Consider the following 1,153,433-nt stretch of genomic DNA (forward strand, 5'->3'; position numbering starts at 1 on the left):
TTTTTCAGGTTTAATATACTTTCCTGCTTTACCAGGAGATACTCTGGTGATGGAATAATAGAAACAGAGGTAGAGAACGGAGTTTGCCTCCATCTCATGGTTTCCAAACTAGTTAGGGCTCATAATAGCAAGTGGGGAGCAGGGAAAAAACCAAGAGGGAGACATTTACAGAAGCAAGAAATCTAACCCAAGCTCAGAAGAAGATGCAGCAGGACCACCAGTGAAACGAAAGGGCAGCTTCCTGGGACTCAAGCAGATTGGACCAGACATGAGCCACGAGTCCCCAAGCACAAGACCCCAAGTGCAAACACACGTGGCTTCCCTGGCTGTGTCCTGGGTCTCTGGTCTCCTCTCCAGGCAGCCTTCTGAGTGCTCTACCTAAGTCAGAAACATGACCACGCCCCCCACGCCCCCGACACGTTAAACAACACCCTTTGGTGCCTCTGCACAGCCTGATAAAAACACCCCAGCTCTTCACCTGGCCTTCAAGGCCCCCCACCATCAGATCTGCCTCTCTGGGACTCCCCACTCCAGACCCAGCGCTTCAGCGACACTGTCCCAGGGCACTGGCCAGGCTGCATCTTACTTCTCTCTGTTCATACTGCTCCCCTGCCAGGGAAGCCCTTCTTTGACCTTCACACAGCTGTCTCTTCATCATCAGGACCTGGTTTGCACATCTTCCCTGAACCCTTCTCCGGATAGCCAGGGACAGCCTGAACCTCCAATGTTACAATGACCAGTTTGTGTGACTTGCTTCCCTTCTGACACTGTGAGTTACTGAGGGCAGCGGCTACGTCTTATTCATTTTTAGGATCCCCAGCACCAGGCACGGTCGTCTAGTGAGAGTCTGTGGAGGGGGAAATAAAATTCCTTAAGGCGGCAGGAAGGAGGGTTCCAGGCACTGTTTTGTGGTGATTTAGCGCATGAGTGGGGGGTTTAAAGGCTGGTTCTGCCATTTACTAGCTGGGTAACTTCAAACAAGATTTTTTCAATATACTAAGGAAAACAAGCCTGGTAATAATACTCATCCGACAGGGCCGTTGGGAAGGATGAATGAAACTGGACATCTAAAGCATCCCGTGCCGCTCCACCAAGGTTGGTTCTTTTTCCATCCCTACCACGTGTGCCCCTACCCAAGTATCACTCCCAACACGGCTCGTGACAATAAGCGAATCCTGTTTACCCAAGACACGTTTAATGGTAAGAACAGAGACGAAGGTCAACTCTTGATAAAAATCAGGCTCAGGTCTCGTCTGGGCAGGGCCGTGTTGCCCCCTCCCTTCACTTCTTCGGGCGGCAGTGTTTCTGGATCTCTCCCGCCAGCCACAGGCAGTGCAGGATGCGTTTCTTCTCGGCAGCCAGCTCCTCTTCAGAGAACTGGCCCAGGAGTTTCTGGACAAATATATTTTGATCCTTCAGGAAAATATTCTTATTGACGCCTACGTTGGGCATATTCTCCAGGGACCCAGACTTGAAATGGAAGCTTAAATGTCTGTTTCGCTTTAGGCCAGGCGCCTTCTCTTCAATCCACGTCAACGGGCTGTGGAAGCAAGAGGCACAAGATTAGTTTCACAGGGGCGCGCGGATGCGGGCTGGCACCTGAGTGCCCAGTGCCAGGTCCTCGTTTTGTGCCCGTTTTCCCTGCAGCTGCTGCATCCCAACCTCCACCATCCTCCCAGACGCCATGGGTGACTGTTGGCAACTTTACTGCCCAAAGGTCCTTTGTTCAATTTTGCCACCAGGCAGGGGAGTTCAAAGATTTTGGTGTATCAGTTTGTTATTTAGGAGTCTTTACCCTGAATCTCACCGGATCCTTCTGGAAGATCCAGACCTGAGATCCTGTGCAAACTGTTGTTTCCAAGTGTATGTGCATTTTTATGGGAAAGAATTCTTAGCGTTCTTTCATCACATTTTCCAAGAGGTCTATGACTCCAGGCACATGCCAAGACCAGATGCTGCCTGCCCACTCACAGGCACCTGTTTCCACTTCACATTTGCCCCTCAGGCCAAGGTCAGTACTCACAAAAATCTACAATTCAAATAGGACAGACCCCGCTCTTCTAAAGCGTCTTCTTTTTCTGGATTTATCTTTTCTGTCTTTAGATAAAAGCTGTGTTATCTGCTTAATGAAAAAGAGAAACCTAAGCAGATTTGATCTAAAGTTAGAAGCTTCACTGAATAATGTGACAGGAAAAATATAAAATCTGCTCTTCAAAAATATATTCTAAAAACAATACAGCATTGATTTAAGGACTTTCAATGGAAAAAAAATCCATAATTCTTTTGCCTAAATAATCTTCAGTTTGAGACAATCCTTTCAAATATTTGCCTATATGTATATGGAATATAAATCCTAAAGTATAACTAATTTTTAATTATGTTTATTTAAAAATGTTATGATCCTACAGATACTATATTATTTTTATCTGCATATTATTGGGACAACTGATTATATAATTCATTCAATATTTCATTATTGCCAAATATTCAAGCTCTTTCCAACTTTAATATGGATAACCTCCATTCAACCTCTTTACACCTATACACATATAGAGTTTTCCTTCCTTCCTTCTGGGAACGAAGTCCCAGGAATGAGAGGACTTGCTCTGGCTACTTCTCTTTGCTTTCCCCTCCTTCTTCTTATACTACAGGGAGAGTCAGGGTCAAGGACAGGCAATCTGGTTGGGCTGCCATGCTAAGTAATGGCGTTTTCAGGGCGAATAAGGAAAGGGTTCAATGCCGGGCAGGCATCAGGGTCCCTGGCCTTCTCGTCTCCATTCCTCGGATTCCCTCTTCCTCTCCCCGTGGGCTGCAGTGGGGCAGGCCCGGTGTGGGCAGGCTAGATCAGTGTGGCTAAGGAACGAAGGGGAACTACCTTTGGTTTGTTTGTTCTCCGCCTCTAGAGGCACGGGCCATAATACGGCTAACGGTGTGAGTGCGGAGTTGCAAGAAAGGGACCCAAGCAGGTCACTAAAGATTGTTTTGGGTGCTGTAGGAAGCTCAGGGGTACCTCCAACCTGGGTAAAGGAGGCCTCCCCTTCAGCCAATCAGCTCACCCAGACCTACATTAGAGTGTGGGGTGAGTGGTTAGGAGGAAAAGATCTGAAGTACATAAAAGGGGAGCCGTCAGGAGAGATGTGGACAGAATAACTTCCTCATCTTGTGGCCCTAAAAACTTAAAGCATTTGCCCTGGAGGACGAGGGCATGGGGGGTAGGGCACGCCTGGCTCTGGTACCACTCCTACCAACTGGCTTCAACAGGAGGCTTGAAACGTGTACCTCTTCTATATAGATTTGGGTTGAAAAGGTGTTCTAATGCTTTTTTTTTTTTTTTTAACAAAGTTTGAAAACTGCTGGTAAAATGGGAAGAACACGGGCTTGGGAGTAAACTGCACCGGGTTTTCCTGGATAATCTGGGACCTGAGGCTAATGATACCCAACCTCGTGGACAGGTGAGGACTACAGGACAAATTAAAGACAAGGCCTGGCATGTTTTCAGTACGATTCCCTTCTCGTGCCCTTCCTGTGCATTTCTGTGGCGGTGTGACCATCTGGGGACCAAAGACAGGCTGCCTGAGCGCGATTCTCACACAATCACTTGTTAGCTGTGTGCCCTTAGCAAGTTTCTTAACCTCTCTGAGCCTCATAGTTTCCTAGGTGATCATAATCATAATAATGCCCACTCCGGAGAGTTGGTATAAAGATTATATGAGAAAATCCTTATAAAAGGACTAGGCCCTGGCACATGGTAGGAACTCAGGAAATGTTAGCAAATACTAGTACAACTGGGATTCAAGCAGTGATCCTGGTCTTGCTGATCCTTTTATTGTGACCTTTCAAGGTCATGTCTGCCCTCCTCCCCATCCTCTGCTGAGGTTCTGCTCTGTTCCACTAGGTTGTTGGAAGGCAGCTGTAACTTAAGAAACTGTGTGGGCAAATGACACACAGAGGGTCCTTATGTTTAAAAAGACTTGGCTTAGACAACCTGCTCAAATCTGTAAGCTTCTCTTAACCTTACGGGGCTGCTGGGAGGATGGCATGAGGCAGCGTAAGTGAAATCCCAGCACCCGTTCCACTGGCATAAGCAGACGGCCCTTCTGGAGTCGAAGGTGCGGGTCTAGGCCCCTGGGTCCCCCATATCTCCCTTGTGAACACACGAGGATGTCCTTATGTTGCCTTCTCCTCGCAGCTTCTCGTGACCTACCTTTTGTTCTCCGTCTCTAAGCACACGGTCATCTTCATATACTGATCTTCTTTTCTCTCTTCCAAAGTGGCGGACACGAGAGAAAGCTCCCCAAAGAGGGAGACCAGCCAGGTCAGGCGAGAGATGCCACTGAATGCGGGGAAGCCAAACCGTTCTTCTTCCAGCGGGCTAGCTGTGGGGAATCACAGACATGGCGGGGACTGGAGGGGCGGGGCTGACAGCTGGGGGGCATGGGGGATGTGACAGGGAGCGCACAGATGTGGCTGGGTGATCAGGACACACAACCTGCCTTGTGACGGGGCTGCGCAAGATGACTAATTCTGATGGAGACTTTCATAAAAACGTCTCCCTTTTTTCCTGTTTCTTAAATTCACTTTGTTGGTAAAATAAAATATTTCACTGGAAATTGCAGTCCATCTGGCCCACAGGGTAATAAAAATGTTTTAGGTTTCTAACGTGTGTGTGTGTGTGTGTGTGTGTGTATGCACACACACACACACATATGTAAACATATATCCCCTTCAGTTAGTGACTTAAAGAAGTAAAAGAATTAACGTATTTTAGTCCCTCAAGCCTATATTCCTATAAATACCATATAACTGTCTGTGTAAGTGATACGGGAGTGAAGGAATTGTGATAGCTGTGGAGAAAGCAGTAATTCCTATAAAGTCAATATCAAGAAAATTGATACAGCGTTAAGTGTTTTCTCAATCTTCATAATCTCGTGTACAACAGCATATTGCAATGAGTATCTGTACGAGAAATCTGGTCAAGATACTGCTCCCCTCTCATCCCAGCCTAAATTTTAAACATAACCTAGATTTATAAGACTTCATATCTGTTACGCTGCTCTTTAAACCAAAGATTTCTTAAAACTTTGATACTGACTTAAAACAACTAATAATTATGAGTGTGTTCTAAAGAAAACAAGCAAAGTAAATAAAAAGAGAAAGAAAACAAAGATTGTAAGTTTCATAGACAACATGGTTTCAAATCACTAGGACCTAAGTATGAAACTTACAAAGGAAAGGCAGCTCCCTCTGGGCTGGCTCCTGTCTGCTCCTGTTCTTTGCAGAGGACGGAACAGCTGCTACAAGTCTGAGCTCCAATCTGTCTGCCTCCGCCACACAACTGTTGGGTCAACTTTGTGAAGCTACTCACTTCTCTGAGCTTCATTTAAAAAAATCTGTATAATGGGGGTAATAAATACCCACTTTCTAGGATTATATGAATTAACATGAAATAATGTCACATACTTAGCCCAGTTCCTTGTGCAGATTAACGGTTATTATTGTCTCCACAACTCTCATTATATCATCATTTTAAAGGATGAAGATGGATTTTGTGACATTCTATTTTTTTTTTTTTTTTGGCTGCACTGCACGGCATGCAGGATCTTAGTTCCCCAACCAGGGGTTGAGTCCATGTCCCCACCACAGTGGAACCTCGGAGTCCTAACCATTGTACCGCCAGGGAAGTCCCTGAAAATGGATTTTGAAATGAGATTCCACTACCGTATATTTTCTGGAAACTCACGAACAGATGAATGGTTTTACCACATGACAATGTCGGTTTTGTTTCTGTAAAGAAAGCCCTCAGGAAAGGTGGCCCAGATGCCTTAGGGTGGAGACAAATCCAAGGAGTCCACCCAAAGGAGACTGCAGACCTCGAGGCTCCAGGCTGTTCATTTCCTTCTGCTAATGGAGGTGCTCAAAGAATGACCAACATGAAGTAAATAGCTGAATATATAGTAGATCAAATATCTTGGCCACAGCCAATGTCCTGATAACATGTTGGAGGAAGAAAGGGTCTATGCATATTCTATTTGCTCCACAGAGAAGTATAAACATGTTCTCTTCTCCAAGAACCTTCTCGGTCCTCTAGCAAAGAGAGCTTTCATTTTTAACCTCCTGTGGAAAAATGATCTCCAACTCATCAAGATTTCATGAGAGAAAATTCTACCTCATCGATTGGGCCCAAAGCATAAATGTGCTTGAAATTTCTAACACGTCTTCCCCAAGGCCCACTGAGCAATCAGATCTCATTTGAGGAAAGAAGAAAAATAGATTATTTTTATTGTCTGTGGGTGCGTGGGAAAATTAAATGGGCCCTCAGTCAGAACGTCTTTAGCAGAAATGAATCCAAGCTCACATCCTAGAGAGCTCAGAACCCAGTAACCCTCCACCAGCCTCACCAGTTACATATGACCTGTGATCCCACCAAGGGCTGACCTGTGAAGAGGAGAGACCCTTTCAGCAGGTCCTTCCCCACCACTTCTTTTTTCAGGAATGCAAACTCCTCCATCAAGAGTTCAACGTGCTCCTCATGCAGGACTTTCCCTGTCACGACAAGGATGGGGTTTAAAAAAAAAAAAAAAGGCAGTCATCCTAAATCCTGTTAATTTCCTCGTATTTTTTTCATTTTTAAAAATTGAGAATGTATGTATAACTGAATCACTTGGCTGTACAACTGAAACTAACACAACATTGTAAATCAACTATACTTTGATAAAAAAATATATATATTAAAAAAAATTTTTTTTAATTTGCTCAAAAATGCTATGTCCATGCTTTGGATTCAAGATGGCTGATTGAACACACACATTTATTTCCACTTTTACCAAAATCCTAATGAATTTTATGAAAAAGTTATTTAAAAATAAAATTGAGGGGTAATGGACAGATATAACTATATATTTAAAGTGTACAGTGTGCTGTTTTGACGTACATATGCATCATGGAATGCTTATCAAGGTCAAGACACTTAACACATCCATCACCTGACAGTTCACTCTGTGTGTGTGTTAAGAATGCTTAAGACCTACTCTCAGCAACTTTCAAGTATACAATTCCATATTATTAACTATAACAACCATGTTGTACATCAGATCCTTGGAACTTCTTATAATTGAAAATTTGTACCGTTTGATCTATATTGCCCTATTTCCCCTTCCCCCAGCCCAAGGCAATGGCCATTCAAATCTCTGTTTCTATGAAACAGGCTTTTTTTTTTTTCTTTAGATTCCGCTCTAAGTGAAACCATACAGTATTTGTATTTCTCTGACTTATTTCACTTAGCGTAATGCCCTCCAGGTTCATTCATGTTGTAGCAAATGGCAGGGTTTCCTTCTCTCCCGGCTGAATAATATTCCACTGTATATATTAGCCACACTTTTCGTTATCCTTTTCATCTCTGGAAGAACATTTAGGTTGTTTCCATCTCTTGGTTATTGTGCATATTGCTGTGATGAGAATGGGTATACATGTATCTCTTCGATATACTGATTTCGATTCCTCTGGATATATACCCAGGAGTGGGACTGCTGAATCATGTGATAGTCCTATTTTTACTTTTTTGAAGACCCACCACAGTCTTTTCCATAGTGTCTGCACCAACTGATATTCTCACCAACAGTGCACCAGAGTTCTCTTTTCTCTGTATCCTCGCCTACACTTGTCTCTCGTCTTTTTGATGACAGCCAATTCTAACAGGTGTGAGGTGATATCTCGTGGTTTTGATTTGCATTTCCCTGATGATTAATGATGTTGAGCAACTTTTCATATATCTGTTGGCCATCTGAATGTCTTCTTTGGAAATATGTGTATTCAGTTCCTCTGCCCATTTTCTAATTGGAGTATTTGCTTTTTGGCTATTAGTTTTCTGAGTTCTTTATACTTCGGATATTAACCCCTAATCAGATACACAGCTTGCAAATACTTTCCCTCTTCTGTAAAGTATCAATTTATTGATTGTTTCCTTTGCTGTGTGGAGGCTCTTTAGTTTGATGCAGACCTATTTGTTTATTTCAGCTTTCATTTCCTGTATGCTTGGTGTCTTACCCAAGAAATCACTGCCAAGACAAATGTCAAGAATTTTTCCCTGTGTTTTCTTCTAAGCGTTTTACAGTTTCAGGTAAGTCCCTTTTTTCTGAACAGCTCTATTTGTCCTTGATACATGTCAAGAGTTTTTCCCTGTGTTTTCTTCTAAGAGTTTCACAGTTTCAGGTAAGTCCCTTTTTTCTGAACAGCTCTATTTGTCCTTGATACATCTCAAGATAATTTTTGTGAATGGTGTAAGACAGGGGTCCAGTTTCATTCTTTTGCATGTGGCCATCCAGTTTTCCCAGAACCACTGATTGAAGACTATCCTTTTCCCACTGTGTGTTCTTGGTGTCAAAAATCAGCAGACTATATATGCATAGGTATATGCCCTGCTCTTTATTCTGTTCCAATGATCTATGTGCCTGTTTTTATGTCAGTACCACACTGTTTGGATTACTATAGCTTTGTAATATAGGTTGAAATCAGGTGGTGTGATGCCTCTAGCTTTGTTTTTCATCTCAGGAATGCTTTTTTTAATTTAAAGTCTTTTGTGGTTCCATACAAATTTTGGGGTAGTTTTTTCTATTTCTGTGTAAAATGCCATTGGAATTTTGATATGGACTACACTGAATCTGTAGATTGCTTTGGGTAGTATGGACATTTTAACAATACCAGTCCTTCCAATTCAAGAACACAGGGTATCTATCCATTATTCATGTCTTCCTGAATCTCTTTCATCAGTGTCTTATAGTTTTCAGTGTACATGTCTTTCACCTCCTTTGTTAAATTTATTCCTAAGTATTTTATTGCTTTTGATGGTACTGTAAATGAGATTTCTTTCTTAATTTTTCTTTCAGATACTTTGTTGTTGGTATATAAAAATGCAACTGATTTCTGTATGGTAATTTTGTATTCTGTAACTTAACTGAATTTATTAGTTCTAACAATTTTCAGTGGAGTCTTCAGGGTTTTCTACATATAAGATCATGTCACCTGCAAAAAGACAATTTTAATTTTCTTTCTAATTTGGATGCCTTTTATTTATTATTCTTGCCTAATTACTCTGGCTTCAGCTTACAGTTTACTATGTTAAATAGCACACAGTGGTAATTATGGGCATCCTTGTCTTGTTCCTGATCTCACAGAAGAGGCTTTTAACTTTTCACTATTGATTATGATGTTAGCTGTGGGGTTCTCTGTATCATCTTTGTTGTGTTGAGAAACATTCCTTCTACACCTAATCTGTTGAGAGATTTTATCACAAATGGATGTTGAACTCTGTCAAGTGCTTTTTCTGCATCTATTGAGATGATCATATATTTATTTTTCATTTTGTTAATGTAGTATATCACATTTATTGATTTACATATGTTGAGCCATCTTTGCAACCCAGGGACCAATCCCACTAGATCATAGTGTATGATCCTTTTAATGTGCTCTTGAATTTAATGCAGATTTTTGCATCTATGTTCATCATGGATAGCAGCCTGTAATTTTCTTTTCTTGTAGTGTCTTTGTTTGGTTTGGTATCAGGGTAATGTTGGCCTCATAAAATATGAGTTAGAAAGTGTTCCTTCCTCTTCAAGTTTTTGAAAGAGTTTGAGAAGGATTGTTATTAATTCTTCTTTAAATGTTTGGTAGAATTCACCTGTGAAGCCATCTGGATTTTATATGTTTGGAGGTTTTTGATGACTTATTCGATCTCCTAATCCCCTTGATTGTTATTGGTCTGCTCAGTTTTTCTTTTACTTCATGATTCAGTCATGGTAAGTTGTATGTTTCTAGGAATCTATCCATTTCTCCTAAATTATCTAATCTGGTGGCATAAATTGTTCATAGTCTCTTATGATTCTTTGTATTTCTGTGGTGTCAGTTACAATGTCTCTTCCCTCATTTATAATTTTATTAATTTGAGTCATTTCCCTTTTTTCTTGGTAAGTCTAGCTGAAGATTTGTCAATTTTATCTTTTCAAAAAGCCAACTTAGTTTCATTGATCTTTTCTACTGTCTTTCTAGTCTCTATTTCTGCTCTAATCTTTATTATTTCTCCCCATCAACTAAGTTTGTTCTTCCTTTTCTATTTCCTTGAGACATAAAGTTAGGTTGTTTGAGTTCTTTCTTTTTTCTTAATGTAGGTGTTTATCACTGTAAACTACTCTCTTAGAAATGCTTTTGCTGAATCCCATCAATTTCTGTATTTGTGTTTCTATTTTCATTCACCTCAAAAATTTTAAAACATTTACCCTTGATCCATTGTTTTTTCAGAATGTGTTGTTTAATCCATATATAGGTGAATTTTCCAGCTTTCCTCCCATTATTGACTTCTAATTTTATACCATGTAGTCAAAAAAGATACTTAATAAGATTTTAATCTTATTAAATTTGTTTTCTGACCTAACATATGATGTGTCCTGGAGAATGTTCCATGTGCATTTGAGAAGAATGTGTGTCCTGTTGCTATTGGTTGGAATGTTCTGTATACGTCTGTAACGCAACTTGGTCTAAAGTGTAGTTCAAATTCATTAGTTCATAATGTACTTCTGTTTGAATATTTTATCCACTGTTGAGAGCAGGGCATTGAAGTCCCCTATTATTATTGCATTGCTGCCTATTTTTATCTTCAGATCTGTTTAGGTACTCCAATATTGGGAGCACACATATTTATAATTTTTATATCCTCTGAAAGAATTGATCCCTTTATTATATAATGACCTTCTTTTTCTCTAGTTACAGCTTTTGACTTTAAGTCTGTTTTGTGTGATATGCTACACCTGCTCTCCTTTGGTTTCCATTTGCAGAGTATTTTTCCATCCACATGGAATATTTTTTCATCCCTCCACTTTTGGCCTATGAGTGTCCTTAAAGTGTGAGTCTTTTGTAGGCAGCATATAGTTGAGTCTTATTTATGAATTGAGCTATTCTTTGTCTTTTAATTGGAGAATTTAACTACTTACATTTAGAGTGATTATTGATAGGTAAGAACGTATTGCCATTTTGTTACCTGCTTTCTGATTGTTTTATAGTTCCTTTCTTCCTCTCACTGTCTTTCTTTTAATTTTTTTAAAATTATTTATTTATTTTTGGCTGCATTGGGTTTTTGTTGCTGCATGCGGGCTTCCTCTAGTGACGAGCAGGGGCTACTCTTTGTTGCAGTGCGCAGGCTTCTCATTGCGGTGGCTTCTCTTGTTGTAGACCACAGGCTCTAGATGCACAGGCTTCAGTAGTTGTGGCACGTGGGCTCAGTAGTTGTGGCTCACAGGCTCCAGAGCACAAGCTCAGTAGTTGTGGCACACGGGCTTAGATGCTCCGAGGCATGTGGGATCTTCCTGGACCAGGGCTTGAACCCGTGTTCCCTGCATTGGCAGGTGGATTCTCAACCACTGCGCCACCAGGGAAGTCCCTCACTGTCTTTATTTATGAGTTGGTGGTTTTTGGTCATGGAATCCTTTGATTCTTTTCTCTTTATCATTTTTTTCCTTGGTGGTACTAACAGTACCATGAGGCTTTCATAATACATCTTATAGTTATAACAGTCCATTTTAAGCTGACAGTAACGTAACTTCAATTGCATTTAAAAATTCTACATATTTACTTGCCTCCCCCCAACAATTTATGTTATTGGTGTCCCAATTTATGTATTTTAATCTTGTGTATCCATTAACAAAATATTGTAGCTATAGTTACTTTTAATACTTTTGTCTTTTAACCTATATACTAGAGTTCAAAGTGATCTGCACAGCACCATTGCGGTAATAGAGTATTTTGAATTTGACTATATATTGGGTTGGCCAAAAAAGTTTGGGTTTTTCCATAAGATGTTACAGAAAACACGAACGAACGTTTTGGCCAACCCAGTATTTACATTTAGCACTGAATTTCACGCTTTCATATATTTTCTTGTTACTAGTTAACATCCTTTCAGGCAGGTCCAGTGGCGATAAATTCTTTCTCCTTTTATTTGTCTGGGAAAGTCTTTATTTCTCCTTCATTTCTGAAGAACAATTTTCCTGGATAAATTATTCTCATTTGATATTTTTCTTTGAGCACACTGAATGTATCAGCCTACTCTCTCCTGGCCTGCAAGATTTCTGCTGAAGAATCTGCTCACAGCCTTATCAGGATTCCCTTGTGTGTGATGAGTCTTTTTCCTCTCACTGCTTTCAAAGTTCTCTCTTTGTCTTTGATTTTTGTGAGCTTGGTTAAAATGTGTCGTGGTAACAGTTCCTGATTTTGATGGTTGTATGTGGTTATCTGTTTTTATTTGCAGGATATACGCATGAAATTATTGGGGGATGAGGTTGGCAATTTACTCTCAAATGATTCTCAAGAAAAAAGAGTTCTCTGTACTGTATTCACAACTCTTCTATAAGTTTGAGGTTATTTCAAAAAAAAAAAAAAAACCAAACCAAATAAATAGTTATAGCACCAAAAATATGACAGCAAGCCAGAATCAGTCATGGATTATGAAATAAGATATAACTTCTAAGGAGAAAATGAAAAGGCAACTTGCAATTAATAGACTTGAATTCTCGACTCATTTATTTCCTCAAACATGATTTCAGCAGCTTTCTGACATAAGCAGTATATTATGAAATTCTCAAAGAACCATTTCTGGCCTCATCTTCTGAAATAGGGTGTTTTGTGTATCTCAGAAATAATAAATAAGTGTTTTTAAATTTGGGGGGAAAATTAGAAGAAATAAAAATACCCATGATCCTATTTACCAGAAAGAACCACTACTAAGATATATTGGTATATTTCCTTCTTTCTTGTCATTCTGCTGTGAATTATTTTTCATGGTTGTGATCATATGGTAGAAACAAAATTATATTTATTTTTAGTTTTAAAGTGTAAACATGAATTCATGTCATTGATGAAAATTGAGAAAATGTGGAAGAGTATAAAGAAAAAAATATAACCGCCCAGAATTCTACCAGCTAATCTCTGTTACCATTTTGTTTCATTTGCTTTTTTTTTTTTCCTTGCATATATGTGACATGATGTTTATACTGATGATTGAGCAATACAGGAACGGTCTCAGATCCTAGCTGAGAGATAATCTGCAGGGAAGTCTGGTAGTAGGTAATCGATGTCACTGAGGGGACAAGTCACCGACAGGAAAGGGGCACTAGGGAATTTTCTGGAGTAATAAAAATGTTCTGTATCTTGGCTGGAGTAATAATTACATGGGTATATACTCTGTCAAAATTCATTCAACTCTGCACTTAAAATCTCTGAATTTATCATAAGGAAATTATATCTCAATTTACAAAAGGATAAGGACTTAAGGTAATTAATTTAGTGAGATCAGTACCAGAATTATTATTCAGTTTCTTCAATGGCTTTGGTGTTGGCCTATTCAGAGCTGCTTTTGTAAAAGAAATAAGACGTTTCTCAGAACTTCTTGTGTCATAGAGGTAGGTCTTCCTTTGTAACTAGTTTAACCATTAATACAAATGCTAGAAAAAATTGTCTCACTTGTTATTAAATGTGTCAGACTTGGCAAGCTATCCCATCTGATTGGCGGGGTGACAGATGGGGCTGGAGAAACACTGATTCTGGGAAGAAACAGAGGAACAGCAGGCCATGCACTGCCCTGAGCCAACAATGATTCATTTTACATGTGCCCATGAAAACAAAAATATGATTTTCCATTCCATTTCTGATATTTGAAAATGCAAAAAGTACGCTTAACCAAGCACTAGTCAGCTATATGATAACCAGTGCTGGGACTGTTTTCTATGGCATCCTGGGTAAATATGTCGGAATAGTTATGGTTCTTAGAAAACTCTTTCTTATATGAAGATGAGCTCTCCATCTCTATAATTCTGCCCCCTACAAACAGAAGCAATACAACATAAATTTATTTTCTCTTTCTGTGGAGAGCTTTTAATATATCTTAAAATGTTTCTCCTTTACATTAAATATTTAAACTCTAGTGATATGTGCAAATTATGTGTAACTTTTTAAAATTTGTTTTTGTTTGGGGGGATTATACTTTCTAATTTAGGTGCCTAGTATTCGTTTTCTTGCCCACCTGCTCTGGCTGCAACTTCCAGTACTATGTTGAATAGAAGTGGTGAAAGTGGTCATCCTTATCTTGTTTCCTGATCTTGGAGGAAAAGCTTTCAGTGTTTTACCATTTAGTATGATATCAGCTGTGGACTTTTTATATATGGCCTTTATTATGATGAAGTAGTTTCTTTCTATTCCAAGTTGTCATTATAACAGTGTGTCTTGGTGTGGGTCTCTGGATTTATTCTAGCTGGAGTTCATTGTCTTGAATTTCCTCCCCCCAATTTAGGAAGTTTTCGGCCATAGTTTCCTCACATAAGCTCTCTGTCCCTTTCTCTCTCTCGTCTCCTTCTCTGACTTGCATAATGCATATAATGATCTGCTTGATGGTGTCCTTTAAGTCCCTTAAGTTTTATTCATTTTTTTCTTTTTTTGGCCACGCCACGTGGCATGCGGGATTTTAGTTCCCCCACCAGGGATTGAACCTGCGCCCCCTGCAGTGGAAGTGTGGAGTCTTAACCACTGGACTGCCAGAGAGGTCCCTTTTTCACTTTTCTTCATTCTTTTTTTTTTTTTTGCTCCTTTGACTCAAATTTCAAATGACCCATCTTCAAGTTTGCCAGTTCTTTCTTTTCTGCTTGATCAAATTTGCTGTTGAACCCTTCTTGTGAATTTTTCAACTCAGTTATTTTATTCTTCAGCTCAAGAATTTGTTTGGTTCTTTTGTATAGTTTACATTTCTTTGTTGATATATTTTCATTTTGTTCATGCACTGTTATCCTGATTTCATTTACTTGTCTCTGTTTTGTTTTAGCTGACTGAGCATCTTTTAGACAGTTATTTTGGTAATTCCTGGATCTACATTTCTTTAAGGTTGGTTTCTGCAGATTTATTTCATTCCTTTGAGTGGGCTATATTTCCCTGTTTCTTTGTATTCCTTGTGATCATTTACAGGCAAACCTCGTTCTATTACACTTCGCTTTATTGCACTGTGCAGATATTGCATTTTTTACTAATTGAAGGTTTGTGACAACCCTGCCTTGTCAGAGGATGGTTAGCATTTTTTAATACTAAAGTATTTTAAAATTAAGGTATGTACATTGTTTTTTAACATAATGATATTGCACACTTAATAGACGATAGTACAGTGTAAACATAACTTTTATATGCACTGGAAAACCAAAAAATTCATTTGACTCACTTTACTCTACTATTCAATTTATTGCTGTGGTCTGGAACTGAACTCACCTCAATATCTCCAAGATATGCCTGTACTGAGATTTGAATATTAGAGAAAACAGCCACCTCTCCCAGTCTTTATAGACTTGCTTTGTACAGGGGAAGACCTTCACCAGTCAGCCAGGCCAGAAATTCTGGAGGCCACTCAAACCTTTTCTGGAGATGTATCTTCTTTGGGCTTGCACATGTAATTTCCAAGTTAAAGAGGTTTGCCCCTGTTCTCAAGAACCTGGAATCTCTTGCTCCCTGTGGCGTCTGTTCAGAGTACTGCAGTCTCCCTGGTGCTATAACAAACTACAGTGCTTGCTTCGTTCTTAGCTGCCCTGACCCTGGCATCCAATGTCTACTCCTGTTTCCTTCAGCATTCCCAGTCAGGAGAAACAGAAATCAGTCCTTCAAGCAGCCCTTGAAAAGCCAGAACATTGGACACATGTTACACTCTTTCCTTTCCCCCCGCTTAGATTCTTCTAATCTAAGAATTAGAAGGGGAAGGGCTATGGTGAGCAAATGCAATGAATTTTCTTACCCACTTCAATGCAGCTCTTCTTGGCTCTGTGCTTGCCTGGGGGAACTGCAACCACTTAACTGATTTCTGGAGTACTTGCTAAGGTATTTTGGTCTATATATCGTTGTTAAGTTGGTGTCTGTGGGGAATGAGGTTCTGAGGCTTCTTATTCCACCACCTTGCTGACATCACTCCCAAATTATCCATAACTCTTGCCGTCCAAAATGATATAACATTAGGTATGCTGAATTGAATAAGATCATTCCTTCCTGTGCTACAATGTAATTGCTATAATTACTGTTTCAGTTCACTTTCAGCAGATTAAGTTAATACCGCTAGTTGTGACCATTTGACACTGTGGGCTCCTCAAGGGCAAGGGTCATCTTCTTGTTATCCCCTATTATCAAGGACACTATCTCATACATAGTGATAAGTGTCATGTAAACGCTGCTTAATGGATGTTCTAGTATGAGTTATGAATACTTGTCTAGAGAACAAAGGTCACTCTTGGTGTTCAGGGCTTTTCTCTTTTTCAAAGCCATTCACGATCTGTAAGCAAGCCATCCAGATTCTGCTTGCTTAAGGAGCGAATACCAGGATCCAATATAACAATATTTTCTCATTTTTAAAAAAGTAAGTCCATATTTGATTCAGTTTTCTATAGTTTTAACCTAATGTGCTCTTTGTGTTTCATTTATGTTTCGTCATCATGTCTTCTGAGGCCCTTCTTAGGTTAGAAAGTTTCTCAAAATTTCCTTGTTTTTTAATGACCTTGATAGTTCTGAAGAGTATTGTTTAGGTATTTTGTAGAATGCCCCTCAGCTGGGATTTTTCTGATGTTTTTCTCATGGTTAGACTGGGGTTATGGGTTTTGGACAGGAAAACTACAGAAGTAATGGGCCATTCTCATCACATTATATTAAGCATACATAAGACATTAATAAACAGAAACTTCCATTAAATAGTGTTGGGAGACCAGAACAGGGAGCTCCCATGCCCTGCGATGATAGTAGAGCCCAACAGGAAGACGACGACTCCTCTTCTGTCCTGGCAAGGACTCAGCCAATGAAAAGCCATGGACTCTTTGCTTACGATTCCCCCCACAAACTTCCTTTTCCCTATAAAAGTGTTCCCCTGCCCTTGCTGTGCAGGGATTTGCACGTGGCTCGCCACGGCTGCAGACCTTGAATTATAATTCTCTGCTGATTCTGAATAAACTCATCTTTGCTGGAGAAACAACTGGCAGTCTACTTGTTTTCAGTCAACAAGTACATCCTATTAACACGACTTATCACTGTTCACACTGACCTCAATCATCTCGCTGAGGCGTAGTGTTTGGTTTCTCTAGTGTAGAGTTAACTCTTTTTCCCCTTCTTTCCATCTTGTGCTCTTTGGAAGGAAGTCACTATGCACAGGACATTATCTTCCTGAAGCCACTTAGTTTGTTATCTTGTAAAGTGTTCCACATTCTAGTTCACTTACTCTTTTTTGGAGTCATTTAATTTGTTCCTTCATCCCTGTATTTCTTGTGAGAAGTTTGGTTAAAATCTCAGTTACAGGATTTATGCTACGCACATCCCACCAGACGGCTTGTGATGTCATACTTACCCATATGAGCAATCACTTGGTTAGGATGGTAACAGTAGAACTCTTCATTGTAAAAGGACATTTTTTCCCGTGCAATTAGCAAGACATCTCTGGCATCCTGCACTCTGTCCAGGGACGTTTGTGCCATGAGAAACACTATACAAAGGTGATGGCCCCAGAGCTCCCCAACCTTTTGCTCACTTCAGTAGTCATTCATCCATCTTTTCATTCGACGAACACCTACTGAAGGCCTATCTGGGTGGTGTTTAGCTTTAGCTGCTGGGGCTACAGAGAGGAAAGATGGGCTCTGTCCTCCAGCAGCACGGCCTAGTACTAGAGAAAGGCAATCAAGAGTTTCAGTAGTGTGACCCGTCTACGCTGGTGTTAAGGACAAGGTGCTTTCTTTGGTGATTTCCATTATAATTGTTCACCATACTTTGTTCATATTTGAAAGATTTAAAATAGCAAGTGTTGAAGCAGAGAGAGTTTTTGACTTAAACTTCATTTAACTAGCTCCATGAATCCCTAAAACATTCTAGTTAGGTCTAATTGCCTCCGTAGAGGGACTTGTCCAGTTACCATAAAAACAGAAAAATCTCTGGAGGGCGGCATGGCTCGGAGGAATGAATGTGGACTTCAGAGCCCAGAGAGATTGAAACCAAAGCGCCATCTCCCGTTCAGTGGTCATATTACTAGCTTTGTGACCTGGCACAAAAATTTATTTTGCAAGTATAGTAGATGTACAATATTACGTAAGTCACAGGTATACAATATAGAGATTTGTAATTTTTAAAGGCTGTGCCCCATTTCTGGCACAATTGCTTAACTTCTCTGAGCCATGGATTCCTATACATAAGCTAGAGAAAATACCTACCTCCAAGGATTTCTAAGAGAATTAAGCAAAATAACATATGAAGTGTTTAGCAGAGTTTTCAAGTTCCTGGCATATAATAAATATGTAATAAACAGTGTTCCTCCTGAGAAACAATGAAAACAAACTATGCACATAAGACAATCAATTACCCTGATCTGGGCATTTTTCCATTAGCAATACAACTATCACATGAATAAAACCAAAATGAAATATAATTATATATCTTATAAAATAATATATAAATATTAATAATATATAATCTATAACACCAGCATAGGTGGAAGCTAATTCATACTTTTCATTAGAGTAAAAGAAGCTAAGTCTTGAACAAACGTTTGCAGATTCCCACCCGTCCCTCTGCCCTGTGGGCCCGCCACACGTGCCCCCTTTATGTGCCTGCAGTATGGGGCGTGGGGCGATGGTGTGGGAGCCCATGGGACCAGTAACATATCTGACATGGGGTTACGTTTTAAAGGCATAAAGATGGTACCACAGAAATCTTAGAGGCAGGAATCCTTAGGAAGAGGGTCTGTGCTCTATGCACAGAACATACGTCACCTTTCTGCTCAGCCAGTGCCCACAGTTCCTTAGCTGCTGCCCAAGACAGTGTCATGGGATATTCCACAAGGACGTGCTTGCCAGCGTTTAGGAACTGTCTTTGGGAAAAAGGGGTAAATACAGAGAAAATGCACTTCAGTTAAACTTCACTTAAGTGCCCTGCATGACAGAACAGAATGTTATAAATGCACAAACGTCTCCATGTAAATGTGTCACGACACGGGTGAGAGTCAGGGCCAGAGGGGGAGGCGGATGAACTGCATCTCACGTGATTTTCTACTAAGCGGTAAGAGAAAGGCTTTCTAGTCGTGTGTTCATCTGAACACTCACCCATTCGTCTACTCACGTATTCAACCAGCTACTATGTACCAGTTACTCTGGAGGAGAAATACAGCCATGTTAGCAGGGAAATTGCCTATTACCACGTGACAGCTACAAATAAAAACCCACGGCAGCCAGCTGTGCCTGAGGCAATCGGAAAAGATCTCACTAAGGCTCTGAACTGGGTCTTGAAGTATCAACAGGCATTTTCCAGGTGCCAGGGGATGAGGATGTTTCACTCTGAGCAGCATATGCAGGGGATTGGGTGTTTATGGGGCGTTGTCCACTGGGACGTGGTGTGAATTTCAGCATTTCAGCATGGCAGGGGAGTGGGCTACAGGGAGTGGAGGGAAAACTAGGTCCTACGAGTGGCTGGGAGCCTGATGTAAAGGATGCAGAGTGCTGTGCTCAGAAGTCTGGATTTTATTCTCTAGATATTCTCGGAAACAAACATTGATAAGCATGGGAATTACATGATCACTTTGTTAAGGACATACCCTCTGGTGCCACAGAAGTTTAAGGGGAACCACAGAAAGGTGTTTCTGTCCACACTCAGAGTGGGCCTGATAAACAGGGGGCAGCTGACTCTGGGGAACGGCATGGTGGAAGCAGCTGTAGTTTGATGTAAGGACCCAGAAGGGAAGCTGAGATTCTGGGGGCGGCTGGCCCTGCCTTGTCAACTGCCAGGTCCTGAGTGCGGCTTCTCCTTCCAGGCTCAGTCCTACCAAATGCTTGGGGGGCTCTAGGCTCTGCATTCAAAGGTGGGGCGGGGGAACACTTCACATCTCCTGCTCTACGAATAATGCGATCTCCCCACTCTGATGCCACCACTATCTCCTTACTCATCTCGTGGCCAAAACTCTTCCTATTAAAGCAACTCCTAGAGACCTTCTCAGAGATTTCATGTTGTTGAAAGGGCAAAGGACAAAATGTTGGAAACTGAAAGGACTATGGCAATTCTCCAAGGCACAGAAAAGATGGTGGCTAAGTTAAACCACCAGAAAAAGGCAGGCGCTGTTCAAACCACACTCAGTAAGTTTTTTACGAAGAAATAAGATACTTTAATTGTTAATGTTTCTAATGTTTTAAGTTATGGTGTACTAAATAAATATTAGTTCTACAATATTTTTCATGTCCTTATACATTTATAACCCAGAGTGAGAGTTCAAATTCTGACAATTTTTAAAGGTCATGGATCCAATGTAGTTCCTCCCATCACTAATTAAGACCCCTTTGCTAGAAGTCAGCCTGCCCAGGCATCTTGAACGTCCCGCACTACTGTGCAACGCAAGGACTTGAACACCCACCTGATGTAGTCCTCGTGGCTGGAGCTCTCACTGCAGATATAAGCAACCTCAACCTCTTGACTGGAAAGAGCATCTTCCAAAGAAATCTGCGGCACCCCATCAGTGCTCCCCAGCTCTCGTCTATTTGAGAGGAACAGACAAGTGGAGCTCAGAGTAGGCAGAACATCGGCTGAGAACACATGAGCGCCATCCTTCTCCCCATCCCCCAACAACGTCCTGGTGATCGACTTTTGGAAATGAAGCAATGAACTTCCTGCCTCCCACTTCCACGGCATTTTTCAGCGCGCAGCGAGAAACACGGCCTCTGGGGTGAAGTCGGGGACGTGGCATCGAGTGCCGACACCACCGCTAACAGCCCACATGACACGGGAGTCTTTGCATTACTTCATCTCTAGGATAAAAAGAACTGATCTCGGGCTTCCCTGGTGGCGCAGTGGTTGAGAGTCCGCCTGCCGATGCAGGGGACGCGGGTTCGTGCCCCGGTCGGGGAGGATCCCACATGCCGCGGAGCGGCTGGGCCCGTGAGCCACAGCCGCTGAGCCTGCGCGTCCGGAGCCTGTGCTCCGCAACGGGAGAGGCCACAGCAGTGAGAGGCCCGCGTACCGCAAAGAAAAAAAAAAAAAAGAACTGATCTCCCGTAATCTCATTAGACACGATCTCCACGGTCACTGCCAACTTCAAGCACTTGGCCAAACACCAGGACTGCCTAACCTAATCCAAATCCAAGACACTTAACACCTTTAAGGGGCAAACGGCCGTGTGATTTCAAGCTCCTTCATGGCCTGTGATGGTCAAGTGGAAAGTGGGCGTCACTGCCTCATTTACAGCCGATCTGACAAAGCCCCGAGAGGCAGGGGCTCCACGGCTAACCAGCAGCAGAGGCAGGACGGGAGCTGAGCGTCCCGGCTCCTACACATGCAGAAGGACCCCCGCCTCAGGAGAGCTGGGAGCCCTGGCTGTCTGCACGCTGCCCCAGAGCAGAGGCTGGAGAGCAGCAGTCCTCCAACGGCGGCTGCCACAGAGGAGATGGGGCAGCCGGCGGGAGGCTCGGGCCAGCTCACAGCTCCACCCGAGCAGGAGCCAGAGCGCCTCTGGGGAAGCGTGGCTGCGGAAGGACATGGCGGCGGGCTTCTTCCTGTGGGGACCACCGACCTACACGGCTCAGTGTGACCAATGCTCCCCGCTTGTCTCCTGTGTGCCTTCCCCGTAGGGAGTATGTGGGGACTTACTCCCCCGTAAGTCCCCCGGACTTGCAGTGAGCTCAGTCAGCTAGAGGGAGGAAGACACGTACACACCTATAACACCACCACGAGAGTAACAGGAGGAATGCCGAGCCGGGGGCACAGGTGAAAGCGTCAAGGAAGGCAAGGAACCCCAAGTTTCAGGGCTTCAGGAGAGGCTTCCCGGGGAGGTGACAGGACTTAGGCAGGTCGTGAGGAACAGGGCTCGTGAGAAGGGGACAGTGTACTAACAGCAGGGCTGTGGTAAAGCAGGGACGGAGGGGAGCTGGCCGTCCTCCCGAGGGACCTGGGTAGGTTGGGCATTCCCACTGCAGAGTCTCGGCGTCAGCTGCCGAGGGCGGGGCTGCAGGGGGAGCAGGTGGCGGGGCTGCAAGAGGAGCAGAGACCCCATTTCAGCCCGGAGCCCGTGTCGTGCACGATCCCAGCCGCAGGCACGGGAGCAGCAGGAGAACGGTGCCGGCTGATCGTAATGTCAAGCCTCCCATTTGTGCTGCTCCCTTAGAATCTTCTCTTAAAAATCAATTAATTTATTTATTTTTGGATGCGTTGGGTCTTTGTTGCTGCCCGTGGGCTTCCTCTAGTTGTGGCAAGCAGGGGCTACTCTTCGTTGTGGTGTGTGAGCTTCCCACTGCGGTGGCTTCTTTTGCTGCAGAGCACAGGCTCTAGGTACACGGGCTCAGTAGTTGTGGCTCGCGGGCTCTAGAGCGCAGGCTCAGTAGTTGTGGCGCGTGGGCTTAGTTGCTCCGTGGCATGTGGGATCTTCCCAGACCAGGCCTCGAACCCGTGTCCCCTGTACTGGCAGGCAGATTCTTAATCACTGTGCCACCAGGGAAGCCCTCCCTTAGAACCTTACTGGCAGGGGAAGACTGACCAAGGGCAGATTCCCAGCACTTCTGGGTCACCTTAGTGTGGCCACTTTAAATCCTTAAGGAAAGGCCAGGTTTTGAGAGAGGCAAATTGGAAGAAAGCAGGTCCCATAAATTAAAATTTGAAAGAACTTCTACGTGGACCGTCAGGATAGTTACTTACGCTCTGTTTAAATATTGACATTTAGTTGATTTCTCTAAAGCACTAGGAAGCAGACACGTGCCTGACTTGCCCTCTACCGCATCACCTGCCGACACAGGGCCTACCTCTAGTTCCCAATGACTATTGATAAATGATGTTACAGGGTGTTAGTCTGGTGAATGGTGTGTTTGTGAGGAAGTGGTCAGGTGGAGGAAGGAGCTGAGGGTGGGGCAGGGAAGAAGAAACGCGCTGAAAAGTTTGGTTTTGAGTTACAGGAGAAAAGTGATACTCCTTAAAAGCGGGGCTCAGAATTATCAAAGGGGAAAAGAACACATGGTGTTTAAAAGATGGGCTTTGGAATCAGATAGACCTGCGCTGACATCTAGTTCTTAGATTTTTCCAGCTGTGTGACCTCAGGCAAATTACTTAACCTCTCTGTGGCTCAGCTTCTTTTTTTTTTTTTTTTTTTTTTGCGGTACGCGGGCCTCTCACTGTTGTGGCCCCTTCTGTCGTGGAGCACAGGCTCCAGACGCGCAGGCTCAGCGGCCACGGCTCACGGGCCCAGCCGCTCCGCAGCACGTGGGATCCTCCCGGACCGGGGCACGAACCCGTGTCCCCTGCATCGGCAGGCGGACTCTCAACCACTGCGCCACCAGGGAAGCCCGGCTCAGCTTCTTTATCTGTCAAGTGGGTTGACATCTACGTCAAATAGTTGGTCAGGCTTGGAAAGCCCAGGGCCCTGCATGGATGGCTGTCATGGTAACTGATGTGACAGTTACATGGTAACTGATGTATCAACCTAAAGCCTTCATTCAGGACAACCCCCATGTGTTCACTGTGCCCCTTCAGTAACCGTCAGGCCCTGTGTTCATCTCCCCTGTGTCTGACGGCGGTCCCCTCTACGGAGGAGCTGAGGGTGGTCACGCTCACTATTCGGGTACGCTGGGCTGACTCACTGTACATCCCAGCTGCAGGTCTAGTTACTCTTCAGCTCCCAGACCTGTCCAAACTTGTGATCTTGTGGGGCTGATCCTGCACGGTTCCCTGGAATGACCCTGGAGCTGGCTCGCTCTCTCCTGCGTCTGGAGGAGCCGCGTGGCCCAAGGCCTAACCCATCTCACCGGGCTTGCCGTGAATTACAAGGCACAAAGCAAAGAAAGCCACCTGGACACGAAGCCCATCAGGTTCAGGTACGCCGAGGAAGCGTGTGGATTCCGCAAGTCCCGGATCCGCACGGAGCCAGCTCTGCCGATGCCTACCACCACCACGCCAAACTTCCTCTCGGGCTGAAACACAAGGGGTCAAGGTGGGGTTTAAAAACGGTCCAGGCGTCTAGCAAAGCGCAGCGAAACAAAGACATGCGGGCAGGACCAGTCAGGGTCCAGACAAGCAAGGAGCCAACCCAGAGCACACAGGAAGCTGCAGCAGGTAAGGGGGGGGGGGGATGAGACGCTCCCTGAAATGCAGGCTCGGAGAGGAGTCAGCTCCCCCCAGAACATTTCTGTGCGTGCTCTGACCTGTGTCGTCCACGGAAAAGGCTCTCCACTTCTACTGCCACCTCCCCCAGGATGAGAGATCTTCCTCTTTAAGCCATACCCAGTCCTAGTTTGGCACCTCTGTCCTCCCCGAATCCCTCCTCCAGTGGATGTGCGAATCTGATACAGTGGGGAGTCACTCAGAGGCCACAGCTGCTCAGTGAGATGTGGGCAGACAGGGCCCATGGGTACCAGCTACAGTCACCTTACTCAGACTCCTCACTATGGCTTTCTGGGTTCCAACCAGTGTCACTCCCACCCTACTGTGGCAGCTTACTCATTATTCAGGTACACTGCTGGAGACTGGCTGCATACAGTATTATAATGAAAAATCAAGTCGACTTTTTCAAGTTATACAGCAACTCACTATAATCCAAACTGATAAAAATTATCTCTACACATCCTTCAAACCTAGTTCTTCTTGGATGTCTCCAAGCATAGAAACTCCATTGTCTCCCCAGCCGCTAGCATCTAGCCCCTTTCTTTCACCTTTGTCATCTGGGTGTCACCATTTCCCACCCCTCTTCGTGCGTCCACTGCTCTAGTCTTGGCCCAGGACTTGTTTGCCTCCTGCCTGACGACGTGACAAATCACCACCTGGTCTCACCCTTCCCATGTGTGGTCCCCAGGCCTGCCAGAGGAGATGCTTCAGACGAAAACTAAGTCCCCCCCACCCCGATTAAAGCCCTTCATTTTCCCAGCTGTTACAGACTGAATGATTATGTCCCCCCCAGAAGTGGGAACTCTGTCCCCCAATATAATGGTAGTAGGAGATAGGGCTTTGGGGAGGTAATTAGGATGAGATGAAGTCATGAGGGTGGAGCCTGCATGAATGGGGTTGGTGCCCTTCTAAGAGTCACGAGAGAGCATGCCTCCTCTCCCTGCTCTCCGCTCATGTGAGGACGGGCTGAGGAGTCCGTAGTCTGCAGCCCAGAAGGGTACCCCTCCCGCCAGATCTCAACCTGATCTCAGGCTTCCAGACCCCGAACTGCGAGAGAGAAATTTCTGTGGTACCTTATTACAGCAGCCCAAACTGTAGGACAGTTTGTAGGACACCAACTAAAGGGAAAAAAAAAAATCCAAGTCCACATTCTTTACCAAACACATAAGGCCTTTCACAACTCAGCTCCAGCCTGCTTCTCCAGCAACGCCTTCTGGTCAACTCCCCCACTGTGTAACTTTAGGCTTCTGACCTTCCAAACAACTTCAAAGTACGCAGAACACACATGACTGTTTGCTCCCTCTAAGTCTTTGCAAATCCTGTTCCCCTTGCCTGGAACGAGCTTCTCCCCACTGTCCACACCTTCAAAGCTTTTAAGACTTGGGCATCTTACACTCTATGAAGCTTTTCCTGATACTATCAGATTTTTTTTTTTTTGGCATATAATAAAACCCACCCATTTTAGTGTACAGTTCTATGAGTTTTGACCAACATAAACTCATATACCTACCACAGTCAAGATATAGAACAAATGAACTTATTTACAAAACAGAAGTAGGGTCACAGATGTAGGAAGAAGATTTATGGTTACTAGGGGATAAGGGTGGGGAGGGATAAATTGGGAGACTGGGATTGACATATACACACTACTATATATAAAATAGATAACTAATAAGGACCTGCTGTGTAGCACAGGGAACTCTACTCAACACTCTATAATGGCCTATATGGGAGAAGAATCTAAATAAAAAAAAGAGTGGATACATGCATATGTATAACTGATTCACTCTGCCGTACACGTGAAACTAAAACAATGTAAATCAACTATACTCCAATTAAAAAAAATAACAAAGGATACAGAACAGTTCTATCACCCCCTCCAAAATTACCTGCGCCCCTTTGTAGTCAACCCCTACCCAACCCCAGGCAACCACTGATCTGTTTACCATCCCAAGAGTTTTGCCTTTTCTAGAATGTCATATAAATGAAATCATACGATATGTAGTCTGAGTCTATCTTCTGCCTAGCACAATGCATTTTTCACCTATGTTGTTGCATGTATCCATCATTTCTTTTTATTACTAAGTACTAGTCATAATGGCTTGTTTATCCATTTCGCAGTTGAAGGACATTTCTGATGCTTCCAGTTCAAATGAATTCGTAATTCAATTATGAATAAAGCCGCTATAGATAGTCACGTCCTACTTTTTGTGTCAGCATAGTTCTCAAACTTGGGTAAATACCTGGGTATGAGTTTGCTGTGTCATATGGCAAGTGTAGGCTTAACTTTATGAGAAACTGGCAAACTGAGTTTTTCCAAAGTGTACCTTTACACCTATACTGTTTTGCATTCTCGCCACTGATGTCTGAGAGGTCCAGAGGTTCTGCATTCTCACCAGCACCTGGTATTACCAGGTTTTCTCCTTTTTGTTTTAGCCATTATGACAGGCGTGTTGTGGTCTCTCACTGAGGTTTCTATTTGCATTTCCCTAACGACTAGTGATGTTGAGCACTGTTTCGTGTGCTTATTTGCCGTCTATAAATCTTTGCTGGGAAAGTGTCTGTTCAAATCTTTTGCCACTTTTTATTGGGTTATTTTCTTATTGAGTTTTTAGAGTTCTTTATATATTTTTAATACAATTCATTTGTCAGATACGTAATTTGCAAACAACTTTTCCTAGTCTGTAGTTTGTCTTTTCATTTTCTTAAGAGTGACTTTTTAGGAGCTCAAGTTCTTAATTTTGATGAAGTCAACTTATCAAAAAAATTTTTTAATGGATCATTCTTCTGGCTACTCCAGTGTCACAAACATTTTCTTCTATGTTTTCTTTTAGACATTTTATAGTTTAAGATTCACAGTTTTAGCTTACTTTAGTTTTAGTTACTTTTTTCTTTCTTTTTTGGCCGCGTTGGGTTTTTGTTGCTGCACACGGGCTTTCTCTAGTTGTGGCGAGCGGGGGCTACTCTTCGTTGTGGTGCACGGGCTTCTCACTGTGGTGGCTTCTCTTGTTGCAGAGCATGGGCTCTAGGCACGCGGGCTTCAGTAGTTGTAGCACGTGGGCTCAGCAGTCGTGGCATGCAGGCCTTAGAGTGTGCGGGCTTCAGTAGTTGTGGCGCAAGGGCTCAGTAGTTGCGGTATGTGGGCTCTAGGGCACGCAGGCTTTGGTAGCTGTGGCTTGTGGGCTCTAGAGTGCAGGCTCAGTAGTTGTGGCACATGGGTTTTGTTGCTCCGCAGCATGTGGGATCTTCCCAGACCAGAGGTCGAACCCATGTCCCCTGCATTGGCAGGAGGATTCTTAACCACTGCACCACCAAGGAAGTCCTTAGTTACTTTTTTTTTTTTTTTTTTAAATAAATCAGGCCATAGAAAGTTTTAATCACCCTGCCACCCACTAGGAGGTTCACATATAATAAAATAATGAAAACTTTATTGTCTTCTACCTGCTTGACATTAGCTGTTACTCTCTAAAGGCTCAGTGGGCACGTGTTCAGAAGCTAGGCAAGAGCACACCACAGATTCTTTTTTTTTTTTCTCGGTACGCGGGCCTCTCATTGTTGTGGCCTCTCCCGCTGCGGAGCACAGGCTCCGGACGCGCAGGCCCAGCAGCCATGGCTCACAGGCCCAGCCGCTCCGCGGCATGTGGGATCCTCCCGGACCGGGGCACGAACCCGTGTCCCCTGAATCGGCAGGCGGACTCTCAACCACTGCGCCACCAGGGAAGCCCCTTAGTTACTTTTATAGTTTATGTTCTGAATTAATTCTTCCACATGGAGTAAGGTATGAATCAGTTTCTTAAAAACATCTTTTTAGAGCAGAGAGGCAGCTGCTAGTGTATGTATTCATTCCACAGGCTGTATCAACTATCTACAACTAGGCAGGGCTATGCCAGCCCTGTATTTAAATGTACCAGGACTTTAAACCCAGCTCATGTGCCTTCTTCTCTGGAAGCCATCAAGTTTCTTTTTTTTTTTTTTCTCGCATATGATATCCAACTGTTCCAATATGATTTATTGAGAAAGACCATCCTTTTTCTATTGAAATGCCTTTGTGCCTTTGTACAAAAGGAAACTGTCTGATCACTATAGTTTTATGGTAAGTATGGAGTCCATTACTGTGAATCCACCAACTTTTTCTTTTCCAAAATTATAGTTCTCCTGCCTTTACATATAAATTTTAGACTCAGTTTGTCAATTATTAAATAAATAAAATAAAATGAAATAAAATAAAAATTCCTGCCAGGATTCTGAATGGTATTATGTTGAATATATGGATCAGTTTGAGAAAAAGCCCAACATTTTCACAATAATGAATCTTCTAATCCATGAATGTGGTACATCTCCCCATTTATTTAGGTCTTTGATTTCTTTCATTTTGTCGTTTTCAGTATATGGATTTAGCACATATTTTGTGAGATTTATACTTGTTTTTTTTTAATGATTTTTAGTGCTATTATAAATAGTATTTTTTTAACCTTCCATCTCCAGTTGTTCATTGTGAGTATACAGACATACAGTTGATTTCTGTGTACTGACTTGGCATCTTGTAACCTTGCTGAACTCACTTATTACTTCTAGCGGCTTTTTTGTAGATTCCATTAGATTTCTGCATAGACCACAGAGTCAGATGTGAACAGAGACGGTTTTACTTCTTCCTTTCCAATCTGTATGTGTTTTATTCATTTTTCTTGCCTGATTGCACTGGGTGGGACTCCAGTATGATTTTGAATAGGAGTAGCAAGAGCAGACATTCTTTTTTTTTTTTTTAAATAAATTTACTTATCTACCTGTTTTTATTTTTGGCTGTGTTGGGTCTCCGTTGCTGTGTGCACACCTCTTATTGTCGTGGCTTCTCTTGTTGCAGAGCACGGGCTCCAGGTGCACGGGCCCCAGCAGCCGTGGCTGGCGGGCTCAGCAGTTGTGGCCCGCAGGCTCCAGAGCGCAGGCTCAGTTGCTCTGTGGCATGTGGGATCCTCCCAGGCCAGGGATCGAACCCGTGTCCCCTGCATTGGCAGGCAGACTCTCAACCACTGCGCCACCAGGGAAGCCCCAAGAGCAGACATTCTTGCTCACGTTTTAATCTTAGAGGACAGCATTTGGTCTTTTCACCAAGAAGAATTATCTTAGCTATAGAATTTTTTGTAGATACGCTTTATCAGGATGTGGATATTTCCTTTTATTCATATTTTGCTTATATTTTTAAAGGCATAAATGGTCTAATTTTGTCAAGTGCTTTTTCTATGTCTATTGAGATGATTGTGTGATTTTTTTCTTAAAGTCTGTTGATATAGTGACACCTTTCATTCCCAGGATAAACCTCACGTGGTCATAATGTATTATCCTTTATATATGCTGTTGATTCTATTTGCTAAAATCTTATTAAAAATGGTTGCATCTGTGTTCATGAGAGTTACTGGTCTGTAATTCTCTTTTCTTGTAATGCCAAATTATTTCTAGTATTTCTGATTCTATAAAAGTATTCCCTTTTTACTGCCTGTATAGAACATTTTATATGACTGTTAATTCTACTAAAGAACTGCTTTTTCTTTATGGTATGAATTCCAACTGATGGAATAATACATGCCCTTAAAATAGGTTTCCTTTATCCAATAAAGTTAAGATTACTGATAAGTTTCTTGGCTTTAAGGCTGGGCCAGTTGCTACTAGCACATTTTAGGTAAATAACATTCTTTACTAAACACTGTGAGATCATTCATTTGAAACTTTCAGAATAATTCATAGAAAATAGATAATATATTAAATTACATACTGAATGGTCAATCTACAACTATAGAAATTTATATATGAAGCAGCTCTTTAAAGAAGTAAGACCCACAAATATGTCTGTCTTGGGATAATAGACATAGTTGAAATGAATAAAATCTGGAAGACCAATATTGTAACACTATGTTCTGTTAGTCTTTTTTTTTAAATCATACAATTAGTAATCCATTTGTGCTTACAATATTCATACGTATGAGCTTAAAGGAAAAAAATCTCATGATAATAAAAAGGTTTTATACTCATATATACTTTTTTTTTTCCTTTGGTATGCGGGCCTCTCACCATTGTGGCCTCTGCCGTTGCGGAGCACAGGCTCCGGACACGCAGGCTCAGCGGCCATGGCTCACGGGCCCAGCCGCTCCGCGGCACGTGGGATCCTCCCGGACCGGGGCACGAACCCGTGTCCCCTGCATTGGCAGGCAGACTCTCAACCACTGCGCCACCAGGGAAGCCCTCATATATACTTTTAAATTACACTACTGTTTAAACATTTTCCTAAAGTCAAACCCTCCTTTCCAGCTGGCATGGTTTTTCAAGCCTAACTCTTGACAGCGGGTGGCCCTCTGGCATTAGTGAAGTAAAGAAGGCGGTGATAAGATCAAGCCGAAACCATTAATCCAGGTCTTTGAATTGCACTGGCTTCTTCACCTGCACCTTCCCCACTCCCGCCCTCATCGCCAAGCCCATCATTCATAAAATGACCCACTTCTTGAAGCTTTAGATTGTTTACTTGTTTCCCATCATCCTTAACTTGGCACTATTGCAGGGAGCCTGCGGCTGACCTCCTCATGCCTAACAGGAAATCATCCAGCTTTCTGTGGCTCCCATTACCGTATAAATTGACTAAAGGAAGAAAAGAAATACACAATGCTAAAGAGAACTGCAGCTCGTGAGGACCTGTACATCCAATCCAGCCGGCCTCAAACTGACATCTTTGTTTAGCATTCTCATTCAGGGGTTAGCTTTCTTGGACCGCTGAGTTTGGAGCCGGTGGTGATTATTCTCCAGGAACAGGTGCCAATGTAGAGGCTATGAAGCAGTAGTTTGGGCTGGGTTGGCATTCAATGTGGCCTGAGCTGAAACGGCAGCTTGACATTGTACGAAATATCACATATTACTAACGAGCATACACATGTTTGCCACCACAGTACCTGCAATGGACTAAAAGCAAGATACACTGGCAGTCTAGCTGGAACAGTTTGCCCGAGAAACCGGTTGTCTACGTTTCTTTGTATTACGTGTGGAAACAGGTAACTGTATGGGAATCCATCTGTGCTTGTGGAAGCGTGTGTTGTCTCAGTCTTTCTGAGGAAGAACTGGCAGCTCTAGACACGATTTCTTGACTGGATGAAGGAGGGGCTGATCTTGAATCATTTGGACTGGAGTTGCTGCTGGAGGCTGGCGTCTCATGGCTTTCTCTGTTGGCACTGGGTTTGGAGTACTGGGATGAGTTCACGAAACATACACAAACGATAAACCATATGCCACTCATTTTGTTTTCTGATCATCTTTCGGTGGCAAATGATCAGGAAGGAGTCTGCCCAAGTTGAGCGCTCTGATCCTTTGTCAAATTTACTATCTCACAGTTGCTGAGGGTCTGGAATCTGAATGTGGCTTAACGGAGTCCTCTGCCCAGGGTCTTCCTAGGCTGCAGTCAGGAGCTGGCAGGTTACGTCCCCATCCAGAGCCCAGGGTTCTCTTCCACGCTCATGTGGTTGTCCGCAGAATTCAGTTCCTTATGCTTGTGGGATGGAGAGCTCTTAGACGCCACCTGAAGTTCCTGACAAATGCCTCTCTCTATAAGCAGTTCACATCAGAGCAGCCTGCTTCTTCAATCCAGAATTCCTCTCTGTGGAAAGGTTTCAACTACAGAGACTATTTATTTAATAGGTATAGTTGGAATATATATACATTCAGGTTGCCACTTCTTTTTCAAAGTGCTTAGGAAGTCTGAGTCTTTCAAGGAATATGCCCATTTCATCTAAATTACTCTTTCCTAGCCATAAAGGTATCCACAGTATTCTCTTATTATTCTTTAAGTCTCTGTAGAATCTGCAGTAATGTCCTCTGTCTCATTTCTGATATTGGTAATTTGTGTCTTCTCTCTCTTTTTCCCTGAGCAGCCTGGCTAGAGTTTTATCGATTCTAATGATCTCAGAAAAACCCCAAAAGACTCTCTTTAGGTTTCACCGATTTTCTTGATTGTTTTTTGTTTCCTTATTGCGTTGATTTCTGCTCTTATCCTTATTACTTCAGATTTTCTGCTTGTTTTGGGTTTAATATGCTCTTTTTAAAAAAAACTCTGAGGTTGGGAATTTAAGTTATTCATTCAAAAACTTCCTTCTTTTCGAAACCAGTTATTAGTGCTATAAATTTCCCTGTATGTGATGGCAGTGCTTTAGCTGTACCCCCCAAACTGGGAAGTGTCATCATTTCATTTTCATTCAGTTAACGATACCGTCTAATTTCCCTTGTGATGAACTCTTTGGTCAATGGATTATTCAGAAGTACGTTATTTAGTTCCAGATGTTTAGGGATTTTCCAGATATTTTTCTACTACGGGTTTCTCATTTAATTCCAGAGAAATATCAGTCAGAGAACATCCTTTAAATGATTTGAACCCTTCAATTTTTTGTTTGTTTGTTGTTTGTTTTTGCGGTACGCGGGCCTCTCACTGTTGTGGCCTCTCCTGTTGCGGAGCACAGGCTCCGGACGCGCAGGCTCAGCGGCCATGGCTCACGGGCCCAGCCGCTCCGTGGCATGTGGGATCTTCCCGGACCGGGGCACGAACCCGTGTCCCCTGCATAGGCAGGAGGACTCTCAACTACTGCGCCACCAGGGAAGCCCTGAACCCTTAAATTTTTAAAAACATGTTTTATGATCCAGAATATGGTCTGTCTTGGTAAATGTTTTGAGCACACTTAAAAAGAATGTGTATTCTACTGTTGTTGGCTGGACTGTCCCATAGGTCTGTTAGATCAAGTTGGTAGATGATGTTATTCAAGTCTTCTATATACTTACTGATTTTCTGTCTACTTGTTCTATCAATCATTGATCGGTACTAGAATCCCTGAATATAATTGTAGATTTGTGTATTTCTCTTTACAGTTCTATCACTTTCTGACTGATGTATTTCAAAGCTCTATTGTCAGGAATATAAATTGTTAGGGTGGTTATGGTGTCTTGATGAATTAACCACTTTATCATTCTGAAATGACCACTTTTATTCCTGGTAGTATTTTTTGCCCTGAAATTTATTTTGTCTGATATCATCAATCTACTCCCAGTTTCCGCTGATTTGTGTTAGCATAGTACATTTTTTTCCCCAACCCCTCACTTTTAACCAATGTGTGCTTTCATATCTGAAGTGAGTTTCCTGTAGGCAGCATATTGTCAGGTCTCGCTTTTTATTCAGTCTAACAATCTCTGCCTTTCAGTGAAGTGTTTAAACAATTTACCCTATGATTACGGATATGGTTGGGCTCCAATCTACTGTCTTGTTGTCTTCTATCTGTCCAATCTGTGCTTCTTTCCCTCTTCTTCTGACTTCTTTTCAGATGAATAAAGTATTGCCAATGATTCCATTTAATCTCACCCGGTGGCTAGTAGCTGTAACAATTTTAGTGGTTTATTAAGGCCTTTATATGATACATATTTTACTTAGCACAGCCCGCCTTAAGATAACATCGTACCATTTCACACATGAGAACCTTCCAACAGGTTACTTCCACCTCCTCTCTCCCAGACTTTGTACTACTGTTGTTCCACAACTTACTCATAACCCCCTCAAGGTACCAGTCAGGTTACTCATAAACCCCTCAAGGTACCAGTCAGGATTCAGTCTGGAAAAGAGAAAGCATTCAATGTGTTCTAAGCACAGAGTTTTAACACGGGGAATTAGAGGCTTATATCAGCGGTCCCCAACCTTTTTGGCACCAGGGACTGGTTTCATGGAAGACAGTTTTTCCATGGACAGTGGGTGGGAGTGGTTCAGGCAGTAATGCAAGTGATGGGGAATGATGGGGAGCGATGAAGAGTGATGGGGGAGCAATGGGGAGCGATGGGGGAGCAATGGGGAGTGATGGGGGAGTGATGGGGGAGCGATGGGGAGTGATGGGGGAGTGATGGGGGAGCGATGGGGAGTGATGGGGAAGTGATGGGGGAGCGATGGGGGAGTGATGGGGAGCGATGGGGAAGTGATGGGGAAGTGATGGGGAGTGATGGGGAGTGATGGGGGAGCGATGGGGGAGTGATGGGGAGCGATGGGGGAGCGATGGGGGAGTGGTAGGGAAGTGATGGGGAGTGATGGGGAGTGATGGGGAGTGATGGGGAGTGATGGGGAAGTGATGGGGAAGTGATGGGGAGTGATGGGGAGTGATGGGGGAGCGATGGGGGAGTGATGGGGAGTGATGGGGAGTGATGGGGGAGCGATGGGGGAGTGATGGGGAGTGATGGGGGAGTGATGGGGGAGCGATGCGGAAGCGATGGGGAAGTGATGGGGAAGCGATGGGGAGTGATGGGGAGCGATGGGGGAGTGATGGGGGAGCGATGGGGGAGCGATGGGAAGTGATAGGGAGCGATGGGGAGTGACAGGAGAGCGATGGGGAGTGATGGGGAGTGATGGGAAGTGATGGGGAGCAATGGGGGAGTGATGGGGAATGATGGGGAGTGATGGGGAGCAGCAGATGAAGCTTCACTCACTCGTCTGCCCGCCACTCACCTCCTGTTGTGTGGCCCGGTTCCTAACAGGCCATGGACCAGTACTGGTCTGCGGCCCCGGGGTTGGGGACCTCTGGGTTACATGACCATTGCCACCACTGGGGAGCTAAAGCCAGAGAAGCCATCACTGACCATCTCCCTGCCGTACTGAAGCAAGTCATTCTCAAGAGATTGCCTGGACGCCAAGACCTCGGGGAAAGCATCTGCGGCCTTTTTCAGCCTGCAGCTGGGAAGAAGCAACTGTGCTCTCTCAATAACAGTCTCTCTTTCTTCGGCCTTCCAAATCTCCCAAGTCTGCTTCTAACTGGCCAACGTCACACGTGAAATGGACCAGTGGGCAGTGCAGTTCCAGGCTTGTCTTCCTTGAGTCAGGGAGAGTGTGGGAAGGAGAGGCCACAATGCCCAACTGACAACAGGCCATTTAGCCCTGTTAGTACCTTCTGGGTTACAAGTTTACCCTTTTACTTTTAATTGTTGACAGTCTCATATACGAAAAGCAGAAAGACAGTCTTTAGAGAAATCTGTACTGTAACAGCCCAAACACACACGCCTGATCAAATATTTGTTTCTTCTTTCACCCAAAAAAGGAAACAAGCAATCTCCTTATGAGGCTGAATCTATACAGTATTCCTAAGATTAACTACTAAATTACTACATTCCAGAAAATAACCAGGAACATAAGTTTCTATTAGCTTTAGAAGAGCCATGAGGTTAAGAAACAGCTTCATTATCGTAAGAAGCCAAGTTACTTTTTCTATTTTAGTAATTAACAATACACACAAACTTGTGTACAAAACCTGGCTGGCATGGTGTCAGACTGAAAGTGCTTCTGAGTTTGGTTTACACGACATTCCTTTGCAAAACTGACACAAAGGGACAAGATATGGGTGAAAATGCTGACATAGTAACAGCTGAGTTCGTCTGTGCGAAAGAACTTTGTTTTTGAGAAAAATGACTTTGCTAGATAGACCATTTTACCTGCACCTGCTCATCTGACATGAGGCTTCTTCAAGGCATGTTCTGAAAGGAAACTGCAAATCAAAGAGGTGAGGGCTTCTGGTTTCCCACTGCACATGGAAAGAGCTTGGAAGTTGCCACTTCATCCTGATAATGGGTAAGCAGCTAAACAGACTGAAAAACTAACTAAAACTAAGTCTTCCAGGATCCGTAAGAGAGGTGAGGACACAAGGCAAACCACTGCCCCCAAGATTGGAGAGACAGAGGGACTAATGAAGAGAATAACTTAGCAGAGCAGAGGTTCAAGAGTAGAAACGACCACGGGAACCAGACGCCAGAACGAGTAGGAAAGCCTGAACTGTAATGGATGAGCTGCTGGGGGCTCAGTGTGGACAACTTGGAGACCTAAAAACTCCAGGGGGACCCAGTCACGGGGAGACCCTCTCATTTTTGTAAGATTTACCTCCAAGAGCTTGACCAGGTTCCCACAGTAAATACTGGAGATGTTTCCCCCTGTGCTTCCAGCAGGAGTGGGGAAAAAGCACCACTCTGAAATATACCAGAGCATGCCCGTTCTTCCTAATGAGGCCTGCCCTCACAGGAAACTAGCTAACCAGACCCTAACGTGCTGGGGAATTATCAGACCCTAACTGACTGCAGGGAAGGGAAAAACAGTTGACCCTTGAACAACATGCATTTGAACAGTGCAGGTCCACTTACACATGGATTTTTTTAAAAAGTAAATATTACAGTACTACACAGTTGCGGCTGGTTGAATCCGTGGGTGCAGACCTGTGTATATGGAGGGCCGACGGTAAGTTACAGGCAGATTTTCAACTGCACAGAGGGTCAGCATCTCTAACCCCGGTGTTGTGTAAGGGTCCACTGTACAAAACTCCAGACTACTCTAGAATTCCATTTGGGAGAAGGGAAACACCCAACTCTAGCCCACTCTAGCCATACTCTCCCACCTAAGAGGGGAAGAAGAAAAGAAACAACTGAGAAATACTTGTGTGGTTCTCAGTCCAGAGGCACAGGCTCACTATAAGACTGAGACCTGATCACGGGTCCGGAGAATGCTTCCCCTTCCCCTATATCTCACCACCACATGACTAAAGGCCCATTTACAGCAGCTCCTTTTACATGATACATCATGTCTGGCGATCAAGAAAAAAATGACAAACCATAGCAAAAGACAAAAAACACAATTTGAAGAGACAGAGCAGCATCGGAACCAGACATAACAGGAGTGTTGGATTTACCAGACTGGGAATCTAAAACAACTATGATTACTATGCTAAGGGTCTAATGGATAAAGCAGACAACATACAAGAACAGATGGGCAATGTAAGCAGAGAGACGCAAATTCTAAGACAGAATGAAGAAGAAATGCTAGAGATCAAACACAATGTAACAGAAACAAAGAACGCCTTTTATGGGCTTATTAGCAGAGTAGACATGGCTGAGGAAAGAATCTCTGAAATTGAGGATATCTCAATAGTAACCCCCTAAACTGAAGAGCAAAGAGAACAGAGACTGAATAAATGAAGCGAATATCCAAGGACTGTGGGACAACTACACATGGTGTAACATACATGTAATGGGAACACCAGAAAGAGAAGAGAGAAAAGAACACAAGAAATACTCGAAACAGTAATGACTAAGAATTTCCCCAAATTAATGTCAGACACCAAACCACAGGTCCAGGAAGTTCAGAGAACACCATACAGGATAAATACCCCCCCCACCCCCCGCAAAATGATGTTAGGCATATCATTTTCAAATTACAGAAAAGCAAAGATAAAGAAAAAAATCCTGAAAGAAGCCAGAGAGACGGGACTTCCCTGGTGGTCCAGTGTTGAAGACTCCATGCTCCCACTGCACGGGGCGCAAATTTGATTAGGGAACTAGAATCCTATATGCCGTGTGATGCAGCCAAAAAAAGGAGAAAAAAACAAAAGCCAGAGGGAATCAACCTTACGTACAGAAGAACAAAGATAAGAATTACATCCAACTTCTCCTCAAAAACCATGCAAGCAAGAGGAGAGTGGAGTGAAATATTTAAAGTGTTGAGAGAAAAAAAACTACCAACCTAGAATTCTGTACCCTGTGAAATTATCCTTCCAGAGTGAAGAATAAATAAAGACTTTCTCAGACAAACAAAAATTTGAGGGAGTTTGTTGCCTGTAGACCTATCTTGCAGGAAATGTTAAAAGGATTTCTTTAGAGAGGAAGAAAAATAATACAGGTCAGAAACTCACGTCTACCTAAAGAAAGGAAGAAGGATTAAGTGAAGGTCAAATAAAAACTTTATTTTTCTTATTCTTAATTGATCTAAATAACAATAAAATAATAACAGCAACAAAGTATTCAATTATTTACGCTTATGTATATACTTTAGGTATGTATTTATATGCTTATGTATGCTTATACATAAGTGAAATGTGTAACAGCAGTGATACATACATAGGACAAGAAGGAGGAATGGAATTATTATGTTATTTTACAGTACTTACACTATCTGTAAAATGGTATAGTTATTACTTGAAAGTGGACTTGGATTAGTTGTATATTGCAAGCCCTAGAGCAACCAATAAAAAAAGGAAGTATAACCAATATGCTAAGAAAAAAGAGAAAATGGAATCATATAACATGCTCAATTTAAATCACAAAAGGCAGAAAAAGAGTGGAAGAGAAAAACAGGACCAAAGAACAAAGGCAATGAATAGAAAACAGTAACAAATATTAATTCACCTACATCAATAATCACTTTGAATGTTAATGGTCTAAATGCATCAGTTAAAAGATAAAGATTGTCAGAGTGGATTAAAAAACAAGACTTAACTATATGTTGTCTACAAGAAGTCCACTTTAGATATAAAGACACATATAGATTAAAAGTAAATGGATGGGGGCTTCCCTGGTGGCGCAGTGGTTGAGAGTCCGCCTGCCGATGCAGGGGACACGGGTTCATGCCCCCGTCCGGGAGGATCCCACATGCCGCGGAGCGGCTAGGCCCGTGAGCCATGGCCGCTGAGCCTGTGCGTCCGGAGCCTGTGCTCCGCAACGGGAGAGGCCACAACAGTGAGAGGCCCGCGTACCGCAAAAACAAAAACAAAAAAACACATGCACTGCCAACTCAGGAAAAAAAAATTATTCTGAGGTGAGGAGAGTAGAAGAAAATGTAAAATCACTATAGAACTTCAAGGTGGGAGGTTTGAGGGCAGGTGCTGGGTTTCCACTCCAGGAGGGGGTATGAAGATTTCAAATAGTCAGGAAGGACAACCTGTTTTTCACTTGTTTACAAGAATCAGTGAGTTTGATAACACACTGGCTGGCCTGGGAAGACAGGCATATTCGTATGTTGCCAGAGGGAGAGAAAAACAGACAACCTTTGTGGAGAGCAACTTGGAAATGTTTATCACACAAATATTCTTTGCTCAGAGAAATCCATTTCTAAAGCATATATGCAAGTAAAATGACCCAGGTTTATTGCAGCCTTGCTTGTAACAGCAAAAGACTGAAAATAATGTATATGTTGTTAATAGCAGACTGGTTATATAATTATGGTATGCTACACAGCTATAAAAAAGAACAAGGAAGTTCTTTATGTATTGGAAGAGACTGATCTCCAAGATATATTGTTGGCTGAGAAAAGCAAAATACAGACCAGTGTAAGATGTGTGCTCTAGTTTGTGTAAAAAAAAAACAAGGGGGCGAGGCAGCTGAAGGGAAAAAATACTTGTATATGTTTAGAATCTCTCTGAAAGGATAGCCAAGAAACCAGTAGCACTGGCCACCTGGGAGCGTAACAGAGTAGCTGGGAGAGAAGAGGTCTTCCCAGAGTAAATCTTTTTTTTTTTCTAAATTCTTTAAAATTTTCAATCATGTGAATGCATGTTATCCAAGATACAAACACTTAAAATGGATATAAAAATCCGAGGGATGCTCTGAGCAGATGAGCACTCTACAGTTTGTACAGCCTTGGGCTTACTCGCTGCTCCTGTCCTAGGGCTCCGGCTACAGAGCTGGGCAGCCTCTGCCACCTGGTCTTCAGTGCGCTCTGTCCCTGCCTGTGGCGTGTCCACTGCCCCCAGATCAGCCGGCTGCTCATATCCCCAGGGCCGCATCTGCTTCCTCCACTCACCCTTCTAGCCCAACTGTAAGCTGGTTTTCACTACCACACCTCTCTGCCCTATCACAGGGCATCTCAGATCTTCTCACTGCCAAGTTCAAGGGCCTTCCCTCAGCGGCATTCTCCTGGACCTCAACTCGTATTTGACACTTAAGGGGACCTTCTTTAAATTCGCTCCTTCCCTGTCTTCCCTCGTCTCACGGCGAGGTTTCCTTCTCACACTTCATCCTGCGCCCTAGCGTTGCACATTCCCCAGTGCTCAAGCCTGTCCCTCTGTTCTTCTCTTTTCCCCGTGTTCCCAGAGTGGGGGAGGGGTGTCTCGCACTCTTAAGGTTTCCAGGACCACCGTTATGCTGAAGTCTCCCACATCACGCGCTACGAGCCATCCTCTCCTCCAAGCTCCAGTCCCAGGAAGAAATGCAAACTGGGCATTTCCACCTGGCCGTCCCTCCCTGACCTGGATCATCACGTTCTGTGCTTGATTCCAACCACCCACCCCACCTGACTGGCTGTGCTCTGAACTTCCGGGCAAAGGCCAGTGGCTCTGCAAATTCTGTCAGGCACCCAGCTTGACGTGCTGGAAATCCTGGGAGTCATTCCTGCACTGGACAAATCCTCTGAGACCAAAGGGCTGATTACGGCTGAGACCCCGCTCCTCCCTCCCTCTCCAGCCAGCCTCAAGTCTCTGCAAGTCTTCCTTCCTCTACGTTTCTACTGATCCACCCAAGCTCTGGAATGCATCACAAGATGACTCAACTGTCTCTGACTCATCCCATCATTTAGTCAACTGCCAGAGTGAGGACACGCGGTGTTGGAGGCATCCTGCCAGCTGCTATGGGGGTGCGAAGATGAACAGGGCACACAGACGGTTCTGCTCCAAGTCAAAGGATGGAAGGTAACAAAAGAAGGGTGATGGAAATTCACAGGAGGGAGGGATCACTTCCAGAGAGAGAGCTCTGAGAAGTTTTACTGGAGCAGTGAGGACCACGTCAGGCTGCCCTGGGATGAGACAGGAGAGGGTAGTGAGAAGGGTGACCACCACCACTAGAAGGTGGTCACAGGGTGTTTAAGGCAGAATAGTTAGAGGGGGACCCAAGGTCTGGGAATATTTTTAAAAGGTTGAGAGAGAAAAGGCGCCAAAGGGGCTTCCCTGGTGGCGCAGTGGTTGAGAGTCCGCCTGCCGATGCAGGGGACGCGGGTTCGTGCTCCGGTCCAGGAAGATCCCACATGCCGCGGAGGGGCTGGGCCCGTGAGCCATGGCCGCTGAGCCTGCGCGTCCGGAGCCTGTGCCCCGCAACGAGAGGCCACAACAGTGAGAGGCCCGGGTACCGAAAAAAGAAAAAAAAAAAAAAGCACCAAAGGAAAGGTCAAAATTACAGAACAGAAGGGGTGGCTGATGATTGATAGAATTCTTACCAGGCCAGGTTCTATGAGCTTAATGTTAATGCTAAGTTTTTACTCTTTTTTTTCACAACTTCCAAGGACATGAGAATTAGAGTGAGTTACAGGGCCTTCAGATAAGGCGGCAGAGGCCCCAGAAAATGGTTAACAGAGGCCAGCCCTGGGGTGGAGGAGGCTGGGGGGATGGGGGACCTGGGAGACTCGCTTTTGACTATTTAACGTCTTGTGTATACCTTTTGAGTTTTGCACTAGGTCTGTGTATTGACATTATTACAAAACTAAACTTTTTAAAAGCTATCTTTTTTGTTTTACACATATCTACATTCTTTTTTTATGGTCTTTTCCATTACGGTTTACCACAGGATATTGACGAGTTCCCTGTGCTTGTTGTTTATGTTTATCCATTCCAGATATAATAGTTTGCGTCTGCTCATCCCACACTCCCAGTCCAGCCCTCCCTCACCACCCCTCCCCCTTGGCAACCACAAGTCTCTTCTCTATGTCTGTGAGTCTGTTTCTGTTCTGTAGATAGGTTCCTCTGTGCCATATTTTGGATTCCACATGTAAGTGATATCATATGCTATTGGTCTTTCTCTTTCTGACTTACTTCACTTAGTATGATAATCTCTAGTTGTATCCACGTTGCTGCAAATGGCCTTATTTCGTTCTTTTTTATGGCCGCGTAGTATTCCATTGTATATATGCACCACATCTTCTTTATCCATTCCTCTGTCAATGGACATTTAGGTTGTTTACTGTGAATAGTGCTATGAACATAGGGGTGCACGTACCTTTTTGAATTATATCAAAAAACAATTAAAGATGAGTTTCTGAAGGGAATGAGAAAAATAGGATTACAATAGCTCGACAAGACCTCATGTGTTGCTTTGTTCTGAAGAAAGTAAAAACTAAAGCAGTTGGAAATATTGATGGGAAAGATCGAGTAGAAATGAGCCCAACAGTGCCGCTGGTCCAGGAGGTAATCAGGGAGGTGGTACAGGGTCTGAACAGGCGGCAGAGTCTGCAATTCAGAGTGTGGACATTTCAGTAAAGAAAGGCTGTTGAGGCCACCAAGCCCTCAGCCACTGCAGGTGCCCCCGAGGTGCATCCTGAGGGGACTCAGGATGGGAGAGAGCAGGCTCCTGCTCTTCGGCACCCTAGATAGCTAAGGTGCCTATCAAAGGAATGATTTCAATAAGCCTAGACTCTCGCATCTTCCCATACATAGAAAAGTGATAACTTCATTAACTTGAGATGTCTGTTTTCCTTTAACAGTAATTTTTTGATGTTCCAATTGCCTGGGGGTTTTTTGGGGGGCAAAAAACCCTATATATCCTGGCTTGTCCCTTACCTCTTTGGAGCAGTCCCTCAGAGTTTCCCGAGAGGCTATATCCCGGGCTTAAGTCCTCCGTAAGTCAGCAGAATAAAACATAATTCTCAACTTTTAGGTGTGCGTGTTTTTCAATCAATATGCTTTCACCAAAAATGTCTGGGACGGGATGCAATGGGTCCTTTCCCAGTGTCCACTCGCCTTCCTTCTTCCCAGATCCAGCCCTGGGGTAGAGGGGTCAGCTGCACCAGGTGGGACTGATTAGTCTAATCCAGTTGGCAAAATCCTGGCTCCTCTGACACAGTAATTAGTCCAGGAATGGGCATGTGACCTGGTTCTGGCCAGCAAGACCTAAGCAGGAGTTTGGTGGAGGCTTCAGGAAAGAAGGTTCCCACTTTTCTGGGAGAACTGCAGAAAGCCACGTCGTTCTCCCGCTCAGAGCGAATGAGGAAGCATGTAGTCCCAGCCCCTGCTGGCAGCCATCCTAGAACCCTGAGGGGCACTACTTCGAGGATGAAGCCAACACTTGGATGAGAGTAGAGAGATGCAAAGATCCTGGACATCCTTGATAAGATGTGGCTGAGCCACTGGATCAACCCGCCCTGAAGCCTGCCCTGCATCTGAACTTCCAGGCTAAAAACCACATTAAACTGTGTTTTCCTGTCCTCGCAGCCTGGAGCTCTGTCACTGACAAGCATCCCTTCCACTCTGAAAAAAGGAACAAGCCAAACAGGAAGTCCGAAATTGAGAGAGATGATGGCTGATGGTTCCAGTTTTTCTCCGTAAAGTAAAAGGTTACCCACGTGCTAAGAGTGAGGAGGGAGCTGGGAAGAGTGAGGAAGACCACACCTGGTTGTTTCGGGCAAAGGGAAAGAGAGCTGCCTGGGGCTACGGAGAGGGCCCGGTGGGTGTGCTGAGCACCCAGATGAGGTTTTAAGACCTCTGCCAGCCGCAAACAGCATGAAGCTGTGCCTCTCACCCAAGACCACCATCCTGTGGGGACAGCCTCTGGGCTGGCCATGGGGCATCAAGGGGACAAGCAGAAAAGGAGTTGGAGATGTGAGCACAATAGCAGTTGAAGAGATGGACCCCACGATCTACGCTGGACCTGGAAGGGAGTGAGAGCAGGAGGGGCTGACTGGTCAGGAAAAATCAGAGGGACAAAGAGACCAGGCATCTCGTTGGATCAAAGAACAGGTTCAGTGGAAGTGAGGCGACAGGGAGACGATGCAGAGAAAGGTCCTTGTAAGCAGAGTTAAGTGTCCCCAGAATAACACCAGGGCCCAGCAGCCCCCAGGGCCCAGCAGCCCCCAGGGCCCAGCCCACTCTACCCCTAACCCATGAGTGTTGTTTCAGGATTAACTGAAGCAGATAAATCTTAATCTAACTGAAGCTGGACTGACACAGATAAGAACTCAGAGGGGCCTAATTCTTCCCATATCACCGGGAGCCATGTGTGGTGGCAGGAAGGAGGGGACATGTTTTCAAGTTTGTGCTGATGTTTCCGAAAACTCTGGAGGAAAGGAGACACTCTGTGAAGGAGAAATGAGGGACACTGCAGAAAAAAGCATCCTTAAACGGGTCCTTTTGGAGGACTCACCTCTGCGTTCATCTTGGTCCCTTTCTGCAGGAGCTGCGAAGACAAAAGCAGAGGTTCAGGACCTTGGTGGGACCTCCCCAAACTCCCTGCCGACACTCTCCCTGGCCACCCCCCTTCTCCCCTCACTTCCTGTCCCATTGGCCCCATCTTCCCCAAATGCCTTCACCACCTTGTGCCCTCCAGTGAGGACACCCAGGCCAGTGTCTGATCTGACACCGGCAGGTGGTCGCTGGCCCCCCTGGGGACATCACACCAGTAATGTTTCTCTAAAGAACACTGCCAACCCCCAAGGGCTGGCATCTCTCATACTAGAAGGGATGCTTCTGTATACTTAAAAGAATGATGCAGGGCTTCCCTGGTGGCTCAGTGGTTAAGAATCCACCTGCCAACGCAGGACACACGGGTTCGAGCCCTGGTCCGGGAAGATCCCACATGCCGCGGAGCAACTAAGCCCGTGTGCCACAACTACTGAGCCTGTGCTCTAGATCCCGCGAGCCACAACTACTGAAGCCCGAGCGCCTAGAGCCCGTGCTCCACAACAAGAGAAGCCACCGCAATGAGAAGCCCACGCACTGCAACGAAGAGGAGCCCCCGCTCGCCACGACTAGAGAAAACCCGGGTGCAGCAACGAAGACCCAACACAGCCAAAAATAAATAAATAAACACATTTATTTAAAAAGAGAAAAAAAGAAAGAGGCACGGGAAGAGCCAGAGACAGCGTGTAACAAATGGGTCTGGCCATGTCCTAATGAAACAAAACAAAACAAAAAGAATGTAGTGTTATGTGTCCCTTACATGTGGGGTGGGGAAGTCAGATAACGAAATATGAGGAAGATGGTAACAACTGTGAGACAACTTGTGTCAGCTGCTTTATCTACATGAACCCTAATCCTTGAAACCTTGGCAAAAAGGCTAATATTAACTCCATTTTACAGATGAGGGGTCTGAAGTTCAGGGTGGGTTAAAGCACTTGGCCTTACAGTCACGGTGTTGTGGCCCTGTGCTGTAACTTCCAGCTTCCTGGCTATGGAGCCAAACCCAGACTGCCCCAGAGACCTTTCCAGGGCTGTCTTACACACACCCGGAGAGCTTTTATGGTAAATAAAAGACCTAGGGTTTGGTCTGGCTTCAGTCACGGACCAACCAGGTGACCACAGCCAAAGAGGTTCTCCATGTGTAGGCTGAATGGCTGGACCTCATCTCTAAGGTCTCTTCCAGCTCTAAAATGCTCTCTGATTCCCAAAAAAGGAAAATCTGGTGACTCTTAAAACAGTGCTCAACCTCAGTTGTGAAATGACTTTACCTAGATGCCCTGTCACACAAAAAAACATTTGCCACATGTTGGTCAAATATCTCTGATTTTTTTTTTTTTGGCCTTGCCGCACAGCTTAGTCCCCCAACCAGGGAATGAACCCAGGCCCCGGCAGTGAAAGCTCAGAGTCCTAACCACTGGACCACCAGGGAACTCCTACCTATTACTGGGGAACTATAGGTAGGTATCATCTCTACAGACGGCAGTTTAGCAACATCTATTAAGATTCCAAATGTAAGCAAGCAATTCCACTGCTTCCCATTTTTCTTTAATTAAAAATGTGTTTTTCAAGATTTAACCTTTTAATTGCAGTACAGTTAATTTACAATGCTGTGTTAGTTTCAGGTGTAAAGCAAAGTGATTTAGTTATACACATATACATACATATTATATATATATTATACATAGATGTGATATATATACATATAAATAACAGCCAAGCCACAGAAGCAACCTAAACATTCATCGACAGATGAATGGATAAAGAAGATGTGGTACATATATATACAATGGAATATTACTCAGCCATAAAAAAGAAAGAAATAATGCCATTTGCAGCAACATGGATGGACCTAGAGATGATCATACTAAGTGAAGTAAGTCAGAGAGAGAGAGAGAGACAAATATCATAAGATATCACACTTATATGTGGAATCTAAAGTATATAAATGAACTAATTTACAAAACAGAAATAGACTCACGGACACAGAAAACAAACTTATGGTTACCAAAGGGGAAATGGGTGGGGAGGGATAAATGAGGAGTTTGGGATCAACAGATACACACTCCTATATGTAAAATAGATTAACCAAGGACCTCCTATAGAACACAGGGAACTCTTTTTTTTTTTTAATTTTATTTTTTTTTTATTTTTTAACATCTTTATTGGGGTATAATTGCTTTACAATGGTGTGTTAGTTTCTGCTGTATAACAAAGTGAATCAGTTATACATATACATATGTTCCCATATCTCTTCCCTCTGTGTCTCCCTCCCTCCCACCCTCCCTATCCCACCCCTCCAGGCGGTCACAAAGCACCGAGCTGATATCCCTGTGCTATGCGGCTGCTTCCCACTAGCTATCTACCTTACGTTTGGTAGTGTATATATGTCCATGCCTCTCTCTCGCTTTGTCACAGCTCACCCTTCCCCCGCCCCATATCCTCAAGTCCGTTCTCCAGTAGGTCTGTGTCTTTATTCCTGTCTTACCCCTAGGTTCTTCATGACATTTTTTTCCCTTAAATTCCATATATATGTGTTAGCATATGGTATTTGTCTTTCTCTTTCTGACTTACTTCACTCTGTATGACAGACTCTAGGTCTATCCACCTCATTACAAATAGCTCAATTTCGTTTCTTTTTATGGCTGAGTAATATTCCATTGTATATATGTGCCACATCTTCTTCTTGATATATTCAGTATCTTGTAATAACCACTGCTTTCCAATTCTGTCTCCAGTCCCCACAGGAGAAATCACTAAATTGCCCTGAGTCCTTTGTTCTTGTAGAAACATTACTGTTGCTTGCCTTCCCTTTCTAATAACAACTTCCAGAAAAGGTTTCCTATAAAAAGTCAATAAAACATTATTTATGAACTTTACTACCTTTCCCACAGAATCTGGGGAATGCAAAACAAAACAAACCAATTTGCAGAGATGCACATGGATGAGAAAGGACCCCACCTAGAAACCTTACCACCTTAGGCACCAGCGGTCAATTACCAAGGGTGAATTGCATTATTACTTATAAAGCACGTTCAACAGGGGTATCCTGGCCAGGATTCTTTCCATACTCTTTCTCCAGCTTTCAACTTCCCTTGTAATAAGATGGCACTGTTGGGGTAGGCAGCGACCCCAGGCCACCTTTCAGCACCCTCCCTGCCCATCACACATCTCTCCCTTCCTCCCCACTGTCCTGCCAAGACCCATTAAAGTCTGAACAGAACCCAGGGAGAACTTTATTCTACATTTAATACATTCTAAAAGATCTAAGACTAGGGCTTCCCTGGTGGTTGAGAGTCCGCCTGCCGACGCAGGGGACACGGGTTCGTGCCCCGGTCCGGGAAGATCCCACATGCCGCGGAGCAGCTGGGCCCGTAAGCCATGGCCGCTGAGCCTGCGCGTCCGGAGCCTGTGCTCCGCAACGGTAGAGGCCACAACAGTGAGAGGGCGGCATACCGCAAAAAAAAAAAAACGAAAAAGAAAAGAAAAGATCTAAGACCTAACCCTATAACAAGAAGATTTACTTTTTTCCCCTGTACTCTAGTGTATTTTATTTTTATTTATTTATTTTTATTGGCGTAGAGTTGATTTACAATGTTGTATTTGTTTCAGGTGTACAGCAAAGTGGTTCAGTTATACACATACAAATATTCATTCTCTTTTCGATTCTTTACCTATATAGGTTATTACAGAATACTGAGTGGAGTTCCCTGTGCTGTACAGTAGGCTCCTGTCGGTTACCTATTTTATATACAGTAGTGTGTGTATGTTAATCCCAAACTCCTAACTTATCCCTCCCCTCACGTTTCCCCTTTGGTAACCGTTAAGTTTGTTTTAGAAATTTGTGAGTCTGTTTCTGTTTTATAAATTATTTCATTTGTATCATTTTTAAATTAGCTTCCACATATGAGTGATACCATATAATATTTGTCTTTCTCTGACTAACTTCACTTTGTATGATAATCTCTAGGTCCATCCATGTTGCTGCAAATGGCATTATTTTGTTCTTTTTAATGGCTGAGTAATATTACATGGTATACACGTACCACATCTTCTTTATCCATTCCTCCGTTGGTAGACATTTAGGCTGCTTCTGTGTCTTGGCTATTGTAAATAGTGCTGCAATAAACATTGGGGTGCAAGAAGATTTACTTTTTTTTTTTTTTATTTCAAGGGTTTAATATTTTTAACAATATTGAAAATATTTTTAATAATATTTAAAAGCCTAAAAGGCTTTAAGTTTCTGACCTTTAGTGTTATGTTTAGAAAGACATATACATTTTAATTTTCACTTAGATTTTTTTTACTTTTTTTCCCTTTATTTACATGTTTAGTTTTAATCTAAATTACATTTTGGTATATGGCATGATATAAGACTCTCCTGTAATCTTCCCAAATAGTTGAGTTGTTCTCACATCATTTACTGACTCTTTCATTCTTTCCCCCAATGGCTCATACTTAAATTCTTATGCATATGGTTATTCTTTCTTTCACCTTCTGGGCTGTGCCACTGACCTGGCTTCCCGTGCCTGTAATATGTTGTTTACTGTAGCTTTACAATATGTTTTGCTATCTGGTAGTTCAAGTTCTCTCACTAACTTGTTCAGTATTCTTATCTAGTCTTGCTTGCTCAGACTTCTAGATGAAGTTTAGAACAGCTCTGTCAAGTTAAAGAAAAAAAAAAAAATTTCCATAGGAACTGTGCCTATGATTGCATCAAATTTGTAAATTAAATTAGGATTCAGCCTTCCCACCCAGAAATATATGGTGTGCCTCTCTAGGGGAAGCCACTTAAAGAAAAAAGAAGAATCTCGAGTTAGTTCCTGAATTACTGCATAATTACAAACAACAGCTCAGGCTGCAGGGGTTCACTAGAAAGTTAAAGGAAAAAAGTCAACACTTTTGCATAAATAACCTGTTTAAAGCGTTTTCAAATAGGTTTCTCCTTCCCCCGTATCTCCTGCAGCAGACAAGCTACCCTCTGGGAAATGGACCTAGAGATTATCATACTAAGTGAAGTAAGTTCAAAAGAGAAAGACAAATACCATATGATATCACTTATATGTGGAATCTAAAGTGTGACACAAATGAACTTATCTACGAAATAGAAACAGACTCACAGACATAGAGAACAGACTTGTGGTTGCCAAGGGGAAGAGGGTGTAGGGAAGGGATGGATTGGGAGTTTGGGGTTAGCAGATACAAACTAGTATATATGGAATGGATAAACAACACAGTGCTACTGTACAGGGAACTATATTCGATAACCTGTGATAAACCATAATGGAAAAGAATATGAAAAAGAATGTGCATACATGTATAACTAAACCACTTTGCTGTACAGTTGAAATTAACACAACATTGTAAATCAACTATATTTCAAATTAAAACAAATTTTTTAAAAAAGAGACTAGTTCTAAACCTGGCCTGGGTACCCACTAGCTCTGTGACAGAGGCCAGGGCACATGGTCTCTGAGCAACTTGGTTCCTGCACCTTGAAAAAGCTGGGGGTCGGGGGGGATGAGCTCAGACAAAGTTAAATGACCCCTACACACTCTTCCAGTGCTGATTCGCCATAAATTTTAACTCACTTCTATTATTTTCTTCTCCTTTGCTTTAGCTGTCTTCCATGTTTGGCTTGGTTAACTGGAGGTTATTAGCTTCTCTTCTGGTTCTCTCAGGGGCAGACAGACACACGTGAACTAGGACAAAGCTCAGGTTATCAGAGCTAGTAAAGCTGCTGCCCTGAGACGCCAGGCACAACAGTGCTGAACAGGTGAAGCTTTCCGCGGCACTGTCTCCAAACAGAAGCCACTGTCCTTCCCACCCCAACTTTCAAGCCCCTCCCACCTGCCCCATGTACCTTCTGTTCCTCCTCGTGGCCATTTCAAAACCTTTTGCCTTTTACTGAGAGTGTGCTTGATATAACAGAAGAGAAATGTTATACCAGGAGTCAAAGCACTCTTACTAAGGAATGAACATCTGGTATCCTGTATTTAGGCTTACCAGGGTGTGTCCCTTCTTTAAAAGAGCAGCTTATTAACTCAAATAATTGCAAACAATGCAACTGCAGTGCAACTAAATTTTAAAAGTGGGGTGAGACCAGGACATTCCAGGGGGTCCCATACATGTCGTTAGGCACTGATCCCCCAGAAAGTCCAGGTCAAAACCTTGGTCTCCTATTGCTGAAAGACTAGTTCTTTCTGGCCAAGTGCTTTTGGAAACGACAAACTGCTGGAACATCCGAGCACAGCACAAATGACAAGTGTGTGTGGTGGGGGCCAAAGGAATATAAATCTTCCACCCAGAAGGAATCCCTGTAAATGTAACTTTTGTCTTTAACAATTTAAAAGCTCGCTAGAAAGAATGTATTTTCTTTCCTTAGCAGATCAGTCAAGATTTTTTTTTTATAAGCAAGATTTCACAATGTGTTATTTGTGACCTTGATGTTAACTGCATAAATCATGTTATGCTCTACACTGAGCATATGATGCTTTTCTGCTGTTTTGTGCCTATTTTGTTTTCCTATGCCGCTTTCTTCCAGCTTTATAGAGATGTAATTGACAGATAACATCCTATAAGTTTAAGCTGTACCTATGATAATTTGATACATGTATATATTTTTCAAGCATGTTTTTTTTTTTTTAAGATTCTGCAAATTCTCAGATATCAGGTGAGAAACTGGCCTTTTCAAAGTCTGAGGTATTATGATGTGGTTTCTGTGATGATTAAAAAAAAGTAAACAGTTAAGCTACAAGAAAAATCATTCTGTACAAGATATATAGAAAACATCCAACTATTTATTCAGGCACCAGCAAAGATATGTTTTATAATAGTGCACCAAACAGCACAACTGAGTTGGAATATGCAGGATTAAGAAGTTTAAAGAAATCCTGCAGTAAATTTGACCAAAATGGCAACATAGAGAGGGCTCCTGAGCTCCCCTTCTGCCACAGACACACTGAATGTACAGCTACCCTGGGAGCAATCCCTTCTGAAAGAGATCCAGAAACTAGCTTAGCGACTCCTACATACCTGGTGAATGAGAAAATATCTACATCAAAACAGGTAAGAAAGGCTGGGCCAAACAACAAGGATAGCACAGGGAACTATATTCAGTATCCTGTGATAAACCATAATGGAAAAGAATACAGAAAAAAGGAATGTATATGTATGTATAGCTGAATCACTTTGCTGTACAGCAGAAATCAACAAAACATTGTAAATCAACTATACTTCGATTAAAAAAAAAAGATCTTTACAATGAAAACTGTAAGACATGAATGAAAGAAATCGAAAAAGACCCAAATAAATGAGAAGATATTCTGTGCTCATGGATTGGAAGAATGAATATTATTAAAATGTCCACACTACCCTAAGTGATCTACAGATTCAAAGCAAGCCTTATCAAAATTCCAGAAATTCCAGAAACAGAAAAAGCAATCCTAAAGTTTGTACGGCGCCACCTAAGATCTGAGACTGTAAATCTACAAGAATACGTAAAGGGTGAGCTCCTTCACATTGGTCTTGGCAATGATTTTTTTGGACTTGACACCAAAAGCAAAGACAACAAAAATAAAAATAAACAAGTCGGACTACATGAAAGTAAAAAGCTTCTGCACAGCAAAGGAAGCCACGGAATGGGAGAAAGTATTTGCAAACCACATATCTGATAAGGGGTTAATATCCAAAACATACAAGGTACTCATACAACTCAATGGCAAAAACCACAAACGCAATTTTAAAATGCACAGAGGGACTTCCCTGGCGGCCCGTGCTTAAGACTCTGCCCTTCCACTGCAGGGGGCGTGGGTTCGATCCCTGGTCGGGGAACTAGATCCCACATGCCACGCACTGCGGCCAAAAAAATTTTTTTTAAAAATGGGCAGAGAAACTTAATAAGCATTCTTCCAAAGACATACAAAGGGTCAACAGGTACACGAAAAGGTTTTCAGCATTCAACATCATTAATCATGAGGGAAACTGAAATCAGAACCATAAAGGGAAATCACCTCACACGTTAGGATGGCCATTATCAAAAAGAAAAGAGTTAACAAATGCTGGTGAGGGTGTAGAAAAAAGGGAACCTCTGTGCACTGTGGATGGGAATGCAAACTGGTATAGCCACTACGGAAAACAGCATGGAGATTCCTCAAAAAATTAAAAACGGAACTACTGTATGATCCAGCAATCCCACCTCTGGGTATATATCCAAAGGGAAGAAAATAATTATCTTGAAGAGATATATATGTCCTCCCACGTTCACTGCAGCATTATGACAACAGCCAAGACCTGGAAACAAGCTAAGTGTTGACGGATGAAAGGAAAAAGAAAATGTGACCCATATACAGTCAGCCCTCCGTATCTGAGGATGTGAAATCCACAGATAGGGAGAACCAACTATATTCACGGTACTATACCATTTTATATAAGGGACTTGAGCATACAGGATTTTGGTATCCACGGGGGCTCCTGGAACCAATCCCCTGCAGATACCAAGGGATGACAACATATGGAATATTATTCAGCCTTAAAAAAGAAGGAAATCTTGTCATTTTTGACAACATAGGTGAACCCGGATGGCATTATGCTAAGTGAAATACGCCAGGCAGAGAAAGACAAATACTGCATGGTGTCACTTATATGTGGAATCTAAAAGAAAAAAAAAAAACCCACCAAACTCACAGAAACAGAGATTAGAAAAGTGGTTCCCAGGGGCTGGGGTATTGGGGAAATAGGAAGAGGCTGATAAAAGGGCACAAATTTTTAGTTACAAAATGAATAAGGTCTGAGGACCTAATGGTAACTATACTTGATAACACTGTCTTGAATAACTGGAATCTGCTGAGAGTAGAACCTAAATGTTCTCACCAAAACCAAAACCAGTAAACGTGTGTTAATTTACTCGGAGAGAATACTTTCGTAATGTATCCGTATATCAAATCATCACACTGTATAGTTTCTCTCAGAATTTTTTGGTCAATTAGACCTCAGTAAAGCTGGAAAAAAAAAATCCTGCAGTAGCTAAAACAGCATGACTTGACCTTAGTGCTTGAAACAGAGTCAGAGGTCAGAAGCAGCAGTGCCCTGCGTGTGTGATATGTTTTAATTTTCAAAAACATTTTTTGCCTATCTCCTTTTCCTCCCCCTTAAGAGTTAGAGCCCTCAAACTTTCATTCTACAGAGGCAGAAGACTTTAGATCACATGCTACTGGTGGTTCTGGTGGCTCTCCATCGGCCCTGCCCCCACCCCCTCGGGAGCTGGCTGACCTCCCCAGGCTGCATCACCTGGGTTGCTTCACCCACCAGCTTCCACTAGGGACTGGCCAGAGGAGGAGCTCCGTGGGTACAGGAGGGGAAAGGTGTAACAGAGAAGAACAAACCTGACTCCATACTGGATCTATTCCTTTAGCTCTCACCTTTGCACTCTGCTGCCTGTGCTTCCTTATTGCTGGCTCTACTTCTTTGTAAAAGAATGTTGCCTACAGCCTGAAATATACATGAGAGCACATTCTCAAGGTTCTGCCTCCCAGGCTTGACCTTTAAAGGTATAACAATTTTCATTCATACAGAGATAAAAAGTTGCACAACAGAGAATCACATTCCTCTTGTTGGAGGTTTACAGCAGACCTACCTGGACCGCTGCAAGAACATCCCCTTCCCGGTCTGGCCCACCAAGAAGTCCGCAACAATCTGCTACACCCCCTCCCCTCTGAAGCCTGAATTCTGACTTGGGGGTAAGATGGTTCTTTGGGACACAAGTCCACCATCTTCTCTGTCTGCTGGCTTTCCAAAAAAGCTGCTACTCCTTGCCCTAACACTGTCTCTCTCAATTTAGTGGCCTGTCATGCGGCTGAGCAGTACGAACTTGGACTCGTAACAAAGGGAGAGGCTGGTGAACTTATTCCCCATCTGCTGGGCTGCTGCTCTGACAGTGTCTGCATCTGCCAGGGCCACAGCAGCCCTGGAGGGCGGCTCCTCCTCCAGTTCTCCCACCCACCCACCCGGCCCCCACTTCCAAGCTCTGGTATCCCAGTCCCTTCCCTGCCCCTTCCGGCCAGCGTGGGGATGGCATCCCGCCGGCCGTCCTCCCCGGGTGTCGCACTGTCATTTGCTGGTTCCCCAAATCCTACCCCCTCTTCTATGGAATCCCCTCAAAAGTGTCTTGCATTTTTGTGGTTTTTTCCTGTTTCCATCCTAACTGACATACCTGCCCACCAAAATCTCACCGTAAGTGAATCGTACAGCCAGGACTAAACAGCTTCCTTAGCTTAAGCTATGCCTCTCTTTCGATCTCAGTCCTTCTCCTACGTGCAAACTGGAGTATGAACCTCTTTAGTGCACGTCATGAATAATTTAGCAATTTCCGTTAACCCAAGTGGTCTCAACCAACACTGCTGATTGTCATGATGAGAAGTGGGGGGGGGGGCATGTGAGCCCTCATGCTGCTAAACATCTTCTAATACACGGGACGGCCCTCCCCCAACAAAGTTATCCAGCCCCAAATATCAACAGGGCCAAGGATGAGAAACCCTGGATTACTCCTCATGCGGAATGAACCACAGCTGTGACTTTCCTCTTCTCCGAAATGCTCTCTCAGATGCCTATAACCACTGCCCCAAAGCCAGGCCACTGGCAGAAGTACGAGAGAAGGATTAGGGAGACGGTGACCTTGTTGGATGGGGCCAGGTGCTGGCCTGAGAGGTCCAAAGGTTAAGGTAAAAGCGACCCTTGCCCCCAGCCTGGATTTTCCTTTCTTGGAGGGAGCTGATACTTTGGGGCCTACCAAGGAAACTAAAATGGCTACATGGGGCAAAGGTCTGGAAATATACACATCAAAATCTTAACTGCAATTATGTCTCTGAGTGGTGAAATTTTTAGTGATTGTTTCTTTTTGCGTATCTATATATTTTAAATTTTCCTATAAAGGTAAGTTAACATTTTTATTCAAAACTCTAAAAAAAAAGTTATAAATTATGCCATATTCACTGACTCCATCCCTCCCAGCCCCAGTTCCTCAACTGAGTAAACTTTCACATGATAATATATCAGGGTGCTCTAATAATGAAGTACAGAAAACTGTCTTTCTAGCTAATTATAAGGAATGGCTCTACTTCCTCCAAGGCCATTCATATTTGAGGAATGAAGGAAGGACATATGTTTCAAATGACAGGAACAATGCAAATGACCAAGTTCACTTTCCTAGAGACAAATTTGAGACTCAAGCAGAGAAACAATATAGACCTGCGATGTCCTATAAGGCAGCCACTAGACACACACTTTTTTAAAATTGAAGGAGTAGAGTGGATTTACGGTGTTGTGCCAGTCTCTGTTATACAGCCAAGTGACTCAGTTATACACATAAATACATTCCTTTTCTAAATATTCTTTTCCATTATGGTTTATCCCAGGAGACTGGATATAGTTCCCTGTGCTGTACAGTAGGACTTTGTTGTTTATCCATTCTAAATGTAATAGTTTGCATCTACCAGCCCCAAAATCCCAGTCCATCCCTCCCCCTCCCCGTCCCCCTTGGCAACTATAAGTCTGATCTCTATGTCTGTGAATTTATTTCCGTTTTGTAGGTAGGTTCATTCGTGTCATATTTTAGATTCCACATATAAGTGATATCATATGGTATCTGTCGTTCTCCTTCTGACTTAACTTCACTTTGTCTAATAGTCTCTGGTTGCACCCATGTTGCTGCAAATGGCATTATCTCACTCTTTTTTATGGCTGAGTAGTATTCCATTGTGTATATGCACCGCATCTTTATCCATTCACCTGTCGATAGGCATTTAGGTTGTTCCCACATTTTGGCTATTGTAAATAATGCTGCTATGAACATGGGGTGCACGTATCTTTCTGAATTATAGTTTTGTCCCGGTATGTGCCCAGGAGTGGGACTGCTGGATCATATGATAATTCTATTTTTAGTTCTCTGAGGAACCTCCATATTGTTTTCCATATAGACACACTATTTAAGTGTAAATTAATTAAATGCAGAACATTTCCATTTTCACAGCAAGTTCACACTTTATTTTTTTCCCCTGGACTTATTTTCTGTCTTACATTACCTCTGCTCCCAATATCTGGTTATATTTATTCTATGCTGACTTGTTACTATTCTACGTGATTTTGTTGCAAACTACCTTAGTTCCTTTGTGGAACAATTCAGGGTTATCAGTACTTTGAAATAGTTGTGTCTAGGTAACCCTGTTGTTGCTGCGAGCTCAGCCTTAGTTTTTTTTTTAAGAGTGCACTTACTTCATGTAACCCTCAGAACAACATCTGAAATAATAAGATTTTCCAGTTTCCAAAGAGGAGAGCGCGGCCAGGAGAGCTTAAGGGACCTGCGCAGGGTTCCTACCAAGGAGCACAACCCCAGCGCGGCGGGTTCCCGGATTCCCTTCCGGCCAAGCCAGCAGCAGGAGCCGAATACCTCTGCATAAAAACCCAAACCATCACCATTTTACAAATGAAACATAGATATAATGTTTTTAGTAGTTGGTCTTTGTTTACTTGAGACAGGCCCTCCCTGGGGAGCACGTCGGGACCCCGGGCCAGCGGAGCCTCCAGAACGCCAGCTCCGCGCCGGGCCCGGGCAGGGCGAGGTGGGCGGCGCCGAGGGCTCGTGGGCCCGGCAGCGGGGCGCGCGCCTGGTCTCGCACTAGCATCAGTTTTCAGGCTCCTGCTTGACGGTTTTAGAAAAGCCCGACTCGACCCAGATCCCGCCGCGCACCTTACCTGCCGCTGGGCACAAAGCTCGAGCTCTCCAAGCCGCCTGCGGGCTCCGTGCCACCACCCTGAGCAGCCGGGCAGGAGCGCGGCTGGGATTGGCTGCCCGGCTGCGGAACTCGGGGGCGCGGTGGGAGGGAGCCGGGGAAGGAGGAGGAGAAACGGGGCGGCGGAGTGGGGTGAGGGGAGGGGTCCCGCCTTCCGCCTGCTCCGGGGACTGCATGGCCCCAGCACTCCGCTGGCCTACGGAACCCGCAGGACTGGCTGTGAACTTGTCCGGGCAGTGTCTGCAACCCAGCTCCTGCCCTGTCCCTGCGCGCGTGGGCCGAGGGCGCGCGTCCACAGGGGAGGGGGAGCCCTAGGCTTGTGCTCCCGGGCCTGTAGAGGCGTCTGGGGCTATGCTCGGGTGTGCCCTGTGCACCAGTGGTGCGCATCGCAGCCCAGTCCTACTCACACCACGTGGAACCCGCCATATCCTTTTTGGGTTAGTAGCCCCGGCGTGGTGGAACAGGCAGAGAAGCCTCTCTCTCTCTCTCTCTCTCTCTCTCTCTCTCTCTCTCTCTCTCTTTCTCTTTCTCTTTCTCTCTCTCTCTCTCTCTCTCCCCCTCCCTCCCTCCCTCCCTCCCTCCCTCTCTCTCTCTCTCTCTCTCTCTCTCTCTCTCTCTCTCTCTCTCTCTCTCTCGTAAAATACACATAACATAAAATTTCCATCTTAACCATTTTTTAAGTGTACAGTTCAGTGGTATGAAATACGTTAACATCCTCGTGCAAAAATCACCTCTGTCCATCCCCGTAACTGTTTTCATCTTGTGAAATTGAAGCTCTATCCCCATTAAACAATAACTCCCCGTATTCCTTGCCCCCAGCCCCTGGTAACCACCAGTCTACTTTCTGTCTTTATGATTTTGACTATTCTAAGTACCTCATATAAGTGGGATCATACAGTATGTATCTTTTTCTGACTGGGTAATTTCATTTAGCATAATGTCCCCAAGGTTCATCCATGTTGAAAACATACTGCAGAATCTCTTTCCTTTTTAAGACTGAACAATATTCCACTGTATGTATATCCACATTTTGCTTATCCGTTCATCCACTGATGGACACTTGAGTTGCTTCCATGGCTTAGTTATTATGAATAATACTGCTATGAACATGGGTGTATAAATATCTCTTTGAGACCCTACTTTCAGGGTATATGCACAGAAGTGGAATTGCTGGATCATATAGTAACTCTGTCTTTAATGACTTGAGGAAACACCATACTGTTTTCCATAGTGACTGTACCAATTTCCACCAGTAGTACACCAGGGTTGCAATTTCTCCATGTCCTTGCAAACACTCATATTCTATTTTTTTGATAGTAGCCATCCTAATGGGTGTAAGGTGGTATCTCATTGCAGTTTTGATTTGCATTTCCCTAATGATTGGTGATGTTGAGCATCTTTTCATGTGCTTATTAGCCATTTGTTTCTTTTCTCTGGAGCGGTATCTATTCAAGTCTTTTGCTCATTTTGAATCAGGTTGTTAAGTTTTGTTGTTAAGTTTTAGGAGTTCTCTATATATTCTGGATATTAATCTTTTGTCAGATATATGATTTGCAAATATTTTCTCCCATTGTATGGGTTGCCTTTTTACTCTGTTGATGCGCAAAATTTTAAAATTTTCATGAAGTGCAGTTTGTCTATTTTTCCTTTTGTTACCTGTGCCTTTGGTGTCATGTCCAAGAAATCATTACTAAATCCAACATCATGAAATGTTTTCTTCTATTGTTTTAGGTCTTACATTTGGGTCCTTGATCCGTTTTGAGCTAATTTTTGTATATGATTCTTTTTTATTTTTGGCCGCGCCACACAGCATGCAGGATTAGTTCCCCGACCAGGGATTGAACCTGTGTCCCTTGCAGTGGAAGCATGGAGTCCTAACCACTGGACCACCCGGGAGTTCCCTATGATTCTTTTTCATTGTGGATAACCAGTTTTTCCAGCAACAGTTGTTGAATAGACTGTCCTTTCCCCATTGAATGGCCTTGGCTCTGTTGCCAAAAATCATTTGACAACATTCAGGGGTTTATTTTTCGGTTCCCTATTCTATTCCATTGGTCAATATCTCTGTCTTTATGCCAGTACCACACCGTTTTGATTACTGTAGTTTTGTAATAAGTTTTGAAATCAGGAAATCAGGGGTAAAGTTCTCCGCTTTAGCTCCTTTTCAAGATTGTTTTGGCAATTTGGGGTCCCTTGAAATTCCACATTAATTTTAAGGTGGGTTTTTCTATTTCTGCAAAAAACATTGTTGGAATTTTCACATGGATTGCTTGGAATCTGTAGATTACTTTGGGTATTATTGACATTTTAACAATATTAAGTCTTTCACTCCATGAACATGGGATGCTTTTCCATTTATTTGTCTTCTTTAATTTCTTTCAGTCTATGGCCATACCACCCTGAATGCACCTGATCTCATCTAATTTCTTTCAGCAATGTTTTGTAGTTTTCATTGTACAAATCTTTCACCTCCTTGGTTAAGTTAATTCCTTAGTATTTTATTCAGTTTGATGGTGTTATATATATTGTTTTTGTAATTTCTTTTCAGATAGCTCATTGTCACTGTATAAAAATGCAACTGATTTTTTGTCTGTTGGCTTTATAACTTGCTACCTTGCTGAAAATTTATTAGTTCTAACAGTATTTTTTTGTGGATTTGGGTTTTCTATATATTAGATCATATAATCCTCCATGAACAGAAATAACTTTACTTCTTCCTTTCCAATTTGGATGACTTTTCTTTCTTTTTTTTGCTTAATTGCACTGTCTAGAATTCCAGTATTGTGTTGAATTGAAGTGGTGAAAGTGGACACTCTTGCCTTTTTCCTGGTCTTAGAGGAAAAGGTTTCAGTCTTTCACCATTGAGTCTGATGTTCACTGTGAGTTCTTCACAAATGGCTTTTATTATGATGAGGTAATTTTCTTTTATTCTAGTTTGTTGAGTATTTTTATCATGAAAGGATGTTGAATTTTTTCAAATGCTTTTCCTGCATCAATTGGAGTGATCATGTGGTTTTCCCCCTTCATTACATTGATTTATTTTCATATGTTGAACCATCCCACTTGGTTATGGTGTATAATCCTTTCAATATGCTGCTGAATTCTGTTTTCCTAATATTTTGGTGAGCATTTCTGCAACAATGTTTATAAGGGATATTGATCTGTAGTTTTCTTTTTTTAGGGTGCCTTTGTCTATCTTTGTTATCAGGGTAATAGTTGACTCATAGTTAGGGAGTATTCCCTCCTTTTCTTTCTTTCTTTCATTCTTTCTTTTTGCAAATTTGAGAAGAATTAGTATTCTTCTTTAAACGTTGGTAGGATTCACCAGTGAAGCCGTCAGGTCCAGGACATTTCTTTGTGGGGAGAGTTTTTATTACTGATTCAATCTCCTTACTAGTTATAGGTCTGTTCAGACTTTCTATCTCTTCATGATTTAGTCTTGGGAGGTTTTGTGTTTCTAGGAATTTGTCCATTTCATTTAGGTTCTCCAATTTGTTGTTGTACAAGTGTTCATAGTACTCTCTTACAATCCTTTTTATTTCTGTAGAATCAGTAGTAATGTCACTACTTTCATTTCTGATTTTAGCAGTTTGAGTCTTTTCTCTCTTTTTCTTAGTCCATGTAGCTAAAGGTTTGCCAATTTTGCTGATCTTTTCAAAGAACTAACTTTTGGTGTCATTGATTTTCTCTATGGTTTTTATATTCTCTATTTCATCTATCTCTGCTCTAATCCTTATTGTTTCCTCTCTTCTGCTAGCTTTGAGTTTGTTCTTCTTTTTCCAGTTCCTTCTGTTGTAAAGTTAGGTTGCTGATTGGAAATCTTTCTTGTTTTTAATGTAAGCATTTATAGCTATAATTGTCCCCCTTAGCACTGCTTTTGCTGAGTCCCATAAGTTATGGTATGTAATGTTTTCATTTTTATTCATCTCTAAGTATTTGCTAATTTCCCTTATATTTTCTTTTTTGTTCCATTGGGTGTTTAAATGTATATTGTTTACTTTCCACAGTTTTGTGAATTTTCCAGTTTTCTTTTTTTATTGATTTCTAACTACGTCCATTGTGGTCAGAGAAGATATTTTGTATATCTACCTTTTCAAACCTACTGAGACTTAATTTGCAGCCTAACATATGGTCTATCCTGAAAAATGTCCAATGTGCACTTGAGAAGGCGTAGTCTGTTGTTGAGTAGAGTGTTCTGTGTATAACTATTAGATCAGTTGGTTTATTGTGTTAAGTCCTCTATTTCCTTAGTTATATTCTGCCTTTTTTTTTTTAAGCCATTATTGTGAGCGGGGTATTGAAATCTTCAACTATTGATATTGTTGTAGAACTGTCTATTTCTCCCTTCAATTTTATCAGTTTTTGCTTCATATATTTTGATGTTCTGTAACGAGGTGTGTATATGTTTATAATTGTTAAATCTTCTTGCTTTACTGAATCTTGTATTAACATATAATGTCCTTTTTGTTACTTATAATCTTTTTTGATTTAAAGTCTATTTTGTCGATATTATTACAGCCATATCTGCTCTCTTTTGGTTACTATTTTCATGGACTATCTTTTCCCATTCTTTCACTTTCAATGTGTTTGTGTTTTTGGACCTCAAGTGCATCTCCTGTTAACAGCATATGGTGCATCATTTTTTTTTTAATCCATTCTGCCAATCTGGGTCTTTTGATTGGAGAGTTTAACCTATTTACATTGAAAGTAATTACTGATAATGAGGCTCTTTTGGGTTTGGGAGGGGTTGTTTGTTTTTTTAATATTGATTTTTATTTCTTTATTTGGCTGCATTGGGTCTTAGTTGCGGCACGTGGGATCTTCGTTGTGGCAAGCGGGATCTTTCGTTGCGGCGTGAGGGCTTCTCTCTAGTTGTGGCACACGGGCTCCAGAGCACACGGGCCCAGTAGTTGCGGCATGCGGGCTCTCTAGTTGTGGTGCGCAGGCTCCAGAGCGTGTGGGCTCAGTAGTTGTGGCACATGGGCTTAGTTGCCCTGTGGCATGTGGGATATTAGTTCCCTGACCAGGGATTGACCGTGTTTCCCCTGCATTGGAAAGTGGATTCTTAACCACTGGACCACCAGGGAAGTCCCGAGGCTCTTTTCTTATTATGCTAGTTGTTTTCTATATGCCTTATAGCTTTCCTGTCTCTCATTTCCTGCATTACTATCTGCTTTTGTGTTTAGTTGATAGTGAAATGTTTAAATGCCTTTATCATTTCCTTTTATGTATAGTCTATAGCTATTTTTTTTTGTGGCTACCATGGGGATTACATTTAACATCCTAAAGTTATAACATGCTAATTTATACCAGCTTAACTTCAATAACATACAAAAACTCTGCTCCTTTACAGCTCTATCTCCACCTCTTTCAGTTGTTGATGTCGCAAAATTATATCTTTATACATTATGTGCCCCAAAACATAAACTAATAATTATTTTAAATCATGTAGAAAACAAAAAGTGCAGTTACAAACCATTGTTACAGTGATATAGCTTTTATGATTGCCTTTGTATTTATCTTTACTGAGATCTTTATTTCTCCATACAGCTTTAAGTTACTGTCTGGTGTCCTCGTTTCACCTTACAGGACTCCCTTGAGCATTTCTTGCAGGGCAGATCTAATGGTTACAGACTCCCTCAGTTTTTGTTTATCTGAGATTGTCTTGATTTCTTCCTCACTTTTGAAGATAGTGTTTGCCAGATTTAGGATTCTTATTGATATCTTTTTTTTCTTTTAGCACTTTGAATATATCAGCCCACTTCTGGCTTCCAAGTTTTCTGATGAGAAATTTGCTGATAATCTTTTTGACAATCCCTAGTACGTGATGATTTTCTTCTCTCTTGGCTGCTTTTAAGATGATCTCTTTGGCTTTTCTAAGTTTGATTGTACGTATCTTGGTATGGATCTCTTTGAGTTCATTTTACTTGGAGTTTGTTGAATTTCTTGGATGTTTATATTCACGCCTTTCAACAAATTTGGGAAGTTTTCAACCATTATTTCTTCAAATATTCTCTCTACCCCTTTCCCACTCTATTATTCTTCTTGGACTCCCACATACATATATTCTTCTGCTTGATATTATCCTGTATGTCCCTTAGGCTATGTTTGCTTTTCAGTTTTTTCTTTCTGTTCCTCATACTTGATAATTTTAATTGTCCTGTCAAGTTCACTGTTTTTTTCTGCTTGTTAAAATCTGCCTTTGAATCCCTCTCATGAACTTTTTATTTCAGTCATTGTACTTTTCAGCTCGAGAATTTCTATTTTATTGCATTTTAGGCTTTCTGTGAATTGGTATTTCCATTTTGCTCACACATTGTTTTCTTGACTTTTTCCACATCTTCCTTGAGTTCTTTGAGCATCATTAAGACAGTCGTTTTAAAGGTTTGTCTAGTATATCTGTCTTTAGGTCTTTTTCAGGGACAATTTCAGTTGATTTCTTTCCTTTGAATGGGCTATACTTTTCTGTTTCTCTGTATGCCTTGTGATTTTTTTTGTAGAACTTTGATTATTTGAATCTAATAATGTAGTAATGCTGGAAATCAGATCTTCCCCCTTCCCCAGGGTTTACTGATTTCTCTTATTGTTGTTGTTTTTGTTTATTTTTTAATTGTTGTAGGTTGTCTGTGTTGTGAGGATCAGCCTAAGGTGTAAATTTAAGGTCTTCCCAGATCTTTCGTGAGCCTTTCCCTGGGCATGTGTGCTCACATTACAATTTTTCCCCTTATATGCAGTTGTTTTTTATGTCCTAGTCTTTAATGTCTGGCTCCCAAAGTGGGAAAAAGCAAAAACGGCGGCGGTGGGGGGAGGGGCGGGAAGGGCATCGGCCCTTTTCAACCCCTGGACATCGCTTCAGTTGGGGAGGAGGGGCTTGCCACGATGAAGGGCAGTGAAACGACCATGGCTGCCCACCTCTTTGACTACATCTCTGTGATCATAAGCGGCAGTGATCAGAGCACAGATATTTGGAGGACAGGCTCCTGACTCCTGCAACCTGTGTGTGAGCTGCTCCAGCAACATGTACACAGCTGACTGCCGTGCAGCTGGGGATGGGGGATGGGTAGCTGCTACTGCGCTAAGAGCTGAAATTGACTGAAATTAACCGCTATTTACCATCCAAATCTTCCCCTGGAAGTTGAAAGCCTTCAGCAGACCTCGGAGTTCCTAAATAGTTACCTCAGACAGATTCTGACAATATAATTGCTTTCTAGGTGGGGAGACAGATTCTTGGGGCTTCCTGCTCCACTATCTTCCCAGAATCAGGACTCTGACCTGTTAGGTTGACTGGTATTTCCCTCAACAAAGAGTTTTCATCCTTTATCCTATGACCTGGCAAGTCTGCTTAACTAAGTGAGAAGAGAGAAGGCAAGTCTTTTTATCTTGACTTTAATTTTTTATCCCCAGCCCATGCCTGTGTCCTGAACTCCATACTCCTCCATCAGTGGTCTACTTAATAGCTCCTCTTGGATATCTGAAATACATTTCAATATGTCAAAATCTGTGCCCCTGATCTTTTCCCTAATTACTCTTCCCATATTATTACCAACTCCATCCTTCCAGTTTTTCAGCTCCCAAACCTGGTGTTATCTTTGACTCATCTTTCTCTCACATCCCACATCCATGGGCCAAGAAATTCTGTTGGATAGAGTCTCCCAGCATATACAGTCTGACTACTTCTTACCATACATCTTTCATCTCCCACCTGAGTCATTGAAGTCTTCTCCTTCCTGGCCTTCCTGTAGTTTATCCCCACACACAGTAGCCAGGGTGACCTTGAAAAAATGAAAGTTCATGTCCCTCTTCTGCTCAAAGCTTCCAGTGGTTTCCCCTTTAATTCAGAGTAAAAGCCAGAACTCTCACGACGCCCCTCAAGGCCCTAGACGATGTGCTCCTCCATCACTCCTGCAACCTGAATACTACCGTCCACTCCTTGGCTGACCCAGTTACTCTGGCCTTCTTGCTATTCCTTGAACAGGCAGGCAGGCTTCTGCTGTAGGGCCTTTGCACTAGCTGGGCCTTCTCTGGAATGCATGGCTAATTCCCATTTCCTGATCTTTGCTCAAATTCCATCTCAGAACTATCCTTGCCACCTTATTCAAAATTATCACCTGCCCTACTCCTGACTTCCTTAATTTGCTTAATTCTTCTCATAACGCTTGTCATCTCCTAATATACTCTATTATTTATTTATTTACTATGATTATTGTTTATTATCTGTCTCTTCCATCCACCTACCCCTGCCTCTTGGGCCATGATATGCCCTTTCTTATAAATAAATTTAAAAAAAGCTGCCACCAGAGAGATGCTACATTTTCACTGGCAAGGCCTAGGTCATAAGCCAAACTCTGGGGTCCGAATGTGAGATCATTTTAAATAAACCACATGGAGAAGAGGTGGTTCCCCACAAGGAAATGCTGGGTTCTGTTTCTAGGAGAAGAGATGCTGGTTAGGCAAAACCCATAGGTGTTCACTTTCTGAGACTAGCACACCCAGAAGAACTTTGGGAGAGTCTGTGAGAGGGGCCCCATGTGTCCTTGAGTGTAGGGTGTAAGGACGAGACCGCCAATGCCCTAACTTTCTTGTAATGATGTGTCATGAATGTGTTAGTTGATTTATCTTAATCCCTGTGTAGTCTGATTTTTTTGTTCATTTTCTACTCCTTTCTTGAGTAAGAACTTCCCATGATACACAGTAGTAACCTTCTCCAACCTGAAGGACTTTGTGATAGGTTGCAGGGGACAGTAGCAGGCTGCCTCAGGCCACAAGTAGTAGGAAGCCCCCACTCAAATAGCATTAAACAATAAGGAGCTGCGTTAGGGCTCCAGCTCCATTTCTCTGTCATTCGCTTTGCTCTTTTATTTTCCCCCTATGAATGACAGATTTTGTATAGATTTGTACAGATTTTGAGTAGGACATCAGGATACCGTAGATGTGAAATTCTAGGACCAGATCTCGGAGGATATAGGAAGGACTAAAAGGGGAGGAATGATTTGGTGAGAAAAATTCTGATGAGTTCTTGCTGTGCTGTGAATTCCCCTTCTCCCTGTTTGAGGGAAGCTGCAGCCAACCTATTTCCCTCATGTCATGCCTCCAGGCTTCCAGAAGACCACTTGGGGAACTTGATAAGTGTGTCAGTAACTTGAAGAACTCTCTGGACTGTCATCTCCTCTCACCTGGGAAAGACAGGCTGTGGACAGCTGGGGTGGCAGAGCTAGTGACGCTCTACTGGAGCTGGTCAGCACACACAGAGGGTTGGTTCATAGGATGCGTTCATGTTTTCCACGGTCAGGTGTGGGACATTCAGAAGAGACAGTCCTCCTGCTTCCAGTCCAATAAAGCTGCCTAGAGGGGCAGAGGGATCCTCTCAGGAAGAAGCTGGAGGTAAATGTCAGATTTGTAGGGACTGAGGAAGGAATTACAATACATCTGCCTAGAGCAGGAGAGTTTCTGGAGAGAGGTCCTTGGTGAAGGTCACCTCCAAAGAGTTTGTAAAAATCCCAGTCCGAAATTAAGATCATGTATGTAATGTCTCAAAATCTTCTAATAGGAACTGTTCAATTAGGTTCCATTTTTTATTCCTTGCCAGTCAGAACCGTTTCAGGATCTCTCTCTTTCACAGAATCAGCAAGTTGCTTGTAAATTCATTTTACTCTATTGGAGAAAGTTTGCAAGTGAGAGGTATTTTTTTCCCCTGCATTTGGTTCCATCCAAATGTCAAGACCTATTTGATTTTAAGACTCAAGAGATAGTGACTTCTGCTTCTGGTCCCTTACCAGAAGTGCAGAATCACTGAGATTACCAGAGTGGTTAAAGTTTTCAGAAGAAACCTCTATTTAAACTACTCAGTTTTATATTTTCCTAAGCCTCTCCCAATACAAAGGTTCCTGTGGCCTTAGCCCAACCTGTGATAACTTCATTTTAGGGCAGATCAAAACACATTGGCTCCAAGCTCCAGTTCCCTCTCCCCAAGGACACCTGAGTGCAATTTTAAGGCCTTATATAACCCATTGGTTAGAATTAGTCTCACGGCTCCATCTAACTCCATGACTGGCTAGGAAATATGGGGGACCAAATGGAATGTTTGGTGGGTCTTACTCTCTCTGCCATCTAAGGGCATAATGGACTCCATCATTCTACAAATATTTATTGAGCACATGCTGTATGGCATTGATACAAAGTACTGGGAAAACACGTGAGAGAAACAGTTCTAGATGGCATTGCTCTGAGGACGTTGTAGTTTTGGAAGAATCTCAGAGGCAGGAGATTGCAGTGTCCTGCATGCATTGACCTGTTATAAACCCCTCTGAGATACCACCTGAAGAGGGGGACACTGCATAGGGTCCTGCATGTGTAGGTAGGAATGGTCAGCTAGAAAAAAACGGAGAGTAAGTGCAAATGTGACCATATTTATACACAGGCAGGAGACGTTTGAGGACATCAGAAATAGATCTACATCTTCTAAAATTTTGGATGTAGGGAACACACAGCTGGGAAGGGATTACCATATTTTCCATTATATCAGAAAAAATCCTTGTGTCCATCTGGATCTCCTTTAAGATTTGGAGGGACTCCTCCCTTCCCAGAGGATACTGCTTAGGAAAACCTAGAAGCAGTGATTTCAAATGCTGTTTAAATTGCCTACCCAGAAAAATGGTTCAACTACTGCCCCATCAATTTACCTCTCCACCCGCTTCGTCTTCCTTTGTAACCTACCTTGGGATTTCTTTATTGACTCCTTTTGCTGACCCACATTTTCTTTTCTCCCTGCAAAATGTAATTAGCAATGCTAAATACTTGCAGCTCTGGTATGGCATACCCACTTTTGTTCCCACCAGCTGGGCAAGCATCAGGGTAGTGGGTGGACTGTTATGGGTTGAATTGTGTCCCCTAAAAAAATCTGTTGAGGGCTTCCCTGGTGGCACAGTGGTTGAGAGTCTGCCTGCCGATGCAGGGGACACAGGTTCGTGCCCCGGTCTGGGAAGATCCCATATGCCGCGGAGCGGCTGGGCCGGTGAGCCATGGCCGCTGAGCCTGCGCGTCCGGAGCCTGTGCTCCGCAACGGGAGAGGCCACAACAGTGAGAGGCCCGTGTACCGCAAAAAAAAAAAAAACAAAAAAAACAAAAAAACAACTGTTGATGTCCTAACTCCCAGTACCTCATAGAGTCTCAACAACAGAGGTATTCAAGTGAAAATAAGGTCCTCAGAGTAGGCTCTGAGCCAATATCATCAATGTTCTTATGAAAAGGAGAAATTTGGACAGATGTACACAGAAAGAAGATGGCCATGTAAAGACAGAATTGTAGCATCGTGTCTACAAGCCAAGAACACCAAAGATTTCCAGCAAACAATACGAAGCTAGTAATAAGCAAGGAAAAATACCTCCTCTAAGGCCTTGCTGATCCCTTGGTTTCAGACTTCTAGCTTCCAGAATTGTGAGACAACAAATCCGTGTTGTTCTCAACCACTCAGTTTGCGATATTTAGTTATGGCAGCCCATACAAAGCTACTACAGTCTGCGTATACCAATGCCAGTTATAAGTTCTTGTAATTACGTAATTTAATTAAATGTGTCAACCAAAGAATTCATGCAAGAAGGTGTAAGCTGAATGCTTTGAAAGACTTGATAGAAGTGAGTCTTTGAAAAACCTGCTATTGAATTAGATGTGGGGAAACAACTGTAATTTACTGGAAGAAAAAAATGTAGGGTTCTGCCCTCAAATTGCTAAAAACAAATCTTTCATGATGCCTGGTGTGGTTCATGCAAGAAAGATGATATAAAGCTCTAGTCATCAGTCATATACTCAAATGAATGCCTTGAGTCTATAGAAAAGACTGGCCAACAAATATACATTTATGTATATCACTTAAAAGTAATTCTCTGCCTTGATTCTTTTGATTAATTGGTCATTTACACGCAGACTACATGAGTAAGAGGACCTCAACTGTATTGTTGTAGAGGGTTTGGAACTAGATATGAGTTCAAAACGTGGTTCAATGAGCTGTGCGTCTTGTGCCAGTTTCCAAATTTTTTCTAAGTTTTAGTGACCTCGTTTGTATAAAATGGGAATAATAATACCAATGAATCACATTGTGAAATTAAATGATATGATGTATTTAAATTGTCTAGCAGCATTAGATATTTTTCTGTCGAAAGTGGGAGAAAACTCAATCTACCATGGCTTAAACAGAAAGAGCGTGTACTGGCTTGTGACAATAACAGATTTCCAAAGGTAGCATTGGCTTCAGGCGGTGCCAGGCTCAGTGCTGTGAGTCATGTTCCAGAACCTGGTTTCTCTGTCTACATCAATCAACGACTCCTTGTTGGCTCAATGTTTAGACAAAATCTCCCTGACGGCTATAGAAGGCATTTTTTTCATATCCTCCCAAGTTCAAGACCCGTGACTAAGAGCCCCTGCTTTACTTTTCGAGCCCCATAAATTCCTTGATTCTCAGTAGATTACATACCCACCTCTGTGTCAATCTCTATTCCAGAGGAATGCAATGCAATGATTTGATTTGGGAGGACGAGGTCTTATGCGCCACATAAGGAATGTGGACTGAGTAGGGGAGGGGGCTTTCTCAAGAAACAGGAACAGTATCGAGAGCAAGGGAAAAGAGTTTGGGGCAGGTAGAAACACTAAGTGTTCATACACTAGTTTTGAGGACGATGCCTCCTATTAGCTACCTCTGTTGTGTCTTGCACCTCCGTCCCCTGACTCAGAGTTCCCTTTTGGCTCTAGTGAGAGTGCTGACGTCATGAGGGCAGACGCTCTGCTCTTCCATCTGCTTTCAAATTCTTGGTTGTGTATCCAACCAGCCTTCCAGACCAGACTGTGGCAAATCTCCTCTGGAGCTGTTCTTCTAACTGCCTTACCCGTCACCCCCACCCACCGTTCCACTCTAGATCTCCTTTAAGGTTCAAGGTTACCCCTCAGTTCTAGGATATCAGGATGCGGTAAAGTATTAACGTCTTCATGATTTTTATGACTTTGTTCATTTAACTCTTAGCTTTATTCTTTGTCTTTCCAAACTCAAATCTTAATCTTGATTGAAGCCACATTCGGAAACGCATCTATCTCCTATCACTTGCATTGGGAAAATGGATTTTTCTGCCTCTTTTTCTTTAATTGTTTGGAGTAGATATCCACCCAGTGATCATAATTGGCCTTAAATCGAATACTGTGGTAGAAACTACTAATCAACCCAATATCTGCTCTCCTGCTTTTGGTGCCCCAAATTTTAGCTGGGCACGTGCTGCCCAGAACAGACCACATTACCACATCTCCTTTACAGCAAGATGTGGCCATGAGATTAAGTTCTAGTTGGAAGGATGTGATTCATACAATTTCCACATCATTTCCTTGAAGGACAAGGGTGGTCCCTCAACTTCTCATTTTCCCTTCCCCTTTGGCTTTAGTACCACTAATCTATTCTTGCATGTTTCTCTTCATACAACCCTGACCAATTCAGCTCAGTTGTCCTCACTAGTTATCTTTCCTCTACCCATTCCTTCATATAGGTAATACCATCAGTTATAGTCTTGGTTCTCTTTTAGTCCACCCTGGAGTCCCACAGACTCCCAAGGCTTTTGTCATACACCGTATCCTAATGACTTTCAAATGTGAACTGCCAGGGTTCATTTCTCTCTTGAGCTCCAACCCTCTATGCCCAGCTGCCTATCTTATTCCAGGTGATTTCCTAAACCTATCATTCTTCTTGTGTTCATTAGTTGAAATTCTTCTATTCAGAAGAATTTCCCCTCTTCAGCTGAAATATAATATGTAGAGAAAAGGCAGGTAAATGCTTATTTATTTATTTCTATTCTGTTTACAGAATACTTTGTGGGTGCCCTAACAACCCCAACAGGGGTCGGTGAATTTGTTTTAAGTATCACTATGCACAGCAAAAGAAACAATCCACCAATGAAAATGCAACCTTCAGAATGGGAGAAAAATATTTTAAAACCATATATCTGATAAGAAGTTAATATCCAAAATATACAAGGAATTCATACAACTCAATAGCAAAAAATACATAAATAATCCAATCCAAAAATGAGCAAAGGACTTGAAGACACTTTTCCAAAGAAGACACACAAATGGCCAACAAGTACCTGAAAAGGTGTTCAACATCACTAATCATCAGGAAATAGAAATCAAAACCACAATGAGATATCAGTCACTCCTGCTAAATTGCTGTTATCAAGAAGATAAGAGATAACAAGTGTTGGTGAGGATGTAGAGAAAAGGGAACCCTTGTGCACTGTGGACGGAAATGTAAGTTGATACAGCGTTATGGAAAATAGTATGGAAGTTCCTCAAGAAATTAAAAATAGAACTACCATATAATTCACTGTAGCATTATTCACAGTAGCCACGACATGGAAGCAACTTGTGTCCACTGATGGATGAAAGGATAAAGAAAAACAATTACATATGTATAATCATTATATATATGAATATTGTTCAGCCATAAAAAAGAAGGAAATCTTGCCATTTGTGACTGTAGATGGATCCTAAAGGCATCATGATAAGAGAAATAAGTCAGTCACAGAAAGACAAATACTGCATGGCATCACTTACATGTGGAATCTAAAGAAAAGCCAAACTCATAGAAACAGAGTAAAATGGTGGTTGCCAGTGGCTGAGGAGGTGATGTAGTCAAATGAGGTGATTGGTCAAAGGGTTCAAACTTCCAGTTATAAGATGAGTAAGTTCTGGGGATCTAATGTTCAGCTTGGTGACTACAGTTAACAATACTGTATTATGAACTTGAAAGTTGCTAGAACAGATCTTAACTCTTCTCACCACACACAAAAGACCTTATTATGGGGAGTGATGGAAGTGTTAACGAACCTTATCATGATAATCATTTTACAAGATTTATATATATCAAATCATCACTTTATACATGCTAAATGTATGCAATTTTATATGTCAATTATAACTCAATAAAGCTGGAAAGAAATTTTTTAAAGTATCACTATGAATTCATGGATTTTAATATACTTAATGCATTTTGGGTTTTTTTTGTTTTTTTTCCGGATGCGCAGGCTCAGCGGCCATGGCTCACGGGCTCAGCCGCTCCGTGGCATGTGAGATCTTCCCGGACCAGGGCACGAACCCGTGTCCCCTGCATTGGCAGGCGGACCCTCAACCACTGCGCCACCAGGGAAGCCCTACTTAATGCATTTTGATTCAATATAGTCATTATTTTTCAAATTTGTCTCATCTTTGGCCGGGTCAGATTGATGTCTGTGTCCTTTTAACATGACTCCAGTAGTCTTTGATAGCTCCCTTGCTTTCAAACATCATGAAATATCCCAAGTACATTTCTCGTATTCCCTGTCCCATATCTGGTTTCTTTTCAGAAGGAATAGTAATATGTGACCACAATCTAAGCACTAGAGGTATTCATTGCTAGTGGATTGTCATTATTTCTAGGGTTTTCTAGTGGACAGGGCTAGCAAATATGTATTTACTTAGGAAAAGAAAAATAAATAAATCCTGTACTTATAACAATATTTTTTATTGGAATAAAGATATCAAGTTTTTAATTCTTTGATTTTGCATCTCATTTTCTTATTGTGAAAAAAATTGCTTCCCAACAACACTAATGTAATTACTTGATTTTATCCCAGTACACACACAGACATTAAATATTATATAAACTATTGTAATAGCTTCAAAATAACAATATTAGTACAAATACGAACCAACTGAATTCAAGTTATGATATCTTTGCGGGTGTTTTTTCCTTTAGATGTACAGTCAAAGTACAGGGCTTTGAAGTCATAATAATTTTTCTGAAAGGGGTTATACCACTAACTTTATGCAGTTATGTTCATTTGTTCAAATTTTGCTTTAAACAGGTTTTTAAAAAGATATTTTAAAATTAAATTTTGACTTTTAATTATGTGAAATAATACTTGTTTCCAAAATAAAAACAATAAAATCTGGTGGAGGTCTGGCTTCCATCCCTGTTTCCTTTCCTTTGTTCCTCCCTCACTTCCTCTAAATGATTAGATTTTATATTTTTCTAAAATATTAGCAAATACATATTCATCTCTCTCCCCCCTCCCATTCCTATACAAAATATAGCATATTATCCATCCCTTCTGACTCTTTTTTTTTTTAATTAATTAATTTTATTTTTGGTTGCATTGGGTCTTCATTGCTGCGCGTGGGCTTTCTCTAGTTGCGGCGAGCAGGGGCTACTCTTCATTGTGGTGCGCGGGCTTCTCATTACGGTGGCTTCTCTTGTTGCGGAGCACGGGCTCTAGGTGCACGGGCTTCAGTAGTTGTGGCATGCGGGCTCAGTAGTTGTGGCTCACGAGCTCTAGAGCCCAGGCTCAGTAGTTGTGGCGCAAGGGCTTTATTGGTCCGCGGCACGTGGGATCTCCCCGGACCAGGGCTCGAACCGTGTGCCCTGCATTGGCAGGTGGATTCTCAAGCACTGCACCATCAGGGAAGCCCTCCCTTCTGACTCTTGGTTTTGTTTTGTTTTTTTTTTTAACACTATATCATGGAGATCGACTGGCCCTGTGAAGAGATATTCATTATTTCTTTTTATAGCTGCACAGAGCTTCATAAAACAGATGCATCGTAACTTATTTGACTAGTCTCTAGTTAATATTTCAGTAAAACCCAGTCTTTACTAATACAAATAATGCCTATTTCATTTCATATCTGTAATTTTTTTTTTTTTTTTCGGTATGCGGGCCTCTCACCGCTGTGGCCTCTCCCGTTGCGGAGCACAGGCTCCGGACACGCAGGCTCAGCGGCCATGGCTCACGGGCCCAGCCGCTCCGCAGCATATGGGATCTTCCCGGACCGGGGCACGAACCCGTGTCCCCCGCGTCGGCAGGCGGACTCTCAACCACTGTGCCACCAGGGAAGCCCCTGTCATTGACTTTTGGCAGTTTGAATATAATGTGTCTTGGAGAAAGTCTTTTTGCACTGAGGTGTTCTATTAGCTTCCGTGGACTTGTGTACCCAGTTCCTCCCCCAGGTTCGAGATGTTCTCAGTTATTATTGCTTTAAATAAACTCTGCTTCCTTCTCCCTCTCTTCTCCTTCTGGGATACCCATTACCCTAATGTTTTCCTTTCTAATGGAGTTCGATAGTTCTCATAGAATTTCTTTTCTTTTTAATTGTCTCTTCTCTTCTACCTGTATCATTTCTAGGTTTCTGTCTTTGAACTTGCTAATTCTCTTTTCCATATGGTCTGCTCTATTTCCAATGCTTTCTGTTGTGTTCTTCACCTTATTTATTGAGTTATTCAGCTCCAGAATTTCTGTTTGGTGTTTTAGAGTTTCAACCTCTTTGGTAAAGTATTCCTTCTGTTCATTAATTTCATTCCTGAGTTCACTGAACTGCCTTTCTGAGTTTTCTTGTAGCTTGACTTTCTTCATGACAACTATTTTGAATTCTCTATGAGTTAGCTCACGGTATTCCATGTTACCGTGGTTTTTCATGATGCTTGATGAGTTTTTCCTCAGCCAGTTTTGTTTTACGTGACCCTAATGATTCAGCAGGTTAGTAATTAGGGGCCTTTCTTTTGTTTCCCAGTAGGTGGTGCTATAGCACAAGTTTTTGGTTTCTCTTACTTGAGCTGCCTGCTTGAGAATCAGCACTTTCCACCCTCTACCAGCACTCTCAGAGCTGTTGCTTGGTGCTCTCATTGTGGTTGCTTGTGCCTCTGGGCTCATTGGTGCCTTTGCTGCTAGTGTCACTGGCAAAGCTGCTTGGGGCACCAAGATGGCGGTACCTCTGCTGTATCTGGGGTCTCCTGCTGCTGTGAGGGGAGGTGGAGGGTGGGGGAGGAACCAGGGTTACAAGTGCCTCTACCATGATCTGGGTGGTTGGGTTTGCGGGCACAGCCACTGCAGGTGGGGGCCTGAGTTCCAGGCACCTCCATGGCTGGAGGGACAGGGTTGCAGGCCCTGCTATTGCTGCTCTCTGGTTCCCTGTGGCTGAAGTCACCGCTGCAGCTGGGAGGCCAGTGTTGGTGAGCACTACCCCCAACGCAACTGGATTCTCTGGGGCTGCAGGTTCGACCTTTGCAGCCGGGGGTCTGGGGTCACAGACATCACTCTTTGTGTTTCCCTGGTTCCACTACTTCCATTTGTTCCATCCACCCACCTTTAGGCACCTTTGTTGAGTTATGGATGTTTTACTGGTTGTAGATTGACGGGGAGAGGCAAAGGGAGCATCTCATAATGCCATGATGCTGACCAGTTTTTCTAGCTTCTTAAGGTTGAAACTCAGATTGTGATTTACACCATCTCTTTTAAAGCAAGTATTATTTAAAGCTCTAATTGCCCCCTAAATATCTCCAACTATTTCGGGGTTTTCCAGATATTTTTCTGTTATTTATTTCTAATTTAATTCCATTATTGTTAGAAAATATAATGCCTGATTTCAGTCTTTTAAAATTTATTGGGACTGGTTTCATAGACCAGCATATGGTTTATCTTGGTGAGCAAATCATGTACATTTAAAAAGAATGTATATTCTATAGAGTGCAGTGTTCTATGAGATACTGATGAGGTCAAGGTGGTTGATAATGCTATTCAGATATCCTGTGTCTTTACTAAATTTTAATCTAGAACTTAAATTGCTAAGAGAAGAAGGTTGAAAGCTCCAACTGTTATTGTGAATATTTGTCTACTTCTCTTTTCAGTTCTGTCATTCTTACCAGACTTCAGTTGATGTCTGTAGTCAGTTTTTGAGGCTTAGATAGCTCAAAAATTTGCTCTACACATGTGTTTCAGGTGCCAGCTGGAAATATGGGCAGTTTATACACAGAATTTGGTCTTCTACCTGACTCCGCTCCTTCTTGGGATTTCCTTTTTGGACGTCCTCCTACTTTCCAGCTGTTGTAGTTGTCCTATACTCTGTCTTCTGGTTTTTCAAGCCAGTAAGACTGAGGGTGACAACTGGGGCCTGTCCTCAAGTGAAAATCCATAAAAGTGGAAAACTCACTGAGTCCCATTTCTTTCTCATAAGCATTGACTCCTCTCCAGTATATGCCTTTTTTGGTGTTCTCCTGTATCTTCAGGGGCTTATTTTTTTCTATTTGGTTCATAGTTTGCAGTTTTTGCCTTGGTTCAATGGGAAATACTCAGCTATTATTGGAAGCAGAACCTGTTATTTTCCTACTAATCTCTATAGGATCTGTACTGATTTCTCTCATTCCTGGTATTGGTAATTTGCGACTCTCCCACCTTCTTTTTGGCTGCTCAGTTAAACTAGAGGTTCACCAATTTTACTAAACTTTTAAAAGAACCAGCTTTTATATTCAGTCGATTTCCAAAATTGTCTTTATTTCCTTTTCTACTATTTTTGTTTTCCCCTGATTTCTTAAAGTGGAAGCTTAAATAATTTAATTTAGACTTTCCTTCTTTCCTAATATAAACATGCAAAGTTATAATTTTTCCCTCTAAGCACTGCTTTAACTGCATTCCACAGCTTTTGATATGTTTTAAAATTTTTATTCAGTTCAAAATATTTTTCAGTTTCCCTTGTGATTTCTTCTTTGACCCATGGGTTATTCAGAAATATGTTGTTTAATTTCAAAATACTTGGAGTTTTCCCAAATAGCTTTCTGATACTGATTTCTAATTTAATTATATTATGGTTAGATAACATACTGTGCGTGATTTCAATCTATTTAAATTTATTGAAACTTGTTTTATGAACCAGCATAATAATGAGTATTCTGTGCACTTATAAAAGTATATTTTGGTTTTTGTGAAGGGTTTTATAAACATCAATAGGTCAAGTTGTCACCCACTGTAATTGTTGATTTTTCTAATTCTTCTTTCAGTTTTTGTTTCATATATATCAAACCTCTGCTATAAGTTACATACAAGTTTAGGATTATTATATCTTCTTGATGATCTAACCTCTTTATCATTATAAAACATCCCTATTTTCAACAACCAGCGTATTTGAACTGATACAGCTTTATAACAAAACTATAGTAGATCCATGCAATTTCCCATAAAAAACATATAGAGCAAGCATAGACTTTGGATTAAAGGTGACATTTTGTTAGAGATTGCAAAGAACTTTTCCAGGTTTAAAACTGAGGGAATTACCATGGAATTTCTTATAAACAAACTAGTCAGGACTCAATTTCATGATGATAGTATGTAAGATAAGTAAGAAAGGACATTCATTCCAACCTAGCTAATGCTAATTTTATTAGTGTCTTTGTGGTAAATATTGTCTAGTTTGCACTTACTTTTATGACAAGATGTAATGGCCTGCTCAAGTATTTTCTCAAAGTATCTGTGTCAAAATTTTCCCTGTTTTCTTTCAATAGCTGGATACTTCCTTAACATGCTAAGTGATAGGTACCTCAGTCCCCACAACTAGCTACATACGTAGTGGGAAAATTCTAGCAATATCCCATTAAAGGTAGGAATAAGACAAGGAAGCTCACTGTCTTCACTATTATTAAATATTTTTACTGGAAATACTAGCTAATGCAATTAGATATGAGAAATTAGAGGTAGAAAATTTGGAAAGGATTAGGTAAAACTATAACCATTTCAATGATATGATTGCAATCCTAGAAAATCTAAAAGAATCAACTCCAAACAGTAAGGCATCGTAGTAATAACTAACATTTTTGAGCACTAACATTACCATCTCTATTTTAACTCATTTAATCATCATACTATCTATCAGAAAACGATAAGAAAATGTATTAGATATCCCTAGAAGAAGTTCAGAAGGAGGGTGAGTTCCAGGTTTGGAATGATAGTCCATCACTTCATGCAGTGGTCCTCAGCATCAGCTTTATTCCCTTGGGGCTGCCAAATGGCTGCCAGTGTCAGTGTTGGGCTAGAAGTTTCCATGTCAAGAGGAGAATGTGTTGGAAACTTTCTCATAAGCATGAATCAATACCATATCAATACCATAGATAGTACATGTATATAATCTAGTTTTCTAATGCAGATGTGTGAGCAAGAATTTGAAGACCACTGCCTTGGACTAAACTTGGTTAGTCTGGTTATGGAACACATCAAATTTAGGTGACTCACCAATTGTGAGACTCATTGATTTGTGGAGGAAAGGTACTTGTGAGATAGGCTGGAAACTGGGACCCTTTACTGGAGTGCTTGGTCTCATTTTCTGGAGCAATAGAATACAAAGAAACTATAAGGGACGAAAAATAACTGCACACATGTGCAGTTGGGGCAATTATGAACAATAAGATACAAAAAGTCCACAAACCAACTGCCACTTCTGAGGTGCTGTGAGCAGAAGAAGGGTACTGCACATGATCCCTGCACACAGCACCACCAAAGGGGTGGGCAGACCATCTAAACTATGCCTCCTGCCCAGCCCATGGACCTGGCCTCCTTGTTACCCCATTTAAAGACCCAAACAGCTCATTCTGCTGCACCTGTTTCTTGTTTTCACTCCTTCCTGCTGCAGCAGGAGCCCCACAAAGCCTTGCCTAGAATTCTCCTCTGGCCTCTACCAATTTCTACTGATTAAAGAGTCTAAGGGTCTGGGTCGTAGGTTAACACTCCAAGCTTGACATTGAAAAAGTGAAGGATGACGTTATTACTAGTGACGATAGCAATGGAATGATCAAGATGAAAACAATAATAACTAGCATTTATTGAGCACTTACAAAGTGCCAGACTATTCTGAGCGCTTTACATCCTCAGGACAAATCTATTAGGTAAATACTACTAATTAATCCATTTTACTAGTAAACTCCATGCGAACAGAGAACATTAGTTTTTTTTTCTCAGCAATGCATTACCTGGAGCACAGTAATAATTTAATAAATGTTTAATGAATAAAAAAATGAGTATTGCCAAATTTCTCAGCCGAATAGGGCAAGATGAACTTTAATGCCAGAGCCGGGGTCATATGGCCCGGGGTTTTGCATACTTGGAGGTGAACCAAAGCACCAGATCCCTGCGAGGGACAACACGAAACAGCGATTTAAATTTCCTCGGCAACCGCTGCTGGACTGAATTTATGTTGCAGGCTAACGGGGCGCAGAAAACAAAAAACGGAGATTTGAGGAGACAAACCTCCTCCCGGCTGGCGTACGAGCTTCCGAGAAGCCTGGCCGCTAAGTTAATTTCAGCGCGGGAACCGGCACTGGGGGGATCCGCACTCCTCCAGCTACACTCGCGTCCCGACTCTCTAGCCGCGCAAGGAGGCTACGCCGGAAGTCTCGACTGCTCCTCGAGGAGTGTGGCCACCCACCGGCTTTTACCCCACCCACTCCCCGCGCCCCACGTCCGGAAGGAGTCGTCACGCTTGCCGCGGCGTGGTACTTCTACGGAGGACAGGTTAGCGTCCCCGCGGGAGATAGAGTCGGGTCCCTCTCACCCCAGAAGCTTTTGTTCCCGTAGTCCTGAAGGCCGCGTTTGCACGCCGGGTGGGCTGCTGCAGGGGGAGCCCCTCAGGGGCCACCTTGCTGTCGTCGCCGGGTCGCCACCTCCCGCAACAGCGTGGTTGGCGCCTGGGGGGCCCGTGTTGGGCTTAGCGCCTCGGGATGCTACAAGGTTCCCCTCCCCCGCCCCCTTTTGTAGCTAACGGTGGCCTAGCCCTGTGGTCCTTGCTGAGCGTTCCCAGGAGCACATTTGTGAAGAGGTGGGGTCCTGTCGAAGAGGTGTAACTGGGCATTTTGTCGGTGGTCCCAAGTTACAACAGTCTGAGGAGGACCTTGCCCAGATGATTGTAGAAAGGAATTTTCTGGCTCGGTGGTCTTAATAGTTTTTGTCTCGTCACATTTGCGCTCCATGCAGGGGCTGACCATAGAAGTGATTTTCAGTGTAAGTGATTTTCAGGTGTTTGTGTAAGTGTGTGAGAGAGAGAGAGAGGGAGGGGGGAGAGAGCACGAGCGCTTGGTAGCTGTGTGTAATTTTAAAAATCGATAAATATATTTTGCTTCTCCTGGTCTCTTCCCCTAATTCCTCCTTACTCTCACCTGAGGGGTGTTTCTCTACTTCACCTTTGGATAGCAGTAGCAATTCTCTACCTAGGCTTTACACATTTAAAACATAGATCTGAGCGTGTTAATCCTCTGCTTAAAATCTTACCGGTCTTCCCATTGTTTCAGGACAATACAAATTCCCTAGGCTGGCTTCGAGACCCTTCAAGGTCTTGATTCTGCTGAGTTTTTCAGCCTCATCTCCTTTCATGGAAGCACACACACTGTTTGTCCCCTGTCATGCCAACCTGCAGTAGTTTCATCTCTTTGGCTATGACAAAGTTTTATAATGGTTTACCCACATTTGGTAATTTATTTTTTCCATTCAGTCAAGATTTATTGAATTCCTGATATTGCGGGCACTGTTTTAGGAGCTGGGGATATAATGTGGAAAAAAACCCCAACCCAATCTGTAGTCCTTTTGAAAAATAACAGCTTGACTAAGATATAGTTCACATACCATAGAATTATAAAATACACATAAATTTTTAGTGCATTCACAGAGTTGTGCAACCAACACCCCAATCAATTTAAAAACATTTTCATCACTTCCAAAAGAAGCCCTGTACCCATTAGCAGGCTCTCCTGATTTCCTCCTTACCCCACCCCACTCGTAGACCTAAGGAACTATTAATCTACTGAATATATATTCAGCTATTCTGGACAACTCATATAAATGAAATCATGAAGTATGTGACCTTTTTTGATTGTCTTTCACCTAACATTCATGTTCATCCATGTTGTAGCATGTATCAGCACTTCATTCCTTTTTATTGCTAGATAATATTTCATTGTATGGCTATACCACGATTTATTTATCCATTGGTCAGTTGATGGACATTTGGGTTGTTTTGGCTCTTACAAATAATGTTCCTGTGAACATTCATGTACAAGTTTTTGTGTGAATGTCATGATTTCATTTCTCTTGGGTATATACCTTAGAATTGCTGGGTTGTATGGTAATTCTATGTTTAACATTTTGTGGAAATGCCAGACTTTTTTTAAAGCAGCTGCACCATCTTATATTCCTGTAAGCGGTGTATGAAGGTTCTAATTTCTTCCTATCCTTGCCAACAATTGTCATTATCTGCTTTCTTTTTTTTTTTTTTTCTTAAATTCTAGCCATCCTAGTGGGTGTGAAGTGGTATCTCACTGTGGTTTTGATTTGTAGTTCCCTGATGCCTAATGACAGTTAAGCATCTTTTCATGTGCTATTGGCCATTTGTATATCTTCTTTGGAGAAATGTCTATGCATATTCTTTGCCCATTTAAAAATTTGGCTATTTGCTTTTTATCATTGAGTTGTAAGAGTTCTTTATATATTCTAGGTCCAAGTCCTTTATCAGATATATGACAGTTATGTGGATTATGCTGTAGTTCCTGTAAATGGAAAACACATGAGGTTAATTTTTACTCTTCCTAGAGACCATGTTATAGATCTGCGGAGTAATTTAGAGTGAATTACTATGTGTGAAATACTGGGCCCAGGAAAACTGATGGGAAGAAACTGTGAGCAGCATTTTAAGATTTGAAAAATGCAGCAAGTGGAAACAGTTTATATAATTTTCCCATTCCCTACTGAGTTTTGTCTTTTCTGTATTGATTTGTACGAGTTCTTTGTGTAGAGATATTAACCTATTGACTGTTAGATATGGGGCAGATATTTTCAGTCTATTTGCTTGTAAACTTTGTTTTTGTATCTTTTACTATGTTAAAGCTTTACGTTTTTGTATAGTCAAAGACTGTCAGTCTTTTCCTTTAAAAGGCTTCTGGGGTACTGATGTAGTTTGGGATATACTATACTTAAATGATGGGAGTTACAGAAACCGACACAGTAGTTCCCTGGTTAGTGTGACGTCTGAGTCCATGGTACTATATTTACCTTTACAGGCAGGCCTTATTTTATTGTGCTTCATTCTGTTGTGCTTCGCAGTTACTGTGCTTTTTACAAATGGAAGGTCCCTGGCAAACGTGCATCGAGCAAGTCTTGGTGCCATTTTTCCAACAGCGTTAGCTCACTTGGTGTTTCTGTGTCACATTGTGGTCATTCTCACAACATTTCAAACTTTTTCATTATTATTTGTTATGGTGATCTGTCATCAGTGATCCTTGATGTTACCATTGTAATTGTTTTGGGGTGCTGTGAACCATGCCCATATAAGACAATGAACTTAAATGAGAAATGTTATGTGTGTTGTGACTGCTCCACCAATTGACCGTTACCCCGTTTCTCCCTCTCCTTGGGCTTCCCTATTCCCTGAGACACAACAATATTGAAATTAGGCTAATAACCCTGCATTGGCCTTTAAGTGTTCAAGTGAAAACAAGTGTTGCACTTCTCTCACTTTAAGTCAAAAGCTAGAAATGACAAGCTGGTGAGGAAGGCGTGTCAAAAGCCTAGACAGGCTGAAAGCTAGGCTTCTTGCACAAAACAGTTAGCCAAGTTGTGAATGCAAAGGAGAAGTTCTTGAAGGAGATGAAAAGTGCTACTCCAGTGAACACACAAATGATAAGAAAGCGAAACAGCCTTATTGCTGATATGGAGAAAGTTTTAGTGGTCTGGATAGAAGATCTAGCCAACCACAGCACTCTCTTAAACCAAAGCCTAAATTCAGAGCAAGGCCCTAACTCTCCTCAATTCTGTGAAGGCTGAGAGAGGTGAGGAAGCTGCAGAAAAGTTTGAAGCCAGCAGAGGTTGGTTCATGAGGTTTAAGGAAAGAAGCCGTCTCCATAACAAAAGTGCAAGGTGAAGCAACAAGTGCTGATGTAGAAGCGGTAGCAAGTTATCCAGAAAATCTAGCTAAGGTAATTAATGAAGGTAGCTACACTGAACAGTGGATTTTCGACGTAGATGAAACAGCCTTATCTTGGAAGAAGATGCCATCCAGGACTTTTATAGTTAGAAATCAATGCTTGGCCTCAAAGGACAGGCTGACTCTGTTAGGGGCTAATGCAGCTGGTGACTTTCGGTTAAAGCCAGTGCTCATTTACCATTCCGAAAATCCTAGGGCCCTTAAGAATTATGCTAAATCTACTCTGCCTGTGCTCTTTAAATGGAACAACAAAGCCTGGATGACATCACATCTGTTTACAATATGCTTTACTGGCTGTTTTAAGCCCACTGTTGAGACCTACTGCTCAGAATAAAAGAGTCCTTTCAAAGTACTGCGGCTCATTGACAATGCACCTGGCCACCCAAGAGCTCTGATGGAGATGTACAATGAGGTTAATGTGGTTTTCATGCCTGTTAACTATCCTGCAGCATATGGATCAAGGGGTAATTTCGACTCTCTCAAGTCTTACTATTTAAGAAATACATTTTGTAAGGGTAGAGCTGCCAGAGATAGTGATTCCTCTGATGGACCTGGGTGAAGTCAATTGAAAACCTTCTGGAAAGGATTCACCATTTTACTTGCCATTAAGAACATTGATGATTTATAGGAGGAGGTAAAAATATTAACAGGAATTTGGAAGAAGTTGATTCCAAACCTCATGGATAACTTTGAGGGGTTCAAGACTTCAGTGGAGGATATAACTACAGATGTGGTGGAAAGAGCAAGAGAGCTAGAATTAGAAGTGGAGCCTAAAGATGTGAGTGAACTGCTGTGATCTCAGAATAAAACTTTAGTGGATGAGGAGTTGCTTCTTATGGATGAGCAAAGAAAGTGGTTTCTTGAGATGGAATCCACTCCTGGTGAAGATGCTGTGAAGATTGTTGAAATGATAACAAAAGATTTAGAATATTACATAGACTTAGTTGATAAATCAGTGGCAGGGTTTGAGAGGATTGACTCCAATTTCGAAAGAAGTTCTCCTGTGGGTAAAATGCTGTCGAACAGCATTGCCTGCTGTAGAGATCATTTGGGAACGGAAGAGTGAATCGATGCGGCGGACTTCATTGTTGTCTTGTTTTAAGAAATGGCCACGGCCACCCCAGCCTTCAGCACCCACCACCCTGATCAGTCAGCAGCCACCAACACCAAGGCAAGACCCTCCACCAGCACGAAGATTACAACCGTCTGAAAGCTCACATGGTGGTTAGCATTTTCTAGCAATAAAGTATTTTAAAGTTATGTACATTGGCTTTTTTAAAGGTACGATGCTATTGCACACTTAATAGACTGCAGTATAGTATAAACATAACTTTTTTTTTTTTTTTTTTGCGGTACACGGGCCTCTCACTGTTGTGGCCTCTCCCTTCGCGGAGCACAGGCTCCGGACGCGCAGGCTCAGCGGCCATGGCTCACGGGCCTAGCTGCTCCGCGGCATGTGGGATCTTCCCGGACTGGGGCACGAACCCGTGTCCCCTGCATCGGCAGGCGGACTCTCAACCACTGCGCCACCAGGGAAGCCGTAAGCATAACTTTTATAGGCACTGGGAAACCAAACAATTTGTGTGACTCATACTTTATTGCAGTATTCGCTTTGTTGTTGTGTTCTGGAGCTGAACCCACAATATCTCCAAGGTGTGCCTATAGAGCATTCATTGTTTCGGACACTTGTGCCTCCCTCTCTCTCTGCCTTGAAAAATATGCTAAAATCTGCTTCAGCTTTATTGGTTCATTTAATTTTCTATTTCAAATGGACTCCTGGAAGTTATTTCCTTATTCTCCTCGTCATGTTTAGTCTACTGCATTAGATTTGTGAGAGCTGTATTGTACAGTTGGTCATCAAATAGTAGGTACTTACTACATGCCAGCAGAAGTTTATTTGAAGATTTTATGTGTGCAGAGCTTGAATGTAACTGCTGGTTCTGTATTGATTGGGGCATGCTGGGAACAGTAGTTTTATAAAATCCTGTTAACATTATTTTAGTGTTTGTTTTTCTCATTTCATTGGTTTAAAGGTAGTAGTAATTCAGGTATTTTTAGGGTCTCTGAACATTTTGAGTAACTGAGGAGAGCTATATGCTGTAGCTCCTTAGAAAATTTGCATTTCTATTTTACATGCAATATCTAGGGCTTCATTGTTTCCCTATGGCCTGATTTGTTAGGAGGACTCTGTGTTTCTTGCTCTAGTGTTTGTTTTTTTTTAAATTGTGGTAAAATGTACAGAACATGAAACTTAGCATTCTAACCATTTTAAGTGTACAATTCATTGACGTTAAGTACATTCACGTTGTTGTGCAACTATCACCACCATCCTCTCCAGAACTTTCATTTTCCTAAACCGAAACCCTGTATACCTGTTAAATAATAACTCCCCATTCCCCCCTCTCTCCAGCCCCTTGTAACCACCATTCTACCTTTTGCCTCTGGAATCATAAAATATTTGTCCTTTTGTGTCTGATTTATTTCATTTTGTATAATGTCTTTAAGGTTCATCCATATTGTAGCATATTGCAGAATTTTCTTCCTTTTTAAGGGTAAATAATATTCCATTGTATGCATATATCATATTTTGTTTATCCATTCATTAGTTCATAGACATTTGGGTTGTTTACATCTTTTGGCGATTATGACTAGTGCTTCTATGGACATTGGTACAGTTATCTCTTTGAGCTCTTTTGAGTGTGTACTGTAAGTGGAATTGCTGGGTCATAGGGTAATTCTCTGTTTAATATTTTGAGGAACATTCATATGCTTCAGTGTTTTTTGTCATTCACATAAAATATGAGATTTAAATAAAATGTGTAATTTAGGCAAGTATTAATTACCACATTTACCTTTCTAAAACTATAAATTCAAAGAGCCATCTCCCAGTTGAAGGGATGTAGGGGTTTTTGTCTTAGGACTTGGAGATCTTGGAGTTTTAAAATTATGTACTAGAATTCAGATTAAATAACAGGTTTATCTGGATAGGTTCCCAAATCCTGAACTTCTTTATGATCTAAGCTCCTGTTTTTTTTTTGTTTTGTTAACTCTGTGTATTCAGTCTTTTTGGGCAAATTACTCATCATGGCAGATGGTAAGATGGAGGTGAGTTCACATACTTGTTGCAAAGTTCTGGATTGTTCTGTTACCCTTCTGCTGCTTTAGTTGGATACTCTGGCAGTTACTCAGGTATGATGTGAATACTGCTGTTTCTGACAAGCAAGTTCACCTCCGCCGGTGCAAAGGTATCCATGTCATTAACTAGTGAAGGATGGGAAATGGCCACTATTATTCTGTTATCACTGTACAAGCATTTTTTCAACGATTCCCCTGATGTTGGAAGTGTAAGTTGTTTTGGGTACGGGGATCCCTCTCAGTAACTGGCCTCCCTGAGATAAATGGGGAAGTGTAGATAGACAGCAGTATAACTCAACCAGATCTTAGAAAACTAAGATCTCATGCCTGCCAGACCCTCCCTCTTCCCATTCCCCTCATTTGCAACATCTTTCATAAACTCCTGTTTAGTATTTCCTCATCACTGTTACAGCCCACACCCCATGGTAAACAGCAAGCGTATTATCAGGAGAGATGGAAGGAACAAATATGTTAATGTGACTTTTGCTGTCAGTTTGGGTCCATTTGTCATCTGGGCTCTCACCTGATCATCCATCTTGTGGGCTCTTGGCACCTCATGGCATTTGGCATCTACAGATGCACTAGAAAGGTCCCCAAATGCATTTGGATGCTCCAGACTCTTGGAACTTGAATATAACTTAGATTTGTATGTGGTTTCCCTAGCATCCAGCAAATACCAAGCTACATAGATGCTGAGTACCCACCTTGGCCTGTTTATGCCTCAGCTCTTTGAGTAAGACAAAGCACAATCCCATAAAAATGCCTTTTTAAGACTTTTTTTTGGGTTACCAGACAAAGGTGAATATTAATTCCTAGTTTTTGGTAACAGATTGTTACCTTTCATTAGACTTTTCGATACTAGGGACAAAGTGATTTACTTCTAGTGTACGTCAGTAGCCTTTAGAAACACTTCCAGGTCCATATTTAAATATTTCAACATGCTTATGTTAGATTAGGATCTTTCAAATTTTATTTGGGCCACAGGCCTTTGGGCTATAAATGGCAAAACTGTTGAATTTTATGTGAATACTTTTGCATTTTAACTTTATGATTTTTTCTCCTTTCTATAAACATACGGCACTATTTTTATTCTCTTAGTCTGCATCTGTCTTTTAAAAATTATCATATAGTAAAATTGACTGTTTTACCTTTTGGTTTAGTTCTGTGAATTTTTATTTTTTTAATAAATTTATTTTACTTTAGTTTTGCCTGTGTTGGGTCTTCGCGGCTGCACGCAGGCTTTTAGTTGCGGCGAGCGGGGGCTACTCTTCGTTGTGGTGCACAGGCTTCTCATTGCGGTGACTTCTCTTGTTGCAGAGCACGGGCTCTAGGCGTGTGGGCTTCAGTAGTTGTGGCACGTGGGCTCAGTAGTTGTGGCACGTGGGCTCAGTAGTTGTGGCTCGTGGGCTGTAGAGCACAGGCTTAGTAGTTGTGGCTCACGGGCTTAGTTGCTTGGCTGCATGTGGGATCTTCCTGGATCAGGGCTTGAACCTGTGTCCCCTGCATTGGCAGGTGGATTCTTAACCACTGTGCCACCAGGAAGCCCCTTAGTTCTGTAAATTTTAATACATGTATAGATTTGTGTAACGGCAACTATAACCAAGGTATACCTCACCTCAAAAACTACCGTGTGCTATCTCTTCACCATCACCTTTCCCTCACCCAGGTAAGCAAAACCAAAAAAGTAAATGTCATTTTGTGCTTTTTATTTAGGGAAACAGTAAGGTTGTGTCCCTTTTTTTTTCTCTTTACCAGTGATTTTTATCCAAATGTGATGGGACTAAAAAGGATAAAATAAACGTAATTCCTTTTCATTTTCTTTCAGAGACTTGCAGACTTTCTCACAAACTTGATTAGGAATAAAAACATTTTCCTCGTGATTCCTTCCAGAAGGTGGCAGTGTTGTGCTATAATAGGACGTAAAGATCGTCTGCAAGAAAATATCAATAATTAAGTTTTTACTTCAGGAAAATAGGACAGTTAATTAAGAATTAACATTTAACTCTAGAATCTGTTTTCTTTGGATCAGTTCCAAAGTCTGTCTTATTTCTAGCAAAGCAGTCTGTGGATAAAATCATCCTTTAATTCTTTCATATTTGTTTTCAAATAGTTTTAAATGTTTGCAGAGGTAGGAGTTAACTTTAAGGTTAACCTTTGTGGCAAGAATAACTCCCGTGTTATGGATGAATCTGTGAGTCACAGAATCAGTCGTATCAGTGAGACCTCAGGTGTTTTATATTTCAACCTTCTTTGTCACAGGTAGGAACCCCATCTGTAACATCCCTCACAGCTGGTGGCATTAATTAATCAGCAGATGGAGCAGATGCAGAAGAAACAGATTTTGATTGCCAGCATCCTGAGTTTGAAGCTTTAATGGAGATACTCAGTGAGAAATGATGAAGTGGAGCTTGTGAGACATTCACACTTAGGTGACTCACAGGTTTTCAAACCTAATCCACTCGAAAAGGGATTCCCTTTCTCCTTACACTTCCATCAGTTTACATCTGACAGTATATACTTCCCTGGGCACTGGGTCCACCATTTATCCAGATGCTCATGCAGGGTACTTGGGATCATCTTTAAGACCTCTCAGCATTCTCTTATTTCTACCTCTCAGGTAGAATTTCTCAAACCTGGTTACTTCATCTCTACCTCTGTCATCCTAGTCCACACAACCTTTCTCTCTCACCTGGATATTGCTTTCTAATTGGTATGCCCAAATGTGTTAATACTTTATTTTTCACCCAAAAGATATTCTAAAAAATATAAAATCTGATCACGTCAAACTCCTGCTTGAAACTCTTCTATGGTTTGCCTTTATACTTAGAATAAACCGAAATATTTAACTTGATCCACAACAATGCTCCCTTCCAGCCCCACCCTCTGATCTGGCCTCTCTGCTTACTGCTACAGCCTCACATCATGCCAGTTCCCTTGTTCACTGTGCTCCGTCCTCTCTTTATTCCTTGATTGGAGGAGGGGAGGAGAATAGAACAGGGAGACCTGTTTTTAAGCCAACATGCATTTTAGGTAAAGAAATGATGGCTTAGTAATTAAAGTTTGTGGCTCATGGGGACATTTTCATAGCAATCAAGAACTCATCGCTTTGTCACTTTTCAACACCTCAACATAAATCTAGGGATAAATGCACATCTCAGTTCAGATTCTGTGTGGAAAAAAAAATTTATATTCTGACTAAGAAAAGGAAATTTAGGACCAGGCAGCCATTACCTGTTATATTCCAAGTGTGGCTAATCCTTTGTATTTGAGAGCTTTCACTCAGTGTGTCTAAAATGACTCTATTTTTGTAATTTCATCCTTCTAGCGTTTAATTATGCATTCTTTGTTTTTCACGTGTGTGAGTCTTGCCTCAGCAACCAGTTGGACCACACCACCATCTGGGGCTTAGATGCTATTGGTGGCATCCCGAATAAGTGATAGTTGTGCAGCCTGTTCTTGAGTTTCTTGCTTCCCAGGGCAGTTCATTCCTTTTTGGGATAGTTTTGTCTGTTAAGAAGTCCTTCTCTATCTTGTACCAGATCTCTGGTTTGCAGTTTTCCCACACTGGTTCTAGCTTTCCTTGGAGGCATAGAGAACAAGCCTAACTTCTCTTCCGCCATTAGCTCTTTAGCTGTTGAAGTAGCTGTTGTAGCTCCCAGCATATTCCCCTTGATAAACCTTCTCAGCTTCTTCAAGTATTTCTCAGTGTTTTCACTCTTCTGGGCACTTTCTACTGACTGTCTTCTAGTTTAGTGTTTGAAAGTGTGTTTTGAGACTACCTGCAACACAGTCACTTAAGATACTTGTTAAAAATGAAGATTCCTGTTGGATTCAGATGGTAGATTGACTTCTGATCTTGCTCCCTATTGAAACCCCACTAAAACTAGTGAAGATCCAAAGGACAGAACGTTAGGAAAGGAGATAAGAACAATACAATTTGAAAAACTGAAAAGCCCAAGCAAGAGTGAATGGAAATTTATTTTGACCCCCAAGAATCATGACCCGTAAATTGGCAGAAGGAAAAACTGAAACTAATTATATTTACCCTGTAAATCCTCAAGAAGCTCAAGAACTGGGCAGTGCCAGGTATTCCTGGAAATTGGGATACGAGGGAGATAAAATTAGGAGGACTGGGTGAATATTGCTGATTAGTAACTCCCAGTGGATGCTGTTCACCTTGGGACAGATGCTGAGGCTCAAAGCGATGATCTCTGGATAGAGTAGCATTTCCTTACGGGAAGGCATTCCTAGAATTCCTCAGGAAATTTTATGTTTATTCGAATCTCAAATCCTGAGGAAAGTCATTTAAAAAGTCAGGAAAATAAAAAAGGATTTAAAAATTTCCCAAGAATTAAAGCTTAACATATTATTGGATACCATTGGTTCTGAGAGTTCCACTGGCATCAAGTGGAAAGCAAGAAAGGGGCATGCTGACACTGAGTAAGAAAGTAAAGGTCTAGGAACTGAGACAGAAACATCTGGGAGAAAAGCATCGTGGTTTAATCAGTTGGTCTTACTCATAGTTGTTGCCATCTTATAAATATGTTTTCATGCTCTACCTGCTGCTAACAGGTATTCTTACAAGTAAGATAAGTTTACATGCATTATAAATCCTATGAGTGGTGTCCCAAGAAATAACAAATTTGGGAGCGAAATAAATCTGTAAACTGGCAGTTACAATATAATGTTCTGCGTAGTACTGTTAACCTTGCTATGAGATCTCAATGTTGTATATATAAATATTACCCAATAATGTTTGTTGGTGTTTTCAAGTTCAGCATATTCACTGATAGACTGTGGGTTTTTTTTTTTTTTTTTTTTGGAAATAACAGAGGAATTGAAAAGAAGGTTTGAAAGTTTTTGTGGAATACTCCAATATGAAATGAGAACTTAATCTAAAAGCTGAAATAGTAAAAGCAGTATTTCAAAGCAAAACCAAAACCAGAGTAAGCAGACAAAATAGTTTGTTGTAAAAAAAAAAAAAAAGTTTATATGAAGCAACGTGTACCCTAACACTCAACTTGAGGGATGCTTTTTGATGCACTCTGAATTTGACCAATGTCAACACAAATGAATGAAATTTTTCTGCATCTGGAAAATTTGTTATGAAAGACTATTGAACAGCACATGATTAAAAAATTTCATTTTTAGAATGATAACTTCTAAATATTTATAGTACTTCAACTTTTACAAGGATTTTTATTTGGGATTTATTTTGTATTAATGTTTCTTTTATAAGGTCTTTTTTTCCCCTCAGATTTCTTGAGGTATAATCGATGTATAACATGCAAGTTTAATATGTACAACGTGATGCCATTTGTAGCAACATGGATGGACCTGGAGATTATCATATTAAGTGAAGTAAGTCAGAGAAAGCCAAATACCATATGATATCACTTATATGTGGAATCTAAAAAAAAAAAGTGATACAAATGAACTTATCTATAAAACGGACTCTCAGAGTTAGAGAATGGTTACTGGGGAGAAGGGTGGCGGGGGAGGTATAGAATAGATTGGGAGTTTGGGATTGACAGGTACACACTGCTTTATTTAAAATAGATAACCAATAAGGACTTACTGTATAGCACAGGGAACTCTGCTTAATATTCTGTAATAACCTAAATGGGAAAAGAATTTGAAAAAGGATAGTTACATGTATATGTATAACTGAATCACTTTGCTGTACTCCTGAAACTAGCACAACATTGTTAACTATACTCCAAAATAAAAAAAAGATGTACAACGTGATGATTTGGAACACGTGTATTTTGAAATGATTGCTACAGTAGGGTTAGTTAATACCTCTGTCACCTCACATAATTACCATTTGTGTGGGTGTGTGGTGAGAACATTTAAGATCTACTCTTTTAGCAACTTTAAAGTATGTAACACAGTATTGACTGTAGTCACTATGCTGTACGTTAGATCCCCAGAATTTATTCATCTTATAATTGGAAATTTGTACCTCTTGGCCAGTATCTTCTCATTTCCCCAATCCCCAGCCCCTGGCAAACACCATTCTCTGTTTCTATGAGTTTGGCTTTATAGGTTCCACATATACGTGATATCATACAGTAAATGTTTTTCTCTAACTCATTTCAACAAATAGTGCTCTCAAGGTCCGTTGATGTCCCAAATAGAATTTCCTTCATTTTTTTTTAATGACTGAATAATATTCTAGTGTATGTGTATATATCCGGGTTTTTTTTGGCGGTACGCGGGCCTCTCACTGTTGTGACCTCTCCGTTGCGGAGCCCTGGCTCTGGACGCGCAGGCTCAGCGGCCATGGCTCACGGGCCCAGCCGCTCCGTGGCATGTGGGATCTTCCCAGACCGGGGCACGAACCCGTGTCCCCTGCATCGGCAGGCGGACTCTAAACCACTGCGCCACCAGGGAAGCCCTATATATCTGTTTTTTATCCATTCATCTATTTCGGTTATTTCCATGTCCCCAGTATTGTGAATAATGCTGTAATGAACATGGGGAGTATGGGTATCTCTTGACACAGTGATTTCATTTCCTTTGGAAGTATACCCAGAAGTGGGATTGCTGAATCATATGGCAGTTTTATTTTTAATATTTTGAGGAATCTCAACACTGTTTTCCATAGTGCTCTGCCGATTTACATTACTACCCAAAATACACAAGGGTTCCCTTTTCCACATTCTTATCAACACTTACCTCTTGATTTTGAATTTTGTTTATTTTATCAAAAACCAGCTCTTAGTTTTGTTGATTTTTCTGTTATTTTTCTGGTCTCAATTTTACTTATTACTGCTCTCATCATTGTTATTGCTTCCCTTCTGCTAACTTTGGGCTTAGTTTGATCTTCTCTTTCTAGTTTCCTGAGGTGTAAGTTTAGGTGATTTATTTGAGATTTTTCTTTTTCTTAATATAGGCATTTAGAGCTATAAACTTCCCTCTTAAAACTGCATTTGTTGCATCCCATGCATTTTGGTATGTTGTGTTTTCTTTTTCATTTGTTTCAAGATTTTTAAAATTTTCTTTTTGATTCCTCCTTTAATCCATTGGTTGTTCAGGGATGTGTTGTTTAATTTTCACACATTTTTGAATTTTCCAGTTTTCCTCCTATTAATGATTTCTAGTTCCATACCATCTAGGTCAGAAAAAGGTACTTGGTGTGATTTCAGGTTTTTAAATTTGCTGAATAAGATTTGTTTTGTTGACTGCATGTATGATCTGAGTTGGAGTATGTTTTGTGTATGCTTGGGAATGTGTATTCTGCTGCTTTGGGGGTGGGATGTTCTATATACTGGTTTTCTGTCTTGGTGATCTATCCATTTAAGTGGGGCACCAAAGTCCCCTACTATTATTGCACTGTTGTCTTTCTCCCTTTGTATGTGCTTAAGATATGTAGTTGCTCCATTGTTAGATGTGCATACACACACAAACACACATATCGTTGCTCTGTCCTCTTGGTAAATTGACCCCTTTGTCATTATATAGTAATAATCTTTGTCTCTTTTTTCAACTTTTGGGATAAAGTCTGTCTTCTCTGAAATAAATACAGCTACTTGTGCTCTCTTTTGGTTTCCATTTGTGTGGAATATCCCTTCTGTCCCTTCATTTTGAGACTATGTGTGTACCTAAAGCTGAAGTTTGTCTCTTATATGCGTCACACAGTTGGGTCTTGTTTTTTATTTGTGCAGCCACTCTGCACCTTTTGATTGGAAAATTTAATCCATTTACATTAAGTAATTATTGATAGGTAGGGACTTATTAATGCTGTCTTACTGTTTTCTGGCTGTTTTCTAGTTTCCTTGTTCCTATCTTCTCCTGCTGTCTTCCTTTGTAAATTGATGATTTTCCATAGCTTGATTCCCTTCTCTTTATCTTTTCTTTACCTACTGCAGGGTTTTCTTCCTTTGTTAATATTAGGCTTATATACAACATCTGTAGATATAACAGTTTATTTTACACTGTTAACAGTTTAACTTTGAATACATACAAAAATGACCAGTTTATCTCTCCATCATTTATGTTTTTGATGTCAGAATTTATAACTAGTTTACAAGTAACTGATGGTAGCTATAGTTATTTTTCATACTTTTGCCCTTTATATATGGAGTTAAGTGGTTAAAACACCAACATATTACAGTATTAAAATATTCTGGGGCTTCCCTGGTGGCGCAGTGGTTGAGAGTCCGCCTGCCGATGCAGGGGACACGGGTTCGTGCCCCGGTCCGGGAAGATCCCACATGCCGCGGAGCGGCTGGGCCCGTGAGCCATGGCCGCTGAGCCTGCGCGTCCGGAGCCTGTGCGTCCGGAGCCTGTGCGTCCGGAGCCTGTGCTCTGCAACGGGAGAGGCCACAACAGTGAGAGGCCCGCGTATAGAGAAAAAAAAAAAAAAATTCTGAATTTGGTTATATACTTACTTTACCAGTCTGTTGTATATTTTCATGTTACTAATTAGCATCCTTTAATTTCAGCTTGTAGAACTCCTTTCAGCAGTTTTTGTAAGGCAGGTATGGTGGTGATGAACTACAGCTTTTGTTTGCCTGGGAGCATCTTAATCTTTCTTTCATTTCTGAAGGACAACTTTGCCAGGTAATTTTGTTTGTTTTTAATTTTTGGCTGTGTTGGGTCTTCGTTGCTTTGTGCAGGCTTTCTCTAGTTGCGGCGAGCGGGGGCTACTCTTCGTTGCGGTGCATGGGCTTCTCATTGCAGTGGCTTCCCTTGTTGTGGAGCATAGGCTCTAGGTGCACGGGCTTCAGTAGTTGTGGCTCGCGGGCTCTAGAGCACAGGCTCAGTAGTTGTGGCACACTGGCTTAGTTGCTCCGCGGCATGTGAGATCTTCCTGGACCAGGGATCGAACCCGTGTCCCCTGCATTGGCAGGTGGATTCTTAACCGCTGCGCCACCAGGGAAGTCCCTGCCAGGTAATATTCTTGATGGGAATTTTTTTTTTCTTCCAGTACTTGTACTTGGGGTATATCTTACTCCCTATCCTGGCCTGTAGGTTTCTGTTGAGAAATCCACTGATTTTTTTATGGGAATTCCCTCATAAGTGAGGATTTTTTTTCCTCTTACTGCTTTTAAAATTCTTTGTCTTTGAATTTTAGACAGTTTTGAAATGTGTTTTGGAGAAAGACATTTAGGATTGAATCTTTTTGGGGAACTGTGAGTTTCATGAACTTGGACGTCCAAATCTCTCCTCAGATTTGTGAAATTCTCAGGCATTATTTCTTTAAATAAGCTTTCTGCCCTTTCTCCCTCTTTTCCCCTTCTGGGACTGCAGTAGTACATAGATTATTTCTCCTAATGGTGTCCCATAGTTCATATAGGCTTTCCTTATTCTTTTACATTCTTTTTCTGTGTTCTTCTCTGAATGGATAATTTAAACAGTCCTGCCTTCTACTTCACAGATTCATTCTGCTTGATTCATTTTTTTGATGTTCTCTGTTGTATTTTTCATTTCATTCATTGTATTCTTCAGCTCCAGAATTTGTTTGGTTCTTTTTAATTTCTGTCATTCTATTAAACTTGTCTTCTTTTAAAAAAAGGTTTGTTTCCTGATTTTATTGAATTGTGTTTCTGTGTTTTCTTGTAGCTCCCTGAACTTCCTTAAAACAACTACTTTGAATTCTTATTGTGTAAATTGCTGTTCTCCATTTCTTTGGGTTTGGCTACTAGAAAATATTGTTTTTTTTGTATTGTTACGTTTTCTTGAGTTTTCATATTCCTTGAAATCTTGCATTGTGTCTTCACATTTGAAGAAGCAGTCACCTCCTCCAGTCTTTACTGAGTGGCTTTTAGAAAGAAATACCTTCTGTCACCCATTAGGGATTCTGAGGCTTTCTCATACCTCTTCTATGCGTACACTTGCTCCACATTCCTTGTACTCTCTTGTGGCAGAATTCTTAAGCTTGTATGCCTTCTCTTTGTCCTACAAAGCTCAGTGGGTGCTGACAGCCTCCCTTTTGCTTTCCCTAGGCCAGAGCTCAATGTTCAAGTTCGTGGTTTCTCCTAAATTGGCTTTCTAGGCATGCTCACTAGCCATCTGCAAAGGCTTGCTCTTGCTGCCATGGGGAGCATTCAGGGAGCTGTCTGTGGGTGGGAGGGTTTATGGGTGAGGCATGTGGGGTGCTGGGGGTGCCCAGGAGCCAGTTGTGGGGATGCACTGGAGAGGCATTCCCAGTAGCTCATGGGCAGACCTATAATAGAGTCCACAAAGTGGTTAGTATGATCTCTGTCACTTTGAGGTGTTCACTACTGACCCCTGGCAGTTCTTCTCTTAGCCGCTCACTGCCCTGAGCTCACAACTCAGTATTCTGGAAGGGGCCAGAGAAATGGGCCTCATTGGCAGCGTCCCACACAGCTGGTGAAGCCAAGCACTCACATGTTCTCATGTTCCCCTGCAGGAGAAATCACTGGGCAAGAAGGGCTCTCTTGGCACTGAGCCCTGCCTCCTTGTGGGAGAGATGGTATGTTAAGTCAAACATTTCCTCTTACCCTCCTCACAGGGTAGTTTGGTCTTTTTTGTTTCAACGGTGTGCTGGAACATCTCTCCTGGACTCCTGGATTTCTACAAATCCAGGTATATCTTTGTGTGTGGGTGGTTATCATAATTGGTGTTCTTTGGGGAGATGACAGTAGAAAACTCCTGTTCTGCCGTTGTGACGATATCACTCTCTCCTAAAGTCTTTTATCATCCCGTGACTAATTCAGATAGAGATCATTTTTACATGTTTTTCTGATACATAATCTTACCACAGTATATTGGTTCATAATAAGTGTGCATGGATTTATTACTGGATTTTTTTAGAAACAGAAAACCTTTGAAACTTTTATTACAACCTTATTGCAGAAAAATGATTCATTATGTATTTTTATGGTCACTCATTATTATTTAAAAAACGTTATTTATTATAACCTTATTGCAGAAAAATGATTCATTATGTATTTTTATGGTCACTCATTATTATTTAAAAATAAGTGAAGTCTTATGAAAAATAGAGAATAACTTGTGATTTGGGAAAGTTCAGTTTCTTGTTTCCAAATCCCAAAGAATTTGGAAATAATATTGGGAAATAAAAGTCATAACTGTGATGGAAATAGAAGAATGAATGATTTATGCATACTGAATCTGGGGGCATTGCCTCAGCCCCACTCCCACCCTCATCTCCATTTCTCTTCTAGGTTCATAGAATGCTGATAGCCAATAGGCGATTGAAATGTTCTCAGGGGTTTCTAAGTAGCCCTGGAGAAAACACCTGACATGAATTTCTTTGAAGATCTAAATTACCAAGCCCCACCCACAAGTTCAATTACAAGCTTTTTAGTCCCCTGCTCTTAATCATAAGCAAACACCCAAGTATTACCAGTTATTTGAGGAAAGCCTCTTATATTGAAGATGGAAGATGGGAACTGAAACAAATAAACAGGGAAAAGCACTTGGAAGAAACTTTGCAAGGAGGAAAGAAAACTCTCCCCATTATTAATATATTACGAGAGATAAGAGATGAGGTGGAAGTAAAAAAAGGATTCTGTAAAAGGCGTAATCAGACAACAAAGAAAAGAATTTATTATAGTAGAAATGAAATTTTAGGAGCACTGTAAGATAATGTTCAGGAAATCTCCCAAAAAGTAGAGTGAAAAGACACGTGGAAAATAAAAGAGAGAACACTTAGCAAACTATTCCTGAATTTCAGTACCCATACCAAGAAGATCCAGATAAAAGAGGAGAAATGAAAAGGAGAAAATAATAAGTAATTCAAGAAAGTTATCCAAAATTGAAGGTTAGAGTTTTCAGATTGAGTGTACTTACTGAGTGTCCGACCGAATAAGTGAAAATATACCCATGCTAAGATACATCATTAGGAAACTTTGAAACACTGGAAGGCAAAGAGATGATTCGAGAATGCAAAAAACACGTTATGTATAAAGGATTAGTATGCAAAAAACAGGTTATGTATAAAGGATAAGGAATCAGAATGGCTTTGGATTTTTATGCAGCAATCTAGAAATGAGAAAACAGTGGAGCAATGCCTTCAGAATTATGAAGGAAAATGATTTTGAACTTAGAAGTATGTACTCAGCCAAATTATGGCCAACTGGAATAAAGATATTTTCAGACATGCAAGGTCTGGAAATATTTACTTCTCTTGTCCCCTTTATTAAAAACTACTGGAGGGAATTCCCTGGCGGTCCAGTGATTAGGACTCTGCTTTCACTGCCGAGGGTGTGGGTTCGGTCCCTGCTTGGAGAACTAAGGTCCTGCAAGGCGTGTGGTACGGCCAAAAAAAAAAAAACTATTGGAGGATGAGAAATGAGAAACACCAATTGAGAGTAAATTAAGAAAAAGGAAGACAGTGGGGTATAGGAAACAGGAGATCCAAGAAGGAGGGAGATGAGGGGAATCCCCAGAGCTACTTTTAGGAGATTCCAAGGTGCTGGCTGTGTACTGTATATAGAGGGCGACCACTCCAGTTGGAGGGCTGTGAATCAGGACCTAGAAATGCAGAATTACCAAGGTGCTTGCTGTCACGGTTGTCTTTTTAACCTGAGGACAGAATACTCTGGTGAGCTTGATCCAGAATTTATCTGTTCTTAGCTTGTCTTGACTATGTACTATGGAAGTTCCAGCTTTCCCCTCATGCCCTGCTGTGTGACTCAGCTGAGGATACTTGTTTCACCTCTCAGATATATTCTGCTTTGACCTACTGCTAAGTTCTGGTGGGTGGCCATAGTGAGCTTAGAAACAAAAGATGAACAGAGCCTGCTCTCTCATCTGTATTTCTGTTGTAGGTTCAATGATAGTAGCCTGCGTTACCCAGCTAGAAGGCTTGACTGTGGTTGACCTGTGTTTTCCAGGATTCATGTCTTTGCCTCATAACTTGGCCTCATAACTCATAACTTTTCCAGAGACGAATTCTCTTAGCTTTCTGGAAAGCTGAAACTGGACAGTGACACAGAGACTGTTCAGTTTATCTTTCCCTATCCTTCCTTACTGTCCTTCATCTATAAGGGTACCATGCCCTTGTGTATCTAGGTTTGTGATTTCTCTTAAGTTTTTAAAAACCAAAAATATATTGTTCAGGGATATATATATTTATATATGTATGTATGTATATGTGTATTAAAGGCAAAACTAATCTGAAAAGCAAGGAAATGATTAACACAGAAGTCAGAAGTCAGGATAACAGTTACCTTAGGGGAGGGAAGAGGATGAGAACAGGGGGCTTCTAAGGTCCTGGTAAAGAACAGTGTTTAAAACAGGGGCAGTGGATATATGGGAGTTTATTGTATTAATTTCTTTTTATATGCATATATATATAGGATATGTGTTTGATACATATGAAATAGAAACTTTTTTTTTTTTAAATGAAATGTAATGGTACAGATGAACCGGTTTGCAGGGCAGAAATTGAGACACAGAGGTAGAGAACAAATGTATGGACACCAAGGGAGGAAGGTGGCCGGGGGTGGGGTGGGGGTGGTACTGTGATGAACTGGGAGATTGAGATTGACATGTATACACTAATATGTATAAAATGGATAACTAATAAGAGCCTGCTGTATAAAAAAAAAGGTTAAATTAAAAAAAGGAATTTAGGAAAGATAGAATGAGATAGAAAGTATAGGAGGTAGACTGCTTTGGGCAAAAATGGTGAGTTCTATATTGGGTCATTGTGTTTGTGTTATCCTTGGAATGTTCAAATGGAGAATGATAGCCCTATCCTCTACATTTTTACAATGCATACCTTGTTGCTCCTTTAAACATTTATTTAATTCTGCCTTGTTTTATAGCCATTTGATATATTTGTTTCCCCAATGACATTATAATCTCCTGAGGGAGGAAACTAAGTTTTACTCCTATTTATTTGTGTACACAATTAACACATAGTTTTTCAAAAAAAGCTATTTTTTAAATCTATCACTATTACATGATGGTACGCAATTCACTGACTTCTGGGCTTGATTCAGTTGATCTGTTTGCAAAGGCCCATTTCTTCCAACCTGCATCTCCTCTTACAATTCCATTTATAATACTCCTGAGACTTTCACTTGATCTAATAAAGTGATCCTTACCAGGTGAAAGAAAAAAAAATTGAAATGTAGTTGACATATAGCAATTTATTGGTATTAGGTATACAACATGATTCAATATTTATATATATTGCAAAATGATCTACTCTCTTAGTGACTTTCAAATATGCAATACAGTATTATTAACTGTAGTCACCTTGCTGTATATTACAGCCCCATGAGTTATTTATTTTATAACTGGAAGTTTGTACCTATTGACCCTTTATCTATTTTGCCCACCCTCCACCCCCCACCCCCTGCCTCTGGCAATCACCAATCTGTTCTTTGTATCTGTGAACTTCTTTTTTTGTTTTTTTGTTTTGGATTTCATATGTAAATGAGATCATATGGTATTTGTCTTTCTCTGTCTGACTTACTTCACTTAGTGTAATGCCATTAGAGTCCAACCATGTTTTTGCAAATGGCAAGATTTCCTTCTTTTATTTGGCTACATAATATTCGTGTGTGTGTGTGTGTGTGTGTGTGTGTGAGTGTGACGTTTTCTTTATCCATTCATCCATTGAGGAACACTTAGGTTGTTTCCATATGTTGACTGCTGTCATGTTGTTGACTGCTGTCATGTCATGTTGACTGTTGTTTCCAAATGATGCTGCAATAACATGGGGATGCATATACCTTTTCGAGTTAGTGTTTTCATTTTCTTTGGATAAATACGTAGAATTGGAATTGCTGGGTCATATGGTGGTTCTATTTTTAATTTTTTTGAGGAATCTGCATACCAGTTTCCATTGTGGCTGTACCAATTTACATTCCTACTGACTGCACTAGGGTTCCCTTTTCTCTTCATCCTCTCCAACACTTCTCTCTTGTCTGTTTGTTAATAGCCATTCTAACTGTTGTGAGATGATATCTCATTGTGGTTTTAATTTGCATTTCCTTGATGATTAAGTGATGTTGAATATATTTTCATGTGCCTGTTGGACATCTGTATGTCTTCTTTGGGAAAATGTCTATTGAGATTCTCTGCCCATTTTTTAAAATCAGATCGTGTGTTTTTGCTATTGTGTTATGAGTTCTTTATATAGTTTGGATATTAACTCCATATCAGATATATGATTTGGAATATTTTTTCCTTTTTGGCAGCTTGCCTTTTCATTTTGTTGATGGTTTCTTTTGCTGTGCAGAAGCTTTTTAGTTTGATGTAGTCCCACTGTTTATTTTTGCCTTTGTTGCCTTTGCATTTGGTGTCAAATCCAAACAGTCATCTCCAAGACAGATGTCAAGGAGTTTACCACCTATGTTTTCTTCTAGGAGTTTTATGGTTTCAGTTCTTACATTCAATTCTTTAGTCATTTTTAGTTGACTTTTGTGTTATGTAAGATAGTGTTCCAGTTTCATTGTTTTTACATGTGGTTGTCCAGTTTTCCCAACATCATTTATTGAAGAGACTGTTCTTTTCCCACTGCATATACTTGGCACCTTTGTTGTAAAATAACTGACCATATATTCATGAGTTTATTTCTGCATTCTGTATTCTGTTCCATTGATCTATGTGTCTGTTTTTTTTTTTTTAATGTGTCTGTTTTTATGCCAGTACCATACTGTTCTGATTACAGTAGTTTTGTAATATGATTTGAAATTAGGGAGCATGATGCCTCTAGCTTTGTTCTTAAGATTTTTGTCTATTTGTTCCATAGGAATCTTAGGATTATTTTTTCTATGTCTGTGAAAAATTCCATTGGAATTTTGATAGGGATTGCATTGAATGTGTAGATTGCTTTGGTTAGTATGGACATTTTAACAATATTAATTTTTCCAGTCAGTGAACATGGGATATTATTTCTTTCCATTCTATTATTTCATCTTCTACAGTTTCTTTCATCAATGTCTTAGATTGTTTTCAGTCCACAGGTCTTTCACCTTCTTGGTTAAATTGACTCCTAGGTATTTATTCTTTTTAATGCAATTGTAAATGGAATTGTTTTCTGAATTTCTTTCTCATATTTTGTTATTAGTGTATAGAAACCAATAGATTTTTTTCTATTATTGGTTTTGTATTCTGGAACTTTACTGAATTTGTTTCTTAGTTTTAACAGTGTTTTGGTGGAGTCTTTAGGGTTTTCTCTATATAATATCACGTCAGCTGCAAAAAGTAACAGTTTTACTTTCTGATTTACCTTTTTGATTTGGATGCCTTTTCTTTTTCTTGCGCTGTGTAGGAGTTCTAATACTCTGTTGAATAAAAGCGGCTAGAGTGGCCATCCTTGCCTTGTTCCTGATCTTTGGCGAAAAGCTTTCAGTATTTCACCATGAGTATAATGTTAGCTGTTGACTTTTCATATATGGCCTTTATTATGTTGAGGTACATTCCTTCTTTACCCATTTCATTGAGAGTTTTCTTTTTTTATCATAAATGGGTGTGGAATTTTGTCAGATGATTTTTCTGCATCTATTAAGATGATCATAAGATTTTTATCTTTCATTTTGTTAATGTGGTGTATCCCATTGATTGATTTGTGGATGTTGAAACATCCTTGCAGCCCTGGAATAAATCCCACTTGATCATGGTGTATGATCCTTTTAATGGATTGTTGAGTTGGTTTGCTAATATTTTGTCAAGGAGTTTTGAATCTGTGTTCATCAGGGATTTTCACCTGTAATTATCATTTTTTATAATGTCCTTGTCTGGTTTTGGTGTCAGGGTAATGCTGGTCCGTAAAATGAGTTTGGAAGTGTGCTCTTCTCTTTGACTTTTTTTGGGAATAGTTTGAGAAGGATTGGTATTTTTTAAATGTTTTGTAAAATTCACCAGTGAAGCCATCTGGTTCTGAACTTTTGTTTGTTGGGAGGTTTTTGGTTATTATTTCAGTCTTCTAATTAGCAGTCAGTCTGTTCAGTTTTCTATTGATATTCCTTCATGACTCAGTCTCGTAAGGTTTATGTTTCTAGGAATTTGTCCATTCCTTGTAGGTTGTTCAATTTGTTGGTATATAATTGTTCATAGTAGTCTTATTATCCTTTGTGTTTCTGTGGTGTCAGTTTTAATATCTTCTCTTTAATTTCTGATTATATTTATTTGAGTTCTCTCTCCTTTGTTCTTGGTGAGTCTAGCTAAGGTTTGTCAGTTTTGTTTATCTTTTAACAAAAGCAGCTTTTGGATGCATTGATCTTTTCTGTTCTCATTTTAGTCTCTATTTCATTTATTTCTGTGCTGATCTTTGTTATTTCCTTCCTTCTGCTAACTTTATGCTTCATTTGTTCTTCTTTTTCTAGTTCCTTCAGGTGTCTTGTTAGATTCTTGGAGATTTTTCTTGTCTCTTGATGTAGGCATTTATTGCTATGGACTTCCTTCTTAGAACTACTTTTGCTGCATCCTGTAAGTTTTGATAAATTGTATTTCCGTTTTCATTGTCTCAAGGTCATTTGAGTTCTCTTTTGATTTCTTCTTTTTTTTTTTTTAATTTATTTTTATTTTATTTATTTATTTTTGGCTGTGTTGGGTCTTCGTTGCTGTGCGCAGGCCTTCTCTAGTTGTGGAGAGCGGGGGCAACTCTTCGTTGTGGTGCACGGACTTCTCATTGCGGTGGCTTCTCTCATTGCAGAGCACGGGCTCTAGGCGCACGCGCTTCAGTATTTGTGGCTCGCAGGCTTAGTTGCTCTGCAGCATGTGGGATCTTCCCAGACCAGGGATCAAACCTGTGTCCCCCGCATTGGCAGGCAGATTCTTATCCACTGCGCCACCAGGGAAGCCCCTGATTTCTTCTTTGACCATTGGTTACTTAGTAGCATGTTGTTTAATCTCCACAAATATGTGAATTTTCCAGTTTTCTTCATGTAATTGATTTGTGGTTTCATAGCTTTGTGGTCAGAAAAGATGCTTGATGTGATTTCAGTCTTTTTAATTTTTAAAAACTTGGTTGAGGCCTAACATATGATCTATCCTGGAGAATGTTCCAATGCCACTTGAGAAGAATGTGTATTGTGTTGCTTTTGGATGGATATCCTGTATATGTCTGTAAGTCCATCTGGTCAGCGTGTCATTTAAGGCCAATGTTTCCTATTGATAATCTGTCTAGATGATCTATCTGTTGGTGAAAGTGTGGTATTAACAGTCCCTACTATTAAAGTACTGCTGTCTATTTCTCCCTTAGGTCTGTTAATGTTTGCTTTATATATTTATGTGCTCTTGTGGTGGGAGCACATAAGTATTTACACATGTATCCTCTTGTTATATTGACCCCTTTATCGTTATGTAATGGCCTTCTTTATTTCTTACTACAATCTTTGTCTTAATGCCTATTTTGTCTAAGTATGGCTACCCCAGGTTTCTTTTAGTTTCCATTTGCATGGATTATCTTTTTTTTCATCCCTTCACTTTTAGTCTGTGTTTGTTCTCATATCTGAAGTGAGTCTCTTGTAGGCAGCATTTAGATAGTTTTTTTTTTTTAATCAGTTCAGCCACTGTCTTGATTGGAGAATTTAGTCCATTTACATTTAAAGTAATTGTTGATAGGTATGTGCTTATTGCCATTTTGTTAATTGTTTTCTGGCTGTTTTCTCGAAACATTTAAAAAATCAGATTTCTAGGCCCCATCTTCAGACCCAATGAAATAGAAACTTTGTAAATAATTTCCAGGACTCTACATTATAAATCTTACTCTTAGATAAAAGTTGTTACTCTGATTGAGTAAGTGTATTGCTCAGTATTACTAATGTGGTCTAAAGAGTACAGAATGAAGCAGATCCATTTCTTCCCTACTTGTAGTTACAATCCTCTTATGTATGTAAGAAAATTATTTTCTTCTGCCCAGTTATACGAAGGTGTATCATAATGATCCCTTATCTTTTCATGAGTCTGTAATACCTAGTTGTTTAAAAATTTTATTGAAGTATAGTTGATTTACACTGTCGTGTTTAATTTCTGCTTTACAGCAAAGTGACTCAGTTATACACGTATATATTCTTTTCCATTATGGTTTATCACAGGATATTGAATATAATTCCCCGAGCTATACAGTAGGATCTTGTTGTTTATACATGTAATACCTAGTTTTTTGTTTTGTTTTTTTTTTTTTTGGTGGTACGCGGGCCTCTCACTGTTGTGGCCTCTCCCGTTGCGGAGCACAGGCTCTGGACGCGCAGGCTCTGCGGCCATGGCCCACGGGCCCAGCCGCTCTGTGGCATGTGGGATCCTCCTGGACCGGGGTACAAACCCGCGTCCCCTGCATCGGCAGGTGGACTCTCAACCACTGAGCCACCAGGGATGCCCAATACCTAGTTATAATTTGTGTCAGAATATGTTAAAAACCAAATCCCAAGATTTCTGCTGTCACTGTAGTGGGATTGTAAAAAGTGTGGGGTTAGCTATTACATGGTTTCTAACAGATTAAAGATCTAAACATCTTTTTTTCTTTTTTTTTAAGCTTACAGTGCCAGCATTTAAGGGGGAAAAAAGGCAGAAAACCCCAAGCAAACAAATGTAGTATTGTTTTCAAAGGTGACTTTCCTAGGGGCAGTAATGTCAAAAGGCTCCCATGTGACTTACTACATTCAGTTACAGTGAAATTCTGACAGCTGCCTGGCTCTTGTTTTCCAGTCACTTGTATATTCGCCAGTGGAAAAGCTAGTTTTTCAGCTCAGCTGTGAAATAGATATCACATGGTTATTAGCAGTTTGTTATGGTGGAAAGGACTTAGCAACTGAAGGTTTCAGTTAAGATCTGATATCCTGTACTTTCTTTCCTGTTCCTATTTTTTTTTAATTTGTAATTTGGGGCAGCAGTAATACCTGCTAGAGTTGGCAGGATGAGATGAGATAATTTATGTCAAGCACTTACCACAGTGCCTAATTGCTAAAGAAATATTAATTCATAGAGTATTAATTCTGTGAGTACCCTTTGCTCAAGCCAGACATTTGGGAATTGTCCATGAATCTTTTCTCTCCTTTACCTACCAAAGATCTATCCATTTCATCTCCTTAATAGCGCTAGAACGGGAGTGAGACATGACCCACATTTTATAACAATCGGGCTTTAAGCAGGCAGTAACTAAATCAATCCTTCAGGACATCAAGTTCTCTTGTACCTTTATTAGTAGTAATCACTATTAGTTTCTTAGAACTCTAAAAGAATTGTAGTAATTTTCACTTCTATTGGCAGAATTGGTACTGTTGTACCAATTTCACAATAAATTTGCCAGCATTGGTAGAATTAGTTATCTTAACGTTACTTATAATAAGTTGAATAAGTAGTAAAATAATACTTTATTGTTATTTTTACTTGTGTATATTTTTAGGTTTAACATTTTCACGTTAAGTTTATAGGCATGCAGGATATTATAAAGTGTGCCCTTGGCACAAACACACTCCTGGGTTCAAATCTAGGCTGTGCAGTTTTATGATCTCGGTCAAGTTATATAAGTTCTTTAGGGTTGCTTTGCCATGTTTTTTAAAGTGGGTTGATAAGATTTAGTTACATACAGGGTTGTGACAATCATTAAAAGAGATACATTTATATGAAAATGCAAAAGGCTGAGAAAAGCCCATACACTTTTTTTTTTTTTTTTTTTTTTGCGGTACGCGGGCCTCTCACTGTTGTGGCCTCTCCTGTTGCGGAGCACAGGCTCGGGACACGCAGGCTCAGTGGCCATGGCTCGCGGGCCTAGCTGCTCCGCGGCATTTGGGATCTTCCCAGAGCGGGGCACGAACCCGTGTCCCCTGCATCGGCAGGCGGACTCTCAACCACTGTGCCATCAGGGAAGCCCAAGGCCATACACTTTTCAAGAACAAAGTGGAACAACTTGTTTGATAGGTCTCAATATTTTTAATAAAAATTAAGCTAGGTTAATAAAGACAGTGTTCTATTGGTACAAGGATACACAATATCCTTGGTTCAGTAGATCAGTGGAACAGAATAAGGAATCCAGGAACAAGTGTATGTGTACACAGACAATTGATTTATGGGAAAGGTGGCACACAGAACAGTGGAAATGTATTTCAGTAATGGTGCTAGAGCATCATGTATATTCATTTGGAACAAAGTGAAGCAAGACCCCTATCTCACATCACACTCAAAATAAATTCCCAGTGGATTGTAGATCTATTTGTGAAAGGCAAAACAATAAATATTTTAGGAGGCAGTATAGGAAAATATGTGGCCTTAGAGTATGTGAAGTTTTCTTAAAGAGCACACAAAAAGTATTAACTACAAAAGGAAAATTATAAACTGGATTTTATTAAAATCAAGAATTTCTGTTCATCACAAATCACCTTTAAAGTGTTGGAGAGGAAGAAGGGGTTAATGATCGGGCGGATCAGCAGGGGACTCGTGGTACTGGCAGTGCTCTATTTCTACACCTCCATGGTGGCTACATGATGCTTGCTTGTCCTGATTTACTGAGCGGAAGCTTTATGTTCTGCGTGCTTTTCTTCTTGTGTTCAACTGCAATAGAAAAATAAGAAAAGAACTACGCAGCTTTATAATGCCCAGTAAATATTCAATACGAGATTGTCCTTCTTACCTCTCCATCTCATTTGTTAGCATTTGCATATGTCCTTTGAATAATGATTAATTTGGGGCTTGATGATATAAATTTGAACTCTTTAAAGATTAGATAGGGGCCGTTTTAGCCAGCACACATACAGAAAGTGACTTTGCCCTTGAAAATTCAGATGCTCCAAGTTTTTGTGTGACCTACAAACAGTATAATTTTTTTTAAAGATGACAAGTACAATGAAACTCTTATGACACATTTGTCGTTTTAGTTTTCATTGTAGAAGAGTCTTAATTGTAAACAGTGGAAGCTGTCACTTTTGGGGGTATTTTTTTCTATTGTTTCAAACCTTATTTTTTGTTGTTGTTGTGGTACGCGGGTCTCTCACTGTTGTGGCGTCTCCCGTTGCGGAGCACAGGCTCTGGACGCGCAGCCTCAGTGGCCATGGCTCACGGGCCCAGCCACTCCACGGCATGTGGGATCTTCCCGGACTGGGGCACGAACCGGCGTCCCCAGCATCGGCAGGCGGACTCTCAACCACTGCGCCACCAGGGAAGCCCAGAAACCTTATTTTTAACCCAGGAGGTTTGTGTTTTTATAAAAGTTATATACATTCTGTTAAATTTAAGAAGTTTTAATATATTTATTTTTCAAATTGCAAATGGAATATTGTTTTCAAATTTCTTCTAATTGCTGAGTATTTACAGAAACGTTGGCTTTTATGATTATCATTTATATCACACTTGATTAACCTCATTGATTCTTTGGTAATGGTTTTGAGTAATTTCTTTGTTTTATCTTCCTATACAGTCATATCAGCTATATCAATTAGTATTAATAATGGTGATATTAAAAAATCTTTTCCTCTTTTTAAAAAATATCTTATTGCACACCAGTATTCCTAATACAGTTAAATGGTCATTCTTACCTAGTCCTATCCCCTCTCCCCTCATACTTTTTTAAATAAGTAAAATTTCTCTATTTTCTCCACTAAATTTAAGTGGCATTCTTTTCTAGGTTATGCGTTAACCCTTGAATTCTTAGGAAGGCTCATAGAATAAATAAGGGGCTCAAAGCAGAATTTAAACAGGTTCAAGGTATAGAGAATAAAGGGTCACTGAAGATTCTAATATTACTGCATGCATTTTTAGCTTTCGAATCAAAATACTCTAAGCATTTGTATAAAAGAGGTTTTCAGTAATATAAAAGATGAAATTTTTTCTCTACTTTTATTTGTTAGTTACTAAAAGAGTTTTCACACTTTATTCCTTAAAAATAATTTAGGGGTAAAGAAGTATTTTAACCTTTTATGAAAAGGATTCTTCATAGTCATATATTGTTCTGAGTCTACATAAGCTTTTTGGTTTTGTTTGTAGCTTTCTTTTGTAGAAATGAAAATAGGTAAGGTAGGCAGGATGTATTGGCCTAATACACTCATTACTGCTGTTGATAAAATGATACATTAGTCCATATTATAATTTCTTCGAGGCGGGGGACGCCTCTGAGTCTAGGATAACCTGAGAAGTACTTCTTTACAGAGCACCTAGTAGAGAGGTATTTGTTCTGGGTGCAGAAGCCAATGTTGCTATGGCTTCATTTTCTTAACTTACTACATTTGTAAGCTGTAAAGAACATTAGCTGTCCCATTTTTTAAAATGGAACTACTGTAATAAAATACAGCAAGATCAGTATGAGCTTGAGTATTAAACTATAAATTTAAGTTTTTTTCTTCCCCTCATTTACGTTCAGGGATCATCCTACATTTTTGGAACACTTATCACGGCTTCTCTCCTAGTTATTTTCTCTGATGTTACCAGAAATTATATTTGCAGTCTGAGGACAGAATTAGTTAGAATGTGGGTCTAAAGAATTTTTCCATGAGACAAATCAGGCTACTTTCAGAGGCTTGCATTTTTTGTTCTTTTATTATGGAAAATTTCATACATAGACAAAATTAGGGTAACATACAGCCATGTATCTATGGCTCAAATTGAACAACTCCAAAAGCATTAATTTACACTGATGTTGGAATATTATTACTGATTTGAGGTTTTACATTACGTATTATGGTCCATACTTCCTTCTCCAATTTAAAGAATAAATGGGCCACCAGATGAGGCTAAATATGCTAAATATTTAGAGCCTAATTTGGACAAGATCCAGCAGAATCAGAGAGCATCCGGGATTTGCTGGCATAGTCTTGATTTTTGTTTAGTGAGGGACACTAAAGAGGCAGAAGTTAAGTTTTCCCTTGCCCTTTAAGTGCTTACAAAGTGATGTTAAATATTGATATATAAATATATTTATAATCCTTAATGTAGATCTACCAGATGAAGAATCAAAAGGGCAGACCAAAAATGTACCTAAAATAGTCCCATGCCCGGCATTTGTGTATTTGGAAAGTCAGGCTGACTCTAACCATGCCCCAGGAATTCCCCACCTCCTGCCCAATTTCTCTTTCAACTTATTTCTCAAATGCCTGTGGCCAGGACTTCTAAGATAGTTCTCATTCTGAAGTGATAGCATGTATGTTATGCTAATTAGGAATTGGGATGTTAGCAGCATTCTAAATAGCTGTGGTATTACTTGTAAGATACCAAATAAGCTTCTCTCCAGGACATAATGAATCAGTTAAAACATTTCTAACAGAATTGTTTAAAATTTCCTTTTTGTGACAGTGTGACAGTGGTGCTGTCTGTGGTATCTTTCAAGATTGGAAACTGTATTAGGAGTGAATATAAAACACACCCATGCTAATTAGTACTTAGAGAAAAAAAATTTCACTTTTTTTTAAAAGCAAATAACAAGTTGACTCTGCAAAGCCCACGGTTCCCTTTACACAGACATAATTAACTCTGTAATTAATAAAGTGAATTAAGAACTTTAAATTATAATAAGTACCTCGGTTACATCCAGAAAGGTGCATTGACTGTCTCCTCTCATGACAGGATGAACTATGCACTCCCCATTGTTCTTCCTGTAAAATTTACCAAGCGAAGGGGTATGTGTGACTTCTGCGTTTGATCCTAGTGTATCAGAGTGTTTGATCCTAGTGTTTGATCCTAGTGTATCAGAGTGCAGGATTCACCTTTAAGGGTTCGTTCTTCTGAGTGTCTCAGTGTCTTCACCTCCCACTCCTATAATTTGATGAAGGCAGTCAAGATATAATTGTAGCTTTTCTAACCCGTGCTGCTGTTGAGTTTTCCCAAGCTCTAGATGCCTCTTTAGTGTAAATAAACCCTGGCGGAATTTGAAACTTTCTGGTGGACAATTGCAAAAACATTTAAGCTAATATAAAGCGGTCGTGGTGGTGAGGGCTTCTGACTTTCAAACGTGCAGACGCTTTTCAGAATGGATCTATCAGCCCTCATACAGACGGAACATTTGTGTGGTAGAAGTGTGTGCTTGGTGTACCCTCCAAGCAATATCTCCTTGTGAAGATTAGTTATTTAATCGGTAATGGCTGATAACGGGCTTTTAAAAGCACATCCTAGTTTAGATTAGTGTCCTTGGAAACCAAGTACCCAACGAAGTATGAACCACAAGTATGGCAAGCTATTGATTCACATCACGTAGCCACTAACACAATTTATACAAATAATTAGAAAATAGAGTTGTTCTTGTGCTAGTTGCCTCATCATTTTCAGCTCACGGCTGCCTAGTGAATCAACTCTAAACCTTCACTCTGGTTATAAAGCAGGTTTTGCATTGCCTTTTGTCCTGTGATTCTCAAAGGTTCTGTGTAAATGTTAGTGGGTGGCAAGTATTCAGTACAGGGTATTACAGCAAGGAAACCATAGCACGGAGAGGTTTGTCATTTATACCAGTCAGCTGGGTTTATGCCTTTGCTTCTGCAAATTGTGTATTAGTTTTCACGTTTGAGATTTTTAAAAACAGTCTTGCTTATAAGAGCAAGTTGGTTGTGTTGCTGTCAGTGAAATTAACCTGTCTGATTTATCTAAGGGCTAAACATTAGTTTTTCATGTTATATGTGATTCCACAACTTTTGTTTTGACCTTGCAATCATGAGTTTTTCTAAAGATTATGCTTTAATGTTTCTGGATTTTTATCCTGTATTATTCTAATTAATAAGTGATCTTGAGAATTTTTCTTCTGAGTTCAAGTTACATAGGTACTTTCTAATTTTGGTAGAAGGTCTGAGAAAACAGAAGAGATCTCACCGGTCCTACTGTAATTCAGGAGCCTAAGGCTCTAAGTGAAAGAGTAGTTATCTACCTTTACATCAGTCATCTGTACCAGCTGGTGATTTTAGAAACTCACATGGGTCTTGGTGCCGATTGCTGTGTCTGCTTCAAATTGCATTTCCACTTCACAACCCTCCCTAGGGGTGTATTTATGTGGTAGTGTTTACAGATGATTAATATTTAAATAGAAATATGCCACTCGAAGGTCTTTTCAAGGAAAGGAAGCTGAGGTGGAAGAGTGAGTGTGCTGGCAGCCAACCCTCTTCTTGTGGAATTCCAGAATTTTCAGAGAAGCCTTGGCAGCCTTACCATTCATTTCAATTAGAAGAAGCTGGCCATTGTTATTCACGAAGTTTGGAAATAGGAAATTTTAATCATATAAGTTTTCTTAGAATGTAATATACTTGGTTAAAATTATGAATATTTTAAGATTACAGAAGAGTTTAGAGAATAACTTAACAAATACCCATAGAGCTGTCATCTACTTCTGTCAAATTCCAATATTTTCCCAAACTTCACAGGCTTTTCTTTTTTAAGAAATAAAACAAAATAGGTACAGTTGAAGCACCCTGTATAATCCTGCCTGATTCTGTTTTTCTCTCTTTTTCCCTTCCTCCTCACAGGTAACCACTGTCCTGATATATATTATTATATAGAAGTATAGTTACATACAAGATTGGTTCATTTTCTGTGTTTTCAATTACATATATTCAATTTTATGTGTGTGTGTATATGTATGTGTGTGTGTGTGTATATATATACACACACACACATACATATACACACACACATAGCATCATACTATAATATTTACCATTCTGCAAGTTGCTTTTCATTCGTTCAGCATATTAACAAGCATGTTGATATTTGTAGGTTGGTCATTAATCATTTAGCTGTTATATAGTACTCTGTTATATGTATCTATTATAATTTATACATTTCCTGTTGGTAGGTGTTTAGATTTCTGGTTGTTTTGCATTTACAAACGACATGGAAGTGAGTATTCTTGCAGAGATCTTCTTGTGTACTTGTAAGAGAGTTGTTGTGGGCCCTAGGGTCTAGGATATATACATAGAAGTGTAATTGCTGGGTTGAAGGGTGTATGCATCTTCAGCTTTACTAGATACTGCCAAATTGTTCTTTAAAGTACTTGCATTATACTCCCACCACTGGTGTATAAAAGTTTCTGTTCCATGCTCCAATCATTCTTGGTTTTATCAGACTTAAATTCTTGGCATATGATCGGTGGGTAATGACTTTTCATATTGCTCTAATTTGCACTTTACTAATTATTAATGAGCATAAGTACCATTCATTCACACAACGGATGAACTGAGTACTGCTAAGTCCCGTGTGCTTACATTCTAGTAAATGGAGGCAGAAAATGAACAGACAGGAAAATACACGGTATCTTAGATGGTAATAAGTGCTGTGGAGAGAGAGAAGAGAGCAAGTACCTTGTGGATCACTGGAGGAAGAACATTCCAGGCAGAGAGGATAACAAATGAGAAGATCCTTGTGTGTGACATGTTCACAGAATCACAAGGAAGCCAGGGCAGCTGAAATAGAGTAAGCAAGGGGGCAGTAGGAGGTGAGGTGAGAGAATGAATAGTGAGCCTCATAGGCCATTATGGAGACTTTGTCTTTTACCTTGAATGTGATTGCCATCTGAAATGTGAGGATTTTGAACAGAGGAGAGACATCATCTCATTTAGGCTTTAAAAGGATCATAGAGTGTTGTGGTGCTGAGAGGAGACTGTAAGAGAGGCTAATGGGAGAAACAAGGAGACTAATTAGGGAGTCGTTATAATTCAAGCAAGATGATGGTGACTTAGTCCAGGGTAGAGATGAAGGTGATGAAAAGTGTTCACAGTCTGGATATATTTGTAAGCAGAGTCAACAAGGTATGCCGATATTTTATATGTGGGATGTGAGAGAAAATGTACGAAAGTTTTTGGCCAGGACAGTGGGAAGGTTAGAGTTGCCATTCATTGAAAGAGATTCCTGGGAGAATCAGGTTTGGGGAGAAGAGAGAATTCAGGAGTTTGATTTTGGGCAAGCAAGTTCTAGATGCCTCCTTAGCATTTAGGTTAAGATGTTGATGAGGAAGGTAGATACATGAGTCTGGAATATGAAGACGTCTGAGCTAGAGGCAAGGATGTCAGCATAGAGGAGGGGTTTAAGCTGTGAGATTGGATGAAGGGATGAATGTGGAGATAGAAAAGAAGTCCGAGAAGATCCCTGGGTCAGCCCAATGTTCAGAGGTCAGAAAGATGACGCTTACCAACAAGAGAGACTGAAAATGAGTGCTCGGTTGGGAGGAGGAGAACCAGAGCAAGTAGTGCCCTAGAAGCCTAGTTTGGAATCTGTTTCAAAGAAGGATTGGTTGGTGATGTCAGATATGCTCTGATAGATCAAGTAAGGTGAGTGCTGAGACTTGACCTTTGGTTTTAACAATATGGAGGTCATTAAAGACTTTCACAGGAGCTTTTTCTGTGGAGTAGTGAGGAGATAAAGACTAGGTTGGTGGGGCTTCCCTGGTGGCGCAGTGGTTAAGAATCTGCCTGCCAATGCAGGGCACACAGGTTCAAACCCTGGTCTGGGGAGATCCCACATGCCACGGAGCAGCTAAGCCCATGCGCCACAACTACTGAGCCTGTGCTCTAGAGCCCGTGAGCCACAACTACTGAGCCCGCATGCCACAACTACTGAAGCCCGTGCGCCTAGAGCCTGTGCTCGGGAACGAGAGAAGCCACTGCAATGAGAAGCCTGTGTGCTGCAACGAAAGAGTAACCCCTGCCCGCTGCAACTAGAGAAAGCCTGTGCACAGCAATGAAGACCCAATGCAGCCAAAAAAAAAAAAAAAAAAAAGACTAGGTTGGTATACCTTCAGAGAATGGGAAGACAGGATTTGGAGATAGCAAAAATAGACACCTCTTTTGAAGAATTTCTCTCCACGGCAGAGTAGAGAAATGGGACTGTTGCTAGAAGAAGACACGGGATTAAGAAAGTTTTTTCAAAGATAGGGGCTATTATAGCGTGTTTGATGCTGATATGAGTGATACGGTGAAGAGGGAGAAATTGATGATGTATGAGAGAGGGGAGAATTGCTGGAATGAGGTTGAGCAGATGAAAGGAGATGGGATCTAGCATACAGTGGAGGGACTGGTTTTAATAGGAGCACATCCATGGTGGCAAAGGGAAGGCAAGAGTACTTTGGCACAAATGTAGGTAAACTGATAGATTCTGACTGCTTTTATTTTCTCAGTGAATTAAGAAGGGGGAAGGAGGTGTAGAAGTGAGATGAGAGGAAAAGGTGTGATCTAATCATTCAGGACAATAGAGAAATTGTCTATGATTACAAGGCCACAGCATGGCCCACTTGGAGTCAGTGGTCATTGGTATATAGTGAGGTCAGTCAGCAGAATTAAACAATTCACCTGTGCAGATAAGGTGGAGGTAGGATTTATCTAGGATTGGGGTTTGCCTGGTGGTAATGATAGAGGAAGAGGGGTCAAGATAGTTGAGGGTGTGTTCAAAAGAGTGGGATTGTAATGATGGACCACGAACTCTAGGTTGCGTGAAGGGGACAGTAAAAGGTGGTAGGATCAATGGATGGTAGAACTGGGATTTAAAATACTGGAGTAAAGGAATTTCCCTGGTGGCACAGTGGTTAAGAATCTGCCTGCCAATGCAGGGGACACGGGTTTGATCCCCGGTCCAGGAAGATCCCACATGCTGTGGAGCAACTAAGCCCGTGCGCCACAACTACTGAGCCTGTGTGCCACAACTACTGAAGCCCGTGTGCCTAGAGCCCATGCTCCACAACAAGAGAAGCCACTGCAACGAGAAGCCCACTGCACCGCAACGAAGAGTAGCCCCCGCTCGCCGCAGCTAGAGAAAGCCCGTGCACAGCAACAAAGACCCAATGCAGCCAAAAATAAATAAATAAATGAATAAATTTGTATTAAAAAAAGTACGGGAGTAAAGATATTTGAGGAGGTGAGCTGAAAAAATGAGGGGGTGGCTGGAGAGTAGGATGCTGGAAATTGAGATTGTGGAGGGGGTCAAGTTATTGGCTACGACAAGTTCTAGGGTATGACTGTGTGAATGAATAGCTGTAGTCAAGTGAAGGACCAGATTCTGAGAGGAGAGGAGGATGTCAGGGATCATCTGTGCGGATAATTAAATCATCATTTTGTTTCTAGGAATTTATCCATTTCTTCTAGGTTGTCAAATTTGTTGGCATATAATTGTTCATGGTAGTCTCTTATGATCCTTTGTATTTCTGTGGTATTGATTGTAATGTTTCCCCTTTCATTTTGGACTTTGAGTCCTTTCTTTTTGTTTTTTTTCTTGATGAGTCTAGCTAAAGGTTTGTCCATTTTATCTTTTCAAAGAACCACCTCTTAGTTCATTGATCTTTTCCATTGTCTTTTTAGTCTTTATTTCATTTATTTCTGCTCTAATCTTTATTTCCTTCTATAAACTTTGGGCTTCGTTTGTTCTTTCCTTTCTAGTTCCTTGAGGTGTAATGTAAGGTTCATTTGAGATTTTTCTTGTTTCTTCATGTAGGCATTTAAGTTTTGTTTGTTTTTTGTTTGTTTTTAACATCTTTATTGGAGTATAATTGCTTTACAATGGTGTGCTAGTTTCTGCTGTATAACAAAGTGAATCAGCTATACATATACATATATCCCCATATCCCTTACCTCTTGCGGTCTCCCTTCCACCCTCCCTATCCCACCCCTGTAGGTGGTCACAGAGCATCAAGCTGATCTCCCTGTGCTATGCGGCTGCTTCCCACTAGCTATCTATTTTACATTTGGTAGTGTATATATGTCCATGCCACTCTCTCACTTCATCCCAGCTTACCCTTTCCCCTCCCCGTGTCCTCAGGTCCATTCTCTACGTCTGTGTCTTTATTCCTGACCTGCTCCTAGGTTCATCAGAACCAGTTCTTTTTTAGATTCCATATATATGTGTTAGCATACAGTATTTGTTTTTCTCTTTCTGACTTACTTCACTCTGTATGACAGACTCTAGGTCCGTCCACCTCACTACAAATAACTCAGTGTCATTTCTTTTTACACCCCATAAGTTTTGCTATGTTGTTTTTCCATTTTCTTTTGTCTCAAGGTATTTTTTGGTTTCTTAAGTTATGCATTTTGATAAGAACAGTGTTGGAGAGAGTATCACAGCCACGAGGTAAAACCATTAGGGAGTGAGGTTGGGGGTGTCATGTTGATGACCGCAACAGGAGAATTAGGGATGGTGTGGTCTGATAATGTGAGATTGAAAGCTGGAATCTTAGGGAGCAGGTGTGATGGTGGTTTGGAAGTGGCAATGAGAAATAAGAGCATCTCTCTTGCCTCCAGCCTAATGGGGGGAGGAGTGTGAGAATAAAGACAGCTGGACTGAAGAGGGCTGCAGGGAGAGCCAGGTTTCAGTTGGCAGTGGCTTTCAACCCTGGTTGCATATTTAAATCACCAGGGAGAGCTTGTAAACATACCATTTCCTGGGTCCCAGCCCCTGGAGATTCTGACTCAGATAGTCTGAGGTGGAGCTCAGGCTTAGGTAATTTTTTAAAACTCCCAGGTGGTTGTATGTGCAGCCAGGGTTGTGTCCCAAGCAGGAATGTCTGAGAAAAGGTTGAGTAATTGGGGATGATAGAGGTGTTTTTGAGGGCATTAGGGAAAGGATTCTGGAGTTAGAGAGGGGTGGGACTTCTTTTCAGAGTTTATTGGCCTTTTGAGTTTCTGTGAATTGCCTATTCTTACCTATTACTCTCTGTTTCTATTGCTGAATGGTTGATTTTTGTTTTGGTTTGAGCTTGTTATTGAAGTATTTCATGAATACTGATAAAAGTACGCACCTGCACACATTGTCTAATGAGCACCCAAATCAGGAAACGGAACGTTACTAGCCATCCAGAAGCCACTTGTTCCCCCACCCATTCTAGTCACTGTCCCCTCTGCTAGGGAAGATTTGATTTTTAAAAATCAGATCTTGGGCTTCCCTGGTGGCACAGTGGTTAAGAATCTGCCTGCCAATGGAGGGAACATGGGTTCGATCCCTGGTCTGGGAAGATCCCACATGCCACGGAGCAGCTAAGCCCGTGCGCCACAACTACTGAGCCTGTGCTCTAGAGCCCGCGAGCCACTACTGAAGACTGCGTGCCTAGAGCCCATGCTCTGCAACAAGAGAAACCACGACAATGGGAAGCCCGCGCGCTGCAATGAAGAGTAGCCCCCGCTCGCCGCAACTAGAGAAAGCCCGCGCGCAGCAACGAAGACCCAACGCAGCCAAAAATAAATAAATTAAAAAAAAAATCAGATCTTACGCTGCCTGCCTTGAACAAGATTTCATATCAAAGTGTACTCACCTTAGGTTATATGGTGAACCAAAATGATACATGATACATAGAAGATGGCTTGAAAATCCAAGATAACACTTCATATGAAAACTGGCCTCCTGGCAGTGTATTGTAGTTGGAGACCCATAAGAGACCATGGTCTTTTCTGCTTTCTCTCTCATCAGCTCTATCCCCCCTGTCTGACTGGAAATGAGCTCTTTTGGCAAGTGGAAACGTGCTCTAGGTGACGAGGGCCTCACCCAGTTATCCAGGGCAGTTCGGGTCTTCCGTACCTGCCTGACTGTGGTTCTGAGTCTGGGGTTAGGGCTTGCAAAACAGCCCTTAGTCAAGCCCTAAGTCAGGCTTGAGTCAGGCAAGAGCTCTGAGGAATGGCCCCCGTGGTTTTGCTTAACTGTGGCGTATGTCTCATGGATGTAAATTGCCAGGTTCTGCTTTCTGGCAGCTGTTGATTTCCAGTACTTTGACCACTGCTGTTAAAAAAAAAATTATAAAAGCTGGAGTTTTGATCTGTAGAATGAGCCACACAGTGAACTTAATTTTTCATTTCTTGACGGAAAGCCGGGAAGCAGAAGCTGTAGGGCATTATGATGAAGCCTTTTTATTACTATCAGGAGCAAGAAATACCAGTTTCTTTTATTTTAGCTATACCTTTAGCATCTGTTGAAAAATAAAGATTGAAAATAACATCATAAATATTAAAGACCACTGGGAAAAAATGGTAAGGACAAAAATACTGCTTGCTTGCTTTCAACTCTAGTCACCTTGTACCACATGCTCTAAAATTCTTTGAAGTTTAGAGGAGTACAATATCAGAATATTGTTATAATTAATGTACCAATAACTTACTAATATTAAATTTCTTGCGTGAAATATTTTCATTCTCCTGGGAGTTTCCTTATACTGTACTGTTACAATAGTGACAAAGCTCAGGTGCTCTGTGACATTGTATGACAGTGAGTAAAGACAGCTTAGGATGTTGAATGGCCATATAGAAAGTCTTCCCACCTTTGTCCTAGGAAAGCCTTTGACCTTAAAACAAGGTAATTTGAGTAGAAAGATCAGTGGTTGCCAGGGGTTGGCAGGGAGGGAGGGATGAATGGGCAAAATCAAGAGGACTTTGAGGGCAGTGACACTGTTTTCTATGATACTGTAATGGTGGATACATGTTGTTAATACGTTTGTCAAAACCTATAGAATGTTAACGCCAAGAGTGAACCCTGATGCAAACTATGGACTTTGGATGATGACGATGTGTCACTGTAGGTTTATTGATTGTAATCAGTGTCCCACTCTGGTTCAGGATGTTGATAGTGGGGAAGGCTGTGTGTATGGGGGCAGGGGATACATGGGAGCTCTCTGTACTTCCTGCCCAACTTTCCTGTGAACCTAAAACTGCTCTAGAAGTAAAGTTTACTATTAAACAAAAAATTATTTTACAGGCTCTTTTGATGGCATGTTGCAATATTTAACAAAACTTTCTAATGTAAAATTATTCCCTTATCCATCATAGGGCGTTCATTTGACAGTGTACGCCTGCTTCTTAATATTTGCCCTCAGTAGATGTGAAAAATAGCTGTTATCCTCTCAAATACTAGAACCTTGTTATTTTACAGGTGAGCAAACCTAGGCCTTTAGAAAATATGGGGACTGGGGCTTAGGTTTCCAAATGTTTAATTCATTGTCACCAGAACCACAACTTTCCTCCCATGATCACTCTGTAAATACTGTAGCCCTGATTCCAGCTATGATGTCCTTAGACTGCTGGCTCCACATAGCTTTCTTTTACACATTCACCATTTAGAACAGGCAGTTATGTACAAACCCTGTAGCTCTCTCCTCACTGTATAAATTACCCAGATAGATTTATTTCTGAATTTCCAAAGCCTACCTTACTATTATCTATGTAAGTGTTAATTGAGGCCAAAAAGTGGATATCTGGATTATTATTTTAGAGGAGATATCCCTTTACTTTTAGGTTACCTGTAATTCTTTATACTTTTCTGTATTCCTCTGGTACATTTGTGTAGGATTTTAATGATTATAATCAGTTCTTTCTGGCAAAAAGCCTAGGTATTGTTTCTGGACATTAAGTTATATTGAATACCTGAGAATTGCTACAATCAGTAAGTATTCACATATCATGGGGCAATATTCTTGTGTAATAAGGATAAACTACATAGGATATTTCAATACTTTATCTTTTTAAAATTAGTATTCTGAAATCATGTAGACTGGGCATTTGATTATTTTTTTTGTTTTTAAGGTTGTGTTCTAGGTGTTTATTAATATGTTAGTTACCAGTTTCATAACTTATAATTTGTCCTGAATGACACTTCCTGCTTCCTAGGAACTGGTTCCTCCACTGTTCCCAATCCTTCCTTCCCAGCACCAAAGATTGGTTAACCTAAGATTTTCTTTCTTTTCCTAATGGTATAATATTATCATTTTATATATTTTAATTATTAGAATCATCAAAATATGTCGTCTGTTGGCTTTTTAAATTTACATGGATTAGTCAAAAATTTAAGAACTGATGCTATAGAGAGTCAGATTTTCCCACATACTTAGTGTTTACAAGGTATCATTTATTTGACTTCAAAATAAAAAAGTCTGCTATTCTCCATTCCCATGGGAAGATGAAATGCTAAGCCCTGGTTTTAAATTTAAGGAGAGTAAACTTCTGGTCTCTTTATTTCCTTTCTCCCCTATTACATTACATCATAGCACTTTGACTTGGAAGAGACTTTAGAAGATAATTTAAATCAACTTTTTCATTTTGCAGAAGAGAAAAGTAGGACACAGCAGTTAAGTGACTTGCCTAAGTAAGATCTTGCAGTTAGTACCACATCTTGGACTCAAACCCTGACCCTCTCCTAACCCCCCCCCTTTTTTGTGTCTTTGTGCTTCTCAGTGGCACTAAGTTTCCCAGCCGCTCTATGCTGAGCCAGTCCAATCTGCAGTACTGTTGATGCTTTCTTGGCAGCCTTGTCCACACCTCTTCCTGAAGATCTACAGAATCACAGACTTGGAATCACAATGGCTACCTGTATTTCCCCGAATCTGTGCTGTTTCCCCTCTTTAAACAGCATTGCTTTATTCATGGAAATCATTAGAGACGTCCCTATGGAAAGCTGCTGGCAGCGCTGTGGTAGGCAGAGTAATGTGGTCGTCATCCCCTCACCCCTGCCAGTATGTTCACATTCAGACCTTGGAACCTCTGAATGTGGTAGGTTACATGGTAAAGGGGAGTTAAGATTGCTATTCACCTGACCTTAAAATATGGAGATTATCCTGGATTAATTTGGGCATCCCACTGTAATCATGGGTCCCTAAAAGTGGAAGAGGGAATTGGAAGAGAGAACCAGAGATGGCAGTGTGAGAAGGTCTAGGCCTGCTGTTGCTAGCTTTGAAGTTGGAGGGAGGGGCCACAGTCAAGGAAGGAGGACGACCTCTACAAGATGGAAAAAGCAAAGAAACAAATTCTTCCATATAGCCCCCCAAAAAGATGTATCCTACTGACAACTTGATCTTAGCCCAGTGAGATCTGCGTTAGACTTCTGATTAACAGAACTGTAAGATAATAAATTTGTGTTATTTTAGGCCACTAAGTTTGTGGTAATTTGTTACAATAGCCATAGAAAATGAATGCAAGCATTTATACCGCTCCTCAGAAAAAGTCACCCACTTGGCTTTCCCGCTTCCCTCATCACCTGATTATTTCATTGGCTGCCTTGATTTCCCTTATGAATCCTGGCTCCATGTTTGTCACCTAGATCCTTGGGTAAAACAACCCACTGTAAGACTGTCTACTCTCACTCAGCTCTGACTATCCTTAAGACACACCTCCTCAGTATTTGCTCATTGGCTTTAAAAACCACAATCCATGTTAAGAGGCTATGTAAAATTTTGAAACTATTCCGTTGTTGTCTGCTACTTTCCAGGAATTCAAGCTCAGGCTGATCCAGTAGTGCTAACCGCCCTGCCCTAACTCTTAAGAAATTTTTTTTGTCACTTTGTAATGCTTATCAGGGAAATTACCTGTATGGCAAAAAATGCAGTTGCTCATAGCTTCCTATTTATGAAAGAGACCGAGTGAAATGTATATCTTGCTTCTACTTCACAGAGGAGGAAAATGCTGGGCCATTGCCTGGTTACCTATTTTATTGGGCTGACTTGCTCAGCAGGCTGACGTGCATGTTTGATAGCCCTACTTGCCAGGATGTAGCCAACATGTCTGTTAGCTCCTGCAAATGATGTAATCCTTGACTGGGTACAGCACCAAGTTTTTCCGCATTGCACAATGACTGTTGTAGAGTTAATTGGTATTGGGGGCTTGATTTTGCAGAAGCCTCAGGGGGTCAGTGTGATATGAATTAGGACAACTGACTCCCCCAGCCTTTTCAAATTAATGTTATTCTCCATGTGGCTGGGAGGCTTGAATTCACCCAAAGTGTCTGTCTTCTCAGCACATTCTATGTTAGGGCTGCCAGAAAGGCAGAATCCGTAATTCTGACTTTCTGCATTTGTTCACTCCCTGGCAGCGAAATTTTTTATTGACGCAAAATTTCTTGACCCACTGTGAAGTGAGGACCTTTCTGGGCCCTCCTTCCTGCACTATCCAGTAATTTCCCAGGTATAGGGAAGAGGCTATTTTATATTTTTGTAGACCTTAGGAACATTAGTGTCATTGACCAACTAATTCTTGCAGATGGTATATCATTGAGTCTTGCTTTTTTTCTTTTATCCATTATGATAATCTCTGCCTTTTAAGCATAGTGTTTAGACAGTTTACATTTATTTTCAATATGATCAAGTTTAAATCTGCCGTCTTGCTCTCTGTTTTCTACGTGTCTCATCCTTGTTCCTCTTTCTTCATGTTTTTCTACTTTCTTTTGGATTAATAGAGTATTTTTTTGTGATTCCATTTTATCTCCATTATTGGCTGATAGCTATACCTTTTGTTTTATTATTTTTAGTAGTTACTCTAGGGTTTATATGTCTAACTTTATTAATTTACCTTTAGGTAATATATATACCATTTCACACAAGAATCTTACAACAATATACTTCCATTCTGCACTCTCATCTTGTGCTATTTTTATCATATATTTTATTTCTGCATGTTATAAACCCACATACTTTATTATTATCAAGTTTGCTTTAAACAGCCAATTTTTTCCAGCCTTATAATTGACAAAACTGTCATATTTAAAGTGTACAACATGATGATTTGATATTTGTATAGATTGTGAAAGTATTTCCACAATCAAGTTGACACAACCATTACCTCACTTTTTGTGTGTGTGTGTGACAACCCTTAAGATCGACTCTTTTAGCAAATTTCAGTTATATAATACCAGAATATAGTCACCATACTGTACATTGTGCTGTGTTTGCTGCAGTCATGCTGTACATAGATCCTCAGGATTTATTAATCTAACAGCTAAACATTTGTACCCTTTGACCAACCTCTCCCCATTTCCCCATCCCACCCCAGCCCCTGGCAACCACCCTTCTACTCGGTTTCTGTGCGTTCAACTTCCTTTTAAGATTCTCCATATTGGTGGGATCAGGCAGTATATTTGTTTCTCTGTCTGGCTTATCTCACTTGGCATAATGTCCTCCAGATTTGTCCATGTTGTTGCAAATGCTAGGATTTCCTTGTTTTTTTATGGCTCCATAACATTCCATTGTATTTACATCTCTTTAAACACAGTTTTATTTGCATACTGAGCTTTGAACACATCCCTTCACTGGAAGTGTGGGGCAGGGGGGGTACGCATGGGGAGCCTGCCACTGGGTGGGAGTATGTGTGAGTGAGGTGCACAGATGGGGAAGTGCAGGGGAGGTATCCCCAGCAGCTCAGGGGTGGGCTTCCTGATGCTGTCCTCGAAATGGTTAATAGGATCCATGTCCCTTTGACCCATTCCCGGCTCTGGCAGCTGTTCTCTCAGCCCCTCTCTGACCGCCGTTGTTCAGCTCACCTCAGTGCCCTGGATGGGGCAGGAAAGAAGTGGGCCCCTTTGGCAGCACCTTGTACAGCTGGGGGAGCTGGGCACGCACTCACATGCTCTCACTTTCCCTGGTGGGAGAAATTGTTGGCGAGAGGCACTGAGCCGCACCACCTTGGGGAGGGGTTAATATGTTCCTTTTACCTTCCTCACTGCATCTAATCTCTGCTGTTTTTGCTCCCGTAGCGTGCTGGAACTTCTCTGCTGGACTTTGCAGTTGCACAAAAGCACTCTTCTCGGTAGGTGATCGTCTTAATCATTGGTCTTTGGGGAAAAGACAGTAGAAAGCTCCTATTCTGCCATCTTGCTGATGTCACTTCAATTAACCTTTAAAAAGATTAAAAATGAGACAAAAATGTCCTTAACAATTAGCCATGTATTTTACATTGTAGGCCTCTATTTTTGTAGTTCCAAATTTCCATTTGATATTTTCCTTCTGCCGGAAGAACTTTAATATCTCTAGTGAGATAAGTCAGAGAAAGACAAATACTGTATGATATCACTTATACGAAGAATCTAGAAAAGCCAAACTCATAAAAACAGTGAAATGGTGGTTACCAGAGGATGGAAGGTAGGGGTGATAGGACAGATGTTGTTTAAGGGGACAAACTTGCACCAAGTAGTAAATAAGTCCTATAGAATTAATGTGCAGTACAGAGAATATAGATAATATTGTATTATAATCATCAAACTTGCTAAGAGACAACTTAATTATTCCAACCACTAAAAAGAAATGATAATTATGTAATGTGATGGAGGTACTGATTATTGCTACAAAGGCAGTCGTATTCCAAATATGAATATTAAATCAACATGTTGTACACCTTAAATTTACACAATGTTGTATGTCAAATATATTTCAATTAAAAACATTTCTCATAGTGCAAGTCTGCTTTCAGTGAATTCTGTCAGCTTTTATTTGTCTGCAAAAGTATTTATTTTGCCTTCATTTGTGGAAAATATTTGTGTTGAGTATAGAATTCTGTTGATAATTTTCTGATTCTGCCCACGGAGAAGTGTTTTTTGAGGTACAGATGATTTCCTGCTCTGTGAAGACCCTCATCTCTAACCACTGAACCCCAGCAAGATTCTCCACAATCACACAGACACCAGATTGCAGTCAGTCTCTCTGTCTTTCCCTAGGGACCTTAATACGTTTGCATGGAAGAGCAGAGTTCCTCCTTTGCCAGGGTGGCTTCTATGAGCCTGAAGGAGAAGTGATGGTGCCTCCCACTCACATGTCTCTTCCCACGCTTTTCTTTAGTTTCTGTGACCAAATGGAATAGCTGATTTCCACCTGGCTCAGGGAGATCAGTTAGGATGTTATAGTTCCAGCAGAGATGATGATAAGGTGAATTACAACCATGCTGATAGGGTTGACTTAGCTAAATAATGGTGGTGAGCTGAGAGGACTGGATGTGGGGAGTAAGAGAGAAGAATCCTGGAGACTGTGACCGTGCTCATTCTGGCAAACATTTCCTTCTTTCTTTGTATAACAGAACCCTAATTTTCAGTTGGATATATTATTGCCCAATGAAAAGATGGCATTTTCAAGTCTTTTTGTAGCTAGATGTGACTATCACTAAATTCAGCCTAGTGAGATGAAAATGGAAGTGCTGTGTGGAACTTCTAGAAAGTGTTATTGAAAGGATTGAGCCCTCCTTCCCCTCTCTCCTACTGGCTGTTACGGGCATGCGATAGCAGGCACTCAAGCAGCCATCTTGCACCTTGAAGGGGAGGGCACATGCTGGGAATGGCACGTCATCAAGAGGGAAAGGGCCCGGCGCTGTGAACTAGAATACACTGGCCTGACTACATCTGGGCGTCTTTTTTTGTCAGAATACAATTACTTTTTGTCTTGTGTAAGCTGATGGCTTTGTCTGATTGTTTGTTTTTGCTCACGTTGTATGTGGTTGAACTTAATCCTGACTAATGAAAGCAGGGTGACAGAAGAGGCCCAGGTTTCCATCCTGGATGACTGAACAAGGAGTGATGCATTTGGTAAAGAACAAACAGGTTAGGGGCTTCTGAAGGTAGACAGTCCTATAAAACAATTAGGCACTAACATGAATAAATTTCTGTGATTAAATTATTTTTTAAAACATGAAAACAGTCAAGCTGTGTTTGAATCTTTTTTTTCTTTTGCTTTTTTAGACATGAACATTGATCTCATAAGTTAATCATGTTAGGAATTTGATGACTTAGTCTTACATCATATTGGAGTTCTGAAGTATTAAGGCTCCTTCTGCCTCATTTTCCTGTTAATGGAGGTGCAGGTCTTAATCACATTCTTGAATTAGAAAGAGACTTTTAGGTGTCCTCAAAAGATTAATTGAAATAAAACATGGAAGAATGCACGATCTGTTGGAACTATTTATGAAGTGCTATTTTTCTCTTTGGATTAGGTCTTTACCCTCAGTCACTAACTGTTAAAGAACCTTTATCACATGTTTGACATTCATGTCAAAATTGTTGTTGAGTACACCTAGGGAAAATTAAATTCAATTTACATTTTTGGCTTTTATCACAAAACTTTAAAATGACAGTAATTTGGGAGTGTAGATTTCACTTTGCTTTTTTATCCTTCAAGCTGTTCACAGAATTTTTAGGATGCAAGTATAGTTTTAATCTATTTTCTCCCTCTGACTTTCTCCCTCAGGACAAAGATGATGGATTTGTGGTAGTAGTTTTAAGCTTGAAGCCATCAGGGAAGCATTTAAAATGTCTTTAGGCAAGCTTATCTTCCCTGTCTTCTTGTCTGGTAGGTAGTGTTGAAAGCTGAGTGTCTCTTTGCCTTTCTAAAAGTATGTCTCCTCTATGTGCTGGCAAACAAGTTGGAATTTAAATGACCTGTGGAATCCTTCAAGGCAATGACTGTATGTGGGAAAAGGAAACTTTCAGGCAGATTCTGAGCTAGAACTGATGTAATGCATCCCAGAGAAGCAGTGGTTGGAACTCAGGTAGCTTTGAGCAGGTAACATAATAGCATAGGATACTTACCAGAAACAAGCATGTATAAAAGAAGAAAAGAAATGGAAACAGTAAGACCATTGATAACAAAATACAGTAGGGAGTAGGATTTAGGGCCTCTCTGGAAATCTTGAGAGGCCAAAGGCTCTAAAAGCCGAGACTGCTTCATTTTCTTTTGATCTAACAGTCATTACAAAATAATAACAATGTTCAGGTCAGTATCAACATTGAAACTCACCTATATTATATCAGATTTTTTTTATACCTGTTTTATAGCATAGGGCAGTGTCATACAAAAGGCCGCCTTCTCCCAAAGTGTGCATTTCACTGAAAACAAAGGCAGGCATACTTGGAACTGAATTGACAGCTTTGTGGCTGTAAAGATAAATATAGCATTTTTCAGGTAGTGAATTCATGAATAATCAATGAACCAGCAAAGGACAAAAGTGACATATGGCGGCCTGGTGTGGATTAAGTGTGATTGTCACATTCCCCTCCCCACCTTTTGCCCTTCTCTAATTTATTGAAAGAAACAAAGCCAGCCTCATGTAGCCAGAACACAGTACCTCTGGAAAAATCCATGTAGACAAAGTGTTAACAGGGGAGTTTATTCATTAAATGTCTCCTCTGCTGTTTGGTTGTTTTAATAGTCCAGCTCAAGTTGTCCGTGTCAATTGAAATTTTATTCAAAATGAAAATTTGACTTGACTTCTTTAAAGTTAAACTGGTAAAGCAGTTTTGTTTTTTTTTTAAATTACTGCTACACCAGGATTTCCAAATAAGTAACACTTAACCAGTTATGCTAATTTTGCCAGAATGTTTCTCTGTAAATAAACCACGAGTGCATTGTAGCTGACTGTGTTTTCATGCCTTCACCTAGGGTGTGAACCAAAAGAGAGGGAAGGCATTCTTGGTTTTTCCCTTGTATCAACCAACACTTTATTGAAGACAATGATTTTATTATTTTTAACAAAAAACCCCCCACCAGATTTAATGAAATTCCTTGGTAACACCAAGGTTTTTCAGACTAGTATTCTGAGGGACTGTTAATGGGGAGGTATTTGTTCACAGCCCAGATAATAACTGTACCACTTTAAAACATCATTCTTCCTCTGCGGCTAATGAAGGGTGGGTTTTTAGTCCAGTGAGTCAGTTTGTACCTTTTGTTTGCCTGGCTTTGTGCCAGGGATCTGATCCTGAAAGATTTAACGTTGGAGAGTCTCTAAATAGCCTGATTCTGCAGTCTCTCGATTGTGCTTTAGTTTATCCAAAACCCTTGAAATTGGCAGTGGAATCAGTGGTAAGCTTTGATTATATCACATGTATATGAAATAAAGTGATATAAAAAATTACTTGTTTTGAATGGCTCCTCCAACTCCTCTGCTCCCTAAAAAAGGTTCTGGAAACTTGCTCTTAGACTTATAGATTCCCATCTGAATTTGAACTATTTGTTGATTTATTTGTAAATAATGTGGATCTTGTGGCAGTATTAAATGCGACGTCAGAAATCAAGGTCTGATTTGGGTTAAGTCTGTAATATTTGACATCAGATGACCAGATGATGGTGCACAGACCATCATGAGAGGAGGATATCCATGGGACATCGCTTGCCATCTTTCAGAAACACTTAAATTGATTTTTATGATGGAATTGGCCACCCCTGGGAACTATCATGGTGGAGAGATTATAAGAGACTCTTCTGTTTTCTTGGTGGTGTAGAGAATCCTCTGTTTTCACTGATGGCTTCCAGAGGGGGGGATGAGTGTGACGGGAATATAGCCTAAAGAAGCCTCTTCAGAACTCACCCTCCACTTGGTCCCTTTGCCCATTCCAGATTCCAAAACTTTTGGACTAGGTCAAGAGCTTGGTTGTTAAGCACTATATAGAGTGCCACTTCTGGAGCTCGCAGTTGCGTATGGTAGTTAAGAACATGCACTGTGGGGGCTTCCCTGGTGGCGCAGTGGTTGAGAGTCCGCCTGCCGGTGAAGGGGATGCGGGTTCGTGCCGCGGTCCGGGAGGATCCCGTGTGCCGCGGAGCAGCTGGGCCCGTGGGCCATGGCCGCTGAGCCTGTGCGTCCGGAGCCTGTGCCCCGCGGCGGGAGAGGCCACAACACTGAGAGGCCCGTGTACCGCAAAAAAAAAGAACATGCTCTGTGAATCTCTGCAATACAATGGTGGTATGTTGTATTTCCCAAAGATGGCTGAACTTCCAGCCCCCTGCTCTTTGTAGGCCATGACCTTGACACTCCTCTGTTGAGAGGAGGGGTCTCTATCCTCTCCTCTTGAATCTGCGCAGGCTTGTGATTTGCCTGTGACTAATGGAATGTGGCATAAGTGCTGAACGACGTCTGAGGCTAGGTTGGAAAAGGCAATTTAGCCGCCACCTTGCTTTCAGGGGCACTCGCACTTGGATCTCTGTGCTGCCATGCAAGATGTCCTGCTATGCTGAAGCTTCCATGCTGTGAAGAAAGCCCAGGACACAAGAGAGGCCATATGTAGGTGCTCTAGTTGACAGCTCCAGCTGAGATTCTAGATGACAGTAGCATCAACAGTCATACACGCAAGTGAAAATTTCCCCAGATGACTCCCACCCCCAGCCATTGAGACATCCCTAGTTGTTGAGTCTTCTTAGTTGTAGCCTCTACCTTTGTGCCCTGTCCGAATTCTTGACCTCCAGATTTCATGTATGATAAAATCGTTTTTCAAGCCACTACGTTTGGTGTAATTTGTGATGTAGCAGTAGTAACTGGAATGAAAAACTGGGCAAATTATTTGACTTTTGTGTCCCTTTTGTTTCCTATCTTTAAACTGCTGATGGTAATAATAGCATTCCTTCAGAGAAATGAGTTAATTATGTAAAGCATTTAGTAAAGTACCTGGCACACAGTAAGGGTTCATTAAATGTTAGCTATTAATTAAGGGAAATCCATTAGACGCTAAGTGTTTGGGGGGGGCATTGTCAAATAAGAAATAGTGAGCTCAGCTTGACTTTATTAATGAAATGTTCACTGTGATATGTAAAAAGGAAAAAGAATGAAGCTTTTCCCGAATTTGAATTTTTTTTCCACATTTGAGGGGATGAGGTTCTGGTAATTGTTCTCAAGACTATCAGCAGGGATGGTCAGGACGTGTCCTCAAAATAAGCCTAGCTTTCCTTACTTACCTATTTAGAGCTGTCATCTGTGAATTAGATTAAGTGCTGTTTATATCATTGCCTTTGAGCACCTTCTGGAATAACAAATTCTGTGTGTTTACTGGGTAGAGTGATTAGAGTAGAACTTTAAAAAATCATCCTAAAATGACTATTTTCAGACTTTTAAGTGATATGGAGAAGAAATCAGTGTCTACATCACCACGTATAAAATCACTGTCATAGGTCTTTAAAAATGTATACGGTCATGATAAGTCTTGATCTTCATCTTCCTGTTGTGAAAGAATTCTAGTTATTTCACTCTTTCTGTATTAGTTAATACCTGTCACCATATTTTGGTCGACTGTATGTTCAAATACAGAGATTAACATATCAGTCTTTTTGTTTTAGAAAATGTACTTCTTTAAAAATGTTGACTTTAGGCTAGCTATGTGTGATGTGCTTTCTTCCAGCTCCCGTTAAGCTACGCACATAGTCCCATAACAGCACCAAAGAGTTAAGTAGCAATCAACTGTTTCTTAGTTTTAGAGGCATTTCCACTAACTACTTACTACATTGAGGTTGGAGTAGACTGAGAAAGCCTTAGTGGTGTATTTATGCTTTGACTTCTAACACAGGAGAATAAAATGAGATGAGGAGGAGAAGTTAGAAAGAGGCTTTGATCTATTCCCATTGTTCACTCATACTTCCAAGATGAAGGTTACCATGAATGACTGTTGGAAGCCTGTTTCCTTCATGTTCTGTATTTCATGACATATTACAAGCCAGTTAACTTGACTAGAGATTCCTCTATCTCCCCCCACTCTCAACTCCTCCAGACTACCTTCAGCACCATTCTTTGTGTATCCATTCATAGACTAACATTTCCAATATGTAGTGTGGAAGAGAATGAAAGGAAACTTAGGATATTGCTTTCCAGGGATGCGATGCAGCTGTAGAAGTGGTGTTAAGAGGAAACCTGCGAGTTGTGCTCTTAGGGTTTCAGATTAGCATTTATTTTTTCTGTTAAAAGACAAACTGCAGCATGTTCCTGATGTTATAGTAACAAAATTCTCCTCATAATATGAGAGAATCATAGAAGATCCTAGATCAGTCCAGCATAGTTGTACTGTCTGCCGAGTATTATAAATGGAGCCATGGCCTGTGTGCATCAGCCTGTACACACAAAACCTGACCAAATTCAAGATGTGAGCAAAATTTCACCATCCAATGGATAGTGACGGGAATCAAGGGTGATCTGTATACTCTGCCATTTAAAAATTGTTCCTTTTCTTTTTTCAAAGATAATAATCTTTATGGAAATTATGAAAGAAATCTGTCGCATAAAAGAAGGGAACCATTACCCAAAGATGATGAGGGAAGGCTTAAGAATCATTCTGTATGATTTATTATGGTATACAGAAGATATTTGTGGAAATGTAAGATTTTATTCTTAGCAAGAGAGCAAAAAATGACCTCTATGAAATCAAAACAAAAAGTCATAAGAAAAAATCAGAATGAGATTTTAAGAGGAGCTGAAATGATTTTAAGAGGAGCTAAAAATAAACAAAAAACCTGAAAATGCAATAGCGGGATAAAAATCTGCAATGGCAATTGTAAAGAGCAGAGCTAATCCTGTGGAAAGTGGAATCCTATATTGAGTATTTGAGATTGTCCAGAATAAGGAGAAAATGATGACAGGGAAGTGAAGTGACGAGGGTAAAGACGACAGATATTGAGGACAGAGAGAGGAGAATAAGGTATTTCTAAGGGAGAGATCAGAATAAATGTAACAAAAGAGAAAAATAAAAGTAGAAGAAAACTTTCTTGAGGTAACAAGGTTCTGAATCTGCAGGTCCAAAGTGTAGGCTTCATTGTGTTCTGGGTAAAAGTAATGAAAATAAATCCCCACCTGTCTGAATTCTGGTAACACTTACAATTTTTAAAGAAAAGAATTCATAGATTAAAAAATAAATATGTTACTCTAATGGTACAGTGGTCAGTCTTACTTCACTGCAGATTTCTTTTTATTTATCCTGTAATGGATTCATTGGGCTTCTTAAAGCTATGATTTGGTGATTTCATTAGTTCTGGAAAAATCTTAGCCATTTTCTCACCTGCCATTCTCTTGTTCTTCAATTTCTTCAGTTTCTTTTGAAACTCCAATTAAATATAGATTGGACTTTCTCATGTATTCTTCACATTTCTTACCCTCTGTCATGCATTCATCATCTTTTTGTCTCTCTCTGTCCTGAATTCTGTATGGTTGCTTCCAGTGATGTGCTGTTAAACTGGTTCTCCAGGGGGAAAAAAAGCCCTGATTTGTAGCAGTTGTTGATTTCCATAGTGTAAATATTCACAAGGGCAGTTTCAGGCAACCAGCATGACTTCACTGAGGCAGAGTTAGAAGGAGCTGCACATAACTGGCTTTCACAGGCTGGTTCAGGCCAGCTCTAGCATACCTCTAGGCTTTTCTCCTGTCTTCCCATTTACTAAATATCTTTTAAGTTGCATCTAATCTGCTTTTAAACCTCTCTATTCAGTTCTTAATTGGGGTTATTTTATTTTTAATTCTTGACTTTCTATTTTTTTTTCTATTTTCAAACTGTGTCACTGTGTATAGTTTTCACTTCTCTGCTAAAAACTCCAACTTGTCTTTTGTTTATCCTATCACAGAAAACACAATTATTTTTTTGTCTGCATCTGATATTTCCAATTTCTCAAGTTATCTCCTGACCACTTTTTCCTGTCTGTTGTTTCTGCTTATTCTTATTCCTGTTTAGTTTCCTGTGTATTCCATTATCCTCAACTGGGCCCTCGATACTACATTTGAAAAATTATTTAAGACTATTTTTAGGCCCACAGCGTAGGTACTTAGAAAATTTGCATTTGCTTCTGACAGACACTTTGGGAGTATTCTAATCTGGGATGGGTTATAAACCAAGTTTAAAGTTTGAGAAAAGCAGTTTGATCCTAGGTTATAATCTGCTTCAGATTTCAGATTCTTATTTAAGGATGTAGCCCTTTGGGATTCCAGCTTATTGTGGGGAGGGTCTTAGGTGAGATGGCCCTCAGTTTTATTTCTGTATCTGTCCCCCTGAGAATCAATCAAAACAAAGGTTCTAATTTTCCAAGATCAGCAAGGACCCTTTAGAGGAAATGTGGCTTCAGAATTTGTTTTCCATGCTGACTTTTCATTCCCATTTCACTTTTTAAAAAATTGTGGTAAAATATACGTAACATAAAATTTACCATTTTAACTATTTTTAAGTGTGTAGTTCAGTGGCATTAAGTATATTCACATTGTTGTGCAAACAGCACCACTATCCATCTCCAGAACTTTTTCATCATCCCAAACTGAAACCGTACCCATTAAACAATGTCCTCCTTACCCCATTCACCCCAGCCCTTGGTAACTGCTGTTCTACATTGTGTGAATTTGACTATTCTAGGTACCTCATATTAGTAGAATCATGTAATAATTGTCTTTTTGTGTCTGGCTTATTTCACTTAGCATAATGTCTCCAAGGTTCATGTTATAACATGTATCCGAATTTCACTCCTTTTTAAGGCTGAATAATATTCCTGTGTGTGTGTGTGTGTGTGTGTGTGTGTACACACACCACATTTTGATTAGCAGTTCATCCGTTGATTGGAAACTTTAGTTGTTTCCACTTTTGGCTGTTGTTTATTATGCTGCTCTGAACATGGGTGTACAAATATCTGAGTCCTTGCTTTCATTTCTTTTGGGTATATACCCAGGAGTGGAATTGCTGGATCATATAGTAGTTCTATTTTTAATTTTTTGAGGAATCAATAATACTATTTTCCACAGCAGCTGCCCCATTTTACATTTCCACCAGCAATCACAAGGGTTCCAGTTTCTCCACATCTTTTTTTTTTTTTTAATAACCATTTTAATGGGTGTGAAGTGGTATCTCATTGTGATTTTGATTTGCATTTCCCCAGTGATTAGTGATGTTGAGCATCCTTTCATGTGCTTATTGACTGGTTGTATATCTTCTCTGGAGAAATGTCTATTCAAGTCCTTAGCCCATTTTTGAATTTGCCCAGTTTTTGTTTAGTATTAGGAGTTATTTGTTTTCAGATATGAATTCCTTATCAGATATATGATTTGTAAATATTTTCTCCAATGCCTGTTTTTTTTTTTTTTTTTTTTGCGGTACACGGGCCTCTCACTGTTGTGGCCTCCCCCGCTGCGGAGCACAGGCTCCGGACGCGCAGGCTCAGCGGCCACGGCTCACAGGCCCAGCTGCTACGCGACACGTGGGATCCTCCCGGACCGGGGCACGAACCCGTGTCCCCTGCATTGGCAGGCGGACTCTCAGCCACTGCGCCACTAGGGAAGCCCCCGTAGGTTACCTTTTTATTCTGTTGATAGTGTCCTTTTATGCACAAAAGTTTAAAATTTTGATGTAGTCCAATTTATCTTTTTTTTTTCTTTTGTTGCCTGTGTTTTTAGTGGCATATCCAAGAAATCATTGCCAAATTCAGTGTCATGGAGCTTTCTCCCTATGCTTTTGAAGAGTTTTATAGTGTTAGTTCTTGCATGTAGGTCTTTGATCCATTGTGAGTTAGTTCTTGTATATGGTGTAAGGTAAATGTCCACCTTCATTTTTTTTTCTTTGCATGTAAATATTTAGTTTTCCCAGCACCATTTGTTGAAATCCCCTCTTAGTTTTGACTTGATAAATTCTTACTGTCTTCTTATTTTTCAGTGCTTTCGAAAGATGTTTTTCAGTGCCTTTGAAAGATGTTTTTTACGTACTTTTACAGATTATTGTTTCCAACAGGATGTATAAAACATATTTCACCATTGTATTGGAAATAGGAAAATTCATTAATGTTTTAAATCAATTTGAATGAGAATACAAGTGATACCCTAAACCCTATAAAACATGTGGAGGGATATAGCCCCCTATCCTTAGCTTTTAAATACTGTTTGGTTGCAATTTTGCACTTTTCATGGGAAAAAGGTACAGCTTATCAGCATATGTATTTTTTAATAACCAAATAATTCATTAGTCTAAATCTCATCTTCTTAGGTTATAAAACTTACTTAGAATTGAATTACTAGTGAGAGAAACAAAGATGTAATTTTCTGCCAAGAATATGGGAATCATGAAAGCATTCCCATCTCCTTTTAGTGGTTATACGTGTTCCCCCCAATCACGAGTAAGGATTAGAGCCTATATTTTAATATGTCACCTATTTAATCATGTTTAATTGGGTGGATGGAGGGGCAGCCTCCCTATTTAAAAATTTTTAGTAACATAGTAAATGTTAATCATACCTCTTCAGATGATACACTGCTAATATTTCATTTTATTTCTTTTAGAAATTTCTTCTTTGTTCATGAATAGGCAAGTACAGGATTTCCAAAAGGGAAAGCTAGAAGCAGTCAGTATTCATAGGTAGTAATTTTCAGAGATCTGTTGAGGGGCTCTTAATATTAAAGGAATCAGCAAAGCAGTGCATTAATGATTTTAGTTGGATGTTTATTAACATTTGGCTTTGTTTAAATTCATTATAGGATTCTTTGATAAGATTTGTCATGTAAATCTTCTTGAACTATGTACCAATAGCACTTTTTTCTCAAAGTATAACCTGACTTTCTCTGTAATTATTTTACTTTTACAATTGAATTAGGATGGATTTACACTTCATCTTACAGTAGTTTTCTACTTGCCTCCTTGAGCAGGGGAGGAAGAGATGGTGTTACAATATAGTGAATGTACTTACTTATTCTGTAGCCTGGCAGGGTATTTGTGCTTGTGGATGTCATGTATTATGTGTGTTGGGGAAGAAATAAAACATGAAGGGCTCTTCTCGTATAGAGGGTATCTATGAAAAATGCAGAGTGTAGTATTGGTTGAAAAATAAACTTGGCTAATGACCTTTAACTTTTAAAATTACCTTCAACCAAGACATTTTATCAGTTTATCAACAGTTTTGACATACCTAACACTTGTGCCATGGTTCAGCTATGCAGAGAGCACAGTCTGGGCTGGAATGAGAGTGGTCATGGGAAGTCTGCCCTTACAAGTCCTGAAGATAAGCCCTGATACTGAGTTGGGCATATTTATTCCCTCAGTGACTAGCTCAATAAAACCTATTCATTAAGGAATCTTGTCGTTGACTCAGGTCCACTTGTCACAAATCATACTCTCCAATTTTAGGATTACATCAGGCTGAAATCATGGACAAAGCATGTTGCTAGGTTCATTCTTTCATAACACAAGGAGTGGCTTATTATCAAATTGCCCACAGCAATTTGATCGTCAGCAGTTTTACATGTTGAGGGTGATTACTCCAACACATCCTTAAAGCTATTGAGATTTATAAAGGCCTTTAACTTTTGGAACAAGAAAGAAATAGTCTTTGATGTATATTAAATGCTTCCCACTTGCCACACATTGTATTATATTGAATCCAACACAAGTAACATACCATTTCTCCTTGCAGGTAAACAGAGTCTTCTTAGGAAGGTACAATACATAAAAGAGAAGAAAAGTTCACTCTGAGCTGATTTTTTTTTTTTTTTTTTTTTTTTTTTTTTTTTGCGGTACTCGGGCCTCTCACTGCTGTGGCCTCTCCCATTGCGGAGCACAGGCTCTGGACGCGCAGGCTCAGCGGCCATGGCTCACGGGCCCAGCCGCTCCGCGGCTTGTGGGATCCTCCCGGACTGGGGCACAAACCCGTGTCCCCTGCATCGGCAAGCGGACTCAACCACTGCGCCACCAGGGAAGTCCCTGAGCTGAATTTTAAGAATAGTTTTGATTTTTATCAGAGACCATCTTAGTCATTGAAAATTTCTAATCTATAAAACAGAAGTGTTTGGGTGGGGGAAGATGAAGACATTTAGAAATTCTATTTAAGAAGCCATTATTGATCCTCTTTTTTATTTCAGAAACTCTGACGGTCAGTCAGTCACGAAGATCTGATTATACCCCCAAGATACTCAAAGTATAGGAGGATAAGGGCAACTCAAAGCTATTAACACATTGCTTTTATGGTATAATCTTCATTATTCTTCATAACAGTACTGTTTGGGCTTTACAGCTGGGGTAACAAAGGCCCAGAGAGATTAAACGAAGAATGGAGTGTGTATTTAGCCCCACTCCTGTGTTTCTGCAGTGTCTTCGTGAGATGCCAACTGAGTGAGAATTGGATAAGCTGTGTAGAGTAGCACAAGAGCCTGTGTGGGACCTTTAAAATATGTCCTGTATTGATCTTAGAGTCACATTGCTAGGATAAAATGGCGAAGCAAAACCATTTAGTAATTTGATAAGACTGAAGACATTAGATATTTACTTTTCTTTATTATCCAACAGATTATTTGTTAAGTGCATAATACGTGTCACACATTGTATTCATTGACTGTTCTGTTTGGTTCTGCTGTCACTCTTAGTACTTTAAACATGCTTAATGCAGGTTTATAAGTACAGTTAAGCACGAAGATCCAGAAAAAAGTAATTTACTCTGCCTCTCATCTTTCAGAAGGAGTCATTGGGAACATTTTGGTTTATTTCCTTGTTATTTTTTATCCATAAAAAATAAGTCCTGTTTTATTGAGACCATGCAGCATATACATGATGGAATTCTATTATACTTTTATGTAAGTATTTTCCCCTCACAATAAAAATAGTTAATATTTCTCATTTACTGTATTTTTGGCACAGAGCTAATATATAATTATTTTATATTTTAAAAATGTTTTCTATATTTAAAAAATATGTACTATTCAATACATGCAAAAGAATCTATGTGTCACATATGTAAGTTACGGGTTTTTGTGAACTGATCACCCAGTGTAAGAACACATGAGAACCAACACTATTGAAGAATGGCAAAATATGCCACTTTGGCATAAGGATTATTGTGGGCTAAAGGCAATTGAAAAAAGGTGCAAGAAGGGTGCTCTGACTACCCCGCCCCTGCCCTGCCCCTGCCCCATTCTTCCTGAAAGCAGCAGATAAAACTGGCAAGTGTAAGGTGCTCTGCCTACCATACCAGGAGGAAGCACTCTTATCACTAGAGCCGGGAGTTGAGACTAAGTATTCTGTGCAAACAAACCTTGTAAAAATAACTCCTGTCTGTCTCTGGTCTTTTCCACAGTTGCCTCTCCTTGTTCACCTAATATATAAGCACTTAGGTTTTGCCAGTTCTTTGGGTCTTCATTTTCTTGTGGACGCTTACATGTACATGAAAAAATAAAATGTGTATGCTTTTCTCCTTTTAATCTGTCTGAAGTCAATTTAATTCTCAGGCCCAGCTGGAGACCCTAATAGGGTAGAGGTCAAGTTTTACAAAACTCCACTACCATTCTACCCTCTAACCTCCCCATCAGAAATACTACTATCTTCAATTTTGTTTATCATTTCTTTGCCTTTTTAAAACGTTTTAAAAATCACAAATTTATGTATCCCTAAGCAATATATAGTATAGTTTTGCTTATTTTTGAGGTTTTACAAAAAAGTTATCATGTGTTCTTGTTTTTTTTTTTGTTTCTACATGTTGTCGCCTTTAATGGTAGGTCATTCATTTTTATTATTGTCTAATATTCCTTTCTGCTAATACATCATCATATGTTTGTTTATTTGCCTTTCTGTGAGCATCCGAATTGTTTCCAGATTTTTGCTATTTTGAGCAGTGCTGCTATTATTGGGTTTTAGGATACGTGAATGCTGAATTTTACATGATATCCAAAATTGTGATTCAAAGTGGTTGTACCAGTTTACATTCCATCAGCAGTATATGAGTGTTGCCAATTATCTCCATCCTTGCTAACACTTTCCATTTTCCTGCTTCTTAATTTTTGCCATTCTGATGGATATACAGTGCTAGTCTATGGTCTTAGTTTACATTTCCCTGGAAACTAATGAGACTAAGTACTTTTTCATGTTTACTGCCATAAGTCTTCTGTAAAATGTCTGTTTATATTTCTTGCTCATTTTTTCTTTTGGGTTGTTTGTTCTTTTTTTTATTGGTTTGTAGGATTTACTTATATGTTCTGGATACTTTTCTTGGGTGGTTAGGGTTTAAGAGTTATTTTCTCCGCGTTTAAACTTGTGTAAGTTTTGTTTGAATGTCTGTTTTCAGTTCCTTTGGGTACACATCTAGGAGTGTAGTTGCTGGGTCATATGGTAACTCTATGTTTAACATTTGGAGAAACTACCAAACTATTTTCCACAGCAGCTTCACCTTTTTATATTTCCACTAGCAGTTTATAAGAGTTTCAGTTTCTCTACACCCTTACCAACATTTGTCATTATCTGTCTTGTTTTTTTTGAAGTGTATTTGACATACAGCATTCTGTAAACTTAAGGTGTACAACATACTGATTTGATACATTTATATATTAATAATATGAGTGCCATTGTAGCAATGTTTAACACCTTTGTCATATCACATAATTATCATTTCTTTAAGTTGTTGGATAATTAAGAGCTACTCTCTTAGCAAGTTTGATCAATATTGTCTATATTTACTATACTGTGCATTAGATATCTAGGGCTTATTTGCTACTGTTGCAAGTTTGTGCCCTTAGGCAAGGTAGTCTGTCCTATTCTGTAACCCCCAATCCCCTGGTAACCACCAGTTTACTCTCTGTTGCTTAGAGTTTGGCTTTTTTAGATTCCACATATAAGTGATGTCATACAGTATTTGTCTAATTTGTCTTTTTCTGTCTGGTTTATCTCACTTAGCATAGTGTCCTCAAGGTCGGTCTGTATTGTCACAAATGGCAGGGTGTCCTTTCTCGTGGCTGAATAATATTCCATTGTATGTTTATGGTATATATACATACGTACATACATACCGTATCTTCTTTATCCATTCATCTGTTGACAGCATTTAGGTTGTTTTCCTATCTTGGCTATATTGAATAATACTTCAATAAACATGGGAGTGCATATATCTCGTCAGTAACCTGTTTTCATTTCTTTGGGTATATGCCCAGAAGTGGAGTTGCTGGATCTTATGGTAATTCTATTTTTAATTTTTTGAGGAAATTCCATATTGTTTTCTGCAGCAGCTAAACCAATTTACATTCTCACCAACAGTGTACAAGGGTTCCCTTTTCTTCACATCCTCACCAACACTTGTTATCTCTTGTCTTCTTGATGATAGCAGTTTAACAGGTGTGAGATGATATCTCATTGTGGTTTTGATTTGCATTTCTCCGATTATTAGTAATGTTGAGCATCTTTTTATGTACCTGTTGGCCATTTGCATGTCTTCTTTGGAAAAATGTTTGGTTCCCCTGCCCATTTTTTTTTTTTTTTTTTTTTTTTTGCGGTACGCGGGCCTCTCACTGCTGTGGCCTCTCCCGTTGCAGAGCACAGGCTGCAGACACGCAGGCTCAGCAGCCATGGCTCACGGGCCCAGCTGCTCCGCGGCACGTGGGATCCTCCCAGACCGGGGCATGAACCCGTGTCCCCTGCATCGGCAGGTGGACTCTCAACCACTGCACCAACAGGGAAGCCCTGAAGATCTTCTTTTAACATTTTTGGTAAGGCAGGTCTAGTGATAATGAATTCCCTCCTTTTTTTTTTTTTGTCTGGGAATCTTTTTCTCTCTCCTTCATTGCTTAAGGAGCACTTTGCTAGATAATGGATTCTTGGTTGGCATTGTTTTCTTTCAGCACTTTGAATATATCATCCTACTCTCTCCCAGCCTGCTAGAAGCCCACTGATAGTGTGAGGAGGGTTCCCTTGTAAGTTACAAGCTTCTTTTCTCTTGCTGCTCTTGAGGTTCTCTGTCTCTTAAGTTTGAAAGTTATAATGTATCCTGGAGAAGTTATCTTTGGATTGAATTGTTCACAGAGATCTATGAGCTTCAAGAACTTAGATATCTGTCCAAATCTCTCCCCATTTTGGGCAGTTCTCCACCACTATTTCTTTAAACAAGCTTTCTGCCCTTTCTCTGTTTCTTCTTCTGGGACTCCCATAATGCATTGTTTATTTCTTCTAATGGTGTCCCATAAGTTCTGTAGGCTTTCTTCATTCCTTTTCATTCTTTTTTCTTTTTGTTTCTCTGATTGGATAATTTCAAATGACCTGTCTTTGAGTTCATTGATTGTTTTTTCTGTTTGATCTAGTCTGCTGTTGAAGCTCTCTATTGAATTCTTCAGTTCAGTGATTGTATTCTTCAGCTCCAAAATTTGTTTGGTACTTTCTTATGTTTTCTATCTTTTTGTTATACTTCTCATTTTGTTCTTGTATTGTTTTCCTGATTTCATTAAATTGTTTATCTGTGTTCTCTTGTAGCTCTCTGACCACCTTTATAACAGATTTTTGAATTCTTTGTCAGGCAGTTCCTCTGTCTCCGTTTTGGAGGGAGGTCAGTTACTGGAAATTTACTGATTTTTTTGTGGTGTCAGTTTTCCTTGTTTCTTTCTGGTTGCTGTAGGCATCTGTGTATTTGAGGAAGCAGTCACTTCTAGACTTTATGGACTGACTTCACTAAGGAAAGACCTTCACCTGCAGGTGGCGGCCCACTGGACTGCGCTGTAAACCTGGGTCTAGTGGTGCAGGGTGCCAAGTGTACGGGTGTGTGGCACCTATAGGCCCTATGGGTGCATGGTATCTTGTCAGTTCAAGCAGCAGGAATCCACTACACCGACAACTGTGTGATCCTTGGTGAGAGCCAGAGGCGGTCCATAGTGTCTGCAAGGGCTCTTGAGGTCCTCAGCAGTGTCTGTAGGTCCAGCGGCTATGTACCAGGACAGGCAGTGGTGGTGGCCAGAGTTGGTGCCACATGCCTGGCTGCGAGGGCTGCTGCAGGTGCCTGTGTGGGCAGGATTGGCTGCAGATACATGTGCAGTGGCAAGGTCAGAGGTTCAGTAGCAGGGTCAGGGGCCGACTCTAGGAGACCTGGCTGTTAGAGCTGACTTGTGAGTCTGTAGGAGCTAGCCATGGGGCATGCATGGTTTTGGAGCCAGTATCTGGAATCAAGGCTGGTGAGCATAGAGGTGTGGCTGCTGGGACTGTCTTGGGCACACGTGAGGTGCAGGCCAGTGACAGGAGTTGGGGCTTGCTCTGGGTGCCTGAGCAGCTCTGGGGACCTGGGCTGTCACCATACACTCGTGTGGCTTCAGGGGCTTGCTGCAGGCATGTGCATGGCGTTGGAGGCCTGTGATGGGAGTTGGCGCCAGTGGCCTGCAGGGGCTGGCTGCCAGCATGTGCAGCTGTGCAGACCAGTGACAAGAGTCAGAGTCTTATGTGGGCCTTAGTTGTTGGTGTGCACATGTGTGGCTGCAAGGGCCATAGGGGCAGGCACATCCGTGGGGGTCAGCTGCAGGGGTCTAGGCTGGTGTCTTGTTTGCACGCAGCTGCAGCAGCCTGAGTTGGCTGCCGGTGAGGATCCCGGGCTCAAGTGGGAAGTCGTGGGGAAGGAATGGGGAGGGACTCCAGCCCTGTTGTCAAAGTGAAAACCTGTGGGTGAAAATATCAGAGGTGAAATCTGCAGGGGGTCTACAGCAGGCTGTGCTGCCTTTTGGTTTCTTCAGCTGTGAAACCTACTGGGGTCCTCTATGGAGCAGTCTGCTGGGGTGTGCAGTGAGGTCCTCAGTGATGAAGGCTGCTAGCTCTGCAGTGTCCACCAGGCCTGTTGCTGGTGAAAGCTGCTGGGATCCTCTGCAGAGCAGGCCACTGGGAACTGTGTTACTCCTGCCACATGGCTGATATTGGTAGCCCCGGCCCTCCTTCCTGTTCCGAGCTCTCTCTCCATACGTGTCAGCTTTGCTTGTCTCTGGTGGGGGTGAAACTGTAGCAGGTCCTGTGTGCCATGCCCCGGAAGGCTGGGGAAGCTAGTCACTCACCTGCTTTCCTTTTCCTGGCAAGGAGAACTGTCTCGCATGGGGGAGTTCCCTCTTGGCACTGAGCAGTGCTGGCCTGGGGGATGGGCTGGTAAAGGCAAAGTCAAACTTTCTTCTTACCTTTTCTGTGCAGTTATCCTCAGGCTTTTTCACCCACTATGTTGCGGATGCTCCTTAAGTGGATTCCTGAGCTCTCCAGGAGCGATTTTCATTCACGGGTAGATGTCTGATCGTTATTTGTTGGGAGATGGAGGCTGGGGTCTCTTTACTCTGCCTTATTGGTGATGACATCCTGTGTTGTGTGTTTTTTACCTGCCCCCCCCCCACCTTTGGGGAGGAAAAATATTTTATGCACAGAGAATTATTCAGTGTGCAATGTTTGGGATCCAGACTTCTCTTGCCCAATATGGTGTTTCTAAGGTTTATTCTCACTTGTTCATTTTCATTGATGTACTGTGTGTCATTGTGTGAACATAACAACAGTTGTTTTGTTCTCCATTCCGTCATTGAGGATATTCTTATTTGGGGCCTATTATAAATAACATGGCTAGGAACATCTTCTGTGTGCTCTTTGTTGTATGTACGTATGTATGTTTTTCTATATATCTTGGAGTGGGATCTCTGGGTTATTGGGTATGTACGTGTACCCTTTAATAGATATTGTCAAACAGTAGTTCATGGTGCTTTTACTAACATACTCCAGCAGCAGTATATGAGAGTTCTCGTTTCTTTGTGGAGATGCATGTAAAGCTCTCACATGTTTAGTAATTATGTGGTCGCTATTTTTGTTTTTATGATGATGACTCCCAGGTACCTTACTTAGGCACCTGGATTGGTTCTATCCACCGCAGTAGGGAATGCAGGAAGGGGAGAGCTGGCACGGCAGAGGGGAAGGTAGGGGAAGGAGCTCACTTGGGGATATGTGTAAGTGTTTATTAGAGGTTTAGTTTAAGCACAGAAGGGATGCCTGGCCTAGATACAGAGATTTGGGGATCATCTTAGTAGACCCAAATTCAAGTCATTGAATAAGATCTTAGGTGAAGATTGGGATGGGGACGGAAGTTGGGGGTGGAAGTGGGGACATAATGTGTATTAGGTTGCTATGGCTGTCATGACAAAATACAACAGACCGGGTGGCTTAAACAACAGAAATTTATTTCCTCACAATTCTAGAGGTGTCATCAATTTTGGTTTCTTCTGAGACCTCTCTCCTTTGCTTCAAGATGGCCATCTTCTCCCTTTGTCTTCACGTGGTCCTTTCTCTGTTTGCCCACATGTCTCTGTGCAAATTTCCTCTTATAAGGACACCAGTCATAATTGGATTAGGGCCTACCCTAAAGACCTCACTGTAACTTAATTACCTCTTTAAAGACCTTATTTTCAAATACAGTTACATTCTGAGATGCTGGGTATTAGGGCTTCAACATACGAATTTTGTGGTGGGTGGAGGGGGAGGCAGGTCAGCCCGTAACATAGAATAAGGGAGAGTATAGGACAGGTAGAGGACTACAGATTGCAGTAAGGAACTTAAGAGGACTGGCCAGAGAGGTAAAAGGAAAATAGGTAGAGGGTTGAGTCAAATAAAGGGAGGGTTTCAGGGATGGTAGAGTCAACCACAAGCCTCCCAGATTCTAAATCTAGTCACTGATACCGAATTGTTTTACTTTTCTAAATTCTTTTTCTAAAATGGAGACTTTCAGTAGAAATGCTGAAGTAAATGTTTAATAGGGTTTGCCTTACTCATACTCACTTGAAAAATAGTTATGAATCAGAGCCTATTATATGAAGTTTTGGATGCCAGAACATACTGAATATCTTGTTGCTGTGTTTTCACATCTTTAAGAGAATGGCCTTGAAGCGTATTTTGTTCAAACAGATGAGACATCGTGAGATTTAGAAATCCTAGTTTACTATTTAAAGCTTATTCTACAAGACTCTTGTATCATTTCTGAATTCTAACTGCATTGTAGTTTAGAATGCTCAAAATATTTGTGAGGAGGTTTAAGGATAATGATAAATTCTGTGAAATCACTCTGCTACGTGCCGTGTCCTTCAGCCTTGTTATTGTGCTTCATATTGGACATCTGTTCACTTCTTTGCATCTCCACTGCTACCAGCTAGTCCAGCTGCCATCACCTTTGGTGTGGACTACCACAGAAGACTTTTAACTGGACTTCCTGCTTCCTTCTTGCCCTGTCTAGAGAAACCAAAAAAAAAAAAAAACCCAAAACAAAAAACCAAGCCAGAGCGTGTCATCCCCTGATTGAAATCTTCAGCAGTTTCTCATTATACCTGGAATTAAATTCAAACTCAGCACCATACCCTGTAAAGATCTGTGTGGTGAAGACCCTGCCTGCCCTCATTTACCACACTAGCCTGCTTTCTGCTGCTTGAACAGACCAAGCCGCTGGCTGCTTTCGGGCCTTAGCCTGGTTTACTTGCCCTTCCCTGGGTTTTCAGGTTACGCCTTCAGTCTCAACTCAGATCTTGGCAGAGAGGCCTTCCCTCACTCCGCAGCTAAAACTGCTCTTTCCCCCTTTCACTTTCTAGCTGCCACATGTATGTATGTATGTATGTAAGTAGGTGAGTAGGTTAGTTTTGCAAGCAACTGCAAAATCGTCCTCCAGAGTGGATGTACACTCCCACCGGCAGTGGTTGCTCCACATCCAGCATTTAGTGTTGTCAGTGTTTTGGATTTTAGCAGTTCTGATAGGTGCCTAATGGTATCTCATTGTTATTTTAATTTGTAATTTCCAAATAACATTTGACATTGAGTATCTTGTCATATGCTTATGTCATCTTTATGTCTTTGTTGAACTGTTCACACTTTTTGCCCATTTTTAATTAGGTGATTCATTTTCTTATTGTGTTCTTATTGAGTTTTATGAGTTCTTTGTATATTTCGGATAAAAGTCCTTTATCAGATACGTCTTTTGCAAATATTTTCTCCTAGTCTGTGGCTTGTCTTCTCAGTCTCTGAACACTATTTTTTCCAAAGTATTTATCACTAACTAAAACAGTCATATTGTCTGTCTCCTCCCACTACAGTGTAAAATCCATGAACAACTAACTGTCTTGTTCTCTTCTGTATTTCCAGTGCACAACACGGTGCCTGGTATTTTGGATGCAGTTGACAAATATTTGTTGACTGAATGGATAACAACTGTTAACGTTTCTAGTTTGTTTTAGTCATACTGAAAATGGCATTAAGCTGATTTAAGTTCTCCCATCTTATTTAAAACTCTGTCAAAATGTTACCATTTTAGGGCTTCCCTGGTGGTGCAGTGGTTGAGGGTCCGCCTGCCGATTCAGGGGACACGGGTTCGTGCACCAGTCCGGGAAGATCCCACATGCCACGGAGCGGCTGGGCCCATGAGCCATGGCTGCTGAGCCTGCGCGTCCGGAGCCTGTGCTCTGCGACGGGAGAGGCCACAGCAGTCAGAGGCCCGTGTACCGCAAAAAAAAAAAAAAAAAAAAAAATTTTAATCTTCAAAATTAAGGATAATAGCCACTTGTAGTAGTATGAGATGAATTTCCACAGTGGTTCAGATTAATTGGTTTAAGATACATAATTACTGATCTACACTTGCTTTACCCTCTCAAGAGTTGTACAGATTTATTCTCCAGGAAGTAGTCACAGGATTGGGTGGTGAGAACAGGAGAAACAAAGCCTTACAAAGCCTTATGGGATGAATGCTGCCTGTTAGACACTGGAAAATCTCACTGTGTTCAAATATGTATACATGCATACACACACACACACACACACACACACGCACGTTGAATCTTGCAAGGTTAAAAAAATTATGCAGATTCCCTGTTGTTGATTGCTTTTTGTTGACTGGATTTGTAAAAGATGGAAAATGATATGTTGGTCTCCTACTGTGGTTTCCAATTTTTAAAATATGTTTTCTTTAATTGTTTTTAGCTGTATATTTTAGTGTTATGTTGTTTGCCATTAATTTTTATAACTAGTATATTTTTGTCCCAATTAATGCTTTTTGCCTTGAATTCTACTCTTTGAATGTTTCCACTCTGCTTTGTTCTTGTATGAATATGCCAAGTCTTCCATTATTAAGACACTCATTGCTTTTTAAACTTTTGCTCTTAAAAGTGACATATATTTGAAGGAGTTGTTTTTTTAAAAAATCCTTTTAGAAAAGCTTTTTATTTATGTATTTATTTTTGGCTGCGTTGGGTATTTGTTGCTGCATGCGGGCCACCTCTAGTTGCAGTGAGCGGGGGCTACCCTTCGTTGCGGTGCGCAGGCTTCTCCTTGCAGTGGCTTCTCTTGTTGCGGAGCACAGGCTCTAGGTGCGTGGGCTTCAGTAGTTGTGGCGTGCAGGCTTTAGAGCGCAGGCTCAGTAGTTTTGGCACACGGGCTTAGTTGCTCCGCACCATGTGGGGTCTTCCTAGACCAGGGCTTGAAACCCTGTTCCCTGCATTGGCAGGCGGATTCTTAACCACTGGGCCACCAGGTGAGTCCCTAGAAAAGCTTTTAAAAGATGTTTTGGTTTTCTGTTGCTGCGTAACACACCATCTCAAAACTTAGTGGCTTTAAACTTAGAACCATTTTGTTAAGTCTCATGATGTATGGTTGCAACAGCTGGATGGTTCTTCTGTTCCATGGTCATTCTGCTGGTACTGTAGTCATGTGGTGGCTCACTTAGACTGGAATGTCCATGAAGGATGGCTGGGCTCAACTGGGATCTTGGAACCGTGGGGCATGTGTGTCTGTCTATCTACTATCTATGCTATCATTTAGTCTCAGTCCTCTCCCTTACCAAGTGGCCTCTTCACTTACTCTTTTTATGTGATCTCTATAGCAGGGCAGGGTAACCACACTTCTTAGATGACAGCTTGGAACTCCCAAGAGTGCTAGTGGAAGGCCAGGCCTCCTTCAAGCTGAGGCATGGAACTGCCACAGCATCAGTTTGACCTCATTCTGTTGGCTGAAATGAGTCCTAGTGCCAGCCCAGGTTCATGTGAGAGGGTGTAAACACCAGGAGGTGTGGTTCACTGAGGGACAAATTGGGAACCTACCTACCACAATATGAGAGTTTAAATCCTTCAGGTTTTTTTTTTTTTTTTTTTGGCGGTACGCGGGCCTCTGATGTGGCCTCTCCCCTTGCGGAGCACAGGCTCCGCACGCCCAGGCTCAGCGGCCATGGCTCACGGGCCCAGCCGCTCTGCGGCATGTGGGATCTTCCCGGACTGGGGCACGAACCCGTGTCCCCTGCATCGGCAGGCGGACTCTCAACTACTGCGCCACCAGGGAAGCCCTGGATTTATCTTTTGATGAAATGTAGTATATCTTAACTAATGTTTCAGGAAGGCTCTGTAGATTATAATACCTGAGTTCTTTCCAAATTCATAATGCCTTCCTCTGTCTTCACACAGTTTGATTGGTTATAGAGTTGTTTGGGGGTTTTTTTGGGGGGGGGGGTTGGGGAGGGGGCTTGAGGGATCTTAGTTCCCCGACCAGGGATCGAACCCTGGTCCTCGGCAGTGAAAGCACCAACTCCTAACCACTGGACCACCAGGGAATTCCCGGTTACAGTGTTTCTGGATCACATTCTGTGCTTCTCAGGAGTTTATTGTTACTATTCCATTGTCTTTGGGAATTCATTGTCCTTTATGGGTATACCTTTTTAGGGCACTGGATTCTTCTTTTTTTTTTAATTTTTTTTCATGTAAAGTTTTTGCCAGTGAGGGATGGCAAATGGATCTGGAACACGGTGTGTATGCAGTTTTGTCTTTTTTCAACTCTGTCAAGTTTTCTTCTAGTATAGTTTTGTTTTGTCTCTTCTTCCATTTAACAGCTATTACAGTGATCAGGTTTGGTAGATCTTAATTCTATAAAATTGGCATTTGTCATTTTCTCTATTTTTGCTCTTTCATTCCACATTATGGGAAAACGTCTTGAATGTAACTTCCTCATTATGAATTCAGCTTTTCTGCCATGTTAATTCTGCTCTTTTTCTCCAATGCTAATGGCAGGTCTGCTGTTGCATTTTCAGGTTTCCTTGAAATCTCCTTATCTGAGTTTTTCCCATTTCCTTCTTAGCATGATGTCTCTTTATTCCTGTTTTACTTGGTTCTTACAGGCAGTGTCTTTCAGTAACTAATTATGTGTCTAGATCAATGCTCTTTTCCATATTATTTTATTTCTTGGAGTGAATTGTTGCCACTGCCAGTCCTGTGTCTACTTACTGTGGGGTTGTACTGATAAGGATTGTAGTCTTGGAATGGATATAGAAAAAGAACTTCTGGATGGGGTAGGGAGAATGGCTGTCAGGACTCACCCACTCTGGGGCTGGCTGCCTGTTTCCTGATTGCTACAAACCCAGAAACTTTGGGCTAGGGGTGGAGAGAGGCGAAGGGCTGCTGCACCCTCTTCCCATGCACTTCCTGGCAACTGTGCTCTTTCCCTTCAGAGGCGGGGCTGCAGTTGACCACTGGAGTGTGTCTCTGTCTTCATTCACACTGTAATTAGTGGAAATTTCTCCCAGATTTGAGTAAATTGTTATTGTTCAAAGTAGGCTCTACTTTCTGTCTTTTATTGTGTGTGTCTTTGTAGGTGTTTTTTTTTGTTTGTTTTTTACAATTAACTGCCTTTATTTAAACTATATTTTTTAAATTTTATTTTATTTATTTTTTATACAGCAGGTTCTTATTAGTTATCTATTTTATACATATTTGTGTATATATGTCAATCCCAATCTCCCAATTCATCCCACCACCATCCCCTGCCCTCAACATTCTTAACTCAGCTTAACCAAGGGGGAAAGCTGACTCCTGCCAGGGTGCTTGCCTGGGATTATCCTGAATTCAGAATACAGATTATTCCTCTAGAAGCCTTTGGTTATTCTAAGACTCCAGAGCCCAAACTGGTAAGCGGGCACTAATGTTTCTATGCTTAAGTTTTTAAATGCTTACCTTCTTAGTCTTTTAATTTGGGGGAAGGGGCTTCAACAACAGAACTTTATTTTCTCACAGTTCTGGAGACTGGGAGTTGGAGACCAGGGTGTTGGCAGGTTGGTTTCTTCTGAGGCCTCTCTCCTTGGCTTGCAGGTGGTCTCGTTCTTCCCATGGTTTTCTCTGTGCACCTGCATCCCTGGCGTCTCTTCCTCTTCATATGAGGACACTAGTCATAATGGATTAGAGCTCTACCCTACTGGCCTCATTTTAACATAATCACCTTTTTTTTTTTTCATTGTTACTGAGGTATAATTGACAAATAAAATTGTAAGATATTTAAAGTATACAACTGTGGTGATTTGATATACATAACATAAACACTGTGAAAGGATTCCCTTTAATGAGTTAGTTAACAAATCCATCCCTTAACATTTATTTATTTATTTTTGGTGAGAACATTTATGTTCTTTTAGTTTTTAAAAAATCTTTTATCACATTTACTCGCATGCTGTTATACTTTTGGGTTTTGTTATTAGCCTTTTTTGTCTCCCTTATTTCAAATATAATACATTTCATTCTTTTAAAGTTTAGCCCTGTTTTATTTCTTTTGTGCTATTCCTACTTCTTAAATTCTGTTTTTTCCTCTATTGGTCTTTTTGGCTTTATTCCTTCCTTATTCTTTCACTCTAATTTTAATTCTTACTGCCTTAATTTTTTCATGTCTGTTTTCTTAAGCCTGATTCTCTCGCCTCCTCTGCCCTCCCTCCCCGTCATGGTTTCATTTTATAAAGGCTGGAAGGATGTGTAGTCCTTAAGGGCAGTGTCATTCAACAAATAGGGAAGACCTCTCTCTCCTTCTCCTTCTGAGTGGATTTTATGTCTCTTTGTTCTGTCTTGACCCCTGAAATTATGACTTGGGGATACAGTGGCACCTGTGAACTTTTGGAGTGGCTTTTGGACAGCACGTATCACTTGTATGAGAGGCTGATTGTTCTGAAATCTGTGGTCTGTAATGTGTATTTCGTCACTCAGGGGAAAGACCAGGGCCTCTGGTGTCAGACAGATGCATGTCATAGCTCTGGTGTGGAACAGCTTTGTGACCCTGAGCTGCTCCTAGGTGATTCTGATGTGCACAGAGGTTGAGACTGCACCACGGTACTGCTTCTACCCTTCCCAGGTCAGATCCTGCCTGTGGCTGGAACCCTCAGGGGAGCTTCTGTTCATCGCCCTAGTGATATTCTGTAGACCTCCTTCATCTGGTCGGGGACTTGAGGGGAGGCAGCCAGGAGGGCCCTCCTGCCCTGTGCCAGCTCCCACAACTGTCTAACAGATTGTCCTTTGGCTCTAGAAAGGGATTCAGTACTTTGAAAAAAGTTTGTAGACCATCGGCCTTTGGAGGCTGAAGTCACCCTTCGTATATCAGAGCAGAGCTACTTAGGACTGCTTTCTGGAGAGACCTTGCCTGTACTTTGTTCCATCTTCCTGTGGCTAACCAGTCCCTTAATTTTCAAAATGGGTCGCGACCCTATCCGCTTGGTTAACGGTAAAGCAAAAAAATTCTTTCCTTAATTGGCTATGTAATAGACTAATTGAATTTAAGTTTCTAGCAGATTTTCACATCAAGTTTAAATATTTCCAATTCTTATCAAAAGCTTAGTTTTAAGATGTCACATTCTTAGAGGTAGCCTAAAGTCTATCTCTAGTTTTACAGCACCTGTTAGAATTTTTTCTGTGAGATTAGGGCCTGCTGAACACTCTATTCAAAAGCTAGCTGACGGAGCAGGTAAGCTGAAGCTGGTTAAACAGGAGTAGAGACTGAGCCCCCTTTCTCGCCTCCCACCCCAGTCCCTTCACCCCGCTTTGGCAAATGGAGAGCAGGTCGATCACGACTACCTTACCTCTCCACGGAGTCAAGGTAGCCCAGCAGAGCTTCCTACTGAGTCCTCACTGCTTGGGACAGTTGTAAAATTCTGTTTATGTTTTTTTCGTGGACTGTGATTGTGGTTTTCATTATGAAATGTTATAAAAAAAATAGTCATTTGAAAGTTATGAACTTAAAGAGAAAAATCTGGGGATGCTGTTTGTAACGCCAGCCACTTGAGAGATTCCCATTCTGAACATGTGTGGGAGAGGTCTTTCTCAGGCTTGGTGTGTTATTAGCGGGGATGCTGTTTGTAACGCCAGCCACTTGAGAGATTCCCGTTCTGAACATGTGTGGGAGAGGTCTTTCTCAGGCTTGGTGTGTTATTAGCGGGGATGCTGTTTGTAACGCCAGCCACTTGAGAGGTTCCCGTTCTGAACATGCGTGGGAGAGAGCTTTCTCAGGCTTGGTGTGTTATTGGCAGGTGTGGTACTCCTCCGTGGATGCTCTGGGCCTTGTAGATGCTGAGGCTGCCTTTCTGCTGAGCAGATAGGAAGCTCAGTGTCAAATCCGTGGCCACCTTGAGGAAATGTCTAGTGCGTGACAGTGTGTAATTTGGGACACTAACTTTACCCCAGCTGTGTTTCTCTTCTTAAAATTATTTTCCATTTGTCTTCATTTCCTCATCCATTTATTTACTTCTCTTCTGACATGCATGTCCTTGTTAGCCCCATCATCCTTTTTGGACGAAGTTGGTGTACAAATTAGCAAATACATAAGAACGGTCCTAAATATTTTAAGAAACCACCCTCTTGATCCAGCCTTACTGCGCTGGTCTGAGTTGTCGCAGAAGTCACCTGGCTGCTCGCGCCGCACCCCTCTTCTCCCACTTGCAGCTCCTCACCTGCAGAGCAGACCCAGCAGCGCAGGGTAGGGGGCCTTTCAGTAACTGCCTCTATTTCTAGACCCAGCAGCGCAGGGTAGAGGGCCTTTCTGAGCAGTAACCGCCTCTATTTCTAGACCCATTTCCTGTGGCTCCCCTTCTGCTCCCCGTACTTCTGCAGCTCTCGTTTCTGCCCCTCTGTTCTCCCTCTGCTCGTCATTTCTGCAAATCTGAAGCCCTCTTCCTACCCCTTCACCTCCTTCTGCTGAGTCGGTTTCCTCTGTGAAACCTTTGCTGATCCCCTCCAGGCAGGGCCGACCACTTCCTGGGTGCTGCTTCCTCTCTTGGTGTACACGTGGGGGCACACTAACTGGGCTGCTCGCCCGTGGGCGCCTTTGTGCAAATTAGAACAAGGCACTTTATACAGCTTCCAAATGCTGGAAACCCATCTTAATGAGTGTGTGAGTCTAGGCCGCTTACCCTGTGAGTGGTGGGGTGTGTGTGTGTGTGTGTGTGTGTGTGTGTGTGTGTGTGTGTGTGTGTGTGTGTGTGTGTGTGTGTGTGTGTGTGTAGGGGTGTGTGTGTGTGTGTGTGTGTGTGTGTGTAGGGGTGGGTGTGCCTGACTGCGCGGTTGTGCTCCGTGGCCTTGTCTGTGTTGGAATTTGTGTGAATTGTCTGTATCCCCAGCACCATCTGTCTGACCCAGGGCAGGTCCTCAACAACCATTAGCTGATAAGCCAAAGGAAGAGCAAAGGTGTGAATACCTGCCACGCTTTTGTCTGGAAAAATAGCAGGGAAGGCACACCTGACAAGGCCTTTTGCACTGAACGTTATAGATATATTGTAATGCCAAGACATTTTTTTTTTTTTCTTCACATCTCAGTGTCTCTGAAATCACAGATATCTTAGTGTGTAATGGTGGGTGAGGGCACAGCCCTGGAGCTGGACTGCCTGCGTCTGAATCCCGGGTCTGCCACTTACACACTTATTTGTGTGAATCTGGGCGTGTTACTTAACCTTTCTGTGTCTCAGTTTACTGGTCTGTAAAATGGGGATGATAACTGTAGTTCGTACTTCATGGGGTTGTGAGAATTCAGTGAACCCTTATATGTGCAGCGCTTAGAATACCACCAGGCACATAGTAGCAAGAGATATGAGCGTTAGCTATTATTAGTATCATAAATGGCTACATATGCACTTAATATACTGTTGTTTCTTTTTAACCCTGAGATGCTGTTTTAGTCCACTGGAGTACAGCTTACATGGATAGCATCTCGTGTCGGTGTCTGTGGACTGGTCCCATTATATGTGCTGTGGTCCCACACCATCTCCCGCCCACACCAGTTTTCTGGTTGCTGCACCAAAACGTGCACGGTACACAGAGAGGAAACCAGCAAGCGTTGTTTTTTCTTCTTCATGTGGCAGAGGAGTCAGAGGGAACAGCCAGGGCCCTGTATAGATAAGGCTCCTTTCAGAACTTCAACGTAACTTCTTGCATGCTCTGAAGCTTAGACCGGTAAGAAATCTTGGCTGTGTAAAACTAGAAACCAGAAAGAATTGGGTTTGAAAAAGTGATTTTATTTATTTATTTTTTGGCTGCACTGCGCGGCTTGTGGGATCTTAGTTCCCCGACCAGGGATTGAACCCAGGCCCCTCAGCAGTGAGAGTGCGGAGTCCTAACCACTGGGCCGCCAGGCAAGTCCCTGAAAAAGTGATTTTAATGTAAAGTTTTTGTCTGATTGCAGGGCAACTTTACTTTGATGATTTTCAAGGAAGCTGGGCTACGAAGTGGCAAAAGGTAATGGCTGTTCTGGGGCCAAGTTCCCCATCGGAAGCCTCTGGGGTGTGCTCAGGTTAGACAGTAGATGAACGTCGCTCCCCAGATAGTTGTGGGTTCGCCTGGTCTTGAGTGCTGACCTGTGGCTGCAAGGCCACGTGAGGGGATGGGGTGGCTCGTCGCTGAACCGTGTAGGATGACTTTTCCCTCGTGTCTCATGCTCGCTTTGCAGCTCCTGCCGTGCGGAACTCCTGCTCGCTGCCCCACCCTGTTGAGCTCTCCTTCAGGTTAAGCAAGATCTGACTAATGCATTCTTTGGAGATGCTCTGCTCGTTTTTCTTATGAGACTGAATGGCTCTTCCCAGATCACATCACTGCAATTGACTTGACCCTCAACTTTGAGAAATACTCTTACCTAGTCTGCAGCACAGCCGAAACTTCCACAGCAGCTGGAGAACATTGATTTGGGGGTTCGGCACCTTTTTCTTAGTTGAACAAAACAGTATATAAGTAAATAATACAGGGATGATCTGAAACTTCACCCTCTTTAATTCGATGTATCTAAACCCTGGATTTGATGATATTTCTGTGTAGAACTGGTCAACTTTAGCCCTGTCAGAGGGTGTGTTTAATGATCAGTTCCCAGAAAGAGTATCCACATGAGGAACTTTCTCCAACAGGCCTTCTTCCCTTCAGGATTCACTCACCTTCAGGTGTCAGAAATGACAGGCGTGTTCTTGCTCTCTGTATTCTGGAAAGTGGAGAAGCAGATGGTGAGAATGTGTTTACCTGGACTCCGATCAGCTGGTGGAGGCATTAGCAGTATCCCTAGTTCTGCACTGCGCACCCCTTTAGGTCACATCCAAGGCTTTGTTTTCTAGAGAAGCACAGACAATCTAAGGTTAAATATGCAAACGGGGACATACATACTTATGGTTTATCTTTTCCTTTATGTAAACCTGGAGTTTCCATCTCTGCCCCAAATCTTTTTTTTTTATTTTTTTGAGAAATGTCAGCACAGAGGGCAGAGGAATTACCTTATAGGGCGAGGATGCCCCGATGCAGCCTGTGTGGTCAGAGCCAACTGGAAACCCACAGAGAACCTGACTCACAGGCGTATTCTGTTAGGTCTTTTCTTTTTTTAATTGGCTGTCAACATTTAGAATTCAGGCAGTTTTCCATAAAAGGCCTCTTGAAAAATCGGAAGATCCCTCCAGGCTTGGCCCGCGTAGTGCAGTTAGCTGGAGCCGGGTTGAAGCTGCCTGTCGGCACTTCTCAGGGGCTGCTCGTTTATGTGATTTGTCTTGGCCGTGCGCGCCTTTGAACTGTGTCCTCCTCTGCTTTATGGCCAGGTATCAGACACTTTCCAGAAAGGCCTGGGTGTGAGCGGTGGTTAAAAGGCCACCAGGAAGGAGAATAATTGGTGCCCTCGAGACCCACGTGCTGCTTCTAGTCCCACTTGGCCTTCAGGGGATGGGAGTTCAGGCCGGCTGGGCTAGGTGCCCTGAATTTGCTGAGCTGTCTCCTTCCTGTCCATCTCTTCATTAAGCCTGAAAGTCAGGACCAGCGTGTCCTCATCCGGGGCGGGGGGGGGGGGGGGACGTTTTTCAGAATATGAAAGAAAGCAGCCAGAGACCACCCTGGCCCATTCGGAGGCTTACAAGCCCAGCTATTGCAACAAAAGGGTAAGCTTCCTGTTTACCAGACGGCGTGAGACAAAGTGGTTGTACTTCCTGGCTGTGCGGGACTTGGCACACAGGCTGTGTTCTGTCCCTCAGGACAGCAGGGCTGAATGCCGGCTCTGTGCTCAGCCCTTGCCCCCGTGGCCTGGGTCCTGGATGCGGGCCACCCTTGGGAGGGCACTTTGGCCTGGGCTCCAGAACCGGCCCTGGCCTTCTGAAAGGGAAGGCGGCCTCGCCTCCTTGCTGGCTTCCTCCTTAGCTTTCCTTTCCCTGTGGGGTCCAATCCAGGCAGCGGCGCTTGGCATGAACCTGAATCTAACCATAAATTCACATCTTTTGTTTTTCAGTCTGTAGGAAGCAGGATGTCAGTGCCTCTGGGGAAACAGCTCTTTTTTACCGGCGTGGCGGCTAGCGGGGGCTGCGCCCTTTTGTACTACCTGATACAGAGTAAGTATCCGATGAAGCGCCCGAGGCAGGGCCGCCTCCTAGTTGTCTCTCCCCGTTCCTCCATCAAAGGAAATACTTCAGATGCTTTCAGCAGGTTAGAGAAAGGAGGAAAGGACTATTTTTAGAAGCCAGTAAGCCATTCCATTGGCTATAGCTTCCTTCTTATCCTGTAATCCCAGTTTTCCCAGGAGCCACAAGAACAAATCAAAGGAATAGGACCCATTTGCATAAGAAGCCTCAGAAAAGCAAGATGGGCTTTCACTCCAGTGCACACGCAGTAGATCCATCAAGATTTCTGAGATCAGAGAAAGAACAGAGGGAGGGGGACACCAGATGGTTCACAGGTGTGGAGAACTGGCTCTTTCTCAAGTGTCCTCGGCCTGTTTGCCTTGCCATTGTCTGCTGTTGATTTACTGGAGGACGGGACCTTGCGCAGCGGACTCTGGCAAGAGCAGAAAATAAAAGCAGTGTCCAGGCTGGCAAAATCCTGGCAGATGCAGCTTCCAGCCCTCTGCACCCACATTTGAATTTGTAAAGACAGGCCGCGATTATTGTGAGCGGCCTTCTTGTGAGCAGCCGACACATTTAAGGGCATTTCCACGCTACTGGTTGCGAAGCAGCAGCAGTAGTTTTCTCCAGACTGACTTTCTTTGAAGATCTTTTATGCCCGCCCAGCTTGGCTTCTCACCCTGACTCCGCAGCCTGTTACTTCCTGCCAGGATGTGAGGATCACCCGCGACCCCGGCCCCTCCGCCCGCTCTTCCCCACCTTCCTTCAGGGCGGGCCCAGAGGCCTGCGAGTCTGGTGGTGGCCGGAGAGGAGCATTCCCAGGGATAATTCAGACCAGAACAACTCAGCAGCCCCTCCCCTCTGCCAGAGGGACGGAGGCAGGGCCTGACGGGAATGAGTACACTTTCGGGTCAGGGGCCTGGCAGCCCTTCCCCTTTAGGAGGCTGGGGTCGGCTGACAGCGATAGTCCAGTGGGCTCTGCAGCCAACTCCGGCTCTAGACTAGCTGTGTGGCCTTATGCGGGGGGAGGGGGGGGGGTCTGGCTTCTTCCTGGGCCTCAGTTATCCATGTGACGAGGGGTAATATTAGTGCCTGTATGCGAGGCTGTTGTAAACATTAATCTCACAACTTGTGGGATGCTGAGAAATCGCTCAGTGAAGATGAACTGTCTGGACCCAGCCTCTGCTTCTCCTCAGGGCTGGTACCCCGTTCATGCCTGCAGCATCCCCTCTCCTGGGAAGCGGCACTGGAGGGGCATTCTCCTTGGCCTCTGCAGGCTCAAGCCGCCTTTCCAGTCCATTACTGTGGCTGGGCCTAAGAGGGAAGTCTGTCTTGTTGCCAAACACAAAACCTTACTTGGGAAGCTCACTGTCCTTCGCTCTCTCCTTGGGGCGGCTTGTCCCACCTTGCATTTTCAGGGAGGTGCTTCCTGGAGTTCCTAGTAGCCTTTGGGCCAAGGATACCTGAGGCTGAGAGCAGTTTGTAAGCTTTATCTGCATGAAATGTTGGCATACATCTATAACCTTGACAAGTTAGCGTTTAGTCGTAGGTTCTGGCCCCAGCTCTGCCTCGGATTAGCTGTACCACTTTGAGCAAGTCATGGAACCAGAGGACTTAGAACTGAAAGAAAAGTTGGAGACGATCTGATCAGACCCCTTAGATGAAGAGAGGCAACGAATGAGGTGAGGAAATAAGAGGTGAAGAAATTGAGGCACAGAAGGGTCCAGTACCTTGCTCAAGGTCATCTGCCACATCGCTGCAGATGCCGACTTCCTATGTTTTGGTGTCTCTAAAATGGACAGTTCAGGGTAGATGGTCCCTAATGATAATTCCACCCATAAATTTCACGTTTCTGTTTCCATGTTGTACATGAATTACATCATCTCACTTTCTAGGGGGAGTATACCTGACCAAGTTCAATTAAAAAAAAAAAAAAGTAACCTTTTTCTTTCCCACTTAGAAACTTTTTCCAGGGCTTCCTATTACCAGTTGGCGTTGGAGCATCTGCACAGCCACCCTGAGGCACTGGAAGCTCTGGGCACTCCTCTCAACGTTCACTATCTCCGACTCACCGACAAGTACAACTTTGTGGACATTGCTGATGCAAAGGTAACGTGCTCCCCCTGCGAACTGCAGGCCGGGTGCCTACTGAGCTGAGGAGGGGCTGCCGTCCTCCGGAAGGAGTCTCGGAGGAAGCTGGAGAAAGATGTGGGATGGGGAAATCTGCTACGTACAACTGCCGCTAGGTGGTACCCAGCACCGTTTAAAAAAGCCTTATGGATTAATTTATTTTCATATAGATTTTTTCCTTTCTGGGGAATTGATGTGGCACGGAAAGCCCTGTTTGTGCTCAGGTCGCCATCTTGAACGGGAGGTTGTAGAGAAATGATCGTTGGCGGTTTGCCAGTATTTCAGCTTTGAACTTGAAATACACCTAAACTCTAGTTTTAAAGCTTATTTACATTGCTTCCATGGAATGCCAGTCCATTTTTTCAGCTGTATCTTATCTTCTTTTATAGTTCAACTGATAAAACTCAACTGAATATAAGAAGGGTTTTTTTCTTCTGTTTAATATGTTTTGAGTTGGAGGAATGATTCTCAGTTGTGTGGGGAATACAGAGATGCAGAAGGCTTTCAGGGAGTTTATAGTTTAAAATTCCAGCATAAGACAGGGTGAAGCAAATGCCTTAGTAGAGGCCTAGGAGGGAGAGAGGTTAGTGGCCTGGGAGGTTGTTGTGATGACAGGGAAGGCCACGCCGAGCAGCTTGTACACGAAGGCACATTGCTGTGCTCCCTGCCAGTGTGTCCTCAGCAGAGGTGCAGCTGCCCAGGGAGGGTGTGGGCAGGGAGAACGGGCTGAGGCAACCAGAGGGCTGTGACATCGTCTTGTGAGGTGTGTGCACTTAATTGTGACAAGCAGAAGCCCTGAAATATTTGGAGGACAAGAGTGAGCTGATCTGACCTAGTTTATTTTTTGTTGTTGTTTTTATTATTATTTTTTTTTGCGGTACGCGGGCCTCTCACTGTTGCGGCCTCTCCCGTGGCGGAGCACAGGCTCCGGACGCGCAGGCTCAGCAGCCATGGCTCATGGGCCCAGCCGCTCCACGGCATGTGGGATCTTCCCAGACCAGGGCACGAACCCGTGTCCCCTGCATCGGCAGGCGGACTCTCAACCACTGCGCCACCAGGGAAGCCCAGTTTTTATTATTTTTAATGGAAATAGTTTTATTAGAGATATTTTCCCCCTAACTACAAAAGCAGTTCGTGCTCAAGTATTCTGATAAGGATAATTGATGATTTTAAAAAAAAATTTAATTGATATATAGTGATTCAGTTGTTTGTTCTTGCAGATTATATTACATTATAGGTTATTACAAGATATTGAATATAGTTCCTTGTGCTATACAGTAAATCCTTGTTGCTTATCTATTTTATATATAGTAGTATGTATCTGTTAATCCCATCCTCCTAATTTACCCCTTCCCCTTTGGTAACCATAAATTTGTTTTCTATGTCTGTGAGTAAATAAATTCATTTTTATTATTTTTTAGATTCCTCATATAAGTGATATTGTATAGTGTTTGTCTTTCTCTGTATGACTTATTTCACTAAGCATAATATTCTCTAGGTCCATCCATGTTGCTGCAAATGGAAATATTTCATTCTTTTTCATAGCTGAGTAATAGTCCATTGTGTGTTTTGTGTGTGTGTGTATACATACATACATCTTCTTAAGCCAGTTGTCCACTGATGGGCCCTTGAGTTGTTTCCATGTCTTGGCTATTATAAATAGTGCTGCTATAAATATTGGGCTGCATGTATCTGTTTGAATTACAGTTTTTGTTTTTTCCATATATATTACCCAGGAGTGGTATTGCTGGATCATATGGTAGCTCTATTTTTAGTTTTTTAAGGAACCTCCACACTGTTCTCCATAGTGGCTGCACCAATTTACATTCCCACCAACAGTGTAGAAGAGTTCGTTTTTCTCCATACCCTTTCTAGCATTTATTTGTAGATTTTTTGATGATAGCATTCTGACTGGTGTGATACCTCATTGTGGTTTTGATTTGTATTTCTCTAATAATTAGCAATTTTGAGCATCTTTTCATATGCTTGTTGGCCATCTGTAGGTCTTTGGAAAAATGTCTATATAGGTCTTCTGCTCATTTTTTGATTGGGTTGTTCATTTTTTTGCTATTGAGTTGTATGAGCTGTTTGTATATTTTGGGTATTAACCCCTCGTCGGTTGCATCGTTTGCAAATATTTTCTCCCATTCCGTAGGTTATCCTTTTGTTTTGTTGATGGTTTCCTTTGCTGTGTACAGGCTTTTAAGTTTGATTAGCTCCCATTTGTTTATTTTTGCTTTTATTTCTTTTGCCTTGGGAGACTGATCTAAGAAAATATTGCTACAATTTATGTCAAGGAATGTTTTGCCTATGTTCTCTTCTAGGTACTTTATGGTATCATGTCTTATATTTAGGTCTTTAAATCATTTTGATTTTATTTTTGTATATAGTGTGAGGGAATGCTCTAATATCATTTATTTATATGTAGCTGTCCAGCTTTCCCAGCACCACTTGTTGAAGAGACTGTCTTTTCTCTGTAGTATATTCTTGCCTCCTTTGTTGTAGATTAATTGACCATAGGTGTGTGAGTTTATTTCTGGGTTCTCTATTCTGTTACACTGATTTACCTTTTTCTTTTGGTGCCAATACCATGGTGTTTTGAGGCTTTGTAGTATGGCCTGAAGTCTGGAAGTGTTACACCTCCAGCTTTGTTCATTTTTCTCAGGGTTGCTTTGGCAATTCTGGGTCTTTTGTGGTTCCATATAAATGTTAGGATGATTCCAGTTTTGTGAAAAATGTCATGGGTAATTTGATAGGGGTTGCACGAAACCTGTAGATTGCTTTGGGTAGTGTGGTCATTTTAACAATATTTTTCCAATCCAAGAGTGCGGGATATTTTTCCATTTCTTTGACTCCTCTTCAGTTTCCTTTATCAGTATTTTATAGTTGTCAGCATATAGATGTTTCACCCCCTTGGTTAAGTTTATTCCTAGAGTATTTTATGTTTTTTGAAGCGATTTTAAATGGGACTGTTTTACTTTCTCTTTCTGATATTTCATTAATAGTGTAAAGAAATACAACAGATGTCTACAAATTAACCTTGTATCCTGCTACCTTGCTGAATTCATTTATTACTCCTAATAGTTTTTGTGTGGTGGTTTTAGGTTCTCTATGTAGAGTATCAGGTCATCTGCAAATAGTGACAGTTTTACCTCTTTCCATCCAGTCTACATACTTTTTCTTTTGTGTGTGTGTGTGTCTGATTGCTGTGGCGAAGACTTGCGGTAACACTATGTTGAATAGAAGTGGTGAGTGAGCAGCCTTGTCTTGTTCCTGAATTCAGCAGGAAGGCTTTCAGCTTTTTACTGTTGAGTATTATGCTGGCTGTGGGTTTGTCATAAGTGGTCTTCATTATGTTGAGATGTGTTCCCTCTATACCTACTTTGGTGAAAGGTTTTATCATGAATGGTTGTTGAATTTTTATCAGCTGCTTTTTCTGCATCTATTGTGGTGATCATGTGTTTTTTGTTAATGTGGTGTATCACATTTGATTGATTTGTGTGTGTTCAACCAGCCTTGTGACCCTGGAATGAATCCAGCTTGATCATGGTGTATGATCCTTTTTATGTATCGTTGGATTTAGTTTGCTAATATTTTGTTGAGGTTTTTTTTGCATCTATATTCATCAGAGATATTGGCTTGTAATTATCTTTTTTTGGTAGTGTCTTTATTTGGTTTTAGGTGCTGGTGACCTCATAGAATGAATTTGGAGGTGTTCCCTCCTCTTCAGTTTTTTTTAGAATACTTTGTATGTTTGGTAGAATTCCCCAGTGAAGCCATCTGGTCCTGGACTTCGTTTGCAGGGGATTTTTGCAATGATCAGTCTGTTCAAATTATGTTTCTTCTTGATTCGGTCTTGGCAGGCTGTATGCTTCTAGAAACTCGTCCGTTTCTTCTGTGTTGTCCAATTTGTTGGCATATAACTGTTCATAGTATTCTCTTAGGATTCTGTATCTCTGTGATAACTGTTGTTATCCCTCCTCTTTCATTTCTTATTTTATCTGGGTCCTCTCTATTTCTTGGTGAGCCTGGCTAGAGGTTTGTTGATTTTGTTTGTTTTTTTGACCTATTTATTTCCTCTCTGATCTTTATTATTTCCTTCCTTCTGCTGACTTTGTTCTTTTTCTGACTCCTTTAGACAGTAGGTTAGATTGAGATTTTTATTTCTTGAGGAGGGTGTGTTTTGCTATCAGCTCTCCTCTTAGAACTGCTTTATGGTCCAGGTCAGAGTATGGACCAATCTGCTAGAAATAGTTCCCCCTTTTATTAAACAGTGGACTTTTTTTGTTTTTCTATTTTATTATGAAAGTTTCAAACATGCAGAAAATATCAAAGAATTTATGCTGTGGCACCCATATATCTGCCACCTGGATTCTGTAACTAATATTTTGCTCAGTGTGCTTTCATCCCATACCTGTTGTCTAGCTCTACCTTATTCTTGAAACCTATCTATCTTATTATTTTCAAATATCCATGCATTTCACCTTTAAATACATAAGCCATATATATCATTAACTAGAGCTTAATATATATTTTTTGAGGTAAAATTTACATTCTGTGAAAGGTGCACATCTAACTAACTGTCCTGATGAATTTTAACAAATGCATCCACCTGTGCAACTCAAGCCGCTACCTACATGTAGACTGCTCCCTCACCTGAGAGCTGCCTCATGCTTTTCCCAGTGGTCCTCTCACATCCCCACAGCTCCAGCAGAGGCACTTTCTGACATTTTTTTCCCAACCTAGTTTGGTCTAAGACATGGAATCACGCATTATATACTCTTGGGTAAGGCTCTTTCACTCTACGTGTTTTTGACCTTTATCCATGTTGTTGCATATATCGGTAGTTCTTTTTTAACCGTGGATTTAAAAAATAATCATTGCAAGTACTTAGAACATTGAGTTTGGCACATAAGGTCTCCTTGCCAGATAGGAGCACTGCCATTGACCTCACCAGGTCATCCAGAGAGGGGCAGGGCATTTGAAGGGAGCCAGATGGAAAATAAGGTGAATTCTCCAGCTAGGCTCAAGTTTGAAAACAACCAGGTTCTGTGGATAATCACTGGATTTCATAGGTTATCTCTTGAGAGGACAGCACTATATATACACTTACCTCTCTCATTTTATACCCCCAGTTGAAGATTCCTGTCTCTGGACCCAAGTCAGAGGGCTATGTCTATGTCACCTCATCCAGAGATGCCCCCTTTAAGAGGTATGATGGGAAAGTGGGTGGGAATCAGGCAGCAGGAGGAGAACCTTCTGATGGAAACGATTTCCGTTTTCAATTTTAGTTACATGATTGTGGCAGTAAGAATTAGTTTTTCAAAGCTTGAGAAGTTTCACAGCTCGGACAGCATGCCGCTACTTGGGCTCTTAAGCTCAGTCCAGACATTTTATCCAGTGCACGCTACTGAATTTGAAGAACTTTACAGTTGTAGTGGTCTAGGTCTGCCATAACTTGCTGCTATGTCGCAGCTTCCAACACTGCTGCCTCCGTCATTACAAATGAATAAAGGCATGGGGTCCTGTTCCAGAATTATTCGTCACATTCTTTAAATAAGCTCTCTACCCCATTAATTGGCTTTTCTTGTCTGGTTGCCAGTAGCTACACTCACTCACTTCCCCCACGGGAAGCCTCTCTCAGAGATGTTTGCTGTTTAGCCAGGATGTGTTTTAATTCTCAAGGACAAAAGGAGCAGGCAGCCCCTGCCTGGCTCCCCTGGACTCGCTGCCCCCTGAGCCTGGGATTAGTGGAGGAGCTGGCCGGCTTCCAGCCCGGAGCTGGAGGTCGAGGGGAAACGGGGAGGAGCGGGCTGCTTGCTTGGTAAAGCTTGCCTTGACGGTGTTGCTGGTTAAATAATGTGAGCCTGGAACAGAAGGTTAAAACGTTAACATACTGCTAACATAAAATAGTGTTTAAAAAACTTAAGACATTCCTAACAACTGCTTTTTTCCTTTTAAACCATGTCTGTCTTTTGCCTCAGTGTTTCGTTGATTAGAGACTATACTTTTGGTTTCTCTCAGGTGGAACCTTCAGGAGGTCTTCTTAGAGCTCAAGGATGGCCAGCAGATTCCCCTGTTCAAGCCCAGTGGGGAGAACAGCAATGAGCTGAAAAAGGAGTGAAGGTGATCAGCCCGTCCTAGCCCGGCCTCCCTCCTCACCATGTGTGCCCCTGTGGCTGCAGGCCAGCCCCCAGGTCGGGCTGGCTGCACGTGTGGGCATACAGTGATCTCAGGATCATTCTAATTTGACCAGTGACCCCTGCTGAAGTTTTTAATTTCATCAGAAAGCTACTATAATTTATAAGAATTAATTTGAAAGTTCTCTATATAGAAGCAAAGCACAGAATAAAAGGAATCAGTATTAATAATGTTGATTTCTCATCTCTTTTTCTCTTCTCTCCCCTACCCCACTTTTCAGCCCTATCAATGAGAAGGTTTTAGGTTTTATTAGTCTTGCAAGGGGACAAAGACCTTCCTTCCCGCTGAGCGCCAGAGCCTACAAAATCCAGAAACCTGCCAGCTTTGCTTTGCAAAGGCCAGTCTAACCCCCTCAGTATTACTAGGCTTAATGCAGGTGTCGTAAAGGACATTCATGAGCTCCTTTACTGTATTCTTAATAGTCATTGGAGGGGAGCCTCTCAGAAAAGATTAAGCTTAAATATGCCAGTACAGAGTACAGGACTTTCATCGTTAGAAGTTATTTCTGTTCTGTAATTTCTTTCTTTAAAAAATATGCTCTTTGAATAGATCATGAAGTGAAAAAGTTCTTTCCCTGAGAGCTTTTGTCGATAAATATTACGATCTGTACAGTCTTTTTTGTGCTGCTTTATTCTTTAACCATTACGTACCGTTCTGTTGTGTACCTGTCACTTTATATAGTGCCTCATACCTGACTGTTCTATAACAGCTTTTACTTACTTTCAGTGTTTGCTGGATTTTTTCTTGCTGTGGCCAAGCCACAGAAAACCAGGGCCTGAGTGGACCATCTGTTCCGAAGTAAAAGCAAGTAAGTAAGTTTCTGTGTACGATTTGTATGAAGAGGCTTTCCTAACCCAGCTGACAGGAAACAGTATGTAGTGAAAAGATCCTTGATTTCTGTTTTAAAGTCACCATCTTGGGTATTATTTCCAGTTAAGCATATTTCCATGGACTTCTTAATGCCTTTATGGTTGATTGTGAACAGGCCAGAACCTGGTCCTTGCAATAGACATTGTCCTTTCTTTCCTTGAAGCCCACTACTTCCTGTGTGTCCAGTGATCACTGTGATCCAGCCATGGACTCCCAGTAATGACCTGGAAGACATCTTGGAGGATGCACGTCATCATCAGAGGCAAAGGAGACTTTTCACTGTTTGAGCAAGTGTTCCCAGCACACCCCATGAGTCAGCCCAGTGGTGACTGGAGAAAGGGCTCACTAGAATTGTAAGAATTATAGATTTATGAAGACTGCAGAAGAGCGATCACAGCCAACAAGTGGTGGTAGGACTCCCACGTGCCTTTACTAAGATGCTGTATGGTCTCTGCTCACAAGCGGCTTATGTAATACTGGACTAGAAGAGTTCCAAGCAGCGGTGCTAAAACGAGGTAGGAGAGAGACCGATTAGGAGGAATCCAGGAGGCCAATCAGGTCACTCCTCCCTCTTGGTGGACTGGTGACCTCATGGGCTTATTTCAGACGTGATGGAGACTGCCTTGCAAATAGAAAAACCATGAAAACAGGCCTCAGCAGGGGAGGTGTGAGCTATGCTCCAGAAAGAAGATCTGCCATTTGGCCAGTGTATAGGTTAGCTGAAGATACAGTAAAAGCAAGCCCTGGACAGGTGAGGTGACCAGAGCATGAATGCCAGCATTAGCATCTTGCATTGAGCTTGTAGCCCTCAGGTTCTGGAGTAAGTATATGATTCTACTGTTAATGACGGTTTAAGAGACTGTGCAGAATTATACTACTACTCCCAGTTTTGGTGAAGTTGCATTCAGCAAAGATGAAGCTAAACTGAATGACACCCACGTGAAGCAGCCAGCACTGCACCGATGGTGGCCTCTGGCACAGCGGGAAGGCCAGGGCAATGCTCTGTCGACAGCAGCTCCACAGGGCTTTCTGAAGGCTGCTTGACTCTGTTTTCAGTTTGTCCGTATGAAAACTATGAATAAATACTTACCAATCGCTGGTCTTACAGGCGAGGCAGCGTTTATACTGCTTGTTGGGAGGCTTGGCCAAAAGATGCTGTATCCACAGGAGGCCCCATGAAGGGGTTGGGGGGCGTTCAAGGAGGAGGTGAGAGGGTGATGATGGGAAAAGCCTCCAGCCTCCACCCACGGGAAGAGCCTCTCCTCCTCGGTAACCTGTCCACCATCCAGGCTTGTCTTTCCGCCGACTCCAGCAGTTGCTCAGTTCAAAGTGCTGTCAGGAACGTGTACAGAAAAGTTGACATTTTACGATCCAGGGTTCAAAAGTGGGAGTTGACAATATTAGAAACATGCCTCTGTATCATAGATCACATTTCATATAATAATGAAAGGCATTTAATATACCATTAGAAGAAGTAATGGAGAGCAGACAATACTTAAAATAGCAAAAAGCAAACCAAAACAAAAACTACTTAGGAAAAAGTGAGCAAGAAATCTGCAAAACTTATATGAGAGGTCTAAAACACACTACTGAAAGGTACAAATGTAGAACTGGACAAAGGGAAAGACACACCATGTTCTTGGATGGCAAGATTCTTCATCATAAAGATGTCAGTTCTCCCTGAGTTAAATTTAATGTGATTTTTAAAAGACAAGCTAATTAATTGTAAATTCCTTTGGAAGAAGAAATAAGCAACGATAGCTAGAAAATCACTGCAAAGGAAGAGTAAGGAAGGGGGGGGCTAGTCTTACAGACATTAAAACATATTTGTAAATAAAATAATGAAGTGCTGGCACATGAAGAGACAATGCAATGAAAATATAGACGTGCATATGGAAATCTGGTTATGGTAAAGCAGCATCTAAATCAGGGAGGGAGAGGAAGACATTTGAAAAGTGATGTTGGAACAACCTGATAGCCATATGCAAAAAGATGAAATGGGATCAACTGCTCACCATACATTCCAATTGGATCAAAAGATCTAAATGTAAAAATGAAACCATCTAAGCACTAGCAGAAAAATATGGGTGAATTCTTTTATAACCCAGAAGTGGAGAAACTCACCTAACCATGATTCATTATAGAATAAAGAAAATTGACTGTATAAAAACAAATTTCTGCATGTCTAAAAATACCAAAAGCAAAGTAAAAAGCAAATGGTAAATGGGAAAATATTTAGAATATAAATCACAAAAGTTAATATCCTTAATTTCTAAAGAGTGAAAGTTGAGAAAACAGTAACCCAATAGAAAAATGGGCAAAAGATATTATGTATTCACAGAAAAGAAATGCAAGTGACTCAAACACACTAAAAAAAAAAAAAAGGTCAACCTCACTCTTAAAAAGAATATAAATTCAAACTACAGGAAGATACCATTTTTCTTCTAGCAAATTGGCAATAATCCCTAAATTTGAGAACCTATTTTCTCAAAAGGCTGTGGGGAAATAAGCATTTTTAAATTGCTGGTGTAAAGACAAAATGAAGCAACACCTGTGGGAGGGAATTTGACAATACCTAGAAAAATGTCACGTACACTTACCATTCTATTCAGCAATCCCACATCTAAGATTTTATCCCAAAGTACACTGGCAAAAAATACAAAATGCCATTTATGTAAGGTTATTTAATGTAACACTATTGGTAACAGCAAAAAACTGTAAACAACCCAGGTACAACCCAAGTCTCCACTGATAGAGAATGGGTTAAATAAACTTTGACTTCCATACAGTTGAGGAGTCTGTACTTGTGAAAAGGAATTTTATATATGCATGTGTATATGTATGCATATGTTAGCTTCTACTTTCAAAAAGAAACAACGGAAGAATAACTAAAATCAATACAAGTAGTTACCTTTGGGGAAGTAAACAAATGGCCAGGGGATGTAAGTAGGAAACAGGGATGGAAGCTGTACTTTCCTGAATGTACCTTGTTTTACACTTTTGACTTTGAAATCATGCTCTTTTGTTTTTACATAATTTAAAAATAAAATCACAAAGAAAAAAATCTTTAAAATACTTCTTAAAATATTGAAACAAATGAACCACACAGAGAAGAAATATTTCAAGTGACTTTCAAACAGTTCTGACTCAACATCCTTGGTGGGATATATCCTCATGGCAAAAAGGAACCTCAAGAAATTTTAAACTACTTTCAGTGGTCTAGTGTTAGTGCCCACGTGCGTACACACACACACACACACACACACACACTCTCACTCACTGGAGACTTCCTCCTTCCCATACTTGTCTCTCCTTCTACAACAGAGAGAAACCTGGCTCTCATAATCCGAGGTGTATTTACTAATTTGCTTAAATCTAAAATACACAGAAGGAGTTCTCCTACTGTCAACTTTAAAAAGCAAAAACCCCCAGGAGGGACAAGATGGAGTAGACACACGTTTCCCTATTCTTCCCACTAAGCACAGCTAAAACCCTAGACATTTATCAAACACACTGAAAAATGAAAAGAAGGCAGATTGGCCGAGGATCTTGGGACCCAAGTGATAACAGCAGTGAGTTCCCTGGGCTTTCTTTTGCCTCATGTGTCCCAGACTAGGTGCTGGTGAAACCAGCAGCCTAGAAACACCAATGGCTGCAACAACAAAAGCCAAGAAAAGCCTGCTTTCTCAAGCTAAAGAACTTTCACACAGTAATCGCCCTATTCTAGCCAGACACCATGGAAAAAAAAATGGCCCCAACCCTACCCTAGCCTGTCAACAAAGGCCAGGTGGAGAGCCGAGACTTGCTCCCCTTACTCAGCTAGAACAAGGCCTTCCCCGCCCGCCCCTTTGGCCCCCGTCCTCTGCAGGGTGTGGTGGCGGAGAAGGCCCAGGGGAGCTACACCCGCCTTTCCTGCCCGCTGGTACTCCCACCCCCCGCGGCATCAGTGGAGCCCCTATTCTTCAGTGGGAAGCCGTAAGGAGGTACCCCTCCCCCTGCCTGGGTGTCAGAAGAGGCCAAGTGGTGAGCCTGGACCTTCACCCCCAACTGGCAGCAGTGAGGAGGCAGTGTACATATCCCCGCTTCACCCACCGGTATGGCGGTGTCAGGAAAAGCCTGCTTTTAAAACAGAAGATTTAGACAAGATCCAGAGTCCCGTGACATAAAACCAGACGTCCAATACACAATAGAAAACCACGCTTTTATACCAAGAACCAGGAAAATCTGAACTTGAAAAGAAGGAAAGAAATCAGGAACTTGAAGATAAAATAGAAATTACCCAATCTGAGCAGAGAAAACAGGCCGACAATAATACCTGTGGTTCTATAACAAAAAAATCTAGCATTCATGTCATTGGAGTCCCAGGAGAAGAGAAAGGTGGGGCTGAAAAAAGCATTTGAAAGGATTAACGTCTGAAAAGTTTCCAAATTTGGCAAAAGACATAAACCTATATATTTAAGAAGCCGAGTGGAACCTAAACAGCGTAAACCTAAAGAAATCTATGATAACACAAACTTCTGAAAACTAAAGGCAAAGAAAAAAAGCTTGAAAGCAGCAAGGCAGAAATAGCACCTTACCTATAGGGGAAAGATAATTCAGATGATAGCTGTCTCCTCATAAACCGTGGAGGCCAGAAAAATGGCACAAAAGTTTTCAAGTTCTAAAAGAACTGTCAACTCTGAATTCTGCATCTGATAAAATTATTCTTCAGGAACGAAGGAAAAATAAAGACTTTCCAGATGATGGAAAACAAAAAGAATTTGCTTGAATAGACTTCCCTTAAAAGAATGACAAAAGGAAGTTCTTGAAACAGAAAATGTTGAGGAAAAAAAGTCTTGGAACATCAGGAAAGAAGAACAATGGAAAGAGCAGAAACATGGGTGAATATGATCGACTTGACTTCTCCTCTTGAGTTATCGCAGGAATTGTTTGGTTGTGGAAACAAAATGTATAACATTGTCTGATGTACTATTTACCTGAACTGGTAAAATGTTGACACAACCCATCTTTGTTGCTATGAAATAGTTCTGTATCTAAATTGTGGTTACAGGAAACTACATGTGATAGAGTGGCATAGAACTGTACACACGCACTGCTTGGATGTCAGCCTCCTGGTTTTAGCACTGTACTACAACTACACAAGATGTGTCTGTACTACTATCTTTCCAACTCCTTTTAAGTCTAAAAACTTTGTATTTTGAAATAATTGTTAAGGTGTAGGACAAGGACACTGAATATGCTGCTTTGAAAGGGGCAAAGATGAGGTGATAATCCTTCCCTCCTGAATAATCTCCAGCTCTCTGAGGATTAAACATCTCTCTTCCTAAATATCTTTTTTTTTTTTCTTCTAGGTACATTTCTCTCACAAGTTATTAGAAAACTGGTCACTTTACAGTAATGGAGATAACCGAGAGATAATAATTTTCATGAAAACCGATCAGTGTATTGCAACTAAGAGAACATTTTTATGTAAAAATGTTGTTATACTATTGCTGATGACATATTTAGTAAAAATAGTTTAGTTTTAGTAGATAAAACTCACTTGTTTTAATAAAAACTGTAAGAATGAATGCAAAGTCCTAAGATTATTCTGCCATGTAAAATGAACTGCTCCCCAAAGGACTGTGTCAGTATTGGTTTGAAATAGGAAATATCTCCTATTTAGAATATGTTTAGATTACAAGAGCCTGGCAGGGGGGTTGGCAAACTTACTCTGTAAAGGGCCAGAGAGTAACTATTTTAGGCTGATTAGGCCATAAGATCTCTGTTGCAACTACTCAACCCTGCGGGTTTTCCCGTGAAAGCGGCTGTAGACAAATGTAAATGAACAGGCTGTGTTCCAAGAAAGCTTCCTTTGCCAAACACGCCACAAGGGCATAGTGTGCTGACCTCTGTACCAGCCTAATCTCAGGTTACCTATCCTCCAGTCATTAACAAAAATTCATCCACAATCAAGCTACACAAAAATAATTTAAAAAAATGATTGTTTATGGACATTAATATGTAGCCCAAGGTAGACTCCACTGAGGTTAAAGCCCTGGAAAGCTCAACGATTCTATCCTCTGTCTTGCCGGCAGCTGCTAAGATCCTGGGCAAACCACGTATTCCCTCTGAGATTCTATTACCTCCTCTCTACTTTGAGAGAATTAGGAGGGATGTTATTCCTTCCCAATTTTGTTACCATGAATTTCAATTCAGCAGACTTACTTCCACTCTTACCAACAAAACTTTAGACCGAGACTTTAAATGAAGAGCTTCAAAAGAAAATGACACTCATTTTTATTTGAATAATTTATAACATAGGTCTGATGAAGCACAGTGAGCTAAAACTGACCACTGGAGGATTAGGAATGTCAAAAACCAAAACTGAAAAACAGAGAGTATCCAAAACAATAGCATCAAATAACAAAATACACAGGGATAAAGTTCGCAAAGGATGTACGAGGACTCTACACTGGAAAATATAACATGATGCCGAGAAAAATTGAAATAAACGAACGGGAATACACACTATGTTCACAGCCTGGGAGAACTGTTAAAAAGTCAAATTGATTGACAGATGAATCGCAAACAAAATCCCACGAGGCTTTTTTAGGGGGTGATTTTGGTAGAAGTTGACAAACCAACGCTAAAATTTCTTCAGAAATGCCAAGGACCTAGAATAAACAACAGTCTGAAAAATGAAGGAATTGGAAGTCCTACTGTACTTGACATCAGGACTTACAAAGTTCTGACAAAAAGATAAGCAAATAAATTAATGAAACAGAAGAGTGTGCAGAAGTAGATCCACAGACATACGGTCAGATGATTTGAGACAAGGACAGCAAAACAGTTCAATGCGGAAAGGAAAATTGGTCTGACAAATGGTGCTGGAACAACTACATATTCATACGGAAAACAAGGACACTTGACCCTACCTAACACCAAAGGGGACAAAAGTGTAAAGTGGATTGCAGGCCTGAACATAAAAGTTAAAACTATAAAGCTTAAAAAAAACCTTCGTGACTTTGGGGTAGGTAAGGACTTCTTAAAGAGGATACAGAAAGTATTAACCATATAAAACAAAAATTGATGAATTGGACTTCATCGAAATTACAGCTACCTTCTCATCAAAAGACACTGTTGAGAAAACAGACAACCCACAGTCGGAAAAAAATATCTGTAACATGTAAATCCTATAAAGGACTTGTATCCAGAATATATAAAAGATTATCACAACTCACTATCCAATTAATAAAAAGGGAGAAAAAGGACGACACAAAAAAGGTTCAACAAACACATGAAATAGTGTTTGTTCCTCACTAATCATCAGAGAATAGCAAATTAAACCACCTTGTGATACCACCACATACCCATGAGAGTGGCTAAAATAAAAAAGATGGCCAACAGTAAATGTGAAGCAATGAGAACTTGCATATATTGCTGGCAGGAGTGGCAAACAGTACAATCGCTTTAGAAATGGTTGGGCATTTTCTTAAAAAGTTACATATCCATCTCTCCCGTGGCCTAGAAATTCTACTCCTGTTTAATCTAAGAGAAATGAAAACGTGTCCACAGAAAATCCCTGGACAAGAATATCTGAACTTCCCTGGTGGCGCAGTGGTTAAGAATCCACCTGCCAATGCAGGGGACACAGGTTCAAGCCCTGGTCCGGGAAGATCCCACATGCCGCCGAGCAGCTAAGCCCGTGCGCCACAACTACTGAGCCCGTGAGCCACAACTACTGAGCCTGCGCACCACAACTACTGAAGCCTGCGTGCTCTAGGGCCCACATGCCGCAACTACTGAGCCCGTGCTCCGCAACAAAAGAAGCCACTGCAATGAGAAGCCCGCGCACCACAACTAGAGAAAAGCCCGCATGCAGCAGCAGCAATGAACACTCAATGCAGCCAAAAAAAAAAAAACACCAAACAAAAACAACAGAAAAAAGAATATCTATAGCAGCTTTATTCATAAGACACAAAACCTGCAACAGCCCTGGGGTCCATGAACAGAGATATGGTTTTACATAAGCTGGTGTGTTCAAACAGCACCACATGGCAACAACGAGGAACACACTGCTGATACAAGCACCAATATGTATGAGTCCCAAAATCACGCTGAGTGAAAGCCACGGCAGGGTGGACGTGCCATTAATTCCCTCTCTCTGAATACGTGCATTTGTCAAGCTCGAGAGAGGCTGGTACGGATTTAGAGCTTTACACTTCGTAACTTGTAAATCATATCCCCTCCGACAATAAAAGCATAGTTGGCAATTAAGGCTCTTGAGGTTAACGTTTTTAATCCAGCTCTTTTAATTCTGTAACAAATTGAAGGTCCTAAGTGCTAAATGACCTTGAGCCATACTATCGTATTTTTAATTTTATCAGTCTAATTCAGATTTCTGCAAGTGTGAGCTTAAAATGTATTTAGGATTTGTTTCTTGGTACCTTGAGATGATCCATGTCGGTGGCAGGGAGCGATGTTGCTCAGGCCTCCGTGGACGGAGCCGCACAGCATTCACCTCGTGTCCAGCAGCCTCTAAGCGACCTCTTCTCTCCTACACTTTCTTCCAAACTGAGGTCTGTTGGAAAAGTTTAAGATACACCACAATTAGCATCTGATGTGCCTCTGTAACTATGAGAGAAAGCCATATTCTCCTACTTTTCATGTGAAAACAACAAAATGAAACATTAAAACACAATTTCCCAGTTGACTAAAACCACTTACATTTTGCGTATTTCATAACTTCTCATCAAGCTAAAATATGATAATGTTGAATTTTATTATAATTAAAACTGGAGTTCTAAATTGCATGGATATGAATAGTTTAGTCCATTGTAAACAAGTGAAAAGAAAAATTAACAGAGCTAGTTGGTTAGTAATTAACAGAAAGTTTTGGTCCAATACTGTGAAGACTCTTTATGCTCTATTTATATGACAGACACCAAAAAATGTCAATATATCCCTTTACCAGTGCAAGTGCTTCCAAAAAAGCAGTGTACAATTCTAAATTCAAGGCACCAAGAGCAGCTAAGGACAGCTGCACACTGCAAATGGCAAAGTGGCCAGCTAAAAGAAAACACGTCTATTTTTCTTTTCTTTTACAGATACAGCAATTACATTAAATGTATTACGAATACAGTATAAAAATGGCTTGGAAAAAGTCTAACTGTTGTCCACACGATTATGATTTTAAAACTGAATAAATTCATCAAGTATAAAAATGTGTCATTCAAATAGTGGATTTTTTTTCTCACCTCCCTCCTATTTTTGTTGGAGGTATTTATAAAAATTTGCCTAAAATTGTATTTTACCTCTTTTCAAGACTTACCTGAGGCTTTAGCATTGTGGCCGTGGGTTTTCATTGAAAATTGCCACTGTAGCAGAATTTCCTCTTCCTCTTTATAGAGCTTGTTTAGAAATGCTCGTTTCCAAGAAACTGTATAAATCAATAGGCCAATTTAGTGAGAAAACAGTGCAAACAGAGGGTTCGAACTGCCTAATCAATTTCACCTGATGGTGTCGGAACAACACAGGGCCTGCGACACTTGCAAGGCAGGGCTGGGAGCTCGTGCAGACCACACATGGGAAAGTCCAGCCCAGTACCCTACGCACACTTGAAAACAGATGGTTAGGGGTTCCCATGGTCCTGAGGCTGACATCTGAGCAACCAGGCTGGGAAGAAAGCACCACGTGACACCCTAGCGGACTGCGAAGGGATGGGTCCGAGTAGCTCACGGTACAGAGCACACGCTGCGTGCACACAAGTCACAGACAAGTCGTGTTCACCCGATACAACCTAATACAAGGTAAATAAGGACTCGCAGACTGTTCTGTGTAAGAAGATTTAGTTGCTTTAAGTTATACAGCATACGCTTTTACATGTCCACTTTTTTAAATAGGAATTTGTTCACTGTGGGCCCAGATACAGCTGAAGTGTTCACTCCTAAGTAAATTAAATGCTACTGAGTATATTCTTATAAATCTTACAAGTCTTAGGGTACCTCCCTAATGACAAAGTTTCCAATGTCAAATCGTTTACGAACAAAGTAAAGGTTTATAAGTATTCTGGCATCTTACCACTTTTCCTAGTATTGCTTGGGGGCTAATAGGAAATTCAACACAAGCAGAGAGGCTCGATGGCCAGCATGAATGTGCTTTATATTTCTTCCCCGATTCCTGGGGATTTTATTAACAAAAACAACTTAATAGCATCCTCTCACTGACCGAAGCACCACTGTGTTGATCAGATCACACTGCCTCTCGCAAGAGACCAAAGTCAGGTGACAAGCGTGTGAGGAGGCGGCAGGGGTGCAGCCTGTGAAAGAGGGTAGACAAGGAAGGTGTGATGAGGGACACGCGGAGCGAACACTGGGTTAACATTACAGGGTGACTTAACCTTTGACCTTGAAAACCAGAACAATTTCAGAGGTGAAAAATCACCACCACTCTTACTAGTGATGTTGAAGAAAAAACCTAAAATTAGCCACAGGCTTTTCCACTGATAAGGCTGCAAAGCATTAGGAAGAAAACAGACAACAGAAGCCAAGTCAAGTCAACATAGAGCAGTAACAAAATATAAAAATAAGACATTATTAACTAGCGGATGTTATTCTAGGTCTCAGAAATTTGCAAAATACTTATTTAAATTAAAATCTTAGTTCCCTCAAAAAATCCAAAGTGAAAAAGTATCAATTTTAGTAACAATATCAACATACATATATGCAGATATAGATATGAATAATGCAAAACAGATTTACAAAGATGTTAATTTTGGCACTTTTACTTGGAGTTTTAAGGAAAGTGACTACAGATATCTTTGCATACACATTCTCATTCTGGAGAAACAGGATGCAGAAATAAAAGGTTCAAGCATCTCCCTTCTTAAAAAGAACTCTGAAAAAGGTAACTTTACCCGTTAAACCTCCTGGTTGGCAACTTTATAAATCTGGCTTGATTTCTCTAACTCCACAAGTTTGACAAAGTTATTTTAGTTTCTACCAGTGACACCTGGTCATCCACTTTCAGCACATGTACCATTTGGCCAGAAGTCCATAAATAATGTTTCCAATATAGAAATCTTAAAGTTCTAAAGGGAAATACTGCTCAGTAGATAAAATCTCCCGGAATGTCTTGCAGCAGAGGTTCCTCAAATTTAAAGCGTTTGGAAATGGCCTTCTGCTCCATTTTCTCTTTTTCAGACTGTCTGCACTGTCCTAAAGTATATGAAGTAACTACAATCAACTCCTCTGTGACGACGGATTCCTCGGTTTCCGGCTTCTGAGTATCTGAATGACTTTCAGGCACAGGATCGCCTTCCTGGAGGGCCTGTGCCTCTTCTAATGCTCCTTTCACCTTGAGAGAAGGTTCCTGAACACTGCTCTGCGTTAGCCATGGATGTTTCAGACACTCCTCAGCAGTGGCGCGATCTCTGGATAAAGATACACATTTTACAATTAGGACAAAGTAGTTTAAAGCCTCAACTGTAACTTAGAGCATAAGGTATTATATTTTGGGACATATGAACCACAAAGATCTTACTGTGGTTCCTGAATAAAACAAAGTTTTAGCATTTGCATGCAAATGCCGTCCCCACAACATAGAAAAATAGTATTTTAAGTTACCTCTGAAAAGCCCCTTTGAAAGACCAAGAACAGATGGCAAATATCTGTTATACTGAGGTGCAGTTCACATTTTCTAAAAAACATTTTCATTTTTGCCACTTTTTCTTTCAACAGATGTAAGAAGCCAAAGGTTTCATCTAATTTTATGTCTACACTTTCATGTCTTCACTTTGGGGTTTCAGTTGTTAATCTGCTTTTGTTCAGAGCAGATTGCTCAAAAATTGATAGAGATCGATATTAACGAATACTTACTCAGGTTTCTTAACTAAAAGTGTCTTGATGAAGTCAACAGCTGACTCAGACACAACATCAAATTCTTCCTCAGAATAACTCAAATTCATCTGTGAGATGTTGAGGAACGTTCCTTGTTTATTATCGCCTAAAAAAGGCGATACTCCCGTCAGCATGACATATGCCAACACTCCAATGCTCCTAAACCAGAATGAAAATGTAAGAAAAATTAGTATCATATTCATTTCTTAAAACTAATTTGATCAATTCATCATAAATAATTCTCACCACATATCCGTTGCCATGCTGATAGGATCATAACTAAGAATTTCAGGAGCTAGTATCAGAAACAAAAGAAAACATTTAGTTTTGTGGAAAAAAATTGCCAAATTTGCTCTTAGAAAAATTTAAATATCAAACTAAGACACTGTCAAGGTTTGGGCTAAGATGAAATAAGTTCACGTTATAAGTCAATATGCATTACTGTAAAGTCTAACTAGATGTTTATAATTAACTTGCTTGCTTTTTGCACCTCTATCCTCCAATGCTGGGTCCTAGTATTTTTTTTTTTTTAAATATCTGAATACATAACTACTGCCATATAAACTGGCAACTTTTACACTTTCCTCTTCCCACACCCTCTATCTAATCAAGCATCAGGTTCCCGCTTTTAAATCGTGCCCCCCCCCAGTCTACAGCACGTGCCCCCTGACCCCCACTTGGTCCCGCCCTCTGATCTACTCTCTATGCTGTGGCTGCAGTGAGCTTTTAAAATGCCCACCCGTTAACACAAAGTCAGTCAGCAAGGTTAGAAACAACCTGGGCATCCTTGGAGGACATGCATCACACACACAGACAACAAAGACAACCTACAAGGTTGAGAAAAAGTTTGCTTTGATAATATCTAACTAGACTGCTGCCAGCCAGAGAAGTAACAGAAAGATAGTCCCAAGTGTGCAAGGACACAGGGGAAATTCAGGAAAATCCTCCCTGAAGACTACTCACTGGTACGATCCAGTCAACCAAAAGACGAATGTTTTCAAAAGTATAGAAATAGGAAGACTAGGCTATGAAAAGACAGGCAATAAATACTGAAACCATTTAAAAATCAAAGCCTAAAAAACAGGGGTAATTACAATAAAAAAGGGAATGAAAATGTTCTAGGGAAAACCAAAACACTGAAAGTTGCACATGCATTAGGAGTGGGAGATAAGCCTGCCCCAGAACAGGAGAGCGGGAGGTGTAGGGGATACTGGTGTCCCCACTTCTATCTGAAGCTGTCGAGCTGAGAAGCAGAGGCTATGACTGTTATTTAAAAGTTATAAAAGAGGGAGTGCCCCGGCGGTCCAGTGGTTAGGACTCCAGGCTTGCACCGCAGGGGGCACGGGTTCCATCCCTGGTCGGGGATCTAAGATCCCACAAGTGATGCGGCATGGCCAAAAAAAGAAACAGAAAAAAAAAGTTTTAAAAGACACTACCAGGAAACTTAAAATCAAATGCAGAGTATCCAAATTACTGGTGGGAAAAAAGTACAACAGAGCCGAGAGAGCAGGAGATGGTGGGAGGAGTGGGGAAGGAAATAACATTAGCTTCCTTTTCTGAGTGTTTGTTACGTGCTGAGCGCTGACGTGAGAGTGTGATGGAGCAGATCCAGTGAGGTAGGACTTCCACAGCCTCGTTTCGTGGACAGAGGACCGTGAGGTATAGAGAGATCTGGGGACCAAGGTCCCGCAGCTGGCCGGTGCGGAGGGGCACACACCCAGGCAGCCCTTTCTGCGTATGAAAGGCTGGGGCGGGACTGGGGGGCACGGGGCCCCGTTTAAAAGGCAGGCCAGGCGCAGAGACAGGAGCGCCGCCTGTTTTTCTGTATTATATCCTTCTATTTGTAGTTTTGGGGGGTTGGGCTTGTACTGCTTATATCATAAAGAATACAGCTTTGTTCTTTGGAGGGAAAAAAGCTCTTGGTAGAAAATTTAGAATTTACCGAAGAGCAGAAAGCATCGGAGGGAAACAAAACAAACAGCCCCCCAGGAACTCCTTCAGGGCAGTAATTCCCATCGGCGTCTCGGCCCACAGCCCTTCCGCCCCGCAGCCTCCCGTCCTTCCTCCAGTTTACAAGGCCTCCCGTTCCTCACGGGCGCTTCCCCCGAAGCAGCGGCATGTTAAGCCACATTCCTAACGCTAACTCAGCGGTCGTGAAACGTACCAGTTGGTGTACTGGAAATTGTGTTCCAGTCCACAAAAAACACAATATTTGAAGGGTGTTTTTCTGCCTGCGATATCTTTTATTACCTAATTAATAAAGGCTCTGCTGTTTCAAACTGCAGGCCTTTAGAAAGTATTTTAAAACTTCAAAGTATTTTTTGTACTGTCATTGCCCTATAGCTTTGTTTTCCTCAACACGACCTATCCCCTGGGACTTTCTGTGTCCCCCCCCCCACTGGAATCCTTTTTTCCTTCCTACATAAATTCCCACCATCCTGGGCTCCTTCAAGGACTACTCTTCTCCTTTCACCTTCTTCTTGCCACGTCCCCAGGCCTTCCAGAAGGAGACGGCCTGTCCGCCCACTTCACACCTCTGCCCTCAGACAGATCTCCTCCTTCCCTCCAGGCCCGGGCCACAGCCTTCTCTACTCCTGGTCACAATGATGCTCTCACCCACGGACACAAAAGCCATCCTCCTCCCCGGGCTGCCATCACCCTGGGCAGCTTCCACACTGATGTGCAGGACCCTACTGGCCTGGCACCCGCGCTTCTCGACCTCCTAGTCTAAAGAAGCTGACCTTGCAGAGCTACATCCAAGGCCTTGTAATCACAAAGAGCCCTTTCTACTCGGACATTTTAAATGATAAAACTGTGATCCCCGGTCACACCTTTAAATTATTTTACTGCTTTGCTCTTCTACAGAAATCTCTCTTTTTCTTTAACCTATCCAACCACTAATTCTTTTATGCTCCATTTTCCTTCCAGTCTATCCAAAAATCATAGTTTACCACTTTTTCTACCAAACCGAGAAGCCATGGTTCATCACTTCGGCTGCTCTCTTTTTCTTTCTGCCAGAAGCTCTCAGCCCTGCATCAACCCAGCAGAATGCCCTCTGTTTCCCACATCTATGCAATCACAGGGCTTGCAATGACTTTCACAGTGTTTATTCTACCAACTTGCAGTTCTAGAAAGCTCCTTGCTTGTTAAATATCCTTCCACCCTCAGATAACCTGACATCCTCTCCTGTTCCTTGTAGAAGCAAATCCCTTCGGCTTCTCTTAGCCCTCCAGGAAAGGGACTGCCAATTTGGTACCTTACTCTTTAAAGTTTTCCATTTTTTAACTTAATACAAAGGAAGGGACCTCTGATGGTAGAATTTCACCACAGTGGACGGCAGGCCCCACCACTCATCACGCCACATGTGGGTTCCCCAGTGAAGGTGATGCCTGACCCCAAACACAAAACACGCAGCTCTCAGGAATACTCACCCACGTACTCGGGAGTGCCCATAATCTCCCGGAGCTCTTCGCCGTTCTTCAGTACTCGTGAAAGACCAAAATCAACGATCTTAATGTCACCCAGTGGAGAGTCACTTGTCAGCAGAATATTCTGGGGCTACAAAATGACACCCCCCAAATTAATAAACCGCGATTGCGTATGAAGAGCATAAAGAGCAGGCAGCCCATAAAACATACAAATTTCACCTGTGGAACTGAGAGCGAGAAATTTAACAGTAGACAGTCATTCGTCAGACAGCTGTTTTTACAGCGTACTTCCTGTGTGTAAGGCAGCAGGCCTCGTAGCATCTCTTCCCTTACACCGGCTCTTTGTCAGCACGTAACTGTGCATCTATTCCCATCTTAAAAACCAAACCAAACCACTTAATAAAAAAAATCCTCCCCCCATGACCCTGCATCTCTTTCTAGCCAACACACTCACTCCCTCAAAGCTCAACTTCTTGAAAGCGAGGTCATCTCAATCCAGCTGCATCGGGATTTGCCCCCTGTACTCGACCTGCTCTAACTAAGGTCACCATGTCTTTAATAATCGAAGGCCCACCAAGTCCAGTGGGGCTCCTGCAGGCACTGACGGCGGGACGATTTGGAAGTACTGGTCGTCCTTATATTCCCTCTTGGATCTATTCCTCCCTCGCCATTTTTCTCACGACTGTTTTCTTTGCTCTGCTTTTAAATAGTGGTGTTGCCCAAGATCTCTTGCTGGCTGGCCCTCTTCTCCTGACACTCTGCGTTCTATTTCTCAGCAATTTCATCTACCATCAGAGCTTTAGCCGCCACTTCCATGCTGATCACTTCTACCCTAAGCCCTCTCCGGACCCACAGCGCCAATTAAAATCGGATCCTTTCGCCTGGCAAGGCCTTCAATGCAATCCACACCTCGGGCACCAATCCCACTGCTCTCTTCTGTATTCCCAGCCTCAGTGCTCAAGTCAGACACTGGGGAATCGTCCTGAAGTTCTCTGTACCCTTCATTTTCCACCACTTTCACATCTAGTGAAGCCACCGGTCATGCGAATCCTATTTCCTAGATCTCAGTACTCCCACTGCATGAAATCTGGGATTTCATTACCCCCCTGTCTGTAGTTTCCCCACCTTCAACCCACCCTCCACGTACGACAACCTTCCCATGTTGTAAGTCTGATCGTGACACTCTCCCTGTGGTCGTCTGGCTGTTCTTCGCCAAGAGACACACTCCAGTGGGGACGGGGCGGGTGTGATGTACACGGCGGTGGTAAGCGCCACCCAGAGGACCAATGAGCTTCGCACTCCTGGAGGTCATTTTTGCTCAGCTGAAAATAACTAGGACATCTTTGCATAAAAAGTCAAGCTGATACATTATGGACTAGAATGTAAAATTCATCCCAGTTTTTAAAATAAAACATGAGATCTGAAAGAGGCTTATGCGCGCTTCAGAATGGGTCGGCGCTTACTGTCTTTGGCCGTTAAGAGTACTTCCAAAGGTGAACTGAGGACACTGGCACCAATAAAGTATAAGTACCTCACTAGAGCGTCCAGAATGTTCCGTGCTCTGGCCCCTCCCTTTCTAGTGACTCTCCTGTCACCATTCTGCGGGGAGTCTGCGCTCCAAGTCAGTCGGGCTGTAGTCCCTCAACAAGACCCACGGCCCACACCTCAGGTCTCTGCTCGGGAAGGCCCCTCCCCGGTGGCCTGGCAAATTTATCCTCACGGCTCCCTCCGGCACAGGGTGGCGTCTCCTCTGCGAAGCCCTCTCTGCCCTCCCCTCCCCCGGCCCCTCTCGCCTCCCCGCCGTTGTTCTGTTAACAGGCGTTTCGGTCTCCTCCGCCGCGCGGTTCTCTAGAGGGTGGCAGTGATGTTCACGGTCCTCTCCTGCCACTTCCACGCAACCGCTCCATCCGGCTTCCGTCTTCTCGTCGCCGCCCAGGTCGGTCAAAGCCAAGGGCGCCCTCGGGCTCTCCTCTGAGCACCGGCGTCTCAGTGGCGCTTCACATTGCTGCTCCCTCCCTGTTCACCAGCTCCTTTTCTCTTGGCTTCCAGAACAGAACACCGTCCTGGTTCCCTGCTAACTCCCCGGCTGCTGCTGTTGGCCCATCTCCTGCGACCCGCCCACTAACTGCTGGGCCCCCAGAGCCCGATCTGGAGGCTCCCCCTCTCCTCGCCCCACTCCCACCCCGCACCTCCACCTGCACCCAAGGCCGACGACCACCTGCCCCTCTGGACTCACAGCCTCTCTCTCTGGCTCAGGTCCCTTCAACCAACTCTTCACCTAACCTCTCCCCTTTGATGTCTGTCATCGTACCCCCGCCACCTGGGACGCTCTTCTCTGTTCTGCTCTGCCGTCAACTTGGCGAGAAGACCTAACACGGCAGGGAAGCAGCAACGTGAAGGGCTGCCCTACGACAGAGGATGCTGAGGTACAGGGGGGCCCTCTCTTTGAAACGGGTCTTACTATCGAGCCAGCCATCCGGCCTACTCTTTTCTATTATGAAGATGCTTGTAGGTTTATCTCAGTCTGGATTCAGAAACAGAGGGGAAGAGGCTACAGCTCCGTGGGAACAGGAGCCACAGTCCTGGCCATGGTGACGTCACCGGGCTCAGGGCCCGGCACCCGGCAGGCCCGCGCTGCTACTCGCCCAGTAAGTGAAAAGAGGAAAGGTGACTAACTACAAAGAAACCCTTAAAGGGTCTCTATTTTGTGTCAGGACAGGTGGTACCATAACTATGAGTACTGCCAAGCCCCTACTGTCCTGAGTTCATACTCAGAAGACAGATGGGCCTGTCGGGCTCAACTAGCTCAGGTGCTGCAGTTGACAAAGCACTCAGGCAAGAGATGAACAAGACGCAATGATTCTGCCTTGGAGGGTTCCTGAGGAGGTAGGGCAGCAGCCCTGACAGGGAAGAAGGATTTCACCACTTATTCCGCAAAGTTTTACTGACTGCCTAGTGAGCTGTGACCTGAGGAAATGGCAGAAAACAAGTCCTCCGTTCCTTTGGAGACTTATATTCCAATAGGGTCAAATAAGTACAAATAAATAATACAACCTCAGGTTGTTTTAAGCTCTACAGAGAACTCAGAGTGGAGGAAGGAGCGAGAGAGTGCCGGTCAGGTATGTGTGTGTGCGGATGCTATTTCCAGGGCAGTCAGGGAAGGCTTCCCGGAGGCGGCGTACTTGAGGGCAAACCAATGTTAGGAAGGAGCCAGTCATGGCGGAGCCTCTCGGGGTTGGGGGTGGCAGAGGGAAGAACTGCGAGCTGAAGACGCGCACAGAGGTGAGGGGCACGTGTGAGGCTGGAAGGAAATGGGGTTGGGGGACAGGACTCGCAGGGCTTTGTGGGCCATTCAGGAGTGCCTGGCAGAAGGCAGAGCAAGTGGAGGGACGGAGGACATTCCAGGGAAAGACAAGAGCGCAGGCCAAAGTACACAGGGGAGCCAGCACACAGCACGATGTGCAAGGGACTGTCAAATACAACCATGTGGCTGGAAACAGCCTTCTGAAAAACGTGTCTTTAACCTGTTTTTAAAAGTCTCTAGGGGGAGAGAGACAGAGTGAGGAAGATATGATGAAGCATGGAATGAAAGGAAAATTTTACACGTAACAGAGGCAAAATCCACAGGCCATCGTGACTGATGCCATGTAGGGGCAGGAAGAGGGCACGGTGTCATTCGCTGACTGACACATGGGGTCCGCAGAGAGGACCATGGCTTCAGCTTTCCCAGGACCAGCCAGGACAGCTGGAAATTCAGCCTGGAGAGACAGCAAGGCTGAGGACACGGCTTTGGGGGTCTGCGGCACACGGGAAAGACTAAAAAGCATGGAAGCAAATGAGAGGAAGAGTGTACAGCAAGGAGAGAAGTGGGCCGAGAGGAAGGATGGCTGATAACTACGTTTCGGGGTAAACACCAGGAGTCAGGAAAGAGAAGAGACACTGGTCTGCGAGCGAGAACCCAGGTGTAACATTAGAGCAGGAAACAGGGAGAAGAGCGCCATCAGATGGGACAAGGGGAAGAACGACGACCATGAGCGAACTCAGAGAAGGTAACTTTTAGTAAAATGGTGGGAGAAAAAACTAGCTTACAATAGGCTGAAAAACAAATGGAACGGCTAAGAGATCTAGTACAGGTGGTTTTGACTTAAGTATCTTCTGATACCCTTGAAGCCAGTGCTGGCCTACGGAAAGGTAATTTAAAATTTCCTAGTAGCCATATTATAAGAAGTAAAATGGAACAGGTGAAATTAAATGTATTTATTTAACTCAATATATCTAAACGTTTACACCTTCAACAGGTAATTAATAGGGAAAATTATTGAGACAGTTTACTTTTTTTCATACTAAGTCTTTGGAGCTCTGGTGTGGATTTCACACTCTGAGCACAACCTAGTTCAGACGAGCCACGTTCCAAGTGCTCTGAAGCACCACGTGGCCAGTGGCACTGGGTTGATGGTGCAGCGTTAAACTCCTTAAGAGAAAAAATAGATGCAATGACACCCCAAGAAACGGTCAGGGAATTCTTAGTGTCTCTTACCCACTGTCCTAATTTACTACCACTATGCAATTATGGAATGATAGTTTGTTTTGAAAACAAATTCATCAAAATAACTAAGACTTTTCTGCCTATAGTGAAACAACCACACTGTGGCTCAGTATCATCTCTAATTTTGTATAAAAACCTGTTTTGTCTTTTTCTGGTAAATCACAGACAGTTCTGGCTACAGTAAAACCTTAAAACTGAATGAAAAACCAAAACAACAAATTGCTGTCACTGTAGAAGTTTCCACTGCAGACGCGTGCTCAATGGTTATAAACACCCAAACCAGATAAAGCACCCCGCACCCAAGATTGAGAAGCAACTGATCAGTGTTAGCATCAATGTCTCTTTTCAATGACAAAGTAACTATAGAGGTTCTGGTAACATAAACTTCCTTATAAAGCCAACGTTCTCTTTTTTACTTAGCTTCTAGCTATTTCTTCAGGAAAAAATCCTATGTAACATCATGATCATGAGGCCCCAGACTTCTCAAGGCAATTTTAGTTGTATTACATGAATGATATACTACAGTACGATCAAACATCATTATTCAGGCAAATTAGATGAGAGGAGTCTGGCTCTGAACAGACATTCATCACTGCACATGTTTTGCCTTTCCCAGTACATCAAAAACGCCAAGAGAAATACTGCTCATCACCAGATCTTCTTAAGGTTCATTTGTGATTAACAAGACGTGCTCATTCTGGGAATGTTTTTAAATAGCATTTGTTCCCTTAAAGTAGATTAAACATCTTTCCCTTACATTTTGTTTACTCTTTACATTCCACAGGAAATGCTTTCTTTAGTTATTACGCAAAAGCTAGTTGGTTTGGTGGTAATGTAGTAAATTCTGTAGTAGTGTGACCAAATTATTAAAATGTTACCTTAGTATTTGAAATCAAGGCTTAGTCACAGCATCCATAATCTGCCAAAGTGAGAGACGTTAAACCCTTGAAAGAGAGATTGCTAGAAAAAACACACATCTCATAAAAACGCAGCTTTCGGAACTTCACAGTTAACGTTTATTATGTCCTCTCGTCCAGCTGTGCCCTGGTTTGACCACAGGTACGTTTTTAAAGTAGACCTTACTCCTCTAAATAAAATATAAGACTATAATCTCCATCATTTCTGAAAATATCCATCAGCTTCTGAAAACATGTGCTAAAAACAAAGATAAGTACCTTTACATTTACAGCTTAGTCAGACCTCCTCTCTATGGAATCCAGTTCATGACAGAGGCTGTGGCTCACAATACTTGATTCTATTTAAGATGCATGCATCCCAAGTGGTAAAAAGAGAAAAATACAAGGTCCACAGAGAGGTAATGAGAGTGGAATAAATGGGAAACATACAAACTGTTCCCAAATAGACAACTGGGAGTAGAGGAGTGCTCCTAAAATCTTATTTCTCAGCTTCGTGGGGGAATCCTTTTATTTATCTGGGTATCTTCACTTCTGTACATAATCTACCATTTACTGAGCAATCACCATTGGATGAGATCATTGTAGACTTGAGGCTAATCTGCTCAATAAGGCTAAGGTACCATGGACAGCATTTTAAGGAACATTTTATCAGCCCACGAAAGTTCAAGTAAATTGACCTTTTATGCACTAAAACCCAGGTCAGAGTATAGAAATAGGTTAATAACCCTGTCTAAATAAATTTGGGAAACTGTTTAGAAATGTTACATGTTACCCCTCTTTCACGTAAAACATTGATGCTTAAACTATCAGTGATCAACTTAATCTCAGATGGCAAAGTTCCAGCTTCTAATTCCTAGTCTGCTCCTCTACTTCCCATTACACATATCACAGGGTGGACGGGTTTAATGACTGAATACCTAGTACAGAACTGCTGGAAGATCTGACCAGTACAAGACCATCTGAACACAAACAGCCTTGGATTTTAAGACTGGATTTTTTTGTGCCCCTTTTGGTCAGTCCTCCCCTTGACTGATACAAAAGCAGGCCATTACGCCCATGACTAGCTCAGCAAATTACTGAGATGGTTTTGAGCCTCGAGCTTGTCCTGACTCTGGCAGAGTTGCTGTTACTGAGACTTGTCAGTCCTGCCATGATTTACGTGCAAAGGAATGGGCTCTCCCTTAATCACACAAACTTCAGGGTCTTCAATTTTCGTAGATGCATAAACACCTCAACATCTGCATCTGCTACTCCTCAAAGAACTTCCCATGTTCAGCTGAAGATACAGGCCTGCCTCGTTTTACTGCACTTTGTTTTACTGCATTTCACAGCTATTTCGTTTTTTACCAATTGAAGGTCTGAGGCAACCCTGCGTCGAGCAAGCCTTGGCGCCGTTTTTCAAACAGCATTTGCTCACTTGTGTCTCTGTGTCACATTTTGGTAATCCTCACAGTATTTCAGGCTTTTTCATTTTATTTGTTGTGCTGACCTGTGATCAGTGACCTTGGCACTGGGAAAGATGGTGTGACTCGCTTTATTGCGATATTCACTCTACTGTGGTGTCTGGAAGCAAACCCGCCACATCTCCGAGGCCTGCCTGCATCTGGCTGAGAGTCTTCAGCGAATCAGTCTTTTGGCAAACTGACCGTTCGGGGTCTGACCGGACTGAGTAGTGTATTGCCCGTTCTGTCAACTACCACTTTTCAAAGAGGCAACTATAATAGTCATTCTAACTAACTTCTGTCTCTGGGATGAGAATTGCCCATTTTCACCATGGAATAAATGGTCTACTGACTCAAAGCTCCCATATATACCGGGGTTATCACTTTTCACAGAATTAAAACATAAGAAAACACATTTAGCTCTATAGCTTCGTCTTTCAAGCTCTGATAGAGACTGAGAGTCAGCATTATAAACAAACCGTCACTGGGCAGACGGTTGTTAAAAGATGCAGGACAGTAGACTCTCTTTGTCCAGACTCACGGGGGACAGTGGAAGTCAACTTGGAAATGACCTTTTGATAGAAATCATTCCCGTCTGCACTGCTGCCTTTCCAACCCCATCTCCAACCTTTCCCCTCCAGAGTTCACTGAGAAACAGGTCTGACTGCACATGTGCAGAGTGTGAGGGCAGAAGACAGGCTGAGAACCTTCCAGGCCACCTTGTCCTCTAGCTCTTCTGGGTCTAGGAAACATGGAAAGTCCTGTTTCCAACATCAAAGGCCCATCATCAAAGCCTCTATTAAAGCTGGAAAGCATTCTACACTAAGCGCACTGGGGAGAAAGGATACGATTTATACTGAGTGTATTAGGGAGACAGGGATATAATTTCACTGTGTAAATACACAGTCGAACCTGGTATTCAAGAACTTAATATTCACCCTTGACTGCTTTCAAGTAACATCAAAGATGCGTGACACACAGTGTTGGCAACCTGTCTGACTCACTACCTAATTAGCTCCTTTTCTGAATAATGTCGTAGGTGGAGCTGTCATAAATTGAAAGCTCATTTCCTATAGATGCAATATTATTTAAATTGGTGTTCTGTTCCTGGAGGTCGTTTTTACATCATAAAACTAGCAAAACGTCATAGAAATAAATGTATGATTTTACAAAGTTAAGTGTGTAAAACCAAACATGAGAGAAGGCTTAGCACAGACATTACTTTGGGGACATTTTCCTCACGGCTGGTACTGAGGCTTCTTTTTTTTTTTAATCTGTACGCAGGCCTCTCACTGTTGTGGCCTCTCCCGTTGCGGAGCACAGGCTCCGGACGCGCAGGCTCAGTGGCCATGGCTCACGGGCCCAGCCACTCCGCAGCATGTGGGATCTTCCCGGACCGGGGCACGAACCTGTGTCCCCTGCAACAGCAGGCGGACTCTCAACCACTGCGCCACCAGGGGAGCCCTAACTGAGGCTTCTTAAAGTCTGAGTCCACTGAAGTCTGGACTGCAGAGACCATCTCTTCCTGGCAAGTGTTCCTGAGCGAAGCACGGTGGCTGTGTCCCGCACCCAGAATCTTTGAATTTCTAATGCATACGATGCACTAAAGGGACAAAACAAAGCCCCAGCGACCTTGCGCATGCTCTGAGGGTTTCACCTAGGTGATGTCTAAGGCCACTGCACTACTCGTGGGTGCACACATGTCCACACCTGCCTTCGAAAAATGGCGCCGTGCTGTAACCGCCCACTTTAGACACTACACTAAGAAATCAGTGTCCCGGAGGAAAAAGAACTGTTAACAAAATGAAATACTGGCATCTTGCACAAAAGAACAAGAAGGTTTCCAAATAATTTCCCTTCCCCTGTATTTTTCTGTAGGAAACTAGCATTTGAAGGATGACCTATTACCTTTCCACCTAATTTCAAATGGAATTTGATCAAGTTTACTTATGGAGTCACTTCCTGGTTATATACACTGCACACTCCTCCTTGAGAGCGTTCCTTCGTGCAAAAGAGATTAAACACTGCCATGTATACAGCACGGTATGTGTACAGTACGGTACGTGTACAGTATGTACGTGTACAGTACGGTGTGTATAAGGTACGGTGTGTATAAGGTGTCACAGAGTGTACCATCCAGCAGCAGCTGAGTGGCACCTGCATCCGCAGGACTGGCATCACCTGGCCCTGCCCTGAATGTGAAACTTGCTGGGGCCCAGCAATTTGTTTTAACAAGCCTTTCAGGTGACCCTGACCTGGGTCAAAGCTGGAGAGCCACTGCCGAAAGCATCTCCTTTCTGCTGGAAGCATACGACAGCAGGGGTCAGGGTGGATGGGCAGGCGAGTGAGATGAGGTGCGGAAGTTCAGGAGAGGAAAGTGGTTTTGGGTCCGGGGGTTCGGCCCTGTCAGGTTACCCTCCTTCCTCACCCCCTCTCCTCTGGCTGATAAGGTGCCGGAGTCCCAGGGGTGTTCTGTGCTAGGGGACTGTCTCACTTCCACAAAGCCCCACCTGGACTTGACAGGGAAGCAACCATGGGAAAACCACCAGGGGTCTTAGACGCTTTTCTCCTCAGCTGCCTGAAGGAATATGCTCTGAATACCTGCGGTGGACACTTACTGTTTGTCCCCTGAGCGCCCATTCTCTAGTCTTTGAGAAACGGAACTGGTCTGAGAACCCATCCCTTCCCCACTCTCAGTCCACATCAACGCTGGGCTGGGAGCAGGGCTTGACCCCTCTAGGTGGGTGCATATGACACCGATGGCACTGGCCTGGCCGTCAAAGCCCTGCACCCTGGACCAGTGCACCAATTCTTTCTGGGTTGATCTAAGCTGGTTTGAGTGGGTCTCAGGACTTCTGAATGAGCCAGTGACCTGAGAGCAGCTCTTTCCTGCTGAGTCTCGGGGCAGTTGTGAGGGTAAAAAACGGTTGCATCTAACTCACCACCATTTTATTGCCATTTGGAGGAGGTAGAGCTGAGAATTGAAGAAAAACCAAGTGCTGGCAATATCTGGATGAATGAATAGTGGTGTAACTGCAGCCAGAGCTACCCTGGACGTTTTAGCCAATGAAAGTTCCTCTTTCGATTACCCTGCTTTCAGCTGGCGTCCGCGTCACTTGAAAGGACGGTGACTGATACCACCCTTTGTATTTTCTCTCCTCCTTCCTCCCCTTCCTTCTTTGACAATTTCAAATTAAAAATCTACCGGCCTCTGATTGCTTTCATTCCCTAATTTATTTTATTTATTGCTGCCTGCCTAATTTTCCACAACACTGCTTTTCAAATATTTCTGCTCAAAAATCACCTATCACTCCGTGACATGTGAACCCCAGGAATCTGGCCTTTTCTCAACTTTCAGTATCTCCTACGTCATCTTTCAATTCCAGAGGAACTTTTCCATTTATTTTTGTCCAAACACATCACAAGTATTCCTAACTCTTTTGCGTTAACTTTCTCCTATTCTTCTCTACCTACCTAAATCCTAACTTTTTGGAAAGGTCTAGCTCAAGCCCTGTCTCCACCAGGAAGCCTTCACCTACTCCAGCAATATACCCTCGAAGCTCCATTTCCGGGGCAATGTATTATTATTTATCTTTCTATGTATGCACATGTGCATTCTCTCCCTGATAAAACTGGCTAGAGGATACAAGTTATGACTCAATTCTTATATCCTTGTTACCTAATAAAACACACAAACCTGACAAATATTGGAGGAAACCACTGTGAGACATCTCGCATCTAGAGTGTCATTCTCCAGCAACCTCAAAACTGTAAAGTAATTCAGTTCTTACCTTCAAATCAAGATGAACCACGTCATGAGCGTGTAAAAAGCGAACACCTTCTAAAATCTGCCGCATGAGTCTCTGAACATCTTTTTCCTTAAAGGCTTCTTCTCTGTCTGCAACACACTGGTCAAAGATTTCACCCCCAGCAGCACTAGAGAAGATGAGAAGCACATTTTCAATAGAAAGGAAGAGGACTCATTAAAAATAGCCTTTGTGTTCTTAATATTTAGACACAGTAGGTATCTTTATTTACATAGACTATAATGTGAATGTGTGTAAACTTTCTTCCATCTATATGCTGAAATCCAATATTTTTAAGTAAAAATTTAAGCTCAGATAAGCATTTCCAAAGCTAAATAAAAACATCAGCTTCAGAACTTCAAGAACTAAACCTTAGTAGTAAAATATATTAACACACTTTCAAGTAAAAGAATTCTCAAGAATTTTTAGTTACAGAATACATAAAAATATTGTTTTTGTAAAAAATGCAAATAAAGCAAATGCCCTCCATTGAAGACCCTTCCCCCAGTCCAGAGCTACATTTAGAAGTAAGCTCTATTATCACTCAGGTGTACTCCAACCTTCCAGATTTTTAAAATATATTTAAATGCATACAAAAATATTAGTTTTCTGGATTTTTAAAGACACATAAATGGCAACATTCTAACTGATACTGTTCTATTACTTTTTTTAATTACTTAAACATGCCTTAAGAGTCTTTTCCATGATGGTTTTATATCTATCTCATAATTTTTATCTTTTATTTTTTAAATTTTTTGGCTGACTTGGATTTTCATTGCTGCAGGCGGGCTTTCTCTAGTTGAGGCGAGCAGGGGCTATTCTTCGTTGTGGTGGCTTCTCTTGTCACGGAGCACGGGCTCTAGGCACATGGGCTTCAGTAGTTGCAGCACATGGGCTCAGTAGTTGCAGCACGTGGGGCCCTAGATGGCGCGGGCTTTAGTAGTTGCAGCGCATGGGTTCAGTAGTTGTGGCTAGTGGGCTTAGTTGCTCTGGGGCATGTGGGATCTTCCCAGACCAGGGATCCAACCCATGTCCCCTGCATTGGCAGGTGGATTCTTAACCACTGCGCCACCAGAGAAGTCCTACCTCAGAATTTTTAATTCCTGCAACCTTGTGAATAGAAAAACCATAGTTTATTTAGCCATTTCCCTTTGAAGGACATTTAGGTTTTTTTTTTTTCATTATTCATGATTATAAACAATGCTGTGATGCGAAGGTGTGTGAAGGTTCCTGTCAGTGCCTGTGTCAGTAAGTAGTCTTCAACGTAGATACTGGGATGAAACTGCTGGTGTGAAAGGAATGTGCTTTTGAAATTTCAGTAGATATGACCTAGGCTCACCAAAAGAGCGGTACGGACTTAAACTTTCTTCCACCCTCTGGCCTAGGCAGTTTCAGTAGATATGACCTAGGCTCACCAAAAGAGTGGTACGGACTTAAACTTTCTTCCACCCTCTGGCCAAAGCACCTCAGTTTTTTTTTTCCTCTGAATAATTTTGCCAATAAAAGAAACAAATCATTTACAATTTTTCTTTCCCTTCAGCAGAAATTCCATATTTTAACAATTTGTTCTTACCATAAATGACAGCTCACGTCCTATCTCAAATTTTCCTTTATGTGTTTTTTTTTTAAAAAGAGACTGGATTGCTTCCATGAAGTTGTTATAAAAATTAATGTGAAATACGCATCTCCAAACAGCCATGCTACTGTCAAACAAAAGCTACTCGTTCGTTTCCTTTTCATAAGATAATTTAGTTCTTTCCTTCCAGCCTTCTTTCCTTCCTTTTTTTTTGTTAGGGCAATCTACTTTCCAAATTCTGTCTATAAAAGGAAACAAAAATTTTCACCAAAGTCAGCTAAGAACCTATTTAAGTTTAGCTGAAAAGCTGTAGGTGGTGAGAGTGAAAGAAAATAACTCGCTGGCTGATTCAAATTTTCATCTGGTTAAACCTATACAACTGACAATTATATTTTAATTACAGTATGAGAAAATCATACATGAAAGCATCAAAACAATTTTTATGTAATTTACTGTAAAATGGCCATCACATATTCCGGCAAAGCTGAAGTGATGCGTAACTCATGAGGAAGGAAAGGGTGAGCACTGACAACAGAACCGAGCGGTAAGTTAGTGACAGCCCGGCAGTGCTGTACGCTGAGCAGGCAGTTAGCACGAGCTGAGTGCACTCGGCCGCAGCAGCAGCTAGAGATGCACCAGGATGCGATGTGCAGTCCACGGCGTCCCCTGCACATGAAGCCTACACTCACAACTGCCTCTTTTCCTCAGCTGAGACAGACAAATGCATTTTGGTTGCAAAAGTTCGCCAGTCTCAATTTACCGTCCTCTGGGCCTCTCAGCTCAACACTACCACCCACAATAAAATTCAACAGCGGTCAATTTACATAAATACAAGGACTTCTTCACCTAAAATTTAAGAACAATTTATTGTTAGTCCTTTCCACTATGATGTTTACCCATTCTCGCTTTAACAAAAGGGTTTTCCTCTCTGTTTTCCCAAGAATGTAAGCAGTTCACATAAGCACAAAATGTGAAGCGCAGAACTAGTTTTCTAAAAATTTTCAAGGATGTACTTCAAATGCAGCCTATTGTAATTAAAAAAACTGTAAAAGCCAGCCTTGAGCGATCAGTAAGACTTAACATACCCTCTCGGTACAACGTACGACCACCATATCACCTCATCCTACTTACATTTAAGCCTGACCCATTTAACTGTCATATTAACTAATGGAACCAAGTAAAATTTTACTAAGGAACAACTTGAGATGTTAAAAGCATCTGTCAAGTATGGTAACAGAAAACACAAGAATATTACCAACTACTTCGCACAAAGCACCTTCCTTCACACAGAAGTTGGTGTGGGTGTGCACACCTGTGTGTGCGCTCGAGCAGCACAGTTTTGCTGCGTCTCCCTTTCACTACAGCAAGACTTCCACAGCTTTATTACAGTGCACTTTACTCCAGCAGCGCTTATTTTCCACAACTTTAAAATTACAAAGAAATGAATTCATTTAACTTTTTACCCAAATATCTTTTACAAAACAATTAACTCAAGGGCTTTTCCAAAAATTTTCCACCAAAACGATTTTTACACAAAACATTAAGAACGGTGAATTTCAATTTTCTAGTCAGTGGTCCTCAGAAAGTTGTAAGTATCTCTTTGTCAACATTATTCAGAGCCTATAAATGATGCTCAGAAGCTAAGGGTAACGGACTTTCCCTGGCTGCTTGCGCCTTAGCTGGATCACAGCTTCCAAACTTAGGCACCAAACACTCCTTTTTCTACCTAAACCAGCATTTCTGTTTCTGTCCCATGTAGAGGCCCAGTTTGGATCTCTACTCCCTCACTATTCAAATTCAACAAATATCAATCAAATACGTTAGAGGCCCTGTGCTATGTGCTAGGCCAAGGAAGATAAATTATAAGTTTTAGTTGGGAAGAGAAAGACGAAAGATAATTTTAGGAATGTGTATGCATAAATACACATGAGTGTGAAGTTATATATCAAGTGATTTGATAACTTAGCAAATGAGCAATTAATTGGAAGGAAAGAGAAAAAAAATCTTAGAAAGATGACACTTATTCTGAGCCTTCAGGAATGAACAGGAATCCACTAGATGGAATGGCAGGAGTGCATCCCAGGCAGAGTGGACATATGCATACGGGCCTGTTGGTGTGACAAATAACTGGTACACTCACAGAAGGATGAGCGGCTACTTCCCCTTTCACCCAAATGGTACGGAACTTGCCATCTACCCATAAACAACGAGAAAATGAGCCAAGTATATGAACCAACTGTTTTCAGACATAAGAACGACAGGCCGTTAGGACCATTATCCCTGAGGTGGAGGCACAAGCAAGCCGAGCCCTATGCTCTGTCTTTCTACTTGGAGGTAATTTACGGCACGTGGTACAGGGCTGGGGAGGATCCCAAGCAGAACAGCAGCCTTGCTAAATGGAGGAGGTAGGAGGGGAGTTTGACAAGGCTAAGGCAGCTGGACTTCGTACAGGCAGAGGACCAGGGACGAGGGTTCTACACAGAGAGAGACCTGCTGACTTCTGCTTAGTTGTATCCCAGAGTCTTAGACAAGGTGCTTATAGGCACATTCACTGGATAAAACTGAGGTCAGGCAAAGAACTACCAGGAAATCATAAGCTGAACAAGCCCTAGCGTTCACCAAGGACACAATAAGCTATCTGAATTTTACTCAGTTTGAGGAGAAAAACCATGCCAAGCACCTGGGGCATTCAGCAGACCCCCCAGAATGCCATATTTTAGCCTTATTAAAGGCTAAAGTAGCCCTAGACCTGCCCAGTAAGTCTGATCCACAAGTAATTTCACTGCCTGCCAAAACAAACATCACCATTCTTTTAGTGGAAGATCATAAAATCCACCCAGCACTGTGCCATTCTAAATATATGGCATCCTTCCAAAAAATACTAGACATCTGACAACGCCACCACTTACAACTCCCAGCTAACAGGAAAATAAAAACAGACCCAGACATGATGGAACTGGCAGGTAAGGACTTTAAAACAGGTATTATAAATACACTGAAGGATTTAAAGTAAAGTATGAACACAACAAGGAGAGAGATGGGAGGCATGAAAAGAACCACATGGAATTGCTAGAGAAGGAAAAATACAACGTTTAGAGTGAAGATTTCACTGGCCAGGCTTTACAGCAGATCAGACACTATAGAAGAATCAGCAAATCTGAAGACGGAAATGGAAGCCATCTATCTAAAGTACGGGGGTGTGGGGCGGAGAATAAACAGGACCCTAGGGACCTGAGCGACAGCATCAACCAGTTTAACACACTGTATTGAGGAAGCGAGAAGAGAGAGGTGGGGGCAGAAAAATATCTTTTTAAATAATTGCCGAAAAATCGCCAAATCTGATAAAAACTAGAAGATCCACGTAGCTCAATAAACCCCAAGCAGGATAAACAAAGAAAATCAAGGCACTTTATATTCAAGTTGCTAAAAACCAGTGTGAAAGAGAAAAATCTTTAAAAAGGCACACATACAGGGAGGGGTATCAAGAATCAACACAGACTTCTTGTCATAAACAATGCAAGGCAGATGACAATGCAATGATATCTTTAAGCACTGAGAGAGAAAAAAAAGTGTGCCTAGAATGCAGGGGGAGGTTGGAGAAGTACTAGCAGGAGATGAGGTAGAACAGAAGTCAGACAGAAAAGCATGGGACGCAGTCCAAACAACCTGAAAAATCCCAAGTAAGGCAATGATGGCTGGTGTATAACGCTGAACATCTCCTTCAGAAGCACTCCCTTGCCTCTCGGGTGGAGTAAAGGTGCACAGTGCACGGCTAAAAGCTTTGGAATCACACACTCCTGGGCTAAATCTTGGCTCTGCTACTTGGATCTGCGTGATCTTAGGTTGATTATTATTCTGAAATTTTTTTCTCACATATAAAATCTTGTTCTAAAATTTGTAAATAAAACAATTTCAGAGCTTCCTTGGTGGTGCAGTGGTTGAGAGTCTGCCTGCCGATGCAGGGGACGCGGGTTCGTGCCCTGGTCCGGGAAGATCCCACATGCCGCGGAGCGGCTGGGCCCATGAACCATGGCCGCTGAGCCTGCGTGTCCGGAGCCTGTGCTCCGCAACGGGAGAGGCCACAACAGTGAGAGGCCCGTGTACCGCAAAAAAAAAAAAAACCCAAAAAAACCCCCCAAAAAACAATTTCAGTTGCAGGATACAAAATCAATATACCAAAATCAGTGTGTTTCTTCTATACACTAACAATGAACTATCAGAAACAGAAATTAACAAAACAATCCCATTTTCAAAAACATCAAAAAGAATAGAATTCTTAGGAATATTTTTAACCAAGAAATGATATATCTATTATACATGGAAAACTAAGACATTGGTGAAAAAAACTGAAGATTTATTTATGCTCATGGCCTGGAAGAATTAATATTATTAAATATCCATACTACCCAAAGTGATCTACAGATTCAATGCAATTCCTATCAAAATTCCAATGGCATTTTTCACAGAGAAAAAACAATCCTAAAATTTGTATGGAACCACAAAAGACCCCAAATACCCAAAGCAATCTTGAGGAAGAACAAATCTGGAGGCATCAGCCCAGTTTCAAAATATATTACAAAGCTATAGTATCAAAACAGTATGGTATTGGCATAGAAACAGACATATAGATCAGTGGAACAGAACAGAAAGCCCAGAAATAAAATCATGCATATATCATTATTTAACTTATAACAAAGTATAAAGAGAAGTATGAAGAGTATACAACGGGGGAAGAACAGTCTCTTCAATAAATGGTATTTGGAAAACTCGATATTCACATGCAAATGAAGAAAACTGGACCCCTACCTACACATACATGAAAGTCAACTCAAAATGGATCAAAGACTTGAATGTAAGACCTGAAACCATAAAACTCCTAGAAGAAAACATAGAGGGTAAGTTCCTTGACATCAGTCCTGGCAATGATTTTTTGGATTTGATAACAAAAGCAAAAATAAACAACTGGGACTACATCAAATTAAAAAGCTTTTGCACAGCTGAGGAAATCATCACAAAATAAAAAGGCAACTACGGAATGGGAGAAAATATTTGCAACTCATATATCTGATAAGGGGTTAGTATCCAAAGTATATAAAGAACTCATACAACTGAAGAGCAAAAGACCAAATACTCCAATTAAAAAAATGGGCAGAGGAACTACATAGACATGTTCACAAAGAAGACATACAGATGGCCAACAGACACATGAAAAGGTCCTCAACATCACTAATCATTGGGGAAATGCAAATCAAAACCACAATGAGCTATCATCACCTCACACCTGTTAGGATGGCTATCATCAAAAAGGCAAGAGACAGAAAGTGTTGGCAAGGATGTGGAAGAAAGGGAACCCTTGTGCACTGTTGATGGGAATGTAAATTGATGCAGCCACTCTGGAAAACAGTAGGGAGGTTCCTCAAAAAATTAAAAATAGAACTACCATATGATCCAGCAATCCCACTTCTGGGTATGTATCCAAAAGAAATGAAAGCAGGATCTCGAAGAGATGTCTACACTCCCATGTTCACTGCAGGCTTCTTCACAATAGCTAACATATGGAAACAATCTGAGTGTCTGTCAAAACATGAATGGGTAAAGAAGATGTGGTGTGTGTGTATATATATATATATGTATAATGTAATATTGTTCAGCCACAAGAAAGAATGACATCCTTCCATTTGCAAAAATGTGGATAGGACTTGAGGGCATCATGCTAAGTGAAATAAGTCACACAGAAAAGGACAAATACTGTGTGATATCACTTATAGGTGGAATCTACAAAAGGCAAACTCAAATGGAAATAGAGATTAGAATGTGGTTACCAGGGACTAGGGGTGGGGAAAAAGGAGCTGTTGGTCAGAGTATAAACTTCTAGTTAAAAGGTTAAGTTCTGGGGATCTAATGTAACTATGATTATTACAGTTAATAATACTGTGTTATATACTTTGAAGTTGTTAAGAGAGTAGATCTTAAATGTTCTCACCACAAAAAAGAAATGGTAATTATGTGATGTGATGCAGGTGTTAGCTAATGCCCTGGTGGTAATCATTTTGCAAGATATAAGTGTACCAAGACGTTGCAGACCTCAAACTTATAGCATGTTCTATGTCAATCACGTCTTGTAAAGCTGGAGAAAATTTAAAACTAAAATGCACAAATAACGTATATAAAGCATATAAATGATGTATACAGAGCTGCCAGAGAAGACGCAGCACAGTGCCCGGCACATAGCAAATTCTTAACTACGACTACTAACACCTCATCTATGTTCCCACAGCAACTAACAAGAATTCTAGTAAAACACCAAGGTTGTTGCCATCATTTCTATCTCTTTCACTAAACTATAGCACTTGGAACAAACGGGTTATGCTATTTTCACTTTCGTATTACCAGCACCTTAGTATCCAGAGCACATGGCAGGTGGAATGAGTAATACAGTAATCATGAACCTGTCTGTTTCCATAACAACAATCTGTCGACATGGCTGAGAATTCTGATATCTCAATGTCCAAAGTCTAATTCTAAGACTTCCTCTTCAAACAAAAAGTAGAACACAAAAAGTTTGGGCCAAATCATACTGTTTTGTAGTTCTAGAAACATGATCATGGAAGCAACAGAAGGTACCAAAGATTTCTAAGCAAGGGAATAATATTGCCACATCTATGTGTAGGTCACCTATCCAACAGGAGCCTGAGGGATGCCCTAGAATTGAAGCCAGAGTGATCAGCTAAGCAGCTACTGTGAGACTCCATGCGAGAGAGAGGACCCAACACAGAGGAGAAACAGCAAACACAATAAAAAAGGGACCACCAGGGGAGAGGTTCAAGTGGAAGACTTGGTAATTCATGACACACGAGCATTAAATGAGACAAAGCAATCAAGGATAGACCCAAGGTTTCTACGTGAGTGATGAAATAAACAGGGATACCACTGGAAGTGGGGAGCAAAGAAACATGGGCATTAGAAGGGCAGCAACGCAGGGGTGAAAACACTGATCGTGCATCGGTCATGATGTGCAGGTGGATTCAGGGATATGCAGTAGAGCAGCTGGAGCTGAGGGAAAGGTCTGACGCTGGAGATAAAGATTTGGAAATAACCAGCAATAACCAGCACGTAAAAAATAGCTGAAGCCACAAAAATGCATTGTTATCATCCAGGGTAAACGTGCAGAATATAAACGTATGACCAGAGTAACACTAATGAGCTGTGGGGAGCACTTATATTTATATAGTAGATGAAGGGGAAAAGGCTCTACGATTTAAAAAATAAAAGAGGGCCATGAAAGCCAAGGAAGAACATAATTTCAAGAGAAGAAGGTATAATATCAAGTGTTTAAAGAGAGTAAGAAGTAGAATGAACACTAAAATGAGGAGATCGATTTTGGCACACAGGGCTGATGACCTCATGAAAGTTTTAGGAGAGCAGATGGCATTAGACTGAAAAGTGATGGAGTATCGGCACACCAGCAGATGGATGGATCTATGAAGTAGAACAGAACTGACTGGCAGGTGAGGAAAGCTGTAAATTCAGACGACTCCTTTAAAGACCACAGCAGTAAAGGAAAGAGAAGGGCAGGACATTAGTTCAGAAAGCGTCAAAGCTGAGGACCAGGAATTTTAGGAGAGAAGTGACTGAAATCCTGGAAGATGGAGGGAAAAGAATCACTACAGGAGAGGGACTCTGAGAGAGAGGTTAGATAAGTGACTAAAACGTAAAACTCAAGTCGTAGAAAAGGAAGAGGATTAAAGAACATATGTCAAAGTTTTAGCCTTCGAGTTAAGGAGTGGGATCTCTTCCTCGGAACAGAAGGCAAGCAGGTGAGAGCAGTTAGAGAGGGATGCTGAGGCGTGTGTCTGATGGCCTTTATTTCCTCCATAAAGGAAGAGAAGCCTCGGTGTCTAACGGGTGGAAAGTGGGTGACACAGTAAGTGTGGTCAAGGTTTTGATTAGCTCCTGCCCGCCTGCCGGGGATGGTAAAAGAAGGGGCTGAGAGATTAGGTAAAGAATTACCCAGCTACACCAAGAGCCCAGCTGAGGATGCAACTCTCACCCTCGTAATAAGCAGACTGAAGACTACGCAAGTACTCCCAACAACGGGCAGGAGGAGGGACACACAGCCTGCGTCCCATGTTTCAAACGGGCAGAAGGAGTTGCAGAGGGAGAGCAACAGAAAGAAGGAAGTAACGTGAGGCGCTGGTGAGGGACTAGCTGCAGTAAGGACCACAGAAGGGAAGGGAATGTAACGGAAGAAAAGGCAGGAGCAGACGGAAGGCTGAAGACCTGCGCAGAGGCTGAAGAGCAGGTTTGTGAGGACGGGAGAGGAATGAGGAGATGATGGCTGGAGGGTCTCTTCCAGATCAATTTCCAATCCTAACTTAAGCCTCCAGGACAAACCGAAAACCAAAATCCTCTCAACCAACCTTTCTTTTTACAACTGGAAAACGACTGCACGGAGATATAATCCACAGCGACTACATTTCTTAAGCATTTGATCATTTGTGGATATTTCTATTATAATTAAAAATACACAATGGAAAACACTTTCATGCTTTCCATTGTTCACATTTTATTTTTCCTTTGAAGGGATTCCTACAAGTGAAATTACGAATTAAAATATATAAACACAATGCTCTTGAATTATATTAGCAAGAGGAACACACTATTTTAGCCGTTCAGACTTCTCCCTCTATAAACTTTTAAATAAAAACATGGTAATAATAGACACGTTATTTCGTAACGTTTCTTTCTTTTTAACTTAATATTTTAAAACATCTTTCTATGTAGTACATTTTTATCTACCATATCTTTTAAAATGACTGCAGAGCAATCCATCTCATGACATGATCACTTATTTCACCAACCTCTTACCATTAAACATTTAGATTATTTCTTTTTTTGTTATGTAGATACTGCTGCACTAAACATTTTTATAATACATCTTTGCACAATGGCCTGATTATCTCCTTGTGAAAAAATTTATGTATGTGAAATTGCTGGGTTAAAGAGTATATATATTTTTAGGGCTTTTGATACATACTCCACACTGTTCTCCAGAAGAGTTACACCAGGTAATACTCCCACCTGTAGTATGAGATGATCCAAGTCATGAGTACCACTTTTCTTCATGATATCTGACGATCTTACATAGAGAGAAACCGGCAACTTATTTTTAAATTTACATTATAAAAACTGTAAAAATCAATATTTTTCACCTATGTATAAGCCATTTACACAGGTTTCTGTGTGGAATTTCTCCTTATATCCTTTCTTTGTCCTTTTTTTTTTACACTGGGAGGTTCATGTTTCTGTGTATATTGGTAAGATCCAGTTATATATTAAAGAAATATTAACCAGTTTGGGTGAACAGATATTAGAACTATTTTTTCCCTGAGTCTTTTCATTTTGTCTTCATATTATGTACTAATAATGCTTTTTAATGTACTCAAATCTATCAATCTTTTCCTTTGGCAGGAGAAGCAGAGAAGAAAACAGGATTTCTTAAGAAGAAAAAACTGTCCTTCATTTTCCAAAGCTGTTTTCTCTGCTGTCCTTACTTATTTACCCAAATTGGAAACATGGAATGAATCAAAACAATCATTTCTGAAAGAAGGATTAATAACTTTGACTATATGGACATGTAAGGGATTATAAAATGCTTTTTATTTTAATATTATCTTGGTGCCACTTACCTTCTTAAGAAAGCCTCTAATAAGAACATAAGAGAACTTATTTTCAAAGGAATTTCATTGAAGAGTGAAAACGAAAAACATAACATACATGCATCCTTGCAAATTTGGGATATGTCAAATGAATAAGAAGAACACACAAGAAAGTTCTGGAAAATCTTCAGATTTCTAAAGAACCAGGGCCTGCCACGTTATCACAGATGAGTGGCACCGATAAAGGAGTGTGGACTATGGAACGAACTCAGTAAGGGAGACGACACTTACTACTCCAGAACTAGGATCATTTCCGATGGCGTCTCGTAGACTGCGTGTAAGTTAATGACCCAAGGATCGTCCTGTGCTAGTTCAAGAACAGCAATTTCATGAATTATTTCTGTCCGACAATCTTGGCCTTTTCTTCTTTTCCTCATGAACTTTGCTGCAAATTCTTTTCCAGAATCTTTCTTTATACATTTCCTCACCACTGCAAACTTCCCCCTAGAATTCAACAAAACACATTCACCGTTAAAATTGACTTTTCAGAGATGATAAATTTTAATAAAATTTCCCAACAGTCATCAGTGGATATTCAAATTTAGGTCATATGCAATCATAAAAGTAGCAATATAACTTGGGAAACACCTCTCTAATCAAATAAAATGTAATGTGTAAATCTGCAAGATTCATTCTTCTAAATACAGAACCAAGTATTAAAGCCAATATTTTTTGCAGTGTTATATAACTTAATTTTTCACACATTCATACATAAAAATGATTTAAATCTTAAAAAAGCCATTTGACTTTTTTAAGAGAAACCGGTTATAAGAATTGTAAAATAATGAATTTCACTGTCACTAAGTGACTCTAAGAGGACACTATCACCTTCCAAAGTTATGAAAGTTAGGGATCTCATGTATATGACATCATTTCAACTACTGCATCAGCTGGAAATGTCTAGTTTTCCTATAAAGACAGATACAACAAACATTACTTTGATACGCTCCACTACCATGCTATTACACTAATAAACAAGTCACATGGGGGATACGTATAGCGTATTGATTAAGGGATAAGGTCTGGAATTAGACAGATGTGGGCTTGAATCCCCAAAACGGCTCTGCCCACTCACTCAACGCATAACCTTGGGCAATTTATTTAACCTCTTATTTAAGAAAGATCTCATTTTCCTAATCTATAAAAGAGGACACAAACGGAATCTACTTTACCGCGCTGTTGTGAGAATTAAAGAATATAATACATGTCAATTGCTTAGCATGGTACTTGCCACATAGTAAGTACTCAAAAAACTATTAGTAATCAAACAAATCATTAAGTTGTAATAATCGTCACCCATAAATATCCAATACTCAAGTTGGAAGGCAACTCAGAAATCATATAGTTTTTTTTTTTTTTTAACCTAATGCCAAATGCCAAAGCCGTGCCTTCTTTCAAACTGTGAGGTAGTCTTTTCCACTCCTGGGTGCATACTATGCTTAACAAGGCTTTCATTACAAGCCTAAACCTGGCTTCAAGTGAAGGGCTGTAGTCCTGGTCTTTTGCTGAGCAGTACTGAAGAGTCCCCATGACAGTCTATCCGGTACTGGACACAGCTAATCATTCCTCATCCCCTTAGGGTTCTGGGATCACCTCACTGTCATGACTCATAGAACTGCTGGAAAAATGTGCCAACTGAATCTGAAGCAACTGTGCCAAGTATAATCTCATCGAAGTGTTACATGATTATTATTTTGCTGATGTTGGCACAATACAACTTAATATGCCTTTAAAAACACTTGACAGGTTTTCCATATTTCATAAATAAAATAAACGACCTAGATCTTTTTCCTCTTGGATTTTTTTCAAGCCAGTGTCCTCATACTATGGTTTAAAAATATATTTAAAAAATTTCAATGCAAGCCTTTAATTTGCTCTGTTAAATTCTACTTTCTAGGTTTGGGCCCGGCATTCTAGACTACTGACGTAATTTTGAGGACTAATTCTTCCTTCTTAGCTACTGTTAACCATGATTTTCATGCCTTCTGTATTTCTGTTATACCATCAGCAATAAAAATGTTACATGAAAAAATCCTTAGGCACAGCCCTACAGATGTTCAATTAGTGGCAATCTACCTAATAGCACCCTAATTCAGAACAAAGTTCTCTATGTTCAACAGAAATGCGAAAGACTTTTCCATATTACTAGAGAGATTAAACAATAAACTATGCATCACAGATTAACACCTCTTTTTATTTTACGCCACAAAATCATTAGGCTAATAACATCTCCACTGAGTTTTAAAAGGTTCCTAATTATCTTTGGATTCCCTTAAGGAAGAGAAAAAAATCATCACTAGTTTGATTTTTTTATACCTATGTTTCTGAAGTTTCAAAAGAAGAGAAAAAGAGAAAGCCTATTTTGTAAAAAACTGACCAACATAATTGACAACAAGCGTCTTGCTATTAAATTAGAAATGGCTGGGTTGAACTACCCTCAAAGTACTCCCACATGAAACACACAGATATCTACTGCTACCATACCTAACATTCAAGGCAACAGTACCGTGTAGTAGTAAAATACTACTTCTTACCTATCTGGCCTGAAGGTATATTTCCAAAGACCAGACGCTCAACAGAGAAAAGGATCCCACACATCACTGACCTGTAAACTCTGGGAACCCTTGCTACAGAAGAACCATTGCTTAATTCAGGGGCCAGAGGCAAACACAGGGGAGAGACCTAAACTTATCTGATGTCTGTGGCCAGGCACCCATTTCTTGGGTCACCACAGTAGGTCCCACGGCTCTCCTCCCACTCCAATCACTACTCTTGACACCACCTTTGTTTTTGAGGAAGCATTCCTCATGGCTGCAAGTCTACCCTTTTCTTTTCCCCATATCATACACTATACTGGGAGTGGGCAAACTTTTCTGTAAAGGGCCAGATAGCAAATATTTTTGGTTTTGCTGGCCAGACGGTCTGATCACTACTGTTCAAGTCTGCTGTTGTGGAGTAAAAGCAGCTGGAGACAACAGGTAAATGAATGGGGGTGGCTGGGTTAAAAAAAAAAAACAAAACACTTTACCAACACAAACAACAAAATGTGAGTTTCACATAGTTTCCATGTCATTAAATATGACTTTTCTTTTGACTTTTTTCAATCATTTAAAAATGTAAAAATCATTCTATATAGCTGGCGAGCTTTACAAAAACAGGCAGCCAGCAGTAGGTTGCCAAGCCGTGCACTACTGCACGCTGAAGAAAACTCTTCTGCCATTCTGATACTGCACACCACTGAAACTGACAGCAAGGCAGCAGATCACAAGGGTCTGAGGAAACGTGCACTGACTGGCTTCATCTCTGAATGACTGGGAGGGGAACCCTTATAACTACTCAGAGAGTCAGAAGATGAAACGAGGTTTCCGGGAACTGTTCTTCCTGCAGAGCCACGCAGGACACAGAGCTCTGAGACTCAGCCGTCAAGGTGCGGGGTCCTAGTGAACACACTACGAATGAACACTGTCATAGTGGCCCTAAATTCCACACGCACAGGGGCTCTAGTATGCATGCTTTACCACAACTTCATGGTAAAAACTGTGATTGTACCTCAACTCTAAGTTACTGAGGGCTCTCCAAAGCATGAAATAATGTTTCTCTGACACCAGGGGTCACAGTTACATGCAGAGACTTGAGACTGATGAGGTTCAAAGGGCACCATCTACTTTCTTTTGTTGGCTTACCCGAAATTCTTCCTGGATTACATCGTTGTTACAGTTTTCGGAGCTCTTCACTCATTTCACAAACATCTATAGTTCACTATTATACACTAAACTGAGAACTCAGATTTTCATTACTCATTTTTGGGGGGGGGGAATATCAGAAGTGAATACATTTCAGAACTCAATGATAACCCATTCCAGGGTGGAAAGAAAGGAAGGATAAACAATGATAACAACAGGAAGTAACATTTTGAGTCAGATCCACCAGTCTAAGCTTCCTCAGAACAAGGACTGGGCTTCACCAGTGCCCAACTGGTAGAGCTTGGGAAGGCACAGTGAGGATCTGTAGGTAGGTATGACACGCTAAGGAGTTTGTGCTTTATTTCTCAGGGTAAAAATGGGCGCCTATGAGAATTTTTTAAGTAAGGTAAATGTGTTAAAAGGTAGGTCTGAGAGTGTATAGTGAAGTGTTAACTAGAAACTAGGGAAGCCAAGAAAATAATTCAAGGTAAGGGATCTGAACGAAAGTACCAGCAGTGGAGGCTGGGAAGAGAGAATGAATTTACAAGACATTCAAGGTCAAGATCCGTGAGCACTTCCTGACATGCTGAGTTGCAGGCAGAGATGAGGGCAGAAGGGAAAGGTGGAAGTGGAAGATGACTTGGAGATTTTTAACCTGGGTACGGGGTGATGTGGTACCATCCACTGAGAGAAAGATTAGAAGAATGATAACGGATTTGCGGGGGCGGGGGGGCGGGCCAGAGGGAGGGGGAGTGTGTTAGGTTTGGATGGGAGAAGTTTGAGGTGCTTTTCTCTGTAAAGAGAACTTTATTTACTAGATGGATTCCAAATATAAGTTCCAGTGTTGGGTTGCTACACAAAGGTGAACAGATAATAAAATATATAAGGTTCAGGCAAAGATTAAAAACTGTAGATGCTAATTTGAGTGGTATATAGAAGAAGCAAAAGAAAAGTGACCTCCGAGGTTCCAGGTTTGATTCTATAATAGATTACAGTAAAGTGCTTTGTTTCTCCCTGTATTCTATTAAAGTTGGTCTGACATATTAGAATTTTTTGCCCTAAGACTGTCTCCTTGGCTGGAGGATGAGTTCCAGGAACCTGGCCTCTTATTCATCTTTGCACCTCCATGCGTAGAGCCCCGCACATGGCAGGTGCTCAAATATGACATCAGATAACACCCTGAGTACATACACTGTTCATGCTATTTTGTTAAAGAAAAGTTCTATGGCAACTTAACCTCATAAGGTTTAATATTTTAGCCACAATGGACTACCTGCCTTTCTCTTTTTCATTGACTTTTTCTGCACTGTGCTTATTTGTTTTCTTGCCAATGTCTGGAGTACCTTTCATCACTACTAGTAGTAAAATTCCACCCGTTCGTTCAGGCCCAGCTCAAATGTTATTTTCCCATGTGGCATGTCAGCTCGCCTATAAAGGGAGTAGTGACTGATTTGTTAGATTTGGGAATAATTTCCAGAGCCTATCAAAGGGCCTTATGTGCTCAGTATGCAAGTACAGTATTTGCTTAATAGCACTGGGGTTATGCCTTAAGTGCAAAGAAGTTCCGTTCAAGAAAGACCTAGAAAAGACATATCTTCCTTACCTCTGAAAGGAAAACAACAAAAAACTATCTGCTGACCCTAAGTGTAAAAATCAGTGAGTCCATCAGATCAGACATCGACATAAGTGACAAGAACAGGTAAGGCTTTAAAAGCCGGGCTCAGTTTTAAATTCCGGCTGCTAACTGTAATCTTGGACACTTGGCTCAGGCTTTCTGAGTCTTAGATTGCTCACCTGTAAAATGAGGTTGATGGCACTAACCTTGCAGGGTAATGAACACTAAACAAAATGACATCTCCAAAGTGTGTAGCATCTGGCAAATGATCAGTAATCAGTACACAGCAGCTATTTTTATTGTTTGGGACATTAATTTCAGATCTATGATAATTTGTAAAAAAAAATAATCATACAGAACAGAGGAGTTTTGGAGGTGATCTAATTTGAACTCTCTACTTGATGCATAAATTCCCTCTATAAGTCGGGTTCCTTCTTCCCTTCCTGAACAGGTGAATCAATGACTGTAGCTACTTAACTTTCTAATGCACTTGGTTCAATAATCAGATTTTATAAAATTTTGTTATTGTAGTTATGTAAAGAGGCTGAAATTCATCAAATCCTTAAGTTTATGTAATTTCTAAATTTAATTTTTATTTTATATTGGACTATAGTGGAAGGTTTATGTATTTTAAATTAAGATTTTACTTTCAACACTGTAAGCCCCAACTTCTCAAAATTAAAACAGTTGACTTAATGAAGCATCTGCCTTAGAGCAGGAGCCATATTTCCTAAGTAACGTCTGCTGCTGAATCACAAACACAGCCAACTGTTTTTACCCATCCAAAAATATTGGATTATCCAAAACTGGAAATATTTTTCAAACTAATTTTAAACTGCCAAGAAATCTTAAATAACAGTTTTCCTAAACAAGGTGCAATTTCTACATGGATAGTATTGTTTAACAAGGGTCTTTATTTCTAAAGAAACTACAGCTTACAATTTATGACATATGCTTAAGTAGCTGTAAGGTACTAAACCTGAAGCCATCACCTACAGACAGAAATCTAGGTAAAGGACACCCACCTCCTGAAACACATCCACCTGTGCATCCCCTTCAGCTCGAACATCCTCTAATTCTCTGATAAAAATCCTTCCTTGTTCCTGTTACTCCCAACCACTCTGAGGATAATGAGATAGGACGTCCCTGTCCACCATAAGGCCCAGCTGAGACAGGCTGGGACCTGGGACCCTTCACCTGAGTGCTTGCACCTAGACAAACATCTCCTCGAGCCATAGACAAAGAAACTCTAAGGGACTAAGAACTGCACGCATGCGCAGGTGCGGTCAATTATGAACAATAAGATACAAAAAGGCCTCAGGCCAACTGCCACTTCTGAGAAGCTGCGAGCAAAAGCGGGGGGCTGCACGCGATCCCTGCACACAGCACCAGCAAGGGGGTGCGCAGATCACCGAAGCCTCCCCTCCAGCCCGACCCAGCCACCGGCCCCCACCCTCACCCCACTGAAGGGACCAGCTCCGCCCATCCACTTTGGGGAACGAGTAAGGGCACCTGCTTCTTGTTTTCCTTCCCTCGTGCTGCAGCACGGAGTCCCAGTAAAGCCTTGCCTGGAATGCTCCTCTGGCCTCTTATCCATTGCTATTGATTCAAGAGCCCAAGGACCCAGGTGGAACCGGGGAGGGAAGCATATGACACCGAAGCTGGGCAGGGTTTGTTCCAATTTGGAACTCATTAACCTGTCCTCTCATAAAAACGATGGGAAAGTGCTTTAGCCACAAGACAGGCTAGGATTGTTCTTTGAGAAACATCTGTGGTATAAATGGAAGTGATTTCAGAGTCCCAGCTCAGGTGATTCTCACAAGACTCAATCTACCTGTGTCTTGATTTTCTCATCTGAAAGATGGGACTTCCCAAACCTGCTTGTGATGAGAAGTAAATGAGATCATGCAAGTGAAAGCACCTGTAAAACTGTATGGCCCCTATACATTTATGAAGGACCCGTTCCAGCAGAGAACTCATATTTATACCTTTTTTCCCCCCACAGGAAATATCAACTATGAGTATGTAATAATATAAAAAACAAAAGATGTTCTTTTGGCTTTAAAGATCTCTTTTTTCTTAAGATAAAATGTATGAGTATGTCAAAAAATGCTCAAGTTGAGGACTAGGCAAATCATTTGATGTGGAATTAGTATAATTTAAAATTCCTAGAAACATTTTTCTGTTCCTACACTATCGGTTAGAACTCGAGAAGTCAACACTTTGAAAAAAATTCTCAGAACTCAAGGTCATGGCTCCTGCGCCTTGCGTCATTACTGTGGTTTCCACTGGCACCTGTCCTGCCTCAGAGAAAGGTAACAAGTCTCAGGAATAATAAGTCAAGCTTCCAGCAATAAAAGCAAATTTTACATCATATATTTACCCATATTTAGGTTGCCATGGACTCTACTGGAGATATGAAAGAAATGTGACATTTCTTAAAATAATCAACATTACATACTTTCATTACTATGGAATCAGTATCGACCATTTAAAATGTTTTCTCCAAACAACCATTTCACTGAAAGCTTTATATTTCTGTAAGATAAATTGGGAACTCCCAAAAGAACTCAGTTTCTGTGTTTGAACAGTTAGCTCTTCACACCTCTTCAACATTCTCAACTAAATGAAAGGCCATAGAACAAAATGAATAGATCTTTGTTTTTCATACCACATCGTTAAAATACAGCATGAGTAATTTTTAAGTTCTGTATCAGCATGAGATCGACTCGTTCTATCAGAAATGCAACCAGAGTTAACAGTTGGAAAAAGATGCAACTTTTCTATCTTACTACAGAAAGGAATACACATAAACACACTTCATTATGTCAAAACTACAACACACAGGCAAAACTTATAAACCTTAAACAAAGAGAGCTTCTAACACAAAACAGAGCTTTTACTTCCTGAGACTTCTGAACAGTTCTCTTGTCTTTTGGAATGAGGTTTTATTACTTTTGCAACAGACGAAAAGTATTTTGAGGTCGTGCACATTTTCCTGTTTTTGCCTTTTGGTTACATTCACTGAGCTACACAATGAATTGCATTTTTTGAGTGCACCCCGGAAGCTAAGTACAGCCTTTATGCTACAGATGTTTTTAATTTATTTAGTTCTCTCAACAACTCTATGAGGCTATCAATGGTTAGGTAACTTACTCAAGTACATGTAACTAGTAAGTAAAGGGCCAAGACTCCACTGTCTGACTCCAAAGTCCGTGTTCTTGAACACTGCATTACACTTCTCCGTGATGAAAAGAGAACCAAAAAGAAACAAATACATTCGTTTTCTTTGTCAGTTTTAGGCTCTTATATCAAGTATCTATCTAACTGCATTGTTCTGCTGCTTCAGGAATTATTACTTATGTAAAGAAATTTATATAAGAGATATGTACAAGACATCACAACCTTCAAACAAACACTTTACAGGCAAGCTAATTTTATAATAGAGAGGGTAAAATGAACGTTGAAACATTCCCGGAGGAATTGTCACACAGTTGGTAGGGCGCAAATCAATTTTTTTTCAGATTAAATCATTTATTGCAAAGTCTACAAGACAGTGCTTGCCACCTGAAGACATTTCAGTTTTGTAATATGTTCTCATTTTGTGGAATGAAGCCAGACAACCAAACAACGGAGAGTCCTAGTTTTCCTTCTTCAAGAAATCAGGGTAACTTCAGAATGTCTGGAATTTTGACCAATTAGAATACCTACATGAGTCAGTAGCTGCCTACCTCTTCCTTTGTCATAAAGTGTGCACAGATGCAGTTAATTAGTGCCTAGCATAGTGAAGTAAATCTTGTCCCAGAAAGATGTTTCTCCTTGTAACATTTGGAATAAATGAGACACTTTTAAGGTAGGTTTCCTTGCCAAAAAAACTATTTCTAAAAGTTACCTTAATATTTGTAAGGCAGCTTGTTTTTAACATTGTAATCACTGTTACGAGGACTTCTTTTTCCAAGAGCCCCAGGTGAAGGCTGTTACCCATTACAACATGCTGCGCTTTTGCAACCATGTGCTATGTACCAGGCCCAGTGAATTGTGCTTTACAGCCACCGCATCTTCACGACACCCCTGACGGAGACACTGTCACTACGCTGATTTTACGGGTGCGAAACGAGAGGCTGGGGAGTCTATGTCACCGTCCAAAGGCACACAGAGCAAGCAGAGTGGGGATCTGAGCTCGGGTCTGGCCCCAAAGCCTGTGCTTTTGACAACTTCTCCAAACTATTCTTAAGGAAAAAGGGAGTCGGTCCCCAAACCCCTATCACACTCTTGGACCCCTCTTCAACGTACAAGATGTAAAGGATCCAAACAGCCTTCACCTTGTGCAATTTGAAAAAGAGACCGAGTTCTAAGCCCTCCCGACCGCTACAAAGCAAGAGTGGGGAGGGGAAGAGAAGGCAAGGGCCGGTTTTCAGCAGAGAAAGTCAGACGAGGGCCCGGAGCCTACAAGTGAAACCGATATGAACTTAAAAGGCGCAGGGACCTCATTTCAGAACGAAAGCAGCACAAACCCAAGAAACCGCAACCGAAGCCAGCAGGAGGCGGCGGACAGAAGTTCGCCCAGCGCTGGTGCAAAGGAAGCTGTCACGCTCGGCGTTCTGCTCTCTGCTCTGTCACAGCCGCAGAGGGAGAAGCAGGAACCCACAAGCTCCAGGGGCAAAACCAGAGCTGCCTTCACACCTCTGCTCTGGCTTCAGACTCGCCGCCGCGGGTAAAGGTTCGCAGCGTGGTTCCCACGCCGTCTCGTTAAGTTACCGAGCCAAGGACCACAGAGGCCGAAAAGGCCCGGAGCAGAGGAAGGGGTCAAGGTTCTCGGGGACCCGCGCGGGAGACTTTCTCACGGCCGCTACCCAGGGTACAGCACACGCCGGCGGAGCGCGCCGGCTCGGGGGACGCGGCGCGCGCAAGGGTGGCCTGGGGGCCCTGCCGCCCTAATCGCCGCCCGCACCCAGGTCTGTGCCCGGTTCCGGCGCGCTATCTGCCCCCGCCGGCCTCCCGCACTTATCTGCTCCCCGCCCGCCCGGCCCTCGTCCGCCTCACCTGCCCAGCGCCCGGCCCGGGCTCAGGCTGTAGGCATCCTGGAAGGGCTCGGTGCACACCGCGGTGCGGATCTCCGTCAGCAGCCCGCGGGGCGGGGGCGGCAGCCGGCGCGGCGTGGTCAGACCCCGGCCGACTCGACCCGAGCCGGGGGCGGGGGCCGGGGAAGAGCCGCCGCTGCTCGGCCTCTCCAGAGGAATCATGGCGCTCGGGCGCTCTTTAGCTCCGGCCGCCCGGCTAGCTCCGAGCTGCCAGCGGGTCACGGTCCCGCCTCCAGCTGCCTCGAGAACGTCTGAGGAGGTCAACCGCTCTCCCCTGCGCCGCGCACAGAGTGCCGCCGGCTGCCTCCCGGCCCCCGCCTCCCAGCCGTCCGGTCCCGCCCCACGCTCGGCCCCGCCCCTCCCCTCGGCCCTCGCTGAGCTTCCGCGGGGCCGGAGCGCCGCGTGCCTCACGCGCGCCCTCTGCAGCCGAGGGGGAGAAGGTGCAGCCTGGCGGGCGGCCTCGGGGTGGGCCTGAGCAGTCTGCAGGCGACCAACAGCACCACCCTTCTGGCTGGAGGACCCACTGCATCAGCCAGTTACGCACCTGTTGAGCATCTGAGAGTTGGAAACCTGAGCCCTCCGTTAATGAAAGGCGTAGGAGCTGCCAGCCAGAGCTTCACGATCCCTTCCCTTGGGCGGGTCAGGAGGGGCGATGAGACTCAGATCAGGGCTGCTGTACAGCACGCGGAAGCTGCCCGGGGGCAGCTGGTTCCTTCCCACGTTGAGAGGAGGACGTGGAGGCAAGAGGTGGATAAATATTTTTAAGCTCTCACACCAGCCCTATGAAACAGGCACTATTATACTGTGTGCAGTCTTCTCTATATTTAACTTTCGAGGTGCTCTCATCCGGTCTTGTGTCTTTAATAATATTCGTATGCTCATGACTACAGCTTCCAACCATTCTCTGAACTTCGGACTCATATATTCAAGTATACACTTGGCATCACCATTTAGATGCCAAATTAGCATCTCAAACGTAACGAGCAAAAGTCAGGTCCTGATCATCCTTCACAAATGCACTCCTGCCCAGTTTCCCCACCTCGGTAAATGGAACTCCATCCTTCTAGTGGTTCAGGGCAAAAACCTTGGCGTCAGTACTGACTCCTCTTTCTCTCATACCTTCATCCAATTTACAAGTAAATCCTCTTGGCTTTACCTTCAAAATATATCCAGAATCTGATCACTTCTCTTCCACATTACCACAATTAGCATTATCTCTTGTCTGGATTATTGTGATAGCTCGCTAACTGGATTACCTGCTTCCATCCTGCTTCCTCCCCAATTCCACACAGTTTATTTTCAAGGGAACCAGAGTGATCTTTTTAAAATCTAAATCAGATCATGTCACTGCTCTGCTTAGAGTTTTGCGATGATGAGCTAGTCTACTTGTGATCAATACTCTCACTGAGAAATATTAGAAAAAAATTTAAAACAGTCCTCTACTTGAAACATCAGAGAGTTTCAAAAGCAGCAAGAACTCGGGTGACTAAGATCCTGGAAAGAAGGGCAGCCCAGAATGACACCACTTTCCCATGAGGCATTTGATAATTCCAAAGCAATGACTGAAAGGGTGAGAAAATAAGTAGGACTTTAGGCATCTCACCAGGCTGGGGAGATGAAAAATTGGAGTTTAGGATCTACTAAGGAGAAAGAGCTGGTAAACACACTAGACTTGCAGTTGGCACCCCAGAGTGCTACATCCTAGGAGCATTGGTAAAAAGGAAATAGACCAGCCCTCCCAAGGACTGAAGAACAGCTTCAAAACTCGATAGTAAATCCCCTCTGGAGAAAAACACAACCATCCAGAGCCACACATTATCTGTACAGCATTTCATACCCAATGTCTGGCACTTTTAAAATTTTTAAAAGGGGCACACGAAAAGAATTATCTTAAACACTGAGAGGAAAAGGCAGAAAACAGAAATAAGCAAGCAGGAGATCCAGATACTGAATCTTAAAGACAGCTTTTTGAATAATTCTGTTTAATATCTTCAAGAAATTAAATGACAAGATAGAGAATTTCAGCATAGAACTGAGAACTCCAAAGAAGAATAAAATGGACTTTGTAGAATTGGGGGGGGAACCCCACAAACTAAAACTATGACTGAATAGGGACGGGTTTAATAACAGATTTGATACAACTTAAGAAAAAATTAGTGAACCTGATTAGTGAACTTAATAGGTCAAAAATTATGCAAAATGAAACACGAGATAAGAGGACATAATGTTCAGAAAACAGAATATAGTAAGTCTCCTACATATGAACGAATTCAGTTCCGAGAGCGGGTTCATAAGTCCAATTTGTTCCTAAGTCCAACAAAGTTAGCCTAGGTACCCAACTAACACAATCGGCTACATCGTAGTATACTGTAATAGGCTTATAATGCTTTTCACACAAATAATACATAAAAAACAAAACATAAAGAAAACATTTTAATCTTACAGTACAGTACCTTGAAAAGTACAGTAGTACAGTACAACAGCTGGCATCCAGGGACTGACATCAAGTGAACAGGCAAGAAGAGTTACTGACTGGAGGAGCGAGAGGAGGTGGGAGATGGTAGAGCTGCAGGATCGCCAGCAATAGGAGACGGAGGGCAAGCTGCAATTTCACTCATGCCTGATGTTGATGGCATAGGTTCAGGTTCCTTGCTGGATTCAATTGTATCTATCCTCTTGAAAAAACAATCCAGTGATGTCTGGGTAGTAGCTCTTTTTTTCTCATCACAGATGACATGGTAGCACTGGATTGCATTCTGAATGGCTGCTGCAACCTTCGTGTACCGTTCTACGTTTGGGTCCTGTGCCTCAAAAACTAACAGCGCCTCCTCAAATAAAGAAAATCCCCTTGCCGTTTCCTGAGTCGTGAATCTCAGCAGTACCAGCTACAGCACTGTTGCTTTTACACTTGCTCCTGGACATCCTGAGCTTGAAATAAAGATACTGTACTATTGTAGTTTATACAGTACTGTACAGTAAAGTACACAAAAGCACAACCACTTGTAGAGGATGCACACACATGACAACGTATGCCAGACAGGTGAACTAACTTACGTGACTGGACATGTGAACGCACGTTTGCATCTTTGAAAGTTCGCAACTTGAAGGTTCGTGTGTAGGGGACTTACTGTAAAGCATGTAAGGTATGTGTTAAAATGTTCTAACACACATGTAATTGAAGCATCAGAAGGAGAGGGGAGAGAGAAAAAGAAGCACTAGTGTAAAGGATAGTGGCCAGGGATTTTTCAAAACTAATGAAAGACAACAACTCACAGAATCAAGAAACATTGTGGATATCAGCAGATTTCAAGCAAAGAAAACCATACCTAGGCAGATCACAGTAGACTACTGAGAATTAAAGACAAAGAGAAAAATCTTCAAAAAAAATAGGCACAGGAAGCAGATATATTACCTGCAATAGAGCAACAGTAAGATCAAGAGCTTATTCTCAAAGACAAATTGGAAGCCTAAAGACCTTCAGATAGCTTCAAAATACTAGAAGAAATTAGCTGCCGATCTAGATTATATACTACCCAGTAAAAAATACTCTTCAAAATTGAAAGTAAAATACAGGCATTTTTATGACAAACATTAAGATCATCAGCTGACCTACATTAAAGGAAATTCTAAAAGGAGTTTTTTAGGTAGATAGAAAATAATCCCAGATAACATTGTGCAGATGTCTGAAGGGATGCAGAAGAATGAAGGGACTAAGCCGTGGCTAGATATAAATAAAATAGGAACTGTATAGAATAAGAAAATAGAAAGCAATTTTTAAAGGGACAAATATAATAAACTCATATCAAATGTTTAAATTTGCTAGAAGTCAACGAAATTATAAATTAACCAATGGGGCCATAAAAAGAAATGAAGTTGAACTATTTGTAGTGAGGTGGTTGGACCTAGAGTCTGTCATACAGAGTGAAGTAAGTCAGAAAGAGAAAAACAAATACCGTACACTAACACATATATATGGAACCTAAGGGAAAAAAAAAAAAAAGGTCATGAAGAACCTAGGGGTAAGACGGGAATAAAGACACAGACCTACTAGGGAATGGACTAGAGGATATGGGGAGGGGGAAGGGTAAGCTGGGACGAAGTGAGAGAGTGGCATGGACTTATATATACTACCGAATGTAAAATAGATAGCTAGTGGGAAGCAGCTGCATAACACAGGGAGATCAGCTCGGTGCTTTGTGACCACCTAGAGGGGTGGGATAGGGAGGGTGGGAGGGAGACGCAAGAGGGAGGGGATATGGGGATATATGTATATGTATAACTGATTCACTTTGTTATACAGCAGAAACTAACACACCATTGTAAAGCAATTATACTCCAATAAAGATGTTTAAAAAATTAAAAAATAATTAACCAATGGGGTTCCATTTTTGCAAGTCAAATTAGCAAAACATTTTAAGGTAATTCAATGCCCATCACTAGTGATGATGGATGGAAAGACAGGAAGAATAAAAACATAAGTGCTTTTTTTTCCTTCTTTTGTTCTAATCTGTGTTTTTCTGCACTTTTCCAAGAACTCAGATATCACTTTCTATAGGGTATCTAACCTCATTCTACCAGGTAAGAGTCTGGCCTCCCTGCTTCCATATCAACCTGAACTTATCTTTATCAAACTGCGTTCTAAGTGTATAATTCTCTATTTTCCTAGTTAGAGAGGACAGAGGCCATTTATTTCTGTATCTCAGTGTATATAAGTGAAACTCCATAAATATTGATGAATAAATGTGGTTGAATTGAATATGCAACACTCTAAGTGTCTCTCTGTAGGAAATAATTAAATGAATTATGATATATTTACTTGATAGGTCATTATGCAATAGTTTCAACGGATTAATCACACTGCCTTATACTTGTTTTGCAATGATAGCTATAAAAAAACAACGATTCGAAATTGTTTCTATTGTATAGTATACTTTTAAAGTGCGTTGAAAAGAGTTGACATGGCATTAGCACTCTAATAGTGATTCTTTTTGAGGTATGTGACTATTGTTGAGTAATTTTCTTTTATATTTTGTATTTCCAATGTCTTTAGATGATTATATATTACTTCTATAACTAAACTAAGTGAAAAGAATTTTAAGCTTTGTTTTTAAAATAAACATTCCATAGTCCTGCCATCCAGGCATGGACTATGGTTATTATTATTACTTTTAACATCTTTGTTGGAGTACAATTGCTTTACATGGTTGTGTTAGTCGCTGCTGTATAACAAAGTGAATCAGCTATATGTATACACACACCCCCATATCCCCTCTCTCTTGCGTCTCCCTCCCACCCTCCCTATCCCACCCCCCTGTGCTATGCGGCTGCTTCCCACTAGCTATCTATTTTACATTTGGTAGTGTATATATGTCCATGCCACTATTTTAAACACAACTCACACCTACCCAGCTGATCCTAACTTTCCATCTACTGATGGGGAATTAAATCACATTCTCTTTCTCCTACTTCAAATTGAAGCTTGTTGTACGTCCAAACTTCGATTATGAAATACCAGAGCACTGTCTGGGAAATTATGTGTAAGTTACAGATCTAAGCTCTCTGAGGATGAATATGCGTTTGAGATCAGCATTTCAGATAAACAACATAATTTCCTTTGACTTCTGCTGTTAAAGAAGATGGATTTGTACTTCTCATTTGGGTGCCAAAATTAGCATTTAGGTCAAATGTAAGACTGGACTCTAACCTTTCAATGACCATTTTTCATAATTTAGCTTAGGAAGGGGCAACTCACTAGGGTCATCTCTTCTCTCTTTTCCTTTGTCATCTAGCCTTTCTAAATCAGGTTGACATGTGAGAGAATGACAATTGTTCTACCAGAGTTATAAAAGATAACTTTGGGGAGATTTATTGTGAAACTAAATACAAATTTACACACATGTGAGGGTTCAGATTTGAAAGCACATGGATCTGAGAGAACACAAGTGAAGCAGCTACAGCATGTCATTCAATAGCTGTTCAGTGAATGTTGTGGAATCTAATGAAATGATCAGCTAACACACTTTGAAATATTGATAAATGGGCAACTCAATTCCCAGGTTAAAATTTTCTATATGACTTCTGAGGTGTTTATCAATTAAGAAAACTAAATATCTTTTTCTTTTTCTTTTTTTTTTTCCGGTACGCGGGCCTCTCACTGCTGTGGGCTCTCCCGTTGCAGAGCACAGGCTCCGGACGCGCAGGCTCAGCGGCCACGGCTCACGGGCCCAGCCGCTTCGCGGCATGTGGGATCTTCCTGGACCGGGGCACGAACCTGTGTCCCCTGCATCGGCAGGTGGACCCTCAACCACTGCGCCACCAGGGAAGCCCAAGAAAACTAAATATCTTAATAAATGTAGACGAGCTAATGAAAAGCATAACAAATATTTTCATGAATTGAATGAAATTCTCTGCAATTCTGTGTTTTACAGTGCAAACTCTAAAAGGAGCATATCAGCTCAAGAGAGAAAATGTGGATCCACTTCAGATTGGTTGAAAATGTAATATAATTGGTATTTCATCGACTGTAATGTTTGGAGTTTTGAATTATTATTATGCGAAATACATAACAGATTGATGGAAATCTTTGAGCACGAGAAAACAGCATCATCAAAAGAGCCTACACATCTAAGGAAGCATCAGCAGCACAGGAGCCTAGAATCCCGTCTCCTAACTTCTCATTTAAACACTCATGAAGAAGATGCCTAGAGGAAATAACCACATGAGCTCTAGAAAATAAAAGGGGAAAAAAATCAATCTTATAGTGGACTCTAGGTTTAGTTTCTATGATTTACAGTTCTGAGGTCTGAAGATACAGAGTAGAAAACAAGATTAATGGGCACACTCACAAAATCATTTCTGGTGATCTCCTCTTGGGAAATGAGAGTAAAGGTCAGTCTTTTATATTCTGCGAAGACTCTGGAAACACAGAAGTAATTATTTTGTACTGGACTGGCCTTTACTGGCCTGACATAGGAATGCTTTAATTCCTAAATTCTGTTTCCTATGCAAGATAAGGTGGTTCAGCCAGAAATAACATTTATAAATTCCCTAATGTATTCTAGGTACTGTTTTTAAAAATTTACCTGTACTTTCTTGAGGCCCCAAAATACCACCATCTTGATCTGTAGATTAAACACAATCCCAATCGAAATCCCAATGAAGTATCTCGTGGATACTGACAAGCTGATTCTAAAGTTCATATGGAGATGCAAAAGACTCAGAATAGCTAACGCAATATTGAAGGAAAAGAACAAAGTCAGAGGGCTGACACTACCAAACTTCAAGACAAACTATAAAGCTATAGCAATCAAGACAGTGTGGTAATGGCAGTATGGTGGAGTGTGAGGTTCCCAGCCCACATTTCCTGGGATCCAGGAAGGAGGTTGTGAAACCCCAGTGGAGCCAAGGACTGAGGAGGGTCACCTTGAGAAGACAGGCTTGTGCACCACTGGCAGGCCTGCTGACCATGGTCCCAGCTGTGGAACAGAAGTGGCCCTGTTCCTCTGTGGACTTGACTTTAACCTTCACTTATTTGTCCTTCAATGCTTGTCCTTTCTTTATACAGTTCTGAGTTCCTGACCTATATTATTTTCCTTTCCTCTAAAGCCTTTTTTTTTTTTTAGATTTATTTATTTATTTTTGGCTGTGTTTGTTCTTCGTTGCTGCACACGGGCTTTCTCTGGTTGTGGCGAGTGGGGGCTACTCTTCTTTGTGGTGCATGGGCTTCTCATTGCGGTGGCTTCTCTTGTTGCAGAGCACGGGCTCTAGGCGCGTGGCTTCAATAGTTGTGGCACATGGGCTCAGTAGTTGTGGCGCACGGGCTTAGTTGCTCCGCGGCATGTGGGATCTTCCCGGACCAGGGCTCGAATCCATGTCCCCTGAATTGGCAGGTGGATTCTTAACCACTGCGCCATCAGGGAAGCCCTAAAGCCTTTCTTTTAACATTTCGTTCAAGACAGTCTACTGGCAACAAATTCCCTCAGTTTTTGTTTGTCTGAGAATTTTTTTTCCTCCTTCACTTTTTTAAAAAAATTTATTTTATTTACTTATTTTTGGCTGTGTTGGGTCTTCGCTGCTGCGCGCGCGGGCGTTCTCTAGTTGTGGTGAGTGGGGGCTACTCTTTGTTGCGGTGCATGGCCTTTTCATTGCGGTGGCTTCTCCTGTTGCGGAGCATGGGCTCTAGGGCACACGGGCTTCAGTAGTTGCAGCATGCGGGCTCAGTAGTTGTGGCTCGCAGACTCTAGAACACAGGCTCAGTAGTTGTGGCACACGAGCTTAGTTGCTCCGTGGCATGTGGGATCTTCCCGGACCAGGGCTCGGAACCGTGTGCCCTACATTGGCAGGCGGATTCTTAACCACTGTGCCACCGCGGAAGCCCTTCTCCTTCACTTTTGAAGGATAATTTGCAGGGTACAGAATTCTAGGTTGGTGGAGTTTTTTCTGTCACCACTTCAAACATTTCACTCTACTCTTAATTTCTGAGGAGAAATTGGATGTAATTCTTATTATTGTTCCTCTATAGTTAAGGTGTTTTTTCCTTCTGGCTACTTCCAGGATCTTTTATCTTTGGTTTTCTGTAATTTCAAAATGATATGCCTAAGTGTAATTTATTTATTTATTTGCATTTATCCTGCTTTGGTTCTCTGAACTCCTTGGATCTGTGGTTTGGTCTGATATGAAATTGCGGGAAACTTTATAGTCATCACTGTTTCAAATATGTCTTCTATTCCTTTTTCCCTTCTCCTTCTGGTGTTGCCATTACACACGTGACATCTTTTTTAGTTGTCCCACAGACCCTGGATATTGTTTAGCTTTTTCTGGTCTTTGTTCTCTTTGCTTTTCAGTTTAGGGGGTTACTATGGAGATATCCTCAATTTCAGAGATTCTTTCCTCAGCACATCTAGTCTATTAATCAGCCCATAAAAGCCATTCTTCATTTCTGTTACATTGTGTTTGATCTCTAGCATTTCTTTTTCGTTCTGTCTTAGGATTTTCGTCTGCTTACATTGCTCATCTGTTCTTGTCTGTTGTCTACTTTATCCATTAGACCCTTAGCATAGTAACCATAGTTGTTTTAACTTCCCAGTCTGGTAATTCCAACGCCCTTGCCATGTCTGGTTCTAATGCTTGCTTTGTCTCTTCAAATAGGGTTTTTGGGTTTTTTTTTCTTCTAGTATGTCTAGTAATTTTTTTCTTGATAACTAGACATGAGGTGGTGTAAAAAGAAGTGCTGTAAATGGGCCTTTAGTCACGTGGTGGTGAGGTGTGGGGCAAGGGGAAGCAGTCTACAGTCCCATGATCAGGTCTCAGTGTTTTAGTGAGCCTGTGCCTCTGGACTGTGAACTTCACAAGTGTTGCTCAGTTTTCTTCTCCCTCCTTAGGTGGGAGAGTATGACTAGAGTAAGCTGGAGTTTGGTATTTCCCTTTTCTGAAGTCAGTTAGGCTCTGGAAAGACCCCAGCGGGTTAGGGTCTGTTTAACTAGTTTCCCCTGTAGGCTGGCCTTGTTAAGAAGAACCAAGTGCTCTGGCATGTTTGGGAATGGTTCCTTTTCCCCACTCCCTGCCAGAAGCTTGAGGGTATTTTTCTCTGATATTTGCTGTGGGAAGCTGGTTGAACTGGAAATAAGTCTCACAAGATTGTGGAGACCTCCCTATGATTGTGGGGTCCTCCTGGAGTTTTTAACTCTCAGATTTGTTCCCATTGAGTTTCCAGCAATTGCTCGATGACAGTTCAGCGTTTCCTCCTCCAGCACTGGCTCCTGTGGCAATTTCTGAGGGTCTCTGCTCCGATAAGCCAAGACTCCCTGTATGTGTCCGTCTGTCTCTCCAGTCTTGCGGGCCCCGGTTGGCCCTGTGTCTTCCCCTGTCTTATGGAGCCAAGAAGAGTTGAGCTTTCAGTCTGTTTCTGCTTTTTATGAGTTGTTAGGACGAAGTGATGACTTACAAGCTCCTTACATGAGGAACCGGAAACTCTTATTAATTTTTTATACCCTGTATGAAATTCATTCATTTATTCAAGAAATATCCAGTGATTAATTAAATTTGATTAATTAACTAAATTAATTCATGACATTGGTATTTAGCCAGAGCTGTTTTAGGCCTTGGTGTTATAAGGGTAAACAAAACAACATCCCTGCTTCTCTGGAATTTACATTCTTACGGAGGAGGCACAATAAACAAATAGAGATACGTCAGGTAGAGATAAGTAGTAATAAAAAAACATGAAACAAGAAAATGAGATTGGGAGGGTCTGAAGACTCTACTTCAGATTTGTTGAACAGAAAAAGCCTCTCTGGGAAGGTGAAAGATGGAGAGCGACCTAAATGGAGAGAGGGAGAGAACCTCGCAGACACACAGGGAAAGAGAATTCCAAGCAGAGCAAATCATGACTGCAAAGGCTCTAGGGTGTTTGGGTGTGTGGCTGGGAGAGAGAGGTCAGAGATAAGCAAAGCAGCCAGAGGCATGTCAGGTAGGGATCTATACACGGATGGGAAACCATTGGAGGGCTTGATCTGGGGAGTGTTGTGATTTAACACGTTTTATACAGATTATTCTCGCTACAGTGTGGAGGATAGACTGGAGGGTGGTGAATTGGATCCAGGAAGGCCAGCTAGGAGACTGTGACACTAATACAGATGAGAAATCACTGTGGGTTGGACTAAGGGAGGTGGCAATGGAATTGGTGAAAAGCAATGGAAATTCTCTCCAGGTAGGTCCAGCAAGCATTGCTGGTGGATGAGATGAAGAGCTTGAGAGAAGGATCTCTTTTTGCAGTTTCTCTGAATCCTGGGTCAGGTATGTGTGTAGCTCCATCATGAAAGTAGCCGTCACTTTCAACAGGTCACCAACATGCTTGAGGCAGCTTCTAGTTTGTTCTCATGGGTTTCAGTTCATCCTTGTGAGCCTCCTTTGTCCTGGTTCTCCCCTGCTGCAGATCCGGCTTCTCTTCCTGATTCAGACCAACCATTGTCTGCAAAAGCTTCAATAGGTTTATTCACCAGCCCCACAGCTGTGCAAGGTCCGGCCCTATTATAAAGTCCTTATTCTGTATCATTCAGAGTGACTCTACTTCCCTGAGCAAAACCTTAACTGATACAAGTTTGATCTGTTTTTCAGCCCAGTGAATAGAGATGTTCATGGGCCAGTTGGATATAAAGTCTAAGAGATGTTTTAGCGATATTCATGAGTCGTGAGTATCTAGTGTTTTCTTATAATCCTGTGGTAAATAATTTTTAAAACTCTTCGCTTCTAATTACGTTGCATTGTGGTCAGAGAATGTGGGACTATGGCTTCTTCGGCATTTATTGAGACATTGTCTATAGTCTTATTTATTTATTTAGGAAATGCTTTTGTGCTTGGAAAGGATGCATATTTTCTGCTTGTTGGGTAAAGGTTTTTATGGGTATCTACACAATAGGTAGGATGTGGATACCCATAAAATCCTTAATAACTCTTAAAAATGAAGACAAAAGAATTTTAGGTTAATATTGTTGGGGGGTAAGACAGTCACTACATATTTGTAAAATAAACAAGTCACCAAGGAGACCCAACCATCATTAACTTATATACACATAATACATAGCCTCAAAATAAACGAAGCTTACTGAATTACAAATTCAAAGAATTTTGATTTATAAATTATTTATAAAATTGACCAAAACAAATTAATAACAATAATTAACAAACCGAATCATATTTATGTGTGTTTCTATACCAAGGAAACAAACTATACTTCTTATAACAAAAACAAATTTGAATGACATTGATTAAGCACCTACACATCAACGTTTTGGAAGCTGGGGCTCAGCGTTCTCAGGGTAGAAGTCCCGCGTTCTTATCTCAACCTAATAGTTTAATCTACAGAATAAATATCAACTGAGCAATATTTGTTTGTACCATATAATTATGACAAAACTACATTTTATAAACCAATATATGAAAAATATAGATTCACTTATTTTAGAAGCTATATCTTTCAAGTACCATGAGCTGCTACACTTTTTCATATGTTAAATACTTAAAGAGTTCAAGTGGCTTGTTCCAGCAAAAGACACACAAACAAACAAAAAAGCAAAGACACAGTATTGTTCTCTTCATACCTGCTTTTTCAAAGTTTATAATCTGCCATCCCTGATTTACATATTTTATTTCTTCTCTGTCTGAACATTTCGAAGTACTTACTTTATGCCTCTTTTAGATTGCAGTAGTATTTCAGTTTCCCCTTGTTCATTCTATCTGGCAGTTCCTCACGTATTTTATAATTTTTTGTCGATGAGCTCATATAAATACGCCAATTTCTCTTCTCGCGTCAGCATCATTATTAATTTAAATTAAACAGTGGCCACCATGCATAGTAAGGTTAAGCCAAACTTTCAATGCTTGGTTTCAAAAGTTATCCCAGAAAGGAAAGGATGCCTAATGGTCTTCGAATCAGTTATCTATTGCCACCATAACAATGTACAACAATCATAAACTATCACTGGCATGTAACCATGTCTCAGCTGGAGTTTGGCTGGGTGGCTTTCATGATCGTGGCTGAGTTTGCCCTAATACCTGGGGGTCAACTGGCTGTTGGTTGATCTAGCCTGGTCTCAGCTGGGCTCCCCCTGTTTCTCATCCTCCTCTTACACTGGGCATGCACTCCTCACGACAGGAGAGCAGCAAGAGAGAGAAGTCAAGCTCAATTGTGCAAATACTTTAGAAGCGTCTGCTTGCAGTATGTTGGCCAAAGCAGGTAGGTCAGAATGCTGAGATCCCAGTAGGAGGTGACAGCAGAGTTAGGAGTGTGGAAAAGGGTGTGGCTATAGGCAGGGGTGATGAATTCCATTTTATGATCTACTATAATCTTAGAAAAGAGATAGTCCCCACTGTTATTTAATTTTTTCCACCAAAGGAATAAGCTTGAAAGAAGAGAATCTCTTTTTATGGGCAAATATAAAAGTTTGGATAAAAGTCGTGACCCAATTTTTATTACATTTAAAAAATAACAGGTAACACAACATTGTAAATCAAGTATACTTCAATTAAAAAAAAGTAATAGGAATTATGTAACTATAAAGGCAAAAAGAAAACTCTATAACATACACTCCTTGGAATAAAATGAAAATTAAATGGAAAAGAAATACAAGTTCTTGGGCATATAGAAGATGGCTAATGAAACACGTTTTAACACTAACTCACTCAGAGTTCCCAGACATTAAAAAAATCTCTATGTTCTCCCAGCTCTTCAAGATGCGAAGGTTTTAAGGCTGATTTACTCACTTCTAGGCCCTTCTCTGTTTACCGTTTCAGGAAGAACATGTTTCCCTCTCGGTGATAAACCTAAATTATTTTCCCCAATTTTATACATGCTCAAATCCTGCCGCCATTATAAACACATTTCTGTCTGACTTTCCTCTCCAGCGGAGCCAATGGCTTCTGTTCCCTTTCCCCATAGCATTTTGCTTATTTATTATTATTATTTTACAAGGACATCACATCTTACTCTGGGGCTGGGGTGGGGAATGGGAGAGGGACTATGCATATTAAAAACAGGGGCCAAATCTCAAATGAAGGGGAAGAATGCAGTGTTATTTGCTGGACGATGGACTCCCTGAGGGCAAAGACTCCTAAGCACAGGACCCAGCATGTAATAAGTATTCAAAAAATGCTTAAAGGAATGAAGGTGGTGGGTAGTGGTGGTTGAGTGCTTGGACCCTGGAGCCAAGCTCCTTGTTCAAATCTTGGCCATACATTTACTTTGGGTAAATTAACTTCTCTATGTTTCAGGGTTTTTTTTTTTTTTTTTTTTTTTTTTTCAGCTTTAGATGGGGATATAAATGTAGCTAAGGCAATACTGGGTTGGCCAAAAAGTGCCTTCAGTTTTTAAGTAAAAATAAAAGACACATTTTTCATTTTCACCAAGAACTTTATCGAACAACGTATTCACCCTTTTGTTCCACTACCTTCTGCCATTTTTTCAGGCAACTTCATAGTTCCGTCTTCCCAAAACTTTTAATCTTTTTGAGCAAAGAACTGTTCCAGGTGCCTTTTACAGTCTTCCAGAGAATTGAAATTTTTTCCATTAAGAGAATTTTGTGAAGACCGAAATAAATGGAAATCCGAAGTTCTAATGTCTGGTCAATACGGTGGATGAATCAGAACTCCCCAGCCAAGCTGTAACAGTTTTTGCCTGGTCATCAGAGAAACATGCAGTCTTGCGTTATCCTGACGGAAGGTTAGGCATTTTCTGTTGGCTAATTCTGGACGTTTTTCGTCAAGTGCTGCTTTCAGTTGGTCTAACTGGGAGCGGTGCTTGTTGGAATTAATAGTTTGGTTTTCCGGAAGGAGCTCATAATAGAGGACTCCCTTCCAATCCCACCACATACACAACATCACCTTCTTTGGATGAAGACTGGCCTTTGCTGTGGTTGGTGGTGGTTCATTTCACTGGCACCACGATCTCTTCCATTCCACACTGTTGTACAGTATCCACTTTTCATCGCCCGTCACAATTTGTTTTAAAAATGGAACGTTTTCATTACGTTTAAGTAGAGAATCGCGTGTGGAAATACGGTCAAGAAGGTTTTTCTCACTTAACTTAGGTGGAACCCAAACATTAAAACGATGAACATAACCAAGCTGGTGTAAATGATTTTCAATGCTTGATCTGGATATTTTGACTACGTTAGCTATCTCCCGCGTGGTATAACGTTGATTGTTCTCAATTAACGTCTCAGTTTGATCGCTATCAACTTCAACTGGTCTACCCGACCGTGGAGCATCATCTCCAGCAAGAAATCTCCAGCATGAAACTTCGCAAACCACTTTTGACACGTTCGATCAGTCACAGCACCTTCTCCATACGTTGCAGAAATCTTTTTGTGTGTTTCAGTTGTGTTTTTACCTTTCTTGAAATAATAAAGCATAATATGCCAAAAATGTTGCTTCCATCTTCAAGATTAAAATGGCTACACAAAAATTCACCGATTTTGATGTCTTTTTTGAAATGCACGCTGATATGATGGCTGTCACATACAATCTAACAACATGGTTTCGAATGAAGTTAAAGACAGCTAAGTGCTACTAGAGCCATCTTACGGAAAAAACGGAATGAACATTTTGGCCAACCCAATACATGAAAAGCTCCAGTTCTTTTTTTTAAGTGGTGAAAAATTTACTGTGGTCCCAGTCATCTTCATTAATCCATTGATTAAACAGATACTATAATTTTAGTTTTTTTAAAAAAGTGGATCTTTTATTTTTTTAATTTATTTATTTTTTGTCCATGTTGTGAGGCTTGAAGGATCTTAGTTCCCCGACCAGGGATTGAACCCAGGTCATCAGCAGTGAAAGTACAAAGTCCTAACCACTGGACCACCAGGGAATTTCCTGTAATATTAATTATTGATTTACTATATTAATCTATTTTATTTTTTATTATAGATAAGGTATTTCTATTTTATTTAAATACTGCAAAATGATAAAAATGTTTTAATGTTTACTTTTGAGAAAAGCAAAAACAATAAGAATTTAGCTGGGAAGGGACTAATATAATAGAACTTAGTCATTTATTTTTATTTAAAAATTTTCTTTATTGAAATATAGTTGATTATATTAAACTATTTTAAATAGCAGTAACTTATAGGTAACAATTTTATTCCTTCCATGATGATTATTATTGCAATTAAAAAGCCTTCGGTAAATTTGTGGTGAATCGTGTGGTTCTAAATATGATAGCTTTTATTATTATTACTATTACTGTTGGGGCTGATGACACTGATTACTGTGGCAGGAAGGAGGATGGCATGGATTGAATTGTATCCTCCAAAGAAGCTGGTTGGAGCCCTAACTTCCGGTACCTCAGAATGTGACCTTGTTTGGAGTTAGGGTCTTTATAAAGGTAATCAAGTTACAAAATGAGATCACAGGGTGGGTTCTAAGGCAATATGACTGGTGTCCTTATATAAAGGGGACATTTGAACACAGACACACAGACACACACAAACACACAGAAGGCAAGAACATTACCCGAGGATGAAAGCAGAGATCTCCAAGCCAAGGGACGCCAAAGACTGCCAGCAAACCACTGGAATCTGGAAGAGAGGGAGGGAACAAATTCTCTCTCTCAGCCTCAGAAGGAACCAACCCCACCATCACCTCGATCTCGGACTCCTAGCTGTGTTGAAGCCACTCCCTTTGTAGTCCTTTGTTATACTATACTTTGTCATACAGCAAACTCATACAGAGGGTGAATACACACTGGCTGTGGATTCCTGGCCTCCCCTATGGTACCCCAGGTGGATCTTGGTTCCATTTCTTCTACCCTCCTGGCAAATTTCCCAATAGTTATGCCAGGTCCAGAGGCCCAGGACCCCAAGGGATATTCTGTGACAGGGCATACCTTCTGTCCCCAAGATAAAGCTTAGTGGCTTGAGCAAATGACCTCTCCTGGTCTCAGATTCCTTGTTTCCAAGATAAACTAGTCAGACAAAAGTACCTAAGGGCCTGTTCCCAGCTACAAACGTGATGATTCCTGCGGCACTGATAAAGGTTCGCCTGGCTTTCCATAACTCCCTTCATTTATTCTGCTAGAGAATAATCCTCTATAAACATATTTAAGTCACATCTTGAATATAAGCTATACATGTCAATTTTTTTTTTTTTACAGTATATAATTCATGAGTGGTCAGCACGGTGTATTGGAAAAGTATGGCCATAGAAATCAGGAGATCTGAAATTTAATTTTGAGTTCAGAATGATCAGATTAAAACACAAGATAATATCATCTATTCCTCTTTGTCAATTATGGTCTAAGATCATTTTTTTTTCTTATATCTAAGAGAAAAATTATTTTCAGTTTGAAATGAGTCTCACATAAACCCAACACGGGTATAAAAATGCAATAGTGAGACTTCTCAGGTTTTTCCTTCTCTCAATTCTACACATACTTCTTTTCTAATAATAACATATTTTTCCTCAAAGAATAAATCAGCTTCTGACCACCCAGTGAGAGCCACATGGTTTTCTTTTTGAGACTTGGAAGGAGGTAAGGAGAGAATATCACTGTGTTATTGGCAATCACGGTATGTGCCATTGGACTCAACACTTTTGCCTAGAGTGTGTCAGGCTGTGGCCTGAAGCCTTTGTAGAAGCATCTCAAACAGGGAGGAATTCAACAAGCCAGTGTATGCTTGATTTGATATAAAGCACACTCACAAAATCCCATAGTTTGTGTGCCGTTCTCATAGGCATACACCAGGAACTTGTTACAAAAGCTGTCCCTTTATTTGTGGACTTGTGAGCACAGTACTTACGCTTTTTTGATAAATAATCTTCCCGGGGAGTACTTACCGTAGCAGCTGGTAGTCTTCTGTGTTGTTTCATTGCGTACACCCAGCATGAGCGTGATGCAAACTGTTATGCATGACCCTAGCCTTCTCTTTGCAATAAGGAGCACACACAATGCCATACCAAAGTGTTTATTGACATTCCTTGAAGGTGGCAGGATGGAAGAGAAAGCTCGGCCTGAGTATTACGTGACATTTCTCTTGTCAATATAAGCAAAATCAACCCAAGAACAAGGACTTCTCCTGCTATTGACTAAAACAAAGACTTTGAACAAAATCGTTATAGACATTTCCTTAGGTAACTTGGAAGCTTCAGGAAGTAGGTTAATGGAACAATATTTACTCTAAATATTACCTCTAGGCACCTTTTTTTCCACTAGAACAAAGGGACTACATGTCACTAACAAGGAAATAACACTTTCTCTTTTGGACTTTACGATAGCTGGAACATCCATCCCAGATTTTGATGATATAGTATTGCAGTAGTTTTAAGAATGAACACTGAAGTACATAATAATAATAATAAAGCACCACATTTGTTATGTAAAGTTCTAACTACTTTCATGTGAAAGTGTTTCATCTTGACTGGGAAAACATTTGTGGGAACTGAGAAATTTTCTGAACCCAAATTTGGGACACATGGTTTGACACACAGACTGATGGTGCCACAGATGTAACATGAGAACTGTTCTGGAAGGTCCAGCTCGTGGGCTGGCCACACAAATGCACTTACTGTTAAAGCACACATGGTCATGTATTAGAAGAGAAAAAGATTGAGATTCTGCATAAAGCCTGCCAACAAATCATATATCACTTTTTCTTAATTTTCTCATTGCATGACAATCGTGATAGCAGTAAAAAATTTTCACAACCACGGTCAACTTATAGACATAGGGATGACAAAGAAATTAGTAGCTTTATAGTACTTCTCCTGATCCTGCAGAATCCATTTCTGTTTTTAGGATTATCACCTTCATATGATAGAATAAAATGGGATATCCATGAAATTATCATAAATATTTCATAGTATTTTTGAAGCATTTTTCTAATGGAAGCATAAGTATTCTCTTATTTATTGTTCTTATTTGTCTCCCAATCAAAGGTAATACACTCTTACTAAAAATAGCTCTAGGGCTTCCCTTGTGGCGCAGTGGTTGAGTCTGCCTGCCAATGCAGGGGACACGGGTTCGAGTCCTGGTCCAGGAAGATCCCACATGCCGTGGAGCAGCTGGGCTCGTGTGCCACAACTACTGAGCCTGTGCACCACAACTACTGAAGCCTGCGCGCCTAGAGCCTGTGCTCCGCAACAAGAGAAGCCACCACGATGAGAAGCCTGCGCACTTCAGTGAAGAGTAGCCCCCGCTCGCCACAACTAGAGAAAGCCCGCGCGCAGCAACAAAGACCCAATGCAGTTAAAAATAAAATAAATAAAATAAATTTTAAAGAAATAGCTCTAAAAGATCTTGTTTTAGGGAAATAGTGGTTTATAAATGATTAATTTTATACTATGCCTCCATGGAGAAAACTAATACTTTAAGTTAAAAGGAAATTTACACAAGGTAACAAATGGGTGAGATCTATCTTGTCCATTATGAATTATATGATTTGGGGTGGTCTGCACATCCACCTGGTGAAATTAATAGCACAATCGAGTCCTATAGCTGTTTTGTTATATGTGTAAATATATATATATATATATATAATGTTATACATAATTTAAAAATCAGCCTCATATATGAGGGAATATTAACTGAAGAAACATCATCTGGGACAAAGAGAAATAAAGAGTTTTCCATAGCAACTCTCTGTCCTCCTCTTCTCTTTGTTTTCCTTCCTTAGGGATTCTGTGCAAGGCTGTAATGGAAATTGGGACCCTATTAAGCACACTTCACACTTTTTCAGGGACTCTGACACCAGTATGTCTTTCTGGAATTTTATACTTTTATGAAATAGTGCTCCTGGATGCTTTGTGGGATATATCTGAGCCATGGCATTGGGTGGGGCAGTGGGAATAAGGAAAAGTTAGTTGAAAATCATTCATGCCCAAGTTTTCCATCTATATATAACTTCTATGCTACCTTGTTCCTTCTGTATGTGGGAAGAATAGTCATCAATTAATCTAATTAACAGATTAATTAGATATTTGTGTAAATTGTGAAGCTCCCCGGGAGCAGGTTCCATCTTCGGATCAGCCTTCTCCCTTGTCAATGTTCTAATAGAAGAACTGAAAAGAAGAACTGAATGCTTGAATTGAGTATTTACATATATCTAACACCAAATTCTAAAAATGAAAGATGCCCCCTGTACTAGAGATGCTATTCTATATAGGATGGTGAAACGATCTGCATCACCCTTATGTCCTGATTTCATAAACAACAGCTCCACATGCTGAAATGTGTCCTGAAGTTTACAGATCCCTCATTCTGTATTATGTAACTTACACATTCCATCATCCTATCTTGGTAAATATTCTTTTTAGACAACAACAGAAGGGCAGATTTCTGTAACACACATATTCCCTGATTGACAACAGGTACACAGCAGCAAGGGGTGCGCACGAGCATTCTAATCCCTGCTAAAGGAAGGTCTCCTTGTACAGTGCAGGAAGCACAATTAACACATTGTCTGGACGCAAACCAATATGAACTCTAGACCTGGCTCTGGATGAAATTAACTTTCCCACATTTCTCACATTTCTCCCTTGCTTAATATACTGAAGGACAACAATGTGACATTTCAACAGCTCTTTTCCCAGTGAAGAAAAACACTTTCATTAGTGACATATTTCAGACGACACGATAACAAGGTTAGACAAATAGCAAATGACCATCATGTTTGGGTTTATGGCAAATGTAATTGAGAGGTTAGGCTGTCCCTGGAGCCTGCAACTGTTGTTCTGAAAACACTACGTTTTCTGAGACGTCTCTTTACTGAATGCTAAAAGAAACTGGATCCCTATTTTGACACAAATCAGCGTGCCTTTGGGGAGTTAGGTCTTTGCTCCAGGAGGACCACTATGGAGGAAGGAGATGTATTATATTGCCCTTTGGGGGGTTAGGTCTTGCGCCAGGGATGACTGCTACGGAGGAAGGAGATGTATTATATTGCCCTTGATTCCTAACAAGCACCATCGCTCTCTGCGGCTTCCGATTTAGTGCGGTCCCTGTGGACAATCAGATGTGAAGGAATTTGAACACCCTGATGAAGGAAAAAAAAAAAAACCACGAAAAAATGAAAACACTATCAAAGTTGAAATAAAAGTTTGTTTGCCAAACAGGTAATTACTTGGCTTGAACAAAAGTCATGAGATTATCAGGACATTTTTCTTCCTCTGGGAAGGAGACCTGTGGCTAGATGGAACAAAGCAAAAGAAAACAGTACAGGACTCAAGTATTCAGACCAACTGAATATGTCCTTCTAATATGCCCTAATGCCCTTCTCCCCTTTCTCCTGTTTGCTTCAACGCGTTCTATACAACACAATGGGGGTAGACGCCTCGTTGTTTATGCTACATAATGAGATCTCCTTCTTGGACTTGTGCACAAGTTTGTGCTTCTTGGGTGGTGGGTGTTCACGGGGGGTGCACCTCCCTCCCCCCCCAGGACTTCTCTGAACTCAAGTCGAGCCACAATCCCCACAACCATTGGGATGCCCTGTGTTGCATCAGCAGGAGGTGTTTTTCTTAGTGTTATTATTGGTTGGAAAGTGTAACATTTGCACCATATGTCTAGGCTAGTTCCAGGTGACGGGACCAATGCCACATATGAATCATGAGTTGAATGTATCAAAATTGTGGTGTTGTCACTGCTGTTTTTGGATGGATTGGATGCCCAGGGAAAAAGTAGAGTGGGAGGAAAAGAAAGAGTTGATCAGCTCCTATTCTGGCGTTTGTTGTTAGAAATTATTAAAAATGGTGGCTCTGCTCAGAAGAGATGGGTATAGAAAAGCTCGGAATGCTTAATGCTCAAATTTCCCCTTAAATCATAGAAATGGAAGTAAACATTTATTACCATTTGGTCAAGTGTAGCATAACTTGCATTCATATTTCATTGTCAGTAATGGAGGTATGTGGAGATATACACAGACCTTGAGACAGCTGTTTGTTTGTTTGTTTGTTTTTAAATATTGCATACAGGCTAGCAGTTCATTGAAAGTAGAGGAGATAAGCCTGAAGGTAAGATCTGAGAAGAAGGCAATGCTTCATGCACAGCTCGTCAATCCTGATTTGGTTTGAAAACGAAAATCATGGAATACCAAAATCAAAGGAGAGTTGATTCAGGGAAAGGGAAAGGATGATGTCACTGGCCAGGAAAAGTTTTGAGTTCCTCATTCAAGTCCAAAGGTGCTGGTTTCTTCCACCGCCGTTAACAGCTTTTCATACAACATGGAGTACGAGGGATAAGGTGGAAGATCCAATCGATTGAAGCACGTGTGTGCCCTGAATGGGGGAGAAAAGGCTGGTCAAGGTGTTTGTTTCAATGGTACAACTGGCTTGGCTAGTTCTGTGATCAGTCTGAATCTGTGAATCAAAAGTGAATCTAAAGAGGGTAGAACCATGTTTTAGGACCACCATAACACACCTGCAAACTAAGAAGCACAGCCTTGGGTTTCCCTGGTGGCGCAGTGGTTAAGAATCCGCCTGCTAATGCAGGGCACACGGGTTTGAGCCCTGGTCCGGGAAGTTCCCACATGCCGCAGAGCAACTAAGCCCGTGCGCCACAACTACTGAGCCTGTACTCTAGAGCCCTCGAGCCACAACTACTGAAGCCCGCACGTCTAGAACCCGTGCTCCGCAACAAGAGAAGCCACCGCAATGAGAAGCCCGTGCACCGCAATGAAGAGTAGCCCCCGCTGGCTGCAACTAGAGAAAGCCCGCGCGCAGCAACGAAGACCCAATGCAGCCAAAAATAAATAAATAAATAATTTTTTAAAAATTAAAAAAAGACAGAACCACAGCCTTCCAGACAGGAATAGACCAGTTGAAGGACTGGAATATCTAGAAACTGGAGGGGTGGGTTTGCATTTGGAAGCACACCACGTCATACTAGCACTGCACTAGCAAACCAGCGACACTTTACAACTGAGAGATGAAGTTGGATGTGGCCAGCAAAGGAACATAATTAGTATTAGAGGATTATGTTCCCAAGTCTCCTTGCCCAGCTCTGATTTCTGGGCCTCTGTAAACCCTGTGCATTGACCTAGAGGTGCCAACGGATACCCTGGAACTCTCGAGATCCAATGCCCCATCGAGGCAGGTGTGATGGAGCAATGACAGTCCGACTCCTTTACCATTCATAGTGGGGCCTGCTTAACCTGAAGCAGAGATGCCGCATTTCCAAGAACAGCTGAGCTTGGGGGATAATCCTCCCTGCGGCATCCCGGTGCCACTTGCCCTGGGTTCAGCTTATTTGGTCATGTACTTCATCCTGCGGGCCCATCTGTGTGGGCCAGTGTTGGGCCTAGACAAAGAACGGCTTTCCCTGCTATGTGCCAATGCATGGACCAGGACCAGACCCTGCTAACCAAGTGAAGAGGGGCAGAAAAATGCCAAGTGTGCTTCTGGAACTGGCTGAGTTAGCCAGGGGCGGGATACGGGCAGACAGCATCTTCTTGGTTTTTTTTTTATCTAATCATTTTCACTGTCACTCCGAAGTGGAAATAATACAGAAAAAACAAATCCTATTTAGAAGATAGCTGGGATCAGATTAATTCTGTAAAAGATAATTTCTGGGAACTGAAAACAGTAGCAAATGGCCCCTCTTCAAGACCTAGTCTGAACACCCAGAGTTTCTTCAAGAGTTGTTCTTAGTGCATTAATCTATAGGCCTGGTTAACTCTTAAATAAATCCTAGTTTGTAATCTAGAATGAATGAACACAATCAAATCACGATTTGATTCCTCATTCCTAAGTCCTCTCCGCTCTCCACGTGTGGTCCTGACAGCACGGAGGACCTGCTTACTTCATTACCTGGGCACTGGACCCACGGCTCCCAGGTGGGCTGGGGTCGTGGACAGAATCTGGAACCAGGGTTCGGAAGACCTCTATTCTGGTCACGGTCCAGCCACTGACTAGCTTTATAACCTTGGGAAAGTCAATGAATCTTCCTGAGCCTCAGTTTTCTCACTTATAAAATGGGATAATAATACACATTCCATGCACCTCAGAGGGCTGGTGTGAGGACAGCACATAGATGCCTTCGTAAACCGTGAATCATCATTTGAGCATCAGGGTCGCTTACTAATCATGCGACCACCATTGCAGTCATGACTTTAGGAACTGTGTCACCCACGTGGGGACTTCAGACCCATGGCCTCTTCCACGTGACTGCAAGCAAATGAATCAGCCTCATCTCGTATTTGTGAGGTTGATATTTTGGGACTCCACTGGATCTGTTCAGTTGTGTCGTGTCAGATTCCACGCTGTCGGTGTTATTCTAGGGTTCCAGCATTTTGAGATCATTTTGGACGGTACTACGTGTGATACTTCTAACCTGTGTCATCTACACAGTCGATCTCTCCGTCTCCTCGAGGTTTTCCAAGTTACCGACTAAAATGTGCACCAAGACAGTACCGAAGCCGGTCCTGCTCCTCTGCAGTAGAGACCACTCTAAGCTTGGTTATGAGCAAACGATGGAAAGAGGCAGCACCGCTACCGCGTGCGGCTGTGAGGCCAGTTCTTTAAGTGTGACTCCTTTTCAAGTCATCTTCTCCCACCGCCCAACTACGGCCTCAATCTCTGGACAGCTTCTCACTCTATCACTGCTGAATCTACTCTTTTCCAAGTTTGTCAATGACCTCTCGATTCCCCAATCCAGAGGCACATTTTCTATGCCCACCTCCTCAGGCTGTTTGAAAGCATCTGACAGCTCTTCCTCTGAACATCTCTCTTCCCTTGGCTTTCTTTTTTTTTTGCGGTACACAGGCCTCTCACTGCTGTGGCCTCTCCCGCTGCGGAGCGCAGGCTCAGCAGCCATGGCTCACGGGCCCAGCCGCTCCGCGGCACGTGGGATCCTCCCGGAACGGGACACGAACCCACGTCCCCTGCATCGGCAGGCGGACTCTCAACCACTGCGCCACCAGGGAAGCCCTTCCCTTGGCTTCTTGATGGCTTCTCAGTGGCTGTCAGTTTCTCTTAGGGACTCCCAATGGCTCCCTCATGCCTCCTTTGTAGCCCGACAGCCTACAGAGCAGGGCTTCCCACCCGGCACCACTGACACTTTGAGCTCGATGACTCTCCAACGGGAGGGACTGTCCTGTGTCTTGTAGGTGTTTCGCAGCATCCTCGGTCTCTACCTGAGAGAAGCCAGGAGGACTCCTCCCCGACAACCAAAAATGTCTGCAGACATTGCCAAGTGTCCCCTGCGGGGACACAATCACCTCTTTCCTGCCCTCCCCCACTTGAGAACCATCCCTATAGAGTAAGCCAACTACCAACTTAACCAGGCCTCCACCTTCATCCTGGGCTTGGGCTCAGTTTACATCTGCACTGAAGCATGTTTGTGTTAGAATTTTAGTCCTGTTAATCCGCCCATGACTCATACTTCTGTTGCCCCTGGTCCTTACTCTAAATGTAAACCCCTAAGGTTTTCTCCTCTCCTTCATCTTATCTCCACGCTGCCTGTGCTGGGTCTACCCTGACCAGCTCCCGAGTTTTCTTTCCTCCCAAGCCTTTCCTTGTCAAGTTCCTCAGTAAGGAAACTCTCCCACCTCCTGGTCTGGATGTGGCCTCCAAGCTCTGGATGTGGTTCTCAGCACTCAGGAGTGGAGATGGTCACCGTTCACCCTGCTGCATGCTGGGCTGTGGATGGATGAGCGACTTTTCCACTCACCACTGCCCATTCTACATCATTACTTTTCAATCTTTGATCAAACATTTCTGTTCCTCTGAATCTCATGCCATTTAGATATTTTTTCCCCCAAACTACAGGTTTTGTCCGGCATTTTATTCCAATGAAATAGGATAGGGTAGGAAATAGTGTATTACCTGCAGGTAATAAGGATGAAGTATTGTTTTGACGAACATACACACACAGGAGTACCTGTGCATGTATTGTGTTGGGATGTGAAGGGCCCTTCTCTCTGTGGGCTGCAGTTAAGACACGTTTGACCATCAGTGATCTAGACGTACCCTCCATACCTTCTGACCTTCTGGGTAACACATTTATCAAAATCTCTGGTACTTGGCTTCAATGCTCTCCATTTTCAGGTCTTCCCACCAGACTGTGTAGCATCTGAGTCCACTTGGTTGGCTGTTCAGTGCCCTGGCCTGCCAGCTCCTTGACCCCAACCTCCGTGACCATCTCACCCCTCTTACGCTCCAGCGATGGTGGTTTATGAAGTTTCTTCACCAGGCACTGTAAACTTAGAGCCTAGAAACCTCTACCCTCAGAGTCCTTTGTCCTAATCCCCACACACTCTGGAAAGCACGGACTGATGTATGGTTTTGCTGTGACGCTCCCTCGTCTGGGAGGCCAGCTGCCTTTCTAGAGGGAAGGTCTGAGGAGAATGCAGCTCGTCAGAGCGTGGGTTGCACACGGGGCTCACGGTCTCTGGGGAGCCCCGGGTCACCCCGAGGGTGCTCGGTGCTCCTGCTTGCCTCAGGCTTCTATCACCTGCCATATGGCCAGGCCAGGTCTTTCCGAACTACCATGATTGGAATCCAGAGGTTCTTTCTTTCTCTCCACACATAGGTGACACTTTCTAGGTTCTTGGATCATCAGAAAATGCACAAGGGAGACTAGTCGGGGGTTACTACTCAGAGGGTCGTCTTCACTGGCCCCTTAGAGGCATCTCAGCACTTGATTCTTGGGGCCCTTCTGGCCTACGGCAAAGTCCCCGCTTCCCCCGAGAACCCTCTCTGGGATTCGTGGGGCAGCAGCCTTTTTAGGAGCGCCTTGGCCCAGATGTGCTGAGCCTGTTCATACGCCTGACGTCCACCCTATAAGTTCTCTGTGTGGGTTGATAGGATTAATGTACATTTCAAAGCTGCCCAGAGCATATATGTAATTAGACTCAATCTCTGACCCCAAATGACAAAAGCAGTGACTTCCCTTTCCTAAAGAGTAAAACAGACTCCTCAGCGGGTCTTCTCTCCGTGGCCCACCAAACTCTCTCTATCAACTGCGTCCCCTGCAAGTGTCGCACTGGACATCTTGTCCTCCAGGCCAGCTTTGTGATCTTTCCTGAACACAGCCGACCCTTCCCACCCCCAGGCTTTGCTCCTGCTGTGGCTTCAGCCCAGAATCCCCTCCATCCTTCCTTGCCCCTCAGGGCTCACCTAAATGCCAGCTTCTCTGTGTCATCGTCTCCTGTCAACTCAATCAGGTTTAGGTCTCTGTTCTACAAACTCACAGCATCCTGCTTTTATCTTCCCTTCTTACTGCCCCTCTGATTGCACCTGGAGTCGTAATGACTTACTCTTCCGCTCCGTTCCTCCCTAGACTGTACGCCCCTCTGGGCAGGTTCATTGCTGTAGCTCAGGCCCTCCTTCAGGTGCACACTGAGGTGCCCACTATGAGAGAATCATCAAATGTGACTCAAATTCACTCCTCTAAAGTAAGAGCAAAATGTTTCCCAAAAACCTCATCCTCCAAATCTATCATTCAACTCGACAAATGGAAATCTTGCCTTTTTAGCCTTATTTTCTTGCCAGACTTCGTTCAGCAGGTTCAGTGCTCAGCAGAGCCGTGCAAATGAGCACTGAGGGTCTGCTGATCGAAGTGGGTGAAGCCAGGGCTGAAAAGTGCCCCAACGCTTTAGGCTGTTATTAACCAGCTGGGCATGCACTCTGCCTCCTGGGCCTGCTAATACGCACCGTCATCAGGTGAATTATCTCCGGGATGCTAGAAAGTCTAGGAAAGCTAGATGAAAATTATAGTTCAGTCAATCCTTCCACAATAGGGATTTAGCAAAGTGTCTGGGAGGCCATGTAGAAATACAGCTGAATTAAATACGAATCTTCTGTTATAATTAGAAAATATCACAGTAGAAGAAAATAGTGTGGATCAATCTTATGTTTGCTGAGCGGGTTTTAATACTATAGTACCTACACAGAAGTATCTCTTTAGTGCTCCTTATTTCACCGATGAGGAATATGCTACCCAAAGTGGCACAGAAAGGACGGAGGAAGTGTTGGGATGAAAACTCATGGTGCAGGGAATTCATTCCGTTAAACTGCCTGGAGCCCTAGTGCCTCCTTTTTTTTGCATTATCTTACAATAATTTCATCAATAGCTTACTGCATAGAAGCCACTATAGAGACCGGAGATATACACGTGGTCTTGTCTGCACACAGTTTGAAACATGGTAGGAAAAATGTAACATGCACATGCTAACTATTCCAGGGAATATCAAGTGTATCCAGTGCTGCGTCATAGTGAGACAGGCTGGGACCTGGGATCCTTTACTGCAGTGCTTGCACCTGGACAAACATCTCCTTGAGCAACAGAATACAAAGAAACTCGAAGGGACTAAAAATAACTGCAGGCACGGGCAGTTAGGGGCAATTATGAACAATAAGATACAAAAAGGCCACAAACCAACTGCCACTTCTGAGATGCCGGGAGCAAAAACGGGGGACTGTGCGTGATCCCTGCACACAGCACCACCAAGGGGGTGTGCAGAGCACCGAAGCCCCGCCTCTGGCCCCACCCAGCCATTGGCCCCCACCCTCACCCCATTTAAGGGAACAGCTCACCACCCTGCCTTGGGGGCAAGTCCCAGTAAACCCTTTCCTGAATTTGTCTGGCCTCTTATCAATTTCTGTTGATTAAAGTATCCAAGAACCCGGGTGGGTAACAGTAGAAGTCCAGACACAGTGCTGGCAGGGCCACTTTGGACGCTCCCCCAGATGAGGCATTCCTCTTTCAATTAAATTGGGCTACGTAGGACTGACACATGGACCGTGATACCACTAGCCCAAATACCATCAGGCAACAAAAAATCACTAAGAATATGGTCTAAATGCACCTCCCCGAGACTTCTCACCCACACCTTTCACTAATGACTCACGGAACAATACTTTGGGTGGCAGGAAAGAATTCCATCCCAACGGTTAAGTGCCCAAGCTCAAATGACAAAGGGTACTTGGCCTTCTTCGGCAGGTTTCCCAAAGGTGGGCAGGAGCTCCATACCTGGGGAGAGATGTAATTTTCCCCCATTTCTCTATGCAAAAACGCCGAAGCCCGTTGCTCCCTCGAAGGGCTGCGAAGCCTTCGTAGGGCACGCTTGACGTTCCCGTGACGAACTGCAGTAATCTGAGTCTCTGCTCGTTGTTGAAACGTTCCACCGCAGCCCAGAACCAGCGGATCACAAGATGCCCATCGTGATAACCTGAGTGGAGCAGGAGGGAGACCGAGAGGATGTGTAGAGGGGAGGAGGGAGTGGTGGGGGGGAGATGAAATACACATCAGGTGTGCCAAGAACTGAACAGCAGCTCTTGATCTGCTGATTTCTCTCGTGATGGCCTTTCGGTAGGTCTAAAACAATTTGTATAACTGACTCCAATTTAAAAACAAAAGTATTTAGAAAATAGGCACTTTGTAAAAAGGCTGTATGCTGTGAGGGATGTCCTCAGAGATGTCTGCTTTCTATTTAAACAACTGGGACCCCGGGAGTCCTTTTCCTGCCTGATATAAATGTGGACAAGGAGTGACGAGGCCTGGTAGAGATCTTTGGGGTTCCGAAGAGACAAAGCTCTCTACGAATATGGTATTTCCTGGTATTGTCTTTGTTCTGATGTCTTAGCTCTCGGGACCCACATACTGTGGCGCGTCTAGGACTTAAGAAAGGCTGGAGGTGAATGTGAAACTTGGTCCACGGAAGATGCCGGGCTCTCCAAGTGCCCTTGGAGCCGCTGCCCCCAGATCAGCCCTGGGCCGCAAAGAGTTGGGCCCATGGAAGTAGTATGGGGCCTCTCACAGGACAGTAAGGAAACCAAGCTTGGAGCAATCCCTTATGATAAGGTAGATGGTTCCCCACTGACTGCAAATGCACGAAACACTCAAAGATGCAGAAATCTATGTGGACTGGGGCAGAAAGAAGGAAAGCTTCACAAGGGAAGGGAGGTGTGAGTTCGGCATGTGAAGGGCTTGTGGGAGTGCAGGAGGGGAAATAGAGAATGATAAGAATGCGGAATCAATATGCAGGGAACAGCAAGCCGACTAGACCAGCATAGACCAGCATAGACCAGCATAGGGGTTCTGCTGAGGACTGAAGGGACCTTGCTGGGGCCTCAGACACCTTAATAGCTAGGCAGAGACACTGTGACTTGACACCTGAGGTCGGTGGCTTTCCTACCAAGCCAGGAAGGGCCTCGTGGTCCCACAGAGGTTTCCTGCTACATGGCTGAGTGTACCGGGGAGACAAGGTAGGCTTAGATGATGGGCCCCTTGTTCACCCTCTATTATATTGATAGGGGTTTCTCTGTAATATTTTACATGAAGAAAGGATTTTCAGCTTAAAGAACGTTCAAAGGTTTCTAAGTAATAAGGAGCTTGATTGTTTTGTGGGGTGGGAAATGCCCTGATCAAAATAAATGTTTCAGGAAGGCTGGTACGGCAGCGTGAAGGTGAATAGCTAGGAGGGGTCAGACATTAGATTTGGAGAGATGACAGTGAGAACCGTGTTGCAGCAAACCAGGACTGATGTGAAGAGGGCTTCACTTCTACAGGGAGCAGGACACCCTTTCCTGCCAGCAAACGACCCAGCTCTGGAGATGGCCCGTGGACGGTGGCGTTCTCTGGAACGCATCTCCACCGAGTTATGCCAGAGACGACCAGCAGGGATTACTGTCACCCAAAGGAAAGTCTAGGTTGGAAGCTGGCGGAAGGCATGGACCAGAGCCTACTTTGCACACGTACTGAAGTAAGGCCAAGTTTTTTGTAACCTTCAAAAAGTGATATTATTTTATATTTATATTATCACTACATATGGAATATATATATGAACAGTATTCAGCCATAAAAGGGAATGCAGTAGTGAATCATACTACAACGTGAACAAACCTTACTGAGTGAAAGAAGCCAGACCCCAAAGGCCACATACAGTATCATTCTATTTACATGAGGTATCCAGCACTGGTACATGCACAGAGACAGAAGGCACACTGAGGTTTGCTGGGGTGGGAGGATGGGGGAGAAAGGGGGAGTAACTGCTTCCTGGGTCCAGGGTTTCCTTTGAGAATGAGGAAAACGTTTTAGAATTAGCTAGAGGGGATGGTTGTACCACATTGTGAGTGCGCTAAACGCCACCACGTTGTTCCCTTTAAAATGATTAATTTCATGTTACGTCAGTTTCACCTCAATAACATTTGTTAAGAAGTGAAGGACTGTGTCTGTGAGAGCCGATCCGTCAACAAGCCCCGCTCACTCACCTCCCCGGTACTCAGCATTGTTCCGCCAGTCGACCAGGTCGATCTCCGCCGTGCCCGCGATCACCAGCTCCAGCTCCCTGGCATCGAACACGGAGACCAGCCTCGAGTCCACCACCTGAAATCCACATTAGGCCTCAGCCTCCAGGCTCAACCTCCTGGAGAGGTTACATTCATTATTATTTCTGTGGGTTAAGCTGGGAGGCTGACCATTGTTTACAACTTTTTCCCCCAAAGTGCTATCGTGTTTAAGTTCAGAATCAGGAGCATTTTGAGACACTACCCCTTCATGAGCTGGGAACTCAAAAAAGGTCTGCTGCTTTTCACTGCTGTGATATTCCCTCTCGGAATGATGTTATGAATAAGCCTGACTTGACATTCCAGAGTCACATTTAAGTTTCCAAATAACGTCACCTTTTGAAGGCAAAAAGTCCAAGTCCCTGGACTCCTCTCCTCTACATAAAGGGATCCTCTCCTCTACATAAAACTAGGACTTATTTCCTAGGAATGGACGTTATATATTAAAATGACTGTCTTTTCCTTCCTTTCTCCCCTTACTTCCTGAATTCCTCCTTCAAAGATCCGGGAAGATCTGCTTGGTTAGTGTTCTAAGCTCCGGCTTTACATCTTGTTGCCAAATATATCAGGTACAACTGAACACCTGCAGTGGGTACCTCCTTTAATCAAACCAGTGGACCAGCCAGTCACCCACGCTGTTCTCCATCACAGCAGCAAAGCAAACCTTCCAACACCCAAACCCTTGTTTCTAAATTGCAAAAGTTTAACCATGTCAATTTTTGGTGCACACAAAGGCTAGCAGTTGTCACTGTCCTTTTTTTTTTTTTTTGATTACTATTGATCTCTGATGCTTTTTTTAAAAAACTTTTTTTAATTGAATGAAAGATTCTTTAAATTCTATAGTGCTTTAGAACTTTCAAAAGTTTCACACACGTGATTTCATACAATCCCATAATACGTCACTGTCCTCCTGATTTACCATCTCAGCATGGATCATGTGGTACAAAGTGACACTAGGAGCATATCTCCTTTTATTGTGTTTTGCTTTATTGCATTCTACAGATACTGCTTTTTTTTACAAATTGAAGGTTTGGGGCAACGCTGCATCATCAGATGATGGTTAGTTTTTTCAGTAATAAAGTATTTTTTCAATAAGTTATGTACATTGTTTTTTCTAGACATAATGCTATTGCACACTTAGTACACTACAGTACAGTGTAAACATAACTCTTATAAGCACTAGGAAACCGAACAATTCACGTGACGCTTTATTGTGACATCGGCTTTACTGCCATGGTCTGGAACTAAACCTGCAGTATCTCCGAGGTCTGCCTGTGTAAGAAAATAAAAATCAAGCGAGAGCGGACAATGCCCTCCACTTCATTTCACTCATTTTTATTTCACTGAGTGAAAGGAGATGCAACACGCACATGTCTTGGCAGGACGTGTCATGTGTTTTCACAGGTGGCACAGCAGGGCCACACCAATGCCAGTTTTGTGAGACCACGAGAGCTGGGTTTCCCAGAGAACGCTGACCCCTCACCCTCTACCCCCAGGAGGCCCTCTTTGCACGCTGGTGAGTAGAGCTGAGCCCTCTTCCTGCCTTGCTTGTCCTCTCCCTTCTCCTAACAAGCTGTGTCGGGGGTGAAGGCCTGGCGTGCCTGCCGAGCCTGGGTCTCACCTCGTAGAAGCCCCGGACCAGGGCCTCGGTCTGCTGCACCGCTCCGCGCTCCACCCGCCACCTCACCATCCTCTCGATGTACTCTTTCTTGTTCTTTTCTGTCACTTGGGTGTTCGCTCCTCCAGACTTTAACTCCCTCTCCGTTACCTTGAGGGGAAACAAAGATCATGATGCTTGTGGACTCAGCCTATCTTGCAGTGAGACAGATCGATTTTAGGAGGATGAACTCTTTGCAAAAAGTCGTCTTCACAAGCATTTGGCATCATTGCTTTCTTGCTTCTTTTTCCTCTCCTGGAAGTTACTAGAAAGGTTCTGGTTGTTCTAAGCAGATACTTCAGTACCTTAGAAGCATTTTTGTTTTATAAAGAGAAAATGTGTTTCTTTAACTCAAGAGGCTTAATGGAAATAAAAGAAAAATGCCCCTGGTTGTCCCTAAATGGACTGGAATGTCCTTATCCTATAGTCACATACTTGATTGCCCCAAATCCCAATTAGATCAAATTCTTAACAGCCAAATTCTTCCCCAACCACAGCAGATCATTGGCAGGAAAACAGTGGAGGGTGGGAGGATACTTTTGCAGCCAGGTATAAGAGTGGCTGAAGAGTGACAGCCTGACCTTGAGAAAGGAAACAGAGATTGAAGTTGCCACGTAGTATGAAGATGCATGTTTGTTAGGACAAGCTAACAAGAAAAGTGATGATCTGCGCTTTACTGTTTTGAAAGGCAAGAAGGCACATAACATATTAGACATTTTTATCAAAAAGAGTTGGTGTCTTAAATTAGGAAGATGGCGGAAGAGTAAGACGTGGACATCACCTTCCTCCCCACAGATACACCAGAAATACATCTACACGTGGAACAACTCCTACAGAACACCTACTGAACGCTGGCAGAAGACCTCAGACCTCCGAAAAGGCAAGAAACCCCGCACGTACCTGGGTCGGCAAAAGAAAAAAGAATAAACAGAGACAAAAGGATAGGGACGGGACCTGCACCAGTGGGAGGGAGCTGTGAAGGAGGAAACGTTTCCACACACTAGGAGCCCCTTCGCGGGCGGAGACTGCGGGTGGCAGAGGGGGGAAGCTTCGGAGCCGCGGAGGAGAACGCAGCCACAGGGGTGTGGAGGGCAAAGCTGGGAGATTCCCGCACAGAGGATCGGTGCCGACCAGCACTCACCAGCCCGAGAGGCTTGTCTGCTCACCCGCCGAGGCGGGCGGGGGTGGGAGCTGAGGCTCGGGCTTCGGTCGGAGCGCAGGGAGAGGGCTGGGGTTGGTGGCGTGAACACAGCCTGCAGGGGGTTGGTGCACCACGGCTAGCCGGGAGGGAGTCCGGGGAAAAGTCTGGACCTGCCGAAGAGGCAAGTGACTTTTTCTTCCCTTTTTGTTTCCTGGTGCTCAAGGAGAGGGGATTAAGAGCGCTGCTTAAAGAAGCTCCAGAGACGGGCGCGAGCCGCGGCTAAAAGCGCGGACCCCAGAGACGGGAATGAGACGCTAAGGCTGCTGCTGCCGCCACCAAGAAGCCCGTGTAGGAGCACAGGTCACTCTCCACACCCCCCTTCCGGGGAGCCTGTGCAGCCCGCCACTGCCAGGGTCCCGGGATCCAGGGTCAACTTCCCCGGGAGAACGCACGGTGCGCCTCAGGCTGGTGCAGCGTGACGCTGCCCTCTGCCGCCGCAGGCCCGCCTCGCATCCGTCCCCCTCCCTCCCCGCGGCCTGAGTGAGCCAGAGCCCCCGAATCAGCGGCTCCTTTAACCCCGTCCTGTTAAAGGAGAACAGACGCCCTCCGGCGACCTACACGCAGAGGCGGGGCCAAATCCAAAGCTGAGCCCCGGGAGCTGTGAGAACAAAGAAGAGAAAGGGAAATCTCTCCCAGCCTCAGGAGCAGCGGATTAAAGCTCCACAATCAACTTGATGTACCTGCATGTGTGGAATACATGAATAGACAACCAATCATCCCAAATTGAGGAGGTGGACTTTGAGAGCAAGATTTATTATTTTTTCCCCTTTTCCTCTTTTTGTGAGTGTGTATGTGTATGCTTCTGTGTGAGATTTTGTCTGTATAGCTTTGCCTTCACCATTTGTCCTAGGGTTCTATCCGTCCGTTTTTTTTTTCTTAAAAAATTTTTTTCTTAATAATTATTTTTTTATTTTAATAACTTTATTTTACTTTATCTTACTTTATTTTATTTTCTTTTATTTTCTTTCTTCCTTCCTTCCTTCCATCCTTCCTTCCTTCCTTCCTTTTCTTTCTACTTTTTCTCCCTTTTATTCTGAGCCGTGTGGGTGAAAGGCTCTTGGTGCTGCAGCCAGGAGTCAGTGCTGTGCCTCTGAGGTGGGAGAGCCAACTTCAGGACACTGGTCCACAGGAGACCTCCCAGCTCCACGTAATATCAAACAGCGAAAATCTCCCAGAGATCTCCATCTCAACACCAGCACCCAGCTTCACTCAACGACCAGCAAGCTACAGTGCTGGACACCCTATGCCAAACAACTAGCAAGACAGGAACACAACCCCACCCATTAGCAGAGAGGCTGCCTAAAATCATAATAAGTCCACAGACACCCCAAAACACACCACCAGACGTGGACATGCCCACCAGAAAGACAAGATCCAGCCTCATCCACCAGAACACAGGCACTAGTCCCCTCCATCAGGAAGCCTACACAACCCACTGAACCAACTTTAGCCACTGGGGACAGACACCAAAAACAACGGGAACTACGAACTTGCAGCGTGCAAAAAGGAGACCCCAAACACAGTAAGATAAGCAAAATGAGGAGACAGAAAAACACACAGCAGATAAAGGAGCAAGATAAAAACCCACCAGACCTAAAAAATGAAGAGGAAACAGGCAGTCTACCTGAAAAAGAATTCAGAATAATGATAGTAAAGATGATCCAAAATCTTGGAAACAGAATAGAGAAAATGCAAGAAACATTTAACAAGGACCTAGAAGAACTAAAGATGAAACAAGCAATGATGAACAACACAATAAATGAAATTAAAAATACTCTAGATGGGATCAATAGCAGAATAACCGAGGCAGAAAAACGGATAAGTGACCTGGAAGATAAAATAGTGGAAATAACTACTGCAGAGCAGAATAAAGAAAAAAGAATGAAAAGAACTGAGGACAGACTCAGAGACCTCTGGGACAACATTAAACGCACCAACATTCGAATTATAGGGGTTCCAGAAGAAGAAGAGAAAAAGAAAGGGACTGAGAAAATATTTGAAGAGATTATAGTTGAAAACTTCCCTAATATAGGAAAGGAAATAGTTAATCAAGTCCAGGAAGCACAGAGAGCCCCATACAGGATAAATCCAAGGAGAAACATGCCAAGACACATATTAATCAAACTGTCAAAACTTAAATAGAAAGAAAACATATTAAAAGCAGCAAGGGAAAAACAACAAATAACACACAAGGGAATCCCCATAAGGTTAACAGCTGATTTTTCAGCAGAAACTCTGAAAGCCAGAAGGGACTGGCAGGACATATTTAAAGTGATGAAGGAGAAAAACCTACAACCAGGATTACTCTACCCAGCAAGGATCTCATTCAGATTTGATGGAGAAATTAAAACCTTTAGAGACAAGCAAAAGCTGAGAGAGTTCAGCACCACCAAACCAGCTTTACAACAAATGCTAAAGGAACTTCTCTAGACAAGAAACACAAGAGAAGGGAAAGACCTACAATAACAAACCCAAAACAATTAAGAAAATGGGAATAGGAACATACATATCGATAATTACCTTGAATGTAAATGGATTAAATGCTCCCACCGAAAGACACAGACTGGTTGAATGGATACAAAAACAAGATTCATATATATGCTGTCTACAAGAGACCCACTTCAGACCTAGAGACACATACAGACTGAAAGTAAGGGGATGGAAAAAGATATTCCATGCAAATGGAAACCAAAAGAAAGCTGGAGTAGCAATTCTCATATCAGACAAAATAGACTTTAAAATAAAGACTATTACAACAGACAAAGAAGGACACTACATCATGATCAAGGGATCGATCCAAGAAGAAGATATAACAATTGTAAATATTTATGCACCCAACATAGGAGCACCTCAATACATAAGACATGTGCTTTCTGCCATAAAAGGGGAAATCGACAGTAACACATTCATAGTAGGGGAATTTAACATCCCACTTTCACCAATGGACAGGTCATCCAAAATGAAAATAAATAAGGAAACACAAGCTTTAAATGATACATTAAACAAGATGGACTTAATTGATATTTATAGGACATTCCATCCAAAAACAACAGAATACACATTTTTCTCAAGTGCTCATGGAACATTCTCCAGGATAGATCATATCTTGGGTCACAAATCAAGCCTTGGTAAATTTAAGAAAATTGAAATTGTATCAAGTATCTTTTCCGACCACAATGCTATGAGACTAGATATCAATTACAGGAAAATATTTGTAAAAAATACAAACACATGGAGGCTAAACAATACACTACGTAATAACGAAGTGATCACTGAAGAAATCAAAGAGGAAATCAAAAAATACCTAGAAACAAATGACAATGGAGACACGATGACCCAAAACCTATGGGAAGCAGCAAAAGCGGTTCTAAGAGGGAAGTTTATAGCAATACAATCCTACCTTAAGAAACAGGAAACATCTCGAATAAACAACCTAACCTTGCACCTAAAGCAATTAGAGAAAGAAGAACAAAAAACCCCAAAGTTAGCAGAAGGAAAGAAGTCATAAAGATCAGATCAGAAATAAATGAAAAAGAAATGAAGGAAACGATAGCAAAGATCAATAAAACTAAAAGCTGGTTCTTTGAGAAGATAAACAAAATTGATAAACCATTAGCCAGACTCATCAAGAAAAAAAGGGAGAAGACTCAAATCAATAGAATTAGAAATGAAAAAGGAGAAGTAACAACTGACACTGCAGAAATACAAAAGATCATGAGAGATTACTACAAGCAACCCATGCCAATAAAATGGACAACCTGGAAGAAATGGACAAATTCTTAGAAATGTACAACCAGCCAAGACTGAATCAGGAAGAAATAGAAAATATGAACAGACCAATAACAAGCACAGAAATTGAAACTGTGATTAAAAACCTTTCAACAAACAAAAGCCCAGGACCAGATGGCTTCACAGGCGAATTATATCAAACATTTAGAGAAGAGCTAACACCTATCCTTCTCAACCTCTTCCAAAATATAGCAGAGGGAGGAACACTCCCAAACTCATTCTATGAGGCCACCATCACCCTGATACACAAACCAGACAAGGATGTCACAAAGAAAGAAAACTACAGGCCAATATCACTGATGAAAATAGGTGTAAAAATCCTCAACAAAATACTAGCAAACAGAATCCAACAGCACATTAAAAGGATCATACACCATGATCAAGTGGGGTTTATTCCAGGAATGCAAGTATTCTTCAATATATGCAAATCAATCAACGTGATACACCATATTAACAAATTGAAGGAGAAAAACCATATGATCATTTCAATAGATGCAGATAAAGCTTTTGACAAAATTCAACACCCATTTATAATAAAAACCCTGCAGAAAGTAGGCATAGAGGGAACTTTCCTCAACATAATAAAGGCCATATATGACAAACTCACAGCCAACATCGTCCTCAATGGTGAAAAACTGAAAGCATTTCCACTAAGATCAGGAACAAGACAAGGTTGCCCACTCTCACCACTCTTATTCAACATAGTTTTGGAAGTTTTAGCCACAGCAATCAGAGAAGAAAAGGAAATAAAAGGAATCCAAATCGGAAAAGAAGAAGTAAAGCTGTCACTGTTTGCAGATGACATGATACTACACATAGAGAATCCTAAAAATGCCACCGGAAAACTACTAGAGCTAATCAATGAATTTGGTAAAGTAGCAGGATACAAAATTAATGCACAGAAATCTCTGGCATTCCTATACACTAATGATGAAAAATCTGAAAGGGAAATCAAGAAAACATTCCCATTTACCATTGCAACAAAAAGAATAAAATATCTAGGAATAAACCTACCTAAGGAGACAAAAGACCTGTATGCAGAAAATAATAAGACACTGATGAAAGAAATTAAAGATGATACAAATAGATGGAGTGATATACCATGTTCTTGGATTGGAAGAATCAACATTGTGAAAATGACTCTACCACCCAAAGCAATCTACAGATTCAATGCAATCCCTATCAAACTACCAATGGCATTTTTCACAGAAGTAGAACAAAAAATTTCACAATTTGTATGGAAACACAAAAGACCCTGAATAGCCAAAGCAATCTTGAGAATGAAAAATGGAGCAGGAGGAATCAGGCTCCCTGACTTCAGACTATACTACAAAGCTACAGTAATCAAGACAGTATGGTACTGGCACAAAAACAGAAATATAGATTAATGGAACAGGATAGAAAGCCCAGAGATAACCCCATGCACATCTGGTCACCTTATCTTTGATAAAGGAGGCAAGAAAGTACAGTGGAGAAGGACAGCCTCTTCAATAAGTGATGCTGGGAAAACTGGACAGGTATATGTAAAAGTATGAGATTAGATCACTCCCTAACACCATACACAAAAATAAGCTCAAAATGGATTAAAGACCTAAATGTAAGGCCAGAAACTATCAAACTCTTAGAAGAAAACATAGGCAGAACACTCTATGACATAAATCTCAACAAGGTCTTTTTTGACCCACCTCCTAGAGAAATGGAAATAAAAACAAAAATAAACAAATGGAACCTAATGAAACTTAAAAGCTTTTGCACAGCAAAGGAAACCATAAACAAGACCAAAAGACAACCTTCAGAATGGGAGAAAATATTTGCAAATGAAGCAACTGACAAAGGATTAATCTCCAAAATTTACAAGCAGCTCATGCAGCTCAATAACAAAAAAAAAAAACACAACCCAATCCAAAAATGGGCAGAAGACCTAAATAGACATTTCTCCAAAGAAGATATACAGATTGCCAACACACACATGGAAGAATGCTCAATATCATTAATCATTAAAGAAATGCAAGTCAAAACTACAATGAGGTATCACCTCACACCAGTCAGAATGGCCATCATCAAAAAATCTAGGAACAATAAATGCTAGAGAGGGTGTGGAGAAAAGGGAACCCTCTTGCACTGCTGCTGGGAATGTGAATTGGTTTAGCCACTATGGAGAACAGTATGGAGGTTCCTTAAAAAACTACAAATAGAACTACCATACGACCCAGCAATCCCACTACTAGGCATATACCCTGAGAAAACCATAATTCAAAAAGAGTCATGTACCAAAATGTTCATTGCAGCTATATTTACACTCGCCAGGAGATGGAAACAACCTAAGTGTCCATCATCAGATGAATGGATGAAGAAAATGTGGCAGATATATACAATGGAATATTACTCAGCCATAAAAAGAAACGAAATTGAGTTATTTGTAGTGAGGTGGATGGACCTAGAGTCTGTCAAACAGAGTGAAGTAAGTCAGAAAGAGAAAAACAAATACCATATGCTAACACATATATATGGAATTTAAGAAAAAAAAATGTCATGAAGAACCCAGGGCTAAGACAGGAATAAAGACACAGACCTACCAGGGAATGGACTTGGGGATATGGGGAGGGGGAAGGGTAAGCTGTGACAAAGTGAGAGAGTGGCATGGACATATATACACTACCAAACGTAAAATAGATAGCTAGTCGGAAGCAGCCGCATAGCATAAGGAGATCAGCTCGGTGCTTTGTGACCACTTAGAGGGGTGGGATATGGAGGGTGGGAGGGAAGGAGACGCAAGAGGGAAGAGATATGGGAACATATGTATATGTATAACTGATTCACTTTGTTGTAAAGCAGAAACAAACACACCATTGTAAAGCAATTATACTCCAATAAAGATGTTAAAAAAAAAAGTGTTGGTGTTTGAAAGGGGTTAGCATCAGTTATCTTAAATTTGCTTAAGGGGTTCACCTTGCTGCTCAATGCTGTAAGAAAAATGAGGCATAACTGTACTCAGTTACTGATTGAAAAATATATGTATATATTTGGCACTCATGGACAAGGTACTTAAACAAAACAGTTCACAGAAGTCTGCTGATTACATTTTCTTCTATCACTTGGGTGACTAAGGTAAATATGAAATACTTGTCAATTATAACATTAATTTCCACCCAAGATCCATATTCTTCGGAGCCTCTGGATTTTAGCTGCCCAGTTAAAGACTATTTCCTGACACTAAGTGTGTGATGTAATTAAATTCTGGCAATTAGGTATAAGCGGGGGTGTTGTACAGCACTTTCAGGGGGCCTCCTTAAAGGGAGGGGCTATGCCCCTTTGTCCTGCTACTTCAGACACGACGTGATGGTTGGGGCACTGTATGCATCTGGGTCATGAGTGCAGGTGGCCACTGTAGGGACTGCAGCCTTGGGTTGCCTGCCTCCACACTTTTATGTAAGAGAAAAATATACTGTTCGTTTCCGCAGGGTCATTGGGTTTCTTCATTAGCAGCTGAACCTAATCTTAACTAACACACCCAGGAAAAGCCTATGGTGTCTTTCAGCTGCATCTGTCTGTCTGCTCTTCATAACTTGCCAAAAGAAGGGCTGAGACTCGATCTTCTAAAACCAAAATCATCATTCTTGGTGACCTCATTTGAAAAGAAACAGGATCGTTTAAGCTTTAAACAGATAGATATTATTCTAGATCTATAACACATCCTGATTTTTATCACTGGGAACATTTTGAACTTTCTCTGAGGTGTTCAACTCCTACGCTATATACACCTGAAAAATTGCTCTTTTTATTTTCAATGTTATTTTTTTCCCTCTAATTTATGTATTTAGTCATTTGTAGTTTACTTGATTTCTTCCTGTGTCCATGGAATAAAATTTAAGTGCTGTAAATGGCCATACAGCGAAAAGCAAGTTTCTCTCCCACCTCATCGCCTAGCCATACAATCTCTCTACTTGGAGAAAATCACCCTTCCTTCCCTTCCAGGGAAGGGGGATGTATACACTAGGGATGTATACATGTATCAGTGTATACACTAGGGAATACGTATAGATCATCTCTTTTCCCATAAACGGTAGCATATTATACACACTGTTCATCATCATACTTTTTCAATTAAAAATACACCTTGACCATTGTTTCATACCAATTTAGACCTGCCTTATTCTTTCTTTCTTGTTGTTATACTTTTACTCGGTTTATTGTTTATGATTTATATGTAAATGGATGGGCTGGGGTGTCAGACCACACATCCCACTAGTCCACTATTCCGCTGTGTGAGTGAATCGTCATTTATTTCACCAATGCTCTACTGCTGAACATTTAGATTGGTTCGGATCTTTTGCAATGATCAACAATGCTGCAATGAAGATCCGAATCCATTAGTCATTTCAGTTGGATGTGAATATGTCTGTAGGGCAAATTTCTAGACGTAGATGCTGAGTCAAAGGCAGGTGCATTTAGAATGAGGATAGATATCACAAAGGTGCCTTTCATAGAGGATGAAGCAAACTTCTGCTTACTCCCACCTACACTCCTGTATAGAGTGCCTGTTTCTCTACACCATCTCCAAAATAGAATACTGCTAAGCTTTCTGATTCTTGACATTCTCATGAGGGAAAATGGTATTTCAAAAGGCTTTAATTTACATTTTACAAAATAGTGAATGAGGGTGAGTATTTCCTCCCCTGGGAACTATCTACTTATATTCTTTGCTAATTTTCTATTGTGCGGCCGATCATTTCTTACTGATCTGCAGAATCTCTTCCTATATTGAAAGAAATGGCCTTTTGTCTGTTTTATGCATTACAATGTAGTAAATATTATGCCATTTTACTTTATGTTGTATTTTTGCCATGTGGTATTAAAAAAGTAATTTTACTTGACTATCTCAATCTTTTCCTTTATGACTGACAGTTTGTGTCACATCTATAGCAGCATTCCTTACTGCAAGATTAAAAAGGAAAATCCTGTCATTTTCATCTTTTTGTTGTTTTTTTAAACATTCAACTTTTTCACCCACGTGGAATTTATTTTAGCATAACGCGTTAGGTTTGGGATCTAAAGTTTTTTTAAGATGGGTTCCCATTTGTCTTAATATATTTTGCTAAATAATTGTGTTTATTTTACAAATTTACCCTCTACTATAGGGCAAATGTGAAGGATGGGCTAAAAAGTAGTTATGCAGAGGAATAGTGTATTTTACACGTTCCTCTGGTATACAGGAAGACAGTTAAGTGAATCATATATTCTTGAACATAGTTACAACATATAGTTGTAAGAAATAATTTTTTGTCAAATATAGAAGAGAATATCCTTCAGAGGTATGTTTACACACAGGCAATGCACCAGAACAGTGACATTTTCCAGGACCTGTCCAAGATGCTTGATTGAAGCTGTGGGTGATGGGAGGTCTGCAAGGTTCAGTGGGTAACTCTCACCCATGGACTCAGCGTGCTGTCCACAGTCACGCAACGTACTTATAAAGTAAACCAGCTTAATTCTCACAACATCCCATTACAAATTACACACGTCATGGAACCTCTCGTAAATGATATTCTCAAAACCTTAATTGCTAAATCTGCTCAGGCTGTGGTTGGTCTGATAAAACTGTAACCCAGAAAATTCAATGTTATATAAACACGGGTAGAAAAAGAAATGGAGAGCTTATCTTATTAAAGAGTACTGAAGTATATGCATTTTGGAGAAGTAAATATCTGGACGCTAGTGATAAAAGAAGTATTATTGTAGTTGCACAGATAAGAGAAATACCTTACAGATGTATTGCACACTTTACAAAAATGCTTTCTGATCCATTATCACATGTGATTTTCAAAAAACTCTATAAACTAGATCCATGTCAAAACAAGAAAAAGAAGACATGGGTACCTTTAATAAAGGGAATAGTCCTCAAAGAACTATATCTTAAATGAATGACAGTCCTTGTTTTTAAATACAAAATCCCATTACTACGTGATCCTGCAATCCCTCTTCTGGGTATATATATCCAAAAGAACTGAAAGCAGGGACTTGAACAGGTATCTGTACACCTGTGTTGATACCAGCATTATCCAGGATACCCAAAAGGTGGAAGCCACCCAAGCGTCCATCAACATATCAATGGCTAAACAAAATATGGTATTTACATACTATGGAATGTTATTCAGCCCTAATAAAGGAGGCAATCCTGTCACGTGCTATAACGTGGATGAACCTTGAAGATATTACGCCAAGTGAAATAAACTGGTCGCGAAAAGACAAACACTGTATGATTCCACTTATATGAGGTACTCAGAGTAGCTAAGTTCAGAGAAAGAAAAAGTAGAATGGTTGCCAGGGACTGGGGAGAGGGAGAAATGGGGAGCTATTGTCTAATGGGCACAGCTTCAGTTTTCCAAGATGAAGAAGTTCTGGAGATGGCCGCACAACACTGTCAATCTGCTCCACCACACTGAATGGACTGTACCCTTCAACGTGGTCAAGATGGTAAATTTCATGGTATGTGAATTTTCCACAGTAAAACCCAAAATGTCTTTTCCAAGACCCACATCTCACAAACCTGGCCAAAAACTTCTTCATTAACCGTGAATGTGAGGTCGAGGATGTCTGTGATGTTGTTGTCTTTCATCCATTGCAAGCTCTGGTGGAATTCCTCATCCAGATATTCCAGGTCACTCAAATCACAGGGCCTGGGTGTATTCAAAGGGAGAAAGGTAAACGGATTGTTTCAATAGACAGCTGCCCAGACCTCATGCCAAAATGTGGTTATGTCACTCCTGGCTAAAGTGACACAGACGTATTCTAACAATTGGATACTTTGGAATATACTGATGAATCTTTTTAGTTCATTCAGTAGTTTTTTATTGGAAAAGGAAATTTTAAAATGTTTACAATAATAAACACAAAATGATTACTGACTCAGGGGCTCTCCATGGCCGTTGGAGAAGAGTATCATTTGAAAACAACTAAATTATAGACAGATCAATTCTTTTTTTTTTCTTTTTCTTCTTCCAGTTTTATTGACATATAATTGACATACGGCACTGTATAAGTTTCAGGTGCACAGCATAATGACTTACATACAAGGACAGATCAATTCTACTTAGTAGTTTCATGCAATGCTTGTAATGTTACTATATTTATATAAACTGATTTATATCTGTTATATGATGTTCTCTTATGCTTACATTAAAGCTCCAAATGCATTTTTATTGGACTAAAAGGTTTATGTGATATCTAAGCACTCAGAAAAGTAAATCACCATAAACCTAACAGGAATGATTAGGGGAAAAACAGGGACAAAAGGGTCAGAGGTGCCAGAGAGGCCAGTGCCTCTGGTCCCACAGGCAGGGCCGGGTGGACACTTACAGTCTCAGGAGTGCCTTATAGAAGGGCCTTGTGAAGAAAGCGTCCAGAAGATACTGATGGATCAGAGCCAGGCCTAGGATTCGACCACTAAACCTGAACCTGGAACACAGACAAGGCAGGGCAACTGAAGGGCAGCTGGGAAATTACACTGTTAAATATTTTCATTTGTACTGTTATCTGATATGTTTCTTCATAGTACTCATCTTTTAAGCTGCTTGAAAAGTTTGCCAATTGATGACACAATGGAGGCATCCATTCTTCTTATTCTTTACCATAAACAATGCCTATGAACTAGGTATGTACTAAGGAACCCCCCTCTCCCCCAAGTACCCAAATAGAATCATTTTGCTGGAATCCTTTTCTCAGACCTGAGAGCATAAGGACCTAAGTGATGAAAAGAGCTGGTGGAGGGGAATTCTGGGACCCTAGACAAACAGTCAGCATTTTAAAAAAATTATTTATTTATTTTCTTTGAACACATTTTTTTTAACATCTTTATTGGAGTATAATTGCTTTACATTGTTGTGTTAGTTGCTGCTGTATAACAAAGTGAATCAGCTATACATATACATATATCCCCATAACCCCTCCCTCTTGCGTCTCCCTCCCACCCTCCCTATCCCACCCCTCTAGGTGGTCACAAAGCACTGAGCTGATCTCCCTGTGCTATGCAGCTGCTTCCCACTAGCTATCTATTTTACGTTTGGTAGTGTATATATGTCCATGCCACTCTCTCACTTTGTCTCAGCTTACCCTTCCCCCTCCCTGTGTCCTCAAGTCCATTCTCTACATCTGCGTCTTTATTCCTGTCCTGCCCCTGGGCTCTTCAGAACTTTTTTCTTTAGATTCCATATATATGTGTTAGCATACGGTATTTGTTTTCCTTTTTCTGACTTCACTCTGTATGGCAGACTCTAGGTCCATCCACCTCGCTATAAATAACTCAATTTCGTTTCTCTTTATGGCTGAGTAATATTCCATTGTATCTATGTGCCACATCTTCTTTATCCATTCATCTGTCGATGGACACTTAGGTTGCTTCCATGTCCTGGCTATTGTAAATAGTGCAAACGGTCAGCAAGGAACCTGAGGATCTGAATCTAAGGATATGGAAAGTTTCCTGGACCATGCATCCTCACCTATTCGGGCATTCCAAAGATACCACCTGAAGGTCTAATGTGTGCCTGACCCTATGCTGGGAGGTGGGGGACTTGAGTATGAATCACATATGGCGGTCGTGCTCACGGTCAGTGGGGAGAAGTACGTGGAATCCCACTGTGGTAATCGGTAAGTGGAGCCTACGTCGTCACACATGAAGAACAAGGTCTCTGCTGGGAGGAACTGATCACATAGACCTGGTCACCTCCAGATGTAAGCGCCTTCACTGATTTAAAACCTTGTTGGGGTAAACTGCTTCCAGGCAGTTTTGCTGGTGATCTGCCTAGCTGCATGCCACGGCTCCCGAGGGCTTGGCCCCATTGTTGTCCTGCTCCTAAACCAGTTTCCCATCTGCCTGGTCTAGCACGCTGTTTCCCTCACCCTGTGTTCTGCCCATCCCTGGTGCCTACCTCCATGATTGGGGTCTCTCCTGTCTCTTCCTATCTAACTAGATTTTCACCTAAGCATAGACTTAGCTCTGACTTTTCTCAGATCCTCCCAGTTGGAATTTCCAACTAAGCCATGACCTTTCATGAGGCTCTTTTTAGACTCAAAAGACTTTGTACTCTGTAACTGCTATAAGAATGGTTTCAATGAATAGATTATCAGATCCTGTAATAAGTGTAATCAAATTGCCACTTTGGAAGGAGTCGATTCTTTTTGCGTGAAATAACATGTAAATATTATTGACTCCGGGGAGACCAGAGGCGAGTAGAACGTTAGTAAAGGTGCTAAAGGGGCACCGTGGACGGGGAGGCTCATGGAACAGCTGAACATCTTACAGTCCTTGAGGCCGGGGTACACCATCGGTGCTGCATTCCCCCAGGGCTCTTTCCTGATACCCCAATAACCAACGGGTCCCCAACATGGCGGCCACAATCCTGCGTACTCCATGCAGGCTTACCCACGCTAATGGACTCTGAGGCATCACAACTGATGCTCCTAACATGATGTGGGGCTGTGGCCATGTGGTGGAGACGGCGAGACCACCCACAGTGGGAAGAGAGCAAACGTCAACACAGAGGTGCCTGCCAAGAACCTCCCTCACTTAGAGGTGGCCCTGAAAGGCCTAGTAAAGAGAAATGGTAATCTCAGCAGGCAGTAGTGTCTGCAGAAATGGAATAGATAAAAATATTACATGAGAATACTATTTTCAGCTCAATGTTAAAAAAGGGACTATCTCAATAAATTGTAAATTCTCCAGCAAAATACACATTCTTCAAATCTATTCAAGAAGAAGAACTTAAATAAACAAATGACCATAGTATAAACTAGAAAACTTTGAGGAAAAAGAACTATGTTCAAAATTGATGCTGGGACAGTCCATACATGGACAGAAAACACCCCTACTATTTAAATAGCTCCAGAAACCAGAAAAGGGTAGAAAACTTCTTACTTCATCATTATGAGCTACCATAACCACAAAATGGAATCTGGAAAAAAGGAAAGGAAACTAAAGACATCTCACTCATACATTAAAAACATCATAAATAAAACACAAGAGAAAGTACCAGTCCATTCCCTGAATAATGCCAGATGATTCAGGATGTTTGATTTTAGGAAACTAAGGACAATTTACTATTAGGCATTCTCTTATTAAAATTAATAACGATGTCAAGAGACAAAAATCATATGGCTTTTCTTTTTTTTGGTTAGAAGCTGAAAAGTTACTTGAAAATATTCACCATCTATGATATCACTTATATGTGAAATCTAAAAAAATGACACAAATGAACTTATTTACAAAACATAAATAGACTCACAGACTTAGAAAACAAACTTATGGTTACCAAAGGGGAAAGGTGGTGGGGGAGGGATAAATTACGAGGTTGGGATTAACATATACACACTAGTACATATAAAATAGATAATCAACAAGGTCCTACAGTATAGCCCAGAGAACTCTACTCAGTACCCTGTAATAACCTATACAGGAAAAGAATTTGAAAAAGAGTTTATATATATATGTGTGTGTGTTTATATATATATATATATATCTGAATCACTTTGCTGTATATCTGACAGTAACACAACATTGTAAGTCAACTGTACTCCAATATAAAATAAAAATTTTTTAAAATGGGGTAAAAGGGGACCAAGAAAAAAAAATATCCACTGTCCATTTCTGAAGAAAAAAAATCTTTGTAGTAAACAAGGAATAGAAGAATACTTCCTTACATAATGAAGAACATTCATCTCAGCATCGTATCTGACAATAAAAATACAGGGTGCTGGTTACCACCACCCTTCACACTGTTCCATCAGTTCTAGTCACTGTAGTTCATTACAAGTGAAAAATGGGAAACAGATTAGAAATAACGTTTATGGGATGCCGATTGGGCCAACACATATGATGTTACCTTGTTGATCCTTGCTGCACTATTTTATGACTATGGCTATCTTCATTTCACAAGGAGTCTAGGGTCAATAATTAGCCCCGGGCAAGTGGTACACTGGGGAAACTGACCCATGTCTGCCAGAAGCCCGACCAAGCCTTTTCCTTTGTGTCCATTTTGAGAAGCTGGACAGTAGTGAGGTTAATCCTCTGGTCCAGGGGCCAGGTTGCCTGGTGTGTGACCTCGTGCTGGGACTTAACCACCTATGCTTCATTTCTTCTTCTGGAAAACGGCACCCTTCAGGTGATAACTATTATTATTTTATGTTGGCTTCCAATACCTCCTTGTGCTAATTAGGAATATTTTGATTCAAGTAACCTTCCACTAGTTTAAGCCAAAGGGGGAATTCATTATAAGGTCCTGGCAGTGTCTCAAGAAAGGCAGGGTCAGGAATGCAGTTGAGCGTCAGGTACTGGGGTGACTTCACCCTCCCTCACCCAGTGTCTCCCCTTAGCTCTTCTCTGTGCACATCTGCTCCTTTCTTCTCTCTCACTGCCAACACGGCTCATGTCTCTCAGCCTGGAGTTCAAGCCCCTAGAGAGACCAACTTGACTTTCACTGACCTAGGTCCAAATTTCCAGCATGATTCCGTGATTGTCCCAACTCAGCTTGGATGTCCACCCTGCACCAATCCTGAGCGGTCAGGAAAGCAGGGTCTGGGGAAGAGATCTCAGAGTCTGGTGTCCTGCTCAGCACTTTGAAGCTAGGATCAGCGTGGCTTGCCTCTGTCTCCACCAGGGGCTGGGATCAGATGGAGGGTGGCAGATGGGGTTGTTTTCAGCACATGGGACTGCAATGCAGACCACCCACTGAGAACTGTTTATTTGCTTTGAATGGGGTCAGGCATAAGATGGAATTTCGAAAGACAAAATCATATTGGTTTCACAGGCTGACGTGGGCAACTCGTAGGCCCTTGATATTTTCTCATAGCTGTGCGAGCAAGCCATGATAATGTGGTTTGGCTTTATATAAACACAGACAGGATGGCTCATAGCCAGTCCAGTACATACAGTAAAATATATTCCAGAGAGATGAACTATGGTCTGGGATGTGTTAGTACAGAGCACATAATACAGGGACTGCACAATTCAAATCCAAACAACAGCTTAAAAGGCAGCGACGGGAATGGAAAGCCTTTCCCAGTTGATGAATTGCCCTGACAATCTCACGAGAAAACATCTTCCAGTGCTTGTACATCTCCTTATCCGTCTCACCCAGCTTGAACGACTGCTTGCTGGGAAACTGATTGTGCTTGTTGCCAGCATTGGTTGGAAACGTGTAGGAATTAGGAGACGGAAAGAAAGTCCTTTTCTTTAGCCTACGGATGGATCACTGGAGAAACCATCCAGATAATTTAAGCAAAACAAAAGAAAAACAGTTTACTTTTTTATTTTATTTTATTTTGCAGTACGCGGGCCTCTCACTGTTGTGGCCTCTCCCGTTGCGGAGCACAGGCTCCGGACGCGCAGGCTCAGCGGCCATGGCTCACAGGCCCAGCCGCTCCGTGGCATGTGGGATCTTCCCGGACCGGGGCCCGAACCCGCGTCCCCTGCATCGGCAGGCGGACTCTCAGCCACTGCGCCCCCAGGGAAGCCCTCATCATCTAATTTTAATAGACTCCAAAGTATTTCATTTTCTGAATGTTCTATGCTTGGTTTGGCCCTCCCCACGCTGATGGAAACCTAAGTGGTTTTCATCTTTACGCATCTGCTCACAGGTATTGGAGGGGGACAGCATACAGCCAGTCAACTCTGGGACCATGGGAGAACCTCTGAAATGGGCAGATGTCCCTCTTCAAGCATCCTCATCAACTCCTCAGCAGACATCCGGGAGATTAACTTGAGTTGCCTCGGATAAAAGCAACTGCAGCCACTCTGAGCTTTCCTAACGATGCTGAGGGACATCACGGCAGGAAAGCTGAAAGCAACCCATGTTACTGGCAAAGGTTTATCTCACTTCCATCTCGGTTTTGCACATTGCAGTGAGCGTTCAAAGGCAACGGAGTTTCACATATTTCCAGCACATCTTCCCACCTGGTTTAAAAGGCCCAGCAAAGACTTGACTCTCCCCTTGAGAGGGTTACTGTTTGTTGATTCATTACTCTTTGGGTTGTTTGCCAATAATCCAAGAAAAGCAGTATAGTGGAGAGGACCACGTTGCAAGATCTGATGTCAGGCTGCTTCGGTTTAACTCTTCTGACCTGTGTGACTTTGGGCAAGCTGCTTACCATCCCTGGGCTTCAGTTTACTCATCTGCACAATGGGATCATAATGGTACCTACTCTATAGGGCAATTGCTAAGATGCTGAAAGGCTTTGCCCAGGGACTAGTGGAGGTCAGTCTACCTGGATGTTTATCCAGAGACTGGCATGCCTGATCCCTTTTCCAGGCTGAGGATCCTAGGGCTACACATCCAGGCCTGATCAAAGGACGAGAATGTGGGGCTTCCCTGGCGGCGCAGTGGTTGAGAGTCCGCCTGCCGATGCAGGGGACGCGGGTTCGTGCCCCGGTCCGGGAAGATCCCACATGCCGCGGAGCGGCTGGGCCCGTGAGCCATGGCCGCTGAGCCTGCGCTCCGCAACGGGAGAGGCCATAACAGTGAAACCCGCGTACCACAAAAAAAAAAAAAATAAAAGGATGAGAATGTGGACTTGACCAGTGGACTAGCCTGCACTTTCCTGCTGTTACAGAACTGCAGACTTCTGCTTTGCTTACAGACAGCACTCCTGTGTCGCAGTGCCTGCCTACGGGCGAGGGCACAGTCCAGATTTGCTGAACTGAATTAAATCGAAAGTTATCATTTGGTTTGATTCCAGTGGATAAACTGTACAAACCTACTGAAAATTCCTGAAACATCATTTGAAGCTTGTTCGATGAGATTAATTGTTCACATTTCCAATATCTTGAGTAGGTCTCTGATCCGAAAGATGGACAGAAAGACCAAACTGCAGAGAAGACTTGAGGTCATGGAGTCAATGTATGGGCGAATATGATGAATGTTTCACACCCAGAAGCTGAACTAACAGGTCTCTCTCTCCCTTTCTCTCTCCCTCTTCCATCTCTCTAATGAAACTTTGTGTAGGAACATGTTTTAGCAGCAGGTAGGATGTAATGACTTCACGGTGTACTTTTCAACTGATTCTTTAAACAAAAGCAGTTTGCGTAATGGCAAAAAATTTAGCCAGGAAGTTTGCGAGAGGGATTTCTTGTCCACACGTCAGATTTATGGAAGGGGAAGCAGAATGGTTTGCCAAGTGAAGAAAATAAAAGACCTAATTACACAGCATTGTAAATCAACTATACTTCAATAACATTAAAAAAAAAAAAAAGACCTCATTACCCAGGAAAGACATTTTAGAGAGTGCAACAAAACCCTTTAAAAAGGCTTCTAGTTAATTCCTTTATATGAAAGGGATATAAAAATGGGATAACACCCTCATTGCAGTGCCCAGGCAACATCTCAAGTCTGAAAGGTTCTGTCGTGGTCTTTCTGGTAGTTTGATGCCCTGGCATAAAACTTGTGCCCCTGATAATTGTCTCACGGTGTCTTTTCGTTCCGGCGACCGTCTCAGGCTCTTCTTGACCTGTAAGCCATCCATCTCTCCCTGTATGATTCTTGGCTTCTGCATCTTTTCATGCATCACCGCTAAGCATCAGAGATACTCCCTGTACCAGCTTCAGCCTTGAGGAACCCAAAGCTGGTCCCATCTCTGGGCCTTCCTGCCTGGAAAGGGCATCAGACAGTGTATTAGGGAGCTGTAAAGAGCTGGACACTTGGTGACAATGTGCTTGGCTCTGCTGCCTTTGGTGAGGGGACGGGGGACTGAGGCAGACACAAGAACAGCTGGCGGGACACTGAGGTCTGCTCAAAACCCGGCACAGAGTCAACAGACCTTGATGGCTTCTTCCAAACACCATGGTATCTTCCGGAGCACAAACACCTTCAGAACCAGCACTGCAATGGCAAATACCAGAGGCTCAAAAACATTTTCTTGGTCACTGAGTGAAGCCAGAGGGCTGCTAAAACTGCCCCCGGGCCTGAATGCCCCCAGACCACCGTCACAACGGCCTGTCTCCCAAGCTATGACTCTGGGACTGCACCTACCTGTTCACGGCCTACCTCCTGCACACTGACAGCTGAGTTCTAGAAGGTTTTCTCTGCAGCAGTCATGTTTTCCATCCCTGCTCATTTCCGGCTCTTCCCCCATCGCTACTTCCCTGGCAATGGGCCAGGACTTGCAGGGGTTAAGGTCCTTTAAGATGTCTTTGCGGTCCTCCGAAGAACAGAGCCGGTTCCTCAACTGTAGCACAGTTGGCATTTGCTGTCCTGTGCCCTGCAGCATGTTTCACACACCCACCCTGGCCTCTGCCCACCAGACGTCAGTACCACCCATCCCCCCAAAGTTGCGATCACCAAACTGTCTTCAGACATTGCCAAATGTCCCCTGCTGGGGCTGGGGCAAAACCACCCTCTTCAGGAGCAGGATATCCTAATAGGTGGTCATGGTCTCCTTTCTGACACATGGGCACTGTCTGCCTCTCCTGGGCTCTCGAACGCAGTGAAGGTCACAACCTCCAGGCTTTGTGCTCCACTCTGCACATATCTGAGCAGTTTTCATCACTCCCTTTCTTTTTTTTTTTTTTTTTTTGCGGTACGCGGGCCTCTCACTGTTGCGGCCTCTCCCGTTGTGGAGCACAGGCTCCGGATGCACAGGCTCAGCAGCCATGGCTCACGGGCCCAGCCGCTCTGTGGCACGTGGGATCCTCCCGGACTAGGGCCCGAACCCGTGTCCCCTGCATCGGCAGGCGGACTCTCAACCACTGTGCCACCAGGGAAGCCCACTCCCTTAGTTTCTAAGTGTGCTTTCCGACTCCACCAAACCTCATTTCAGACTCCCGCCTAGAACTTGGGCTCTAGGTCTCTCTTGGGAAAAGGATGGGAGGGGAGAATAATGCCTCCCAAATGTACCAGATTATGTTATCCTTTCTGAGGGGATGATGTCTGATCTGAATTAAGAAAAGGAGTGAGCTTCCAGGAGAAGGAGCGTTGCAAGCTGGGGGAACAGCAATGCCAGAGGTGGGATCATATATGGTTTGCTTGAATAACAATAAAGAGGGCAAAAGGGCTGGACACCGGAGAGAGAACGAGAAGATGGGAGAACATGAGTTTGGAGACATTCCCCAGGAGACAGGTCATGCAGGGCTTGGCAGGCATGGGAAGGAGTGTGGATTGTATTCTGAGTGTGATGGGAATCCACTGGAGGTCCCCTGGAGGGCTGATGGGATGAACTGATTGATGTTGGGAATGATCACTCTGGATGCCGCAGGGAGAGAGGGGAGGCTGGCAAGCGTGGGAGCAGACACTCCCAGGAGACACTGCAGGAGTTCAGAGGCTCCTGCAGTAACCCAGGTGGGAGGTGATAGCAGATGACACTGGGGTAGTGGGGGTGGAGGTGATGAGCTCAGATTCGGGATGTATCTTCATGACAGAGCCAAGAGGATTTGCTGATGGATTGGATGGGAGACGTGAGAAAAAGAGGCATCAAAGACAGTCCGTGGTCTTGGGCCAGAGCAATTGTGTAGATGGTGGTACCATTTAAGGAGATGGGAAACACGAGAAGAGAAGGTTTGGAAGAGAAACTTGAGAGTTCTCTTTTAGGCCTATTAAGTTTGTGATGCTTACTAAATATCCAGGTGGAGCTGTTGAGTGGGCAGTTTGACCAATCAGTCAGGAACAGGGCCAGGCTGCAGATGTTAATGTGGGGTCATGAGGACGGAGCTACATGAATCCATGACGCTGGATGAGATCACCAAGGAAGTGCGAGCAGTTGGAGCGGTGGACCAAGGGCTGAGCCCTAAACAGTGCAACATCCAGGGGTCTGGAAGTTGACAACAAAGGCAACTGAGCAGGAACAGGGGATGAGTTAGGATGGGAACCAAGGGATGTGGAGAGTGTTCAGGAAAGAGGCAGAGACCGACTGTGTCAAGTGCCTCTGAGATCAAACAATAGGAGGTCCAAGAGTTGCCCCCTGGGTTTGGCAACCCTGATGAGAGCTGTTTCTGTGGAGGGAAAGGGGAGGAAAGGCTGGAGAGAATGGTAGAAGAGAAAGCAGAGAAAGTAAGCACAGATAGCTCTTTGTGGGAATGTTTCCTTAAAGGGGAGCTGTGAATCAAAGTGGTAGGTGGAGGAGCGTGTGACATCTAAGGAAGCCTGGATTTGTTTTTAAATGTGAGAGAAATGACAGCGTGTTCATGCATTTTTAATCTCAACAAATTTACCGAGTGCCTCCTCTGTGCCAGGTGTGTACAAAGATATGAAGGTAAACGTTCGTTCTGAAGAATGTACAGTTCGATAAGGGGGAGAGATCTAGCAATGCAGCATTTCATTACCATGTAGCACGTGCTGTAGAAGAGGGCACAGGAGGTGTGAAAACCCAGAGGAGGGAGACTTAGCTGACTTGGGAGGGATTAAATCTAGGTAGGCTTCCTGGAGGAAGTGATGACTGAGGTGAGCTTTGAAGAATGAGTAGAAAATTAGTCTGCTTCAGAAGGCAGGCAAGGGCTTTCCAAGAAAATAAAATCATATGAGGAAAGAGTCAGGAAACAGAATGGAATATGTTTAGAACAGCAAGAAATTCACAATGACTAGAGCAGAAAGAGGGAAAAGGGGCAAGATGAGGCTGAAGAAAGAGGAAGCGGGAGGTCCTGGAAGGTCTTGTTCTCCATGCCAGCGAGTTCAGCCTTTAAATTGTAGAGAATGGGGACCCACTGAAGGGCTTAAGCCAAGGGGGTGACATGCTTGCTTTGGGATTTTAGAAAAATCAGCCTGCAGCCATGTGAGGGATAGTTCTGAGGATGGACGGTGGGGGGGGTATTACAGTATGTCCAGGGAATTGTGAGGAACATTTTGGAGATAAAATTTGCAGGACAGGGAGCTTTATGTGAGCAGAAGGAGAAGAGAAGGATGACAGGAAGTGGCTCCTGGGAGAAATTAGATCTTAACTTCGAGGGGAATCAAGTTGACGATGTTTAGCAGGGATAAAAGCTGAAAGAGTTTGAAGCTCAGCAGAGAGGTCAGGATAAAAGCATAGATTTAGAATTCATAGTTTGACATGGAGAGAACTTTATGGAAGTTTATTTTGATTCCATTGCTATAGTTTCTGTAAAATTATATCTTTCCATCTATCTGTCTGTCCATCCATCCAGCCACCCATCCATCCATCCATCCATCCACCCACCCATCCATCCATCCAATAAAATAGCATGGAAGGACTTAAGGCAAAATATTAATAGCATTTATTTCTGTGTGGGCTTATTTCCTTATGTATATTAAATATTTTTACAATGAATGTGGGTTACTGATGTGATAAAATTATATACGTTTATCTGCATATAATAGAGATACAAGGAAAACTAGAAGACACTGGTGTCTCAGAATCTAAGGGAGTAGACTTTGAGGTAGGAGTCCATATCTACCGCAGTGATGTTTCCATTAAGGTAGAGAGGGATAACAGTCCCCTAAGTTTGCGATTAGGTGGTCTCCACTGTTCAAGGAAAGAGCAATTTTGGTGAATACTGAGGTCAGATTTCAGTAGGTAAAGGAGGGAATGAGGGAAAGGAGCCGTAAGCAGGGGGGAGAGAGTAAAGTATAAAGACAGATGAGAAAGAGAACATTTCTGGAGTAAGGGCATGGAGGAGATGGGAACAGAGGGAGCCAGAACCTCAGTGGGAGATCTGCCTGGACCTGGAGAAGGGCGATGCAGGGAAGTGTCAGGGTCGAGTGGGTATTTGTAGTCATGGTGGGAAATGGAAGTGGTCCCCTCAGAGTTTCCACTTCAGTAAGATCTGAAGGCATCTCCTCAACGTGAAGGAGTCTGGTTGGTAGGGGCTTTCAGGCCAGTGGAATGAAGGATGCATCAAAGGACAGGTGAGCTTTGCTGCAGAGCCTGCTGAGGTCAGAGAGTATGAATTACGATTGTACCGTCTCTCAGGATCATTTCATTTTCTCTGGTGCTAGAGGTGCCGGGAACAGCTCCGGTGTTGAACATGGGAGACTGAGTTCTGATATTGAACCAAGGTGGCGTTTTGCCCATCAGATGGGGTGTAAGCGTGGAGGGGAGGGGGAATTGTGTACAGGGGAAAGAGGCGTTCAGGAGGCCTGGGGTGAAGGCAACCATGCCAGATGGGCAGGGGATGGTGAGTCTGAGGTGCAAATGAACTTGGTAAGCAGCTGCGGTAGTGGGAGGAGGTGGGAATACTGGCTGTAGAATGAGGGATGGAGGGATTTTAGAGTCGTCAGTTTCAGATATGGCACAGTTCTGGGTGATAATGAGGCTGGGAGGGCCATTGTGGGAGCAGGTGGCTAGAGTGGAATGTAGGTCAAGGTCACTGGGGCTAGGAAAGTTAGTTTTTTTTTAATCTAAACTAGTATATATATATACTATTTAATTTTTTTATGCAAGTAGAGCTGATTTACAATATTGTGTTAGTTTCAGGTGTAAAGCACAGCGATTCAGTTATACATGTATCTATTCTTTTTCAGATTCTTTTCCCTTATAGGTTACTACATAATATTGAGTAGAGTTTTCTGTGCTCTACAGTAGGAAGTTAAGTCTATTCTCTTCAGCACCTTTACTCAGATAATGTTTCAAGGCATGGGTTGAAAGGCATCGCCTCCCTCATCCCCCCTCAAATTGTTTAAATATCGTAGATGCGAGGCCTGATTTATATTTGGCTTTCATAGCTTCCCTGTGTGTGGAAACAGCGCCGCAAATTGGCTGAGAAAACTTAAAGTCTTCTTCATCTGTCCTGAAAGAGACCCTGCCAACACAAGATAATGACAGGATATGGTCTTCTGACTGCTAATTAGCAACTGAAATGAATGTGTCTAGCCCAAGTGCCCTTCACTACAATTAGCCCTGCAGGGGGCAAAGGACTAAGACCAGGGCTGCTTATTCCTCAACATGGCAACATGGTGGCCAAATGGGCACCTCCCGTTCAGAGAAAGCTCTTCTAGAAGTAGATTATGCAGATTATCTGTATCTGTAGCGGGTTGAATGTGCCCCCCAAAGACGCATCGTCTTCCTCAACCCTGGATCCTGTGACCTTAAGAAAAAGGGTCCTAAAAACAACAAAAAAAACAAAAAACAAAAAAAAAAAAGAAAAAGGGTCCTTGCAGATATCATTAAGGATCCCAAAATGAGATCATCTTGGATTATCCACGTGGGCCCTAAATCCACTGCCAAAAGTGCTTATAAGAGACAGAAGAGGAGAAGACACAGAAACAGAGGAAAATGCCATGTGAAGACAGAATCAGAGACTCAAGTTATGCAGCCACAAGCCAAGGAATGCCTGGAGCCACCAGAAGCTGAACGAGGCTGGGAAGGATTCTCCCCCTGAGCCTGGGCAGAGAACATGTCCTTGCTGACACCTCAATTTTGGATTTCTGGCTTCTAGAACGGAGAATACCCAGTCTGTGGTAACTTGCTAAGGTACCTCTTGGAGAATAATATAGTACCCAATGCAAAGGACACCCCTCTTCCTTCATCTTCTTGGACATTGATCACTAAATCTATAATTGCAGAGTTTATACGTTGACCCACTAAAGTCATATTTTTAATTTCATGCAAGAGGAGAATTTATCTAATTTTCAGTAAGACCTAGACTCTGGTTCCATGCCCAGAATTATATAGGAAAGTTGAGCAAAACATGCTGCTTGCCTGGATAACTGAAATGTTCTGAGATCTGCTGGGTAAAACAGGAAGGTGAAGGTTGAAAAGGTCTTAATTATCTGAGCTGCAAAGACCAGAGAATAAAGGAATAACAGTGTCACTGTGCTCTAGGCAAAACCCATAGCGCCCTACTGACCCTTTAAATGTTGTGTCCTTCTCTGCCTGTGACTCATTAAGCAATGCACAGTATTACACAAAAACTGAGTCAGGGGAAAAAAATAATCAATTTGATATAACCTAAACAACTTTTAGGTTTTTCATTCATTCAATCTTTCAACAAATCATATTGAGGTACCTACCATTTTTGAGGCACTGTCTAGTTGCTGGGGTACTTAGAGCACAACAGACAAGGCTCCCAAGCTTCCATGGGGCATACAGACTAGTGACATTATGGTTCAGGAAATTATTAGAGTTACTGAACTACTACCTAAGTCTCAACTGAAATGACATTCTGTAATTTTCACCTGACTGGCAAAATAATAATGGCTCTGACAACATCATGTTCTCATGCTACACAAAAGCATACGTACTGGTATAACCACATACCAGGAATACCTGAAGCTATCTAAGTAATTGGTTCTGAATTAATTGTATTGGTAGAGGGGAAGTAGGAGAAGCATAAACAATATATAAATGAATCAACATGATGTCAGGGCTTGCGACTATGTTCTATTTAGCTTGATTGTTTTGAAGATTTATCGACTGATTATATTTTTCTTTACAGCATAGAATTAGTTGATATTCTTTGAGATGAGAATAGAAGAAGAAAGTCCCTAGAAGTCTGGATAGTAAGGAAAGCCAATCTTGGAGTCTACGTTTGCTATTCATCATCTGAAACCTGAAAGTCCTTCATGCCCCTTTGTGCCCCAGAGGTCCCAAGGCATCTGTCTGGTCCGTTCCCAGCCTGTGCCTGAGGGTCTGTCTCCTGGATTATGTCACACACTTTCTTAGATGTCTGGAGTGATTCCCACGTGTCTGTCGTAATGATGTTCCTAATCATTAGATTTATACGTCTCCACCAATTATTCCCCTTCCCAGATCCCGAGACCCTTTAGGTACCTTGATCCTGTTCTCAACTTGACGAGGGTTGAACTTTTGTCCCAGGTCCACCTGTGCAAATGTCCTTTTCAATACATTTTTTTCCCCAGACAGCTTTACTATTCTTAACTTAGGAAATCCATTCCAGGTGGTTGACCCTGACCCTGGCCCTGGCCCTCCATTCCTTCCAAATTCTGTTGCTGTAAAACTCTTCACCCTTCCCACTGCTCTGAATATATATTTCCTCTAATGAAGTTGAGGCTAGACAGAAGATAAACCTTTGTATTTTCACATAACTTATGTTTATAGAAGAGCTCTTCCAATAGACAAAAGGTCTTTTGAAGACGAGATGTTGACTCTCTTAATTCTGTTTGGTATTTAAACAAATCCGAAAATGAACACCTCTCTCGGACAGTACATCTTTCGATGACTTAACCAATAGTTGCAATTTTTAACATTTTTATACTTAGAAAGGGTCAAGCGTAAGGATTTCTCAGCCATGATATTAACTACATATTGTAACTTATTCTCGGGCTTGTACTGTTACTAGAGTATTTTCAGTTCCTTTGTCCTCAAAGCAAATTTTTAAGGTGGGCAGGATCCATTTCCATTTACTTAATCAAGCCACAATGTATCCACAAAAAAGTCTGAGGCACATAATCGAAGCCTAATTTTTAATCCCCAGGTTACATGTTAGGACACTGAAGTAAGGTAATGTAAACAGCCTGGTCAAATTAATTAACTTTGATTCTTTTGAAACCTTTGCTCAGTTTAAATCCTAACACACCAGGGAAATTAGGAGAATAGGAAATGGCATCTCCCGCCTCTGTGCAGCACAGAAGCTTATTCACACCTCCACCAGTGGTCACTTATACAAAACGTGTTGTGACATCTTGTCCAATCATATACGCATGCAGGAGAGCTAAAGATGGGAAACCCAGATCTCTATGGCGGGAACTTATTATTATTTTTTTAAGTCCTTTCAATGTTAGGTTGAAACAGCCTCTCCACTTCTCTCTCCCCATCTACAAATAAGGGATAATAATGTTCAATTTTGCTTACCTACCTCGAGGGAGAATTTTAGAAAAGAGTACTTTAATGTTCATAGGTTCTTTGAAGATGAAACAGCACTTCATAATTGCTAAATTCTATGATATTTTAAAAACCCATCTCAAAGATACTCCTTTTTCCTTATGCTTGTAACTTTGATTAATTAAAAACAATGATCCTTTCTCAACTTCACTATTTAAGTGCATTATATGTGTTTCCATGCTCTACCCAATATTATTGCCTTCCTCTTTGGACCTTCATGTTTTCTAACTTCTCATGTATTGGTAAACGGAGTGAAAATCTATTGTTTCTGGCTGGGGTGATTTCATTTCTTTGTGTGAAAACTGCACCCGCATCTAGCTTTCTTCTTCTCACACTCTCTGGAGGGCTCCTGAAGCCGCCGCCAGCATCTGTGGCAGTGTTTCTCCAAGGGTGGCGATCCTTCCTTTGGCATCAGGTTCCCTGGGGTGCTTGTTCGAATATAAGTGCCCGGAGATTAGACTCTCTGTGGGGTGCACTCTGGGAATCTGCATTTAAAACAAGCTCTGCAGTTGCTGACTGAAGTGTGAGGACCACAGACTCCAAGTCCCTCATCCTTTTTTTTTTACGATGGAAAAATATGGCGTGAAAGTCGGAAGTGAAGTTTTGACTTAGGCAACAGTCACTGTGCTCTATGCGTGGGCACCAGAGAAGGATGGAGTTCAAAGACCTGTCTCTTCCAAAAGCAGAGGATGTGAAGGGTCCTGCTTGGCCTCTTCTCAGCCCAGTGGCCTGCATCCATGGCTCCTCGGGTCCCACTAAATAGGGGAGGGGTTCTTCCTTTTGTCCCAAGCTAATCCCCTTCTTGTGTCACCAGCCTGTACGCGGTGACACTTGCCATGCGTTTCCCTCCAGTCCAGAGGACGAAGGGCTGCCCTGGTTTCAGTTTCTCTTTCCACCTGTGCCGTACAAGTCTTTCCCTTTCTTCTTTCATCGTCTCCTCAAAAACCTTGCACCCTTCCAGCTGCCCCACCCAACTGAGCTTCCAGAAAAAGCAGTGATCAGGTCTACAGACGGCTAATACAAATTAAAACAAACAGAGCTCCCTTTGGAATGTGAACGCAGTGCAAACAGCGGGGGCAAGTACCAGCAAAACGCGCGTCCCTGCTATGCCGTCAGTATTTGGGAAGGGCAGTGTTGATTCTTTGCAGCTCCCTGTACGTACAGAACGACGTTTCCCGCTCCCACGCCACGCCCGGCGCGGTCTGCATTCTCTCTGCTGGGCGCACATTCCTGCCAGCTGAGTTCAGGGTTTGGCCCTAAGCTAGTGTCCCATCTCTACAGCTAATCGTGGGTTGGGCTTGGTCCTGACATCCCGGGTTTGCTCTGTAATTGTTCCCTCCTGGTCTGTGGGAAGACTGAGGCGTGGCATCTGGCCCTCCTGCACACGCAGGCCCGCGGGGAGGGACAGGGTGGCCTGCCGCTGGGCAGGTGACAAAACCACCTGCCTGAACACTCCCTGCCCTCTACCCTCCCAACCACCCAGGAATGCTGTGGGAATCCTGATTCCCAAGGGGCGTGGTGTCTGTCCCTGAATGAGTCGGGGAGGCAACCGTCCTGGGAAGCCTAGAGCGGTGGGATAGGGAGGGAAGGAGGGAGACGCAAGAGGGAGGAGATATGGGGATACACGTATACGTATAGCTGATTCACTTCGTTATACAGCAGAAACTAACACCATCGTAAAGCAATTCTCCTCCAATAAAGATGTTAAAAATAAAAAGCAAGTGGAAGAATTACTACTGAAGAGGACTAACTAAATAATTTCATTTCTATGAAGTTCTAGAGCATACCAAGAAAACAGGTGCTGAAAATATCTATTCAGTGGTTTCAGGGAGTTGAGAGGGGTCACAGATAGACTGGGAAGGCCCACGAGAAGATTTCTGAGGTGACAGAAAAATTTCATATCTTTTTAAGGGTGTAGGATATAAATGTATATACGTTTGTCAAAAATATACAGATAAAGTTTGTGCATGTAACGTGCAAATTTTACTTTAAAATATCAAATCCAGGTCTGGAGAAGTGTACAGGTTCTTGAAACTGGGTGATAAGAGCATTAGGCATGTCTGTTGTTTGTATATGTTTGAGACGACTCATAAAGGGTGTTAAAAACAAGGGGAAGCAAGTGGGAGGTTCTCTTCTGGATGGACTTGAAGGGAATCAGAGCATGGACTCAGCTCAGGGGCCTGACTACACGGTGGCTCTTGCCCCGTCCCCGCTCAAGGGCTGGGTTACGCTGGTCCAGGAACCAGAGATGTTGAATATGAACATGTTTTTTTATAGAACTATAGGCCAGGGAAGTATTCTTAATCCTGCAAAAATATTGCTGCCCTTGGTCAGCCATGTGACACATTTATTTTCCCAAGCTTTTTCCATATGGGAACATTAAAGCCATAGTTCTCAATAGGGACATATTTGGCAATATCTGGAGACACTTTTGGTTGTCACAACCCCGGGATGGTGGTAGTGGTGGGACTGTACCTAGTGGGCAGAGGCCAGGGACGCTGTTCAACATCCTCCAACGCACAGGACAGTCCCCACCATAAAGAATCATCTGGGCCCAAATGTCATAGTGCCAAGACTCAGAAACCTGGGATCAAGAGAACCAACCTAGCTTTCTCTAACGCTTTCTGATGTCCCTATAAGATACACACATACACTCAAGGACAGAACGATGGCATCCGCATCTGTTAAATGCCTACTGGGTACCAGTCACTTTTCCGGTACCCTTACGACCATCACACAGAATAGGCACTGTTATCACCTTTTCATGGGAAAGGAGGTTAAGATTCAGACCCTGCCCAGGGTCACACAGCAGCTGAGAGTTGCAGCAGGAATTTACTCCTCTGGCTGTGTGGCACCCTGCCTCAGGAACGGAAGGGTGCTGCCTGTATGCCAGAAACCATGCTGGTTGCCAGGGGTGATAACGTGCTTGCTGCTTGATCCAGTTTCGAAGCTAGCACGAATCCTTACCATACAGAGTAGCCAGGGAGAAATGGAATGAGAAATGCAGACAGCCCAGAGTGGTGTTTTATTCAAACTGTTTTGCACAGAAGTATAAAGATGCGGGGGGGGGGGGGGGGAGGAAGAAGAGTCTGAGTGGACAAATGACCAGCCCCCAGACTCCCTGAAGGAGACTAGCTCCACCTTCTTCTGTCCTAGATACTGGGACTGAATATAAATTTCATTGGAAAGCAAGGTTTCAGCTAAAAGTGTCTGAAAACCTTTGTTTCTAAAAGAACTCAAGGGCATTTTCCTGGTGGTCCAGGGGTTAAGACTCCGCGCTCCCAATGCAGGGGGTCCGGGTTCAATTTCTGGTCAGGGAACTAGACCCTGCGTGCATGCCGCAACTAAAGATCCTGCATGCCGCAACTAAGACCCGGTGCAGCCAAATAAATAAATATTAAAAAAAAAATAAAGAACTCAAGAGAAGATGAACTTACTCTTCAGAAGAAAGTTCAGGAAAGAAGTCACAAGCGAACTATAAAGTATTTTAAATGGGCTTTAAGGGTGGGTGGCACGTGGACCCACCCTTAAATGAGAGAACAGAGGGAATGATGGGGCCCTTAAGGGAGAGGAGCGCGCCTGACGGAGCTCAAGGACTGGGTGGAAGAGCTGGCGGGAGAGGTAGATGGTGCCCCAAGACAGGTGATCTTGCACCTTGGGGAGTCCCTGAGGATCTGGGGCATCTGGACTTCATTTTGTAGACACTGGGAATTATTAAAGATTTGGGGGCTGAGGGAAGGGAGGGCAAATGGGATGGGGAATGGAAGACACCAGAGGTAGAGTGAGCGAGGTGGGAGTGCGTCTGTGTGGCATTTCTAATACACCAGAGGCTCGCTCACTGCCCAGCAGTTCGTGCGACCAGCATCGGGTCCTCAGAAATCGGAGGGCGCATTGAGGAATTCACGTCTAAGACACTTGTTTCTTTCTAATAACTTAGCTAAGCCATTTGTACCGAATGGCATTTCAGTCGTTAGGGATTTAGTTTTAAAAATGTATACACACTTGTAATTTTTATATTAATTCATTAATATGCTCATAGACACTTTTTTATTATCATTAGTTTCGTCTCCTTCTGGCCTGGTTGGCTGCTCTCTCATCTCATCTCCTGGGACCCATGCTGACTAAGATGTATCCTTCCATATTTTTCCTCTAAATCAGGTAATCACAGACTAAGTTATTTACATATATATATATATATATATATTTTTTTTTTTTTTTTTTTTTTGCGGTACGCGGGCCTCTCACTGTTGTGGCCTCTCCCGCTGCGGAGCACAGCCTCCGGACGCGCAGGCTCAGTGGCCATGGCTCACGGGCCCAGCCGCTCCGCGGCACGTGGGATCTTCCTGGGCCAAGGCACGAACCCGTGTCCCCTGCATCGGCAGGCGGACTCTCAACCACTGCGCCACCAGGGAAGCCCAAGTTATTTATATTTACGTATCTATTTCCATGCAGGTACAGGTTTTGCATCGTTATTTTTTGGTTTTTAAATTGTGTTGTTCATAGTTTTCTGCTTTTCTTCCCTTAACAATATCTTGAAGAAATCCTCTTCCGTCATCTGGTAAGATTCTAATTCAGCTCTTTTATGCCTCATATCATGGTGCAGTGTGGAGCTGCTGTGATGAAGTTAACTGGTCTCTGCTGATGGACACTTGGGTTGCTTCTACATTTGTGTCTTTACAAACGATACTGAAATAAACATCCTGGTATGTTTTGTTAGGGAGGATAGGATAGCTTTTAAAAGTCTGCACTGGAGAGCCACGCTGCCTGGGTTGGATTCCCGGCTCTGCCATTTATTAGCTATGCTACCTTGGGCAAGTACTAAACCTCTACGGGTACCAGTTTCCTCATTTGTAAAACAGGGAGATCATAACAGGATGTGCAACTCACGTAGAGCTTTTACAAAGATACCTGGCCCATAATAAGGGCTCAATAATATTAGCTGTTATTATAAGAGTCCTTATAGCAGTGCTTTTATTTCTATGAGAGAGATTCATGGGCCAGAGGGTATATGGGTTCAAAAGTTTTAGTATATACTGTTGATTGTGTTTTTAAAAAAGGCTATCAAAATTCATGTTTCTATTGGTGATGGAAGAGAATAAACGTTCACCCATGTCCTCCTGAAAAGAGGTAATATAATTCTTTTTAATATTTGCCAATTTGATTGTAATAAAGTGATATATCATTGTTTCTTTATTTTGCTTAAATATCCCTGCCACTGATAAAACTGAAATTCTTTTTATGGGTTTGGTGATTATTTGGATTTTTTCTTCTCTGAACAGCTTTTTTCATTTTCTTTGCTGATTTTTCTAGAGTTGTTTCTCCTCTTCTTTTCGAGGTGGAAGAGCTCTTTGAAATCTATATCGCAGATTTTCAGCCTCTGATTTTCCTGAGTTGCAAAGATTATTTTTCAAAATCAAAGCTTGCCTTTTGCCTTTATTTATAGTATTTTTGCCATAAAAATATTTTCATTTTTATCTATTCAAATATATTTTCCTTTTCTTTGCTAGACTCCAGGGTTCCAACCTTGAGTGAAAAAGCCTCTACCACTCAAAGTTTCCTGAGTTTGTTTTCTGTTCTCAATAATGTTTATTTTCTAGAATATATAGTAAGTCACCCAGAGTTCTTTGAAGAAATCTTACTGTTACATTTTCTACATGTGCTTTCAAGTTGGAGAGGAATTTAACCTAATTTTTTTTTGGTTGTATATTGGCCTCATTGACTACATAGTCCATTCTCTTCCAACTGACTTGAACTGCCACCTCTGTCATATAAATCTCGTACATCTTTAGGCCTATTTCTGCATAAGGCAAGTGTTGAAAAAGAGTGTTCTCGTTAATTGTTTTGAAAGCTTTACTAGAAGTTTCTCGCAAGTTCTGAAGAAAGCTAGGTTAAGCAGTGGACATAGTCACAACCAGACGTGCACATTTTATGGTGACTTCTCAGCTAATGTGTGCCCTGAGCCTCTCTAGGGCGTTGCTAGGAAGGCTACTCAGATGCAGCCAGAGACGGAACCAGGGAAGCTCTTGTAGGTGCCTAGGAAGGAACCTGGGGGCTGCTATTGGGATGACGTGGCATGGGGGAGCTTATCTGACCCTTGACTCAAATGAAAACGACACACTGAGCTCTTCTCTCAGGAGGGGCCCTTGGGGGTTGAAGGGCCAGGAGACATCCGATGGAATCTCGCGATATTGTGGTTCCTACCTACTAATTCAGACTCTGCAGATATAGTAAGGGATATTTAAAGTGTGTTATCCGTGACTTCTTAAGTTCCATAAAACTCTGCAATGATACTTAATACCCACTTGGCCAAACTCTAAACACGCTCCAAGAAGCCTCCCTCCCCCCCCCCCTCCTCTTGCTAAACACCTGAAAACAGAAGATTTTTGCCACCTGGGTAGTGTCTGCTTGGAAAGGGAGAGGTCAGAGCGGGGGGGGGTAGAAGGACAGCGGGGAGTCTGGGTCACAGTTAGCAAAGGTTCTTGGAGATTTTGGCTTGAGAGGTCCCAGGATTTCTGGTTATGATATAGGAGGGTTAGATCTGTCACCATCACTGACATGAAATGAGCAAACGGATCTTCTGGTGGTTGCACAGAAACTGATTAAACAGCATCAGATTTGAACCCTGGCTTCTGAAAATTCTTCCTACACTGATGATTATGTAAAGAGTGACTCACATCACCATGACTTCTTAAAATGAGACGTGCTAATACTTAACGAACAGCGCACGTCGACACTCTGGCACTCTTCCTCAAAATAGAGAAGTTCACCTCTTTCAGCTGTTTAGTGCATCTTAGATTTGCTCTGGGAAAAGTGGCGTTCAGAATCATTGAAACAGAAAAAGAATTTCCAGTGGTGATTTCAGAGAACATCTAGTAGAACTTAAATGATGCTTGACAATGACCCGTTTTTCTGAATTACAAATATTCTGAACTAAAAATTGAAATGAGATTGAAACTCATCCATCCATCCATCCACCCATCCTCCCTTCTTCCCTCTGTGCCTCCTGTCCTTCTTTCTTTCCTTCCTTCCACACTCATTTATTGAGTGCCAAGTTTGTGACTAGGAAAGCAAGACCTCAGTCTTTCAGGGGGAGAGACACACAGTAATGAGTTACAAGTACACAATATAAATCTATAAATACAGTTTATTTCAGAGAGCGATAAGTTCTGTCAATATAATGAATTAAGATGTTAAGTTGGAGAGTTATAAATGGCTGCGCTCTTTTAAAATGAGTGCTGAGGGAAGGCCCTTAGAGGAGATTTTTCAGCTGGAATGTGAATCTTTTCTATTCAAGCATAATGATTAGAAAATATATACATTTTGCTCTATTCATAACTTATTAGATATAAAAATAAGTTTGGAGCTTTTCACATTTATAGTTTTGTTGTTTATGCCTCCATTAAAAATAGATAAGAGGACTTCCCTGGTGGTGCAGTGGTTAAGAATCCGCCTGCCAATGCAGAGAACACGGGTTCGAGCCCTGGTCCGGGAGGATCCCACATGCCGCGGAGCACCTAAGCCCGTGTGCCACAACTACTGAGCCCACATGCCACAACTACTGAAGCCTGTGCACCTAGAGCCCGTGCTCTGCAACAAGAGAAGCCACCCCCATGAGAAGACTGTGCACCACGACAAAGAGCAGCCCCCGCTCGCCGCAACTTAGAGAAAGCCCGCGCGCAGCAACGAAGACCCAACACAGCCAAAAATAAATAAAATAAAATTAAAAAAAGATGAGAACTTTTGACCTGGTATTTTCATATACATCATTTTGTGCAAGTGGGAAATTTCATATACCACCACTGTCTATAATCCATCACCAAGTTTTGCTCATTTGCTCATCCTGCTTATGAAACAGCTTTCTGTCCTAGTTTGATTCTTTATCCTCTTTTCAAAGAACTATTTCAAAGAACTGCCACTTAAATGACAACCCCATTTCCACTCCAATTCACCTACTTATAACCAGGGTTGACTTTCTAAAATACAGACCTGATCAAGACATTCCTCTACCCCCCAAAAAATACATCGTCATCTTTGTGATAAAATCTAAACTCCCTGGACGCCATTAAATGCACTTCCCTATTTGACACAAGGTGCCTTTACAGCCTTTCTCTCTTTTTTTTTTTTTGGCGGTACGCGGGCCTTTCACTGTTCTGGCCTCTCCCGTTGCAGAGCACAGGCTCCGGACGCGCAGGCTCAGCGGCCATGGCTCACGGGCCCAGCCCCTCCGCGGCATGTGGGATCTTCCCGGACCGGGGCACGAACCCGTGTCCCCTGCATCGGCAGGTGGACTCCCAACCACTGCGCCACCAGGGAAGCCCCTCTTTCTCTATTTTGCAGCCAAATCCAACTGACATCTGCTTGCTCACCTGCCATCCTGCTATGAATTTCGGGCCCTCTCCCTGGAAGTTTCCTCTCCCCATCTCTACCAGCCAACTAACTATTCTCACTCATTTTTAAAGCTCCTTGTACCTAATACTTATTACCATGCAATGTGATAAGTTCTATAATAGAGGTACGTATAGCATTTATCACATTGTATTGTAATTTGCCCAATTAAATATCTTGACTTTGCCTTAATGGGGGGCTAGAGCCTGACACCGGAGCCAGGTTTTCTGGGTTCCAATCCCAGCTTGGTCTGTGACTATCTCTGTGATTTTGGTTATATCTGCACCTTATTTTCTTCATCTGTAAAAGCAGTATACTAAGTAGTATCTGGGCTATAGTGCTGTTAGATGAAAGTGTCTAGAACAGTGCTTGGCATGTTTAATAAGTTTTCAATGGGTGTTTCATTGTTTAGTTTTATATTAACTTCTGTATCTCCAGGGACATAAAATCAACATGCAATGGTGATTAAAAGAATAACAAGATCATCATACGAGCACCTCACTAATATGCAAATGACAATCATAATCAAAGAATGAAGATATGGAATTTGGAATATTACTTTAAGATTTCTCGGTCGGGCTTCCCTGGTGGCTCAGTGGTTGAGAGTCCGCCTGCTGATGCAGGGGATGCGGGTTCGTGCCCCGGTCCGGGAAGATCCCACATGCAGCGGAGCGGCTGGGCCCGTGAGCCATGGCCGCTGGGCCTGTGCGTCCGGAGCCTGTGCTCCGCAACGGGAGAGGCCAAAACAGTGAGAGGCCCGCGTACCGCAAAAAAAAAGAAAAGAAAAGAAAAAAACAAGAGGGGGCTTTCCTGGTGGCGCAGTGGTTGAGAGTCCACCTGCTGATGCAGGGGACGCGGGTTCGTGCCCCGGTCTGGGAAGATCCCACATGCAGCGGAGCGGCTGGGCCCGTGAGCCATGGCCGCTGGGCCTGTGTGTCTGGAGCCTGTGCTCCGCGGCGGGAGAGGCCACAGCAGTGAGAGGCCCACGTACCGCAAAAAAAAAAAAAAAAAAAAGATTTCTCGGTCAAAGACACATACAATTTAGCAAATGGTAATATTTCTAGTGGATGGATTGAAAGTCCTGAATGGTAGAGGCTCCTCTGGTTACTTTCAGTCCCTGCCTTACACCCCTCATGGGTTTCCCACAGTTTTCTGTCCTGCTCTGTGACCTTGGGGACAGGCTGCTATGGGCTGCAGTAGCTGGAGATCCTGTGCCCTCTGTGCATGGTTGGCTTGGCCAATGGGACTGGAGGATGGAAGAGGGTGTTGTGCTCTTTCCTGGCCCCTCCAGGTGGGGGGCAGGGCTGCATCCATCTGTGACCACAGCTCCCTTGGGAGGCTCAACGGGGTTCCAGCTCCACCTCCTCTCTCTTACTTGGCATGAGTGTTACCCTTGCTGATTTTGACAGGGTCCTTATCAACTGGGAAAGTCAGTGGTACAAATGCTGCCATAGATGCTCCAGGTCTTTGCTCAAAACCTGCCAACCCCCGCCTTTAGCAGGAATTAACATAAATCTTTAAGTTAAAGGGTCCAGAGATAAGAAAGGAAGCTATAGGGGCTTCCCTGGTGGTACAGTGGTTGAGAGTCCGCCTGCTGATGCAGGGGACATGGGTTCGTGCCCCGGTCCGGGAAGATCCCACATGCCGCGGAGCGGCTGGGCCCGTGAGCCATGGCCGCTGAGCCTGCGCGTCCGGAGCCTGTGCTCCGCAACGGGAGACGCCACAACAGTGAGAGGCCTGCGTACCGCAAAAAAAAAAAAAAAAGAAAGGAAGCTACAAACAAATAAAAAAAACCCAGATGGAACCAGCTGGGACCAAGATGGCAACGAATCTGACCTCCAACAGACCCTGAGTCTCATTAGACACTGATTTTACTACATTAGCTACTAAATGACACAACTACCCTGGCCATGACCGGACATTAAGGACCAAAAAAGGACAAGGGCGTGGCATCCTACTCCCTTGAAAAAGCCCTGCCCCTTCCCCAGTAGACTAATGCATAAGCATCTCCATCATTAGCCTCATTCCTGCTCCCCTTGTCTTTACTCCTAAAAATTAAGTCTCTTTCCTGGTGGGTGAGAAGTTGATCTGTGAACTTAGTTCCTGCTTCTCCGTTCTTTGGTTACTGAATAAAGCTTGTGCTGTGTCGTTCTCAGCTTTGGTTTCATTATTTGGTTGCTCCAACCAAAGGGAAAAAGAACCCTCCCCTGTTGCTGCAGAGAGCCTGGTGGGGCTAGGGTCCCAGCAGGGTCCATACAACTTAATTGGGTAATACACATAAGTCATGAAACAGCAATTACACGAATTCCTTTTAGGCTGAAGTTCAAAGAAACAGATTTTTTTTTCCGGTTTACTTAATGCGTGTATATAGAAATATCACCACATTTATTCATATTAGTATCTCTCGACGCTTGACTAGGCATAAAGGGAAGGAGGTTGAATCGCTGTGCCCCGTATGCAGGCTTTTGATTTCCGGTCTGTATCCCAGGGTATGCAAAACCCACACACAGGGAGCAGGAAGCAGAGAATTTCAAGCAGCTACAGTCAAGGAGGAGCTAGCAGGAGAAGGATCTGGTGCCAGAGGCCTCTCTGCCCATCTCTGGGGTAGTGCCTGACCTGGAGGTGGCAGTGTGAGAGGGGGCGGGCACTGTGTCAGTAACAAGCTGAGTGTGGAGCTCGTGCAGAGCTCAGTGCAAAGCTCCCAGGGGACATGCGTGTTTATTGCCGACACCGTAAGGGCTTTCAAACCAGAGATGACAAATAAAAGTGCGACCTTTGAGCAATGAATTGCACATGGAAGATACGAGCCCTCTGTCTTAACGGCCCTGGTACAAGGAAGTGGCTGGTGTGGCTTGTGGAACCATTCTCACTTATGCACCCAGTCGTCAATGAAATGTTATTTTGAACACCTCAAAGTGCCAGGCCTGTGCCAAAGTAAAATAAGACAGACCCATCTCTGCTTTCACGGAGCTTACGCTTTAAAGGGGACACAACAGACAAAACAGAGTGTGGGACACAAAAGAAGGGCCAGTGGACAGATAAAGAACCAGAATAATAATTTACAAAATGACCTCTCCCAGCCATACGCGAGCAATGTTTCCATCCTGGGTGATGTTTAATCCTGTAAAGCGGATCAGTTTTCTCCCTGTTTATTTCTGGTCTGCAGGGCCTCTCTGCAGAGGGGAGAGGAGGGCAGGGGGCAGAAGCCACTCCCCTTCCAGGCGGACTCCTGCTCTGGCCTGTCCTGCATCAGGGACAACTTGTAGCTTTACAATGTCAAGGCTGTGACTGTGATGAGCCCTGTAATCTTCTGGTCCCTGTTTTCTTATGAGTGATGTGTTGGTCCTAGGAAGTGTCATCTTCCTCACAGCCCACGTGGATCACGGGATAAAGGGTCCCAGCGGGGAGTGAAGAAGGAAGGCGGGCCAGGCGCCTACATCTGAGATCAGCCCCAGCCTTGCCCACCCTGCCGGTGGGGAGTGGCACCCGGTTGGGCAACAGAACTGAGAACTCGGGAGTCAGGTTTCCTCAGTGGCATCGACCCCTGACTGCAGGAACCACAGTGACAAAGCCTCAGGCAGGGGGCCTCACCACCCACTTGCTGCCCACACTTTGCGTAAGGCCCAGAGCGACTTCATTCAGGTGTTGAGCCCTCCTGCGTGCCCTTTGCCAAAATGGCCCAGCGCTCAGGGGTGCTCGGTTTTCTTATTAAATCCATTTGCCCCAAGGTGCAGGATGGCTTGTAGGAAAATACACAGAAGGAATAACTGCAGCGTTACCGTCGGGTTGAGATACCCACAGCCAAGCAGGGCCTCCCATTCAAAGCCACAGCAGGCTCGTACCCAGTGGCTCAAGTTCTCTCTGTGCGGCAGTGACGCCCAAAGGAAACCCTCTTCCTTCCCCCAGGACCTCTGAAGCACTGATGAGACAAGAGTCTGACCCCACGTGAGGGTGGTGGTACCATCTGGGACCAGTGCTGGCTCTGCATCCTGGCTCTTCTGCCAGCCCAGGGCTCAGGGGACTGAGGTTCAGAGTCAGAGCCTCGGATCGGAGGGGAGGCCCCGGCTCACTTCATGACAATTCATCATCCAACGTTGAGCTAAAAGGGAGCTCTCACCTGCATGAGCTCCGTTTACACTGCTAGTTGCTCAGTAAGGTACCTGCCATTTTGCTTCCGGGCTACACAGCAAATATTCTCAACAGGAGTGGGAACCTCAGCGGGTGAAATTCCTCACGTCCTTTCCTTTGCAAAGACAGAGGGTAACTAGCACTTCTGGGCCAGGCACTACGGGCCTCTGACCTTTATAAAGGATCCATCCAGAGAACTTTGCTAATTCTTAAAACATCCCTGTGGTGTCCTTCCTCCAAGCGCTGAACTGTAGCAGACATATTGACACGGGCTGCTCCAGCCAGAGATGGTCAGAGACAGCAGAGTCAGGACGAAAGAAAGCAGGGGCTGGGCAGTTGGCGAGGTGCTTTCCCTGGTGGAAAGTGACTGAGCAGGCCAGGAGTCCAGTGTTTCTCCTGTGCTTTTCATCAGACCTTTGCCTGTGGCCTTCCCCTGCGTCTGTGCTGAGACATGCTGGATCCCAAGGTTTCCTCCAGAACACTGGGTTCCCTTCACGCCGCCAGGGCGCTCACCCCCATGAACCTCTGCCACCATCCAAATGCAGCTCCCTTGGTCATCTGAAAGCTCTCCCTACCCTGGTGTCCTAAGCTCCGTCCTCCCAATCCTGGGCTCTGAACCCCTGGGGACCCCTTTCTATTGCCTGCACACCTCCTCTGGCCGCCACCTTCTCAGACTGTCTTCTTCCGCATTAGCAGGTCCTCGTCGGAGCACCTCCTTCTCTGTCCCATTCCTCCCAGGCTAAGCGCTCTGACCACTCCTCCTTCCTTTTTTAAAAAAATATTTATTTATTTATTTGGTTGTGTCGTGTCTTAGTTGTGGCTCACGGGCTCCTTAGTTGTGGCTCACCGGTTCCTCAGTTGTGGCATGTGAACTCTTAGTTGCGGCATGCATGTGGGATCTAGTTTCCTGACCAGGGATCGAACCCGGGTCCCCTGCATTAGGAGCGTGGAGTCTTAACCACTGTGCCACCAGGGGAGTCCCTGGCCACTCCTTCTTACCTCCCCCCAGGGACCTTTGGCTCCGCCCGTCCCTGACACATCAGCATGGGCCACCTCTCTGCGAGCTCCCATCTCCTCCCATGGCTGAGCCACTCCTGCTGTGTTGGTATCTCTCAAACTCAGTTTCCAGCCCAGCTCCCCTCCTGCTGCCCAGGGCCATATTCCAGTTACATACTAATACATCCGTGTGTATTTATAAGGGAAACTGCAAATTCTACGTGTCAAAGGGTGAATTCCTCATCCTTCCTCTAAGTATCATCTATTTCACATAACTCCCATCACCCTGAATGATTCCAGTCCAACGCACGGTGCAACCAGAAACTTTGAACTTATTCTATATTTCTCTCTCCCCCTCACCTCAACATTAAACCAGTGAACCAATTAGTTAAGTCTCTTCTCCCTCCGAGAAGTTCCCAAAGTCAGTCCCCTCCTCTCTCAGACCCTGCTTCTGCCTCAGTTCTGACCGCCTGTTTCTCCCCAGGATGCATCAACAGCTTCGGAGCTAGTCTCAGCTCTTTCCAGCCTTCCCTCCTCAACATTTTCCCCACATTACAGCAAGATTTACTTTTTGAAAACACAAATCCAATGATAGCATTCTCCCAATGGGATGAGACCATCTGCCTCTCTGTCTCCAGCCTCATTCCCACCACAACCCCAAAGGCCATTCTTGGCTCTGATCCATCTACACTGCTTGCCGAAGGCTCTGTTCCCTCCCACGCCTTTCGAGTGTTGCTTCCAATTCGGGATCCTCAGAACGTCTTTTCTCCCCTTCTCTGCCTAGTCTCCTACTCAACCGCCCCTTAAGGCTTGGCTCGTACACCCACTCTCTCTAGAAAAAAAAAAAAGATGGCACAATTATCCCCTCTTTTTATGAGATCCCCTGGTTTCACTCCCCACTCCCCCATCCCTTGCCTTGGGCTGAGTGAGACATTTTCCCTTGTGACTTAATACAATTCCCAGGCTTATATATGCATCTCGGGGCGCTCTCTCTCTCTCAAACACACACACACGTGTATTATGTATGCATAACCTGGTATTTAAGATATCACAGTGGAATTACTGATTTACTCACATGCTCCCCCCTTGAGGGAGGAGATCTCATTCACTTCGTCTTTGTATCCTCCTAGCACATAGCACATGCTTGATTTATAATTGCTTAATTAATGAAGGTATCCCACAACACCCGGCATAGTCCTTCCTATATGCTACGATATTTGATGAAAATATTTCCTGACTCTAATTCATGACCTTCAAGGCACCATCTTAAATTTCATGCTCACAGACTAAGAGAATTAAGGGATTATATGAAGTATAATCTGTACATATATATTCGTGTGGCATGGGGTACGGCACTCTCCACTGCTGGAGTGAACCCTGCCTGAACGTGACTAAGTTAGATGTGGCCTTCAATTCTCATTCCTATGTCCTCTCAGTGGCCACTTCCTGCTCTGCCTGCCCCATCTACGTGTTTCTGCCTCCCAGGTTTCATCATCCCCTTATTTGATAAGTTATAGGAAAAGGAACAACAAAGGGCCACATTTGCTTCTTCACCTGCGGAGAGTCAAGAGACCTACTGTAACACTTGATGCAGACATGCCTGCTTCAGCTCAAGAACTTCAGAGCTGACACATGCAGATCAGTGAAGTTAGAACACACCCTCGCACCATACACAAAAATAAACTCAAAATGGCTTAAAGACTTAAATACGAGACATGACACCATAAGTTCTTAGAAGAGACCATAGGCAAACATTCTCTGACATAAATCGTACCAATGGTTTCTTAGGCTAGTCTCCCAAGGCAATAGAAATAAAAGCAAAACTAAACAAATGGGACCTAATCAAACTTACAAGCTTTTGCACAGCAAAGGAAACCATAAACAAAATGAAAAGACAATCTACGGACCGGGAGAAAATATTTGCAAATGATGTGACCAATAAAGGCTTAATTTCCAAAATATACAAACAGCTCATACAACTCAATAACAAAAAAGCAAACAACCCAATTAAAAAAATGGGCAGAAGACCTAAAGAGACATTTCTCCAAAGAAGACATGCAGATGGCCAGTAGGCATATGAAAAGATGCTCAATATCACTAATTATTAGAGAAATGCAAGTCAAAACTACAATGAAGTACCACCTCACGATGGTCAGAATGGCCATCATTAAAAAATCTACAAATAACAAATGCTGGATGGGGTGTGGAAAACAGGGAACCCTCCTACACTGTTGGTGGGAATGTAAGTTGGTGCAGCCACTATGGAGAACAGTATGGAGGTTGCTCAGAAGACTAAAAATAGAACTACCGTATGATCCAGCAATCCCACTGCTGGGCATATACCTGGACAAAACTATAATTCAAAAAGATACATGCACCCTTATGTTCATAGCACACTATTTACAATAACCAAGACATGGAAACAACCTAAATGTCCATCAACAGATGAATGGAAAAAGAATATGTGGTACACACACACACACACACACATATATACATACAATGGAATACTACTCAGCCATAAAAAAGAATGAAATAATGCCATTTGCAGCAATATGGATGGACCTAGAGATTATCATACTAAATGAAGTAAGTCAGAAAGAGACAAATACCATATGATATCACTTATATGTGGAATCTAAAATATGACACAAATGAACATATCTACGAAACAGAAACAGACTCACAGACATACAGAACAGATTTGTTGCCAAGGGGGAGAGTTGGAGGGGGTGGGATGGATTGGGAATTTGAGATTAGCAGATGCAAACTATTATATATAGAACAGATAAAAGGTAAACAGCAAGGTCTTACTGTATTGCACAGGGAACTATATTCAATATCCTATGATAAACCATAATGGAAAAGAATATGAAAAAGAAAAAAATATAGATCTGAATCACTTTGCTGTAAAGCAGAAATTAACACAATGTTGTAAATCAACTATACTTCAATAAAATAAATTCTAAAAAATGAAAAAAAAAACGAAAAAAGAACTTCAAAGCTGAGAGTGTTTGGAGAGAGAGGTCATGGGCTGTAGCTGGCAGCCGTAGCAGAGGTGGGTGGTTCTGTTGCCATAAAACCAAAATATGGGGATTTGGGCCATACGCCCAGCAGGCCCAGGTGTCACCCGAGAAGCACCCTTCACCAGCAGCCCCATGACACACCATCAATAAGCAATGTCAGACAAAAACCCACATCAGCAGTTTCCGAGACTTGTTTCCCTCCTCATGGCAGAAGGTCCTGCAGTGAAGTCAGGGGTACTTTTCGAGTCAGGTGTGGTGGTGACACAGTAGGAAGGTGCAGGCATCCCAGATGTCCCATGCAGCATTCTGGAGACTTCTAACACCCATATCTGAGGTATCTCACCCACAGAACTACACAGAATTGACTGATACTGATCTTCTTACTCATTTCAGTAAGTGGCAACTGATGTCTCAAGAAGAGGACCAAAGAGATATTGGATTTTCAAGTCAGAAGGATGCTGAGAGATCATCTGACCCAACAGACTTATTTTACAGCAAGATGCAGAAGCTGATGGCCACCGTGTGAAAGCCATTGGTCCAAATCAGAGAATTTCCTACAAATACCTTCAAGAAGCCTCTGCAGGGGACTCTTAGGATTTTAGTAGAATTATCAACATTCGGAACCTATGTCTACTTACCTTCGCATCTCCTCAGAAGGCAATGACAGTATCTTATATCAATTTGCAGTTGATAGGAAATTTGTATGTCTTTAGTAATTTATTTTGTATTCTGAGTGAAGACTGGCAGAGAACCTTCGCTCTAGTGCCTTGTTATTCACTCCCATCAGCCCTCATGATATCGGGCCGCTGCTCCAAACACAGTGGCCCTCAAGAAACACCACTGTCTTCTGACTAAGGAAGACCAGAACTTTCCAACACGAGAAAGTAAAAATTCCAGCTCTTACCACTCAAGATGGTTTTCTACAAACGCAGACATGGGGCTGATCTGCACGGTGTAGGTGTCATTGGCGGAGTACTCGAAGAGTCCATAGTAAGGGTTGAAGAGCTCCTGAGACAAAAGGAAGAAGAACTCTCGCGAAGGACCACTGTAATCCAGGCTGCAAAGGAAGCAGAGGCCCGGGAAGCTCATTACGTGCGAGAGGCGGGGGACCTGTCCCTAGGCAGGGGCTGGCTTGCCCTTTCAGAGTCAGTGCTAGGAAAGCAAAGAGCAGCCTCTGCTCTTTACAGTGGATCCCAAGGGAAGGATAATTTGCTGTAGAAAATGAGAATGCAGTGATTGGTTTGGGGATGATGTCCTTACTAGACGGCCATGCGCCAATGCTATGGCAGTGTTCCTTAACCTCTGTCCTCAATCATATCATACCTTTTGGATAAAACACACAACTGGCCCATTCAAAACCGGGACTTCATTGTGGGAGGTACAAAAGAATTTCCTGTGATGGTGCATGTGTGCATGTGTATAAATTGAAAACACTTTCAAATCCATTCTGCTGTGCCCTCCTGGGTGGCCTTGCCCTCCACGGTGGAGATGGCTTGCCAAGAAATCACTGAAATTATATGAAAAATTCGGTATGTAGTTATATACGTGCGCTCTTGGGGGAAGAGTTCTTTGATCAGAAACTCAGAAGGGTACCCACATGAGAAAGTAAAGATGCAGTAGTTTAGGTCTGTCTTTTTGGCTTATACTTTGACCATGTGACCTCAGACTCTAGAACATGCCAATCATCTTAGGCTTTTAGAGAACATGAAACCTAAAGATTGGCAACACCTGGAGAGAAAGGCCTCCTGGGAGGACATGATCAGAATCACCTTGGGGCAAAGGCTTAGAGACATCCTGCTCCTTCTTGAGAAGAATCACCCAGGATCTGGGGTCTCTGGTCTACCCACACTAAGGTGTCTCCATAAAAGTGCTGGTGCCTCACCCCTCCTCTCCAACAAAGGTGATGTAGAGCTTGTTTCGCTGGAGCTCCTTCCGGGAATAGGCCATAACCTGATTGAAGGTTCCCTCCAACAGGTGGTCTCGCCGAATGATGAGCCTGGAAAGGAGAAGAAGTCATGTGGGTGGTGAGCGGGTGCTCGGGCTCCGATGTTAGGGAGTGTTCTAGGCGAGCTGTGGGGACCCAGGCTGATGGTCTCATGGCCCAGCCTCTCCAACAAGGTATAGATTCCGTCAGTTCAGCTATGGCCTTATGTTGACACTCTTTTCAAAACCATGAAAACACAAGGACAACATGCACTTTCATAATGGGACATATTCCATCATGTTGGACTACCTTTAGGATTCTTGTTTTTTATTTATTTTTATTTTTTTGTGGTACACAGGCCTCTCACTGTTGTGGCCTCTCCAGTCGCGGAGCACAGGCTCCGGACGCGCTGGCTCAGCGACCGTGGCTCACAGGCCTAGCCACTCTGCGGCATGTGGGATCTTCCCGGACCGGGGCACGAACCCGTGTCTCCTGCATTGGCAGGCGGACTCTCAACCACTGCGCCACCAGGGAAGCCCTAGGATTCTTTTTGATCAATTCCAAAAAGAATCTCTTAAGTTGGATTCCTGAGTTTGGGTTTGGCTTTTCAAGATGAAAATAATAAACCCAAAGTGGAAAAGACCACAACTCTTTACTTAGATCCGAAGATCAAAGCTATTTGACTAACGAGTAGGTAAATTTGTCCCAAGAATGTGTAAAGGGAAACATACGATTTTTTAATTTAGTTCAAGATACAGATGTTTTCTGTAAAGGTCTACCATTGATTTTATACATGGTTTTGTTGAAATCTACTTTTCTTTCTCCCTCTCCTTCCCTTCTCTTCTCTTCCTGCCTCCCTTCCAATTTCTTAACTTCCTTTCTTCTTTCTTTCCAACTTCCTAACTTTTTCTTTCCTCCCTTCTATGAAGATGACTGATACTACACCATGGCATCCAATCTCCAAACACATAATACCAAGTTATAGGGGAGAAAAGGATAGAAACATCTACCATCTGAGTTCAGTGCCAAGCACTGGAGCACTCACTTAATTTTCCCTGGACCCTGACCAAATCCTTTGGCTTCCAGTTTTCGGTAGAAATTGCGGAGCTTGGCCTCAAAGTCTCTCCTGTAGGGTGAAGGGGCTCTTGCACTGGCTCTCTGTAAACCTGCAGAGAGAAGCACACAGGCTGAAGGTCATCATCTTTTATTGAAGAACAAATATGCAGGGCAACGGAGGAGAAAGGGCCAACCAGAGGCACAGTCCTGCATCTTCGTGTTTTACTTCTCCAAGACATTTCCCTTCATTTCTGTCACTCCCTCAGTTACTTTTATAATAAACAGGTATAATATAATAAAGAGAAAACTGAATTCTGAGGACAGTAGATATTTATGCCTTCCACTCCATTTCAAGTTGCTTTTCTCTTCAGAACACCTCGATGAGCATATTTCTTGGTCTAAGTTATGCTGGAATATTCTAAAACAACATAAATCAAACTAGACTCTTGTACGTTACTATATTATAAGAAGTGGTTGTCACTATAATGAAGCAACTAGGATTGTAATATATGTGGACTTTGTACTCCTCTAACTATATTGACGCTAAAATAAATATACATGTCCCTTAGGCCCCAGCGCACGCAGGAGTTTATATCAGATTACCTTGCACTGTAAAAGCAAAATTAATAACAATTGTTAATAATAATCCCTTACTCTTTACAGAAGAGAGTTTTTGTATCACTGAGAGTGCTTTGTAGATGCTTTATCATCTTTATGTACCTTTTAATGAAAAAAGGAATGGAAAAAATAACACTCTTCTCTAAGTTTCGCAGATGGCTATGATCGTGGTTTGCCCCTTCAATAACTATTCATTAGTTTATATTCCAGGTACTGAATTTATAATCTAGATAAAACTGATACAACCAAACTCACAGAAATGAGATTATTATTATTAGTTGAGATGATTCCTACCCATGAAGGAAAGGAACTTAGTTCTTTGAGGTCACAGAATACTCTGGCCAAGTTCAGGAAGGCTTCCCTGGGGAACAGCTGAAGGATAAGTAGGCATGAATTAGATTGAGTGAGTTAGGAAGGGCTTCCACTTAACTTAAGAGAAGAGATGAGCTGGGGGAAGAGCAATCTAGGTAGAGGACCAGCACAGGCAAAGGTACCGTGGCAGGATGGAAAATGGTGCTCCAGTCTATCTGGAGCATAGGGTGTGAGGACCAGAGTGATGCAAAACAAGGCTTGAGAGGTGGGCGGGAGACAGATCAAACAGGATAAGGTACACTGTATTAAGCAATTTTGTTTAATGTTAAGCGCAACAGGAAAGCCGTTGTGTGGGGATCAACGTGATGTGTCTTGAGTTATGAAAACCTTTGTCTTTCTGCAGTAGAGAGAAAACACCGGAGAGGCCCAGAGTGGATTTAGACAGTCTGCACTGCACTAGGGTGGTGTCAGTGGAGATGAGAAATGGGACTACATCGAAAAAAAAAAAAGAAGAAGAAGAAGAAGATAGATTGGAGATGTGTTTAGGAGGCAATGAACTGGATATTGGTAGTGAGGCCCAGGTGGGTTTCAGACATCATAATGGAATGGCCTGTGGTGACATTCACTGAGATGGGGACAAATGGAAGAAGCACAGATGGGTGAGATCACGAGCTTGGTCTTTGACGGCAGTACGTTTGAATGCTTGATTGGAAAAAGACACATCTTGAGAGAGAGGAGAAAAAAACCTGGCACAGAGTCTTGAGGATGGTTGGAAGGGAAGGATGAGTCCGCAAAGGTGGCCGAAGACGTAGATGAAATGCCCACAGCTTGTGTCCCAGAAGCCAACTGAAGAGGTGACTTAAGGGGAGGAGCCATCAGTAGTGTTAAATGTGGCTGAAAAGTCAGGAGGAGGGCTGAGAATTACCCATAGGACTGGGTACCCAGAGCTTGCCGCGACCTTAGTGAAGGCGCCCCCTCCAATGCACAGATGTGAAGGGGGAGAGGGAGGTGGCAGCATTGGTAGGCTTGTAAGATAGGCAGCAGGCATTTGAGACAGTTTCTGTCTAAGGGCTTCAATTTTCTCAGTGAAGGAAGAAGGCACATCATTTGCCAGGAGAGCCCCAGGGGTTGGAAGTTTGAGAGGAGCGGCAACGTTTGAAATAGCAGTAGAGAAGAGCATACGTTTACCAGTGAAATGTGGTTGAATTTTCTTTTGGGTGTTTATGGTCCATGTGAGGTGGAGAGATGACTAATTTATAATTGATAATCTGCCTTGTCAGGTGAATTTGCCCAAGAATGCCTGACTACAGAGGTAGGGGAAGCAGATATTAAGGTGACCTACGAGTGGAACTCTGTAAATGAAATGGAGAGGATCGGGGAGCTCAGGGCATTGTCAAGAAATGATGAACCAGGGATCCTATGCTGGATGAGGGAGAGGCAGTTAGAAAGGAGAGGCGTCCGTGAACTGGAGGTCCTGATGAGGGCACAGGGTGGTATCGGGGAGAGCAGCTGAATAAGCATGTTGGATGGGAGTAGGATGCTTGAGTCAGTGACGTCAGAGATGACAACAAGACAGGAAGGGGATTGTGGGACAAGTGGTTGAGGAGGAGGAGGGCAGGGCAGACAAGGAAGCCCAGAAAGTGGGAGGCCAAGGAACTGCATGGGTGCCCTGTGGATGCTGATGTCATCCAGGATGGCGGAAGGACTTGGGGAGGAGAGGGAGACTGTGAGACGGGTGCCACAGTCTTTAAGAATGAGAAGAAGGTCGGTGGATGACAGCAACTAGGGGCAGAGATATGGCTGATCTGTGTTAGCAAGGAGGCACACGGGGCACCAGCGGCACCAGTCTCACCAGCAAGTCCTGCAGCATCTGAGGTGTGGGGGGAACCAACAGCCACTTGAAAAGGAAAGAGTCTCTGCTGAAATACCACGTTTCAGGACATAGGTAGAACTAGAACACAAGTCTGTAGGTGCAAGTATAGTTTTCTGCCATCAGATTACGGTATATTTTATAATACAACTTTCATTACTGCTGGTACTACCACTATGGCCCATGGTCCCTACGATGCAGTTTTCTAATAATTTAAGCTTTACAAAGTGCTTTGGCATGTATGAGTCACTATGTTGCCCCAGGTAAATGTCATAAAGGTCTGGAAAAATGGGAATTGTAAAGTTTAACCTCAAAATGCCTGGCTTACATAGTCTAGGACCCCAAGGTCAAAGCTAGGAGAGTAAAGAATTAAGCACTTTGACAACATGAACTGGATGATTCTTTGCGTTCACGGTGTCAGTAACGCCTGCATCAGGAAGGTTGATTCCTTTTATAAAACTTATCCAAATAATCCGCAGTTAGCAAGTAACTCTTTATACTCCCTTATTTTTTCTATTTGCAGTATGATATCTCCCCCGTGTAATGATACTCTACCAAAGGTACGTAGACACTCTACTGCCAAAGGTTTGGACCAAGATGTAGACACATTATCAGGCTGGGACCATCTCTACAACAAGATGGCAGATCATCATGCAGACCGACAGGTCCCCCAGATGGAGGGCTCTGCCCCCCAGAAGGAAGTCATCCTGTGCACACTGGAGACAACTGATTGTCCTGATGCTGGCTCTGACAAAGCTCCGGGTCCTCCTTTTCCCAAGCCGTGTCATCTCAGCTATGCTGTACGTCAGACGCAGCACACGTGGGACATTTCCTCAGCAATGCTACTGATACACTTGTTTGGAGGAAGCCCTAACAAGGAGATACTGACTTAAAAACAGATTTTAGGAATTAGCGAAACTACCTCTAAGAGATAGTCCTGAACAACATGACGGGGGTCATTCTGAACAAATGAAAAGATATTCTAGTTTTAGAGACCTAGGGCAGTATTGAGTGACACTAGCTGAATGAGACATCCCTTCTGGGGGACACAGCGTATTGCTAAATTCTGTTTTTCTTCTCCATTTCCCCCCGGCTTCAAAAGCCAAGTTTGAACTCTAACTCTGGAGGTCATAAGATAAGAAGTTACTAGATTGTTCAACTACACCAACACCCATGACAATGTGATCTTGTAAACCAAGACAATGGGGAAAAACTCTTCAGTATCTGGATCCCATGTGGGAGTACGGATTTGACTAAAGCTAATTATCTTGACGAACCCAGGAAATACTGGCTTCTTTTTCCGCTAAACGGTTCAATAGATATTTCCTCATTTGGAATGGAAAATACCCACAAAAAATATCATGAGTTCTAATTCTAAGTTCATTCTAATACACAAAGGAAACTCTAGGGAAACAATTTCACATCATGTTACAAACTTCTTTGGCACCTTCACGGGGGCACAATGGTGGTCCCTAGTAAGCATGTAACCTAGTGACTCCTTTATGACTTAATAGAAAGTTACTCAAATTGGTATCTAATAACATTCCGATTCATGAGGCAGAATGTTCCAGAAAGGGCTCTTCCCTTTTAAACGCTCAGAGAGTGTGTTTTAGAACAAAACAGCGATTTAGAGCAGGGGTCTGCAGACTTTTTCTGTAAAGGGCCAGATAGTAAATATTTTAGGTTTTGGGGGCCATACGGTCTCTGTCGCTCTGCTGTTGTAGCATGAACGTTGACACAAAATATATAGATAAATGGGTGCGGCTGGGTTCCAATAACATTTTATTGATAGACACCAAAACATGAATTTCATATAATTTTCATGTCATGAAATATTGGTTTAGTGAAAAATGTTTTCAAATCATTAAAAAATGCAAAACACATAATAGCTTGGGGTCATTACCGAAACAGGTGGCACTGTGTCAACACCCAACTTAGTGTGCAGATGATCAGAAAATTGAGAGGGGACTAAGGGAGAGAGGGCACCTTCATCAGGTGGAAACACAGGTGGCCACTTGCAGGAGACAGAATGCCAGACCCTCACGTTACCTGGGGAGTTCTGAGGTGACGAGCAGGGTGAACAGCGGGGAGAGAAGCTGTACCCAGGGTGGAAGGCAGCCTGCAGGGGGACATAGGACATAATCTCTTCTTCAAAGAGACTGCAAAGTAAAAAAAAAAATTTAAAGTTGGTTCTCTGTCCATGAGAGCATGTTCACAAATTGGTGTAAGAGTGGTTACAATTCTCACGAGACAACAAAAGCACTTAGATTCACTTAGATGGGCACATCCCGGCATGCAAACTCTCCCTGTCATTTTAAATCCTAATTAATCCTACAACAAGGTCTCCATCAAGTACCATATGTAGCTCTTGATACCCCAGTCTTACATGTAGAGAAGGAGGTGAATAGCAGGTATAAGGGTGGGAGCCCTACTTCAGTTGCAGCCACTAGAATATTCTAGAACAAGCAACGTGTGTTTCAGTCTGGGCTGTCCTGGAGAACTGCCCAGAGCAGCTTTTCCAGTTGCTTTTCCAGAACTGTTTCAGGCTCAGCCCCTTACCTCAGCAAAATGACCAGATCTGCATCACAGGACAACTTTTCAAGCCCATGATTACCCTCGGTCCGAATGTAATGGATTTTCTCCCTAGAATAATGTGGGAAGGAAAATAAGAATTACACACCGATGCATAAGTTAAGGAACGAAACCCATTCTGATCCCCCTTTCTCTTCCAATAGGGCTGAACAGTGATGGTCTAATGTCCAGAGTATTTCGAGGTATTTAAGTTCATATTGAAGGTTCCCATGATGCTCTCCAAGGGATCACCTTTCCTCAGACTCACACGGGGACAGAAGCCAAGGAGCACAACACAGGTAGGTCCTCAGAGAGCCACACAGTTGGGAGTGGAGCTGGGGTGGAATGTTGTGGGTTCACGGCATCTTGGAAGCCATGGGAAGAAAGAGTGACGAGGTGTCTCCTGAGAAACCTTATGCCTGATGGAAAATGAATTAACTCCACACTCAGTCCAGAGAGGGTCTGGCCCCAGAATACAAGAGAGTCTTCCAGGTCAATCTGAGTATAGGCATCAATTTCTCTCTGTTTAATTACAACTCATGCATTCTTTTTCACAACCTCCAACTCCAACCTGGCAAAATGATTCCAGTAAGTCTATGGATAAATAGCGTTTCTTTTGATCAAATGAACTTTGTAATGTGCTTCTCTGACATTCAGATATTCAAAGATTACAAACACTATGGCCAAGAATCATTCCCTTATAGGTATGCTTCAAAGAAGTTAAAAGTTTTTCCCTTTTCTTGAAGAGATGCAGCAGAAATCTGAGAAGACTTAAGGATTGATTTTTTAAAAATATTTCACTTTTTTCCTTTTTTTGTTTAAATTTTTGAGATGATTTTAGAGTCACATGTACTTGTAAGAAATTAATAAAGAGTGGTCTAGTATACCGTTTAATCAGTTTCCTCTAATGAAAGATTAAAAATAAATCTATTAATAAAAATACTATAGATACAACTTTTTTCTCTCTCTGATTATAGTAATGTGAATCCAAATCTTCATCATAACTTGCATATTTTCAGGTAAAAATATAATGAACTTGACATTTTGGTGTGGGTATTTTTAAGAAGACAAGAGAAACTTTTTGGCTTCTACAAAGATACACAAAATGGGAGTAAACAGAGATGCACTGTGGTCCAACCTGAAGTTATGGGTAGAGTACTGCTGCAGTAAATGCCATCTCCAAAACCTGTGGGTGATCATAGTGGCTCCTCTGACCAGGGACTTGGAAACTGGAGCAGACCTGTCCACACATCATTTTTCAGGGAGGAGGTGGAAGCCTGGCCAAGGGTACAAGCATCAAGCCTCCTCCACCAGCTGCTTCTCCCTCCACATCCCTGTGCCCTTGACTCCGTGTGCCTGAGCACTGTCCTGCAATCCTGACAGCATCTCACAGCCCTCTTGTTTGGAGGATTCTCGTGGACCCTGTTCCTCTGGTTTACCAACTGCAGCCCCACGAGGGACTCTCAAATTGATGTGTTCCCCCAGTGGCAATGTCCCTGGGGCAGGTCACCCTGCTGCCCCAAGGGACCCACATCTGGGCAAGCCCCTGGTCTCCCTGCCTGGGGAAAAAGGGGGAGAACATTCTAGGGGGTCACTCTTTATTCCCTGGGTTCCTGGGGAAACAAAGTCCAAAGAGAGTCAAGTCCATGAGGGCAGGAGAGCACCCTTCCCAGCCACGGGAAGTGGCACCCTCTATAGTGGTTCTATCATCACCCTACCTACTCAGACCACACACACGTATCAGAAAGCCAAGCAGAGTTTTCTGAGAGCTTTGGTTGTTCTTCACGGGACATTACACCCTCTGTCATGTATGTGAAAATCTCATGCAGACCTAGTGTTCTGAGGGGCCTCCAAATGTCCCTGGGTCCAGACCAAAGGCACTGAGACCTGGGGGAGATCTCTGAGGGTGAGAATGCCAACCGCCTCTCCTACACGCATCCCATCAGGAAAACTCCAGTGTAGAGCTCAGGTCAGTAGAGCCACCTGCCTCCTTGACATCCTGGCATCTTTATCTGTGGCCTCAAAGACCTTAAAACTCAATATCCACAAGGAAATCCTTGCCATCCTTCCATCACTATCACTCAATTCTGATCATGTCCTTCATGGCCCATAATACAATCTATAGCTCTATATTTGGCTTTAAAAAAAAGTCACACTTGTCTATCATCCGTCTTCCCCAATAGACAGTAAGTCCCATGAGAGAAGGACCGATGTCTGTTTGGCTTAGATACTGGGTACACAGCCCTCGCACAATCCTGATTCAGAATAGCCGCTCAATAAAAGCACTAGTTGAAGGAAAGACAGAATGAATGAGGACGGCTACCATGACCCTGAAACTTAACAGATGTCATTAACCCCTGGGTTTTATGCCTCCGTCTTCCCTCTCCCCATGCGGTTTCCTTATGCTTCGTTACTTCTGCTGAACACAGTTTTCTGAGAACTCATCCTCCACCCTCTAACCCAACGACTGGCTTTGCAAACCCAAGACAGTGGATCCATGGCTCCTGGAGAATAGCAGTGACCATGGGGTCATGGTCCCCATGTGGGAACCACAGAGGAAGCAGTAAGTTAGTTCTTCCTCTGGGCAGAGTCATGGGGAGAGGAGGTTTTCCTTTCAACTACTGGATCTTTAAAGTCAAGCTGACTCACCCTCACACCACATCTAGGCGCAGGCAGAGGCCTAGTCATAGGCACACTGCCCTGTTTTTTGGATTCTTAAACCTGACACCCTGAAGAGCAAACTCTTGCTCTTGTTCTGCCTTTTGGATTCCATGACCTCTTACGTCAGTTTCTGATGTCACTGTGGGCTTTCTGGTTTTGATGAGCTCTTTGGGTTTTCAACCTGGGGTCTACAGGTCCTTTAGGATCCATTAACTCTTTGAAATTATATGCAAAGATTTATGTTCGTATATGGAGGAGAGTCTATAAGAGCTTTCATCAGACTCTCAAAGGAGTCCTTAACCTTAAAAAGGTTATTAGTTTCTACATTAATTTCCAATATTTTTCCAGTTCCAATATTCCCTAATTCCAAGTCACCCACATCTGGAAAATCATAATTGTACAATTCCACACTGCAACCCCCCCCCCCCCCGCCCGCCAGAGGTTTCTTAGATTCTGTTATAACTTGATACTACACAACAGTGCTGAAATTGTTTACTTCCCTTCAGAAACACATTCCACTCTTCTACACAGGGGATTAATTTGATTACTTTAAAAATGATTTAAACAGGACTCTAGGGCCTTTGGGGAGCTCACATTTCTCCCAAAAGTAAGCAGTGAACTCCTTATTTAGTGGTAGAATCTGTAACGTAGAAATGTTCAAGAGCAGTGATGTGTCAGAAAGTTTTCAGATAGTACAACACCTCTGAAAATCCCTTGGAAATTCCCTTAAATTATTATGTACCGTGAGCCAGAGAGCAGCCCACGAATGGACCGAGGATGGCCCTGCCTTCCGTGACACAGTAATAAAACTTGGGCAGAGGTGAACACAAGTGGAAGTGATGATCAGTCAAGCTGAAGTCCTTTTGTTCACTCAAAAAGTAATCAGTGTTTCCTATCTTCGAAGTAGAGGAACCAGGCTCTGAGGCAAGAGTGGTTCAAAGACTAAGAAGATATAGACCCTGCCCTAAGACACTTCCAGTGTCGTAGGAAGACATTAGTACATGGTAGAATACGAGGGATAATGGAAAAATATCTTAGAGGTACAAAACCAAATGCTATTAAATCAAAGCAAAAGAACTACTGAAGTCTGCCTAGATCACCGAGACTTTGCGTTTGACTTGAGCCTTTAAAATGGGTTGAAATGCCTTTAAGAGAGAAGCCACTCCAGGAAGGGTGTGGGTAGGAGAGGGCACAGGCTGTTTGACGGAGGTGGAAGACACCAGAAGGACGTAAATACAAGCACAGGATGGTGGAGAGTTAGATTAGAGCCAGTCTTAGGAGACTATGGCAATTGTGCTTAGAAATCTTGACTTTATCACATACCTAACAGGAACCATGGGAAGTTTTTGTGTGGGGGCATTATTTTGCTGGTATTGAGTAATGAAATTGAAAGTATTTGTCAATGAATTTTGAAATCCTGGAGAGAAAAGCTGTAGAAGTGACTCAATATAGTTCATCTAGTTCTTCAATGGCAAAGAATTCCAGTCTTACGAGAGGGTTTCCATCTTTCCTTAGCACGAGCTCTGATGTAAGAAAGGTTCCATCGAAACCAGTTCCTTTTTGGAGAGGGAGCTCGTAGTTTCATAAGGAACTGAACAAAGAATTCCTCCCCCGCCCCAAAAACCCCATGTAAATAAGCCAGTTTTATTAGTTGCTGCATTTTTCACAAGTTCTCAAAGTATGCTCAGATTCCACCTCCCTCCCCCTCCATGAAACTAAGGTCTTATACTAATGGGTAGGCAGGAAAACCTGCAGTAGATCTACATAAATAGCCTCTTTCATGTGGCCTCAAAACCTCAGGAGGTGGGCAAGAGTCCCTGAGTCACAAATCTGGCCTAAACTGCTCAGTGGACTGGCTAGGGTGGGCAGAGCAGGGATTAGAAGAAAGGCAGGGCTGACCAGAGGCCCTGCGGGGGTGAGGGCCAGCGGCCGGGTCTGGGACAGGATGCCAGCCGGCCCCCTCACTCACAATGAGGTTAGTATCACATGCCCATCTCTGCCTTCCTCCTGCTATTGTGTGGTGTACTTCCTCAAGGACTAAATTCCAGAGAGGGTCCTTAGCTGCTCTGAGGTCCCCCGAAAGACAGTCTGAGAGCCACTGCGGCGGCCAGCCCTGAGGATACTCCACGGGAAGCTTTTTTCAAGGGTGTGGGTGACACGGGTTATAAGGAGGTAATGCTGTTTGTAGTAGAGCGATAGGGAGTATCTTCTTAAGAGATCCCTGCCAAGTCCGGGAGAGAGATGATGAGAATCCAAACCTAGGCCATGGCAGGGAGAAGAGAAAAGAAGGGCTGGAAGCAAGTGAGGAGATAAATGTTTAGATGTGAAGCTGAAGAAAGAGGGCGGAATTGAGATGATGGGCATTTGGGAGGATGCAGGTTCTAGTTTGCGCAGAGTAAGACCACAGGGAAAAGAAGTGTCAGTGGGGGTGGTGATGGAGGGGAAAAGAACAGTGAGTGATCCATCCTGGCATGACTAGCAAAGAGGTTATTTTTAGGTGTTGGTGACTCATCGAGGAGGTCAAAGTAGAGGATTACAGTTGTCAGCCACATTCAAAAGACCACCGGATGGGAGGTGAGGAGTTAGGGGCAGTCACTGGCTGCATCCCTGCCCACCTTGCCTGGTCCTTTATACACAAACCCAGTGAAGCATCTTAATGGTGCCCACATTGTGACCCTGTCTCAATGATTGAGGAGGCTGAGGGTAGAGGATTAAATGACATGCCCCCATCCCTGGTCCCTAAGGGCTGGAGCGAGTATTCAAACTCTGAGTGCACACACTGAACCATTGTTCATCTCCAGCTTTTGAAATGCTGGGTAGTAAACTGAAGGAGAGATATGCTTGAATATCTTGGTGAGAAAGTGGGATTTAAGTTCAGAGGATATTTTCTCTTTTCATCACTTTGGGTGGCTTTCCCTTCCAAATAAAGTGATTCAGAGTTTCAGAGACACTCATTCAGAAATGACCGTAATGGACATTAGGATTTAAGGTGTTAGAACACATGTGATACTTTTTGTTCGCTGGTTTATTTTTGAATATCGTCATCTAATATCTGGTGCACCATCAGACAATTATATTCTTAAAACAAAAATAATTTATATGGTGCTTTACATAAATAATTTTTTGATGAAAACTATTTTGCTCCCTTTCCATGCTTCTCTCCAAATCAATGGAAATCATTTTAGCATCGTAAGAATAATAGGTAACCTGGCATGATAACTATCTCTGACTGCAACACTTTAGAGAACATTAGAAACCCCTGGATCCTTCATTTTAAATATTCAGGTTATAATTTAAATGCATGAATAAAACACATCTTAAGTGTCTGCCCTCTCTCCACAGAGGCTGCCCCACCTGGAAAACCAGCAGGAGAGACCTGTAGGTAGAGGGTGGTAGACAGGCCCCTACCTGAGTGTGTGGTTTCTCGCCAAACTTGGCTGACGCTCTTGCAGCATTTCAAAAATGTTTGGCTGGCGAAGAAATGCCACAATCTTGTCATTATATGCTGAAACAGACAAAAGCACAAGTTGTGGTTGAGTCTTCAGCCCAGAGATAATTTTGCTCATGATTGGAAAATGGCAACTAGATACCAGGATTTAATGGAGGAATTGAAAAGGCAGGGAGCAAACTCATCAAAAAATGTAAGCTCTTGAGGGTTTTTTCTGTGACATAATGGTATGAGTATTTTTAAAAGATCAAACCCAAAGTGAAGCAGATCTAAGTTAATCATCTTTAATATTCTAGGAACTTAACTGGGTGTTAACTCATCCCCTTGTGAACAGATGGAGAAGAAAATAGATCTTCCAGGAGGGGAGTACTACTCTGTTCTTTCTGACTTCTCTTGCCATTTTGCCACGGCAAAAGATTCTTTATGAGTTCAAAGAAATCCTTTTCTGAGCACTTGCACTTATGACTTTGGCCATCCGTTGATTTCCCAATGGTGATAATGAAAACATCCGAATCCATTTAGACTCTCTCACCTCATTTCCCTTGATACAGGTGGCATGTGTTTTGGAAAGAGGTAGCTGAGGTTAGGAATGGAGACTGTGCCAGTTTATCCCCATACATGCATGGGAAGAGAGGTCTAAAGTAAAAAGTGCACCTAAAAGCAACAAAATCCGTCACCTCATTTAAACTATGCTCTCCTGGGACCCAGCTAACAAATCACTGAATGGAATAAACAAGGCGGGGGGAGGGGAATGACGGTCTGGAAGAGACGGGAGGGAAGAGAGGGAAGGGAAGAGAGAAGGACAAAATGAGGAGGAAGGGAGAGGGAAAAGCGGCAAGTGGGGGGATGGGAACAAAGGATAGGGGTGTGGACTATACCATACGAGAGGAAAAACAAAACACAGAACCCTGAATATTAAAGGAGTCACGATAAGAAACACAAAGCTATCCAGGGGTTCACAAAGCGTGATACATACCCAGTGGCAGTGACTCATGTTGATGTTGGCTTCGAATAGCAGCTACTAGGCTGTGTCCTGGCCTAGCCAGTAGAGAGGCTCCTCTGTTTCTAGAGACTTCTGAGGCCTAATTGCAAAATAAAATTGTTAGCGTTAGAAATCTCAGCCATTTCGGATGAGCTCTGGAAACTAATTTTTCAAAACGAGGGGTAAAAAGGCCCTGACATCACCTCAGTTAAAGAAGCAATGAAGTTATAATCCTCAAAGTGATGGAAAATAAGCAAGTTTTAAAAAAATGACTCAGTAGAATGGTCATTAATACACTGAATAGACTAAGAAATATTTCTCATCAGAAATACGTTAAAGAGATGTAAATAAATTCTACATGAATATTACTGGTAAGGTAGGTTTATGACCTTCATCTCTAACAGGCAGCACTGAACTCCGTAACTGAATGTGGAATGGGCTCGTTTTCTTAAATAGTGTTTATTACACTCAAATGGCATTTCTTTGTTTAGTGCCTATTCTTTCGTTCACTGTGCTGGCTACTTCACATAGTATCTCATATCCTCACAGAATTCAGCAAGATAAGCATTATTCACTCCCCTTTACAAATGGGGAATCTGAGGATCAGAGAAAATTAAGTCTTTCCAAAACTTTCAAGTGTAAGAGAGAGAACCAGGATACTTACTGATGACTGACGGCAAAGAATTTTGTTTACTTCCCCATACTACTAGCCTGCATCCAATGTCTTGGTTTGGGTTGGACCTTTTGACATAACTTCATGGAATATGGAATTTGCTTAGCTTAAAACTGATACTTGTGATGATTAACTTTAATTTAGCTTGACTTAAAATGTATATAAATTCCCTAGGTTCTAGAGCATGACAATGAGTTTCTACCACGCTTCCATACATATTTTCCTCCTTGTAGGACCCTTGCAGGGTAAGCCATTTAAACCAAGGCACCACAATGGAGATTTTCCACACTGGAGTACATTCACCAGATATACTGGGTTTGGTGTAAATTATGACTCATTCTATGATATTCGGCAGAGTAGCCAAAACAGACTTTAAAATATTTAAGAATTTTGAAGATGACATTGTGAGATACTCATAAAGGGCTCAGACATCCAGACAGAAAAAGGAAAGAAAATTCTGAGACCAGAATTCACTCACACAGAATTCACGAGAGGTGATGAGCTCCTATGCTCCAAACCCCAGAAAGGTCCAGGTCAGTCTCAAAGTGGTCACTTAAGACTAGGCCACATGTGATATTGCAGATGACACACTAGGGCAGATGACTTAGGGTTTCCTAATTACAGAAATGGTAATTGCTGGTTTTCCTTTAGGTCCTACTTTCATGTCTCACACAGACAAGAATCATATCCTTCGTATGAGATGTGCTACCAGTTTGCTATCTGTATGTGGCAGTCTTTGCACTGCTCTTCTGGAATTAGTAGGGATACAGATCCATCCTTTTCCTCTCCAGATCCTTCTCCTTGCCCATGGCTCACTTGAGGGACAAGGGAATAGATTTTGTGCCACTCTGGGTGACTTCTCACTTTGATGCCATCAGCACCCAGCTCTGTTCAGTGGGTGTAGCCAGCCACCGACATTTAGACGCCAGCGCTTCTGTAACAGCACTTTCTGGTTATATGGTTATAATGCAAAGTGATGAAAGAAAGGTTTGCTGATGGCTTACATGCAATAGTGAGTCTCATATTTCTTTCTTCTCCATGAATTAATAAATACATAAAGGCTTTCCGGGACTGAAATATCTCTTTTCCTTCAAGGGAAATGTGTCAGTCCACCTTAATGTGTGTTTAAAATATTTTTTGATGCTGTAAAGACAGGAATCTCAAAAAACCCTCAGTTGAAGATTATCCAAGTGATGAATTACAGAGAGAAATTGGGGAAGCAGATAGATTTGAGAGCGGAACTCAAGAAGACTTGGCTGTGCACTGAACCTGGGCGATGCCTGCAGTCACACCCCGAGCAAAAGTGGCTAATTGTCAGTAGTTGTCTGGAAATGAATAAGGCTTTGAAACAGGAAGAGGCTCACTTCTCTTCCTGGGGGGGGGGGGGGGTCATAGGGAATTCAGGTGTTGCAGATATGCCTTAGGGAAAACTGGTGCCTACTTCTGAGGTCACCTACTTACTGGCAAAACTAAGCCAGATTGAAAGACTTCAGAAGCACAGGAAGGTCAGCTACTTTGAAGGCTGAGGGATATGCCACGAGTGAGATGGAGGAAACAACACAGGGTAGCGGTGGGGTTTCTGGGGTCCGCGGGCCACGGAAACGACGGCCAAGAATAGAGGAGGTGATTGTGAAGTGGTACTGGATGGCTTACAGGGGAGAGAAGCTGAGAACGGGAGGGCTGAATAGAAACGTGCTTCTCCAGCCAGGGGCCAGGAATTTACAGGGATGGAGACAATTCAGGTAGGGCTAAGGAAGGCTCTAATATTCTAAGATTGCGTAGAACTTGGTATGTACTAGGATCTTTGTGGCCCAGAAGTGGTACTCAATGCTCCATCCTGAGGGATGTCTGACATCAACTGAGTGACCGATTTGGATCTCACTGCGAACATGATGCTAACACTTGCTTTCCTAACTACTGAAAATACCTAGAAGAATGGCGTTCCTATTTAAAACCAAGATGATATGACTCACTGAATTCCCCAGAATTTGACATTTTGTCTCACTGAGGTTTTCAGGCAGGGCTGTGTGTGTGGGTGAGAGGGTGAGAGAGAGACAGAGAGAAGAGAACCCCATGTGACTACTTTTAAGATTTCTTTCCCTTTTGATGTTGAGATAGCTTTAATCATAATTGCAAATGTGCAAACTTCAAACATTTAGCTCTCCAGACAACACGAAATAGATATGCTCAGAAAATATTTTCAGTGACTGGTAAACAAGCTTCTCTTCTGTGTTGCAACTTGGAAATGTAAATTGGTGGTTTTAAAAAAATCTGTGATTGCAAATTGTAGGTTTTAGACTGAATTTGGGTTAATAATCAGCTAATGCTCTCTTGAAAACACTGGAGACCTGATGATAAAAAAGAGCGAGTTCAGGGGAAAAGCCCAAGGGATGAATTTACGTTCATCTCTCGATTCCTTCTGTACTCTAAAAATGGAGAATTAACAAAGTTTGGAAAGCAAAGAGAGATCTATGTTTGAGTTTTTCAACATATTTATAATAGCGAAAAGTGGGTGATAAACAGAATGTCCAGAGAAAGGCTTGAGTCAAATTATGGCAAATCCATATGATAAAGTATAGCAGAATTTTAATGGCATAGAAACTATCTACAATGTACTATAATGGTAAAGGAAGATACAGAACCATAGACAGTATGATTCAATTGTTTTCTTCTATGTTCACCAGGAATTGTCTCCAGATGGGGGACTGTACCTGCCTTTTAACTTCTTTTCCATCTGTGCTTGTATTTTCTCCACTCATTATACACTGTTTATAATTCAAAAGTGTATTGTCACAGGTGTCTGAATTTTACAAACTTCCAAACAAACTGTAACCAAGTACAGGTTACATGGAATCAAGAGGGAAACTACCGATTTTAAAACACAGTGCAAAAGCTACCCTCCCCAAAGGGCAGCTTCCTGCATGATGGCCTCTGTCATCAGAGCTGATGCAATCACTTTTGTCGTAAGAACAGCTCACTGCAAAGAATGACTCACGGTGACTTCTGCTTTGAGAGTGAAAAGTCAATTTTCTTTCCTGCCAGACTCCTGCCCTTTCCTTGAGGCAATTATTGTTAAGCATTTTTATGTGTACCCTCCCAGAAATTTTCTATCACTAATGACTTTCTAACCTGACCAAGATAAGGTGGTGAAAGAAATTAACATTATGTGTTCTGCTATCCTTCCTTATTAATGTTAATTTATACTGCAAACTGCAGTATAAACAAGACAAAATTTGACCTTCCGTGATTTCCTTACTGATAGAGAGATGGGATCCAATATTTATGGCCCCATGTGCCCCTTCCATTTATCTATGTCTAATTCCATTTGGACACTATGGAAGAAACCAAGCCTGTTTTGTTGGTACTTAAATATATTGCACACAGATGTGCCACTGTATTAAAATGCATGTTAGGGCTTCCCTGGTGGCGCAGTGGTTGAGAGTTCGCCTGCCGATGCAGGCGACACGTGTTTGTGCCCCGGTCCGGGAGGATCCCACATGCCGCGGAGCGGCTGGGCCCATGAGCCATGGCCGCTGAGCCTGCGTGTCCGGAACCTGTGCTCTGCAACGGGAGAGGCCAAGCAGTGAGAGGCCCGCGTACCGCAAAAAAAAAAAAAAAAAAAAAAAAAAAATGCATGTTAAAGTGTCAAATAATGATCTTTTTATGCATAAAATCAAATATTCCTGACAACTGCTTTCAGGAAATGGCCTGAACAATTTTCAGGTGAGGTAAAGGCTAATTCAAAAGATGTTGAGCAGGGTCTCTATTAATAACCTATTGTTGTGGTTTTGAGGGGAATTTTTACCATTTAGGATCTTGAATATAGAAATTGATTTTGTTTTTTGCCTCGCCGCACGGCATGTCGGGGTCCTAGTTCCCCGACCAGGGATCGAGCCCACGCCCCCTGCAGTGGAAGCGCGGAGTCCCAACCACTGGACCTCCAGGGAAGTCCCTAGACACTGATTTTAATTCCATCCTTAAATGCAATGGATAAAAAAGATCAACCCCTGGGTAACACTCAAAAAATGGCTCACAAAGGTGAACAGAAGAAAAAACTGGTTCCTAAAGTTGAGGTCTAAGAAACATCTATAGTGAGTTCCCCATTGCCCATGAGAGGTGACACAGAAAAATCGCAGATTATGGAAACAGTTCACTGATATTCCTGAGTCTCATATTTCCGTCTGCTTAGCTGTCATTTCTAATCGGCTCTCCTACTGTTTCCATACTCATCAACTTACCTAAAGGCACACCTACCAGCCTCCCCACCTGGCTTTCCTGCTCATCTTACCTGTGAGCTGTTTTGGGGACTGTGGGTCAAGCCTCACAGACTCTAAGAACCACAGAGCTGGAAGGGGCTTTAGTGGCCATCCAGTCCCCTTGTCTCCAGATGCAGACGGGGAAACTGAGGCCCCGGAAAGGGAAGGAAGGCGCAATGGCACACAGCACCTCTGCGGAGAAGCCACAGCTGGGACTCCCATCTGCTAACGCAAGTCCCAGGTACCCCTCCTCCACAGCCCTCGACTCCCCTGAGGTTTTGCTGTCTCTTCGTCACCCCAGCTTAGGGCCTCATCACCTCCTACCCGGTCTGGGGCAGTGGCCTCTCATGGCCTTTCTCTCTCAAATCTCTCTGTGCCACAATTCTGCCTCTTCTTGGCTGTCACTGTCTTCTTTAAAAATATGAGTTTATACTGGACTGGGAGTTGGGAAATCTGGACTTTGGTCCTGAACTCCCTGGGTGACTTGAGCTCTTGATATTTCAGTGTACTTGACTGTGAAATACGATTCTTAACTGGAGTGGAATTACCATCTAGGAGTGTTTGGAGATGCTCAGGGCTATTTTGTTTTGTTTTTGTTTTTGTTGTCATAGTAACTGGTGAGGCGGGGACATTCCTGAAATTTAATGGATGGGACCAGGAGAAAAGATCCTGCAATGGCAAGGGATGCTTTCACGCATCCGAGAACTGTCATCCCAAATTGTCAATAGTCTTCTCCTTTGGAGAAGCAATGGGCGAACTGATCTCTAAAAGCCCATTTTTACATATCAATCATCATATTCTTCTTCTCAAATTCATTCAATGGACTCATAAAAAAGTCCCAGCTCTTCTACGTGGCATTCAAAGCTTTCCAAAATTCAAGACAAAAACCAAGTGGAAACTTACTATTCTGGTCACAGTGAACTATTTATTCCTCGTCTATCTGCAGACCTTTCTCAATCCCACCTCGGCACTGACGCTTGTGCCGTGCTCTCTGTGGGGCTGTCCTTCCTCTGTCTTTGTACTTAGCTAGGTTTTACCGATTTTTCTAGGTCTAGGTCAAGTACCTTCTTTTAAAAGATACTTTTCCTTGGCCTCTTTTGAACTGTGGCATCTGTCCTAACGTCTCTCTTGGCACTCAGTCGTATTCTAATTTCTCCTGTTACCTAACTCTGTGTGTGTTTTTGGCCTGGCTTCAAAAATAGAATACAAATTTCTCCAGGACAGGGATCGTATCTCATACATCTTTGCACTTCACAGTGCTCATGGCAGGCCATGCACTTAATCAATGTTTGGGGCACAGCAAACACAATTAGCATTTCTGCCACACCCCTCTCTCCATTTTTACACCCAGGTCCTCCTGACTCCTCAGTCCCTAGGCTGTGCGTTCTCACCGCAGGTATTTGTTTTCACAGAGGCTGGGTCTCTGTTTTCTCCGGTGCGCTGCCTCTGGGTCAGATATCCTCTGCCTCCCAGCTTCTCTCTCGGTTGCTTTCTTGGTTTTCCCTTGTGTCAGTGAAAAGCCGCCAGCAGAGAGAGGTTGGGCAGAGACATGAGAGGGGTTTAAAAACCTGACGGACAGTCAGTTGGAGACTGAATGAATTAGGAGGCAACCAGATGGCTGACGCACACTGACACCCTTTTGTCATCATGTGTTAGACTTTCTTGGCTTGATTCAGACGGCATTTTGTTATTAATATTGATATTCAACGTGACTGTGTTTGGGCTAGTCAATCACATCAAATAAACGTTTTGGAACAGGGAATGCAAGTAATGCTCACGATCTTAATCTTGTTCTTTCAACAGGAAGGCTCTAATATTTACATTTTCGGGTTAATTTCGTATATGTGTAACAGATCTATACGTTTAGGGTTTTCACTGAGTGATTGACTTTAAAAAAAAATGAACCGTGGTGGATCTGTCTGCGGTACCGAGCTTCTTTTATCTTATGCAGTTACTCTATGTTAACACTGAAATTACCTTAATAATATTAAATATTAAAATTAAATAAATTAAAATTAAATAATATTAAAAATAAATATTAAATATTTAAATACATTAAAATGGCATATTTCAAGTTGATGCAGAATTTTGAATTTATCCGTTATCATATGAAGACAATACATCTTGAAATTTCTGACGTGTTATAAAAGGGAGGGGGACTATACGTGTTGAGCTGAGAAGTGGAGGCCTGGCTTTCTGTAGCCTGTGAACGTGTCTGCCGCTGAGTGCCTGGTATCTGAAGCGTCCTGAAACCCACAAAACCCTTGGGGAGGTATAATACTCCCTCTCTGCATGGTCACATACATATTTTATGTATATGCAGAAAGAGTTAACATGCTTTCAGAGGCATCCTAAAACAATGATATTTAAGATGACTCCATGAAAGAAAAATTCAATTTATCACACTGGCCTTAAACCATGAGTACCCTTGGTTGGAAATAGTTACGTTTCTCAGTGTATACAGATGAGTCCCCCGAAAAACCAGTAAAGATTTTCTTTTTGTACACTAAGCTTTCATTAAAACAACAAGCTCTTCCCTTGAGACCCATGTTTATTCTCTGGAGGCTGTCAGGTAGATGGTTATTTTCTGTTTCTCCAGAGACGTCCACTGTGGCTCTACCTGGAATGACTCTCTGTGGGACCGTATAGATATATTTCTTTGCTTCCTATACCACTTTCTTCATTTTTTAACCTCACGGTAATCTAACTCTACAAGCTGCTTCATGGGAAATGGTTTTCAGAGCCCACACCTCCTGAGATCCTGGTGGTTTGTATGAAAAGAAGGTGTAGCTATTCGGGAAATGTCAGTGAGGACATAAAGGGATTTGCTCATTTTAATATCAAGAGCTGATTAGCGATAGAAGAGAGCTATGTTTTGAGTTTTGGTTTGAGAAAGGAGAACAGGAAAGGGTATGGGATATAGAAACAGGAATTCAGAAAGGCAAGGAACCTGATGTTTAAGAAAGGGGGCAGCCTTTTAGGTTGTTACGTAATATTGAGCAGTATTCCCTGTGCTATAGGAAAAGAATTTGAAAAAGAATAGATACATGTATATGTATAACTGAATCACTTTGCTATATACCTGAAACTAACACAACATTGTTAATCAACTATACTCCATATAAAATAAAAAGTTAAAAAAAAAAAAAAAAGAAAGGGGGCAGTCTTTCACGGCCCAGCAGAAGATAATCATGTCGAGTGAAAGAAAATATAAATCAGGGAAGAGCAGATGGTAGGGTGGGAACAGAGTATTCATGTGGCCCAGTTGATTCCTCCAGTTTTCGGTCCACGAATGCATTACTGAAGTCTTTTCCAGGATCCAGGGAGAGGTAGAAGTTTAAATGCAGTCATATGCTGCCTAGCACTTCCACGGTCTTTTAAGAATTTACATGTGACCAGTGGGCCTGAGGAAGCACCTCTCCAGTCATAAGTGTAGGGATGCATTTTCAGTCTCCTTTAAACTAGATCAATTTTTCAGTAGCGTGATTGTGTAGGACAAAAGGGGAGGCAGAAGGAAGGCAATCTGAAGATGGGTCTAGGGCACAAAGTGGGTGCCCCGAGTCCTCATGCACTCTGCTAAAGAGCATATGGATATCGCTCAGCTCCTGGAGGAACAGACAACCCTAGATCCTGGCTCCACCAGCAGAGGTAGAGTCCATGGTCCTGTGAACGGTGGGGCAGGGGGAGAGGGGTTTACCTCTCCAGCGCTGTAACTTCGGAGTCTCTGGAGGTGCTGTCGATGTGTCAGATGGTTGGGAAGACGCCCATTCTGAAGAGGGATTCGGGGGTCAATGAAAGTGGTAGCTCGACTGTTGTGGTCCACGAAGAAAGACTATGGACAGACCAGGAAAGAGCACATGCATGAGAACCAGCCAAATGAAGCCAGTGATACCTGGGAGCCCTCCAGGGCTCAGTCATCATGTTTACGTGTGTCCCTCCTTTTCATCTACTCAAAACTAGATGGAAGATGTGCCTCTGCTGCTGCTTGCTCAGCAGTTCAAAGAAGCAACGCCAGTCGCTGATAATCACTTTACACGGTGGAGTCACGGAACAGTGAGCATAACACCTTACCTATCATGGAAAATAAGAGAAATAGAGCCTTTCATGGATAAAAGTCATTCTAGTAATTAATCATTTGTAGAGCATTTTGTTTATTTTTTAAATAAATGCTCTTTTTTTTGATTATAGGATTAGCATAGTCTCACGGAGAAAAAAACTTGAAAAGGATAAAAACGTGGGAAGAAGGTAGCTAAAACCATCCCAAATATTACAATCTAAAGGTAATTGCCGAAATATTTTGGTGAATGTTTTCCATTTTTTTCTCTTCCTATGCAAATATACAAATATATACATACCTTCCCACATCAGCACCTACAATTTTGTTGTAAGATTTTTTCACCTATTATTTTATGAGCCTTTTCCTATGTTATTAAGTATTCTTTTAACACAGAATTGTATTGATTATATGGTGTTCAGTTTGATGAATGCATAATAATTAATTTCAGTACCCTCTATCATTGGACACTTGACTTTTTACTGTTTTATAATAATGCTTCAATAAACACTCTTGTGTATAAATCTTTGTGGCATGTCTGATTAGTGTATAAGTTCCAATATATGACAAAAGTCATTCTTTAAAACTAAAATTAGTTACCTTTCACAAAAGAGAAAATTAATACTTATTTTTTTTTCTTTTACAAAACCTTCTGTACTAGAAAATAATCTTTCAAATACTCTCTTCTGAGCAAAGTGTAATATTTGGTAACGATATCTTTGCCTTAAATGACCTCAACCAGTGCTTGTTTTAGACATGTTCAGGTGTCACCTGACAGAAGTAGGCCAAGAAATATTATACAGATTTAGAAATTATTCTTGGGGAATATGAGCTTATGATTTAAAGTACTGTAAACAAGACTCATTGTAAACCAATCTTTTAAAAAGCTTTATAAAATGTCATACAGGAAGTGGGTTTCATTAGGGAGATCAAAAATACTCACAGATACTAATCATGTGAATTAGTATCTGTGCCTGGTAATAAAATTTCCCAGAACAGCTTCCCACATAGAGCCAAAAAAGAGCTGTATGTCCAACAACAGAGGGGACTGAAATGATGTCCCCTGAAACACCGTGTTAGATGCTCAAAAAATGATGCCAGTGATATAAAAAAAATACAAGAATGTGAATAAGAATGAAATGTGAGTGGGAAAAAACCCAACGTTTATCAACATGTTTACATGAGATTTTAAACACGCAAGTATAAGCTAAATTAGTGTATAGTAAAAGGAGACATTATTCAACTATATGTCAAAGTTTATAAATTAAAGTTAAATGGGTTCCTTATATATATGTATATGTGGTAATTTTTTAGTATAAATTCCTAAAAGGTGAGTTAATTACTGGGTTAAAAGTTAGGATAACATTTATGTTTATTGATCCATATTAACAAACTACCTTCACAAGAGCCGTACATATTTGTCATCTTACCAAAAGTCCATGAACCATTTTCACGGACTTTGCCAGTGCTGAGTATTGGAAAGAACTCTTAGAAATGTTGAATGGTAAATAATGATGAATTATAAGGGAAGCCAAACATTTTCTCCTAAGTTTATTTGTCAATTTCTTCATTGGAGTGTTGTCTACTTTGCCTTTTCCCTTTTTTGTTGTTAGGATGTTAAGATTTTCTTTAATTTAAACGTGCTTACTCATGTGCCTTCACACTGCTTTTGATTTTCGTTGGCTTTGTTTTTTAATACACAGAATTTTTTAGGTTCTTATGTATACAGATCTCTCAATTATTTCTCTCTAGCTAGAGGTCAGTTAAATGCTTAATTATATTTTTCTAGCTTTATTTTTGGTGGGTTAATTGTTTCTGGAAACTTGTTTTGGTATGATGTGAAGTTGTAATTGGATTTTTTTCTCCAAGGGCTTATTTTTCTAAATCACCCATTCCCTATCGTTTCATTAAATATAAATTCTTATAAATACCATGGTGTGTTTCAGGAATATTTTATCTGTTCCAATGGTCTGTGGGAGTTTCACTGTTCCAATTATTAATGTCTGTAGGGCAAGTTTCCTCTTATTATTTATCTTTTCCAAAATTTTCTTAGGTATTCTTGCCTGTTTATTTCACTTTTCCAGATGAACTGATATTAATTTTATTAATTTCCAAAATAGTTTTAACTGGCAAATAATGATAATTTTGTCTCCTTTTTTACAAGGGCTCTTTTACCTTTTACCTCCTTTTTTTGTAATAGATGCAAGAACTTCCAAAACAATGTTAGATAAGATACGGCCGCTGCAATCTTCTTGTTCTGTATTTTGATAGGAAAACTTACTAGGGTCCAATTGTAAAACAGGACATGGTTCATTATGTTAAGGGAGCCTTTATTTTGTCATGAAAACACACTTACTTTCCTACTTTTCTAAGACTATGTTTTATTTTTAAAACATAAATGTGTATTTCATTTTTATCAAGTACTTTTCTAGTATTTCTTAAAATGATCAACTGATATTCCTCCTATAAACTATTGGTTAAAATATTAGAGATAATAGATTAACTAGTAGTAAATGACCCTTATATCTTTGGGAGAAAACCTATTTAATTGTGGTGGGTCATTCTTGTAATATACTGTCAAATTCAACTTCATTTTAATTTTTTAAATTTGTTTTTAATTTTTGTTTCAAAAGCATTTATTTATTTTTTGTTATGCTAATTACAGTCTTCACCAAATAGAGTATAAACTTGTATCTGCTAGGACAGTGTTTTACTTATCTCTAAACCGCTCATGCTGTGGCACTGTATTAGGCATAATACATAACTCAACAATTTGTGAGCACAATTCATGAATGCATGACATGAGAACTTTGATTTCAAACACTTCATTTTTAAATATGAGCTTTTTGGAACTCAAGTGAATTTTGTGTATAGTTTTTTTTAAAAATTCAGATTTCCCTAGTTTTACTTGTACTCATCTGTGTACGTTTAGTTTTATACAATTTAATCATGTTCACGTATCCACCACCACAGTCAAGATACTGAACAGTTCAATCACCATAAGGACCCTTCATGGGGCCCTTTCCAATTACACTTACCTCCCTTCCTTATTCCTCTACCCCATTCCATCCTTGACCCTTAGCCAATAACTGTTCTCCATTTCTGAATTTTTGTCACCTCAAGAATGCTATAAAAATGGAATCATACAGTATGTAACCTTTTGAGATTGACTTTTTTCACTTAATATAATTTCTGTGAGATTCTTCCAAGTTGTTACATGTATCAGCAGTTCATTCTTTTTTTTTCATTGCTCATTACTTTTCTATGGTATGGATGTACTAAATTTGTGGCAACAGTTTTTGCTTTCCGCCTAGTTTCATAAGCAAAGTTATAATGGCTTCATGAAATAAACTATGCAGTTTCCATTTTTTCCCATATTCTGGAGTAGAGCATGAAGATATCTGGGAGTGGGAAATGCATTCACTGATACATTCTCCAAATTATTCTATAAGTCTATTCAATTTTTTATATTTACCAAGTCAAATGTATATGAATATATATATAATATGTAAATTATTCATTTCTTCTAGATTTTCTGTGATATCAAACATTTATTGAACTATTTGTTAAATAAAGAAAGACATGTATTTTCTTTTTTCCTTTTAAAAATTTCCCTGCACCTGCTACATCTCATTTTGTTGATTTTATTTACTATTTATCTCTCTTCTACAACAACTCTTACATTTACTTCTTACATTGTTTTCTAATTCATACACTTCTGCCTTTTATTTTTTTCAAATAAACATTAAAATACATTTCTGCTTCAATTACGGTTGCTTTTTTATCTTCTCTAAATCATTGATTTGGAAGCTTATATTTTATATTTATTTTTCTTCTTTGATAATAAAAACCAGTGCTGCTAGCCCTTTGGGTACATGCTTTCTTATCTCATGCTTTATTAAGTACTACTTTCTTGCATTTTCAATAACTTCTTAAAGATTTCTAAGTCTTAATTTTATTTAAAACCCAATAGTCACATAGAATATTGTTTTGAATTTCCAACTAGCCCAGTTTTTGTTTCTGATGGTGGTTTTTAAATTTGTTATTTAAAATTGGGCTTTATTGCTTGCGGCCATGGAATGCAACTTGAGTATTTTCTGCTTTTTTGTTTTCTTTGTGTTATAGAATGTTATCACTTAGAAAAATGGTCCATAGATCTTGAAAAGATGTTGTAAGCTCTTTTTTTTATTGTATTTATTCCTTGGTATTTTATTCTTTTTGGTATGATTTTAAATGGGATTATTTTCTTCTTTCTCTTTCTGATAGTTCACTATTAGTGTAGAGAAAAGCAACATATTTCTATATATTAATCTTGTATTCTTCAAATTTACTGAACTCTATTAGTTCTAATAGTTTTTTGGTAGACTTCAGGGTTTTCTATACATACTATTATGCCATCTGTAAATAGTGACTCTTTTACTTTTTTTCCTTCCAATTTTTGATATTTTTTATTTCTTTTCCTCGTCTAATTGCTGTGGCTAGAACTTACAACACTATGTTAAATAAAGGTGGCAAGAGTGGGCATCCTTGTGTTGTTCCTGGTTTTAGAGGAAAAGCTTTCAGTTTTTTACCACTGAGTATGATGTTGGCTGTGGGTGACAGTATGATGTGGATGTTTGTCATAAATGGCCTTTATTATGTTGGGATATGTTCCCTCTATACCAACTTTGTTGAGAGTTCTTTATCATAAATGGATGCTGAATTTTGACAAATGCATTTTCTGCATCTATTGAGATGATCATGTGATTTTTATCCTTCCTTTTGTTAATGTAGTATATCCCATTGATTTGTGGATGTTCAACCATCCTTGCATTCCTGGAATAAATCCCACTTGATCATGGTATATGATCCTTTTAAGGTATTATTGAATTTGATTGGTTAGTATTTTGTTGAGCGTTTTTAATCTACATTCATCAGAGATATTGCCCTGTAATTTTCTTTTTTTCATAGTGTCTTTGTCTGGTTTTGGTATCAGGGTAACAGTGGCCTCTGAGAATGATTTTGTGAGTGTTCCTGCCTCTTCAATTTTTTGGAATAAAATACCTAGGAATAAACTTAACCAAGGAAGTGAAAGACCTATACTCTGAAAACTATAAAACACTGATGAAGGAAACTGAAGATGATACAAAGGAATGGAAAGATATCTTGTGTTCATAGATAGGAAGAATTGTTAAAATTTCCATACTACTCAAAGCAATCTACAGATTTAATGCAACCTCTTTCAAAATACCTATGACATTTTCCACAGAACTAGAATAAATAATCCTAAAATTTATATGGAACCACAAAAGACCCAAAATTGCAAAAGCAATCTTGAGGAAAAAAGAACAAAGTTTTCATGCTCCCTGACTTTAGACAATACTACAAAGCTACAGTAATCAAAACAGCATGATACTGGCATGAAAACAGACACACAGATCAATGGAACAGAATAGAGAATGCAGAAATAAGCCCATACCCTTATGATCAATTAATTTATGACAAAGAAGGCAAGAATATACAACGGAGGAAAAACAGTCTCTTCAATAAGAGGTGCTGGGAAAACTGGACAACTACATGTAAAAAAATGAAATTAGAACATTCACTAAACCATATACAGAAATCAACTCAAAACGTATTAAAGACCTAAATGTAAGACCTAAAACCCAAAACTCCTAGAAGAGAACACAGGCAGAACACTCTTTGACATAAATTGGACAAATATTTTTTGGGGTCTCCCAAGGCAAAAGAAAGAAAAGCAAAAATAAACAAATGGGACCTAATTAAACTTAAAAGCTTTTGGACAGCAAAGGGAACCACTGACAAAAAGACAACCTACTGAATGGGAGAAAAATACATGCAAATGATATGACTGATAAAGGTTAATAACCAAAATATATAAACAGTTCATATAACTCAATATTAAAAAAAAAAGAACCTGATTAAAAATGGGCAGTAGGGGCTTCCCTGGTGGTGCAGTGGTTGAGTCCACCTGCCGATGCAGAAGACATGGGTTCGTGCCCCAGTCCGGGAAGATCCCACATGCCACAGAGCGGCTGGGCCTGTGAGCCATGGCCGCTGAGCCTGTGCGTCTGGAGCCTGTACTCCACAACGGGAGAGGCCACAGCAGTGAGAGGCCTGCGTACCGTGAAAAAAAAAAAATGGGCAGAAGACCTGAGTAGACATTTTTCCAAAGAAGATATACAGTTGGTCAACAGGCACATGAAAAGATGCTCAACACTGCTAATCACCAGAAAATGCAAATCAAAACCAGAATGAGCTATGTCACCTCACCCTGTCAGAAGCGCTATTTTCAAAAAGTCTACAAACAACAAATGATGGTGAGGATGTGGAGAAAAGAAAACCCTAGGACATTCTTTTTTTTTTTTTTAACATCTTTATTGGAGTATAATTGCTTTACAATGGTGTGCTAGTTTCTGCTTCATAACAAAGCAAATCAGTAATACATGTACATATGTTCCCATATCTCTTCCCTCTTGCATCTTCCTCCCTCCCACCCTCCCTATCCCACTCCTCTAGGTGGTCAAAAAGCACCAAGCTGATCTCCCTGTGCTATGCGGCTGCTTCCCACTAGCTATCTATTTTACGTTTGGTAGTGTATATATGTCCACGTCACTCTCTCACTTTGTCACAGCTTACCCTTCCCCCTCCCCATATCTTCAAGTCCATTCTCTAGTAGGTCTGTGCCTTTATTCCCGCCTTACCCCTAGGTTCTTCATGACTTTTTTTTTTCTTAGATTCCATATATGTGTGTTAGCATATGGTATTTGTTTTTCTCTTTCTGACTTACTTCACTCGGTATGACAGACTTTAGGTCCATCCACCTCACTACAAATAACCCCATTTCGTTTCTTTTTATGGCTGAGTAATATTCCATTGTATATATGTGCCACATCTTCTTTATCTATTCATCTGTTGATGGACACTTAGGTTGCTTCCATCTCCTGGCTATTGTAAATAGAGCTGCAGTGAACATTGTGGTACATGACTCTTTTTGAATTATGGTTTTCTCAGGGTATATGCCCAGTAGTGGGATTGCTGGGTCGTATGGTAGTTCTATTTGTAGTTTTTTAAGGAACCTCCATACTGTTCTCCATAGTGGCTGTACCAACTCACATTCCCACCAGCAGTGCAAGAGTGTTCCCTTTTCTCCACACCCTCTCCAGCATTTATTGTTTCTGGATTTTTTGATTATGGCCATTCTGACTGGTGTGAGATGATATCTCATTGTAGTTTTGATTTGCATTTCTCTAATGATTAATGATGTGAGCATTCTTTCATGTGTTTGTTGGCAATCTGTATATCTTTGGAGAAATGTCTATTTAGGTCTTCTGCCCATTTTTGGATTGGGTTGTTTTTTTGTTATTGAGCTGCATGAGCTGCTTGTAAATTTTGGAGATTAATCCTTTGTCAGTTGCTTCATTTGCAAATATTTTCTCCCATTCTGAGGGTTGTCTTTTGGTCTTGTTTATGGTTTCCTTTGTTGTGCACAAGCTTTTAAGTTTCATTAGGTTCCATTTGTTTATTTTTGCTTTTATTTCCATTTCTCTAGGAGGTGGGTCAAAAAGGATCTTGCTGTGATTTATGTCATAGAGTGTTCTGCCTATGTTTTCCTATAAGAGTTTGATAGTTTCTGGCCTTACATTTAGGTCTTTAATCCATTTTGAGCTTATTTTTGTGTATGGTGTTAGGAAGTGTTCTAATCTCATACTTTTACATGTACCTGTCCAGTTTTCCCAGCACAGAGAATCCCAAAGATGCTACCAGAAAACTAGTAGAGCTAATCAATGAATTTGGTAAAGTAGCAGGATACAAAATTAATGCACAGAAATCTCTGGCATTCCTATACACTAATGATGAAAAATCTGAAAGTGAAATTAAGAAAACATTCCCATTTACCATTGCAACAAAAAGAATAAAATATCTAGGAATAAACCTACCTAAGGAGACAAAAGACCTGTATGCAGAAAATAATAAGACACTGATGAAAGAAATTAAAGATGATACAAATAGATGGAGAGACATACCATATTCTTGGATTGGAAGAATCAACATTGTGAAAATGACTCTACTACCCAAAGCAATCTACAGATTCAATGCAATCCCTATCAAACTACCACTGGCATTTTTCACAGAACTAGAACAAAAAATTTCACAATTTGTATGGAAACACAAAAGACCCCAAATAACCAAAGCAATCTTGAGAACGAAATACGGAGTTGGAGGAATCAGGCTCCCTGACTTCAGACTATACTACAAAGCTACAGTAATCAAGACGGTATGGTACTGGCACAAAACCAGAAATATAGATCAATGGAACAGGATAGAAAGCTCAGAGATAAACCCACACACATATGGTCACCTTATCTTTGATAAAGGAGGCAAGAATATACAGTGGAGAAAAGACAGCCTCTTCAATAAGTGGTCCTAGTACATTCTTGATGGGAATGTAAATTGGTGCAGCCACTGTGAAAACAGAATGGAGGTTCCTCAAAAAAATTAAAAATAGAACTATCATGTGAGCCACCAATTCCACTCCTGGGTATATATCTAAAGAAAACGAAAACATTAATTCAAAAGATACATGCACCGCAGTGTTCATAGAAGCATTATTTACAATAGCCAAGATATGGAAGCAATCTAAGTGTCCATCGACAGATGAATGGATAAAGTCGATGAGCTGTATGTATGTATGTATGCGTGTGTGTGTGTGTGTATACACACACAAACACACACACGCACAGACTGAAATACTAATAAGCCATAAAAAAGAATGAAATTCTGACATTTGCAACAACATGGATGGACATATAGGTTATTATGCTTAGTGAAGTAAGTCAGACGGAGAGACAAATACTGTATGTTACCATTTATATGCAGAATCTAAAAAATAAAACTAATTAATGAATATAACAAAGGAGAAACAGACTCTCAGATACAGAAAACGAACTAGTGGTTACCAGTGGGGAGAAGGAAGGGGGGGAGGGGCAAGATAGGGTAGGGATTTAAGAGATACAATCTACTATGTATAAAATGACTAATCAACAAGGATATATTGTACAACACAGGGAAATATAGCCATTATTTTATAATTAACTGTAGATGGAGTACAAGCTATAAAAATATTGAATCACAACTGAAACTAATATTATATTGCAAGTCAATTATACTTCAATTAAAAAAATAAAAGATTAGTATTAAAAACTGTGGTAAAATATAAAATTTGTCATTTTAATTATTTTTAAGTGAACAATTTAATGGCATTAAGTATATTCTCTTTGTTGTGCAGCCATCATCACTATTCATCTTCTAAATTTTTTCACTTTTCAAAACTGAAACTATGGCTCCATTAAAAAATAACTCCTCATTCCCTCCTCCCCTCACTTCCTGGTAACCTCTATTCTACTTTCTGTTTCTATGAATACTATTTTAGATATCTCATATGGGATATAATATTTGTCCTTTTGTGTCTGACTTATTTAACTTAGCATAATGTTTTCGAGGTTAATTCATGTTGTAGCATATCAGATTTTCATTCCTTTTTAAGGATGAAAAATATTCCATTGTATGTATATAACACATTTTGTTTACCCATTCATGTAAGCTCTATTTTTCCACCTTTATTGAGATACACTTGACAGATAAAAATTGTATGTAATTAAGGTCATAGGTTTTTGAAAGAGATTGCATTAAATTTAAATAAAAGAAAAGAAAAATAAATTTTTCTTTATATAATATGTATGTTGTTCTTTGGTTCACAAGGTGTATATGATTATTGTATCTTTATTTTAATTGCACCATTGATTAGTATAAAATTTTTCTCTGACTCCATTTTAATGATCTGAATTTCAACTCTCCTTTGTATGATATTAATACACCATTACTGATTTTTCTGTTATTGTTTTCACACTGTATTAAATATTTATTCTTTTACTATTAAACTTTCTGAATCATTTCTTAGGTATGTTTCTTTTTAAGCTGGGTTTGTTTGCTATCAAATCTGATAGTATCTCCTTTTGGTAAGGAGATACTATTTATTACTAGGAATACTAAGGTCATCCTATTTCCACCTGCTGCCACGACTGTTATGCCTGGCTTTACTGTTGTTATTTTATTTTATTAATTTAATTTTCTTTCCTTCCTAGTGGATTTTTTTGTGCGTTTTGTTATATCAACTGTATTTTGTTTGATTTTATCTTTTGTAGGAATTCAAAAGAGAATACTCTTGCTTTAAATGGTAAAATGGTTGCTTTTTAAGTGTTTCAAATAACTATATTTAGCCATTGTTTTTCAAATTATCCGCTTTGACCCCCCTTACACCCAGCTAGGAACTTAGCACAACTTTCCTTGCCCTGTTCACTAACCCACTTCCTGTTTCCTTATTTTTTAATTCTGGTCTGTGGATATTGGTCCAGATTGTTCTTATACACGTATTCCATTTTTATTATACATATTTTCCCATATTTTATTGAGTCTTTTCCAATATATTTTAAAGCATTAAAATCTTAAAGCAATTATTTACACTTATATTTGTGGATTTGATTGATTTTAAATACCCACCACCATAGTTTTTAATGCTATGATTTTCCCATTATTGATTTCCTCTGCTTTATTTGTGAGTCATCTGGAGAATGGTTTTCTTAGGGCAGGCAAAAGAGTAGGGTGAGCTCTGAAATCCTGTACATGAGGTTTTTTCCCTACTGTCGTTACACTTCAATGATAACAATTTTTCTGGAAATAGGATTATTGGGCTACTACCTTTCTCATCAATAACCTGTAGTCATTGCTCTCTGGGTTTCTACAGTTTAGTTTTATGGATGGGAAGTTTGAAGCTTGTCTTATTTTAATTCTTTTGTAAATAACGTTCACATTATCATGGCTGTATATTGATAAGATTTTTTAAATCTCTAAAGACATTCCAGAGTATGTGTAGATACAGAATTTATTTTAATTAATTTTACTATAACTCAGTGAGTCCAATTAACCAGTATGTTGTAGATCAAAGTTGTATTTTCAATATTTAACAATTTAATATATTTAATATTTACTTATTGCTACTGCATTCTGATTTCTTCTTGAAGAACATCTATAAGTCATTCATCCAACAGAGATTTACTGAGGGCCAACTATGTGCCAGGCACTATTCTAGGTCCTTAGAGGTTTCATCAATGAGTAACACAAAGATCCCTGCTCTCAAGGAGCTTAAAATTCTGCCAGGAGAAACAGACAAAACAGTAAATCAAGTAAGTATGTAACTTATATAGCAGAGCACACGGGTAAGGGATCTTGTAATATTAAATTGGTCAATATTAAACTGGTTCTTGCTGAGAAGATGAGATATATATTTTTTCTTTTTTTTTGGTTTTTACATTTTTTTTTTCACTTTATGCTTCACTGTTTGCAATCTGGTGCCTTCCCTGTGCTTTGGGGGCTGTTTCCACGTTCATATTCTATATTAATGATTTGATTTTACATAGTGTCAGTTCTGCTCTGTTTTATCCCTATGCTATTACATTTTGTTGTTCCTTGCAATCTTAAAACATTTATTTAGCCCATGTCCTTTTCTTTTCTTGTTTTTAATTGTAGTAAGAACACTATTTTAGTGTTCTAGTGAGTTTTAGTTTCTTACAAAATTTTTTTAAAATTTACTTATTTATTTATTTTTGGCTGCGTTGGGTCTTCACTGCTGCACGCGAGCTTTCTTCAGTTGTGGCGAGTGGGGGCTAGTCTTCGCTGTGATGCGCAGGCTTCTCATTGTGGTGGCTTCTCTTGTTGTGGTGCACAGGTGTGTGGGCTTCAGTAGTTGTGGCATGCAGACCCAGAAGTTGTGACTCATGGGCTCTAGAGCTCAGCCTCAGTAGTTGTGGCGCACGGGCTTAGTTGCTCCGTGGCACGTGGGATCTTCCCGGACCAGGGCTCGAACCCGTGTCTCCTGCGTTGGCAGGTGGATTCTTAACCACTGTGCCACTAGGGAAGTCCCTGCAACAAATTTTAAAGTGTATAGTACAGTACTGTTAACTATAGGTACCATATTGTATAGCTGGTCTCTAGAGCTTATTCATTTTGTGTAACAAAGACTCTCTACCCATTGAACAGAAACTCCCCACTTCCTCCTGCTCCCATCCCTTGGCAACCACCATTCTACTCTGTTTCTATGAGCTTGAGCAGATCTCTCGTATAAATGGAATAGTGCAGTTTTTGTCCTCCTGTGACTACCTAATTTCATTTAACATAATGTCTTCCATGTTCATCCATGTTGGAACACGTGTCAGAATCCCCTTCTTTTTTAAGGCTACATAATACCCCATTGTATGTATACACCACATTTTCTTTATCCATTCATCCATCAACAGACATTTAGGTTGTTTCCATATCTTGGCTATTTGATTAATGCTGCAAAGAACATAGGAGTATGGATATCTCTCTGAGATTTTGATTTCAGTTCTTCTGGATCAATACCCAGAGTGGGATTGCTAGATCCCACGCTGGTTCTATTTTCTTATGTCTGCTTCCTCTCAGATTGTTTTCTGTGTGTGGCTTCTTTGTGCTCAACAGAAGTCATACCGTCTCGTGCCCTTCTGTGTATGATAAGCAGATTATCTTTAAAATATTCATTTCTATTTTCTGAAGAAAATTATATGCTTTTTCTCAAGATAAAGATTCTGTTTCCTTCATGTAGTAGTAGGTCTTCAGAGGTCCCTTCTTATTTTGTTGCTATGTGTTCAGTCCTTAGGAGAGGCCGTCTCCATCTCACGCCTGCCACAGACGGGGTCTCACCTGTCTCACCACCCGAAGCCCCACCACCCCTTGGATAACCATCCTCCTTGGCACAGCCCTGGAGCCAACTTGAGGCTCACATGCAATCTCCACCGATGCTGGGCGGAGGCCGTGTCCACCTTCCTCTGATTTCCAAGACAACAGATGAGTCAGAGGCCATTTTGTCCTCCTCGTGGGGATGACAGTGCATTCAAAGACACCAGACAGCTCGGCCCCAGCCCTCCTCTTCCTACACAGTACACACTAAAAGTGAAGGCTGTTGACTCTGAACATGTCAATAAAGAAAGAAGCAGACTGGCCGAGCGAGGAACAAGATGGTCCAGTGTTCTGGAAGCTGCCCTGTTTCTTTTGCATAGAAAGCTATCACCACACCATGAAAATGACCATGTGTCACTGTCATTCTCCCAGTGGAGGCAACACCCAGTAAACAAGGAAGTCCTGGGGAATGAAATCTGGCTGTGGTGGCTTTTTGCATACACGAGGCACCTCTCGCCCAGTTCATCCCCGACTACAGAGCTGGTCATAGACAGTCATTGTACTGACGGACTTGCATTAATTAGTGGACACAATCTTTCCCCCCATACTCCAGAGAGCCCAGGTTCTTAGGCACGATAAAATGGTTGTGGGGGGGATTTCTGGCTCCCAGGGCACGGTGATGTCCCATCAACCCACTTTGGGGAACCATGGCTTTGCACGTTCACCATCACAGAGGAAAGGAGCTGTGTGATGCAGTTTCCCACTTAGACATGTGTCTGCTGGCAACACTTCTGATTCCTTTGTCACTAAAAGAGGGAGGGATTCTCTCTACCAAAGTTTGTAAAAGATTACACAGGGACAATTCCTTGGTAAACTGTTTGGCCCTGTCTTATAAGTGCACTGAGATGACTGATGGTGGTTAAGGAAAAGCATCCTCGCTTTAGCGGACTCAGCTAGGCTTCTAGAGCATCCCTGGGAAAGCCCAGTTTTGGTTAAGGTCACATGAAAGCAAAATGCAAGCCAGGAACATTGCACGGGCCCAATTCACCCGGTCCCTGTTTGCCAGGCTGTTTTAATAACTGAAGGCTTATTAGGGAAATCACAATGAGTAATCTAATAATGTCACTCCCAGTTAGCTAATAATTTCATTACCTGAGAGTGAGCTGTCTAAGGAGGCAAAACAATAGAAAGGTCACGGAACAGAATCTGGTTTCAGGTTCCAAACCGAAAACCAGTTCCAGATCTCAACTGGGCGTGACACTGTCCCCCCACCGCCAACACCCCACCCCTTCCCCACCCAGAGAACACAGAGCAATGTCATAACTTGGTGGAGGTGCTGCTGGCACCAGTGGGCAGAGCCAGGGATGCTTGAAGACATCCCGCACATCACAAGACAGAAACCCAGGTGTGGGTAGTTACCCCTCCTTCCTTCCTGGTGGCCAATGGCACGTCTGAGGCACAGCCTTCCCTGTCCTCCCCATGCTCCCTCCTCACTGCCTGCTCACCAGTGTTCTCCTTTTGCTGTAAGGCCCCCCACTGCAGTCAGGCTCACCTTTCCCTGCTGGTCTGTTTTGACCTCCCAGCCCCGGGGCAATTCCAGCCGAGTGTCCGCGAACATGTTGATGAAATTCACCAAGTCCCGGTTGTGCTGGTAGCGTTCAAAGTTGCGCGCGTCCCGCCGGACCTTGAGGATCATGTGCTTCAAGCAGGTGCTACTGGTGAAGACTCGGTAGGCACTCTGAGAGGGGTCGGGGCCGACGGGGAAGGCAGTGGGGATTAGGAGAAACACAGACCAAGCATACTTTGAGCCCCTTGATGGGATGTGATGTGATTGCTACACAGGGATTTACTGGGAGCCTTGGGCGTTGGGGGTGGGGTGTAGAGCTCTTGCTGCCCCCCGGAAACACACATGGACCTCCGGGCTGTCTGGCTCTACCACTGCTTCAGCATCCTGGATGCTGTCGACCTGCCCTGCATCTCAGAGCTGCCCTCCTCCTTCCTCCCTCCTCCCGCCCCAGCAGGGCTCTGCTCTCTCAAGTCTCCCTCTGACTCTCTGAGCATCTCCTTCTTCTCCATCCGGCTGCCTCCTCTGACCGCACAGGTGCGCCCGTGCTCCATCTTAGCTGTCTTTATAGCAGGGTGTATTAGTTAAGGTTCCCTGTGGATTTAGGGCTGACCTTCAGAGGTCTGCCACTCCTTGCTAGGTAAAAACTTGTGTGTGTGTGTGTGTGTGTGTGTGTGTAGGGGTTGGGGGATGAGAAGAAGTGAAGAAAGTTTCAGGAGTTCCTCATTGTGCCAAGTAAGCATTTTATGCTACCTGGGACTGGTGTGTGTGGGGTTCAAGGAGAGACTGCTCACAGCCAGAGCAGGCTGGGGCAGTGGCTCCTTCCGGCTCAGGGCCACCTGGTGCCCAGCGCTGAGGGCATCACTACTGGCATCCTTGCCCCCCTTTGTGACTCCCCCACCTGCCCTGCTGCTCTGGGTCTAACCCCTGGATGTCCCAGAGGCTTCTCCAATATAACCTGCTCAAAACTGGTCCAGTCCCTCCTCCCCTGCCGTAGCCTGCATCACTTAATCAAACTACTGCTGACTGGGGACATGACCACCTAACTCAGGGGCCCGAAGCAGAGAGGACGCACTTTCTGGAGTCCTCATCTCCCATCCCCCTCCATCACAGTGGCCCCAAGCGCGACTGAAATAGCTCCCGAGCAGAGTCCTTCTTTCTCTGCTCCCGGCCCCTTCCGTAAGGCAGCCCTTGATCATCGCTCACTTGAGCGCTTGAACCAGCCTCTGGTCTTAGCCCCCTCAGTCCCTCTCCCACAGTTCTGCCAGAGAAAAGAATTCCTCAAACACTGGATCATGTAACTGATGATAACATCGGAGACTGCTGGCTCCTGTCGCCTACTGAGGTAGATCCAGGTTCCTTTCCGTGACGTACCAGGCAATTTGCTGCTCATCTCTCCACGCCCTCTTCCCATCTGCCTGTCGCCACACTCCAGGCCCACTGGACCCAGCCCCAGGCTGAGTCCTTCCTCCTGCAGCCTGGAACCTCTGCCCCTCCCACTTTCAACCTTCAGGACTGAATTCAGCGGTCACCTCTTCAGGACCGCTCCCTGTGTTTCCTGAGCATCTTGTTCCTCCCTGAGGTCAGGCACTGTCCTGTCACGTTAGACACATCTCTGCACGTCTGTTGCTCCACAAAATGAGGAGCTTCTGCTCAGCAGGTGTCACCCTAATCTGTCTTTATGACTCCAGCACTTAGATCTGTGCCTGAACTGCAGGAAACATTTGTTGAATGAGAAAAGTAATGACTATAGTAATATAATGTCATTGCTTCCTCGACAATACCAAACAAAACAAAACAAAAAGAAATGAAAAAAACTACATATGTAAAAATCACATCAAATTTACCTTAAGCATGTTACTTGCAAAACTAATTACAGGAAAAGGAAACCTAGTTATTTATTCTAAAATTTCTTTAATGAAAGTGATTTTATAAAATGATTCAGGCTGAAGGGAATCCGTCAACTTCACAATTGTGTTCCTTAAAAATTTTAACAATAATAAAAACACATCTTTGTTTCCAAATCACTTTCACTGCTATTAACACATCTGAACCTAACAAAAACCCACAGAAGCTACAGCATTTCCAAATCTAGCTTTCCTCCTTTTTGGGAGACTCACAGAGAGCAAAAAAGAACCATCTTTTTTCTTTTCTCTCTTTTTTTTTTCTTGCCTTAGTTAAAATGCTATCCTCTTTAATCTATCCAATGACTTTGCAAAGTTGTGTTTCGGGTCTTGCTGGAAGCCAGGCCAGGCCCCTTCTGTGTGTGGGAACACTCACGTAATTGGCGTGCAGTACAGTGAAGAACTCGGGGTTGGTGATGAACTTGACAGCCGGGGACTGTAGCAGCAAGGTGATTTTTTGTGAGTTCACTGGAGAAAGTGACCCATCTCTCCTCAGATCTGGAAAAAGTGAAGCAAAGCAATGAAAGGCACTGGGAAAAGATCGTTTCAAATAGAGGACTTCTCTCTTGTGGCACCAGCAGCCCACAAGGTTCACCTGCACAGCTGGAGAGGACTGTTGTTTTGAATAGAGATCTGACCAGCTGTCGCAGTGATAGGGCCAGGTGTTCTATCACTCGGTGTCTGTCAGTTAAGAATCATTATTTCCTAGGAGTGTTCCTGTACAACGTCAGTTAGGATCAAGTCCTTGAATACCTCATTCCTTTTATCCCAATGACTTTTTTCTTACTTTCTTTATAAGTTGCTCACCATAGCTATGAGAATTTGTTTGCAGAAAGGACCACAATTCTTCCCCCCCCCCCCACATCCCCATTGGTATGGAACTCTGCAACCCTGTTGAATCGAGCTGGCCTTGTGCCTTGCTTTAACCAACAGAATTTGCCAGAGGTTCTGAGCGGCCTGTGGGTCCCCACTTTCTCTCCCTCAACACGAGAACAGTCTGTGCAAGATGAAAAGCCATGGGGAGTGGGGACAAGCCGCCCCGGCTGAGGTCACATCAGGCCAGCCAGCTTGCAGCTAATTCCACAGCTGATCAAGGATGCAGGTGTGAGCCCAGTGGCCTGAGGAACCACCCGGCAGGGCTCAGCTCAAGTTGCCCACCTGCAGGATTGAGGGCTAAATGCATGCCTGTGAACTTAAGCTTTCGATGGCTTGTTATACGGCAAATGCCACCGGATCCAATACCAAACCCAGAAAGAAATTTTCTTTTCCTTTTTCCTCATGTTTCTTATTACTCCATCACTTTACTACATCTCTCTCAGAGATTAATAAAAATTAATAATAGAAATACATAAACTAGTCACTTCAGTATATCTGATAAAATGAATAGAATGGAGGCAATTAAAATAGTTGGTGGAACTGTGTACATACATATTTAAAAGAGGGCGTGAAAATGTCCACTCTTCTGCTTTTGCAGAGAGAGCTGAGACCTGGCAGTACAGGAAGCACATGGCTGTTTGCTCCGAATGTTCTAGAGTCGTCAATCTGCCATCATTTACCCAGTTCAAAAAGAAACTGGATTATTAGGATGTTACAGTAATAATCTTACGCTATTACAGGTATAAAAAGCAGAAGCCAATCTCTTCAGAGAAAACAATCTTATGGCTACCAAAGGGGAAAGGAAGGGAGGGGATAAATTAGGAATTTGGGGATTAACAGATACACACTACTATATATAAAGTAGATAACCAACAAGGACCTACTGTATAGCACAGAGAACTATATACAATATCTTGTAATAGCCTATAATGAAAAAGAGTCTGAAAAAGTGTATGTATAACCGAATCCGTTTGCTGTACACCTGAAACTAACACAACATTGTAAATCAACTCTACTCCAATTAAAAAAAGAAGAAGTCAATCTCTTAACGCCTTTTGAATATTCTCGTCTGAGTTCCACTCAGTCAGATTCAAAGAAATGAACACCAGACCCCCCTAGTGGATGCTGATGGTATTTGCTAAAAAATGCTCCCAGGCGGCCATGTATAATCGTAAGCCTGCCGGTTCTCTTTACTCCCAGGTTCCTCCCTCGGGGGGGATTGTATTTTATTCTTTAAAAAAAATTTTTTTTTTTTTTTTTTTTTACTATTTCCTATTTTTTTAAAAAACATCTTTATTGGAGCATAATAGCTTCACAATGTTGTGCTCGTTTCTGCTGTGTATTTTATTCTAAATGCAAACAAGTCTTCCTATTGTTGTCATGTGGCTCCTTGGAAGCAGACCATGAATTCTTATCGTATGTTTTATTTATAAGCGGAAAACAACCTTAGGACACCAACAAATAAATTTACTTAATAAGAAGTGATTAAGCCACCGAAACCAAAAATTGCCTTGATGCACAGGTGCAAGGTCTCTTCACTGTGAATCCACTTTCCCTTTACGTTCCTGGTGGGAAACGTCTGTCTGTTTTACCCTGCTGGTGCCAAGCCCCTTTCTCCCGCTGGCCCTCGCCCACGCCCCGCTTTCCTTACCCCATCCGCATCCCAGGAGTCTGGGCCCATCCTGCATACCTATGCTCGACTGAGAAGTTTCAGCCTCTGAATCACTCCCGCCACCTCCTCCGTTGCCTCCTGCTGGGACCTGCTCACAACTTTGGCTGCCAGAGTCTTCTTCAGGCCTCTCTGTAGCAATGGTTCGCTGAATATTTTGGTACCTTTGTGTCAGAAAGTGCAAAGACAGGAGTTAACTTTGGTTTGGTGGCTCGTGGAGGGGCTGATGCTCTGAATCAGATAAGTGGGGAAATCAGTAAAGGATTGTCCTGGAGGTCAAAAAAGTCAGGAAAGAAATGCTCAAAATCCCCACAAGATACCCAAGACAATTAACACTCCAAGTATCTCTCGATGATTTGATTTCTTTTTGTTTTGTAAGCTGTGATGAGTTTCAAGTACGGTGACTTCAAAAAAAATCACCCTGCATTAAATGAAATTAGGCTAAATCTAAAATAATGGTATGGGAAGGAACTTAAAATATTACAACTAAGATATCAAAGCACCTCTCCCTGATGGTGATAAGTCTACAAACTAAAATAAAAGTTCTACTCACTTGTTTTTATTTAACAGGTAACTGACAGGACTGGCAAGGGGTGTGCAAAGGTTACACGCTAAAAACACACTGGCAGACAAATAAATGCTTTCTGCTTCTTTGAAGGCTCCTTTGATTTTTCTTTCCAAGTTGGGGAATCAGTCAGTCAGTTGGCCAGTCAGTTGCCTAACCAGGTGCTTACTAAATATTTACTGACTTTTCCAGTGTGTCTGGCTCTGCGCTGGACTTCCAGACCAAAGAGAAGACTGGAATGCGATCTTGCCCTCTGAACCCTCACGGTCAGGAGGGTTCAGAACAAAGAGGGGAAATGCACATAAACCGTGACTCTAGTGAGGTGAACAAGCTGCCCTAGGTGTGTAAGAGGTGTGGACACAGACGAGGAAACACCCAAGGCACATGCGTCCTGAAGTCAGAGTATGACGTGTCGGGGAGCTTGTAGGGAAGGTACACGGAGGAAATGACATGTGCAAAAGGCTGCAGCTGGGAGAACTCCAAGAAGGTTGGTGGTGGCGTCAGGATGTGTGGGCCTCGGGCAGTGCCAGGGAACCAGCAGGGGCGGCAGGGAGCGCCTAGCAGGTGGCCAGCGGCGGCTGGAATGTTTTTCTCTAGGCCCAGGTCCTCCAACTTGAACTGCATCAGGATCACCTACGGGGCCTGTGAAAACACAGGCTCCATCCCCAGTGTCTCTCTGATTCAGCAGGTCCAGGGATGGGGTGGGGGAGGCAAGAATGTGCATTTCTGACTAGTTCCCAGGTGATGCAGTTTCTGCTGCTGGTCCGGGGACCAACTCTGAGAACCGTCACTGCAGGGGCTGAGCAGCTGCTGGAAGAGAGAGGCAGGTCCAGTTCTACAAGGACCCCCACCTGTGTGGAGGGTGCGGGAGGAGAAGACCCTGGAGTCGGGGAGAGCAGCTGAGAACGACTGCATCGCTCCAGGCTGGAGATGCAGAAGCCTGGAACCAGGCAGGGGTGGTGGAAAAAGCTGGTGTCTAAGGATGCTGCTGGGGGAGGGGACACCCACATTCTGTAGGGATACTAAGATCACCTATATCTGCCCACAAAACACTCACAGAAATTTCCTAAACCTCCCTGCCTAATTCACATTGTGTTTTGTAGGCAGGTGTCCAGCTGTCTTGTTCCTTTTTGCTCTGCTCTGCGTCCTTCACTCTTTGTAGCCCCTCTTCCTCCTAGCTAAATGACCTTGACTTTGCCTGCTGTCTCTCGGCCCCACCAGGGCACAGGACAGGAATTCCGCTTCCCTTTTCTTCTCGGCACAGCAGGAATGAGGGAAGCGGTCAGACTGACGAGATCTTTAGTGGCAGAGTTTGTAATAACTTTACATGTAGACTCAGCAGAATTTGGGACCTGACTGGGTATGGAGGTTGGAGAAGACAGAGGAGACAACTGTGAAGTTCGAGGCGCCCACTTAGAGCAGGTGGGTGGAGATGCCGGTACTGATGAAGCCCATGTAGGATGGGCAGGTTGGTGGGAAGATTTTAGTGTGGATTTGGACATGGTGACCTGGAGGTCCTTGAGGTCATACAAGTGACAATAGCCAGGGGAGCGTTGCTGTATGGGTCTTGCGCTCAGAGAAGTGAAGTGGGAGTGGAGGAAGAGGCGTGAAGAGGAGGGAGCCTCCAGGGAGCAGCGAGTAGCCAGGTCGCCAGGTGCAATCCAAGGTGGGGGCATGGGGAACGTATTATTACACGGACAAGCTCTTCCATGGCAGGGATTCGGAAGACTAGTGACCTCTCCTTGACCTTTAGAGAGGAGTTTTGGGGACTTCCCTGGCGGTCCAGTGGTTAGGACTCCACGCTTCCACTTCAGGGGGCACAGGTTCGATCCCTGGTTGGGGAACTAAGATCCTACATGCCACCCGGCCAAAAATAAATAAATAAATAAATAAAAAATAAAGAGGAGTTTTGTTCTCAAGTGTGGTCTCCAGACCACTTGCCAGAGAATCAACTGGGTGATAATTATAATTACAGAAATTGGGGCAAAACTGAAATCGGCATTTCTAACAAGTTCTTCAGGTGGTATTATCTACATCTAGGTTTGAGGCTCTCTGGTGCGGGGCTTTCTTTAAGTTTTATTTTATCTAAAGAGACTCAGCCACTCGCTCCTGCCACCTGGCGGAAGATGGCTCTGCCTGCAGCACTTACTGGGAGGCATTCCTGAGAAGGCCTCTTATGAGAAAATGCGGAAGGGGTAGGAATGAGCAAGGAATCGGAGAGAGAAACACTTGCTTTTATTTACCCCTCCACACGCCTGTGGCAGGGAGGCTGTGGGGAAGGTGCAGGCTGTCTGTCTGTGATGTTCTTTTTGCTGGAACTCAAGTAATGCAGCCACACGTGGGGTACTCAGTGGGCCGGTGAGAAGCCGCCTGAGCTTGTGACCTTGACCTGGGAGAGGAAGGGGGACTGCCAAGGACCAAGGAAGCTGCTGTTGGAGGATCTCCTAAGTGGCTCAAGGCAGGCTGCATTTTCCAAAAGTGGCTCAACGATATTTTCAGTCCACAGCTTCTTCCAGAACCTGACTACTCTCCTACTAAGAGGCAGAATCAATGTCCCCTCCCCTTGAACCCGGGAAGGTCCTGTGGCTACCTGGACTAACAGACAATAATGAAAGCGACAGCTTGTGATGGAACGCAGAGGCCATGCTGTGAGGAAGCCCAGGCGACGTGGAAAGTCCACGTGGAAGTGCTCTGGTTGACAATCACAGCTGAGATCCCAGCCGACAGCTGGCATCAGCCTCCAGATACGCGAGCCTCCAGCCCAGCCACCCTCTGACTGCAACCATGAGGTACCCAGAGGAGGGCCTCACTGAACCCAGTCAACCATGAGAACCATGAGAGAGGATGATACTCATGAGGATAATGGTGATAATAGTCAGTTATTGTTGCTTTAAGTCACCCAGTCTGGGGTGCTTTGTTACTCAGCAACAGATGCCTGGAAAGGGCTTAGACAAACCTCACGTTGTAGCCTCTCTTTTACTTCCCAAATTGCAGTGATCACTGAAGAGGATTTTAACGAGGAAATATTTTATTTTTATTATAATTTTATTCGATGGAAACGTCAGCAATTTCACAAACTGCTTCACATGTCCTCAGTTGCACCTGGTTTATCTCACGCCTTACTAAGTCAACAGCCTCAAATCCCAGGTGCCAGACCCAACCCCTGGCCTTGGCTGAAGTCAGGACAGTCTTGGGGAAGCAGGACACACAGCAGTTGGTGGAGGATCACCCAGCAAGGGCAGGGCTGCAGCCTCAGAGGCTCTCTTTGTTCTAAAGATGAGAGAGGGGGTCAGAGAGTTGGTTCTCTTCTATTTCATCAAAACTTATCCTTCAGGGGCTTCTCTGGTGGCGCAGTGGTTGAGAATCCGCCTGCCAATGCAGGGGACATGGGTTCGAGCCCTGGTCCGGGAAGATCCCACATGCCGCAGAGCAACTAGGCCCGTGAGCCACAACTACTGAGCCTGTGCGTCTGGAGCCTGTGCTCCGCAACAAGAGAGGCCGCGACAGTGAGAGGCCCGCGCACCGCGATGAAGAGTGGCCCCCGCTCGCCGCAACTGGAGAAAGCCCTCACACAGAAACGAAGACCCAACACAGCCATAAATAAATAAATAAATAAAATTAAAAAAATATATATATATCCTTCAATGTCCCCCCTCACACTTTATTTTTTTGCAGAAAAAGGTTAAATATTTATATTATATAGGGTTTATGGAAATTGGTAAGGAAGGCAGCTGGAATGTCTAATTTGCAATGGGACACACAGAGGAACACACACAAAACCGAACCGGGAATAAAGAAACCTTCCAAAACCAAACCGAACTGAACCAAACCAAACCGAAACCAAACGAACAAAGCCCATAGGAGCAGACGATTCTCACGGGAGGAGCTAAAATTGGGAAAAGAAAAGCTCATGGAAACAGAAGTTGACCTTCCCTCCAAGAAGTGAAATGTAAGAAGCACCAGAAAACACGAGGAGAATCACTTAAGTCAGCAAAAACCCACCAAAAGATGAGATGGAAGGCAAGGTATTGCTGCTAGCAAAGTAAACCCGTAGAAACACACTTTAGAAAACCTTTAAGCATTGATATCAAATACCAAAACCACGCAGATCTCTCTTGGCCTGCTCTTTTGGGAATATAACCCTGAAGAAACACTCTAAGACAATCTTAATATTTTACATACACTTGGGCCTTATCCAAAATAGTGATTAAAAGCAATAAGTGAAACATCCAATATGTCAGATTAACTAAATTACATCTGTTCATTGGAATACCATCGTTTAAGTGATCATCTTAAGACTATGTAGCAATATGAAAATGCTTATAATGTAGGAAGTGAAAAATGAATATAAAGCTATATTATCATTAGAGCTGTATAAGGACTGTGCATATGAAATTTGAAGATAGGTAATTTTTTTAAGAAAGCTAATCCTTCGGGCAGTAGGATTATAAGCCTTTTTTTTTTTTGCTTATTTAAGACTTGCATTTCTCAATAGTATAATAATTTTATCCAAATAAGTAAAACATCAAACTTGAGTTGATGATTTAAAATGAGATTATGTATTTATATTTTCGGTTTCCTCAATAAATATTTGCGAAGAAGGTAGAGTTAGTTCGTTCAGGATATTTTGAACGTGTAGGAATGAACTCGGGAAATGGTCTTGTACTGAGTCCTGGTAAACTCTGGCCCCATCCAGGCACCGGGACGAGGGACACAGAAGAATGAGAAAGAAGGGAAGGACAGCTACCAGTGGCAGGCATGATGGGCCATCAGTCATGGGGCTGCAGAAGAGGTGGCCACTGGCTCTGTGCGGAGAGCTCTGGGGAGGTTCCAGGGACCATGTGACGTTCGGGTTAGGCTTTTGCAGGATGGAGATGAGTGCCAGGTGGAAGGCACGCAATGAGGGACTTTCCTGCAGTGGAAGCGTGTGGCAAAGCCACAAAGGCCACTTGGGGGGTGGCCGAGGGAGTGTGGTCACCGCACACTACGTTGTCCACTCCACATTTTGCAGTGTGCATCTCCTTGCACAAACACATTTGTCTTTCACAATCACCCTGTCAGGAGTCAAGAGAAACTCCTTCTTGCAACACTGAGAAATATTTCCATCTTGCTGTGAGAAGGTGATGAGTGTAAATTTCTCCTGCTAACCAAACACATGCCCCCCTGTGTGTGATCACATCTGCGATGGATAAAGGACTGACAGTATACCTTCTGTGGCTGCCATTATCAGGCCAAATCACTGGAAAACTTTAAATGCTTGAAAGCAATAGGTTAAAATAAGCATTGAAGAGCCTGAATACTTATCTGAAGGTTATCTGACCTTCCCTAGGTAGGATTTTTCACAAGAAATAAGCACTTTCTCAAATCACTCAGTTCCTTTTCTTTTTATCTGTCCACATGGATGCAGCAAATACAACTTGCTATTCAGCAAAGTCTGGTCTCTCTCAGCATGTTCAGCTCCACTGGAGGGCACAGGGGTTTACACATCAAAGCCTGTACACTTCTCTAGAGGCCTGGTTCAGGATGGATTTGGCTTCTTTTTTTTTTTTTTTTTTTTTTGTGGTACGCGGGCCTCTCACTGCCGTGGCCTCTCCCATTGCGAAGCACAGGCTCCGGACGCGCAGGCTCAGCGGCCATGGCTCACGGGCCCAGCCGCTCCGCGGCATGTGGGATCCTCCCGGACCGGGGCACGAACCCGTGTCCCCTGCATCGGCAGGCGGACCCTCAACCACTGCGCCACCAGGGAAGCCCTGGCCTCATTTTTATATTATACAACCTGAACATCGTGAACGAACTTCCAAGGATTTTTATGTCACAGGTCAAGGTGTTTACTTCTGCTTCTGGTTTACTGTTTTGTTTTAGTGTTCAAACTACACCTCTTGTAGATATAGACTGATGCTGCTCTCCGTGTTTCTTAGTCTGGTAAATTATTTCAGCTTATTTGTCTGGCAAGACAGACCCTGAGGCTATTTCTGCCTATGGCATCTGAACACAGTCTCTATGTAAAATGAGCTTGCTGTGTCCTTTGCATTTTTAGTTGTAGGAGTCTTGTTGCAATCACCATGAAAGGACACTCCCAAGGATTTTGGTGCATTTATATTTAGTATGTTCTTCCTTGTAATATGCTTTCTTTCTGTGGGAATGACTAGAGAAGTACACTGCCAATAAAAACCGGTTATGGTTCTTATTAATGACCGAAAACACTCAGATACTGATGGGGAGAAATGGAAAGCAAATGTCTTCCAAATGCTCAAGCAATAGAAGAACCCCTGGTGATTTTCACCTAAAGCATCCTTCTCTCTCTACAACAACAGTAAGCAGAAGTTCAATGTTTTGTTTCTGTGCAATTTTAATAGGACTGAATTGTCTACTTTTTTTTTTTTCTGGAGGCTACAGTTAACTTTCAAAAGATATTTGTTATCAATAGCTGTGTCCCCCAAACCCAGTTAGTTATTCTTTTTAGTCCCTCTCCACCTTTTTCCTTTATTTTACACTAGCAAGACATCATGTGGATACAAATGAAGTTGGGCCTGCAGTCTGCATTCCTGGCTACTAAAAGTATCCAAAAGCCACTGTCCTGGTCTTAAAGAAGCAAGATATTGGGTATGATGCTCATACTAGCTTATGGCATGGGAGAGGTGCTGTTTAGGGTTTCATTTGCATGTTGAAAACAAAATGACATCCTTACATACTTACTAAAAACTAGTAAGGGGTCTAGTTTTTAGACAAAACAATTCTCAAAAAGTATCTTTAAATGTTTCTCTTTCTATGATGAAAGCTTTTTAAGAATGTATATTTCTGAGTATATAGCAATTCTGGGACCAGGGTAGGCATGAATATAGAGATATATGAGGCAGCTTTTTCTCCAGGCAGCTTTTAGTATTCTGTTGACCCTATCCTTGGAATGTTTTCAAACTGTTTGGGTTCTGGACCTGTTTGAGAATCTTATGACAGATATGTATGAGTCTGGTAGATAAACGTGCATCCGTGTATAATTTTGCATATAGTTTCTGGACGGTTCCTGGAACACTGACGCCCTCAGTGAATACCTGGGTGGGGGGTGGTCCATGGGCCCTTGGCCAAGAACACCTGTGTTCGAGCCTGGGCCGTCAAGAGGATTCCCCGTCTTTAAATGACACTTAGGCTTAGCTTGTCTCCTCACCAAATGTTAAGTCTAGCTTTCCAGGTACTAACTATGAATGGGTTAATTACTTTGCAGTTTCCTCATACAATCTGAGCAGGAAAGTATAAAAGGGGGTTTCTTTAGCTGCCCTTCTCCTTTCACTGCTTTACAGGGGCTCACCGCACGCTGATCACCCACCGCCTGTTGAGTTGCTCCATCTGCTGGATGGACCCGGATCTCCGCATCCCGTCGGGGGTGGCTGCTGATGTGGGACGCTGCCAGGTGGTCGTGCGGTTCACGTGGTCCACATAAAAGACCCGCCCGTGGCTGTCAATGCGAGCTTCCCAGTCTAGCGCATGACGAAAAGGCAAAAAGAAAAATCAAGGACAAACTACGGATCCATGTGAAACAGACACCACTTCCAGGTCTTTTGCAGTTAGAACTCACCACGGGTGACTTGCTGAAGACCAAGCACTGCCCAGAGCACCTGGGTGACCTCTGAGGCATTGGCATGGAGTTGGCATTCCAGGAAAGAGCCCATGGGACTCAGATGCTCTGCTGGGCCATTTTAAACAGTAACTGGGGATACTCAAGTATGACCTGTGTTAAAATTCTAACAATTTCTAAAGAGAAAATGGAATGTTTATTTCCTTCTTTAAAAAATTCCATCTTGTCAATTTTCTTGGCTACTCAAATGACAGCTGGAAGACTGGAAATGTCCTCCGGTGACAGCTGACACTCTAATGCTGGAAGAATCCTTTCTTTGCTAAATCTGATGGAGGATGGCTGCTCAGAAGGGAATAATGGCCCTCATATTAAAACCAGGTTGGACTACAGTTCTCAAATGCACTGTATGTACGTGCAGCTTCATATAACCTCTATCTAATACTTAGCAGCCTTAATTGATTGCCATTCCTCTTGAGAGAAAGAATGGACACATTCAATCCTTAGAGTTGTGAATTCACAGTGTACGTTCAACCCACCTGTGGCTGCCAAATATCTCTCGACCAAAACAAAGCCAATCACGACTATTAACTAGCTTTGGAGTATCTCCTTGTTGATAAATAACTATCCCAAACAGTAGAGGGAGCCCAAGATAAAGCTAAATTCCTTTCCTTCTCAAATTTAAGCACAGCAACAAACTAAAAGGTGGAAGCATAGATGATACAGTCCATGATAAATGTAGGAGCTGGGCTGGGGTGATAGGATGAAAAAGTGCTCAAAACTGAGAGAGCTGGAAGTCATACGTACACACCTGAGCTAAAAAAAAGATGAGCAATGTCTGCTGTACAGAGAGGCGCAAAGCTTTTAGGTTCCACGTGTAAAACTGTGGTGGAAATAACAGCTTCATGATAAAGTTATGCTGAAAACTACGTTAGACTAAAGAAAAGGCAAAAATGACTGCAAATGAGGAAAACCATTCAGGCTTTTAAGTGAGAAAAGCCATAGCTTTTGGGAGTAGGTCAGATGTTTAACAATTCTATTGAAAAAGTATCATTCAGGTAATGACATAGCAACTCCCAATTGTTTTTAAAATGAAAACCTCAATATATTTGGTATAGTTATGGTTTGATATGTGTGTGGTTCAAGCTGTTTGAGAACATTATGACTTATGTCTGACATTTACCTGAGGGATTGCCAAATAATGCCCAAGGAAAACTAAAACTACCAGAAAACACCAAATTCAACTTATAAGACAAACTGAAGGAAAAAAAATGTGGTCAGATTGTATAAATATATTCTAGAAGGTTGTGATTAAAATTGGCTACTAGATGATCCAGTTGTCAACTGTTAGTTGTAAATGTTAATTAGCTCATTGATGAAATTGTATATTTGTGTAACTACTAGGTAATTAATCTCGAGCCAAACATTAAAAAATTTCAGTGATCTCCAAACTAGCAGCAACTGGGTGTTTTTTTTCCTTGAACCCAACATGACTGTCATCCAACAAAGAATGAGTGTTAATCTTTGAAGAGTATCGTGTTACTCAATTCAGTTGAACAAACTCCTCCTTGTACTACGAACTAGAGACCATGCCAGGTCCTGAGGACACATTGCTGACTAACACACATCCCTGCCCTCCAGGTGCCCACAGTAAAGGAAGGATTCCTTCAAAGACAAGCCTCCAGTCTCATAGATTCTCCAAGGAAAATAACTCAAGTATGGTGCAGCGAGAATAATAATTTCTATGAGTTTCAACATTTCCAAGCCACTCATGGAAAAGAATGGCAAGCCAGACAGTTAGGCCCTCTTGTCAATACATTAACGACCTGGAAGGCAGAGTGCTAATTAAACTCTTATCAATAATCAGAAAATAATAGCTAAGCGCAATTAGAGATTATAAGTGTGTTTTCTGGGTTGCTTTGTAAAGAATTTGCTTTCACATACTGTATAAACAGTATCGCATAAAGAAAACACGTTCCGAATGGAACTTCAGTCCTCAGCATGTCTGATGCACTTGGCCCTGTGATGCCAAAACAGACTCCTGAAAATGGTACCTTTACGGATGACCTTGGGAGAGTTAGAGTCATTCATGTGTGTCCATTCATCTGTGGTTGGGGAGCCTTATCAGATATTAAACTATATATTTTCCATGAAGTCTAAGAACGATGTAGAGCCTAATAATGAATCCTATTTTAATTACTATACCATGAAAAGCCTGTAAATTTGTACTTGTACATTAACAAGTGCAATACCATGTTTGTAGTTTAGACCTTTATCTTGAACTTCAGTTGCATCTCACTGTCTTCTCAACACCGATACCTGGATGACATCTCAAATATAACACGATCAAAACCAAGCTTCAGCTCATTCCCACCCAAACCTGCTCTATCTGCGGCCTTCTCTTCCTTTCTCAGTTAAAGGAAGCTCCATCCTTCCAGGTTAAAACTCTTGAGGTCATTCTTGACCCTTCTCTGTATCTCACACACCACAACCAATCTTTCAGCAAATCTACCCACAAAATATCTGGCCAGGATCTGACCACTTCTCACCCCGTCCTCTGCTCCCCGCCAGCTCAAGCCACCACTCTTTCTCACCTGCAAGAATCTTATGTTGGGTCTCGGGCTTCTATTTTTCCTCCTCACAATTTGATGCCAACACAGAAAACCTTTTAAGTCCTAAGTTAGGCAATGTCACGCCTCTGCTCAAAAACCTACAACGTCCCCCTTTCATCCACTGTAAAAGCCAAAACCCTTAAGTGGTCTACAAGGCCCTAGGGGATCTGGGCCCCCGATAGACGGACCTCTTCCTGCTGCTTCCTCGCTCCCAAATCCGCTCCATCCAGACACACTGACCTTCTTGCTGTTTCTCAAACCCACCAGGCAGGCCGCTCTGTTTGCTCAGAAAGCTCTTCTTCCCCAATACTTGGGTGGATAACCTTCTTAACACTTCTAAGTCTAGCTTCAAATGTTGCCTTGTCAGCGAAGTGTACCCAACCACCCTATTTAAAATGGCAAACCAGCCACCACCACATGCTCCAGATTCCCCTTACCCTGCTCTGCTTTTGTTTTCCCACAGCACTTAAGACCATCTAATGTGCTGCACTATTTCTTCATTTCTTCTTTTTCCTGTTTATTATCTGTCTCTACCAGCCTAGACTGTAAGCTCCTTGAGGGCAGGGATCTTTGCCTTTTTTGCTTGCATAGAGTAAGCATTCAATAAATACTTATTCAATGAATAACTATCTGATGAAGTCATCCATGTACTATGTGAGATTAAGAAAATTCAGTTGTTAGCTTCACTACCAACTTTTCTAATATTTTTCAGTGTCACATGGACAGAAAATTGAAACCTATCTGGAAGAAATTTGTTTCATTATCAAAAGCAGCTTATATAAAGCAATTCTTTAAAACAGAATATATTATATTCAATTATCTATAATATCTGTATGAATAACTAGTTATTACTCTTGCATGGATTGAGGGTCAATTCATGTACACACCCACTGATAGGTTTTTCTGTTGTGGGGAAAATGTTCCTTTCTTGGAGAGAACATGCTATAGGTATTTTTCTAAGTAGGAAGTACCTTCAGTGACACTGAAATTTTACTATTCATTTATGGAATATGCATAAATCAATGTATAAAGAAAGAAATCAGGGATCAAAAGTTAAAGAACATAATGTTTGTCTTGGTCTCTCCAAACAAATGCGGTATTCCTTTAAGTTATTCTACATATTAAAGACACTGTTTATCACTGATAAATTACAATTGAAAAGAAGAATGGTGTAAATGTAAAATATATCACATTGCCAAGAATAGATGAATTAAGGAATAAACCTTTCTTCTTTCAAAACTGTAACGGCTTAATGTAAGCACGGGCAAAAGAATGGAAAGAAACACTGATTCTTTGCATCCTGGAAAGATCTTGCAGTTGTAAAATTTATCAAATTTTAAAGGTTATCTTTGCTTGAAAAATGAGCCCAAGCCAAAACAGGGATGTTCTAGAATTCACGAACATATCTGATGCTAAGTGAATGTTTAATGTCTGGGGTGTCACTTCCTTCTTACAAATGTTACATATAAGGGAATATTATAAGGGTAAATTACACTGGAATGATATCTAGAGACTATCTAGTCCAAATCTAGCATTTAGCAGATGAGAAAATTAAAGCTTTACTTTACAACTAAGAAAACTGAGTCACTGAGATTGATTTTCCCAAGTTCAAATGACCAGTTAGATAATTATCAATTACACATTACGGTTACCAGGAGAATGTGCTATTGAATTCTATCCCTAAAGATGATACTTTGCCTGGAAACCTCTAAGAACTACAGAAAAAATTTGAGGCTGTCACCTACTGGTGCAAATTAGAGTAAGGAAAATGCAAGTTCATGGGTCCTGATGGGTTGAAATGTTTTATTACGTGGAGATGCTTGAACCATAAAAGGTCCCATGGAGAACAATAGGATTATTCCATCTCGAGCTGCAAACTTTTAAATATAATACAGTAAAATTTGCGAATTAAGGGTCATGAACAGTTTGCAAGGCCTAGTCAAGTCTTGTAAAGAAATGCTCTCCATTTCAGAAGTTGAAGGGTGCTGAAAATACTGGGTTTTCTCATTAAGATCACATCCTGAAACCACACGAGAAAAAACCAACCAACCAAGCAATTTCTATGGTAGGAGCCATATTGGTTTTTTTTTTTTTTTTTTTTTTTTTTTTGCGGTACGCGGGCCTCTCACTGTTGTGGCCTCTCCCATTGCAGAGTACAGGCTCCGGACGCACAGGCTCAGCGGCCATGGCTCACGGGCCCAGCCGCTCCGCAGCATGTGGGATCCTCCCGGACCGGGGCACGAACCCGCGTCCCCTGCATCGGCAGGCGGACTCTCAACCACTGCGCCACCAGGGAAGCCCCCATATTGGTTTTTGATCACAGTGTGAGGTATGGAGTGGAGGAAGAGTTTGGATGTTTATATACAAAGTTCATACCGACCTGCTTACACTTGATGGGAAGTTATGAACATAGATTTTCAAAACTAAAGCTTACTTGGTGGAAGAGGCTCATCGATTGTTGGGTAGTGATGATGTTCAGGCCTCAAGGAAGGAAGCTGGCTTACTGGCTGGGAATTATGGAGTATAGGACATTCACCTACGGACAAGATAGTCAAGACATTCAGATTCATTCATTGCCATGGCAATGTCAGCAAAAAAGCACGACTGTAAAACAAACTACTGCAAGAAAAAACCCCAAGGAGCGGGCAATTGGGGAGATTGGGATTGACATATATACGCTAATACGTATAAAATGGATAACTAATGAGAACCTGCTGTATAAAAAAAAATAAAATTCAAAAAAAAAAGAGTAGGCAATTGATTTTTTTCTGTGTCAGTTTGCTACATACAGAGTCATTCATGAGCCAGTGAATAGAGGGAACTATATCTTTTAAGAAACTCGAAAAAAGCCAGCCAAACACTCCATGGCTGTGATCTGTACCGCAACAGACCAATAGGTAGGATTGGGGTCTGATGCTGTAACCACCCGGATTTTCTTGAGGGGAAGGTGGCATCAGAAAGGGACACAAAAGAAAATGAGCAGAGCCTGAGTTTAGCCCAGGAAAAGAAACAGGCTTTTTGGAGGGAAGGGCAGCATTTATAAGGTCTCATAAAAGTTCAAGGGGTCTGTGCAAAATGACAGCTCCTTGTTTGGACAGGTTTCATCGGAGGGCTACCCAGAGGCCACCTTTCAGAGATTTTGTGTTTGGAATGAAACTCTTAGCTGGTGCCTTTCTGAGATGGGGTTAAGGAACTCGTGTAGTATGGAAGCTAGGGGCTGGGGTACAGAGCCCAGGAGCTATGGCATCTTGTGATTGGTCCAGATTATTCTGAGGAAGAATCTGATAAGCCAGGGTGTTCTGGAAGAAGACAAGAGACGAAGGAAGTAGATAAGAGGTGGGAAGACCGAGACAGGAAAACTTGAGACACAGAAGTGGGATAGACGGAAGAAGAAAGACAGACATGGAGAAATTTTAGAAATAAACATATTCACAGAATGCGCACCCTCAGTTATAACAGACACAGCTAATAGTACTCTCAGGCAGCCTTATGATGAACTGAACGATGTTGTACAATGCAGCTCCTATTTCATGATGTCCTCTGGCCATGTGCATGGAAGGCCTACAGCACCAGCTGTTTGGGTCACATAATCAGAGGCAATTGCTCTTGATCTCTGGGGAGCTAGAAGGGCCCAGGCCACGAGACAGCTCTCAGACTGGTAACCCCCCACTAACACCGCCTTGGATTTCTCACAGTAGCCCCTGTTGGCCAGAGGACAAAGGTCAGGCCTTTTCCTTCCTCTGCCCTCCACGGCTCATGCAAATACCAAGTGTTCCATTATTCCTTGGGCCAAAAAGAGAGAAACTGTGAAAAACAGTGGTTAAGATCTTCGTGGGATCTCAAATTTCAAAAATACTCCCCAGAATGTCCACACATGGAAAGGATGTTTATTTCTTCTCACTCTAGATCCACAGAACGGATTTAAAACATAAAGAAATTAGCTAGGAAGGAAGTTAGGTGGATTTAATTTAGCCATTTAATTCCTAGAGCTAACTGGAAAACAAAAACAGGGATGTATTCCGGAACAAAGGGTCCTTTCAAATGTTAAATATGTAACATTATTTCTTGTGCAAACTCTGGTGTGTGACTGAAATTCTTGGGGTCCCTGGAGACTAAGGGCAGTCAAGGAAGGTGCTCCTCATGCCAGCACATAGCTCCTTGCAAACAGACTCCTGTTTCAAAGTTGGGCTCTGAATTTAGTGGATACCACACTCATGTTTGTCTTTATATATGTTTAGTGTCAGAAACTAAAAAAACAATGGTACAGTTGTTATGTCACCAGCTGCTGCATTTTTAATTTAGTTTCTTAACAAAAACAACCACAACAAACTTACCTCATCATAATTAATTCAACCAATCAGGTTAATTACTCCTCCAAGCTAGTGGAAACATAATATTGTTGCTTGCTGGAGTTAATGGAGCTGACCCCACCTGCCTGTGAACCCCAAGCAAACGCAATGATGTGACTGAATGGAGCGCACAGAGGAAGCGAGCAATCCTGTTCTGCCGGCGGCCGCGGCTCCACACCATCCCCTTCGCCTCAAACACAAAGCAAGTGTCAGACCTGCTAGACCTTCTGAGAAGGAAACTTATTCTAATTTAAAAGGGAGTCTCGCTGCTCATCTACCTGGAGGAACCCTCACTCAGTGAGGGGCTGGGCGCATCATACGAATCATCTCATTGAATCTTTCCGATAACCCCTCAGGGTACGTTCTACATTTGCACCCATTTTACACGTGAGGCTTGGAGCAGTTAGGTAACTTGGCTAAGGTGTCATGGCTGGGAAGTGGGGGGGACTGAATATAAACCCAGGGGAGCCTGATGGCAGGGCTGAGCTCATAACCATATTACGTTACTTTTTTCATTTGATCGGCAGGTTTTAAAAAACCATTTTATGTTGAGATTGAAAAAAAAGGTTTTTATGGAAGGAAAAGCAGCAAAAAGTAGATAAAGAAGACATCCTCCACAAGCTGCTACAGACTCGTCTGAGTGGGCATGTATATAGTACATCTACCTTGGCTAACCTTGGGCAAGAATTTGCAATCTTCAAAGTCACGGTGAGGGGGCAGCAGAGACTCTTAAGGGAGAAGAGAGCACACATGCATATAACCAGGCCTATGTGCTTTCTTTGAGCAGGTGCTCTTGGAAACATGGTGGTCAGTAGGGGACAGATCTGCCACGCCGATCCCATTAGCCCCGGGGATGCACTACCAAGGGAGAGAAGAACTGGCTGGAGAATGTCACATGCCAAGGTATGCACAGCTTTCATGAGATCAACAGTCCTTCCCAGGAATCCTCATGTTGCCCTTGGTAACCACCACAGTGAAGCATGTAGGTGCTTCTTAACTTTTTCCGAGTTTACAATCTGCAAAAAATTCAGGAAGCGAGAAATTTCTTTACAAACACAGACTTCCACTATGGCCCTGAAACACTTTCCTGTCCTTTCAGTTAAGGGGATGGCTTCCCCCTCCTGGACTGTTAGGCCCTCAAAGGCGTGGGCAGTGTCTTTTTTATGTTGTTGTTAAACATGCTTTTATATCAATGTATACTGAGTCAATTTTCAATTACCCATGTGTGGACTGTCTCCCAACATGGTGGTCAAAGTATACCCATTGGCTACAACGGGTTGACAAACTCCGAATCCAGCCTTGTTTTTGTATGGCTCTGGGCTAAGAACGGTTATTACACTTCTGAAGGTAAAACTGTTTTTAAAAATACCCCTTAGGTGAGAAGAGTTTTTTGATTTTGCCTCTTGACCTACAAAGCCTAAAAGTTTTACTATCTGGCCCTTTACAGAAAAAATTTGCTGAACTTTGGTCTAAACATCGCTGGCAGCTCCGAGTTATGCTGTTGTAGGGGTGTATCCCCCAAACTCCTTGTAATATACTTATTTGCAATTCTATTGTAATTATTGAGTTCCTTCCACACAGATCTACAGCTGAACCATCTTCCTGTGCCCAGCACAAAGCATCCGGCTCAGAACGAAGAAGGGACTCAAAACCACCTTGTTAAAGAAAGGAATTGTCCACGCCATTCTCACACTCACGGGTGCCTTTCCATATTGTATGTCACTATGGTTTTCCTCCCTGTGTCTCTTTATTACCAATTTCCTTGGGCTTCTCCTTATCCTATGTGCCACTTTCCCTCACCCCTTCTTTCTCTAAAATGTAGAATTGGGCATTGTTAAGTACTTAAAATTATTTCTTTTTAGCTCGCGTTAGTTCCTGTAAAAAATCTGTAGGTGCTAGGCATTTGTTTAGGGGCTGAGAATTCAAACATAAAGATGCTATAACTCTGGCCCTTGATGAGCTAGCTAGCTGTCTAGAGACAAGACCAACGCATTTTGCTTGGAGGCTAATTTAAACAAATGAGAACAGCAAAATAGCAGAATCTATATCTTTCTCTTTTAAAACAACTGAATTATTTCCTATTATTATGTGACTTTTAAACGATTTCCCTTGATGTCACTGTCACTTGATTGGAAGGTGGTTCCCAATTCTGGATAAGGAAATGCAAATTAAATTTATATATGATTCCACAGGCATGACTAAGAAGGAAGGTCTTTGGTTAAGACACAGAATACATTTTGAAACTAAAGGGGGTACCTACTGGATTAGGATCTTACTTGAGACAAAGCGATTTACACATTCATGTTATTCTTCCCTTCCATTAGAAAAAATAGCCCCCGGACCCCCAAAACAACACAAAACAAAACCAACAACAATAACAGAATTGAGGAGACAGAAATCATGACACATACATGTAGGCTATACGTATCCATTTGCACACAGGTTAGCTAAACTCTAAAACAGGTAATCTCAATGTTCCTCCAGTTATATTAACTTACTGCTAATCTTCAATAAGTTTTGGGGATCAGCAGATGCTGACACATTATCCACCTAATGTTGATGATCATTTCCTGCTTATATTATTTGATACTAACCTCGATGCTCCAGTTGTTGTCAAGACTAGAGGGTAACACGTACCCTATAACCAGTGATTAGTTAAAACCGAGAAGCACACATACAAGTATACGCTCACATCCAACTAGCTGTAATTCTTGGTGTGTATCTGGGCAGTGGCGGGGTGTCAGCTACCCACAGTCTGGAGTACTGACATACACATATACACATGCACACATGTACGTACAGGACAGGCACCCACGGCTGCTGCAGCAACCTCATTTGGGACTGACCCTCTCCCTCTTGTTTTGAAACCATGTTGGCGAGACCTGCGTCCCCCTGGTGGTCCTATTTTCTCTCTGATTGGGTGTGAGGTCTAACCTTCTCTCCGACTGCTCGGCCCTGCCACGGGGGACTCCAGACCTTCCACGGTTCTGGCCACGCTCCCGGTGGCGGCAGCCGACTCGTCTTGCCACCCCGCGCCTTTCGCCGACTCCGGCTCCAGCTCCGGGCTCTGCACCGAGTCGGGCACCGACTCGAAGGCGCTGTTCTCCTCCTCCTCGTCGTCGTCCTGGGAGGAGAAGACGGTGCTCTCGGAGATCTTGGCGCTGTCCACGGAGGAGAAGCGGGTGTGGCTGGCGAACCTGCTGCCGTTGTAGCAGGAGGGGCTGTAGCAGGAGGCGCTGTAGCAGGAGCTGCTGTAGCACGAGCTGCTGTAGCACGACGTGCTGTAGCACGAGGGGCTGCAGCAGGATGCGTCGCAGCCCTCGCAGCTGTGGTCCCCGCCCTGCCGCGGGCTGGAGTCGCTCTCGCTCCCCGTGCTAGGGAGCGTGTCGCCACCTGGGACAGAGCCGTTGGCCAAGCCCGAGTGGCCCGGGGGCGCTGTGCCTGGAGTGGCCCCCTCGGGGGCCTCTCCATCCTCTTCCGGGGGAGGCGGCTCGGCGGCGACCGTGTCCACCTCGCTGAGCGCCTCCTTCTCCGAGGCATCCTTGAGGGTGGCCTCCTCCTCCGCGCCATCGTCGTCTGCGCTGCCGCCCTGCGCGGAGGGCAGGCTGTGCAGCAGCGTGTGGAGGCGGATGTAGTGGGTCCGAGGCGTCTCGGGCTCCCCGCAGGCGGACGCGATCACCGTCTCCAGCTCGGACACAGGCAGGGAGCACGGCCTGCTTTTCCTCTTCACCGAAGCCCGCAGCTGCAGCCTGTCCTCCTCCTGCCCGCCAGCCCGGCTCTCTGTCGCCGCCTCATGGGCCACTGGCTCCCCGGGGCTGCCCGGGGCTCGACCGTCCTCCAGCAGCCCGGGTAGGGCCGCCTCCCCGCCCAGGTCCAGCCGCTCGGCCAGTTCTTCCGCGCTCAGGGCGGGCTCCGTGTCCTCTGGCCAGGGGGCCAGAAGCTCCCCAGCCGCCTCAGGCCTCACACAGACCGTGCCATCATCTCCTGCCTCCGTGGTACCTGCGGCGGCCTCATCCGGATTGGCAAGCTCCAGGCTCTCGTTCCCTGCAGGGCCCACCGCACTGCCCTGGCTCAGCTGCTCTGGCCCTGAGGTCCCCGAGGGCTCTGGTGCATTAGTGCAAGGCGGCTCCCCACGGCTGCTTGCCACCAGGTTATTCATGGGGCTGTCCTGAATTTCTGCAGACTCAGGTTCGGTACTCAGGGAAATCTCCTCATCATCTGCAGACAAGAAGAAAATGTCACTGTAGTGTTAGCCTGCTCCGGGGGACTGAGCCATCCTAGGGATTTCTGCCTTAGGATATTGGATGTAGGGGTTGATGAGGGTTTCTCATTGGCCAAAGCTCTGCTAAAAATACTGCAAGAATGAGTTCTCCTTATGTTAAGGACTACTTGCAGTCATGATATATTTAAGAATTCTGTTTCAAGGAACTTCATTTTTTGGTTAAAATGCCCAAAGCCTAGCATTACCCCAGTTCTAGGCACATAAATGTTTGCTACATGTTAGACCTCAGAGATGGGGGGCACGGTTTATAGTTCCTTGCTGGCTCCAGGCAGGACTAATTATATTGGTTCAGAGTGTTTACAATGGCTGGGTCCCCCAGGGTGGCAGAATGGGGTTCTTAGGTGACCAGAGAGAAGAAAAGGCCAATGATGGGAGCAACCACAGTCATTCAGTGGCTCAGACTGGAAGGTTTCCAACATATGGAGGTACTGCAGGGGAAGATAAACCAGGTCTCCATACCGAGCACCCATTCAAGGAGCAGCAAGCATGGTTTACCTCTACCTTCCCCCAGTTGCTCTATTGCATCCCTGCCAGACAGGAATTCCCATTTCAAGCTCTAGTGCTATTCACTCATCGAAGAAAAGCAATCTCTCTGGTGCACTGTAAAGCTGTCCTGACTGAAGGAAGAGTCAGTTTTATTCTCAGAATGTAGAAAATGCTGGATTTGAAAGGACGAAACAGTCAAGTGTTTTCTTACAATCTGCTTTGTATATTGGGCATAGAAGAGTGCAACTTCTGTTTGATGAGTGGGCAGTGATAAACTTCAGACCCTGAATTCTCAGAAGCTATATTAGCTTTAATGGCAACCTATAAATGTGGCCCAGGAGGACCAGACAATTCTCAGTGTGATCTACACTTATGAGGGGGCTTGTAGGAGAAAAGCAAGGGGGGAATTAAGAGGTATCTCATCATTCTTATTTGGAGATATGTTTTGGCCTGAAAAACTGAACACGGGATGATTCTCAAGTTTTCTGTCCAACTTATAGTTTCCATTTTTCCTGCGATATTGTAAAAATCCACTGGGTAATCACAGTTCAACACTATGATGGGTATCACATTCATTCACTCACTCACGTATGTAATGATTCAATATCTGTTGAGCAAGTCCTATGTGGATGCTGGGAGTAAAATGATAAATTAGACATGGCTCCATACCCACGTTGGCCTCTTTGTCAATTCCCACTCGAGTGCCTAACCCTCTACCTTTGGATCACCGAATGAAGAGGAGCCTCTCAATCCAGGGGACAACAGAGACTTCCCTGGTGGTCCACTGGTTAGGACTCTGTGCTTCCACTGCAGGGGGCCCGGGTTTGATCCCTGGTCGGGGAACTAAGATCCCACGAGCCATGTGATGTGGCCAAAAAATAAAAATAAAAAACATAAAAAGGGGGACAGCAACCTGGCTTCCAGAACAGATCACTGGCTTCTAGGCCTCAAATGGAGAAGATGGATAGAGAACCATAAAACCTAGGACATGTCTGGAGAGAACAATGGTTATTGTATTTTGGGGAAAGGAACCACGCTATGACACTCGGCTAGGACAACACATGAAAGTACATGCTGAAAATACCTGGGTGGATGGAGGAAGTGATCTCAAATCGGAATTGCAGCTGTCCACTCACATGATCTGTTGGAAGCCTGCGGCCAAGTGTGTAGCTGACCACCCTGTCCCTAGAAGGAAACAAACACCGTCACAGATCTGGTCAATACCTGTCCTCCTAAAGACCACGCAGTGTGCTTTCTGTGTCAGTGGGCAAAGCAGCCCAGCCCAGGGAGGCCCTGCTATTAGGAGGTGGTGATCTGCTCGGGTACATATGAGATGGTCCTAAGGGAACGATGGGAAAGTACATCTGCTCAACAGCGATGAAAACCTTCAAGAAAATCCTTATCGAATACTCCTAAGCAGGGATCAGGAAACTACAGCCCACGGGCCAAATCTGGCCCATCACTTGTTTCCATAAGGCCATGAGCTTTTTACATTTTTAAATAGTTGGAAAAAAAGCAAAGGAAGAGTAGTATTTTGTGACATGTGAAAATGATACGAAATTCAAATTTCAGTTTCCATAAATAAAAGTTTTATTAGAATGCAACCTTGCTTATTATTAAGTTTACTTCTTGTCTGGGCTGACTTCATGCTACAATGGCAGAGCTGAATATCTGGGACAGAAACCATATGGCTTATACAGCCTGAAACATTTACTATCTGGCTCCTTATAGAAAGTTTGCCAACCTGTGTTCTAGAGAAAAAAAGAAAAGATATGGATATCCTTTGCTGCTTTTCCTGTGCAGGGTGATATTTTCCAAATATGCCCTTAATAATAGACAGTGCCAGCAGCAGATGTGTGTCTTGCGATATCTATCTATCTATCATCTATCTATCTGTCTATCTATCTATCATCTATATCTAATATCTATGGAAGGATGCTGTCCTGGTTACCAGGGACCCTGTGGAGGGGTTCAGAAAGGGACCTGCTGCGGAACGGAGCAAAGCAAGACTTGTGGGCTGGGTCCACTGGCCCATGACCTCTGATTACACCAACTCCAGGGTCCCACAGAGAGACTCTGAAACTCCACCCTGGACTCTGGCACCATTCCCTCTTCCGACTCAAGGCGGAAGACAATTTTTAATTACTAGGAAGACAATTATCCAGGGAGAAATCAACCTGAAACTTTGCTATTATAGTTTCATCAACAATGCAGCTTCAGCAGAGCACATGGTCCCCTACCTTCGCCTAAATAGGAAGAGTGATTACCTTGGGATATTCAGAAATGAACAAATCCACTCTATCCAATAATAACAAAGACATAGTCCCAAACCAGTTGTTACTTAGATAATTCTGTATTCACTCCATTTATTCATTTGTGACATTCAAATAAAAAGATAAGTCACTGGCTGGTAGTGTTTTCATGTTTCTTCCTAGAAAGCACCAGCATTATGAAACAACATATATCCCAGTGATCCACTGACTTCGTATTTCTATTTGGGAAGCCCTGGTTTCATGCTTGGAGTTTCTAGGAAGCCCACTGAATAAGGCATTATATGCAGGGAAAATAGAATGAGCTACAATATTGACATGGGCCTTGGTCAATATTATGAGGTAGGTCTACTAGGACCATAAGAGATCCTGAACCCCAAACCATGCCGGAATCAGAGGAGGCCTAAAGACCATCAGACAGTGAGACAAAAATTAAATCGATCACGCTTTGCATTTGTTTTCCACGTGTTTCTTTCCTTTGCTTTCCACTCACTTTATCAACAAATATTTTTTGAGCCTCTCGCAAGTCAAAAGTAATTCCGGTGATATACAGCAGGTAGTGCATACCGCTGCCTTTAGACAGCTTACATCCAGCTGGGGGCATGAGGCAGGACCACTACATAAAGAGCTCAAGGCAGCGGTGATATTTCCAATGTGAGGCTGAGGCAGGCATGGGTAGAGGACTTGAGGGAGGCAGACAGCCAGGCAGAGAGCTGCGGGCTGCGATACAGGCCAAGGGATTGAGGGAGATTTCTGAGCTTTATTTTAGAATTTTTTTTTTTTTTTTTGGCCGCACAGCATGGCATGGGGGGGTCTTAGTTCCCCAATCAGGGATGGAACCCACGCCCTCTACAATGGAAGCGCGGAGTCCTAACCACTGGACTGCCCAGGAAGTCCCATGAGCTGCCTTTATTTTATTTTATTTTATTTTATTTTTTTACGGTACGCGGGCCTCTCACTGTTGTGGTCTCTCCCGTTGCGGAGCACAGGCTCCGGACGCACAGGCTCAGCGGCCATGGCTCGCGGGCCCAGCCGCTCTGCGGCATGTGGGATCTTCCCGGACTGGGGCACGAACCCACGTCCCCTGCATCGGCAGGCGGACTCTCAACCACTGCGCCACCAGGGAAGCCCTGCCTTTATTTTAAAAGGCATACAGTTTGCTATTTTAAAAATGAACAGTTTGGAATCATTTAGTCTCTATGTGCCACAGACAGCTTTATGTTCTTTAGGTATATTTTTGCTTGTTTGTTTGAGTGGAAAATGCAAACACCTTGTTCGACACACGACTGTAGCTTCGTAAATGTCAACTCCCTTTGGCTTGAGAATTAACACGTGTCTATGTGCACACGGCTGCACACACGCTATCAGGTTCTGATTACATGTCCTTATGATAACTGTGAGTGATTCCAAAGTCCTTCTGAAAATCCAAAGAGCTTTAAATTAAGACCCTTGGAAATTCTGCATAATTTTCCTCATTCCTTTGATATCATTCTAAGTATTGCACTGAGGCATATCTATGACCAGAGAGTTAGTGTTTTCAAACATAGTTGCCATTACCTACGGAAATACATATTATGTACAAGGATTTTATCTGGACAGAGTTCAATGAGAACCTGAATGGACACGAATGTAGAAGATACAAAACACAGAAACATATTCTCATATACAACTGAACGATGCAAGCAACATAATTGTGGTTGCACCATAAGGATTCACGCTTTTAAAATTTCATACATATTATCTAGCATTTTCTATAAATACTAGTGTTTTCTAAGGCACTCTGGTCTAGTAACCCAGCATTTCATCTTGTTATGGAAATGTCACAAATGATTAAATCCTACACACAAGACAGGCATATGAATGAAATGTTATCCTTTGTAGTAAAACAAATTTTAATTTCTATCTGTACAGAAAAAATGCTGCATTAAGGGCTTCTTTCACTATAGTGTCTTAGGAATTTTTACTCGCTTGCATAAGTAACCAGTGGTACGCAAACTAGGGGAAAGAGAAGGGTCTGTTTAATTAAATGTTGTAGCTCAACAACATAATTAATGGGAGAAGCCAAGGAAATACAGCACCACCTTTTCAGTTCAAGTCTCTATGAGACTGTATTGTTGCCTCCCTTGGGCCTGGCCTGCTGGCTGTTGCCTAGTGATACTGAGCTCTTGGTCAAGGTTTACCCTATGGCATGTCTTTCCAGGAGTCTCTGAACGGGCATCGACAGCTTTCCCAAGAAGCGCTTGATGATGGGGCGGCTCTTGGCAAACTTGTCCTTCACCTCAATTTCCAGCACATCAGTGGGCAAGGACACAAAGCTGAATTGCTGCAATGAAAAAACATGTGGCATCAATTAATTGCAAGGTGAGAGAGCTGGTCAGTCCCCAGTCCATCTGCTTTGAATGATGTCATTGTCAAACACCCCAGCAGCAATATCTCTATCTATCTATCTATCTATCTCAACCTATCTCTATCTATCTATCTCAAGGTTTTAGAAATGCTGCGAACCCTGTTTATTCAATAAATGAATAATGGTCACAATGAGATGTCTTCTCAGTGCTTAAAAATAAGGTCCTTTTCTTTTTTTTTTTTTTTTGGCCACTTGGCTTGCAGGATCTTAGTTCCCTGACCAGGGATCGAACCTGTGCCCCCTGCAGTGGAAGTGCGGAGTTCTAACCACTGGATTGCCAGGGAATTCCCTAAAAATAAGGTTATTCTTGGAGATTCAAATAATAAAATCAACTCACTTTAAAGGGAAAGAATGCTACCCAGGCCTCACCATACTTGACTGAAGGTATCAACCTACTTAAAGAAAGAACAAGCAAAACTCACCTATAATTAAGGAAATGCACTTCAAATCAACAATGCAATACCTTTTTTTTTCATGATTATAATGGCAGAGATTTTTAAAAGTTTGATCATACACCGCCTTCTGGAAAGTGGGAAGGGACAAGAACTCTCACACTGTATTGATGGAAATGCAAATTGATTGGACCCTTGGGACGGGAATTGGTAATATTTTTTGGCATTTAAACTACAAACTCCCTTCAACCCAGAATTCTACTTCTAGGAATTTCCTCTCTGGATTAACTTGTACAAGTGTGCAAAATACATTTTTTTAATAAGGATGTTCAATAGAGCATTATGAACAATTACAAAAGGCTGGAAAGATTTAAAATACGCCTACCAACAGGAAACCGGCTAAATGAAGGATGGTAAGTTTTTGAAACAGAGAACTCTGCTGCCATTCAAAAGAAATAGGTAAATAAATATGTTCTGACATGAAATGATACCTGACAAATTAAGAGAAAAAAGGCAAGATGTAGAAAAATGTGAAGAGTGGGATTCCGTTTGTATTTTGAGTTGCAGAGAAAATGCCTGGAGGGTACAATCCAAACTGAACTTGAGGATGTGGGCTCATGGTGGGGTTGGTGGGGAGAGAAAGCAGATCCTTTTCCTTCTGTTGTAAACTGTTCATTTTTTAAATAGCATACTGTAGGGCTTTTAAAATAAAGGCGACGACAATTAAAGGCAGACTGTTATCATCAGAAGTTGGCTTGGCTATCAGTAAGTGTAGAAAAGGAGAGAGAGGAAAATATTTTCATTGCCCAGCTCAGACTCTCTGGGAGGGGGGAGTTGATTAAAAGTTATAGTGCCCTTAATTGAGGGTTGTGAAACAGCTAAAATATATAACTACTTTCTTTTATTCTGATGAATTCCTAACAGCATTCTTTTCACCTTAGTTGATTTCTAATTTCAGAGGTTAAATATGTCAGGCATACCAGTGTTAATATCCCCTCCGTACCAGTCAGTATGGGCTGGGGTATGCTGCAGTAACCACCCAATTCCACATCTCAGTGACTTATGGTAGCAAAGTTTTTTCCTTGCTCACACTGTCATTGTGGGCCGGCAGAGGGCTCTGCTCATTAGTCACTCAGGGGGCCAGACTGATGGAGCAGACACACTCTCTAACACTGCCAGCCATGGTGACAGCAGGAAAGAGAACTCTGGAGGGTTTTCCTCCTGCAAATAAGTATTCACTTTCAAACCCAAGTCTTCGTCACAACTAGACACATACCCCAGCCACCCCTGCCACCCCTAGGGAAGGAGGCCTGTGAGCATCCAGGCTCCCTAACTATCTCGGGTCCCAAACTCCCATTTCTTCTGCCTAGTAATTCCATTCTGAAGTGTACTATAATGGATCTCCTAACCTAAAAGCTCAACCATAGGCTAGGCACATAGTAGTATATGTATATGACAGAATAGTTTATAATTTTCTAAATTACAATAATTTATATTATGATTGTACCGAAATATGCGATTACAATTATAACACATTAAATGACAATAAGATAGAAAATGCTTATTTTCCAATGCTAAGTGACAAGAGCAAGGAACAGGTAGCTCATGATCACAATAATGTGAATGAAATGAATAGAAAAAAGACTGGAAAGAATTACAACGAATTTCAACAGCAGTTGCTTTACCAAGTAAGATTATGTCCCCCACCCATTTCTTTCTGTGATGAACATGTATTATTTTTATAACGAAAAACGTAACCACCTTTAGTAAAACACGAGTATTTCCGGCACTAGCAGCCTACATGGGACACGAAAGTCAGCTTACTAAGACGTTCTCTGAAACTTGGTGGTAAATCCTGAGCTCTTTTCCTCCCTCCACAAAGACTTCCTTCTCAGCCTCTCTTCACAAATCCACCCCTTCATGGCTGGCATCAACCCCTCCCCACCAGGCCCTTACTTCCATGCCATGGTTACTGGAGTCCATGTAAACTTCCAGCTAGGTCAGGTTCTTCTTTTTTTAAAAAAAAATTTTATTGGAGTATAGTTGACTTACAATGTTGTGTTAGTTTCAGATGTACAGCAAAGTGAATCAGTTATATATATATATATATATATATATATATATATATATATATATATATGTCCATTCTCTTTCAGATTCTTTTCCCATATAGGGTACCACAGAACTTGAGTAGAGTTCCCTGTGCTATACAGGTCAGGTTCTTTTAAGAACCAGTGAGCAGCTCGAAAAATATAAAAGTCTGCCTATTCCTGAGCAAGCTATTTGCACCCGTGGGTCTGAGGCCAGGGTGATGAATTTTATCTGGCTGCTGACCTCGCTCTTACTTTGAGCCCCTGAAGAACTTGCGGAGTGAGGTGGACTTGGCTTTTTTTCCTAGATCTGCACATCTAAGTTCTTGACTTTCTCATGCATGACCTCACTGAACCTCAGCATCTTCAACTGTAGACTAGGAAAAGAAGGTTCATGTTGTGTAAGATTAAACTGCATCTTTTCCTCTCCATTCCTGGTCTATCCAGATTCTACCTGCCCCATCCTCTAATATTTCCTTCTCCTTTTGACTCTTTAATTATTGGACTTCTTTCAAATCTATGACCTTATTTCAGCTGGTCCTTAACAACCAGTAAGTCTATAAAAGTGATTGTAGTATCCGTAAACCAGGTCCAAATGCCTAGTGCACAGACAAAAGCTACAGTTCCCCTACTGCTAATGCCCACTCTGTCTTTCCATCCAGAGGAATGGCCTGGTTAATGGTCAAAAGAAAAATCTGTGAACTATATCTGCACAGGATTAAAAAAAAAAGATGCATTATTGATCCAAGCCCCCGCTCTTTGTGGAATTCTGTCACCTTGCATCCTAGTTCATCTGTGAAAGAAACCAATGTGGCAAATGAAAAAGCCAATCCTGGATCCTTAGGGATGGGAAGTCTGGCCATTTCCCACATCATCCTCCTTGAGGATGCTTGAGAGCATCTAAGGGTAACTGTACTCCATGCTTGGACCAATCAATCAATCAATGTCTCCTTATCTCTGCGTAAGTCATGAAACCATCCTAGATAAAGGAACTCCTGGTGCCTTGAGGGTCAGAGAGTAAAGTTCCATAAGTCACCTTTCCATTAGAACATTAAATTCGGAATTCTCTTTCTTGGCTGCACTTGAGGAACCAACTGTCAGACCTCTTATGATTGGCAACAATGGCAGGAAGAAAGCTGTATGAGGCCCAATGCTGGGGCATGAGCTGGAATGAATACAGTATTCTTACAGCATCAATCCTCCTTTTGGTTTTGTTTCAGCACAGGTTGTGGGACTCTTACTTTTGCTTTGGGCCATTGGTACTTAGCCCTGGCTCCCATTAGAATCATCTGGGGAGCTTTAACAAAAATACCCATTACTGAATCCCATCCTTGACTAATTAAATTAGATTCCCTTGGGGGTAGAGCTGGGTACTGGTAGTGTTTCTAGCTTCCCAGATTACAGTGCAACCAGAGTGGAGAATCACAGTTCCCACAGTAATAATCCATTTTAACATAGAATAATCTCATTGTTATAAAAATATTTCTTAGATCAAATCTAAATCTTCCTCTGTGGCCTGAATATTTAGCCCAGTGATTCATAACATATTCTTCAAATCCCAGCTTAGTAGTACTAAGCTGGGATTATTAAATTATTAAATTTAATAATATTATTAAATTTAATAATATTTATTTTAATAATAATAATTAATAATAATATTTAGTTTTTTGGTCTTGGCATTCTGATTAATAGCAGTAGATGGTAGTGGGCCTCTATCCAATAGATGCCAGTAATACCCTTCTAGTTGTGACAACCAAAAATGACTCCAATCATTGCTCAACGTCTCCTGGGGGCAAAACTGCCCTTGTTGAGAACCACCGATGTAGGCCTACCTTCTTCAATTTTCCAGAGAGATGTTAGACTAGTGTTGCAATATAGGGAGTATCCATTTATTTTGGTTTGCATTGTTACTCAATAGGCCACTTACAGAAATAAGATGCTTTATTTATTTATTATATTCTATCTTGCTTCAGAAAAGACACGGAGTAGATCTTCTATAAACAGAATTTCCGTAAACTGAAATAAAAACAAAGTAGAGAACCAAAAGAAATATTAAATTAGAAATTATGTTAAATTATGGCAGCAGTTCCATAATGGGCAAGTGAGGCAGAGATCAGGAGAATGTTGGTCATAAAGCAGCCAATGGCTCAGAAGAAGGGAAGGGTTACTTATTCACTCAAAAACACCTCCTGAGCACTGACTCTGAGCTGGGTGCTGGTGACATGGCCACGTCCCTACGAGCTCGCAGTCTTATGCTGCAGGTAGACAATGACAAAGCAGAAAGTTCCACGGTAAGAGTCCCCAAAGGCTCAGCCTGATGGACAGGTACAGAGAAGGGGTGGCGATGGTGGTGGGGAGAAGGCTAATGAACAGGCAGAGACAACTTCCCAGAGGAGGTGATGCCTTAACTAAGTCAAAACAGTTAAGTAGGCATCAGCTGGATGAAGAAGGTGTGGGAGGAACATTCCAGGGAGAGAGGACACTATTGGCAAAAGGCTGAAGTTCACAGAGTGCACGGGTCCCTTTGGGAAATGTGGGTGCCTCACTGTGTCTGGATCATAGAAGGGGTCAACTTATGAGAGGAAACTGGATAGATAAGCAGGATCCAGCTCGCAAACAGCTTCCTGGACAGAGCCTAGACTTATCCCAAAGGCATCTGGGAACAATGGAACTGAATTATGCAAATGACACACTCAGATGTGCATTTCAGAGACGTCACTGTAGTAGTGCTGAGGAGGTGTCCATAGATGGTCAGGCCAGGAGGCAGACAGACCAGCTGAAACAATGGAGAAGTGAGGAGGAAGCCTGGCAGGGAAGGAGGAAAGGGGTGGCAGATTTGTGGACTGGCTAAATGTCAGTGAGAGCCATGGCATGTGGGAGAGGAAGAGACCTCAAGTTCCCAAGGCTGGATTTGCAAGATTGAGGGCATGTGGGAGGATTAATAGCTAGAAGAGTGGGGATGAGTGATTGAATGTCCCAAAGCAATGAAGGTACAGAGTGATGGAAATAGGGGTTGGTTATGGAAGGATATTAGGTTGTAAAGAGACAGCTGGGGAGCTTGTGCTGTTTTCACATGATCGAAGATGTAAGCATTGGAATGGATGGCTGGTGATAAATGGAAGTAAAGGTCAATGGGATCGAGGACGTTAAGGAAATTAGGTCATTCATGTGGACTCTGTGATCATCCAGAAGAATGGTTGGTCTTGGGTATAAAGGGAAGACGGTGCCACAGGTAGAAAGGACGAGTTGTAGCCGAGTAACTAATGGGACCCATTAGTGCCTTGATGTAGCCAAAACAATAAGGACATCAGTGTGAGAGGGGACACTATAATCAAACATGAAGAAATAGTTGTGGGACGTTTCAGAGAAATGTTCAACATGATTTGGAAAGTATTTTCACTCGGGCATTTAGGGGCAGGTATGATAAAAGATGATCCCAGTCTGAGAGAGCAGAAGTGCAGTTGATTCACTTATGTCCACTCATAAACTTACGGAAGTTGGGAAAGGTTGAGAAGGGAAAAGTGGTAGGGATGGTTGACTTGTTTTGGGTCATGTTACATTCGAAGAGGTAGGAGGATGTTGAGGAGTAAGGCAGGAATATCAACTCGAAGCCAAGACTGGATGCCTGGTGATGTAGGGGAGGAGTGGTCCTAACTGTTGTGTGAAATAGGTCATGATATGCAGTTAGAGGGGCATCTCGTTTTGCCTCTCTTCTCTTGCAGACATAAGGGGAAAATAAAACACCAACTCCATTCACAAGAGGCTGCCTGGTGCGATTCAGCCAACACCATTATTCATTACTAGTGAAAGTTAAATGGACTAGGCTTAGCGCTTCCTGTGCAAAGGTTCTCCAAGGAGAAGGAAAGCAGGAAGGAAGTAAACGGAGCATGCAAACTGCAGCTACTCTTCCTTAGAACCTTGCATGGTATGTGACTTTCAGTTCAGGTGGCACTATTCATTGAGCTTAAAAATGACACTCAAAAATAGCGCTGCCTAAAGTCAAGGATAACAATAGAAAACAACTTCACTAGCAGAGCAATCATTGAGTCAGGAGCAATGTTTTTCTCTCTCACTAGCAATGTCACAGGGTTTTATATTAAGGGGTGATGCTCTTGGACTCTGGGCATAGGAGACCTACCCCTCCAAGCAGTGCATAGCCTGACTCTACCCCAGGAAGGACATGCCAGAATCCTGCTGAGATGTGAGCCTTGTATCTGCAGAGAATCTAACTGCTTTGAATATTAAAGGCTGCTCTTACAAATCTGTGGTATATGGAAAGTTTACATTTCTTCTTATGCATAAGAACAAGGGAACTGGTCTTGACTGGGCCTCCACCGTCTCCGTATCAGGCACTGAGAAAACTCAGCCACAGAAAAGAATATTATTAATTTTATTTGCAGGCACTGCTGTGGCAAAATTAGGCCAAGATTTAGGCTTGGCAGAGTGGGAAGCAAGGTCTGCAAGTGCGTGCTTGTAAATATGTAATGTTATATACTTTTATACTATATATAAAATACATCAAATACAAAAGTATGTATTATACTTACTACTTACATGTATTCTATCTATATCTGTATCTATATCCATATTCTTAACCACAGGTGTCCCTAACCCCCAGGCCACATAGCAATACCGGTCTGTGGCCTGTTAGGAACTGGGCTGCACAGTAGGAGGTGAGCGGCAGGGGAGTGAGTGAAGCTTCATCTGTATTTACAGCCGCTCCCCATCGCTCGCATTACTGCCTGAGCTCCGCCTTCTGCCAGCATTATGGAGAGTTGTATAATTATTTCATTATATATTACAATGTAATAATAATAGAAATAAAGTGCACAATAAATGTAATGCACTTGAATCATCCCAAAACCATGCCCCTCCCTCCCTGGTCCATGGAAAAATTGTGTTCCACGAAACCAATCCCTGGTGTCAAAAAGGTTGGGGACCACATCTACATGTCTAAGTCTTTTGCTTCTGAAGATGATTCATTTCAATGCCTATAAAAAAGGAATAGGATTAGATTACTAGATTGAAAACCAAGAAGACCAAAATTTGCTGTGTGATCATAAGCAACTTAATCAACCTTTCTGTGTCTACTTTATAGTACCCCTAACAGAGAAGAAGCACCGTCTGCACAGGCTTTGTGGGTAAATTGTCATCTTCACTGTACAGTTCCTCAAATGCATACCTTGGTCATCCCTGCATGTTCTTTGTACCTTTAGGAGCCTATATCCAATCAGTCATTGAATCTAAACTCTCTAGAGTCTGTTCTCTCCTCCCCACTTCTGCTGCCACTGGCCAATGTCATTCCCTGCCCATGGAATAACCTCTTAACTGGTCTCCCAGTCTTCAGCTTCTCTCTTACAGTGGCCAGTAAAGTTATGTCTCTGAAACACAGATTTGGTCCTTTCATTCTCTTGCAGAATAACTTTCCCTGATTTTTTTCTCACTCACGGGATGAAATCCAAATTTCCCAATGACGCGTTTGGTTCCTGCCAATCTTTCCACCTTCACTTATTATACTTATTCCCTGGCAACCTCATTTTCTTTCACACATTTTCACAGACTTACTATTTTCCTAGAAGGTGTTCTTTCCCAACTTCCTGGCCATGCCAAACTCCTACTCATCCTTTAAACACCCATTCAAGTAAAATTTCTTCTGTGAAGCCTTTTCTGACTTTGGGAACCACCAACAGAGACAGCTGTTTTTTCTTCTGCTTCCATATCTCCTCTATAGTTTTTATCACGTTATTTATTTTCTTGTGGTTAATAAGGATGCACACAGAAATGTGTAATTTGAATATGGAAATGAACATTGACAAGAGAGGGAATCAGTGACTGGCTACTCCTGGAGGTATTTCCACCAGAAGTCACATATTGATGCTGCAAGAGTGGAACATAATACAAGCTTGTGTGTAATCTAAGATGCACTCTCTATGAATGCTAGATTGCAACTTCAGTGCCCAAGCCATTTTAGTTATTGTTCCAGCAGAAAATCTAAGTACTAGATTTTAATAGAAATAGAAAATACGAACAGACCAATCAAAAATACTGAAATTAAAACAGTGATTAAAAAACTCCCAACAAACAAAAGTACAAGACCAGATGGCTTCACAGGCGAATTCTATCAAACATTTAGAGAAGAGTTAACACCTATCCTTCTGAAACTATTCCAAAAAATTGCGGAGGAAGGAGCATTCCCAAACTCATTCTATGAGGCTGCCATCATCCTGATACCAAAACCAAAGATACCACAAAACAAAAGAAAAAGAAAATTACAGGCCAATATCACTGATGAACGTAGACACAAAAATCCTCAACAAAATACCAGCAAACTGAATCCAGCAATATATTAAAAGAATCATACGCCATGGTCAGTTGGGATTTATCCCCGGGATACAAGGATTTTTCAATATCCACAAATCAATCAGTGTGATACACCACATTAACAAATTGAAGAATAAAAACCATATGATCATCTCAATAGATACAGAAAAAAGCTTTTGACAAAATTCAACACCATTTATGACAAAAACTCTCCAGAAAGTGGGCATAGAGGGAACATATCTCAACATAATAAAGGCCATACATGACAAACCCACAGCTAACACCATACTCAACAGTGAAAAGCTGAAAGCATTTACCCTAAGATCAGGAACAAGACAAGGATGTCCACTACTGCTACTTTTAGTCAACATACGTTTGGAAGTCCTAGCCACAGGAATCAGAGAAGAAAAAGAAATAAAAGGAATCCAAACTGCAAATGAAGAAGTAAAACTGTCACTGTTTGCAGATGACATGATACTATATGTAGAAAATCCTAAAGATGCTACCAGAAAACTACTAGTGCTCATTAATGAATTTGGTAAAGCTGTAGAATTCAAAATTAATACATAGAAATCTGTCGTATTTCCATACACTAACAATGAAAGACCAGAAAGAGAAATTAAGGAAACAATCCCATTTACCATTGTATCAAAAAGAATAAAATACATAGGAATAAACCTACCTAAGGAGGCAAAAGACCTGTTCTATAAGGCACTGATGAAAGAAATCAAAGATAAAACAAGCAGGTGGAGACATATACCATGTTCTTGGATTGGAAGAATCAATATTGTCAAAATGACTTTACTACCCAAGGCAATCTACAGATTCAATGCAATCCCTGTCAAATTACCAACAGCAATTTTTTTTTCAGATCTAGAACAGAAAATGTTAAAACTTGTATGGAAACACAAAAGAACTCAAATGCCAAAGCAACCTTGAGAAAGAAAAATGGAGCTGGAGGAATCAGGCTCCCTGACTTCAGACTATACTATAAAGCTACAGTAATCAAAACAGCATGATACTGGCACAAAGACAGACTTATAGATCAATGGAACAGGATAGAAAGCCCAGAGATAAACCCATGCACATATGGTCAATTAATTTATGACAAAGGAGGCAAGAATATACAATGGAGAAAAGACAGCCTCTTCAATAAGTGGTGCTGGGAAAACTGGACAGCCACATGTAAAAGAATGAAATTAGAACATTTCCTAATACCACACACAAAAATAAACTCAAAATGCATTAAAGACCTAAATGTAAGACCAGATACTATAAAACCCTTAGAGGAAAACATAGGCAAAACATTGGATCCACCTCCTAGAGTAATGGAAATAAAAACAAAAATAAACAAATGGGTGCTAACTAAACTTAAAAGCAAAGGAAACCATAAACAAAACAAAAAGACAACCCAAAGAATGGGAGAAAATATTTGCAAGTGATACGACCAACAAGGGATTAATCTCTAAAATATACAGACAACTCATGCAGCTCAATATCAAAAGAGACAAAAAACAAAAAGCAAAAAATCAAACAACCCATCAAAAAATGGGCAGGAAATCTAAGTAGACATTTCTCCAAAGAAGACATACAGATGGCCAAAAAGCACATGAAAAGATGCTCAACATTGCTAATTATTAGAGAAATGCAAACCAAAACTATACTTAGTTATCACCTCACACTGGGCAGAATGGCCATCATCAAAAAGTCTACAAATAGTAAATGCTGGAGAGGGTGTGGAGAAAAAGGAACCCTCCCTCCTGTTGGTGGGAATGTAAATTGGTACAAACACTATGGAGAATAGTATGGAGGTTCCTTAAAAAACTATAAATAGAGCTACCATATGATCCTGCAATCCTACTCCTGGGCATATATCTAGAGAAAACCATAATTTGGAAAGATACATGCAGCCCAATGTTCACAGCAGCACTAGTTACAATAGCAGAGACATGGAAGCAACCTAAATGTCCATCGATAGGTGAATGGATAAAGAAGATGTGGTAATTTTATACAACGGAATATTACTTAGGCATAGAAAAGAAGGAAATAATGCCATTTGCAGCAACATGGATGGACCTAGAGATTATCCTACTAAGTTAAGTAAGCCAGATATGGAAAGACAAATATCATATGATATCGCTTATATGTGGAATCTAAAATAAAATTGATACAAATGAACTTATATACAAAACAGAAATAGACCCACAGATATAGAAAACAAATTTATGGTTACCAAATGAGAAAGGTGAGGGGGGATAAATTAAGAGTTTGTGATTAACCTATACACACTACTATATATAAAATAGATAACCAACAAGGACCTACTATGTAGCACAGGGAGCTATACTCAATATTTTTTAATAACCTGTAAGGGAAAAGAATCTGAAAAAAAATATGTATGTATGTATAACTGAATCACTTTGCTGTACATCTGAAACTAGCACAACACTGCAAATCACCTATACTTCAATTTTTAAAAATGCTATTGCACATTTAAAAAAAAGATACATCACCATAAAAAAAAGAGTGGAGTAAAAATAAAGACATTTTCAAATATAAAATGACTTTGAGAGTTTACCATCCATAAACTTTCAGGACTTTTTTCAGACACAGGTTACAATTATAATTAAAAGTCAAGACATCAGATTAAGAAAAAGAGATACAGTAGCAATATAAAAAATCATGGTATATACAGACATTCCTTGACTTGCGATGGTTCAACTTAGAATTTTTGACTTTACAATGGTGTGAAAGTGATATGCATTCAGTAGAAACCATACCTTGAGTTTTGATTTTGATCTTTGCCCGGGTAATGAGGTGTGGTACAATGATACTCTGTCGTGATGCTGGGCACTGGCAGCCACAGCTCCCACTGGACCACACGGGTGAACAACCCATACACTTACAACCATTCTGTACCCAAACAGTCATTCTGGTTTTTACTTTTAATACAGTATTCAACAAATTACATGAGATATTCATCACTTTAGTATAAAGTAGGCTTTGCGTTAGATGATTTTGCCAAACTGTAGGCTAATGTAAGTGTTCTGAGCAGATTTAAGATAGGCTAGGCTAACCTATGAAGTTCAGTAGGTTAAGGGTATTAAATGCATTTTTTAAAATGATGTTATTTTCTTTTAAAAAACCTTTTTATTTAATATTGGAGTATAGTTGATTAATAATGTGTTAGTTTCCAGTGTACAACAAAGTGATTCAGTTATACATATACATGTATCTATTCTTTTTCAAATTCTTTTACCAATTAGGTTGTTACAGAATATTGAGCAGAGTTCTTTGTTGGTTACCCATTTTAAATATAGCAGTGTGTACTTAGATATTTTCAACTTATGATGGGTTTATTGGAATGTAATCCCATCGTTAAGTAAATATCTATCTATCTATCTATCTAATCTACCATTTATCTATTGATATAGATATAGCCTCCACATTTTGGTGTGTATTTTGTATATATTTTTGTGAACAACTTTATGAAAATAGAAAACATAAACAATGGATACTTTCTAGAAAAATAGTTTTAAAGTTGATTCAAGAGAAAATAGAAAACCTGAATAAATCAATAAACCTTTAGGAATTGAACTGATAATCAAACATCTTGTTACCAAATCACTTTATAAGTAAATTTTACCAAAACTCCTTAGAATTCCTTGGAATCTCTATCTTATATAAACTGTTTAAGAAAAAATGAAAATAAAAAAAAGAGACAGCTACACAAATCATTTTCTGAGGATGACATCATTGACACAAACTGTACATGGACATTGTAAGAAAACTAAAGACATCTTAACTCTTAACACAGTTGCAAAAGTCCTAAATAAGAATAGCTGCAAATCAAAAATAACATTTTAAAGAAAAAAACCAGAGTGTATCTTCCAGGCTGAGTGCTACCTGTGTGACCTCTCCTCTGAGACCAGTAGCCCCCTCCTCCTTGGTCATTCCTTATGTTCTTGCAGAGGGTATGTAAGATGTGAGACATTCATTTTATGTACTTACTTTATTTCATCTTACTTTTTACTCAAAAACTTCTCTGATTTCATTTTTCTCACCTATATTTAAATACATTTTTTCTTGCTGTATTGTATGCATTTCATATATTTTCAGGAACAAGAAGCGATATGCTGTGTGCTCTCAGATTTGACACTTCCTATGGGAAACGTCAGGTCACTAAGTGACCCGTATCTAAAGAGATGGGCCAACAGTTGAGGCCAGAACCCCTCCTCTTCCCTCCAGCATCAGGCAGCCCATTAAGTAAGAAGACCTCTGCCTCCCCTTTTCCCAATCCTAGCTTCCAACAATGGAGCCATTATCCCTGCAGGAAAAGGTGAGGGGATCCCCAGACTTCTACTATGATTTCATTTCTCTTGAAGGTGCTGGAGTGGGGAGATGGCGAAAAAGAAAAGGGTTTGTCTCCTTTCCACTCGAAGACCCTCAAACCACAATCCTGGTCTGTGGTGGATGGGAGGGAAAGAGATTTAAACTAGATTTGATTGGATTATAACTAAAAGTGATCAGCAAGTTACAGGATGTGCCCAAGACATCTTTAAGAGATAGCTGAGCATGGCTGAATGCCGTGACTGGAAGAAATTAAAACTGATTATGGTATCACATCACTGAATTGAGGCAGCTCAATTAAGCAGATTGTCTGTCTGTCTGTCTATCTATCTATCTATCTACCTACCTACCTACCTACCCACCAATCTATAGTGTGTAGTTTGGCAGGCATATAAAATATCTGCTTCTCAAATATTCTCTTGGTTATTTTAGCTGGGTTTGAAAGCTTATTGCTAACTTAATCATTATGGATCTGCCATCTACTGTTCCATATTATCTGTGGGCTGCACAATATTCCCTTTTAATTACACTGTAAGTCATTGGACTTGTGCTGTATTTCTTCTGTCTGTATGTTTCTCTCACAAATATACTAAGTTATACCCATATCCGTTAAATGCCTCGCTTAAATGTAATGTTCTTTTAGCCAAAGTTGGATACAGCCTAAATGCTTACCGTAACCTTTTTATAAAAATAAACAAAATCTCAGAAAATATGAGATTAGCTAATTAATCATGGTATTACTATAAAAATAATTTTGTAATGTATGAAATCAATAACCTAAACAAAAATTCAGTTATTACGAAATTGCAAATTAAAGTCATTGATAATATGACAAGAACTCTACTGATTTTCCCTGATATTTTTAACTTGAAAATGCTGTTGTTTATATTGGCTTTTGTTCATATTTCTTTATTAACTTTATTCTAGGCTAATTATCCAAAGCACTGAAAAAAGCTGAGAAAGCTAAATAGATTAAAACCTGATGTAACTCAAGATTTTCCACTCGGCACAGCCATTACTTCCCGCAAGACAATCTTGATGGAGAAAAAGATGAGAACCTGCTAACAGACCCCCCAGAAGGATGGAATCATAGTCAGAAAAGAGCCTTGCTGAAGTGGAATTTCTGCTGTGTAAGGAAAGCGCGTCCAAAGGATTTGGCCATTTCTATGACTTAATCCCCATTGGCTATTTCTTTTTCATTCTTTAAATGTGGTCCGTTTGTGTAGATATGCCAAGGGCAACTACATACCACCTCTGAAATTCCCTGGATCGTCTCCCACCTGCCTGCCCCATCGTTCCTGAACCTTGTCTCTCCTGGTTCCTAAATCCTCCTCTTTGGCTCATCTGTGCTTGGTTTCTATTTTTCTCAAGACTGCATGCTCAGAAATGCACTTAGATTGGTTCTCCCTGACTCTAGCCCTACCTTTGGTTTTTGGTATCAGCCAAAACAGGATGTCGCTTCTGGTGCTGGTCTTTAGCTTAACAAATTTCAGTCAATGAGAGACGCACTACCCGGCTCTGATTTGCAGTGTTTGCCAGTTTTCTTGGTGTAAATACTCACACCTTGGCTGACTCCACTAAATGTGGAGCTGGGAAGAGATGTGCACGGTGGCTCCTGGGAGCCCACATGAGTCGCCTCCGGCACACCACTGGCCCCATGGATGGTGTCCTAAGCCAACCCCTCACCCAGTTCACTCTATTCCTCCATGAGAAATTAGGAGGCACTTGGTTTTACTGCTGCTCTCAGAACCTCTGCTTCCATCTTATTTCTTCAGAGACTGCAAAATGATGCTAACAGACAAGTACAAAAAATACTTTAGCCAGTGGACATCAAACTGTGTGTCTCTCTGAGTCCTAGGTTCAGTGGCAGGCATCACCTGGGAACCAGAGGCAGTACCACTGGAGTAGCGTGCCTTAAGTTTTAAAGTTGGTGTTCCTAAGAGTTTAGCCAATGGAAGAAATGATTTGGTGCTTAGGTGATGGTTGTCTATATCAAGGAACTTCAAGAATCTTTTTTTCTTTTTTTAAAACTATTATCCTGGAGCAGGGCTGCTGGTTAGGGCTTCTTGTACACTCACTGCCAGTGCCAGCTTTGCATGTTGAAGAATGCTTTTCTTCCATAAAAATGAATTTTGGGTTTATGATCCTGTTTCCCTTGTCCAGGTCAAAGTGCAATTTAATTTCTGATTAAATTACTTCTTAATTTCTAATCAATCAGGACAGAAGTTAACAATCTATTTCAAACCAATCAGCTTGGTTAAAGCTCATTAGGGTTGGCTTATTACAGTAATCATTTAGCAATTGTGCTTACTTTCTGGGGATCAGGGGCCTCGGCCAGGCACTTGTATTTATCTCTAGAGGATGGGGGTGCTTTTAGCTTAAGCTGGTCTGCTTGCTCTGCTCAGTCAATCAGGTTTTGGCAATTTCCCCACCCAGTAGGTCTCATTCTTATTTACTCATGATGATGTGGGGATGATTAAGTGTGATAACTCTGGTAAACAACTTATTATTACTGGCTATATAGAAGAATACTCTAAGCCTGACCCTTGTGAGTTTATGCTCATGCTTGACTCAAGTTGTCAGGGCAGTGGCTTGTGGTTTGGTTAACTGTACGGTAATGTCTGGGTTATTGGTGTCTACTCACAGCCAGTCCCAGCACTAGAAGCTGCCCTGATCTACCTGCACTGTTCTTCTCACATACCAGAGCCCTATTTTAAGTGCACTGTAGCTGGGGGATACTGAAGGGACCCAGTAGACAAAAGTGAGTAATAACAGCTAACTAAAGTTACATCTACACTTCTCCATATTCACTGCCACTGTTCTGGTCCAAGCTTCAATATCTCCCACCTAGTTTCTTCCACTGCCTCTTATCTGATGCCCTTTCTCCACCTACGTGCCCACACCCCTCACCATGCATCAGCAGCACAAGAGTCTTATTTGTTTCACATCTCATCAGCATTAGATACTGATCTTCTTCATTTTAGTCATTCTGGGGGATGTGCAGTGGTATCACAACAGTATCTTTAATTTTTACTCCTGGATGACCAGTTAAATTGAGCATCTTTTTATATATTTATATTGCCATTTGGACATCCTCCTCTGTGAAGTGCCTGTTCAAGTCTTTGGTCCATTTTTCTGTTAGTTTTTGCCCTTTTCTTTTGGATTTGTAGGGGCAGTAGGGGTAGTATGTGCATTCTAGATACTAGTTCTTTGCTATCTAGAAATAGCTCAATATTTTCTGTGGCTTGCTCCCAATGTAGAGTTTTGATGAACAGACATTCTGAATTTTAATGTCATCCAACGAATCAATCTTTTATTTTATGGTTAATGTTTTCTGTGCTCAATTTAAGAATTTTTGAGGGAGGGATCAAGATGGTGGAGGAGTAGGATGTGGAGTTCTCCTTCTCCCACATATACATAAAAAATACATCTACACATGGAATGACTCTCACAGAACATCTACTGAATGCTGACAGAAGACCTCAGACTTCCAAAAGGGCAAGAAAATCTCCATGTAACTGGGTAGGGCAAAAGAAAAAAGAAAAAAAAAAAAAGAGAAAGGAATCGAGACAGGACCTGTGGCTCTGAGGGAGCTGTGAAAGAGGGAAGGTTTCCATACATCAGGAAGTCCCCTCACTGGTGGGGACGGAGGGGGAGCTTTGGAGCCTTGGAGAACACAGCAACAGGTGTGCTGAGGGAAAAGTGGAGAGAGACATGCAGAGAGGGTCAGTGCTGACCAGCATTCCCCAGTCTGAGATGCTTGTCCGCTCAGTCCTCTGGGGTAGGTGGGGGCTGGGTACTGAGGCTCAGGCTTCAGAGGTCAGACCTTGGGGAGAGGACTGGGGTTGGTGAAAACAGCCTGAGGGGCTAGGGTGTGGTGCTCCACAACTGAGGGAGTCTGGGAAGAAGTCTGGGCCCACCAGAGAGGCAAGGTGTCATTGTTGGGAGGCATACAAGGAGAGGGATGGGTCCACTATAGGCCACCTTCTCCTGGCACTTAAGGTGGCAGGGCACTGCCTACACGAGTTCCAGGGGCAGGCGGGAGCTGCTGTTCCCATCTTGGACTCCAGAGGCAGGCTCGGACTGCTGCTGCTGCTGCAGAGGGTCCTATGAGCAGGTGCAGGTCACTGCCCCCACCTTCCCAGGAGCCGGCACATTGTGCCACTGCTGAGGGTCCCGTGACCCAGTGCCAACCACTTCTTCCTCCTCCCCGGGGGCATGCAACCCACTGCAGCCACTGCAGAGGGACCTGTGACCTGACTGGAAGCCAACTGCTGCCCCTGCCTTCCTGGGAGCCCCGTGCAAGCCGTGTACCTGCACACCTGCATGCCCCCTATCAAGGGGATAACAGCCAGCACACACTGAGGAAAGAGATGGCAAGCATCCAAACCAAAAACAGCCCTCATGCCAAAGAAATATTAAATGAACACAAGCTGTACCGGGATGCTCCTGCTTATAAATAGCCCTCCAAGACTACAGTAGATAATTGTTTCTCCTAAACTCACAGACTAAGAGAAATATAAACAAAATGAAGAAGCAGAGGAACCACTCTCAGCTAAAAGACCAAGAAACTTCCCCTGAAGGTACAAACAATGAAACAGACCTCCTCAGTCTAACAGACACCAAGTTCAAAAAGAAGGTAATGAAAATACTGAAGGAATTAAGAAAGGCTGTCAACAGAAATGCAGAGCACTGTAAAAAGGAACTAGAAATTATCAGGAGGAGCCAAGAAAAATTACAAAATTCATTTGCCAAGACGAAAGCTGAGCTCAAGGCAATGAAGAGCAGAATGAATAAAATGGAAGAAAGAATAAGTGATCTGGAAGACAGACTAATGGAAATTACCCAATCAAAATAGCAGACAGAAAACCAAATGAGAAAAAAATGAGAGTAATATAAAATAGCTGTGGGATAATATAAAGTGGGCCAATCTATGCATAATAGGGATTCCAAAAAGAGAAGAAAGAGAAAAGGGTATTGAGAATGTATTTGAAGAAATTCTGGCTGAAAATTTCCCATACCTAAAGAAGGAAACAGATATCCCGATACAGGAAGCACAGAGGGTCCCAAACAAGATGAACCCAAACAGACTTACACCAAGGCATTTTAAATAAAAGTGGCAAATGTTAAAGATAAAGAGGATTCTAAAGGCAGCAAGAGAGAAACAAAGAGTTCATTACAAGGGAGGCCCCCATGGGCTATCAGCTGATTTCTCTACAGAAACACTGCAGGCCAGAAGGGAGAGGCAAAAAATATTCAAAGTCTTGAAAGAGAAAAATCTGTAACCTAAAATACTCTACCCAGCAAGATTATCATTTAGAATAGGAGGAGAAATAAAGAATTTCTCAGACAAGCAAAAACTAAAAGAATACAGCAATACTAAACGTATCATAAAGAAATAGTGAAAGGTCATCTCTAAAGAGAAAAGAAGCAAGAAGAAATAGGAAGGAGGAAATCCCAATTGGAAAGTAAATCACTTAAATTAGCCAGTATACAGATAAAAAAGAAAAAAAACCTATTTGTGAAAGCAATGATAAACACAAGGAACAGCAAAAGACTAAACATAAAAAGGGACATCAAAATCATAAAATGTGGAGAAGGAGAGTATGCAAATGCAGATTCTTTTTCTTTATTTTAGAATGTGTTTGAGCTAATATGACTATTAGTCTGAAGAAAGCAGATATAGGAAGGGGTTAACATATTTGAAAAATAGGGCAGCCACAAATCAAAAACATACAACAGACTCACAAAAAGCTAAAAGAAGAGAACACAAGCATAAAATAAAAGGAAATCATCAAACCATAAAAAGAAAAAGAAAGGAACAAAGAAGAAACAAAGAATCAACTGGATTTGGTTTGAAATGGCAATAAATACATATGTATCAATAATTACCTTAAATGTCAATGGACTGAATGCTCCAATCAAAAGACATACAGTGACAGACTGGATAAAAAAACAGGAGCCTATAATATGTTGCCTACAAGAGACCCACCTTAGGGCAAAGGACACACATAGATTGAAAGTGAGGGTATGGAAAAAGATATTTCATGCAAACGGAAATGACAAGAAAGTGGGAGTTGCAATACTCATATCAGACAAAATAGACTTCAAAGCAAATACTATAAAGAAAGATAAAGAAGGACACTATATAATGATAGAAGGATCAATACAAGAAGAGGATGTGACACTCATCAACATATATGCACCTAATAAAGGAGCCCCCAAATACTGATACATAAAACAAATACTAACAGACATAAAGGGAGAAATCGACAGGAATACAATAACAGTAGGAGACTTTAACACCCCATTCACATAAATGGACAGATCTTCCAGACAGAGAATCAGTAAGGCAACAGAGGTCCTAAATGATACAATAGAACAGTTAGACTTAATTGATATTTTCAGGACGCTACATCCAAAAAACAAGAATATACATTCTTTTCAAAGGATTGACCACATATTAGGCCACAAAACTAAACTCAATAAATTTAAGAGTATAGATATTATTTCAAGCATCTTCTCTGACCACAATGGTATGAAACTAGAAATCAACCACAGTTAAAGAAATGAGAAGAAAATGATTATGTGGAAACTAAATAACATGCTACTAAAAAACCAATGGGTCAATGAGGGAATCCAAAAGGAAATAAAAAATACCTTGAGACAAACAACAATGAAAACACAACCATATAAAATCTATGGGATGCAGCAAAAGCAGTTCTTAGAGGGAAGTTCATAGTGATACAGGCCTTCATGAAAAAACAAGAAAAATCTCAAGTAAACAACCTAACCTACCATCTAAAAGAATTAGAAAACGAAGAACAAACAAAACCTAAAGTCAGCAGAAGGAAGGAAATTAGAAAGATCAGGGAGGAATAAATAAAATAGACATTAAAAAGACAACAGAAAAAATCAACAAAACCGAGAGCTTATTCCTTGAAACGGTAAACAAAATTGACAAGCCTCTGGCCAGGCTCACCAAGATAAAAAGAGAGACCCCAACTAAACAAAATAAGAAATGAAGAAGGAGAAATCTCAACTGATACTGCAGATACACAAAAAAAGTAAGAGAATACTATGAACAATTATAGGCCAACAAAGTTGACAACCTAGAAGAAATGGGCAACGTTCTACAAACATACAGCTCACCAAAGTTGAACCAAGAAGAAAAAGACAGTCACTGTTTGCAGATGACATGATACTATACATAGAGAATCCTAAAGATGCTACCAGAAAACTACCAGAGTTAATCAATGAATTTGGTAAAGTAGCAGGATACAAAATTAATGCACAGAAATCTCTTGCATTCCTATACACTAATAATGAAAAAATCTGGGAGAAATTAAGGAAACACTCCCATTTACCACTGCAGCACAAATAATAAAATACCTAGGAATAAACCTTCCTAAGGAGACAAAAGACCTGTATGCAGAAAACTGTAAGATACTGATGAAAGAACTTAAAGATGACACAAACAGATGGAGAGATATACCATGTTCTTTGTTTGGAAGAATCAACATTGTGAAAATGACTCTACTACCCAAAGCAATCTACAGATTCAGTGCAATGCCTATCAAACTACCAATGGCATTTTTCACAGAACTAGAACAAAAAACTTCACAATTTGTATGGAAACACAAAAGACCCCGAATAACCAAAGCAATCTTGAGAAAGAAAAACAAAGCTGGAGGAATCAGGCTCCCTGACTTCAGACTATACTATACAGCTGCAGTAATCAAGACAGTATGGCACAAAAACAGAAATATAGATCAATGGAACAGGATAGAAAGCCCAGAGATAAACCCACGCACATACGGTCGCCTTATTTTTGATAAAGGAGGCAAGAATATACAATGGAGAAAAGACTGCCTCTTCAATAAGTGGTGCTGGGAAAACTGGACAGCTACATGTAAAAGAATGAAATTAGAACACTTCCTAACACCATACACAAAAATAAACTCAAAATGGATGAAAGACCTAAATGTAAGGCCAGACACTATACAACTCTTAGAGGAAAACATAGGCAGAACACTCTTTGACATAAATCACAGCAAGATCCTTTTTGACCCACCTCCTAGAGAAATGGAAATAAAAACAAAAATAAATGAATGGGACCTAATGAAACTTAAAAGCTTGTGCACAACAAAAGAAACCATAAACAAGATGAAAAGACACCTCTCAGAATGGGAGAAAATATTTGCAAACGAAGCAACTGACAAAGGATTAATCTCCAAAATATACGAGCAGCTCATGCAGCTCAATATCAAAAAAACAAACAACCTAATCCAAAAATGGGCAGAAGATCTAAATAGACATTTCTCCAAAGAAGATATACAGACTGCCAACAAACACATGAAAGGATGCTCAACAACACTAATCATTAGAAAAATGCAAATCAAAACTATGAGGAGGTATCACCTCACACGGGTCATAATGGCCATCATCAGAAAATCTACAAACAATAAGTGCTGGAGAGGGTGTGGAGAAAAGGGAACCCTCTTGTACTGTTGGTGGGAATGTAAACTGATACAGCCACTATGGAGAACAATATGGAGGTTCCTTAAAAAACTAAAAATAGAACTACCATATGACCCAGCAATCCCACTACTGGGCATATAATCTGAGAAAACCATAATTCAAAAAGAGTCATGTACCACAGTGTTCATTGCAGCACTATTTATAATATCCAGGACATGAAAGCAACCTAAGTGTCCATCGACAGATGAATGGATAAAGAAGATGTGGCACATATATACAATGGAATATTACTCAGCCATAAAAAGAAACGAAAGTGAGTTATTTGTAGTGAGGTGGATGGACCTGTCATACAGAGTGAAGTAAGTCAGAAAGAGAAAAACAAATACCATATGCTAACACATATATATGGAATGTGAAAAAAAAAAAGGGTTCTGATGAACCTAGGGGTAGGACAAGAAGAATGGACTTGAGGACATGGGGAGGGATAAGGGTAAGCTGGGAAGAAGTGAGAAAGTAGCACTGACATATATACACTACGAAAGCTACCAACCACTAGCTAGTGGGAAGCAGCTACATAGCACGGGGAGATCAGCTCAGTGCTTTGTGACCGCCTAGAGGGGTGGGATAGGGAGGGTGGGAGGGAGACGCAAGAGGGAGGGGATATGGGGATATATGTATACATGTAGCTGATTTACTTTGTTATACAGCAGAAACGAACACAACACTGTAAAGCTATTTTACTCCAATTAAGATGTTAAAAAAAGGAAATAGATAATTTGAACAAACCAATCACTAGAAGCAAAACAGAATCTGTGAAAAAAAAAAAAAAAAAAACTTCCTGCAAACAAAAGCCGAGGACCAGATGGCTTCACAGGCAAATTCTACCAAACACACAAAGAAGAACTTATACCAATTCTTCTCAAACTCTTCCAAAAGACTGCAGAGGAGGGAACACTCCCAAAGACATTCTGTGAAGCCACTATCACCCTGATACCAAAACTAGACAAAGATACCACCAAAAAAGAAAATTACAGGCCAATATCTTTGATGAACATAAATGCAAATATTCTCAACAAAATATTAGCAAACCAAATCCAACAACACATAAAAAAGATCATACACCATGACCAAATGAGATTCATCCCAGGTTCACAAGGATGGTTCAATATATGAAAATCAATGTAGTACACCATATTAACAAAAGAAAAGTCAAAAACCACATCGTCATCTCAAGAGATGCAGAACAAGCATTGGACAAAATTCAACATCCATTCATGTTAAAAGCTCTTACCAAAATGGGAATAGAGGGAACATATCTCAACATAATAAAAGCCATTTATAACAAACCCTCAGCCCATATAATACTCAGTGGTGGAAAGCTGAAAGTCTTCCTACTAAAATCTGGAACAAGACAAGGATGTCCCCTCTCACCACTTCTCTTCAACATAGTATTGGAAGTCCTAGCCACAGAAATCAGACAAGAAAAAGAAATAAAAGGTATCCAAATTGGAAGGGAAGAGGTAAAACTGTCACTATATGTAGATGACATGATACTACATATAGAAAACCCTAAGCACGCCACACAAAAACTACTAGATCTAATAAATGAATCCAGCAAAGTAGCAGGATACAAGATTAATATTCAGAAATTGGTTGCATTTCTTTACACTAACAATGAAATATCAGAAAGGGAATGTAAGAAAACAATACCTTTTAAAATCATACCAAAAAAAACCCCCAAAACAAAACAAAAGCTAGGAATAAACCTGACGAAGGAGGTGAAAGACTTATACACTGAGAACTATAAAACATTAATAAAGGAATCTGAAGAGGATTCTAAGAAATGGAAAGATATCCCATGCTCTTGGATTGGCACAATTAATATTTTTAAAATGGCAATATTACCCAAAGCAATCTACAGATTTAATGTGATCTCTATCAAATTATCCATGACATTTTTCACAGAACTAGAAAAAATAATCCATAAATTTATATGGAACCATAAAAGGCCCAGAATTGCCAGAGCAATCCTGAGGGAGTAAAAAAACAAAGCAGGAGGCATAACTCTTCCAGACTTCAGACAATACTACAAAGCTACAGTAATAAAAACAGTGTGGTATTGGTACAAAAACAGGCATACGGATCAATGAAACAGAATAGAGAGCCCAGAAGTAAACTCACACACTTACGGTCAGTTAATCTTCAACAAAGGAGGCAATAATACAAAATGGGAAAAAGATAGTCTCTTCAGCAAGTGGTGCTGGGAAAGTTGGACAGCTGCATGTGAATCAATAAAGTTAGAATACACCCTCAAACCATGCACAAAAATAAACTCAAAATGGCTTAAAGACTTAAAATTAAGACATGACACTATAAAACTCTTAGAAGACAGCACACGCCAAACATTCTCTGACATAAATTGTACAAGTGTTTTCTTAGGTCAGTCTCCCAAGGCAATAGAAATAAAAACAAAAATAAACAAATGGGACTTAATCAAACTTACAACCTTTTGCACAGCCAAGGAAACCATAAAAAACAAACAAACAACAAAAAAAGAAAAGACAACCTACGGAATGAGAGAAAATATTTGCAAATGATGTGACAGACAAGGGCTTAATCTCCAAAATATACAAGCAGCTCATACAGCTCAACAACAAAAAAAACAAACAACCCAATCAAAAAATGGGCAGAAAACCTTAATAGATATTTCTCCAAAGAAGACATACAGAAGGCCAGTAGCCACATGAAAATATGCTCAACATCACTAATTATTAGAGAAATGCAAATCAAAACTACAGTGAGGTACCACCTCACACTGGTCAGAATGGCCATCACTAAAATGTCTATAAATAAAAAATGCTGGAGAGAGTGTGGAGGAAAGGGAACCCTCTTACACTGTTGGTGGGAATGTAAGTTGGTACAATCACTATGGAAAACAGTATGGAGGTTCCTCAGAAAAGATCCAGCAATCCCACTCCTGGGAATATACCTGGACAAAACTATAATTCAAAAAGATACATGCATCCCCATGTTCACAGCAGCACTGTTCACAATAGGCAAAACATGGAAACAACCTAAGTGTCCATAGGCAGATGAATGGATAAAGAAGATGTGGTACATATATACAGTGGAATACTACTCAGCCAAAGGCAAAAGAATGAAATAATGCCATTTACAGCAACATGGATGCAACTAGAGATTATCATACTAAGGGAAATAAGTCAAAAAGAGAAAGACAAATACCATATGATATCATTTATATGTGGAATCTAAAACATGGCACAAATGAACCTATCTACAAAACAGAAACAGACACATAGACATAGAAAACAGACTTACGGTTGCCAAGGGGGAGGGGGGGAGTGAGAGGGACGGACTAGGAGTTCTGGGTTGGTGATGCAAACTATTACATTTAGAATGGATAAACAACAAGGTCCTAATGTGTAGCATGGGGAACTATATTCAATATCCTGCAATAAACCATAATGGAAAAGAATACAAAAAAAAATGTACACCTGTGTATAACTGAGTCACTTTGCTGTGCAGCAGAAATTAGCACAACATTGTAAATCAACTATACTTCAATTAAAAAAAAAGAATATTTTGCCTTCCACAATTTATGAAATATCCTTATATGTTTTGTTATGAATTAGAAATCAATTATTGTTATATTAATTATTGTTATTTCATAAATAGATTTACAATCTATTTGGAATGAATTTTTGTATATCTTGTGAGACTGCATTCAAAGTTCATTTGTTTTATATATGGATAGCAAACTGACCCAATTCCAAGTTTTGAACAAGCCACCCTTTCCTTACTTCATTGCAATATTACCATTGTCATAAAACAACAACGATATGTGTGTGCATCTACTTCTGGATTATAATCAATTCTATTACCTGTTTGTCTATTATGTGCCAATGCTGTACCATCTTAATTCTTACAGCTTTGTATGTGTTGTGACATCTGGTAGTGTAAGTCCTTCTGCTTTTTTTCTTCAAGATTCTCTTGCCTACTCTTAATCTTTTTCATTTCTATATAGATTTTAGAATTAGCATGTCAAATAACATTAAATATACCTCTTAGGATTCTGATTGATACTTCATTGAATTTACAGATCAATCTGAGGAAGAACTGACACCTTAACAATTTGAATTTTCTAAGCCTTGAACATATAATATCTCTCCTTTTATTTAGACTGCTTTTAATTTTCATAGAAATGTTGTAGTGTTCAATATGGATATTTCCACATTTTTTGTTAGATCTATTCCTAGGTATTTGATGTTTTCTGATGCAATTGTAAATGGTATCTTTATTTATTTATTTATTTATTTATTTTGTGGTACGTGGGCCCCTCACCGCTGTGGCCTCTCCCATTGTGGAGCACAGGCTCCGGATGTGCAGGCTCAGCAGCCATGGCTCACAGGCCCAGCCGCTCCGTGGCATGTGGGATCTTCCCGGACCGGGGCACGAACCCACGTCCCCTGCATCGGCAGGCAGACTCTCAACCACTGCGCCACCAGGGAAGCCCCAATGGTATCTTTAAATTGTTTAAAATTTCTATTTGCCTAGAGAAATGCAATTTACATTGATCTTTATTTATTTAGTGACATCACTAAATTCACATATTAATTTGAATAGTTTGTTGATTCTTTTACACTGTTCACTTATACAACAATGTTATTTGGAAGTAAGCACAGTCTTCCTTTCCACTTCTGATGTATTTTACTTATTTATTTTTGCCTTATTGCATTGGCTGGGATCGCTAGTACATTATTAAATCCCAGTGGCTAAAGGGTGTATCCTTGTCTTGCTCTCAGTTTCAAGGAAAAGTATTTCAACATTTTATCAAGTATGATGTATGCTGTGGATTTTCTTCTTCTTCTTCTTCTTATTTTTTTGCAGTACACGGGTCTCTCACCTGTGGCCTCTCCCATTGTGGAGCACAGGCTCCAGACGCGCAGGCTCAGCGGCCATGGCTCATGGGCCTAGCCACTCCGCGGCATGTGGGATCTTCCTGGACTGGGCCACAAACCCGTGTCCCCTGCATTGGCAGGCGGACTCTCAACCACTGCGCCACCACGGAAGCCCTATTCTTATTATTTTTATTATTTAAAATCCTGTATTGGATTGAAGAAGTTCCCTTTTATTTTCTAGTTTTCTGAGAGTCCTTAAAAATAAGGAATGAATATTAAATTTTATCAACTATTTTTTCTGGATCTACTGAAATAAACATACAATATTTTTCCTTATGTTGTCAATGTGGTTTCTCTTATTGACTTTAAGTTTATACTTTAATAGGACACATAAAGAACAGAAGACAGACAACTATTGTTACTTGCTTTTAAAAAAGTCCAAATACTGGCAATGTCTAGAAAAACGTACAAGAATTGTTTGTAATTGTTATACAGTTGAACTATGGGCACTTGTTCACTGAAACAAGAAACTGGCATGGAATAAGTTCTCCATATTTGGGGGTTTTGACCTGAATGAAGCTATAGTCACTGTAACAGTGGTACAGAGCAGATAAAACTCCAATAAAAATTCTATCATCTTTTTGGCTGGAAGATCCAGGCAAAGGAGCCCAGGGAAACCGGTGTTACCAGAGAATGAAAGTGGAACACTAGAAAGAAGAGAGGCAAATTCTGTATATAAACTCAGCCCAAGTTTCTGGCCAATCCCAGAAACATAAAAGCAGAGGGCAAATGAAGCCAGCTTGCATTTAGGGCTTAAAGAACTGAACTGTGATCTGAGCTACTGCTTACCATATGCATGAAAATGTGAGCTCAAGCCATATTAATTCAATACTCTTTGAAGCAATATAACAAAATGCAGAATCTCTTCAACATGGCATTCAATGTTCAAGATATCATCCAGAATTACTCAGCATATGAAGAATCATAAAATGTAATCCACATCATAACTACCAAAGTCAGTAGCTTATCTTAGGGTTAATTCTTGCTGTTGTATATTTTATTAGTTTGGACAAATGTATGACTTATATCCATCATTATAATATCACACAGAGAATTCTGACTTTCCCCAAAGTCCTCTGTGCTCTGCCTGTTCATCTTTCCCCTCCATAAACCCCTGGAATCAACTCTTTTTACTGTCTCCATAGTTTTGTCCTTTTTAGAATGTCATATAGTTGCAGTTATACAGTCTGTAACCTTTTAAGATTGGCTTCTTTCACTTAATATGCATTTAAGGTTCCACCATGTCTTTTCATGGCTTGATAGCTCAAAATAATATTCCACTGTCTGGATATAAAACAGCTTATTTATCCATTCAACTGCTAAGGACATATTGGTTGCTTCCAAGTTTTGGCAATTATGAGTAAAGCTTCCATAAACATTCATGTGCAGGCTTAATGTGGACATAAGTTTTCAGATCCTTTGGGTAAATACCAAGGAGTTAGACTGCTGGATCATATGGTATAAGAGTATGTTTAGCTTTTCAGAAACTGCAAAACTGTGTTCCAAACTGGCTGTACCATTTTGTATTCCTGCCAGCAACGTATGAGAGTCCCTGTTGCTCCACAGCTTCATCAGAACTTGGTATTGTCAGTGTTCTGGATTTGGGCCATTCTAATAGGTGTGTAGTGGTATCTCATTATTGTTTTTATTTGCATTTCCCTGATGACATATGATGTGGAGCATCTTCTCATATGATTATTTGCCATCTGTATATTTTTTGGTAGTCTGTCAGGATTCTTGGCACATTTAAAAAATTAGGGTGTTTGGTTTCTTATTGTTGAGTGTTAAGAGTTTTTTGTATATTTTGGATAATGTTCCTTTACCAGATGTTTCTTTTGCAAATATTTTCTCCCACTCTATGGCTTTACCTCTAATTCTATTGATATTGGCTTTCACAGAGTAGAAGTTTCAATTTTAACGAAGTCCAGTTTATAAGTTATTTCTTTCATAGACTGTGTTTCTGATGTGGTACCTAAAAAGGCATCATCCTACCCAAGAAACCACCCTACCCAGGAAACCCATCTAGGTTTCCTCCTGTGTTATATTCTAGGAGTTTTATAGCTTTTCATTTTACCATTAAGTCTATGATCCATATTGAGTTAATTTTTGTGAAGAGTGTAAGGTCTACGGCTAGATTCATTTTCTTTTCATGTGGATGTCCAGTTGTTTCAGCTCCATTTGTTAAAGAGATTTTCTTTTCTACATTATATTGCCTTTTGCTCCTTTGTCAAAGATCAGTTGACTATAAGGGGGTCTGTTTCTGGGCTCTCTATTCTGTCCCATCGACCTATCTGTATGTATGTACGTATGTATTTATTGGCAATACCACATTGTCTTGATTACTGCAGCTTTATAGTAAGTCTTGAAGTTGGGTGGCATCAGTTCTACAACTTTGCTCTTCTCCTTCAATAATGTGTTGGCTATTCTGGGTCTTTTGCCTCTCCATATAAACTTTAGAATTAATTTGTGAATACTATAAAAATAACTTGCTAGGATTTTGATTGGGATTGCCTTGAATCTGTAGATCAAGTTGGGAAGAACTGACATCTTTACAATATTATCTTCATATCTATGAAGACGGAATATATCTCAATTTATTTAGTTCTTCTTTTATTTCATTCATCAGTTTTGTGGTTATCCTCATAGAGATCTTGTACACATCTTGATAGATTTATACCTAAGTATTTCATTCATATATTTTTAATTTCAAGTTCCATTTGTTCACTGTTGGTATATAGAAAAGCAATTGACTTTTCTATATTAGCCCTGTACATTGCAATTTTGCTATAATCAGTTATTAGTTCCAGGAGTTTTCTGTTGATTCTTTTGGATTTTCTAAATAGACAATCATATAATCTGTGAAAAATTTTAAGTCTTCATTCCTAATCTATATACCTTTTATTTCTTTTTCTTGCCTTGTTCCATTAGCAAGGATTTCCAGTACAATGTTGAAAAGGAGTGGTGAGAGGGTACACTGTTGCCTTATTTCTGCTCTTAGTGGGAAAGTTTTGAGATTATCACCATTAGTATGCTGTTAGCTGTAGGACTTCTGTAGAGATTTTCTATCAAGTTGAGAAAGGTTTTCTCCGCTCCTAGTTTACTAAGTTTTAATACTGAATGGGAGTTGGATTTTGTCAAATGCTTTTTCTGCACCCATAGATATGATCATGTGACTTTTCTTAGTGTGTTGATATGATGGATTACATTAGTTGACCTTTGAATATTGAATCAGCCCTGCATACTTGGTATAAATCCTACTAGGTTGTGGCACATAATTCTTTTTATGCTTTTTTGGATTCAAATTGCTAATCTTTTGTTGAAGGTTCTTCATCTATGTTCATGAGAAACATTGGTCTGCAGTTTTCTTTTCTTGTAATATCTTTGTCAGATTTTGGTATTAGGGAATGCTGACCTCACAGAATGAGTTGGGAAGTATTCCCTCTGCTTCTATCCTCTGAAAGAGATTATAAAATTAGTATAATTTCTTCATTAAATGTTTCTTTGAATTCATCAATGAACCCATCTGGGCCTGCTGCTTTCTGTTTGGGAAGGTTATTAGCTGTTAATACACTTTCTTTAACAGATATAGGCCTGTTCAGATTATCTCTTTCCTTTTGTGTGAGTTTGGGAAAATTGTGTCTTTCAAGGAATTGGTCAATTTCATCTAGATTATCAAATTTGTGGGCATAGAGTTGTTCACAGTATTCCTTTATTATCCTTTTAGTTTCCATGGGTTCTGTAGTAATGTCCTCGCTTTCATTTCTGATGTTAATAATTTGTGTTCTCTCTTTTTCTTAGTTAGCCTAGCTAGAGGCTTATTGATTTTATTGATCTTTTAGAAGACCCAGTTTTTGGTTTCATTAATTTTCTCAATTGATTTCTTATTTTCAATTTCATTGCTTTCTGTCATAATTCTTCTTATTTCTTTTCCTCAGCTCCTTTGGGCTTAATTTACTCTTCTTTTTCTACTTTACTAAGGTGGAGTCTTAGATTATTGAGTTTAAATCTTTTTATTTTCTAATAGATCCATTCAATGCCATACATTTCCCTTTAAGCACTGCTTTCACTGTATCTCACAAACTTTGATAAGTTGTGGTTTCATTTTCATTTAGTTGAGAACAGTAAAAATTTTCTCTTGAGAGTTCTTCTTTGACCCATGTCTTATTTAGAAGTGTGTGGTTTAATCTCCATGTATTTTGGGATTTTCTAGTTATCTTTCTGTTACTGATTTATAGTTTAATTCATTGTGGTCTGAGATCAGACACTGTGTGATTTCTATCATTTTCAATTTGTTAAGGTGTGTTTTAAGGCCCAGAATTTGGTCTGTCTTGGTAAATGTTCCATGTAAACTTAAGAAATATGTGTATTCTGCTGTTGTTGGATGAAATAGTCTATAAATGTCAACTATATCCAGTTGACTGAAGGTGATACTGAGTTCAACTCTGTCCTTACTGATTTACTTCCTGCTGAATCTGTCCATTTCTGAGAGAGGTGTGTTGAAGTCTCTTACTGTGATAGTGGATTCATCTAGTTTTCCTTGCGGCCTACCAGTTTTTGCCTCATGTAGCTTGACATTCTGTTCTTGGGTTCATACACATCAAGAGTTATGTCTTCTAAGGATCAATACTGTGAAAATGACTCTACTACCCAAAGCAGTCTACAGATTCAATGCAATCCCTATCAGATTACCAATGGCATTTTTTACAGAACTAGAACAAAAAAATCTTAAAATCTGTATGGAGACACAAAAGACCCCAGATAGCCAAAGCAGTCTTGAGGGAAAAAAATGGAGCTGGAGGAACCAGACTCCCTGACTTCAGACTATACTACAAAGCTACAGTAATCAAGACAATATGGTACTGGCACAAAAACAGAAATATAGATCAGTATAACAGGATAGAAAGCCCAGAGATAAACCCATGCACCTATAGTCAACTAATCTATGACAAAGGAGGCAAGGATATATAATGGAGAAAAGACAGTCTCTTCAATAAGTGGTGCTGGAGAAACTGGACAGCTACATGTAAAAGAATGAAGTTAGAACACTCCTTAACACCATACACAAAAATAAACTCAAAATGGATTAAAGACCTAAATGTAAGACCAGACACTAGAAAACTCTTAGAGGAAAACATAGGACGAATGCTCTTTGACATAAATCACAGCAAGATCTCTTTTGATCCACCTCTTAGAGTAATGGAAATAAAAACAAAAATAAACAAATGGGACCTAATGAAACTTAAAAGCTTTTGCAAAGCAAAGGAAACTACAAACAAGACGAAAAGTCAACACTCAGAATGGGAGAAAATATCTGCAAATGAATCAACGGACAAAGGACTAATCTCCAAAATATATAAACAGCTCATGCAGCTCAATATTAAAAAAAACAAACAACCCAATCAATAAATGGGCAGGAGACCTAAATAGACATTTCTCCGAAGAAGACATATAGATGGCCAAGAAGCATATGAAAAGCTGCTCAACATCACTAATTGTTAGAGAAGTGCAAATCAAAACTACAATGAGGTATCATCTCACACCAGTTAGAATGCACATCATCAGAAAATCTACAAACAACAAATGCTGGAGAGGGTGTGGAGAAAACCCTCCTGCAATGTTGGTGGGAATGTAAATGGATACAGCCACTATGGAGAACAGTATGGGGGTTCCTTAAAAAACTAAAAATAGAATTACCATATGACCCAGCAATCCCACTACTGGGCATATACCCTGAGAAAACCATAATTCAAAAAGACACATGCACCCCAATGTTCATTGCAGCACCATTTACAATAGCCAGGTCATGGAAGCTACCTAAATGCCCACTGACAGATGAATGGATAAAGAAGTTGTGGTACATATATACAATGGAATATTACTCAGCCATAAAAAGGACCGAAATTGGGTCATTTGTAAAGATGTGGATGGATCTAGAGACTCCCATACAGAGTGAAGTAAGTCAGAAAGAGAAAAACTAATATCGTATATTAACGCATATATGTGGAACCTAGAAAAATGGTACAGATGAACTGGTTTGCAGGGCAGAAATAGAGACACAGACGTAGAGGACAAACATATGGACACCAAAGGGGGAAAGTGGCAGGTGGTGGTGGTGGTGTGAGGAACTGGGAGATTGGAATTGACATATATACACTAATATGTATAAAATGGATAACTAATAAGAACCTGCTGTATAAAAAAATAAATAAAATTCAAAAATGCAAAAAAAAAAAAAAAAAGAAACCAATCTAACCACATGTATCCTTAAAAGCAAATAACTTTCTCCCACTAAAGGCAGAAGAACTGTAGCAGAAGGTTGTCAGAGAAATTAAAAGCATGAGGAGGACTCTCTGTGCTGTTGCAGGAATGCAGGCAGTCTTTAGGAGGTGAGAGGACTCCAGCTGACAGCCAGCAATGAAATGAGGACTTCAGTCTTACAACCACAAGGAACCGACTCTGCCAAAGACCTGAGTGAGCTGGGAAGCAAATTCTCCTCCAGAGCCCACAGATAAGAGTCCAGCTCTGCCTGTATCTTGATTTCAGCCCTGTGAGACCTAGACCAGAGGAACCAGCCAAGGCAACCTAAGGCTTCTGATCTAGAGAAACCGTGAGATATTAAGTGCGTGCTGTTTTGAGCTGCAAGGTTTGGGGTAACTCGTTACAGCAGCAAAAGAAAACAAATACACACTTCCTATAGCTGGAGGCCTGAGGCACCTTCTCCAGGCCTCCACACCATCCTTTTGAAAGGCAGTCCAACCCTTTACTCCCTAGCCTTCCCCCTGCCTTATTACACTAATATCACATAGCAAAGATCACTTTCTAACAATTTATATAGTTTCCTGATTGGCTGGGTTTATTGCCTGTTTCTTTGCACAAGGACAAGTGCCAGGAGCATAAGAAAATGCTTTTGAAAATTCAATTTAAAATTGAATGAATGAATGAATGAATATTGCTGTATTTCCAATAGGTTTGGATTGTGGCAGTATGCAATTAAATCCATGGGACTTGGGTCAAGAAGTCCACGAATATAAAGCTATAAAAAAATAAGTATCAGTGCCACTGACCTGCTCCATGGATTTGGACGGTCACTGGTCACCTGAGCAGCAGTGTGTCCTATGTACATGCTCACAGATTAATTAGTAATTTGCTTCAAAGGACACCTAGCTACACATCGTTTCGCTCATTGATTGTCCAGGACGTGGCTAGACCCTTCCTCCCTCTTAGATATCCTGGAGCCACCCATTTAGTGCAAGAAAGCTGGTAAACCTTGACTTCAGCATTTTTTTAGCTTACAAATCACACTGACACCTGTGATCTGGTTATTCTGGTGAGGTCATTCAACTGAGGTCCAGGCAATACAGTCTCCAACTGAGAGATAAACTGAAGCTCAGAAAGATAGTCATTTGCTCAGTCATGCAAGTAACTGCAAGCAGAGCCTGCACTCAAACCCATGGTTTTTCATTTCAAAGTCCATATTCCTCACATTGTGATACGCTGTCTTTTGGTTTGACTGGTTTAAAAAATTATGAATGGGAAAGAAGACATGTAGAAACAGAGAAATTGGTTTAAGAGATCTAAGTGTGGGAGAGTGAGAAGATTTTGAGAAGGGAAAAAAAATATAGGGCATAATACATTTAGAAAGAGTACCAAAAAGCTTTATTTTTGAACATGGCTAAAAACAGACCACGTACATTAAATATGTACATAATCATTGGGGATTCAACCACATATCTTATTAACCTGGATGTGACCCAGGGAAAATTCTAATGAAAATCATGACTCCAGATGCTCTTTTCTCAATGCACTGAGTACAAAATAAGGAGAGAATCATAAGCAGTGCTGAAGTCAGAACATCTTAAATTATCATCTTTCCTCAAGCCCACTGGCTTTCACCTGACTAGGAAAGAACATCAGGTATAGGTGACAATGCTTTCCTCATGCCCCATGCTGACTGCTACCCAGCTCTTCTTCTAAAATGGAGGCTGCCACGATTGTGCCTATAACATGTATGGTTTTTAAAAACGGGGAGATAACTACAAAAGTAATACTTGGTTATTTTAGAAAATTTGAAAAATGGAGAAAAATATGAAGTGTAGAAGAATATTGCCCCAAATGTTACCTTCCCCAGTCACTGCCTATTAACATTTTAGTATACCTCTGTCCAACTCATTTTTGTGGGTTCTTGCATATTATAAAGAAAACGTTATAAATAAAATGGAAGTACTTTAAATTCTCCTTCTCCAGATCCATTTTCTTCTCTCCCCAGAACCAGCTGCTTTCAAAAATGTCATATATCCTTCAAGTTAATATTTTATTTTTTTGTTATATACATATTTGTATTATTTTGTTTTTAATTTTTTTGCACAAATGCTACCATACTGTAGTAAAGTTCTCTTCAACTCAGTTTTCTTCATTCAACCTGTTTTTAAAATCTATCCTTATTGTCAAAAGTGAATGCATTGCTCATGGATTTTTAACTGCTAGATAATATTTCATTATATGACTAGACCACAATTTATTTATTCCCTCTGAATAACATTTACTTTTCCATTTTTTCTCTTATATTAAAAAACACTACTATGTATGTAACTATGTTATGGTGGCAAATGTTAACTAGACTTATCGTGGTGATCATTTCGCCATGTATACAAATATCGAATCATTATGTTGTACATCTGAAAGTAATATATGTCAATTATATCTCAATTAAAATAAAAAATAAAATCTTTTCACATTAAAAATAAATAAATAGGGCTTCCCTGGTGGTGCAGTGATTGAGAGTCCGTCTGCGGATGTAGGGAACACGGGTTCGTGCTCTGGTCCGCGAAGATCCCATGTGCTGCGGAGCAGCTAGGCCCGTGAGCCCTGGCCGCTGAGCCTGCGTGTCCGGAGCCTGTGCTCCACAGCGGGAGATGCCACAACAGTGAGAGGCCCGCATACCACACACAAAAATATAATAAATAAATAAATAAAAAGAGTTATGTCTCCTAGGAGAATTTACCCCTTTTACCATTATGTAATGTCCTTTTTTATCTCTGGTAACTTTCCTTACTTTAAAGTGTGCTTTGTCTAAAATTAATGTAGTTAGTCATCCTTTCTATTGATTAGTGTTAGCATGGTACATTTATTTCCATCCATTTTCTTTTAATCTATATGTGTCTTTATATTTAAAGTGGGTTTCTTTGGACAACACACAGCTGGATTGTGTTGTTTATCCACTCTGACAATCTCTATCTTTTAATTAGTACATTTAGACCATTGGCATTAAAGTGAGTACTGATATAGTTGGATTAATATCTACCATATTCATTAATGTTTTCTATTTCACTTGTTTCACTTGTTCTTTAGTCCTACATTTGTCTTCCATTCTTTTTCTGCCTTTTGTGGTTTTAATTCAGTATTTTGTATGACTTATTTTCTCTCATTTCTTAGCATTAAGTTGTTCTTTCTTTTCCCTGCCTTTTTTAGTGGTTGCCCTAGAGTTTGCAATACACATTTAAAGCTAATTTAAGTCCCATCTCAAGTAACACTATACCACTTCATGGGTAGTGTGAGTACCTTATTATAACAAAACAATGCTAATTCCTTCCTTCAATTTCTTGTATCATTGCTGTTATTTATTTCATCTATACATATCATACATAATCATATATATAAAATACATATATACATGACGTACATAATTGAATATATTGCTATTATTTTGAAAAAAATTGTTATGTTAGATCAACTAAAAATAAGAAAAATAAAAGTTTTTATTTTATCTTCACTTACTCCTTCTTTGATACCCTTTATATAGATCTGAGTTTCTGACTTAATATTTTTCTTCTCTCTAAAGAACATCTTTCAACATTTCTTGCAAGGCAGGTCTACTGACAACAAAATTCCCTCAGTTTTTGTTTTTATGAAAATGTCTTTTTTCTCCTTAGCATTTGAAGAATATTTTGCAGGGTACAGAATTTTAGGTTGGTTTTTTTTTCCGCTCAACCACTTCTCACATCATTTCATTCCACTTTCTTCCTGTTTGCTTTGTTTGTGAGAAGTCAGATATGATTCTTATCTTTGTTCCTCTGTAGGTAAAGGTGGTTTTTTCTCTGGCTTCTTTCAGGATTTTTTATCTTTGACTTTCTGTAATTTGAAAATGATATGCCTAATGTGTCAGCTTCTGGCATTTATCCAGCTTTGTATTCCCTGAGCTTCCTGGGTCTGTGGTTTGGTATCTGACATTAATCTGGGGAAATCCTGATCATAACTGTTTCTTATATTTCTTCTGTTCTTTTCTCTCTTTCTTCTCCTTCTGCTATTCCCATTATGTATATGTTATTCCTATTGTAGTTGCCCCACATTTCTTGGGTGTTCTGTTCTCTTCAGTCTTTGTTTTTGAGGATTCTACTGATATATTTTCTAGCTCAGAGTTTTTTTCTCAGTTGTGTCCAGCCCACTAATTAGCCTGTCAAAGGCATTTTTCACTTTGGTTACAGGTTTTTTGACCTCTATCCTCTCTATTGGTTCTTTCTTAGGATTTCCATCCCTCTGCTCACACTGCTCATTTGTTCGTGCATGTTGTCCAATAGAGCCCTTCCCATATTAATCATGGTTGTTCTAAATTCTTGGTCTGATAATTATGACATCCCTGTCATGGCTGGTTCTGATGCTTGGTGTGTATCTTCAATTTTTTTTTTTTTTTTTTTTTTTGCCTTTTGGTGTGGCTTATAATTTTTTCTTGATAGCCAGACATGATGTACTGTATAGAAGAAACTGCTGTAAATAGGCCTTTAGAAACTGCTGTAAATAGGCCTTTAGTAAATAGGCCTTTAGTAAAGTGGTGGTACACTGTAGGGAAGGAGGAAGTGTTCCAAGTCCTATGATTAGGTCTCAGTCTTCTGGTGAACCTAAGCATCTAGTCTGTGAACTTCACAAGTGTTTTTCAGATTTCTCCCCTCTTAGGTGGGACGGGATGGCTAGAGTAGACTGGAGCTGGGTATGTCCCTTCCCCCAGGTCAGTTAGGCTCTGATAATACCCGAGCCAGTGAGGCTCTGGTTAGATAATTTCCTTAGTGCAGGCCTTGTTAAGAAGAACACAGTGCTGTGATTTATTTAAAAAATGGTTCCTTGTCCCCTCCCCGTGCTAGGAGCATGAGGGGATTTTTCTCTGATGTTTACTATGAGAACCTAGTCGGGCTCCTGGAGGTAAATATCACAATACTGTAAATCTCCACCCTACAACTGGATTCCCCTGGAAGTTTTAACTGTCAAAATGGTGCACACTGTGCCTCTAGCAATTCATCAATTACAGTTTGGGTTTCCCTACCCCGACACAGATTCCTGTGGTAGTTTCTGCCGAGAGTCTCTGCTCTGGTAAAGCCATGACTCCCTGTATTTGCCTTTCTGTCTCTTCAGTCTTGGGGACCAGTTTACTCTGTGTCCTCCTCTCTCTCATAAATCCAAGCAGAGATGTTGATTTTTCCAGTCTGTTCAGCTTTTCATCATTGTTAGGATGGACTGGCAACTTGTAAGTGCCTTACATGTGGAACCAGAAACTGAAAGTTGCTGAAATAATTTTTTTAAATGAAGAACAAAGTTGAAAGACTTTTACTACTGGTTTCAAGATTTACCAGAAAGCTACATTAATCAAGACAGAGTCATAATGATGAAAGACAGATCGCTCAATGAAATAGAATAGAGAGCCCAGAAACAGACCCACACATATTTGTTCAATGGAAATTTGATAAAGGTACCAACACAGTCCAAGGAGGAAGGAAAGTCTTTTCAACAGAGGGTGCTGGAACCACTCAACATCCATATGGAAAGAAATGAACATTAATCCTTACATCATACCATACACAAAAATTAACTGGAAATGAATCCTAGAGGCACATAAAAAAAAGCTAAAACTATAAAACCCCTAGAGGAAAGTTAGTAGTTATCTTTGCTAACTTTGGTAGATTAATTAGATAGAATGAAGAAAGCATGAATCATAAGAGAAAATTACTTAATAAACTGGGTTTTATAAAAATAAAAAACATTTCCTCTTTGAAATACACCATTAAGAAAAAGGCAAGCCACAGAATGGGAGAAAATATGTGTAAAATATATGTGTGACTAAGAACTTGAATCAGAATAGATAAAGAACTCTCAAATCTCAGTAAGTTAGACATCTCCAAATACTTCTTAGGAGAAGATGTACAAATGGCCAATAAGCACATGAAAAGACGATCCATACCATTAGTCGTCACAGGAATGCAAAGTGAAACCACAGTAAGTTACCACTTCACATCTATCAGAAGAGCTAAAATTAGAAGAGAATACCAAGTGTTTACGAGGATGCAGAGCAACCAGAACTCTCAAACACTGCCGGTGGGAATGTGTACTGGTGCGATCACACTGAAAAACTTTTTGGCAAGTTTTCACCTACCAAAATGATCCAGCCATTCCACTCCTAGGTATTTCCTGAGAGAAAGACTGTACCTGCATGTTCACAGCAGCTTTGTTCACAATAGTCAATATCTGTAAACAGTCTGAATGTCCATTAACAGGTGAGTGGATAAACAATATGTGGCAGAGCCATATAACTGAATGGCGCTCAGCAGTAAAAGGAACAAACTACTGATGTATGCAACAGCACAGATGAATACAAAAACATTATCCTAAGCAAAAGAAGCCAGAAAGAAAAGAACGTATACTGTAGGATTCCATTCTATAAAATGCAAACTAATCTATTGTGATAAAAGAAATAGTTCAGAATTTGACAGTGGCCAGGCATGAAAACAGGTCGGAACTGTGAAATGGTACCAGTAATCTTTTGGGAGCGATGGACATGTTCTGTGTCTTTAATGTGGTGTGGTTTCATGGGCATCTAAAATTGTCAAAGCTCATCAGACTGCTTTGAACGAATGCATTTTTTTTCACTTGTATGTAATTAATTGTATTTATTATGTAAATTATCTCCTAATAAAGATAATAAAGATAAAAATACTCATGAAAGGCATATTAGAGACCAAAAAAAACCTACAATTGAAAAATCAAAAAAAACAATGCCAAAGCCTGCGTCTGTGCACTTTTTTCCTATTTGCAGTTATATACTTAAGAAAAAAAATTCTGATACAATTACCAATAACAGGAAGATTGCTGTTGTTTTTAAGAGAATGAAATGTTTACCATTATGGTATCAATAGTTTTTAAGCACATTCTCCATATGTGATTTTCCTAACTGGGTATCGTATGGAACAGTTGCTGTGGGGAGCATACAGCTTGGTGACTTTGAACAAAAAATCAATAGCAGTGATCTGGAAGTGCAGATCTGGTTGAAGTCCTAAGCAGTTATTATACCAGATACTGGAGGGAAGTTCATGAACTAGAAATTAGGTGAACTTCTGGTAACGTTGGCACACTTTTGTGAACAAGTTTTGTGTCTAATTGCTTCCCGGGTGTTTTACCATTGGCAGATTTGTGGGAAGTCTGCCTGTTATAAACCATAGCATAGACAACTAGTTACTCTCTTTTTTGTTCAGCTGGAGTTCAGAAAATGATGAGTTCACTGGTGCCAGAAAGAAACTGCTGCATTGATTGATGTTTTTTTAGTATTTGTATTCTTGGAATAAACACAATTTGGTAAAGTATTAGCCTTTTTATATTCCTGGATTCAATTAGCCAATGTTTTATTTAGGATAACTACACAGATTTTCATGAGAGAGCTTGGACTGTAATTTGCATTTTTTGTATTGACCTTGTCAGATTTTGGTATCAAAGTTTTGTTGGTTTTATAAAACAAGCTGACCTCTTAAAACAATTTTCTTTTCTTTGGAAGAATTTCTACAAGATCATTGTTATTTCATTAAATGTTTAGAATTCAATAGTGACAATCCTTGTCCTAGGAATTTCCTTGTAGAAACGTTTTAAATTACATACCAAATTCCCTTAAGAGATAAAAGACTACTCAGCATTTCTGTTTATTCTTGTATCAGTTTAGTAAGATATGTTGCTCTAGGAATTTTCCATTCAAATTTACTAGCATAAATGTTATAACATTCTCTTCTCTTTTTAATAAATATAAGAACACATTTTGATTTTTGCTAATTTTCTCTGTTATGCATTTGTTTTCTAATTCAGTGATTTTTGCACTTATCTTCATTATACTACCCTCTGCTCTTTTTGTTTGATTTGCTCTTAATTTTATAGCTTATTCACATGGAAACTCAAACAGTGATATTCAGCTCTTCTTCTTTTCTAATTTAGCTGCATCCCACAAGTTTAGATATGTCATATACTCATTGTTATTTAGCTCAAAATATTTTCTAGTTTTTGTTGTGATTTCTTCTTTGAGTCAGATTTTTAAGGAGCTTTTCCTGCTTAATTTTCAATTTAGGGCATTTTATAGTTACCGTTTTATTGTTTATGTCTAGCTTTTTAAGTTTAAAAACACATAAAAAGTATTTAAAATCTATGTCTAATAACTCCAATAATAAACCTCCATGTGTCTGTTTTTATTGTTAGTGGGGTCCGATTATTTTATTTAATCAGGGACTGAGCTGTCTGAGCTGTCTTAAAGTTTTCTACCATAGCTTGGCCCTGATCCTGTACTTAGCTAGCCAGGGGGCCATGTGAGAATCTGGGGTTTCCTAAGCCACCTCCTCCTTGGAGGATCCAGAACTCCTAGTTTGCCTTTTCAGTACTGTGAGATTACAGCAAACTCCTCTTTGACCTTCAGTAGCTTTTTGCCTACTTTCTTATCCCTCTCCTAAAACGTAGTAGCAGAAAGATGGCTCACTTGCAATTCCTTTCTCTCCAGGAGCCTGACTACAAGAGTTCTGGTTGATTAAACCATTCTCAGATGTCATCACCATTTTTTACGTTTTGTATTTTATCTGGCTTTTCTAGGTGGTTTTGCGTTAGTGTGCCAACATGCCGCTCCACGAGAGCCAGCAGCGAAATCGACTGCTTTCATCTTAGCCTCTGTATAATCCAATCCACACAGAGCAGCAGGACCATTTTTATAAAATTTTAATCAGTGTGATGCTTCCCTGCTCCAATGGCTTCTTACCACATTTACAATAAAACCCCAACCACTTTCCAGAATTTACAAGATGCTGGTCCCTGCCTCTCTCTCCAACTTCGTCTTAGACTCCACCCCATCCCTTCCGCACTTGCCATCCTCCAGCCACCGTGACCTTCTTGCTTAGACATCCAAACCCGTTATATGCAGGACTTCACACTGGCTGTTTCCTCTGTCTGAAACGCACCTCCAGCCTGGTCTGTATGTCTGGCTTCTCAGTTCACATGACAGCAACTCAGAAAGGCCTTCTTGGACCACCGCTATCTAAGGCAGCTCTTTTCCATCAAACACATCATATTATGATGTGGTGGTTCCTTCATGTTACTTGTCTTCCATTGAAATTATCTTGTTATTTATTTTGTTTTGCTTTTCTCACATTAATGTAAATTCCACAAGGCCAGGCCTTATCTACCTAATCTTCTAATCTTATGACCAGACTGGAGTAGCCGATAGCGCATGTATGGGGATTAATCCACCCAGCTTTGAGGGCAGAGACAGGGAGAATGGGGTAGAGATTACTATATACCAGGGCCCCAGGCCTGATTTTAATATAATCAATCTTCTTGATGTTTCTGAGACTCTGCTTTTAGGAGTTCCCTGTTTTACTTAGAGGTACAAATATACAGTCTACATAAGCACTCTGAACAGATAACCCGAGACACTTCAGTTGCTGCTGTTTCTGTTTAACTTCTCTGTGAAGCTATAATCTTATAAACGCTCATTATATCCATACTGGAGAGTAAACAGACCTAAAAGTCAAGGACAGTGTTCCCGGAGTGAAAACAGTTTCTAATTACAGGAATAAAAAAGAGGAGATAAATCAATCACCATGGAAGTCTTCTTTTTAATTTCTTTAGTTTGCATTATGTTTAACATGTATTTCTCTCAATTTTCCCTCATTTAAAACTTCTGACAGTAACTTTATTTTTTCTCAGATTTATCATGTTTTAATTAGCAAAAATATGTTTCCAGTTTGAACTTGAATAAATTTGAAAAAAACCACGTAAGACTTTAATGCAACATTAATCAAAGAAATAAATTGAGCATTTAAACTGCACATTAAAGGGTATTCTTGCTCTTAAGTGCAGGCAACTTCGATTATTTCTCACTGAACATCCTTGGTATGTTAATCAACAAATACGGAAAGTAGGACAGTTTAGTTCTCCTTTACCTTCTTGCATACAGAATCTTGCAGGAACAGGGAATCTTCATTTCACTCACTACGGTGCAATGTGAGACCCCAGAAGCCAACATTAGCTTCCTTTTGTAAGCAATCAGGAAACCACGCCAGATATGCATGATTGAAATAAGCCCAGCCCAGTTGCCATCTCTTATCTGAGAACACCACAAGCTCCACCCACATGACATTTCTGAACAGTCCCCTAAGTGTCTGTGGTTGCCTTGGTACCTTTGCACATGTTGGTCCATCCACCTGGAATGCTCTCCCCGTCCCCCAAATATCCTGCCACTTGTCAAGACCCAAGTCCAAGAGCACACCCTCTGTGAGATCTTCCCTCAGTGCTTCGCAGCATTCTGTCCACACCTTGATTAGGACATTTATTTCATCGTATTTTCTCCTTCCACTAGCCTGCAGGGTCTTATCTATCCATCATTTTTGCCGCTTCGATTTCTAATACAGAGTACATGCACAATAAATATTTCTTAAATGAATTAATAATCAGCCATGAGAACTTCACCTTGCTTTCCCCCATTTAAAAAAAAATTCATTTATCCTTCAAACTTATCCTCCAGAAGGAGGGGCTCATATGATTAGCAGGAAAGACGAATTTAAGCTTTTGATAATTGCCTTTGGCCTTATCACTCAATGTTGTCAATTTTAACTGATTTTTTTAACCAGAAATAAGAGGAGGTATAATGATCATTTTGAGTATCTGATATAAGCTATGGATATTTTCTCCAGAATTTATTCACAACCACCTGTGCACAAAACTGATCAGTATCAGGCTCTGAACTGGTTCAAATTCTGGTTCTGCCATTTACCAGCTGTGTGACCTTGGGAAATTCACTTGACTTCTCTGTGCCTTGGTTTCCTCATCTTTCAATGGGGATAATAATAGTACATATTTCATAGGGTTGTTGTGAGGATGAAATGAGTTAATTATATAAAATGTTTCAAACACTGCTTGGCATAGTAATCCCTATAGAACCTAGTAGTATTAGGTCCAGGAACTGGAGGTATCAAGATAAACTGGATGTGATTCCTTTCCTTGAAGAGCTCAAAGTCTCGTGAGGAAGACAGCTGTGCAAATAGAAGACACTATGTAGAGGTCTGGACAAAGGAGCAAAGAGGAGGAAGCCCTTTCCTTCTGAGGCCTGGGATGGGGTGCCAGGTAGGAGGTGGTATTTTAGCTGAGAATTGATGCGTGAGCAGGAATCTCTGGTTGGATTAGTTGAGGATGTACAGATTAGGCAGATATAAGCAAAGACACAATTTATGCAGCCATGTGAAAGCACAAGGGGCCCTGGGGGACAGCAGCTACTGACAGTGGTCTTAGTGTCATGTGGGAGGTAAAAGGTGCTGGAGAGCAAAGCCGAAGCACATTGCAGACACTATAAACTGGTTTATTCAACACCTATGTTCAACCGTCTAGTCCCCGGCCCTCCCGACGAGAGAAGTCAGGGAAGCGAAACACTAGATTTTCCCAACCAGGTGAGGTCCTGTGATAGGTAATAGGGCTTCTCTTACAGGACAGTAATTCAAAGCCTTTCAAGGAGAAAGCTTCTTCGTTTTTTTGCTTTCTTCCTACCCGGAACTTGGGTTTGGAGGCTTTAAGACAGGAAGAAGAGAGCCACCTGCTAAGGTGTAGTGGCAAGACCCAGAGAGCTTGGGTCCCTGGTGGCCATACTCAGTAGCTGCACTGCCTGGACCACCTCCTTCTGGACTTCCGGTTTGTGAGAAATATCACAGCTGACCAGGCTTCCTCTAGCTTAGAGCCTGAGGCATCCCTAACTGACACAAGTGGAAAGCAATGCTGGGTCACTGAGGCCTTGAATGTTCTGCCTCGGGGCTGAGACTCCCACATTTGAGCTCTGGGTACTGTAAGCTAATTTAGGGGTTTGAAAATACAGCTTTGCAATCACGCAAACCACGCTGTGGTTTAAATCACGGCTCAGCCAGTTCCTTGCTGTTTAACTTGAGAAATCAGTTATCCTCAGTCTGAGCCTTGTCAGGGAGACATGTGGTGAAACTTACCTTAGGAAGCCGACCTCCACCACAGCACACTGGAAAGAACAAGGAGGTCAAGAGCAGAGGGAGAGTGAGGGTTGGCCTGTGTCCTTGCAAAGTATAACTGAACTAAAGATTCGGAAATAATTTCAGGACTTAAAGTGGATTCTAGCTGACATTTTTAGCCAAAACATATTCTGATGGTACTGGATTTTATAAATGTTCTTTGAGACTTATAACACCTTCATGACTAAATGTCTTAGTACAAGCTGCTCTAAAGTTCTTTAGGAGAGGCTTTTTTTTTTTTTTTTTCATGTGCTATAAATTCCTGTGGCATCTTGTATTATCTCCAGGAATGGAGTGAGGAGTCCATAAATAATTGGCGAGAACAGCCAGGACTGAAGAAACAAATAATGTAAGATTCACGATTCCATGCTAGCGGTCCTGTGGGTGCTTTAGAGTCTGCTGATAACCAAAGTAGTAAGAAGTTCAAATACAACTCTATTTCCCTGATGGCCACTTAAAAGCTCTAATGTTGATCTTCTGTAAAACCTGGGTCAGGCTAAATTAAACCTAGGAAGTAGGTGGTATCATTTAAGAGACAATGAAAAAGCTTTGGCCCCAAACATCTACACTTTCTTGTCAAGGATGCTTGAAAGTTCTGCATCAGAGATGATCTACTTTGAACAATAAAGGAAGGAACCCCGCCCAGAGCGAGTGCCCAGGGTAGTAGTAACACATTTCCATCAGCACCAGCCTGATGAGGATAATCTGATGCCCAGATTGAGGATAACTGATTTCTCCAAGTTATACAACTGGCGGGGCTGGGATTTGAACCAAGGTCTGTGTGACTGCAGATCTGTACTTTTAACTCCTACATTATATACTGCGGCATTTCCATGCCCTAAACCCCGCTGTCTCCCAAGCCATGCAGTTTGCAGGTTATCCCCTCAAGCTAAAGCAGGGAGCTAGGCAGTCAATGGGTGTGACAACTTCCTGCTGTTTCTCTAGGACAGGACTTAGTCACTGGGAGGCTGAGCCTGATGAGGAACCTCCTAGCTCCCAGCTGGTGGTGGAGACACGTGTAAGAGAGGAGAAGGGCCTGTATCAGATAAAACAAATTATCTGAAACTCCAGCAAGTTGCCTAGCACTGTGTAAACCAGGAAGATGGCATGAACAATCAGCCTCCGTGTCTATTTCAATCAAACAATATGCAACCCCATATCTTAGTGTTATTTTAAGGCTTATGGATTTACCTGTCCTAGGAAACCTGACAGTTTCAGAATCTCTGGAACCGGCCCAGAGGGACACAATTCAAATTTGGCACTCTTGCCTAAGGACCACATGCGTGGGAAGAATGAGAATGCTTGGATTAAAACACATCACTTCCTTCTCCTGTCCTGCTTTCAGGTGCAAGTTCAGAATCAGAGCAAGAGGCTATTATAGTTGTCCCTCGGTATGTTGGGGGACTTGTTCCAGTACCGCTGAGGACACCAAAATCCATGGAGGCTCGAGTCCCTTACATAAAATGGCGGAGAATTTGCATATAACCTACACACGTCCTCCTGTATGCTTTATGTTATCTCCAGATTACTTACAATATCTAATACAGTGTAAATGCTATGTAAATAGTTGAAAATACAATGTAATGTTGGGTACATAGTGCCTGGGTGCAGCAAATTCAAGTTTTGCTTTCTGGAATTTTTTTTTTCCCCAAATAGTTTCCATCCGAGGTTGGTTGAATCCCTACATGCAGAACCTGCAGATACAGAAGGCTGACTGTGTATGGCTACTGAGTGCAGCTGCAATGAATAGTTTCATGGTCCCACGCTGTGAGATTAATCAAGATCTCTAGGAGTTGTAATCCAAAGAGAACATGGTGACTTTCCAGGACCAAGAGAACCATGAACTTAGCAGCAGAGTTTGGGGCTCCAAGGAGGGAGGGAGTAGCATGTGGGCTTCAGGGTCAACGGTTCTGTTGTCCCTTAAGCTCCTTTTCAGGGCCAGGGCACTCACCTCGGCCTGCCAGATGGGGTTCACGGTGTTGCCGATAATCTTGGATCGCCTCTCCTGTCCGTGGTGTGGGAGGGCAGGGAAGATGCTGTGCTTCCCAGGCTGAATGGAAATCTTCAGGTAAGGGTCTGGGTTGAAAAACATCCCTTTCTTCAACCCCATGGCCTGGAAATCTATAAAACAGAGGATATTCTAATATCATGTGTGTTAGCAAGGTTAAAGATTATATTAGGCTTCACACAAGGAGAAGAGTCCATCTGAAACGTGTAAAACGTTTTTCAATCTTTAGACCATTTTCCACCTCATTACAAATATAGACTGGTATGTCTCCAGAACCCATTACACGGAACATTTACTGATTTAAATGAACATTTACTGTATTAAACTGTTTTGGTTAAGAAGTGTCTGTAATAAGTCAAGACTGGCATTGTGGTCACTATGCTTTTCAAGAGAGGACTATTGGCCCCTAGTGGTCTGGGCTTCTGGCGTTCCTCAGGCAGGTTGGGGTGAGGGGCTGAGGGTCACCTCGGGAAACCTGGTGCACACTGAGGGAGGAAAGCCAACTTGGAAAATTCAGTGGGTCCAGGTGAATTTTATTTTATTTTTGGCTGTGTTGGGTCTTTGTTGCAGTGTGCGGGCTTCTCATTGTGTTGGCTTCTCTTGTTGCAGAGCATGGGCTCTAGGTGCATGGGTTCAGTAGTTGTGGCTCACGGGTTCTAGAGTGCAGGCTCAGTAGTTGTGACGCACGGGCTTAGTTGTTCTGTGGCATGTGGGATCTTCCCAGACCAGTGCTTGAACCCGTGTCCCTTGCATTGGCAGGTGGATTCTTAACCACTGCACCATCAGGGAAGCAGGAACCACTTCTTCAAATAGAAGACAGAAAACCAAGGGCTCTAGCCTCACAATAAATATGATTTTCACTGAGTAAGGAGACAGTGCATCAGAAGAAATAAAGAGAAAGGTGAGGATTAAAAGAGCAAAGAGGGCTTCCCTGGTGGCGCAGTGGTTGAGAGTCCACCTGCCGATGCAGGGGACACGGGTTCGTGCCCCGGTCCGGGAAGATCCCACATGCCGCGGAGCAGCTGGGCCCGTGAGCCATGGCTGCTGAGCCTGCGCGTCCGGAGCCTGTGCTCCGCAACGGGAGAGGCCACAACAGTGAGAAGCCCGCATACCGCAAAAAAAAAAAAAAAAAAGATGGTAAAAAAAGAGAGCAAAGAGCACAGACATTGGAGGAAAGGAAAAAACATGGCCTCCATAGAGCTAATGCACATCAGTGAGGAGAGTTCTGAGGAGAGAACGTGTGGTCGGGAGGGAAGGCTTTGACAACTGAGCCGTTCCATGTCATTGAAAATGTCTGATCATGTACAATTTCAGGCTCTGTGTGGGGGAGAGAGAAAGAGGTCATTTGTGATAATGGTTTATGGCTGTTCTGAGATAATTTGAAATCATCTTATATTTATTAGAAATATATGATATCAAAAAATATAATTAAACTTTTTCTATTATCAAAGTACTTTTCCCCCCAAATTGTTCATATTTATATATAAGTGAAAGAAACAGGTAAAAATACATTGAACTGATTCTCAAGTATGGTATAAGTTGTGAGGTGTTGGAGGAATTTGTTACTGATGAGAAAAGTACAGAATTTTTCATGTGCATTTACTTAAATGTTATTTTGAGTTGATTCAAGGATGTCTCCATAATGAAATTATTCTTACTCTCTTGCATTATAATATACTGCCATGAGGCGGAATAAAGGTTAGAAAGTACAAACATCACAGAAATTTGCAAAACCCAGGCTACACCCATGGGAATGTGTGCAGAAAAGAAGTAACAAAGCAGTCCGAGACTTCTCTCCTTCGAAAGGTCTGTTTCTGGGGTTGGTCCTTGGCTAGGATCTGGGAACTTGGATCTCAGGAGGGTTCCCACATCTCAGAATTGATAAGAGTGGCTCTCTGTGCCTCAAGTGTCTGTGCAAACTACATGGTTTATGCTGAACACCTGCTTTTCTTCTGGGAGTCTGGAATTTTGGTAGGTGCTAGGAGCACTTCGGCCGTATGACCAGCCCCCAATCAAAACCTTGGGCTTTTGAGTCTGTAATGAGCTTCCCTGGTATATAGTATTTCATAGTATTTCACAAATTGTTGCTGGGAGAAATAAACCCAAGCTGTGTGACTCCAGTGAGAGAGGACTCATGGAAACTTGTGCCTGGTTTCCTCCAAACTTCATCTCAGGCACCTTTTTCCTTTGCAATTTGCTGTGTATCTTTTCAATGTAATTGATGACATTGATTATAGTCAATGTAATTGACTATTGATTAGAGTCACGAGTATGACTGCATGCTGAGTTCTCCCAGTGGACCATCAAATCTGGGGGTGGTGTTGGGGAATATGGCCCAGAGTGTGACATATAGATTTATCCATCATAAAATAATGACTACCATCACCTTCATCACCTCCATCACCACCAAAAAAAAAAAAAAGACAACTTTGGCATAGGTCAAATTCTCAAGCATAAATGGGTCTTTTTTTTTTTTTTTTTTTTTTGCGGTACGCGGGCCTCTCACTGTTGTGGCCTCTCCCGTTGCGGAGCACAGGCTCTGGACGCGCAGGCTCAGCAGCCATGGCTCACGGGCCCAGCTGCTCCGCGGCATGTGGGATCTTCCCGGACCGGGGCACGAACCCGTTTCCCCTGCATCGGCAGGCGGACTCTCAACCACTGCGCCACCAGGGAAGCCCATAAATGGGTCTTTTTAAAAAATTCTCTTCCATCAAACAACTTGTCTAAATCTGCATAATGTTTTTATCATACGTCTGATACCTGATAAGCCTAGTTACTCTTTTTTGTTCTTGTTTTTTCCCAAAAGAAAACATCTTTCTTTACCAGTCACACATTTATTCTTCCGGATTAATCTTTTAATTTTTTAATCAGCTCCCCTCCAAAAAATTGAGATTTTGATTGGAATTGCATTGAATCTATAGATTAATTTTGGGAGAAATGGTAACTTTACAATACTTCCTATTCAAGAACATAGGTTTCTTCATTTTTTCATGCCTCCTTTCATGCCCTTCAGTGAGCTTTTATAGTTTAAGTTCAATTTGTATACTTATAAAAATATATGTTTCACGGAGTAAAAATGTTTGAAAACTGCTGCAATAAGGAGCTAATTAGGAGTTAAAAGAACATTCGGCTGGGAGTCAGTATATCCAGATTTTAGTTCTGGAACACTCTCTATTGAACTTTGTAACTTTAGAAAAAAACTTCTTCAGGTCTCAGTTTCTTCAACTATGAGATTGTTGGAATGGATGTCTATAAGAACACAGAGTTTTGTGATTTTCCAACAGTAAATGATACATTAATGGGAAAATACTTAATTTTCCCCCATTTTTTCCTGCATTGTTTTTTGTTCTGATGATAAACATGATGCCTACTGTAACTTTTTTAAATATAGAAGGAAAAGAAACAGAATTTTAAAATTATTTCAAATTGTACTGCATAGTGGCAAACATTGCTAGACTTTTTTTTTACTGCCTTTCAGTAATTTTCTTTGCATAGTTGCAACCATACTTCTATACAAATTTGTACCCTAAATTGTTTCTTTTGCCTGGATTATACCATAAGGATGTCCCATGTCTTTTAGAACATTTTGTATACATAATTCTTAAACAGTATATAATTATTTGGCTCTGTGGTAATTTTGAATATTTAAATTGTCTCCAATACTTGTGAAAAAAGTCTGTATTTGCATTTATGATTTTTAAGCTTGTAGTGTTAGTTCACTGAAAATTAAAGGGATAGTAGCTACACAGGAAATTTATTACCACCAAGGAGTGGTAAAAACTGAATATATAAACAGATTTGAGAAGTAAAGCATTTGCATCAACAATCTTGCTTTGACATGCTACTCCGTTCTGGAAAATTTCCAGAGGAGACAATTCCATGATCTATCTTTCTGGCTATTTCTCATTTTAAATTCTAAAAAGAAAAGCAGTCCAATTATATGCAGTATCTCCAGTTCTTGAGTTTTCTTAAATTTATCTCTCTGTATGCTGGCGTGGATGTTCACATATTACTTTCAGATAAGATGCAAAGATGAAGTTCTTTGAGCCCTAGCAAACCTGAGAATGTGTTTTTCTTGCCTTCTTACATAAATGACAACCTGGTGGGCACAGAAATCTTCGGCTAAAACATGCTACCCTTAAAACTCTGTAGCCTTTGTTTCATGATTTTAGCATTCTGTATGATAAGAAGACAAGTCTGAGATTAACATGGTTTATTCTTTTGTAAGTATCATGCTTTTTCCACTCAGATATCTACTGTGTCTGCATTTGAAAATTTCTTTAAAAAAATTAGCATTTGTCTAGATGTTGGTCTCTGTACATACATTTTTTTCTTAGCACCTTATAGTCTAATTTAAAGATTCAAAATCACATTCAACTCAAGAAACCTTTCTCCTATTATTTCCTTTCAATTTGTTCTGATCATTTCATCAAAAACATTAAATATCTATGTATTGGCTCTGTATATGTCATCCATCTTTTTACTTCCTTATCCTTTTTATGTCTGACCCTTCTTCTATGTTTTCTAGGAGAGAAGCTCAAGTCAGTCTACCATATCATTGATTCTAATTCTGTAGTGGTGAGTATGCTCTTACTGCTTTCTAAAAGCTCTCAAAGCTCACTTTGAATTCTGTGATTGCATCTTTTAGAATTTATTTTAAATCTCTCCTTGACTATGATAGACAGAAAAATGGTCCCTCACAGATGACCATAACCTAATCCCTGGAACCTGTGAATATGTCACCTTACATGGTAAAAGGGACTTTGCAGATGTGGTGAAGGATCTTTACTGAGATGGAGAGATTAGCCTGGATTATCCAGTTAGGCCCAATGTAATTATAAGAGTCTTTATAAAATGGAGGAAGGAGGGGCAAAATGAGGAGAAAGTGATGTGACAACAGAGCAGAGATTGGAGTGATGCAGCCACGAACCAAAACATGCAGGTAGACTCTAGAACCTGAGAGATGAGGAGTGCATTCTTCTCAGGAGGCCCCAGAAGAGTACCAGCCCTGCCTGTTGACACCCTGATTTTAGTCCCTTAAGATTCATTTTGGACTTCTGATCTCCAGAACTGAGTGAATACATGTCTTGTTTCAGGCCACTAACTTTGTGGTAGCTTGTTACAGCAGCAACAGGAAACAGATACACTTGACTTTCTTTTAGCTTCAAAGAACTTCAAAGATATCCCTTACCATTTTTCTTCATCCTAGACCTCTTACTTAATAGGTCCTGCACTTTCCTGTATTTTATAGAGAGTACAAGCAGACGAGTGATAAATCCCTTATTTCTCTTGAGCAGATATTTGCCAACAAAATACTTGTCTTTTTCCTCTTGAGTGTTATGTCCTTCAACGTTTTTTGTTTTTTTTTTAGGGTAGAATCTATTCTCCACACATTCTTCAAGCCACAATGTCTATTCTTGATCCATGAGTAGGTTGTGTACCCCTGGTAGTGTCCATCTTTAGTTAGTTTGGTTGTCCAACGAGCTGCTATTGGAATCCTCATCCCTACTTTTACACCTGGAGATGACCAGCATCTAGTCAACTTTTTCATACTTTGTGGGCTTTGCTTAGCTGTAGATTTGATGATCTTTTTATCTCATCTTTCTTTGAGGCATGGAACTGATTATGCTACTTTAAGCAGTATTTACTTTTATTTTTCCTTGACAGACGCAGTGAATTAAACATATACACATTCAACTACTAAGTATTACACTTCCACGACCATTCCAGGCTTGCTTCTTTAGTTGCTAAGTTTACATCTCCAGTCACATTTCATTGCTGGCAATCTTTTCCTTGCGATAAGTGTAAGAAAAATGATATATTGGGGGCTGTAGGAGATAAGTCCGTCCTGATCACCTTATAAAGTAACTTTTTGAACCAAGCTGGTGGTGGTGGTGGTGGGGGCGTGGTTTCCTTTCCTGTGGTGAGTCTGTGAGCCCATGTCTACATGGTAGAGCCAAAATGGGAACCAGTGACTGGATATTTCGTCTCCTTCCCCAGCCCCACGCGGTCCCTCCTGTATGGCATCCCTCTTAGGCTTTAGGATTTTAGTGAGCTTTGGTTAGTGAAAATTCTTCACTTCTGGCAGACAGTAGAGTAGTTTTCCTCGTTTCTACTGTTTCTGAAGGTTTGTACAAATAATTGTTATCAAGCATTTCAATGGGAACATAAGAATAACAAATCAGGAGTTGTTAGTTTTCTGTCCTAGTAATACAAAAGTATTGAGTTTCTTCTTTTTTCTTTTCTTTTTAAACCTACACAGACACATGCTAATGTTGTCAATGGGTTTCTTTTAAGACTTAATGTTTTAGATTCACAGCAAAATTAAAAGGAAGTACAGGGATTTTCCCATATACTGCCTGCCCACACATGCATCGCCTCCCCCATTATCAACATCCCCTACCGGAGTGGTACATTGGTTATAACTGATGAGCCTACATCGACACATCATAATCACAGTTGAGAGATACTTCACTTCTTTTCCCAAAATCCATCGTTTACGTTACAATTCACTCTTGGCATTGTACACTCTCTGGGCATTGATAAATGCATCATGACGTGTACCCATAATTACTGTACCATACAGGGTATTTTCACTGCCCTAAAAATCCTCTGTTCTCTGCCTATTCATCTCTCCTTCCCCTATCTCCCAGCAACCACTGATCTTTTTATCATCTCCATAGTTTTATCTTTTCCAGAGTGTGATATAGTTGAAATCATACAGTACGTAGCCTTTGCAGACTGGCTTTTTTCAATGAGTAATACGCGTTCAAGATTCCTCCATGTCCTTTCATGGCCTGATAGCTCATTTCTTTTTAGCACCGAATAATATTCCATTATCTGAATGTACCACGGTTTATTTATGCATTCAGCTACTGAAAGACATCTTGATGGCTTCCAAGTTTTGGCAATCATAAATAAAGCTGCTGTAAATATCTGTGTTTGGTTTTTGTATGAAAATTACTCCATTTGGGTAATTTCCAAGGAATGTGATCATGGGGTCATGCGGTAAAAGAATGTTTAGTTTTGAAAGAAACTACCACACTGTGTTCCAGAGTGTCTGTGCCATTTTGCACTCCTACCAGCAATAAATGTGAGTTCCTTTTGCTCCACGTCCTCACCAGCATCTGGTGTTTTCAGTGTTCTGGATTTGAGCTATTCCAATAGGTACACAGCTGGTATCTAGTCGCTGTTTTAATTTGCATTTCCCTAATGGCATATGATGTGGAGTGCCGTTTCATATGATTACTTGCCAGCTGTATAGCTTCTTTGGTGAGATGTCTGACAAGATCATAAGATCTTTGGCCCATTTTTCAACTGGGTTGTTTGTTTTCATATTGTTGAGTTTTAAGAGTTCTTTGTATATTTTGGATTAACTTTCCTTTATCAGATGCGCCTTTTGCAAATATTTTCTCTGAGTCTGTGGCTTGTCTTCTCATTCCCTTGACATTGTCTTTGGCAGAACAGAAGTTTTTAATTTTAATGAAGTCCATCTTATCAATTTTTTTTCATGCATTGTGTCTTTGGTGTTGTATCTAAAAAGGCGCCACCCTACCCAAGGTCATCTAGGTTTTCTCCTATGTTATCTTCTAGGAGTTTTATAGTTTTGTGTTTTACATTTAGGTCTATGACTCATTTTGAGTTAATTTTTGTGAAGGGTATAAGGTCTGTGTCTAGATTCATGTTTTTTTTGCATGTGGATGTCCAGTTGTTCCAGCACCATTTGTGGAAGGGACTATTTTGCTCAACTGTACTGTCTCTGCTCATATTTCAAAGATCAGCTGACTACATGGGGGTCTATTTCTGGGCTCTCTAGTCTATTTCATTTATCTATTTTTCTGTTTTTTTCTTTTTTTCACAAGTACCACACTGTCTTGATTACTGCAGCTTTATAGTAAGTCTTGAAGTTGTGTAGCATCAGTCCTCCAACTTTGATATTCTCCTCAACATTGCGTTGGCTATTCTGGGTCTTTTGCCTCTCATTATAAATTTTAGAATCAGTTTGTCAGAATTCACAAAATGACTTGCTGGAGTTTTGATTGGGATTGCATTGATTCTATACATTAGTTTGGAAAGACCTGACATCTTTACAGTATTAAGTCTTCCCATCCATGAACATGGAATATATCTCCATTTATTTCGTTCTTCTTTGATTTAATTCATTAGAGTTTTGTAGCTTTCCCTATAAACATCTTGTACATATCAACATTTTTTTAGATTTATACCTAAGTATTTCATTTTGGGGAGGTGATAATGTAAATGGTATTGCGTTTTTAACTTAAGTTCCATTTGTTCATTGCTGGTATATAGGAAAGAGACTGACTTTTTGTATATCAACTTTGTTATTATCACTTATCAATGGATTTTTAGACACACGTTTGCTTTACTGGGGGCTCACTTAGACGTGAAAAGCCTCAGGTGACCATCCGTCTCCCAAGGACACTCATGAACTTCATTTCTGTGATCTCAGATCTCTGATATTTATGGCCTACAATATTTGTTGGTTTGATAATAAGTGAAGCAATCGTTTTCAAACTGTGCTGAACAGTTCTGTGCCCTACAGTTTCATGCCATCGTGTCTTCACAAACACCACGTAGGGTGAAATTGAGTGCATGGGGCTCTGAACTCTGTATATCATTTTAGCCAGAGCAACTCAGTTTTTGTTTATAGTTTTAATTTTGAAATTACTTTAGATTCATAGAAGAGTCTACCCAGTCTCCCTTACTGTTAACAGGTTACAGAACTAAGGTACATGATGAAAACTAAAAAATTAACTAAATTACTCTTAACTATTAACTAATTATGATTAACTAAATGACAGGCTTTTTTTGGATTTCACTGATCTTTCCACAAGTGTACTTTTTTGAGCAGCTCAGTGTTTAATCTGTTTTACCAACTGGATTTCATGTGAGATTTTATTTAGACCAAGGGTCTGCTAGCTGCTGCTTGCCTCAGGCTTTCCCCTACCTCCACTTTATAAACTCTCAATTACTGCTAGTTAGCCATGAAGGAAAAGTAGAACGGTAGCTTCTCTTCTCATCATCTCAACTCATCTAAGGAATGCATCTATTCCTTATTGAATCCTCTTGTACCCTTATGAGGTCAAGGGGTGAGAAATGGAATGTTTCCTGCCATATCAGTAAACAAAGGATGTCACAGTCATCAGCGACTGCAGCCACCACCCATGGTGAGTTGGTGAGCCCTGAGGAAACTCAGGATATGAAAACACAGGATACTGGCCCCAGATAGCTGAGGTGCATATCAAAGGAATGCAGACTCTCGCATCTTCCCAAACATAGAAAAGCACTAAATGCTTTAACTTGAGATCATCCGGTTTTCTTTACTTAACAGTAATCTTTTGACATTCAGACTACCTGCCCTTTTGTGCAAAACTCCTATATACACTACCAAGCGTAGGGTAGATAGCTAGTGGGAAGCAGCTGCATGGCACAGGGAGATCAGCTCGGTCCTTTGTGACCGCCTGGAGGGGTTGGATAGGGAGGGTGGGAGGGAGGCAGACACAAGAGGGAAGAGATATGGGGATATATGTATATGTATAGCTGATTCACTTTGTTATAAAGCAGAAACTAACACACCATTGTAAAGCAATTATACTCCAATAAAGATGTAAAAAAAAAAAGAAAATCAGCTGTAACCAATACAATAATAAATTAAAAAAAAAACAAAAAACTCCTATATATCCTAGCCCTACCCTTGCCTCCTCCGAGCAGTTCTCTTGGGGTTACTTGAGACGCTACCTCCCCAGCTTGAAGTCCTAAAAATTCCCACCAAATAAAACATAACTCTCAACTTTTAGGTTGTGCCTATTTTTTAGGCAACAGGGGAATGGAGCGGATATTTTAAAATTTTATTTTACAGGTGGAGAAACTGAGGCACAGAGATGTTGAGTAACTTATAGATAAGAGTCAAATTGAAGGGGTCTCCTGACTGTTGACTGACATTCTCATTCACTCCACAAGGCCTTCATATGAGCAATACACACCTGAGAGAGAAAAGCTGATCAGCCTCCGACTCCCTTGCCCTTGCACAGTCTCATCAGAGCCAACACTTTTAAAAATCTGTAAGAAGACAGAAAATGGGAGACAAGCAAAAAAAGCATTGAAATAGATACTTACACTTCAATACAAACATGCTTAATCACAGTTATTTCTGTAGCTACGGAATACAAAGACAGTAGCATTGTGACTTCATGAGGCTACTACTGATTAAAAGAAGCTTTTAGCAACCTAATGTCTTTCCCAGGAATAGAGTGGGAAATGCTAGTGGGGATGAGGGGTACTTCTCAGAGAAATGGAAATCAACAAAAATAACTACTGTAATATTAGAGGCCCTTTATAACCACTTATGTAAACAAGGCCTTTTCACATTCAAATTTGCAAAAGGTATTTATTAAAGCAGACCCTAAGGCAGTAGAATGATAGGTCAATAGATGTTTACTGTTGTAATTACAATATGTTTCCATTAGCAAAGTATAGCGTTAAACTGCTGTGTCTTCATTCCTTCTGATCTGTATTACTACCTAGAGATTTCCAGGAAATTCTGTTTATTAGGGAGGAGACTGAGCATGGCATTAAGAAGCTATTCTGAGGTCTCTTTATTTAACTGCCTTCCTGGGATGTTTCAGAACACAGTTGTTACATGGGTTATCTTCGTCTAGTAGGTATTTGCAAACCAGGTTGCCAAAATCTTTTACTTTCTACCATTGCTCAATATTTATCTGTTAATGGATTAATCAAAGCAGCTAGAGTCCCTGCTTCCATTCTCTTCTAGGCAAGTTTTACTTAGAAATGATTCTGAGTATTTATTCAAAGGCAGGGTTACCTTTGCATACGTTATATATTTGCAGAAAATAATATACAAATCTGAGCATTAAGCAAATCCATACAGTGTCCACTTTTTAGAAGGTAATCTGTACTGAAGGAGCAAAAAATGGAGAACTCGATGACCTCTTGCGCAAAGTCTCTCTGTTTCGAGGTTCTGTGGGCTTGCTCTCTTCCTACTGCCTCTCAGTATTTTTGATGCTGGAAGAGTTGTGACTGGATGTGACCATCATCTTGCCTTACATGAGACTGGGAGTAATGACCGGGCATCACTAGGGCTCACAGCTTTCTCCCAAGGAGAATACAAAGGGATTATGAGAACACCTCCTCGTAAAGCAGGTGCCCCTGGTGGGCCTACATGCTCGGCTGCAGCTCGTGTGCCAATCTTCTCAGTTTGTCTGCTTTTAGGCCCACATGCAAGAGGCATTTCGGGGATGCTGGGCTGCTCAGCAGAGGGAACAAATGTGGGTGACATACGGAATGGGGTGAGTCAGAACGCTGGTTGGGCTGAAGGATCAGCCCTCTTCACAATGGACAGCCTGCTCCTTCCCAGTCTGTGTTTGCTCTTCTCTTTGCCTGGCTGACCCCAAGCAGCAGAGGTCAACAGTTCAGAGGCTGCATCCTCAGGTTGGACGACTCTCCTAGCTCTCAAAGTGGCCAATGTGCATGGGCCTCATCAGGGTTCAAAATCCCTTCATGTTGAGGATTTTTCTTCATTTTCAAATCTATGCCTGGGCAAAGGCCATGGGAGACTTGGGCAGGCTGGCCACACTCCCTTCCGGTGATGTACCCGCCTATGTGGGACAATTACAATTGACTGTTCCTAATTCTAGTTTAAAGATGTCCACATCTAGCTTGTTCCATCTCAGAACATAAGTTCCTTGAGGGCACAACAAAAAGTATACTTTTAATAGAGCCTTGATTTTACACTGTTTAAAAGGTAGGATTAAACTGCACATTTCATGCTAGTCTAAACGAGCTTAAACTTGCAATGATAGCAAAGAATAGTACATCTGTTCCTTCTTATTTAAAACATAATTTTGATCCCTCGTATTTAAATATTTTTCTGCTGGAAATTCAAGGTATTTACAAAAAGGTCCTTCATATTTATTGCATCGAAACAAGCCTGTAGACAAGAAGATAATGTATATTTTTCAGAAGCTACTAAGTTCAGAGGGGAGACACACATTTAAAACTTCATAAACATTTCCCTAACTCATGGCTTTTTGCTAACGTTATTTATCAAGTCATCTCAGCGCCAGACTGATGATACAAAGTGGGAGGCAACAGGTGATAAACATTTTCCAGGAAGTAAAGATGTTTGGGAAGGTTTTGCATCCTGGCTTTTTGCTCAAGATGAGTTCCAGAGGCTGGTCTCAGGTTCAGAAATCTGCTGTATTACAGAGATATGCTCTAACATTTACTGACTGTGAAAATGGTGTGAAGATGCAGGAAAAGTAGTCTCACCCTGGAACAACCTAGGACTGAGGGGAACATCAGGGAATTGCTCATCTTCTCAGGTCTGCACATTCCCTCGGCTTTTCAGCCTGTCTGATGCCCAGTTGTTATTCCAAGCACCGGGCACTGGGTCATGATGTCCCCTCTTAGACGCAGTGCACAGTGTCACCGTGTTTTGCATGCAACTTATTTCCACAACCAAGCCTACTTGGCAAATGGTTTAACAGATTCAAGGCTGAATCTTCTGGGAGGGGGGGATCAAGAGGGTGGAGCAGGAGTGTGTGGGGCTCACCTCCCCCACAAAGACAGTGAAAATTACATCTACATGCAGAACAATTCTCACAGAAAACCAACCGGAAACTGGCAGAAGATCCCTTATACAACCAAAGCTGCAAGAAAGATCCCCATGTAACTGGGTAGGATAAAAAAAAAAAAGGCATCAGGATGGGACTGGTGCTCCTGGAAGGGATCTGTGAAGGGGGAGTGTCTGCACAGGAAGGCTCTTGCTCTGAGAAATCCCTGTCTGCTGGGAGGTCTGCTGGGACAGATAGGAAGCTGGAGGAGCCTGTACTCCACTTGCAAGGAGTGTCTGCATGCTGGCTTGCTAGCAATAAGGGCAGAGAGAGACTGGTGTTGATGGCTGCCACCTCTCTGTACCTCCCAGCCCAAAATGCATGCTGGGTGGGGCTGCTAGTACAGGCATCAGCTAGGCACTAAAACTCAGGTGGAAGAACCCTGGGAGAGGACTTGGTCTAGCTGCACGGAGACAGCCTAGAGGGCCTGGCGTGTGGGCCAGGCTGCCACGGTTAGTGCACTTGAGATAGGATGTGCGTTCACCATTGGAGCCCTACTATCAGAGTGGTGCCGGGTGGGGCACGGGTCCGCCAATGAAGCCCCGCTGTCAGTGTGTTCACAGCAAAGTGCGACTCTGGCTGTTGGCGGGCTTTGCGGAAGACTGATAATGGACTCACATACCAGTTTCCCTGGTGGGCAGCCCCTGGGGAGGAGTATGCAGAGGTTCCTTTCCTGGTGGGTGCACTCCTCACATGGCAGCTTGGAGCCAGATCTCGGTGAAAAGGTCCAGGGAGAGCCCTACCATAGAGGCAGCCTGGGTCCCAGGCAGCAGCACAACCACCTCAATGCCTGCAGTCACGATGCTCCGGCCCCACTGTCAGCCTAGCACTAGGGTCTGGGATGAACACAACAGAGAAAGGGATGTGACCTTGGGCTGCTTATGTGCAAAACCGCAGATACCTGCACGGGCACAGCGCATAGGTTTGCTGTGACCACAAGGGCCTCAATGGAGTCTGTGCTCACCTCCTTGGGGACCTAGGACATACAGCAATGGAACCTTATAAAACCCAACCCTCAGGGCTTCTACTCCAACAATTAGGGAGCAGACCCTGCCCCTGACAAGGCTATGACAGCCATGCAGCAAAGAGGAGGACCCACCCAACATCTGCAGGCTCTGGATACCACATGAATCACACCTCCTATCAAGGGGATAATGGTCAGAACACTGAGGAAATAGCCCTCACACCAAAAATATTGGACTGACACAATCTACACAGGGATGCTCCCACATAAAAACAGCACTTCAAGACCACAATAGACAACTATTTCTCCTAAATTCATAGAGACAGAAATGAAAAAGCAGAGGAACTACTTCCAATTAAAAGAACAAGAAAAATCCCCTGAGAAAACAAAAATGAAATACCTCTCCAGGCTACTGGACCCCAAGTTGAAAAAGGAAGTAATAGAAACACTAAAGGAATTAATAAATATTACCAATAGAAATGCAGATCGCTGTAACAATGAACTAGAAACTATAAAGAGAAACCAATCAATATTAGATAACTCAGTTGCCAAGATAAAAACTGATCTAAAAGCAATGAACAGCTGACTAAATAGTGCATAATAATGAATAAGTGATCTGGAAGACAGAATAATGGAAATCACTCAATCAGAACAGCAGACAGAAAGACAAATGAAAAAAATGAAAGCAATGAACAAGATCTATGGGATTATATGAAGTGTGCCAATCTACACATAATACAGGTTTGAGGAGGAGAAGAAAGAGAGAAGGGGACAGAAAATGAAAAAATGTATTTGAAGAAATTATGGCTGAAAACTTCCCAAACCTAAAGAAGGAAACAGGTATCGAGGTACAGGAACACAAACAAACCCACATTAAGACATATCATAATTAAAATGGCAAAAGTTAAACATAAAGAGAGGAGCACCAAGAGAAAAACAGTCAGTTACAAGGAAACCCCCATAAGCCTGTCAGTTGATTTCTCTACAGAAACTTTGCAGGCCAGAAGAGGGTAGCATGATATATTCAAAGTCCTGAAAGGGAAAAACCTGCAACCTAGGGTACTCTACCCAGCAAGATTATCATTCAGAATAGAAGGAGAGAAAAAAAATTTCTCAGACAAGCAAAAACTAAAAAATACAGTAATACTAAACCTATCATGAAAGAAATATTGAAAGGTATTCTCTAAATTGGAAAGAAGCAAAAATCTACAGGAAAGGGAAAAATCACAATAGGAAAGGCAAATATATAAAAGGACAGAAGATCACTTAAATAAGCCAGTCCATAGATTAAAAAATAAAACCATTTTTGTAAAAGTGATCATAACCTCAATATAGTAAAAGGATAAACATGAAGATGTAAAATAGAGCATCAAAACCACAGAATGTGGGAGAGGGGAGTTAAAAAATATGGATTTTAAAAAAACATGTTTGAACTTACATGACTATCAGTCTAATCAAGTAGATATAGCTATGGGTTACACTTGAAAACCAAGGTAACCACAAATCAAAAATATACAATAGATTCACAAAAATAAAAAAGAAAGGAACTCAAGCTTAATACAAAAGAAAACCATCAAACCACAAAAGGAAAAATAAAAAGAACAAACGTGGGATTCCCTGGTGGTGCAGTGGTTGAGAATCTGCCTGCCGATGCAGGAGACATGGGTTCGTGCCCCGGTCTGGGAGGATCCCACGTGCCGTGGGGCGGCTGGGCCCGCGAGCCATGGCCACTGAGCCTGTGCGTCCGGAGCCTGCACTCCGCAGTGGGAGAGGCCACAGCGGTGAGAGGCCCGTGTACCCAAAAAAAAAAAAAAAAAACAAGGTTTAAAATGGCAATAAATACATACTTAACAATAATATCTTTAAATGTCAATGGACTAAATACCCCAATCAAAAGATACAGAATGGCAGACTGGATAAACAAACTAAGAACCTACAATATGCTGCCTACAGGAGATCCACTTTAGGCCAAAAGACACAGATAGATTGAAAGTGGAGATAGAAAAAGATATTTCATGCAAATATAAACAACAAGATAGCAGAGGTAGTAACACTCATATCAGAGAAAATAGACTTTAAAACAAAGTTTGGAAAGAAAGACAAAGAAGGACACTATATAATGATAAAGGGATCAATACAAGAAGAGGATATTATACTCGTTAACATATATGCACCCAGTATAGGAGCACCTAGATATATAAAACAAATACTAGCAGACATGAAGGGAGAAACTGACAGGAATACAATTATAGTAGGAGACTTTAATACCCCTCTGACATCAATGGACAGACCTTCCAGACAGAAAATCAATAAGGCAACAGAGATCCTAGAAGACACAACAGAGCCATTGGACTTATTGATATCTGCAGGACATTACATCCAAAAAGCTCAGAATACAAATTCTTTTCAAGTACACATGGAACATTTTCTAGGATTGACCAGATACTAGGACACAAAACAAGCTTCAACAAATTAAGAGGATAGAAATTATTTCAAGCATCTTTTCTGACAACAATGGTATGAAACTAGAAATCAACCACAGAAAGAAAAAGAGGAAAAAAACCCACAATCACATGGAGACTAAACAATATGTTATTAAAAAAACCAATGGATCGGGGCTTCCCTGGTGGCGCAGTGGTTGAGAGTCCGCCTGCCGATGCAGGGGACGCGGGTTCGTGCCCCGGTTGGGGAGGATCCCACATGCCGCGGAGTGGCTGGGCCCGTGAGCCATGGCCTCTGAGCCTGCGTGTCTGGAGCCTGTGCTCCACAACGGGAGAGGCCACAACAGTGAGAGGCCCACATACCGCAAAAAAAAAAAAAAAAAAAAAACAAAAAAACCAATGGCTCAACAATGAAATCAAGGAGGAAATCAGAAAATACCTTGAGACAAATGATAATGAAAACACAACCTTACAAAATGTATGGGATGCAGCAAAAGCAGTTCTAAGAGGCAACTTCATAGCAATACAGGCCTTCCTCAAGAAACAATCTTGAGGCCTTCCTCAAGAAAAATCTCAAATAAACAACCTATCCTAACACCTAAAAGAACAGGAAAAAGAACAAACAAAACCCAAAGTCAGCAGTAGGAAGGAAATAATAAAGATCAGAGAGGAAATAAATAAAATAGAAATTTAAAAAACAATAGAAAAGATCAATAAAACCAAGAGCTGCTTTTTTGAATAGACAAAAAAAGTTGGCAAACTTCTAGCCAAGCTCACCAAGAAGAGAGAGGAGCCAAATAAACAAAATAAGAAATGAAAGAGGAGAAATAATAACTGATACTGCAGAAATACAGAAAATCATAAAAGACTACTATGACAACAAACTGGACAACCTAGAAGAAATGGACAAGTTTCTAGAAACATATAGCCTGCCATAATTGAGTCAAGAAGAAACAGATAATTTGAACAGACCAATCACAAAGCACAATAGAATCTGTAAAAACAAAACAAAAAACAAACAAACATAACTCCCTGCAAACAAAAGTCCAGGACCAAATGGCTTCCCTGGGGAATTCTACCAAACATACAAAGAAAAATTTATACCAATCCTTCTCAAACTATTCTAAAAGAAGAACTTATGTCAATCCTTAAACTATTCCAGAAGACTGAAGAGGAGGGAAAACTCCCAAAGTCATTCTATGAAGCCACCATCATCTTGATACCAAAACCAAAGATATTACAAATAAAGAAAATTACAGGTCAACATCTCTGATGAATATAGATGCAAAAAATGTCAACAAAATATTAGCAAACTGTATCCAACAATACATAAAAAGGACCATACACCATGATAAACTTGGATTCATTCCAGGGTCACAAGGATGGTATGACATAAGGCAAATCAATGTGATACAACACATAGTAACAAAAGAAGAGACAAAAACATATGATCATCTTAAGATATGTACACAAACCATTTGATAAAATTCAACATCCATTCAACATCCAAAATTCAGATAAACCATTTGATAAAATTCAACTTCCATTGGATAAAATTCAAAGTGAGTATAAAGGGAATATATCTCAACATAATAAAAGCCATTTATGACAAACCACAGCCAATATAATACTCAGCGGTGAAAAGCTGAAAACCTTCCTGCTAAAATCTGGAACAAGATAGGGATGCCCACTCTCACCACTTCTCTTCAACATAGTATTGGAAGTCCTAGCCACAGCAATCAGACAAGAAAAAGAAATAAAAGGTATCCCAATTGGAAGGGAAGTGATAAAACTGCCATTATTTGCAGATTACATGATACTACATACAGAAAACCCTAAAGTCTCCAAACAAAAACTACTAGAACTGATAAACAAATTCAGCAGAGCAGCGGGATACAAGATTAACATACAGAAATCTATTGCATTTCTTTGCACTTACAATGAAATACCAGAATGAGAAAGTTAAAAAAAAAGATCCCATTTAAAATCACATTAAAAAAACCCAACAACCTAGGAATAAACTTAATCAAAGAGGTAAAAGATCTATATGCTGAAAACTATAAAATACTGATAAAGGAAACTGAAGATGATTCAAAGAAATGGAAAGATATCCCATGCTCTTGGATTGGAAGAATTAATATTGCTAAAATGGCCATACTACCCAAAGCAATCTATAGATTTAATGCAACCCCTATTAAAATACCCATGACATTTTCCACAGAACTAGAATAATCCTAAAATTTACATGGAACTACAAAAGACCCAGAATTGTCAAAACAATACTGAGGGAAAAGAACAAAAGCTGGAGGCATAACCCTTCCAGATTTCAGACAATGATAGAAAACTACAGAAATCAAAGAGTGTAGCATTGGAACAAATACAGGCATATAAATCAATGGAACAGAATAAAGAGCCCAGAAATAAACCCATACACCTATGGTCAATTAATCTATGACAAAGGAGGCAAGAAGATACAATGGAGAAAATGGACAGTCTCTTCAGTAAGTGGTGTTGGGAAAGCTGGACAGCTACCTGTAAATCAGTGAAATTAGAACACTCCCTCACACCAAATATATAAATTAACTCAAAATGGTTCAGAGATCTAAATATTAGATATGACACCATAAAATTCCTAGGAGAAAATGTAGGCAAAACATTCTCAGACATAAATCATAGCAATGTTTTCTCAGATCAGTCTCCCAAGGCAAAAGAATTAAAAGCAATGATAAACAAATGGGATTGAATCAAACTTATAAGCTTTTGCACAGCAAAGAAAACCATCAACAAAATGAAAAGACAACCTATGGAATTGGAGAAAGTATCTGCAAATGATGAAATCAACAAAAGGTTAGTATCCAAAATATACAAACAGCTCATACAACTCAATATCAAACAAACAAACAATCAAAAAATGGGCAGAAGACCTAAATATACATTTCTACAAAGAAGACATACAGATAGCTAACAACCACAGGAAAAGATGCTCAACATGGCTAATTATTAGAGAAATTTATATCAAAACCACAATGAGGTATCACCTCACACTGGTCAGAATGACTACCAAAATGTCTACAAATAATAATGCTGGAGGGGGTGTGGAGAAAAGGGTACCCTCCTACACTGTTGGCGGGAATGTAAATTGGTGCAACCACTATGGAAAACAGTGTGGAGATTCCTTAAAGAACGAAAAATAGAGTACCACATGATTTAGCAATCCCATTCCTGGGCATATATCCAGAAAAACACAAACACTTTAATTAGAAAAGATATATGCACCCCGCTGTTCTTAGCAGCACTATTTACAACAGCCAAAACATGGAAACAACCAAGTGCCCACCAACAGACAATTGGTTTAAGAAGATGTGGTGTACTGATATACAATGGAATATTACTCAGCCATAAAAAAGAATGTAATAATGCCATTGGCAGCAACATAGATGGACCTAGAGAATATCATACTAAGTGAAGTAAGTCAGGCAAAGAAAGACAAATATTATAAATCACTTATATGTGAAATCTAAAAAATAATACAAATGAATGTATATATAAAACAGAAACAGACTCACAGACACAGGAAACTTATGGTTACCAAAAGGGAAAGGGAGAGAGGGAAGGAATAAATTAGGAGTACGTGAGTAACCGATACAAACTACATAAGGTAGACAAGCAACAAGGATTTATTGTATAGCACAGGAAACTACATTCAATGTCTTGTAATAACCTATAATGGAAAATAATCTGAAAAAATGTATATATAATTGAATCACTTTGCTATATACCTGAAACACAATATTGTAAATTAACTATACTGTAATAAAAGAAAGTAGTTTATATCTACACAGATGAACATTTTTTATTACTAGAGTGAGACAATTTATCACCAGTTTTATTCCTTCTTATGTACACATTTGAGACAACTGTTCATATATAGAAGTAGCTGCAAATACAAGCAGCTTTATTATAGTAATGTCCTTCATTTTCTTTAAATCTCTACAAGCTATGTACAAAACAAAAACATAGTAATCAATCAGTAAAAATTAATTTACATTGCCTATCCACTGACAATCCCTTTAAGTCTTCCTTCAGCTCTAATGAGAGCCAAGAATTGGAACCACCTGAGTTGCAAATGGCAATCACTGCAGCCACTCACTTTCTCAACAAGCACCAGGATTCTGAAGTGCCTGCTTGGTTGCTCCCTAGATGCTTCTCCACCCCAAGCCAATGCACATAATAAGATCTAGAATGGGTGAGACCGATGCCTTTCCTTAACTATGTGTGAAAGAGGAAGAGTGAAAGAAGTTGGAAAAGAGAACCTACAGACCACGGCAATTCTCAGGCAGATCAATTTCAGCAAAGCAAACATATGGAAACTGAGAATCTGGAATCATTGCTCCCGTTACTCCTGGGAATGCCATCATATATGCCCAGGGAAATATTTACCCCAGGTTGAAAACAGGTGGGATAGGTGAAAGGGGTAACACCTGGTTTTGAGATAGAGCAATGTTAACTGCAGATGGTTGAGAAGTACCTGAGAGACAGATGCCCAGCTGAGGTGGCAATGATATTCCGAGCATATTTGTAACTATTTCGCATTCCAGAGATTCCCAGAAATATTTGGTGATAAAAACTGGATTTCTTGCAGTCAATATGATGGTATCCCAGAGTATTTGACCATGTAAATGAAACAGCATCCAACTTTTAAATGAGAGGAAAAAGCTGTTCGCCCTATCATCTCATGAATCACCCAAAATCAACAAGGAAAAGAAAAACAAAAAGGCAAACTCCGTCTTCAATAAAACCACAAGATATCTATAACTCTGAGCACAATATATGAAGTGTGGCCTCCATATGCACTGGAGGTAAAATTGGGGTGTGGGAAGACACCAAGTCAAGATGCACAGGACTACAAATGAGGAGAAAAAAGGTAGTACGTGCACCTGGGGATATACTGAAGAAATATGCAAAAGAAGAAAAAGATATTGAAAGGTATACCATGTTCTTGACATGATAACAATTTCAACATGATAACAATTTCAGCACTTCCTTAATCTTTATTTTTATACGATCCCAATGAAACTACACATAGGATTTAAAATTAGAGAAGCCGACTCAAATTTTCCTATGGGAGAAAGAAAAATCAAGAATCAACTGGATTCTAAAAGGGGAAAATAATGAGGAAAATATGCTATAGAAGATACTTAACAATATAATGAAGCTAGAGTAATTAAAACAGTGTGGTGCTAGTACATGAATAGCCATAGCAACAAAATAGACTAGAAAGTCCAGAAATAGACCAAAAATGTTTTTAAAAACCATACAGGAATTATAATAAAGGTGAATTTTCAAATCAGTGGAGAAAATATGGATTATTTAATAAATGGTGTTGGGACATCTGGATAGTAAATCCGGAAGAACAAAACACATTTGGATTAATATCTCATATTATATAATAGAAAAAATTCCAAATTGATCAAATATTTAAAATTTAAAACCAAAATCATAAGAGCATTAGGGAAAAAGTGGAAGAACATTTTTAAAATATCAAAGTTGAAAAGATCTTCCTACAGGTTAAGAAAAACCCTGAAGTCACAAAAGAAAACATTAATAAACTCAACTCTGGAAAAAATTAAAATGCATACATGGAAAAACCACCATATATCAAAAGATAAATGACAAACCTGCATAAGTATTTCCAACTCACATTATATTCAAAAGCCCAATTTCTTTCATGTCTAAGAAACAAAAACGACGACCAAAGGAAAAGAAGCATGAACAAAGCATATCAAAAGACAGTTCATAGAAAGGAAAATCAAACAATTCTAAAAATTAAGAGGTATTCAACCTCAGGCCCAACAAGAAAAAATGCTAATCAAAACTACAAGCTCTGAGTTTTCACCTGTCACGGTGGCAATGAGCAAAAAGTTTGAGAACTTACCAGCGTGACCTGCCAGGTTTTGAGCTGTCTTTCGACTCCATACCCACCCTTCTAAACTGTGACGCTGGAGCGGAGACTGCTCACCCCGTCTCTGCTTTGCCACCTGGCGCCTGCGCAGGCACTGCCCATAGGAGATGCCTCAGTGAAAGAAGGAGGCTGAAAGAGGAAGAAGGGACTAGCTCCGCCCTTTCTGCTTCCTGTGCTGGTCCACGTTAGCCCAGCAACTGTTTCCACCTGCAGCGTCAATGCTTCACCTTTGCAGCAGCAGAATCCAGTTTCGGGTTTTTTCCAGCACTTTAAGATTCAGTCTGACCTTTTCCATCTCAGTGAAGCATCAGTAACCTTCTCAGAAGTCAGGTCCGCTCCCATGGGGTCCCTCCTCCAAGCTCACAGCACGGCTGAATAAAATCCTCCTCCAAAGAGGTCTGCGTTTCAATACTGCGAGGTCCCTCCTCTAAGCTTCTAAGTTGATTATTTCAATCTCTTCACTTGCTCCTCGAGTCTTACAGCGGCTGCTTTTTGCAATTGCTACCTCCCTGATACCTTAGGATTCTCTTCTTGTTTTCTTAACAGCTTTATACCTGTTTAACAATTATTCATATGAAACTCTAAGTAATTGGTATGGCGTCTAATTGGCTCTTAACTGGTACAGTGGATAAAGGTGTGGAGACACAGGGAGCCTCATACATCATTGGGGAGAATGTTAATTGATACACACGCATACACCCAAGAAAGCTGGCAACTGACCATTAATTTCACGTCTAGGAGCTTATCACAGCTTTACTTATTTGTGTGTGAAATACTGTGTATAAAAGGAAGTTTATTGTAGGTTTGTTTATATAAAGCAAAAGATTGGAGGGGAAATTAAAGGTTAATCAATAAAGGAATGTTAGATAAATTACAATGTATTCATTAGTTAAACACCTTGCAGAAATTAAATACTTTTTTTTTTTACGTAAAAAAAACCCCTAATCTGTTGGTGGCCTGCAGAAGTGTATATAAGGTTACAGTAAGTCCCCTACATATGAACCTTAAAGTTGCAGACTTTCAAAGATGCGAACGTGCACTCGCACATTCAATTACGTAAGTTAGTTCACGTGTCTGGCGTACATTGTCACGTGCATGCATCCTCTACAAGTGGTTGTGCTTTGTGTACTTTGCTGTATTGTATAGAGTACAGTAGTACAGTATCTTTATTTCAAGCCCAGGATGTCTGGAAGCAAGCGTCAAAGCAGCAGTGATGTAGCTGGTACTGCTAAGAAGCGCCAAATGATAACGATGGAAACAAATGTGAAAATAATCGAGAGTGGAGTGAGGCCATCACTGTGAATGGGGTTTGGAAGAAACTTTGCCCACAGTTTGTTCGTGATTTTCCTGGATTTGAGAAGGTAGATGAGTCCAAAGAGATCTTCAGCAACTTAGTGACACTCAGCAAGAAGCTGGAGCTAGATCTGCAAGAGGACAACTTCACTGAACTCCTTGTTGTGCAACATGAGAAGCTTACTAATGAAGACCTGATGGAATTGGAGGCCCAGAGAAAGGACTAAGAGAGACAAGAGGAAGAAGTAACTGAAGAGATTCATGATGCAGGAAATAGCAAGAGGATTTTCTTTATTTGAGGAGGCACTGTTAGATTGTGAGGCACAGGACCCGAACATAGAATGGTACATGAAGGTTACAGCAGCCGTTCAGGGTGCAATCCAGTGCTACCGTGTCATCTATGATGAGAAAAATAGAGCTACTACCCAGACATCACTGGATCAGTTTTTCAAGAGGGTAGATAGAATTGAATCCAACAAGGAACCAGAACCTGTTCAATCAATTTCAGGTGTGAGTGAACTTGCAGCTTGCCCTCCATCTCCTATTACTGACGATCCTTCAGCTCTACCATCTCCCACCTCCTCTCCCTCCTCCAGTCAGTAAGTCTTCTTGCCTGTTCACTCGATGCCAGCCCCTGTATGCCAGCTGTTGTACTGTAATAATGTACTTTGCAAGGTACTGTACTATAAGATTAAAATGTTTTCTTTGGGATGTCCCTGGAGGTCCAGTGGTTAAAACTACCTGCTTCCAAAGCAAGGGGTGATGGTTTGATCCCCGGTTGGGGAGATAAGATCCCACATGCTGTGCAGCGTGGCCAAAAAAAAAGTTTTCTTTATTTTTTGTGTTTGTTTGTTTTTTATGTATTATTTGTGTGAAAAGTATTGTAAACCTAAAACAGTACAGTACCATATAGCCGATTGTGTTAGTTGGGTACCTAGGCTAGCTTTGCTGGACTTACAAGCAACTGGACTTTACAAACGTGCTCTCAGAATGGAACTCTTTTGTATGTGGGACTTACTAGAGTCCCACTTACTAATTTTTACTTTGTTGCTTGTTGTTGTGGTGTTATATCCAAAATATCGTTACCAAGACAAATGTCAAGGAGCTTTTTCTCTATGTATTCTTTGAGGGGTTTTATGGTTTCAGGTCTTTCATTTAAGTCTTTAATCCATTTCAAATTAATTTTTCTGAGTGGTGTAAGACAGGGGTCTAATTCATTCTTCTGCATGTGGCTATCTAGTTTACCCAATACCATTTATTGAAAACACTATCCTTTCCCTACTGAGTGTTCTTGGCTCCCTTGTCTAATATTAGTTGACTGTATACTCGAGGGTTTATGTCTGAGCTCTCATTTCTGTTCCATTGGTCTGTTTCTATTTTTATGCCAGTACCATACTCTTGATTACTACTGCTTTGTAGTATAGTTTGAAATCAGAAAGCATAATACCTCCAGTTTTGTTCTTCTTTCTCAGAATTGCTTTGGCTATTTGGAGTCTTTTGTGGATCCATACAAATTTTAGGATTTTTTTTCCTATTTCTGAGAAAAATGCCATTAGAATTTTGATAGGGATTGCAATGAATCTATAGGTGGCTTTCAGTAGTGTGGACATTTAAAAAAAAATTAATTATTTCACTCCATGAGCATGGAATGTCTTTTATTTGTGTCTTAATTTCTTTCATCAAAGTTGAGTACTTTTCAGTGTACAGATAGATCTTTTTCCTCCTTAGTTAAATGTATTTTTTTTCCTGAATAACTTTACTGAATCAAAGATGGGTCACTAAGGAAATATATAATTATAACATGGTTAAATACATTTCTAAGTTTTTCATTGTTCTTGATGCTACTGTGAATGGGATTTTTTGCTTTCTTTTTATATTTTGTTAATATATAGGAATACAATTGATTTCTGTATGTTGATCTTGTATCCTGCAACTTTCCTGAATTAATTGACTAGTTCGAATAGTTTTTTGGTATAGTCTTTAGAATTTTCTCTATATAAGATCATGTTATTGCAAACAGACAATTTTACTTCTTTCTTTCCAATTTGTATGTCTTTTATTTCTTTTTCTTGTCTGATTACTCTGGCTAGGACTCCAGTACTATGTTGAATAGAGTTGGTGAGACTAGACACCTTCGTCTTGTTCCTGATATTAGAGGAAAAGCCTTCAACCTTTCACTGTTGAGTATGATGTTAGCTCTGAGCTTGTTATATATGGCCTTTATTACCTTGAGGTATGTTCCTTCTATGCCCTATTTGCTCTATGTTCTTTATCATCATGTGTTTTCTGCATCTGTTGACATAATCATTTGATTTTTATTTCATTCTGTGTTTCTCATTGATTGGTTTGCATATGTTGATTTGCATACTGTTGCATATTAGCATCCCAGGGATAAATCCTACTTGGTCATATTGTATGATTCTTTTAATGTACAGTTGAATTATGTTTGATAATATTTTGTTGGGAATTTTTGTATCTATATTCATCAGAGACATTGGTCTGTAGTTTTTTTTTTTTTTTTTTCTTGTAGTGTCCTTATTTGGCTTTGGTATCATGGTAATGCTAGCCTTGTAAAATTGGTTTGTAAGTGTCCCTTCCTTATCAATTTTTTTGAAGTTTGCAAAGGATTGACATTAATTCTTTAAATGTTTGATTGAAATAATTGATAAATCATCTGGTCCTGGGCTTTTCTTTGGGGAGCTTTTTAGTTACCGATTCAGTCTCCTTACTCATTATTGATCTGTTCAGAATTTCTATTTATTCATGATTCAGTTTCAGTAGGTTGTATGTTTCTAGGAATTTATCCATTTCTTCTAGGTTATCCAACTTGTTGGTGTAAAATTGTTCATAGTAGTAGCTTATTATCCTTTGAACTTCTGTGGTATCAGTTGTAATGTCTCCTCTTTCATTTCTGATTTTGAGTCTTCTCTCTTTTTCTCTTAGTGTAGCTAAAGATTTCTCAGTTTTGTTTATCTTTTCAAAAAATTAGTTTTTAGTTTGTTAGGCTTTTCTATTGTTTTTCTGGTCTCTAGTTTACTTCTGCTCAGATTTTTGTTATATCTTTCTTTCTCCGAACTTTGGGCTTGGTTTTCTCTTTTTTTTTTTTTGTCAGTTCCTTTAAATATAAATTTAGCTTATTTATTTGATATATTTCTTTCTTCTTACTGTAGGCATTTATTTTTATAACCATCTCACTTAAAACCATTTTTGCAGCATCCCAGATTTTTTTTTATTGGAGTATAATTGCTTTACAATGTTGTGCTAGTTTTTGCTGTACAATGAAGTGAATCAGCTATATGTATTCATATATCTTCTCCCTCTTGGACTTCCCTCCCATCCTCTGCATCTAGATCATCACAGAGCACCCAGCTGAGCTCCCTGTGCTATACAGCAGGTTCCCACTTGCTATCTATTTTACACATTGTAGTGTATTTATGTCAAACCTAATCTCCCAATTCATCCCACCCTCCCCTTCTCCCACTGTGTCCACATGTCCATTCTCTATGTCTGCATCTCTATTCCTGCCCTGCAATATGTTCATCTGTACCATTTTTCTGTATTCCACATATATGCGTTAATATATGATATTTGTTTTTCTATTTCTGACTTACTTCACTCTGTATGACAGACTCTAGGTCCATCCATATCTCTACAAGTGACCCAATTTCGTTCCTTTTTATGGATGAGTAATATTCCATTATATATATATATATACCATATCTGCAGCATCCCATAGGTTTTAGTATGTTATATTTCCATTTTCATTTGTCTCAAGGTATCTTCGGATTTCCCTTTGACCCAGTGGTTGTACAGGAATGTGTTGTTCAATTTCCATGTATTTGTGAATTTTCCAGCTTTCCCTCTGTTACTGCTTTCTAGTTCCATACCTGTGTGGTTGGAAGAGAGATACTTGGTATGATTTCAATCTTTTAAAATTTGCTAAGCTACCTTTGTGATCTATCACATGATCTGTCCTGAAGAATGTTCCATGTGTGCTTGAGAACAATATGCGTTTTGCTACTGCTAGATGGGGTGTTTTATATATGTCCATTAGCTCTATTTGATCTAAAGTATGGTTCAAGTCCAACATTTTCTTATTGGTTTTCTATCTATATGACCTATCCATTGTTGAAATTAGGGAATTGGAGTTTCCTACTATTATTGTATTATTGCCTGTGGCTCTCTTCAGATATGTTAGTACTTGTTTAGTATATATTGGGGCTCCAATGTTGGGGGTACATATACATTTATAATTGTTGTATCTTCTTGATGAACAGGCACTTTTATCATTATATAATGACCTTCTTTGTATCTTGTTAGCGTTTTTGGCTTAAAGTCTACTTTGTCTGATATAATTATAGCTACCCCTGCCCTTTTTTGGCTTCATTTGCATAGAATATCTTTTTCCATTCTTTTATCTTGAGCTTATGTGTGTCCTTAAAGCTAATTCTCTTGTTGGCAACGTAAGTTGTGCCTTTAAAAAAAAATCCATGTAGCTACTCTATGTCTTCTGATTGGAGAATTCAATCCACATACATTTAGAGTTATTATTGATAGATAAGGACGTACTAGTGCCATCTTAAGAACTGTTTTCTGGCTATTTTGAAGTTCCCTTGTTCCTTTCTTCCTCTCTTACTGCTTTCCTTTGTGAATTGATGATTTTCTACAGTGGTATGCTCTGAGCTTCTCTTTATCTTTTGTGAATCCAATTTAACTTTTTATTTTGTGGTCACCGTGAGGCTTACATAAAACATTTTATAGATATAATCATCTATTTTATGCTGATAACTAAACTTTGATTGTATACAAAACTCTACCCTTTTACTCCCCTTGTCTTTAATGTTTTTGATGTCACAATTTACCTCTTTTTATATTGTGTATCCATTAACAAATTATTGTAGCTACAGTTATTTTTAATACTCTTGTCCTTTTCCTTTATCCTAAAGTTATGTGGTTTACCCTCCACTATATTATAGTATTAGACTATTCTGAATCTGACTATATACTTACCCATATCAGTGTGTTGCACATTTTCATATGTTTTCATGGTACTAATTAACATGTTTTCATTTCAGCTTAAAGAATTCCTTTCAAGCATTTCTTGTAAGGTAAGTCTAGTGGTGATAAACTCCCTTAGTTTTTGTTTGCCTGTAAAAGTCTTTATTTTGCCTTCATTTCTGAAGGTCACATTTGCCAGGTAAAGTATTCTTGGTTGGCAGTTTTTTTCTTTCAGTACTTGGAATATATCATCCCACCCTCTACTGGCCTCTAAAGTTTCTGCTGAGAAATCTGCTGATAGCCTTATGAGTGTTCCCTCATAAGTTAACAAGTTTTTCTCTTGCTGCTTTAAAATTCAATTTGTCTTTAATTTTTGATGGTTTTATTATTATGTGTCTTAGAGAAGATCATTTAAAGTTGATTTTGTTTGGTGAGCTTCATGAACTTGGTAATAGAAATCTCTCCCCAGATTTGGGATTCTCAGCCATTATTTCTTTAAATAAGCTTTCTGCTGCCTTTTCTCTCTCTTCTCCTTCTGGAACTCTAATAATTTGTAAATTGGTTCTTTTGATGGTATCCCATAGATCATGTAGATTTCATCACTCTTTTTCATTCTTTTTTTCTTCTTGCTCCTCTGGATAATTTCAATTGATCTGTCTTCAAGCTCACTTATTCTTTCTTCTGCCTGGTCAAGTCTGCTCTCTATTGTATTCTTCAGTTTAGTCATTGTTTTCATCGACTCCAAAATTTCTGTTTAGTTCTTTTTTATGTTTTCCAAGTCTTTGTTAAAGTTCTTACTTTATTCTTGTATTGTTTTCCTGATATTGTTGAATTACATATCTGTGTTCCCTTGTATCTCTCTGAGTATCTTTAGAACAGTCATTTTGAATTTTTGGCCAGGTAATTCTTAGACTTCTGTTTCTTTGGGGCCAGTTTGGAGGTTTACTGTATTCCTTTGGTGGAATCACATTTCCCTGATTCTTCATGATCCCTGTAGCCTTGCATAGGGGTCTGTGCAATTTAAGAAGCAATCATCTCTTCCAGACTCTATAGACTAACTGTGGTAAGGGAAGACTTTCACCTGTGGGTGGGAACATGCTGGAGCATGCTGTGACCTCAGGTCTAGTGTTGCAGGGTGCTAATTGCAGGGGCTTTTGGAAGCTCTGAGTCTAGGGGGGACACAGTGTCTCTTTGGCCCAGGCTGTTGGGGTTTACAGCATTGACAACTTTTTGGTTCACTGATCACTGTTGGGGGGCATCTGTTGTGGCTGCCAGGGCTACTGTGGTCTTCAGCAGTCTCTCCAGGTCCAGCAGCTAGGGACCAGGGCACACAGTGGTGGTGGCCAGAGCCAATGGTGAGCACACACTCAACTGTGAGGTGCAGCTGCAGATGCTGTGTAGTGGCAGGGGCCGGTTGCAGACACACATGTAGTGGTGAGGGCCAAGGCAGGCAGCAAGGGCTGGGGCCAACTGTGGGTGCTGTGGCTTTCAGCACATACTACTGTTCCTGCTGAATCTTGCCACGAGTGCACAGCAGTGGAAACTGGAAATGGGGGTCAAGCGAGGGGTGTGCAGGTGCACAGCTAGAGGGGCTAGCTTCAGGTAAGCCCAGTGGTGCAGGCCAGTGACAGAAACCAGTGCCTAATTTGGGCCCACAAGCAGCTGTGGGGGCTTTGGCTGTTAGTCGTGCTCTCCTGTGGCTGTACAGTCTCCCCTTGAGTGTGTGCACACAGTGCAGGCTGATGACAAGGGTCAGGCTGGCAGCATGCAGGTGCACAGCTGGAGGAGCCAGCCCCGAGTGCATGCACGATGGTGGTCAGCCATAGGGTGTCGAGGATGGCATCTTACACTTGTGCATCCTCAGAGGCCTGGGGTGGCTCTTGTTGTGGTTCCCAGGCTCTGGCAGGGGCAGGGAGGGACCCAGATAGTTTGCATGAGCAAACGCGAATACCTGTGGGGCAAAAGCTGCTAAAATCTGCAGTGGTTCCACTGCAGGTGTGCTGGTCATTGGTTCCTTCTTCATTGGTAAAAGCTGCTGGGTTTGTTTATAGAGCAGGCCACTGTGGACCACCATCACTCCCACCTCATGGCGGCTATTGGTAGATCCTGCTTTTCTTCCTTGTTCTTAGCCATCTTGATTTTGCTGGTCTGGGTGCACTGAAAGCCAAGAAGGACCTTTGTGTGATGCCCCCAAAGCCTGGAGAAGCTGGTTGCTCATTCTGCTTTCCCTTTCCTAGTGAGGAGAACTCTTTCTAGCTGGGGAGTTCTCTTCTGGTGCTGAGCAGTGCCAGCCTGGGGAATGGGATGATGCAAGCAAATGAAGCTGTCTTCCTTCTCTTCTTGTGTGATCATTCTCAGGTTTTCTGTTGACTATGTTGCTAAAGTTTCTTAAGTGGACTCCACAGATCTCCCAGAGCTGTGTTTGTTAGTGGATAGCTGTCTAATTGTTGATCTTTGTAGGGGGACAGAGATGGGGTCTCCTATACCAGCATCTTGATGATGTCATTCTCACAGTTTGTTTCCTACTCTGGTATTTAACCAAAAATTGATCTTAGCCATTGGTTTAAAGATGATTTTATATAGTATAATAACCAATTAATGTTTTATTCCTACTTTGCAAAGAGATGAAAAATTCAGGAATGGATGTTTAATTTCCTGAATCTGGAGTGAACAGATGGACAGTCTGGGCATTTATGGAGGTTGTGATAGGCAGGTATACAATATGATGTTGAGAGCTCGAGCTGGTTGGTGCTCCCCTTTCTCTGCCAGCTCCTCCCCATACCATGAGTCTCAGAGACAGGCAATCAATTCCACTAATTCTCAGTTTTCCTTTCTAACAAATGGAGGCCAGAATAGAACTACCTCACGAGTTCTCCTGAGAACTAAATGAGATGAAGCACGTACAACACTTAGCATGAAGGTTGGCGCATAGTAAGTGCTCTAACTTAGGCCAATTATTATTTATATTGTTAGTTGTTTTTTAACCTCTGACCTTTTATTATTAAGAATTATGTTAGCAGATTGTCTAATATTTGATTCTTTACTTTACAGACCAGAAACATGAAGCACAAAGAGGTCAATAAAGGGACATGCTTGGCTGGCTGTGAGAAAGAGATGTGACCAAAAGGTAGTTCTGGAGGCTCTCTCAGCCCTTTCCCTACGGCTAGATCATTTTTCTGCTAAGGCAGACTGTATTATAATTATACACCTCAGGACCACAAATGGACTGTCTGCTGTGCCACATTCATCTGGATTAACTTAATATGCTTGGAGTCTTGTCCATATTTTTCTATCCTCAGTTTTCCAACAAATTCATGTCAAGCTGCTCTTTTAATCATTTTTCAAGCAAAACCTGGCCTTAATGAAATAAAGAAAAAAATAAAAGCAACAGTGCAGTGAGCTTATGTTCACTTCTACACCCTTCATTTGGCAGACGAGAGAGCTGATGAATGCATCTCCCTCAGCTCACTTTGGAGCTGATCTTAGGGCCCATGGACCTGGGATGAGGGACCATGGTTAGAGATCCTGGGATGGGTGGCCATGGTTAGAGATCCTGGGATGGGTGGTCACAGGGCTGATGTGGCCTGGGAGGTGGGGGTGGGCAGAATTTCTGGAGGCGTTCCATCAGAAGACAGGAGAAGCAGGTAGGGAGTTAGGGATCAGGCTGAATATAGGGCAAGAACTTGTCAGCTCATGGGGGAGGAAAGCTGTTTGAGGCAGGGCAGCATTGCTTTCTCAAGGACCAGCACTGGGAGTGGGCTTCTATATTATGTGGGTATTTAGGAATTCTGGACTGAGTTGGGATAGCTTGTCTGCTCTGTTTCCTCCTCCATCTTCAACTCCCAAACACCAGGAGGGCTGGAGGGGCCCTTTCAAGCCTTTGTGGCAGGCAGAATTCTAAGACAGGGCCCCAAGATTTCCTGCCCCTGGTATATGAGCCCTGCATAATCGCAGGGACTGTGAGTTATTCCTGTGATTAGGTTACATTATATGTCACAGATGACTTTGAGAGAGGGAGATTATATTGATGGGCCTAACCTAATTACAGGAGACCTTTAAATTTGGGTCTGGAGGTGAGAGAGGGAGAGAAAGAGGGAGAGAAAGAAAGGGAGAAGGAGTGAGAAAGAGAGAATCGGAGATTCAAAGTGAGAAGGATTTGATGTGCTATTGCAAGTTTGAAGAGGCAGCAAAGAAATGGGAACCTCAGTCCTACAACCACAAGGAACTGAATTCTTCCAACAAGATTGAGCTTGAAAGCAGGATTTCCCCTAGAGTGTCCAGATGGAACTCAGCCTGGCTGACACCTTGATTTCAGGTATTAACCTGCAGTACACTGAACAGAGGACCCAGCCGTCTGTGCAGAGCTTCTGACCTGCAGGACTGTGAGCTAATACATGTCATTTTAATTGCTAGCTTTGTGGGAATTTCTTCTGTGACAATAGAAAACTGAGACAACTTTCTTCACTTTATTTCCTTCATGATCCAGAACTCATTTTCAACACATTGTTTTGCCTTGCGAGAAATATCTGCCTGATCACAGAACCAACAACGGTTATGTTTCTCCTGAGCAACTGTGGTCAATTTTCAGCACCCTAGAAACTATGAACAGTATAACTATCCTTGTTCCTTTTCTAGCAAGGACCGATTGAACACTTAGAGATCAGTGTGCCTGCTACTGTCACGGGCACACTTACCTGATCCTGGAGCCCCACTCTTCACTGGCAAAAAGTACATGCTCATGTATTTTGAAAGTTAGCCTGAAATCTTTTCTGGATCAAGGCAGGGCATGTGCCTGTGTACACACACACACACACACACACACAATTTTCTTTGTGTTTACAGACTTTTAGGACACTTAGTAGGGCCAGAAATTGGCAGCTCATGATTAACAATTGAATTCATAGCTTTAAATTTAAAACACCAGGAGAGGTGTTCGGAGGCAAAGAAAAATATATTAACTATATTATTTGGAAATATAGCTACCTGTTCTAAAAGTGAGTTTCCCAACTTTTTGGAAATACATGTGTGTGGATAATACACTTGATACAGCATATAGAATAATTTATGTTCTGCATTATACGTGTAAGACTATCTCTCTAGTCTTCTTGAATGACAACCTCCCCTTAAGTAACAATCCTTTTATCATCCCATGTTCCTTCTGTAACTGCAACCATTCTGTGTGCTGATGCACTGACAGGTCATACTAAAGTCAAACCATGGCAGAATATATTCTGAAAGCCAGAGGGACAGAAGTCGGGGGGGGGTGTCACAAAAGTGCACGAGGGGGAGACATGCAGTGAGAGAGGTGAGCGAGGGGCTGCTGTGAGTGTCACAGGGGGAGGCTTGCCCACCGTCATCACTCCTGAGGCCCTGGAGAACCAGGGGGAACCTGGCATCTTCTGTTAACAAATTAATCTTTGACAAATGGGGCAACCCACTGCTTCACTACTTCACAGTTGGAGATGTGACCGAGGTTTGCTCAGAAGGCTGAGGGTTCCTGAACTGGGAATCTCTGGATGAGAAGGAATGAGCCAGGGGAGGACGGGGAGGAAGGATGCTGTGGGCAGAGGGAAATGCAGCAGCAAAGGTAGGGAGATGCACACCAGCTTGGTGTTTGGGGAGCCACAAGCCCTTTCACCTCCCTGGGCTGGAATGTGTGGTGGCCGTGCGGCTCTGCAGGGGATGGGCAGTTCCATGTTTGAGACATTTTAATTATTTTTGTTTCTTTTTGATTGTGGTATATGTTTAGGAATTTGAACTTTACCATATAGGCAAGAGACAGCCATTGAAAGTCTGGCTTTATTTTTCGGTAAATAACATTTTAACACATATATGTGGAATCTAGGAAAATGGTACAGATGAACCAATTTGGAGGGCAGGAACAGAGACGCAGACGTAGAAAATGGATGTGTGGACACAGTGGGGGAAGGGGGGGTGAGGTGAACTGGGAAATTAGGACTGACATATATACATTACCATGTGTAAAATAGATAGATAGTGGGAACCTGCTGTATAGCACAGGGAGTTCAGGTCAGTGTTCTGTGGTGAACTAGATGGGTGGAATGGGGGGGTGTTTAGGAGAGAGGTCCAAGAGGGAGGGGATATACGTATAGATATAGTTGATTCACTTTGTTGTACAGCGGAAACTGACACAGCATTGTAGAACACGTATACCCCAATTTTAAAAAAAAAAGATAAAATTTAAGAAGTAATATGTACTCATTGAAGACGATCAGAGATGCTCTGGACAGGGGACTGCAATGCTTAGATTGTGCTCTGAAGGTTCACTGAGCGACAGCCCAGAGGCCACAGTGCAGGGGTTTTCTGTAGGGGCAAAGGGCCTCTCCAGACCAGGGGAGGCAGACCCTGTGGGGGTGGACCAGAATCAATCCTGAAAGCTCCCCAGGTGAGTCTGAAACCCAGCAGGAACCTTTGGGGCTCCTGGGCATGGAAGCCTTTCCATGTCTCCCGTTTCTTGTTTCTAGGGAACAGCCTCCAGCCTCCATAACCTTCCCTGAGTTCCAAAGGGCAGATTTGAACAGTTGCTAATCAGGGAAGAGAGGGGATGCAGAGACAAGGGAGGAGCAGTCAGGAAACAATAGTGCAGCCTTGGGGCAGGATCCTGGTTCCCCCTCAAGGGATACACATAACAATACCTTTGAGCTCTTCTACAGAACTAAAACTCCCAACAAATGGAAGATGTCAGCATTCTTCATTCCAGAGAAGATCACCTGAGGCCAGATGAAAGGAACCAGAGAAGCTCATCAAGAGAGTACCTGATACCAGATTAAAGGAGTGCAGGCCCTGCAACTCACTCTAATCTTGTCAGCAATGCCACCCTTGAACCATTGCTCTAAAACTCCTCCCTAATCCTCCCAGGTTGGGGGACACAGTTTTTGAGGGGCGCATGCCCACTGTGTCCCCCTTTGCCTGGCAAAGCAATAAAGCTGTTCTTTTCTACTTCACCCAAAACTCTGTCTGAGATTCGATTCGGCACCAGTGCACAAGGCCGAGTTTTTGGCATCAAGTCCAGGGTGGACCCCAGGCTGAGAACCATGAATTTAGAAAGCACAAGATAGAGGCAGAGGACTAATTTGGAGACAGCTGTAATGGTCCAGGCAAACCCTAAAGAGGGTCTTGACAGTATGGTTGGGAGGGCAGAGCGGAGGCTTGTACCATTGGATGATAAATGGATGGAATTTGGTGACTGATTGGAAGAGGGTGTTGAGGAAAAGAAAGGAGTCCCTATTTGGACTATCTATTTCTTTGTACTCTCTTTAAATTTAGCATCTCTTTTTTACAGATTATGAACTTCCTCAAAATCACTGTCCTTCAGATGCTGGTTTTGTCCTTTACCACCAGCAAGTCCAGCTAAGGATGGAGGAGTGACAAGAATTAGGTCTTTGCATCTAAGTCTATGAGGTTGGAGGGAAAAAAATGCTTTAATTCTACTTTTTAAAAACAGCTTTTAAATTAATGAACTGCAAAACCTTTGGGTGAGTTAGATCATAGGAAGTATGTCAGCTGCCTTTCCATCTGGATCACACAGTCTGTTCAGTGAAAGACAGGGACTGCATTCTGCACAGAGCTCTCTGCAGCCACCCACTCCCTCTGACTGAATAGACAGGCAACGTGAGGGATCACCCGGGGAGGGATGCACACGGTTCATCCGCAAGAGTGTGTGGTGAGACTGCAACAATATTTACTCCTCACAGAATGAAAGATGTTCCTGAAAAGATGCCTATAAAATGATTTTGCTTTCATGTAAACCATTCCCCCCTCATTGACTTGCTTTAAAATTTCTAAGATGTATTCCCATGGAAAAATATACCTAGGTTCTAGGCAAAATGTGTGTCTCTCTCTAGCGCAATGTCTGTCGTCCCGTGACATGGCACAGGGATACTCATCTTCCGTGAGAAGTTAAGCAAAGCCCACTAAGGTCCGCGGATGGGCTTGTTAGCCCCCAGGCACGCTGCCACCTCAGGGCCCTCATCCCCTCACAGCAGCAGCTGCCTTACCTCCAAATGCATCGTGGAGACTCCTGCTCTCTACAGCTTGCTGGATCACGTGATGAGTGGGTACCTCCCCTTCTCTCAGATGGCAGGAAAATTCTTGCTGTTTCCTTAAATACTGGACAGCATCCGAGAACCTCATACCGACGCCCTCTGCCTTTCCAGGGGCTGTGTGGGAAGCCGAGGTCCACCCTCTCGTTGCCTACATTGTGATTTTCTAAGACAAGGTCTCTAAGCAAAAGACTCACTTGGGCACTAGAAATAATCTGTAGTACTTCTGACCTAGTTCTTTTCCCACATGTTAAACTATAATCCACAGTTCAGGCATCATTTTGAACTACTCCTCATTCATCCATCCATCCATCCGTCCAACCATCCATCCATCTCACAGGTACTATTCTTGGGGCAGTGAATTCCTTTAAAGAAAACATCTTGATTATACTCCAATACAGATGTTAAAAAAAAAAAAGAAAGAAAGAAAACATCTTGAATGAAAGAATTAAACCCTTGATTATGGGTAGTAACTCATTCTTTTTGGCACTTTCAACCTTTCTGTATATTGTTTAAATATGCGTTTAGCTTCACTGAAATCTATGTATTTTGCAACCAGAGAGGTGAAGGAGACCCACAGAGAAACAGTGACAGGATCAGCTCATGAGACTCATACTACAGATCAATTCTTACTGTATCCTCACTACATGCTGGGCAGATGCTGAGCGCATCCATGGCATCATTTCATCTCATCCTCAGACAACCTTTTAACGGTCTGATGAAGCGTGTCCTATTTTTATCACCCATCTATATTGCTGTAGATTCAGAAATTGAGCCTCAGAGAAGTTAAAGGCCACCAAGTTAAGCGGCCGAGCCAGGGTCTGGACCCATGCCTATTGGGTACAAATGTTTTATGGAGGGCCTATCACATGCCAGGTATTGTTCTAGCTAGTGCTGGGAAACAGCTCTGAATAGGACAGGCAGGCGCATCCTTGACCTTAGAGGCTATACTTTAATAGGGGGAGCAGATGCACAGAAATTACACCATGAGCACCATGAGTGAAAACAAAGCATGATGGAGCCTGGAGAGTGACTGCAGGTGGGTGGAGGCTGTTTTACATTGGGTGGTTACGGAGGCCACTCTGAGGAGGCCTTTGACATTGAGAAAAATCCTAAATGAAGAGGGGGAGTAAGCCATTTCAGTACCTGGGGTAAATGTTCCCAGCATCAAGTACAAAGGCCCTGAGGGCAGACTGGCTTGCTGTATTCAGGGGTGGGAAAGACAACCAGTGAGGCTGAAAGTAAGTGGAAAAGGAGGAGACAGCAGTAGGTGGGAGCAGGCCATCTAGGACTTGAAGGCTATGGAAAGAATGTTGTATGAAAAAAGCCACTTTTGAGCAGAAATGTTACGTGACGAGATGGGAAAGTTCCAGCAGAGAGGAGAATTGACTATGCAGGAGACAGATCTCAGGACCAGAGCTTCTTAGAAGGCAAGATGGGCTAGGATCCTGCGCACAAATAGAGAGGTTGACCTGAGACGGTGGGAACAAGAAAGAACAGAGCCTGTGAGTCCACGTGCAGGCAGGTTAGCAGAGTGGGTAGTGCTGAGGCAAGTTGGTTGGGTTCTGATGGCCTCCATTGTCTCAGCGAAGGAAGGCAGGTCATCAGCTGCTGATGGTGGAGAGGGGACAAGTGCTATAGGTTTGAGGAAAAAGAAGAAACTATGAAATAGCCTTCTTTAAATGTGGGAAAGGTGAGTGCTTCCTGGCAGTGCTAAAGGGCCCTTGAGATTTGTGGTCAGAAAGACTCTTCTGCTGCCTAGAACAAGTAAAGGGTAGACAGAATTGGGTTTAACCAAGGTTGGACTTTGCCAGATGAGCGTGACAGAGAGATAAAGGGGCAAGTTATATATGGAGGAATCTCAGCTAAGGAGGGAGGTGAAACATGGGTGCAGTCATGTAGTTAAGATCAATAGACTGCAGGCAAAGAAGCGAGCTGCAAAAGGGAGAGATGATGGTCCATGAGTGGTGTACTTGGATCTGAGAGTTTGGAAGCGATGCAGTCACTGGTGTTGGGAAGACCTAGAATAGAACCACGGGAGTCGACGGCTGAGGTAGGTTGGCCTTAGGAACTGAGAAGCCAGAGTGTGGGATGGATTGTCCCTTTTCTATGAATACGGACGCCATCAAGAATCATAAGAGAGTTATCTCTTAGCTGCATGTTATAGTACCAGTCTGGGTAGTAAGAACAGTAGTCACTGAGTTTTGCTCATGCTCACATACAGGATTAGACTCGTGGAGGACAGAACCCTGGACCCATAACTACTACTTCTGGACCTTAATTCTACATGAGTAATCCTGATGGTCAGGAGTATGAACTCATCTTCTGCTATCTCTGTTTCACTGTTTGGCAAATACAGGGCAGTGGGGTATTTTCTCTAACATTCAGCAACAAATGCTTTGCTAAGCGAATGAGAAAAGGCATTAGTCCCATTTTAATTCGCACAACCCGAGTTAAGAAGAAAGATGGTGAGAAAATGGTATTGCCCGTTACTTTATTCCATTCTTTTTCTGTATTATTCAAGAAAGGATTCTAAGAGTGGCAACTGAGTGTAAAAAGGAATGAGGCAAGAAATGCCCATGTAACTGTTGGGTTTGGGTATCCAACTGGCCTGAAACGGTCCCTTTGTCCCCCTTCAAATGCCCACAGCTAGGAAGTCCGAGAGCAGGGATTTGAATCCAGTTCTGTTGGATTTCAGTGTGATCTTCGCTTCCTACTCTTATTAGTCCTACAAGGTGGACTAATGTCCAACAAGGTAGACAGAGTGTTTGTGTGTGTGCATCCCCTCCCCCACCCATAAGCAATAATTACCCCCACGTCCTACACCTGGAATGGAGGTTGTCCATACTTTCTTTTCAGTTCCAAGTATTTCAACAATGCGTATTTGGGATGTCTGAGGGCGCAATGCAGAATCTTCCTAAGGCAGGTTATCTGACAGAGCTCCACCCATAGACCACGGGGTTGTTTCAGGTTATAAAGAACTCTTTGAAAAGTTAGATTTTCCTGCTTGAATAAACCTCCTCCTTGACAAGTCTCCCCCTTTCCTCACCAGTAGTCACTGTGCACCCAGGAAAGCAAAATCACCTCAGATTGGCTAAGTCGTTAAAAAAAAGGCAACTAAAGAGACTTAGAAATTGCTAGAAAGGGTCTGGAAAGAAAAAGAATAATGACTTCAAGTAGCTAGATTAAGAAAAAAAAATCTTAGGTTAATGTTGCCAATTTTAAGCAAGGAAGATTTTTTTTTTTTTAATCTGAAAGTGTAACACGCAAATAGGCTGATAAAATTAGAAAGGCTCCAGTTAATCTCAGGGAACTCTCTAAAACAACCTGTTAGTGACCGTGTAAATGAACCTAGTTGGGTGCACAAACAGCTGTACCCATGAACTGAAGCATTAACGCTAAGGTTCTACTAACCTCCTGTGAAACGCAGTCCTCTTTAGGTTCTGACAGAGCAGCCATTTTTCGTAAAAGTTAATTGCAGTCAAGAACGTGGGCAGGGAAATGGTCCACAGCCCTGGGGGGAGGTGTAAGAAGATCCCGAGGGGCAGACTCTGCTTTGGATCCTAGGGCTGCCTGATAATTCCGACTTCCCCTTGGCTGGACACAGACAGGGGCCTTTACACCCTCGCATATGCCTGAGGACTTCACTCATTTAAGGGCTTCTGCTACCTTTGTTAAGAGCAACACAGGAAAACTCCAAAGGAGAAAAAAATTATCTCCGTGCATCAGAATGCACGGGTTTGCTCCTGAGTTTTGGGGACTCCTTAATGAAACAGCCCTGGAGAAGACCCCTGATCTAAAAGTGTGGGCCCTGACTCCCCGGGCAGCCAAAGTACCTTAAATTCGGGGCCCAGTTCAGGTGGTTGAAAGGGGTAGGACCTAATGATCTACCAGACGCAAGATTAATTATTGTGAGGGGCAGGGAGGGCGACAAACCCTTGAGTAAGCACATTTGACGGCTCTGCTCCTCAGGCCGGTCTTGTAGGTCATGTGTTTTGAACCAAAGAAATGAGGAGAGCAGAGTTAATCCGCTCGTTAGTCAACCTGAACTTTGCTCTCCTCATAGACCAAGAAAGACAAAAGTACTGATGTCAGTTTGCTGTACAGGATAACTGTGGAACTCTTAATTAGGTCTGAAATTGGTGGGTGTAATGGAGGGTGGCCCTCTGGGTGTGGGGAGGAGACCACCTGGCCTGCCCTTCTCTCCAGCTGGCATCCCAACCTGTGTGGGCAGTGGGTTACTTTCCTGCTTGAGGTGGGGAAGACCTGGGCCCTACCTGCCAATCCCAGGTATCTCTGACCTACTGGATGCTTGATACCCTGCCTTCATTCACTCTGCTCACAGGTCAGATTTAATTTACTATGTCAGCTCTGTGAGGTCCTTGGGAAGGAAGAACTTACCTTCTCTCAGACTCTTTCCCTGAAGGAATGTTTTTCCCGGAGTGTGACTGCTGAGTTGAACACTTGAGCTGAAAGATGCAAATCTGGAATCTTTATAATTTGAGATTTCTTATCTTTCAGTGAAATGTTAATAAAAAGTGTTTTTATAGAAAGGCCATTTAGGGTTTAAACCAGAGTGTTTTCAGCCGGACTTTTGTCAACCTGATGGCCATTTATCGGACACTTTCTGTGTAAAAGCCACTGTGCCAGTGGCCCGGAGGGTCCACGGAGCCAGGTACTGGCTGGCCACCCTCTCACTGTGACACTTGTTAACCTTATTCCAAATGCTGTCTCCAAGGCCAGAGTCAATCAAAAGTCCTTCCTTTCTGCAAGTTCCTGAGGCTCTTTGAGTGGTAGGATTATGGGTGATTTTTTTCTCTTTGTTTATAAATATTTCCAAAGAGGATATATTATTTGCGTATTTTTAAAGTGTTAAAAATGGTGACATCCTATATACTTATTTTGGTCCTCATTTTAGTTTAAAAAATCTCTCGTGTTTCATGGTTAAGTATTGGATGAGTATATGTTTGTTTTGTTGGATTGTGTAGAAATGATCAAGTTCATGTAAATAAAAATAAAATAAAATAATATATATATAACTGTATATAAACATATATGTGTATATATAAGTGTGTGTATATTTATATTTATATGACCAGGGAGACAGGACTGGCTCTTTGAGATCAGGGGTCTTCTCCAGTGTTGTTTCATTAAGAGTCCCAGAAAATTAGAATCAAATCCTGTGTGTGTGTGTGTGTGTCTGTCTGTCTAATAACAGTTAAAAGATAGATAGATGAATGATTACTCCTGGAGCACAGAGACTGCAGCAGATGGCTGGGATAGACTTTGTCAAGTCAACCCAAGGAGACAGCGGGTCTCTGTTATGGACTGAATTGTGTCCCCCCGCCAAATTCATATATTTAAGCCCTAACTCCCAATGTATTTGGAGATTGGGCCTTTAGAGAGGTAGTTAAGGTTAAATGAGGTCTTTAGGGTTGGGCCCTAATCCAATAGGGCTGGTGTCCTTATGAGAAGAGGAAGAGGCACCAGGGGTGCAGACACACAGAGAAAAGGACATTTCTGGATACAGTGAGAAGACAGTGGTCTGCAAGCCAAGGAGAGAGGCCTCAGGAGAAACCACCCCTACGGACACCTTGATCTTGGACTTCAGCCTTCAAAACTGTGAGAAATAAACATCTGTTGTTTAAGCTGAAATGAGGCTGGTGGGGAAACTTTATCAGGAAACAACAACTCCAGACTCAAGACCCCAAAATACCACGTTAGAGCGAACTTTGAACCTCTTCCCCTAAAACTGAACAAATTTCTTAATCTTGGGCCAGGATGGGATCTGAACTTCTGGGGTGCCTCTTAGGGAGGGGTGACTGTGGGCAGGGCCTGGGTAAATCCTCCAAGAGAGGATGCCTGTCGTGGCAGTGACTTCCCTTCCGCTTCTTTCTCTTTTGGAAGAGTGAGTCCATCTGATGTGTTAACCAAAATACAAGTATCTAAGTATCACCCTGCTTTAGTTTAATCAAAACCTCAAGGGACTTTTGCTGAAGCTACACATGTGAATAGCAGATCCCCACACTCTGGGTTAAACTGGCATAGACAAAATAAAGGGCTTGATCAGGAATCGCGGCTATGGTGTGCAGATGACTGGGTTTATTCCATCTAGAAAGCCCTCCATCACGTTCTGGGCCTGCCCATCCTGGCTCTTCCCAAAGTGTCCTGTAGGTCCACTAACACGGCACATGGAAGAGTCCTTTGTCATTGCCTCTTTTCTCATCTGTCTCCCCACTACTCACTTGTCCCATCCCAGGCAGGTGGCTTCATGAGGATGGGGGTTTATCTTGTTCAGTTTTCTGTACATTGTGATTAGCAAAGAGGAGCTCACTCACACATATTTACTAAAAAAAATTATTGAAGCCACAGGCTACACAAAGATGCACGAAATAACTATTGCTAAGCAGACCTCCAAAGTGGGGGAATCAGAGGACTGCATGTACTGGCAGGCGGGTAGGTGCTGAGGAGGTGGGAGTGGGTCCTGGGGAAAGAGGATCAGAGGCAGGAGACTCTGAGCACCATACATCACTTTGCTAAATTGGGAGTGAGATGAAATGGGGCTGTGGATTCTCAGCTAGAAGAAATTATATGTTCTGTCAATATCTGTCAACCTCTCTATCCCCCTTAGAAACTCCATTCCCATTCCACCCATGGCTTTGTGGAATGGAGACAGAATTTAAAGCTACAATAGCCCGGAGATCTTGTCAAATACTGCCTCACAAAACCATTCTAAGGCTCACCAGTAAATGTCTGGGCAACACTGATCCCTTGCATGTAAATAAATCATGTGTGCAATTCTAGCTTAAGCACTTGACTTTACACGGATCATGTTTCATCTGTAACATATGATTAATAGCTTCTACAAATCGAAATATTCCCTTAAATTCTCCCCTAAGGAAAGTCCAACAGAAATACACACGAAAGAAAGAAATGAAAAATTAGAATATTATACTGTGCAATTGCTTCAGACTTCTTGCAGTCTTAGTGTAACAGATTATTTCATTCAGAAACCAATTTTCAGAATATTAGAGACGAAGTCCTAGACTTTTGTCTTATCATAGGATCGCCGATGAAGTTCCTTTTTAGTGCCTGGTTTGACATGCTGCAAAAAATAAATCATGAATGTGTTGGTGAGGCAACAGGCAAAACAGAATAAGTTCATAAAAGGCTCCTATGGCTATTACAAAATCCAAGTCATAAAAAAAATATCATGTCATCTTCCCAAAATGTCATGGGACCAGGTTTCCAGATCAGGACTGGAAATGAGGGCAGATTTAAGAATATGATATGACTGTATGGCATGAATCTGGTGAGATCACGAAAGGCTTGATTCTGACTAAATCCTCACGAGGCACTGTTGTCTGATGATTTAAGGAAAATGGATCTAAACTTTCCTCAAGTTCCTCTTTCCTTGTGTAGAGGCGATTCTTCACATAGCATAACTGATTAAAAACTGAAATGGTGAAAAAATAACTGTTAGGAAATGCTTCTGTCCAGAAGTTTGTTTAAGGCTGTCTCTGACTCGGGGGCTGTGAAGATCACTGGCCAGTCTCTGGAGGATCTCAATGCTGGGGCCCCCTTCCCTAGAGTAGTACAGTGCGTCCCTGTTAAAAAGAGAAGATAAACTCTCTGCTCCTTCATGAATTTTTTTGATTCTCCCTCTTGACACATTTTGGGGTGAAGTTGAGACTCTATGTGGACACACAGGATGAAGGGGACCCTTTGGTAAATTGGGAGACCTTCATCCCCAACGGATGATACATTGTGATTGATGTTCACCAAGAGCACCTTCCATTGGCAACAGGTCTTGCCACTTAATCTCTGCCAAATACAAGGGCACACGATCATTTATTACAAAACCCAGGTGCCTTCCAAATTCACTGGCTTATGTTCTAACGATTCTAGATGGCTGGTCACATCAGTCACCTGTGAATTAATTCTGCAACTAATTTTGTTGGAGTGTTTTCCAGCTGGTTTCATAACTTTAAGTTCGCTGTTCCACAGCTGCTTTATTATGATTTAAAATACGTTTTGAAAGATCTGCTTTTAAAACTCTCAAGTATTACTATTGCCAACCTTAATAACTTAGAGTTTGGGGGTTATTAATCACCTATTTGTCTGTTGCAGGAGACCCAGACTATCTGTGGAGGAAAATCCTGACCTGATCCTACCTTAGAGTATGGATTTAACCTACATTCCCAAGGAAATGTCCTATTGAGTTGCTTTTTTTTTTGAGAATATCGACTCTACCTTTGCTTAGGGGTCTGACAAAGCAAATGAATCTGTGAACATGAACTCACAGAAAGATATTTCAAGTTTTGGCAGAGAACTTTACTTTGAACTTTATGCTGTTCAATTATTATCAAAAGCTTGGTTTCAGAGACACTAGATGAAAATGGTGGAAGAAGAAGAAAAACTTGAAACGTTCACTTCCAATTTCTAGAAGTACAGACTATGTAAATAGATAGACAATAGCAATGTGAAGTAAGGACAAGAAACATCCAGCATAATGAAATCCTGAAGGGATTTCCACAATTTTTAACATTGGTGAAGACAGAGTAAGAGATACATTCTTGGGCTGCACATGGTCTGGCCTCTCAGTCTGGGGGACCCTCAACGCTTGGCCCCAGAGAAGGTAGGAACATTCCATCCTCTGCCTGCCCCCTCACTCTAGTGGTCTCTCCCCCGCTCCTTGGGCCCCGCCCCCTGGGCTTGCAGGTGTCATCGCTCCAACAGCCACCTATTTTCTGTGTCCAGAGGTCTAGTCCCCAGGTCTCAGCACTGCTGGGGGCAAGGGAAACGTGGTGGCCACTGCACTGCCAAGTGATTGCTCCTCAGAGCAAGTCTTGGAAACGAGGCTCAGGACTTTGAACTTATACTGAGAACAGCTACGGATGCGTCTGAGTCTCCGCACTATGGGAGAACCCAGCAGGCAGAGGGAGCGCCCTCATCCCATCCAGAAGATGCCCACCTATCAGAGGATGTGTGATGGTCCCACAGAGGGAAGGGCGGATGTATAAACCTCCTGTCGAGACACAGACCTGGAGGGAGAAGCTTGAAGGCTCACACAGTGGAGAGTGCACTGAGCTGAGGACTATTTATGCATAGATTTCTGTCCCTTGATGTATAAATGGAGAGGGGAGAAAACTATCAGAGGCTTATTCAGAGACTTTGAAGCACAAAGGGAAGAGAGCCTGGACAAAAATATTGAGAGGAAGAGCTTACTTTTGAAAATGATTTTCTACAGAAAATAGCAGAAAAATACAAAGCATATGCTAAGTGCTCCCAGTAAGATACAAAATCCATGAAAAACAAAATGCAGGGTGATATATGGAGAAAATGGAGTAAGTTGTATGTTCTTTAGACCTGACACAATTAGGTCTGTTCCCCACCAGGCCTGTGACACTTCATACCCCTGTGATCTTGCACATGCTGTCCAGGCTGGGCCTTACTTCCCTTCCAAACCTGGCAAAGTGCCCTTTATTCGTGCCGGCTGACTCAGCCTGCACACCACCTCCTCTGAAAGCCTTCCCAGGGGTTGCAGGCACCAACTCACTGATTTCTCTGCACACAGCACAGTGGGTTTTCATAATCCAGTACTGGACATTTCAGACAGTATTATCATTTATAACAGAATAACTATGCCTTCTCTATGACACAGCTTATATGACATGGACCTCTATGACCCTTCCTCATCACAGATTCTGATATACAATTAAGACTAATAAATAAATGAGAGCCTCTGAAAGATAAATGACAACCTCTTTTTATCACAGGGACCTCAACAGATGTCAGTAGAACAAAGGCAAAAGATAAAGGGAGATGAGAAAAGAAACACACAACAGAGACCCTGTTCTGCTCAAAGCATTGAAGTGCTCGTTATACTAAAGGAAAATGGGAATCTTTTCCTTCCTTTTCAAAGAATTACGGTTTTAGCATAGTGCCACAAACTCACACAATGACTTTCGGGACGTGATATAGTGGCCATAGAGAAACAACTCTTCATAAGAGATTAGTGCAGCACCAGACATCCTCAATTTAAACATGGATACTCCAAGTTTATTGACAAGTTGATTTTGGAAAACTTGAACAGCCATTTCTGCTTAGAAACAGTGAGCTTAACTCCCATACCAAACTGCAAAGGCTTATTCAACCTGGAAGTCTGCTAGATTATATCAGTCACTGAACTGAGTTGCAGAAAGCAAAGACTAGATTTAATTAAGCTCCACTAGCATATAGCCCATGGTCACTTAACCAAAAAATGCTTCCCGCCTGTCTCACAGCTGTGCTGTGAATCACCTAGAATACTGCAAGTAAAATGCCTTTGAAAAGTACACCATGGTACAGAACGATAACGTCCACCAAGAGTTTAACTATTACAGAACCCAAATGCACATTAAAATACTCTCTTGCAGGAAAATGCATGCTCTCTTCAGCCACAGGACTCATCACCGATGAGGCAGTGGGAAGATTACCCTCTGCCCCGGCCAAGCCTGCCAGGGGAAAGCTGCAAGCCTGCGTCTGCACCACCTAGACTCCACTTCCAACCTCTTCCTTCTCTCTTGTGTGTTCAGTGCATTCCTGCTTTGTCCACCTCAATCCACCTCGCCTCTGGTTCAATTCAGACCCAGCTTCACTGCCTCCATTTAGCCCTCGCTCCTGCCTGAACAGCTGGCAACATGCTTCAGCTTTTCTGTGTACGCTCTTTGGAAGATGGACCTTACAAATGCGTCTGGAAATGGGGATCTGGCACTCTGGGGATACTTCCTCAGATTCTCACACTCAGAGTCCTGACCCACCCAGTAAAATGACAGACATCACATTCCAGTTTGCAGGGAGAGCGTAGGGAGAAATGGTGGGGTCAGGGAAAAGCGTGTCTGGCACCTCCCTTGCTTCTCCCTGCCCCTCCCGCTGTGTGTCCCCTCACGGGAAGCCCTGTCCACTCCCACCCTCCTTCTGCCCCAGCCCGGTGTCCAGTTCTGCTCCATCTGCAAGAATGGAAGCAGATGGGTTCCTGGTCCTCAAGCCTGTTTGTCTTACTGCTCCCACCAAGGACTCAATACAATCCTCTTCAGCACATGGAAGAAATGACTTGTGAAACAGCAAATAGTATCTTTTAGAGCCGAAATTCTTTCTGAATCATTCACATTTCATTTGAATTTCTCTCTTTCTTCCTTTTCTCTCTCTCTCTCTTTTTTACATAGGAGAAAGACCCAAATCTTTTTTACTTACACTAGCGTGACAAAGTCTTCAGTGGTTTTTGTTCAGCCTCCCCAAGTCAGTCATTTTTAAGTTACATGAAAGGAAAAGGAATGCCGTTTGTAAGGAGATTTCAGCTAGCCTCATCTGATGTATTGAGAACTAAGGTAAGAAGCACAACAGAGGTAAAAACTAGCTGTAATTGAGGAAAAGATGGCATTTATCACCATAGAACTAAGCAGAGCCACAAAGTAGGGAACAGAAGGTGTGATTTAAATGCCTGATCTACAGCTAGCTAGCTGTGTGACCCTAGGTACATTACTTGAGTTCCTTGGGCACACTTTCCTCATTTATATAAAGAAAAAAAAGGATCAGAGATTCTAGTCTTTTCTAGGTCTGTCATCTTATAATCCTATGACTAAAATCAGTCTAAAATCATAAATTCTATTCCAGAAATTTACTTAAAAGCCTAAAAAATTTGAAATATACAGAAATTCAAATACTTAACACCAAGGAATTAAAAAAAAAATGTGTCCCAAAGAGACTTATCATTCACTGCTATTACGCATGAGTCTATTAGAAATATCTGGCTATCTACTGAAGCCTGACATTTCTCTAACAACGAGTGGTATGTGTGCCTTCTAATAAGTTTACTTCGCATCTCATTCCTCTTCAGGATTTTGAGATGCGTTTCTATCTGTCTGTCTGTCTACCTATTTATAATCTATCAACATATCTCCATATGTGTGTGCACACCCCTACGGCCAACACACACACACACTAAAACATACGAACAGAGCAGGAAAGTAAAGAAGCGCCAGAGTTAGTTCTGACCAAAGAGGAGGACACAGGACTTACAGGAGCTGCTGAGTTTTTGACGGTGACACTGGGGGTGGTGGCTCGCAAGGCTCCACTCACTCCATGGTAGTATTTGAAGCAGATCTTAGTTTCAGCTGAAAGACAAAAATAAAATGGTACTGAGAAGTAGGGTATAATCCAGGAAGAGAAGCCATGGCCAGAGAGGACTCCCCCAGGAACTTCTACCCAATTCCTCCCATGAGCCAGGCAGCCACACCTGGTAACCACGCTTCACTTGTGGCTTCATGAACAGGTCCAACTTCTTTCTGAAAATCCATCATCCAAAACTGTTTTGGTTTTAGCATTTTGTACCCAAGTTAAATCCATCATTTAGAGTTCTCAGCATCCATCCTATCCCATCAGAAGTTATTGCTTTTAAACTCTCAGTTCTAAGATTTCAGGTGGTACCAATCTGTTTCTTCTGTAATTTTCTGTTATTGAATTCCCTGTGATTAGCATCTTGGTGATCTGAAGGAAGACTCTGAGAAATTATGGAAATACATGGATGAGAGCCATATTTTCTGATGACAATGACTAGACAATAATGCTGAAACTCCATAACTTTTTGGCATTTTGTACAGAAAAGAATCTGTGGTCAACCTGAGTTTGGTTCATTGGAAGGTGACCTGCTTTTCCCAATTTACTGTTTATAGTATGTTCTTCTTTAAATTTGAAAAATTTACCAGGCTTTGCCTTAGTCCCTTACTTTAATTTTGTTTGGAACAACATGAGGAATCTCCAGTTAGAGGTCCTGGTTCTCAAATGTGGGAATTTGTCTCCAATTATAATGTTTTTATAACTAATGTCTACAGTTTTCTTAGCAAGCATTTTAATGTTCATTACGGAAAATATGGACAATGCAGAAAAGTATGAAAAATCTTCTATGGGTTTTTTTTGCATACTTGAGTGTATGAACTTTAATAATGAATTTTAATCTTTTTTTGAAATCAACATTATTAAATAAGCATTTTCAACTACTAATTCCAAACTTTGTAAATAACATTGCTTGTTCTATGGAATCATTGAATCAATCTGTAACTTGGAAATACTTCCCTGATCTTGGAAATTTGGGATTTTTCCCTTAAAATTAATGTCTTTTTGAAAATTATTTTTAAGTTCAAGTTTGCTCTCTAGGATAATGGAGCAAAAATTGCTACTTCTCTATCAAAACTCATTCTCCCTTTCCTCCTTAATGACTGAATCTCAATTTTATTTTGGGTGGTAATGCCCAGATAAAGAACTACGTTTTGTAGCCTTGCTCGTAGATCACAGTTATGTTGTTTGCTGTTGTTATTTTGGATTTTCTATTATATGTAGTTGAACCTAAACCTAGCTAACATGGAAAGGTTTCTTTCTATATATCATATAAATGATACGAGAATTGCAATATTCTTCCTTAGAAGATAGGACTATTTTAAGGATTCTCCCTTCCTGTGGCCAAACTGCTTTCCAAAAAGCGCTGTGTACTTCCACCAGAAAATGTAACTCTGATCATCTTTAAGATAGCATCTCATTTTTATATCATTTATTTACTAGTGAGATTAAACATGGTTTATCAGATTTTAATTAGACATTTGTATTTAGGTTTTTTTTTTTAATCTATTGAATTGTAGTTGTTAAGACTTCCCACTGCCTGGATGATGTCTGGGTGTTTACCTTTTAGTGGACATATTCTTACTTTACATATATCAGTACTTTTTGTTTCCTCCCTTCATTCTTTCCCTGCAGTGATTTTGCATATCTGTGATTGCCTTTTAAGCTCTTGGTGGACAATCTTATAACTTAGTTCCATATTCTCCAAGGCACCCCACATTAGGTCTACAGATCTAGATCTACTACTGTCTCAGCCTGAGAGGCAGGTATCTTGTAGGTTAGGGATCATGCGGGGACCATGAGCAGCGAGCTATATGGCCAGGTAACCACACCGAGTCAGTGCAGTTCAGAATACGCGTTACTCTGCCTGTAGGTGCCAGTGAGATCGGCATGGACGGGCCGAATGACCTCACCTCAAGTTTAGTTGCACAGAAGGAAATTATATATACCAGGTATCCTGGCAAGGCAGTACTAGCTTTCCTGTCAAAGAAAATTATCCCAGTGCCTTGGAGTAAAAAATGTCAGGGAAATTATAGACAGTCTTGTACTGAATCCTTTTGCTAGGTGAGCAGGTCAGTTCATGTTTAGAGCCAAGAATGCATGGAAACCTTCAAAGTATTGTAATCTTTTTTCTGCAAAATCACTGGCAAAGGTTGTATTTTTTTCCTAAGCTTTTTAAGAGTCTGTTCCAGTATTTAGCAACTTGATTATTAATGGATCTTCCTTTTATTTAATCTAAATAATTGTAATTATATTATAAACTGTAATTTAAAATGATTCCCTATTTAGTCTTGAAAGAGATATTAAATTATTTAAAATTTCTTATTTAGGGATGGGCTCTGAAGGGAAGTCACCCACAAATGTTAAAACACATGCAAAAATATAATATACAAGCGATTTGTGGTATGGATTAAGATTACTTCACCTCGCAAAACTCCACGCTGCTTTGGTGACAGTTACATTCAACTGGTCTGTTTGATTAGCCCCACACTGAGTTTTTGCAGAAGAAGGAGACTAAATATTATTTATCTTTATATTTCCGGTGTCATGTAGCATAGGGATTCTCTATAAATGCCTGTTAAAAAATGACTGATGAACTACTGGTTTCATTTGATTGACTCCACTGCCTTACTGTTAACCCAGGAGCAGGTACAGTGTCCTGGTGGGTCCTAATTCTTCACAGAGAATTTTCTATGGCCTAATATTACATGACTTTTGGAATAGATTCAAGTATAGATAAAGACATTGCTACATTTTCGCTATTACTGCTGCCTCTGAGAAAAGTATCAAGGTTCAAAGGCCGAGAAATATTAGAGGGTTGTGGGTTATTATTCCAGATACTTCATCTAAGGAGACCTGTGGTAGGTAGTTCTATCTTCCTCTGCTTTTCTAGTTAAAATGATAATAATTCAAAAATCCCCTCAAAGTCTGAACACAAGGCATCTCTGTTATAATAGTTTTTATTGTTTATTTGAGTCATTATGTATGTAGTAACAGAAGTTTAGGAAGGCACAGTGATCTAAGGAAAGAGTAGGAATGTGGGAACAAATCGATGTAAGTCCAGTTCTTGACTTGCCCGTCATTAACAGAGTAAGTTATATAGACTCTCTGGGTCTTAGATTTAATGTAGAATGGTGATACCATTGCCAGCTTTGTATGTATTGTTTCATGTATGGCTGTTGTACACAGCAAATGGAATAATGGGTGAAGCCTAGTATGCATGAAGTAGTCAACACATAAGAGCTGCCCTTCTTCATCGTATATTCATTTACCGTCAACAGAACTGTCTTGTATAGTTGTTCAGGCATGTCCTACATAAAGCTGTCCAACTGAGGGGTGAGTAGGGGGTTGAAATCCAGCCCATACTCCACTCACCAATGGGTGTAGTCCTTGCCCTTCCAGAGGAAGAGGTTGACATCTTAAAATCTCGTGGATTAATGGTGGACCTGCAATAGATCTCCTTATCACATTTTGGTTGCTTTTGCCTGGCACATGATTTGTTTTCAGATTTGGGCACGAGTGACCAGCTCATTCACAAAGCGGAATGATACTGAAGTTTCTACCTCTACAAATTTGTGTGTTTACAACTATAATTTTTATTGGGTGGGCATGTATTCAGAAAGTATAGACTGTTTCACTTTACTTATAGTATCACTTAAAGAAACAAGAAAACTATCGTTTTTCTTCCTCTCCATTTTTTAGGGATTAGTAGGCCTGTTGTAGCACTTGAGACATCAGTATGTAATGATGGTAGTAGCCCTGGTGTAAGTATAATATTTGATTTAGTTTAAAAATTATAACAAATTGGTCTTAACAGTTAATTAGCTCTTAGTATGCACCAGACCATTCATACTATTTTCTAATTTGGCCCTCACAAAATCCCTGTGAAGTACAGGTAATTATTATTAACCTTTTAAAAAAGTGCTTAGCACAATACTTGGCATATAACAAGGCCTCAATAAATGTCATCTATCATTCCTATTTTACATCTAAGGAAAATGAGGCCAAAATGTAAGGCCACTTATACAAGGTCACACATGTAGTTCATGGCAGCTAGGATTTCAGCAAACATATTAACTTTTCATTTGGTAATTTGTCTCTAAAAAATTTTTTTTAATAATGCTAGATTGTTGACCGGCTAGCAAAAGTGAACTTCCACTTTGAGTGATGATGTACTAGGTAATTCAGAGAACATCTAGACAAGCTGGAAAAATATGGAAATAAATCTGCCTGAAGTAGGATTGCTGGATAAAATACAGGACACCCACTTAAATTTGAGTTTCAGATAAACAGGGAATAAGTTTTCAGTATAAGTCTGTTCCAATTATTACAATGGACAAAAAACTAAAAAAAGTATTCACTGTTTATCTCAAATTCAAATTTTATTAGGAATCCAGTAATTGTTTCCTCCTAAAACTGGAAATCCTAGCCTGAGGACATCAGAGACCTAGCAAGACAGTGGAAAATACTGAAGACAAGATCCAGAAGAAGAAAACTTCTGCTGTTTCCCTTGGTGGGGGGGCTGTGTTGATTCCAGAAAAATGCACTGAGAGGCTGGGAAGGTGAAAAGAACTTTCGACAGACTTGCAGGGCTAAGGGGATAAAAACTTAAAGAGTTCAGAGCCTGCCAAAGAGGAGGACTCTGCTAAGTCCTTCACAATTCAAGTTGGAGCCCTGAACAGCAGAACAGATACCAGAGAAATACACCAGCCCTGGCCCTTCAAATCATTTTAAGTCTTGAAATTCAATTGAGGTTATTCTGGATTGCTAGGTATAGCCCAGAAGGAAATGCAGATCCTCTCAGCAGGAAAAGAACCCATTCTAAGCCTCAAATTATCTCCATAAGTTTTCATTTACAGTGTCCAGTTTTCAACTAAAATTGATCAGGCACATGCAGAGTATTTTTCTACTGGTAAAAATACCAATAGAAAGACCAGGCACTATAAATAGACTTATAGGGTTTTCAGATATCGGAGTTATCAGACACAAGCTTTAATGATCATATATTTAAAGCATTCAAAGAAATAAAATATATGATTGAAAATATCAGCAAATAATGAAGACTCTATAAAAGAACAAAACAGAAAATTCTGGATCTGTAAAACTACAATTTTGAAATAGTGTACTCCATGGGTGGGTTTAAAGCAGATTTAACAAAATACAGGAGAAAGCTTAGGAAACTGGAACATAGGTCAGAAAAAGAAATCCAGAATAAGGCATGCAGAGAAAAAGGATATAAAATATTGAAGAGAAATAATAAACATATGTGATACTAGGGGGTGGTCTAAAATACCTGTAAATTGTAATCCAAAAAGAGAAGAGAGAGACAGTGGTGCTAAAGTTAAAAATTCTCCAAAAGTTATGAAACACATCAAGCTATAGATACAAAAAGCCCTATGAATCCAGAAAGAACACAGCAACCAGACATCACTGTAAAAGTTCAAAAAAGAAGAAAAATGATCACTTCATCAGCCAATGAAGAAAAGAGCTAGGTTACCTTCACAGGAGCAACAGTTAGACTGACAGATGACTTCTCAACATAAACAGAAACAATGGAAGGGAAAGGAATGACAGCTTCAAAGTGCCGAAAGAAAATAACTGTCAACAGAGAATTCTGCAACTGGTAAAAGTATTCGTTAAGAATAAGGTGCTTACTCCTGTTGCTATCTGGACATTGCACAGGTTGAAGCACCACAAACATCTGAACTTCATAGCAAGTTTTTAACTATCCATATGTTACAATGTCTGCAGTGCAGAAATGCCCAAATCTCATGAACAGAAGTGTGATCAGAGTTGATAAACTAGACAGACATATGGATCACTGCATTAGCGAAATGTCTTCCATTGTGAATCACTTATTTGTGTAAAAGGAACCAAATTATCTATGTAAGTAACATTCTTTAGCAAGAACAATGAACGTAAGTCTATGAATCTTTCATTTGCAAAATAGACAGGAGACAAATGTAAACCACATCCTCAAAATCCAGGAAACCCAATTTTAACTCAAGAAGCTATCATCACTGTGAAAGAAACAGTTTCAGTAGTAATCTAGAAGGAGTAATGGAAAGTACAATATCTTCAAATGATCAAAAAGATCAAGAAGCAATGCAATAATAAGACATAAATTAACTTTTGAGTCTGAAGAACATTTAGCTTCAGTAAGAGGAAACAGCAAGAGCAGTTCTTTCAAAGAAATAATCAACATTAATGGTATAAAACCTGAGGTCCTCCCAGTCTATCCTACATGGCAGTATGTTCACTTGTACTTGGTTTTTTATTTAAAAATATGAATTAAATGGGTTTTAAGAAATAAGCAGCTTAGAGAAAGGCTGTGACTTTTGATCAAAACAAAAGGAAGGGTGAAGGGCTTCTTAACAAATGGAATGCACTTGTCAGTGCATTGACAAGGCATCTAACATTGCAGATTCTACTACATATGTAAAGATATAACATTGGAAAGGTATTTTAATTTAAAGTTGATATTGCCTGCTAGATCTCATTAAGGTAAAGTTTTAAAGCTCCTCACACAGGGGGCCCTGGTTTTAGACCAAATCCAAAATGAAGCAGTCACCTTGTACACACGTTTGTTCCGTTACATTTAATCTCAGCAACTTGAATCCAATACCTCATTCAAAAGAAAAACATTATATAGGTGTATAAACCATATTAAGTTTTACCAAAAAAAACTTTGCTCTCCTATAAACAGCCCTGAAAGACATGGTGTTTCTATTTGGTTCTCAGATGATATCTTTTGTAGTAAAATTCTCATTAAAGTAATATATGACTCTAACAGAAAAAAGTCACCTTATTATATTAGAGAATATCATATTGATTTGTCAAAATTTTGTAATTTGGTAAAGATATAATCTTACTTGGATCTGCACTTCCAGAAATGATATAGAAAGCTGTATTATGGACTAATTATATTCACTTTGTACAAAATTGGAAAATAAGTGAAGAAAATAAAGTCATAAATTTTGAATGAGCAGAGAAGATATTTGCATCTTTAGGTATTCCACATTTGCCTAACATAAAAATTGCCATGTGATAAAGTCATGCTTCTCTAACAGCTAACTTATGATTATTTGAATGAAAAATGGTTAATTGTAACTTTTTTTCAATTGTGTTAACTGGTACATCTTTTTAATACCAAGAACTGTATATCATTTGACTAATTTCCTATTTAGAACAGCAGCATAAATCCTATGTTAATGCTTCAAATATGGTACCACAGCAAATGTGGGAGATTGATGAAAATGAATCACTATGTGAAATGATGCTAGAACTTTACTTTATGGGAAGTACTTATTTCGGGTGTTACAAGGCCAAATCCAAACTCAAAAACAATCCAATAAATGCTTTTTTTTCCTATTTCAGTGCTGGTTATTATCACCCCCTAGACAGTGTTTCTGTTCTCTGGGATCACCGCATGTGGAGTGTTTGCTAAAAGGCAATTAGAGCCTTCCTCTTCCTGCTAGGATAGAGTAATTGTAGCAGATTAATGCTTCTGCTGCCAACTAGATAAGCTTTTTTTAAAAACAAAATATTTAAAGCACTGCAGAATAATGGAAGCAACAAGGACCACAAATTCTAGACGACGGAGTACTGGTGAGACGAGCTGATTACCTGCAGTCCCTTTGTCCTGCTGGCAGGGAAACCAGCAGAGCTGCTGTGGCCCTCTGGGGCCAGAGTGAAGGACCAGAGACCTCAAGTACCCAGCTGGTTTCCCCTCAGACATTTGCTGAATCCTGCATCATGAAAACGTCTGAAAAGTGAGCCGAAATCTTCTGTCTCTTGGTGCTGAGGAGACCTGGCAGGGAGAGTCACGGAAGGGTCCCAGGTGAAAACCCTCGGCTCTCCATGAAAGACCTGGAGAGGGATCTCTAGGAAGAGGGCGAGCTAAAGGGAGACTGAGGCTTACCAAGACTGTTCTTCACTCCACTAAGCTCATCCTCTTATTGGGTCAAGGCCACCAGCACCCCAACAAGCTCACTGAGGGAAGAGCAAAATCTTCTGAGGGAAGATGCCATCGCCGAAGTATCTACAATATTCCACATCCAGTTTACGGCAACTGAAAATCACCAAGTATGATAAGAGACAGAAGCAAATGACCAAAAGCAAGAAAGAAAATGGAACTAGGATCCTGATATTGAAGTCATTAGACAAAGACCTCAATGAAACTATGATTTTATACATGCAGAAAATGAAGTGCAGACTTTGCCAGAAAATTAGAACCAACAGAAAAGAATCAAATGGGGATTTAATTATTGAAGAACCAAAGAGTTGAAATTAAGAGCTCCATACGTGGGGTTAGCTGCAGATCAGATACAGCAGAAAGAGGGTTAGTAAAGTGGAGCATAGGTTGATTGAAAATATCCAAGTCTTCCCTAGTGGCGCAGTGGTTGAGAGTCCGCCTGCCGATGCAGGGGACACGGGTTCCTGCCCCGGTCCGGGAAGATCCCACATGCCGCGGAGCGGCTGGGCCCGTGAGCCATGGCCACTGAGCCTGCGCGTCCGGAGCCTGTGCTCCGCAACGGGAGAGGCCACAACAGTGAGAGGCCTGCGTACCACAAAAAAAAAAAAAAAGAAAGAAAATATCCAGGTTGAAGAAAGAGAGAGAAAAGAGGATGGAAAGGACAGAGGAGAGAATAAGGGACACAGTGGAATGAGTGGGGCAAAGGCAACTTTTGAGGAGACAATAACTTATTTTCAAGCCTAGATAATCACAGGAATCACTTGTAAGCATGTCGTAGTTAAACTCCTGAAATCCAAAGGCTAAGGGAAAAGTCTTAAAAGCATCAGAGTAAAAAACAAACAAAAAACAAAAAAACCAAACCTACATTATCTTCAAAGGAAAGACAAAAACACTAAACTTGATTTTTCAGAAGACAGAGAAATGACATTGCTAAGTGCTGAAGAAAAGAACAGCTAACCTAGAATTCTCTGTATCTCGTGAAATCATTGCTCAAAAGTGAAAGTGAAATAGTGATGTTTTCAGACAAACAAAAACAGAGAGGATTTATCACCAGTAAGCTTGCACTAAAAGAAATACTAAAAGGGAGCTCTTTCTGTTAGGAGGAAAATGATCCCAGAGAGAAGGAAGGAGGCAAACAGAACAGGTTGACATGTGAATTAGTCTCTGCTTCTTGATTTGGGTGCTGTGTACATGGATGTGTTCACTTTCTGAAAATCCCTAAACTCTGCATTTAAATTTATGCCCCTTTCTATGTGTGTTTTGTGCTTCACTTAGGATTTTACCAAAACAAAGCAAAACCAAACAAACAAACTGCTAAGGGGAAAACTTACGGCCTTACATGCATACACAGAGAAGAAGAATAGCCCCAAACCAATGAGCTAAGAATCCATCTCAAGAAGTTAGAAAAAGGAAAACAAATTAAACCCAAGGAAAGTAGAAGGAAGGAAATAATAAAAAATAAAAGTAACAGCAGAAAGTAATTACACAGAAAACAAATATATATAGAAGATCAAGAAAACCAAATGTTGGTTCGTTGAAAAGACTAATAAAATTTAAAATCCCTGCCCAGTGAAGCGTAGAGGATTAACGTGTATGTGAAATGAAACAGGAGTATTGCACAGCTGCTGGCCCTCTTAGCAGTCCTCCCTCCTGGATGGAGTGGGCTGAGCTGTCTCGGAGCTGCCCTGGGGCATTCAGGCTGAGGTGGGGGTTCCCAACAGATCCTCCAAGGCCAAATACAGACCGCAAAGTCAAGTGCCTTCTCTGTCGTATATTTTTGTCCCAAATCCTGGCTTACTGGGATGGGTCTCTGCATTTCAGTCCAAGTGGAGGGGAGGGTCATGGCTGGTCAGACGGTGGAGGACTGAGTTGCCTGGAACTGAGATAGGACACAAACCAGAAGGCTGTAGACTGACAGACTACCATATTGAAGAGCTCCAGAGGTAGAAAGTATGGGTCCTAGCATGAAGGCAGAGGGCCATACCGAGACCCTTCCCCATATCCTGTGCTGATTACGTATGTCTTGAGTCAGCTCTTGACTTGCTAGAGGGTGTTCCAGAGGTGTTTCTGGGAAGTACGTACTCCTGTTAGGTATTAGCCAACCTCTTCCAGATTAGGTGACAAGAAGTGTGAGGATATACTGGGGGATCAGTCTGATGTATGAATAGTAAGGTTTTTGAGAGTGTGGGGTGGAGGGGGGATGCAATCTCAGCATGACTTTTAAATGAACCCTTTACAGTCAGGGAGAGGATTTTGAATATCACCTTTTAAAACTGGATGGAGGTGAGAGCCACAAATGAATGGCAGGTGGCTATTTTAGAAGATGTAACAGATGAACAGGTTTCATGATATTGGAGCATGAGATACCCCACAATTTCACAGTAAAGAAGGGTAGAGCTCAAACTCATGGCTGGTCTGGAGGCTGGGAGGGTTACAGTAACCCTTTGGGCTAACCAGGTATATCCTTGGCCACACACAGATCTTAGGAATGGTAGTACGAGGCAGGGTATACTTTCTGATGTGTGGTCACCAGACATTCCTGTGACCTTATTAACAGGGCTGATGTGTTACCAACTCCAAGGGCGCCATTCACACAGAAGTCTACGGAAATGGCTCTCCTGGAGTTATGTAGCAGGCAACCATGCTTTAGTCTCGTGAATGGGCTGCATGACAAGGTGAAATCCTCAAGGGTAGGCTTCCTTGGCAAGAAGTACAGGAGTCCATCCTAGTGGGGAAAAAACTGCTCTTACCTGGATTCCCCCTTTCCTCTCAGGGTGTCTCTCTTTTCTCCCTGCCCAGTTTTCCCTTGGAGATTCCAAGGAGACATCGTTAAAGTTTCTCACAATTTGATGCTCAGTTGGGACTAACTTGGTCAGCTGCAGATGGGGCTGAATGACCATAGTTTTCTATGGGAAGAATTTTGCAGCCTGGGAACACTCAAACCTGTAGTTCTGGGCCCCGAGAGCACCCACCCACCCACCATTTTGGCTTCCTGGTACATAGAACTTGGTAACTCAAAGCACATATAAAAATGCTAGGCCATCTGGCATGCTGCCTATTGGATTGGCTGCTGCCTTTCTCAGTTGCAGTTGATTCTATAAAAAATTAATAAACAGAAACCTACATTCAATAGAGTTAGGAAACCAGAAAGGGGAGCTGTCTCGCCCTGTGGTGATAGCAGAGCCCAACAGGAAGAAGAAAACCTCCTCTTCTTTCCTGGCAAGGACTCAGCCAATGAAAAGCCATGGACTCTTTGTTTACTACAGCCCTTCCGACTTCCTTATCCTCTCTATAAAGTGTTCTCCTGCCCTTGCTGTAGGGGGACGTGCAAGTGGCTCACCGTGGTTGCAGACCCTGAACTGTGGTTGCAATCCTCTGCTGATCCTGAGTAAATGATCTTTGCTGGAGAAATATCTGGCAGTCTATTTGTTTCAGGTCAACAATTCTGACCTGGGATACAGTAACTGGATGCTGGGTCCCTCGAAGGGATCCCTGACACCAAAAAAGCAGCCTGAAAAAGGAACACTGCACTCCATTGGTGTGGGTTTCATGAAGAAAAAAAAACATTTGCAGGTTTGGAGTTTACTGGAATTGTTGCCTCTTGGGAAAAAACCGTGTCTGAGTGGAGGCACTGATCTTGAATATTTGGCTGATTTGTGGAGGTCAACCGGGAAGGGTCTGCAGACATGAGATGCTTTGACTGGGCAGGTTAGTGTCAGGGCTGTTAGAGAAGAAAGGGATGAAGGAGGCACAGATGCCATCCTGTAAAACCTGGGAACTATCAACGCAGGTTAACGGTGCTGCCTTTGTTCAGCTGGCAGGGGTTCCCTTTTTGTCTAGAATGTATAGGCCACTCAGCTGAACTGGAAATTTCAGCATCTTTTTCTGGGTAGGCTTAGCGATGTGTCTATACCAGTTGACCAAGAACTGTCCTGGAGGAAAGTGTGTGGAGGTGGAAGAGGTGATAGAAGACCCTCTGCACACCAAATTCAGGCTCTTGCTTGTATGGTACTGACTCTACCACTTACTCGCTTCTACCCTTCCTCTGGGTACAAGAACAAGGCTTTATGAAATTATTCCCATCATGCACTCACTTTAGCTTGGTGCCCACTGACAGCTTGGAGCGTCCTATAAGCTTCGTATCATCCTCCCGTGTTTCGTACGAGGGCTCTCAGGACACCTTTCCTGATCCCTTTGCTGAGTTCCAAGTTCCTGCCTGTTGTCCAGCTTCAGCCGGTGTCAGCAGCACGCTCTTCCTGCTACTCTTCGCTTGGCCTCCGGGGACCTGCCGACAGAGGGCGCTGCAGGGGCTGCGCAGCCGGAAACCCCACCGGAGGTCCAGCCGAGAGCTGAGCTGGAGCCGAAAGATGGAGACGGAAGGAAGTCTTGCCCATCTCCATCCCGGAGAGCGGGCTGGGTCTTCTTTCAAGAGTCCAACCCTTGTAAGCATTTGCTTTGTACTGTTGTAAGGTCACTGTGGTCACTTCATCTGTGTCAAGTACCCAGGACTTCCATTTAACTGGTCTTGATGTTTCTTAACATTGAGTTTGCCTGTATTTTTCATTGGGAACTGCCGATGATTAGGCTAGTGAAAAGGATGAAGTCTAATCGTAGGTTATTTTAACTATTACTTCTTTTCCATGTTCCCATACTCTTTTTACTGTTTCCCTTCTATTATTATTTTTTGTTTAATTTTGACATAATTCACTCTTCCCCCTTTGAAAAATATTTCATATTCCTTCTATTCTTTGACTACTTATCTTTTCCTTTGTTAAAGGCTCAGCCAGGCCTTAAAGGTTTAGTTTTCACTAGAAATTTGTGTTCTCTGTTACAGAAAACTCACACTGTAAAATAAATCTCTTTTTTTTCAAGGGTAACTATTCATGGAGAGAGAAAGAGACTAACAGGTTTTAAATATAAGGAATAGGAGTCCCATGAAAAGGCTTTAAGTCTATGGGCTCAAATTTATAGATTTTGTATAAAAGTAGGAGTGTTTCCTATATGTCATTCTCTGGTAGAGGGTGCAGTATTTATAACTCTATTTTTTCCCAAGGAGATGGAAGCATAAGACACAATTCCCCACTTATTAGATGAGTTCTCTGGTTTGGATTTTCAGCTCATTGGCCTTGAGCAACCTGGGAGAAACTGGCACTCATTCTGGTGAAGGTTAAAAACAATCAGCTCCTTTTTCCTTTCTGCGTTTTGTCTGCCCTCTTCCCTCCAGTAACAGCTGGCAATAGCAATGTGGGCATAAATACGGACCAGGTGCTGCAGACTGTCGTTTTGCTTGGAAAGAGGGAAACATGGCTTAGATTAGCAGCTGCTGCAATGGATGAGGCATTGCTTGCATCTTCTAGATTTTGTGGGTGTTGGTGGGTTTTGCAGTATTCTTGGGTTCCGTATCAACTCTGGAATTTGGGGCAAGTGAGATACATGAGAATTTGTGAGGAGTTTTTACTTTTTCCGTATTATTTGGATTCTGAACTCTTTCCTGGCTGTCCAAGGCTAATGTGGACAGTATAGCTGTCATCATTTGAAAATGGCTTTGGAGTTGACTAGAGACCTATCTTGGCTAATGTCAGAGACTCCTGGGGGTGACCTCTGAACTGGCTCCAGGTACGTAGTGTCCGGGAAGGTACACACGGTGTGCAGGCAGGACCACCCTGACCTCTGTGGCTCTCTGTCTTCACCAAGAACTCTGCAGCTGTGCGTGACCAAAGACTTGGCCGAAAGGCTCAGGGGGTCAAAAGAGAAGAATGAGGTGGAAAACCGGAAAATTCTCCCTTCCTACTGCTCTTCTGGCATCGACTTCCTGGGCCTGAATCAAGGGAGGAGGTGCTACAGTGTTTGGTGACATTTCCAGTGTGGACTGGGCTGTGTTCACTAGAGAGCAGAGTCCTCTGCTTTAAAAGGTGGTACCTCTCTGCCACCTCCATACTCCAAGAAGCTGGGTGGGTTAGTTGACTCTGTTCTCTTTGTGGTACCCTCTTGCTGTGGGTCTGACCAGAGACATCGTGGCTTCTGCCCTCCATCTGTGTTTCTCTGTCTCTTTGTCCTGATGGCTCAGGGGCCATCGGTGGGAAAGATAAGACATGACGGTTGTAGCCCTTGAGCACAAGTCTCCTGCTTCCTGCACAGGTGTTTTGAGCACTAGCTTCATTCATTCATTCATTAACTGAATAAATACTTACTAAGCCCCTCTAAGGGGAGATGCTACCAGCAACAACAAAAATCTTTAAAGATGTTATTTTTGCTGAAATGATGGATGCTGTTTGATATTTTCCTCAAAGTGTCTAGAGGGAATAAGTAATACTTTTAAAAATGTGTACACAAATTGGATTTATACACATATAACAAATACATTGAAATGAAGGACATTCTGGATTTGTGTGGGAGGAAGTGACTGAAACCTTGGATAGCCTCTGTCTTCTAGTTTGACTTTCTCACAGCTCTTTATGGTGGGGACTATGGAGCTCCCCATTCAGAATCATCTGGAGGGGAGGAAGGCCATGTTAACCATCTTGACTTTCCTTCCTCTAGTTAAGGATTTGCTAGCCCAGTGACAAATGCGTTCCCACTTTGATGCCCAGATAATTGCCTTGCCAATCACTCCGGGAGGAAAGCCCCCAGCACTGACTCCAACTTCAGAATTCTATCTAATGTATTACCTGGTATCCAGCCCTCCATGGGATCAGAACTCTGTACCGAATCTCCACCTTAGTGGTGGGGACCCTTCTGGCCAACTTTAGTCTTATCAGGACATCATGGTGGCTAAAGAGCAGGCTCAGAGGTCAGACTGCCTGGGTTCAAGTCCTGACCCCACCATTTGTTTGTGACTTGTGAATCTTAGACCAGTTGCATTTATCTTCCTGGACCTCAGATTCCTTATCAAAAAAGGGGAAAAAAAAAAACCCTGCCACCTAGGGTTTTCATGAAGATTAAATGGGGCAAGATGTATGAGGCACTCAGCATGGTACCTGGCACATTGGGAGAGCTCAGAGACAGTTAGTTGCTGCTATTACTATTATTATTCCTCTATTCAGGACAGCAGCCTTACCCCAAATGATAGCCCAGGGGTGGGATCTTGTGAGACATGCACAGATTCCCCAGGGACAAGCACAGGCCACCCTCCTGGGATGGCTGCAGCCACCTCATTCCCATCTGCTGTGTCTAATTGGACATATGGCAATGAGCTTGCTATGCCCTTCAGATACCTGGCTGTAGGTCCAGACACGGCATCTTAGTTAGGTCAGTTTCTCTTGTCTGCCCCACATACTCTCCTGCCAATTTGGCCTCTGTCGGCCTTGGCCTGCCACAGGCCTTTATGAGAGAGCTATTGTCCCCGTTTCATGGAGATTAAAATGGGCACAATACTCCCTCCTTATCTTGCTGAAGCCCTCTCTGGAGGCAGAGATATGGAGGGCCTCTGCAGCCCTGGTTGTTTCTAGCTCCATGTGTCTGCAATTTATAGTAGAAGAGATTCATTCTGTGTATTGAGTGGCTTTGAGGGGGATGGAGAGAAACCGTTCTGTAGAGTTCTAATTTGACTCCACCACGTCTGTATAAGTGATAATCACTCCTGAGTTCTTCCTGTGTCGTCTTCTTTCCCTTCCAATTGGGAAGAGGGGCACCATAGAGTGGTCAGCATAACACATTTTTTTCCTTCCCTCTCTTCTGTCCCCATCCTGCCCCACCCACACTTCTGACTGGAAGTCCATTGTGGGTCAAGGGCTTCCAGGAAAGCTTGGACTCCTTAACTGTTCTCTGCATCCTGTTCCTTCCAACTCCTCATGGACCTCAGTTCATTAAATGTCCCTTCTGTGTCCCGCATCTCCAGCATGCCCATAGACCCTTCCCTTGGGCTAATGAGCACAAGCAGATAAGCCTGGTTTAAATTCCAGCTCCACCACCTGCCACAAAGACTACCATGTCTCTGAGACTGTTTTCTCCTCAAATGCAATGGTGATGGCACCCAACTCATGGTGCTCTTATCAGCGTAAAATAAAAGGCTGTATTCAGACTATACTACAAAGCTACAGTAGTCAAAATATATGGTATTGGCACAAAAACAGACACATAGATCAATGGAACAGGATAGAAAGCCCAGAAATAAACCCACGTCAATTAATGGACAACAAAGGAGGCAAGAATATACAATGGAGAAAAGGCAGCTAATAAGTGGTGCTGGGAAAACTGGACAGCTACATGTGAAAGAATAAAATTAGAACATTCTCTAACACCATATATGAAAATAAACTCAGAATGTATTAAAGACCTAAATGTAAGACTGCATACTGTAAAACCTAGAGGAAAACATAGGCAGAACACTCTGACATAAATCACAGCAGTATTTTTTGGATCCATCTCCTAAAGTAGTGGAAACAAAAGCAAAAATAAACAAATGGGACCTAATTAAACTTAATTAGGTTTGCATGGCAAAGGAAACCATTGATAAAACAAAAAGACAACCAACTGAATGGGGGAAAATATTTGCAAATGATATGACTGAAAAGGGATTAATATACAACATATATAAACAGCTCATACAACTCAACATCAAAAAACCCCAAACAATCTGATTACAAAACAGGCAGAAGAATGGAATAGACAGTTTTCCAAAGAAGAAATGCAGATGGCCAACAGGCACATGAAAATATGCTCAACATTGCTAATCATCAGGGAAATACAAATCAAAACCACAGTGAGATATCACTTCACACCTGTCAGAATGGCTATCATCAAAAAGTCTACAAATAACAAATGTTGGCAAGGATGTGGAGAAAAGGGAACCCTTGTACACTGTTGGTGGGAATGTAAAATGGTGCAGCCACTGTGGAAAACAGTATGGAGGTTTCTCAAAAAACTAAAAATAGAACTACCATAAGACCCAGAAATTCCACTCCTAGGTATATATCTGAAAAAGATAAAGATACTAATTCAAAAGATACATGCACCCCAATGTTCTTAGCAGCATTACTTACAATAGCCAAGATATGGAAACAACCTAAGTGTCCATCAACAGATGAATGGATAAAGAAGCTGTGGTATACATATATATACATGCACAATAGACTATTACTCAGCCATAAAAAAGAATAAAATTTTGCCATTTGCAGCAACATGGATGGACTTGGAGGGCATTACACTAAGTGAAATAAGTCAGACAGAGAAAGATAAATACCGTATTATATCACTTATATGTGGAATCTAAAAAATACAACAAACTAGCGAATATAACAAAAAAAGCAGACTCACAGATATAAAGAAGAAACTAGTGGTTACCAGTGGCGGGGGCAATATAGGGGTGGGGTGTGGGAAGTACAAATTATAGGGTGTAAGATAGGTTCAAGGATGTATTGTATAACAGGGGGAATGTAGCCAATGTTTTGTAATAACTGCAAATGGAAAGTAACCTTCAAAACTTGTATAAAAATTTAAAAAAATTTTTAAAAGGATGTAAGATCCTTGCCAAGAAGTGGACACAAGGATATCCTAAATGAAGGAGAGCACTTACTTGTAGGCTCATTTCATTCAGTCCTTACACGTGTTCAAGCTCATCTCCATTCTGTTTCTCGTGCTGCCCCCTCAGAGTCACTCTCACAGCCACCCGTCCTGGAGGATGCTTCACACACTTTGCCTCTTCTCTATAGACACAGATTTACTGCGGGGCCCTCACCATTCCTGTGTGAGAGGTTTCCTGGGACTAGGGACTTTCATGGCCCAGATCAGGATTAATCTGAACTGGCCATTCTAACTCTTCAGCCTGCAGTCTTCCTCATCAGCTCCTTAAATTATTTTTTTTGGCAAACATCACCGCAAGCCCCATGTTCCAACCCTCCGCCATGCATTCTAGACCACATGTCCCTTGAGTCCTCTGATGGCACTCACCAGGTCCTGTCGACGACGCTCCCTTTGATAGCTTCCCCGCCTTTGACTTCCATGGCCCTGTTCATCTGGATCCCCTGATGCTACAGTTACTACTGCTGCGTAACAATCAAACCCAAAACGTAACAGCTCTGTACTATCATCTCTCAAAGTTCTGTGGGGTGACTGGGCTCAGCTGGGCAGCTTTCCCTTGCTGTCTTGCATGCTGTTGCCATGGGTAACAGCTGGCTGGCCCTCTGCTGTGCCCTGGGTGGGGATGGCTGGAGCAGCTGTCTCCATGCAAACTTTCACATGGCCACTGTGAAAGCACAGCTGTCTCAGGGTTCCAAGAGCGAGTGTTCTAAGAGATAGGAAGTGGGAGTTACCAGTCTCTGAAAGCCTGGCCTGGAAGCTGCACAGCCTCACTTCAGCATGGAAACCAGGGCAGGGTCACAGAGCCCTCCCAGGCCCAAGGGGAGGGGACATGGACCGGGCCTCTTGATGAGAGGAATGCCAAGGAACTTGTGGCCATACTTAACCCTCCACACTCAATGATCTCTCTTCCTCAACCTCTATCCCTTCCTCCTCCTTGTCCTTCTCTTCCTTTTTCTCAGCACTCCACCCTCAACTCTCACATCTGCATGCCTTCATGCCTTTGCAAGTGCTGTTCCTTGCCTAGAATGATCTCTCTACCTCTTGGCCCCCAATGCCGGTCCTTCCTTCCCACTGGCCAAGTCTACCTACTGGCTCCTCTTATCCATGGGTGGTGATCAACTCTGGGCCCCAAAGCCAGGTTTTGTGGTCCCCTTCACTGACACAGGACAAAAAGAAGGAGGTGCTTGTCCCCGCTCCTGCAATGTGAGAGCCTCAGCGGGCAGGGACCAAGCCTTCACCTGTAGATCAGAGTCCCTGGAGACCAGCACAGTCCCCAGCAGGCCTCCAGCACTGTAGGCTTCAGAGAGGCAGGTGAGGCTGTATGTTCTCTTAATGAAATGGAAACTCAAGGTAAATGTAGAAAAGTCTCAGTTTGGGTTATTAGGCCTTTGACCCTTTATCTGTGTTGATTTAGAGGTTTCATCTCATTGGAAGAATCTGACACACACCAAACTAGAAGGTAGCTCTATCTATATTGCTGCAAATCTGAACTGAATGATTTGGTTGTATCTTTCTAGCTGTTTTCTGTAACAATGCTTAGTCACCCTTTAATGGTCTGATATTTAATCTACGGACTAAAGATGCATTTTGATGCCCCAGATGTAATGGACTATTGGACCTGGTAAGAGATGGTTGCACACAACATTTGGGCTCTTCACCTTGGGTGACCTGAAGATGAGCCTGCTATGTGTGTCCCCTCATTCCTATGTCCTGTCTTCCCACCTGGACCCCTGCCCTCCCACTGCCACACTCCCATTGTCTCATTGGTCCCTTTCAGTCAGAACCGCTGCACCTTTATGTTGGCCTCTGGAAGCCCAGACGTTATTACTGTATGAATATTTCCAACCATTTCACTCTGGTCTGCTCAAGTGTGAATTTGGTGGCTTGGGTTCCTTCTTCTACCATTCCAGGACGCTTCTCTCTAGCAAGATTACTTCATTTAGGCTTTTAAAGCAAAATGTGCTGGAAATAAGGAAGGAAGAAAACCAGCATGCGGTGAGGAAGGTTTATGGAGAAGTTTAGCGGGAGGAACACCAGGGGAGTTGTGTGGCAAAAGGACACAGGTGAAAGAGGAAATGCATTTTAGGAGTGCTGCTGTGAACTGTAGACTCTTTTCTCCAGATTTAAGAAAGGCAAGTAAGAACAGAAGCAATACCGAAATTACTTTATGATTGTGTAGAGTGCAATTTTGACCATGGTTTCTCTTTAGGGTTGTGTGAACCTGGATAAGCGATGGGGGTAGTCATGGCTTCCAGGGAATTATATAGTAAAATTAAGATGGCATAATAATAAAATAGCCATTATCATGCAAATATTTACGGAGGCGCACTTGTTCCTAAAGGAACGCCTTTGTGAAGTGGTATGATTGTCATAAGATTATGATACACTTTTACAATTTAGTCTCTCCAAGTAGACTTCCACAGAGCCTATGACTCAAACGTTTATTGCGGTACAAAAGGAGACATAGCTCCTCGGGAAGAACAAAACAGTGATTGAAAATGGCAGCCCACAGTGCAGTTCTTAGCCATACCAGTTCTAAAACCAGAGCAGTCCTGGTGGAAATATGTCCAGATTTAAATAAAAAGCTATACCAACGTGTCACCTGAACCATCTGGATTGCTGACCTGACGGGATCCCTGCGGCTGCTCTGGGCAGATCCGGGTGGCCTTCTGGCCCCAGCACAGCTTGTCCTGGCTCTGCCGCATTGCCGCAGAGGAGAAAGCACCAGCCAGAAGTGCCAACCAGGGGAGTCAGCTAGTTCTCCTGGAGCCCTGCTTTTCCTTCAGTGCCCATCCGTCTCCAACTTTGGCTGCAAAGGCTTTCCCCACGGGAAACTCCCAGAATAAGCCATTCAGTTCACAGCTGTCACCAAGACACCACCATGTCCATTCCCAGAGGAGAAATGCACTGCAATCCCTAATTCGAAGCCTTCTCATTATACCGCACACCTGGCTGTACCAGACACGTGCCTGGCCCTTCACGTGTGCTTTCTCAGTCTTCATGGGGTCACCGGTGGGGATTGTACATTAACTTCCTTTTATAGTTGAAGGAACAGAGCCTTAGAGTCCAAGGGCCACACCGGGTAGACACTGAGTCCACAGGCCTCTCACTGGGAAGCCACCTGCTGAAGGGTGGGGAAAGGAGGCAAACTCTGCCCCCTGACCTGTGTACATTTCACCTTGCCACTCTCAAGGGGTGTTGTTAAAAACTTTGTTAATCAACTATACTCTAATATAAAATAAAAATTAAAAAAAAAACCTTACAGCACGACTAGGTGCTTAGATTTGCTGTTATGTGTAACCAGGGGCCACTGTGTTTTTTTAATTTGGGAGGACGTGATGGAAAAGGATTGGGAAATGATGTACTGAGAAGGGGTTTGAGGTTCGCTCTTCTGACAAATGCAGGGAGTGATGAAACCAGAGCAGGTAGGATTGGAAAAGGATTGGGAAATGATGTACTGAGAAGGGGTTTGAGGTTCGCTCTTCTGACAAATGCAGGGAGTGCTGAAACCAGAGCAGGTAGCAGTCAGGGTGTGAATCTGGAAGCGAGGGCAGAGATGGGGAAGGGGCTGAACGTGAGGGTCTGAGCTGCGGGCGATGCATGATCAGTGGTTCGGAGTGGGCAGGAAGCCACGGCGAAACAGAGCAGTCGAAATGACTGCAGATTTCTGGTTTATGCCTGGACAGCTGTGAGAAGGCTGTGATCATGACCGTGATTACATGACTTGACACAAGGGTGGGTAGAGAAAGGAGGTCCGTTTGGGAGAAACTCTCTTGGCCGTAATCAGCTGTCCTTCCAGACCCACTACTCTATTGTTCCTGCTAGCAATGGGGAGTGACAATGAACAGGGAGCTACACGTAACAGGTCTGGGCCAGAGATCAAAATAAAGATACCTTCCAGGCAGAATCAATACCTCTCTGCAAGGCAAGCCCTGATTCTGAAGGACTTCTTTCTTCCTTAACTTTTATCGGAGTACAGTTGATTTACAATGTTGTGTTAGTTTCAGGTGTACAGCAAAGTGAATCAGTTATACATATACATATATCCACTCTTTTTTAGATTCTTTTCCCACATAGGCCATTATAGAGTATTGAGTAGAGTTCCCTGTGCTATACAGTAGGTCCTTATTAGTTATCTATTTCATAGGTAGTAGTGTGTAGATGTCAGTCCCAATGTCCCAATTTATCCTTCCCCCCACCCACTTACCCCCTGGTAACCATAAGTTTGTTTGGGGAGCACATAGTCAACAAAGACTGTGGTAGCTCCTGAAGGCTTCAGACTGGCCCGCTGAGCCCAACTGCACGCATTAGAATATAACATTTGAGTTACTATAACAATAAAACATTGTAAGATTTTGTCAGGATAGGTAAAGCTAAAATTTCACGAGTTCTTTCTTTTATCAGTGTTAAAATTTGCATCTTTACAGCTCTCATATTACAGCAATTATTACTATAGTCAATTAGCCAAGTGCCCTCTAGGGCGAAATTATGCAGGGACCATAGGAAACGAGTCAGGAGTTATTTTCTTCTGTATTTTATCATGTTTGCAACTCCTTGGAGAATACAGAAAGTATTTGTTTTGAATGTTTCTAATTTGGGGGTACTTTCAAAATCTGATTTAATCAGACCTTTAAAATATCATATAAATCAATAGCAATTACCTAATTCTAAATTGAATCATAACTCTGAAAGAAATATGCGATTAGAACAGATCCCAGACAATCAGTGATATACCTCTACTTTCATAAAAGGAAGTAATACAAGGTAAACATAAAGAGAAAAATGGAAAAACCAAAACAAAACCTCATTTATTATTTTAACTCCCACTTGGAATGACCTCCTGTTGTACTTCAAGATTTAATGTTCAAAGTTGATAAAGTTATTTTTATTTTAAGAACGTCTAATTTACCAATTAGATTAATGTGTTTATTGCTACCTAGAGACCGTGAAGAGCTTATTTGTGATTCGTAACAAAACTTCTCTAACCTTTCCGGATAATGGCCTGAATTCTGCATTTTTATACTATAGCAAGAGGATCTCTGATGCTTTGATTAGCATACACTTTGATAGTTACGTTAGAACATTCTGTACATCCAGTCTCTTCCTGTTCCTTAATTTGGCACTTGTTCTATCAAACAGGTTTGAAAATGCAAATTATTTCACATTAAAAATATAAATTTTTATAGCATATTATATAGAGTTTTAATGCATTCAGACTCCTATAATTCATTGTTGTTTTAATTTATCTGATTTTTTTGTGTGCCCTGAGTCCACAGTCCAATCATTTGCAAACTCAATTAAGCTTTGTCTCAATGAATTTTTACTTTTTGACAAATCGTTACATTTGTACAGAAATACATTCTTAGTATATTATTCATTCATTTGATACATTTGCAAAATGGAAATTCATCCATTTTCTGAAAGCACCGAGGTATCGCTAGTCTAAGAGGAATATTGTGGAGCGGGATCGTCTCCAGTTTGCACTTGAAAACATGTCAGTTTTCTAAAGTGCTGAACTTTTAGTTTAGTTTTTTTTTTTTTTGCGGTACGCGGGCCTCTCACTGCTGTGGCCTCTCCCGTTGCGGAGCACAGACTCCGGACGCGCAGGCTCAGCGGCCATGGCTCACGGGCCCAGCCGCTCCGCGGCATATGGGATCTTCCCGGACCGGGGCACGGACCCGCGTCCCCTGCATCGGCAGGCGGACTCTCAACCACCGCGCCGCCAGGGAAGCCCCTTTTAGTTATTTTGAATATGACTTGGCAAACTATCTGTTTATTCTAGGACGTTGGAACTTCACCAACTTTGAATACACTTTCACTCAATTATGACAACATTTTATGTATTTTACAGAGCTGATTTTACATTATAATACCTGTCTAATGATATTTAAAGTGTGTCTTCATACTGCTCATGAAGACAATTATGTTAAATGGTTTGTTATTTGAGCTGAATGTACAGGAAATGCTCTAAATGTCCCAGAAATCTTGGAGAACTGCCTTGAAAGGAATGGTACTAGTGCTAGATTAATTTACACACAAATCCCACTTTTTCACACTGGCTCATGCAGAATGAAGACAGAGTCATGAGGTTTCATATTATCCTTAATATTTATTTCCTTGACTCTAAAAAGATAAAAGAAACACCTTCAAGGTGTGTTTATGCCCGCACATTTTGAGCTGATACTGTATTATGACCCTGAATTATGTCTATTTCTCATTTAGTTAAAACCCAAAAGAACAAAATGGGTATGTAGTAAGGAAGGACTCTTCCACTGAACTTCCAGTGTAGACTGGGGCATACAGTCAACAATTATATCTAATATTCATTGCTACTGCAAGTTTTCACCTCTTTTGTTCTTACTGGCATTTGGGAAGTCATATTAGGTACCACTAGCTGGAGCCCATCTCTTTATCCCCACATCAAGCCTGGCCATGTTCTTTATGATAAATGATGCCATTTGTGGGATAGCGGAAGATGCTGGCATGACTAGGGCAAAGGAGGGCCTGCTGGGGAGGATGGAGAAGTAGGGTTGAGGGATGTGGTGGGTTTTGTTGGGGTTTGGCAGCTGGGCAGAGAGGTTTCAGCTGATGTAGCATGAAAGCACAGCCATGAGGCTTGGGGGCACATGGTAGCAGGATTGCGTTCAAGGCATTTTGTCTGGGATCAGCATGCAGGATGGATTAGAGTGCAGAAGAGCGGGGGAGGTAAGTATTAAGGAAAAGGAACTCTCTTGCTGGGAGTTTCATCATGCTTAACGCAAAGTCAAGGGTCAGCAACCACATAACATAAAGTCTTGTCCCCTCTACGTCTGGTAGTATCAAACCTCCTGACTCTACTCATTCTGCATGTGCCAATGCAAAAAGAGGGGCATTTGTGTCATTTCCCAGGGCAGAGACACCATAAGTAGAGGACAGACACTGAGGTTTCATCTCCAATCTCTATTCTTTGGAGTACAGTAGGTCTTATAAAATGTTTATTAAGTGAATGAAAATGAGAGTTTTCATCTGGAAAAAAATGGGAGCAAAACATGCTAGAGGACAGTTTTTTGTGAGCTACAAGTCAAATGATAATAGACAACTTTAGGGGGACTTCCCTGGTGGTCCAGTGGTTACGAATCCGCCTTCCAATGCAGGGGATGCAGGTTCAAGTCCTGGTCAGATCCCACATGCCACGGGGCAACTAAGCCCGTGCGCTCTACAGCCTGTGCGTCACAACTAAAGAGCCCACGTGCCACAACTACTACTAAGCCTGCATGCTCTGGAACCCACACACCACAGCTAGAGAGAAGCCTGCGTGCCGCCACAAAAGATCCCGCGATCCACAACTAAAGACCCGATGCAGCCAAATAAATAAACAAATAAATAAAATATTTTTTAAAAAATAGACAACTTTAGGTTCCTGGCCATGTGTCATCTCCTCTGAGCACCAGGCAGCTGGAACAATAGACTATTCCATTTCCTTTCAGAAGTGTTATGCTGAATGAATACCTGCTATGAACCAGAAAATGCATGAAGGGATTTGTGCACTTAGCACTCTCCAGTACCCATGTGGGAGGGGAAAGGGTACATTATAGGTAGTCCGTGCATTCCTTTGGGTGGCAAATATGAGGCCCATGTAGATATTTCCTCATGCACCAGTATGGGACCTATGAAAAATTCCTTCCATAACTGCAAAATGACTTATTTTCAAAGAGAGCGGAAAATTTTAGAAAATATAAAATAAGATATATGATGATGAGTTTATACATCCAGAAATGTCAGTAGATCAGGAATGAAGGAGACAGATTGGTAGTAGTAATGTATCGTTCCCATCCCGAGGAATTCCCCAACACACTGGGGAACAAGAAGCCTTGAAGAACTGGGTTAAGCAAAGCCCAAACTGGACAGCAGGATACAGAAGGGGCAACCTTCACAAAGTTGGAAAGCGCCTGGAGGAGCCAGGGAGAGAGAGTTAAGGGCCACGGGCTGGTGTGGGTGGCTGCTACCCAACTGCTCTACAGCTCACTACTCACTGTCTTTTAAGCACCTCATTCAATCCACATCTTTCACATATGGCACATTTCTAAGTGAGGCAATGCAGCACAAGAGCAAAGCAGTTGAATTCCGCTTCATCCCGAGCAACAGGAATGGGAAAGGTACTCACGCTCCACAAAGTAAGAGCTGGCGTCAATCTTCCAGATGATCTGGCCCCGATGAGAACCAGTGACTCCACGGTTCTTATAGTCCAGAAAGTTTTCCGACAAGACCTCATCTATATTCCCAGGAAAGAAAGAAAGCAGAGTAGAGAAACACATCAGCTAACAGCAGATTTAGAAAAAAAAATAATAAAAGAGCAAAGATATTAATGCCACCTCCAGCTCAACAGAAGAAAAAGCACCTGGAATCATAGAATCAGGGAATTCTAATTTTAGAATTTTAATGCAGGAATCTCTTCCCCTCTCCTCAACACTCCTGGCAAGTGATCATCTAGCTGGTTCTTGAACACCTCCAGAGACAGAAAAAATTGCTGCTACAGCAGTTCATTTCACTTTTTCTTCTTTATTTGCCTGTGCCGTGCAGCATGCGGGATCTTAGTTCCCCAACCAGGGATCGAACCCAAGCCCCCTGCAGTGGAAGCTCAAGAGTCTTAACTGCTGGACCGCCAGGCAGTTCCCTCATTTCACTTTTGAATAACTCTTACACGTGGGGAGTCTCAGTGTGAAAATCTCCCTCCTAAAGCTTTCATTAACTGGTCCCTATTTGGGTGTGAGAATGAGGCATAAAGAAAACATCCAACTGTACTTTCTATCTGGGGCCCTGTTCGCATGGGCTCCGTCCTATATGATCTCTTCTCCAGTGTGGACACCCATCAACATCCAACACTTGGGGACCATCCATGAATTTATCCATCCATCCTTCATGCAGCCATGTCTGTTCATTCAACAGACACTTATCGAGATCCAACCATCTGCCAGGCTGGGAAGGTGCAGGGGCCACGGTGTTGGGCAAAACCTTTCTGAACTAAAACCACAAACAACTGAGGACACAGACTTTAAACACTAAGTAAAGAAATAAGTGCATTATTACAACTTGTAAGAGGGGAGAGGAAGGAAAAGAATGGACTGCTCTGACAAGAAGCTACAAGTAGGAAGGCCAACAGGGGGTCAGGGGAGAGCTGAGGGATGAGAAGGCGCTGCCAGGGTGGGGATGGAGGGTGGGTGGGTGTGTGAAGGGTGGAGCAAGGCCCCCATGGGGTGTCCAAGGCCCGAGGGGGGCAGAGCCTACCCTGTGCGAGCACTGAGAGGAGCTGCGGGGGGCGGGGACTGTGCTCCTCCCATCTCCTGCCCTTCCTCTGCTTGTTACATTGCAACCCATCAACATCCTTCTTCAAGCTGGTGCCCAGAGAACAAGGCAGCATCCTTAGAGAGGACAGATCTGTGAAGCCCGAGCCGACTGCCTCCCCCTTGGTTCCAGACCTCATGTTCTCAGTGCAGGCGAAGACAGGGATATGAATTTTACCTTAATCTTCGATGGGGCCCTTGCAGTTCCCACTTCACCCAGAAAGGAACCATCTGAGCTAAATGGATCTGAAGCTGTGAGACAACCATGTTCTGAGAGTCCAAATCCACTGCGCTGGTTGGGGGGAAAGCCAGAACTCAGGAGCTCCCGAGGGGAGGCCCAGAGCCCCAGCTCTGCAGAGAGGGGCTAGGTCATGGTTGCCCTCTTTGCAGCTGAGATATTCTGAGGTTCACTTCCTGCAGCTGGATGGATTTGGAAAACAGAGGAGGAGGTGAAAGAGGGCAGAGCTTATAGCGAAAGGACCCAGCTCCAAGGACCTTTGCGCCATTTACCAATACTGTCATTTCTACAGCTGCAGGCCCTCATCTGCGAGATGGGGGGTGGTAATAACTGGGATCTCATGGGGGTGGGGGGCATGGATTACGTAAGATGACTGGTAAGCGTGCTTGTGACCTGCTAAGTCGATTGCACATTTTTGGCTGCCTCTTCTTTGGCCGAGATGATCAGGCAGACTAACACCGTCTCTGCCTCATTAACAGCAGGAACTGTTTGTATCCCTTGGAAAATCACTTGTTTGCAAAATTCGTCTGTCTTTATAATCACAGTGTGTGCTCACAGCCCTGTTTGGGCTGCTAAGATGATTGCATAATACGTCTTTTACAGTAATTGCCTCATTTCTGCAAAAAAAGGCATAATGTTTTCCTAGCTCCCTAGGTCTTCAGTACCCAGATAGAAATTTGCCTCATTATGGCAATTCTCCAAGGAGAGGTATTTTCCTGAATTTATCCACTCTGATCACCAGAATATTCACTTTAATAGTCATGATCAGGTATCCATATAGAGTAACACCTAGAAAGGGGGTGTTCATTCATGCACTAGGTAAATGTGTATTGAGTATTTATACTCCACTCTAGCTAGTATGCTAAACCCTGGGGATATACTGCTGAACAAGACAGGGCCTATGTTCTCAGGAAGTTCTGAATAGATTTGAGGATTTATTCCAGAAAACAGGCAATTTCATTAGAAGATAGTGGGTATAAGAATGGGTTAAATATCAAGGAACCACAAGGGCACAAATGAAAAAAGGATGGGCGTGAGTAAGTGGGAGGAATCAGAAAAAATCCAAAGAGAATGGCAAAGTAACACACATTTTAAAGACAACAAGATACATTTCGCTGTACAGGTTTAAACACGTTTTCAGAGACTGCCAGTTGGTCCTAATGAGTATCCCATTCCCTTATTATAACAGTAACACTTCATAACAAATATCATGCAAGAAAATAGAAGAGTCGGTATTCTTGCCTGGACCGTCTGTGCTGAGAAGTCAGCTCCCTCCCCCAAGGCATGTATTGCCAATTGTTAGAAGTTACTAATCTTTGCTTGGGAATCCAAGTGTATTGTCAGGGTCAGATGCAGGAAAACAGAATCAGACCAGATATTTTATGCACTAAGGGATTTTATGTAGAGAATTAGGTGCTAGACAAATGGACGCTAGGCACAGCCTCAGCAACTGCCTCTCCACCCACAAAGAGAGTGACCAGCTAGTGGCAAGCTGAGTAGGCTCCTGCCACTACCGCCGGGCTGCCTGTTCACAGCCAGGAAGCGAGTGAGGGGACGCTAGGATGCCGTGATAGAAAAGCTTAATTTCTGAGAGCCATGCTTGTGGCAACCACAGGCTACACATCAGGAGGAACCACCCAGCTCACTTCCGCCTTCCCAAACTTGCACAGGTGCGTCTAAATGAAGGGACCAAATTTGCATATGGAACATGGCTGCACAGGAGACTGAGAGACGTAATTTTCAGGGACCAGAGTCTACACTAGAGGAAGGCACTGGAGGAGAGAAGAGAACTGGGATGGATGATGGGGACCAAGCCTTGCCCTCCATCACACTGAGGAATGGCAGCCCCCTGGCTCCCTACTGCGAGGTTCCCTTTTCTGCATCCTTTGTCATGGTACAAATTTTTGTAGGAGCAATGTTTGTGTGATTACAGGGATATCTACAGCCACCCTGAGAGAAGTAGTTAGGGTACCATTACTAGCTATGGGATCTTAGGCATTATACTTAATCCCTTTGTGTCTTTGCTTCCTCACCACAAAATGGGGATAATATTAATCCCAACCTCAAAGTCTGTTGTGAGCAATATATGAACTAATACAGGTAATGGTCTCAGAACAGTGTTAAACATCTAATAAGCAGCTATTTATATTTATAGTATGGGCTAAAAATACGGCCCTCTTTGGCAAAGCTCCATGATACTGTGCAAAACCACTAGTAACCTGAAACATTAGCTTAGGCCAGTACTATTTAAATTTTTCGCATTACTCATTCTGTACAGAACATATAGAGATGTATTAAGTTTCTCAAAAAAAGACTGCATTTGCTAGATGATACTTTTTTCTTCCAGTATGAAGAATCCTACCTCCTGCTCCACAGTTTACAATAGAGAAAAGATCTTTGCAAAATTTTGAGTCACAAAGTTCTAGTGAAGCTTGCAGAAACAAGCACATCTAAGAAACCAGGAGTATTTATCTTGCTTTGTCTTCAAAATGAAAACTAGAGCTGTGCTTCCTACACTTTAATCTACAATAGAAGAGTATACAACAAAGACTATTGCTGTTGAGAACAGAATGGGCAAGTGAGCACAGAAGCAATTAAAGGAAGAGTTGATCCACTACCTAAGCCCAACAGAAAAAATACAACATTGCTTCCATTTCGCAGAGGAACTTGTGCCTTCTGATAACCAATCTCAGAAGAATCTCCAAGGATTCTCCCACTATCTCTAGACTATGGATTTACCAAATAGCAGGCCAGGAGGTCTGGGGACAATCTACTTGCCTTTCAAAGGCAAGTACAAAGCCAAGGATGTAGAATCTCTATTCTCTTGTACTAGGAAGGGAATCTAAGGATAAATGGCAGGGGAGGTCCTACATATCAGTGCCACTCTGTTTTCTGTTGCTTTTCCCTCAGATTGTTTATTTGAACACAAGTATTCTCACTGGTTGTGCCATAATTAGGAAGCACAGCTTCAGCTCTTCTATATTCTAATAGAGTGCCTGATGTACAAGAAAATCTTCAGTTCTTCAAGAATTGATGTCCATAAGGAAGCATTCTGGGAGTTTCTGTGTGAAGGTATCTAGCCAGAGAGAAAATTTTAGCTTTCATCCTAAATCATTACATTTTAAGGCTCAGCCTATTAAATGCTTCTTAAGGGCAAGGGTTGGGTTTCTATTCTATAACTTCCCATAACTCCTAATGTGTGGTTTTCCACAGTGGGACACCTGACAGGCAAATATTGGGAAATAAGAAAGTGTTTCTTGCTCATGAAAGTATAGGAAATGCTGGGTTACACCAAGTAAAGTGTGCTGCTTACCCCAAGCTTCTCAAACCTTTAATATATATTGTGAGTCTCTAAAGTGGGGCATTGTAGGCAGATTTTTCCATCCTTATTTAACCATAGAACTATTTCCCCATGGAGTGATAACTCAAATCCACTGAAACTAATGTGTAGGATATGAGTGCTATTCATGTGGCTATTATATTCATGCCTTCATCCATCATTGCACTATCCTACTATAGTGTATGAGTTTTGGTGAAAAATGGATTAGGAAGCCAGAGATCTGATTGAGAAACACTTCTAGAAAAAAAGTTCAAAAATATACAAGAAAGACTAAGGGATATTGAGGATAAAAGGAAAAGTGTCCATATCTGGAAAATCAAAGTCCTGGAAGACCAAAGGAATATGAAACTACACTGGATGAACTACCAGTCTGTTGGAAAAAGAGATATTGATGAGATTAAAAAAATAAATGGGGGTGAATATGGTGGTCTAGACAGGGCTTCTCAACCTTGGCACTGTTGATATATTGGGCTGGATAACTGTTATCTTTGTTGTGGTGGAGCTGTCCTGTGCATTATAGGCTGTTTGGTGGCATCTCTGGCTTCTACCTTGCAGATGCCAGAAACACCTCCTACAATGTGACATCCAAAAATGTCTTCAGATATTACCAAATGTCCACTGGGAGGCAAAATTACCCTTGATTGAGACCCACTGGACTATGATTAAAAGCAGTCCATAAGAACAATAAAAAATGTATAACTTTGAAATCAACAGATCTAATGGAAAGCAGAAAAGAAGAATCAAAGAAACAAAAAGAAAACACAGTAAATAAAGAATCTAAAGAAAGATGGCAAAAATAAGTCCTAATAGAACAGTAAGTATAATAAATATAAATGTGCTATTCTAGCCAATTAAAAGTCAGAGACACCCAGATCAGAATAAAAAAGCACACACAAAGAGCTACACTTAAAAAAAGATAAAGGTTGAAAATAAAGAAAAGACAGATCAAGTAAATATGAAGCAGAAGAAAACAGAGAGACTAGCAGCCTTAAATAGTTAAAAAAAAACAAAACAACATTCAAGGCAAAGAATAGCACAAGGGGCACTGGCAGATCTATAATAATAACTTGTAAGAAACTGTAGAGGAAAAAGATGTAAATATCATGAACATTCATGCACTTAGTAATCAGCATCAAATCTGCAAAGTATAAAACTTACAGAAGCAAAGGTAGAAATAGATGAACCAATTAAAACAAAATTTTTGGCTAGTGATTTTGAGACACTCTCAAAAAATGGAAGAGACAGAAAATTAGAATATACAATTTATGTGATTGAACTGAAATACACACACACACATGAGAGAGAGGGAGAGAGAGAGAGGATCCTTGCTTTGTGAGTTACCCTATGAACTGAAACTTGTACATATCCGAATTGTGTCCTGTTTTGCATGGTTCTATGGGAACTGTTACCACTGTATATTTATATAACATAAAAATATTTATATATAAATATTATATACACGTATATTAAACCTTTGTATATATTGATATCTATGTATAAGATATCTATATCTCTCTCTATATAAGATATTCTCTATCTCTAGATAGGTGACAGATAGATAGATAGGTAGAGTGAACCTTATTCACAACAAAAATACACTTTATGATCATACATGGAATATTTATAAACATTGAACAGGGATAGGTCACAGAAGTCTCAAAAAATTAAAAAAATAATCAGTTTGATACAGACCATAATCTCTAACCTCACACAGATAAGGCAACCAAAAGGTATGGAAGAGAATATATGTCCTCAGGCACCAGTCTATGGAGATCCCTCAAAGATGCCATTTTAGGAAATTTTAAATCTTAATTTTGCTCTGAGTTATCATCTCTTGATTTGTTGAAATTTAAATGCATGAATGTACTCTAGCTTCATTATGATTTAAATTACTGAGCAAATTCTAGCATGGTATAGGGATAGCATGGTATAGCATGGTATAATAATGATATGATTTATTAAAATGCTAAATTTATCAGAAGGCTAGTTTTGTGAATTATGAGCATATTATGCCCACTTTACCTATTCAATTATATTTTCATAATTTTAATTGCATACTTACTTCATGTTTCAGCAGTTTTAATAAGGGCTCCTTCCAACAGAGTCAAAGGAATGGCTATTAAAAAAAATTGATCATCCTAAAGAGGGTTTTAAGATATTAAAATCTTTAAAATACTGGAACGTAAAATGAAGAGGTGAAAATACTTGAATAGATCTGCTCTAATTAATTTAGCATTCTTATGGTTAGAGGTCTTGTGTTCTTCAAGTTATGTATCCTAACCCAGTTATACAATACTGTTCCCTCAGTGTGCTGAATCTTTAACACTAAGTATAGGACTCACAAATAATTAGCTTTTACTTGTCAAAGTCAAGTAGGCATTACTGAATGAATAATTGCAAAACTATTTCCTAGGAATACTGATGACTAGCGAATCTGCCACGAAGTACTTGTTTTTGACCAAATCACAAGCTTCTGCCTGTTTACTGACAGTTAAGATCTCTTTCCAGGTCCCTGTGGGTTTGGTAAGAAGCTTTTGTCTATAACATACAACTGAAACAACTGAGCACACGTCTAAGGGCCATGGTTAGGCTGAATGAAGCCTGGGAATTAGGGTAATTTGCCATAATGCATCCAGAGACTAGAGCTACCTGACAAGTTAAATCAAGACGTATTTATTGATCAACAGGCAGTAAACGCACAGTATCTCGTCAATTCCATTCAATGATCCTGAGCAAGTTATGTCTCTATTTTGAAGATAAGGAGGCTGACGTTCTGATGACTACCTGGCTGAGGCCACACATCCAGCCAGTGGCAGAGTATGATTCTAAGCCAGGTCAAGCTGTCACTGAAACCCCAGGATCTTTCCCCTTTCTGTGTCACTAGGGGAGAGAAAACTTCATCACGCTCCTCCAGTTCAGGAACCACTCCATAAATGAGGGCAACCAAATGCAATCTCGCTGTGAAAGTAATGGTAATACTTTTATTGTCCCATTGCTGGGTTCCTGGCTGAAGACAGCACTGGTGACTCGGTGACAGTGTCAGTGAGCAGGGCCACACATCCCCTTCCAAATGCAGATATCTCACTCACTATGGCAGGAGAAAAGTCACGTTTGTCCGGAGAGCTCTGGAGGGCAGAGCTGAAAGCATCACAAACCTGGCCTCATGGGGACATTTAGGTTGCCCACTGATGTGGAATGGCCCATACGTGATATTGCACCCAAATGTGCCAAGATGTCCTCATGGTCATTGTGGGGTCTGCCGCCAGGGTAGGCAGCTGTGTGGCATTGGGAACCACTGACTTGGCATTTCCTCAATTGTAAAATGACAGATTAAATGAAATCACAGAGCTCTATGATTTGCTCTTTGGCAAGGCACGGCAAATCTGAAAGGTGAGTTACTAAGGACCCACCAATGATGAACTTTTAAGATTCACGGAGAATTCTGGATTTGGAAGTTGCTTTTGAAACGCTATTCTGCCGAAAGTGTTGGCATTTTGCATTAAATCACTTCACAGTTATATATGTGCAGCTACTGTGAGAAGAATAAACTGTCAAATTGAGATTCTCAGAGGATGAACCGTGTTTACTTCTGTCTCAGTCAAAATGTCATGTTAACACCAGATCTTGTTCATTCATGGAGCTTCCGGACACTTCATCCCGCCGACCATCCCTTCCTTCCTCAGACACCCTCTCTCTCGTCTTCTGTGACGTGGTCCCCTGATTCTCATCCTACCTCTCCATCACGCCCCCATCTCCTTTTTGAGTTCCTCTTCTGCCTCTCTCTCTAATAGGGACCTTCTGGTGCTTTCTTTCTACACCCAATCCACGAGTGAATTCGTCTACTCTCAGGGCCAATTATCCCAGATCTACACCGCAGCCTGGATCTAGGGCTGAGCTCCAGATCCATCCATCCCTTCCCCATGGATGAAGGTATCCACCTTTCCCCCTGCCACGCTCTACTCCAGCTGTTCCTTGACTTGAGAGATGCATGCCACTGACACCACTGCAGGAAGGTACAGCTGTGAAGAGCTGCTTCAAAACTAGATCTGGGGCCAAAAATCTAATTGCCTAAGGCGCTGAACAAGTAACCATCAGCATTAAAGTAGGGATAGGTGGCAAGGAGTCAAAAGGGGGAAGTTAATGCTTGACTCTAGCCCACTAGAGCCACAGGAATTATGGGATCAGTCAGCCAAACGGAGAGCTTTTGCACAAGAAGCTAGAAAGGTGGATTTCAGCGAGAAACCTCTACTTTTTGAAATACTGACAACGAACCAAATTTAAAACAATATGGACTAAACAGAATGTGCTTGGTGGTCTGTCCTTTTGCAGGTTCTGTTTGAGATTCATGGTACTCAAACACTGATTCCAGAACTATTTTTAAAGCCAAGTAAATTTTACCTGTTTGGAAGTCCAATTTAGTTGAGTAACCACTATTTGTGTAACAATTTCAAAAATTATGTTTTTCCATCTTTACAGTAGTGTGTGTATTGCAAATACACTAACCAAACTGATCGCAAAACCTTCAAAAGACCCAAAAAAATTTCCCTGACAGCTAGTTAGTCAGACAAGAGCCCCCGAATTTTATCATAAAGATGATCCGGGTTGTAAAATACTCATAACAATCCTTTGGTGTCTTTGATAGTCCATGATGCTAAATCTGGCATTGTGTGTCTGAATGTGCAAATGTTTCGTTGTGCAGACTGAATGCAGAAGGCCTGGCCTCTGTTGAACTTGAACCGTCCCCTCACCCCACCAACAATTACAACCCTCACCTGTGGATTTACCAGCGTGAATGTGTCCATTTTCACCACATCTGATTCCACCATGGAAAATAGGTGAAATCCATTTTCATGTCAATTTCTCTTCATAATTTCAAATTTGTGAGATTTATTTTCTCCAGTCACTCTCCTTTCAGCCAGCACAGCTATTCCTTAGCCTGTGGTGTGCCTGCTCTCGCTGGCTGTATCATCCATTATGTTTTTGGAATACAAAGCAGTAAGAATCTTGAAAGAGCAGGTGAAAAGAGGTCTACGATCATGTTGAAAACTTAAGTGAAATGACCCCACATACATGTGCATACCTTGGGTGCGAATACGGTGTTGGATATTGACACATGGATTTGAAAACAAGCTTCTCATATTAACTTACTCATAAGCAGAAGAGCTTCTATAGTTGCAAACGGTAATGACATTTGTGTTCAGCCACACCTCGCCCTGCTATCTCATGATTCTTTTCCATTGAATAGAGCTGGCAGGTGAAGCCTCATGTGCGGCCCTCTGTGTGTTAATGTGGTGTACGACACATTTGATGGTGAATGGTGCGTTTTCATGAAATGATCGAGTTTGCTGAAATAGTAAGGCATCCGTTAAAGTGAATTATGAATTAATGTATTTGTTGGATACCCAAACCACACTGCTAAGACCATTATTTCCGTGGCACTAAGTGCTGTTCTACTCACCGATGAGGTACATGCCAATCCAGTCCCCAGCGTCCACTTCCTCCTTTATGTCCCAGTGGATCACCAGGTCCTGCGAGTGCCCTATGTTGTAGTAGGAGCTGCTGACCATGAGTGTGGAGCGGCTGTCTGAGGTGACCAGGTCGGTGTCGCTGGTGGAGCGGGGGATGGTGACAGCGCCATGGGGGCCGGTCCTAATGGCCATGCTGTGGAACTGGCCCGGGTTGTAGCTGTGGCGGAGGGGCTCCTTGCACCGGCGTCGGTTCTGGGAGTTTCTGGATGGAGATGCCATGGCGGCCAGGCCTAAGAACCTGTTCTGGTACAGATTCTGTCGGGGTAAACAGACAGTCAGCAGGGGCGGGAGATGCCGGCTACACCGTCAGTCACTGTTTTCACAGGGAAGGGAGGATGGGCTGGGGGAAGCCAGCTGGGACAGAGCAGCCCTTTCAGGAAGATTTGAAATAGACATAGAGCATCTTCCTCGGGGCCAATGCTGTAGCTGTGGTTCATGCCGGGAAGGCAAGAACTAAATGCACACTCACCAAGGGGCCGTGCGTTTGCGCTCTGCTGGGGTCCCAGCCTCCTCTAGCCTGCTTAGCACCAGAAGGCCAGGAAAGTCTGCAGAATGGCCCTGGAGGTGTGACTGCCCCCAAACGAAGTGTCATCTCTTGAGTTCTCCAGCATAAATTCAACTGGATCCAATTTTACCCTTCTTTAGGGTAAATGATGGTTATTAGCATTGCACATTTTAGTGATCCCTGCAGCATTCAAGACCCTACACACAGCTCAGAATTAGAGGCGGCCCCTGCTGGGTGAGGCAGTCACTTTTTCTCCATTTACAGCTTTTTCACTCTATAGAATGTCTCTGGACCACCTGAAATTCCTATAAGGATCTCAGATATCCCAGTAATATTCAGACCGTTTTCACTAAAACCCAATCTCAGAGGACCATGTCTCCCTCTGAGCCAATGTTATTGTAGAAAACATTGCTTCTGTGGAGAAAAAAAAATGCATGTTTTTTATCATTTACCACATGGAGCACTTAAAACTAGCTGAGCTGATGCAGAGCAATGACCCGGTTGTTCTGGAGGCAGAGAGCTTTGAAAACATGGGGAAAGGGGCATCCTATGGAATTAGAACAAGGGATTCTTTTTTTTTTTTTTTTTTGCGGTACACGGGCCTCTCATTGTTGTGGCCTCTCCCGTTGCGGAGCACAGGCTCCGGATGCACAGGCTCAGCGGCCATGGCTCACGGGCCCAGCCGCTCCACGGCATGTGGGACCTTCCCGGACCGGGGCACGAACCCGTGTCCCCTGCATCGGCAGGCGGACTCTCAACCACTGCGCCACCAGGGAAGTCCTAGAACAAGGGATTCTTTTGTGAAACAAGCAAGGGTGATTTTGACTTCATCAAAGTATACTACAATTGGGATTTAAATGTACAATTTGGGGGCTCCTGGCTATAAAAGTACAAGCTGTTGTACAAAAATAAAACTTTTGTTTTCAAGAAGAGAAGATTAAGGCCTTAAAATGTGCTGAATCATGCAGTTTAGGTCCCAGAGACTGTAACTTATTATACACATCAATCAAATGCAAGTTATTGACTTTTTGTTTACCAGCCACAAGGACCAGACCCCAGCACCAGTCTACTCTTCAGATTATATAAGTCTATTTAGCAGTAATTTAGGCCTATACTTGTTCCATCTTCCAAGACCAGGGCATTTGTAAAGAGTCTGTTAACCTGATTAAGCACAGCGTTGGTATTTGGAGTCTTGGGCCTTAATGGCCATATGGTGGGCCTATTCATTCATTATCTGAGTCTTTTGTTAGGAATTTTTCTAGCCCCACTGGTGGTTACCATGGAATTACTATTGGTGGAAAAGCCAGACTTCAGAAAGCATCTCATCACACTATTGGTACCATATGTCCTATGTTTTAAGCAAAAAAAAAAAAAAAAATGCTAGTCACTGCAACAGTATGAAAATAGATGGACCACAGTGTTTCCTGGAAACCAGTCCACCTCTCAGGAAGACAGGCACAGCCTTGAGCCCAGGAAACATGGACAGTCCAGCCACCTGACAGGCACCCTGCCTTTTCAGGGCAGCTCCAAGAGGATCCCAGTAACCTCATCATCCTCCAGGGTGCTTTGTTCAGAGACCTTTGTAAAACCTCCAAAACAAGGAGGGCTGTTGCTAGAGCATAACCTTTCTTCGGTTCACGTGTACTTTATGTGCACTAGTAGTAACTTACAGTATTATCATGGAGATTAAAAATGACTAGTTGGGGTTAAATGAGATAATCAAGTATATCTTATGAGTTAGACCAAACTATGGGCAAATCTGGAGCAGCACCTCCCAGTTTCCAAGCTGTGTATCCCTGGACAACTTACTTGATCTCTCTAGTTCTCTATTTCCTCATCCGTAAAGGGGCTGCTATCAGAATTTAATGAGATAATGCAAGCCAAGCTCTTACTATAGTAAGTGCTCAATAAATAAATAAAATAAAAATAATAATAATAAATAATAATATTATTATTATTAAAAATAATAATAATAAAAATCTACTAAAATATTCAATACTACTGAAACAGAGGTCCCGGGCAGTCAGCCAGGCTCCCGCAATGGCCAAGGGTCCCCTCATGTTGTCCCCAGAGACTCACACTTGAAGTCATTCAACAGCAAACCTACAAATCATTCGTAGTCATGACCCTCCAGGTTTCCTCTTACAAAACTGAAGTTGCAAACATTGAACAGGCTGGCATGTTTGGAAAGGTGTCCTATCTACCAATTTTTTGATAAATCTTCCTTTTGCTTTTTGGGGAAATAAACCTCCTTTTATTTGTCAGGTTACTACCTGAGTGGGATATTTCTGCATTCATGTTGAGGCTGAGAGATTTTTATCCATGTCGTGTCAGTCAGGGCCTCAAAAAAGACTACAGAGTGCTTTTCTTTTGTTGAAGACACTTCTGCTGTGGTATTATTATTAGAATTCCGTGGAAACCAGACACTGTCAAATTACACCAGTGAACACTGTCTACATGGTGGGAACAAAAGCACAGAAGGAAACATGAGTCAGGGAAGACATTTGTCAATAATTTACTAGACTGGAATAATGATATTTGCCTGGTATTGGAAGGGCAGCCTCAACGCTGCTCCCCTCACCCCACCCCAGCTTTGCCCACATCCTCCCCACTCATACTTGCAGGCAGGATTTATATTCTGCTTTGAGGTTATGCTCCAGCACCAGCCCTGCTATAACCTCTCCTTACATCCTTTCCCATTCCCAAGAGAGTGGGGCTTTGTGCTCCATTATCCCACAGGAATCCCATTGCCCTGCAAGGATTCTCATTGCATTATTGCTAGTTGACCTGTCTGTGTTCTGCCCTAAACCATGAAGACCCTGAGGCCAGTGTTTCCTGCTGGAACGGCAGGACATCTGGCACACACAGAGAAAAGCGCTAAAAACTTTAATTCATAGAATTTATTTTATTCAATTATGTCCCTTCTTGTTCCAGAAAGGGCTTAAGATGACTAATACAAATAGATAAGATACAGAACGACGTGATAAGTTAGTAGTAGATGGTGCAGAGGTGAAAAAATAGACAAAAAGTTACCTAGGAAGAAGGCTAACGTCAAACTTTAAGCTGTCATGTCCTAAACAGGTGTTACTGTCAAAGGCTCACAATAGCTGCTTCTGGAATGCAGCAGGCGGATAGTTGGTCCCCAATGCGTGGTTCCTTTGTGGCCATGTTTCCCCCAGGTCTTCACACGTGTTTAGTTTACACTATAGACTCATCCGGCTGGAAGAAGCAATTTAATCATTCTCCCTTCACATCTGAACTGTGGAAGATAGATGAGCATCTGTCCTGTTTTTAAATAGCCCTGGACAAAAGACCACTCTCTTCCTAGACAGTGATTCCAATGTTTTACAACCTCACAATTCTTCCTCATCTCTCAGGCAAATCCTGTCTGACAGAGATCTCCCTTCTTTCTCCAGGCTCTCCCACTTGACGGATGGTGAGGAAGTTAACTGGATCACTAAAGTTTTCCCAGTGTTTCCTCCATCCCATCAAGTAATTCAAATATCTTTTATCTTCTCTTACATTGGTGATAGGTAATAGACATGGATAAGAAAACCACAAGAATATTGGTAACAGTTTCAGTAACATTATAATTTTCTAATTATTGGTTGTAATCAAGGTCACCTAGTTATGGGCTATGCTGGGCATAGATTTTAATTGACCCTTGAAAAAGTAGGTCCAGTGAGTGAGCCAACGTGTGAGCCGCTGGAAACAATCTGATCACACTGTGTTCTGCTCAGTAGGAAGTGAGATTCCATGTACTGGTTTGTTTCCTATTTGTCTCCGAGGATCCAACAATGATGTTTTGTTTACTTGTTTTGCTTTCTGATTTAAATAACTTGTAATTGTGGAGATGTTTTGAATTAAGTGATATGTTCTTTGATTATTTTTTAAATCTTGGAATAGGCCTGTGTGTTTAATCTGTTTAGTATGCATTATAGTATATTAGCAAAGACAAAACCTTCCAGAAGGAGACAGAATCTTAAAAGCAAAAAAACCCATCACTTCTAGGGAAGGAACAGTTGCTATGTATATCCCTTTTTTTTTTTTTTGTTAATTTGAGGAACAACATAGGGTGACAAAAGATTCAGCTATGTCAATTTCTAACTGACAGAGTCATTAATAGCTTTTCTGTTTTGGAATATAAAGCTGTGAGTGAGTGCTGTCTCAGAAATGAAAAGAAAGTGGACAAAAGGCATATCTAGAAGACAGAAAGTGATTCTTAAAAATTGCCTCTACACTCAGGAATCAAAAACTGTGAGTGGAAAACATAGGCCCTGAAGGAAACGTCATTAAAGTATACAAGACGAGGTTATAGAAACCGGCATTATTTAGCTGGAGAAAGAGCATAAGAGTTATTTGAGTTCATGGACAGATTGTATTTTGAGCAAGCAGCTGCCTGAAGCTTTCTTATCCTACACTCAGATCTTGTTATGCCAACAGGGGGGTAATGGAACTTAAAGGAATTATATAACGTGTCTCTTTCTACAGTGGATTTGAGAAAATTTACAACAAAAGAAATGGACAAGGAAATAGAGAAATATAAACCAGACAAAAATCGGGAAGTAGCAATAAGAAAGAGGGTAATAATATTAGCAGCATTTACTCTATGTAAGGAACTTGGTACGTTATCTCATTAAAACCCTATCAATGATCACTCTCCCCATGTTGGTGAGAAACCCAGCTCAGATGGTTCATAAACATTCCCAAGGTCACGCCTCTTGCAGCAGGAGGTAGGGATTTGGGCCATTCTGTGTGATTATAAGTGGGCACTTGGACCACTCGTAAGCACTCTCTCCAAATTAAAACACGGGAAGATGAAGTTGCAGTAATTGAGACTCAGATTCTCCTCTGAGATTCTTGGCAGCCAAAAAGATAAAGGAAAATGTAATTCTCGCGATCAGAATATCGGAATTTTTTTCTCCCTCCAAGTTCTCAATAACATGCTTCATTTTTAACTTTACGTAGGGGACACTACATGATGTGGTGAACAACATCTTAAAAGAATATCTTTTTCTAAAATCACAAATGTAGCGGCTGATTGCTTGGACAATCTTTGACAAAAGCTGAGGTCATAATACAAAGAGAGTTTAGCAGGGGCTGAACGAATGGGTTCAGATACTGTTGCCTCTGATCACATTCAAAAGTCCCCATGGCTTATTGCACCGCGGAAGCCCCAGACCTTCTGCTCTCATCTCTGTTCTCAATTCTGAATCTCCCTCTCTGGCCTTGATGCTTATAAAATAAATTTTCACATATTGAGGTGCGGGGAGGTCATTCTGGCTTGTACACGAGTTAACTTGAATTTTACCCCAGCTAGAACAGCCTGTTTGTGGCCTAGCAAACATACATTGTACATCTGCTTTAATTATTAAGGAAAAAGGCACATTGACCAGAAGTAAGGAATGTCCATGTTAAGAATCAGGATTGAATGCCTCCCTTCCTGGGTGCCAATGCTGGTCCTCCTTCCATGATAAGACTCCCTTTTCAGGGGCCAAGTCCTTACTGATGCGCTGTGTACGTGCCGATCTGTTTTCCTGGAAACCTTGAAGGAATGTATCCCTGACTTGTTTGGTGTTCTTTGTTCTAACAAGACATAAAACCGTGCTGAAAACCATCTCCGGAGAAGTTCCTCAGAGTTGTCTGAGAGGCTGTCTTTTGGGATATAGTCCTCAGTCTGGCTCATATAAAACTCTTCTCTATTCCTACTAGAGATTGTTTATTGATTATTTTCATTGACAGTGCAAGTAAACCAGAGCCTGATGGACATGTTCTCTCTGCAACTGTCTTGTTAACCTACTTCTCATCAGTGCTCCTCCACTAAGACGCAGGCGCCAGGACAGCACGGTCCCTGCCTAGTTCCTTTAGCATTTCCAGCTAAAGTAGTGCAGGGCAAGGATGCAGTGAATGTTCAGTGAGTGAATGAATGAGTGGGCGTGTGTGGGATGCAGGCTGGAGTGTACCCGCCTCCTCTGTCTTGGGGTCACCATGTGACGCTCTGTTCCCTGACCTCAGGAACCCATCTCAGTGCCTTTTTTGTCTCAAGCACATGACTTTGGTGCCCAGAATTCCCCGAGTTACCGGTTCCCGAATGACACGGGTCAGAAAGGAGAGGTGAGGGCAAGATGAAATACCGCCCCTGGTCGATCCCCTTCTCCACCTCACATCCTGAGATCTGAGTCCCATGAGTACATTCCTATCTCTGCTGTTGTGAGTGAGACTGTGGGACAGAGGTGGGCGTGAGGGGCTGAGGTGACCCTGACCCCACCCGACGGCTGTGTACGTCTCAGAAGGAGAGTGGGAGGCAGCTAGGATAGCATCATCTCTGTCCAACTCTTCAGCTCCTGGGCACCCGTCCCTGACACTGTGCCTCCAAACTGCTTTTAGCCTCAAAGCCATGTGTTGAAAGCTCTGTCTTTTATGCTGGCCATTGTGCACAAGAGTATCGCGGAGTTACATAAACTAAATTGTGTGGGCTCCCTTTCTTTGAAGGAGAAACAGAATCCCACACATTGCCGGCTGAAAGGGAACGTTAGGCAGAGAAAAATTTAATAAGCAAAGCAAGGCAAGCCAGGGCATATCTGCCTAGGAAGTCAGGATTTACAAGACATGGGACTTGTTAAAATGACAGTCAACACGTTATTTTAGGAACACATAGAGCCTGCTCACTGAGGACGAAGTCCCGCAATACGCCTATTAGAGTTGCTCAACCCCACCCCACTTCCCTTGGGCCCCACTTACGGGGAGGAAAGTCTTTGTTTGTGGGTCAGGTGCCTTCTCTCTGCTCACACCTAAGAGCACCTAAGAGGGGTGAGTGGGAGGCCCTGCCACGCTTTGCTGGGTGTGTGCCTTTCACTGCTGTGGTCAAGTCTGGAATTTCTTGGTGAAACTCTGGGCCACTCTGGAGGTTTATGCTTGGAGGTGTTCAAGAACCAAGTTGTCAAAATCTGGGCAGTTTGTAGAGCCGGAACCGTGGGCAGGGGCTGGAGGTGAGGGGAGATAGGAAGGCGGGAGGTAGGGGGGACTTCCCATGTTTTTTAGGAGAAAGCCCCCATCCCTAGCACCTCCTTCTGTTCTACGTTGAAAGGAAAGGTCCTTGAAAGTGGTATTCCTGTGTGTGTGTGTGTGTGCGTGTGCGTGTGTGTGTGTGTGTGTGTGTGTGTGTGTGTGTGTGTGAGACAGACAGATGACAGAGAATGAATGGGCACGCCCAGATATGAAAAAGGTCCTGTCTTTCCCTTTTCAATGTTAAAGAGGTCTGTTTCCTCCTCAAGAGTGTCTCATCCTGATGGATGTTGGTAAAGTTCCTTCCTTCCCTATCGACACTTGCAGGAGAAAAGGAAATACTTTCATCTCTCAGAACCACAGTGATGGTCAGGCCAGGTCAGGGCACCCAAGCTCTCAGGGATCCTGCTGACCGCTAGGGAGGCCCCTGGTGGGAGCGCAGGGGAGCAGAATGTCTGCGCGTCACCAGTGTCCTCCTCCTGGCGTCCAGCACTGGGCAGCCATGAGGAACATCCCGACCCCCAGAAGCTCCGCTCCCGGAACTCAGCAGGGTGCCAGGACACTGGGGTGACGGTGTCTCTCCCATACCCAGGGCGCCTGCTTGGTGACAGTCCTGTCTCCCAAACCCAACCCAAAAAGCGGTCATGCGGACTCCCAGAGTGAGTCGTGGGAGGTCCTGCCCAGCCCTGCTCCTGCCCGCTAGAAGCAGAGGCCCCCAGAAAGGCAGCATCAGCACCGACCACAGCAAGTGAGCAGCAGAGTCTCGAGGGAACCCGAGGCCCATGGCCTGCCTCCCTCAGCAGGGACATCGGGCTTCTGGAGAACATGAGGCACCGTGTGTTTCCCTCCTATTTTCATGATTCTGATCAGATTTGCCAGCTAATTGGTAATGCGGCCAGGCAATGAATACAGCTGTAAGAAGGACATTTCAGGAGGACTTCAAATGAGGGGCTAAGTTTGCATACATATTGGACTTAATACTGAAAAGTAAGTGATTATCTGTTGTGGAGGTTCGGGGTGTCATATAGATGCTTTCTTTTAAATTCTTCCGCCCCCTGGAAGGTTGGACCCAGCATAGTTGGGTGGATTTTTCAGTAAACTCTTGGCTTTCTTCTCCCTTCCTTTATCCCGTTCAACGAGCAAACGTTTATTGAGTCATTAGTATGTACTAGACGCTGTGCTCAGTATTGAGTATGGAGGAGAGATGAATTAAACAGTGTTCCTCTCCTCAAAGAGTTCTGTGCAGGAGGCGCACATCTAGGCAGTCCACCATGACACAATGACCAGGGCAGTGACGGGAGCGGCGGCAAGGTCCTGCGTGGGAGGGAGACAGATGCTGGCAAGGACTTCCCAGGTGGCGGAACAGCGAAGCAGTATTTGGAAGGAGCGGTAGGAAGGTCGCCAGCTGGGCAAGGGCAGAGGGAGAGCCAATCCAAGCAGAAGGAACTCGGTGTGTAAAGGCACAGTTTTACAGAAAAGCATGGTGTGCCCCTGGATTGAGCAGAGCTTCTCCCAGCTGCCTGCCAGAGAATCAGGCAGCACAGCTGCAAGAGTGGGAGGCGGGTCTCCCGCATCACACAAGAAAAAGGACCTCCTCCCTTGGAGGATGGGAAGCCACAGGAGAGAGTTGATCTGGGAAACACAACAATTTGCTCACCTTAGAAGCATCACCCTGCAGCAATAAGGAGGAGAGCAAGAAGCCTGCTGTGTCTGGGGGAGCTTGTGCTAAAGCAACTCTGAAAGTCAAGTCCATGTGGAGGGAGAAGCTGCACCAGTCAGAGGGTCCCTTAAGTCTAAACCCTCAGTGCCATCTGCAACGTAGCCACTAAGTCTCATTGTGAGAGGAGGAGAAGTAAAGGAACAACGTACATCCTGGGTCCTTGAAAGGGTGTGTAAATGAAGGGCAATGTGAAGGCACAGTCATGGAGACCTCGGAGGTGCCACACATGGCCTGTTTCTACTGGGATCTCACCACCGTTGCAGTCATCCTGGAGTACGGCAGTGTCATGTGCCGTGCGGCGCGTTCTAAGACAAATGGTACTTGTGCCTAATTTCACTGTCAGAAAACTTTGCATCGTTTAGTAGCACGTGCTCTAGAATGCTCTGCTTCTCAGAACTAACTGGGAGAAGCACCTTTCAGGATTTTTGCACTCTTCATTTGCAAAGCTTGCCCAACACATCAATACAGAGTGAATTAGACCAACTTTCTGGAACACATTATATTTGTAACCTTATCTTGCCATAGAATTCAGTACAAAGGCTATCCTTCCTGGTTATATAGCAAAGTAATGTTACCAGTGGTGACCAGGGCCAATTAATATGTATGTTAAGTTAAACACACATGAATACTTACAATGTGAGCTGTACCACACTGGGGATGAGGCTTTGGGCTAGCGTCTATCGAGTGCTAAGAGATGCATAAGCAATCATTTCAGTACAGGGTGACAAACCAACAAGTTTGGGAAGACACAAAGGATAGGGAGAGAACTACTCATTTTGTCTGATGAGGAAGGAAATTAAGACTTTAGGGAGAAGCGGAGAAGGTATATTTTAGGCAGAAGGAATATATGCAAAGGCATGAGAGTTCTAAAGCCCATCCACGCGTGTTCAGGGGACAGGAAGAAGACCAGTGTGTCGGGGGCAGGATGCTTGGGGCAGGAGCAGTGGGAGGGATGAGGCTGGAGTAGAGACAAGACTGATCTAAAGGCCCTGTATGCCAAAGTAAGGAGACGGGCGTTTCTTCTGGGGAGAGTGAGCCCTTCCGACGATAGGAGAAGATGTAGTAGCGGGCTCACCGACATTGTGCTTTCACAAATGCTGTGAAAATGCTACTGAACGACTTTCTTCAGGAGCAACTTGGTAGAAGTTTCTGCCAAGCTACTAGGGGCAGCTACTGGGAGGATAGATGGATACTGCACAGCTGTCACCGCAGGAGTATGGGAGGTTGTCAGCACTTCCTTTTTCAGATCGCCTATCAGGACAAAGGAAGGCACCATCTTGGACTCCAGCTCTAACAAAGGTGCCAGTTGTTAGGACCGTGGACCATAAAGACTCATTATCAGGACACAGAGGAATTGGGCTAGCAGCAGCTCTTTGCTTCTGTTATCAACATGCCCAGGAAGAACACGTCCAGACCTGATACAAATTCAATACCTAAGACCACTTTTGGAAGACAACTTAGGGCAGAAATGAAGAGTAAAACGTAAATAGCATTTGGCAATATAAATGAAATGCATCTGATCTCTCTTTATTTCTGTTTCATGTCCCTCCCTCTGCCTCCCTTGAGAAGTGAAAAAGGCAGTTCATATCCTGGATAATACATTCCTTCCCAAGTTCCTTCCTTGTCATTCTTGGGGCCACTCCTGTGATATTTGTAGCCCACATGACTCAATTCCAATTCTAGCTGTCACTCATTCTCTTATCCACTGCAGACTGCACCAACTCAGCACCCAGGCTATAAGACGAGGACCGGCAGAGATGGCTTAAATCGAGGGTTATCTGTGGAAGAAGAAGGAAATAAGAGACAGCTGGTGCTATCAAAAAGGAATTAAGTGTATCTTCAGTAATTTACGATGAAATGATTGGGACAGCTGAAATGATAGGGAGGAAAATCGATCCAGCGGAGAAAAGAAACTTAGCTACTACCTCTTAAACATGCTCACATCACACTCGCTACTGAAATTCTTCTTTTTTTTCGCTACTGAAATTCTTGAACAGCCTCCACAGAAAGTCCCTTCTGACTTTTTTGTCATACCAATTAATCTTTTGGATTTTTCAGAACTCAAGAGAAGGGACAATCCGTCGAGGCAGCTTGGAGACCTTGAACTCGTGGGCAAGAGCTGTAGTCCGCTGGGGATTTTAGAGAGTATTTCCAGTTTTACAGACTAGAGAAAAGGAATGATTTTCTCATAGGCATCTCTTTCTCTTGGATGCCTGGGACCATCACCTGAGCTTGTCTGTGATACAGAAAAGACGCAGCTGCCACAATGAATGACAAACGCCACTGCCTGTCCCACCAGTTCCTGGGGGAATCTTTGCTCAATAGTATGGTATGGGCTTACATAAAATTTAATACAAGTTAATTTGACTCTCTATAGCCATCACCAGAAGGCAAACTAGATGATTATCAACTGGCTAAGACAGTTTTCACTCGGAAGCTGATGCCTAGAAGTTGAGGGTCTCAATGATATGGTAATCTATTCCAGGGCACTCACTGCCATTTCAATCACTTAAAAGACAAGCCTCCTACACCCGGACAAATAGAAACTCAGAAGTCTCAATGATCTAGATATTTTAGAATTTTTTTTCATTTGAGGCTGGAATTAATTATTCAGATAACATCTCTAATTTTCCATTTTCCCCTGCAGGCAGAAAACATCAGAGATGAAAGTTTTGTCCTTCCAGGGATGTGGGAGCAGCAGACACAGCTCTCACTTCGTGGGGCGGCAGCGACAGAGAATCTGTCATCTGCCTGGGTTACCATTCAAACTGCTCATTAAGCTTTTGTGCCAAGACCCAAGAGACAGCGGAATTAAAAGGAAAATGAAAAAAATGAAGTAATTCAGGTTTCTGAAAGGCTGTTCAAGACGAAACCTGAGTTCTGAGGAAGAAAGCACCACATGGTAAACATTAGTTCTGAGGAAGAAAGACTCATGGTAATGAGCCTTAAACGCATCCATTTCCAAGATATCAGCTTTGTTCTTTGCAGGCAACAGTCTCATCCCCACTAGTCCTGGGAAGGTGACACACTCCATGTCAGCAGCTTAATTATGACCCACCCATCAGAGGTCAGCATTTTACTCTTCATTAAAATTACTCTAAGGTCGTTAAAGCCACACATCAGTGTGGCATTAAACTGCTAAGACTGCATTTCCCAGACAAGCTTCATTTATTTATTCATTCAGTCAACAAATGAACGTGTCAAACACTGGAAAATGGATCAGAGTATAACTACGGCTTACATCTGCCCTGGAAAGCCAGGTCACACTTGTATGAAAAACTAACAACGGCCCAGGGTATTCTCTGCAGTCTTATCTCCCCAACTGCCAAAGTAAGTGTCGCCAAGAAGAAACACAAATGCAGGGCCGGAGTAGGATGGGTCTTCCTGACAGGGAGAATGGTGCCTGCCCAAACGTAATATAGAGGATCCAGGACACGTACTTTAAGTCCTACCCAATTTAGGTTTTTAAGAAAAATACTGCGAGCACTGCTTTCTAGTGACTCTATTTTATATGTGTTTCAATGGACATGTTATCAACACACTGAAGAAGGATGCTTAGAGCCGAACCCAATGTAACTACCTCATGTAGCTCAGAAAATACTGCTCTGTCTTGGGATACCCATCGAAATCTGGGTAGCCATTGTCATTTTCACCTGTAGGGCATGTAGGGCATTTTTACCTGTAGGGCATGGGGAGGATCCTTGCTGGGACTGGTGACTAGAAAGCCTTGCAAACCATTTTGGTGAATGGCTCCTTCTGCCTATTATCTGAACCATCTCTCTTCTTGGCCGCCACATCAGCACTATCCCTAGAGAATACTGGCCACACACAGCAAAGGGAGACCGATTCCACATAGCCTCTGTTTTACAGGATGCAGAAACCATCTGAAAGATGATAAAAAGCCGTCTCTGTAATTAACGTTTCCATCTGCTGATTAGGAAGTGTCAGAAATAAACAAAAGTAATTGTGGCATTTTGACAAGGACTTGAATACCAGGACTCAACTCTGCCCTTGCTTTGATCGTCTATAATTCAATTCTGTTTAACAATATCCACTGAGTATCTAGTCTTTGCAAAGCTCTGGGCTAGCTGTTTAAGACATGATCCCTGGTCAATATAACTGAGGCAGTAAAAGCTGACTGTACGAGATGAAAACAAAACTAATAAAACAAATGGGCTGACTTCATAGAGATTCTAACTCAGCAGACTGGGGTGGGGCTCAGACAACTGTAATTTAACCATCCCCCCAAAGGGTCCAGCACTGTCTCTAATGGGTGGTGGTCACAGAAAGCCGCCAAGAGGAGGTGGCCATTGGGATATTTTAACAACTGTGCATTAAGTGCCTTGAAGGCATGCATCAGACTTAAGGAGGCAGAGGATGCAGAAGGAGGCGGTTTCCAGCCAGAGGCAGAGCTACAGAGGCTGCCAAGTGCACCCTGAAGGCTGCTCTTCAGAGGTGCCAGGAAGAACCTTGGAACGGTTCGTTTCTAAACGAATTCACCAGCCTTACTTCACATCCGGGCTCATTTCTCAATCTACAGTGGTCGAAAGGGTCATAAACCTGTCAAGTGAAAGTGACATGGAAAAGTTTGCTCTGGACCTGAGAGCACCAGCGGCGGACGAGAGCGGAGACTGTCCCTAGCGCTTCTTTTAGCTGGAATCGCCCCACCTCAGATTTCAGCTTCGTTGCTGACCTCAGAGCTGAACATGTGGGTGTGTCTTGTAAGGGCCGCAGACCTTGCCTTCACCACTCGGCAGACACTGTCACAGCCTTTCCTGGGCATCAAGAAAAAACAAGCCATATTCTGCAAATTCCAAGGACCTGAGGGAGTCCAGAGTTGGGACTTTTGAGTATAAAAATGATACATGCTAACATGTTGAAAAACACACAAAAATTAAATTTAAATGAAAAATTAAAAAAATATTCACACCCCCATAACCAAGCCACTCAGAGGCTACCAGAGTGGTCATCTGCCAATATTTCCTTCCATTTCTCTTTATCCATTTTGTTAGATAATTGAGACCACACATTTTTGTATTCTGCTTTTTTTTAAAAACATCTTTATTGGAGTATAATTGCTTTACATTGTTGTGCTATACAGTTGCTACTGTATAACAAAGTGAATCAGCTATGCATATACATATATCCCCATAACCCCTACCTCTTGTGTCTCCCTCCCACCCTCCCTATCCCACTCCTCTAGGTGGTCACAAAGCACTGAGTTGACCTCCCTGTGCTATGCGGCTGCTTCCTACTAGCTATCTATTTTACACTTGTAGTGTCTATATGTCAATGCCACTCCCTCACTTCGTCTCAGCTTACCCTTCCCCCTCCCCGTGTCCTCAAGTCCATTCTCTATGTCTGTGTCTTTATTCCTGCCCTACCCCTAGGTTCTTCAGAACCATTTTTTTTTTTTTAGATTCCATATATACGTGTTAGCATACAGTATTTGTGTTACTCTTTCTGACTTACTTCACTCTGTATGAGACAATCTGGGTCCATCCACCTCACTACAAATAACTAACTCAATTTCATTTCTTTTTATGGCTGAGTAATATTCCATTGTATATATGTGCCACATCTTCTTTATCCATTCATCTGTCATTGCACACTTAGGTTGCTTCCATGTCCTGGTTATTGTAAATAGGGCTTCAGTGAACATTGTGGTACATGACCCTTTTTGACTTACGGTTTTCTCAGGGTATATGTCTAGTAGTGGGATTGTTGGGTCATATGGTAATTCTATTTTTAGTTTTTAAGGAACCTCCATACTGTTCTCCATAGTGGCTGTATCAATTTACATTCCCACCAACAGTGCAGGAGGGTTCCCTTTTCTCCACACCCTCTCCAGCATTTATTGTTTGCAGATTTTTTGATGATGGCCATTCTGACTGGTGTGAGGTGATACCTCATTGTAGTTTTGATTTGCATTTCTCTAATGATTAATGATGTTAAGCATTCTTTCATGTGTTTGCTGGCAATCTGTATACCTTCTTTGGAGAAATGTCTATTGAGGTCTTCTGCCCATTTTTGGATTGGGTTGTTTGTTTTTTTGTTATTGAGCTGCATGAGCTGCTTGTATATTTTGCAGATTAATCCTTTGTCAGTTGCTTCATTTGCAAATATTTTCTCCTATTCTGAGGGTTGTCTTTTCGTCTTGTTTATGGTTTCCTTTGCTGTGCAAAAGCTTTTAAGTTTCATTAGGTCCCCTTTGTTTATTTTTGTTTTTATTTCCATTCCTCTAGGAGGTGGGTCAAAAAGGATCTTGCTGTGATTTATGTCATAGAGTGTTCTGCCTATGTTTTCCTCTAAGGGATTTCTAGTGTCAAGCCTTACATTTAGGTCTTTCATCCATTTTGAGGTTACTTTTGTGTATCATGTTAGGGAGTGTTCTAATTTCATTCTTTTACATGTAGCTGTCCAGTTTTCCCAGCACCACTTATTGAAGAGGGTGTCTTTCTCCATTGTATGTTCTTGCCTCCTTTATCAAAGATAAGGAGACCATATGAGCGTGGGTTTATCTCTGGGCTTTCTATCCTGTTCCACTGATCTATATTTATGTTTTTGTACCAGTACCATACTGTCTTGATTACTGTAGCTTTGTACTATAGTCTGAAGTCCGGGAACCTGATTGCTCTAGCTCCATTTTTCATTCTCAAGATTGCTTTGGCTATTCAGGGTCTTTTGTGTTTCCATACAAATTGTGAAATTTTTTGTTCTAGTTTTGTGAAAAATGCCATTGGTAGTTTGATAGGGATTGCACTGAATCTGTAGATTGCTTTGGGTAGTAGGGTCATTTTCGCAATGTTGATTCTTCCAATCCAAGAACATGGTATATCTCTCCATCTGTTTGTATCATCTTTAATTTCTTTCATCAGTGTCTTACAGTTTTCTGCATACAGGTCTTTTGTCTCCTTAGGTAGGTTTAATCCTAGGTATTTTATTCTTTTTGTTGCAGTGGTAAATGGGAGTGTTTCCTTAATTTCTCTTTCATATTTTTCATCATTAGTGTATAGGAATGCCAGAGATTTCTGTGCATTAACTTTGTATCCTGTTACTTTACTAAATTCATTGATTAGCTCTAGTAGTTTTCTGGTAGCATCTTTAGGATTTGCTACGTACAGTATCACATCATCTGCAAACAGTGACAGTTTTACTTCTTCTTTTCCTATTTGGATTCCTTGTACTTCTTTTTCTTCTCTGATTGCTGTAGCTAAAACGTCCAAAACTATGTTGAATAATAGTGATGAGAGTGGGCAACCTTGTCTTGTTCCTCCTCTTAGTGGAAATGGTTTCAGTTTTTCACCATTGAGAATGACATTGGCTGTGGGTTTGTCATATATGGCCTTTATTATGTTGAAGTAAGTTCCCTCTATGTCTAGTTTCTGGAGGGTTTTTTATGATAAATGGGTGTTGAATTTTGTTGAAAGCTTTTTCTGCATCTATTGAGATGATCATATGGTATTTTTCCTTCAGTTTGTTAATATGTTGTATCAAATTGGTTGATTTGCATATATTGAAGAATCCTTGCATTCCTGGGATAAACCCCACTTGATCATGGTGTATGACGCTTTTAATGTGCTGCTGGATTATGTTTGCCTGTATTTTGTTGAGGATTTTTGCATCTATGTTCATCAGTGATACTGGCCTGTCGTTTTCTTTTTTTGTGACATCTTTGTCTGGTTTTGCTATCAGGGTGATGGTGACCTTGTAGAATGAGTTTGGGAGTGTTCCTCCTTCTGCTATATTTTGTAAGAGTTTGAGAAGTATAGGTGTTAGCTCTTCTCTAAATGTTTGACAGTAGTCACCTGTGAAGCCATCTGGTCCTGGGCTTTTGTTTGTTGGAAGGTTTTTAATCACTGTTTCAATTTCAGTGCTTGTGATTGGTCTGTTTATATTTTCCATTTCTTCCTGGTTCAGTCTCAGAAGGTTGTGCTTTCCTAAGAATTTGTCCATTTCTTCCAGGTTGTCCATTTTATTGGCTTATAGTTGCTTGTAGTAATCTCTCATGATCCTTTGTATTTCTGCAGTGTCAGTTGTTACTTTTCCTTTTTCATTTCTAATTCTGTTGATTTGAGTCTTCTCCCTTGTTTTCTTGATGAGTCTGGCTAATGGTTTATCAATTTTGTTTATCTTCTCAAAGAACCAGCTTTTAGTTTTGTTGATCTTTGCTATTGTTTCCTTCATTTCTTTTTCATTTATTTCTGATCTGATCTTTATGATTTCTTTCCTTCTGCGAACTTTGGGGGTTTTTTGTTCTTCTTTCTCTAATTGCTTTAGATGTAAGGTTAGGTTGTTTGAGATTTTTCTTCTTTCTTGAGGTAGGATTGTATTGCTATAAACTTCCCTCTTAGAACTGCTTTTGCTGCTTCCCATAGGTTTTGGGCCATTGTGTTTTCATTGTCATTTTTTTCTAGGTATTTTTTGATTTCCTCTTTGATTTCTTCTGTGATTTCTTGGTTGTTTAGTAGCGTATTGTTTAGCCTACATGTGTTTGTATTTTTTACAGTTTTTTTCCTGTGATTGATATCTAGTCTCATAGCGTTGTGGTTCAAAAAGATACTTGATACAATTTCAATTTTCTTAAATTTACCGAGGCTTGATTTGTGACCTAAGATATGATCTATCCTCGATCACATTCCATGAGCACTTGAGAAGAAAGTGTATTCTGTTGTTTTTCGATGGAATGTCCTATAAATATCAATTAAGTCCATATTGTTTAATGTGTCATTTAAAGCTTGTGTTTCCTTATTTATTTTCATTTTGGATGACCTGTCCATTGGTGAAAGTGGGGTGTTAAATTCCCCTACTATGAATGTGTTACTGTTGATTTCCCCTTTTATGGCAGAAAGCACATGTCTTATGTATTGAGGTGCTCCTATGTTGGGGCATAAATATTTACAATTGTTATATCTTCTTCTTGGATTGATCCCTTGATCATTATGTAGTGTCCTTCTTGGTCTCTTGTAATAGTCTTTATTTTAAAGTCTATTTTTTCTGGCATTAGAATTGCTAATCCAGCTTTCTTTTGATTTCCATTTGCATGGAATATTTTTTTCCTTCCCCTCCACTTTCAGTCTGTATGTGTCCCTAGGTCTGAAGTGGGTCTCTTATAGACAGCATATATATGGGTCTTGTTTTTGTATCCATTCAGCCAGTCTATGTCTTTTGGTTGGAGCATTTAATCCATTTACATTTAAGGTAATTATTGATATGTATGTTCCTATTACCATTTTCTTAATTGTTTTGGGTTTGTTATTGTATGTCTTTTCCTCCTCTTGTGTTTCTTGCCTAGAGAAGTTCCTTTACCATTTGTTGTATAGCTGGTTTGGTGGTGCTGGATTCTCTTAACTTCTGCTTGCCTGTAAAGGTTTTAATTTCTCTGTTGAATCTGAATGAGATCCTTGCTGGGTAGAGTAATCTTGCTTGTAGGTTTTTCCCTTTCATCACTTTAAATATGTCCTGACAATCCCTTTTGGCTTGCAGAGTTTCTGCTGAGAGATCAGATGTTAACCTTATGGGGATTCCCTTGTATGTTATTTGTTGCTTTTCCCTTGTTGCTTTCAATATTTTTTCTTTGTATTTAATTTTTGATAGTTTGATTAATATGTGTCTTGGTATGTTTCTCCTTGGATTTATTTTGTATGGAACTTTCTGTGCTTCCTGGACTTGACTATTTCCTTTCCCATATTAGAGAAGTTTTCAACTATAATCTCTTCAAATATTTTCTCAGTCCCTTTCTTTTTCTCTTCTTCTTCTGGGAGCCCTGTAATTCAAATTTTGGTGCATTTAATGTTGTCCCAGAGGTCTCTGAGACTGTCCTCAATTCTTTTTGTTCCCTTTTCTTTATTCTGCTCTATGGTAGTTATTTCTACTATTTTATCTTCCAGGTCACTTATCTGTTCTTCTGCCTCGGTTATTCTGCTATTGATTCCTTCTAGAGAATTTTAAATTTTATTTATTGTGTTGTTCATCATTGTTTCTTTGCTCTTTAGTTCTTCTAGGTCCTTTTGAAACGTTTCTTGTATTTTCTCCATTCTATTTCCAAGATTTTGGATCATCTTTACTATCAGTACTCTGAATTCTTTTTCACGTAGACTGCCTAGTTCCTCTTCATTTGTTTGGTCTGGTGGGTTTTTACCTTACTCGTTCATTTGCTGTATGTTTCTCTGTCTTCTCATTGTGCTTTACTTACTGTGTTTGGGGTCTCCTTTTTGCACACTGCAGGTTCATAGTTCCCGTTGATTTTGGTATCTGCCCCCTGTGGGTAAGGTTGGTTCAGTGGCTTGTGTAGGCAACCTGGTGGAGGGGACTGGTGCCTGTATTCTGGTGGATGAGGCTGATCTTGTCTTTCTGGTGGGCAGGACCATGTCCGGTGGTATGTTTTGGGGTGTCTGTGAACTTAGTATGATTTTAGGCAGCCTCTCTTCTAATGGGTGGGGCTGTGTTCCTGTCTTGCTAGTTGTTTGGCATGGGGTATTCAGCACTGGAGGTTGCTGGTCATTGAGTGGAGCTGGGTCTTAGTGTTGAGATGGAGATCTCTGGGAGAGCTCTTGCCAATTAATATTACATGGGGCCAGGAGGTCTCTGGTGGTCCAATGTCCTGAACTCAGCTCTCCCACTCTGAGGCTCAGGCTTGACACCCAGCTGGAGCACCAAGACCATTTTGGGAGGTCTGAAGTCTTCTGCCAGTGTTCAGTAGGTGTTCTGTAGGAGTTGTTCCCCATGTAGATGTATTTTTGATGTATCTGTGGGTAGGAAGGTGATCTCCACATCTTACTCCTCCACCATCTTGGAGGTCCTCCCTGGAAAACTATTGAGTCTTTTTTGTATTCTGCTTTTTAGGTTTAACTATTACAGTATATAAGAATTTCCCCTTGTTATGAAAAATATATCATATAAAATTTAATAACTACAATATTTTAACACATATATATTTATAATAATTATCACACAAATTCTATTTTTAGAAATTTAGACTGTTCTGATTTTTGTCTATTATAAGTAATGCTAGTTAAGCTGGCATGACCACATATCAGTGAAAATATTCAAGTCAAAAGCAGCATTTTGTTTATAGATTTGAGATTTTAAAAATAATTAAAAACAATATAGTGATGTCACAGATGCCATTAATATTTAAAACCAATTTAGTGAATCTTTTTCTGTTTGTCTGGTATGAATGGGCTTACCATCACTTGTTTTTCTCTCACCACAGTGATGTAAGAACTATTGATTAGGGCTATGAGATGGAGAGATAATTGGATAGAAACAAAGCTTGATTTGAGAGTCTTCAGAGGGGCTGGAAAATATATGTGTTATGTAGACATCCTCCTCCATTAATCACTCAGCCTCACTCTTGCCTCTGGCCACCTCCCTGTCCTCTGGTCTTCCCTGTATTCTATGGAAAGCCTCACCTCCAAGAGGGGGCTGATCTGGGTCCAGTGCTCGTATGGTCTTCAGTCAGTCCTGCTGCCAGCATCTAGGATGACAGGGCAAGGGAACATCCTTCCCAGTAGTATAAAGGCAAGGGATTGGGGGCAAATGTCTCTGAAGTCAAACTTGGGCATAAATACTCTTCTACCTGCTGTGTGATGCTAAACAAATCACTGGCTCTCTCCAGGCTTCATTTGACTCAGCAAAACAAGACCTGACCTTCTTCTCCTCAGAGAGTCATTGCCACAGCCAGAATTGGACTGGGATGTGGATTAAGGAGCCAGGTGTTAGCAAAGGGAATATTCTGTGTTTGCTTGGCCTTATATAAGACTGCTTCCTGTGGGACTGGAAGGAGCTAGTTTTACAGCAACGGTGGCAGCCAATCCCCTAGGATTTCTCTGAGTCACTCCACTTCTCTCTGCCCAGAAAATGGTCTCTCAGAAATACCCTCCCTCCCACCACCCCACTCCCAAGCCCCAGAAAGGCTGGTTGTAGGACTGTTGCCCTTGTCTTGAAGATTTTTCCTGTTGTGGTCACCCGTGTGGGTGTGCACGTTGCTCTCAAAGAGAGGTGACGGACATGTGGAAATACTAGAGCATCTGAGGCCACAGGCGATGCAGCAGTAAGTTTTGGCCAGCTGGCACCGAGAGGTTTCTCTTTTAATGTATGTTAGACTTTTTCCCTCTGGGTTTAAAGGTTATATAATGCACTTAAGGTTGGTTCTAACTAAGAGAAACAAAATCCCACTGCCACACCAGAAAACACATTTAGATCTGAGAGCGCCCTAAAGCATGTGATGCCCGAGGTTGAGGACTGGACTTTGGGAAGGTGCAGATGCCAGCAACGGAGCATTATTTGATACAAACATCCAGAGTTTGCCTTGTACCATCAGAAGAGCTGAGCTGAATGCAAAGCGCCCACAAGTCCCTGGAAAATGTTTCCTTGCATTCATGGTAAAGTCACAGAGGAGTGCAGGGTGGTGTGGGGAGTGCTGGGTGGAGGAGGGTGTCATCCAAGCTCACAACCTGCCTGGCTCTGTCCTCCAGCCCTCCTCTTGCTGCTGGTGGTACCGAGCTCCCTCTCAGGCTCTGGGCCACCCCTGTGCTTCGTCCTTAGAGGGGAACTTTGGTGACGCAGCGTGAATTCCAATTTGCTTCTATTCTGCTGTGACCTTGTGGCCTGCTTATTAACTGGGCTTTGGTTGGTCTTGTAGCTTATCTCTACTTTGGCCCCCTGTGACTGTGGCTGGTTCCCTGGAGCCACATGAGATACAGAGGAAAGAGCACTTGCTTTGGATCAGGACACACCTGTGCCAAGCAGTGGCTGTATCACTGACTAGTGATGCGGTCAAAAGCCAGCTACGCTTAGCCAGAGAGTCCTAATGTTTCCTTCCTTTCTGAGCATCAGTTTCACCAGCTGGACAACTATCCTGGATGGTTATAAGAAGTAAAGAGAACTGAGGCGAGGTACTGGGTCCAGGGGGGCTCCTGGCAATGGTACATGTTACTACTGAGTATTCTTACCTCTTGTCTTGATGGAAACCTCATCCCTCTCCTTTAACCTCTGGAACTGGGTCCCTGTCTTGTCCTGCCATCCTCCCTGGACAGGGAAGTTCAGTCTCACCATCAGCTCTCAGACCTCTACCATGTCAACAGCCAGCCTGGATCCCCAAATGCGGCCTCCTAGACTCCCTCTGTGCCTCACACACCGGTTACTCCTTGTTGGGTTTCAAGGATACTCTGCCTGCATGGACCTGCCAGTTGTCACTATGGGCTCTGGATATTATGACCTTCCCACCTACCTCCCCTGTACCACCTGTGGGCCCCATCAGTCCTGCACATGCCTGATACATCAACAGTGGTTTAATAACTGTCTCCAGGTTCTCCTTCTCTTCTGCTCTAGCCCATGACCTCGTAGCAAGTGAGAACATCAAGGAGGTCTCAGAAAGGGGCTAGAACCCAACCCCATCGGGTGGTGCTACCATTCACACAGGAACAGCATTACTGGGAGACTGCACCCCATTCCTTCATTGGACAATATTTGTTGAATGCCTGCTACTAGCCAGCGCTATTGTGGGCAGTGGGATAAACCAGTGAACTAAAGAGACAGAAAGCCCCACCCATGTGAAGCGGACATCCGATCAAGCCCAGCACAGCGGGATATTGACCTAGTTGGAAGGTGAGGATAAGGCGGGAGAGACAGGCTGCGGCCAGATTTGGGGAGCCTGGAATGTAGGCAGGCGAGTTTGTCTTTGGGATTCATTATCTCCGATGGGGAAGCACATGCCATTACACATTCTTCAGGAAGGGTGGATGGTAACGGGATGACCATGAACTTCTAGCCAAACCAGTCTGATAGAAGAGGTGGGTGAATAGAAATAGCAATCTTTCACACAGCATTTGCCAGCTTGTAAGAGGCCTCCTCAGCCATCATCTCTAAAAACTCTCCCGGTGGTGGTGGCCAGGGAGACAGATCAGAGTCCCCATCAGAGGAGGAGCTGGGCTCGGAGGGCAGCACTTGCCTGGGGTCCCAGAGACAAAGAGCAGCAAAGTGGAGCCTCGGACCTCAGGCTTGCGACTCCTCGGTTTCTAGTCTGTGTACTTCCTTTCCCAGCTAAACTTCCATTTACTCCAAATACACTGCATATCTTCTCATCAAGAAGAAGATCTGGAAAACTTTATCACAATGTTCCCAGAAAAATAGCAAAGCAAAAAAAAAAAAAAAAAAAAAAATAGCAAAGCAAGAGAAATACTATCAGAACTCCCTGGGGATTTTTTTCCAAATACATATGGGCACCCTGTTCCCCCCTCCCTGCTCTTCCCCCAGATTCTGACAGTGTCACCTCCATGCGTGCAATTTGCCGGAGATCCTGGGACTCTAGCATCTATCAGCCTTCACTATGGCCTGTCCACTAATCCCCCACCCCTCCCTTCACTGACGAAGCTCAGTCCCAGCGGTTTCAGCTGTGTAAGCCCTAAGAGAGAGATGTTAATACAACACTCCCCGTGAGAAGAGACTTGGGGAGCACGTCCGCATGTGTAACATGCAGAAAATCATCCGCTCAGTGTTGGTGGGTCTCCCCTTCCAACCAGCTACACCTTCGTGGATCTCTAATAGGCATCTCAAGCACAGTATGTCCAAACACAAGTCCTTGGTCAACCCAGCCCCTGGTCTGCTCTTCTGCATCTCAGGAGACGGTGACTCCATTATTCCAGGTGCTCAGGCTGAACATCTGGAGGCATCCTTGCCTCTCCCGCTCACACCTCCGATCCAGCTCAGCACAAATGCCAACAATGCTCGCTTCAGAACAGGCCCCGCCACCGGCAACTTCTCAGCCTGTCCCCCAACTGCCGTCTTCTTAACTTCAGCTGCCAGGGTCTCCTCCAGACTAATGGGTCCCTCTCCTTCCACCCGACACTTTACTTCCCACTCAACAGCCAGAGCAAGCTTTAAAGGATGTATTTAAATCGGATCACGTCTCCTTCTGCCAAACCCTCCACAGTTTCCTTCTACCACAGTTTAAATCCAAAACATTTACCACGGCTTCAGGGCTTCCGTGATGTATCCTCCCGCCCTAAGTCCCCAACCTCAGCTCCCATCCTCCCCCTCCTCCCTGGGCTCCAGCAGCCCCGGCCTCGTGACTATTCCTCCAGCCCACCAATCACAGCCGTGACACAGGGCCTCTACCCTTCTTGCTCCCTTGGCCAGGATACTCTTCCTCCAGGATCTACACCTCTCCATCTCCCTTCCCTCAGGGCTCCCCTCCAACGTCACTCATCACCTACTCATATGCTCATCCCTCATCTCCCTGCAGCAAGTACCATCCTTTTCCCACGTTCTCTCACTTTCCCCTTCCCCCTGCGCTCTCTTCATAGCATTTAACACTGCTGACCAACAAATATGCATCCATTTGTCCATTGTCCACCTTCTTCCATGTTTGGAAGAACAGTCCTCGCTCTCAGGAAACATGCCTTTCAGCTGTGTAAGCCCTAAGAGAGAGATGTTAATACAACACTCCCCATGAGAAGAGACTTGGGGAGAACGTCCGCATGTGTAACATGCAGAAAAACAATCATGTTTCCTGAGAGCGAGGACTGTTTTGTTCACTCCTGTATCTCCCTGCTGCCCGGGACACAGCAAATCACTCACTAACTTTTGAGTGGGTAAATGAGTGCTACTACCATCATGGTTGTAAATCCTTTGCAGATCTATTGTCTTTCCCATTTAATTAGTACGGAGACGTTAAAGGACCACCCCAGGAAGTTCACGGTTCTTCACGGCAGGCATTTATGCAGCATCATGGAATTTTCTAAACCCTGTCCGTGACCTTCTAATTGTAATAAGCAGCCAGAACACCACAGCTATCCAGCAGAGCTAAACGGTGTGATTCTGGGTGGGGATGGTTAGTGATGCTCCTCTTAGGGGCGTCAGTTTGGATTTCTACTGGATACGAAAACTTTTAAGTGCCAAACAGAAACTGTGTATCTGCCAATAGGAGTAGCAACGAAAAAACAGTAGCTACAATTTTTGAGAGCCTACAATTTGTCGACATTTTTGCTAAATATTCTTAAATATTTATAAATATACATATAATGAAATACATACATATACAAATAATATAAAGATAAATGTACAACGAAACTGACTTTACTTTTTCCAGGGCAGAAACTGAGCTGTGATCAACTGAACAATCAGGAGAAAGGAAGCAAGAGCAGAAAATGCCACAGCCAGCCTTCCTGCTGTGCTACACTCTTCAGAGGACCCAACCAAGCTGCAGTCTAAAGGAAGGCGTCCTAAGGGCTCCCCATGGCTGCAGGACAGGTCGGTCTTGGCAGCATCATCACTGGGTTTCATAATTTGTGATGCAGTCAGCGCCAGTGCAGGCTGTTTGGACTGTGCTGATTTCTCATCCCGTCTCTGTTCAATTTGCTTCTCTACCTGCCCTCCCTGACCCCCCCACTCCTCAGGGTCTTCCCTTGGAACCAAGGGCAATGATATATTTGCCCTTGGTCTGTCCTTTCCCTCCTGGAAACAGCTTCAAGGCCTCTGTCATCCCACCTCTGTGCTCTCTCATTAATTTGCAGGGTGTAAGTATAGACTTACAGACCACAGACTAAGAGACCTCTCCCCAGTTCTTGCATTTAGACCACTGACCTTCGCCAAATTGGACTCCTGGTGCTTTCAGTGCGACCTATTCTTCCACCTCTAAGCATTTTCCTGGGATTAAAGAGATTAAAGTTGGCTGCCACAGTATTTGCTGGTTTTTTTTTGTTTTTTTCTCCAGCCTACTCTGAGTCCTTTATTTTTTGTGACCCTGAGTAACTTCATTCCTGGCTGTACTTCCAATAAGTAGTTAGAATCCAAGCAGCATATGACTTGTGAACTTCAGGGAACCCCAGTGATCTTTGCAGGGATGTTTCTTGACTTTCTAGTCCACTGGTTGTCAATCCAGAAAGCACTTGGAGTAGCCTAAGGAGCTCATACCTGGCTCCCACCCCCCAGATATTCGAACTTAATTGGCCTGGGCATCCCACTTTTTCAAAGCTCCCCATGTGAGACTCTGATTCAGTTTGTCTAAACATCTAATCCTGGGAAGCTCTCACAATGACCTATTTCCCTTCCCTGAACCCCATCCCCTGCCTTTGTCTTGAAGGCTCAAGGAATTAATTACACTATGTCTATAAATATTTTCCCAGCAATTCCCAGTTACTGGTAAACCTGCTCTTTTTAAAAAGAGCCAGCTCATTTTGTAACAAAAAATTATACTAAGTTCATATAACTAAGTTTAATAAATTTAAATAAAAATCAAAGCCTTAAAACAAGAAAAAAAATCCCTACACAAAAAAGACAAATGTGAATAAAACACAACTTGAATAAGATCAGAGCCCTTCAAGATTCTGAATGACAAAGGCTGCTAAGGCCCTTGCTTTACCACATGCTAGACTTGCAATCTTGGGCAAATCTCTTACTCTCTTACCTCCTCCATTTCCTCATTTTTAACATCAAAACATAAACACTATGACTTCTCAGGCGGGAAGAAAATGGAATAGTGCTTGTGAATGTATCTCATTTGTTTAATTCAGAATAGAATGAAAATTAATTCAGATTCTGGGGAAGACGGTCCTCCCACTTCTCACAGTAAGATGACCTGTAAGTAGGCAAGCCTGCAGACCCAAGAGAAAGGCTCTGAGTCTTGGGACTCTGCTTTAGAGAAGCCACAAGTCCCAAACACAGGAGAGTCCCTACTGCTGGGGACCCCAGACCCCAGGGACATGCTCCCCACCTGTACTCCCCAGGTCCTTCACTCTAAGGGCAGCCGCTGTGTCTGAGCACCAGGAAGGGGATGGGTGGTTGTTCCACTGCTGACCCGGAAGTAGCCTCTGCTTTGGGGAGGATTTGAACAGGGCAGTGCTCAGATAAGAGGTGAAGAAGATTTCATTAACTTGTCAAGTGTGTCTCTCAGAGAGCATAAAGAACATAGATTGTTGCATAATAAAGGATCCTTTCCCAGCAGGGTCAAGCTCTTGCTTCTCTTCCTGTTCCAATTCAGTGTCCTAGAGGTCTCAGGACCTAGTAGGTTAGAGTCTGTGGGACATTCACATCATTAAACAATACCTATTACTCTTAAAATGGTATTCTTGTAGCTCTAATTCAACAGTTCTGTATTTTGGTTTCAAGATCACTTTACACCCTCAAATATTGTTGAGGAACCCAAAGGACTTTTATTTATGTGGTCTATACCTATCAACATTTATCATATTATATATGAAATTAAGACTGAAAAATATTTAAGTATATGTATTAACTCATTAAAACAACAATAACAAACTTAAATTAACATGGATAACATTTTATGCAAAATAACTATATGTTTCAAAATTAAAACATAGTGGAAACTGTAGCATTTTACATTTTTGCTACTCTTTTCAAGGTCTGGAGTAATAGAAGACAGTTGGATTCTCATGCCTGATTCCGACTTTAGACTGCTGATATCATCCACCATGAAGCTTTTGAAAAACTCCAGAGCACATATGAGAGAAGTGAGGTAAAAAAGGCAAAAAAAGTCTTGATATCACTATGAAATTAGTACTGACCCGACAGACCCCCTGAAAGGCTCTTGAGGACTCCTTGGGGTCCCCCAGACCATACTGTGAGAACTTCTTTTCTAGATATAACGTGTGAAGCACGATATGATTCTTTCCATTGGCAATTAGATAACCATTAAAGGCTAGAATGGCGGATGGCCTTGTAAACTATTTAATGAAATGTAATGAACTTTTGAGTTTTAAAATCAGCTCTGTTGAGATAACTTTGATACAAATTTGATATTTATTTTACTTAACAATTTAAAACATACATTGAATAATATTCATTCATTTTCTTATATTGAACCATTTGCAGCTAGTTTTATAACTTCCAAATGTTTAACCATATGGTATGTGGGCCTCCATGATGACTCTTGCTGTGCTCTGGGGTGGGCAAGTGGTCGGATTCGAGATGCTCATGAGCACTGAAAACCAGGCAAGAAGCCCATCAGCGGAGGGTAGACAGTAACTGTAAGGGAAGCAGTTCTGACCCTTCCTGACAGCTTCCCGAGGTCTGGTTGGCAGCCAGGGAAGGAAGATCTCAGCTTATCAGTGAAATCAGCCAGACAGAATGTGGTGCAGCAGCGTCACTTTGTGAGCGTATGACCTGTCACACCACCTGCCTTTACACCCCTCCCACTCTGTTTGCTGAGGTGATTGTGCCTGCAGATTGGCGGGGTGTGGCCGTCAGGCATCCTGTCTAGAAGGGCATGAGAGACACGCAAACATCCATGAGAGGGATGTGGGGTATCTAAGCTGAGCAAGACATGGCTCCTGCTTTAAATAAAGGTCCCTCAATCTAGCAGTAGACATTAAACACGTAACTACGTAATCACACTACCATAATCTGAGGCAGAGAGCAGTAGAGAAGTCACAGTGTTCAATGATAGCTGGAAGGGAAAGGATGGGATACAGAGGAAATCACAGAAGGCTCCATGGTGGGAGGTGTCATACGTGTTGGGCCTTGAAGGACGGACACAGGGGTTGGTGGGGCAGGGCTCTGAATACACTGCACGTGCAGGATGTGGTCTGAGCCACATTCTGCAGGCAGACCTAGAACAGGCACAGTGAGCAGTCTGGCTGGTAGAGTGCGGTGTGTTGGAGGGAGAGCAGAGGTACAGCTCAAGAGCTGAGGCTGGGAAGGGAGCTGCGAACTTGAAAGAGCTGATGTTGGAGTCCAACCTGGGTTTAAATTCCATCTCTACACTTACTATTTCTGTAGCATACGAGTTATTTATCATCCTGAAGAGCAGGTTTTCCATCTCTAAATGGGGGAAAATCCTATTTCCCTGATAAGGTTGTTTGAAAATTAGGGCTCATGTATAGAGCTTGGTACCCAGCAGGTGTCCTGTCAATGTCAGCTGTTGTTGGAACAGGTGGTGGAGAGCCTGGAGACCAAGCTAAGGGGAGGGACTTGTTCTATAGGAAACAGGAAGCCGGGAGTCAGGGAGCATGAGATGCGCTGATCAGAGCTGAGCCTGAGATGGTGACGCACGATGCCAGTTATTCAGCTGGAGCTCTCTGCCGCGGAGGGGGCCAAAGGCTTGTGAAGAGAGCCTCTCAACATCACTCTTTGCTATTCTCTCAATCGGGGGAGGGTCTGGCAGCTGGTTAGATAGAAGGTGCAGAAATGCTGTGCAGAAGGAGTAGCCACATCTATCCCGGCACGAGAGAAGAGGGTCAGAAATCCCCCATTCTCCATGCTCTCAGCCTGGGATCCCAGAATCTCAGAGCCGTCAGCAATCTTAAATGGGGCAAAGAAAATACTGCATCAACGATGCATGAAAGCCCAGCACTTGGATTACATGTCCAGTCTTCCTCTAACGGGCTTTTCTTCCCCCTTTCACCTGCCTTCTGCCTGTTCCTCAAATCCATTTAGTCCTCATGACCAATACTGTAATTTTCCAGATTAGGAAACTAGTTGGCTGGGGTTTTATTTTTTCCTTCAAGAATTTCAGGGTCCTCAGGTTATGGTGTTTATGGTCTTTCTGACAACTAAGACGTGAAAGGAATGAACCAAGACGTCACGTGAAGTGAAATGATGACCCAGTTCAGATACCAGAGGGGGGGCACTGGCTTTCTCATTTTACTAGAATTAGCATGACTGGTTGCACCTTCTCCCAGAAGTCTTCTGAGTGTGCTCTTACACTACTTGGTTAAATTTGTGAAACCTGTCTCCTTGTATTTACAGCCACTAGGAACTACAGTTCATCAATGAAAGAGAAAGCAAGGTGGGCTCTGTTGCTGGGGGTGTCAGCTACAGGAGGCGTGCTCTCCTTTAAGCATCTGTCCCCTCGCGGGAGAGGGGGTAGAGAGGCCCAGTCCTGACCCAGCATCTGGGCTAGACTCATCCCAGGAGCCAGAGTTCTTGCACTCACCACTCCCTTTCTGTATTTGATGCACTCCCACCCAACTCTGATCTTCTCTTCTGCATCCCTGATGGGTTGTGCACACCCAGTGGAGGGAGTGCTGCTGACTCATGAACAAGGGAAAGTGCCCAGTGGGCATCCACTGTGACAGTCACCCAGCTGCTGGGCTTACACGGCTGACCACCACAGGCATGGCCCATCCTCAGGCAACTTATAGCTTAGGGAAGGCAGTCAAGCCTTCGCTAAATAGAGAAAGAAAGAAAGGAAGAAAGAAAGGAAGGAAGGAAGGAAGGAAGGAAGGGAGGGAGGGAGGGAGGGAGGAAGAGACAGAGAGGGAGAGAGAGGGAGGGAGGATGGAAGGAAGGAAGGAAGGAAGGAAGGGAGGGAGGAAGGAAGGAAGGAAGGAAGGGAGGGAGGGAGGGAGGGAGGGAGGGAGGTAGAGACAGAGAGGGAGAGAGAGGGAGGGAGGATGGAAGGAAGGAAGGAAGGAAGGGAGGGAGGAAGGAAGGAAGGAAGGAAGGGAGGGAGGAAGGAAGGAAGGGAGGGAGGGAGGGAGGGAGGGAGGAAGGGAGGGAGGGAGGGAGGGAGGGAGGGAGGGAGGAAGGAAGGGAGGGAGGGAGGGAGGGAGGGAGAAAGAGACAGAGAGGGAGAGAGAGGGAGGGAGGATGGAAGGAAGGAAGGAAGAAAAAGGCAACACTACAAAAGCCTAAGACTGTCCTGCTCTTCAAAATGAGTTCATGAAAATGAAACTTAGTTCATTAGCAGAGAGTCCCCTCAGCTGGAAAGAAAGAGTCCTTATTTAGACCTCAGATCGAACACCTGCACCTTGAGCCCACTGCAAATGTTGCATCTGAGATAAATGAGTAGGAAATGTAGGCTAGACCCAACTCAAAGGAATAAAATTTGCCTCTACACCCGTGTCCTCGTTCTTAATCACTGAAAACCGTTGGATTTATTCATTCATGCAACTAATTTTGGTAGTGCCTACTGTGCTAGGCATACTAGATGAAGCAGCAAACAACAGAGAAAAACCTCTGCCTTCAGAGCTTCAATTCTCATGGAGGAGAGACCATAAGTAAGACAATTAAATAAATTATAGACCATATTCGAAAGGGATGAGGCCTGCAGAGAAAGACAAGGTGAGAAAGGGAGTGAGGGTAGTTTCAATTTTAAATGGGGTGGTCTGGGAAGACCTCCTGGAGGTGGTGTCTGAGGAGGAGAGGAAACAGGCCACCTAGACATCAGAGGAAAGAGCATCCGGGGCAGAGGGGAGACCAAGCAAGAAACCCCCAGGCAGGCAGGCCTGGAGTGTGGGAGGGACAGCAAGGAGGCCCATGCGGCTGGAGCAGAGTAAGCAAGGAAAGGGGGCCAGATCATGCAGGGCTTCGTAGGCCACTGAAACGGCTTTGGGAGCCATGGGAGGCTCAACCAGAGAAGCGACATGCTCCAGATTAGGTTTGAAAAGGTACATGCTGGTGGATGGGTAGCCATATGTGCCAAAGGCGGAAACAGGAAGAGCAGTTAGGAAGCTGCTACAGTAATCAGGGCAGAGATGCTGATGGCCAGGGTGGGTAGCTGTGGACGTTCTGAAAAATGATCTATTTTTGAGGATAGAGGTTTGGATGTGGGGTGCAGAGAAAGGATGAGTCAAGGATGACTCCACAGTTTTTGGCCTGGGAAACAGGAAGGATGGAATTGCCGTCAACTGACACCAGGGAGACTGTGACCAGAGGAGGCTGGCGAGCAGATGAGATGCCAGCTGGAGAGTTTAAATGTGAGGTGTTTATTAGGCATCTTACTGGAGATCTCAAGCAGGAGCTGAATTCAAGTTTGGAGTTCAGGGGAAAGGTCTGAAATGGACATAGAAACGTGGGAGCCACTAGCCTACAGATGTTTTTGTAGTCATAAGAGTGGATGAGACCACAAAGGGGGAGGTGTGTGTACAGACAGGAGGAGAGGACTGAGGTCTGAGCCCTGGGGCAGCCCACAGTTCAAGGTCTGGGGGAGTCAGGGTAAGAGCCCAAGACGCAATCAGCAAATTAGGAGAAAATCCAGGAAAGGATGTTTTCCTGGAAGCGGAGAAAGCAGCGTTTCATGAAAGGTGATGTCAACCGTGTCAAGTGCAGGAAGGTGAAAACTGAAAGTTGACCAATGGATTTTCCAAAGCGGAGACTAGTGATGACTAACAAGAGCTTGAGTTAAGGAAGCTTGAGCAGAGAACTTGAGGGAAAGTGCAGGCAATCCAGACACCTGACTGGAGAAGTTCTGCTGAAAGGGGGAGGAGGAGATGGTGGGGAGATGGAGAGGGACGTGGGTGATGAGATGAGATGTGGGAGGAAGAGCTGGGAGTGATCTCACAGAGAGGGAGGGGCGTGCTGGGGTGGTGTCCTCAGCAGGCGACGGCGGGCAGGGTCTAGTGCACAAGTGGTTTAGAGAGGACCATGGGCAGTTCTTCTACCATAAAAGGCAGGAAGGTTTTCCTGATCCTTTCAATTGTCTCAAGAAAGTATGACGCGGGGTCATCCATCACCTGAGTAGGTGGTTGGGAAGGAGATGACGGAGATTTATTCATTGTCACATTTTAAGTGACTAATGGATTGGTTTTTCTTTTACAAATATAAACTCTGTTCCTATGTTATATGGAGAGAGAAGACGGCAGGACTAGAAGAGGAGGAGAGAAAAGAGCCCTGAGCATCCTGAGAACCCAAGAGAAACCCCAAATGAAGCTTCCGGCCAACACTCAGAAGATCTAACTGATGTTTTCTGAGAGACAAGGAGAACCTGACAAAGTGGGATAAGAGACGTTTGCATTTCTGCTGAACGAACTTTCTATTCCGTGGGCAAAGGAAGGCTATGATGAATTCTGTGCGTCTCAGGTTAGTTGACTGCATTTTAGAGAAAGCAAAACAGAAAACAGAAAAGCTGGAACATGTGCCCAAAATAGGAATCACTCCTCAGCAAATAATTCTGCACATACTATCAAATATTAATTGGCTTCAGTTTGAGGTCTACTTCAAATGTGGAATAAATATGTCAGTGGACATGCGTGTTCCTGGAAGAGGTTCCCACACTTTCACATATTCCTAGCATTCTTGGCCTGTTCCCTTAAGACATTTGGCTGGAGGCACCTAGCTGTGCAAAAATAAATAGTATCATCCAAAAAACTCCCACATTTTATTAGGATTAATAATTTATAATGAAGGAGAGTTAGGGAGTTTGAGACTGACATTGTCACACTGCTATATTTAAAATGGATAACCAACAAGGATCTACTGTACAAGCGCAGGGAACTCTGCTCAATATTCTGTAACAACCTAAATGGGAAAAGAATTTGAAAAAGAACAGATACATGTATATGTATAACTGAATCACTTTGTTGTACACCTGAAACACAATATTGTTAATCAACTATACTCCAATATAAAATTAAAAGTTATAAAAAGATAATAAAATTTATAATGACATAAAGATGATAGAATTCTTCTTCATACAGGAGAAGAAAGGGCTAATTATCACAACTTTAAAAAAAATCATGTGAATTTCTGCCTACATTTTATTTCGAATAGCATGTGGTAACATAAAATTTAAAAACAATTAAATTTAACATCTACTTAAATTCTGCATGCCACTGTGTGAGACGGAGACGCTTGAAATTTTTTTTCTTTTCTTTTTTTTTTTTTGCGGTACGCGGGCCTCTCACTGCTGTGGCCTCTCCCGTTGCGGAGCACAGGCTCCGGACACGCAGGCTCAGCGGCCATGGCTCACGGGCCTAGCCGCTCCGCGGCATGTGGGATCTTCCCGGACCGGGGCACGAACCCGTGTCCCCTGCATCGGCAGGCGGACTCTCAACCACTGCGCCACCAGGGAAGCCCTTGAATATTTTTTAAATCAGTGACAAAGTGTGAGCAGCAACACTGAGGGTCTCTAGTCACTTGCTAGGACAAAAGGGGAATTCTCAGGGGAGTCACTTGTACCAGGAGTTATGAGTCTTGACGTGGAAGTCAATGTTGCTGGCCTTTAGACATCTCTAAAGAACAGGCCAGGTGGTAAGTCAGTCTGTTAGACTGATCCAAACAAGCTGTCCATTGCATGGTTTTTATGTAACATGATTTCCCACTGTTTCTGCTATCCTCTACACAGACAACAAGATAAATAAAGGGTCACTTCTCACCACAGGGCCTCCATCAACTGGAACTAGAGCGAGCCCTTTGACAAGGGATCTTAGGCACAATCAGTTCTTGAAAACTGCCTCTGCCTCCTTCCAGCGCCAGTACTGAATGCCATTCCCAAGAACAGATCTTAATCTATGAAACAATTGTAACGGCAAAAATCCAGTAAGGAAATTCAATAAAATCTGACACCATAAAATGCTATAAATCCCTAGAGGAAATGGCTCCTTGGATCAATTAGCAGGATATTGGCAAAAATGCTACAAAACATTTGATTGAATAAGCCTAAAGCTACCTCTCCAGTGAAAGAACAATGACTGGATTTGTTGCAGGTGTGTGTGCGTGTGCGTGTGCGTGTGTGTGTGTGCGTGTGTGTGTGTGTGTGCGCGCAAGTGATGGGTGGGGATGGGTGGGGGGAAAGAAAGGGAGACTGTTTAAGTAATCAGGAGGGATGAACTAATGACCAGGCTGCAGGGCAGCACCATAATATAAGCAGATATTTCCTGCATCTACATTACTTCCTCCTCTTGCCTTTTCAAAACTTAATACTATTTCTTCCGTATTCACAGTTTTTATGATAAAAACAATGCTAGCTAATAATAAATAGCTTACAAACAAAAGCATACAGAGAACCAAAAACCACCTCAAGCCTCATCACCCCGAGATAAGTAAATACTCTTGATACATCAAGGATTTCCTTCCCAACTATTTTCAATGCAAGCATATGTGCTTCTCAGCCAGAAAATATTGTGCTGCATATAGCAATAATAGTGTGCTTGACTTACGTAACATGTCATGAGCAATTTTTATTCTATTAAATATTCTTTGGAAATCTGTTTCATAAAGCTTATACATTATTCCATGTTATGGTGTTACTTTAAGTACTTTAATATTTTTGTTGGATTCTGTAAGATATTTCTAATTTTTCACTACTGTAAATATACTGCAAATAAACAATTTACAGCTTATTTTTGGTACCAGTATCTGAGTATTTTGTTATGTTATTCTCTGAGGACCCCAGTAACTCAGCCATACTCGATGTGTCCTGCCAAGCTAAAGGCTGGCAGAACTCAGCTCACTGACACTTCCTCTGCATTTTCTGAGTGCCTGTCCCAGTGCATTTTCAACGGCATTGAGTAGTATCGTATAAAAATTTTAGTTTGGTAGGCAAAATGGCAGAGTATTTTTCATTAACTTGTGTTTCATTTTTTAGTACAGCTAAATATATTCTCACTGCTTTAATCATCTTTCACATATGTGACTCAAACCCATCACAGTGTCTGGGACATCGTAGGTGCTGGATAAATATATATCAAATGAATAACCAATGGAGAGATGACTCATGTCTTTTCTATTTTTGAAATAGGATTGTACTGCTTTTCTTATTATCATAAAAGCATACTTACTACTATCCAGACTTTTCAATACATATGACAAAATTTCCCAGTATTTACTTGTCTTTTCATTTTGTGTATGTGTATTTTTATTTTAACTTACAGAGAGTTTGTTATATTGGCAAATATCTGGATTTCTTTTCCATTGTTATCATTCTGTTATTTTATGCCTGGAATCACTCCCTCTCTCTTTCCCCAACTCAAGATAATATTCAACCATATTGCCTTTTGACTTATGACTTCACATTTATATTTAACTGAAATCTATTAGGGCCTGGTGTGTGGCTAAAGGAGGGAATATATATTAGGGTTTTTCAAAGTAGTTAATATCAGTAGCACTTATTGTGTAATATGTTTTTTACTCAAAGAGATTTTTATTCCATCACTATTATTTTTTATTTATGAGTCAGGATCCTTTTTTTAATTTTTCTTTTTACTACTTTTTTAAACATCTTTATTTGAGTATAATTGCTTTACATTGTTGTGTTAGTTTCTGCTGTATAACAAACTGAATCAGCTATATGTATACTTATATCCCCATAACCCCTCCTTCTTGCATCTCCCTCTGCCACCCTTCCTATCCCACCCCTCTAGGTAGTCCCAAAGCACCGAGCTGATCTCCCTGTGCTATGTGGCTGCTTCCCACTACCTATCTATTTTACATTTGGTAGTGTAAATATGTCAGTGCAACGCTCTCACTTCGTCCCAGCTCACCCTTCCCCCTCCCCGTGTCCACAAGTCCATTCTCTACATCTGCGTCTTTATTCCTGTCCTGCCCCTAGGTTCTTCAGAACCATTTTTTTTTTATTCCATATATATGTGTTAGCATACGGTATTTGTTTTTCTCTTTCTGACTTACTTCACTCTGTATGACACTCTCTAGGTCCATCCACCTCACTACAAATAACTCAATTTTGTTCCTTTTTATGGCTGGGTAGTATTCCATTGTATATATGTGCCACATCTTCTTTATCCATTCATCTGTCAGTGCACACTTAGGTTGCTTCCATGTCCTGGCTATTGTAAACAGTGTTGCAATGAACATTGTGGTACATGACCCTTTTTGACTTATGGTTTTCTCAGGTTATATGCCCAGTAGTGGGATTGCTGGGTTATATGGTAGTTCTATTTTTAGTTTTTTAAGGAACCTCCATACTGTTCTCCATAGTGACTGAATCAATTTACATTCCCACCAACAGTGCAAGAGGGTTCCCTCTTCTGCACACCCTCTCCAGCGTTTATTGTTTGTAGATTTTTTGATGATGGCCATTCTGACTGGTGTGAGGTGATACCTCATTGTAGTTTTGATTTGCATTTCTCTAATGATTAGTGATGCTGAGCACCCTTTCATGTGTTTGTTGGCAATCTGCATATGTTCTTTGGAGAAATGTCTACTGAGGTCTTCTGCCCATTTTTGGATTGGGTTGTTTGTTTTTTTGATATTGAGCTGCATGAGCTGCTTGTATATTTTGCAGATTAATCCTTTGTCAGTTGCTTCATTTGCAAATATTTTCTCCTATTCTGAGGGTTGTCTTTTCGTCTTGTTTATGGTTTCCTTTGCTGTGCAAAAGCTTTTAAGTTTCATTAGGTCCCCCTTGTTTATTTTTGTGTTTATTTTCATTTCTCTAGGAGGTGGGTCAAAAAGGATCTTGCTGTGATTTATGTCATAGAGTGTTCTGCCTATGTTTTCCTCTAAGAGATTTCTAGTGTCTGGCCTTACATTTAGGTCCTTCATCCATTTTGAGGTTATTTTTGTGTATGGTGTTAGGGAGTGTTCTAATTTCATTCTTTTACGTGTAGCTGTCCAGTTTTCCCAGCACCACTTATTGAAGAGGGTATCTTTCTCCATTGTATGTTCTTGCCTCCTTTATCAAAAATAAGGTGACCATATGTGCGTGGGTTTATCTCTGGGCTTTCTATCCTGTTCCATTGATCTATATTTATGTTTTTGTGCCAGTACCATACTGTCTTGATTACTGTAGCTTTGTAGTACAGTCTGAAATCTGGAAGCCTGATTCCTCCACCTCCGTTTTTCTTTCTCAAGATTTCTTTGGCTATTCAGGGTCTTTTGTGTTTCCATACAAATTGTGAAATTTTTTGTTCTAGTTTTGTGAAAAATGCCATTGGTAGTTTGATAGGGATTGCACTGAATCTGTAGATTGCTTTGGGAAGTAGAGTCATTTTCACAATGTTGATTCTTCCAAACCAAGAACATGGTATATCTCTCCATCTGTTTGTATCATCTTTAATTTCTTTCATCAGATTCTTACAGTTTTCTGCATACAGGTCTTTTGTCTCCCTAGGTAGGTTTATTCCTAGGTATTTTATTCTTTTTGCTGCAATGGTAAATGGGAGAGTTTCCTTAATTTCTCTTCCAGATTTTTCATCATTAATGTATAGGAATGCAAGAGATTCCTGTGCATTAATTTTGTATCCTGCTACTTTACCACACTCATTGATTAGCTCTAGTAGTTTTCTGGTAGCATCTTTAGGATTCTCTATGTATCGTATCATGTCATCTGCAAACAGTGACTATCTGTTTCTTCCTGATTCAACTTTGGTGGGCTGTATGTTTCTAGAAAGCTGAATTTCTGCAAACATTGCCAATCATCCCCTTCAGGCAACTCACCCTCCATGCCCCTGCTCAGAATCACTGCTTTGTTCTCTTAGCTACATTAGACCAACGGTGTGTTGTCAGACAGTTTAGATTTTGACCACACTTATAAGTGCTCCAGAAACGCCCCAGTGTTCTATGTACTGGTTATTCCTTAGATTTGCTGCATTCACAGATGACTTGTCCTTTCCATCCATTAATTTTCTTTAGTTCTCCCAGTATCCTCTCCAGCTTCATTCACTCCTGTATTAAAATTGTCTTCCTAACCCAAATCTGTTCCAAGTTTCAATTTCATGTAACCCTAAAATAAAGTGTTGTGTATGTTAGGGAAGAGCCAGGGAGAGCAGTAGATGCATGTCCAGGCCTGGAGTATCACAGAAAACCTCCTGGAGAAAATGGCATCCACACCGAGATGGGAATGAGCTAATCAGGTGAAGTGTGTGGGTCACAGACAATGCCAGACTGCTACAGGCAAAAAGAGGAGAATACGGGAGTGCTCTTTGGCCAGTGAAGCATGACACGTTCCAATTATATAGGATTTAGTGCGACTAAAATATGAAATGCCATTGGTAATTCGATAGGGATTTAATGAATCTGTAGATTGCCTTGGGTAGTAGAGTCATCTGAACAATATTGATTCTTCCAATCCAAGAACACAGCATATCTTTCCATCTGTTTGTGTAGTGTTCAATTCTCTTCCTCAGCGTCTCATAGTTTTCAAAGTACAGGTCTTTTGCCTCCTTAGGTAGGTTTATTCCTAGGTATTTTATTCCTTTTGATGCAATGGTAAATGGGGTTGATTCCTTAATTGATCTGATATTTTTATTGTTAGTGTATAGAAATGCAACAGATTTCTATACATTAATTTGTATCTTTCAACTTCTACTTACAATAGCCAAGACAAGGAAACAACCTAAATGTCCATTGACAGATGAATGGATAAAGATGTGGTATGTATGTGTGTATGTGTGTGTGTATATATATATACATATATAAAATGAAATGTTACTCATCCATAAAAAAGAAAGAAAGAATGCCATTTATAGCAACATGGATGGACCTAGAGATTATTATACTAAGTGAAGTAAGTCACAGAGAGAAAGACAAATATCATATGATATCACTTGTGTATGGAATCTAAAAGAATGATACAAATGAACTTATTTACAAAACAGAAATAGACTCACAGACATAGAAAAAAAACTTATGGTTACCAAAGTGGAAAACAGGAGGGATAAATTAGGAGTTTGTGATTAACAGATACACACTACTATACATAAAATAGATAAACAATAAGGTCCTACGATATAGCACAGGAAACTACATTCAATATCTTGTAATAATCTATAATGGAAAATAATCTGAAAAAGAATATACACACACACACACGTATATATGCATACACATTGTTGTTTTAATTTGCATTTCCCTGGTGATATGTGTGTGTATATATATATTCACTTTGCTGTACACCTGAAATGAACACAACATTGTAAATCAACTATACGTCAATAAAAAATATATGTATGCATGAAATGTTCCCAGCATGCTTGTTACAGGAGCGGCTGGGAGCATGAATGGCAAGAAGGCTGGAAGAGTAAGGAGAAGTCCCACCAAGGAGCATGGTAGATGGAGTCAGGAGATATTTAAGAGAGAAACTGTCAGAATTTTATTAAATATAGGATTTCAATGGCAAGGGAAAGAACGGCACTCAAACTTCTGGTGTGAGCAAGTGGGTAGATGGTGGTGTCATTTACTTAAAAAAAATGAACCCAGGAGGGGGCAAGGTTTTCAGGGGAAGATGACACATATTGAGTTTGAAGTGGAAAGGTATAGTGGACAGTTAGTTATGGCTCTGGTTCTCAGAGTCCTCCTCTAGAAAAACAGGTCTGAGATTCACATCATGTGCTAGGGTTTTTCAACCAGCACTATTGATATTTGGGGCCAGATAATTATTTGGGGGACCATCCTGTGCACTGCAGGATGTTTAGTAGCACTGCTGGCCTCTACCCTCTAGATGCCAGTAGCAGCCTCTCCAGTTGTAACAACCAAATGTGTCTCCAGACATTACAATGACCCCATGGGGGCAAAATCACTCCTTGTTGAGAACCACTGGGTTAAAGATTTCCTAGCTAATAAAGCAGCAGATCTTTGATACAAATCCTAGGGGTCTGGCTCTGAACTACATCTCTTAACTACTGAGCCCCTTGTTACACACTGTCATAGCCTATTGTGTATCTCCTTCTACTTAATTTGTAGTTAGTTGTGTATGTCTGTTTTCCCCACTAGATTGGTCAATTATGAATAAAAATGCTATAAACATTTGTGTACATATTTTTGCATGTATATAAGTTTTCAACTGGTTAAGTTCAATACCAGGAAGTGTGATCACTGGATCCTATGGTAAGAGTATGTTTAGTTTTGAAAGAAACTGTCAAACTGTCTTTCAAAGTAAAGGTACCATTTTGCATTCCCAACAGCAATGAATGAGGGTTCCTGTTGCTCTACATCCTCACCAGCATTTGGTGGTGTCAGTGTTCTGGATTTTATCCATTCCAATAGGTGTGTAGTGGTATCTCATTGTTTTAATTTGTATTTCCCTAGTGACATATCATGTGAAGCACCTTTTCACATGATTATTTTCAATCTGTAAAACTTCTTTAGTGAGGTGTCTGTTAAGATTTTGACCCATTTTTAAATTGGGTTGTTTGGTTTCATAGTTGAGTTTTAAGAGTTCTTTGTGTATTTTGGATAACAGTATTTTATCAGATGTGTCTTTTGCAAATATTTTCTTCCAGTCTGTAGCTTTTCTTTTCAGTGTCAACATTGTCTTTCACAGAGCAGAAGAGTTTAATTTTATTGAAGTCAGCTTATTAATTATATCTTTCATGGATCATTCCTTTGGTTTTACATCTAAAAATCATCACATTACCCAAGGTCATTGACATTTTCTCCTATGCTACCTTCTAGGAGTATAGTTTTCATTTAACATTTAGGTCTATGATCCATTTTGAGTTAATTTTTGTGACAGATGTAAGATCTGTGTCTAGATACATTTTGTTTTTTTGCAGGTTGATGTCCAGTTGTTCCAGCACCATTTGTTGAAGAGACTATTTTTGCTCCATTATATTACCATTGCTCCTTTGTCAAAGATCAGTTGCCTGTATGTAGGTCTCTCTCTGGGCTCCCCATTGTATTCCATTGATCTATATGTCTATTTTTTCACCAAAATTACACTGTCTTTAAAATGTCTTGAAATCAGGTATCATTAGTCCTCTTTGTTCTCCTTCTTCAATATTGTGTTGGCTATTCTGGGTCTTTTGCCTCTCTGTATAAAGTTTAGAATCAGCTTGTCAGTATCCACAAAATAATTTGCAGTGAATTTGACTGGAATTGTATTAAGCTATAGATCATGTTGGAAAGCACTAACATCTTGACAATATTGACTCTTCTAACCTATGAATGTGGAATCACTCTCCATTTATTTAGTTCTTCTTTGATTTCATTCGTAAGAGTTTTGCAGTTTTCCTCATATAGATTTTGTACAATGTTGTAGATTTACCTCTAAATTTTTTGGGTGCTAATGTAAATGATACTGTGTTTTTAATTTCAACTTCCACTTGTTCGTTGCTGGTATATAGGAAAGCAATTGACTTTTTGCATATTAACCTTGTATCCTACCACCTTGCCATAATTGCTATTGGTTCCAGTATTTTTGTTGTCATTGATTTTTTTATTGCTGTTGTTGATTTTTTTCTACATAGACAGTCACGTCATTTGTGAACAAAGACAATTTCTTCATTCCCAATCTGTATACTTTTTATTTCCTTTCTTTGTCTTGTTACATAAGCTAGAACATCCAGTATGATACTGAAAAGGAGTGATAAGAGGGGATGTCCTTGTTTTGTTCCCAATCTTAGTAGAAGAGCTTTGAGTTTATCACCATTAAATATGATGTTATCTGTAGGTTTTTGTAGATATTCTTTATCAAGTTGAGGAAGTTCTTCTCTATTCCTAGCTTACTGAGAGTTTTTATCATGAAAGATTTTTGATATTGTCAAATGCTTTTTCTGCATCTATTAATATGACTTTGTGATTTTTCCTTTTTAGTCTGTTGATGTGATGGATTACATTAATTGATTTTCAAATGCTGAACTAGTCTTACATACCTGGGATGAATCTCACTTGCTTTTGGGGTATAATTCTTTTTATACATTGCTGGATTCAATTTTGAGGGTTTTTGCATCTAGGTTCATGAGAGAAATTGGTCTGTAACTTTTTTTTTTTTCTTATAAGGTCATGGTCTGGGTTTGGTATTAGGCTAATGTTGGCCTCATAGAAAGAGCTGGGACTTATTTCCTCTGCTTCTACCCTCCGAAAGATATTGTAGAGAAGTAGTATAATTTCTTCCTTAAATTTTTGGTAGAAAAAGTTTTTGATAAAATTTGACCCCCTTTTATGATAAAAACTCTCCAGAAAGAGAGCACAGAGGGAACCTAACTCAACATAATAAAGGCCATATATGACAACCCCACAGATAACATCATTCTCAACGTTGAAAAGCTGAAAGCGTTTCCTCTAAGATCAGGATGTCCACTCTCACCACTTTTATTTAACATAGTTTTGGAAGTCCTAGCCTGGCAATCAGAGAAGAAAAAGAAATAAAAGGAATACAAATTGGAAAAGAAGAGGTAAAACTGCCACTGTTTACAGGTGACATGATACTATACCTAGAAAATCCTAAAGATGCTACCAGAAAACTACTAGAGCTCATCAATGAATCTGGTAAAGTTTCAGGACACAAAATTAATGCACAGAAACCTCTTGCATTCCTATACACAAACAATGAAAGATCAGAAAGAGAAATTATGGAAACAATCCCCTTTACCATCGCATCAAAAAGAACAAAACACCTAGGAATAAACCTACCTAAGGAGGTGAAAGACCTGTACTCTGAAAACTATAAGACATTGATGAAAGAAATCGATGACACAAACAGATGGAACGATATACCATGTTCTTGGATTGGAAGAGTCAATATTGTCAAAATGACTACATTACCCAAGGCAATCTACAGACTCAAGGCAATCCCTATCAAATTACCAATGGTATTTTTACAGAACTAGAATAAAAATTCTTAAAATTTGTACAGAAACACAAAAGACCCCGAATAGCCAAAGCAATCCCGAGAAAGCAAAACAGAGCTGGAGGAATCAGGCTCCCTGACTTCAGACTATACTACAAACCTAAGGTAATGAAAAAAGTATGGTACTGGCACAAAAACAATAATATAGATCAATGGAACAGGATAGAAAGCCCAGAAATGAACCCATGCACCATGGTCAATTAATCTATGACAAAGGAGGCAAGAACATACAATGGAGAAAAGACAGTCTCTTGAATAAGTGGTGTTGGGAAAACTGGACAGCTAGATGTAAAAGAATGAAATTGGAACGTTCTCTAACACCATACACAAAAATAGAATGAAAATGGATTAAAGACCTAAATGTAAGGCCGAACATTATAATACTCTTAGAGGAAAACATAGGCAGAACACTCTTTGACATAAATTGTAGCAAAATCTTTTTGGATCCATCTCCTAGAGTAATGAAAATAAAAACAAAAATAAACAAATGGGACCTAATTAAACTTAAAAGCTTTTGCACAGCAAGGGAAACCATAAACAAAAAGACAACCCACAGAATGGGAGAAAATATTTGCAAATGAAGCAACTGACAAGGTATTAATCTCCAAACTGTACAAACAGCTCATGCAGCTCTATATCAAAAAAGCAAACAACCTAATCCAGAAATGGGCAGAAGATCTAAATAGACATTTCTCTAAAGAAGACATACAGATGGCCAAAAAGCAGATGAAAAGATGCTCAACATCACTAATTATTAGAGAAATACAAATAAAAACTACAATGACGTATCACCTCACACTGTTGGAGCGGCCATTACCAAAAAATCTATAAACAATAAATGCTGGAGAGGATGTGGAAAAAGGGAACCATCCTACACTGTTGGTGGAAATGTAAATTCGTGCAGCCACTATGGAAAACAGTATGGAGGTTCCTTAAAAAACTAAAAATAGAACTACCATATGGCCCAGCAATCCCACTACTGGGCATATACCCTGAGAAAACCATAATTCAAAAAGATACATGCACCCCAATGTTCATGGCAGCACTATTTACAACAGCCAAGACATGGAAGCAACATAAATGCCCATCAACAGAGGAATGGATAAAGAAGATGTGGTACATATATACAATGGAATATCACTCAGCCATATAAATAATGAAATAATGCCATTTGCAGCAACATGCAGCAAACTAGATTATCATACTAAGTGAAGTAAGTTAGAGAAAGATAAATATATCACTTATATGTGGAATCTAAAAAAAAATGATGCAATTGCACTTATTTACACAACAGAAACAGACTTTGGAAACAAACTTATGGTTACCAAAGGAGAAACATCGGGGGGAGAGATAAATTTGGAATTTGGGATTAACATATACACACTACTATATATAAAATAGACAATCAACAAGGACCGACTGTAAAGCACAGGGAACTCTACTCAATATTCTGTAATAAACTATATGGGAAGAGAATCTGAAAAAGAGTGGATATATGTATGTATATATAACTGAATCACTTATCTGTGCACCTGAAACTAACACAGCATTGTAAATCAACTATAATCCAATATAAAATAAAAATTAAATTAAACAAATGTTTGGTAGAATTCACCAGTTAATCCATCTGGCCCTGGTGCTTTCTGTTTTTGAAGGTTATTAATTGTTGATTCACTTTCTTTAATATATACAGACCTATTCAGATTGTCTATTTCTTCTTGTGTTAGTTTTGGAAAATTGTATTTCAATAGATTGGTATATTTCATCTTTGTTTTCAAATTTGTGGGTGCAGATTTTGTATTAAAAAGACAATAAAGGAATACTATGAACAAATACCATAAAATCTGTAGACATTTGTTCATAGTATTTATCCTTTTAATGTCCTTGTGTTCTTTAATAATGCCCCCTTTTTCATTTCTGATATTAGTAATTTGTGTTCTCTTTTTTTCTTAGCTTGGCTAGAAGCTTACTGATTTATATTTTCAAAGAACCAGCGTTTGGTTTCATTGATTTCTCAATTGATTATCTGTTTAAATTTCATTGATTTCTGCCCTAGTTTCTATTTTTTTTTCTTCTGTTATTTTGGATTTAACTTGCTCTTCTTTTCCTGGTTTCATAAGGTGGAAACTGAGATTATTAATTTTAGATGTTTCTTCTTTTCTAACATATTCATTCAATGATATAAACGTCCTTGTAAGCACTGCTTTTGCTGCATTCCACAAATTTTAATAAGTTGGTTTTCATTTTCAAATAGTTAAAATATTTTAAAATTTATCCTGAGGTTTCTTCTGTGACTCGTGTTATTTAGAAATGCTTATTCAATCTCCATGCATTTTAAGATTTTCAAGTTATTTTTCTGTTATGATTTCTAGTTTAATTCCATTGTGGTCTGACAGTACATATTGTATGATTTCTATTCTTTCATATTTTTTAAGGTTTGTTGTATGCCCCAGAATGTGGGCCATCTTGGTGAATGTTCCTTATGAGCTTGAGAAGCATGTGTATTCTGCTTTTGTTGGATGTAATAGTCTATAGATCTCAGTTAAATCCAGTTGACTGAGGGTGTTGTTGAGGTCGACTCTGCCCTTATTGATTTTCTGCCTGCTGGATCTGTCCATTTCTGATAAAGTGGTGTTGAAAGCTTCAACTATGCGAGTAGATCAATCTATTTCTCTGTGTAGTTCTACCAGTTTTTGTCTCATGTAGTTTGATACATTGTTGTTTAGTGCATAAACATTAAGGACTGCCTTGTCTTCTTGGAGAACAGACCCCTTTATCATTATGTAATGCCCTTCTTTATCCCTGATAATTTTCCTTGCTTTGAATTTTGCTCGTCTGAAGTTACTACAGTTCCTCCTACTTTCTTTTGATTAGTGTTAGCATGCTATATTTTTCTCCATTTACTTTCAATCTATATGTCAATTATATTTACAGTGGGTTTCTTGTAGACAACATATAGTTGGGTCTGGTTTTTTGATCCATTCTGACAATCTCTGACATTTAATTGGTAAATTGAGCCCACTGATCTTCAAAGTAATTACTGATATATCTGGATTCATATTCACCATATTTGTTGCCCTGTTCTTTGTTCCTACTTTTGTGTTCCACTCTTTTTCTGTCTTTTGTGGTTTTAATTAAGCAATTTATAGGATTCCATTTTTTTCTCCTTTCTTAGCTTACTGGTTACGCTTCTTTTCCTCAGTTATTTTCTTGGTTGTCCTAGAGTTTCCAATGTACACTTCAACTAATCTAAGTCCACTCTCAAATAACACTATACCACTTCATGTGTAGTGTGAGTACTTTATAATAACAAAATAATCCTAATTCTTCCTTTTCCTCCCTTCTAACATTACTGTCATTCATTAACTTGTATATAAGCACACATAAGCATAACCATGTAGGTGTGTGCATGTGTATACACACATACATAAGATATGCACATAAGCATATACAATCAAATATGTTGTTATTTTGAACAAACTGTTACCTATTAGATCGATTGAGAATAAGAAAAATAAATTTTGATTTTATTTTCACTTATTCCTTCTTTCAAGGTCTTCCTTTCTTTATGTAGATCTGAGTTTCTGACCTATGTTATTTCCCTTGTCTCTAAAGAACTTCTTTCAACATGTTTTTCAAGGCAGGTCCACTGGCGACAAATTCCCTCCATTTTTGTTTGTCTGAGAAAGTCTGTATTTCTTCTTTATTTTTGAAAGATAATTTCACAGGGTACAGAATTCTAGGTTGGTGGCTTTTGTCTCTCAACACTTTAAATATTTCACTCCACTCTCTTCTGGCTTGCATGGTTTCTGAGAAGTACCTGGGTGTAATTCTTTTCTTTGTTCCTCTATAAGTGAGGTGTTTTCTTCCTCTGGATTCTTTCAGAATAATCTTTGATTTTCTATAGTTCGAATATAATATGCTTAGGTGTAGGTCTTTTGGCATTTATTCTGTTTTGTGTTCTCTGAGCCTCCAGGATCTCTGGTTTTGGTGTCTGACATTAATTTGAGGAAATTCTCAGTCATTATTATTTCAGTGACAATGGCAATAAATTTCTTCTCTTCCTTTCTCTCTTTCTTCTCCAGTTTCCCATTATGCATATGTTACACCATCTGTAGCTGCCCCACAGTCCTTGGATATTCTGGTTTTTGTTTATTTGTTTCTGCTCTCTTTTATTTTCAGTTTTGGAGGTTCCATTGAGATATTCTCAAGCTCGGAGACTCTTCCTCTGCAAGGACCAGTCTTCTAATACGCCTGTCAAAGACATTCTTCATGTCTGTTACAGTGATTTTGATGTCTAACATTTCTTTTGGGTTCCTTCTTAAGATTTCATCTCTCGTTTACATTGCCCATCTGTCCTTGCATATTGTCTACTTTATTCATTAGAACCCTTAGCATAGTAATCACAGTTGTTTTAAATTCCCGGTGTGATAATACCAACATTCCTGACATGTCTGGTTCTGATGCTTGCTCAGTCTCTTCAAATCGTAGTTTTGGGCTTTTAGTATGACTTGTCATTTTTCTCTTCAGAGCTGGACATGATGAGCTGGGTACAAGTAACTGCCGTTAACAGGCCTTTGCAGTGGCGAGGTGTGGGGGGAGGGGACATGCTCTCTAGTTCTGTGACTAGGTCTCAGCCTTTAGTGAGACTGCACCTCTGAAATGTGAACTTCACAAATGTTTCTATTTTTCTCCCCATTTAGGTGGGACAGGATGGCTAGAGCGGGCTGAAGTTGGGTATTCCTCTTCCCCCAGGTCGGTTAGGCTCTGATAATACCTCAGCAGCTTAGACTCTGGTTAATAAGTAGCTTCCACCAAGAGCAGGCCTTGTTAAGAAGAACCAAGTGCTCTGGTATAATTCAAGTTGGTTCTTTTTGCACTGCTCCTGCCAGAAGCACAAGGGGTTTTTTCCCCTGATATCTACTGTCAGAACCTGGTTGAGCTCCTGGAGACAAATCTCACAAAATTGTTGGTGTCCCCCTAAGACTAGGTCCCTAGAGTTTCTAATTCTCAGAGTCATCCACACCAAGCCTGCATCAGTTCAGGTTTTTCTACCCCAGCACTGGTTGCTGTGGCTGTTTCCATTTACTCTGGTAAGCCATGACTCCCTGTATTTACCAGTCTGTCTCTCTGGTCTTGGGGGCAGTGGTTTGCCCTGTGTCTTCCCTTTTCTTAAAGATCCAAGCTGACTTGCTGATTTTTCAGTCTGTTCAGTTTTTATTTGTTAGGATAGGGTGGCAACTTCCAAGCTCCTTAAATGTGGAATCAGAAACTGCCACACAGAACTGGAAACTGGTATAATTTAAAATTTTATATATTACATTCGATTTCTATGCAATATCCTTCATCTCATATTAGTATGCCAAAGAATGAGTTAAAACTCTCAAAAGAAGTACATATCTGCTCATTTTGTATACTTTTTGCTTTAGCTATTTAAATGCGATATTATTCAGAGCATAGAGATTAACTTTTATCAATATAATATTATCATTGTTGTTGCATTAAGGACTTTTTCCCATCAAAAATTACTTGATTTGATATAAGCTTTTATTTTATTTTAATTTCTCAATTTTATTTTTATACCCATCTCTTCTAAATACAATATAGATAAATTCTGTAGTTTGGTTCAGTTTGAGAATTTTCTGTTCTTAGGAGATACTTATTTATGTTAATTCTTGTAAGAGGTTTGTGGTTTAATAAAATATATATATTTGGTCTTTGTCCTCTGTTCCTGGCACAGAGCAACTAAAACCCTTGTAATTTCCTGCATGATAGAAGTTTTTGTTATTCCCAATGAGCCCCTTTCAACAAAAGCCGAATTTATGCTAATGATGTGACTCTGGTGGGTCCCTTCAGGATGGGGGCTGGTCACCAGAAAAACCAAAAATGTGATTAGAGAGTTGAAAGTTTCAGATTGCAATGAGGTGAGAGGGGCTGAAATGGAGTTCAGTCACCAATGGCCAATGATTTAATCAATTATGCCTGCGTGATGAAGGCTCCGTTAAAGCACCTAAAGGAGAGGGTTCAGGGCAGCTTCCAAGTTGGTGAATACACTCACATGCCAGGAGGGTGGTGCACCCCGACTCCATGGAGACAGAGGCTCCTATGCTTGGGACCTTTCCAGACCTTGCCCTATGTACCTCTGGATGTTCACTTGTATCCTTTATGATGAACTGTAATAATAGGTATAGTGTTTTTCTGAGCTCTGTAAGTCATTCTACCAAATTATCGAACCCCAGGGGAAGGAGTTGTGGGAACCCCAAAATTTATACTTCACTGGGCAGAATTTATAGTTGGCCTGCAGATGGGTACCTGGGCATGCCATTTGTCAGTGGGGCCTGAGGTGGGACTGAGTCTGTAGGGTCTGCACTTCTACAGGAATGTCACAATTGAAGAACTTCTGGACACCCAGTTGGTGTCAGAGAATTGGTATGGGAAAAGCACATATTTAGTGTCAGAATTTGTGTCAGGAGAAAGACAATGTGTTTTAATCTTATTAGTGTGAGTCTTATGAAATTGCCGTTTTTGTAGGTTAAAGTAGAATATTAGCAATTATGTACAGTTCAACACATATTACCTGATACTAGGGTTTCTCTTAGTATGCTTCCTTTCAGTGATAAAATCTGTGCCCTTCTCCAAACATGTCTTCCCTCAGCTGTCCAGGCACACGGTAGGATGTCATTTCCTGGTCCCTTTGTGGTTAGGAGGGCTACTGGACCAATAACCGCCAAGGAGTTGTGTGTCATTTTCATGTTGAGGTGTTTAAATGGCTCTGCAAAACATTTCAGAACTCTCCTCTGAGATGGCAGCTGGCAACACTGGAGATGGTGGCTGTCTGCCACCCAGGACCCACAGTGACTACCACGAGCAGAGTAGAACCATGGACTAGGAATTCAGTGAGCAAACATAGTATTTGTTTAAGCCACTGAGACCTTGGGGGTTGTTTGTTACCACAAATAACCTATTTATCCTGACCTATTTTCTGTCCACTTTGTTTTCCCAATTTCTTTATTATATGAACAATATAATTTTGCTTCTATGTGCTCAAGTTTTCGTGGTAAATAAGAAGAAATGGAGGGATGAATTTAATATACTAAGTCATTTAGACTAATTACCTTCATAATAATATATTTCATGAAAGGAAAGCAGACTTTAGATACATTTATTTCTTAATAATAGTAATTATTTCTTACTGAAGGCAGATACCTTAAGAAAAGCAAAGAACAAAATTTTTAGATTTATGCATTTTATCATTTTTTTTGTATTTTGTGAATGGTAAATAGTGAAAAAGAAATGTAAGGTATGGAAAAATATGAGCTTAAGCTTAAAAAAAATGATACTAGAAAGAATAAAATAAATCCTAGAGCCTCTTTCTCTTCCTCTCGTTTTTTCCTCCCTCCCTTCCCTCTTCCCTAGTATTTCTCCCTGTTTTCATTATTGGTAACAGAGCTCAGAATATTTTAGCAATAGATGACTTGCTCTGCAGAACTATTCCTGACAATAATTTGCAATTTCCTATAATTCTTTGTGTTTACTAGTAAATTAATGAAAAACCACACCTGTACGTCTCTTTGAAGAGGCAGAGGTCTCTTTAATGTTTTTAGATGCTTTAGTGAAATTACGACTTCCTCTCTGAGGGAAACAATAAATTTTCCCTCTTTAGAATGTGGAAATTAAATTGCATTCTTTTCTTTTTATTACATAGGTAAGTAGTATCAGGACATGGAGATGAGAAAAATTATTCAAAATCCTACCAACCCTCAATAACCACTCTTGTCCTTTTGGTGTCTAGTCTTTTAAGTGCAACTTTTGCATACAGATGTGTAACCTGCGTTTTTCAACAAACATATAATGTAACTGTATATAAGAGGTTGCATCGGAGGGTATGGATGTGAATGTATGGCAGGAGGAGCTGGGGGTGGGGAGGTGGGGAGAAAGTCGATGTAACAATGAACAGGAATACTGGTCCTGCTTGTCTCCCAGGGCTGGTGGCAGTTACTTGTACAGTCTTTTTGCTCTACCTATAGAAGCTGTTCAGAGGAAACAAAGCAGGAAATGGCATTTTTAACTATGAAGTAATTATTTTTAATAGTCTACTTCTCCTAAGAATGCACGTTAACCTCATTACTGGATTGAAGACTCTTTGGGGAGAAAACTAGGTCTTATATTTTCATAACTTAGTTCTGATAAGACAATTGCTAACTAATTATACAATTGACCTTTGAACAACATGGATTCGAACTGTGTGTGCCCACTTACATGTGGATTCTTTTCAGTAATAAATATTATTGTACTACATGATCCATGGTTGGATGAATCCCCAGATGGGGAACCATGGATACAGAGGAACCCAACTGCAGATATGGAAGAACCCCCAGATACAGAGAGCTGACTACAAGTTTTTGACTGCACACAAGGTTGGCATCCCTAACCCCCATATTGTTCAAGGGTCAACTACAAGATTTATTTGGAGACATCATAACATAGGGAACAGAACCTCAGGTTTGGACCCCACAAAGCCTGAGTCTGAATCTCACCTCCACCTCAGTAGTTATGGGTTCTTGGAAAAGGGCCATGACTTCTCAGAATCTGTTTTTTCATGTATGAAATGATGATATCATTGATACCTTGTTGGTTGCTGTGAATGTTACATCATATAAAATAACATAGCTGATGTGTGGACATTATTTAGTCACTGATAGCTATTATTTTCTAACTTTCTTGTATCTTCAAATATTTATCAATTTCATAGATTTGTAGATTTTTTACTGGCTAATTTGGCTAGGCAAGGAATAAGCAAATAACACTGAAAAATAAAAATCTACCAGTTACTGATTTGTTACAAAACAGAAGCACTAGTGATGGGCCCCTCACCACCAAAATAAAGATATAATTAGTATGGCTAAAATTCATGAAATCTGAGTGTTAATTCTGTCAACAGCCACTTGCTAAAAAACTACAGCATTGGTGTGGAAGAAAACACTTTCTGGCTTGTCTGCCTGCTGGTGTGGTTATCCCTCCTGTTTAACGAAGATGCTGTGTAACTGGTGTGGAAGTTGTAAACTGTGCCACATATTCCAAGAGTCACAGAGCTGCCTGGTCCTGAGGTCCCACCAGAAGCAGCCAGGACACAAGGGGTTAAAATGCCTTGCACGTGGGGCAGAGCTTCCAAGGGTCACTAGAGGGAAGCAGACAGGTGCAGACTTGTAACCGTGATGACAAAAAGACATTCAAGTAATGCTGCTTGTTCTGCCCCATTCAGAGAGCATACTTGGGATGCTATGCAGAGCCCAGCAGCAAAACTGGTACTCTAGACATAAGGCTTTTAAGGAGAAAAGGCAATTTTACCTACATCCAAGACAATCTACCTACTCAATGCCAATAACCTTCAAATATTCCCCTCTAGCCCAAATCTCTCTTCTGAGTTCCCTCCGTATATCCACTCAGTAAATGTCTCAGTCTCTTGACACTCATTATCTTTATGCTGTCCTACAGGCAACTTGGCATAATGGTCAGGAACATATTCTCTGGAGTCAGACTGTCACCTCTCTCCATCTTTACCAATACCACCCAAGTCCAAGCCACCACCATTTCTCACTGGAATGACTCCTATGGCCCCCTGATCTCTCCTCAGCTACACCTGTTTCTACTTTATCCAGCGTTCTAAGAGTTTTTCAAAGCACAAACATGTTTTTAAATAATCCTTCCTGCTTAAAATTCTTTCAAATCTCCCCATTTTTTCTTAGAGTGAAAACAGAAGTTAATACTGTGGGCTGCAACAGCTAGCCTGGCTCCTATGTTTTTCCTTGATATCTGTGTTCCACCTACTTTGGACCTTTCGGTTTTTCCATGCGGCATGTCTTCTCTTGCCACAGGAACTTTGCCCATACCTGGAACATCTTCCCTACTCTTGCCTACTTAGCATCTCATCTTTCAGATCTTAGCTCAGATGATACTTTCTTGAGGAAGCCTTTCTTGACCCCTTGACTAGGACATACTGCCTGTTATTTGTCCCCAGAGCACGGTGCATTCTTCCTCCACACAACCTTTCTCAATTTAAGATCCCTTTCCATTGCCTTCTTACTTTAATTGTTCTTGATAAAAAGTCAGCCACCTTTTTTTTTGTCATTGTTCCCCTGTATGTAATGTGTTATTTTTTTCCTGTGCCTGTTTGCATGATATTTTCCCAATCTTTGGTTTCCAGAAATTTGACTGTGATGTGCCTAGGTGTGGTTCCTTTGTATTTCTACTGTGTGCAGTTCACTGACATCTTGGATCTGTAGTCTGATATTTTCCCATGATATCTGAAAATTTTCAGATGTTATTTTTTCAAATATATGTCCTGGTCCATTTTCTCTGTCTCTCTTCTCAATTTGGAATTCTGAATACATGTGTGTTAGGCCACTTGACAGGTCACTGATGATTTGTAAAGTGTTTTACAATATTTTTTCTCTCTGTGTTTTAGTTTGAACAATACCTACTAACCATCCTTCAGGTTCACTGATCTTTTCTTTCACAGTTTCTATTCTTCTGTTAGGCCCACTGCCACAGACTCAACGTTTGTGTCCCCCCAAAATTCATATGCTGAAACCTAGTCCCCAGTAGGATGGTATTAGATGCAGCCTTTGGGAGGCAATTAGATCATAAGTGTGAAGCCCTTATAAATGAAATTAGTGCCCTTATAAAAGAGGCCCCAGAGAGGTCCCCCATCCCTTCCACCATATGAGGTTACAAGTAAAAGATAACTGTCTATGAACCAAAAAGTGGGCCCTCACCAGATACCAAATCTGCCCATGCCTTGGTCTTGGACTTCCCAGCCTCCAACACTGTAAGCTATAAATTTTCGTTGTTTATAAGTCACCCCTTCTGTGGTATTTCACTTTAGCAGCCCAAACAGACTGAGATACCCACCTAATCTATTTCTTTATTTCAGATATTTTTAGTCTAGAACTTCTATTTGGTTCCTTTTTTATACTTTCCATTTCTCTGCTGAAATTCTTCATCCATTCATCCATTCTAGCTTTCTTTTTCAGAAAATCCTCGAATGTGTTCACAACAGATGTTTTAAACTCCTTATCTTTAGTTCTGATATCTGGTTCATCTATGGGCCTGCTTCCACTGATAGATTTTTTTGTTGATTTATCACATTTTCTTGCTTCTTTGCATGTTTTATAATCTTCCAAATTATCTATGGAACACTGTTTATATAAGAACAATGGAGCCTAAAGTATACTATTTTTTTGTCTGTTTGTTCTCCCATTACAATTCCAATTCTTTCCTATATCTGGAGGTTAAGAGGAGGAATGGATCATTCATATTTCGCTAAGAGTTCAGCTGGTTTAAAGCTGTGCTGCATCTCCCATGGCTAGATGTATGGATTTTCTATCCTAGCTTTCATCCTACAGAAGCCACTTCCCACCCTCAACAATATAACTGCTGCCTAGCTCACAAATTTTGCCTTTGCCACTTCTAACCACACACACACACACCACAAATATTTTTGCCAACAAGTTAGGTCAGTGCCAATGCCAACTCTATGAGTACAGGTTGTTTAACAAGTAAATATGACACTTTCAATCACACTTGACTCCTACTGGACAAGTGGAGTGTTTCTAGATTTCCTGGGCCAATACATCAAAAAGAGTCTGGGTCTGTCCTGCCTGTCTATATTCCTATTCAATTATGCTACCTTAGTCCAGTTTTGGAGCCATTCCTGATTAATATCTAGCTGCAAATGAAGTCTATAATTAGTCCCAGTATCTGTATGCCCCTGAACTTCATATTAGAATGTTATACTAGAAAAGACATGGGATTTGGAGTTAAACTAACTTGAGTTTATCTCTATTTTTTAAAATATGTTGGGGGTAGGAGTTTATTAATTTATTTTATTTATTTTTGCTATGTTGGGCTTTCTCTAGTTGTGGCAAGCGGGGGCCACTCTTCATCGCGGTGCACGGGCCTCTCACTATCGCGGCCTCTCTTGTTGCAGAGCACACGCTCCAGACAAGCAGGCTCAGTAGTTGTGGCTCATGGGCCTAGTTGCTCTGCAGCATGTGGGATCCTCCCAGACCAGGGCTCGAACCCATGTCCCCTGCATTAGCAGGCAGATTCTCAACCCCTGCGCCACCGGGGAAGCCCGAGTTTATTTTTTTTTATTATTATTATTTTTTTCAGTTGTGACTTTTTTTTTCATCTTTATTCGAGTATAATTGCTTTACAATGTTGTGTTAGTTTCTGCTGTACAACAAAGTGAATCAGCTACATGTATATATCCCCGTATCCCCTCCCTTTTGAGCCTCCCTCCCACCCTCCCTATCCCACCCCTCTAGCTTGTCACAAAGCATCAAGCTGATCTCCCTGGGCTAAATGCTAGCCCCACTACTTCTTATATGTGTGATCCTGGCATCTTATTAAACTTTCTGAGTCCCAGTTTTGTTATCCATAAAATAGAGAAGACAATATCTGCCTCATAGAATTGGGAGGATTAACGAGCATTTAGTAAGTAATGAGCACTGAATGAAATCTTGTGCTAAGTGCTTCTCCCATGTTATCTCATTTAAATGTCACAATGTTCTTTACAATTCATATTGCTATGAATTTATTTACATTTACATATGAAAAAATGAGCTTTAAAGAGGTAAAGTCACTTGCCTCAGGTCATATAAATCAGCAGCTGTAAAACATGGATATAAACCTAAAAGAAATCTGAATCAAGAGCCTGTAGTCTTTATCCACTATGCTGAAATTGCTGGAACTTACTGACCCTCAACACAGTGCTTTTACTTTTACTAATTAAAATTATACAATTAATAATGTAAATAAAGTCAATCCCCATTAAGTCGACTTGGTCTAGATGACTATGCTCTATCTTAGTTTTCTACCTCCTCGCCACTAGAGGTTTGCTGCTAAGCCCGCATCGGAGTTAGAACTCTGACCTAGACCCCATGCCTCTTGCTTGAGGCCCTAACCTGCCCTGCTCATATCAGTTTCCTTACTCAGAGGTAGAGTCTCACTCAACTGCTTAGATGAACATTCCCAGAGCGTACTCAAGGAATCATGTTAGTAGATGGTATGTTTTTTAAAATGCCATACAAATGCTGCATTTCTAAAACCCCTTCTCGTCACATATTAAACATTCTGAGAGGTCCTTCAGCTAAGAAATCAGATGAAGCTGGTTCGACCTAGTGTTTCCTAGGCTTACGTGAACACGGAACCCTTTTTTGAACAGCTGTTGATACCTCACCTTGAAGTGTTAACACATATACTGCCTTTATGTAAACATCTGTTTGTGTCTTGTGCCCTTGGATGCCTCACAGCCCCTAATGCAGAAATCAGTAAAGGCTCACAGAATGCATGAATGATGGAAAGAATGAGCAAACACCTAGTAGTAATCATTGTGACACAAATTGCTAACCTGGAAGGGGAAGAGAGTAGACATTTTTCCTTTTTGTTCCCTGACTTCTGTATCAAGTATACTAAAATGTTTAGACTCAGGTTGAAATGAAGCCTTAGATAGCACAAATGGAACCAAACAAGCAATTCACAATACATTATCTATATACACGTCTTTCCTTTTTTGGGGGGAAAGAGGAACCACAGAGAGAAGGGAGATAAAGGAAGATCTGTCCTAGGAAATGTTGCTTTAGTGCAGCAGCTCTTACTGAACTAATCACTCCCTTGGCACACGTTAGGTTAATGTCTTACTTACTAATTATTCCAGTATTGTACTGTGGTATTATTACTCAGGAGAAATTACTTTGGTGCTCATCTTTTATTCTATTATATTCTTACTTGGCTTGAACTGTAATTCTTCCTTTTTACAGTGCTCAGTGGGCCTCTTACACCACATATAGCTTTATGACCAACATACTCACCCTTCCCATTCACTATTTTGGGTAGTATGATAAAGTACATAAAAAGTCATTATTCTTTTCCTTGAAAGCTCTCAAAATACTGATGAGCGCCTACTATGATATGGACCTAGAGTATGCAATAACTTGAAAAGCAATTGCCCAGAGCAAAGAGTCAAAATCTACCTACTTAATAATAGGAGCTGGTGTACAAGGTAATGAGCAGTACACTTTGAAAATTAAAAAGATGGTTCTAGAAAAGACCAACTAAAAAGTACCACTTGTCTTATTTTTATACCTGTTTATATTAAATAATGAGGTCCAGATTTTCTTAGAAGCAGATGACATCACTTTTTGTAATAAGGAAGAGATACTATCCGCTCTTATCTAATCAACTACAATTCATGTTTCCGTTTCCAAGGCAGCATCCCTTCCTTAAGGACACTTCATAAATCCAGGTAAAGTTCTCCCCTTGTCTGTGCTCACAGAGCTATGGTCTTTGCCTTCAGAATACCCTTATTGGCTATGATTTGAATAAGTTTCCCCTTCACTGGACTGTAAGCCTGGAAAGTCAGGGCTGGCTTTGCTCACCATTTTATTACCTGCACTTAGCACAGCATCTGGCCCCACAGTAGCCACTCCACAAATATTTATGAATAAATAATACATGTTAAATAGTACATATTTGTGGAACAACTTTTGCTGCATACAGTGGTGACTGAAGTTCTCAAGGCAACGTAGTATCTGAAACGCTACTTGACTCCTCAGTTGTTTCTATTTCAAACATTTTTCCTCGGAAGTAGAATTCCAGATAAGGAATGAATACAAGTGAGCTAGCAACTTGGATCCCACTGGGCACACTTATTCAGCTTTTAGATGCCCTAATTCTTAAATAATATAGAGTTGGGGTTCTAACTTTTAACTCATTGTATTGATTAATAGGACACTGTGCTTCTCCTTCTTGACTTGTAATTGTACTTTTCCACACATGTCTGCAATAAAGAAGGGAGTGGGTTACTGGACTGAGGGAATAGAGATGCTATTGGGCAGCCCAGTGAGGAAAGACAAAGTGATCCCGGAGAAAGTAATTAAATACCCCTCCTTCTAGTAACACCTAAGGGTCTTAGGGGTATAAGTGACTGTGGTGGAGACAAATGTAGACAGACAACAGGTACAATTGGTTCTGTGGTTTGCAAGGAAGTAAAGTGTGACTCTTTCTTGGGGAGAGAGACCAGTGTCGGAAGCGGGAGGAGAGAAATGATAATTCAATGGAGGTAGAGCTGAGAGGAGCCTGGTTCCCCGTCCGCTTTCGCAAAGGATGTTCCAGGGCAGCTGGGGGGATGAACTGTCTGCTGAGGAAAGCAGAGGTTTTTATTGAGTTCCTGTGTGTATGATGTCATTAGATTGTATATTGACTTAATGTTGATATGTGCACTTTCTAGTATATTCTGCTGAATTCCTTGACATAACTTTCCAGCGAGAGTGCTTGTCTGGTATGTCAGATATTTTCAAGAGGGCTGGGAAAACAGAAAAGAACACCTGGCAATATTTCATAAAATTAATTACTTGGGGGAATTCATGAAAAATTGCAGATACACGTGCTACAATATAAGGTTAGTGGACCATGTCATATTTTCTTCTAACAATTGCCTACATTGTGTTATTTTTCACTTAAGTGAGACTCTATTAGTTTACCCTTAGTGGTCACTGATTCTCCAGTGAAAAAAGGATCCTCTGTGTTTGGTCTCAGATTTGAAAAGACCCGAAGATAAGATGAAATTGGAACCTGACTCAGGAAACAAAACTATTCCCAGACAATTGTTAATCTAACCTGTGGAGACTTATTAACAGTCAGTCACGATTTGCCTGGAAAATTCCCCTTAATATGAGCTTTTGGTAGACAGACGGCGGTCTTTCTACACAGATCCTCAGTCCAAAGACCTGAACTCCATTCCAGGTTGTTCAGTGGGCAGCTTTAAGCAAGCCCCTTGCTTCCCTCAGCCTGTTTCCTCAGGTATCAAATGAGGATAAGTTCCTGTGATAGCTCTGTCCACCGCTTATGATTGGAGGGAATGTCATGGACATTAAAGCACTTGGAAACTTGAAAGTAATGAACAAATGTAAAACAGAATTATTAAAAGGGTGGACTCAAGCCTGCTGCAGACCTACCGGCAGCCATAATAAAATAATCATATTTAATCTGGTAATTTGTTAATGGACCTCCATACAGGCCCATATATAAAGGGAAGCTCATAAAGAATGTAGATTTGTCCATATCCAGATGGTGTGTGAATGCAGCCTGCATCGTCATCACTGTTGCCACCATCACCTCCATTATCACCGTCATCAGCATCACCGTCACCATCATTATCATCACTATTGATGTTGGACAACCACTGTGCGTCAGGCATGAGACAGGGCTTTTCCCTTCACGCTACCATTAAGTTCTCTCAGCAACCCACAAGACTGCTCTTTTATTATCCTCCTTTGAGAAAAGAGGGGTTACAGGCTCCATGAAGTTGCCAGTGGTTCCCAAACTCAGCTGTGCATCAAAATGACCTGAGGACTTTTCAAAAATGCAGATACCTGGGTTTCACATAAAAGCTACTGAAGCGGGGACTCTATTGATGGATCCCAGGCAGCTGGAAATTTGTTTTCAAGCTCTACAGATGGTTATCCTGAGCAGGCAGACTTGTGAATGACTGGGCTAAGTAACTTCCTCAAGGTCGCATAGCTGGGAGCAAAGCTGGACCCTAACCCAGGCTAGCCACTGGAAACCCATGTCAGCTCTCAACCACTTTTCTGTCTTGCCTGCCTGCAATCTATTTAACTGAACAACTGTCTTTTAATGACTTTAATTGGTTTTTCCACATTCTACCTCCACTATTAAACTATACTGCAAGATTACTTTTCCCTTAATGACCATTTAAATGTTTCATATGAATGACTTAGTTCCCAAGGATATTTTATACTGTGGCCAGTTGCTAATGATATGATAGCATTTACCTATAGCTGAACGTAATAACTAATAAAAATTAAGATCACAAAATGTGTGGGTCTGTGTTTGACTGCGGGGAACTCACAACCACTGATCAGAGAATATCCATTCGGTGCTGAAGGAGTTTTGTACAAGGGGCTGTGAGGGGAAGTGGATGGGGCCCAGGGCAGTAGTGGAAGCCTATGCTTTTTCTACTTAAAGGTCCACGTGAATTTCCCAGGAATCATACTAAAATGCATATGTTGATTTAGCATTTCTGGAGTGGGCTTGACAGTCTGCATTTCTAAGCTCCCAGCTGGTGCTAAAGCTGCTGGCTCCTGGGTATAGGCAATTGTAACCGTAGGGTGGCTATGAGGAGATCCACTCTCAGAAGAATGAGCACAGGCCTGAGGAGTGAGGCCTCAGACTGCCCCTCACTGATGGGGATACTGAGTGTGGAGGACACCCAGAGGTATGCTTCCGACATGAGAGAAGCAACATGGGGGACGCATGGCCCAGCAAAGGCTCTTTTATCTACTATGGAGTAGGGAAAGGTTATTCGTTTAAGTAAAAAGCACATTTAAATATTGATTAGAGGGCTTACAAACATACGGTTATGAAATTTATATACATTTGGAAATATTCTGTATAAGTCAAATGAGTGAATTCTAGGCCAACGTTGGTTGACCAGCTGGAACAAGAAGGAGGGTGCTGCCGAACGCTGACTTTCTTGGGAGGATCCCATGAGCCAAGGCTCCCGTGGCACGTGCCCCGTCTAGCTCAGGGACACTGCTTCCTGTAGTCGCTGTGGCCACATCCCTACCTGTCAGGTGATGAATGGCATGGTACTCTGAAAAGCCACATAGAAATGAAAATAAACAGCAATTGGAACAAAGCATGTGCTTTGGCTAATGCATTTTGTTCTTCAAGTCTGGGGAAGGTTTTGCTGGTGGAATTGTCTAAGGGACAAAAGATGAAAATAACCAGAGAACGGGCTTGCGTTTTCATTAGGCAGAAGTGTAATGAAACCGTAACTCTAAGACCTCCGACTGTCCAGAGTGAAAATATACTAGGTGTGGTGAATTGCATTAAGTCTCCTGCTCTGATGGGCCAAATGAAAGCACTCTGGGATTGCAAAAGGATGGGGCTCATTCTTCGACTAGATGGCTTCTCCAACTTCACCTGGGACTACGTGAGCTTGGCAACGCCCTGACAGTCCCTTGCAGCAGGCAAAGAGAGTTAAATCTACAGAGAGTGATTGGTGGGGAAGGAAGGAGGAGAAAGTTTCACAGTGCCCATCCAGTAAGGAAGGGTCCTGATGCTGGAGACATCACTGCCCTGCACATGTGCAGGGCTGACATCAAAACAGGCTGGAACGATGGCTGCCTTCAGAGGCCAACAGGAGGCGAGCTAAGTGAGAATAATGACGATCGGAAGGTCCTAACAGGGACACCCTCATTTAGCTCTTGCCCACCGCTGCCAAGCAGAACGTGAGTCCAGGGCTGCAAGAACTTTTGCTTTGTTTCAAAAGGAGCTATGATTCGAAAATTTTATATAAAATTATCCATTTTTCTAAGTCATCCACAAAATCACATCCAAAAAATAAATAAATAAAGCCACTGGCAGCTAAATAAAAATAATGTCATTAGGGAGTGTAGAGGTGGTGACCATGGGGCTATATTTTTACACAAGTTCAGAGACGGCATGGGTTTTCAGAGACTGAACCCAGAGGTGGGATGCGGTAGCAGAGCAGGTGAACACAGGGTGTCCCCAGGTCCTCTCTTCTCCATCCATCTTTACTCTGTTCTTTCTTTCTTCTTAGCCCTTCTCCATTCCTGACATCATGTTATAAACTTATTTGTGACCTTCATCTTCTGACAACCCCTCTCCTCAACTAGAATGAATGCTTCATGAGGGTTGGGGCTTGTCTGTCTGTTCTCGGCTGTCTCCTCCACACCTCTACCATGTCTGGTACGTAGTAGGTGTTTGCTTAATAGGTGCCCCGTGCATAATAAACGACTGGTACGTGCCTCCACCTAGAACATCGAAGCCAGGATGAACTTGTGTCATAGGGCCCTTACTCCAGAGTCTGATGTCCAATTTCTAGTGGTTCACGAGGCTGCTTTCGGCCAGGGTGACCCAGGATAACGTCTATACGAAAATTTGAAGGAGAACAAAATACTCCCAATCCTACTTCTACCTTGTTTTAAAAACTCTGCAAGAGAGAAAGGCAAATACACATCCATTTGTGGTGTGTATTTAGCTGTGATCATGAAAATACTGACTTATTATTTGAAATCGTGTAAAACAAGAACTTTCGTTAAGAAAGCATAGCTGAACAAACAGACCCAGGAGCCATATCTGCTGACACACAGTGCCGTACTGAGACCGAAGGAGGACATCAGCAACGCCGCATTCTCTAAGAATTCTGCACCACACAAACTGGCCATGAGGGGATAAAAAGAATGCTGGGGAACTTCTAGCTCTTTCTGAAAAAGAAAATCCTGGCTCTAAATCTGGCACTACCCAGTAAGAGGGGCATCTCATCTGTGGCTGCCTATAAAACTGGCACTCCTTTGCTTGAACAAAACCACTTACTATACACTACTTCAAATAAACAAAGCTCAAAACAGACACACATGCATGTTTTTTTGCCACCTGCTGTCTGAGGAAAATAGCTGTGCAACGTGTATGCCCTAGTTTAAACCAGTCTTTGAATTTCACACAAAAGCCTCCTTCCTCTACCAATTTCCCTTTCTAAAGTTGAGTCCACAAAAGGACTAGAAATATATTTCCTGTTCAGTGAGAAAAAAATATGTTTCAAGGGCAGTCCAGACCTTTTGTAAAAACACTTACTTTGAAAGAACAGGACAGATTACGTATTCAAAACAAGACACCTTCTATAGAGCAGACCAAAAAGCTGTTCAATGCCCTGGTCTTGCTCTGTGCTTGCAGCTCCGGCCCTGCTGGGCATAGTTAACAGAAAGGGTTGAGCCTGCATGGTCTGGTCCTCTGGGGCTGCTGCATCAGGAGGATGTTCAGAACAAGCACTGGGACAGGCTGTGAGCAACTCAGCAGGGCAGTCTTATCTCTGTGCTGAGGCTACTGCTTCCTAATGGGGAAATATTGGTGGTAGAGCTCTCCCTTCAGGGACAGGCAGAACCAAGGCTCCCCAGATGATCTGACTCTGGAGGAGGGAGGGGCGCCCATCACCTGTTAGGCAGAGGCAAGCAGTTCCTGAAGAAGGCATCCTTTGTCAGGTCAGACCCCTTCCAGACTCACCCAAGGCTATTGGTCTCCTTGACATAGTTTCTTGACTCTGCCGAGGGCGTGACCCAGCTCACTCACTAGCAGTGGGGATCACACTATTTCTCTCTCATAGTCAGGAGGGCTGAACTGAAGGCAGTGACCAGAGAAAGGTTAGAGGGTAGACCATGGTGGTCTCAGTGAAGTTGAAACTCAGTGAAGTTGAAAGCTCGTGGCTTCACATGCAGGGAGATCTAGCTACAGTAGTCATTGAAATACAGTGGCTTAGGACTCTGGAAATTGAAGGCTATTTTCGGGTGGGGGAGGGTGGGGGAGGGGGAGGAAGGGGGAGGACAGCAGTCAGCTTTTTAATTGAGTTTCCAAATGAATACGTGTAGAGAATAAATGATATACTGATTTTCTACTGGTGTCAAGATGACAAATTGTGGGGTGGAATGGAAGGCTTCTGATGACCTTTTCCTTTTATGCCTGGATGATACCGTAACTGAAAAGCGAGACAGAGATATAGAGGAAATTTAAGGAAGCTGGCTGTGGGCTTCAGAAGCCCAAGGATTCACACCTCTGTCTACTAATACATTCTAGACACGGAGCTCACCACTGTGGACGTGATGGGGTGGGGATAAGTTGTAGGAAATCCTGGGATCATTTTCCGTTTAGAAGATGTAAACAAGAACACAAAAGTTATGGAACCATGAGGTGTCCCTTATCATACAGAATTTGGGGTCAAGGAGAAGCAGTGGGCCAGGAACATTCCACATCAGGAGTCGTGAGCAGACACAGGTCTGTGGGGTGTGCAGTCACGAACGGACAGGAAGCTGAGTGGAGCTCGGGACTGAGCCTGGGGCTCCCCTGGGCCCTGCCATCTCTGGGTGATCCTGGATAACACACAACCTCTCTGGGCTTCAGTTTCGGCGGGAGGAGGTTTAAGATCCCTGGAATTTTAATGCACTGTTCTTCTAAGTCTGTCCACCTAACACATGCCCTGATCCAGAGAGAAATCGAATGAGCCATGCTTTTCCCCCTATTTCTTCCATTCCCTCCCCAACCTTCCACGTAAGGCAGTAAATTCCAGCAAAGGACCATTTCTGACCAAATTCTGAAAAGCCCAGAAGAACAGATTTTCTGGAGTCTTTGGAGTGTTGCAGATGAGCTGCTGGGATACTCCTTTAAGAAAGGACTCCTCGCCCGGCGGCTAGGAGGGTGGCAGCTGACAGCTAGACAACTCCTTCAGGCCCACCTCAGCCTTGGGGTGTGCGTGGTCTTCTTAGGGGGCCCTGAGCTACGAGAGGGTACAAGGGCCTGGTTGATCCCACCCAACATGGGTGTCTCAAAACAGGCAGGCTTTGCTCCTGAGGGCTCACGGGGCTGGAAGGGACTGTGAGGCTGCAGCCCCAGCCTGATTCTACGTCCTTCTTCTCTCCCAGGCTTTACTTCTCTCTTGAACAACCAGCATCTACATCCCCGTGGACCTGACAAACAGAGATGCTACTCACTGTAACGTGTAAAGCCTAAGGTTTTTTTGTTTGTTTTTCCGAAAAGGAACATTGACAGACTATCTTTGGGTAAGAAGATTCTCTCTGTAGCATAAAGATATGCAGTGTAGATTTCTTTCCCATTCTCTCATTCACAGACACACAGAGACTTAGTTCCCACCAGCTGTAACCACTGGTTCTCAACCAGAGGTGCCTGTAAGACATTTTCAAAATGCAAATGCCCAGACTCTACATGCAAAGCTATACTTAGTGGTTTGAGATGTACCCTGGTTGAGAACCACTGGTTTTAGCATGAATGCTTCGTCTTCTTCCAGAGATGAGCATTTATCCTGCTGAGGACCGTATCTACAGAAGCTGAAAAGCATATCTACATTAAATGCTCAATTAAATGATCCCTAGTTCACCTCCAGCTATTTTGGTAAACCCAGCCCGTAATGCTGCAGACTCATTCTGCAACATGGTGAATCTTCTTGGAAAATATTATAGAGAGGTGTAGAAAACCTTAGGATCGCTTCCGACTTTGAAGATTTAAGCGAAAAAGGCCAAAGTTATGGGGCCATAAGATTTCCTTTATCTTGCAGCGTTTGGGGCAGGGAATTTTAAAGCGAGTTTCCACGGAAACTGGAAATAATGCAGCTGGTTCCGTCCCCTCAGCTTTCTAGCGTCACCATGGTGCCAGAGGTTGTGGCTATGCACATTTCACAAACTAAGTCCTTTGGGAGCATCAGTCGTGCTCGCTGTCTTCTCTCCCCTGTTAATCAGGGACAGCTCACTCACACAAATGTCAGGGGAGAATATTCGATGATGGTGTTTCCTGCATCACTGAATAAAGTCCCCTGAGATGATGTGTGTGCCCATGTAGCTTTGCTATTGGATTCAGAGAGGTTTTCTTCGAGGCAAGGTTTGTATCTGAAGACACACAGGAACTGAGATTCCCTAGGACAGGGAAGCCCTCCACTTGCCAAGGACATTAGTCTTGGAAAGAGGAAAGGGGGGGGCATACTCCCAGCATGTTAAATGCACCCAAAGGAACTACTTGATATTTTAAAAAGATTTCTCACTATATCTTCACAGCCAAAAAGAAAATTCAGAAGTCCCAGGGGAATGTAAACGGATGAGAAGGCTGCGCATCGGGGAAAATTTTCTCTTAGCAAAAGTCAAGTGTTCTCCATTTGGGGAAGACGAGGGGCGGGAATAACTGAGTGAACTTCGAGAAAGCAACTGTGCTGACAGCACAACCAACTGGGACGTGCAATAAGAAAAGGGCATTTAAAGTCACTGCACTGTGACTGCCCCTGGACATTTCGCAGCACATGATTAAGTCCTAATTTAATGCTTCCTGAATACAACCCATTAAATGCTCGTCTCTAAGTGCGTTCCTCAAAACTCACTAATTAAGAAAGCGCCCCTCTGGGTGCTCTGGAAGCGGTGCCCTGGGGTGGGGTGGAAGAGAAGAGCGGAGTCTGAGGCTCCCTCTTCCTCCTGCGAGCTGGGCAAGACCAGGGTGCTCACGAAACACCCCACGCTTCCTTCTCCTTACCGCACGGTTATTTCCGGGATTAGCTGAGTCCGCATGTGGATATGCTTAGTAAATCTGTGAAGAGCTATGCAGATATGAGCTTTTATTATTATTAGTTTTTAAAAGCCTCATCTAAAGATTGGCAGCATCAGGGGCCGGGAGTCCAGCTCAGAGAGGCTGGCCGCATTGGAATTCGTGTTCCTCACTTACCCACCAGGAGACTTAGAGCAGTGATGTAGCCCTCTACGGCCCAGTTCTCTCATACATAAGATGGGAACTATGGTCGTACCTACCTCTTCAGATTGTCATGAGTGGAGAGGAACTCACGCAAGAAAAGCACACTATACAAATCATGATGTACGGTGTCCAGTAAATGTGGGCTGTGATTATTACAAACCAGGGCTGCCACTGAAAGCTGTTAAACTGTGCAGTACTAGCAGGAGAGGACGTGGAGGGAAGTCTGAGGGGGCTGGAGGAAGGTCCTTCTGGGAGAGCCACCAGCTGCTCGGGGCCCCTTGCAATGACCTGGCAACCTCCCAGCAGCCGGCCCGACTCTGAGTAAGCAGGAGAAACCGTTGCTCTGGTCTCCAGGCATACTCCTCAACTGTAAGATAATTACCCACCGCCCAGCAGAGCTCTCAGCTGTGATTCTGGAAGGACCATCAGAGAGTGTTTGCTTCCAGGTACAAATTCACTTGTGACAACTAGACGTTCACATCACACAAGAGGAACTCGACATGCAAACCAGATCATCTCAAAATGGAGCACAGTCAAATTCGGGGTGGAGGCAGGCAGTGGGGGAGGGGTGGGTGATGGATCTCAAATGTCAGGGCTGCACCCGAGAGAACTCCTGGGCTGGGGCAACCGCGAAGGGCTCCGGGTTGAGGCACATTCCATTATGAGTGGAGTGGGTTTATAATGGAATGACATGGATGGGTTCTTATAATCAGAAAAACACACTGACCTTCACACTACACAGGTGCAGCAGCATAATGACCCACCACGTGTACGCGCATCAATTCCTGGGGAAAGTCCAACGAGGTTAACTCAGCGTGTATCCCAAGCAAACAAAATCAGTGACATCACCCGCGTGAGGCACACTCTGCCCCCACCCCCGCCAAGAGAACTGGTTTGGGCAACCGACATGTACAAGGAAAGATGACACGAAGATCATACTCACTTTGAAAAAAAAAAAAAAAAAAAGGACAAATGGCAGCATTATTTTATACTGTGAATAATTTGACTTGGATTTTTAAAATTTAAGGGGTAAGAATCATGGGTCTAGAAGAAAAATTAGTTTTCCTTTTCAGGAAACAAGGATTTGGTGTGGGATCTGAAGGGAGGGAAAGTTCTGTTCCCCCAGCCTTCTGAGAAAACTACCTAAAAGCGTCCTCAGATACGTTCCACTCGTAAGACCCCCTCAACCAGAAAACAACCAGATCTGTAGTTAAACTGCTGAAAGTGTCACTGACTTATCTAGGCGCCTTTAGTCACTCAGGCATTTACTCAGATGTCAAAGACTCAAGAGGAAGCCCCATCCCCTTGCAGGGTGTCACCCCTAACGGCAGTCACTCGTCACGCCATCAGCACTTTAAATAGAGAAACCACGTCAAAAATTAGGACTTGAACAGAGAGATGCCAGGTGTAGGTATTCCACCAGGGTCCTCTTCATCTGGGGATCGCTTTGGTTCCTGAGTTTTAAATTCTCATTTTATTCACTCATCTTCCTCTGAAGGTACAGTTGTGGTCAGAGTAATCAATACACCCTTATCCCAGAAGAAAGCAGTATGCGATCCAGCTTTCCCAAACCCCAGTGAAACCTGAAGCTTTGCTGATAAATGGATTCGTGTAAGAATGAGCTGCAAGCTTGCATTTTGTGTGCCTGGATTATCTTCCCGTCCCTGGTCCAAGCAGATTTGGATAGGAAAGAGAGAGAGGTTCAGCCTCCGTATTCTAAGATCCCGCTCTATGCCAACGTCACGTTGGGCGCTCCTGGGCTCTGCATGGGTGAGGCCCCTTTCCCTGACATGACCACTGGCCTCCCAGCTGCTCTTAGGCTGCTCCCAGCTGAGCTCCATCTGCAGGCTTTCCCATGTTGGAAGTCCCCAGACCCTCCTATATCCACACGAGGGCCCCTATTCCCACCTATGGCCGCGATGACTCTCTCAATATTGACAACATCCACGTTTCGTTGACAGTTCAGTGTTCTCATCTGAAGTCCAAACCCAGCATCCCCCGGGACTTCTCAGAGCCCCTCCAAACACAGTGCAAAAGGAGCTCAGGATCTTCATCCTCAAGCCTGACTCAGTCAGGGTTCCTCATCCACTGGGTCTCCCGCTGGGAACTCTGGCATCACCTCAGGTCCTCTGTCTCCCCCAGACCATCCTCTACATCCAACCAAGCCCCCAGTTCACTCACTCGTTCCTCTTAACCATTCTAGATCCATCTGCTTTTCACCATTTCTACCTTCTCCGTAATGGCCCAAGCCTCCCTTTCCTTCCCAGTCTCAGTTGATCCTAACTGGTCTCCAGCCCCACCCCAAAGACATTCTCTGCAACAGGCAGAACGTTTCTTAAAAAGGGAACATCTGAGCACGCCACTTCCTTGCTTTGGTGGCTTCACACTTCTTTTAGGCTAAAGTGCTAAATACCAGTTTGACACTTACTGCAGACAAACATGCCAAATGGATCTGGCCCTGCTTCCTCCCTGGCCCCGCTGCTTCCCTCTCTCCCCACCCTCTGGCCACTCGGGGAGTTTCACAGCCTTCAGAGGCACTCGCCTCTCTTTTCTTGGAGGCTGCAGCATGCTGTTCCCTCTGTCTGAAACACGCTTCCCTCAGCCCTTTCCTCTCCACAACCTTCAGGTCTTGGTCTCCCTGGGACCACCCTGCCCCACCTCTCACACCCGGCCAGAACACATGCCGCTGGAACAGAGCTCTGTATTTATTTTAGCAGGTTTGAAAATAATTCTAAAGAACTAGGTATGTAATTTATTTAACATCTGTCTTGCAAAGATGACCTGGAATTCTCAGAGCTGGGGCTGTACAAGGAGTGCTCTCTATGTGCAATGAGAATTGGACAAGTGAATGAATGAATCATCAGGGACTGTGTACACCCTTGAGGAACTCACAGTCTAGACTTCAGAAGATATAAAAGGAGCCTTTTGTTGCATCTGCCCTAAGCCAAATGTTGAACCAATTAATAAAACACACACACACACACACACACACACACACACACACACACACACACACACACATTAGGAGAGTAAGCAGAAAAGAAAAAAAAGACCATTCAAATTAGACGTTACCTATTTAGCACTCAGCCCTGGAGATACTGGTGTATTTCATTTTACAGTTTACCGTAAATTGTTTCCTTACAGTTTACTAACTGTTTAACTGCAAAGCTGGACTCTGGCAAAGAAGGAGGAGAGCAGAAGTGGAGACTTTATAGACAGAGTGAATGAGATTAAAAGGGACCCATCTCTAGATCCCCAAATTCCATGCCACCCTACCAAAGAGGACCCAGAGAGAAACCGCTCCCCTCAGGAGTAAGCTGGAGCTCAAGGAAATTAAGGAATGAAATGGGCACCAAGTGACCTGTCTACATGAAAGCAACCAGATATGTCTCTATCCTCTGCTTTCAACCCGCCTAAGCTTTATAAATCCACAGGGGCTCTTCTCAGTGATTTAATGCAGCTCTAGCCACTTCTTCTATTGCTGTGACCCTTGGGGAACACTACTGGAGCCCAGCGCACAGAGCGGCAGGGAAGTCAAGTGGGAAGGACACACACGAAGACCCTGGCAGCAGTGCCTGCGGTAGAAGCCCCAGGAGAGCAGGGACTGCATCGCAAGGACAGTGCTCGACGAGCTGCTCCTTCACGGGTCCCTGCGTCAGCTCTCCAAGCCCCTGGCATCCACACTAGCAACCTGTTTAAAAACCTCCGACAGTGCCATTCTATCGGTCGAGGCTGAAAGGTGGCAAAAGCTGTGAAATATGGAAAGGAGGGGACACTGTGCCTCCGCTACTATGTCACCTGGTTAGAAGTTACCATCATTAAAAATCAAATAAACCAGTTAAGATACTACTCCAGGGCCAATATTGATCCCGCCCCAATCCAAATGGGCTAAGATTAAAAACCCAATCCAGAAAGCATGACACTGGCCCTCAGACCACACGGTGATGTATCACGTGCTAAAACAAACTTGTTTTCGTTTTGCTTCCCTCCTGTTCCGTTCTGTCAGCATCTGATAAGTGGAGGATTATTGAGGAAGAGATCAAGATCGTTCACAGGTGGAATGGATGAAAGTGGGCAACATACAAGATGACACCGTTTGAAAACTTTTTTTGTAATTATAGAAACAGTGTACATTTGCTGTTTAAAAAGCCAAGCCATACAGATAATACGAAGAAAAGTCACTCATAACCTCATCCCTGAAGAAAGCCAGAGATTCTGGTTGGCACTGGATTCCTCATTTCTAAGGAGTCCTCTGAGGAAAGTCTAACCTAGGTGCCACCTTCTGGGTGGCCAGGTCTTTGCGGTCCTTCTGGCCTGTAGGTGGGCATCACGGGAAAGGAGCCCCAGAGTTGCTGGCCCTCAAACGAGGTTTGTGATACTGAAAAAGAATTTACACTACCTTTAAATGGATGTATCTCTTATCTTCAGAAACCCGGTCAGCTAGTTCAATCACCCCACCATCATGACTATCAATCACTTTAACTTGTCCTCAGTACGGATGATTGACACCTAGAATCTGCTGAGTTCCGATGAAGGATGCCAAGTTGCAGAGACATTTAAAGACCTCCAGTTTCCATTTCAGAAGCCTCAAGCCCTCAACAAAATCTAATACCCTCCTTTTTATCACCTGCAAACACCCTAGCCCAGTGACCACCATCTGATAAATATTTGTTGACTGAGTGAATGAGCAGATCAATGGATATGCGCTCCTGCCACCGGGGGAAACTCCCAGGATACCACACCAGACTCCCTGGGAAGGACGAATTACATTCCCTTGTACGTGTTTTGAATGAGACTATGAAAAACTTATTTCTTCTTAGAGACCAGAAAAATTCCATTTGCTAATTTAAGAAAACGATTCTCGTTGGGAGATCTCAAGAACAAGTATTCAGTAGTTTCACTAGATCACCCCCTCCTGTTGGCATCACAACAAGGACTCGTCAGCTGACAGCAGTGAGGATAGGATGCTGAAACAAACGGCGGTTTGGTCCTGTGTTCAACTTTGTGACCAAGGGCCCATCAGTGCTACTGTTTTTACCATCTGACTGGTTTTGTTTCATCCCAAGCTCATCTCTTTTGGTCCCTTGTCTGGATCCCAGTTAAATGCTCAGGAGACATAAGATTGACTATCACACAACCTTAAGGGTTTTATTATCATCGAATTTGTTTTCCTGGGAGGAGGTCTCTTCATGAGCCAGTATCGAAGAGCATCATTTTCTGTCATTACTGACTTACAATGTCTTCCAATTTCTTAGGTCCCTCTTTTCTTATAGATCATCTCTCAAATTGAAGAAAAAGGCTTTGACAAACAGGTCAGGCTTTACTTGAAGAGCATGGACTTGGTGTCATAGCCAGTGAGCTATTTATTCATTTTCTTAACACTCATTTTAACATATTTTAATTTTTCATTTATTCATATATTTCTCTAGTTCTGCAGCATACCCCTGACTAAATCTCTACGAATCATAATGCATTATTACTATCAAAACTTCCCATCTGACATTTTCTTCCCAAGCTGATGGACTCACGCTGGTTCTAAGGAAGACTGTTTCCAAAGATGGCCAGTGTGTCCTCAGACAGGCAGTTCCAACTCCATGACCAGGCGACATAAATGCGTGGGTGCGGCCTCCCCCGTCCCCGAACCTTGTTCCTCAGACCCCCAACTCTGAGCGGCAGAGGGGCAGTGCCAGGCGGAGGAGTAAAGCTGAGCCCTACAGCCAAGGTGGTGAGTACAGGGTCGGGGCAGCCCGCAGCCAGCCCTTCTGCCGGGGTCAGCGTTCATGGCCATGGGCTGGGTCCTCTCCCCACTACTCCCTCCCTCCCTCCCAGTGCTGTGAGTTCCTGCTGCTTGGCCAGGGCTGTTCGCTCTTCCCCAACCTTCACGTTGCATCGAAGGACATCTGTGATGAGGAAACGCTCAGAATAGAACTCCATACTTGACTGACTCCACAACAAAGCCGTCTTCTAAGAATAAGAGCTGATCCCAGGATGTTTTCATTAAAAACAGAGTTCAGTGACAGACTATCAAAACATTTCCCTTGTATTGTAAGCAGTATGATGGGACAGAATTATACAAAACATATGGGCTTAACTCTGCCCTCCGCAACTAGGGGCTCGCTGCCACTGGATTCAGTAACTCATTTCACTTACCCATCATGGGTTTGCAAACAGACTTTGTCCTGTTCAGTGCTTTTTCATGCTCCAAGTGGCAGAAGAAAAACAAAAAGGCTGGTGAACTGCTTTTCTGCCTCTATTTTCAAAATCTGTCACCGGTTGCCTTTGAGGGGTGGGATTCGCTTGTAGCCTGAGGCAGTCAGAGAGGTGCCTTATAGCAAAGCAGGCTCAGAGTCATTCAGCGCTTACTGACCATTCACCATGCACCCGGCATCACTTCAGCACCAGAAAATACAGTGACGAAAGCTACCATCCAGCATGTATATAACTTTCCACGCGCCAGGCATCATTTGAAGTCCTTTATGGATACGAATTCACTCAGTCCTCGCAGTGACCCCACAGGGCAGTGCTAGTATTGTCTACATTTTACAGATGAGGAAACTGAGGCATGGAGAGGTTATGTCATGTGCTCAACGTCACACAAAGAGTACGGAGCAGAGCCAGGACTCAGACCCAGGCACCGGGCTTCAGAGGTCAGACAGACCTGGCCCCTGCTCTCAAGGAACCAACATCCTAGTGTATCTGTTAAGAAACACTGAACAGATAAACTGAATACACAGAATGCCTCAGGTCACTGAATTGAAGAGCCAGGGAGGGTCCAGGCAATTTCTGTTCAGTGATTTAAAGTTTATTTTGGTCATAAATACCGTGAAGACACTGAGGAGAATGTACCTTCCCTCTTCCTGTCACATCTGAAGCCCCAGCCTCCCTTCAGGTAAATAGACACCCTTTTTCGCTTTTTAAGTTTCCTCTTTATAGCCTAATCTTTCTGAAAGTTATCTTTGTGTGTGGCTTATTCTATTGACTATCTCTTTCATTGTAGGCTTCTGCCCCCCAAATAGGTTTGCAAGTGCTATTAGTTAAGCACTCATTTAATATGCTAGAACATACTAAGTTTGTTATAAACTCACATGTATTTCAGGATTATCAATCTCTTCTATGTTTTTTTTTCTATTCATATACTGACACAAAGTTTTCAGTTGTGCATCAGTTTACACAGACTAAAACATATAAACTTATGTGTTAATATTTATAATAATATATCTCATTGGGTAGCACAAGTACCTCCTTCATTAATTTTTGAAGTAAGTTCTTCTCAAAAATCTCCTAGCTATGCTTGCGTTTTTATCTGTCTAGAATCTGGAGAGCTGTGTTGTTATGGCCCCAAATGGGACATGGGAGACACCTACGAGAGCATCATGGTTACAACCATGGGTTTACAAAGCAGGGGGCCCAGGGAGTGCTGGCCACACTCCCTGCCCAAGATTCAGTGGAACTTCATACTTACACTCAAGTGCCACTTTCTAGAACATAAACATCACATAGATATTGTTAGTTGGATTAAACTAACAAATGAATATGAGAAGGTTTTATGCATTAAGTTATCCCATCCAGGAGCATGGTTTGGGGTCCACCAAAAGCCAGGGAGGGCAGAATCCCACCTATGCCCCTCTCTAGGGAGGGCCCAAATCTCCTTCTCCTGCAGCCAGGGCTGGAGTAGGGGCAGTGGGTTTCTGTGGGGTCCCCCTCCAGGGAGGAGCCCTTGGGGATGGGATTTGCCTCTTCCTGCAGCATTTTAAGGGGCAGAGCTCTGCACGCCCTTGGGCAAAGCTCTGCCCAGTTCCAGGTGAGCACTCTCCCTGTCCAGGTCTTCTGAGGCAGGTGTCCTGTGGCCAGGCCTTGGAGAGACAAGTGTGGTCAAGACTTGGGCCTGGACCATGGGTCTGGCAGGGGATTGGCCCTGGAAATGAGGCAATGTTAGTGAACCACAGACTACAAGCCCTGGCTGTGGAGCTCATGTTTGAGGGAGAGAACAACAAAAATCATAATAAATAAGTAAGATACACGTTAGGTGGTAGGAAATTTTAAGAAGAAAGAAACGAGAAACGAAGTGTTAAGATGTGGGTAGGAGGTGACATTTTAGACTGGGTTTCTCAAAAATGGAGAGATTTTTGAGTAAAGATTGGAAGGAAGAAAAGGAAGTGACCAATGAGATGTCCAGGGAAAGGACACTCCAGGCAAAGGGAACAGCAAGTGCAAAGGTCCTGAGGTAGAGAGTGCCTGGGTCTTCTGAGAAACAGCAAGGAGGCCAATGTGGCCAGAGCGAAGAGAGGGGAGAATAGTAGGAGATAAAGTTGAAGATGTGATGAGGGGCTGGCTGGTGGTAAGGTTCCTAGTTCAGTGGAAGGGCTTTGGTGTCCACACAGAGCAAGGCGGGGAGTCATTGGAGAACTCTAAGGAGGGAGTGACACAACCTGCCTGGCAATGAACAGGGTTATCTCTGGCTGCTGGTTTAAGAACACACTGAAGAAAGGGCAAGGGAAGAAGTTGGGAGACCTTGAAGAATCCAGGCAAGATGTAAAGGTAACACGATCAGAGTGGGGGCAGAGGGGGTCATGAGAATTTGATCAGGATTGTAGCTGGAGGAGAGCTGTTACTGGTGAGGCCGCATTGCATTGAATTTGTAACGCCTCTAACTAACCTTGTGTTTGTCCAGCACAACCTGCTCTTGCAGGCTGAGGAGGGATGCTAGCTGTTCCTTAGCTGCTTATCAGACTCCTGCAATGAAGCTGATTTCTGGATAATCTGAGGAAGCTTCTCCTCCTCTTGCCAGAAACTATCATCTGTTCCCACATCTATCCCTGAATCTGCCTTTTCTTACTGGGGGGCATCACAGCTCTTATTATGCCCATTGTATCTATATATCCACTTCCAGCTTTGCCCATTTTGGGGAGTGGAAGACCGCAAGGGAGAACAGGAAGAGTGGAGCAAATGGAGCCTAGGAGGTTGGTTGGTACAGGCCTGGAGCTACCGAGGGCAGGCGGAGTGTGCGGGCAGGCAGAGGTCTGGCCCTGGTCTTCAGGGTCCCAGTCCCACTTTGTATCCTGGAAATCAGTCTTGGAGTCAGATATATCGATCACTATTCCTGGGTTCCAGAACAGTATCGTTTTGCATCATTTCTGGAAGCTTTTCATAGAATTATTTTTATGGAACTTGTTCTGGGAGGAGAGAGAGGCATCCAGTAAAATCTATCACGACCCATTAGTCAGCTTGGTAACTGGATGTCACCCCATTTTCTTCAGTCTTGTATTTTTCCACTGGCTAATATTTTAAGACTCCACAGACACATAAAAGTGTTTCTCAGACATTGAAAAGCAAGCAATAGCAGCTTTCCTTTGAATACATAATCCATTAAAGATAAAAAAAATCCACAGGCGTATGCTGACCCAGATATATGTGACTGCGTGTGGCCAAACCTTGTCTCTTCCACAATAGCATCTCAAAACTCCTGGGGGCTAAATGTAAATAAATCATTCGATAATAAGGTGTTGAGGTTCTGAGGCAATGATAATATCCAACTGTACTGTGTCCACATTGATGATGTACAAAGACATAAAAAGAGTTTCCAAATGTAATATCCAACACCGTAATGCCAACCAGCTGGGCAGGGAGAAGGAGTGTTCGATTTTGGACCTGGTCTCAGTATTTCAGCCAAAGGGAATATTTACCCACTGAGAACTGTGAACCTATGGGGACCAATTTCCACAACTCTGAAAGCTTGGGTCTACTAAACCTAAGCAACAAAAGTCAGAAAGTTAAAAAGCTCAAGTGCCAGGAAAAACGCTCTATGAATATTTTCAAGTTTCTGAGCAGAGAACACTGGCATCTGGGTTAAAGGATTATAGGTGGTTACCCCAAGGACAGAGATCTCTGGAAAGATACAGTCGTATCTCCTCTGGAGACATCTATTTACATCCCAGAGTCTTTTGCCTTGTCTTCCCAGAGAAGATTTTCTTATATTCCAGAACAAAGGTCCTCCCTTTTTCTCTCCAGAGGGTAAGAGGGCCAGATGTGCCTGCAGCTCCTGTTTAATCTCTGAGTCATAATTTCCGGGTTTCTCTCCTGTGGCACAAATCCCTGTATGTGCAGGGAACATCTGGCTCCCATCACTTCACCCCATGGGGAGCTGAGCATGGGGAAATGATGATAAGATTGCTATGGTAAACAGTCTGTTTTCTGATCTGGAAACCTCATGTTTTCTGTCACAATAAATAAATACAAATAGAGGTATAACTTAATAAAAGGAGAGCTGGCAGTGACAGTAGTACCATTCACTATTACACAGCACATTATCATCATAATCCATCCATCAATCGTTTCATTCTCCTCTTCAGGAGCATCATACAACCCTCCTGCCATGGGACTTGCCCGTGATGCCTGTGGGGAGAGTATACACACCCAACTCATAGGTTTTGGACTTGGCCATGTAATATGTAATACGCTTTGGCCAACCAAATGTGATATTCACTTCTGAGCATCATGAGAGGCCTTTTAAGAGGCATCATGAGTTTACACCAGCCTCCTGCTCTTACTGCTTCTCCCGCAACAGCAGCATGTTCTACTTCTAGACTGGGCTGTGTCTTCAGCCTACACTTCAGAAGAAAGAAGACATATGCAGCACATCTGAACCCAACTCACAAAGTGAAGGTGCGCGGCAGCTGACCCACAGCCTAAATGTGATATGAGTGAGAAATAAACACTTGTGGAGGAAGTCCTTGAGATCTTGTGCGTGTTTATTTCACAGCCCAAGCAGCAGAAGAAAGCTGTGTGGATGTGTGCTTCTCAACATAACCAGCAAAACAGGCTAATGCAGTGCACACCCAGCTTCCATTTCTACCCCTCTTCTGAATTGAACCCTACTACTCAGTGGGAGGTAGTTCATCCTGATTACTCTATGCCAACCAGCACTTGGCATTTCCCTAAACTGACCTTCTTTGAAAGAAAGATCTTATATTTCATGAAATGGGGAGAGATTTTGGTATAAGTATAGACTTGCAAGGTGGCAACGATCTAAGAGGCATCTTTCTTCTCTCCTGTGTCCCATTCAAACCACCCCAATCAACCAAGTCCTCTACTTTTTCCTTTTTCTTTTTTTTTTTTTTTTGCCGGTTTCTCTCTTTCACTGAAACTCCAAACTCTTTATGGTCATTTTTCCCCAGTTACTGTCAACTCCCAGATCAAATTTCTTCCAGTAGTTGTCATGTCAGAACCCATAGTCTATCTCCTCCTCAATGTTTCCCACAAGGAGAGAGAGCATTCTCTGCTCATAAGAGAGGAAGGTTGGCCTCAACTCTGCAGCTGCAATGCTGTGTTGTTGCTAAGGGCTCATAGTTAAATTCTTGTATTTTATTAAGTTTTTATGCCAAAGCAGAGAAAACCAGGGGAAGTAAGCCTCTAGCACCATCCAAGGGCTACTTCTCCTCCTTGAATCTGCTGTCTTGAGTCCTTTTCAATCTCTTAGCTGGCAAACAGCAAGTCCGAATTAGGGCACTAACACAATTATAATATTGGAGTTTAACAGACTTAAACTGGGTCCTCCTGGAGGCATTTACACTTCAGAATGAAGAGCAGTCTCACATCACAGCAGCTGGAACAGGGAGGGAGTAAGAAGAGACCTGCCAGGAGAGGTTAGTGTCTGGTCTCTTCTCACCGTCTACCATGGCCAGGAGAGGCTTCTGACAAAACAGAGCCAGAGTGTGTTAGGGATTGCTCATATCAAGCCAAAGAGCTCAAAGGATCTCAAATCTACAGACTTAACGAAATAGCTCACTGCTTCATTTTCCCTATCCAAAATCCATTCGTTTAAGGGGTTTTAGGGCAAGACTTCAACGTGATTTTAGTGGTGGGACACTGAGCAAAGTGAGGTAACATGCCCTGGTACATATCAATCCTGGAAATCCACGTTGTGTGCAGAGACCACGCAGATGCTTTTAGATTGGTAAAAAGAGTTACACTGAAAGGGTTTTGATGAGAGAGACAGATGATTTCCAGATGTGGAACAGACAGAAGAGCAGAGGGAGGTGGAGGAACCCAAGTTCAGTCTCATTCTGCCACTTCTGGCTCTAGATTCTTGAGCAAGTTACTTAACCTTTCTAAATGGTAGTTTTCTTACTTGTACATGAGGATTATAACTGTAACTACTCCCTAGCCCTGTCAACAGATATGGGTGGGAAAACTGAAAGAAAGGCCTTAGCAGCACCAGACGCGTGGCACCTGTTGTCTAACAAGACAGAGAGCGCTCAGTGAGAAAAAGCTGTGTCAAGTTTAAGAGATAAGGGGCCTTTATACTCCAGCCAGGGTCCTAAAGATGTACTAGCGCTTGGCTAAGCAGGCAATCAACTGGCCACTTTCTGCTTTAATTTTGACATGTTTTAAATACTTTCAGAAAAGTCACGAGAATATTACAATGAATGATCTAAAATATTTCACACAGATTCTCCAAACGTTAATATTTTGCTACAGTTTTTCCTTTCTCTCTCTGCATATATGTGTATATATACACATATATAATTTATATGATTATGCATACTTATATATAGACATATGTGTGCATATCTATTTTTTCCTGAACCATTCAGAAAAAGGAATCTGTAGAGACAGGATGCCCCTTTACTCCTAAATACTTTGGTGTATATTTCCTAAAAACAAGAAATTCCCTTACATAACTATAATACAATTATAAAAATTAGGAAGTTGACCTTGACATAGTTCTATTATCTGATCTACAGACCTTATTCAGATGTTTCCATTTTTTTCAGTAATGTCCCTCATGGCAAAGGAAAATCCAAGATCCAAGATCACGTGTTACATTCAATTGTCTTTCTTTGTCTTTCATGACACTGATCGTTTTCCAGGGTACAGGCCAGTGATTTTGTAGAATGTTTCTCACCTTGAGTTTGTCTGATGTTTCCTTGTGACTCGAATTCAGGTTATGTACTTTGGGCGGGAATACCACGGAAGCCATGCTCACTCTCCGTGTACCATATCCGATGCAGATGCTGTCACTAGTCCCAGTTCTGGTGATGTTAACTTTGATTACTTAGTCAAGGTGGCGTCTGCCAGGTTTCTCCACTGTGAAGTTACTACTTTATCTTTTGTAATTGTAAGTATCTTGTGGAGAGATACTTTGAGATTACGTAAATACACTATTACCCCTTAAACTTTCACCCACTTCCTATAGCATCCATTAATTATTTTTGCCTGAATCAGTTATTGTTTTGATGGTCCTATCCTCTTTCTTAACAGAAGTTTTGAATTTTGTCCTTTGAGGAATATTTTCCATGGCAGTGGATTTTATAATGAGTCTCACAAATGCCACTACATTGTAAAGCACATTTGTAAAAACTGAGCTCTTGCCTGGTGTCAGCTGGTGCAAAGACTTCATTTTAAGGAAGGTGAGAACAATCAATGACGGAAATGCAGCTTATTTGCCAGAAAGTGAGTAAAAATTAAATTCCTCTTGAGTTTAAATTATAGCCATTTTACACCTGGTTTCAACACAGCATTGTTAGTTCTTCCTTTTTTTAAAATTATAAGTCATTTTCATAGTGGAAAATCCAAATGCTATAAAAAGCAGAAAACAGAAGAAAAAAAGACCCCCATAATCCCGAATCTATCACTGTTAACAATTTAGTATATTCTTTGCAGTTATTTTTTCCCTTTTCTTTTGTCTTAAGACATATCGTCTGTATCATTTTATATTCCAATTTTTCAATAAAATATAAGCATCTCCAATGCTGTTAAGATTTTTTCATAAATAAATCTTAATGGAGGTCTTTGAGAAACATACCATAATTTAGTTCCTTGTTCCCTATTTTGGACACTTAGGTGGTTTTTATATTTCTGCTATTTAATAATGATGGGACAAACATCTTTGCATGCACAAAAAATATTTTCTGCATTTTGCGTTATTTGTGCAGGAAAAATTATGGCCTGAATGAGTATGGCTGGATTAAAGTCCATGGCTACGTACTGGCAAGTGGCCTTACGCAAAGGCCTCACCAATTGATACCCCAAGTAACAGTCCGTAGAGTGCTGTCTCCACACACACTTACCAACACTGGGTGTTCTCATGGTTCTATCTCCTGATTATACTTTCAGCCTTCTATTGCCCTTTTGTTAACTGTCTGCTCTTGCTTTTTGAGTGCTCATCTGATGAACTGGGGTGTTATTTTTTACTTAAGAATGTAAGCTCTGTGCACCCTAAAATATTCAGCTTTTGTCCAACGTATGTGTTGCAAATATTTTCCCAGTGTATTATTTACCTTTGAATTTTGTGTATTTGGATATTAATGGAAGATTTCCAATTTTATGTAGTTAAAACTCTTCTTTCTGATTCCTTCTAACGCCTTTAATCTTAGAAAGCCCTCCCCTCTGTCCCTCCTGCATCCACCTAGTATACTATGGCACTATTGTGAAAACCTCAGCTCTCTGTAATTCATTTGGGAGCACGGGAATAACATCCCTCTTCCTTGCTGACACCTGATGCACCTTATCATGTATCACACTTTCCATGTGTTAGAACTGACTCTCAGTCATGCAGTTTCATGGAGCTATTGCTTTTCCTGGAGTTGGGACCACATTTTTATTCATTATTGAAGCTTTAAATATGGAAATGTTCATCTCACTTCATTCCTCCTCTTTCGCCCTCTTAAAATCCACCTCTCCTGGCCTGTTTATTCTTTCAGAATATTTTAGAATAATTTTATTAATTTAAGTCAATATTTTAATTAACAGGAAAATTGAGTATATTTTAATTATAACATTGTGACCAGTATATGAATTAACATGAAACAGATCAACAACTTTAACATACTCAGTTTTCTCAGGAAAGAACATGGGGTGTCTGTAGATTAATTAAATCTTTTATGCTTCTCAGTACAGTTTTAGAGTGTTACTTTCTGCTCTTCATGAGTATGCATGGACAGTTTATGTTTTCATTATCACTATGAAGAAGAGGCTCTTAAATGACTTTTTAATTTTATATTCTGAGTATTAACTTTGCAAACTGTCTTAATAATTCAATTAACGAGCTATTTCTCTTACATTTCACAGGGATACAATCATATCTCTAAAAATAATGATCATTTTGTTCTTAATTTTGTAGCAGCATCTAGAGCTTTGGCTCTATATCTTACTTCATTAGCCAAAACTTCAAGGTCAATGGTAAATAATCACTAAAAATGGTGGTCAATCAATTTTACATTGTTTCTGACAGTGACAAGAATGTATTTAACATAAAGCAGAACCACTGGCCATTAGTTTGAAATAGACATTAAGTTCCATCTTATAACATCTAGATGAATATATTTTTAATGTCATTTTGCTATAAGGAAGGGCAGTTATGGTCATCAAACACAAAACACGATCATAGGTAGTTCTCATGACACTGTAGCAGCCGTGAAAACATAGCTCTCAGATTTCTGACAGCTGGAGGTGGAACCCATGACCTTCACACAGTCCCAAGGCCATGCCTCCACAGGCAACTCCCACCAAGGACTGGCTATGGCAGGGGATGCCAGGGTGGGCCCATTCTTGGGAGGGGAAAGGCTCCTCTGTAAGGTGACTCTCAGCATCACACTGTGGCTCACGAGGCTCCCTCTGCCTTCCAGACCCCCCCCCATCGCGCCACCCCCCAGGCTCCTCCCCAGCTCGGCACCTGCTCAGAGGACCCAGAGTAACACAGACATTAATTGTTTTGGTCCACGCATAAAAAATTCAGACTGTTTTGCTGACCTTTCGGTTGAGTGACAATGTTATTTTGAAATCTATTACTTCAGTAAGATTAAAAACAACAACAGCATTTGGGCAGTGAATTAATGGCAACAAGCATAGAGGCACTTGTACTTTACAAAGCCCCTTTCCTGGACACTGTCTCACCGTCATACCATCGGAGTCAGGGAAGTTTTCCTGTCTTCATTTTACAACAAACAGTAGAAATACTGGGGAGTTTATAAATCTGAGCAAAGTTGCATTAAGAAGAAGAACAGAACCAGGGATAGAGCTTATAGCTTTTTAATTTTTATTCAAAACCCTTTCCATTTTAACCCCAATGTTCCCTAAATTCACATAAAACATGTTATTTTTATCATCTGGTTTACAAAAGAAAATATGATATTTAGCAGCGTTTTGACTTTTCATGTCTGCAACTAAAAATAATCTAATAATGCAAACCAGAGGCATATTCTATTGGTAATCACTGTACCCTATGCATATTCTATATTGATCTCATAGAAAATGGACAGAATTTTCTATTATTACTCTTGCTTTTTAACTAACCTTTTTGGTAGCATGAATGATTTCACATTAGTATGAAAAGAAGTTCTTCACGTTTTAGAAATAACAACTTTATATTTGGAATATTTACCTATATTAATACATAGTTGTCGATTTCCGGTTTAATCATTCTATAATATCTCATTGACGTGTATTCCAAAATATATTTATCTAGTCTCCTCCTGACTAGCACTTAGGTTGTCTCCAGTTGTTTTTTTCTTTCTTTTGCTATTACAAGCAATCTCACTTTCTTGTAATAGCCAGGGCCCCATCATGCACATGTATGAGAGGTTCCCGAGAACATACACGGTTATGGGTTCGTTGGAACAGGAAGACTTCTCATCCCACACCTTGCCAGATGGGGCCCTGGTGCTCACCAAAGGGGCAGAACCAGTTTATTCTCCCATCATCTGGGTAGCTCCCATGTTCCTACAATCTTGCCAAACTTCCTACTGTCAGCCTTCTTTGTTTTTAACTGGATGGATGTGAAATAGCATATCACTGTGGGTTTAATGTCTATTTCTCATATTACTAGTGCTTATGACTTATTCCCCAGTCATGACTCTGGCTATTAAAAACAGGCCCATCACCTTTAATATCTCTGCAAGTCCCTGGGTCCTCCTCACTCCACTGCCAGGCCCTAGACAATCCTGCAGCATCTCAGCAGCTGGCCTTCATTCTCCCTCATCCTCCCACAATTCCACTGGAGGTACTTACCTACCATCAACTTAATCACGTTATCTCTTTGCTTAAAACACTTAATGGTCCCCCGTTGCCTAAGGATCAAATCCAAACTTGCCAGCACTATAAACACCCTCCACCGGCTGGCCTCACCCTTCTTTTTCCAGGATTATCCCAGCCACTCCTGCCTGCATACCACACTCCATCCTGCTGTCCGGTGACTCCACAAACACTTCTTACCTGTATCCCTTTTCACATGGTGCTGTCTCTAGCTCATAGATGCATGGCTAATGGAGTAGGGCCTGGTAAATACTGGGTGATCCACACATGATGCTTTACATTAAATGGGGTTTAGTTTTCTTTGAACAGCAAATATTACTTCCATTCATTTGTTTTATGTGCCTTTCCCAGATTCTAGGAACGCAACAGCGAATCAAACAGTGGAAACTCCTTTTTCCACCATCATGGCGCTTACATTCTAGAGTGAGAAAACGGATAATGAACAAAAATGATTGACTTATGTAGTGTTGTAGGAATTGATGTGAACTATGGAGGAAAAGAGAGCACAGACATGAGATAGGGACTGTGGCCACGGGGGTGTGCTGTGATAGGGCTGAATCCTAGAAGGGGCAGTGGAGGACGATGGATGGGAAGGAAGGAGGGAGAGAGCCATATGACTGTCTAGGGGCAGAGCTTTCCAGGCAAAAGTCATGGCGAGAGTAAAAACCCAGAGGAGGGAGCGTGCCAGCCCGCTGTGCTGGAGGCAAGCTGGAGCAGAGACTGAGGAAGAAGCCTGGAGACGCAGATGGAGAGGGGAGGGAGGGAGGCACTCAGGTGGCATCTCATGAGTCAGTAAGGACTCTGCCTTTGCTCCTAAGAGATAGGAAGCCATCGAAGGGATCTGAGCAGAGAAGTTGTAATGGGCTCCCTCAGAGTGCTGTGCTATGGTCAGCCTGAAGGTGACCAAGGAGAAAAGGAAGGAGAGAAACTAGGAGCCCCTGCGATAATTCCAGTGAGAAGTGTTGGTGGTGTGGATTAGGACGGTGGCGAGAAAGTTGTTGCTGGATTCTACACATGCCTTGACGATAGAAGCAAAGGGTCTGCTGCTGGATAGCACGTGGAGCGTGAGATCAAGAGACGGATGACTCCATTTTTTGACTTGAGAAAATTATAAGGATGGATCTGCCAGGAACTGAGATGGGGAAGGGGAGGGAGCAGGGTTTGAGGGGAAAACGGGAGTTCCGTTTTGGACATTTTATGTTTGAAAATGCTTATTAGACATCCAGGTGGAGAAAGAAAAACAACTCTGGCATTCAGGGGAGAGGCGTGAGATGGGAATAAAAATTTGCAAGTCATCAGTACACAGGTGAAACTGAAAGTCCTAAGACTGGATGGGATCATCAGGGTGATGAGTGGAGAGAAGAGAGGAGGCCAAGGATGGAGCCCTGAGGCACCCCCATGAGTGCAGGGGAAGGAGGAAGAACCTGCAAAGGAGACACAGAAGCCAAGGTGGCCGGGAAGGTCACTTCGTGGCTACAGGAAGATAAACTGAAGGTCACAAACCTCAAACGGATCAGGTTTCCAGATTAATTTGGTAAACCGAAGCATCTGTGCAAGCTGCCCCCCACTGAACTTGTCTGTTTATAGAAGAAAAACAACTTCTCCAGATTCTAATTCAGGAGTGGCAGCAGAAGAAAGCATTATTAAACGATCTGACCCTACACAGGGGCACTGCAGATTTCTTGTGCTGTTCCTCAAATCACTTCAACCATCCTCTTCAAAGTCCACATTTTGAAAACAGCTCATCTTAAACATGCCCCCAGTGCAATCCCTCATACACAAAGCACCTCCTAGACATGAATATTCTATAATTTTGCAAGATGTGTAAGATACAGAGATGGAACCAGACTTTATTGGAAAGAAAGGTGACTCAGTTCGTCATGGTGGCATCTGATTTCAGATCAAAACACCAGATTGTCCAAACTGATCAAGACTGCTTCCCCCTAACCTGCAGTGCTCTACCCCAGTGGTTTTCCTGGGGAACTGTGAAAAATACTGAAGCCTGGCTTTCACCCACAGAAAGTCTGACTTAATTGTTCTGGGATTCTAATTGCCACTAAGGTTGAGAAACACTGTTCTAGAATGGGATTCTTAAACTCAAATGCATATGAACTTCCCACAGAACTGTAAAAATGCAGACTCTGATTAAGTAGGTTTGGTGGGGGCCTGAGATTCAGCATTGCTATAATCTCCCAGGTGAAGACAGGATCTGGTCCAAGGACCACATTTCAAGCAGCAAGGATCTATTCTGTATAATCGTCTCTACAGAAGTCATTTGGCATCATCATGTATGATGATAAAATGCAGTCAACTCGACTATTAAAAGCTAGTTCTCCAGACATTTTATTTAGCAAATATTTACGGAACACTTAGCTATGCATGAGGCTTGGCGTTAGAGGCTTCAAGAGATACAGAGGTTAAGGGGAGAAAAAAGTCATGGTTCTGACCAGAGTTAGGAAGGGCAAACAGGCTTCAGTTAGAGTACCTTCTCTGATTGATTGGTATATATGTCATCCTTGTCCCAAGACAGCAAAATATAAAATGACCTGGAAACTCAGCATCAGAAACCACAAACTCTCCTTAATCCTCTAATGTGGTACCAGGTACCATTACATTCTTTAGGGCACATGAAATGGGACCCCTGGCAACTGTCTGTCCAAACTCCCTTAGCCTTTAAGCCCAGGTATTTGATAAATGAAATACTGCCTGCCTTATCAGTAAACAAAGGATGTCACAGTCACCAGCGATTGCAGCCCTCCAACGTGAGCCAGTGAGCCCTGAGGAAACTCAGGAAGGAAAGAATACCTGCCATCTAGCAGCCATCAGACTGCATCCGCTCCCTAAGGTGAGCCCTGAGGAAACTCAGGATGTGAAAACACGCGGTACTGGCCCCAGAGAGCTGAGGTGCATATCAAAGGAATGATTTCAGTAAGTCCAGACTCTTGCATCTTCCCATACACAGAAAAGCACTAAATTCCTTAACTTGCGACTTCTGGTTTTCTTTATTTAACAGTAATCTTTTGATGTTCCGACTACCTGCCCTCTGTTGCAAAACTCCTATATATCGTAGCTCTCCACTTACCTCCTTGGAGCAGTTCTCTCAGCGTTACTTGAGATGCTGCTTCCTGGGCTTGAAGCCCTAAAAATTCCCGCCGAATAAAACATAACTCTCGACTTTTAGGTTGTGCATATTTTTTTAGTCAACGTAATTAACCACTAACCCCTCTATTTGACAAGGGACCTATAAACCGTGCTCAAAGTGCTTCCAGGTCCTTGAAGAAAGATTCTTTAATGCATTCAGCAAGCCCACAGCATCTTGCATAGGTGGCCACCAAATGATGCACCCAAATGTCCCTCTAGGGGTGCAGGATCTGACATAAATATGCATTTCTCATGACTTCCTTCTGTGAGACCAGCCACATCTGATTACGCACAGTGAAGCCTGTGAGTTTCTGGTCCAACTCTGCCCATGTTTAGAGACAAGGGGCACCATAATGGGAAGTGCGTAAGAAGCTGGTCTCCCCCTCCCCTTCATCCTAGGGTAAGGCCTGGGGGGAGGAAGGGGTTGTTTGCTGCCCTGAAGCTAATATCTGGTTGTCTGGGACCATACCTTGTCACCTGCACCTCAAGCCAAAATGACTAGGGGTTCCTGTGTAATAAGGAATGGGGCTGGCCCTTGTCTCCAGCTTGTGGGAGGAAGACTCTAAATCCTTGACACTTCTCAAGTGACAGCACTGTCTTTGCTACTCATGGTAGGCCCTGATAGTTTATGCTAATGAGGTTACGGATGGTGGCCCCCCAGATAATGGACACTCACGAGATGACTCAGGATGGGAGCTGGTCACACCAGGAAGACCAACCATGTGATTAGAGGGTTGGGGCTTTGAGTCACGTGATATCAACCTGACATCTGGGGAGGTGGGGGTAGCTGAAGATGAAGTTCAACCACGGGACCCACGATTCAATCAATCCTGCCAAATAATGAAACCCCAATAGAAACTCTGAACAGCAAAGCTCAGGTGATCCTCCCTGGTTGGCAAGACTCTGCATATTGTCACACAGTGATGGGCTGGTAGGGTAACCCACTGTCCACATGGAAGGGACACTAGAAGCTTTGTGCTTGTCATCTTCTCAGACCTTGTTCTATACGTCTCTTCTTTGGGCTGGTTCTGATTTGTATCCTTTTGCTGTAATAAAACTGTAATTTTAAGGATAGCACTTTCCTGTGTTCTGAGTCATTCTCGTGAATTACTGAACTGGAAGAGGTAGTGAGAACTCCTGAATTTGTAGCTAGTTGGTCAGAAGTGTAAGTGACCTTGGGGTCCCAAGCTTGTGGCAGTGGTGGATGGAGGCCGTAACTTGTGAAGTGTGACCCAGCTCCAGGTAGTTGGTGTCAGAACTCACTGCCGGAGTCTGTCTCAGTTTCCTGAGTAGCACTGCCCTGGAGGGCTGCCTGACTGACTGAGGCTGTGCCAATGTCCTCCAGCCAAAAGAACCTTCCCCTATTCACCTCCCAACCCTGCTGGGGATTGGCTCCCAACTAATGAACATGACATTTTCTTCACCTTGAACTTTGCTCATCAAGTACCATCAATCCAGACAATGACTTAGGCTGCAACAGCCCATCAGTAAAATGCCTATGGGGACACTGAGATGTGTGCAGTGTCACAGGCACACTGTAGCCAGGCTTTCCCTTGAGCCCGGCCACACCCCTTTCCCTGCCTCTTTTCCTTCTCCACCAAAACACATGAGGTCCCAGGTGCTCCTAGGATAAGGCCATCCACCAAGAGGTGCTATCCTGAGTCACTGTCATTTTCAAATCCATGATACATCTGTTCCTCTTGTTTGGAAAAAATAGCCCGAGCTCTAGAGAAGTTAAGAGCAGGGTTCTCAAGGTGACCCAGTGCCGCTGCAAGAGAAACAAGAATCGGGACCTCCTGACTCCTCTCACCATTCTCTCAGATCATGCTGCTGCTCAGAAACAAAAATTCAATCCGTGATCTAAATATACCTTAGGTTGAACGGTCCAACATCCTGATATTGATTTTTTTTTAAGTTAAAAATACAAGATGACCTATCGGTTTTCGCCTGCAAAATTCTGTTCTGAAAGCTTCACAAGCCTTTTTGACACAGAATCTGTTGGGCCATTTACACAGGTCTTCTCCAGAGGGGAAGATACAGCTCCTCCTAGGGCTTGGTGGTACTCTGCCTCTTCCGCCTATACACCGCACAAGCCTCCCTGCCTGTCCTTCCAGCTCAGACTCTCCTCTTCTGGGAAATTCTTCCCTCTCCATGCCCATGAGGAGCAGCGGCTGGCGGCCAGGTTTGCCCTGGATGACGCCACTCCTGGGCCAGCACTGACTCCCAGAGATGGATGTGGCACCAACTAATTAACTGGCTGGTCAGTAACCAGCAAGAGTTCCTTTCCTGACGATTCTAAGATACTTGAGTGGTGGGTGTTCTGTGAGGTCATCCAAACCTCAAGGCCATGTACAGGGACACGTGCAAGGACATGTACAGGGACAAGCAAAGGAATACAGTCCAGAAAGAAAACAGGAGAGGAACCTGCGCCCGTTATGATTTTGCAAGGGCATGTGTCATGTGATCGTACAACACTGTTCCTTCTCTACTTTGTTTTTCATCATTTAAATAGGTTCCTCTTCCTTGCAAGCAATGATTCGAGAGGGAGTAAGACATACCTTCCTCTCTAGTGCCCTGAGATTCACCTACAAGTGGAAAGAAGCTGCAACAGGTCTCATTAATTTGCTGTAGACATTCAACCATAATCCAACACTGATCTTACTTAACAGAACACACGCATTTTAAAGTAGGAAGAAACATGTTTCCTATTTCTTATCTGCATGCCCAGGGAGGGACTTCATTTAGCTAGAGCCAAGAATATATTTTACAAATCTGAGACTCAATTATAATTTATAGTACTGGGTTCTGGATCAGAACTCAGGCATAAATTGTCTACGAAGCAAAATACAGAGAGAAGATAAAAGTAAGGGAGTCTCAAATTTTTCTAGTCCATTTAAAGATTTCTTTTTATTAGATCAGGGGCCAATTTGATAGCGTAATTGGTAATAAGCTGCTGCCATTAAAACCTGTGCATGGTCTAGGGTTGGGACACAAACAGGAAAGGGTGATCAGAGTAGGAGTGTTCAGACGGTGTCACAAAGGACTCTAATGCCACTGTGACCAGATTTTGAACAGCATTCCCTTGATAGCTAGTCCAAGGATGCTTTTAGTCCAGGGATGCTTTAAGTATGTGACAAAGGCACAGCGTCTGTCACTCTGTTAAAGGCAAGCAGGATGTATGCTGAGACCTTTGCCCCTGGGCTGACAAAGCATCTGGAAAGCAGCACCAGGCAATGTTTTCAGCTTATTGTGGCCCAGGAAACACAGAAAAAGGCAACAGTGCTGATGACTAAGCTGGACGGACTGCTTGCTGCCATAGCTGAGACCTTTAAGGTCTTAAAAACCTGCTTCATCTCACCAGATTCAAACTTCATCTCATCAAACCAAGATCACACAAAATGACAGTCAGACCCACCCATGTGACTTCCAACTCTGCCTTCTCTCTGACTCAGAGGGCCCGAGTCTACTCCCATGAAACACTGGAAAAACATTTCTCCTTCATGGGCCTCAGGCGTTTTGAAGAAACTACGGTGGTTTCTGCCTAGCCCCCTCCTCTGCCCGGATCTCCCACACTGTCCCTACATGTCCTCTGAGACAGCAAAGACCAGAACCAGCTATGGAGGAAAGCTTTCAAGATCCTGACAACCAAAGAACAGACTCTGTTTTCTAGTATCTGTGGGCCATTTACAGAAATCAACTATACAAGGGTCGTAAATTACAAAATGCGGCACGAGTATGGATGACATTTTCTGACCACAAAGCAACTAGGCTAGATATTAATAATCCAAGTTTGAATTTTAACGCTACCTCAACCAGTTTAAAACTAAGAACCCAAATAGCTTCTTGGTGAAGAAGAAATTCTAAATTGCAGTTACAGACTTTAGAAATGAATGACGATGAAAAGGAAGACAAACAGAACTGTTCTCAAGAGGAGAATGAGTAGCATTAAATGGGATTGGCATCCAGCCATCACTCACTGGTTTGGCCATCTTACTGTTAAAACGTGGGAACACTTTTCAGTGGGTTGGCAAATAGCACCACTCTGAGCCTCTCCCCTGGGATTACCAATCCTTCAATTCTGATTGGTCAGTTCCTACACAGGATTGGTAATTAAATATTGTATAGTTTAATTGCTTTTGTGATAAAACAAAAAAAATAAGATAAATAAATGAACTGAGCATTCAATCCTCACACTTTTTAAAATTAGGGGAAAAAAGCAAGAGTCAACCCAAAGAGAGCAGGAAGGATGAATTGAGGAGAACCACAAATGTGAGAGATATCTTCTGTCTGCTTCTCTTGTCCCACCTCCTCTGCCTGACCCAGCGGAGGCACTAATGGTCTCCCTCGCCTTCTGTGGTCCAGTCGGTTCAGCCAACCGTGAGCACTGCAAGAGCCTGGAGGGAGGGAGAAGTGGGAGGCTAGAGGTGTCCTTGAGGCCCCTCACGGCCAGCTGTGAGCTGGCTCGAGGTCCCGGCCCCCTCAGGGGACCCTCTCCACTCGTCTCTGTGTTCCTTCCACATTGGCTCCTGTGCTCACTGAGCCGTGGAGTGGTTTCCTCCAGTCCCTTTACTAAAGTCTCCTCAAACTGCCTGCTTTGAGTTTGCCATCATTTCCTGATGGGACCCTGACTGATGCACTAACAGTGATAACAACAGAATAATGAAAAGGAAAACGTGGGCAGGAAAATTAAACAGCCCAACTCCAGTGTGTCTAGTGTTTTGCATATACATTATTCAGGAAATTTCCTTGAATGTGTCATTTCCTGAATCTATTTATGATAAATAAATAAATTACCCAAGACCTTTAGATAGCTTTCTTTTATTCTTTAGAAGTTGTCTTCCCTATCCGTGGTAGTTATAACTTCCTTTCCTATCACTCATCTTGTTTGCTTCATTCTCTTTAATTTTATATGTATATATATGTATACAAAAAGAATATATTTGAAAAACTAAAAAGGAACTAGAAAAATTAGAAATATATATGAAAAACTAGACATGCTAGAGAAATAAATACATGTGTCTATGTACATACATATGTGAATTACACGCACATACAAGCACACACACACACAAATTAAGAAAAGAAAAGTTAGAGGGAAAAAACAAATATGCAAAATTAGTAATATGAAAGGAAATTATAGTTACTACTGTTGGTAGGAAAAGTGGTTTCAAATTATAAAAGAAAGGTACCTAAAGTGCTAATAAAATAAATTCCCAAATCCTGATGAAATGGTTAATTTTTCTGAAAATTTGACTTTTCTTCTACAGACTTTCCTTCTGAAATAAATAATACTGAGACTTATAAATATGGAAGAAACTCAAAACAATTTTCAAGTGTTTTTTGCTTCCGGAAAAATTATTTCATAAATTCAAGGAATTAATAATTATATAATTTCTCTATTTCAGAAGGTACAAGATAGTTTCCTAATTTATTTAAAAAGCAATGTATATGTCATACCCCCTCTTCAAAAATTAGAGTCTTTGCATTCTTAAGGTAAACTACGCAAAAATTCTAAATCAAGATACAGAAAATGAATCCAGAAATATGTTTAAAGAAAAATAATACATGAATGGAGGGGAGTTTGGCACCTTTACTCCAGTGGTGTGCTGGTAAACTGGCTTTCTGGGGTGGCAGGTGGTGTCAGCTGGTTTCTGGGGGGTAAAGCCCCTACCATACTGATTTCACGTTATCAATGGTTTAACAGCAGGCTCCCAAAATTCCTGAAAAAGTAGCAATTTTTCTTATGAGTCTCTGTGTGAGTGAGTGCTCTCCAGGGCCCACTGCTCTTCCATGCAGCAATCCCACCTCTAGGAAAGTAAACTGAATATTCGCCTCCAGAATATGAAAATACAGATGCATGAGGGCATCCACAGGAGGTTCCTTAAAAAACTAAGAATAGAACTACCATATGACCCAGCAATCCCACTACTGGGTGTATACCCTGAGAAAACCATAATTCAAAAAGAGTCATGTACCACAGTGTTCACTGCAGCTCTATTTACAATAGCCCAGAGATGGTAACAACCTAAGTGTCCATCGACAGATGAATGGATAAAGAAGATGTGGCACATATATACAACGGGATATTACCCAGCCATAAAAAGAAACAAAATTGAGTTATTTGTAGTGAGGTGGATGGACCTAGAAACTGTCATACAGAATGAAGTAAGACAGAAAGAGAAAAATAAATACCGTATGCTAACACATATATATGGAATCTAAAAAAAAAGAAAATGGTTCTGAAGAACCTAAGGGCAGGACAGGAATAAAGACGCAGACGTAGAGAATGGACTTGAGGACACAGGGAGGGGGAAAGGTTAGCTGTGACAAAGTGTGAGAGTGGCATGGACATATGTACACTACCAAATGTAAAATAGATAGCTAGAGGGAAGCAGCCGCATAGCACAGGGAAATCAGCTCGGTGCTTTGTGACCACCTGGAGGGGTGGGATAGGGAGTGTGGGAGGGAGACACCAGAGGGAGGAGATATGGGGATGTATGTATACGCATAGCTGATTCACTTTGTTATAAAGCAGAAACTAACACACCATTGTAAAGCAATTATACTCCAATAAAGATGTTTAAAATTTTTTTCATAATCTTTGAGCTATACATTCAATCATTCTATTTATGGAAAATATCTACCATATAACATAAGTGGTAAAGCCAGTTCTCTTTGTCAAACCAATTACCCAGATTAGATTTTTTTGGTCCAAAAAATGTCCGACCTCATTTTCAAATTTGAAATCAATGTGCTAATGTACATTTCAAAGAATATTATAAACATGACTAGAAATAAGGTGAAAGATGCAATTTGTAAGTTAAATTACTAAAAACTTCCAGTAAGATTAAAATGATATAGATCTAATATATTTATCCTTTTTAAAGTAAGTTGTACAAACAAGATACTAAATTATTCTCATGTCTTAATCTGTTCTAGTGCAATGTAATTTGCAGCTGAAATTACCAGTTATTGGAGAAGAGTAGAGCATGATAATTGCCTTGGCATTCTTTCTGTAATTGTGGTTATATGGTTTGGTTCTGAAGGACAATTAAATGAGCCTCATTTATTATAAAAATCCAAAATAATTGCAATAATTTCATTAGACATAGTTATTAAAAATTTTACATCTATTTTAAAAAGTGAGAAGAATGCAGTGCTAAAAATAATCAGTCTAGCAGCTAGTATATATTAAAATTTTGTAGTAACAGGAAGAAAATATTAAACATTTCATAATATGACAAATAATTGTAAAGAAAGATTATGATATGATTTTAAAAACTAGGTTTTGACTGCCTTAATTAATAACATTTTGCTAATATGAGCGAAGCCAGGTAAAAGTTACATTCAGGAATTTTATTTAATAGCCTTGAAAATGCTGGTTGTTCCAGGAAACATCTGGAATGAATGACTGGCTCTCGGGGTGAGTACTGAGGACAGATGTGAAGAAGTGATTACATTTAAATATGGGTGGGCCTGTTTTTTAGTTTCATTATTTTGTACAGAAGCTCTTTTTGCTTTGATCCCCAGTAAATCTCCCTTAAGAACTTCTTTCACTACAGGCAAAGAATGGACAAGAAAAAGTCATTAAAATGAAACCTACCCTTAGTCCACAGACCATGTATCTGATGGATTCAGAACCTTGCAAACATGCAGGGCCAAGCATCCCCTTTCCAACACCACACTTCATTCTTAACAGAAACTTAGAAGACAGCAACAGCGGGGGGATGTTCTGAGGGTTTATGGTGTCTTGATTTATTATTTTGAAAAAGGTTTTCGCTGTTTGATGTCCTTGACGTTTACAGTCTGTGGGTAATACACCAGGGTAAGAGGTCTGAGGTAGGTGTGGGGAATGCCTCCTTTTTGTGAAGAGACATTGTGAACCCAGGTTTATCCAAGCAGATTAATTTTAGAAAAGAATAGAGAGAAGTTGAGGGTATGAGAACAGAGTTCTGTAAAATATTCATGCTTGAGTATTCCTTGGAAAGTCTTCTTTAACCCCCACTTTGAATCATGTTTACCAATTTGAGGACAACTGTCCCATGAGACTGTGAGTTCCCTGAGGAGAGACAATCTCAGCTACCCCTGCATCTGTGGCCCCTCCTGGCACAAAGCATCACAAATAAACATTTACTGAAAGGATTAGTTCACTGATTTGCAGAAGAGAAAGGCGGGACATTTCAGAAGGGACTTAAAAGTGGGGACTGCTTAGTAACTCATATAGCTCAATATTAAAAAAAAGCAAACAACCCAATAAAAAAAATAGGCAGAAGATGTAAATAGACATTTCTCCAAAGGATACATCCAGATGGCCAACAAGCACATGAAAAGATACTCAAAGTTGCTAATTATTAGAGAAATGCAAATTAAAACTACAATGAGGTACCACGCCACACCAATCAGAATGGTCATCCTCAAAAAGTCTACAAACAATAAATGCTGGAGAGGGTGTGGAGAAAAGGGAACCCTCCTACACTGTTAGTGGGAATGTAAGTTGGTGCAGCCACTATGGAGAACAGTATGGAGTTTCCTTAGAAAACTAAAACTAGAGCTGCCATATGATCCAGCAATCCCTCTCCTGGGCATATATCTGGAGAAAAACATGGTTTGAAAGGATACATGCACCCCAATGTTCATTGAAGTGCTGTTCACAATAGCCAAGACATGGAAGCAACCTAAATGTCTATCAAGAGATGAATGGATAAAGAAGATGTGGTACTTATATACAATGGAATATTACTCAGCCACTAAAAAGAATGAAATAATGCCATTTGAAGCAACATGGATGGACCTAGAGATTATCATACTAAGTGAAGTTAGTCAGATAAAGACAAATATCATATGATATCACTTATATGTGGAATCTAAAATATGATACAAACGAACTTATCTACAAAACAGAAACAGACTCACAGACATAGAAAACAAACTTACCAAAGGGGAAAGAGGGGGAGGGATAAATCAGGAGCTTGGGAGTAGCAGATACACACTCCTATATACAAAATAGATAAACAAGATCCTACTGTATAGCGCAGGGGATGATAACCAACACCTTGTAATAACCTATAATGGAAAAGAATCTGACAAAGAATATATACATAACTGAATCATTTCCTTGTACATCAGAAACACAACATTGTAAATCAACTCTTCTTCAATAAAAATTTTTAAAAAGTGGGAACTACCTGAATAAGCCAAAAGCAAGTGTATTCATATAAAAGTGTAAAAGTTGGATTTTTCCATCCTGATTTTTAGCCTACCTGCCTTCCCAACACACACACACACACACACTTCTATTTAATACTTCTTGAGTCCCCTCTGAGCCTTCCCCAAGCATGCACAAATTCTGTCTTTTAGATTGTCCGAGTCTCTGTAATATTCTACAAGAGCCGTCTCAGGGCCTTGTAGGTTTCCTATATTCACTCTGCTATGGTCTGAATGTATCTCCCCCCAAATTCATATGTTGAAGTCCCAATCTCTAATGTGTTGGTATTTGAAGGTGTGGTCTTTGGTGAGGCTATTGGGTTTAGATGATGTCATGAGGGTGGAGCCTCTGTGATGGGATTAGTGCTCTTGTAGGACGAAGAGGAAGAAATCGGAGCCCTTTCTCTCTCTGCCATGTGAGATAGAGCAAGAAGGCAGCCGTCTACACACCAGGAAGGGAGCTCTCCCCAGGAATCAAATCAGCCGGCATCTTGATCTTAGCCTTTCCAGCCTCCAGAACTGGGTCTCCTGACCCAGGCAGACTAACAGGCTGCAGGGGTCCTGTGGTTGAGGAAAGCCCCAAATCAGACCCCATAGGAGGCTGCCTCCAGCCAGGCCAGGGACTGTTGGTTCCATAAAGTCAAAAATCAAGGACAGTGATTTCAAATCTCTCTCAACTCTGCCCACCCCTTTGGGAGAAGAGCCCATAGTTAGAGCTGTGGCGTTTTTATTAGTGCAGTTCCCCCCCGATGCATCCACCACATCACCTTAAATGGAGACGCCGTGGGGCTGTGAACGTCAGATCACCCCACGGCAGAACACCAGCACTGGTCCTCCCCTGTGACTTTGTGCTGTTATTAGTCCTTCACTCGCCTGGAAATCCAGCCTTACTTTACTCTGGCTCCTTCCCATCCGCATTCAAACATGTTCACTCCTCTCCCACGTTCCTCTCACCCTAATAATCAGTTTATCCTCTTCCCTTCTCAGCAGACTTGTAGAAAGACGTTTATACTCTGGGCTTCACTTCTCCACATCTTCCTCAAATTTTTCCCAGTTGTATCCTGGCTGCAAACTCACCCTCCAACTGAAACTTCACTCATAGAGAAAAAAAATGGGGTGGGGGCTTCTTCTTGCTAATTCCAATCTGTATGACACAGGAGAGAGGGGGAGAGGTTCCCTCACAAATATTACAGGGCTTCACAGAGCAGACAGGAGCCCTGACATATCCCTGAGAAGGAAAATCATATCAGCCTGAAAGAGACAGAGAACTGGAATCCAGAAGGAGCCACTCAGGAAGCAGAGTGATGCCTCTTGTGTCTGGAGAACGTCACATACCCACGGTCACTGACTTAGGACATCTGCCTGGGAAGGCTCATCTGCTCTGAGTCAGCAGCAGTGACAGGGAAGCATCCATCTTCAGTGTGCCCAATGCCATCCTGAAAACATTCATCACGACAGCACTGTGGGCAAGTTTATCAGGAAGGCTTGGCAGTTTTGATGTCAATGTTATGCCAGCTTCATAAAACAGTTTGAGGCCTCATGCAACACGGCCAGCTGAGTTGACATGAAAGGCCCCTGCCTCCCACTCCTGATGCTGCCCTACCTGCTTCAAATTCAGCTGACCGGGACTTCCTGGTGGCACAGTGGTTGAGAATCCGCCTGCCAATGCAGGGGACATGGGTTTGAGCCCTGGCCCGGGAAGATCCCACATTCCACAGAACAACTAGGCCCGTGTGCCACAACTACTGAGCCTGCACTCTAGGGCCCGCGAGCCACAACTACCAAGGCCTGCGTGCCACAACTACTGAAGCCCGTGCTCCACAAGAAGAGAAGCCGCCACAATGAGAAGCCCGCACACTGCCACAAAGAGTAGCCCCCACTCACCGCAACTAGAGAAAGCCCACGCACAGCAACGAAGACCCAACGCAGTCAAAAATAAATAAATTAAAATAAATAAATTTAAAAAAAATCCACAATGAGAAACATTTAAAAAAAAATTCAGCTGACCTTTGAAGAACATAGGTTTGAGCAGCTCTGGCCCACTTAAATGCAGATTTTTCCAATAGTAAATATTATAGCACTACACGATCCAATTAAATTTTATTTTTTAACAGCTTGGTGGCAGGATCAGGACTGAATCAAACTTCTGATGGCATTTGGGGACAATAAGAAATGCAGGCGGGCTTCCCTGGTGGTGCAGTGGTTGAGAGTCTGCCTGCCGATGCAGGGGACACAGGTTCGTGCCCTGGTCCGGGAAGATCTCACATGCCGCGGCGCGGCTAGGCCCGTGAGCCATGGCCGCTGAGCCTGCATGTCCGGAGCCAGTGCTCCACAACAGGAGAGGCCACAACAGTGAGAGGCCCGCATACCACAAAAAAAAAAAAAAAAAGAAATGCAGGCATGGTGCCCTTGAATCCCTGCTCCAGTTCACTGTCTTTTTCACCATTTCCAAGGGCTGTTGGTAAGTTTCTCTCAGTTGATCACCACTATTTTTGCATTCAAGTATTGGATCTAATTGCCTTTTCAGACCACAATTCCTGAGCTTTTGAGTGGAAAACGTCAGGCCTTAATTCTGTCCCTAGATTCCACGTTGGGAGCTGCTGTAGTTCCCCATTTGTTAGGAACCCTTCCCAGTTCCACATAATTGGGAACTGCTGGTGGCAGCTGCAGGTCTCCATTTGTTCAGAATCAGTCTGCAGTCCCCATACTTTGAGGTATGCTGGGTTCAACCCCTTCCCCGGTCCAAAGTTACATGGGATTTGGTGGTGGTTACTGGCAGAGCTGGACTGGGTCCGACTTGAGAACTGAACTGAGTCTGATTTAAGAACTGGACTGGGTCAGAACTGGGTCTGATTTGGACTGTACTAGGTCCAGCAGGAGGCTTCAGGGAGATAGTAAATAAAGGCCTTGCTAAAGAAATGGGATACTTTATATTCAAAGAGTTGAGAGCGGCACCTTCCAACACATCTGTTTATTTTATGTTTAACAATTATAGTCCTGGAAGTTGCAGATATCTAACAAGAGGGCAAGATTTTACTAAAAACCTAGAACTACAATGGTCATTTTGGGAAACGCTTCAGTTAGACAAGATTGTTCATTTAAGAAGTACACTTGATGTCCATCGACAGATGAATGGATAAAGAAGATGTGACACATATCTGCAATGGAATATTACTCAGCCATAAAAAGAAACAAAATGGAGTTGTTTGTAGTGAGGTGGATGGACCTAGAAACTGTCATACAGAGTGAAGGAAGTCAGAAAAACAAATACTGTATGCTAACACATATATATGGAATCTAAAAAAAAAAAGGTTCTGAAGAACCTAGGGGCAGGACAGGAATAAAGATGCAGACGTACAGAATGGACTTGAGGACACGGGAAGGGGGAAGGGCAAGCTGGGACGAAGTGAGAGAGTGGCACTGACATACATACACTACCAAATGTAAAATAGATGGCTGGTGGGAAGCAGCCGCATAGCACAGGGAGATCAGCTCGGTGCTTTGTGACCACCTAGAGGGGTGGGATAGGGAGTGTGGGAGGGAGACACAAGAGGGAGGGGATATGGGGATATAGGTATATGTATAGCTGATTCACTTTGTTATAAAGCAGAAACTAACACACCATTGTAAAGCAATTATACTCCAATAAAGATGTTAAAAACAAAGATAAATAGCTCAACCTTCCTGGCTTCAGCTATACCTGGAAAGCTGATAGGATATATTTTTGCACATGACCCAAGGACGTGAAGCCACACCAAACAACCCAGCTCCATTTGGTTCCCAACTTAAAATCATCGTGTGTCTAAAAGCTATTTGGTAAAGAAAGAAGAGCTGCATGAAATCATGACCATTGTAGATAACTATGTGCGATAAGAATTTGCTGTGCTAAAAAGCCTATCCTAATTTACTGCCATTGGCATGTCATCCTTCAGGGCAGTTGTTCTCAACCAGGAGTGATTTTGCTCCCAGAGGACTTTTAGCTATGTCTGGAGACATTTTTGGTTGTTATAGCTGTGGGGTGCTACTGGTGTCTATTGGATAGAGGTCAAGGATGTCGCTAAACATCCTATAACACATTTGTCCCTTATGACAAAGAATTATCCCGTCTAAAATGTCAATAGTTCCATGAAATCCTGCTTTAGGGGATGTCAGTTTCTATTGTGTATTTTTATTTTACTTTTGTTCTCATAAGTTTTAACTATTTGTTACCAAAAACCAGAAGTGTCACCCATTTTTGACAGAATGGAGTCATGGCCAGCAATAGGTAAAAGCAATTATAGGGAATCACTATGTTCAGACGTCTTCCTTCTCAAGATTCCCCATGGGGTATTCAAGTGATGTCTAGGACCTGGCGACTGGTACCACAGGAACTGCAGTGGGCCTTGTCTGGATTTTTCCCAATGCGAGGTCTCCTTGGGCTACCCTGTGCATTCTGACATGACACTGAAGTTGGTGTTAGTGTCTCGTGATCATTCCACTTAGCCCAGGTTGGTGCTGGCCCACTCCTGTGCTCTCCCTAATCCAGACCGAGAACATAATTTTCAGAGGAAAAGAACCTTGACTCTCAAGTCACTATCAAAACGTTTGAAAGTTTAAAAAAAAAAAGAAGTGCACTTGAGACCAAGGAATCCCAAACTTGACAAAGAGAATGGATGCCTACTTTAATTGGTACGCAGAGGCTTACAGAAGCCTTCAAGATTCCAAAACAGCTTCATTACAAAAGGCTAATGAAAAATGAAAGGCACAAGAGGTACCAAAAACAAAAGACGATAGGACTGAGGTGACTCTTACTGCCCCCTCCCCATTCCTTTTCACCGGAGTCCTGAAGCACTCACATTTTACTAATTCTCTGTCTCAACTGCCTTTCTACTCCAAAGAGACTATTAGAGAGCTGGCATTTAAAATAAAAAACTCCCCAAGGTCACAGACAAACCTCCTTAGGTATCTTGCATACCTTGGTCAAAGACTGAACTAAGAGCATAGTTAAAGAATTTCCTAAACCTAGAAAGGAACCCCAAAAGTTTTTTGAAGAATTTAGAGTTATTATCAATCAGGGCTATGTCTCCAGATTGCCAGACCTTTATCAGCCTGTGCACATGCTTGTAGGACCTGGGGAAGGCCCCCAGAATGGATTCAGGAAGCAAGATGGCAAGGCCCCAAGGATGATATTCAAGATACTCAACTGGAAAGGGCTCGAAAAATAGCAAGTAACTTCTACAAGCCGTTCTTAGAGTCTTCCCTGCCTGCACGGATGGTCTATTATTCAAACATGCAAACAAAAGAGAGATGAAACTGGCCAACTTTAAAGGCCCCTTGGAAGCCCTCTTCTTTTGGCATCCTGGGTTCCAAAACATAAGTAAGGTTACCCAGGCTGCTCTAGATGCCCTCCTTGTAAATGGATTGTCTCCTGAGATTAGTAGATCAATAAAAAGGCAGAAAATAGGATGAGAGGCCATGGGCCTGACCAAACTCATGACTATGGACGAGCGTTTTCAAAGGACCCTGGAGCAAGATGGTAAACAAAAATCCACCAGGCTAATAGCGCTATAGCTACAACAGCTACCAGGGCCAGAGACCCAAAATAACACGTAGGCCTTCTGCACTGCATTCCCCAGGGGGCCATCATAAAACACTGGTCTAAAGATCGATGTCTCAATTGTCATCAACTGGGACGCTGGAAAAAGAGAGCGTCCTCAAAGTTCCTATGCAAATTCCTCTCAAATGCCCTCATATCTATCTCCAGGGGAGGGCCCCCATGTGCGCCCCTCCCACAGTTGGCAGGGCTTCGAGGGGTTCTCTGGGAAACTATTACCAGTAATCTCCTTAAACAGCCAAGGGGAAGTCAAAATTAAAATTAATGAGAAATTTTGTCAGATGCTAGTTGATATCGGAGCTATGCTTTCTACTTTAAATCCCACCCTAATAGAACAAGAAATTCCTAAAAGTAAAAAAGGAGGTTTCTATACTGGGGGTATCTAATAAAGTTCAGGGAGAATTTTTATCTCAACCAACACAAATGACTCTGGGACCTTTTACTAAAAACACATTCCTTTGTATATATTGCATACATGTACCACATCTTCTTTATCCATTCATCTGTCGATGGACACTTAGGTTGCTTCCATGTCCTGGCTATTGTAAACAGAGCTGCAATGAACATTGTGGTACATGACTCTTTTTGAATTATGGTTTTCTCAGGGTATATATACAATGGAATATTACTCAGCCATAGAAAGAAATGGAGTTATTTGTAGTGAGGTGGATGGACCTAGAGTCTGTCATACAGAGTGAAGTAAGAAGTCAGAAAGAGAAAAACAAATACCGTATGCTAACACATATACATGGAATCTAAAAAAAAAAGATAAAACGGTTCTGATGAACCTAGTGTGTGCTGGACAGGAATAAAGACGTGGACGGAGAATGGACTTGAGGACATGGGGAGGGGGAAGGGTAAGCTGGGACAAAGTGAGAGAGAGGCATGGACATATGTACACTACCAAATGTCAAATAGATAGCTAGTGGGAAGCAGCCGCATAGCACAGGGAGATCAGCTCGGTGCTTTGTGACCACCTAGAGGGGTGGGATAAGGAGGGCGGGAAGGAGATGCAAGAGGGAGGAGACATGGGGCTATATGTATACATATAGCTGATTCACTCTGTTATACAGCAGAAACTAACACACCATTGTAAAGCAATTATACTCCAATAAATGTTAAAAAACACTCCTTTTCTACTATGTGAAACAGCCCCAGTCAGTCTATTAGGCAAAGGTCTCCTGTCTAAATTTAAAAGACTGATGTGTTTTACCTCCAATTCTAACCTTAGAATTTCCTTCACCAACCTGAACCTGCTCTTTTATGTTCCTTGCTGTTTGTCCTTGATGTAGAAGAATTTCAACAAAAGTCCCCTGATCTAGTTGAGGTACCCCAAAATTTGTGGGTTACTTCTAATACTGATATTTGAAGAGTAAAAAGCTAAAAAACTATAAAGATTCAGATACACATGATTAAATTCTCCGTCAATTACCTCAATATCCATTAAAGCCTGAGGCTACGTAAGGCCTCACACCCACAGTAGAAGACTTAATCACCCAGGGGCTAATCATCTACCTGACTCAAAAGGGTTCACTGCTGTAAACTTTTGTCCTGGCTTTTTTGGCATCCCTGTAGATGCCAACAGCCAATGTCTATTTGCCTTTACTTGGAAGGATCAACAATATACCTGGACACTCATGCCTCAGTCGCTCACTGAGGCCCCTTATTTCTCCCAAGTGCTCCACTAAGATGGAAGCCCCCTCCAGTCCCTGAGAAATCGGCCCTTTTACAATATATAGACGACTCTCTGCGGTGCTCAGTAACCAAAAAGGTGTCCATAAAAGATTCCATTTATTTATTGCAACAGTTAGTTGTAAAAGGACACAAAGTCTCTAAGGAAAATTACAATTATCTCTAGACACTATTCATTACTTAGGTCATCATCTAAGTGCTGAAAAATCCAGCTATCTCCAAAAAGAAGTGAACCAATCCAAGAATTTCCTAGACCCATAGCTAAGTGCCAGCTTCATGGATTTCTATGTCTGGCTGGTTATTGCAGACTATGAGTCCCTATTTTTTCTCTATTAGTTTCCTATTAGCTTTCTTTTAACTTCTATGAACCTACTGAAGTTTCAGTCCCTGAACTCTTTCCTTAGGAAGACAAGTATGAGCAGGCTTTTATAAGACTAAAACAAGTACTCCAAGCACCGCCTGCCTTAGGGCTACCTAACTGTTCAAAACCTTTAACCTGATTTGTGGATGGAAGAGATACCCAAGCCCTGGAAATGCTCACAAGACCATGGCGATAAAACATGGCAATAAACATAGGCCTGTTGCTTATTGCAGCATTCCGCTTGGTTCAGTGGCTCATGCCTGTCCCAGCTGTCTTAAGGCTATTGCTGCAACTGCAAAATTAGTAGAAGCCTCAGCAGATCTATCCCTAGGAAATGATGTTTATTTATACACTCCTCACACTGTCCAAAGTCTTAACTCTGAATTGACTCAACTTTTCTCTGAAAGCAGACCAACCTCCCGTGAGATCCTTCTGCTTTCACCTCCTAATCTGCATCTTAAACGTTACAACGTTCCTAATCCTGCTGTGTTACAACCTCTCCCTGGTGAAGGCAAGCCCCATGACTGCCGTCCCATTTTGTGACACCGCATCCTGATTTACGAGACACCCCTTGAACCAATCCTGATTTAATCTCGTTTGCTGATGGGTCATACTGTAGAAACAAAAAAGGGAATTTTCAAGCTGGTTAAGCCATTACTACCCGATATGACCTACTCAAAAGGGGAAACGTCCCATAAGTTAAATCAACTCCACAAGCACAGCTGCATACCCTTACCCAGGACATGCCCGTTATCAGAAGACAACTGTTAATACTTATATTGACAGCCAATATGCCTTTGGGGTCGTCCATGATTTGGGGATATTATGGAAACAAAGATTTTTTTCTTATATCCTCTAGAATTCTAATCAAAAATGTGAAACAAGTTAAAAGATTTTTTTATTGCTATTCTCTTACTTTCTGAAATTGCTGTCATCAAAATTGAGGCTCATACTAAAAGGGCTGAACCTGAGTGTCAGGGAAATGCCCTGGATGACTTTCATGCAAAGATAGCAGCAACAGAATCTATAAAGGTTACAGCATGTGTGGATGAAGTTCATTCTACTTCTGCAAAAAAAAATGGCCCCTCATTGCCAGACTTTTGCTGTCCTGATGTCCTTGTAACATGGAAACAGTCTGCTACTGAATCAGAGAAATTAAGGTGGGCAAACAATGGCTGCAATTCAATAACTAGTTGGGACTATGGGAAACTCAAGACAGCCACTTGGTTCATCCCAGCTTCCTGGAAAATGCCATTTTTTTGTTTTTGCCTTCTTTCATCCGCCATAGTGCATTTAGGATGACTCAAATTATGAATAGATGTTGATGGGGAGATGTCTATAAAATTGTGAAAACAGTTTACCAGCAATATTTGACCTGTCAGGTCCATAACCCTGGAAAAACTATTTTTGTCCCCAGACCTCCTCCCTCTGGACCCTTTGAGCACCTGCAGCTGGACTTCATTCAACTGTCATCCAGGATGGGTTATCAATAGGTTCTTGCCATTACACGTATGTTTTCTGGATGGGTTGAAGCCTTCCCTTGCTGCAAGGTTGATGCCCTCACAGTAGCAAAAAATTGTTAGAAAATGCATTTCCTACTTGGGGTGTTTCTTCCACAATCTCCAGTGATCGAGGCACCAACTTCACTGGGCAAATCATCTGAGTTTTAGCAAAAACCTTGCAAATGTAGGAATTATCACTATTCTTATCACTCTCCATCATCAGGGAAGATCAAGAGAACTGGATTCAAGCAGAATAAGAATGAATAACATGTAACTGATAAGGATGAACGTAACTGATAAGAATTAACTGATAAGGATAGTTATAATTTTTATGACTTTGTCTTTCAAATATTGTTGGTTCTTTAATGTTTTTCCCAGATTTGAATAAATCTTTCCTCTTAAGCTATCAGTAATTTGGTAAGATATACCTTTGTGAACAAAGACGAAACAGTTACTTTTTCTCCCTACCCGATCTTCCAGAATTCAGAAACTCTTAGTGAGTATTCATTCTTATTGTCATGCTCCTTGTTAATAGGACACAATTAGAAACAAGGCTTTGGCTGGAATGTCCTATTTGAGAGAGGTGTGCATAGACTCAGATATGACCAGACAGCTTGGAGGAAACACTTGGAAAAACTGACCTGGTAGGTACCTTGCCTATGGAGTTCCAGCAAAGCAGTCTTAAAAAGAACTTATACAGTCAATGATAGTCTTGCTGCATTTATATAAATAATCAGGCCAAGTTAAATATAAAAAAATCCGTTTTACTGTGATTATCTCTGGTAAACGATCGGGGTCATTGTGGAGAGAAGAGTTATGTTCGTACCTTTGTAGACATTAGCTTCTAGTCCTGTTAATTGTCTTTGAGGTTTTGTTATATACATGTAAACTGGACTGGATCCTGAATTCTTCTAGTTTCCTCACACATCTGGCTAAAACTCACAAAATTAGTGTTTCTAATTTTCTCCCACCCTTTTGATTTAGAATCACTAAGAACAAAGGCAGCCTTCAAGTCCCGTTCTGACCACTGATCCTGCTGCAAAACTAGAAGGTATTGAGCCTTGGGTGCACACCTCACAGGTAAGGAGGACTCCACCTGACACCTGGTCCTACACAAACCTGGAGGCCTCCAAGTACAATTGACTAGGAAGAGAAGTGGCTGACATTGAGGTAGACTGTTTCCACTCAAGATGACAGATCAAGACGTTACACTTTAGTTAAACATGAAACTTCTTTTCTTTCTTTCCTTCACTCTGGCATTGACCTGGAAAGATAATGCCATCATCCACAACTCTCAGGCTCAGGAGGATAATCTCTGGAATTTATAAAACCTTTTTATTTCAGGTTAGGATAAAAATCTAACTGACACCTACCTTGAATGGGCAAATGCAACAAATTCTTGTGAATCTATTAACAGTGCCACCTTCATGGAAATGTCTTGTGCCCTGATAAGCCACTGTCTGTGTGGTTATCATTTTCTTTGGGCCTATAAATGCCTAAATGGCTGTCACATAACCAGACAATGCCTCTTAGGTTATCTAACTGTGCCCCTACCTGTTCTAGAAAGGACCTACCAGGAGGCATTCACTGTTCAGGTACCACATCCTTTGGCAAGGCCATATTTCCCTGTTGAGGAATAAATACAAATTAGAATATGATCCTGACTCTTAACTCTTAAAAGTATTGCAGAATCTGCTGCTAAAGCATTAGCTGCCCAGCAAAAATCACTAGACTCTCTGGTCACAGCTGTTCTTGGTAATAGGATAGCTCTTGTTTCTCTTTTAGCCAAGCAAGGAGGTGTCTGTGCTGCGGTCAACACCGCCTGCTGTACCTGCATTAACACTCCTGGAGAAACTGAAACTCAGCTACATAAGATCACTGAGCAAGCCACTTGGCTTGAAAGGGTGACTCCTTTCAACGGGGCCTTTCTTTGATTGGTTTGGTCTTGGGGACCATGGCTTTGGAGTGCACTCTGTAGGGGAACAAAATTTGCCACCCCAAAATGTCTCTTTAGCATACGGATTTATTTTAAGCTTATTTTAAGCTGAAAACAAGGCCCAAAAGACTCAAGAAGATCCTTTGACCTTCCCTCTAACTGCCTAAAAATGCAGACAGAGGACCTGTTCCAGGAAGAGAGCTATCCCCATAGATACCTATAGTATGAACTAGGTGTGTAGACAGGGAGGAACCTAGCAAAGTCTGTTTGTTAAAACTTCTATGTGTCCCATTGTCTCTGCATGGCCCAGCAAATATTTTTTTTACCAAACATTTGCTTTTCCATTTCCATGTCAATTGCCTCTCTCCCCTTTGAGGTCCCAAACTACTACCCCCAACATCCTCTTCTGTCTCTAGCTGAAGATGGTATTTAAGGTACAGGTTTCAGCCATTTTGGTGAGTTATTCAGTTTTCCTTCCTCTCTCCCATGTACACATGTTATTAAACTTTTGTTTGATTTTCTCTTGTTAACCTGTGTCACGGCAATTTAATTCTTACACCAGCCAGAGCAACCAAAAAGGAGAGAGGAGAATTTCCTCCCTGATAACTATAAACATTGGGAATTATCCTGTTTATTATAATCATAGCAATCCCCCTGGTGCATTATATTCTCTCAAAAGCTTTAAATGCATGTTTGCAGCTGCTAACTACCAAGCAAATGATCTCCCTAAGACTGGAACATCAGAAAAGGAACAGAGAGAATGATCGACTTAAAGACTGTGAACCTGAAACTGTAACCTGTGAACATCCCAGGGATTAAGCAAAAACATCATGACCTCTGGATACCTCACCAAAGATCAACAAAGCTGTGAGAACCTTAGCTGAGAGTGGCCTCATGCCTTAAATTTTGATCACATCTTTCAGGCTGAAAGCTTTGATCAAAAGGGGGAATTGTTAAAGAGAAAAACCGTGGGCCCAAAATGGCATCACTTGTGCTAAAACCCATGATACCAAACCTAGATTTAATACCTAACCTAACTGTAGTTTCAACTTTCCCCAGAAATGTAATCTTAATCAACCAGTTTGGAGTTGTCTGGTCAGCACCAGTGAGGTAACCTGTCATGTGGGCCTTCTGTATGATAAAACGTGTGCCATTCCCTTCCCCCAAAAAAGAGACGACCTGGCCCAAAATAACCCTTTCTTTTCTTTTGCTAATAATTCCCTTATCCCACCCTCCTTCCTGAAAAACCTTCCATTTTGAACCCCTCCTTGGAGTGCCCTCTGCTTGCTAGGTAGAATGCTGCCTGATTCTTGAATGATTGAATAAAGCCAATTAGATTTTCAAATTTACTTGGTTGAATTTTGTTTTTTAACAAATTAAGAATGTCACCTTAAACTGTTCAAAGAGACAAAGGAAGGTATAAATCATAAGACAATAACAGGATCCTACAGAAAAAGAACAAGTCGATTTGCAAAAGAGGCAAAGAAACTCTACATATGAAATATCTAGTCATGAAAACAGATAAATCAACACACAGGTTGAAGAGACCTCAGAGAATTAGTCTGTTAGAAGAAAGGTATGAGAAAATCACCCGGAAAGCAGCAGTAAGAAGCAAAGATATGGAAAATGAGGTTTAAATAATAGGGAGGGAGAAAGAAAATAATACTATGTATTAACAGGAGTTCCAGAAACTTAGAATAAAAATGGGGAGGGGCGATATTTGAAGGAACGACAGTGGAGAAATTTCCAGACATGAAGAACGATATAATTCCTATGATTTGCAGAAGCACAGTGAGTCCCAATCAGTATAAATTAATCTACAAATACAGCACAGTGAATCTTCAGTACAAAAAGAAATAATTTAAACATCACCAAAAGGAAAAAGAAAGATTATCTAAAGCGTAATGGCAATTAGACAAAAGTACATTTTTTTCCTAAGCAACAAAAGACTCTGGAAGACAATGTAATGATATATTCAAAGTGCCAAGGAGAAATGTAACAGCTAGCCTAGAATTATATACTTAGCAAGTCTGTAATTCAAGAGCAAGGGTTAACTTTCAGATATAACAAAGACAGAGTTTTTTCCCATTCTAAATAGCTGACAGATTATACCAGCACACAGGATATTGAACCTATAAGTGAATTGGATTTAAGACACCACATGAATCACAGAAACTGGCAAACACTTTGGTTCATCTAAATGTGAAATGACTAAAAATAATGATAAATGACCAGACTTGGAAGTTCATGAAAAAAAGGAAATAAAAGCAGTGCTAAATATGGCAGACAGAGGAGGGGAGCTGGGCATTTTAAGGCTTTTGTGTCGTTAGAGGACAATGCAGAGATTAATGAGTTTCAGTGTTTGTAAAGTGAACTATGCCTCTTAAAAATGTAAAGTTAACCAATAAAAGAACTGAAACAGAACACATTACTTCCTGCGGGGGAGGGGAGAAAACGATAAAGAAAATGTGACTGATTCAATAGAAAGAAGAATAAAGGAAGACAAAAACAAGCATGACAGGCTTTTTCAGCCAGCTGTCCCCTTTGCACTGTGCCTTCCCCGCTTCTGCCTACCTACCCCGGCTTTACGGAAGTGGAAGTACCGATGCCTCCTGGAAGACTCCTGTGTCTCTGCTGCAGACTAGCTGATGTGTCCCGGTACCTTGCTACTGGAGCTCCCTTACTTTCTCACCAGAACCCTTAAATTTCTCCTTGTAAGTGCTTCTAGCAGAGTCTTATCTAGGTGTATTTATCTATGTACTTCCTGTGTTCTTTAATTTGCTCTTGCCACTGCAAAGAGGAAGAGAAGACAGGAAGGAGGCCCAGCTGTAGGTGTCAGACAATGTCTGCTTATAGAGATTTTACTCTCACCTGCCTGAGAAAACACAATGTGGCGGAAATAATTTATTGTTTGTTCTAGCCTAAAACACTTCTTTAGAAAGCTTGCTGTTATAAATCTTTTCCCTGCCTCTTTTAGATGTAAACCTTAGATGTAAACCACCCAGAAATGTCTCCTCGAGGTCCTAGAAGCTGTCTCTGAAATGCAGAGGGCTGGGAGATACTCCTTTCTCCCAGTTTCTGTGGGAGGGTTTAAGACACTAACGTCTACGGCTGCCTTGTTCCAATTTGCAAAACTACCTCCTGCCCTAAAGAGATGAGGAAGCTGTTTCTCCTCCAGTTAAGCACCAATGAACAAACCCAGGGGCCTAATCATGTAGCCCGACCCCCTTTAACATCATTATTACCTTTCCTTTAGCACATCCCAGGTTTTAAAGGCCTTCTGCCTTTTGTTTTGGCAGAAAATTGAGCTCAGGTTACACTGAGGTCTCTCTCCTACTGCAGTAGTACTGAATAAAATCTGTCTCACTGCCTTTAGCGTCCAGCTCTGTTTTTCTTTGACAGCCCCAGCTGGGCTGTAAGTTCCATCAGGGCAAGACCATGCCTGTCTTGTACAATTGGCTATCAGAAGAGTGAAGGTGCTCAATAAATATTTGCATACTGAATAAATGAGTAGAATATTCTTTTTCATTTCATTTGGACTCTGATAGTGACTCGCTCCCTTTAACTGTCATCTTGCAAAAAATACAGTGCTGGACAAACTGATCCACAAAGGAAATGAGTTAGCGTTTCTCAAATAAAATCAGCAAATAAAAAAAATGGAGTGATCTCACTGCTTTAGATTTCTTTTGTTTATTCAATAAACTATGCATGATTCATGCAAAATGATCTTTAGTTTCAAGCCTTTTTCAGTGATTTCCTTATCATAAGGATGAACTTACACAATGATAGAGCAACAAAAGTAGCTGCTTTGACACCTACTGTTGAAGAAAGCAAAAATATTTATTGTGATGGAGGGGTAGGTAAAAGATTTCTAACCATAATCTGCCAATAACTGCAGGAATTATTCATACCCTGAGCTAAATCGCCACAATCAGTATTCTCGTTAAATGAAACTTCGTGATTACTTCAAAATAAATCCTTTGGGTAAGACAAAGAGACTTTATTTATATTTCAATTTGTCCTTTTTTCAGCAATACACACCTAAAACAATGAATACAAGCTATTACTATGTGACAGTCAAACATGTAGGCTATTAAGTATATGTAACTTAAGAAAGTGGGGTACAGTTTGCAAAAGGATTGTAACATTAAAATACATGAACACTTGTAAGATTGTGGAGGAATGGATAGCACACTACATTACTGATGACCACATATAGCCACCCATTTGAAAAGTAATGTGACTTCTTTTTTTGCAAGCAACAAAAAAGTTCTTATCTAAAAGTCTAAAAATGTCTAGTAATCTCCCTCCTGGGAATTCATCCTTACGAAGCAACCCAGAAGAAAGAAGAGAAATAATGTATGAGATGTTCACTGCAATGTTATTTGCAATATCACACAAAAAAGGAAACCAAGAGAAGACAGTCTCAGTAGATTATGGAACATCAACTTACTGAAGCAATTTACAACTATTAGAATGATTAAAAGATGATGTTTCAAAATAAAAGTATTTGAAATAAAGTAAGTAGAAAAAGTAGGGAGCAAAATTTTATCCATCCTATAATTATAATCTTACAGCAATTGTGAGTATATATGTACCTAGAAAGGAATATAGAAAATTAAAGATACTTTTCCTTTCAATTCTGTAATCATTGTCATTATCGCTATAGTATTTTTAGTACCCACAAAACTCCAAAATATGCACACAATTTTTTAAAGATGAGAGAAGGATCCTATAGGGTATAGATCTTCACTGAAACATATGAAAAATCTGCTAAGGCAAGTGTGCATAGTACAGACTCTAGAACCAGAATCTGAGTGTTCAAATTCTGGCTCTGCTAGGTATTCTTTGGCAAATTACTTAACCTCCATGTGCCTTGATTTCCCCATCTGCAAAATGGTAATCTTAACAGTACCTACCTGTCCTTCTTAGAGTTACTGTGAAGATTAAATGAGTAAGTGCTTAAAATGGTATCTGGAGCAAAATGAATAGCTCAATGTTGGCTAAGTATTATTTTTATTATTATTAAAACCCTTCTTTACATAGAAGTCTTGTTACAAATCTCTCTGAAGCTTTCATAAATAAAGCTTCTATCCCAGAGTTCTATACTCACTTCACATGTGCCATAATTTACTCTCCTAAATATTTTTGGACACTTAGGCGTTTTCTTTTTGCCTTTATGTTACAATGTTAGTGAAATTTTCATGCACATAATTTTTCACCTAGTAGCAAAAATCTGGCATAAATATTTCTTTCCACACAAGACAGTTCTCTAGACATAAGTCATGGAAAACAAATGCTCTAAGATTCTCTAGCCTAGCATTTAGGAGGATTGCTGAGTTTCTTCTGGAGACTTTGTGTAGGAAAAAGCTTTGGAAAGTTTGTGAAGAAAATGATAACTTTAGCCAATTATGTACTACGAATCACAAATGTACCATGGGAAACATAAAGACGAATTAATGCTGGCCTTACTATTTTTCTGACAATAATTATCCCAACAATATGACAGGTTTACAGAAAGACTCCCATCACAGCAAGGAGGTGTCCTTCCTCCATGGTGTACACAAAGCACACTTTGCCCTGCACATTCAGGGTCCCTTCACCTCACATGTCACCTTTACAGACCCGTGGACTGCTGTGACCTCACCTATCACCCCCTTGAGAAAGACCCAGAAATCTGCATTTGTAATTTCCAAAAGCCCCTACATTGGAGACCAGTGACTGGAACCATCTCTTCCTTTTGGATTGCCCTCAAAGTAACCACTCCCTTAACTCTGCACAGCATGAAGGAGGGACTCAAACAGGCCAGTCAAAGGAGATCTTGATGAAAAGGAACCAGTGTGTAAAGAATCTGAGTCCAGTCTAGAGCAAGGCTGTCACTTCATGTTCTCAATCTTCAAACTGGGTTTGCACACACTTCCGTTTCACAAATGCACTCTTTCCATGTTCCAAAAAACCAAAGGTATATCTGTCCCCCACCATGAATCTTACATTGACGGTGGATATAAAACCTCCTGGAAAACAAAGGATTAATGTGAACATATTCCTGAAGCTTATTTCAATCAAGGTGCTTTGGTAAGGTTTTATAACTATTTTTGTTAAGGTCAAAGCATAGAAACACAGAGTCAGAAATGAGTATTTTAGCTCATGCTGCCACGCTCGGTAATAAGATGTACTACCGAATGGGGAGGCAAAGTGGTGATAATTTTTAAAGACCCTGCCTCTTCTATTTCCCATATGCTGCTCCTGACAGAGACTCCCACAAGAGCAAAGCAAAGATCCTGATGCAAAATACTGGTGGCAGAAGGGCTTTATTTCATCAGCAAGAGATTGGTAGCAAAGCTTGGGGGCTTATCTATGTAATTATCTCAGAAGGAGAATTCAGAAGTGAGATGCAGCAACACGTGTTAACACACTGTGTGAATCTAAAAAAATAAGAAGATAAAATTTTCTGACACAGAGTAAATCTGACTTGGCTAATTGTTTTGTATATTTGGTTAAAACTGACTATTTTACCAATTAAGTAACATTGGGACAGGAAGAAAGGGGGAAGGGCATAATTATTTAAAAAATGACGCAACCATTAAGAACAGGACATGACAAAAATTGCTTAGAACCTACTAGGCCCAAGATAGCAGGAGATTTGACTTCCAGTGGACCTTGAGTCTCATTATACACTCACGTAATACATTAGCATATGCTAAATGACACACCCACCAGCGCCATGACAGTTCTATTTAATTTAATTTTATTTTATTTTATTTTGCTATCAACATTTTTTAACATCTTTATTGGAGTTTAGTTGCCTTACAATGGTGTGTTAGTTTCTGCTTTATAACAAAGTGAATCAGCTATGCGTATACATATAGCCCCATATCCCCTCTGCCTTGCGTCTCCCTCCCACCCTCCCTATCCCACTCCTCTAGGTGGTCACAAAGCACTGAGCTGATCTCCCTGTGCTATGCAGCTGCTCCCACTAGCTATCTATTTTATGTTTGGTAGCGTATATATGTCAATTCTACTCTCTCACTTCACCCCAGCCTACCCTTCCCCCTCCTCGTGTCCTCAAGTCCATTCTCAACATCTGTGTCTTTATTCCTGTCCTGTCCCTAGGTTCTTCAGAATCTTTTTTTTTTTTTTTTTAGATTCCATATATATGTGTTAGCATACGGTATTTGTTTTTCTCTTTCTGACTTACTTCACTCTGTATGACAGACTCTAGGTCTATCCACCTCACTACAAATAACTCAATTTCGTTTCTTTTTATGGCTGAGTAATATTCCATAGTATATATATGCCACATCTTCTTTATCCATTCATCTGTTGATGGACGTTTAGGTTGCTTCCATGTCCTGGCTATTGTAAATAGTGCTGCAATGAACATTGTGGTACATGACTCTTTTTGAATTATGGTTTTCTCAGGGTATATGCCCAGTAGTGGAATTGCTGGGTCATACGGTAGTTCTATTTTTAATTTTATAGAGAACCTCCATACTGTCCTCCATAGTGGCTGTATCAATTTACATTCCCATCAACAGTGCAAGAGGGTTCCCTTTTCTCCACACCCTCTCCACACTTATTGCTTGTAGATTTTTTGATGATGGCCATTCTGACTGGTGTGAGGTAATACTTCATTGTACTTCTGATTTGCATTTCTCTAATGATCAGTGCATTTCTCTAATGATCAGTGATATTGAGCATCCTTTCATGTGCTTGCTGGAAATCTGTATATCTTCTCTGGAAAAGTGTCTATTTAGGTCTTCTGACCATATTTGGATTGGGTTGTTTGATTTTTGGATACTGATCTGCATGAGCTGCTTGTATATTTTGAAGATTAATCCTTTGTCAGTTGCTTCATTTGCAAATATTTTCTCCCATTCTGAGGGTTGTCTTTTAATCTTGTTTATGGTTTCCTTTGTTGTGCGAAAATTTTAAGTTTCATTAGGTCCCATTTGTTTATTTTTGTTTTTATTTCCATTTCTCTAGGAGACAGGTTAAAAAGGATCTTGCTGTGATTTATGTCTGGCTAATAGAGTGTTCTGCCTATGCTTTCCTCTAAGAGCTTTAGAGTGTCTGGCCTTACATTTAGGTCTTTAATCCATTTTGAGCTTATTTTTGTGTATGGTGTTAGGGAGTGTTCTAATTTGATTCTTTCACATGTAGCTGTCCAGTTTTCCCAGCACCACTTAATGAAGAGGGTGTCTTTCTCCATTTTATATTCTTGCCTCTTTTATCAAAAATAAGGTGACCATATGGGCATGGGTTTATCTCTGGGCTTTCTATCCTGTTCCATTGATCTATATTTATGTTTTTGTGCCAGTACCATACTGTCTTGATTACTGTAGCTTTGTAGTATAGTCTGAACTCAGGGAGCCTGATTCCTCCAGCTCCATTTTTCATTCTCCAGATTGCTTTGGCTATTCGGGGTCTTTCGTGTTTCCATACAAATTGTGAAATTTTTTGTTCTATTTCTGTGAAAAATGCCAGTGGTAGTTTGACAGGGATTGCATTGAATCTGTAGATTGCTTTGGGTAGTATGGTCATTTTCACAGTGTTGATTCTTCCAATCCAAGAACATGGTATATCTCTCCATCTATTTATATCATCTTTAACTTCTTTCATCAGTGTCTTATAGTTTTCTGCATACAGGTCTTTTGTCTCCTTAGGTAGGTTTATCCCTAGGTATTTTATTCTTTTTGTTGCAATGGTAAATGGGAGTGTTTCCTTACTTTCTCTTGCAGATTTTTCATTGTTAGTGTACAGAAATGCAAGAGATTTCTGCGCATTAATTTTGTATCCTGCTACTTTACCAAATTCATTGATTAGCTCTAGTAATTTTCTGGTGGCATCTTTAGGATTTTCTATGTATAGTATCATGTCATCGGCAAACAGTGACAGTTTTACTTCTTTTCCAATTTGTATTCCTTTTATTTCTTTTTATTCCCTGATTGCTGTGGCTAGGACATCCAAATCTGTGTTGAATAATAGCGTGAGAGTGGACATCCTTGTCTTGTTCCTGATCTTAGAGGAAATGCTTTCAGTTTTTCACCATTGAGAATGATGTTGGCTGTGGGTTTGTCATATATGACCTTTATTATGTTGAGGTAGGTTCCCTGTATGGCTACTTTCTGGAGAGTTTTTATCATAAATGGGTGTTGAATTTTGTTGAAAGCTTTTTCTGCATCTATTGAGATGATCATATGGTTTTTATCCTTCAATTTGTTAATATGATGTAGCACATTGATTGATTTGCATATATTGAAGAATCCTTACATTCGTGGGATTAACCCCACTTGATCATGTTGTATGATCCTTTTAACGTGCTGTTGGATTCTGTTTGCTATTATTGTGTTGAGGATTTTTGCATCTATGTTCATCAGTGATACTGGCCTGTAGTTTTCTTTTTTGGGGACATCTTTGTCTGGTTTTGGTATCAGGGTGATGGTGGCCTCACAGAATGAGTTTGGGAGTGTTCTTCCCTCTGTTATATTTTGGAAGAGTTTGAGAAGGATTGGTGTCAGCTCTTTTCTACATGTTTGATAAAATTTGACCATGAAGCCATCTGGTCCTGGGCTTTTGGTTTTGGAAGATTTTTAATCACAGTTTCAATTTCAGTGCTTGTGATTGGTCTGCTTATATTTTCTATTTCTTCCTGGTTCAGTCTCTGAAGGTTGTGCTTTTCTTAGAATTTGTACATTTCTTCTTGGTTGTCCATTTTATTGGCATATAGTTGCTTGTAGTAATCTCTCATGATCCTTTGTATTTTTGCAGTGTCAGTTGTTACTTCTCCTTTTTCATTTCTATTTCTGTTGATTTGAGTCTTCTCCCTTTTTTTCTTGATGAGTCTGGCTAATGGTTTATCAATTGTGTTTGTCTTCTCAAAGAAGCAGCTTTTAGTCTTATTGATCTTTGCTACTGTTTCCTTCATTTCTCTTTCATTTATTTCTGATCTGATCTTGATGATTTCCTTCTTTCTGTTAACTTTTGGATTTTTTTGTTCTTGTTTCTCTAATTGCTTTAGGTGTAAGGTTAAGTTGTTTGAGATTTTTCTTCTTTTTTGAGGTAGGATTGTATTGCTATGAACTTCCCTCTTAGAACTGCTTTTCCTGCATCCCATAGGTGTTGGGCCATCGTGTTTTCATTGTCATTTTGTTTGTAGGTATTTTTTGATTTCCTCTTTGATTTCTTCAGTGGTCTCTTGGTTGTTTAATAGCATATTATTTAGCCTCCATGTGTTTGTATTTTTTACAGGTTTTTTCCTGTAATTGATATCTAGTCTCATAGTGTTGTGTCGGAAAAGATACCTGATACAATTTCAATTCTCTTAAATTAACTGAGGCTTGATTTGTTACCCAAGATATGATCTATCCTGGAGCATGTTCCATAAGCACTTGAGAAGAAAGTGTATTCTGTTGTTTATCGATGGAATGTCCTATAAATATCAATTAAGTCCTTCTTGTTTAATGTGTCATTTAAAGCTTGATTTTCCTTATTTATTTTCATTTTGGATGACTTGTCTGTTGGTAAAGTGGGGTGTTAAAGTCCCTTACTATGATTGTGTTACTGTCAATTTCCCCTTTTATGGCTGTTAGCACATGCCTTATGTATTGAGGTGCTCCTATGTTGGGGCATAAATATTTACAATTGTTATATTCTCTTCTTGGATTGATCCTTTGATCATTATGTAGTGTCCTTCTTCATCTCTTGTATAGTCTTTATTTTAAAGTCTATTTTTTCTGGCATTAGAATTGCTACTCCAGCTTTCTTCTGATTTCCATTTGCATGGAATATCTTTTTCCATCCCCTCACTTTCAGTCTGTATGTGTCCCTAGGTCTGAAGTGGGTCTCTTGTAAACAGCAAATATATGGGTCTTGTTTTTGTATCCATTCAGCCAGTCTATGTCTTTTGTTTGGAGCATTTAATCCATTTACATTTAAGGTAATTATCGATAGGTATGTTCCTATTTCCATTTTCTTAATTGTTTTGGGTTTGTTTTTGTAGGTCTTTCCCTTCTCTTGTGTTTCCTGCCTAGAGAAGTTCCTTTACCATTTGTTGTAAAGCTGGTTTGGTGGTGCTGAATTTTCTTATCTTTTAGCTTGTCTGTAAAGGTTTTAATTTCTCAATCAAATCTGAATGAGAACCTTGCTAGGTGGAGCCATCTTAGTTGTAGGTTTTTCCCTTTCATCACTTTAAATAGGTCCCTTCTAGTTTGCAGAGTTTCTGCTGAAAGATCAACTGTTAACCTTATGGAGATTCCCTTGTATGTTATTTGTTGCTTTTCTCTTGCTGCTTTTATAATTTTTTCTTTGTATTTAATTTCTGATAGTTTGATTAATATGTGTCTTGGCGTTTTTTTCCTTGGATTTATCCTGTATGGGACTCTCCATGCTTCCCGGACTTGACTATTTCTTTTCCCATGTCAGGGAAGTTTTCAACTATAATCTCTTCAAATATTGCCTCAGACCCTTTCTTTTTCTTTTCTTGTTCTGGGACCCCTATAATTCGAATGTTGGTGTGTTTAATATTGTCCCAGACATCTCTGAGACTGTCTGTCCTCAATTCTTTTCATTCTTTTTTCTTTACTCTGCTCTGCAGTAGTTATTTCCACTATTTTTATCTTCTAGGTCACTTATCCGTTCTTCTGCCCTGGTTATTCTGCTATTGATTCCTTCTAGAGAATTTTTAATTTCACTTATTTTGCTGTTCATCATTGCTTGTTTGCTCTTTAGTTCTTCTAGGTCCTTGTTAAACATTTCTTGTATTTTCTCTATTCTATTTCCAAGATTTTGGATCATCTTTACTATCATTACTCTGAATTCTTTTTCAATTAGACTGCCTATTTCCTCTTCTTTGGTTTGGTCTGGTGGGTTTTTACCTTGCTCCTTCATCTGCTGTGTGTTTCTCTGCCTTCTCATTTTGCTTAACTTACTGTGTTTGGGGTCTCTTTTTCACAGGCTGCAGGTTCATAGTTCCTGTTGTTTTTGGTATCTGTCCCCAGTGGGTGAGGTTGGTTCAGTTGCTTGTGTAGGCTTCCTGGTGAAGGGGACTGGTGCCTGTGTTCTGGTGGGTGTGGCTGGATCTTGTCTCTCTGGTGTGCAGGGCCACATCCAGTGGTGGGTTTTTGGGTGTCTGTGAACTTAGTTTGGTGTTAGGCAGCCTCTCTGCTAGTGGGTGTGGTTGTGTTCCTATCTTACTAGTTGTTTAGCATGAGGCGTCCAGCACTGGAGCTTGCTGGCCGTTGGGTGGAGCTGAGTGTTTGTGTTAAGACAGAGATCTCTGGGAGAGCTCTCACCAATTGATATTACGTGGGGCTGGGAGGTCTCTGGTGGACCAATGTACTGAACTTGGCTCTCCCACCTCAGAGGCTCAGGCCTGACACTAGGCCAGAGCACCAAGACCCTGTCAGCCATACAGCTCAGAAGAAAAGGGAGAAAGAAAGAAAGAAAATAAATAAAAATTTAAAAAATAATTAAAAACTAAAAAAAAATTATTAACATAAAAATTTTTTTTAAAAAAGACAGAGAGCCACCAAACCAATAAACAAATCCACCAATGATAACCAGTGTTAAAAACTAAACAAAGATAAATATAAATATCAGAAACAAATCAGTCGCAGACAGCAATATCCTAGTCGACAGTTGCTCCCAAAGTCCACTGCCTCAATTTTGGGATTATTTACTGTGTATTCATGTATTCCACAGATGCAGGGTACAAGCTGATTGTGGAGATTGAATCCTCCGATCCTGAGGCTGCTGGGAGAGGCTTCCCTTTCTCTTCTTTGTTCGCACAGCCCCTGGGGTTCAGCTTTTGTTTTGTCCCCACCTCTGCGTGTAGGTTGCCCTCAGGCATCTGTTTCCCACCCAGACAGGAGGGTGTTAAAGCAGCAGCTGATTATGGGGCTCTGGCTCACTCAGGCCAGGGGAAGGGAGGGGTACAGTAGTCATAATTGGAATGCAGGGCAAGCCTGCGGTGGCAGAGGCTGGTGTGACATTGCAACAGCCTGAGGTTCACCGTGTGTTCTCCCGGGGAAGTTGTCTCCCTGGCAGTGGCAGGTTGCACAGGCTCCCGCAGGGTGTGGATAGTGACCTGTGCTTGCACACAGGATTCTTGGTGGCAGCAGCAGCAGCCTTAGCGTTTCATGCCCGTCTCTGGGGTTCGAGCTGATAGCTGCAGCTTGTGCCCATCTCTGGAGCTCGTTTAGGCAGTGCTCTGCCTTCTTTGGGCAGATGGGGAAGGAATCTCCTCTCCTCGCGCACCCTGAAAAAATTGTCTCTTGCCTCTTTGGCAGGTCCAGATATTTCCAGGGCTTCCTCCTGGCTAGCTGTGGCGCACTAGCCCCCTTCAGGCTGTGTTCACACAGCCAACCCCAGTCCTCTCCCTGGGATCCAACCAAAGCCCGGCCTCAGCTCCCAGCCCCTGCCAGCCCTGGCGGGTGAGCAGACAAGCCTCTCAATCTGGTGAGTTCTGGTCAGCACCAATCCTCTGTGCAGGAATCTCTCCGCTTTGCCCCCCGCACCCCTGTTGCTGTGCTCTCCTCTGTGGCTTGAAGATTCCCCCCCACCCACACCCCGTCTCTGCCAGTGAAGGGGCTTCCTAGTGTGTGGAAACCTTTCCTCCTTCACAGCTCCCTCCCAGAGGTGCAGGTCCCGTCCCTATTCTTTTGTCTCTGTTTTTTCTTTTTTCTTTTGCCCTACCCACGTACGTGGGGATTTTCTTGCCTTTTGGGAGGTCTGAGGTCTCCTGCCAGCATTCAGTAGGTGTTTTGTAGGAGTTGTTCCATGATTTATTTCTGATGTATCTGTGGGGAGGAAGGTGATCTCCACATCTTACTCCTCCACCATCTGGAAGGTCCCCACCTCCCACTGCCATGACAGTTCTGAAGCCGACCATAAAAGGCCAAAAACGGGCAGTGGCCCAGTTCCTGGAAGTCCTCACCCCTTCCCCAAAGTAGCTGGAATAATCCTCCCACACGTTAGCCTATGAAATTACCCAGCCCCCCAAAACTAACCACCCCCATACCTCAGGGCCACTGTCACTTTCCAAGATGACCCCATGCCCTGGGGCTGCCCCCCTCTCCTTCTGAGAAGGCCCACACTCTGTCTATGGAGTGTGCATCTCTCTGAATAAACCTGTTTTCACTTTATCATGTCTCACTCTTTAATTCTTTCCTGCCTGAAACCAAGGACCCTCACTTAGTGGCCCGTCCCAGGGACTCACTCAAGACCTGGGACATGACCATCTTCTCAAGCCCCATTTTTCCTACAACATTAGTGAGCTAAAATTGTCAACTTTGAAGTTTTTGATAAAAACATTAAAAAATATAAGATTAAAAAACATTGTATCACATTATCAGATGCATATTAAGTTAAGAATATTTCAATCTTACCCTTTCTAACTATACAGATCGAGTTATAGAAGGTGCCTCTAAGTGAAAGAGTAACAGGTACAACTAACACTCATTTAGGAAAGCCTTTTTTGTTACACGTTCCAGAAACTGGGGAAATAAATGACTCTGATGACTGGGCCACTCAAGTCCTTTTGAAAGGACTATACCTTTAGAAACAAATTGAAGAAGAATCTAATCCAAATATCAGATAATAGAACCACTATTATATATAAATAGATAACTAATAAGAACCTAATGTATAGTACAGGGAACTCTACTCAGTATTCTGTAATAACCTATTTGGGAAAAGAATTTGAAAAAGAGTGGATATATGTATATGTATAACTGATTCACTTTGCTGTATATCTGAAACTAACACAACACTGTAAATCAGATATACTCCAATAAAAATTTTTAAAAAATAATTTTTGTGATTTTTACCATGGACCCTAGAAGGAGTTTAAAAACACTGAGTAACACTGAGTGACTTCTTCTCTATGTCATTCACAGATTATTACTATAACCATGTCTCTAAAACTGAACAGAATTAAAGCTGAAAATTGTTCCCATTACTTTTAACTCTGGAAAATTTGTTTAAATGTGCAGGACTGATGACTGTCTCAGTCTAGCAGTAAATAATATTCATCCATGGGTACATGAACACTGGAGAGATGCACACTGCTTCCTACCACTAAGAGATGCAGTTCTAATACAATTTTTCTTGATAAAAAATTTATAATACATTTATGTTGTGATCTATTGTGTACTAATAATTGTAACAATATACCAACTCATATATTTTTAACACATAGAAAAACTTTATGTTCACAAGGAATTTAAAGAAACTTAATTCCTACTTATGTACATAAGTTGCAAAACTTTGTTGCAACTTCCCTGCATAAAAATATATTTATATTAGAGTAAAATTCAGTGAAGTCAAAGAAATTAGAAATATGAGTTCCAGAGGGCAAAGAGTAATGCAAATGTCCAATTGTTAAAGGAAAACTTTACAAGTATTTTATAAATCATGATGATGACTACTGAAGTACTATAATATTTAGATTCCACTGGGTATATATTTTTAAACAAAATAAGAGTTCTATTGTAAAATCTCAACAGTAAAATAAGAAATGATATACCTTGCAACTGTTTAGACTTAAGAACATTTTTTGAATGCCAATTTAAAAGTGCAAAAGAGTTCACAGTTTAAAAAATTCTTTTAGGGAGGACTTGTGTGACAGAGCACAAAGAGCACTACTGCAGAGAATACTCAGTAAGAGATACACAGTGTGGCCTGAAAACATCTGTGAGCCGAAGGGAGAGATGAGGACAGGCAAGCACACCTTAATCGTGACAGAACATTCCGAGTGTCAGAAGGAAAGCACAGAGGATGGTCCCTGAGTGAGAGGTAGTTTAGCTTCTCTGGAGAAGGGAGTAGAGAGAGGCAGTATGGAATGAGGTTCTGCAGAATCGTGAGCATTGAGGTGGAATGCTTGGACTCTGTTCTAGAGACATTATGAAGCCATTCAGGGCTTTGGATTTGGGAAGGGAAAGCATTTAACATTACTGAACAGACACAAGGGAGGAAGCACACCGTTAGAACCTTTAGAGAGATAATACCCAGCTGGGTCCTCTCGGCAAGACTGCTGGAAAAGTGTGGTTCCATTTTACAATCCTCTGTGGCCCAAAGTGATCTTGGGAGGAGTGTGTGTGTGTTGAGGGTCAGGACGGCCCAGGGGCAGAGCCATGAAGATGTGGGTTTTGCTGCTCAGACTGCATGAGGCAGTGACAGCTGAAAGGGAGCCCTAGGGTCCTGGACAGACCTCATGCATGTGGGACCCACACCTGCACTTGGAAGAACTCCACACTGCCGTCACCACCTTGAAATTCTGAGTAATTTTTTCACAAGGTACCCCACATTTTCATGTCTTATTGGCTCCCACAAATTACGGAGACAGTCCTGGAAGGGGCTGCCCTGATGAGAGGGTCCCCACCTCCCCACTGGGCAGAGCCCTACATAGATTTAGGAGCTCAGAAAATGGAGCAACTGCTCAGGGCTGGGGGACCTGGGGAAGACCAGAGAGAAGACTCATAGCAACTGCTCTGTGCGTTGACCCCTCTGCCTTCTCTTCAGGACCATCGCCTGCAGCCATCCAGATGTCCATGCACACCTCCAGGTGAGCCATTCACCCAGCAGATATCCCGGCTTTGAAGTATATTATTATTACCCTCCCACAAATGGCAGGAAAGAGCTCTCAGGAAACAGTGCCTTGCTCTAATTTGCATGAAGTCATTACACAGAAAATGTGTGTAAGGGGTTTTCTGCTCCCACCCCCTTCCTTAACGAGTGCCTGCCATCGTAAGACAGTGAGTCTCACCGATACCCACCCCTCCCAAAGAAATGTTTTTCTGTTTTCTTCTTTTCTCTTCCTTCCTAATTTTCTTGAATGTACACAGGGTAAGAAATATTTTTCTAAAAGTTGTACTTTTGATTATATCACCTTATAGAAAGGCATACTGGGGCCAGGGATGAAATGTCTTTATATTCCAATTAATAATACATTTTCATTTTATTTAAGACATGTTCCTTTTATTTAAGGATTTATTGGACTATATGAATGGGTTCAAGATAGATGAACTTGTCCTCTAAATGGCTCACAGCTATCCTACAATGAGCAGATGCCTTTATGAAATGAACACACATGCACACAAACATGCTCATACACTTACATGCTTAAAACAGCTCAAGTGGAGGGAAAACCAAAACTCTCTTAAAAGTAATTATTTTCTTATGAATGCATGTATGTGTATATAAACTATCACAAACTATTCTTTTTCTTTTTATAAATAAATGTATTTATTTATTTTTGGCTGCATTGGGTCTTCATTGCTGTGCGCGGACTGTCTGTGGTTGCGGCGAGCGGGGGCTACTCTTTGTTGCAGTGCGCGGGCTTCTCATTGCGGTGGCTTCTCTTATTGCGGATCACGGGCTCTAGGCGCACGGGCTTCATTAGCTGTGGCACGCGGGCTCAGTAGTTGCGGCTCATGGGCTCTAGAGCACAGGCTCAGTAGTTGTGGTGCACGGGCTTAGTTGCTCCGTGGCATGTGGGATCTTCCTAGACGAGGGCTCAAACCCATGTCCACTGCATTGACAGGCGGATTCTTAACCGCTGCACCACCAGGGAAGCCCTCACAAACTATTCTCTTTTTTTTTTGCAGTACGCGGGCCTCTCACCGTTACGGCCTTTCCCGCTGTGGAGCACAGACTCTGGACGCGCAGGCCCAGTGGCCATGGCTCACGGGCCTAGCTGCTCTGCGGCATGTGGGATCCTCCCGGACCGGGGCACGAACCCGTGTCCCCTGCATCGGCAGGAGGACTCCCAACCACTGCACCACCAGGGAAATGCACAAACTATTCTTTATGTGACTTTTAAAACCACCGTGGGTTTACATTTTCAACAAATAAAGGTATGCAATTTAACTCTAAAACTTAACTAAAAATCAGCAGAAGTGACTTCTTAGCTGATGCGTATGGTGAAAGAAGCCATTGAACCCACACTCCTAGCATCTCAATCTGAGCCCAGCCACGTCTCTGACTCAGGGTGGCTCTGACCCTTGAGTGGGCAGCTGCATCTCTGAAGGTGTTGAATCAAGGAGGCAAGAGACTTCGTGCACAAAAAATTACCCCCAAGAGTCAGAGCCAAAGAGCTAGGATGCGTGTGGCAGTCCCTTCCTTGGACAACACAAATGCTGAATTACGTCATCACTGAGGGGCTGGCTGTTTGTCATCAAAGTGTGATTCACTCCCTGCAAAGCGCAACAACTGAATATGAAAAATCCCATCTGGGCCCTAGATACTTAAGAAAATAATGGTCTTAGAAATAGTAAGACATGTTTGGGTTAAGATACAATCAAACTTATGGTTACTGGGGGAAAGCTGGGGATAAACTGGGAGATTGGGACTGACATCTACACACTACTATATATAAAATAGATAACTAATAAGGACCTACTATATAGCACAGGGGACTCTACTCAACACTCTATAATGGCCTATGTGGGAGAAGAATCTAAAAAAGAGTGGATATATGTATATGTGTAACTAGCTCACTTTGCTGTACAGCAGAAACTAACAGAACACTGTAAATCAAGTATACTCCAATAAAAAATTAATAAAAAAAGATAAAATCAGGTGAAGATAGAGATCCAGTCTATTTTTTGAATTAAAATACCCACAAAATACCAAAAACTTTAAAATACAAAAAAATTGAAGTGCTACAGAATGTCAAAATTAAGAAGCAGACAGAAAGGACTATCCCCTAATAGTATCAGCGAGGAAGGAGAACAGCACCCATTTGTCATTAGGAACGATTCCCACCCATCACAGCACTGATGGTGCCAGCCTGAGGGGCCACTCATCCCCCAGGGCTTTGCCCTCTGAAGCAGCAGAGTGTGAAGCAGGGAGGAGAAGGGTTTGGCTCCACCCACGGGCCCTGGGTTCAAGTCACCAAGTACACCAGCAGCCCAGCATATCACCTACCACAGGTGACAGTTATCTATTGTTCTCAAGTCATTTTTACCATCTGCCTGTCCCTCTGTCTAGAGAACAAATTAGACCTGTTGCAACAAACAAGGGGAATACAGCGATTTCCAAACTCCTGTGAAAAAAAACCCTTCTCCCTCATTAAAAAAAATAGGTTTGCTGCTCTTTCAGTGTTCCCTGCAGAGAAAACTTCCTCATCGAACCCCCCTCGCAGGAGCCAGCAGAAGGTTGGATGCTGGTTACCACAGCCCACCTTTTTGGCTCGTGGAAAGTAATAATAGGTTAAAACACCACCTCCCCTCCTGTTGAAGCATTTGCCTGGTTGTACCCACAGAGCTGGGTCGCCATAATGAATTTAAGAAACAGGGGTGGAGGTCAGCTAACCAAGGAAAGGACATCATCTCTGAATTTGGTGAGGTTTTGTGGAAAAAAGGAAGAGCAGGACGGGGGGCACACACACTGGGGTTATAGTGTTTCATGTACTGTTACTGATCAGAGAAGAATGACAGAGTACCCCAGATTCTTAAGGACATAGAAAAATCTCATGTTAGGTCAGCATTTAACGCAAGATTAAATTCCCACTAAGTGCAGAAATTAGACTATGTCCTCAACGCAACCTTTCTAGCTTTAGGAACTGTTACGTGGGTATGTAAACTGCAACACCCTAATGGAGTGTCATTTTTGCATATCTATCTCTAGAGCCTTAAAAATATTTAGGTGCCTTCAACTCGTTATCCTACCACCATCCTTTGTAAATAATATGAAAGAGCAAAAATGCCTTATTCATAAATCCATTCACGCAGCGTTACGTACGTTATAGAAAACCCAGAACACTCAATAAATCCACAAAGAAGGACATGATTTATTGAGTTACAAACTCTAAAAAAGATATATTTGCACTAAATGAATTATTTATCAAGAGTTTATACATAGTAAGATAGGAAGCTGCGTATGTTGTAATATCTAGGGAAAAGTCAGGATACAGAAGTAAACCTAAAATCTTAACAGTTGAGGAAAGATGTCTACTAAAACAAGACTAAAAACTACAGCACACCAAAAGTTGACATTGACTTTCACAAGGCGTGGCATCAAGGATGACTTTTGTTTCTTCTTTATACTTCTCTGTATTTTCCAATTTCCTAAAATGAACATGTATAACTTACAATTAGGAGAATTAGTTGAAGAACTTCTTTCGAAAGAATCTTCACTAATGGACCATTTGTTAAAGCAGCAGCAATTTCAGGCTAAGCCACCACACGTGCATTTTTCACATTGTGTTTTTCCATCAGTTCTCCTACTCTTCTGCATCATGTGAATTTGCCGTCTCATTTGAGACTATTCGATTCAGTTAAAGAGACAAGAAAAGCGAATAAAACGGATGAAATGCATAAGCAATGTAAGGCATAGAGGGTGAGTTAGCAAGCGGCTTGTGAGCTATAGGAGAAGCTCATAGTATATGTTAGGTATAGATGATGATTAAGCAAGTGGCTCGTGAGGCATGGATAGAATTCATAGCGTGTGCTAAATACAGTAAGTTAGAAACCCATAATGCTAAAAATACATAGAAAATATAATGGCACCAATGTAAATGGTACTCAAAGTTAGGAATGGATGGACAGACTGAGTCAAGAGCTGACACCTAGGTCACCCCTGACATCAACCGTCCGTTGGTGACACCCACTGTGTCCCTGCTCTTGTCTCACACATGCTTTGCCCAAGAAGTACAATTAGAAACTGCCTGTTTCGTGGCTAATTGGTAAGCTACAGCCATGGGTCAGCCATACTTGCTCCCATGTTTCTCCCACAGAGCAAGGGTGTGTCAATGTTCCCAGGCACCTTCAGCCTGTGGGCCCCATTGCCCAAGCCCAATTCTGGCACCACTGGGGAAGTCTGCTTTGATAGAGAGACAGGACACATCAGCTTTACTAGCCCAGGATTTCGGTAGTGTGGCCCTATCCGCTGATCTCCTACCCCAAGAATGTTAATCTACCCCATCGTTTCCCCTTGTTTGTGTTTTAAGTAGATTTACTAAACTTGGGGGGATTCAAGCATCTTAATTCGGTCTTCAAGCCTTTCTGTTTTGTGACTTTTGGAATATCTTTCCTGGTAGGTACTTGCATCGTGGTCCCTTCCTGTGTGACATACGGAAAGGGAAATGTTCTCCTCTAGTCTAGTCTCAAGAATGATAGTTGAGACAGACTCAAGTTTGGGATTTGATGTGAACTCACACAGTAAACCTATCAGCAGTCAGAAACCAAGATTGGACCTAGATCAGGAATAAATAAACCATTTGTGTAGAATAATCCTTTATAAACTTAGTGGAACTGAACAAGGTAGAGCAGAGTTTGGAGTATGGAGGGTAAGTATCATGGGAGGAGGATGTGTGTGCAGATGGGTTTGTTTGTAAACCATGAGACTGCCCCAGTTGAGATGGGTGGTAGAGGGGCCATTTCTCAATTTATCCTACAGCCACAAGCTCTCTGGTCCTTGGACACACTCTAGAAGATGAGGACCTGAAATTATTCTTGTTGTAAATACATCACTGACGAACTGACTTTATGAGAAATAATTCTCAACCCATGGCTCCCCCTCACCAATGTATTTCGTTGTCATTATTCTTTTGAAAATCCCTCAGGCTTATCAGGATTTAGTTGTACCGGGAAGAAATTCATTCTCCCTCCCCTTTCCTACTATAACTATGAAATACATTCCCCCAGCAGTGACCATGGGTGGGTGAAGGCAACGTCAGAGTGAAGAGCATTTATTTGCTTTAAATCCACTCAGCTCAGCTCCTTCTATCCTCAGAGTAATCTTGAAGCGTTGAATATCTACCACAGTTAATAATCTTCCCTGTATTAGAAAACAAAGCAATACACAAAAAGCTCCAAGGTTCAAGGCATGTTGCAGGTCTGCTATCATATTCTGCGGAAAAGGTATCCCTGGAACTAAGCAATGAGGTGGTCCTGCCTGAGTTTTTGTCAGATGCATCTGGTTGGAGGCTGGTTAACTGCTGGAAAGTCTTACTACCTTCCATTGGTAACCGTGCACTCCATGTAATATAGCAGAAGCTCTCTTCTCCAACATGACTGGTCAGTTAGTGGGAAAAGTGTTTTGAGTAGGGAGTTACTTAAAAACAAATGAGCACCAGAAACTTTTACTCTTAACCCCAAACATCTATTTTTCATAATAGGGTCAAGGTCTTTTCTTTGACTATTTCTCCAGAGTGGGGTTCACACAACCTTTGCGACGCAGCCAGATCTCATGCAATTTCCATGCTCCCCATGTCCAGCTTCTATAAACTGCAACAAGATCATAGAGAACTTCAAGCACAAGAAGGGTAACCTGAAAACCATATCCTTCCGGATTTTAATGATGTTCCAATTAGCTTTTGTAACTGTCTCATAATTTGCTATTAACAGTGTGATCTGTGGACCAGAAGTATCACTGTTGACTGGGAGCTAGTTGGAAATGCAAGGTCTCAGGCCCCACCCAGACCTGCAGGATCCATCTGCCTTTTAACGCCATCTCTGGGTGATTTGTATGCACATTAAAATTTGATCAGCACTGATGTAGCTTTTACATATTTCAGTAGCAATTTTTAAAGAGATCCATCCATGCTTCTTTCTGTCCTCATATTTTATAGTATTATGTACTATTTAACTGAACATGTAATTATAACAAGTAAGCATAACTGGCAAGTTTGGGAGAACACTCAGCTGACTCTTTGGAAGCATTCAACTCAACCAGTGGGAAGGGACGCAAGTGACTGTGGTTAGCTGAGTGCTCATCGCACGGTGGGCACCACTCAGGATGTTTGACAGAGGAAAGAGAGAACTTCTACTAATCCAGGGAGTGCTTTAAATGTAGACTGTTTAAAAGCACCAGTACTGCCATCGTAACCACTATTCACTGATGAATTTTTGTGAATGGTTTTTAACCCTAACAACAACATCGTAAGAGAGCACAGAGGTAGACATTGTGCCTTTGGTAGACATCTCCAATTCTCCTGCTTCCGGACACCTGCAGGATGGCTCTGGCCCGCTTGGGGCATGGGGGCAGAAGGCTCCTATGGTCAATGAGTTGTGAGGAATAACACATTTCATTTTCAGCAAGAGCATTTAATGTTTACTATGAGACCTGCCAGAGCACTCTCTTTCCCATTGGCCCAGAGACCAGTGACATCAAAGGGACTCGGCCAGCAAGGAGACACCTCTGATATTCTAAGATTCTGGGGTTTATTGCAGAAGAACATAGTCCATTCTGACCAAGACCGTGTTCTTACTCTGAGTGTAGAGTTAGCGGCAATTTGGTGACCGAGATGGTTAGCTATATGCGTCAACTTGATTGGGCTAAGGGACGCCCATATCACCGGTAAAGCATTATTTCTGGGTGTGTCTGTAAAGGTGTTTCTGGAGGAGACTAGCATTGAATCAGCAGACGGAGTAAAGACATCAGCCCTCACCAATGGGGCCGAGCGTCAGCCAACCAGCTGGGGCTCTGAATAGAACGAAAAGGCAGAGGAGGGCGAATTCTTGCTCTTTGTGAGCTGACACATCCATCTTCTCCTGCCCTCAGACCTCAGAGCTCCTGGTTCTCAGGCCCTCGGACTCAGGCTGAATCACACGACTGGCTTTCTCGGGTCTCCAGCTTTTGGATGGCAGACTGTGGAACTTCCCAGCCTCCGTAACTGTGTGAGCCAATGCCTATAATAAACCTCCTCTTACATCTATCTATATATATCCTATTGGTTCTGTTTCTCTGGAGAACCCTGACTACATTACAGAATTCAGATGATGAAAGGTGTGAAATATGACACATAACAAAACTGCAATGATTCAAATAAATGTTCGACAAAAGGAGAATTTTATTGGCCTAAAAACTTTTAAATCTGTAGCTCTCCATGGTTAAATATGATGAAATTGGGTTGGGGGGGGAGTGCTGGGAGAATCTCTGTTTAATTCTCCTTATTAAATTCATTAAGGAGATGCTGAGGGCAGCCGCAGAGACAGAGAAAAGAAATCTTTCAGGTTCTACAGTTTATAGTGTGGCCCTATGCTCTCCATGCTTACTGCCTGTGATTTCAAAAACAATTTCAGGGCTTCCCTGGTGGCGCAGTGGTTGGGAGTCCGCCTGCCGATGCAGGGGGCGCGGGTTCGTGCCCCGGTCCGGGAGGATCCCACGTGCCGCGGAGCGGCTGGGCCCGTGAGCCATGGCCGCTGGGCCTGTGCGTCCGGAGCCTGTGCTCCGCGGCGGGAGAGGCCGCAGCGGTGAGAGGCCCGCGTACCGCAAAAAAAAAAAAAAAAAAAAAAAAAAAAAAACAATTTCATAGTAAAAGTAAAATGTAGATAATAAATCCTATATTAAGGAAATGTGAGATTAAAACCATGCAAAACAAAAAACAAGTGACTGCGAAGTTAAAGGTAGGAAGAATCCAATAAAGAGAATAAAAGGAATGATTAATATGTAAGGTAAAAATAAATTTAAGAAACTAAATTTTATGTTATGTTTCGGCAATTAACTTTAACACACCTCAGTACAGATGGTACGCTTGAGTTTAATCTATAACCCAGGCGTAGTTAATTGACACCTGAAGTTCCCTGACTCAAAGTCCCTGCTTCCCACTCAACAGAAGCAGTTAGCTAGCTTTGGAAGGGTTGTAATGAAGAGTCTTCAGAATATGACTGTTCTTCAAAAATCCCTGAATCTGCATTAGAAAGATGATTAATTGGTCTATGGGACTTGGAAACAATTGTTCATTGACCAGAAGTATTGTTCAGGCACTTCCAACCTGGTATGAATGCGGCTGAAGAATCCAAGAAGCCAGGAAAACAAACCCCTTGGGGGAGACAACCTAAGTCTAGAACTCCATTCAGTCCTGTGCCCACAGAGCATTCTCTCTCCTGATCCCACCACAGGTTAGCTCATCCTGTCATCAGGATATTTGCTACACTAGCACCGGAATTAGTCTTTCCTGCCAGGTGTGTTCTAGAATTGTGAAAGGGCAGCAGGTGGAGTCTTCACTGAGTTTACAGACAGGACATACAGCTCTTTTGTACCTGTGCCTGCTCGCTCATATATGTTTGCACATGTGGCCCAATACAGTCTAAGACTTCCTTTTGTCGTAACATCACTCCTTAGTGTGCCTGTTGGAGATACCAGAGCTCTTACTCACCTCTAAGTGTCAGAGGTTACCCATAACCATCAAAGACCTGACAATTATCACAAGAACCTGTTTTGGTTAAACTGGGTCAGTTTGCAACAGTTAAAATATAAAATAGGTGGAAGTTTCAAATCAAAAAGACAGACTAATGGAGATAAACAAGGAAAGTATAAGGAGTTAGAAGTAAATCCAATTATTGAAAGATTATCATAGTTAAAATAGAAAAGCAAATATTAATACAAGTGAAAATTCTGAATTTGATCATATAAAATCAATAAATGTTTCAAACAACATTAATTAAGACTATTAGTCATAAAAGTCATAAACAAGACTTTAGAGTGAATAAAAGGTAACAGTGTCTATAAGAACAAAATACAGATAATGCAATGAACCATTAAAAAGTAAAATAAAAATCCTAAAATTTGAAAGCATAGATTAGAATAACAAAATGGACTAAAGTTATCTAAAACTATGGTATGTGGTGGTTCAAAATATGTACACAAACTCTTTCACACTCCCTTCAAAAGGTGTGGCCTAACTTCTCTTTCTTTGAGTGGGTTGAACATCATGACTCACTTCTAATGAACAGAATAAAGCTGATGTGGTGTGCGACTTGTGAGACCTGGTCATGGAAGTCTTCACATCCTCCTGCCTCCTCTGTCTGGGATCTCTCGCTCTGGCCAAAGCAGCAGCCACTCAAGCAGCCCTATGGAGAGGTCTACACAACAAGGGAAGCAGCTGTGGGATGAGTCATCTCAGAAGCAGATCTTCTGGTACCAGCCAGGCCTTCAGATGCTGCAGTCTTAGCTGACATCTCTACTGCAACCTCATGAGAAACTGAGCCAGAACCTCTAATCTAAGCCACTCTCAGAAACTGAGTGAGAAGCTAAGTATTTATTATTTTAAGTAACTAAATTTTAGGCAATATGTAAAGCAGAAATAGATAATGAACACAAACTGTTAGAACTATTTTTAAAATAAGCAAATACATAATCTGTAGAGGATAGAAAGGAGTCAAATAAGGAGTGTTCTAATGGGACCCTCTCACTCAAGAAAGAGAGGATCTCAAAGCATGAAATTCCCAGAGAAGCTCTCTGAGGATGATCCTACTCTTGACCTTTGAGCAGGGAAGCCCTGGCAACTGTTCCTTATCCAGGACCTTCCTCTTCTGCAAACATGTGTGAGGACTCTTAAATGCATGACTTAACCCATATGCCATTCTGGCTTGCTGGAGCAGGCCCATCCTCTTCTGCAAACATGTGTGAGGACTCTTAAATGCATGACTTAACCCATATGCCATTCTGGCTTGCTGGAGCCAGCTCACACTGGCTTGTGAGAGAAGACTGTCAAATTTTCAGGAACTCTGCATGCCAGTTGTTAACTAAAACCATGAAATCATTATGAAAATTAAATTATATAAAATTAAAATTAAATCTATTCTATTAAAGAAACAGGTAATAGGGTTTTAATGAGTTTGCCCCTATCCTCAGCAGTGTGGGTGAAGCTGGTGTCTGAAAGTTTCCAGACTGCTGAAGAACTCCTAGAGAAGTGAAGGACTGAGAGGAGCTTCAAGATGGTGGAAGAGTAAGACGTGAAGATCACCTTCCTTTCCACAAATACATCAGAGATACATCTTCAAGATGGTGGAAGAGTAAGACGTGAAGATCACCTTCCTTTCCACAAATACGTCAGAGATACATCTACATGTGGAACAGCCCTACAGGACACCTACTGAACACTGGCAGAAGACCTCAGACCTCCCAAAAGCCGTGTGGATGAAAGGCTCTTGGTGCTCCAGCCAGGCATCAGGGCTGTGCCTCTGAGGTGGAAGAGCCAAGGTCAGGACACTGGTCCACAAGAGACCTCCCAGCTCCATGTAATATCAAAAGGTGAAAATCTCCCAGAGATCTCCATCTCAATGCCAAGACTTAGCTTCACTCAACGACTAGCAAGCTACAGTGCTGGACACCCTATGTCAAACAACTAGCAAGACAGGAACACAACCTCACCCATTAGCAGAGAGGCTGCCTAAAATCATAATAAGGCCACAGACACACCAAAACACACCACCACACGTGGACCTGCCCACCAGAGAGACAAGATCCAGCCTCATCCACCAGAACACAGGCACCAGTCCCCTCCACCAGGAAGCCTACACAACACACTGAACCAACCTTAGCCACTGGGGACAGACACAAAAAACAATGGGAACTACGAACCTGCAGCCTGCGAAAAGGAGACCCCAAACACAGTAAGCTAATCAAAATGAGAAGACAGAAAAACACACAGCAGATGAAGGAGCAAGGTAAAACCCCAGCAGACCTAACAAATGAAGAGGAAATAGGCAGTCTGCCTCAAAAAGAATTCAGAATAATGATAGTGAAGATGATCCAAGATCTTGGAAATAGAATAGAGAAAATACAAGAAATGTTAAACAAGGACCTAGAAGAACTGAAGAGCAAACAAACAGTGACGAACAACACAATAAGTGAAATTTAAAATGCTCTAGAAGGGATCAATAGCAGAATAACTGAGGCAGAAGAACGGATAATTGACCTGGAAGATAAAATAGTGGAAATAACTACTGCAGAGCAGAATAAAGAAAAAAGAATGAAAAGAATAGAGGACAATGTCAGAGACCTCTGGGACAACATTAAATGCACCAACATTTGAATTATAGGGGTCCCAGAAGAAGAAGAGAAAAAGAAAGGGATTGAGAAAATATTTGAAGAGATTATAGTTGAAAACTTCCCTAATATGGGAAAGTAAATAGTTAATCAAGTCCAGGAAGCACAGAGAGTCCCATACAGGATAAATCCAAGTAGAAACATGCCAAGACACATATTAATCAAACTGTCAAAAATTAAATACAAAGAAAAAATATTAAAAGCAGCAAGGGAAAAACAACAAATAACACACAAGGGAATCCCCATAAGGTTAACAGTTGATTTCTCAACAGAAACTCTGCAAGCCAGAAGGGAGTGGCAGGACATATTTAAAGTGAAGAAGGAGAAAAACCTACAACCAAGATTACTCTACCCAGCAAGGATCTCATTCAGAATTTTTTTTCTTTGTTTTTTTCACACACACACTGTATTTTATTTTTACAAGAGATAAACAGACTGACACCAAGCATTGTAAATGGATGACCACAACAAAAGCAACAATGATTGCAATTACCAAGCATGAAGCACACTCATACTATGTCATAATATTGACATTCAGTCCAGTAGTCCTCCACTGTAACAGCTCCTTTACTTTGCAGTGAAAATTGATTTGTATATTTTTTGCCTCTGAGTCCTTGTGGGGTTTTTTTTTTATTCAAACAGAAAGTCACAAAAATTATAATCATCCTCATCAGTTCACTCAGTCCCATGTAATTGATTTTTTTTCATCTTGAGCTTTTGTTAGCACTTTCATGAGTTCATCAGTTTTCCATTACAGTTCTGAAAATGCTTATTCATTCAGTTCAGCAGTACAGTCAGTTACCAGAAACCTGTACTTGTCAGAGTCTTTTCCATGAATTCCTTGAAGATGAAACCCTTCTATAGGAACATATTTGCAAAAGCATCAGAGTACACCCAACACTGTCTGTAAATGACAAAAGACTTAAAAATGACCACAGTTAAAGATTTGATGAAAGTTCATAATAATGTAATTGACAAGGAATTTAGTTATTTCTGAGATAAACATTTTAAACTAATAACTAGAATTATGACTTATAACATTATACCAGAACATATAAGATTTTTAGAAATTTCATGTAATGTCTGAAACGTTTATATTAACCCTCATTCAGATTTGATGGAGAAATTAAAACCTTTACAGACAAGCAAAAGCTAAGAGAATTCAGCACCACCAAACCAGCTTTACAACAAATGCTAAAGGAACTTCTCTAAGTGGGAAACACAAGAGAAGGAAAAGACCTACAATAACAAACCCAAAACAATTATGAAAATGGTAATAGGAACATACATATTGATAATTACCTTAAATGTAAATGGACTAAATGACCCAACCAAAAGACATAGACTGGCTGAATGGATACAAAAACAAGACCCGTATAATATGCTGTCTACAAGAGACCCACTTCAGACCTATGGACACATACAGACTGAAAGTGAGGGGATGGAAAAACATATTCCATGAAAATGGAAATCAAAAGAAAGCTAGAGTAGCAATTCTCATATCAGACAAAACAGACTTTAAAATAAAGACTATTACAAGAGACCAAGAAGGACACTACATAATGATCAAGGGATCAATCCAAGAAGAAGATATAACAATTGTAAATATTTATGCACCCAACATAGGAGCACGTCGATACATAAGGCATGTGCTAACAGCCATAAAAGGGGAAATTGACATTAACACACTCATAGTAGGGGACTTTGACACCCCACTTTCACCAATGGACAGATCATCCAAAATGAAAATAAATAAGGAAACACAAGTTTTAAATGACACATTAAACAAGATGGACTTAATTGATATTTATATAACATTCCATCCAAAAACAACAGAATACACATTCTTCGCAAGTGCTCATGGAACACTGTCCAGGATAGATCATACCTTGGGTCACAAATCAAGCCTTGGTAAATTGAAGAAAACTGAAATCACGTCAAGTATCTTTTCCAACCACAACACTATGAGACTAGATATCAATTATAAGAAAAAATCTGTAAAAAAGACAAACACATGGAGGCTAAGCAATATACTACTTAGTAACCAAGAGATCACTGAAGAAATCAAAGAGGAACTCAAAAGATACCTAGAAACAAATGACAATGAAAACACGACGACCCAAAACCTATGGGATGCAGCAAAAGCAGTTCTAAGAGGGAAGTTTAAAGCAATACAATCCTACCTTAAGAAACATCTCAAATAAACAACTTAACCTTACACCTAAAGCAATTAGAGAAAGAAGAACAAAAAGACCCCAAAGTTAGCAGAAGGAAAGAAATCATAAAAATCAGATGAGAAATAAATGAAAAAGAAATGAAGGAAATGATAGCAAAGATCAGTAAAACTAAAAGCTGGTTCTTTGAGAAGATAAACAAAATTGATAAATCATTAGCCAGACTCATCAAGAAAAGAAGGGAGAAGACTCAAATCAACAGAATTAGAAATGAAAAAGGAGAAGTAACAACTGACACAGCAGATATACAAAAGATCATGAGAGGTTACTACAAGCAACTCTATGCCATTAAAAATGGACAACCTGGAAGAAATGGACAAATTCTTAGAAATGCACAACCTTTTGAGACTGAACCAGGAAGAAATAGAAAATATGAACAGACCAATCACAAGCACCGAAATTGAAACTGTGATTAAAAACTTCCAACAAACAAAAGCTCAGGACCAGATGGCTTCACAGGCGAACTCTATCAAACATTTAGAGAAGAGCTAACACCTATCCTTCTCAAACTCTTCCAAACTATAGAAGAGGGAGGAACACTCCCCAACTCATTCTATGACGCCACCATCACCCTGATACCAAAACCAGACAAAGATGTCACAAAGAAAGAAAACCACGGGCCAATATCACTGATGAACACAGATGCAAAAATCCTCAACAAAATACTAGCAAACAGACCCCAACAGCACATTAAAAGGATCATACACCATGATCAAGTGCGGTTTATCTCAGGAATGCAAGAATGCTTCAATATATGCAAATCAATCAATGTGATACACCATATTAACAAATTGAAGGGGAAAAACCAAATGATCATCTCAATAGATGCAAAGAAAGCTTTCGACAAAATTCAACACCCATTTATGATAAAAACTCTCCAGAAAGTAGGCATAGAGGGAACTTTCCTCAATGTAATAAAGGCCATATATGACAAACCCACAGCCAACATCATCCTGAATGGTGAAAACCTGAACCCATTTTCACTAAGATCAGGAACAAGACAAGGTTGCCAACTCTCACCACTATTATTCAAAATAGTTTTGGAAGTTTTAGCCACAGCAATCAGAGAAAAAAAAGAAAAGGAATCCAAATCGGAAAAGAAGGAGGAAAACTGTCACTGTTTGCAGATGACATGATACTATATATAGAGAATCCTAAAGATGCTACCAGAAAACTACTAGAGCTAATCAATGAATTTGGTAGATAGAAAATTAATGCACAGAAATCTCTAACATTCCTATATACTAATGATGAAAAATCTGAAAGTGAAATTAAGAAAACACGCCCATTTACTACTACAACAAAAAGAATAAAATATCTAGGAATAAACCTACCTAAGGAGACAAAAGACCTGTATGGAGAAAATTATGACACTGATGAAAGAAGTTAAAGATGATATAAATAGATGGAGAGATATACCATGTTCTTGGATTGGAATAACCAACATTGTGAAAATGAGTATACCACCCAAAGCAATCTACAGATTCAATGCAATCCCTGTCAAACTACCACCGGCATTTTTCACAGAAATAGAACAAAAAATTTCACAATTTGTATGGAAACACAAAAGACCCCGAATAGCCAAAGCAATCTTGAGAAAGAAAAACAGAGCTGGAGGAATCAGGCTCCCTGACTTCAGACTATACTACAAAGCTACAGTAATCAAGACAGTATGGTACTGGTACAAAAACAGAAATATAGATCAATGGAACAGGATAGAAAGCCCAGAGATAAACCCATGCACGTATCCTCACCTTATCTTTGATAAAGGAGGCAAGATATACAGTGGAGAAAACATAGCCTCTTCAATAAGTGGTGCTGGGAAAACTGGATGGGTATATGTAAAAGTATGAAATTAGAACACTCCCTAACACCATACACAAAAATAAGCTCAAAATGGATTAAAGACCTAAATGTAAGGCCAGACACTAGAAATCTCTTAGAGGAAAACATAGGCAGAATGCTCTATGACATAAATCACATCAAGATCCTTTTTGAGCCATCTCTTAGAGAAATGGAAATAAAAACAAAAATAAACAAATGGGACCTAATGAAACTTAAAAGCTTTCACACAACAAAGGAAACATAAACAAGATGAAAAGGCAACCCTCAGAATGGGAGAAAATATTTGCAAATGAAGCAACTGACAAAGGATTAATCTCCCAAATTTACAAGCTGCTCATGCAGTTCAATCAAAAAAACAAACAACCCAATCGGAAAATGGGCAGAAGACCTAAATAGACATTTCTCCAAAGAAGATATACAGATTGCCAACAAACACATGAAAGAATGCTCAACATCATTAATCATTAAAGACATGCAAATCAAAACTACAATGAGATATCATCTCACACCGGTCAGAATGGTCATCATTAAAAATCTTCAAACAGGGGCTTCCCTGGTGGCGCAGTGGTTGAGAGTCCACCTGCCGATGCAGGGGACACGGGTTCATGCCCCGGTCCTGGAAGATTCCACATGCCGCGGAGTGGCTGGGCCCGTGAGTCATAGGCCACTGAGCCTGCGCATCTGGAGCCTGTGCTCCACAACGGGAGAGGCCACAAGAGTGAGAGGCCCGCGTACCACAAAAAAACCCAAAAAACAAAAAACAAAAACAAAATCTACAAACAAATGCGGGAGAGGGTGTGGAGAAAAGGGAACCCTCTTGCACTGTTGGTGAGAATGTAAATTGATACAGCCACTATGGAGAACAGCATGGAGCTTCCTTAAAAAAACTAAAAATAAAAATACCATATGATCCAGTAATCCCACTACTGTGCATATACCCTGAGAAAACCAGAATTCAAGAAGAGTCATGTACCAAAATGTTCATTGCAGCTCTATTTACAACAGCCAGGACATGGAAGCAACCTAAGTGTCCATCAACAGATGAATGGGTAAAGAAGATGTGGCACATACATACAATGGAATATTACTCAGCCATAAAAAGAAACAAAATTGAGTTATTTGTAGTGAGGTGGATGGATCTAGAGTCTGTCATACAGAGTGAAGTAAGTCAGAAAGAGAGAAACAAATACCGTATGCTAACACATATACATGGAATCTAAGAAAAAAAAGGTTATGGAAAACCTAGGGGGGCAAGACGGGAATAAAGACACAGACCTACTAGAGCATGGAGTTGAGGATATGGGGAGGGGGAAGGGTAAGCTGTGATAAAGTGAGAGAGTGGCATGGATAAATAAACACTACCAAACGTAAAATAGCTAGTGGGAAGCAGCCGCATAGCACAGGGAGATCAGCTCGGTGCTTTGTGACCGCCTGGAGGGGTGGGATAGGGAGGGTGGGAGGGAGGGAGACGCAAGAGGGAAGAGATATGGGAACATATGTATATGTATAACTGATTTACTTTGCTATAAAGCAGAAACTAACACACCATTGTAAAGCAATTAAACTCCAATCAAGATGTTAAAAAAAAAAGGCAATAAATACTGAACATTCATCACATCCTAATTATTTTACTACTTTATGCTATTATCTGTGCTTTTGAGGTACTTTTTGTGTATTGAATCTATACGGTAGAAATTCCGATTAATGATCTGACACTGTAAACCTCTTCCCAACTGCTTGTTCAGTGGGATCACACTGGTACCTGGAAATCAGCCATGTTGGGGGTATTTACACCCTTGGAATTGATAAATGCTACAAATCAGGACTTGGTTTATTGGTTTTTTTTAATTGTCTATTCTTTAGAAAGTGATGGAGAAGATGTTAATAATGCAGACTGAAGTGTGTCTTTTCTATACCTGCTACATTTGGAATAGCACAAAACTGAGGAAATATTCTCCCCGTATTCAAAAAAATTATCCAGTTCATCATGGATGAATGAATGAGGGTCTAATACACGTTTTCATTGTTTCACTTTTGTCTTTCTAGTTAAAGTAAATGAAAATATCAAACAATATTCACTCATCTGTCAGGTGTAACCATAGGATGACTATGGATACAAAAATTTGCCAAAAATCAACATAAACTTTCCATGAAAATCAATTGACTTTATAGAACTTACAGCAAGAGGATTGTACATTTCATTATAATTTGTAAGATGTTTGCTACACATCGTTTATATCAGTAAAATTTTCAATAAATGTATGTATATTTCATTAGGAAAAAAAAGCCAGTTTTTAAACATTTATCAGTATACCAGTGACACTAACGCTGACTACAATACGTAAATTATTTTTCTTAACAGTAAGCCAACACTGATCGGCAGGGACTATGCTTAGGGGCAGGTATGTTAGGGCATCTTTACCCGAGGGCAGGATCAGGAATGCAAGAACAAGGCAGGAGAACCAGGTATCTAGTCTCCAGGCAGATGGGTCTACAGGATCCATCCAGATCTACGGGATGGAGGGCTTGTGGCAGAAGCTGTTTTCACAGGGGAAAGGTTTAGGAAGCCAGTGTTACCGTAACCTAAGCAGTGAGGCCAAATGTAAATGACAGGTGAGCACCTGCACACAAAGACCACATCTTACACTCTTTGCTTCACAAACCAGCACCCACCCTCACAGAGTCTAGTAGACACTTGATAAATATTTGGTGAAACCTGTATTAAAATAAAGATGGAGAGTTGCTTTCACTTTACAATTGATAATTGTATACTACCGGCAAGGGTTTTGTATGTGCACTTCAGGGATGTCTGGGGAGGTTCCCTTGAAAGTTACAGCCAAAGTGGCACTGAAAATATACAGAAAGAAGAATATATTTGGTGCAAACAAGCCTAAGTCGATCTGGATACTCAAAACTGTTGGGTTCTTTGGATAGCCTCTAGCCATTAGAGGGGATGGAACTAGGGAGGCTTGTGTACCAGGGGCCATGGTGCAGTGGCAGGAAAGCTCCATCTCAGTTGGAAGCGAGCGCTCCTCACCCACAGGCTCACACAGTCATACAACTTGTTCTGTAGACTGGTCACGTCCCCAGCCTTTGTCTGATTATTTTACCCTCTGCAGGCAAAGGTGACTGTAAAACCTTCCAGGTCATATGGGACCTTTACTCATTTCACCAATGAAAAATTACTCCTAACATCCCTTGTGCTAATTAACGAATCTTTTAGGACTGATTTGGGTAGCGATAAATAAAGTTCAGCCATGCTCTGGGTAAAGAACTTTTGTAGTTTTACACAACCCTGAGGTATGGGCTTCTGATTAGGAAAATCTGGTCGTTACCTAACTTCTCTAAGTTATCAATAAGGTAATCATAGTCTATGCTGCAGTATTTAATACGGACAATACACAATACTAAATATATTAAAAACACACTTGTTTTGTATTCATCTGTTTTTAAAACTGGAAGTATCATTTTTGCATTTAGATATATTTGATCTCTCAGCCAAACAAACAAACAAAGCGTATATAAAATTTCCCCAAGTAACCTCCGGTCTTCATTTTAATGGGTGAACATAAAGGGGTTCGGGTACTAATAAAATATAAAAACTGTTCAATTTGAATATCACACCTAGGCTCTCACACACAGGGAACTTCTACTGAAGCACAGGACAACTTAAGCTAAGGCTGGCATTAATAACACACTTGGAGCTCTAAGATTGGGAGTAAGAACGTGATGGTACAATCTCCTTTGCTCTCAGTGCAGTAGATTTCAGCTTCACCTTTGAGGTCTCACAAATAATACAGCTTGATTCAAACTGGAGCCCTTCGGTGGAGCTGTCAGCCACTCTCTCCAGCATCCTAGGATGGCTATTTTCCGTGTATTATTTCCCATGGAAAGCAAGAATCTCTTTTGAGTGTCAACAACTTTGATGGTTTCTCACTGCAGGAGAAAAGTGGATGAATTATTCTGGAGAAAATACTTTCTCTTCTCTTGGTGATATCTGTAAAAGGCCCGGCACTTCCAAGAAACTGGTTGCTATTCTCTGGGGCCTTATCCTCTAGACAATATTATGTTCACGGTTTCATTCATTTAAGTCAGGTATCATGCTCCAGAAAGAAGATATTTTCAGGAAGAGGTCTGAAAACGCCACTTTTTCAGTTGAGCTTTCCATTTCACTGAGCCCTCTCTAATTGAAAGAATATACAATGAAAGGACCTCTGCAGGACTTAGAGTGGCCCAGGACAGGGCTGGGGGCATCAGAATGGTGCAGCAGTTCAAAGCGTGAGCTACGCTTGGCTGTGTGGATGAAGAGCGTCGCCTGCCATATCAGTAAACAAAGGATGTTGCAGCCATCAAGCCGCCAGCCACTGCAGCCACCACTGACTGTACACCCTGAGGGGAAAACAGGATACTGGTTCTAAATAGTTAAGGTGCACATCAAAGGAATGATTTCAATGAACCCAGACTCTTGCATTTTCCCATACATAGGAAAGCACTAAATTCATTACCTTGAGATGTCTGGTTTTCTTTAATTAACAGTAATCGTTTGATGTTCCCACTACCTGGGGGTTTTTTTCTTCTCCTTTTTTTTTTTTTTTTCAAAAACTCCTATATATCCTGGCTCGTCCCTTACCTCTTCAGAGCTGTCCCTTAGAGCTAACTAAGAGGCTGCCTCCTGGGCTTAAGTCCTCAGAAAGTCTGCCAAATAAAACATAATTCTCAATTTTTTTTACATCATTATTGGAGTATAATTGTTTTACAATGTTGTGTTAGTTTCTGCTGTACAACAAAGTGAATCAGCTATATGTATATATATCCCCATATCCCCTCCCTCTCAAGCCTCCCTCCCACCCTCCCTAGTTCTCAACTTTTGGGTTGTTCGGTTTTTTTTTCTTTTTTTTTTTTCAGTCAACAGCTGTACAATCTCTAACTGTGGGAACCTGGGCACCTCTCCCTCACCTCTTTAAGCCTCCACATTCTCACTTTTAAATTCAGGTGTAAGAGAACCCATGTCAAAGGGCTCTTGTAAGGATTAGATGAGGTAGAGCTTTAGAGTGACCAGTGCATAATAAACACCAAACAGCTATTCAATAAACATATACTATTATATAAAGCAGATGATTGGTAGACAGCTGTCTGGAGGCCAAGCTGTAGAATCATTTGATATTTGATAATGTCTTCTGGGTTACAAAGTCCCTCGTTTACTCCACCAAATTTATGGGCAATGTAGGAGACACGCTAAATTCCCGTCTATTAATGACTAGCATTAAAACTAACTTTTACCTAAATGTCCGTCAACAGAGGAATGGATAAGGAAGATGTGGTACTATATACAATAGAATATCACTCAGCCATAAAAAGGAATGAAATAATGCCCTTTGCAGCAACATGGATGGACCTAGAGATTGTCATACTGAGGGAAGCAAGTCAGACAGAGAAGGACAAATATTGTATGATATTGCTTACATGTGGAATCTAAAAAAATGGTGCAAATGGACTTCTTTACAAGACAGAAATAGAGTTACAGATGTAGAAAACAAATTTATGGTTACCAGGGGGGAAAGGGGTGGGGAGGGATAAATTGAGAGATTGGGATTGACGTATATACACTACTATATATAAAATAGATAACTAATGAGGACCTACTCTATAGCACAGGAACTCTACTCAAAACTCTGTAATGACCTATATGGGGAAAGAATCTTAAAAAAGAGTGGTTATATGTATATGTGTATGGATAACTGATTCACTTTGCTGTACAGCAGAAAGTAACACAACACTGTAAATCAACTATACTCCAATAAAAATTAAAAAAGAAAAAAAAACAAACCAACTTCCAATTCAGTACCTTCTATGTGCAAGAAGGCGTTTGGCTGTGTCCCTGGGGATAATCAGACAGGAATCCTGCCCACAGGGAACAGGGGAGATAAGACAGGTACATGAAGTCACACACCTTGTGATAACTTTTGACTTATTTTTCCTCTTTTCACTTAACTTCAGATATATCTCAAAAGGCATTTGGTGACCCGCCCACCAAAAGGAAACAGCGCATTTGATACAAACTGTCAAGAACTAAGTGTCTAGTTAAGTTTTCCAAATAAAAAATTTTCTCCTGTGAAATCTGATACCTTCTACTGTAAACAATGACATATATGTATGGAGCAGACATCTTATCAAAGTGATGAGATAATAAGTACCCCCATCACACCATCCTATAATTTTAAATGAAAAAATTATTTATACTTTCAACAGAATTTTGAAAAACATGTCACGGTTTTTTTTTATTTTAAAAACTAAAATAAAAAGTTATTCCAAAATAAAGTTGCTGAGTACAAAAATGGCAAAAAAAAGAAAAAAAAAAGTCACACAAAGTAGGGAGTGGTCAATGCCAAAGAAAGATAAGAATAAAATGTTACCGGTATTTAGGAGAGGGAGAGAGCACCTCCTGCAGGGGGGAGTAATGGGAAGATCCAAGAAGACTTCAAGGAGATGGACAGGCAGGGGGTAGAGAAGAGGGAAGGCAGAGGGGCAAGAGCAAAGGTGCCAGCATTTGTGCTCTTCCCTGTGTGCCAGACACCATGCTAAGCTCCATGTTTGCATGGACTCGTTTAATACTCCCAGAGGTTTGCTGAGGCACGTGCAATCATTCTCATGTTACTAACCATGAAACTGAGGCTCAGTGTGATTAAGTTACTTGCCTGGAATCACACAGCTGACACGTGGCAGTGCCATGGCTGGAGCTCAGGACTGTCTGACCCTGCAATACATGCAGAATAAAATGGTTGACAGAGCACATGGAGGACGGCTGGGTGGAATAGACTGAACAACTTGCTTAGGGACCAGCCCAGCCCAGACCGATTCTTGTATCAGGTGAAAAACTCATTACGTAGTGGGAAGCACAGGGAATTTTTGAATGAGGGGTAACGTGACCAGAACTGAGAACTGGTAGAATAACTGGGAAAGTCCTCATCACCTATGGACTAGAGAGGGGAGCCCTAGGGCTTGGTTCTGCCAAGTTCTCTGAGCCATTAAGCCTCTTTGGGTGCCATTCACTATGGAAGCCAAGCCACTCAACGGGAAATCGTAAAAAAAGGTAGTATTAATTCCTTCAGGGCCCAAGCGTTCTGTTTCCCAGAGTAGTAGTTCCAAATATTTTAACCATCATGGAAAAATGTTCATATGCAAATCACCAGAATATCTGCATACAATTTCAGGAGACTTCCGACCCTGAAACTCTAAAGAAGTGGTTCTCAAACTTCATTGCACAATAAAGAACAGCCAGAAGGGCTTGTTTAAAATGCAAATTCCCTAACTCCAGCCCTCAAAACAGTAATCCAGGGGCTCTGGGGTGAGACCCAGGAACTTGCCTATTGACAGGCACTGCCAGGTGATTCTAATGCAAGTGGCCTCTACACAAACTTCCAGAAGCTCTGATCTAGAGGTCCCCAGACCCCAGAGGAAGAACCCCTATGCTACAGCATCACACACACATACTGAAAAATGACCCCCAAATACAAAATAACAGCTGCTTCACAGCCCCTCACTATAGCTCCATTGTATAGGTCTCCTGGCTGTAGCCTGTCTCTTTCTTCTTCCCGAAAAAAATATGGCGGAGCAAAAGGAGACACTGGGGGTCTCTTTTACAGTGCCCCCACAAAGCACTTTGCACACAGTAATGGACTCCAGAATTGAATCCAGGGTTACAAAAGGTCCACTGTCATTTATCAGTACTTGCCCACTTTGCCACTCTATCTGCAAATACCATCTCCATCAGGTAATCCATTTTTCCTCCTCAAGGAATACTTGCAAAATACATAAATATTATGCCAAGAAAATATTCTGTGGCCCCCTGAGAAGAATTATCTAAAAGGTTACTCAGATGTGAGCACGCCATTAGCCACTGTGAATATTAAGAGGCAATGTGCTCTGGTGGGACAAGGGAAAAATAAAACTTGAGACATAATTAGATATTGAAAAGGCAGCAGAGCTCAGAGGCTGTTAAAAATAAGGTATGACTGTAAGAAGGACTAGAATATCAAAAAACCCTCCATGAAAGGAGTGGTTTTATCAAAATGGGAAGTTTATGGAAAGGAAGTGAGTCAAATGCCACCCCAGTGCCCCCATGAGTTCTTTGTTACGTAAAAGCTTCATGCTCTTCCCAAAATGTTTCATCTTACACCACGGAGGAGATCTGACAAATGTTAGTAGATTTACTCTGCTTGCCTTCAAATCAGTAGCATTTTGGCAGTGATTTACTGTGTTTATAAAAAGCCTTTCATCTGAAAATTCACAATCTATAAGGTGAAGGAATCTCCTACCTACTTGAACAAGAATCAACCAGCATTGATAGAATATTTTGTTACTGAAACTCAGTCTTTAACATTCCAGAAGAAATTTTACTTTAAAAATGGAAATGTTCACACTAAAATTCTTTTAACCTTCCTATGTGATTGGAAATTTTCACAATAAAATATTGGGGAAATGATGTCAGGAAATCAGGAGGATGGGTGAGGACAGCACATAAGTAGTTGTGTAAACTACCCAGTGGCGCAGGACCCTATGGGGCCTTCCCAGGACAGACCTCTCCATGTCCTCTGCCTGCTTTTTGTCTGTAGAACTTTAGCCAAAGAATAAGTTTAATCAGAGAAGCAAGAAAATGCAGAAGCAAAGGCAAGCAATCAAACAGGACAAAGCAATAATGGTTTAGTCATTAAGCAAAGTCAAGGACTTCTAGTTCCTCCTCAAGGGCTACAGATAATATTCTGGGCCATGTCCTTTGAGCTGTTTTGCAGATACTAAAACCCCCACCAGGTGGAAGATGTTAACTACATGATGACCAGACTGTAGCCATGACACAGCTGCTTCATCTTACACAATTTCAAGAACTGGCCTCAAGAAAATGGGAACAAACTGACCCTGGAACTGAAGATTATCTGTACTTAAAACAATCAATATGACGTTGATCAGACTACTGCATGACTAATTTCAAGGTGACTGTCAGAGCTGACTGTGCTGCTCTGCACATAGCCCCCTCCCTTTGCCTATACACTCCTCTAACCCCCCTTTAAAAGCTCTTGCCCCCTGATGAACAGTGGGAAGTTGGCTTTTTGACATGAGTCCACCTTCTCCCCAGGTTGCCAGCCTCCTGAAGAGAGCAAACTTTCCTTTCCTACCAACACTTGTCTCTTGAAAGTACTGGCTTTCAAGTGGGAGCAGCTGAACCTGAGTTTGGTAACCGTTTCAGCTGTTCTAATTCTTAAATTGCAAGATGGGTTGGTTGCATTAATATGCCTCATCACTTACATATACATATATTTCTTTTTACCAAAGATTATAAAATAAAAATTTTAAACAGAACAACAACAGAACATGATCACAGGAAATTAAGTGTATCCCATTTGAGTTGCTTTTGAGGTCAGAGCAAATGTCAACTATTTTAAATCATTCTATTTTGCTTACTATCCACGGACAGCCCAGAAGAGGCATTTTGATAGTGTTCCCCATGTGTCAATGAGTGGGTTGAAATAAAAACTTTGTACATCTGGCAATAAGGAAACAAAATTCTCTAGAGGTGTTTCTGTTACTGTGAGCTGAAAATCTTGTTTTATGAGCAAAAAAAGCTCTGAAGACTGAGGGCTCATTTCAGCACCTAAGAAGGTCCAAGGTAGGGCTGGAGAGTTATTTCTTGGTCCAGGCTGACACTGGGAGAAGACTGAGGAAGCAGAGCAGGAATTAGGGGTCATATCTTGGTCATATCAACAGTACACAGAACAAAGACAGTTTGGAGTGAGGAACAGAACAGTTGCAGAAGCTAAGGAAGAGAGAGTGTTTGGGGAGGGGGCTGGGAGGGGGCACTGCTCTGACACCACCTACCCATCATGACCCAGGAAACCCAGATTAATAATATTCCAGCTTCTTCAAAAGAGTTTTCCATGGACCCTTCAGTGGCAAAGATGATGCTTCAGACACTGGGGCTTTGTCAGGCACTAGGATAAAAAACCCCTCCCTACGCAGTAGGACATTTATGCCATCTTTCTGAGCCTACCTGAAATTCCACTTACCAGGATTCTTTTAAAATAACAGGCATCGAGGTAGGTGGTGGTGGTTATACTGTGAGTCATCCACACCCTGGGTAACTTAATTTAATCCGATTGTTTTCCTGACACAAGGTTAGGAGTGGACATCCTCTGGAAGGCAACATATGGTCACTGGTGCCAAGGGAGTAACAATCATATCAGAACTTCACATCTGACTGTCCGTAAGAAGGTTAGTGTCTTCTCCTTGAGTCCCAAGATTTATTGCTTTCTTCACTACATAAGGAGCCTCCACTTCATGCCTAGTTTATCACCAACCTGAGGACCACTCTCAGGTGGCCCAGGTATGGTGGTCACTTACAACTGAAATCTGGGGTTTGCTGTCTTTATTGTTTCCCCAGAGAACCCTAGTTTCAGATTAAATTTTACACAAAACCAAAATGTATCAAACAGAGAACTAGGGAACCTTCAGCTGTAAGGGGTGGGAGGTCTGAACTCTTCCCCAGGATCTGAAACTTCTGTGAATATAGAGTGTGAATCACTGCCTTGGAGGGAATCAGGGTTAAGAACCCCAAACAGTGGGTACTTCAAGGCCCAGTTAGGGATTTAACAAGAGCAAACAAACAACCCAGGTAGGAGTGAAATGGTCCAGTTGTCTGTGTCCTCCAACTGCTCATCTGTTCCATCCTGAGTTAAAAAGCATCCTGTTCACTGCACACATGGCTTTCTACAGAATCTCTTCATGCTGTGACCAAGGACTGCTTGGAATGCAACTGAGAAAATAAGAGTATTTCCCAACACCATGTATTCCTTTGAGCCTCTTATAATGAGGGCAGCTTTCTAATTGTCACATTGGTTCCCTATAGGGATCTGTGCCAGTTAAGAGGATTCTGAGCTCTGGGAGAGTGGAATAGGGTGAGAAGGGCTTAGCCCTAAGCATCTCACATCTCTTTTGATTGTTTATTTTCCTCCAACCTAAAACATGTTTATAAAAGTAACATTGAACCTTAATTAACACATTACATTCAAGTGAATATATAGTTTAATTAGTACATAAGTATAATTTGACCCTGTCTGTATGTGTTTGATTTCAAACACAGGCATATGTGAAAGAATTTATTTAAAAAATCCTAAGTCTCTAAAGCCCATAATGAAAATACTAAGAGTTGTAGTTTTCCTGTTTTTCACTTATAATGGACATAAATGACACTCAGTGACTGTAGAAATCTTGCATCTGCTCAAATATTCAACTCTTCGGAACTTAAAGCTCACAGCACACAAATAACATTAAACTAATCTCAAAAGCTTTCAGATGAAATACCCAAAAAAGTATTTTACTTTTATTACCTAAAAGAACCATCTTCCTGGAAATGATTTCCTGCAGTGCAGTTGACAACAGGGAGAGGGTAAGAGCCTTTGAGGAAGAGTCTGTATTAAACACTTTCAAGTCTGATAGCTTATCATTCACAGGAAATTCTTTAAAATTTCAGAATTGGAGATTTTTCTAGGATATGATCTAAAATTCCCTCCCTTTCCCTTCCATTGTTTCTCATACCTCTGTTATGGTCCATTGCATTGAATTATATTTTATGAGACTGCCTTTTCCCACTAGGTTGTCTGAGCGGGGCTAAGTGTCCTATCCATGCAGGCTGGCCAGCGCACAGTGGCTTTACTGAAAGCATGATGCTTAAATTTTAACTGTTTGCTCAAACTTTGAGCAGGACCTAAAGAAATACGACTTGAAAAATGAGATTTTATAACAACAACATAACAACTTAAACGCGTGTGTGTGTATAACTAGTGGCTCAACACTGAGCGGATTACCTTTCCCATCACTCAGGATCGTTTTGGAACTCCTTGATTGTAGAGTCATAATTTTCACCCCATATAAGAAAGTCAACCACTTTATTTTTTTAATAAAATCACACACTTTCATCTGTTTTTATTTTAAAATTAAAATTTGAGGAAAGGAAGAATCAAATACAAATACATGGGCTTTTCATGCTTGCATTCTCATGTCTAGCCCACCTGCCAACCTTTTATAAGTGGGCATGAATGCATACCAAGCCTTGATGGTATCACATTCTCCAAGTTAAAGGATGCTGGTTTCATTCATGTTCCCCTTGCTGCCTAATCTTTTGCAGGAATATTCTCCTTTCCTCGCTGTGTGCAAAAGGACCTTTGCCCTGCATATGTGCTGCTCCAGCCCCATTTCCAGCTGAACCCATCGTCTGACTTCCTTGGGATCTGCACACTTGCTGTGTCCCCACTGGCACCATGATCAGCAGAACCACTTTCATCTCTCATTGGCTGCTGGCATCTACTCAGTGGCTTCTTCCCCACCCTGCTCTCGCTCCCCAACCCAGCCTCCAGGCCTGGACGATCCGTGACTTAACACCTTCTCTTCCCTGTGGACAAATCACACACAATCCCTGATGCCGCTGACAAGTTCCCCTGCTATCACTCTGACTTTGTTTTCCAGCTCTCTGATCTCTGCCTGTGCCTGCTCCCTTCAGGGTCTGTCCACAAGCTGTAATCTTACGGTGGCTGACCCCATCTTTTGGCTTAAGCTAGTTTGTGTGGGTTTCTGTTACAACCGAGATCCTGAATGCATATACGACTAGAAGCCAAGTGTGTCCACTGGAATGATCGTCTGTCCAGAGGCTCTGATGATGCTCAGCAGACAAAATAACCACTTCCTCTCTGTACTTGCACCACTCTGAGCTACCCTGGAGGGTCAAAACCTACCAAGCCTTGGCAAGTGGAGAGTTGCCCCTACCTGGGCGTGGGGAGTGTATCTAAGGTACAAAGATAAAAAAGCAATAAATATAATTTTGTCAAGGAATGTATAACAGCTGTTGTTTTAGGGAACAGCAAAGTACTGTATATAAAAATTAAGTCCTTTATCTTTTTTTCTTGCAGACACGGAATGGGGCTAAGTACGATGCTTAAGTTCTTCTTCTGGGCTTTCCCTAGACCAGTGGTTTTCCTTGGAGGTATGGGTGTGTCACCCAGGGGAGATCTGTCAATGTCTGGAGACATTTTTGGTTGTCCCAAATTGGGAGATGGGTATGTAACTGAGCAGGACACTATGGGGCCTTCCTGGGACAGACCCTCCCATGTCCTCCCCCTGCTTCTTGTTTGTAGAAAAGTTTTAGTTCCCCAGGCCTCCCCTGAGTCACAAAAGCCTGGCTCAAGAATTAATGATTGAAAGAACGTGAACATTTAGTAACAAAAAAAGAGCAGTTGGGCCAGGAAAACTCATAACAATTTAAACAGTAAATCAGCCATATAGCAATCACAGAATCTTTAGTTCCTCCCTGAAGGACACAGATAACAGTCATGCACAGTCCTGAGTTGTTTTACAGATACTAAAACCCCCACCAAATGGACAAAGTTAACTACATGATGACCTTGAACACGTAGCCCCCAGACCAGCTGGAGCCTGAGAATTGATAACATTAACCCCTGTGACACCCCTATTACCATGAACCAATCAGAGAATTGTGCACGAGCTGATCACACACCATGCAACTTCCCTTCCTCACCTTGCCTTTCAAAGGTCTTCCCAGAAACCCATCAGGGAGTTCTGTCTCTTGAGCACAAACTGCCCTGACTCCTGGCTTGGCACTTGCAATAAACACTGCACTTTCCTTCACCACAACCCAGTGTCAGTAGATTGGCTTTACTGCGTGCAGCTGAGCAGACCCAAGTTTGGTTTGGTAATCAGCAAAAGCCAGGGAAGCTGCTGCACATCCTACATTGCAGAGGACAGCCCCCAATAACATAGAAATGCCTAGTCCAAAATAATAGTACTCCTCTTGAGAAACCCTGCTCTAGACACTATATTTCCCCTCTGGAAACTGGTATTTCCTTTATTACCAGATTCCACCTTACTAATCCTTAAAATGTAATGGAAAGATAACAGAATTGGTAATGAAAGTCCTAATTTTCCTGCTGTGAAAGTAACAATGAATAACACAGATCATGATTCCTTGTAATTACCCAATAACACAAAATGAGGAGAGGCAATGATTCCTTTCTTTATTAATTTAAAATAGACAAGTAAGGCATGAACACATTCTCCTAGTAAAACAATTTAAACATTACAGATAAAAATAGAGTTTCCCTAGCAACCACCTCCCTTTGCCCTCAGAAATAACCATTTCAGTTTATTCTCAGTTTGGTTTGTATTTTTCTGTGGCGATAACACAAATTTCCTGCCCTCCTTAAACTGTTTATTTCAGCAATCTGGTGGGAGTAAAATAATATTTCTTGTTGCTTAACTTGCACATTGTTAATTACAGGTAAAATTGAGTATATGATCATTGACTCTTTATTTCCTCTGAGAATTGCTTTTTCATTTCCTTTGCTCATTTGTATCACTATATACCAATGTGTCCCTTATCCCCATTGAATAAGTACATAAATACCTTGACAATTACACGCGTATGTACTGCAAGTAGTCTCTCCCAGACTCTCTCTGGGGAAAACACATCTCTCTTCTCTGCTTATATTTTATTTTTGTTACAGTCTCTTGGACAGAAGCTTTCAATACTGATAAGTCAAATTTGCCAAGTGTTTCCCTTCAAGGTATAGCTTTTGTGTTTTGTTTAAGAAGGTCTTCCCAAATCGGTGATTTCCAAAACTGCCCCCAACTCTAAAATTCATTCTTTCAGAGTGCAGGCCTCCTACTCTTCAGACAGCTCCTCCAATTCAGGGAGCCCAGGATGCAAAACCCAGCCCCTCCGACAACTGCACACAGAGCTGCGCAGCTCACCAAGCCCCAAGCCAGAGCATTAACTCCCTTTCTCCCAAATGCTCCTCCCCTGAGGCCCAAGTCAACCTTGACCCCTCCTTTTCCCCACCCCCGCTTTTTTTTTCCATAGTGACTTGCACATATGTAGCAACAATGTCATTTGTCACACTTCTTGCAGTCCCATAAAAATTAGTAGTGTTTGGACAGTCATAACCTGACAATGTGGGAATCCTGCTACCATCTCTCCCAGCTTTTACTCACATATGGAAAGGAGAAAAAAATGACAAACATTAACTAAAAGGATGCTTATAATATGATACAGAGTCACTTATATGTACCACAACGTATTACTTGGGTTAACATGAAACTCTCATAGACAGTTTGTGCGGTTGTCATTTTTTGCCTTCCACATCCTTCCCACAGTCAGTGGTTTTGTCTGGATAGACAGAGCCAACATAGTTATATTTGGAACATTCAGAGACACAGAAACTGATACTTAGCTACAATCCTTGATTTTCCTGAGACCTCGAAGCTCAGTGAGAAAAACTCAAATCCTATACCCTTCAATTAAGCTAAAGCCTTATGGAGACATGGCTGATGAAACAGGATAGGCATGCAAGGTCATGGCCAAGATAAAATCATTACAAGTTGTTAATTAGATAGAAAGACACGACTTCACAAGAGTGCTTGGACATTGGAAAGAACTAGTTGTGTTCTCATCTTTTCACAGAAATCTTTCTAAAATAGATTTACACAAAGTTGCTGTTTGAAACAATGAATTTGCTGATGTTTGAATGGGCTTTCAGTTACTTTGATGTGTTTTTGCTCTGAGAACCCTTCCAGGCCCACTCCCACTTCTGCCACCAAGTTCTTTTGATCCTACCTTCTAATGGTCACCACTTTTTTTAATTAAAAAATATATATAAATTTTTTTAATTAAAAATTAAATTTTAATTTAATTTTAAAATAAAATTTTAATTTTTTTTAATTAAAAATCTGCGCTGGGTCTTAGTTGCGGCATGTGGGATCTTCGCTGTTGTGTGTGGGATCTTTGTTGTGGTGTGCGGGATCTAGTTCCCTGACTAGGGATCAAACCTGGGCCCCCTGCATTGGGAGTGCAGCGTCTTAACCACTGGACCACCGGGGAAGTCCCTGGTCACCACTTCTCGTCCTCTCTCTACACCTGGGCTGTCACCCCTGGCTTCTCACTGCCCATACTCTCCTCCTAGATACACAGCTGGCTCTCAGCTGACCCTCCTGCCTCCAGTCTCATCCCCTTTTAGCCTATCTTCCACCATGAGGATGCCTGAGAGCTCTCACCAACACTTGAGTTTGATCCTTTGACTCTTCCACTCTTTAAAGTCTTTCCATCGTTTCCTCTGGATAAAGGTGAAACTCCTCGGCACAACACAAAACGTTCTGATGGTCTTGCTGCTGCCTACCCGACCAAGCTGATCTCTGGCCACCATCCTGCCCTCCCCACCTTCAGCTATACTGAGCCACATGCAGGGCTCCAAACAGACCCTGCTCTGTCTGCCTGGAACCGTCCAGGGCCACCTCTACCCACCCCTCCAGGTGCAGCTCAGGCCTCAGGGCCCAGGAACCTGCCCTTCTCTGAACCTACCCTCTCCCTCCCCAGGAAGTCTGAGGTGAGTGCCCCCCTCTTAGGCACACCTCAAGGTCCTTATGCTCACCTCTACCTGGCACACAACATACTGTTCAATAACTGTATGCTTCCTTGTCTCTGTCTCACACAGGCAGGACATCTAATTGTATTCTGGATTATTACTAGTCCTTTAGTCAGCGGACACTCATGAATATGATCTTTGTGCAATGCAAGGTGTAAGACACTGGGGGCACCAGGCAAAAGTGAACCGGGTCCAGATCCTGCCCTCAGGACATGCACACAAATCTATATATAAAAATAAACTAGCTAGAAATTGACAAAGGCCCAAAGAGAACTACAGACCACACGGCATGAGGGTTCAAAGAAAGGAAGACTAACTTTACCAGTAGCGGGTAGGGGTGGCGGTGGGAACATGTGATGTGTGAGTATTTGGGAGCCGTGGCTTTGGAGTGCCATAGGCTGGTTCAAATCCCAGTTACAACATTTCTTTCCTAGCAAGTCACCTGACCTCTCCAAGACTCAGTGTTTTCATCTTTAAAATGGGGTGGGTGATCACAATAGTACCTGTTTCTGAAGAATGTTTAAGACTTAAATGAGATAATGCTAGCAACACTCTTAGCACAGCGCTAGCCATAAAGTGAGGGATAAAAGTGTTAGAGAGAGTGGCATATGAGCCAGAACTTAAATGACAGAAAACACCTAGATGTGTAGACAGCAAATTTTGTGAAGACTGTATTTCTAATCCATAAGCGTTCATCCTTCTTTTTAAACTTTCCTCCCTCATTCTGCCTAAACACACTCTTATTGAAACCTGCCTACCCAAGCTCTCTCTCCCTCCCCTTGTAGGTGCCTCCCTATAATATCTTCCCAGGTCCTTCTAGAATCTGATTATCTGAATCTCTTCCAACCTCTTCCCATCTGTCGTGGACTGACCAGTGTGCCCCCAAATTCATGTCTTCTTGGAACCTCAGAGTGTGACCTTACTTGGAAATTGGGTCTCTGTAGATGAGTTAACTAAAGATCTCTAGATGAAATCAACCTGGATTTAGGGTGGATTCTAAATCCAATAGCTAGTGTTCTTATAAAAGGGGAGGTGCCCCCAAAGACACAGGGAAGAAGGCCATGTGAAGACAGAGGCAGTGGTTGGAGTGATGTTGCCATAAACCAAAGAACGCCTGGGGGCCCCAGGTGCTGGAAGACAATATAGCAGGATTCGCCCCTACAGCCTGTGGAGGGAGCATGGCCCTACCCATACTTTGATATGAGACTTCTGGCCTCCAAAACTGTGAGAGAATAAATTCCTCTTGTTTTAAGACACCATATTTGTTATAGCAGCCCTAGGAAACGAATCCACCATCCATCAGAGCGTAATCACCAGGATCTTTCTGAAACACCCCTCTCTGATCATGCCTCTTGCCTGTCTAGCATCCTCCAGTGGCTGCCCAGAACTCTGGACTTCCTATCGGGCCATTTCTGAACTCTGCAGATGCTCCTGTCATCACTCTTGACCAGACACGCTTGTGCTGCCTTTCCTGGCCCCACCACCCAGCCTGGCATCTGGTAACTTCTACCCTTCTCTAAGATCAAGAAATCTGGGTATATATCCGAAGAAAATACTAATTCAAAAAGATACACGCATCCCAATGTTCCCAGCGGCATTATTTACAATAACCAAGATATGGAAGCAACCTAAGCATCCATCAACAGATGAATGGATAAAGATGTGATACATTGTGTGTGTGTGTGTATACACATACATACAATGGAATACTGCTCAATATAAAAAAAAGAATGAAATTTTACCATTTGCAACAACATGGCTGTACCTTGGGGGTATAAGGCTAAGATTATAAGACAATAGAGAAATAAGACAAACAGAAAGACAAATACTCTATGTTATCCATGGAATCTGAAGAGTAAAACAAATGAATGAATAAAACAAGAAAGAAACAGACTCACAGATATGAAGAACAAACTAGTGGTTACCAGTGGGAGAGGGAAGAGCAGAGGGGCAAAACAGGGGTAGGGGATTAAGAGATACAAACATATAAAATAGGGCTTCCCTGGTGGTGCAGTGGTTGAGAGTCCGCCTGCCAATGCAGGGGACACGGGTTCGTGCCCCGGTCTGGGAAGATCCCACATGCTGCGGAGCTACTAAGCCCGTGAGCCATGGCCACTGAGCCTGCACATCCAGAGCCTGTGCTCCGCAATGAGAGAGGCCACAACAGTGAGAGGCCCGCGTCCCGCAAAAAAAAAATAAATAAAAAAGAACGAAAAAAAAGAGATACAAACATATAAAACAGATAAGCTACAAGGATATATTGTACAGCACAAAGAATATAGCCAATATATTGTAATAAATTTAAATAGAGTATAATCTATAAAAATATTGAACCACTGTGTTGTACACCTGTAACTAATATAATATTGTAAATCAACTATACTTCAATTAAAAAAAATTCAAATGAACACCTCTACTCAACACAGAATGACTACAGAACCATTAAGGTCATTCACCTTAATTCCTTATTACTCTCTAATGGGCAAAGATTCCTACTATACTTTCTCTCAAGTAACTAACCATCTATAATATTCTATAAAACATAATCTGAAATGTAATACACAATCTGTAATGTGAATTAAACAATTATTAACATTTTTTGGCAAAGGAAAGCTTTTAAAAAAAAAATGTGGTTAACTGCCATCCTTTCTAAAAATATCAATAATAATGAAGATTTGGCTCAGACGTCAGCTTCTCCAGGCAACCTTCCCTCACGCATCTCTGCCTTGCAGTTTGATTAGGTGTTTCTTTTATTTTTTTTTTAAACATCTTTATTGCAGTATAATTGCTTTACAATGGTGTGTTAGTTTCTGCTGTACAACAAAGTGAATCAGCTCTACATAAACATATATCCCCATATCTCCTCCCTCTTTTAGACTAGATAACGTTATATCTTGGGCAGCTTCTAGCTTAATGCTTAGCATATTAAAATCATCCGATTCCTTGCCAATCTCCTTCACCAGATTGTAAGGCCTGTGCCCATGTACCATTCATCTTTGTGTCCCAGTGACTGTAAATGTGCTTTGAACCACGTGGGTGCTCATAAACGCTGGTTGAAAAACTGAATGAATGAATGGAGTGAGAAGGGAGGTCTCCCTTTTGGGACCCAGAATCTCAACACATGCCAGTGGCTTACAACATGGTTTCTTACCTCTGGCACAAGTGATTGGTAGACATAGTCTCTAACTTTATTTGTCTGAATATAAAGCTCATAACATGTTTTCATAACTGCTGGCAGGATTGACTGATAGGGAAACCACTACCAAAAGAGTTAAATGATTATACTACGTTCACAATGCTTGTCTGTGGATTAAAAACTTCAAAGAAATGCAAAAAAATCTGTACAGGAAAGCCATGTCCTTTTCAAACACACAAAGAGCAAGAGGAAAAACACCCCGATGTTCTCAAAGTAATCTAAACTTCACAGAATAAAACTCTTATACCTTTATGGATAATTAATTGAGTTGTTATTAATAACCTCTGATAGTGAAAGAAGACTGGATGTCAGAAGATGCTTTATTCATTCACACACACACACACACACACACACGTTTCCAAAAGTCCAGGCTCCTTGAAATTATTTTCTAATTTTGTAACCTCACGATATGTATATTCTAACATAATTCATACATAGTGTATTAAAATTAGAAATTTCATATAAGTGGCTACCAATGTGTTTTGGAAATCTCCACCTCTGGACATGAGTCTTTGAAAACTTCGGAAAAGGAAAAAATATACATATTAATTTTATATATACACACATATATACACAATAAACATCACAAACAGTTCAGCAACGACCTGTAGTCACACTTGAAATACGTGCCAGTGAAAACTGAAAATCTTTCATTTTCATTATTTCATTCTTTTCATTATTTAGGGACTGAGAAACCCTTGATGTTAAAGCCAAACTTCAAACTAGACTAATTTATGGCCTTTCTGAAAAAGTGGAAAGGTTCCAAAGCAGGTGAGTGGTTAAAAATAGACAGATATATTCCCAGCTCACAGACGGGAAGGGGCCAGTTCTTTCTTCTGCTACCAACCAGGAGTCCTCACTCCTAAGACACCCCCTGATAATGAGTTCTTATTGTCCTGACCCGCGGACTGTGTGTCAGCATCTAAAGAAAGCAGCAGGTAAGTGCTGCTACACTCTCGGCATCCTTTTTGACTCTGTAAAGAAGGGTCTGCGCCTGTCCCCCACCTCTACCACGCTAGGGCGTGCTTTCTCCTCCTCCACCCTCCTCCATCACTTCTTCTCCCTCCTTCCACGCTAGGTTCAGCCAAGGTCACCAGGCTGGGCCAAGGTCGTGGCACGTGCAGGAGACCCTGGGGGCCGGCTCCCCCTCCGTGCAAATGGAAACGAAATGTGCCTCACTGTTCAGAAATGGGCTTCCACCTTTGGCTGTTGCTGTACTTTTTGTTAGATGGCTCCACTCTTTTTTTTTTTAAGTAACTGAGGTATAAATCAATCATAAAAACAAACGAGAAATAGTGAATGGCAGTGGAGCAGCCGTTCTTCCTCCTGCCTTCGCTGCCAAATCCGTCTCCAGCCCTTGCAGACAAGGTGCCCACGCTGACTGCCCCTTACAGCCCAGCCTGGTCCGTGGCCTCCCTTCCAGGAAGGGAGAGAAAACCCAGAGCATGTGCGAGTCCACGGGTCAGTGGTGACCACAGCAAGCTCAGGGTTGGCTGGCCGGTGGCCTTGACCTTCAGATGGGAGGTCCAGAGCTCGGTCACGGTGGGTTAGGGATGCAGACTGGAGCAGTGCCTGCTTCCATCTCCCGACTCTTCCTGGCACCTCCCTCCACACAGAACGAGGGAGGTGGCTGGCAGACAGACCGCAGTCCTGTCGCTGCACACAGGACAGGAGTGGGTGTGTGTGTGTCTCCTTTCCATATCTGGTTCACAGCCCTCCCCAAGACCATATCTATTTGGTATCCCCAAACCAATGACAAATCTGATGGCCTTTGCATTCTTTCTCCAATAGCTTGGCAATGGAAGGAAACTGCTCTGGAAACTCAGCTGGGTTTTTTTGCTTTCTCTAAACTGGGATCCCTTCCCAAGGGACAGGACACAGTAGATGGCTTCGAGATTTTTCTCTAACTAATCTGGGCCACCGCACTCCTAGTCTACTTCCTCCCCTGCCTTTGCATGTGCAGGTCACAGGGGAGGCTGCATGGCATCTGTTACTGTGCTGAACGGTCATGGTTACCAATACAGGACTTGGAATCTACCAAATGGGACTCTCCCACCTACTGCTTACATGACCTTGGGCAAGTTCCTTAACTTCTCTAAGACTATAAGACAACACTAATAATAGTTGCTTCCTCACAGACCCGAATTAGCTGAGGTGTTGCTAGCAGAGTGAGTCAGAACAGTGCCTGGCACATAACAAGTGCTCCATAAATTATAGCCGCTATTATCGCGTTACTATAACAGTCATATGGGATCTTTGTTAATAGAGACCACTAACTCAGCAGAAAGTGGCATCCCCAGGATAACCAAGTGAGACCTCACTCAGTTTCCTTTTCTCCCCACAAGATCTCCTGGCTTATTGCCATAGTGGCATGAATGGTGGTCCCCCAAACAGATATGTCCAAATCCTAATCCATGGGAATGGTGAGTGTGACCATATTGGAGGAAAGGGTGCACATGTAATTAAGTTAAGGATCTTGAAATGAGAAGAACATCCTGGATTATCCAAGTGGGCCATAATCCAGTAACGAGTGTCCTTGTAAGAAACACATGGAGGAGAAACAGAAGAGGAGGCAATGTGACCACGAGACAGACATGGAATTGACGCAGCCATAGGCCAAGGAACTCTTCAAGCCACCAGAAGTGACAAGAGGCCAGGAACTGATTCTCCCCAGAGACGTGGGAGGAAGCACAGCCCTGTGACACCTCCTGGCCTCCAGAACTTTGAGAGGATAAATTTCTGTCATTTTTAAGCCACGAAGTTTGTGGTCATTCATTCTGGCAGCCACAGGAAACCCATCCACTTCTATGTGCTTTAAATTATCTTGGATTTATTTTTTATTTCCTTTTAAAAGTTTAATTTGTTTTGTAAAACAAAATGAAGCAAACAAAAACTAGCCAAAAGCGATTCAATCATAAAAGAGGTAAACGTCCTAATCGATAAATCTCGACGTTCGCTGAAATGGACATCCAACTGTCTGGGGTGTTTAATAACATGGAATCACTTTTCTCCTTCCATCGTTTATGAAAAAAGAGAGATCACAGAGCAAGTGACAGATGGTTCCATCACATTTGCATATTCAATAAAGACAAATGGGCTTCGCAAGCCGCACGCAGATGAAGGGCAGAGGCATTTCCCAAGGAACTACCAGGAGGTGGAGGGGAGCTGCACTCATAACTTAGAGGACGCGCACGCACGCAAGCCACACAACAAACAAGCTTTGTACAGTAATGAATAAAGGGAACTAGGGCAAGGAGAAAAATGAAAGGAAGATTTTACAACATAAACTTAATTAGCCAGGAATAGCAGAATCACTGGATCTTAGTGACACGGGGACCTCACCCTCCAAGAGAATGAAGGTAGTAATCACCTCCACAAAACCCACAGACAGCCATCCTTCAGCCTCTGCTTGAATACTTCCAGGAACAGGGAGTTTACTACCTCACAAGCCTGCATTACCTGAAAGCTGTCTTTGAAAGTTCCTTCTTAATCAAAACAAGATAAAATATATCTCCCTACATCATTCATCCACTGGTGATGGTTTCGATTTAAGAACTTTACAGATTTTTGCATTAGTTCACTGAACAGAAAGTGACCAGGCCTATGAGGCAAGCACTATAATACACGAGGATCTAGAGCCTCCAGAAGCAGTCTGCTCTCAGGGCTGGGCCAGTCACACAGGGTGAGGCAGGTAGGGAGCAGAAGGGACAGGGCAGCACTGCTCACACAGTTATGACAGGATATCTGAGAGGGGAAACCAGCCTGAAGGAGGAGATTAACACACAGAGTTTCCTGCAAGAGGGAGCCCATTAGCTGAGTCCTTAAAGTTGATTAAGTCTCAGCCTGATGAAGGGAGTGTGTATGTGTGCTTTTGTGTATATGTGTGTGTGCGTAGAAAACACAGGGCACCTCTTGGCAGGAGAGGGTCCAGGCTTTCAATCACTGAGTCAAATATATGTGCTGTTTGACCTATATGTGCTGTTTTCAATGCTGAGGATACACAGAGAAGGAAATAAAACACCCAAGCCTCATGCAGCTTCCATTCTGGTAAAGGACACAGACGATAAATCAAATTGTTGACAATAGGGACAATAAACAAAATAACCAAGAAAATATATTGTCTATCTGGTGACAGCAAGTGCAATGGAATAAAATGTAAAGCAGAAAAAGGGACCAGAGAGTATTTGGGTGGAGAGGTTGATAATAAATAGGACGTGCTTAGCTGAGCAGAGCGAACCAGGGAGAAGCCCAAGGAAAACCATGTGCTGACTGTTCTCTCCTCCAAGCCCCCAGGTTGGCCCTCAGCACGTCTGACAGTGTCTAGCCAACCTTCCCTTCATCAGCTCGCTCTTCTTATTCTCAGGCTAAGTCTAAAGCGTTATTGATATGAATACCATTAAACAGAATAATGAGAAAATAATTGTATAATAGCATTTTAAAAAACCCAAAGTAATCTCAAAAAACACTATCATAGAAACCAATAAATAACTGCACCTTTTGGGAAAGTGACACTAAATTAAATTATTCTGTCACCCTTCATGCCCAATCTTCATTCTCAATCAGTCAGGACAAACAGCCCCACCTGGACCCGGCAAGAGAGACCCCTGCCCTGGACCCCAAGCTTTCAAAGGCCCTGCCAACCCCTCCAGCCCTGCATCGCCCCCTGCCCTGGGTCAGGGGACACACACACCCGGAGCCCACATCCCCTCAAGAAAACTGCTGATACAGAAGGAGAAATTAGCTATATAATTGAGGGAAAGACAAGTTACAAAAATTAAATAAGGTCAATAAATTGGATAAGGTAAACAAAATAAAACAAATGAAATCAATGGACAAAGGGGCAGAACCCTGGTCTGGAACAGTTGAAGTGTTGAAACTCATGAAAGAAAGAACTTGTTATTGAGGTGAAATTTGACACAATTTTTTGGCTTCTCTGAGGTGAGACAAAATAACATTTTCTTTGGAAGCAGTAAGCCATTATAATTGCTAAAGATATTTGGGGAGGGGGGGAAGGAAAGGAAATTAATGAAATGTATTAAAACATTTTAAATGTCAGCTAATTAAAAGTGAGACAGGTTCGACAAATCAATGGAACAAAAAGAAATTCTAAGAACAAACCCTAATACGTTTAAGACCTTGTAGTTGATAGAAGTGGCATTTCCAAATAATGGAGCATGGATGTATTATCCAACAAGTGGTTCTAGGACATTTATGGGGGGAAAACTATATCTCTGTCTTCTCAAAATAAAGTCTAAACATTGAAACATAAAAAGAAATCAACAAAAGTATTAGTAAAAAACACAGAGAGATAATTACATCCTGTTGGGGGTAAAGGTAGTTTTTGTTGTCTAACCATAAGGCTAAAACCCAACACCATAAAGTGAAGGATTGATAGCTCTAAGAAAGGAAAAAATTATTTGAAAAATAATCATAAACAAAATCTAAAGCCAAACACGAAACAGGGGGAAATTCTGAAAACATATATAAGACAAAGGTTGATATTCATTATAAATAAAGAGTATCTGAAATTATAAAACAAACAGACACCCAGAAAAATGGGCAAAGTTCATGAAGTTGCCACCCAAAAATCAATAAGTGCAGAGGGACAAAAGCATATGAAAAACCGATTAATCTCACTGGTTACCAAAATAACTTGAAGTTAAACAATAGTTTCATTTTCTCATTTATCAATTGGCGGGGATTTTAATGAATGATAAAATGCTCTACTGTATTTGCAAAGATACACAGAAATGCATACTTTCTTATATATCGGTAGGATTTTAAGTTTATGAAAACTTTCTGATGGGCAACCTGGCAGTAAAGACCAAAAAAAAATTTGCGTACACATGGACCCAAGTTCTGCTTTTAGGAAAATTTTTGAAGGAAACTAACAGTTCTGTGTGTAATTTACCTAAAAGGATATAAATGTCAGAGTTACTTGATAAGGGAAAATGGATGGTTAAGGAAACTGTCAGATTCACACAGTGGAACAAATGTTTAGTGCAATGGTTCTCAAAATGTGGTCCCTCCAAGGAACATCTGGGAACTTGTTAAAAATACAAGTTCTCTGGCTCTTCCCAGACCTACTGAATCACAAATTCTCGAGGGTTATGCCCAGCAATCTCTGGTTTAAGAAACATTCCAGGTGATTCTGATATGTGCACACTAGAGTTTGAGAACCTCTCGCTCTGTGTAAATCAAGGGTTTTAGGAGGAACAGGATGGGACACTCAAATTGGGTAGTTTGAAGAATTTTTAAAAGGGACCATTTACAAAAGTGAGCTAACCACAAGAGGTGGTGCTGAGACTGATAAGAGTGGGGCTGCATTCTCACGCCTGGAGGGGATGTAACTAGACCCAGAGAGAGGTAGCTGGATGGGAATGACTGTGACCTAGATGGGGGCCTCAGCAAACCCCCAGGGACCCCATAGCAGGATAGCAGTAGAAAAAATACCTCTGCCTTGCTTGCCTTCCTCTTGCTGATCTCCTGCTGGGGGTCCCCACTGGATGAACCCAGAAGGCAGGGGGGCCCACTGATGTGGTCCACTCCAGCAAGTCGCCAGGCACAGGCAGGATGCAAGGGTAGAGGAGGGCTTGGAGGTGCAACTGAAGCTACGCAGCACGTGCAGCCATGGAAAAGGATTATGCAAAATATTCATGTGGAAGGTATTTATGAAATATCAAATTTTTGAAAAGCAGAATATGATCCCTTTTTCATTAAAAATATATATCATACATATTTTGTGTATACCCACACATATACATGAAAAAATGCTTGCAGGACATCTACCAAAGTATTAATAGTAGTTATTTCTAGGTCTTGAGATAATGAGTAAGTTCTTATTACTTGATTGTTTTTGCTTGTCTCTATTTCCTTGTTACTTGATTCTTTTTACTTGCCTATATTTTCTAAAAGTTCTATAATAAACATGTAAGAATAAAAGTTAAGGCACTCAAACAAAATCATGAATAAAGGAATCTCAAAGAACCTTAGAAAACCAGTATGTTTTTCTAATACCTGACTTTATTGTTTATGAATAATACACACCCATATGAGTCAACATTTATTGCCTTTTAACTTTAAGGAATGCTGGAAACAATGTGACTATAGAAAGAGAAAATGTAATGAGTAACAATATGAATTAGTACTGTTTAATACAATTTCTTGAGTGACTACTATACATAAAGCATGTGAACACAGTGCTTCCTGCCTTAACTTAATCAATCCTCACAAGAAGCTTCAAAGATGGGAGCTTTACTTCTACTGTATAGATAAGAAAACTAAAAGTCTTACACATGAGAGTAACTAGCCTAAGACTTCACATCTTATCAGTGGGGGAGCAAGCATCAGATCAGAAAAAGGCCAAAATCTGTGCTCTACATATCTGTGGACGCGAGTGAATTTGATTTTTAAAAGAACATGTCAATTCTATCCTTATAAAAGTAAACCCTGTGACAGAGCAGTTCACTGCATAATTTCACACAGTAATTAATTAGCTTAAGAGCAGATGATGGTTTCATGTTGAGGTAAGTGAAAATTATTACTTTAATGGTCCAGAGAAAATTTATATATCAAATATGAAAACATTTCCATTTTTTCTGACTCTAGTCTTAGTACAGCCAGAGGAATGAATCTGCTGATAAAATATCTTCTCAGTATTTGACAGAAGCTACTGGTAAGAATTTGTTTTCAACTATGAAACTATGAGTTTAAAGATGTTTAATTCAAGCCACTGTACCTGAAGCAACACCTTCCACAACTTTTAATCCATCCTATAAATGTTAGACTTATTGTACTTATATAGGCTGACTGGCTCTGTTTTGTGCATCTGCCTCTCCTATTTGAAGGTAAACTCCTCTGAAGTAAAGATGCATATTTTACTAGCACGGGCTTCTGCTATGCCTAGCACAATGCCCATTGTGAATGCGTGTGTATTAGCTGTGAATGAACGTGCATCAGTGAGGACAGGCTAAATCACACTGTGGTAACAAATAAGATGCAACCCCAGGTCTCACTGGCTGAATCCAACCAAAGCGTCTTTTCTGAATCACACTGCATGTCAAATCTGGGTTGGCAGGGGAGGTCTCTGCATCAGGAACAGACACTGATGGTAGCTTCCAAGTGACACATGCTTTCCCAAATACCTCTGTGTGGAAGAGAATGTGGTGAAGAGCCTCCTACATCTCCCCCTAGAGGTAATGCCTATCACTTCCACTCATAACCCATTGGCCAGTGTAAGTCATATGGCTACACCTAACTTCCGGGGAGGGAAGTACAATCCTACCCCAGGCCTGGGAGATGGAAAGCAAGAAATATCTGATGACTATATTAAGGACTGCCACAAAAGGTTTCAGGAATGAATCATGAAGTTGTTAGTTAGTACTTGTTAATACATTTCCTCACTGGTGATGGTTTACAATGTCAGTTTATCATTTTGGGTACTAACAAGAACCAAACAGAGAAACAGATAAGTTTTATATATCTCCCTGACACTACAGTTGTGTCACTGCTGAACTATCTATTACTGCTACTTCATCATGTGTGGCTAATTCATATCTATTATAAATTTTATTCCCTAGTTTCATCTTTCCATAGGTACAAAGACAAAAGAAATAACCATTGATTAGTAATGGCCAATAGGACAGATGAGAGAAGAAAAAATGGCTTGAGGGCACCCCATAATTCATTCACTTGATTCAGTGAACATCTACTGAGACCTGATACCTGAGACATGCTAGGGTTATGAGGATGACTAAGCCATAGATTCTGGCCTCAGGCTGAAGGAAAGTGCACCAAAATATTAGAGTGTTGGAATGAATAAAATTTTTTCTTTATATGGTAGTCTTTCATGTATTAGACTTTTGATATCGTGTGTTTCTTTTACAACTTTGTTAAAAAGTGATTTTTAAAGAAAACCTCTCTAATTATCTATCCTTTTCATCAGAGCTCAAATTGGTGTAATTTACTTTCCCTAATTAAGTGTTCTTAGGTACTTAACTGCAGCTGCTAATTTTCTTCTTGTCTAGCTGTCATAGGATTCATTCTGGATTTAATGTTTTAAACACTTAAACAAGAAAGGGACAAGTGAAATGTTTCTTGCCAGTTCAAGTGGCTTCATCCATGAATACAAGACTTTACTGAGGGTTTCCCTGGTGGTGCAGTGGTTAAGAATCCTCCTGCCAATGCAGGGGACATGGGTTTGAGCCCTGGTCCGGGAAGATCCCACATGCTGCAGAGCAACAAAGCCCGTGCGCCACAACTACTGAGCCTGCACTCTAGAGCTTGTGAGCCACAACTACTGAGCCTGCATGCCACAACTACTGAAGTCCATGTGCCTAGAGCCCGTGCTCTGCAACGAGAGGCCACCACACTGAGAAGGTCACACACCGCAGCGAAGAGTAACCCCCACTCGCCACAACTAGAGAAAGCCCACGCGTACAACGAAGACCCGACGCAGCCAAAAAGAAATAAATTCAATAAATCTATTTTTTTAAAAGGACTTTATTGAGCACATGCTTCTTCTGTTCATTCATAAATTTATGAAACATCACATCTGTGAGATGATGCCAGGCACACAAGGTTGGCAGGACCTATCTGAGCACAGCAAGCCAGTGAGTGCAAGCGTTGCTACCAAGTCCATTTCCTAAAACAGGTGTTTGTTGTATCCCATGATAAATGCCTGCTAGCTTTTATTATCTTGGCGATAATAAAAATTATCATAGAGAAAGAGCAAAACAATAATACTCAACGAATATATGAATACAGACTCATAGGAATACAGACCCAATAAATCTATCAACCAGCATGTTTAAATTATCTTCACACGTTTAAATAATATATATTTACAATTCTTTTGCCAAAATACAATTCAATTTCCGTAAACACTGCATAGGCACTTTTAATAAACTCAGGTTTCTTAAAACATAGATTTATTTTCCCTGTTCGCTAATTTTACTTTACACCTTCTATGTGTTCTTTTCATCCAAAAAAATTGTCTCTAGTGAGTTCTAAACTATTTTTGGTGCCAAAGTCCTCTTTGTTTTTCCCATTTCCAGTTGCCATGGATCCTAACTGGCTTGGTGTGTTCTTTGTTTATTGTTTATTTAAAACAATTTTATGTCCTTGAGGACATTTGAAAGAGCTGTTAAGTTTGACGTCAGTACAGCACATCTTCATAAGGATGTTTACACTGATGTGCAGTTTCATACTTTGTACAAACTTTCCTGTATGTTATCTCATTTGGTAGAGCAACGTACAGGTTTGTTATTTTGAAGGTTATGCCACCAGTTAACCAGCCACCCAGAGGCTGTTAGGTACATGGATATACTTCATGGTTTGAAAGCAAAAGGCAGGCTCACTAAGGACTTCAAGTCACAGACTCTGGTTTGCAGTCTGTACCCCTTAGAAGCTAATGCAAAATACAAACTCCTCCAGAACCAGAGGGTAGGGGGCTGTGAGACAGGCTGGGATCTTGAATCCTTTGCTGCAGTGCTTACACCTGGACAAACACCTCCTCCTGCAGCAGAATCCAAAGAAACTTTAAGGGACTAAAAGTAATTGTGTACATGCACAGTTGAGGCAAATTATGAACAACAAGACACAAAAAGACCAAAAACACAACTGCCAATTCTGAAGGGTCTGGAGCAAAAGCAGGGTACTGTGCATGATTCCTGCACACAGCACCATCAAAGGGATGAGTAGACAACTCAAGCCACCCCTCTGGCCCAGCCCATGGATCTGCCCCTACCCTCACCCCATTTAAGGGACCAGCCATGCCCTCCCCGCCTCAGAGAGTGGGCAAGGGAACTGATTTCTTGTTTGTGCTGCATCATGAGTCCCAGTAAAGCCTTGCCTAAATTTCTCGTTTGGCACCTTATCAGTTGCTACTGATAAAGGAGTCCAAGAACCCTGGTCAGGAACAGGTGCACCCAGGTAGATTCAGAGGTGTTCTAATATTCTAGTTCGGAGGTTAAATACCTTCTTTTATATTTTAAAATTTATGTAATTTTAAAAAGAAAAAAGATAACCCCTAATATTTCCACAGAATATTATTCAACTTGTTTCACTATGTAAGAAACATTACTCTGCAAAAATACATCTGAGAACCTACCAATGACAGTAGCTGTGAGAGAAGAGAGAGACCTCTGGCAGGACTGTGACCTGGCCTTTGATGGAGACGTGATTAACACCCCAGCATAGCTTAACACTCCTGCCTGCCTGCACTCAAATAGAGGGTGTTCTGGAAATTTCCTCATTATAATGCAAACCCAAGAATTGTTTTAAAAAATGCTATCAGAATTGATATGGAATTCAAGTAACACATCAGGATTAAAGATATTTCTCCAAAGAGAAATTGCTTTTCTAACAACTATCAAAGAACACTTAACAATACTGAAAGTAAACTTCCCATTTACTGTAACAACAAAAACATAGAATAAGTACACACGGATCTGGAAGTACCTTATGCTAATGAAATAGTAAAAAGAACTATTGATACCACAGAAGTCCACCCACTGGAGTGAAGGGTCTGAGCCCCACGTCAGGCTTACCAACCTGGGGGTCTGGCAACGGGAGGAGGAATTCCTAGAGAATCAGACTTTGAAGGCTAGCGGGATTTGATTGCAGGACTTCGGCAGGACTGGGGGAAACAGAGACTCCACTCTTGGAGGGCACACACAAAGTAGTGTGCAAATCGGGACCCAGAGGAAGGAGCAGTGACCCCTAGGAGACTGAACCAGACCTACCTGCTAGTGTTGGAGGGTCTCCTGCAGAGGCGGGGGGCAGCTGTGACTCATCAAGGGAGAAGGACACTGGCAGTAGAAGTTCTGGGAAGTACTCCTTGGCATGAGCCCTCCCAGAGCCTGTCATTAGCCCCATCAAAGAGCCCAGGTAGGCTCCAGTGTTGGGTTGCCTCAGGCCAAACAACCAACAAGGAGGGAAGCCAGCCCCACCCATCAGCAGACAAGTGGACTAAAGTTTTACTAAGCTCTGCCCAACAGAGAAACAGCTAGCTCTACCCACTACCAGTGCCTCCCATCAGGAAACTTCCACAAGCCTCGTAGACAGCCTCATCCACCAGAGGGCAGACAGCAGAAGCAAGAAGAACTACAATCCTGCAGCCTGTGGAACAAAAACCATATTCACAGAAATATAGACAAGATGAAAAGGCAGAGGGCTATGTACCAGATGAAGGAACAAGATAAAACCCCAGAAAAACAACTAAATGAAATGGAGATAGGCAATCTTCCAGGAAAAGAATTCAGAATAATGACAGTGAAGATGATTCAGGACCTTGGAAAAAGAATGGAGGCAAAGATCGAGAAGAATTAAAGAACAAACAAACATAGATGAACAATACAATAACAAATGAAAACTACACTAGAAGAAATCAATAGCAGAATAACTGAGGCAGAAGAATGGATAAGTGACCTGGAAGACAGGATGGTGGAATTCACTCTGTAGAACAGAATAAAGAAAAGAGAATGAAAAGAAATGAAGACAGCCTGAGAGACCTCTGGGACAACATTAAACACAACAACATTTGCATTACAGGGGTCCCAGAAGGAGAAGAGAGAGAGAAAGGACCAGAGAAGATATTCGAAGAGATTATAGTCGAAAACTTCCCTAACGTGGGAAAGGAAATAGCCACGCAAATCCAGGAAGTGCAGAGTCCCATACAGGACAAACCCAAGGAGAAACATGCTGAGACACAGAGTAATAAAATTGTCAAAAATTAAAGACAGAAAAATTGAAAGCAGCAAGGGAAAAATGACAACATACAAAGGAACTCCCATAAGGTTAACAGCTGATTTCTCAATAGAAACTCTACAAGCCAGAAGGGAGTGGCACGATATACTTAAAGTGATGAAAGGGAAGAACCTACAACCAAGATTACTCTACCTGGCAAAGATCTCATTCAGATTCGATGGAGAAATCAAAAGCTTTACAGACAAGCAAAAGCTAAGAGAATTCAGCACCACCAAACCAGCTATACAACGAATGCTAAAGGAACTTCTCTAAGTGGGAAACACAAGAGAAGAAAAGGGCCTACAAAAACAAACCCAAAACAATAAGAAAATGGTAACAGGAACATACATATCAATAATTACCTTAAACATGAATGGATTAAATACTCCAACCAAAAGACACAGGCTCGCAGAATGGACACAAAAACAAGACCCATCTATATGCTGTCTACAAGAGACCCACTTCAGACCTAGGGACACATACAGACTGAAAGTGAGGGGATGGAAAAATATATTCCATGCAAATGGAAATCAAAAGAAAGCTAGAGTAGCAATTCTCATCTCAGATAAAATAGACTTTAAAATAAAGAATGTTACAAAAGGCAAGGAAGGACATTACATAATCATCAAGGGATCAATCCAAGAAGAAGATATAACAATTATAAATATATATGCACCCAACATAGAAGCACCTCAATACATAAGGCAACTGCTAACAGCTCTAAAAGAGGAAATTGATGGTAACACAATAATAGTGGGGGACTTTAACAACTCACTTACACCAATGGACAGATCATCCAAAAAGAAAATTAATAAGGAAACACAAGCTTTAAATGACACAATAGACCAGATAGATTTAATTGATATTTATAGGACATTCCACCCAAAAACATCAGATTACACTTTCTTCTCAAGTGCACACAGATCGTTCTCCAGGATAGATCACATCTTGGGTCACAAATCAAGCCTCAGTAAATTTAAGAAAATTGAAATCATATCAAGCATCTTTTCCGACCACAACGCTATAAGATTAGAAATCAATTACAGGGAAAAAAACATAAAAAACACAAACACATGGAGGCAAAACAATATGTTACTAAATAACAAAGAGATCACTGAAGAAATCAAAGAGGAAATAAAAAAATACCTAGAGACAAATGACAATGAAAACACGACGATCCAAAACCTATGGGACGTGGCAAAAGCAGTTCTAAGAGGGAAGTTTATAGCAATACAGGCTTACCTCAAGAAACAATAAAAATCTCAAACAATCTAATGTTACACCTAAAGGAACTAGAGAAAGAAGAACAGACAAAACCAAAGTTAGCAGAAGGAAAGAAATCAACAAGATCAGAGCAGAAATAAATGAAATAGAAACAGAAAACAATAGCAAAGATCAATAACACTAAAAGCTGGTTCTTTGAGAAGATAAACGAAATTGATAAACCATTAGACAGACTCATCAAGAAAAAGAGGGAGAGGACTCAAATCAATAAAATTAGAAATGAAAAAGGAAAAGTTACAAGAGACACCACAGAAATACAAAGCATCCTAAGAGACTACTATAAGCACCTCTATGCCAATAAAATGGACAACCTGGAAGAAATGGACAAATTCTTAGAAAGGTATAAACTTCCAAGACTGAACCAGGAAGAAATAGAAAATATGAACAGACCAGTCACAAGTAATGAAATTGAAACTGTGATTAAAAATCTTCCAACAACCAAAAGTTCAGGACCAGATGGCTTCACAGGTGAATTCTATCAAACATTTAGAGAAGAGCTAACACCCATCCTTCTCAAACTCTTCCAAAAAATTTCAGAGGAAGGAACACTCCCAAACTCATTCTATGAGGCCACCATCACCCTGATACCAAAACCAGACAAAGATATTACAAAAAAAGAAAATTACAGACCAATATCACTGATGAATATAGATGCAAAAATCCTTAACAAAATACTAGCAAACAGAATCCAACAACACATTAAAGGATCACACACCACGATCAAGTGCGATTTATCCCAGGATGCAAGGATTCTTCAATATACGCAAATCCATCAATGTCATACACCATAATAACAAATTGAAGAATAAAAACCATACGATCACCTCAATAGATGCAGAAAAATCTTTTGTCAAAATTCAATGCCGATTTATGATAAAAACTCTCCAAAAAGTAGGCAAAGAGGGAACCTACCTCAACATAATAAAGGCCATATATGACAAGCCCACAGCAAATATCATTCTCAATGGTGAAAAACTGAAAGCATTTCCTCTAAGATCAGGAACAAGACAAGGATGTCCACTCTCACACTATTATTCAACAGTTTTCGATGTCGTAGCCACAGCAATCAGGGAAGAAAAAGAAACAAAAGGAATACAAATTTGAAAAGAAGAAGTAAAACTGTCCCTGTCTGCAGATGACATGATATTATACATAGAGAATCCTAAAGATGCTACCAGAAAACTACTAGAGCTAATCAATGAATTTGGTGAAGTTGCAGGATAGAAAATTAATGCACAGAAATCTCTTGCATTCCTATACACTAATGATGAAAAATATGAAAGAGAAATTAAGGAAACACTCCCATTTACCACTGCAACAAAAAGAATAAAACACCTAGGAATAAGCTTACCTAGGGAGACAAAAGACCTGTATGCAGAAAACTATAAGACACTGATGAAAGAAATTAAAGATGATACAAACAGATGGAGAGATATACCATGTTCTTGGATTGGAAGAACCAACATTGTGAAAATAACTCTACTACCCAAAGCAATCTACAGATTCAATGCAATCCGTATCAAATTACCAATGGCATTTTTTACAGAACTAGAACAAAAAATCTTAAAATTTGTATGGGGACGCAAAAGACCCTGAATAGCCAAAGCAATCTTGAGGGAAAAAAACGGAGGTGGAGGAATCAGGCTCCTTGACTTCAGACTATACTACAAAGCTACTGTATGGTACTGACACAAAAACAGAAATATAGATCAATGGAACAGAATAGAAAGCCCAGAGACAAACCCATGCACATATGGTCACCTTATCTTTGATAAAGGAGGCAATAATATACAGTGGAGAAAACACAGCCTCTTCAATAAGTGGTGCTGGGAAAAATGGACAGCTACATGTAAAAGAATGATATTAGAACACTCCCTAACACCATACACAAAAGTAAGCTCAAAATGGATTAAAGACCTAAATGTAAGGCCAGAAACTATCAAACTCTTAGAGGAAAACATAGGCAGAACACTCTATGACATAAATCACAGCAAGAATCTTTTTGACCCACCTCCTAGAGTAATGGATATAAAAACAAAAATAAACAAATGGGACCTAATGAAACTTAAAAGCTTTTGCACAGCAAAAGAAACCATGAACAAGACGAAAAGACAACCCTCAGAATGGGAGAAAATATTTGCAAATGAATCATCGGACAAAGGATTAATCTCCAAAATATATAACAGCTCATGCAGCTCAAAATTATAAAACAACCTGATCCAAAAATGGGCAGAAGACCTAAATAGACATTTCTCCAAAGAGGACATATAGATGGCCAAGAGGCACATGAAAAGCTGCTCAGCATCACTAATCATTAGAGAAATGCAAATCAAAACTACAATGAGGTATCACCTCACACCAGTTAGAATGGGCATCATCAGAAAATCTACAAACAACAAATGCTGGAGAGGGTGTGGAGAAAAGGGAACTCTCTTGCACTGTTGGTGGGAATGTAAATTGATACAGCCACTACGGGGAACAGTATGGAGGTTCCTTAAAAAACTAAAAATAGAACTACCATATGACCCAGCAATCCCACTACTGGGCATATACCCAGAGAAAACCATAATTCAAAAAGACACATGCACCCCAATGTTCATTGCAGCTCTATTTACAATAGCCACGTCATGGAAGCAACCTAAATGTCCATCGACAGATGAATGGATAAAGAAGCAGCGGTACATATATACAATGGAATATTACTCAGCCATAAAAAGGAACAAAATTGGGTCATTTGTAGAGATGTTGACGGATCTAGAGACTGTCATACAGAGTGAAGTAAGTCAGAAAGAGAAAAACAAATATCATATATTAACGCATATAGGTGGAACCTAGAAAAGTGGTACAGATGAACCAGTCTGCAGGGCAGAAATCGAGACACAGATGTACAGAACAAACGTACGGACGCCAAGGGGGAAAATGGCAGGGGGTGGTGGTGGGGGAGTGAATTGGGAGATTGGTATTGACATATATACACTGATGTGCATAAAATGATGACTAATAAGGAAATAAATAAATAAACATTTTTAAAAAATGGGAGTACTGCATCCATGGAGAAATGAGACCAACCTGTAAAAGAAAAAGAAAAACAAAGAACTATTACTTTTTATCTCAATTCTGTATGCTTTTTACACAGACTCCTCCTAATTCTCACAACTCCACCAGGTGGCTGTTAGGTCCCACTGGGACCAGTGGAAAATGGGGTCAGGACAATTGAGTAAACTGTCAGATGACACAGCTCTCAGCAGAGTCAGGCTAGGAACCTTTGTCCTTCTTCAAAGCCTCTTCAAAGTCTCTTCAGTCCCCACCATCCTTTGATCAGCACGACCCATACAGAGAAAACTGCAAGACGCTGCAGAGGATGCTCGAACTGAATATAGATTCATCAATGTTCCCAGATGGGAAAACTGGATAGTAAAAAGAAATCTTTTTTTTTTTCTCAAAATAACATACAGATTTAATGTAAGGTCAATCAAAATCCCAATGGGACTTTCTTTTGGAGGGGGATAGCTTTTTTGTGGAAATGTTACACCTAAGTTCATTAATATGCATAAACAGGGAATCAATGCACTATCTTAGCTCTGCCCCCTCCTTCCAAGCTGATGAGAAAGCAGTAGAAGACTTTAAAAGCCATAAAGCCACAGGAACAATACAAGAGATAACGACAGTGAATGAGATAATCCACATATTTTTTTTGAACACTGGATGGTGTGGGGATAAGTGATTTAAAAAATAAAATGCAGAGAGCAAAGAACTAGCCCAAAGAAAGAGCAGTCAGTAGGAAACAAGCCAATTCACATCACAGAATCAAAGAAAGTTCCAGAACTGAAAGGGAAAGAAGAGGGGGCCAATCATAGGAGAAAGTGTATATAGAGTAAGATGGCCTCTTCCCCACCACAGCAATAAATAGAAAATTTATTTTCAGAGGAAATTTTTGGAAAGAACCTCCAGTTTTTGAGGCACCAGGCACAGAAGAGGGGAGAGGTGCATTACTGAACTAAAGGATGCTGACCTCTGCCTGTCCCAGCTCCTAGAACTCTGGCAATCAAGCTCTGACCCACAGGAAGAAGTCTGGAGGCTGCTTCTCCAGGAGAAAATGACCAGGGAAATACCTACAGATGTTAGGATTAGCGGACTCTTCCAAAAGTGAGGTCCACCAACTGATAGACTGTCTCATTCTTAAATATGACCAGATAACCAAGGATGACCAGATATTTTAAGCAAGCTTCTAACAGGAAATACAGAGATGGAAACAAATAGGCATGTGAAAAGAATTTGGAAGAAACAAACATCAAGGAGCAGAAGAAAACTAACGACAACAACAAAAAAAGTAATGGTATGCCTTTATATGAGAGAGTTGGTCCATGAAAGAAGAATATATAAATAAATAATAAATAAATCTTTATTTAAAAAAGTCTGTAAAAATAACAGTACAGTAAATAAAGCTCTCAAAAATTAAAAATGAAATATTTGCCTCTCCACCGTGTAATTTTTAAAAAATCATATGGAGCCTCAGTTCCAGATTGTTATTATGATGTTAATTTATGTGTCTTATTTAAGGATTTTCTTGTTCATAGTTATATTAAAGTTCCACACATTTCAAAACATATTTTGCCTTACCTATGAGATTACCAGTTTCAGTGCTTATACCTATTTCCTGCACGCACTTTCCCTTTCATTGGTTCTATATTCCAATGGATTTTAATGAACTTTTTTTCCAGAAATAATGCACTGATAGACTATTTCCTAAGAATTGACATGTCACAAGGTGTATTTCTTTTGTGCTGTACAAGTACTGGCTTGTCTCTACGAAGTACTCTAGGTCCACAATCCTGATGAATCTTGTTCCTTTGTCAGCAGGCAGCGTGGCAAATGAGCTAGCTGACAACACTACTGGTCTCTTCCATTTTTTAAAAATTTAAATGTTGATAGAATTTTTCTCTTTACCCGTGCAATTAAAACATATTGTTAGGATATGTATATGTTGTCTGTCTTTTTCAATACCTTATATAGGCTTGGGAGGATTTTTTCACCAGAAACCTCAAATCTTTCTTTAGCACAGATAAATTTTCTTTTATATATCTTTAAATATTACTACTTCCCCATCTGTTCCATGTTAGAGTGGATGAGGGGAATAAACATATGTTAGATACACTAAATCTATCCTCTCACTTATCTTTTATAATTCCTACTTATTTATATTTTCACTCTATGTTCTGTGAATGTTCCTCAAAATAGTTTCTAAATCCCCATTTCAATTTTTAGCAGTGTTTAATTGGTATTTGTTGCCAATATTGGTGGGACTTTTCCAGCAATCAAATTTTCAATTTCCTTTTTCATAGCAGTCGTCTACTTTTTTAGCACAATATCCCCCTCAACTTTCCTCGAGGTTGGTAATTGGGGTGTATTTAAATGTCTCTTCTGTTTAGATTAATTCTATTTAATGCATTTTCTCTGAACAATCAACATCTCCACCAATTTGCCCTGCTACTTTACTCCAACATAAAATAAAAAGTTAAAAAAAAAAACTTCCAGGTTAAAAAAGAAAAGATCCCTTCTTGTTTGCCCATGTTTATCAAAGGAAAAGTGCAAATCAATCTTTCTCTGTGCCAAGCACAGTGCTAAATAATATAAAGTTTGTCATGTAAACCCCAAAATAATCTGAGATAAATGTTGTTATCCTCCCTGAGTGTCACCTGGAGGTGAAAAGACATAGGTTGCTGTGCTGAGTTAGGGATTCTGTCCAAATTGCTGAGGTCTTTTCGGCCCCTCAACCCCACTGGCTCTCCTAGCCTCTGATTGGGACCACAGGTTCATCTGGGCAGTCAGAGCTGCAGGTACCCAGAGGAAGTCTGGGAAGAGACCAAGAACCAATTTTTCTTTCTCTTTTCTCTGTATTTATTTATTTTTAGTTTTGTTTTTTTTTTTTAATTTTTTGGATGTGCTCTGCGGCATGTGGGATCCTAGTTCCCCGACCAGGGATGCAACCCGAACCCCCTGCAGTGGAAGCGTGGAATCTTAACCACTGGACCACCAGGGAAGTCCCTCTCTGTATTTATTGTGCAAGTGCAGAGTCAGTGGAGACCTCCTGTCTTCTACCCAGGTGGGAGCCAGCCAGGGCCCAGACCCATGTCCATGTACCTAGCCAGGCAGCCCCCAAGTAAAGCTGGGGGTGAGACTACAGCTGTCCATGGGGGATGCTCAGGGACAACTATCAAAGTCCTTCTTCTCCCACCCCACCCTCCCAACCTCAGTGGCTCAAGGGCAGGAGTTTGCAGGGTCGCCCAGGACACCCATCTTCTCTGGACTCCCTGCTTGGCCTGTACTGGTCTGAGGATCAAAAGCCGCTGACTGACTTCTTGGTCATTCTGCTCTCATCTTTAAAATGGTGGTTCAGTGACGCTACCCTCCCATGTTAAAAATAAATATATCTGAAATCAATTGTAAATATTATTAAGCAGACATGTAACTAAAAGCTTAGGTCCTGGACTAAGATAACCTTGGTTCAAATCCTGGCTTAAAAAATTACTACATGAGGGCTTCCCTGGTGGCGCAGTGGTTGAGAGTCCGCCTGCCGACGCAGGGGACACGGGTTCGTGCCCCGGTCCGGGAAGATCCCACATGCCGCAGAGCGGCTGAGCCCGTGAGCCACGGCCGCTGAGCCTGCGCGTCCAGAGCCTGTGCTCCGCAACGAGAGAGGCCACAACAGTGAGAGGCCCGTGTATCACCAAAAAAAAAAAAAAAAATTACTATGTGAACTTGAGCAAGCTATTTTACTTCTCTAAATATTTCCTTTTCTGTAAATTCAAGATAATAATAGGGTTATTGAGAAGAATAATGAGATAAGGCATTTAGCGCAGTGCCTGGTTTGCAGTAAACACAATAGATGTTTGTTGTTATTTTTGACTGACCTCCAGAGTCAGTAAAGCTACCAAGGGATCTAAGATCGACACAGTGGTTTCGAATTGTTTGAGTTCTAGCTTTTTTGGGGGAAAAAGAGGTATAAATAAAAAATTAAGGGCAAAATCATCATCATTTGCAAGTGAAATGATAAAGAAATTTAAAGTCTAAACAAATCTACTGTATGAGCATTTTTGTGTATAAAAATGTCTGAAAAAAGTTTTAAAGAGTATATCCATAGATTTGTATTTTTTTTACTTTTTATTTTTAAATAATTTAGGCACATAGAAAAGTTGCAAAAATAGAACAGAGTTCCAGTTTATCTTCTACCAAGTATCCCCTACTGCTAACATCTTACACTATCACCATGATGCCTTTGTCAAAACTAAGTATTTGTGCAATACTATAAACTAGAGACTTCATTTGCACGTTTTACCGTCCTTTTTCTGTTCCAAGATCCAATCTGAGGCCCCCCTCCCCCAGTGTATTTGTCATGTCTCCTCGGCCTCCTGTAATCTGTAACAATTCTCCCGTCTGTCTTCCCTTGTCTTTCGTGACCTTGACACTTTTACAGAATTCTTGTCAGTTGTCTTGTAGAATACCCCTCATTTGGGGTCTGATATTTTCTCATGATTAGATCGAGGTTGTGTGTTTTGCACAAGTATGCCTGTTAGTGCTGCGTTCCTCTCAGTGCATCCTGTGGGGAGGTCAACATGTTTTACTAGTGGTGATATCAACTTTGATCACTTGGTTAAGGTGATGTCCGCTATAAGCTTATTTTTTTCCCTCTGTAATCAGTAAATCCTTGGTGAGAGATGCATTGATAGTATACAAATATCATGTTCCTCCTCAAACTTCCACCTTCTAATTTTAGCATCCATCCACAGATCCTACCCGAAACAATTATGATAGGGATGCTCGGTGATATTCGCTTTCCTTTGTTTCTTCTATATTTACCGACTGGAATTCTTCTGTAAGGAAGAGCTGTCCCTAAATGTTTCAGACCCACTGAGTTTCAGAGCTGGAGGAGACTTAGGGTCTTCTGAGATCTCAGATGCCGGCAGCTTCGGCATCACCTGAGCACCTGTTACAAATGCAGAATCTCAGGCCCCACCGGGACCTACTGGAACAGACTCTGCATTTTAACAAGATTCTTGAGTGATTCATGTGCTTCAAAGCTCATTTTAGCTCCACATTAATGGACTTGATAATTGAGGTCACACTTGGAATGTGTGGCAGGGGCAGCCAACGCTCCGTCTCGTGACTCCCAATTCATGCTCCTCTTCTAACTTGGTTGACCCGTTCCCAAAAGAAATCCAGAGCACTCAGGCTTTGAGCTCGGAGCTGAATTTAAACATTTAACACTGCTGTATCTATCTGCCTACCTATCTATCTACCTATCTATTCATTCTTAGGCAAGCTAGTCAACCTCTCTGAACTTCAGTTTCTGTACCTGTAAACTGATGGAAATATTAAATTACATTAAGGATAACAGTGAAGACAAGAGATAACATGTGGAAAGCACCTGGTGGAGTAAGCCGGCACCTGACAGACCCAGATGTGCATGCAGATGTGGCCCAGCTGTTGGGAGTGCTATCCATACACCCCTTCAGCTGTGTCTTCAGCCCTTCCAGGGTCTGCCTCGGTGGTAGAGAGCTGCCTCACCCAAGGTCAGGCCCTTCCAGTGGTGACCCGTATCCAAAGACAGGAATGGCAAGGCCCAGTCATTCCGGTCCCACATTATAACTCTGACAACCACTTCAGCTCCAGAGGCACACTCGGCTAAACATCCTAAACACCCAATTCCATCTCAGGGTGCAAACTGCCATATGATACAAAATAGATTCTTAAGAATCGGGAACAACTATTATTAATATGATTGCTCTCCCTCAGGGATAACCTTTGCATACTGTCCATATCACTAAATACAAATGGACCCGAATATGTATTAAACACCTATAATGCATCTGGCACCGTGCTAGTTATAGAAATGTAGAGTGCAGCAAAACAATGCTTGCTGTCAAATAGGGAAGACTGAAAAGTAAACAAGACTGTGCAATTAACCAAAACACCATTTTGGCAAAATTACTGTTGCCAGTGGCTAGTCCCTTCTCAATCCAAACTCTCCTAATATTTGAATCCTGATACAGCACCATCAAGGACTACCCATCACTGGAGAACCCTGGAGTTGGGAGGTGGAAGGTCACCAATTGCTTTCTAACAACAAAAAAATATAAAATAAAGACACGACCTGATTTTAAACTAAAGAAACGAACAGCTGTTTCCTGGACAACTCTTTGCTTACCCTTGATACAAAAAAGTCCACAGATAGGTGTCAGCAAGTTCCAGACATCCAAATCACAAAGAACGTGAAACTGAGTTTTACAGCCCTGCTTTTAAAAGCACCTTTAAATGTTTCTCTACACCTTCATTCCAGCTGTTCTGTGATAACAAAAGGAAAAGTACATTGTGTTTCTATTGCAAAGGAATGTGCCTGAAAGCCAAGTGAAATCATGTTTCTTCAAGAAAAGGGCAAAATTGTACTCTGTCACTATTTCAACAGGCAGAAATTGTGTAAAGCTCAATTATTTACTCTGATGAAAGCTCTCTTAGCCTGAAGTGTTGTTAAAACACACCCACACCACATTACCACATGATTAGATCTTCATTACCATGAGAAAAATCAGAACAGGCACGTTAAAATGCTCACCTGGGCGTTACCTATGATTCTGGAGCTCTGGCTTTGAGAGCTTACTAAAGACTTCCTTGGATGACAGACAACCTAAATAGTCTTTCACAGAAAATTTTAAAAGTACAAAATGTCCATTACCTACTCCTGTCCAGAGGCAAGTCCCTCAAGGGGTACACCATTCTACTAGCACATAAAGCAGCCTTCAAATAGTCGTTAGAAGCAATAAGACCCTGACCACAGAGTGCCAAATAACCCAGTTCTGTGTCCCAATTTGATCATCTCTATGACCAACTCATGTTCTCTGCCTTGGATTTTCCCCACAGTGTGTGGACGTGGGGCTTGGCCAGTGCCCTGCTACTGCGGGCTGCTGATCTGCCCCACTTGTCTTCCTGGTTTGTAGACGACTGGAGTGGCTGTATCCAGAGGAGCTTGTCCATTACACTATTCCTATTTCTCTGCTTCAGAAGCTTCTCTCTTTAAAAACACGGTGCCAAATTCTGCTCTAGAACCACCAGGTGAATATACCCCCAGGGGTTCGGAACTGTGGCAGCGACGCCGGGGCCACTCAATAAGCCTCTAATTTCTAGGTCCATATGTAAATACACCATTCCCTGCTTTTTTTCACCTGTTTAATGCTTATTTCATTATTTATTATTTAGCATTTTGAACATTGCCTTATAGCCAAAAATATTTTAGTGATGACATAAATACATATCATCCAATGGTCCTCAACCAAGGGGCTATCTTGCTCTCCGGGAAACATTCGGAAACGTCTGGAGAAATTTTCCCTTGTTACAACTGGGAGTGAGTGGGGTTGCTACTAGTGGGCAGAGGCCAGGGAGGTTGCTAAACATCCTACAAAGCGTAGGGGCAGATCCCCACAAGACAGGATTATCTGGCCCACGATGTCAATGGTGCTGAGTTAGAGAAACCCTAAATCCAACATTATAAAAAATCGAAGGGAGGAACCTCCCTGGTGGTCCAGTGGTGAAGAATCCGCCTTCCAACGCAGGGGACGAAAGTTTGAGCCCTGGTCGGGGAATTAAGATCCCACATGCCACGGGGCAGCTAAGCCTGCGTGCTGCAGCTACAGAGCCCATGCGCTCTAGAGCCTGCGTGCCACAACTAGAGAGAACCCTGTGCACCACAGTGAAAGATCCCACGTGCTACAACTAAGACCTGATGCGGCCAGAGATAAAAAAATATTTTTTAAAAAGAGTGAATGGAAAAGGAAATAAGGACAATCCAAACATTAGAAGCAGGATGGCAAAATTCAGTCAGAGGCAAATATTTTGCTGTAAATGGACCACCGATGTGGCTCTCAGTTTCCTATCAGCCAAACCATGGCGGAACATACCGTGTGATTGAGGAAACTGACCATAAGATAAAAAACAAATCACCAACCACCCTGGGAAAGTTTCTGCTGGACCACAAGCCTGACAAGAATTCTTCCAGAGGCCAGCAGGAAGGAGATACAGAATGATGGAGAGGACCCCATCTTCCTTCCTAAAGTCCCCAAATGATAAATCCAAGCGTGTTTCAGTGTGGCTAGTTCTCACAGCAGCCCACAGTGCAAGGATGGGACAAAAATCAACACAAGAACAAGTCTACAAAGGACAAAAATCAGTAGACCCAAGGTCTACATCTACTTAGTTTTCTTTTGCTCTTTTCTGCCCTTGGGGTAACCTGGAGAATAAAAAGTGTTGGGTAGACCATAGATCTTTCAGGAAATGTTTTATGTGCCCTGTTTCTCACAACCACACCCTGATAATGCTTGGGCAGTGGAGAGTTTGAAGTTATCTTCTGTGGCAATAAATTAGAATAGACTTTTCCATTAAGGGATTTCCAGAGGAGTCAACTGAAAGAGCTCACACGCGGCTAATGCAACACGAGGGACACTCACAGCAAGAAGACACACAGCCATCGCATCTAGAAATTGTTCATTAAGATATAAGAAAAAAGGAGATTAGATTGAGTTCACACAGCTTAACCCATAATCCAATCAATCAATATCTCAAGATTCAAAGGCCAAGGAAAAATTACTTAAAAAGTGTAAAATAAATCCTATTGAGGATAAACTAGTAATTTATTTTGGAAAAATGTAGAATATCTACTTTATGCCATGCACCAAAAACACAGCTCATATATTTAAAGATTCAAATGTTAAAAAATAAAGCCAATGGCCTTCCCTGGTTGTGCAGTGGTTAAGAATCCGCCTGCCAATGCAGGGGACACGGGTTCAAGCCCTGGTCCAGGAAGATCCCACATGCCACGGAGCAACTAAGCCCGTGCGCCACAACTACTGAGCCTGCGAGCCACAACTACTGAGCCTGTGTGCCACAACTACTGAAGCCCGCGTGCCTAGAGCCCGTGCTCCACAAAAAGAGAAGCCACCACAATGAGAAGCCCCCACACCGCAACGAAAAGTAGCCCCTGCTCGCCGCAAACAGAGAAAGCCTGCGCGCAGCAACAAAAACCCAACGCAGCCAAAAATTTAAAAAAATAAAAGAAACAAATAAAAAAAAATGTTGCTATTACTTCTCTTTAAAAATAAATAAATAAAGCCAAGAAATAACTAAAAGGACATATGTGCATATTATTTATGTCTAAATTCATGTCATCCATCCATCTATTCTTAGAAAGAAGGCATTTCAAGTTTGTTCTTCTTACAAAGCAAGAAAGTAGTAAGTAAAATATTGATAATTTTATTAAATAAGACTTAATTGCCATAAAATGCATCAAAAATGCCATAAAACCCAGGACCCAGATTTTAATGTCTAACTTCATTCTCCAATAAAAGAAACCACCTCCTTGGAGAAACGGCTGATTCTAGGACTGAAACAGGAAAGACTCAAGATGAGCCTGGGTGCCTTTTCTTGTTTTTTCTCTGGCTGCGCCACGTGGCATGTGGGATCTTAGTTCCCCGGCCAGGGATCGAACCCATACCCCCTGCCTTGGAAGCGTGGAGTCTCGACCACTGGACCACCAGGGAAGCCCCCTGAGTGTCTTTTATAGTGCCAGAAAGGAAATGATCAAAAAAACACAAAAAAATGCACACAATGGTGAACATGTCAAAAGGACATGGGAGTCAACTGAAAGAGCTCCCAATGGCCAAATCTGGGACAATTGCAGCAACAAAATAAATAATGCATCACTAGCTTATAACTTGAAATATGAAATAAATACACGAGTCCATACTGACATAAATGACTGAATCAACTAATAAGTGGAGGAGAAGGGACAAATCTGTGGAGAAGAATTCTAAATAATTTATGTAGGTACTCTGCCCACAAGGAGGTGAAAGCATAGTCCTTGACCCCTTGTGTGTGAGCTGTACATAGTGACTTCTTTCCAAAAAGCACTGTGTGGAAAGGGGAAGAAAGAGGAACTTTACAGTGGAAAAACCTGACAAGCACCATCTCAGGCAGTTGATCAAGGTCAATATCAACAGTGACAAACTAGTCACACTGATAGCATGTACCTTTGATATGACGTGATGAAAACGGCACTTTACCTCTGTGGTCTTCCAACTCAAAACACATAACCCCAGGCTAATAGTGAGGAGAAAGTTCAGACAGAGGGACATGCTACCAATACCTGACCAGTACTCCTCCAAACTGTCAAGATCATCAAAAACAAGGAAAGTGAGATACTGTCACAAGAAGAGGAGCCTAAGAAGGCACGAGGACCGAACGCAATGTTGTATCCTGGGCTTGATGAATGGAGGTGTGGGGGTGAAACCGAGCAGGACCCTGTGGGGCTCCTGGGCATGGAAGCCTTTCTGTGTCCACGTTTCTTGTTTGTAGGAAATAGACTCCAGCCTCCATGACCTTCCCTGAGTTCCAAAGGGCATATTTGAACAGTTGCTAATCAGGGAAGGGAGGGGCAGCCAAGAAACAACAGTGCAGCCTTGGGGCAGGGTCCTGGTTCTGCCTCAAGGGATACACATAACAATATCTCTGAGCTCTTTACACAACTAAAACCCCCAACAAATGGAAGATGTTCGCATTCTTCATTCCAGAGAAGACCACCTGAGGCCAGAATAAAGGAACCAGAGAAGCTCATCAGGAGACCTCCTGAGACCAGATTAGAGCAGTGCAGGCCCTGCACACACCCTAATCTTATTAGCAACCCCAGCCTTGAACCATTGCTATAAAACTCACCAAATCCTCCCAGGTTGGAACACACAGTTTTGAGAGGCACGAGCCCGTTGTGTCTCCCTATGCCTGGCAAAGCAATAAAGCTATTCTTTTCTACTTCACCCAGAACTCTGTCTCCAAGATTCGATTTGGCACCAGTGCACAGAGGCTGAAAGCATAAGGGGCTTCCTTTTAACAAACAGGATTAGCCACACTATGCATACGTAGCCCCAGGACCATGCCTTCTCAGGGTTAATGAGGATAAATAAACCAATCCTCAGAATGTCCTGGGAAACTGCCAATAGCAGAAGGTCTCCACATGTCCCTTACGGGCTCCTCTATCTACTCTGTAGATTAACCAGGCGAGTAAGGCAAAGTTACTGACACCTAATCAGAAAGGAAAGTGAGGTCTACAATATTGAAATGAATGAGTTGTCCTTTGATTAGAAAGCTGAGAAATCTTTTTAGAATTCAGAAGCATCTCCCCTGAGTTATAAAGTGACAAAAAAATTAAACTGTCGACCAGATCTGGGCCAACCCAGGACCAGCCATTGCTCTCAGCCAAACACTGCATCTCCCAAACTCATGTACGTTCTGTGTGTTCTTTTTTCTTTATTAAGTTACAGAAAATTTTTAGAAAGATTTAAACTTGCTAAGAAACAGTGGCACCCTTTCCAAATTCTGATTCACATGTTCTATCACTAAGTGGTTCACTGTGTTTTGGGGTGTGTGTTGAGGGGGTGAGTGAGGATATGTGTGTTTGAGCTCATTAACAGTTCTTTTCAAACTAGGAACTGGAAGAGAAACCTCAAGGTGCAGTAGATAAAATCTTAACTTATTAGGATATAGAAGGGGAAAGCCCTGACTTAAGCTTCGGGGCTCTTCAGAGAGCACCAAGTCTCCCACTGAATCTGACACTTTCTTTCTTCTCAGCCTGTGTCCAAGGAGCTTCAGGACACCTGTGTGTAAATTAAGATGAGCGAAGAATGAGCACTTGCTAATGATAGTGAACAATTACTGATACTTATTAAAGGGTACTTATTAAAGGGCCAGTCACAATGTTAATCACATTACGTGTATTTCCTCATTTAAGCCAATAACAACCCTAGGAAATGAGTGCAAGAATCATTCCAATTTTAGAGAGGAAGAAACTGAAGCTTTAAACTTGCCCAAGGCCCATGGCTAAAAATGGCTGGAGAGTTCACACTCTTGACCTCCATGTTCGTCCACTCTGACAGCTGCTTCACAGATCTGCACGTTGTAACGGTGCTGAGAGGTCTATGACCCGATGAAGAGAGTCTGAGGTAACCAGGGAGGAGTGAGGGACCCACAAAGGGGTGGAAAGTCCAAAACCAGGTCACTCATCCAAAGATTATCAGAAGTGGACACTGCCAAAGGGAAAAATAGAGTGGGTGCTGATGTCCCAGGTGCTGACATGCCAGCATCATCCAAGGTGACGGAGGGAGAAGCTGAGGCATCAGGGAGGTGACAGAGTGACCACATATTTCCTTGGGGGCGAGTCCTGTACTTCCCGCTGACTGCACTGAAGGGGCTAAAGTAGAGGAGCCAGACCGCTCCTCACAGCTCCCCACCCCGAAACAGCAGGGAGGGAGAGGACTCCCCAGTGGGTGCAGGGGGAGGCCCTACTGCGCTCCCATGGGCTGCTTTTCCTCCCAGCCCAGCAGGTGACGGAGCCAGCTGAGGGCAGGATGGTTGTGGATAGAGCAGCAGGCGGGCTACCAGTTCCATGAAGACCGACACTCTGGGCAAGCAGAAATAGCAGCTGGTCCTAGCAAAGGGTCCTCTTCCCTTCTTTGTGATCAGCACTGGGAACAGGTGGGACTTGGTGAATCCACGTGGGGTGGCATTGGTGTTTGTGCCTGTGTTTGGCTCGATAACAAGGGCACCTAGGAGCTCCGTCTCAGAGCTTCCCTCCTTACAGGATGCCTCTCCCCTCCACCCTGGCAGAAGACCCCTCCTGGGGGTAGCAGATCAGATAAGAATTGTGGAGATACAAAAAGGAGAAGAGAGCTTTCAGGGGATGTCAGAGCCAATGTTGGTGACAACACTGAGACAAGACACCGTGTGGGGCTTCCCGATGAGGGTAGGGGCTCAGGGTTTACAAGAAAGAAAGACCAGGGCCCAGGGACATCATGGGCAATGAAACATAGCTCCACCTCTGGGCACATACAATGGATGTATGGCCCATGGGCCACTCAGCAGCTGCCTCCACCTCCACATCCATGAAGGCAGGTTAGGTTCCAGCAGGCAGTGGGGCAGGTCAGACCAGAGCTTGGCTAAACACTGCATTACATCCTGAATCTACCCTGATCTCAACCCTGAGACTTGCACCCATTGCTCAAAGTGCTAGGGATGTGGTACTTGGTCTCTCCAGTTGGGAACGATGTGTAATGAGGGGTTTGAGCAAGTCCTCTGCAGTTCTCGGTGGGAAGGGTGTGGTCACTCCACATGCCAGGCTTTTGTGGAGAAAAGCAAAACCCACTCCTACCCCAGGGCATGCGAAGCCATTCTGCCAGGCAGTGAGTCGGGGCTGAGGCACTGTAAGGGAGAAAATACAGGTCCAAGTGGGTGGACAGAATAAAAGGTTGGTGGGTGGGGGAGGGGAGGGCTGGGAAAAAAACAGAAGCTTCAGGTGCCCTGACCCATTAACTTTGTAAGAATTAATTAAAGTTAATTAATTAATTAAATTTAAATTTGGGGGCAATGATAGAGGTAACTCATTCTGCTCTAGGTGTGACTATGAGGTAGAACCTGGAGCAGCCTGCCCCCAACTACAGCTAAAGGACCCTGGTCAAGTCTTTCTTTTCCCTTAAGGTGTGTACTTTTATTGAAAAGTCTCAGCCAACTCCCTGGGAGACCAAAAATCTTCATACACTGAAAGTTGGATGACAAAATAGGGGTCATGACAACTGACCATTCAAACTGAAACAAAATAAAAAGAGCAAGTGTTCAGGCAGAAGATTCAAAAATTTGGATTACATAATTTACACAAAAGCAATGCTATCACCCTCCCCTGAGTGAACTTGGGTGAGGTCTGGGCCTTTCTCCTTAGGGAGACATGAGGAGGTGTTTGAGAAGGTATGGAACTTCCTCTAACAATGCATCTCATGATATTCGGAATGACTCTTTAAAAAAGGCCAGTCAAAACACTCAGCCACATTGCAGATCTTTGGGGGATGCAACTTCAACTGACTGCTATCACCTTCACCATTCAACTAATAAATGCTGGAGAGGGTGTGGAGAAAAGGGAACCCTCCTACACTGTTGGTGGGAATGTAAATTGTTGCAACCACTGTGGAAAACAGTATGGAGGTTCCTTAAAAACTAAAAGTAGAGCTACCATATGATCCAGCAATCCCACTCCTGGGTATATATCCAGAAAAGATAAAAACTCCAATTTGAAAAGATACATGCACCCTAATGTTCATAGAAGCACTATTTACAACGGCCAAGACATGAAAACAAACCAAGTGCCCATCAACAGAGGATTGGCTTAAGAACATGTAGTATATATATATATATATATGTATATATATACACACAGTGGAATATTACTCAGCCATAAAATGGAAAGAAATATTGCCATTTACAGCAACATGAATGGACCTAGAGGAAATCACACTAAGCCAGGCAGAGAAAGATAAATATTATATCATTTAGGTGTGGAATTTAAAAAATAATAAAAATGAATCTATGTACAAAACAGAAGCAGACTCACAGAAACTTATGATTACCAAAGGGGAAAGGGGCAGGGAGGGATAAAATAGGAACTTGGGATTAAAAGATACACACTACTATATATTGATATAATAAACAACAAGGTCCTACTGTATAGCACAGGGAACTATTGAATATATTCAATACCTTGTAATGACCTATAATGTAAAATAACCCGAAAAAAATAGATATATAAATATAACTAAATCACTTTGCTGTATACCTGAAACTAACACAATATTGTAAATTAACTATACTTCATAAAAGAAATTAGTTTATATACAGAGATGAACATTTTGCATTACTATGATGAGACAATTTATCATCAGTTTTACTCCTTTTTTATGAAGCATTTGAGACAACTGTTCATCTATAGAAGTAGGTGCAAATGCAAGGAGCTTAATTATAATAACATCCTTCACTTTCTTTAATTCTTTACAAGCTACATACAAAACAAAAAATACAGTAATCAATCAACAGAATTAATTTAAATTGCCTACCCATGGACAATCTCTTTAAGTCTTCCTTCAGCTTTAATGAAAGCCAGGAATTGGAACCACCTGAGTTGCAAATGGCAATCACGGCAATCACTGCAGCCACTCACTTTCTCAACAAGCACCACGATCCTGAAGTGCCTGCTTGGTTGCTCCCTAGATGCTTCTCCACCCCAAGCCAATGCACATAGTAAGATCTAGAATGGGTGAGACCGATGCCTTTCCTTAACTATGTGTGAAAGAGGAAGGGTGAAAGAAGTTGGAAAAGAGAACCTACAGACCACTGGCAATTCTCAGACAGATCAATTTCAGCAAAGCAAACATATGGAAACTGAGAATCTGGAATCATTGTTCCCGTTACTCCTGGGAATGCCATCATATATGCCCAGGGAAATATTTACCCCAGGTTGAAAACAGGTGGGATAGGTGAAAGGGGTAACACCTGGTTTTGAGATAGAACAATGTTAACTGCAGATGGTTGAGAAGTACCTGAGAGACAGATGCCCAGCTGAGGTGGCAATGATATTCCGAGCATATTTGTAACTATTTCGCATTCCAGAGATTCCCAGAAATAGTTGGTGATAAAAACTGGATTTCTTGCAGTCGATGTGAAGGAATCCCAGAGTGTTTAACCATGTAAATGAAACAGCATTTGATTTTCAAATGAGAGGAAAAAGCTGTTCCCCTATCATCTCATGAGTCACCCAAAAGCAACAAGGAAACAAAAAGGCAAACTCCGTCTTCAATAAAACCACAAAATATCTATAACTCTGAGCACAATATATGAAGTGTGGCCACCATATGCACTGGAGGTAAAACTGGGCTGTGGGAAGACACCAAGTCAGGATGCACGCGACTGCAAATGAGGAGAAGAAAGGCAGTGCACGCACCTTGGGATATACTGAAGAAATATGCAAAAGAAGAAAAAGATATTGAAAGGTATACCATGTTCCTGACATGATAACAATTTCAACATGATAACAATTTCAGCACTTTCTTAATCTATATTTTTATGTGATCCCAATGAAACTACCCATAGGATTTAAAATTAGAGAAGCTGATTCAAATTCTCCTATGGAAGAAAGAAAATCAAGAACAAGATTCTAAAAGGGGAAAATAATGAGGAAAAAAATGCTGTAGGAGATACTTAACCATATTATGGAGCTAGAGCCGTTAAGAGTGTGGTGCTAGTACATGAGTAGCCATAGCTGAAAAACAGATTAGAAAGTCCAGAAATACACCCCCCCCAATTTTTTTAAACCATAATAAAGGTGAATTTTCAAATTGGTGGAGAAAATATGGATTATTCAATGAATGGTGTTGGGACATCTAGATGGTAAATCAGGAAGAAGGAAATACATTTGGATTAATATCTCATCTTATACAATAGGAAAATTTCCAAATTGATCAAACATTTAAATTTTACAACCAAAACTATAAAAGCACTAGGGGAAAAAATGGAAGAACATTTTTATAATCTCAAAGCTGGAAAGGTCTTTCTACAGGTGAAGAAAAACCTCGAAGTCACAAAAGAAAACACTGATAAAACTCAACTCTGTAAAAATAAACATGCACACGTGGAACAGCCACCCTATATCAAAAGATAAATGACAAACCTGGAAAAATATTTCCAACTTATATTATATTCAAAACCCTAATTCCTTTCATGTCTAAGAAACAAAAACAACGACCGAAGAAAAAGAAGCATGAACAAAGCATATCAAAAGATACTACATAGAAAGGAAAATCAAACAATTCTAAAAATGAGAAGGTATTCAACCTTGGCCCCAATGAGCAAAAACGCTAATCAAAGGTACAACAAGCTCTGAGTTTTCACCTGTCCCGTTGGCAATGAGAAAAAGTTTGAGAACTCACCGGGGTGATCTGGCAGGTTTTGAGCTGTCTTTCGACTCCATTCCCACCCTTCTAAACTCTGCGATGCCGGAGCGGAGACTGCTCACCTCATCTCTGCTTTGCCACCTGGAGCCTGCGCAGGCACTGCCAATAGGAGATGCCAGAGGGGAAGAGGGAGGCTGCAAGAGGAAGAAGGGACTAGCTCCGCCCTCTCTGCTTCCTGTGCCGGTCCACGTTAGCCCAGCAACTGTTTCCACCTGCAGCGTCAGTGCTTCACCTTTGCAGCGGCAGAATCCAGTTTGTGTTTTTTTTCTAACACAGGAAGAGTCAGCCTGACCTTTCCTCCTTCAGTGAACCATCAGTAACCAATTAGCGCTCATTTCTCAGAAGTCCACTTGGGGCCCATGGGGTCCCTCCTCCAAGCTCACAGCACCAGCTGAATAAAATCTTCTTCCGAAGAGGTTTGTATTTCAATACTGTGAGGTCCCTCCTCTAAGCTGAAATACCGAGTGTTATGAAAGAGAAAATGTGACAGTAATAACATAGCAAAACAGGAGTGTCTATGCAGGAAATGGGTTCCCCCAGCATGGTCTGCCCACAGGACTAACATGCAATCTTCAACACACGTATGCTATGAAGAGGGTCTTCTGAGCATTTCTGAGCTCAGAGGCTAGAGGCTAGAGGCTAAACTCTAGCAAATCTCTAATTTTCCCTTGATGACAGGATTTGTAACAGCCCAGGCTGAGGTTTGACCCGGTGTTTTCCATTAAACACTATCCCTGAAAGATATTCTTTTAAGGAAAAAAGCCTCATGCCAGGTACTTCTGGAATGCCACTCTAGTCCCCTCTGTGGTCACCTCACTGGACCCCTCCCAGAGGCACAGTTCCCCAACAGTACCTGCACCAGTCTGCCAAAAGCACTGAGAAGTCCTGCAGCACAGAAACCTGTTTCCTTTTGTTCACACCGCCTTTTAATCGACTTCTGTAATCCGCCCCCACCCCCACCCACCCCCCCTCTTTTCACAATGAATAAGCTCTATTTTTATCCTAAAGCAGTTTTATGGGAAGCGCTTTGGAAAATGCTGTCCTAACAGTGGGTCACTTGGTCTAAGAGAGAGGACAGTCTTTTACTAAAACACAGACCACTGTCCGAATTGTCCAATTTATTTAAAAGCAAATGTTATAGACATAAATCAGGAAGATGATGCTTCTGTGTGGCTGGTAAATATATCCTGCAGGCAGGCACATATGCAGACAGAAAAGTTAGGCCTTTTGTAACAGCAATTCAGGAACCAGAAATGTGGGGAAAAGGACATGATAAATGAACTCCACCAAAGCGACCCTAAAGTCCTGCTTTCCAGAAGAAAAGCCACTTGCCATTTGTGATTAATTTACTAGCAGTGATAGAGCAACCTGTGCTTTAGGAACACCAAACAAACAAGCAAAACAACAACAAAAAACCCACAAACAGAAATGAAAACCCCCAGAAACTTGTGTTTTTAATAAAGAGATATTTAATCTTCAGCACAGATTCAACCATTGAACACGTGTGCTGAGAAAGTATAAAGCATAAAATGATGACTTCACCCCGCATCCCAATAGTCCCTGTGCAACTGGGGTTATGCCAACCTGAGCAGCACAATTTCAACTGCAGAGACTAACATCTTCTTACATTACCTCTCAAAGTGCGATGGTTATTATTCTGACTTATAGCTGGGGGGAGGGGGGAGGAAAGGGTACTTATCGCACATTCTTTTCAGGAATAGCACAAATAAGATACTTAAGTGAGCGTGATGTGAAAGAAGTCTCATACAAGGGGAAGCTGGGATGAAGTGAGAGAGTGGCATGGACATATAGACACTACTAAATGTAAAATAGATAGCTAGTGGGAAGCAGCCACATAGCACAGGGAGATCAGCTCGGTGCTTTGTGACCACCTAGAGGGGTGGGATAGGGAGGGTGGGAGGGAGACACAAGAGGGAGGAGATATGGGGATATATGTATATGTACAGCTGATTCACTTTGTTATAAAGCAGAAACTAACACACCATTGTAAAGCAATTTATACAATAAAGGTGTTAAAAAAAAGTCACATACAAATCCACTGAAATAATTTCCAAATGTGTACATCTCTCTTATTTAGTTTATAATGACCAGAATCATTAAAAATATATCGGTCAGTCCAAACTGACAGCTGTATTTGAGCTGGGTCTTTGAGCAGGGGTAAGATCTAATCTGGTGATTAAAAAAATGCAGAAAACATTCCGCTAGAAAAAAGTCATAAGTAAAATCTAAGATCTGATGATTAGTATAGTATGGATGTGTGGAATAGACTCATGAGATGAGTATCATTTTATTTTATTTTATTTTTTAGTATTCATTTTAGAGAGTAGTGGGAAGTAGCACTGAGTGGATGAGTGGAATTCAACTATGAAAGGTCTCTGAACCAGATACTGCAGGTCAAAGGGAGGAAATGACAGTTCCTCAGCAAAGTAGTAGCATCCCTGAAGCTCTGCCTAAAAGATCAACCTGAAATTGATCTGCCTCTTGAGAGGGAGGGGGGAAGAGACATTAGGAAGGAGATGAGCAGAAATTCTCCTTCGGTGATTCATACATGAAGTAATTAAATTCTGCACAATAGTGGCAGCAATGAGAATGGAAAAGATGGAAAGTGAAATTCTGGAACAATCTCAACGGCATTTAGAGAGTGATACTTCTTGTGTCTGATGCTTAACGCCAACATGTTAACTTGGTCACGGGTCAAGTTTTAAGGGCTGGGAGAATTACAATGTCACTATAAGGAGGTCATAAATTGGGCTTTAGACGTATTAAACTTGAAACGATAAGAGGATTTCTCAGATGAAATGCCTTGAAATCTCAGTGGGATCAGGCTTAGGTCAGCAAAATCCTGGGCTGGATTTGGCCACCACCAAAACAGAGGTGAGTGTGGACTTCCATTGAGGGTAATGGTCCTGAAAGTACAGCCCTGGGAATTGAGGATACTGACCAATATTTTTAGCTCCCTGGAAGAACTATCTCTTAGCTGCAGTGTGGATAAACTGGATTACAAAACTGTGATCTGCTCAGGGGGTAACTTTGAAGAAAACGGGGGAGGCAGAGGGAGCTTCCACCTGTAGCATACCACCCAATGCCAGAGATGAAGCAAGAGCCACACCCCGCCAGAAAATGTGCCTGGCTCCTCCAGCACTGGAGGAATAGCTTCCTCAGGTCATCTGTTTTTACTGGCTCTCTTCCCTGAGTGCTCTCTCTTTATGTCTTTTGGGAGACGAGGTCACCTCCCTCCCTATATTTCAACCCAGCTGAGGGAGCATCATCAGGCATATAAGATCTAACTTGGTGAAAGATCTAACTTTCTTGCAGAAATCATTCCAAGCAGGTAAAAACATCATAAATATCATCTAAGAGTTGAGGTTGTGTATAGAATGGACGTGAGGAAGATATGCTGAGCTGAGCAACCATTTTGGTGAGCAGTGGGAAGTGACACTGGGTGGACGAGTGGAATTCAGCCATGGAGGGTGGCTGAACCTGATATCACAGGTCAAAGGGAGGAAACGGCAGTTCCTCAACAAAGGAGCATAACCAAGCAGGACCCTATGCGGCCTTCCCAGGTCAGACCTCCACCCCACTCCACCCAATGTCCTCTGCCTGCCTCTTGTCTGTAGAAAAGCTTTAGTCTCCCAGGCCTCCCCTGAGTCTCAAAAGGCTGGCTCAAGAGTGAATGATAAGGAAATGTGAAGATGTAGAAACACAGAACCCTTGCTGGGCGGGGAAACTGGTAACAATTTAGACTATAAACCAGCCACAGAGCAGAGTCCCTGAACTCCCAGTTCCCTGAACGATATAGATAAAGGTCTGACACACATTCTCAAGCTGTTTTTATAGGAAGCAGACCCCCGCCAGTTGAAAACTGCTGACCTCAAGCACGTCGACCCCACACCGGTTGAAAGCAGAAGATGCTTGAAACTTCACCTTGATGCCAACCAGTCTAAGAATTGTGCACGAGCTGTTCATGCACCCTCAGCCTCTCCCTCATACTGCCTTTAAAACCTCCCAACCAGCAACGTGGAGATGGTCTTGGGATATTAGTCCACCATCTTCCCGGGTTGCTGGCCTCCTGAATAAAGCAAATTTTCCCACCAACAGTTGTCTCTCAAGTACTGGCCTTTTGAGTCGTAAGCAGCTGAACTTGGGTTCAGTACCGGCCTCGTCTGGTTACAGGAGTAGCATCACCAAGGCTCTACCCTGGGATGGGAACTGGCCTCCCTTGGGAAGGGAGAGGAAAAGCCCTGCAAGTACATCCCTGGAATTGTTATCTGGGGACAAACCCGATGCCAGTGATCAAAGAACCACATACGGCAATGCTGGGAAGCTACTTATTCAAAGTAAGCCCCACTAGATAAGCTCCAGTAGAGAAACGCCAAGGAGGCACTAAAATCCGGCTGGAGCTATGTATCTCAGCACACCCCTAGTTAACATCGGGACTACTCTGATTCTAGCAGAACTCACATAGAAGTGAGGAGAACAGACAGGAACATGGGCCGCTAGTCATCTGGTAAACATCAACCTGGATGGTTCTACTGTCCAAAGGTGAATAAACTGAAACAAAAATGTGTAACAGGTGGATAAGGGGAGTACGACTTTAAAGATTCAGGGAAAAGCATACTTTGAGCTACAGCAAATAATAAGGAAGTCTAAAGTGTATTTTGCATTCTGAATAAATGTCATAAATTCATGAAAGGCCTTGTGAGACCAGATGAAAGATGAGGTGGAAAAGAAGTTAAGAAACTTAATTTCAGAGGAAACTTAAATTCGGAGATAAGAAGAAACTGAATGAAATGCAAGTTGAAATAACAACAAAACTATAGCAAGAAAAACTAAAAGTCAACAATAGAAATAAAGTCTGCTTTGGAGTGAAAATTCAAATTAGAGAGGTAAAAAAGAAATAAAAAGCTCTCTAAGAATACAAAAGATAGGGTCAAAAGAAAAAGCAATGCATGAAAAGATGATAATTGTAGACAGTTTACCTTTAGGAAAGAGGTATGTTTATCAGAGAAGGATTTTGTTCAAAGATATTGACCAAAACAAGCCACTAATGGTGGCTTAGCCAAGAGACAAGTTTATTTTTCCCTCCTGTAGCAAGAAGTCCAGAAATGACAGATCTGGGCTGGTAGTAGCAGTTACCTTACCAGGGACCCAGACTTTTTTTAGCCCTTGCTACACCATCTTTAGTCTGCGGCTCTCTTCCCCAGCTTACAAGATGGCTGCTGGCACTCCAGCCACCATAACCACATTCCAGATTGAATATGGAGGAAAAGGAAGAGCAAATGCAGCATACCAGATGAGTCAGCTTCCCTTAAAGAGCTTCCCCAGAGGCCCCCACCCAATGACTTCCAAATATATCTCACTGGACTCAAGTATGTCATATAACTACTTTTACCTGCATGGAAGACTGGGAAATAGAGCTTTTAAACTGAGACCATTCCAAAATTAAAACAGAGTTCTATGAGTAAAGAAAAAGGAGAGAGGGGATATCAGTTGACAAAGAGCAGCTTATAACAAAATTCCTGAGATGAATGACAAAGGAGCAGAACCAAGTCACAAAAATATACAGATGAAGATTGTCCTGTGCTGATTTCTTCCAATGCAAATCAGAAGATTTCAACATGTTTCCAGTAAAGTCCAATAAAAACAATAGCGAGAAAAACCTATATTCCTAGATATCTTGGAAAAATGCTCTAATTCCATTTTTTAAATCCTAAAAGTATCCAAGCAATAAAATTAAAAAAAAAAAGATTATCTAGAAAGAATATAAATTTAGGCTAACCTCAAACTTATCCATGATCTCCAAAAGTAGAGAATCACAAAATAATATCTCAAGAGTCTTGGGGCAAAAGTTATTACACAAAAATAATAGTCACAGTCCAAAAACTATTTATAGAAGTAAGAGAAATATACCCCCCAGAAATCAAAAGACTCAGAAAATAGCCACTTAAAAACTTGCTTAAACATATGTTTTCCTTCCAAATCTATGAATAGGAAACTCATTCTGTTCATGTTTAAGAATAAATTTATTCTGGATAGACCTAGAAGTTATCATACTAATCAAAGTAAGTCAGACAGAGAAAGACAAATATGATATCACTTATATATGGAATCTAAAATATGATACAAATGAACTTATTTACAAAACAGAAACAGACCCACAGACATAGAAAACAGACATATGGTTACCAAAGGGGAAAGAGGGTGGGGAAAGGATAAATTAGGAGTTTGGGATTAGCAGATACAAACTACTATATATAAAATAGATAAACAACAATGTCCTACTGTACAGCACAGGGAACTATATTCAATATCCTGTAATAAACCATAATGGAAAAGAATATGAAAATGAATATATGTATAAGAATAAACTTATTCTTAAAATTTAAGAGTGAGGAACATGGACTATAACACACCATAATTTGGATAAACTGGAACATAGTAAACAGGTCTTGCAACCAATTATATTTTCCAAAGATGGACACAGCCGTACCTTCCATCCTACATGTGACGATGTATGGCTCCATGTTGAGAAGAGTTCTTAGAACAAATCTGTGCTCAGCAGGAAAGGATGACTGGCTTAAAATTACTAACATGACAAGATGGAAATAAACAAATTAGCTTTTTATCCAAGACAGCATAAAGAGAAAAAAGTAGGACTTTATGGGGCCTTCCCAGAACAGACCTCACCTCCAGTGTCCTCCACCTGCCACTTCTCTGTAGAAAAACTTTAGCCTCCTAGGCCTTCCCCAAGTTACAAAGAGTAAATTTAATCAGAGAAGTGAGAAAATGCAGAAAGAAAGGAAAACAGTCAAGCAAGACAAAATAATAATACTTTAGCCATTATACAAAGTCAAGGACCTTTAGTTCCTCCTCAAGAGCTATAGATAATATTCTAAGCCACGTCCTTTGAGCTGTTTTGCAGATACTGAAATCCCCACCAGGTGGGAGAAGTTAACTGTATGCTGCCCACAAGCACCTAGACCCCAGACCAGTTGGAACCAGAAGGTTGATCATGTTGACTCCTGATCATCTCACCACCAACCAATCAGAAGAATGTCCACAAGCTGATCGCACACTTTACAACCCCCCTCAACCCTGTCTTTAAAAACCTTTTCCTGAAAGCCTTGGGGAGTCCAAGCCTTTTAAGCACTAGCTACCTGGACTCCTTCCTTGGTGCTCTGCATGCACTTTCCTTCACCATAACCCAGTGGCAGTAGATTGGCTTTACTGCGCATGGGCAAGCGGACCCAAGCTTGGTTCAGTAACATAAATAGTGCAATCACCATGAGATGAATGAATTAACTTATCAGACAGACCCTGAAAAGGCCTAAAGCCCAAGGAGAGTTTACAGATAAATGTTTTCTAAATTCCAGGTAATAATAATCCTGACATCATATTCATTTTTCAAGACAATTAAAGCAACAGTTTCCTGATTCATTTTGATAAATGGCAAATACATAGTATAATAAATATGCAAAAAATAATCTCATCCATTCATTTATATTTAGTTATATATAATACAATAAACATATTTATTACATGTATGCATATATAAAACTAAGCATACTGAATCAGCACAGAATTCAAAAAACATAAAAAATGTTCAAATTGAGTGTATTTGAAGACAATAAAGATAGTTTAATTACTAGGAAACCTATTAATGTAATTGATCGTTTCATTAGGTTAAAGGAGAAAACACCCTGCTTAATTCAGTAAATTCCCCCTTGAATGCAAAGTTTACGACATGATTCTAAACTAGGAATAGAGTAACACTAACTTTAAAAACTGAAATAAGCAGCCTGTACTATTTAATAGTGGAAAACTAAATCCAATTTAATTAAGGACAAGGGCAAAATAAGGTTTCTTTTTACCACTATTACTTAATATTGCTATGGTTTTAGCCAATGTTATAAACACCTCCTACCCCCACCAAAGAGACAGAAAAGAAAGAAGCGATGGAGGGAAGGAAGGGTAGAAAATTACAAAGACATGTAAGCATTCAATTTCTTGTGTTTGAAATAACATAAAAGCTCCCACTGGCCAAAATTGTGTTAATTTGAGGATCAAAAAGAATCACAACTGTAATTGATTATATCACACTGAGTAGATAAAAATCTACTAGGACACAGTGATTTCTCTCCTCCCAAAAGAAGAGAGCAGAAAAAAAAGGAAAGCTCTTTTTCACAGAAGAATGGCAGCTAATAAACGTGGAAGGAATTAGATCATTGGAAAGTCACGAATTTGCAGTCCCCAGTGGATAACGGATTCTGAGAAGGAAACAGTGGAGGATAAAACAATTAAGTGACAGGTTATTGGGAAGTAGGAATTTGCCCCTATTATTAATTGTGAAGACCAACTGTAACTTTTGTTGCAGACATCTGAAGATCACCAGCTTAACCAGCAAGTCATCATAAATAAAATTAAAAGACATATTACAACCACATCAAATATGATAGAGTTAATATCTATAATAATAAAGACTTCATACAAATTGGAAAAAGGCGCACCAAGGCCTTGCCTGGGGAGGAGGTGTTAGTACAGTACAGGTATAGAGGATTTACAGAAACAGCCTCACTGTCCCTTTGTCCCTTCACTGGAAGTGGATAGGATGGCACCTGCCTGAGTATCAGAACCCCAGCATCGGAGACTTCATTAATCTGGGGTATTTTTCCCATGAGGTACGCAGAGGGACCCAGGACCCCAGGCCTCTTTCCTTTTGCCTGCTATTCCTAACCTTCAGCTTCCTGTCCTCGGCTGGAAGAAGTGGAAGGGCAAAGGGAAAAGACTTGTGCCAACCGAGCCTGTTATTTTTATCCAGAAAAAACATCTTTCCCAGAAGTCACTCTCAGAGGAGTCACCTGGTCACACAGAGAGCCAGCCTCCAGCCCCCCTCTTTCCTTGACAAAAGAGCAAAAATAAAATGGATAAATCATAGTACTTGGTACTGAATATTTGGAGATTGGCACTCACAGACCATTGGTATATGGCATACGTTGTTACAACTTTTCTGAAAAGCAACTCTTCAGTGTGTTTAAGGAAACTTCAGTGTACCTCTAGATTCATCAGTTCTGCTTTGGGGAATCATTTCTATGGAAATAACGTGAAATGTAATTAATGGTTTATGTACATTGATATTCATTAATGCAATATTTCTAATATGCAATCCCCTGACAAAAACAAAAGGATAAATTTAACTTCAGTGTCCAGTAATAGTTGAGTGGTTGAAAATATAGGGTCAGTTGTCAGAGAGCTGGGTGAGTTGGCCACAGAAACACTTCAGGTCTCATTTGTAAAATGGAGTTAATAATACGTCCCACATAAGCACTAAGAAGGATTAAATAAAATTTTATATGTAAAACATACCTCAAATACCACAATAAGAATCAATGCATAATATAAGGAATTCCCTGGTGGTCCAGTGGTTAGGACTCCGCCCTTTCGCTGCTGAGGGCTGGGGTTCAATCGCTGGTCGGGGAACTAAGATCCCACAAGCTGGTGGTGGTGCGGCCCCCCCAAAAAAATCGTTGCATAATAGATATATACATGGAGTATTATATAGATTAATATATAGTCGATTAAAATAGCATAGATGTAGAATATTAAAAATTGTATGACGAGAAAATTCATCTGCTGTTAAATGAACACAAAATTGTGTTTATAGTGTGGTTTCAATTTTATAATGTATATATGCATTAAAATACATTGAAAAGCCAACGGTTGTTACATCTGGTCATTGCGGGTGGTTATTATTTTATCCTTTGTACATGTTCTTGTTTTCAGATTATCTATCTGGTATAATCATTTTCATATAGATCAGGGGTCAGTAAACTTTTCCTTAAAGGGCCAGTTAGTAAATATTTTAGGTTTTTTAGGCCTTATGATCTCTGTCTTCACTACTTAGCTCTGCTATAGAGAAAGCAGTCATAGATAACATATAAATGATGGGTGTGACTGTGCTCTGATAAAACTGTACAAAAACAGGAGGAAAGCTAGCCCTAGTTTGCAGACCCTTGTTCTAGATAATGATAAATACATGCTGTATTAAAAAAAAACTTTTTTTTAAGGTGGTATAGCAAAAATCAAGAAAAGAGGAATTTTCCTAGTGGTGAGTGGGGATGTAGGAGGTGAAGAAGGCTTGCACAATGTTTCATGGACAAGAGAGAACAGAGCAATTATGGGGGAAAATAAGAAGTAATCCCTTGGTAGAAGGAATCAAGCTGATGGGGTTTTATATGAAAAAGAAAGAATGAGAGCTATATACACATAATTTTATCTCACTGGATTTGCCCTGAAAGCTTTTGACCCATTTCCCATGGCATACTGAGGCAGCAGGAGACTCCCAGGATGACTGCAAAACCAGTTAGAGAACAACCTTGGAGTTTATCACCAAGTCGGTCGTGGAAAATGCTGGTACCCTAGGCCTCCATCCAGCCTCCCAACAAAGGGCCCGGTGACCTCTGCTCAGTGGCACCCTGGCACACTCATGCCTCATTCCTCTTAAATAATTCTGAGTAACAGAAAATACTTATTATTGAGCCAAAATCCTCTGCCCACTAGTTTTTTTCCGGACTTGGAGCAAGTACCTCTGCCACCTTTCAGATTTTAAATATTTGAAGCCGTGATCATGGTCCTTTCTTTCCATCCTAGAAATCCTCAAAACACAGTTTTCCTAGAGGAGAAGTTGCAAATTGGAGATTTACAGTTACACCTGGCTGGGCCCACTGAGTATTGTAAAATCATTAAATTAACTTTGTAAAAAAAATCTTGAAATCATAAAATTTCTCTTAAATATCCAGGTTTTTGGTTTTCTTAGAAAAATCAGAAGAATTACTGACATTGGATCACCATCCACATGCCAACAGTTGGCTTGAAGCTGACTAACGACAAGCATGAGCTCCTGGTCCAGTCCCCCTACCCGCCCCCCCAAACCTGAAACCCACATCTGCCTAGACCCCAAGGATATCCGAGTTTCCTGCTCTGATCTAGATGAGCTAGCAAAGGATGCTGCAGAGCACTGAGCCAGGAGCCCAGAGACAGCTTCCCATCTCAGCTTTAACAGATGCAAGTTCTGTGACCCTGGAGCTGGCTGTTTCATCACATGAAATATTAGGGGGTTAAGTGCGATATGGCTCAGGTTCCTTGCCCAGCCAGCATTCCATGAATCTATAAATGGCTTAGCTAATTTTCAAATCTCACTGAGCTCATTGCCTGAAAAATGCCTGAAGTCATGAGTTCCACCTGCTAATATCACTTTGAAAAAAAATAGATTGGAAAAATAAAATATCTGGATCTCTCAAAAGCAATTTGCAAATTCATACCAAGATATGCTAAATGTAAAAACAAAGGCATTCACTCTTTTGCCTCTAAAATGAAATTTCAAAGGAGAGAGTTCTAAAAATTAAGAAAAAAATCCTGTCCCAAAGCGTAATGTTTCTGTAAAAATAGCGCATCAATTACACTATTCAGTAGAGACAAATGAACCCTGGAAAAGGGGAGAGGTCAGGACCACAGAACTATGGGCGAGCTTGACACTTCTCCCACCCAATTCCTACCCTCCCCAGTCACTCCCACTCCCATACAATGTAGGTTTAGATTTGTTTTATTTCTCTTGCTGTAAACCCTGAACTTTCTCTATCCAGCTGAAATGCTTCATTCAATGCTTTCTCCAAGAAACTAAAAACTATGCCAGGTTAGCGTCATCTACACCATTAAAGCAAGAGCAAGACGCAGACCTCTAGAGACAAGCGTCTGGCCTTTGGTAATCTTGTTTCCTCTCCCCTCCCCACCAGCATCCCACCCCACCAGAAGAGCTTCGATATCACTATTTCACAGCGTAAGGTAGGCAAGCAGGCTGGGGCCTGGCATTCAGTGTAGTCTGTGAATATCAGACACCACTTGTGCACCAAGCCAGGCCATTCACTTCACCTGGTCCTGGAAGCCTGTGGGTCCACAGCAGGTGGCGAGTATGATAAGAAAAAAAAAAAAATGCTTCTTGTTCCAGAAGATTCTCTGGATCAATGTGAAAAGGAAAATTTGTGGCAAAGCTTCAAGTCAGGAGGGGAGCATGTTCCTACAACAGTGAGCTCTCAGGTAACAGACTCAGTGTCTTGGCCCTAAGGTGCCTGAGATCAATGACAGGAGCATTCAATTTTGGTAAAATTAAGCTTAATCAAAGAATATCACAGTAAGTAAGTTCTAAGTCCCTGACAAGGGAGATGTCTGTTTAATGACCAGGAAGCAATACTGTAAATTGGAGGACCTCAACTCGAAGAATGTGACTGTATCTATTCACCATGGTAATCCAGTTCCCAGTCCACTGCCTGGTATATAATAGATGCTCCATTAATAGTGTGAAGAATAAAATAATCACTCTTAAAGGACACAACTTTTTCAGTTTGCCTTCTACAACTAGATGTTCCTCCACGGCAGGGATTTAATTCTGCTTTGTCTTTTGCACATTTTCACCTTAAACTGTAAGCAGATTTGTCTGGTTGGAAAAATCTCACAAACAACAAAAACACTTTTACAGTCCTCATATAATAGTATGCATATATTATACTATACACACAACATAAATACTCATATAACAGAAGCTTAAGAAATGTCTTCTGAGTGAATGAGTAATTGAAAATTACTGGAAAACAGTTAACAAAGATTTAATATATATATATATACACATATATTTCTGTTATATATGTTTCTATATATTTGCATATATAAATGTGTGTTTACATACATATAATGAATTTTTATTTTTGTTTGTGATCTAACAGTCACTTGGTCAAATTTCTCATTCAAAGCCTGAAGCCTCCTCTTTTTAAATTTTTTTAATTTTTAATTTTTTTTTTTATTGGAGTATGGTTCCTTTATAACGTTGTGCTAGTTTCTGCTGTACAGCAAAGTGAATCAGCCACATGTATACACACATCCCCTCTTCCTTGGATTTCCTTCCCACTTAGGTCACCACCGAGCATTCAGTAGAGTTCCCTGTGCTATACAGTCTGTTCTCTTAGTTCCTTATTTTATACATAGTAGTGTATACGTGTCAATCCCCATCTCCCAATCCATCCCACCCCCACCCCCCTTGGTATCCACACGTCTGTTCTCTACATCTGTGTCTCTATTTCTGTTTTGCAAATAAGTTCATCTATACCATTTTTCTAGCTTCCACATATATGCGTTAATATACAATATTTGTTTTTCTCTTTCTGACTTACTTCACTCTGTGTGACAGTATGCATATGGTGATATTTTTCCTCTATCCTGGGAAAAGGATGAAAATAACAATTTGTGACTTTCAACTCTTTTTCTCAGGGATGTCACATCATGATTTGAATGTATGTTTCTAAGAAAGATAAATTTTACTTGCTTGCAACAAAAGGATGGTGAATGTTCGCAAAGTTCCTGTGGGAGATATCTCAACAGAAACTGTGCTAGGTTGCCATTGGAAGTTTCGTAAAGATGGGGAGTAGCATTGCCAATAAGGCCCCCATTGAAATTGTGAGTGGGTAACTTCACTGCCAATTATTTCTACCACTGCAGGGATTCTGAGACACACTGACCACCTCATCGTTCCAAGTAGACACCACGTCTAAGCAAGAGTCCCAAGCACAGCCCACCAAAGTCAAGGGTCCACATCTGCTTAGGTATCTGCATTTGCAAAATGAATGGACCACACAAGCAGAAAGAGAACCAGTGTGGGAACAAATACATGTTGTCTCCTGTTGCAGAGTCTCCGAGTCCTTTGAAATTCTGCTGTTTCTACTTTGTTGCTTCTTTCAAATGATCTAAAAAGTTAGGCTTCTTCTAAAGAAGGAAGTCCCTCAGACGGGATTGGTAAGGAAGCAACACCAGTGTTGGAAAAGGATAACAGGCATTCTTACTTCAGCTCTGACACTATTCATGGAAGAAAACAAGTTCCCTGTCCAGCTGTGTGATCTCGGGAGAGCCTCTCCAGTCCACAGGTTTGCTCATTCATATAACAAGGATATTGGAAATTGAAGATGTCATCCAGCTGTAAACTGCATTCAGTCTTTAAATAGTTACTGTGTTCTGTTACCGAGCACTGTTCTGGGCACTTAGGAGAATCAATGAACAAAGCAGATAGAAATTCCTGTCCTGTAGAGTTCACCTCTTCCTTGTTCTACTTACCATTATGATACGCATTCCATGGATGCACACGCGATGTATAATGCTGTTCTAGAAGTAATAAAATACAGACCTTCTCAACTCATTCATTTAACGTTCAGAGAAGTACCTGCAGAGAAGTACCTTCAGAATACTAAGGTAAATGTGACACAGTCTTAACCTTGAGGAGTCATCATTTGGTAGGGAGACTAAAAGGCAGGATAGTTAGTCACGAGCATACAGTGATACCCATCACAGGGGAGCTCAGTGTGGGAGAGTCATATCTATTGGGAGACTGAGGGATGGCTCCTGTTACAAGGTGAGGTTTAGGCTAGATCTTAAAAATGGGTAGATTTATAGAGGAGTGGGGAATCTAAGAGGAGAAAAAGCATAAGGAAAAAAGTACATAATTATAGGAAAGCACAGAGCATGTTTAGAGAAATGGAAAAAAGATCCATTTGGCTGTCGCTGAAGCCAAATGGTACACTGGGCACAGGGTGGGCCACAGCCCACAGACCTATGAGGCCAGCCTGGGGAGCTGGTTCTTTATGGCATAGACTTTGGCGGCTCCCAGGGTTTTGGACACAGGAATGACAGGCTCACATTGAAGATGACAAAGTCAAGTGGCCCCGAGGAGGCAGAGACCAGAGGGCAGAGAGCAGTTTTAGCAAGTCCTGGCAACAACAGTAAAAACATAGGAGGGGATATGGGGATATAAGTATACGTATAACTGATTCACTTTGTTATACAGCAGAAACTAACACAACAATGTAAAGCAATTATACTCCAATAAAGATGCTAACAAACAAAACAAAACAAAAACATAGGAGGGGCCAATTCAACAATAACTGAGTGACCAGTGGCTGCATGTTGGATGTTGAGGAGGAAGCAAAGACAAGCTGGAGCTCTAACAGTCAGAGAACACCGGCCAGGATAAACAACACAGAGACCCAGTACCAACAAAATGCCCACCTTGAGGAGTGGGGGAAATAGTTATGGAAAAGAAAAAGTATTCTCGGAGGATCCAGAAGCCTAAAAATACCATCCAAACTCGAATCCAGCAGATTCTAAAGGGATTTTTATCCTGTAAAGGATGTCCATTATATTCCAGGCACTGGGCAAAGAGACAGGTCCCTGATTGAATGAGTTTACAAGTTAGAAGGGGAGACAGACAATAGACACACAAGAAAGAAAATACACAACAACGGATTGGTTCAAGATGGCCAAGTAGAAGGACGTGCGCTCACTCCCTCTTGTGAGAGCACCAGAATCACAACTAACTGCTGAACAATCATTGACAGGAAGACACTGGAACTCACCAAAAAAGATACCCCACATGCAAAGACAAAGGAGAAGCTGAAATGAGACGGTAGTGAAACAGGAGGGAAGGAGGCAGGGCACAACCTTTGAAAGAATGACATAGCCAGAGGACATGACATAAACTGATTAGAACCAAATGGATCCAAGCTGGTGGACGAGTCGACTTTTTCCACTACACCTTGGGCCTCAGAATCAGCAAGCTCACATCAGCAAGCGAAATGACACACCCACAGGCGCCATGACAGTTCCAAGACTGACCATAAGGATCAAAAGTGGGCAGCGGCCCAATTTCTGGAAATCCCCGCCCCTTCCTAAAATAGCTGGAATACTCCTCCCATTCATTAGCCTATGAAATTACCCACCCCTATAAAAACTGACAACCCCATACTCTGGTGCCTTTCTCACCTTCCGAGATGGCCCACACTCTGTCTGTGGAGTGTGTTTCTCTCTAAATAAATCCACTTCTTACCTATCACTTTGTCTCTCACTGAATTCTTTCTGCAATGAGACATCAAGAACTTGAGCTTCATTAAGTCATGAAACCAGGTGTGTGATCTCAGTTGGAAGACTGTGGGTTTTGGCTGGGTTCGAGTCCCAGCCGTGTGGGTTCTAGTCCCAATCAGGATTTTGGCCAGGTTCAAGTCCTGGCATGTGGGTTCAAGTCCAAATCTGAGGTGCACGGTTTTCAGTAGGAGGGGCGCAATCACAATAAAATCAAATCCCATAACCGCTGGGTAGGTGACTCACAAACTGTAGAACAATAATACCACAGAAGTCCACCCACTGGAGTGAAGGTTCTGAGCCAACGTCAAGCTTCCCAACCTGGGGGTCCAGCAAGGGGAGGTGGAATTACCAGAGAATCAGATTTTGAAAGCTAGCGGGATTTGATTGCAGGACTTTGACAGGACTGGGGAAATAGAGACTCCACTCTTGGAGGGCACACACAAGTAGTGTGTGCATCAGGACCCAGGGGGAAGGAGCAGTGAATGCATAGGAGACTGAACCAGACCTAGTGTTGGAGGCTCTCCTCACTGTGGGGACAAGGACACTGGCAGCAGAAGTTCTGGGAAGTACTCCTTGGCATGAGCCCTCCTGGAGTCTGCCATTAGCCCCACCAAAGAGTCTGTAGCCTCCAGTGCTTGGTCACCTCAGACCAAACAACCAACAGGGAGGGAACTCAGCCCCACCCATCAGCAGACAAGTGGATTAAAGTTTACTGAGCTCTGCCCACCAGAGCAACAGCCAGCTCTACCCACTACCAGTCTCTCCCATCAGGAAACTTCCACAAGCCTCTTAGATAGCCTCATTCACCAGAAGGCAGACAGCAGAAGCAAGAAGAACTACAATTCTGCAGCCTGTGGAAGGAAAACTACATTCACAGAAAGACAGACAAAATGAAAAGGCAGAGGCCTATGTATCAGATGAAGGAATAAGATAAAACCCCAGAAAAACAACTAAATGAAGTGGAGATAGGCAACATTCCAGGAAAATAATTCAGAATAATGATAGTGATGATGATTCAGGACCTCAGAAAAAGAATGGAGGCAAAGATCGAGAAGATGTAAGAAATATTTAACAAAGACCTAGAAGAATTAAAGAACAAACAAACAGAGATGAACAATACAACAACTGAAATGAAAACTACACTAGAAGGAATCAATAGCAGAATAACAGAGGCGGAAGAATGGATAAGTGACTTGGAAGACAGAATGGTGGAATTCACTGTCATGGAACAGAATAAAGAAAAAAGAATGAAAAGAAATGAAGACAGCCTAAGAGACCTCTGGGACAAAATTAAACCCACCAACATTCACATTACAGGGGTCTCAGAAGGAGAAGAGAGAGAGGAAGTACTGAGAAAATATTTGAAGAGATTATAGTCGAAAACTTCCCTATCGTGGGAAAGGAAATAGACACCCAAGTCCCGGAAGCACAGAGAGTCCCATACAGGATAAACCCAAGGAGAAACATGCCAAGACACATAGTAATCAAACTGACAAAAATTAAAGACAAAGAAAAATTATTAAAAGCAACAAGGGAAAAACAACATACAAGGGAACTCTCATAAGGTTAACAGCTGATTTCTCAGCTGAAACTCTACAAGCCAGAAGGGAGTGGCATGATATACTTAAAGTGATGAAAGGGAAGAACCCACAACCAAGATTACTCTACCCAGCAAGGATCTCATTCAGATTCAACGGAGAAATCAGAAGCTTTACAGACAAGCAAAAGCTAAGAGAATTCAGCACCACCAAACGAGCTCAACAAATGCTAAAGGAACTTCTCTAAGTGGGAAACACAGGAGAAGAAAAGGACCTACGAAAACAAACCCAAAACAATTAAGAAAATGGTAATGGGAAAATACATATTGAGAATTACCTTAAATGTGAATGGATTAAATGCTCCAAAAGACAGAGGCTCGCTGAATGGATACAAAAACAAGACCCATATATATGCTGTCTACAAGAGACCCACTTCAGACCTAGGGACACATACAGACTGAAAGTGAGGAGATCAAAAAAGACACTCCATGCAAAGGGAAATCAAAAGAAAGCTGGGGTAGCAATTCTCATATCAGACAAAATAGATTTTAAAATAAAGAATGTTATAGGAGACAAGGAAGGACACTACATAATGATCAAGGCAAGGGATCAATCCAAGAAGAAGATATAACAATTATAAATATATATGCACCCAACATAGGAGCACCTCAATACATAAGGAAACTGCTAACAGCTATAAAAGAGGAAATCAACAGTAACACAATAATAGTGGGGGACTTTAACACCTCACTTACACAAATGGACAGATTATCCAGAGAGAAAATTAACAGATGAATGGACAAAGAAGATGTGGTACATATATACAATGGAATATTACTCAGCCAGAAAAAGGAATGAAATTGAGTTATTTGCAGTGAGGTGACTGGACCTAGAGTCTGTCATACAGAGTGAAGTAAGTCAGAAGGAGAAAAATGAATACCGTATGCTAACACATATATATGGAATCTAAAAAAAAGGGTTCTGAAGAACCTAGGGGCAGGACAGGAATAAACATGCAGACATAGAGAATGGACTTGAGGACACAGGGAAGGGTAAGGGTAAGCTGGGACGAAGTGAGAGAGTGGCATGGACTTATATATACTACCAAATGTGAAATAGATAGCTAGTAGGAAGCAGCCACATAGCACAGGGAGATCAGCTCGGTGCTTTGTGACCACCTAGAGGAGTGGGATAGGGAGGGTGGGAGGGAGACACAAATGGAGGAGATATGGAGATATATGTATGTGTATAGCTGATTCACTTTGTTATAAAGCTGATTCACTTTGTTATAAAGATATATGTATGTGTATAGCTGATTCACTTTGTTATATTCACTTTGTTATAAAGTGTTATATATTCACTCCTCCACTTTGTTATTCACACAAATGGAGGAGATATGGAGATATATGTATGTGTATAGCTGATTCACTTTGTTATACACCATTGTAGAGCAATTATACTCCAATAAAGATATTTTTTAAAAAAAGAAACACAAGATTTAAATGAAACAATAGACCAGATAGATTTAATTGATATTTATAGGAAATTCCATCCAAAAACAGCATATTACGTTTTCTTCTTAAGTGCACATGGAACATTCTCCAGGATAGATCACATCTTGGTTCACAAATCAAGCCTCTGTAAATTTAAGAAAATTGAAATCATATCAAGCATCTTTTCCGACCACAATGCTATGAGATTAGAAGTAAATTACAGGGAAGAAACGTAAAAAACACAAACACATGGAGGCTAAACAATACGTTACTAAATAACCAAGAGATCACTGAAGAAATTAAAGAGGATTTGAAAAACTACCTAGAGAAAAATGACAATGAAAACATGACGATCCAAAACCTATGGGATGCAGCAAAAGCAGTTCTAAGAGGGAAGTTTATAGCTATACAAGCCTACCTCAAGAAACAAGAAAAATCTCAAATAAACAATCTAAACTTACACCTAAGGGAACTAGAGAAAGAAAAACAAACAAAACCCAAAGTTAGTAGAAAGAAGAAAATCATAAAGATCAGATCAGAAATAAATGAGATAGAAACAAAGAAAACAATAGCAAAGATCAATAAAACTAAAAGCTGGTTCTTTGAGAAGATAAACAAAACTGATAAACCCTTAGCCAGACTCATCAAGAAAAAGAGGGAGGGGGCTTCCCAGGTGGCGCAGTGGTTGAGAGTCCGCCTGCCGATGCAGGGGATATGGGTTCTTGCTCCGGTCCAGGAGGATCCCACATGCCGCGGAGCAGCTGGGCCCATGAGCCATGGCCGCTGAGCCTGCGCGTCCAGAACCTGTGCTCCACAATGGGGGAGACCACAGCAGTGAAAGGCCCGCATACCGCAAAAAAAAAAAAAAAAAAGAGGGTGAGGACTCAAGACAATAAAATTAGAAATGAAAAAGGAGAAGTTACAACAGACACCGCAGAAATACAAAGCATCATAAGAGACCACTACAAGCAACTCTATGCCAATAAAATGGACAACCTGGAAGAAATGGACAAATTCTTAGAAAGGTATAACCTTCCAAGACTGACCCAGGAAGAAATAGAAAATATGAACAGACCAATCACAAGTAATGAAATTGAAACTGTGATTTAAAATCTCCCAACAAACAAAAATCCAGGACCAGATGTCTTCACAGGTGAATTCTATCAAACATTTAGAGAAGAGCTAACACCCATCTTTCTCAAACTCTTCCAAAAATTTGCAGTGGAAGGAACACTCCCAAACTCATTCTATGAGGCCACCATCACCCTGATACCAAAACCAGACAAAGATACTACAAAAAAGAAAATTACAGACCAATATCACTGATGAATATAGATGCAAAAATCCTTAACAAAATACTAGCAAACAGAATCCAACAGCACATTAAAAGGATCATACACCATGATCAAGTGGGATTTATCCCAGAATGCAAGGATTCTTCAATATATGCAAATCAATCAATGTCATACACCATATTAACAAATTGAAGAATAAAAACCATATGATCATCTCAATACATGCAGAAAAATCTTTTGACAAAATTCAATGCTGATTTATGATAAAAACTCTTCAGAAAGTGGGCATAGAGGTAACCTACCTCAACATAATAAAGGCCATATATGACGAACCCACAGCAAACATTATTCTCAATGGTGAAAAACTGAAAGCAATTCCTCTAAGATCAGGAACAAGACAATGATGTCCACTCTCACCACTGTTATTTAACATAGTTTTGGAAGTCCTAGCCACAGCAATCAGAGAAGAAAAGGAAATAAAAGGAATACAAATTTGAAAAGAAGAAGTAAAACTGTCACTGTTTGCAGATGACATGATATTATACATAGAGAATCCTAAAGATGCTACCAGAAAACCACTAGAGCTAATCAATGAATTTGGCAAAGTAGCAGGATACAAAATTAACGCACAGAAATCTCTTGCATTCCTATACACTAACAATGAAATATTAGAAAGAGAAATTAAGGAAACAATCCCATTCACCACTGCAACAAAAAGAATAAAATACCTAGGAATAAACCTACCTAGGGAGACAAAAGACCTGTACTCAGAAAACTATAAGACACTGATGAAAGAAATCAAAGATGACACAAAGAGATGGAGAGATATATACCATGTTCTTGGATTGAAAGAATCAATACTGTGAAAATGACTCTACTACCCAAGGCAGTCTACAGATTCAATGCAAACACTATCAAATTACCACTGGCATTTTTTACAGAACTAGAGAAAAAAATCTTAAAATTTGTATGGAGACACAAAAGACCCTGAAGAGCCAAAGCAATCTTGAGGGGAAAAAAATGGAGCTGGAGGAATCAGGCTCCCTGAGTTCAGACTATACTACAAAGCTACAGTAATCAAGACAGTATGGTACTGGCACAAAAACAGACATATAGATCAATGGAACAGGATAGAAAGCCCAGAGATATACCCACGCACCTATGGTCAACAATCTATGACAAAGGAGGCAAGAATGTACAATGGAGAGAAGACAGTCTCTTCAATAAGTGATGCTGGGAAAACTGGACAGCTACATGTAAAAGAATGAAATTAGAACACTTCCTAACACCATACACAAAAAGAAACTCTAAACGGATTAAAGACCTAAATGTAAGACCGGACACTACAAAACTCTTAGAGGAAAACATAGGAAGAACACTCTTTGACATAAATCACAGCAAGATCTTTTTTGACCCACCTCCTAGAGTAATGGAAATAAAAACAAAAATAAATAAATGGGACCTAATGAAACTAAATGAGGGGTGTGAGGAAAGAGGGGAGGTAGATGGCACAGTGTAAACAGAGGGTCAAGGAAAGCCTTCCTGAAGGTTTGTTATTTCATTAACTGAGGGGGCAAGCTCAGGGAGCTGGGAGAGATGCCCTCGGTCCAGCGAACAGCATGTGAGATGAGAATGTGCGCGGCATGTTCTAGGAAGAACAAGGAGATGGGGGACTGGGACCCAGTGAGCAGGGTGAAGAGAGAGTGAAGCAGGAGCTGTAGGCTCAGGTATACAGAGCCTTGGAGGCCAAGTGAGGGGTCTAGATTTCATTTTGAGCAGGATGGAACCATTGGGGGATTGTGGGCAAAGATATAACAGGGATTTGTGACTGTTTGTGTCATGTTTCCGTTACATGCCAACATTTAAAATAATGCCTGACACATGGAAGATATTTAGTCAATATTTATTGAATGAATGAATGATCACTGGGGCTGCTGTAGAGAGACTAGACTGCAGATGGGCAAGAAATGCAGGACACTGGTTAGGAGTCAAGGGCAAAAGTCAAGCCATAGTGCTAGCTTAGTTAGGGGTGGTGGTCCTGGATGAAGCGGGTGAGGTGGAGAAAGAATCATCTACTGAAAACTAGATGTGGGTGAGAGAGAGAGAGAGAAATCAGGGGACTCAAAGGCATTTGGCCTGAGCAACTGGAAAAACAGAGCTGCCGCTTACGGAGATCACTGGAGGGGAAGCAGGTTTGGGGAGTGAAAATCCAGAGTTGTGTTTTGCACTATAAATTTAATAATGCGTGGCATTCACGGGGAGGTGCTGGTGGTAGTATATTCAAGTCGGGCATTCCGGGAATGAGTCAGGACTCGGGAAAGAAACTGGGGATCACCCGCATGAAGGCAGTATTGAGACCAAAGGCGGAAATATATATACGTACAAAGAGACCTGAGAGCCAAGTCCTGCAGAATTCCATCAAGTAGAGGTCAAAATGCAGTAGGTCAGTAGGGATAGAACTTCAGGGGCCATCAAGAATGCCTGAGAAGGAAGACCCAGAGAGGCAGCAGGAAAACCTGGAGAACCCAGTGTCCTAGAAGCCAGGGGCTCGAGAAAGAGGGAGTGGTCCTCGGTGTGAGATGCAGCTGAGAGATGGAGAACCGTCTTCTCCTCCACAGGGCAGACAGCACTGGTGACTGTCATGGGAAGAGTGGAAGGGATGGATGGGGACAGGAGCCTGGCTGGGGTGCTGCCGAGAAAGGCAGAGGGAGAGATGAGACGGGGGCACCAAGAGAGCCTCAAAGGAACGGACGGTGCTCTGGTCTCAGGCTGCATGGCGGGTATTTGTTTTGCTTTGCTCATAATCTACATGTGTGTTAAGTGTGTTATTTGTCTAAATCAAACACTATACATTAAAATGTGTTTTAACAGCCTGAGATGGAGAGAGTGGAGAAACCCCGTGTAGACCATTTTCTCGAGGCTTGTTCTAGAAGAGGAAACAGACCATCGATGGTCAGGGGAGGAATCTGTAAGGTGTAATATGTTAACAGTGCACTTGTGCACCCACTGTTTCCTTACCATGATCCCCTTTAGCTGCAGGTGCTGTGCCTGGTCACTGACAGAGCAGACACGGAGGGCTGGGGGGAGGGGAGAGAATGCCAGCAAAACCCTCAAAATGATTGTTTTTCCCTCAGCTTCAAAAAACTCACTGCCACAAAAATAACTTGTGCTCAAAATAGAGGGAAACGTTTGTTAATTAAGTAGTTTTAAGGTTTGATGGCAAAGGGGATTAGGAATAACAGTAAAGAAAAAGAGAAGTCCTTTTAAGGAGAAAAATCTATTGATTGTGTTCTGTAGTTTTCCCGCTGGTCAGTGTATTACAGGAAGGAAGATGACAAATAGCTCATGGGTCCATTAGCTTTGCTACTCACAGTAAACAAGCAAGGTCTAATTTGTTTATTTCTAGTCTCCCCATCTTTTTCCCCCCTTAACCTGAATCTCTGAATTTCAATAATGTGTAGGACTGAGATTTCTGTTTCTGAAACTGCTGTGACTTAAACCCCGAAAGCAAAAGCAGAAAAATTTGTACAAGTTAAATGGGTGTCGATTTAAGGACAAAGTGATTGAATTACAATCTGTGGCCGTGGATGTGAATTCTGGTCCTTTTTTTTTTTTTTTTCTTTCACACGCATGATATTTCCCTGACATCTGTGCAATACAAATAGATCTAGAAAGTGTGAAAGGGAAAATCTGCTCTACTAAATATATAAAAGGGACCCCGCATGAAGTCTCCATGATAACATTCGTCATCATGGGCACAGATGGCGTCCTTTCCCAGCTCTCCCCACCTGCCCCCCCTCCAATACCGGTTTAAGCTCCATCCACTGAATTCTCCCCAAGATATTGCAATGCCATAGATGCCTGATCACACCAGAAGAACCCGTCTGTACAATATATCCTCATTTTTCAGTCCTCCCGTGTGCTTCAAACTTGGGGCTATAAATCAGGTGGGTTCTGAACTAATCCTGTGAACAGTGCACATCACTTGTTGCTATGGAATCCAGATGTTTTCTCCAGTGACCTGGGAGCTTAGTCGTCCTTGTGATATCTTGCCAAGAAGCAGCGGTATTATTGTCATCCCACACCGACTACTTATTTTCCCTACAGTGCCCATGTTATAGAACGTGACAGCCATTTACCAATACCCACACATCCAAATATTATGGAGTGAGATATATAAAACATCTATCTAGTGCTTTGTTTCCTGAAGTGTTTAAGGAGGCCTTAAGACAGAAAGGTCCAGTGGTCAGAAAGTCTGTGAGGCACACACAACTACTATAAGCACAATTAGCCGACGAGCAGGTCTGCCTCTATCCCTCTTTGTACCTTAACTTGAGAAGCAAAGCTCATGAAGAAAGAAAAGGCTGCGACAAGGAGGAAAGTTATGAGGCTTCGACACCTGCATTTGGTGGGGCAGGGTGGCCAGTGCTACTACAGGCATATGTTTTATGGGTGGGACAGGAGGTCAGTGGAGTTTAAGGAAGAACAAAACCAAGAAAGAGCAAAATGAGAAGCAGACAGAAATGGAAAGGGACGTTGCTGGATGAATCTCAGGGAATACTTTCGAATGCAAGAGTTAGTTACTCAGCTGGGAGACACACTCAACGACCAGAATAAAAATGCTTTACAGTAGCTCTTGGAACTTTGACCATCAAACCCTAAAACTCTAAGCGTTTGATCCAGGATTTAGAGATGGTTTGTTCTTCCACCACTGCCCTCCTCCCTGGGATCCGGAACTGCCACAAACCTTTGCTTTTAATACAGCAAGTTTTACAAATAAGAAAGAATTACTATACTTATAAAGAAGAGTGTTAACAGAGGGCTCAAAGGGATTATTAGATAACCCGAAGCTGACACACGTGGCCTTAAGTATTTCTACTCTGTATATCGCAAAGTTAAATTCTCGCTGATATATTCTGCTCTCCAACTGGCACAATTGCATAAACGGAGAAAAACGATCACAGAATCATGGTGTTAATCCTTTGGGATTACCTGGTTCAACTCCCTACTTTTAAGGAAGAAGAAGGTAAACCTCAGAGAGGAAAAGTGTCTTGATAAACACCCCTTTATCACACCTTTTTCTCTAAAAGTCCATGAACAGCAAACATGCCCAGGACTGAATTTTAGAAATGGCACGTGGGCACTTAACTTCCTGGTTTCCTAACCATAACCTGTCCTGTTTTCTAAGATGGAAAGGAAGGAGGTGATGGGAGAGAAGCAGGGGTCTCTCTGATGGGAGATCCCGTCAGGGTGGGCTGGCCAGCAACAAGGGTTGTCTATGGGCTAACTGCTGGCTTGTTTCAGAAGCTCAGCTGAGGGTGGTTAAATGTGATTTGAACAAACAATGCGTCCATCAGTGGCTTTCCCTGGATGACTCCATCGTCCTAGCAACCTCTGGGTGGTGGGACCAAGACGTGGAGAGAAGGAGGGCTGAGGGGTGCTCATCCCTTCCGTGTAAGTGCAGGTAAGAGAACAAAGTGCTTGGGCTGGACACATTTCCTTCTAAGGCTACACCAAGAAGAGAGCAGTGGTCAGCTTGGGGTTTCTCCACGCTCTCTGTCTCAGCTCGATTTGTCAAAATGGACAATCCAGGTCTTAAAAAGTTAAAAAAAAAATGCTTTTAGTTTAAAAAATAAAATAAAAATAAGTAAAAAAGAAAAGATTTAAAAAATAAAACAAAAAATAAAGAGCCCCAAGCTGCAGGATCTGAACTTGCAGTTTACATGGCTTTTTACTGAGGGTGGGGCTGGAACCTCTCTGCCTGGATTTGAGTCCCGGCTCACTGGTTCCCTTCAGCGTCTTACATAACCTCTCTGATTTGCCCATCTGATTCACGAAGGGAAGAATTCCCACCTACTTCCTGCCTAAACAAGTAGAGGACATTTTTCTGACCTGAAACCCACTCAGTCAATATTCCGCTCAGGGCAAAGTCTGAGGTGCCAGAGAGACGAGAGATGAATTTAACAATGCCCTTGTCCTCAAGAAGCTCACACCAGGAGTGACACCAGGGGACTGTGCCCATTCACAACTCATGTAACTGCAATATGATAGGTGATGCCTTAGCGGTGTGGGCGAAAAGGCTGTGGGAAAACAAGACCAGAAGCGATACATTATGCTCGGCAGGTACTGTTATTCCAGGATGTTATTTTGTTCGTAACTTAAAAAAAAAAAAAAAAAAAAAAAGAGCACACTACTGGGGAAAATTGTGTGGATGAGCATATATCATTAACCAAATACCCCAAGTACCCCTAAATTGTAAAAATTGCTATAAGCACGTGAAAACACTTTGCTTGCCTGTTTAAAGTAATTGTTGCCTTATCATTTTTGTAACAGCCAACAGTCCTAGCAAGTTTTAGGAGCAACACCAAATTCGATCAGGGAAAGTAAGTTGGATGCTACAGACAATTGCTATGTAGGATTAAACAGCTACCCAGAGTCTTTCATTCAAGGCAGACAAACAAAATCAATGATTGGAAATAAGCTACATTCTTGATTATCCACAAAAGATGGGGCAGGAATCGATAATGAAGCCACAATAAGGAGAAAATCTGTTATCCAATTAATTCAACATTCTTCTCTGTCCCCCCAATCCCCATTAAATCTCTTGATCATATAGTGGAAAGAAAAATGAACTGTTGGCTAATTGCATCTATGGGAAAAATGCAGATGCTGAGGTTAAAAAAATGCAGGTGTAAAAATAAACCATAAATTCTATAATCAGTCCGTGGTTTGCTCGTATAGTTTTGGGCTACAGTTAGCCTTGCTAAATTGGGTGACTTTTCTTACTTCTCTACCATTATCATATAATGCTGGAACTGGAAGGAACCACAGAAATCAACTAGTCCAACTTACGTTACAGATAAGGAAGGGGACCGCAGAGGCTTGCCCTCCCATGGTCACATCTGGCCTTTTAGCATCTCCTATATTAACGGTCATATCTGATGCAAGTACCGTAGAAGGTAAAACTTAAAACAATCTTTGAAAGCACCCATCCTTAAAAGCCAGAAGTGTAAAAGGAACCAAGTGATGCTATGTGCACACATCTCAGCGGCTGCAGTCCCTCAATACTGATGCATTGATAGGCTGTCCCGGCTTGGGATGTGGTCTCCTTATCCAGTCAGTAATGTCATAGTCTGAACAAACTTAGGTGATTCGCCTTCATGAAATAAGTACCCCAGACAAAAACAACTGGCATTCCACAAGGCTGCCGACTTGCACTAGCCTGGGATCCCAGAATTAGTCAGAACATGGTTTATTAAGCAAAACACTCTGAAATCCAGCATGCCTGTAGGTCTAGGAATTAAAATAGTGCTGTTGTCTCAATGCCACACTCCAGAGGAGGGAGCGAACAGGAGGGGGCAACAGGAAATTCTACCACACTCTATCTCTCTACCAAACAGACACACACATCATACCAGGGTAGACATGTGGACTCTAATCCCTTCTTAGTGGAAAACACACATTTTCAAAATGAATCCCCGATCTAGGATGAATTACCGTAAGAGCCACAGCCGGAGCTAGTCCCCTGATGAGAAACGCAGATCTGGCCACCTGCTTTGAGATGCCTTGGGCCACGACACTGCCGGGGTCTTTAAAGGCTGGCCTTTTCTGGTAGGGCATCTGCCCTCCTAAATCGCGTTTAAATTCCGGAAAAAGAGAGACGATGCCTCCCTTGGTCTTTGAACTATGCTGCTCTTCCTGTATCCATTTCTGCTGAACACAGCTTTATCTCTTCAAAGAGAAAAAAAATAAAAACAAGAGGAGAATTGCACCACTGCAGATCCCAAGAGAAGTAGGCACAAAACTACAGCAACGTCAAATAATATCTTCAGCAACTAGGAAAATCCCCACACGCTAGCTGGTGTCAGCCCAATGCAGACTGGGGCGCGCTGTGCCCGGAACCACAAGAAGCCGGGCAGCTCTGCAGCCTGTGTCCCTGCCAGCTCCCCCCACGCGCTGAAATTCGGCAGGAAGAACTTACGATGCCCAGCCTCTGTATGCAAGACAGACAGACAGATCACGCACCCACACACCGCAAATCTGCCAAGGGGCCGGGACATCCAAGAGGCAGAGCGATCAGAAGGCCCTGGAGAAACGGGTGATGGTTTGAGCCCACAAGGTTTGAGCCCTCGGATTTTGCTGCACTGTCACGATCCAGGAATGTAGCGGCAGGAGCAAACGCACCTCCAGCCAAAAATGGACCGGACGCGTTTTTCCCCGCGGCTCCCTCCCCGCCTGTGTGCAGGTCGCAATACGGTAGGCGAAAGGACCGGCCGCTCCCGCTGAAACTCGGCTGGCAGGCCCGGCTGAGCGGCCGGGGACGGGGCGGCGCTGGAACAGCCTGGATGCGCCGCGCATCCTCCCCGCCTGCCACCACCCAGGGGAGCAGGGGCCGCACCTGCCACGCGCCCCCTGAGCCAGCACCAGCGAGCACCTGCGGGGCTGCGGGCGTTCGCTCGGCTAACCCAGGGCATTGCCGGGGACACAATTGTCCAAGCCAAAAGGGAGCCCGAGGCAAAGCCCAAATCCAGGGCTTTGGTTCACAAGGGGTGGGTGTGGGCTGGGAAGGTGGATTACGTAGGTCTCTCCGCCCCCTCCCCTGATACCTCCTCACCACTGGGAGGGCGCCGGGGGGGAGGGAGGGAGGGAGGGAGGCGGAGGCGCCGCGAACCCGCTTGGGGGCTTCTTTGTTTCTCTCCGTGCCCGGCAGGAGGGCCCGGTGTGCCCGCCGTAGCCAAGCCGGGGTCGCCACCCGGGGACGCCTGCCCAGCCCGGGTGGCGGCACGCCCCAAGCTGACAATTGAACCTCGCGGGAGAAGCAAGAGGGTGGGGAGGAGGGTGGATCCAGGGCCCTAGGGAGGGAGGGCGCTGACGGGGCCTCGGGAGCGGCGGGGAAGCCGCCCAGAGGAGGGCGGGGGAAGGGGCGGTAGGTAGAGTCCCCGCCCGGAGCCCGCTTACCTTGGCAGCCCCGGCCTGGGCACAGATCATGCTCCCATCCGCGCGCAGGTTGGAGCCGGGGGGCGCACGTGCCCTGCCTGGCGCGCCGGACGCTGGGGACCTGCCGGGGGCGGTGATGACCCGGGCGCTCACCCGCTCTCGTAACGCTCCTGGTGCCTGGGGAGAGCGGCGGCCACGGCCACGGCGGAGGGGCGCGTATGACTTGGTGAGTGTGTGCGCCAGGAGAGGGCCGGCTGGGTCAGAGACGCACCGTATTCCTGCTCCAACAACCGCGCCTGATGCGCGGTAACGCGGCGCACTTCATCGCTTTATCCTCCCGCCCGCATCCCCTCCCTCCCTGCCTGCTCTTCTGTGGGTACCAGACTCCCGAACCAACCACAAGACGGGCTTGCTCTCATTAGCGCTGCCCCGCCCTGCAGCCTCCGCGCACCCGCCTCCCTCGCCCCCGCCGTAAATATATATTGATTCTTGTTACCGCCGGTCCCATCCTTCCAACCCCCAGCACGAGTACTGGGCATATCCAGCCCCAGCCCCAGCCCTTTTGTGTGCGTGCAAACAGTGCGTTCAGAAAGGATGTGGTAGAGACACCCCAGCAGGTACCCTATGACAGGTGTTCTTGGCCTCTGTCTTACACACTTTCCTTATCTACGTTATGCACCGTTGTGCGCACTCACACATGTCTGGGCACCGTCCTGTATTTGCACCGCAAACACACGAAACAAACATGGTAATTAATTACAAAGGCAAAGGATGAAAATCGCTCCCCGCCCCCCGAAAATCTATTGTTGGGCAAGACTGGCTTTCAAACTGGGTTCTACATTAAACTGCACACGGTGTCAGAATGCTGGAACTGGAAAGACATAACCTCCACAGTCTGTGATTTCCTGCATTCTTCACAATGTTTTTTTTTAAATTTCTTCCATCTCCTGCCCAGCATCCTTTACAGTAGATGTTTTTTCACATCCTGAGAAGTTATCTTTATTCCCATATGCCAAATGCAATCCTCCCTAAACTAAACGAAAGACCCTGACTCCAGACTCCTGACTGAACACCAGAGGACAGACCTCCCAAGTCCCAGACTGTATGATGGGCTGCTTTTCAGTGGCTCTCATTTCACTGACCCGCCTCTTGGTTTTGATTTCTCTCTCATGACCAGAACTTTCCAGAAGTGGAAACCTTGGAAGATGTGAAGGCAGCTTCACCAGCTGTACCCCTTTCTCCAAGGAGACACACACATCATCAAGCCTTCCCTTTCCGCATTGCCCTGGCGATGGGGGTGCCCAGGCCTCCGCCTTCCCTGAGAGACACCATCTCTTTGCCTGACGCCCTTAGATCTCAAACCTCAGCTAAGGATCCATGCAGAAAGCTGGGCACACATTTCTCCAAGAGATTTTTACACTTCAATTATTATCAACTCCTAGATGAAGAAACCCCTCCAAGAGTAGACTAGGGCAGGCTGAAGCAGTGAAGAGCAGCATTAACCAACCATGTGATGTTTCCAGAGACTTGCATGGAAACAAGAACTCTGCATTAACCAGCATCCATGGTTTCTAAACCGGCACAGGATCGCCAAACCACAATAAAGGCTTTAATTAATTTTTAAAAAGCCAATATTTCGTAACAACGGTAAATGGAAAATAACCTTTAAAAATTGTATGATTGAAAAAAAAAAAAAAGACCGATGACAAGATTTTGGAGAAGACTAGTAAGTTATTCTTCCCAAATTTAAAAAAGAAAAAGGGTAATTCTTTACGTCAATTAATTGCCAGGATGTTCACCTCATTGTTTTCAGTGATGAAGCGTCCACTTGGCTCAGAGATCCTTCTCTCTGTTCTCTCTATCAAAGAGATAACTTGACAAGTCAACGTCTCTCCTAAAGACTATTGATGTAACAATCCTGAGATGGGCTTTATTTTCCTCTGGAGAGTTTCTTTTCTTATACTGAAGGCAAAAAATACGAAAGAAGAAGTACATAAAGTTTCACATTTTAACATGTTGGATTGATAAAGTCCTTGTCAAGCACCTCCTACATGCCAAGTGCAATGGCAACGTACACTCCTGTGTTTTGTCCTGTTTATCTCTCACCTCACATGGTCTCACTTATTCCTCACAGTCCCACTGCAGTCTGAGAATAATAGCATCATCTTATTTTACAGAGGAGAAAAGCAAGGCTACATAGGGCTCTATAATTTCCTTAAGGTCTCATTGCCGGCAGAAGACCTCAAATCTAAAGTTAACTGACTTCAGCTGCCCTAACCTTAAAGTGAGGCACATTTGGTGGAGAAATGACAAGACTTGCCATGGATTTTAAAGCCATCCATTTATTAATCACATTTATCAAGCTTCTAAGATACTCCAAAAACTGTTAAAATACAATAGTAATGTCACAGTCCCAATGCCCCCAACAATACTAACCTCATATAATGGCATAAGATGGTGAGGGCATTTGGAGAAGCATATAGAAACGCCGTGTACTATCATGATGCCAGTACATCCCCATGTTCCCATCTTTTGTAACTCAGGGTCCAGCACGATTCAGGCAGGAACTGGCATGCCTGCCCATCTCAGGCTACATGCAGGGAAAGGCGAGCAAACAGGGCAAGCGGTGCCTACTGTGCTGAGAAAGCTATGACTTGGGCTGACCTGGGGCTTCACCTTGGGGAACAGACCTTCATCGTAATGTCAGAAGTAAATAGCCTGTGGCTAAGGGAGGGAAAGGACCAAGCTGTTGGAACTGCACTCCTGGTGTCAAGTCTGACACAGTCTATCGCCGCAGGACTAACTCTAGCCAATGATACCAAATTACAATTTGAAGACCCCTCTGGTCCTAAGGCTTAGGATACTAACCCAGAGGGCAGGTGTCTGACTTGGTCAGCTGAGCAAGTTACCAGAGAAAGCAGGCCTCCTCTGATGAAAGGATTTTAATTTTGAAGGGTGATTATACCTGCACATGGCTGAGGAGTGGCAGTGGCTGTCTTGGCAGCTATAAAAACCTTGGGTGGTTTTGGGTCAGGGAGGTCAAGCAGAGCCTGAGATTACATGAAGTAGCATTGGACTTTTCTTATGTGAATTTATTCACTCAGTCTACCATCTGTAGTATGCTAATTTCTGGAGACGTAACATTAAAGATGGAGTCTCTGACCATGGAGATCAGAGTTGAGAATATTAACATCTTTAATTAAACCAGTTAGCACTACATATTTGATAGATGAAGTGATAGGTCAAATGGAGGGCCATCATCACAGGTTACAAAGGCCACTAATCTAGACCCAGGTGAAGGGAGTGAGGCTGGAGTTCCAAGGGCAGACTTCTTGGAATCAATGGTGCCCACCTGAGTCTTAAAGGATCAGTAGCAGTTGGCAGGTGAAGGGAGTGAAGGAAGGGCATCCCAGATGAATATGGCAACGTCAGAAGACAGTCAGAAATGTCTGTAGTATATTCAAGAGAATTTCTGTCCTGTTGAAATGCAGGCAGCTGCATATGTGTAGTAGAATCTTTCTGTGATTTTAATTTGCATTTTCTTAATGACCAGTGAGGATGAGCATCCTCATAAGTGCTTATTTTCCATTTTTGCTGAAGCGTTTGTTTAAAACTTTTGCCCATTTTTAAATGCGTTATTTCCCTTCGTGTTGTGAGTTTCGAGAGTGCTTTCTATGTTCTAGATATAAGTTTTTGTCAGACTGTGATCTCTAAATATTTCCTCTCAGTGTGTGGCGTACCTTTTCATTCTCTTGGTAGCATCTTTCACAGAGCAAAGATTCTAAGGCTGATGGAGTTAAATGTATCAACATTTTTCTTTGATGAATCAAGCTTTTAGCATCATATCTATTATAAAACCCCTTTGAATAACCCAAGAGTTGTGTTCATGTTTTGTTTTACAGGTTGTACAGTTTTATATCTTACACTCAGGTCTTTGGTTCATTATTTTTTAGTGAAGGCATGGGTTTTTTGGTGTTTTTGCATAAGGATGTCCAATTATCTCAGAACTATTTATTGAAAAGACTATCTTTTCTTGATTGAATTGCCTTTGCAAGTTTTCAAAAATAAGTTGACCAAATTTGTGTGGATCTCCTTCTGGAATCTCTATTCTGCACCACTGATCTATCTATTCTTTTGCCAATACTGCGTTATCTTAATTACACAGATTTATATGGTCTTAAAATCAGATAGTGTGAGTCCTCCAACTTTGTTTTTCTTCTTTCAAAACTATTTTGGCTATTCTTATTTCTTTGCCTTTCCATGTAAAGTTTAGAATCAGTTTGTCAATATCTACTAAAAAATTTCTGCTGGGGTTTTGATTGTGATTGTGTTAAATTGATAGATCAATATCAGAAAAACTGAAATTTTAACAATCTTCCAAATTCTTATAGTATTCCAATCCATAAGCGTGGTATGTTTCTGTATTTACTTAGGTTCTTTGATTTATTTTATCAGTATTTGGAGTTTTCAGCACACAGGTTTTACACATTTTTTGGTTAGATATATACCTAAGAATTTCTTTTATTTGGTACTATTGTAAAAGGCATTGATTTTAATTCTGAATTTCGCCTTGTATTAAAATGTATCTGGGATTTATTTTAATCAATTATGGACATGCAGACACAAAAATGATTTTCAAGAAGGAAGAAGTTTATACTCACAGATCCCTAGAAACAGGAGCCATGAGGCGCCGCGTGGGGAAGCACAGGGGTCAATCAGGAGGCAGAGGGGCAAGAGGAGAGCGTGGCCCAGAGCATCTATTTTGTTCTCTGCAGAAAAGGGTAGAAGAATCAGACCAGGCAAATTTGAACAAATTTAGGATTTGATAATGTGAATAATTTTAGAGGGCTCTGGGCTAGAGGGGTAATCTTGGGTTGTTCTGTACTTGGCCCGGGAGTGACTTAGGGCATGAAAAATATTGGATTGATGTGTGAGAGTTAGACATAGGAAGTGGCAGGGAGCATGGACTCAGAATTAGTTGGTTTGTATATGGAAGATGTGCTCATAAGAAAGTTGTTTGCTGTCTCTAGGAATTAACTAGTCCTGGGAGGGGATCTCTCCCCAGACAACAAGGCCCCTAAGATTTCAAAACATCATGAAATACAGAAAATAAAAAACATGATTAATACAGACTTGTTCATTGCTAGAACAGGGGAAAAAATGTGGGTTTTTTTTTTTTTTGTATATTTACTTAGTATCTTGTGATTTTACTAAAATCATTTATTAGTTCTTTTTTTTCTTGTGGTACGCGGGCCTCTCACTGTTGTGGCCTCTCCCGTTGCGGAGCACAGGCTCCGGACGCACAGGCTCAGTGGCCATGGCTCACGGGCCCAGCCGCTGCGCGGCATGTGGGATCTTCCTGGACTGGGGCACGAACCCGCGTCCCCTGCATCGGCAAGGCAGGCAGACTCTCAACCACTGCGCCACCAGGGAAGGCCTCTAGGAGCTTTTGTGTAGGTCTCTTGGAATTTTCAGTGTAGACAATTATGTTGTCTGTGAATAGAGAGAGTTTTATTTCTTCTTTTTCAATCCGTATGCCTTTTGTTTGTTTCTTCTTTTGTATTACCTTTTCTATTCCTTGAATATATTTTAACGTTATTAATTAATTCAATAATTCATTATTTGCTGAGCTTCAGTTTGAAGATGAATAATATTTAAAGAGCAAAAAATGTGTGGTCAAGTTAAATAGTTAAGTACAATATGATGTAAGCGCTAAGACGGATGTGTGCTGTCAGTGTGACAGGAGTGAGCTTGCTAACTATGGCCAGGGAGACTGGATGCTTCCAGTAAGAGAGTTTTAGAGGAATAACAGGAGTTTGTTGAAAGACCAAAAGGAGAAGTGCATCCTAAGAAGAAAGAACAGCATAGAGACCGAAGGAATAGAATGTACTTGAGAAATGGTGAAGAAGAGCTCAAATTAACTGGAGAAAAGAGAGAGTAGAGTCAGGGATAACTGGAAAGAAAGATTTGGGACAGATTATAATGGGTCAAACATGCCCTGCTCCAGATTTTAGAATTAATTTTGTGAGTGATGAAGAACCATAAGGATTTTAAAGTCAGGAAGTAAAATAACAATATGTGTAATTTACATATACAGCAAAGCAAAATTTACATTGTGACTTCAAGTTTGTAATGTTTTGATAACAGAAGTGTCAGGTTAGGATGGCAGTTGACTAACTTGCCCTCACCCACCTTTCTATCAAAATACTTCTTAAAGAGCACAAGACATGGAAAAGTGGCAGACGATCATGAGGTATGAATGTTTAGCAACAATTTATCTCACTCCAGAAGGATTTTCACTAATCCTTCATGGATTAGGAAACATGGATTAGACATTGAAACACAGCCAGATAGAAAAAAACAAAAACAAAAACGATATGACTGGTTTCCCTTTCCTCAGAAGTGCAATGCCTCCATTTAGGAAAGGAGGATAGTGGTGAAGAGTTTGGACTCTCCAATGATCTAATATTTACTTGTTCTGTGTCCTTCAAAAATTTATTTAAATTCAATTTCCTTTTATGTATAAAATTGACTTATTTATATTATTTACCTTAAAAATTGTTGAGGTTATGTGGGATAACAAATGTGAAGTTCATAGCATTGTGCTTAACATACAAGAGTATTTAATGTTCCTTAGCTTGTTCTATTAATAATGTTCTTTATAAATCCATTTGAAGATTCCAGCATGCTGTAATGCATGTGACTAAGTTTTAAAGTGTTTGCACAAAAGTTAGATATTCAAAATATGTAAAGAGTTTTTCAAAAAGATTTTTAAAAATCAATTTGTATAAGAGAAAAATGGAACAACATTCAAAAACTTTGACAGATGATTTAAAATTAACAATGAATGCATGAAAAAATTTAAAATACCCCTATGAATCAAAGAGGTGCAAATTAACAGACCATTTTCACTACTTAGGTTGCACCTAAAAAATACACGTTTAGGAAATTCCCTGGTGGTCCAGTGGTTAAGACTCTGCACTTCCACTGCAGGGGGCACGGGTCTGATCCCTGGTTGGGGAACTAAGATCCCTCATGCCACGCAGTGCAGCCAAAGAAAAAAAAGTACACATTTAGCATAATTGCTACTTAGGGTGCAGTGTATTTCTGTTGGTGAGAAAGTAAATCATGCCAACTTATCTGAAGAGAAATTTGTGACTTGTTTCACAGATCTTTAAACAACTCATGTGTCTAAATGTATGTGTATTAGTTAGTTGTTGCTGCAAAACAAACATCCCAAATATTAGTTGATTAAAACAACAACCATATATTATTTCTCATGAGTCTATAAACTGGCTGTAAATTGCTGATCTGGGCCAGACTAAGCTGATCTCAGCTGGGCTCATTTATATGGGCAGTTGGCAGGTTTCCTGAGAGCTGGCTGATCTCAGACAACTTCACCTGGGACAACGGTGCTCTCTTCCAAGTGATCCCTCATCTTCTCACAAACTGGTCCAGGCTTGTCCTCATGGCAGTGGCTGGGGCTGAGGAGAGAGGGCAGAAATACATGAAGCTTCTGAAGTCTAGGCTCCCATTGACCATAGCCCGTCATAAGACCAGCCCAGGCACAAGGGGAACGGAAATAGATCCCACCCCTTGATGGGAGGAACTGTGAGGTCCCGTTGTAAAGTGTATGAATATAAAGAAAGATTGAGAATTGAGGCCCCAAAAGTGACTGTTATGAGAAACAAGAGACAAGACCACATTGACCAAGATCTTGGATTTGAACAATTACATCCTTGATATGAAGGACTGAGAAGTACATTCTTGGACTATACTTCACAAGTTCCATCCTTTAGCATACATCATATGACACCAAATAAAGTAAGATAAAACTCTGGACCCTCTCCCGTTTTTCTGCAATCTTCTGAACTAGCTAAAGAAAATCTTGCAACTGCCTCCTTTTTTTTTCTCTATGCATCTACTCAGATCTCTATTTCACAAAATAGACATAACAAAGAATAGAACGGCCAGCCATGGATGCACTGCTCTCCAGAATGCTTATTTATCCATGATAAAAGCTTTACAATCTAAGCTTGAGCCAGGATAAGCTGTGGAAACAGTGGATACTGCAGTAGGAGTACAGACTAAAATAAACCATGCTGTTCAACAAAACTGCAAACTGAGTCTCTAATTTAGTTAAATAACCTGAGCTGTCAAAGGAAGCACACATTTAACCACAATCCTGCACGCCCAGGTCACCTGCAAGTTTCTGAATATTAAGTGGAAACTGTGCACCCACAGCTGACTTTCAGGTTTATATCCTGAAACCATCAAATGAGCAATGACAGGGCTAAGAATGTTCCAGCCAACCCATGTCCACTGAAACTGGATAACCCTCTGGCCATAAGACAAACAATCCAAAAACAAAAATGGGAGTTCTGAAAGAAAGAGAGCCATTGCTCCTAGAAATTAAAAAGCATATCTATGAAATGACTTTTTATTGAAAAAATATTTTTACAACTTGGAAAGTATAAGCTAGGTACCTTCATGAAGTTGACAAAGGAAATAAAAAGAGAAAAAATGTGATGCGGGTAGAGATGTAAAAAGGAGAGTGAGAAACAATAAAAATGCAAGAAAACTTCAAATGCAGGTACAGACTGAAAATCCATATTGGAGACTGAAAGGGGAGAAAAGACACTACCGGAAAAAAAAAGATTGATAAAATGATATAAGGATAACCCTGAGAAAAGTGTCAAACTCTAGAGGAAATGACAATGAAACAAATGAGAGAAAAAAATGAAAGCCATATATAGCAGGTAAAGGAGCTCCACCCTTAAAACTGTTATGTATTCCTTGGGAGAATGGGGAAACACTTGAACCAAAAAATCAAAAACATTTTAGAAGCAATCTTTCCCAGGATGAAGTAATCCTCGGGTCTACAAATCTAGAGGATTCTTCTGTTCAAAAGAATAAAAATCCTACACCTAAATATGTGCTAAATTTTAAATCATCATCAATACAGAAAAAAATGATACAGGTTGCCAGATTAGAAATAGAAGAAAAACAAAGGAATGAACAAAGTCTGGCTGGACTCAGATTTCTACTCTGCAACGTCAAATGCTAAAACACAATGAAAGAGCATTGGGGAGGGCAAAATGTTTTGTAAATAAAAATTCTCTATCTTTTCAAGTTATTCACTTGCAAAAGTGACAGAAGCTATCTCAAGATACAGAGGAATTCAGAAACATAACACTCATGTTCTCCCCTCCCAAAATAATTCCTCTAAGACATGTCAAGGCAGCAAGATAAGATATAAGCGAAAATGAAGAAATGCAGGACTACCCATGAGCATTGAAACCAAATAAATATGTAGAGTTCCGCGTGACTTCGGTAAATAGAGTCACATCAAATGCAAAAAAAAATTTTAAACCTCTTATTGAAATAGATCTGTAAGAAAAACTCATAAAATAATAATTGTGTGATGATAAATTAGCTTGATAAGGACAACAAAATTAACGTCAGGTGGGAGGTAATGATGTACCGTATTTCCTGTTCTGATTCTGATAATTTAAAAAGTACATAGTTAATCAGAAATTTTTTGGCAAATCATAGAAGAATTTAAGATAGGGATTCAGGACTTCCCTGGTGGTGCAGTGGTTAAGAATCCGCCTGCCAATGCAGGGGACACGGGTTCGAGCCCTGGTCTGGGAAGATCCCACATGCCGCGGAGCAACTAAGCCTGTGCTCCATGACTACTGAGCCCATGTGCCACAACTACTGACGCCCACGCATCTAGATCCTGTGCTCCGCAACAAGAGAAGCCACCGCAATGAGTAGCCCGCACACTGCAACGAAGCGTAGTCCCCGCTCGCCACACGTGCAGCAACGAAGACCCAACACAGCCAAAAATAATTAAAAAATAAAGTTGGGATTCAACTACTTAAATGTGGACTTTAAAACAGGATTTTATCTACAGAAATAGTAGAATTTAAAACAAAATTTTAATTGTTTCTTCAATCCAGAAGATAGAAACAAATAATAGGTTGTATTCTTAATAACATAAAACAATGACAGAATTGAGGTTAAGCATACCGTTTTGGGCTGATAGAAGTTACCCCATTTAAAACCAACGGGTTAAATTCCCCTATTAAACTTCTTCAAAAACAAAATACAACAAACTAAATCACATATATAAATTATATATGCATATATTAAAAGCCTAAAACTGCTAACATAAATTAAAAATGAACAGTAGGCAAATTAGGATAAGCAAGTGAATACATTAAAATAACATTTGCAACCCTGTTCACAGGCAAAATTCCAGCCTTAAAAATACCAACAAAGCAAAAAAATGCATAATAAATAATTTTACATTGATATGAATTATCTATAAGAAGTTTTAAAAGTCAAAATGTAGAGAGTAGCCTTCTATCAAAATGTTTACAAGTGTTAAGCACAGAGATTTGTTCCTACTATCTTTTTTTAGGAGACTTTAGCATGTCTCCAGCAGTCAAGGTAGACTGCCCAGGGAAATTTAAAGTACATATGGTTAGAAAAATATGATGGAAAATCTCAAGTAGGAGACATATATCAAACGTTTTAAAAATCAAACAGATGTGTTTCATTTAACCAGCCATGAAACATTTATAAAAATGGACTATATACAAGGCTACAAAGTAAACCTCCAGAACATCTAAAGTAAGACATTTTATACTCCATATATTATATTAAAACTTTTGCATTCCCTCACATTTTCCTCCACAGGATAAATATTTTCCGGTTATTTCTTCCTAGGTCTCAACCGCAAAATCTCAGATCATGCTGGTACACATTAGCCAGGTCCTGCATTTCCTTCAGTGTGAAACCTATTTCCTTCCGGAAGATAGACAGTGATCATTAGTACTTGACCCTAACTTATCGGAATGGAGACAAGGACAGGAGATGAAGGATAAGTGTCATCTTGTAAGGCTCCCATGTCAGGTGAACCTCTGCAAGACTTTAAGCTGGGGAAGTTTCTCTCCTCTAACAAGGGACATTGTCCCATGCCTGGGACTTTTAGGGCAATCAACCAAATAGCCCATTCTCAGTTCTCAGGGTCCCACTGTTTTCTTACCAGAGACCTAACTTTGACATAGGGGACCTATCAAGGATCCTCTGCATCACTATCTTACAATAAGATCCTAGGTCCGATCTTCAGCAGCGCCTGCCCTGCGGCTGAAAGACCTAAGGGTTTCCCAAAACCCTGCCTAGAGACCTCTGGTTTTCTGTAGTGTGCCGTGAGTGGATAGCTTATTAAAGAATTCCAAAGCAATTTAAAAGACCCAGCCAGGATATCATTCCCGTGCACCTACAAAGAGAGGGTTATACATTTGTTTTGCTTCGTTGCAAATAGCGTGCATCCAAAAAGGTACCCATCCTCTTTCACTGCCGTAATCTTCACCCAAATATTCAATGCCTTCGTGACCTAGATGTCATGTGGAACCTCTGTTCACTATGGTTCTTGATATCTTCATGATTGGCTCAAACTCTAATTCCACACTCCGAGAAAGTTCAAAGCCTTTTCAAGGGTTCTTCAAATTGCTAGTGTGCATGCATCTTCACAGGCATCTCTGGCCGTGGACAACTTCTTCCGTGTGTTTTCATAATGCACAGATGTGATGCTGTTCTTCACATAACCAAAAAGGAAAAACGAAAACAAAAAACACCTACTGACAAAAGCATTTCTGGATGTTGTGGGTAGGTTGTGGGAAGGAGAGGTGGCATTGCGAACATTTCCTGAATCAACGTTTAACAATCCCTTTGTTAAAATTCTTTTGGGGCACCCTGTCACAGGAGCTTTGCCCCGTCCCACTGACTCTTCTCTTTTCTCTGTTCCTTGTTTCCTCCCACCCAAATTGCCTGGGAAACCAAAAATTTTTCTCCTCACCTTTGTAGACAGCAATTCAGCTTTCTGCTAACTCTTACTCCCAAACTTTCCCACACAAACTCTTCAGCCAAACCAGAAAGGCTGCTATTCAACACCAACTACACAGACCGTAAATAATAAAAACTTTTTTCTCTTACACTGTTCTGATGTTATGACTTCTTGTTATCTTCCAGTAGTCCCAGAGATGTAGCTCCTAAGCACCTTCTGCCAACTCTTTTATGAAGATGCAAGAATACTCTTCAAAGGTCAAGGTTTATTTATCCCATGGTAAAAACTTCTCGAATTCTGCCATACTTTATCACCTTATGTAGCCCTAAAGCCCAGTTCCTTCTTTTTCTAATGATTTCCAGCAAAAGTGGCTCAAGTGTCTTTGGGTATGTTTTTCAACCTTTGTGTCAGTTTCCTTCATTTGGAAATGAGAAGAAGAATAATGTCCTCAGCATAAAGTTTGTTACGATGATTAAATAAATACACTTAGAACAGTGTCTACCTAGCACAAATAAGGGTTCAGTGTAAGTTAATCATTTTTGTTTTCTTTATACTTATCATGTACAGACCCAAGAGTCTCTTAGTTGCCCCAAAGAATAAAGTAAAGAAGCATAATGTCACAGAATGTCAGCTAGGGGCTGGACAGGGGCTATCTGAAAACCCTACTGCAGGGTTAAAATAGAACTCCCTACAAAATCCCATTTTGTTTCTAACATCTGACTCCATATTTAATTTAATACCTCTCTAGCTAGAGACGATCAAAATAGACTGAGTCCCATGTTTTCTCCACATACACCTACACTTACATATACACAATGTATGAAAAGAGAAGCCTAGATAGTATCAGAGAGATTGGAGAGAAGATCCACATGACATCTTTTCTAGCCATGCCTCAAAAATCTCCAGATTTCAGAGCTTCCTCCTAGACATAAAGCCCATCTGCGACAGTCCTGTTTCTATGCATGTTGAACAGCACATTTTCTCTCCCAGGGACTATTGGGAACATGTACTGCCAACATCCTGGCAGAGCCTTCCTGGGGAACCACGCTCCTCTTTTTCTTTGGCTCTCAGAAGTGACTTATACTCAAATTTGCCTTTGTCAAATGGAGAAGACAAGCAATGTGTCTTAAATAGCACTCTTACAGTTAGAAATATGCATGCAAAGATTCATTTTGGAATTTATGCTTTTTTTTTCCCTGAAGAGCATAATTTTCTAAAACCTTGGGGGAAAAAACGTTTATGTTCTCACTACCTTTTTAAAAACAACAGTCTCAAGAAACCTTCTTTTTCCCTCAAATTTCATCATGCAAAGTGAATTTTGTAAGCTGAGCATAAATGCAAATGGTAAGAAAAACTAGGCAACTTTTTTGGTCATCCATAGGATGGAGAAATCCGTATTTAAAGATTACAAATTGATGAGAAAAAGGAGTGATCTATTAAAGAAAAAAATTAATCCAGATATGAAAGAATTGCAAGTGACTAAAAAACATGAAAAATGTTCCACCTAACTAGTAATCTAAGATAAACAAATGTTAAAACAATAATGATGGGACTTCCCTAATGGTCCAGTAGTAAAGAATCCACCTTACAATGCAGGGGACGTGGGTTCGATCCCTGGTCAGGGAACTAGGATCCCACATGCCGCGGGGCAACTAAGCCTGCATGCCACAACTACTGAGCTCGCGCGCCTCAACTAGAGAAGAGAAAACCCACATGCCACAACTAGAGAGAAGCCTGTGCGCCACAATGAAAGATCCTGCATGCATCAACGAAGATCCCGCATGCCTCAACGAAGATCCCGCGGGCCAAAACTAAGACCTGACGCAGCCAAAAATAAGTAAGTAAATAAATCTTAAAAAAAACCACATAAAAACAATAATGAGAGCTCATTTTGCCTAAGAAATGTGCTGATACTAATGATAAAGTAAAAAGAAAAGTATTTGATTTTGGTGATGGGGGTGGTAAACTGACACTCTCTTATAGTATAGAATAGAAGGAGGAGAATTTGCTTCAAATTTTGTAGAAGGCAAATTGGCAATGCATTCAAAATTTTATCCTTCGATCCCCAAATTTCCCTTGTAGGAAACATACCTAAGCTATATTTAACTACTTATCTCTGGCGATGCTTAAGGGAGTATCTTTTTGTAATGAAAAAAATTGTAAACAACCTAAAAACCCAAAATAGTGGATTTGTTAAAAGTAATATGACACATTCTTAAAATGGACTATTACGCTGAAGCAGAAAATGATAATTTATAAAGATTATGTATGATACGGAAAAATATTTATGGCTTTTTTTTTTTTTTTTTTTTTTTTTTTGCGGTACGCGGGCCTCTCACTGTTGTGGCCTCTCCCGTTGTGGAGCACAGGCTCCGGACGCGCAGGCTCAGCGGCCATGGCTCACGGGCCCAGCCGCTCCGCGGCATGTGGGATCTTCCCGGACCGGGGCACGAACCCGTGTCCCCTGCATTGGCAGGGGCAGTCTCAACCACTGCGCCACCAGGGAAGCCCTTATGGCATTTTTAAGGGAGGATGAAGGTGAGAAAACTATCTCCCTAGTCACACTTCTTCTTTTCTTAACACGATTCAAACCTTCATCACTCCTCAAAGTCCCTAACCAACACACTTTATTCATCCACAGAGACAATTCTCAACTCTTTAACGGAAAAGAATCTGCCAGACAGGACCTCTCTCCACTTCTATCGTGACACCTACAAGTTTCCTGACTTACACCCACAGCTGCTTAATTCTCTCTCATGACAATGGAAGAGGCACCCCCAATTCTAGCCTCAAGCTCATTCTACCACCTGGGTTTTTGGTAGCTATCTGTCTACCTGTAATGTACAAGGGACGAGGCAGATTTCAAATGAAAACTCATATATATATGTCTAAACATTTTAGTCATAAATCAAGCTAACTCTTCTGTAAAATACGTTCCATCTTTCTGATGAACAAATATGCCTCTCTGAGGACCTGAGAAACAAGAGTTGGAATTCGAATTCTTGGGAAGTTCTGAGCCAGAATGGGAGATGCGCTCTCAGCCTGCTCCCCTTCTCTTCCCACTCTCATTGCAGTGTCTTTTCTTGTTGCAGAGCACAGGCTATAGGCCCACGGGCTTCAGTAGTTGTGGCACACGGGCTTAGTAATTGCGGCTCACGGGCTCTAGAGCACAGGCTCAGTAGTTGTGGTGCATGGGCTTCGTTGCTCTGCGGCCTGTGAGATCTTCCTGGACCAGGGCTTGAACCTGTCTCCCCTGAATTGGCAGGTGGATTCTTAACCACTGTGCCACCAGGAAAGCCCCCTCCAGTTTCTTACTCCATTGGTTAATACCTCTCAAACACATTGAGAACTGCAGTGACAGCAGGCTTGGTCTTTGTCCTTTTTTTTTTTTTTTTTAACATCGCTGTTGGAGTATAATTGCTTTACAATGTTTTGTTAGTTTCTGCTGTATAACAAAGAGAATCAGCTATACATAAACATATATCCCCATATCCCCTCCCTCTTGCATCTCCCTCCCACCCTCCCTATCCCACCCCTCTAGGTGGTCACAAAGCACCTGGCTGATCTCGCTGTGCTATGCAGCTGCTTCCCACTAGCTATCTATTTTACATTTGGTAGTGTATATATATCCATGCCACTCTCTCACTTCGCTCCAGCTTACCTAGGAATATTTTCAGTATTTCCCTATTAATTACAATATAGGTGGTAGGTATTTATTGCATTAAACAAGCCACTTTTAATTTTGGTTTTATTAAAGTTTATGTATCTATTTTAAAATCAGGAGAGATGATTAATTTTACAAATACTTTTTCAGCCTCTGTGACTCAAGGATCTCGGTCCAAGTAAAACTAAGTCTGACTGATCCTGGGTAGCCCAACCATGCCCAGGGAAGGGAACCAGGACTGCAAAGTCCTCAGGAACCGAGGGACATCACCAAGATGACCCCCAAATCATTGCATGAACCAGTGCAATAAGATCATTTCTGAATGCCAGATGACCCAGGTGATATTCCCAGCACAGCTACCCTGCAGCCCCAGAGCTGGGGCATGATACCACCACTGCCCCTACTTCTTTGCTTTACCTACTTAATTTTGATTTAAACCCAGTGTCAGTGTGGTTGGCTAATTCTAGGACATGTACTCATGCCCCGGATGCAGGAGAAGCTGCTTTCATCTTCATCCTCACACCAATACTCACAAGGTACAGGATTCGCCAAACAAATGAACATGGTTTTGATGCTGGGTGGTCGCCCACACACAGTCAAAAAGTTGGCTTCTCCACTTTAATTAAAATTATTGAATGGGTTGTCTCCTTTAATCTATTAAAGAGAAAAATATATGTATTATTAGAGTCTCCAGTGTTGCTCATCTGGAAAGTCAATTCTCTTTGGCTGTGGTGCATTATTCTTCATAGTCCTGGGTTTCAACTTGTTCATATGTACCTATATTTATCATCAAGAGTGGCCAGTAGTTTTCTGTGCTAACTCTGTCAGGGTTTTCAGAGCTACACAAAATGTGGTGGGAAGATTTCCAATTTTATCTAGGTCCTTGAGAAACTCATGTAACAGAGACATCATCTGTTCTTGAAGGGATTGGACTAAATGACCAATAAAACAGCCTGGTCTAGCATATTTTGGGACAGTTCTTTGACAATATTCCCAAAGTTTTCCATGATTGTTGATCTATTCAGGTTTGTGTCTCTTCTGGAGTGAACATCTTAGAAAATGTCAAAGGTTGAAGTTAGTATGTTAAAAGCTGTGAGATGCCAGCAAGAACTGGTTTCTGGTCCATGAACATAAGTTACAGAGATTGCAAATGAATTATCTTTAGAGGGTGTGTAAGAGAAGCCCTTTCAGCTTAGTAAGGCTGTCACACTGTTTGTTGTTACCTATGTTGGATATATCGAGGAAGCCTCTGTCCAGAGCTTGAAAACTGATGGTGTTTGTTTTGACGTATAGGGTAGATTTCTTCTTAACTGAGCTGGTTCATTCTTGTTTGCTACGGTTTCTCGAATTCCCAGGCTTTGTCACACATTCACATCGTCTACAAAGCCCTGCAAGCATTCAGGTCTGTTTCCCTTTATAGTACCATTTTTTAATTCTTTTTTTGAGCTTTGAAAATTATAACAATAATACATGCATGTTGCATAACAAGTCAAATAGTAACATTATCGTATATATATATATGTACATATGTAAATATGTATAACAAAGCTAGTCCTCTCCCTGACCCCTCACCCATCCCTTTGAGGTAACCAGTATTAACAGCATGCTATATACCTTATTCATACGTACTCATTTAAACATATATGCTTTCTTTGTATCTTTGCTTGCTTTTACTGACATGGAATCCTACTATACTCAGTCAACAAATTGTTTTTCCTTTAAGGTTGCATTGTGGAAAAATCTCAAACATATAGAAATAGAGAAGATATTATAATAAATCCCTATGTACCCACCACAGAGCTTCAACAATTATCAGTTCAAGGTCAATTTTGGTTCAAACTCTACCTTCATTTCTCCACCCTCCCACCCCCGCGTATCTTGGATTATTATTTTTGTAACATGCAGAATTTTCCCCCAAAATTTTTAGTTTAAAAATTCAAACCTATAAAAAAATGTAGGCTAGTACAATGAAAACTCCATCTATCCATCACCTAGATTTACCAGTTGTTTTTCATCATAGACAATATTTTATGGATGGCTCTATATTTAGATATAACTATCCTTTTCCCCCTAATTTCTTGGTGCATAACACACACATATATTACTTTATATAATTACTCATTTTTATAGAACACCATTGACGTGCGGAAGCAAGAGCTGGCTGAGATGCTTAAAGCAAGGTGGTCAAGTTCACCCAAACAGAAGGATTGAACCAAAACAGACGCCAAAGGGAACAACATAAAAAGAAACTGTATAACAGTGGCACTCTTCATGCTTAGCTGGAAGAAACTCTTCATGCTTAGCTGGGGAAACTCCAAAAACCTCTTCTGCCAAAGTGCTTGCAAACACCTCACTTTGGGCCCAGGCACCTGTCTATGTGAAGTAGCCTCACCCCCTCAGGGGAGAGAGGGCCCATGAGAGCACTAGATCTTGGCCTTGAGCTCAGCAGACCTCTCCAATGGCCAATTGCTGGCCAGTTTCCTTTAATAAACTGTTGGAATAGTAAGTCATTCCAAGACAGCTATTTTTAGATTGCTCCAATTGCCTTTTGGATTGGGCAATGTTTACCACTAATCTTGTATTTTTCATCAATTCTCCTTGTATCTCTAATTGTGCTTTATACACTTTCCCAAAATATTATCAGGCACATCAAAATTCACGATTACAGCTTCATTTTAAATTTCAGTTTTTACAAAAGAAAAACGATCCAATTTGACCCTGACTAGTAACAAGTAGCACACAGTTACCTAACCTTCTCTGAGCGTATCTCCCACCTCACCCTGCAGCAGCAGGAAGCAAGCCTTCTAGATCTGAGAAAATTTGAATACCAACCCTTTCTCTCCATATACATTTTCCTATCTCGGACAATGATGAATTACATCACAGACTAAACCCCACCTAGGTAGTGTTTAGATCTCCCTTCCAGATTCAGATATGAAGGGGATGTTGGATTTTGACCTGAAGTCTACAGCAACTAACATTAGCGTGATCCCAAACGCGTTTTGGTTTGCATTTCCCTGATGTGCTGTTAGCCATTGGAATAGGTTTAATGTATCCTTTTGTTCGAGGTTTGTTTGCTTCAACTTTGTATTTGTTACTTATTGTTGCACAACAAATTGCCCAAACCTTAGTGGCTTAAACTGTACCAATTTATTATCTCACAGTTTCAGTGTGTCAGGAATTCAGGAGTGGCTTAGTTGCGTGGTTCTGACTCAGGGTCTCTCATTAGGTTATAGTTAGGATGTCACACAGGGCTGCAGTCACCCGAAGGCTAGTCCAGTGCTGGAGAATCTGCTTTCAAGATGGCTCCCTCTCATGCCAGGTAAGTTAGTGCTGGTTGCCAGCAAGATGCTTCAGTTCCTCACCGCTGGACTTCTCCATAAGGGTGCTTAAAAGTGTATCCTCACGGCATGGCTGCTGGCCTCCACTGCCGGGACTGATCCAAGAGACAGGCAGGCAGGAAGTCACAGAGCCTCCTGACATCTTGTTTCAGAAGTTACACATTATTGATTCTGCCACATTCTATCCACCGTAGCAAATCACTGAGTCTCCACTTAAGGGGAGGAGAATTAGGCTCCACCTTTGGGAAGGAGTATTAAATAATTTGTGAACCTCTTTTTAAACTGTGATAAACTCTCATATACAACAATAGTTGGAATTTGTCTGGGGACACAATCCAAGGCTCTTTGTCATCTAACTGTAGAGTTTAAAACATTTACATCAATTATAAATCATTGATCTCTTAGAGAGGCTTTCATCTCTTCTTATTTTATTCCTTCTGATGTTATGCATTCTAGCTGTTTTGCTCATTTTCTTGAACTGTAGGTCTACTAGTGAGTTCTTTCAGGTTTTGTGTGTCTGAAAAGCTCTTCATTTCACCTTTGTTTTTTAAAAGACATTTTTGCTGGGTATAGCATTCTAAGTTGACAGTGTTTTTCTGCTTTTGTTGTTTTTCTGTCAGTATTTTTAAATGTATCTTTTTAAATTTTTATTTTATATTGGAGTATCATTGATTAACAATGTTGTGTTAGTTTCAGGTGTACAGCAGAGTGATTCAGTTATACGTATACACGTATCTATTCTTTTTCAAATTCTTCTCCCATTTATGTTATACAGAGTATTGAGCAGAGTTCTCTGTGCCATACAGTAGGTCCTTGTTGTTGTTTATTTTAAATATAGCAGTGTGTACAGTATTTTAAAGATATTGTTCCACTGTGTTCTGGTTTGTAACAGCTTATATTGTTCCCAATAAGAAGTCCACTGTCACCCACAAGTTTTGTTCCACTGTACGCAACATATCTGTTTTTACTCTGGCTGCTTTCAAAATTTTCTCTTTATTACTGGTTTTGAGCAATTTGATTATATGATCTTCCATAGCGAAGTTTTCTTCATATTTCTTACGCTTGAATCATTGAGCTTTTAGAGTCTGTGGGTTTATACTTTCATCACATTTGGAGGAATTTCAGCCATTGTTTCTTCAAATACAAGTCCCTACCCTTCTGTAGATTTCATTACATGTGTACTTGGCAGCTTGAAACGCTACCACGTATTATTGGTGCCTCATTTATTTTTCTAAATCTTCTTCTGCAGTGTCCAATTTGCTGTTCGTTCCATTATATTCTTTTTTCTAACTTAGACATTGAATTTTTTATCTTCAGAAGCTTAATTTGGGATTTTTTTTACACCTACCATGTCTCTCCTTCACATGCTCATTCTTCGCTCCTCTTACTTGAACATATGAAATATAGTTGTTCCACTTTGGTTGGTAAAAATGCAAACTGTTCTTGGTCCTGTGTGAGTTCCCAGGATTGTTCCTTCTAATCCCCTTGGGGATTGTTCCTTCTAATCCCCTTGGGTAGGTGTTTCATCAGCACCCAGTTGTTTCATCAGCTACCTTGGGTAGTTTCCTCACACATGTGTGCAGAGTAGTGCTCAGCTGGAGATTTGAGGGGAACCCTCTGTAGATCTCTAGAGCTCCCTCTTTGTACAGCTCTCTCTTCTCTGAGCAGGTCCCTACTCTCTGGTACTTTGCTCTGTAAAGTCTAGCCTCTCTCAAATCTTGAATTCTCTATCTATCTCCTTACCTTAGGGAGACTGCCAGGTCCTATTCCCTTCCCTGCACTGCAGTCTGGAAACTCTCTCTGGGCAATAAGACGAGACAATCTTTGGGCTTATCTCACTTATTTCTCTTCTGTCGGGTTCTGTGCTGCTTGTTATCAGCTGTTTGAAAATCTTTGATTCCTATATTTTGTCTGTCTTTGTAAATACTTAAGAAAGGAGAATACATCTGATCCTCATTACTCCACTGGGGTTGGCAACAGAAAGCTCTCCAGAAATTGGTTTTGAGATCAATAGTCTATATAATCATCGTATCTGTTACCTATGTTGTGCAATAACACTCCCCCCCCAAACTTGTAGTTTAATATCTTAACCACTTATTTGTTCACAATTATATGTGTTGGCAATTTGGGTTGAGCTCAACTGGAAAATTCTTTTGCTCACTATGGTGTCAGTTGTGCTAAGTCATGCATTTGAAGTCAACTGGCAGTTGGGCTGCTGGCTGGGCCAGGAAGACCTCACTCATATGTTTGGCTATTGGTAAAGGCTTTTGTCTGGGCTCCTTCCTCTTCATGACCTCTCACCCTCCAGTACCCTAAACTTGGCTTTTTAAAAAATGTGATTACAGAGCATACCGTTCTTTCTATTTTTTATGGGTGGCTATATGGACCACACTTTCTTAACCTTTCTTTGTCTAGTGTAGTATTTTGGAAGGTAAACATGTATGTATCGATTATTGTGACAAAGAAGGCCAATAGTTAGTTCTACTCTCCTTCCTGGACTCGAAACTAACTACATTTCAAGCAACTGTCCCTCCCCCAACCCACATCAGCTGTGACCTTGTGACTATCCATCGAACGTCAGCCCTGGCCATGAAATAACCAGCACCATCTTCCTCATGCACAGTCTCTCTCCTCCTCTGCATGGCTGGAAGTGATGTTCTCCAGGATGGTTGGAAGAAGCCCAAATTCCCGCGGAGGGCCATCCAACCAGAAGATCTGCATTGGACTTTGGGTGACTAAAGAAATAAACCTCTGCTGTGCTAAGCTACTGTGGTTTTGCTACAGCAACCTGTGGCTTACTGAGTCTAATACAGTTACCTTCAATTATCAAGTGTTCTTTACGTTTCTCTGATATCGTATGGAGAGCATGTTTTATCCATGCTACTTAAGCTGAGGACTCTGTAAAGTTTCAAGTTTCTTTCCTTCCCATCCCATGCAATTCTTGTTACTTTCTTTATTAATATAACATACATTGATAATAGACAGGCAAACCTCACCTTATTGTGCTTTGCATATACTATGTTTTTTACAGATTGAAGGTCTGTGGCAGCCCAGCATCAAGCAAGTCTTTGGGGGCCATTTTTACAACAGCATTTGCTCACCTCTTGTCTCTGTGTTACATTTTGGTAATTCTTGCAATATTTCAAACTTTTTCATTATTGTTATGTTTATTGTGGTGATCTGTGATCAGTGATCTAAATTTGATATTACTATTGCAATTTTTGTTTGTATTTTTAAGTTAAGGTAGGTGCACTTTTTTTAGACTTAAAAGACACTTAATGGACAACAGTATAGTGTAAACATAATTTTTATATGCACTGGGAATCCCCAAAATTTGTGTGACTCACTTTATTATGGTATTTGCTTTATCGCAGTTGTCTGGTACCGAACCTGCAATATCTCTGAGGTGTGCCTGTAATATATATACATATGATTCAATTTTCAAATTTTTTCTTAGGAAGTGTCTAGATATAAGTCTCTTTCTTTTGATTTTTGCTTAGAATATTGTGAGGAAAAGATTTATAATTTGATGTTTTATCAGCTAAAGAAAGTTTTCTTAAATGATGTCTTTAATTTTAATGGCTTGTTTCACTTGTCTGTGTTTCTTGCTTAAGGGAACTGTAATTCCTCAGTTGGATCTCTGTTCTCTGCATATCATATACAGACTCTACAGTCCCTTGTAATGTTTATGTTTTTCTCCTTTTGTCTTGCACTCTGGGAGATCTAACCAGGTTTGTTCCTCATGTTATTTACTCTGTGGTAATACATTTCCTTCTTCATTTCCTGCCATCATATGTGCTTTAATTCTTCTGATGTATTTGGGGTTTCCTTGCATGATTTTCCTACCTTAACAGTCTCACTCTGCACCTTTAAAATTTTCTCAGGCTGTTCTCTCCTTATGGATTTATTTTAGAAATCACATCTTCAGTTTGATTTGAGGGTACAGAAAATTTTGTAAAAATCTCCTGATATATGTGCTTCTTCTGAGACTTTGTGGTTTTACTCCATTTGCTGGATTCTGCATACTTTTTCCTTAGCACTCCCTTCCCTACCCCTATGATAGTTTGAATTCATCCTGGAGTAAGGGGTTATTTGCAGACTGGGGTATGTTAACTTGCTTTCTGACCCTTTTCACTGTCCATAGGTGTTGTTGCCAGACTTTCTTTTTCCTTTTAATTTCAGATGTTTAAGAAAAAGAACTCTTAAACAGAGTTTCAAATAAAAATAACAGATGAAAATTTTATATGGCCATAAGTCTGTTCTTGTTATTCACAGTAGTTATGTTTATAAAGTTGCCCTTGACATCGAATTAGTAAATCCTAAACCATTGCTCCTAGCGGAAGTATGCGGTCGTGACCCCGTGTCCCAGCAAACTTCTGGTAACAACATTTCGTCAACTGATCAAACATAGCCTTGTTTTACGTGACTTTCTGTTTAAAGATACCTTGTTTAACATTTACTGTTGATTCACTAACATTGAACTCATGGCCAACAGCACTATAGCCCATACCTGAATGACGTTTATCTACACACGTATTTTCTCCATAAGGCACACCAGAGCCTTCTTGTGTTTGGGACAACTGGACACCAATTCAGCACTACTCTTGGGGACACTTTCTTTTTCTTTGAGGTACGCGGGCCTCTCACTGTTGTGGCCTCTCCCGTTGCGGAGCACAGGCTCCGGACGCGCAGGCTCAGCGGCCGTGGCTCAAGGGCCCAGCCGTTCCGCGGCATGTGGGATTCTCCCGGACCGGGGCACGAACCCGTGTCCCCTGCATCTGCAGGCGGACTCTCAACCACTGCGCCACCAGGGAAGCCCTTTTCGCATTCTTTGACATCTCCCTTTGAAGAACTTGAAAAAATATAGTGCTCTCTTTTGTGTTCCTGGCTTCCTGAAGTGTTGGGATAAAAGCCTGAAGGCTTTGCATCTGAAAGAGTTAAAACAATCTGCATGGCAGAATATCAAATCCCACTGCTTCTCCCTGCCAAATGGAAAAAAAAAAAAAAAAAAATCAAAGCAAGCAGTAAGAAGGAAGAGAAAAGGGGAGCATCAGTGTTAGTAAATCAATCAGGTCCTGTACAATAATCTTCTTAAATCCATCCCTCAAAGTGGGGAGGGCCTTCTTTGGGTCTTTGGTGAAATTGACACCAGAGTCTGTCGACCCTCTCCTGGTTGATGGTCCACAGTTATTTCTATTTATCTGGATATCAGGAAATGATCCTATGGAAATGATCCACTAGCACAGTTATATGAGTACCTAGTAATTTTATCCCTTTACTTATTAATACTAATTAGTGTTCGGAGGGGAAAGAGGACAGAGAATGGCTTCTCCAATCCAAGATAATTAACTTTCTCTAGCTTCTATGAAAGTGAGAAAGCACTTTATTAAAAACCGTAAGATAAGCACTCGAGGGACTCTTATTTTCTGCTTAGGCTAAACTGTGATAACATTTGGATTTGAGAGACTCCTACGAATTGCCAGTGAGAATAAAAGGATCATTACTGGAGAGCAGAGTCTCCAGCATGGTTTCCAAGGCACCCACTCAGTTGGTGTTAACATAGATCTGATGTTTTCATGCTATTTTAGGAAATGAAGAGTGGTTTCCAAGCTTCCTATACAGGACATGATGCTATTCCAAGTGACCAGGAAAAGTAAGAGAACAGAAGTAGTTGTTACTTCTTTTTTAGTCACATGGATTGATATGTTATCAATACTGAAGCAGTGAGCTGAAACACTTTTTAATCTAATGCCTAAAATGTATTTGGTGTCCAGCTAGTATTAGGACACTTTTCTAAACCAAAGATTTCATTAGATATATTTACTATCCCCTAGGAATGAAACACTGTAGCAACTACATAAGGGTGGGTAGCAATTAGAAGCTATGCATTCCATGCGATTTTTACCATAATATTTATTCCTTCATTTGTTCTTTTGACAAATTTGATGGAGTACCTACTATGCAGGAGGAACTATATTGAGCTCTAAAACTTTAGAAATCAATGCAAAAAAAAAAAAAAAAAAAGCTATCCTAGTTTCCCCTCATGTTTATGCTCTCTGTTTGTCCAAGTCCTTTGAGAAGCAGACACCGAGACGGGATTAAACATGTGAAGATTTTATCCGGTGATGAAATAGATAGAAAATGGAGAGGGAGCTGGGAAAACTAAGAGAGCTATCAGATTGCATTGCAAGGCTGTCCTCTAAGAGGAGAGAGGGAAGGAAGACTGTGTGGGACCCGGTCCAGACCCCGGTGCAGCCAGCATAAAGAACATGCAGCAAGACTGTCCAGGTCGGGGTGGGGAACTTAAAGGACAGGTGCCTGTCAAAGGAGTCCCGTTTCTCCCCTAATGGGCCTACTTTAATATTCCTGCTGTGCTCATTTCCTGGCTGGAAACATCCCATGGGAAGCATGGCTTTGACTCACACAAGGCAATGAATTTCCTAACAAGTAGCTGGGCTACTGGTCAGCTATAATTCTTGCACTTAGAGGCTGTGAGAGGCATTCTCATGGCTGCCACAGGCTCTGTTCGTATCTTTATTGCAACTTGTACCTATTTTAATTTGTCTTCCTGACTGATAGTGAACAAAAAAATGGAATCTCATTTATGCCCAAATCATCAAATGTTGATTCTGTTCTGTAGAATTAGATTTTGGAAACTCTACTGTAAAATCCCTAAAATATCTGGTATTTCAGTCCAAAACCTAAACTTATTTCTGGTTTATATATTCAGTGCTTGATGCTAACCTAATGGCAACGAAATGTATTTGCAAAAAAAGAGCAAAGTTTAAAAATCTTTTATAGCAAAATTGCATGTAAAATATAGACAATAGAGGAAAGCTTCTGGGATGTCCTAATAGTATTTTATTTCTTCTAAGCATCTTGAGTTGGTATTTTTGAATTGATGTCAAAGTTGGTGTCTTTCCATTGTTTGAAAACAAGGTCATTGTGAATTCAAAGCATTGTCAAGCCTCACTGATATCCTTTACTTCATCAGTCTAATTTGAGGCCATTGATTCTTACTGAGCTTTTGCCAGTTTGGACCTTGATTTTTTGTTGTTGTTGCTCTTTGCTGACAGTAATTCTCTATTTTAAAATGGCCTTACTGCTTTAAGGATTTGTTTATTTTTTTAAGCACTTTTGCAGCAGAAGTTTTGAAGGCTGTGTCGTATGGTGTAAAGATCGTGGTCTTTGAGGTCAAATGGATGTATTTGGGTCTCACTTCTACCACTTTTTTATTGCATGACTTTAAACAAACTGATGAACCTATCTGAATTTGCTTTCTTCTCTGTAATTTAGGGATAAAAATTCCTACCTCTCAAGTTGCTGTGGGAAAGAAATGAGGCAGCTGCACGAGCTGACCCTGAGGCTCCCCATCTGGACCGTCACATTACCCAGTATTTTGGCCTCCTTCTCACTTGGGGTCACTGGAGATGCACAGACCTCAAGCCTGCTCAGTCTAATCGCCCAGGTCTCCAGCACAGCCCCTCTGCAGCTGGTTGCATGGTGCCTTAGCTGACAGGGCCATGACTCCTTGGCCTCCTAGGGTCTTGTGCAATCCCTCCTTCAGCACAGGTGTCAAATGCTACCTCATCCTCTCATGCCCATCGCTATCGCATAATTATAAAAGAGGGAGAGTGTGTTGTCTGAAAAGGCCCAGGAGTACAGGAAGCAAGTCCCTCAACGTCCCATAGACCTAGACCTGCCCGTGGTCTGCAGTCATTGAGGTCCAGCAATCAGATGTGGCATGACTTCTCTTCTTGTCAGGTTTGCCATTCATCTTTGAAACTGAGCAGGACCCTGTGGGGCCTGCTCAGGGAGAGACACCCCCTGTATCTCCCACCTGCCTCTTGTCTGTAGAAAAGCTTAAGCTTCCTAGGCCTTCTCCAAGTTCCAAAGAGCAAATTTAATCAGAGCAGTGAGAAAATGCAGAAACAAAGGAAAACATTCAAGTAAGACAAAATGATAGTTTAGCCATAAAACAAAGTCGAAGACCTTTAGTTCCTCCTTAAGAGCTATATATAATATTCTGAACAATACCCTTGAGCTATTTTGCAGATACTAAAACCCCCACCAGGTGGAAGAAGTTAATTGCATGCTGACAACCAGTATGTAGACCCTAGACCAGTTGCAACCAGAAGGTTGATGACTGAGATTCCCAAAATATCACTCTGTTACTTCACCATCAACCAATCAGAGAATTGTTCACGAGCTGATCACACACCCTGTGACCTTCTCCTTCACACTGTCTTTTAAAACTCTTCCCTGAAAGCCATCGGAGAATTTGGGTCTTTTGGGCATGAGCTGCCCATTCTCCTTGCTTGGCCCTACAATAGATGCTGTACTTTCCTTCACCACAACCCAGTGTCAGTAGATTGGTTTTGCTGGAGACACAAGTTTGGTTGGGTAACATCTTCTATAAGAGCTTCCTCAGTCAAGGTTCTCATACCTATCATCTTGGCTCTTAAAATCCTGTTCACCCTACTCTCTTAACTGCATTCTCTAATTTCCCACCTCCACACACTTCAATCACATACCCTCACAGACAGAGGGTCCCTACAGTGCTGGGCACCTGTGTGGCAGGGGCTCAATAATGCTCTTCTCCTGGCTTCCTGCCTCTCAGTCTGTGTGGCCTGAGCTTGACAGCTCTGCGGTGCTCAGCACATGTCCCTGTGTGAGATTCTCCTGTGAGCTGTTTGGTCTTTGAGAGACAGTTTGTGTTGGATATTCCTTAGAGACTCTAAATGACAGAACTTCAGCTGAAGTATTTTTAAAGGCCTTTTTGTTGCATATGTAGAGCTGCAAATAATCTTGTGTACTTAGTCCATAGTGTGTTTGCATTTCATTCGTGAAGTCACAGAAAGAAATACATGCTGAGCAAGGAGAAACTTCGAGTTTGTGCGATCACCCATTCTGTGGTCCACTGGGAATCTGTGGGCAGGGCATTTGTTATATGCCTGCTGCTTGTTTGGTTTCCTCAACTTTTTGTATCTAGGAGAGCACAGTCTCAATTGCGATGAAGGGTCTGGTGAGTAGAGGGGCTCTGAAAGTGCTGGGGGAGGTGCTAACATCTCCACGCTCGTGATGACATGCACAGACCAAGGGTTATTACTGATATTGGTATGCAGGGATAGAGAGTGTTTGAATATTGAGAGGTAGGATCAGGGTAAGGTAGGTAGGCACTTGCCTTGGGTGAAAATTTTGTAAAGAATATTTTAATGCGTTTTTTTTTGCCATGTCCCACGGCACGTGGGATCTTAGTTCCCCCACCAGGTATTGAACCCACGCCCCCTGCATTGAAAGTGCCGGGAATCTTAACCACTGGGCCACCAGGGAAGTCCTTAGTGCATTACTTTTGAAAACTCAAAATGTATACAAAAAATCCATCATGAATGCAATGTCAAAACTGTAAATGAAGATAGGGTTAGTAACGGTGTCTCACCAAGAGTCAAGCCATAATGGAGCCTGCAGCAAGAGGGAAAACCAGGAATGCTGATTCTGGTTTTATTTAAATTTTTAATATTTTATTCATCATGGACGTTTAGCATTCATTTGATTTTTCAGAAGATTGCAATAAAGTATTCTTTTTCTTCATTACTGCGTCTTCTAGCATCCCTTAAACTTTGAGCCCAAGGCCAGTGTTTCACTCACCTCATGCTACTTGCAACCCTGCTGAGAGCTGCTGGATTTTAAGGTCATCAATTTTGTTTCCTTTCATCTCTTGCCTACTGGTCGAAGGTAGTTATGGCCCAAGGGCACAAAACTGCTGTATATCAGAAACTGCATTGACAATATTTAATATGAATTTGCATGTGATTTATTTGGGCTTTGTAAATCAATCTTCTTCTCCACCAGAAATCCTTCAGGGGGGAATTGAATAGTACTAGAATAAATTAGTAATAAAAAATAATAAATGATTTTTTTTAAATAGATTTTTCAAGCACTATAAACCTTCAGGGTGTGTTTAAGTAATGGCAATATTTTTCACTCCAACACGTTTTCTAAGTAGAAGGATAATCATCTTGTTTATGAGATTACTGCATGGTGGTGTATCTGAGGCATATTTCAAACTTCTGCCAATTGGGAGTCATCATCGGCGTTAGCTTGTGTGTGTAGAGCAGCTGGTAGAAAGCTTGTGCTTCACTTTATGCCTCGCTTGTATCACAAGATGACACAGAGTAAGTGCACAGGATTCACAATCAGAAGCCACTGATTCCTCATTTGTCACTTATTACCGGAGTAAGCTTCAACTTCTCTAAGTCTTGATTAACTACATCCTTTCAATAGAAATAAAAATAGATTCTTCCCAGGGCTATTGGAAAGAACAAATTGAATCACAGGGGAAAGTGCTTTGTAATCTGCCAAAGGGCTTTACAAATAAAATGAGTTCTTGCCTTGATCAATCCTCCACCACAGAGCTGATGAGTGTCTGATGGAGCTGAGGTTGATTTCTCTGCCAGAAGTCGAGAGAATATCTACCAGCTAGGTTGCATTTTCAGTTGTAGCATGTTATTCTAAAACACACTACCCAGATAAAGGGATGGTGAAAGGAAATCCTTCATTGAAAAGATTATGCTTATAAAATGCAAAGTAATCATAAAGAGTAACTTGCAACAAAGCTTCCTGAGAAAGGTATACAGACTTCAGATGAACTCTAGCTAACTGCACAAGATTTTTATTGATGTGACAGTGTCAAAATAATGAACAAAGGAACGGAAATATGCCCCATGGAGAAGACAATTGTTTCTTCAGGAAATGCAATATTTGCACCAATTCCTGGAAGCCAAGGGCCAATACATCCTAACTAACTGGACAAGCACTTGGTCATCTTGACTTTAAAAGTATCCTACCTATTGGAGACTGGAATAGTCCCTTAACATACCTAAAGGGAAAACCAAAGGGATAAAATTATCTTTTAGAATTTTCATCTGTCAGGTAAACAGACACCATTTTTGAAGAGTAATTACTTTTTAAATAAAACCCTTAATTCAGAGAATGAAAGTTTCATTGATTTCGTTGCCCTTGTTTGTGCAAGATGTACGGAGCGGGTGATATACAAAAGTCAGGTCTTCAGTTAAGCTGCTGGCAATTCCTGTGGCGAGGAGAAGACGTTCTTAGATGGATCTGCATGAACGCATAAGAGAGCATGCAAACAGTGTCGATTTCTTTTTGAAAACGCAGTTACAACAGGAAGAAGGAGCAGAGTAATATGTATCATACGTGAGCCCAATTTTGTGGAAGAAAATGGATGTTAGGATTTTTATGGCTTTCTAGTCATTACTTTTATTTTCCCAGGTAAATTTCTCCTTGCTCATTTGCAACTTCCCCATGAGGTTTTTTATGTCAAATGATTTATGAACTATGGCATAACATAGTATGTTTCAAGCGCAGTATTGTAGTAAATAGGTCCTAAGTGATAGGAAAGTTAATAATCCATACAAACTAATAAACACATTCTAAAACCTTAAAAAACAAACAAACAAATAAAGAACATTCTTTGCGGACTGCATTGTAAGATGGTTATGTCTGAACGTGAAATTAGAGGTGAATCAACTCCTATCTGACAAGGCCCTTGATTGGCATTAGTTTGATCTTTGGAAAACCTCAAAGCCCCAGAAGAACTCTCCAAGGAAAATAGCACTGCCTTCAAGGAGAAAGTTGGCAGGGGCTCACTTCTACCATACACTCATCCCAGGTCCCAGGAATGCAGTTCCCTGCAGTGGAGGGTTTACTTGGTGTTGTGTAGTGGTCAAGTCTCCTAAAATATCTGTCAATAGTAGACTAAAATATCTTGGTAGGTGAGGCTATTTTAAACAACATTGCTCATTGGGCAGCATTTTAAAAACTTGAGGATTGTATAGAAGCCGTCAAAGGAAAGTAACAGACACCCGTTACTGATTTAAATTATTTTTCTTATACTGTTACTTAAAACACAATGAACACTGTGATGCACTGAGCAGAGTTGTAGTGTGTACACACTGGGTTGCCTGGGTGATGAGCGAGCAGGGACTGGGGGACCCTTCTCCCCCGTGGCTGGCAGCTCCTTTCTCCCGACAGCAGGGCCTGGGCTGTCCTTTGCAGATCCACTCCTGCAGACAGCCGGCACCCACATCCCCACTAATGGTTTGATTATCCCCACTGAGGAGACTGCATCCCATACTTGCCATATAAAGAGGAAGACTTACATAAGGAAGGTCCCTCTATTGGGACACAAGCTCCAGCGGGTGCCTGGGCTTTCCTCTCCATGGGGCATGGGAAGGTGGGATATCCCATGACTTCTCTTGTGTTAATCCGGTCTTGTTAGTTTTTTTATTTTCTCAGTAAAGCCTATTCCTTACCTTTTTCCTTGTGGAATTTGTCCCAAAGCACGATAGATGACAGATGAAGACTGTTGGGATCCAGTTTTTATGATAAACATGAAGTTAGGTATAAATGCCCTATGAGTTTGGCTCTTTTATAACCATGAAACTAAAATTTTAAAATTAACTGCAAGTGTAAAAAAATCATATTATAACATTAATTATTATTAATAATAATTGTTGTCTTGGTGAAACTAGATCATACAAGTTGTGTTTAATAAAAGAAAAGAGTATCCTTAGTTTCAGTTGTATATTAATCCATTTTATATTTTAACTTAAATGATATTAAATTTAGAGAATGCATGTTTGGGTAAGTTTGATGGGCAAAGTGATATTAATAACTTCAAGGCTTTTTCAGTAAATAGAGCCTCGTTTAACCAAAATTCTTGCAACAATTCTTGAGTGTGTATTTTGAAGGGATGTCACATAATAACTCGGAAAGCTGATTCGTTCACATGAAAATAAGGTCAGCGTTGTGATGATATTGAATTCACTATACCCGGCGTCTAATCCAATTACTGGAGGAATTAGAAATAGAAAAGATTCTTTATTGTAGTTCTGACAGTTGCTGCTAATGAATTGCTCTAAGTCAGTGCAGAGGAAGATGGGCTGGACTGTATGCTATGCGCCCACCCGAGATGGGAACACAGAACTATTGCTCATCTGGTGCAGGCCCTTCGAGTTTTATGAAATTAGTACCACACACTGTGTGAGAATTCACATCTTCCACCACTGTTCCCTATTTTTAGCACGATGAAACTTCTATTTAAGCAATGAGTTATATGTGATTTGGCCTATATTCCACTCACTCATCCATTCATCTATCAGAAACTTAGTTAGCACATACCACGTGCCAGGCACTGTTCTAGGCAATTACGCACATCAGTGAACAAAACAGATAAGATCCTTGTCTTCATGGAGCTCATACTCTAGCAGAAGGAGATAGAAAACAAAGCATGCTAATAAATGAGCTTTATAGTGTGTTTAAAAATGATAAATGCTGGGCTTCCCTGGTGGCGCAGTGGTTGGGAGTTCGCCTGCCATTGTAGGGAATACAGGTTCGGGCCCTGGTCCGGGAGGATCCCGCGTGCCGCGGAGCGGCTAGGCCCGTGTGCCACGGCTACTGAGCCTGTGCTCTAGAGCCTGCATGCCGCAACTGCTGAGGCCTGTGCGCCTGGAGCCCGTGCTCCGCAACAAGAGAAGCCACCACCATAAGAAGCCCGCGCGCCGCGGCGAGGAGCGGCCCCCGCTCGCTGCAACCGGAGAGGACCAGTGCGCAGCGGCGGACACCCAATGCAGCCAAAAATAAATAAATTAATTAAAAAAATATATATATATACACCTCATATAGCTGAATATATGATAACATTGGGCAGACTTCTATTCTGAATTACATATGTGTGAACATCCCCATAAACATTTATTTAGAAAACAGAATGTTTCTACGCTTCTTTTAATAATAGATCAAAAGAGAAGTTGATCACAACTGTCTTCCACCTCGAGCCATGGAAAAGCCACTGATAGATAGGGATGAGGGAGCACCAAAACTTTTGGTGAGGAAGGGGTGCAACAGAGAATGAGCTTCTCCTGAGAAGCCATTTAGGTCTTCCCAGGACCTGCCCACTGGAGCCCACCAGAGCTGCAATAGGTCACCCCCTCTCTTCCAGTTGGTCTCCAGTCAAACACGTTCTCCAGTAGAAACACCCTGAAACCTGCTCTCATTCATCTATTGACCTGGCTCAGTGAACTGTGGGTTAAACGAGCTTCTTGAGCTTGCCTGAATGTATTTTTTCTTAAATGGAAAAGTTCATTTTGCATTTCAAACAAGCAACTTAGAGTACAATCAATTGTAACTAAAGACTTGTTCATTTCTTCTAATGTGTTACAATTGTAATTGACAGTCTCTGGGATTGTTTATCAATATTTCTCCCATATCGTGTTTATATATTTGCAGTTTATATTTGCAAGACTTTAAGTAGTATTCACCGCATGTGCAATATATTTGTATGTAATGATTGATATTCTATGCAGTGTTTTTCCGATATACCAGTTGCTTGATTTGGAAAAGCATTGTCTTGAAATGGTAAATATTTTTCAAAGGACATTGTACTAAGCCCAACAATTCAAGGTGTGTTTCATGGAAAAAGAATAGAGAAGCAGAAATCACACTGATTTCAGCTTTGTTTTCTAAAAGAGACTTAATATGGCTCTAAACATGCTGATTCATAGTTGTTTTTATACAAAACAACAAAATTTGGACATTATATATAGCCAAAGTAGTTTTTCTGTGATTGTGTGGAGGGGAATTTTCCTGTAATATATTCCAAAAGTGTAATTTGACATCTGGGGTTTAATTCCTGCAATATAAAACTGTAATGCACCATTTCCTTCATTGAATTGTTTCCGAACTTTTAGATCAAAAAGTAAAGAATGACGACACCTCTTTCCACTGACAGACCCATCATTTAAATATGACCAAAAGGATTTTTATGTCAATTAAATTTTATACATCTTTTTTCTCTTGACAAAAATAGTACATGCTCATTGTGGAAAACTAAGAAAATTCAGATAAACAAGAATGGTGCATGTTGCAAGTAGAGAATGTATGTTTTTCAATTTACATGAACTATTTATAAAAATTATTCAGGTCACCATCTCTGAGTACAGTATGAAAAAACTCAAATTAATTCAAAAAATAAAATTAGGAGGGAATTAAAAGTAGACTTTTCTAAATAAAGCTTGAATAAAAAGGAAAATTAAGATCAAATCACAGACTACTAGATAATATACTACATTTATAAATGTAATGGGATATGGTCTAGGTCATACTTAAAGAAAATTCCTGACTTTAAATATTCTTATTATTAAACAAGAAAAAAAATACTTGGTTAAGCATTCAGAAATACAATGTAGAAAACACAAATGGATAAAAGACACCATAAAGAAGAAAATAGAATTAAATGTTAATAATTTCTGTTAAAAACCCAAATAATAGAATTGTTTAATTTAAGAGCAGGTAGTTCTCCACTGTTTCCAGTTTTGCTCATCTGAGGAGATTAACTAGGAGAACTGGCTCCGTATCTTTTAGTGCTGTGTTTGGTTGGTCCTTTCATTATTCTTGACAATTATGTCTTAATTTTAGGTCCTGCCTTTGGTTTATGAAATGGCCCCCATTTTCCCAGTGCTTCCTTTTCCCTTCATTCTAGTTGGTCTGATATTAATATTGTCATGCTACTTTCTATCTGTGCTTATCTGATGTATCTTTGTCCATCTCTTTAAAACTTTTTTTTTGTGCTTCAATTTGTTTTACAAGTTTCTTGAAAATAATATTTAGCTAGATTTTGTTTTTCTGACCAAACTGGAAACCAATCTCTGTTAAAGATGGAATTTGACCCATTTGCACTTTATCTCAGTTAATGCAATTGTGTGTCATGCTTCTCTGTTGTTCTGTTCTTCACTTTTCCTGTGGTTTTGTGGGGGCTTGGGGGAGATGTACCATATTTTATCTTTCTACTGATTTGGAGAATATACATTCTACTCATAGTCTATTCAAGAGCATCTTTCATTAAAAATATGTAAACCCTTCTTGCCCTGTTAATATTATCAGTAAAGCCTCAGTGTCTCATATGAGGAATTTTAACTGGCTTTACATTTTTTCTTTTTTCCTTACCTCCCAGATTGTGTTAGAATTATCTCAGCTTTTTAAACTAGGGTGTTACACTTAACCTTTTCACTCTGTAGTTTCTCTTTCAAAACATTTTGACATTTTAATTACATATAACCATCCAAACAACAGTTATTCAATGGGGACTTTGTTTCATTGGTATTGCTATTGTTCATCTCCTTTACTTCCTTCCTGGGCATTTTTAATATGACAAGCGTGTTCCACTTTCTGAGTAATGGCATGTATCAGAATATGTTTATCATCTCCTAGTGCTGGGATGGTAAGTTTTCTCCGTTTAGAACTCTGGGCCACTCCCTTTTCCCTCAAAACTCTGTGGATTTTGTTCCACTATTTTGGCAAGATTCTATTACATAGAAGATGGGAGCTAGAGTCTGAAGTTTACTTGGTTTTACTGCTTGTGTCCTTGATCTTTAAAAATCTGAAATGTCACCAAGACATTTAGATGTAAGTCTCTTTTTGTTTTCAAGGCAAAAAACAAATCAAAACCATACTCTGTTATTTGAAGTCTCAAAACTTTCTTCTATTATTTCTTTGTTTTTTCTTCATTTGCTCTGTTTTTTCCACTCTGAATTTCCTTATTCCAGAACTTCAACCCACTGTCTTTTTCACTGATATTCTAGTTTCCATCTAAGTCTCTTCTTCTAGCAAATTTGGGAAGGTTGCAAGGTTGGGAAAGAGGCAGGGAGAAAGGTGTATGACTTTAGCTGTCTTGCAAATTGGCATCACTGCAGAGAGGTGTGGCCTATTAGCCCCCCAGGCTGCTGAGATGGTGCTCATAGGCTCTCAAGGAGTCTGGATTCCCAGCACCCACATCACCTGAACATTTGGGCTGTTCATGGACTCTGCAGACCCATTTCTCTGGACACCTGAGCTTCTGTGTGATGGATATGATCTCTTCCTTTGTAACTAAGATTAAGCTGCTGACATTGGCCTGCTGTAAACAGAATTCTCAGTCATCATCTTGGGCAACTTCTTTTGCTCTCTTTCCTAGAGATGCATTCCACAAATGAGTATATTCCAGCATTCTTTCTGTTGCAGGAAGGGGACTCTTTCCAGGGCCCGAGAGTGGGCTCTTGTCTAACACTCAGAAATGAATTGTCCGAGGAGACACACGTGCTGACAAAACAAGAGACTTTAGTGGGAAGGCGCGCCCTAGCGGAGAGCAGCAGGGTAAGGGAACCCAGGAGAACTGCTCTGCCGTATGGTTCACAGTCTTGGGTTTTATGGTGATGGGATTCGTTTCCAGGTTGTCTCTGGCCAATCATTCTGACTCAGGGTCCTTCCTGGTGGTGCACGCATTGTTCAGCCAAGATACATTCCAGTAAGAAGGATTCTGGGAGGTTGGTAGGATATATGGACTGGCGTCTCCTCTCTCCTTTTGACCTTTACCAAATTCTACCGGTTGGTGGTAGCTTGTTAGTTCTACCAGGACCTCCTATTTAAGATAATTCATGCGAGTGGTAACTATCAGGCCTGGCCAGGGCAGGTGGTTTCAGTCAGTGTTCCCCCTAACATTTCCAGAGTTCTGACCTGCAGCTGGGGTCCTGGCGTTTCTCCTTCCTGCGTGTTCCTTCTCTGGGACCATCTTCTTCCATTCCAGCTCTCACTTTTCATCTGGAGTATGTTCGGGCCCGAACATTTTCACTGTAAGCTTTTGTTATGGTTGTTTCCTTCTCTCATCCCACCAAATCTGCATCTTCTTGACCAGGGATTCCCTGGAAAATTGACAGGTGTCATATTGTTGATTTTACTTTTTAGTTTGTTCCTTTCAGCCATGAACTCCATAATGGTCTTTGGATATGGACTCCAAAATACTCTAAATAGCTTCAATAAACATGAATGGTACCCCATTCATGGCCTGTACTCGGAAATAATCCAGCAGCAAAGAACATGCATTACAGAAACGTTGACTTAAAAAATACACACAACCTAAAAGTTGAGAGTTATGTTTTATTCGGAGAAAATTTTTAGGACTTAAAGCCCGGGAGGTAGCAACTCAAGTAACCCTGAGAGACCAGCTCTGAGGAGGTGAGTAGAGAGCTAGGATATATAGGAGTTTTGCAACAAAGGGCAGGTAGTCTGAATCTCAAAAGATTACTGTTCATTAAAGAAAACCAGATATCCCAAGTTAAGGAACTTAGCACTTCTCAATATACGGGAAGATGCAAGAGTCTGGGCTCACTGAAATCATTCCTTTGATATGCACCTCAGCCCTCTGGGGCCAGTATCCTGTGTTTTCACATCCTGAGTTTGCTCAGGGCTCACCTTAGGGAGCGGATGCAGTCTGATGGCTGCTAGACGGCAGGTATTTTTTTCCTTTCTGATTTCTCCCAGGGCTCACCAGCTCACCATAGGCTGTGGCTGCAGTCGCTGATGACTGTGACATTCTTTGGTTACTGATATGACAGGAAATATTCCGTATCTCAGAATGAATTTCCATGCCCTCACACTGGTAATCAGAGTCCACCTTTCCCAGACATAGGAATCCTTCAGTCTTGGGACTTTGTTCTTTCAGACCCCTCTGGGGCTGTACTGTGAGAAGCAAAATGTCGGAAGACCATCATATATTCATTAATTCTTGTGGGGAAGAAAGGGCTGGCTCCCAGCACCATCTCAAGCTCTCAAATTCTGCTTTTGATCCTGTTAGCACAGGTTTGTGTGCCTGACGCACAGTGAGGCCAGACACACCAAAACTTCGAGTCTGGAGCAGAGAAAGGTTTATTGCAGGGCCATGTAAGGAGATGGGTGGCTCACGCCCTAAAAAGCTCTGAGTTCCCTGAAGGGTTTTGTCAAAGCATTTTTAAAAGCCAGGTTGGGGGTGGGGTCCGCAGGGTATGTGATCACCTTCTGCACAATTCTCTGATTGGCTGATGGTCAATCAGAACAGGGCATTGTCACAGGGGTTAACTTTATCAGTACTTAGGCTCCAGGAGGCCTGGGGGCTATGTGCTCATGGTCATCAAGTAATTAACCTCTTCCATTTGGTGGGGGGTTTTAGCATCTAAAACAACTCAGGAGATGTGCATCAGATACTGTTATCTAGTACTTCAGAGAGGAGCTAAAGCAGAGGATATGGGGGAAGGCCTGTCCCAGGAAGACCCCATAGGGTCCTGCTCAGTTACAATTCCTCTGCGTCACTATCCACCTTTTAGGAAGGATTTGACACATTTAAGCCCAAATTCACTTTGAGGAGTGCCTTTCTTCTGCCCACCAAGTAAGCCTAAGGAGGTTAAGTGTCCTTTTACCATTTACAGATAACTTCCCTGAGCCATTTACATTGAGCCCATTCTCCCCTTCCCTGCATTTTGTCCATGGATCTCCAACTGCTCCACCAAGAGATGGAGATTCAACTGGGATGGCCAAATTCCACAACAGAATCTAGAAACCTTTCTTCAGCTCCTGGCCTTTCAACAGTGTTACAGTTTGTAGCTGTGTCCTGCCTCCTAGACCTGCAAATCTGGTGTCTGGTTTATATTAACTAATGACTTACTAGAACAGCAAATGTCAGCATGGGGTCAGAGGTGGGCTGTGCTGGGCTGGACAAGCCACCAGGGCCTGGAACACCTGCTCACATTCTTTTCTCCACTGACCTCCAATTATTTAAGAGGATCGTGACTCTCTTCCTCCTCTTGTCTTCCAAATGCTCCTCTGCGCTTCTCTCCTTACCAGGGACCCAGTTTGGAATGGAAACCCTGAGGTTGGATAATTAAGCAACTTTGCAATCATGGAATAATTTTTTATCAACCTTCCGCCGTCTGCGGTGACTCTCGCGTTCATGCTGAAGGCCCACAATGCCAAGTTTCGAATTTACTGTTGTTCCTTCTGCTTTGGTTTTGCTTTCTCTTTTTAAATTTCCCTTCTCCATTTTAGTTTGTTTTGTATCTTCTATGTTCTCTATACTTTATTTTCCCTGGAGATTTTTTTACTTATAAGAAAGATTTTTGATATATGCACTAGTTTAAATCCTATGTTTCACTGCTAGTGCTGTACCTACAACATCTATATAAACCTGCAATCTACTTATACCAAAATTTTGCTATTCTTTTATTAGTGTTTCAATTAACTGGAATATGTTTCGATAAATCTATAGGAAGGTTACATATGAGGTATATTTCAAAATTATTTCATATGTGATCATATCTCTGTTGTTTTCTTTTGGTTTTATTTTTATATATCATGTAATATTGTGAAGGTGAAATCTGAAACAAGCTTGATTTCTTTTCATTGTAGGTAAGTTAAGTGAGTTTTCTTCCTAGGCTGAAGTAAAATTTTTAATTTCTATGTGGGGTTGTTTGTGCGTATGTGTGTGTGTTGTCTCTGTGTGTGAATGTCTGAATGCTTTTCTAAAGTCTTTCTTTAACTTTGAAAATCAAAATTTCCCTATGATTTGTTGAGATCTTTTGGGATAAATGCATGGAGTGGAAATACAGAAGACCAATGAAATTTAAAAGATGTTCAGTCTCCGTGGTAATTAGGGGATCCCAGATTAAAACCGTAACACGATACTTTAGGTTGTCAAGCATTTTTAAACTTTTTGTTTGAAGTATAATATACGTACATATCCTAATTGTACAGCCTGACACATCTCCATAAACTGAACCTTGGTGTGTAACCGGTAGCCGGATCAAGAGCAACACCGTGCCGGCTCCCCAGAATCCCACTTTGAGCCCCATCCAGCTATTCCTCAGCAGAAGCAACTGACTTCTAACAGCCTAGATAAAGTTTGAGTTTGGTAAACAATTTCAAGTTCGATGACATCACGCAATGACAAAATTGGGGGAAAGACTTCTCTTTCACAACTGGGGAAAGTGTAAATTTGCGCAGCCGTTTGGAAAGCAGCCAGACAATGCCCACGTTCTCAATCTGCCAGTCTTCCTTTTACATCATCCATTTCTTACTCTCCTTGTCCTCTTTAATGCAGGTTTAGTTGTGTTTCCTCTTACCTAATTAGGATCTGGCCAACCAACCTTTGCTACCGTATTTCCTCATTAAACAAGCTTGCTCTTAGAGATGACTGTGAATGTTGACCTACGATGCCTCTCACCTTCATCAATTCTATGCTGCCTGTCAAATGTATCTTGCTTCCAAATATCTTTTTCAATGCCACCCTGTCCTTCCGGTCATCCCCAATCCATTGATTACTTCCCTGAATAAAAGCGAAATTTCTGCCAACTGCAGAAATATACTTAAAGCTCCCCACAAATGGAATAAGTGGAAATGATATCTCACCATCTAGCACAGAGCGTGTAGTTAAAAAGGGGAGTCTCCTTCCTTTGCCCCTTAATTTCAAAAGCCTCACTTTTAACCTCAAAACATCATGAAAGGCCACACTGGAGCACTTGCATAGAGTGGAAAGAATCCTTTTCTCTTTCAGAGAAATGTTAATTGGTGGGTTCAAGTTTTTAAATAATATTTTGGCTTATTCTTTTGACAGTGATAAATACAATCTATGAAAACGTAATTTCCTCCAGATTAATTAAAGTGTTTTCCAATTGGTAAAATCCTTGTGGTGTTTTGTACTCTGAGACGAGCAGAATGAGTGGGGACTGAAAGCAAGCAGTGAAGCACAAAGACGTGGCCGGGGCATGCAGGGTACATCACCTAAAAAGGCAGAACATAGTATTGTTTGGGGTAGACGGCAGAATGTATCCCAGCGCATGGTCTCCTGGGCTACTTCAGGTACCGCAACATGGTGACATTTAGCCAGATTCTCCCCATTTCCATATTCCTCCGAAATGACTTCCCCCAGTTTGCTGTGGCTTAACGTGTCCGACTTAAAATTATGCCACAGTGCCCCAGAAAATATTTACTGTGATAGAAACCTCATTTTTTTTGGATCTAGAGAAGTAGGCAAGAAGGCTGGGAAATGGAAACATCCCTTCAAAAATGAGCTGCTGGAAGATTTACAGAAAGAGTTGTAAATTTCATGAAACCACTACTGGCTTATAGACACCAAAGTAAAATGCCATCCTGCACTCAGAGAAGGCTCTTTTCTTTCTATAGTTCAAGTGAACGTGCTAAAAAGTCATGCACGGATATATATGTGGAGGTGTCTTTTATTTCCTGGTTGGAGTGGATTTGTACTTAACTCCTTCATCTGCCTCTTTCTCCAGCGTCCCACGTCACCGTGACACAGAGCTTTGAATTTATTTAACTTGCTTATTTAATTATTACCAAAAGCTTAGAGAATAATCTGCAAAAAAAATATCCCTTTCAGAGACTGCATCTTTAATCATGGTCTCATGAGTACCTCTGCCCATGGAAATAACCAACATCTTGGACAGATGCAAAGCTACAGTTAGTCATTGAGAAGTCCTTTATTTGTTTCACCGTCCTCACTAAGGTTAAGTGGATAACTTCTTGGCCCTTGATCTTCTGAATCTCTCAAACACTGTTTGTATAACTATGGCGGCCATCATCGAAGGGCTCTATGACTGATCAGAACTCGAGGGAAATTGGAAGCCCAGCATGGAAACAACTATTCTTTCTCTAACTTCTCTGCCTTCTCTCCTTTCCTGCCCCTGGCCACAGCCTTGCCCTGCAGCTCTATCCGAGGGCATCTGTTTTCCTCTCACTGTACCTGGCTGCTCAAGGTCCTTGTTCACTTTCTTATTTTCTTCGGGAGGAGTTCAGGACATGCCACCCCTAAATGTGGCACTTTGGTATATTGATTATTTTGAGCTGAAGACACTTGAAAAACAGCAAATGCAGGGACAGGCTTTCTTTTTCTGAACTCCCCTCATCTGCCTGAAACCTGATCCTCCAAAAGGAACTCAATTGTCATAAAGCCCCCCCCCCCCCCGGAAGTTTCATCAACCAGGGAAGATGACCTAATCACCGGAGAGGAGACTAGAAGTTGACACCACATCCAGGCACACTTTGTCACATGCTGTCATACCTCCCATCTATTCTGTTAAGGGCCCATTCATCTCTCCGAAAAATCATTTCCCCTCCTTTAAATTGCCTACATCCCTTCTCTCCTTCCCCTATTGAGACAGGTATATCAACTCTCAAATCTCTTTTGCCTATTCACATTTTTTCCCCTGTGATGCCCCTTGTATGTAATATTAAAAAATAATAAATGTGTCTACTTTTTCTCCTGTTCATCTCCTGTTGTCAGTTTATTTTATAGAGCCAGCTACAGAAGTTAGGAAGGGAGAAGCAAAGCCTTTCTTCCCCTGCACTTTGATCACTCCATCCTGATGAGTACGTAACCAGTCCATAGACACATGTGATCACCAATTTTCTATTTTCAGCGTCTTCGAGGATATTGCCATTTAGATGGCTCCACCTCCCTCACTTCCAATAAATGCATCCAGAGCTGCTTATTTCCCCCCGTCTCCTAAAACCAGCTTCTCTTTCCCATTTCTGGATTAATTCTGGTTAGATTTTCCAAAAGACTGTTGACCTGATCTGGAACCTGAAGTGTACAAAGTATTTATTTTCTTCTGCGTTGGTTAGAACAAGGGATGATGAGTTTCTTGAGGGTAGGAATTACTCTTCATGATTTGTATTTCCTATAGTGCCTAGTAAAGTATCTCAATGAATAGGTATGGACTGACTGATTAAAATGCCATGATAAATGAGGCAAAATATTATACACCCCCAAATGCGATCAGCCATTAACTAAAAATGTGTAAGAAGATGTACAGCCTCCCCATTTCTGCTACTACCAAAACACTTACAGGTGCCCGGCTTGCCTGGTGGGCAGGTAGCAAAGTTTCTGATCCCTAACTGTCAGCTTTGGTCCTATTTAACCAAACTTGTGGGGTGGACAGAGATAGAAATGACTTATGCTTTACTCATTTAATTTTAACTGGCCCTTTGGGTGTAAAAGATAATAAATTAACCCCGAATGGTGAAATCCTAAGACTATCTTCAATCATGGCATTATCATAATAGTACACGGAGTAACTAAAAACAAAACAAAATAAAAACCAACAACCTTCATTCCAAAAATATTCAAACTTCCTTATAAAGGTAATGATTCTGTGTGCATAATCACTTTGTGCAATACACCATTAAGGGGACTGTGTATAGCCTAAATTCTTCAAAGGCATTTTTTTTTTGAGAAGGAGAATGTCTTCAGAGACTCTAACCTATAGTGATACATGAACTGTTTACTTTGATGCAAGAAAAACAACAGCAGAGGCTTACTGAGAGGGGCCTGAGAAGTAACACTCCTTCCGTTAAGAATTACCCTGGCGTCCTAGATAATTAGTCAACCGTGCAAGATTTCTTTCCAGCTTTACAAACTAACTGTATTGCCATTCAAGATTAGAAGGTAGGTTGGCAGGATTAAGGGTTTTGCTATTAGAAAACAATGGCTTGAATACCTAGGGTGACTTTGTTAGAAAGATGTCACAACTCCCCGCTGTGATATCCTTAATGGAAGGGATACAATGTGACTGCTTTGGAAAATAATTACCTTTTCAAGCGATTGTTGTGAAACCTATTTACAACATTCTTTAGTTAATGTCTTCCTGCTTATTGCATTTTCTTTTTCTAAGCCTGGAATTGACAATTAAATGTGTTTTGTGGGCTATCATCTAACTTTGGGGTTAGATGGGTTTTTAAAAGGTGTTTTCCTAGTGTTTAATGATAGGATTATGTATGTGTGAGTAAATTAGTTTCAAATTTACAGAACTAAAAAAAATGTAGCATATAAGTCTTTACAGCTCTCCTCATCTTTGAAAATAGGACCCATCGTAACGGTCCTACCTTCATTCTGCTGCACTCAGCACAATAGGTTGAGTCAGCAACTTGTGTTTATTGTATTCTGCTAATGTGTGCACAGCCTGGCACCCGTTCACTTTCTACTACGGGCACAAAAAGAAGCGTAATTCCTCCCCTGTGCAGGATATGTGAACAGCATATCCTGCTTGGAGAAGCAGGGCTGGGAGCCGGTTTCCTTCCCCATCCATAAGTGATCAAAGAAATCATATTCTGTTTCCACTGTGATCATCAGTAAGGCTGACGGGCTGTTTTTCAAAGCTAAAAGTAGAATAAGCATCTGTTGAAAGAATTAACAGGATTGCTTATTTTGTTTTTCAATGAAAAATAAGAGGTTGTAGATATTGGAAAAGACTGACACATATCTGGTTTGGAACATCATTAGGATAGGTTTTTCGTCTTGTGATCTCTCAACAGATATCTACCGCACATCCAACCTTCTGATAATTACACGTCTCTTCTGCAGTTTTGTGGATGCATTGAAACCCCAATTGCCTAGGCTCTGCTGGCCAAGGGAAATACTAAAGAATAGAGGAAAAGGTCAATAAAATAAAAGAACTACCATGTACTAGATACATTTTATATATTATAAATACTTCATAATAAGTCCACTGTAAATATTAGAAACTATTTTGGTTAGCTATGGGTGGGATTAGAGGAAGGTTTGCAAGAATGGATTGGAAAATCTTGAGGTCAACCACATGTCTGTGACCACAGACGAGAGCTATGCTGCTTCTCTCCTCCAGGTAGAGGGAAGGATGCCTGAAGATGAGTGGTTGTGTCAAAGAGTCACAAGGAAGTATGACCTATTGTTCTCAGCCAGTCTTTCTGCCTTCCACGAGGAAAAATATTTCTCTGCCTCAGCCCAAGCCTCACCAGCAGAGAAGACAACCACCCTCCAAATACTCATTGTCAGAACTTGGACAAGTGCTTTTGTCTTTAAGCCTAGGCCTCCCCCTCTGTGGACTGAGCAGGTTCTCCCCAGTGATCTCTAAAGCCCTTCTTGTTCTAAATTTTGATTATTCTTTTTATCTAGGGACTTGTCCTCTAAAATAACTCAAGAAATTATTACTTTTAATACCCCGTGAGAAAGGGACAACTATTGTTCACCCTCCTTAAGGATGAATAAAGAAAGAAGGAGGAATTAATTTTGTACTGTATCCATAATAACATATGATTAGTGAAATAACCAGAAATAGATTACAAATACACAGATGACTTGACTTCAAGTCAGTTTAGCATCCAGCTTTAGCAAAGCGCACGACGTAAAGGGTCAGAACAGATGTCAGGGTCAAGCAGGCAGGAACCTGAAGTCCAGTTCCACTTCCACGTGAGCCCAGTTTACTTTCCTCCTTCTCTGGGGAGTGGGAGACACTGTACGATTCAGAATTATTGCAGGACTGAAATTATTAAGCTATGTAACTAGTACGATGTTTGATGTGCAGTAGTCCTCAATAAATCTTTGTTTCTCCCATAACCACTCTCTTTTTCTGTTTATCTTCATTTCACTAGCCTTTCTAAGGGTCTATCCAGGAAAACCTTTGATTTTTGTAATCGCCCTTGCCCATTACTACATTCTAATTATGTACCTGACACCATGCTAAATCCTTTACCTGCATTTCTTCTTTTAATATTTGCAAAAACTCCCTGAGGTAGACAGTATTCTTATTGCCCACATTTTCTAAATAAGGCAGCTCTGTGTTTAGAGATGTATTATTCACCAGGGTTACACAACTAGTAGGCCCCAGGATTTGAACAAAGTTCAGTTAAGTACCAAAGTCCATGCAATCAGCCACCACATTATAATTTATTATTTCCTGTCTTGAGAGGTGTAGAATAAGAGACCATCATTCTCTTTCCTGGTGGAATAAATAACAAATTAGTAATCAACTGCACTGCCAGCCTTGGTTTTGTTACCTAAAACCTAGAAGGTACAGTTTAGACAATGAGTCTTCATGAATGAAAAATGTCCACATAACCTTCTGGTTCTTGACTTTTAGGTAATAGTTCCAGTGGCTGCTGTCACTGGACAAAGCACATGCCTTCCAAGAGTTAATTGTTGCTATTTTGCCCCCTGACATTCCATCAACTAAAAGAAATACACATTCTCTTTTAGAAAGAGAGAGAGAGCGAGAAAGAGGCTGCAATATAATTAGTGATCATGCAAGATATCAACTCTTTGAAAGTTGGGATGCATGCTGAGTTCAATAAACAGATATGTACTTTCCATTATTGGTATTGTTTTGAGTAAAAATTCTTACATGCAGCAATGAAGATGTAAAACACCTGTGAGTTAAAAGAATTTTTTCTGAGATATGCATTATTACTCGAAGACTTTGGTATAAGCTTCCTTCTTTAACAGGAGAAAAAAGTAAAATATTTTGATTTTGCCTAAGGCTGTTCTGCATTAAATTAATGGGTATATTTTCTTTAAATGCAGTCTTTGCTTAATTAGAGGAGAAGGTGTCTTATAATGGCAAGGATATTATGGTATACAATGATAGCATACGTTTTTAGCGTCAGACAGACATGTTCCAAATGTAGCTTCACCCCCTACTAATTGAGTGGCCATGAAATTTCATACATAAAATGAGCACAGTTATTCTTAGTGTTGTTGAGAGAACTAAGTGGGCTTCAGTTTAAACCTGGGAGCTTAAGCACACACTACTGCTACTCTCTTCTTTGACCCCTTCAGAATGGGAGAAATAAAGTAAACGCATATAAACCCAGAAGGGAAAACAGAATGGGAAAGAAAAGGGTAGCAGTTGAGGGATATCAGTACATTTTTTGGAAGATGAAAAGGGGAAGAAAAAGTGGCAACTGACCTAGCAGAGAAAGTTAAATCCTATGTGTCTGAAGAAGGCTGAGAAGCAGGCAGACTGTGTCACAGAAATCCAGAAAGACCCAGGAACTGGAGGCATGGGTGGGGAGTACACTAAATACAGGAGGATTTATGAAGAGCCTTTGCAAGGAATACCTAGACCCATAGATCTAACTCGTATCCCCACACAGTCAGGTGACTGCCCCTCTCCTACCCCAGCATAAGAAGGTAAATGTACCCTCTGAAGGAATAGAGCACAGGTGGCACAGAACTCAGAGGCAACAGGTGTGGCAGAAGGTAACTGTGAGGGGCACAATGAAGCAGGAAGATTAAGAGAAAGTCTACTTACTGAATGGTGATGCCAGCATGATTGATATGAAGATAGAGAGACACAGTTAGAGGATGTAAAATTTCATTAAAATTTGGCAAGTATGAAAAATTAGAGAGAGAATTACATGAGCAGAGGACAATATAGCATGAGTCCAGATGGAAATGAAGGCTTCTTGGGACACTTAAGTGTTTCTTTAAAAGGTCACATGCTGCTGCTGTTATCACTTGCCATGCATGAGGGAAGGACGACCCAGTTCTCCTAACAGGGTTTACAGGGTTTACCTTTCTTATAACCCAATTCTACATCACTGTTCTGCAAACTTCTTACAAATCCTCATGATCACCAGGTATAAGTCAAGACTGAAAAGCAAACCCAATATATCCCTGAAGTTTTACTAGAAGATTGGATGGACTGAAGATCAATTGTCCAGTCATAGCACATATCAGCCTGTAAGGTCCTTTCTGAAGCCAACTTCCATAAAGCTGCAAGTTTCATGCCAGATTACTCCACTTAGAAATAAATGACAAGATATGACCACATAAAATGACTGTAATCAGTTTTTACATGCTTCGCTCTTAAGTAACAATGCACAGTCCAGGAGAATTAGTCATATGAGAAACTAATTCTCTAATTAAAAACAGAGATGAACACCAAACAGAAAAAATAATGACAACACAAGGAACATGAGAAAGTTACATGCATATGTGTACACATAGGTGTGTATATGCAAGTGTGTGTTCCAGACAGAAATTTAATAAAATATCATGAAATATCAATAAAGTGCTATATAAAAAAAGAAAAATTAGAGGTTATTCAAACTCTTACACTAAAGAGAATTAGAATGCTGGAAAAGAAATACATAAAATCTGCTTGACTGAACCAAGAAGGTGAAAGACTTGTACATTGAAAACTACAAAACATTGCTGAAAGAAATTGAAGAAGACAAGATAAATGAAAGGTATCTTATATTCATGACTTGGAAGACTTAAAATTGTTAAAATGCCAATACTACCCAAAGTGATCTACAGATTCAATGCAATCTCTATCAAAATCGCAATGACTTTTTTTTTCTGGAAATAGAAAAGTCCATCCTAAAATTCATATGGAATCTCAAGGAACCTCAAATAGCAAAAACAATCTTGAAAACAAAGAAAAATGTTGGAGGGCTCACACTTCCTGATTTCAAAATTTACTATAATGCTACAGTAATGAAAACAGTTTGGTACTGGAATAAAGACAAATATGTAGATTAATGGAATACAATAGAAAATCCCCAAATAAATCTTCACACATACAGTTTATGAAAAGAGTGCCAAGATCATTCAATGGTGAAAGGGCAGTCTTTCAACAAGTGGTGTTGGGAAAATTGGATATCCATATACAAAAGAACGAAGTTGGGCCCTTACCTTATACCATATCCAAAATGGATCAAAGATCTAAAGTAAGACCTAAAACTATAAAACTCTTAGAAGAACACGTAGGGTAAAAACTTCACGACATTTGATGTGGCAATGGTTTCTTGTTTATGACACCAAAAGTACAGGCAACAAAGGAAAAAAATAGATAAATTGGACTTCCTCACATTTAAGAAACACTTGTATATCAAAGGACACTATTAATAGAGTAAAAAGGCAACCCACAAAATAGGAGTAAATATTTGCAAGCCACATATATAGTAAGGAATTAACAACCAGAATATATAAAGAACTTCTAAAACTCAACAACAAAAAACAAACAACCCAATTCAAAAAAGGGCAAAGGACTTGAATAGACATTTCTCTAAAGAAGATATACAAAAGACCAATAAGCACTTGAAAAAATACTCAACATCATCAATCATTAGAGAAATACAAATGAGAATGACAATGACGTACAATTTCACATCGATTAGAATGGCTTTTTTTTTTTTTTTAAAGCAAAACCAGAAAACAAGTGTTGGAAGGATGTGGAGAAATTGAAGCTCTTGTGCATTGTTGATGGGGAGGTGAAATGGTGTAGCCACGGTGGAACACAATATGGGAGTTCCTCAAAAACTAACATAAAACTACTACATGGTCCAGCAATTCCACTTTTGGGTATACTCCCAAAAGAACTGAAAGCAGGGTCTCAAAGAGATATTTACAACATGTTCATAGCAGCATTCTTCATAATAGCTATGGTAGAAGCAACCCGAGTGTCCACTGATGGATGAATGGTTAGCAAAATGTGGTATACATACAATGAAATATTATTCAGTCTTAAAAAGGAATGAAATTCTGATGCATGCTACAACATAGATGAACCTTGAAGATATTATGCTAAGTGAAATATATGTCAAACATAAAAGGGGAAATATTATTATTCCGCTTATATGAGGTACAAAATATAGTCACATTCATAGAGACAAAAGGTAGAATGGTGGTTACCAGTGGCTGGGGGAGGAGGGAATGGGAACTTATTGCTTAATTGACAGAGTTTCAGTTTTTGGATGATAAAGAAAAGTTCTGGAAATGGATAGTGATGATGGTTGTACAACAGTGTGAATGAGCTTAATTCCACTGAACTGGACACTTCAAAATATTTAAAATAGTAAGTTTTATGTTGTGTATATTTTTGCCACAGTAAAATAAATCTGCTTGAAGTTATCAGAGGCCTGACAAGAAGGTAAAGATAACTAAGTTAAGTCCCAGAGAAGGCAGCCAAAACCAAGCAAAAAAAACCTAAAACAAGAAAACAAGAAAGATAAGCCCATCATTTGGGATACCTTTCTGCCCAGGGACCATTGCCAATGTGGACAAGGTAGCTGACAGTCCAATCAGCATTTTTCACAGCATTGTGGAGTCTGAGAGAAGAAAGTATTCAGGAAGAAGTAAGAGCTCAAGACTACTACAGCTGAGGTCCCTGGTAAACTCCACATGCTCTGGGGTGGGTCCTGAAAGGTTGTACCCTAGGGAGGGAGAATTGGAAGAAAATGCTCATGCACATTGCATCCCATCTTCAAATCATCTGAGTGGCCCGGAAATGCCAATTCTGAAAATGAATTGATGTAATCTGGATTGCTAGGATCCTACAGGGACATGGCAAGAGTAAATAAAAATTGTTTTTGGAGGAAAATGATATGACCCCAGGTTTCAAGTTACTTCTACAAATTTTTAAATACAATTCTTGAAATGCCCGTCTCCACCTCCAAAAAAATAAATAAGTCACAATCAGAGTCAATACTACATAAAGGAGAATCAGCAGAAACAATAAAAATAAAAATAAAATAGCTCTGCAGTAAAAATAGCTCTGTAGCTCCAGACATTCCAATTAATAGGTTTAAAATCAGTCTTCTTATTCTGGATTAGGAGCTAAACCACAGGATTGACTATTTCTTCACAGATCTAGGAAACAAAAAATAACATGTCTTTAAAAAGAACAAAATGTAATTACAGATAAAAAGTTTAAATATAATAAGTCAAATTAATAACTCAATGTTAGAGTTAACAGAAGACTAGAAAAAATTGAAGAGAAAATTAGTGAATTGGATAAAAGATCAGAAGAAAAATATCCAGAAGAAAGCATAAAATAAAAGAATGGAAAACACAAAAGAGAGGATAAGAAATACAGGGAATACAGTTAAAAGTCCTAACAAACACAATGGCTTTGAAGTTTCCAAGATGAATGAAATGCATCAATTCGCAGATTCAAAAATTTCAAACAAAACCCAAGCCAGAAAAATAAAAAGAAATCCACACCTAAAAATACCAGAGTAACACCAGGGACAGTGGTGGCAGAGGCGGGGTGGGGGTGGCAGGGCGGTGGGGTAGAGAGACAAGGAAAAATAAAAGAAAAAATATCATAGAAGCAGTCAGAAAAATTACTTTCCAAAGAACAAGGATGTCTAAAGTTAATGGGATAGTATCTGCAACATTCTGAATCCGATTTTGCAGCAAAAACATCCTTCAGAAATGAAGGTGAATTAAATATATTTTCAGACAAACAAAAACTGAAATAATTCATCACTAGCAGATCTAGTTTTAGAGAGAAAACTAAAGGATATTCTTCAGGCAGAAGAAGATAGATAGAAAGTTATTCCAGATAGAAATTTAAGATGCAGAAATGAAAATAATAGATATATAGATTAATCAAAACTAATATTGACTTATGCTATTATTTTCATAAGGTTTCTATTGTAGGCAGACTTAAAATTGCACAACAGGAGAATAAACTGAACTAAAGTGTTCTAATGTCCTTGCAGTACCCAGGAAGAGGGTAAAAGTGCAGAGTAATGTACAACTCTGATGAGTCAGGATGCATGCTGTGATCTCAGGAAGAACTGCTAAAAGAATCGTAAGAGGGCATATCTTCCACACTGCCAAAATAATGAAATAACTTTTTAAGTTAATAACTTTTTAAGTTAAGAAAAGAGAGACAAGAGAATATGGAATAAGTAAGAAAAATAGACATTATAAGGGTTATATATAGAATTATATTCAAATGTAATATAATATACAAATGTAATATTTGTATGTTATACTCAATATAAAAGAATAATAGCTCAAATAAAAGACAAAGCTTATAAGTATGATAAAAAAGTCTATATGCAATTTAGGGGAGACATCTAAAACACAAGGATACAGAGAAATTGAAAATAAATCAATAGGAAAAATATTTCATGTAAACATAAACCAAAGTAGAATGAAATAGCAATATTAATATCAAAGTAGATTTCAAAGCAAAATCATATTGATATTACTAGATAGGAGGAGAGGCACTTCAAAATAATAAAATATCTAATTACATAGCATCACATGTATGTATCTAATAACATAGCATTACAATACATACAAGAAAAAGTGGGAGAATTACAAGGATAAATAGACAATTAGTGGTAAATGATAAAACAAATAGGGAAAATACCAGTAAAAATTTAGATTTGAATATATAATCAGCAAATCAGATCTAAAGAACATCTATAGAGTACTGCAGCCAACAACTGCAGAATGAGCATCATTGTCAAGGGCAAATGGACCACTTACAGATATTGATCATATATTGAGTCATAAGGCAACAAGCCTCTACAAATTACAAAAGATTAAAAGCATACGGTACCTTCTCTGACCACAAAGCAACTAAACTAGAAATGAAACATAAAATATAGTTAGCAAAACATCATGTGTTTAGAAATCAAGAAAAAGTTTATAAATAATCTGAAGGTAAAGAAAGAAATGCAGGAAGGAATTAAAGTTGAAATTAAAGAATAATAAAAATCAGAAAATACTGCAAGATGTTAATTAAATAGTCCATATCAAAACCTGTGAGAAAAAAGCTGTGCATAAAAGGAAGATTTTAACTCTAAATGCTAGAAAATAATAAGTAACTACATCAATAAATCAGAAAACAGCAAAACACACAAAAGAAAGTGGAAAAAGTGAGTAATAAAGATAAGAGCAAAAATTAACAAAATAGAAAATAAATATACAAATAATTCAACAAACCAAAAGTTGTTTTTCAAGTTGATGTTTTCTTTTTTTTTTTTTTTTTTTGCGGTACACGGGCCTCTCACTGTTGTGGCCTCTCCCGTTGCGGAGCACAGGTTCCAGATGCGCAGACTCAGAGGCCATGGCTCACGGGCCCAGCCGCTCCATGGCACGTGGGATCTTCCCAGACCGGGGCATGAACCTGTGTCCCCTGCATCGGCAGGTGGACTCTCAACCACTGCGCCACCAGGGAAGCCCTCAAGTTGATTTTTATTGAAGAATATTATGCACACAGAAAAGTTCACATATTATAAGTATACAGCTCAATGAATTTTCACAAAGTGAACATTCTTGTAATCAACACCCAAAGTCAAGAGAGTACTATCAGCATCTTTCATGCCTACCATGCTACTCTCTCAAGAGAAACTACTAGCCTGACCTCTGACACCATAGATTAATTTAACAAGTTTTTTATTTATATTAATGGACAACAATTCATTTCTTTAAATAAAATTGATATATCCCTGGAGGAGGCTTATTAAATTAAAAAAGAGAACAAGTACAAAAACAGCCAATGTCAAGGATGGGAAAGGCAAACATCATTATAAATCCCACAAAATAAATGTAATAAATGAATATTATTAAAATCTTAAATGTAACGGGAAATTATTTTTTAAGTTCCATCTTAAAAAAAACAGAAATGAGAAGAAATAGAAATCTGAATAATTCTGTAACTAATAATGAAATTAAATATGTAACTTAAACCTTTCATGACAAATCAAAAGGGCCATATGTCTTCAAAGGGAATTCTTCAAACATTTATGGTTGGAATAATTCCAATTTATGTAAACTCTTTCAGAATATAAGGAAAGAGGAAATAGTCTCCAATTCATTTTATAAAGCAAACATATCTATGTTACCAAAACTTGACCAGGATATTATGAGAAAGGAAAATTATAAATTAATATCACTCATGTTCATCAGTGCAAAAACCCTAAATACAATATGAGCAAGCCAAATTCAGTGAAATATAAAACATCAAAATTAACTTTATTTTTTCCAAGAATACAAAGATAGCTGAACATTAGAAAAAAGTCAATGTACTTTGCCACATTAACAAAATTGTGTAATAATCTCAATAAATGAGTATGGTAGACTGATTTATTGATCTCAATTCTGTACTCATCTGCCACGATTAGTTATTGTCACTGCCACATTGTGGAGTTGGCCTTGTGATTTACTTTGACCAATATGATATTAGTAGATGGGATACAAGAAAAGACTTAAAATGTGCTTGAACAGTTGGAATTGCCCTCCTGCATTTCTGCCATCATCATGCTAAGAATATGCCCCCAAGAAGCTTGCTGTTTCCAGAATGAGAAACATGAGGAACAGACTCGAGCCCAACTCATGGTCAGTTCTGGGACCAACCAAACGCAGCAAAGCCCAGTCTACATCAGTTGTTCAGTTGTCACAAGTCACTGAGTTTTGCTAAACAGCATCATTATGACATTGGCTGCCTGATATTATACATGAAAAGGATTTGGTAAAATCCAACATGTTGTTATAACACAAACTCTTAGCACACTAAAAGTAAAAGAGAACTTCCTTAGTTTGATAAAGAATATCTACAAACTCCTAGAGCTAATATCATACTTAATGATACGGTTGAATATGTAGAAAATTCAGAATCATCTGTAGATAAATTATTAGAATCAATAATGGGTTTATACAGATGGCCAACAAACACATGAAAAACTGCTCAACACCACTGATTATTAGAGAAATGCAAATCAAAACTACAATGAGGTATCACCTTACACCAGTCAGTATGGCCATCAGCAAAAAATTTACAAACAATAAATGCTGGAGAGGGTGTGGAGAAAAGGGAGCCCTCTTGCACTGTTGGTAGGAATGTAAATTGATACAGTCACGGAGAACAGTATGAAGGTTCTTTAAAAAACTAAAAGTAGAACTACCATATGACCCAGAAATCCCACTCCTGGGCATATACCCAGAGAAAAACCATAATTCAAAAAGATACCTGTACCCCCATGTTCATTGCAGCACTATTCACAATAGCCAGAAACTGAAAGCAACCTAAATGTCCATCAACAGAAGAATGGATAAAGATGTGGTACATATATACAATGGAATATTTCTCAGCCATAAAAAGGAACGAAGTTGTGCAATTTGCAGAGACGTGGATGGACCTAGAGACTGTCATACAGAGTGAAGTCAGAAAGAGAAAAACAAATATCATATAATATCACTTATATGTGGAATCTAGAAAAATGATACAAATGAACTTATTTGCAAAGCAGAAACAGAGACACAGACATAAAGAATGAACATATGGGTACCAGGGATGGGGGTGGGGGGTGAATTGGGAGACTGGGATTGACATATATACACTATTATGTATAAAATAGATAACTAATGAGAACCTACTGTACAGCACAGGGAATTCTACTCAGTGCTCTGTGGTGACCTAAATGAGAAGGAAGTACAAAAAAGAGGGGATATATATATATATATATATAGCTGATTCACTTTGCTGTACTGCAGAAACTAACACAACATTGTAAAGCAACTACACTCTAATAAAAATTAATTTAAAAAAATAATGGATTTAGAAAGACTGCTGGACACAGGCCAATATACAAAAACTAATTGTAGGGTTTCCCTGGTGGCGCAGTGGTTGGGAGTCCGCCTGCCGATGCAGGGGATGCGGGTTCATGCCCTGGTCTGGGAGGATCCCACATGCCACGGAGCGGCTGGGCCCGTGAGCCATGGCCGCTGAGCCTGCGCATCCGGAGCCTGTGCTCTGCAATGGGAGAGGCCACAACAGTGAGAGGCCCGTGTACCGCAAGAAAACAAAACAAACAAACAAACAAACAACTAATTGCATTTCCTTATACTAGCAGCCCAGGTAGAAAATATATATAATAGCAAAACCATATACTAGCAACATTTTACAGAAAAATAAATTTTTAATAAGGTATTATATACAACATCAAAATAAAGTAATTATTGGGAATTAATCTTTTAAAATAGTTTTGAAGAATTCTAAGCAAAAATGTAATAATACTGTGTTGAGAAAGAATTATAAAAATTAATTTATAATAGAGATACAGATTGTGTTCATGAAATGGAAGATTCACTATTGCAAAATATCTCACCCAAATTGAGAGATTCAATGCAAACCCAATAAAAACACCAAAGTATTATTTCTGCATGTGTGTGCATAAGTGAAACTTGACGAGCAGATTTCAAAACTGCTATGAAGGTGCAAGAAGAATTTGGGAATACTTGTTCTATTGAATATGAAGACATAATAAAGGTGTGGTGATTGAGATAGAGTGGAATTGCTGCATGGAAAGACAAACAGACAAATGCAACAGAATCAAAAGCCCAGAAACAGAAGCATGTATGCATGAACACTTGATTTATACTGTAATGAAAACTACTACAGAGCAGAAAACAAGGACAGATTTCAATGAATAGCTCTGGGATAATAGGATATCCTCATTTAAAAAAACTTGACCTTGCCCTCACACAATCTATAGTATCAATTTCTAGTGAATTTTAACTGAAACGTGTACAAAAAGTAGTGAATCACAACATCATCTGTCATCAAGAATACATACATTAAAACCACAATAAATTACTATCTCACACTCCTAGAATGGTTAAATTAGGAAGCTGACAAGTCTAAGAGTTGGTGAGGAGCAACTGGAACTCTCACACTGTTGGGTGGAGTGGGAATTGGGAGAACATATTGGCAAACACTTTGATTTTCTTTACTAAAGTGAGGATGTGCTGACCCTATGACCCAGAAATCCCACTCCTAGGTATATGTCTAACATAAATATCTATCAACGGTAAAAAGGATTCATGCATTCTAGCATATTTATAGAATGCTGTAAAGACTAAAAATGAACTTACAAGCAGCATGGATGAATTTCTCAGACATAATGTTGAGCAAAAGTCTAAAAATAACATATATAGTATAATTCCAGTTACATAATGTTAAAAAAAGAAAGGCAAAACTTAGCTGTAGTTTTTAAGAATGCATGATGTGATGACTATTACTCTAAAGAAAGCAAGGAAATGGCCATTTCCAAGGTCACGACAGTGGTAACATTCAGGGAGTAAAAGGAGATTATATCTGGGGAGGAGTATGTATGAGCGTACTGGGGCAGCTGACAGTGTTCTATTTCTTACTTAGACTGGTAGGTATGGGGGCTTATTTTATAATAATTCATTAAGGTGAACATTTATTATTTATACACTGATTTTCACGCGTTGCTTTACAATTCTTAATAAAGTTTAAAAAAGGAAAAAATCACAGAATAAAAACAGGTCTTAGAAAATCAAAATATGATTTCAAAAAAAAAACAACTCTAGAATATAAAGTCCAGTATATTTCTTAGAAAGACAAAGAAATAGAAAACAGAAAATAAATAAGATAGAAGATCAACCTTGAAGGTGTGCATTGAATGGTTAGTACATCTGAAAATAGAAAAGAGAGAAAGTGGTTGGGAACATATTCACAAAGAGACAATGAAATAGTTTTCCAGAATGGGAGGACATAGTTTTTTAGATAACAAGGGCCCCTTCAAAATAGCCCACACTAAGGCACATTATTGTGAAATTTCAGAACACAAGAGGTGAAGAGAAGATTACAAGTTTCCTGGAAACAAACAAACAAGATAAGCTTACTTAAAGGATCAGGGATCAGAATCCTGTTGTGCTTAACGACAGCAATGCTGGAAGCCTTCCAGTCTCTGGAACATTATTACCAATTTGTAGTTCTACCCCAACCATGTTGTCAATCAAGTGCGAGGGTGGAACACAGAATTTTAGACCTGTGAAGTCTCAGTTTGCTTCCTTGTATTCTTTCTCAGAAACTGAAATAATGCTTCCTAAAATGAGTTAGTACAAAGTGATACGTCATCTGATGCAAAAGAGAGAGGATTCAAGGTGACAGAGCGAGAGCAATTTCAGGAAGAGGTTGAAGAGGAGAGCCAGGCTGCCATCAGTGCTGAGAGAGAAAAAGACAGATCTGACAGGAGGTGAACAAAGGGTCCTGGGAGTGTGTCGGAAAAGAAACCAGGAGCTGGTAGATTTCCTAACTGGTGACTAGTGAATGTATTGAGGAATTCTAGAGCTTTTAAAGCTTCGGGGCTTTGGCAAGATTTAACAATAGTATACAGAAAATCAAGCAGATGAAAAAACAAGGTAATGACTAAATCCAGGAAAACAAAACATGTATAAGAAAAGAAATGTAACAGTGAAAGAAAAATAATTAGTATAGATTCAGCCAAATATTTTATGAATCTATTGAAAGATGGAAGGAGCGGGAGAGAGTGTGGGGTAGTGGGGAAGGGTTCGAGGGCTAGAAGGTCTAAATTGTAATATTCAATCATTAGGCAGTCGATCAATAAGGACTAAACTTGTAAAGTCAAGGAGTAGGATAGGCATGTTATTTAAACATAAAAGCTCAAGTATAAGACTTCCAAAAGAAAGCATAATAGAAAATCTTTGAAACTTTGAGCTAGGCAAAGAATTCTTGGACAGGACATATTTTTATATTATATGCATTATAGCACAAGCTATAAAAAATTGATAAATTTGACTACAATAAAATTGGCTAAATCTATACTGTCTTGATTACTGTAGCTTCATAGTAATTCATGACGTCAAGGAGTCTAAGTCCTCCAGTTTTGTTCTTTTTCAAGAATGCTTTGGATATTCTAGGTCCTTTACATTTCCAGAGTCATTTTATTTCATTTTATTTATTTTTATTGACATATAGTTAACTTATAATGTGGTATACAGCAAAATGATTCAGTTATATATATATATATATATATGTCATATTCTTTTCCACTATGGTTTATTACAGGATATTGTATATAGTTCCCTGTGCTATACTGTGTGACATTGTTGTTTATCTGTTTTCTATACAGTAGTTTGTACCTGCTAATCCCAAACTGCTAATTTATCCCTCCCTGCCTTTCCCCTTTGGTAACCATGTTTGTTTTCTATGTCTATGAGCCTGTTTCTGTTTTGCAAATATGTTCATTTGTATCATTTTGAAAGATTCCACATGTAAGTGATATCATATATTTGTCTTACTCTTTCCCAAAGTCATTTTAGAATTAGCTTGTTAATCTCTACCAAAACAGCCTGCTGAGATTTTGACAATTTATTATACTAAAACTATATCAAAGTTCTTGACAATTAGTTAAAAAGCCCCCAAATCTCCATGTCTGAGTTCCGCTGTTAACTGAGTATTATATTTGTGAATTGGGGGTGTGGCTTAGTGGTCAGGATGTCAGTGCCATAGCTACATGGCTCAGGTCCAAATCCTGGCTCTGCCAGTTACTAGCTGTATGACACGCACATGGTACTGATGAATGCTCTACGTCTCTACTGCCTAAGGTGTAGAAACCCTGTAATAATTGTACCTAGTCCATGAGGCAGTAGCAAGGTAGATGAGTTAATATGTAGAAAACTCTTAGGTCAGTGACTGGCGTGTATCAAGTACTATGTGAATCTTTGCTCTTACAATTATATACTGTATATATATTTTCCTTACCTCATCCCAAAATGTATTTAAGGTGGCTTACAGTGGTAAATAAAACATCAACATAGTTAAATTAAAAATCAGAACAAAAGCAAAGAAAAATAACTTGCACTAACTGATTCTGGATTTTTCCGTATTTTCCAAAAGTTCTCATTAAAGATTTTTTTTTCCTCTCTCTCATGGGCATTATTTTTATGAGGAATTTTACATTTCTAATTTAGATACATGGATGTAAGAGAAAGTAGATCCGAAAGGAGCAAAACTGTGAGCAAAGCCTCAAGGGGACCTGTGGAAAACCAAAACCAGCAGAGCATCCGGAGCAAACATGCACTGGGAGTAACAGGAAGGGAGAGGAGTTCCCACAGTCACTTTACAAACAGCGTGGAGCTCACGCTGAGGAATCCCATCGAGGGTAACAGGCTTTTGAGAAAGGAGTTTACATTATTTGACTGATGTTTCAAAATATGAATCTGAACTTGGTCCTTATTAATTTCATAATCAGATGTGTAAGAGTCATTGTGGTGAGATCCAAGTAAACTTTTAGTAAAAGGAAACAAATATAAAATAAAATGACGGTAAGGAAATCAAGCTCTTCTCTTCATAGGGTCGACCACGCATAGCACACTGGCGATCACTCGTTTTCAGAAATCTAGGTCTAAAAAACATATGGCCTTTAGGTAACTTATACTGAGCATCAAAGGGAAATATTTTAAGGCCTCAGAGCTCCAGACTTTCTTACATTTTTCATATCATTTTCCATAGTGCAAAGACATTTAATAGAAAGAGGGAGAGCCAGTGTTCCTGAGAAATGACTTTCCTTTTTCACCCTTCTTTGCAGTCAAGGTTGAAGTAGGCTGGGAGACATTTACCCTGCAGGTTCCAGTGGCCTGGGACTCTCACTCGTCCAAGCTACTTCTAGGCAGCTGGTTAAGTTCACAACTTTGCTGTAATATCATACCCAGGACTGAAACAGAAAACCCCTGAAGGCAATGGACATTTACTTCCCTGAGGGGTGATCTGCTCTTTCTCTAGTTTCCTGGGATAAACAGGGAGGTGATGGAAGATGAGCCCTCAGCACAGAGCGGTGATACTCCCTCTTTTTTTCCCTCAATTTTCCTTTCTATAAAACTTTTCCAGTAAGTCATAGAGTAATAGAAGGTTCAGGGGCTTGATTAAAGTAGAAAAAAAACACATTCCAGATCACTAACATGAAACCAACAGTATTTTAAATGTAGGAAATATAAAATAGAACAGAAGGGAAAATGGCATAGGGTCCAGTTACAGTATCTATATTGCCAAACCTACAGAACAGGGGAAATCTAAATATAAAACTAAATAGATGTGTTTGTTTATTTAAAGATAGAGGGAGGTTAAAGATAAATAAATAAGGTTGGCTAGGACACTATATCCCGCATTACAGGTGAATTTTAATTTGGACAGTAATAGTTGTATGAGCAGAGGACCATATGATCCAAACATTCCATAAACAATATTTCCTTGTTCCACGATGTCATTCTTTCTTTTGAGAGGAGAATAAATTTTTCTTCTGGAAACAGCCAATATGTCTGTTTTTAATAAAAATCCCTCAGTTGAATGCCTGAGCTGCATTCTGTGCTTCCTGAGTCAGAATCTCAAGGTGGATGGAAGCATCCCTACATTCTTTTCATGCCAAAGGTGATTCACAGGGTTCTTTTCCAGCACTCTTCCACGTTTGGCTGAGAACTATACCCAATGACCGTATTCGTTGCTCAGGCTCTAAAAGCCGGTTCTGTTTTTAGCCAATACTTTTCTTCCCTTCTAAATTACAAAAGAATCAGCTTTTCTCTCTCAAATTTCTTCTGGATATTTTTCAAGAGCAAACGAATTCTGAAGCAGGAGAGGAAACCGAAAACGACAAGGTTCAGTGAATGGGTTTTATCAGCCTAGTTAACATTAAAGTAAATTCAAGGTAAGATTCCAGGGGAAAATAAAAACATTTCTTGTTATGCTAAAGTACTGTAAGCATTCATTTCATTATACATTCATGTTGCATCTTTTGGTGACATTTTTTAAAAAATAAAGGAATAAAGAAAAGGGAAGCTGTGTTAGTCATATATCAAGTCTCGACTCAGTCTGCTGTACAATGAAAGGTTGAACGTGGGCGAAAGTGCCTTGAGGTTGGAAACCTATTACTAATTCAGGAGCAAATGCATTAGGAGGTGCTTCAGAGCAGTGGTCCCATCAGATACTATCAAAGAGCTGCACATGGAGACAGCCTCTTCATAATTCATAGGGCAATTCCACTTTCTTTCGGTGGAGGGGAGAAGGTTTCTTATCAACAGAAATGTGTCCTTGTGAGTAAATTGTTAGGAATATCAATTATGTGCCTGAGTATTTAATTCTACAGATATTCTTAGTTAAGTCGTGAAAGCATGTAGCTGATCAAAATCGAATTTCAGCATCTTTCTTACAGTGTCATTCTTCGATAGCTCCAGTCTTGTTAAATGTGGGTTAATACAAAGTAAAGTTTATTAGGAATAATTTCTTTGATGTTCAGAATAGCTCTAAGGCTCCCCTTCTCCCATATCACTGAAGTATCAATGCTCTAGCTGCCCCCTGCCCCTCAAAATACTCCTGACTTTGATGCAAGAAAAGTAACATTTCCTTTTTATTCAGCGTTTAATGTTCTCTTCTTCTTGACTTACAATGAAAATGATTCCCAGCAAACACTACTGATGAAAGCAAGTGAATTCATTTACAATCAGTTGTCTATGTATTTTAAGATGTTAAAAAGGGACTTCCCTGGTGGCGCAGTGCTTAAGACTCCGCCCTCCCAATGCAGGGGGACTGGGTTCAATCCGTGGTCAGGGAACTAGATCCCACACGCATGCCACAACTAAGGAGCCCACATGCCACAACTAGGGAGCCCTCAAGCTGCAACTAAGGGGCCCACCTGTTGCAACTAAGACCCAGCGCAACCAAATAAGTAAATAAATATTTTTAAAAGATGTTAAGAGAAAAACTTGGTGGGGGGGTTAGATTGGGATTTCTTGCCTATATATATCTCTCTTAATGACTCTGTGTTTTTTAAAAAAATTATTTCCCGTCTACTACTAAGAGTTACTGAGTTTTAAGTGTTCATTTGCTGGAACTCAGTCCAGTGCTGACAGCATTTAAGGGCATTTCACAACTAGACAGGGCAAAAAAAGTAAAAAGTTTAAATGGAAAACAATGAAAAGTCTACATAATCTCTGAGATTTACAAAAACCCTAAATATTAGATCTTTACCAATTATGACAGAAAGGGACTGATTCCTTTTCTCAATGTAAGAATAATCCTAGGAAACCAAAAGGAGCTTTGAAAAGAAGATACTTAGGGAAACGTACTCAGTCTTCCAAAAATTTATAGTGGGGAATATTTTACTGGAACATACCCAAATACCTTTGCCTTTTTATTTCCAAGAGTGTATATTTTAGAATTCTAAGAATAAAATTTTTGAAAAAGACATCAAAATCAATGAATGTAATATACAGCCACTGGAAAAATGAAGTCTCTAAGATTTATTTATACTGAGTACTGAAAAGTAGGCATGAGTACTGAAAAGTAGAGGGGAGTTTGGGCCATGGCTTTTTTCTGGGGGTGCCCAGTGGTGTGACCTAGAAATGGCCAGAGCAAAGGGGATTTAGGGGAGAGAGAATTTCCCAAGTGGATGGAAACTAGCAGTGTCTCCCTTTCTACCATAAATGATAAAGGATTCAAGATTATGGTGTTATGCAAGAGGGCAGATGTGGCATCCAGGAAGAAATACCAGTTTTAGGAAGAGATTCTCAATGGTAGACATTGAGTGTGGTTTGCTGTCCAAGTCTAAAAAGCAGTTGGAAAAGCTGACCCAGATCAGGAGGGTGATTGGTCTGAACATGGGGCAGCAAAGGTAGAGCAGACCCTAGGTTAGGATGCTTTGGTGAGAGGACCAGAGATTCCAGAACTAGATTTGGGATATATTCGATATTAGGGGGAAGGAGGCCCTGGTGCCAGAGATAGGCTTCTCCATGGCTTTTAATTTAATGCACACTTAATTCTCAGTATAGAGATTTATTTAGAAAGTTGGGTTATTTTCTTGATATTGGGTAGGGAGAATTTCTAAGGGTTCATGTTAATCACTAAATTACGTTAGGCTTAAAAATAGCACGATGTTTCATACAGACTCCCACTGAGTGAGCACAGTGTAGTAAATAATTTAACATTGTTCAGCCAGGCAGGTTTTTTTTAAACTGAAATACAGTTGATATACAATGTTATGTAAGTTTCAAGTGTAAGACGTAGTGATTCACTATTTTGAGAGGTTATACTCCATTTATAGTTATTACAAAATATTGGCTATATTCCCTGTACTGTAGCTTATTTATCTTATATCTAGTAGTTTGTATCTCTTAATCCCCTACGCTTATCTTGCCCTTTCCCCCTTCCCTCTCCCTAATGGTAACACTAGTTTGTTCTCTATATCTGTGAGTCTGTTTCTTTTTTGCTATATTTACTAGTTTGTTTTACTTTTTAGATTCCACATATAAGTGATATGATAAAGTATTTGTCTTTCTCTGTCTGACTTATTTCACCAAGCATAATACCCTCCAAGTCCACCCACGCTGTTGCAGATGGCAAACTTTCATCTTTTTTTATCAGCCAGGTAGTTGTTTTCTCTCTTTTTATTTTATTTTTCCCCTTTACTTGCTACCACATCTAATACTGACCAGCAATTTCTTTGCAAGGCAAGGTTATTCTCTATTTCTTTATCTTCCGCACAGGTCTTGAGAAATAGAATTAATTTTTTAAATTGAAGCAGTCGAAAGATTGCTGACTAGATACAGTTTTGCATGTGTGAGTTGTAACAATATTGGTTCCTCCAAAAGACATTTTCTGCATCTGACTGAAGACAAGCTCTTGCCTCAGTTAATATTACCAGATTCTAATAGAATGCTTTCTTAAAATCTGAAGCACTCAAAAGACAATGATGATTTCAAATCACATCTTCAAGATTTAGTTATCACTCAAATCCCTAGTAAGGTGTTTACATTCTAGGCCTTATACCCATATGGCCACAGCAGCCAATACAAAGGCAAATTTATGATATGGGGATGGAAGCCTAGCTTTCGTTCTATTGTACCTAGTACTTCTAGTTGCCTCTAACTACTGGAAGAGATTATTCTCTCTGAAGGGAAGGTGGTAGCAGGGCCAAGTGGCCAGAGTGAGGTTGGGTCTCTCAGATTGTGGGTTGGGAGCAGGAAACTGTCACCTGGGACAAAGGGAGAAATCAAGGAATAGAGTAGTTGGAGAATCCAGAGTCCATAAAGGAAATGTGAGGATCAAATGCTTGGGGGAGTAGAGGTGGAGCTGCACCAAGATGAAAGCTAAACTTGGAGTTTGGGAGGCAAGAGGATGTGAATGAGAGACCAGGCACAGGGGCCCCGAGCTGCTTTCTGGAAAACTACTTTCGGGAAGGCTTCTTTGATTTCTCTAGCTGGTGTCTCCTCCTTTAACTCCCTATTAATATCTTTTTATGGTACAGCTAGTAACGTGCGTTATGATCTTTTGAGGGTATATTCACCGCACCAAGTCCACTGCGCCCTTCATTCTGTGTCTTAGTAAAGGTAATAAGGAGATAAGAAAACAGGCATTTATGGAGCACCTGCTATGCAGGAGGTACATGTATGCATTATTTAATTAAAGAGTTTATGTAATTGACAGACGAGAAAACTGAGGCTCACGATCGCTGAACTAACAAGCAAGGGAAGAGCCAGGACTGAGTTCACGCCCTACCCCGTGGTCTGCTTCTCACAGCATCATCAGCCTGCTGGCCATGAAGGAGAGAGGGACCCCTGTTCCTGCTCTTGAAGCAGGAGGAGGCCCACAAGCCACAGCTAGCTCCTGTTTGCTCCAAAGTGGACGCTCCAGCTTGCGCATTATTCAAGCCCTGGCTTCTTAATTTGCCTGTTCTCCTCTTACTTCATCTTTACTATGACCTCCACCCAGGGAAGCAAAGGCAGGACAAGGAAGGAGAACTCTGGTGTGGATTTTACTCTTCATTGGAAGCTCCGGAGAAATTTTGCAGATAGAAATTATTTGCTTAAGTTAGTTTTATGGAGTGACTTTCTGACTTCAGAGAAGCTTAAAATTTCCTTTTTTTTTTTTTTGCCACACAGCAGCATACGAGATCTTATTTCCCCGACCAGGGATCGAACCTCTGCCTCCTGCAGTGGAAGTGCGGAGACCTAACCACTGGACCGCCTCCTATTTCTCATGACAGATAAAAGTGACTTATAAGCACACTCCGGAGATCTCTGGAGATAAAGGCCTATTGTTATCTATTGTAGAGAATACCTTTACTATTATTTTTTAAAATATCGCTATCATTTTAATAAGAAAGGGGGCAAAGCTAAGTCTCCAGAATGCCTTCCCTTTTGACTGTAGAACCTCAGAAGGTAGATATTTAGCAAGGAATCTGCTAAGCTGGAGACTAATTCCCTCCAACTTTGGTTTAATTTCTGACCCTTCCATCTAAATCTCCAAAAGTAAAGTTGTTAGGAATGTTCATTCCTGTCTAAGAGCCGGTGTGAACCCCAGATAGTTGTGAATTTTAATTTTTTTTAAAAAATATTTATGCTGCTCTGGGTCTCAGTTGCTGCATGCAGGATCTTTAGTTGCAGCATGCAGACTTCTTAGTTGCGGCATGCATGTGGGATCTAGTTCCCCGAGCAGGGATCAAACCCGGACCCCCTGCATTGGGAGCACAGGGTCTTACCCACTGGACCACCAGGGAAGTCCCAGATAGTTGTGTTTTAAGCACAAAGGTCCCGTGCACAAGATTTGCAGCATCATTGAGAACCCTTCTGAACACCTCTTTCTAAAAGATACTTTCTCTTTGTGGCTTCCATCATTATGATCTGATCCCAGGCTCCATCTCCTCTGTAACCTCTCAGACAAGTAAAAACTGCAGTTGTCTTTGAATGACAGGAAATAAAATGAAAAGTAATGAGGAGTTTCTGCCAGAGAGGTTTTGTTTTGATGCTTTCTCCCATCTCCCTTTACCTCCCCTGTGGGGAAAATTAGGGCGATGCATTCATCAGCTTTTATTATCTTGATTTATAACCTTAGGTCACAGTTGGGAGGTAAAACATAAAGGCATAGATTTAAATATTGCCAGTTGTGCCGTCTCCATTTTGTTCTGATCTCTCTTTTGCTAGAAATGAAATTCCTCATGCCCTGTAATTGTGTATAGATCCGCCAGTGCAGAGAATGTGTCATTGCTCCCTTGTCTTTACTTAACACTACCCTTTTCTGCATTAACTCCAACCCACACGCTATACATTTGTGTCCTTTCATGTCTGGTTTGCACCCATTCAATTAGATGTACAACGTGCCTCCCCTAGTTTAATGAGTTGATTATGACAAGACTTGAGACGAACGACATTCAGTAGCTTCAACTGATCAGCCAGAAATTTTCATTGTCTGACATCTATCAGGGAATTAAAAGAATAGCTAGTAAGCTGACCTATTGTGAGTCTTCATTCTCTTGCATCATTTCACATTCATTACGGTTCACAGTGCAAAACGATGACATTCAGTCATTCATTCAAACAAGGTTCATTAAGTTGCCTTCTATGTATCAGATACCAGTCGAGGTCCACGGGCAACAACAGGGAGATGACAGGCAAAATCCTGGCTCTCAAGAGGCTAGCCAGCTAGGGGCAGGAAGGATCTCAGACCAATAAACAGTCTGTTTTTAATACATCCAGGGGGATGACAGTAGGCAAAGGGCTTGTGAGCCATGGAAGGGAACTGAGGTCCCGGGAGTCTGGAAGACCTCTCTGAGAGGTCTTAGGGAAGACCTCTGGGTAGCCTTCCAAGCAGAGGGAGCAGTGCACGTCACGAAGCCCAGGACGGAGCAGGTTTGGCATGTGTGAGGAACAAAAGGACACAAAATCTGGGGCACAGGGAGCAAAGGGAAAGTGGTTGAGAGAGTAGGTGGCTGATGGACAGACTTAGGTATGGCCTTGTGGGTCAAAAATAGCAGCTTAGGACTTCCCTAGTGGTGCAGTGGTTAAGAATCCACCTGCCAATGCAGGGGACACAGGTTCGAGCCCTAGTCCAGGAAGATCCCACATGCCGCAGAGCAACTAAGCCCATGTGCCACAACTACTGAGCCTGTGCTCTAGAGCCCACAAGCCACAACTACTGAGCTCACGAGCCACAACTACTGAAGCCTGTGCGCCTAGAGCCCATGCTCCACAGCAAGAGAAGCCACTGCAATGAGAAGCCCACGCACCGCAATGAAGAGTAGCCCTTGCTTGCCACAGCTAGAGAAAGCCCGCACGCAGCAACTAACTCAAAGCAGCCATAAATAGATAAATAAAGTTATTTTTTTTTAAATAGCAGCTTACATTTCATTCTGATAAGGTGTGGATACCACAGGAGGGTTTTGAGCAGAGGGGGCATAATCTGACCTTTGTTTCAAAAGAGTCACTCCAACTGAGAATGGACTATAGGGGTAACAGTAGAAACCAGGAAGGCAGTTATGAGTTAATCACAGTAAGCCAGTGAAGGACCAGGATAGGAGTGGTGGAGGGGAGACAGGCAAGGTTAGGTTCATGCTGTACTTTGAAGGTGAAGCCAACAGGCTTTGCTGAAAGACTGGACATGTGGTAGGAGAGAAAGGAGACAAGGATAACTCCAAGAGCGGGGGACGTACTAGATGAATAATGCTAGTGTTTACTGAAAGAGGGAAGCCTGAAGCAAGAGAAGATCAGACAGAAGGAGAAAGAAATCAAGGATTCTCTTTCGGACATACTAGCTTAGAGAAGGTTGTTGGATCTGTAGGTGGAGATGAAGTTCAGAGTTGAGGTTAGGTTGCAAATGTGAGTCCAGCCTCTTTTGACATCTATATATCAAGCTAACCTTAGGTTTGAGTCTTGTTTATGTCTGAAGTTTAGTTCCTTTTTTTCTCTTCCCTTACCCTCACATCATTTTATTTCCCCTCAGGAGTAGACCTTCTGATTTCCCCTGTCCCCAGCCCACAAACCAATATTCCCAGGGTGCTGCATGTGAACTCAAGCACTTCTTCAGAAAAAAAACAAATTCCAAAAAAAAAAAAAAAAAGCAAATTCCTCTTCTCTAAAGTGTGTCTTGATTACTCCCTCATATGCCACTTACACAGTATGACCGAGAGCCTTCACATTTTGAGAAATGTGAAAGATTCTTTTGGGGAAAGTAGTTGCCTGTAGAATAAAGGCTGAACTTGTCAGGCTGGCATTTAAGTTTCTGAATAATCTCACCCTGTCTCACCTCTTCAAGGCTCCATGTGTTCAAATTCAAATCTCAGATCTGACCTCTGAACTTCAAGAGTTGGTCTAACCTTCACTCGGCGGGTACAGGCAGTTACTCCCAGACACTCAGGGAGAGCAGGTGGTCACAGCATAAAAGGAAGATCCACATGAACAGAAGCTCAGTCCCAGAGGGAAAGACCCTTAATTTTGAGGACAGAAATGGCCCTGGAAAGATGATCTCCTGTGTAGGGAGGAGCGATTCCACCACCCCCAGAGCTTCCATGCTCTTTTGTGATTCCATGCTCTTTTGTGATTCCATATCTCCAGAGCGATTCCACCACCCCCAGAGCTTCCATGCTCTTTTGTGAACATCTAGTATCTTGTTCCTGCAAAGAGGGGTGCCCTAAATTGCAGAAGAAGTATTTGGATCATTGGAAACAGGGCTCCCATCACGATCATCACTAATTAATAAATTGTTGTTCTTCTTATAGACAGATTAGTCTCATTTGCTGCACAGAACTATGGTTGAGCATGGTCCCTGCTGCCTGTCTACCTGGACTTGGAACCTACCCATCCTGGGTCTGTGATGTGGAAGAAGTGACTTGACTTTTCTGTAACTCAGTTTCTTTCTTTTTTTTTAACTTGTTCTTTATTTTACTTATTTATTTTTAAAATATTTATTTAATTTATGCATTTGGTTGTGTTGGGTCTTAGTTGCGGCATGTGGGCTCCTTAGTTGTGGCTCGCAGGCTCCTTAGTTGTGGCACGCAGACTCCTTAGTTGCAGCATGCAAACTCTTAGTGGTGGCATGCATGTGGGATCTAGCTCCCAGGCCAGGAATCAAACCCAGGCCCCCTGCATTGGGAACGAGGAGTCTTAACCACTGCGCCACCAGGGAAGCCTCTGTAACTGCGTTTCTACACCTGCAAATCTACTTCAGAGGGTTAGGGTGAAGAGCAAGTGACTTCATACACATAATGTGCTCAGAACCATGCTAAGCATGGAGCCACTGCTTAGTGAATGAGAGGTATTGTCATTACCATCCGTCCACCAGGACTGAGAATCTGATCATCTATGGGTTACGAAGAAAATGCAGTTGAAGGAATTGAGAAATGTTGACTTAGAAACTGGTTCGGCCATGGTGGCATCCTTGAGTGGTTCTGCCAGTGAAGGGCCACCTCTCCACGGCCCTCTCCTCTCAGACCCAATCCTGACCCCCATCCAGGCAGATCCACTGTCTTTCTTTGTTTCTCCCTGAAAAATACTTCTTCACTGGGGTAAAGTTAGCTATTGCTGAGTAAAAATTACTCCAAAACTTAGTGGCTTAAAACAATAAACATTGGGCTTCCCTGGTGGCGCAGTGGTTGAGAGTCTGCCTGCCGATGCAGGGGACACGGGTTCGTGCCCCGGTCTGGGAAGATCCCACATGCCGTGGAGTGGCTAGGCCCGTGAGCCATGGCCGCTGAGCCTGCACATCCGGAGCCTGTGCTCTGCAACGGGAGAGGCCACAACAGTGAGAGGCCCGCATACCGCAAAAAAAAAAACAAAAAAAACCAATAAACATTGACTATCTTGCAGGATCCAGAACCCGGCTCAGGCACACAGCTGTTGGTAGGAGGCCTCAACTCCTCACCAGAGACCCCTCTGCAGGGCCACCTCATGCTGTGGCAGCTGGCTTCCCCCAGGGTGGGTGATTCAGGACAGCAAGAGGGAGCCATGATGCCTTTTATGACTAGTTTCAGAAGTCACCTACTGTCACGTCTGCACATTCCATTTGCTAGAAGTAAATCTCTAAGTCCCACTCATGCCCGTGCAGTGAGGAACTGAGCTCCACCCTCTGAGGGGGAGATTGGCAAAGAATTGTAGACATCTTGTAAAACCGCAACCATCGGTGACTGACACTCAGAGCTAGTGAGTTATAACATTCAGGACAATATAGACTCCCTCCTCTTTAAACCTCTAACTGCTTTATAAGACCTTGGGCCATCCACCCAGATATTCACTAAAAACTCTGAGAACCCCAAAGCAGTGCTTTGTGGTCATAAAACTGAGCAGGGGGCTGCAGGGTCCTCCTGGGTACGAAAGCCTTTCTGTGTCCCGTTTCTTATCTGCAGGAAAAAGGCTTCAGTCTCCTATACCATCCCTGAGTTCCAAAGGGCAGATTCAAACAGTAATTAGGGAAGTGAGGGAATGTAGAAACAAGAGTGGATTTTGTTTGTTTGTTTCAAACCACTGAGATTTCAGTGCTGTTTTAATATAGGCAGACCCTAGCCTATCCCAATAGATGCAATTGTTAAGCAGAAAAGGCAAGTGCTAAGAAAGCTTTATTTCTTCTGTGTCCTTACATGAAAGAAGGGGGAGAAATATAATAGATATAGGTATTTGCTTACATTTTCAGAAAAACAGTGAAAGAATAAAACAAGAACAAAATTTTAAAAAATTATTAATAATGAAAGAGAGGAAAAAGAGTTAAGAGGATACGGATGGAAGGCTGACTTCTCTAATTATGTCTTAATATACAGTACTCATTTTTGAATCACGTAATTATCTTCCATATTTAAAATATAAATCAGGAGAGGGGTCCTTGTGGTGATGGAATTGTTCAGTATCTTGACTCTGATAAAATTATTTAGAGCTAAACACACACACACACACATACACACACACAAGTACAAGTAAAACTGGAAGAATCTGAGTAAGATCCATGGATTGTTTGAAGGCTGATATTCTGGTTGTGATATTATACTACAGTTGTACAAACGTTACCATTGGGGGAAACTGAGTTAAAGTATATGTATGATCTCTCTATGATTTCTTACCATGTGAAAAATAGCATTTCATCCCAAGAAAGTTTTAAATATTCAAAACACAAGAAGAAAACTTCAAAAACTCAATTGTCATGGAAAGCTTTAACTCATTACTCCTACACTATGACAACAGATGAAAAACATACTTAGATTTGACTAATTTTATTTTTATCCGTTCATCTATTTAGATAAATGGATATTTATGAAATAATAAAGGCAAAACTCTGATGAATGAATTGAACAAGGAAAAGAGGGTCAAATTTATAAATAAGTACAGAAATTGTTTCTTTTGAAGAAAGGATCCTAAAATAGAAACACATCTGTAAAATGGATTCAGTGTTGGTGATGTCACAGTGAGATGGATTTTCACATGTAAGCCTGGGGAATTGTAAATTATCATTCATTTAACTAATATTGTCTTAAGTATAAAATACAGAGATGAGTAGAGGGTGTGTTAACCCCAGTATTTTGACACTAAGGAGACTTTGAAAATTGAGAGTGTTCAGAGTGAACTCCATCAAATCCGTTTTACTCCTTGATCAATTTTCTGTAGAGCAGTGCTGTCCCACGGGCCTTTCTGAAATGATGGAAACGTTCTACATCTGCACCATTCAACATGGTAAACCTAGTGTTAGAAGGAAATCACCAGGTCTATTGTACTTACTACTCTTTGTATAAACTGGTATCATAACCATGGGAAAAGAAGTATTGTTACCTCCAAAAGTTACAGTGAGAATGTCTCATCACCTCAATTTCTGATGACGTTTGGTATTTGTGTTATTAAAAGAATGAACATTTGCAAAGTCATGTATGGCCAGGATCATGATCCAGGTAAACAGTTCTAGACCCACGTGTAACATTCGTTAGCTTTGTGATCCTGGGTGAGTCTAGGCTTGAATGTCCTGAGCTCCAAGTGAAGCCATTGGACACATCATTTCCTTTCAAGCTTGAACAAATTCTACTATAAATATCCATATGCCACCTGGGAAGCTGGCCAACATTTGTTCTATAGAATTAAAAGGTGCAGCTTTAAGATGTGCACACACCAACTCTGTGGAGGCCGTGAGGAGGAACCCAAGCTGGCCTCAGACTCCACCTCCCCACTGTGAGCTCCGGGCTGTGGATAAATGTGTGTCATTTTTTTTTTTTCTTTTTGTGGTACGCGGGCCTCTCACTGTTGTGGCCTCTCCCGCTGCGGAGCACAGGCTCCAGACGCGCAGGCTCAGCGGCCATGGCTCACGGGCCCAGCCGCTCCGCGGCATGTGGGATCTTCCCGGACCGGGGCACGAACCCGTGTCCCCTGCATCGGCAGGTGGACTCTCAACCACTGCGCCACCAGGGAAGCCCTCTATAATGTTATTTTAAAGATTATTTATAACGTATGTAAAATGTCTGGCATATAATAGATGTTCATTAAATGTCCCCCATCACAGTGAAGAAAATGGTTTTGAGTTTAATATAAAGACTGATAGTGTTTTCGAATGATGGCGTTAACTGGAAATAATAATTTTTTAAAAGACTTTGAGAATTTATCTTTCCTCTTGCTCATTTTTATCTCCTGACAACCACATCCGATGCTAGCTCAAAGTATATACTTAGATGTCCCTGGCCTTCATATTCTGGAAGATTGTATCAGCAGAAATAACCATTAAGCCTCTGGAATGACACATGACACATAACACCGGCCATTAAATCATCAATATATTGACCAAATGGAATTATTTGCTTCATCTAAGTCTAATGGCAGGAAAATGGGAAAAGCAAAATTATAGATTGGGCTGTTGTGAGGGCAGATTCAGAGACTCAGACTTCTAGGTATATTCCAGAAAAGTATGGAAATGAATCAGGCTTCTCAGATATCTTTTGGCTTCTTCAGCTACTCTGGTAAATAGGACGTGTCTGATGGAGGTGGAAGCTCCACTGGCTGACTAATAGGATACAGTCTCCTCTCCACTGCCAACATTTTCGGTCAAGGGCATTGAACTGACCCTTGCAATGAATGCATGGGATCCGTATGAGGAGAACCAGAGAATCTTAATTAAGGGTAGGAAATAAGATGAAATAAATATAGAAAATACCATGTTATGTAGAAAGACTAAATATGCCGAATTCATTAAATTTTAGGGTTAATATTATCCCAAGCAAAATCCCAATGAATACAATACTGGCCCAAATGATTCTAAAGTCTGTTCTGAAAAATAAATATAGAGCTAATTTTTTTTGAGGCAATAAAGAGTAAGGAGGAGATACCTCCTTTACCATGCAGGAAAATGCACTATAACGTGGCAGTAATTAAAATGGCATTGTTGTGGTTCACGAACAGAAATGGGAAGGAAGAGCCTGAGACAGACCCTACCATATGTAAGAATTTATAATGGAAAAGTGTGTAAATGTTAAATAGTATTCATCTTTTGTGCATCAAAGGATGTCATTCATAGAGTGAAAAGGAAATCCATGAGAAGATATCTGTAAACCATATATTTGATAAGGGGTTAATATCCAGAATATATAAAGAACTCCCACAATTCAACAACAACAACAAAATCAAACAACCTGATTCAAAATGGGCTAAGGACTTGAATAGACATTTCTCTAAAGATGAAATCAGTGATGTACCCGAGGGTAAAAAACAATCATTTTAGATTCTGTCCATATATCATGTATCAAAATTAATTCCAGATGTAGTAGAGCTTTGCATGTAAAAAGGAAAATCAAATCATAGGAAAGTTGAAGAAACGATTTTTGTTAATCTGACAACATAGAATAAGGTCATAAGCATAAAAATAAAACCTAAGAAAAGTTATCATACATGTGGCTACCAGCCTGGGGATTCAAAAGAGTTAAGCTGCAACTGTTGTTTCCTTTGCAAAACCAAGTTTTAGTTTCTCCCCATAAATACTACAACTACTCTCTACTTATTTTTTAATTTTATATTGGAGTATAGTTGACTTACAATGTTGTGTTAGTTTCAGGAATACAGCGAAGTGATTCAGTCATATATATATATATATATATATATATATATGTGTATATATATATATATATTCTTTTTCAGATTCTTTTCCCATGTAGGTTATTGCAGAGTATTGAGTAGAGTTCCCGTGCTATATAGTAGGTCCTTGTTGATTATCTATTTTTTATATAGTTCTACTCATTATTTTTAATGAGCAAAACCATTTGCTTGATACGAACTTGGTGCAACCTTGTCCCAGGTCTTCCTCCTGGTATAACCTTCAGATGTTAGGTTAGAGGGTGCATTCCTCTTTCTGAAGAGTGAGCCTTGCGCCCATCCTCTCACTTCATTAAAGACAGCTCCCTCTATCTGGCTGTCGGGTTGTCTTTCTTTCCATCATTTTGCCAACAGTCTCCTCTTTTACTGGATAATTCCCATGAGCATAAATACATGCTTGCTCTCTCAGTTTGCAAAACACACGCACACACACACACTCGCACGCACACACTGGCCCCTCCCTCCCCACCCCTCCTCCAGCTGTTGTCTCACTTCTCTACTCCCCTGCAGAGCATGACTGTTGGGAAGACCTGTCTAGGAACACAGCCTCCATATATCCTCAGTTCACCTGTCCTTCAGCCCACTCCTATCTGGCTTCTGCCACCAACACACAAATGAAATCGCTTTTGTCATGTCACAAACCAATTCCATTTGCCGCAATCGTTGGGCCCTTTTCAATCCTCATTCCAGGCACATTTGACAGAATGGATGGCTTCCTCTCCTCAATATGCTCTCCGCTCTTGGGATCTGTGGCAGGACAACATCTCCTGATTTCCCCCTCAGTTTATGGTTCTCTTCTCTCTCTTGAATACTTGCCCTGGATAATCCCATTCATTTCCATGGCTTTAAAAACATCCCATCTGAGGGAGTTCCCTGGTAGCCTTGTGGTTAGGATTCTGGGCTTTCACTGCCATGGCCCAGTTTCGATACCTGGTTGGGGAACTAAGATCCTGCAGAAAAATTCCATGTGCTGACTGTTTCTGACTTTACACACTCACATGTCCATCAGCTGCCCCTACATCTCAGCTTGGAGGTCCAATAGTATTTCAAAAAAAAACTTGTCAAAAATGGGCATCTTCAGTTTCCCCCATAACCTGCCTTCACCTCACACAGGCTTCCTAATCACATCTCCTGTGTTGCTCAGGCTAGGAACTTGGGAATCATCCTTGATTCATAATCAGAGTCACATCTATTCTGTTTCTGAAATACATCTCAACTTCCTCGCGTTTTCTCTACGTCCACTGCCACCATCCTGGTCTGTACTATATCATCTCTGACCTAGATTACTGCCCCAAGACGCATTCTTGCCCCTCCCTAATCATTCTCTTTGCATCCCTGCCTATGGCTCCAAACCAATTGCCTCAGGTCTCTGATATGTCATTGGGATAAAGTCAAGAGGGGTTGCTTTTGAATTCTATGTCCAATGAGAAGGGAAGAGAAAAATCAAGAATGACTAGGGTTTTGCTTGAGCAACTTTGCACGAGGCAATGACTGTTATCAAGGTGGGAAAGTTTGGGTCAGGTACAGGTTTGGCTGATGGGATGGGTTGGGGGGGTGATCAATAGTTTTTCCATGTGCTAATCTTGAAATGTCATTTAGCCAAGCAGGAGTGTGCTATAGTTGCAAAGAAATATTAGACAGGATAGATGTTTGTTGAATGAATAAGTGAACCAAACTAGGCTACCAGAGAAGCAAATTCTGGGGGAAAGATTTGGAAGAGTTGGTAAGGCTGTGAGGTAACATTCTAATGGAAATCCCTGGTATTATTTGGATATATGGGCCTGGAGAGCAATAGGAAAATTAGACCTGGAGGCTTAGAACTGAGGGTTATCTTAAGAATTTAAAGTAGGGAAAAGATAAGATGAAAGTGAAACTTCTAAAAAACTAAAATATTTTCTTTTCACATATTTTATTCAAAATAAAATTAGTTTTATTGAGTTTGATGGGGAAATGTTTAGTGTCATCCCTTTCTTTTACCCACTAGGAGCCAGTAGCTCTCCTCTCCCTCCACTCCAAGTGGTGACAACCAAAAATGTCACTAGACATTTCCCATCCCCGGGGTCGAGGAGAGAATCGCCCCTTGATGAGAACTACAGGATTACAGCAATGGCAATGAGAAAATCGGTACTTCGTTGTAGCCACTGAAATGTTAATATTAGAGAATACTGGAGAGATAACTACCAAGTAGTGGCATTCTGAGCTTTTACCCTGCAAAAAGCTCTTGGAAAGAATTTGATCATGAAGCAGGCTGCGTGACTGCGAGGGCGTGGGGTCGGGAAAGAGGGTGGAGGAGCGCTCCCACGCAGGAGAGCATCGCTGAAGGCCAGGGCAGAGGAGAGCAGCCAGCACCTGGGCTCAGCGTTGCAGGCAGCGCTGTCTCCCCGTGAAGCAATCCTGGCTGCTCTCCACACGCGGATGGCTTTGGTGGAAATAGGCATGTCCCAGCATTGCCGAACCCGATGGGTGTCGATCTCATTGGAGATGACTCAGTACAGTTCACCTGCTGCCCCCTAGCGAGGCGGCTCGGGATGCCTGGTAAGTCGTGGTACCTCCCGAACTGCGTGTCCAGGCTGAATGCCAAGCTGGCTCTGAGCGGGAATAACAGGGGTGGTGCTGTTTGCAGCAACCTGGATGGACCTGGGGATTGTGCTGGGTGGGGTGGGTCGGACAGAGATCGAGGTGGTGTCGCTTATGTGCGGAATCTAAAAGAAAGGTGACGGGGGTGAACTTATTTGCGAGGTGGAAACAGACAGAGAAGGAGCTTGTGGTCGTGGGGGTCGGGGTGGGAGTGGGGGGAGGGAGAGTTAGGGAGGTTGGGATTGACATGTACCACTGCTGTATTTAAAATAGATGACCGGCGGGGACCTGCTGTGTAGCTTGGGGAACTCTGCTCAGTATTATGTGACGCCTAGATGGGAGGAGAATTTGAAAGAGAATAGATACACCTATATGTATGACTGAATCATTTTGCTGTGCACCTGAAGCTGACACGGCATTGCTAATCAACTATGCGCCAATATAAAATAAAAAGTTTAAAAAAAACAAAAAACACACAAAAAACCAGGATCCAGGAGACCGGAACAGGTTGGCCTTCTAGCTTTCCTCCCGTCCTTGCTCCAAATAGCATCCTTAACAGTCACTAGCGACTTCCCAAACGTGGCGAAGGGGACGGCACAGGACGTCAATGGGACAGCGGGGGCGGGGGGGTTGGTGGTGACGGAAAGGCTCGATCACTACAAGTGCTTCCCAGGCGAAAAGTAGCCCGGCGAAAAGTGGGCTGGGGCAGCCGCTAGGGCACCAGGAACATGCTCTTCGGTCGCCCTCTGCTGTCGAGACGAGTGAGGACAGCTCCTGCAAGAGACACCGTTCTGTTCCGGAGGCACAAATTAAGATGCTAGGCACCGATAGGCCACGGGATGACATTGCTTCTTACCAGCTGCAGTGAAGACAGATCATCTATTTCAGTGTGTGTGCCAGGAAAAGAAACGCTAATCATAGACCGTAGAGTCCCAAAGCACAGATTTAGTGATATTGAGGGACTAATCCTGTCCCTGAAACATAACAACTGCATATGGGAGGATAGCAGTAGGGATAAGAATTAGTTCTCTGAGGAAAGTGTTAAAATGATCTCCATACCGGGGATGTATGCAAGGCCCCTACTCTTTGTACTTCTTTTGAGAGGAAATCTTGAGTTTAAGTCATACCACACGAATTATGAAAAAAATCATTCATATATTAAAAAGATTTATCACAACTTCTTTAAATAGAGGTCATTCTAAATACCTAAAATATTTTTGATTTACCAAAACTTACAAGGAATTTGTATATATACATATGTTTGTGTGTTTGTGTTGATCACATAAAGCAAAAATCCTCATGTATCTGCATGTTTCATCTGAGTTAAGGTTTTGAATAAAGGAATTTGAAGAGAGAGGAGACATGATTAGACCTGTTTTGCAAGGATTCTGGCTGCTGTGTTGGGAATAGACTACAGGAGATCAAGGTGGTGGCAGGGAGACCAGTTAGTGGGGTACTTTGGTTTTCTAGGCAAGATGATGGGGGCTGTGATCAGGGCGGTAGTGGTGCAGGTGGTGATGAATGGTCAGAATCTAAGTATATTTTAAATGTAGAACCAGTGGGATTTGTGGATGTGCTTACAGATTGGGTGAGAGAGAGAGACAGAGAGACATCAAAGTCAAGGATGACTGAGCAACTAAGAGAATGGACTTGCCATAAACCGAGACGGAGGAGATTGTGGTCGGGGTGGGAGGGCAGGGAATAGTGGGACCTGGAGAGAAAAGATTCTGAGTGTAGACACTGAGTGAAGACATCTGTTAGACATTTGACTGGAAGGCCAAGCATAGTAAGTCTCCTACATACGAACGAGTTCTGTTCTGAGAGCACGTTCGTAAGTCCAATTTGTTCCTAAGTCCAACAAACGTAGCCTAGGTACTCAGCTAACACAATTGGCTATATAGTAGTATACTGTAATAGGTTTATAATACTTTTCACACAAATAATACATAAAAAACAAACTAAAAATAAAGAAAACATTTTTAATCTTACAGTGCAGTACCTTGAAAAGTACAGCAGTGCAGCACAACAGCTGGCATCCAGGGACTGGCATCAAGTGAACAGGCGAGAAGAGTTACTGACTGGAGGAGGGAGAGGAGGTGGGAGATGGTAGAGCTGAAGGATCGTCAGTAATACGAGACGGAGGGCAAGCTGCGATTTCACTCACGCCTGACTCTGATGGAACGCGCTGATGCATCTTTGAAAGTTCGAAACTTGAAGGTTCGTATGTAGGGGGCTTACTGTACACAGTTGAATATGAATCTGGAGTTCAGGGGAGAGGCCTATGCCAGAAATTTGGCCCATCCCAAATTGGAAGGCGTCAAGATAGAGTTGCCGTTTAAAGCCATAACAGTGTATGAGACCCCCAAGAATGGAGCCTTGGGCACTCTCAAGAGGTTAGGGGGAAGAGAAGGAATCAGTAAGGGGGTCTGAGAGGAAGACTCAGTGAGGTGGGACAGAGTGGGCCCAAATGGGGATGGGGGGGTGATGCGTGCTGAGGAGGGCGTCACAAGCTCTGCTACACGTGGTTATGATTTCAACAAACTGAGGGGTGGGGTGTGTACCTCGCTGTGTTGGGAGGTGGGCACAAAGACTGGGACAGATCGTGAGGACACCAGAGCGGGTTTCATTAGGAGTCTGGTTTTGATCAGGGAGTTATACGATCAGAAGTGTTTCAGAAACCAGAGTGTGGCATTGAGAAGCATATACTCCATAGCGGTAGAGTAACAATTCTTTACTTTTCGCTTATACACTGTGCATTGCTTCATTAACTATAGTGATGTATTAATTTTGTAAGTGAAAAACTATTAAAATGAATGAGAAATATGAGAAGGCTGGAAACCAGTAATTGGAAAGTGCATTGTAACAGCTCGGAAAAGAGATGATTAGGGTTTGAAGGAGGACCCTGGCTAGGAGATGCAGTGAAGTCAGACGCTTAGATCTTCAGCATCTGGCAATCTGCTAGGAACTGGCTAAAGGAGACAGGAAGATGGAGGGGACTGTCACCAAGCTCAGAGGGGACATCACCTCCTGACCCACCTCTCCCAAACAAAACTTGGACCCCTCCTTCCAAAAGTAATCTGTCTCAACATCTTGATGACGCAGACAGGTAGGGATGAAGTTCATCTCTACTGTTCAGAACATGAACGAATCGGTTACGTAAATGATTTTATTCAAACTCATGTGTTTTCTTTTTCCTGAGAGTAAAAAAAAAAAATGGAGGTATTAAGTGATATAATCTGTTATAAAGATAACTTTGTGGGGACAACCTCTTCAAAAACAGTGATAGGCACTTTCCCTAATGACATGGCTTTCTGACATGAACCAGATATCTGGTTTTGCTAATTTGGGGATGCATTTGGTGTTTATCTGCCCATGAGTAGCAAACAGAAAAGTGGACCTGCCCACACATTCTCATTAGGTTCATCTGTGTGGCTTTCTGCTAAATCAGTGGACAATATGTTACCCAGACATACACTTGGCAATCTGTTAAGAGAGTCAACTGAGATGCTGAGTAGGCGGTGGAAGACTCAGGTGTGTACTTTTTAGCCTTAGCTTCCAAGTATACCTACCTGAAGTTTGACACTAGGCATTTCTAAGGCTTGTCAGAGTGAAAAATCAGTATCTGCAGAGGATTGCCTTAATAAGAATACGCAGACAATTCCTCCAGAATTTGTTTTTTTTTATGTGTGGGTGGAGCTAAGTCTTAAAGAGCTATTTACTGGGACTCCGGTACTTTGGAAGATTTAAGGATTTGCTCTCACTGAATTGCACTCCGATAGATCATCGATCTGTACTGTACCACATGACATTGATCATTTTACTTCTAGGAATGTTAACATGGATGACCCCATCAGAGTCCTCATGAAGTCCCAGGGGCAAAACTTACCCTAGGCCTCAATACCAGGATAGAGGTATACTTCTGGATTATGTCTTGTGGAGACTTATCAATGGACGTCCTTTTCAAGGCAAAGCAAGTTCAGGGTTGAATTCACTGCCTAATTCTTGTAAGTACTCAGGCTACTGTAGCATGCATTTTGTTTTGAATATATCCCTGGGCTTTATCTTATTTTACCCATTAATTTTCCATTCAACTGTAATTCTCTTACTTTGTGTTTTAATACGCTACCTCACTTTTATTATTTTTTTCAGCGAGGCAGGAAACAGCAAACCTTGGACTCAGGGTAGACACAGGAATGGGGGAAGGAGACGGAAATATGAAATGAATTGCGTTAAGTTAAAAAGGCCATTGCTATAGAGAGAAATATGATGAAATGTGAAATAAACTAAAAGGTCATCCTAGAAGGAAAATGCAAGGGCAACCCCCTCAGCACATTTTCTGTGTGCTACTGAATTCACTCACATCTCCTTTAAAAGATCTCTCTCCCCGGACTACAAATTACAGATCTCATGAGCCATCTAATGAATTCTGAATGTCATCTTGATTTAATGCGAAATGTCAAGAACTACTTCTAAGTAAACGAACATGTCTCCTATAAGTGCCATACAGAGGCCATTTTAATTTGCTGAAACAAAAAACGAAAAAACCAAACAGAACGAACTTTTTCTTCCTGCTACATCTACCATCTTAAAAAAGCGATACCCAGAATTTAAATAACCTATTTTCAGGTGTTACTTAAACAAAAGCATTCGTGTAAGTATTCTTGTAAGAAAAACCAGTGGCAAACAAACAAAACCAGAGCCCAGACGCATAATTCTGGCTGCGAATTTTAAATTAGGTTTCATTTTTCTGGCCTGAAAATTCTGTTCACTAAAACTTCATAGTATAATAGAAACAGACACATAAATCCATTGAGCCTCCGCATAAACAAACATTTTCAGACTTTACTCCTGATGCATTCTTCAAATTACCTGCAAAAAACTAAGTGCTTATAAAGAATGTTTTAGGCTATGCTGATGATTTAAAAACAAGCACACAACCAACATAAAAACAAAGAATCTTCCTCTTTTTCAGGAGAAACGACTTGTGTGAAGTTATCCTCTAGAAACATGTTTGCTGTCAATTCTGGGTGAACCAGGATGGCCGCTTCCGTTCTCGCTCGATGATCCTCTTGCCCTGGTCTTGCTTGGAGGGTGTCTCCCCCAAGTACAGCACCATGGTCTCCACGGTAGGAGCCTTGAAGGGGCCTCCCTCTTGCTTCCCTATCTGTCGTCTGATTTCCGCTGTCTCTTTACGCACCTTCTCATAGCAATAGCCACAGAGGACGTGTTTCTGTTTCAGGTGACCGCATTCAGGACAAACGTCTATATTGTTCTTAAAAAAAACCCAACCAAACAAAAACATTTTAACAAGACGCAATATAACGCACACATCACTGACAGGAATGAGGCTTATATGTAAACTTTCTTGGAATGTCCATGCCGCACAAGGTCACAGGACCACCCAGTTCAACCTCATTTTAATAGGGAAACTGAGGACACACATTGATTTGAATTAGTAGAAAAATTGGGACTAGAATTCAGGTCTACCAACTTTGAATCTGGTACATTTTTACTTAAATACAACAGTCTTATTATGTGAAACGGTACTCCATTCCCCCATCCTCAAAAACTAAACATCTGATAAGGAGCCCATCAACACATTGGGGTGAACCACACAGCCAGCATCTTAAATAAGACACCAAGGTAAAGGGAATTGACTTTTTCTTTCAGTCTATCCTGGGAAGAACAAGGTGATAAACACATTACAAGTTGGCTTCCCCTGGTCATCAGAGTGTAATTCAAATTCCTGTATGGTATGTGGTGTGAGTTTTCTTCCTATAAATTAACACTGATTATTCCTTAATGTAAAACTCCCTATATATTACAATTTGAGGGTTTCATGAGTTTTATATGTCTACCCAACTTTAATAAGACAATTCTAACCTCTAAAGAAGTCCTTTCATTGTGTTCTAAAGGTAGGTTTGAAATATAAAGAAAAATAGTAAACGGGAACATCAAAGAAACTCTGAGCACTTCCGAAGATTAATCTACAAACATCTGTGAGGCAGACGACAAAAAGAACTCCATTTTCTGAACGAAACAAAAAACCTTGCAAATCATTTGCCTCACCGACTTCTCATCTTACTCCAATACCTGGAAAACTGGATCGCACATCCATCTTCGAGGTATGGAAAAAATACCCACCGTCACTTGGTGCCCTTTTCCTAACAAATCCCTCAGCATAACACACTATATGTAGCAGAAAACAATTCACCAAAGGAAATTAATGCACAAGACAAGAGATATTCTTTTCCCTCAGAAAAAACAAAGTCAGGGAAGTCATGTAACAGATCACATTCCTAAACTCTTAAATTCTCTCAACCAAACTGTATGAATTATTGGTGCCTTAATTAATGAAGTATTTTTCAGTTGCACATTTTAAATCTGGTCCCAACTGTGACTCAATAATACTTTAGAGCTTAAGTTCTAAGGGTTTGGTTTAATACTGAACGTGGAGGCTCATGAAAGTCCATTTTCTGTCCTTGAGTTCCATCTGTACTGCCCCATTGCTGGGGAATGCCGTGGAGTAAACAGGAACTCAAATCACGGCTATTAAAGCCATAAATTAACAAATCAAAGGTAAGAAACGCTGGGCTTCCCTGGTGGCGCAGTGGTTAAGAATCCGCCTGCCAATGCAGGTGACATGGGCTCGAGCCCTGGTCCGGGAAGATCCCACACGCTGTGGAGCAACTAAGCCCGTGTGCCACAACTACTGAAGCCCACGTGCCTAGAGCCTGTGCTCCACTACAAGAGAAGCCACCGCAATGAGAAACCCGAGCACCACAACAAAGACAACAGCAACTAGAGAAAAGTCCACGTGCAGCAACGAAGACCCAACACAGCCAAAAATAAATAAATTTTTTTTTTTAAAAAAGGTAAGAAATGCTAAAATTTTTGTTACTAGATCAATGAAGAAAGTGTACCCATGGGACATGGTGGGGAGGGTGAGGAAGAAGAGCACTGAGATCTAGAACTGTCTGAGGATAGGAACACACACAAAGTTTCAAGAGAAGAATGTGACTTCAATAGGAGACTGCTAGGGTTCAAATCCTGCTTCACCTTTTAAGTCTGAGACCACGGGCAAATTCTTTTTGCCTCAGTTTCTTCATCCTAAAACTTAGCAAAACAATATTTACTCTGGAGGATTGTTGTGAGAATATGATGAGAAAATTCATGTAAAGCGCTTAGATACATCATTAGCACTTAATAGATATTAGCTATTTTTATTACTTATCTAAGGATTTTCCTTCACAGTACCTTATTGGATACAGTGAAGAACAGAATAAATCTGTAAGGGCTAGTAAAACCCCATAATCGAATAGATCTACGCTTCTGACTTTAATTTTAGGGTCTGCCATAGTTAAAATGTTTATTCATATATGGTTCAAAATCACACAGCTCAGGACTGGAACAGCTCACAATACAAAAGTCACACAGACTCTTAACAACCCAGTCCTCTGTCCAGACTCTAAACTCCCTCCTTGACTATGTTCCTAAGACTTAGGCTACAAGACAGTAGATACACACACATACATAACGAGAATATTGTATTTAATTTAGGCCAGAGGAATGTAGGCATGTAAGATCTGAAAATAATTCACTCATGGGTTATGTGAATAAACCAACAGAATATGCGGTGGTGGACACGAGAAAAAGCACACCCACAAAAATCACCATCTTACCTTAACTTTAATAAGCTTATGAGGGTTTCTTCTCCTACACCTGTTAACTTCAATGCTGCGTCTGTTTTTGGGAGCTGCCATCCAAAAGATGTTCTCCAAAAAGCTGGAAATCTCCTTACTGCCATTGGTATCATTTGCTGGTTCTGTAAACATAGCTGGACCTTGGACCGCTAATGCTGGTCCTACAAAACAAACATGGAGATACAGAATCAGTTTCTAACTTCTAAATGACCATGTACAGGTATCATTCTCCTTAACAATCAACAATGATGTATCAAAAGGCACACATAAAATATTACACTCAACAGGCATTTAACAGGAAACCTTAGTAGCTACTGAAATATAGTAGAGCTCACACATAATTTTAAAGAACACAGAATTTTTCTTAGTGGCACCTGCTTAAATGAATCGGTTAAATTCTACCAAGAGTTTCTCATAATACAGAACTCAGGGGTTTAGTAGTAAACATGAATAAATCTAAGCTTGAGATTTCCAAAATCCACTTCCTACTGGCACTGAGATAACTGTTGATTGCCCTTTTATATTACATTCAAATTGGGTTAGCTCCTCAGTCATATCCTGGTAGGCCCTTTAAGTCACTTCGTTCTTCATAATATTTAATCTCAATCCCCGTCAGTTCTCTAAGGAAAAGAACTAGCTCATCACTCTTTGTAGAATATTAATTGATTTATGTGATCATCAACATTTCACTTTTGTTTTTAAAATTGTTTATAAAATCAGAGAGATTCCTTTACCCTCTCTTTGCAATATTCCTCAGACTTGCAACAGTTCTTTTGACTTTAGGAACTCTTAAAAATATACAAAGCTGTCTAACACTTAACAACTTGTATTCCTTGTCAATATATCTAAAAGTATTGCTATGCATGGCCTGATGTAATAGCGCAGGCTCTGGAAGGTCTGTGTGACCTTGAGACCTTTCTGAGCCTACTTCTTCAGTTGAAAAGTGGAGACACCTAATGGGATTGTTGTGGAGATTATCTCAGGAAGCACATGTAGGCTTTGACCTATAGGAGGCTCACGGTTCAGACTGCCTGGGTATTATCATTATTATGTTCGGGATACCTTGGAAATCGAGTGGAATGTAAATGTCAAAGCAATGACAATTTTAACAACCAAGACATTTCCCTTTAAAATCACTTTCCGGGGAAAACATGGGATCCGGATTCAACTTCACAAAGCTCAAACGCCACAGAGAGCAAATTGCTTTAGGGGGTGGGATGACTGGAAAGGAAAGATAAGAGAATCTAGATAGTGGCGTCCCTTGATGCTAAGTTAATGAGCTTTGGCTACATTCTGTGTACGAATGGGACGATCAGAGGACTTTTTTTCCTGTTTCTAAGTAAGTGAAAGTCCAGGACAACGTCCCCTACGCGTGGCCGAAGATCAGGACGCGGAAGCAGGGCAGAGCACGAGCGGTGCCCACCACTCTGCCTGGGGTCCCCTCCCCACCACCCCTCTCCACGTACCCCACTGAGGACTGGGAAAGCCTGGCCGGCTCTGCCGAAGTTTCCGCTGCAGTTGCTCCCAAAAGTTCCGGAGGAGTCCCTGGGCTGCGGGCCACAGCAGAACCTTCCGCATCAGCATGGCGGGCGCCATCTTGCTCCCGTAAACCACGCCCACCGGACCGCTGGGTCCCGCCCCTACCTCGAGCATGCGCGCACACACGCAGAGGCGGGCAAACGCGCACCTAGAACTACAACTCCCAGCATGCCCCTGAAGCGTCTCTGACTTTCCTCCAATCAGAGAGAGGGAAAGGAACGCGCGGGGAGGGGAAATGAAAAGAAACGGGCCGCAGTGCGCATGTGTGCGGAAGTGCGCTGGGTCTTCGGGTAAAGATGGCGGAGCGTGGTTACAGCTTTTCGCTGACTACATTCAGGTATGGAAGGGGCCCCGGAGGTCCTCCTCGTAACCGAGGTTGCAGGAACTCTGCTGACCCGGTTTTTACCGTCATGGTCTCTGGCTTGGTGCTTCCGGAGGGCCCAGTAGGGAACGGGGGTGGAAATGCCACTTTGCAAAGTCATTTGCAGGGCCCTCCCGCGGCCTGGGGAGCAGTAGTGCCTGGGGTTCGTGGGAACGCGAGTCGGGGGGTCCGGGGCGACCTTGACGCTGCTGGAGGTTGAGGCCCTCACCCAGGGATTTTCTTTAGTTTTGGAGATTAGGGAAGAAGGTAGCTTTGCATTAGTTGTCTCCGGGTGTCCCGTTCAGAATTCAGGATTTCCTTCCTGACCGAAGTAGGCCTGATTCGGGAGTTTCTGGAGCTCGGAATCTTGGTCAGACCTATGGGGGGCCCTTTTTCTCGGAAAGCCCTAACTTTACAGTTTGGTCCGGGTCTTAGTCTCCATTTGGCACTAATGTCTCTCGAAACCTCTTCCCGCTTTCGTTTTCTTTGGTGCCCCCACTGGAAGCTTAAGGACTGAAAGTGAAAGCGTTATTTATCTTTCTATTCTCTAGTCTTTGTAGGCGCCAAACTACTAGGCTACATTTGCGTTTTGGCTGTTATTTTGGGAAGGGGATGTATTTATTTAAAAAAAAGATTGTAGGCTTTTTAAATTTTAGAACAGGTAGATAAGTATATTTTTCAAAGTAAACTTGAGTTAAGCTATCATCATTCCCAATGTAAGAAAACCGTCACCAAAGGATTTAACAAATCGACTGGGGAAGGATTCAGTTTGCCCATTTTCCTACAGACCAGTGATGCCCCGTTTAATTAAAATGTATTCTTACCTGACTGCTGAAGGCGGGCCGCATCTGACTTGTTGAGGACTTTCTGTGTGGGTGGAGCTTAGTCCATCTCTTTGGGCTACCATCTGTGATAAATGTTATCTCAACACCTTACAGATGAGCTAACCACAGCTCAGGCAAATTAAATAACTCGTCCCTGGTCATAGGTGAGTAGCTGAGTTAACATTCAGACTGGGTTCTTTCTGACGACAAATTTAATACACTTTCCATTACTGTGCGACGTCTTCTTAAAATGCTAAAATACCTTTCTTTTAATAAAAGGTCTCATCATATACAACAATAGGGAGCAATGTTTGCCAGGTAGTTACTGTTCATATTCGTGAACAAAGCAAACCTGGACCTTTATCTTTAAGAGAGTGTAATCCTAGTGGAGCTGAAACATAAAACAACCATATGTTAGCAGGGACTGAATCTTTCTATAATAAATTTCCTTATTAAAACACACTCTTTTGTTTTTTAACATGATAGTGCATTTCTGTTTTAGAGTAAAAAATTTGTTTCCAGCCTGTTGTACTCAGAGTTAAACTACTAAAGGTGGAATGACAAGAGACTGTACTATAGGAGGTGTTCTTGTGGATTACATTTAGTTGGGGATATTGACAATAAGTGGATAATCAAATGGGTGCCTACTAATGCATTCTGAAGAATGTTTTTCCTTTACTCAGGAATTTTTATCAAGAGAGGGAGAAAGAAGGAACAAAACTTTAGATTGGGTCGTCAGGAAACACCAGTGTTCTGGGGGACTGAAAGATGAAAGGGAGCCAACTGTTTGAAGATTTAGGGGTAGAGAGAGTTGCAGACAGAGGGAAGAGCATGTATGAAAGTGCCAAAGTTGACAAGGACCGAACTGATAAGGCCAGTGTGTTAGAGTATAATCAGCAGAGAGTTAGCATGGGTCAGGCCAATTTTGCGGGGCCCTGCAGGCCAGAGTAAGGAGCTTTTATTGTTAAGTGAACCAAGAAGTTATTATAGCATTTAAATGGGGAATGGCATGGTACAAAAGTAACTCCGGGTGGGGGAAGGGAAATAAGAGTGGAAAAGATGAAAACTAGTTGGACGGCTATTTCAGTTATCCCTGGTAGAGATGCTGGTGCTTTGGAATTGGGTAGCGTTATGATTGAATACAAACATGGTTGATAGCTCGGTGAGCTCCCAGGTTCGTGAGCTTTCATACAGAAAGATGCGATGACAGAAGTGTACATGTGTGATTATGGCAGCGGAAGAAAAGCTAACTTTTAAGTTTACCTAATCCTTTAAAATGTCCCCAGAGGTATTTGAACTAGGTATTGAAGAATAATTGAAAGCTGGATGGACCCAGAAAGTCATGATGTGATTATCGAAATAGGGACCATTAAAGGAAAACAAGTACAGCCTAATTTAAAAAATGTAAATGCTTATTGCTGTTATTCTGCTCAAGTCAGCTAATTTTGTCATTTAACAGTCTTTAAACTGCTGCCCCTAGGCTTATTCCTTAAATAGGTCTAGATGTGTGTCTTGTCAGTCAAATGAACCTGGTCATAGGCTGTGTGTTGGAGTACTGACTGAACAGAGCTTACACTTTGTAAATGTTGAAAAAATAATTCAAGTATGATGAATCTTAGCCAAAGAGGAAGCATAGGACAGTATAGGTATGAGTGTGTGGGATTCAACCTAGTCTGGGTGGTCAGGGCAGCTTCCCTGAGGACGTGACATTTCTACTAAGGATTAGAGGATGACTTGGAAGGAGTTCACCAGACAGTGGTGAAGTGCATTGCAGACAGAGGGATTAGCTTGTCAGAGGGGTTTTTGAATGTTGAGTAGTTGTGTGTCTGGAGCAAGATGGGATGGTGTGAGTTGAGACTTGAGTGACAAAGAGAATATCTATAATTTTGTGAAGATAAAACAGATGACCTTCTGAAACTGAAGATTATATTTTCAGTAGTAGACTGGAGATGTGGACCTAGCTGTGTGTCACTTTGGACAAATTACTTTTCATTCAAGGACTTTGTCAATAAAATAGAAAGGTTGGTGACGTTTATAGTATTTGTTCTAACTCAACAGCTAGGTTGAAATAAAATGTGACCTAAAAAGCCAGTTTGGGCCTAGCTAGTAGCATTTGGCTGCCAAACTCATGGAACCAGAAATGTTAAGTATAACCAGCTCATGGCATCTCGAAATAGTTTTGTATTATATAGCAGGTACTTTGTTGTGACTGATATCTAGGTTTTATGTCTTAGGCCATGTTTGCTTTATAAAATGTTTAACTCCACCCACATGGATTATTTGCTGTTACTTGGTATTTAACAGACACATACCTGTTCTTAATAATATTACTTTTTGGTATTTGCTTGCTGCTAATTTTGTGCCAGGAACAAAAGGCATCACTTCATTTAATCTTCACAACAACCTTTGAAATATTCATAGGTAACTACTATACTCCTATTATCCCCTTTACAGATGAGAAAACTGAGGCACAGAGAGGTTAAGTAATTTGCCCAAAGTCACAAGGTTGGTAAGTGGTGAAAGGCAACAGTAATGATGCTGCTTTAAGGGGCAGACAAGAAAAAGCAACCTAAGGAAAGAGATTAGTGTTACACTATGAATAAACTTAGTTTCCGTACAACTTCATGATAAATTTTCGAAGCCCAGCTATTCCTTGATGCTTGATTAATGGATTTGGCCTACTTACCTGCCCTTTCTCAGAGGTGTTCCTCTAATAAGTATTTGGGAATGTGAATTTAGCAATACCTTTGTTTCTCTTTAAGCCCATCTGGTAAACTTGTCCAGATTGAATATGCATTGGCTGCTGTAGCTGGAGGAGCCCCTTCAGTGGGAATTAAAGGTAATTAAATGCTTCATTCATTTGAGATTCCTGTTATTAGTTGTCATAATGTGTTCTTTTGGAATTAATAGGTAATTAATGTAAAAGTAAATAGCTGTGGCAGCATAATTTTTTAACAGTTCTTTTTGGGTTGTTTTGTTTTATAAATTTATTTATTTATTTTTGGCTGCATTGGGTCTTTGTTGCTGTGCGCGGGCTTTCTCTAGTTGCAACGAGCGGGGGCTACTCTTTGTTACGGTGTGCAGGCCTCTCACTGCGGTGGCTTCTCTTTGTTGCAGAGCACGGGCTCGGGCTCTAGGCTCATGGGCTCACTACTTGTGGCTCGCGGGCTCTAGAGCGCAGGGTCAGTAGTTGTGGCGCACGGGCTTAGTTGCTCCGTGGCATGTGGGATCTTCCCAGACCAGGGCTTGAACCTGTGTCCTGAGTTGGTAAGTGGATTCTTAACCACTGCGCCACCAGGGAAGTCCCAACAGTTCTTTTTATTAATCTACAGTATTTTGATGTTTAAAGAAAGTAATAAGCCAAAGAAGATGAATATTTTTTTTCAAAATAAATAATCGCACCTTTATCTATTGTGATAACCCACAAATAGTTTTTCCTATTCAGAAAACTGAGTATTCTTTTGTTTTTTTCCACTGATTATGTATCACTGTTCTCTGGCAGTTTTTTTCTTTCCATAACTTAGAAAAGGTTAATCATAAGATAACTTATAAAAAACATATCATTGGTTGTAAAATTTCAGATTATAAGAACAGTAGGCCAAGTAGGCAGAATTCCATTAGTTTAAAACATATGGACTCTTTCTTAAGAAAAGTTGTGTAATACCTTTAGCTGAGGGACTTCTTAGTGCAATCCAGATGACCATTGAGGGAAAGTTGATTTACCTTTCCTTGGGTAATTTTAATATAGAAATCCAGAAGAAAAGCTTTTATAAATAAGAAGAAATAAAGGAGTTTGGCTGAAATGCTTCCGCAACTAGAAAACTGTTGAAGCAGAGTCTTTAAATAACATTTAAGTCTTCTTTTTTTTAAAGCTGCAAATGGTGTGGTCTTGGCAACTGAGAAGAAACAGAAATCCATTTTGTATGACGAGCGAAGTGTCCACAAAGTGGAACCAATCACCAAGCATATAGGTTTGGTGTATAGCGGCATGGGCCCAGATTACAGGTACCTTGTACCCTTTATTCTTTTTCTCACCATCTCATGAATTCCTTGTAATCTATACTTTGAGGAGAAAAATCAAAGGATGTTTTTCCTTTAATCTCCCAACTTCTCATCGTTGGCAGCTGAACTTAGTTTGCTAGTATGAGACAGACTGGGGCTTATTTGAAGGAGAAGAGCTCAGTGCCACTCAGTCGTAAAAGAGGAGATGGATACTTACCCCTCTCATCTCTGTTCAGTGGTTTTCCCTTCTGATCATAATACCTCTTCTACCATCCAAGGGCTCAGCAAGGGCTTTGCTGTTCTCTAAATGTATTTTAAAAACAACAAAAGCAATACATGTTATAATAAACTATATATTTTTAAAGTTGTCAGACAGCAAAAGAAAGCATACCATCCAGAGTTAACCTCATTTTATTTACTTCTGTTTTTAGCAAAGGGACAGAATTCTCAAAAGGCCACTGAAAGTTGTGGAGTATGACAGCCAGTGTGGATCCAGATGTTTATATAATCATTCCTTTGATATTTCACAGGAAGAGAGTAATCCTGTTACATCAGGGTGCCAGCAGGTTTAAAGAGATTGGCAGCTTTCTGTTTGTCATTTAAGAAGCAAAAGGAATATTATTACTTCATTCTTGAGTTTGTGGAGTAAGATAGGTAGAGCCAAAATTTCATGAGTTAGAAAAAGCACCAGTGTCACTGGCATGTGATCAGGCTTCACTACAGTGGATCCTGTTACCACTGCACGGAAGGGAGACTGCAGTGTACTAGCACTCACAGAATAAACTGACACCACAGGAGTATTGTTCAGAGGGCTAATGTGCAGAGCTCAGATTAGCACACGAGCAGGTAAAGGTAAATCCTGCTTCTCTTGCTAGTATATTTAATTGTTACACTTTTGACAAATTTTACATTTTTTTAAGTTATAATTAGTTTCACGCTGTTCATTCATCTCTGGAAGGTACCCTTTGAATTCCAATCTGTGGAACAAGATTGAGGCAGAGTGAGAAACATATGCCTGAACACGTGTGTGTGTGCGTATTAGCGTGTTGCCTGGAGTGAAATATAAAAAGGCAAGGTGCCTGCCCTTGGGATAAGGGGCGCACAATCTTGAAGACGCTGTGGCGAGATATAAAGTTCTTGTATACGCTAGAGCCATGGCTGCTAAGCTAATGGGTACCCCCCAGTCCATAGTTTCCTTCCTTTTGCCTTGTTCTTGTTCATCTATGGTTTGTCTCCTCAGTGATGCTCTGATATTTTCTTGTAAATTAACCATAATCAGATTTAAGAACAAGACTGGCTTAGAGCGAAGAGCTACTATTAGAGATACATGTCAAACTTGTGCTATAGGTATATGCCTACAGAAGGAGAATGAGTCTTTAGATAGTAAAGCATCTGAATTTTAATTAAATCTTATTTCTTTTCTGTTTGTCAGAGTGCTTGTGCACAGAGCTCGAAAACTAGCTCAACAATACTATCTTGTTTACCAAGAGCCCATTCCCACAGCTCAGCTGGTACAGAGAGTAGCTTCCGTGATGCAAGAATACACCCAGTCAGGGTAGGTTGATTTTATTACTTTAAATGTGTCATGAATTAGAAAAAAAATCATTTTATGAGTAGACATATTTTTTTAGAAAGGGCTTAGTATTCCTATATTTCCTTAATCAGTGGAGAAAATCACTATGATGAACACTTCTGATCTTAACTGGACCCGAAATATTTTTTTAAAGAGAAAATGGGAATGTTTTCTTGCTGTTCGTATAGTAGCAGAAACCAACTTCTAGATAACGTCCTTTTGCTAGTAATTAAAACATTTCTGTATGGGCAGACAGTCATTGCTGCTTCCAAATTTATCTTCTAACCAGAAATGATTGTAAGCACATGATGAAAGCAATAACTCTGACACATCCGTATTTATTTAATTCCAGTGTTCTTCAGCTTGGGTGTGAACACGGATGAGGTAGCTGCTGATTTGTAAAGCCAGTGGAAAAGCTGCGTTTGTTGAAATGTGTCATTTTGTTAGGACACTGTTACTCCACACTTATTAACCCTGATGTTTGTATCACTCCATTTACCAAAATGATTTGACTGTCTTTTCTCAGTACCATAAAGAAAATTCATTTTGAATTGATTTGTTTAGAATGGTGTTAAATACTTTTTAAGGAGCTTAGAAGTCTAATTCGGTTTACCTGATCACTTGCTTTACTTGAGGGTATTAATAAATTCTTAGCTTAGGTTGACTTTAACACCATGAAGATGGCAAGTAATTTTCATTTCTCTCTCTTCAGTGGTGTTCGTCCATTTGGAGTTTCTTTACTTATTTGTGGTTGGAATGAGGGGCGACCATATTTATTTCAGTCAGATCCATCTGTAAGTATCATTAGATGTATTGGAGGGATTTGTCGAAGGGCTCTTTGAATATCTAGTAAAAATAGAAGCCATAAAAAGCTTAAAAATTAGAGTATTTTCTCTTTTTGTTTTTCATTTGGGCTTTAGAAGTGGTGTATATTCACTTGCACATTTAAAATGTTGGTAATTCAGTCTTCTGATAAGGAAGCCACTTTAGTTCTGCCCCCCGTGTTCTTCTGGTATGTTGCTTGACTTCACATACTTTGAATGATTAGTTGAAATAGTTGTTATCAAGTCTCTTTAAATCTGTGGAATTCTTTTACTTTTAAAAAATTATAATTAAAGGTAAGGGTCTGGGTGGGGGCAGTGCCCTTTGCAGTCAGTTTAATCTTGGGGCTGACTTCAGTGTGACTCTTCCTGTACAAATATTGATGTCCATCTTGAATTCGATGTTTTGCAAAATGGGTGAGTTGTCTGCTCTAAAGCAGAAGATTGGTGTTCAGGTTAGCAGGTGTCTGTAGAGGGTACCACTCCTCCACGTGTCGCACATCTGTCACTCATGTTTGCTGTGAGGAGACCTGAAAGAAAAAACTCGTGATTAGAAACTGATCTTTCATAGTTTATAGATCACTAGATAATGGCAAGTTCACTCAATTCAAACTAGCTTTGTAATCTGAAAAGGCAAAAAAAAAAAAAATTTTTTTGATTGTTACTTAAATCAGAAAAATTAAGTATTTGGGGAACTTTGACAGTGTCTGCTACCCCATATCCGAGCTTCTGAAGCTAAGTGACATGCCCTCTTACCTCCCTTTCCTGGGGGTAGCAGAGCCAGCATCACTGGCATCCAGCTTTCACCTTTTGCCCTTTTCCCCCTGTTGTGTCTAAAAGGCAGTCGGTTCTTTTAAAATAGGTTTTGTCTGTTTCTTTCAGTGTCTGTGTGTATGTGTGTGTATGTATTTTTTCAATAGATGAGTCATGTTATATAGGACATACTGCTGCTGCTTTCATTCAACATTAGATTACAAAATATCAACACCTTTGAAAAATTTTAATGCAAAGCTGTGTCTTTTTAATTTATTTGCTGCTGCTGCTGAAGAACTGGTCACCATTTTTCAGATATATATGACAGATTTCTAGAGCCCTTCAGTCCTAGTAAGCTACAGTATTATTTGTGATTATTTGCTCTGAGTCAACCTCAGTTTCTTTTTTTTTTAACATAAATTTTGTACAATAAGTTGCACATATTTAAAGTGTACAGTTTGTTGGGTTTTTGATGTACGTAAATGCCTGAGAAAACCATCACTACAGTGAAGATGCTGGACTTCTCCATAACCTCCAAAAGTTTCTTCATGCCTTTCTGTTATTTATCTCACTAACGTATTTTATGGTGTATTCCGTTGCATTCCAGTAAATATTTTGTGACCTTAGAAGTTAGAGACGAAATTATTGAACTGAGACATAAATGTCAGCATCCTAAGTAATTAGGTTAATGATTTAAAATGTTCTTTTCCTCTTCCCTTCCTGACTAGGGAGCTTACTTTGCCTGGAAAGCCACAGCAATGGGAAAGAACTATGTGAATGGGAAAACTTTCCTTGAGAAAAGGTGGGCTTATAAAACTAGATTCATTAGCAAACTTACTTTACAGTTTTCAGCTCTCTTTAAATAATACCATGAATCTAAACAAATTTGTTGTATGACTGTGTATTCAAGCCTATTTACCTGATAGAACAAACAAACTTTTCTCTACTCTGGCTCCCCAGCCTTCAGTATATTAAGTGGTAATATTCATTTCTTACGAACTTCTCTTCCTGCATTCTCATGCTTTTTTTCCTAAATATTATTTTTATTTTTTTACTTCATTTTTCCTACTATCTCAAAGAAAAGAAAAAAAGACCATTGGATTTGGAGTAAAAAAATTGGGGAGGAAAATTTTTAAATGATGTAAGTGATAACAGCTTACATTTTGACGATTACAAAAAAAAAAATTGTGAAGCCAAACCCGGTGTTGATGGTGGATTAAAGTTGTGATGTATGTACTTGATAAAAAGCGGGGCGATGTGTAAAAATCTGTCCTGCCAGCACAGCAGACTGCTTTCCCTTACTTCCAGCTGTATTCTAGACTCAGCATTATTGTAGCCCACCAAAAAATGTCCTACATTTTGAATGGGAAGAGTTCGCAATTGATTTTAACCACCAAATGAACCTTCTCAGTACATTTTCACATAATATTCATGTTAAGATTATTTAAAAATCTTAGACTCGGGATTAATTGGTAAATTTAAATAAGCTTCGGATTTTAAAGCAATTTTTTTTCCTTTTACATATTAGTGAGTCTTCCAAACATAAAAAACATAAGAAATTTTAGCAGAAGTCTGATTTCTCTGCTTTATTTTTATAAATTGTTATAATATTGCCACCACACTCTGATTGTATTAAAATGTTTATACTTAAGGAAGTTTCCTAAAATAAACTCACGTTAGGGTTACACTCTTCGTGATGTCGGGAATGCACACCAAATAATTGTCAATTTCTTATCTGGGGGCAGCTAGCTCCGTGAGGTGACAAAAAGAATTAATCTGTAACTTAATATTTTTAAGAGTGTTTTAGATGTTTAAGAAATCTTACGCTGTTGCTATCATTGTGTTTACATAGTCATAAATAATGTTAATAGTGCCGTAAATCATTGGGTTTTTTTCAAAAAATTCTTCAGATATAATGAAGATCTGGAACTTGAAGATGCCATTCATACAGCCATATTAACCCTAAAGGTTAGTTCAATATCTAACAGTTGGATTTGTAGTGATTGTATAATTAACTGCTTAGAAAATTGAAATTTTTCCCTCCCTCTTGATCAGGAAAGCTTTGAAGGGCAGATGACAGAAGATAACATAGAAGTTGGAATCTGCAATGAAGCCGGATTTAGGAGGCTGACTCCAACTGAAGTTAAGGATTACTTGGCTGCCATTGCATAACAATGAAGTGACTGAAAATCTGGAATTTCAGATAACCTCTCTACTTAAACATGTTTAAAGTATGTTTTTGTTTTGCAGACTTTTTGCATACTTATTTCTACATGGTTTGATGGACTGATGTTTTTAAAATGAGACTTATAAATCATAATAAACCGTTAAATTCAACTTCCTGCTTTTTAGGAATTAGTAAAATTTTAACATAGTTATATCCTGCTTTTCATCACAGTTGATTTCTGGAAACTACAAAGCAGAATGGTGAAACTGTCTTTAGTCCTCATGCAGTTTGGGTTAAGTCAAATCTTGTTACTCTCTTTGCTGTCAGATGTCTGCTTCAGTAAAGCAAAATGCTGATTTCGGTAAACATCACTGCTTTTAGAGCTGGGAGAATCTGCAGACTTTCGTGGATTCTGAGACAAGGTGGAAGCATAGATGTTTTTCAGGCACCGTTCAGTGTGTGTCAGTGAAACCCTAGCATGCTCTGTGAGGTTGCGCTGGAGCTGCCAGGAGTGCTAAGCCAAACAGTCTCCTATAGGAGATATATTGTGTACATACGTAAAAAATGGTGCGCTAGTTCCTGTTGGTTTTCCCATCGCAAGTAGGTACATGTATTTAAAAAGAGCCCCCTAGAATCTACTAAATCTTTTTAACTCAAGGATGAACGTGAGTGCTGGAAATAAAATACTAATACTTAAATGTCAAAATTATGGCTTAAGTCTCTCCCTCATTCATGTAATCTCAGTGTAATCAGAACCTTCACTGCAAATTAAGGCTCATAGAAGCAAGCAGATAATGGGGTACCTGAAGCCTGTTTTCATTATATGTGAAGGCATAGCACTTAGTTTTCTTTTTTTGTTTTTAAGGCATTGGAGGATAAGAGAGATCATGTCATTAGTCTTGCTCACAGAGCATAGAGTTTATGAATGTCACTGTTCTTACCAACAAAGAGATCGCGGGCATTTCTGTGATTTAAATGTGGCTCTAAAGATCTTGATTATGATCTAGCCAAGTTTAGGCTCTTTAGGCAAGAGCCTTATCTTGGAGCATGTCTGTCAGGATTCCCAGTTCTACCCACTGTCACTGTAACACCCCTGTAAGTGGCTGAAGCGTTATGATGGGAGATGGGAGATACCAACTTGACCTATTTCTAGACATTTGTCTTGAACGCCTCAGTTAACATAACAGTCTCTCCTCGTCGGCTCTTGGTACCTTGTGAATCCAGCACGCTAGAAGGTGAACTTAGTGTTAAAAAGGAATGGTTTTTGGAGTTAGGTCTCAACTCTCCCACTTAACTGGCCAAGTGACTGCACAAAGTAATTATCTCAGAGTGTTTTCTCAGGACTAAACTTGATTATGCAAGTGAAAGGCCTGGCAAGGTTAATGGTTAAGTACCCCATAAGTTTTAGCTCCTTTGAATTTGCTTAGGCTCTCTCTAATGTCTCATATTAAGAAACCAGAGGAATGCCAAAATTCTACAAATCAAAGAAGGGAAGAGTAAAGGCATTTTTATTTAGGACAAAAAGAAAGCAACGTGGAGGTTCTTATTGAGTGCTAACACAGTAAGTCCTATGGAATAAAGAAAGGAAGAATTAGCTGAAGCAGATCTGTGTCCAGGTTCTGTTCTTTGCCTCTTTGCCCCATTAAGTACAAAGCCTAGCTCAGCTGAAGCTGCCTAGAACTCCCTTGGTTCTCAGTTTGTTCTTTCCATTGACCTAAATTTTCACTTGTCCCCTTTTGTTCCATTTCTTGGGAAACTCAAGTTTTTGGTCTGACAACCCATTATGCATCCCTGAATGTTCTCCAACTCTTCTGTCATTTCTAGCCAGTGGATTCTAGCTTCTTTTAATCTTATTTAAGTATCATAATGCTCCTAATATACAGTCCCCTCTCCATTTTTGGTCCAATTTTTTTGTATCTTCTCTTAAAAAATTTGCTTCCACTTGTTTTTCTCTTCCAGTTCCTCAACTGAACCGTGAATCCAAGTTTGCAAAACAATTATTAGCAGTGAAACATGGAAATGTTTAAAATTCACACATGGGGGGAAGAGGGAGTTGAAAAGGAAAGGGAAATAAGGAAGAAAAGTAATATTGATCTTTATCCAGTGCTGGCTTATTGGGTACTGATTAGGTGAGAAGGGTGATCAAAGGATTTTTCATCTATTGTTCGACTATGTTCATGGACTGAAACCGCCAACTCTAAGCCTTAACTTCACCTCTTTATCACGCGTCTCCTTGCTGATGTAGGCAAGCTCTGAGCCCCTGTTGTAAAGAAACACAAGCTGATACTCAATGAAGTGCCTGAGAACATGTAAGAGTTGGTAACTCCTTTGGTTTAGAATCCTAATTTCCTGAAACCCAGTCCAGTGGTCCTGTATTAATGTCACGTTGCCTCACACGGTTCCTTCAGTTCAGACTCCTCCCTTGACCCTGCTCTCAAGTACCTTATTATCGAACCAGCAATACCTGCCTGCCAAGTAAGTGATAGCTTCCTAAGCATGAGCCTATTTTAAAAGTTAGATAACTTTTAACACTTGATCAAAGGCCCTGTCCCTGAGTTTCATCACTTTTCCCATTTTGAGTATTCCATCAGGTACTCCCATATTTCAAAACAGTAGGCTTATTGTGGTTATTTCTGGATTCCTGAAGGTCAGCCATCATATAACCATTTTATTCTGCAAGATGAGAATTTAGAACTCTTATACCACCCTCACTTCCCTTCTGCTTTAATTAGATCACAATGTTTAGCATAAAAGATTTTTATTAGGGGTATGTAAGTATACTGTGATTGCTTTTCCTCACTTTTTTGCTTTGTTTTCCCTGTAGCTGTCACTAATTCTTGCCAGTTCCCCCCTAACGGGATTGCAAAACCCTCTGCACAGTTTTCCTCACTGTCAGATACAAGGTAATCTGACAGTTCTCACCCAACCCTTCGCAGCCCCTCTCCCCCAGCACCATTTCAAGAAGTTTCTTGAAACCCTCTCTTTCTGCTCTAATCCAAGCTGGTTGCGTCTTTGAAACTCTTTCTTCTCCTCTTGTCTCTTGATTGGCTGGGTTTAAAAATTCTAGGTTAGAAAGAAATGTCTCCACATTTAAACTCCTATTAATTGGATACTGGAGCCTTTTGTTTTTGCTATATTTTTCACCTATTTTTTTAAATCTACTTTTTAGTAGATTTTTACACTCTTCTTTTCTATTGATGTTTTTAAGATTTGGGATATTTTTAATTTTGAAGAACTCTTTCCTATACTCCATTATCTCCCCTTTAAAAACAATTCTTCTTTGATTTATGGCTGAAATATCTTCTATCTGAGGAGGCTAGTTAAAGATATTTAAAAAATTTTTTTTTGTTGTTCTGCTTTCTGTTTCCTTTAGATTCCAAACAGAAAAATGTTTGGAAGTGCTGTGTTTGTGAATCCCAAACCTACCTACTGGGGGATGCCGAATATCAGCACCTATAAGCCATTTCTCTGTGGTCTTTCATTTGCTCTGTTTCTCCAGAGAAAAAGGGTTTGAGGGAGAGGGTGATGAGAGGAGTGGGACAGGAGTGCCAGCGTTCCGTGAGGGGCAGAGAAGGGGCCGACAGCATTTTACTGTTCAGGACGAAAACTTAAACTCTTTTCATAATGTGTCTGGAACCCCTCTGATTCCCTGTCTTCAACATCATAAACTCGACTTCCGCCTGGGGAAGGATGGGTAACTGTCCCAGCTCCACAGGACGGGAGAGGACTTGGTGTCTGTTCCTTATACAACATGTAAGCAATGCCCATTTTCAGCCCCTCCTCACTGCCTCCTTTCCTTCCAGGCATCTGTAGTCTACTAACTACTTCCGCAGAGAGGCTTCCTGGCTTCAAATAACCTCTCTCTGGCGGACTTAACTCTAAACCATATCTTTTAGGCTCAGAGGATTGAATAAATATGTTGAAAAGCACTTGGAACAATGCCTGCCACATAATAAGCATTGAATAAGTGTCATTATTGCTCTTTGTCTTGAAAAATGTATCGACATATCTCATGTGCAATCATCTCTTGTTCTTTTTAGTCTTGTGGGTTTATTCCTTTCCTGTCATTTAAGTAAGGTTTAGGAAAGGAGCAGGCAGACATAGGATTAATTTTAAAGTCCTCTTAAAATTTTAAAGTTAGCCTTACTTTATGGGTGACTCTGGACACTCTACTAAAGCTAATATCAATTTCCCAGCCCTTCAGAAGCCAGCCACCGATCGTTTGTCCTCTTCAGAAAGGCAGCGCGTCTCTAATATGACACTTTCTAATGGAGAGCCCGTGGTGGCGCAGTGGCAAGTGCTTTGGGGTGGGGTCGAAATCCCAGCTACAGCACTTAACAGCTGTGAAACCTTTGACAAACCTCTCCAGCCAGTTTTCTGTTAAAATGAGCCAAACTTTTTCTAAGACGACAACCACTGTCTGGCACTCGTAGGGGTTTGAGCTTGATGGCAAAACGGTGTACTTGACCCGCGGAGAGGAGGTGGGCGCGATCGGGAGGTTTTCTCCACCAAAATGCACCGACTGCCGCCCCAGGCAAAGTCTAACCATGATTAGATGCTAGGATACGGGTTCAGCCTGCCTGGCACGCTGGGGATCGAGCGGCTGGTGCCCCAGTGGGAGATCATCTTTCCTGGGGCCAGGCGGTCGCGCGCCCCGCACTCGCCTCGCGGCGGGAGTGGAAGAAGCCTCTTCCCTTAACAAACATGGCCACCGCGCTAGCGTCAGCCCCGCTCTGGAGGCCGCGCTGCCGCCTGGGAATAGCGGGCTCGGCGTCACCCGGCGCGGGGCCACGTGACGCGGGAAAAGCCCGAGGCGGCGGGGCTGGCGCAGGCGGAGCTCGCGCCAGCGGAGCAGCAGCTGAGGCCCTAGTGGGCAAGGGGCTGCCCAGTGAGGTTACTCGACGGGTCCCGGCCTCGCGCGCACGTGCCCGCCTGCTCGCGCTCGCGGTCTTGGGCGCTGACGGTGAGGAGCCGGGGAACGGGCGAGGGGGTGGGGGAGCCGGGCGCCCCTTCCGAGGCCGGGAGGGGGTTGGGCCGGGTCGGCGGGTCGGGTGGCGGGCGCCGAGCCGCCGAGTCGCCGAGCGCTCTCTGCCCGCGCCTCCGTCCCGGCGCTGGCCGTGGGGCCTCTTGGAGCCCGAGCTTGCCCGACGGGGCCAGCGGTGCAGGTGGACCGAGCAGGGCCGGCTGCCCGCCCGGAAGGCCCCGCCGACCTCAGGCCCGCCCGCCCGGGCCGCCGCGGGCTGCTCCGTGGAGTTTATCTTCGGGCGTTTTCCTCGGAGTGGGTGCGGGAGCCGAGTTGGTGGGCGCCTTCGGTCTTTAGAAATGGGCTGGGTTGACGTCACATGCAGGTACGAGGCGGTCTGGATTCCTGGGCGTGTGTACCGTGTGCCCCTGGGAAATCACGAGGCAGCAGGTTGAAGGAGACCCACTCATGGAAGGTTAGCGTGGTCAATTGAGGAGAGAGTCTCCTGTTTTGGACAGTTTGTTCACCAGCTAGTCTGTGTGGATACATTTATCTTAATCATTTTTATCTTGACCCTTCCACTAAAATTTCTCGACAACCGAACAGTAAGGCTGCTTATAAGGGAATTCCTTATGTAGCAGGTTGCCAGCCCCCTGCGTTTTATCCTAACCCGGGATATACTGTGGATCCCATGACCTTCAAGCTGAAGAAATGAAGGCGCAAAGAGTGTTAGAACCCAGCGGACGTAAGGAGCAGTTCAGAAGTCTAGCTATCATCCTTTCCTTAGCTCTCAGAGGAGGGAGTCACTTCAGAATCAGACACACAGAATCCCAGGTTCATAGACCCGGCCTCCATAATCTTTGTGGTCCGAATGAAGTCTTAGAATCCTGAGTGGAGAATTGCTTGCGGTTGATTTGTTTCTTTTCATAGGAAAGGCATAATGCTGTCAGCATGTCTGCACACTCCATGCTTTGTGAGCGGATCGCCATAGCCAAGGAACTGATGAAGAGAGCAGAGTCGCTCTCCAGGTCGAGAAAAGGTGGCATCGAAGGTAGTGCCAAGCTGTGCAGCAAACTGAAGGCAGAATTAAAATTTCTGCAGAAGGTAGAAGCTGGGAAAGTAGCCATTAAGGAGTCCCATTTACAGAGCACTAACCTGACACACCTAAGAGCCATCGTGGAATCGGCAGAAAACCTGGAAGATGTGGTCAGCGTTCTCCATGTATTTGGTTACACAGACACCTTGGGCGAAAAGCAGACCCTTGTGGTGGATGTCGTTGCCAATGGTGGTCATACCTGGGTGAAAGCCATCGGCCGGAAGGCTGAAGCTCTGCATAACATTTGGCTGGGCCGGGGCCAGTATGGCGACAAAAGCATCGTTGAGCAGGCTGAAGACTTCCTCCAGGCCAGTCACCAGCAGCCGGTGCAGTACAGCAACCCTCACATCGTCTTCGCATTTTACAACAGTGTCTCCAGCCCCATGGCCGAGAAGCTGAAAGAAATGGGTGTATCTGTGAGGGGAGACATAGTAGCCGTGAACTCTCTGTTAGAGCCCCGTGAAGAGCTCCAGGCCAGCGAGAGCGAATCAGACGATGATGGCCCCGAACTTTTGCGGGTGACCAGAGTAGACCGAGAAAACATCCTAGCCAGTGTCGCGTTTCCAACGGAGATCAAGGTTGACGTGTGCACAAGAGCCAACCTGGACATCACTACTTTAATCACATATGTATCCGCCCTCAGCTATGGAGGCTGCCGCTTTATCTTCAGAGAAAAAGTGCTCACCGAACAAGCAGAGCAAGAGAGGAAAGAGCAGGTTCTGCCACAGCTGGAGGCATTTATGAAGGACAAGGAGTTGTTTGCCTGCGAATCTGCCGTCAAGGACTTTCAGTCTATCCTAGATACCTTAGGAGGACCCGGGGAGAGAGAGCGGGCTGCTATGCTAATTAAGCGAATTAACGTGGTCCCAGACCAGCCTTCTGAGCGTGCCTTGAAACTAGTGTCCAGTTCAAAAATCAACAGCCGCTCTTTAACGATTTTTGGGACAGGAGACACCCTAAAAGCCATCACAATGACTGCCAATAGTGGTTTTGTCAGAGCTGCCAACAACCAGGGTGTTAAGTTCAGTGTGTTTATCCATCAGCCCAGAGCACTCACTGAGAGCAAAGAGGCCCTAGCTACCCCCTTACCAAGAGACTGCACAACTGACAACCAACACTGATGATATCCTTTAAATACTGTCATGGGAATAAGTTATTTATACCAAAGGCTGTGTCTTCCCATTCTTAATTGGAAAAAAAATGGTCTATAGTAAAAATAATGCTCTTTAATACTCTTTAGAGCTCTTAAACCAGTCAGGTTGACTGTCTCATCTATAAGGTATATAACCTAAAGTACGCAAAAAGCACAAGAGGCAACCTTATTTATCAAACTGGCTACATTATAATTAGAACAGAAATACATCTGTATAAGGCTTGTAGCTGTATCACGGTATTTTGATTTGTTTCATTCAGTAGGGCTATCACTCCCCTAATGGTAACCGCCTCTCTTGGACTGTGGCTACGTGGCATCTTGCATTAAATATCTGGAGAAACCTCTGAAGCTTGTTTTTCATTGTGTTGATTTAGCAATCGATATGGGTTGAGGCTGGGAGGTAATAGTTTTCAATGAATTTTAGATTCCAAAGTTATGGCTGTTACTGAAAAGACACTTGTTTGATTGTTATCTGTCAGGTGCAGTCTGGTGGTTATGTTTACAAAGAGGACATTAATATAGAAGGAAATAAAGGGAATTCTGATCATGGGAGTCCCATGAATCTCTTGATACACCATCGTGAGAAGATAGACAACAGTCACACTACTACAAACCTAAGGTGTTTAAGGTTAAATATTTATTTGAATATATTGAAAAAGAATTATATAAAATAATAGGTTTTACTTTTAAATACAAATGGCCCCCACATTAGCAGTATTTGGATTATGAATACTCCTTTTCCCATTCCTTTTGCAAGTGGGAAGGGACAGCTGCATTATTACGTCTCTCTCGTGAAACTGGCAGGGAGATTCCATGCCTGTTTCATGACACAGTTGTAATTAAAAAGAAATTTTTATGTCCGTATTGTGCTAGGTGTTTCATGAATGTGCAGTGAGGACAAATTAGCAAAGTAGGTACATATTCACATTTAAAAAATTGGGAATTGAGTCTTAAAGCTGAAGTATTAACTTGTGCTGAGTGTAGGAGCCATTATTAGAACTTGATTTTGTGTTCTCACAGCCTGGCCTTTCCACTGAGCCAGCCCCTCTTCTGTGAGTAGGGAAACTTCAATTTCCAGCCACAGTGTTGAGACGGTGGAACTTGATTGTCAGGGCCCATGAAATGAAATGCAAAATTACGTGTATGGGGCGGGGGGTTTCTCCTGGGAGAGATTCTGTTACTAACTCAACACATTTCCTAGGGGAAAAGGCTGTGATTGGGACTCCAAGTTAGTGTGGAGAGGTAGATTTAACTTTCACTGGAGCAGAAATTGTCTAGTGTTAGAAATTGGGCTTAGGCCTTTTCAAGCACCTATTAAAGTACTAATTACTTGGTACTATTATGTACCAAGCATTATAACAGTTATTGGTATAAAAGATGAATAATTGCTCTTTGGTCTAAGGGGTTCTTCATCTGAAATGGAAGGAAACAATTGAAGTATAATTAATGTACTAAATTTTCTAAAAGAGTTACATTTAAAAGACTGGGAACAGAGTAAGGGAGTAGTTCGTGCTATGGGGACAGGAAGTCAGAGAGGCAGTGACCTCTGAGGGGTTGGGTGTGAGACTCAACAGGAAGTGTACAGGGAGTGGATTGGAAAGGTACCGAAGTGTGAATATGAGGGCCTGTTCAGAGACAGGGCTCATGTGGACAGTTTATAAAACTGGAAGTGAAGTAGAAAAGCAGGCAAAGTTCTCTGAAGAGTTTGGCATTAGAGAGCCATTGGCCATTTTTAAGAAAGGATGGGTCATGATCAAATCTCTTAGTAAAACGAAGACCTGTAGTGTGGAGGAAGAATTAATGGAAGGAAAGATAGGATTATAATGATAGCTAGTACAATATGGTGGAATGTAGTATATGCTGGGTGTGTTCAAGGCAGAATTGATGTGATACTCATTCATTTAATAAACATTTATCAAGTTCCTGTCATGTCAAACACAGTTTGCCATAGAGCAATATAGTTGCAGGTATCAAACAGGAAATATTACTGATACTAAAAGTGAAACCAAGCTGAATCACTTCCAAGGGGCAAGGGTGGAGAATACATGTGGTCCATATAAGAGAAGACAAGTCAAAAGAATTCTCAAGGGAAGCATAAAAACCAGAAAGTACAACATAAGAGAGCTGTAAGACCAAGAAAGATAAAACAGCTTTGGAGAAGCTATAATTTCCCTAATTAATTATAGGGAAATATACAATAGCTAGATACTATTTTGATAAGTTTAGACATCTCAGTGAAACAGATGATATTCTTAGGAAATAGGAGTTAAAATTGAGGAAGAACTAGAAAACCTATTTAACCCATAGTCCTTGAGAAGATTGTTCAAGTAGTTAATTAACGACCTCCAAAAAATGTCCGGGTCCAATTAACTTCTTTAGGTAAGTTTTTGCTTACATTTAAATATCAAATAATCTCCTTGCTCTAAAAAATAATGTGGGCAAACTGAATCTGACACATAAGTATCATGCCAATTCTGCCCTAAACAACTTGGGGTGATGAAAATGTTTTGGAACTATATGATAGAGATGGTAGTTACACAACATTACGAATGTACTAAATTTTTCGCTTTAAGTCAATTAATTTTATGTTTTGTGGATTTCACCTCAATTAAAAAAAAACAGTACCCCTAAGTGGGGTGGAAATATTTAGCATGGTAAGATGTGATGTTCCATTTACTCGCCCTCCCCTACCCCCAAATGAGAACTTGGGCTGCTCCTGCTTGAGGACAGGGTCCTGTGGAGGTGTGCAGCCTGGGAGCTGTATCTTAATTTGTGTAATTGCAAGCTGGTTGTCTCAGATCATTACTGTATTGGGAATGTTTTCAGATTCATTTTGTGGAATATAAGCATGATTCTGATACTAAAACAAGATATCCTAAAAAAGAAAGCTGCCTGAAAATTTCAATCCCAGGCAAAGAACACCTCACCCTGTGGGAATCTTGTTTGCCAGAGGATAAAAGACAGAGACAATCCCCCCAACTTAAATATTAGGAACTTGGGGATTAATCTCCACGCTGCAATAAAATTGGAGGCAGGAGGCTTACTTTGAGATAAAGAGGTAACCCCAAGACTCCTCCCTGCATGAAACCGGAATCTTGGAAAGGCTGGAGTCCCTGAGAAAAAGGATCTTGTAAACACTGCCCAGGGTGACAGCAAGGAAATGTGACTCCAGTGGCTCTGAGTGGAAGAAAAGGAGCCTGAGGGATGTCAAGTCCAGACTGTGCTCTGCTAGGAGCATCATGGGGAAGGCCCAGGCGTGTGAAATTAGTATAAAAATGGGTCCCAGGTAAGTACTATCGTTCAGATACCTCACAGAAACACTCATGGCATCATTCGTGACTTGTGGGACACTTCAGTTTCCCAGGCTTCACAGAGTCCAATGGAAATGAAGCTTTGCTTGGATGGGCTTTCAGTGAGATATTGTGAAATCATGTGAGGAAATCTTCCACCACCAGTGAGTCAGCAGCACAAAGTTCCTCAACAACTTAAGATCATAGTAAAATAATCTGATAAATAATATAAAGTAAATATGGAGGGTTTGACGTGTTCCCCACGTATATTATTAAAAAAAAAAAAGAGGAATGAGTCAAAGAGGCAGATAGAGGCTAAAATACCATCTGTGACAAAACACTGCGTGTAGCTAAGATGGAGGATGTGGTTTATATCTGCAGAAAGTGGGCTGAACCCCAGAATTAGGCAGATGCTACCCACCCAGGCACAAGTAGTGCTGGGCGTGTGATGGGAGAGCATGTCTGGTGCAGAGGACACCTCACTTGTGGGAAGCTTGTTCCCAAGAGGAAAAGGGCAGAGCTGAGCAGAGCATCCCAGGTGGTCCAATAAATGACTCTGTGTCCCCAGAAGGGGAGAAGGGCCAGGAGTGCACTGTGGGGAAGACCTCCCCCGACCTGGCATCGTGGAATCAGAAATCCGTCTCCATATAAATAAAAAATGTTTTAAGAAGGTAAAGTATACAAACCGTAAGGAGAGAATACAGGCAATCGGGAGTTCTAGTAATAGAAAAAGCCTCACTAAAATGAGAAGTTCAGAAAAAACTTCGAAAACGTCAGTCAGACAAAACTAAAGAAAAGATTCTGAACTGAAACATAGCTCTTAATAAATTTCCCAGAATGCAGCAAAGAAGTAAAAGGATGGGAAATCCGAGAGGCTGAGACCTGGAGGACAAATAGTGAGGTCCACAAAGGTCACAGCAGACAGCAGGAGCCAGCACACTGCACCTGGTCCAAGTTCTCCCTGCCTTTGCCTGCCTGTCCTGTAGGGGCTGGAAGCACCCACATCCTTGCTCTCTTAGCCTGAAATCCTTGCCAGTGAGACCCAGGGCAAGTCTGTTAGTTCTGCCTCCTCTTCCTTCCATCTTTTTCCTGATTTGACATGGGCAATGGCCAGGCTTGCCCCGTGGAGGAATGCTAGCTAGTGCGCCAAGGAAACAGTAGAGTCGGGGAAATCACCATTTTGTGACAGAATAAATGATTTTATAAGGATGAGAGGAAGGCCGAGGGAACGTCACAGACTCTGGTGCTGACGTCAGCTTCCCTCAGGACTTCTTGCTGAGAGAAAATATAAAACCCCGATTTATTTAAGCCACTGGAGTTGGCTTTTCCTTTCGTCTATTAGGAAATATTTCTAACTGCCATTATGGTTTTTTGTCCCCAAAAGGAAGAATAGACAAAATGGGAGAGAAGCAATAAATACAGTTTTCAAATGTACAGAAAAACAATTAGAATAGAGTACGAGCATTCATATACCCATCACCTCAGTTAAACAGGTGTTATTATTTTGCCCTATTTAAGTTTTTCTTTTGCTGAAATATTTTAAAATAAATTACAGACACCATGATGTTTTTACCTATACCTCCCTCAGTATTCAGTTCCAGAAAGAACATTTTTTTGCACAACCATGATTCCATGAGCACACCTAAGAAAATTAGCAATAATTCTGAACATCATCTAATGCCCAGTTCATATTCTGATGTCAGGGGTTCTGTCTAACCAGGATCCAGTCAAACACTAGGCGTTACTTTTGGCTTTAATATTTCATAATTCTATTTTGATTTAACACATAATCTCACTCTTTCATGACTTTGGCTTTTGAAGATACCAGGACTGTTGTCTTACAGGATATCCTATATTCTTGATTTGTCTAATTGTTTCTGGTGGTAAATTTTATTTCCTGTAAACTGGAAATGAGATCTAAAAGCTGGATTAAATATTTTATAGGTGATACTGTATTCTTCATTTGCATTACACCAGGGGTCATATCATATCTGGTTGTTCCACTGTTAGTAATGTTAAGTATTGTCCCTTTGAATAAAGTGGTGACAGCCAGAACTTTCCATTGTAAAGTGATGTTTTTCCCCTTGGGACTAGTAAATTAACTATGAAATAATACTTTTGCACTATGTGAATATTCAGTTCCCCATTGTCCTTTCACCTAATGATTTTAGCATGCATTAATCATTATAACCTTGAATCAATTATTTCGTTCAGAGTGACAAAATGGTGATTTTCCCACTTCTACCATTTCCTTTACACTTATTAGGTATCATTCTTCTATAAGGGTACGGAAAAGCTTTCCCTATGAGCTGGGGCCATTTTGTTGCTCTGAAATATAGTTTCTTCTTGAATGTCAGGGTATCCTTAATTCCTTTTCTCTAATTAATGGTTTTCAGAGTATGGGATTGGTATAATAGTCACCTTCAGTAACAGCAATGAAATTTTTGGAGGCAGATTCTATTTTGTGAGTACCATATTGGACTCATGAATTATTATATATTTAAATGTGCCCAAATCAATTACACTTCTTTTTTGTTACAATAATTTATTTCATTTTATTTTATTTTTTACTAATGATACCGAAAATTGGCCTTTGTATGCCGGCGCCAAATTGAATCTCGGAGACAGAGTTTGGATGAAGTAGAAAGGAATAACTTTATTGCTTTTCCAGGCAAAGGCGGGCTAATGCCCTCAAAACAGTGTGTCTCAAGCCAGGGGCGTTTGTGGGGAGTATTATAGTCAAGGAGCAGGGCTGCTGATAAGGATCAGGGTGCTTGCAAGGCCTGCATTCCTTCAATCCAGAGGTCGCCTGGCTTCAGGTGGTTTTGTGATGGGCTTCTGTGACCTTCTCTCTGGAATGAAGAATGCTTCATTAAGTAGGTAACATCTTCCATTTGGTGGGGGGTTTAGTTCTGCAGAAGAGCTCAAAGATAGTGCTAGGTATCCTTGAGGTAGTGTTAGGTATTCCTTGAGGAGGAACCAGGACCCTGTCCCAAAGGTATCCTTGAGGTAGTGTTAGGTATTCCTTGAGGAGGAACCAGGATCCTGTCCCAAAGGTATCCTTGAGGTAATGTTAGGTATCCCTTGAGGAGGAACCAGGACCCTGTCCCAAAGGTATCCTTGAGGTAATGTTAGGTATCCCTTGAGGAGGAACCAGGACCCTGTCCCAAAGGTATCCTTGAGGTAGTGTTAGGTATCCCTTGAGGAGGAGCCAGGACCCTGTCCCAAAGGTATCCTTGAGGTAGTATTAAGTATCCCTGAGGGGAACCAGGACCCTGCCCCAAGGCTGCACTCTTGTTTCTTGACTGCTCCTCCCTTGTCTCCTCAACCCCTCACTACTCTGATTGACAACTATTTGAACCTGCCCTTTGGAAATTAGGGAAGGTCACGGAGGCTGAAGGAAGCCTACTTCATACAAATAAGAAACAGGGGACATGGAAAGACTTGTGCAGGGGATATGGAAAGACTTTTGTGCCCAGGAGCCCCACAGGGTCCTGATCAGTTTCACTAAGACTTTATGTTTTTTTAGAGAAATTTTAGGTTCACAGCAAAATTGAGAGGGTAAACATACAGAGACCAATAAAGTACAGAGATTTCCCATAGCTGGCTGACCCTTGAACAATGCAGGGGTTTGGGTGCCGAGCCCCAAGCAATCAAAAATATACGTATAACTTTATAGTCAGCACTCTGTATAGGCAGTTCCACATCCAAGGATTCAACCGATTGCAGATCATGTAGTACTGCAGTTCCTATTTATTGAAAAAAATCTGCATATAAGTGGACCCGTGCAGTTCAAACCTGTGTTGTTCAAGGATTAACATACTCTCTGAACTCCATACGCACAGCCCCCCCATTATCATCCCCCACCAGTGTGGTACATCTGCTACAATTAATGAACCTACAGTGACATGTCATAATTGCCCAAAGTCCATAGTTCATATTACTGTTCACTCTTGGTGTTGCACATTTTATGGGTTTGGACAAATGTATCATGACATGTATTCATCATTATGGTATCAAAGAGTGTTTTCAGTGCCCTAAAAATCCTCTGTGCCTCACCTATTCATTCCTCCTTCCAACCTCCCCCAAACTCTTGGCAACCATTGATCTTTTTACTGCTTATATAGCTTTGCCTTTTCCAGAATGTTATATAATTGGAATCATCCAGGCTTTTCAGACTGGCTCCTTTCACATAGTATTAGGCATGTAAGGTTCCTCCCTGTCTTTTCATGAGTTGATAGCGGGTTTCTTTTCAGTGCTGAATAATATTCCATTGTCTGGATAGACCACAGTTTATCCATTCATCTAGAGAAGGCCCTCTTCATTGCTTACCACTTTTGGCAATTATGAACTGAGCTGCTATAAACATCCATGTGTGGGTTTTTGTATGGACATAAATTTTCAACTCTTTTTGGCAGATACCAAAGAGTGTGATTGGTTCTCCCTTCAGGTCCATTAATATTTGCTTTGTATGTTTAGGTGACCCTATGTTGGGTACATAAATATTTGCAGATGTCATATCCTCTTGATATAATTATCATTATATAATGATTTTCTTTGTATCTTTTTACAGTCTTTGGCTTAAAGTTTATTTTGTCTTTTATGAGTATAGCTACCCTTGCTTTCTTTCATTTCCATTGGCATGGAATATATTTTTCCATGTCTTTACTTTCAATCTCTGTGTGTACTTAAAGCTGAACTGTGTCTCCTGTAGACAGCAAATAGTTTGGTCTTGATTTTCTGTTTGTTTGTTTGCTTTTATCCATTCAGCCACTGTATATATTTTAATTGGAGAATTTAGTACATTTATATTTAAAGTAATTATTGTTAGGTATGGACTTAACTATTTCCATTTTGTTAATTTTTCTGACTGTAATTCCTTTTTCCTTTCTTCTTTCTTTGCTCTCTTCCTTTGTGATTGGTTGATTTTCTGTAGTAGTGTGCTTAGATTCCTTTCTCTTTATCATTTGTGTATCTAGTCTAGGTTTTTGCTTTGTGAATACTACACTGTTTTGATCACTATAGCTTTTTTTTTTTTTTTTTTTTTTTTGCGGTATGTGGGCCTCTCACTGTTGTGGCTTCTCCCGTTGCGGAGCACAGGCTCCAGACGCGCAGGCTCAGCAGCCATGGCTCACGGGCCTAGCCACTCCGCAGCATGTGAGATCTTCCCGACCCGGGTCACGAACCTGTGTCCCCTGCATCGGCAGGCAAACTCTCAACCACTGCGCCACCAGGGAAGCCCTACTGTAGCTTTATAATAAGTGTTGAAGTCAGGTAGTTTCAGTCCTCCAACTTTATTCTTCTTTAATATTTTGTTGTCTATTCTAGACCTTTTGCCTCTCTATATAAACTTTAGAATTGATTGTTGATATATGCAAAATAACTTGCTGGGATTTTGAATGAGATTGCATTAAATCTATAGATCAAGTTGAGATAAACTGATACCTTGACAATATTGAGTCTTCCTATCTATAAATATGGAACATCCCTCCATTTATTTAGATCTTTGATTTCATTCGTCAGTTTTGTAGTTTTCCTCATATAGATCTTATGCATATTTTGTTAGATTTATACCTGAGTATTTAATTTTGGTGGGTGCTAATGTAAATGGTATTGTTTTTAATTTCAAATTCTACTTGTTCATTGATGATATATAAGAAAGTGAATGACTTGTATATTAAAGTGTATCTTGATGTCTTGCTATAATCATTTATTATTTTCAGGAGATTTTTTTTTTTTTTTTTTGCTAACCCTTTCAAATATTCTACATAGATGATCATGTCATCTGAGAAACAGGACAGTTTTATTTCTTCCTTCCCAGTCTGTATACCTTTTATTACCTTTTCTTATTTTATTGCATGAGCTAGGACTTCCAGTATGACATTGAAAGAAGAGGATATATCCTTGGCTTGTTCCTGATCTTAGTGGGAACATTTTGAGTTTCTCATTATTAACTATGATGTTTGCTGTGGGATTTTTTTGGCTATTCTTTATCAAGTTGAGAAAGCTTCTCTCTGTTCCTAGTTTACTGAGAGTTTTTATCATAAATGGGTGTTAGATTTTGTTAAATGCTTTTTCTGCACTTATTGATATAACCATGTGATTTTTCTTTTTTAGTGTATTGATAGATTATATTAATTGATTTTTGAATGGTGAACAAGCCTTGCACACCTGGGATAAATCCCACTTGGTCATTGTGTGTAATTCTTTTTAGATGTTGTTGGACTCAATTTGCTAATTTTTTGGAGGATATTTGCATTTGTGTTCATGAGAAATATTGGTTTGCAGTTTTCCTTCCTTATTATGTCTTTGTCTTTGTTTGGTATTAGGATAAAGGTGGCCTCATATAATGAGTTAGGAATTGTTCCATCTGCTTCTATCCTCTGAAAGATTGTAGAGAATTAGCATAATTTCTTCCGTCAGTGTTTGATAGAATTCACCAGTAAACCCATCTGGGCTGGGTGTTTTCTGTTTTGGAAGGTTATTAATTCTTGAAGCAATTTATTTTATATATATATGCCTATACATGTTATCTGTTCTTCTTGTGAGAATTTTGACAGACTGTATCTTTCAAGGAATACTCTATTTCATCTGGGTTATCACATTTGTGGCATAGAGTTGTTCACTGTGTTCATTTCTTACCTTTATGTCCATGGGTTCTGTAGTAATGTCTCCTTTTTCATCTCTGATATTAATTTGTGAACTCCTCCATTTTTTCTTAGTTACCCTGCCTAGAGGGATTGATTTTGTTGATCTTTTCAAAGAATCAGATTTTGGTTTTACTGATTTTTCTCTGTTGATTTCCTGTTTTCACTGTCATTGATTTCTGCTCTATTCTTATTTTTATTATTCTTTTTTAAATAAAAATTTAAATTTTGAGATCATTATAGATTCATGTGCTGTTGTAAGAAATAATACAGACAGAATCCATGTACCCTTTACACAGTTCTCCCAATACTGTAGTAACATCTTGCAAAACTATAGTACAATAGCATAGTAAAATATAGAACATATCCATCACCACAGGATTTCTCATGTTGCCCTTTTATTATGCTTTTTGATGCTTAAGTTGTTCAAACTTTGGCCAGTAGGAACCCTTTTGACTTCCCTGTGTCTTTTTATGTAATTACATTATCTTTATTTTCTTGCTTTCTGGCAGAACGAGATGTCTCAAAATTACCTGTACTATTTTACCAGAGACCTGGAATCAGCTATTTCTTCAAGGAACCTTTAATAACCAATGGCATTTCAAAACAATATTCTGATGGCCAGGGCATCATTTCTCCTGGGCACTTTCAAAGCATAAAGATGAAAATGTTTACATATTTCAAAGTAATTATACTGATGTCATCAAATTAAATCAACATTATAAGATTTTACTTAATATTAATTTCAAACTCTTTTCTCCTGCTCTGAAGATCTTTTCTTCCTAACAAGATTGCTTATTTGACTTATGCTACAATATACATTAAAAATTTCAAAATTCTATTATTACTGATTATAATAAAGTCACTAAATAAATGTGAATATTTCTTTGTAGTTCTTATCCTTATAGCCTATTAAAGAGATATGGTTAAAGTACTGTTTTAAAGTCATGTAACTATTTTTTTTCCTTGCAGTGTTATGTTACTAATTACATATCTAGTTAGGTTCACTAGTATCAGTTTACTATTGATTTTAGAGTTTTAAAAATTAATTTTATTCTTTAAAATATGTAAATTTATGTGGTTCAAAAGTGAAAACTATATAAATGTGTCATCAGAAAAATATTGTTTCTATCTCTCTCTCTCACATAATTTCCCTCCACCCCAATAGAAACCCATTTTTATTCATTTCATGTTTTTTTCCTTCCTTCATTCCTTCCTCCCCTTCTTCCTTGTCTCCCCTTCCCCTCCCCTCCTTTCCATCCTTTCTCCCCTCTCTCCCTCCTTCTGCTATTTGGCTCTTGTTATTTTATTTTTTTAGCTTGAAATGATATAATCTGTTTCCCAACACTTATTTACAAGTAAATCAAGGAACTAATCATACTTTTTCCTTTCTTTTTTTCTCCTTTTTAAGTTGTGCTGTTTTTACTTTGTCAGGTGGTTTAATGTTTACATACTGTTCTTTCACCCTTATTCTCACCTTTGTTTTAGTCTTAGATCTTCAGTTAAATATATTTAATGCTCCCTACTAATTTCCTTTTACCAGTTTTTCCAAGTATGAGCTTCCTCACAAGGAGCTCATCGGTCATATCCCCTGAGTTTTTGCATGTTCAAAACTATTTTTCTGTAGCTTTGATATGTGAAGGAAGGTTGCTTGGATATAAAAGCCTCATTTCACACTCTCTTTTCTTGTTTTATTGTAGATGTTTCTCCATTATATTCCTGCGGTAAATGTTACTGTCAAGAAACCTGATGCCAACTTGATTTTCTTCCTTTGGTAAGTGATTTGGTCATTTTCCCTGGAGGTTCAGAAGATTTTTTCTATAAATTATAATAATTTCTTTGGTTATGACTTGGAGTCTGTTTTCATATATGTGCTATACCTTTTTGATATGTAGATTCGGTACTTCTATTTTTCAGGAAAGCTTTCTTAAATTATAGTTTTACATATTCTAGTTCTTGTATTTCATTTTTCTTCTTCAGGTATTCTACTTATATTTGTGTTAGATTTGATTTGCATTCTTGTCTCTCTGCTTCCGTTTTCTTGGCTTTTCTCATTCCTACTTGTGATTTCTATTTGTGATGTCCCTTATGACATTTTTTTGGTCATCCTATTCTCCCTTAGGCACCTAGTAATTTAATCTTTACTTCTGAGATGTTTTGTCTTTTATCTCAAATTCTTAACCGAATTAGGTCAGTTCTTATTTTCGTCTTATTGTTTATCTGTTTTCTGAGATGTTATGTAATATCTCCAATTGCTTATTTAATTATTCTTTCCAATCAGAAACATTACCCTTAGAAGTAACCATTATTCTGACCTGGATAGGTCTTATTTGTTTTGCATTCTATATAAATGGAGTAATACATTATGTATTCTTTTGTTTCTGCCTCTGTTACTCAATATTTTTTCCTCAGGATTCATTAATATTGTTGCGTGTAGTAGTAGTTATCTTTCATTTCTCTAGGGCTCTATTGTGTGGACACAAGACTTACTTTCATTGTAATATTGATGAGAATTTGTTGTTTGCAGCCTTTAGTTATTATGCATAAAGTTGCTATGAATGTTGTTTTATGTGTATTTTATAGGACATATGCACTCATTTCTATTAGGTATATACCTAGAAGAGGAATTGCTGGGTTGCAGAGTATATGCATGTTTAGTTTTGCAGAGTACCACCAAGCATTTTTCCAAAGTGGTTATACACATTGACACTATTAGAAACACTGTAAGTGTTTTAGTTATACCACATTACTATCAAACACCCAGTATTTTCAGTCTTTCTGTCTTAGCCATTCTACTGAATGGGAAGTGTTATCTCATTGTACTTTTAACTTGTAATTCTTCTTACTGATGATATTGAGCAACTTTTGTGCTTAATTTTGGCCACTTTAATATTCTTCTGTGGTAAAGTTCAAGTGTTTTGCCTATCATTTAATTGGCTTGCCTGTGTCTCCTTATTAATTTGTAGGAATTCTTTATATATTCTGAATATGAGTCTGTTGTTAAAGCATGTATTGCACATATCAACCCTCATTCTGTGGTTTTCTTTTTCACTGTCTTGTGGTGGTGTTTCATGAATGCATGTTCTGTTAATGATGTCCAATTTAATTATATTTTATTTTTTATGAGTAGTTTTTGTTGCATGTTTAAGAAATATTTGCCTACTCTTATGACGATGTTCTCCAGTATTATTCTCCTATATTTCTTTTATAAGTTGCCTCAACTTTTATATTTAGGTTGGTATAAGGTAGGGGGTCCAGGTTTGTTTGTTTTTTCTGTATAACTGTCCAACTGACCCAGCCCCATGTACCTTTTCCCACTGAATTGCAGTGGAGTTTTTCCCTCACAAATGAGATGCAGGAGACTTGTGCATCTGTTCTGAACTCTTATTTCTATTATATTGGTCTCTTTGTGTATTCTAGTAACAGTACTGCATTGTCTTAATATCTGTGGTTTTTTAGTATGTTTTATATCTAGTGAATTAAATGCACTAGCTTTGTTCTACTTCTTCAGTATTTCCTTGGGCATTTTAGGTCCTTTGCACTTCCATATAAATCTTAGAATCAGCTTATCCATTTCTACCCAGCTCCCCAACAAAAAAGAAAAACGTTTAGGATTTTATTGGAATTGCCCTGAATTTATAAATCAATTTTCGGAGAACTGATATCTTAACAACATTGAATTTTCCAGTCAATGATTAGGGTACACCCTTCTATTTACTTAAGTCTATTAAAAAAATTCCCATTAATGCTTTGCAGTTTTCAGTGCAGACATTTTATACATCTTTCATTAGATTATTTAGAGATATGTTATGTTTTGATGCTATGGTAAACGGTAATTCTAAATTTTATTTTCTGCTTGTTTGTCACTCTCATATAGAAATACAACTGATTTTTGTATAGTGATCCAGGACCCATGATAAATTTCTTAATTATCAATAGTCTGTTTGTAGGTTTATTTGAATTTTGCTCATTTTTCTCATTTATTGTTTTTTCTCATTTATTTTGTTAATGTCATTAATTACATTGGCTTTCATATGTTAAACTAGTCCTTTATTTCTGGAATAACCCCCATTTGGTCAAGACGTATTATTCTTTTTTTTTTTTTTTTGCGGCACACGCGCTCAGTAGTTGTGGCTCATGGGCTCTAGAGTGCAGGCTCAGTAGTTGTGGTTCAGGGGCTTAGTTGCTCCGCGGCATGTGTGATCGTCCTGGACCAGGGCTCGAACCTGTGACCCGTGCATTGGCAGGTGGGTTCTTAACCACTGCACCACCAGGGAAGTCCCCCCACCCCAAATTTTTGTAAGTAATTTTTTTCTCAAAACTGTATACACTAAGGAAAATAATTGTCCATAATCTAAAGATTAAGGGTGGAATTCCTGAATGAGGTGTGTGTGTGTGTGTGTGTGTGTGTGTGTGTGTGTGTGTGTGTGGAGTGGGGACTAAAAGAGGGCAGAGCGCTGTGGTTCCTAAATCTCCAGCTCAGAAAAAAAAGGCAAGAGCCTCTGACGCTGCTTCTCCTGGGGCAGTTCACAGTGAATAAAGGAGGAGGAATTCTCAGCCAGTCGGACCCTTAGAAGATGAAAATGAGGACAGTAGTAATTATAATACTGGTAATACCAATATCGATATAACAAAAATGTCGTCTCTGGGCCTAATTTAATCACTTATAAAACAGAGTGAACTCAATAAATTATCTTTAACTTCAATTCTAGCTCCATTAGCTCCATTTTTTCCCCAGTTTTTCTTTCCTTTTTCCAAAAAAGACAAGTGTGGAGGTGGCTTAATGGTCTTACATAGGTCCCTGAGGATGTGCTAGTCGTTTCTGAGACCCTCTGGTGTGAAAGACAACTGTTCCCAGTGCCGAGAATACAAAGGAGACACAAATGAGTCATAATGTGTAATTTATAAATTCCGGGCTGAATAAATCGGCATCAGTTTGGTCATGAAGTCAGGATACTTAAGAATCGATTTGATACGTGGACATATTTTTGCAAATCTGGTGCAGTGAAGAATGCTGGGTAAAAAATGGACTTTGGAGATCATTTTTGCCCAACCCATCTCATCTCATAGGTAGAAACAGTTTTAGAGAAATGAAGGAGGAACAGCTAGAATTCATGTTTGGTAATTACCAGCTCTTGCCACTGGGAGGCAGCACAAGGTAATGGTCAGACCTCACCTGGGAGGCAGGCAGGCCCTGATTTGATTCCTCATTTTGCTACTCTTGGCATGAACCCTGAGCAAGTGACTTAACCTCACCAAGCTTTAGTTTCCTTATCTGCAAAATAAGAATAGTATCTGTTTTACAGGGTTGTTATGAGGATTAAAATGAAATAAGACACTGTATGGACAGCATTTAAAGCAGAATCTGACACATAATAAGGCCTAGTAACCAACAGTTCTTGCTAGTTGTCATACTTTTTGTATATTTTACATATGATTGCTTTGAATTTTCATGCTGATTATTTCTTTTTGGAATAATTTGTACATTTATATTATATATACTACATATGCTACACACACACGTGTGTGTGCATGCACGCACCCAAACTTTTGGAACCCTTTCTTTTGCATCATTCGACCCTTTATTACTTTGCACCTCAGCTACGTTTCATTTTGAGAATTCCAATTCCTTCTGATTTTTGTTTGAATCCTAAAATAATTACTCCCCTTTCCTGAACTCCTGGTCATCATTCTGGCAATAATTCAGACATGGCAAGTAGAGGACCTTGGCAATGGCACTGCACGACCACACAGCTTCCAGAACAGGGTAGGTATTGTTAGGGGATCCTAACAATTTTAGGGTCATTTTCAGTGTCTGTGTTGAAGAGCACACGGACTTGGGAGACCTTTCCTGTATGTCTGTGGGTCTTCGGGGGTGGGGAGCGTGGAGTCGGAGGGAAGTTGGGACTTTTGTGGGCAGGAAAGCTGTATGTGGGTCAGGGGAGTTACAATGCTGATGGCGAACAAAGATGTACAACTGGATGTCGGTCTCCAGGTTCCAGACTGTGCCTCTACACGTGTGCAGCTTGCCATCTGCTAACTACGTTCTGAGTTTTACCTCTGCCCAACCACAGGGGGGTGCGTGGGTTAGATGGCGGCGGGAGAGGAGAGATGCCACACGCGTTAGAGTCACCCAGGTGGGGCAAGGGGAGCCGCACGGCATTCATTCCTAGAGATCTGCTTCAGTTCTGATTGTAGGTGAAGCTCTGGCCTTTGTTTACCCTTTTTCCTTCTCACCTTAAATCCTTTTTTGAATCAAAGTGGTGATGCAAGTAAAATAAGCTCCTATTAAATGTCCTGTGATTTTAATAACCATCAATTTATTATTTAAAGTCATGTATGACAAAAAGGAGTGAACCCTACGATGTCACTAGCAGAGCATTTTTGGACGTGACGCGTGATTCTGTGTTCCGTATTTTACCACGGATAATGTGGAAGAAATGAAGCTATTTGGCAAGAGGCAGAATTTGGGAGGGGGGAGCCATCTCGCAGTATTTATATTCTTTGTGTCATTTTCAGACTTGATGACTCTGTCATCAGTTCTAGTTTGTTCCATTATTAATGCCACCATCTGGTGAGATTCTAGCCCTCTTGGCATTTCTTCTGTTGAAGATTCTCGTGATCCTAGTCTATAAAAGAAAAACAAATGGGCATAGTGTGAGTAAGGCCCAGAAAGTCAGTTTACTTCTGCCCCCTAAAAGGGTGCCCATGCATTCTCTGCTGTGTCCCTTTTCTCTTTCAGTTTTGCACAATGTGTATTGGAGATAGGGAACATATATTCTGCCTGCATGATTTCTAGAACGTAGAACACTGTTTCAAAAGACAAAAATGTGACAGTAGAGCAAGGTTACAGCTCTAAAGAAAATTCTGCAGGAAGAAAATCAAATGGGAGAGGCTAATAAGTCCTACTGATTTTTGAATTTCTGAGAACCGAGTGAGGTGATGGCTGGACCACAGCAGAGTGGTTGTTTTGTTTCCATATTTATCAAGGATGGTAGGGTGGGAGCCAAGCAGACTGGTGGATTGTAAAAGGTACATGAATGAAGAGGGAAAAACCGACACAAATAGGGTGATCAAAACAAATCTGGAATGTCAACCAGGAGTCCCTACCTAAAGTCAGGGAGCAGAGTGTGCTTAGAGGCAGTGGAACTCCCAGGTGGGTCTGTTGGTGTTTCCTCAGTGGCACCGCTGGTCTCTGAGCAGCCATCATGTCATTCAGGTCGGTGACATTGCTGACGTCTGGTTCCTGGACTGACTGGTCTCCTGGGGGAGAGGGCAGATGGTCCATCCGTGGTTGCTTCATTTTCAGCTGGCTGCATAACCACAGTGTAATCATCTGTTGAGCCTTGGCTAGATGGAATAGTGCTTTCTTCTGTAAGCATTGGACTTAGGTTCTCAGGTGGCAAAGTTTGAGATAACACTGGAAAATAACAATGACAACAGCAACGAGTGAAACATGACTCTCTATTAGATTATTTTCTTCATTCAGTTGCATTTATCCCATTCCTAAATCAAGGAAATTAAGTCAGAGAAAAGGGACAATGACAAGCTATTTTAGGAAAAGTCTGCTTTCACTAAAAATCACGCCTGACATCAAAAGATGCTCAACATTGCTAATTATTAGAGAAATGCAAATCAGAACTACAGCTTCAGCTCAAACCTGTCAGAATGGCTATCATTAAAAAGTCTACAAATCATAAGTGCTGGAGAGGGTGTGGAGAAAAGGGGACCCTCCTGCACTGTTGGTGGGAATGTAATTGGTACAGCCACTATGGAGAACAGTATGGAGGTTCCTTAAAAAACTAACAGTAAAGTTGCCATGTGAGCCTGCAATCCCGCTCCTGGGCATATACCTGGAAAAGATGAAAACTCTAATTCAAAAAGATACATGCACCTCAGTGGTCACTGCAGCACTATGTACAATAGCCAAGAGACAGAAGCAACCTAAGTGTTCATCAACAGACGAATGGATAAAGAAGATGTATATACATGATGGAATATTTCTCAGCCATAAAAAAGTGAAATATTGCCGTGGGTGGACCTAGAGATTTATCATACTAAGTAAGTCAGACAGAGACAGACAAATATTATATGATTATCACTTATATGTGGAATCTAAAAAAAATGCAAATGAATCTATTTACAGAACAGAAACAGACTCACAGACATAGAAAACAAACTTATGTTTACCAAAGGGGAGAGGGAGGAGGGATAAATTAGGAGTATGGGATTAACAGACACACACCACTATATATAAATAGATAACGAACAAGGACCTACTGTATAGCACAGGGAACTGTATTCAATATCTTGTAATAACCTATAATGGAAAAGAATCTGAATATATATATAACTGAATCACTTTGCTGTACACCTGAAACTAACACAATATTGTAAATCAACTATAGTTCAATAATAAAAAAATAATCATGCTTGCATCACATGGTCCAGTTAATGCAAGCCCTCCTCCATTTCCTTTTATAAGAATTGCTCTTGGCCTCTAAATGTTGATACAAGTGATCAGATAACCAGGTCTGGAAAATAATGAATTTACAAAATTTGTACATTGTAAGGTATTTGTTATGTTAAATCAAGGCAATGTCTTTCCATAATACGGCACTTGTATTTGAATGTGTCCTGGGAGGGGAAATAATCTTTCCTATAACTAGAAATCAACAGAAATTCATGATAGTCAACCCAACATATTTAAATTTCAAGAAATTTCTTTTACCATGCTTGCTATTCCTTGCTCACATCTCTCCAAACAGTGGTTTAGATGACTGACGTGTTCTATGCTTAGCCAGGGATGAGACAGTCGCAAGCCAGGAACACAGAGAATAAACTTTTCATTCAAGAAGAACCTTTTCATTAAGGAAGAAACAAAGTCATACTGAGCAGATTTTCTTATCGATGAACTCCTAAGTCGGAAAGTACAGAAAAACATTTTTCAACTTCAGAATCATCATAGCAAAATACAAGCAAAATACATGCTAAGATGTCTGGCTGCCAAAAGTCACCTAGAGTATAAAAGCAACTATGTTTTTAAGAACTCGAACATGAATCATTCGCTCCGAAAACGTCAGCTTCTCCAAAGGGTTTGTGGTGACTGGGAAAGAGAAAACTCAAATTCAAATTGGAAAGCAGCTCAATTCAGGTGCTGAGCTAGAAATAATATAGACATCAAGTGCAGGCTGGAGGGATTGCTGCCCTGAGCTCTCCTGCTCCAGCAGCTGTTAATTAATATTGTGTTTCATTCATAATGCCTGTGACTTCAGCCAGCTGCCAGCTACAACCTGGCAGTTGCCACCTGCCTCTAAAAGGACTAAGCCACACACCGCTGCAGCTGCTGACCTTCAGCACCCCCCGAAAGGGGCTCAGGGTGGAGATCAGGAAGGAGGCACCCTGTGCTCTGGGAAAAACCGGCAGAACAGGCCTTTAGATAGTTAGATATTTTCAGGAGAGGAATTTTTTTGGGGGGGTGGGGGGAGGTGTGAATCTTTTTTTAAAAAATTTTTTATTGGAGTAGAGTTGATTTACAATGTCGTGTTACTTGCTGCTGTACAGCTCGGTGAATCAGTTATACTTGTACATATAGCCACTCTGTTTTAGATTCTTTTCCCATATAGGTTATTACAGAGCAGGAGAGGATTTTATGAGCCCAATTCTTGCATCTTCTCATATCTAGAAAAGCACTAAAGTCATTCGCGGTGAATCTGTTCCTCGCGACCAGCAGCAAGCCTTTGTGAAAGCATGTGTGCGCGCCCCCTTCACTAAGACCGTATATAACACTGACCTTCCCCCCTACCCCTTTGGAGCAGTTTCTCGGAGCTCTCTGAGATGCTGTCTCCGGGGCTGTGGTCCTCATTTTGCCCCAAATAAAACTTAACTCACAACTCTCACGTTGTGCTTTTTCTTTTCAGTTGACACAGCCCAGGCATTCATTCATCACCCACCTTTCCCTCCATCTTTCCTTAGTGAGGCATGGGGGAACCATCCCCAAATTTATCCTGTCTGAGAGCATGTGTCCAGCAGGCAGAGGTGTGTGGGAAATAGATGAGCTGTGTCTTCTGAGCTATGCTCCATTCTTACTTCTTCCCTAAACTGCATATTTCTTCCAAAATCTAGTTCATAGTTGCTCCTGCCTTAGTTAGTACATTCCCAAGGCCACCTGGGGTCTGGACTGTTCCCAGCGCTCAGAGCATTTTCTCAACTGCAGCGATCGGGCTCTCAGGACAGCAGGCTCACCTTCCTGGGTCCTTGTTGGACCTGGTCACCTCTGTCACCCAAGTGGCCCAATGGCCCAGGCTCAGAGGCACACTGGGCCTTAAGACGCACAGTCCAGTGGGCAGAAATTGAAGATTTTACAGAAAGATGTAAAATAAGACCTTCGTAGTCTCACCCTTGAGGATATTCTCTGTCAACCATTTGGTTATACATCCCTGTAGACATTTTCATCTCAGATGCTACATTATCATCGCAAAAGAGTGAAACTCTACGGACATTGCTTAGGAATTTGCTTCCCCCTCCCCCATTAAAATACATATAAATTGAGCATTAATCATATCAGCTCCGAAAAACCTGTCTTCAGGCGTCCTAGACCAAAGGGCCAGTTTCTTCACAGGAGAAAAATGTTGGTTTGTTTCCTATAGAAATGTACCTTTTCCTTATTTATTTCTGTAGGAATGTACCTTTTCCTTTCCAGAGATTTTTACCTTCATGCCAAGTGAAGACACTGTGTATCTGCCTTTTATTCTACAAGAACGAGGCCTAACCAAGGATAAAACAAGAGCCTTTCTAAAGACAAAGCCCACTACCACCCTTAGAACCAGTGGGTGCCCGTTTCTGAAAGCTGTATGAGTTCTCTTTCCTTGAAATTTTAGAATACCACTGAAGACATTATTGTGGTCCAGTCTCAAAGTAGCAATCTACTTTCCATAAAATTTGTAATATTAATAAACTTTTGTGTGATCATTAATTATTTTTCACTTTACTAGACAGGAAGCAAAAACCCCAGACTGTCTGCTTTGTCACATACATGAAAAGAAATCCATAAGAATTCATTTAGAATGAATTTAGAACCATTGTTCCACCGAAGTAATTTTTGGTTTCCTTGATGAAGCTTTTGTTATCTGTTCAGCCAGATCGTTCTGTCCCTTAGCCTGTGAGATTGTTACTTGATCCTGTTGATTCTGTCAGAGAAAACCTTAGGAAGATTATTCAAGACATCTTTAAACAAACAAAAGGAAAGTCAAAAGGGCATGGAGACAGGCGCTGTGAAAAGGCTCACCAATTAGCCCTCTGGATTAGATATTCAGGAAATGTGAGTGAGGGAAGTTGGTTTATGAGCACTTTATTTCTCCTTTGAAAGATGATTGTTGACATCCCCAGGTCCTAGTGTACATCTGATCCCTCTACAGGATCTCAGTTGTTAGGGGATTTGTCTTGCTCTGTAGACATAATAGCAACCTTTTAACCCTTTGATTGGAGATGTCCCTGCCATGACCAGCCCAGTGTGCTCTATTGAAAGGTTTCACGTTTCTCTTTGCTCTAATCCCATCCTGCACCTGGGAAAATACATACCACCTACATCCCGGGTCTCTCTACTAGCAGCTTTCCTATCACAATATTTTAGTAGGGCGTCTGAGGACCCAACAGCAGCTATGGCTCTTCACCCGCCCATGAACCAGAGACTCTCATCATGTCCCACGGTCCCTCTGCATCACTGAGAGGAAACAGGAACTGGGCCGATGTTCTGGGTGGGCCTCTTTTTTAAAAAATTTTATTTTATTTAATTTATTTTTTAAAAATTTATTTTATTGAAGTATAGTTGATTTACAATGTGTTAATTTCTGCTGTACAGTATACATTCTTTTTCATATTCTTTTCCATTATGGTTTATCACGGGATGTTAAATATAGTTCTCTGTGCTATACAGTAGGACCTTGTTGTTTATCCGTTCTCTTTATAATAGTTTATACCTGAGCAGGCCTCTTTAAGATCTTCACCAGGGGGCTTCACCAGCCACCTCTCTGTCTTAGCTTCCCCAAACACCATGACCAGCCCTAGCGCATCGCTGGTCTTAATGGGGACTCCTTTGTGTAATGCTGTCACTTTATTCCTTCAACTGCCCATGACTTTGGGAAAGGAGACCAATAAATGTCTCCTCCAAGGACATTTCCCTCTCTCTAGTCTCTCCTTTTGCATCTGTCAAAGCCCCTCGTATCACATGATATGGTTGCCCTCTGTGGCTCTTCTGTGCTTTGAAGCGTTTTCCCAAAGCTTGTTGAGGGTACTGTCTGCTCCCAGTGCCTCTGCACTCTCCCGTAGAACAGTGTACTCCTCAGGGAGAGGGACAGAGAAGTTATGGCCACACACCACGGTCACCAGTTCAGATGGTTCCCTGGAACAGGTGTGGGATTCACAGCAACACACCAAGATGTTTAGTACGGTGGACTCAGTTTTCAGGTGAGGAAGCTGGGGCTCTGGGCGGGTAAGTGACAAACCCACAGCGACAGGGTCCTTGGTCCCGTGGCTAGACTAGGGACCAGCTCTCCTAATTCTCTTCTGCTCACTCCCATTCTCACCATTTGCTGCAAACACAGCTCTGCTGCAAACATAGCTCTGCTGCAAACAGGTATAACCAGGCAGGATGGGAACCCTCGTGATTTTGAGTTAGAAACATATACGCTTCAGAAATGATGAAAATGTACATGTATCTTTAAATCAGGAAATTCACCAAGATGTAAGACTTCACCAGCCGACACTTCCTATTACTTGAGAGATCTATCTAGACAAGGGTTTGTTTTTCTAAGAATTAGCTAGATTTTTTTCCTACTACAGATAATCCCTGGAAAGATAACTTTTCTTTTGTCTTTTAATTATGGGTTTCTACTACTCTGACAGTTTCTAAATTCCTGTCATATTTAAAAGCATTGTAATAGTAATAGATAACTGTTTCTGAAAATCCAAATTTGGAAAATTTTGTTTCTAAAAGTGCCCTGGTTTTATTTGTTTCAACCAGAATTTCATCGTTAACAGACATTCATATATTAAAATATTTATTATTTTTATTTTTCCAAGTAGAAAAGTGACGTGTGTATTAACAAGAACATTGGAAACCACAGAAAGTAGAAAGGACTTCAAAGTACTCCATAATTCTACTCCTATAGTTGACATTTTAGTACCTTCTTCCAGTCTTTCTGTGTCATTTTTTGTACATGTATAATGTAATATATATTATATATATATAAAACATATGTAATATACATAACCTCTTATATGTAAATTTCATATATATGAAGATCACTGTGTTTTATATATACATATATATATGGTAATTTGAACATTCGTAATAGTAAGAACATTAACAAGAAAATTATCCAAGTGTTATTATAAAAATGTACATAGAAAAGACAGTTGGTTTTTAAAAGCAGGAATATGGTTAAAATGATGGAGCCTGTCTTCAAATGTAAATAAGAACACTGATGAACTCAAATAGCTATACGTAATAGATGAATGAAAGTATAAAAAGATGCATACCGGAAGTTAAGGAGGAATATTAATAGCACCTATTTACAATACAAAGCACTTTGTTCCAAAAGGTCATTTGCAGATTGTGCTGGGAGGTTTGCATTGAGGGCCCGAGGACATCTTCCCTGGCAGAGGGGCGGTGGGCACTTTCATGCCCCAACACTGGTTGGGGGGTCCCGGGGTTGGGCCTGGCTGGGCTCCAGAGGTGTAAGCGAGGGGCAGGCAGATGAGGCTGCAGAGAATGGGGCTCAAAGGAGTTCCTCTGTGGGTGCAGCTCTCTTTCCTATTTGCCTTCCTGCCTCCCCTCTCTTCCTCTGGCTGCTACTGAGGACAGCACTGAAGTGGGGGTCAGAGAAGGGGAATGGTGAGGGGCTTCCCTTCCCTCTCTCCTTGCATCGTCTCCTCTCTTTCTTCCTATCCCCTCTTTCCACCAGATATGCTTTCAGAAGACTAGATGCTCCTGGCCCGGGATCTGGGGGTCAGAACCAAAGAAGTGTAAGGATGGTGACAGGTGAGGGTGGGCTTGAGTCTGTAGGTAGGCTAGCAGCGTGTGGGCCAGGCAGGAGACCCTCTTCGGCTTTAAAGAGAGAAGGGGGGTTATTTCACAGCCGTACGCATGCAGACAGCCACTGATCTACAAGGCGCATGTGTGTCTTATGGACAATTGAACAGCATCACCTTGATTTAAAATCCTGGTCACATCAGTCAGTAGACAAATCAGTAGGTATATCCAGCTCTAGGAGGTGGAAGGAAAGAAACTGAAAAAGCTAAGTCTACAAGGTACAGGGCATCGAGATAATTCTTATTTAAGAAGTTGAGTGCACATTGGAACTTTTGCAAATTTAGAAGAGGGTGACTCATACCGTACATATGTACGTATGAACTTAGGAAATTTTAACATTGGTTCCTCCTCAATGGTTTTTACACCTCCAAGAGGCACGTCGTTTTCTTCTAAGAGATTCTGGTACTTGTTATCTTCTTCAGGTTTAACCTTCTTGTTCATAGGTGCTTATTGTTACGTTGGGCCAAATGACACCAAGTAATGAAATTTATCCAGATCCAACATCGATAGAGGACGTAGATGGTCAACCCTTACGTGTATCACCAAGCATCAGGAAAAGTCATACCGGGATAGCAAGGGAAACAAAGTTAAACAAAACAGTATATTATTTCCAGATTATCTCGAGGGTGGAAGGAAGGCAGGGAACGTGTGATGATAGGGCTGAGCAGTGAAATCACAGCGCTTTTGGGGAAGAGGTTCGTTGGCAAAGTTGAATGGAGACAGACATAGAAAATGGGAAAATAATCGAAATCGGGCATAAACAGCCAGTAACTCTTTATTAAGTGCCCACAATGTGACGAATGTTGTTCCAAAAAAAGGCTAGAAAATGTGAAGAAATTATCCCAAGTAAATCTTTCTAAATGATTTGGTTGGTTAAATGTTGCTAGAAAGAAAAAATGGCCTGGCATTCTTACTGAGTCTCAGTTCAGAGGCAAGCAGATTTTGATCTTGGCTAGAAAAGTGAAATGAGTAAGTCAAGTTCTAAAACAGTAGGACCTTGGGAAATGTCTGGGGGACGGCCCTGAATCCAGCAAAGGTGGGTGGTTCCTGATGCAGTATAGGAGACATCCTGGCCCCAGGCATCCTGTTGCCATGGGCCATCATTGGGTCTCGACACTGTTAATCTGTAGACTGTCTCGTCTGTGGCAAGGGCCAGAGCATGGGCAGAATTGCCATAAGCAAAACTCACAAGACAATAGTGACGGGGAACCTCTCGTATTAGTCTTTTAAAAAAATGTTTATTTAATATTGGGGTAGAGTGGCAATGTCGTGTTAGTTTCAGGTGTACAGCAAAGTGATTCAGTTATATGTATCTATTCTTTTCTTTGTTAAAGATGTGGTTTTGATGTGGACTATTTCAAAGTCTTTATTGAATTTGTTACAGTATCGCTCCTGTTTTATGCTTTGGTGGTTTGGCCCCAAGGCATGTGGGATCTTAGCTCCCTGACCAGGGATTGAACCCACACCCCCTGCACTGGAAGGTGAAGTCTTAACCACCGGACCGCCAGGGAAGTCCCTCTATTCTTTTTCAAATTCTTTTCCCATTTAGGTTATTACAGAATGCTGAGCAGAGTCCCCTGTGCTATACAATCAATTTAAAAATAAAATGAAAACAATTGTTCGTTTTAAGACTCACAGATTTAGAAAACAAACTTATGGTTACCAAAGGGGAAAGGTGAGGGGAGGGATTAATTGGGAGTTTGGGGATTGACATATACACACTACTATGTTTAAAACAGATAACTCGTATTAGTCTTTATCAAAGCCTGTGACTGTTCCGCCGGCCAGAATGCTCTGTCAGCTGATCACATGGTATCAGGGGGGTGATGACACCCAGGAAGCCCAAAGACCCTGGAAGTCACCTAGGAGCAAGGGCACCTGAGTTACCTGGACACTAGCTAGAGTATTTTCTTTTCTGTTTGGTCATTTGTTTCGTTTCTTAGCCTGGTTTCTCCCGATCCTGCTTGGGAAGTGGCATGCTTTTTAAGAGGCATGTTAGGGCTTCCCTGGTGGTGCAGTGGTTGAGAATCCACCTGCCGATGCAGGGGACACGGGTTCGTGCCCCGGCCCGGGAAGCTCCCACATGCCGCGGAGCGCCTGGGCCCGTGAGCCATGGCCGCTGAGCCTGCGCGTCCGGAGCCTGTGCTCCACAACAGGAGAGGCCACAACAGTGAGAGGCCCGCGTACCGCAAAAAAAAAAAAAAAAAAAAAAAAAAAAAGAGGCATGTTTGAACAGATCTGTATTGTTTTTACTCGTTAACTCTCAGAGCGGGAGCTGGGCAGGCCTAATCGCCAACCCTGGGCATGGATGGGCGGCAAGGAGCGCTATCACAGAGGGTCCTTGGAGAAGGTACCTTCTCGAAGGGAAGGGAGCAGCCTGAGTAGAGTTCAGGTTTGCTTCTGTGCTGTCCGGTGTGTGTACGAATTTCTAGGAAATACGCCTAAAACTAGGTGAAACTTCCTTCCTTCCTTCCTCTTGTTCCCCTTCCTGCTGTTTTCATTCAGTACTCCATTAAACAACTATCCGTGTTGCTCTAGTCATGTTTAGCTTATTGCTTCTAAGCACATCTGTCCTATTTCCTTATCTCTTCTCCTGCGATGGACCTCTAGGTAGCTTCCAACTCCCCATGAATACAAATAACTCTGGGATAGAAATCCTGATGTGCCTAAGAACCGACTCATGAGAGTTTCTTGGGGTACATCCCGGAAGGGGGATTTCTGGATCCCGAAGGATGAGCGTATTAAAGTCCAGAGTGACTGCACTCCGTTACATTCCCCACCTACACTTACCTACGCTGCCAACAAATGCATTTTCTCTTCACTGTATCTAGAATCATGTGGAAGCCCAGTTTCTAGAATGGAGCCCAAGGTTGTCTGTTGGCTGGTAGTGTGGAAATACCAGTTTGACCCCTCCAGATTAAGGTTAGGTCCTCGGGCCAGCTGAGTCTGTAGGTGGGGTCGGGTGGTCTCACCCAAAGGAGGGTGTGTTCTTGAGGCAGTTTTCTCACCCTGGCTGTCTAGACTCGCTGAAAGAGACATTTAGGCTCCAGTATCTGCATTGGTCACAAGCACCTCCTCCCCACACGCGTTCCCTCCCCAGTGATTCTGCTACAGCTTGAGAACCACTGGGTTAGGTCAAGCTTGGATAGAATAGAGATAGTGAATCTGCTGGGGTGGAACATTAAGCCATTCACTTTCATTCATCACCATCATCATCATCATCACTGTCATCATCAATACCTAATGCTAATAGTATAAGAACAAAAAGTTACTGAGCCACTTTCCCGTGCTAGGCGACAAGCTAAACCCCTTATGACAGAGTCCTATTTATCAATAATTCTTACAAGAATCCTACCCCTGGGTACTACTCCCACTTCAGAGATGCAGACCCCTGCCAGGGAGATACAGGTCTCACACATACCACTAAGACACCAGGCTCCTGGAACCCCGCAGCCTGGCTTTCATTCCCTCAGTGCTGCCTTTGATGAGCTCCTTCTGAGATGGAGGTTTGTGGGCCTGTGGAGGTCTCTTGGGGGGCGCCCTTGGCGTCAGTACTGCACGGAGTGAATGGAGTAGGGTTTTGCAGAGGGACTAGTTAAAATTCGATGCACAGCTGAGGCTGGGGAGCCTGGTGCAGTGGCAGCCCTTCAGAATTGCCCAACATGAGGCACCAGGGCTCAGTCTCTGTGCCCCTCTTTGGGTCACTGGTGTGATCTTTTCCCAAAGAGGGGCATCACTTTGGGCAGGAGGCTCCCCTTGGCACAGAGCAATCTGAGGGGAGAGGCCTGTGTCAGAGCTGGGCAGTAAAGTGTAAAAGCAGATTTTATGCAGGACTGTTGCAAAAGGGGAAAAGTGACCTCAGGATAGAAGCGGGCTTGATTCCATACGCAGTGAGAGCAAGCGGGGATTTATAGTGAAGGAGCAGAGTGGGGGCCAGTGGATGGAAAATTACCAAGAGGAAACATCGGGGGTGAAGGAGATTCTGGCTAAACCGACCTAACAGGATCTTTGCTGGAGGCGGAACCCAAAGAACAAGGATGGAAGGGCACCAATATTCACCCCATTTGGCGTGTGTTCAGTCTGAATTTTGCCCTGGCATTTGTCGCAAAACTAGGAAAGTGTCTACCGAACAAGCTTTGCCTAAACTTAGGCTCTGAGCACATTTCAGTTTCAATCATTAGAGAAATGATAAAGGTTTGGCCTTGGAATGGAATGATCATCTAGCCCGATGCCCTGATTTTGCAAAAAAGAATGGAGGCCGAGGGTGGTCATAACCTGCCCAGGGCCTCACAGTCAGAGAGAGCTTCCCTGGCAGCAGATACAGAAGGGACGTGGCTGGGTGAGGCAAGCTGGGCTTGTATGTCTGCTCTGCCGTGTGTTCCTGGGCGAGTCACATCCCCTCTGTACCACAAAGACAGAAACGTCGGCCCCCTGGAGCTGCTATGGGGACTGAGTCCCTCTTTCCCTTTCTGATCCCCAGACCCGTGCTCCTTCTGCTGCCTTGAGGCTGCCCCATTCATTTATGTGGATGGAGTGCCCTCTCGGAGAAAGTCAGATCCTTTACACTGTTATTTTTTAGGATTCTTGTCTATTTGGACCCATTGATAATTTACTATAAAGCAGAACAAAGCGTCTACACCTTTTTATATGCCGAAGAGGTAGAAATCACCTAAGACATTTGCAGGAGCTAACGCGTAAGACCACAAACAGACAAAATAATCCAAACCTTTTAGAAATATTATGATTGGAGATTGTTGTTCTCTTCCAAAGAGAAGTAATTTATTTTTGATTACAGTTAGGATGGGAGATCTTGGTTAACATTTAAGAGTGTATCAGACCTGGGACTTCCCTGGTGGTCCAGTGGTAAAGAATTCGTCTTACAATGCAGGGGAGGCGGGTTCGATCTCGGGTCAGGGAACTAAGAACCAACAGGCGACAGGGGCAACTAAGTCCGCACGCCACAACTACTGAGCTCCTGCACCTCAACTAGAGAGAAGCCCGTGCGCCGCAACTAAGACACGATGCATCCAAAAATAAATAAAATAAATAATAAATAAATCTTTAAAAAAAAATAGTGTATCAGACCTGGCAAAGTGTGCTCTCTTACAAGATCTGCTGTCTTAGGACAGAAAGGGATAAGGAGGCATCCAGCCGCCTTTATGCGTTAAGCAAGGCACGGCTTGCTTTAACCTGTACTGGCCACACGGGGGCGCTTTAGTCCTTTTCTGCTTAGTCTAGTCGCCCCTCTAATATTAATTGGGCGGCTCCAGGACCAGAACCACATTTTAACCAAATGTATGACCCCTCTTTTAACAAGTACACCAAATGGTCATTTGAGGTGGGCTGTGTCACTAGAAATCAGTGTTAATTTAAAGATACGTAGGAAGACAATGCAGATATTGCAATGATTGCTTTGTGGAAATGGCCTGTGTGGAACAGGTCATCTTTGAAGCGGAAGAAAATTTGCAAGTACGTCCCAGACTGCATATGTTCTGTTTTTACAGGATCAGTAAATAGAATTTGTTGCCAAGTTTGGAAGGGGGAAAAGACGCTATTTTATAAGGGTTCTTGAGCTCTTTGAAAACTTTTTTATTATTGAAAATTTCAAACATATACTGAGAAAACAGTACAGTGAACCTGATGGATAATTACTTATTCATGTATATCCTATTCATGTATATCCTATGCAATTGTAATTATCAATACCTGGACAATCTTATTTCAACTATACTTTCTTCAATGTTATTCTGAACCCAGATCCAGACCAAACCTTCTCATTTCATCTGAATATTTCATTATGTACCTCTGTAAGAGAGTCATAATACTATTATTCCACCCAAGTAATAAACATTAATTCCTTCATATTCCTGGATATCAAATATCTAGTCAGTGCTCACAGTTTCCTGATTGTCTTGTACATTTTTTAATAGTTTGTTTTAATCGCAATCAAGATATAGTGCATATGTTGCGGTATTTCTCTTATGTCTCTTAGGATCTATATGTCCTTTCTGTTGTTGTTGAATAAACTGGGTCTTTCGTCCTGGAGAACTTCCCACAGTTTTGATTTTGTTCTTGACTTTTGTTCTTGTATTGTTTCACACGTTTTCCTATCCCCTACAATTCCTATTGGGAGTTTAGAGTTATAGGCTTGGTTCGATGCAAATTATCTCTCTGGATTCATTAATACTGAGCAGTTGCTAAATAGTGATACTCCAATTCTTTTTCTGTTTATTAGCTGGAATACTTCCACAAAGAGACTATGCCCCTCATCAACTACATGGCTCACTTAGGTTCAGATCATACAGAAGAGATGGGTAAATGGTGGAGGATTTCTCTCTATTTACCACTTTTCTCAACAATGTGTTCATTCCATAGCATCCACGAAAGGTGACCGATAAAGTTTATGTTGTTGCATCGCTATGAATTATGGATTTTAAACATATTTGATCTGTTTCAACCCATTGCAGTTATTGCGTTATCTTTGCCAGGTGGGGGCTTATGCAGGTTGACTTCTGTCGTGATCTTAGTGGTCACCAAGAGCTGTGTTGCTATTTGGTAAGGCAAGATGTCCCAGGCTCATCTTGGACTCCTGGTTCCTTTGGTGAGAAATGATATTTAAGGCCATAAACTGGGTGTGCCAGACATTTTATGCTTTTCATCTCCCGAGTCATGAGGAGAAGAGGACCGGGCATTATCAACCCACTTGTAGATGTGCTGGTAAGATCCAGCAGCAGTGTGCCGTGTTCTGTCCTTGCATCTTTTTCTCCGTATAGCCAACCAGTACTGCTGCGACAGTGCAGTCAGCAAGGGACTGGTGACTTCTGCTCAGTCTGGGCATTGGATGCACTTGTTTCCTCATGGAACTTAAGGGGAGACCAACTCAACTACAGATGGTGGCCTGACATTGTGGAAAGAAGCAAGGGCATCGAGCTCACTGACAACCTAAATCCAGGTCATGGCCAGCCAGTTATTAGCTCTGAGCCATGGCCTAGTTATTTAAACTCTTTGAGCCTCTGTCTCTTAATCTGTAAAATGGAATGAATAACATCTATCTAATACATTTTTTATGGGGATTAAAATGGATGATCTTTTCTAGCTTACAGACAACCCGTAAAGAGCCTAGCATAGAACCAGATACACATTAATATAGACCATTACCTCACACCCTAAAATAGTAAATTGGGGATGACCATTTTAATCCTAGATAGTAATTAGATACCCTACTTCTAATTAAATCAAGCATCATGCTGCTGTGAAAACAAATAAATAATGAGGAAGAAGTCCAAATAAGGGAACATGTGAGCTGTTCCCTGGTCTGATTTTATCCATTAGATTAAGGTCTAAAACATTTCTGTTTTTTTGGTTTTGTGGTACGCAGGCCTCTCACTGTTGTGGCCTCTCCTGTTGCGGAGCACAGGCTCCAGACGCGCAGGCTCAGCGGCCATGTCTCACGGGCCCAGCCACTCCGCGGCACGTGGGATCTTCCCAGACCGGGGCACGAACCCGTGTCCCCTGCATCGGCAGGCGGACTCTCAACCACTGCGCCACCAGGGAAGCCCTAAAACATTTCTGTTTTCAGATAAATTTGTTAAGGTAAACACCTTCCCACTTCTCATCTCCCAATGCATTAGTGGTAAGCATATAATAAACCTTCAATTTATGAAATCAGGCAGGAGTCCATTTCATAAGCATGAACCTAAAAAGGCCACGTCCAGATGGAAGGGCACCTGAGACCAGTAGATTTCCAAGAGTTTCCAACATGGTGCCGTCTTTGTCCCTGTTTTGTCATGTTTATTCCCCTCTGGGAAGGTACCTTCTTCCACCCCGTTTCACCTTTCTAGTTTGGCCCAGTGCAGTGATTCCTTACTATCCAAAGTTCAATTCTTTGACCCTGTTTCTCACACTCATAAAAATCCCCAGAAGTAGGACTGGGACCATTGCCTATGTAAATATTTGTACATGAAATCAAGCCTGTGACCAGCACTCTTACGCCTTTTGAAAAACAAAAAAAAATCAAAGATCCCAAAGGAAGAAATGAATGCAGGTAGAAGTATTCTTGTGTATCACATCATCAAAATGCAGGTAATATATTCTGAGGCTCAACTGTGGGACCCCTACCTACAGTGCTATGTACACATATCTGTTCACACTTACCTCACCACACTGCATTCTTCGTTTAGTTGACTGAGAGCAAGGACTATTTTTTTTTAATGTTAAGTGGCAGTGGTGTTACATGAAAGCTTAAAGATACTTCTTTAATGGTGGTCACTGAGCTCTATTAAGATTCCTTCCAAAAGACTTGTTTTCATTTTAAAATAACATATTTGAATTGTACAAAATTTGGAAAATAATGACAAGAAAAAAGATAAACGATCCTCTCATCACCTATATAACTACTGTGAGCATTTTGCTTTCTTCCTATACATAATGAAATTTTAGAAAGTTTACACATTTTCAGTACTGTGTTTTTCTTAATCTAACATGGTATCATAAACATTATGTTGTTACATAGTTATTATGGTCATATTTAAATAATTGCACTATTTTGGAAACTTAGATTATTTCCTGTTTTTCTGGAAATAATAAATAGCACCATAATAAATATGTTAGTGCATATAACTTTTAAATGCATTTTGAATTATTTCTCCATGAAAAAGTTAAAGATATGGAATTTCTCTATTAAAGGATATGAATATTTTTATGGATGGTGACACATATTGTCCAGTTACTCATAAAAATTTTATATCATGTTATAACCCCGTCACTCTTATGCATGAATATCTGTTTCACCACACTTTGGTGAGATGTGGGTGTTTTTCTTTAAACTCTTGGGAAGAACGGAATTGCATTTGGTTATCGTTGAGGATAAGCGGTTTTTCATGTTTTGTAACTAGTTGTTCTTCTTTAAGTTATAGAATGATGGATCTTGACTAGATCTTAGCAATCATCTGGTCCAGTGTCCTTCAAATTTTTTTAATCACAGTAGTATGCACTTTTCAAATGAGATTTACACACTCCAGTCTCTAGAACAGCTACAAATACAAGTGCTCTGGTTGGAGTGGGAGTGGAGAGTCCTGTAAGCCCTGCCACTCAACTTTCCTTCAGCTCATGAGACTGCTCCATGAAACCCCTGGTCCCTGGGAAAGAGTGTGCAAATCACCCATTTTCCTCTAGCGTGGTCTTACCCCCTTCGTAGACATTCCTGCTGAATCCCTGCAGGAGTAACTTAGTGACCTGTGGAAGCACAGCCTGTGTGATCAGAAGGTACAAAGTGCTGTGAGGGATGCCAAGGACCACCCACAAAATCCCACTGGGCAGGTAGGCAAGGCGTGGTGTTGAGGAGGTGTGTGTGGGTGGGTGATGGTGCTGGGAATATTTCTGCTGAGGAGGAGATACAACCTTTCTTTTATAGGACAGCCTTTTACATTACTGAACAGTACACCTAACATTGGTATCTAAACATTTATCTTGCAAAGCTGAAACAGTATAATGGGTGTAGTGACTCACATTACAAAAGGACCATAGGGTCTCTTTAAGTGGCATCTTCTTGGGAGCTTATTTGCAAATCATTAACTACTTAATAGAGGGAGAAAGAAATAATTGATGTGCTCTGGGCCACTGGTGTTTAAGCAGTAATCAGATATGAAAACAAATCGGGTCTGAAGTTACACTGATTTATGTGTCTGATTTTGAAATTTTGCCTTTTACTGGCCAGGGAGCTAAAGAATGAAATGATGCAATTTTATATCTAGGGACCTGCCAATGAAAAGTTGTTTCTCCAGTCCATACACACCTGCTGGTGTTGCCTATGCGGTACGTTTCAATGTGCATACCAGCCCCCTGGGCATCTTGTTAAAATGCCCTCTGGGGAGGGAATGGGGCATCTTCATTTCTGACAAACTCCCAGGTGGTACCAATGGTGTTGGTTTCTGGACCACACTTTGAGTGGTGAGGGTCTAGGGAACCTTTCAACAGAATCGAAATTTCCTCTATTGTTCCTCTCTTGGAACAAATTAGGACCACTTTTTTTCCCCTACAGATAATAGTGTTCAAATATTAGAATCACTCACTCGAATGAAAGACACCACCGACCAACTAACTGATCAATAAACTAACCAAACACAGAAACCCCAGAAGTTTTTCTGCCCCTTACAATACTCTCATGGTCGTCACCAAATCCCGCTGTCATACTTGTTATCTCTACACCTCGTAGGTTAAATACAAACAACTCACAGAACTGAAGAGCCACTGAATGAGCAGATATTGAGCACAGTGTGTGAATTTCTGGGGTTTCTCAACATTTTGGACTGGATTATTCTTTGTTCTGGAGGGCCATCTTGTAGGATGTTTAAGAGCATCTACTCACTAGATGGCAGGAATATTCCAGCTCCCCCCCTCTCCCCCAGCCGGACACTGTTCTGGACAATCAAAAATGTCCCCTGGGGGTTGGGGAATCACCCTGGTGGAGAACCACTGCTCCAGACTGTGCATGGCTTGGGGAGCAAACAGAAAAAACTTTTGAGTGGAGCAAGGAAGAAAGCAACATTTTCGCTTGTCGGATCTCGACATCGACAAAGTCAGGGACAAGGTGCTGGGATCTCTGCTTCAGCCACTGCAGAGTAAGGGCCACTGTACTTGAAGATCTTGGCTGCCACCTTCCAAACTTTGTATGGGTGCGTCTCACTGGGGGAACCCAAAGCATTTGCTGAACCCTACTTTCAAGGGTGTTCAGGAAATGTGGTGGTTAGTTTTTCACCTCTGCAGTGAAGGAAAGGCTCTCTAGAAGAGTGTGTAATGGACATAGAGTGGGCCAGTCCATAGGTCCACCCCTCCCCTAAGCCTCAGAATTCCCTGGTAGCAGCTGCGCCTGGAGAAATGGAACTTTGGCTAAACCCAAAGGCCCACTAGAGCTTTTTGTAACAGCAGGGCAATTCTCCTGAATAGTTTTAACGCGATAATTTGCTTCTTTTCCACCACCATAAGTAAGATTAGTTATCACTAGAGAAATATACAAAGCCTATACAAGACATCTCTCACCAGGCCCATCTATGGCTGATTGTTTATGATTAAAAAATGTGCAGACGTTCCATCAGTAGAATGGCCTTTCCACCTGGGACCTCATGAAAGATTAACAATCATGGCTGCTGCTTATAGATGTTTCCTGTGTACCAGGGGCTATTTTTAAGGACTTTTTTCTATATTAACTTACTTAAGCTTCACAGTAATCCCCAAATAATGGCTTATACACATGAGAAAACTGAGGCCCTGAGGCCTTAAGTGTGTTGCCCAAGGTCACCCAACCAGGAAATGGTAGGGCTGGGATTCCAACTCATGGAAATTTGGTTACAAAGGCTGTTGTTTAATAACTATGCTATAACTAGGATTCAGTTCGATTTAATCTTATTATTCATAAAAGTAATGTGGTCCTAACAGGGAGAATGTGAAAAAAATGCAGAAGTATGTCAAATCAAGGTCTTTATGGCTTGTGAGAAGACATTTAAATATTGTATGAAGGAAAGAAATGGAAAATTCATCTAAGTGAATGGGGGTAGCAGATTTTCACTGAGAAGAATTCAGTTAGATGAAACGAATCTAAGAGACATAGGCGCTCTGTGATGTCAACCCCTTTACTACGCTATGAAGTCTCCCTTATAATCTTTACCTGTGGTTAATGGTGGCCCACTGGGGTCACTGGCTAGAATTTAGTCAACTTCTTGCCTGATACCCCTACCCACCTGCAAAGCCTCAAATACAAAGTCATTCATGAAATAGCCAAAGCCCCTCCATGTGTAATTAACAGGAAGGCAGACGCATTTAGGAAAGTACAGAGAAGTTTCATACCCTTTCTCCAAATTAGGAGCCTAAGTTTTTCAATTGAAAGAAAAAAAAATCAAATGGAATATTTTGATTAATAATGTATTTCAGCACTTTTGTGTTTCCTCCTCTGCTCTCTTCTTTCAGAAATTTTGGGATGAGTCTCCCCATTCAAAGATCAAAACATCGAAGCAACTCTTCATAGCAATTATGAAGTTAATGTATTTCACAATAGACTCTAAAGAGTCTATTGTGGTGGCTATAAATGCTTCTCAGAATATTTCCTACTTTACTTAAGCAAAGGCAGGCCTTCATCTTTGAAAACTTCCGTCTTGAGGACAGGGCTAAATCAATGTATCGTTCATGAAAAATTCAGAGTAAGACTTTATCCATTTGGCTTAGAATGTCATTGTGTTTTTTTAAATAATTGATTTGTATCTATTTTATAGATTCTGGAAACTTCTAACTGTAGAACTGGTTTTATGAGCAAAATAAATGTATTCATTGGGAAAAAAACTAAACGATATAGTGAAAATATCGATGAGTATTCTTGTTATAAAAATTAATGGAATTATGGAATTATGTTAACAAATATGTGCCTGTTTCCTCATTGAAATTGTGAAAATTCATGTCTTCTATGTATGTGCTTTTCGGCTTCTTTCCCAGAACCAGGGCTGGTTCTTGGTCCAGCGTTTACAAAGGGTGGGGCGGGGTGGTGTGTCAGATGCTTCCGTCTTTTGCCCCATCTAGGCTTTGGATTCTTCATTTTTGAAGGTAACCTCGGAAGGATGTCTTGGCATTCATAGGATACTGTTCTGTGGTTTAAAACCTGGTTTACTATTCAGAAATAGTCCCGGTTGGTGGTAAAAGCAGGGGAAAAATTGTAATGACTCCATTTACAGCCCCAATTTAGGACATTTAAATGGCACAGACTTTTTCTCAGAGCAAACATACTTAGCCCCGGAGAAGAGGCTGAACCTCGGTGTTCTAACTGTGAGATGGCAGGATTCATCGTTCCTCAGCGGAGCCAGTGGTCGGGAACTTAGCACAAGGCTGACTCGTAGCGCAGTGCTCAGTGTACTGTGGCAAGAAGGAAGAGCCACTGCTAATCATCAGTAGCACGAAACCTCGTCCTATCTCAGCAAGACTGCAAGGTGATCCAGGGCTCTGGTTAGCAATTTCATAGCTCTCCTTTCCAGAAATTCTCTCCCACTTGGGATTGTCACCCCCTCGCCAACTTCTCTTTTGACTAGATGCCCACTGTCTTAGGTTCATTCCTCCCCTTGCTTCCCCTTCCTCCCCCCTCCCCCCTTTCTTAAGAGAGAATCTCAGGGCTTTGACTCTTGCTGTAAGCACTGTTTTGGACAACGGTCCACAGGTTGCGTGTAACTGCGTCATCCAGGGCACTTAGGAAACTGAGGTCCCTCAGTCCCAGTTAAGACTTGGATGAGGTTCTTGTTTTAACAGACTCTTTTTTATATTTTAAATTTTTCTTTATTATTTTCTTTTATTTTTAAAATTTTTAACAGAAGTACAATTGATGTACGATATCATGTTCGTTTCAGGTGTCCAGCACAGTGATTCAGTTATACATATATATATTTTTTTCGTATTCTATACCTTATAGCTTATTACAAAATATTGAGTATACTTCCTTGTGCTGTACACTAGGTCCTTGTTGGTTATCTATTTTATATATAGCAGCGTGTATATCTAACAAACTCTTGAGCTTATTCTCAGTGCTCTAAATTTTAAGAGTCAATGCTCTAGGTACGAATGATTCCTCAACTTTAAACATAAAAAAATACTTAAAAGGGATACATGGTTTTAGGTCAAAAACATGGAGCTTAAATTCTGTATTTCAGGCGTTAGGAAGAAGGCAGGAGAGTCTGAGACACTCGTGGGAACTCTGGAAATTCTACCCAAGTTGTTACTCACTTTCTCCGTCTACTTGCAAAACCGGCCTCACTAGACCCAGTGATTTCTAGCACCCTCCTCCCCAGACAAGCCATTTCGGAGGTTAGAGTGACCTCTCTAGAAATGAGTTATTCAGGAGTGACAAATCTTTCAGAAGTCATAATTCAAGATCTTCGGGCAGGGAGGGGTGTGGAATAATGACCAGACTAAATCCCAAGTTTTAATTGGAGAACGCTAACTTAAAAACTTTGGAAAATATCAGGGTGCTTGCTTGTGTGTGTGCGTGTGGTGTGCCTGTGTGTACCAGTGTGTGTGTGTGAGTGATAGGGGTGAATATGAGTGTGTGGCATACGTGTGATTGTGTGTATATGGTACGTGTGTATGTGGGTTGTGTATGTGCTGTGTGTGTGTGTGTGTTTGTGTGTGTGTGTGGCAGGTTTTGACCTCTGCTGAAACAGCAGTGCAGGTGATGGAAGCCTTCTGTTCAACCACAAAACAGATTGTTTTCCTCCAGATCCCTCAGACGTTGCCAGACCTCTGAGCCAGGGTCTCTATCCCCACCATGATAAACACTGTAAGGCTGACAGATTCCCAAAACGAACTTTAGCTTGGGCGCCTCTTTACTATAAGTTCCTAAGAAAATTATTTGAGAACATAATCTGTGCTCAAAATGCCTCAGTTGGAGTGAGCTGTGGGACGGAAGAGACGATTTGAGTGTTAAATCTGTAAAAATACCATATCACGTCTTTTTGTTTTATTGTATCTTTATTGGAGTATAATTGCTTCACAATACTGTGTTAGTTTCTGTTGTACAACAAAGTGAATCGCTATACGTATACATATATCCCCATATCTCCTCCCTCTTGTGTCTCCCTCCCACCCTCCCTATCCCGCCCCTCTAGGTGGTCACAGAGCACCAAGCTGATCTCCCTATGCTGTGCGGCTGCTTCCCACTAGCTCTCTATTTCACATTCGGTCGACATATATTCATGTCTTTTTTTTTAAAGATGTTTTTTAGAAGCAGCTCAGGCAGCATCAGTAGCCTTTTCTTCCCTGGCTAATGCCTACTTGCTCCTTTTTCCTTCGGCTTTTCTTTCTGATCCATCACCCATCATTCCAGGACTTGCTAATCCAGCACATACTTGCTGTTACCAAGTCCAAGCTCATTCTGCTCTTCACTTGACAGGCCAATAAATCGGGAGATGAGGGGTTAGGACGTGGAATAGTGACTTTAATTCAGAAATCTGGGAGTACAGGAAGATGGCGGACTAGTGTCCGGAAGAACCATCTTACTGGGGTCTGGTTGCTAGTTTCTTTTATAGAACAGAGAGACGGGGGAGGTGAGGAGGTGAAGTAAAAAGGCCATAAGTTTTGTAAATGTCTCCTGGTTTTGCCCGACTCAGGGAGGGGATGTGTTAATTTCTTCTTTCCTGCAGCTGTTCATAGGTGGGCAGGATAAGGATGCTCCCCTGTGAGCTGAGCAAAGGCACAGTAAGTCCCCTACGTACGAACCTTCACGTTGCGAACTTTCAGAGATGAGAACGTGCGTTCCATCCACATCAGGCGTGAGTGACATTGCAGCTCGCCCTCCGTCTCCTGTTGCTGGCGATCCTGCAGCTCTACCATCTCCCACCTCCTCTCCCTCGTCCAGTCAGTAACGCTTCTTGCCTGCTCACTCGATGTCAGCCCCTATATGCCAGCCGTTGTACTGTACTACTGTACTTTTCAAGGTACTCTACTGTCAGATTAAAAATGTTTGCTTTATTTTTTGTATTTGTTTTTTATGTATTATTTGTGCGAAAAGTATTACAGTACAGTACTATATAGCCGATTGTGTTAGTTGGGTACCTAGCCTAACTTTGTTGGACTTATGAACAAATTGGACTTACGAACGTGCTCTCAGAATGGAACTTGTTCGTATGTAGGGGACTTACTGTATTTTAGTTTAATATTCAGGCAGAGGGGGCAGGGTTTCCTGAGATGGGCCATTATGTATGCTTGTAGCTACAGGCAACATCCTTTTAGTGACTAACTTGTATCAAAAGCAACAGAAAGCAAAGGTTAAAGTAAAAGAAACAGATCTAATAGGGAGTCAGATTTGTTCTTCCCTGTTACATCACCATCCTAATGATCCCATGGACTTGGACGCAGACCTCCAGGTGGAATATACTGGACTTTTCTCAGGCAAAGAATAAGGACTCTGAACCAGCAGAGGGAGCTTTCTATCCAAACTGAACTGCCTCCGAATTTGCTGCGTGGATCCACAGCCTCTCCCCTTTTAAAACTTCAGAATGAGTTTTCATGCAGCCTGGCTGAACTTGAAATCCCAGCCTGGCTTGGTGCATCGAATGGCCTGTGTAATTCCAGATCTGAGGCATGTGTTCAAAGCTTCTCACCAGCACCTTCCATGCGGTGGTTTGAGGCTGAGAGAGAAGGCCTAGGACATCCTGTGGGTTGACTTCAGGTTAACTTTCCGAATCCTGTTTCACTGTCCTGCCCTTGTCATAAAACCATGGTGTGAGATTGGACTCTCTGTGAACTTTCTTGTTCTTTGTTCCTTCATTTATAAAACGAGGCTGCTACAGCTATGTGGTAAGACAAACAATGACCTCAGCAAAAGAATACAATGCTGTGCTCGAGCCAAAACCAGGATCAGAGAATCACAGCATCTTGAAGCTGGAAAGAGATGGGAGGGGGCACCTGATCCAGCCCCCATCTGAGAAGGCAGAACAGCTTCCAGGATGGAAGGGCAGTTTTCCCTTGGCAGCCAGCCCAGGACTTGGGATCGCAGCCTATTGTTATCCGGGATATTGGGTTTCTGCAGCCTTGTGTGTGTGACCCCGTGGAGCCACAGTTTTTGACTCTGGGACAGGGAAAATGAGCTCTCTGATGTGGCTGATGCATGACCCCTGGGTCCTCCCACGAAACAACACCATTTCAGCTTTTCTCTGTTTCTACTCCATCTGCAGAATTCACTTGTTTTATGTGCTCATTCATTCAGCAAATACTTTTGAGTTCTTCCTGAGTATCAGTTACTGGGCTCCATAGTGGGGCTGTTGCCATGAGACATCACTGCCTTTGCACAGCTTACAAAGAAAGCTGGGATGAATGCAGCCCATCTGACTTTCTTACATCTTCACCTGCGTCCACATCCATGGGTATGGCCTTCTGTCTGAATCTCCATACTGCACTTTGATGCCAGTTGAGTTACTGTTTCATTTACTTTCCATGGTGCCATTCATGTAATTCACCAAATATTCCCAACTGCCTTGCAGTTTGCACGTCCTGGCCCTTTGGACTTGAGTGGGGTCACGTGACTAGTTCTGGCCAGTGACCTGTGAGTGTGATGGGTTTTGCTTCTAGGTCAGAGCATTCATCATGGGTTCCAGACTCTCCAAACAAGAACAATTCTGGAGAAGGAATGATGGCTGCTCCTCTGCCTGGTGTCCGAAGTGACTGTAACAAGCACAGTCTTCTGCTGACACACCAGGACCATGTGTTAGGAATGAGAAAAAAATGACCACTGGGCTGTTTCTTAACCAGGAGCCTATTCCAACTGATTACTCTCTTATAGAACAATCAGTTTGGCTCCTGCTTTCTCTGGGCTAAGCAATGGGATAAATTCACTTATCTATTCATGAATCCAGAAATAGGTAGCGAGTGCCTCCTGTGTGTCAGATGCAGTTAGGAGGTTGCAGCGTGAACACAGAGTCAGTAACTGGCCCCTCATGGTGCTTACTTTCCAGCAGAGAAGAAGAGGCAGGATCACAGTAACCTCCAAATAAAAACAGAAACACAAAGCCCATGGGCTCCACAGTTAATGAGGCTATTCCTGATACATCCTGACATTTCAGAGTGTTGTGCACAATACGTGTGGATGACAACACCAGAAACTCCCATACTGCCATCCAATAGATTGTGCTCAAAGGACACCTCACGAAGGACTAGGGGGCCCACGGCGTATAAACTTACTGGGTACCACTGTCGAATACTTTGAGGCATCAGGTCATATGAGGAGAGACCGGGAGCTCCCCAAAGCAGTCACGTGAATTCCAAGACTGAGGAGATTCTCCCCACTCATCTGCTTCCCAACTCCTGCTCTCACTCAGCTCCATCTGGCCTATTCTTTCGCCACATGGGTGGGGTCAGGAGTTAGTAGGAAACAAAAAATAGTCTTCGCGGGAGTAGAGGGGACCATCTGTGAAAGGCGGGGTGGTCTCTTTCCCCTTTTTCCAGGCACGAAGGTGAGAATGAAGCTCACAGAGAATGACTGTTACTGTTGTTTAGAATCATCTTCAGGTGGACTTCTAATCCTCTGCTTTCTCGTCTGTGTGGCCTTGGCAAGTCACTTCCCCTCTTTGAGCCTCAATGTCCTCCTCTAAAATGGGAATACTAGCTACCTTACGGTATCACTGTAAAGATGGGAGGCAATAGGAAGAGTGCCTGACCACGCACAAAGTACTTACTGGTAGCCATTATTTTATGGAGGTAGAACATCTTTCTCCAAGGGTGTTAGAATCTACTGTCTCCTTTCTTATTTACAACGCTCCCAAAGGGGATGGCGGAGAGGCACTGGCATTGTTGTGGTTCCCCCAAATAAGAAAGATGCACACAGTCTACATAATACTACCTTCTTGTTACTAGGTCACTGTGGTTTTTTCTTGAGACATCTGCTTTCTCCTGAACATCAACTTTTCTATTTCAAATAAAGAAACATCTGTAAAGGTGATGTCTGATTGAGCAGAGAAGTGGCAAGCCTTTTAAATACCTGGGTCGTGGGGGTTCTGAATGCCAAGTTCTGGGTTGTGTTTGGGACTCATGAATTAAGAAATACTTCTAATGCAACATACTCATAGATATAGAGAACAGACTTGTTACCAAGGGGGAGGTGGGATGGGGGAGGGATGGATTGGAAATCTGGGATTAGCAGATGCAAACTATTATATATAGAATCGATAAACAACAAGGTCCTACTGTATAACACAGGGAACTATATTCGATATCCTGTTACAAACCATAATGGAAAAGACTATGAGAAAGAATATATATATATATATATATATATATATATATATACACTTATAACTGAATCACTTTGCTGTACAGCAGAAATTAACACAACATTGTAAATTAACTATGCTTCAATAAAATAAATTTAAAAAAAAAACAAAGATTTTGGTGCCAATGGCTTTAAAGTCACTAGGTATTCATCCGTTCAACTAAAAAAAAAAAAGAAAGAAATGCTTCTAATGGTACTTATTAGTTGGTACATTAAGGAACTTAACATCTAGTGCAAGTATTTAGACCTATCCCACCTGTGGTTGTGGACTCCTAGGAACAGACATAAGCCTAGAAGGTGTGAACTTGTGACTGCTCACCTGAGCTGAACCTGTGGGCAAGACCTGTGGGCTGCCCTTTCTCAAGAACTCAGACTGGTTCTTAAGTTTATTCTGTGTGGGAGGTATCCTGGACTCCAAATCCTTAAGCAAGCATCCAGGTTAGAGTTCATGGTAGTTTATACATGAAAGCAACCTTGACCATTTACTTTTTCTTTTTGAGGTGTTGGTTAAGGCCACCTGGGCACATTATACTATGGAAGACCTATTGCTTTCTAGAAAATGGTTCCTTCCTTTACATATGTCATGAAACTATGTGTAGGTGTCGGCCTTTGGTATTTTAGATGATGAATAATAAGAGATACTGAATCGAATCAATGCTTTTTGTTATCACTCTAATGGCGTGTTGGACATTATTGCTCTAATGCCCTTAAAATAACTGAGTGAAAAATGAAAAACCCACTTTCTGTTCAACTACAGACAGTTAACTTCCTTATATAAAAGATGTAGGTTCTTTTTTTTATTAGGCTACAAAACTATTTCAAGAAAATGAAAACCAAATGTATACCAAACAAGCCCATGTGTCATTGGTCCATGCCTTTGGGCTCCAGGGCAGAGATCAGCCAAGTCTCCCTCTTTCCTTTGTGCCTTGAGGTGGGAATAAAATATATACCTGTTAGGAACATGCTTGTGTCATTGGATTAAATAAATGATGTATTAAAATAGCCCCAAGCATTTTGAATGGAACCATTCCAATGTTTGGTTAAAAGCTACTTAAATACTAAACACAGGATCATTAAGCTCCAAATACTTACTATGGAAGAGAACCGTTCTTTATAGAGATTAATCTTAGTTTTTAATAGTCCTGAAATTGGAATATCTCTGATTTCTTGAAGTCTGTTGAGCAAGGGCCTGTGGATCTCTTAATCACCAATGCTCATGGAATTTAGCTCTAAAATGACAATGTCCACTTGAAATCAGTGGGAACTGTTTACATACCACAAAAGTCTGTGGGGTAAGAAATGGATGGAAACATGACCAGAACAGCAAGCGATCAAGGAAAAGAACTAGATGCTACAGTTGCATACACATAGTCAAACCCACAGCCACATGCTCAGACACCCAATTTGTAAGGCTAAGTTTAATTCACGGCAAACATGGGATAGTTAAAAAAAATTTTGTTTCCAAAATTGAGAAAAGTGGTATTCAGTGGAAAAGATTTTGAAGAAAATATCTTTAATTTCCTTGCATATTACTCCTTGAGCCTTGCCTGCTCTCTTTTAAAAGACTGGATTCACATAATGTTATCTTCTTGGCAAGCTAGGCCACTGTGGCACACACAGTGTCATCAATAAACAAGCAATTAAATGCCCTATTACAGAGGGAAGCAAGGCTGGCCATAATCCAACAAGAGCCTTCCCTGTCCTCTGTATTTATTAGACTTCGCGTTACCCTTGTTCACATGAGGCTTAATAAAGGCTAAAAGAGGTGCCAAAGAATAGATTTGTTGAATATTCGACGCCCGTTTTTCTCACCATCAAAGCATCAGCTCTGATTAGGAGGAACACTGTCTCCAGCAGGACCCAGAGCTGGAAGTAGCATTCGGTGGGCGGATGTCAAGTGCACAGATGTGATCTTTGAAGAACTGAAAATCAAATGAGCTAAAGTTGGACCAAACCAGATGCAGAGCCTCCAAGCTCAACCAAATGAACTGTAAAGAAGCAGTTGTTCTGCTAAGGCAAAGGGATCCAAAAGTTATCTATTTGATGCTGAAGTTAATAGGACTCTCCCAGCCTCCTCCATCTTGAAGTTAACACCCCTTTTCCCTAAGATGAGGAAATCATCTTAGCACGGGTGCTGTAAAGGGATGCAAAGAGGGTGACAATCTGTCAGAGCCTTAGAGATGCAGCATCTTGATGGGTCCAGGGTCTGGGGGACAAGGTACTCATGCCCCAGGCTCATTCACTCAATTTATCAGTTCACCCAGAGGTAGTTCACTTCAAGGGAAGTGATTCAGGCTAACCGTAAGTTTGTAAACCAAAGAGACAGTGTTTTCCCAGCGGTGCCCATGCCTCCCTTTCTTGGTATGAACTTGCCTGGGGAACCCAATTTGCTTTCAAGGGATTGCTTACTAAGCCTCAGAAATGGAGCAAACATTTTGAGGTCTTGTCATTGAGAGCCTTGTGAACCGCTCCCTCCTTCACTATAAATGCAGCTTTCTGGAGAGAGTTTGGGAGGCCCCATGGTCTGTCTCACTTGACTTGAAGTGTAGAACCACTGATACAACTTTACCTGTGTCCCCATGTCCTGCCTATGAGGAAAGTCTGAGATCCTGTCTGTCTCTTCTGCATTTGCTTTTTTTCAATTCAGTTTACTTTCATGGCATGTCTTAGTGTGGGCCTGTTTGATTTCATCTTCTTTGGGATCCTCCATGCTTCCTGTGCCTGGATATCTGTTTCCTTCTTCAGGTTTGGGAGTTTTACAGCCATAATTTTATCAAATACACTTTCAACCCCCCCTTCTCTCTTCTCCTTCTGGGACCTCTATAGTGTGAACTTGGTACACTGGATGTTGCCCTAGAAATCCTTTAAGCTGTTCTCATTAAAAAAATTTTTTTTCTGTTCTGATTGGGTGATTTCCATTATTCTGTCTTTCAGATTACTTATGCCTTCTTCTGTATCAGCTAGTCTGCTGTTAATTCCTTCTAGTGTGTTTTTCATTTCAGGTATTGTATTCTTTAGTACTCTTTCTTTTTTATATTTTCTAGTTCTTTGTTAAAATTCTCACCATGTTCATCTATTCTTATCCCTATTTCAGTTAGCATTCTTATTACTAGTTCTTTGAATGTTTTATCTGGTAAATTGTTTTTTCTGTTTCATTTGTTGTCTTTTTCAGGGGTTTTCTCTTGCTCGTTCAATAAGACGAACTCCTCTGTCTTCTCATTTTCTTAACTTTCTTTGTTGTATGAAATTACGTGCAATAGTTACCTATTGAGGTCTAGAAGGGGTGTCCTTACGTAGGAGTGTCCTGTACAGTCTGTGTGTGCCCAGTGCCTTTGGTAGGAGAGCTGGATTTGATGTGAACACAAGTCATGACTTTCCCCAGGTGTGCTGGCAGCGATCACCCTGGGAGCAGGTGGGCCTAGAGATGGAGGGGCTAGGGCCAGAGCCATGTGTGAGCCAGGGCTTCTCCTCTGCTCATTGGCCATCGCTGCCCTATTTGGGTTGGGGCTGGGTTCCAAGTTGCTCAAGTAGAAGACTTGAGGGTTGGGTCCAAGCTAGCTGTGTTTCCCACCCCTGCCCCAGCACTGGCACTCTTGCCCTAGAGGGGAGCAGGGTGGTACAGGCACTTGGCATGGGTCTGGGTGCAGGCTGTGGTGGTCCAGTTGCAGCCAGAGACCCAGTGCTTCTGATGCTCTGCCTGTATAAGCTCCAGTAATGGCTGCCTCTGCCCTGCTCTGACGTCACTTCAGGTCTGAGCCACCTTTGTGCCTCACAGCCGAGTTCTCTTCTAGGTCACAGCAGCTCTCACCCCAGTGTGGAGCTGCACTGTGGGGCAACTGGGGTCAGCGAGCTTGCTCTGTTCAGGCTGGCACATGCGCTGCCACAGTCTCGGAAAACTGGCCAGCAACCCATTCAGTTTGAATCCTCCCTATCTGCGTGTTTTGGGAATAGGCAACCATGTGTGCACGCTCCTTACAAGTGTAGTCTAAGCTTTCCATGGCCCTCCTGTTAGTCCCACCAGCCCTCCAACCAGCCTAGGGAGCTAGGCTGTCCAACCTAGTTGGACTGGGGTCCAACTGGGGTTCCCAGTGTCCAACCCCAGGACTGGGGTGCCCAGTATGTGGCTCAGACCTCACTCCCCAGCAAGGTTCTCTGCTTGTGTGATCTCCCTCCTCTTCTGAGTCCCCTCCCAGAAGCACAGGTCCTGACCTGATGGCTTCTCTTCCCTTCCTACCCAATTCCATGTGGATCTTTCTTACATCCTCGATTGTGCAGGAGTCTTTCTGCCAGTCTCCAGTTAGTGAGAAATTGAGAATTTTCCCGCACGTAGATGTATATATTTTTTGTCCGGGCGGCATGCGGGATCTTAGTTCCCAGACCAGGGATCAAACCCATGCCCCCGGCAGTGGAAGGGTGGACCTCCAGGGGAGTCCCCGTGTAGATGTATTTTTGATGTGTTTGTGGGGGGAGGTGAGCTCTGCATCCTCCTACTCTACCATCTTAATTTTTATGAATCCTCTCACTCTAGCTTTCCTGCTCTGGCTCTTTCCATGCATTATTTTCTTTATATAAGGGTTTTAATTTTTTTTTTTTTTACATTTGTTCCTGTCTATGGATTGTCCCAGTCAAGAGGTACTGGATCTGATAGTATCCAAAAGTGCTCTTGTGAGGAAGACTAGAACCCAGGACGCTGCTGGACAAAACCCCAGTAGGAAGTAGGATAGCAGGCTGCAACATGAAGAGTCAAATCTTTTCTCCAAAGGAGTGATGAGCGGGAAGAGCAAAGACAGAAGGAATTTAAATGCTACCAAAACTTAATATCCCATAAGACTATCTGGCTGAAATTCAGGCTCCATCTCTAAGTAAAATTGCAAGATTTGACATATAAAAATATAGGATTTCAAATATTGCACGGGATATCCCGTCTGTTAAAAAAATTCCTTGTTTATCTCAAACTCAAGTATAACTGGGCTTCCTCTTAGTCTAGAGATTAGGATGTATCAGGCAACCTTATCTCTAGAGGTTGTAACCCAGGGGTTAGTAATCTATCAGGTAGAAAACGTTTTCAACCAAAGCTGTCCTCTACATTGGAGACAGTATAGTGTTTTCAGAGGAAAGAAGTGCTACCTTTAGATAATATTTCTTAGACCTGAAAACATATTTGTTGCTTCAAAAACTCATATTTCTGATCAAATTAGGCCAGCTCTGCCCCACACTCTTTCTAGTTGGATGTCCTTGAACTTAAGGTCGCTTATCTTCTCCGAGTCCCAGTTTACTCATCTCTAACTGCTTCGAGGACTGAATGGTGACTTATAAAAAAAAGTACTTCACAAACTTGTAAAGTGCTGTACAGACATAAACTATTATTATTATTTCCTCACTAATTTTCTTTTTAATCTCTTTTCTACCAGAATAATGATGCATGTTTTGATGTAGTTTTAGTCTACTATAACCCTGTAGACTTTTCAGAAAAATATTGTATTCTTTTACAAGGAATGACGTCTCACTGGGCACCACTTAACACGTGTTCCAAATTTATTTCCCTCCAGGAAGTCCTATCTCTCAACTCCTAGAAAATCACAGACATTTGGGCTTCAGATAAACATAGAAAATGCTTCCAAAACTTTTCTTGCTTCTCTGACCCAAGTAATGAACTGCATAAATTTTCCAAATCTCCAGTATTTCCTGTTGACTCCACATCGCAGGAGGCCACTTGGTCACTGGATCACAGGTGATCTCACGTGGCTTTATTGACACTCTGTGGTGGTTGAGAGGTCAACAGATTCATGGGTCCCACAAAATTCCCTCCATAAGTGGTCAGCCAGTGGACCACAGCTGACTCCAAACCCTGCCACCACCAAAACAAAACCCAAAAAACGTTTCAGGGTTAACTGTAGAAAATGTTCAAAGTGCAAAAAAGTATGACTAAGGAATTAGAAGTAATCAGAAAGCTCACCACCTAAAGAAAACCACTGGTGGCATATATATATAGTTATAGTTGTAAATTTTTTTATAGAGTTGGGATCATACATCATACTGTGAATTAAGAGTTTTGCATCCTACTTTTTTTCACATACCATTATGATTTTTTCAGGCTATTTCATAGTTTTCAAAACAATAAAAAAATAATTATCTTTATACTAGTCTATCATATGGATGCACTCTGGTTTATTCAAGCATTTTCTATATTCTGAGGCATTTTAAAGCACAGTACATCCATTAATCAGGCACTATTCCAGGGATATGTTCCAAGTGCATATTTATTTTTGTGTCCTTAGTTTTTCCCCATCCTATGGCAGGACCTGTGGCTTCTCTGTTATGTCCTAGGTAATAGAAGGTCCTGGGACTTTCCATTTGATAATTAGAATGCCCAGTCTGGTGTGTATTTCAAAACCTCTGAACTGGATTTAGAGTTAAATCTCCTTTACTAGCCGATAGCAGGCAACAAGCTTCAGTGTGGAAAGTGAGGGTGGCTTCTCCCTGTTGTGCATTTTGGGCCTGGTTGCTGTTGAAAGCTGAGGATTTTCTCCAAGAGCCCTTCCTGGCTTCTTCAGAGGGTCCCCTGCTGGACCTTCTGACTATGCCCTTGACATGGTAGCGCCCCCCTCGCCACGCTCCATCTCACCTGGACTCTCCCTGTTCCCTCACCCTGTGACAGGTGTCCTCTTGGATAGGATCCAAGAAAAATGACCTCAGGCCCATGTTCCTTCTCAGGAGGCCACATCCAGTCTTTGAGCGTCCAGCAGCTTGGACAAGCTATCACTCTGCTCAAGCCTTTGCACGAACTTATACTTTCATCTCTCTTTGGTAAATATCTAACCGTGGAAAGGCTGGTTCCTGTTTGGAAGTGATGATTTTACATTCCCACCAGCCATGTAGGAGAGTTCAGGTTAATCTAAATACCCACCAACTCTTGGCGTGGTGTCTTTTAAATCTTAACCATTCTACTAGATGTGTCGTGGTATGTGTAGTGATTTAAATTTGCATTTTCCTAATGATTAATGATGTGACAGTTTTCTTGTGACTCACAGCCAGAGCATAGAAGGTTAAGGAGGCAGAAGTTTTGTGTGTCCAGTTTGGGGCAGGGAGAGCCCAGAAGTGCTGATAGAACTATACGCTGGAAGGCCCAGGAAGAGGAGGCCGAGGGAGGGACTAAATTCATGAAGATCATGGTGGGAGCTGCATACTCTAGCAGTTGGTGTCAGCGTGACATCTCAAAGACCAGACACACCTTGGGAAACATCAGTTAAAGGAGACCAGTGACCTGGGGAATCAGGGAGACCTTTATGCCCAGGGGACAGCATGGAGGCCAGAATCCTCTCCTCCGCTCCTCTGAGGATGTGTGAAGGGAAAAAGTAGAGTAGGACCCCCACTGGAGAAGAATCATTCCTAAAAGAGAGTCTGAATTTTGAATTGACCATATATTCACTCAAAAGAGACTGCTTTAAAGCCAAAGGAATGAACACAACACAGAGGATAGATACGAACAAGCTCACTGGGAGTGAAGGGGTGAGGACAGTTGATTACATAGGAGAGGGAACCCTGTTGATGCCTGGGTGCCACATGACCCTTGCAACATGATGGTTTTATGAGTGAGTCAGCCAGGTTGAAAGCCAGATCAAGAATGAGCAACACACTTTTGATCAAGTCAGAGTATATTCTCAACTAATCTCTCTAATCTCCTTTTATAAGTCTATATTTAAGACAACTTGTATAGCTGTGTTTTTTAATTTGATTCCATGTCAAGAGCCTTATGTTTGTGCATTGTGTTTATCTTGTTGAATATGGAATATATATATATATATATTAAATTTTTATTGGGGTATAGTTCATTTACAATGTTGTGTTAGTTTCAGGAATACAGCAAAGTGAATCTGTTATACATATACATATATCCACTCTTTTTTAGATTCTTTTCCCATTTAGGCAATTACAGAGTATTGAGTAGAGTTCCCTGTGCTACACAGTAGGTCCTTATTAGTTATCTATTTTCTATCTAGTAGTGTGTATCTGTCAATCCCAATCTTCGAATTTATCCCTCTCTCCCCTTACCCCCTCATCCCCGTAACCATAAGTTTATTTTCTACATCTGTAACTCTATTTCTGTTTTGTAGATAAGTTCTGTAGACTTTTTAATTTTATTTTTAACATCTTTATTGGAGTATAATTGCTTTACAATGGTGTGTTAGTTTCTGCTTTATGACAAAGTGAATCAGCTATACATATACATATATCTCCATATCTCTTCCCTCTTGCGTCTCTCTCCCTCCCACCCTCCCTATCCCACCCCTCTAGGTGGTTACAAAGCACCAAGTTGATCTCCCTGTGCTATGTGGCTGCTTCCGACTAGCTATCAGTTTTACATTTCATAGTGTATATATGTACATGCCACTCTCTCACTTCGTCCCAGCTTAACCTTCCCCCTCCCCATGTCCTCAAGTCCATTCTCTAGTAGGTATGCATCTTTATTCCTGTCCTGCTCCAGGCTTTTCATGACTTTTTTTTCTTAGATTCCATGTGTATGTGTTAGCATATGGTATTTGTTTTTCTCTTTCTGACTTACTTCACTCTGTATGACAGATCTAGGTCCATCCACCTCACTACAGAAATGAAATAACTAAGTAAGTTTCATTTCTTTTTATGGCTAAGTAATATTCCATTGTATATATGTTCCACATCTTCTTTATCCATTCATCTGTCAATGGACACTTAGGTTGCTTCCATGTCCTGGCTACTGTAAACAGAGCTGCAATGAACACTGTGGTACATGACCCTTTTTGACTTATTGTTTTCTCAGGTTATATGCCCAGTAGTGGGATTGCTGGGTCATATGGTAGTTCTATTTGTAGTGTTTTAAGGAGCCTCCATATTGTTCTCCACAGTGGCTGTATCAATTTACATTCCCACCAACAGTGCAAGAGGGTTCCCTTTTCTCCACACCCTCTCCTGCATTTATTGTCTGTAGATTTTTGATGATGGTCATTCTGACTGGTGTGAGATGATATCTCATTGTATTTTTGATTTTCATTTCTCTAATGATTAATGATGTTGAGCATCCTTTCATGTGTTTGTTGGCAATCTGTATGTCTTCTTTGGAGAAATGTCTATTTAGGTCTTCTGCCCATTTTTGGATTGGGTTGTTTCTTTTTCTGATATTGAGCTGCATGTGCTGCTTGTAAATTTTGGAGGTTAATCCTTAGTCAGTTGCTTCATTTGCAAATATTTTCTCCTATTCTGAGGGTTGTCTTTTCATATGGTTAAGGTTTCCTTGGCTGTGCAAAAGCTTTGAAGTTTCATTAGGTCCCATTTGTTTATTTTTGTTTTTATTTCCATTCCTCTAGGAGGTGGGTCAAAAAGGATCTTGCTGTGATTTATGTCACAGAGTGTTCTGCCTATGTTTTCCTCTAAGAGTTTGATAGTGTCTGGCCTTACATTTAGGTCTTTAATCCATTTTGAGTTTAATTTTGTGTATGGTGTTAGGGAGTGTTCTAATTTTATTCTTTTACATGTATCTGTCCAGTTTTCCCAGTACCACTTATTGAAGAGGCTGTCTTTTCTCCATTGTATGTTCTTGCCTCCTTTATCAAAAATAAGGTGACCATATGTGTGTGGGTTTATCTCTGGGCTTTCTATCCTGTTCCATTGATCTATATTTCTGTTTTTCTGCCAGTACCATACTGTCTTGATTACTGTAGTTGTGTAGTATAGTCTGAAGTCAGGGAGCCTGATTCCTCCAGCTCTGCTTTTCTTTCTCAAGATTGCTTTGGCTATTCAGGGTCTTTTGTGTTTCTATACAAATTGTGAAAGTTTTTGTTCTAGTTCTCTGAAAAATGCCAGTGGTGGTTTGATAGGGATTGCATTGAATCTGTAGATTGCTTTGGGTAGTAGAGTCCTTTTCACAATGTTGATTCTTCCAATCCAAGAACATGGTATATCTCTCCATCTGTTTGTATCATCTTTAATTTCTTTCATCAGTGTCTTATAATTTTCTGCATATAGGTCTTTTGTCTTCCTAGGTAGGTTTATTCCTAGGTATTTTATTCTTTTTGTTGTAATGGTAAATGGGAGTGTTTCCTTAATTTCACTTTCAGATTTTTCATCATTAGTGTATAGGAATGCAAGAGATTTCTGTGCATTAATTTTGTATCCTGCTACTTTACCAAGTTCATTGATTAGCTCTAGTATTTTTCTGGTAGCATCTTTAGGATTCTCTATGTTTAGTATGATGTCATCTGCAAACAGTAAATTTTGCATTTCTAACAAGATCCCAGGTGGTGTTGCTGTTCTAAGAACCACACTGTGACAACTGTTGACTTAAAGGATGAAGCTTCAAGTCCTTATATGGTGTGCATTGTCTTTATGATGTGACCTCTGCCTGCCTCCAGATGATGGAGTCTTATACTCAAGCCATGTGGAACTCTTAACCGTTTCCCAAATTTCTGATGCTCTTTTATGCCTTCATGCAAGAGCTGCAGTTCTTGTGTCTGCAGGAAAATTTCTGATTCTCCCTTCAACATTTCTTTCCCCCATCCCATTCCTCCTGCTCTAAGCAGAGAGGCGCCTTTGCTCTGCTGTACGTCAGCAGTCACTGTGCTGACTGTCCACGTGGGTACATCGTGGACAGCAAGTGACTTCATCTTTCATCTGTGTCTTTTCAGGGCCTAGCACACTCTGAGCCTTCAATAGTTGGTTCAGAGGATACGTTCATTATTTGCTCTAAGTAGGTACATGATTGCTCTTCATGATTCCTGTTACCTGGATAGAATTTCAGAATGAGTGAGGGACTTTTCCTTCCAATGCCTACAAGTTGTCTTAAAAAGGCATGCTACTGGTCCCAAAGAGAACCAGACTAGAGGCAGAGGTACATCATTGTCAATCCATTTCTAAAGGTGGGAAAACAAGTCAAAACATATTCTTTACTGAATCAGCCTTTTGATTTTTGCCTTTAATGAACAGGTCTCTAAAAGACATCTTCAGCTCTAAAGCTATTACCATAATATTTTCTACATAATGAGATAATCTTTTGCAAAGAGCGATGGGAGCTTAAGGAAGAGATCCATTCGTATTTGGGCTTTTGTTTTTCCACTTGATTGCTATGACCAAACATTGACTGGGTTAGAAAATGATGTGAAAATGAGACTACAAACACAGATGTATAGTTGAAAGATTAATGAAAATATAGCCAAAGTTTTGGGGTCAGTTGTTGGTCCACAGAGCCCTGCTTTGGGGTGTGTGTATGTGTGGTGCATGTGAGTCTGTGTGTGTCTGTGTGTGTGTGTGGCTGTGGGTCGGGGAGGAGGTTGTGGGGGAGCAGAGAGGTTTCTTGAGGTTTCTCCCTCGAGGCATCATGCACACCCACATAAAATCCAAATATAATAAATTTTGGAATGCAAGCACAGATTATCCATCTAGCTGCAGAGGTGGAAGGCTGCCTTCAGACATGGGAAATGACAGATAATTACCCAGTCTTTTGACAGCCTGTCTGCTACCTAATAATTCAAACATGGGTATGAAGAAGAAAGCCAAGAATCTTGATGAAGTTAGAAGAGGAGCCTAACAATTTGTCTCCACCTTCTGCATTGGGGTCTTTTCTTCTATATTTAGCTGCAGGAGTGGTAAAAGGTGGCCAAGCAGAGAAGAGCTCAGATGCTTAGGACGACTGCAACTTCATCTTTCAGCCCATGCTCAGTGCCTTTTTCTGCAAATGATAAGTGCAACTCCAAAGAATAATGGAATAACGACAATCCCTTCCTTTTGCAGAGTGCTTCAGAAGTTAAAAGAGGTCTCACTTATTTCTGAGAACAACCCTGTAGTGGAGGCAAGATGCACACCGTTGTTTGTCTTTTACAGATGGGGGCCTACAGGGCCGTGCAGAACGGTCGCCGGCATAGCTAATAGCAATTCATGTCTCCGATTCCTTGTCCACACGTCCCATTTTAAGGTTAAAATTCAGTGCTCCCTTTAGATTCATGGGGTTGGGTGTTTAATAAGGGGCCCTTAAGACAGTGCCTGAGCAGTTTTATTTGGAGTAATTTGATTAGTGCAGATGGAGTTCACAAATTCCTTTTACATCAAAAGGAATTTTTAAGGAAAGAATTACATAGGTACTTGTCTCAAAACTTCCCCTGATTCTGCTTCCTTTTACTCACACATTCTTTATGTATTACCTTCCTTTCCTTCGTATGATCTGATTTAACGAATCTCGAGTGATACATAAACCACTATTGTCAGCGTCATCAGCCCTTGTTAAGAGCTGGAGTCCATCCAGGGGCCTCAGATGCACTGTGACATTCCTATCCCATTGGTTATCTGGTTTAGGGCCCCAGAAAGAAATGTGTCATTCAACTGTTTGATAAATATTGTTCAAATGCATTTTCTTTCATTGTTAAAGTGTAAATGCATGTGTGCGTGCACACGCGCGCACACACACGCATTCCTGAGTTAATTAGGCATGTTCAATAGGTGCATATATCACAGATTTCACAATATAGGAAAACTAAAAATGTTTTCCTGGGTCCCAAGTGAACTTAGTTGAAGGATGATGTGTAATGAACTAAAGCTCAGTGCCTTGTATTTTCCTTCACAGGAGAACCAAATAATCATTCGGTTTTATTATTTAAAGAATTTGATGAAAATTCTTTAAAAACTATTTTTGAGTCTTTTATATTACACATCAAAGCAGCATGAGTTGAGATGAATATAAATAATAATTCTCAAATGGACTTCTCTTTGTCACAGTTGATAATGCCAACACCGCTGTCTCTGGGGCAGAGGAAAAGAGCAAACTTTCCTAAATTCTTCTCCACATCGTTTCCCTTCAGCCAGGTTCAAATGAGCTCACACTGGTGTTCTCATTCTTTGAGAAACAGCCAGGACTTTTGGGAAAGGCATCAGGCGTCGCCGCTGGGTATGTGGCCGCGTCCTGGGGGCATGGCCTCCCCAGAGTCCTGTTCAGCCTCTCTGGGCTCGTCATTCTTCAGAGCTGAAAACCGTGGAGAAAGGAGGTCTCCTTTTTATTCTCCCTTTCCTAGGATACCGAGGACAGCCCTGAACCAGTCTGTGCACACAGGCAGTCCTGAGGAAATTGCCTCACCCGTGCCGGGCAGCGTTCACCATCCAAGGGAAGAAGGAGAATTTAATGAGGACAAAGCATGGCAGGGTCTGTGGCCAACTATTGAATATCTGACCCCATGGTCTAAACGTGCCTTCTCTTTCTCACCTTCATGCTTTTTTTTTCTTTTTTTCTCATCCGTCTGAAGTTCTCTTCTCATCCCTCTTCCCAAAGCCAGCTTGCGATGCTCCCTCCCCAAGTCCTGGGGACTAACCATCACCTTCACTTGCACACCTGGGAGAGGGTTTTCCCCGGGGACCAAAATAGCTTCTTCTAGTTGGAACCCAGGGCAAGGCCAATTTGACGTAACCATCATTTAATGAAATAATCTGAGGATTTGTGCAGCATCGACTTTTCTTAAATCCCAAATTCCATTTGGAACCGCAACTGCTGTTAATCCTGCAGACCCCCAATCCTGTCGTATTTCACTTCTGCCCCAAAGACCCACTGGTCGTTTAGCTTTTCCTAATGCTCCAGACACCCCCTTTTCTATTCCTTCCTCTTAACTTCCTACTTCCCTCCAAACTCTCCCTGGTGCCCTCTGTCACCCCTGTTCCAATAGAAACAAACTCCTTTGCTGTCTGCTGACTCTTTATTGTCATCAGCTCTCCCCAAGGACATTGCTTCCTCTGCTGATTTTTCAGGGGGGCTCACCTTCCCATGGCTAGCACAGTGAGAGGTCAGGAGAGAAGATGGTATAGCACACCTTCTGTGCTTATAGCTATAATGCATCCCTTTAGGTTCCTCTTCTCTCTTCATTAATGCTTTGGTCATCCATCCTCCAGCCTCAATCCTGCCATCAACCAGGGCAATTCCAATGGCCAGTGGGTGACCTAGGCAACAACTTAGCAGCAGAATTCTTTGACAAAGGCAGCCACATTGAACTTCACCTTCATTTCAGCCACCCATAGCCACGGCCTCATCCTGGGACTGGACAGGCCGTCAACCTTCAATATTAACATCCCGCACTTGGACACAGTGTCTCATTTAAAACTCTCCTAATTCCTTTATTCCCATCATGCTTATCTGGCAGCTTCAGGAGCAACTCCCCTTTAATCCTGCAGTTCTCAAGCTTTAATGATGGTAACAATCACGCAAGAAGATTGGAAAAATGCAGTTCCCTAAAGCCTGCCTCCATAGATTTCAATCGCCTAGGTGTGGGGGCAGTGCCTAGCAGTCTGCACCTCATAGATATCCAGATGGTTCTGGTCCAGGTCCCACAGACAACTCTGAGAAACTGCTTGAACCCTTTACTTTTTCCCTCAGGGTGTCAGTTTTCCCCTGCTGCACTCTCACATGTAATCAGTGCGGGCTTTTAGCCGCAATTTCAATCACTCGCTTACTACGATCATTGTGATGGTTAAGTTTATGTGTCAACTTGGCTAGGCCACAGAACCCAGATATCTGGTCAAACATCAGTCTCGATGTTACTAGGAAGGTATTTTTTTCTAATCACTTTTTTAAAATGTTTTCTATTATCTCTTTTTTAAAGTTGTTGTTGAAATATAGTTGATTTAAAATGTGTTAGTTTCAGGTGTACAGCACAGTGATTCAGTTATACACACACACACACGCACACATGTGTGTATATATATATATATATATATATATATATATATATACACATTTTTAGATTCTTTTCCATAATAGGTTATTCCAAGATATTGAGTATAGTTCCCTGTGCTATACTTGTTGGTTATCTACTCCGTATATAGTAGTGTGTGCATTTTAATCCCAAACTCCTAATTTACCCTTCCCCCTTTTCCTCTTTGGTAACCGTAAATTTGTTTTCTATGTCTGTGAATCTATTTCTGTTTTGTAAATAAGTTCATTTGTGTTAGTTTTTTTTAGATTCCACATGTAAGTGATATCATACAATATTTGTCTTTCTCTGTCTGACTATGAAGGTATTTTTTTAGATGAGATTAACATTTAAATCAGTAGTAGGGACTTCCCTGGTGGTCCAGTGGTTAGGACATCGCCTTCCAATGCAGGGGGTGTGGGTTCGATCCCTGGTCGGGGAGCTAAGATCCCACATTCCCCGCAGCCAAAAAACCAAAGCATAAAACAGAAGCAATATTGTAACAAAGTCAATAAAGACTTTAAAAATGGTCCACATCCCTAGAGACTGTCATACATAGTGAAGTAAGTCAGAAAGAGAAAAACAAACACCGTATACTAATACATATATATGGAATCTAAAAAAAAAAAAAAAATGGTGCTGAAGAACCTATGGGCAGGACAGGAATAAAGACGCAGACATAGAGAATGGACTTGAGGACACGGGGAGGGGGAAGGGTAAGCTGGGACGAAGTGAGAGAGTGGCATGGACATATATACACTACCAAACGTAAAATAGATAGCTAGTGGGAAGCAGCCGCATAGCACAGGGAGATCAACTTGGTGCTTTGTGACCACCTAGAGGGGTGGGATAGGGAGGGTGGGAGGGAGACGCAAGAGGGAGGAGATATAGGGATATATGTGTACATATAGCTGACTCACCTTGTTATACAGAAGAAACTAACACACCATTGTAAAGCAGTTATACTCCAATAAAGATGTTAAAAAAAAAAGGTCCACATCAAAAAAATCTTTAAAAATAAATAAATCAGTAGTAGACTGAGTAAAGCAGATGACCCTTCATAATGTGCATGGGCCTCACCAATCAGTTGAAGGACTTACAAGAAGAAGACTGAGGACCCCAGAGGAAGAAGGAATTCTGCTTCTAGACAGCCTCCAGACTGGAGCTGCAACATCAACTCTTCTCTGGGTCTCTAGCCTGTTGGCCTGCCCTGCAAAATTTGGTCTCTCACTCTCTCTCTCTTTTATACACACACACACACCCACACACGCTATTGGTTCTGTTTCTCTGGAGAAGCCTAATACAACCATATACTTCTATGCCCATTTGAATAAGTACATCCTTTAGGCTTCTAGGCTTCTGTCTCTGAGTTGCTGAAGCAAACCTCAGGGATCGAGGCCACCAGGCCTTCACATTCTTCAGCCCTGCAAGGATCTCAGTACAGTAAGTCCCCTACATATGAACGAGTTCTGTTCTGAGAGTGCGTTTGTAAGTCCAATTTGTTCATAAGTCCAACAAAGTTAGCCAAGGTACCCAACTAACAGAATCTGCTATATAGTACTGTACTGTAATAGGTTTATAATACTTTTCACACAAATAATATATAAAAGACTAACAAGCACAAAAAAAATAAAATATTTTCAATCTAACAGTACAGTACCTTGAAAAGTACAGTAGTGCAGTACAACAGCTGGCATCCAGGGGCACGTTTGGATCTTTGAAAGCTGGCAACTTGAAGATCTGGATTCAGGGGACTTACCGTATTTCCTGGTTGTCCTTCTGTGCATCTATACATTCTGCAGCACCGAGTTCCCACATGTGCTTTTTCAAACCTCACCACTGTTTTCAAAGCTCCGTTTCTAATCATCTCTGCTATAGATACTGACTGATGACTGGTCTCCTACTTTGCTGAGAACATAGAAATCAGGTTAGGAACTTTCGAGAGTTTCTTACCCTCTGTGAAGTTTCTCTGTGTACATCTATCATTTGGTCTGGTGTTGGCGGCAAGGCAGGTCCAAGATGGATGATTTCCACTTTGGACTCCATCCTTTCACTCTTCCTCAAAGGGCCTTCTGTGCTCTATTAATGGCCCACGCTCCTCTGCTGGCACCATTGCTACTGCCCTAGCCTTGTTGGGCACACTCCATCCATACCATCCTAAACAACTTAACAAGACTTCCCCCCTCACCCATGTTCCCCTCTAGCTCCTCCCATTTCTCCTCCTTTTATGGCTGTCTCCTCTTTTTCAACTCACAATCACACAACGGTGCCCCAAATTGGCCTGCTACTCCCACTGTTTTACTGAAAATGCTCTTGGCGAAGTCACCTTCCAGCTGCTAAATTCAGAGAAAATTTTCAGTCCTTCTCTGTCTCAGTATCTCTGCACTATTTTGCACTATTCATCAATTTCTTCATGAAACTGTCCTTCCACTTTTCCCCCTCCAAGACACCAGACTCTATTGATTATCTCCTATCTATCTGGTCTCTCCTTCTCTCTTAGTTTAGTTTTTCCCTCCAAGACTCTGAGATGGGGGGGTGGGTGGAGGGAGAATGCAGGTTGTTTATTTGGGAAGTGATCCCAGGAAGTGCAAACAAGGAAATGGGGAAAGCGAAATAAGACAGGAAACAAGCCAATGAAAGGCGTGTTAGTGGTCAGGTGGGGGCAGTGGGCACCATGGGCCTTGGGTAAACCCTGTGGAACACATGTCAGAATTGACCCACCAAGGATGGGAAGCTGGATTATTTCTCTACCTGAGTTCATTAAGTTCTCAGCACCTGTGAGATGCCCTGTGCTAGCTGAGTCAGTTCTTCTGGCACCAGAGAGGGCCCTCAGACAATGAAGCAAGAGGTGGGAAGAGGCCAGCTCAGCAGGAAAATGAACTCAGATGTGGGTGGGCAGGGGAAGAGGTGGCACCAACAGCTTCAGAATCCTTTGTGAGCTCTTCTTTCTCTTCCCTCCCTTAAAATGCTGGTTTGCTAGTGTTCTGTCCTTGCTCCATTTCCTTCTCTGTCTCTACATGTATCTCCCAGGAGCGCTTATCCACTTTCATGCCTTCAATCACCTCTTGATTCTGAAGTATATATTGGGTTGGCCAAAAGATTCGTTCGCTTTTTTCCGTCACATGGCTCTAGTAGCACTTAGTTGTCTTTAACTTCATTTGAAACAATTTTGTCAGATTGTATGTGACAGCTGTCATATCAGCATGCATTTAGAAAAAGACATCAAAATTGGTGAATTTTTGTGTAGCCATTTTAATGTTGAAGATGGAAGAGAAAAAGCAACATTTTCTGCATGTTATGCTTTCCTATTTCAAGAAAGGTAAAAACGCAACTGAAATACACAAAAAGATTTGTGCAGTGCATGGAGAAGGCGCTGTGACTGATGGAACATGTCAAAAGTGGTTTGCGAAGATACGTGCTGGAGATTTCTCGCTGGGTAATGCTCCATGGTCGGGGAGACCAGTTGAAGTCAATAGTGATCGAATCAAAACAATAATTAAGAACAATCAACGTTATACCACGTGGGAGATAGCCGACATACTCAAAATATCCAAATCAAGTGTTGAAAGTCATTTGCACCAACTTGGTTATGTTCATCACTTTGATGTTTGGGTTCCACATAAATTAAGCAAAAAAAACCTTCTTGACCGTATTTCCACATGCGATTCTCTAATTAAACATAATGAAAACATTCCGTTTTTAAAACAAATTGCGGTGGGTGATGAAAAGTGGATACTGTACAACAATGTGGAATGGAGGAGATTGTGGGGCAAGTAAAATGAACCACCAACCACACCAAAGGCCGGTCTTCATCCAAAGAAGGTGATGGTGGGATTGGAAGGGAGTCCTCTGTTATGAGCTCCTTCTGGAAAACCAAACGATTAATTCCAACAAATACTGCTCCCAAGTAGACCAACTGAAAGCAGCACTCAATGAAAAGTGTCCAGAATTAGTCAACAGAAAAATGCATAATCTTCCATCAGGATAACACCAAGAGTGCATGTTTCTTTGATGACCGGGCAAAAACTGTTACAGCTTGGCTGGGAAGTTCTGATTCATCTGCCATATTCAGCAGATATTGCACCTTCAGACTTCCATTTATTTCAGTCTTTACAAAATTCTCTTAATGTAAAAAATTTCAATTCCCTGGAAGACTGTAAAAGGCACCTGGAACAGTTCTTTTCTCAAAAAGATAAAAAGTTTTGGGAAGATGGAATTGTGAAGTTGCCTGGAAAATGGCAGAAGGTAGTGGAACAAAAGGGTGAATATGTTGTTCAATAAAGTTCTTGGTGAAAATGAAAAATGTGTCTTTTATTTTTACTTGAAAAACTGAAAGCACTTTTCAGCCCACCCAATATTTTCTACCCAGACCTGTCCCTTGAATTCTAGGCATATATATCCATTTGGCCGTGGCAATCTCCTCCTGTGTGTCCCCTGGGCATCTCACCCTACATAAGGTTGAATCCATTCATGTCCACGATGCTCCCTCTTCACCCCTAGACTCCAAATTCACTCCTGCTCCGTGATTCTCTCTTGGAGAATGACACAACTAGGTACCCAGTTGCCAAAGTGAGAAAACCCAGAGAGAAGCCATCCTTGAAGCCACCACACTCTCTGTTAGCATCATATCCATTGCTGAGTTTGCATCAAGGTCAGCTGTCCTCAGCCCGACCGCACCTCTCCACTCCCACAGGCATTAGTTCAAGCTCTTATCAATAATGCTCCCTCCTCAGTAGGTCTCCCTCCTGCAGTCTTACTCACTCCCACACAAATATGACTTTTCTCCCATGCGGGTTGTAATGTACTTAAAAGTAAAGAACTGGTATTAACTGACACCTCACATATATGGAACATTTTGCAGTTTAGAAATACTTTCAATTCCCTTTTCCTCTTCCCTTCCTCTATGCCACCAATGATCAAGGCCAGGTCCAGAGTTATTTAGCAAAGCCTATGAAAGTGAAGTTGCACTCGGAACCCAGATTCCATTGTCCTCTCACAATCCCAGGTGACCTGACACCAAACATGGAAAGAGCACATTTACTGAATCATCAAACAGACTGAAAGTATGAGGGCAATGCCATTAATACTTACAGAAGTTTGGGAATTGTTTATTCCTGTTTTGATTCCAAAAGGGATTTGAGGAAAATTATGGAATTTTTCCTTTTGTAGGAGAACAATAAATAGCAAATGTTAAAAGATAAGACACAGAGTCTCGTGACTGATCTACCAAGATTAAATGAAATCAGTGACGTGAGCATTGCTGGTTATGGACAGAGCGGGCTCTACCCTCACTCCCCGCATTACCTGGATGTGTTTCCTATCTTAATAGCTAGCTTAACGTTTATAAAATGAAATGGAAAACAGACTGAGTCCATAAATCCAGGTGAACCAAATGAATTCCTAGGGGGAAATGCACTCCACTTGTAAATAATTCTCATTTAAAATATCTTGTAACTTGGAAAGGCTGAAACCCACAATCATTAAAATGACATTTCCTGTATTTTTATCATTTTAGTAGGAATGTCAGTAATCACCATATTAAAGATCCCTAGAGGAGAGGATTAGTGGGAGGATAGACAGATCCTACAATATTCAGGAAGCATAAATCCAGCATGCAGCTTTATAACCTTAATGCTAAGGAAAACACTTTTTGGAAAACTCAAGGTCTCTTGTTTAATTATTTTGAGAAATTTGACAAGCCTCTCACTACATTTATAAAATTCAACTAACGTTTTAAAGAAAATAACTGAAGACATTGTTAGAGCAGGGCATCTAATTTCTCTCTATAAAAAAATTCCAAAGGTATTTAGTGGTTGTTAAACACATCTATGCACTCAGTAAATAGTAGGTCTCTTAGTGTTGTCATTATTAGATATCAGGCACTCAATAAATGTCTGCCCACTGAATAAACCGTTTTTCCATACTAAAAATTCTAAGTGCTTCCCAGATTATAATGGTTCCTTGGTCAGAACCATTCCACAGTTCCCGATTGTTTAGATCAACATTGTCCAATATGGTAGCCAAAAGCCACATGTGGTTATGAGTACTTGAAATGTGGCTAGTCTAGACTAAGATGTGCTGTAAATGTAAAAACACACTGGATCTTGAAGACTTAGTATAAGGGAAAGAATGTACAGAGTTCATTAGTACTTGTTATACTAATTATCAGTTGAAATAATATTTCACATATATTGAATTAAATAACATATAATTCCTTTCATTTATTTATTTTTACTTTTTGTATTGTTTGGCTGCTAGATAATTTAAAACTAGTTTTGTGGCTTGGATTTGTGGCTCACAGTATATTTCTATTGGACAACACTGGTGTAGAGACCAAGCTCTCTTTTGTTCTCTATACTTAACTTCCAAACCTTATTTCCTGTTATGGTTTCTTTTTTGCTTTTCTCTTCCTCCTCCCTCCTCTTTTTGTTCCTTTTAAGGACTAACCACACTTTAGGATTTTTTTTTCTTTCCTTTTTTTCTTTTTTTTTTTTTTTTGCGGTACGCGGGCCTCTCACTATTGTGGCCTCTCCCGTTGCGGAGCACAGGCTCCGGACGCACAGGCTCAGCGGCCATGGCTCACGGGCCCAGCCGCTCCGCGGCATGTGGGATCTTCCCGGACCGGGGCACGAACCCGTGTCCCCTGCATCGGCAGGTGGACCCCCAACCACTGCGCCACCAGGAAAGCCCCCACACTTTAGGATTTAAAATCCTCCCTTCTTTATGAAGATTATCTGCTTCTCCTAGCCAGAAGCACCTTTTTCCTCCTCTAAACCCCTAAAACTCTTTACTTATAGATTTTTTATGGCAATAATCAATTTCTGTTTGTATTATAGATGTTTGTGCCTATGTATTATTTCCTCCCTAAGTTGTGAGTCTTTGAAGAAAAGGGGCACTTTGAATTCTGTTTCAAATCCCTCAAACTGGGTGAAGATATCAGGGTATCAGTCAGAAACCACACTCAGTGTTTTAACAGAAATTGTTTAATGTAGGAACCTGATTAAATAGGTATGGGAGACCTAAGAAGTGAAAAAGGGAATACCGAGGTGATGTAGAGTTAGTAACTGCAAGAAGCAGCTACCACCCTTAGGCAGCGGGGTCCAGGGAAGTGGCAGGATGATCAGAATCCAGGAGCTGGGAGAAGGGGCTGGGGAAGGTGGAACTCAGACCTCTGAAGAGGTGGGCTCTCAAGCTGGTGCTTGGAGGAGGGGCTTCATGGCGCTAGAGTTCTACCCTCTAATGAGAGGATGCTGCCTAGCTGGTGTTAGTACCTAAGAGGAGGTGTGATGAGACTGGTTCTGTGAGTATAGAAAAGTCTGGAGATTGTAACTAACTGCTACTTGTTCTAACTGCTGCTTCCAAGATGAAGAGCCATTGCTGCAGTGACACTAATAGGAACGGTAGGAGATCGAAAGGCACGAGATTCTCTCCCACTTTGGCCTTCCTACCTCCTCTAGGGCCCTATATTGATGGACCTTAATAGGAACCAACTGACAATGAAGAAATGTAGAATCCCAGTCTGGGATAAGAGCTTCTGGCATGTCTCCCAATGATCCCTGCATCTGGTGTTAATGCACCTGTATAATCTCCTCTCCTTGAGTGTGGGCTGGACCTAGTGACTTGCTAGCACTTGGCAAGAGGTACACGATATCATTTCTGGTGCGACTTCCATCTACCTATTGTCTTCTTGGCTCTCATACTTTAATAAAGAAAACTGCCATGTGAGAGAAACCCATATGTCGAGTAACTGAGGTTGGTTTCCAGCCAAGAGCAGGTGAGGACATAAGGCCTGTGGTTCAATAGCCTGTGAGAAATGGAACCACTGAATGAGATTGGGATTGGGCCATTCCCCAGGTGAGCCATGAGATGAGACCCCAGACCCTGAGCTAACACATTGCTAGCAGCTCTGTGAGGGATAGTGAGACATGCAGCTCAGCTATGCCCGGATTCTTGGTCCACAGAAATTGGGAGATAATAGATGTCTGTTGTTTAAAACTGCTAAATTTTGGAGTCATTTGTTACATAGCAACAGCTAACTAACACATAGCCCTAGAATCACAAAGTATTAAAAGATAGATTTGAAAATAGGAGATGATAGCTTAATAACTGGTAAAACTAGTATCTAGAATCTCTCTATATATACATACATACAGAGAGGGATAGATAGAGAGGTAGAGATATTTATCTAGCCGTCTATAAAACAATCATTTAATCATCTATCTATATTTCTTTAAATTCATAAGTAATAAATACCAACGACCCAATAGAAAAATAGACAAAAGAGTGAACAAGCTCTTAACAAAAGAGGAAAAATAGGACCAATAAGTATATGGCAAGAAACTCAATTTCAGTAATCAGACCAGTACAAATTAAAGCCACAGAGAGCAACAGTATTATGTACATACTGGCTGCAATGGATTTAAAAGATTGACAATACCAAGTGCTGGTGAGGTTGGGAAGCAATGGAAACTCTTATTCTTTGCTCGTGGGAGTGAATATTGGTCCAATATCGATGAATATTGGAAAAGAAGTCAGTATTGCTTAGAAAAGTAGAATGTTTGCACAGCAAACAACTCAGCAGTTCTACCCTGAAGAATAGATCTTAGAGACACTCTTGGACTCATAGGCCAGAGACTACTCAAAATGTCCATGGAAACATGATTTATATTAGCCAATAGTTGAAAACCCAAATGATCATAATCAGAGGAATGGAAAAATAAACTGTAGTATTTTCATATAATGGAATAATATACAACATCAAAAATGAATGCATTACAACTATCATATAAACATACATGAATCTTAGAATTATAATAACAAAAGAAGTAAGCCACAAACTAGTGCGTACAGTATGAGTCCTCGTACGTTCCATTCACATCTGGCAGACCTAAACAAACATTGTTCAGAGATGCTTCCGTATACAGTAAAACTCCTAAGTAAAACAAGGAAATGATCATTACAAAAGTAATGAAGGTGATGTGAATGTGATCTAGGAAGCCCCACAGAGAGTTTTAATCTCTTAACCTGGGTGATATCATGTGGATATATTGACATAAGTATAATTCTTTAAAATACACAGATTAATTTGTACATTCCATTTTCAAAAATTTCTCTGAGGTTCCTTTGGAAAGAATCCTTTTAGATTCCTTTAGAATCCTTTTAGATTCCCCTTTTTTGTGTGTTAAATTTGAGGGGATTAAATGAAATATTACATATACATAAAAATAGCCTATGATTGGGACATCATTCCTGCATCCATCCATCATTTATCTTTGAGAGATACCTAGAAGGATGTTCGCCAAATTTTGATGAGCATAAAGTTATTTCAGTACAATTAAAAACATTTCCAAATTATCACATTGATCAAGGATAGCAATAAAAAAAGTTAATATTTGGATATTCTTGCAAGTTGCAGTCATAAAGTACTTTAAATATTCACATTTTGAGGGGCTACAGAGTGTTGAGAAAATTTGTATTCACACAATCTAGGAATGGAAATTGTACACTTTGCAACTGTTCACCTTCAATCTTGGAATATTCTTCATTCAATTAAACAGTGATGGCAGAAGTAACTTTACTCTTTAGTCTTAGGAAAATCCAGTTCACTTACCTGAATGGTAACAGGTGGGTAAATCTCTAAGTTGGGTTTTTAAAATGAAGGTTCTAAAAAAAATTGAAAAATGTTTAAAAAGTGAAACTTGAATCAAGTATTTGTGGAAGTGCTTCTGTGGAACCTTACGGTTGGCAGGGATGCTACTGGAAAACTATCATGCTGGGCATTGTGACAGATTTTACTCTAAATATATGACAGCAATTTAGCAACACTTTTGTAAAGTTGGTCAACAGAGCCAGACAATTTAGATTAAAGCAAATGCTGTGTTCTTCTCTGGGCAACTAATTTAGTAATTAACTTAGTAAACAAAATGAAGCTGTTCATACAGGCACAGAATGTTTACCAAAGTTTAACACAGATCATTTCTGTAAGATAAGAATTTGGGTGATGTGTTGCTTTATTTTTGAAATGTTCTATATTGTTTGAAATGTATGTGACACACATGCATACTTTTTTATAAAATAATAATGAAATTAGTAAAAACAAAGAAAAGAAAAAAGCATTTTTACTCATTGCCTCAATGGAGTCTCAGGATAACCACATGAAACTTGCACTAGATAACCTAACTTGCCCAATGTCAGACAGAGACTGGCAGAATTAGAGGGCAGATCTGGAATTTCTTTGGCCACATATCTGGACTCCAGTGCCTATGGTGTGTAGCTTGATGTCCTGCGCATAATCCTTACTCATGAAAAGTTCAGAGTCCTTCCATCCCCAAAAGACTTTTATACAAGGCAGCAGTTCTGCTACTCACTTCAGTGACTCCATGGCTTAGCCATGTGACTCCAACCATTTGTTTTTACCTTGATGTCATCTAAACACTCCATAAACATTTAACGCTATGGCCAAGCACACGTGCACCAATTAATTCTCTGTCTGATCACTTCTTCCATTTCATCATGCGGAGAAGGTGACCTGTCAAGTCTGCAGTGCAGCCCTCTTAATGGATGATGTAATGGAAGCAAGGCACACCAGCCTTCTCATGTGACTTGAATCAATCCGTTTCTTTTCCTCCATTCATTGCTGGCATCTCAACTCCCGCAAGTGAAATCAGATTTTCCATGTTTGGACCAAATTTCTCAAATTTCCTACTGGCAGGGGGTAAAGTTCTAATTAGTTTACGTGTACCAGCTAATTAGGTAAGAGGTTATTTTGCTAAGAATCTCATGCAAGCCTTAACCTGGGGTCAATTTGACTGTATTTGAATCAGAAGCTGCATATTCATGTCCCTGCTCTAGTGACAAAATGACAGGACAATCATTTAGTTTAGAAAAAAGAGAAACAAATGGAAATTATGATTTTTCCTATGATTCAAACCAACTTCAGGCAAAATTGTGCAGAGGCCAGGTTGGTCCCAGGTCACACCAGTCTACACTCCCGTGGATTTTCTCTTACCTAGAAAGTCCTCTCTTGCTTTTTTTTGTCTCTGAAGTTTCTCTTAGAAAATGAACTGATAAACTTACTCATCCTAAGGGATAAATGACTATTTCTCATGGAGATATCCTTACTTCATAATGGGATAAATCATTTCACCAAATGGATACATTTTTAATCTGTGATTCAGATTTGAGCCACATTAATAAAACAAAACTAGTTTCTAGGTAATTGTGAATTTCATGTATTTTCATATTATCATTTTCTATATGAAAGACAATAAGAACATTCTACTTACTTTCTTACACAGGAAACCTTTGGACAAATGTTTTTAGAGCAGCTCTGAAATGACTTCACTGACCATGGATTTCATTAATTTGGTCCATGTCCTTATTAAGAACTAATTAATTACACATGCACACAATTGTCTAAACAACCACAGACCATCAGTTCCGGAGGTGTTATTCATGTTCATCTGGCTCTATTTTCCTATCTCAGAGAGGAAGAAACTGATACCCATAAAAGCAAACTTGACAGACCCCAGAATGCTGCTGGTTAGTGGCCAAACAGGGATTAGAACCCAGGTTGGCCAATTAACAACTAAAATAAGGAGACGGACTATGCCCGTCTCTCCTTAGGGCACAGAGAAGGAGGCTCCATGTACACAGGAGTAGTGAGCTAAAGGAGAGAGCTGGACTCCACAGGGGAGTTTGATGCCTTAAACAGTTCAGAAGATTACTCCGTATGTATCCTTTGTAGAAGTCTGACCCTGGTACTAAGCATCTAATACTAAAAAAGGAAGTGAAGCATATATTTAAAACTTGTGTTGCATTGGGTTCCATCCAATGTTCAAAGGATCAGTGGTGCTGTGTTTATTCTGTCCAAAAGGGCAAGCATCACAGATGACCACTGTGTTTTTCTAGTGCAAATAGAAGTAAAGCCCCAGGGACACAAAGCTGATCTTGGGTCTCCAGGATTTAACGAAACACGATGAAGATTTCCAGAAACACATAGTAATTTACCTTCTTTGCAAGAAATATTACTTTTACTGGCTTCAAAGTTTGGTGGCTACTGAAAGAACAGAGGTGGGTAGGCTTCTTTCACATAACTTTTATGTAGAATAGTCTTCACTGTTTCGAAGTATTATCCCATGTTCTCTTGTTGGAGTATAAAAGAAAGCAACACATACTGAAGCTGTTCAGATGAGCTCTTTACTCCAAAATGGGGTAAAGGATCGAGACATCTACCTCTTCATAAAATCTCCTGCATGATTAAACTTGTAGCAGGCCCACATGGTTCTAGCGTATTTGTCTGATCGGTAACCATTTACTGTGTTATTCAGGATCATATTTTCTGTAATTGTGATTGGCTTTACGTGCAGTGAAACATCTAAGTCCTGTTTCCCTATTTCCTGGACTGGTTCACACTTTCGTAGCCTTTATGGGGAAGCCTAATTCTTTAAGTTTCAGAATTTCTGGTGTTAAAAAAAGCTGCAATGTCCCTATCTAAGCTATATCAAATGATTATTCTATATTAATAATCATTTTAGGAAGGCAGAAACATTTTAAAGGTTAATATTAAAATAGAAATAGTAAGAGCTAACACTGATACCTGAGTCGGCCAAGGCCCCCATGCATAATTACGTTTGAGATTTAAACTCTTGCACTGGAAAGCAGTGAGGGTCTTTGGTTGGAGTTAATGATGTGGGTTAAGGGCGCCAGGGCTCCTGGCAGTTCCTTGTACATAGGGTGACAATTGTTATTAGCAGAAGTGATTTGCAGAAACTTTTCTCCTCCACTGGAAGAATAGAGAACGGATGTGGGAGGGGAGTGGGTCCCAAGGACTGAGTTCTGGAATTCATTCTCCTTAAAAATAGGTCAATTCTATTTTTCCTAGGAAGTCCCCTGGGCAAAGACCCCATCTCCTGCACTCTTTCGAATATAAATTGACCCTGACAGTAAAACAACTTCTAACTTTTGCAACTCCCCTTGGGGAAGGGCTTTAAATACATTTCACCCTGCAAGTTTAGAAATGACCTTGGTGCTCTGGGGAGCTTGGGCTCAAGGTTGTAACCTCTCTTGGGCCCTGGGGCTTAGAAATCCAGGGACCAAAAGACCCCAGAAAGTAGGCTCACTGGCCTGCATTACCTTTGCTGAGAAGGTTGAAAGTAAACACTTTCTTACTTCCCACAGAAGCAATGCTTTTCTTTCCCTGGGCCTAGCGTCTCACATACATGATGATATCCAGACAGTGCTAACCTCTGGACTCCATGAAAAGCCTTTTAACTAATCATTCCTCCCTCAATAGTCAAGTTGTCCAGAAGACGCAGATTGAACTGATCTGAATAACTTTGGCTTTTTGGTTTCTTTTGAAAATATTTTTTTTTGTCTCTGTGGAAAATGAACTCTTTTAAATAGATTTTCCTTTATTGTTGAGAATTATGGGAATGGGAAAGAAAAAGAAAGAAATTGTACTGGTGAAGGAACGTGTTAAGAATCTCAGAAACAAGACTGTATTGTTGAAAAATATTGCTTAATAAATGCAAATTGTCTTCTTATAATAAAAACTTGCCTCATTCCACACTTTGCAGTTGCGGTTATAACACTATGTTCAAATTTGATTATTTACAGAATCAAAGGACACATGTCAAATTCAGATTGGACAAAGGCCCTTCTGTTTGTGTTTTTAAACCAGATCAAAGGGGCCCCTTATTTAAAACAGTGACTGTAACGCTCAGCTTGTGTCCAGACACTAGCGACCCAGCCTCTTGGGAAAAGAGAGAGAAATGGTCTTGAAACCTTTTGGTCTGTTTTTCAGACTTTCTTCCAGATAAAAGGAGGCTCACTTATGAGGTTCTCGCAGCCCTGTATGGCTAGGGTTGCTCTCCAGGGCTGGTTCACAGGGGACCTTGGGTGGTTGAGAAAACGTTCCACTCTCCTGAGCTTACCCCTTTTGTTTGGTTGGCCTGGGTCTGTATATAGAAGAGAATCTGCATAGGTATAAAGGCTATGAGAAATGCTAAAATGTTTATTAAAAAAAATCACCAACACTGGTATCCTACGAATTCTATTAAGTCCCTTTATGTACTAATCAAGTTGAAAGCCATAACCCTTGCCTTGAACATCTTAACATCTAAATATGCTCTACTGGCAGAGTCAAAGTCAAAACGTAAAAACTCCAGAAACCTACAACATGACGTTATCCATGTGACAATCATGGATGATTGATGAATTTTAGTGCAAGTCATGGTAAAAGTCTAATTGACATATGTAGTTTGGGAATTCGTGGATATTAGGGAAGGAGATTTATTTCCCTCTATTACATCCTCTAGTAGAAATATTGAAAAGGAGATTCTGGGATCCATCACTAGGCCCATTGGGTACACAGGATTCCTTCACTTATTTATTTGATAATATTGATTGAGTTCTTGCTACGTGCCAGGTGCTGTCCTAGGGACTTGTGAACCAAACAAGATTCCCTATTCTCGTGGCACGTATTCTAGTGAATATTGTGGGCCAGATAGTAAAATAAATATGTAAGTTATATAGTATGTTGGAAGAGGATAAGCACCATGAAAAAACAAAGTACGGAAATGGGAATGGGGAGTGTAACAGCATGGGGGCTGAGTATGCCAGGGCAGCCCTCCTTGAGAGGGTGACAGCTGGGCAAAGACTTGAAAGAGGAGGGGAAATTAGCCGTGCAGATATCCAGGGGAAAGGCATTTCAGGAAGGAGGAACAGCCAGTGCAAATGTCCTCCAGTGGGAGCATACTGGGTGTTAGAGGGACATAAAGGGAATAAGTGTAGGTGATAAGGTTGGAGATAAAGGGGGAGCAGACTGTGAAGGGCTTTGGAGCCATGGCAATGATGTTGACCCCGAGGAACACTCCACTCTCAGTGAAACGGGGCATGACATGATTTGACTCAGATTTAACGTGATTCCTCTGGCTGGTGTTGAGAACAGATTGTACGGGGCAAGGGTGGAAGCAACAAAGCCAGTGAGGAACCTATAGCAGTTGTCAGGGAGATCGATGATGGAGGCTGGGACCATGGTGAGGGCAATAGAGGTGGTGATCAAGAGTTAGATTCTCCGTATTTTGAAGGAAGAGACATGAGAAATTCCTGTGTGAATGGATGTGTGGAATTAGCCGGGTTGGATCTAGGATTTAAAGGGCCAGAGGTTATACAATTTGAGGGCAGAGGCTGGCATGATGCTCACCCATCCACGTGTCCCTCTTGAGTACACAGGACTTCATTTTCCAATCTTCCTTGCAGTGATTTTGGACCACGTGACTGCGTGACGGCCAATGGGAATGTGAAGGGAAGAGATGTGCTACTTCCTGTCTGAGGCGGTTGAGTAGGTGAGTGCTCTTCACACTCTCTCTTGCCTGTGTAGCTGGAAGTGGAGGACTGTAAGGTGCTAGAATTATAAAATGCAAGCAGCCTGAACTGCTGAGTCACCACTTGGACAGCAAAGCAGCACAGAAAGTCACCAGAGCTGTGTCAGACTGTGACGTGAACCAGAAATAAACTTTTATTAGTAAGCACTTGACATTCAGGGATTTATGATTTATTGCAGTATAGTAATGCCTTCTTTAGTAACAAGTCCAAATCTGTGAAGATGTGAACACAATCTAACAAGGAGAAAATGTATACGTATGTGTGTGTGTATATACAGAGATCTCCATGACCCTTGCTTTGTTGTTCATGGTTAACAAGAGGAAACAACTTTGACCCTAGCAATCTAGTGTCCCACACATACTTCCTGATTGAATCCTAGAGGGCATGAAAAAGGAAATATTGAAATCAGAAGAACAAAGATATTTTATAATTCCCTAAAGGTTATACAAAGGTCGACCTAAAGAGCTCAAACCTTTTGAGGTAAAATTTTTTCTAAGTTGCAGCATGTAGGTATAGGATCAGTACTGAGAGGGAGCAAAACATTGGGCTTGAGTGCAGGCAGGCGGGGAGGTACTAGGAACTCGGAGCAAGTATGTTGGCCACCCCAAGAAATGGAGGCATCTGAATGGCTTGGAACCCCGATTCTGCCGTGCCCAGAGCTACCTGTGCAAGATAGTGGCCACAGGTGAGTCCTTACATGTAAATCACAATGTGGGTTCCACAGGACTCCACAGTTCAGACGGGTACAGCTAACTGGTTCATGGAAGGGTCACATGATCTAAAGGTGTTACAGCACAAAGAGCATGAGCTTTGGAATCGGATCATCTGGGTAATTCACCAACTAGCTCAAAGTCTTGGTTTCATTTTCTGTAGAAAGGGGCTAATACTTAGCACGTTACATGGTCCTTGGTACAAGATCAAAAACTTACAGCTATTGCTATTATCATCATCTTTTTCATCATTATTGTCACTTTTCATGTGCCAAAAGCTGGAAGTATTGATGTGAGAGATGGTCCCCATGGACTCTTTGATAAGCAAATTGTAGTAATGCTAGAGAACTAGCACAAGAGTATTGATGAATAAACTCCTATGCTAATCACCCTGTGGTTGATGGCTAGAGCATAACTGGTTATTGTGTGGACTCTGTTTCAGTCCTTACAAGGTCTAGCTTCTTGGCTGTGGTGAAGTTCCTTGCGTTCTAGCTGAGGTTTCTATCCTTCTCATTTCCATATGTAAGTCTGCGGTATCCTCTCCCCCTGTTACGTGCTTAACCTCAAGGGAATCCCTGAGCTGACCTGTTCACCAGAGCTTTGGGGCTATAGAGAATCCCCTTTACTGTTCCAGAGTTGTTTCCTCACATATAAAATTAGAGCATTGTTCTAAGTACCTATTCCATTGGCACTGGCTGATATGACAGACATGTCCTGCGAGAGAGACAAAACCTTATAAACACGGCAGGGGGTGTATCTGGGTTGGATGCCACCACATTTACAGAGCAGTCATCATCAGTCATCAGGGACAGCATAGCTAAGAAGCCACCTGATAACATTTATTAGCCATGGTGACAAAGAGTCCAATTTATGACTGGAATTAAGTTAGTCTTTCTGTGATCCTCAAAACGGTCAGCTCTCAGGAGTTATCTCTAAAGCCTAGTTCTTGGCTTGCAAGGAAATCTAACTTGTCTTATAAGCCCATGGAGCAGGATGTCTCCTGAATATTTTAGCCTACGATCTGTCATAGAGGTCACAACTTCACCATGAGAAAATCACTCCTTTCTTTTGGGTGTCTTTCCAGCCTTTAAGAGATCCTTTATAAGAACTCAGCAGAGAAGAGTAAAATGATTACCAGGATGGCATTGGTGTAACAGGAAAGGAAAGACACGTGAGGGAGTCAGATGGTTTAAGGCATTCGTATTTGCTATTATGTAACTAGCAACTTCCTCTGGATAATATTTTCCATTTGCTCCAAAGTCGCTCCTCTTGACCAAAGCAGAGTCATGCTACTTAAAGTTGCAGTAAATCATGGATTGCTAAGAAACACAGCTGGTCAGCCTCTTTCCCTTCCTGAAGCTACCATTTGATACCTGGCTGGTCTAGCTTCTCTGCCTCAGATCTTTTGGACTGCATCATTTCCATGGCTACTGATTTGCCAGGATTCCAGAGTCAAGTCCATTACTCCTAGGGTCATATGGATGGAATATAATCTGCGTGGCCTTAAATGGGGCTCAGTTTTAGGCAGTGGAGGCATTTTAAAAAATAATAAAATAATAAAAGATGAATAGAAATATAAAATATGAAAATGATAAGATTATCTATTGTTAGACTAGATTAAGATAATGAAATATTACACAGTAGTGACAAATATTAAGTGTTTCTTCTGAGATGGTCTTATCTTGGTATGCAGGGTCATCCTTAGGTATTTAGGAAGTTAATCTTGCAATTCTTTGACTTCCACTTACGATCTACAGCACAGTCAATAAACTTTTTCTATGTGCCTCTGTCTCCCTACTTCTCCCAGTTTTCAGTTGAATTATTTCTACTTTGTCAAAACATATAACATTTACATAAAATTCTTCCACTCTTCCTCCACCTTTGTTTTATTCTCAGCTCTATTCAATATATTTTGTTCTCATCACCAGACTTTTTGCCAGTTTCTCCAGTCATCTCTTGGTTTAAATCCTTTAGTAGATTTTTCAGGAAGGACCTATGAGTGCAGTATTCTCTGAGTTCTTGCAGATTAAAACTGTTTTTCTATAACCTTGGTACTTGAAGGAAAGCTTGAGTGGATTTAAGATCATTGAGCTTATGCTTTACCATCTTGAGTTTTTCAAAAATGTTGCTGCAGTGTTGTCTTGCATCCTTGTTGCTGCCAAGAAGTCTGAGACTCACCTGATTTCTTCCCTTTGTAAGTGAGGTGGCCTTTTATGAATGAAGATTATTTTTAATAAAAAATCTAAATTTTGTTTAATAAAGTTTAAACACTTTACTAAAATACATTTTGTAGTTGACAGAAATGAATACATTGTAGGCATTTTCAGTATGAAGATTCAATTCTGTTATTTTTAGAAAGCTGCTTCGGATTGCAGTTCCCAGAATGCTCACATTAAATGTATGTTGCATCTTCTTTGTAATTTTATTTCTCATGTTTTTTATATCTCTTTATGTGTTTTCTCAGCGATCCCTCTCTTCGATGTCTCCAATCACATTTTTATCCAAACCTCTTTTCCTCTGGGCACCTTGTAATTTAGCGTTCATTTCTGAGATGATTTAAAAAATTCAATTACTTTACTGAGTTTGATCAACTCTTTTTTCTCATCTTTGTGGTTTTTTTTTTTTTTTTTTTTTTTGCGGTACGCGGGCCTCTCACTGTTGTGGCCTCTCCCGTTCCGGAGCACAGGCTCCGGACGCACAGGCTCAGCAGCCATGGCTCACAGGCCCAGCCGCTCCGCGGCATGTGGGATCTTCCCGGACCGGGGCACGAACCCGTGTCCCCTGCATCGGCAGGCGGACTCTCAACCACTGCACCACCAGGGAATCCCCTTTGTGGGTTTTTTGTTGTTTATTTCTTCACTGAGTTTTGAATCTCTGTTTTGAGATATTCCTTCATTAAATAGATCATTAAACAAATCGTTGTATAATAATACTTAATTCTTATTGGGATGCAGTGTTAAATTTCTTACAGTTTTTCTTGGGTCAGTAATTATAGGTGTTTACTGTAGGCAAGGGAGAGGAAACTGGGTGGTTTACTAAGTTTCTTGGTCTAAAAGTCTGTTGGTACAGTAAAATGATATTTCTTTAGTAAATGATGGCTTTTGGGTGAGGGGGTGGGAAATTCAGTGTGTTTCCTTGTTTTTACTTTCTTTTACATCAGTTGCCTTTTTCTTATCCTTCACCACCATGTCCCTAAACATTACCACCCTTTCCAAATATCCTCCTCTCCCAGAATCTGTGCCTTTCCAAGACTGCTGCCTCTGGTCAAACATACCTGCAAGCACCTTCCTTTCAGATCCTTAGTGGTCATGACTCTGTTTTACCACCACTGATCAGAAATGCTTTACTATTTTTCCACTCAGTGTGGACTCTTTGGGGGGTGATTGTGTCTATATTCTGCCATTGACAGGCTCTTATCTCGCTGTTGTGGACTGAATGTTTGTGTCCTCCCCAAATTCATATGTGGGAAGTCCTAAGCCATGATGTGATGGTATTAGGAGGTGGAGACTTTGGGAGGTGCTTAGGTCATGAGGGTGGAGCTCTCATGAACGGGATGAGTGCCCTATTAAAAGTGACAGTGGAGAGCTCCCTTGCCCCTTCAACTGTGAAAGAACACAAGGAGCAGACAGCCATCTTTAAACATGAAGCAGGCCCACACCGGACAAAGAATCTGCTGACACCTTGATCTTGGACTTCTCAGCCTCCAGAACTGTGGGAAACAAACTTCTGTTGTTCATAAGCCACCCAGTCTATGGTATTTTGTTACAGCAGCCTGAATGGACTGAGGCACTCTCTTTCCTGATTTCTGCCATCCGTCCCTGCCTGACTCTCCACTCCACTGTGGGCTTCAGAAACTAGCTCATATGGTCCAGAATGTTTATTTGCCCATTTCCATAAAAGTAAAGTTTGTAGTAGTCTTGGTCTTATGTAAGTATAGGCAAAGGAGTGAGTATGGGTAACTTGATTTGTCTCCTTTTTGAGCTCTATGGTTTTGTAGTGTTGTTAGATTTGGCTTTAGAGGACTTCCATTATCCCGTGAGCCTTGAGAGGGCTTCCACTATCCCGAGAATAGCCTTGGTTCTAGAGGCCTTATTCAAAAGGGAGACGGCATAGTGCCTGCCGTGTCTGTCGTTTATTAACCACTTCCCAAGTGTGAGTGAGGTCTGGTCCATGATGTATGTTTATTAAATTGTGATGAATTAAAGTGCAGCAGGCACTTAATATATTAAGATATAAATATATTATATCTGATTCTATACGGTGGTTGTTATTATCCCCAGTTAATAGAGGAGGAATCAAGGCTGAAGAGGAGTGAATGCTTTCCTCTTGGCTACACAGCTAGTAAGTAATAGAGCCAGAGTTTGAGTTCAGATCTCTCTGACCCCAAACTGCACATCCTTTCATTCTTACTAGGCTGCCTTAAGGGCCTTAGGAAAGAAACGCTGAATAAAAATTAGGAAGAGAGCCCTGGGAATGCAGAGAAAGGAGAAAAAAGGCACTAGATGAAAAGAAACAAGAGTTTTCAGATGAACAACACAGATACTATGAATCAGGAGGTAATTATCCTTTTCTACATCTTAACTTCTTAATTATGCCAGAAAAGCAGACTCTGCAGAAAGGGTGGAGTTGCAGCTGCATCATCTGTTGATGTGGTCACATATTAAGTCAATCCCATTTAAAATCTGTAAACTTCTAGATTGCTTCATCTCATGTGTCTCAGAGGAAACATAACTCCTCAGAAGACCATATCGAAGGTAGCGCAAGAGCAGGAGGGAAGGGCATGAAAATCTCAGAGGACCAAGTTCTCAGAAGGCATGTGGAGCTGGAAGCCAGATGGAATGAAACTGAAATTGCAGTATCTTATCTTTGCTACATGCTTTACAGTTTACACAGCATTCTCGCATAAATCATTGCTGTCCACACATCTCTGAAGGAGGTGGGGAAAATGTTATTAACATAATTTTAAATACAGTGGGGCTAAAGTTTAGAGAAGTCAGGTATCTTATCCAAAGGTCCCAAAGTAGAAGGCAAATCTGGGGCTAGAATTTAGATGTTCTGCTCCCCCAAGCAGACCTTTTCCCACAGAGAAATATATTTACCTACAGAGCAATGAAAGGATTTATTGTCACTTTAGTTATTAACAAACTTGATTTTTAAAAAATGTGGTGAGTCTGTTTGGCCCTCTCCTTTGGGTGAACGATCTTCCCTCTTGCTTGAAAGACACTTGATCCCTCCTTGCACTTTGTAAGATTAACAAGTTCCTGAAATAAGACAAAAAGTACTTTCCAAAAGAACAACAATAAATAGATTAACCTTGTTTTCACTCTTGAAACTGACAATGTCAATATGATTTGATTCGTTGATTTTATTATAAACACTGATCTCTGGGATAATGAAGAGAGCAAATCTAAACATATCAAGAGTTTTTTTATTTATAGCCATCTGAGTACTAGTCCAACTGTTTGCTTCCAGTAGAGCGATCAGCCATTTTTCTAGAATACAAGACTCTGGAAGTCAAATAGGGGTCAAAATAACATGGCAGAGTAGTACATTTCTACCTCTCTCATCTACTGCTATTGTAGGATTTTAACATGCTCCTCTAAGACCCCAGACCTCTAGTCTTTATAGTTTTGATAATATCGTTGGTGTACCCACAAATGCATCCTCTAAGCTATCACATGGATAGCTTTTTTTTACTTCGTGTTTTTTTTGAGATCCTCTCTTAGGGCCTCTGATCCCTGTGAAGCAGCTAACGTCCACCAGGGGCGCTAGACTTTGGACGCTGGACAAAGGTGTCACAGCTTTTGGTGATATTTGCCGGTGTTTGAGTTTCAGTGACTCACGCTTGTTCCCCAGGGCACTGGTGTCTGTCCCCCCCAAGGGACTGCCAAGAACTCCAAAGAATACAACAAACCGATAGTGGCTGAGTCTGTCTCCCTGAACTTTGTGCTACCAGATTCCAAAGCAGGTCTTCCCGAAGCTTCCAAAGTCTTCTAGACACTCAACGGACACAGTTCTTTCTGTTTTCACTCACAGGTACATCCCAGAGTAGGCCCATTCGTGCTCTAATCAGCCCTCCTCACTGATGAGGAAGCACTGCTCTCATTTACACCCTCTCCTTCTCCACGGTCAGTCCTCTGCCAGGAAGCTCCTCCGACCCTCATGCAAACATCCTCATGGAGCCCACTTCTCAGCCTGCTCTATTTTTCTCCTCTCTTCAGAGGAGCCTTTGAATCGAAACTTTTTAAAAAGTCAAATGTATACAAATGTATGCTTCTTTTCAGTAACTTCCTATTAATCACTGTGAAGTTACCCAAGTTAATCATTATTTATCCCCCTCAGTTATTAAAATAATTAAGTTTTAACTACCCCTGAAATTTAGCCTAGGGAGTTCAGTGGTTACTGTATGACTCCAGTAGGGGAACAAAAGGCACCTTTCCAATTAAAGTTAATAGTGGGATAAATTCAGACACACAAAGGGAGAAAAAGGCAGGTACAAGTCATGTTGAGTTCAAAGGGAAAGCGTTAAGGTGGAATCACGGAGCATCATGGGAAGGGCTATTCAAGCCGCCATGTCAAAAAGGCTGATTAACAACAGTCCCCAGTCAGCCTCATCACCAGGGAGTCTTACTGATAAAATTATTTCCCCTCCAGAGAGAATCTCCCTGAACCGAATAAATGTTTCACTTCTGAATAGGATTCATGAAAAGGCAGGGGGATGGTAGCGGCAAGAAGAAAGAACCACATTCACAGAACGATCTGAAATGTGTCACCTGATATTGCATCCTCAGTGAAATCAAAATTTATACTTACGTCATTAGTGTGCCAACATTTCAAGTGTCTCTTTACAGACGCATAATTAAGAGTGCTACAATACAGGGAGCAGCTATTCTAGATTACTTAAAATATTATTTGATTGTCTCTCAACTTCTGAGTTAATATTTTCAATAAACACGTTGGTAAATCCTGCTAGGTATGAAGCTTTGAACAGCTTGATTTTTTTGGTAGTAATTTGATAGTCTTTTGAATTTCTTATTGTAAATGTTTCTTCTCCCTTGGATCTACTTATTTTAATACCTTTGTGTTGCCTTATTTCTTTTAAGCAAGAAAGAAACAAGCAAGCAGTGTGCAGTATATATAGGAAATGATGCAAACCACAGGGAAATAACGTAGAGTCAGGAAGAAGGGTATTAATGCACGCCATAGGAGCACGTTATTTAAAGGGGCGATATGTTGTCCCTGCATACTATAAATATGTCATCACCTTAATGAAATGATAATGAGGTTCTTGTGACTGCATATTTGTTACCATGGAAACAAACCATGACATCATAAGCACAAATGATTGACATAATTCTGGACGGCAGCTGGATGAGGAAGGAAGAAATCTCACATAGATCTAATTATTTCTGATGGCAACAGCTGAAATAACATTTTACAAAATTAAATGCAGTAAAATGATTTAGAACAAACTATAATGATAGCCAACGGCTACAGCTAAAATAAAGGACCTTCTCAAGTCTTTACCACGTATGAAATTCCTCTACAAAGAAGGACCGTCTTACACAAACAGGGTGTTTGCCAAGATATCCAATTAAAAAGCTGCAAATGATCTTGTGGGACGTTTTGGGGTTGTCCAGAGAAAGAGCTGGAAGCTTTGGGTAGGAGCTGGGAAGATTGCTGTAAGTAAGCAGGGAGGAGAACAGATGATCTCAGTCAAAGCGAAGAGAGTTGCAGGAGTGCAGGGGTGGTCAGTGCAGCAGGTGCTGCACAGAGAAGTAGGTCATAGAAACACGTAGGACCTGGCTAAAGGGAGAATGTGCTGCAGTAGGGTAGTTGGAGTAGAGGAAAAGGAGAATGAGAGGGTGGAAAGGAAGTGCATACAGACCTCAGCCGGGACCTCATCTCCTTTTGGTGTCTAAGAGTACACTTTGAACATTGATGTTGGAATTTTCTAGATTCTTAGCCCCATCTTCTTAGTACAAGCTCTTTCTGCCTCTCCTCAAAATCTTCATCCCTCATTTCTCAGAGTTTCGGAGAGAGGGTCACATGGGCTCAGACATAAATGTGCTCATGAGCTTCTAGAAACTCCAGATGACTTGTGGGATTGCTTCTGCAAATTATTGGAGGGAAGAATTGGTACTAAGAAGCAGCAAGGTTGGCCTTGCCTCAGTGTGAGAGTAACGGCCCGTCTCTTCCCGCCAGCTCTCCCACTCTCCATGGGCGTGAAGTCGTGCCACTGTCTCTCCACAGCCCTCAGGGGTGCAACACTGCAGACACAGCCAGGTGGCGGGGAGGAAAGTGGCCCCGCCTATGCTCAGGAACTCACAAAATCGCTCCGAAAAACACGGACTGATACCCACTTTCCAAGGTGTTCAAAATAGCCCAAAGTAGGGACAGATATTCCTGTCATCTTAACATTATCCTGCTTTTTCCCTCCTGTCTCTCTGGCACCCATGTACAGACCTCTCCCCATGGACTTCAGGAAGAAACGTCCATTGTGCACATCAACTCATGTGTAGAGACCCAGGCCCGGGGGAATGAGGGTGGAGGAGTGGCGGGTGACGCTGGACCCGCAAACCCAGCCTCTGTTTAAGCATAGCTGTCTCCATGGCTACTTGAGTGTTTCACACTTCATCATCAAAGCAACTGATGCTTTCCCTAGCTCCAAATCCTCATGTGACATTTGCTGTTAGTTCTCTCTGCTTCTATCCCCAGTCTCCGATCAAAGTGACGGTCTTCATTCCTGGAAAGCAGAATATTTTTCTTTCTTGGTCCTTTATTAAGGCAGCCACCTGGACCATGAATGCTGGCCCTGGATGCTGCCTACCTGTATTTTGCTAAATAGTTCTTCTGTAGCTCAGAACACAAAATAACCTTCTTACTTTCTCTGAACCCAGTGCTCTCACAGATTTCTTCACTCTCCCTCTGATCTCCCGGTTTTCTAAAGGTGGCTCAACTAGATGAAAAATCATCTACCTCAACCTTGATATTAGGAATGTATCTTGGGTTTTTAACCTGGGACCAACGTGTCCCTCCCCCTGGGGGAGGCTTGTATCCCAGTTGCCATCCCACATTATTTCCGCTCAAGTCAATGTGACTCTAGCGTTACTTCAACATGTCACAGCTGACGTTTTACCCTCTGTCGGGTACCTTCCAATGCATCTTATGTTTGGAAGTTTTTGCCCTGTCCCCAAGTTCTTCTTAGACAAAGGATTTTTTTACATGGATTTCATAGATTTGCTTAAAGTCACAAAACCCTTTGAGAATTATGAATGATCTTCTCAGAAAAAATGTGCATATTCTCATAGTCATATAATACTGCATCTGATTTTACAAATTCCTAAAGTCCTTCCTTGCTCTACAGGTTAATCACCCCTGAACGGTCCTTTTCAGGATTTAGGGTTTAAGTTAGCCTTCTCTGCTGCTGGCCTACCAAAACGACTGCTCATTCAGGAGCAATGGTAGGTACTGAGATAGACCCTCCTTTACATTCATTGGATCAACAAAACACCCCTGGACCAAATGTCAGTGAAAAGGAAGAGAAATGATCAAGCTGGTACATTGGATCATCTTTTTTTTTTTTTTTTTTTTAAAGAAGATGTTGGGGGTAGGAGTTTATTTATTTATTTATTAATTTTTGCTGTGTTGGGTCTTCGTTTCTGTGCGAGGGCTTTCTCTAGTTGCGGCGAGCGGGGGCCAGTCTTCATCGCGTTGCACGGGCCTCTCACTATCGCGGCCTCTCTTGTTGCGGAGCACAGGCTCCAGACGCACAGGCTCGGTAGTTGTGGGTCACGGGCCTAGTTGCTCTGCGGCATGTGGGATCCTCCCAGACCAGGGCTCGAACCCGTGTCCCCTGCATTAGCAGGCAGATTCTCAACCACTGCGCCACCAGGGAAGCCCTGGATTATCTTAATGATTCGATGGTAGCTGATAATAACTATTTTGCATAAATGAGCTTGCCTTTAGTAAGGTGTTTAGTAAAAATGAGTAAATAAAAACGTGGCTACATTTCCATAAGTTGAAATTGCAAACACATGGGCGTAATGGGAGCCATGTTCAAGTAGCATTTTCATAGGCTGACAGCTCTCAGCAAGGTTTTAGACTCAGTACAAACGTTACGGTATCTGTGGAATCGTAGTTGATGCGTTTGCTAGTTCTTCTTCCTTGCAGGGACACTTGAGTATCTTTTTTCACTTGGGACTTGGAGCGAACTCATCTTCCAGTTACACCAGTGAACACCTGTATTTAACGAAGTCAAATTCTAGTGTGCGTTGCTCGGACCTCATACTTTGAGCCCCATTGGGTTTGGTTTGTGAATTCTGGTCCAAGCAGTCAAGTACAGATTGAGTACAGAATGGATGGAAGTAAAGTGCTGTTGGATATTCCTCCTTTCTGAGTCATGTCTGGGAATCAACTCTAAAAGTTTACTTCATGTCTGTTTCCCAGATAGCGATTCAAAACGAATCTATGAACCCTAAGTGGTGGTATTTATTGGTGAGTTTGGGAGACGAGCCTCATCTTGTTTAGGTTGACATTTTCCTCAAAAGGGCATATGTTATAGGAAAAGTCTCTTGTTCCCTCTCTGGACCCTAATTATAGAAAAGTCAGTGGCCCAGCCATTGAATGCATCTTCCCCAGGGGCCTCGACAGAGGGTTGGCTTCCAGCCTGAGGCTTTGGGGTGGAAATTTGAGGAGTTTCTTAACTGTCTTCCCTGCTTCTTGTGGCTGGTAGGCTGGGTTTCGTGGAAGCACAGTGAGCTGGGCGGGTTCTTAAGACACAGTTGTCCAACTCCTCATTCTACAGCTGAGAAAACAGAGGCTCAGTGGAGTTCAACAACGTGTCTAAAATTACTTCGTTCTGCCTGAATCACACGCTCGGTGCTCAGAGCCTCTCCTCTCCTGTTCCTCTGCCTCAGGCTTGCTCATTATGCCCCCAACCCACACTCCACACACACAAGCAAACCAGAGCCCCGCTTTCCTTTGACTACGTCTCTTTCATAGCATGAGTAGTCTCCATCACAAAGAATTTACTCCATGTCTGCAGAGCAAAGGTATTCTCTGATAAACTAAATTTATATTTTATCTTTGGAATTTAAAAAAGATTTATCGAAGTATAGTTGCTTTACAATGTTATGTTTAATTTCTGCTGTGTAGCAAAGTGACTCAGTTATATATATATATATACATATACATATATATATTCTTTTACATATTCTTTTCCACTATAGCTTCTCACAGGATATTGCATATAGTTGCCCATGCTCTACAGTAGGACCTTACTGTTTAGCCATCCTACATATATAATAGTGTGCATCTGCTAATCCCACTCCTTCCCTCCCCTACACCCCCGCCCCCGCTGACAGCCACAAGTCTGTTCTCTATATCGGTTAGTCTGTTTTTGTTTCATAGTGGCATTTTTGTTGTTGTTATTTTTCTATTTGTACCAGTGTAGGAATAAGTGGAACGGTAGCTTTAAGGAACCAAGTCAAGAGAACTTCAATAACAATCAAATAAAAAATCGGTAGTTTTCGACCATCATCATTACTCAGTAAACCCATAGGCAGCGTCCTATGAACAATTACATTGTGTCTGCAAGGTTAACTAAGTGTTAGGCGAACAAAACCACCCAGAAAGGGCTTTCACAGGCTGCCAAAGCCAGCAGGGCACCAGCGGACATGTGCGGCTCTCGCCTTTGGAAACTGTGCTTCAGACAGTGATGAAAGTGTACACCACACAAACCACTTGGTTTCTAAGAGAACACATTTTGAAAAACCGTGTTTTGGAAGAAAGCCTCAATGTTCCGTATCACAACAAAACTCCCCAAAGAAATTTTCTAAAATTATAAGGAATACTGAGGAGAGCGTGAGTAGAGAAGGCTTGAAAAAAGAAAATAAGAACCTAGTTTAATCACGAAAGACTTGATTGCCCAACAAACAGAGCTGGTGTCTAAAGAGGTGTCATTCCCTCTTTCCTACCTCACAACTTCTTTTCACAAAACCCCAACCTTCTGCCACGGCTTTTCAGTTCAAGGCTCCCTAAAATTTCATTCCTAGGGCTTAAGCTCCAGAACTCTACTAAAAGTGAAACTTTGGTGGATGAGAAAACACCAGGCTGCATACTCATATTAACTGATTTCATATCCTCCTTGAGCATAGGTTTTGCTAAGAAATTAGCATGAGAGCATTTGGACGCTTACAAGAGTCAAAGGGAAAAGTTATAGGACAGAGAGTTTGGAGACATGGGATCATTTTGTCCATTTCATCATGTCTGGAGGGGCTAATGCAGCTGGCAGACCCCAGTTCTCCTTATGGTAAGGATGAGGTGGGAATGGAGCCAGAAGTGGGCTTTCTGATCTCTGATTGAATAGCCCTGAGCAAATGACTTAGCTTCTCTGAACCTCAATTTCTTTCTCTATAAAGTGAAATTATACCTGTCTCCTACCTGAGAGCATTATTAGGAGTCCTGGATGTGATAAGAGATACAAGCATGCTTAATAAACTTTCAAGTGTGATTCATTTATAAGGATAAGCTTACACGTAATTGTATCTTCACTTTATAATCAGAATTTATTATTTTGAAAGGTTAAAATAAACTGAACACACTGTAAGTGGTTTGGTTGTCTTCTATTCCAGCAATTAGTTACAAATACTTTTTGTTGTTGTTGTTGTTATTTTAAATAGCTAGTGGGAACTTGCTGTATAGCACAGGGAGCTCAGCTCAGCGCTCTGTGACAATCTAGACGGGTGGGATGGAGGGGGAGGGAGGTTCAAGAGGGAAGGGATATATGTATATGCATAGCTGATTCACTTCACTGTACAGCAGAAACTAACACAACGTTGTAAATCAATTATACTCCAATAAAAAAAATAGACATTGAATAATTTAAAATCAATGCCAATCCAATTTTAATGTATAAAAACAATGGAGGGGGAACATCTGAAGGCTCACCCAGGAATGTGAACATGTGGTATACAAAAAACGAGGTCATTACTTTAAAATTATTACAACTGTGTCGTTATAGTGCTGTGTGTATCTGCCCACATTAACTTGATTACCATCAAATTTAAAAACAAACCTTTCAGGCATACTACATAGCCATTTCATAACATTTGTTCAACTTGGGTGAACTTCTCTTCCTATAAAGGTGAAAAATACAGAAAAAGACGTGACCCTGAATGCAAAGCATTTATATAGACATAAGACAACTGATAGAGAGGGCTGTGGGAACTTACACATGAATGATGGTGGAGATGGAATCTGGTTGTTTACCAATGTATATACTGAGAGCAAAGCCAAGTGACTGAAAGGCAGCTCACACCCATTGCTTCTCCCCCTCACCCCCTGTCATACGGATTCAAAACAGTTCTGTTTTCCCAGGCGTGAACTTCAATCTTGAACTAGATTAATTTGCAAACTCAGAGTCTGTCTGAGCATTTTCAAATCCATCTCAAGGATTCCCAGAAAATATTGTGTTGACTCACAAGTTTTCCCAAGGTCAAGAACTCATTCCCAAGGTCAAGGATGTTTGCAGTCTGGCATACCTGATCGATTTTCCAACTTCCCTGTGGTTGGTTAAGGTCTGATTTAGTCAATTCTTGGTTTTCCCTGGTTAGCTTCCCAAGTCAATTGCAGGCAGCATTCATTAGAATTACACCCTTCCATTAAATCATTCTTTTTTGTTTCCTGTGACTTTTTATAAGTGAACTGTGTGTTGACATTTAAAATTTGAGTTGGGGAAAAGTGCCTGTTTGCAGCTGCCCCCTGCTTTGGTGTGGATTTCTTATATGAAATGTTTAAGGAAAGCCATAGCCGTCACCAGGGTGAGTAGCCTGAAAACTCATAAAAAGCAGCGTGCCTGAGCTGGAAGGAGTTGTAGAGTTTGTCTAGTCCAACTCCTCAGATTGGAAATGGAGCTCAGACAAGTGTTTGGACCCATAATTCAATGTTGTGTGGTAGATAAAGGACATGAACCCAGCTTTCCGGATCTTGGTCCTGTAATTCCATTAAACCACTCCTAACTGATGAAGAGATGCAGTGATTATAAAGGCTTCATCTATTGCTTTGCGTTGACTCTGAAATAATAAGTCGTTTCTCTGGGTAGCAGGTGCTGTTGGCACCTTGCCATATTTCTTCACCAAGCACAGTTGCTCTGTGCAGTGAGCTGTCAGCTTCCTCCTGGACTCATCTATGACTCCCAAGAGCCTTTAGGAGATGCCCTCAGAACAGCCCTCAGGCTGTTAAGTTGTCCCTTAGAATGAGACAACTCTGAAGTGAGTTCTACACCATCTGCCAATGTCCCCAGTAGGGTTGAGCCCCCAAGTGCCTACTGTAGTGACCTGCTTATTAATGCACATTCTATGGGCTTCCATCTCTTTTTTAAAAGAATTTTTGTTGGAGTATCGTTGATTTACAATGTTGTATTAGCTTCTGCTGTACAGCAAAGTGAATCACTTAAACATATACATATATCCACACTTGTTTAGATTCTTTTCCCATATAGGTCATTACAGAGTATTGAGTAGAGTTCCCTGTGCTAAACAGTTGGTCCTTATTAGTTATCTGTTTTTTATACAGTAGTGTGTATATGTCAATCGTAATCTCCCAATTTATCCCTCCATCTCTTTTTTTTTTTTATTGAAGTATAGTTGCTGGACAATGTTATATAAGTTACAGGTATACAATATAGTGATTCACAATTTTTAGAGGTTATACTCCATTTATAGTTATTGGCTATATTCCCATGTTGTATAATATGTCTTTGTAGCTTATTTTATACCTAATAGTTTGTATCCCTTACTCCCCAATCCCCCTATCATCCCTCCCTCTTCCCTTTCCCCACTGGTAACCACTGGTTTGTTCGCTAAATCTGTGAGTCTGCTTCTTTTTTTGTTATATTCATTAGTTTGCTGTGTTTTTTAGATTCCACATGCAAGTGATATCATACAGTGTTTGTCTTTCTCTGTCTGACTTATTTCACTTAGCATAGTACCCTCCAAGTCCATCCATGTTGCTGCAAATGGCAAAATTCTGTTCTTTTGTATGGCTGAGTAGTATTCCATTGTATGTGCACACTATATGGGATTCCACCTCTCTGATGTCTCACTTCCATGCTCCCTTTGGTGGACAGAATGATGGCCCCAAAGATGCTTACACCCTAATCCCTAAAACCTATGAGTATGTTACGTTACAAGGCAAAGGGGACTTTGCAGATGGGATTAAGGTTATGGAATCTGAGACAGGGAGATTATCCTAGGTTATTTAGGTGGGTTCAATCTAATGGCCTGGGTCTTTGAAAGCTGAGAACCTTTCTCAACTGTGGTGAGAGAGACATGATGATAGATGAAGGGCCAGAGAGATGCAAAATTGTTGCTTTTGAAGATGGTCTCCTTCAGGTGGAAGAAGGGGGGCCATGAGCCAGGGAATGTGGGTGTGGCCTCTAGAATCTGGAGAAGGCAGTGGCTACTGACACCTTGATTTTTGTCCAGAGACATCTATGTCAGACCTCTCACCTACAGAACTATAAAACAATAAATTTGTGTTGTTTTAAGCCACTAAACATTGTGATAGTTTTTTTTTTTTATGGCAGCAATAGAAAGCTTATTCATTCCCCTACTCATTCTAGAATTACCTCTGAAGTAAACCTCTTGAATTCAAACCTTTTTCTCCGGGTCAGTTTCTTGGGGCAGCCCACTTTGCAATGTACCCTACGGAGTCTTCTGTTGCCTATACCTGTTCTTTGTATGTCTGTGTTCCCTAGTCAGGAATTAGACCTTTGTGTTTCATAGTGTGCCTCTCACTATTTAGTATAATGTCTAGCAGTAAGCAAATACTCCATAAATATGTGTTGATTCAACTGAAGAAATAAAAACATCTATTAAGTTTAAGTTCAGCAACTATGTATGTAGTCATGTGCTGGGGTAAAAGTGGATTTTAGGGAAATTCCACCTCAAATATCTTAGCAATGGCGACCGCCTTTCTCTCCTGGTCATTTCAGTATTCGGAGTTTTCTAGTCTTAGTTATACCTATCCAACCAAAGAGGAAATTGTTCCAAATTGGAGAGTAGGGACTATTGTGATTAGCTTAAACCTACATTGTGTACATTGTGTTTGAATTCATGCCTTTGCTTGAATCAATAAGCACTCAGTAATTTTTCTTTTAGTGGAAATATGACAGTAAGCAGTCTTACTTTTATTTGAAACCACAATTCCTGCAACTTATAGAAGTAATGTTGGCAGAGTTATCAGATTACAGCTGTGGCACAGGTCACAGAGTTACTTTACTGGTGTCCACCAGTATCTGCTTCTCCCCTTCTGAGCTCACAGAATATGGCATTTCCCAGTCTCTTGTGGTTGGACGGGGCTGTGTGATTAGCTCTGGGTCAGTGTCACCCTCTGAACTGAAGCATTTCACTGCCAGTATGATACCCTCCTCTCACTTCCTTTTTCATGATAGTTAAGGAAGCTGTGTGTTTCAGATGTTGCAGCGTCTGAAGGACATGGAACCACTTTCTACTTGGACAAGATGGAGGACAGTTGCTCTGAAGATTAGGCTGGGTTTGCAGTGGGCCTTTCATCAAAAAGAAATAAGCCATTTATGTGTCAAACCACTGAGATTTTGAGGTTGTTCCTCAGCATCACCTACCTTAAATAGGCCCCTACTATGGTTACTATAAATATGGGAAATACCTCGATTAGGGAACAGATTAGATGACTGGAGGGCCAGAGGAATACATAGATCTTCTCTGCTTGTGGTCGATCCATGCTGGCTTGTCTGAGCGGTCTTGGAAAAAAACAAGATTGGAGAAGGGTGATAGGAAGTCTTTTGAAAAGACACATGGATGGACATCTTGGAATGGGTGCAGAGAATGAGGACATTTGTGTTCCATGTCAATACCTCAACAGAAAGCACTCACTGAAGAGGAGGCTCTCTGGAATCACATGGACAACATGCCCCAGTGCTAAGTTTGCCCCCTCTTCTTGTCACATGGGCACTCTGCAGTGGTAGTGGCCAGGCAAACCTTGATTGGGAGAGTCCTGGTTGTCGGCCCCTTCTTAACCTTTATGTTTGGACTTGCAGCTTCAAGGATGTCACATCTCACTCCTGGGGGCAGAAGTAGGCACTGGCCACAGGAATCTTTCCATTAGAGAAAACAACCATTGTTTAAGTACCTATTAGATATTATTTAATCCCCTCATCATGTCTACAAGGCAAATATCATTAAAGTTTTTAGATAAGGGAACCAAGATTCAAGAGGTAAATTAATCATGACTTACAGAGCTGGTTAGCAGAGGAAACAGCAACTGGTCCGGACCTGTCTGACACTATGCCCATGCCCCCTTCATGGTACCCATGATCTCTCATCTGCACGGAATAAGTGACTCTCCACTCAGAGGCTCTTCTACCCCAGGTGGAACTGCCTTCTTTTTTTTTTTTTTTTTTTTTTTGCTTTCAACTTCCGCATTTCTCATTTTTAAAAAAATTTTTATTGGGGTATAGTTGACTTACAATGTTGTGTTACTTTCAGGTGTACAGCAAAGCGAATCTGTTATACATGTACATATAATCCACTCTTTATTTATTTATTTTCATTTTTTAACATCTTTATTGGAGTATAATTGCTTTACAATGGTGTGTTAGCTTCTGCTGTATAACAAAGTGAATCAGTTATACATATACATATATCCCCATATCCCCTCCCTCTAGCGCCGCCCTCCCACCCTCCCTATCCCACCCCTCTAGGTGGTCGCAGAGCACCAAGCTCCACTCTTTTTTAGATTCTTTTCCCATATAGGCCATTACAGAGTATTGAGTGGAGTTCCCTGTGCTAAATAGTAGGTCCTTATTAGTTATCTATTTTATATATAGTAGTGCGTATATATCAATTCCAGTCTCCCAATTTATCCCTCCCCTCTCTGGAACTGCCTTTTGGAGCTGATCTGTGCTGCAACTCTGGGCCGTTCATTCCAGTCTGTCTGGAATGTGAGCACTTCCCTCCGCTCTGATGCTGTAACCTAGTCCTAACCTTCATCACCTCTTGCCTGGATTATTGCAATGCCTCCTACCTGGGATCCTGCTTCTACATATTACTCTGTATGCTTATTCTCAACATGGCAGGTGTGATTCTGTTAAAAGTCAGAACCTGTCACTCCTTTACTCAAAGCCTCATGGCTACCCATTTCCCTTGGAGTAAAGCCACAGTTATAGTAGTAGCCTCAAAACCTTGCAGATCTTGCTTTATGCTTCGCTTTCACCTTCTCTGACCTTCACTCCCTCTAGTTCACTCCACTCCAGTCACAATAACCTACTTGCTCGTCTTCCAACACAGCCGGTGTGCCTAGTATTTTATTTTTCCAGATATCCTATGTATAACTCCCTCACTTCAATGTGTTCAAATTATCATCCTCCGAGTGAGCTCTTCCTCCACTACTCTATTTACATGGTCCCTCCCAGCCCAGAATTCCCTTTATTTCTTCCATTCCTTATTTTTTCCATAGCACTTATCACTTCTACCATATTTTATCATCCATTTACATTATTTTGTTTACTCATTGGTTCCCCACACCCTGCACCTCCCTCTTCCCCACTGGACTATACGTTTCATGAGAGTAGGACTTTTAAAAAAAATTAATAGAGTTTACTTTTTAGAGCAGTTTTAGGTTTACAAAAATATTGAGCGGCAAGTGCAGAGTTCCCATATTCTCCCTAACCTGCTCCTCCCTCCCCCACTCTCACTCCTTCTCTTCCTCTTTCTCTCCCTCCTTCCCTCCAATCCAACCCATGGTAACCACCGATCTTTTTATTGTTTATCATTTTGCCTTTTGTAGAATGTCATATAGTTGGAATCATACAATACGTAGCTTTTACAGATTGGCTTATTTCACTTAGTGATCCGCATTTAAGTTTCCTCCCTGTCTTAGCCTGGCTTGCTAGTTCATTTCTTTTTGTGTACCAGTTTGTTTATCCATTCACCTATTGAAAGACATCTTGATGACGTCCAAGTTTTGGCAATTATGAATAATGCTGTAATATTGCTATAAATGCTTATAATAATGCTATAAATATTCATGTACAGGTTTTTGTGTAGACATCTGTTTTCAATTCATTTGGGTAAATACCAAGGGGTGCAGTTGTTGGATCATGTGGTAAGAGTATGTTTAGTTTCTTAAGAAACTGCCAGACTGTCTTCCAGAATGACTGTACACTTTGCATTCCCACCAGCAATTAATGAGAGCGCCTGTTACTCCACATCCTCGCCAGCATTTGGTGTTGGCAGTTTTCTGGATTTTGTACATTCCGATAGATACGTCGTGGTGTCTCATTGTTGTTTCAATTTGCATTTTCCTGATGATATATGAGGCGGAGCATCTTTTCCTGTGCTTATTTGCCATCTGTATGTCTTCTTCGGTGAACTGCCAGTTCGGATCTTTTGTCCATGTTTTAGTTGGGTTGTTTGTTTTCTTATTGCTGAATTTTAAGACTTCTCTGTGTGTTTTGGATAACAGTCTTTCAGCAGATATTTTTTTTCAAAGGTTTTCTGCCAATCTGTGGCTTTCCTTTTCTTAGCAATGTCTTTCACAGAGCAGAAGTTTTAAATTTTAGTGAAGTCCAACTTCATTCAATTTTTTTCTCTCATGGATTTGTGCCTTTGGTATGAGAGTAAGATTTTTCACCTGTTTTTTTCATTGCTTTATCCTTAGCTCATAAAACATTTCTTGGCACATAGTAAGGACCCAATAAATATTTGTTGAGTGACCAAGTGCTGTTACCTTGGGAAATTACATGCTTTCCTTTTTGTTTTGTTTTTTTTTTCAAGGGAAGTTTTCATTTGTTGCATCACCCTTGAGAAGCAGCCCCAGTTCAAAGCCCATCTATCCTACACAAAGGATCTGTAATGCAGATGTGAACGTCATCTACCTGTGTGAAGTGAATGGCAGTAGCTTAGAGTGCATACATTTTTTCAGGACGATAAGATTTGGGGTTAAGCTATCATCTGAGCACCTTTGGTAAATGTGGATTCTCACTCTCTCTCAGGTTAGAATAAAAAAGAAATAATAAGGCTAGAATTTGTGATGACACATAAAATACTAAGTACGTAAAGCTAAATAAAGCGTGGACTTTTCTTTGTGAAAGAGAAAGCGCTTCTTGTTTGAGGGCCAGAATGAGCACGCCTCTGGTTCTCTTAAAGAAGTACCTTTGTGGAGCTGAACTGCTAAGTAGAGTCAAGAAAAGGGACCCCACCAAGGATTGAGCCTTCATCTACTAAAAGCAAGAGAATGGCCTGCCTTCCTTCCTGCCTTCCTTCCTTCCTTCCTTCCTTCCTTCCTCCCTTCCTCCCTTCCTCCCTCTCTCCCTCCCTCCCTCCCCCCTTTCTTTCTTTCTTTCTCCTTTTTTTCTGGGAGAAATGATTTTAGTAAGCTTTAATTACATCATGCAGTGATAAATGGAAAATACTGATGCATAAATATATGTAGATGGGTAAAATTTGATGAAGGGTAGTGGGAAAAAAAGTCCTATGAAGAGTAACAGGAATGAGAAAATGTTCCTGAATTTGGTTTTTTGTTTTTTGTTTTTTTGGTACGCGGGCCTCTCACTGTTGCGGCTTCTCCCGTTGCGGAGCACAGGCTCCGGTGCAGGCTCAGCGGCCATGGCTCACGGGCCCAGCCGCTCCGCGGCATGTGGGATCTTCCCGGACCGGGGCACGAACCCGTGTCCCCTGCATCGGCAGGCGGACTCTCAACCGCTGCGCCACCAGGGAAGCCCTGAATTTGTTATTTTTGACTAAGATGTGAGGAAGGAGAAATGCAGGTATAATCTTTTCGAGTGAGAGGGGTAGAGGGGCTGCAAGAAGCAGCCTGATGAGCCTTTATCATCTTTATTTTGAAAACTTGGAATGCATTGCATCACACTGCTGCTGGAGTTTTAACTTTAAATGTTTAGGATTTCTTTTTAAAAGAGAAAGGTTCCTTTGCCTCAGGTGTGAAGTCTTTGGCTTTTCCCCATCTCCCCACCTCATCTATAGACAGACACACGGAGTCCTCGGAAGTACTAAGATAAGACAGTGAAAAGAAAATGATCTTTCATGAACAGTTTCAATTTCGCTGTACAGAACAAGACTCAAGCTGGGAGCATCCCGGGGCTGACCGACCTGTACAGCACATACCTGAGAGTACGGCCTCCTTAGATGCTGGCCCTGGGCGCCTGCTTGTGTGGGAGTTTCCATTATAACTTTAAGTGTTATATTTTTATTTCTTATTAAATTTTTTATCAGAAAAACAGTTACCACAGCTAAAAAAAGGAAACGTCAATAGAGACTTATAATGAGTACCATTATTTTAATGGGCCCATTGGATGGAGCAAAGGCATGTACACGTGCTCAATTCACCATCTTAAACCCAAGGTCTGACTGGGAAGCAAGACATCTCGGTTAATAGCATGAACTCTGCAGGAAGTCTGAGTTCTAATTCTTGCTCTGTCACCTCCTGGTTGTGCAACCTTGGGCCCTATGTGCCTAATTTTCTTTATCTCAAAAGTTAAAATGCAATAGTGCCAGACTTCTAAGGTTTCCATGAATGAGAGAGAATGTCCTGTACTGTAAAATATGTCAGGATTTAGACTGCACCTGTGGCGCACACTGACTCTATGAAAACCATGTCATCTTGGACTTCTCAGGTATCAGTGAAAAGGTATCTGCTCAGAGCTCCCTCCCAAATTGTGAGGACTCAGTTAATGAAATAGGACACATAAAAGTATCTAGCATATGGTAGGCACTCCTAGAGAAATGCTAGTTTCTCTCTTTCAGTTCTGTTAGGAATAGATAGATGATTGCTCTATGCACGAAGATCTTCTATAGTTTTCTGTAGTATCACTAACAGTTTCTGAGCTTCTTAATTGCTTACAGAATGTCTGTCAGGGGCTGCAATTGTTGCGTGAGCCTAAAAAGTTCAGCCTTTGATAAAGAAGAAAAAACATTTCTCATTCTAACAATGACAGAGAAATGCAGGAGGACACAAATTTCTTCTATTTAAATTAATGTGTGATTATTCATATGTTGACCATGCTCATTTTTATTGATTATTTGAGGAGAAATGCCATTTTATTTAATTTTCATTAACATTATTTTACCTTGGTTATTAGCTGTTCCGGTGTTAAAATCAATTATAGTTGACTTTCTTTAGGTCATATATATTTCTGATTTTGATTAATTTGAAGAAAGCACTCTAAATATGAAGAAACACGAAGATTTAGTATAATGTTTGCTTATACTTCCCCACATACTAAGATTAATACTAAACTTAAAAACGCCCAATTATACTTGTGCAATAAAAGATATCTGTTACAACTTCTAATGTTTATGATGTTGTACAGGAAGATATTTAAAATTTCTAGTTAATTGTCCAAAGTAAACAGGTCAGTGGATTCTGGGAGCCCATTTCAGGGAAGAATTCTAGCTAAAGGGAAATACCAGCAGCAATATTATAGAACATTAACAATTTTCTGTATTTAGAAAAGGAACTATGGTGTGGAAAGAAAAGTCTTGATGACAAAGGTGTATCTGATGTTGGTGTACAACATACTGTTTGAATTATTTTCTTTCATCTCTCTAGCTGGTTGAATTTGGATGAGATTTGGCATACTGAGTAGCTTAGACTGAGTTTCCCAGACGTCAACCCTAAGTCAACGACGCCAGTTTATTAAGGACTAACTTCCAAGAGAATCTAGTAAGGAAGTGGTTACAGCAGCACGGGGAATAGGAGGGGGCCAAGCCAGGGTGCCATTTCAGCCTGATTCTTAGTGAGCTTCCACAGGGAAATTCCCTAAATTGCACGTGGGAGAGTCCTGCCCTGAGTGTGGAGGGCTTTCGTGTTTCCTCATCAGTCAGTCAGTTGTACCATGAAGGCCTAGAATGTACTCCCAGCTACGGAGACAGCAGATCTGTTGGCTTAAGGACAGTTTCCTCTAGGTCACAGATGGGAGCTGTTAGCATCAAAGCACATAGCAGCTAGGGGAGTGTCCAGGGGACTGATACCAAGAACCAGGGAATCTGGACCAAGAACAGTGTCTGCATCTGGGCAAGACTGTTAGAATTCAAACTTGAATTCTAAGCCAGTCCAGACCAATCAATGGCATTCGAGAGAAGACTAGAGACATTTTTGCTAATACATAAGCAGCAGGACAAAATAAAACCTTGAAGACATGTAGATTCCTTTTGAAATTTTCCATCTATTTGTGTTTTTAAGTTCGGAATCCAACAGCCTCTGGAAAGATGACAATGTATAAAATTCTTAGAACCAACACGGCCTGGATTCACTTTTTCCAAAATGGTTTATCGCTTACTAGGCCTGCCGTTTCTTTTTATAGAGGTAGATTTTCATTCATACAATTAATATTCGTGGAAAATCTAACGATATGTTATGTATTCTGCCGGGAAGTCTAAGAAATATAAGCATTGTTCCATTTCAGCCCTCAATTTGACTTCTAAAACTTCGAAAGTCTGGGAAAACAAAGCCACTGTCCTACGCTCTCCTGTGGGCAAACAGGTAGGAGAGAGGGAACAGCAAACAGGGAGTAGGGACTTTCACAGGCTACTTGATGCCTTGAGTTAAAATTCAGAATGGTGACTACGTGAGTTATGTCTCCAGTGTATGCAAATTCTATCAACCTGCTAATGTGCATCACCTGTCCATCCATCTAGAGCACTGCTTCTCAAACTGATGCGTGGAGAGCTAGCCTCACACTCAAGAAATGTTGATTCAGGGTGTCTCAGAAGGGTCAGAGCATTTGCATTGCTAACAGGTTCCCAGGTGCCACAGATGCTGTTGGTCCTTGGACCACACTTTGAGTGTATCCTTGATGTAGACACATTTGCATGCTATTGGATTTGTTTTTAACAGAAAACTTCAGTAGGCAGTGGCACATCAAAGTCATTTTTCTAGAGCTGGCAAATTAACAGATTAGCTTTGTTTTTCCTTCTTTATCCTTAGTTCGATATTTTGATGTGAATATTTTAATGAGGCAAGAAAGTAAATTCACTGTGTCATACATTTAGCATAGAGATGTCAGCACATGCGTACTTAAAAAAATTTTTATTGGAGTATAGTTGATTTAAAATATTATGTTAGTTTCTGCTGCACAGCAAAGTGAATCAGTTATACATATACATATATCCACTCGTTTTTAGATTCTTTATCCATATAGGTCATTACAGAGTATTGAGAAGAGTTCTCTGTGCTATACAGTAGGTCCTTATTAGTTATCTATTTCATATGCGGTAGTGTGTATATGTCAATCCCAATCTCCCTATTTATACTCCCCCCCATTCCCCCCTGGTAACCATAAGTTTGTTTTCTATATCTGTGACTCTATTTCTGTTTTGTAAATAAGTTCAGAGTACCAAGGGACCTTAGAAGCAAGACATACAATGCCATTACCTTACTGATCACTTTTGGTCAGTCAACAAGATAATGCGTCCATTTTTGTTTCTTGGCTTTCAACAACATAGACTGCTTTTGTCCATGTAAAGCAGAAAATCTAGTACTTTGAAATCAGTTTCAAGGTTACATTAGATCCATCTGGAATAGTCCAAATGTAATATTCAAGTAATGCTGTTTTATTTGTTCAGATCTTGGGCTAAACCACTAACTGGCTAGACACTCTAAAGTCTCGTAGGAAACTCTTGTCTTTCTTTATTCCCCTTCTCACCTCATTCCCAGTTCTGATCGACACCATCGAGAAAAAGGGCCCCTGATATGAGTCAAGGAAAACCTAGTCTCCAAGGTCACAGTGAGACCACGAGACCCAGAGTACAGATTTTCTAGAGTAGGAATAGGGAGATTGCAAATAAAGCCAGACTACGGAAAAGGCACTATTGTGATGTTTCTCACACTGGAGAGGCTGTAGATCCCTTGTGCTCCTGGTGTTCAGCAAGACAGAGTTTAAAAACAATTGCATTGCCTTTTTTTTTTTTTTTTTTTTTCTTTTTTTGCGCTACACGGGCCTCTCACTGCTGTGGCCTCTCCCGTTGCAGAGCGCAGGCTCTGGACGCGCAGGCTCAGCGGCCATGGCTCACAGGCCCAGCCACCCCGTGGCATGTGGGATGTGGGCTGTGGGATCCTCCCAGACCGGGGCACGAACCCGCGTCCCCTGCATCAGCAGGCGGACTCTCAACCACTGCGCCACCAGGGAAGCCCTGCATTGCCTTTTAAATGATATCACTTAAGTGATGACTTTGTGTCAAAAGATTTTGCACATATAAGTAGAAATGCAGGCACTGAAATGAAGTGGCAATACTCAGGTACAAAATGGTAAGCAAAGACATTTAGAATACGTTTACAGTCATTTATTTTAGGTTATAGATGACATAAATTAAGGAAACAGATTTTATGGGAAATCTCCAGATGTATGATAATAAATGTATAGCCCTCCAGAAGCCCAGCTTGAAAATCACGTTCTGGTGGGTCTTCTGTATCATGTTTTCTCTTTGGATTGAGCCTCCGTTTCCCCTCCATGGGACTGTTGTGATGAGAAGGCAGGTTCTTCTCTCTTCTAGAGGAGGCATATCTTCTCTGACTTTGGAAGGCCATCTGGGGATGGGCTTAGAGGAAATGGGAGCGCACAGCATAAGCCAGCTCTGTTCTAGGCTGTAGGGAAAATATTTCCCTTTGAGTTCATCCTTTCATGCCATTTACTGATTAACCTTGAAGGCTACAATCAGACTACAAGCAAAGGGGCAATGCCTAAGCAGAATGCTCAAACTATTTTTGTTTTTTAAAGCCACTTATTGAGGTATACTGACATGTAAAAAAAAGCTGTACATATTTAGTGTGCACAAGTTGATGAGTTTGGGGATAAGCGTATACCTGTGAAACTATCACAGAGACATACCCGTAACCTCCCAAAGTTTTCTCCCACCCTCACTATGATTATTAATAATTTTTTGTATGTGTACGTTATATGTACCTGTGTATGATAAGTACCCTTAATCTAAGACCTACCCTCTTGGAAAAGTTTAAGTATACAATACAGTATTATTAGCTATAGACACTATGCTGTAAATCTCCGGAATTTATTTATGTTGCGTGAAGTTTTGTACCCTTTGACAATCACCTTCCCATTTCTCCCGCTCCCCAGCCCCTGGTAACCTCCATTCTACTGTCTGCTTCTATGAGTTTAACTATTTTAGATTCCACGTATAAGTAAGCTCATACAGTATTTGTCTTACTGTGTCTGGCTTATTTCACTTAGCATAATGCCCTTTAGGTCTATCCATGTTGTCATAAAGGGCAGGAATTTCTTCTTTTTTTAAGCCTGAATTATATTCACATATATTCATATATAAAATGTGATATATATATCTATATGATGTAAGATATAGATCTCACATTTTCTTTATCCATTCATTGTTGATGGACATTTAGATTGTTTCCATATCTCGGTTATTGTGTCCAACGACTTTAAGCTCAGGCAAAAAGAGTCCTCAAATCTTACCCAGCATCCAACTCTGATCACAAAAGTAGGAGAATAGAGAGGGATTTGGGGCTAGGGGTCAATTTTATATATATATATATATATATATATATATATATATAAAATTGGGGAAGGTGATCATCAAAGGATACAAAACTTTATGCAAGACAAATTCTGGTGATTTATAGCATAGCACCTATAGTTAATGATATTGTATATATTATTATACTATATATATATATTTATGTGTTTGTATGTATAAAAAGCATGTTAGTGAGTTAAAGGTACTCTTTAGAAATCTGGGGTAATGAAATGAGCCAAAGAATCCTGGTGGAACCCATCATGGCAAATAAAAAACAGTGGATCTATCCATAAGTGTAGTTCTCTGCCACAGAGGCAGTGACACCACCCTGCATTGTGAAAATAGATGCTCCCATTACAGAAACAACATGGAAGCATTTTCCATTTCTCTATCATTTTAAATTCTAACTTCTAACATGAGCTTGGCTTGCTGACAGATCAGCCGGGTTTCCAAGTTTTTCGTTTTATGTGAGCTGAGTTTTTATCCAGTTTGGATTGAGTGAGGAGTCAGTGAGTGGTTTGGGGGGATGCCCTAAAACAAGGAAATTTGGTCAGGATTGTCATTTAAGACAAGAGAGTTTTTGAAATCCTGGACACTGTTTCAACTTGAAACTATAATTATGAAAGTATGTAATTGCAAAGTCATAACATCGGTCCCAGACCTCCAAGAATATTCAAGGAATGTTTAAATATTTTCTACGAGGTAAACCCATCATTAAACACATTACCCAAAACTCTGAGCTCATGGGAGATTTCCTTATGTAGTTATTAGAGTTTTCTGGGGTTTTTTCGGAGTCTTTTTCCTTCTTTTCTGGATTATTTATAATTGCTTTTTAGAGTAACATTCCACTCCAAAGTATTAAGTACTTCTACTTAATTTTAGAGTCTCATTTCATAGAATCATGACTTGAATATTTTCAAACCCATTTTTCCTAATGTTGTTGATCTCAATGGCCTTTTCCTGGTATTCAAAAGGTGGTAAGGTCACTTTCTGCATACCTCTTATTTCTAAATGCAGATCAAAATTAGTTTTACAGTATTTAGTGTCCTTAAGTAATTTCCACTATCAGGAGATAGTTTTTCACTTTAATTTTTCAAAACTTATTTTACAGGTGCTACAGTTTCTTTGGAGATTTGTTTTCGTTATTTTTTTTAATTAAAAAAAGAGGTATAGTTTACTTGCAATATTATATTAGCTTCAGGTGTACAACATAGCGATTCAATACTTTTATACACTACCCACAGTACAAAGTTATTACAATATTATTGACTACATTCCCTGTACTGTACATCACATCCCTGTGACTTATTTTATATCTGTTAGTTTGTACCTTTTAATCCCCTTTACCTATTTCACCATCTCTCCACCCCCATCCCCTCTGGCAACCACTAGTTTGTTCTCTGTATCTGTGAGCCTGCTTCTGTTTTGTCATATTTGTTCATTTGTTTTGTTTTTTTTAGATTCCAGATATAAGTGAAAAAATACAGTGTTTTTCTTTTTCTGTCTGGCTTATTTCACTCAGCATAATATCATCTAGGTCCATCCATGTTGTTGAAAATAGCAAGACTTCATTCTTTTTTATAGCTGAGTAATATTCCACTGTATGTATGTATGTATGAATATATATATATATATATATACACACACATATACACACACACACCACATCTTCTTTATCCATTCATCTGTCGATGGACACTTAGGTTGCTTCTGCACCTTGGCTATTGTAAATAATGTTGCTATGAACATTGGGGTGCATGTATCTTTGAATCTCTGGAGATTCTAGACAGGCAATGATCAATGGAGTAACTCTTTAGATATGGCAATAAATGAATATTAATGCTAATTTAAGCAATAACCTATATATCTTTCACGTGAGGAGGCAAGGCTACCAGAGCTTCTTAAGTAATTTTACAGTTGAGGATTTGCGGCACACGGTTAATGATTGCATTGTCACCAAAGTGTTTGTAAGACTATGTAGAGATGTGGACACCAGAAAACACATTTTATGTCTGTTTTAATTCATGCACTTTGCATACAAGGTGGAATTATATGCCACCTAGATCCAGGTAAAAGCTGGTTTTAAATCGCACCTGTGCAGATGTAGAAAACAATCTTATGACTGCTGGGGGGGGGAAGGGGGGGTGGATAAATTGGGGGATTGGGATGGACATATACACACTACTATATATAAAATAGATAACTAATAAGGACCTACTGTATAGCACAGGGAACTCTACTCAGTACTCTGTAATGACCTATATGGGGAAAGAATCTAAAAACAGGGTGGATAAATGTATATGTATAACTTATTCACTTTGCCATACAGCAGAAACTAACATAACATTGAAAATCAACTATACTCCAATAAAAATTAAAAAAATAGAATAAAACAAGTCACACAAACACCCTCAAAAAAAATTGCACGTGTGCGCAGAGTTGGCAGTTCCAATTGGTCTGCTGTAAGCTGTTGGGAAATGGGTGAATGCTTTCAAATTGTTTATGGATGAAAATGCAGAATGTTACTCTAAGCTTTGCAAAAAGTTGTGGATCCAGTTGGAACTTTTTGCACTAAAATAATAACTTGAGAAGGGAATTTACTGCCTTTTTTAGACAATTAGGCAGTGCTTAGTTCACCCTGACAATTCTAGAATTGTGTAATTTATTACTATTTTAAGAATTAAGTTTGTTTATTTATTTATTTATTGACTGCCCTGCAAGGCATGCGGGATCTTAGTTCCCCGACCAGGGATCGAACCCGCACCCCCTGCAGTGGAAGCGCAGAGTCTCAACCACTGGACCACCAAGGAAGTTCCAAGAATTAAGCGATTTTTAAATTAGTGTGCTAATTTATTTATATTCCAGAGTTTGAGAAAAAAAATTGGACCCCAAGTCCTGGTGGTCCTCAGACTTACCTGACTTGTCTGCTTGTGGGTGCTCTTAATGCAATTCATCAAAGTGGCACACACGCGCCTTCAACTCAGAGCAATCAGAAAACAAAATTGCTGTCCAGGAGACAAGCTTAAATAACATCCCCTCAACATTCTCCAAAAACTGTGCTCTGAGTTCGTTTTGAGAAAGAGAAAGAGAAATCAGATCCAGCCTCACACGCTACTGACTTGGGTTCTAAAACGATGAAATGAATGAGGATGAAGGGGCTTCTGACACATCTCTCAGTCACGGGCACTGACCTGTCATACATCTGTCAAAGTCACAATTAACCCAGGGACTTAATATCTTTGAGGTAATAGAGAACTCGTCTTTCAGGTGGACTTAAAGAAATGAATGAAGGCTGGTCAGTGGGGTTTTAAACAGACACAACTCTGGTTTAAACCTTCTCACTGGAAGATAGATGGATCTCCAGCATCATAAGTTCAGGAAGGAGTACTCATTGGTTATAAGAGCCGATGAGATAGAAGGAATGATAAAAGATCTCCAGGGGACATCAATCAATTGGCCTGCTCTTTGAAACTCTCCCTCTGCGTGATCTGCGGACTCATCCACTGCCAGGGGGCTGGTGAAGGCCTGCTTTTTCCACCTTTCCCTCCTCCGCCACTACATCCCTTGCCAACTATTCTAGAAAAGTCCACATCCCAGTTGCTGCTCTTTGGATGTCTGTACTAATAACTTCTACGTTGTTGTGTATATTTCCCCCAGTGGGTATGAAAGGTTCTAACTCTGCACAAGCAAAATGACAAATAGTTGTTGGGTGGAAATGACTTGTGTTAAAAAGGCAGTGAGCTATGTGGAGATCCTTCTAATGAGCTACGTGGAGACCGTTCTTTAGGTTTTACTGATTACCTGGTCTGGTCAGGCCAGGCTGCAGAATCTGGGACCCAGCAGCAGGGAGAAGCCACTCCATGCAGGGATTGATATATCACAATATCTGCACGAATTGTTTAATTCATGACTTTATGAAAAAGAACATGTATAAATTAGTTGATTGCAATACACTGTGAAATTAGGATTACATATGTTTTATAATGAGGAGGCCCAAAATATATAAACATGAAGTACAGTAAAAACGTATTCTCCTCATAAAAAGAACCCTCTTGCACTGTTGGTGGGAATGTAAATTGATACAGCCACTATGGAGAGCAGTATGGAGGTTCCTTAAAAAACTACAAATAGAACTACCATGTGACCCAGCAATCCCACTACTGGGCATATACCCTGAGAAAACCATAATTCAGAAAAAGTCATGTACCACAGTGTTCATTGAAGCTCTATTTATAATAGCCAGGACATGGAAGCAACCTGAGTGCCCATCGACAGATGAATGGATAAAGAAGTTGTGGCACATGTATACAATGGAATATTACTCAATCATAAAAAGAAACAAAAGTGAGTTATTTGTAGTGAGGTGGATGGACCTAGAGTCTGTCATATAGAGTAAAGTAAGTCAGAAAGAGAAAAACAAATACTGTAAGCTAACACATATATATATGGAATCTAAAAAAAAAAAAGTGGTTCTGAAGAACCTAGGGGCAGGACAGGAATAGAGATGCAGACATAGAGAATGGACTTGAGGACACGGGGAGGGGGAAGGGTAAGCTGGGACGAAGTGAGAGAGTGGCATGGACATATATACACTACCAAACGTAAAATAGGTAGCTAGTGGGAAGCAGCCACATAGCACAGGGAGATCAACTCGGTGCTTTGTGACCACCTAGAGGGGTGGGATAGGGAGGGTGGGAGGGAGACACAAGAGGGAGGAGATATGGGGATATATGTGTATGTATAGCTGATTCACTTGTTATACAGCAGAAACTAACACATCACTGTAAAGCAATTATACTCCACTAAAGACGTTTAAAAAAAAAGTTTCAACAAAGGAAAAAAAACCCATATTCTCCTCATGAAGAAAAGACCCGATACATCTAAGAAACAGGGGAGCGTTAACTCCTCCACTCCCCACAAAAAATGTTGACAGAAAAACGTCTGGCCAGAGAGGTGAAGCCCAAGAGAGAGTTCAAAGTAGTCAGTTTTTTAAAGGAGGGACGTGAACAACCAAGCCTGCTGAAAAGTCATATAAGGTGAGCACCAAAAAGTGACAAGTGGATGTGAAAAATATCTCCTTGGCGACTCAACCCATTTTAAAGTCACGTCTGAAGCCTGGAGTTAGTTCTGGGCAGGGTTTGGCCCCTGGTCATCTCACTGACTCTGAAGGCATCTGGTATACCCACACCACCAAGCAGCTTTCTCAGGGCCGGGCTGGTGATAGTCTCGTGAGAGCCAGAACGCCACCCATACCCTGTGTCATCCAAGCGTGCATGCCTAATGTCCATGGGCTCACTGCTCCGTGCTGATCATTTGTCTGAGAACTTCCCTCTGGGCATCCTGGCTGAGACCTCACTGCCCTTTCCAGCTGGCTCAGTGAACTGGTCTTTTTTGGCATATCACTGTTCTCCATGCCAATGTGGAGTCTTCCTTACGGCTGTTGTGCTGATAATGATTTTTGTCTGTACATCCCTGTCAGGGAGACAGTTTCCACGGGACTCTCCTTCACTTGGTAAGGAACTAGAAATGGGGGAAGGTGGACTCTGTGCTGAACTGTAGGAGCAGAATCGACATCACGGAATTGAGTGCAAGCAGCTTACCTGGGAGGTGACCCCAGGAAACATGGAGGCTTAATCCCACTGGGGAGCTCTGGAAGCCAGTGCAGATGACGTGATCCAGAGTTATCCCAGCTGGGGGTGAGAGTTAGGCGTTTCTATATCACCTCCTCTCACTCATTGTTGGAGGGCTGCTGGGTGAATGGAGGTTACTTAACCTCTGGTGTTCCTGCCTACTTCCAGGGCGGGCAACACAGACTCTGGCAGCTTAGGCACAAACAGGCGACGCTGGCAGGTGGAAATCAGGCTTGTGTGCACTTATGGGCTATAGAGGAGGAATATGGGCGGGGCCCTGACAGCCTCTGTAAGTCTGATGAGCTCTCTTCCAACCCATCTTCATCCATTGTAGTCTCTAGGGAGCCTTGCTTCACTAACTGGGCTGCACTCTGCTTCTGCTTCCTCTTCATCACAGCCACCCAGATGTTGGACCCTCCTTATGTCTCTGGGAACCTCTGAGACCAGCTCCCCCTAACTACCCTGGGCTTCTCTGTGGTCAGCCTACACATGATCCACGTGGGTCTGAACTTTGCTCAGCAGAGTCTGGACACAAGCTCACACATACTGGTAGAGAAGTAAGGCAGGGAGATGAGTCCGTATACTTGGAAGAGGTTGGACTGAGGTGCATAGTTTCCAGTCCCCAGCTCCCACGGGCCTCCTCAGGTGCTGAGCAAGGGGGCCCTTTGGCGGGAGTGTTGCACAAAGATGGCGCCCAAAGTCTTAACTTGAGGCTGTGTTTCCAGTCTCCAGGAAATAAGGAAAACCATACCCCTTTATTTCAGCCTCTGTAGCCTCAAGACAAAAAGGTTTTGTTTTTAATCAATCAATCAGCCAAGTAACAAATGTTCATTAGGCAACCACTGTTTGCCAAGCAAAGTGGCACATGTTGAAGGAAACACAGAGATGCTGGAAGGCGTTCTTGCCTTTGGCAAGTGTACAGTCTAGATGAAGAGACCACATTGATAACATGTGACTCTAAGGTAGTTTGACTTAATTTTTAGAACAAACATGCCAGAATTTTTACACGGCATTCTCCCTCAGATGTTCCTACACTAAAGTGTTATCATTTCCTATCACGTCATGTTGATTATTGTCATTACACAGCTTTGCACAGCAACATGTTTGTGGTAAGTACATGGGGCGGCAGAAATGTGAAAATGACACGATTTTTCTCAGTTGCCACATAACCTGAGGTTATTCTCCTTGATCACCGGACAGTGATGTAGCATGTTTAGTAAATATGCACAGGGCTTGCAGAAGCATTTTAGAGAAAACGCTAACAGTGCCGAACTAGAAGCAGGGCACGGAGGCGCATTTGTTTCACCATTACTGGATGCTGTAATTCGAACTTGTATAGAACAAGGGATTTTTTTTTTTTTTTTTTTTGCGGTACGTGGGCCTCTCACTGTTGTGGCCTCTCCCGTTGCGGAGCACAGGCTCTGGACGCGCAGGCTCAGCAGCCATGGCTCACCGGCCCAGGCGCTCCGCGGCATCCGGATCCTCCCGGACCGGGGCAGAACCCGTGTCCCCTGCATCGGCAGGCGGACTCTCAACCACTGCGCCGCCAGGGAAGCCCAGAACAAGGGATTTTTAACTTCAAAAAGCCTAATTTAGGATGATTCTTTCTTTACATGGAGGAGAGCTGGTTTCTAGAGATACAAAGTACTACTGTGAGCCCAGGAACTGATATGTATTTTAGCCTCACACAGCCCTATAGATCAATTTCGTTTTCCTTCATTTGCCAGATGAGGAAACTGTGGCTCAGAGAGCTGAGATAACTGAGCATGGAGCTGGAAGTCCATGGAGCACACCTGGAAGTCAAGGTAGGTGTGAATGCTGGCTCTTGGGACTCCATAGTCAGAATAATATACCTGCTGCCTCAGCCCAGTGAGAAGTCTCTCCCAGCAAGGGCTGCAGTTAATAGGAGACTTGTCTCTTCATTGAGGTATAAAAAGAGACTGTTGCCAACAGCCCTGCTGGATTTTGTTTCCAGGAAAACCAAGGTGGACGCCTGCCAGGGGCTGCCACAAGTTAGCCGTCGCTGCCGAGACACAGAGGCTCAAGTGACGTTATCTTTGAGAGTAACAATCAAATCTGTGCTATCAACCTGGGTGCAAAAACCCAAATCTAATTCTTGGGGTGAGAGCTACAGAGCAAGGGAGAGGGCAAGAAATGTTCTAATAAAAGAACCGGTGCCGTGTGAATTCCGTTTCTTAGAAAGAATCTTAAGAAGTTCTTTCTTTTGTCTGCATTGTCATCAACTCTCTGCCTGCTGTGCTGGCTTTCTTTCCACTACCCCTTCCCCTCAATGTGCATCGAAACTTCTTTCTCCTCTTTTGTTCAGTTTAGCAGGAAAGATCTTTGGAGCAGAAGGAATGGGCACCTTTAGCAAGCTCAGATATCAAATAATTTTTCACCTCCCTGTAATTGAAATCACAGGATCGGGATTTGCTTCCCTTTGGCCTGCTCTTCTCTTGTTCTCTGGGATCACAGATGGAGTGGGGTGAGGGTGCTATTGACTCCCCACGGCTTGTCATCTGACAGACGGACACACCAGCCAGGAAGGGGTCTGACTCTTAGATGAATTCTTTTATCCTCAAAGGGGCTTCCTGCAAAGGAAACCATTAGTGTTTTGCTATTGGGTTTCTACTCCCCATGGTGTCTAAGAAATCATTCATTTAATTTTGTGACATTTTGAGTGGATTTGGAGAGCTAAGCCCATTTGAAAAGACCTGTTCCTGTCTAGGAGGACAGAGGAAATGCAAATAAATTCCAAATGGTCAAAGGCCCAGCAGCCTGAGTGTGGGCCGGCCTGCATCTCTCTTCAGCCTGGGTTACATGTCTGAATAGCTGGTGATGCATTACCCAGCCTCCTCCCTGGCCACGGCCAGGAACTGACCTCAGAACATGAGAAAACTGGCCTGAAGTTCAGCAGCAGAGAGCTTAAGAAATCTTACGTCTTAAAGAGAATGACACTGCACATGTTCCTTCCTAATTCTCATCTGGTGGATGAAGGTGAGGCTGGGCGTCAAGGTGGAGAGTACGTGCTCTGTCCCATGCCGGCCATGTCACCTGGGTAAGGTCACAGTAATGCTTTTAAAAGATGTAGCAGTTACCTACCTGCCCTGTGGGGTCGTTCTGAGACCAGAGGTGAGATCGTTTGTGTAAAATATTTAACACAGTACCAGTACACAGTAAAATCGCAGTAAATGTCTGGTGTCACTAATACTGTTTTCAGTATTGCTTTTACGTTCATGGTAGTTATCCACGGTGATTTGTCACGTGCCCTGTTGGCTACCAGACCAGCATTGTCCAATCAAAATATAATGCAAACCGCATATGTAACTTTAAGTTCTCTAGCAACCACATTTAAAAAGTAAAAGGAAACGTAAAATTAATTTTAGTGATATGTTTAACCCCCCAATAAAAGGCTAGTATCATTTCAACATGAAATCAGTATAAAAATTATTGAGATATTTTACATTCTTTTCTCCATCCTAAGTCTTTGGAATCTGTGTGTACTTACATGCATAGATCATCTCAGTTCAGATGAGCCCCATTTCAAGTCCTCAACAGCCAAATAGAGCTAGTGGCTCCTTCCATAGAATGGAGAGGAGGTAGGTTCTGTGATCTATAACACAGGGACTATACACCCCTTGACATTTGGGGAAAAAAATATGTAAAACCATTAAAGGCAATTCTTTGGTGATTTCATTTTTTTAGGTCAAGCTTTTGTTTCTTTGAGTCAATGTTGATGATTTGTGTTTTTCTAGATCCTAGTCTGTTTATTCCATTGAGGTTTTTAAATTAAGTACTGTTTAACCTACTGTTAACTTTTGATCTAAAAAACACCTCCTATGCTGGTGGTTATAGCCTCCATTCCAGTCCTAATTTCGTGTAACAAAGAGATGTTAGTCCTGTTCACCCTCACAAGGTACACAGTTACTGAAGAGACTATACACAAGTCTCTTTTTTGAGAACTCTTCGTGATTTCCGTTTAACACAGACTGGGATGTGTTTAGAGCCAGGAGGTCATGATGGTTAGAGCAGATCTGGAAGCAGAGCTGAAACAGAAGCCACATGACCATGAGCTGAGGGGTCAAGGGAGTCAAGGATGTAGAGATACAGAGTATTCTGAAAAGAGGTCCAAATAAGGGGTGAGGAAGGGGTGGTGACCAAGATTAAGAAATGACCAGCTATGTGGTGGGCAGGCTGACACCCACGCCAGATCCTGGCTTACCCAAACCCATCCTCTCAGAGAGAAACCTCTCCACCCTGGGCCCAGGAGATCTCCCCCGATACAAGCTCCCGTGGCGGCCTGTGCTTCTCTTTTATAGTTCTTTTAATGTTTGTCATTATATACCATCTGTCTCGTTCACTAGACCCTAAGCTCCATGAAGTGGGGGGGGGGGGGTCATGTCTGCCTTGTTTTCCAGTAAGTTTTCTTGCACCTGTCGTAGTGGATGACACCTAGTAGGCTCCCAGTCAATATTTCTTAAGTGAAAGAAAATAAAGAATGCACTTCAGCTTTGATTTTGTGTTAGATGGGAGATAATTGTAGGGTGTGAGGAAATTACCATCAGTGATGAAGAGGTTGAAGCTATGAGAGAGTATAATTATAGCAACATCCTTCACACAATGGGATTGAATGGGACTAAGAAGAAATATAAAAGGACAATTATTGAGAAAGAGGAAGAAGGGAGACACCCATCTTTTGAAGAGGATTAAAAGATTGCCATAAGTATTTGTAAGTGAGAAATAGAAATTTGGAGCCACTATCTCTCAATAACTCTGTCTTGATGAAATGGGTTGAAGGGTGTGTGAGGGGATTAGTAGATCAGTTGCTGAAGAGAAAGGGGACGGGAAAAGAAATGCAGACGGACAGGTATATAAGCCAGTGATGGACCTTGGGATTCAGCAGAAGATGGAGAGCATAGATGGGGCTGTTTCCAGCCCCTCAGTAGCCCAGCTGGAGGAGCAGGTGGATTAAGAAAAGCTCCTTGGAAGATTTCAGATGGTTTGGTATATGGTGGAAGACCAGGGGATCAAAGATGTTGAGGATCTGGGGAGAGGATCCAGGGGACTAGCCCTGGGGTGTGGACTGAACAGGTGAGAAATTATGACCAAGAGGCTGTAATTATGGGAAGCATCGAAGAACAGAAGGATGTGGGTCAGAGACATGAAGATTGGAGTTTAAACTTCCACAGGTGGAGTTGTTCCCAGTGATGGCATGGTCCCTGGAGAGAGCAGGGAAGTAGGTGGCTGAAGCCAATAGAAGTGAGGATGGGGTTTTGGATGGCTCTTATCCTGACTATTGATATCCCTGGCGTGCTTTTAGACCATGTGTTAGAGAGGAAGACAGGTTTCACATCTTGAAGACCATGGAATGGGTAGTTGATAAGTAACAGAAGCAAGGAAAGGTGAAGCTAGACGGTCATCTGTGAACCGGATTTTGTCCTTTGTCCCTCTTGCTGTCTGTCAGTTTCCCATCAGTGACTCCCAGACTACAAACCTTGTGTGTAAGGCCTGGGCAGCTTCATGAAAGTCTGCAGTGAAATGGACGCCTATCCTTCAGTTACCTGCTCACAGTTGGGAAGGTAAAAGAAATTTGCCAGCTTAGCAAACTTTCAAACTTACCTAAGGATGATAAAAATCTTAAGGGAAAAACTATTTGGGATGTAGGCCAAAATATCTTCAGATTAATCAGATGTTCACCAGAGGCCTGGACAGCCTGTCAGCCAGTGACTGAGATATATGAAAGATCCCGTAGTAAGTTTGGAGCAGAGTTGAGGCCACAGACAGACACAATCTGCTTTCTCTGAAGCATCTGGTTTTTAGGGCTGCAGGCCTGTCTCTCCAGGGAATGTATGATTCTGCTGACTGATGAATACAAGAGAAAGGAGCGATCCACGGAAGCCTGGCACATGGTCTGCCGCTGTAATTACTTGGCAAGTCCGTTATCACTCTGGCCCTAGTTTCTTCATCTGGAAAGTGAAGCTGGTGGTCAAGATGGATGTTTTCAAACAATGTTCCAGTTAGAAAACCTGGGGGATGTCTCAGCACACCTCATGGCTCTTGTCCTCATCTCCTTGGCTTTCAGATTCTTGATCTCATGGTCCCAGCTTTAATACCTGTCTTTGGTGACTTATTTGAACCTCCACTTCGGCCTTTTGGATCTTGTCTCACTACTCAGCTCTTACCTATACTCATTCTTCCAACGTGAGGATCCCTACCAGCTTCCAGAAATTGAGTCCCTCTTCTTTTTCCAAAGGGACCTTAGGCACCCAATCACCAGAACATCTCTGAGTGTGCAGTGGTACCCACCTTCCACATCCAGTCCTCACCTTCGTGCTAGATGTCTACATCCAGGACCACACGAGGCTACATTCATGTGTTCATGAGGGGAGTTGAGTTCAGCATCCTCCTATTCTGCCGTCTTCATCCCACCTCCCCAGATCCATGCTTTTAAAGGACAGCTCCCTCACCTTTGTCAGAACCAGTCATCCTCCCTGTGGGAGACTTTGTGTCTTGTCTTTGATCCTCTCCTTCTCTGTATGACTTTGAAGCATTCACTGTTTACTAGCATCTCTCATTTTGAGGCAAAGAGACAAGATGCAATAGGTTCACAAACTTGCGACTAGAAGATGGATAAGTTCTGGAGATCTGAAGCACAGCATAGTGAATATAGTCAACAGTACTGTATTGCATACTTCAAAGCTGCTAAGAGACTAGATCTTAAATGTTCTCACCACAAAAATGAAATGATACTTATGTGACACCATAGAGGTTTTAAGTAATGGTATGGTGATAATCATGTTGCAGTATATAAGTGGATCAAATCAACACATTGTACACCTAGCACTTATACAATGTTATATCAATCATATCTCAATAAAAAATAAAAATATTGGTCGGCCAGTATTTACCAAAAAACCCAAACAAACTTTTTGGCCAACCCCATAATAAAATAGGAAATAATTTATATAGGACAGGAATAGCCGGAACTGTGATGGTGTCACACTGTTTCCCTACCTTGACTGCAGGTTCTTCCAGCACAGCCAGGACGATGCTTGTTTGGTCCAATACATTCACCATGTTTGCACTGTGGTTGGCACACAGCTGTGGAAGGAGAATGTCATGTATTATTTCTAGGTCGGTTAAAAAGAAAAATGGAATTCAATAGATTCACTTGTCTCTTTGTTAGTAAGCCACCAGGTGGTTTGGCAGTTTGAAAACAAGGTCTCAACTTTTGATTCACGCTGTCAATTTTGATAGTTTTATCCTCTATATGATCCTTACTTCTTTTTCACTTAGTTGAAGTCAGTCCTGATGGAAGAACTAAATATATACATATAAAAATATTTATAATATATATAATAAATACATATAATAATATATAATATAATAAATATCATCATGTATATTTTATATTCCTTATAATATTTATAAATATTATAAATATAAACAAATATTTATAATATAAATATATTTATAAAGAAATATTTAATATTTATTATATTTAAATTATAATAATTTATAATAATATTTATTTATATAGATAAAATATACACAAATAGGGCTTCCCTGGTGGCGCAGTGGTTGAGAGTCCACCTGCCGATGCAGGGGATACGGGTTCGTGCCCCGGTCTGGGAAGATCCCACATGACGCAGAGCGGCTGGGCCCATGAGCCATGGCCGCTGAACCTGCGTGTCCGGAGCCTGTGGTCCGCAACGGGAGAGGCCACAGCAGTGAGAGGCCTGCGTACAGCAAAAAAAAAAAAAAAATATATATATATATATATATATACACACACAAATATATTTTAATAGTTAAGGTAATAGAGCTTATGAATATTTAATCAGGATGAAGAAGATCTGAACTTTTTAGGCAGGTGATTGAGCTCTGACCCTGTGTCAGACACTGTGCTAGATGCTTTAAATATATCACCTTATTTAATAATTTCAGCAATCCCATGAAGGAGTATTACTCACTATTTTAATATAAGATAACTGAATCTCAGGGATTTGAAGTAACTTGCCAAAGTCTATACAGCTAGTGGGAGATAGATCCAGAATTTGAATCTGGTCAGGTTGAAAAACTTCTACTCATTCCCTCACACTATCCACAGGGAGACAACCAGTTACTTGCTGTCACCCAGGAAGGTGACTCACAGTTAGACACTCTTCCAGGCAGAATGACCTTTGCACTCTGTCATTCAGAAGAAGTCCCTGAGTTGGCGATTTTGGCTTGGAACTTTCCAAGGGTTCGCAGAAATATTCTGATACGGGGAAGCACAGTCAATGGCACCTTAAACTGTGGGCTTGGGGACTGAAACATTATCATTTATCCTGCTCCTCCTTCAGAAGAAACTTTAGGTTGGAGGATTAGGTGGTCCTGGGACAGAGTGGACAACTCGTATGTGTATATTGGTTCAGATCCCCAGAAGAGGCAACTGTAGTTGCATAGTATGCGTCCTCCCATCCTTTACCTTGGGCGGAGTGTCTTTCTATGAAGTAATGTCTGAGGATATCAGCTGTGATGGTTCAAGGAAGTGTACGCTTTGCCAGTAAGTTGAAGGCAAGAAGTTGGGAGATGGTCTGAAAGGGTCAGGGTGCAGAGAAGGTTCTGATTCAAGTTTCTTGCCATTTGATGAGCAACAGGCTGACTGTCTGCAAGCTGAAGTCTGGTCTTCTGTACTGAAGTAGCTGGAATTTGAGGAGGTCCCAACCTTCTCAAATGTCCCCAGTCAGGAGGAAAGGACCTGCTGTTTCTAAACTGGGTATTTTAATATTAAGTAAAATATACAAGAGTTTTTGTAAGTATTATACCATCCAAGCAGGCGTTGGTAGCAGATCTTCCATATCATTCAGGAAATAAAAGGTTCTCAAATAACTTATTTGTTTGAAATACAACGAGTGATGGTCCCAAGAGTTAGTTTTGTGTAACACTATCTACATGACTTCTGCTGTGTAATAAAAAGAATGCTGTGATCAAAAAATGTGAGGATGAGGGCTTCCCTGGTGGCGCAGTGGCTGGGAGTCCGCCTGCCGATGCAGGGGACACGGGTTCGTGCCCCGGCCCGGGAAGCTCCCACATGCCGCGGAGCGGCTGGGCCCGTGAGCCATGGCCTCTGGGCCTGCACGTCCGGAGTCTGTGCTCCGCAACGGGAGAGGCCACAACAGTGAGAGGCCCGCGTACCGAAAAAAAAAATGTGAGGATGTGTAACCTACTGTATTCTACTCCTTTTGAAGATTGAGTGACATATAAATTCTGCAATATAGTTTGTTTATGTTTTCAAACCTGTTTGACCAAGGAATCTCATTGTATTTAATATCTATCAACATCCCTTAAAACCTATGTTCTCCAGCACCCTTTTTGGGAAAGGCTGGGAAATGAGCGAGTCAAAGGACAGAGCCTGGGACCAGAAGCCTAGTGGTCCCAAAACCAGCTGGGCCCAAGACATACCAAAAAAACAGAACTTGGCAATCACAGAGGTGGTTTGATTCACAAACTCAGCTGCGTCATTCTGAGCCCTATTGGTGTGCTGTCCACACGGATTATATTAATCAGATGACTGCCAAGTGTGTGCATCCTTTTAACTCCTTAGGGTTTTAATGGTGGAGATGGAATAAGTCCTTTGATTTTTGGTACCTAAACTTCACCATCGATGAAACGGGACCTATTTTCGTGCTTCTCAGAGATAGAGTAAAAATGAGGTGAAAGGCGCCCTGAAGTCTCCAGCCCATGGGGCATTATCTCGGTGCTGAGTACAACTCTCAGAGGCAATGACTGCTATTAGTACCACAAAGGAGGTGAAGCACATTTAATACAAAGGAAAGTGAAGCTATTTTGAACAAAGGTCACAGAGGGTGCATGTTATGTGAATTTAGCTTGAAGTTAGAGTGAGGAGAATGGAGAAAGTAAAAAATTCTACCAGTGGGCTGAGAAACTCCGTGCCTGTGCTCATGTTTTATATGAAAATGCAGGATAATAAGAATTTAGTTAATGAGAAATCAAAATGCCTCTACATTTTCAGTATTGAGTATTTAGGAAAATAAACGGATATTGGTGACTTGGTTTAATTATCCCTGCATCCCAACTCAAAGAAGCCCTTTCCATTTGAGGGGTTTAGTGTGCGTTTAGTCCACCTTTTTGTATACATTGTACATGGATTGATTTTTATATCTAGCCTACTGTACAATGAGAATTTATGTTCAGAGATGCACAAGATCTTAAATCTATCAAAAATATTGTATCTCCGTGGTACTTTGCTTACACACAGGAGACAGACAAGCACTTATTTACACATTTTGTGTCATTAGACCCTGCCCCATTCCAAAGGATTTATAGGACTTCATAAAGAGACATATAATAAGAAATATTTAAAATAAATTCAAATTCAGGTAAAGAGAAAATACGGTAGAAAAAATAAGACCCGGCCATAAATAATGTTAATAAAAGGAATTTCAGTGCAACTCACTATAGTTTTATTTCAAACCTAAAGAAGATTTCATAGAATTTGACAAGCTGAATCTGAAAGACACTTAGAAAGTAAAAAGGGCAACAAATGGCCAAAGCAAAGTTTTTGAAGAAGGACATCAGAAGGGGAGTTTTGTCCTCTGGGATACAAGGTATTAGAAACCAGAGCACCTTGGGCAGCATGGTATTCATGCAGGATTCAGAAGCCAACTTCACCGAGTCAACAAATTGACTCACATGTGCCTGGAAAACTGACCTATGACAGAGCTGGCCTTACAAAATGGTGGGGATAGATGAGCTGTTTAATAAAGGACGCGGGCAGAACTGGTTAGCCATCTGTAAAAAAATAAAATAGAATCAGCTGTCTATCTCATACAGTGCCTCCAAATCAATTCCAGGGTGAACGTTGACTTAAAGATGATGGCGGGAATGGGATAATGCTTCGGAAAAAAGATAAGGAGAATATCTTTATGGTATCAGCATAGGCAGTGCACCTCAGACAAAGATAGAAAAAAGGAAAACATATTAATGCAACTGTATTAAATTACAAACTTTTGTGTAAAAATTTTTAAAAAAAGGAAGAAAGGAAGGAAACAAGAGTCATGCTACAGATTAGGAGAAAATATTTTCAAAACTTACCCAAGGGGCTTCCCTGGTGGCGCAGTGGTTGAGAGTCTGCCTGTCGATGCAGGGGACACGGGTTCGTGCCCGGGTCCGGGAAGATCCCACATGCCGCAGAGCGGCAGGACCCGTGAGCCATGGCCGCTGAGCCTGTGCGTCCGGAGCCTGTGCTCCGCAACGGGAGAGGCCACAACAGTGAGAGGCCCGCGTACCGCAAAAAAAAAAAAAAAAAGTTTTCAATACTTTAACATTAGCACAACCATGTTATAGAAACATGATGTAACATGTTAAAAAAAGAAGAGGACTTCCAAGTCAAATACCAGAGTTACAGTAGGTTAAAGGAAATGAAAAATAAAATTGGATATTATTCCTTCATCTTACTGATTTTTTTATTTCTCAAAATATGGTATATTTTACAAGGATGAAAAAAAGCATGGAAATATGACCTAAACACAAATCAACTGAACAAAATACAACAGAAGGTTTTGCTGTTGACTGACTTAATACAGGCTATATTTTTGACAGGTCGTCAGCAGAACGACCAGGTGCTAAAAGATCTCCATTACTTGTATTTCTACTTTCTTCAATTGTATTTTTGGATGAACTGAGGATACGCAAGAATTCCTGATCTGATTGAAGCGTCTTATAGACCAGAGTTTTCAGTTTGCTCCAGAGAATGTATGGCTCTTTCCTAATTTATGGATCCTTCGGTTATGCTATTACCATGTGGTTTTTAAACTGTATTTTAAAATAGTGGTGTATTTTGTAAGACCCCAGTCTAACACTCTTTGGGGCAGTTAAAGATATTAGCTAATAAATTTGAATTAATTTTTCAGAAAGTGAGTATAGGATGAGTTCTGGCACTAAAAGGCTTTCTCCAAGGTTGACATAGATGAAGAAGGAGTGAGACGGGAATGACACAGTGACCTACCTGGTCTCCCCCCCTGGGCCCGGGCTGTTGATGCTCAGCACTGAACAACCCAGCGCCTGCAGCAGCTAATAAACACTTGGCGTAAAACCCAGGTGGAATAAAGCTATTTCTGTTTCCCATCAGCACATCCTCAGGGCAGAAATTATAAATGAAAGCTGAATCTGGAAATCCTCACTAATGGGAATCCCACTTCTGGCTGAGCCTTGATTTTTCATGAGCAAATGTATGGGAATCCCCTTCCTGTCTCCTCTCTCCTCCGCCTCTTCTCCAACTTTCCCTAGTCAGGGCTTTGGTGACAATCCACCCTCTCTATTGCTTTTATTTATTTATTTATCTATCTATCTATCTGTCTATCTTTGGGGCCACACCATACGGCATGCAGGATCTTAGATCTCCGACCAGGGATCGAACCTGTGCCCCTTGCAGTGGAAACGCAGATTCTTAACCACGGGACCTCCAGGGAAGTCCCTCTGTTGCTTTTATTTGTAGGATGTCTCGCTTCAAACTGCCCATAAGTTACAACAGAAAAGATAAGAATAGTGAGTAGTAATGGTTATATACCAAAATATAGATATGTATATTTAATATAAAATTTAATATAAATATTCTTATTTAATTCCCAGAACAATCCCACACAGAGTTACTATTAGCCTTATTTTACAGATGAACAAATGTGAGGTTTGGAGATGTTAAGTAATTAGTTGGCCAAGGTTGCACAGTTAGTTAATTACTAACTTGGGAGTCAAACTCAGGCCCTTCTGTTTCCAGAGTCCCAGTTCTTGAGATGCTGCATGAAGTGGGCAGGGCAAGTGGGAGCCCCCGTGGGCAGGAGGAGACCCACGCATGGGTGCGTGAGCATGTGTGGAAGTTGGGGGTGAAGGTCTCCTGCACGTCTGATCTTGCGCTTATAACTCTGTTAGTTTCCCCTCCTCAGGAGCTTGCATACACTTGGGGTGTCAAGAGACTGGGGTGGGGGTTTGGAGTGAGTGCTGTTGACTGTATGTCCTATGACCAGCCTTTTCAACAATAGGGATAACTAACTCTGAGAGAACCTGGTGTGGCCTTTCTTCTCACTGTCTTTAAAAAGTAAAAACCAAACAAACACAAAAGCCCTTCTTTGGTTAAAGAACCCAGAATCAACATTACCCAGTATTGCTAAATTCAGTAGATAGCCCCCAACTTGGAAACACGTTACCACTCAACACTTATTTTTAGTTTGGGTGTTTAAAATTCAGAACACATTTTCAGAAACAGTATTATAAATGGCAATTGGGTCTCCAGGCTACCTTATAAAAACCTATTTAACACACAACATTGATGAAATATTTTGTATTTCTAATAAAGAGAATAGACAATACTGCTATTGCAATGCTAGCAATTAAAATAAGTAATAATGGCGAGCTCATTAACTTTTACGTAATTTACATGACTTATACAGGAAACCCAGTGTAGCCTAAGAGCCAAGAGCTAGCTCTAGGAATAGAACGTCTGGTCCAGATATTAGCTTTACGGACTAAGAGTGACCGTGGGACAAGGTACGATTCACTGAGCCTCCATTTACTTAACTGTAAAATGGGGGTAAAAACACTTCGTAAGTTAGATGTGAGGATTCAATGAGATAATGTATTTAAAGCACTAGTGTTCTGGGGTTTAACACAAAGTTCCGAGGGTATCATAACTGTGGTGGATATGATTGATACCTGTTGACTGTCAAGCCCTTCCCACTGGACAGAAATGTGCCAAGGATTTTGCTTGTAATTTAAACCTATAGCCCAGTGGGAAAGTGTAGTACTTGAGGGTCTCCGAGATGAAACAACTTTGCTCAGAGTCACATAGAAATGTGTCGACTTGACAGGGCCACAGGGTGCCCAGATTTTTGGCTAAACATTATTTTGGGTGTGTCTGTGAGGGTGTTTCTGGATGAGATTAATATTTGAATTAGTCAACTGAATAAAGCAGATAGCCCTCCCCAATGGGTAGATGCGTGAGCCTCATCTCATCTGTTGAAGGCCTGAATTGAACAGAAAGGCTGAGTGGAAGAGAATTTTCTCTCTCTCTGCCTGACTTTCTTTGGGTTGGGACATTGGTCTTACCCTGTCTTGAGACTCAGACTCACATGAAACTTATACCATCGGCTCTCCTGGTTCTCAGGACTGGACTCAGACTGGAAGAGCATGACTGGCGTCTTCCCAACTGCTGCAGATCTTGAGACTTCCCATCTTCCATGATCATGTGAGCCAATTTCTTGACTGTAATAATCTTTCTCTTTTTCTCTCTCTTTCTATGTCTCTATCTCATTACAACTCTTCCTGTGCCCACTACGAACACTTCAGCCACACTGGCCTTCTCTGTTTCTCAAACATGCCAAGGTCATCTTAACCAAGGAACCCTTACAGTAGTGGTTTCCAATGCCCGGAATTCTCATGACTCTTCTCATTCAGCGGCTTCTTCTTATTATGCTGATATTGGCTTAAATGTAATCTTTGTTGTTTATATCACGATGGAATCATAAAGGCCTATTTTATTCAGTGTGCTGTAATCAATAACTAGTGTTATTCATTGTGCTGCTCAGAGTGGTCCTGACTTGGCCATTAGGAGTCCCTTCGAGTTGCTTCCCATCTGTGCCCTTCCTGTGCCCTTTTGAGATGTCTCTGTTATTCTTTGAGTACTTTACTATGTTCTGGTACCAAAAGATGTTTCAGGCTCGCTCATTGTATACTTTCTCTGGAATCAGCCATTTCTTCAAGGAGTTTTGATTCCTTTTAGTAGAGAATGGTATTTAGTAACCAAGATATGGGTTCTAGATGTGCTCATTGTTACTGGGGTATCATTGTTTTTAGGCCTTCTCTGTAGACAGAACTAGAAGACACATCTCCTTTTCTTTTTCTTTCTTTCTCTTTCTTTCTTTCTTTCTTTCTTTCTTTCTTTCTTTCTTTCTTCCTTTCTTTCTTTCTTTCTTTCTTTCTTTCTTTCTTTCTTTCTTTCTTTCTTTCTTTCTTTCTTTCTTTCTTTCTTTCTTTCTTTCTTCTTCTTTCTTTCTTCCCTTCTCCCTCCCTCCCTCTTCTTTCTCTCTTTCTTTCTTCCTATCTATTATCTATCTATTTATAATGTGTATATATATATTTATGTGTGTGTGTGTGTGTGTGTGTGTGTGTGTGTGTGTGTGTGTATATATATATATATATATATATCCTCTATTTGTTCTATTTCCCTGGAGAACCTAACACAGTCACATAAATGGAAGATGAGGGCCTAGAATCCAGGTCTGGAGGTTTGAAAGCTGAGACTCTTCTGAGGTCTGGTGGTGACTCCCTTTGGGTCCACGATTTGGACTCCACAGTTCTTACTCTGTACAGGGCTGTACTGCCCAGGGAAGGGCTGGGGGCAATCAGGGTTATCTGAGCCAGGATGGGGGAGGAGACATAGTGAGGAAGAACTTTCCAAGCTGAGGAGTTGTGTCAGCCAAGACAGAAATGAATCTCCAACTCTTATCAATTTTGCTTAATTTAACTTCGGAGTTCTGCCAAGGCTTACACTGGAGACATCTTTTAACTGACTCCAAAACCTGATACTAGAAGCCAAGAGTCTTCCCAAGGACATTACCTGAGGGCTTCCAGCACAACACCTGGTGCACAGTAGGTGTACGATAAACCTTGTTAACTGTGAATAAGCTCCCATAGCACTTACGTCATTTTAATGACTTTAACTTCCTTGGGAATGGGTGATGAAGCCTTTGATTTCTAGAGGTTCCTGATGGGCCGAGTGCTCCATGCTCACCTCTGAACTTCCAAGTGACTCCCTGTGTGAGGGAGCAAGGGAAAGACATAGGTTTGCTAACTACAGGTGCCAAGGGAGAAATTCACAAATGCAGTGCCCCCACCAGAACCTGAACCCACAACTTTACAATTTTCCTGACCAGAAGAATTCTCTCTCCTGCTCTACTAACTTGGCTCCAGGCTTCTCCATTTCAGAAGTTGATTCTTGCCAGATGGTGGTTCATTATCTTCAATGCAGTGATTATGTTTATTTATTTAAATGTCCTTGGAGCTTCAAATCATAAACTTGGTTTTGCTCATCTTCCTTTTGACTCAGAGTAAATGCTTTAGAATATAATATTCCCCATTTAAGTTTAACAGAAAGAACCTCACAGCGTTGAAACACTGGCAGAATTTAAAATGCAGATTTATAAATAAAATCCAGTTAAAAATAAATATATATGGATTAAGAGCAATAAAGCTATCATAGAAAATCTAGAAAACAGAAAACAGTGAAAAGCAGACAGACGTTCTTAAGTAGCACTAACTGATAAACCCACCGCTACCACCATTCCGGAGTAGCCCTCTTTGGCATTTTCACTATTTGTTTTTGTTTGTTTGGTCAGTAGAGTTTCTTTTTCCTTGGCAATTTTACAATAAATTAAGTAAAAGAGATTTTGTTCAAAATGCATTGTTCAAAGCAGAAGTGTAAGTGATTCCTTCTACTTTGTTAGAGCTCCCTTCCTGCCTTGCCAAGTGCTGCGGGCACAGAGAGTGACCCTGGAGACAGAGACAGTGCCAACTGTAGTTCTCCATCATGACCAGCACTGCATTTCCTGGTTAGGAAAATCCTGGAAAATCCAGGATGCTGAAAATACCCAACTCAGGCTTTCTCCTCTGGAATTCATTGAAAAGGTGACAACATTATCTACTCAGGACCCAGCTGCCCTGTTCTTTTTTCTCTTCCACATGCTTTTTCTCTGTACAGAACTTCTGACACTGAAGCAGACATTTGTACATGAAAATGATACACAGAAAGCTGAAAGAGACTGGAATCTCTCTCCTTATCTACCTCCATGTGGCTGCTGACAACAGAGATATATAACTTCTGGGGTACATCCAACACATGAGCGATTGGGACATCCATATATCACCCTTTTCTTTCTTTCAAGAGTAGTTTCCTAATTTTTGCAATCACTTGACAGGTCTATATTTCACTGTTTTATCTGCTTTCTCCCCATCATTGATTGCTGATATAAATGTGGGTAGCAAAGAATCATTCTTAAGACTTTTCCCTGAGCTTTAGAGTTGCTACCAACTGCTTTGACACAAAAACTACAAGTAAAAATAGGCTCCACAATGAGTGAAGTCAACTGGGAACTTTTATTTAGAACCCAATGAATTGGTGTCTAGAAATAGGTTTTCCATCTGTGTGCAGCCTCTTGGCAAAACATGTGCATTTTCACTAACCTATGTGCTAAATTACTGAGCTTTACTGCATTTTAAATTATTTCATATCCAACTCATAGTTGCAGAGATATGTGGCATTCATCCAAATTTTTTTTTTTTGACTTAAGTTTTTCTCTTCTAGGGATTAGGACAGAAGCAGATTTAAAGCAGAGTGTTACTGGTCAGGATCTACCCCCTGCACAGGCCAGCTGCCAATATAATAGTTCAGTGTTTGACGGTTACCTAAGTGAAATTGCCGGAAAAAAAAAACAATGTTTAAGACAAATCTTTACCCCCATTAATGAATGAGTCCCAGGAGAAGGAAATAATGTAAAACTTAACATATGCCAGCAGCTGTTGTGAATGTAAACAGTCATTCCAGCTTGATTAAGGTCATCAAATTTTGTTCCCCCATTCTACCATACGTTCTAAGTAGAACGATGCCCTGGAAGTGACTAATAGTAGAGGGACCAACTTTAAAACAAAACTAAACATCTAGATAAACATCGTGGATTAAAGAAATTGAGCACTATACACATATTCCAGTGACTGTACCAGTTCCTTCCCTTCTCATTGGAGTAAGTTTGAGTCATACAGAAAAATATGCTTGTTTCATTATGATCATTAAATCTACTCCCAAGGATGAAGGTCTGTTACCATTGATTATGTCCTCAAAACTGGATCTATTTGTGGGTTAGAAATAGGTCTATTAAAAACAAACTCATCTAGCCATTGACTATCTTGATTACCGCCTGTAGGTGTATGACGACCTACACCCACGTCGAGCCAATTTGGAAATGCTCAGGCCCCTCTGGAGGGGGTGAAGGCAGGGCCTGCCATGGTTCCATTTCCATTGAGACAGATGGCCACCAAAGAGTAAGACTCTTGGGAAGCCCATGTACTCAAGATGGTCCAAGAACAAGGCATCATTGTTCGAAGGGAGGGCTACCTCAGAGTCTTCTGTCTGTCACTTATATGTGTCTGCTGAGTAGGAAGAGAAGACTGTAATTAAAATTAAAAGTGTTGCGGTTATTTATTGCAACTGTGCTTTAAAGAAAAGAATTCATAAGAAAAAAAGATTGCAAATAAATACACCAAGAAGTAAAAAAAAAAAAAAAAAATTAAAAGGGCTGCTTCACTAAATGGCTGAAACTGCTTAGTGGTAGAGTGAGGGGTAGCAAAAAATAGAGAAATGCTATTTTCATCATTATTTGGATCAGAACCATGTTTATAGCTATCTCATGAAACAACTCAGCAGACCTGGTCCTTCAGCCTTTAAAACAATTATTCATGGAGTCTTCAGATCAAACTTTCATAGTACTTATCTAGAGAATATAAATTATCACCAGAGTTTTCATTTAACAGAGGCAGTGCAGTGGTTAAGAGCTCAGGCTTTGAAATGAGGCTGGTGTGGGTTTGAATGCCAGCCCCACCCTTCACTGGATATATGACCTCAGGCCGGCCATTTACCCTCTCTGAGACCCAGTTTCCTAGTCTTACCAGAAAAAATGTTGGTTAAAAACATAGTACATCATCTAATCACAGTTGAATTTCTGGATTGCCCAACACAAGTCAGGAATGAAATCAGCCTCCACTTTTCTAGTCAAGTTGCCAACTACCAAAGAAAACTCTTATTTATTCACAAACTACTTCTATTACAGCTCTTCAGATAAAAATTGGCCTGGGAAAAAATAAAAATAAATAGTGACGCTTCAAAGCAGTGTCCTGTGGTTCTTTGCTTGTGACTTGTCATCCTGTTGCTCCTCTGGGGACAGCAGTTGTGGTTTGAAGCAACGATGGTTCCTATTAGACCCAACTTAACTTAATCCTATATTCCCTGAATCTTGTTCGGAAATTTTTTTTTTTTTTTTTTTTTTTTGCGTTACACGGGCCTCTCGCTGCTGTGACCTCTCCCATTGTGGAGCACAGGCTCCGGACACGCAGGCTCAGCGGCCATGGCTCATGGGCCCAGCCGCTCCGCGGCATGTGGGATCTTCCCGGACTGGGGCATGAACCCGTGTCCCCTGCATCGGCAGGCGGACTTTCAACCACTGCGCCACCAGGGAAGCCCTTGTTTGGAAATTCTTATTCTTTTTCTTCTACAAGCTGTATGATCCTTCTCTCTCTGATTTCTTCTGTACTCTGTGTATTTACCACTCAACTTCTTTAATCTTTTTCTAATTATCACAGGGCCAAACTATCACCCACACATTGGAAATGTTCTTGATTGAAAAGAGAGAGTAAATCCTTCACTTCTTTTATCCCTTCTTTCCTGGAAACCCTGCTCTGGTCTCCCTGCCTCCAATCTTGCAGTCCTTCAAACTAGAGCAGGAATCATTTTTCTAGAGACAAAAAATTATGATCTCTCTTTTCATCCTTCCTCCTTTAAATAGTTCATTGGTTCTCCATGTCCTTCAAGATGAAGGTCAAGCATCTTCGCATCGCTTACACGACCCTTTACAATCTAGCTCTTGCCTGCTCCTTAATTTGCTTTCTCCATCCCCTGGCTCCTGCAGACCCTTCACCTGGCCACACTCCCTCTTGCTCTGGTGTCTTTGCCCACAATGATTCCATGCCCTGGCCTCCAGGGCTCCCCTCTTCTTCCTGCCACGTGGCTGACCACTGCTCCTCATTCAAGAGTCAACATAGGGCCCACTCTCCCCAGAAAGTCTTCCCTGACCCAATCTACCCCCTACCAACCAGTCAGGTGCCCCGGATATAGGATTTGAAGAAGGGTTGATGATGGAGAAGGGGATAAAGCAAGTGAAAATGTGCAATGCACAGTGGGCTTTCGATAAACGTTCATTCTTTTCCAGTGATGAAGAACAACTCTGAACATTATCTAGCCTGCTCCTGGGTTGCCTTTCAGAGTTTCTTCAAAAAATTATACCTTCTTTCTTGAACCTAGCACTTTCCTAACCCTTGCTGCAAAAACATACTGAGCATCTTGTCAGCTGTATAAATTATTGTCCAACTCAAATTTATTTTCCGAAACATTCTTATCAGTCCCTTTTTCCGGGATAAATGTGGCCTTATCTATCTCCTTAAATAGATAGGGTTCTAAGGATCTTTTTAAAGGTCTCTCCCAGCTCTAACATTCTTTGATCATAAGATTTATCTTGGTAAAACTCCTTAACGCAGATGCAGTCAAATTTCTGGAACCCGATTGTACAATTTAAAGATTATCTGGGGCCTCAGTTCCTCCTCCCCATTCCCTTCCTCCCCTCTACTGTGTGCCCTGTAGTCATTTTTACTTCTCATAAACCCCCCCACGCGGGGAGGCCGGAAGGAGAGGCAGTGCTAACACCGCAGCTTTGGTAAAATGCATGATGGGGGAGGTTGAACCGTGGATCAAAAGAGATTTCTCAGATTCATTTTCCCTCCATGTCTTTAGACTGACCAAGATAAGTTAGCTGGAAAATTACTAGACCTCTAATTTTTTTTAAATAACAATTGCTGGGTCCACATAAATCATTTGCTCCTCACCATGGCGCTCCAATGCTTCCTTTTATTTTTTATGTTTCAATTTTTATTGGAGTATAGTTGATTTACAGTGTTGTGCTAATTTCTGTTGTACAGCAAAGTGAATCAATTCTACATATACACATATCGACTCTTTCTTAGATTCTTTTCCCCTGTAGGCCATTACAGAGTATTGAGTAGAGTTCCCTGTGCTATACAGTAGGTCCTTATTAGTTACCCATTTTATATATAGTAGTGTGTATATGTCAATCCCAATCCCCCAGTTTATCCCTCCTCCCCCCTTACTCCCCTGGTAACCATAAGTTTGTTTTCTACATCTGTGACTCTATTTCTGTTTTGTAGGTAAGTTCATTTGTACCCATTTTTTTAGGTTCCACTTATAAGCGATATCATATGATATTTCTTTCTGTGTCTGACTTACTTCATTCAGTATGACAATCTCTAGGTCCATCCTTGTCACTGCAAATGGTCCAATGGCTCCTTTTACAACTTTCAGCGAATCCCCTCTCTTCAACTAAGCTTTCCTGGACTTTGCCTGTCTCTGCTTCTCTCTGTGCCCCGTCACACTCACATCTCTGTATTTTGATGAAACATGAAATGAAGGACAAGAGAGCTCAAAGGCTTGGAACATTTAGCTGTTTCAACCTGGCATCTTCTATTCCCCTCAGGAAACCTTGCTGAACTTGCCAGTGAATGCCATAAAGAGATCTCCTAGTTGTAACATCTGAGACTGACCTGGAGACTTTGTGTAGAACTTTGCAATGTCAGCAGCTGCTTAGCTATACGTATTCCACACACCACCGCTTTTATAGCTTGACTTAGAGCTAACTTCTGTTTCCAGCTCCAGTGCCAAGAGCCAATGGCTGCTTGGGTTCTAGATAGCTTATGCTGCCCTAGAACTGTCTTTTCAATGCAGCTGACAGAGGCAGAGCGCTGCGGTCCTTAATTATCCCAGGGGATATCATGACACTGCTTGCAGAATGAAGATTGGGTCCTGGTAGCCAGCTTGAATGCTGCTGTTTCTATGACTTTGCTGCCCTGGGTCTGCATTGTCCCCAGGTGTCTTCTACAACCAAGGCCAGGCAAACCAGTGAGTCCAGTTCCGGTTTGAGTTTAACCATTACTGACTTGGTTTCTTTCTTCTTAGCCATGGCCAAGAGTGTTTTGGCAAAGTTTACCAGACTTGAGTTGGGGGAAGAAAACAAGAGTAATGTGTGATCAAAACCTTTTCTAAACCATTTAGCACCTCATGTCCCTTCATAATACAGCAGACCTCAGAAACTGGTCTTGCTTCCAGCTCGTGAGTTATGAGAGGAGAAATCGAGTTGACGGCTGCTGTCATGCGGATTGGGAACCGGCCCCATTGTCAGGGCAGTAGCCTTGATTAAGGGAGCTTTTGAATGATGATAGCAGCCTAATATTTCTTAGCTGTGTTCACATAATTGTAACACGGCCCTATTCGTTTTGTAGTAGTCTTATCCCCATATTACAGATGAAGGAATATGGATTTCTCTATGGTCATAGAACTGGTAAGAGGCAAAGCTAGGCATTGAACCATGGTCATGTGCCTTCGTTTTTACCAGGATTTCATACTGTTCCTTCTCCTTGGATGACCTTTCCAGGTTATGGTTTTTCTATTCAAGTTTAAAGCAATGACTATGCATCAGAGAAAGCCTGGTAGGACATAGCCACCTCCAACTCGAGGTGTGGAGGTTGGGTGAGTTCTGTCATTAATTCAACAAGTACTTGCCAAGTTTCTTGCTAAAGCCTGGCACCAAGCTTCGTCCTCATGGCCATGGTCTTGTGGGGACACGGGCTCTCAGCAGATTGTTATAACTGGGTGCTATAGAAAGGAATTGACCAGGTACCAAGTTAGGTCATAATGAGGCCCCAGTCCTAAAGACCAACTGGAATCTGAAGGATGAGTAGGAATTACTCTTATGATGAGCCCGAGGAAGAGTGTTTTAGGTGGAGAAGAGGCATATCCAAAGCCTGGAGACCAACTAAAGGCATTTAGCTGAGGTTCTCTGGTTCTCCAGAAATCACAGAGGGGATGGAGGGGGCGAGGAACAAAGCTCACAGTTACTGAGGTACATGTGAGGAACATGTGGGTACACCTAGGCATGGAATCTTTCGGGGCCACCCCTGCCAACCTCCTGCCCAGCCACCTCCATGGAGATGTAAGGAAGCATGGAGGCTTATTTCTGAGTTTCGGTTGCTCCAGGGAGTCGTGTAGGTGGGGAAGAGGCCAGTGGAGTCCAAACCACTGTGAATCAGCACAGGATCGCCAGTAGAGTGGAAGTCAGGTTGAGGTCTATCATAAAAGTAAAATAAAGCCATCCAGCTCACCATTTAGGCAAGGAAGCCCAGTCCTCCGTGAACTGTGATCATGTGGTTTTTCTTTCAAATATTTTTCAGAGTTTGTTCTTCACTAATATTTAAAATCTTGGGAAAGAAAGTGCTATAGGCTAGATCAGGGCTATCCATCAGAAATAGATAGGAGCGATCCTAATACATTTTGTTTCTGGGGGGCTTTATGATACCCGAGACTCTTGCTGTCACAAGTGGAGTTTCCTTTTTGGAGTGATGGTATCATCTCTGTGAATATCATTGATCCTGGTTACACACTAAGCTTTTATTCATTGATGAATGCTCTGTGCAGGTTTGTCCTCACTGGAGTGAGACCAGTAGAGGCACTAGGACAGTTATGTAGCAGGCAAGGAAGGAGAATCACTCATTCCAACATCCCTCAAATATTTGAGCGCCTACAGCATCCCAGGTACAGTACTAGGCACTGAAAAAATACACCCTTTGCTGGAGGTCACTGGGGCACATGGTTTCATGGGGGGAGAGGCTGGGGAAAGAGGAAGAGATTAAAAAGGGACCCAAGAGAGGGCTGGAGACAAAGCTCACCTGCTTTCCAGGTGTACACAATGAGCAACGGGGCCATAAGCCCAGGCACCGGGGAAGAAGCGCTGACATAAGTAAGATAATAAATGTTCTGAGATTTCATCACCATTGAAGAGTCCTAACGGATTACTGCCAGGACTTAGTTCTCTCTCTAATTCATATTTCTTCTCTGCTCTGGGATCATTTGGTTCTTGAACCTGTAGAATTACTGGTTGATTCCTTTCTGGTCAGATTCTTCTTAGCTACACACAGACTCCTCTGGTAATGAAAACCAGGTTTCCTGTTACAGCTTGCTTTACGTTCAGGTAACACGTTGCCATCTGGAATGAGCAAGTGTCGAGTTTGAGTCATATTTTCCACCCTGATGCTAAGCCCCTGTGCTTCCTACGTCTGGTGCTGGAGGGGAGACTGGGAAATAAAAAGCTGCAGTTAGGTCAGAAAATTTATTTCCCACCAAAGGGTTAATTGGCTTCTGGAAACAAAGACACAGAGCTACTGTGGCTGCTTCCCAAGCACCAGAGTTAGTATAACACCTTCTAAGCCTCCCCAGAGAGGCTGGCCTCAGTCCATGGAGAGTGGATCCATCTCCCCATCGGGCACAGAACCGGAGGGAAGCTCGAAGAAGCCATCTGATTTTCGGTATCTCTGAGAACCTCATTTTGAGTTGCCTTCAGAGACACATAGAAGACGTTTAGGTCCCTGACTGAAAAGGGCAAACTGGGAAGAAAACCATTACTGGAATTATCTTCCCCAGGGAACAGTCCATGTAAACAGGAGCAAGTGTTTGGGGGAAAAGTCCAATCATCAGCAAACGACAAGAGTTCTATGCCAGTGTGAAAACTATATGGGCACATACAGTAACACAGTAACCAGATTTTTTTGTGTTATTGAAGAGATTGGATAAACTTTTAAAATAGTTATTGGCACTAATTTGTTTGCAATCATTTGCCCTCTGCTCCAAAAGCAAGGATGAGGGAAAGACACACGTGTGCGCACACACACACACACACACACACACATACACACGTACATACACACACACACACATATACACACACACATACACACACACACACACACACGAAGGACAGGATCTGGGGGGAGAGTTATTTCAAAAGTCTGATAACACTTTAAACCTGTCGCTTAGGAAGAAGACAAGATTACTTTTTATGGAGGAAAATACCTTAAGGTAGTAAAAAACAGTAAGACCACTTGGGCATAGCTTAGATAAGAAAGAAAATCACAGGAATTTGGTAACTGCAGCAGGAGAAGTTTCTTGAAGAGGGGATAAGCTGGGGAGACAGGAAGGACGGACCAGGAGGCAACTCCCTGTGGTGCTAAATGACCCTAGGGGTTTTCCTGTATGATGATGCCTAGAACTGAATTTGGAGTTCTTTCTTTTCTGGTGCCGTAGTTATTCTCAGCTACTCCAAACCTTTACAATTCAATACTCTGGTGTTGAACTTTGTGAGGAATGAAGGAAGAAGAGACTAGGAACAGCAGGAGGAGGTCATCAGATCCAGAAGCCCAGAGGGAGGGGATGAGCGTGCTGCAATGAAGGTTTGGAAATGGGACACAGCTCATTTCCCCGAGATGTATTTGAAAGTGACACCAGAAAACGGGGGTGCAGCTGGAGGAGGGGAAGGGGAACATTGGGGTTACTCCTATACTCAGGTGTGTTATCTTGAATCCCAAGAATATTTTCAGTAGCTGCCACCTTGCTCTGTCACCACCGCCCCCCCACCCCCGGCCCCCATGCTTCTGCTGCGGAAAGGTAAACAAACACCTTCCTAGAGCTCCAGAGATGTTGCTTTAGTGTGAAAAGTCTGAATGCTTGTGTGGCTGCTAAGAGGAGTTTGACCCCTAGGGGGTGATCACACCATATGGTAAAGGGGAGGGCAAACCAAAGATAAGAAAACAGTCCTACGTTCCCGATTTCAACTCCAGCTGCTGGGTAATGACACACATGCACCCCTGTGAGTACAAGACATCTGTCTAGTTACAGCCCCAGGATTGAAAGACAAATTCTTCCTGGACTTGGAGTTTGGTGGCTTCCCAATGCAAGAGGTTGAGAGCAGGTGAGCCAGCCCCTCCTGTCACTCACAGGAGGCTTGGGAGTGAGGATGGGACAGGATGGGACTCCTTCTATTTCTGCGACAGTGACCCCAGTCCCTGAGGAGACAGCCTTCTCTGCAAACACTGTGACTAAGCTCGGCAGACCTCGTCTGTGCGAGGGACCGTGGACCACCCCAGGGGGACATGGAGACTGGAAAGTAGGAATTGGAGGCAATAAAATAATACAAGTTCACCTAAATATGACTGAGTGACTCTCAGTAGAGGTGGGCTCCAGCTTTGGCACAGTTCTCCAAGGTCACTTCTGGGATTGGAAGGCCCAGAGTTGAGAATAGCTCCACCTCGTTTCCACATGACAGTTTCTCCTCTGGCCCCTGTCTCGTTGCATGAAACTGGATGGTGAAGGTGGCTTCTCTCTTCTGCTTAGTTGCCGGCAGATTGTGTGAACCTGGGAGCTCTCTTCCCAGCCCCAGCAGGCGGCAGGAGATCCCCAACATCCCCCAGAGAAAGATGGGGACCAGTGCATGACAGACTAGTTGACTGGGAAATACTTATTAGTTTGTTCTTTAAAGAAAAAAACCCTACTTTTAAAATGTGTACTTTTCAATGAATTTTGGTAAAATTTTACACACATATAACAACCATCACAATCAAGGTATAGAACATTTCCATCACCCCAGCAGCTCCTTCCCAGTTTCCCCTAACTGCTTTCTGTCGCTATGGATTGTTTTGTTGTTCCACATAAATGAAATCAACTAGCATTCACTCTTATGTCCCTTCTTTCACTCAGTGTGTTTTTGAGATTCATGTGTGTGTGTGTTAGTGTGTGTATCATTCCTTTTAATTTCTAGCTAGTATTCCATTGTATGGATGTGCCACAATTTATCTGTTTATATGTTGGTGGACATTAGATCGCTTCTAGTTTTTGACTATTGTGAATAAAGCTGCTGTGAACATTCATGTGCACGTTTCTGTGTAGTCTAATATTTTCATTCCTCTTGGGTAAATAATAGGTATGGGATTTCTGGCTATATGGAAACTGTATGTTCAACTTTATGAGAACCATCAAATAGTTTTCCAATCGCTATTACTAATTTGCTTTTTGACCAACAATGTATGAGAGTTCCAGTTGCTCCACATCTTTGTCAACACTTAGTATTGTCAGTCTCTTATTTGGCCATTCTAGGGGGTGCGAAGTGGTATGGAATTGTGGTGACTGATGTTGAGCAACTCATCATGTACTTATTAGTCTTTTGAATATATATTCTTTTGTGTAATGCCTGTTCACACGTTGTTCTCATTTTTTATTATGTTGTTTGTTGTCTTATTAAGTTGTAATAGTTTTTAAAAATATATTTTGAGTTGCCTTTCATTTTCTTAACAGCAGAAGCTCTTAATTTTGGTGAAATCCAATTTACCATTATTTAATGGTTTGTGCCTTTTGCATCCTATCTAAGAAATATTTGACCATCCTGAGATGATGGAGATTTTCTCTATATTTTCCTCCAGCAGTTTCATTGTTTTAGATCTTATGTTTAAGTCTGTGATCTATTTAGAGTTAAATTTTGTGTATGACATGAAGGAAGAATTGAGATTCTTTTTTTAATGAATAGCTAATAGTTCCCACATCATTTCTTGAAGAACTATCATTTTCCAATTAGTTATTTGGCACCTTTTCTGAAAATCAATTAATCGTGTATGTATGCATCTACTTTACAACTCTTGATTTTGTTCCATTGGTCTAGAATATCTATTCCTTCACTAATTATATAGTGAGTCTTGAAATCAGGTAGTGTAAGTCCTTCAACTTTGTACTTTTTTCCCAATTGTTTTGGCTGTTCCTTATCTTTTGCATAATCATTTAAATTTTAAAATTAACTTGTTAATTTCTACAAATAATCTACTATAATTTTGATTGGAATTATGTTAAGTTTATAGATCAATTTGGGAAGACTCTACGTCTTAACAATGTTGAATCTTCCAATCCATGAACATGGTATGAGTCTCCATATACCTAGATCTTTTTGAATTTCTCTTGATAATATTTTGTGCAACTTTTCTGCTAAATTTATGCCTAAGTATTTCATGTTTCTTGATATTACTGTTAAGTGGTATTTTTATTTCAAATTCTGCTTGTTTATTGCTTAGTACATAAAAATAAAAATTTTTATTTTTAAAAATTATTTGTATATGTCACTTTACTAAACTCACTAATTAGTTCTAGTAGCTTTTTTTCTGGATTCCTTAGGATTTTCTATATTCATGATAATGTGTCTTCAGATAAAGTAAGTTTTGCTTCTGCTCTAGTGTGTGTATCTTTTACCCCTTTTTCTTGCTTTATTGCACTAACTAGGATCTCCAGTTCAATATGGGATAGAAGTTGGAAAAGTGGGCATCCTTACTTTATTCCTGATCTTAGGGAGGGGGGCATTCAGTCTTTTATGACTAAGTGTGATGTTAGCTGTAGGTCTTTTGTGTAGGCTCTTTATCAATTTGAGAAAACCCTCCTATTCCTACTGAGATAGGAGGTTTTATCATAAATTGGTATTAGATTTGGTCAAATGCTTCTCCTGCATCTGTTAAGGTGGCCATATCCATGTTCATTTTTAGGTCATGTTGCACAGCTGGTGGATCCCAAATTTCCTACTGCCTTTCATTAGTCTTTTTCCTGTGTTTTACTTTTAAAAATAACCCTGCCTGGCTCCTGATCTATCTCTCCTTATTCCTTATGCCGCACCAGACTGAATCACAGCAGAGGATTCAGCAGACTGAATCACTGAATCTCCCAGCTCTAAGTGGGAGAGCAGAGGATCCGAGGCATGACTGGGCTATGTTCCAGGTCGTTTCTACCTAATAGGTCTGTTTAGGATATTAGTGCCTCTATCTTTTCTTTCTCTGTCTATGAAATGGAAATAATGTCTGTTGCACTTAAAAATATCATAAACTGAATGGGACAACTTGCCCAGAGAGTTACATATATGAGATATTTGTAACATAGTGGAATCATTATTGATCTCAAAACAATTTTCTTAAGGGAAACTTAAAATGAGGAAATAAAGCAAGAGAGTGAAAACAAAAATTCTGGAAATACTTGCACTGGAAAAGTTTCCATACATTGTTAATCCCAGCTTTCCTGCTCCTACTTACTTGCAACCCATTCATACCTGGATATGTTAAGGAAATAAATGTTAGCATGAGGAGTATCTGCTGTCTAGGTGGCAAAAAGAGAAAAGTCATAATATATCTCCCAAGCAAACAAATGAACAAAAACTCTGATTGCTTATATGATTGGGCATGGATTTTATACACAAATTATTTCAAAGGCCAAGGAAGAAAATAAGAGAAACCTAACTAGAAAAGCAGATTCTTGACTTACTTTTCTTGGAAATCTCTGATACTGGATTTCTTCACCTGCTGGATTCCATTGACATTTTGCAAACATACTGTAAAGTATGATGAAAATTACTGAATATTTATGAATTTTGTTTCATTTTGTTTTGTCTTATTTTGGGTCAGTCTAGTGTTTAAACTTAAAAGCCTACAAACATGCTAAATACACAATGATACAATCATGAGCAATTACACGGATGCCTACTGGCTTTTCTTGGGACACCCTTGTTCATGCCAAGAGCTGTCACTGTGTGGATGTAGATGAATTATTTTCTGGGAGTAAGAAGTGGAGAAAAGCAAAGGACATCTCCCTCGTTGCTTTAACCTTGGGGGAAAGAGAATACATCTGGTTTTGGCATCTCTCTGAGGAAAAGAATATCTTGACATATACACAGAGCTCTTGGAGAAAGCCTAGTATCCATTGGCAAGAAAGGGCGAGATTCTGAATGCATCTGAATAATCCGCATAGCACTGAAATGCCTGACTGTGGCAGGGTGCTCACCAGGATATAAATCATGCTGCTTTGCCATGTGAGACACATCACGCGCGACTGTGACTCCAGCTCACGTAATGAGATGGCTTTTTATGAAGTTTGTGCAGGTAAATTAAAGCAAAATTGCTAAGAATTATGTGCCAGAATCCAGTTTTGGGAACAGAACTGAATGGACAGAGCTACACCTGTAATGAAAACGAAGTATTTCTGTTAGGATGCTCGCAGATAGGTCTATGAATTGAGTGCCTGTAGGATCTCCACATGCTCCTCCTTAAAGGTGGGGTGACTGGTGTGAATTTTGGCATCCATCCTAACTTCTAAGATTTGTCCTTAATTTGTCCTCAAACGGTGAGGTACAAGAGCCTCTTGGGGGCAGTGATTGTAAGGACTCTGCCTAGCCTGGGGAGAAATCATGCTGCCAGAATCACTTTTCATTCCCTAGTGGGTCGTATTTGTTAAAATAATCCTAACATTGAAATTAGGATTCCTTTCATATCTTCCCCAGGTTTTTTCCTTCAAAAAATGTAGGACAAAAATAAAGCAAAAGGCATCTGATTTTTCTCCTACTTATGTTATCTAGAGGATAATTTTCTTTATTTTTCTTTATTTTATTATTATTTTTTATTGGAATATAGTTGATTTACAATGTCGTGTTAGTTTCTGTTGTGCAGCAAAGTGAATCTCTTACATGTGGAATCAAAAAAAGGGTACAAATGAACTTATTTTCAAAACAGAAATAAAGCCACAGATGTAGAAAACAAATTTATAGTTACCAGGGGGGAAAGCCAGAGGGGTGGGGGAGAGAGATAGAGGATAAATTTCTGTGCTTCTCTCCAAGTGGTCTTGGCTCAGAACCCAAGAAAGAGGGTCCCTCTCTTCCTAGGAGTCTGTAATGGCCATCACAGCCCGAGCCTGTGTGAAAATTCTCCCAGTTACCTGTCTGGCTGGTTCAGCTTTGTTCTGATCAGAACGTACTTTTTTCTTCGTGATGTTATTCCAGGGTCAAATTCCTAGCTTCCCTGGTGTAAATAAATCGGCTGTGTGTAACTTGTCTACAACAGAAGGCACATCACCGTATATAGAGTGTAAGAGAGATTTCCCTTTGATGAAAAAAAAGTTAAATGTTTATAAGAAATTCTGCAGGTCTGGATACCATTAACTTTAAACAATTAATAAAAGTGACACTAGGACACAATAAATTCTAGTTTTCAAAGAAACAATTTGACTTTCTACATTGCTTCTGCCTCACTGGTGTTTGAGATGAAAGGGACAGTAATTGAAGTGAAACTCATCAGCATTAAAGAAGCCTCATGGGGAGAAGCAGAGGGGGGTGGTGGTTAAGAAGGTTGTGGAATCCTGCAGCACAGGCAGGGGCTCAGGGATCTGAGGGAGAAGCAGCCATGGGGACACACGTCTACTTGAGAGCCAGACCAGGACCTGGTGAAAATATTTTTAGTTAAAAGAAAAAGAGAGGGAGAATAAGCAAATGGTGGACGAAGTACTTTTTTGCATCTTACTTCGTTCCAGTTTCTTTATTTAAAAATAAAAAAACTCTCATGCTTTTTTTTGTTTTTTACTTTATATTTTATACTGGAGTATAGTGGTTTTACAACGTTGTGTTAGTTTCAGGTGTACAGCAGAGCGATACATATACACGCATCTATTCTTTTTCAAATTCTTTTCCCATTTAGGTTGTTACATAACATTGAAAAACCCTCATGCTTTAACAAAAGAGGTTTCTGTAAACTGACTCTAGAAACCAATGGAAGAATAAATCTATTATGCGAGTAAGGAATAATGAATATGTAACCTAAGTGGTCCCAAGTTTTCTCACCAGTTCTGAGGTTCCCCTTCTTTTGAAATCTAAATAGTTCTACTGGCTAACACTTGTTGAGTGCTTGCTCTATACCACGTGCTGATCCTCTACCTGTCTTTACTGGGACCGTATCTAATCTCACCTCCCTTACTCCCTTACTCCTAAAGAGTTGAAATTATCTTTTCAAAGCAAATCTAATTGTCCTTCCCTTGCTTCCACCTCTCAGTCACTTCTCATTACTCAGGAAAATATCCCAAAGTTTTGACTTGCCCTACAGGTGCTGCAGGTCTCCAGACACTTTATGGCCCCCATATTTCAAGCACTGTGCTCCGCCTCTTTTGGGGGCCTCAGGTTGCTGGCTTTTCGGTTAATCTGGTGCTCACACCACCTCCTGCCTCAGGGCCATTGCCCATGCTGGACCCTTTCCCTCTGCTTGCTGTGGTGAACACCACGTATGTCTCAGATCTCAGCTGAAATGCCACGTCCCGAGAAGAATATCTTGACTCCCCAATTTAGATCAGTTTCCATATCACACTCTCTCACCACACCTGTATTTCTCTCCTGTTGTCCTTATCAGAGTTGCAGTTGTGTGTTTTGAGGGTGACCCTTTGGTTCCTGTGTGTTTCTTCCACTAGACTGGATGCACTTTGAGGGCAGGGTCATCTCTAGTTTTGTTTCCCAGAGTTCCTCCCAGCATCGAGCACAGTGCCTGGCACAGAACAGGCATTCAGTACGTTTATGGAATGAATGGACGGATGGATTCTGAATAAAAAGACCAACCTGACTTGTTTTAAATTAGGACTCACATTATGCCAGGAACCAGCATTCCTATGGGAAGAAGCACCTGCCACATCAACTGTTGTGCTCTCAAGAGGCTACATTGCTGTCGTCGTTGTTTTCAGGAACTCTAGACACACTAATTGAAGCCCCGTTTTCCATTGTTGAAAGTGGCTTTGCCTGAGCGCGTCAGTTAGCAGTGAGAGGGCTGGGGTTGTTTAGAGCCTGCGTCCCACAGGCTGCATTTTACTTAAGGCTTATATTCGCCATAGCATCCTTTCTCTCTCCAAGGCATTTCACAGTCCTTCTTCGGCAACCTGTCTTCACCATAACTGCATCCCTCCTGCGTTTTTATGAAAAAACTCCTTTCCTTTGAAGCTCATAGTTGACTTCAGTTACTTTTTCTACTCCTAGTTACTGCATCACGTTCCTTGAAGACATAGGTGCCTGCCTTACAGTTTTCCTCTTTGACTCAGTTCCTTCTCTTATCTGGGGGATTTCAATGTCCTTGAAGCTCATTCATACCAAGCACTGTTCTAATAGCTTCCTTCACCCACCACAACTATAGGCACACCTAGGATCTCTCTACGCCAAACCAGCTTCCACCTGCGTTCTCACCCACAACTCCCTGCATCTCACACTTGCCCCTAATGCAACCGCTCTTCAGCCACACAAACTTCCCGCACTGTATTTCCTCTTCTTCTACTAGTCGGCACCCTGTACTCTCTCTCCAGACTCTACCTCTCTAGAAACTCTGCCCTGAAAATCCCCAAATTTACATTAATCCCAACATACACCATCTCCCTTCCTGTACCTGAGCTTGAATGGAGCTCAGCTCAGCTGTGCAGGTGAGTGCCCTGGCACCTGGGTGGTCTGCAGTGGCAGCTGAGCCCAAGTTCTGTTTGCAATGTCTTTCTCCTGTCCTTGACAGCACCCTGGGACAGAAAGCTCCTCTCTCCCCCTACCCAACTCTCACCAACACTCCATGAAGATGCCGTGGTCTCCAACTCTATCGAGCAAGTGACAGAGAAGGAATAGAAAGGGCTTCATCATCCACTGCCCTTCCACCTTCAAATTCGTGTGCAAGCACATCTGTCCTTCTGCCTGCCTAAACCCCATGGGCTGATGTCCTCCCTGCTGCCTAAGGAGAGCCTCCTTCACCTCTGCTTTTGATCAAATCTCCTTCCATGCTCCCTCCTTCTTCCTCCCTTCTGGACACAATAAACGATGACCCGTTCACTCTGCCTCTGCCTCTGTAATGAGCCTGGTGAGCTGGCAACCATGCCTGCAGTGGCCTTGTGTCCTGCACTGCTCCAGGATTCTTCCTCCTCCAGCTCCAGGATTGCTGTATCCCATTCTTCATGATGCTCTCTCAGATAGTTGACCCACTTTCAGACACTTTGCTATTGTGTTTACCTGGTATTGCTTCAGGACACTACTTCTAGAAGCCAGGTTGTAGTTCTGAACATGGAACCCTCAGGTACTAGGAATCTGTCAAAAGTGCAGAAATCCTGGGAACTGACCTTGCCAGGTACAGCCCTTTGAACTTCCCCTCTCCCAAATGAAGAAAGAATGGAAGATTAGACACTTACATTTAAAAAATGCTCTCTTCTCTTTGCATACTGTCTGCTGTCTTCATTCAGACTCACAGACATAGAAAGCAAACTTATGGTTACCAAAGGGGAAAGGTAGGGTTGGGGGAGGGATAACTTAGGAGTTTGGGATTAACATATACCCACTACTATATGTAAAATAGATCAACAACAAGGACCTACTGTATAGCACAGGGAACTCTACTCAGTATTCTGTAATAACCTAATTGGGAAAATAATCTGAAAAAGAGTCTATCTATCTATCTGTCTATCTATCTATCTATTATCTACCTATTTATCTATCTATCTAATCTATTTGAATCACTTTGCTGTACACCTGAAACTAACACAACATTGCAAATCAACTATACTCCAATATAAAATAAAAATTTAAAAAAAAGAAAAAAAATGTTCTCTTCTCTTTGAATACTGTCTTCCCTATTCAAACTTTCGGAACAAAGTCTACTTAGGTGATCTGCTCAGACATTTGATCAATTCATCATGGGATGAGCTCATTCAATGTGAATGCAATGCAGTTTGCTTACTGGCAGGGAAGCGGGGGCAGGGAAAAATGAGGGTATGAATAAAGGAAGAAATAGAAATTTAAAAATCAACAGTTAGACACCAGGGCATGATACGGAGACTATCGTTTATTACTCTTTATTTTCTACATACATAAGGTAGGGTCAAAAACTGGGGAAGTTCAGAACATAAACATGTGCCCATTATACCTTGTCCAAAAAAAGGATGAAATAAAAGGAATATGTCCTTAAGTCTATCTCCTGGAAAAAGATAAGCTTGGCAAATAAGGGAAATTGCATGCTTTACCTGAAGGGGCCTTGGAGACAGTTCTCACCTGGTGAGCTGGACATCCTGCTTTATTATGTCACCTCCAAATGCCACAGTCTCTCACCTCTAATGAACGAGCCCTGGACTACGTCATCTCCAAGAGCTCTTCAGGACCTAAATTCTGCATGAGCTGTGTTCATCTTGGTGGGCACAGGAGTAGAAACTTAGAAAGTGCTTTTGCCTAACGTTTAATTCCACATGCACTTTAGATTGCCATATAATGAAAATTCCATGTTTCCTCAAAGGCCAGATAAATTCCATGAGCGAGAAAACATGTGTTAGAGAAACGGTCTGTCTGAGAAGTCAGTTCCTAATCCAATATCTCACCAAAGTACCCTGACAGCAGAACTGGGATTGTGAGGGTGAGACCACTCTGACCCACTGGGAGAACAGAAAGTCTGCAGGCTCCTCTGATTTTTCAGCTAGCACAGCCATCATTCCCAATAAGTAATTAAAAACCTGATTGTGTCCTCTTTTCTCCATGCATCTGAAGTTTCACATAGACTCTTCTGTTGTTCCAAAGAGAGTGAAGGGAAACCTGGAAAGGAGGATGACAACATGGTAGCGTGGGGTGAGAGGCAGAGTGGGCGAGGCACAGTCTGGAAGTGATGCTGAGTCCAGGTCTCCAGGTGGCCCCGGCGTCCTCGCCCCAGACCCTCCATCTCACAGGAGAGGTCAGTCCCATTTGCAGCCTTTTCCTCATCAATTCTGGTTCCTGACTTTAGGAACACTTTGTGTGACTTTTTTAAAACAAGTTCTAGGGGATTGAAGTTTATGTTTTTGTTTTGTTTAGTTTCTTTTCTTAACCCCTTACATATCTTTCTAGAGGACTGGTTCCCAGACATTCGTGGGAACATTTTTTTTTAATTGAGAACATCGTTTGCTCTAGTGCAACAATTTTTAAAAATCCCACAAAACTACTAAGATTATTATCATCTTCTTTAAAACAGGACATTATAACACTAAACATGTAAAATGGAGAGAGGGTCTTATATCACAGAACAATCTCTACCACAGGAGTTGAAAACCTTACAAAGATGTAGTTCAGAACATAACACTATGTTATGTTTAACATAGTGTTTATCTTTATTTTTCTTTATTTTTCTATCTTTATTTTTCTCATTTTGTCTTAAACCGGTTAAAACGTTGCCACAAACTGACACTGGTACATGGACCAGCATTTTGCAATTACATTACTCTTTTAGGGAAGACTCCTAGAAAAAACCGATGGTCCTTTCCTATATTAATACATTTTTAGTCATGCTCTCGCATTAGTGAACTCCCCAGAAAGGTGGGATCACTCCTTTCTCATACTGTATGTGTGTTGGGCATATTTTAACATAGCACATTCTCTACTGAAGTGTGTGTCTTCCTCTTACCTATTGGGGGGGCAGGGACCCTTTCAGGCTCTCCACCCTTCTGCAAAGAAGCAGGATGGGCTGGTTTTCACTGGAAGCTGTTCTTTTGTGTGTTGGAGAGGAGCCAGGGTCCACACTCTTGTCCACAGACAATGGCCCCTTATCTCTGGTCATTATCCTTAACGGGGAGCCAGAAACGCGGTCTAAACATTGTTATTGAGTATAGAAATGATGTTTCCCAAGTCAAGTGGATGGACTTATGAAAATAAATATGGAATGATATGTTTTGTAATTGAGTCCTTCTGTTAGGGAACCACTGACTGAAACCACCCACTTTGACCAGGCATGATGATGAGTTGTCTCACAACAGGACATCTTGATAAAGAACACAGTGCTGCTGTAGAAAACGAATCAGGAGAATTCAGGAGGGGCCAAAAGGAGGGAGGAGATGATATGTCCTGACAACATCCCAGAAACCCTCATGCTGACATCCATATTGGCTGAGAGATGCGCTTGCCACCAGAAAGGACCCTGAGTCAGACCATATATGGGCCAAGCAAGATGATTGGCCAGAAATAACCCAGAAACTAACCCTATTACCACAAAACCTGAGACTGCGAGCCACATGGCAGAGCAGTTCTCCTGGGTTCCCTTACCCTGCTGCTCTCCGCCCTGGGCACGCCTCCCCAATAAAGTCTTTTGTTTTGTCAGTACGTGTGTCTCCTGGGACAATTCATTCCTGAGTGTTAGACAAGAGCCCACTCTCAGGCCCTTTCTGCAACACTGATTTCTAATGCGAATGGGTACATTACAGTATTACGGTAACTTTTAAATTACTGATTTAAAACTAATAGAGTGGATGGGAGTTGAGAAACAAAGTTTAGCTGGCAGCGGGATTGGTGGTTGTTGAATTTTCTCAGGGAAATAGATCCCAGACCTTGGTGTGGAGAGGAGGAGTGAGACAAAGAAAATTCAGTTGGCTTGCCCAATAAAACAAGGAGAATTCAAAAATTTCATGGTGGCTCAAAAGGAAGGCAGTGTGAGACCTTATGGATGGATAGGGAATAGGGAAGGATGGGGGCCAACTACATGGAAAGAGGTCTGAGGTGGGGGTCAGCCAGGGAGCTGCTTCCTCTGGGGAAACGGCCAGGAGACTTCCAGAAACAAGAGGGTCTCATATGCGCTAATAGGCAGCTTCCAGCCATCTGCTGTACGTCTATGTGGGCACTCTCCTTAATTCTGACTCCTTAGGAAACTTTGCTACAACTACCATCCTGTGTGAGCAAAACCTTGTGTGGAAACATTTTGGAAAAGTATCCATGTTTCCACGTTGGGTTTGATGCAGAATAGAGTGAGGGAGAGGTTGCAAGAGATGAGAATCTAAGTGAAACAGACCATTGAACAGAAGCTATTAGGAGAGGGAACCACTCTGAGAAATGGAAAGTCCCTGAGATTCCTGGGAAATACAGTTAAATGAGGGATGGTGGGGAAACTAGTTTTTATTTCAATATTAAAGAGAAGGGTGCTCTCATAAGATGGAGGACTTGGAAACACCCACACAGCTGATTCTTGGGATGTGCTAGTAATTCATCTGATGTTTTTAGAAACGGCAGCTTCTCCTGACTTGCTGCTGAATGAGATGAGCGACGTCTTCAACTCTACGGTGTAAACAGGAGCGGAAATCCTGCCTACAACATGCAGCATCCTCACGTCCTAGGAGAACCGTCCTAGAGCTTTACTCAGCACCCAGAACTTCTCATAGGAAAATGATTATAATGGTCAGACTCCTTCCAAATGAACTGGTTTAGTGCTCAAGCCCATAAAACTATATTTTTTTTTCCTCCAGAAATTATGGGTTTTTTGACAAAGGAACATCAAACAGAAATTTCTTAGATCAAGAACAGGAAATGAATGATTCAGCAGGCTGGATTTCACCCAAGGAGCTGTCTTCACAGCTGTAGAGAATAGCCGAAAAAAGTTCCTGGGGACTTGCCTGGTACTGCCTGAAAGCAGTCAGGCTGGGAACCAGAGAGAACTCTTTGGAGCGTGATGTAGGACGGTTGGAAAGCCCACCTTAGGCTCCCCAGAAATATGTCAGCTTGGTGCCACTGCTCCACTAGAATATCCTTTAATTGCCTCTGAATCCACATTTGGAGGTGGTCCAGGGTGACTCAGGATTTGGGAGAGAGAGGGAGCCGTTTCCCAGACAGGAGCATCCAGGTGTTTATTCTGCTCCAAGAGACGAAAAAGACAATTTACCCTGGAAGCTGGCACTGCCGTGCTGTGTTCCAAAATTGAATACAGTGCTGGTTATTGGGCGAGGACTACCCTTCGGGCAGGGCTGGGCAGTGCAGTTACCACTGATTCATTTGCTCACTGTCTTTCTCTCTCTCATCATAAAGTGCAATCAGCAGACACCTAACTTTGCTTGTTATCATCTGACGATTCTATGTGTCCAACTCTGCTGAGTCTGTGGAGAACCATTTTGGAGGGCATTGACCAGGCAATAGGACTGGAGGCTGGCCATTGGAAAAAAGGAGTAGCCCTCATGTGTGTCTCCTTGAACCCACTGTGCCTTGATTTCATCAGGGAGCAAAACCCTTCTACCTTCTGTTAGCATTTCGGTACTCAGTCAGTCCCCAGACTGGTTCCACACATCCTTCTCTCACCACAGCTACCTGCTCACCCACAGCCAGATACTCTTCAACCACATGCTTTCTGTAACAAACCTGTTTAGCGGGTCTTCTTGTCTCCAGATTTTTCACACTCTCATGCATCCCTCTACCCACCCTCAGTTTAATCTTTCTCAGACATTTTTATCATGTCACTCTCCTGCTCAAAGAACTTCATGTCTATCTGTAGTATCTTTACAGTATCAGATGGATTTTTTTTTCTGGATCTTACTGGCATTATTTTTATGCATTTTAAAATTTTATGCATTTTATGCATTTTTATGTATTTCAGCAGCTGCATGCAATATTTTCGAAATGAGCTGGGGTATATACCCTGGGGCATGTACACGCATTGTATGCAATAAAATACCAGTTAGACTTTTTCTGCCATCCAGCACTTCTGTCAAGGCCCCAAGCTGAGGAGGGTTGGTAGGTACCCCCAAATTCTTGTAAGTGCCCAAATAGCCTGTATGGATTATTAGGAGGTGACCAAAGTGCTCTCACAAGTCTCTGAACCAAACCCCAGATACTCATAAAAGAGATGACTCGAAATTTGAGGGGAGTTTACTATAGTGGAGAAGTTTTGGTAGTTTTGGGATTACTCTGATGGCTGAGAGGGGAGTGCCAATCACTTCTCCTCTCTCAGACCAGGTGGGAGGGGCTTGAAGAAAGCCACGTGTGAAAACTGGGGGTACGTGAAAGAAGGGAAGCCACATTTCCCTCCATGGCGTGATATTTGCCAAGCTATTGTGTCTTCAGGCCTTCCCTAGGGCTGGCAGCCCAGCAGAGGGAAATGTGGTGAAAGAGTCCTTGGGATAATTTTATGTGTCCCCAAGAGTCTGTGGTGTTTGTGAACCTGGATAACAATGCTCACTTCTCGCCTGGGGAATCTTGAAGGCGGGAGACTGGACTGAACAGCCTGTAAGGACAGGTGAGGAAAAAGGTCAGCAGCTTGGCAAGGATGCTTGAGTTTCTCCAGGTACCCAGACATTGAAGAATGTAGCAACCTCCAGACTTCTTAAAGGTGCCTCTGTGAAAAAGACCACCTTCAGGGCCCCATGCCAGATGTAACAGTCTTTGTGGAGGGATCCTCCTAGGGATAGGGGGTTGAGGATGGGCAAGAGGAGCGGAGAGGAGAGCTGGAGAGTGTAGCACCTACGTCAGAGTCTGCACGGGGCTTCTAGAGAAACGACATATGCACCCCAAGGGAAATGGAACCTCAGGCTGGCCTGTGTTGACCAAAAGCACCAGCAGGAAAAATTATGTTAAACAAGTTTTTTAAACCCCATTCTCCATACTTGAGAGGGACTGTGGAATCTAGCCCAGATTGATAAGGGAAGGGAGGGCTGGTACAGAATGTTTAAGGCTGTGGATGGACAAAATAAGACTGTTTCTTGTTTTTACTCCAATGAGTTTAGACTATAGGATAAATATGTTACTTGTACATATATGTAAAAAATACTATAGCTAAAATTTTTATTTTTAAAATATTGATTCAATAAGCACTTTGCAGATCTATTATATCTTGGCAAGATGTGTGTCACTTGTGCTATAGAAAGACATAATTAACAGATCTTTCCTTAAGGAATCCATATGAGGGAGACTGTCATGAAAACACATAAACAGAACGTAATATGTGCTGTCAGTTAACAGACACTTACTGCTTATTTTCTTTGTACAAGGAGTTTGCACTAAAGCAATGCGATGGGAATGCAGAGGAAGGGGCATCCAATGGGTATTCCCAGCTCTGATGACTTGACCACAACTGAACTAATCAATTTCACTTATCACTTGTTCAAAAATCTATTATTTTGGTTTTCCCTAAAACAGAACTCATGCTTCTCTCTCCTTGTTATCTCATTGACTTATTTTCATTGAAAATCCCATGATTCCCATTCTTTGCTTACAAGATATTACCCATCTTTGAGTTCCAGCTCAAGTCCTGCCTCTTTCCCTAACCACTATCTACTGCTATGGTCTAAGACATTTTTGTCTCTCCTTGGCGCCTAACCACATTGTGTCTCTTGACTGTTATTTAACTTTAAGCTTGTGACACCATCGTTTGCCTATTAACGTGTACTCCCCACTTTAAGGGTCAGATACTCAGTTTTCTAGCTTCCTTTCACTAGTCACTGGTATGTGACTCTCTCTGGTCGATGAGGCTTGGCAGGAAATCTTCATCTCACAAGAGAAAAGTCCCTCCACGTCCTTCTCCAGAGAGTGTTTTGTCTGTGCGTAACATTTGACACAGAGCAGCCACCTTTTGACTATGAGGGGACACTCTGACCATGCATTAGGTGATGCACCCTTCAGGGTCCAGTCAGGGGACAGTCATTTGACTAGAAAGCTTCATATAATGGATTACTAACCAAACAGAGAATTAACTACTAAAGCATAAGGAGAACTCTTAAGAATACAGGAATAGGAGAGTGGGGCCATGGCCCATTGGACCGTGGAGGACTTAACTGAGGTGTCCCAGAATGGGGCTGGCAAGCTGGAACTTGCCCAGTGACATGCAGGCAAAACACACTAGGAAAGCACCAGACTTGCGGGATAGCGGCTACCGCGGGTGAATGCTGCCACTCACCAGGAGCTGGCTGAGGTGCAGGCAGAACTCCCTGGAAAGCTGTTCTTTGGGATGCTGCTGAAACTGACTGGGAATCTGCCTGCTCGGATACCCACTGGGACGCTGATGGGTGCACGGGCGGGATTCACTGGGAACCCACCCTCTGGAGTGGGGGTGAGCATTACAGGATGCCTCGGGCACTGCCAGCCTTCAGGTGCTGTGGGAACCAGCAGGGAATTGCTCGGCAGCACCGAAGAGAAGCCCTTTCCTCCTGCAGTGTCCTCAAGTGCCGTCTACTGAAAAAACTTAACAGCATGCCTTCTGGCAAGGGAGAAATGTTTCCAGAGCCCACCCCCAGCATCACGAAGCAGAGCAAGGAAGGGTAAATTTGAGGCTGAGAGGCAATAAACTGATAACCGGCACAGGTGAAGAGAATTAATAAATGCTAAGACACCGTGCAGGATGGCACTGATGGACCGCCAATGCGAGCCCCAACCGGCTCTGCTTCCAGACCTCTTCTTAGGTGAAATCATAAATTTTTTTTTTAATATTGCTTTTACTTGGAAATTCTGTTACTTGCAGCTGAAAGCATTCCATCTGATAGAAAATTTATTTGTTTTTATCAGAATACTATATGCACATGGCTAACAAACCTAAATGGTACAGAGAGACTTTTAATAAAATATAAGAGTCCCATATTCCACTTATCTCTAACCCGGAGCCAACCAATTGCAACCTGTGCTCTCTCCTTAAAAATTGTTTAATTGTGGCAAAATGCACATAACATAAAAGTCACCTTCTTAACTATTTTTATATGCATAGTTCAGTGGCATTAAGTACATTCACATTCACACAGTTGGGTACTCAATTCTGTTTTATAATTTTATTTTGGTTGCCTCCATGTAACTGAGATATTTGCTTCATAAAATGCTGGTTTTATTTATCAGCTGAAGGTATTCTCTTTTTAACTTCCTCCTAAATTACATGCATTAAGTTCACTTATTTGATATCTCCTCCTTCTTCAGCCCAAATAACTGTGTAACTGTTTCAAATGTGACTCTGACTCTGTTCATTACTTTAGGAGTTTAACCTTTAAACAACCATTTCTTTACCGTAAATGTTAGGAAACATTTCTCTCGCTGACTTTTTGAAAGTCAAATATGCCTCATTTTCTAAAGGTAAAAGGAGAATTATAAAACCAGTTTATTTACCAAACTACCATGTAATGACTGAGTAAAGTGTTGGATTTTTTTTACTGGAATCCCCAAGTGACCCGAGGTTATAGGCAGAAGGCCAAATTTCTGTGTTGTATTTACCAGCCTAACTTTATGAAGCCTTCTAAATAATGTCAGTCCTTTTCAGTGGTGTCACCTTTGCCAGGGAAGGTCCAGGCATTAGAGATGCCATACGCACCACTGCTAGCAATTTATGGCTGAGCACCTCTAGTGTATTCAAGACATCCTTTTGAGGAATTTTGGCAACAAAGGCCCTTGTGTTTCTGCTGAAGAGCCTGCTGCTCAGTTCTTATTCTTGGGACCTGATTTCTGTGTTCCCTGGGTTTCATGTTCTCCTCTTCTTGGTTAAATCTTTTGTTTTCCTATGGTATATTCTTTAGTAACTTCTTTTTTTTTTTTAGCATCTTTATGGGAGTATAATTGCTTTACAGTGTTGTGTTAGTTTCTGCTGTATAACAAACTGAATCAGCTATACATATACATATATCCCCATATCTCTTCCCTCTTGCATCTCTCTCCCTCCCACCCTCCCTATCCCACCCCTCTAGGTGGTCACAAAGCACCGAGCTGATCTCCCTGTGCTATGCAGCTGCTTCCCACTAGCTAGCTCTTTTACGTTTGGTAGTGTATATATGTCCATGCCACTCTCTTAGTTCGTCCCAGCTTACCCTTCCCCCTCCCCATGTCCTCAAGTCCATTCTCCGTCCACGTCTTTATTCCTGTCCAGCACACACTAGGTTCATCAGAACCGTTTTATCTTTTTTTTTTAGATTCCATGTATATGTGTTAGCATACGGTATTTGTTTTTCTCTTTCTGACTTATTTCACTCTGTATGACAGATAAGTCCATCCACCTCACTACAGATAACTCAATTTCGTTCCTTTTGATGGCTGAGTAATATTCCATTGTACATATGTGCCACATCTTCTTCATCCATTCATCTGTTGATGGACACTTAGGTTGCTTCCATGTCCTGGCTATTGTAAATAGTGCTGCAATGAACATTGTGGGACATGACTCTTTTTAAATTACGGTTTTCTCACGGTATATGCCCAGTAGTGGGATTGCTGGGTTGTATGGGAGTTCTATTTTTAGTTTTTTAAGGAACCTCCATACTGTTCTCCATAGTGACTGTATCAATTTACATTCCCACCAACAGTGCAAGAGGGTTCCCTTTTCTCCACACCCTCTCCTGCATTTATTGTTTGTAGACTTTTTGCTGATGGCCATTCTGACTGGTGTGAGGTGATACCTCATTGTACTTTTGATTTGCATTTCTCTAATGATTAGTGATGTTGAGCATCCTTTCATGTGTTTGTTGGTAATCTGTTTATCCTCTTTGGACAAATGTCTGTTTAGGTCTTCTGCCCATTTTTGGATTGGGTTTTTTGTTTTTTTGATATTAAGCTGCGTGAGCTGCTTATATATTTTGGAGATTAATCCTTTGTTAGTTGCTTCGTTTGCAAATATTTTCTCCCATTCTGAGCATTGTCTTTTCGTTTTGTTTATGGTTTCCTTTGCTGTGCAAAAGCTTTTAAGCCTTTTCATTAGGTCCCATTTGTTTATTTTTGTTTTGTTTTGTTTGTTTGTTTGTTGCGGTACGCGGGCCTCTCACTGCTGTGGCCTCTCCCGTTGCGGAGCACAGGCTCCAAACGCGCAGGCTCAGCGGCCATGGCTCATGGGCCCAGCTGCTCCGCGGCATGTGGGATCCTCCCGGACTGGGGCACGAACCCGTGTCCCCTGCATTGGCAGGCGGACTCTCAACCACTGCACCACCAGGGAAGCCCTATTTTTGTTTTTATTTCCATTTCTCTAGGAGGTGAGTCAAAGGGATCTTGCTGTGATTTATGTCATAAAGTGTTCTGCCTATGTTTTCCTCTAAGAGTTTTATAGTGTCTGGCCTTACATTCAAGTTTTTAATCCATTTTGAGTTTACTTTTGTCTGTGGTGCTAGGGAGTGTTCTAATTTCATTTTTCCACATGTAGGTGTCCAGTTTTCCCAGCACCACTTACTGAAGAGGCTGTCTTTCCTCCATTGTATATTCTTGCCTCCTTCATCAAAAATAAGGTGATCATATGTGTGTGGGTTTATCTCTGGGCTTTCTATCCTGTTCCATTGATCTATATTTATGTTTTTCTGCTAGTACCTTACTGTCTTGATTACTGTAGCTTTGTAGTGTAGTCTGAATCCGGGAGCCTGATTCCTCCAGCTCTGTTTTTCTTGCTCAAGACTGCTTTGGCTATTCGGGGTCTTTTGTGTTTCCATACAAACTGAAATTTTTTGTTCTAGTTCTGCAAAAAAATGCCATTGGTAGTTTGATAGGGATTGCACTGAATCTGTAGATTGCTTTCGGGAGTAGAGTCATTTTCACAATGTTGATTCTTCCAGTCCAAGAACATGGTATATCTCTCCATCTGTTTATATCTTTAATTTCTTTCACCAGTGTCTTATGGTTTTCTGCATACAGGTCTTTTGTCTCCTTAGGTAGGTTTATTCCTAGGTATTTTATTCTTTTTGTTGCATTGGTAAATGGGAGTGTTTCCTTAATTTCTCTTTCAGATTTTTCATCCTTAGTGTATAGGAATGCAAGAGATTTCTGTGCATTAATTTTGTAACCTGCTACTCTACCTAATTCATTGATTAGCTATAGTAGTTTTCCGGTAACATCTTTAGGATTCTCTACGTATAGTGTCATGTCACCTGCAGTCAGTGACAGTTTTACTTCTTATTTTCTGATTTGGAGTCCTTTTATTTCATTTTCTTCTCTGACTGCTGTAGCTAAAACTTCCAAAACTATGTTGAATAATAGTGGTTAGAGTGGGAAACCTTGTCTTGTTCCTGATCTTAAAGGAAATGGTTTCACGTTTTTCATCATTGAGAACGATGTTGGCTGTGCGTTTGTCATATATGGCTTTTATTATGTTGAGCTAGGTTCCCTCTATGCCTACTTTCTGGAGAATTTTATCATAAATGGGTGTTGAATTTTGTCAAAAGCTTTTTCTGCATCTATTGAGATTATCATATGGTTTTTACCCTTCAATTTGTTAATATGGTATATAACATTGATTGATTTGCATATATTGAAGAATCCTTGCATTCCTGGGATAAACTCCACTTGATCATTGTGTATGATCCTTTTAACGTGCTGTTGGATTCTGTTTGCTCCTATTTTGTTGAGGATTTTTGAATCTATGTTCATCAGTGGTATTGGCCTATAGTTTTCTTTTTTTGTGACATCTTTTTCTGGTTTTGGTATCAGCATGATGCTGGCCTCATAGAATGAGTTTGGGAGTGTTCCTCCCTCTGCTATATTTTGGAAGAGTTTGAGAAGGATAGGTGTTAGCTCTTCTCTAAATGTTTGATAGAATTCACCTGTGAGGCCATCTGGTCCTGGGCTTTTGTTTGTTGGAAGAGTTTTGATCACAGTTTCAATTTCAGTGCTCATGATGGGTTTGTTTATATTTTCCATTTCTTCCTGGTTCAGTCTCAGAAAGTTGTGCTTTTCTAAGAATTTTTCCATTTCTTCCAGCTTGTCCATTTTATTGGTATATAGTTGCTTGTAGTAATCTCTCATGATCCTTTGTATTTCTGCAGTGTCACTTGTTACTTCTCTTTTTTCATTTCTAATTCTGTTGATTTGAGTCTTCTCCCTTTTTTTCCTGATGAGTCTGGCTAATGGTTTATCAATTTTGTTTATCTGCTCAAAGAACCATCTTTTAGTTTTATTGATCTTTGCTATCATTTCTTTTTCGTTTATTTCTGATCTGATTTTTATGACTTCTTTCCTTCTGCTATCTTTGGGGTTTTTTTTTTTTTTGTCCTTCTTTCTCTAATAGCTTTAGGTGTAAAGTTAGGTTGTTTGTTTAAGATTTTTCTTGTTTCTTGAGGTAGGATTGTATTGCTATAAACTTCCCTCTTAGAACTGCTTTTGCTGCATCCCATAGGTTTTGGATCATCGTGTTTTCATTGTCATTTGTTTCTAGGTATTCTTTGATTTGCTCTTTTATTTCTTCAGTCATCTCTTGGTTGTTTAGTAGCATATTGTTTATCCTCCATGTGTTTGTATTTTTTAGTTTTCTTCCTGAAATTGATATCTCGTCTCCTAGTGTCATGGTTGGAAAAGATACTTGATATGATTAAAGTTTTCTTAAATTTACCAAGGCTTGATTTGTGAACCAAGATGTGGTCTATCCTGCAGAGTGTTCCATGAGCACTTGAGAAGAAAGTGTATTGTGTTGTTTTTGGATGGAATGTCCTATAATATCAACTAAGTCCATCTTGTTTAATGTATCATTTAAAGCTTATGTTTCCTTATTTATTTTCACTTTGGATGATCTGTCCATTGGTGAAAGTGGGGTGTTAAAATCCCCTACTATGATTGTGTTACTGTCAATTTCCCCTTTTATGGCTCTTAGCATTTTTCTTATGTATTGAGGTGCTCCTATGTTGAGTGCATAAATATTTACAATTGTTATGTTTTCTTCTTGGATTGATCCCTTGATCATTTTGTAGTGTCCTTCTTGTCTCTTGTAATAGTCTTTATTTTAAAGTCTATTTTGTCTGATATGAGAATTGCCACTCCAGCTTTCTTTTGATTTCCATTTGCATGGAATATCTTTTCCATCCCCTCACTTTCAGTCTGTATGTGTCCCTAGGTCTGAAGTGGGTCTCTTGCAGACAGCATATATAAGGGTCTTGTTTTTGTATCCATTCATCCAGTCTGTGTCTTTTGGTTGGAGCGTTTAATCCATTATCATTTAAGGTAATTATCAATATGTATGTTTCTACTACCATTTTCTTAATTGTTTTGTGTTTGTTTTTGTAGGTCTTTTCCTTCTCTTTTGTTTCCTGCCTAGAGAAGGACCCTTAACATTTGTTGTAAAGCTGGTTTGGTGCTGCTGTATTCTCTTATCTTTTGCTTGTCTGTAAAGGTTTTAATTTCTCCATCAAATCTGAATGAGATCCTTGCTGGGTAGAGGAATCTTGGTTGTAGGTTTTTCCCTTTCACCACTTTAAATATGTCCTGCCACTCCCTTCTGGCTTGCAGAGTTTCTTCTGAAAGATCAGCTGTTAACCTTATGGGGATTCCCTTGTAGGTTATTTGTTGCTTTTCCCTTGCTGCTTTTAATGTTTTTTCTTTGTATTTAATTTTTGATATTTGATTAATATGTATCTTGGCGTGTTTCTCCTTGGATTTATCCTGTATGGGACTCTCTGCTCTTCCTGGACTTGATTGACTGTTTCCTTTACCATGTTAGGGAAGTTTTCAACTATAATCCCTTCAAATATTTTCTCAGACCCTTTCTTTTTCTCTTCTTCTTCTGGGACCCCTATTATTCTAATGTTGGTGCATTTAATGTTGTCCCAGAGGTCTCTGAGACTGTCCTCATTTCTTTTCATTCTTTTTTCTTTATTCGGCTCTACAGTAGTTATTGCCACTATTTTGTCTTCCAGATCACTTATCTGTTCTTCTGCCTCAGTTATTCTGCTAATGCTTCCTTGTAGAGAATTTTTAATTTCATTTATTGTGTTCTTCTTTATTGTTTGTTTGCTCTTTAGTTCTTCTAGGCCCTTGTTAAACGTTTCTTGTATTTTCTCCATTCTATTCCCAAGATTGTGGATCATCTTTACTATCATTACTCTGAATTCTTTCTCAGGTAGGCTGCCTATTTCCTCTTCATTTGTTTGGTCGGGTGGGTTTTTACCTTGCTCCTTCATCTGTTGCATATTTCTCTGTCTTCTCATTTTTTTCACTTACTGTGTTTGGGATCTCGTTTTCACAGGCTGCAGTTTCGTAGTTCCTGTTGTTTTTGATGTCTGCCCCCAGTGGGTGAGGTTGGGTCAGTGGCTTGTGTAGGCTTCCTAGTGGAGGGGACTGGTGCCTGTGTTCTGATAGGTGGGACTGGATCTTCTCTTTCTGGTGGGCAGGGCTCCGTCCAGTGGTGTGTTATGGGGTGTCTGTGAACTTAGTATGATTTTAGGCACTCTCTGCTAATGAATGGGGTTGTGTTCCTATCTTGCTAGTTGTTTGGCATGGGGCGTCCAGCACTGGAGTTTGCTGGCCATTGTGTGAAGCTGGGTCTTAGCGTTGAGATGGAGATCTCTGGGAGAGCTCTTGCCAATTGGTATTATGTGGGGCTGGGAGGTCTCTGGTTGTCCAATGTCTTGAACTCAGCTCTCCCACCTCAGAGGCTCAGGAGTGACAGAAGGCCGGATCACAAAGACCCTGTCAGTCACACAGCTCAAAAGAAAAGGGAGAAAAAAAGAAAAAGTAAATAATGATAAAGAAAAAAAGATAAGGTATTAAAATAAAAAAATAAAAATAATTTAAAGAAAAAAGAAGAGAGCAACCAAACAAACAAATCCACCATGATAACAAGCGCTGAACACTAAACTAAGATAAATGTAAAAATCAAAACCAAATCAGTCGCAGACAGCAAACCCCAAGTCTACAGTTGCTCCCAAAGTCCACTGCCACAATTTTGGGATGATTCGTTGTCTATTCAGGTATTCCACAGACGCAGGGTACGTCAAGTTGATTTTTGATTTAATCCACTGCTCCTGAGGCTGCATGGAGAGATTTTCCTTTCTCTTCTTTGTTCCCACAGCTCCTGAGGTTCAGCTTTAATTTTGGCCCTGCCTCTGCATGTAGGTCGCCCTCAGGTGTTTGTTCCCCGCCCAGACAGGAGGGGATTAAAGCAGTGGCTGATTAGGGGGCTCTTGCTCACTCAAGCCAGGGGGAGGGAGGGGTATGGTAGTTATAATTGGAATGTGGGGCAAGCCTGCAGCGGCAGAGGCTGGCGTGACATTGCAGCAGCCTGAGGCACACCTTGTGTTCTCCTGGGGAAGTTGTTCCTGGATCATGGGACCCTGGCAGTGGCGGGCTGCACAGGTTCCCCGGAAGGGAGGTGTGGATAGTAACCTGTGCTCGCACACAGGCTTCTCGGTGGCGGCAGCAGCAGCCTTAGCGTCTCGTGCCCGTCTCTGGGGTCCGCGCTGATAGCCGCGGCTCGCGCCCATCTCTGATGCTCTTTTAGGCGGTGCTCTGAATCCCCTCTCCTCGCACACCCTGAAACAATGGTCTCTTGCCTCTTAGGCGTGTCCAGACTTTTTCCTGGACTCCCTCCTGGCTAGCCGTGGCCCACTAGCCCCCTTCAGGCTCTGTTCACACAGCCAACCCCAGTCCTCTCCCTGGAATCTGACCTCTGAAGCCTGAGCCTCAGCTCCCAGCCCCTACCCGCCCCAGTGGGTGAGCAGTCAAGCTCACCAGTCAGACTGGTGAGTGCTAGTCGGCACCAATCCTCTGTGTGGGAATCTCTCCGCTTTCCCCTCTGCACCCGTGTTGCTGCGCTCTCCTCCATGCTCCGAAGCTTCCCTTCCACCCACCCCCCCATCTCCACCAGTGAAGGGGCTTCCTAGTGTGTGGAAACTATTCCTCCTTCACAGCTCCCTCCCAGAGGTGCAGGTCCCATCCCTATCCTTTTGTCTCTGTTTTTTCTTTTTTCTTTTGCTCTACCCAGGTATGTGGGCAGTTTCTTGCCTTCTGGGAAGTCTGAGGTCTGCCAGCGTTCAGTAGGTGTTCTGTAGGAGTTGTTCCACATGTAGATGTATTTTTGATGTATCTGTGGGGAAGAAGGTGATCTCCACATCTTACTCCTCTGTCATCTTGAAGGTCCACCCAGTAGCTTTTTAAGAATGGGTGCATGAAAGGTACATTTTCTAAATCCTTGCATAACTGAATTGTTTTTATTTTCATGTACACTTTATGAATAGTTTGAGCATTTTTCATAGTTGGTGAATACAATTCATGTAACATAAAATTCATCCTTTTAAGGTGTACAATTCAGAGGGTTTTAGCATATGCACAAAGTCGTACAACCATTATCACTTATTCCAGAATATTTTCCTTATTAACTCGGTATGTAACTTTTATGTATTTCTGTGTCCAATCTCCCATGTAAATTCTTGGGAGCAAGGACTACACATCAAACACCTAGTGCTAAGCAAAAGCAGTTACTCCTTTATGTATTGAGTAAGAGGAAAGGTAAATGAAAGTTTAGAGACTTCCATTGCTGGCTTGAGGAAGCAAGCACCATGCTGGGAAGGCCCATGTAGTAGGGACTGGGAGGCAGCCTCCAACCAACAGCCAGTAAGAAGCAGAGGCCCCCAGTCTTACAACTGCAAAGAAGTGAATTCTGCCAATAACTTGAGTGAGCTTGGAAGAAGATTCTTCCCCAGTAGGGTCTACAGATGAGAACACAGCTCAGGTAACATTCTGATTGCAGCCTGATGAGATCCAGAGGAAGACTCAGCTAAGCCATCTGGAACCGTGACTCACAGAAACTGTGAGATAAGCGTGTGTTGCTTTAAGTTGCTAAGTTTGTGATAGTACATAACACAGCCATTGAAAATGAACACATCTGGCCTTAACATCTTCTATTGCTCAGTGAGTACTACAGCATCCTGAATTGGGGGCAGCCAACCTTCGTCCAGCCTTTGCCAGCACCAAGAATAGAACCTCATAAACTGAAGAGAAGTCATAAAGATGTTATTATGGATGTTACTCCAACTTTTGAAGAAGTCAATATTCTTCATATTCCTTTGAAGAACAGTAGCCTGAAGGTCTGAAAGCAAATGTGCAAGGTCAAGACATGATGAACGGCTTCAGGAGTCTTTCCTCCCATATGGAAAAGGCTGAGATATATAGCATTGATATTAGCAGTGCCATTGCTAGGACTGATAATCTGAAAGACAGAAGGTATAAATCTCCTTCCCCCACCTCCCCAAGGTATGATAGGAAACAGCTTGATAGAGTGTACAGAGCATCAGATTTAGAGTCTGGTAGACTTGTGTTCAAATCTCACATCTGCTACTTCCTGACCTTAACAAAGTTACTTAATCTCCATGATTAAATCATTCCATATGAAAACATGCAGCCATAATTTACCTTAAAATTTTCTTGTGATGAATAAATATGTAATGTGTAAATCACTTAAGATGTATTGGCACTTAGTACATGCTCAATTCCTTTTATAAACTTCCCATTCTCACCCCATTCATGGTCACATGGTTAACGCTATACACAAGTTTTATTTTGTTAAACATTTCCATCCTAATTACTACAACGCTTCTCCAGGAAGCCTCTGACCCAGCCATGGCTGGGGCTATTGTGCAGTACACCCCACAGTGCATTGGCAGAAGGTTGGCCATCCAGGTGACTTCGGAGATTGCGTCTTGAGCTTTGCAGCTAAACAGGGAACAAACATCCAAGGAGACAAAGTGTTGGACTCTATTTTCCTACTGGGATTTGCTTTTCTATATTAAACCCTCCTTTCTCAGGTTTCCAGGAATCTCCTAGGAAACATGGCATGAGATGCTACCTTCCACTTGGCTCCAGTTTGCCCTTGTCCAGAAATCCAGGACTCACATAGCTCTCAAACTCATTAAGTTGGATGGAACATGATGGTTAAACATTGAGGGTCAATGTCCTCACTGCCTGAGTTTGACCTTTTTTCTGAGGAGCCCTTTTATACTTTCCAGGGACACATTTTTCCTGAATCTGTATCACTAAGGTTTCTGGGCCAGAGAAATAGCAGAAAAGGCACTGAGGTAGGGAAATATTTGGAGCATTTGAGGATATAAAAGAAAGTCAGTGTGTTTGGAAAATAAATGAATTTTGTTAGAGTGGCAGCAAATGAAACTGTAGAGGTAGAAGGAGGCCAAAATAAATAAATCCCTGCTGATTGTGGCAAGGAATTTGAAAACTTTCCTAATGGTAATGAGGTGTTTATCTTTTAATGATTTAATTTATCGAATAAACAACCAAATATAAGCAACAGAGCATCATGTATAGTGCCAGCTTGCCAATTCCCCTGAAGTCAGTCTCTTTAGGTTCTTTCTCTTAGTTGGGTAAGATTCTACAAAGAATAACTCTTAACTTGCTATCTTCCATGTCTTACTCTTCTTTTTTAATATTTTCCATCTCCTTATCTCTCTGCTGCCTACCAGGTAAATTTATTCAGTTCTGCCTTCCAGTTTATGATCATTTCAGTTGTTTAATCCATTGATGATATCTTCCTTTAATAAAATAGCTGTATCTGTTTCTAAAAGATTTTAAACAAATCTGCCTGACCATTTTGTTAGTTTTGTGTTTCTTAGAAATGTTTTATAGTCTGTATTTCTTTTGAAATATTTCATACATACTGACTTTATATTCTAAATTTTTATCATTTTAATATTAGTAGTCTTTGAGGGGCTCTGATCTTTGTTCTTCATCTGCTTACTTTTCTTATGGAGGACTATTCCCTTGAATGTATGGAAATATATTACTGTAAGCTCATATTTGGTTGAGCATGAGCTCTGGAAGCACTGGTGATAATTTTCTTCAGAAAAGATGTTGTTTTATATTAATAACCTGTTACCACTTTAATTAAAGTTTTTGGGCTTGGATCTCCCTGAATGCAGGTAGTATATTTTTGAACTCTAGATCTGCAGGAGAGCAGGCTTAAGATTGCAGATTCTTAGTGATAATCATTATTATTTTATCCCATTTGCAAGAGGAGAAAAAAGACATGTTTCCTTGTAGGCAACTTTGTATCAGTCAGAATAGGCTCTGTAATGCTGGGTAACAAACAACTCTAAGTGATTTATACCACACTCTCAATGAGTTAGACTAAAAGAGTTAATTTCTTGTGCAAAGTCTGATGTGAATCCACAAAGCTCTTCAGGGGAGTTGTCTTCCATGCAGTGGTTTAGAACACATACCACTTCAATTCTGTGGCTTTTCCAGCTTAATATGATGCATCAGGATTTACCACAGTGGTGGAAAATAGCTTGGAGGAGATAAGCACCAAGAGTTCTACATGAAGTGACACATGTCCCTTTCACTCCTAGACTGCTGACCAAAGCTGTTTTCACCCATCTGTAAGAGGGCTGAAAGCTTGGTCCAGCAAGGGGAAGAGGGCTAGAAGTATTTGTGAGTACTTGTAATATCTACCACATTCTTTTTTGACTGGCATTGGATTCTTTTTCATCTTTTAAGATTGTCCTACCTTAATGGAGAAGACTCAGATTTAGCTTCCTGATCTTGTAGAATCCTATAGCTTAATATATTTGTGGCATGCAAATGTTAATCCCCTAAATGCTACGTTCTTCGTATCAGTATTTAGCCCAGGGCAGTCTTCATTTTTATATTCATTTACTGCTTGCTGCTCTCTTTTTCAGTTCACAACTTTTTTCTTTGGGGCCTGGGGATTTCCCTTAATTTCTTGCTAGCTCCACAATTGATTTAAAAATATGTTCATGGTAATTTGTCCAGAATTTGAGTTGTGTTAGGGGCAATTTTGAGAATAGCTAGTTGATATTACTTCCAGAAGCAGTTAAAAAAAATATTTCCAAGTGGCAAATGACAAAAACATTTGAGACAAGTAGCAGACCTCTAACTTAATAAGAAGCTAATGAAGACCCAAGCACTGCTCAGTGGTTATCTACAGCATGGCGTTGGAGTAATTGGCATTCACTTAGATCGATTTTTGCATCATGTAGAATTATGCTATATGTTTTGTCCTAATGTGAAACATTTTTTATGGAGTAGAATCATATGGTAATGCTAGAGGATTTAACAAGGAGCTAGGAGAAACATGTCAGTCCACACATGCAATCTTCAGAAAGCAGTTTTGGAACTGCATGGTAAGAAACCAGTTAAGGAATGAAAAATCAACTTGTATCAGAGAAATCTAAAATTGAGGAGCCAATATTTACATGTTTGATAGAGCATTGATTCTGCTAGTATTGCTCCCACAGCTCTGCTAGATCAAAACAGCTTCATAGGGGCATCAGATACAGGCCTTTCTATGGTCAGGTCCAGATCACCCACACGCTGTTCCTTCTGCTTCAAAGCAGACCCTGTGTTCTGACCCAAGTCTCTTGACTTGATGACAGTTGCTCCTACTCTATCCCATGGGTAAGGGTCCCCAGATTGGCTCTGGCGTGGAACAGTCCCCAGGCACATCTTCTCATCCCTGCCTCTGAAGGTAGGCTCATGTATCCTTTTTCATATTAATGGTTTTATGGAGGAGAAAAAAAATTGTGTTAACATAAAGACATACTGAAACATTAGTAATCCAATTTTCTAATTGTTTTAGTCCCTGATTTCCTTTCTCAGAAGGAAGCTGGGATCTAGATTGTTCTCTCTGTCCATATAGCAGAGAAGGACTTACCAGTGTTCTCCTTTAGGTGTGACTGTGATCCCTCCTTCCAGGAATTCCCTTCCTTCCTGTCAGGCATGTCATAAGATGCCACGAAAGCTCAGGTGAGTGTTCACATTTCTGAGGACCAGGAGATTAAACTGAATCAGACCCATTCCACAGAAGCTCTTTCCCATAAACATGTCTTAACCAACATGTCCTTTGGGAGGTTGTTGGAGAGCCAACTAGCATAGCGCCAAAGAGCTGGACAAGTTAATTCACATTCTGAAAGGAACTTAGTAAGTGGCCACACCTACAAGCAAAAATCAGGGAAAAGAAAAAGCTGGGAAATATCACCTTCCATGCAGGTCCATGCTGGAATGTGGAAAATTGATACTGGGAAGAAATTAGCAGGCTCTGCGTCTTGAATAATTATTTAACCAGTAGCTATCACAGGCACATCCTGGCCAGTCTCAACACCTTGTTAGGTAACTGCGGTACAAAAATGAGAAAAGATACACATCGTGTCGGCTCGTGGAGATTATACCCTCATGAGTAAGGCAAACATTAAAGAAATTAATCCATAGTTAATGACAACAGTTTAAGTATTAGGAAGAAATATCACTATTTTTTCCTTCCCTGTATTTTTCTAAATGCTTCAGCTTTTCATTTGTTTATTGAACTCTTTTTGTCTCACGTGGGGTTTTCCTTCCCAACTGGTGTAACTGTCTGGATATAATTCAAGGTCATGTTTAGTGCAAGTATATGGGTTCTGTCCGTGCACCAAGTAGTACTCCAATCGTGCCCCATACCAGCGATGTCCATCCCTGTGTCCCTGAGGGAAACTACAGATACAGGAAAATGACCAGCAAGTAGCGCAAAGAGAAACTTTGTTCTTTAGCTGGGACTTTGGTCCCAAACCATAGTGTAGAACTCTACAAATCTGGCCTGCACGACATGTCACCCTCCTGTACTTAAATCTGTGTGAGCTGGGGGACGGCTGGGCATTGCATCTCATTCAAAAAACACTGATTCAAAAACTCTTGAAAAGTAATGCAAGCCTTTGCTGAAATTCTGGAAGGCGTAGCAAAAGGTTGAATTACTTCCACACGTGCAGTGTCCTAAAATTCTTCTTCACACCTCTAACTCCCTCAAGTCCCTCCCAGTGTGTTAGCTGCCCTAATCTCTCTTCTTTCTCTTCCCCTTTATTTCTGCTTCTCAGAACCTCAAAGTCAACTTGCAATGGCTTAAAGTTCTCCATCCTTCTCCTGCATCGCCCTCACCCCTCCAGAGGGACTCTTTTGCCCTTACTCATGATATCCCGTTAGAAATTTCACATCTTTGTCAGTGCTGGCTCAGCTGATGTCAGCCTGGCACCTCTGCCTGGCTCTTCCACGGTCTCTTTGCAAGGTTTGGCTTAGTCTGCCAGTGACTGCCTCTCGTGTAAGATCTGGAAGGCAAGCTGGAAGAAGCCATCATTCTGGAGGAGACGCAGTAGTTGCAGGTAGTTGCAAGGCCAGAGGTGGATCTCGACAACCACCAGCAATTCCTAAGATTCACTGGAGCTTTGGGGCTGGTTCCAGGAGTTCTATCCCTGACCTTGCTCCACCCGTGCTTCTTGTGGAAGTAAAGCTCTCATCCCCTGTCCAAAAGCCCTCCTCATTTGACATGTCTATAGTTACGGTGCTCAGACATCTGATTTACCTGGGACGGTCTCATTTATACCTGTTTCTCCCAATTAATTATTAATAATACCTCCCTTTGCTCTCCAAGTGTTCCAGATTCAGTGATAAATTATACGATGGCTTTGCCTAGCAAGGTTTTTGTTTCTCTGATGGAGTCCTGCATGATACACCGCCGCTTATAATTCTCTCCAGTCATTGGCCTGTGGTACTGAAACAGGGAGGTCTGTGAATGCTTCCTTTCTGTCCCTGCCACACTTCAGATCAGATGAGGTAGTCCCAAGTGGAAGCCTAAAGCAACCTCTGGGTGGAGCCCTCTTGCGCCTCTGTTTCTGGGTCGGGTCCTGGGTACAGCAGGGGCAGCCCTCAGAGAAGTGCGGCTGAGCTTTTGTATCTGAAGGAGAAAGCACACACTCACATGGGCTCAGAAACTGCTGTGTTAGCTCCACCGCTACAAACATGGCTTGATGACAGGTCTTTGAACTTGACCAAACCTGATTATCCACTCCCCACTTGGGGGTGAAGAGAAATGAATTAGATGAGAGAGACGGTCTTGACTTCCCTCAAGAGAAAAAGCATCTATGGTTTCATGCTGAACTGTTTCCCTCTTTGCTGACAAGCAAAGTTCTGGTGGTAGGATTCTCGTGGTTAGTCAGACCACAATAATTTCAGTGCTAAATGGTGAGCTTGAGATGAGATGTGCTGGGACCAAATTAGCGAACAGCCCTCACTGCCACTCCAAATGCAGCTGGGTGTCTTCAAACTGTATTTCAGCAAGGGGAAAAAAAAGAGATAATAGAAGATACTGAAAAATAACATCAAGGAAGACACGTTGCCTCATTTTGAAGTCAGGGGGCCAGTGCTGGCCCAGCTGGGGTCTCCAGAGTGCCCCCAGCTTTAGGAATCACCAATGGTCTGAATGCCAGACAGTGAGAATAGGGAAACTCTGGATCTTGGCTCTGTATTAATGGGATGGGCTGAAGATAGAATTTTCTTTGGACCCCCAAATGCTTTCTCTTTCTTCTGAGTTTGTCCTCTAAAATCTTTGATCCCAAGTCTTTAGATGTGGGAGAAGGGTGAATATAAGAGAGTCAGAGGCTATAAATTTTATCTACTGAAATAATGCTGTTTCATTTCCTAAAGGTCAGGAGAAGAACATTTAATGGGTAGAACAGAAATGAGAAGGAAAATGATTAAAGGTAAAAAAAAGTAAGCAGAAGGAAAATTCTAGGTGGTGAAATAAAAGAAAAAGAGCCTTCCCTTGATTGGAGAAATGGGAACACAGCGGAGGAAAGGATTTGTCAATTTTTTTTTTTTTTTTTTTGGCCAAAGCTATAAGTTCCTGTCACTTGTGGGAGCAGTAGTTCTGAAAGGTTCATAGTTACCCACCATGGAAGACAAAAAACTTTTGTATATCACTGCTTTTAATTCTCAGCTAATTTGGGGTCTACTCAGTTCAGTATGAGGGGGGAAGCTGGGAAATGATTTGGATCATCACCAATGGCTAATTTAGATCATTCAGGACCTCAAATGTGACTTCCTTTTTTAAAATTTCTTCCAGTTTTCTTGAGATATGATTGCCATAAAGCATGGTTAAGTTTAAGGTGTACAGCATAATGGTTTGACTTACATACATTGTGAAATAATGACCACAGGGAGTTTAGTGAACCGCCATCATCTCCTATAGATACAAAATTAAAGAAATAGAAAAAATAGTTTTTCCAATAACTCTTAGGATTTTCTCTCTTCACAACTTTCATAAATAACATGCAGCAATGTTCATTATATTTATCCTGTTGTACATCACATCCCTAGTACTTATTTATCTTATAACTGGAAGTTGGTACCTTTTGACCGCCTTCATCCAATTCCCCCTCCCCTCACCCTCCACCTCTGGTAACCACAAATCTGATCTCTTTTTCTATGAGTTTGTTTGTTTTTCCCTTGTTTCGAAGTATAATTGACCTATAATGCTATGTTAATTCCTGTTACACAACATAGTGATTTGATATTTCTATACGTTTCAAAATGATCACCATGATAATTCTAGTTATGCTATGTCACCATACCAAGATATTACATAATTATTGAATTATAGAAAACATTATGGATTCCTCAAAAAATTAAAAATAGAAATACTGTATGATCCAGCAATTCCAGTCCTGGGTATTTATCTGAAAAAATGAAAACACACCCTTATGTTCATTGCAGCATTACTTACAATAGCCAAGATATGGAAGCAACATAAATGTCCATTAACAGATGAATGGATAAAGAAGATGTGGTATATATACACAATGGAATATTACTCAGCCATAAAAAATAATGAAATCTTGCCATTTCTGACAACACAGACGGGCCTAGAGGGTATAATGCTAAGTGAAATAAGTCAGAGAAAGACAAATACTGTATGATTTCACTTATATGTGGAATCTAAAAAACAAAACAAATGAACCAACATAACAAAACAGAAAGAGAATCATAGATGCAGAAAACAAACAGGTGGTTGCCTGGGGTCAGGGGCAGTATAGGGGGAGGAGAGAAATAGGTGAGAGAAATTAAGAGATACAAACTTCCAGTTGCAAAATAAATGAGTCACAGGTATGAAATGTACAGTGTGGGGAATATAGTCGATAATTATGTAATATCTTTGTATCATGATTTCTTTTTTAATTAACTGCACAAAAAGCTGCAGCATCCCCCTCGGTTTTGATAATTCTTTCTCTTTCTTTCCTATTCTTAATTCCCTATATCTTTTTGTCCCCTTCTCTCTACTTATCATTCAGAGTAGTCACTGACCACCAGCTTTTCCACAAGGTTATTATTATTACTATCAGAAATATTTATTGTGATGCTTGCACAATTATACTAAAAACCATTGAATTACACTTGAAACAGGTGGATTGTACAATATGTGAATTATACCTCAACTAAAGTTGTCATTAAAAAACACAAAAAAGGGAAATATTTCTTGAGTGTTCAAAGCATGACCAGCAGTCTTCTGTTTGTTCAAGTGTTTTACATATGTTAGAAAATTTTAAATTCCTGCAGAGCTGGGTGATAGTACTATAATCATCCCCATTTCTCATATGAGGAAGTAGAAGTAAAGTGGTGATAAGCAAGTTGCCAAGATCACTCAGTTAGTGAATTGGAAAGTTGAAGTTTGAACCCACATCTCTCTGAATCAAAAGTCTGTGCACTTTATCACTCTGAGCTAATGCCTCAAATTAAGGCCAGTTATGAAAATCAATACAAGATTCACATTCAGTGACCAAACCATATGGTTACTCTTTTTTTTTTTTAACCATTTAGCCACACTGTCTGAATAGAGGAGCTGCTGCTGGCTCGATTGTGGCCTCAGGTCTGGACACACTGCGGTGAGGTGCTAAATATGGTCTGTTAGTAGTTTGTTGTAATTTTTTTTTGCATCATTGCTTATAAGGGATATTGTTCTGTAGTTTTCTTTTCTTGTAGTGTCTTTGTCTAGCTTTGGTACCAGGGTAATGCTGGTCTCATAGAACAAGTTAGTAAGTACTCCCTCCTCTTCAATTTTTTGGAAAAGTTTGAGAAATATTGTTATTAGTTCTTCTTTAAATATTTGGTAGAATTCACCAGTGAGGCCATCAGGTCCAGAGCTTTTCTTTGTCAGAAGATTCGATCCCTTACTGGCCATAGGTCTATTCAGATTTTCCATTTCTTATGATCTTGTCTTGGTAGGCTTATGTTTCTACGATTTTTTTCACTTCACCTAGGTTATCCAATTTGTTAGTGTATAATTGCTCATAATACTCTCTTATAATCCTTTTTATTTCTGAAAAATTAGTAACAATGCCCCCATTTTCATTTTAGTAATTTGAGTATTCTCTCTTTTTTTTATTAGCCCATCTAGCTAAAGGTTTGTCAATTTTCTTTTATCGTTTCATAGAAACAACTTTTGGTTTTATTGATTTTCTGTATTATTTTTCTATTCTCTATTTCATTTACCTCTGCTCTAATTTTTATTATTTCCTTTCTTCTTCTAGCATTGGCTTTAGTTTGTTTTTCTTTTTCTAGGTCCTCAAGTTGTAAAGATAGGTTGTTGATTTGAGATCTTATTTTTTGTAGTAAACACTTATAGCTATAAACTTATTCCATAAGTCTTGGTATGCTGTGTTTTTGTTTTCATTTGTCTTTAAGTATTTCTAATTTTCCTCGTGATTTCTTGTTTGATCAATTGGTTGTTTAAGAGTGCGTTGTTTAATTTTCACGCAGCTGTGAATTTTCCAGTTTTACTTCTGTTGTTGATTTCTAACTATCCTGTTGTGGTCAGAGAAGATGTATGATATTTATCCTTCAAAATCTATTGAGATTTAATTTGTGGCCTAACAGATAATCTATCCTGGAAAATGTCCCATGTGCCCTTGAGAAGAATGTGTATGCTATTTTTGTTGGGCAGTTTTTTCTGTAGATATCTGTTTGATCTAGTTGGTTTATTGTATTGTTTAAATTCCTATTTCCTTACTTATCTTCTTTCTGGTTGTTCTATTATTTTTACAGTTCTCAGTTGGCAGCTCTTTTTCTTTTAGTACTTTGAAAATGTAGCTTTTATGTCTACTTGCTTGCATCGTTCCTAACAAGAAATCAGCTGTCATCTTTTTTTGTTCCTTGTATACAATCTATCATGTTTTTCTCTGGCTGCTTTAAAGACTTTTCTCTTTTTTTCACTGCTTTTGAGCAAGTTAATTATGATGTGGCTTGGTGTAGTTCTCTTCATTTTTCTTAAGCTTAGGGTTTGTTGAACTTCTAGGAACTGTGGGTTTATAGTTTTCATCATTTTTGAAAAATTTCAGCCAAATGGTTTTTTCCTTCACATTTCCCTCCTCTTCTATAAGGACTTCAATTACATGCTTGAAGTTTTTCCACTTCCACTATTCACTCAAGTCCTGTTAATTTTTTAAATTCTCTTTTTCTCTGTATTTGAGTATTTCCTTTTTTTTCTTTTTAGCTTTTTTTTTTTGGCCATGAAGCATGTGGGATCTTAGTTCCCCTACCAGGGATCGAACCCATGCCCCCTGCAGTGGAAACACGGAGTCTTAACCACTGGACCACCAAGGAAGTCCCTCTGTATTTGCATTTGAATAGTTTTCATTACCATATTCTCAACTTTACTAATCATTTTATTCTGCAATGTCTACTTGTCATTAATCCCATTTATGTATTTTTCATCTCATTGTTATTTTCATCTCTAGAAGTTGATTTTTTAATATATCTATCTTCCATTTCTCCACTTATCTTTTTAAAATTTTTTAATCTCCATTTATCTTTTAAACATATGAATTACAGTTATTTTAATGTCTTTTTTTTTTTTTTTTTTGCTAATTTTAGCATCTGTGCCAGTTCTGCTGTGGTTTCAATTGATTGATTTATCACCTCATCAAGTACTGGATTTTCCTATTTCTTTCCATGCCTGGTAATTTTTTATGGGATTCCAGATATTATGAATTTTATCTTGGATGCACGTTATCTTTATATTTCTATAAATATTCTTGAAGGGTTTTTTTGGGGGGGGAACAATTTACTGGAAAACATTTTAATTCTTTTGGGTCTTGCTTTTAAGATTTATTAGGCAGGATCAGAGCAGCCCTTCATTCAGGGCTAGTTTTTTTCCATTAGTGATGCAAGATCCTTCAGGCACTCTATCCAATGTGCCATGAATCATGAGATTAGCTAGTCAGTCTAGATTAGGCATTTTTCCTGGTCAGGCTGTTGTTACTTCTTTTCAGGTGTTCTTTTCCTGGCCTTGGGTATTTCCTTTACATGCATGAGCTGATCGGCACTCAGCTGAGTACTTGGGGCATACCCTTTACATGTCTCCCAAATCCTCTCTCTGTGCTTCCCTGTTCTCTCAGTACTGTTCTGTATATCCTAGTCACTTTGTCTCTGCAACTAAGGGATTCCACTAGGCTACACCAAGGTTCCCTTGCCTGTGCCATGATCCGGGGACTCAGCTGGGTCAAAAGAAGAACTCACTTCATTTGTTTTCATAATTTCAGGAATCACTTTTCTTCGTTGCCTGGTGTCAAGTGTGTTGAAATCTGTTGTTTCATGTATCTCAGATTTTCTATATTTTGTTCTTTTTAAAAAAAGAACAGTTGGGAGAGTCAGTTGGGAGAGTCAGTCTGGTTCCTGTTATTCCATCTTGGCTGGAAGCAGAAATCACTTCAGTGTCTTTTAACCTCTCTTTCATATATTCCACATCTTTATCACTTTATTTTACATTCTGCCTGTGCTTTTTTAAATCAATCTTCCAGTTTTGAATTCTTTTCTTTTTAAAGCTGCGTTTATTTAATCTATTTAATCTCTTCAATGAATTTTGAGTTTCAATGGCTACATATTTCACTTTTAGGAATCCTTTATATTTTTTATGGTTTCTATTGCTTCTATTATCCTTTTTATTATTCGTTTTGAACAGACCTATTTTATTAATATTATAAAGACTTATAAAGGTTTTTCTGTCATTTCTAGATTGTAGAGCACCAATTTTCCCTTTTATTGTATGTACAAAGTCTCTCTTGTGGTTATTTATTCCTTCATGTGATTTGATTTTTTTATTCTGACTATTAATCTTAGTCTGTGTTTTTTATTTGACTTAATTTTGTTCTTTGTGAATTCAAGGAATTGCTGTCTATGGGCCCTGAGTTATAGATGTGCCCTTACAGAACAATTTTCTATTTCTTCTGCAGGATCCCCAGGTATTCCTTGGTTTTGGGATGGGATTTCATTTTAATGACCTGGTTAGTGTTCACTGAACCCCATATGCAGTATAAATTCTGACCCTACACCTGCCCATTGTACAAGCTTATATTTGATTTCTCACAGTATAATAATTTTTTTTCTCCTTCTTACAACTGGTTTCTCCCCTGGAGTCTATATATTACAGTCTGTTCTATCTTAAAATAATAAAATTTACTTGAATATTATGCCCTTTTATCTTCTTTCATCCTTAAAGTCCTTAAAATTATAGTTTATACTCACACCTACCCATTTCTCAACAACCAACACTGTACTAAAATAGCTTATTAAAGAAATTCTCAGAAGCTCCATAGAACTGCCTGGCATAGTCTTCATCCTCTTTTATTTCCATGACATTCTGTGGTGCTGACCCCCTTCCTTTTTTGCATCTTCTCCTTGCCCTTGATGAGAACTCATTCTCAGTATAGCAAGGGTGCCATTTAAACAAAAATTTTGCACTTAACCTTCTAATGAGTGAAGACATGATATATATCTGGAAGGAACTAAGTGTTGATACTATTCCATCAACAGTTATGGATATTGGTGGGAAAAAGCAAAAGAAAGGAGATTTCAAGGCTTTGGCCAATTCTTCCATATTACTAAAGTGTAATTTAGTAGGATGACACTTTGTTTAACCGAATATGAGTCTTCAGATATGTAAATACAGATCCAGTTCCAGGGATGAGGTGAGGAACACAATTGGTCTGAATCATAAAGAGAAAGGAATTACATTTTAGCAGGGAAGGAGGAAGGAAGGGAAACTCAAGAAACAAAGAGACATAGAGAGGCTGGCAGGAACTTGAAGGGGACAGGAGGTAAGCCAAAATAACTCCAGGCTGGACACCATGCAAGTATTGGCCAGGGAGAATCTTCCTGTCAACTACTAGCTTGTCTCAGGACCTGGGGGCATGGTGGGGCTGTCACAGATCTAGTTTCCAGGAGCTAAAGGAGAACAACATACAAGGGGCAAAATTATTCATGTGGAAATCTGTCAGAAACCAGCCAAGACTCTTTTTTGCATGACTCATACTGTCCACACCACTTCAGTCAAATTCCTTAATCAAAGCAACAAGAAAGAAACTTTATACTAGAAATAAGCCCGAACAGTGCTACCTCAAACCTTGACAGAAAGTTTATCTAGACCAGTACAAACGCAATAGAACTTGCTGCAGTCGTGAGAATGTTCTCTATCTGCATTTTTCAACATGGTAGCTTTTAACTATATGTAGACATTGAGCACTTGAAATATAGCTAATGTAACTGAGAAACTGAATTTTTAATTTCCCTTCATTTTAATGAATTAAAATTTAAATAACAGATGGCTAATGGCTACAGCAAACTTTTCTGTCAAGGGCTTTGTGAGCCCCATATGGTCTTTGTTGCATATTCTTTGTTTTTTTGTTTGTTTTATTTTGCTTTGACTTGTTTTAGTTTACTTTATTTTCACAACCCTTTAAAAATATAAAGTATCCTTAGCTGGAGGGCTGTATACAAACGGGCCACAGGACAGATTCGGCTTGCGGTCCATAATTCGTCCACCCCTGACCTAATCTCTCAGAGCTTTTGAAAATCTTTGTTTTTAATATTATTAAAAGTAATCATTACTATCGTCCCAGTGTTAGATGTGTTAGTGGCCTTTCTTCTTCTAATAGAATTTTCTGCAAACTGTGTTCCGTGGTACACTCATCCATTTTAGGTTCTCTCCACAACGAAACAACTCTGTTTAAATAAGCTGTGAAATACTCAATACTAAAACGCTATTTTTAAAGATTTATAATGCACATTAGTATATGAAGGCTCTGATGAATTGATGCAGAATGTTGGTTTTACATTGATTTGGGTTTTCTCTACTTATTTGACCACCATGCAGGTGGCATGCAGGGCATATGTGTGTGCAAGAAGAAGTGTGTGTAGGTATTATACGCAGCATGCATAGCTACACGATATGTGCATGTGTAGGTGTGTACATGTGAGGGGGGAGCAGGTTTGTAGCAGGTGACACGTATTAATATTCGGAAGAAGGAATGTTCTACAGAACCCACTCTTGAGAAACACTTGCTGAACAAGCCTGATGATCAAAATCTTTCTCTCGGGGCTCAGAGCAGAGGCACAGGCAGTAAATAAGTGATACTCGGGAGAAGTGGGAGGATTTATTCCTGTTGAACCAGTTTAGAGAAGCTGTCATTAAGACTTTTCAAGAAGGGCTGGTGAGGTCAGCTCTCCCTGGAATGTTCACAGATTTAAACAATGGGGTGAAGGAGGCTGCTACCTGGAAGGATGCCCCACGGGCCCCTCAGGTGGCCAGAATCAGCTTAGGTCCATGCATCACGCAGAGCAGGCTGTGAGACCCAGGGAGACGGCTGGTGGAAATGGCTCTAAAGGGACTTTGGGGACCCTTGGCAGAGCAATTAAAAGTCACAAGACCTCTGTGAGGAAAAGAAAGTTCTTGGTCGACTTTAATTGAGGAAATGGAGAATGGCCTGAATTCAGTAGAGACCGAACAACAGATTTTGAAAACTTAGGAAGCCTAACTAGTTAACAAGGAGGAAATCCTGCCCTGAGGGGATTGAACAGCTCCATTGCTCTGCTAACCTTTGGAGAAGGAAGCTGGGTACAGAAACGGCACTCAATTCAGGGGCCTTCAAGGAACACTTTCAGCTTCTCTGAGAACCAAATTCCTAGATCGTCTTGTTTGTTTTTAATTTTCCAAGATGCTGAAGAGACAGAATAAAAGTAGAGTCGATTCACTGAAAACGCCTGGGTTTGAGTGCGGCCAGGAGAGGAGCAAAGCATCTTCTGCAAAGTTCCTCCTTCCTTTAGGATATCTGGAAGCTGAGCTGCCACTTTCTGAGGACGTGACTTCATATATTTACCTCCTGCTAAAGGCATTTTCTTGTCTGCGTCTTGCCTAGGGAGACTGGTATTTTTGTTCTTTTCTGCAGATGTTTATAGTAACATTCTGTCTCTACAATGGCCCAGTTATGCTCCATTGATTTCTCCTCTTGATGACTTTTAATAACATTTGAGGGAAATGGGTGGGTGAGTGAACAGTTTTCCTTTCTTGGTCCAACACAGATGGTGGATAGCTAAGCCCATGCCTGCCTCTGCTCACCACATCTGCTGAGGCTGCCTGGGCCTCGGAGCGTGTTGCTCTGTGCCTGAGAGAGCCCAGTAGCTGAGGATGTGAGCCTCATACACTTGGCCTGTGGTTGAGGTAGGTCCAATGGGCAGTGGGGATCCAGTCAGCTACACGTGAAGGAGCTGGGCGTGTGATATCAGCACACATGCCTCCTCTCACAGACAGCTGTTTAACCTTTCCTGCGAGTATTCAGATTTTGAGAAGAATCTAATGAAGATAGAAATTCCTTTGCTATATAAAGGGACCCGTTTCTGGTGGTGACATTTCATATCTACTTGCCTTGAGCACTCATCAAAGGCCCTCATAGATGTGAACATCTGAGCTACTGATCCTGAAAGCCAGCGTGAAAGAGAATGCCGGTGACCCAATGTCAGGGCCGAGTGGTGTTTCTTAGTTGGAAGCAGCAGTGGCGAATGAGTGGCTGGCACCTTTATCAGAGCCCATGACTGGGTACGGCCAGAGCAGCGTGAGTACTAAGTTTAAACAAAGAACACAGGATGGCCGTGGGGCCAGCTGAGGCAGAATTCCCACTTCGACACCAAGACAATCTTCTTGCTTTGCTGAGTTTTACTACCGTGATGTCACCGAACGCTGCCGACAACAGAACTGTTATATCGCTAATGAAAGGGACTTAAAACTAACTGAGGGACCCCATTATGCCAATACTGGAGCTTGTCATAAAAATCATCGGTCACCGATGCCTCTGAGCTTGAGTCGGGCCTGGAGGGAAAAGAACTGTGAAATTTGGGTTCTATTCAGTTGTTTTGATCTGGACTTCTTTATGAGTAAAAGAATGAAATTGGCCATATGTGACCTTGTATTTCAAGGGAATCAAATCATTCAAACGAGAGAATTTAGCCTCTTGCCTAACAATTCCTCCAGTTCTCTTCAACGCCACGGTAATGGACCGAAGCCCTGCGTGGCTACATTTTACTAGCGTTTAGAGGACTGTAATAGTTGCATTGTTTCTCTGGTTACACCCCAAAATGCATTGCAGATTTCCTCAACTGAAATCACTCCCTGCCATTAATATGTTGTTGGAATAAAGGGCTGATTTTGGCACTGAAACTGCACCACCGGTGGGAACAGCATCAGGCAGTGAAAACAGCCTGACTCCTTTCTTCCTGTCTTCACAGGATGACAGATATTCACTGAGCGCCAACTACACACCAGGCCTTTGCACTAGGAACGGGAAATATGATGGTGCCCTAAAAAAATGTGTCACTCCTGCCCTTACGGACCTTTGCATTGCTGGTAGGAAATATGCTTTTCTTTTGTTTCCTTAACTCCAAAACATATCATTTCATTTACAGCTTCTTGGTGGCAGGACATATTATCCTGGTAAATGATGGGTCAATAACAGAAGGTGGCCTTGAATCAAAAAACTAAATAAATGCTCATGGAATTCTACATAGGAGTTGAAAGAAATATACAAACATACAAAACAATCCTCTCTGTATAATATACGCGGGAATGTTCAGAACACCCAGACACAGGCGAGGCTCTTCTCTGTGTGTGTGGAGGAGAATGAGCTCAGAGACCAGGGAGGGATGCAGGGGATTCCAGCAAATGTTAATATTTAATTTTTTAGCTGGGTACTGTGTACACAGGTGTATATAATATATAGACATAATTATATGTACACGTAAAATGTGTATAAATGCATCTACACATGTATACACACATCCATATACAATACACAGAATATTTTGAAATACAATTTCCATTTTACAATTAAATTTTAATTGTAAAATTTCTCAATTAAAAAGCTATGGCTGAACAGCCCCTGCAGAAAATCAGGTACGGGCACTGAGAACTAGTGGGACTCACCTATATCTGCTCTTCACTACACCCTTATCCCCAAAGACAATTCTCTGAAACACACCTGTCTATTTCTTTAATATTTCACTTTTTTTTTTTTTTTTTTTTTTTTTTTTTGCGGTACGCGGGCCTCTCACTGTTGTGGCCTCTCCTGTTGCGGAGCACAGGCTCCGGACGCGCAGGCTCAGCGGCCATGGCTCACGGGCCCAGCCGCTCCGCAGCATGTGGGATCTTCCCAGACCGGGGCACGAACCCACATCCCCCGCATCGGCAGGCGGACTCTCAACCACTGCGCCACCAGGGAAGCCCATATTTTATTTTTTTATACTAGTCCCCTCTCCCTTTCTTTCCCAGATCTGTATCTCTAGATAGTTCCAAAGCTCCCTGGCAAGTGAGAGAAGCTTTCAAGGAAGCAACAAGGGATAAAATCACCTCCTCTTTGCTCACTTACACCCGTTTAAGAGGGGATGATGAGGTGTCTGAGAGCATCCTTAATGAGTACCCAGTTCAAAGAGTTCATATTTATTTGTTACATTTTACAAATTGCGGAGAATGGTGTAGAAGCTGAGATACAATGGAGAACTAACACTTACCATATGAGGGCCAGAGTGAACTTTCAGTAACTCCTTGGGATTTCTCAACTGGAAGATTCCCATGAAGTTTTGTGTTGGATTACCCTGGGGGGTAGGGGAGGGATTAAGTTGTTTAATTACTGTTGCCATTCTGTGTTTTGTGCATTTTAGTTAGTTTTAATTTTGTACTCTACCCTGAGTCAATGCCACCAAAGGCACAATTTGGAAAATAATAATGATAAAAACATATCAGTTTTTCAAGTAAATGATTCTATGCTTGTCACAGCAGTGGAGAAATCTGTCAGAGCCAGACCATGGTATTTGTTCTGTCTGTTTTATGACTGTGTGAATTCTGAATGTCTGAGCTGTCCAAGACAGACATTGCATTTATCCAGACTTTAGACCTACCTTGACTTGTTTTACGGCTTTTTTTTTTTTTAATTCTGACTTCCTTGCAGTTAGGAAGTCAGAATTTCTTTTTTTTTCTTTTTTTAAAAATCAATTAATTAATTAATTAATTTTGGGCTGTGTTGGGTCTTCGTTTCTGTGCAAGGGCTTTCTCTAGTGTGGCAAGCGGGGGCCACTCTTCATTGCTGTGCACGGGCCTCTCTTGTTGCTCCAGGTACGCAGGCTCAGTAGTTGTGGCACACGGGCCTAGTTGCTCCGCGGCATGTGGGACCTTCCCAGACCAGGGCTCGAACCCGTGTCCCCTGCATTAGCAGGCAGATTCTCAACCACTGCGCCACCAGGGAAGCCCCTTTTATGGCTTTTTAACACAGCTGATGTATCAGCGAGAAATTTACTTTAAGACATCATGCATCCAAATTGGTATTTCAAAGGTTGATCTGAAATGCCAGAGTAGAGAATGCTAAGTGGTTAGAAGGCATTAGTTGGCTGGTAGGGGTTGGAGGGTAGAGGAATGGGGCATGAAATGAAAAACAAATGAGAATTTCATAAACTGATCTCATTTGGAGGGCTGGGCTCACAGTGGAGATAGGGTCACCCAAGTATAGGCTTGGCTTAGAGAACTTCCAGAAGTGAGCACTGCCACATGAGTTAACCCTCCTGTGTCGATAGCCTGGGCAATTTCTTCTCCCAGATGTTGAAACAAAAACACTTTCGTATATGTGAGAAAGTAAGAATATATGGTCTGACATGGTTTACTCATAGTCACAATGGGAAAGAATATTTGAAGTCTAGATTATTCTGGAAATCTAATCACTACAATTATGTTTTGAACAGATCAATTATCTGATTTTGAAAAAAAAAAAAGGTATGGGCTTCCCTGGTGGCGCAGTGGTTGAGAGTCTGCCTGCTAATGCAGGGGACACGGGTTTGAGCCCTGGCTGGGAGGATCCCACATGCCACAGAGCAACTGGGTCCATGTTCCACCACTGCTGAGCCTGCGCATCTGGAGCCTGTGCTCCGCAACAAGAGAGGCTGCGATAGTGAGAGGCCCGCACACCGCAATGAAGAGTGGCCCCCGCTTGCCACAACTAGAGAAAGCCCTCGCACAGAAACAAAGACCCAACACAGCAAAGATAAATTAATTAATTAATAAACTCCTACCCCCAACATCTTCTAAAAAAAAAAAGAAAAGGTATGTATGGTATTAGGAGAAAATCTTTTGTGTTCAAAACTTGAAAAATCAGTGAGGTATTTACAAATGCCTATTATTTGGTTTTGAAAGTGGATGTGACACTTGGGAGCTACCTGAGTCCCAGAGTGGGTGATGGGTCAGTAGACAATAATGAACAAAAATGTGCAGATACAGAGCTCCCTGGGTCCCAGCACTTGATAGTGACTCTGGAAATAGGTACTGCAATTATTCCTATTGAACAGATGAGAGAAGCTGAGGCAAGTAACTTAGCCAAGGTCACACAGCTAGTAAGAGGTATAGTTGGTATTTAAACCTAAACAATAGGACTCCAGAGTCCATCTTTTTTAACTATTATACAACAGTTTCTCTTACACTAAGCTTCCCTTTTGTTAATTTGCCTCCTCTCTGCCCCTCATCACCATTTCCTCCTGATTCTCTCTATTTTTTTCTCTTCTTACCTCTTCCAGAATTTCCTCTGGCTCTATTCCTACCTCTGCTTCTTTTCTGTCTTTGTTTCCCATTTCCTCACTTTGTTCTTTCTTTTATGGTCTTTGTTTTTCCCTTACTCTCCGTTTACGTTTCTTTCTCCTTTAACTGCCTTTCCTACTACACGTTCATGGGTGTGCCTCTTTCTTCTATGTCCTTGATAGTCCTTTTCTGTAGAAATAAGGAAGGCATGGTACATAGTCAGTAAGGCTGCTTATTGATCTAGCATTAAATGTGTATATGTGGTATATACACAGAATGCTCTACCATATGGACTTAGTATTCTTTGATTGATTTAATTTGAAAAGAGATCATTCTAATATCTTCTAAAAATAATGCCAGTAAAGATGACTATATAATACTTGATAGTTATATTACACTCCTATGTCTTTTCCTTTTTCCCTTAGTAAGTTAAAAAAAAAAAGGAAAGAAAAGGAATTTTCATCCATGATCTAGAACTCATTTAGAAATCTGAGTATACATTTTATTTGACAAAAGTGGATTTCTCCTTGTGAGATGGTGATGGAATACGTGCCTTTTCAAAGAGTTAAGAACCACTGCTGCCCAGGAGACAAAAGCATAAATGTATTCAGAGCATATATATGACCAGGTAACCTTTAAGGACTCATATAAATCTGAGGTTCTATAAATCTAGGCAAAGTAACTTAGTGCAGGAACATTAGCATTAGCTAGACTTTGCCAGCAATACTCTAAAATTAGACTAGTTCTAAATCAATCTGCCTACCTGTGTCCTAAAAGACAGTTGGACAGACTACCATGTTCGTCTGTTACCTTGGATTCGAGTTCATCTCAACAAATACTCACCAGTGCCTTCTTGAGGGAGGAAGTGGGTTCAACATTGTGGCTACCAGGAAAATGAGGTCAGAGCTTCACCAATGGAAGAGCTCAAGGGTCAGGGTAGAGACAGATCCCTGCGGTCCCCCAGAGGAACAGACAGTGAAGCGACATAGTCTCGCTGAGCTGTCCGCCCAGCAATTAGAGGGGCATGAGAAGCTGCACAGTGACACAACCACAAGGAAGTCATCAGCGTGAGTCATCTGCAAATACAGCCAAGTTCATGTCAGCTCCTTGCTTCAGCAGGTGGATCATTTATATTTTCCCTGGAAGCCATCCGCTGGTCTAAATGTTGTGGTTGAATTGGTTTTCTGTTGCAGGGGAGAAGCTGGCATTCCCAGAAGTAACTAGAATATGCCTGGACTCAGGCAGAGGTCCAGGCACAGGGAGAAAGATGGGGAGCTTTTGAAATCTTCTCTCTCCTACTCTGTGCCAGCTGAAGTCCCACTCATCTTTCCAACGCTCTAATCCTGAGCGAAACATGCAGCTCTAGTGGGGTCACCGTGGGGCTTCTTTGCTGGCTTCCTGATCTTTCGGTATTTGGCGGCTGGCAGTTAAAAAACAAGACGTAGCTGAGAAAGGAGAATTCATAACACACCTCATCTTTTCTGCACACTGTTAATTCCTCTCACATCTAATGTTTAATCAGAAAACAGTTTGACGGCTATTGAAAAAGAAGAGTAGCAACTATTGACTATTTCCATGAACGACTTAGTCTGGGAAAGAGAGATCCTGAGATGGCAAATCAAAAATAAATAAATAAATAAAAGTCTGAACCTGTGAGATTTAGGGTGGGGAGGCTGAAGGGAAGGCATGCTTTATCTACTTGAACACAAGTGTTGCAGCACTATGACAAAATGGAATTTCTCCTGTATGTATTTGTTTCCCCTTAGAGTTGGAGTCATATTTTTCTGGAAAGTTCTGTAGAATCTGGGTACAATCAAATAATAATTAATATTACAGTGGGCTTTGAATCATAAATATAGAGGAAAACTAATTCTCTAGTTAATGATTATAATGAGTAGATTAGCAATGGTACTATATTATTTTCAGAAATGACAAAATAAAAGGAAAAATGAAAGGGAAGAAGGAATCACTTTGGCCAAGTAATTACCGACCTTGGTTTACATCTTACTCCCAGCTTGCAGTCTCAACGTGTGGCAGATTCAGACTTTCATGATCTGACAACTGTTTTCACTGAAGCAAGAGGACAAAACAGCTGGTTTTCAACTCCCGTCCAGTACAATTCTGCATGCTGGAACCACGCTAACTAAGTCTCATACCCCTTCCTTCTGGAAATGCTGAAGCAGCTCAGCCTGTTCTGGAACATTCTTTCCAGTTGCATCTTGTCATGGGCACTCTTATTTGACATCACCCAATGCAATGCCCCAGCGAAATCAAAATTCACACTGTCTCTGGGACTTCTGTGGGCAGCAGAGTCTGGAGGAAGGGAGTAGGGAGTGGGGTGACAGGAGAGGAACGCCTCACAAATTGGTGCAGAAGAGGCTGCGGACCGTTCCCTTGTGAGTGGCCTGTTTGCTTTTTCTCTGGCTAACAGTGGGAGGAACTGCAATTCCTCTTGACCAGCCTCGATTTATGACCAGCTTTTCCTTTTGCTTCAGGGAATGGGGTTCCCAGACAGCAAACCTCTGACTCTTGCCTAGTTTTCAGATAAAGACCCACTTTCGGACATCTGCCCGGCTCTTGGTGCCATTCTACAGAGCTGACTTTTCATGGTGATCATTCCTTTCTCTCACATATTTGTCTGTTACACCACAGAAGGCAGACCTATATGGAAAAGGAACCATCAAATGTGGGCTTAACCAACATTTAAGAGTAAATCTCTGGCCTGGAAAGACAAATATATGATATCACTTCTAAGTGGAATCTAAAAAACAAAAAATGGTACAAATGAACCTATTTACAAAAGAGAAATAAAGTCACAGACGTAGAAAATAAACTTATGGTTACCGAGGGAGAAAGGCAGGGGGAGGGACAAATTGGGAGATAGGGACTGACACATACACACTACTATATATAAAATAGATAACTAATAAGGACCTGCTGTATACACAGGGAACTCTACTCAATACTCTGTAATGTCCTATATGGGAAAAGAGTGGATATGTGGATATGTGTATATGCATTACAGTGGATATATGTATACGTAACAGTTATACATATACATATGTCCTAACAGTTGATATATGTATATGTATAACTGACTCACTTTGCTGTACACCTGAAACTAACACAACATTGTAAATCAGCTCTACTCCAATAAAAATTAATTTAAAAAAATTCTCTGGTCTGCCTGTGAAGTTGGGTGACAAGCACCCACCAGGCATGTGAGATGGACTGTTACTTCCCAGGATCTCACGCATGGTTTTTAACCTTGAATAGGACTGGCCATTAAATAAACACATGGTCAAACTCTCCATCAATTGGGCTACACATCAGCTCATAAATATCTAAGTGGGCTGGATTCTTTCTGTGGCTCTGGGTATGAATGCTTCTATCACTCACCAGATACAACTGCTGCAATTCAGGAAAATGCCTCTCTCTTCCAAGGCCGGGAAAGTCCCAACTTGCGTCCAGAGGTCTCTCATGGCCAGTTACCTTGGGATTAGGAGAGATCCAAGCCACAGAGCCCCTCCACTGATGCCTTCCACTGTCCAATCAACATTTGAATGAGTGTATTCACATGTGTCGAGCTGATTGTAAAGCTGAGGCGCTTCATATTGTTTTGTTTTATGGAAAAGGAAACCAAAAACTTCCTGTATCAGTATGTTCAGTGTGGGTAGGCTTGCGAGACAGAAAACGGGGAGATTTAGCATTAAAATGTGAAAGCAGTACTTTAAAAATTGACTCAGAAAAATATGACCTTATTCAAATATAGGTTATAACTCCCAGGAGCATTCTAGAACTGATTTAACCTCACCCATTTGTTTTGGAGAAGTAACAAAGATCAGAGGTAATTGACAACAGGGCAGTAGTTTTTGTTTGTTTGTTTTGTTTTGTTTTGCGGTACGTGGGCCTCTCACTGTTGTGGCCTCTCCCGTTGCAGAGCACAGGCTCTGGACGCGCAGGCTCAGCGGCCATGGCTCATGGGCCCAGCCGTTCCGCGGCATGTGGGATCTTCCCGGACTGGGGCACGAACCTGTGTCCTCTGCATCGGCAGGCGGACTCTCAACCACTGCGCCACCAGGGAAGCCCAGGGCAGTAATTTTGAAGAACTACCACATGGCTACAGGAAGACCATGAGGACAAAAAGCCCTTCTGTCTCCCAGGCAGCGTGAGTGAGTTTAAAAAGTGAAAGGGGGCCTGGTCTGCAAAGGCATCAACATCGGCTCTTCTGCTTGCACCACAGAAAACGTGAGGGTGTTCTGGTCTCTGTCCCGGCTTTGCTGCCACTAACTTGCTTTGCCATTTTATACTCATCCTGTGATTCCCCTGGACCTCATAATTGTTCATCGCACACCTTTATAATGAGGGTATTGTGCCAGAAAAACTGCAAAGTATCTTCTCAAATTTGAGGGTTTAGTCTCCACAGTTCTTAGACGGAGTCAAGCAACACAAGGAAAGACGATGGTTACATACACGTTTCTTTTCTTTTTCTTTCTTTTCTTTATTTCCACCAGAGACACTTCTGGTTGTAGAATCAGGGGAAGGTAGTCTAGGAAACACTTAATGAATCTTCCTGGTCTTCTGATCCTTTTCTGTTCAGTCTTCAGAAGTACTGGGGTGTGCTTTCCTGGGCCTGCTTCTTCTCAGAAAGAGACCCCAAGCAATCTGGATGACCTGGTGGAGAACCACACCACTGGCGTAGATTAGGGACCATTCTTTTCAGGCTCTTCCTGAGGCAGGTCTGCACACCTTGCTCAACCAACACAAGCTGCCTCTTTCCCCATTCTACCCCCCTTCCTTGTGCCCTACACTAACCTTCATTCTTCTCCTGAGGAAAGCTCCTTCCCATCTTAAAATCTCCAACCGATGGGATTGCATCTGTCAGGTATGCTCCTTCTCACTCTTCTTCACCCAGGAATGTCCTATTCACCACTAAGCCTTGACTTCCTTAGGGAAGCTAATATCACTTCTTTAGGGAAGCTTTCCATAGCCCTCTGTCCTGATTACCGTCCTAGGTTTGGGACTCTCTGGCATACTCTTTATTTCCTTCCAAGTGCTTATTGCAAATTTAATGATATAGTTTTGTGTGTAGGTATGTGTGTGTGATCCTTTATTTATCACTTTCCATCCCTTCACTTTCAGCTTATGTGTGTTCTTAACGTTAAAGTGAGTTTCTTGTTGGCAGCATATTATTAAAATCTGTTTTTAAGAAATGCATTCAGTCACCCTGTGGCTTTTTGATTAGAGAATTATTCCATTTCCATTTAAAGTTCCACTTATTTGATAGGTAGAACTTAGAACTGCCATGTTGTTAACTGTCCACTCTCAAATCTCCTATTCAGTATTGTCCTAGAGTGTTATCCAAAGCAATAAGGCAAAAAAAAGGAGGAAAGAAAGGAAGGAAGGGAGAAAGAAAGGGAGAGAAAGAAAGAAAAGAAAGAAAGAAAGAAAAGGTTTACAGATGGCAAAGGGAAAAATAATTCTGTACCTATTTACAGATAACATGATTGTCTATGTAGATACTGCCAAAGAATAGGGAAAAATCTTCTAGAATTAATAAGTGGGTTTAGCAAAGTTACAGAATACAAGTTGAACACACAAAAGACAATGTTTTGAAGTATATAGAAATATATTTCTATACACTAGCAATGTACATGGAAATCAAATATTTTAATAACAATAAATGTGAAATACATTCAGAAATGAAATACTTAGAGATAAATTTAACAAAACATATATGCAATTTGTAATCTGAAAACTACAAAATGCTGATGAAAGGAATCGAGTAAGAATTAAATAATTGGAGAGTACACATGATACTTATGAATTGGAAGAGTCAACTTAGCAAAGATGTCAACTCTCCCAAAATTTATCTATGGATTTAACACAAGCCCAATCAAACTCCCAGCAGGATTTTTTGTAGATATAGACATACTAATACTAAAATTTATATGTAAAAGCAGGGAACCTTAGAACATCTACTAAAACAATTTTGAAAAAGAAGATAAAGTTGGAGAAATTATATTGAGATTTTAAGGTTTACTGTAACGCTATAGTAATCAAGGTAGTGTGATATTGGTGAAGAGATAGACACGTAGATTAATGGAACAGAATAAAGAATCCAGAGTAGACTCACACAAATATGGCCAAATAACTTTTCGACAAAGGTGCAAAAGCAATTCAGTTGGGAAATGATAGCTTTTTCAACAATTGATGTTGGAACACTTGGGCATTCATATGTAAGATAAATAAATAAGTAAATAAAGAGAACTTTAACCTAAACTTCACACCTTATAAAAAAATCACCTCCAAATAGATCACAGATACAGCTAAAGTTATAAAACTTCTAGAAGAAAACATAGAAAAAAATATGACTTTGTATTAGGCAAAGCATTCGTAGACATGACACCAAAAGCACTCCCCATAGAAAGAAATGTTGATAAACTGGATCTCATCAGTTAAATACTGTTACTCTGTTAAAGAAGCTGTTAAGAGAGTGAAAACACAAGGTATAGACTAGGAGAAAAATATTTGCAATCACACATCTGCTAAAGGATTTGTATGCAGAATATATAAAAACTCTCGAAACTCAGTAAGAAAATAAAAAACCGAATTACAGAATTGGCTAAAGAGCAATTATCTGGTAACTCCCAAAGTTCACTGTACTTGAACGACCTTCTCAAACTATTTATTAATGAGTTAGATGAATCCCTGCTTTCTGTGTCCCCCTTCTGCATTGTCTCTTGGTATAAGAAGTCCTTTTACTCATGTAGCGTTCTTTTAGATAACCTTCACAAACAAATTCATTCAGATCCCATTTACACACTTACTATGTTTTTCTTCTTCCTTAAAGAATGATTGTGTGCACGTGTACATGCGTACGTGTGTTAACACTATGGGTCTTCTTTTTTCGCTTGTAAAGTTTTATTCAGAAATCCTTTACACGTTATGCAGAGGTGGAAAAAGGTAATGTTCAAAGCTTCCGTGCTGGTTTTGGGTCTGTGTGTATAGATGGTCGGCACTCCGGGGGCAAGGTACGGGGCTCTTGGGGTAAAGGGGCCTTCTCAACACCCCTGAAATTGTACCGCGTGGGAGGTGTGTCCACTTTTCTGAGAATGCCAGACATTTCCCTAGAGCAGAAGGACGTAGCAAAAGGGCACTCTCCGTTTTGTTCTGAGAATGTAAGAAATTGCCTCACTTCCAAAGGAAAAGGAGAAATTAACCATTTAAGGAAAGTCTCTGCATCATTGATTGAAACAAGTACGACGACAGAACTCTCAGACGTCTGTGCGGAACAAATACCCTCTTGCTGGCTCAGTTCTCTTTCTGCCCAGGGAACCGCTGATGCCCCAGCCTCCTTTCAGAGAGGAGGGGCCAGAGGTTTAGGGAGAAATGAGTCAGCGAGGTAGGGGGCCTCCTTCTTGTCAGCCCAGGGAGCTGGACTCTCACCTGGAAGGCCCTGCTGGTGCCCCAGGAGATGCACTGGGAGCCTATCCTGTGGCTGCTGGGGGAGGGACCACGGAGGGAGGGCAATGGTCCCCACCCAACCCCCAGCCTCTGTGCGAAGGAAATGCACTCTCTGTGTCCCACCCAGGGTTGCTGCGATGATTAATGAGCCCGCCAGCTCCCGGAGTCCTTCCTGAGCTGGCCTGGAGCTTTTCCACAGGGACCGTGGTGAGCATGTCTCAGGCTCCCCTGTCTCTTTTCACTTCCCGTCTGATCATTTTTCCGCCTGCGCCAAGCTGCCTTCTTGTGGATTTGTTGCATTTTCTTTTTCTTTCAAGTTTATGTCTCTTCAATAGATAACCACCAGTCTGTAGAAGAAGCGTGACATCCGTAAACATGCATCAGAGCCCCGGGGATGGGGATACAGCTGATTATTATATTGATGGTGACAGTAAAATAACTTGAGATTTAAGCAGTGAATTTCCAAAAAGCTGAAAACACTGTGTATATAATCAGTCATTTACTCCCAAAACAATCCAGGAAGAAAGAGAGCATATTATATTTCCTCCCTTTCTCCCTTCCTTCATGCCTCCCTCCCTTCCTTCCTGCTTTCCTTCTCTCCTACCCCATCTCTTTCCTTCAATAAATGGAACATACCGGGCACCAGGCATTTTGCTGTATGCGATACACAATAAAGCACAAAACGTAAAGTATTTTCCGAAGTCACCTGCTGACTCAAGATATACAATTGCAAAGCTTGTGCTTCTGGTTCTATGACATTCATAACTCAGATATTAGACCTTATGAGATGACATGGTCCAGGCAAGGAGGTAGAGGCAACCAGGAGCCTGCTAAACGTCCTTTGAACTGCATGAGACTGGGGAAACCCATCTGCCTGTGCAGCCCAGTGAGTCAGGAATAATGTGAACAGTAAGAGAGTTTGAGGTCAAGATTTTAACAAGTGGGCAGAGCACAGGGAAAGGAAATCTTGGAACCTGCTTCTCAGGCAGGAAGCAGACATCACCTGCGAAGGACTTCCATGGGTTTCCTGCCTTAGCCACTGCCGGGGTCAGGGACAAGGTTCTCATGTCTAGGAGAGGACTTGGAAGACCAAGATAAGGTACTAACTCCAAGTCCATTGGAGGACAGGTAGACCATATGAAGTAACCAGCAGAAGCAGGGAGAACTGAGATCAAGGCAGAAAAAGCAAACGTCAATGGCAAGGCCAATACAGGTGGAGGAGAGAGATCCAACCTGTGGGCTACATGGGGACTGACAACCTTGAACTTCGTCTGAGCCCTGCGTTCCTGGAAAGCAGAGACAGATGAGAAATCTTCTCATTTTGGGTTTCAGGAGACAAGGACCACCTGCTCTCCATATTCTGAGACAAGACCCACCTCTACCCTTTCTAAGTGACTATAAGTCCCTGTTTCTTTGCCTCTATGGAACCCTAGGCACCCTTCCTTTTCTTTTAGATGATCCTCATGAATGAACATTCTTCCATAAGAGCATTTTCTTTAGGTGTCTGGTGCATTTTGTCTTTCGCAGGACCCAGATCAAGTTACGGTTAGCCTAAAAACTCAAAGTGGAGAGGAATAACAAGTAGGCCAGCCTACAACGTGGCTCCGCGGTCTTCAGATTCTGGAGCTGGTGAGGTCAGCATTCTAAGTCCCAGAGCATGGAGACCTGGGCCGTTTGCTCTGTATCCTGCAGCCGTCAGGATTTGCTTAGGAACCGGAGTAAGGCTGAGCATTGTGTAGTGGCTCCAGCGTGAGAATACGTCAGAGTTACCTAAAACACCCCAAGTTCCTGATTCAGTAGGTCTGAGGAGGGGAGGGGCTTAAGAACTTGCCTTTCTAACAAGTACCCAAGTGACGCTGATGTTTCTGGTCCAGAGACCACACTTGGAAAGCCAGTGGGGTAGTCAATGCTAGTAGAACCATCTGTGAAAACTCTAAGAAGACGAAGATCAAGAAAATGAAGCTAATTCTCAATAAGATGAGAATGCCTTTGACATCCATTTCATAGGATTGTTGCAAGGCTCACAGGCATAGATAATGTATGTGCATATATCTATGTAAATTATCAAAAGCTACACAAACAAAGTATTTTATATTACCTTCAATATATGGGGTTCTCTTGAATACTTCCGTACCACAGTCCTTCATTTTAAAGAATTAAGTAGTAGTTGCCCGTGTAGATCACTGAGTTTAGGAAATGCAAGCTAGGGGAGGAGCCGCTGGCATTTAGGATGAATGGAAGGTATATTTCATGGTGGAAGAGATGAAGTACTTGATCCTCTCTCAGTTTCTCGGCTACACTGCTAAGGATTAGGAAACTTCTGTGACTGACACTTAGATATAAATCACCTTGGAGATTCCCAGTGTATGTATGAGTCAGTCATTCAGTGTTGGATACACTGAGTTTTACGTTCGCGCAGAACAGCAGCCGTTTGTCACTGCCCTCCTTGGAACATTTTACAGCCTCAGAGTCCCATAGGGTGCATGCTTGCATTGTACTTCTATTAAAAAATGCTATTCTGAAGGTGTGGCTGCTGCTATATCCAACCTCAGCGCCTCTTTGCAGCTCCTACTGCTGGTTTTAGCATCTTTAGGGGAAAGGCCCTGCCAGCCCCTTTAACTGCTACCTTGTCAGAGGGAGACATTGCCTGTGCCTCTTACATACAGTTGCTTGAGAAACGGGCTCTTCTTTCCTTCTTCCCACCTCCCTACGCTCCTAAGTATAAATCAGCAGCCACAGTCACCCCATTTCTTTCTTAGGGCTCAAATGCATTAAGCCTATCAGAAGATGGAAAACAACCCCAATTCTTAAAAAACCCAAAAGAAAGATAGCCAGTGCTAATTCTCTTGAAGTAATGTGAAAGTTATTTTCCCCAATTACCTACTAGGTAGGCTCCAACCATTCTGCTTTCTTTAAGCCTTTTCCTAAAAGTCTTAACTTTTTCTATAGAGAAGATTCATTGTGGTACAGTAATGGGAATTCCTCCCTCCTTAGCACTGCCTGGGGCAGATCAATCCCACAGTCATGTCTGCCCTCAGTTCTTTCAGAATCAACTCTGGGGAGCATGGTCTCATTATCGTAATAGGACAAGGAAAAGAAGGAAGGAAGGTTTGACCCAATATTCCTGGCTCTGGTCAAATGGGGATCTTCAACCCCAATAGCTCCAGCATGGAGAAGGGCAGGATAATCTTCTCCACTCTTGGATGGTCGGCACCTCTTTTCTCTCTTGTCTCCGCCATCAAGCACAAAATGTCCTGGGACTTCCCTGGCAGTCCAGTGGTTAAGAGTCCACACTGCAAATGCAGGGGGTGTGGGTTCGATCCCTGGTCAGGGTACTAAGGTCCCACATGCCGTGCGGTGCGGCTAAAAAAAAAAATTTCTTCAGGAGAGAAACAGAGTTATTCGTTTTCCCAAATGTGTCAGGAGGCCTTGTGAACACACGTCTCCTCTGATAAGACCACACTGTTGATACGCTTTTTGCATCGGTGACCTGGGCAGACTACAGATAGGCTCACAGAAATCATCCTTCCGACAACGGCTGGTCCTGCAAGCAAACCCTTGCTTAATTTCACGTCCATGACGTTTACATAAATGTACGGTCTTACACAAATATCAACCTCTTTAGGTCTCAAGTCTCAAACAGAAGTTAAGGGGCTAGGCTACACGATGTTTAAAAAACGTTTCTTTTAGTTCTGCAGAGTTTTCCTATGAGAATAAAAATGCATGGATTTGAGTTCCAGATCACTGATCCTTGACCCAGCTTTAGTTTGTTTTTATGTGTTCATTTGTTTGTTTAATGACTGTACTCTATAGTTTATAGTACGATATATATAACTGTAGCAGATTGAACAGTATGAAATTTGGCTTTGTAGGTAAAAATGGTTGAATATTTTCTATGGTTCAACCTAATATATTCTAGTAAAGATAATAAAAACCACACTTTTAGTGGACTTGAATTTTTTTATTGAATGTTATAGAATCAGGTTTTAAATTGGACATGATCTCTTAAGATCTAAGACATTTTTAGCTCTCACTTAATGTTGAAGAAATCTCTTTGTCAGAAGGAAATTGATATATTTCTTTTTCTTCCTTTCCATTCTTCACTTCTGGGAAATCTAGATCCTCTAGCCTGAGCTGATGGCCTAAAAGATCTTGTAAGCCTGGAAACTCTCAGTCAGTAACTGGCTTACAGGTGCATGGAATCTTGGGTGACTTTTCTTTGGCATGGAAGTTCAACCTATGGAAACATCCATACTTTTCTTTTTTCATAAGTCACACTACATTAGCACAAAAACTCAGGAACTGACCAGAAATTTCAATAGCACTGGGCTCAGCGTTCTCTCTCTAACCATCCATTTCTCCCTTTCCTCATGTCTTCACCAGGATGTACTTGCCCTAGTGGGCTGAGATGCTTCCCGGCAGGCCTCCATCCAGCCAGCTCACATCTGTCTTAATTTCTTTGGCTTCCTTCCCTTCTGCCGGAAGGATTTGTTTTAAAGGTCTAACAAATGGGGAAAGTGGGGTCCATCATATAGAGTGTGGTGCTAAAAGCACAACAGAACTACCAGAGGATGTAAGGGACCAAAGCCATGTGGGCCCGTGGTTTTGGAGTGCACTCTGTGTTTTTACGGATTCCTGTTGGCTTCATTCTTCAGCTGTAGGAGCTTAAGGATACCTCAGATTGATATATTAATATCTCACCTTTCAAGAGGAACTGTGTGACATCTTTGGAATGTTTCAGCCGGAAATCTCAACTCTCATGCTGCTCAAGTCTGTTCCAAACGGAAAAAAATGGAATTTTGATACTTATCCCCTAATATCGGTTTCTTTTTTGTTCCTGCCACATCCTGTGTACTCTTTAGATTCTGGACTAGTGTTTGTAGGAAGGGTTGATTATAAACGATCATTATTTTCCTAGACAACTAAAAAGAGTTAGTTACTTTGGGGAATTAAATCAGCTGAAATTGTACACAGCAACACAGATCCCCATACAGAGCTGGGGTACTCACTCAGAAAGGAGGAAGCGTGCCAAGATGGGCTATCATCTGAGAGGCAGTACTCATAGCCTCAGGGCCCCAACTGCTGCCCTAAGTTCTTAACCGGCTTCATACCTCCAGTGTCCAGCCCCATAAAGCCCATAGCTCCTTCCTTGGTTAATCTTCTCCAAGCACCAATGTTTTCTTGTTATTCCACAGCTTAAAGACTTATCCTTAAAGACCATATCCTGCCCTTCCCTTGTTATGGAGAATGGGTGGCCTTCAGCTTGGACTGGAATACAGTATAGGCCGTCTTTTCCCATGTTAGCATCCAAAGATTAACCATTCCACTCGTCCATCACAAATCTGCAGCACATTCAGCTCCCTGTTTATTTATTTATTTTTTAAAATTTATTTTATTGATGTATAGTTGATTTTCAAAGTTGTGTTAATTTCTACTGTATAGCAAATTGATTCAGATATATATGTGTGTGTGTGTGTGTATATATATATATATATATATTCTTTGTTATATTCTTTTCCATTATGGTTTATCACACTATATAGAATATAGTTCCCTGTGCTATACAGTAGGACCTTGTGGTTTATCCATTCTATATATAATAGTTTGAATTTGTTAATCCCAAACTCCCAATCCATCACTCCCTCACCCTCTTCCCCCTTGGCAACCGCAAGTCTGTTCTCTATGTCTGTGAGTCTGTTTCTGTTTTGTAGATATGTTCATTTGTGTCAAATTTTAGATTCCACATATAGTGATATCATATATTTGTCTTTCTCTTTCTGACTTACTTCACTTAATATGATGATCTCTAGTTCCATCCATGTTGTTGCAAATGGCATTATTTCATTCTTTTTATGGCTGAGTAATATTCCATTGTGTGTGTGTGTGTGTGTGTGTGTGTGTGTGTGTGTGTGTGTACCACATCTTCTTTATGCATTCATCTGTTGAGGGACATTTAGGTTGCTTCCATGTCTTGACCATTGTAAATACTGCTTGCAGTGAATTCTGAGGTGCATGTGTCTTTTCAGATTATGGTTTTCTCTGGATTTATGCCCAGGAGTGGGATTGCTGGATCATATGGTAGCTCTATTTTGTGTTTTGTAAGGAACCTCCATACCGTTTTCCACAGTGGCTGTACCAATTTACATTCCCACCAACAGTGTAGGAAGGTTCCCTTTTCACGGAGCTCCCTGTTTAGAGATGAATGTCCACTTCAGGCACAATTCAGAAACTCGACCTCAAAGCATTCCTGCCAAAAATATGGCAGAAACTATTATTTAGTAGACATTGTTTAAGGCTTATACCCTTCATCCACTTTTGCAGGTCCTCTACCCACTCGTAAGTTAGGTTACCAAAAACCAGTGCACGTGTTTGGCTCTCTCAAGAAAGCTTTCCCAGAGAATCATGACTATACTTGCCTTCATTTAAGGAACGCTGCAATATCAGTATTTGAAGAAAGGACTTGTGAATCCCATGAAAGTACAGCTAAAGATAGCATTCCTGTTTCCTCCACATGTGTTACGTGGCAAGTATAATGGACAACTCTCAGGCCAGCACTTTTTTTTTTTTTTTTTTTTTGGTATTAAGAGTGTTGCTGACTCCAGTTTGGCTGCCCCCCGCTCCACCTTCCTTTTTTAAAAAACTCATTTATTCCTCACCTTAGTTACTCGGGTGTATTTCAAATAATATTGTAAACCATCCTCAATTCTTTCTGAAAAAATGGTAGGTTGCCAGTAAATTCCCGAGTCTGACCTTCAGTTGGACACCAAGAGACAGAAGAGTCAGGTCTCCAATGCCAAAAAAATGCTCCACGTAGCACCGATCAGAGCTGATGCCTCCTTGACCACATCACAGCCTCGGATGCTCTGAGCCTCCTCGCAGAATCCTTAGTTGCCCATCCTATTTTCTCATGGGTCCCATACTGCCCCACATTCTTTGCTTGCTTTGGCCCCTGTGGGTAACTTCATTTTCAATTCAGGTGCTTTCTGAATCCCTCCTCAACCTGACTTCTAAGGTCCAGTCATTTGAACTATTTAAACTAGCCTGCATAGGAAGGAACTTCTCTTATTGCAGCATTTTTCAAATTTCAGTCAATTGCGTCCTGCTTCACATCTGTATCCTTAGTTTGCTTAGTATCTTTTCTTAAATTCCCTCCCTGTATTTCCGATTGGACCTGAAATACAGAGTCGAGTTCGTCATTATTTTTGGTTCTTGACAGACTCTTATCATCGACACAATCAAGGCTTACATTTCCTTATTTTGTTAATTACTTAGTTACTACGAATATGTAATAACTGTCTTTAAACCACCACCCCAAACAAAAGCCAAGATGTTGACAATAAATCCAGCCCTATGATCCCCTTCCACAACCTATCCCCTGACCATTGCCCCCTGAAAGGCATCTTGAATCTTGTATTCATTGTTCAGTTGCTTCCTTTAGTACATGGTCTCATTTCATCAATACGTACATCTAAAATGTGCATTTTTAAATTTTAATTGTTTTTAACCTTAAAAGAAGAATCTAATGGCATGTAATCTTTTGAGTCTTGCTTTTTTCACTTTATATGACTTAGATCTATCCATGTTGTTCTCCATGGCTGTAGTTCATTCATTCTGACCATTAATATAATATTCTGTTATATGAATTCACCACCATTTATTTTATTCATCTGCTTTCCTGCCATTGGGTATTTGGGTGAGCTCCATGATTTTGCTGTTGTTAAGAGGGCTGCTGTGAACCTTTTTCTGCGTATCTCCTGCATTCAAGGGCTAAAATGTATCTTGGATATGGATACACAGGTGGGATGGTGGCTTGTTAGAACAGGCAAATGTTCCATTTAAGGAGGCAATGCCAAACTGTCTGTTTTCCAGGGCAGTCACACCAATTTTTCCGCCACCAATCACTACAGGTAGCTCTGAATTCACACCCTGCTCAGTACTTGTGAGTGTCAGACTTCTCAGTTTATACCAACAGGATAGGTGACAAGTCTCACTCAAACACTTTTTAAAGGGAAATTTTATATTTTTAACCATAAGTAGAAAATTCATATCACTTGTTATAAATAGGAAACCATGAAAATAAATAAATAAAACAAAACCAAAATCATGTTCAAGATCATCACTAGATACTCCTACCTACTGAAAACAATTAGCCTGAGGTCACCTTTTCCTTTATTAAAAGGGAAAGCTAGCAGGTGTTAGAGAGCATTAACGATTTAACAACAAACTAAGACAGTCTGACTGAAAGAGCATTGAAAAGGAAGTGACTTTCTCATTCTGTGACTTACAGTATTTAACTTTGAATACTCTTAATTCTTAAAATCATCTTCATTGTCACCCACACATTTGCCTTAATTTGGTTCTCTGCTGTATTTCCTTAAATAATCTCTTGTGAATCACAGCCAATCCCTGAGTGATCCTGTGAGGTTCTGATGCACTGTTGACAGTGTCAACTTGTCATATGGATCTCTTTGAATAAATTCCTGTTACATTTCATATCAGCAAACAGTTCATTCCTCGGCTGGACCTAAAGAGGACAGCAAAGTCCATTTAGATTTTACATTCTGCTTCAATAGTTAAGAGATTCGTGTTGTCCTTGAGGGCTCTTAGTTGAATAGTCTCTTGTCTGTCTGAACTGTTTCTGATCTTTCTGTCTTAGTTTTAACATTTTGTATCATGTATATTTTAACACTGGGAGCTGCCTCAAGTGTCTTGGATGTGTTATTAAATAAACTATGCCATAGAAAAAAGAGCTTCCACTGTGAATGAAAGAATGAATGTGAATGAAAGCAGTGATCAATACTGCTTTACATCATTTTTAAACTATTGTGTATGGTTACCTCATGTCTTTCCACCTAGATTATAAGCTGCTAGAAGACAGGCAGTTACATTAAATGTATGTGTTCCTTGGTCCGTAGCACAACATTGGATGGTAGGCATCACATAAACACTTGTAAAGGAGTGTGTTTAGCATACCTTCTAAAGTAATGGCAGCAAAGCTGGAAGTGGCAATGATCTCAGAAGGAGGTTGCCAAATTTTGCTTGAAGACTCGAAACTGTAATTCAAGGCTTTATTTAAGTTTAAGGAGATAGTTGTGTAGTGAGAAGAACATATGCTTTGATAGTCAAAGAAACATGGGTTCAGGTTCAGTTCGGCCAATGATCAGTTGTGCCATCTTGGGTACATTAATTAATTTTCCTGGTATGAGTGGTTAGTCTATAAAATAGGACTCATGAGTCCTTCCACATTTGACTAGGTTAAATAAAGGCAAGACGTGGGCTACAGAGCAGATGTTTAAATATTGCTCATTTCCCCTCCTCCAGCTTCTCTGAAGGAATTGTTTCCTATGTAGATTTGAACTTCAGAGAGAATTTCTGCTCACACCCAATAATAAGCATTCATGTTAGCATCAGTTTGATTATATACCATGGATTCGAGTGCTGAGTTTTCATTGCCTTGATGTATGACATCAGGCAAGCATTGTCTTATGTTGTGATAGGGAAGGACAAATCTGACTCCACTTTAGATTTTTTCCCTTAACTTTTTGCTTTGTGCTCTGTTGCCTATGCTTAGTCATGCCGGCTCTGCACCTTTTGTAAAAGAATGTCGCCTATAGCCTGAAATATATAGGATAACCCATTCCCAAGGTTCTGACTTTTAAGAGTCCATTCATTTAGAGATAAGAAGTTGGAGAACGGAAAATAATATGTGTTTTCGGAGGTTTACACAAACAGCATGACCTGACCTACCTAGACAGCTGCAAGAACAAAGGATTCTGACACCAAGAATTCTGCAACAACCAGCCTCATCCCTCCCTCACCTTGCCTTTAAAAGTGCTTTGCTGAAACACTTTGGGGACTTCGGGGTTTTGGGGGGCAGAGGGCACAAGCCACCTGTCTCCCTGGTTGGCCCTTCAATGAACCTTTCACTGCTACAGACTCTGATGTTTCAGTTTGTTGGGCCTTACTGTGAGTCGGGCATAAAAACTGGCATTTGGTAACAAAGTCAGCTATCCTTAAATGACATCTGGGTTATCTGTCATTCTCCTGAGATCAAGCCTTATAAAACAGAATGAGGAAGGCCTTCTAAAATCATGTTGCCTTCCCATGCAATAGAACTGCTACAATACTGTTTTTCTTCGTAAAACCAGTCTGTCAGTTTGCTGGGTGACAATTCTGCTTCAGCTCTGAACACTCAATGTTCCTTCACCTCATACATAATCAAGGATAAAAGATATTCAGACTCGTGTGGACACTGCAGCTCTCCCAAAGGATTCTACTGACCCTGAGAATACGTGCTGGAAATGACGGATAACATTTGCGTTCCGTGTGGGATAGGGCCTTGCATACTCCAAGACACCCTGATGAGGAGGCTGGAGAATGTTATTCAGACGAGGCCAGCATCAGATCCTGGGCAAATCAATGGGGGTTCTTGTAAGATATGAATCACGTCCATTATTTGACCCACACTTAAGATTCTGAGTCTGTCAATGAAGTTGGTAAAATTGGCAGAAATGTCTGTTCTGGTCTCTGTGAACAGTGGAGAAGTATAAAATTGCTCTGAGTGGAAAATTCAACTCTAGCAGGAATTACGAGTCTGCAGCCAACACCACCAAGCAAACTGAAAACCAACCAGAATATTAAAAAAACAAATGACCACAAACCATACAAAATGTTCAGGTCCGTGGTATAAAGAAAAATACTCCAAGGACTCCAAAGGTCTGATTTATTAAAGACTTCGGTTCTCGCAAATGCATAAAATTGCACAATGACTCATAGAAAATCTGTCCCTCAATGCATTTTGCACCAGGTAGAAGATATATGAAGAAAAACCCCATTTATATAAGGAGCCCATGATCACTGTGATTTATTAGGCAATTTCCCCACATGCAATACTGTGTGAACCCCAGGCCCAGCATGGAACCCTAACCAGAAGAAGAAATCAAGATGAGGCCAGAGGGCCCAGCAAATGTCTGGATTCAAAGGCATGTTTGTGCGCAACTTGGCAGCAATGAGAACAAGTAGGGAGGTGGGAAATCTTAAAGAAAGAAAAACATTTCCTCTTGGGCTCCAGCGACTAGAGAATGAAGGTTTTCCCAGAGACCATTCATTCCCAGCTAGCTCTCTGGTCCTACAAAATATTAGGGCCTCACCACATCTCCACTTCCTTCCAAAGAAGGCAGAGGTGGCCTGATCCACTGTGGACTGGCTCCCAGGGGCCTTTACTGGAAGTGTCTGTTCCCCTGTGGGCCCCCCTTCCCTGAGATGTGCTTCCATCGTGCTGCTCCAGAAGATTAAGATTTACACTGAGCTGCACTGAAATATTATGGCTTAGGGCTGCAGAGGCAGGGAAGAGGGTACTAGATGATGATGCTGAAGTCATGTTGGCTGAAAACAAAGTGTGGATTTTACTCTAAAAACGCCTGAAACCACTCCCTCTGTGATCCTGGATGCTACATCTAAAATGGAGCCTGTTTGGGATGCTTAAAGTGCATTAAGGAAGTTTCATTTAACCAGATGACTAGGAATAAGTCGTGACTTTCTCCAGCTAGTTTCATGGAGTATTGCCACGTGGCATATTTCTGTCTCCAGGCACTCGCAGAATATTTAAATTACATGGCTGGAACTCAACATGAGATGATATTAAAAAGTTTAATGAAAGCTCAAGGTGGGCTTCCATGGTGGTGCAGTGATTAAGAATCCACCTGCCAATGCAGGGGACATGGGTTCGAGCCCTGGTCCGGGAAGATTCCACATGCCGCAGAGCAGCTAAACTCGTGCGCCACAACTACTGAGCCTGAGCTCTAGAGCCCGTGAGCCACAACTACTGAACCCGTGTGCTGCAACTATTGAAGCCTGCGTGCCTAGAGCCTGCGCTCTGCAACAAGAGAAGCCACCTCAATAAGAAGCCCGTGCACTGCAACGAAGGGTAGGCCCCACTCGCTGCAACTAGAGAAAGCCTGCACACAGCAGTGAAGACCCAACACAGCCCAAAACAAAATAAATAAAATAAATAAATAAATTTTAAAAAAAGAAAGCTCAAGGCATATGCAGCCTTATTTCAGGCTTGGTAGTTTGAATGTCATGATGGAATTCTGTCTACTATGTTGACTACAGCTGTAGAAGCTGGTGGGCCTCCATGTCTCTTCCTGTACCTCTGGCCTTCTCCTGCGTGTTTTCACTGTAGATGCTCAGAGAATGAATGGCCTTAGTCTCAGGCTCCACTCCGTGTTTGATTTTTAAACTTGTGGCTGCAGGTCAATGAGACCAGGATCCTTCAGGGTGCGGGGATGGGGGGAAAGGAAAAGAAAACTTGAATGTTTCACTTGGGGTCTTTCCTGTCCTCTCTTTTCTCCAATAAGATTTTTCTGTCTGCAGAGGGTCATCCCCTGATTTCTTGAGTTCCCCTTTTCCCATATTTACCTAGTCAGCTCTCCAACTGCCTTAAAAAAGCACAGTCAAGGAAAGCAAACAAGCCAACAGTTAACTCATCAAAGCACCTATTTTATTTTATTTTTTTACTATGCATTATTAAGTGAAGCCTAGTTAATTTACAATGTTGTATTAGTTTCAAGTGTACAGCAAAGTGATTCAGTTATACATATATATATATATATATATATATATTCTTTATCAGATTCTTTTCCATTATAGGTTATTACAAGATATTGAGTATAGTTCCCTGTGCTATGCAGTAGGTCCTTGTTGTTCACCTATTATATATATAGTAGTGTGTATATGTTAATCCCTAACTCCTAATTTATCTCTCCCCACCTCCATCTCCTTTGGTGACCATAAGTCTGTTTACTATGTCTTCATAGCATCTATGTTTCAAAACAACCATTGGAATTCAGGTGCAGGTTCTAATCTCCGTTTCACAATTTGCCAACATTTAATGAATCTGTCTGCACCTCTGTTTCCTCATTTACCAAATGAAGATAGTGATAACCAACTCAAAATGTAAATGTAAAACATAGGGCCTGATACATGCAAAGTGCTTAATAAAAGGTTAAAAAAATCATCGTTATTAATATTAACAGCTGCTAAATGATGTTGCTTGATAAATTATTAGCAGTTCAAATTCAGACAGATTTTTTTCAAACAGATGTGTGTAGCTACTGTCTCATATAGCCTTGGACATCCTCAGAAGTATATCTGGAATATTGACATGGAAAAATCCACTAACAACCCTTCCTTGCTGTTTCTCAGTTATTATCCTATGTTCCCTATTCAGATCCTTGCTTATACTTAAAATTGATGCTTTTTCTTTTTCGGTACGCGGCCCTCTCACTCTTGTGGCCTCTCCCATTGCGGAGCACAGGCTCCGGACGCGCAGGCTCAGCGGCCATGGCTCACGGGCCTAGCTGGGATCTTCCTGGACCGGGGCACGAACCCGCGTCCCCTGCATTGGCAGGCGGACTCTCAACCAGTGCGCCACCAGGGAAGCCCTGATGCATTATTTTTACCTCTCATACTTGCTTAATGTTTTTTCAGCTCTCTGTCTGTGATAACTATATGCAACTATATGCTTTTTTTTATCTTGCTTCATGAACAGACCAACAGTCATGGTGAAGTCCACATACACTTTGTGTAGCACAGCACTCGCTATAAAGGCCGTTGATAATCCTGAATGCAGAAGGGTTCATCACATTTTAAAAGCCTTTCTATGATTTTTTTTTTTGGTGGTTTGTACCTCACATTGGGCCTTCACATAAGCCTACCTCTAGTTACCAAATCGTTGATTGTCTTCTGCAGCCAACCCTTATCAAACTGTATGGTTTCAAGGGGAAAGTCACGAAAGGAATATGTAAGTTACTCACATATATTATTCCAGTACATGACCCCAAATTTGAAGGCAACCATCTCTCTTTTTATTCTTTAGATTAGCTCAGAACATCTGTTCTAGTGTCAGAAGTGTTGTTAGAATGATGGTGGTAAAATAATTTTTGACTTATTTGTTGGTCTGGCTACCAGTGTACAGGAGTCACTAGTTCAGGAAAGTTCTTCCCATAAGCCCAAGTGATACAGATATATTACTATCACCCCCAAAGCAAAGATGTCTGATTTTCAATTTATAAGCTGATAACAACTTAACAGCAATTATTATAAGTGGACTATATTAGGTCATTGTGTTAATCATCAACCTGCATTTCAGAGCCTTGTGAGGTTCAATTGTCAAAAAGTAATTTATAGTTCCATGGTTAAATGTGGAAAATATATCTCAGCTTGAAAATAAAATTAGATATTGTGGTTTCAAATACTGTATTTTAGAGAGATGTACTTAACAATTACTGAAGTTAATTAAGTAACCATGAATATTAAATGCCTTGCTTCCCTACTTTTTGAGTGAGACTATAGAGCACAGATGGTACTTGGCATTTGTGGGCATTTATGGGGAAGGGGGGAAACGTGAACTTTGAGTTAAAAAATTCCTGAGGAGTTTCCCCCCACAAATAAATTTCTGATGTCCCATTTTGTTTTACCAATAAAACTTTCAGGGAGTAGCTGAGTAATTAGAGGATATATTTGAGAATATTCCACTCATTTTTTTTTCTGGTAAGACTAAATGATGGAAAAGAAGTATAAAGTATAAGAAATTGATGATTTTATGATCTAATAGGAGTGGAATCATGCACAAGTTGTGTGTGTGTGTTTTTTCTTATTTTGGGGCCCATCCTGATTCACTATTAATATGTTTTTAAAAATCAAGGAGGAACTTGTCCAAACCTCAGTTCATAGGAATGGAATTAATATTGCTGTAAAAACAAAGAGTGGGGGGAACAAACTCTGGCACTCTAGCTAGCAGGAACCGTTGAACTCAGCAGCCGTGAGGACCATGTGACTCATTCCGGGAAAGAACTTTCCTCTGCCATTCTCTGATGGGGATTTGACTGCTCCCATCAGCTATTAGCTCAGCTTTTTAAATTAACCATATTAAGACCCACCAAAGTTGCCTAGAAAAAGTCGTGTGTTGATGTATCGTCCATGTATTTGAAGATACAAGGATTGTGAGAGATGGAGGCTCTGAAGAATGTTTTTTCTTTTTGTAGCATTTCTTGTAAAATTTAAAAAAACGGAGTTGGAAAAATAAAGTTTTATGGAAAAATTTCTGAGTCCTGTTCAAATGAAAAACATTACAGGGATTTTTTTTTTTTTCTTACCTCAGTTGGTCTTGTTTTCAAAAAAATATGACACATGTCATTTAAAAACTTCAAGATGGGAGAAGAAAAGTCATATGATTTCAATTAAAATAGGTTCTTTTTGTCTCCCAGAGAGTATTTAAGTATTCCATGGGAGCCTGAGAAATCAGTGAAGTATTATACGTTTTTCAGAAGGGACGTGCTGCATTATCGCACAATTTCTTGCCTGTGGTCTGGTCTCATGCAAATTTCTCAATTTGCTTAGAAGAGGAAGGCTATTTCCTGGTTGAAACAAATTTCTCTTTCACGTATTTTATCAGACTAGGTTTCAGTGATGAACCCTCACATCTCAATGGCTAAAACCACAGTGGTTTATTTCTCATTCACGCTACACAGCTACACATCCATCAGGCTCATTTTGGGCACTCGGGGACCCAGTTGCTGAGACGCAAGCCAGGTGGAAAGAACGCTTTGGAAGGTCTTGCCTTAGCAATTAAATACTTAGCTCATAATTGACCCAGTTCAGATACTGGCCAGAACTAGTCACATGATGCCACCCTACCCTAAGGAAGCCAGGAGGTACAATCTTTCCGTGTGTTGGATTTATTTGATTAACTGTATGAACACAACCGTACATATAATGGCACATTAATTACATTAATTACTTGGAGCTTGGCTTCCAATTCTTCCTCCTTGGTAGGAAGGTGTCCATGAATTCTAAAATCACTTGCAATTCATGTAATATGTTGACCCATCTCTTCCCACCTTGTTTCTTATCAACAGACATCAGTTTAGGTTAAACATATGGACATTTTGAGTATGGTCATCATCAAGCTAGAGGTTGGACATATATTTACCTTAGATTCCTGTATTTTCAAAAGGCAGATAATTCACCAATTATCATTTGGTGATAATATCATTATCAATTATCAATTGAGAATTTATTTGTGCTCTTTTTCATTAGTATGAGATTTTAAATTTCTCTATTATGACTCACCAGAGAAACCACTAGTTGGAAATTGTTTCCCCTCCAGGAGCTCACAAAATCTGACTCAGCTTTCTGGTTAGAAAGAGAGATGTTTTCAAAAATTAATTTTAATCGCTGTCCATTCAGTGAATGCTTTGAAGATAGCGTGAGGATATTGCAACAATTTTGGAAAGCGCTTTGAAATGTACTACTAATAATTTCAAGATTATGTCTAAATCTATTTTCAGTCTAACATCTAGGATGTGAAGGTATTTGGCAAATGCCTTGAATTCCTAATTTTAAAGATATCAATCATGAAAATTTGAGAAGCTGCTCGAACTAGATACTACTGCTAGGAGAAATATCCTAAAAATAATCAATGAAAGAGTTAAAGAAATGATGAGTTTAGAGATCAAGGGCACTGGTCTTGAAGCTTTCCTCTTCCCCAAATAAATATTTACTCAGAACTCTAAAAATATTAAAAGGTAAAAGCAGGTCTGCTTTCCTTGACATGGAGCCACTGCAGGTGGTAAGGATGGGGAGGGAGGATTGAGGCTGGGCTATGATCGAGGTTTTCTGCCCTAACCATCTGGCTTTTTCCTTGCTCCCCTCCACCTCATGATGGCTTTGGGGGCACTTTCAGAAACCTCTAGGGTTCCACAGAGTACGGGTTCAAATTTGCTGATCTATTCCAACTACTTATTTAGCAGATGAGTGCAACCAGGTTCAGAGAGGTCAACCCGTGAACCAAAGGGTGAAAAGTAAATTGACTGAAAAGCCAGGTGTCTACAAGTAAAAGATTGAGGTTTAGGGGTTTTACAAAATTATTTTATTGACACGCTCCAAGCCTGGCTCCTATACTGGCAAGATATGCTAACTATACATGTAACACCTCAATTGGCTTCCATTTATTATGTCTCTACTTATTTACTGAGTAGGGCAATATATCCTAGGTGCCATGGGATTTAAAAAATAAGTCCCATTTCCCACCCCCAAGGAATTTGTTGTCTAGTTGGAAGAGAAAATTCTTTTAATCTATTTTTCTGAATCTAGCATTCATCCATCTAGGCATTCCAGGAGCACTTATTCAATAAATATTTAATGAACATCTGATTTATCAGATATACTCTATGTCAGCTCATATGCCTCTTCTACCTCTTGTATATCTTCTGCCTTGCAACTTGTCCCTTTACCCCTCCTTATTTCTGGTCTCTTCCTTCTTTTCTTTCTCCTCCTTCACCACTACCATCTAAAATATCCCTGAAAGCTAGTTACAGCCTTGTAGCATAGAAAATAGCCTTTCATTCCACATTGGAAGATAAAAGGATTAAAATGCAAATGAACAGTTGAAAGCACAGGTTATACTTGGGTGACTAGATTTCAGTTAAAGTGCAATTAATCAATCCATCATCAAGGGTAAGTGACTGATAAGAGAGTCTTTCCTGTTTTCATAGGTGTAGTGGGTGGGAAAGGGAGAGGGGGAGTGAAGACAGTAAGAGGCCTTTGGGCAAAGGGAGGGCATGGGGGAGAGGTACCATCAAGAAACAGAGGGGGTCTGGGACTGCCCAAGTTTGATAGTTTTGCCTGGGACTAATAGAAGCATTACCCTGAAGTATCTGTGCAGTGCAGCTGCGCCGCAAAGGCAGCGCTACGTGATTTATGAAAGAGCTCACATGATTTATGAAGACTTAAAAAAACATCAGCACACAGCTGACTTTCTATAAAGGAGCTTCTTTCCCCCGGGATTCAAGGAGCTTGGAATTTAATGAGGGAAACGGAATCTACAATGAGAGACGATAAGCAAACTAGATTGTTTCTCACACAGACAGACCAGAATTTATGTATCCTGATACTCTGGCCTTCACAGGCCTCTCAGCCAAACCCAGCAACGCCTTGTTCTCAAAACACTCTTTGGAACTCTTCCACTCTGCCCATCACCCTGACACCCTTTCTAATATGGATCACCCCTGAGGATTTTCTCAGAACCTTTAGTTGGCCTGGAATGCCGGCCCATCTCCTCTTCGCCCTCCCCCAGGGCTGCCAGTTGAAATCCTATGCAGCCTTCAGAGTTGGAATCCAAATATCACAGAGCATCTCTCTTGCCTCCAAATGTTTCTAGCACTCTGCTCATGTCTCAATCATACTATGTAATATATTTTACTTTGTTATTGGTAAACATTTTTTCAGGTGTGTTTAAACAACAAGAGAAAGGCAAAACAAAACAACTAAAAACAAAAAAAAACAAAGATGGGCTTCCCTGGTGGCGCAGTGGTTGGGAGTCCGCCTGCCGATGCAGGGGTCGCGGGTTTGTGCCCCGGTCCGGGAAGATCCCACATGCCGCGGAGCGGCTGGACCTGTGAGCCATGGCCGCTGAGCCTGCGCGTCCGGAGCCTGTGCTCCACAACGGGAGAGGCCACAACAGTGGGAGGCCGCGTACCACAAAAAAACAAAAAACAAAGGTCATGTTAAGTCTAGGTGGCTTGGCCGTGCATGGCTCTGGTATGATGTATAACAGATAACAAAGGAATCCCCATCTCCTAGTTCACTCCCTTTGTCTGTGTGTAGAGGATGGAAGTTGCTTCTGTTCCTTTGCCTGGCAAGTATTCCCATTACCCTGGTCTTTAGCCATCCATAGTCAGGGTGGAGCAGTGAAGGGCAGGGGAATGGCCGTATAGAACAGGACTGGGTTTGGTCCGTTACTTTAGTCCCTTTTCTGGGGATGTGCTGATTTGTCTAGGAGCTGGCAGGTGTCTCAAGTCCAGCCAATCAGAGTCTGAGACCTCTTGATGTAAAATTAGATAAGAAGCATTTGGGGCTATGATGTGGGGCAGCTGGAATGGAGTCAGATGGACAAGTAAAGAAGCAGACAGAGGTAGAAAGAGACCTGGGTCCATTACATCCTTGTTCCAATCCCCAAGGTCATGGTTCCTCCAGGTTTTGTTTCTAGATATACCCTAGTACCTTTTTTTTTTGCTTGTGCTAATTTAAGTTAGCTTTCTAACACTTGCAACCAAATATCTTTGCTAAATTGATCTCAGTTAAAGAGACTGATCTTAAGACCTGAAGGAGTAGGGTGAACTTTTTTAAGTCACAATAGAATCACTTAATGAATGGGTGGAGTAATTCTAACAGAACTTTTAAAAAATTGTTTTGATGTCCTGGTCTCCTGACAAATGCCTGTTAGCAATGCCCAAGGGCAAAAAATGAGAGAAAAAAGAGGTATAGATATTTGCAAATAGAGTTACAGTGTTCAAAAGGAAAACAGGAAATATCATTGCTGACATGGCCAGCTGCCCAACAAAGATTTCGTTTCCCTTTCCATAGCTTAGAGTGTGGCTGGAAGAGGCTAGAACAGCACCATTCGGTAGAGTCATGTGTCAGGTTGTCATCCATGATGCATGGGTAAAGGTGATAGAAAGTTAAGGGGCAGGTGTACCTTCTCCAGTTTCTCTTTCCCTTGGAAGCCCTGGTATATAACAGAGCCATGAGTGATAAAGTCCCTAAACCATGACGTGGATGTTATAAGAATTGTGAACTACTCTGAGAATGAAATAAACTTTTGTTACATTGATCCACAGAGATTGTGGAGCTTACCTGTTACGCCAGCCAGCAGAACCCTACTAGTTCAGGGTTTCTCAAGCTCAGTTCAGAGAACGTACCACTAAGTCTTGGAAAAATGGTGTGCCAAATCTTGTATGTTAAAAAAGGAGGCTAGCACCTAAGAATAAGTTATGTCAGACTAACCTCAGACCTTATTGAAACAGCTCCTTATTGAAACAAGAGTGGGGTGTATTAGTGCATCTGGTATCTCTGGATGTAAACAGGAAAACTGACGTGACTCTCTTGATATCCTTGGAAACAAGGTGAATTTGTAAACAACTGACCTAGAGAAGTTACCATCCATTGATTATTAGATTGATATTTCCTGGGGGAGACACCAGTGGTACACAACAGGACCTGATGCTCTTCTTAACCTGTCATATTCTGTACACATTTTTAGATTTCATCAAAGGTATAAAACATTATCCTTATCCGATTAGAGCCCTTGTGTAAAAGGGACGGGTTATTCTATGTTCAACAACAGAATCAAAAATCTAGACGACGCCTTGGCAAACTTCTCCTGTAAACGGACACACAGTAGATATTTTAGGCTTCATGGTCTTAGAGGTAAAATTGAGGATGTTATGTGGGTACTTGGACATAATTTCCATGTGTCATTAAAATATTTTTCTCTTGATGTTTTTCCAATGATTTACAGATATAAAAACAATTCTTAGACGGTGGGCAATAGTAAAACAGGGGGTGGGTCAGATTTGTCCCATAGGTCACTATTGTCAACCCCTGATCTAGAACAAAATATTGGAATGAATATAAAAAGAAGTTACTATAGACTAAAAATAGGACAATGACATTAGACCTAAAAAATCAGCCTCGCAAGCATAGAATGAGGGAGACAAGGCTTAGGAGTAGATGAGTTTCCCGCATGGACCACATCCCAGAGAAATAGCTGAAGGCCCTGGAGACAGTGCTAGGAGGGACAGAGGACACTAGGTTTGGGATAACTGATGAGCTGCTTCCCGGGAGAGGAACCAATGCCTTTAGCTTAAGCCAGAGTGAGTCATCAGGGGCATTCTTCCTGGGCTCTAAGTCTGCCCGATAAGGAGACAAGCCAGGGGATCTGCGCTCCCAGGGCAGGCTGGCCTAGAGGACCCTTAAGCCCTTTCCAATCTCGAGAGTCTGTTTCTCTTCTCTTACAATCAGGCTTCTTTAAGACATGGGAGGTATCTATTTCATGATTCTATCTCTTACCATAAATGAATATTTACTAGTGAGTGAACCTACTAGAATCTGCCAGTTGCTTTGATATATGAGACAAGGAGAAGTAAATTCTCTAAGCAGAGGGAGGTGGGCTGCCCAAGTGAGGGGCTTGGTGGGGTGAAATGCTCAGAGGTTACTGGATTCAATGCAAAGTTTGGTTCCTGTTCTTTTTAACCCTGGCCTTGAGAAGCAGAGAGCAGCCCTGGGGCTTTTCTTCCCAGCGTTGGATTGCATCCCATTACCCCTTTCAACACCAGGACAAACGTTCCTCCGGCTTTCAGGCTCAGCTAATCCAGTATGCCCTCTGACACTCACCCACACACGGCAAGGCAGGAATCGTCCCCCAGAAAGGCTGAGTTTTCCAGCCTGGCTCACAAACAGACAGCACTCAAGTCCTTGGAAACCCATTGAACAAATGTCATCCAGGACTTACAAGCTGGCTGCAAAACTAGAGAGAGCTCAGTAAAACACCCAGTGGTGGCAAAGCTTCTGGAAACCGAATGCAGGGACAGGCACCAGCGATCTTTCAGCGAAAGTAATTTCCAGAGCTCACATTCAGCGCCTGGCACTTTGATAAGCATTTAGAAGGGGTCCTATTACTACCGAGAAGGAACCGGCAGCTGCCTCGCCTGGATTTTGCCCCAAGGGAGAGAGGTCAGCAGAAGGTCAACCCAGAGCAAGGCTGAGACCAGGGGGATGGGGGGGTGGTCCCCATGGTCCTCAGTTCTCACCCTTAGGAGTAGGTGCTCTTCTCAGAATAACTTCCATCAGGAAGGTCGGGCCTGGATGACAGGTAAACAGATTATTTTCAGGACAAAAAGGATGTGGCTAACTGCATCCCAGAGGCCTGCAGACCCCACCTCCTAGGAGCTCACATGCCAAAGCACAAATGGCTCTTCCTTTCTGCACATCACATCTAGCAGGCTTTAAACAGACACCGAAAAGCTTGTTGATTTAATGAGAAGTTTTCTTAAGAGACAAGTCCCACCTGTTCCTTCTGCTCCCATGAGACTGTTTACTCAACAATTCAGTCCTCCCCCTGGGAATATAATCAGGAAGACAGAGACTCAGTGGCTGCCGGCTTCATGTAGCTACCTAGACGGCCTCTCACCGCAGGGCCAGGGCACCCAAAGGACAAGGTGGGCCACGCACAGCCCTGCAACCCAGATGTTCCACTAAGACTTCCAGTTTCAGGTTCTCTGCGTGGATTTGAGAAACCCCAGGTAGAGCTGGGATGCTGCATAGGCCTGGGTGAGATTTGGCAAAAAGCTATTAGTGCACTTACTTATTCCCGGGTCCTCCCCTGGCCTTGAGCCCATTCCGGGCCTCACTCCTGCTCCTCCGCTAAGGACAAGCAGATCAAGAAAAGGAGGCTCAAGGGACCAACATTCGTTGCTACTCTGAGGGCAAGAGGGGCAAATGTGCAGATGAGAGACAAGACGGCAGATGTTTAAGAAACATCTTCTGTGCTCTGGTCTCACCTCCCAAGTAGCCAGCTGGTCCCTAGGGCAGGCCTGGAACTTGCTGGTTCTCTGGGCCCCTATTCCCCCAACTACGGGGGGTTCCCCAGCCAGCTCAGAGGGGTGGCCCTGCTCTAAGATGACAAATGCTCCAGACTTCCACTGGCACTGCTCCAGAACCCACATCTGCTTTGATCGTGCCTTGATTAAACTCCTTTGGAGTAAAGTGTAAAGTTCGAAAAATCATGTCAAAGGAGTTTTGGGCCCTTCCGACCTCTTTCATAGCATCTGTTGATGTTTTACTCTCTGCTGCTCTTCACCACCAGTTTTCCTCCAGGTGTCCGCTCTTCTACTGGCCCTCTCCACACGGACACCCCGTCAACCCCAATGTACGTGCAGACACACACACATACCACCTGGCTAACACCTATTTGCATCTACAAATCAGCACTGATGTCACTGCCCTTAGAAACCTTTCTTGATTCCTTACTTCTCAAAGTATATTAGATGCCCTTCTAAGTTCTCTCTAAAACTTTGTTCTAACCTTCATAGTTCAAGGGTTATACCATCATGACTGAATCACCCGCGACACAGGACGTTCCAGGAAGGTAGGACCGTATCTGTTTTTCTCTCCGTTATGTTCCAGGCACTAGCACAGAGCCTAGAACTTAGTAGGAGCACAGTGAAAACTGGTTTATTCAATGAATGAATGAATGCACTTTCCAAGTGCTTAGTTCCTTTGGTTGGCTTAGTCTCGGTATCAGCTGCCCGTCTGCAACGGTGGATGAGTTACTGAAGGGTGCCCTGTGGTGGCAGCTAACCTGGACCATCTCTTGCATTGTCAGCTGGTTCCAACACAACACCTCTCTCATTCTCATGGGGAACTCTGCTTCCAGGTCCTGTCCTCACCTAATCTGCTACCTTGGGTGATAGTTGACTGGGCCTTGCCATGTAGTACCTATAGACCCAACAAGTGGAGCTGGATAGAAATGCAACTTAGCATCAGTATATCAAGAAACAGCCTCAGAATTTTAGTTGCTGGAACATTCTGGGTGAGTCTGCCATGGAGCTCCCGAGGAAGCAAGTGCTAGGGTCTACTTTTCCTGAACTACGGTCCTGATGAAGAGGAGGCAATGGCCTATCCTACTGGGCATGTTTCATACCAAACCCATAGAGCCAAACTCAATTCAGCACATCCCCAAAGAGGGAAAATGAACAGATTCAATTTGGGAGAAAAACATGGCAAGTGAGGAAAGACTTGCATAAGTCAAGTCAGAGGTAGAGAGGAGAAAGAGGTACTTGAGAGCTCTCTTCAAATACTCGAAGCTTGTCATCTGAAGGCATAATAGGTCCGATGAGGACTAGGAATGTGTTTTGTTGGGATGGGGCTGGTACATGAATTCCCTGAATTATCAGCATAACTTCAACTGTAGTTACATTTTTCTTCATACTTTTATTTTGTTTTTCAAAGAGGTCCCCAAAATATTAAAAAAATATGAGATTGAAAGCCAAAAAAGTATTAAAACTGGTGTCTATTAGCAAGCAGAATTGGAGAGAGGTTCAAGGCAGGATTAAGTAGGAAATGAATATGTCTAGTAGGAGAAGGGACAAGGGAAAGGACAGAAGGAAAACCATAACATTGGTTATGGCAACTGTGTATAAAAATGCTCTTGGAGTGAGGTTTCCAGATGAGATTTTCTCACATTCATTTTGCTGAAGCCTGACTACTCCTGTAGTTTATTCGCGTGGTTTCCTTTAGTTGGTCTTAAAGGTGAGCTTTTCTAGCATTTGACACATTTAGTATATTATAAACCCTTAGTTGGATTCGTTTTTTTCTAGATGTCTTTAGCTGTGTACAGTTGCTGGGCAGTGTTGAAGAGAAATCAGCTCAGAAACAGCCTCAGGTAGCCCCTGAAACAGTCTCGATTCAGGGCACTCTCTGTGGAATCATCCAGCATCCTTGACACTCCTCCATACACCCCAAGAAGCAACCACACAGGTGTGTAATTACGTAGCAGTAGGTACGAGAAGCTTTAGCCTTCCCTGGTGGAAGAGAGGGAGTCTGTATAGACCAGGGTGGGGGTCTAATTCTCACTCTCCAAAACCCCAAGAGTGGCCCTGCTTCCAGGAGCATGACAGAGTTGAGTATTAATTACTTGCTGAATTTCATGCCGAATAAAACCACATGTGTCTTTCAGCTGTGGTTTGGAAACATTTCTACCCTGGATATTATCTGTGAAAATTGGATGGGATTACATCACCTTGCTGCTGGTTTATGCATGTTCAGATTTCACATCAGCAGGGGAAAAAGGCGCTTCTGTGTGCATTTAACGTCAGCCTGCACACCACGGAGAGCTACGTCTGCCATCTTGGGAGCCCGGAGTTGATCCTGCAATCAATAGGGAACCCATGAAAAGTTTTGTTTGATAAGTTGAGTGAAATGTTAGCATCAAGCTAACAGCATGGAGTAAAGAGAGTATAAGAGGAGAAGCAAGAGAAAAGTTAGGGATTGAGAGCCTGAGAATACGAGATATAAAAGGTGAGAAGCATTTTGAAAAACACTTAGGATAAAAAGTGGATAACTTTCATGATTCTTTGGACATTGGATAGTGAATGGAGGGGAGACTCTCAGAGGAATCCCAGGTTTTTGGCCAAAGTGACTGGAGCTATGATAAAAAAAAAGGGGGGGTGGGGAGGGACTTCCCTGGTGGTGCAGTGGTTAAGAATCCACCTGCCAGTGCAGGGGACACGGGTTCGAGTCCTGGTCCGGGAAGATCCCACATGCCGCGGAACAACTAAGCCCGTGCGCCACAACTACTGAGCCTGCACTCTAGAGCCCGTGAGCTGGACTATGGAGCTCACAGGCTGGACTGTGGAGCTGGCCTGCCACAACTACTGAAGGCCTCACACCTAGACCCCGTGCTCTGCCACAAAGAGAATCCACTCAATGAGAAGCCCACTCACCACAACGAAGAGTAGCCCCCGCTCGCTGCAACTAGAGAAAGCCCGCACGCAGCAACAAAGACCCAATGCAGCCAAAAGTAAAAAAAATAAGTAAATAAATAAAATAAAATTTATTTTAAAAAGTGTGTGGGGGAGTAATTACAGGGAATAAGTTTTAGAGGAAATAATGAGGCATGTTGGACCCTTTGAGCTGTGAGGTATCTGTGTGACAACTAAGTTACATATTTCAGGGAGCAGGTAGGTATACATATTTGATGTGCCTGTGAAAAGTCAAGGTGAGAAAGACAGTTTGGGGGTCAGTGTCCCATAGGTGGCAGATAAACTTGAGTGTGGGTGGAATTGCCCTGGGACAGCAATCGAATGAGGACCATTGCAGCCAAGTTGGGAATTCTGGGAACACAGATGTTCCCATGAAGGAGACTGAGAAGAAATGCTCAGATTTGGGGAGGATGTGTCAGATGGGAATAAAAAGGGAGAAAACGTAGTGGGTTTGGAGAGAGAGGGAATATCAGGAAGTCATGGTCACAGGAACCCAGGTCTACACAGAGTTCCAAGAAGTATAATAGTAAAGTGAATCAAATGATGCAGAAAACCAAGGACCGTAATAGCAAAAGATAATTATTTTTTACTGAAATGTCAGTGGGGAGAGAGTTGGTGATTTTTTTTTCTGGAGCAGTTTTAGGGTTTTCGTGAGGGTGGAAGCTATATTATGAGACTTTGAGATGAGAATGGGCAGTGAAAGAAGTTAGTGAGGAAATGTATTCAACTTTTTCAGGATCTTTGACTTACAAGAGAAGAAGTGGGATAAGTCAAGGGTAAAGGGATACTGTTAAGGGAATTTTTCAGTTTTAGGGTTTTTGCTTGTTTCTGTTTTTATTTTGATGAGGGAGATGTTATCAAGTTTATAAACCAAAAGAAATGAGACAGTAAAGTAGAATAGGTTGAAGGCAAAAAGATTATAGTGATAAGAAATGGAGTCAGGTCTTTGGGCGACAAAGGCAGAGAGGATCAAGTGGATATCTTGGCTGTTAACAGAGGGAAGAACTAGGTGGGAAGGAGAATGTGATATCTAAAGACTGAGACATTCATAGCCAATTCCCTCAATATCCTCCAAAAATGTTATAGAATACAAGGTCACCTTTGGAAAGAAGGGTAAGTATAGGATAGAGGGCTTGAGAGAAGTTGTGAGTGTTTTAAATTATTGCTTAGGTGAAGACTGAGCTAATCAAAGACTAGCAAAGGAGTTGTCAAGAACTATTACTGGGAGAATTAGAACTTTGTTCCTAGAATTAGTAGGAAATTGTAATTGCACGAATGTCCAGAGTTGTAAGATTTTCCTATCAGCTTTCAGCCACTAAAGTGCATCAGTTGGCATGTGGCCATGAACTTGAAATGGTGGTGCAACTGACCACAAGGACACGAAATTCACGTAGGAAGAAACATGGAATAGAGAGAGGCTGAGTCTTTTGTCATTGTCTTTAGTGAAAATGAGGGAGTGTTCCGTAGTATGTTTAAGAGCATGAGTTTTCAAAACAAATACATCTGGGTTTGAGTCCCAGTTCAACCACTTACTAAGTGTAAGATCTGACTAGTGGCCTTGTGGCTTTTTTTTTTTTTTTTTTTTTTTTTGCGGTATGCAGGCCTCTTACTGCTGTGGCCTCTCCCGTTGCGGAGCACAGGCTCCGGACGCGCAGGCTCACCGGCCATGGCTCACAAGCCTAGCTGCTCCGTGGCATGTGGGATCTTCCCGGACCGGGGCGTGAACCCGTGTCCCCTGCATCGACAGGCGGACTCTCAACCACTGCGCCACCAGGGAAGCCCCGGCCTTGTGGCTTCTTGTGCCTTGTAGTCTACAATGCTGACCAAGGAACCACAAATTGGTATACCAGGTGGCCAGAATGCTTCCCTCACCATATCACTGAAACCGAAAGGAGTGAGTTGTCTTTAACCACTGATGTCTGACCCAACTAGTTTGCCAGCCACCATCCTGCATGCTGTCTCACAAGAGAAGGGTTTCATGTGGGAAAATCTGAGGTAAGAGAGAAGTTGATCGCTGATTGTCTTTCTGCTCTAACCAGGCCATAACGTGAGAACTCTGGTCACTAATCATGCACCTCCTCCACTCCTAGATGAGACCATGGCAGAAGCTGGAGATAAAAAGTAGAAGTGTGTCCAACCTTACATCCAACCTAGTGGAAAGTTACATTAAAGCATCTACTACTACTTATAACTTGTTAGAAAGTGAAAACTCCAGGACAAATGCAAAACCAAAGGGGGTTCCAAGACAGCAGGCATAAACCAGAACTCTTTGAGGCAAATCAGAAAGTAAGGTCACCTTTGTGGAAGCATGAACACCACCCCCAGAGAAGAATAGATTGAAGGTAACATCCTCAGGGAAAGCGCTTTACATACAGCTGAGCCCTGCTCGAACTTCAAGCAGCTGTCTGCAAGCCTGTTTCCTACTAGACCAATAGATCTCCACCCTCAGACACAGCTAAAGATGCAGGCATTTCCAGGCGTTTCTCAGCCTGGTCAGAAGAACAGACAGTGCTTGGATGTTTTCCCATCATGGCCTCTGCTAGGGTTGACTTCTAGCTTTTTCAGTGGCAGCAGCTAAGAAAATTTTTTCTGCTGTGAAGATTAGCTTTCATCTTTGAATTGTGGCTTCTGGTTTGGAGGCCAGAGGGATAAAGTTAAAGGCTTCTTCTTGCCTTCAGAAGTCCCCTTGCTTAGAATAGACAAAACCTTCCAGGGCAGAGGGTCTTGGGTCTGCTCACTGCAAGAAAACAAAGGTAATGCCATCCTGATGTAATGTAAAAAACTCATCCAAAATCTCCCCCAGTATTCTATCACCATGGCTGATCCTTTGTGGTAACTTTTCCCTTACCATTGCCCTTGTTAAACGTAGACAGCCTCTAGAAATATAGAATAATCCCTCCTTTTTCACATTCCACTGTGAATTATTTTATCAGATTCTTTTTCATCAGACATGGAGAAATCTGCATGAAGCATGGTGCAGGGGTGGGATTTGCGGATCAAAAAGGAAAACACAGGGCAAAAGGACAAACAGGTGTATGTATGTGTGTGAGGGGGGCTGAGGGCTGTAAGAGCCACGTGACTGAGACAATTTACCAGCTCCGTAACTTTGCCAGAAGCAGATCTGCTGCGGAAATCTGGCTGAGTGAGCACTTCTTTGTTTTTGCTGTTTGAATTTTGGTCTTATAAACACTTTAGGTGAACTTACTTGACAGAGTCCATATTTGTCATCCCTGTGTCTGGTCTGGACTTGGCAGCCAAAGTAGAAAGATTGAGGTGTTTGAGAAATGACTTTCATTCCAGCCTCTCTGGAAATATTTAATGTCTAAAATATTTGGATACTTAGGATTTACAACTTTAAGGGACCTGCAAAGAGTAACAGCATCTACCTAACTACTTAATCTGATCTTTCAGAGTTTTATTTTCACTTGTTTTACTGTAAAATAAAGCATATGCGTATATCTTTGTATAAAATACGTATGTATGACTTTAAAATAATACAGGCATACCTCATAGACATTGTGAGTTCAGTTCCAGACCATCACAATAAAGCAAATATCACAATGGAGTGAGTAACATGAAATTTTTATTTCTGAGTACACATAAAATTTATGCTTACACTGTATTGTAGTCTATTAAGTGTGCAATAGCATTATGTCTGAAAAAAACACCAATATACATACCTTAATTGAAAATATTAAAAAACACCCAATTATAATAGTAACATCAAAGATCACTGATCGGGCTTCCCTGGTGGCGCAGTGGTTGGGAGTCCGCCTGCCGATGCAGGGGACGCGGGTTCGTGCCCCGGTCCGGGGGGATCCCACATGCTGCGGAGTGGCTGAGCCCGTGAGCCGTGGCCACTGGGCCTGCACGTCCGGAGCCTGTGCTCCGCGACGGGAGAGGCCACAGCAGTGAGAGGCCCACATACCACAAAAAAAAAAAAAGATCACTGATCACAGAGAACTATAATAAATATGGATAAGTTTGAAATATTGCAAGAATCACCAAAATGTGACACAGAGACATGAAATGAGTGAATGATGTTGGGAAATAGTGTGGATAGACTTGCTAGAAGCAGGGTTGCCACAAAAGTTCACTTTGTAAAAAATGCAATACCTATGTGACACAGTAAAGCTAAGTGCAATAAAAAAAAAAAGTAGGCCTGTAAATCAGGGAATGAACAAGCTATTTACGCATGGGACAACATAGATCAATTTCACAAATAAAATATGGAGGGAAAGCCGCCAGAAAAAAAAGAAAAGAGTATATACTATATAGTTCCATTTATATAAAGTTCAAAAACAGGCAAAACTGATCAATGGTGTTGGAAGTAAGAATAGGGTTACCTTTGAGAGGGAGTTAGCAACTTGCCATTCCTTATTTTGTGTATTTTCACTTGCTATCGTTTTCTTCGTTAGGATAGCTAGTGATTCAGATGTAGGAAAGTTTTGGTGCCAGTGCGCTGGGAGCTTTACCTTCATTCATTGAGCTGACTTCTCTTTGTGCACTTTTGTGTGTATATGTTCTATTTCAATAGCTTGCTAAAAGTAAGACAGCAAATACCTGAGAACTCAACACCCATTGAGACTGTGCCATTTTCTTAGATACTCCCTGTGTGCTTTGCTCCTATCTCCCCACCACATGTAACCACTATCTTGACTTTTGTCATAATCATTGCTGTGCGTTTCTTTAGGACTTTCGAATGTATCCAAGTATTGTTTTGTTTAGTTTGGTCTGTTTCTGAAGCAGTACTGCATGTACTTTCCCTGACTTGATTACTTTGCTTACCATTATGTTTTGGGGATTTTTCTGTGTACCAAGCTGTAGTTTATTCATTTTCACTACTCTGTAGTATTCCATTACGTAAACATAACACAAATTATTTGGCCATTGATGGGTTGCTTTTCATTTACGCTATAAAATTAAATACATACATATATATATATATATATATATATATATATATAGCATTCAGGGTAAGAGGCTGGGTCTTTTTTGTCTAGGAGTGAATTTTGCTGAGAGGTCTAAGGTCTGCCATCACTGTTCTTCTTGGCAACATTACTGCATGTCCATGGCTTCTGAAGCTATGTCATTTGGTGCGTATACATTTAGAATTGTTACTGTATATCTTACCGGTAAATTAAATCATTTATAATTTAAAATTAACCTATATCTAGGAAAACTTTTTTCCTTAAGATCTCTCTTGTATATTATTAACATACAGTGGCTTTTGTTTTTATCATTAATATTTCATGATTCATATTTTCCATCCTTTTACTTTTAGCCTTTTGTGTCCTTATTGTTGGGAATCTGCCTTTTATAAACACATATCTTATAGAGTCAGATTTTAAAATATCCAGCCCAACAACTCTAGCATTTTAATTGGACTATTTGGTCTATTTATATTTACCATAATGTCTGATGTGCTATATTGGGATTTTTATTTATTGTCTTATACCTGTGCTTTATTTTTTGGCCTCCACACCCCACAGGATCATAAAAGCTTAAATGGTCAAGCTTTGCAAATCTTCTTAAGGTACAAATACTGGATGAAATGCTTGCTTCTCCAGGTTTCCACCTTCACTTAGATTTTGGCCTAAGGATTCATTTTTTTTTTTTTTGCTAGCTCACCAAATTAATTATTCAACAAATATTTGGGGACTTCCTGCAATACAGCAGCTACTATTTATGTTCTGGGGATATAGCAGGGTAAGAAACAGGCAATAGTCCCTTCCCTCAGGGAATTTATATCACAACAATTGAGTGGTTATTTTAACAAGATTAAAAAAAAAAATTTTTCCTCCAGCATTTTTGTTTGTTTTCAGTGGGTTGATGTAGGTACCTAGCCTGACATATACCAAAACCAAAATATCTTTCTTTCCATCAGGCCTTGTAAAACAGAATAGTGACAGTTTTCAGGGTCTTTTTTGTTTTGTTTTTAGGTGTCTTGGATTTAGTGTTTTGAAATGAGCACAGGACTGAGAAGCGGGAGACCTAGACATTAGTCCCATTCTGTATCTCACAAGTGCAAATATCAGACCTTCATTTTTTTCCTCCTGGGTTTAATGGGCTGATCATGTCTCCAACACAGGGTTACCTGGGGGCACTAATTATACAATGTAAAGGAAGACATTTTGTGTAGATTATTCTTCAAAGGTCAGTGTTCTATTACTTTCGAACTAGAGAATTAGTTTTAAAGGATTGAAGTATCATATCCGAAGTCACATAGTAATAATTTAGTGTTCAAATCAAGTCAGTTTTCTTTGAGTAAGAGAGTAAGTGTGAAAGAAAAAAAAAAAACCTTCACTTCTAATAGAGGCTTTTAGTTTTTCCAGCTTTTAGTGGGAAATCATTCTCTTGAATTCCCAGGACCCATCATGCCTTACCCACTAAATGAGGTGTAAGTGACATCAGTGCGGTCGCTCTGAAGAGCTACACTAAAGCCACGTTCTGTGCGTTCATGAGAGCTGGAGAAGGAGACGGAAGATGGAGTGTGTGTGTGGAGGGGCAGGGGCGGGTGGTAGGAGGCCAACCCTTCTTCAAGGTCCTACTTTCTGATACCCACAGCCCTTTAAAAAACGATCTCATCTGGATCTGCTTTATCCCCTGATATCAGTGAGGAGGTTGAAGGGCAAAGCAACTATTGATGGTCCTCTTCCGTGTTCTGATAATTAGTGAAGTGCTGGCTGAGGTGTGTGTCTCTCGCAGGAGCCCCAAGCACCCCTGCACAATTTGGTTGTGATGTAAATCAGGAAAATCAAGACCATGTTCCAGGACTCTTCCGTGTAGCTGAATCAGCTGCTACAGGGAACAGAGCAAAAGCCTGCCATGGACTAGCTAATTGTTTGTCTACTCTGTGTCCACTGGTGGATTCTGGCGAGATTTGGCGAGATTCATACCTCGTGTTTCTGCCCCAGTGATCATGTTGCTCAGGAAACGCCAGTCCTTGGCCTAATGGAATTTACAATCTTACCCGGACAAAGTGTTTATTTATAATAAAAAGAGAATTTTTCTAATAAAGAGAGGCAGATGTTAACCATCTTGATTCATTTCAAATGTGCTTGGACTAATTCAACAGGCTTCAAATGGAGATCAGAGGGCAAGCCCTGTTTTGCTTAGACCCTTCAGGGTCACATTAAATCCATGTTGTGTTTTCTGAAAGATTAGAAACAGACTGCTAAATGAACTCAACAGCTCTAAGATGCAACTTTTCTGGACTGAATAGAAAATCCCACAGTTTCGTTTTCATGCTTATGAGTAAGAGTTCTTATTTATGCTAAAGAGTCTTTTATGCAAAACTCTGATGTGCAAGGAGGATGGCTTAGTTGCTGATTATTCTACACGCTCTTTATTCACTGTTTATTCATCATCAAGTGCCTAGCGATATCAAAGTAAGTAAAACTCAAGGGATGTGAGGAGAAACATTCATAATTTCTTAACAATAAAAGTACATGTTTCCCAAACAGAAAAGACAGCGTTACATGAATAAGATTCCCTCGAGTCCAGGGGGTGATGTTCAACTCTGAGAAGTTTACTCTTGCCTCAAGTGAAATAAAACTACTAAATATTAAACCTGAATGCAGACCGACCGATTAACGAATTGCTTTAGTGCAAATGGAGAGGCTCAAATATTTTGACTTTACCATTTTTCACTAAAGTCTTTCACTAAACCTGACCACAGCTGTCCTTGAGGCCAGATGTTAGCTGTAAAATTCAGTGAATTTAATATACCATGCAATCTCCCTGCCTTTTTAGACAGGCTGAAGCCCACAGCGTCTGTGTGTATTAGCTTTACATAGCTCCGGTCGCAATGCTGAGATGGCTATTATCCTCATGTGGTTTGGCTGTGGCTCACATCGCCCCTAAGCTTGTGCACAATCGCTCCATTTAGAACCTTCTGCTTCTCTTTGAGTGAAGGAACCTCACAAATGCGCTCGAGACTGGCTGTTCCTAAAAGTATTTGGATGCAGTCAAATACCTTCCGTTTTTTATCATTGTTCAGCTGCCCAAGCCCAGCTCATTGTGGCCTCATCAAATGCATTTTCCTGGAGGGTTGCAGGACTGGGGCTTGGCATGCCTCACAGGAGAGCAAAGCAGTCTGCAGAGTGCAGAGTTGTCGGGGTCCTCCACTCCCCTGCCTCTGCCAGTGCATTTTCTGGTCTGTTAATTAGAGACTCGGAACGGCAAATGCTTGTCTGAAACTCCTCAGGGCGAATTCACAAAGCCTGGGGAGCAGTGATGCAATGGAAAGAGTACAGGGTTTCAAAATTGGAAAGACCCAGGCTTAAATCAAGCAACACCATTGAATTCCCTGAATGCCCGTTGATTCCAGTCTAAGCCCTACTCCTCCCAATTTAAGGCAGTCATTTTCAAGCCAGGTTCAGGACTGCTTCAGGGTCTGCAAATGTTTGAATGGCTTTTTAAAGAACACATTAAAGGCTTTTAATAAAGTTGTGCTTTAAAAAAGCACACATACTCGAATGTGTTAGGTACCAAAATGTGCTTTTCCCTAAACTGCCCCGTTTTTCTTATTGATTGCCCTTACAAATGTGAAATTATAAATTAAACTTTGACTCATAAAGTTCTACTTTAATCTATATTATATGTTGGAATCTCAAGTAATTTTTCATGGGAAAAACAGGCCTCCATCTTTAAAAATGTTTAAAAATCACTGCTTCACAGCGTGAATTCCAGCTCTTCCAAAACGTTCTTTCTCTCCCAGGGAATTCACTGTTGCCCATCAACCCATGAAATGCTGCAGTTTTAAGGTGCTTAACTTCCAGATCTCTCTTTTATAATTTCTTTTGAGGTTTGAAAAATGACAGGGATGTGGGCAGGTTTGGTGAAACACATCCTCTGTGCTGGCCAAGAGATAGCAGGGAACCTGGGCCCAGGTGGCCCCATCCAATGAACCCTCCGTGGAGGAGTCTTTATCCAGTGGTTGGTGTGGCTCCCGGGCAAGGTGAGGGCAAGCTTTGTCACAGAGGGAGCAGTACTGGTGGAGGCAGAAGACAGCAAAAGGCATTTGAAAGTCCAAGGTGTGACCGGAAGTTGTTCTGTATGATACCGTAGAAAAGTAGGTCATGAGCAAACGATGCAGGCTCTGTATGTCATGAAAATGTGTTTGGATTTTATCCAGTAAGAACTTGCTAAGCCCTCAGTGCTTCGTGACCACCTAGGGGGGTGGGAGGAAGACGGGAGGAGATATGGGGATATATGTATGTGTATAGCTGATTCACTTTGTTATACAGCAGAAACTAACACACCATTGTAAAGCAATTATACCCCAATCAAGATGTTAAAAAAAAAAGAACTTGCTAAACCGTTGGAAGTTTTTTTTGTTTTTTAAAGAAAGATGTTTGGGGACTTCTGCCTGTGTCTCCTGTATTTTCCCAGCGGTAGTATGACTCTTCTTTTTTTCAGCTCAGATGGTTAAATTATACAGATTTTTTTTTTGATCAAATCGGTCAAATAAAGCTGTTTAGGTTTTGTCTAGTCCTTGTCACTTCTGCGTGTGCCTTTGGCCAAGCCCTTAAACATCTGAATTGAGTTTCGTAGGTCTGGTACCATTCCTCTAAAGCAAATTTGAGCTCACTGTAAAGGAAAACCTCATTTGCACATGCTCTTTCTTTCCAAAACACTCTTCTGACTCCTCTTCACAAAGTAAACTTTTCTTGATCTTAGCCAGATGTGCTTTCTCCAGGGACACCGTTCTCAGATGCTCAGGCTGGATCCAGGTCACGTTCCAATGGCACCCAAAACTAGCCTATAGCAGTGATCACATCTGTAACGATGTGCAATTCTTTACTTTTTCTTTTAAAGAAATTATCACAGATGTTATGTCCTCTGGGATAGCTTGATCTTTTTCACCATTTTTAGTACTCGGTTTCTGTGCTTAGATGACTGAAGAACTAATTTTTAGGGCTTTGGGGGAAGTATAATTTACATGCAATAAACTGTACGTCTTTATAGCGTACAATTTGTTGTTTGAAAATATTTCTATTCCTATGAAATAATCACCATAACCCATAACCCAGGTAATACACATGTCCATCACCCCCAAATGTGTGCTTGTCCCCTTTGTAACTGCTCCATCATGTCCCCACCTCCCCCTCCCTGGCAACCACTGTTCTGCGTGTTTTCCTGTATTCCTAGTGTTGTATATAAGTGGAATCATACAGTGTACCCTCTGTTTTTTGGTCTGGCTTCTTTCACTGAGCATAATTATTTTGCGATTCATCCATGTTGTCGCATATATGAATCGTTGCTGATTAGTATTCCATTGTAGGCGTATACCAACATTTATTTTTCCATTCACCTGTTGATGGCATTTCCAGAGTTTTGCTATCGCAAATAAAGCTGCTATGAACGTTTGTGTGTGTGTGACTGTGTGTGTATGTGTACATTGGAATTTATGAAAACAAGAACTTCTGCCCTCTTTGAAAGACATTCTTTAGAGAATAAAAATACAAACCACGTACTGGGAGAAAGTATTTGCAGACCATGTATCTGGAAAGGTCTTGTATCAAAAATACATATATTGTATATCTGAAAGTTTCTAAGAGGGTAGATCTTAACATTTCTCATCACAAGCAAAATAGTTTGTAACTATGTGAAGTGACGGGTATTGAGTAAACATTCAGTGGTAAACTTTGCGTTATATACGGATATTAAATCTTTATGCTGTACACCTTAAACTAATACAACGTCATATGTCAATGATGTCTCAATAAAACTGGATAAAAAGAATATATGAAGAACTTTTAAAACAGTAATAGAAAACAAAAAATTCAACTGAAAAAAATAGGCAGCAGATTTGGTCAGACATGTAACCAAAGGAGTTATTTGGAAACATTGAACAAATTGGAAACATTTGGGGTCTTGCTTGTAAGATTTGTTAGGCTGGCCCAGAGCAGCATTTAGTCTAGAGGGAATTTTTTCCTACGACTGAGACAGCAGAGCACTCTACCCGATGGCCCATGGTTTCTGAGGTTTCCCATCTGGCTGTTGGGAACAGGGACAATTTCTGGCCTTCTGTGATCCTCAGAAATGATTTCCTCTAATCCTTTCAGTGGTTCTCGGGTCCCTTCCTGTAGTGCGTGTGTTGCCCTACTCAGCTGCAGGCAGGAGGGGGCGCCCTGCAGATCTCCAGAGCCACCATGAGGCAGCGCTCTCCTCTCCAGCACTCCGCCCTGTGTCCTCTGGGCACGTGGCCTCCCGGATGTCCAGCTCAATCTTCTCAGCTCAGGGAAACCCCTCTGCTTGGCCTGGGGTCCCCTCTTCTACACTGCAGCCTAGAAACTCTCCCCAGGAAGAAAAGTGGGGCAGTGATAGGGCTCATCTTGTTACCAGTCTCCCGGGGATCACTGTGGTTTGTTGCCCGGGGGTCTAATGTCTTGAAAACCTTTGCTTCATATGGTTGGTCCATTTTTTCAGTGTCAGGAGGGAGAGTCAATCCAGTCCCTGTTACTCCACGTTTCCCAGAGTGGAACTCTGATTGTTTTTTATGGCAGTGGTACCTAACAGCTAGAGACACACTTACTGACAGTTGGTTAATCCTCACGACACCCCTGAGAGATGAGTACACTCTGAGCCCCCAGAGAGGTAGCACAGATTGCCTGGGAAGACACATGGTAACTGAAAGAACTGTGGTTTGAACTCTGGGGGTCTGACTCCCAGCCCCACACACTTCAGTGATATACCATACAGCCTTTTTCTGAATTGTGATACCTTAATCAGCATCTCTCTCATATCCAAATTCTCTCTATATTTTTTTCTCAGTCAGAGTATATCTTATTTCATGGACAGTTTTTCCTTACAATTTGAATGCATCTTCAAAAATCTATTATTTGAATTGTTAATTCAGGTACATCTGCCATGTATATGTTAGATTATCTTTGAAACAAATATTCATCAATGGCGGAATGACTCAATGGCGTATTTTCTTACTAAGCGGTAGCACTCACAATTAGGTAATGCTGTGTTACATTGTGTTACTGAGTATTAAACAGAAAAAACACAGACATCAACAACTCTGAGTTGAAAAGGGACTCGGAGCAATTCGACACCATGAGAAGAACTAGGAATGTCTTAACTAATTTATCTGGTTATATATCTTGATAATGTATCCTTTTTGTATGCACCAGAAGGATATGTGATGTAAAACAATCAATGTCTAAGATTAAATGAGCTCCTTCAGTAAATACAAAAATTCTAAGAAATAAGACAGCCTTGCATCATAATGTGATTTGCAGTGCATTTTTGCATTTTGAGTGGTACATAAAATAATGGTGTGTCTTACAGTTGATGGTACCTTTGATTTAACAAAACATGGTATCATCTATCTTAATGTTTTATTTTTTTATATTTGCCCTCTGCACTAACTCTTGTATCTCAAGCCTTTATTATAATAATTAAATTTCAGGCATGGTGTTCTGTTTATTATAGCTTCTAATATTGTTGTTTTATTCCTTGTTTTATTTCTTTAACTGCAATCTCCTTTTTTCCCCAATTAATTCTATTGTGTTTACTATTCCTTTATTTTGAGCTCTTTCTTTGAAAATCAGTTGTCATTAAGTCCTATAGTGGGAAGGGAATTTATTTCATTTCCTTGGACTGAGTTCTTGCCTATGGAATCAATTTCCCAAAAGAACTTTCCCACTTTATTTTTTCTACTGAAGCTCTGGTCAGTTTGTTCCATATTTATCCATTCCTCCCTCCTGCAGTGTTCTGCCCTGGCCTGCCCTGCAACTTCTGCTTGTCAAAATTCCCATCAACCTTTCAATGTCTATCTCAAATACATCTTTAATAAAGATGTTATGGGAGTTGATGAGACCTTTCCCTCCTTCAAACCCTCATAGCACCTTTTCTCTCTCTTACAGATCCTACCAGCTTCTCCCTTGAAGTTTAATTATTAAGGTAATTGTGCAATAGCTTTTTGGTTTTTTGTTTGTCTGTTTATTTGTAGATATCCTTGTATTCCCCAATCAGAGGAAGGTGACCTGTGCATAATAGATTCTCGATAAATATTGGTTGAGTTGAACCAAATTGATATATTTAAGTTATATGGGAAAACTCTGTTATAGGAACAATGAATTTTCTGAAATGATCTTTAAGATCATTGAGAAGTTATTATTATGTCTCAAGATCATGGCTCTCTACCTTCAGGACATATCAGAATCACCCATGTGAGTTTCATTTGTTTGTTTTAAATAGCAATCCTTGGTTCCAGTCAAATCTATTAAAACGGTAATCATTGAGAATGAGCCCCAGGAAATTGTTTTGAAAAGCTCTACAGAAGATTTTGATGCTCAAAAAAGGTGAAAATACTGGTTTTAGGAACTCAGATGATGATTGTCTTCTGAGCTCTGTGTAGACTTTGGGACCTTTCTTGGATCTCCTAATGATTGGGCACGTGTCCTAATTAAACAAAATGGTGACTGAACTAGAATAGTGAAAATCTATTTTTCTGAGAAAGGGAAAGAGAACAAATAAAATGTGTTACTATAAGCCATTCCTTCACAAATTCAATATATGTGTTGATGTAGAAATGATCTAGCCCTGACAATATTCTCTTTCCATGACTATATCCTCACAACAGAGAGAAATGCATATTATAATTATGTTGTGCCCTTCCAGTAACATAGACTGCTATACAAAAATATACAAATCGATAATATACATACATCCTTTCAACCAAGAGTAAAACACTTCTTTTGGCAGCTTCATCTTTATTTTGTGTAAATAGTCTGGAAACGCGATTCTCGGCACGACTAGCGAAGCGTGTATGGACACATTTGTAAAAGAGTATTTATATACCACCCCAGGTACGTCGTTAATCAGATAACGTGCACAGTTCTCTACTATGTACTGAGTAACCCGGCGTTAATCATCCTGAAGCATTAGAGTCTTTATTAAGAATTAATGTGTTTAAGTTAGTGTCTGTTCAAACTTCAGAGTAGCCTCCGGGGTCCCTTTCCTCCAGAATTCAGAATCTAATGTGGATGAACGAATGTGGATATTACTGAATTTATTTAAAAGACACAGAGTTGATAGAATAAGTACTTTTTGCCCCCATTGGCTGTAAATAAGCATGTCTTTGCAGATCTGAGACTACTAATGAACTTGCACAAACCACGTAGGAGAAATGCTATAAATCGTCTATAAAGCTACAGACACTTGAAATGCCAAGCTTTGGAAAATCAGGATTACCACCTCTGAATTTTAGAAAGAGGATGAGTCTGGACTTAAATCACCCATAACTTCCGTTATGGCGTCAGGTACCAGATCACCTGGACAGAAATGTATGGCTCATCTATGAGTGGTCCACAGTTAACCGATGTTCACACAGATAGAGAACGCCTGCTGAGTTAGTTGAGTTAGGATAAGATTTCCCACTCAGTGCTAGCTGCTTTAGCCCCTGAAACGTACTTGCATTGGCAGTAGAGTCTCAGGGAGATGTTTTTGTGTGATCTGTTCTGAGGATGTAAGGTTCTACAGGGGAGGAAATTTGTCTGTTTTATCCCTATTGTATCCCCAGCACCAAGAACAGGGCAGGGCACATAGTAAATAATAAATGTTTGCTGATTGAATATTTATGACTCAATTATACAATTCTATGCGATGCCTTCAATTTAAAACTATGTTTTAATCTTAATAACTTAATTCCCACTTATAAAATAAATAGGTTTACTATAAAAATTTGGAAAAAATTTTAAACACAAAGGAGAAAATAAAAATTATCGATGATACCATTGACTAGAGCTAATCATCATATACTTTTTGATATATTTTTTCCAGTTTATGTGTGAGTGTTTTTATACACATGGTTTGGTACTTTTGTGTGTGCACACATGTGTGTGTGGGTATGTACACATAGAAAATAACTGGAATCATGTGGGTAAAGTTTTTGACTTGACATATCATGAGCTTTTTCTCGTATGATTAAATTTTTTGAAACCATGATTGTTAGTAACTTTCAACCATGTGGTTTTACCATAATTTTTTGGGCGTGTACCTTATTGGGGATCATTAAGTTTGCATTATTTAGTTATTGTTGGTAAAAATGAATAATACAATCATGTATATCTTTATGTTGGTTTTATAACATCATTATTTATTCCCTTAGGATAATTTCTCTCTGAAGTGGTTATAGAAATTGATAGTCAAACTAAAAATTTTTAAGAATGCCCTTTTACTTTGAACATGATAACAGTGATTATCATTCCTTTAAAATTTTTCAACCTATGGAAAAAAACTTCATTTATTACTTGTTTATGACATGCTTTCATAAGTGGACTTTTTAATTGAATAACTTAATTTTATATGTTATTAATATTTTTAGTTGTCCTTTTCTAAGTGATGTGTAAGAGCACTTTATATATTACAGATAGGAAGCATTTATCTGTTGCACAAATTTTTCCCTCTTTGCAATTTCACCTTAAAATTTTATAATGCTTTTTTATGTACAGAAGATTTACTTTTTTATATATATAAACACATTAATTTGTTTTCTTTTATAGCTTTTATTTCTATGTGGCTCTTACTCAACTAACATCACCTATATTTACTTCATTTTAGTTCTTTTATGGCTTTATATCTTAGAAAAGTTAAATTTTTTAACCTATCTGTAACATAATTACTTTAAAGTACAGTGTGAGACAATAATTGAATATTACCTTTTAATAGTTGTCATAATTTATTCAACAATTGTTTCTCTCTCCAATTATTTTGTATACAAATTTAATCACATACCATTGAATTATGTTCCTGAGCTATTCTGTTTAATCAAAATATCTGCTTCTTCATACTTATACAGGTACTGAAACTTGATAATACTGTATATGTGGTAGAATAAATCTCTTTATTCTTTTTTTTTAATTACAAGACATTTCTCAAAGTTAAAATTTTCAAGTAAACATTATAATCCTATTAACAAGTACAGAAACGGGAAGATGAGCTTTTTACAGATATTAGTGAAATAATTTACTTAAAATTTTAAAATAACTTGGGAAGATTTAATCTGCTTATAATATCAAATTCTCCAACACGTTATGCACTCACAAAGCACAAAATTCTGTTTACACAAATGCATAAGTCCCTTTTTTTTCAAATTTTCTTTTATGTCCCTCATCAAAGTTATAGCATTTTCTTCACATAGAACAAGTGTGTTTCATGTTATATTTATTAACATATATTTTAATATTTTTCTTGAGATTTTTTAAAACAGTTGTTGGACATATGGGTTGTTTTCACTTTCTAGCTGTTATGTATAATGTGTCTCTGAATATTCTTCTGCAAGTTTTTGTGTGGACATATGTCTTCATTTCTCTTGGGCAGATACCTATAAGTGGAATTATTGAATCATATGGTAATTCTATATTTAACCATTTGAGTAATTACCAGACTATTTTCCATGACGGCTGCACCATTTTGCATTCCTACCAGCATTGTATGAGGGTACCAATTTCTCCATTTTTTGATGTTAGCCATCCTAGTGTATGTGAAGTGGTATCATATTGTGGTTTTGAATTGAGATTTTTACAATACCTTTAAACTAGTTATTGCTGCTATAAAGTAAAGCTATAGTGACTCTTGTAATAGATATCCCCAAGACCTCTTCCTCCTGTGCCTCTGTCAGACATACTGGCTAATGCCTTCTGCATGATGAACACTCGTGGTCTGTCAGCTGCTCTCCAGCACTTGCACAGGAGAATCAAGGCAGTGCACTGCTTAAGAATACAGGTTGTGTGTCCAAACTGTCTGGGGTCAAACCTCAGCTCTGTCATTTACCTGCTTGTGTGACCTTGGGCAAGTTATGTACATTGGGTCACAGATGTCCTTGAGGTCTTGGCATTAATTGATGTGATTTATGTAAGAAAGAGAAAAGGGAATTTTAATGATTGCACACACTCTAAAAGAGATAGCCTTGGGCTTCCCTGGTGGCGCAGTGGTTGAGAGTCCGCCTGCCGATGCAGGGGACACGGGTTCGTGCCCCGGTCCGGGAGGATCCCACATGCCGCGGAGCGGCTAGGCCCGTGAGCCATGGCCGCTGAGCCTGCGCGTCCGGAGCCTGTGCTCCGCAACGGGAGAGGCCACAGCAGTGAGAGGCCCGCGAACCGCCAAAAAAAAAAAAAAAAAAGAGATAGCCTTAACTTTATGCACCCCCCCCCCAAAACGGCAAATTGTCTTAAATATTTAAGTTGAAATGTATATAATTATATTTTAAAATATATACTATTTAAATAAATATATAATTTTAAATTATTCTTTACTTAATAAGTTGTTTTCAATTAACAAATCAAATACTGCTATCAATTTTATCAAATAAAATATTTCTGTAAGTATTTTTGCATTTATTTATACAGTTAGTTTTTTTCAATGAATTCTTATCAACTTTTAGGATATAATTATCTACAAAAAGTGATGTGCTGGTAAATGTTTAATAACTGGCTCTGGAACGTACGTATGTACATACATATATATACACATACACAGAGGCTTATACATTTTACTGATAAAAGGATTATAGCACCGATCTTTAAAAACTTGCAATACTTCTTATTGAAAGTCCTATATAGGTGATTGATTCTCACAGAATGCTTTCATTGATTTTTGCCAAACTCTAGTATTTGTAGCCAACTTATGGTTTCAATTCAGCCATGAATTAAAAAGTCGACTCACAACCCAATTTGCTTTTCCTGATAAATTTTTTGTCCTCAAATTGGGTGTGTGATCTATGGTTAAACTCTTTCTCACCCTTGATCAAGTGCAGGCCAAGAACAATAATCCATAACGTTCAGACCTTCATCACTGCCAGGGTTCTGCTAGAGAGGTTGTCAAGAATGTTGTCTGTAATTGGAATACAGTCATCCCTGCTTTGATTGCAGAATGAGTTATTAAATCATTCAACAGGACAGAGGCTGCTCAGCTAACAGTTAAGACACTGTTCATATATATCAGCCAATGGTAGTAGAGGCAGTTACCTTTTATTTATTATTTTCCTCTTTTTATCTTTTCCATGTAACTTTAAGATTTCTCATACACGTCTACTAGTTTTCCAATGTGATTTTTACAAAAACTAATCTATCACACTCTACTTGTTTTGTTTATAATCCCTCAACTAGACCGTATATATTTTCATTCTTTTTGCCGACTCCCTTGAGCCCTATTCATGGCTGCTCAAATTTGTTTCAAAGATAAAATGTCCTCTTCAATCATTTAGAATTGAACATGAGAAATTCTCTATATCTTCCTCCTATTCCTCATAGCAAGTTACTCTGTTTTCCTAGAAAACCTTTTTTTTCATTGATACCCACTATTTTTGAAGACAGTTGATGCTTTTCTCATTGTGCTCATCTTCACACAGTGGACTATGGTTAAACATGAGTTATAGTTATCCCAAGAATGGGATAAGCATCTTCATGAAATTTTTGAATCCAGAATGAAGAAAAAAGATGACATTTACTGTACTTACATATTAGTTTACAGACATCCCCCAACCCTAGCAAAGTGGGTAAGCCATCACTTGACAATCACAGAGTACTTTGATTCTAATAGTCCTTCACTGAGTTTGAAAAAACACAAGGTGGGCACAAGCTCTTCTGGTAACCAGTTTTCCATTTAGCATGGCCCAAACTCTAGGAATAAGCAAAGGCAGGAGACGGTCAATCATGTTCTCCTTTCACGCCAATCACCCCAACCACTGTGGCCTCCAGTGCTTCGGTGGCTTCCAGGTGGCACAGGGCACCATATGCCCCATGGTCTTTTCTCACCTCTAGCTCTCATATTGTTGCTGAGTTAGGAGACCTTAGAGGAGTTTTATTAGCATCTTCTCTGATTACTTCTCAGACAGCTGCTGTTTCTCAGGAATGGAGTCTGATTTATACTACTTCCTGCTAACTATATTCCCTGACGTTTCTAGTATGTGGATGGCAGTTCCAATGCTGGTGGAGGCTGATCTCTGTTTTCACTTCCATTCATCATTTAAATAAAAAATCTGAGAGCTGGAGATGCTATGTGCCTATGCTGGTTTTGGTATTCTTCTCTGGAAGTCTTTATTTTTTATGTTAATTTTTATTATACATGTTTAAATTTATTTTTATACATATTTTATGCTAACTTTTTTTTAAATATACATGGAAGTCTTTCTTTAAAATCTCATTAAAGAAGGAAAAGCAAGAATATTCAACTCAAATTTAAAAAAATATAATTTTAATTAGGTGTCACCTTGAGGCAAATTTGATCTGTTTCATAAGCTGAAGCAAGTTTACAAGTAATCTTTATCTTTGATCTTTTAGAAAAGCATGAAATAGTCTATGTGAATTTTAAAATACTATTTGAATGAAAACATTTCATCTCTGACTTTCAAAGGAGAAGCCAAGAAAAATAGAGGGAAGTGTGGAAGAGAAAATTATATTCAAATTAGATAAACAGATAAAATCAAATGCAAGTCTGAAGTTTCAGCTGACCTTAGGGCTTTCACAAAATGATCTTCCTTCCCTTCCTTCCTTTTTCTTTTCTCTCTCCCTTTCCCTCCTCCTGTCTATCCCCTTCCCTCTCTCTGTCTCTGTTTCTATCTCTATCTCTATCATCTCTCTCTTTTTTCTTCCACAGAGATTCCTAAAGAACCATTGGTTCTGGCAAATTAACTGTGATGCATGTAGTCAACTTCATAATCCACCGTGATTCCCTCATGTAGATCCTACTCCAGAACCTTAGTATATTAGTTTCCAATTAATGATATAACAAATCACCATAAACTTAGTGGCTTAAAACACACAAATTAATTATCTTATAGTTCCTGAGGTCAGATGTCCTCAATGGTTATTATGGGGCTAAAATCAAGGACAGCATTCCCATTGGAGGCTTTAGGGGAGAATCCATTCCTTGCTTTTTTCATCTTCTATAGGCTGCCCTCATTCCTTAGCTCTTGGCTACAGCACTTTCACCTCAGATTCCATCATCAACCTTCTCAGCTCTTTCTCTTATGAGGAAGCTTGTGATTACATTGGGCCCGACTGGATATTCCAAGATAATCTTTCTGTCTCAAGGTATCTTTAACTTAAACACACTGCAAAGTCTCTTTTGTCATATAAAGGAAGATATTCACAAGTTCAAAAGATTAGGACATGGACATCCTTGGGGGATTGTTATTTTGCCCATGACACTTGCTCTCTTATGCATATCTTATGTTGTCACTTCTGTGTTTGTATGGGGTTTTTTCTGCAAACAGTGTTACCATGAGAAAGAAGCTTCTAAACGTCTGCTTAGTTTTGTGTACATATGCAGTGATTTCTGGAGCAAACTATGACCATGGAGTATTGATCATCTGCTTACCATAATGTAAAAAATATCCAGAAAATCCAAGCAGTCAAATATTCTTGGCATAAAAAAAAAATCAGAGACCTTTCTTATGAATATAGTAAAAATTTTATTTTGGGGCTAAGTAAATGCAAAAATTACCCTTATACTTGGTGGGCAGGAATCTGGGAATAGAGCTCAAAATCTTGGATGTAAAAGGGGACATTCATCACGTAGAGCAGAAGGGATTCTGAAGCTTGTGGATTATTATTTTACATAATAATTATTTTACATAATATAATAATAATGTGAATATTAATCTGATCATCTACTCTTCTATTTTATGGTATCAAAAGACTACCTGCAAGTTACTATTGGTTCTTCTGATCAGTCGCTTCCAGTCCTTTGTAGTACAGATCATGCGTCCCATATGCGATCTCACATTGACCATGTCTTACTGTTGGCTTCTGTGGAAAATTGATCCTTCTTCCCCTTCTCTACTTTTCATTCAATCTGGTCTTATTTAAATAGGTGAATTGTCACTTTATTTAAGGATAATAACTCTCTTTGAATATGATGATACCATTATGGTCATCTAGTAAGTTACATTGTCTATAAGGTGTTTATGTCCTGAGGTAGCTGTGAATTCAGAAGTCTTGATGTTGAAAATGTCAGTATGGTAGGTCTTAAAGATGGGTGGAAAAAAAGAAAGAAAGCTGTAATCTCAGCTAGTGAAATGTGTCAAAGACTTTAGATTGAATTTAACCACACCAAGTGCAACATAAAGCATAATAGCTTTATATTGGTGGTAAAACAAAATGTTTTCAGAAGAGACTAAAAAGACATATCAGGCTATACTATGAGAATAAAACAACACCTTTTTTTTTTTTTTTTTTTTGCGGTACGCGGGCCTCTCACTGTTGTGGTCTCTCCCGTTGCGGGGCACAGGCTCCGGACGCGCAGGCTCAGCGGCCATGGCTCCTGGCCCTAGCCGCTCTGCATCATGTGGGATCTTCCCGGACCGCGGCACGAACCCGTGTCCCCTGCATTGGCAGGCGGACTCTCAACCACTGTGCCACCAGGGAAGCCCATCTTTTCCTCTTATGTTGTATGAAACATGTATGCAGTTGAGAGAAAATGTCATAGCATTGTCTATAATAACAGTTTTCAAGTGTGTAGGTGTAATATATGACAACTACAACAAAGGATGGGGGAGAATAAAGACACCTATGTGATGGGAAGTTTTCAACATTCCACTTGAAACAGGAGAATATCAGTCCTAAGTAGACTGTGAAAAGTTTAGTTTGTCTGTTATAATCCCTGAAGCAACCACTAAAATGACTATACAAGGAAATATAGTCAAAATTCCACAGAAAAATGAAAATAAAATGCTCCCAAAATTCAAATAATTCAGAAGAAAGCATCAAAGGAGAAAAAGAGGAATGAAAAATAGAGGAAACGAACAGGAGACAAAAATCAAAATGACAGGTCTAAATCCAAATATAAAATAATCACATGAAATATAAGTTAAAAGATGGAGATTATCGTTATGGATGAAAAGAAGATCCGACCATGCACTATCTAAAAGGAGCCCACTTTAGAATAATGGTATGGGTAGGATAAAGGTAAAAGGATGGAAAAGATACTGCACGCGATCAGTAACAGGAAGAAAATTTATGTGGTATATAAATATCACATAAAGTAGATTTAGAGCAAGGAAAATTACCAGGGATGGAGAGAGACATTGCATAATGATAAACCCCAAGTGGGGCTTCCCTGGTGGCGCAGTGGTTGGGGGTCCACCTGCCGATGCAGGGGACGCGGGTTCGTGCCCCGGTCCGGGAGGATCCCACGTGCCGCGGAGCGGCTGGGCCCGTGAGCCATGGCCGCTGAGCCTGCGCGTCCGGAGCCTGTGCTCCGCGGCAGGGGAGGCTGCAGCGGTGAGGGGCCCGCGTGCCGCAAAAAAAAAAAAAACAAAACCCAAGTGAACCCCTAAATGCTTAGATACCTAACAAAAAGCTTCAAAAAAGTGGGAAAAGTGATAGAAATAAAAGGAGAAATTATAGTTGGAGACCACGTCACTTCTCTCTCAGTAGTCAAAAAACAGGTCAAAATAAAATCAGTGAGGTAGAACAAAGTAACACCTCAGGAAAATGGATCTAGTTGATATTTATAGAATGTTTTATTCGATAGCAGCAAAATTCACATTCAAGTGCACATGGACATTCACCAAAATAGACCATATTCTGGGTCATAAAACAAACTTAACAATCAAAAAATATAAAATCATAGGAAGAATGTTTTCTGACCTTGGTGAAATTAAACTAGAAATCAATAACAAAAAGATAATAGTAAAATCTCCAAAGTCTTGAAAATTACACAACACACATCTAGATAGTCCATAGGTCAGAGAAGAAGTCTCAAGGGGATTTAGGAAAATAGTTTGAATGGAATAAAATATACATATATATGTACAACATATAAAAATTTGTGGGGTGCAGTTAAAGCAATACGTGGAGATTTATAAGAATGAATGATCATGCGGGTGCAGAGATGTCTAGGACCCAGCTAGTGACTGAGGGATTGCTCCGCTAGATGGAGAAGGTCTGGAGCAGAGGCATGAAGGATCTCAAGTTGTGTGTTCAGGCTCCATCAGGTTTCCAGGAATGAGGACAAGCTTAAGGAACCTCATTTAGTGAGAGTTTATTGAAAAAGTACACAAGGAATACAGAGGAGAGCAAAAATCAGTTTAAAAACTTGTTGGTAAATATATAGCCACGTCTCACTTGGGACGATCTGTGTTCATCATCTTTCAGGGTGTAAAAGCATGGGCTTCTAGGCATATTTTGGTTCGGATCTAGTATCTGCCACTCACTAGTTAGTTGATCAGAGGTGATGGACTACACTTCAGTCCTTGGCACACAGCAAGTCTTCCATACATGGTAGGTAATGGTAGGTGCTGAAGGTGGTGATGATAGCAATAGTAGGTAGTACCTTTAGAGACCCAGCACCCCGGCAGTCTGTGTGCTGTTGACTCAGCTCCTACACGTATGCGTCTTGCTGCTTCTTTCTTCTCCTCTCTTATTTTATTGTCCTTCCTTCAGATCTTGCTTCAGGATCCTTCAGGATCCTGGATTAAGACTTGCCTGTTTGGGGGATGAGCCAGGGTTCCATGGTTTAGCAACAGCAGCATCATAGAGATACAGTGTTCCATGCTGAGGATTCAGTAATCCATTTGGTTCTTACCGGGACACCATGATGTAAATAGTTTTCTCTCAATCTTACTAGTTATGAACAGAGTATCAATGTGCCAAAGAATGATGTCTAACCAACTGTGAATCTCTCACTGTCCTTTCTGTCCTAGACTGTTCCCGAGAGAATCCAAATGGATGGCATTCCCCTTATTGCAATTTATGAAGTAAAGTCCAGTCCCTCTGAGTTTTAGGAGGTCGCTTTCTCTAGCAGAGCTAACATATAGCAGGACTGACTTGAGTTTTCCCCTTCAGTTTCCATCCACGATGAACACTTGGTGGAAATTCTAAAAGGCAGTGAAATGATTAAAAGCCAGTAGAAGTTATCCACCAATGAGAACATTCCTTTTCATTAAGAGTAGACGGATTTCATCCTCTAATTTGGATTGTCAGGAAGTTCCCAGAGGATCCTTCAGAGGACTGTTTAAACCTAACAGGCTCTGTTTGCCTCATTCCCTCAAGTCCTCGATGTTTGGGCAATCCATGCATTAGAAACCTTTATACATCTGCTGCTTTGGATGGATTTTGCAGAGACATCCAGGACTATCTCAGGGAAGGGAGAAAAGCAGCTCTGAGTGCAAGGGGCACCACTCTAGCAGGCAGCACCCTCTGGGGAAGAACCTTCCTTAGCCTCCCGCTGTAATCCATGCTGTGTCTGATCTCAGGACTTTCCCTTTAGAAAGGATCTCCTCACACTGCCCTGCATCCCCTGTGTTGCTACTTAAGCCCACTTCCTCTGGGAGAGGGAAGACAGCTGGTCACCCTTCTCTGTGTCATTATCCCTCAGGAAAGCAAGCACTTGTTGCTGGCATGTTTAATATATGTTGAGGTCACTGAAGCTGCCGAGACACTTGTTGAAGGGTGTGTGTGTCTTCGCCTTCCATTATTCCAAGATGACACTGCTGAAGAGTTGTTCTCCATGTGTCAGGAGGGCCGAAACAACTGACTTGTGATCTTAGAAAATGTGTATGTTATCCTTAGCCTGTCTGTAGAATCTGTTGCTGTTTAGAGCTCTGCCTCTTGACTGCACAATCACCTAGTGCCTTTGCTCAAACGCTCTCCTCCTGTTCTCTGCCCTGTCCTCTTCCCAATACCTCTCAGATCGCTGAATCCTGGCTCCTCTGTCTTCCTTGCTTTCCAAGTATGGCTTGAGTCATGCCACATTATCTGAAAAAGCTTCTTGACTTCTTTCTGCACAAGCTGCTTCCAAATCCTGGGGCCACACAGTTTCCAATCTGTTCAAATTCATGGGCTGTTCTCTTTTTCTTTTTCTTTTTTTAGATTTATTTTTCATTGAAGTATAGTTGATTTACAATGTTGTGTTTATCTCTACTGTACAGCAAAGTGACTCACTTATACACATATATGCATTCTTTTTTTATATTATTTTCCATTATGGTTTATCACAGAATATTGAATGTAGTTCCCTGTGCTATACAGTAGGCCCTTGTTGTTTATCCATTCTATATGTAGTAGTTTGCATCTACTAACCCCAAACTGCCAGTCCATCCCTCCCCCACCCTCCTTCCCCCTTGGCAACCACAAGCCTGTTCTCTATGTCTGTGAGTCTGTTTCTTTTTCACAGATAGGTTCATTTGTGCCTTACTTTAGATTCCACACATAAGTGATAGATATCATATGGTATTTTGTCTTTCTTGTTCTGACTTACTCCACTTAGTATGATAATCTCTAGTTCCATCCATGTTGCTGCAAATGGCCTTATTTCATTCTTTTTTATGGCTGAGTAGTATTCCGTTGTATATAGGTACCACAACTTCTTCATCCATTCATCTGTCATTGCACACTTAGGTTGCTTCCGTGTCCTGGCTATTGTGAATAATGCTGCTATGAACATAGGGGTGCAGGTTCTTGAATTATGGTGACTGTCCCCACACATAATTTCAGCCACCAATCTTACCTTAAACTTTGAAATCTAGCCGCTAACCTTACCTTAGACATTTTATCCTTTTCCAACAGTGGCCCTCAAACTTGAGTATGCATTTGGATTACTTGTGGAACTCTGGGAAAATAAAAATGAATAAGCACCATCTCAGACCAGCCGAATCAAAATGATCAGAAAAGAGCTCCCCAGGGTGGTCTGTTAAGAAAAATTTCCCTCTGCGGTTCTGAAGTGGCCAATGGTTAAGTGGTTTTTAATTCTCTCTGGACAGTGGTGGTTCTCGAGCTTAAATGGGCTTCAGAATCACCTGCACAGCTTGAGCAAATACGGATTGCTGGGTCCCAAGCCCAGAGATTTGCATTAGCGGGTCTAGGATAGAGCCAGAGTATCTGTTTTTCTAACAAGTTTCCAGCTGATATACATGCTCCAGGATCACACTTGGAGAATCAGTCCTTTAAAGAATCTTTTTTTTTTTTTTCTGATTGGCTTATGGAGTTAGTAATCTGTACAAGGAAAAAGAGAATATAGGAGTCAGAGAAATATTTCCTTCCAAGTGAAGATATCTGATCAATGGGATAACTAATCAAGGAACCAAAGATGATAACTGTGACATAGGTTTAACATACACACTACTATATATAAAATAGATAATCAACAAGGACCTACTGTATAGCACAGGGAACTCAACTCAATATTTTGTAATAACCTATATGAGAAAAGAATCTGAAAAATAATGGATATATATATATATTTGTATAACTGAATCACTCTGCTGTATGCCTGAAACTAACACAACATTGTGAAACAACTATATTCCAATATAAAATAAAAGTTAAATTAAAAAAATAAAAAGGTAAAAGGCCTCAACTGGGAGGCACACAGACAGACTTTATGTTTGTGTGAAAAAAGTTAGTGGACATCTGTTGATTTTTTTTGCCTGTCTGGCATCACATCTTCTGTCTTGTGTTAAAACAAACAAAAAAAAAAAACTCCCAAAAAACTCTCTTATCAAGAACCTGCTCCATGTGTTAGAGTGGAAATAACCCCCCCTCCTTCACCTCCATTGTGGGGTGAACACATGACCTCGACCTAGCTCCCCATCATTCTGCATTCCCCTGTCCACAGTGTTTGGATTACAGATGGATATATCACTCAAGCGGGCCAATGAGCGCTCTCTCTGGATCGTGCTGGCATTCCCAGAAAAGAGGCATTCTTTCCTTCTGAACTCACAGATTTGCCACCTTATAGAAAGAGCCTTTTCAGGGGCTGGGGGAACAGAGAAAAGCAGAGCTGAAAGGTGGAAGGAGAGAGAGAGAAATTGACCAAGAAAGAGCAGGAGACCAAGTCCCCCACCTGAACACCTACTCAGCCCTGCACCAAGCTGCTCTGTAATGCTTCTCAGCTACGCAGCCAGTGCATTTTGTTTTTTGGGGGGTTCGTGGGCCTCTCGCTGCTGTGGCCTCTCCCGTTGCGGAGCACAGGCTCCGGATGCGCAGGCTCAGCGGCCATGGCTCACGGGCCCAGCCGCTCCGCGGCACGTGGGATCTTCCCGGAACGGAGCACGAACCCGCGTCCCCTGCATCGGCAGGCGGACTCTCAACCACTGCGCCACCAGGGAAGCCCTTTCCCTCCTTTTTCTCACCCTCACCTTCTCTCTCCCTCTTCTCCTCGTGCTCCTCCCCATTTCAGGTCACGTGTAAAAGCAACTGCAGTTTTCTGGTCGTATCATTTCTCTCCTTTACAAAACTTTGTCCCAACAGCCCCTCTTCTTGGAAGATCTTCTCCACACCATGCAACTCTGCCAATTTCAACACTTGCATGGCCACTCCATCAGCTAAACCCCACAACCCTTCCGCTGACACCTGTCCCCTCGCCGCCATAACTTGCTAAAATGGCTGATGTCTTCCCCTGTAGAACTGCACATCTCCTTTTATGGCCTTTGACACACTGTACTGTATTGCTTGTTTTCCTGTCTTTTTTCCCAATATTTCCTTGAGGGTATAGTTATGTCTTCTTTTCCACGGGATCCCCAAGACAAAGCACAAGTCCGGCAGAAGGAAGATTGATGTATTGAATGAATAAACAAGCTATTCTGCTTTAAATCTATGAAATATTGGCTTATAGATAATAATACTATTTTTGCTTAGGAGGTCACATTCTTAAAGATAATTAGTGGCCGTCTAGTGAGATGACTATACCTTTAAAAGGCATTTTAGTTTTATAGTTGAAATTCTGCATAGTAAGTCTTAAGGCTGTTGAAAAAAACTCTCCAATATCATGTCCAATATGTGAAAAGTATAATTTTTTTTCAGAAGGGTCATTGGTAGGAAGAAAAAAATTACTCAAAATTATACCAATGTCCTTTCATACATGGAACTGATGAAGGAATTTTAACTTTTGGTCTATTCGAGCCTCAAAAAATTTGATAACTGATATTTAGATATTTCAAATAAAGGAATGGAGCTGTCTTTAGGCAACCAAGGCGTAGACCAAAGGCTAATGGATGGAAGCTATAAATAAATGAAGTTTATCCCTGGAAGGAATGGGATGAGGCAAGTTCCCTTCACTACCGTTATGGAAGTGTAGTTTCGATTTAAAGCATCAGATTTGGGGAGAACTCATCAGATGATATTTGAGGTTCTTTTTGACCAAGCAGTAATATTTTGGTTTTGATGACTTATGTGTTTAGATCATACAATTTCATGCCTGAAAAATATCTTACAAGTTAATGCAGAATGTCAGTGTTGAAACCTATGAGGCTTTGAGTATGTATGTTTGGTTGAATAGCTAGAATTTTTATTATTTTAAGAGAAAGTAGATTATTTCTTGAGATTAAGTTGCTTTCTATTTAGGATATTTTAAATGATGATTTTTGAATAAAAAACCTCTAGTATAGCAAATAAAGATGAAAGTAGCATTGCATGAACATCAGCCACTTTTGCCTACAGCTCGTGACCTAGTGGTCAGTTGGCGGTGTGTACGGTAGGGTCTTTGCCCAGCCATATCAAACAACCATAAAGTTGCAAAGTTCATCTTTCTTCCTATTTGGTCCCTTTATCTTTCCCAAGTCCTGTGCCCATTTCATCTTCCAGTGCTTTCACACTTTCACTATGATCCCTGAAATGGCCCCCTGGACGCCTGGTCTGGAACAGCTCCTCTGGTTAGTGTACCACAAACCAATGGGAATAGGCCACACCACCACAGCTTGTCCAATAGACTGGTCTGTAGCCATGTATTTTAGACAACACATGTGCACGGAGTAACTTTGGGGTATAGGCCATTGTCAAAAACCAAACTCTGCAGACTGAGTAAAACAAAGCAGAAAGATGAGTTGGTTGCAAGGGTTTCAACCTGTAAGCTGGGAAGCTCAAAGCTATGGGAGCAATGAGTTCCAAGTTCCTCACAGACTAAAGGGTTTTTATGGGGTAAATATGTAAGTTATTTGACTTTTTCAGCTGATTGATCGCCAAGTGGTCTTCTTCCTTACTTAGATCAGGGTAGTTGAATCAGGGAAACAAAGAAGTCCAAAAATGGTGTGAACAGACTTGGCATTTGGGAGCTGGCTGGTGTCCTTTGGTGGAGTTTCATTCTTCTTTAATGCACCTGTGCTAGCCAGTTGGCTTTTGTTCTCAACATAAATGGCTCCATTTTACTCTGGGTTCTTCAGCAGGTACTTCTGAACAGGCCTCTCCCACATTCACCATTCCAGGAGAATAATGCCTGACAGTCACATTTTTTTTTTAATTATAATTTACAACAGTAGGGCTCCGGGAAATACAGTAATGACAAGACCTTTCCAATTCCTGCTGAGCCCTCCATTCCTGATTTTTTACTCTATGATATGCTAGCTTTGGGCTTATCCCATGATTCCTTGGTTAGATAAAAGCAAATAAACAAACAAAATAAAGGAATCAACAGGAAAGACTAGAAAAATTTACCAAAGCTGCATCACCTCAGTATGCCATCTCTTGCTCAATTACTCCTCTCTTAATAAAACTACCTGATATATTATCATTTCCTCAGAGCCCTGCTAAATGAATTGTCATCTAATATCTGAGAAATCATTTCATTAGAGTACTAACGCTCGCCATTATTTTACATATTATCCTCTGCCAGATAATATTTGCATTTTAAGAGACCTTCAGTGCCTTAATCAGAATACTGAGCAATATGTTAATTTTAGGCGCTATGTCAAATCTTTGGGAGGCCTATATCCGCGCGTTAAATCTTAGAGGAAGCCACCTCATTTAGCACTGTTCCGATTTACGGTTCCAGTCATTAGGGTGTTTTTGTTTTTTTAACCAATGTTGGGCAAAAAAAATGTCCCAGAGGATGAAATTCTAGATACAGCTGGTGGAGGGTGGTTAGTGAGGGACCCGTTTTGGATCCAGTGACCACAGTTCAGCTTCCAGACTTGATACTTCATGGCTGTATAACCTTGGACATATTATGGGCCCTCTCTTTGTCTTTGTTTCTTTCTCTAAAGTGGTGCTTGCCATAACAAGAAACACCATTAGAATTTGCCATAAATTATGTTTTACAGGTTGAGACACACTATAAATCTGAAATATTTATTTACTAAGAAATGCCTGCGTTTTTCAGCTACTTGTTACAGTGAGCTATAGAAAAGCCATCCTTTCGTGGGTGACAAGAGAAGTGGCTTACACGTGGCTAATGACAAATACCAGTGAGGGCTGAGCTATTTGAGAGTTGGCCTGGCTTTATTGCTTGGCAAGCTCTCCTTTTTCCCTAACTGGTTAATTCATCTTTTGTTTACAGAGTCCTGAGCCTCTGCTTATACCTTAAAGGCAACAGAATTTTACTTAGTTCCTAAGGCAGTTACGCCTAGAGGAAGATCTTAAGAAGATACCCTGAAAGTGGCATTTGACATTTAAAGGATGGAAAAGTCATTCTCAATGTCTCCAAAGTTAAACTCCGTGGCTATTATTTTTATTTTTATTTTTTTTTCCCGTGGCTATTATTTTAAAGAGGGAAATACAGTCTGCTTTCTACCACAACCTAGAAAATAGCAAGTTATTTTCTCTCCAGGGGTGACCATCTTTTCCTAAACAAATAGAGATAATTGCCTATTTAATTTATGACTCGAGGCAAGTCACTTATTGCCTGAAAATACTCATTGGAAGAGCCTGGCATTTTTAAATTAAAACACTCTGTAATTTAGGTTACAATCTGTCATTTCTTTTTAATCCAATCGTCATCCATTTTTATATAAACAATTTTGATTGAAGATGTATATTTTTATAAAATAGCTGCTTTCCCAACTTCCTGCTAAATTACTTCTTGTAGACCCAGGAAAACATAAACACTCAGAACAACAGAGAAAACTGCAAGTTACCAACAGTCCATCATTGCCAGAATCTGGGGGAAATTTCTGCTAATGACAAAGATGAGATAAATCGTTTGGAGCACTATTAGGCCACCAGCCAAGTGGTGAGTGTCCGAGATTGAATTCCATGAGGCTGGAACTAAGAAAAGAAGAAGGTCTTACCTAAAGCAACATAAGACATCAATAAATGGAGGAACATTCCAAGTCAGAGCCTTTTCAGGAAAATTAAGGTTTCTACCGTAGCAACAACTGGTTTTAAATATCAAATATCTTTACAGGATTTCTTACACAGAATACAAAAAGCATTAATAATAAAAGAAAAAAATGATAAATTCAACTTTATAAAAACGAAAACTTTTGCTCCTCAAAGACACCATTAAAATATAAAAAGGCAAGCTACAGACTGGAGAAAATATTCACATATTGTAACTATATATAAGAATATATTTATATATAAATATATATAAGTGGTCAAAAATTTAAACAGGCACTTGTCAACATAAGATATACAAATTGCTATCATAGACATGAAAATTGATCAGTAGCCATTGGGGAAATGCAAATTAAAAACACAGTGAAATACAATTCCATGTCCTCTGGAATGGCTAATATTAAAAAGAATGACAACACTAGATGATGGTGAGGATGCAGAGCAACTGGAAACCTCATATCTTACTTTGGAAAACATATATTGCTTTTTTAAAAAATTGTAAACATATATCTACCCTATGCTCTATCCATTTCACTTCTAGGTATTTATCCAGGAGGATGACAACATACGTTTTCAAAAAGACTCATACAGTCAACAAAGAATTTGTCGTATATTCACTCATACACTGGAATACTTGCAATGCAGAGGAAAACAACACCTTTATTCCCTAAAAGACTGCATGAACCTCCCAGATGTCATGTTGAGAGAAAGAAGAAAGACGTAAGAATATATACAACGTGGGGTATGTACCATCCTAATTTCTATCATCATCATTGAATTTTAGAAAAGGCCATAAGGGAAATTTTTGAGATGATAGATGATCTATATCTTAATTGGAATGTAGATTACACAAGTGCATCCATTTGCCAAAACTCCTCAAACTGTATTCTTAAGATATATGCATTGTAGTATGTCAACTTTTAAAAAGTAAAACATTAAGTTAAATTCTTAGGTTCAAGGAATCAAAAGATAAGATGGTGAATTTTGGAAGGGTACTTCCAACTTGTTTTAATTTGGGTTCCCATAAAAGCACATTTTGAGACAATATTTCAAAAGTTTACAAGGTAAGTTTGGGGAACACGAGAAGAGGCTGGATAAGTAAAACAGGGCAAGAAAGTCAGCTAGTTATGGGTGTGTTTTAGAACAGATTCCACATTGGACAACTAGAGTTTCGTTTCCTGGAGAAACCTAGGAACCAGTGCAAAACACAGGCCTCAGTGTTATTCTCCTCGGGGAAGAGGACACTGGAGTGTTTATATAACTACTCTCAATAGCCTTTGGTTGAGGCTGTTCACACAGGTTGTTAATTTCTGGACACCCCCAGCCTGCCATGTGAGTAAGCAGAGAAAAATTCTGTGATTCCATAACATGTCTGCAGGCACAGTAATACAGATACCGGCAGTTAGCATTTATTTGTCCCACACTGAATGATAGTGTCCAAGGGATATATGGGGACATGGATAGCATCTGCTAAAAACCTTTAAAAATAATCAAATGGGGAAATTTGGCTTCAGGTTGACATATGGGCAATGTTAGACTGCACGCTGCCCAGGAAAACTGTAAAAGATCAACTAAAAACAATCAAACCAAAACCAAAAACTAAAAGGAAAGGAAAGGAAAAAAAATAAGGAAGAAAGGAAGAAAACAACTGTCTTAAGGCACTGGAGAGCAACCAAGGTAGTCAGAACTTGAGGGGCTACGTTTCTTGGGAAAAGAGAAGAACGTTGAAGTAAGCTCCACATCTGAAGTTACTTTGTCCCTTTGGGACAATTGCCAATTCATTGTATGAGGCACAGAAGCCGAACAGAAAACAGTAGTTTAGAGTAGTGCTGTCCAATAGTAAGCCACATAATCTTAAATGATCTAGTAACCACATTCAAACAGGTAAAAGGAAACAGGCAACACTAAATTTAATAACATATTTTATTTAATCTAATAGAAACAAAATATCATTTCAACATGCATTTGATGCAAAGAAAATGAATGAGATGTTTTACATTTTTTTGTGTACTACAACTTCAAAATCTGGTGTGTATTTTACACTTACCGTGCACGCCAGTTCAGATTAGCCATATTTAAGTACTCAGTAGCCACGTATGACTAATGACAACCATATTAAACAGCAGAGGTCTAGAGCTGGCAGCAGTCTCACTGGGCTGTGATGTCTACAAGGTCATCCAGGACCTGAGGTGCCAGGATCCTGGAGAAAAAGAAACTGTAGACAAGTGAGCCAGAAAGTCTGCATGCAACTTTTACCCTAGATATCTGCTAAATCCAGTAATGTTTCAATAGAGTTTCAGAGAGACTCTGAAAACGAGAATTTAGCTGCTAATATGGTTAGAAGTTTCAGCATTCCAAAGGAGCTGAAAAGACAAAAATTGGAGTTCAGAACCTCTCAGGTTGGGAGGGGACTGGGTCAACAGTACAAGGAGTAGGTTGAAACCATTTAAAGGGTTATGGCAGAGAATACGAAATAGCAGAAATGAAACAGTATCAACTGAATTCAGCTGAGATCCTCATACTATATCCCTGAGAGTAAACATTCAATTCTCTCTAGAAGAAAACATCATTATTGAGAGTTTCTATGTCTTTAAAAATATCTGACATTTAGCCAAAAATTGCCACACATTTCAGGAAACAGAATGGCATGGCCAAATCCAAGGGGAAAAAGCAGACAGTTGAAACATACCTACGTACAGTTGAGCCTTGAACAACGTTAGGGGTTGTGATCCCCTGTGTAGTCAAAAATCTGCATATAACTTCATAGTTGGCACTCAGTAGCCTCCATTCTGCATCCACGGATTTAGCCAACCATGGTTGTGTAATACCATAGTAGTATTTATTGGGAAAAAAATATATATTATATATATATATTATATTATATATATTATATTATATATTATATATATATTATATATATATATAAAATTGGACCCACACAGTTCAAACCCATATTGTTCAAGAGTCAACTGTAATTCATACACAGCTAAATTTTAAAAAGTGGACTTACCAAGTGTTACCAAAGATATGGAGTAATGAGAACACTCAGATACCATTTGTGGGAATGTAAGTTGGTACAACCACTTTGGAACATCTGAATTTATAAATATAAGATTATACATATAATTCACTCCTGGATATATACTCGACAAAAATGTGAAAATGCACCAAAAAAACATAAAAAGGAACATTTATAGTAGCATTATTTATAATAATTAAAGACTTAGAACTACTCCGATGTCCATAAAAAGAAAAATGAATTAATACATTGTGATATATTTATATAAAGGAATACTACTCAGCAATGGGAATAAATGAGCTATTGCTGCACACACACAAGAGTGATAAATGAATCTCATGTACATAATATTGAGGACATACACCAAAAAAAGAAAGATTATACTCCACTTTATAAAAGTTCGAGACAGCCACAATGAACTATATGATAAAAGTTAACAGCTTCAGAATTGGAAGAAATTTCACCAGTATTTTCCTGATATTATGCACTTAGAAGGGCAGAGCATCACTTCTATGGTATCTTGTAATGGATTATATAAAATATATATATTACATCATATACATATTTTATATATATATATATAGTGACAGATTTATTATTATCAGGAATTGACTCACAAGATTAGTGGAGGCTCAGAAGTCCTGCAATCTGTCATCTGCAAGCTGAAGGCCCAGGAAAGCTGATGTTGCAGTCTGAAGGCCTGAGAACTGGGGAGCCAAAGGTGTAAATTCCAGTCCAAGTCTGAAGGCCTGAAAACCAGGAGTAAAAAGGGCAGATGATTGATGTCCCAGCTCAATCAGTCAGGTGGAGAGAGAGAGAGAGAGAATCCTCCCTTCTTCGAGGTTTTTGTTCTATTCAGGCCCTCAGTGGCTTAGATGATGCCTACTTACATTGAGGAGGGCAACACACTTTACTCAGTCCAGCAATCCAAATGCTATCTCTCTGGAAACATCCTCACAGACACACTCAAAAATGTTTAACTGGATATCCAGGTACCTGTGATCCAGTCAAGTTGACACATAAAATTAACTGTCACGTGTGCATAACCTAAATCTATTCATGAGGAGATATCAGATAATTCCACATTGAGTCATTTGGATCCAAAATTTTATCTTCAAACTTCTCAGACCCGTGCGCATGCATGTGAGAGAGACCTGGACAGGAGCGGGGAGCTGGAAGCCAGGCCTTAAGTGTTGCATATCACTTGAACTTACAGCCTGTTGCCCAGAACCCCATAATGTCATCAGTCTAATCACAGGGTAGCTGAGAAATATGAGGAGCATGTGGGTATGAGTGAGCACTGACAGTCTCTGTGACAACAGCTCAGAACCAGCAGAGCCCAATGGAGAATGGGAATGAAGCCAGGTAATGTGTTCACCCAGCATTCACCCAGCACCACAATGACCAGACAGAGCCAGATGACAGCCCTCCAGATCTGCCTGTTGTTGAGTGACAGGTCTTACAAGGTCTCTTTAAGTGTGAGCATCAGAACATGCAATGATAGAACCCATAAACGAATCTGTGGAACCACAGAGAAGAAATATTATTCTGTGAAGTCAGAAGCATAGACTTCTAAAATTCATTTTTTACTGAAACCTGGGGAAATTTTTAGGAAACTGTTTGATATTACCTCTGTGACATAGGAGCCTAAAGACATACAGATATTACTGAGGTAGAATGAAAAAATGTGAAATGTATGAGATAAGAATGATTTATTGAGCACCTAAAAATGAAATCATAGAAATATAATATTTATTGGAGTTAGTAAAGAGCAAAATCAACAGCACAAAAATCATATCCGTGATGTGAAAGACAAAGATCTCCCAGGATTCAGAGAAAAAGGACAAAAGAAAAAAGAGTGAATGTGGTAGATACAGAGGATAAGGAGCAGAGATACAAACTAAAGATTTACATATATTCCTAAGGAAGGTTGTAGAGCAATTGCAACAGAAATAGTTGAAGAAAACTTTCATGAGCTGAAAGAAAAAAAGGATGTATATCAATTTTAAAATATCAACATAGGCATGATAAATGCAAATATAATCACATTTAGGTAAATCCTAGAATTTTTTTGTATTTACAGATATAATGGAGAAAACCTAGAACAAGTAAAACCTGCAAGAGAAAAATAAATAAGTAAAACTGATCTCATATTTCCCTTTACAATAAAAATCTCCAGAAGACAATGGAATATTCTACAAAGTTTTGAGGAAAAAGGAAAGTAACTGGAGAATGTAAACACAGTTTTTGTGATTGACCCTTGGAAAAATACTAAAACCCACTAATATCTCCATTAGACGACCTTTTTTTCTTTCTTATGAAGAACAAATGGAATTTATAGATGTGACTATTGTCTTAAACCATTTATATCTGTGTGCTTTTCCTCCAGAATATTAGCTACAGGTTGCAGCAAAGTGGAGAAGAATCAAGGGAAAACATACAGTGCTTGCAAATTTCCTATTAAAAAATCATCTTTCTTTTTCAGTGTGCTACCTTATTTCATGTTAAAGGATAAAGAGAATCTTATTGATACCATGTATAGAATAGATAACTAAGGAGAACCTACTGTATAGCACAGGGAACTCTACTCAGTGCTCTGTGGTGAGCTAAATGAGAAGGAAATCCAAAAAAGAGGGGATATATATACACGTATAGCTGGTTCACTTTGCTGTACAGTATAAACTAACAAACTATTGTAAAGCAACTAGACTTCAGTTAAAAAAAAAAAAAAAAAAAAAAGAATAAAGGGAATCTTACCCTTCAATGCCCCAAATGAATACAAAGTGTAATGACTGCAAGTCTCCATTAAACTTTCCCAAAGGAAAGGGCCTGATTCCCTATCCAGAGCCAACTCTTCCCCTTAGGCACTGACTCCCAACCCCTCTTATCTATTCAAAGACATCTCATCTATTTTCCCCTACGTGATCAAATTTCCTTCTCTATCAGATCTTTTTCATCAGCAGAAAAATAAATCCTGCATATTTCCCCTCCTACTAACGTCCCATTTCTCTGCTCCCCTTTACAGCAAATGACTTTTAAAGATTTCCTTTCTTTTCTTTCTTTCTTAGTAAAGTTAACACATAGAATGGATCATCACATCTACCAAGGGCCTTGGCATTTATTCTTCCCTCTTCTTAGAACACTCTTTCCCTAGGTATTCACATGGCTCCCTCTCTCAGTTCCTTCAGGTCTCTTCTCAAATGCTGTAATATCAGAGGGGTATATTCTGACACCCCCCATATCTCACACTAGCATTCCCTGGTCCCCCTTTCCAACTATTATTTTTCCTCTTTAGCCTGTACCACCACCTGTTATATTATGTATTTCTTTACTGACTATCTTGCCTCTCTCAGCCCCCACTTGCATGTAAGCTTCATAAAGGCAGAGATTTTGTCTATTATATTCACTACTGAATCCCCGAGCCTGGCATCCCCGAGTCTTTCAGTGAATATGTGTTTAATGAACTAAGATTTAATTACAACCATGAAAGTCATCTCACCAATGCAGAGAAAAGAGGGAGAAGATAGATGAAATTCACATATGCCAAATCATGTAATATTCCCTTGAGTTTTAGTATTTTGAGGGATTTCTCTTTCTTTTTTTTCTCTAGTTCCATTAAACAAAAATATGTTAATAAAAGTTCTATCCACTGAGAAGAACAAAGTTGGAGGACTGATGCTCTTTGACTTCAAGACCTATAAAGCTATAGTAATTAAGACAGTGTGGTATTGGTGAAAGAGAAGACAAATGGATCAATAGATCAGAATAGAGAGCGAGAAATAGACTCCAATAAATATAGTCAATTGATCTTTGACAAAGGAGCAAAGGCAATACAGTGGAGCAAAGGTAATCTCTTCAACAAATATTGCTGGAACAACTAGACAGCCACATGTAAAACATGAATCTAGACACAGACCTTATACCATTCACCAAAAATAACTTAAAATAGATCATAGACCTAAATGTAAAACGCAGAATTATATAACTCTTAGAAGATAAGATAGGAGAAAACCTAGATGACCTTGGGTATGGTGACACCTTTTCAGACACAACACCAAAGAGATGATCCATGAAAGAAAGAAAGAAAGAAAAATGAGATGATCTCATTTCTAAGGCATTGACAAACTGGACTTCGTTAAGATTAAAATCTTCTGCTCTGCTAAAGACAAAATCACATGAATTAGAGGACAAGCCACAGACCGGGAGAAAATATTTGCAAAAGACACGTCTGATAAAGGACTTTTATCCAAAATATACAAAGAAGTCTTAAAACTCAGCAGTACAAAAACAAATAAGCTCATTTTAAAATGAGCCAAAGACCTTAACAGACACCTCACCAAAGGAGACATACAAATGGCGAAAAAGCATATAAGGAGATGCTCCACATCACGTGTCATCAGGGAAATGCAAATTAAAACAACAATGAAATATCATTACACATCTGTTAGAAGGGTCCAGTCGAAACACTGAAAATGCCAATGGCTAGTAAGGCTGGGAGCAGCGGGAACGCTCACACCTTGCTGGTGGGAATGCAGCCACTTTGGAAGATGATTTGGCAGTTCCTTACAAAACTAAACATACTTTTACCATAAGATCCAGTAATCACATTCCTTTGTATTTACCCAAAGGTTCTGCAAACTTATGTCCACACAAAAACCCACACAGGCATGTTTATAGCAGCTTTATTCATAACTGCCAAAACTTGGAAGCAACCAAGATGTCCATTAGTAGGTGAATGGGTAAATAAATTATGGTAGGTCCAGGCAATGGAATATTACTCAGGGCTAAAAAATAAATGAGCCATGAAACCATGCAAAGACGTGGAAGAACCTTAAATGCATATAACTGAGTGAAAGAAGCCAATCTGAAAGCTTACATATGGAAAAAGCCACACTATGGGAGACAGAAAGAAGATCAGAGTTGCCAAGGGTTGGAAGGCAGGGGAGAGATGAATAGGTGGAACAAAGAATTTTTAAGGCAGTGAAAATACTCTGTGTGATATTGTAAGATTAATACGTGCCGTTATACATTTGTCCAGACCCATAGAATGTGCAAAACCAAGAGTGAACCCTAAGTTAAACTATGGGCTGTGGGTAATGTGATGTGTCAATGTATGTAAAAATGTACCCTTCTGATGAGTGGTGTGATCATGAGGGAAGCTCTGCATGTGTGGGAGCAGGGGATATACGGGAATCCTCTGTACCTCTCTTGAAATTTTGTGGTAAACCTAAAACCACTCTTAAAAAAGTCTTTAAAAAGGTCCTACCCATCTACACACTATAATATTGCTGATTTTGTTGGTGTTTGAACTACAAAGCAAGGAACTGAAAATCAGAATTCAAATCTCTTTTTTGTTCCTCAACTTTTTATCTTGATGAAAATATTTGTTTTGATGCCTTTTGTTTAAGAAAATGATCATTGTCTATTTAAAGTGAAGGGGAGATCGTGTGAATTTTTTTTTCATGTATGGGTATGAAAATCTGTTTTTTTCCACCAAATATCTCAGTTGAGAGAAGAATATTAATTTTTTGGACATCTCTCATAACATTTTAATAAATGTTTATTGAGCACTTATATACCTGGCATTCTAAAAGAAAGTTCTTATTTTCTTTGTTGTTAATAAGACTGGGGTTGACATACTATGGTCTCCAGGCCAGATCTGGACCATTGCCCATTTTTATTAAAAAATGTTTTATCGGGGCATAGCCACATTTATTCATATAGGGATTGTCTATGGCTGCTTTCGCTTTACAATGATGAAGATGAGTAGTTGCAATAGAGACTGTAGACCCACAAAGAAAATATTTACTATCTTGTACTTTAAAGTTTTCTGACCCTTGATCTAGGGAATATGCCGTGATATAAAGGCATTGCCTCTAGGACAGAAAAATATGAATGGGGTTAAGAAGAATGGAAGGAAGGCTGCCTTGGGTGACCAACGAGGCAATGCAGGGCCAAGGAGATAAGACCCTGACCCAGGGGAACGCTGGTCAGGTGTGTGAAAAAAAGAATGATTGGCAATGAAGGGTTGGTCCCAAGGGAAGATGGTGACCTGCAGAGTTGCAAATAAGGGGTGTCTGTTGGAGTGAAAGTCGGCTGAGACAGTCTGCTCATAAATCATGTGGAAATCCTTGACAGAAAGAGACCTGCAAAGGAACAGGAATGATACTGTGGCTGGAGAAAAATGTGTAGCAGAAAATGAAAACAGAAATGCCTCATTTTTCTTATGCTTGAGCAAAAAAACACGCGGTTGGTAGCACAGTGATGGGAGGAGAGAAACAGGTAACCACAGCCTCTTGTTCTTCTGCCAGGCCTGCAGCTGTTTGTCAGACTCTCAGAACAAACATACATGTTCACATTGGTCGTTAGTGGAGCGGAGTCTTTTGAGGATTATCCTATTGGGGAAATACTTAGCTTTGAGCAAAGGGAGGAGACATTTCAGCACAGCTGTCTCCGTAGTAGGTGGACAGTATTGGATACGTTTGAAATGAGAAGAAACGTACATGATTCAAACAGGAGTTCTCATAGGTCCAGGGACAGGACAGGGAGAGGGAATGTCATAGAAGCAAAAGGTACCCCACCTGTATCCCCGTAAACAACTGCACAGCAGCCTAAGTTCCAGCTGCCTACAGGCTCTTTCTGGCAACTGAAGCCCACTCAGTTGGGCACAAAAAGCTGGAAGTTCCAGAAAATACCACTCCCGCCCCTGCAAGCAGCCCTCCATTAGTGACTAAAGGGAGTGGGCAAATAAGACTCTGATTCCTATAGCCCTTAGGTGGGATAATTCTGAGGCGGGTGTCCCACTGTTTCTCCCAGAGTTCCCTTGTGGGGTTGAGCTCCTATCAACCACAGTGACACTGGCTTGAGAACCTACCATTTTCCAGTCTCACTTCCCCACTCCCCTAGCAGTCCCGGGATCACTTTGAATCCTTGTCTCCAGGTCTCCTTCTGGAGAATCCAAATTACGGCAGTTCTCTACATTGAGGTGAGAGGTGGCATGAAATTGGGGGCCTACATGAGAATATATCTGAGTTGTACTCAAGGAAGAGTATTAAGATTGTATTGAGACCAACAGGTTCAACCTCCTGGCTTGAGAAGCAAGATAAAGCCCTAAATATGAGAACGAGTAACTAAGATCACACACAAGAAGAAAGATGGAGGGCATTTGGGATGGTGTTGCTGAGCCAGTTGGGCTAGTGGTTTGGAATTAAAGCCACAAATGACAGAAAGCAGTTCGCTGAAGATGTACCACTTTTTGGCCCAGACTTGGAGCAGGTAAATAATAAGAATTAGTAATACTTAGACATCCATTACATGTAAATTCAACCCAAACAATTTTTATAGAAGCCAAATTGTGTACCTTATACTGCATTAGGAACTTGGGGGTATGAAGTTGAGTAAACAAAATTCCTGCTCTCAAGTGACATGACAATAGTACGGCTTTAGTCACCACCATATTTTGTCATTAAAGCAACCCAGTAGGCAGCCTGGGTGTGCATACTGACATCCTAAAAAGAGAAAAGCTGAGAAGTCAAGAGCGGTTGATATTCACAAAGATCGTGAATGGGAGAGGTAGATCAAGAACCCAGGACTCTAAGAACTGGTTGAGTTTTAAATTTTTATTTATGTTTTAGTATTTTTTCTTTCTACCACTCTACTCCTTTGTAATTATAATGTTTAATCAGAGGATCAGAATTGCACAGTACTCAAATGGAAAGAATTTCTCTGTCTAGTCAATTATCTACAGCAATTTAATACTATTCAAGTCAGCATGTGTTTATAGAGCATCTACTAGGCAAGAGGAACTGTGCTTTCTAGTCTAGGGGAGATGAAGGGCACACACTTATGTACAAGGAAATAAGGTAGCAGTATATGTTGCCTTTTATATATAACACCGTAACAAATATTGAAGTGATAAATTATGTGTTTCAGACAGGGCCAGTATTAATGAATTGGTAATGAGTCTATTTGTCAAAAGTAGCACTAAGAGGAGACCTTCAAGATGGCAGAGGAGTAAGATGCGGGGATGACCTTCCTCCCCACAAATGCATCAGAAATACACCTACATGTGGAACAACCCCTACAGAACACCTACTGAACGCTGGCAGAAGATCTCAGACCTCCCAAAAAGCCAAAAACTCCCCACGTACCTGGGTAGGGCAAAAGAAAAAAGAATAAACAGAGACAAAAGAATAGGGACGGGACCTGCACCAGTGGGAGGTAGCCGTGAAGGAGGAAATGTTTCCACGTGCTAGAAGCCCCTTTGCGGGTGGAGCCTGCGGGTGGCGGAGGGGGAAGCTTCGGAGCCGCGGAGGAGAGAACAGCAACAGGGGTGCAGGGGACAAAGTGGAGAGATTCCCGCACAGAGGATCGGTGCCGACCGGAACTCACCAGCCCGAGAGGCTTGTCTGCTCACCTGCCGGGGTGCGGGGGTGGGGGGCTGGGAGCTGAGGCTCGGGCTTCGGTCGGAGCGCAGGGAGAGGACTGGGGTTGGCGGCATGAACACAGCCTGCAGGGGGCTAGTGCACCACGGCTGGCTGGGAGGGAGTCTGGGAAAAGGTTGGAGCTGCCGAAGAGGCAAGAGACTTTTTCTTCCCTCTTTGTTTCCTGGTGCGCGAGGAGAGGGGATTCAGAGCGCCGCTTAAAGGAGCTCCAGAGATGGGCGCGAGCCACGGCTATCAGCGCGGGCCCCACAGATGGGCACGAGACGCTAAGGCTGCTGCTGCCGCCACCAAGAAGCCTGTGTGCGAGCACAGCTCACTGTCCACACCCCCCTTCCGGGGAGCATGTGCAGCCCGCCACTGCCAGGGTCCCGGGATCCAGGGACAACTCTGGGACAACATTAAATGCACCAACATTCAAAATATAAGGGTCCCAAAAGAAGAAGAGAGAAAGAAAGGGACAGAGAAAATATTTGAAGAGATTATAGTTGAAAATTTCCCTAATATGGGAAAGGAAATAGTCAATCAGGTCCAGGAAGCACAGAGAGTCCCATACAGGATAAATACAAGGAGAAATATGCCAAGACACAAATTAATCAAACTATCAAAAATTAAATACAAAGAACAAAAAAAATTAAATACAAAGAACAAATATTAAAAACAGCAAGGGAAAAACAACAAATAACACACAAGGGAATCCCGATAAGGTTAACAGCTGATCTTTCAGCATAAGTTCTGCAAGCCAGAAGGGAGTGGCAGGACATATTTAAAGTGATGAAAGGGAAAAACCTACAACCAAGATTACCCAGCAAGGATCTCATTCAGATTCGACAGAGAAATTAAAACCTTTACAGGCAAGAAAAGCTAAGAGAATTCAGCACCACCAAACCAGCTTCACAGCAACCCAATCCAAAAATGAGCAGAAGACCTAAATAGACATTTCTCCAAAGAAAATATACAGATTGCCAACAAACACATGAAAGGATGCTCAACATCACTAATCATTAGAGAAATGCAAATCAAAACTACAATGAGGTATCACCTCACACCAGTCAGAATGGCCATCATCAAAAAATCTAGAAACAATAAATGCTGGAGAGGGTGTGGAGAAAAGGGAACCCTCTTGCACTGTTGGTGGGAATGTAAATTGATACAGCCACTATGGAGAACAGTATGGAGGTTCCTTAAAAAACTAAGAATAGAACTACCATATGACCCAGCAATCCCACTACTGGGCATATACCCTGAGAAAACCAAAATTCAAAAAGAGTCATGTACCAAAATGTTCATTGCAGCTCTATTTACAATAGCCTGGAGATGGAAACAACCTAAGTGCCCATCATCAGATGAATGGATAAAGAAGATGTGGCACATATATACAATGGAATATTACTCAGCCATAAAAAGAAACGAAATTGAGCTATTTGTAATGAGGTGGATAGACCTAGAGTCTGTCATACAGAGTGAAGTAAATCAGAAAGAGAAAGACAAATACCGTATGCTAACACATATACATGGAATTTAAGAAAAAAAAATGTCATGAAGAACCTAGGGGTAAGACAGGAATAAAGACACAGACCTACTGGAGAACGGACTTGAGGGTATGGGGAGGGGGAAGGGTGAGCTGTGACAGGGTGAGAGAGAGGCATGGACATATATATATACACTACCAAAGGTAAGGTAGGCAGCTAGTGGGAAGCAGCCGCATAGCACAGGGATATCGGCTTGGTGCTTTGTGACCGCCTGGAGGGGTGGGATAGGGAGGGTGGGAGGGAGGGAGACGCAAGAGGGAAGAGATGTGGGGACATATGTATATGTATAACTGATTCACTTTGTTATAAAGCAGAAACTAACACACCATTGTAAAGCAATTATACCCCAATAAAGATGTTAAAAAAAAAAAAAAGAGTCATGTACCACAATGTTCATTGCAGCTCTATTTACAATAGCCAGGACATAGAAGCAACCTAAGTGTCTGTCGACCAATGAATGGATAAAGAAGATGTGGCATGTATATAAAATGGAATATTACTCAGCCATAGAAAGAAAGGAAATTGAGTTATTTGTAGTGAGGTGGATGGACCTAGAGTCTGTCATACAGCGTGAAGTCAGTCAGAAAGAGAAAAACAATTGCCATATGCTAACACATAGATATGGAATCTAAAAAAAAAGAAAAAAAATGGTTCTGAAGAACCTAGTGACAGGATAGGAGTAAAGACACAGACGTAGAGAATGGACCTGAGGACATGGGGAGTGGGAAGGGTAAGCTGGGACAGAGTGAGAGAGTGGCATGGACATATATACACTACCAAATGTAAAATGGATAGCTTGTGGGAAGCAGCTGCATAGCACAGGGAGATCAGCTCGGTGCTTTGTGACCACCTAGAGGGGTGGGATAGGGAGGGTGGGAGGAAGATGCAAGAGGGAGGAGATATGGGGATATATGTATATGTATAGCTGATTCACTTTGTTATAAAGCAGAAACTAACAGACCATTGTAAAACAATTACACTCCAATAAAGATGTTAAAAAAAAAAAAGTAGCACTAAGTGGTCTTCTAGTCTCCAGGGAAATCTCACTAAAAAATCAGCTTCTGAGCAGACATTGCTGGCTGGATGGAATACGGCTGATGGGGAGGAGGAGGGCTGGCTGGAGGAATAGCATCAATGGGAGGTGAGCAGGGTATGGGTGGAGAACAGTGGATAGTATTAGAAGAGTATTTTACAGCTGTTCTGATGGGTTTTTCAAGGTTTTTTTTTGTTTGTTTGTTTGCGGTACGCGGGCCTCTCACTGTTGTGGCCTCTCCCGTTGCGGAGCACAGGCTCCGGATGCGCAGGCCCAGCGGCCATGGCTCACGGGCCCAGCCGCTCCGCGACATGTGGGATCCTCCCGGACCGGGGCACGAACCCATGTCCCCTGCATCGGCAGGCGGACTCTCAACCACTGCGCCACCAGGGAAGTCCAGCCATGGTGGGGTTAAAGAGAAAAGGGGAGATGGATGTGTAAGAGCCCTGGAAAGGAGAAGGAAAAGGCTAGCCAGCAGTAAGGAATGACTAAGTGTCTGACTCAGAGTTAGGGGAACACTTGATTTTGAAAATAGATGGCTAGAGGAATCCCTTCTAGTAGGGAGCTCCTTTTATATAGATTATCATTTTATGATGGGTAAACTCAGTATCATCTTTAAGTCTGATGGAACTTAATAAGTATGGTGGCTATAAAAATATCCACAATTCTTTGCCTCTCCTCCCACCAAAAGGTGGAGTCCATAGCCTCACATGTGCTGGCTCTGGGCTGACCCTGTAATTTGCTTTGACCCATAGAATGTGCTGGTAGTGACATTGTTCCACAGCCTTGGCCTTCTGAGGCCTGGCAGCTTTTGTGTTTGCCATCTTGGAAGCCAGTTGCCATGTAAAAAGTACAATCACCTTCTCGGAAAGAGGGGCCATGTGCAGAGAGGCTCTGGAGAATGGGAGATTACAAAGGGAGAGATGCAGCTCTCCCAGCCGCCCAGCTGAGCCATCAGACATGAGAGGGAAGCCATGCTGTGTCTTCCACGCTCATGAGTGACCCCACTCACACCACAGCGAGCAGAGACAATCCACCCTGCCTCGCCTCACGCTGGCTGCAAATCATGAACATATAAATTGTTGTTGTAAGTCACTAGGGTTTGGAGTAGTTTCTTCCACAGTAATAGATAACTGAAACAAAAATTGGTACTTGAAGCTCAGGTACTGCTTTTAAATAAGTTAAGTAACTAAAGCCCTAAGACGTGTGGTGTTGGCATTGAGGATGAGCTGACGGCAAAGACTGGCAGGGTGACAAGGAAACTATTAGAGGAGCCTGAAAAAGCAGTGAGGAAATTACTAATGGAAGCTGGATACAGGACAATCCCTGTTTGGTAGAGGCAGAATTTTGGCAACACTATTGCCTGCGGTAATGTGAAAGATAGAAAATCCAACTAATAAATTTGTGGATTTGGCTAAGCAGATTTCTGGGCAGAATGTTGAAAGTGCTATTTGGTTTCTTTCAGCTGTATATGGTAAGGTATTAAGAGAAAGATGAACTAAAATGTTAAGTATTATGAGTGCAAGCGAAACAGAAGAAATACAGAGGCCGTAGACAGTCTCTCTGGAAAGCAGAAGTTTTTCAAAATGAGATATCGCCGTATGGCGAAGACCAAATCCAGGGTACACTGAGTAAAATACGGCCTCAAGCTACAAAGCAAGTTAAGGAGGTGGACGTAAGATGCTCCTTAAGATTTCTGGAAGATTCACAGCCGAGTCTCCTGTATTTGAAATCACAAAATTTTGAAAGTATCCTGAAGATTTATCCTCAGGAGACTGGATAAATAAACAATAATGTATCTACACAATGAAGTACTATGTACTCATAAAGAAGAATAAGGGAGATCTCTATGGACTGTTATGGAAGAATTAGAAAGATAGATTGTTGAGGGGAAAAAACTCAACATAAAATGAATATACAGAGTATGAGCTCTTTTGTGAAAGAAAGAAGAAAAAAGATATATAGGTTATATATTTTTTAAAGTATTACATAAATATAAATACATAAATATAAATGGCACACACACACACACATTTTTGCCAAAGGAAACAGTTAAGAATAAAGCAGATACTAATGTAAATGTTACCAATAAGAGGTGGGTGTAAATGAGGTGAAAGAGATAGGAATAGACATAAGACCCTTCTAGTATATCTTTTGATATAACTTTAAATGTGAATGATTTAAAAATATACACAGTCGAAAGTATAATTAAATTATTAGGGTAAACTTTACAGTTGAATACAAACAGAAAAAAATGAACTCAACTCAGTATCAAACAGACAATCTAACCCCACAGGAAAAAATATTCATTCCTATAATGTCTATACACATCATACTCTGATTCTACACCGTTAGTAGGATAGATTTTAAAGACAACAAAAGAAATCTGGAACTTTGCTTAGTAGATTCGTTCTTGGTAGAGGTATTGCTGAAATCATTTTGCGTGAATTGTAGATAAGTAAATACATTGATAGTTGGTTAATTCAGTCCGACTCACCAGTGGAAACAGAACACATTGTGCACCTTAAACTTATACAATGTTATATGTTAATTAACTCTCAATTTTTTAAATGTACTAGGTGTGAGAATGATTTTGTGATTATATGTAGAGAGTGTCTTTTTCAAAGAAAGCAGAAATGATTAAGACATGAGTTACTTCTTGCATATGCAACTTAATTCTACCTGTCTTCGTAAAAGTATTTTAAAATCACAGATTTAGCCATCTCAGCCTTCATTTTCCCCAATAACAGAGTTTTCCTTGAATAAATTTGTATTTCTGAAAAGAAAGCTAAGTTACTGCAAAATTCTCTTACGAGGGCTTATGATTTGCTAGTATGTGCTTTCCACGCCAGGAAATCAGTTCATGAGTCTTCAGACCAAGATAAAATCTGAAATTTCTTTTAAAAATTTTAAGTAGATTTACTCTAATTTTTCTGTGGAAAAAATCCTCATTACTTTGAAAAGAGGAATTACTTTCCTTTAGAAGATTCTGTCTTTATGATGATTGTTTTAGTAACACTTTACCTAAGGCTTAAGTCTCTGTAACCCATTCTTCTCTTCTACTGAAAGCACTCTACACTTGCTCTCTTTTTTTCTCTGTCTACATCCTCACCTCCTACAATTCCTTGTTTTTTTCCTTAAGTTCTCTCTGACCTACTCTCCCATGTGGTTGCTTTTGGCTTCATGCCCACAAGCCAATAAAGATGGACCAGTCTTTCTTTCCAAAGCTCCCAAACACGTGCTCAATTATAAAAATCCTAATAGTTTCCAATAATCAGAATTTCTAATAATCAGTTTTCTTCATGAAGTCTTCTCAGTTTCAATTTTTATCCTTTCTCGTCTGTTTGCAATTTAGAATGGATGATTATACATGTTTTCAGTGATTTAAATTTAAAATAATATTAGTTTAAATTCTTTCAATTAGAATTTCTCCCCATGACCTCAGACCCACATAGTCTTACCCTAGTAGTAGTCCTAACACAATGCAGCCATTTGTTTAGGCTTGGAGTACTTTAGAGCAGGAAGGCATAGGTAGGAAGTTGCTAAACTGGAATCATCAATGCTTAAGACGGAAGAAATAGCCTACCTGAATAGAATGTTGGATGCTTTCAAATGTGTTTTAAAACTATATTGAATTTTGAGTTTATTGTTCCCTTGCTTTTTTAAAGTCAAAAATATTGATGTGTAATACGTACCCAATAAATATCACCCATTTTAACTGTACAGTTTGATAAATTTGGACAAATGTAGAGTGTTATGTAACCAACACCGAAATCAAGACAGAGAACATTTCCATCAACTCAAAAAGGTCCCTCCTGAGTCATGATCTTTGGGGACATTCCCTTCTCTCTACTCCCAGCCTTTGGCAACCACTGATCTATTTTCTGTGCCTATATGACATTTTGCAGAGTCTCGTATAAATAAAATCGCACAGTATGTAGATTTTTGTGTCTGGATTCTTTCATTTAGCATATTTGAGATTCATCCATGTTTTTACATGTATCAGTAGTTCTTTTTATTTTACTGAATAGTATCCCATTGTACGGATGGACTACAGTCTGTTTACCTATTCACCAGTTAATGGACAGTTGGGTTCTTTCTAGATTTTTATTATGAAAAAGTCGCTTTAAACATTCATGCAAGGTCTTTGTATGGATATATGTTTTCATTTCTTGTGGATGAATACCTAGGAACAAAATGGTTGTCATGTGGTAAGTGCATATTTAATTTTATAAGAAAATGCCAAATTGTTTTTGCAAAGAGATTGCACCATTTTGCATTCCCACCAACAATGTATAGATTTTCAGTTGCACCATATATTATACCTACCAAAACTCAGTAATATCAGTTGTTTAGATTTTATCAATTCTAGTAGGGGTGTAAAGGTATATCACTGTAGTTTTATTTTGCACTTTTCTAATATCTAGCAAATTTTAACATCACCTCATTTGTTCATTTGCCATCCATATATCTATTTTGGTTAAATGACTGTTTCAACCTTTTGCTCACTAAGAAAAAAAGAAAAAATCTGGTGGTTATCTTCTTATTGAGTTGTAAGTGTCCTATATATATTTGTAATACAAGTCCCTTAACAGATATGTGTTTTGCAAGTATTTATTCCAACCTGTAGCTTATCTTTTCATTTTCTTAACAGTTTACCTCAAAAACCTGATGTTTCAAATTTTAATAAAATCATTTCTATTAATTCTTTGATAGTTCATGGCTTTTTTTTTTTTCCATTCTATCTAGGAAACTTGCCTAGCCCCAAGGCCACAGAGATTTTTGTCTCATGTTTTCTCCTAGAAGTGTTGTAGTTTTAGGTTTTACAGTTAAGTCTATGATTAATTTGAGTTAGTTTTTGAATGGCATGAAGTATAGATTGAATTTTCATCTATTTGTAAATATCCAATTGTTTCAGCACCATTTGTTGAATAGACTATTCTGTAAACATTGAATTGCCTTAGCTCCTTTGTCAAAACTCAGTTGATCGTGTATGTCTGTTTCTAGACTCTATTTTATTACATTGGTCTTTATATCTACTGTTATGTTAATATGTAGCTTTGTAGAAAGCCTTGAAATTGGGTAGTATATGCCATATAACTTTGTTTTTCTTTTTCAAGATTTTGCTTATCCATGTAAATTTAAAATTTTTGCTTATCAATTTCTATAAAATAACTTGCTAAGATTTTACTGATTTTTACCGGCATTATGTTGAATGTATAGATTACTTTGGGTGAGAATTAACATCTCAGTCATATTACTCCATATTACTTTATTCCATATTTCTTTCTCTTCCTAGTTTCTATCTCTAGTTTTCATAAATGGATGTTGAATGGTTTTGTACCTACTCACAGATATTTGCTCATGTGGTAAATTACAGTGATTTATTTTTGAATGTTGAACCAGTCTTACATTCCTTGGCTAATCCCCAATTGGTGATGATTTATTATACTTTCTACACAGTGCTGGATTCAATTTGCTAATATTTGGGTAAGAATTTTTGCATCTATGTTCATATGATATATTTGTCTGTAGCTTTATTTATTTTTTATTTTTTTGAAATGCCTTGTTTAGTTTGGGTATCAATGGCTTCACAAAATAATTTGGGGAAATTTTCATCCTCTTCAATTTTCTGAAAAAAAATTGTGTAGATTGATATTTTTTCGTCTGTAACGTTTTGTAAAAATCACCTGTGTATCTATCTCAGCCTGAAGTTTTTATTTTTATCTATCTATCTGTCTGTCTATCTACCTACCTATCTTTCTTGTGGGAAGACATTTAACTATACATTCAAATTCTTTAATAAATATAGGATTATTCAGGTTATTTATTTCTTCTTGAGCAGTCTTTGGTATGTTTTGTCTCACAAGGAATTTGTTAATTTTGGTTAAATTATATTTATTGGCAAAATGTTTTTTCATAATATTCCATTAAAATTCTTTTATCATCTGTAGTATCTTTAGTAATGTTCCCACTTTCATTCTAATATTAGTAATCGTGTCTTCTCTTTCTTGATCAATCTAGCTAGAAGTTAGCAATTTTCTTGGTACCTTAAAAAAAACAGTTTTTGCTTTTGTCATTTTTCTTTATTGTATTTCTGTTTTCATTTTCACTTGCATCTGTGCTTATTTTTATGGTTTTCTTATTAATGCTTGTCATGTATTTAATTTCCTCTTCTTGTTTTAGAGTATTAAGTTGGACACAAGTCACAGACTTGAATCCTTGCTTGTTTTTTTTTAAAGCATATAAACCTATAAACATCCTTTTTACTACTGCTTTCATTGATCTTACACAGTTTGATATGTTGTGTTTTTATTTTCATTCAATTTACAGCATTTTCTTATTTCTGTTGTGATTTCATTTGTTACTTGTGGGTTATTGTGGTATGCAAAAAAATCTTAATCGTTTAAATATCTTAATCGTTGCAACCAGTGAGTATGATAAAAGGGACTTTGCAGATTTGATTAAGTTAAATATCTTGCAAGGGAAAGATTATCCTAGATTATCCAGGTGTACCCAACATAATCACTCGGGTCCTTATAAGGGAAAGAGGGAAGCAGGCGGTCAGAGAAGGAGACGTGACAACAGAGGCAGAGGGTAGAGAGGTGCAGCCTTGAGCCAAGGAGCGCAGGAAGATTCTAGAAGATGGAAAGACAAGGAATGGACTTTCTCTTAGGGCCTCCAGAAGAAATGCAGCCCTGCCAACACCTTGATTTTAACCTGCTGAAACCCATTTTGGATTTCTGACCTCCAGAGTTGTAAGACAATACATTTGTGTTGCTTTAAACGACTAAATTTGTTGTAATCTGTACAGCAACAGTAGAAAAATAATATAGTCATGTAGAATTATTTTAGAATAAATACTAAATGGGATGACTACTTTAGAATCTCTCTCTCTCACACACACACACACACACACACACACACACGTTGTGGACTTTCATTACAGTCATGTAATTCCCCCAGATCAAGATATAAAACATATCCTTTTATTTTTAGTTTTTTAAGGAACCTCCATACTGTTCTCCATAGTGGCTGTATCAATTTACATTCCCGCCAACAGTGCAAGAGGGTTCCCTTTTCTCCACACCCTCTCCAGCATTTGTTGTTTGTAGATTTTTTGATGATGGCCATTCTGACCTGTGTGAGGTGATACCTCACTGTAGTTTTGATTTGCATTTCTCTAATGATTAGTGATGTGGAGCATCTTCTCATGTGTTTGTTGGCCATCTGTATGTCTTCTTTGGAGAAATGTCTGTTTAGGGCTTCTGCCCAGTTTTGGATTGGGTTGTTTTTTTTTTTGAACTTGAGCTGCATGAGCTGTTTGTATATTTGGGAGATTAATCCTTTGTCACTTGGTTCGTTTGCAAATATTTTCTCCCATTCTGAGGGTTGTCTTTTTGTCTTATACCTAATAGCTTCGACCTCTTAATCTCCTACTCCTATATTGCCCCTCCCCCCTTCCCTGTCCCCACTGGTAACCACTAGTTTGTTCTCTATATCTGTGAGTCTCTCTTTTTTTGTTACATGAACTAGTTTGTTGTATTTTGGGGGGTCATTTAATTAACTGCACTTCGTGATTATCTGCAAAGCAGCAGAAGCAGAAACCTAGAATAACTTCAAGTCTATGCTTGGTCAGCTGGGTGCCTGGTAGCGCCATCATAATGATAAGCGATGCTCCAGGAGGAATAGGATCGCCAGAGAAAATGATCATAAAGATTCTGACTGTGTTGAGTTGGAACCATTTGTGGGAAACCTGGGGGTGATTTCCAGAAGGGGGTTTAAAATAAAAATGTATATATCTGGACAAAATTTAGGGTTGGAGATAGTGATTTAGGAGACATCTGTGGGAACATATAAGTGTCTCCAAAGAGAGTGGGTAAATGAGTACAGAACGAGGTCAAGGTTAGAACTTTGAATTATATTAAAACCTAAAAGTGAACCCTATCTGCCTATAAATTTCCTTACTAGTTCCTATGTTAGACTCATTTCCCTAGCTAAATTGTAATCCCTTTGAGGGAAAAATAAAGCTAAGCAAAAAATGTGTCTCATAGTACGGACGAGATTATTTGACACAAGATAGGTGAGGAAAAGCCAGGTCAGAAAACAAAATACAGGCCTGAAAGTTATTGGATGCATCCATTGAGTACAGAAGATAGAAAAGCATATAATAAATGGAAATTAAATGGATAATTTGAATCAAAAGCCATAGAAATCAGGGTCTCTCCAGACCTGTAAGTTATTAAATAACTAGTATTTACAGCATGATCCAGTTTTAACTGGAAAATGCAGAAGTTTGGTTTTCATGAGAAACAGACTTGATTTTAATGAAGTTGTTGAAACCCTTACTTTCACATGAGTAGGGATAACTTAAATCATATTCAAGTGTTGTGTGGTTCTGTTTCTAAAATATCTTGCAAGATGATTTTAAGGCAACACCAGCGCCTAAGAATCACTTGGGAAATGCAGGGTTTTAATTGGCTTAAGCCTTCAGCCTCAGTCTTCTCATCTTGGGTTTCAATTTTCCAACTCATCCCTGTGGAGCGATTGTCTTCTAACCAGGAAACCCCTCCCAGCCTAAGTCCCTCCTGTGGGGCCTCCAAACGGGGACATCCTAAAATTCCCCAGATTCCTTTGCAGATTCAGCCACCACCTGGGCTTCATTTCTTTTCAAACCAAACCTATAAAAGATTTGTCAGCACTCTTCCTGGGGGTAAGGGTCACTTTTTTCTTAGATAACAGGTCAAGCGAAGAAAGTAGAATCTATTTGTGCCTCTTGAAACTAAGGACAAAAGGGTCAAAGAAAGTGCTTTTGCTGCTTCGTTTAGCCATTCTATGTTGTTACGAGAAAGTTGTTTTAAGCCTGCCTCAGCTCCAGCCAAATCCCTGTTTAGATATCAGTCAAATCTCCCTGATCCGGCTACTCCCAGCCTGCATTAGATTTACCCTCCGCTGGTGTCTTGTGGTTGGGAAATGAATCACTCAGACTCATGCCATTTTGACAGAGAGCTTAGAGGCAGCTCAGCCGGGCAGAGTTGGACACATATGCAAAGGGCACCCCAGACCCGTCATGCTACACTCGGGTCTGTGTAGCTGAGCTACTTAATTGGGTTTTTGCTCTTCTCAAGCCTCCAAATAGTTCTTCAAGTCCCAGAGTTGGTGGTGGAATTTTTCTTTTTGCTTTTTTTTTTTTTTTTTCATCTGGCTAATAAGATTTTCCAAGTCACCAAAGCCAGAGGGGTTTGGGAAAGAAAAAGCCTCCTTTGTTAAACAAAGCAAGTTCTATGGGACTTTCTGCCTTTGAATTTAGGGAACCTATCCCAATTAAAGTGTGAAATGATTGTGAATATGGAGGGATCTCAGTGGAAAAAGCAGCCTCTAACCCTGATGAGCATGGACTAGAAATATTAGTTTTAGTGCAAATCCCTTCTTTGAAAGATCCGGAGGCTTGGACTTTGTTCAAAAGAATTTAGAGAAATATCACAGAGTTAAAAGCAGCAAGAGACTCTCCAAAGAGTCTAGGAATTTTAAATGTGTTTGTTTTTCCAGTTATCATGCTACTGATTCTTTTTTTTTTTTTTTAATAGAAACTCAGGAAGTAGCCAGCCCTGGCAGATGAATAGAATTCAGTGAAATTTCCTTTAGAGCCCCCAAGTGAAGTGTTGCATCAGGTCATAGTTTAGGCTTCTAAGCGAAGGTAGGCGTCCTGGGGTATTATTTTCATCTAGCATATTTCATGTAAATTTATAGTAAGCTCTATTTCCTGCAAATGTATCCATATTTAACACGATGATATACCGTATTATATATAGATAACAAATACAATAGGAAATGGCTTTCATTCTTCAATGGCATTTTGAGCAATGGGAATAGGGAGGAATAATCCTGAACGATTAGTTGCACAGCTCCAAAGATACTTCCCATGGGCTCTGAGATTTGAATAGGCGTGTAACTCTTTCCTTGAGAATTTGGAGAGCCTGAGGGAGAAGCTGCAGGAAGGAACATGTTCATCTAAGGGGGCAGCAGTTACCTCATCTCCAGCAGAGGGCTGCCTTGTGGCAGTGCAGGCTAAGTGATAGTAGCCTGTGTGCACTAGTGTTGAATTGAATCTCAGAGAGAGGGTTTTGGGTGAAGTAGAAAAGAATAGCTTTATTGCCTTGCCAGGCAAAGAAGGACACAGCAGGCTCATGCCCTCAAAACTGTGTGTCCCAACCTGGGGGGATTTGGTGAAGAGTTTTAGAGCAAAGGTTCAAGGGCAGGGTTGCTGATAAAGATCAGGGTGTGTGCAGGGCCTGCATTCCTTTAATCTGGCCTCCGGTGGTTTCCTGATGCGCTTCTGTGGTTCTCGAGGTTATCAAACTGTGACCTTCTCTCTGGAATAAAGAATGCTTCATCAAGTAGTTAATGTCTTCCATTTGTTGGGGGTTTTAGTTCTGCAGAAGAGCTGAAAGATATTGTTATGTGTATCTCTTTAGGCGGAACCAGGATCCGGTCCCAAGGCTGCACTATTGTTTCTTGACTCTCCTCCCTTGTGTCTACATCCCCTCCCTTCCCTGATTAGCAACTGTTTGAACCTGCCCTTTGGAAATCAGGGAAGGTCATGGAGGCTGAAGCCTATTCCTTACAAACAAGAAACGGGGGACACAGAAAGGCTTCCATGCCCAGGAGCCCCACAGGGACCTGCTCGGTTTCACTAGTTAATCTGATTTTTCAAAAGAAGCTGGAAAATCCAGATTAATGTGTGACATTTCCCAATAGAACGTGGTGGCATCTAATTTTAAAAATGGGAACTTGCATTTGGCAAACGAGTTTCTGACATCTGGTTGAGAGGACTGTGGGCAGGGCTACATAAAGTTATAATGTGCATGCATATGAATATGTCAGATGGTACTAAAAGTCATCTCTTATTTGAATTACAAGATCACAAAATCCATACCATTGCCAGCTTCCTATTTCTAGGGCAGTGGTTCTCAAAATGTGGCCGCAGAACAAGCAGCATTATAATCCCACCTGGGAACCAGTTAAAATGCAAATTCTTGGGCTTCACCCCAGACGTACTAAATCAGATAATCTCTAGGAGTGGAGCCCAGGAATCTGTGTTTTAACAAGGCTTACAGTGATTCAGATGCAGCTGAAGTTCAATAACCACTGTTTTAGGATATTTTCTCTTGAGTTTCAGAACTCCAATTTTTGTTGCTGTTTTTTGTTTTCAGATGTTTTAAGAAGAGTATTTATTTAAGAAGAATATTTATTCCCATTTTATTTGAAATTTTAGTAGGTACAGTACAAACCAGAGCTTGCTTCGGGGAAGTGGAGATGGGGGGCCCCAGTCCTTTTGGCTTCCTTCCTGTCCATTCCCCACCAAGGGGCTCCAACCCCACCCTCATTCAACAGTTTCATAGAGCAGCCAGCCAACCATTTGTCAAAATCTGCCTCAGCTTTCTCTCTACAGAAAGGAGGCAAAACACTAAAATGAAATAACCTCTCATCTCAGAGGAGACATTTGCTAAGAACAAGACCTTATAATGTCAGTTTAGCAAAAATGTAGACAAAGATTTGGAAGATAGTACAAAAGAGGGCTCATTAAAAGTGTAACTTAAAAATTCATCAAGGAATCAGCACTGCCTTTATACAGCAAAGCACTGGAAATTCGAATATCCTAAGTAACAAGATGCCACAGAGGAAGATGAACCAAGGAGACTGAAGGACTTACATGACCCTACCCTGACTTCTCCTAGGGCTGTTAGAATCAAGGACATGGAATTGTTGGGAAAGTCATTTTTTTATTATTACTTTTTATTGAAGCATAGCGTACAAGATAATGATTCAGTATTTTTATAGATTGCACACCGTACAAAGTTATTATAATATTATTGACTATATTCCCTGTGCAGCACATCATATACCTGTGATTATTTATTTTATAACTGGTAGTTTGCACCTTTTAATCCCCTTTACCTACCTCCCTACCCCTAAACCCCCATGCTTGGCAACCACTGGTTTGTCCTCTGTATCCATGGGTCTTTCTGTTTTGTTATATTTGTTCATTTGTTCTGTTTTTCAGATTCCACATAAAAGTAAAACATACAGTATTCGCCTCTCTCTCTCTGACTTATTTCACTTAGAATAATACCCTCCAGGTCCATCCATGTTGTTGCAAAAGCAAGATTTTATTCTTTTAATGAGTAGTATTCCGTTGTATACATATAGATAGATAGATAGATAGGTATAGATAGATATATATCACATGTTCTTTATCCATTCATCTGGCAATGGACACTTGGGTTGCTTCCATATCTTGGCTGTTGTAAATAATGCTGCTATGAACACCGGGGCGCAGATATATATTCTAATTAGCATTTTCATTTTCTTTGGATAAATACCGAGAAGTAGACTCTCTGGATCATATGGTAGTACTATTTTTAGTTTTTTGAGGAACCTTGATACTGTTTTCCATAGTGACTGTACCAATTTACATTCCCACCAGCAGTGAACGAGGGTTCCCTTTTCTCCACATCCTCTCCAACATTTACTTCTTGGCTTTTTGATTATAGCCATCCTGACAGGTATGAGGTGGTATCTCACTGTGGTTTTCATTTGCATTGATTAGTGATGTTGAGCATCTTTCCATGAGCCTGGTGGTTATCTGTATGTCTTCTTTGGAAAAATGCCTATTCAGGTCCTCTACCCATTTTTTAATTGGATCATTTGTATTTCTGCCATTGAGTTGTATGTGTTCTTTATACATTTTGATTTGGGATATTAACCCCAATTCACACATATTATTTGCAAATACCTTCTCTCATTCAGTAGGTTGGCTTTTCTTTCTTTCTCTTTTTCTTTGTTTTTTCTCCTCTTCGTTTTGATGGTTTCCTTAGATGTGAAAAGCTTTTTAGTTTAATATGGCTCCATTTATTTATTTTTGCTTTTATTCCCCTTGCCTGAGGAGATAGGTCCAAAAAGATATTGTTAGGATTGATCTTAAAGAGTGCACTCATATGTTGTGTTGTGTCTAAAAAGGTTGGGTATGGTGACACCTTTTTATGGTTTCAGGTCTTACATTTAAGTCTTTAATCAATTTTGAGTTTATTTTTGTGTATGGTGTGAAAAAGTAGTCCAGTTTGATTCTTTTGAATGTAAGTGTCCATTTTTGCCAACTTCATTTATATTCTTGCCTCCTCTATCATAGATTAATTGACCATATGTGCTTGTGTTTATCTCTGGGCTGTCTATTTTGTTCCATTGATCTATGTCTTCTTTTGTGCCAGTACCATACTCTTTTGATTACTATAGCTTTGTAGTATAGTTTGAAGTCAGGGAGCATGATACCTCCAGCTTTGTTCTTCTTTCTCAAGATTGCTTTGACTATTCAGGATCTTCTTTTCCATGCAAATTTTAGGATTATTTGTCCTATTTCTATGAAAAATGCCATGAGTATTTTGATAGGGATTACACTGAATCTCCAGATTGTTTTGGGTAGTATGGTCATTTTAACAATATTAATTCTCCTAATCTGTCCATTTATTTGTGTAGTCTTCAATTTCTTTCATCAATGTCGTATAGTTTTCAGAATACAGGTCTTTCACCTTCTTGGTTAAATTTATTCCTAGGTATTTTTTCTTTTGAATTAAATTGTAAATGGGATTGTTTTCTTGATTTCTCTTTCTGATAGTTCATTATTAGTGTATAGAACGCAAAAGATTTCTGTATTTTAATTCTGTATCCTTCAACTTTACTGAATTCATTTGTTATTTCTGACAGGTTTGTGTGTGTGTTTGTGTGTGTGTGTGGAGTTCTTAGGGTTTCCTATATATAGTATCATCTCACCTGCAAATAGAAACAGTTTTACTACTTCCTCTCCAATTTGTGTCTTTAGATCTGGAGTGAATCTCTTGTAGCCAGCATATAGATAGGTTTTGGGTTTTTTAAATTTATTCAGCCACACTTTGTCTTTTGACGGGAGTATTTAGTCCATTGATGTTTATTTGTTTTCTGGTTGTTTTGTAGTTCTTCTCTGTTCTTTTCTTCTTCTTTTAGTCTCTTCCCTTATGGTTTGATGATTTTCTTTAGAATTATGCTTGGCCTCCTTTCTCTTTGTTTTTTGTGTATCTATTGTAGGTTTTTGGTTTGTGGTTATCATGACATTCATATCTATCTATCTATCTACCTACCTACCTACCTACCTATCTACCTATTTATCTATCTATTTGTTTTAAACTCATAGTCATTTAAGTTCAAACCCATTCTACATTTTTTACTCCCCCATCACGTTTTATGTTTTTGATGTCATACTTTACATCTTTTTGTATCCCTTAACGTCTTATTGTGGATATAGATAATTTTACAACCTTTGTAATTTAACATTTCCACTAGATTTATAGGTGGTTGACCTACTACCTTTACTGTATATTTGTCTTTACCAATGAGATTTTTCCTGTCATAAGTTTCATATTTCCAGTTGTGGTCTTTCCACTTAAAGAAGTCCCTTTAACATTTCTTGCAAGGCTGGTTTATTGGTGATAAACTCTTTTAGTTTTTGCTTGTCTGGGAAACTCTTTATCTCTCCTTCAATTATGAATGATAACCTTGCCAGGTAGAGTATCCTTGGTTATAGGTTTTTTCTTGTAGCATTTTAAAAGAATATCTTCTGTTCTGCAAAGTTTCCACTGATAGCCTCATAGGGGTTCCCTTGTATATGACTGTTTTTCTCTTGCTGACTTTAAAATTCTCTCTCTTATTTTTGCCATTTAAATTATATATGTCTTGGTGTAGGTCTCTTTGGGTTCATCCTGTTTGGGACTCTCTGTGGTTCCTGGACCTGTTTCCTTCCCCAGGTCAGGGGAGTTGCTAGCCATTGTTTCATCAAATACATTTTCTGCTCCTTTCTCTCTCTCTTCTCCTTCTGGGACCCCAATAATAATGGTAATGTTATTATACTTGATATTATCTCAGAGATCCCTTAAACTATCCTCATTTTTTTAAGTTCTTTTTTCTTTTTGCTCTTCTGATAGGGTGATTTCCAATATTTTGTCCTCTAAGTCACTTATGCATTCTTCTGTATCACCTAATCTGCTTTTGATTCCCTCTAACGTATTTTTAATTTCAGTTATTGTATTCTTCAAATCTAATTGGTTCTTTTTTATAATCTCTAATTTTTTGTTGAAGTTCTCACTGTGTTCTTCTACTCTTCACTTGAGTTTGATGAGTACTTTTATGACCATTTCTTTAAACGCTTTATCAGGTAAATTATTTATCTCCATTTCATTAGGGCTTTTTATCCCCCTAGGGTTTTATCCTGTTCCTTTGTTTGGAACATATTCTTCTGTCTTCTCATTTTGTTTGACTTTCTTTGTCTTTATGAATTATGGGAAAGAGCTTAAATTTGTGTCCTTCTGTGGGTGCATCTCTATGCAGACTGTGTATGCCCAGTGGCTTTGGCAGGAGGGCTGGAGCAGAAGTGAGTGCAGGTTGGGGCTTTTTCTGTGGTGAACCAGGCCTATAAACTTAATGAGGGGGCCTAGAGCTGGAGCATGGTGCAGACCAGGGCTTCTCCTGGGGCATGCTGGGGGCCACTGCCTTGGTGGGGGCTGTTGGAGCTGGATGCAGGTTTTGGGGTGTGCAGGCCAGCTAGACTGCCAGGCTCTTTTCAGTCTGCTGTCTCCACACTGGGTCTCAGAGCAAGTAAGTCTGTGCACAAGTCCTTTAAGGGTGTAGTCTGGGCTTCCTCTAGCCTTCTGGTTCTCCAGGCTGTGAGCCTCACTGGCTTTCAAAACCAGTTAAGGGGGCTTGTCTTCTCAGTGCCAGTCACCAGGATTGGGATGCCCAATGGGGGGTTCAAACCTCTTGCTTCTTAGGGAGGTCCTCCAAGTTTGTGATACCCCCTTCTTTTTTGGGTCACCTGATTGCTCCTCTTGCCCTCTAACCTATCTTGGTATGATGTTTTCTTTATATCCTTAATGGTAGAAAAGCTGTTCTCCCAGTCTTCAGGTCATTCTCAGAGAGAGTTGTTCTGCATGTAGTTGTAGTTTTGATGTGTCTGAAGGTGGAAGTGAGCTCAGGGTCTTCTTACTCCACTATCTTGATCCCACCTCTCTCAGGAAAGTCTTCTTGGAACACAACTTCAAATGATCTGACTCTGTCACACTTTTTGCTCTTGCTTTTCACGTGACCCTTGTTTAGAGAAAGTCTAATGATTGGATTTTGATTTTACAGTTTTTTGGCTTGTTGGGAAAGTACAAATATAAGAGCACTGGAGCTAATTAATTGCTTCAATACATGGTTTTATCATCTTTTCTGCTTACATCTGAAATGTATGCCATCTTTAGAGTATATGAGCTCTTAATAGATGTTTTTGTACTAAATGAGTTAATGATCAACTCTCAATGGAATAATTATCCCATGAGCTTGTTAATGCTGTTACCCTTAAAGATAATAACTAGATGGGGAAGGTTTGGTGAGAATTACTTCCAGTCTTTCTTTAGCTCATTTATGGATTCAGTTTTACTCTAATTCAGAATTGGCAACTTTCTGAAGTGAAATGCATCTCCACCTTGTAAAGTGGAGATACAGGGAAGAGGGAGGAGGGTGAGAGTCTGCAGTTATTCTCCAGCTGAGATAATGTGTCTTTCATCTCAAGTGCCAACTCCAATCTGTCTGCCTGGAGCCATGCATAGAAAATCAGTCTTAGGCAGAGTACATCAGAATCACTGAAGGGCTGATTGAGTAAATCTAGGATGAAGCCTGATATTTTTTTTAATCTCTGCAAATGATTCTGATGTTCAGCCAGAGGTAAGAATTATGGCCATAAGCACATGTCTACATTTGCTTATGGAGGAAAGTATGCTCAAATCAATTAGTGATGTCTGCCTAGAGTGTCAGAAGAAAAAACAGAGGTGTATGTCCCCCATATTTTCTGACCTTGTTTTATAACCTTCTCATTTTCCTATAAATACACCATTTAAGCCTTTATTGTTGCTAACCTATCAGGAAAGATTATAGGGGAGAGAGGGAAATCACACACACAAAAAAACAGTCTAGGAAAGAAAGCCCACAAAAGCCAAGGTTTCGGGCTTCCCTAGTGGCGCAGTGGTTGGGAGTCAGCCTGCCGATGCAGGGGACACGGGTTCGTGCTCCGGTCTGGGAAGATTCCACATGCCGCGGAGCGGCTGAGCCCATGAGCCATGGCCGCTGAGCCTGCACGTCCGGAGCCTGTGCTCCTCAATGGGAGAAGCCACAGCAGTGAGAGGCCTGCGTACTGCAAAAAAAAAAAAAAAAAATCAGGATGGCCCCAAATCAGAACCCTATCTCAGAAAATTTTTATATCAATAAGCTTTCTAGACACCAAGTTATATATACATGTATCTTTAATTTCCTAGAGTCATATTTCTATCACCTAAGAATTAGAAAGATTCTTATTAATCTAAAACAATAAAAGCTGAAAAGATACTGGGGGCGTCTAGGTTAACCCGCTGAACTTACTGATAAAGAAACCAAGGCCCAGTTTGGTTGATGACTATTCTACTGATATGCACTTCCAAGTTTTCCCCTCAGTAATTCTCATTTTACCTACTTCTTATACTTATAGAGACCTTGAATCCAGACTCTCTACTTTATCTGTACCCATCAGTTCTCTCTTGTATTCATTGCTTTCACTATCCGGTTTACATTTCATGGTTCCCCACTTCAGTCACTTTCTTGCCAATATCATCAACTTCCATTTGCCACTGAACCATTCCTTGAACCCTCTTTCAGAACCCCAAACCAAGACCCTTTTAACTGTCTATATTCTCTTGCCTGGGCTGCCATGTCTGGCCAGATAAAATAATACAACAACAAAATATAAGTTCATTTACTTTTCAGCCCATTACCCGATGCTGCTAAAATTATCTTCACTAAGATCATCAATGACATCCTGGCTGCTAAACAGAGCTGCTTTCTAGCTTCACTTGGATGAAACTCTTAGCCACATTTACCCTTAGGAATCATATTTTTCTTACTGAAACCTTTTTTCCCTTGGCTTCTATATTTTTTCCCTACTTCACTGACCAATCCTTGTCAGTCTCTCTCAGGGGATTTTCTTTCCCTTTTTGGTTCCTAAATTGGTGCCTTTCAGTGTTCTATCCTGAGGACTCTTATCCTCTCACTTTCTAAACTCATCCACGTTCATGGATTAGGTACCAACTCTGTCAGTGGTTCTCAGCTGGGGCAATTTGTCCCCAGGGGACATTTGGCAAATGTCTGGAAACGTATTACGTTGTAACAGCTTGAGTGATGTGCCGCTAGCATCTAGTGGGTAGAGGTAAGGGGTGTTGCTGTACATCCCACAGTGCACACCACAGGCCCCACAGCAAATAACTATCTGGTCCCAAATGTCAATAGTGCCAAGGTCAAGAAACCCTAGTCTATGTGATAATGAATCACAAATCTATTTCCCTAGTGGGGGCTTCTGAGAGTCAGAGCCACAGATATTAACTGTCCACTAGGCCTTTCCACTTGTTATCCCACTGGGACTTCAAACTCAAAAATCCAACACAATGATGTCGTCTCCTCCTGAAGACCTTACCTCCTCCTAGGATCATTTTTTTAGGTAAATGGTACCACCTTTTACCCACTTATTCACAGCAGAACTCTGAATGCCAGCATTGAGTCATCCTTTCCCTTACCACTGGAATCCTCTCTTCAATGAAATTCTGAAATATAACTCAGAGATCTCTTGAATCCTCTACTTACTGCCCTCCTTTGTTGGATTTCTACTTCTCTAGTCTTCTTGCCAGTCATGGTCCCGCCCGATCCCGTAACAACAAGCATGCCAGAAACACTCTATAGTTTAACTGTGCTAAATACAGTACAACAGGAATGTGCCATGCTTCTACTGGCCACCGAGCCCCCGTATATTCTGTTCTCTTTGTCTGCAACAGTTTGAACTTGACTTTCCCTCACAGACATGCCATGACATGTGTAATGGACTTCACCTGTTGAATTCGTTCAAGTCTCAGTATGGATGTGATTTCTTCCAGGAAGCTTTCTATAATAGAGTCTGGGCACCCCTCTAATCTTCTACCCTGGCACCCTGTCCTTTCCCTAACACTATTTGAGTGGCTTGTCTACTAGACTGGAATTTCTGTTGTATCTTCGTATTACTGATGCCTATCACATTCCCGGCATCTGGCAGGCACTGGATAGATGTCTAGCAGGTAAATGAGTAAATGAATGTTCATCTAATTAGCACCAAAATGTATATTCTTTGTGAACACTCTTTTTCAAACAAGTTTTAATGTGAACCTGGCCACCTTGAAAATGTTTTGGTTAAAAGCAATTTAATTTAAGACAGAGGGAATCAGAAATTGTAACACACTTACTTTATGTGTTTGGTTATCTACGGCTATATAATATGCAAAGATTTTTGTGAAGAATGGAGCTTACACATGAATTGGATAAATACAGTTGGTATGTGTACTTTCAATCCTTTAATGACAACTCATTCCTAAATTTGGGTAGAGTATATGAGTTGTATCTGAACGGCTGCAAACCCTTGGATAATAAAAAGAAAAGTTAACTGGACACTTTTATCTGATCTTTTAGCTCAAGTAAGCACGCAAACTCTACCAGAACCCGAACTCGATCCTCATTTCTTAAATGTTCAACACTGCTTACACTTAGCTTTCCAAATAGGATCATTCTAAAGCCACCCCAGTGAGCTTTCTTTGCAACTGTGCTTAAGGCTGATATTCACACACCAGCGCTAAGTCTAAGTAACTTTTACAGATAAAAAAAATACAAAGAAAGTAAAAAATGGAAAGTCAATGTGAATCCCTCTCCTGCAACTGTACTCTTTGGATCTTAGATATTGCAACATCCTTGCCACAGAAAAGAAGAGATTACTGATGGGTTTCAGCCTCCTATCGTATTAGGTTACACTATGTAAAACAAATCTACCTCCAAGATGTGGGCAGAGGGGGTGCAGGAAAAGCTACTCCACAAGATTTGGACACCTCTATGGATTTGACCTTAGTTTTCTTATTTTAGAGGTGTGTGAATTTAGATCTCAGTCATTATTTGAATCTCTGTTGAGTAGAAATTCTTTCACTGTGATATAACATATACGTGAGAGGACTCTCTATGGAACATAAAAGAAAGTAAAACATTGTTTACTTATATACTTTCATAATCTTTACCCAGTGACCCTGCAGAAAATCAAATGACCTCTTCTGAGGCTTCATATATTTTCAAATCCCGAGACCATTTGGTGGACCTTCTGCTTTCTGGCCTACGGACAAATTAGAACATGCTCTGTAATACCATTAGAAATGAATTTAAAAAAAAAAAAAAAAAAGCTGTGGAACTCGGTTGGTAGCTACAATCCTTCCCTTTCCTTCTTTGGAAAATAACCCCAAATATTGTAGCCCCTTAGCCCTCCAGTGCAATGGAAGAGTACTCTTCATCAATGGATCCTTCATATGGCATTCTTCTAGGTTGTCTGCAAGCCATTGCAAAATTGGAAGAAAATTAATTATTCCTTCAAAAAAACCTTAACCAACCCATGCTGTAGGTCAGGTTGTCTACAAAGCTTTGGGTCCATACATGAATAAGAGACTTCAAAGTCTAGGAGGGAAAGCAGACGTGTAAAATAATTATAATACAGTATAATATAACAAACGCTATATTGAGAGCCAACACTTATTGAAGCCTTGTCACCTACCAAATACTATTCTAGATGCATGACATGGATAAGCCCATTTACTCTCTATAATGGCCTTACGAGGTAGGTTCTCTTGTTACTCCCACCCCACCCCCTCACCTTATTAGTGTGACGGCCTTTTGATGTGTCAACTTTGTTAGGCTATAGTCCCCCAGGTATCCAATCAAACACTACTCTGAGGGTTGCCACAGTGATATTTTGTAGATGAAATTAAAGCCCGTTATCAGTAGACTTTAAGAGATTATTCTAGATAATCTGGGTGGACCTGATTCAGTCAGTTGAAAGACCTTGACAGCAAAGCTGAGGCTTCCCTGATGAAGAAGAAATGATAACTTTGGACAACAACTTTATCTGCTGCCCCAGTGTTCCAGCCTGCCCTTCCTGATGGCCTTGCCTTAATGGATTTCACACTCAGCCCTCGCAATCACGTAAACAAATTCCTTGTAATAAATCTCTTAATATACATCTCCTACTGGCCCTGCTTCTCTGGTTGAACCTGGCTGATACAATAAGTGAGTAAACAAAGCCAGGGAGGTTAAGTAACTTGTCCAAGGTCATAGAGCTAATGCATGGGGGAGAAGGTTTAACCTCAAGGAGTTTGAGTGCAAAACCCCTGCATCGAACAACCATATTCACGTGTCTGATAGAAATTCTGGTTCAAAAGAGGTTCAAAGGAAGCAATCCTTAATTCTGATTGAAAGGATTGGCAGTGGAGTAGGAAGGCTTCTCATAGGAAGATTTACGATGGAGGAAATGTTTGGACTGGATTTTGAGGGATAAGATGAACTCCGTGAGCGACTAATACATGAAGGATACACCAGAAAACGAAGGCACAAAATCCATGGGTGCGATTCAACAGGGTGTGGAAACATACATATGTCCGTAGATAATTAGGGGCATTTCACGTCACCACTGGGACTGTATCTCTCCAGTTTCTCATCTGGGAAAAGTTGGATTAGATGATCTCTATAAAGCTTGCTGTAAAGAAAAATTAGACAAGATGTGTAAAGTATCTTGCAAGCTGCCTGGAACAGCTGGGTATTCCATAACAGTCACTTCTCTCTCTCCACCCCAACTCTACTCTCCCCACCAAAGTCCTCTCCAAGTGCTGTGTGTTCTGATCCTGATGATAAATTTATACTCATGACAGACATTCCATGATATTCAACCCCTTTCTCCATGGAATTGAACAGAATATACCCACCCAGTGCCAAGAACAATGAAGTCATGGTCTCTAACATCGAGCTGCTTGCAGTCTGGTTTGAATGGCATAATTTTAAGCGGGCGATGATAGCTGATATGCAGAGGAAAATGCATTGGGCTAAGAGAGCAAATAGGCAGAGGCTTGAGAAAGCAACTCAGACTGAGGTTGTCAGGGAAGGCTTCCTGGAGGAAGGGACATCTCAACCCGAACCTGAAAACTGAGTAGTAATCAGCTACATGACTGGGGCTCTAGTTAGTAGGTAAAATGTGTTTGAAGTCTGGACGTGAAAGCAGGTCTAAAAGGCCCTTGTCATTGTTTATTGTTAAAGGAGTAAGTAGCATTAAGAGTTCCTAAAGAAGACGTGGTACATATATACAATGGAATATTACTCAGCCATAATGAAGAATGAAATAATGCCATTTGCAGCAACATGGATGCAACTAGAGATTATCATACTAAGCAAAGTCAGTCAGAAAGAGAAAGACAAATACCGTACGATGGCACTTATTTGTGGAATCTAAACTATGACACAAATGAATGGGGTTAGCAGACGTAAGCTTTTATATACAGAATGGATAAACAACAAGGTCCCGCTGTATGGCACAGAGAACTATATTAAATGTCCTATGTAAAACCATAAAGGAAAAGAATATTAAAAAAAGAATGTGTGTGTATGTATATATATAAAATTGAATCACTTTCCTGTACAACAGAAATTAACACAACATTGTAAATCAACTATACTTTAATAAAAAAATAAAAGAAGTAAAAAAGAAACTCTAGACACTTAAACTTAGAACCTAAGAATAAAACTGAATGGATCCAGTAAAAAAAAGAGTTTCGAAAGTATCCCCTACTCACTCTCCCCCTCCTCAAAGGTTGTCTGTAGGCTGACAAGTTACTGAGGTCTGCCTTTTAGCTGGCAGTGCTCAGACAGTGAGAAGGACCCATATATGGAATCTCCATCCTGTACAGACCATAAGTCAAAATAAACATTCCTGAACTCAAGTTCACTGCATTTCACATTTGCCTGTGCGTCCCCTGAAGCTTGGAATATTTACTCACTTGGCGTTGCAACCAGACGCCAGCTTCTGCCTAGTTGGCTAGCTTCCAATGATAATTTAATGTCATGTGGTGTGACAACAATAATTTAGTCTCTATAGTAAAATGGAAGGTAATAATTAGAGTGTGAGAGAAAAGCGCAGATTTTCCTGTGGCAGTACAAAAACTTTTATAGCCACATCGGATCCATTTTCATCTTGATTTTTTTTTTCCCTTTACATGCCTTCTTTTCTTGTTGTTACGCAAAACTACATTTTATAAAGAAACTCATGCTTGATATATTTTATGAAGTAGAGTTGTACTTATGGATTGATGTGAAATCCATCTCTGTGTGGCATCTTGAGACAAGATCATGAGTAAACTGTCCTGATAGGACTAACTATACCAGCCCTTCAGACAAAAGAGCAGAGGAAGGTCATAATCAAGTACCTGAGGTTCATCTAAATGGGCCCCAGGCCTCAGGAAGAGCTAAAGCAAAAGTTTGCAAAGAAGGGTCCCAAGGACTTCAGCTACTTGGCAAACTGAGCCTTATGTGATCAGGCCTGTACCCTACTTCATGCATCCAGGGGGGTTGGAATTCCTCAGACAGTGCGGCTCAAGGGGCCTTAGACTCAGGTCTCAGAGAGTTGAAGGTGGATAGAGGGCATTCCTTGGAAGTCCCGGTAGCATGCAACATTGCATGCAATTGGGTGACTACGTAAAAGTAATGAGCTTAGTTATTTGTTTGAAGGAGTCATGACTCTCTGGTGAAGTCCAGTCACCTCTGGGGCATAATTGTACTGTATGGGCCCAGGAACAATAAAAGGTATCTGCAGTCTCAGAAATAGTAAGTCAGCAGCAAATTCCAGGGAAACACACCCTGAAGTCGCAGAATAGCAGTAGGCCTGGGGGTAAGGGGGTCAGGGCCTGTACAGAGCTACACAGAGGAGTAGCAGCTTCGTAAGAAGGTACAACAGCAAGGACCAGCAAGGAGGACATCAGAGTTCAAGATCATGGCATGAGAACATCATTTGTCTGCAATGAAGAGGCTCAGAACCTGCATTCGTGTACCTGAGGGCATATGTGTGTGTTTGGGGGTTGGGAGCGTAGAGAACATTTATTCTCCACCAGTTTGACTGAGACAGTGAGGCCCCATCCTGGAGCAGAAGCGACAGTCTGAGCGTCCAGGCTCTGAGACAAGTGCAAAGGGAAGAGTGTTTGCTCTGCTCTGTCAGAGTTCACGCTCTCTCCCTCAAGCCTGAATAATTGTAGAATAAAATTCCAGCAAGTGATTGGAGCCGTTTTTCCCGGTTAAGGGAACACCCCTGATTTGATCATAGCTGTCCAAAGAAGAAATGCCTAAAAGGGGAAAGAGTCTGCTCCTAAGGGAAGAAGGAGAGGGAGAGTGGAAAAGAGAGAAGGAGAGTGAGAGAGAGAGAGAGATCCTCCATTTAAATAAACCAGAATCACTAGGCATGGACAGAGTTCTCTGGATTTCTAAATCTCAGTAGCTGTGCTATTCCTGCCTTAATTGGGTCTTTTATTTTTGCAAAGGAGAGAGAGAGAGATTCTCGTGGCAGAATGTAGGGGAGTTAAACTAGAAGATAAATAAATCCAACAGATGTAGAGCAAGGTCTCACAGAGTAAGACAGGCAACTGCAGGTGGAACTCAGGCCTTCTAGAGAAGCAAAACATCATGAAGAACTCACACAGCTCCAGCAAACTGACTCTCTGATTGTCCGTGTCATAGTTGTCAATTATGGCTGCTTCATGCCCTTCCATTCTAGTATGACCTGCTGGTCAGTTCGCGTGGACTGACCAGCAGGTTTCAGTCCCCTTAGGGCTTCAGTTTCTTATGTCTTCTGCTACGTCATGGCTTCCTCTCTGTTTATTACTTGTTCCCCAACTGTCTTCTAGAGTCTACTCTTCAGGCTCCCTAAGAGGCTGATCTGAACACTCAGTGGGAAAGTTTAGAGCCATCAGCCACGAATCAGCCACCTGCCCTTCCAGCTGTGGCCACGTGATGAACTGCTTGCAGTTCTTACTTGGTCAGTAGGGATCCACGGGCAGAGGGTCATGACCAATCTGTTATAGAGATAGAACGATATATGGGAATATAGACGTGGTAGGAAACAAGTAGATAAATTGAACATGCTCAGAAAATACTATGAAGATATGTCACCATATACCTCTTAAAAAAAACCTGTATTTTTCTAAAACACACACACACACACACACTTGCTAATAGAAGATGATATTCCAAGTGATCTCTGTGTGGCTAGAACCTCCACGCACATAGATAGGAGGGATTTTCTGGTTCATCTAAAGATGAAGGGAAAGGGGAGAAAGGAGGAGGAATAGAAGAGGTGAATAATTATTAACAGTGTCACAAAATATTTAGTGTGAGGAGAATTTTGTGAAATTGGTGACGGGATTGGGTTCACACCTGGATGGATGAGAAGAAAAGTAGTACATGCAGATGCAGAAATAGAGGGCACAGAGAATGTATTTTTGAAAAAACAGCGTTATATTTAACAATTTGAGAAAGTAAAAGGCTTTGTTAAGCAGAATGTTTTATAAACCACTTACTGATCACTCACTCATTTCAATTCTCTGGAAAATACCTTACATGCCTTGTCTTAAGTAATTCTCTTAACGCCTTAAGATATATAGATCTTCAATTTACAGAAGTGCAAACTGAGGCTCAAAGCAGTTATGTAACTTGCATGAGGTCACACAGCTGGTAAGTGTCCCTGTTACATGTTCACTTGTGGCATTAAAGTTCTTTGGTATAAAAATGCCCAGGAATTGGATGTAGGGGTGCCCATTGGCCAAGGGGCCAGAACTGGGCTCCCTATGTGAACTGGAATCCAGGAAGATATGGCAAGTTTAGAAATAAAGACCCAGAAATCATTATCCTCTAGACTAGAAATTAGCCTCCTGCACTATGTAATGAGTACAAGATGTGTCACTTGCTTGAGCTTGGAATACTAAGCCTTTGTGTGACTAGATACGAACCCTGAATTTGAGCTATATGTCTGGGCAGTATAAACCCGGAGGAGGTACCCTTACATAACAATTGACTTGGAGCCAGTGAAACCCACAGGATCAGGCATAAGCAAACAGCCTTTTAGGAGGTCCCCATATCCCAAGGCACAAGATGCATGATGAACTCCCAGTCCAAAATTCCAAAGCGTGTGAGGAAGTTTAACATCATGATAGACAGTGGCCAGACGCAGCCACGGTGCGAATTTACATCTTAGGAGTTACAGATAACAGAACAATATAAAAGAGACTCAAATTACGAATGTTTAAAATTTTCTAAGGAAAAAAAACTGGCATCTGCAAAACAAGAACAGGGGTTATGAAATAAGATCCAGTGGATTAAAAGAAAAAGAAGTAGAAATGCTGGACATGAAAAAATACGGTCACTGAGAAAAAAATCCAAAAAACATTTTCATCAACAGTTCCTAATTCTGGTTATACATCATAATCACCTTCAAGCTTTAAAAATATTGATGTTCGTGCCCTTACCTACACCAATTAAACCAAAAAATCTGGCGGCAGGGCCAGGCATTGATATATTTTTTAATCTTCCAGGTGATTCTAAGATGCAGCCAGTACTATGAAGTACTTTGTTAAATCAATTACTGGACACAGCAGAAGAGAGAAATAACAATTGATAATAATACTGATACTAATAACAAAAACCAAACTAGACATAGCTTAAGACAGAGGGGAAAAAAAGAAAAAGAAAGATGATAAGATAAATATACAAGAGAAGTTAAGGAATACAAAGGCCATAATAAGAAAAGTTTGGCTTCTGTCCCATAAGCATTCCAGAAGGAGAGAATAGAAAGAATGGTGGAGGAGAAATAGTCAAAGAGAAAACAGTTAAATATTTTCTCACTATGAGAAAATACATGAAAACCTGTATTGGACTCTGAGTAGATAAACACAAAGAACCTAGACACATCACAGGAAAATGAAAAGAGAAAATGCCAAAGTAGGTGAGGGTGGAGGGCAAGCAGGCATCTCTAGTACAGATGTGGCTGTTCCGAGAAAAAGTATAAAATGCCATTGGAGTATCAGAGCTTATTCAAGGCACAGTCCTACTCAAACCTATACAAGGTTACTTACCAAGCGTGGTCTGCGTACAAGTGCAGTCCTAGGAACTGGCAGATCAAAAGGTGAATAAGGCACAATGAAAGATCTCCAAGGAAAGAGAAGACAGGCATGTACAGAACTGTGGTAGGTTACACTGATATTAATACCAATACTTCAATTCTCCCGGTGTCCATCCACTGTGTCTTGTGACTTTACAGGTCTTCTTAGAGTTTATTTCTCAATGTCTTAAAAACGGGCTGATCTTGAGACTTCCTTTGGCTAACAGAGTTTATTGGACTTGACAATGGGCCAGTTCTGAGCCTAGCCCTCAAGAGGCTATGAGGGGGGCTTCCCTGGTGGCGCAGTGGTTGAGAGTCCGCCTGCCGATGCAGGGGACACGGGTTCGTGCCCCGGTCCGGGAAGATCCCACATGCCATGGAGCGGCTGGGCCCGTGAGCCATGGCCGCTGAGCCTGTGCGTCCAGAGCCTGTGCTCCGCAACGGGAGAGGCCACAGCAGTGAGAGGCCCACGTACCGCAAAAAAAAAAAAAAAAAGAGGCTATGAGGGATTCTGCTGCACTTGGTCTTCACTCGGACAACATGCCCAGGTTAGCCTCCTGGAGGCTGAGGTGTGGGGAGCAGAGATCAGTCACCCCAGTCAAGTATGTGAGTGACCCCAACAGAGCTGACCACCCCAGATGTCTGATGAATAAATAATTATAACTGTAGACCACAGAGATGCCACTGGTAGGTAACAACCCCCCATATTCCAATGTGACAGAGGACACAGCAAATATCACCAGGAAAATAACTCTAAAATCTAAACTCTTTCTCCTCTACCGTATTAAACCTGTTTTAAACTTGTTTCTTCAGTTTCACAAAGTTCCAGCTAGTTCTGTCTGGCAAATGCGTTGGTGGCAAAAGCTGTGAAGGGTGGTGTCAGCCGAAATCTCTTGCCCTTAAATAGCTGTCAGCTCGGAACTATAAACAGTAAATACTGTGAAGCCTGTCTTAAAACCGCAGCCCAGGGGAGCGGCAGAAATTGGATGCCTCGTAGAAATGATCTTTAAGTAAAGGTTGAATACAATAGCCTTGGGGATACTTTCAAACGGTGACTCCAGACAGAGTTGTCTGACGGTTGGCATTGCCAATCTTGGCTTCGCGGGGCGCGCTGGCTCGGAGACACCTAATGAAAGAGAGGCCTTCGGAGTTCATCTCGGTGTTCGCAGAGGGGCCAGGAAGACCCATAGTATTTGCAGACGTCCAGGGAAATCGTCTGCTTGTGGGTGCATTCATCAGACTTGAAAAGATAATAGGCCAAGTGGAGAGCTGAACTCTGTCTCAAAGCCTCCATTCATTTCGGGAGCGGCGTGCGCCACGCCCCTCGCCATCAATCCTTCCCTTTCCGGGGAGAGCACCCCGCCGGGGGCGCGGGGGATGGGGGAATGCTGAAAGCCAGCCAGAGCAGACAGGGGAGCCCTCTCGTCCACCGACAGGAGGTGGCCGGCAGCTCTGCCTAGCAGTCGGAAGTACTCGCTCTGCAGAGGCCAGAGTAGCTTAAGCTCTTGAGAGGAGACTTAGGGACCCAGGGGTCACAGGGGCAAGATGCTACAGCCCCGGTAGGAATGGCCTCGGGGTCCTGTCGTCGCCAGAGCCACCTTTTCGTGGGCGCAGCGGGAGTGAGGTGAGCCGGCCTGGGGAGTGCAGTGCCCGGGGAGGGGGAAGGCGGGTGCGGGGGTCGGGGGGGGGGAGACAGGTTTACCGTAAACACTGCTCATTCCCGAAGCGCTTAGGGGCTGGATGCCCAGAAGGTGGACAGTCCTCTAGGAAGATGCAGACGCCGGCTCTTCCACGCCACCACCCAGCAGCCTCAGAGCACCCGCAGCCTTTTATTTTCCGTGTCCGCTGAGTCTGTAAAACCTCGCCCTGGGTAACTAACAAGAGCCCCTACTCAGCGATGGCCGCGGCGGGGCCCAGAAAGCAGAGCCGGCTGCGGGTCCCCAGCCGCTCACCTGTCACCTGTCCCTAGCTGGCGCTCCCTCTACCCCGCATTCCTGGGCCTCAGGCCGCCACCCAACTGCGTGTTTCCCGACTCCCCCTCTCCATGAACCGCCACCAATAATTTCAGGCACCTGCCTGCGCATCTCAGCACCTGGCGGGAGGGGATTGGAGGGTGGAGAGTGCTCTCCTTATCCTGTGGAGTCAATGCCAAGGGCATGAGCGGATGTACAGTTTGGCCCTGAGCCCTCACCCTGCCTGGACGCTAACAGGTCATTCACAGGTTGGAATAACACGGCATCATGCTAACAGTTCCTGATGTGCGATTTCTCCATTGTATTAAAATGCCCCCAATTTTACACAATATACTCCGTTTTGTTATCCCATTTATGGTCTGTGGATTTCTTCTGCATGGGCCTTGCAGGAGTAAGGATCCTATGAGGAGGCCAGACGAGCCATCCGTACAGATGCCAAGCTGACTCCACCCTCAAAGCTCTTCCGTATTTCCCGCCTCAGTTTTCTCATCTGTAAAGTGTGACTATTAATAAAACCTGTTTTGAGAGTATCTGTTTTTTGCTTTAAAAAAAGGTAATCCATATTAATCGCTTAGCTCCAAGGCTTGGCACACAGTAAGCCCTCAGTGTTAGTTAGCTACTATTATTCTAACGATTATTTCTAAAAATGCTGTGGCAACGATTAAAACCTTTTGTTTTTGAGTTAGCTCTTAATTGGTGGGCTATATGAAACCTTTTCAGAAGTAGCTGAAAGTACTTTTTATAAAGCAAAGCCTCCGAGTTTTCATATTTTTCTGACTAAATACAAGAAAAGCTTACAAAGAAAAAAGTAAAGCTATTCAGTGAAAAAAAAAGCAGGGTGATCAATTTTATCATCAAGTAGAGCAAAGACATTAAGAGGAAGATAGAGGGTCCTGTTTGTGCTTATTGAAGACAACATCTAAATCAAAGATGTGACAGTAGAAAACGTACAGAGGTGCTAACAACTTCATGTTCATAATTTTGAAATATGACTCCTAAAATGGTATAAAATTTTGGTCTCACAAACCTGAATCTGCCCCAGGAAACATGTAAAGTAAAAAGTAGTAGATCCTGATATATTACATAGAAGAAAAGAACACATAATGTAGATTTTTTTTTGCTGAATCATATGGTACTTTTTTTTTTTTTTTTTCTTTTTTTGCAGTACTCGGGCCTCTCACTGTCATGGCCTCTCCCGTTGCGGAGCACAGGCTCCGGACGCGCAGGCTCAGCGGCCATGGCTCACAGGCCCAGCCGCTCCACGGCATGTGGGATCTTCCCGGACCGGGGCACGAACCTGTGTCCCCTGCATCGACAGGTGGACTCTCAACCACTGCACCACCAGGGAAGCCCCCTATGATACTTTTATTTTAATTTTTTTAGGGACTTCCATACTGTTCTCCATAGTGGCTGCACCATGTCACGTTCCCACCAACAACAGTGTACAAGGGTTCCCTTTTCTCCACATCCACATCAACACTTGTTATCTTTAGTTTTTGTTTTGTTTTTGTTTTTGTTTGGGGGTTGTTTTTGTGTGTTTTTTTTAATATCTTTATTGGAGTATAATTGCTTTACAATGTTGTGTTAGTTTCTGCTGTACAGCAAAGTGAATCAGCTATACATATACATATATCCCCATATCTCCTCCCTCTTGTGTCTGCCTCCCACCCTCCCTATCCCACCCCTCTAGGTGGTCACAAAGCACAGAGCTGATCTCCCTGTGCTATGCAGCTGCTTCCCACTAGCTATCTGTTTTACATTTGATAGTGTGTATATGTCAATGCTACTCTCTCACTTCGCCTCAGCTTACCCTTCCCCCTCCCCATGTCCTCAAGTCCATTCCCTAGTAGGTCTGCGTCTTTATTCCCGTCTTGCCCCTAGGTTCTTCATGACCATTTTTTTTTTTTTTAGATTCCATATATATATGTGTGTTAGCATACGGTATTTGTCTTTCTCTTTCTGACTTACTTCGCTCTGTATGACAGACTCTAGTTCCATCCACCTCACTACAAATAACTCAATTTCATAATGTAGATTTTAATACGTGTGTCCTGAGGTCAAATCAGTTGTGAAACACTCAGACCAGTTCACCTTTTGGAATTTACGTTCAAACTCCTAACTGGCATATCAATGGCTCTGAGAAATCCTAGGACTGAGTTTAATTCTTAAACCTAGTGTTTTCCATCACTTTTATATGATCATGGAATACTCTTTTTCACAACACCCATATTAAGTTTCTTTTGAACTATCTTTAATAGACACATTTTGGGGATATGCTAACCTAGAAGCATTCCCATTAAAATCAGGTAAATAAAAAGGAAGGATAACTCTATCAGAGTTATATATAGAGAGAGATATATATTGATAGATATATATATATATGTAAATACTATATAAAAGGGTACTGGAAAGAACACCAATTATCATTTTTACAGATGACAGTTTTCTCCTTAGACTACTCAAGATGGTCAACTGAACAAAACTGGAACCATTATAATATTCTAGAATATATAAAACCAGTTCTTCATATATGATGTTTATAACGTCTTGGAAAAGATCATGAATAAAAAAAATTATTCCCAGTAATAAAATCAACTACCTAGGAATGACCTTCAGACTTGGTTCAGTTAACTTACTCAGACTTTGCCTGAGCTGCCTTCCTGTGTCCCTGCCCACCTTCCATCCTGTGCCTCCCTTGAAACAGAGCTTATCTTGTTGGACTGAAAGTCATCTATTTGCCTGTTGCTTTTGCCCAGCTCACACACGTAAGTCAGCTCCTCCTGAGCTGGGAGGATGTTTACTTATCTTAGCATCACCAGTACATAGCTCAGGGGCCTAGGCGCTCCACAAACATTTATCCATTTAATTAATTAATCAACTATTTGAGACTTACAAGAATGTAAATATCCATCTCTTTGATGTCAACTTCTTTGACTTAATATTTTTATCTGTTACCTATCTACACTGTTTGAAATTTTATTTTCACATGATGTATTTTTACAATGTAAAAAGTCTCCTCCTTTAAAGTCATGAAGGGTTAGACATTTAGATTGAATGTAACTGACTACCAAATTTTTTTAGAATCAAAACTTTAAAAAATCAGTTAAGGAATCAGTAGTGTCAAAGTCTGATAAGATAAGAATCTCTCAAAATGATATGCATCTCTGTGGAGCAGGCCTCACTCCAGTTTGCTTGGAAATGACCTGGAGCTCAAGGCCCAGTTTCCTAGGTCTCCAGGTCCAGCAGGAGAAGAGCTGCACCCAGTTCAGTTTCCGTCAGGCCCTGGGTCTTCCATGTCTCCAGGCTGGGAGCTGTGGCATTTCTCGGCATCTCACCAAACAGGTGGCATCTGGGCTCAGCCTGATGCAAGCCCCAGAGTTAATCCCCTGCCCACCAGCTCACTCACACTGTCATTCTGCTTTAAAGAAAGAGCAGCAAGGGAGATGGGTCTCTCTTCTGAGCAGAGCCCAGAGTGCTCAGGCCCAAACGCGTGGCCACGAGGACCTGTGACCTGCTGGTCTCTGCCCAAGTGACCCTGTCTGGTGTCTGCCCGAGGCTTTGGCTCAACAGGTGCACACTACCAACTCACCTGTGTCTTCTGGTTGCTTACAGAGTAGGACTGTGCAAATGAGTTCATTTTAATGAAGCGAGATTGTTTGGGTACTTTAGCGATGACACTATCACCTCAAAACATCAAACTTTACTTCTGGTGGTAGGGACATGAACTCAAGGGGTTTGTCTTCTTAGTTTTTATTTTTGCTTTGTTTTGTTTTCTTTGGGTAGGCACTTTGTACTTACAGTACTTCTCAAATGAGAATTTCAAAGGGATTCAAAGCTGATGGAAACCATAATGCCCCCATGTCACAGAAGGGGAAACTGACTCACGGCAAGGTACTGCGTTTAGGCTTTAATTACTAGTAACTGAGCTGGGTGCCTCAAAAGTCCATCCTAAATTCTCTTTTGTAATCTGTGTCGTACATGAAAGAAGAGCAGGGCGTCGGGGTAGGCTTTCCTGCTAAGTCACTGAGTGGAAAATATTAATAATTTTCTTTTTCCCAAAGATAATGCCTTATCTCCTTACCATGGGCATTAACCTACAATAAATATATTATTGGGAGAAAACAAACTTCAAGGTGGATAATTCAGCCACTGGCAGCCACTTATTAAATATGTTTAAGGGGCTAATAAATCCATTTGGACTACAAATAATTTGAGAACCAACCTAGTTATTTGCATGAATTCAGTGATTCCCTGTAAATCTTCAAAAATCAATATTTTCACCAGATTATAGCAGTCGATTCTTCTGTGAAGGATCACGTATTGGCCAAACAGCTCATGATTTTTAAGCTCTACCAATATTTTATATCTCCTCCTCCTGTTTACTCAAATTACATTATGAATTCCTGGAGAGTATAGTAGGAGCCTAATAATAGCTTGTTGAATGAATGTACAAAGGATATTTCAAGTTCCGTGTGATCAGAATATACGGTATTAGGGCCAAACATTATAACACGAGCAACTGAAAACCCACCATGGAGGGGAAAATGGGAACAAGGGCTAGAGGTTGGTGCCTACACCCTACAGCTCAGGCGCATTTCTATCCTACAGGCACCAAGAGGAGTTTGGCAGTGAGATATTCAGGGTGTAGGGACATGCTCTTTGCTATCTCTGAGGGGACAATCAACACAGATCCCCAGGGCCATTTGCCAACCTTCTCCTCACACGTTTCCAGGACCCCGTAACTGGCTTCTTTTACTACAGAAAAGCCCGTTGGGAACAGTTGCAATTGGCAAAAAAAAAATTCAAGCTAAAGAAAACCTGGATGGACTTTTCTCTTTCTTTACCTTATATTTGATATCCTAGAGAGAACTAGGAGATACATATTGCTAAGGGGCGCCAAGAGAGACGAGAGGAAGAAGAAGTAACTGAAGAACCAAAGAGATTCACGTCACAGGAAATGGCAAGGGGATTTTCTTTATTTGAGGAGGCACTGTTAGTTTTTGAGGCACAGGACCCAAACGTAGAACGGTACACGACGGTTGCAGCAGCCATTCAGAATGCAATCCAGAGCTACCGTGTCATCTGTGATGAGAAAAATAGAGCTACTACCCAGACATCACTGGATTGTCTTTTCTAGAGGGTAGTTAGAACTGAATCCAGCAAGGAACAAGAACCTGTTCAGTCCATGTCAGGCGTGAGTGCAATTGCAGCTTGCCCTCCATCTCCTGTTGCTGGCGATCCTGCAGCTCTACCATCTCCCACCTCCTCTCCCTCCTCCAGTCAGTAACTCTTCCTGCCTGTTCACTCGATGCCAGCCCCTGGATGCCAGCTGTTGTACTGTACTACTGTACTTTTCAAGGTACTGTACTGTCAGATTAAAAAGGTTTCCTTTATTTTTTGTGTTTGTTTGTTTTTTATGTACGTCTTATTTGTGTGAAAAGTATTATAAACCTATATAGACGATTGCGTTAGTTCGGTACCTAGGCTAACTTTGTTGGACTTATGAACAAACTGGACTTCGGAACGTGCTCTCAGAATGGAACTCGTTCGTATGTAGGGGACTTACTGTGCTATTTCTGGTGAGCCAGGATTTAGCTCTTTTTTTTTTCTTTAGGCAAGTAATTATCAAGAGAGCATAGCCTTTTTATTGTTCTAAATCCAATGAAACAGCTGCCCCTCGTCTGACCTCTGGGGGCTCCGCCAGCTGAGGCTCAGCCTGGCAAATCCCGTGAATCCTCCCATTGTCGTCTCTTCTGTGGGTCCCCCAGTTCCTGCCCACTTCCCGGCCCTTCACCCTCCTGCACACATGCACCCTCTCACACCAGCTTCTCAGCACGGCTCCAACCACTGAACGGGAAGCTTGTCTAAACTAAGAAACCAAGATCTTGTCTTGCATCCCTTGCTAGCAAAAAAGTTCCAAACCTTTTTTAGGAAGGCAGAACTTGTATCACATCCAGACGTACATACTAGCCTAGAGAGATGGCTACCAGGCACCTGCCCCCTATAAAATCCTTGCCAGGATTTTCTATAGTGTTTTTCCTCTTTATTTTTTTTTCCACTTGGATCTGTGTTGGATGAAACTGTTTGCATAATCTCTCAACATTACCACCAAATTAGTAGGTGAGAAATAAAGATTCTTGAAATTACCTACTTCATATATAAAGCATACGTATACATGTAGCTGAAAATGTTACACGAAGCTTAAAAATTAACCATTTGGAGATGCATTTTTGGCTGGAGCAATGGTTCATACAAGAGTATCTATCATGTAGGGAATCCACCCAACAGACTCACACAAGAAATCAGATGATAGAGCGAATTGACAAGATTGACATTTACCACATAGAATTCCTATCCCGAGTACAATTAGGGCAAACTCATTATCTTACAAGCAGTCTCATGCTGTCATTTGAAGGTACCTCAGAAAGGACCTTCCTATGGAGAATGTCAAAGGGTAGAAAAAAAAAGAGCATCCCATAGCTCTTGTATTATTAGTTTAAAAAGGTGAGTTTGACTCCGGGGGAAAATGGCCTCAGATCAAAATAGCCTCCGTCACCATCATGGCAGGTAGGGTTTATGGTGGCAAACGAAGGGGTGGGCATGGCTTCCAGCTGGGTGAGCGATCATCCCAGTGGAATCCAAGGACTCAGGTAAGCCAGGAACGTAAGGGACCAGAAGCTGAGTGCAAGGCAGGTCCTAAGGAGCGCCCAGGAAGCAGGGAGCTGTAGGGGCAAAGCAGGATACGAAGGACACAGGAAAGACTGAAGAGAGAATTGAACACAGCAGCGTGAGTACACAGGAGTGTGAAGCCAGGTGTGTGGCACATAGGTGATTTGGTCTGGTTTAAAGTCACGGCTTCATGGCCAAAAGGTCAATCGACCTCCATCCTGAATTGTCCTCTATTCTTGCCCAGCTGGCGCCAAATAGGAGAGTGGAGTTCCCTTGGGATGTGAAGGACCACTCTGGAATTGAAAAGGGAAACTAGACTTTGGGTCGTGGTCAAGAACCAGATGTCAGCAAGGAAGCTGCTAATACAAAACCTGAGCAAGTGAGAGAGAAAGTCCAGGGTCCAGCATTCAAACCCAGCATGAGCTGTGAAAAAAGGAAGGCTAGAGGACTAGGACAGAGTCACATGGCTAATATGCAGCTGCACTGGCTTCTAGAAGAGAATAAGGAAATCTCTTCCCTGATATTATCGACTCTCCTCTCTTTTCTTAAAACTACTCATCTTCTGGTTAACATGTTCCATTCTCTCTGGCTAATGTTACCTGTCATGCATTCTCCCTTACTTGGAGAGGTGATGGCCAAGGAGCCTTTGGTAGTGTCACTGCTTTTTTTTCCCTTCTCTTGGTACCATGGACAACTATAGGCTCCACCCCCATTTTCTGCCAAGCAGGGGGTCTTAAAGATGGAGGGAGGTGTTTTGTGTATATGTATATGTATAAGTGTATGTATAGGTATATGGATATGGGAGTGTATATAGTGTTGATACATTTTTTTAACTTGATAATAACCTATTTAGGACCCAACACAGCAGTCTACTCCATGAAACTCCTACCTAAGGTTAGCCAAAATCACTCATCTAGTCAAACTTTCTGAGAAGAAACATCAGGTTATTACTGTGTGACATTTCTTTTTTCTTTTAAACGTCTTTATTGGAGTATAATTGCTTTACAATGGCGTGTTAGTTTCTGCTTTAGAACATAGTGAATCAGCCATACATATACATATATCCCCATATCTCCTCCCTGTGTGACATTTCCAAATCACAAAATTAGGTAGGCATAGAAGCAGGTTTAGTCATCAGAGGATCTGACATCCAAGTTTTATGCTAACTACCCAGCTATCAAATTTTCATGAGAGTTGATAGATTCCAAGAGGACAAGCTGTTAAAACTCAAAAGTTTCCAAGTTTGACAAGAGCCTTGAAAGGGGCCTCACAAATGCGAAAGCAAGCTCTTTCCTGGTGATTGCACATTCAGAAATCCATCTGAAAACAATCACCAAAACATGGGCTAAAGAGCCATTACACAATTATTTATATTAGCCGAATATTGTAAACAAATGTTCAACGCTGCGGAATTATTAGGTATATTGGAAGTGATGAAATTCCATGTGATGGTCTCTCGTTCAGCTATTAAAACTGATGTTTACAAAGAGTTTTTTAAAGCTGGGAAAGATGTTTACATTATAATGCTAAGTGAATTATGAGGTTTCACCAATGTATGTGCCGTGTGACCTCAACTTTTCTTAACATGTACCAAAAAATGAGGATAGAACATATATACATTTTAACCGTGATTTTTTTTCCCTAAGATTATAGGTGATTTTTTTTTCTTTTTCTCTTCTGCTGTCTCCATTTTTTCCAAGTAAGCCTATATAACTTTTATAGTAAGAAGAATATATAAATATATGACATTTCTTTTAAAAGCAGTCCCAAGGCAGCATTTGACGTCACTGTCCTTCTACTCATGAATCAACATGACATTGAGAACAGAGGACCTCTGAGCCATTGTAACAAAATACATGGGCCCCCAGAACCAGAGATGAGAGAATTCACAGAGAAACCTGAAACATGAAGCCCAATTTACAGAAGAATGGTGAAACGGAGATTACTATTTGTGAAAAGTGAAAAACCTCATAGTGGATTTTCAGTTACAATTTGGTTATGCTGCTTTCTAGAAGCCAGGAGAAGCATCTCTTCTTTATTTCACAGAAAGGGGTGAGGAAAGCTCAGAGGCTAAATCTGTGATAAAATTCAATATTTAATGTGGCCAAACTCACCGCGAAGGAATCAAATATGGTTAACATTTTTGGTTGCAAGTTTCGGAGACTCACTCAAGTTAGTTCAACTCAAAGGACCAGTTATTAAGGACACACACGGAGTGAGAAGCAGGACAAATTCCCCTGGAAGACAACAAGGGGGGAGAGAGGGTAACCAGGAGCTATTATTAGAGCAAGTTTCACAGACATGTGACCTCAAGGGTCCCTGGGTATAAGGTGTTCTAAAGACTTCAGCAGAGAGAGTCCATACCTGGGGGCTGGTGATCCTGTATTCATACAAGTCAGGACTGCTGATCACCTCTTTTTTCCTGTCCTGTATCATCTGACTTCTACACCTTACGCTATATGTTTTCTGAACTGTGTATCTTCTGCTCTGTTCTCCATAAGTTCATTTGCCTACGGCTCATTATGGCCATCTTAAATCTCCTCTCCTCCATGGCATTCTGTGAGCTTCAACTCTGGTCAGAGAGAAGCCAACTACCTCATTCTCTCTGTATTCCTAGTACAGGAAGGAGTTGACGTGTCTCATCTCTTATTTACAGTAAACCATTTAATAAGCCCCTGATAAGCCCATGTCATCACTGCTCCGGGTTCACACATTTTCTCCTTGTCCGTGAAACAGAAATTCTACCTGTGACTGTTCAATGAGAAGCATTCTTGGGCTAAGCAGATTCACTTAGAAGAGACAGGAAAAAAAATATTATAACATAGGGATGGCACCTAAGCCTTCACACCTCACATCCTGTGAACGGCCATTGGCTGAGTTCTGTTTGCCTGATGAACATTTAGGGTAAAGAATCCTGACTCTGGAATGTTGACACATCTGTCTCGAGTCAAATCAACGTCACTGAGCCCGCTGAACAGGGTGGCTGTATAAACTCTTGATACTTTGTGCCTATTTGCTAACAAATATTTCATGAATATTTTTATGTCAAGAAAAAAAATATATAGGTTATTTACATGGTTAGCTAAGAACCACGCCACGTTTCTGATCCTTTAGTATGTTTCACACAGACATACTATTCTCTGTGTCGGTTATGTTACCAAAAGGAGTGGTGACATCTTGACTGCTCTAGGTTTCTTTCTTTTTATTTATTTATTTTAACATCTTTCTTGGAGTATAATTGCTTTACAATGGTGTGTTAGTTTCTGCTGTAAGGGTAAGCTGGGATGAAGTGAGCAAGCAGCGTATATACACTACCAAATGCTCTAGATTTCTTCATCACGATGTTGCCTAAAAGCCAGTTACATCAGCTACTTAAGACCTTGATGCCTATGTCTTCCGAGCCCCGCCCCCACCCCACCAAAATAAGGAGCTTCCTCCTTTTCCTGCTCACTACTATTTAGATTACTTTGGGCAAAGCTATAAGCAAAACAAAAACAAAATGGAAATCTTGCCTTTGGTATTATCAATGAAAAAACTGTTGCCAGCCATATCAGTAAACAAAGGATGTTGCAGCCATGAAACCATCACACTACAGCCAACCGGAGGTTAAGCCCTGAGGGAACTCAAGGTAGAAAAAGGATGCCCACCATGGAGCAGTCAGCTGCTGCAGCCACCGCCCCCCCCTTCAATGCTGCATCCTGAGGAGACTCAGGATAAGAAATCACAGGTTGCTGGCCCTAAATAGCTAAGGTTCACATCAAAGGAATGACTGCAGTGAGCCCAGACTCTTGCATCTTCCCATACACAGAAAAGTGCTAAATTCCTTAACCTGAGATGTCTGGCTCTCTTTAATGAACAGTAATCTTTTGATATTCCAACTACCCGGTCTTTGTTGCAAAAAAATCCTAAATATCCTGGTTCCTCCTTTATCTCTTCGGAGCCATTCCTTAGAGCTATCTGAGAGGCTGCATCCCTGGCTTAAGCCCTCAGTTTTGTCCACCAAGTAAAGCATAATTCTCAACTTTTAGATTGTGCTTTTTTTTTTTTTTCAGTCAACAGCACCTAGATGTGTTTATTAAACTGAGAGTCTAGGGGACTTCCCTGGCGGTCCAGTAGTTAAAACTTCGTGCTTCCACAGCAGGGGGCACAGGTTCAATACCTGGATGGGGAACTAATATCCTGCATGCCGCACAGTGTGGCCACAAAATAAATAAATGAAAATAAAGTGCAAAGACTGCATCCATTAAAAAAACAACAACTGAGAGTCTGAGATGAAAGCAGTTGAAAGGGAAAAAATGGTCCTAAAGGGGAGGCCAATGGCAATTTTGCAAAGAAATGTTTCCAAATGCCCCTTCCATGGCAGGGTCAGCGGGCCTCAGCGCCCCTCGGCCCCTGTGATTCCATTACTCTCAGGGCTTGGCAAAGAAACCTTCAGATAGCAGTTTGATGCCCGAGGATTGGAGGGAAGGAATGGAGCACTTATCAAGCGCGTGCTACACCAGACACAAGAGCTGGTGCCTCTCTCACACGTTATCTCATTCAAACCTCACAAAAATGTTGGGAGTTAGGCGTAACAATTGCCAAGTCTCAGGAGGTTGAGGCTTAGAGGGGTAGCCTTTAAGAAGCCTAATCGGAAGAAGGGAAATTATAACTGATATAATACAGATTTAAAAAATCATAAAAGAATATTATGAACAGTTCTATGCCAACAAATTAAGACAACCTAGAAAAAGTATTGTTGTACAAATTTCTAGAAACATAAAATCTTCCAAGACTGAATCAGGAAGAAATAGACAATCTGACCAGATTGATTACAATCAGTAAACTCCCAGCAAAAAAAAGTCCAGGACCATACAGCTTCACAGTGGAATTCTACCAAGCAAAGAATACCTATCCTTCTCAAACTATTCCAAGAAATTGAAGGGGAGGGAACATTCCCAGGTTCATTCCATGAGGTCACCATTACCCTGTACCAAAACCAGACAAAGACACTACAAAAAAAGAAATTTACAGGCCAATATCTCTAATGAATATAGATTCAAAACTCCTCAAAAAATATTAGCAAACCAAATTCAACAATGTATCAAAAGGATCATGTACCATGATCAAGTGGGATTTATACCAGGGATGCAAAAATGGTCCCATGTTCACAAATCAGTCAATGCGATATACCACATTAGCAAAAGGAAGGATAAAAATCACATGATCATCTTAATAAAAAAAAAAAAAGAAGAAGAAGCCTAATTAAGTGAGCTGGGTTTATTCCTTTTTGCCTCAACTTGATAACTGAAGATTAACTGTAATTATCTAGATTAATAATAGATAGTACATTTCTCATGTCCTCACAATAGAGGTGGCATCCAGCCGTTCGGAATACTGGCCAGTGGATCAGGTGCTAACAGGAATGGGCATACCTGGCCAAGGGGAGGAAGACAGAGCCTGATGAGAAGGAGAGAAGGACAGTCAATACCACAGAGGACCAGAGTGGGGATCTCACAGATGGTCACACGTTCAAATAGAGACAGGCCTTGCTTGAAGGCTGGGCTTCCTGCCTTGCTGCCTCGACCCGTTTAGACCTCCATCTATTTCTGTCCTTGACTGCCAGGTTTACTTCAATCATCGATGCCTATTGGTTTAGAACCCCAGATAAAGTAATGAACATCCTAACATGTTTGAGCAACGCATGGTCAGTGGAAAACGTAACGCTCTTCCTTGGTGGTTACTCTCTGTCCAATGTCTGCTAAGAAAATATAAAGCTTCTTCTTTGCCCTTATGTGGTAGGAAAGGTCTTAGAAATACCCTTGGTTTTAGGCAGGCAAGAGCTAACTTCAAGGCTGAGCACTACTTGACTTCCCCCCACTTTTCAGAGACCCATCACTCAACAGTCGTTTCCTGCACACATGGCAGAATGCCGTGGGCCGGGAGAAGACACGGCTCTAAGTTTCACTCTTAGGGCCTTGTTGGTATTGTGCTGTTCATTGTTTTCTAGCACTTAGGTGGAAGTTCCCTGCCTGTCGATACCCCTCTGTTAAAGTTCAAAATGACAGGAACAGTGAGTAAGAATGGTATGAATCAGCAGGGTCACCAGGGAAAGGACTGTGTGCCTAAGAATGAACTTGAAGTCTTAGTAAAGTGCAAGCTGAAGGAAACAAGCCAGTTTCTGGATCCAGGAAGATTCTTCAGATCAATGCCCAATCGTGTGGGCCAAGCAGAAGGGACGCAGAGAAATGACCCCCTGAGTGAATGAAAAGGAGAAAATGAAACTCAGACTGAGCAAGAAAGCACAGGAGAAAGGAAGCCTGTCTATTCAGTGGCCAGTGCCTCAAAGTTCAAACTGAGCAGGAAGAATCAGAAGGGAGTTTTTGCAAATGGTCCCCACCAACATATAACATCTGCGTTGGCAAGTGGTTCGACTTGAGCCTGAATCAGAATTCACTCGATAAAACACAGATTGCTGGGCCCCTCCCCAGGACTTTCGATTCAGTAGGTCTTGGGTGGGACCTGAGAATTTGCATGTTTAATAAGCACTCAGTTGACACTGATGCTCTTGGTCTGGGGACCAACTTTGAGAGCCATTAGAATAGCAGATGTATCCAAGCAGCCTGGTTAGAGGACGCCTGTTGACCTTGGACAGTAGCCAAGCGTCCTCTTGCTGTAGCCCTCCTCTTGCTGTGAGCACACTTGTGCTGACAGATGGCCAAGGCTGCCCACTGCAAGCCATCATGCACGCTTCTGAGTTGATGAAGTTGATTTCTTCAGGTGGGCCTTGAGGAAAGTAACACGTATCATGGGATTATTTTTTGCATTATGTCTCTGCTGCCTCCAATAAAAACAACAGAAGAAGGCTTATAATAAATGACGTATATATTTAAAACTCAAAAGGGAAATAAGAGAAAATATGCAGAAAAAAAAAGAAAGCAAATACACCAACAAAAAAAGGATAGGGGTCTAAGAATCAGCGTTCATTTAGCCCTGACTTTTTAAGCAGCCAAGGTAAGAATGGGAAAAATGATGGGTGGCATAATTCTCAACATTGATGAAACATATGTAGAGCCATTCTTCAAGAGACACCCATGGATTTGGGATTTTAAATAATAAGGAGGAAAGAAAAGGTCAACTTAGGAGATTGCTATCACATGATCAGTTTTTCTTAAAGATTGAAAGAGGTAAGAAGGGCATACGTAAAGGATGGTGAGGAAGATGATTGAAGCTAAATAAGGGCTAATTTTGACAATAAGTAAGCGAGACTTCCAACAGATAGTATTCCAGTGGCATAATATGTCAGCTCTAGAAGACCTCAGGCCTCCACGCTTACTGCCAAACCCGGCCCTGGTTCCCGGAGCAAAGCGGAAACCAAGACTCCTGAATTGTTGCTGGGTCACTAGGAAAACCAGACCAACTTCCTGTGAGCCCTGGCCTCGGACAGCTCTCCTCGCAAAAGCGACAGCTTATAGTAGAACAAGGAGGCAGTCACAGGTCTGGAAAAAGGCCAGAAGGGATTCGCCAGGATCTTACACAAGGTCACCCACCATAAAACAAGCACCAAAGCATTTATAAAACGCCCCAGAAACACACAGATCCAGCCCTTCTACTCTGCCCACAGGGTTTTGTGAGGTGTCTCATGGCTCCAGTTCAACTTCCTGTTGTATTGTCAGAGTTTCCAGAATACTGGGACATTTGGCGAAGGCCAGGCGTTACATCTCCTGTCGAGGGACCCTCTCCTGCCAGGAAGGGTGGAGTGGCTGCAGTGGAATAATCCATTCAGGTCTTTTCCATTCCCACTTCTGTGGTCTCCTTTAGACTCTCATCACATCATCACATGAATCAAAACAATCTGGAGACACGTGATCAGACGAATGTCCCAACATGCCTTTTGTCCCTAGTGGCATCCTTCTCAAGAAAAAAAAAAAAAGACAGAAAAACAAAGTTTCCCAAGTAAACATCATTCCAATTTGCTTTGGAATTGTCGGGAAAGAGAAGGCAGCTGAGCAATTTCTACTCCTCCACGCAGTCATGTGGCACTCTGTGTACACTCAACTATTAGGATAAGCGTCGAAAGCAAAGGTACAGGAATCTAAGGCTTTCTGGCCCCAGGCTGGCTGTTTACTTTTGCCTGACTGTCAAAATCCATCATAAGCTTCTCTTATTATCTTTCCCGTAAATATACCAGACTCAGTGGAAAGGAAGACATTCCTCTGGGCTGCTTAACAAGCAAATTATTTTTCAACTGCTTCATCCCCTTCCTCTCCACCCTCTTTTGGATAAACATTTGGGAGACACAATCCTGCAGCCTGGCAATGTGCAAAGACTCTCTTTGTCCTCACGAAGGCAAAACAAGATGGACGAGGTTAATGGAGGATGTGAGTTATCTTGGATAATCAGTTGAAATATCTGCATCTCTAATTCAAGGCTTCCTTTGATTCATCAATGTCAGATTTCACATTAAGGCCCCCAACGTCCATTTTCTTCATTTCCTTTCTAATTATTGCTTCCCAACTCAATAATTGGCTGTTATATAGCTTCTGAAGTCTTGCATCTAGTTTGTTCAGCATCTTGGAATGTGATGAGAAAAGGGGTCTCTCTGTTAGAAAAAGCATATGGACTTTTTTGTTCTTTTCATTTGTTCATCCCGTCCATCCTTGTCAGTGAGCATATCCAGGCTGGTGGCTAAGGATGTGGGACACGAAGAGTATTTAACTTTTCTCAGAAGCTGAGAGGAAGGGCTGGAGAGAATGGGCTCAGGACCCAGTGTTACCCTTTACCCGGGGCAGAAACTGTACGACTTTCTTAACCTATAGGATTCACAGATACCTTATCTATAAACTGAGAGATTTCAAACTCTCAGAAGATGTAAACTCTGAGGGTTAAAAATAAAAATCAGTTCCGGGGTTGTTGAGAGAATCAGAGAATGGATGCCACTTCTTGCCCCTCCACTGTTTCCACCCCAGTACAAGCCACTAGCATCTCTAGCCTGGATTTTGAAACAGCCTCTACTCCCAACCCAAGTCCATTCTCAGCACAACATCAATCAAACCATGTTACAGGCATCCTCAAGACTTTCCCCATAGGACAGACCCCTACTGTCTCTCTGACTGCAACTGTTACAACTTTCTTCCTTGCTTGCTCCACTCAGCTACGTTGGTCTTCTGGTGTTCCTTGAATGCCTCTGGCATGGTTCCTCTCACCTCAGGACCCTTGCACTGGCTGTTTGCACTGCCTGGAATATTCTGCACCCTGCCCTACGCCCTCAGCCCACCTGACTTTGCAGCTCTGATGGGCTGTTCCATGTATGCCACCAAGCTCTACATCATGAGTATGCCACTACATCGCCCTGTTTGGCTACCCTGGAACCTTGGCTAGCCTGAGTTCAGGTGCAACGCGGTCGCACAGGGAAGTTAATGTGCCGACAGCATCCTGAACCAATGGGATTTGGTAAATCAATGGCCAACCTCCCATCCTGTGGGTGGGATTCTACATGGGGCCTCAGAGGGCCCCTGAAGGATTGAGTCCTAGTTGTGCACAGTGGTCAACAGCTGATGTACCCTCGGTTGATTTTCTTACTTCCCCATCTCACTCTTCCCCACTCTTTACTTCTGGTTCTGGGATCATCTGGGGTCTCCAATCTCAAAGCTGTTTTCCTTGATGACATTCTAAGATGAAAAGCAAAAGGCAATGTTCCTTTTTGGTTGGATTACCATGGGAGCCTAGAAAAGGATGCTTCTGAATTTCTCAAAGTCAGACAAAGACTCACCTGCTCTTTTCCCAATTGTAGCTAGTTCTGGGAGTAGACAACCAGTGACATCTCTTATCAACAGCAGATTTGGAGATGAAAGTCAAAGCATGTGTCTCAAGGGGTAAGAGATAGGTCTTTCTAAACGTATTCGTGAAATCCCTTCCTGCTCTTGTTAATGTTCAAGTCAGGCAACACTATTCTCAGATCAGAAAGTGCTTGTCTCTGCTTACCATGGTCTGAACTTCCTGATGGACCCCAGCACAGGTGATCTAGAAGGAATGGGAGGATGTCGGTCTCATCGTCGTTCAGGGTACTTTTTCTCTCTGAGAAGAAAATCTCCCTGAGGCTTTAACAGAGACTAAAATGAAGTGGTGTGTTAGTCCGCGCAGCCTACCACAACAAAATACCACAGGCTGGGTGGCTTAAATAACAGATATTTATTTTCTCATAGTTCAGGAGGCTGGAAGTCTGAGATCAAGGTGTCGGCAGGGTTGGTTCCTCCCAAGGCCTCTCTCCTTGGCTTGCAGATGGTCGTCTTCTCCCTGATTCTCACATGGTGTCTCTTCTACGTGAGCACATTCCTGGTGTCTCTCTGTGTGTCCAAACTTCCTCCTTTTATGAGAGCACCAGTCAGATAGGATTGAGGCCCCCTCTGATGACCTTGTTTTACCTTAATTACCTCTTTAAAGGCCCTCTCTCCAAATGCAGTCACAATCTGAGGTCCTGGGGATCAGGGCTTCAACATGTGAATTTCCAGGGGCACAGTTCAGCCATAGTAAGTGGGGATAGATAGAATGGTTTAAACAGACACGGCCCTCTCTGGCTCACTCTCACTCACTCCCCACTTTACATTCTGCCCCAGATTTTAACCTTTTCTAGCAAGGTATCTCAGGATGACCCACTTTGTCTCCTGTCCTGACCCTGGACCCTGTGGGACACTCGTGGGCTGGCATGTGGACATATTTCCTGTGTCACTGTCCCTGATTCTGCTTCCTGTGAGTCACCCCCTCAATTGCTCTGTGCCCCTGACACATTATGCCAAAGGCACTCTGCTGGAGTAGGCAGGTGCCCCTCAGTGCCACCCCCCAGCATGCCAGCCCTAACATCTCTCAGAGATGGCCCTTGACATCCACACTGCCATGTCTGCCTCTGGTTGTAGTCTCTAAGACCCACTAACAGATCTTGGAGACAGACACCACGTTACCTCCAACCCCTCCCCTCAAGGGCACAAATGCCCCTTCACCAAAAACAATTTCTCTTTCTATCACTCACAGAACACCTGTGTAATCCACTCACTTTGAAATTTCTCCTCACCTGAAAGAACCATGATTTGCAAGACTCAGATCAAGTGTTATTCCAAGAGGGACTCCTTCAGTGAACTTCCAAACATAATCCTACTGAAAACTAAAAAAAAAGATAGCTCAAGAATCTCTTACAGGGACTTCCCTGGTAGCCCAGTGGTTAAGACTCTGGGCTTCCATTGCAGGGGGTGCAGGTTCGATCCCTGGTCGGGGAACTAAGGTCCCACATGCTGCACGGCGTGGCCAAGAAATAAAAATAAGTAAATAAATAAAAGCAGAGAGAGAGAGATTCTAAAAAAAAAAAAAGAATCTTTTACATTCACATAGCATTCTAGAGTTTACTAAGAGCTTTTCTACACTCATTAAATCATTCGATCTTCCAACAGCCCTGGAAGGAAGGCATTTCCTCATCTTCACAGGTAACCTGAAACGTGGAAGTTTGCCTGGCATGGCCACATTCAAAGGTCAGTGAAGGGAAGATCTAAGATTAGAACTTGGGTGCCTAGTTCAATGTTCTTTCAAAACTGCTGTCACTCTTCCCAAGCCTCCCTTACAATATACGGCAAAATCCCTAAGTTAATTTTTATTTGAAGGAAATACCCACGTCAAAGTGGACATGTGTGACAAGTCATTAAACGCTCTCTACGTTCTTTTAAAAACAATTAGCTATCATGTACCAACTTACTGTTATAACAACTCAGTTGATTCTTTTGACCACCTGTGAAGTATTGTATTTATTTCTTAGGGCTGCCATAACAAGGTACCATGAACTGAGTGGCTTAAAACAGCAGAAATGTATTCTCTCACACCTGTGGAAGATAGACTCTGAAATCAAGGTGTCAGCAGGGCCATGTTATCCCTGTAGGCTCCAGGGAAGGGTCCTTCCTTGCCTCTTCCAGCATCTGGTCCTTGCAGGCAATCCTTGGCTACCCTCAGCGTGTGGACACATCGCTCCAATCTCTGCTTCCATCTTCACGTGGCTGCCTTCCTTCTGTGTTGCTTCCCTCTTTCTTATCAGGACACAAATCGTTGTATTTGGGCCAATTCTAACCCAGTATGACCTCATCTTAACTTGATTCCATCTGCAATGACTCTATTTTCTAGTCAGGTCACATTCACAGATACCAGGAGTTAGGATTTGAACATATCTTTTGGGGGGACACAGCTCAACTTGTAACAGGTATGGCGTTGTGATATTATTACCTATATTCTGTAGATGAGGACCTCTGTAAGGCTCAGAACAGGGAAGTCAGTATTTCTCTATGCTTGGTCCAACAGACGCCCACATCAGCTGTACCTGGGGGTTATTACAGTGCAGACTCCTGGGTTTCACCACAGAGCTGCAGAATTGAAATCCAGAATCTGTGCATCTAACAAGGACCATAGGTGGTCGTAGGCACACTAGATTTGGGGAAACCCTTAGATTCGTGAGAGCCACCAGAGATCTTGTGAATAAGTAAACACAAGCCCAAGCACTTAGATTTCATAATTTTGTTTGCATAGTGGGTCACTTTATCTTTTAATTTTCTAATCCGAGAATTTGCTTGATTATTTGCCCCAAACCCTTGTGAATACTCATCTTCCTTGCTTGGCATACCTGTCCCTTGCTGGAGCCCTGGGCAATGTTGTACAGGTCGGCCCTGCTAGCCCATGTGGAAGCCCCATTCTCTCACCAAACCCTTATTCCACTTCCCTTATCCTGCATCATTTCCTCCACATCACCTTGGGCTACGCAGCTGTCTCATCCATGTTAGTGGGGAGGCAGAACCAGTCTCCACTCTGGTTGCTTACAGAATCTTCAGGTTGTTGCATTTCATACCATTTCCTCCTAAGAATTATACCAACTCTCTCTTAGGAAACACTGGGCACTTTCACTTCAGCCATCTCTTTCCAAGATACCATAGTGGTTTTGTCACGCTAAATCCTTTGTTGAAGAGGACAATACTACCACTACGTATAAATAATAATGATAATAATAACTATAAATAGCACAGGGAACTCTATTCAGTATTCTGTAATAACCTATATGGGAAAAGAATCTGAAAAAGAATGGACGTATGTATACGTATAACTGAATCACTTTGATATACACCTGAAACTAACATAACATTGTAAGTCAACTATACTCTAATATAAAACATAAATTAAACTAAAAAATTTGAAAATTAATCAATTAAAAAATAATAATAAACATTTATTGAGTCTCAACTATGTGCCAGGCATCATGCCATATCATATAGTTTCTCATTAGATCCTCCTGTAGAGGGATACCATTATCATACCTCTTTTATGGGTGAGCAAACTAGGTCTTAACACCAAGCTCAGAACCAGGATTCAAGCCCAGTTCTTTAGACTCCACCTTTTGCTAGTCTGCCTTCCAGCCCTGCCGAGGCAGTCCGGTCCCAACTCCTCGTCCTGGATTCCAGTAAGGCTTCTCCTTTTCATCTGACACCGTCTGCAATCACCATTCACTCTTCTCTACTCAGCCGGCCTCCCCACTATAGCCTTTCACTTCCAAACACCACTCATTCCCACCACTTGATCTTCCAAAGACATCCCATTGGGGCCCTTAGCATGTACTGTTACACGTTGTTGTTATTTATGAGAAAGGACAAGGTTGGGCACCCACCACTCATCCTACCAGGAGGGCAGTTAGCAGAGTCACCAGATCTTGAATGAACGATGGCAGCCTGTCCTGTGGATGGCCCCTCTGCACACAGGGGAAACCCTGCACTTAGAGTCAAGAGCCTTGCTTTCTCTCCACCCTCGTCTCTGTGACCCCTTAGAATCATGCCTGGACATGTCCATTCATCTCCCTGGCCTGTACAAAGAAAGGTTGGACTACAACATTTCTGAAATTTCATCCAGGTCTAACACTCTCTAAATCTAAGTCCTACTTCTCCCATGAAGACACTCCTATAACTTTTGCCCATACCGATCGCTTCTGTTCTTAATCAAGTCCGTATTTCAGTACTGAAAATCAGAACACTATCTGACCAAAATATTTTGTACTGTTTCTGGATATGGGAAGCAATGAAATTGCAGCTTCACTTGCTACTGTGCTACCAAAATGCTGCTATGCTTGGGGTATTTTAGTAGCAACGAAGGGGCAGGATATTTGAAAACAAGGTTGCCCCTGAAACAACAGAATGCGTTTAGTCCTGACGGCAGAGCTAAACAGTAAAGGGAAAATTCACAGCCTATACGTTCGTGCTGTATATCGCATACCTTCTTGTGTACTTTTCATGTACTTTTCTACACTCTTTATTTGCAATGTGTAGAAAACTTAGCTCCTTTCCAGATAAACTCCTTGAGACGAGAAAGTATCTGATGTGCTTTTGGTATCTCCACAGCCCTTACCCAATGCGGCCTCACAGTAGAAGCCCAATATGTAAAGGCAACAAAGCTAGAAATACAATACAAAGTACTACCTGGATTAAGCATTAAATACTTACTGCAGGCTGTTAGCAAGCTAGAACTCCAAAAAAGGGATAATTTCAGTTGGAAAGGAGTCGACAAAAAGGGAGAACAAATGTATCAACCGAGGCTTTCCACAGTCATTCGTTCGTTCACTGCCAATGACAGCTTGCGGTGACTTTTCAGAGATCATCAGATCCAATCAAAATTGAATAATTAAATTCATCTTTTTCTTTCTTGACAGCCACAAGAGACTTGTACCCAAACCTAAAGGAATTTGGGGGTACAAGAGAATTGCCTGTTTCCAACCACAGGTGCACAAAGTCATAGAAACCACCTGGATCTAGAATTTGAGCATTCAAAGGACCTTTTAAAATGACCAAATTCACATTCCTCATTTTATTGATGGAGGAAGTGAGGGCCAGGATGATAAGGCAACTTGCCCAAGGTCCCAGAGTAAGTTAGAAGCAGAGGCAGAGATGGAGAAAAGCCCTCTGACTTTCAGGCTGGCGTATTTTCCAGGAGATAGACTGAGACTTCTTTTTCAGTAGTACCATAAGGATATATATTTGACTGGAGTCATTTCTTCCCTTGACCCCCATCTCCCCATTTGGGTTTAGGATCGAGGTGGGGACCACTAAAGAAATGTCGGTTGTTTATTACAGAATAGTGTGGTCAGGATAACCTTCCTGGTTTGCCCAGGACTTTCCAGGTTTGGCCCTGAAATTCTCATATCCGGGAACTTCTTTCGTTCCAGACAGGACAGGACATGGCCCCCTTATTCCACAGGAAGCCTGTGTTCCGATCACTACAGCTCCCCATGTTTGATTTGTGGCAGAAGCTACTGCAGCAAGGGCTCTGTCAGCTCCCACTGTTCTGGTCTCTTTGACACACAAGTTTCAGGATGTCACTGTGATGCCTGTTCTATCTGATAGATGTTCAAAATCTGCCAGATCACACTTTTATTTGCAAAAGCTCTTAGTCTTAGTTTCAGAAGAAAAAAAAATTCTCCACTTATCTACCACCCACCCCAAATTTTCTGTTGCCCACCTACGGGAGATGCCCAGCACTGCTGAAGTCCAAGAGCTCCCTACAGTGACAGCACTTCAGGGGACCACAGAGCATCCCAGCGTCTACATGGACAGTCTCCTGTCACCACAGCAGCAGCTGCATGCCCTCTGTCTGTCACTTTGCCAGTGTCTTTTTTCAGTCATCAAGAGGCACCCAGAGTATTCACTCAATCCCTTGCTTCAGAATCTTTCCTTTAGATCAAGAGTGGGCATACTACGGCCTATGGACCAAATCCAGCCCTGTGGCCTCGTTTTTCCAAATAAAATGTCACTGGAATGCAGCCATACTCATTTGTTCATATTCTGTCTGACTTCTCTCTACGCACTGCAATTGAGTAGTCGTGACAGAGAATGCATGACCTGCAAAGCCTAAAATATCTACTATCTGGGCCTTTTACAGAAGAAATTTGCTGACTCATGAGCTTTGTCAATAGTCATGGATAAGATACTCATTACTAGTGGAATTTTCTATCACCACTATTAAATATGTTGATACAACTTTTTAACTTATAATTGTCGCTTTATTCATTATTCTTGCCAGTAATACTGAGATGCACACATCATAAAGGGTACCTAGCTTTTGGCAAATGAAGAAATTAAGTCAAGGGTCTAGTGGAAATGAAACGCAGAAAGATAAGTGACATTCCTGATTAGCACTTTTGTAGGAAGCTCTCCTTCCTGGTGAGGGCTGGATCAGGAAGTGACAGATCACAGGGAGGAATAACCACAAAGTCATTCCCAGCTTATCTAGAACAAGTGGAGTGGTCATTGCCAACAAAACAGCACTGCTAACGTCCCCAGGGCAGAGTAAAATGGGTAAAATGATTAGCTGTAACCAGATACAGTGAATATCCGAACAGATTACAAAGCCATCACCCACAGGCAACTTGATCTTTTAAAGGACCAGATGGCATACAGAATAGAAACAAAACATTATTTTTTAATCCATGGCTTAAACAAGATAGACACTTATTAATTACACTCTCATGCAAAAGTCCAAAGGAAGGACTGGATTGGCGGTACCATGGTCTTTAGGATCCCAGTCTGCTTTATCAACCTACCATAGGGCTTCCAGCCTCAACATCACCTCACAGCCCAAGATTGATGCTGTCACTCCAGCCATTGTGTCCCACTTGCAGGCTAAAAGAAGGAAGAATGCTGATGTTGCAAAAAGGGTATTCCCCAGCAGAGTCAACTCTCTTAAAGAAGCCTTCTAGGAAGTACCACCCTAGACCTCAGCTTACATCTCATTGGCCAGAACTTAGTTGCAAGGGAAACTGGGAGCTGTAGTCTTTTAGCTGGGTACATGGACTTGTAGAGTACAGTTGGAATTTTCACACCAAGGAGAAGGGAAAAAATTCCTCCTATTGGCACTGAAAACCCTGAGGAGAAAACTTACTTCTCTAGATTTACTTTCAAGAAGAATTTGCTCTGACTTTTGCACTTTGTCCATAGATAATGAAAAAGCTAAAAATAATAATATTTACAAATGAAGTTTCTGTCCTTTTACCACCCGTTCTTCCCCAGGGGCTTGACACCTGAGGGAATGTGATGGATGCCTGTGTACGTAGCTAAGAGACGGGATTGATGTCCGCCTTGCTTTTCTGTTCCAGAGACAAGAAAGTCTGAAAAGCCAGAAGCACAAACATGTGGGTTTGGACACCTCCCACTCATCATGCTTTGCGTCTCACTTTAACTCGCTCCCCTCCAGGGACAGAGGGCAGAGTCTCTGGTCAGCCCCTTGGCCACGTGGCTATGCCCGCGGCTGCCGCGTGGCCAGAGGAGCACCTTCCCTACTCTCTGCTGCGGACCACGTGATGGCATCGCAGAGAAATGCGGTCACAGCCCCTGCCTAAGGACCAGACACTTGCTGTGTAAATATGCCGCTAAAATAGATCCCTCCGCCAGGACCAGGGAGGGGTGTTCCGAGGTAAGGAGGCCAGAGTGGAGGGTTGTTTGTTTAAAAAAGAGAGACATGGCACATCGTCAAATACCTGCGTGTTTTTTCCCAGCGTCGTTTCTGCTTTCTTACCCCCTAGGTAATCTTTACCAAAACAAACATCAAAAATCAAACAAAGAAAAAAAAGCAAATAAGAAAGTGCAAGAAGTCCGTCACCCTCACACTCAGTCACCCCATAATAAGATGCCAGAGGAAGCCGGCAGCTAGAGGGGAGAGATAGCAGACAAGGCCCCCCAGAAGAGCCAGCGCTGCAAACTCCGCGGCGACAAGGGCAGGAGGAGCCCGAGGAGGGGCCGCGGGCCAGGATGGGCGTGGCCAGATCGTGGGGCGGAGCCAAGGTGACTGCGTGCTCACTGTAGACCATGCCGCCCCAAACTTTGTCTGGCTCCCGCTTCTTCCGCTTCCATCCTTCTGCCTTAAGTTCCGTTCTTCTGCAAAGGAGGGAGGAGGGTTTCCTTGACTAGCAACGGTGCTGTAGGGAAGGGTCCGGTGAAAACCCTCAGGCGGGAATTCCAAGTCTGGCCAAAGCCACCTCCGTCCATCTCCCTGCAACCATAAGCCGTTATGATGACACACTTTATATCGCTGCATTTGCCATCTCCCACTTACTAAAAAGTCAGAGAAAATGGGAGAAAGCTATCCAACGCTATCCCCAGCGGTAACAAAGGTCACTTTTCAGGAAAGCTGAGGGTCCTGCCTCAATGGGCTTCTGGGCTCTGTGCAAACTACTCCTTTTCCAGGTGGTCATACACTGTGTGTTGAGCACATTTTTCCCCAGGGAGAGACCGTGTCACAGATGTTGACAGAAAATGCTGGATCGATGACCGATGCGTCCCCAAGCCCCAAATCTCGCCGTATTTGAAGGCATTTTTCTGGTGGTGTGTCATTTTCTGCCAGAAGGTCTGTGTCCCCCAGCCTGCCTCCCGCCCTGCGCACTCCACAGCATGGGTCTCCCAGGACTCGTCTGTGCCGGCCTCCAGGGAGACACAGACCTGGCCGTGACCACAGATGCGCTGAGCTGTGTTCTCAGAGCACCACACTACACTCTCCAAGGCCCCATAGGTTGGGACTGAAGGAGCACAAAGACCAGATCTGCACCGCGGGCCCCCTTAGCTGCAGGTTCCAAGCCATTAGCAAGGAAACAGCGTGGGGCCGTTCCTAGCTGTGCTGTTTGTTCTGATGCATGAGCCCTCACTTATAAGAGAGGCTGAACCCTAAACAAGTCTCAACACGGCTCCGCTTACGTTGTCCACCGACGGTTAGAACAGAGACCGACTCCATCCGATGTTTGACTCCTAAATATGAACTGAGAGCAAACCCCTCCTACCAGTAAGTAAATTGTCTGCGTTTGGATTAGAATTGAACTGTTTGGCTGCAAGCGCTGCACTTGGAAAATTATAGCTGTATCGCAATAAGGAGCCAGAAAGGGTTCATTCACGTCCACTCTTTCCTCCCCGGAAGGATCAGATCAAGAGGTAATTATAAATGACTGATAATCTTATTTATGTTTTTATTGGGCCATAATGAAACAGTATGATATTCATCCTCATTATTCTAGCAGTTCCACATTGGGTATATCCTCAGAGAATCTGGAAGTAATAGACCAGAATCTTCTCCCCTATGAACTTTGGCACCTTCTAAAAGATGAAGAGTTCTAACATTGAGGGGCAGAAAATTTGATCTACAGTAGCAAGACCTGCTCTCAGAGTCCAGTGCAGGTTCCAGTCATTGCTTGCTGATTCTCAAGGTGCTAGGAGGAGACTGGAGGGACCAGAGGAGTGTTCATACTGACCACTGGGCTTTCTTCAATGGCTTGGAAATAACTGCCTTGCAGGGCTCAAGAGCTGTCTTCAAATAGATATCAAAAAGCAGATCTGGGGGCTTCCCTTGTGGCGCAGTGGTTGAGGGTCCGCCTGCCGATGCAGGGGATGCGGGTTCGTGCCCTGGTCCGGGAGGATCCCACATGTCGCGGAGCGGCTGGGCCCGTGGGCCGCTGAGCCTGTGCATCCGGACCCTCTGCTCCGCAACGGGAGAGACCACAACAGTGAGAGGCTCGCGTACCGCAAAAAAAAAAAAAAAAAAAAAAAAGCAGATCTGGACACTGAAGTCAAGAACATTTAGGTTCACATTTAAGGACTTCTTTTTTTGTTGTTTTCTTTTCCATTATGGTTTATTACAGGATATTCATCGTAGTTCCCTGAGTTGTACAATAGGACCTTTCTGTTTAGAACTTCTAAACAATAAGGTTCTATGGGAAAATGTTGGGTATTCAGTAGTACATAAAACAGATATACTCCCTGCCCTTTATAAGTCACAGTTTGGGGGGAAGTGAATTTAAAATGCATTAAAATATGTAAATCATGTTTTCCAACTCTGGCAGTGGCAGGAGTGAAGGGTAATGGCGTGAGAGTGGAGAATAAAGGGCGATGATGAACTTGCTTAGGAAAGGTTCTCAAGGAGATGACCATTTGTCCAGACCTGAAGGCTGTGGGGAAGGGAGAGCATGTGTGAAGACCTAGGACAGAGAAGGAGCCCTGCCAGCTCACGAGCGAGCAGACTGGTTAAGGAGTTGAAGTTGGAGAGAGAACGTTTCCAAGTGGCAACTGGTCAACCGCTTTGTTGGAAAGGTGATAGTGGGGAAGTGTACCTAGGGGCTAGAATTGACCAGTATGGACCTTCCTAATGTGAGGATGTTTGATTTTGCCATTTAAGAGGGGCTTGCCACGTTGTGGCACAGGTGGCAATAAAACCAGGAAGCCTACCTCGTGTATTTGCTTGGACGGAAGAGCCTGCAGATGTCCGTGCTGCCCCTGGGCCCCATTGGGGTTCAGGAGCTCATCCTCAGAGCCCCCAGCTCAGCAGCTCCCTGCCTTTCTCCTGGCCATTCCTCCTCCTCTCTAATCCATTCTCCACGCTGCACTGGAGATGGTTTTCTAACACCAGATCCGACTAGATCGCTTTAATAAATCACTCCCTGTTAGCTACAAAATAGAGCTACCGAGCAAATTCTTGTTATTAGTATTCTGCTCATCCCTTTCTTGGCTTCATCTCTTGCTGGTTTGCACTCTCATAATCTAAACTACCCGTAACTTTCTAAGCTCCACTCCACCCGCCTCCACTTCCTTCAACAGTCTTTGCAGATCCACCCATCTCCAGGCTGAGATTTGCTGTCTTCCAAAGATGCCCACAGCCTGCATCCTGCTGACCGCCCCTGAGAATTCCTCAGCTCCCCTCTCCCTCAACTGTCACATGATACTAAGGAACTTCTTTTACTTTCTTGGCCACCCTCCTCTTAGCTATGGCTTCTGTTCCTAACTGCTCTGGGAACCAAAATTGCAAGGCCACTATAGTTGCTCACAGGCCCACCCAGATTGGACTGAGATCTGGGGAATGGGAGGCAAATGTGTGTGTACGTCATGCAGTCCTAGGGTTCTTGCTCTTTCTTCTGCCTGGAACACTCTTCCCTCATTTCTTCACCTGACTCTCTTGTTTTGAGCATTTTGCAATCAATCTACGATGTTACTGCCCTCAGGGGTCCATCCATAAGCAACCAGTTAGATCTGATTATTCCTTCCATCTGCTCAGTATCTTGTAGACAACACATACATTCAGACTGTGTGTGTGTCTCTTCAGCCTGTATATCCATTTCATCACTCTCTGCCGAGCGTTCAGTAGACACTCACTAAATGCTCATGAGACTTTGGAAACGTACAAGAAAAAGAACCAAACAGAGAGCCAGTTGTAGAAGACAATCTTTGACTCTCCAGTTCCAGCCAGTGGCACATCCTGAAGACCTTCAAGTTGTCAGCTTAGCCCATCTGATCCCTGAACCACCCGTAGCCTGGATGTACAGGGGGGTCCAACACTATTTAGATTGGAGGCCTGGGCTTAATCTTATAGGAATTGATTCTTAATTCCCACAGCCCCTTATCTGAACCTCTTCGAGGGTACTTGTTACTTTCTACCTGTATACATTTTTATCTTTGTAACTTTATAGCTCCTTAGAGCTGAAATATAAACTCAGTCAGAGTTGTACCTAGCACACAAGAGGTACTCAATACATGACTGGTGAAAAATTAAATTATGTCTTTTGCTGCATTCACATAACTCATGTGTGCCCAATAAGTTATATGTTGTGATCAAATTCAATGTAAATCCTGATCTGTGATTTCTAACACATAACGAAGGCTACTACAGTCGTCAGCTGCTACTGAGGATGCCAGTACTGATCCTAGATCTAATAATCAGTTCACAAACAAATGGAAGCATGAGGATTCCTCAGGAAGTTTCTCTCTCTCTCTCTCTTTTTTTTTTTTTTTTGAAGTCTAGTTGATTTACAATGCTGTGTTAGTTTCTGGTGTACAGCAAAGTGATTCAGTCATATATATTCTTTTTCATATTATTTTCCATTAACGTTTATTACAAGATACTGAATATAGTTCCCTGTGCTATATAGTAGGACCTCGTTGTTTATCTATTTTATATATAGTAGTGTGTATATGTTAATCTGAAACTTCTGATTTATCCCTTCTCCACACTCTTTCCTCTTTGGTAACCATAAATTTGTTTTCTATGTCTGTGAGTCTGTTTCTGTTTTGTAAATAAGCTCATTTGTATCATATTTTAGATTCCACATATAAGTGGTATCATATGGTATTTATCTTTGTCTGACTTACTTCACTTAGTATAATTATCTCTAGGTCCATCCATGTTGCTACAAATGGCATTATTTCATTCTTTTTTATGGCTGAGTAATATTCCTTTGTATATATGTACCACATCTTCTTTATCCATTCATCTGTCGATGGACATTTAGGTCGCTTCCATGTCTTGGCTATTGTAAATAGTATGAACATTGGGGTGCATGTATCCTTTTGAATTAGAGTTTTCTCCAGGTATATGCCCAGGAGTGGGATTGTGGGATCATATGGTAACTCTAGTTTTAGTTTTTTAAGGAACCTCCATACTGTTCTCCACAGTGGCTGCACCAATTTACATTCCCACCAACAATGTAGGAGGGTTCCCTGTTCTCCACATGCTCTCCAGCATTTATTATTTGTAGACTTTTTAATGATGGTCATTCTGACTGGTTGGGAATTTCTCAAGAGTATCAGAACTACATCATTTTGACATTGACACACAGCTATGTTTTTAATATTTGTACATAGACATAAACTTTAGAACACTAAGTTATTTTTAAAATAATAAGACTGATTCAATTAAAAGGATTCTATTCCAATAAACAATGACAACAAATACTCACTCTCACATACACCTAAAACGTCCACTCTGACGTTCAGTTCACATGAGGATCTATTCAGCCTAAAAGGATTATGTTGAGTAAGACAGAAGTAAGTGTAGAATGTACTGTGTGTGGAATACTAACTGCAGAATTCACTTCACTCCACAATGATATTAATGATGACTGACATTTTGACTTGTGTAGGACTTTTTGTCTAAGGTGATTACATTGTAGGTGCAAATCACCGTATAATTGCTCTAACGTGAGCTTAGTTTTAATCACAATACCAAAGTTTGATCTTGAACAATTCATCACACCATTATCCAAGAGAGAATTTATAAAATGGTAAATTGGGCTATGAGAACCCACCTTACCCTTGGTCATGGGCAATAAAAGTTGGGTTTCAGTTGATGAGACATGAAGACAAGAAATCCTACCTACACCGAATTTCTTATGCTTCGTTTATGGACTCCAGAATATGATGAACATCAAATAAAATGGTGTTCAATCTTGACTTTTTTTTTTTTTGCCCTACGCGGGCCTCTCACTGTTGTGGCCTCTCCCGTTGTGGGGCACAGGCTCCGGACACGCAGGCTCAGCGGCCGTGGCTCACGGGCCCAGCCGCTCCGCGATATGTGGGATCTTCCCGGACCGGGGCACGAACTGGTGTCCCCTGCATCTGCAGGCGGACTCTCAACCACTGCGCCACCAGGGAAGCCCGTCAATCTTGATTTTTTTAAAAAAGAGAGCACCATTAACTGAGTGAGAAAAGAAAATAGTTGTGATGTGTGGTTATAGAACAAATAGATCTCTTTAAACTTGAATATTTTGTAAGCATGCCCCTAAAAAGTCTTCTGGTTCACAATAGTTATCTACTTCTATTTTATTTTTATTTTAAATTTTATGTGTATTTCTTTCTTTTCTTTCACTATGCATCCTGTATGTGGCCATATTTGAACATAATCCAGTTCCATTTATTGTACTAATAATGTGTAGTGTTACTTCTATTACCTTGTTTTATGCTTTATATGTTTTATAACTCATGACTGTTTCCTTCTTGTTTTTCAGCCTTTTACTGTGTGGGAAATGTTTTCTAATCTTTTTGTAATCTGGTAATTTTCAAGCTGTGTATTCTGGCTTCAGTTATATGGATAGTTAATTCAACTGCAAATTTTAAAATGCTCCCCCGTGTACATTTGTTTCTCAGGAAGGAAACAGAATTGTTGACTGTTTGCATTTAATAAATAAGATGGCAAAATGAGCGTTATTTTACTGTCCTTCCCTTTTTCCTTTTCCTGGCTTCCCTGGAATAGAGCATGATTCTGATGCTTCTGATGACACTTGCAATTATCACTATTATGCATATTACTTATATTTTTCCCCCTTTTTACATCTCCATTCAACTTTCTAATCACAATTACAATAATTATTTAGCCTTGATTCAATATTGACATGCTTTCCATAATACCACTACTTGCTGACTTTTAGCTGTTTAGTTTTGATTCATTTATTGGTCAATTGCAACGTGTCATCAAGCATTTTTCAGGATGAAGATACAGGTGGTTTACTTGATGAGCTTTTCCTATAGTACGTCTTTATTAGAGTGCTATATAATTCTGCACCTTGACATTAACGATACAGTTCTTTTATTGTTCTATTTGTCCGATGAGAGTTTTTTTTTTCCTGTTTACTCATTCTTGAATGATCTGAGGGTCCTCCGTGCCTGAAGTTTGCCAATATTTAAAAATGCAAGGCGTCACTTGGTCCCATCGATAACCATGAACTCCACCAGCAACTTCCTCCTAGACCCCAAACTGGAAGGCAGCTTCATTGCAAAGTTCCATGTAAATTTTAGGCTTTAAATGTCAGTTACATAGTATGGCCCCTTAGAAGCGGTGAGGGTCTGCTTTCCCAGCCTGATCATCTTATAACGGGAAATATAAGTTATTCATAGATAATTGACAATCTGCACGTCTTTCCTTTTCAGATGTGAGCTGAGGCTGCAATTCCCACAGTATTCTCTTCTCACTATTCTTTTCTGTCCCCTCCATTTATCATTGTCAGTATCTCCTACCTGCATCTGACTATTTCTGACCGGCCCCTCTTGCATTACCAAATGGTCCTCCCCAAATGGATATCAAAAGGGGAGTGCCAGTGAAAGAGCTTGATTGGATGACATAAACTTAGCCAAGACAGAAAGCTGTAGCTTCACCATTTCATTGGTCAAGGCTCCAGAATTCTAAGATACGTAACTCAGTAAGACAGCGTGGAAGTTTCTCAGTGTCTTTCTACTTGATCTGGCTTGTCTACCTCAGGCACCATCCAAGCCTTGGTTGGTAGAAATTCCTCTGGCATCTAGCAAATCGTTAGTCTGTATTCCTACTTTCCAGTACTGTGGAAGATTTCATCTCTCGTTCAGTTTCCATAATTATTTCAATTAGAATTTGGGAAGGTAAATAACACGCCCCTAACTACCTGCCATCTTATCTGGGAAGTTCACCTTCATAGGAATTTTAATGGGACCTGGGAGAAGGAATGTCAATTTGACACCATCTTAAAAGATAGTTTGACTTTCTTTACAGTAGAAATAATTTATGTAAAAGTAAAATAAAAATAATAGGCAAGGGCTTCCCTGGTGGCGCAGTGGTTGAGGGTCCGCCTGCCGATGAGGGGGGCGCGGGTTCCTGCCCCGGTCCGGGAAGATCCCACATGCCGGGGAGCGGCTGGGCCCGTGAGCCACGGCCGCTGGGCCTGCGCGTCCAGAGCCTGTGCTCCGCAACGGGAGAGGCCACAACGGTGAGGGGCCCGCGTACCGCAAAAAAAAAAAAAAAATAATAATAATAATAGGCAAAAAGATGACACTGATTCTACAATGCTGCCTTTTTCTGCTGACCATCAAAGTAGCCAAGGGTCAGCGCCTGGTGGAAGCAATCACCTCACATCTGGCATTTCTCAACAGAGAAGAATTAACCAAAGCAGCAGCTGATCTAACAAACAAAGGCTGCCAAGAGCAAAGCAGAGAGGTTGCTGGAAGAGGGTCTTTGTCTAAGAAAAAGATGCCAAAAGCTAATGTGGGGGATTAGGGCAGAGTTTAGGACACAGGCTCTGGCCCCTGACTGCTTGTCTTCCAGCCCTGGCTCTCCTGGCCGATTAGCTGTAGGTCCTTAGATGGGATAGCATGTCTAAACTTCTGGTTCCTTATTGCAGAGATTGTACCTATCTCAACAGGTAGCTGTAAGAAAAAAATGGCCTTACGCATACAAAATGCTTAGCACAGTACCTGGCCCATGGTGAGGGCTCATTGATGTTCACTATTGTTATGTTTGCCCTCATTTCTTAAATAGAGATCAGATACAAACAAAACAGAGCCAGCTACTGGGCATACCGTCGAGCCAGGTGTGCAGATGAGAGACAGAACAACATGTGTGCTGTTAGTTCCAGAACATCCTAGTGGCTCTGGGGGAGAACGAGGGGACACAGTGACCTGGACTCAGGGGGGAGGATGGCTGTTGAGATTCTGGGAGAACGAGAAGTCACCGGCCTCCATACTCCCTGACAACAGGAATAGGGTCTTATTTTCCTCAAAATCACTGATTTTCTGTGTCTAGCCTAGAGATCTGTCTATCACAGACATCTAATGAATATTTGTTAAAGGAATGAATTTGTTCACTGACTTCGGTAGGATCAGTACAAGCCTGGAGCAGTCACGGCAGACCAGAGGCAGCGTGGAAACAGATACAAAGCCTGAGTAGATAGTCATAATATTAGTGTCCAAAATATTACCTTAGGTTATTTATTCACCAATTTACATGGCCCAGGTGAAGGACTTAGTATATTTTAAGTAAGTCACTTTATTTTCAGTTCTTACCAAACTTTCCATTTTTGAAATGAAGAAACTGAGGATTAGGGAAAGTAACTCATTCATTCTCTCTCCACTAGCTGGTGTCCAAGCCCCAGCGTACACCTCCGCCTGACTACACCGCCACTCAGAGTCCTGGGCACGGGCAAAGCGCTCTGGGCCTGAGAAAGTGCGTGCTACAAGGCCACTGGCTTTGGAAGCAAGTGCTCACATCAGAACACGTGCTTGAGAGAGAGGGAGAGGAAGAAAGCTGAGGGATCTGTACCTCAAGATTCAGTCTGGAGGTACCGGAAAGAACAACGGTGCCTTGAGATACTGGTGAATCAATATGAGATCTCTGGCTGGACCAAGCCTCATACTATTTTGATCATAATTCGTCCCTTACTAGGAATTGAAATCCTAAAATACTCAAATATTTTTTGATTAGCCTGCTACAACATCCAAAGGGGCAACTGCCATGACCGTCACCAGGAAAACCATGAATCTGGATACTGCTGGGTCATTGCAAGGAAGGAGGTAAGAGACAACCTGAAGGGAACCATTATTATTATATGATTTTAATTCGCTGCAAATGAAAGTCATGTATTTAAAAAGAAAAACGCCACGTGAGTGTTGCTATGGAACACCCATGGTACATCCCAAATTAATAAATAACCTTCCATTTCCACCTCCCAAATGACCATGATTACAAGTCTGACCTTTCTGGCCGATGACGTGATGCATATTTGCATTTTGAAGGAAATCTTGTAACATTGGAAACGTCCTGGAAGCTCTCTGAAAGGTTACAGGTGAACAGAAAAGTACCATCCTGTGGGCTTCTCAGAACCCTTTTCTGCACCAGCCTGCAGTGCCAGTGCATTCCCAGTGGACCCAGAGTGGACTCAGTGGGGGACACCTTGGCCCATGGGGTCAGCTGTGCTCTAGGGCCACCAGAATTCCCAAAATAGCCCCACAGAAGGAGAGACTTCCCACTGGTCATAGGGGAGGTGATGATGTCCCAGCCATATCACATTGGCCCTACAGCCCTGGTGCCACACCTGCCTGCCCAGACGCGGCTGCTGTCCAGGGAGAAGCGCTGCTGCTCACCGGGACCTGCCCACGCTTCCCAGTGGGAGGGAATATAGGGGCAGCACCTGGCCCCTCATCTGTTTGTAGGTAGATGACAGTAGAATCTTCCGTAGACTGGGGCTTAGAAATGGCTAGGATCTCACCCACTGCCCCACAGGTGGGAGGACAAGAGGAGGTTTGGGGAAGGGTAGACCCTACCGCACTTGCCCAGATCGGTGGGTCTTTCACAGGATGTAGGGGGACTGGAGCCACCTGGGAAGAGCGTTTCGTGAAACCAGGATCTGGAGCTGAGAAGTTTTGTTGGCGCTGACAGAGGATGCTACAATGCACAACACACAAAGTCTCAGACGTCCCGAGTCCCATGATCCAGGTTCTAGGGGGGGTCACAGCATCCAGGTGCCTCAGGGGCAGGTCTGACGGAGATGAAGGTCCAGACAGGCCAGCGTGGGGGGAGGGGGCCAGAGAGAGGGGGCTGCTGCCCGCCCACATTGGAGTTTGAGCCCCAGACTTATCAAAGTGTGGTCCAAGAATCAACACTATAAGCGTTATCTGAGTTCCATGTTACAGAGGCAGAATCCTGTGTCCCATGTGACACCTAGGAAGTGGAATCTTTGGCGGTTAGTGTGATCTGTTCCTCGAGGGCCGGAGAAAGAGGGAGAGACTCAAACCCACCTCACCAGAGGCTTCCTTTCTTTTCCCAGCCTTTCCCAGGCCACCGCCTCTCAGACTGTCTCCAGGGCCAAGAGTCCCTGGGACAAAATGACTTCAAACCTGAGAATCCACTTAGCTGTGTACAAGGCTCATTACCCCCGGGGCTAATCCCCAGCGCCCTGCCTGCTGCGCTAAGGGGCCCGCATCATTAGTCTACGCCTCACATGGGCCAAGAGCCCGGCTCCCCAGGGTCACAAGCTCGGGGCTTGTCGCTCAAACGGGGGGGACCTGTGCCAGGCCCCCACCCCCTGCCCTGCCTTAGCCTGGTCTTTCCCAGCTCCCTGGGGCCAAAGCTGCCCGGAGGCCCAACCACAGGCTGTATTTGGTGCAGTTACGAAAACAGTTACAGGCCCAGGACATCTTCAGTTCCCAGCAGTCCTGACAGGGTCAGAAGAATGATCTGCATCCAATACCTGCCTTCTGGTGTGACTCAGAATCAAGATCTCCTATGATACATCCGAGATCTCCTGGCTGTGCGGCCTGCAGTGCCAGGTACGATCACTCAGCCACAGAAAGGAACGAAATTGGGTCATTTGTACAGATGTGGATGGACCCAGAGACTGTCATACAGAGTGAAGTAAGTCAGAAAGAGAAAAACAAATATCGTACATTAACGCTTACATGTGGAACCCGGAAAAATGGTACAGATGAACCTGTTTGCAGGTCAGAAATAGAGACACAGATGTAGAGAACAAACGTATGGACACCAAAGGGGGAAGGGTGGTTTGGGATGAATTGGGAGATTGGGATTGACATATATACACGAATATGTATAAAGTAGATAACTAATGAAAAGCTGCTGTATAGCACGGGGAACACCACTTCGCCGTACAGTACAAACTAACACAACATTGTAAAACAACTCTACGCCAATTAACAACAACAACAAAAAAGCCACACAGGCAAAACTCAAACACTTGAGATGCTCCCAGTCACAGACCCCCTTGCTCCGCGCCACAGCACGTGGCCTGCCTCGTCACCATGCCACCTGTTCGCCCTGGAGCAGACACTGTCTTTTTTTTTTTTAAATAAATTTATTTTATTTGTATTTATTTTTGGCTGCGTTGGGTCTCTGTTGCTGCACGCGGGCTTTCTCTAGTTGTGGCGAGGGGGGGCTACTCTTTGTTGCGGCGCACGGGCTTCTCATTGCTGTGGCCTCTCTTGTTGCGGAGCACGGGCTCTAGGCGTGCAGGCTTCAGTAGCTGTGGTGCATGGGTTCAGTAGCTGTGGCTCACAGGCTCTAGAGCACAGGCTCAGTAGTTGTGGCACAGGGGCTTAGTTGCTCCGCGGCACGTGGGATCTTCCCGGACCAGGGCTCAAACCCGTGTCCCCTGCATTGGCAGGTGGATTCTTAACCACTGCACCACCAGGGAAGTCCGACACTGTCCTTTAAGACCCTGAGGAACTGTTTCTGTTCTCCTCGAAGTTGGTTCTTGCTCTGTGTGCTCCCAGCCTCCAGCTAGAGGTCTAATAGCCCAAAGAAGGAATCAGCAAACTTTTCTGTAAATGGCCAGAGAGTCAATCTCTTAGGCCTGTATGGTCTCTGTCACAAATGTGTCACTCTGCTGTCCCAGTGCCAAAGCCCCTGTGGACACTAGGTAAATGGGTGGCTGTATCCAGTAAAATGCTCATTGCAAAAACAGGCAGCGATCTGCACTTGACCCGAGGGCTGTAGTTTGCCAACCCCTGGCATAGAAGGGGAGACCCTAAAGACAGATGGTTCGTTTCAAATTTGAGCCCTATCAGTTTCCTATCTGTGCAGCCTTAGATTATCCGACTTCTCTAAGACACGTTACTAATACCTATAGCACTCTCTTCTGAGAAGACTGCAGTGAGAGCCGTGCATATAGTGAAGTGCTTCAGAGGGTTTCCAAGCACATGGAAAGCAAAGCTACCAAAAAAGCTCCAAAAAGCGCTCATCACTCTTACTATGACCCATTCAGACAGTGACAGTTCTGCCTAGGACGTCTAGCAACGGGCTGACGCCTTCCCCTGCAGCCCAACGTGTCCCATGTGCTCGCCAGTGGTCAAACCAAGTCTGAGTTTGTGCCACTCTCAAAACATTATGTTATTGATTGGTCAGCTGTCCTTGCTGTAGCCAGCCTCTGCGACTGGGCTGTGTGCCACGGGCCCCTCCCCTGCACTACTGAGCAGGGATCCTCCCAGCTCCTGTGTCCCCTATCCCCGCCTCAGGGCTGCCACGTGGTCCCCGATGCCTCAAGCAGCAGCCTCTGCCCTTTTGACAGCCTGGACAAACCAGTAGGGTCATGGGCCAGGCCATCAACCTCCTATCAGTACTTGCCAGTGACCTTCTTCAGAATCACCATTCTATGAGAGGTACAAGTGCTCACAAAAGGGTTAAATGACTTGCGGCCAATGAAGTATCGGGAACATAGGGCTAAAGGTCCTTTAAAATGTTTCTTTTGTAAAGAACATCTCAGGGCCTTTAATACGCTACTACGTTCCGTTCATCTTTAAGAGGGGAATCCAAGCACTCCGGCAGCGTTTCCAAACTTTATTTTAATATGGGACCCTTCTCAAGGGCCATAACGCCATCAGGATTCTAGGAGACACATTTTGGGAAATGCAGCTCTGGAGGAAGGGCACTGCGTCTCCGCTTTCTGAGTTGATTGATGGCAAAGGTTAAGAGTGTGTGCCTGGTAGAGACATCTTGAAAATCCTTCCTGTCTGTAATCCATGTCCTTGTTTCCCATCACAGGTCACTCAGCACATTGGGGCTGTAGGTGCTGCCTGGGGAGCTGGCTTTTCCCAGCATCAAGGCTTGTTCCTTCTGTCAGCCAGACCGGCCGGATCTATAAAGAATTCCCTGAGTTCGTGAAATCCAATGCGCCTTCCTTCCTGAAGACACCCCAGTCACCCCAGTCAATCTGTATCTTGCCAAATGTTCTCCTCTTTGACTCTTAAAAGAAGTTCAAAGTGGCCCACAATTCATGTCAAATGGACCTGCCATTTCCTCGCTGTCTCCAAGGGCTCCTTATATAAAACCGTGGCTTTATGGGTCTTAGTTATCCTATACCCTCAGGGCCCTTTTCTGAACTCAGTGAACTTGTTTAAACATCCCAGGCCTTCTCCTGTTTCCCTTGCCCCCCTCTCCCTGTGCCTGAGCCTGGTGGCACTGACCTTGAGGGGAGGGGAGGGCACCGTGGAAATGCTAAATCTTCCTAGCAGTTTCCAGCACTGGGGATTTAATTCTTCACCCCCATCTCTGTCCGCGGCAGCCTCAGCCATGTCGTCCGGAAAGAATCTCTCCCTCTGCAGGGAGTGGAGCTGAGACCCTTATCCTAGAGGCAACCCCGCTCCTGCTGCTGGGCTAGTACCTGTTCACTGGCAAGAGACTGCTCTTCCTCGTTTTCTTTATTGCAAATCAGTGGGAAAAGAGCTTCCAATCCAATGATGCCCAGGAAGAACCTTGAAGTTTTCCGACGAAAGAGGCCGTGGAGGTGCCCATACTATGATCTACAACCCGCAAGGCAAGTTTGTGCCGGTTCCTCCTTTGGGTCCCAACACCCACGCGGAGGGAACAGGTGCATGTCTTTCCCAAGCTGGGGGCCAAGATGCTGGAAAGATGCTCTGCGGGGACGTACGTAATCCTCACCAGCTCGGGTCAAAGTTGGCCTCTGACTTACCTTTCTTCCCTTTTCAGATTCATTCTCAAAATGGAAACGGGAGGGTTGATGTAGTTCATGGTTCCCAGGCTGCTCCTCCCAGGTATCGCATTCTTCAGGGGACGCTTGCGGCCTCTCCACCGGCCGGGAGGAAGCCTGCTGGGCAAGGGGTCTTGGACCTGACCGCAGCATCAGATCCCCTCTGATTCTCCACGGTATACGTGGGATTCTCCATGTGTAGTTCCCCATGAGATTTTATTTGGGGGACAAACAAAAAGTTTCTTCTGTCTGAAAATGACCAGGTTAAAATATTGCTAAGAACTTTTCACTCTTCATGTCCTTTGATCCCAGGTCTAAGCACCTCCCTTTCACCCCAAAACCTAGCTTTTCACGCCCCATGTTTTCTCTCATATTTACCCAACTGTCAGTGAAAACTATTAGGATGTATTTGTGGGGATGAAATAAATGTATATTGGTTTTGGGGTTTGTTTTTTTTTTTGGCCGCATGGCACGGCATGTAGGATCATCGTAGCTCCCCGACCAGGGATCGAACCCATGCCCCCTGCACTGGGAATGCAGAGTCTTAACCACGGGACCGCCAGGGAAGTCCTATATTGGGTTTTTTAAATCTAGTCGTCTGGTGGAGCTAGAACCCCACCTTTTATATTCTGGGTCGTCAGGCGTGTTTGTTGGAATAGTTTCCCGTATCCATAGTTTTCCTCAGTCCTTCTGCTTTTCCAGGTCAATCCCTACCCGCTCCGCAAGGATTTTGACACCTCCACCCAGCATCAGGCTAGAAACCATTGACGTCATAGAGCTTCCACTCCTGTGGTTTTTTTCTTTTTCAATTTTAATGATGTACAGTTGATTAACAGTGCTGTATTAACTTCTGCTGTACAGCAAAGTGACTCAGTTATACACATATAGACATGCTTTCTTAACTATGTTCTTTTCCATTCTGGTTTATCACAGGATATTGACGATAGTTCCCTGTGCTCTACAGTAGGACCTTGTTGTTTACCCATCCTATATACACTAGTTTGCATCTGCTAATCATAAACTCCCAGTCCATCCCTCCCACACCCCACTCCCCCTTGGCAATCACAAGTCTGTTTTCTATGCCTACGAGTTTGTTTGTTTGGTAGGTAAGTCCATTTGTGTCATATTTTAGATTCCACGTATAAGTGATATCATATGGTATTTTGTCTTTCTCTTTCTGACTTAATTCACTGAGTATGATAATCTCTAGGTCCATCCACGTCACTGCAGATGACATTATTTTATTTTTTATGGCTGAGTAGTATTCCATTGTGTGTGTGTGTGTGTGTGTGTGTGTGTGTGTGTGTGTGTGTGTGTGTATTTATTTATTTATTTATATTTATATATACCACTTCTTCTTTATCCATGCCTCTTTCTATGGACATTTAGGTTACTTCCATGTCTGCCTAGTGTAAATAGTGCTGCTATGAATATTGGGGTGCATGTATCTTTTCGAATTAGAATTTTCTCTGGATATATGCCCAGGAGTGGGATTGCTGGGTCATATGGTAATTCTATTTTTAGTTTTTTAAGGAACATCCATACTGTTCTCCATAGTGGCTGCACCAACTTACATTCCCACCAACAGAGTAGGAGGGTTCCCTTTTCTTCATACACTCTCCAGCATTTATTATTATTTTTTTTTTTTTTTCGGTACGCGTGTCTCTCACTGTTGTGGCCTCTCCCTCTGCGGAGCACAGGCTCCGGACGCGCAGGCTCAGCAGCCATGGCTCACGGGCCCAGCCGCTCCGTGGCATGTGGGATCCTCCCGGACCGGGGCACGAACCCGTGTCCCCTGCATCGGCAGGCGGACCCCCAACCACTGCGCCACCAGGGAAGCCCCAGCATTTATTATTTGTAGACATTTTAACGATGGCCATCCTGACGGGTGTGAGGTGATACCTCATTGTAGTTTTGCTTTGCATTTCTCTAATAATTAGCGATGATGAGCATCTTTTCATGTGCCTGTTCTTAAAGCATCCCTCATGTTTCAGTTTCCCAGTGAGCTTGGCTTCTGCACACAGCCCGTGGCCAGGAGCCCTCCTTTATGTGCTTTCCAGCTGTGGCGCCTGTGCAGGACAAGCGGCACCCAGCCCAGCTCACCCCCTTGTGAGCTAGAACTTCTGAGGGAGCTCAGGGGCCCCTTCGGAGGCCCCATTTCATCTCCTCTCCTTCCTGCGGTTTAACCTCTCCCCTTCCAATGCCTCCCCAAGTGCTTCTTTCAGAAGAAAAGGGTTCCCACCTGCTGGCTCCTTTCCTCCCTCCCCCAGCCTGCTCACCTCCACCAGCCTGATCTGTCAGAACCTCTGCGAGGACTGCAGACCCTCCCTGTGTCCCTGTAGCCCCCCCCGCCCTCCCTGAGTTTCTTCAGGGACGCTGACACCCGTGGTGCTCTTGAGCAGGACACAAAAGGGACAGAGCAGGGAGCCTTCCGGCAGGCTCGCCACCTGCTCCTACCAAGGACGTTCCCCCTGCCATCAAAGGCTGCCTTGGCCCCAGATGTTGCACCTCCAATCCCAGTTCTCTGGCCATGGACTCCCACAGCACGCAGCTTTGTTCTCTGAGGTCTTAGGGAGCACGGGGAAGGGGCGGGCCATGCTGATGCCCTGGTCCTCACTTTCCTGTACCAGGCCGCACCTAACCACTGGGGCTCAGTCAGGCAGGGTCCATGGCTCCAGTGGCTCTGGAGGTCTGTCTGGCCAGTTGAGGAGGGATGGGAGATGACCTCAGGGTATTATTCCTCCTTCTCCTGGGCTAGACACAGCTCCCTGAGAAGCTGTCTTCCTGTCAGCTTCCTTCTGGCCTTCGTCCCCAGCCTAGAACAGCCCTGTCCCCTCTCCTTCCCCTACCCCCAGGCATACACCCCACCCTGACCTCCACTAGGCCGCCTTTGGCCAGGCCCTTGGAGAAGCACATCCTTTGCCAGTGCTCTTCTTAAACCTCATTTGGCCCAGGACCCCACGCGCTTCATGGGCTCCTCCCTTGCCGGGGCCTGTACCACAAGGCTATTAGTTAAGATGTTTCCATGCCGCAGTCTGACCCCACATTTTCTGGCTATGTCCTTAACTTCCCCTCTTTGCCCCCAGCTCCAGGGCTCCCACACGTCGAGTTCTCATCAGGGCTGGGGGTCTGAGAGCATAGCTTTCCTCTCTCTCTAATTCTTTTCCTAGGAGTCTGAGCGAGCATCTGGCTTGGGCCAGTCTGGAGAGATCTGGAATCCAAACAGTCTTTAAAGAGTTACGACTCCAGGAACCGTGGATGGCAACGTTTTCTATTATTCACAGTTCCAACTTTCCCATCTGGCTGTTTTCAGAATGAAAGCTGGAGATTACTGTCAGCATTAATTACAATCAGGTGTACTTTTCTTCTACTCCATTTTGCCCCAATGGTTTCTCACACAGCAAGAAATCCCTAAAATGCATGTCCTTTGAAATGGGGCACATAAATCCTTGCTGCTGGTGAGAGCTGCTGTCAGCCCGTGGGGCTCTCCCTGGATCCGGTGACCTTGGTGAGGTTCACCGAGCTTCATCAGGTTGAGAGGTTCGCCTGAGCCCCTTGAATCTTCAGGGCAGGAAATGTCAAAAGAATCAGCTTCCTTGCAAGATTTCTGGCACTCCCTGCCCCTAGTCAAACCCGAGCTACCACAGGAACGGTTTGGGGAATGTCTGTCTTCAGGGCCCTAGCTGAGCCTGAGAGGGGGAAGCTGCAGAGGAAGAAAGTCAGTCGGGTGGAGCAGTGGCCCACCCGCTCCCTCCAGCTCTCATCCCAATCTCCTTCCTCATGTCTCAATTTTCACGTCTTCTCCCCGGACCCCTTGCCTATTTCTAGTCAATGTTTGAAAAACATTATCTCATTCTGAAGTATTTTCTCCCCCTCCATCTTTGTCCTATATGCATATATATATACGTGCTGCTTTCCTTACATTTTCCAGAAGTGTCTTTTTTTTTTTTTTTATTGGAGTAGAGTTGACTAACCATGTTGTGTTAGTTTCAGGTGTCCAGCAAAGTGATTCAGTTATACATATACATGGACCTATTCTTTTTCAAAGTCTTTTCCCATTTAGGTTATTACAGAATATTGAGCAGAGCTCCCTATGCTATACAGTAGGTCCTTGTTGGTTATCTATTTTATGGTTGTTTTTTTTTTCGGTACGCGGACCTCTCACTGCTGTGGCCCCTCCCGTTGCGGAGCACAGGCTCCGGACGCGCAGGCTCAGCGGCCACGGCTCACGGGCCCAGCTGCTCCGCGGCATGTGGGATCTTCCCGGACCGGGGCACGAACCCACGTCCCCTGCATCGGCAGGCGGACTCCCAACCACTGCGCCACCAGGGAAGCCCTGGTTCTCCATTTTAAATGTAGCCGTGTGTACACGTCAATCCCAAGCTCCCAATCTATCCCTCCCCTCCAGAAGCTTTTTTAAATTACTCTCCTCGGGTTTATTTTTCTCTACAGACTATTCATAATTTTTTTTTTTTGCTTAACCATCCAACACATTTAATTTATATTTTTAAATTTTTTTTTATTGAAGTATAGTTGATTTATAATGTTGTCTTCATTTCTGCTGTACAGCAAAGTGACTCATTTATATATATATATATATATATATACACATACATATACATATATTGGTTTATCCCAGGATATCAAATATAGTTCCCTGTGCTATACAGTAGGCCCGCCATAATTATTAGTCTTCAGGATTAATTATACATCAGGACCATTCTCCTTTCGTAAAGACATTTGAATTTCATTCAGAAAGGCCATTCTGATACGTTAGTTATTCTTTTTAACGGCTCTGCTATGTAAGCCACGGCTCTACTACTGCCAGTTGGGTGATGCTGGGTAAGCTGCCACTGCGCTGGGGTTTCCTTGTCTGCAGAAGGGGGATGCTATATCTTCACAGGGCTGCTAAGTGGATTAGGGAGAAGAACAACTCAGCACTGGCAAGTGTAAAGCGTTTGCTACTCACCTAAGGCATGCTCCATGATTTGGGGCATTGGAAGAAGGAACAAGGGTCCTCGTCTCGAACATTCTCGAGAAGACAAATCTCTTTCTCTGGGAGACTGGAGGGAGGGGTTGCTGCTCATAGACTACAAGATATGTACACAGTCCAAAAGCAAAACCGTTTTTAACGCCACCCATTTTTTCCTCATGGAGCCCAGTCTTCACGGGCTTATCACATGAGGCTCATTCCGTCTTCTACTGGAATCCAGTTGGCCTGTGTTTTTATCCCTGAGCAACTGCAGTATAAAATTCCAGGGTTTGAAAAAGAGGACCGTTCACTTAGAACCTTTGCCCCTCCCTAACGTCCCCTGACACATCACCCACAAACTAATAATCTTGGGAAAAAAGAGAGGGAGAGAGTTGACAACTTTGAAAAAGCTGGACAGAGTACGACACTTCCGCAATAAAAACTGAATAAAGGAATTTACCATAACCACATTGGTTTTGCTGCTAATTCGACCCTGGCCGTAACTTGCCCTAGTTCGCTGCTCCCAAATCACTTGCCTCTTTGAGCTCTCGTCAGGCTGTATTTGCCTCATCCCACTCATCCTTCCCTTCCTCACGTCAGCTGCTTGGAGACCTTCCACGGGGGGTATTAACCGCAGAGCTCCGGCAGCCATCTTGCAGATGAATCCTCTGGCTGCATTTCATAATCTCGGTAGAATAAATGAAGTTTTTGACAGTTAATTTATTTCCTTGATGTATTTCAGATGTCTCTTCAGACGAAGCACTGGGTCGGTCCTGCTGGTCGTCTTGAATCGGATATTAGGTAAGAACGCTTCCTTAGCACTGTTATTGAGATGTGCATTAATTGTTTTTGCACACACTCATAGAGCTGAATGAGCCTCTGAGCTCCTAATTTTTCCACTTCATCAAACTCAATGGGTGTGCTGAGATGCACAAATGAGACAGTTATGAATGTGGTCACAACCGCGTGGGTCTGCTTAAAATCGGTATCTCATCCCTGTACTAGTGAATGTAGAGGAACCATCCATTATGAGCAAAATTAAGGGAAATATGTTATGTAGACAAATGGCTTTGTCATACACTCCCCTTTCCAGATTTTAAATGTTTTTGCACAAGTGGTTTTTTCTGTTTTTTTTCTTTTTGCACAAGTGTTTTCTATCGTCCTATTTCTTTCCCTATATTCTCAACTTCTGAAGGGAGCGTCAGCCCCCTGCCCAGACACGGACCTGAGGAGGTGGCCTCAGATACCCTCAGGTCACAAGGGCTCAAAGGAAGAATTGCAGGTGGAATGAACACAAAAGTCTGGGTGTGGCTGTTACCATTTCCTGTTTCCCAGACCATGCTACAGGTCAATCCTGTGCAGAGAAAGCCACAGGCGTCACTGACTGTTTCGTGGCGAACCCCTGGACCACCCCCAGTGCCATGGCCACCTTCACTCCGGGGTCGTATCCCTGTACCAGTGATTAGGGTGTAACTTTTGGAGTCAGACAAATCCATATTTCAATCTGGGCCCTGTTACTTACTAACTCAGGGAATCAGACTGTCCTCTTGGGGCCTCCATTTCTTTATACGTGCAATGGGATAAAAGCTATTTCAAGGATTCAGTAGGTCGTGAGTATAAAACTCTCAGGATACTTTCGATGCCTGCCACACAGAATATGTTCTATAAATGGTAGCTTTATTGTTACAATAACTGAACCACAGACATGATCCACATTGGGAACCACTGACTCTTCCTGACAGAGGTTACCTCTGGCTACTCCAGTCTCTGGACCATCACTACTAGTTTCCTAGGCTGTGTAACAAATGACAAAAAATGAGTAGCTTAAAACAACCTACATGTATTCTCTCCCAGTTTATATGGATCAGGAGTCTGGGCACAAATTAACTGGTTCTTCTGTTTAGCCTTTTGTGATCAAGGTGTTGGCTGGGCTGTGTTCTCATCTGCAGGCTCGACTGGCAACTAATCCCCTTCCCAGCTCAGTTAGGTGTTAGCAGATGTCAGTTCCTTACAACTGTAAGACTGAGGGTGCTGACTTCTTCCTGTATGTCAGTAACCAGAGACCACCCATAGTCCCTTGCCGTGTTACCCTCTCCATAGGCCCTGTCCCAACATGGCAACCTGCTTCTTCAAAGACAGCAGCAGAGAAAAAGAATGAATCTGCTAGCAAGACAGAGTCTTATACAACATAGAATTAACATCCCATCACTTTGCCATATTCTCTTGGTTAGAAGCAAGATGCAGGTCCCACCCACACTTAATAAGAGGGGTTCATACAAGAGGACACCAGGAGGAGGGGATAATGCAGGTGACCCTAAGTCTATCTGCACAACCAGAAAAGGCTTCAGAGAGTAAGAGGTGCAAGTAAAACCTACATCTGTGGTTCTTAAAGTATGGCCTCCTGACCAACAGCATCAGTATCACTGGTTCCATTCCAGTGCTACCGCATTAGTATTTTATTGCTGTTGTAACAAAGTACCACAAATTTAGTGCATTAAAAAACACAAATTTATTATTTTATCGTTCTTGAGGTCAAAAAGCCTGAAAAGACTCTCACTGGCTTAAAATCAAGCTGTCAGCAGGGCTGCATTGCGTTTGGAAGCTCTGGGGGTGGGGGGGATTTTTTTCCTTGCTCTTTTGAGCTCCTAGAGGCTGCCCGAAATCTTTGGCTCCCGGCCACACCACTCCATTGTCAAAGGCAGCAAGAGTGGGTTGAGTTCATTTCACAGTACAACACTCTGACCTCTTCTGCCTCCCTCTTCTACATTTAAGGATCTTTGTGGTTCCTTGGGTTTACCAGGATGATCCAGGATAATCTCATTTTAAGGTCAGCTCATCAGCAACCTTAATTCTACCTGCAAACTTAATTCTCCTTTGCCATGTAAGGTAACATATTTACATGTTACAGCTATTAGGATGCAGACAGCATTATGGGGCCATTACTGCTCCTACTTCACACACTGAATCAGACGATGGGTCCAGGTACTTCTGATTTACCAAGCCCTCCAGATGATGCTGACACACACCCAAGTTTGAGAGCTACTGGTCTACCTCAACAGAGTTTGAAACAATTAATTGGTAAGACACTGGTGTCAACACCTGGCCATTGGCAAGAGTTAGGAGGCAGGAAATTATTGTGATGATTGAGCTGTGTTAAACAAAATATTAAAGAATCCAACAGGTATAACTAACAGGAATGCTTTTTCTGGACAGAGTTTCTGAAATCTGTACTCTATCCACCAAAAAGTTAGGAGCAATAATCCCCTCCTTCCGTGTCCACGCAGTGTGAAAAGAGCACCAGAGGAGACGGAATCAGGGGATAAGCCACTGCCAGTGGTGTTTCTCAGAGATGGAGCTGAGGAGGAAGGAAAACCTTATTATGCCATTGAGTAGGATGTGAACCATGAGTCACTGCAGGTGGAACACCCCAGAACCCTTTGTAATTAGCAATAAAAGTGCACAGACATACAATGGACAGCTAAGTCCACTGATGTGAATCCAAACAGTATATAAAACAGGCCCCTAAGTCACAGGATGCTGCCTTGGATAGAAATGCTCACCTTAGCAGTAACTGGCCAAGCTGTCACCAAATACGTTCTAATAATGTGATTTAAAGCACATTGTTCACATAGGATACTACGTGTGGTTTGTTGCGTATTCTAAGGGCTAAATAGCTAGGACAATAATGAATGTGCATTTCTTGTTTTCTTTCTAAGATCGTGACTTTCTTACTCATTGGCCCAGGGTAGCCTCTCGGTTGGGAGGATGAGAGAAGAGTTGGGGGAAGAGACAGATTAGGATTTGTTACAGAATTAATTCAAAGCCCTCAAACTATGAGATTATTCAAGATAGTCTTTCCTTCCCTTTTCACATGTCAAAGGTTAATCATGGAGGACTCTGATCATAAATTTCTCTTTATGGAGAAAGAATTACCTATTTTCTATTAAAGCCTAGTCATGATGGATTAAGGAAGGAGGAGGAGATGACCTAATTAGTCATTCTCAAACACTTGCTACATCAGAATTACCTGCAGTACCTGTTAAACTACAGATTCCTAAGCCCTATGCCAGAGATTCTGACTCAGGAGAGGAAAGCCTGCCTCTTCTCCTCCCTGCAGTGTTTACGAAGATAGAGGAAGAGAGGTAGAAAATGATAGAGCAGAGGTATATGTCCCAATCTTCCTCTTTTCCAGGTTCAACCCAGAGAAGCTAAAATAAATTAATTAAATTAGGGTAATTCAGGGGGCAGAAGGGGGAATTGTGTTCCCAAATCCTCCATTCATGATTTTTGAAGATCAGTGCTCAGAGCCCTATGCCAATGTGTTGCATTCTAGCCCAGATAAGAGAGTAGAACAGTGGGGTCAGACAGACAGAGCCCTAGTTGGTACCTTCATGCTTCCCATAGCCTGCAGTGGTGGACTGCTGGGTATGGGACACAATGGGGGGTGTGACAGTGACTTGGTGGTCCACAGCCACCAGAAACAGAGAGGAGACCATGTCATCCAGTGGGAGATGAATGGTGACCCCACAGAACAACAGCTGAGCTGAAACGACAGACCACGATCCACCAGTCACAGACTTCAGACTTGGGTGCCAACAGGACAAGGGCCACCTGGATACAAAGAATATTGAACAGCCAATGGAAGGGGTCTCCAAAGACCGTCCACCATGCAGTCACGTAAGCCAGCCCACTCCCCCAACACCCACACACCCATGGAAGAGCAGCTAGAAGAGGAAGGACAGAAGGCTAAGAATCAAGGCTGAGCATTACCAAAAAAATATCCAACTCAAGACATCGACTTGCACTAAGTTTAAAACAGGTAGGTCTAAAAGCGAATCTATTTACAGTAATCAAGACTTTATTGTGTATGCAAATCATGGTAAAATGGATGGTCACCTTGTGTTAATACCCATGGTGCAGTGTCTCCCTGGGGTGCTGTATTGAGGGTTTGGAAGTTTCCAGAGAGCCTGGGCATTCAGCAGTGACTGCCCTGAGTGGGAAGTCAGGTGACAGTTTCTGTGGCACAGGGTGGCCATCACTGGAATAGGCTACATTCTGGTTTTCGTGAATCAGTGTAAACACAGATTCACAAAGATGGGCAAAGAATCATGCTTCCCATGGCCCTAGAAATGTGCCTATTAACAACAGAAACAAAGCAAAGTATCTGACTTTGAGTCTTTAGCAATTCGGCCAAGTATCTGTCAGTATCATTTTAAGACTGAGACTACAGTCTGCAACAGATGTGGACAGAAGAGAAAGGAAGAAAATTAGTGAATTTTCAACAAATGTATGCTGAGTACCTTCACACGTAAGACTCCGGATTCTACAGGTAACACAGAAACAAGTATGATGCAGACCTTCTCTAGAGAAAATACTGTTATTCTGACCAACCAGCCTTTGAAATGTGGGTGGCTGATGTGTTTGCTAGACAGGTGACAATGACCAGGGCAATGGCAAAACACCTTCTAGTGCCCATTGCGATATGACTCCAAAATCCCTTCATGTACTGCACATACCCACCCGCGCCCTCACCCCCTTGGAAAGCGGAGAGCAATGATGCTGCAGGAAGCACGGGGTCTCCTAGCCAAACGCGTTATGAGGTTCCAGGAAAGCTGTGGGGAGAAATAGGTTTGGCAATAATAGTAATTTTAAGGCCATTTATTTAACCTATGGGATCATCCCAATTACACATCGAACCCTTGAGCACTGATGAGCCGTAGGGCGGATGGATGAGTATTTTCCTGCTGGTCACGCCTCGTGTGAACACTGCACGATACTTCCTACCAGTAGTAACAATCAGGTGACAATGCATTTCTTCCAGTGTCTTTCTTCCAGTTGTTGGCATTTTTTTCAATATTCCCTGGGTTTCAGATCTAAAGAAAAAAATTCTGGAAATACATTTTGGTGAAAGAAGTAGTGTTTTCTGGAATGTGCATAGCATAATGTGTGTGGCTAAACTCTTGCTATCTAGAACCACAAATAAATTATTTTATGTCTGACTCATTTATGAAAGGTACTCTGGGGCTGTATTTTTCTTTGAGATTCATACAAAATCTATTATTAAATCATGTTGTAATGAGTTTTAGAGATTATTTAAATAATTCTGTTAGTGCCATGGCTTAGTTTAAAGATACATAACACTCACATATATTCAAAAATTTGATTACAAGAGAATTAGAAAACTTATGGCAATAACACTTTATAGTCATTCACGTATTTGGAAAAGGCTGTTGGCTATGTAGCCCTGTTTACTTTGAATCCATATAATCACGTACCCATTCCAGGTGATTCAATAAATGCTACCTGATTATGACTTTTCACATTTAGTATGAGTGCACTAGAATCTAGCAGCTGTACAGTAGACCATCAATTAATCAAAATTCTTGGGAGTAGGATGCTTCTTCCGGTTAATTGAATTTACTGATACATTCAGGTTTCAATGACAAATCCTTTTGTTTTTAACCCTTTTGAGGACTCCTTCTAAAATACATTAGTTCATGTTGGTTCTACAGTGTACCAGGGATCCACATTTGATATTCACAAAAGTTTGTCCTTTCTGTGCCTCTTATTATCAGCCTCAACACCAGTTCTTAGAGAGTACTGGTTGTTGCCTTGCCCCAGGGTGTGTAATTTGCTTCTTTCTCCTTAATAATGAAGTAGAACAAAATATCTCAATCTTAATGTCTTTTGCTTAGAACGGTTTTCACAAGTTTAGAATTGCAAAATAGGATTTGTTTTAACAAAAAGGAAATTCCCAGGTAAAAGCCTTGTGCCTTATGAACTTTCAAACAGGCATGTCTGTCAGGGGACAGCCTCATTCTTTAAAGCTTTATGGCCAAGGCTAGAGTTACAGCCCTGAGAATGTGGGCGCCAGACTAGGGCAGGTGTTTCCATTCTTTTCAGATGCTTATCTGAACATGGAGTAAAGTTGAGTCTATAAAACAGGGGTGGGAATTTCACTGAGGAAGACTCAGTCCAGACCATAAAATTGCCCCCAGCCCTGTGTCTGCACTGCCTGTGTGTGGGCCCTCCAAAGAAACTTCTAGAAATGCAATCAAGGACCTCAGTCTCCCTGGTGTGTGTGTGTGTAAACAGATGCATTTTTAATGTATTCTAATGGATTAAAATTCATGAAGAATTATAAATACCCATTTGAGACTTTCAGCTCTGCATCAAGAAGCTGAAGGGATTTGAAAGCAGTTATGTTAGTCCTTGTACTCGGAGATATTAGAGTCTTTTAGATCAAAGAAAATGGGTAAAGTAAAATCCATAAGGAACATGTACCCACTGGAACTGTGTCTCTAGGAGAAGTACTCACAGATTTATAGAAACCAAGGCCAGGAGATTTGCTCTCCATCTCTGTAGCTAAGAAAAGTGATGTTTTAAAATGCACATTAGAGCACATGACTCCCCTGTATAAGACCTTCTGGGGCCCCTTCTTCCATTTCAGATCAATTATGGATTCTACGAGGTTCTGAGTATTCTTCCATGTACCCCCAAGATCCTTTGTTCCCAGATCCCTTCACACTAGCTTTTTAAAAAAATTCTCTAGAAAGTACCAGATATTCCCCTACTTCGGAACCCTCTCAAATGCCCTTCTCGTTAGTGGCCCTGCCCTATTTGCCTTGCTAATTTCACTCAGGTCTCACATAAAATGTCACATCCCCCCGTCCAAAATCCATCTAGTTATGAGGCCAATTTTATTTATAAACGTTCTCTTCGTCATACATCTCAGAATTTGTCTCTAAATGGATGTTTGAGTGTTTAGGGCTTTTTGTCCCCATTGTACTAGATAATGAAAAGAGGAGCCACGTTATTTTCATTGACTTCTGTTTTCCCGGTGCCTAGCACAGCTCCTGAACGTGAGACGTATTCAATAAACATCTGTCGAATGAATGAGTAAATAAATGAAGGAACACACAGAATAATATGAACTGGAGTCATATGTGCACTACATGTGCTCTTCAGTGATGCTGTTAGCAACAGACACCCTCATCTAGCGATTCCCACCGCTTGTTAATTTATTCATTGGATATTTTTCGCATGCCTGCTATGCGCTAGATATCGTGCCAGGTATAGAGAATTCATGAGCAGCGCGGTGGAGCTCTGGGGCTGTAAATCCTGGCTCCATCAATTACTAGTCAAATGACCTGGGTGACTTAATTGTGTAGACCTGAGTTTTTCTCATCTGCTAAAACAGGATAGTAATACCTGCCTTTTATGATTGTTGTGAGATTTAAAAGAGTTAATATGTATAAAGAAATTAGGATGGTGGTTAGTGTCTAGTCAGTGCTGTCTGTACGTCAGCTAAGTTACTATGATGGTTAATCTTATGTGTCAACTCGACTGGGCTAAGGGGTTCCAGGTATCTGGTAAAATATTACATCTGGGTGTGCCTGTGAGAGTGTTTCCAGAATAAATTAGCATTTGAATCAGTAGATGCAATACAGAAGCTCATCCTTACCCATGTGGGTGGGTATCATCCAATTGGTTAAGGGTTTAAATAGAACAAAAAAGGCGGAGGAAGGGTGGATTTGGTCTCTCTACTTAAGCTGGGATGTCCATCTTGTCCTGTCCTTGGACAACAATGCTCCTGGCTCTCAAGCCTTAAGACACAGACTGGGACTTATACCATCAGCTTTCCCAGGCCTTCAGGTTTAGACTGAACCACCAGCTTTCCTGGGCCTCCAACTTGCAAATGGCAGATGGTGGGACTTCTCAGGCTCCAGAAGCATGTGAGCTAATATCTCATAATAAATCACTATCTATCTATGTATCTATGCTATTGGTTCTGTTTCTCTGGAGAGCCATGAGTAACACAGTTACTATGTTGGAAGGAACCGTGGACCACAGCCAACCTATGTGTTAGTTCTCACTGGATTAAATGCTGGGACTGGATCTCAATGTCCTCATCCACAAATGGGGAGAGTAATACCAAATGCCATACCAAACTTAGAGGATTATCAGTGAGATCATGTAAACTACAAGCACAATACTAGTGTCAACTATTCTTCTTCCACGGGAGACTTCTTTATTCCACTTGGTATTTAAAAACTTAGAGTGTTCTGATACCATTCATTCTTTCGAAGTGAATATTCTACTTTATTTGACAGTTTTATACTTCGTATATTGTACTGGGGCACTTTTCACCTTTTTCTCGTGTATTTTTTTTTTTTTCATTTTCTCTGTAAATCTAAATAAAAATTCATGCTCTATCTGCAGTATTAAACATTACAATATTTGGAGCTTGAAACAGGAGAGCTGAGCTACATTTTCAGTAAAGTATGTTTATTTTCTCAGTATCTTTTTATACAAGTCTATTATTATTATTATTATTGATAATAAGAGCAATCTTCTTCTCTAAAATTGTGAAATATGTACATATTTTCAGAACTTTGGGAAGAATTTTCAAGGAAAATATGTTAGTCATGTTGCCGTTAGTCACATCTGAAATAAATTAAAATTTGAAAGTCTTTATTATCCCACATAGGTCATGGAGAAAATGCATAATTTCCCAGGAGGATGAGGAAGGGTGGAGGTATTGGACTAAAAGGCCTTGTTTTCTAGATGCCATTTGATATGTTCTCATTGGAGTTTACAGTGGGCCCCTCACATTACCAGTCATGCTGTGTCCTCTTTTGCATCTTTTTTTTTTCTTTTTTGGCATTTCACCCATTTCACTGTAACATAAAACATTTGAAACTGAAAGCTTCTGATCGTCTTTAACTCTTTACCTCACTTATCATGAGTAGACATTTGATAAATTAATGTTAATGTTTTAGAACTTTCTGCACTCTTGCTTTAGTATACAGGGTCCTTAGATGTTAGATGTCCTCACACTCTTATTGGGCTGTTCATCACTTATTACCTTGTTTTCTATAAAAGAAATGCTAGGTGCACTTTTAAGGAATCTCACCTATGAAGTAATTGTATGTGCCTCCAAGAGTCGAAATCCATTGTTATGTTATTATTGGCATCATTGTCGTTATTTATAAGAATCATTTTAGGAAAGAACTTGCCATTTCTGGAGAGTCCATAATCCCAAAATAATAATCATAGCAACTGCCATAATAATGAGCAATAGAATCATCGTTCATTTAGACAGTGATTCATAATCCAAGCTATTATCATATTATGCTTAATTATGATGATGGTGGTGAAAATTACTATTTCCAGCTATTGAGTATACAAGGAATTTCAGAGCTCAAGGGAAGAAAATGAAAATTAAAACTTTGATGAAAATTTTTTCTTAAAACTCTCAAGTAAAAGCTATTTAAAATAAAGCTAAATGTTCAATTTTTTTTTTTTTTTTTTTGCGGTACGCGGGCCTCTCACTGTTGTGGCCTCTCCCGTTGCGGAGCACAGGCTCCGGACGCGCAGGCTCAGCGGCCATGGCTCACGGGCCCAGCCACTCCGCGGCATGTGGGATCTTCCCGGACCGGGGCACGAACCTGCGTCCCCTGCATCGGTAGGCGGACCCTCAGCCACGGCGCCACCAGGGAAACCCTCAAATTTTAGTTTGATTTAACTCACACTCATTTGCCTGATCTTGAATAGAGAGATCTATGTTTTCAAGTTGTTAAAACCTCCCAAATCTCCACCAAAACCATTTCTGTTCAATTCCAAACTAAAAACAATCAGGAGCAATCCTGACAGGAGGAAACGCTTGAATTTTGAAAGTCGTGGTGAGTGTTTATGATAAAGCTGGTCCCGCCGTTCAGGAGCACGGCATCGTGATGTGACCACAGTACAAGAAGGGAAGGTGGGCTTCTCGGCTTTTTATGCCTCTGGCATCAGGGAGCTGGATGAACTCAATGGTATTGTCTGCGAAGAAAACAAAGGAGAACGTTTTACCCTCTGGGTTGCTGAAAGCCTTTTAAACATGACATGAAAACCATAACCGTAAAGGAAAATATTGACAAGAGGTTTGACATTTGAAAACTTTAAATTTCAGTAACAGAGAGAACATGATAAATTAGCTAAAAGGCAATTTTTTTAAACTAAGGAAAAATATAGCAGACAATGGATTATTATTTTAACACATAAATAATTTTTTAAATTACCATGGAAGACCATTAGGCCAATGGAAAAGAACACACCACTAGGGTATGAATTGGCAATTCAGGTAAGAAGAAATATAAATGATAAAGACATTAAAAAATAATCATCCTACTTACGACTAATTAAATAAAAATAATATAATAAAACACCACTTTTACCTACCAACTTGAAAATGTTTTAATTGATAAATAATACAGTGTAGGGGAATAAACACCGTCATGCACTCCTGGTGGAAGTGATTTTTGGAGAACATACGCTTTGGGAAGTCTCAATGCCAGGAATTTACTCTGTGGAAATATTGGCATAGTACAAAGATATGTGCATAAAAATTCTCATTAATGCTCTACTTGTAATAGTTAATCAGAAATTTCTACAGATATATCAGTAGAGAACTAGTTAATTTATACAGACCATGGAATACAATCAAAGGAAATTGGACAGCTCTTATATGGATGTTTTGAACAGGACCAAATGATCCTGCAAATAGCAAGAACCCTTTAGCAGGGACCAAATGTCTTATGGACCGATGTCTTGTGGACATTTTGATAGGACCAAATGTCTGCTAATCAGGAACATAACAGTAAGCAAGAGACCTCACTGCCTCCATAAACTTACAGAGTAGTGAAGAAAATGGATACCTAACATGAAATCACAACTCACTGCGAGATATAGTGGAATACTCTCACTGAGGACACTGGAGGACCCAATCAGGCTTGAGATAGAAAGAACCCACCAAAGGCGGCACTTGAAAGGTA

The 1,153,433-nt window shown here is 41.5% G+C and overlaps 7 protein-coding genes, 2 long non-coding RNA genes and 1 pseudogene across 27 annotated transcripts; 5 read left to right on the forward strand and 5 right to left on the reverse strand.

The window, feature by feature from the left end:
* Positions 1-1,178: 1,178 nt before the first annotated feature.
* BLVRA (biliverdin reductase A) lies at positions 1,179-57,010 on the reverse strand. 2 transcript variants are annotated; one of them, XM_067745828.1, is made up of 8 exons: positions 56,859-57,010; positions 44,080-44,112; positions 23,845-23,966; positions 20,432-20,551; positions 18,804-18,901; positions 6,436-6,543; positions 4,205-4,376; positions 1,179-1,540 (listed from the first exon to the last, which is right to left on the reverse strand). In XM_067745828.1, the coding sequence occupies exons 2-8, from the start codon at positions 44,089-44,091 to the stop codon at positions 1,282-1,284; spliced, it is 891 nt and encodes a 296-aa protein (XP_067601929.1). In that variant the 5' UTR covers positions 44,092-44,112; positions 56,859-57,010; the 3' UTR covers positions 1,179-1,281. The 2 variants fall into 2 exon arrangements, with proteins under 2 accessions (XP_067601929.1, XP_067601928.1); XM_067745827.1 differs by lacking the exon at positions 56,859-57,010 and adding an exon at positions 48,158-48,190.
* On the reverse strand, positions 30,395-36,181 carry LOC137229531 (homocysteine-responsive endoplasmic reticulum-resident ubiquitin-like domain member 2 protein pseudogene; annotated as a pseudogene).
* Positions 57,011-78,892: 21,882 nt separating the features above from the next.
* Positions 78,893-177,212, forward strand: COA1 (cytochrome c oxidase assembly factor 1). Of its 15 annotated transcripts, none has more exons than XR_010945373.1 (10): positions 78,893-79,227; positions 124,097-124,149; positions 154,262-154,314; positions 154,974-155,066; positions 156,323-156,422; positions 158,392-158,540; positions 163,697-163,773; positions 164,586-164,687; positions 165,489-165,570; positions 176,816-177,212. XR_010945373.1 is itself a non-coding variant. In XM_067745832.1 (9 exons), the coding sequence occupies exons 2-9, from the start codon at positions 94,308-94,310 to the stop codon at positions 164,683-164,685; spliced, it is 705 nt and encodes a 234-aa protein (XP_067601933.1). In that variant the 5' UTR covers positions 79,173-79,227; positions 94,270-94,307; the 3' UTR covers positions 164,686-164,932. The 15 variants fall into 15 exon arrangements, 13 of the variants coding, with proteins under 13 accessions (XP_067601931.1, XP_067601932.1, XP_067601944.1 ...); XR_010945372.1 differs by lacking the exon at positions 176,816-177,212 and adding an exon at positions 170,984-173,564; XM_067745832.1 differs by lacking the exons at positions 165,489-165,570; positions 176,816-177,212 and adding an exon at positions 94,270-94,387 and having other exon boundaries at positions 79,173-79,227; positions 164,586-164,932.
* Positions 175,446-213,638, reverse strand: STK17A (serine/threonine kinase 17a). Its single transcript, XM_067745829.1, has 7 exons — positions 213,287-213,638; positions 203,177-203,389; positions 191,636-191,780; positions 180,943-181,069; positions 177,758-177,806; positions 177,491-177,670; positions 175,446-177,045 (listed from the first exon to the last, which is right to left on the reverse strand). Exons 1-7 carry the CDS (start codon positions 213,484-213,486, stop codon positions 176,721-176,723), a joined length of 1,239 nt encoding a protein of 412 aa, XP_067601930.1. The 5' UTR covers positions 213,487-213,638; the 3' UTR covers positions 175,446-176,720.
* Positions 213,639-233,894: 20,256 nt separating this feature from the next.
* On the reverse strand, positions 233,895-711,391 carry HECW1 (HECT, C2 and WW domain containing E3 ubiquitin protein ligase 1). Of its 3 annotated transcripts, XM_067745846.1 has the most exons (29): positions 711,075-711,391; positions 556,663-556,720; positions 489,083-489,407; positions 478,870-478,977; positions 453,140-453,234; positions 414,710-414,785; positions 404,649-404,818; positions 357,553-357,695; positions 354,187-354,287; positions 351,269-352,552; positions 346,420-346,521; positions 341,128-341,278; positions 333,263-333,405; positions 331,073-331,194; positions 328,781-328,966; positions 314,119-314,253; positions 305,487-305,592; positions 304,471-304,567; positions 298,390-298,473; positions 297,880-297,989; positions 293,020-293,140; positions 291,933-292,046; positions 290,955-291,107; positions 258,102-258,200; positions 257,293-257,422; positions 245,720-245,866; positions 244,024-244,138; positions 241,784-241,982; positions 233,895-235,089 (listed from the first exon to the last, which is right to left on the reverse strand). In XM_067745846.1, the coding sequence occupies exons 2-29, from the start codon at positions 556,687-556,689 to the stop codon at positions 234,978-234,980; spliced, it is 4,755 nt and encodes a 1,584-aa protein (XP_067601947.1). In that variant the 5' UTR covers positions 556,690-556,720; positions 711,075-711,391; the 3' UTR covers positions 233,895-234,977. The 3 variants fall into 3 exon arrangements, with proteins under 3 accessions (XP_067601947.1, XP_067601946.1, XP_067601948.1); XM_067745845.1 differs by lacking the exon at positions 556,663-556,720; XM_067745847.1 differs by lacking the exons at positions 346,420-346,521; positions 556,663-556,720.
* Positions 711,392-791,987: 80,596 nt separating this feature from the next.
* MRPL32 (mitochondrial ribosomal protein L32) lies at positions 791,988-796,905 on the reverse strand. The gene is made up of 3 exons (XM_067745848.1): positions 796,737-796,905; positions 795,250-795,431; positions 791,988-792,839 (listed from the first exon to the last, which is right to left on the reverse strand). The coding sequence occupies exons 1-3, from the start codon at positions 796,864-796,866 to the stop codon at positions 792,585-792,587; spliced, it is 567 nt and encodes a 188-aa protein (XP_067601949.1). The 5' UTR covers positions 796,867-796,905; the 3' UTR covers positions 791,988-792,584.
* Positions 796,906-797,014: 109 nt separating this feature from the next.
* PSMA2 (proteasome 20S subunit alpha 2) lies at positions 797,015-807,480 on the forward strand. 2 transcript variants are annotated; one of them, XM_067745850.1, is made up of 8 exons: positions 797,015-797,146; positions 800,757-800,833; positions 801,867-801,999; positions 803,429-803,551; positions 804,282-804,363; positions 805,872-805,945; positions 807,054-807,111; positions 807,199-807,480. In XM_067745850.1, exons 1-8 carry the CDS (start codon positions 797,106-797,108, stop codon positions 807,313-807,315), a joined length of 705 nt encoding a protein of 234 aa, XP_067601951.1. In that variant the 5' UTR covers positions 797,015-797,105; the 3' UTR covers positions 807,316-807,480. The 2 variants fall into 2 exon arrangements, with proteins under 2 accessions (XP_067601951.1, XP_067601952.1); XM_067745851.1 differs by lacking the exon at positions 803,429-803,551.
* A 4,576-nt stretch (positions 807,481-812,056) lies between these two features.
* C8H7orf25 (chromosome 8 C7orf25 homolog) lies at positions 812,057-814,870 on the forward strand. Its single transcript, XM_067745849.1, has 2 exons — positions 812,057-812,273; positions 813,204-814,870. The coding sequence occupies exon 2, from the start codon at positions 813,225-813,227 to the stop codon at positions 814,488-814,490; it is 1,266 nt and encodes a 421-aa protein (XP_067601950.1). The 5' UTR covers positions 812,057-812,273; positions 813,204-813,224; the 3' UTR covers positions 814,491-814,870.
* Positions 814,871-1,095,469: 280,599 nt separating this feature from the next.
* LOC137228837 (uncharacterized) lies at positions 1,095,470-1,098,480 on the forward strand. Its single transcript, XR_010945374.1, has 2 exons — positions 1,095,470-1,097,601; positions 1,098,347-1,098,480. It is a non-coding gene; the product is annotated as an uncharacterized lncRNA (long non-coding RNA).
* A 32,831-nt stretch (positions 1,098,481-1,131,311) lies between these two features.
* On the forward strand, positions 1,131,312-1,142,417 carry LOC137228546 (uncharacterized). The gene is made up of 3 exons (XR_010945300.1): positions 1,131,312-1,131,519; positions 1,131,629-1,131,717; positions 1,142,360-1,142,417. It is a non-coding gene; the product is annotated as an uncharacterized lncRNA (long non-coding RNA).
* Positions 1,142,418-1,153,433: the final 11,016 nt, after the last annotated feature.

Source organism: Pseudorca crassidens, chromosome 8 (assembly GCF_039906515.1).
Source record: "Pseudorca crassidens isolate mPseCra1 chromosome 8, mPseCra1.hap1, whole genome shotgun sequence".
Taxonomy (NCBI): domain Eukaryota; kingdom Metazoa; phylum Chordata; class Mammalia; order Artiodactyla; family Delphinidae; genus Pseudorca; species Pseudorca crassidens.

Excerpts from the sequence above, each read along its gene's own strand:
- BLVRA (XM_067745827.1), bottom strand. Across the intron at positions 6,544-18,803 it reads GGCACTGGCTGAGCAGAAAG|GGAAAGTCCTGCATGAGGAG; the intron begins GTGACGTATGTT and ends TTGTCGTGACAG. Across the intron at positions 1,541-4,204 it reads TTAGAGACGGAGAACAAAAG|CCCGTTGACGTGGATTGAAG; the intron begins GTAGGTCACGAG and ends TTGCTTCCACAG.
- COA1 (XM_067745830.1), top strand. The coding sequence starts at position 78,908 with ATGTTGCAGGCTAACGGGGCGCAGAAAACAAAAAACGGAGATTTGAGG. Across the intron at positions 158,541-163,696 it reads TGGACATTGCTGATGCAAAG|TTGAAGATTCCTGTCTCTGG; the intron begins GTAACGTGCTCC and ends TTATACCCCCAG. Across the intron at positions 163,774-164,585 it reads AGAGATGCCCCCTTTAAGAG|GTGGAACCTTCAGGAGGTCT; the intron begins GTATGATGGGAA and ends GGTTTCTCTCAG.
- STK17A (XM_067745829.1), bottom strand. The coding sequence starts at position 213,486 with ATGATTCCTCTGGAGAGGCCGAGCAGCGGCGGCTCTTCCCCGGCCCCC. Across the intron at positions 177,807-180,942 it reads GGGCACTCCCGAGTACGTGG|CTCCTGAAATTCTTAGTTAT; the intron begins GTGAGTATTCCT and ends TTCTGATACTAG. Across the intron at positions 177,046-177,490 it reads CTTTTAGTTAAGAAACCTGA|AGATCGCGCCACTGCTGAGG; the intron begins GTAAGTATTCGT and ends ATCTTTATCCAG.
- HECW1 (XM_067745845.1), bottom strand. The coding sequence starts at position 711,104 with ATGATCTGTGCCCAGGCCGGGGCTGCCAAG. Across the intron at positions 314,254-328,780 it reads AAACAGACCAGCAGGGAAAG|TCTTTCTTCGTGGACCACAA; the intron begins GTGAGCCTGACT and ends GTCTGTCCATAG. Across the intron at positions 304,568-305,486 it reads ACATGAGTCACTGCCACTGG|CATATAATGACAAGATTGTG; the intron begins GTATGTATCACG and ends TGTCTGTTTCAG.
- MRPL32 (XM_067745848.1), bottom strand. The coding sequence starts at position 796,866 with ATGGCGCCCGCCATGCTGATGCGGAAGGTTCTGCTGTGGCCCGCAGCC. Across the intron at positions 795,432-796,736 it reads CTTTCCCAGTCCTCAGTGGG|GACCAGCATTAGCGGTCCAA; the intron begins GTACGTGGAGAG and ends TTTGTTTTGTAG. Across the intron at positions 792,840-795,249 it reads ATAAGCTTATTAAAGTTAAG|AACAATATAGACGTTTGTCC; the intron begins GTAAGATGGTGA and ends GTTTTTTTTAAG.
- PSMA2 (XM_067745850.1), top strand. The coding sequence starts at position 797,106 with ATGGCGGAGCGTGGTTACAGCTTTTCGCTGACTACATTCAG. Across the intron at positions 797,147-800,756 it reads TTTTCGCTGACTACATTCAG|CCCATCTGGTAAACTTGTCC; the intron begins GTATGGAAGGGG and ends TTTCTCTTTAAG. Across the intron at positions 802,000-803,428 it reads GGCATGGGCCCAGATTACAG|AGTGCTTGTGCACAGAGCTC; the intron begins GTACCTTGTACC and ends TCTGTTTGTCAG.
- C8H7orf25 (XM_067745849.1), top strand. The coding sequence starts at position 813,225 with ATGTCTGCACACTCCATGCTTTGTGAGCGGATCGCCATAGCCAAGGAA.